The 1153433-nt window shown below is 37.9% G+C and overlaps 4 protein-coding genes across 4 annotated transcripts; 2 read left to right on the top strand and 2 right to left on the bottom strand.

Moving 5' to 3' along the window:
* Positions 1-495094: 495094 nt before the first annotated feature.
* Positions 495095-529049, bottom strand: ANKS6 (ankyrin repeat and sterile alpha motif domain containing 6). Its single transcript, XM_031052976.2, has 17 exons — positions 528666-529049; positions 525078-525577; positions 520846-520890; positions 517506-517710; positions 515388-515494; positions 513703-513851; positions 510797-511007; positions 510141-510190; positions 508982-509185; positions 506966-507131; positions 506145-506314; positions 502559-502745; positions 501649-501765; positions 500192-500259; positions 498820-498936; positions 497805-497901; positions 495095-495839 (listed from the first exon to the last, which is right to left on the bottom strand). The coding sequence occupies exons 1-17, from the start codon at positions 529016-529018 to the stop codon at positions 495790-495792; spliced, it is 2796 nt and encodes a 931-aa protein (XP_030908836.1). The 5' UTR covers positions 529019-529049; the 3' UTR covers positions 495095-495789.
* Positions 529050-538296: 9247 nt separating this feature from the next.
* Positions 538297-588319, top strand: GALNT12 (polypeptide N-acetylgalactosaminyltransferase 12). Its single transcript, XM_034068812.1, has 10 exons — positions 538297-538773; positions 553351-553520; positions 554229-554418; positions 557594-557779; positions 559921-560038; positions 566561-566737; positions 569331-569462; positions 576291-576404; positions 584327-584482; positions 586763-588319. The coding sequence occupies exons 1-10, from the start codon at positions 538397-538399 to the stop codon at positions 586898-586900; spliced, it is 1758 nt and encodes a 585-aa protein (XP_033924703.1). The 5' UTR covers positions 538297-538396; the 3' UTR covers positions 586901-588319.
* An 8607-nt stretch (positions 588320-596926) lies between these two features.
* GABBR2 (gamma-aminobutyric acid type B receptor subunit 2) lies at positions 596927-1043848 on the top strand. The gene is made up of 19 exons (XM_034064922.1): positions 596927-597241; positions 692389-692526; positions 772537-772707; positions 805665-805766; positions 811869-811934; positions 819825-820016; positions 821130-821366; positions 857436-857496; positions 889355-889435; positions 891773-891923; positions 892386-892518; positions 903074-903181; positions 917044-917166; positions 1009936-1010046; positions 1021356-1021580; positions 1025500-1025682; positions 1027874-1028003; positions 1037071-1037188; positions 1043683-1043848. The coding sequence occupies exons 1-19, from the start codon at positions 596927-596929 to the stop codon at positions 1043846-1043848; spliced, it is 2811 nt and encodes a 936-aa protein (XP_033920813.1).
* A 35167-nt stretch (positions 1043849-1079015) lies between these two features.
* ELP2 (elongator acetyltransferase complex subunit 2) lies at positions 1079016-1119279 on the bottom strand. Its single transcript, XM_005153413.4, has 22 exons — positions 1119129-1119279; positions 1118958-1119036; positions 1117346-1117431; positions 1116193-1116343; positions 1114862-1114939; positions 1111795-1111859; positions 1103780-1103846; positions 1102725-1102859; positions 1101684-1101779; positions 1099782-1099882; positions 1097739-1097870; positions 1097091-1097240; positions 1093709-1093897; positions 1091789-1091858; positions 1089750-1089845; positions 1089565-1089622; positions 1085557-1085629; positions 1084936-1085122; positions 1083247-1083368; positions 1082637-1082779; positions 1082037-1082150; positions 1079016-1081062 (listed from the first exon to the last, which is right to left on the bottom strand). Exons 1-22 carry the CDS (start codon positions 1119258-1119260, stop codon positions 1080906-1080908), a joined length of 2481 nt encoding a protein of 826 aa, XP_005153470.2. The 5' UTR covers positions 1119261-1119279; the 3' UTR covers positions 1079016-1080905.
* Between the last annotated feature and the right edge of the window lie 34154 nt (positions 1119280-1153433).

The following is a 1153433-nucleotide window of genomic DNA, read 5'->3' as shown; positions in this document are numbered from 1 at the left end:
GGAAGAGTATCACAGCATATAAATGAATATACTACTCATCTCAATTTAAAAACTGTGAATAAAATTCAGGAAGAGTATCATATTCAAAAGAACCGGAAATGTTCATACAGCATAAGTTTCAAAATAACACTACAGAACAAAAGCAGCATCCACAGTATAATGAGATGAATTAGAATATTACAACAGAAGCAAATAGGAATAGTATACAATGCACAGTGACTGAAAAGTATTAAATAGAAGGTGAGGCTTTTGGGTGAAATACTTCTTGAAAAAAGGAGTTCACCGTCTTTTATTTCCAAAATTACCCTTTTCTATTCCCCTAAAGACTGGTGCATATTCAAAAGCAACTCCAATTACAACAGTGGAATTTTTGAGGTTTGGTGTTTTGAATATCTTGCAATTTGAATGCATCATCTTTCTTAGCACTACTGTTCAAAGTGAAGAGTAAGACCTGTACTGCCTTGTGCAGCCTTGATTTGGCATTTTCACTTTTTATTGCTTACAGGAAAGATTGGCTTGATCAGCCTCTTCTCTGTGACAGCTATTATCAGCTAAAATAATTTTCTTTCTTTGCTGCATCTCCTCTTTTGCAGCAGCAGAAGCTAGGAGCTAAACCATAGGAGAGAGGAGACCTTAACACAATGCTGGAAAACTGACAAGAAACCAATTTTCCCCTAATTGTAGGGGTCTAAACAGCTAAAATATCAGATACAGCTGTGAATAGGAGAAAGAGTAACAACTTTTTTCATTAACACCATGGAGAAACTTTCCATTAGCCAGTTTTGAGGCCTTTAGGGTGATTTCTAGAGGTCTCTGGAAACAGGAAGCTTTTTGGACATTTGTTTTTTTAATCTCTGTAAAAGATCACAGATGAGGGGAGAGCCACATAAAGAATCTCAAGCCTCATTCTTGACTAAAACTCTTCACATCTCTGATGCACTACTAACAGATTTATTCCCACTTCCATCCTTACAGATTCACTATATTCACTGACAACTCTACAACAAAATGCACCTGTTTCATCAAGGGACTTAAACATAATGTTCTCTTTAAAACACTCTCATCAGGTTTGTGACATCACTTCTGAATACAGGATCTCAACTGTTGTGCTACTTTAATGGATAAGAACTCTATATTATGCTGTTCCTCTTTTTCGTACAGTAGCTGCTTCTTAAACAGCAGATTTACTATACAGTAACACTGTTTTTTAAAACTCTTATTAATGTGGGCCCTGGCTCTGTTCTTGAGTCTCATTTTGACAGGTATCTGCACTTTGTGTATCTCCTATTATTTAAATGCCATATTGTCACCTCCTCAGAAGATGTCTTTTGCGTTGTTTGTTTCAAATTTAAGATGGTTCTAAATTATGTCACAATTTATATTTTTATGTCTTTATGTTGTTTAAATCTTAAAAATGACCCAATGGAATGAGAGGAAAGATATAAATAAATTGTTACTAATATTACCATGGCAGCAATTGTGTTTGTTACTTCAGTACTTAGAATGCAAAGAGAAAACATAATCACCAATAACCTCTTATATTTGTTGCACTTATGCAAAAAGTTTCTGTGTTTCAACAAAATTCTCAATATGAAAAAAAATATGCTAAAGGTAAGACTTGAGGCTTAAATCAGTTTAAAGCACAAATGTGCTTTTATCATAAAAGGAGAGGGGGAAAAAGCCCTTGAATTATTTTCCTTTTTCTTGCTCCATATCTCAAGCCATTACTGCCAACCCATCAAATGAAAACTGCATCATCTAGAAGCTAAAATTGCGAACACTACAAGTCATGTTGCAGTTGACATGAAAACAACCACTGCTGGCATATCTTGTATTTTTACAGCTGACTATTCTCTCCCTGACATTTTTAGTAAAGTTGAGCAATATCCAGATTCCAGCCTTGATACCAGTCGGCACAGCAACATTCATCTTAAGTTGACATCTGTTGAGAATTTTTCAATAACTTAATGGTTATAAAGCATGTGAGGAGGGGGATAATAGAGGGATTATGACATAAAAATGCTAAAGCCCTTGTGGGGGAACTGCTGCACATAAAGTTTTGATTTGGTAATTCAAACTAATGCAGTTTGTAGTCCTCTAGAGAGAGGGCAATAATGGTGCACAATATGCTCTTAAACACTGATGCATAACACATTGTGCTAGAGCCAAAAGGCACTGTACAATATCATTATGGTGCAGAGAGAAGTAACAACTTTGGGAGTTGCTTTCACAGTGATCTGAATGCACAGGTAACAAACAATGCTATTTTCCTTTCTATGCTCCTTAGTATGTATCCTAGGAAATCATGGCAATTATTGTTAATATGTTAAAATGATAAAGCTAAGAGTACAAGGATCAGTGTCATGCAGTACGTATAGGCTTTTTCCTTTTTTTTCCAGAAGATGGTTTGAGTGAGATTAAAATTTAGGTTTGTTTGTCTTTGAGATATAGTGCAATGGGTAATGTAAGGATTCACACAAAGCTAGAAAACACAGACAAAATTAAAGATCTCTCTACTTGTAATGGACCAAATTTACTACTACTAATATTTTATTAAGGATAAAAACCATGCAAACAAAAATTATTAAAATGGAATAGAGAATTATTGTATAATTTATAAAAATATTGTACAATGTATAAAAGTAAAAGATACACATTTTTTATCCTTCTGCCTTATTTATTATTGTTGCAAATTCATTTATTTAGTTTACATTTAATGTGCTGTTGGATGCAACGTGAAACATAGCATTTAAATGAGAACATAATTTTTTTATTACTTCCCTAAGACTTTTGGCAGTGTGACTTTAAGGTGACAAAACTAATCTGTTTGAATGATAAATTGTCTGTACTAGGACAAAGCAAAATAAATAAATAAAAACACTGTACTGACTGATTTTTTTCAGAACATGCATGCATAGATGTGTTTTCAGTTTATAAGGATGCTGTCAAGTTTGGATGGCTCCATCATTCTCTTGCTGTAAATATGGTGATACCTATTTAGATTTTCTAATCTGAGTCAAAAGCTTAAGAAAAAGGTTTTGTCATTTAAAATTCTTTTTCTTCTGAGAAATCCTTTAAGCTAAAGAAGAACTTTTGTGACTTTACATAAATGGTGATTCATCTCATCTCTGTTTTGTCACATGAAAATAATTTTTCTAGTACAAACTGGCCTATTTGTCTCACCATACTTAATGTAACCAACATATGTAAAAATGACAAACAATTGCACCCCAATTTGTTGCTTCTCCAATTAGGTTGGATTAATCAGCCTCTCAGAGACCTGTCTCCCTTGACTATCTCTGAAGAAGTAACCCAGAGAAATAACTAATTCTGACTGACAAACTTGGGTGGAAATTCTGTCTTAATGACCCAGTAAGGAAGCTGTGGAAAAAAAAATGAAGAAAGAGATTCACAGTCCTACATGCAGGTGTCTAGTGTCATTTTAGACAGTAAGGGTGAATTTTTTGGCTTTTTCCTGCTGGTCCAGACAGCTGTGGCTTTCCAGTAAGTCCTAGGTCATAGCTGCCACCCATACGCTGATGTACCAGGAAACCGAGGATGTGTAAAATTATATTCTGCTACTCCCTCTTTAACTCATTACAGGTCTGTGGGTCTTCTGCAGCAAAAGGAACATCAGTTTGATCTCAGCAAGAGATGAGGCTCTGAGGCCCTACCTAATTTTGACTGTAATGTCTAGTACTTCAGCTTTAGAGAGAAGCCAGTGGGTGTGCTTCAGGTGAAGCCCTGCACTTCACTGTGGTTTTTCAGATCTCTGCTGCACTAGAAACAGTTCCTGCTTCAGAATGTTCCTGAGCCACACAAGTTATGTAAAAGTATATAATGACACATTGTGCTCAAGCTACTCTTGCTTTGTATCAAGAGAAAGATTTGCAAAGGGACTCAGATCTTCTCAGAGAGAGTTATTTCATAGAATCATAGGATCAAATAATAGTTATGGTTGGAAAGTACCTTAAGATCATCAAATTCCAACACTCCCTGCCATGGGCAGGGACACCTCACACTAAACCATATCACCCAAGGCTCTGTCCAACCTGGCCTTCAGCACTGCCAGGGACAGAGCATTCACAACTTCCCTGGGCAACCCATCCCAGTACCTCACCACCCTAACCGTAAAGAACTTCTTCCTTATATCCAATCTAAACTTCCCCTGTTTAAGTTTTAAACCATTACCCCTTGTTCTATCACTACAGTCCCTAACAAAGAGTCCATCTCCAGCATCCTTATAGGCCCGCTTCAGATACTGGAAGGATGCTATGAGGTCTCCACACAGCTGCAGCTTTCTCAGCCTGTCTTCATATGGGAGGTGCTCCAGTCCCCTGATCATTCTCATGGCCTCCTCTAGACTTGTTCCAACAGCTCCATGTCCTTCTTATGTTGAGGGCACCAGAACTGCACACAATACTCAAATGAGGTCTCATTAGAGCAGAGTAGAGGGGCAGGATTACCTCCATTGACCTGCTGGTCATGCCTCTTTTGATGCAGCCCAGAATACAGTTGGCTTTCTGGGCTGCGAGCACACACTGCTGGCTCATGTTAATTTTCTCATTGACCAACACCCCCAAGTCCTTCTCTGCAGGGCTGCTCTGAATCTTGTCTCTGCCCAGCCTGTAGCTGTGCCTGGGATTGGTCGAACCCAGGTGTAGGACCTTGCACTTGTCATGGTTAAACTTCATGAGGTTGGTATCAGACCACCTCACAAGTGTGTCAAGGTCCCTCTGGATGGCATTCCTTCCCTCCAGCGTATCAACCAAACCACACAGCTTGGTGTCATCAGCAAACTTGCTGAGGGCGCACTCAATACCATTGTACATGTCATTGATAAAGATGTTGAACAAGACTGACCCCAACACTGATCCTTGAGGGACACCACTTGTTACTGGTCTCCAGCCAGACACTGAACCGTTGACCACAACTCTTTGAGTGTGACCATCCAGCCAGTTCTTTATCCACCGAGTGGTCCACCTATCAAATTGATGTCTCTCCAATTTAGAGACAAGGATGTCATGTGGGACAGTGTTGAACGCTTTGCACAAGTCCAGGTAGATGACGTCAACTGCTCCACCCTGTCCATCACTTTTGTAGCCCCATCATAGAAGGCCACCAAATTGGTCAGGGAGGATTTCCCCCTAGTGAAGCCATGCTGGCTGTCACCAAGCACCTTGTTGTTTTTGCTTTCTAAGAGAATCTGCTCCAAGGTTTTGCCAGGCACAGATGTGAGACTGATTGGTCTTTAATCACCCGGGTCATCCATTTTCCCCTTCTTGAAAATGGGGGTTATGTTTCCTTTTTTCCAGTCATCAGAAACTTAATCTGACTGCTGCGATTTTTCAAATGATGACCAGTGGCTTTGCAACTTCATTTGCCAGCTCCTTCAGGACCTGCGGATGGATTTCATCAGGTCCCATGGACTTGTGTACGTTCAGGTTCTTAAGATGGTCTCGAACCAGATCCTCTCTTACAGTGGGCCTAGGGTCTTTGTTCTCACAGTCCCTGAATCTGACGTCCAAGACCTGGGAGGTGTGGTCAGAGCCTTTGCCAGTGAAGATCAAGGCAAAGAAGTCATTAAGGACCTCAGCCTTCTCCAAATCCAGGGTAACCAGTTCTCCTGACAGCTTTCAGAGAGGGCCCACTTTGTCACTAGTGTGTCTTTTATTTGCAGTGTAACTATAGAATACCTTCCTGTTGTCTTTGACATCCCTAGCCAAGTTTAATTCTAACTGGGCCTCAGTTTTCTTAACCTGGTCCCTAACTTTCTGGACAACATCCCTGTATTCTTCCCAGGCTGCCTGTCCTTGCTTCTGCCTTTTATAAGCCTCTTTTTTCCCTTTAAGTTTCCTCAGCAGCTCCTTATCCATTCAAGGAGGTCTCCTGGCCCTCCTGCTACACTTCCTTCTAGGCAGGATGCAACACTCCTGAGCTTGCAGTAGGTGATCCTTGAATATCAACCCACAGTCTGGGGTGCCCTTCCCTCTAGGTTAAGCAGGTTCCTGAAGAGCCCAAAGTCTGCTCTCTCGAAGTCCAGGGCAGTGAGCTTTTTGCAAACTCTTCTCACTGTCCTGAGGATCTTGAACTTGATCGCCTCATGATTGCCGCAACCAAGGCTGCCCTGGAGCATCACATTTCCAACGAGCCCTTCCCTGTTGGTGAGCACGAGGTCAAGCAGAGCACCTCCCCTTGTCAGCTCCTCTATTACTTGCAGAAGGAAGTTGTCTTCTGCACAATCAAGGAACCTCCTGGATTGCTTGTGCCTGGCTGTACCGTCCCTCCAACAGGTATCAGGGTGGTTGAAGTCCCCCATGAGGACAAGGGCCTGCGAGCATGAGGCTGTTCCTACTGTCTATAGAGCGCTTCATCCACAGAGTCCTCTTGATCAGGCAGTATGTAGCAGATTTCCACAGTAATGTCTCTCATCGCTGTTCTCACTTTAAACCCAACCCACAAACTCTCTCTTTACTGATTACTTGAATTTATGTGTCATGTGATCAAACTTAATTTAAATTAATGTCTTTTTGGTATCCCAGAGCCTACAACAGCCAGTTTCTTCTCTAGTCATTTGGCTGCACTGACATTTTTTTCTTACAAACCTCTGGTTTGTAAACACTAACAAGATTTTAGGCTTCTTTACTTTCCAGCTCCTCCCATCTTTTCCAGTAGGATTCTGATCCAAAGTTTTGTTAAGCAAATGGGAGATTTTACGTTTAAAAACAAAGGTCTTAAATCAAGCTGTTTGAGGGGAATTTTATTTTTAGCTGAAGTGTTTGTAAGTTTAATCATGCATCCAGGAAGAAGAAGATAGCAGACAGTACATCCTCAGAAATGAAGGCATTGCTTATTAGGATATAACCCAACCATACAGCAAATAGGACTCTCAAAATCAGTGTTCCAGAGCACCTGCGTGATGCAAATTGGAGCTGATTTAGGGTACATTCAGTTTGGGTTCAAATATGGTGGTTTCAAATTATGCTACTTAGCTTCTTCCTGGAGCGCTCTATGTTGGCTCAGGTACTTCCCATGTGCTCTGTGACTGGGTGCTTACTTCTCATCTAGAACAGCACAGTACTGGCACATTTGTCTGCTGAAGCAAAGATCTTTGTGATTGTGAAGCTATGATGTTAGAGACATTTCTCACAAGCACTGTCCCCCCTTTGTCTTCTTGAAACACCTGGAAAAGTGTCATAATATAGCATGTTGCAGACCTGGGAATGGTGGAAAATATTTCCTTGCCTGTGCCTGGTCTGCAAAAGTATTCATCCCTGTTGCTCTTGCTCACGAGGACAGAATGCTAGGCAAGGATGGCTACTCTTTTCCTCTAGGACATAGCCCATTTACAGTATGCATGCAAACCAGGTGGTGGCATTGGGAAAGTGTACATGCTGACCTCAGTCAGCAAAATAAATAATTTAGTCCAGGAAGAATAGCTTCCTTCTTGTCCATTTTTACCAGGTTGCAATTTCTTGAACATCTATCTGATGCAATGTATGAGATACATATTATCTTTGAAAATAAAATGTTGTGATACAAATTCTATATTTTATGAGACATCTATCAATTAAAAGACTCAAAAGTCTGCTTAAAATATAATGGAGGAAATTACATGGGATATATGCAGATCTCTTTATGCTTTCTTTAAATATAGTATCATAATCCTTAGAATGAGAATCTGCAGCATTGTTCCATTGCCAAAGTGATGTCTACAAATGAGGGCTCAGGGAATTGCTGCAGGCTTTCTGATGAGCTGAGCCAACAAACCACTGCGGACACAAGCCTGAGTTTTTGAATGAAGAAAGAAGAGAATTTAAACATGCAAAGATATTTGTCTCTTCCCTTTCAGATTCCCATCAAACAGCTCTTCCTTTCCTTTACTGGCAATGATTTGAAATAAAATGCAAAACTTAAAAATACTTGCATGATCTAAGTCTTGTCTATCTTTTCCAGCTAGATAATTTGTCCTGCTAAAAGATGCTACTGTTCTTTACAGATGTCACTGATTAGTTAATTAATATAATAACTTGAAAATACAATATTTTAACCATCTTCTAAACACTTCTAAAATACTTAAATACCATTTTGCAGACAAATTAGTTGTGAAACTATCAGTGCAACTTTCAGTTAAAATTTTGTGCAAATAAATATATTCTATATGTTATTCTTTTCAAAGGATGTTTGATCTAATGGCTTCTAAAGACAGAATCTTGTTTGATTTCCTTGTTGTCTAATACCTAAAAGAACAGTCTGAAAAAGACGAAAGATATATTAGTTTGCTTAGCTATGTGGCATTAGAAGGCTCAGGATTTTGTAAATTATAGAACAAGATTCAGTTTAAAGGACAAAATCTTTTCTTTTTTTTTTTCTATTCCACCAATTGCCTCAATTCTTGAAAATATTAAGTGGCCTTAAAGTGACAAGGAGTTTTAAGAATTTTAAATTAATGTTAAATATTTTAAGTCTTTTTTATAGAAAGAAAAAAAAAGAATAAATTTAGTAGATTCACATATTCCAAACCCAGCTATTTAATGATTTTTATAATAGATCTTATATATATTAGTGGTATATGATGACATGAATTACAGCTTTACACAGGAAGCCAACAAAGAAAGAAAAATAGGACTGCCTTTTGCCCTAGACTCCTTGTGTCTGTGCGTGGCCACCTCATGTTGGGATTTGAAGTATGTGACTCTGTAATACTTTGCACCTTTTGCACCCCTTATCTTTCTTGGTGGATTTGGGTAGTATATACTTAGATGTTTGGATATCAGTGCAGAGGAGAAAACTTTCCTGAATAGATGTCTATAAATGTTTGTATACATAAAGACATGGTATCTACAGCTTTTTTGGGAAATAATTATTAAATGTTAAGGCCCACCAGCCAGAAATAGCTAGAGAAATTTCAAGGTCACGGCTACTGAAATAACTTCTTGTGCACTCTAAAAAGTATTCAGTCACTTCTGGAAGAATAAGAGGTAAAACATTTACTGTAGTTTTGCATCACTTTCATGGTGTTTTTTGAAATGAAGTTCTACTTATGCTCTGGACTCCTTCCAGTCAATCAGAATGCAGAATTCCTTTTCTGCAATGTTTATTTTATTCTACAAGAAAGCCATATTCCCTGAGAAATCATCTGTTACCAGCAGCTGTGCTTTGCTAGTCCACTGTCTGAGGTGAATCTAAGATCAGTTATGGTTTGAACATAATCATGAAGCATACAAATAACTGCTTTTAAAGGCAGTATTCTTGCTGTAGTTTATATCCAAGAGTTTATAATAGAGGTGGTATATTAAGAAAAGTTTGTAGTTAAGACTCTGCAATGGAAAATGTCCCCCCAAGTCAGAAGGCAGGACTCACTGTATCAAGTTTATAATTAAGCAATAATCCCAAGAAACGCAGTCATTACCAGCATTTAATGACTACTTTGTTGGTTAACAGCTCAACGTGAAGTTGAGGATTGTTAACACTCTATCAAACTTCTTGTTAAGCGTGCTAAGTTTTTATTTAAATACACTTGGATCGCAGCTGGAAAGCTGTGGGGGGAATGGGGTGTTCCCAAGTGGCTAATGACCAATTTTTTTCCATCACTCACAACACAGGGCACATTCCTTTATGTTTATATAATAGCTGTTAACTACAGATGGCTGGTGCCACCAGATTTTGGTACTTTGTGTGACCTCGACCTTAGTCATCTACTGTGTCTGTATTGATACTGCTGATATCCGCTTGTGTTGAGCCTTTGTAGAATAACAGAAGTTCATCTTAGAGCCTTTTGGAGAATACAGCCAAGAAGACATAATTGCCACAGAAATCAACTGTAATACAAATAGTATAAGTACCTTTCCAAAAGCTACGACAGCCTCAGCTGAAGTTAAAATGAGCAGCAGTGTACACCACTTCTGAATATCAAGGAAATATTATGCAACTCCCTTGAACTGTATGGATCAAGCAGCAGTGTGCTACCTGAAAAGTTTCACCTAATCTCCCATTTGCAGTAAGTACAATTTTAGTCAGAATCAGATTTATTTTGATGGGCCAGAAAGAAAAGTACCTTGTTGGGTGGGATGATTAGAAATTAATCTTACAATGTCTATTGAGGTAATTCAGCCTAGGAACATTGGCTGAAAAACAAAGTAATGCTTCTGAATTAACTTCATTGTTTCTTCTGAACTGCCTGTGCAAAGCAGCCATTTTCCTTTGTTTCATGCAGTAGTGGAGGTGCTGCTACATTTACAGTTTACAATGATTTCCTGAACAGGTAACAGCTGAAGACGCCTTAAATTAGTGGCATGGGTCAGACTTGATGAAAATCAACAGGGAGAGGGAAAGAGGGTAACAGAAGTGATGTCATGCATGGATTTGTTGACTTTGTTGAAATACCCACAACAGTCGTGGAGTCAGACAAATTCCAACTAATCAACCCTATAACTTACTATCAAAAAGGACCTATTTCTTTGTCACGTCTGTCAGGGTAATCCGGAATTCATTATCATATTAATGTCCTGACTGGGCTCCTCTGGACCTCTGAGTTTTGTTTGTTGAAGAGCTTCCTGGGGCGTTTGGAGAAACAAAGCTCGCTCTCTGGAACATGAGGCATTCAGAGCAGTGTACAGATGGGCCCAGACTCTTTGTTCCTCTCTGCCTGGGAGGCTGTTATGGGAAGCAGCCAACCTGCAGTCTGTCACAGTGAACATTGTCAAGTCATTGTGTACTTTTAATTGTTACTGTGTACATGGAATCCGAAAGGTCGCTCTGGATATATAGTACAAGTGCACAGAGCCCTTTGCCAGACCAAACAGCTGTCCTGTGGTGTTCCCATATTCAGCTCCAGTCACCTTTCCCTCATTGAAGGATCCTTCTGACAGAGCAATTAAAACATACGATTTATTTACTAAACAGTCAATAAGGAAATCTTAGAAGTGCACTCTTTCACCACTTCACTGTTTCCCATGTGGCTGTCTTAACAGGTCCTTTTATATTTAAGCAATTATTTCTGCCCCAATGATATTACAGACCCAGCAAGATTAATTAAAGAGCCGACAGCAAAGGACAATAACAACCTCAAAATACAATCAAAGAGGTCAAACTGTATACCAAATTCTGCTCTTAGACATTCCTAGATAAAATAAAACTCCCTAAGTCTGGCTGGCCTGCAAGACATGAACTACATTCTTTTCTTTCTTTATTAGAGATATGTAACTATTTCTTTAGAAAACTTTGTGAAGTTTCTCATTTTTACCTGCAGTATAAAAGTCAGTCTTAAAGGAAAACTTAATTGTATATTGTGTGAATAATCCTTGGCTGTAGAAGAACCACTCACCAGGGAGTCCGCAAGCCATATTCAGTCTAGATATGTTAATATTTGTTTCCCCATCATGCACCTCAGCTTTTGTTTAGAAAAATATAAATGCTTGTTAACCACAGCTGAGCACTAATAAAATGGTATTTCTAAATCTTTGCTAAGTAAATGTAGGTAGCAATATTGTTATGTTAGCAAACTCCATAATTAATAAATACTTTAAAATTATTATGTTTAAGGCACAAATGAAAAGAGCTTTCAAGTTCCTGCTCACTCTGCGTATCACAAATGTGTAAAATATGAAGAAGCCATATAAAATGCATTATAAAAAATATGGTCATTCTCATGATGTTGTGCTGTATTAAAACTTGATAATGAATAATTTTAATGTTGCTATATGTAAAAAGTAATAAATATGCATATAAATTCATATTTATACATGTTTGTATTTGTATATTTCAAGCCCTTAAAACCAGAGTTTGACATTAAAAAAATCAGAGATAACATTCACAGGTAAATGTTAATCCAGCTTCTAAAGTATTATATAGAGAGCTCTTCATGATTAACAGCACTACACATAATTCTGAGGGCCTTGTACTGCTGAAAATGTACATCTAGTTGTATACTGAACCAGGTATTCTTTAATTTGGTATTAATTGACAGCTCTTTCTTTTCCTGTTATTTTTTTCTGCTGGTTTTCCCTGTTCCTTATCCTTATCCTTTTCCTTTTCCCTGTTCCTTATTCTTACCTTTACCTTGTCGTTTGGTTTTGGGATTTTTTTTTTTACCTTGAGTATAGAACACCAGAAAATCTTGTTTAGTGTTGCAACACTGTATGATAATGAAAATAACCTTCAGAATTTTCCAACAGCCATTTCAGAAGCCCGTTTATGACAATGAGATATATTTTTATGATATTCTTGTTTTTGTTATTACTATTATTGTTATTCTCCACTGGTTCTAATGATCCTGGTTATAGAATTGAAAACAGTGAGACTTATATAATTAAATTTGTGAAATTTATTATGATGAAGGCCTTTCCAGCTAACATTATTACATCGATTCAGCTAACTGCATTTCTCAGCCACTCTGTTTACACAAATAATTATATATATTTATTTAAGTATTAATAACTTCTAATCTTCACTCATCTCCTTGTACATATTAAATGAAGATCACTAGCATCAGCTTTCAAATGCCTTTAATTTCCCTGAAAAAGTGTGAAAACTCTTGCTTTCCTGATTTAGGATTTAAACCAATAGGTCCATGACTCAGATCACTGTAGGTAACTTACTAGTATCACAGAGAAAGAATGAAAAACCTTACAGAATAGCTGCTTCAACAATAATGTCCCAGACTGGGACTTAGACCTTAGTTTATACAGCCATTCTTACTCCAGTTGCTGAAAAATCTCTGAATAAAGAAAAAGTATTGTATTCCTGATACTGGCTTTGTGTCTGAGTACTCCAAAGAAATCTTTAGGTTAACTTAAATAAAGTTATGGTGAGTTTTTGTTTAGAAGTTCTCAGTGTGGATCAAGAAAATTCTGCAGTCACAGAAGTCCACAAGGCAAAGCAGGCCAAAGCACAACCCTGTGTAATGGCTAAAGAGTGTATTTTAGTGATGCATTTGTACTCAAAACACTTTTTACAGGCTTTCACCTGGGACTAAGTGCTACTTAGCAACAACTAAAACATTGGTGTATTATCAGCATTATTCTCAGACTGAAACAGCACCATGCCAGCTACTGGGAATTAAAATAACTGCTGCAGCTGAAACCAGGACAGAGATGTTTGGCCAAGAACAATTACACACATTACTAGAAACAATCCCATGTCATGGCTTGTTTTATTTCACCTTTACCTTCCCCTGGAAAACTCTGTAAGGTGAAAACTTACAGTGAACAAGCCTATGCTGAAGCTGATGAACCTTAGGGCTCAGTTCACAGGACACGATACTCAGTGGAAATAGGACATTTTGCTTCCTTGAGGTTCCTAATAGGCCTAAACTATTTTTGTCAATTTTTGGAATGTATATTGTGTCAGTCTCGAACCATTCCAAATCACCCATTTTTTTTTTGAGGGAGGCTTGATAAAAACCAATAATGTACAATTGTGTTTATAATATCTAATATTATATCCAATACAATAACCTGTTTATATCTTACCGTAGCCTTAAATCCACATTGAGACTGCTCTGCTGTTGACAGCTTATAACTATGTTCTTCTTCAGCATTTTTTTATGAGTGGCTTTTTTTTTTTTAAATAACTGTAAGTATGATGAACACTATAAAACAGCTACTGGAGGTCAGCAGTGATACTGCTGATTTGCTGTATTGCTTCAGGGGAGAGTGTAGGTACAGAGGAAGGATCCTGGGGTGCACTTCTGACCATGGGCTGCCTCTGCATCCCCCACTCCTCTGCCAGCCCCTGTCATGCTCTGGTGCTCACCTGGTCCTCCACTGAGCCAGTCTGTGGGGCAGACAGGATGCAAAAAATCCCAGGAGGAACAGTTTTCTGTCAGTTTACTGCACTGAGCCATCCTTCTAGGGAGTCAGAGAAGCACCACTGCCAAAGCAAAAGAAGAGACAGGTACACATATGCAGGGCCAGGAGGAAAGGCAGGGAAGATCACTCTGTCTGGTGGCAGTTAGCTGTCAGATCAGATTAGCTGTATCATAGGACAGTGTGTTATGGCACACCTCCAACATAAACTCAAGGCCACAGCACTTGAATGGGATGAGGAAGCTTATTTGTATGCTCCTGTATTAGGGATGTGATTCCACTGTGCAGTGGATTAGAGAACTGATCTATGTAGAAAACCAACACAAAGCAAGTGAATACAAAATGTACAAAAAGGGTGGGTATTTTGAAGACCTTGTTTTTTTGATCAGTTTTGAACCTCTACCTACAGTACTGGCAAGCTGCAGGGGAAGGTAGGGATAGGAATGAATTCAACCAGTGCTGCCACCCCCGCTCCATTACTGTAAAACTAAAGTTCAGGTCTGTCTGCTCTTCTAACCAAATAACATGGGTTGAGTGATCAGGAATGTCAGTCATGCAACTGTGGGTATATTTCTGTGGCGATTATTACAGATAGAAATAATTCACTAAGATTATACTATAATTGAAAAACAATTAATGAAATGAGCTGAATTTCTGAAAATGAAAAACCTTTTAATAATTATTTCAGTTGAGAGCATGTTATTTGTATGAACACTGATGGACACTGACTGAATTTTCTTAATTCACTAAGTGATAAGTCACCTACATGGATATACTGTAACTCAGTAGCATAGACACCATTCTATAAAGTGTATTAATTTATATAATGTGAAAGTCAGTATTATGAGCTAACTAGTCACGCATGACATTTTAAAATATCATCCAAAATAGTACCATTTAAAAGTCTGTATAAGGTTGTTTGGTTTTTTTTTCTTTCTTATTCTCATTCCAATTTTAATAAGATCCCAAATAAGTCTGAAATCAACTATTTCCCAAGTGCATGCGAAGGTCATAAACATTGCATTTGTGTAAAAACTGGAAGAAATATATCTAAAAATATACAAGCAATCAACAGAGAATATGTTGGAATATATTTGTAATGCTGATGCACAAATGGAGTAACAAAGAATTTAATATCACCTTTGCTCTAGTGATGTGGGCTTTGAAACATAAGAAACCCCCACCAGCAAATAGCTCTTCCCCAAATATTTCACATCAGCTTGGACCAATGGCTAAAGTTCTGAAGTTAGTATTTCTTAAGCATGCAAAATATATGGCTATTTTTTCCCCTCTTCATACTTAATCGTTCCTCTTTGCAAGAGCACCCAGCCTGTCACAGTACTATCACGTCAGTTCCACTGTTTTTCTCTCCTATATGACAAATCTTCTATATCACCAATCTTCCTTTTCCCTTGTTCATTCTCCCCATTCTTCCTCCTTTATAGAAATAAAAATCAAAACTGGTCATCTCTTTTTTCAGCTTTCCACCTTGCTCCCTACAGAAAGAGCTAGACATCCTTCCATAATGACGTTCTTCATACAGCAAGGCCAGAGAGGGTCAGTGGTGCTCCTGCCCATAGCCAGGAGACGAAAGACAGCCACAAAAGGGATGAACAAAAACTTCCAGCATTCTAAGAAATATTTCACTTTTTAAATAATTCCCGTGCAGACACTGAGGAGAGATGGGAGATTCCCAATTCATTAACAGCACAAAAAACAGCTCTGAAACTATGTTCCTGATTTTTCCTAACCTTTTCATTAAATTAGCCTTTTGGATTTTTGTTTTATGAGTTTGAATATAGTTTATTAAAACTTAGGAGGGGTGTTTACATAGTCAGCATGCAGCTATTTTTTTTTTCTAGACAGGGTTTTACATCCACAGTGGTAAAATAATAATATAAATACGCATACACATTTTCAGTTACAATTTAATATAGACTTAATAATCAATGCATAAAAGTTAAGGTATAGAAATAGATTAGTCAAATGTTAATTTTTTAAGAAGCCTGTTATGAACAAGTGTGAAAGACTCTGATATTCAAACCTGTTTGTGTTGAATATCATTTAATCATATTACTTTACAAACATTTCTTACTAGGTTGGCAGAGCTAAAAGGTATCATTGTGACCCCTTTCCAGAAGACATTCTAAGCTATTGTATAATATAAAATATTGTACTATCCTGAACATATGAATAAATAAAAGAGAATTGTTATGCTGGTCACAATGCTAATGCATAATAGTCCCCACTTTTCAATTTACTGATTATTACTTTTCCAATTTATCTAATCTTTAAAATCAAAGCTGAATTCTGTGCTGAGCATCCACCCTCTCATATTTTATTTAACTTCACCCTTGTTTCTGCTTTGTGTCCGCCAGCTACTGCAGTTTCATTTCACTCCAATCCATTTGCTGCCTCAAAAAAAAAAAAAAAAAAGGGAAGAAAAAAGTAGGTAGATATAAAGACAGAGAGAGAAAGAGAGGGAGAAAGAGAAAAAGAGAGAGGAAACTTGCAGTGGACAAAATATATCATTTAAAAATTAGGGTAAAAATAGTCTTTCATGTGCAGTGCCTGTCCCTGAGCTAGATTAGCATTGCTGTGAGCAAGTTGCACTAGTCAGTTCATTGCCTGAGGAAAGTTTGCAGGCAAAATTCATCTGCACAGCTAGCACACTTGAAAGACTGAGGCACAGGGCTGTGTTCATGGCCTGGCAACAGCAAAACACCTGCTTGAAGCTGAGACAGAATAGCAAGCTGGATGGAGTTCAAAAGAATGGAATGATAATCACACCCTGATTAACAAAAAAGTGAATTACTGTAGTCCTTTGTCAATAGCTGGCCTATTTGCATACTATCTTGCAATGCCCAACAGGTTAGAACTTTTTAGTTACACATGGTCAAACATTAAAAAATGGAAGGAAAAAGCTTTATGCCTGTGTAACTCGGACACATTGCATGCATATTGTGTGTGTTACAACTTCTTAATGCTAGCTAGTCTGATGCTGGCAAGTGCAGGGAAAACTCCACCCACTGTCTTTCCTCTTACTCCCCTTCCCCAGCCTTGCCAAAATATACTAGGGAAACAACAAACACACACTATAACTTTATTTGGCACAAGTGTTTTAAACGTATTTGACAACAAACAACTGTATATTAAACCAATTTGTTTCAGCAGATGAAAGTGAGTAATTTTAGATTCAGTCCATTAGAGCCGCTCTTGGCTATGTGAGCTTTTTGAGGTTTATCAGCAAAAAAACCCTGTAATAATCTACAATGCCAGAACATAAAACATGGAATGTACTACCTTAATTTCATACTGGATGCCTTTTGTTTCATAATTGAGTTTTCTGTGCATACTCTGGGTTATATTTTTGATTAGTTTCAAAACTGAATGTTGTCATGATAAAATGAGCACTTCTGTATTCATATCTTTGCATTGCTAATAAGATAGTCAGAAATAGCAAAGTGGAAATAGAAAACATAATAAAGCTAAATTAATAGTGGCGTTTGTTGTTTTCCTTTATATTTTAAATGTAATATTACTCCATAGGTTTTCATTTTAAACGAATCTTCTTTTGCGATAGTATAAGCAAAGTCCAGGCTGGACTATGCCTTCCATTTATTCACAGAACAGGCAAACCACAGATTAGCGGTGGCGTACACCACACCTCTATTCTCCCTGGTAACATCCCTTCTTTGCAGGAAAGAGTATGACAGGAAGTGACCTCATTGAATCATTTCACTACCATCGTTGAGATCAAATATGTCATTGAAAATATGTCACTTGTCTAGCTTGTTCTTAAAAATGTTCATAGCTGAAAATTATATCCACAGAATATAGTTTCATAAAACCCACCTACATCTCCATTATTCCAGCTTTAATGTAAGTATGCTTTCATTTTTGCCTATTACTTCTTATGTTCCTCAATTTGGACAAGGAAAAGAGATTATTCTATTTCTTGCTGCAGTAACCTTCTAGTTATTAGAAGATAAATGATTTGCCTTCACTTTCTTCTGCAGCCTGATGAAGACTAGTAGCTTCAATCTTGTCCTGTGAATAATGCTTTTTAAACCTCTAAATTCCATGTTTTTCTCCTGTATACGATCTCCAATTGATCCTTTGAAGGCTTAGAACTAAAAAAGCAGAAGGATAACTTCAGCATCTTATGGGTTATCCTCCTATTACCTTTTTTCATCTATCAATGATATAGCATTGCAATTCTGATCATAGACCAATATTTGTCTTGCTATCCACTGTGACACAAAATTTCTTTCAACAAAATTTTTATTCGACCAATTTTCTCCCCCTATAGGTTTTACTGTGGGTAACTACCTCCTTGTTGTATAAATATGAATCTATTTTTTTTTTGCAGAGAGCTTTTCTAGTGTTTCAAGACAATTTTATAATTGTCTTCCTGTTCTCTGAAGCTTTTGTGTTTGTTTCCCACTTACTTAATAAGCATTCTATCATCTATGTGACAAAATGTAATCTTGAAGAAGACAACAACAGATGATCTATTTGATTTTATCACTGAATCATAAGCTTTATACCCTTTTTTTTTTACTGACATTGTAACTTCTTTTTCTAAAATGTATCTTTCTAACTGGCTCAGGAACATGCCATACAGACGACATTAAAAGATTTCAAATGTAAAACATATATCTACTGCTTCTGCTTTGTCCACAGGGCTTATTACTCTATAATAGAAGGAAATTCTTTGCTGTTGACAAATCCCTGCTGGCTGTTACTCAGTTTTCTGTTACCTTCCATGTTACAAATATTTTGTTGGATCATTTGGTTCAGTAGTTTTCTGAGTGCTGTAATTAAACTGGTTGATCTATAATTTTCTTGTTCCTCCTTTTAGAATGCCTATCTCATTTTAGAGATGGGCAGTCCATCTGCACTGTTCCAGGCTTCAGTACCTCTCCCATCATTTATGTTTTCAGACATCACTGATAACTCTCCTATTGCTATAGTTGGACCTTACAGTAGTTAAGGATGAGGTACATGGCCCATGTGTCCCAAAGTATCTGATTTCCACACGTATTCTCTATTCCTGTCCTAAATTACTGTGCTTCATTAGTTGCCAGTCTCTCTTTTTGGTTTATTTTTTAACGGAGGCTAAAGCAACTAAGGTTTATACATCATATATGCAGTCTTCCTTCTTGGTCAACAGACATTTTAAGTGATCTTGCTATTATTATTTGTGTACATATGCAACTGCCATAATTTTAAATGCAACTTACTATTTTTTGTCACACTTTATGTTTTGAATTTTACATACTTGATTTACCTTTCGTATGCACGCTTAGTAAACTGAAATTTGCATTTTCTGAATACTGCCTTACTATCTTTGAGGTCAATAAAATATTAATAATTTAGTCAGCTTAATCTCTTCATCACATGTCTATTTTTTTCTTTGCAATTGGATAGTTTGTGCCATTAGTATTACTAAAAAAATAAAAAGGTCTTCTTAAATGCTTTTTTTCCCTAATATTTGTTTCCCTATGAGAAATTCCCTAAACACACTCTCTGAATTTGCAGAAGCCTGACTTCTTGAAATCCACTTTTTCTTATTATGCTGTTTTCAATTATACTGTCTTTCTTCCACCCTACACTTCCTTTTTCCTTAGGATCATGACTGTATTCATTTTGTAGACACTTCAGCCCAAGTTGCCTTCCATATGCCTATTTTTAGTCCTCTCCTTAAACTAGTTAGAATCATGTCTGAAATCTCCATTTGTTTTCTTCAAAATACCAAAATTTGACATAAGAATATAAAAAGCTTCATGAACATGCATCAAGAACTGGTTTGGCAATCTGTGTTATGATCCCCAAACAGCTCATACTCATGCATTCTCCCTGCATACAACAAATGTTAATCTACTCCATAGCTTCAACACTATAACAAACTCAATCTTCCCTTGCAGTGTGGTGATTCTGGTAAGTTCAGAGGGAAGGATGTTTTAGTGCTAAGGATGGGGAGAAAGCTGATCCAAGTTATTTTTCACATTTTGGTGAGTACTATAATAATCATCATGCTATCAGATCAGTGGTCAGTCTCTAAAAAACCTGATGGTGTAATACCCAGCAGTGCAACTCCTATACTCTTTATGGTTTTAGCTTAAGATGCATATTTTCATCTTTAGATGTGTAATTCTTTATTGAGGCATGACCTTTCCCTACTCATGTGCTTGTCTAGAACTTTATTAACCTTTGAATGTAGTAATGGATCACATTTTTTATTCTGGAAGTTTTCCTAGGAGATAGGCTTGCTTTCTGTTCACCTGCAGTGTTGGGACATGCCCATTTGATAAAGAATCCATCACTTTGTTCTTTCAGTCCAGAGAAACGTCCATCAGATTAATTTGAAAGCAGACAGTGAGAAAATAAAGTCTGATGAAAAAGCCTGTTTTTGTGATGTTGACTAAAGATCAGATATATTAGAGAGTATATGTATCCAGCAGAGCAGTATTCCACCACTATTCTTTCAAAAAGAATAAGGTATTCAGGTGTAACTTGAAAGCAGCTAAAGTGTCTAAATACCTTTAAAAGTCTTGCCTCATCTAGAGTTGGATCATATCTTTTTTATTAACCTCTGTCCTACCAATCTAGTTATGATCTCTTAGGAACCACTCTGTAATTTCCAATGAATTAGCTGTAGTCCATCTTGGTGCTAGAATAAAAAAATCAAGATCTATAATGCATCACTTTTCAGTGTACCTAACTTTCAGTTTTACTGCTAAGACTATAATCTTTTTCATCTGCAGTAGTTAAAAATAAAAATAACGCAACCAAATAACTTTTAAAAGCTTTATATGAAATTTGAAAGATAAAAAGTCCAATTACTCTGATTAATGGAAGGAAACACTTGTCTATATTTTTCCAAATGTCCAAATTATTCTCATTTTTTCCAGCCTTACCCATACTTTTATTAGAGGTTAATAACTTGTTGTTACAAGGAAGATAGAAATCCATTCTTTTTCTTTCTTTTTGATAATACTTTTTTGATGATTAAAAACTTTCAGATGATACAGAACAATCTCATCAGAAAATAGCTCAGGCTAGAACCTTTTTTTTAGATACTGTTCTACAGTATCAACTTCAGACCTTAACCAAAGCTTCTGAGCAACATCTTAAAGAGCAAATGTTTCCTGAGGGCATGGGCAAGTGAATATAGCACAGGGAGAAGGAAGCAAAGATGAATGTCACACTTGCATGACTAGCTGAATACAGAGATTACTCAGGTTTCATAATTTGGGGACATTTGGTTGTTAAGGAAATCTTGTGAGGAAGAGATATCAATAAAGTGTTAGTGTCTCCTTTCCCATAGCCATTCTTGTTATGTGACACTGACATTATTTAATGTAATTTTATGTATTTAATACCATTTTATGTATTTAATGCCATTACATTTAGTATGATTATTACAGTATTTAATAGTGGATATTACAAGAATAAAGATGTATCTACACATCCGTGTTGCTTCAGTGACAGAGTGATCACAAGAAAGGGTGGTTGGAAACATCTATTAGATATGCCAGTATTGTTCTACTGATTGAAAAGAACTTAGCATATGAGGTCATTTAAAAATTAATGGTGTTGCACTGTGACATAGGATTTCCAGGCAGAGTACATATCCTTACCAGATATATCTGTTCCACATTACATCAGCTCTCAAACATGCAGCAAACACATCAGATTTCCAGCTGCTGTCTTCATATTGACATTCTGGATTGGGTTTATAAAAGAAAATGTAATTATATTTCACATTTTAAGACAAATACATAAAAAAGTAGTTAAAACAAGAAGGAGGAAAAAGTGATATAGCATTCACACTTTTGCAGGTTTTGTGTAGCTCCTCCTAATTCTTGACCTTCATAATTTCATTTTTAGGAACTGAAGCGCCAACTATCATCATCTGTTAGCACTTTTACCACAAGTTCTCTACAAGTCTTTAAACAAAATTAAGCAAAATGGGCTTTGAGAGTAAGACATGGCTTTCATGCCTGTTCCTGATGAGCTAAGATATTTCTCCTCTCTGAGAAATTCAGATTAATAATACTACATTTTTTGACCTTATTTCAGTTTGTGGACCAACTGACTTAGTGGCAGTCAACTGTATCTAAAATCGGTTACATCTACCAGTCACAACTCTTTTTATGAAGCGCAATACTGAAACATCTGCACGGAAAAGTACACCTCAGGTGAAGAGGAGCTCCTCTTTCTTCAGGAACTCTGTCAGGAACTAAACCACTGCTACAGCAGCACATCCCTGTTCTCCAAATGCTATGTTCTTTTATAACTACAGATAGCCCTAGAAAACAATGACAGCAGAAAATTCTGGAATAAACATGGCTACCATGAAACTACTAAGTGATAGTACTGTTAGTGTTAAACAGGCAATATTACTGAATATCTCAAGACCTTGAGAAAAACAAGATACCTGTATACACTCTAATATATTCAGTCTCAAATAGTCAGCTGACAGAATTGTTTCCAGTTTGCTTTCCTGGCCTGATTTTTCTTTTCAGTAAATATCAAAGACTCAAGTGTTCATGTGAGATGGCTTGCTTTGCAACATCTATTATTGGATTTTACTTGGAGCAGTATTTATTCAAATGGGTTGAAATTATCCTAATGGATGTGACCTCTATTACTGGCATTATCAGATTCCCATGTCTGCTATTTTTCCATCACTTCAAGCAAGTTATCCTTGTTTCTGCTGCCTGAAAAAGGTTTTGATTTACAGCCAGGCAGGTTTTTGCAAACATGATGGGTTTGCAGTACAATATCTGGATAATGTCATTTTCTATTAAATAGCTTGTCTGAGAGATTGGTGGAATGATTTGAATAGGGCACTCTGAAGATGAAGCTTTCAACTGGTCAACTTTGCTTAGTTTAATCAGTCTGTCAAAACATCTCAGTTTCCCATATGTAGATGTTTGGGTCATACAGCACATTACTTTGTGCTTGCTAATTTATAGCTGTTGCTGATCATTCCAGATTTCACCTGCACACTGAAGTTTAACTTCTGCATATTAAGTATTTTGTCTTGGGGAGAGAACGATAATCTAACCATGAAAACACAGACATTCAAGGCATTGGCCATGGATATTATTCAGACTGCACAACAGATATGATAATTCCTGTGCTTGAGTTGTAACTACTATTAGACTCTTTTAGACATCCTAATCCTCGAGATCTTCCTTTATTTTCTATAAATTGATGAACCAGTCCCTCATGTAAAAATCTGCAGTATGAAGGGGATAACTCTTCTGAAGACCTTGATTTATCCCAAGTCTGTAGATGCATGTGCACTGCCTTGTAGTCCTGCTGAAGCTCAAGATAATTTCATACAATCCAGAGTGAGTTTTGTCCATGCTATTGAAAAGCGAGTCCCAATTTCTGCCAGGGTCCTTGCCCAAAGACCCAGATGCAGGGGCATGTGAGAGTAGCAGAATAACAATTAAATAGGGTTTCAACAGAGTCTGTGCTGGGAATGCAAATTCTGACTGGGAAATTAAATTCTACTTTCTTCTGCACCAGGCCAGAGACTGCAGCACAAACCTCCTGCTCTAACACCAACTTTTCCACCATGTTGACTGTATGTCTTACATGGAAACTTTGGATTATTGTAGCCATAAACACAGAGCCTGAATTTCCTTGTCATTATGTGGACACCTACCACATCTAAGTCCAGTCTGAGAACTCATATATTTAATGTCCCAGCTGTGCTTATTTCAAAGTCGTGCAAAAATGCTCTTACACATTTTTTTAGAATAAGACCAGAGGAGAATAAATTAATAACTTCACTTACAAGTGACCCATATTTCTATACCATTACCATATACAATATCTGAGAAATTATCTTCTTCTTCCTCAACAGGTAATCAGTGTAACTAGGATTCAAATATGTATGTCAGACTCCCATCAGTTCATTAGCTTCAAATAAATGTATTTTGTTATCTTAGAGTTTATAAAAGGCTCAGAATTACAATTGCAGCATCTATGAAGATGCAGAGAGGTTTTTTAAAGTTCCCTATAGCAGTTTACATATTGATACAATACAAATGCATGTTAAATCAGTAGTATGCCTAAGCTCGAGTGTGGAAGCGAATTCAGTTCCATATCAATCCATTCATCGTCTTCCTGAGTCCAAAAACTTATCTTTTTTCCCTCCTGCACCTGTTTGTCTAGTTAAATACAATCCTACCCAGATTTCTGTCATTCAGAAAGGTATCTGGAAAATCAAGTGTGAGTTTTGAGGAAATCTAGTTGTTCATCAAAGATGGAAGTTGGGATTTTCTAGCCTGTTACAGAATTTTTTGATTAATTTCTCTATTAGAATTATAAGCAAGGCATTTCCAGCTACTTTAGAGGTTCTACCGTAATCTTTTCATATTACCCCTTTTAAAGAGAGAGTTATGCCTATAATAGAGAAATACATAACAAATTTATGTATTCAGTGTAAATTGCTGTGTGAGAATCATTCACTTGAATGAAGAAAATACACTCATTTTCTTTATTCGGTTATATTCAGACTAAATTTACATTGTGAATTTTCATCCCTCCATGCCATGACTGAATTTTGACCTTTTCATGTGAAAACATCTCAGGAGTCTAAGTAACAATAGGAATTTCCTGTCATCACATAGCAATAAAGTACAAATAGTGCCAGTGCTGTGGAAATTTCTTCTTCCTTAACATGATCATATTTACATGAGTGTAAGAGTCCAAAATCTGTCACTACACCTCTTTGCTAACTTTTTAGCTATGTCTTGACACCTGAGCCATGAATAAACTGTTTGAACTAATCAATTATCAAAAACCACTCTTTCTTTTTACAGACATAGTACATGGGAGCTATGCAAATAGTTTCTCAGTTCTAGGAAACCATGCAAAGTGATCTCACTCTTGACATTTGTTATTCTGGACATGCAAAAGCTCTTAAGTTAACAACCAAAATGAATCAAAGTAAGATGATTTCACTGGCCAACACATGTAATGTTTCATAAAGAAGCTAATTGTTTTTCATTCTAATTTCTGTAGAAGAAAATGGGCTTAAAAATACAGGCAGTAGCAGCAGATGACCATAAAAAGAGAGTCAAGTGAAAAGGAATATTTTTTCCTTCAGATCAGTTCTAATAGCCCATCCACACAATAAACAAGAAAAGCTGTATGAAGCAAAGGAAACATTCCTGTCAGGAAAACTAGTGCTTTCACACAATTTCTTTTCAGTTAGACCTGCAGTAGCAGGGATTTTATGTTAATTTGTATCCCAGTTAATATTCAGACAGTTGCAAAGATGCCACTTGACCACTGGTATATACCTTTCACTTAAAAAGAAAGCATTCAAAAGGAAAAATAAATTAGTTACTATTTTCCCTAAAGGAAAAAATTAAACAACAACAAAATTAGAAGTAAACAAATCTGGTTCTTCTGGGATTGATTTCTTTTCACCCTTCCCAAATGCTACCTAGCTATTTTATTTTCAGTTTTATTTTATTTGACTTTAGGAAACACTAAACTATCTAGGAAGAAAACCTTTTAAAAGAGTTATTTATACTCAAACTTCAGAGGATAAAGACAATGGAAAGTGTAAAAATCAACTTAAATATCTTCAGAAATAATTTAACTCTCATGTCACTGTTGACTGACAGCTCTAATAAATTCCTACATTTTAAGCAGACTTACATTTCACATGCATTTGCTCTCCACTACTGAGCAGAGTGGAACATCTATTGTCAAATGCATAAAATAACATTAGAAATGCAAACTTAATGTAGCCAATGGTAATGTGTTATTTAAAACTTATGAGCCTGAATAAGGGCTTATTTTCTCCAAATTGAAATTTATAGTTTCATTTTAAAGTGCTAACTTGAATATTGATGGGCTTTAGGCATGCTGTTATAAAATGGGAATGAAAAACAAAGCAAGTAACTATGAGGCATAAAGCTGCTATTATGGTAATATATGGAAACTTATATAAAAAGTGGATCCTAGTTACCTGTTCTAATAGCAAAAAACATACAGTAAAATTTGTGCCACCAGTATAGGGAAGTCATACTTTCCTGCAATATATGTCAAATCATTATATATTCTAGGTTTAAAATCACAGTCTTTAAACATTGATGGCTGGAGAGTAATTTTGAAAATACAATTGCACCAGAAAGCAGGTAATATTTTCATCTCTCTTTCCTATTGAAGATTTTTTTATATTTTTTCTCCAGTTCCATTCTGATCAGTGAAAATAAAGAACCAAGACAATGTTTCTCAGTTCCTTTCTGGCACCAGATTTTTTTGACACTGGATTATTATACCATACATGGCTATAGAAAAGTTAATTAAATTTATATTAAATACAACTCTTCAATTTCATAATAAATAATACCTCTTTACCATGTCTTGATTTTACAGATAGTCTAAACCACTGAAATTTGTTTCCATTTCATCTATTCAGACATACTTTTGAGGCATACATAGGTACTTCAGAAATGATGCATTATATAGCTCAGGGCATACAAGCATATTGAGTTGAAATCCTATAGTACATGTCATCTCTAGATGCAAATGTTTTGCAAAGTAGTAAATAGCTTATAAAATTCTTCTGATGGAAACATTTATGTCAAATAATCATGTGATTTTGACAGAAATTCTTGCAATCCTTAGATTAAGAAAACTATGCTTAGGAGTTACCTAAATTTTCTAAAAACCACAGATTTTGGTCAGTTGCTGAATTGAATAGAATTCAGTATCCCAGAGAGAATGCAAGCAACTCAGTCATGCAGGTGTTAAGACAATAGAACACCAGTTGCCATATATTTCCTTAGAACACAGCATGCATTCAAGGCCTTTTTCTGGTTTATGGTAAGATTCTTCAAAATGTGAACACACTCAAATTTGTCTTGTAACTGGTCACATTTATTCCATCTTGTGATAGCCTGAATTACGTCTTATCATTAAGCTATTTCTGTAGGAAGTGATTCTCAAATTATTTTAAAAAAGGTGATTTACTAAAGGGCAATCTTATATAACAACTTTATGTTTGTGAAAATGCAGAAAATGCTTAGCTTATAAATATTTCGTTTACTAACTAGCCACCTGTCAAATCTATTCCTCTTCAAAATATGCATTTCCCCCTAGTGATCACTCTGAAGAAGAGGAGAATGGAGGCATAAGTATACTCCAAGTAAAGACATCATGTTCAGGAGGGCAGTCATGAGTGGCGATATTTTGTTTGTGTCTTAGACCTGTGGTAATATTTGCAGACGACATCCAGTCTCCTATCATGATTTTTCAGTGTTGCCAGCTTAATTGAGCACGTTACAATAAACTATCAGACAGCAACTAAGGTATGTTACTGTATTAATTTCTTGGCCTCCAAATCAATTAATAAGATTCCTATCTGGCATTTTATAGAAACACAATTTTTCATGTATTTCCTTTTTCTTCAAATCAAGGTATTTCTATTATCTTATTATAGCTTGCACAAAGTCAGGAGCTAGATGGTAAACCACAAATGCCTATCTTCTCAGCTATCAAAACTTTACATTTTTTATAAATTTTAGAAAAGAAAGAATCATAGAATCATAGAATTTTGGATTGTAAGGGACCTTAAATACCATGTTCCAAAAACCTGCCATGGGCAGGCACACCTTCCACTACACAATGTTGCTTGAAGCTCCATCCAACCTTGCCTTAAACACTTCCAGAGATGGGGCAGATGCAACTTATCTGGGCAACCTATTGCATTATTTCACCACCCTCACTGTAAAAAAATTCTTCCTTATATCAAATCTAAAGGTACCTCCTTTCAGCTTAAAACTAATCCCACTTGTCCTGTCACTACCTGCCTTTATAAAAAGGTTCTCTCCAGACTTTAGGGACCTTTTAGGTACTGGAAGGCTGCTCTAAGATCTCCCATTAGCCTTTTCTTCTCCAGGCTGAACCATGCTGTCTCATACTGTCTTTATATGATGGGTGCCTCAGCCCTCTGATCATCATCATGGCCCCCTCTGTACTCACGCAAGCAGGTCCATGTGCCTCTTATGTTGCGGCCACCAGAGATAAACACATGACTCCAGATGGGGTCTCATGAGGGGGAGAGGGGGACAACATCTCCTTTGACCTGCTGGTTATCCTTTTGATGCAGCCCAGGATATGGTTGGCTTTCTGGGTTGCAAGAGCACGCTGCTGGTTCATGTTAAGTTTCTCATAAACCAATATCCCCAGATCCTTCAATCCAGTCTCTGCCCAGCCTCTATATGTACTTGGGATTACACTGACCCAGGTGTAGGACTTTGCACTTTGTTTTGTTGAACATCATGAATTTGGCACTGGCCCACCTCACAAGTGTGTCAAGATCCCTCTGGATGGCATACCTTCCCTCCAACATACCAACCAAGTCACACAGCTTGGTGTCATCAGCAAATTTGCTGAGAGCATGCTCAATCCCACTGTCCATGTCACCAACAAAGATGTTGAAGAATAGTGGTCCCTAACACTGACCCCTGGGGAACACCATTTGTTATTGTTTTCCAACTGGACATGGTGACCACAACTCTTTGCATGAGGCCATCCAGCCAATCCCTCATCCACTGAGTGGTCCGTCTATCAAAATTAAGTCTCTCCAGTTTAGAGACAAGGATGTCATGCAGGACAGTGTCAAATACTTTGCATAAGTGCAGGTAGACGATGTAAGCTGCTTTACCCCGTCCATCAGTACCACAGCACCATCACAGAAGACCGCCAAATTGATCAAGTATGATTTGGCTTTTGTGAAGCCATGTTGGCTGTTATCAATCATGCCCTTATTGTCCCTGTGCCTTAGCACAGTTTCCAAGAGAATCCGCTCCATGATTTTGCCAGGCACCAAGATGAGACTGACTGGCTTGCTTTTCCTGGGTCTTCGTTGTTTCCATTTTTAAAATGTGGGTTATGTTTCCCCTTTTCCAGTCAGCAGGAACTTCACCCAAACTGCTACAACTTCTCACAGTGGTTTGGTTAGTATTGATCTGACTGATGCTGCTTGGGAAAACTTTGTCACTCAGGCTGTATCTGGTATTACCCAGTAGAGAAGATTTCTCTAGAGTTTATATTCAGATGACAGGTTGTCCTGGGTTCAGCAGTAGCAGTCATTTTTTCTCCTTGGTAGCTGGTGCAGTGCTGTGTTTTGACTTTCGGGCTGGGAACTTTGCTGATAGTACGTATGTTTTGAGTTACTGCTCAAATGTTTGGTTTGTTCAAGGACTTTCTGAGCCTCATGCTCTGCCAGGAAGAAGAGATAGGATACCTGACCCAGGCTAGCCAAAGAGGTATTCCATACCATAGCACATCATGCCCAGGATGTATCCGAGAGTTACCCGGAAGGGCTGGGGGACTCTGGGGGTTGGAGCTTGGTCGAGCAGATTGGTGTGGATTATGGGTTAGCGGCTGGTGAGATGTTGTATCCTCTTCACTTGTTTGCTTTGTCATTATTACTATTATTAGTGGTGGCAGTAGTGATTTGTGTTATACCTTAGTTATTAAACTGTTCTTATTTCAACCCATGAGGGCTACATTCTTTGGATTCTCCTTCCTAACTCTCTGGGAGTTGGGGGAGCTAGGGGGGGAGTGAGTGAACGAGGTGTGCGGATTGGGATTAAACCACGACACAGGTGTAACATTTCTGTTTCTCTCTACCTTTTCTAAATTATTATCTTTTATTAATAATGTATGGGCGCTGTCAGAAACTCTGAACTTTTTCAGTGATCTATAAAAGCACAGGGAAATGTCTGCTATCACCTTGGTTTGGTCTCTGCTTGTGTCAAAAAACAGAATTCAGTCTTGTGTCAAAGCCAATAATTCTTCCATTTTTGATACAGAACATCACTTGCATTAGCAGTAAGCAAAAAGTCTGAATCTTAGATCTTGAAGAGCATAGCTCACTTCTACTGGAATATATAAGAAAGATTTGGTTTAATACTTATAGATGCTATAAATAAGAACAGGTTCTAAGTGGGATTACAAATCTCACCGAAGTTTGTTGAATTTCCAATTTCTAATTCTACTTCATTTATGATCAAAAAGAAAATATGCTTGATAAAGTAGTATGAAAATATGTTCTTTAAATAGCTAAAATGTATGCGATGCATACTTCATAACAATGAATTTTGAAAAAAATATTGGCTTGTTTTAAGACAATGGAAAACAAGCTAAGGTAAATACTTTATAATTGTGATTTGTAAAGAAGGGTTCTTTTGTGACCTACTGAAATATTTATAGTGGACAGAGAAAAGAAGCAGTCACAACTGCAAATTCTTGCAGCTGGGGACATCTCTGTCACTGTAAGCTTCACTGAGACAGCTCTGCCCTAATTTCATCTGACTTTGAATATGTGCAAATCACAAGGAAATGTGAACTGACTACAGGCTGAAAAAATCAGCAAAGACAGAAAATCATTTTAGATCGGAGAATATCAATATTTTACTTAGTCTCCAGAAATTTATAACCCTGGTTTCAAGAAATTTATACAATTTCCAAAACCAGTGATAAATACAGAAAAATCTGTGTAGAATTTAAGCATTCTGTTTGTTCATGTTGATTCATGTGATCTGAAAGAAAATTGCATAAATTTACTATGGATGGAGAATATATAGCTTTATTATGAGTTGTTATAAAAAATGTCTAAAAGCATTTATACTATGCACTGCTTTCTATCTGCTGTATACTAATATTTTCTGGAATCAAACTCGGAATTCATTAACATTGACATGACTGTGACCTTGAATTCGATGATCAATGTCATATTATTAAAGTCCTTCCTGATACCCAGAAGCAAAAGGGTATGCTTTGTTCCATCCTCAATCATCTTGTGAAATCCCATGGTGATGGCTCAAAAGTTTAGGATCTTTTTATGTTTCTTTTCGTTTTAAAGGAAACAGGAAGTAGCCTACAACCTTGACCTTTTACAGGCTGAGTTCCAATTTGATTAGCTCAAGGCCAAATAAGGCCTCTTCATATCAAAGTACTTTCTGGATATACTGTTCTGTAATTTTTACTGGACTAGTGGAACACAAAATATCAAAAGCAAACAAACAAAAATATCAGTTATCATTTATCTTAATGAGATAAACTAACTCAGGGAGTGCTTATCCTTTGGGCTGGATCATTTTGATTGTGCATGTCAGCAACAGCTGAGATGGCAGGGGTAAATACAGGAAAATATGTAGAAGAAATGCCAAAAGGTTTTAATGAAATTAAAATGTCTAAAGCATACTTAAGACAATCAGCTTCAATATAGAAGTTCAAAATGCAGAAGAACATGCTTGATGGTGTTTTTCTGTTGCGTTGTAGTGGGGTTTTCCCTTTTTTCTAAGGATAATTGCATACCTACTTAGCAAAAAATACTATTGTTTGTCATCCCTGCACACGTATCATGCTGAATCTCATACAAAATATCATAAATTAATATTTTGCCATCAGTCTTAGCCATCTGTAAGGTTTTGATTATTTTTATGGAAGAGGTTGCATTGTTTTCTCTCTCAACTTACTTTTCCAAGGGGATTTTTATTCTGCTGTAATATTTAATCTTTTCAATATTCTCTGTTAAAAGCCCAAATAAATCCAGCTGTGCTTGTCAAGGGGTAAGTGAGCACTAAGGCAATGTTATGTATGCCTCTGTATTACCTTTGTTCTGTGTCTCAGCAAATATCTCTGTAAAAGAATACACAGAAATTCTGCTTAAAGAAAGTATTAGCTGTCTCCAGAAAACACTGTTGGATTTCTTTAACTGTATGCAGTTAACTGTACCCAAAACTTTGATAAGTCAAAATAAATGGTTTCCAGTCAAATTTCCAAGAGATAGTACTACGTAAGTCTTCCAGTTAGAAAGAAAATTATTGCACACAGACGCCATCATAAATAGGATCAAATACTGTAAATCATATTTGGAATACTTTAATTAAATTGTAAAGAAAAAATGTTGGTAGGAATTACTGATGATAATATGTCTGTCAATGTTCCCCTCTTCATTGTGATTACATATATTCAAATATGAAGTATTAACACAATACTTACATTGCCATATTTTAAGTACATTACACTTAAGCACATTCTTTGCTCTTGTCCGAGAGCTGAAGTCCCAGTCTCTGTGTATGGTAGATCACTATTGCTCTAGTAGTTGAGTTAAAATCCCCTCTGACAAACTCAAAAATCTCTCATCAAATTCCAGGCCCCCAGTTTCCACTGCTATCAGAGCTCTCAAGTTTGCCCTGCTGGCCTTCTTTTGCAGGCAAAAGGCAAACATAACCTGCATAATATAGTATGTAAGTAATGGAAGTCTGGCGCTCCATCAGGCACCTCTTTTCTGTTCTGAATGGAGCCATGGAGAAGTCTACAGATCTGCCTTTTGCTGCTATAATTAAAAACTTTCGTCTTTGCTCAGAGATTGGTGGTGACTAGGCATGTCCTGTCAGATGGCTCATGCACTATGAAATCTTATACAGTCTCAGAAGCAGCTACTGAGTCAGTCCAGTAACTGTCATATAGCTATTTCTGTAGCTGCCTGAGTCCTCCTAGGAAAGCAGAGCAGAACAGCACTGCACACCACATGTGTTCAGAAACACAGAACATTCCAGCTGAATGCCGTGTCTCTGTCCATTGCTTCATACACTCCCTTTCTTTGGATTCAGGCATATGGCTTGCATTTCCATTCAGTACCTTTCCTTGTAATAATGCTGTAAACCAAATAACAATGCCAGTGACGGGGATTCCTTTTGAAATGCAAAAAGCAATCTTTAAATGACAGTTTAAGCCAATTTTAAAACTCTCTCACTTCTTGTTTTTAATGCAAACAAAAACCAGAACAGATTATTTCCAAACTATTTTATTACTCCTATGAAAGTGGACAATCCAGTTTTCACCCTCACCCAGTTTTTTCGGTTGTTCGTTTTTCAAGGATGACCCTTCTTTATGGGGATAAGAGTCACAAATGGTGTAAAGAGACTTGGTGCTGGAATATTAGCTAACACAAGCATAGTTACTGGCTCAGTGACAGCACTATGAACCTACTTGATATCCAGAAGCAAGAAGTAGCACAAATAATATATTCATCACAAATATTGCCATGTGTAGAACAAAGGAAAGGCTACCTAATCTCTGATTTACCTCAGCAGTAACTATATTTTTCCCAAATCAATGCTCCCTGTGGCATCTTCTCTGTATTCCATGTTGATTTGTTCAGCTTGCACTGATTCAATTTCCTAATAATGATGCAATAGTGGATGAGTGTTTTTGATAACTTGCTTGAGAGTTATCTTGGCAGTGCTGGTTAGAAGTATAACAACCTTCTGAGCTGCACAACTTCTGAGTTCTGTACAACAAGATTTAGGACGATGATTGTGATGGTGACTATTTCTCAGCTAATCTTTTAAAGCTTTCTCTGAAAAAAAAAAAATTAAAAAATCAAAATAAATAAATAAGTGAATAGCAGGAGGGAGGTGGAAAAAATAACAGCAATGTTCAGGCCTGTAATCACAGCAGTGGCTGGCCCTGTCCGTGTCTAATGTAAGGGTTATGGAATATCATAATCCCTTCTCTGAGCTCCTTTACAGCAGCAATGATGACTAAATTTCTTGTGTCTTATCACACTGTCACAGACTGGAACTAGGAGAAGGAACTCTGAAGAAAACACAGCATGAAAACTAGAGAGCAGATGATCAGATTAGCTGCTATTGGATTTGTTAGCGGGGCCACAATCTGACTGAAACAGGCTCGATTCCGAGGCCCACGGAGATTTAAACCATCAGCCCCCCCGTCCCTTATCCCTATCACACCATTATTTACTTTTTTTAATATATATCCCCCTTCTCCACATAACACACATCCTTTTACCCATTTTAAGTCATCTTCCAAAAGGATGAGGTTAAGAGTTAACACTTCACAGGTTCTAGTGGTATCAGATGAGTTGATGGATTTTGAGTAAGAGGATCCATCAAAAATACCACATAAAAAAATCCCCAAATAAGACTGAAAAGAAGCATTCCTTCACTGTTTAGTGAGATTTTCTCAATTTTACAAGGTTTCTGCAATGGCACTTTACAGTGATCTGTTATAATGTGTCCACTTGTGCTGCCTACATGATCCTTAATGTAGATCTCATACCACCCACAGTTGTACAGCGGGATGAACACAGTGAGTGTTGACCAGTCATGATGGGTTAGATTCAGTCCTAGTGATAGTGGGTACAAATCCCACACATTAAGTAAAAATATAGTCTGATGATATGTGCCAGTAATAAAAAGCAAACTGAATGTTATACTGTTTAAAATAACAGTTCTTATGTTCATGATGTGTTGTAAACATAGCACACATTCAACTTCTGATATCAAATCAATTTGCAAAAGAAACCAACTAGAATAGTAGGGTGTATCCATTATAACATAGCAAATATGAAAATGAAGAGTTTAAGGAAATCTGCTAGAGGGTGTACTTTCATAAGACATACAAAAACTTGTACAAAAAAGCTCAGGTGTACAGTGAAAAGTTTTGTGAACAGCAACAGAAGCGGAGTACTGAAGTCTTGAATTTTGCAAAGAGATATTCATAATGAACACCTGCCTAAGTGTTTGCACAGTTGGAGTTTTAGTTTTCAGTTTAAAATGCAAAGCATGTTTCTATTCTTACTATTGCCAAATACAATATTTTCTAAATAAAACATCACAAGGAAACAAAACATACTGAAGTCCAGCTCTGTAACTATCTGTCTGATGAAATGCTGCATTCACTACAATGGTAGTTAAATACATAGAAGAACTGCAGGGACAGGATAATATTATATTTGAGTGATAACTCCACTGTGTTTTAAGTTAAGACTATTTGAGCACCTATAACTCTGAAACCTGTATTTCACTCTCCTTTGAAAATCAGTGTGCTTCCTCAGTAGAATTTGTGTTTCTAATTTAAGGTTATTTTGGTGAGGGTTCTCAAGTTAAAATGATTCTATAAACTTCACAAGATATTAATTTATATAAATATGGATTTATTGAGAAGGCATTTAAGAGCTTTGTTCTTTGCAGCTATGACAGAAATAAATCATTCTTTTGCTTCCTGTCTTCTACCAAATATTTTTTCACACCTAACAGTCAAAATACTGAGGAACTTTATCTGCGTAACCTGAAGCTTAGGTCACTCTTACTATCTGCATCTATCCACTCAAATCTGTTTATTAATTCATTTAAGGTGATGCATTTTTCCCCCTTATTCGAGAGGATATCTTGATGTGCTGAGAAGACCTCACCTAAAGTCATTGTCTTGGCCATGATCCATCCTTGTGAATCCAGCCAATGCTTCTAGATGCTGCAGTCCCACTAACCATTATTTATACAATAACAAGTAGGATAAAAACATTTTTAGATACCATAATGGTGAATATCTTAGCTGAAGTTCTCTGGAGTAGATAAGTGATATTCTGCAAAACCACTTCACACTCACTGTTTTGCATTTTCATGACAGCTGATATCAGTTTTTGTTAACATAAACTGTTTTGAGGTTTTATTTGAGACTGAGTAATATTCATGTGACAGCTGGATGGTTTGAGGGGATGGTTAGATTTAATCAGTCAGAAACATTGTTGAACAGGATATACTCACCATATTTACCAAAATAAAGTTTTTGGTTGGTTGGGGCTTTTTTCCCCAGGCCTCTGTCTTACTCTGGTATATTCTTTATACAAGTAATAGTGTCAGCAAAGGATCTGAAGAAGTTGTTTTTTAAATTTAGATCTCTTCGAAAACTCTCATGTAATCCTTGCAGAAGCCAACCTTATTCTAGATACAAATTACATTTGCGAAAATGTTTTTACAGTCCATTTAAAAATGAAGCAGTGCATCACAACAATGTCCTCCATAGTCCAAAGACCCACATTTATATGTTGATAAGTCTGAATAAAAAACTTTCTGAGAGCAATAGTAAATCCCATATCTAGAAATTTCCAAATCTTGCCACATGTCATCATGTTTTAAAGCCTTATCTTGCCCACAGAGCTCACTGAAATTTATTATTAAAAAGCCTAGTTCTCATACATGAAAAAAACCTCACACAGTTAAGCACAACTCTTGTCTTTTGGGATTCATTTTTCCCAAGAAAGTTGGGGAAAGTTGTTCGCCATTTCCTCAGTCTGATTGAAAAAACCAAGGAACTGAGGGCTTGGATTTTAGCAAAAGTAATCAGATATTTGGAGAATGGCAAAGAAGAAATATTTTTCATCCTTTCTTTTTAAGTTATGAATTTAAAAATTCTAGGATACTTAAGGCTTAATTCCATAATGAAAGCAAAATTTGATCAAGAGTTGTATTGTTTATGTTTGCCTGCAATTATGTAAGGAACAGTTGCTTCATTTCTGCAACTTTCTTTCTAGTAATATGATGAATGTAATAAAGAATACATGACTGCCCAAAATGACACATGAAATATAAAGAGGAGACCTTTGAAATCTGAGGGTGTAGGGGCATCACAGCAGAGCCTAATAGCTCTAAATACCTCATATTCCCATATTTTAATTTGGAAGACCTTAAAAAATCCATAACTACTTGCACAGAGGAGATAGTAATAAACTTTAAAATACTGCCTTTGCAATTAGCCTACACATCTCCTTTAGGCAGGATTAGATAAATTCAAGCGTAACAAGAAACTTTGACCTTAGTATCTGTCACCCTAACCAAAACATATGCAAAACAATGAAATGCATGCACAAGATAATGCTTATTCTAATATGGAAGAGTAAAGCATATCTGCTTTATATGGAGCTGTCTTTAATCAAGAGTAAATTTGTTTGTCATGAAAAATAAATAGATGAAACCATGTTTAGCTTTATCCAATTGTTTATCCAAACTGCTGAAGTTTAATATTTTCACAGCATATGTACTTCGGAAAACAATATAAATGAAATATATATTAAAAAATTAGTCACATATCATCTTTTAAAAGCAGTCATAGGAAATTTTCACAGATATCTTTATCTAAAACTAACATATTGAAATGAAGCCACACAAATATATAGAAAGAATTCTGTAACTTAAAATTAATTTTTCCAAGAGTGAACAGTAATATTATTCTATCATGATTATCTTCCCTCTTATTAGGGAGCAGGCTGGTATTAGTTATACATCATAGAGCTATTGGGACTTGTAGGACTAACTTCCACATCTGAAAAATAAGAATACCTTGACAACAGAGCTATTGAATCAACCTCTCAAAAGTTCACTTTATCTTGAATAAATAAATGTTTGATTACTTATAGAGAGTGGAAATTAAATTATTTATAGAAATAATTTCTCTAACAATAGAAGTGAGAAATAGCTCAATGTCTTTTGGTGTAATGGAATAGCTGTGGTGACTGGAGAAGACATTACTTGCAGCATATTACAGTCACAGTCAGTAGGCTACTTTCACACTAGACTTCTTGGACCTTTCTGATTACAGTACTTCTTTGGCCAGGTTTCAGCTGTTCCCTCTTTCTCAGGATGGGAACATATAATTATTCCATTTCTAGGCTGTGCCCTGGATGACAGACCAGATAGATCTGTCATAGCTTACCTCAGGAGGTGATTTCATGGAATTAACATCAGTGAGCAGATGACTTTGGAACACTGTAGTTTTATTAGGTGAGGAGAAAAACTTTTTAGAGGAAACCAGTGCTTAAACAATGGATGAAATAGTATTCCTTTTTAGCTCATGCCATAATACTTTGTAACCTGGCCACATGCCAGCAGCTGGTAATGTGCTTTCAAATGCCTTCTCCTCAGCACAATCTTTCTCAGAAGCACTTTTCAACTGATCAGACTCCTTTAGTCTCTAGGAATTCACCTTTGATAAGGTAAAGCTTCTAGGCACCTACAGATGGTATAAAAGAAGCTCTATCTAGTAAACTGTCCCACTGCCTTTTAAATATACTATAATTCTTTAAGGATCCATCACACCTTTTTAGTTTTTACTTCTGATAGATATTTTTAGTATAAAGAAACCTTTTAGCCAGCAGAAAGATAACTTTACAGTAGCACCCCCTCCCTCCTTCCCCCCCCCCCCCCCCCCCCCCCCCCCACCCTTCAGTTTGTAACTGTACAAAGTCATAACAAGAGACTGGGCATAGAATGAAAGCAAAGGTGCATGTAGCCCACTAACCTGTCCCTGACGACAGCAATAAGTAGTTTGCTAGTGAGGAGCCTGAAAATAAAGTAAGTGTTTGAAGATACATGGACAAGTAGTCTCCTAGCCTTCAAAAGCTTGCATTTCGGTTTCCTCAACCAGGTGCAGTGTTCATGTATTTTCTAATCCTCAAAGGATTTATCTTTTTCCAGTGGCCCCTTGCATTCCACAAAATTTTTAGGACCCACAACATCTGAGTCATTCTCAGAGAGCATTAGCTTTAAACTTCTGTAGACATGTATATTGAACCTAGTAATTTAAATTCTCTTTGCAATTTATAAAGAACAACTGTAAAGAACTGACTTAAAGGAAGTCTAGACAACTCAGAGACAAGGTCTATGCTGTGAACATCTAAGTGACTTAAGATGAATGCCAACCTTTCTGGCAGTTACAGTTCTGAACAGTTCTTACAGTGTCAGATACAGCAAAATTAATCAATCTTCACAACTGCTCCCAGTTCCCAATAAAATACCAACTAGAAAACCCTTCTAGACTTCTAGAAAAGTCAATATGGAATTTCAAAGAGAATTGTATCATTATACATTTCCTTGATTCAAAACCATAAAAGCCCCTTCTCTATGAAATTATTGTCACCACACTAAAAAGATGGTATCAATGTTCACAGAATAAAATCTTTGCCTTACAAGAAAACCCCAGCTGAATGATAACAATATAAGCCCCAATGTTCAGTAATTTCTCATGCTTTTACTTCCTTATATAAAAACAACAGGTTTTGAACTACAATCCAAATGATCACAACAGTACAATAGTTAATATCAGCTGCACAACAGGAGCTCTAATAGCTAGGTTTGGCTAGGTTTACAAAACCAGTATAGGGTTGATAACATTGCCTGGGACATCCACAAGTTTGTTTTTATAATTGTATCTCTGATAAGAATAAGAAAAAAAAAAAGTTTCTTCTGTAATATTTATCTATCTTAAAGTGTCTAACTTTCAAATTCAGTGCCTGTCAACCAATAGGAAATCCATTCTTCACTCCAGCAGTAAAGATAAAGTTTGCTAATATTACAGATTAGTTCTACTTTTTCAATTACTGGACAAAGATAACCAGATTCAGCAGTGTCTGAAAAGGAAGTCAGTTTGAAGTCAGTTTCTAAGTGGTGATCAAAGTTTATTTTTTCCAAGTTTTCATTTATAACTCAAGCTGAGCAGGAAAATTTTACTTAAATATCTTTTACTGGAAAATACTTAAACAAATAGAACATCGCAGTACTATTGTCCTAGCTTCTTTGAAATATTTCCTCTGCTTACTGAGAGTACGCAGTATCCCAGTTATTATTACTGGGTCTGTGGGGGTACCACAAGCCTTGAATGCCCCTGCCCTACATAAGCAGCAACTAGACAAAGAGATGCCAATAGAAACTTTATAAATGGTAGCCATTGCAGTGAAGTCTCAGTTTTTCCCTGGAATCTCATCATACCTCTTTTTGAATGAGGTATTCCCAATTAAGAAAACTTTTTCTCTCATTTTTCTCATACAAATTTGTTTCTATGAAAGCTTTAACAAATAGGAACATGCGAAGTACAATTAAGCAAGAAACCCCACAGACTTCTCTTCCTAGGGCATTCTTAATGCCCATCAGGATTAGTACATTTCTGTCTGAGAGGACTATCTTGCACAGCCTGCAGATCAGGCTACCTTGTAAACAGCATAAAATTTCCCTGTATGCCTCAAACACTACAATCAAACAAATAGCGAACACTTTATCCATTGTCTTAAAGGATTATTAGTCTCGGGTTTGTTTTTTTTCTTACTATATTTGTAAGCCTCTGAGTAAGCAGTTTCTCATATTTTCTCCTTTTAGGATGAACTTTGTAGCAGAACGTAAGGTCTTGTCTCTATGCAGTTCAAACTCCAAATTAACTAAATGGATTAGAAAGCAGCCTAATGAAAACAGTGATCCATACTCACTCTTACTTCAGATTGGAGAAGAGAATCCACCAATTAGCTAAATTAATTTTGAAGGGTTCTCTGCCAGGATTTCACCCATTCTGAAAAACAACCTTGAAAATCTGAATTGGCATTATTTGATCAAACCTTAAATTGCTTGCACACTAAAATAATGGGCAAATGCTGTGCTCATTGAAATCTAAAGTAAATCCACCAAACTTCACCTGAAAACTCTGGTAATGGCATCTCCATTCCTCAATTCACATACCCTCGAATTTACTTTAAAGATATAACTCAGGTAGGAGAAATGACTGAGTAGGTCAGATTTAGATCTTATCAAAACCAAGCTATTTAGCTCCTGATCATTTTAACCACCACATTCATCTGATTTTCTTATCCCACAATCCCAAGTTAGTATTCACTTATTCTGGGAGACAAACTATCAAAGAAAACAACAAGCAAACAGTTCTCCTACTGATAAAGTCTGAACCTAAATCCGATTTTTGTGCAATTTGCTGTACAGTGGATGTGTTGCATCTCTGTTGCTTATTTATTACTGAGTACTATTCTTGAGGCATATTCTTCTAAAAGCAAAGGAAGTTGCAAGCTTTTTCCTGTTACAGTGAGGTGCACCATAAATTCTGCCTTTTTGCCCCACACAAGGTAAACCAGGCAAACCAGGCAAACCAGGCACTGTGGATTTCATGGGCCACTCATGCTTTTGAAACTGAACTTTAGCTGTGCTCTCATCCATTCTTCTATTAGGGGGGCAAGAAGCAGCCAGCTGATGACTCTTATGTGCTCTGTGGCTTCTCCAACTCACTTATCATTGCACTACTTGCTATCTTGCAGCCATGAAAGTGCAGTTTTTAGCAACAGGATTAGAAGCACAGTGAGAGGCTTCTGTCTTCCGATCCCCCAGGAAGCTGCACAAGGCACAATCTACACAACTTCCAGCTACCTTATAAACTGTAGGCCTTTTAGGTTCAGACACTGAAAACTGGCTTTGCTGCTTCTGGACAGAGACAGTTGTAGATACTGATCTATCATGGCCAAGGTAGGGATCTCCAGGTAAATAGATACTTTAAAGGAAAATCAGAGTTATGAGAAATATAGGGCGTATTTTCCCACATTTTACTCATATAGCTACATGAATTTTAATATGATTAGACATGGTTTCTGTGGAAGCTCTCAAGAGGGGGAATATTATTTATGAAAACCTTATCCTGTACAAATGCAGGTTGTCTTATTCAAAGCCACACAGGGTCAGTTTTAGCTAACATGCAATTCCCTGCAATTCTAGCAAGACATCAAGAAGTCCATGTGAGTTAGAGAAGAACGTTAGAAATACATAATCTCACTGAATAAAACTTCATCTGTGGATTTTGCAGATTCACCCTTTCATGAATTCATAACCACTTCAAATGTGTGCAACATCTGCTACTTGACTATCCAAAGAGATAGAGATGACATAGTTTGATTTTCGTTCTGCCCAGCTCAGGTTTCCTCTGCAAACATAAAATTTGACACTCTGGCATCCATATGAAATTCTTTATCTATGAACGTACTGACCAGTAAACTTGTTTGCTACAGTATTTATGACAAACTAACATAAAAGGACCATGCAAAGAGAAGAAATATGCAGAATTACAATGAAATGCTTGTGGAGCTTTCCTTTTTCAACTTTTACCTAGCCTTAACCTCACCCTGCGTTGGTCATAATATTTTTTACCAACTATTTGATTAAATGAGTCATCAGTTACTCTTCATTAATAGCTAAATAAATCTCACATTTCAGCTCAAATTCTGTCATTTAGTTCCTGATTATTAGCCATTAACATATGGAGATTGCACATGCCATATACCTGATGGCTATAATATTTTTTGCATGTTGTCTTTAGACAAGTTAGTTTTTAAGCAACGTTTTAAAAGATATTAAATACTCTCCCTTTTATGGCAGGTTTTCAAAGTTCTGAGATAGCAAATGATTATTTTTGGAGTTGTTTCTCTCTTTTTCTTGCCCAAAAAAGCCTCTGTGTACTGTTAAAACAGTTCCAAGGCTGAGTGAGGTCCAGTTTTCCTGTTAGCTGCCAAGATGATGTCTGTAGTACACCAGCGTCATGAACTGAGAGAGATACCCTCTGTCAGCAAAAACTACCATCTCAGCATAAGCAAAGTGATCAATAAGTTAATGGCATGAATCAATGAGAAAGATTTGGAAGAGATCTTAATTAAAGAAACAACTGCTGATACAAATTATGTTTCCGATGTATTGATGTAACAGAGGGCATGAGGTTGAACGGAGATGAGTGCTGATCAATGCCTTTAACATTTGCATCCCTTTTCATCAGAAGCGAGCTCTCTTCATCTATACATATAGAGGCATGCACACATACAGACACAAATCACTACCACCAGCACCTCAGAAGGGCTTTGGTTTCTTCGTCTTTATTGATTCCTATAGCACTCCTCTGGAGGCTATTATGGTCACCTCACTTTACAAGGTGAATTGAAGGTCTGCACAGACAAGATGATGCTCATTCCTCTAGACCTTCCTGCATACTATCTCAGTACCTTAAATCAGTATGAAGAGCTTTGCCTCACTATAAACATTGTAACCAGATGTTGTAAAGTACAGATATAATAAAGAAGTGTAAGAGTACTTTGGCAACTTACAGTTGCACAAAAAAATGAGGACAATATTCCATAACAAAAAGGACAAGCATATGTCTTTGTGTTTGCATGTGTGTATGTGTGTATTCAAGAGAGATACAAACAGACAGACAGAGGGAGAGAGAAATAGAAAAAGAGCATTCTACAGTGGCTGAACAGCACAAACATCTAAAGTCAATAGCTGGTTTCCCCAAGTGATTCAATATGAGACAGTGTTTAAAGAGACATCAATCTGTGATGTCAGCAATGCTCAGCATACAGCTAATGGAGCTTCAAAAGATCAATATTCAAACCTTCCTTCTTTTCATCCTGGAAACTCACATCCCTGTGACATCTTCTGCTGGATGCAAAGTACATTTTATTTTAACTATTTTTATCACTGCTAGTCCCATTTTTGTTAGATCAGATGTTGGTGTGTTTGTTTTGTCTTTTGTTGCTGTTTTGTTCTGTTTTGTTGTTGGTTTGGTTTTTTTTTTAATTTTGGAGAGGAGGAAGCTTTATTCCCAAGGATGCAAAAAAGTAATTTAAACTTTAGCTCAGCTGGTAGCCATGTAATCCATCTTATTTTCCTGTCAGGTTTTATAATGAAGTCAAAAGCAATCCTAAACTGGTGACATAATAATCTAATGCTGTGTGGTAATGATTATGTTGGATCCAAAAATACCTTTTTACTGCATATGAAGAAATATAACAATTTAAATTATCATCATTATAGTGGTAACCCAGAACAACACTAATAAAAATATCTGAAAGGAGGAGAAATAACTACATTTTTAGCTACTTAAATCATAACCAAAACTCAGTGAAAAGACTGAAAATGTGAAAAGACTGAAAAGTATTTTCCAATAAAATACAAATTTCCTGTTGTGGAATTGCAGTGTGTTTTAGTTTAGTTGCTTTGAAGAGGCCATAGGAAAAACAAGAGAATCTAAAAGATTTAAGTCATTAGCAATATTAATTTCAGCACTGGTCTAAAATAATGACCTATGTAGAGCTAAACTGTAGCATACATCACATTTGTTAGAGAATGGTTCTAATGACACAGTGCAGTATATGTAAACTCACTGGATGTATAGTAAAATGATTTAAATATTAAGTGAGCCCATGCTTCCAAATGCTAGTTCAAAGACTGGTAGAATTGTAACCCCACTCTAATCAGGCTTTTCCATTTCCTTCTCCCACAAGAAATAAAAGAAAAACAAAACCAAGTCAAATTAAGTTGTTAAATGGTTTAAGGATTTGATATCTTTTGCTGTTAATTTAAAGGGCTGAGCTGCAGCTCATTTCTTTTCATCTTTATAGCAAAGCACAGGGTGACCCCAAGGGTCACTGAGGATTATCTGTGTCTTTCTATTCCATCTTAAATTATTAGTTTACACTGCAAATGAGAAACTGATGTCAGAAATATGCCAAACATTATTTATAAATATAGAAGAAGCCATGGTGAAGTCTGATAGGTCTGTGGCTTAACATGTAAAAGTCTCAACAGCAATTAGTAATTTAGATACCTCAACTGTAAGGTGGAAACTGTCATTTGAAGAGCAGAAAATATTTTGTTAGTATATAGATAACTTACTGGAAATACAATTCTGAAATGTCAAACACTAAGTATGAAATGTATCTGTGAACCTATAATAGTAATAAAATAAAATTATCAGAGCAATGTGTTGTGGTAAAAAGAAGTACTGAAGTCAGTACTACTCTTACTTGACTCGAATTTACTTAATGTTTTTCCACTTACTTTCTTTGACCTTAAAATACTGGGTTTTGGCAGCTTTTATAATTGAGGGTTTTAACTGTGCCGAAGTATTGTAAATGGTGTATACAAGAAGATGTGAACTTTCTCCCCTAGTGAAAAGCCATACAAGTCATATGGGAACTTTCAGCTAATTAGCATTCAGGTAAAATACCAAATGATACAACATAGCATCTCTATGTTATCACAGGAGAAGGGAAACTATCCATTACCCTCATTATTGGAAGAACAGCCCCAGAATAGCCAAGGTAGAATTTAACATTCAAAATACTTTAAGAAGAAATTAATGATTAACAAAGTGAGAGGGTAAAATAGTTAACAAGCAATGGTATTTGGGGAGAAGAAATTGCTCTGGAATAACAATATCCACTGTGCCTCTAACAGTGTTATTTAAAAGCTAATGCCTTGGTATGAGAGGCTTCATGTGAAAGATATGCATTCAATCTTTTTATGTTTATCACAAGTTACTGGAAAGATGTGATTGATAAATATGTTGTGTTTATGTGATATTGCCTTATACAATATTACACCAATAAATCAGAAAGCACAAAAGTCACACATTTGAATAAAGATGCTGCTTTTGTAGCATGTCTTTCTTTTTAACCTAGTCTGTAATGAAGTTAGAAGTTAATGAAGTGCTATGACATGTAGAGGACGCATGCACACACTCACATAGGGGCTGATCACTAAAGGAAATGCAGCAAGTGAGAGATGTCATATACCCTGTTTTTACTATGCAAAGAAACATGATCTGGCTGTTACCACCAGAAAATAAAAAAAAAAAACAACAAAAAACCCCACAACACCAACACTTAGAAGCATCATTTATATATGGCTCAATGTCCAGATGGAGACCAGTAATGAGGGGTGTCTCTCAGGGGTTGGTGCTAGGATTGCTCTTGTTCAACATCTTTGTTGGTGACATGGACAGTGGGATTGAGTACTCCCTCAGCAAGTTTGCCAATGACACCAAGCTGTGTGGTTCAATTGATACGCTGGAGGGAAAGGATGCCATTCAGAGGGACCTTGACACGCTTGTGAGGTGGGCTGATGCCAACCTTGCGAAGTTTAACCATGACAAGTGCAAGGTCCTACACCTGGGTGGGAGCAATCCGAGGCACAGCTACAGGTTGGACAGAGAAAAGATTCAGAGCAGCCCTCAGGAGAAGGACTTGGGGATGTTGGTCGATAAAAATCTGAGCATGAGCCAGCAGTGTGCACTTGCAGCCCAGAAAACCAACTGTATCCTGGGCTGCATCAAAAGGAGCATGACCAGCAGGTCAAAGGAGGTGATCCTGCTCTTCTACTCTGCTCTCATGAGACCTCACTTGGAGTATTGTGTACAGATCTGGTGTCCTCAACATGAAAAGGATATGGAACTGTTGGAACAAGTCCAGAGGAGGGCCACGAGGATGATCAGGGGACTGGAGCACCTCCCGTATGAAGACAGGCTGAGAAAGATGGGGCTGTTCAGCCTGGAGAAGGCTGTGTGGAGACCTCATTCCAGTATCTGAAGGGGGCCTATAGGGATGCTGGTGAGGGACTATTCATTAGGGACTGTAATGCTAGGACAAGGGGTAACAGATTAAAACTTAAACAGGGGAAGTTTAGGTTGGATATAAGGAAGAAATTCTTTACTGTGAGGGTGGTGAGGTACTGAAATGGGTTGCCCAGGGAAGTTATGAATCCTCCACCTCTGGTGGTGTTCAAGACCAGGTTGGATGAAGCTTTGGGTGACATGGTTTAGTGTGAGGTGTCCCTGCCTATGGCAGGGGGGTTGGAACTAGATGATCTTAAGGTCTTTTCCAACCCTAACTATTCTATGATTCTACGATTCTATATACATGTATAAAAAAAAGCCAAATAACATAACTCCGGCCAATGGAGTGACCAAGTCATTCATTCAAATTTAATTCCATTGTGTTTCTCTCATAATCTTAACTTTTTACTTAGATCAATCTGCACATGAAGAGAATAACAGGTGCCTCTAGTATAATTGTTTAGGACCTTTGAAGAAATAATGGTTATGTTTTGAATACCATCTTGTACAGCATGTAGTGTATCATGTGCAAAGAAATATTGTCCAAGTTTGTAGATATGTAAATTTATGCCACTTTTTGTTTGTCCTAATGATTCATTGTCTCCCATTTCTCATCTCAATATGTTATCTCTATATCTCTGTATTGTAAACCACATAAAATAAGATGTTTTAGGTTCAGAATAAGCTCCAGGGGTGGGAGTGAGCTATTGGGAATAGGGACAGAGAGTGGCAGGACTTTTTCGTTCAGTTATGCTGTCAAAGGCAATGGCTGATGACATTACTTCAGCTTAAGCATTTCTCAGTGCTTAACTGCACATTCGTCTCTCCAACAGGGTCACGGTGGTTCTTGGCCTGTTAATATAATATTATAAAACCTAATTGCCCATTTTAGTTGACAATATTACTAAAGAGAAGTCAAGTTATAAGGCATTGAAGTATATATAAATATATTAAAAAAAAGTTTAGTTTAGTTTTGTTTTTGCAATGAAAAGATTAGGGAATAGGTGGAGCGAAAAAAATTACAAGTGTATTTGAAATTAAAAGATTCTGTGAAATCCACTAGTACTTCTCAAGGTAATTTCATCTGAGGAGTATGACAAGAAGTAAAAATGAACTCTATTTAAGTCCTAAGATTTTAGCCTGAGATACTGCAGACTTAATTGGCAGAAAAGAAAAATGGGGATGGGCAGAAGGAGGCAGTGGGTCATTGGTAGCTACTGACCCTCAATCTGCTTCATGGGTATGTCAGCATATATCTCTTCCTAAAGGTCTAAATGTGTGTATTAAACCCAAAGGTTATGTATCCTGTGCAATGGATAACGTAATTAAACTGTTCAACCTGCAGTCTACAGCTAGACAAAACTTCATTTTAGTGACAGTGAAGTTTTCTAAATCCTGATCACATATTCAGAAACTTGGACAGTTTTACTCAGTTTGTATGTTATACCCAGGATAACTGTTCAGAGGAAAGCAAAATTAAGCCTAAAACAACAGCAACAATACCAACAGATCAAAAAAAAAAAAAAAAAAAGAAAAAGCTGCTGGAAACCAGTAGTGCTTAGTTTAAATATCACCCTGGGCAACACTTAAGATTAAACGTACCTTTATTACACACCCAAATATCTCCCAGTCTTACTTTTCAATTTCCACACATATTCAAATTTTGCCATAGTTTCTCCTTGAGCTAACATTCACAGAACACAAACTTGGCCCAGTGTAAGATGAAATCCCATTTATTTCATTTGCAGCTACACAAGACGAGCATTTATAAATGATGCTTTCAAGATGTTGGGATAAGATAGAGGGGATTTTTTTTGCCTGATGTAATCATAACAGTAAACATGAAAAGAAAAGAGCAAGTGCCTAGATACAGGGAAACAGAAAACTCAGTTTCTGCTGTTTATGTCTAAACTAAGATTCAGCCTTCACTCACAGAGCTGAAGTAGCGAAGGCCCTTCCCTATCCCTCATGACTTAAGTGAGCTCATGCAGAGCAGATATTAGCAATAGATAGGACCATATTTGTAACAACAAAGTAAAACAATGACAGCTACCAGTTGCACAATATAATATATTGTTGCAAAAATTGTCATTCTGCAAGAGAAGCTGAGGAGCACTCCCAGAGCAGGTTCTTTTTCAGGTAACATCTTATTACCTGTTACTTGCATTGGCTTCTGCACCATGTTTCTTTATACTCTTTGAGTCACCCTAGTAATGAGATGGCCATTTACCCTGGCAAACTGCACTAGAAGTCCATCAAAGCATTGATGGATTCACTGAGACTAAGTTAGAGACTTGATGTTTTGAAAGGACTTCGCTTTGTAGCTCTAATGCATGCTGCTAAGTTTCCGGAGCTCAGACTTCTTTGCAAAGCAGAGTATAAATCTTTCCCACAGCCAAAGAAAGAGCTATTTGAAGAGCTAGTGCAATAACCAAGTGTTGTTCGTTTGGATGGTCTCCTACCCAAAGTAACCCCAACAGGATTGAAGGAGTGATTGTTAGTTAAAGAATATGCTCTTGATATAAACATGAGCTTCCTTGCCACTCAAGATGTGTAATAAGAACTTCTAGATTATATGTCTCCAAGTAGATGGTAGCACAAAAAACCTGCTATGACAGAAAGTAGATTACATCCATCTTTTCAGGATATAAAATGCCTAGAATTGAAGCAGTTTCCTTAAGATCACATGGTTTTGAAATTGATCATATTTGAATTTGATCTTAACTATCATAGAAAGGAAAATTATGAGGGGTCTTATGCTAGGCTAGTATAACTATATTTGCTGGAGATACTTGGCTTCTTGCCTCATGTATTATGCCCCTCAGAGTACCATAAAGCACCTATGCCACCTTTGTGTGTCTCAGGCTTTCTTAAATGGCAGTAATATTTCTGGAAAAACATTCTAAAAGCCTCATTGAATTCAACATTAAATTGCTACTTTTCCTCTCTACTAAGGTTTTAAGTAAAATATAATTATTTAAAATTAAAAAAACATAGGATGACATTTTTAAATGATCATGCACCATCTAATTTATCTAATGGACTTTTGAAATATTTTAATGAGTTTCACTATTGGAATCTATCCTAGATCTGCAACTATTCACTCCAGTTTATAAACCAGTTAGCTGCCCATTTATTATGTAGCATAGCTCCTTGGAGAAAGACTGAAAATAGCAAGTTTGAAACCATGTATCATGACTTCTCAACAGATGGAAAGATATCAATTTCCCTTTTAAATGTATGTCTATGCATTGCACAGAAAAGAGATATAGTTCATGCCTACATTCACTTTCTCTGTACATAACATATAGTCCTCATAAAGTTTCTGAACTTATTTAAAATGTTTAAAAGCTTTTTGTGTGTGAATCAAGATGTGAACTCTTTCTATTGATGAATGCAGTAAGTTCAGATTGGCTACCACTGTACTATTAAATTAGGCAAAGTACAGGCTCTAATGCTCCCTAGATTGGTTTGCCTGGGTTGAACTTGCATCCTTTCCAGACAGCACTTGAGAGAAGTGAATAATTCAGAAAACATTACCAAGAGACAGTATTGATGATACTATATTGCTTTAAGAGATGACGAGATTTCAGCTGTGTGGACACGTGCTGTGCCACATGCCCTCAGGGATCAGAGCAGACACCCAATCACTTTACTTACAAGCATGGACACAGCCCTTTGGGACAGTGCTAAGTATAGAAATTAAAACAAATTATCATCCACTTCTAAGATGGCTAGTCTGACTCCTTTTCCTTTGGTTTGCTGCAAGAGGCTGTTCCAGAATTCATTTGCTGCAAGTGAGAAAGTGACTGTTAAAGATGCTGCTTAGTAGAAGTCAGCAAGTAGGCTTTATGTGCTTACCAGTTTGTTTCTGTGATAGCCACTCTGTAAATTATGTCTGTTCTTGTCTAGCACAGACTAAGTAAAAGGCCAATTAGTTTTTTTGGTTTTTTTTTTTTTTTCATTTGAGAGATGGGCTCTTTTTAAGGTCTTGCTGTACTTGTCAAAGGATGCCCTGTTTTTATTTCGGGCATGCTCCAGAAAATGATCCATGTAACACAATTCTATTTGTCAATAAAACATAGAACATAAATATGTATGTGGCTATTGCTTGTTTAATTAAGTGCTGAGGATACTGCATCATTTTTCTATTGGAACTGTGAACTAAGGCTACAATCTAGTCAATTAAGTGCTCTAATAGAGTAGCAACAACAGATTTAAAGACAACTTATCCCTAGATACACCCAAAAAGAAGGCATAGAGGACAGTAATAGAGCAATGCTTATACTAGAGCAGTAGGTATTTTATTTTAAATTTCAAATTGCAAAAGTTACAAACGAATAATTTTTTTTCCCTGAACCCATTTAAATATTTTGAATATCTTAAACATAAGTGTGCATTTCTGTAATTAACTATATGTAAGTATATATATTGTTTTCAGACAACACAAAGAATTTTAGAGGTTTCCATGTCATATCACCTTAATGGAAGCTTACATGTCTTCTGTAACTCACAACTTTGGAACATGTCATTAATGACCTATTCACAGAAATTATTTGCATGTATAAATTAAAAAAAAACAAACCTGAAATATCTTTAAAAATATCTCAAAGTCATTGGCTTTTGTTAGGTTTTTGAATTATACAAAATAAGACACTTTTAAGGAAAGAATAAGTAGTCAGCTACAAATAGCTTATCAGCATATCAACCTAGCAGGGCATACAAAATTTAGCTCTCACTTAAACTGTTCAAGCTACAAAGCTTTCTGAGTGTCTCTAATGTGACAAAGGTGCATAAAAGGATTTTAACCAACTGTGCTTCAAATAATTCTCAAGGAGAATGCCGTACTCTGATTCAGAGACTATAATAAGCATTTAACTCAGACAGATGTGAATTCCTCCCTCACGTTCACCAGAGAATAACATGGATAAAGGTCTAGGCATGCAGCAGGTATGTCTGGAGATTGGTAAAATAACTTTAGACCCCTGTTGCTTCTCACTTCTCAGTTCACACTGATTAATTTTTACAGTATAAAGAAAAAAACCCATGACATGGAATACTATTTTACAGAATAAATATATTGTTCAAATTAGAAGAATTGTTCTTAAGCAAGTTATATATTCAGCCATTACAATGTCTTAAATATTTTCTTTTATAAATTAGCATCTTTGGTGGCTGATTTAATTGGTAACATTATGGGAGCACTTTGTAGGAAAAAGTTCATTAAACATCATGCATTAAAAATGTTATGATTCTTAAAGAGTAGGGCACAAATATTCTCCTTCCCTTACCTCTGTGTAGAAACTCATCCATAATGATGATCTGAATGACTAAACAAAGCATATTCAAGGAATAAGGACTCTGAAATATTATTCTCTATTAAAGCAGGATCATACCATGACTTTCCATACAATATTACTTTTTCAGAGAGATATATTACTTATTAGAGAAAAAAAATTACAAGGTAGTCTGTATTTTATCTTTTTGGCATTTAAAGTGTGTCCAGTTATTAGGAAAAAGCTCAGTTGGTTTTATGATTTATCAGCCTTAGTGTTCCAGTCACTTGCCTATAAGACAATGGCATGACTTCAAATTTGCACAAGCTGTCTATATATTATGCTGCTGTGAATAGATTTGTATTTTAGGAAAGGATATACTCCTAGTCTTATTTGCAACAAAGACAAAGCTGATTTTGATTTCTATTAAATAGAAATTTGGATCAATGGCTAAGATCTTCAAAAGGATAAAACTGAATTTAACTCCTAAAACCCAATATTCAGTCATATAAACAAATAGCCTGATTTTCAGAACTACTGAGTACCCAAGAACTGTTGTTGAGTTAAATGCATTGGGAACTCAATATTTATTAAAAAAGATGTAATTTATTTGTATATCTAATTATAGACGATAAGAATCTAAATTTAGGCTCCTATTTTTAAAATTCTTGGCTTATATGTTATGGAAATGTTCATAGAATCATAGAATAGTTAGGATTGGAAAGGACCTCAAGATCATCTAGTTCCAATCCCCCTGCCATGGGCAGGGACACCCCACACTAAACCATATCTATTTACAGAACAGCTCAGGAGGTGAGATACTACTATACTGAGCATATCCTATATTCCAGTTCTAGTTGCCTGCACTAATTTTTTCAATAGTGAATACATGTATATGTGCCTGGCTTTAATACAAGCTATTAAAATAATAATGCTGTAATAAATTAGTAAAAATTATGGTGCTTTTCCATATAAAACAAAATATTTCAATACTATTCTTCCAAACATACCAGTTTTTATCTCTACATGTGTTCTCCTCTAGTATTCTTTTAAGTGTATATCCTTGCTCACAGATTATTTACACATATACTCTTATTATAACAGAGATTTCAATATTATAATAATGAAACCTATAAATGCATACACACATGTAGACATTTTAAGGGAAAATGTAAATTGTGAGTAAATAATATTATATTCTGTAAAATGTACTAATTCCTGTCTTTCAGATGGAAAATTTGAAGGAATCAAGCAGGAATAAATTGGTATAAAAGTATAAACCAGAAATTACTTGCTTAGAAAAAATTAAACACTGGAAGTATGAGGTATCGTAGTCATAGTGTGTGGGTGTTTGGGCATAATATAGGAATATACAATTTCACATATATCCTGGGTTCAGCTGCAACAGTTACAAATGGATATGTCCCAGTTGTTGTCCTGTTTCTTAAACCTTTACCTCCTAGTGAGACAATTTAGAAGCCAAACTTCCATGTAGTTATAAATTCAACAATCTTTAAATATGAAAAAGAGATTGGGGCAAGAATAAGCATCTTGTACTAAAAGATTATGAAGAGATCACACATGTTTGTGCCCGTGTTACACTTTAAAACAATCTCTATTATGGGAAATGAAAGATTTGCTGAACCTGATGTTCCAGAATCTGTGGTAACACAGGCTGATGGTACAGGGAGGTGGCTAATTTCCACATGGTTTTAATATGGTAGTCATGGGGTAATGATTGGATTTGGTGATCTCAAAGATCCTTTCCAATCTAGTTGATTCTGATTCTACGATTCAATGATACTTGAAGAGAAAAAGACCTGATTGTGCAGAACTGAGGAATGATTAGGTAAAAATCAGTGCATTAGTTTTGTACATTATTGTTCCTAATATTTCATATTTGACTGATAATATCAGCATTCTTACTGACAACTTCTTATTCTGAGACAGAATTTGCGTGTGTGGTAAATTGGCTGTGTATTAAGAAAGCACTGAATATTTGCATCAAATATGCATTTGTAAATGGAGAATGTGTACATATGATAACAGAACATTCAGGAGAAGAATGTGAATACTCTGAGAATCATAGAATAGTTAAGGTTGGAAAGGACCTTAAGATCATCAAGTTCCCACACCTGAACACCTCACACTAAACCATGTCACCCAAGGCTCTGTCCAACCTGGCCTTGAACACCACCAGAGGTGGAGCATTCACAACTTCACTGGGGAACCCATTCCAGTACCTCACCAGCCTCACAGTAAAGAACTTCTTCCTTATATCCAACCTAACTTCTGTTTAAGTTTTAACCCGTTACCCCTTGTCCTATCACTACATTCCCTAATGAAGAGTCCCTCTCCAGCATCCTTATAACCCCCCTTCAGATACTGGAAGGCTGCTATGAGGTCTCCACGCAGCCTTCTCTTCTCCAGGCTGAACAGCCCCAACTTTCTCAGCCTGTCTTCATATGGGAGGTGCTCCTTCTCGTGTTGAGAAATGTTTCATACTTTAAGTCTCCATATCCTAAATTCTAGTCTAAATGTTGAATTTAAGTGGTGACATTTTAAGTATATTTGTTCTCAGAGTCATGTGGTCACTTTGAAATTCTCTTACAACACAAGGATAGCTGAAGTTGTTTTTCATCAAAAGTATTTTAAATCAGCTTTTTAACATAGAAGTGATATTTGCTGATTGTTCCTAACACTTGAAGTATAAATGTTCAAAATATAGACCAATACTATCAGAAACGCTTGGGTCAGAGAGTACTTTTTGATCAAAAAGTAAAATGTCTGTAGAAAAATTTACAAGTCTTTGGTTAAAAAAGAAACAAATTATTTGGAGTTGGATTTTTTCCCCCAGTTCATCATAAATAAATTATTTGGTTTCAATTGCTGAAAACTGGGTTTCAGTCTTGAGGGCTGACCAAACACTGGACTGATGAGTGACTGCTGAGACTGTGGAGTTTCCACCCACAGAGCAGAGAATTCAACTGGATGCAGGCCTGAGCCTCCTGATCTATGCTGGCCCTTACACAACCTCCAGAGGTCCTTTGCAACCTAAATTATTCTGTGATTCTGTAACTACTTTTTCTTCAATAGCAAAATTTAAATCTCAATTAATTATAATTTGCAAAATTTATGTCTTTTCTGAATATGCTGTAGATTATGGATCCAGCTATTTCTATGATGCTTTTGCTCTCTGCAAACAGAGAGGAAATAACATCCCTGGTAATGCTTTGAAGATTTTTTGTCTTATTAAAAGAAACTGCTTTACAGAAGTCTCTGGACAAGCTTCTCTGAGGAGAGCAGAGACTGAATGAACAGCCTAAAGCAGCAATCAGCTGAATCAACAACCTAATGGCAGCAATCAGTTCCCACAAGGGCATTTCTTCTGCAGCACAAAGGACACATAGATATGTAAAGATAGTGAAAAAGAGGACTCAGCATTTCACATGGGCTCCTGATTAATACTTTCAGTGAAATATGCCATATGATAATGGTTTACACTCAAACAATATCTTTAAAATGCATAAACTGATAGGAATAATTTGTATTCTTGTTCTTCCATATTTTTAACATCCCTGAGACAAGATAACCAGAACACCATCTGATCCAGGAAGCTGGAAGGGTTGTTGCTCAAATACCGTGCCATGTTGAGGACTCCAACACACCAGTTCACTACCACAGCTGTCAGCTGTATGTCACCTGGCCTTTCAGAGCTCTGTCTGTATTCTTAGACCATGACAAATGCAAGATATAACAAATTCATATAGTTTTCTGTTACTGATATTTTAGCTAATAGGTTTTATCTCATATTTGCACAGGCTGAGTGGGTATGATGACAATTACTGTGGTCACAGTTGATATATATCAATTTATTAAACTTGTGAATATAGCTGAATTCTTAGGGCAGAGGACAACCAATCACTCTAGGGCTCAAGTGGGAGCCAGCCATAACCTTTGGTTCAGTGTCTTGTAAAAATCATTTTGCTCCTGCTTTAACTCTGTATCTGGAAACTGTGGACAGTATGATACCTTTTTTTTCTCTGTCATTGGCTAAAACCAACAGAAGGTACATTCCTTCATTTTTTTCAAACTATCTGGAAGTAGGATATGGCTATAACTGCAGTTTTATAATTTGAGTAGAGTAGTATGTTCTGTTCAGGCTTTAAGGAGTGTGTTTTAGCCACTTTCATGTGTTTCTCTCTACGCAGTACACGCTTCCATCCTGGTGGAATTTCCATACATTCATATTTGAAAATAAAAATTAAATGGAATCTTTGCTAATACTAGAGAAGCATTTTCACATGTAGTCCAACTCACTGAATTACTTTTCAGTCAATGAGTAAGTAAATCACCAGATATATCACTAGGTTACTAGATATTGATTTGCTTGCTACCTTAACTCATAGTAAATGAAGGCTGGCCTTGAGCTGGAGATCAGGAACTATTTTTTGCTGTACTTCTTGAGAGTCATGATCCATTCTTTGGCCTGCAAAATATAGCTCTAAAATAGCCATGTACATAGTAAATAAATATAAAATAAGTAAATACATAAATGTAACGGAAGCATATGAAAGGAAACATTAAGGTAAATCAAATTTTTAACCCTGTAAGTGATAGTGGATTCTATTTTCCATATGACCAGTATTACAGTTTTTGCTGATGGAAAATTCCCATAAATGTTAGATCAAGCCTTACAATGACACCATATTCAAAGTACTTAATTTGAGAGTCCTCTGGAGTCCCAGTTCAGAGGTGACCCCTGCCATTTCAAAGGATAATGCTACAGGGACATCAATAGAGAATCCATCCTCAGCAACATACATTCTACTAGTATGTGCTCAATATGTAGCTGTAGCCTACAGAATTTTAAAATAAAACAAAACCATGCATTGCACTTCTAGAAATAGAAAGTTATTCATGGGATTTTCCCTCTATTTTTTCTCATCCTTAGACACTGTTGTCTGAGAAACATACACTGTTCTTTTCAGCTGCATAACTGTCCTGCTGGCGATTAATTACTTAGATACTTCTGAATAAATAGGATGTAAAAGAAATACCTAACAAAAGCCTAATGCATCTCCAATGATGGAACCCCATGCTATGCCTGAGATGAATATCCTTTTTAATTTTTTTTTGAAAGACAAGCAGATTATTCAAAATTATGGCAATCAGATACTGGCACAGGAGAAAAATAGGGATATGCTGAACAGAAACCACTTAAATGCTGCAAGTCTCGATAATATAATATTTCCACAACTGTTTCTGTTTAAAACTAATAAAAATAAACATAAAACATTCCCTTCTCCTCCTATCAAATTCATTACTTTGAGCGACAAAATGACAAAATGATTAGCTGTTAATAAGGCCCTGGTTTAAAAGATTGACTGACATTGCATTACTCATTTAATTTCCGCTTCTCCTAGGTTTGGTTTTTTTTCTTCCTGCAAGCACAGAGGGAATTAATATTATCACATCAAAGGCCTCCCTTTAAATGGGGAAGAAAAATCATTTAAAAGGACAGAAGCTGTGATTATTCAAACTAGGTTATTTGCACCTTGTATATATAACGATATCATGGTACAACTTCATTTTGTTCAAATTGCTGTCAGTCACTAATAGAAGAAATTTGCTACCTTTTTATCAGCACTATTGTGTTCAGTCAGATTTGTGGGTGTGGGACGGGGGGTTCAGGGTGGGCATTAAACATGAAATCTGATAAGAAGGATATGAGGAATGGGGAGTAAGGGAGGCAGAGAGCGAAAGGAGACTGATTGTGAATCAAACATTCACAATGCGAATGCACACACCTCTCTCGTGGGCTTTTTTTCCCCTCTCTGTGCCTGTTGTTTTTATTTAAAGACACAGATACAGCCACACACTAAAGTGCAAGCTTGACTCTGTGGAATACGAGATTTAGCAATATGACTCTGTGGTCTGGTATTTTATTTTCTTTCACTTTGATTCCTGACAGACAAATTATTCTAGGGATGATTTAACACCTAAAGATGTATGTCATATTCCATAAAATAGTTGTATCGGTGGGAAAAATTATGAGTGGCACAACCCTTGGCCTAGCAACAGCCAATGATCTATCAGCATTTAAGCCTTGGCAGATTGAATTATTCCCCTCTCTAACTGTAACTGTGTTAGGGCTTGCATGACAAACAGTCCACTTGTCAGATATTCATCCTTCCTCTTAAAAAAAAAAAAGAAGGGGGGGGGAGGGAAGCAAAAAAAAAAAAAAGGGGGGGGGGGAAGGAAGAAAAAAAAAAAGGGGGGGGGAGGGAAGCAAAAAAAAAAGATTGACCAGGAGGAGGAGGGGGAATATAAGTGGTAAAAGACCAACCACAGCATGAAATATGAAACATAAATCACTGGGGTCAGGGAGAGCAGGGGAACTTGGTTACTAAGGCTCCAGATGGATTAAATAATGCAGATCCTGAGGGAGGGTGGGAAGGCAAGCGCTAAAATAATAACAGAACAGAATGCTCCTATGTTGAAAGGTTTGAAGACAAGCCTTGTTAATTCAGAAAACAGCAGAGTTAAATTAGCCCAGGTCCCTGTGAAAAGTAGTGTTACATATTGTGCAGGAGAGATAAATTTTCACTCACTCTCTCCAATAAACTGGCCACTGACAGGTGACTGCTGTGAGTAGTTCATTAAAATGTCCAATTCATGGGAGACTTTCAAAATTTATAATGTTTCCTATAGACAACAGGGTCAAGTTCAATGAGAAAGGAAGAGAGCAAAGTAACTAAAGGAATTATTCACTAATTATCTTTTAAGCACATTTGCATTTTTTTCTTTTCAACAAGTATTAACTTACTTTAAAAGCCTTGAGGTTTACAGCTTTAAATCAGTTTAGCACACATTCCTGTTTTCTCTGTCCTCTGGATGGAAGACTTTTGAACATGTAAGACCATGTTCTATAGCCCTTAGAGTAAATTATTTTAAAAGATATAGGATCAGACCTTTAGCAGGGAATATAACAGAAACAGAAATTTTAATTAGGTTTCACTCACCTACAAGCCAAGAATATACACTGCAGTTCAGTAATTACAAGTGGGGTGGATAGTACTGCATATTATTAAAGCTATTGTACATCTGTGACAAGACCTTATTGCATGTAAGTAACTTTATAGTGTTATCTGAAACGAAATATATTTTCCTGATGGAATACATGAAGTTGAATTCTTTTGCAATATTTTAACCATAATAGTAGAATCATAGAATGGTTAGTGTTGGAAAGGACCTTAAGATCATCTAGTTGCAACCGCCCTGCCATTGGCAGGGACATCTGCACTAAAACATGTCATTCTGGAAGTATTCTAAAATTTGAAGAATTACTTGCTTAGTCCAGGCTAAGATGTCTTTTATATGGGAAAAAGTATCTTCTACAGGATTTGAAGGAAGGACTGTAACAATGGCAGGAAAATAGTGCGTGCTGTTTGTTTCCTTTTGAAAATCTTTCCAAATTTATCTTTATTCTGGCAAAAAAAACCCCACACTTCCTCATACTGAAACTGAGCATGCTCACCCCTGCTGATGGATAAGTAGGACTTTTCCTGAAATTGTAGCTTTAGGCTACTGCAGACTGTCAGGTTTGCCATGTCTCATCATGCCTTTGCCACCTGAAAAGCCTTCTAGCATAGAGTTCAGTCTCACGTAGGTGACAATTATTACTGTTGCCACTTTCTCCATTAGCTCAACCTTGAGTCCTAAGAAGAACTGGAAAGCTATCTATGGAATGTTATGAATTCTCACTATAACAGGGATATACTTTTGGACACTTCTGACTATGTATAACTAGTATAAAATTATCTAGCAACCTGACTGTATTCTGAATGAGAGATAGTAGTTCTTGTCAGAACACAAGGACTGACAAGCCGGGATTGAGGAATGAGAGAATGGATTGGTTCAAGTGGGTGGAAGTGTCCTTTTTTTGCCAAAAGAACAGGAAAATGTGATGAATTGAAAATTATTAGGAATGAGACAGAAGAATGAGTCAAAGGAAGTTTGGAGAAAGATCCCAAAAGAAAACTGGAAGTTTTGGAAAGGCAAAGAAAAATGTGGCTAGGCCTTTATAAAGGCTAAACTTAGCTAAGGACAATGAGGTTAAATGGGAATTGCTGCCAGCATCAAGGAAAGATTTCCAGGAATTTCCAGGGAAAGGTGAGCTACATGAACCGTCGTGTTGTTTTCCAAACATAACCTAAGGTTTGTTAATTAATATAATACCATGTTCAGAAATTTACCTTAGGAATACCAAAGGATCTTTCTTTTATTGTAGAAGTTGGAAGATGTCTAATGAAAGTGAAGGAAGGAAAGTGAAGAGAAGGAAGAAACGGAATAATCTCATTGTTGGGACAATGCGAGAAAACCAGAGTGGATTACAACTTGCAGATTGAGGCAGCTAAATTTAGGTGTCTACCTGTGAATTAGGTGCTGCAGCTCCCCTTGTACTCAGGTAATTATAATATACTCAATACAGTTAATGAGGACTGAAGGGTTACTCAGTTGAGCATCACCTTCAGGATGAGCTGATTAAGACTTCATTCACTCACAGACTGATACTGTCAGGATTCAAAACCTAGCTTCAGAGACTGTTTGTGACTATGCTGTAGAGTTCCTTTATGTTCCTAGGCAAGAAAGTTTGAAATTTGAGAGATCATTATTTGTGAAATAACCCTAAGGGGTCCTTCTTTGGATTAGCACTATAGGTAGGCTATGAAGTATGTTCATCACTGCATCTTCAGAAGGGCCTTGAATAAGTATGTCCTGGAGACTACACATTTACTGGTGAGGGAAAAACAGTACAGAGAATAGTTGTTTGTAGGAAAATATCCATTTTATGAGGCAAAGATCTGTAGAGAAGAAAATATATTCTCTTCATATTATTAACAACTTTTTAGTAATATATACACTGGCAGAGTAAATTAAGGTTGCATGAGCAATTTTAATTCTGGGGGTTTCTAATTTTTGAATGCTTGACTTTGCAACCTTAATAACTTCTTTTAATATATTTTTATGTGCAATTATATAAAGTGCAGAGCCTTTTGATTTATTGCAAATGAATATTCTTTGTCTGCTGGAGTCATGTACATCATTAGTTCAAGTGGAAGAGCAGCATTTAGATTATATGTGTTTAGAGTGTCATGTTATGGCTTTCTAAGGCATATCTGACTATGTTAGAAAACCCATGAAAAGACGGGGTAAGAAGAAAAAGATGAATGTGATTTAATCAGCTAGCTTTTTGGATATATTTGTAAATTTCTTCATAACTATTCAGAACATTGTTTTTAGAAATGAATTACCATAAAAAGACCTTTAAATGTTATTATATTAAAACAGTAAACGTATTTCAAACCAGTTTCTGCAGAGTTTTTATTCTTTTAAGGTTTGCCCAATATAATGTTCAAACAGTTACCTAAATCATATGAATAGTCTCATTAGCTTCAAATGAAACTGTGTTAAAATTATCATTACTGCTTTAGTGGAACAAGACCTTTTGATAATTGTTTAAAAATAACATTTATGAGATAAATCCCTGTATGCAATGTCCCAGATCTTTTCATATGTAGATTCCTGCATTCCCAGACAGCAAGAAAAGAAATAAAATTTTAAAACTCATGTCCTTTCATTTACTAAATGTTACTGAAATGTTAATTACTCCACTTGGGCATGGTTTTGTTCTTTGTGATAGTTGTATCATGCTATGCTCACTATGCTTTACAGTATCCATTCTTACAGAAGGTAAGTTGGCTTCAGAAAGTGCTCAATCATGACACTACTTCTCAGTGGCATGTCCTACCTTTGGCTTATCAGTAGGATTTCTGTGCTCTCAGAGGCAGAGCCTCAAGAAAGGGAATATGACCCCAGACAGTGTCATTACATTTTCTGTGTCTCCCAAATGAAGCTAGGACTAATGAATACCATCCCCATCACAAACACTGTTCTACTCCACTGTTTGTAGTTCTAGGATTTATGATCTAAAAGCCAGCCTTTTTCATAGCTAATGAAAATAATTCCATCAAACAAGGGGGCAGATGAATGACACAGGTTAATTTTTATGCATCCTCCATAGTTAACTTCACTTTATCAAGACTACTTTGTATGAATATAACAAGGAAGGATTTTACCTGGAAAACTATGACAGTTACCCAGATGTACAAAAATAAACCCCAGCGTTTTCAGAACTGAATTTTACATCATTTTAGAACTCAATTTTATTGCAACATTTGATGGGTTTCATTCCAAACAGAACAAAATATTGGCATTTTCAAGTTTTTTACAAAATAAAAATTATCTCCAAAGTGTAGTTCAAAACACTGAACTATCTTCTTTGATAAAGTTTTCTGCTTCATGTGAATATATATACTAAATATATGTACAAAGTATATAGATAAATATCAGTACATACATATTTATAATATTAAAATGAAGGCAATAATCTGTGTTTCAGAGAAACAGAGCAAAAAAGTTTAAAAATGTGCTAATTTTATCTCATTTAATAGTAAGGGACAAAAAAATAATGATTTTTTTCCATATTCTGTTTCAAGTTAAAAGTTTCAAAATTGACATATTTACACCAAATATTTCAGTTTTATAAATCTACATCTTTCAGTCAAAAACTAACAATATGCTGACTCTAGTAATTATTTCCTTACCCTAAAGGAGACAATAACTTTTTTCATGTTCATGTGGTCTTCACAGATTCTGTAGCCTTTTTAAAAAGAGAGAAACTGGAATTGACTGGGAAAGCAAGTAGAATGTGAGAAGCACTTCCAGGGAAATCAAGAGATTGCCTGCCAATGTCATGCTTTCTCAGGTGAGCAACAGCTTTCACAATTCTTCATCCAAAATGCAGAAATAGATGCTAAAGCCCATTACTGATCATGCTTTAGTTGTTATCTACAGAAAGAAAGGAATGAATTACTCCTGCCTTTTTATTTTGTTGCATTATCAGTGATACATGAATAATTGGTATGGATCAAAAAATACCTTCTGATAAATTAAGATTATTTTGATTTTTTTACACCTATCTCAGCATGGTGTGTTTTTTATAGTTTCTTTGGTGCCAAGCATTCTTACAAATACTCAGCAAGCATTCTTACGAATACTCAGACATGAATACATAAATATTTACTTTTGATTGAATGCCATTCACTTTTTAACATGTCAATTTTAAGACCAACTTATTTTTTTTAAATAAGTAAACAAAACTCTTCAGGTTCATATATAAATTTCTTGTGTACTTCTGGAAACAGTTCTATCTGTAGGGTAAGTAAAAAGAACTTCTGACAGTACAAAAGTAGCCAAAATGAGAAGGAGACTCCAGCAAATATTATGGTGTTAACATCACTAGAATGATACCTTTCAATTATGTTATTCTCTGTTAAGTCTAATTATAATACAAGCAATAAAAAACTCTTGAGATTTTTGTTTTGTTGTTGTAACAATATCTGCAAGAGGAAGTATCAAAATGGTAACAGAAAACAGACAAAAAAAAATTACTATCACTTGTTCATGATTTTGAGTGATGTCATTTTGATCACTTCATGAATCAAGGAAGAAAACCACAAAGAATCATACTCTAACACTTCTTTAGATCGTACAATTCGAGTGTTATTATTCATATAATCTCTTCTGAAATCACACAGAAAAGCTCTGAGCATCTTTGAGACTCACCTAACAGGTGGTTTCCTTCTAAATTTTTCCCATCCAGCAGCAGCTTGGACAGCTGTGAAACTTTTCAGTGTTGCAAGCAATAAAGTTTCACAGGAAAAGGCCATAGCTAATGTCAAATAAAATAGTCTTGTATGTTCAGAGATAAAGATCTGGGGACTACTTGGTGCTTCTCTTAGAAGAGTTGCTTTTGGCATTCCTTGAATGAGCAGTGTCCCACTTCTCACCTGCCTCCTGATTCTACTCCCTGTAGTTTCTACGTTGGCTCAGTTACAGCTAGATAGAATGAGAACAGTTTTTGTTTTTCAGGCTCTCTTCTTCTTCTTAAAGATCTGTCTGATGATAGTATGTTTAGTAACAAAAGTAGAAGGGAGGTGAGAGATCAGTCTTAACCAGCCTTATATGCCACAGGCTGCTTTTTCTTAAAGAAAACTGTGTTTTATTGGGTGTTTCCGGATTTATCCCAAAAGGAAAATACAGTTTCTGGAATCTCTTCCATTCCTAAATGCATTGCACAAACAATTTTTTTTAGTGATGCAAAGATTGTGAAAAGTCTCTTACAGCTTCTCTAATCCAGTTATTTAGTGTGTTTCACAGCAAGAGCTCATATCCTATCACATCTTTTGAAGTCTATAACTTACTCATAAAGCATAGTCCATTTTAGAAGAATGCAATTGAGTTGGATGGTCCTAGCTATTAGTGGAAGAGTAGCACTCTGCCAAAATCAAAATTCTCTTGGCATGATTTCTATACAATTAACATAAATTTCTATCAATACTTGTTTGTTTGAGCTTTATTGAGTAATAACAGATTGCTGCATTTTATGTCTGCCTTGGAAGTACTCTAAACAGAAATCTGCTGGAGCACAATCTGTAACTTTGGACTAGATGTTCAAATCATGCATTTAGAAAAGAAAGATTACTATTTAGATAAGGTTACGCACACTTAAATATATGAAGGAAATTTTTATCTCAGGCATGTTCTTTTCACAGATAATTTCACAATCTCATTTTTTTTAAAATACATAACACAAAACATAAGTTCCTCAACAAAGACCATATACATAAGAAAATTAAATTGCAGATCACCTTTTTGTGATTTCATCTCTTTAATCTCTTTGTTTTAAATAACTGAAACCAGCAGTTTTTCTAGCCTATGAAACCAACAGATACCTGGGTAACGTATGCCTTTTTTTTCTGTCAAAAATGCATTTATGTATTGAAAATAAGTAATGGGTATTTTTATGAAAAAAAGATAATTAGTAAAACGAATAACATTTGTATAAAAATGGTGTTTAGCTTGGTAATGCACCTCAGTCAACTCCACAATAACTTTCACCCAACATTATAAAACCAATTATGTTCAATACTGATAAATATGTTTCTTTGTAAAGCTACAGCTGAAATAATGTTTCAGAGCTGTACCTGGCAAAACAATAATAAATACATTTTGATAAAATTTCAATTCTGTTTTGGTGGGATTTATTTCTAAAATGGTGTTATGCTTTTTATAAAAAAAATTAAATGTGCTCTGTCAGCACCTTCATCTGAACAGCAGTTTGAAGGGTGTTTGAAGTACCTCTGCTGTGACTGAAATGATATGTAGTAGGACCTTGTTTGCCAGAGTACATGTTTGTCAACATTGATATATCAAAGAGGTCAGGTCATTAGTGCTTCAGTATAAAATGAGCAAGACAGGGTCAAATAGAAGCCCTGAGCCTCATACCAAGATCAGGTAAGAAAAAGTTGGGGCTGTTCAGCCTGGAGACAAGAAGGCTGTTTGGAGACCTCATAGCAGCTTTCTAGTATCTGAAGGGGGCCTACAAGGATGCTGGAGAGGGACTCTTTGTTAGGGACTGTAGTGATAGGACAAGGGGTAATGGGTTAAAACTTAAACAGGGGAGGTTTGGATTGGATATAAGGAAGAAGTTCTTTACTGTTAGGGTGGTGAGGCACTGGAATGGGTTGCCTAAAGAAGCTGTGAATGCTCCGTCCCTGGCAGTGCTCAAGACCAGGTTGGACAGAGCCTTGGGTAGCATAGTTTAGTTGGGGGCAGGGGGGTTGGAACTAGATGATCTTAAGTTTATTTCCAACCCTAGCTATTCTGATTCTATGATTCTAAATGTGAAATGCATTTGAAAGGAGCCAGCTATCTTTCTCTCTTCATTGAATAGAGGTGTATGTTGTTGACCTAAATGGTCTTTTTCTAGATAAAGAAAAGGTAACTCTCAGCAGTATTAAGCCAGGAAAACATTAGGAGCAGAAACAGAACATTTTAAAGTTTGAAAATCCTCTTCGGGTTTTAAAACTTCATAAAAGGATGTTGAAGTGGAGTAAGGTTAGAAGGAACAGGTGTGGAAGCCAAAATCACACTTCCTTCTGGCACAACATATTCCTATTCTGGATAACGCTTCCAAACACACCCATCATCAAGTCTAGATGTACCCATCCTTTGCTCAGCAAGTAGCAATGCTGATTTTCTTTGCTTCTCTGTCTTTATATGTCTTTTCAAAAACCTGACCTCATTTTAGGCTGCTATTAAACACACCATTCCAAGATGGTGCCTTTGATCAGTTATCATCTGCTTTTACAGATGGAAGCAATGTGATTTGCCCAAGGCTTCAGAGCAAATCAGAAGCAGAGTCAGAACCAAAATCTGGATCTAGATTTAAAATAGATCTGTTACCAGTAGACCAACCGAGCAAAAGACTTTGCATATTTATGCCAATTCAGCTAAATACCGCAAACAGTATTTGATTTTCCAGCCTGAGAAATGTAATTACAACAATATGTTATTGATTTGCATGGTGCATTCTGATGTTGATACTAAACACTTTACTGGAGAACGGATAATAATATGACTGGGTAGATGGACAGCTGCCATAAACCAAAAGGATGTGATGACATTTCTGCAAGGAAAATGTCCCTGTGGATCAGAGTTGATGTTCAGCAATTTAAGCAGAAAGTCAGATGTTAGGACACTGAACTCAAAAGCCCCCACCTAGTACACTGTCACTCTGCCATCTGTCAGAGTGAGCTGGGCTGACACCAAAACAAAGCAAACATTTACAGCTAATCTCTACTGAAGGTTTTAAAAATTATTCCAAGCGGTTATTTAGCTACAATCCAAAGAGAGAGCTTCACTACCACTAAATTAAGACACATTTTCTACAGTGAGATAAAATGTTTTTATTTGGCTCAGCTGAAAAAGGAGTCCTCAGAGCACTATTATCTATGCTGGTTTTCTCAGTGAAAAACAAAACGAATGAAAGCCAGTGAAAGAATTTCTTTTCAAAACAGGCATGTATATGTGCTAAGGGCTGACACACTTTCATCACCGTTAAGAGAGCTGTCCTTAGATCAACATTGCTTAGTCAGGAAAAGAAATATCTGACAATGCATGGCACGCATCTGTTCATATATAGTGCCCCTTAGCAGAAAGTTGACAAGGTCTGCCCAGGAGTTTTACAATCTTGTGCTTACCACTCCCACCCTTTCCCCCCCCTTCTCTCTCTACAGAAGGAACATTCATTCTGTTTTGAGATATAAAATTATGATCTTGGGGTTTGGTTTTGTTTTTTTCTTTCTTCCCCCTAGGTTTTTCTCTTAAGGTCAACATTGCTTCAGAGTCCACATATCACTTCTAATCCAGTTGTTTACAGTATTCATTATATCACTTCCTAGCACAAAAAAATATCACCTTCCTTGACTCTATCTGTGAGTCCTACTGCTCATCATGAAGAAATTCAGAGCTGTTGAATGATGATAGGTTAGAGTGAATAAAAAAGTGCCTGCAACAACAACAAAATAATAAAAAAGGGGAAAAAAAGAAGTGGAGAAGAAGGTTTCTGAAGAATGTGGGAAAGATAAATAGGACTGATACTTTGTTTCATTGTCAGTAGCACTCTGGGGTTATTTGAAGCACTTATTTATGCACTGTAAGCAGAACAATACTGTAGAAGAAATGATTAAATACCAGCTCTCCGAGCAATAGACATCTCATTGTGGCAGGCCTAGACTCACCACTGGGTGGTTTTGATAAAGGCAATATGAGTTGATAACTGATACAGTTTGCCAGGGAGTCATCTGGGGATGCTGACAGCTACTATGCTTTAATAAAATCATTAGAATGTAAATGTTTTTATTGCAAAATAAAGAGCCTCCAGCAAAGTTGACACTATCGCTGCTCCCTCCACTGAATGAAAGCACCGATTAGCATTCAAATGATATAATGATAGTCTGGTTATCTTTATTAAAATTTTTCAAATCGAGTCTTCATTTTGCATGATTGAGTTTTAAACAAATGCAATATTCAGTAGGCTGGTGAGCCAGTCTGAACACTCTTGAAATAATTAAAGTGTGCCTTTTATTTTTTTAAACATGTGTTTCATAAGCAATGAATTGGATTTGCTATTTTAATATGACAATATCTAGTTAGCTTTGCATAAAATAAGGATGTTATAGCATAATTATTGAAAGGGTACAACTTTTAAACATATGTTTCATAAAGCTGAATTCAATTTTCTGAAATGCGACAATGCCAGTCAGCTACTGAAATAATATCAAAGGATGACTTGATTGTTTAGGTTAATTTCATGTATAATCTTTACTTATCATAATTGATGCTAAATTGGATGCTTTGTGGTATTTATTTTCAAAGGAAACACAGAATCATTTCCCATAGTGTTCATCAATTTGGGGTTCAGGTTTTTTAGCTGCAAGAAAATTAAGTGGATTCTAAGCAAATAGCTCAGGCAATGAATTTCTGTAACATATGATTTAACATAAACTAGCAGCAGTTTTAAACTATCCAAGAAGAGCCTGAGGAAAACTATATAATAACTGGTCTAAGTTCGTTAGATTGTACTGTACATAGGCTCAGTCAATCATTAATAAATATTTAGAAATCCAGTAGGACCTGATCTTTTCAATACTTCTTTCAGTCTTGTCAATTCAGGCTAACCTTTCTTCTGGATTAACCAACCCTATAAAACATACTGTACTATACATACCAATAAACACACAGTATTGTAAGCAAGTACGTGTTGGCTGGTTCTTGGTTATAAAGAATCAAAAGAATCAATGATGACATAAATGTTCCTTAAAAAATGTGTTCCTGAAATAGCTGTAGTATTGATTCCAGACTGAGACAGCTTCAGAGCTGAATTGAAAAAAATCTGAATATGCTTGTATCCATTGTCTGAGGGAGAAATAGATAGTGAAGGTGCATTCTTAGTTCTTAACTAGCCTTTTATTACAATGACTTTCTGATGATGCTCTGGACATTTTAGAAGATTCTAATGAATCAGACATTTCACTACTCATATTTCACTGAAGAAGTGCTAGGGAGTATCATCAAAAGGAAGAATATAAACACCCCTGTCATGGTTTGAGCATGTTTTGAGGGTGTTTTTGTTCAAGGTTTTTTCCAGCCAGGTGGAGGAGGGGAGTCTGGGAGGAAGGAGAGACAGGACACCTGGCCCAGGCTAGGCAATGAGGTATTCCATACCATAGCACGTGATGCCCAGGATGCATACTGGGAAAGAGAAGGCTGGAGGGGTGGAGCTCTAGAGGAAAATGGAGGAGGGAGCACGCGGTGCTCGGCCAGGCAGGGTGGAGTGAGTTATGGGTCGGTGGCTGGTGGGGTGTTGTATTCTTTTCACTTGCTGTTTGCTGTATCATTATTATTTGTAGTAGTAAATGGCAGTAGGGGTTTTGTGTTATGCCTTAGCAATTAAACCGTTCTTATCTCAATCCGTGGGGGCTACATTCTTTGGATTCTCCTTCCTAACTCTCCGGGAGTTGGGGGACTTGGTTTTAAACCCACGACAACCCCTCTACTAGCAAAGCTAATATGAGAAAATAGGAATTTAAAGAAATATCTAAAGAAAAGCTCTTGTGCATTAGGAAGTACAGGCACACAAAGCTTCATTTTTGAATTACCGGAAAAAGACAGCAAATAATTGAGACATGTTCTGGGGGTTTTGCTGATATATGAGTACGTCAGTGAGAAAGACACTTGACTGCAAAACTACAATTTGACATGTATGTCAATGTGGTCTCCTCTGACTAAATGGGACCAGAACATGTTTAGCAGTAGAATCTAGGAGAAGACTAGCTAGAGTTGTAGCACCTGCTGTTGGGAAAAACACATCCCTCTTTCTACTTGAAAGTTGTGGTTAGCATCTAAAGTCCATAGGAAAGAGCTCAGGCATTCCTTCCCTTGTGCATTAGATTTCAGAACCTTCTGTAGAGCAGCCTGCATCATTCTAAGAGATGATGTAGTGCATTGTGCCTGGGGATTAATCCTTCCTAGAGGGAGAGAACACTTCTCATGCCTATCATCAGTAGATCCAGTCTAGTCCAAATGAAGAATATCACAATGTTATTTGGAACTAAGCTTGTAGGTATTTAGAGTATTACAAGATTATCAAGGTGAAAGAAAATCTTTCCAGTCTACAGAAACCTATGTCCCCAGTTATTTAATGGCAACTTGTAAAAGTGACAGCAAGACAACACTGTTGTTTATAAATCTTCTTGTGGAGCAACATATTTTATCCATGCAATCACATATATTGGCATTAGACATAAAAAATCTTTTCTTTTTTTGATTTTTTTTTCTAGAATAAAGCAGCTTTCTTTCATGCAGAAATTTTCTCTGCATAGAGAAATACAAGTGCAAACTTGATTTTTATACAAATTGCTTCTGTGACACAGGAATTGTACCAAAACCCTAATTTGGTTGTAATGTGGAGTTTTGTGAAAGAGAGCTAATCAGTGTGTCTGGTTATTCTCACAGTAGGAACAGTGGAAAAAGAAAAAAAAAGGGGAAAAAAAGAAAAGAAAAAAAAAAGCCATCCTGCCCAGGTATTATATTATTGATTCAGTAAGGAAATGTGCTGAGCAAGTGGCCCTGAGTGGAACTGAAAGAAACCCTTGGGACCATTTATGAGATAGAATTTGAGCTCAGTTAAAGAGCTGTAGCCCATGCTGTTCTTCTTATTGGCAGGGAAGGAGTTTGCTCTTTTAGTAAAATCAACAGAGTTAACACCTGCTTTAGAGATTTAGGAAAGAATACAACCAATATGTACTCGAGAGACAGACAGAGACAAATGAAAGAAATGAAAAGCAGAAGTCTTGACTTGGATTTGGGTTGACAAAGGCCTGTATCAGGTAGAAAATTATAGAATATTTAAGAACACCTCTGTACTCTCACAGCATCATCATACTCAGCTCCGGAATAGTTATTTTTTTATCTTTGCTTTCACAAAGGGAGAAAAAATATGCAAAAAAACGACTCCTCTCCCTCTCATCATGCAAGTTGTACATGTGTGCCCATTCTCCATGTTGTGTACATATAATGGTAAAGTGACAGAAAAAAAAAAAAGAAAAAATGGGGAACAAAAATGAATATATCAGTAGAAAGCTACCTGAGTAAGAAAGTCTTCAGGAACTGTGACTTCGAGGAGGTCAGGAGGCATGCTTGTTTATGTCTTGCTTGTGGGCACTGCACTTTTAAGTGGATACCAGGGAACATTTAGAGTGTGCTTATTTGGTTTCAAAGATAAAGTGACAGAAAAATTGCGTCTTTTTGATAGTAGATGTTTTGAAGCTGATAAAAATTTGACACAAGAAAAAAGAGAGAGCAAAAAAAGAATAAAAAGAAAAGGCAGAGACAAAGAAAACTCAGAAGTAAGAAGAGGAAGATCTAGGGTAAGATTACTGTATAGTGTGAAAAAATAATATTAATTGTGAGAAGAATATAAAAGTATGGGGAAATGGTAGGGCAGATAATAGAAGAAAATTAAGGCTAGGAGCATTAGAAAGGGGTCAGTTCACTGCTACTTTTCATAGTATTATCTATTCACTGCAACAGAACTTGCATCCTGATTTTCCAAGTCTTTTTTAATAGACGGCATCAACCTCATGGAAGGCAAGACAGGGGCTGTGTATGTTTTTCAAATGCTAACACATGCTGGACAAAGTTCAACAGCTGCTTTCACAAGTGCATGTTGAAAATGTGACTGAACTGCTGGCATAGTGATTCAAGTGTCTTGAAAACAACTGCAGTATAGTTTTAACTGCCATCTTCTGCCTCCTCCTCAGATTCTTTCTTCTGGCTCACAGAAGGTTGTCAGACACACAAAATTCTCTGGACTTTAACTAACAGAATAGAATATCTAATATAAATTACCTTTGACTGCTGAAAGACTTTATTTACAGCTGCTCAGAGCTGCATCTGGAGAGTTTAGGTAGAGGCTACAACTGCCAGATGGTGGCCAGACTTACCCAATTAGTAATCCCTCTCATCCTGTGCCTGGGTTTGCAGTGTTACTCCTCACATCACGGTTGCTTGACTTGAGCCAGTACCTCTATGGTCTAAAATAGTAAATGCTAAAATAGTAGCGATGCTGTCAGGTGAGCCAACACAGAACTCTGTAAGCTTGGCTCAGTAGGAAGATGCTACGTTTTTTTCTGGCTGCTGATATTAATGATGTAGCTCTTGATCAGTTCAACTTGTAGACAGTTAAGGCCTAATTCTGGACTGCTTTTCAAGGCAGTGGTATGTTTAAAAAGTAATGAAGGCTGGCCAGAATGGACTGAAAAGTGGAGGCAAAGCATGGAGAATGGGGGAAAAAAGGTTATCTTTCTCAAGTATATATTTATATTTCAAAAAAAGCCAAACCAACAGTGAAATTCATGACATCATGAAATTAAAGAATATCTCTGAATCATATCAAGTGATTAGAAAATTATCATTTATTCTAGTAGCTGTGCTAAAGCTCATCATCTAGGCTGATCTGTGCTTAGAATATAACTTGTAGCTGAGTAAACATATAACAACCATAGGCTTCTCCCATGCACAGTTTAGGAGAGACAGAGATATACAATACAGCACAGATCCTTATGGAACTCCAGGAAAGCATTCCCTGTCCCACATGAGTAAAGGACTGGTCTCATGCAAAAACTCTAGCTAAAAGAGTGACATTATTCTGGTTATGCTTCTCCAGGTGATTAGGAAGGCATGCTCTTGCATTACAGCATGAAGGTGGAAAGAGGCTGATGTTTGCATTCTGTTAGAGAGAGTTTCTCTCAACCATTCTGACCTGCCCTTGGTACAGAGCAGGGACTGCAGAAATGTTGGCTTTAAGCCATTTCACTATAGGGTCTCTGAGGCCACCTGAGGATCACTAAAGCCTTGTTTGCATCGTGATGCCAACTTGTCTCAGGTGGAGAGGATAGGGAAAAGGAAAGCAAAAAGGAAAGGGTGGAGGAAACAAAAAAGGGAAGGGAAAGGGAAAGAGAAAAGGAAAAGGAAAGGGAAAAGAAGGGCTTTTTTTGGTGTATACTTTTTTAGTATATATATGAATATATATATTTATTAATCTATATTTATTAATGTATATTAATGAAATGGGAAAAGGCAAAGTGCAGAGCTTTAGTACAAGTACTACAGATCTCATGAGGGATACCCAGCATGCTGTAGAAGTCAGGTTTCCTGCTGTTTTGTTTTGCAAGAGTAATTAAAAATGACTATTGATGAGGATTGAAGATATCTGGTTTCTTCTGAAAAGCCTGCCACATACCAGCCTGTTATTATGCTTACATGAAAACCATATTCCTTCATCCACACCACCTTTATGGCTGCTTTGATTACAGTTTTATGGACACAAGGCTCATAACTTTGCTTTGACCCTGAGAGGCAAATAAATGCAAAATAAATCAATATGAAATTCAAAGCATGCCAGCAAGTTCCATCACACCAATTTGGAAAGCTCACCAACTTTCAGCAGGTGTAATTTATCAGTACACAATTGTACAGGTTCTATTATAAACTTATGACTACTTACAATGTTAGATTTAATTTCTGATACTTTTGTATGAAAACTATTTTAAGGATTTAATGAGGGAATTCAAATGGGTCAGCCACAGGAACAATTCAGACACAGCGGAAAAGGTAAATGAGTGCCTCATTCACTCCCTAGTTTTATTCAGTTTCCAGATGCTTTCCGTCCTTTTCCTGGGGATTGGATATTGCCACCCTCATTTCTTCTGTTCTTCTCTTAACTATCATTTGTAGGATATAGATGTATTATTTTCCTTCCTTTGTGTGTAGAACCACTTTAGTAGCAGTTATTGCTTTTTAAGATAACTTATATTTTCAAAATTGTGACTCAGACAAATTTAGAACTGGAGGTGTCAATTCAGAAAACAAACACCTTTAAAATTTGATCTGGGTATGATTCAAATAAAAAAAAAAATTGGGGAGGTTTAGAAACTACTTCTGAGCCAATGTTTTAACTTCTGTAATAAATTTGGCTATAACATAATATTAAATTAATAATAATTAATAAAAATAACATATTTGCTAAAAGTAAACATAGTTATTCATTGACATCATATTATTAATATATAAACCAAGAAGGTTATACCCAGGGAAGAGGTGGGAATCAGATGTACTTCTGAGGTTTAACGCTTCTGCTTTTGTTCTAAGTGTAGCTTTTTCCTGTAGCCCAAAGTTGCTGTTCATGATAATATCTTGGTCTGTGTGTTTTGTCACTTGCACAAATTGTTCTCTGCCTCTCATTTCTCCTTGCTCCCCATTCCCTGGCCTGGGTGTAAGGGAATTACAACTTATTCCTATGCCCTGCAATCTGAGATTTAAGTATTATGGATAGTGACATAAAAGAGGTTCTCACTCTTTTATTACTCCCAGCTTAAGACCTCAATCTCTATCCCTTAGATAGCTGATTATCCAGATCCTCTGACTCTTTAATAATCCCTTCTCCTTCATTTGAGACTGCTCATGAAGTAAAACAGGATTTTCCTTAAGTGAGGTTGAATTATCTAGCTTTCTCAAATCATCAATGTATATTTAGCAAGACACTGGGTTGGTGAATACATGGTTGTGATAACCTGTGCTAAGGATTCTGAATCTAGAGGTTTATTTGTCCCATTTGAATTCTAAATAAAAGATTTTTTTTTCTTTTTTTTTTTTTTATATAATGAGACTTTTGAGGCTACTTCTATATGGCCCTAAAAAGATATGAGAAAAATTAGCAAGGAACTTATTCTGAGTAATAGATCAAGAATGGGATTTGTTCTTCATGAGGGAAAGAAATAACTCAGGAAATTGATCAATGCCTCCAGAGTCATATTCTGAATTTCTCTTCTTTCATCTTTACACATGGAAATAACAGGACCTATTTGTTTCAGCTGGAGTTTTATAGGTATGTTTTACAGCACTGAGTTATCTGTCTCCTTGTTTGTAAGGAGGTAGATAATTCCCTATCTGAAAGTGTTTGTATTTTTACGATCAGCTTTTTTTGGGAAACATCAGAAGTGACCACAATCTCAAAACACAAGGAAGAACATAAATTGGTAGAAAAACACAGCATAATAGACCATCTCATATTGTGCTCAAGGGGACTCCAGGGACCAGCCAATCCATACAAGAAGAATAGTGTGAGCTAGATGGGACCCAGTATGATTAATCACCGGAGCAATGCAGATTTAGCGCATTAGGTGAAAAGATAAATGTGTAAAACGCTGTGTCAGAACCCATGGAGTGGCCCACACGGTAATTCAGGGTCAGTAATTGAACTTCACTCTAATTATCCTGGGGAGATAATATTAACTTATAGTTGAGTGTGAAAGAGAGAGTCCATAATTCATCACTCGATGGGGCTGCTCATTGCATTGTGTTATTGAAATATGATGGCTCCATTTTTATCCTGTCATAATGACAACTGATGTGCTTATTTTCTTTCTCTGTGCCTCCAGGGGATGATGAAATAGTAAGCAAACATTCTTTCTGGTGAAAGAGCAGCACTTTATCACACTGGCTTCAGCTCTAAAAAAGCATTCGCAATCTCAGAATCAATTTCTAGAACCAAGGCTGGGCATTTCCCCTTGCATTTTGGTTGTAGATTGCTAGCCTAAATAATAGCCACTGCTTTTGCTCTTTATAAGACGCAACTTTCCCTTCAATTTCATTTTTTTTCAGTTTCTTAATTTTTCTGAGATGTTTTCTTTCCATTTCTAATTTTCTGGGATAAAAACTTCCAGATGGAGTTAATCGTAGTGGAGAGGTCACTGCACAGCAGCTATGAGTTCCAAAAACTAGAACATGTCTGTCATTGTTAAAACACAGCCACACAGCTCGTTCACTCACTCCCCCCTTCCTTCTCCAACTCCCAGGGACTTGGGGAGGAGAATCAAAAGAATGTAGCTCCCATGGGTTGAGATAAGAACAATTTAATAACTAAGGTATAACACAAATCACTATTGCTACTACCAATAATAATAATAATAATAATAATAATAATAATAATAAAGGAAATAACAACGGAAGAGAATATGACACCTCACCACCTGCCGACTGATAACTCACCCCATCCAACCCGACCGAGCACTGACCGATACCTCCTCCAACACCCCAGAGCCTAGCCCTTCTTGGTAACTCCCAGTTACATCCTGGGCATGATGTGCTGTGGTATGGAATACCTCTTTGGCTAGTTTGGGTCAGGTGTCCTGTCTCTGCTTCCTCCTGACTTCCCTCCTCCCTGGCAGAGCATGAGGCTCACAAAGTCCTTGGCCAGACCAAACATCTGAGCAGTAACTAAAAGCATTGGTGCTATCAGCACCGTTCCCAGGCCAAAAGCCAAAAACACAGCACTGCACCAGCTACCAAGAAGGAGAAAAAAATGACTGCTACTGCTGAACTCAGGACAGTGTCCATTCTCAATTTCACACATATATAGCTTTCATTCAGTTCCTTTAAAAGGTATCATAGCATCATAGAATCATAGAATAGTTAGGATTGGAAAGGACCTCAAGATCATCTAGTTCCAAACCCCCTGCCATGGGCAGGGACTCCTCACACTAAACCATATCACTCAAGGCTTCATCCAACCTGGTCTTGAACACTGCCAGGGATGGAGCATTCACTACCTCCCTGGGCAACCCATTTCAGTACCTCACCACCCTCACAGTAAAGAATTTCTTTCTTATATCCAGTCTAAACCCCTGCTGTTTAAGTTTTGACCCGTTACCCCTTGTCCTGTCACTACAGTCCCTAATGAAGAGTCCCTCCCCAGCATCCCTGTAGGCCCCCTTCAGATACTGGAAAGCTGCTATGAGGTCTCCACGCAGCCTTCTCTTCTCCAGGCTGAACAGCCCCAGCTTTCTTGGCCTGTCTTCATATGGGAGGTGCTCCAGTCCCCTGATCATCCTCATGGCCCTCCTCTGGACTTGTTCTAACAGTTCCATGTCCTTTTTATGTTGAGGACACCAGAACTGCACACAGTACTCCAAGTGAGGTCTCATGAGAGCAGAGTAGAGGAGCAGGATCACCTCCTTCGACCTGCAGGTCACGCTCCTTTTGATGCAGCCCAGAATACGGTTGGCTTTCTGGGCTGTAAGCACACACTCTCGCTGGCTCATGTTCATTTTCTCATCAGTCAACACCCCAAGTCCTTCTCCGCAGGACTACCATGAATTTCCTTTTTGCCCAACCTGTAGCTGTGCCTGGGATTGGTCGAACCCAAGTGTAGGACCTTGCACTTGTCATGGTTAAACTTCATAAGGTTGGCATCAGCCCACCTCACAAGTGTGTCAAGGTCCCTCTGAATGGCATTCCTTCCCTCCAGCATATCAACAGAACCACACAGCTTGGTGTCATCAGCAAACTTGCTGAGGGCGCACTCAATCCCACTGTCCATGTCAATGACAAAGATGTTGAACAGGACCGGTCCCAGCACTGATCCCTGAGGGACACCACTCATTACTGGTCTCCAGCCGGACATTGAACCGTTGACCACAACTCTTTGAGTGTGGTCAGCCAGCCAGTTCTTTGTCCACTGAGTGGTCCACCTATCAAATTGATGTCTCTCCAATTTAGAGACAAGGATGTCATGTGGGACAGTGTCGAACACTTTGCACAATCCGGGTAGATGACGTCAACTGCTCTACCCTTGTCCATCAGTTCCGCAGCCCCATCACAGGAGGCCACCAAATTGGTCAGGCAGGATATCCCCTTAGTGAAGCCATGCTGGCTGTCACCAAGCACCTTGTTGTTTTTCATGTGCCTTAGCATGGCTTCCAGGAGAATCTGCTCCAAGATTTTGCCAGGCACAGAGGTAATTTTAAATAATTGCCTCCTATTAATAGTCAGCAGCAACAAAGGGCCTTCTGTAAATCTCAAACCTTGTCCCAAACCAGATCCTCTCCTACAGTGGGCCTAAGGTCTTCTTTCTCAAAGCCCCTGCGTCTGCCTTCCAAGACTCGGGTGATGTGGTCTGAGCCTTTGCCAGTGAAGACTGAGGCAAAGCAGTCATTAAGAACCTCAGTCTTTTCCAAATCCAGGGTATCCAGTTCTCCCGAAAGCTTCCAGAGAGGGCTCACGTTGTCCCTAGACTGTGTTTTATTCACAATGTACCAATAGAATCCCTTCCTGTTATCTTTAACATCCCTAGCCAAGTTTAATTCTAACTGGGCCTTAGCTTTCCTAACCTGGTCCCTAGCTTCCTGGACAACATCCCTATATTCTTCTCAGGCTGCCTGTCCTTGCTTCCACCTTTTATAAGCCTGTTTTTAACCCTCTAAGTTTTCTCAGCAGCTCCTTATCCATTCATGGAGGTCTCCTGGCCCTCCTGCTGCACTTTCTTCTAGCTGGGATGTAACGTTCATGAGCTTGTAGCAGGTGATCCTTCAATACCAGCCAACAGTCTTGGCCCCCCCTGCCCTCCAGGGCTATATCCCATGGAACCTTACTAATCAGGTTCCTGAAGAGCCCAAAGTCTGTTCTCTTGAAGTCCAGGGCAGTGAGCTTGCTGCATGCTCTTCTCACTGTCTGAGGATCTCGAATTCAACCAGCTCATGATCACTGCAACCAAGGCTGCCCTGGAGTGTCACATTTCCAAGGAGCCCTTCCCTGTTGGTGAGCATGAGGTCAAGCACAGCACCTCTCCTTGTCGGCTCCTCTATTACTTGCAGAAGGAAGTTGTCTTCCACGCAATCGAGGAACCTCCTGGATTGCTTGTGCCGGGCTGTACCGTCCCTCCAACAGACATCAGAGTGGTTGAAGTGCTCCATGAGGACAAGGGTGTATCAACTGAACCACACAGATTGGTGTCATCGGCAAACTTGCTGAGGGCACACTCAATTCCATTGTCCATGTCAGCGACAAAGATATTAAACAAGATCGGTCCCAACACTGATCCCTGAGGGACACCACTCGTTACTGGTCTCCAGCCGGACATTGAACCATTGACCACAACTCTTTGAGTGTGACCATCCAGCCAGTTCTTTATCCACCGAGTGGTCCTCCTATCAAATTGATGACACTCCAATTTAGAGACAAGGATGTCCTGTGGGAGAGTGTCAAACGCTTTGCACAAGTCCAGATAGATGACGTCAGCTGCTCTACCCCTGCCCATCACTTCTGTAGCCCTGTCATAGAAGGCCACTAAATTGGTCAGGCAGGATTTTCCCCTAGTAAGGCCATGCTGGCTGTCACCAAGCACCTTGTTGTTTTTCATGTGCTCTAGCATGCCTTCCAGGAGAATCTGCTCCAAGATTTTGCCAGGCACAGAGGTGAGACTGACTGGTCTGTAATATCAATGTTTTCATTATTGACAATTTTTAAATCAGTCCCTGTTTGAGTTTGACTATATTCAGTATTTTAAAGTTTTTCAAATTATGTCTGTCTGGAACTTCCTAATCAGGATTTATGTCATGGAGGATTTCAGCTGCAAATTTACTTCAGTGGTGTAGAGCATATTACAAAATGAATCATTGGATATTTCTTTCATATCAATATATGGCTTCTTCTGTCGTGTTTGAGCACAAATGTCAATAGCACTCCACAAGAACCAAATCTGTATTATACTGTTGACTACACATTTATGCATGATTACATTAGGTTCTGACTTCACATTCTGGTAAGAGATAAGGAAGGTATAGGCTGGACTGGACAAAGATCAAGAAAATATCTAGGTACTTTAATAAAAGTGCAGGAACAAATTAAAAGGAGGTGAAATTATAGAAAGGAAAATTCTTGTTACTAAATACAGAATGACAAGTGCTGTGAACTTTGCTCAGGTTGACTATATTTCACTGATGATGTTGACAAGAGGTCGTATTTTTAGATTATGGACTTATGTCATACTTTCACTACTGTAATGTCATTTGTAATTGATAAATGGGAGATGCTTGATGTAAACAAGTTTCACACGAAATTCATAAGACAAATTGGAGTTTAATACGTAGATAACATAGATGTAGAAACATTAGTAAATTTTAATGAAACTTTTTTCTTTTTTCTTTTCTTTTTCTTGCCTCCCAGTGAAATAATCTATGTCTTTGGTTCACACTACAGTGGTGAAGATTACTATTTTTTCCTGAAAAATTTTTGTTGGCCTTTTATACTCCCCATCTAAGGTTATGAAGCTCTTCATACTGCTTGCATTGGCAGAAGTTACAAAGCTAAGAAAAAAAATATTAAAAATTCTCTAACAACAATGCTCTGACTTAACATTTCTGGACAGGCAAGACAAGTATGAGGAAGGACAACTTGACCAGCTAGTTGCTGCTCACTATCATAATAACAAAAAGGAGAAAACTGATTTTCCTTTTGTTCCATGCATCTGACCCCTGAAAAGACTGCACTGTACAAAAGTAACTTGAAATGTATGCTGGTAGAAATAAAGCTGGCAGTGTTGGGAGACAGTCAACTATGAGGTAAAAGGTAGATAGAAAGTGGAGAAACACAACTGAATAATATGAGACTTCAGAAAAGCATTAACTTTACTGGAAGATTAAGAGGTGAAAGCAAGAAAGGGTAATGTATCTATGCAGTGTCAGCTGTATTCACATTAATAAATCAAACTGGATATGGGCTTGAGCATTATCTTGACGTAGTCAAAGTATTTGATTCTCAGTATGTTTCTTACTATGGTTTTGACACAGGTCAGGTAACTTTGTCTCAGAAAATTCCCAAGCACCACCCCAGGATGATCCAGGGTCTGTAATGCCCCCACAGCCAGCGTGGACAGCTCAATTTTCAGGGTAGCAGAGTGGGGCCAAGGCAATAAGGGACTTCAGCCTCCTTCAGCTGCAGAGAATCTCTGAGTGCTTTTTGCTACTTTGGAGTACAATCTTTAACAAAAGTTAGGAGAAAATGAGTAAAAGGCCTTAAATAATCAAAATTCTGTCATTTGTCATTTCCACTCCAAATGCCTTAGTAGCACCAAGTTCAAATGTGTAAAGTGGAGAACAAGAAACAGGATGAAGTTTAACTCAGGCTTTTTGAAGTTTAACTCAGGCTTTTTGTGGCTGTGGATGGATAAATAGTTCTGGAGATCAGAGTTTGGGATTCATTCCAGTCATTTGGTTTTAGTCTCACTATGGCAAAATGACAACAGGGAATTTTCTATGCAATTTTTGCTAACCAACTGAAATTTAACAAGCAAAATCAACAGCAGTTTCCACTTCAGAACTTACAAAAGGATGTTAAGATGGATAACTTTATGAAGGAGGTTTTTTTTATGCCAGGTGTTACTTTATTTCATATGCAACCCTTTTATTTCTGGTATTGTATTGCCTTACACTAATTGTCACCTGTTCTTTAGTTTATTGCCTTACTCAGGCCCTGAGCAGCTATTCCTTTAAAGATGCCTTTCAATACAAACACTGATTTCTTGATCATCAAATCAATAGTACACAAAAAAAATAGAAAGTACAGTCACTGTGAAACAAAAGAAGATAGAACTTGCCCATACTTATCAAAATACTAGTGCTGTGTCCTAGTGGTGAGAAACATAACTGTTACAGTAAAGGTGAAGATTTAGAAAGTGACTTTTCAAAATTTAATGCACCATGTGGACTCTGATTGCACTTAAGATTTGCTATGCATAAAAACAGAAGAGAGTCATGAAGGGAATTATTTTCTCTAGATCAGATTTTATTCTTGAATGCACATATTTTTCTTGTAATATTAAAAAATAAATATACTTGACTATCCAAATGTGAATTTTAGCACTTTTGCTGTATTTATTACAGATGTTTTTAAACCGAAAAGTGTCTTATACCTAAAATTTGCCTTTTTAATTTCTCATATGCTTTAATATAAAATTATTTGGAAAAAAAAAACCTTTCTGACACTGCTTTCTGATATGTAATATTTTATAATTGACATAGAATTCTGTATTTTATGGCTGTGCAAAATTTAAACCTGTGCAGTAAGGATGTAAAAAGCTACCAGTATATGTAAAAGAACATCTTAGTTTCTGTAACTACGATGGACTATATGATTTTAGATAAGATGCTTTAAAGAAAAACACTGAAAGCAAATTTCCTTAAAGCTTCCCTAAGGATTCATATTAACTTCATATCCGGATATAATGGAACATTTCTGAAGCATGAAATAATTGCATGTAGCTTTATGTCAAATAAAAATGGTTAGAGTATAGAGATAATTAAACCACTCATCTGTACCAGTGGCTATGTTCATCAACTTAGGTTCCTGCTGTCTTTTAGAATAAGTGGGCTTCTGTGTGTGTCATCCATCTCTGGTATTTCAGAAGTCCTACAGCCAACATTAAAAACTGAAAATAAAAGGTACAGCAGTATTTTCCACCCATCTTACAACATAATCTCTTTTATCTTTTTTTAAAAATGGCTACATTTACATTAACTGACTCTTGCATATGAGTCATAATGTCAAGAAATCCATTTGTTATTTACTAAAACTTATTGTAATGTCAAAGCTTGATTTATGGACAAGTCTGTTGTCACCTTGACGCCTGAACCCTTTAATTTACCACAAGAGTTCCAAAACAGGTTGTGATATTTACATTAGGTCAGAATAATAATGTCACTAGGATCACGGTCCCTGACAGTAACCTATTTGTCTCATTTAAATAAAGAACACCATTGGTGAAAATTGCATACTGAAACTGTAATACACAAAGGGCAGTAGAATATGACCGTACAGGATATAAAGAACCAATATTGTCACAAAACATGACCTACTTGCTCCAATTTTCTAGCTGTTTTTTTTTTTTATATTCTTTTCAAAACAACCTCCAGCATAAGAGAATGTATCATAAAACATGAGAATACTTATCATATTTATGAGAAATAAAAATATTTTTGTACCAATTTTGCATAAAGAAAATACTACTGAGTATGAGGGTATATATGGTGCTGCTTTTCTCATGACATGATAAATGCTGTCACAAATACCTCCATGATATACTTTTCAGATACATCAGAAACAATCTATAATAGTTTTCTCCTTGGTGTCTAAAAAAGTCTTTTCAACTCCTTAAGAAGAACTTCCCAAACTACTTCAGGTATTAACATACAAGATATTGCAGATCACTGTGAAATTTAAAAGTGAATAAGTATAACCAGACACCCCTGAGTACAAATGAAGGACTGGAAGACAGTATCACCATGTCAAAACTCATTTTAGACAAAAGACACCTACCTGTTCAATGTCCAATTCATTATATTCAGCAGCTCAACCTAGAAACCTATTTTGCATCCAGAATGAATGAGAAGGGATGGGCAATTAAGACTGAAGCTCCTAATGTTGCATGTTCTAATGTAGTCAGAAAGTAAAGCCAGCTAGTAAGAAATATTTTCACAGCTTGTCTTTTACCTGACACATTCAGCCTAAGATCACCCAGTGGTTCCTCCATTAAATGTTGTAGAACACCTCTGAAAAACCTGTGATACAGTGTTATACATGCACACAGTGCTGCATGACCCATAACACTTGTGGTGTGACCTTTCTATGCACTGCCAACTCTCCAGTTCCCCCACAGCATACTGTGTGTGTCTCGAACCTTATGATGCCACATAACAAGGTGATCTGGAAACAATGATGAAAGGAATGCTGTACACTGCCCAGAGCTAGGCAATTACACATGGTCCTGAGCTGTATGCCTCTAGAAACTGGAATTTACAGCTCAAAGCCTCTGCTTGACATAGGATCTAAATTTTTCCCTGAGTGCAAATAATTGTATCTGTATTTTCTGACTGAATATAGATGGATGAGCAAATGGTGATAGTTTGAGAGGGCTCAAACTCCCACTCTCAGAACAGATTGTTTTAACCTATCAATTATGATTAAGGAGTGAAATCTTCCAAAACAGAACTGGGGTAAAGAGTTTCCTTTCAGAAGCAGTAAAAATTACCAAATACTCTAAACATCTTATTTAAGTTGGTCACAATGCATCAGAAACACAGCAAACATGATACCAGAAATAATATGCCAGATTCTGTTTTTATAGGAAGCATTACAATATTTTCCAGTAAAATACTTAAATTGATGAAAAGCAAGCACAGTAGCTAAACCATAATTTCTGGAGGCATCTAGTCTTCTGAAAATTAATGCAATCCTCCAATATTGCAGTAAAATTACAGTTCTTATTACAGATAGGACCTGGTAAGACATCTACTCTTCCATTCAGCATTTGTATTGTATCGGTAATCTGTAAAATGGGTAATCTGAGAGTTTTGACAGAAGTTTATACTACCGTGTCAAATATGACATAAGGTAAGAAACCTGACATCAACCTCAAAGTAACAGGCTTTTCTGAAGATTTTTTCCATAGATGTCTTTCAAAGCAAAAAAGGACCTCCCTAATCCATACACCTGCATAAAGCAAATCACACATTTGCTATCTTGACATCAGGTCTTAGCCCATTCCTACCTCTTTCTGATAGAATTTTCACTCTAGAGATTGAAAGATACATTTTTGACAAATGCGCTTTTCTCAAAATACTTTGTTTAATTAATGCTTTTTTGAGTTAATACATGATAGTGGGATGTTTTTTGTCTTCCAGAGCTTTCTGATGATAGAGAAGGAAGAAGAAAAATCTAAGCCAAGGAATACTGTTGGGTTTGTTCCTAAGAGCATTGTTTAATCACAGTTGTGTCTTAGGAAGGAATGTGATTGCTGCAGTGTGGAAAAAGCTTAAATTTCGAAGCCTCAGACAGAGCTATGAAATAGAAGTCTGTGCATGGAGAGTTCCAAGATTAAGCAATTATGAAGAGGTATGTGGTTCATGGGAGATCTTGCATCCACCTTACATCTTGTAAGGTGTGCCATCTTGTAGCTCAAGATGGCACACATATGACATGCTAATTCTCATTTTTCTTGCTTTCTTTCTGAATAAAAAGGTAATATTCACAACATTTATTAAAATAGTGGGTGTTTCAAACCTGCATTTCATTTATAACCAGTTGTAAGCAGGTTCCTTTAGATAATAGTAATTACTTCAGAAATCAATGGCAAAAGCTCAGAGCTATTATTATCTTGACAGCATATTGCAAGATTAGTGGAACAATTTAACTATATTTATAACTACCTCATGCTGGCATTTGATTCCCATTTGTCCTTAAAATGAAAACAAAGAAAAGTATTCGCACAATCACTCTATTTCTGTCTCTCAAGCACAGATCATTCTATCAATTACACTATTATTTTCTTCAAAGTAATGAAAAAGTTCCTGTTAATGAAATTCAAAAGTTCAAATGGATTTAGGTAAATGGCATGAAAAAACTATGTGAAAAAATTTGTGATTCAGTTAACACCATACTTACAAAAAAGCACATAGGAATTAAATACATATACCTATGTCTTAATCCACTTTTAATGGCTAAATTCTTAACAATAAGATACCTCATTTTGGGTGGAATTACACATTTATTCAGGATAATTAATTTTAGTTATGGATCTGATTAGAAATGTAGAGAGACAAACATTGACAGCGGTCCGAATCATTTTATGTGATTTTCCATTATTAATGCAAATCTTCAGCTGTACAAGGAGCAAAATAATTGTGGAATTCTCTTTGAGTTAGAGAAGCTCGATGAAGAGTCCTTGAAGGGACTTCAGGAAGTTATCCTATCCATTCACCTTGTCAAAGACAGGTTTAGCTACACCTATATCATTCCTAAGAAATATTTGTCAAACTTGTTAATAAAATTTCTTTTACTGATGGATTTTCCAGAGGGGCCCTCTCTCTGCAGACGCTTCACTGCCATTGTCACAGAGAGTTTTTCTTATTCCTGGATCTTCTTGCTCAGTCTTTCCATACTAGCCATGTTGCACAACGTTAACAGGTTTTTGCAACAGCTTTTTGAAAATTTGAAGACTGCTTTCAGACCACCCCTTCAATATTCTCTACTTTATAACTCTCTGCAGTTTTCCTTTTTCAGATCTCTGATTAGTCCTGTCAATCTCCTTTAGACTCCCTCCAACTTACCCACAATTTTTTGAAAGTGAGATGGTTAAAATGGAAACTACTCAGGATGAGGCCTTGCTATTAGCAAGTACACCAGCAGGATTCTGTCAATTCTTTGGCCAGCTGCATTCCTATTAATGCATCTCATAAGGGCTTTTTTTTTTTTACCAGTATAATATCAGTGATTCAGTTCCAGCATGTGATCACTAGAATACATAATTTTTTTTTTCTGTAAGATGTATGCCATATCAACATACTAGAATAATTGTGCTTCATCTTAAAGCACAGTTCCTTTGCTGCATTCTATGGCTCCAAGAACTTTTCTTGATCAAGAGTATTTTGAATTCTAAATCTGTTCTTCAAAATACTTCATCCCACCAGCTGGTATTAGCTGTAAGTATAGTTAAGTATATCATCTTCCACCATCAGGGTCATTAATAAAAATATTGGACTGCACAGAATTCAGAACATATACCTGCAGAACTTTTCTTGAGACAAAGAAACACAGAACCTCTCTGAGTACATTTCCCAACTGATTTGCACCTACACTGTAGTATTCATTAAGTCTCATTTTCCTGATTTAGGTTAAGGGTATGTCTCAAAATACAGTGGGAAAATCCTCAGAAAGGTCAAAACCCACATTAAATTTCTGACCTGCAAGTCCGTACTCTTCTTTAAATATATATATATATATATATATATATATATATATATATATATAGTGTTGGAGTGCTTTCTTCTTTACAAGTATGTGTTAGCTTCTGTTTATTTCCTCACTCTTTCAGGTGATTACAGATGGTTTGGTTATTACAGTGTTTTTTTTTTTTTTGTCACGAGAATTGATGTGCATAACTTATGTGTACCTCCTGTTCAATCTTAAAAAAAAAAAAAGCCACTCTTCATTTTCCTGTCTCAAAAAAATATCTGCTTAGTGTTTTCATTTAAAGATTACACAAATCAGTTAAAAATGTCTCTCTTATCCAAGCATTCTCATTTATCCTTCCTTTGTTCTGGATTGACAACTTTTTTTTTTTTTTTACAATAAATTTGTTAACAGCAAATGGTGGCTTTTTATTTTTACTTCTTATGAAGATCCGTAAGCCATTACAATATTTGGTCTTCTAAGCATCATTTGTCAATACCTTTCATTTCCATGAAAAAGATAAACAATGATATTCTTAGTTCCCATTTTATCATACATATATTTTTCCCTCATCATCAATACCATTCCTTGTAAGTTGCACCTCATTTTGTGTCTCAACATTTGAGATTTTGATCCTGTTTGTTTGCTCTGTGCTTTTAAACTTATTTTTGGTAAACTAACTTAGTTTTTGCTTCCTGTGCACTTTCTCAATACATCTGAGATCAATGAAAAACTCACAATTTAGAGAAGTTTCCATTTCTCTTTCTTTCCTTTGGTTAGTTTGTGTTTGTGCTCATAAGAAAAAGCCAGCTATACATTGTATCTTCTTTTTTTCACACTCACCTCCAATAGTTGGAAGCCCTCTGAGTATATATGTCCTCCTGATGGCCTGATTTTTTTAGTTTTTCTTTAATTTCTTTTTTTTTTATATCATTTTTCTTCTTTCCCTTATCAGGTCTTGAATAGTGATGGTTTACGATTATCACATTAAGATGGCTTTTCACCTTTTCATTCTTATCCAGTGTCTCCATGTTGGCTGGAATCAGTTCTGAACTGCTATGTCATTTCCCAAAAACTCTTATTACTTTTGAAAACAAATTGTCTGTTCTGAATGGTTTTGTCATCTTCACAGAAAGCCTTATCTACTGGAACTTCTTTACTTTTTGGACTGTTGTAGATCCTAATCAGATAGCTTCATTGTTTTCTTCCCTGTGCATCTCTACTCAGAGGTTTTCAGCAAACTTTCTTCCTTTTATTTTCTGTCTTACCCAGCACACCCATTCTTGATCTTCAAAGCAGTACTCCTTCTTTTCATTACCTGCCTTTCTTGCACAAGCTATTCCTCTTTTATATTAACATTTCAGTCATAGGAATTATCTTACCATGTCATTGTTGTATCAATTAAGTCATAAACTTGACCATCAAGTAAGAATCTCAGCCCTTCTTTCCTTCCCATACATCTTGCACTAATATACCTATAGCAGGATGTTTTGCAGACTGACATACTACTTCCGATGTTTTTATATTATCAAAATAAGAAGAGTCCAGTTTTCTTTCCCTAGTTATAAGGTTTTGTCCACATTACGGTTCCTTATTGCCACCTGTCTACTGGCATTTTTCAAATACCCTCTACCTTCCTAATCCTTATTTAAAAATCATTTCATTACATGGTTTCAAAGATAGGTTTGGAAGACAACAGGGTTTTATGCAAAAACAGATAATATTTGCCAAATGATCCATTATTCCCAAGATTATGAGATTATGAATTTGTTTTAGCTTTGGTTTTGTGGTTTCATTTTGTGTGTGTGTGTTTTGTTTTGTTTGAGTTTTTTTGTGGTTTTGTTGTTTAAAAAAATGGGGGGTGGGGGGAAATTATATTTATTAGGCTCTGAAGTGAATACTCCCAAAGGTCTCTCATCTAGCGTTGTACAGTTCCTAGAAAGAAATTCTACATTTTTTTAAAGTATTCAACACTTCAATTTCATAATGTCCTGTGTTCAGCTGTAACAGTTATTCTTCCTAGTAGGTGGTGTCGTGCAGTGCTGTGTTTCAGCTTTAGTCTGAAAACAATGCTGATAGCACACTAATGTTTTAGTTGTTGCTCAGTAGTGCTTACTCTGATCAAGGACTTTCCATTCTCTCACGATCTGTGAGTGCATAGGGGCACAGGAAGCCGGGAGGAAGCAGAGACAGGACACTTGACTGAAACCAGCCAAAGAGGTATTCCATACCACAGCACATCATGCCCAGTATATAAACCATGGGCGGTTACGTGGAAGGCCCAGATCACTGCTCGGGTCGGGCTGGGTATCAGTCAGCAGGTAGTGAGCAATTTTATTGTGCGTCTTTTGTGTTTGTGGGGTGTTTTTCCTTTCCCCTTTTAATTTTATATTCTCTTCCCTTGTTATTTCCCTTATCTTTAGTAGTACTAGTAGTAGTTTGATATTATATCATAGTTATTATATATATATAACATTTTTATATATATTTTACTGATATTATATTTATATAATTTATAAATGATCCTTCCTGCTGAAGGATCATTTTTTTTGGTAATTGCTGAGGTGAGTAACTTGAGAGAGGATGCCTTTAACACCTGAGCAGGGGGAAGCTCAGCATCCAGGAGCTTCAACTGGGAGCAGCAAGAGCCACTGAAGGAGTCTCAAGCTCTCGACAGGACTTGCCCAAGAGCTGGCAGCTCAGCTGAGAGCAGCTAACTCGCAGGGAGCGGAGCCAGGAGGAGCAGCACCAGTCCTGACTGGTTACAAACCTGCCCCAGGGAATGTCGGCAATCAGGAGCACAGGTGATGGTGAGTACTTGCCTTTTGACCAGGGCCCGGTCTGGGACCTCTGGTCTGGCTGTTGCCAGTGTAGGCACCCAGACAGAGGTGATGAGAGGGGAGGCTGCAGTGCAGAGCTCGGCGTGTAGAGGGTGCCTGCCCTGGGTTTGTGAGGTGAGGGTGCACAGTGGGCAAACCCTATCGAGGACTTGAGGCTCCCTCGGTGGCTGTTGCACTCTGTGTTGAGGCTCCTGGATGCTGAGATTCCCCCTGCTCAGGTTTTGAAGGCATCCTCTCTAGCTACTCACCTCAGCAAGTGACCAAATGATAATGACAGATCGGACCAGAGTGTATCTAATCATATCTGTGATAAGCATTCATTGTTTTTGATTAATAGTCACTCATCACAGTGTTTATTTATTTGCTCTCAGAGTTGTTGCACTTGGTCTCACAGTTTCATTACACCACACTTTACTTGCAACCAGTCTTTGTAGTTTTAGTATTTATAAGCTTCTGGGCCTGGGCTATGGTTCTCATTTTATTGTACTTTAGGGTGATACAATGCAATCATTCATCTGGTATTTGTCCTCAGCATTTCCATCACGTCTATACTTTGGGAGCCATGTAATGGGAATTATTAATAATTAAATCTATTTTTTCCCCCTTAGAGGGCTGAGTTATGGAATAGGCATTCTCCCACAGCTTCTGCTCCCCCACCAGGCTATTTACAATGGCATCTGAGATTTTTAAGGATTTTTAATATCTTTTGAATTCCCTTGAAACCAGCCTGCTCCTGTTGCTAGGAACCACCATTTTGTCAAATATGATTCAGGTCTTGTTTAAGGTTAAACAACTATCTCAGAATACCACCAAGACATCTTCTCTGATGCTGGACAGCCATGAGTGGCAGGGTGTGTGGAATTGTATGGGCAAGCTCCTTGACCACTTGGCCCCTTTAGTGCTTTGGAACTTCATCCCCAAACAAGTGCAAAATCCAGAAAAACTAGTAAAACATTTAGAAAAGACATGCTGTCATCCTGGCAGTACTGGAAAGGTACAAATAACCACAATGTGATGGGGCTTGGCCTATGCCTACAGACCCCTGCTCAACACTATCCAGTGTTTCCCCCTCAAGGGGAAAAGAATGTCTCTGGATCTAATGGCAAAGCAACAGATACCGTGGCTATTCCATCCCAGAGTGGCTGGACTTTCTCTCTGTAATTACTCCTCTCTCCTTGTTTTTTAATTACTGAGTTAGAGTCTCTTTTGACACCTAACTCTCCACAAGGTACTTCAGCATTATAATAATAAAAAAAACCCCACAACTGTGTCAAAGTAAGGAATTTCTCCTTTCAAAGCTATATAGAGAAACCAAGTTCTCAGTGACACAGCTGCATGTGCATATTTAAGATAATTCTTATGGATATGCTATGCCAATTAGATTTGAGCTATTATACATTCTTTAAATTATTTCTCAAATGCATGTTTTTGTGCCCATAGACATATACATTGAGATAGGCTGTTATACATTTGTGCTATAAATTAATATTTCAACTAACAAGTGCTTTCAAAACTGTTTTCATTGCTGTTCTTTTGATACATTTCCTTTACACAATCATATGAAGAGAAAAGTATTAATTATTTTACAAAATAAATAATCACTTACTTGTAAAAATATCTATCTACTGTACTAACTTGCTATTTATCGAAAATAAATATTATCTTCAACTGCGTATCACAGCTATCTAAAAAGACTGCGAAAGATGTTTTTAAAGGTAAAGTGGATCACCTGGTTTATATTTTCAACAAACACCTGTTTCCAGAGATAAAATTAAAACAGCTTTCTAATCAGAAGTCTTTGCAGAGATCAACAAGGATGATATACGCCTTATAAGGGCACTAGGCATGTGATCATCACTAAACTAAAATGATGGAAGAGCACAACACAGAGCAAACAGCAATGTGTAACTTTACAGCACCTAGTTCAGTTTTGTTTATTTTCTTTGCCTTTGAGTCCAATGAAAGTACTTCTTCTATTTTTTTGTGTTTAAGATCTTAGAGAACCAAATTAAACTTATGCAAGGCTATCATAAACATTAATGATGAAATATGCTGAAGCTACAATATGCTGAATGTTTCATAGGGCTTATAAAATTAGTGACCTTTTTGGTAAAGTTAGTGACACACACAGTTCAAAAGCCAAACTTCTTCAGGAAAACCAGAAGTGACATGACAAAGGGCTGTCATAATGTGCAAGATACCGTCTTTTATTGTATTTGATGTTTGTTTAGACATATTTGACGTGTCTGTTTTCACATCTCTTCACCTTTAGTAGCAGTTGTGCTCTGATGAGACATAACACGTTCAATTTACAGTCTTTTTTATTCTTCTTCTCACAAAAATGAAAAAAAAATCTGACAATATAAAAGTGGCCCTCCCATCCATTTGAACTGAGCCCAAGTTTCACAGTTTGGATGGAAACTTCTGACAAATTAATTAATGCTAAAGTAAACAGTTATAAAGAATGTCTGTCTGCAATATGAATGCTCTGGATTGAGGCTTTTATTTACTTTACACTTGTATCTACTTAACCTTCTTTAACCTACTCATCTATCAAGAAACTATACAGCTATGCATAGTGGCTAGGCTTTCATCTAATAGACATTTTGAAGCTCAGGAAAAACTAAATTCATGTAACATGCATTATGTCCTCATAAAGTTTATAACTCAATGAGTAATGGCACAGCTTTAACTAATGAACTAATGTAAGAATTGATTGTAACTTAGGAGAGTTAGTACTTAAGTGAAATATCTGCTCACTCTGTCAGAACTTGCCTACTTGAACCAATTCAATCTTTCTGTACACATCCTTGAAAATTTGTGTGTATAAAGAGATTAAAAAGAACTTTCCAGTGTTTCTTTCCATGCAGGAGAAAAAGGCAATAGTAAAGGGAAGAGTTTAACAAAATTCAGTAAAGTCTTGGCTATTTTCCTCTAAGCTGTATGATGTTAGAAAGTTTTGGTTGGCTGATTGGTTGGTGTGAGAGACTGCCCGCTAAGGATTAAACACTGTCAAAATGCAAAATAAAGCCAGTTTACTTCATTTTGCATGGAGCTTTTAAAGCTGTGGTCTAGGGAATGTGTTTTATTAGCTTATAACCACCTGTCACTTCAAACTATATAGACCATTTGCTAGAGAGAGCAATTAAACCAAAAATTCTCAGAGGATCATTTTAAGAAACTAATAATAGACAATAAGGGAAAGGAAGTTGATATAGACAAATATTATTTATATCACAAATCAAAACCACCTTATTCTTAACACTGAAATTCTCTCAGATTTTACAGTTGTGATTGGATGCATATATTATTTTGATTCTGAAATTATTTTACTCAGTACATGTATTCATGTATAGACATGCTTTTGTGACTTGAAAGAAAGTGGTTATATATTTGCAGTTGTTTTTCTTTCCCATTTCTGTTGCCCTTTCACTTTGAAACAAGACAGGTCAAAGAGGAAAGTGATGAATAATTTAAAACGCTGAAATCAGAAGACAGAGAAAAGCTCAGACTGTTCCAGATATTAGCTGTTTCCTCTCATTCAAGAATTTACAATTCTTTTTTCCCTGGATAAAGACAGGAGTTTATATCTCTTCCCACTCTTGGACAACATTTATGGAAGTGTGACTTGATAAAAAAAAATACTGTGAAGATGTTTATGCTGCTGTTTTCCTATCAAGTTTAACAAAGATGAAGAACTTTTTATATTAATAGTATGGTGACATTTTCCCTATTTAACACAGTTGGTTTATGTGGTTTGTTGTTTTGAGTTTAAAATAATTTTAACCTTATATGATTTTGTTAGTGTGTTTGCAGGTATGCTTAGGTTTTACAGCAAAGCAACCAGAAATGGTTTTACATTTTGTACATTTAAGACACAACCTTAATTATTTTATTTAAGTGGAAGAATTTATTGCAGTGTTTGTTGAATAGAAATATGAAAAGAACTGAATCAGTTATCTGTAAAACAGTCTTCACGCCATAATGAATATGCACTTTTAAGCTAATCACTTAATGTTCTCTTGATGTTTAGTTCCTTATGTTTATAAAGATGAAGCAGACTTCATGTTACACTTAAATGTTCTCCTACTAAACAGATCAAGAGTCAGATTTGGTTTGTTCTCTCCAACTGTTAAAATGCCTAATGAAACCACCTTCTAACACATTTCATTATTTTCAAACTACATCATTTCAATTAATACTTTATTTCAGTGAAGATGGCAGTGATACAACATGCCATAGTTTAAATAAATTTCTTCGCTTATTTAGGATTTCCAACCTAGCCTTAGCTTTTAGGCATACATGTGCCACTTATAAACAGAGGCAGAGCCACTCAGTGAATATCAATTGATTTTACAGTTGGATTTCCTTTTTCCTATCAGTAAGTTTAGTCCTTCAGGCATGACAAGTCACATCAAGGAGTTTTGTGTAGTGTTTAAGCTCCTTAGGTCATTTAAATGTTCTTTATATTGCATCATCTTTTGACATGCACTTAGGGATAGTTCCTTTCCATTGTATTCCTCTATTAAAGTCAATATGCTTCACATTCAGCTTCTCCCTTACTGTTGATAGAGGGATACTGTACTGCATATTTGGTAGAGGCCTAACAGCATTCTTTGCCTCATTAAAAGCCAGTAAGACAATGTGTTCCAGAAAAGCAGACATCCCAGGCTGAAAGTTTCATAAGCAACCATCTAAGAACTTGAGGATGAGGCAAAATGAGCAGAGGTGAGAAATTGTTACATAGCAGGATACAGCACAAAGGCTGAAAGTAAACATCACAGAAATTGCAATTAAAAATAAAAATTAAAACGTTACACTATCCATGATTCTACCCTAAAGGGAAAAATCAATTTTGTTCACTGTGCTTCCATAGGTAGGAAATTTAGAGAAGGGGTGTAACAAGAAAAACTGCAAAACTATCATTTATATGTTTTCATCTTCCTCCAAAATAGCATGTATATGTTTGGCAACCTGTAGCACCCCCCCAAAGAAAAATACAGAAAAAGAGTAACTATAAAAGATCACAAGTAACTTGAGGTAATGTTAGTAATGTTTATCATTGTATTAGGTTTGTAACTTATTACTGTTCAAGCACTGTATTGTTGTAACTAAACAGGTGCTATAATCCATGTTAAATCATTTGATATTAGACACCCATTAATCTAGATAATAATAATAATGCAAATAAAATGTTCAGGGTTCAACAACAATAGACTTCTGTTTCTGACAGAATAAGAAAATAAGATACTAGATTTAAAACTTCCAGTAGTGCCATGTTCCCTTCAAGGCAGAAGATAAATTAGAAAAATAAATGATGTCAAGTGCATGACATTTTTATACATTTGTAATTTTAAAAGGCATCTTAGAGAGTCAAGTGGACAGAAGAATGGTAAGGTTTACAAAGCTACACAATAATTGCAGTTGATAGCAGTATCCTACTTATCCTAATTTGGTTGCACACCGATGGTATGCAACAGCATGAAAAATATAGGCAAGCACAATACAGTATATATATATATATATATATATATATATATATATATCTCGTCAGCATATTTAAGCTCTGGGAACAAGATGATTCAAAAAACATGAGACTGAGCAATGGCCAATACAATGGCAGCAGTATTTTAGGACATTCAGTATGGAAAAGCAACATAATCTTTGTGAATTTCTTGGCAATGTAACTTTATTTTCAATAATTTCTATGTTGCAATTAAACTATGTGCATAGTAATGTAGCCAGTTACATCTGACAGTAAAAGCAGAAATTAATTTCTTTAGGTTCTAACTGATCTATATATAGGACACCTTCAGAAATGTTGCAAATAGCATTTTTGTGATTTTTTTTGCAAATAAAATTTTCTAATCTGAGTGCTGCTATAGCACATTCCTTGATTTGTCCCTGTAACTGCAGAGACAAAAAAAATTGCTATAGTTTTGTGACTAGTAGGTTTATTTCATAATCATTAGCTCCTTAGAATGCACAAATGTAAGCAGATGTGTGTGTCTCTATGCATATGTACATATATATATGTATGTGTGTGACTATAACTGCAAAGGAGAAAACCTTTTTGTAATATAGTAGGTTTTCTTAATTATGACTTGGAACAGAAAGGAAGGCATATGCTAGGATTTTTGAAATGTTCTGAATTAATCTGGAAGTCAAACTCTTAGCAGTACCCCAGTCCTAACCACTGTATGATTTATGATTCTGTCTGTGTACAGGAAACCCTGTTTCACACTGTAAAATAAAATAAAAAAAAAAATACAACTGCTAGATCTGATCAGCTCTGCCATATTTTCCAAAAGCCCATGAACCAGAACAGTGGGTTAAAAGGAAGTTGACCTGACATATCCAGGTAGACTGATCAACTGAGTTGAAAACATTTCATCTTGCAGCTGATGCTAGGTGAAGCATATATGACAAATTGTAATGGCTGCAGGGTAATGGATCACCTGTAAGGGCTCAGCATTCACTCACTAACTTGCTTGTGCTCTCTCTCCTGCTTTCTCCCATACACAGCAAGTAACTTTCCCTTCATGAGACTTAGAGCTGCAGGGGAAAATCATGACTTTGGCAGGTCATTCAGCACTCCCCACAAAGCAAGTGTGCTATGTCTTTACATGTATGCCTTTACAGTAAAACAAGCTGTGCACTCAGAGTCTCAGTGGGTCTCCCACAGATTCTCACCTTGGGACAATGAATGGCTGGCTGGCACTGCTGACCATGCCTCTAAAGAAAACAGTAGATGCAGAACCATTTCTGTATACCACCATCAGCTTTCACCAGTAATCATTGAAGATGCAGCATTCTCTAGAGATAAGGAAGTCCTAATGAAAACTATGTATTCCTAAAATACTGGATTATATGATTAGTCTGCGCTACCAGAGCTTTACTCATTTGAGGTTCCAGCTTAAGTCTGAGCAGTTTACACACTTTAGCATATAAACAGATAAGCCAGACAGCAACGTAAAGAACACACTCTTGCTTCTGGCTCACTGTCTCTCAGACTGTCTGCCCCGCAACATACCTTCCACTGGGTGCAAGCCGTTGAGTCTTCCAGAAGAATACATGACATGAGGCACCAGACATGGAAAAGAAGAAAATCATATGCCTGCAACTCAGAAATAGCAGCTAGGGTTTGCTTAGAGCCCCCCTGAACTCTCTGTCGTACCTGCTCTAAGTTTAGTGCTATCCTCCATCTCCTACTATACCCAAGAACATAACTTCAGTGCTGCAGTTTGCTGCATTTCCCTATAACAGAAATTACAGGGTTTCTGCACGCAGACTTTTACATAATGCTCTTCTCTGTGGTGTGTAAGGTATTGATATTCCTGTCAGACAATATACAGGATCTGAGAACAGAAAGGGAGAAGGCAACGGTAGGCTTGTGATACTCTGTAGAACTACACTTCAGGAAGACTGGCAACACAGCTTCATTTTAAGATAAGAAAGCTATTGCTGTGAGAAACAGTACAAGGATGCTTTAATCAATTTCTATGTCAAATTATTATTACTTAGTGGAAACACAAGGTTGTACCTGAAATATTTTGTTAAAATACTTACATGTTTTCTCTGCATACAGAATTTCTGAGATCTGTCCTTGGTGTTTCCTTCTTACTCCGTCTTGTTTATATCCTTTCCATCTTGTTCTAATTTAGTTTTCTTTTTCTCAAGTTGTCTTTCCATCATTTTTCACTGAATCAGTTTCTCCTTCCTATTAACTGATCAATAATATTTTTTTATAGTGATGAAAGGCAATGCAATTTTTATTTTAAATTCCAGTTTGCTATGTGATATTGTGGTGGGTTGACTTTGGCTGGCTGCCATGAAGCAGCTTTCTCAATCCCCCTCCTCAGCAGGACAGGAAGAGAAAATATAATGAAAACCTCATGCACTGAGATGAGGACAGGGGGATCACACACCAATTAACATCACAGGTAAAACAAATTCAACTTGGGAAAGAATAATTACACTTATTGACAATTACTAACAGAGTAAGGTGGTGAGAAATAAGGACAAAACTTCACTCCTAGCTCATCTTCCTCCCCTGATCTTTGCCCCAAGCGGTGCAGAGTGGATGCAGAATGAGGGTTAAGGTCAGTTCATAACACTTCGTCTCTATTGCTCCTTCCTCCTCATGCTGTTTCCCTGCTCTAACATTGGGTTTCTCCCACTGGATACAGTCCTTCACAGTCTTCCCCAACTAATTTCTTCCCATGGGCTTCTGTTCCTCCAGAACTGCTCCAGTGTGGGTCCTTTCCATGAGGTATAGCCCCTCAGGCACAGACTTCTGTGTGGGCACATCTCCATGGGCTACTGATCCTGCCAGGACCCTGCCCCTGTGTAGGCCCTCCACAGGATGCACTGTTCTTCAGTGTTTATTGACCTGCTCTGGTGTGGGGTCCTGCTGTGTTGATAACTTCTCTGGTATGGTCCTTTCCATAGATGACAAGATGATGACCTGCTTTACCATAGTCTTCTCTGAGGCTTGCAGGGGAAACTGCTCTGACGCTTGGAGCTCCTCCTCCTCCTCCTTTACTGACCTTGCTGTCTGCAGACCTCTTCCTCTCATATTTTTCTCATTTGCCTCTCTCACATTTTTTACCCTTTCTTAAATATGTAATCACAGAGGGGCCACCATGCTTGCTAATTGGTTTAGATTTGGCCAGCCATGGGTCCATCTTTGAGCTGGGTGGAACAGACTCCATCTGACATGGGGGCAGCTCCTGGTGTCTTCACACTGAAGCCACCCTTGCGGTCCTGCAGCTACCAATATCTTGCCATGGAAACCTAATATAGGTATGTATGGCATACAGTTTTTTTAAGGCTGTGACACAGCAGTAATTAACAAGGAAGCCTGTTCGCCTTGTCTTGGCCACTGAACTACAGGTGAGAGGCAACCTGGGGATGGAGAGAATAAGGAAAAGAGAAAGTGACAATAAGAAAACACAGCTGGGAGCTTTTTCTGGAGTACAAGGTGAATAGAGCATGCAGTGAAGGGAGACAGAAACAGAGAGCAGTGAGACTTAAGTAGCTCAATATGAACTGGGAGATCTAATCAGTGCAAGAAAACTGTTGTACAGAGAACCACCAGAACAAAGCATGGTTCATAGGAGGCACTGGTAAGAATCCACGATTAGCACCTAATTTGTGCAAGCCTGAACAATGTTGAGACCTGTTGGCATTTTAGACAAGATTGGAGAGGGGAACCTGACCTGTAAGGCTACAGTAGAAAGAGAGCAGCATCATTCAAAACTTTATCTGATATTAGTCAAGAGTACTGAATGGTTTGGTTTTAGAGTTACCCAATTCTATGTAATATTATTGTACCCTAATGAACTTAGTTTTAGATATTATGGGTCTTTGGTGCTTTTAGTTCACTCACCTCTAGGAAAGTTGTGGGTTCCATTAGGAAGATTGAGGTAGACTAAGGTCACAGAATCCCATGCTGCAATGCTGCAAAAATATTCATTTTATATCAGATTGCTTATTAACAAATCTCTTAGGATGTGTTTTACAGCAGAATGAAAATAGATTCCTTAAACTCAGAAACACGAGAGCAGCCTGTAAACTGAGTTTCCCAACTTTCTATTGCCAAACTACAAGAAATCCCAGGCCAAATGATCACTCAGCTTTAGTAGCTGAAGTGGTTGACTATATAGTATACTGTAAGTGTTGCCAGGGGATTTTAGACATTACTTTATTGAAAGGAACATTACAGATGATGTAATGATAAAACTCAACGTTGTGGTTTAACCTCAGCTGGTAACTAAGTGCCATACAGCCTCCTTCTCACTTCTTCCCTTTCCCAGTGCGATGGGGATGAGAACTGGAAAAAAGTAAAACCCACAGGTTGAGATAAGGACAGCTTAATAACTAAAATAAAGTAAAACGTAATAAAATTGCAATAACAATAATAATAATAATAGGGAAAAGAGAGAGGAATAAGTGATGCACAATACAGAGCGAGCTGGAAGCCACTGTGCAGCAGAAAAACTGTAACATATTTGCCAGCACAGAAACTTCATGGGATGACACACAACTGGAGTGCTGCAATGGATGGCTATAAACTCTTCAGAAGGGACAGGCAAGGAAGAGCAGGTGCCCTGCATGTTAGGGAGTGTTTTGAGGCCAGCAAGGAAGATATCATGGTGAGAGTCTGTTATAGACTGCCCAGCACAGATGCAAAGGCAGATAAAATATTCTATCAGTATGTTGGAGAAGTCTCACAATCTCTAATCCTTTTTCTCATGGGAGACTTCAATTTACCAGAGAGATATCTGTTGGAAATACAGTACAGCAGAGAGGAAACAGCCCACTATATCAACTTCCTGACGCAGCTGGTGAACGAGCCAACTAGGGAAGGCATCCCACTGGACTTGTTGTTTGTGAACAGAGAAGGACTTGTGGGTGATGTGATGGTTGGAGGCCATCTTGGGCACAGTAATCACAAAATGATTGAGTTCTTGATTCTTTTAGGGGCATCAGCAGAACTGCCTCCTTGGACTGGTTGACAGTGCCTTGAGTGGCAGTCCTGAAGGGCAAAGGAGTCCAGGAAGGCTGGACATTCATCAAGAAGGAAGTTTCAAAGGTGCAGGAACAAGCTGTCTTCCTGTGTGAAAGAAGAGACTGTAGTGAAGAAGACTTACCTGTCTAAACAGAGAGTTTTGACTGGAATTCAATAGAAAAAGGTGAGTTTATGAACTCTGGAAGAAGAGGCAGGTCACTTAGAAGCACTACAAGAGTGTTGTAAGGTTAGCGGGGAGAAAATTCTAAGGGTGAAAGTCCAGCTAGAACTTAATCTGGCAATTGCCATAAAAGACAATAAATAATGTTTTTGTAAATACGTTAGCTACAAAGGGAAGACTAAGGAGAATCTTCAGCTTCATTGGATGTGGAGGAAAACTTATTGGTTAAATATAGCACTTGTTTATTTCAATGAAATAGCAAAAGATATTGAACATGACAACTCACAGGAATTTTCCTCTTTTACAATAGCACAGGTAGTAGGTTTTCCTGTACAGAAGAGTTCATCTCAAGACACAGAAAGGTGTGACAAAATTTTGTTAGGAAGACATGCAATGAAATGAAACATTTCCTTCTTGTCTTCACTAAGAAGACATTTATGCTGGCATTTGCAACAGAAATGCGACGATGTCAATGTCAACCACATTAGAAAGCAAAGTAGTAGTTATTTTTCTGGAACTGACAGTCATTTTTGGGACTATTGGCAACTAGAACTGCTAAGAGTTAGTCACATTGGTAACATAAGAAGAAAGATTAAAAATATCCATAAGTAGAAAATAGGCAGATGAGCTGAAAGACCTCAGAGCCTAAACTTTTTCACATCAAGGCATCAGTAAAAATTTCTTTGTCTTTAACAGTAGCCAAGTCAGGCTTACATTTTTACATCTACTGGCCAATCAAAGGACTTGTTAATCCATTAGAGTGATAAAGAAGTGGCAAAAGTACTAATTTCTCATTGAAGTACTACTGGCAAGAAGTTTCAAGGACCAGAGGTGAAAGGAACAGTCTTTATTGAAAAAATAATCCCAGTTGACTGGAGCCTTTCTTAACTGCATTTTTCAAGAAAATAATTTAGAGACAGTCTAAAAAGAAAATTTGCTTTATTACACATAATTCCCAGAATGAAAAAATGAAACAGGAACAAGAAATATGCAGGTAAATTGTAGTGGGTATGGTGAAAGCAGGAGCAGTCAGCACACTTCTATCAGAGGGTTATTTCAAATCAGGATTAACACTCCACATATCACAGTCACAACACATGCACATGACATTTAATATATGCTGTTGGCAGCTAGATAACCTTACAAGTGGTGGTTGAAGAGCCCATCTATGTTTAGGCTTTCCCTCATAGTATGCATTTAAGTTGAGATTCCCTCAATATGTTGTTACTCACACTGTTACTTGTTTCTGAGAGAAAAACTAGATAGCCAATGTTTCATAACAGGACTACTCTGTCAGAGGCACCTGATATACTTTTATTCTGCCCCCCCAAAATGAAAACTAAAAATCAACAATATCTTCAGCACCAGTAGTCAGGTGATTCAATAATCCCAAAGTCCACTTAAACATGTGTTCCTCATTAATGGAATAAATCTGTGGAGACCTATAAAAATGGTGTTGAAGACCTAGTTCTTCTCACATACCCAACACATGCTTCCTGTACAAAGGTCAGGTGGCTAAGCATGTATATTCCTGTTTGTGCCTCAGCATTTTCTGTGGTACTTATGCTAGAAAATGGCATCTCATTTATGTTATTTCCTTCTTAAGCATAGGAAAAGCATTGTCTGTAGCAGCTTTACAGTCTAGTCACTGATTGCTAGTGCCTAGTAATCTATTTCTGTCCTTCTTTGGGCAAAAGTACAGAGATTGCTAAGTATAGAGTATTAACACAAGAGCAGAGAGGAAACAAATAGCAAGTTATAAACAATAGCCCAGAGGGAAATATGAGCAAAAAATGTTGGACATTCTTGAAAGTTTTCCAGAAACATGGTGCAAGTTATATATTGTATGTTTTTTTTTTTTTAATTCTGTTATAATTGCAGTCACCTTTCTTATTTCCTGCACACTTAAATTTTATAAGGTGGATTATTTCTATTTCAGTCTGCTCTTGGTTTTTAAATGTATAGCATTTTCAGGTCTGCAGAGCAGGCATTTGAAGTATGGGAAGATTCATTGTTTTCTGTATATGTTAGAAATATCCACATACAGTGGCAATCTTAGGATTACTAAAGTTAGTTGAAATTTCATTTTCTTTTCGATGACAGCAACACCCATTCTTGTGTATAACATTAAAAATAAAGCGACAAATTAAGACACTTCAAGGTTATTGGGCCATTCAGTAGCATATAGGGAGGTGCAATGAATTCTTTTTATGCCTTCTGCATAGACATGCACTCCAGAGTCATTAACAATGTGAGTGATAGGCTGAAGCTTGCCACAGTCACTGTGCAGCCAGCATCTTCATTTACAAAAAGAATTTGCCTCTGATGAGTTATTTCAGAGTGGTTGAGTGCATCTGGTTGTAAACTGAGTACATTTTAATTAATGCTTCTACATGATAGCAAGCAAATCTCAAAAGATATGAGTCAGAGATACAATTTGAATAGGTGTCTGATTTCTGATAGTGTTGAAATAATCAATGTGCAAAATATCTGTAGAAGCAAAAGGAAGTTACAAGGAACAACAAGGAAGTTACATCCTTGACCTTCATTTAAATAGCTGAATGTGGTATGCCCAGTGTAAGCATCACTGTCTGGGTTACCAGCTGGCATAAATCAAAGTGACTCCATTGATTTAAAAGCTGATACATCTGTTTACATTATCTGGCAGCCTCATTGACATAATCCAAAATCATAGAATAAGTAAATCTGACAGAAAATGTAGTATCAGAAATCAGAGGCTTATCATGATGCTAAGGTCCCCTTAAAATCAGTGGCCAAATTCTTGTTGAAATTAGTAAGTATAGGCTTTCAAACTCAATCTTTAATTGAATCACTATCATGAGAACTGCCCAGGCCAAACTTGCAGACTCTTTCTATAGCATTATAATTTAGACTTTTGAGTATATCATTAGACCTCCTTACACAGAGACACACATGAAAGTTTCAGATGCCCAAATAAAGGTGTGCTGAGGAGTTTTCCCACTTTTTTCTTGAAAGAAAAAAAAGCCTGGGAAAAAAAAGTGTCTTTATTTTGCTATCAAAGCAAAAGTCAGCATTTTCTCCTCTTCTTTTTTTCCTGTTGTCCTCTGTAAGCCTGGTTTTAGCCTGATTTTGCTGATGAGCCTAATCTTCCCACAAGTTGCTTTTCTTGTTATTTCTTTCAGTCTGAATCAGAGTGATTTAGATTCATGCTAAAATAAGCTTGAAATGTTCCCTATATCCAAACAAAACTAAGCACACTAAAACCTCAATTTAAAAAAAAAATAATTAATTAATTAATCCAGTATGAACTGGATTCATATTCATTTGTCAGAAGCTGATTCCCCATTAAGTAAGGCTGAAGCATCATGAAATGTCTCTGAAATTTTGAAAAATTGGCATTGCACCATTTCAAAACTGAAGTCTGTTCTAAAACTCAGTGGAACTAATGCAACTCTTAAAAATTTGAATTCATCAGTCCCAAAGACTTGCATAAAGGCACTTGTGTCAGCCTAGTGTAAAATCACCATGAGTGAGATGTATCTATTAAGTTTAGACAGCTACTGCATAGAGTTTCGCAGCTCAGCTACTTATCTAGGCTCTCTTTGTAGGCAGTAGGGAGGCACTTTAATTCCATGACTCATTTGGCTTATTTTAGATACCTGCTATAGGAGACGAACTGTGCCCTAAAAGCCTTTCTTTATGGCCATCCATGTAAATAGGTAAAATACAGATGCATGCTCAGTAGGTATCTAAATCTTAGCAGATGAGAATCACATCTGAGTATAAATTAGGTTGTGATTTTCTGTCACTATTATTTTGAGCTGTGCTTTACAGTATTTATTGCAGACATTCATTTCTAGGTAATGGTTAGTTTGAATGAGATTAACACAATTTGGATATATGAGTCCATGTCAATATATCCAATGTTATCTCAAGCTAGACTATTTATCTGTACCTAAGTAGTTCAGAGAACAGAAAAATGCATGTATGTAAATGCAGCTGGATAAAAGATGCTGTTTTCTTTGCTTTCTGAGATGCTTATTTAAATTGAACTTTCTCCTTTACATTTATATATAAAATACTTGTATAAGCATTTTGTGTTAGTGTCTACATAATTGTGACTGACAATCACCTTAAAACATACTACAGGAAATGAACAGAACTGCAAACTATTTTAGAACAATTACTAAATTATACTTTGGCCTTATATCTTACCCCTGCAAAATGAAATAGGTAAGCCCATCTGTAACACGCAGCCAACTGAAAAAAAAATAATTGTGTGTAACTTTTGTTGTCCTCTCTTTTCTGTGATTCACATCACAAAACAGCTGCTAGTAGGCTTCTGAATGAAAAAGAAATCTTCAAAGTTATTCCTACAACTTTTAACCATTAATATAAAGACAATAAAAGTAATTCATAACCTGAAAGTGCTGTGCTTTATCTTAGCAGCTCAATTAAGACTATATCAGATCAGCTACTTGTCTACTACTTTACTCAGGTTTATGATCATCTAAGTGGTCAGATCTTGATCAAACAGTGGCGATATTTAAAGGATTTAAAGGTAAAAATAAAACAGTCCTTTTTTTTTTTTCCATTGTGTATCACAGCTTTTGTTATCTGATTCAAATACCATTTGGAAAACTTTCATTTATTGCTGAAAAGCTCATAATTGAAATCAAGAAAGAAAGAACTCAGTCAATTGTCAGCATGAATATGAAATTGAGAAGGCAACACTGGGACACTAGATTCACTGTGACCATGGATAATTATAAAAAAGACAGATGAAAATATTAACTTATATTCCTCTGAAGAGGTAGTTTTCTGTTTTTTAGGCTAAATCTTACTTTTGTATTTAAAATCAGATGACATATTCTTTGTCTAATTCTACATCATGTGATCAGGCTTATATTTTTATGTTGGAGAATAGAGAAAGAATTAATCTTGAGAATTTATACATGAGCAAATAATAAATATATCTGGATGACTTTACCTGCCTGATTCCAGAAAGATATGTATACAATACTCTGCTATTCACACTAGAAGAAAAGGCAAGAAACATTCTCTTTGTAAATGTTATACTGAGAAGGTAGAGTTAGTTTTAATTTTGAATGACAAGTTATGTTGTTTAATTCAAAACCTTTCCAAAAGAGAACATACAAGACAATTTATTATTCATCCTTCACTTTCTGTTCTTCATTATATATATGTGCTACAGGGATTTTATGTTATTGTTTGTCCTAAAAAGATGAGAAATATAAATGTACTTTCAGGGAAAAATGAATCTCTAGTAAAGCAATGCTATTAATTTGCTTATGGTGGCTTATATTTCTAAAGTTACTCATTCTATAACTGTAGAACCTTCTATTTTATTACACTGGAATGTTTAGAATATTTTGCACAGAATTTATGAAAGTATACCTTGAAAATCATGTTTCAACAAGCTACTGGAAGAGGAAAAATGGTTTTCCTCTTGTATTCTGTAGTTTTGTTTTTTTTTTAACGTTCAATGTTTGTGCAGCTCCTAGCACAATATAGTGAAATGTCCTTAAAAATGCAGTCCTGATGTAGGACTAGTGCCCTAAGATTCTTCAACAATACAACGAATATAAACAAATATGTCATTGACTCCTCCTTTGGTAGAGAGAAAATGATTTTTACTTTTCAGAGAAGTATTAAATCTTGCTACATACCAGTAAAAGAAAAAGAAGACTCTCATTCTCCGCATTGTTTTGTTCCCTCAGAATATCTGTGTCTCAGGTATCAAAACTTGTCATGCACATAAGATCAGAGCAAGGGCTTGCACAGGGTAAATTCTACTTTTTTTTTTTTTTTATTTAAAGCCATCTAGAGGTAATTCTAATTATAGCATTTTGTACTGGAAATGACAATTTTACTACAATTCCCAGAGTTCTTCAGGGGCTGAAAGGTGTCTGTTTGTCCAAAAAGCAGATGTTACATTTTTATAGATAAATACTAAGGCCACTGTTTTTACATAAAAACATTTGTGCCATATGTCATACTCTATTTGACAGATTTGGAAAGAAAAGCAAAATATTATGAATACACAAAACAAAATAAAAGAATACAGAGCATAAACGAAAAAGTTCCTTATTCCACCTGAATCAGAAATTAGTACAGAAAAAAGTGACTGTTATAAATAAGTCAATTTTAATTCATCACTCTTTAGTTATACGGGCAGTCTGAAAAAGTAAATTAGCATTTGAACCATTTTTGCATCAATAAGGTAATAGAAAATGTAGTTCTGAAACAGAGTACATTTTTGTGTGCCTGATTTTATTTTTGTTAGGCAAACATTTGAATATTCATTTTAATATATGTGCAGTCTATGTGGCTGCATATCTTTGATAAATGACTTTTTCATTTCCTATGCAAGTTTTTATGTTTTAATTACATTATTATTAGATCAAAATTTAGGAGGGACAATGAAGCTCAGTTCTGTAGGATAACATTTTTTCTACTAATAGCGGCTGAAAATTCAAGCAAAAAAATTTAGTCTACGAAAGGCAGAAATGTGAATCTCCAAAGAAAGAATTTTTTTTCCATTAAAGTCTACTCATTAATAAAATGGAGGCTTGAACAAGGAATTCTAATTACTGTTATTACTTCTCATACTTCCTTTTTGTCAAGAATTGATGATATATTCTTTACTGAGGAAATTTGTCAGTGCTAAACAAAAAATTCTTAATAATTTTTTAAACTACTCACATATTAATTTCAATTGATTTTATTACTTTAAACAGCAGATAAATGAGATCAGTATAGCTTTCCTTTTTTGACTTTTTACCAAATCAAATGCTTGTATCTGAAGCCAAAGTGAACTTGTAACCCTAACTGGATTTTTTTTTTTTATTTGTTTCATTCATTTTATCCTATATGAGTAGATGTGGCAGCACCTTGTATGAATGATTTACTCTTCCTATTCTGACAGTTCCCATAACTACTAGAACACATTAAAGATTTACTGGGAGTCAATGACATGACCAACAGACCATTTTAAAAATATATCTGGAAGTTCAATAAGAAAGACGTCTATGGGTAATCAAAAATGGTGGACCAAGTACTTAGCAGTGATGCATAGTATGACAAAAGCATGACTTACTTTCCTGGAAAAGTTTTACCATGGAGCAAATTTTCCTTAAAAAAGACTCACCCGAGTGCCAAACAGATCTTCAGTCTGGAATCCACATCCCCTTTCTGTAACATATCAAATAAAATTCAGCTCCACAGAGTTATAATTTAATGATCCAATTAATTATGTTACTAAGCTGGCAAGACAAAAATGGAAATAAAAAAAGGATTTAGCACATTCAAGGTTTGTATGCCACATTGAATTTCAAGACTCACCAGATTATTGTAGTACCAATTGGTCTAGTTATAAGGTTATTGATACTCTGAAAGTTTATTTTATAGACAATTTATGTGTAATTTCAACTTTTAAAATAAGCCGTATTTTATTCATATTGTAGGGTTGGTCATCTTTGAGTTCCCATGCACTCTGATTTAAGCTTTCCATATAATTGTTGCATGCTTATACTAGCTATATCAGAATTCCATTTTATACAAATTCTGTTTAAACTATTCTATGTCTTTGCCCATTGTATTTAAAAGTCTGCATAGACATAAGAAAATCTCCTTGCATTATCATACAACAAGGCAAATGTATTTGTTAAAGAAGTCTTTCTTCAGCAGGTCTTGTTCACTGTTTTCTTTTGACTAAACAGAGTAATAGTAACAAAAAAAATCTTTTGTCTTAAAAAAATCTCAATAGCTAAAATTTTGATTTAATGAAAAAAATGCTGAAGGAATGATACAGAAATTGAGATCACAAACACATCCACTACTAGAATTCATTCCAGTTAGGGGAGGTTTGGGTTGATATTAGGAAAATTTCTTCACCAAAAGGATTATCAAGCACTGGAACAAGATGCCTAGGGAAGTGGTTGAGTCACCTATTTAAAAGACATGTAGATGTGTCACTTACATACCACATGGTTGAGTGGTGGACTTGGCACTCCTGGGGTAATGGTTGGACTTGATGAACTTAAAGGTCTTTTCCAACATAAATGATTCTATGATTCTATGATTCATCACAGTACATCTTGAATAGAGGCATGTACTTCTGTAATGATATAACTCGCATGCCCAATGTCAGGATGGCTTTGGATGCAATATAAAATGGCTTATGCTATGAAGTTGCTTGTGCTACACAGGAAGAGCAGTGTAATAGTGATTGATGATTGACCTTCCATACTGGACTGCTTTATATGTTTATGACATAAGACTTTTGAAGGCCAGTGTTTCATTGCTGAAATCCTGGCCTTTCAAAGGTCTCATGGGGAAGCAGGGGAGCTTTACTGTGCCTTTACCAATAAGGTATATCCAACATTCTGCAGCAACAAAGACATTTACACAGTATTAATGCACACAACATAAAATCACAATATACAATCAGTATTTAACCACATGCTTTATTACTTAGCTTCTACTTTACTTTAGTGTTTAATCAGTCACACAGACTTTAACCTATCAAGATATAGTCCTGGTTCTGGTTGCAATGCAATGATTTCAGAGAGCATAGTGACGAAATCTGCCCACAGCTTCCCTTTCTTTTTCCCTTTTCTTGTCCTTCTTTCTTATTCCTTTAGAATGTTAATGTGATAATTATACCAGCACCATTTCCTAATCAGTAAAGAGTATCCTGAGACAGAGCTGCAGAGTTTGTCTGGTCTAAACAGTTTGCATAGCCTGAACTCCACAGTCACACTGGGACTTTGCAGTGTTGGGTTTGTTGGTTTATTTTGGCTCTGAATAGATCATCACTGAATTCTGCCTTCTTATATTTTACAGTGGTAGGTTTCTGAATAGGACTCACTGTGACCCTGCTGGAATTTTATATCCTTGCAGTCAAAGAAAAACCTCTAGCTTAAATAGGTGAGCTGTGACTGGTAGAGGCATGCAGATAGACTTTTAGATCCCTCAGGTCCTACAAATAGGAGCTTTTTTTAATCCTCTTTCCTGAATAAAAGACCATGTCATGCTGCCTGTTTTGTTTCAGGAATAGATGGGACACTCTGGCCCTTCTGTATGAATGGGGAATATGAGAAGAGGAAAAAGTGGCTGGATTAGATCTGGGCTGAATAAATGTTGTTCTTTCCTCACCTGCTCTGCACAAGTCTTCACCTCACTGAAGCATTTTTATTAAATTTTAATCAAAAGCACAGAAAAGATTGTTGATTGTAGAAATGCCCAACCCTACTCTAAACCTCATTGCGAGTTCAATTTATAGATATTAACAGTGCCACACTGACATTGAGTTTAATGTTGTTTTATAGCCTAGGTGTCCTACAAATTGTCACAGAATCCAAAAGGATCAAAAAATTCTGTGGCTACACAAGAGTGACAAAGCAAAGAGCCTAATCCTTCATGAGATGCTAAAGATTAACTTTTTTTCAGGTTCCCTATGTATTTGTTCTTCTTGATGCCAGTCTTCTGTGAGACCACGATTTGTTTATGGTAGAAAGGGGAAACTTGTGTTGAGACCCCAGTTTAAGAGTTTGTCAAGTATGTATTTTAGGGAGTGTAAGCTTGCAAATCATCCATGAGATCTTTGATCACAAATAGATGGCCTGCCTCCTTTTAGGAAGTCACACACCATCAAAGAGATCCTTTATTTAGAGATGCAAATGCTGCTGTCAAACCCACAAAATACATACAAATGACAATTTTTTACAGACCTGCACTGTACTTCAAAAGAGTGCTTTTTATTTTAAAGGTCATGACCATTTTGGTATCAGATACTGTGAGCAGAAGGTTCAGCAATCTTTTCTTCTTCTGACTGAAACATCGTATGAATATGTGTATTAAAGCAAAGCTGAATCTCTCAGAATAAGGAAATGAATTTTTTAACAGATGTTAAAAGGCTAATAAGTTCACAGCTCTTAGCACCCATTCAGGATACCAGATTTTTGTACTACAATAAAATTTTACCAGATTTTTGGAAGTATGTGATCTCTTGAATAGAAAAATCATAAGAAACCTGGATCAGATGTCTATTATTTGAAAAACTTTACAGTCCACTAAAGAGTGCTTTTGGCAGGGAAGTAGGAAATGAGTTGGAAAGCATTAATAAACTTTCAGGATACTTGAAAACACCAGCTTATGGTACTTGATCTTTAAGTGAACTCTAGATTACATCCAATTTTTTTTTTAAACCGTAAGTAGTGCTTAGAAAGAAAGATAGTTTGTCTAAGTAAAAAAACAGAAGGCAGGGAAAGAAAGTTTAGTTTGACAAAAGCGAGAAAATACAGAAAAAGAAGTTCTTGGATATTAATATTTTTTGGCATTATGTTTGAATAATAATCTGTGTTCCACAAAAAAAAAAAACAAAACCAAAAAAACCCAACCGAAAAACACCACAAAAAACCCAAACAAAAAAAAAAACAACACAAAAACCCAAACCCCACAAAATTTCACTAAGATTCTATTTGAATTTCACTTACATGTTGCTGAATTTCATTTTATAAAGAATTTCTAACAAAATGCCGTTAGTCTGGCACACCAGCACAGAAGAGGTACGTCAACTAGCTGATAACAAGAAAAGAAGGGTACATAAACTTTGGGGATCACAGAATTGATTCCAGAATGCCAGTTTGCTCCACTGGCTTGACAGCACTGATTTGTTCAGGTATTAAGCCGGATCTACTTTTCTCCTCCTTAAAAATATTCAGTGGTTCAAATTCAGTACAAGGTTATGTAGAGACTAGAAACCCTGATGAAAATACTAGTCTCTGAAAAACATTGTTTCTAAAAAAGGTAGCAATCTTTGGAGATTAGCCAGAGCCTTTTAAAAACTGGGCATTTACAGAGTTCTTGCTTCTTTTTGAAAAAGGCCTGAAAGCTGGTTTTATACATTTTTTTAAAGGACCCAAACAAACTCCCAAATGCCTCTCCCCTTTTGTTTGACATAAACTTGTCAAGACTCTACTGATCTTGCTAAAAGCTTTTTCTGAGGATTGGAAAGCATGTTTTATGTGAACTCATGCACCTTAATTGAAAGGTGTCTAAGAGTGTAGTGAAGCCTTAATAATGCCGCATTTTATCCAGAATGTTAATTAGGTGTTGTGCTAGATGGATATTAACAAGAAATAAAAGAAAACAGTTTTAAAGAGTACATCTATAAGTCCCTTGCCTTTCAACTTTCCTTCCTGTGATCTTTTTATCAGTTCTTCAGTCACATTAGAATTTTATAAGATTGAGAGACTTATGTTCATCATTAAAAACAAAACAAAAAAATTTCCTTGAAAACACTCCTTCTGGCTATGTATATCAATAATAAACAAGAATGAGATCAGGGCAGAAGCTTTCATTCCTTTTCCTAAGTCTTCATAGCATAATGCAAATAGGACCATTCTCTCTGACTGTATCAGAGCAGTAACCAAAGCAGATTTGTAGATAAACTCTGTGCCATTAAAGTACTTAAGTATAAATCTTTAAAGGGCTAAAATAAACCACTTTCATGTGTATGCTGACAAAATAGATATCAACCCGCCTAGAAAATTAGATGCATATGACCTGCACAGAGTAGAATTTGCTTTAGGTGAACTCAGAAACATTTCTAAAGGATTTTTCAGAAAATACTGTGCTAGAGCAACTGTGTTTTAAATAACATGGGAATCCATTCTGCTACAAGGAATCATATGCTGAACTAGTGATTTGCAATATTTGCAACATTATAAGAGAAAGAAAAGCTGAAAGACAAAAAGTAAAAGACATTAGAGACGAAGAAAAATTAAGAGATAGAGGTGACCACCAGTCAGTGACCACCTACAGTCTATCACCTCTTGCTGTGAGACTAAGGGGAGTCAGAGCAAACACTGAACGTTTTCTTCTACTATTTTTCAAATTCATCCTAATAAGAAGCTTACAGTCACTAGGGAGCTATTTTGGTTAGCATGTTTCTTGTAAATTGCAAGTTATTTACTAAGGCTTTGAAATTTTGATTTTAAGCTAATATAGGGTAAAGAGGTAGAGTTTTACCCCAAACCCAAGATTGTTAAAACATCATATATCTGAAAAACAACTGTGGAGTGAGGAACATGCAGTTTTGTGTTTGTCCTCTGTGATTATTTATAATGTTATGGCAAACCACTATCACAAATTCTCAAGAGCGAGCAGTGGTTTGGGGTTATAAACCTAATCATGACCACTTTATTTTTGCCATAACAGGGCCCTGCATGTTTAGTACCACTGAAGTCAATGGAGGAGCAGACTCTCAATGGACAAACTGACAATGACACATTTAATTAGATAAAATGGTTCAAAAATCTTTAGGACAACAGGCAGGCAGACAAACATTACAGAGGGAGAGAATGACTGATTTGAGAGTCACTGTTACTGGAAAAAAAATACCAGTGAAAAAAAAATACCAGTGGTTTATTTTGGATAACACTTATACCTAACATTTCTGCTTGCTGTGTTAATAACGTTAACGTATTATTTTCTGTGCCATTTTGTGAAAATCTGATTTTCCAAGGCCATGCATTCCTTAGGCATCACTTATCAGAAGGCCAAAAAGGTAGCAATTTTTTAAAAAAGCCTCAGTTTTTTTTCAGAATGATAACTGAGCTCAGAGGTGACCCTTATACACAATTGCAGTTATTCAGGTCTAAAAAGCCAGCAAATTCACATGTAACTGTATCTTCCAGCTTCAACAGTAGGGCAGACTGTCAGCTCCCTCATCTGTCAGCACTTGTTCAGGCTAGTAAATGAAGACTGGCGCATACTAGCAATATCTATTTGCTACAGGATATGCACTCAATAAAGTCACGAAAAGGAGTTTCAAGCAAGGGCCAAAGCCAATCAGTCATTTTCTCCTGTCAGTGATAAGGAAAGCAAGATAAAAGAGAGAGGTGCTTGTCCCAAAGGTGGTATCAGTAGCAAACTGTCACCAAATAAAAATAGTTAAAGTTCTAATGACTGTACTAATTCAATACAAATAAGCCAGGTTCTAGTTAGCTTAGCATTTTTTCTTGCTAGGCCTCTGCCAGGAAAAACAGATGTCTTACTGTTTAGAGGACAAATTATGTGCAACTTGCTTTGGGTGAAAAAGGAAATGCCCAAACAGTAGGAAACTCAGAGATATTTTATATCTTTGGAGCTGGAGTCCTTGAAAAGCATGCCGCATCTCATTAAATTAGCAGAAATCTCCCTGCCTTTATTTCTCTGTGTTATGGAAGACTCAGTCACAGTCCTCTCCATTCTCAGTGTATATTTTATTTTTTACCGGTTTACCTTGAGGCAGTAGAGAGGTGTGCCATCACCCAGGGAGACTAGAGGAAGATGGCAAAGCACAACGAGTGGAATGTAGAAGAGCTCTACTCAGTACACATTCTTCTCCACTGGTGAAACTGGCTGCTTATTGAAAGCATGTCTTTCTGTTGCCCAGCCCCATAAGTTGAATCCATCCATAGAGAATTAAAAAGAAGCAGTAAAAACCTATTACTCTGACCTGATATAATTTTGTAACAGACTTTTTGGATACAAAAAGACCACAGAAGGTCCAAGACAGTGGAAAATGAGGTTTAAAGTCTTCAAATCAGGAGTAGATTTGTAGGGAATGACTGACTAAGGCTCTGCTGATGCTGTTCCCTCTGACATGTATGATTCTAATCCCGTTATGTGCTGTTCATCTCTTCATATCTAAACTGAAGCTGTATCTGCCTCTATTAATCGACTGTGCTTTTCCAATACCATATAGAATCACAAAAACATAGAATAGTTTGGGTTGGAAGGGACCTTCAAAGGTCATACAATGGTTGATTCAACTTAACCAGATATGGCAAAAGGAAGGATGCAATGACAGTTTCTGCCAAGCCTTTACACATATAGTGTTATGTTGTAATGCTTTAGAAACATTTTATTTACATAAAATATAATAAGGAGTCTATTGATCCAATGAGGTCTAATTATATATTTGCAGTCTATATACTAAATCAACCCACACTGTGGTGATGTAGTTCTTTTCAGAATAGTCCACTGTGATGTCACATGGAAGATGCCAAAAAAACTATGCGTGAGCTAAAAAAGTAATGAAAAAGCATGGAACCAGATTAATGCAGCCCGCTGCCCATGTTAGTATATGTTGCATCTCTCTTGGACAAGTCATCAAGGAACAGCACTGTGATACTGTGACTCAGCTTCTCTTCCCACAGACTTATCATCAGAAGATTAAAAATAAAAGTTTGTCATTCTATATAAAAATATCCATAATTTTTTTAAAGCGCAGAAAATATATCACCCCAATATTGAAACAATTTTAAATAATTGAGTATTCCCCTCATCTAGTTCCAGAATAATTATAGTTTTCTATGAAAATTTTAAATTAGAAATCAGTGTATTTTCATATTAAAGTGTCTATCATAAAGGTGTTCTCTACATTGGCAATCTGTATCTGGAAACATGATTTGTTAAAATATACATGGAGGAAGGGTTCTGTAACTGACATTAAAAGATGAAAGACTCTTTCTATACATTCAAACTCCACTTCTCCTAACACGTTTTCCTACACTGTCTTTGGAACATTAAAAAAAAAAAAAAAAGCAAAAGCAAAAATATTCAAGTGATGCTTTTGGTAGTGGGTACTTTATTGAAGTTCCATTCCTCTTTCATTTTTTTCCCTGTCAGCTTCTTGCACTGATGTCAGTAATTTACCTTAGATTTGACTTGCTTCTCACCTCACCTTTCTGAACCCTTACACAAAAGATGTTCAGAAAGAAAATGTGGAATAGTGATTTCATTCAACCTAAATGTTTGATTTCCACAGTTCCTTTGGATTCAGCTTCCAAAACTTCCACTCTTTAGACACCTCAGAGAAAGGATGCTTTTACTTCACAGCCTGCTGCCACTGCCATCCTGAATACAGATGCTTCCTGTTGTGTTTTTGCTTTCAACCTAGAGGACTCAGGTGGCTCATAAACTACAGGCCTTTTTGTCTCCCCCAGGCTTTTTGTTCGTAAGCAGCTCTGTGGTTGACTTGTTGCCCTGATTTGAGATGCTGGACATCTGAGTGTGGTAAGTAGCCCTGAAGAGGGGATGAAGGTTACTGTATAACTGTATTTCTCTAAACGTAGGTCCCCTGGTGACAGAAATAAACACCCTCATGAGCATGATATGACACAGGCATTATGCCTCCACACTTTTTTGCGGTATCACTCTTCTTAGCAAGATATATCTGGGGAACTCCAGAGGATCTACATCAGAAAACAAGACCTGAGGCAGAGTTTTAAGGACCTTTTTCCTATCACTTTCTGTCCTGGTTTAAGCTAAACCACCCAGGCTACACTTAAAAATACAGCACTGCACCAGCTACTAAGAACGAGAGAAATGACTGCTACAGCTGAACCCAGGACATTTTCTTTCTGTCAAACAAAAAGAAGCTGATGGACAGCCATCACACTGTCAAACCACCAGATGTCTTCAAGATCTGCACTGCTTTTTTCATGAAAGATAAAAGCATCCTTTCAAGGTGGTAAATTCTTCCAAGTGCTAGAGGTTTACCAATCACTTCACGGAGGAGACAATTCCCCTTTTAGGGGTTTGTGAGCAAGTGAAATGAAAGGCCAGACGTTGTGATCAATTAGTCTTATCATTTGCATAGTACAGCCAGACAGCCACCTTTAATGTATGTTTTAAAACCTTTAAAAAAAACATCCTCTTGAATCTACTGCAAAACTGATAAGCTACTGCAGTGGTAACAGTTTCTACCTAATTTCAAGTCTGATTCTTTCTTGTTTTACTGCTAAGAAATAGATCATATTCTTTTTGCACTGGAATGAAGATCAGTCTACTATTGTGTTTTCACATATCATGTGGACTCATCCACATGAGCAGAGCAGTCCATAAACGGCTGGAATCTTACAGGAGGAAGACTATTTTCCAGTCTTTCAGTTATTTTCATGGCATGACTCAACACCCTCTGAAAGCTTTCCAGTTTATGAATGTCCTTCTTCTCTTGTGGATGCAAGCAGTAGGTGTAGGTTTGCAGTAGTCAAACTACAAAAATTAAATACTGAGGTAAACTCGCGTGCATACAATTATTTCAAATTTGCTGTTTAAACATCAAAGAATTGCAAAGGGTTATGGTCAAGTTACCAGCAAACCAGAGTACTTTGCCTAAGTAGGCTATCCTCTTCATTAGTATCAAACCCTCCGTTTCTGTATTTGCAGTCAATACCAGTCATAATACTTTCTTTTCTATGTACTTAATGTAACTCCTAAATAAGGCAGGACGAGCACTAATGTCAGTAGTACTCCTCCAAAGATGCACAGCTAGTGATGAGGGCTGTCCAACAGTTTCTTAATGAAAATGCCCTGCATTGCCTAATGAGTGCAAAGACCGCATACACATAATATAGATTGTATTATATTTACCAATTAAGAAACAAACAAACTACTACCAAGGTGTTATAAACAGCTTTGAAAAAAAGGCAGTGTGTTCCTGAAAGCAAATCATACAGAGAGGAGAATCCATCAAACCCAGTAACAATAGCAAACTGGTTTATGTGTTGAATGGCACTGTTAATGGTTCTTAAAATGTTCTTGACAAATACATATTTAGAGATGTACTGGAGGCTGTGAAAAACAGGGTAGGATATTAAGAGAATATGTACCTCCTACAGTGGGGCCAAAATCATGAAAACTGTTCTGTCACCTGCGAACCAACCAAAGATAGCTCATGTACCTTCACTTATCCATGTCAGGATCAGCACTCAGTATGATGATTTTTGCAAATGAAGTTCATAAAATTCTAAGGGGGGGGGGGGGGGAAACCTAATTTTATTAATGTATTTGTGCACTTTTTTTTCTAATTAATTTTCTACTAATAAAGTTGATCTAATTAATATTCATTGCTCTCATTTATTTCTTTCTTTTCATAGCTTTTTCATTGTTTGGGGAGTTGACAGTTTTCGTAAGTGCTTTCCCTCATCCTCTAAGCTAGTTTCCTGTTTGCTTTGAGGTTTGACTAGGTTAAATTTTTGCCAGTATCATTGTAGACATCTAGTTTCAAATTATGAAATAGTTTGCAAAAATAATTTAGATTTTTCCAATTGAGTTCTTTCTCCCAGCTGATTTGTCTCATAATTATTTTCAGCTTTGTTGAACTGACCCTCTTAAGTACCAAACGTATATCTCATTGTCGTCTTTAATTCTGTTTGCATACAGTAATGAAATCAAGTTGTAGTCGCTTACACCTAAGAAACCACTATTTTTTAGTTCTGTGGTCAGGTCCTCTTTGTCTGTCAAAATGAGGTATAAGGCAGAATTCCTCTGTGTAGGATGAAACACTCTCTAAGTTAAGCAGCTGTCATCTATAATTTTTAGAAATCCCTAGGACATTTCAGTACTAGCAGTCTGTAAAACCCCAGCATATGTCAGGTAGATTGAACTCCTCCCCACCCCCCTTCCCGTTCCCTGATAAAACAGTTTTTCTTCCTACGCTTTATAGATAGGTGCTTGAGTGCAAACTGTAGCATGGAGGAGAAAAATTGTAAGAGGAAAAGAAGAAAGTAGATCGGTGGATTCATTATCCAGATAATAACTGAACCAGAAAAGGTGATGCTAGAGATGATCTGGTCCTTGATTATTTGCCTTGGTAGCCATCTTCCTTCATTTCCTGCTGAGCATCCATGGAAGCAGAGCATGTCTGTTTCAACAGGTGCAACACACAACTATTTCTTTGCCTCCCAGAAGTGGAAGGAACAACAGTGTACCAACACAGAAGCTATTCCAAACCATCAAAACATCTGTCTGTAAAAAGCATATAAATAATGCATTTGTTCTGAATGTGTGTGGTAGTTTATTATATTGTCACATTGATTCATGCTTCAAAATTTTATGCCTTACAACATTATTACTTAAATTAGAGCTTCCCAACAGTGGGAAGAACTTCCCAAACATCAGTGAGGAGAAGATTGTGTTCAATTGACTTTTGGAAACTTGGGGCTGAGACATCATTCCAGACTTGTCCTTTTTTATTCACAACAGCCTTCAACTTCACTCTTTGTTGTCTGTATTGTTGCTTTTGCCTTTGTCTCTGATATCATTCTACATTAAAAACTGGATTTCTGAGTATACTAAAAAATTAGAATTCTGAGGGTTTTGGTGGGGTTTTTTTTGTTAGTTTGTTTGTTTGTTTTTCACATGGCTAAAGAATTCTAAAAATAAAATAGGAAAGAATAGCACAAAATAAAGACAATAAACTTTTTAAATATCAAGGAATATAAATTCTCTGGGCCTGAACAACTGCTTCTGTGGCTATTTAAAGATGTATAGATGAAGCAATAGTCATCACACCACACTAATGAGATCCTGAAAATTTTTGAAGGATTAAAGTGATGAAGTATTGAAAGACTGAAAAACTGAATATAATAGCATTGAATAAATACATAAAGAAAATTAAGCATCCATAAGTTCTTAAATTCCATTAACAGAAATAGGATTCATAGGATATTGCCATCTTGAAGCACCTAAGGAATCAGATAACGTGGAACAGTCAGGAGTAAATTCAATCAAGCCAACTTAATGTCTTTCTGCAAAAACAGAACAGACCTCTCAGTCAGTAAAGACAAAGGGCATCTCATATTTGGGCTTCAATGAGGTTCTTACAATGCGTTTCATGTTGTACTCATAAATGTCCTTCAAAATGTAGTAACAGTATAGCTTCAGACTAACTAGAATAAGTAGGTTGATACCTGCAAAAGCCAGGTCATCTCTGTTATCAATAGTTCACTACCAAAGAAAATGGCAGTAGACCTATACAGTGGGCTATCCTGTGCCTACCAATACTGAATTCTTTCTCTAGCAATGCTGATGATGGAATAGACATCATCTTCTGATAATTACAAATTCAGTGGAGCTAGGAGTATGTTGGACAAAAAAACTTCATAAGTACATAAGAAAAGCACATATATAAATAAGAACAAAGCTGTATACAACAGAAAACAAAACCCAACAACTGATGGAACATATGATATGGAACACATCTGCATTGCACACAATACCTGAAACAGTCTTTCCTGACCTTTGCTTGTTGCTTTATTGTGATTTAATCTCATGCCATGACACTGACCTGTGTAGGGAGGTAACAAGAAATTTGCGTCTTCCTATTTTCCTCTAATTTTTTCTCCTTCGACTTGTGCCATCGGGACCCATTTTGGTGATTTAAATTAAGCTCTAGAAGCAGGAGTGATTGTGAACACAATTCTGTGTCCTTTCCACAAAAATAAAATAAAAAATACAGTCACAAATACATTGGTCACATTGGTCACGTTTGCACAAGAAGTTTCACTTTGAAGTTAGCTGTTTCCTTTTAAACGTTTGATGAGTGTTGCTGCAAGATGATGACAATTTGGAGGCACATACTAAATATACCAAATATATATTATGAGAGTAACATAGCTGTAGATAGTTTATCAAACCCATTAATTAAAAGTAGAAACAGAAATTTGGGATAGGATCTTTTCTAATATGAAAGTAATCATTTGGGATTTATAAATGAATTGTAAAAGTAAAATGAAGAAAAGGATAGCTGTATTTGATAAATTAAACAGTTCTACAATAATATCTACATAATTTTTAAAATATCAAGAAACCTGTGCCCTGTTGACATATTCCAAGAAAAAACAATATTAATTTCCCTTTCTTTTTATTAAATTTTACTTCTTGAACTATGTACACATATCATTTTTCTGTTTATCAAAGGTCATATGAAATTGTGTATGAAACTAAATGTATTGTACTGGCTTTAAATTTGCAATTAAAATGGTATGTTTAAATTGAAAAGTAATATCTGAAGCATAAGATTAAATAGAGAAATGATAAACAGGAGAAAACTTGCTAAGCAAATTATTAAATTAGTATCAAATTGTACATTCCTTGACTATTGCAAAGCACTGTAAGTAAAGTAATTGGTAAGGGTTGAATAAGTCCTCCCTTATGTATATCAATTTGGCATTTAAGGAGGGAAATTTCTTAGAAATGAGAAAAAATATCCAAAGAAAACAGAAGTTTGCATAATCTTTTCTTCCAGTGAATCTGTGAAAAGATATTTAAATAAGTAATAAAAAATAATAAATGTATATTACTACAGTATTACCATTTCATCATTGTGTAGAAAAGGCCATTAAAGTACTGTGAAAATATAGTTTAGAATAGAAAATATCCTCTAAGACTTCAATTGCAAATGGATTACACTGGTAGCTCTTTCTGGGTCTTGAGACAAAATGTACACAAGATGCTTACCATTATGTATCCGAAAGATACATCCTGACCTCTAAGTCCTTTTTTGGGGGAACCCCATGACAACTCTGACAGCACACGTGCATTCCATTCAGTTGCAGGAAGTCTCACTAGGAAGGTTTATTGGAAGCAGACTTGACTACAAATACAACAAATAATGCCACCATTCAATATTTTGATTTCAACTGATCCAAAACACTTAAGCATCTCCTACTCTTGGTGGTATTTGGAGCAATATGCATTTCTGAGGAAGAAATGATGTAAAAACTTGCAAAGAAAGCTGTTACCATACTGATATCATCAGTCTCTCATAGTGGTACTTCATGACAATTTTATTCCATACCTGCAGTACCCTAACCTCTGCGTCATAACTGTCTTTTAGTAAATTTACTATTCAAATGGAAAAAATAATTTTTGTGCTATGACTGACAATGAAATTACTGTGGAAAAAAAAAAAGAGCTGTGTCATACTTGTTCTACTACCACTGGTTCCCACAAATCCCTCAGATTTCAATGTTACCAATTTGTTTCTTCTGTAAACTGTGAGAGATCAGTATAATAGCAGCGTGCTTTTTCTAGAGAACTCTTTCAAGACCTTTTCAGACTGTCATCTTTTCTTACACCTTTCCCTTGCATGTTCAATTCCAAATTTTTTTCTTGACCTTTTGGCCTGCAGCTTCTTGCCACAAACTTTGCAGAGAAAACCTAGCGCCCTGTCTCCCATTAACCATAGACATGATGTAATCCTGACTACATTACTTCACTATTTTTTCTTCTGTATATGCATGTATATACATATTCTGCTTAACTAGTCATCTGGGGAAGGATGTGAGATCATTCTGTAAGATTGGACCATAATGGAACTTAAGGGTCATTTTTATAAGCTAATGAGCGGCTGCAGTTAACTCCATATGAGGAACCAGTCCCCAGACATTTGTCTGAATTTCAGATCTTTGAGGTACAGTTTTAAATATCTATGCATATACATATTTATAATATTTAAAAGGATAAAATAACAAAATAAAATGAAAGCTAAGATGGCACAAAAGAACTTGGTGATTGCAGGCACTTCTGGGCTTCTGAACACATCCATCAAGCCCATGGGAGCTACAAATCTGCAACGGTCAAAATATTTTGATATTATTAACACAGCCATTTATTAAAGAAACTAGTCTTGGCTGTTACAAAATCAAGCCACAGGGTCAAAGTTTCAGAAGTTTTTTTTTTTGTTTGTGGATTTAAAAAGAAATTCCAAAGCTTTATATGACATTAATTTTAATGTTCCAAACAGGTGATAAGCCATAGTAGCAACCTACTTAGCCAGTTTTTATAGCCAAGGTATTTATTGCACTCCTGTTACACATTTGCAGTACATGAGGAAGGCAATCAGTTTCATTTTTTTTTCTCAAGTGGTAGAAAGGAAGACTGGGAATCACAGAATCATAGAATCGTAAAACACTTCCAGGGATGGGGCATCCACAACTTCTCTGGGCAACCCAGTCCAGTGCCTCACCACCCTCACAGTAAAGAATTTTTTTCATTATTCTAAATCTGCCTCTTCTAGTTTAAAGCAATTAACCCTTGTCCTATCCCTACATGCCCTTGTGAAAAGTCCCTCTCCAGATTCCTTGCAGGATCTCTTTAAGGACTGGAAGGCTGGTCTAAGATCTCCCCTGAGCCTTCTCTTTTCCAGGTTGAAAAACCCCAACTCTCTCAACCTGTCTTCACAGGAGAGGTGCTCCAGCCCTCCAATCATCTTTGTGGCACTGCTCTGGACTCAATCCAAAAGGTTCACCTCCTTCTTATGTTGGGGGCCCCAGAGCTGAACACAGTACTCCAAGTGGGGTCTCACAAGAACAAAGCAGAGGGGAAGAATCACATCCCTTGACCTACTGGTCACACTCCTTTTCATGCAGCCCAGGATACGGTTGGCTTTCTGTGCTGCAAGCGCACACTGCTGGGTTTTCTTGAGTTTGTCATTGACCAACACCCCAAGTCCTTCTCCTCATGGCTGCTCTCAATCCAGCCTCTGCCCACTCTCTATTTGTGCTCAGGTTGCCTGAACCAGGTGTAGGACCTTGAGCTTGGCCTTGTTGAACTTCATGAGGTTGGTACGGTCCCACATCTCAAGTGTGTCAAGGTCCGTCTGGATAGCAACCCTTCTCTACAGAATGTCAACCACACCACACACCTTGGTGTTATCAACAAGCTTGTTGAGGGTGCACTCAATCCCACTGTCCATATCACTGACAAAGATGTTGAACAGCACTGGTCTCAACACTGACCCTCGAAGGACACCACTTGTTACCTGTCTCTAGTTGGACATTGTGCTGTTGACCACAACTCTGCACGTGCCCATCCAGCCAATTCTTTATCCATTGGGTGGTCCATCCATCAAATTTATGCCTCTCCAATTCAGAGACAAGGATTTAATGCTTTGCACAAGTCCCATCACTTTTCCCTTATCTACCAATGACACAGTGCTGTCATAGCAAGCCACCTGACATGTCTGGCACGATTTACCCAGCTATGCCAGTTGTCACCAATCACCTCATTATTTAACATGTGCCTTAGAATTGTTTCCAGGAGGATGTCCTCCATGATCTTGCTTGGCACTGAGGTGAGACTGACCAGGCTGTAGCTCCTTGGGTTTTCTCTTTTTCTCTTTTTCAATATAGGGCTTAGGTTTTCCATTTTCCAGTTTATCAGACTGCCACAACTCAAATGTGGTGGATAATGGCTTAGCAACTTCATCCGCTACTTCTCTTATGGCCCTCTACTCTGCCTTGGTGAGGCTGCATCTGAAATATTACATCCAGTTCTGGGCCCCTCAGTTCAAGAAGGACAGGGAATTGCTTGAAAGAGTCCAACGCAGAGCCACAAAGACGATTAAGGGAGTGGAACACCTCCCTTATGAGGAGAGGCTGAGGGAGCTGGGTCTCTTTAGCTTGGAGAAGAGGAGACTGAGGGGTGACCTCATAAATGTTTACAAATATGTAAAGGGTGGGTGTCAGGATGATGGAGCTAGGGGTTTTTTTCAGTGATATCCAGTGATAAGACAAGGGGAAATGGGTGTAAACTGGAACATAGGAGGTTCCATGTGAACATCAGGAAGAACTTCTTTACTGTGAGAGTGACAGAGCACTGGAATAGGTTGCCCAGGGGGGTTGTGGAGTCTCCTACATTGGAGATATTCAAGACCCACCTGGACAAGTTCCTGTGTGATGTACTCTAGGTTATCCTGCTCTTGCAGGGGGGTTGGACTAGATGATCTTTCGAGGTCCCTTCCAACCCTTGGGATTCTGCAATATTGTGATTCTGTGACCTGCAGACGGATCCCATCAGGTCCCATGGACTTATGCACCTTCAGGTTCCTTAGATGGTCTTGAACCTGATCTTATCCTAGAGTGGCTAGTTGTTCATTCTGTCAGTGCCTGCCTTTGCCTTAGGTAATTTGGATGGTGTGGCTGGACCACGTACTGGTAAAGACCAAGGCAAAAAAGTCACTGAGCCCCTGGCCTTCTCAATGTTCTTGCTAACCTGATGTCCCATTTCTTTCCATAGAGGGCCATCACGCAATACATTAGTATGGCCCTTCTCTGCTTCTAATCCCAGTGAAGCACATGCTGACAGCATTCATTTGTATAAGCAGTTCAGACCTTTATCTGGAACATGTTGCCCAGGGGGGTTGTGGAGTCTCCTACATCAGAGATATTCAAGGCCCGCCTGGACAAGTCCCTGTGTGATGTACTCTATATTACCCTGCTCTTGCGGGGGGGTTGGACTAGATGATCTTTCGAGGTCCCTTCCAACCCTTGTGATTCTGTAATTCTGTGTAATGCCTGAACAATTAATATTGTAAGAATCCAACTGCTGTGCATATGGTACAGTGCATAGATATTTATTGGTTGACAAGACGTTGATGTTGCAACTCTGCATTTAGTCAATACACAGATAACAATAGTATAATTTCATTATATACATACACAAATTTTTGGGGGGTTGTGTATCCAGTTGGATTTTTCTTAGTGATAGAAATACAGTAGTTCCATTTTCATTCTTCAGTATCAGCTTTGCAGTTCTGGGGTCTATCAGGAAAACAATGTTCCCTTCAGAAAACTGAAGCCTTTCTGACATTTGTAGTGGAGCTGTGAGATGCTTTAAATAAGAAGCCCCAATAAGCTTACTATAAAACAATTTTATCTCAAAAATTATTTATGAGAAAATGAAATTATTTTTAACCTCTACACATCTCATATATCTATATATTACAACTGTTGTTGAATTTTCCAGTTGTTGCTGGTGAAAATCTCTGCTGTTTTGTATGGAATTCACTATTTTTCCAAGCCTTCATATTAACTGTAAACTGAATAGGAAGTTCTAGGAGCCCTCATTCTTTTATCTAAATTTCCTCACATAAATATTTTCCTTATAATAATTCTCAAGAATGTCTAAGTGAGGATATTACATTTTACAAAAGCTATTTAAACATGAGCCTAGGCAGAAATGATACACTTTATTCAAGCAAATTAAAAGAATAAAACAAAACTTTGCAAGCAGTCTTAATTTCACTGCCCTTTTAAGTAGGAATCTCAGGAGTAAACAAGTTATTTCAGTAGAGCTGGCCTAAATTGAAAAGTCTCCATATGCTAATTTTAGAGGTGCTCAAAGTAACCAGACATAATTTCAACAAGTCTATCATTAGCTCTGTTTTGTTTCTTTTGGTTTCAACTGCCACTATTAATTTCTCAGCCTGTCAACTTATATATAAAATAAGTTTTGTCATAAGAAAATATATTTTCACCCTCCTTTTTCTCCACATATAGGGGGTTGTGGCTGTGAGGAGTTTTTGTTCTGTTTTGTGTTTTTTTAAGTTTTCAGAATTCTATTCTAGTATTCATTCAAAGAAATGGAAGCTTCTCTTCTGGAAACACATGACAGTTACACAGTCAAAGCCTATTATTTTTAGTATAAACACCTTGGTTCTATGCTTCTTAATCAACAGTTTTTGAAAAGAAAATAAATGTTTAACAGAGAAATTTATATAGCAATCCTGTCTCTATGTCCTTTCTAATAAGAGTGACATAAACCTTTTATACGTTTTTCAGATCCATTCCACTTTCTCTTACCCCCTCAGCTTTTCCTCGTTTGTACATATTCTTCACATACATATAGACATATGTATAATTTGTATATATACGTAATTCTTTATTATTTTTAACTTGCATTCTTCATATTATGTTCTCTCAGTTTTAATTATAATTTGTTAGCATATTGAATAGACAACGTTCAGCATTACTCTTCAGAGTCCTGATGGAGATAAAAAAGTTGTGCAAAAAAACCACTCAAAATGCCAGGAAATAACACATCTCTGGAAGCTTGCATAGAACAGACTGTGTTTTGAGAGCACAATTAAGCATTACTAAGCACAATGAAGGATTACTAAGCAGATATTTTGCTGCTGCTTTTCTGAGCTTTTGAGATTCCTGCATTATTTCATTAGATTATCTGTGAAGACATTGCTTTGCTGTACTTTTTTCCTGTTTAATCATCTACAGACCACTTATCAACAGAAAAAAAGAGCTATAAGGAAAGTTAAGAATTTCAGAAACCACAGTAATACCAAATTACAAGATAAGATTGTTAAATGTGTTCACCTGTTGTCTGAAAAACTATACTTATTCAATAGAAAAAAAAAATATTATCCAAATAAATTTGTTTACAAAAATAAATAATCAACATAGCACATTAATTTTACAACCTCTTCCATTTGTATCATCAATATATGAACTGATTGTTAAAATTCTTAATGATAGCTGTGTTCACTAAAGGATAAGGAAGCACTTCTTAATAACAAAAGTAAATCCATGTATGTATTTTAACATATGTGAATGTAACACAAAATGTTTTTTAAGCAACTACAATTGTATCAAATAAAACTTTATAAACAAGAGGTGATATAAATTGTATAATATTTAAACTCTTGAAAAAAAGGGATTTGAAAGACAGTTAAACAATGAATTCATCAAATTAAATAATTCCATCTTTAAAGTGTGTCAATTATTGACCTCAAAGTCTTCACATCATCTTAATATAGTTCATTTCTATACAATAATCTTAAGGAAAAAATAGTCAAATTAAATCAATAAATTCTTTGTCTTTAACTAAAATATGGAATCAATGTTTAGCTCTCATAATACATTTAAAATTGTATTTGATATTTTTTTTTCTTAATTGAGGATTTCTTTGGCTCCTAGAAAGGCAAGGGATTAAAATTTGGTTGATCCCACGTGTGTTATTTGCAAGGCTTAAACCAATACATAAAATCTTTAAATTTTTTTGTAGATAGCTTGACCTTCACTATATTGATTTCTATCATAATGTAAGATTTTTAAAGTATGACCTTTTCTTATTCAAAGATAGAAATATTTTTAAAACTGTCAGTTTTAGACATTGCAAAATAACATTAGGCATTGCAAAATAAGGTGCTCATCATTGCATAAACATGGTACTGCAGAAGTGTATGAGGATAATGATAACAACTTAATGTTATGTAGAGCTGTGGAATGTGGAAGAAACATACATTTCTCATTGTTAGCTCCTGAAATATGGGTGTCCTGGGTTCAGCAGTAGCGGTCATTTTTCTCCTTCTTAGTAGCTGGTGTAGTGCTGTTTTTTTGACTTTCAGCCTGGGAACAGTGCTGATAACACTGATGGTTTTAGCTGCTGCTTAGCAATGTTTAGTCTGACCAAGGACTTTCTTAGTCTCATGTTCTGCCAGGGAGGAGGGGAACTGGGGAGGAAGCAGAGACAAGACAACTGACCCAAACTAGCCAAAGAGGTATTCCATACCACAGTACATTGTGCCCAGGATGCAAACTGGGGGCAGTTACCTGGAAGGGCTAGATCAATGCTCGAGCTGGTTGTCGTTCGGCAGGTGGTAAGCGGTTGTATTCTCTTCCCTTGTTATTTCCTTTATCATTATTATTATTGGTGGTAGCAGTAGTGACTTGTGTTATACCTTAGTTACTGGACTGTTCTTATCTCAACCAGTGGGAGTTACATTCTTTCTATTCCCCTCCCCTTCCCTCTGAGAGTGGGGGGAGGAAGGGGGGGGAGGGGGAGTGAGTGAGCTGCGTGGCTGACTGAGTTTAAACCACAACAACGGGAATAGTATAGCTGCATACAAGCTGGCATAATGATTTTCTAGCTTGTGTCCTGTAGAAGGAAGTATACTTTACAAGGTTTGAGAAAATGGTTAGAGCTATTTTTGAATGCTGCTTGATGATCTCATCAAAGTGCAAATCTGTTCCTTTTAAAATCTGCATTTTCTTGGAGTTTCCTGACTACCTCCCAGTATTTCTGTGAGTTCACAAACAATACAGGCAGTCATGAATTAGCTTATTTTTCTTCCATGAGGATTCCAAGTGATTGAAATATTACATATGAAGATTCACTTGCAGAACTTAACCCTAGAGCTTCCAAATACCCAGGTGCCTTCTCACATAGATATTACCTGCACTTCATGGTCTCTACTTGTAGGTAGGTTTTTTAAAATTCAGAATAATAATGTAATCTTAGTAACTGTAATTCCCAAGGTATCTGTGGACTAGAACTTAAGGCTCAATGCTTAACTTACTAAAAGAAACTACTTTTCATGAGACTTTCTCAAAGGCTGTGCTGTGTAGTCCTCCCATCATGGAAGGTCTCAACTTTGTGAGAAATTAGAAAAAATAGTTGACAACAGACCATTTCTTCCATAGCAAGAGTTTTGTGTAATAGGAGGGTGAAATAGAATGCCTTTGTTTTAATGGCTGGAAGCAGCTTCAGCTCCTACAAGAGAAAAAAACAAATATTTACCTTTATATTTGTGATTAACAACTAGACCCTTCTCACTTTTCCTCCTTTTTCTCCTGTTAAGAACATGTGAACACGGGGGATCTAAAAGTTCATCTCAAAGATGTGGGTACGACTGTTCTAAAACACAAGGTTCTTCCTACAGTTCTTTCTGCTTGTGATTGAATGGGCCAAGAAATAGTGTGAAGTAATCTTGGAATAGCAAAGTGATTAAGCATAACTGCATCTATCATTACAATGGAGGGAAGCGTATATATATATGTGTATGAAAAAGGTTGAGAAACACAGGTGAAACTGTCAAGGCGTGAATGTGTGCACGAATGCTAAAGAATGTGTGCACTGTGTATTTGTTTTCTGAAGCTTTGCAACACTGTCGATTACCTTTTAATCAAAAGACTGTTACACTTGGGGTTAAGGAAGCTAATACTCAGACTAGCTGTTAGGAAGTCCATATTTCATGGCTTTAGTATTGCACACTGTCTTTTCAAATGATTGTTAAAATTATGATTGTGTTTAAGTATGTGATCTCTAGAGAAAACAAAGGACCATGAAATAAAGCTTACACAAACAACCTCAATGTTTACCCAGACACTTTGAATATTCAGATTTGGGCCCATAGCCTTTGATTTCCCTCTCAGATAAATGCTTCCAAGATGGTGTGAGACAGAAACTTCACCCAAGACCAGAAGCCAAATAGCCTAACATCCATTTGCAGTAGTTGAAGTGGGCAATATTCACCCTGAAGAAGAATGTCTTGAACAGTGAGAGGGTATGTATGTGTCTGAGTAGAGAGAGCACAGGGGATCAAAAAGAAACAATGTTTCTTCCACATGAAAAAATAATAAAGGTTTAAAACTCTGAGGTTCAGTCTGACAAAATACTAAAGGATCAGTTTGACCAAAAAGGAGAGGCAGTAGTCCAAACTACTCCAAAAGGGAGTACATCAAAGTGGCAGTAGCAAGGGACAAACTATCACGAGTATGAAGAATGTATCTTTCAAAAAATGATCAATTGGTTGGGCCATATAGAGCATTTCTTAACTACTTTGGTCTTTAAGAACAGACAAAAATGACATGCAGTTTGTAATTCTGATTGTAGTCGCTAAGGAACTGCTTAGTAACCTTGAGGACTGAAGGGCCAGTTTTCTTTCTCTTTTCTGTAAGGAACACCTTGAAAAGGTTTCTTTGGACACCACCTGGTCTTATATATGATACAAACTTGAGAAGAGGAACAAAACAATACACACGAAAGAGTAACAGAGCTGAAGTAAGAAAACAAAAATTACATGGGAGGATAACTTGAAGAACAGGATTTTTGATGACACATCTTTAAGAGTCATAATGGTAACAGTGGGAATCAAAGTCCATGCTGTCAACACCAAATCACATACTTCAAAACTCCAGCTCCAAAATTATCAGCACTGGGCAAGACTAAGAGGTATTAAACAGCATGAGAATCCAACCTGTCTGTCAACACCAAATCACATACTTCAAAACTCCAGCTCCAAAATTATCAGCACTGGGCAAGACTAAGAGGTATTAAACAGCATGAGAATCCAACCTGTACTGAACCTGTACGGGGCAGCAAGTTGCAGGAAGTGCATTTGGTAAAGGAATCGGTCTATCTATATACACATGGCTGGAAGGCAAAATAGAGTTTATCTATTTCTGTAAACATTTAATTCAACAAAGAGATGGGTTAGTTTATGATTTACAGAATCTTCTCACCACTCATGCATTACTCTAGCCAGTTTGTATTAAAACCCAGTTTCCACAAAACAGAACTTTGCCTACATTTTGAAAGTCAAAACATTTAATTCTGAAGACTGGAATAATTTGATTTGTAGTGACAAAGATTTTATGTCATTTTAGATTTATAAGTGAAACCAGCTGAATTAAATAAAATAAATTTGCAAGTGGAGAAACTCAAAGTAATTACTTCAGTCCAGCTCAGCATGGCCACAGTAGTTCTTCTGTGTGTTGAGTCCTATCAGATCCATGGGGATGGACACCTGTGCAAAGATCTTTCAAAGTCAAAGGATCTTTGGAGTCCATCCAAGCTGATTTCTGGCCTAAAAGCCAACACTTGCACATACCAAAAATGAGCTTAAAGTGAGAAAATATATCCCCATGTGTCTTAAAAAAAAAAGAAAGATATTTACATTAGGAAACTGTTCGCAATGGCAGATGTGTTCAAATCAGGAGCAGATAGATAACTAGCATTTACAAATATCAATAAATTATGGAAGAGGCAAAGAATTTTTTTGACAACTCAAGGCATTCAAGCTCTAGCTGGCTATAAATTAGAGAAAACTAGTTATGATCAATATGATTTCTTTAAGAAGTTTCAAATGTCAGTTTGACAGTCTGTTTACCAAAAAAAGGGATTGATTACCACTGTCCCAGAAATAACTTATATTATGCTTTTTTTGTTTTTTTGCTATTACAGTATTGCTTATATTTAATACATTGAAAATTAGGCTTTGTTTAGATATTTAAAGGACAAATCACATGTTACGGTTCAGCTGTTATCAAACATTTGGCAAATGGTATGTGGTATATACAAATCCATTTTACTAATTTCAGGCAACTCTTAACCTCTCTGAAAAATATATGCCCTATGCTGAAAAAACACAAAATTTGGCAAATCAAGTTTCTAAAGCATATTAAGTTACATCAGTTGGAAACATCAAAAACAGATTTTAAAAGACATGCTGAAAAAATACTAATGTAAAGATTTGAGTCTTGTAGGTCTAGACCCATTAAATGTCAAAATATTAACTGTCTCTTATTTTCAGAACACAGAAATGTATATTTTTCATGTCACATATGCCAGAGGTGAAAAGCAATTCAATTCCAAGCTGGCATGATATTAAAAAGAACTGCTGCAGAAATTTCAGGAACAACAAACCCACTTCAGGCCTAAGGGAAAGCCTGCAGAGATGTGTCCTTACTAAAACTTAAAAAGAGAGGCTTTGAACTACAACTTGGAAAACAAATATGGACATTTTTTGTGAGCTCAGAAAAAAAGGAAAGAAAGAGAATAGATTATTCCAAAACGGAAATAAGGTCCTGGCACCTCAGCAATAAAATCTCATAGGACCAAATATGTTTAGTCTCTTCCCTTCATGTTTAGCTTCAGTTTTGCCTAAGAAAATGTTATCCTTTTGGATCAATAAATCTTGGTAATGGACTCTGCAGAAGTCAATTTCCACTTTATTCTATACAGTAGGGAGCACAGTATGAGAGACTCAAAGGTTTATAAAGAATATTGTGGGGTTGTGAAGAACCGCAGGTTAAGTGCAGATCTCGCTTTTTGAAACTTCAAAAGGCAGTGAAAGAAGAATGAGGGAGAATGAAGGCCAAAAGGAGATGCTAATCAAAATGAGTATTTAGGGTCTTCCTTCTTAAACTGAAGGTCAAAAAAGCATAACAGTGGTTCATTAGGAAAAAAACCTCAAAGTGGGTTTAAAGCTATAATCTGTTTTTTTTTCTTTAGTTACCAAGAGCAACAACCAACCATGTAATGACTTACCAACATGAAATAAAATCTTCAGAATCTGACTTCAACTTAAATGGCACATGCCTACCTCCTCTGGTTTATCGGGGGTATCTATGAAAATGAGCAGCCTTACTAACATCAGCAGGAAAATCCACAACATTGCCAGTAGAACTGCAGTTTTTAAAATACAGTTTAAAACCAACTTTTGCATACAACCAACAGCACAACACTAGCTGGGTGATATGAGTTCTGACATATAAATCAAACTCTAATATTATCCAACTTATCCTATATGATGTTTTCATGAGAGGTGGAACATGACACCACAGAACCACAGGGAAGTGTAGTCTTGTATCCCCCTCCATATGAGGACAACGGTCTTGTTGACAGAGAATTAACTGAAAGTAAAATGCTTTGTGGTTAAGCTTGGATGAGCAACCATCCATACAACTTTATTGCAGCCTGCCTGACACAATTCTGGCACAGCTGCAAGTCTGTGCAAATGGCATACTCTCAGACACATCTGGAACATACTTCTGGGGTAGACCAGGGAAAGTAAAGTTAATAGTATATACAAGAAAAGAATGTAGCCATGTAAAGGGACAGTGTGTCACCCACAATGGATCAGAGGAAAGGCACTGTACATTTTATTTGCAAGTATAGGTGAGCTGTATGGCCAAAGGAAAGCATCAGGAAGCATCATGTGAGGAAAGCATCAGACGGGTTAGTCAGAGTAGGAGACTGCAGCCTTCAAACTGCAGAGTATTGTATGTACTCTGAAGGAGACCACCTCTCTCCAGAAGACCACACAGCGTACCTTCCTAAAATTGGCATGCTGTGTGTCTGAAGGTGGTTTTGCAGAGGTTTACTAAAAAGGCAGGAAAGCAGAACTACACATCTGAAGACAGAGGATTAGGTTTATAGCTGCACTGTTTCAGATTAAAGCTAAACTAAATAATGCTAGATAGAGAAATGCTACCTGAGCTCATCTGAATGTTAGCTCCTGATAACTAACCAAGTCTGAGTGTTAGTGAGGAGTAGTTTCTGTTGGCTATAATTTCCCACAAGGAGCAAAAGAGCTTCTGTAAGGACTGTGTAATGATCTGCACAGACTACTGGGCTCCTGTGTCTCCCTGCTCCCAGTGGTACCCCATATGAACCAACTCAGAGCTATTAATGCAGACAGCCTGAGTTGTAGAAGGCCAAATAGGAATGGACAGGAAGATTTTGTTGGTTTCCCAGATAGTACCTGCTCTTGACTGTCCTGATATGCTGAAGAGAAATCATCAACTTATTTCATTAAACATCCTCTAAGACTTTAGGATTCAGTGTGCAAGTCTCATTCATGTGAACAGTTGCGCACACGAATAGTCCTGTTAAATTACCAGTGAGTATGTTCACATCTGCACAAGTTTTATTCATATTAGCAGTCTCTTTTAAGCTATATTTGCATAGATTATTATGAAGAATGTCTTTGAAGTTCCCCACAGGGAATACTTGCACTTTCATTTCTGGTTTGCAGACACAAAAATGGGAGTGAAAGAACCAGTTTCCTGTGGAAGAAATTATCTTACTTTTTTTTTTATCTAAGAACACTTGTTTTATTACATCTTACTAATCCTAAATGCTTATTGCCAAGAAAAAATATTTAATTGGCATCAGAATGTATCACTGTAATAATATACGATATGTATTGCCATAAAGGCATCATGTACCGTTATTCCACAGAGCTGTTAACAAGGCTTCCTGATGGTTCTCCAGAATAGTTTTGTGGACCATGCATTAAGCAAGCAAATTTTTTTAGCAAAAACTCCAAACATCCTGAGAGGCTATCCAAGGCAGAAGATAGCAAAGAACTTGGAAAAGAGATGGAAAAAAAAAGACTAAAAAAAAAAATATCACTGGCAAATTCCATCAATCATTTTACTAGTCTTCCTAATTCATAGAGTGCTTGTGATAGGATCATGTAAAAAAATATTAGCTAGAAATTGGAGAGGAGAAGGTATTTTAAAAAAAACTAGGATTGTTCAACAAATTTTATTGAAAAAACAAAAATTTTTTCATCTTTATTTACTGGAAGCTTGTAAGGCTGATAATACCTTTCAGAAAGTTATAGTCATTTTGAAATAGACAAAAAAATAAATAAAGTCCAGTATGTAGTATGAATTAAACTATTGTTTATTTAAAATGTTGTTATAATAACAGTTTTAACCACTCATGAGAGAAAACAACTTGTTTAACATTGAACAGTGATGCAAGATAGGATACAAGTTAAAACACCGTTTCAGAAATATGGTCTTACATGCCACTATTATAGAAAGGAGACAAAGCCTGAGAAAGAATTCAATATAGAAGGCCAAGGAAAAGAATAAAGAAAACAGAAGCTCTAGAAAGCAATAAAGAAGTAGTTGAGAGATTTAGACTATAAATGATGAAAACATGAATTAATCTTGCATTAGCTTACACATTTAGAAAACTGATGATTTCCCAAAGATATACATCATGTATGCCCACTTTTATATTCACAATTGGAAGTGGGACTGCATGTCAATCTAACTGATATTGTTACAAAAGGAATGTGTACATTTGTAATTTTTTTTAGAACTGTACATGTAGATTTCCATACTACGGTATAGAAGGCAGTCCCTTTATTAAAAACCTTGCAAGCTATATAAAGACAGATGAAGAAGGATAAAACATACGCAGCAGGATGATCAATATGATGATGACTCATGTCAGCTAGCTAGCATATTTCTGGTGGAAGGAAGAGGTATAATGAAAAGGGAACTAGTTAGATGGAACAGATTTAGACAGACTGAAAAAGTGAGAAAGCTAAAGAGGAAGATAAGAAAGTAAGAAAATTCTCCGACACTGAGTCCAAATAAGGGAGCAGGCAAACAGACAAACAGAGCAAGAGAAGTTCTAGTCCAAATTGTGCTACACTTTCCAAGTACTTTGGAAATCGATAAAACTCTTACAGTTTCTGGGTGGCTTTTCCCTTTTTTTTTCCCTTCCTCAGATATTAAGGATTGGGAAAGATATGTCATATGGATCCAATCACTTCCAGTAATGATATCTTTCCTGTGCAGTGTAACACAGGAGAAAGCATAAGAAACAAGCTTCAGCTGGTCCTATTTTATCCTTCTCTGTGTTCAGTGCTATACATAGAATTTTTAGGCATTTTCACAATCTATACAGAAGCAAGGACTTCTGGTTTTATCTTTTATAGATATATCTTTTATAGAACTGTTTCTAGGAGGAATGAAGGAATGACTGTGTGGCTCCCCAGCACAAGATCAAAACCTCATAAAGGGCATTCTCATTAGGAAAATACCTTGTAATGGGGAAAGAATTGAGTCAGGGTAAGGAGAAGTACATTTCTGGCTTACTTTTGGCTACTTAACATCCCAAAGAGTAAGCAGGAGTATGTTTCACCTGTAAAGAACTAAAGCAAATTACACTCCCCACTCTACCTAAGGGGTTCCCCAAAGGAGGCACCGTATTCAGTTTCAGTTCCTTCAGTGGAGCAACACAGGACACCATTTGCCTTCTCTCTTGTGAGGCTGGTCACCAGTTTCATTTATATTTTTCAGTTCTGCTGTATTGTTTCATTACATGAACTGTCTAACCTCATCTGGGCCCCATCCTGATTCTGTACTACAAAAGAACAGTAAAAAATGAATAAATTGTTCTGTAAACTGTATTTCTAAAGAGCCTCTGAATTGTACTGAACTCAGAGTTATTTTAACGATGCAGTACTTTATCTACCCTTTTCACTCACTTCCACTTTTCTAGTGAATGAGAGAAGTAGTAGTTTTATTTGACTTTAAAAAGCACTCAGTTTCTAGAAGGTCAAAACAACAGAAACACAGTCTGCAAAGTAATGTAAATTATACAATGTGTTCCAAAAACTATCTACTGCTCACTCTTGTACTTCCAGAAATACCACAGAAGCTGAACTGTCCCATTTCCCCACAGTTTTAATTCATTAATCATACCATTTTCCTTCAACTTTGAAAATTACCTTATTTCCTTTCCTACTTCTGTTATGATGTCATACCATGAATGAGCTATGACAGAACATCAAAGAAATGAGCAGATCACCTAATTCTGTGATCTTGACAGCTGTGCAAAGAATGTTTTCAAGAATCCTGTTTCTGTTTGATATGCCATAGGGATTCTCCGATATTTTGTAAGTGCTTTTATTTTGATTTTGAGATTTCTGCTCAGTGGCAATAAATCTGTCCCAAAACAACCAACAATATAGTTGTTTTTTTTTCCATTTTATGCATATTTAAATGAAAATGTTTCATCTGGATGGTTTTGTATTCACTTTGCAGAGTTTTAGTTTGTTGTTTTGGGGTTTTTTTTGCCCTTTTTTTGTTGTTGGTTTGGGGATTTTTTTTGTTTTTTGGGTTTTTTTTGTTGTTATTTGTTTTGTTGGGGGGAGGTGTATTTAATTATTTAATTATTTTCTCTGAAGATGTACGGTCAGAGGAAAATGAGGCATATAACTTAAATCTTTTGACAGTGTTTGTGCAAAGCAACTGGTTTTCTTTTGTTGGCTTATTTGAACACTGTCAGCCACATTGAATATCACATGCTCATTCCTCCTTGCTCTAGCTTGGCAAACCATGCTCTGCTTCAAGCAGAATAGTAATATTGAAGAGCCCTATATTTAGTCTTTTTGCAATATGGTATATCAGCAGGTGTAGTTCCATCACTCAGCTGAAGCTCTGCCATTCACTTGGTTGACATTAGCTGGAGAATCCCTTTTCTTGAGAGGTGTAGAATCTGAAAATGAGTCTTTAGATATGACCCTGATGTCATAAGACTTCTTTGAGGAAAAATTATGAGGTTAACCACTGGTTAACCATAAAACATGGACTGAAAAACTTACTGATTTTAGAGGTGACACAGAAATATTCTGCAAGGTTTGAGCGCATGCTTCGTAATTTCCAAAGGGTTTCAACAAACCATATTGTATTTCAAGTCTCAGCTTACTTAAAAAAATATAAGGTCATACTCATATTTTCTTTCTTTTTTTGGAAGAAAATATTCCACTTTCAGAAGCAAGATTTGGAACACCTACTCCCCCAGGAAAAGTTATGTTTAGGAAATTATGATTTTACCTTGTTTGACAGTCCATTGATGATTGCCAGCACCTGCATAAAAGCTGGACAATATGCTTATCTGCTCAACTTGATGAAACCAAATCAATAGACAATCCAAATTTAGGTGCCTTATGTAGTAGTATCCTGCTACCCACACATGGCTCCCCATTCTGACTGATGCTTTGGGAATGTGTGCAGGCAAGCTCACAGGTCGATGCTGAAAGGTATGACCCTGCTGGCCCTATCCTTTGAAACATGCCAGAAGCCTGTGTATGAATAGCGCTCTTTTCCTCACTTCACAAATTTCAGCAGTTTAACAAGTCCCTGAAGTGTGGCAGAATGCAAAGCCTCAGCCAAAGCATCACAACAAGAAGCTGGAAGCCCTCTGGAGATCTGTAGTCCGCCAGTGCCTCCACTCTGCTGATCATGTCTAAGTTGCACGGAATGAAGGTCAAACTTTCAATTAATGCCTATTCCACCATAGCAAATTGCCTTTTTTTTTCTTCTAATTGATATAATATAGGAGATTTTTTTATTATTAATAGTTTAAAGATTCCATCTTTATTCCCTTATCCAACGGCCTGCTCTAAAGTATTAGTGGAGAATGCTAATAAGACTACTTTTGCATGGGAGAGCCTGGTGTAAGAAACAGTACCTATAATAAGGTTCAGCACGAGGCATAGGTAATCCCTAGGTACTTTGTGATATTTGCTTTGACTTCTGGTCCTTTGCAAAAGAGGCAAAACATGCTTGAACCTGATAAATGTCCTGTAAGAGAACCACTAAGTCTGTTGGCCAGAGAACAAAATTACTTCCAAAGGGATATGTTGCTTTAAGAAGGAATATTTTCCATATCCAGCTTATTTCTACTAGCAAGCTAGAGGAAGAGAAAAGAAAGGTCAGAGCTAGATGACTTTTCAAGCTTCTTCTATTTACTCTAATGCTGTATGATAAATTTTTATAAAGAACAGAATCTTCCCAGTAATTATCCTACTAACTATCAGCAGGTTTGGAAGGGTTTAGTTAAAACACTGCTACCTTTATGCTTAAAAAGCATTTCAATAGACTTTATAAGTTTTTGAAAATGTCTTTTTTTCATTATAAGCTGTCCTGGAGAAAATCTATATTTTCATTTATAGTTTGGTAACACCTAAAATATTGGGATTCTGAACCTGCTCTCTACAGTTAAATTATTGCTACGAACAGCACTGCAGCTAATACAGCATGTCTTATGATTGAATTCTTTAAGGCTCAGACCAATATTGGCAGGAGATGCCTTTAATAAAGACAGTAGGCAATGTTTTTCCACTTCTATTTGTCAAACAAAAGGGATTTTCTCATCAGAACAAACTTCACATAGCATCCAAACTCTTGCAATGTGCTGATCGTGTGAAAGAAAAAAGAATGGCCAACAACTTGAAAATTCTTGGCACTGCTCCATGAGATATTTTTATTCTCCAGCCTTTCCTGTTTGACTTCAAATACCCTGTAGTTTGTGGATATTAAAATTTGACGTTCCTGGAGAATAAATACTGATACATCTAATACTGCATAGTTTTCTTCTTTCCTTTTTTTTCTTTTTCATGACAAGCCTAAGAAGCAAGCCTTGCCCACAAACACAAACAATTTCTTTGTTTTGTTCATATCTTTACTGATATGGTTGGTCTTCAATTTCCTAATTATTCAGATTTCCATTTAGAAAGCTACTGGCTGCATCCTTCACATGTAAAGGACCTCCCCACTGTTTGCAGAAGCTTAAGTTTGATGTGTGAAGATGGAAGTAGTGAGCATCAGTAAGACTGATACAGTACAACAGAAACATCTCACATAGCATGTGAAGAGGATCCTGAAAGGATGAAAACCTAGAGATGTCAAATGAAAGACTTGACAAGCATCTTTAGGTTTTCCATAGCTGAGCTATTTCAACTATTTAACATTCAAAATTTAGAGTGGGGAAACATTTAGATTTTTGAAGTACATGAATGCCATAACACAATGGTTGATGAGACAGCATATTCGCAAAGAATATAGGACTAAACTTATGTACCTTAGAAACGAGATGTCTAATGTTCAGTAGAATGCCAGTCTTTGCACCCCTAGGTTAAACCAGTATATTTTACTAGTTTCATGAGTTAAATCAGTAACAATATATACCATGAATTATTTTAACTAATGAATGTGTGTCTGTAGGAAAAGGGTAAAAAAAGGGGAAGAAGTGTTTGAAAAATGACAAAAGACGCATCTTTCATATCTTGGTGTTATGACTTGAAGCCTTAAATCATTGTGGTAAATGAAATGACAGTCCTTGTCCTATCCTGGTGAAAGTGGCTGACAGAAGGACTTCATCACACACACACATCACACACACACTTACATAAATAGGCAGAGAAGACTTGCACTAATCTTTCTTGTTATCGCCAGCACTGAAAACTCTACTCTTCCTTTTATTCTCTTTGATATATACTGCAAGCAGCTCTGAGCTTTTCTCATTAACCTCTCTTTTCTATACTTATCAGCATCTTTTCCACATTGTTGGGGCCATTTTCCAAACAATTGTTTGAGGGGAGGGGAAAAGCCAAAGCAATAATGGGCTCGGGGTCACAACTGAAACTGCTCCGTATAATAAGCAAACCTGAAACAGTAAACTAAGAAAGAGAGAGGGAAGGAGAAGGAGAGAAAAGAAAATGCTGACTTGGGTCAAAGGTCAGCTCTCTGATCTCATTGTCAGCGCCTCTGCCTTTTGCGTTATGGAATTTGTCTTTCATTACCCTGTCTGCCTCTCCTGTCAATACACCCTGAAAAGGCTCCTCAATAGGAAATTGTAAAGTTCTGGTTGAGGTAACAGGGGGAACTGCCCGCTGAAGCTGGCTTGTGACTCACCACTGTTTCCTGGGCCTCCAGTCTGGTGCCAATATTTCCTCAGCATCACCCAATAGAGCAACAGTGACTGCAAGGATAGGGGTTTACATAGCCCCCCTGGCAAAACAACACAGGCAGGGCATCCCTGCTGCTATAACTTTAATATCTGAGTCCCTCAGGTACTACAAAGGTAAATAACATGGGAACACTTGTTAATAAATAAGAATATTAAAAAAAATCATTTGTTTTGTGAAGAGAAAGAACATAATGCTCCTCTGAACCAGGGATGGGGTAAAATTAATGCTCTGCATTAACAGGACCTTTATGCATCACATGCCATGAAGTTATGCAATACTGGTTTATTTCCTCTAACTTCCTTCCATTAACTGACTGCAGATTTCCATCATAGTTAAGAGAGTTATAATCACCCTGACGTTTGTACTATATCAATCTATATTGAAGGTCTTTCAATAGAGTAGTCAATTATCATTAGAGTTGCTGAATGTACCAATGGGGCTTTTTATTGGATACAAATGCATGAAAGTTTCCAGTGTTCAAACCAAAATATTTGGCTATTAATACCCTGTTTGAAATGTCAGACTTTCTTTTGTTTACAGTTTATCCTTCAATTTTATCAATACCGTATTTAAATAATTATTATTTTTTTAATTAAGTCTTTTCTTCCAAACTTGTATAATCTACTCAAATTTGCAATGCAAAACCTAAAGTGATATGACTGGCAAACTTATAATATCCTTCAGTGGAAACATTCTCTTGAAATAAGGATCACATATCTACTTTTTTGTTTCTGATGTTCTGGCAAACTGTAATTAAAGCTATCCCTCCCTCCCAAAAAAGTATTCAGAGATAATTTTTAGACAACAGCGAATTTCAAGATTTCAGTGTGCTTGTGGGCAGATAGAGATCTCTGAAATCAAACTTCAATATTTGCACAAAGAAGGAAGGAAGGCAGGCACAAAGAAGGAAAGAAGGCAGGCAGGTAGGCAGGCAAGAAGGCAAGAAAGAAGTCAGGCAAGAAGGAAGGAAGGAAGGAGGAGGAGGGAGGGATGGAGGGATGGAGGGAGAGAGAGAAGAAGGAAGGAAGGAAGGAAGGAAGGAAGGAAGGAAGGAAGGAAGGAAGGAAGGAAGGAAGGAAGGAAGGAAGGAAGGAAGGAAGGAAGGAAGGAAGGAAGGAAGGAAGGAAGGAAGGAAGGAAGGAAAGAAGGAAGGAAAGAAGGAAGGAAAAGACAGCATCACTTAAGAGTGATAGTAGAGTAAGGAAATAATTTATTCTTACTGACCACCTTAAGAATATGACATGATGCCAATTTACTAGCTTTTGAAACAAAGGCAAGAAGACAAAAGATATTCTGGTGCTCAAACATGTGAAATTGGTGTGAGTTATGCTGCCTATTGAAGCTTACAGAATAAACAGAGACACTTCATCAATCTCAGGTCTACGGGTAAATCAAATTAGTCTCATTCTTGGAATTACTTCAGTTAGTGTGTTGTTGAATTACCCTAAAACCTATTGTGAAGGATTTGACCTTGGCTAGATGCCAGGTGCCCACCAAAGCCACTCTGTCACTTATCTCCTCAGCTGGACAGGGGAGAGAAAATATAACTGTCCTACGTTTACAGTCAGGTGTATTTGTCAAAATTCAGTATCTGAGGAGGCTTCTATAATAAATCCCCTCAGGGACACTGCTCTAGAACAAACGCCACTGAGTTTATAAGTTCATTTGGAGAAAAAGTAAAAGGTACAATGGACAGACAAGTGTTCCCCCTTCCCTGTCCAAAGGAAAAAAAGATTATCTGTTACGAAGTAGTACCAAACTGATACAAAGGTGAGCTCTGAATGCAGAGTTGGCTTTTTCTGTTCCTGTGATTGTCTTAAATGGTTGTATTGGTCCCAAAGGTAGTATTGTACCTTAGAAAAAGCACTTGAGCCACTTATTTGTATCTTCATAGAATCATAGAATAGTTAGGATTGGAAAGGACCTCAAGGTCATCTAGTTCCAACCCCCCTGCAAAAAAAAAGCCTAACTCAAAAGTCTAACTGTGTCTTTTAGTACACAAAAGTGATTTTCACCCACAGCAATCCCACTAGCCAATTTACCAACAGATGTAGTTTTACAGGGAGATCTATTAAATGAATTTGTCCTTCGTTAAGAGACACTATATTATAAAGTTTCCCTCAGTAGCTTTCCAAAGCACACTTGCTCCCAATTTGGTTGAAATCCAGTCTTTGCTATAAAGTGCAAAATAGTTGGCTGCTAACTAAAATATATATAGCAAGCAAGAAACACTTTTTAATTAATATAAAAGAAGTAGTTGTATTATTAACAGTGGTACTGGGAAAAAGTCAGTTTTATTTTTCCTCCTAAATTACTATTATATGTCTCCCACTGCTGGCATTTTCTTTGAAATAATCAACTTTTTTCCAAAAGGTAATGGATACTTTTACCTTCCATACTTTCCCTTTATGAGCATTTATAAGCCTCACTGCACATACTTTATCCAACAGGTAAGGTTCTACCTTATAAAAAAACAATTTAGCTTTATAGATTTGGCAGTACTGAGCACTTGGTTAAATGAAGGCTGCCTCATTTAAGAAATGGCATATCTGAAAGAGCCTGTTATCAAAGTTTTAAGTCAGTGTAAAAGCGTGATCCAGTACACTACTTTGAGACGGCTGGAAACTATTGCTTCTGGCATAATCTCACATTGGTGGGTGTCTGAAAATATATGAGTATATGCTTCAATTTAGCTGGAGAAAAGTTGGTATATATCTTCAGGATTTCTTTTTTTGTTTGAAGCTGTGTTCTTTTGTATAGGAAAACATTTTTTTCACAAACTTAGGACATTATTTGCTCAAGTTTTTAAGGTACGTTGCTTTCCAAAATAAGGGACTTGAAAAGATGAATTTGTAGAACAAGACTGAATCATAATGAAACTTTACCATGTTAAATGCAACATTTTCCGTATTCCAATTTTTAGAAATTTAAAATTCAGTCATCCCAAAATTGTTTTCATTTGGAAGAAAAACAAGTCAGAAATTGCAGAAAGTAGTAATTAGATATTAGGTTTTATAATGCTAATGGGATTAACATTTTAAAGTAACCCCAGGTTATTTTATATTATTTTTAATTTGGCATAAAATAAAATATGCAAACGGTAGGGCATTTGGGGGTCACTTTTTCAGTTATGCCTATGGTCATTTTTTATTAGAACATTAACTGATTTGCTTTGAAAGATAATCTGTTAAACAGAGTAATACTTTTGCACAATTTTCACTTTAAAATAAGACTCCTCTATTTTCATCCAGCACACAGTAGTTTGAGGCATCTTGTAAAATTCCTTTTTTTTTTTTCTCACAGAGGTTATTTTAAAATTAATATAATTTTTTTGGTTAGATTGTTTTTTGGTTTTTGTGGGTTTTTTTTCCTCCCCAGAATTATGAGCTGGTTTCGTAGTGTGTTTGTTTGAGCTGTAACTTCTTGGTCTCAGTGATAATTTAACTTGAAAAGGAACAGATCTTAGTCTTCAAGGTAACAATGTCTCCCTACTTTTGAAATGTTCCCCAAGATACCCAAATACTTTTCAGCTTACTTGTCCTGGTGATCCTTTGTCAGTAACAGAATTGGGGAAGTTTCTTACAACTCTCTATTATTGTATTTTGTAAACAATTTATCTACCATTTCTTTAAAGCTGTTGTCACCCATAATCCTCTCTTGTCTATCGTTGACAGAGTGACCTTCATACTCACTGGCTCATCAATCATACAATGAACTTTTCACTTTACACCATCCTCATCTCTTCCTAGGAAGAAAAACCTTTTCCACATCCCAGTTTGCCATTCACTCAAGATTCTGTACTTGTGCAAATTTGTATCATCTGAAATGAAAAAGGAGGAAGTGGAAAAAGACCAGTAGTCCAGCACCTTTGAAAGTTAGTACAGATGGTTACCTTTAAAGGACATTTATCATGCTCATTTGCAGTGCTTCAGCTGATAAGCCGCCCCCATTTCTTCTCCCATTTGACAGAAGCAGTCTAGTGAATCAGTAACAGTGAGAAACTAATTGCCATTTAAGAAAAGGACATGCCCTATATTGCAGGATGCTCTGTGCATTTGCCTCACATGCCTAAATGTAAGCATCCCAATGACAAGAGTTTGCTTTTAATTTCATTAAAAACAAAACTCATTAATTGATCCATATGAAACAATGCAGATAGATAAAACTATACTTTTTATTTTTTGTAATTGGCAAAGTTTATTTTCAAAATCGCTACACAAAACGTTACTAAGTATTAACCCTTTTCACATATTTAGGTACAAGGTCTTGTGTAATATGGCCATAGAATGTTTTTGGGTCCTCCAGAGAACAGGATAAAACATTCAATTTTGGTGCACTTCTACTTGTACATAATTCTTATTTTTTCTCTGCTTTTATTGATATGACACTTTAATAAAATCTAATCTCAGATTTTTAAAATAACCTCTCCAACTCTATATATGGATATAGAATCAGCACCATTTTGAGAGTATCAGTGACTATGTGGTGCCCCTTGAAAAAAAACCTTAAGAAATGTTTATTCTTAAATTGGCACAATGACATATAACAGGAAGTGAGTTATTGGATCCCTGTGATTTGTTATTGTTTTCCCATTAAGAGGTTTTTTATTTTATTTTTCCAAAGATTTTCAGAGAATGTTTAAAATAATATAAGCTTATTCATTCTTTAAAATTATATATGTGAGAATAAATCATGGAAAGACCTCAAATTTAGAAAAGGGGAAGAGAAATATTGAGCTGTATTTAACTAAAGTAAGATATACAGCAAGCAGTATGGCTGATCTAGAAAACTAAGGATTGGCAGTGGTCATTGACAGATAATGAATGTAAGTAGACTTTGCTATGTTTAAACTTTTGTTTAATTTGCTTCATGAAGATGGAGATGGACTCCAAATATTTTCTATTCGTTTTCTTTACCACAACTATATGCCAGCAAGTTTGCAATAAAAGTCCTATTTATGAAAAACTACAAAATAACTACTTACTAAGAATTTATCTTCTTCTATAAAAAAAACCCAAAAAAACCAAAAAACCCAAACCACAAAACAAACCAAAACCAAAAAACAACCAAGCCTACAACAAAGCAAAACAAACACTAAAGCCAAAACCAAACCAACAAAGTCTTTTGACTAAAATCCATGACTGGAAATCTAACCAGGCTATAAGTGCCCTGTAAATATCTCTTTTTGTTTGTTTGTTTGTTTGTTTGTTTTTTCTTCTTCATTGCAATTGAAAGAGTCTTTCTACTTTGCAATCTAGAATTTTGTTTTGCTAACCCCAGAATCATGGACTCGAACTTTTTCTCAGAGATGACATAGCTCAAAAATACAGTCCAATGAAACCTGAGGAATTTGCACAAGAGAAAGTGCACAGGAGAAAGAATGCAAAAAACCTTTAGTTGCCCAGGTTTGTTAAGACCTTACACTGAATCACAAGTTTTTTCTCTATCTTTGCCTCATAGCTGTTCATCTATGAAACTTCCAAACTTTTATTTTTCAGATGCATAAATTTCATTACCAGAAAGATTTTTGTTTCAAAATCTGTGCATTTTAGTTGTGTCTAGGTAAGGGAAAAACATAAGGAAGTAAAACACTTTTAATGTAAAATCTAGGCAGCAAGAATAGTTCTACTAAAAAAAAAAAAAGTTTAAATTGAAATTGAGTGCTCATGTTTGTCTGAGGCTAATTTTTTATTTTTTTTAATGAAACTCATTTTGTTCATCTTTGGTTTGCTGTATAAGGACTTCTTCATATGATTTTTTGATACATGCTTGGGGAGACTCCTCTTTCTTCCTTTTACAGGTAAATTATATAGCTAGTTTTGCTACAAATTCATAGTAAACACTGGAAGAGTTTTGCAGAGTGACCTCCATTAGGTTAAGGAGAATTACTTGATGTAAACACCTAAAAACTGCAAATGCTTTTGAAACACCTCTTTAGATAGCAGTTTTCCAGAGTTAGCTTCCAGTTCAGTGAGATGAAGCCTTTGATGTCCACAGAACACAAGTACTTCTTAGTTACAGTAGACTCCAGTGCAGAAGATATTCCTCAGTTTTAGTCATTAGGAAAACAAACTGTTGTCAGAGTGGGCATGATCTATCTGGCATCAAGCAACTAAGAGAAGGTACACAATACCTGTAAGGAAAAATTGACTTATCGTTTCTCTTCACGATGACAACCACTTGTACTTGATTAAATGTTCACTTGCCAAACTTTTGGAACCCTCCATGGCCAGCTCAGAGATTCAGTACACACAAGAAATCAATTTGTACCTCATCAATGTAGCTGTGAGGTTAATGGTTAGGATTTCCTAAAGACAAAATATCTTGCATAATGTCAACAAAATGACCAGCTACTAAGAAACTTAGCTTAACTGTTTAAATTAATCTTTTAATAAGTAATATATGTAACAAAAAACTTAATTGTTGGATTTCAATTCACTTACACAACATGCACACAGGGTGAATAACAGGCAAAATTAAAATACTCCAGCATCTCTAAAGGGAATGACTACAACAGGAGACCAGCTTTAAGCATAAAGTAAAACGTTCTGCAAGCAGAAAACATGCTATCAAACAGGTTGAGTTAATGCTGGTTTTGCTGGTTTTCTGCCTTGTCTCTCAATCTGAAGCCAGCTGAGCAGTAGCTTTCTAGTGGGAAAAAACAGGAGGTCAGGCGGAATGACCTCCCTATTTTGTCTCCCAGTGGTCTGCCTCCCATTTACTACACCTTTTGGCACCCTTAAGTAGATATCTCTGTAAGTGTTCAGTCAGTAAAACAAACTGAAATGCAGGCAAAAGAAAGGGGGATGAGGAAAGTATACATTGTAGGGCTCAGAATGAGCATACGGCATGCACAACCCATAAATGCTGTATCTTACTTCTTCAGCCACAGATTGAAACCAGTTATTATTTCGCATATTCAAAAAATACTAATTTACAGTTTACTACTAAACTAGTAGAATTTTCAAACTGTGTCACTGAGTGTTGTTCAGGAGAAATAGGCCATATTCTAAAATAAACACCAAAATTACATCTCACAGATTCTATTCAGTTTTGCTAATTCATCAGTATTCTTTTGGAAATTATTAAAATTAACTTGACTAATGAACAAAGAGTGGAAATGTTGGTGTGTACTGTACTCAATGAATCCATGCAATGCACATACGAGAGATCAATTCATCGAGTAGTTGTGGTGTGACGTATGTGAGATGTGATAACGGGATCTATGGCTTGGAGAATATTATTTCAAGACTGTTGTGGAAAATTTCCAGATGTTCTGCAAAACTTTTAAGAACGTTTTTCAATTTGCAAATTACACATTTCCTATCTTTTGCCATTATCCATTAATTAACTAGTTTAAATATTATGCTATGAAAAGAAATTATTAAATAAATATTAGATGCAATCCACACACTTTAAATAATCAGGAACATAGATTTCAACATAATTTGCTGGTTGGTTCTACCTGTTTTCACCTGCAACCTTAAAAAATAAAACTGAAAGATGGAGTAAGGCTTTAGGACTGCAATCATTAATTGGTAGAGCACTTTTCAAAAAGCTGAATTTAAAAGAGTCAAATAGAACTATGAGCCATACTCAGCATAAAAAAAAGCTGGTGTTTTTTCAGTTTTTCAGAATTCTTACTAATTTCTTCTCTGATTATCACAGTGTTAAAGCTGATCTAAAGTTCTTGTGTTAATCACTTCATTTCAACATCCATAAAAATGGGAAGTTTTAAGTACACAAAATTTTTCATGGAAGAATAAGCATTTTAGGAGGATCAAATGCATATACCTGTTATTGGTTACATATCTTTCAATTTTAATTAATTTGAAGAAATTCCTTTTTCAGAAACTGAAAAATGAAATTGTCTTTCATTATCATTTTCTGAATCTCACTGTGCAGCTCCCCACCCTGCATATTTTTACACAACTTCCCAAATAGAAAAACTAATTTTTTCCATAAATCCATTAATGAAATACAAATACCCCTATTCAGAAAAAAAAGTTTCTTAGTAAGCAAATTATTAAGCTATTGTTTATATCAGTGATATGTGTTACTTTTTATTGCTGCACATACCTCCTGTTTTGCAAAAGTCAAACTAATTATTAGTACTGGGTTGAAGAAATAAATAGGAAAGTATTAATAAATCAATTTTTGCCAGTATGGTGAGAAAATCTGAATGAAATGCAAGGGTATCTGGCTTTAAATGTGCTAAAGCAAAAGAATTCAGAAAAAGTCAACCATATCAATGATATATTTAAAGAAGTCACTAATTCACATCTCAGAGTTCTGCTAAAACATGTGTTAGCACATGGCACTTGCATGTACTGGGAGAAGGCAAGGCATATTGTAGACCTGAAGACTCCATTTCCTTTGAAATAAAATCTCTGGATAACAATAAATGGGACAAAAAATCCTGGCTGGATCTGACAAAATGAATTTTGTTTCTTTTTTTTTTTTTAGAAGCATGCTTCTTGGCCACAGCCAAGCGTTTCTGCAGTGCACATGTATTCATAATGGTTTTAATGGGAGAATTCATGAGGTTCATGTGTGGTTAACCTGGATGTTCCAAGACAATCTTTTTTAGGGAAAATTGTCCCATGAAACCAAGCAGCTGCATCAATGTATTGCTGCTCACCTGCAAAGCCCTTCAAAAACGGCAAGGTAGTTAGCTCAGAATCAACACTATGATGATACAGCATCCAAAGTGAGATTATTCAGGGTCCAATGTACAGGCAAAAGTAATGTAGGACAGCTCCTCAATATGCAAACAGTCCTCTAGAAGCAAAGGTAGCCCATTCTCATGGCTGGGCAGCCTGACAGCAGTGTATCTATACTTACCAAAAGATTCTTCTTAGATATATCTTTTCTGAACAAAGGCAGAAAAATTGAGGAATCAGCCTCTGCATCCCTAAAAACCGTGCCTGAGATTCTGATATTCTAGAGCACACTATTGAAAATATGATGACAGGTTATATAGTCTAGAAGCTGCAAATAAAACCAGACCCAAAGTACTTAAAATAATTTTTCATTAGGAGCTATCTTCTATTTTTGCTGTATTACAAATGTGGATTTATGTTTTGTTCACTTTTTAAACTTTTGATGATGATGTGATCATAAAAATCTTAATTTGCTTTGTCCACACTTGACAAATGACATTTCTTTCATATTTTAGAAAATTCTGTGGCACATTTTAAAATGTGCTCCATTTTTTTTTTATGAGTAATTATTTTAAGATCAGCTTGCATAAAGGAGATGCTAGTAACATATTTTTCTCTTCAGTGGTTAACACATTTCTTAAACTGGCCTCCTGAACTGGAACTGGGCATTTTATCTTCAAAATGTCCCATTAATTCCTATTAAGGAGCTACTAGTAAAGAAAATTGCATGTTAACTTTTATCAATCTGCATGAATAAATGTTAACCATTCTTAGTTAAAAGCTCTCCTTTTAGCTCCACTCAAGTGAAAACACCTAAAGCAGTGCACACGTTGGCAAATCATTCAGAAGATTAATGCACTTAGGCCTGTACAAAGAGTCCGAGATGTGTATTAGCATTATAGATTTTAATTTGAAATGATGTCAGTCTTTTCTCGGCTGCATTGTAGTGCAAGGGCTGCCATCTGCTTATAATAATGAATCTGACAATCCACGTAAATGTGATTTGCTGCTCCTTTTGCCAACATAATGGCCTGGATATTGATCCTAATGGCAGAGCAGTTGCTGCCATTTCATTCAATAGAAGAGGATAGACAGGGTGGGAGAGTAAAATTTCCAGGACTTCTGCTGGAATGACAGCTACAAACACAGCTGTGATGTTTTCACTACGAGAGGGGACATGGACATTCCTCATTCACAGTTTTTTCTTGAAATGAACCATAGAACTCATGGCTCAAAATCTGACACAAAGTAAAAGTGACTATCTGTAAGGAAAAGGAGCTCACATCAAGAAAGAGATAAAGTAAAAATCTTGTCTCCCATGAACTGTTAATTTTGCTCCTGTTGATGACAATCAAGATGATAATCGAGGGTTAGGGAAAGTGCTGTTATAGTCTCTACATTATATGGCACGTTTGGAGCCTTGCAGTGACTTTTTCGTGTGATGTTAGAAGAAATGAGATGTCTGAGGTGCAGCATTTTGTATCTCTGTCTAATTTCACCACAAGCTCTTATACCCTTGGAGAATGGTGTTTGCTGGTAAGAGCAAAGTGTCATTCAGAAGTCACAGATCTCAGAGGAAAACACCTCTCCAGCTAACAGTAAATGCAGGGATTTTGTACCTGCTGTTTTTATCACCACAGTGCAGAACTGCTGGTTTCCCTCAGGATGGCTTTCCTCCAGGAAATGGAGCCTGGTGTCCCAGGAAGTGCTCAGACTTGGAGCTGTCAAGAAGAAAGGAGAGGGGCGTTTTCCCTAATCTACAATAATTATTATGTCTAAGTTGATTCTAGCTGCACTGTTAATGTGATTTGTGTGGGGCTCAATAGTATTTCAGTATCTTTATAGGAGGGTGCACAGCTGTTTCCATGACAGCCCAAAGAGACAGGGATGGAAAATGCCATTTGAGATAGCTCAGAAGCATCTGATTGGTACAAGACATGAAGTCAGCAGCTTTAAGAAGTAAACTTCTGAAACACAGACTGATTTTTTTTACAAAGTGGACTTCACAAGTATTGGCATGTTAATTATTAATAGATTTTAACCAAAGTAGTTAAAAGATTAAGATTCCAATAATTTTTCCTCAACCAGTTCTCAGACCAGGCAGTATGATCTCAGTGACTGAAATACTAATCTCCATGGCTAGCTGAAGTGGTTGCTCACACCTACACTCAAATTTTACAGCATACCAAAGAGTGATATATGAAGCAGCTTATATATAATCCTTTCCATAACTGTTCCTTTACTTCAAACAGCTTTAACTACAGATTTTTCAGCTTTCATTTCTAACCCTGTAGACTGTTACATTTATAAATGGAACAGACACTGTTCATTTCAAGATATCCCCAACAATCCATCATTTTCATGTTGTTTGATCTCCTAGGAGTAGAATTTTGAAAAAGTGTTCTCAAAGTGTAAAACCACCTGCAAGTAAGAGCTGCAGTGTGCATGTAAAATTTCTGTATTATTCTATTAACAGTAACCACACAGCCTCTTGATTTAATATAGTACATCCTTGAATTCTCTGCCTTACTTGAAGGAATAGGTGTTTATTTCCCACACAGCAGTGCAGCAGTGCACAGCAGCCCAGTAAGAGTCAGAGAACTTACACAAAAAAGGGAGGGTATGAAAGAAATAGAATAAAAGAAAAAAAAAAGAATAAGCACAAAACTCATTATCCTACCTTTTATATAATGATTTGCGATAATGAAAAACACCAGTTAATACTTGGTTGACACTCAGAAAAAAGCACCTGTTCTGAGGCAAGTAGGTGAACAGAATTTGGCATAACAATAGAAAGACATTATTCTCAGATACATATATAAAACTGAGGTGACTTAATACTAATGTCATAGCCTCGTGTGACTGGCACAGGACATCTCAAACTGAAACACATCTCAAAATGGGGAAGAAAATTGTTCTCTCATCTTTTTTCCTACTATTCCCCTTCAGTGTTTCTGCTCAGGTGACAACAGACAAGCATCTCTAAAATAGAACCTTAGGTCTGACAGCCAGTCCCCTCACAGAGACAATCTTCATTTTTCTACACTGAAGACCTACTTTCCCATAGGTGTTCAGCAGGGGTCAGTTCTTAGAGCTACACTCCCACTAATTTTCTTTTTCTTAGAGGAAATGTTAAGGTAAAATTAAAAAAAAAATAGAATTAAAAAAACACGTTCAAACTAATATTACTCCAGAATTTCCCTGTGTGGAAATTGTTAGGTTAAACTTGTGATCAGAGTAGATGCCTTTAGAGGATGTGGATTGGATCTGAGTGCCTTCTACTTCTCTGGTTAGTAACTGCTAGCCATATTTCACTACAGCTTAAGTTACTATCAGCTATTCAGTACAGCTATCCAGATGCATAGCATCTATTTTGATTCAGCCTTCTAAATTCTCTTGTCATAGGAATAAGAGCAACCATTTTGGTTAGGTACAAACCAGTAGGAAGAAAACTTGTGTTCCAGTCACAGTTTATGAGGCTGTACATGTGTAAGCTGCAGTATCTCATGACTAGCTTGTCTGTATCCCAGTAAAACCACTTTAGTTGGCACACTTTCTGGGAAAAAGGAAGAACGTTAAAACTGAAATAAATATCTTTAAATCTGATGATATATAATTTCTTTCTGATTATAACTGTAATGTTTGCAGATGCAAATGCATGTATATAAATAAAGAATTACTCAGTATATGTAGCCTACCCCCATAGCAGATATTCATTTATAGCTTGGGTGTATGCCTCAAACTAGATAATCAGGAAAGAGCACTGTGAAATTTCTTTGCATGGTGACAAATATGCAATACTTCTTCACATATTGCAAGTCTTCATTTCAGTCCAAAAGGAAATGTTAGGGAAAGAATGAATGTTCAACTAGGGTTGGAACAAGTATATTTGTGCAAATACGACAAGTACAAGTGATGTGCGACACTTAATAGGAAGGTATCCTACTAAATCTCTCACAGATGGCAAGTGAATGTAGATCTAGAACAGCACATGGGCCATACTGAGACAATATCCATAAGCATCCACATTTCTCAAACTGTTTTGGGCAGCATCAGCATCATGTCCTTTTAATTATTTTTTTTTTCTGAAAAGTGGAAAAACACCAAGAGACCTAGAATACTGTTTTCCAAGTTAAAACAGAAACACGTATTTTCTACCTTTTGTGGAGCAGGAGGGGGTCTGGACCTGTGTCAGCTCTGAGCTCTGCCAGCAGTCCCCTCAGGGGCCATGACTGAATAGACTTCATTTGTCTGACAAGAAAGGACTTTGTGTTGGAGAGACCTTTCAAGGCTTCTGTCCAGGAGATTCATGGAAAAAAAAAAAATAGATTTTTTTTTCAACTGTGATTGGCATTCTTTTGTGGTACATCAGTAAATATGTGGTATATGATTATACCTCCAGAGCATCTCATCCAAACCTTGCTTCTCCTCTTCAATTAAACAATACCTCCTTTTTAGTAATCACAGTTAAAAACACTGAGTTGCAAGAGCCCATTTTTGAGTTTGCAAGTAGAAGCAGCCAAGAAAGTCTTTGTGCATGGAAAAGAAAAAGAAAATGTTTGCAGTGTTTCTTAATCAGCAGAAAGAGAGCAGCTGTCAGCCTGTTGGAATTTAGAATTTAGATGAGCTGTGAGGCCACACTTCTGTTACCCCGCATTGGGTTTGGAAACAAAGAACAACCTGTGTTTGGTTGCTCTCATCTTGTAAGTACAACTACTGCATAGGTAATTAACAGTCCATGATAAGGGCTTCATTTTGCATATCTTAATTTCTACTGTCTCTTCCACAATGTAAGTCTTCTTCTCACTTGCAGTTAAAACAAAGGCTATGCAAAGGAGAGAAAACCTGAACTTTTTCTGATGTTAAGCTGAAGTGAGGTAAATTTGCTTCTTCAGTTCATTTCCTAGACAACACACCATGGTATAGAATATTTCAAATGTATTTTTCATTTTATCCTTGAAAGAGGAAGAACACTGCTTCCCTTCCTCTCTAAAAAGTTTAGAGATTAACTTTCCTTGCTCAGTACATGATAACTAATAGCAGTATTTTTAAGACATCCTTCAAAACCAAGAGGTCTTGGAATGTATTGGTGCTATATAGTGAGACCAATATTATTAATTTCATGCTATATATAAGTTCTATTGTACTGACTATAAACTGATGCATAGAGATTCATCTCCACAGCGGTATGAGGCTTGTTTTGCTTTCTTCTCTCCATTCTATCTACAGCCAAGTCCAGGCACAGAATACATTCAGCACCATTGCCTGCAGGCCCTGCAGTGAATACTGATCTTTATGAGTGGCAAAAAAACAGAGGAGAAAAACTTTTACCCTCCTCCCTAGCTTGGGTCAAGACAACCTGATCCTCTATGACTTCAGCCCATTAATTCATTCTGTGGACCATGGGTTTTTGAGATCTTGTGAAGCGCAAGGTTGCATCAGAAAGGACATATTAAGGTAACAAGGTCCATAAGATAAAATAAAAAAAATCATAAAACTTGAGTTGTTCTTTATTCCTGATTGATTTTTTTTCCCCTGTGTGATTTTGGGAAATGCGAAAGAACCCAAATCTTACAACCATCTTACAATCTTGTAAAGTGCTTCTTAACCCCTAGTAAGTAGACTTTGTTTATGCATTTTCACATAAAAATGCTTAGAAAAAGGAAAAATTCCTGGTGAGTCTGCTAACCAAAGTTTCCCAGTTGTGTCTTTGTTTTATTTCAAATTTAGTTTTTTGCAGTCCTTTTCTGCTTAACTGTCAAGTGAAAGATAAGGCTGTCATACTTCCTGAATAACAAAAAAAAATTTTTCCTACAGTAAAGTGTACTGGCTCTGTGCCATTGTTAAAATTAAATTTGTCCAATACCAGTTAGCTGCAGCAAACATTTTTATGGCAATATTTGGTAAAAAGAAGAGAGCTGTCTTGGCTTTTTTTCTGTTGCTCCATTTCTCTGAAACAATGTCTAAAACTGACATTGACTATTCAGTGTAGAAGATAAGCTGTCAAGTAAAGCAAGACAAATGTGATGTCCTGACTGATTATTTCCTTAGATACTAAATCAATGAGCTTATTATCACGCAATTACATTACTAATGTAAACAGATGCTATGTGTAGACAACTGGTTAACAATAAGGTAGGCAGTGTAGTATTATTTCCTTTTACACAAGAAATTATTTGGAGCATACTATATTACAAATAACATTTGGTCTTCAGTTCATATGTATCAATTAAGAGAATATACGCTGTACTACATGAGTTTACATGTAGGAGAGATGTACTGTAAAGGAGTAGTGATTTTTCACGTAATTAAAGCTGAACTTCTGTGATCTTTATTGTGACCAGCATTAATGTTCTTATCTATATCAATCTGTAATAAAATTCAGGTATTCTTAAGTAAAAAATCAACACTACAGTTCTGCCCACAAATTAACTCTGCCAATTTAGTCTCAACACAACTTGTTCAGTAGTTTATAATGAAATCAAACAAAAAAAAGCAATATCCTGTACAATGGCTAAAATTATTTTCACATAGTTCAACTTGAACATCGAGTCTATTCTTTCATTTCATAAATTTATCTCTAAATTTCTAAATCTTTCTCAGTTCTTGTTATTGCATATGTGCTTTGGAAAAATCTGGTATGCATAAAATAAATCATTATAAATATAGCAGCATTTATAGTGCTATGTCTTTTTAGTAGAAAGTGGTTTCTTTACATAAAACAGTTCAATCAGCTCTTAAGCTTCCCGAATACAGCTGTGTGTTTAGGATATGTGTACTATTAAGCTGAAAAAAAGTGATTGGGAATCAGACTAAATTGATATGTAAGTTCCCTAAGAAAGGGCCATTAGCCAGTATTTGACCTAATGGCAGGATACTTCTAAACTATAGTATGTTCTTTTAATTTGAAGCCTAGCAAGTATTAATGATGAAGATGTGGAACTAGTCTAGATATAACAGAGATCACGTCAGAAAGCAATTTGTCAGAAAATACTGTTTCATCAAGTCAAAACTTTTCATGGGAATGCTGATATCTTCACAGAGCCCTCACCACAAAGCATTTTGGCTCTACTGAATGCAGACAGTGAGAAACTTCAGAAATATTTTGTTTCCCCAAATTGGATTAAAAACAAATGGCAGATAGAAAATTCCTGCAATTTCTCTTTTCAACACTGTTATTGAATATATGACAATGAAAAAAGAAGTCGTATTTCTCCCTACTCTCCTATAGAAAGGATTTATATGGAAAGGTTCCTGCTTATAATCATCTTAAATTTAAAAAAAAAATCCACTTATTTTCTAAGGCATTTTCAAAGCAGCAAGATCTTTTCTGAGACATTTAGGAAGGCTCTTTAGGAAAATTGCACTAGTTTGTATGGTCTCCGTGTTCTATAAAAAACTAAGTACTAATTGAAAAGAATCAAAAAGGAAACATTTCCCCAAAGGTCTAGGTTAAGTAAACTATGAGCTTGAACAGCAAAGAATGAGCCAAAAGCTCCTGGTCCCAGGTTTAGCCACAGGACATTTTTCCCGGTGCACATTGCAACAGTTTATTTTCATGAGATCTTATGATGTTCTAACAAGTTTGGAAGTAAAACACTTAAGATATTTGCATTCTACAAATCCATTATATATATGCACATGTGTAGGAACGACTTCAGTGTGCATTTGCTGGTCTGGCACCTGATTCTGTACCACTGGAAAGGAGTACTGTCACTACTGTATCACTGAAAACAGCGGGGGCAAGTTTAACCTCTTAGCAACAAGATTAACCTCTTAGGAACAATACACTCAAAAACCTTTTCACAGACAGCATATGATTTTTAGTCTTGTCACCAAACTGCCAAAATACATTTTCCCTGGAAAACGTCAAAACCATTTTTCCTTTGTGGAGGCTGAGTTCCATGACAGATATCAGTCCTAGCTATTTATAGCCAAATGTATATTTTGTGCTAGGTATATCATCTGGCATTTTTCATTAAAAAAATATAAAAAAGAAATAGTTAAAATAAAAAAAAAATCTCTCTGTAAACAAAATTATATAGACATCAAGTGGAAAATGTTGATGTGTGAAAGAAAGGAAGTGTAAATTGCAGTCTTATTATGGAATATCTGATGCAAGTAGCCTTAAATTGACAAGTAAGGAAAGTGACAAATGTACTTATTTTTAGTTGCTAAAAAAAACGCAACACCTTGGTACACCTTTGAAAACATCAGAGAAGTCTCAGGTAAAAGACTATTCAAAAGTTACTCAAAGAGCACTCGCAATTACAGAAGAAATAATTTGCAGAAGTTCAGAAGTTATGAAGACTTCTCTATGCAATAAAGAAATCTTTTACAATATAATTTGCATTTATTACATGTGGCAGATACATTGCAGTTATATCTACTTTAATATCTGTTAGCTTTAGTACACAGAATTCGTCTCTGTCTTGAGAGAATTTCTCTCCCTCCCTCCTGCAAAATTTAATTCTGTCTCTTTTGAAATAGTAGAACAAAACAGCTCCTTTTTAAAGATAATTCTTGATGAAAAATAATACATCCTTGTTTAAAACCACAAACGAGGCACATCATTAGTTATGGCTTCTGTTCTTTGTGAGTGAAGATGTCACTGGCTCTTCATATACTGGTTTCTTCTGCTGGGATGCACTGCTGATCCAAATCACATATAAAGATGAGAGAGCCTTCAGTTCCTCAGCTTATTAAAAAAAATAATGATAAATTTGACTCAGATTACTATGGAAATGTTTTTGTAATATTTAGCTGCCACTTTGTTTTAAAATTAAGTGTAATTTGAAGAGAAAATTGGGGGAGGGGTTACGTCAAACTCATGCTTTCTCTTTTCTGGCATTTTTGAAGTCTTGACAAAACGTTCTGGAGATGAGTCTTTCATTTCAGCTAAATAACCATTGCTTTCAAGAAGAAATGGTTATAATCACTGGTAGTTATTGTTACAGTTTTCTTCATGCATAGTTCAGGGACTATTAATTTCTGGTATTATTATATGGGATACTATATGCTGTAGGTTCATAATTTTTATGTTATATACAGGAGCGATAAATTATTCCATAAGAACAAGCTGAGACCAAAGAGTTTTGCCATATTCTACTACATGTGGAACCCCTTTTGCTGTATTTTCTCAATATGTATTAATTTTACTGATTATATACAGTGACCTCTTTATAGTAAAAATATTAAAACAACAAAAAACCCCAATTATTTAAAAAAATCTATCAGTTTTACACTTCTCAAGATAATATATCACATTTTACAGACACAGCTGACTGATATTTTTAAAGAAATTGCAGTATTTATTTATTGCTTCTACCAATATAAATAAGATAAAAGTTTTTAGTTTTGTGGTTTTAATTTCTTTTAAAATCATGTATTATTACTTTGGATGTAATAAATCAAATGGTTTGCTATCTCATCCGCTATCCAAGCGGTTCTATTTATCGGTGATGAATGAGGCCCCAAATTGCCTACTGTGTGCTCTATTCATGCACACTGGAATGCTTGTTTTAGCTACACTTATTGTGAGACTAAAAAAAAGACAGCAAAGCTGCAGGTGTGGGAAAATTAAGAAGCTTTGCCAAGGAAGGTCAAAACCTTGGAAATGCTGAACAGCTCTAAAACACTCTTGGAGATTGACTTAAGGTGTGAGACATCTGCCTTTCATTTTCTTACTGTATCTTAACTCACAATTGTGATCCAAAAAACTAGAGGTCTTTTTAAAGTTGGGTCATATACTGAAGAACAAAAGGAAATCTTAAAGTTGGCTCAGCCAACAATGAAAAGCACATAGAAAGGGGATATTCTTTCCTTTCTCTCCTTTTATTGTACATATGCTACTCAACAATGTGTTTATAAAATTAAGTAGAAGTCCATTTCCTCATGGCTGGTTTTCTACTTAGTTCTTTCACACCCTTCCAAAGGCTTTTAGCTCATCACTGTTCGTGCCAGTGTAGCCTCGATGTATCACTGAACGCTCTTTGTGCTCAGAGATGACACACTAGGTCCTATAAATGACAGAGCTGAGCACTGTTTAAATCACATTTGTTTAAGTATGCACAATAGCAGACAAATGGCAGAGAAGCTGATTTTGAAGCATAGCGTCCAGAGAACTAAAATATGTCTCACTTCGCCCTGAAGATAAATTCCATTTAAACTTTTTAAAAGCACAGTGTTTAGAAAATAATACTGATTAAATAATATTCTTCCTTTATTTTTCTGTGGTCAGCAAAAATGGGCTTCTCCTTTACGGTCACAGTCCGGAAAAACAGCAGTTGTTCCCATCAATACCTATATAGGAAGAGAAAAAAAGTAGTGTGCTGCCTTTTTTTTTTTTTTCCTAAGATGTATTCTTACAGTTGTTGGAAAAGACAGGTATTCAGAGGAAATGTACTAACATGAGTTTTAGAAGCAGACTGCAGGAGTCTGTTTTTAAAATGCTGGGACCCAAAAGGTCTTATCTTATAAGACCCAAAAGGTCTTACTTTAACAAAAAGAAATTATGGCTTATCAGCTCTGAAAACTCGTCTACTAATAAATTCTTAATTCACATTCTAAAAACTAGAGCCTATCTGTCACCAGTCTTTTTCTTTCCACTGTTACTTGTCCCTTTAGAATCTTAAGCAACTAGATTAAAAGTTGCATTTGATTTAAGGTAGAATTTCTACACATTATTCCTCTCACTCCAGAGTCTTTTGGATATGGAAATGACCCATGCACCTTTGTATAGTGTATGACTATAAAGAGAACAAAAAAATGGTAGGAACAGCTTGAAGCACTTGAAAGGAAAAATATATAAATCTAACCCTGAAACAATAATTTTAAAGAAAACTCATTAAAAACACTTAGAAGTTTAGAATAACAATGGCAGTAATGAAGCACAGAGGAACTAAAATCAGGTCATAGTAGGTCAAAGTTTGGGATTAATTATAGTTTATCACTCTCAGATTTTTCAGATTATCCTCCATTTTTTTATTATTTTCTCATGGAGCTCACCATCCCAGTCACTCTTCCAGTACAATATGCATATGCATTTGTTATAAGCTTAATTAACACTAAATTCTTTTCCAGCATTCAGCAGTCCAATATTTTCGGACAAAACCTACAGGAAAAAAATATTTAAGAAAAAAGATTCTCATTTCATTTAGGTGGCATTTGTATTTCTAAAATTTCAAAATGCTTTAGTGCTGCAGAAACTACATTTGCTGATCCATACATAACACAAATCAGTTTTCACATCATATATATATAGTCACAAAAAGTAATTAAAATAGCACATATCATGTTTAGCAAAATACAGAACGGAAGTCCGAAATCCCTGAGCTTTATCTGTCACTGCAGCTCTTTTACATTTGAACATCTCTCCCAGTGTTGTTGACAACTTCAGGAGAAATTTGACTCTTATGCCTGCCCTCCACTTTTGCTCCAGCAAATGACAAACATAGACAAATGAGGAGTAGGTGCTCATGGAGCCAGACTCACAAACATTGAAAGCCCCTTATAAAGACAGTCATGATACAGTATTTCCTACTGCATTTCAGAATCCAGGTAATACATGTTAAGTTCTAGCTCAGGGAAAAGTGTTGCCTGACTTTCAAAGTCCTATTTTTGATTTGTCCAAGCCCAGACTACCAGCAAGTCTTCTGTGCACTTCCTATAGCAAGAAAAAGGTTGCTCACAGTTAACCTACTGACCCCCTGATGGCAATTGGTCCTAAGGGCAGGGCTGATGGCATAGAATGTTTTACCAGGTTGAGCAGTGTTATGATCCTTGCTTTATACAACTTGCTTTGAGTCACTGGTTTGCCAAGGCAAAATAAATCTTGTAACTATCTAAGTTTCTTAAAAAACATAGGTCTGGCTTTCTGCTGATAAGGTATTTTTGATGTCTGCTTTGTAAATGAAACATTGAATCAGAAGCAGCCAAAATTCTTATATTTTTTATGTTATTGAAAAAGTAACTCCACTATGTAACATGTAATAGTTAAATTTAACCATACACAGATGGAGCTGCTACTTAAGGAGAAGAATTCATTCCAGATAGTCATTATGCTAGATCTTTGAAGGCTGTGGAGGAAATGAGCATAGAGCTTCTAATAAAGTGTTTACAGGCCAATTATAAATTCTGTGCATTTCTGGAATTGCAAGACTGGCTACTATACTAAGACATTCACAACAGTATTATGTGTACATAAAAACATGAAATTGCAGCTTTCACCATGGTTTTGTACATTAGTATTTTATATTTAGCATGGTAAAGTTGTACATGAAAAGACATATTCTGCTGTATTTACCGGGAAGGAATAGTTTTGCCATTCAGGGATGCATTATTTATTTATTGATCGGGAGAAGAGATACCTGAAACTGTGACTTTCTCAAATTATCCATCATTGCTACCACTGAGTGGGCACCAGACAAATGATACTGACCTGTCTGAAATCATCACATAGGGTAACTTACTGATAATTCTAAGAGATCTGTGGAAATGATCTTAAATTAACATCTTTGCTCAACACCCAGAGCACTCTGCAGAAAATTAGCTGAAACCAGAAGCAGTGTGTGCCAGTCGCAATGTCATATGCATTTTGCACACTCATTTCTGTCCCAGATTGCTGAAACACAAAATATTAAGGGCAACAAAAAAATCATTACCAAAACAATTTTGGATTTCCATAGCCTTTTCTCCAGTCAGAACCAGTGAACCTCTGCACAAGTAATGGCAGCAACAGTAATCAGCCTTGCCTACAATACCAATGAATTTGATTAACAGTTTGAGATAAGCTTAATTTCAATCATATTCACACTGTTTCACACTTTTTATGAAGGTGATGGAACAAAAGGTCCTAACCTGAAACACAGTTTTTGCCACTTTGCCACCCTGGCAAAGAAACTTGTTCTGTGTTAATTAATCTTGTATCTAGAGCCAGAAGGAACAAAGGGATATGCGTTCTTTTTTTTTCCACATTATATTCTTCATGTGTACTTTAACAAGACACAATGAATCACACATTTCTATTGCTAAAAAATACACAAGGATGGAGCCACGCGATTTATAACATTCGAAACCCCATAAACAACACGTAAGTATTAAACAATTTCCTTGGCCTTAATACCCCTTATTGCCTTGATTCTTTCTCCTCTATTTTTTAAAGCCAAAATCAAAATGTTTTGTTGTGTTGCTCTTATTTTCATTGTAATTTAATTTCAAGCTGATTTTGAAAGCTGTTTTAAAGTTCTAACTTTAGTGAAAAAGCAGCTACTGCACAATAAAATCCTTGGGAGGGAATGTGATTTATGCAGATGAGTTTGTTAACAAAATTTACACATAAATGAGAACACTTTTTTCCATTCCGGTTGCTATTACAAAGAAACACTGGGAAGTAAATTATCTGTAGAAGAGTACAAGATAAAAAATGTATTAAAAGCTGTAAGAACGAAATTGAAATGTCAAACATAGTTACTTGTAAAAAACAGGTGATAGGATCCTCGTAAGTTCCTATTAAAAAGAGTAATCAAAGTGAACTAAAATGACTTTAGTTCTCTCACCAAACTTGTGGCTTAAACTCTCCTCAGGTTTATTGCCTGCTTGCAGAATTTCATTCTCTTCTAGGCAGCACAGGCTTTCTGAAAGTTAAGGGTATATATGATGACCTTTTATTACCCATATACATAACATTTGAATTCTGCTACAGGTTTTTGCAAAACACAGATAAATGCTTCTCAGCACAAAGATTTTATGCATGTCATAACCATGGTAGCCTGTAGCTTGTGGGAGAGGGAGACGTGGTGCAAATATGTTTTTAAAGGCTGAGAAGCTAAAAATGGGAGACAAGATTTCTGTGACCAAGGTTACTCCTGGCTGTGGGACACTTTTTCCTCAGGATGACCCCCTCCCACACCCCCAGCCCATTTCCAACCCCCAGTCCCACCGCCCCTTGTCTCCTTCTGGTGGGCAGTGACGCCTCCTGCCCAAGACCTGCGGCCCCAGGACAATGGGGCCAGGAGCGTAAAGCATAGCGCTGTGACCAAAGCCTCCTCACCAGCAGGTCTTTTCAAGCCAATTGGAAGTAGGGCCACTTGAGCTGGACATGGCTGGCTTGTCAGTTCCTGACAACAAACTGTGTTTGGTACGCGGTGCATTCATAGGCAGTGTCATGCTTTTGTCCACAGACGTGCCGTCTTTCCCCAGGTCGGCTTCTGGCTTTTACGGCTGGGCAACTGTGTTGGGAAATCCACCCAAGCAGAAAGGGCCCCCCTGGTTGGTGATTTCTCACATTTAATTACTTGATTTTCCTTTCCTGCAGTCAGGAAGAAAATGGAATTACATCACGCGCCATGTAGCCTTGGATAAGGACTGATTGTTTCTAATAGAGCTGCTGGCGACAAGCACAATACATGCGCTCCTTGTTTCACATCGGATATTAGATCCTCCAAACAAGTCTGAATGCTCCTGCTTGGAGGATCCTCAATAGGGAACAAAGGGGACCAGGCTTCTCCTGTGTCACCCCATGAAAAGGAAATCTTCATTTAGGTGCACTTCATTCCGTTTGATTCTTTCCAACCATCTTCTAAGACTCGGCAAATGGTTCTGAGCGTACCAGTTTACAACATGGAATTTGTGAGTTGTTATTTTAATCTGTCCATCAATAACTAGTTAAGTGCATACCTCTACCACTTCACTTATCTGCAGACATGCAGACTGCAAATTTACAGTCACTAAAAAGTATGTGATGGGCCTGAGATACTTGGCTTTGGGACTCTAAAGTAGTGAAAGTATATTAAATTAGGTATGTTTCCCACAGGGAGACAGATTATGTTATGGATCTTGTGCAGATGCTCCAGTACTGCTAATATTAAAAAAAAAAAAACAAACAACCAACCAACCAAACAAAACCCACAGAAAAATTGCCATATTTGTGCAAACCTGTGATGCCTCACTTAGTACAGAGTCTCTAATGGCAGTGGATGAAGGATGGCCAGGGAGAAATAGAGAAATATCATGGGTACATAGAGAAATACCTGTCCAGAATACAGCATACATGTTAAAAAAAACCCGTAGTAGTACTTCCCTAGAATACCTTCCCCACTTGCAGTGATTCATGGCTTAATGACTTTGTAAGCCAAAGGACTTATTAGCCTAGCACGGACTTCTCTCCTACCAATCTTGGCAATGCTGGCAAGCGTAGTCCTTATTGCCCCAAACATCTGAAAATGCTTTGACCACACTCCTCACAGTCTCAGGGAACATGTGCACCTGAGGATCACCCGGATTCACATTTCTTCACAGCACATGTTCACTTATCACTGTCAAAATTCAAGCTCAGTAGTCAACGTCTGTGCTTCCATACAGGTCCTTAAGGTCTGAGACGAGTTTGTTTCTTCCAGACGCTAAAGACTGAATACATAGTATTGAAACAAGGTTTTCTTCTGCAATCGGTTTTAAACCATTCCACCTATGGGAAAAAATGTAGGCAAAACCTATTTCTGTTAACTGCTAGAGCAGAAGGACACTATTTTGTGTACCCATGTTGAAACACTCCTCCTCTTTTCCTATCAATATCATTCTCTGGGTGTGAATTGCATGAGGTGAAAGTTGTTATTTCATATTATATGTGAACAGGAGATCACAGGGTCACCCTGTGACAGTGAGGATAGTGAGAAGAGTGTGTGGCAAGCTCACTGCCCGGGACTGCAAGAGAGAAGACTTTGGCCTCTTCAGGAACCTGCTTAGTAAGGTTCCATGGGATATAGCCCTAGAGGGCAGGGGGGGGCAGGATTGTTGGTTGATATTCAAGGATCACCTGCTGCAAGCTCAGGAGTGTTGCATCCCAACTAGAAGGAAGTGCAGCAGGAGGGCCAGGAGACCTCCTTGGATGTATAAGGAGCTGCTGAGGAAACTTAAAGGGAAAAAAGAGGCTTATAAAAGGTGGAAGCAAGGACAGGCAGCCTGGGATGAATACAGGTATGGTGTCCAGGCAGCTACGGACCAGGTTAAGAAAGCTAAAGCCCAGTTAGAATTAAAATTGGCTAGAGATGCTAAAGATAACAGGAAGGGATTCTACAGGTACGTAGCAAATAAAAGACAGACTAGGGACAATGTGGTACCTCTTCGAAAGCTATTGGGAGAACTGACTACCCTGGATTTGGAGAAGGCTGAGGTTCTTAATGACTTCTTTGCCTCGGTCTTCACTGGCAAAGGCTCTGACCAGACCACCAAGTCTTGGAAGCAGACACAGGGACTGTGAAAATCTAGACCTTGGGCCCACTGTAGGAAAGGATCTAGTTTGAGACCATCTTAAGAAGCTGAAGGTACACAAGTCCATGGGCCCTGATGAAATCCACCAGCAGGTCCTGAAGAAGGTGGCGAATGAAGTTGCAAAGCCACTGGTCACCATATTTGAAAAATCATGGCAGTCAGGTGAAGTTCCCGACGACTGGAAAAAGGGAAATATAATCCCCATTTTCAAGAAGGGGAAAATGGATGACCCGGGGAATTACAGACCACTCAGTCTCACCTCTGTGCCTGGCAAAATCTTGGAGCAGATTCTCCTGGAAGGCATGTTAAGGCACATGAAAAACAACAAGGTGCTTGGTGACAGCCAGCATGGCTTCACTAGGGAGAAATCCTGCTTGACCAATTTGATGGCCTCCTATGATGAGGCTAAGGAACTGATGGACAGGGATATAGCAGCTGATGTCATCTACATGGTCTTGAGCAAAGCGTTCAACACTGTCCCGCATGACATCCTTGTCTCTAAATTGAAGAGGCATCAGTCTGATAGATGGACCACTTGGTGGATAAAGAAATGGCTGGATGGCTGCATGCAAAGAGTTGTTGTCAATGGCTCAATGTCTGGCTGGAGATCAGTAACGAGTGGTGTCCCTCAGGGATCGGTGTTGGGATCATTCTTGTTCAACATCTTTGTTGGTGACATGGACAATGGGATTGAGTGTGCCCTCAGCAAGTTTGCCGATGACACCAAGTTGTGTGGTTCTGTTGATACGCTGGAGGGAAGGAATGCCATCCAGAGGGACCTTGACACACTTGTGAGGTGGGCTGATGCCAACCTCATGCAATTTAACCATGCCAGGTGCAAGGTCCTACACCTGGGTGGGAGCAATCCCAGGCACAGCTACAGGTGGGCAAAAAGAAAATTCATGGTAGTCCTGCGGAGAAGGACTTGGGGGTGTTGACTGATGAGAAACTTAACATGAGACAGCAGTGTGCACTCACAGCCCACAAAGCCAACTATATCCTGGGCTGCATCAAAAGGAGCATGGCCAGTAAGTCAAGGGAGGTGATCCTGCCCCTCTACTCTACACTCATGAGACCTCACTTGGAGTATTGTGTGCAGTTCTGGTGTCCTCAACATAGAAAGGACATGGAACTGTTAGAACAAGTCCAGAGGAGGGCCATGAGGATGATCAGGGGACTGGAGCACCTTCCATATGAAGACAGGCCAAGAAAGCTGGGGCTGTTCAGCCTGGAGAAGAGAAGGCTGCATGGAGACCTCATAGCAGCATTCCAGTATCTGAAGGGGCCTACAGGGATGCTGGAGAGGGAGTCTTCGTTAGGGACTGTAGAGACAGGACAAGGGATAAAGAGCTAAAACTTAAACAGAGGAAGCAAAAAGTTCTTTACTGGGACCGTGGTGAGGTACTGGAATGGGTTGCCCAGGGAAGTTATGAATGCTCTATCCCTGGCAGTGTTCAAGGCCAGGTTGGACAGAGCCTTGGCTGGCATGGTTTAGTGTGAGGTGTCCCTGCTGATGGCAGGGGGTTGGAACTAGATGATCTTAAGGTCCTTTCCAACCCTAACTATTCTATGATTCTATGATTCTATATCATTACTATCCAAAAGTTGTACTAAAGAATCTAGTGTTGAAACTGTCACATACCTGACAGCATCATCTGAACCTCAGGAATATAAAAATAGTTGGCTTTACATGTGAAATTTTTCCACTATGAACGTCAACACCCTGAATCATTTTCTCTGCCCCCATTTTGCCCCCCATTTTTGCAGTAATGCCAAAACAGCATCAAAGAACACAACGTTTTCCTGGCATTTACTGTAAAGGTGATATTGATATGTTTGACACTGGGCTTATCTTATAATGAAGCCCACACATCCCAAACTAACAAAGGTAGCATCCAGTCCATGCTTGAGCTAGATAGAAACCCAAGCTACGTTTCCTGGCCACTTGCTTAAGACAACACTGCTTTCCCATGAACATGGAATAAAACTGTATTATGGTGCAGTATTCACATGTAAGGAAGATTTGTTAATTACCCTTTTTAGCACACAGTGAAATGTGTGAACTCAACGTAAATGGAGACTTAAGGCCACTTTGACATGTATCAAGTGGTGCATTGAAAAGGCAACTTGGAAATTGAAGGATTGTTTTAAGTGGTTTAAACCTGTCTGCTAAGCCAACTTTGTTGCTAAAAAGCTGCAGAGATTTAAAATAAAAGTAACACATTCTTAGCCTATTTGCATTTCCTATTCAAAGAGGTTGTTCATCTTTAATCTTAACTCTCTATCTCCAGAATCTTGAATGGGGGAAAAGGACAGAGACTATACCAGAATCCTTCGCTCTATCAACAGATACATGGGAATTAGAAAATAACCCTCTGCTCATTTGCCAATAGCCTTTGCAAGTCACCTAATTAGATGATTAAGTCATTAAAGGGATATGCACATCTGAAAAGCCTCTAGTCAGCCTCTGAAATCAGAGGAGATAAAGACAAGACTCATTTCTCTTTTCTCTTATACTGAAAAGGTAATTAATCCATTTAACTCTGCCTAGCAGTGCTTTTCTGTAGTAAAAAGGAGAGGCTGAAGCAGGATAGCTTTTCAGAAACACTCTTTGAAACACTGGAATGACAAATGCCTCTTTCTTTTGCATGCCACATGAAGAGGTTAGGCTTAGCCCCCAGTAGTCAAAATTATTTAGACAAGAGATCAGCAGCAGTGTGTGTAATGCTGACTTTGGTATTTGGGATGTTACTGCCTGCTAATTTGACTTTTTTGTAGCTCAGTACAAAGTCTATCTCCAGAGCAGCATCTAAGGCTGGTAAATAAAATTCTGGAGAGAAAATTATTTAGCAAATTTCACTCCCTCCTATACAGGCTTCACAGAATTAGTCCTGAGTACATGTAACCTGCAGGGTAGGGGATGACTTCCAAACAATAGCAACAATGTGATGTGATTTCCAGGCATCTAATGTGAAACTAGAAATAGCATGTTGGAAATGCCTTATCAAAGAAAGCTACGTGTTTCAAGCTGCCAACTACAATGTGGATAAATCAGTGCTCCCATGGCCAGAATTGGTAAAATCTTCCCTGTGTAAGGCTTGAGGTTTAATTTCTATTAATACATTTTTACATTTACAATATCAAAACCCCACATCTATAAGAAATGAAGTCAAAATGGCACTGCTAAGTTAGCAACAAGAAACAGAGCTCAAACCCCCTTAATCTATGATGCTGTTGTTAGGGTCTTATCAGGTCAGAGAGCACAGCCCGTGTTGGAATAGTTCAGACCTTGTCACTTCAATCATGAGGGGATCTGAACACAGGTGACAGTGGACAGAGATTTTATGCTTTTTACAATTCACTTCTCTAGAATTAGTGAATGAGGGAAAGAGAAAGAGAGAAAGAAAAAAGAGCTTAAAACAAGACACTTTTCCTCTCTACTTAGTGCAGTATTCTAGATTTTTTCCTGGGTCCGGTTACAGAAACCCCAGCAACACTATACAGCAAAAGGAGATGTCAAACATGGAAAGTGTATTATTATAACTAACTGCCATTATCATTCTAAAATCTGACACCTGTATGTCAAAACAATTTCTGGTTTAAGCCACATTTGGAATAAAATCTTATATTCTCACACAGTTTTGTACTTATAGAGCTGTAAATTAAATTAGAACATTGCATGATTTCCACAATATTTTTTGCAACAGTTCAGCATTGATCTATTCTCTGTTATTATTTGTAACCCCGGAAGTGATTCAGTACTGTATCAGGCACAAGAAAAGTAAGAGAAATTATTTTGAAAGGTTTAGTACACATTTTAGAGTATATTTTAGTGGTACATTTTGATTGAAACTTTCAGTGATGTGTAACAGAGACTGAAAGACAGACAACACTTTCCAGCTTTTGTGACCAGATTAGAGGGATATACCTGCATATATGCATACTTCTTTGGAAGTGAGGGTGCAAAAAATGGATCAAAACCTTCATGAAATACTACAGATCCTTAAAAATCCATGAATTGTCAAAAAAGTCCAAATATTTCATTTAACAGTCAATTGGCACCTTGATATCAAATAGATATACTGCCAGGATGTGTTCCTTTAGGCAAAATGATTATCAGTCATCCTTAGTTGACAGCAATTTAATAATACCAACATGAATTATTAATTTCTAACAATACTACAAATACACTGAAAATTTCTTGTCAACCCTTGCCTAGGAGGCAATAAATGAAATTTCCCCCAGATAAACTGAAATACAGCTCTTAAGCCATTATTTTTCTCTGAAAAATGGGAATGGCCGAAACATCACAATCTTAGCAAATGCTTTTTTTTATTATTTATTCTTCAATAGTTTGTGCTCACTTAGATCCTTATGGTAATTTTGTTTTTTTTCCTTGTTTTTATTGTCTCTATATTTGGTATGCACAAAACAAACTACCTACTTCTCACTTCTTATGATTAGACAACAGTTTTTCTGTCCCACACTAATTAATGGGACTCACTGTATTTTAAATTCATTTTAATTTCAAACATAAAAAGAGGAATTGCTCAAATGGCAATGAAGTATGTGTACTGAGCATGTCCTGGCCTAATACTTTTTGCAAGAAAGGAAAGCAAAGATGAAAAACCTAAGGCTACAAACTCAGCCTTCAGCAACAACAACAAAAAAATCTTACCAGTGTCTTGCTTGAGTGGCCCTTAAAAATTTGTGAATAAACATTTTTTGCTCTTATCACAATTTGCATTACATACTTTTGACTGAAGGCAATAACAATACATTTCAAAGGACATCTAGATTGTAACCTCTCAGTGGTTGAAATCCTTCAAGTGTAACTTGCAAATGTAACTAGTACCATACTGTAAGGCAAACTATCTCAAGCTATTAGTTGAAGTGAAGATATTTGGTCTCTTGTAGTGGTTAGCATTCTGTCTGTACTGAAGGATTATTTTTGTCAGGATACCATAGTGTATTTATTTATTCTAACCTACTGCTGAAACATCCTGAGTTGCAAACACTTCATTAAATAGTATTAGGTGCTTTCCATGAAGTAAATTAGTCATTAATGGCTAAACAAACTGTAAAAATATGTAACAGAATAAAACAAAGTAATGTAATGCAAACACAGAGAGGTTGTAACAACAGTTGTTGTAAAACAGTTACAAAAAAAAAGACATGATACACTGTCACCAATTAACAAGTAGGAATTGGGTCAAGATTAGAAAACCAAGATGACCAGCAGGACAGAATTCTGGATGGCAGCTAATTCACCAGTGAGGACTTAACTAACCAGTGAGGAAGTAACAGGACCAGTGACAAAGTAATTAACATATCTGTCTAAAAGAGACTTTTAAAATTTTAGGGCTCAGGTAAAACTTACTATAAAACAGTGCATGTATACATTCAGTGTAAGGAATAGGCATTACACATTTAGCATTTAAAATCTTTGTCGTTATAAATTCCCTTCTTCCTTTTACATCTTAGGTCAGTCTACTGTTTCCAAAACCTTATTAAAACAATAGAAAGTTTCTATTTCCCTGGTTTGGTGCACTTATTATTTTATTATTATTATTATTATTAATTATTATTATTATTTTATTTGTTGTTTTGTTTGTTTTCTGGTTATGGTTTGTTGGGGTTTTTTTTGGGGGGGGTGTGTTGGTGGATTTGGTTTTTTTGGTTGGTTGGTTGGTTTCTGTTTGTTTGCCAGCTGCTTCATTCACACCTCCTATCCATTAATGAGGGCTCCCCCCCATACACGAATTCTCCTAATGCAGTTGGGTAGAGAAAAGACTATATGAATAAGCTGAAATATTAATTTTTCAGTCAGTCTTATGTTAGGTCTTTAATGTTTGTTGTCAAGAGTTTTTTTGCCAGTGCAAAAATATCAAAATTCTGTCAGAACTGTAATCTTCCTGGCTGCCATAGGTCATGGGAGCAAGTATGATGCAAGTAAGCTTTCAGTATCACAGTTAGAGCTAAACAGCAAAGCTTAACAGCACTTTCCAATGCAAAAATTTTTTACTGCATTTTGTTCCCACATGACCTTTACCAGACTCAATACTAGACAAGCTCCAGGTCATGCTGTGCAGAAGCTTAAGATGTTAGTACCCCACCAGTCCGTTCTTCCCCAGCATGGAAGTCAGCAAAAGGGCAAAGCTGACTGAGTAAGAAGTGTGGCTGCTTAGCATCAACCCATCACTACTGGCGATGTTAGCTCTGAGATTTCTTGCAGATGCAGCTGAGGTGCAGACACATGTTCCTGCTTTGTAGAAGAAGCAGTAACCTCCCAGTTAGAGAAGTCAGCTAAGGACTCAAAACTGCTGCCTATAAATTCATTGTGGATCTTCTTTCAATGCCATAATAGAAATCCTCAAGTTAAAAAAATGGTCTTGCAACGAAATTTTCAGACTTACTGCACAGAGTCCTGCTAAAAGCGTATCCATTGACTTTCAGTATTATTGAAGTTAGTTGGATGATTCTCACAAAAGGTCGAATGCAGAAATGTGACACTTGCTAAGATTTATTTTTAGGTATTTATGCACTATGAAACAGTTACCAATACCTGCTTGCCAAGACATCACTTTGGTCTTTGGATTGCACATGATATAATAGCGACAATGAATGGAAAAATATGGGTTGTTTCTATCCCAGGATTTATCCCTGCTCAATTCAACCTTGTTTTGCTCTTCAGACAAAGTGATAACGTGATGAGAAATGACCAGAGCTTTTTGGAGCTCAGTAATGCCATCTCAAACAATCCTCTATCAGACCTTGCCATGCCCCCTCTCCTGTATTCTCTCCTGAATTCAGCAGGAGGTTTCGAATGTGACAACTGATCTACTAGACTTCCTACTGAACAAGCCAGAGCTTTATATTGGATAAGCCACTTTAAAGGTAGCTGTGAGGAGCCTGCCAGCCATGAGCTGCATGCAGATGAAAGTGAATAATGCAACATGCAGCATGCAGCAATATTCTGCCAGTACTGATTCCATTTACACAACAAATACTTATCATGTGCACATAGACGGCAACCGAATCAATTATTATCTTTCAAGAATGATAAAAACAAAGACCTACGTTTTCAAAGCAAATGTCACCAAAACATCTAAAAAAGACAAAAGCCAGATAAAAATGTGAATAGAAAGGACCTCTTGATTACTCTTCTCACTGTAAATTGCATGGTGAGGGCTTTTTCCTCCTGTTTGAAGGGTCACAATAAAATGTCTGAAGTAAAAACCATGTTTAAGTTTTCATTTTGAAAGGATCTACTGTTGGTAAGAAAAGAGATGGTAATATTTTAACACATAAGGATCAAACTAGCAGTGCCACTCAATATCAGAAAATAAAATACATTTGAAGCATGCTATTTTCAAACTTTCTTAACGTAAGAATAATGAGCTTTCTAGTGAAGCTAAGGAAAATAAATAGTAATAAAAACACAGAAATGTCAAATGACTCCTTCCTGATGGAGGAAAAAAAATGCACCAGCCTACATTTAATGTTCTTCCCTTGTTTATGAAAGACAAGTTCCTTCAACATATAATGGCAGCACAGCTTCTACCTCTTAAATACATTTGATAATTGAGACACAGTATACACACGCAAAATATGTGTTTAAGCTATACTTTTGGGGAAAGATAGGAGATACAGAATGTACAACCAAACATTTACAACCTGCCAAATTAAAATAGTGAGATACACATTGAGTCTCACAATCTTTTAATTATGTAGTATATTAAGTAATGCTGCAAACTGCTTATACTGAAGAAAAAAACCAAAACCTATGTTTTATCTTCAAGCTTCTATTCTCACTTACTTGCATATATTAAAACAAGCAAGCAGACATACATGACAAAACTCAACTAAATAATTAACTCAGTTCACAGCTTCTACTCATTTCCTGCACCTAAAGCAGTTTCTTCAGCAGTCAATAGCACCCCCTTTCGCGTGTAGGTTGAATTAAGAAGGTGCACCTTCAAGGAGAACCAAGACCACATCCAGGTTAATGGTTATTTGAAGGTCTTGTGCCCCACAGTGGTCATGTCCATCTTAGACCAAAACTTTGTCTTAACTTTCAGGAAAATTTATTGTAGTCCTATTTAAATACTGTTAGTTTCTAATTTTATTCAGCGTGGAACTGAAGTATTGAAGTTGACGTTTGACTGTACTATTTAGAGGCTGTCAAACAACCTTTCTTCAATTCAAATCTAAATAAAAGACACCAAAAACATAAGTAGTGTTTAGCTATTATCATAATCATTAGCATTAATTCTATTAATAAGAGATGGGAAGTATGAATGTCCTTTTCACAGTTTAAGACAAAGCTTAACAAAGACAATTTTTAACTTAGTTATTGATTAAATATTGCATTGCTGTGAGAAAAAAAACAGAAGTCAGACAAGTCTGAACTCTTTTCCACTGAACACCAGTTCCTTTTACAAAGACAATTTCAAGATGTCCAGATATGTCAAGAAAATCATACTGCAAATTTAAATAGGTTTTTTTCTCTGTTTCAGTGAGATTTCTGGAGTCCATCAGGCAGGTTATGGCTGTGAATCACAGTCTTACAACACAAAAAAATAAAAAGTGAGTCACAAAGAAGACTTGAGCAGACATGCATGTTGAAAAATCTTTCATTATGCCATTTTCCTCTGATCTTTGTTACATTTGCTTACACCGTAACAGAAGTTACAAATATGCTAATTAACACGAATTCATGATGGAGGAAGTGGAAGGAGATGAGTGGATTTAGCTGTTGCTGTTCACAACTGCAAAGAACAGCAGTCTTTCCTCCCTATTCAGTGCCTTTCTGGAATGGAAAAAAATTGTCTCTAATTTTCCATTTACCTTCAGTAGTAGATTAGAAAGTATTCCCAAGTGGAACTGTAAAGCTTTGACTGCACTCCTTAAAAAAGCTAAGATTTTGGGGCTTTTTTCAAAAGTTTTTTCAAGGTTATAGTACAAAGGATTGACTGTCACATTCTACTACGTGCCTAAGCTGAGGTATATAAAGATTGTGTAGCTTGAATTAGCAAATTTTAAAACAATGATGACCATGAGTTCCTAAATGAATCAAATGCTCAGCTTCATGACATTATTTTGTATGCTAAAGCTTGCTAGCACTGCCAAAGGCTGCTTCTTTTCTCAAAGGCATCCCACACTCCCTTTCCAGCAGAAAATTATAAGATTTACTTGCACATAAAGAAGGGTCACTGTGCAATTTCCTTTTACTATAATTTGAAATCCTGCAAATATAATTTCTCATCATACTCTAGGGAACATAACAGTTGTGGCAAAGTCCAAAGAAAAGGTAGAGGTGAAAAAAAAAAGGCCAGGAAAAACCCAACCCCCCAAAAAAAACAAACAAAACCAAACCAAACCACCACACTAATTTCTGCAAAGTGATTTTCTGTGTTTTCTCCTAAAAGAGCAGTAACTATTACCAGGCCAGTTTGAGATATTTGGGTTTCAGTGAAAGAAACAAAGTCAGGCAAATAAATATGCTGAGAGTATTTTGGGTCAGAATGGTTATTTGACATTCTTTGCAAACCCACACATTTAATTTTGGAATCATACCTCCTCCACATTAAATTCTCTTTGCTTGTCTGCTGAAGCATAAGAATTACATAGTTACTCCAGAGCTTATGACTATGCATAGAATTTAGTAGTACCAATTCATAAGAAGCTTTAGCTTACATTCACAAACTTACAAGGAAGCCTGTTATCTATTTTTGAACGTCTGTTCTGAAAGATTTAAATATTATGTTTCCACAACACTTTGCAAACAACCAGAAGTTATTAATTCTAAATGATTTGCAAATAATTATTCAACAGCTAGCTAGTTATCCTAGAATAGGATGCTGTAACTCACTATTTTTAGTGAGTATATGATCTCATTGACTACAATAATCAGAACTCTCCTACGCAAGAGGGTTATGCTGATTTGGTTATCAATCAGAAACAGTTTTTAGCAGGTCAAAACTTGAGAGTGTTTGAGTTGCAGTTCTGTTTCTGGAAAAATTATCATGCATTTTTCCCCACAGTACCCTAAATACAAAAGAGAAAATTGTGATATACGTCCAATCAGTGGGGAGTGTGGGGTCTGTGGTATTCCCTCTGTCCTGGTCTCTTGAGCAGTTAAAGTAGGAACACAATGCAGCTCCATTCCTACCTATGTGTGGGTTTCCTGCTAAAAGAATCAGAACAACCAAGAAGATTGCTGAATGTTTAGGTCTCAATCCAACAAACTGCACCATGAAACTAAAACTGCAAGCATGTCACAAAACAGATCTCTCTGAGATTATCATCATGAGTACCAGGTGAGCACATGATCAGATTGCTCACTTTAGGATCCTCTGAATCCATGCCTATTTTATACACATTCCTAAGATGGTAATGGTGTTGGTTATATGTATTTTTTTGCTTTGTAATGGTGCTGGAGGCATGCACAATAATTACATTGTCGGTTACATCTGCTGAAAGTGCCTTATAATAGCAGATGAATTAGACTTCTGGAAGGTAGGCTACAAAATAATCTTGCCTGTGCATTTGTGAGGCATTTCAGGCAGCGCAGGTTTTTATGCAGTTTCTTTGCGTCATCTTACAGACAGTGTACAAGAAAAATGGCTAGATTTCTAACTATTCCATCCAGAACTATTATTTGGAGGAAGACTGAATTGCTAATAATACATATTAGCTTTATTTATCCTTTAATTCTCGCTTTCTCTAACTCTTAGGACTTGGAGGTGTTGGTCGATGAGAAACTTAACATGAGACAGCAGTGTGCACTCACAGCCCACAAAGCCAACCGTATCCTGGGCTGCATCAAGAGGAGCATGACCAGAAGGTCAAGGGAGGTGATCCTGCCCCTCTACTCTGCTCTCATGAGACCTCACTTGGAGTATTGTGTGCAGTTCTGGTGTCCTCAACATAAAAAGGACATGGAACTGTTAGAACAAGTCCAGAGGAGGGCCACGAGGATGATCAGGGGACTGGAACACCTCCCATATGAAGACAGGCTGAGAAAGTTGGGGCTGTTCAGCCTGGAGAAGAGAAGGCTGCGTGGAGACCTCATAGCAGCCTTCCAGTATCTGAAGGGGGCTTACAAGGATGCTGGGGAAGGACTCTTCATTAGGGACTGTAGTGATAGGACAAGGGGTAACTTAAACAGGGGAAGTTTAGATTGGATTCAAGGAAGACATTCTTTACTGTGCAGGTGGTGAGACTGGAATGGGTTGCCCAAGGAAGTTGTGAAGGCTCCACCTCTGGCAGTGTTCAAGGCTGGGTTGGACAGAGCCTTGGCTGGCATGGTTTAGTGTGAGGTGTCTCTGCCCATGGCAGGGGGGTTGGAACTAGATGATCTTAAGGTCCTTTCCAGCCCTAACTATTTTATGATTCTATGATTCTTATAATATTTGTGGCATCTCCTGTGAGGAATACTAGCTAAGATTACCTCAGGTTTCTCCTTGCTCCATAGTTTGTATAGCAGTTTGAGCAATTTTGTGGACCTTTAAGTCTTGTTTACAATATTTAATCTCTCAAATAGAACTCAAAACTTTGCAGAAACATGCTTCAGAGCTGCACCTTAGGAGAACATAATACTACCATAAGCTTATATGTGAGAACTGAGTGTGAAGCCAATAATGACAAAGAGCTTCACAGTAATATGATGACAACATTTTTCTTGATGCAAGCACATATAACCCCTGGATCCTAGAATTATGTTCCATTTCCATTACTCCTGCTTTACATCTTTGTATGGGACAGTTAGTCAATGGTCTGTAAACCATTAAAATGAGGGATAGTCAAACATTCAGGAAATTGATGACATCCCATAGTTACACAGTGAAGACGACTGATCTTTCTGCAGAGTTTCATGAGTTCCCAAGTCCTTCTGGACATAATTCGGACTTTTTCATTGGTGTATATAGGTTAATAAAATTTTAAACTTGTTCTTCCTTTCTGCACTCTTTCTTGTTTCAGATGAATGTGGGGCAGGAGGAGCATTGCCTACAATAGTGAAGATTAATTTCACCCCCCTCTCCACCTCCATCAGTATCCTCTGCTTTGTTCTGTTTCTTTGCTCCAAATTCCTAAGATTCTGTGTGCATTTTTTGGCTGTGGCTGAACTCTGAACTGATCTTTTTGCAGAAAATATTTTTTCCTGTTGTGTTTCAGGGTGCTCAAGCCTGTTTCACCCTGCCAACAAGTGCATCATATGGAGCGCTGCAAAACAGGATAGCGGGAAAGGGCAATACATACCTCAGGTTGGGCAGCTGTTTCATCTCCATGAAGATGAATAAGAATCAGTGTTTCAAAAACCTTCCCTAAAGGGAGAAAGCCTGCTTTTGTTCTCCTGGCTATAGGGAAGAAAACAGTGCTGGTGTACAAGTCATACTGTCACTTGGAGGCCATTCTTCCCTCAAAAGACTCCCTCTGCAACAGGATGTTTCTGACCATGCGCAAAATCTCTCCTCATGCACTCCAGTGAAACTGTGGATCCACTCCACTGTTTACTTGTAGGACGTGGTGCTAGGTGGCACAGTCAGTCTTAGAAAAGCAGGATAAAAAACTGAGAGCTTCCTTTTCATATCTCCTTCCTTTGCAATATGTTTCCTTTAGCAGCAGGCAGAGTACAGAAGGATAGCAGATCAGATACAAGAGCCAGGTGATCCTGTGGCTGATGAGGGGTTTACGTTGTCATTGCAGGCACCAGTGAGTGACTGAATGCCTGGCATTTCAGAAAGAAACCTGACTCTTATTTTCTTTCCTTGCATTTGAAGGAACTTCACTGTATTTGACAGGTCTTAAAACTGTGTGTATCTGCTGCCATGTAAGAAGCTTGCCTCTAATTTAGATAGATACAGTAGATAAATATTGCCTCAGTAGGGTTTACTAAAAGTCTTTCTTAAATCAACAGCTATGCAGTGTAGTTAGAACTATATGCATGCAGAGCAATTTTAGGTTTTTTGACATCTTCACAAAGCCGGTGGTGGGTACCCATTTTCAGGCTCTGAGAATGATTACATGATATCTTGGCAGGCCAAGATGACAGTATGCAGCTGGTAAGCTGTTTCTAGCTGTCATAATAGGTAGTGTTTGAAAAGGAAAAAACAAAGGCTTGCTTTAATGAGGCCTACAGCAGCAGCAAACTGAAGTTATAAACACATTTGCTGCTATTTTGAAATTTTCAGTGAACTTTCTTCTTACTTTACATTCCTTTTTTAAACACATTTTGCTGTCTGCCTTTATAACTTCAGCCACTGCTGTGTGCCGTCTTGTGTAAAACTCGCAGGGAGAGATTTAAGGGTTATTTTTTGTTTGTTTGTTTTTGGGGTGTTCTTTTTTATCTGTATCCCGTGTCTCCTTTGAAAATTTCCTTGAAGAAAGTAACTGTTTCCTCTAAATACAGCCATTTGGTTGAGTGTAAAAGTGTTAATTGAGGCATTTATTTACTCTGTCGAATTAAATTCCACAGTGATTCTACACAGGGCTTCAGCAAATCCAGTATTTTTTCTTCTGAAAGACTATGCAGGTGGCGTCAGTACTAGATATTCTGTTTACAAATCATTAATGAAGTGATTGTGGCTTTTTTCATTTGCTCACACTTTTGAACTGCTCAGAGCGACACATTCCTAAATAGGGAACACAAGAGTAGAGAGAAGCACACAATAGCCTTATTATGGGGGCCACACAAACAGTGGTAGTTCTGAGGGTTTATATTAACCCAATCAATTAAAGATGTACGGAAAGAGTTCAGCTAGTAGGGGACTGGGAAAAAACGGTACAGAGCAATGAGTTGCTAGGCATGCTAATCTGGACTCTGAAATTTTCGCTTAGTGCTATATCTGAGCTTTCTTCCTGCACAATAAAAGGTCCCTTTCAAAGCTGAGAGTCCTTAGCAGTGCAACCATTCGAAGTCACTGCATTCTCTGAATGAAATAAATGCCTTGCTTTAATTTCTATAAGGCTTGTGTAAATTTCCTTCAGTACTAAACCATTAGAATTCTGAAGGAAAAATGCATATATTAGGCTATACTGTATCCCTATTGTGCACTAAACATCAACTCATGCTACTGATATGGAGTTTAAAAGCTTAAATAAAGTGTGGAGCTCCTGCTGGGCAAACAAGCTGAACTGGCCCAATGAAGTAACCTTTTTGTTAAGAATTCTCATTTGAATAAACAGCATGGTAGAACTGCTGAATGCAGATGGCTTAAGTGTTCGGGTTCTTCTGGAAGAAAAAGTAAGTCTTAGTAGTTTTACTCTTTCATGAACTAAATCATATTTTCAGAAGGACGGGTTCCCCAAGTTCTCACAGATTGTAAGGTAGAAATGAAAAGAGTTAGTACATAACTGGCTCATTTTGAAGGCTGAATCAAAGCAAAACAAATATACAGATTTTATTCTGTAATTCTCCTGTTTTACGCATACACACACACATGCATACAGAAAGGCATGACTCTCAAAGCTATGTAAGGTCTCCAACAAGTAAAGGAAAGCTCTGTGCTTAGGTTGTGGATCATTTTTGTGTTCTGCCCTCATCTGTGATAATATCACAATCCCATTAAGATCTCTGAAAGACAGCACAGCATATAGTCTGCCTTAGAATAGATACTTTGCTTCAACTTTTATTGTACTCCTTATCATTTGCTAGGTAGATATTTTCCCTCCTGTCAGCAGAATACTGTTCCTGTTTGTCTCCTTCATCTCTGAAAGTGAGCAGGTGGTGGGAAACTCTACTGATCATGCAAAGACTTCATAGTGCCATCTCAGATGGACTATAACAACTGAGAGATGGACACATTAATTTGAGATACCATTTAAAACGATGCTATTGTGCAAATAAAATTGAGAGTTGACTGTGCTCAGCTGTCCAACAGATACCCCATTCTCTATATCCTTTGTAGGAGGTGAATAAGCTATTAATTGCTGTGTGAAACATCAGCCAGCTAGTTCTATACAGGCTTTTTACCTCTATACGGTAAGAAAGAACTACATTGGTTTTAATTGTTACTGTTGGATAGCTCTTTCTTGATGAGATATTTTTGTCATATGAGATAATCTGAGCAGAAGCCTGAGCAAGAAAGATATAGGGATGATTCTTCAGCTCCACAAAGTGATTAATGGACATATATGAAAGACCGGGGAAAGGGGAAAACCTGTCTTTTAAAGGGTCTGCTGAATGCAGACAATGTCATTTGCTGAAGTAAAAAAAAAAAAAGAAAAGAAAAAGCAAACAAACAAACAAAAAACAACCACAAAAAAACCCAACCGAAACAACTGAGGGGAATTTTCAAAAATTGTGGAGAAGAAAGAAAAAAATTGTCAAAGGTCAACCAGGTAATATGATTGCATTTATATAGGAAAGACTTTCTAATAGTCAACATCTGTAAAACCAGACGCCTGTATGCTGAGAAAGGAGAATGGGTACTGTGCACCAAAACTCTTAAGACAGAACTCTAGCTGTTTTGCTGCTGTTTGGTCCCATAAAATTGAGGTAAATTCCTACCTTGTTGTAAATAGTTCTAATCTTTGTTATTTTTCTTCTGACCTCATAACACTTTAAAGACTTCTGTAGGTTTATGTATTTGAGCTATACATGAATTATTTTTCTTTCACTTTTCTACAGAATAAAAAATACATAAGCACTAACTGCAGCTGTTGGACTGCAGATAGAGAGAGGAAGAAGTGGAGTTAGGTCCTTAGCCATGTGGAATAGTCTGTAAGCAAGGAAATACCTCTGAGGCCAGAAGAAAAACTTCCAATGAAAAATCTATCTTGATTTTTCTCATGAGAGTGTCTGTTTTCCTTCTCCCTTTTTATTTTTCTTCTTTTTTTTTTTTAATGCTGAATTCTTGGTGGCATTTTTCTCTTGTAGACCACTGTTGAATGCTGCTGCACTCAGACTAGAACAATGAATTCCTAACAGTCACCATTACAAGTGTATTTTCTAACAAGAGCAAGAAATATCATGATATAAATATCCACATACTATTTTCTTAAGAAAAAAAATATTAATTTCTATTGTAAATTTGGAAGAATAAATGCATTCAATATGCAATTTTGTTGGACCTCATAATACTTCTACTTATAAATAAGAAACCTAACAGGTTATTTATGGAGATTTATTTGTATTGAGAAGATGCTAATGTACCTTGTTAAGTAACTTGTCTCAAGTTACTAGTGTGAAAATCATCCAAAAACTACAAAACCTGAGTTAAAAAAAAGAAAGTGGGCTGAATAATTTAATCTAGTAAGATAGATAGCATTAGTTAGAATTCTTCTGCAACATGTCTAAGTGGAAATATGATAATTATCACAGAACTGTACAGTTCAAATAAATACAAATTTACCATCATCAAGCAGGAAAGTAGCTATTCAAGAAATTTAAACTGCATTCCTGCAAGCCAGTTACAGTGCTTTGAAAGAAAATTATATATGCATCGAGTATTTGAAAAAGTGAGTTTCAGGAAAAAAAAATCTTGGATTTATCTTTTAGTTTTCCCTTTGTAATCTCAGGGTTACAGTTTCATAATTTCTTAGTATTATTCTTCTAATGAGAAAAATGAAAAAATAAGCCCCCAAAATTAATGGTCCAAACACTTTGCTAAACTAAGAAATACTTCAAGTTCTGAGTGTGTCATATGTGGTACTTTAAACCCTATAACAGTCACAGCTGTTCTAATTTACACGTAAATTTACCCTCTGTTTTAGTTGTTTTGAACAAACACCAAACTCGGACTTGGAGAAACCTTATAGTAATCATAGAATCATAGACTACTAGAATACTAGGTTGGAAGGGACTTTAAGGATCCTCTGGTCTAAACTCTCTTGGCAAAAGCACAATCTAGACAAGAAGTCTCAGCACCCTCTCCAGCCGAATCTTAAAAGTATACAACACTGGGGAAAACACTATTTCCCTGTGGAGATTATTCTGGTGGGTGATTGTTCTCATTGTGAAAAATTTTCCTCTTTTGTCCAATCAGAATTTCCCTAGGAGTAACTTTTACAATTACCATTCATCTTTTCTATATGATTCCTTGTAAAAAGAGGGTTTCCATCTTCTTTGTAGCCACCACGGTGATAGGGTCTCCCCTATGCCTTCTTTTCTCAGGGCGGAGCAAATACAGTTTTCTCAGCCTTTCATCATAGACCAGGCTTCCCAGGCCTTTGATCATCTTTGCGACTAATCTCTGGACCGTCTGCAGCCTGTCCTCATCTTTTTTGTGTAGTAGAACCCAAGTCTTGCCTCATTTAAAGATTTCTAATGAGCCCTTGCTAGGACCTTGCCAGAAGGTCCTATACAACACTTCCCAGAGCTTTAAAATGCCAGACATCTCCTTTTGTGTGAAAATTATAGTTCTGATGCCATCTTTTCCCTTATATACCTTTTTCCTACTCTTCTTCCTGACTTCTGTTTGTTTCCTTCTGCTCTCTAAGTATACCTCTCTCTCGTGATGACCAAAAGGACAGTGCAGTAAGTGGTCTGGCCATGTAAACATAGAAGGAGGCTTTCAGATGTCAGTGTCTCAAAGAATGAGATATAAAATGCCACTCATAAAACAAAGATTTCCCATACTGATATACAAAGCCAGAGAACTGTGTGACAGCAGGACTCAGGCGGGGCAAGTATTTTCTTCTCTTTTGTAAGAATTATTCACCATTTCTTGCATGTATCTAAGGGAATATAAATTTTTCTTGATGTGTATAATTCTGTAATTCTAACAATTTAATAACACCTCACATGTCTAATTCTTTCCCTGATGTTTTACTCCCTCAAGCATGGCTGCTACCCCTTTCCATCAAGCTCTTCACTGATAAATAATGCTAGAACATTTGATCTAACAGAAACTATACACAAAGGAAAATAAGTTTCAACAAATCCTTCAATGATAATAAATGTATAGCCCTTATAAAAGTGAACTGTATTAATGTGCTATAGAACTTGGGAAAAGACAAGTATTATTAAAGTGTTATTATTGGAGAGAAAGGAAAAATATTTAATATTCAATATATTAACATGCAGAAAACACAAAACTTTCTAAAAATGCTGTATCAGTTATTAATGACTACCTATCAAAACATTCTGCAGTAAAGGTTCACTTACAGACTTCCATGCCAGCATAACCTGGAATAAATCTTGGAAAGTGACGTCAAAATAAAAGCAATCTGAAAAATGGCCAGGACTGTTATGAGCAGGGTCAGATATCAAAGCAAAAAAATAAAATGCTTCACAAATCTGGCACTTTTGCAACTACATCTACAAGAATATCTTCACAAAAACCTGCCACTTTCTTTCAATCCAGGAAGCATTTAACATGTCTTCATTACCATGAAGACATTTTGTGGTATGATTGAGATGTAGCAAGGGCCTACTACAAATCTTCAAACTAACCAAAACTTGGGTCAACTACAAATTGAAACTCTAACATGTTCTTGAGACTGTGGACAATCTGGGGAGATCTACATAATAAAGAAAGAGGATATCCTGTCACCTGTGAATGAAACGAAACACCTCCTTAAGTAATGAGTACTCTACCAGCAGAGTAACAGAGAATTTGTTGACAAATTAAAGGCAGTTTGGAGATAAGCATTAAAATGTGTGGAGATGAAAACTTCTGCCTAATAAAAGCTTTTGTATTACAGAAATTCAGGTCAAAAATATTAAGTAAAAACTTTGTTTGGATTTCAGATTGAAAAATAAATATTCAAATAACCAATTTACTGAAAAATAATTATTTTTAGTTCTATTGAAATAATTATTAAAATGTGTTGCAGCACAAAAGTGTGGACTTTTTTCGAGAGAAATTCCAGTGCCTTGGAAACTTCAAAAGTAACTTTTCTTTCTCTGGTTTCATGATGTAAGGCAGGAGGCTCACCGAAATTCCCCTCAGGAGGAAGAGACAAAAAAAATCCAAACAGGAATGAAGAAGTTCACTAGTGTGATAATGACATGGGAAATGACAGCTTATCTTAACACACGACTTTTTCTTGAATCCTAGCCAAAGTTTGCAATAATGAAATTATATCAAAGGACTCTAAGGGAGGATTAAACCAATAAATTAGATAAATGACATTGAGCAAATCCTAAATTTATTTTAATAAGGAACTTTTCTATTCTAAGTCATTCTATTTTGTGTTTGTGAAGAACAGGAAATTGAAGACATAGTTGGAATTATTCATCCAACAAGAAAACAGAAAAAGAGACACTCAGTTGGATGAGAAACAGTTCATTGACTATTAAAACATAAGCCAGTGCTGCAACTAACCTGACAGAAGCCCCATTACTTGACATATGTGCAGCCTAGTTTCATCAAGATCTCAGACCTGAGAAGCAATGCTATCAGATGTAACTTTCTGCCACAGGGATATACCTTTGAAAGTTACTTCATAAATTTGGCCTTGAAACTTCTCAGCCAAAAAATGAGGTGTCCTTTAATATGTAACTTACTCTGGGTGACATGTGTTGCCTGGTATGAAATTAGGAGTTTGCGTTCCACCATCTCTTTTCCATTTCTGATAACTCTATCACATGTTACCAAGCATCCCATAACTGTGTTTCTAACAAAGATTACACTGATATTTCTGTCCAGCTATATGTCCTGCAGGGCTGTTCTGCGGTCTTCCGATCAGTAAAAATGTAATAACATTTTCACATAGTCAATATTTAATTCTGTAAATGCAACTGGTAGTTGTAATCTAGGTTATTAACCATACAGTGATTTATGAGGGAGGGCAGACAGTGGAGGGGTACAGAGCATTAGGAAGGTCCTCTGGTGACAATAAAAAAGTTATAAATTTCATAGCTCTGCCTGAGAAATGTATTTATATCCTATATTAAGAATAGCTTTTTATAAATTTTAATGATCCATGTTATTAATGGTGCTGTCATCATTACTGCCTGTGCAAGACTGCAGTCTTTTTTCTCCTCATACTTTTCCATCAGCTGAAGGCCTTATACTTTCTAAAAACCTCTTATTAGCAGTTTGCCAAAAAATCTGTAAGACTTATAAGCCTATCTTTGTTTCACTGGACTGCAAAGACTGCAAGGAATATTTTGCATAAAGTTTTATGACCAAGCAAAAGGTTGGGCTAATTGGACAGAAAACAATTGCTTCTCTATCAAGTTTACAAAGCCAAAGTCAATACATAGGAGTAAAAGTAGCACCATATCAAAAAGAGGAATTTATATATGAAAATTGTTCTTAAATAGTGTAGTATACACTGTTGGGTAACTAGAAGATAGACAGCTATATAACAGAGATCTGATAGAAATATGTATGGTACCATGGACTCCATGTACAGTGAAAGAGACAGCAGTAGTGTTTACAAAAAAAACAGTTTTACTTGTTTTACGTTGTTTTAGAATGGTCTGTCACACTTGGACAAGTTTGTCCAGGGAACGTAGTCTATGACACTATCTGATACTTGAACAACTTTCTCATTTATCTGATCTTCAAGCAAGCATACTAGAAATACAAAAAGAAGTTTGGGAATGGATCACAAGACAAAAGGAAAACAGCAGAATCAGAGCACCACTTCAACTCTGAGGACTTCTCATTAGTCACCTCTAAAATCAGAATCAGACTCCTATAGCAGCTACCTGCAATACCTCTCTCAGGGATGGAGACAGGTTTTCTAAGACTGTCAGAAGTCAGACAGTACCCACCATCCCTCCCACTGTAGGAAGCCAACAGACTGAAAATGGTACACAAATATCTGGTCTATGAAAAACAAAGGAAGGGATGCGGTTCTGGCAGATGCTTTCAGTAGGGAAGAAACACAGCCAAATACAACTGTGTATGTAGTTCCTCTGACTTATAAGCTTAGGTATTTTTAATCATAAAATCATAAATATAAACCAGAGCTTTATGGGCTGTTGGGCACTTTGATGCTTCAGTGATAGCAGCTGTACAGTTCAGGTAGGCATATTAAAGAAGATATGTGAGTTGGAGCAAGGACCTGGAGTATCATATGCTGTGGTATATGCCTGCTGTTTAGTTTTGAAATGCTCACCAAAAAAGGAGCAGTGAACACTACCATTGCAATCTCCAGGCAAACCTAAGTACCTGCTATATTCTATTTAACATCAATTATGAGTTCTTCAAGCATGAAAACAAGTCTGCAACACTAAGCCACTATTTTCCACAGTTATACTTCTTCAAAAAAGAGCTTATTTATAATTTTTCTCTCCTTTATTTTGATAACAATTCTGTTTCAAGTTGATACAGTGAAAGTTATTTTTTTTCCTTGTCTTTCAGCTGCTTATTTCTGGGATAAAAAACATGAATATTGCTAGTTAGTAAAGCCAACATTTCACTGCAAATACCACATTTCATATTTCCAGCTCAGCTTGAACTGTTTTCTCATCTCAGTACCTATGAGTTATATCTTAAATACTATTATTTTCCTATTGTAGTTCTGTCTCACATTGGCTTCAAGTGTTAGATGCTCAGCGTAATTTGAGTTAAGCCCTGAGCAGAAAATGTTAGTGCCAATGAATTTAAAATCAGAGCATGAGTAATGAGTAAGCCACTAGACAAAGTGATTTCAATGAAGACAGAAAAGAAACTTTAAAGACCACAATGGTCTTTAAGGACCGCAATGGTCTTTAAAGCATCACTTGACTGATCTAAATGCAAAAAAAAAATCCATTATCCAGAATCCCAAAAGGGTATTAGAGGCGTACTCCAAATTCACTTTCATAAGAGAGGAATTTCCATGCCATTCCTAATATGAGAAATAAAAGATACTCTCTAGTGCTAAAAGAAAATTCAGTTTTACTGCACCCTAGTTCTCTTCCTTACTTAAGCAAACTCTGCTAACTATATCATAATATATTCCTGTAAATTCATAAGGAAATTACTTGAAGTACAAATGTATTTTCTTTTGCTAGGAACCCCTTTTAATGAAGTCAGCTCGTAAGCCAAAAGTACAAAAGTGCAATTTATTTTTAAAATAGACTTTCTAGGATTCTTTTTTTTTTTGGACAAATAGGACCTGCACAATGCTTAATACATATAAGTGCTTATGTCAATTTCTGATGATTGTTTGCAGTAATGTAATAGGGATGTTGAATACTATTTTGGGGAGACTAAATAACATTATATTTAATGACTACACTGTCAACGCAGGATGACTCAGCTCATAGTATCTGTCTCAGCAAGATCAAGTAGGAAAAAGACAATGAATTACTAAGGAGCAAGTCTGTTGGAATACTTTACTAACTTAAATCTTTTACAAAAAAGTTTGACTAAAATTCCAGTAGGAAATTCACTGGTTCTTAAGCAAAGTTAACAGAATATGGCGTCTGGCTTAGAAAAAAAACCCTATTTTGTTCTTCATGATAAGTCACTTTCAGAACATAACACTACAGTGTAAGAATGCTAAATAGTGCTTTTCTGATTCATGAATGAAAAAAGCTTTTATTCAAGGTGATTACAGAGTACTCTATTGATTTAAGTAGTGGGAATTTACCCTAACTTTCCCTTAAATAACTACAAAACAGGAGGTTTTCCATCCAGCTAACAGCATGATCTCAAAATGTAAATGTACAGTTCCAGGACATCTGTACTTACTTATAGAGGCTACTATCTTATTTTATGAAGTAGGCAGGCAAAAGAACCAACATCACAGATGAAAAGGTCATGTGCTACTGTCACTTATTCCCAAGTCAGATAAAGCAAAGCAAGGCAGGAGCAATGATTCAGCAAAAGAAAGAATGCATTTTGGTGTGAACAGTTTGTTCTACCTCAGTTTTGCATTTTAGCTAACTTATAAAAGAAAATGGGATACTGATTGATACATATTTGGAAGCTGAGGGGGGAAAAAGCAAAGAGAAAAGCCTTTCTCAGTTGTAACATCATAGGAAGATATTCTAGAAAGAAAGCATCAAACTGTGAAAAGAATTAAATGTCAGGGAACCTCATTGTAATTCTAGAAGCCCCCTTTGAAAGCTTCCACTAGCGTTTTTTATAAATAAGCCTAGACATACTCGCTATCTCAAGGAAAGTTCGGAAGCGTCCTATTCAGCAAAGAGAAAAGGCACAAAATGTGACCAGCAAAATCTGGCTTGCTTACTGGGAAGCTGCTGAAAGCATCACGGAGGCTCGAGTCCATTAAAGAAGGAGTTTTCTGGGGAACAGGTGAATCTCTGGTACTCAAAGCCATAGCCTTCTTTACAGACAGGCCTTTCTCAAAAAGCACAGGTGTCAGAGGAGGTTGGTGATCCCCTTTTTTGAAAAGCAACTTGGTTGCAACAGTAGATCCTAAACATGCTGGTCTGCTGTAAACTACATTTCTTGGCGATTATTGCATCCCTTACCAAACCTGACTTTCAAACACTTCTACAGCTCTGATGCAGAGCCAGACTATTGCCTTGTAGTTGGCTAGCAACTGAGGGACCACATCTAGAAGGGCCTCTGGCAGAAGACCCACCCAGGCTATAAAAGACTTCCACTTCATAAGAGAACTGAAATCTGCACCTTCCCTCTTGCTGGACATTATTATAACTGCCAGGTTAAACATACAGTTTTCCTGGACAGGGATGCTCTGTGGTACATCTCACATTGATGCCCCTTTTTCCAAAGAACGTAAGATTTTCTGTCACTTCTACTGATTCCTCAAGACTGCTATTTACTTATTTACTTAGTTTTGACATCTACTAACAGAGTCTGAAACAATGAGGAATATTACTTTCTTTTGTCTACCCTTGCAGAGGAACGCTGCCTAAGCAGCTGTCTTAAGGGGGGGTTACAGCAAAAGGATTCAAATAGGACTTTCAGACTCTCACTGAAATTTTGACAGCTCTTAACCTTGCAGCCTTCCATGTCCTTATCTGTCCTGCTCTCCTGTATCTTTCAAGCTCACTTCTTTTCCATCTCCTTTTCTTTCTTTTTCTTCTTTTATTCCTCCATTTCCCTATACACTGCAGCTATCCTAATAGAAATGGAAACAAGGCTGTTCAAATGTGTCAAATGGCTCGTCTGCTGTGGTTTTCAGTATGATTTTCATCCATTTTATCTGCTTTGTCTTTCCAGACAGCAACCTTTTCCTGCAAGGAATGTCTATATTTGTTAAGAAAGCAGTTACACTATTTTGGATAATGCCATAACCTAAACCATTATCATCATCTTTCTGAAAGAATTTTACATATATATATATATATATATATATATATGTGAGTGCGTGTGTGTATATATATATACACACGTGCATGCATATATTTTTCAAGCTCCAAAGGCCCTCCCTTTATTTAGGAGAATGAAAATCTGGGATGACTTCCAGAAATTGCACAAGAAATTGATGAAGAATGCTATATCTCACATTGGCAAGTGAAAAAGGACAGCCACAAATCCTCATCCTCCCATTAGAATGGTGGAGTTGTTTCAAGACAAAGAAAGAACAACCGGACTGAACTACCTTATACATGCTGAGGGCTGGAGTGAATGAGTACTTTTTAGTGTTAATGTAATGGTTTGGAGTTTTTGTTTTCTTTTAAATAAGTAACTGGGGAAAAAAAAAAATGAAAATGACAAATATGAGAAAGAACCGACTGTATTAGTGAAGGAAGAAAGGCCTGGAAAATAAGAAGGCAGACTAACCCCAGAAACCTTGTGGTGGTCCAGAAGTACCCAGTAGAATCTGTGACGAATCTCACTTTGACTTTGGTGGAACACTCGTAATATTCCAAGCAACAAGAAATGGAAAAGATTGTAAATCAGTCAGTGGTCAAGCAAACACATCAGCTGTGGGCTCCATCTACAATCATCTATTTTTTTTCTCTTCACTTCTTGCTGAAATCCATTTAAGTCTCAATTTTGCAAATACATGTTTAACACCATGCAACTACTGAGATCCACTGGACTCTATAAAAATACTATATTTACAGATAAACTGAACTACTCAAAAGCAAGATCGGGACTTGCAGCTGTAACCTCCTTGAAGCAGAAATCATAAATAACAACCCAGCCCTTGAAAATCTGTATTGACTCAAAGAGCAGGACTAGGATAACTCCTTGAAATTTCAGTCCTACCATTTGTAAATCCTACTTCATCCTAAAATGCATTAAATAAAAAAAATAAGACTGATAAAAAATGGCTTTTGTAGGGTATTAGCATCTCTTCTCTAATACCACTGTGCCCAGCTTTCAAGTGCATTTCAGACTTGCTGAGAACTTATCTACTGCTTCCACTTTCTGGTCATATGACATGTGACAGCTCTCTTCCTGTCCAAGCAGTAGAGTTTGGAGGTAGAACAATCACTGCAGCAGTGTGATAGACAAACCTCCATTCTACAGTCACAGACCCAGAAAAATAAGAAAGTAATAGAGCTAACTGACTAGTGTCGTTTAATTCATCTCCAGTGTTCTGCCAGTATCAACAAGCTGCTGTATAGATCTGTGTAGCAATCAATCAACACATTGGCAGTCCTGCAGTTTACCATCCAATTGAAAATGATATAGTGAAAGGTGTCCCTGGAATTCCTGAGTTTAAATTTAACAGGAAAATAAAAATTGAGCCATTTAAAGGCAAAATTTCTGCTGAATTTGAGTTTCTCAGATGAAATTTACAGATGAGAACTATAGGGAATGTTATTTTGTTATATTTTAATATTTTTATTCCACTCTTTAAATTATTATTATTATTTTACTCATAGAATTTAGAGATTTATGATATATTTTATTGTGTGCTATATTATATTAAAAAAAATTAAGCCAGTCAATATATAAATCCCACACACTCAAATCAAGTCAGACACTGAGGATACACCTGATTTCCACGCTGAATTATCAACTTCTTCATGTCTTTTTCTAATGAAGAGGCCTCATTTTTTACTTATTTCAAGTAAGAATTAACACTTAGCTCTGTTATAATCATAAAACAAGAACATTTAATCTTTACGTAATCTGAATGTTCCAGGAAACATAACAGATGTGCAAAAACAGATCTAAAAAATTAAGTTTTTTTGTCTTAATTATTTTTTCTTCTTTGTGATATAATGTCCTATAATTGAAAAAGACATATCCTGACTTCTTAAAGTCTAATGAATATTTTTTATTATTGTTAGTATTATTACTCATGCAACCTGAAGCCTCCTAGAATATGCTTGTTCTTTGGAAGTTTCAGAAAGAAAAGAACAGTAGCTTGATTTTGCAAATCTGTGTACCATGCTAGTAAGGCAGGATCACTCCATAGTTCATACCACAGTTCTGCAACCCTAATCATCCAAAGTGAGGAAGCCATATTGCTGCAAGGTAATAGTGCCTACCTGCTTCTCAGCTGACATGCATTCAGACCTTGCTATGTTTCAAGCCATGGACAATGAGTCAGAAAACACTGAGATAAGAAATATTTCTAAACTACAAGCAATTAGTTTAGACCCAAACTTGCTCTGATCTTAAAGAAACTTTGCAGCAAATAAATGTGGAGCCTTGATTCAGTTCCCACAGCAGGGTAAGCTAAATTTCTCATGACAGGGGATTTATGAGTGAAATCACGTATAAAGTGAAAAACAGTCAGTGAAGCAGTCTCTAAAAATAAAAGTTTGAGAAATTTTTGGGAATGGGCTCAGAAGAGATTTTTTTTGCTAACCCGAATATATCAGAAGAATAAACATATACACAAACTGTTACAACATTGATTAAAACTTGATCTCTTTAGAGTTTATAGCAGAGCATGGAATTTGGTAAGACAGGTTTACCTTCTGCTTTTCCCAGAAATGTTCACCCAAACATGATCTCTGGAAAATTCAGTTTCTGTAGATGTAAAATCTCATGCCCTCAGCAGCCTGTCTCCTCTGAGTATCCTACTTCTCACAACTTTTACAATGGAAGGAGCCTGGACACATTTAGTGCTTACAGAGCAATTATCCCATTTCATTTCAGACTGTGGGAGCAGAGATTAGGATGTATGCCTATCTATCTGGAAAAAGTGAAAAAGGGAGTATCAGAAGCCTGGAATGTGAACAGGGCATAAGAACAGGGCAAAGCATTGACTTGAGATTCTTGGCCCAGAGTTTCTTCACTGGGCAAGAGCTCAAGCCTCAGAACAAGGTGTAAGCTAGTATTTGTTAGTAGCCAGTGCCAAATAAAACTGGTTTCTGAAAGGTACCACTCTTTGCTTTTACCTTTTTGTGGCCATTGTTGTTGAAAACTGTCCTTTTTAGGCCTCATTTGTGGGAACCATCCCTAGTTATATAATTCGTATTTACTACAAAATGAGTCAAACATGGATATGTGACTTTCATCCATATAATTTAGCTTTTTAGTATTTTCATATCTCAGAGGCAGGTCTACAGTCCCTGCAATGCAGCAGAGCAGTTTTTCAATTCTACCCGTGAGTTGCATTAACTTGTATAGACACCCTCTTTGCATAAAGAGCAGAACTATGGAGCTCTGCCATACAAAGAGACTCTGAACTGATCTTGAAGGCAGAATTCTTTTTTTTTAGCTTGGCACTCACTTTTTCATGCAATGGGACTTCTCCTGTAGAGTAGCAACTCCTATTGCCATGGGAACATAACAGCTTTAGAAAACCTTGTGCTGGATCAACTACAACAGGGAAGCTACTGAGTGCAAAAGCAGCTCCACTTCAGAGTAGGAAAATCTGAATAAAATGTAGCTGTGATTTTTTTTTTCCTTTGTGCCAGCTCTTTTAGGCTTTGCTTTTTTTCTGCAACTATTCTATTGCAGCAGTTGCAGAGGTTACTGAATGACAACTAGAGTGTGATTAGCAGGACACCCCATTATAAGCAGCAGAAGCAGAGCCCCTGGGTGACTATCTGAATGCTTTATATCCAGAAAATGAATGAGGTACTTTTTATTATTATTATTTGCACCTATAATAAAACTAAGTATTAAAAACATTACAAGATCAAATCTACATAACGGGTTCTGCCTAGTAATCAAGAGATAATTAGAATACTCTATATACTTGTGAGAACATGCTGCCTTGATAAGTATAGTATCTGCTCTCTGATATTGATAATATAAAGAAACAAATATGCTTGGAAATCACTGCCTTCCATGTGCTCTGTAAGTGTGCATGACACTAAGAAAATAATTCAACAGATCTCTGGCATTGCAAGTGTAATTATTCTGTCTTTTCAGTATGATAGCTATGATGTACTTCATCAAAGTATACGAGTAAACAAAGAAGTTCTTACAATATTGTTGGTAAGCTATATGTCAGAAATTATTGATCAGAAACATTGGAATGATAAAGAAAGTCAGAAAATGATGTCATTTTGAAGGCATGTTTAAGCTTTGTAAACATTTCTGAAATGTTAGTGCTTGATTCTGATACTAATACCACATTCTTACTCCTATGTGAAGTTTCAGGCAATTTTCGTTAGAATTTAATAAAAGAATATAAAACTTGTTGTAGTAGGCCAGACCAGAGACACAAATCATATCTGGTGTCTCATGTGAACAAGAAACGGGTGCCTAAGCACAACAGAATAGTGACCACACAGTAGTACTTCCCACAACACCATTCCAGCTTTGAACAGTTTGCAACATGAGCCTTATAAGCCAGAGATATCATCCTTGTACTTAACAAATTTCTTCATTTTCATTCTCTTTTTCACTCTTTTCTTTCATTCACTCAGCTGTTCACTTTTTGAATTTTTGTAGTTATTTTAGCACTAATAGTATCCTCAGGTTGAAATTCCTCAGACTAGACATATGTTGTGACTATATTATGGACATTTGCACTATTTGTTTTGAGGAGGTTCTAGGCCATTTTATGCTGATAGTCCCTAGATCCAAACTAAATTAGCTCTCTGACCAGTTTCAAACCTCTCTTACTTTCTAAAAAAAATCTCAGATGAAAAATGCAAATATCGTCAAAAGATCTCTGAAATAATCTTAATAATGGCAATAATGTTAATGTAAGACAAAATAGGAAGATTTATTCTTTGGTCAGCAATTGGTTAATAACATATTTTGTACTGCATGAGCAGAACTTCTGAATGGCTTATTGTATTGTAAACATTCAAAAACATTTCCAAAACAATATCACCACAACTCATAGGGCAGAGTACACAACTGTGTTCAGGCTCATTCATTGCTCAAGAACCAGAGACGAATGCACTATGGATATGACTGTATTTTTCTTGGTCCTAGAATAATTATTATAGCTGATAATAACTCTTCATTATAATTGCACCTAAGTAATTATAGAGGTCACAGACACATTGAGCAAGGCACTGTATGAAAGCAGAAAAGCTGTCCGTGTTTTAAACAGCTTACAATTAAATTAAACAAGATATATAAAAATGACAGGAAGGAATAAAATTCATAAACTGAACAGCATGATCACAACAAATGTCAACCCATGACTGCTTTTCTTGGGGGAATGGGAGGCTATTAAGCATAGGCATGGCATATGGAATGAAAAGAAAAATGGAAACAGCAGAAAAGGTAGGACCAGTAGTGACTGGATGAAACTAAGGTGAAGGACATAATATAGTCAGAAATATATGCAACAAGGGGCAGGGACACCCAGCTGAGAACTGTAACATGTTTGCCATGGCTATGTCTACACACATGCATTAAAACTGCCCACTGTGAAAATGTCTAAAGATTAATTACTCCCACATCATGGCCTGTTTGGCATGGCCAGCCTGGCACAGCCACACTGACATACACTCAAAGGCTCCTTGTGCTACACTGTATATGAAAATTGATCATTCCTTCTAACAGAAACAGAAAGGAAAGGAAAATATGAGTAAGGAAGTGGGATCCATGGGTAGCATGCATTCCTACCATGCTTCCATATCTTTAATTCACAGAAACATAGAATTGTAGAATACCAGATTGGAAGAGACCTTAAGGATCATCTAGTCCAAACTTTCTATTTAAAGCATGACCTAGACTGGATGTCCCAGCACCGACTTTCATATTCATCTCCTTTCTCAAAGGAGTAAACAAAGGGGCAAAGAGTGTCAGAGAAAAGAGGCTGGAGTAAGTGCTTTGTGAGTATCTTTAGTTATGTCCATGCAAGGTCAGAAAGGTACTAATCAACCTGAGACAGTTTCAATAATGCTACCTTGCTAAGACTGTCCTTGAGAAAGTTATCAAAAAAGGCCCAGCTGGCCCCATCTCCAGCATGCAGTGATGTTTATGGCATAGATAAGAGACATTTTTAGTGTGAGACAAGTGCCAAATTTGCTTCTGCATCTTGGCCAGATTCCTGGAAGAAAATTTCTCAGACCAAACTTCTGACCTTGAGAAGCCAAGCCTATAACAAAAGCACCATCTTGAACCTAATCCTTGCAAGGCTGTGAGCTTTGCAATGTCTGAGAAACATGCAGGCTTCACACTGCAGGATTTTTAATCTTGTTTATTGCAAGGACATTCATGGAACCTAAAAAAACCTACTGTTGTTCAGTTTTTTCTGGTTTGAGATTGTTCTTAGACAGACTGGCTGCTCAGATACACACTTAGTCAGGCCAGCATCTATTGATAATGAGGCAGGAGATTTTTATATCTAAGCAGGCACCTGAAAACACCCTGTAGGGTAGCTGGCAGCAAGTGTGATAAGTACAGGTAAGCATACACCAGAAATGCAGACTGGGCCCCAAACAACTGAACATTATCTACCTTCATAGACTTAGCAAATTTTGACTCCTTATTAGTGGCAATATTAGGATCATATTGGAGTGTTGGAGCAGGAACTTCAGGGGTGCTACACTTTGGATACAAAATGCAATGAGCTTAGGCTGAGAGGAGGCAGACTGTGTTGTAGGACTGTTCCTCCCAGCAGCTTTTCACTACTCATGATGTGTGGCTGCAGTCCACTTCTGCTTCAAACAGGTGCATACATCTTTCCAGGAAAGTCTGGGACCTCTCTGTGGTACATCTACTTTGCTGAAGATGAAGTCACTGAGTGATGTCCAAAAAGGCACAGATTCTCTTCTGGATCTGGAGGAGTGCTATAAAAAAATATAAAACCAGAAGAAACTAATTTATCAATTTCTAAGTCTCTCAGGAGGCCTCATCTTCAGAGTGGGTAATAAAGGACTCAGAACTGTTCTGATCATATATTACATTGGACTTTCTCAAGCTGTACATCCTGGGGCAGGAGCATTCAACGAGAAACATCTCATGGTGTATGGAGAGGTGGTTCACCAACTACTGCCTTTGCTTGATAACTGCTACAGCGGATTTAAAGAAGATGAGAAATAATGGGATGTTTGTCTTAGTGTAAGAAAGAACTGTGAAAGAAACCCCTGAAAATGCTACAGAGAAGTCTATAAGACTAATGCTTGAATAACTAAAGTGCACTACAAAAATGCCTAAGAATATTTGCAGAAAAAAGATTTTCAAAATGTAATACCTTTAAATGGTTTATTTCATTACAGTAATGTCAAGGAGTCTCTCATAGATCTTGATTACCATACAGTCAAGTCTTAAGAAAACTAAAAATATAGATTATACTACAATGTAGATATTATTCTCTTTATTTATTTTTTTAACTTGATTTGTAAATCAAACCACAACATTTTTGGCTGTCTTTTTGCCCCATTAAATAAATAAACAATACCTGTTCTTTTCTCCAGACAAAAAACATTGGTTTAAATTGTAAAAATTTCTTTTGCTCAATAATAGATAAAGATTGAAATTACATTATTTTGTCATATCCCTTTATAGATTATAAATGGCATACCAGTAGCAACAACAATGATAATATCACTGTCTTCAGATGTCTTTTTTGTGTTTTAAAAAATTATTAATTTTTTTCAGTCAAGATGAGGAATATGGGTTTTTTGGGGTTTGGATATTTTTTTGTTTGTTTGTTTTGTTTTTTTCTATGAGATGTTTTGTGACTTTAGCATTACATATTCAACAAATATTGTTTTTGTGAAAACTGTAATTCTTGGCATATTTTCTTCAGTTATATCAACCATAAACACATATTATGTGATGTTCATTTGTAAATATGGGTAATAAAATATCTGTACTGCAATACCTCTTTGTGTGCAGGGTATTCATGCTATTTCTTCCACTGGAGTTTGCCCATTACTCATGGTGACAGCTGATACTTTTTTCAGTGACATGAGATATACAGTTGTTAAAAAACTTGTTATAGATCTTAATATTGTCTTTTATGATATGTGCAAAATAGAGAGAACCTTCTTGAAAAAACTAATATGACAATTATTGATACCAATAGTAGATACTTGCTCTCTCACAACAAGTGGAGACCACTTTGAAAGGCGCTAAGGTGTTAAACGCAAAAAAAAAACAGACTTTTTTAAATGCATAATGCAGTGGACTCAAAAAATTCTTATTATAAAATCTCAAAATCATTTAAGTGACACTAGGTATCTTAAAGGGTGTGTAGAAGTGAAAGTTCTATTCTAAACAGGAAATATGCATACAGAAGTGAAATAATTATCTCCCATAATTAAAATATGCTATGTCTTAGAAAAAAGTAAGTGCAATGAAAGTATGAGCTGAAATCTGTAGAAAGGTGTGAGGCTGTAAACTGTGGTCTGGTAAGGACATGCCATCCTTGTGGAACAGGAGTGAAAACCCTATCTGAAAACAGATAAAATTCAGATCTCCCCAACTAGACAGCAGGAAAAAACCCATAAAGGATAAATTCTCACACTAACCCAGTTTAGATTTCATTTTCACAGGATCCTCCATATCAAATGTATTATATAATAGTGTTACAAGAAAAAGAATGATAAAACATTTGGAGGGAACAACCTCCTCCAGGGACCTGAGGTGGACAAAAACAAGAAAAGTTTATGAAAAAAAAACTCAATGAGTTTAAAAGAGCAAAAGTAAACTGCCAAAGGAAGCCTTAGGTCAAACTGTGAAAATACCTTGGCTTCTGTATGAGAAAGGGAGAAAGCAAAACGAAAGTAACCTCTTTTCTATCTCAGTCAAGCTCTCATCACAGACTTACTTGGCCACTCCACAAAGAATTCAGCCTTCCCAGGTTCCTTCTGTGCTAATGTGACTATTCATTTTGAGTCAGAATCAATTTCCTTGGACACTCATCATTAGACTAGAATTTAACAACTCTTCAACTTGTATTTTCTTTATTTGTTATATATATATGTACACCTATATATATGTGTGTTGTTCTATGGGGACTATTAGGGATATATAGTACCAGTTTATTTTGTACTTTGTGTCTTCAGAAGTGTCACCAGGAAGCTTAACCTGTTGGACCGAAGACTATTTTAATGCATCATGACCAAAGGAGAGAAAGGGACATTGATGTACTCTAGGTCTCCCTGCTCTTGCAGGGGTGTTGGACTAGATGATCTTTCGAGGTCCCTTCCAACCCTTGGGATTCTGTGATTCTATAAAGGAGCCAAGAACTAGACAATATGCAGAAGACCTCAGAAATAATGTGAATGTGAACTTTAGTCAGTTATGTAATCACTATCAATTTACTTCAGCTACGACAATAAAGAGTTATTTGCTCTTTATGGATATCACTTTTTTTTTTACAAGAGGGTCAGGAGAGACACATATTGCCTGTATGTAAAATATATGCTACTAAAGTTGCTAAAACTTTTGTCCTTGAACATATATGCCATGCCTGCTTACTTTAATGAAAGGCATGTGCCATATTCCAGTGATCAATCTTGGTGTTTGCAGAGAACTCCAGCTAGGAAACCACATGCTTATCTCATAGATATGCTGCAGTTCTTCTTTCGGAGATGTCGACACCAGCAGACCATATACACTCTTTCCATTTTGTTTATTTTAGCAGCATAACTGGTCTATGAAACTCTTGAAGAAGACCTCTTAATTCTTTCCAGCCTCATCTCCTGTATAAAACTCTCATAGGACCAACTCTTATGCCAAAACATCTGTGACTATCCTGTCATCTTTTTTTCTTTCAGGATGATACACAGTCTTACATCTCTAGGGAAAAATTCAGATGCACCATGTTCCTCAAACATGAAAAAAACAGGGAGAAGAATCAAATGCAAAGCTTATGAAAGTATCTGATTTTTTCTCTGGATTAATCTTGGGGGTTTTGTGAAGATTTTCCACTACCCTCACCTATTTATTTTGCCATGAAAATCCTGACTGCATTAATCTCCCTTATTTTATATTGGCTTAAGCCACACACACACACAAAAAAATTCTTTGGTTTTATCTAATTCCATGGTCCATCAAGTTACTATATTAATTTGCCATTGGACACAGAATATGAAGTCATGTGAGAAGGGACTCGAGAGTAGGTACAAGCAATTCATTTTTGAAGGAGAAAGGTTTAATTCCCTGGTGATGGTATAGCAGGTATTTTGCAAGTGGAGGTATACTGTCACTTAAATCCTCAAATACTTTTGTCTATTGTCTTCCAAAGTAGAACATGCATTAGCCCATATTAATTCAACCTCGCTGTGACCCACAGTGACATATCACTGTCCTTAATCTTTATAAATGGCTTTTGCACTCTGTACCATCAAAAACTTTCTTTTTGCTGATCAATACAAAGTGTATTTGAAAAGAGCATTATCTGCCTTTGAAAAGGCCTTCTGGACAATCAATGGTCTTCAGAAGCAGATGCTGATCAAGCAAGCATAGGCAACATTGTAGAAAGGTAGTAAATATTGATCTCAATTCAGAAAAGGAAATTGCCTTATAGTTGCAACGTCTGACTTCATTTAGCTTATAAATTTACTAAGTGTCTGATTGGCTGATCTGGTAAACACTATGGTGCATCATCACTGATTAGTGAGCTTGTACAAATAACATGCTTTAAAAGTTTTATCTGGTCACAGTATGAGATTAGTTTTAAGCTAGAGTAAAACAAACTTGGAAAAAGTTGATTTCTGTTGGAAAAAAAAAAGGACAAGTAATACCCATCTATGCTTCTCCACATGATTTCACAGTGGATTGAAGCAAGCAAAAGCTCTGTCACTAGAATGTTTTATGAATCTGTACTCGTTAATTGAAAAGAATAATATCCAAAATGATCTGTTTAATCTTTTTTTCCATAGCAGGTAATTTTGTCAACTCAGTTGGTTTGACAAAGTTACAGGCTCAATTAATTGCTTTGTTTCCCAGGATTTCATCGGTAAAACCTAGCATTTCTGATAGCAGAAACAGTGTGATAGCCTGATATCCAGCCAGTACAAATCCACTAGTGCAGAGAAGTAAAGATGCAAAAAAACCTCACCAGGTGATCTGAACTTCCAAGTAATGCATTACAATAAAACTTGAATTATTCTAGATTTATGATGTTGTTTATGACAGAAATCTTGTTTAGTACTTCCAAATCGTGAGAGTCACATAATTAGCTGTCAGAAAACTGCACTGATTGTCATCCTATAAAAGATATTTTAGCTTACAGCATCATATAAATCACAGAAGGTGTATGGTCATATCCCATGTCACTGAAGTCAATAAGACTTAATTGATATTTGGCAGCCTGTCTGATCATTCTTTCAGATTATTCTAAGAAAGGTTGTTCCTCATAAAGGCAGGGTAAAATTACAATAATTTCAGGTCAAAGATTAAGAATTACACTGTTAGAAGCACCACAGATACGTGATCAGCCCTCCTCACTTGTCCAGTCATTCTGCTCCATCTGGAATAAGAACTAATCACGAAATCTCAGCAGTCACAGGACGGACCACTTATCCTTGAGCCAGCCACAACGCTAGGCAATAATTAGTAAGTAAGACAATACCATGACACCATAAGCATTTTGTGCCAAAGAGCTATTCTTCATCATGCCTCCTTGCTGGAAGAATGGGATTGAACTGATGGAGTCTATGAACAACACAGATACACTTACACAGAAATTTACTCGGCAGAGTAGGGATGCAAAAGGTGATGGCCATTCCTCTAGCAAAGACTGAAGCTAGAGGAATTCACTGGCCTTCAGCTCTCTGCTAATCATCTTTATCAAAAAAGCTGAAACAGACTTTTCACAGAATATGTGACTCCTATTTAACAGGCAAAGTTATTTTGAAATGCAAAGACTAGATTGTGATAAAATAATTTACTATTTTTCTTACTCTTTAACAGATTTACAAAGATTAGCTTCTAAACAACTGCAAAAGACCTTTATTTGGACTCCCAAACAAAGATATATCTCACTACATGGATAAAGCTAACCTTAAGATTTTAAATTTCTTTTAGAACATGATAAAAGTTTTAAATAAAATCCATTACACAAAGAATGACTTTGACTCCAGTATTTAGGCCCATGTGAGCTGAAAAACAGTATTAATAAAAAAATAAAAAGGAAAATGCATACCCTTCTAACCAGCTTCTGAAACAACTTAGACACAAATTTTGTAGACTGAGGTTCTAATTTTGCACACAGAAATACAGTAATTAGGCACGAAACTGCTCATGTACCATAAAGTTCTTACAATGTGGCACTTAGTCTATATCAGGAGGTAAACCAGGGAGCTGTTGAGTGGTTTTACAGCCAGTATATACTTTGGAGTGTGGGAAGAGTGGCTTGGGCTGTCCAGATCATATCTGAACAATGGATCTGAAATAGGGTTGTTTCTAGAATGTATGTGGAAAATAAAATATGATGGTACAATATTTTTTATTGTCAATTTGTGGGCAGCTAAGCAGAGAGCTTGGTTTGGGTTGACAAGCCATATGTGATAAATGGTGCATAGTTTTGTAGGACTGTATTTTCTCAGCAAGAGGTGAAGGCTTTATCTTATTTTGGAAATCGAGTGGAATGATTTTGTTTTTGCAGAATGGTGGTCTGATGCCAAGGACTATGGGAAGAGTTTGTGAAACTTCACATACACATTGCCACCATCATAATGCCAAACACTTTCTAGAACTATTAGCATTATTTTTCAGTAATACTCAGAACTGCCATTGGAATGGAAACCACACTGCAGTCTACATTTTTTCCTGTACTGAGCAATCACATAATGAAATTGGGTTCTCTACCTAGAGGGAAAGGCGATTGTTGTACCTTTGCTGCTGACTCAATATATTAAAAATATATTGCAGAGAAAGGTCCATATAACTGCATTTGCCAACTACACGCTAACATACATGGCTTAATTTATGTCTCCTTTGGCGCTGGTACTCATGACTTACACAATACATGCGAAGGAGGTGCATCAGAGGGCTCTTAAACTATTTTAGAATACTAATCAGTCCCTACACACTACAGCTTTTATGCTGTTTACAGTAGGGTACAAAGGCAGAAACAAGCTGCAAGTGCAAACCCCAGCCAAGGCAGCAGCCCTTAGTCCCATTCTGTTAAAGGCACCCAGCAAATGCAATTCTAAGGGAATTATGTGCTTGCTAATCATCAACTATATGAATATATAAAAGCGTAAAATAATAGCTGTTAATCAAAATTGAATAATTCCTATTGCACATCAACTATCGCTTCTCCCTAAGAGACCCCATCTTTCTAACTAAGCAGTACTGCTGAGTAAGCACTTTGTAACCTCTGCATGTTCAGAAAGACTTTCACTATGCAGGTCAAAGAGCATCTCTGTCACATCCCAGGCCCCGTCTGTGCTGGCATGGAGGCACAAGGCCAGGGCAGTAACTCCTCAGTCCTCTGAAACTGAAAATAACAAGTAACAGGGCACTGTTAATAAAAAAAACTGAGAGGAAGACTGCCTCAAATCTATATATTGGGGTGGTGTTTATATGATCAGTTGGCAACATAATCCATATAATAAGTAGCACGATAGCAAATTAAAAACTACCATAAAAAATAATTACAAAGAAATGTCATTTTTGTTTTATGCAATGGTTTATGCCTATTTTAAGGAAAACACCATGTCTGAAAGCTCCTAATTAAGAGTTTGATTTCTTTGGCTCTGGACAAAGTAAAAAGTGAAGTTCATCACAGTAACTTTTTTGCTTTAAACTGAGCAATGAGAGCTTGATCCCTGACATAAGCAACAAAATCCTCTAGGCTTTTGCAGCCTGGTGGAAACAACCAAATCTGCATTCAACTTGTTTTTCACATTTCCATCACTGTGCAGAATGAAGCCTTGCAGAGCCCAAGGGACATGTGTTTTGCTGCCATTCTGCAGCGCTTGTAGCATTTTAACTTCAAGCCTCTGGGAAAAAGCCACATACCTATTACTATGGCTTTGGAGTTTAAATTGTTAGTTGATGTGTCCTGTTTATCAAATCCAAAAAGCAGTTTCTGCCTGAAAAAAAAATAAACTTGGCCCTGCAAGCAGAGAGGGGTTTGGTTAGTTGTTTGTTTTTTTAAATAAAAACCTGAAGAAGTGTCAGTCACAAGTAAGTAATCAAGTATTTGTCCCTCTTGTCTGCCTCTGAGTTATTTTACACTTAAATTGACTCATTGCTGACACTGTAAGTTTTGCAAGGTACAGTGCTAACCTATCTGACCTTATGTGTGATATATGCTTATGAGTGTAAAAAGGAGACAGGCTGACCCATTCTTCATTCAGTGGGGTTTTTGTTTGCTTGTTTGGTCAGTATAAAAAAAACCCACAACAAAACCAACAAAAACTCAATCACAGAACCCCCTTCCACACTCTCATATAAATCTCATTATAGATAATCAAACAGCAGCAGTGTTTTGCAAGCACTAAGTCATTCACCTTCCTCTACAGCTGTTAACAAGGAAATATGTATAATACATTATGTATATATAATGTTATATATAAAAATATATTTCATTTGATATCTTTTTGCAGACAAGTACATCTCTGTAGATTAGGACAGGTGTGATGTTGATTTTCACTAATATACATAACCTGCCATCCATTTATTGCATATGACGCAAAAGAAATAGTACCTGAATTACAGTGCAAAGACAGTCAATATTACTTTTTAAATCTAAGGAAAGGCCTTCATAATGGAAAGGATCAACATTTTTTCATTTTGTGCAAAACACCTCTTCTTAAAAAGAAGCCCATTGTTATGAATGAGTTTATGTTGGCCAGCTAGATATTCAGGGAACAAATGTTTCCTTGTGAGCATGAGATAACTTGCAACTTTTATTATGGCAGTTCAAATAATGGGAAGTAAAATTGTTGCAATAAACTCAAAATCTTGATGAGCAAGTCTGTTACGCAATATGTATTCCCCTCGCTGTTCCTTCACTGGTGCCAAAAGCATGTCACTCAGGTAATTTGTTTTAGACTCTTAACAAGACTTAGAAGCAATTATTATGAAACACTGACACAACATATCTCACCACCAATTGAAGCCTGACAGCTTGTGAGAAAAGTCTCATGTTTATGTCATTGGAGAGGTGATCCTTGTATGACCTTCTTTTTCACTGCTGTAAATGATAAACTAGTGTTCTCCAGTGGTAGTTCACTATAGCTGAAGGCCCAAATGTACTGTAGTCGTAAAGGAAATTTTCAGCTGGTTCTCTGAATCAAATAGAGCTGGAAACTCCTTTGGTTCCTTTGACTGATCTAGTTTAGGCTTTATGATATGCTGTAACTGGGTAGGGAGCTAAAAGCTATAAAGATATCCACACTGCATTTCGTAAAGAACTGTAGAACAAACAGAGATATATGTGCAGAGCTAATGCACATATACTTTCTGATTGAAAACAGTTTCACATTTGCTTTTCTAAGCAAACTGAAATAACTTGCACATGAGAGGAGACAAATACCATGTTAATATATATTGGAATATATTTATTGCTTCAGAGTATGGCTTGGAGGGATAATTATTGCTTTACAATCATCCCAACACCTGAAAACACCTGAATAAACTACTCTTAATTCACATTTCAGAGACAAGTGGAAGATAATGTGGTAAGCAGACTACATACACATGCTGCAAGAGTTCCTCAAAACCTGCATGAATTGTTCAGAACTGCCACGGAGCAGTGGATAACAAACAATCTTCAGGCAGTGAGTTTAAAGCTCTCTGCAGTTGGTTTAAAGCTCTCTGCACCAGATGAGAACTGTACTTTCTTTGTTTTTCAGGTAGCTTTCTTGCTGAAGGTTATTTCCTAAAAAAAAAAACCCAAAACCAAAACCAAACAAACCAAAAGAAACCACTAAAAACCAAGCTACCAAACCCACAAATCGGCTCCCCCCAAACAACTACCTGACCCACAAACTTTCTGACAGTTTTGTTTATCTGCGTGCTCATATCTCAGTGTCTTGATAAAGATGAAAGCCATACAGAAGCTGAGTTCCTTCCCTGGTGTGCAGCTTGGCTCTGTATTATACATCATGCTGCACCCAATGTGAGTCTCTTGAGAAATTTTCTTCTACCTGCTATTAAGTCACACGTTGGCCAAACTACAAGTCTTCCTAGAAGAATGCTTTACCTGAAACATTTGATCTCTTGGTATCTTAAGCACATGTGAGTAGTACACTTTATTTTTTAATTCTTCTAAAAAGAGTAAGACTTGCTACACGTTTGCTCTAGGTTACAAAGTGTCTTGCAGGACTTCAAATTAGAATATCTTTTTTTTCATTTGTGTATTTTGGTAATTCATTTGCATTCCTTCCATGATAGTAAAAAACCTCTAGCCTAAAAAAAATATTCTGCTTCAATTAGTGGATTGAGCAGTTGATAATTTATGATGGGCATTATTTCATTGGTACTTTCACAAGCATATCAATCTCACCAACATTCAGCAGTTTTAATAATGGATTCTAATTTAAAAAAAAAAGAAAAGGAATCTTTGCTTACATCCAGATTTTTCTCCATATTACTCCAAGAAGAACATAGTAGGAACTTCTAACTTCCTTTCTACTTCCAGAAAGGAGCAAAAGTGCAGTCATCAGTAAGAGCAGATGACATGTTGCTGAACTTCAGATGCTCTAAGCAGTGCTTCAGTCTCTCATACTTGCATACGCTTGTAGCAAACAATACCAAATTACATTTAACCTTTACTGCAATAGGAAAACAAAATATGACCAGGGCCAGTTGACACCAGGATACAATTTATAACATGATAAAATGCTTTTTAACATAATGTTTAAACACTATTTATTTTTCCTCTTGTCTTGGATTGTAGATTAGAAGATAGTATTGCCATCTACAGAAAAAACAGCTGTAGGACCTTTCAGAAGTACTATAAAAGCATAAATAAATACTAATAATGACTGGTCATACTTTTGCCCTAGATTTCTGCTGCAGCTAGTTGCAGGAGGTAGAACCTTAACCTGGACATGCATCATCAAAAGAGATGACACTAATTTATAAAAGTTGCAGCTAGTAAATAAATGTAAGAATCCTATGATTACATTGCATTGACCAAGTTTCACAACATCCTCAAAATGTGCTTAACGTAAGATTGCAGCTCAGCTGAGAGGCAACCTAACCATTATATCACTCTCAGGTCTTTCTCTGCCACACCTGTGAGGAGCCTGAAAGGCAGTACAGTCAGCTGCAGCCTGGATTCTAGGAGGTGGCATGGAGTGGATAAGTGAATGACTTCATACATGTTCCAGAAATGCATCTTCTGATCCTGCCTTAACACCTGGACATTCAGTCAGGCAGCTGGCTTTAAATCAAATTGCAGTTCTATAGTGCTCACCTCTTGGAATAATATGGTTATAGTATGCTTAATGCAACCATTCTTGTTCATCCTGGAAAACTAAGCATGCATGATATATGATATACACATCCTACATGCCCGACACCAGTCTCACTAGACTTTGGGCCATCTGCTAACCAAAGACTCTTTTTATTTATGTTCATATGTATGCAAAGCCCCACTATTGTATCAGAGAAGAATGGATAAAAGCAAGAACAAACTCACCTTGTGTGAAGGTTATCTAATAAACTGGGAAGTAATGCTGTGTGCCTGTTGCATCAGGAATTTTCTGAGACAGAGTTGAATATACATGTTTGACAGAACAGCAAATTGGTGCAAAATAGTATACAGTAATTTTCACACAAATAGAAGTCATGGCACTTTACTGACAGCCTGGCACAATTCAGTGGCCTGCTGGAAAAATAAAACCAGTGTCAGGAATCTGAATAAAGGGTCCTGCAATTATTTTAGACATTTGAGACATTAGTGCAATTTGACCACTGAATTCCTTGAGTATATAGCCTTCTGCTAACTTGGGGTCTTGGCTCTTGTTTTACTGTAGTTTATAGTTTATATAGTTTACAGTTTATATAGTTTATAGTAAATCTCAAAGATCTTTAACAGAGGTCCTTATTTAGTCTTTGTAAAAAGGTGTGAAGCTTCAAACATAGCTGTTGGGATGTCCCAAAAAGTAATGTAATACAGATCCATAACTCTGTTACTAAATATGACTGAACATGTTTCTTCTGGTGCAATTAAAATGCAACACACCAGTAGCTAAGAAGTTAAAGCTCCTCAAGTTTACAGAGGCGATATCCCTCTATATTACTGCTTATACTCCCATGATGAAACCTTGATCGGTGCCCTTCCATATGTATGCTTCTCCCCCTCCTTCCCCCAGTTATAATTTATCTTTATTTTATTTATTGCCATTGAAACAGACTGGGTATCTTGAGGATATGAGGTGTTTAATGCCTTGCTCATTACTGCAGAACAAATGCAGGTTTGTGTGAACCACTGTCACTAACAGAAATGAGGATGCTCTCAGTTGTTGCAATTACTCAACAAGTGTTGCTCTTCCCTAACAAACCTATGAAGTGCTCATAGTGGAGAACCAGGCAGCCCTCCCATGAAATGGGGAGTCTGACATGGATTTTGGTGACATTTATCCAGTTGATTTAGACAGGCTGGCATGTACTCATTCAAGACCCTTGTCAAAATACCCACACATGGCATAACTTGTCACACTTATCAGTATTCTTATCCCAGTGAATGCAGAGTCCAAGTGTTTTGGTGGTAGTTGGTCGTAGTGTTTTGTTTTTTTTTTAACACACACACACACACACACGAGAAAAGAAACAACACCCCCTCCAAAAGAAAAAAATAAAAATAATTAAAAAATTTAAAAAACCCACCCCACCCCCCAAAAAAAACCCCAAACAAACAAACAAAAAAAACCAACAAACAAAAACAGAAAACAAACCAACCCCCAAAACCCTTCCTTCTGGCTCCAAAGGTTTCTTTCCAGAGAGGGGGGCTACAGGGATGCTGGTGAGGGACTCTTCATTAGGGACTGTAGTGACAGGACAAGGAGTAATGGGTTAAAATTTAAACAGGGGGGAAGTTTAGTTTGCATATAAGGAAGAAATTCTTTACTGTTAGGGTGGTGAGGTTGCCCAGGGAAGTTGTGAATGCTCCATCCCTGGTGGTGTTCAAGGTTGGACAGAGCCTTGGGTGACATGGTTTGGTGTGAGGTGTCCCTGCCCATGGCAGGCAAGTTGGAACTAGATGACCTTAAGGTCCTTTCCAATACTAACTATTCTATGATTCTACAATTCTATGATACATCTTAGCCATGTTGCCCTCCAAACAGACAAAGACAGTATCTTGGTGTTCCAGGGCCATTAGCAGTCACATCTTTTATCATTAATTGAACTTTAAAATATTTAGGTTTCTGTGCCATTTGCAATTGCCTCCTTGATCTTACATATGTACTTCTTCACATCTGAAAAACTGTGTCAGACTACCACATCTGAAAACTAGAGTTCTATTTTCTTTCCCTCTAAGGATGCAAGTCGTAACTGTAGACTTTCAACCTTGAGGTTAGACCAAGAGTTGTATTCTTCTTGTGCTTCTAAACCAGGTGCTGGACACAGCAGAACTTCTGACATTTAGGAGTTAATATAGCTTGTGTGTGTATGTGTGTGTGCATGCACTAATTATGGATCACAGCATGCACTAGGATGCTAAGGAAGTTCAAAGAGAATATTAGATCCCTGACTCTAGCAGATGCACAGCTCTGGGGTATAAGAAAAAAATGTGTGAGCAAATCACACAAGCTTCCTGAGCAGCTAGAAACAAACCTGGAACCCTGCAGGCTATTGTTGGATTTGTAAAATTGACAAAAGCCTCTGCAACTTGTAATTTAGTCTTGGCTTTCCCTACTATTAAGATTGTTGTTTCAGTTTACTAAGCTCATGAAAATGTGAGTAGAATGTGAGGACTGTCTGCCAACATTTAGGCTGTAAAATATTAACCTGTTGACAACTTGCAATAAAATGGATTAATTTTTAGAGAGCATAATAGTTCTATCATCTTTACTTAAGCATTATACACTGTTCTAACTAAAGTGCCTTGAAACTGCTCTTTCAGTTCTGTGTATCTAAATTCAGTTTATACAATATTTAGAATACATTTAACATTTAGCATACACAAACCTTGTTGTTTGAAGACAGCCAAATCAGGCCATAGAGCTGGTGGCTCTGATGTTGCCTTACAGCTGTTTGGGCAGAGCAGGGCATGATAATTAAGGTTAGAAATACATACTAAATACATCTTTCATTCCTCTAATACAAACCATAGATTTTAAGTCCAAAAGCAGTTATTTTGCTGTACCCTCCAGTTCATCTTAAAAGAACTTCACACAGTCAGTAACAGGGCTGAGAGCTTCATTCCTCAGTTACAGTGGCATGGAGCTCAATTGTAGGGCATCCACTACTAGCAACAAGCCTTCCTTTCATCTTTTTTTCACCATATGCAACATAATACCTTGGAGTAACATATCTTCCAGAATAACATCCAGTCCTGAGTTGAAGACACCATCAGAAGGAAAGGCCATCACTTTATCCCAGTAATCTGTTTCAAGGGTTTCTCAGACCTACTGTAAAATCGTGCACTTGATTTCTCAGATGACTTTGCCTTGCCTCAGCCTCCAGCCTTTGGTTCTAATTATGCCTCTCTCCATGAGATTAAAGAGCCTTTAGTATCCTGCAGTATCTCTCCTGACAATACTTTTACAGTGAGATCAAATCACCTCTGACATTCTTAATACAATAAGTAGAATAATCTTTACGTTTCTTGCAGTCAAATGTCTCCTCCTCAGCTTCAGCTGCTCTGGGTCCTCTTTCCAATTTTGAGCATACTTTAAAATGTGGATATTAAAATTGAGTGTGTGGATATACCTACATATATGTTCACTACTTCTTTGTTATCATAGGAGCATATTTTCTTCTTTTGCTTCAACTTTGCGTTCAAACACTGTCATGGTCAGTTGCTTCTCAGGATGCAGCTCTCCTTAATGTAGTTATACACATTGCTCCTTGACAAGTAATTCTGTAGGTGTGTCCCTCCCCATGAATGCATCTTTTTCACTACTGCATCAACACATGACTACCTATCCCCAGCACTGTTCATCTGTTAATCCCCCAAGACTTTTCCAGCCACAGTTCTGTATCTGGTTCAGATCAAAGTCTTGAATATTACTAGATCTGAAATCTTTTCTAGATACAGTCTCCCACTGACATTTTTGGCATTCTAAAATCTGTGTAAGCTATGTAACTTATAACACAAGTCAGGGGGGTGTGCTACCAAAACATGACATGTCCATATAGTACAGTGCAGCACCAAGCAGAAACCTGGTTATTGTAGATGCCCTGTTTTGGGTCCTGGTCATCCTTACCTCTATTGCACAACATGTACAATACTAAATAACACACACATGCTCTTAGTTTGCCCATGTAACACTTCATTGATGTTACCTTTCAAGTGGGTGTTGCTGGCTATTATTGCAGAATCACAGAACCATTAAGACTGGAAAGGACCTCAAAAACATCTAGTTCAACCCCACTGCGCACAGCAGGGTCATCTATAACAGGTCACTCAGGATACTGACCAGCTGCATTTTTTAATATATCCAAAGATGGAGACTCCAGGGATTCTCTGGACAACGTGTTCCAGGGAAAATTACAACATTTTTTTTTCCTTATGCTTAAGTAGAATTTCCTGTGGTTTAGTTTGTGCCTATTGCCTCAGCTTTTTAGTGAAAACCACTGAGAAGAGTCTGCCTCAGTATTCTTTACTTGCTACTACACTGGTAAGATTTGCTTCTGAGCCTTCCCTTCCCTAGCTTAAGTGATTGCCACTCTCTCAGCCTCTCACACGTCAGAGGCTACAATCCTTTCAGCATCTTTGTAGCCCTTCAGTTGTCTTGCTTCTGCATGTCCAAGTCTCTCATGCACTGGGCATCCCAGGCCCAAATATACCACTCCAGATATGTTCTAAGCACTGCTGAGGAGAAGAATCACCAGCCTTGACCTGCTGGCAAAGCTCTCACTAACACAGCATGGATGCTGCTGGATCACATTCCACCTTGTGTCCACCAGGAGCCCTGAGGCCTTTTCTGCAAAGCTGAAGAAGTCATTCCTAGCCTATTTGGGTGAGTGCGGGCTTCTTCCTCCCCAGGGAGAAGCCTTGGCACTTCCCTTTTTTCCACCTCTGGAGATTCCTGTTGGTCCACTTCAACAACCTCTTAATATCCCATTTAATGGCAGCATAGGCATCGGGTGTTATCAGCCACTCCTCACCTGCAGACCTACTGAGGGTACACTCTGTCCCATCACCCTTGTCATGAATGCAGATGTTAAACAGAATTGGATTACAGATCTAGTGACGAGACTTCAGCAGGGCTTCATGCCCTTGACCCCAACCCTTCAAGTGCAATAGTTCAGACTCTTTTCTATCCACCTCACTGTCTTTTCACTTGTGATTCGTCAGTTTGTCAATGAGGAAGCTACAGCTGACAGCATTGAAGATAATAGCCACTGCTGTCTGCTCAACTACCAAGTCAGTCATCTAACCATAGACTATTGGACTTGTCAAGCATGATATGCCCTTCCTGAAACTATCCTGAATACTCCCAATCACCTCTTCTATTTCATATGCTCAGAAATATTTTCCAGAATTATTCCTGCATCATGTTGAACATAATCAATAAGGCTGGCTGGTATAGTTCTCTGGATCCTCTTTCTTGTCATTCTTGAAGATAGGGACAGCATTTGCTTTCTTCCAGCTGTCAGGAAACTCCCTGATCACTATGACCTTCCAAAGACAAAAGTGGCCTCATGATGACATCAGACAGCTCTCAGCATTTGTGGGTACCTCCTATTAGGTCCCATAGACTTGTTTATGTCCAGTTTATTCAGTGTACCCTAAGCTGATCCTCCACCAAGGGTAAGGTTTTCTTTCTTTCTCAAGACTTTGCCCAATGATTCAGGACCTGGGATTCCTGAAGAAGAATTTTACCAGTAAAGGAGGCAAAAAAGACACTGGGTATCTGAGTCTTCTCTATGTCCTTTATTACAAAGATCACTGGAAGCTGCAGTATTCAACCATCACAAAAGGTAGAAGTTGCTGTCACCTTTTCCTCCTTGATTCACCAACCAACCAAATATGAGGCTTGACTTCAGACTGTAAAGCAGACTGCCCAACATTCTAGAAATTATGGCATGCTAAAGAAAATAATAATTTAAAATGCTAAGTATTAATTCTGCTGATAGTCTGGAATGTTGTTAAAATGTAAAGAAAATGAAAATGGGGAATAAAAGAAGAAAAGAAGAATGAATTACAGTATTTGGGATGCAGTGTTCTGCATTAGAAATCACCACAAAGCTGGGAGGTGATCAGAGGGGGAGCAGTAGGTTATGTGAACATAAACATTTTTAAAATTAAATGTATAATGTAAAGATAAAACATGGGATTGTACTCCTTGTTTTGAACTATTATTAACAGAAGCAGAGCCTCACAAGGAAACATGATGCATTTGAGTCTCAGTTACTTTTCAGTAACCTACACTCAAACTGCTGAAATCATGACAGGAATGTCAGAATATCATCATCATATTGATCAGCCAGTTGGTAGAGAGTTTTGTCCCCAGCCAAGAGCAGCAGTGGGCATTTGACAGAATTAAGAGAGAAGTGCTTGAAAAGCTGGACACTTTCTAGCATGACTAGACAAATCTTCCATGAATGCATTCACTCTTTTTTGAATTCTCTGGTTGGAGAATTCGTAACATCCTTTTTGGTGTTACTGATAACTTTTTCAGGTGCCCTGCAAACCTTGTACTGAAATATTGAAGTCTCTTCCTAATCAGCCTTCTCCAAATTACTCACAATTTCATCAATACCTGCTGTATTTCCTTTTAGACACCTCTTTTTGGAGTTGAAGGGAATACTGTGTTTACTCACACAAGTTACTCCATTCATCTAACCATCCCTGATCCCCTGATCCCCTTCTGTGCCACACCAAAAATATGGCAAGGAGACATGCATGGACAACTTGCACGTCCTGGTTTGTATTATGTAATCTAAGCAGAATGAAATAAAACATCATGTTTTTAGCAGGGTTCAGGTGTATTCCACTTTTTCAATTTTGCTTTCTGTCTTTTTGTCCTTATTTATTGATTTTGTAAATAAATGAGTTCATTTGACTGTATTCCCCAATATCCTGGCATGTGCACACAGTTGCTGGGAGAAAGGCATAATTTTCTAAGTCCACCTGAAAGTGTAGCGTCTGGCTCTAATTCACTATTCTCCAAAGAAGGCCATGGGGAGGATTACATTTCTTTCTTCCCTATTCCCTCTTTCCTAGCTAATGTCTGCTGCTGTCACACACTGCTGATAGCAGCAGAGCGAGATGGGTAAGCCAGATCAAAGAGAAATGTCAGCTCCAATTTTTGTCCATAGCATTGTAAAGTAACAGGGAGTTAAACAGAGTCATGCCATTTTTCAACATTTACATTTCATAGCTGGTACTTCTTGCCATACATCTTACATTAAACAGCTTCATAATAAGTAGAAACCAAATTCCTTACCCTCCATAGCCTCATTGAGTTCAAAAAGGAGGTAGCACAAGGCTGAATTTGGCTCTGTGCTTCAGAGCTGACATCCTGGTGAAGCAGCCTGCAGCAGCAGCAACACATATAGGGAAAATTTCCTTTCCACTGTGGATTGCTATTGCAATTCTTGACTCAGCCTTTGTGCAGACTTACTCTGGAAACCAAATGGGAATTTATTGTACAGAACAAATGTAGAATATGCAGCAGGGCTTTTCAGGTTAGATAACTGAATATAATCAGAGAAGGGAGTTTTGCCTTTCCTACAGCCAAATCTGCATTCAGAGATGGAAAGTCTGTCCTAGTTGCAAAATACTGTTAAATGCAGAATCCATCACCATAGCATTAAAAATCTTACTTGATATTCACACAGTGATTAACTTCAAAAGGAACAGTAAAGGAAAATGAAAACAACCTCAGCACCTACAGTATTTAATGGCAGTGGTACTCCACCTATGGAATTCATTCTTCAGAGGCCTGTATAGAGCTTTTATCATGGGTCTGAGTGAGAAATCGCATGACATGCTGGCTCAGTTCTGTTTCTTTTCAGCTATTCTGCAAACTTGTTGGATGATATCTTTCACCATTTCCTTCCATTTACGTATGTAAAGTTTCTTTTTTCCTTCTTGTAAAAACATACAATCTACTCAATCAATTACTTTGCCCTAAGACACAAATTGCAGAGTGCCTTTGGATTTCCTTATCTGTTTTTGATGAATGAAATCATTCATAATTTTTAATAAAATTGTCACACAGATTTTTGTGATTTTTGACTCGTGTGCCTCTTTATGATTTTAAATGTCTCTTCGGTTGTTAAAGGCCGAGTGCCATTGCTCTAAGGGGCATATGTTGATTTCGGTGCACAAAGAGTTATGCACGTCAATGTTTAATCAAGATGAAAAGTCCTCCTAATGCTTTCTGCTCACAAGCTCAATGCATACCAAAATAAACTTAGAATAAAGACTGCAAGTTTCAAAAAAATCTATTTTGATATGTTTCCATCTAGCAAATTATTAACTTCATCATTCATTCAAATAATTTTATTCTCTGAAACCAATGTCATTGTTAACATGAGTAGTTCCTAGAGAAAAGCCTGTATAGCCTTGTTGGAAAATAGTTTTATTGTAAGAGGCAACTGCTTTTACTAAATAAGATTAGAATGTATTTTATGGCAGCTTCTGAGGAAAAATTACAAATGAAATTATGCACATGGGAAACAATTCTGACTTCCAGGAAAAAATAATAACAACAGATTAAATTCTGGGATGTAATAAAAAACATGCATCTGAAAGTAGCATTTCTCCCATGCAAAATCTATAAGGAAACAGAATCTTGATGAAACAGAAACTATAGCTGCATATTCTAATGCAGAACATCCCATATAACCACCATAGGTACCATGCACACGTAAACCCCTTAATTTCTACTGTAGCAGTCCTGTTGATTTAAACAAACAGACCTGAGAACTTCATTCTTTTCTTCATGTTTTGCCTTATGCTCATGTGTATAAATGGATCCAATTTCTTATTTACCTAGGAATAGAAAATATTTTCTGTAATAGGTTAATAACCAAGAGGAAAAGAAAAACCGAACAAAACCAAAACAAAAATAAAAACAAAACAAAAAAACATTTGAAATTTCAGTGATGTTGCTTAGTTTTGTATATCCAAAGAAATGGAGTGTATAGTGATATTTTTTCTTCTTATTTTACCAATTTGATATCTATTCTTTATACAAATGACCATAGAACACATTTTAAATTTGCTTTCTAGTGTACAGTTATGCCAGATAAATATGCATGGGGTCTTTTGCAAGCATTTGTATGAAGAGAACACAGGAAGTTTCTGAAAAAGAAAAATAAGAGAAAAATTGTGTTGAAATACAAGAGGGAATTTATTTGGCCTATTCACCTAGGTTTTGGTCAGATCAGTCTTGTGCAATTCACTTTTCAGTGGGAAAAATAACAGGAAAATTGAAGCAAAAGTTTCTTGGAGTTCTTATAATGCCTTATAATGTTACAGTATGATCCCCCTTGTTTTGATAGCAAAAACTGTTTTATTTTTTGGAATTAATTTTTCAACAGGAACCTTGGGAAAACTGAAAGCACTACAGATTTGAAAAGATGACTCCATGTTGTCTGCCTACAGAACACTGATTTCTGGCAGGTTTTCTGAATTTGTAATTTTGTTCTGGAATACAGTTACTAATAACAGTGAGGAGAAATTAACTGTTGTTTTTTGGGTTTTTTTTTTCTACCCAGGTAGACTGGATTGATAAACATTGAGAAATTCACCTGCTTCAGAGAAGAAATGACACTTTATAACACAGCAAGTATTAAAGTTAGCACAGCGCAAACAATCTTTTTTAGACTGAAAATATTTAAGAAAATTTCTGTCATATTCCCTCATAAAAGCACCCATTGTATTAAATATGTTTAATTGATGAAGTCTTCCTTATATCATGTTTCTTAACATTCTGTCTAAATATATAATATCATAACATCAAATACAAGTATTGAATTCATTTTCTCCCCTGATGCTTTTGCAGTTCTGTGAGAACAAAATGATTTTTTCAAGTGCTTCACACAGCTTCCGTTGGCTTTAGTTCCCTCTAAACACTGCCAACTCAGGCTGCACAGATTTGGATCCTTCCTTTAGTACCTGTTATTTTCAGGCTTAACCCTAATTTCAGTGTTACAAAACTGGAGCTATAAATAATCAGTTCATACTTTAACTGCAGATGAGCTCTGTTAATCCTTTGAGAGCCACATCTTTACATGCCTGAACATTTCTTCAATTCTTTATTTCCTGTTGTCAAGCTGTGATACCCAACACACAAAACATGCATGCAAGAACAAGAAATAAATACCAGGTTGCTAAAACTCGCCCCCTCTCTCTGGTGGGAAACGCATGTGTCTCGACTGGATGTACATGTGTTTTTCCATGTGAGACTCCTGTCTCCAACAACAAACAATGCACGTTTCTCACTGCCATTGAACTGACTAATCCAGGCGGTATAGAAGAGGACTTATATATCACAAAACAATGAGGCTAATTTGGGTTACAATCACTGAAGCAGGACAGTCTTTTAAGTGGCATATGGAAACACTGAGTTCAAAAGTGAAATGTACTATAAAAATAAGTGAATAGTAATGATAAGACACACACACACACACGGGGGGGGGGGGGGGGGTGGAGCGGTGGAAGGGAAAATACTTAAAATAAAAAAGACAAGGCACAACATTCCCCAGATATGAGAAAATACTAGCTGGAATTATAATTACAAAGAAAATCCTCATCAACAGTACTTTCTTATTCTATTCCCCCTCCTCCCCTTCTTTTCCCGTATGGCTAACACACTGCATTTGTCCCTTAATTACATTTTCTTGAGGAAGAAACTAGTTTGGCACTCCTGTCGAGGGCAGATACCCCTTTCCTGCAGTCCACTGAAGCAACATATGGCACGCCATGCTTTTGTAGAGAGACGGGACTCATAGAAGCAATACAGGCGTGCTCCCTGTTCTGAGATCTTACTTCCAGCTTCGGGTTTATGACTGCAGCCCACGCTGTCACAACCCATGTTGATCCCATCCCCTCTTACTGGTCCGGTTTCGGGCAGCCGCTGGGCTCCACCGCGGCCATACGGGCCTGCTCCACGTCGGGTCAGGCCGGCGGAGGCAGGCGGCCCTGCGAACTTCAGTGGAGCTCTTGCACCCCCTACAGCCCGACTGCCCGCAGTTCACTGGGAAGGGGCCGCCGGGACTTGGGGGGAGCATCCCAACAGCAATGCAAAGAGGGGAAAAGAGTCGATAGAGGAGTATTCTTGACGAAGAAGAGAACAGGGAGGAAAACTCTTGCCGGCTTCCTCACCGGTCACGGAGTCCTGTCCTGGGCGGCCTTTGCCCGGCGGCAGAGTGGCTTACAGCTAGCCGTGTCCTGACAGGAACAGGGCAAAAGATAGGAGGTCGTGGGTTAATTAAAATACTTGTGGCCCAACACAGGGCCTGTGTGGAATAAAAGCACAGGTTGGCAGAGACCTGGTCTTTAAATAGGCATCTTAGCTCAGCAATGGTCACACAAAAGACAAGAGAGGATGGTAAAAGGAAATCCTCTCTTCCCAGTAGATCTACAGTGAAGGTGGGGGGTATGAGAGTGTGCTCTCCACAGATACCACACATTTGCAAACAAATTGTCTCAAGCTAAACTTTCTGTAACCTGACAGTCCATGAGGGATCCCATACTTACACACAGATTATTCCACCACTCACCTCCACTACGCAGCACAGAGGTTTGTAAATGAGCACTGATGCTAGCTATGGAGCAGGACAGACCCACCAGTTTTAATTCCAGTTCAGTATGCTCTTTCCAGGCACGCTAAAGCCATTACAGCTATTTAAAAACTGGTTTAGAAGCATTTTGTATTCTCAGTTGCACCACATAAATCGCATTTAACTCAATTAGCTGCAGTCAAGTTACTAGAGACTGACATGGATTAAATGAGAGAGTATTGTACAGAGTTAACATTAAAGCAAAGGAGGTGAAGGAAAGTTGAAGAAGGCCTCCAAATAGAAAGTTCAGTGTGAAGGGCAGCTGTAATTTTTTATGCAACTCAGATTACAGGTGTTTAGCATCATCTTCCTGTTTGCTCTGGCCACATCCCACCCCTTACCTGAACAGAAAAGCTCATTATATGTATAGCCACTTATATATGGGGATATAATTCAGACCAGATTCCTAATTTTATAGAGCCAAATAACAAAAATAGCATCTCTTTTGCAAGCTCAGAACAAATCTTTACTCCTGTCTTCTCAAATCCATGAGTTTCTTATCTGTCTAGAAGAAGTTTTACAGAACACAAAAGGAAAGAGAGAAGTTGTCTCCCTTGTACTTGTCTCCTGCAGTTGAGTAGCTTTTTGCTTCACAATGATGTAGGGAGACTGAGAACCGCTAGAACACATCTTCTAGTGAGACGACTGTAGGTAAGATCCACCGCACTCCCAAAACAGTGTTTGAGCACTGCTGACCAATACAAACCAGTGAGCAGAAACAGTCAATATACTCCATCTCCCACTTACAGTCACAAAGACTGGACTTTACCTGACAATAGAAGGATTTTTTTTTTCTGCAGCTAAATGCCTCTATATACTGGAGCTTTAGTTACAACAATAAACACCATCAATATTCTCATTCAAAAAAAATCCAGGGATGAGACCATTACCATCTGTTATCCTTGGCTTACTGGTCCACAAAAATGTATGAAGGATTCCCTCCCTCAAGCAGGCCTCCTCAAGATAACATTTCTTAATTAACACCTTAATTAGCACTGAGAGGGTATGGCCTGTAGTTTATTGGATCTATTTAGCTCTCCAAGCAGTTGCATTGCTTTTAATAAATAGTAATGTTTCTCAGAAAGCAGAAACAACAATCCTGTTCTTGAATATACTGTAATGTGTTTAATTGTTTATCTCCCTGTCCATCAAGTGAATCCTATATAAAGGCTACCTACTATATACCTGGGCTTTTTCTCTTCTGTGAATACTTGGAGTTTTGTTTTCATAGAATCATAGAATAGTTAGGGTTGGAAAGGACCTTAAGATCATCTAGTTCCAACCCCCTGCCATGGCAGGGACACCTCACACTAAACCATATCACCCAAGGCTTCATCCAGCCTGGCCTTGAACACTGCCAGGGATGTAGCAATCACAGCCTCCCTGGGCTGCCTCACCACCCTCACAGTAAAGAATTTCTTCCTTATATCCAATCTAAACCTCTGCTGTTTAAGTTTCAACCCGTTACCCCTTGTCTATGACTGACAAAGGGAAATTAATCTTAACAGTGAAGGCTTAGAAAAATAAAAAGACTTGCCTCAGTTTCACTTCCTACCGAAAGGTTATAGGGACTTAGGTAATGTTCGTGCAGTGATAGGGTCTTTCATTCCCAGGTGAAGACAAGCTCTCTTCAGTAACCTAATTAAAAAAAAAATCGGTGAACTGGCATGTAAATTAGTAGTGCAGTACTTCTGGTTACCTTCAAATTAAATGGAAGACATGGCAATAGTGTTTTGCTGTTGCCTATATGAGCAAGTTTGTAGTAGAAGTTGCGTTGACCACCAGGGAGCTGCTATTCTCAGTGTCTTCTGCTTTACCTTAACAAAAGCAGGATGTGCCTCCTTACTGCTACCTTTGACAGCCTATGCTAGTTCTTAAATTACAAGTGAATAGGATGCTGTTGGCAGAGTGGCCATTTTCAGTAGAACAAATTACAGCATAAGTCTGAAACATAGCCCTTCTGAAATCAACCAGTTTCAATGGGAACAGAACTGAACTGTATTCCTGCTGATAATTCAGTGTAATGACAGTCCCTAATTTTCCCAACCACTACAGCAGTAAGCATGTGCCCTGGTAATTGTCTATTTTTGCAGCCAAAAATTCCCACAAAGTCAGCACAAGATGTGGATATACAGTATGTAAGAGAATAGGAGAGGAACATGAGAATTGCTGAGAACTATAAGGAGCTAAAAATACTAAATGAATCTAAAAAATGCTCAACATACTATGCTGTCCTTTTCTGTGACTTTTCCAAAGTGGATAGTAGCTCACTGGTGATAAAGTCTGACAGGCATTAAAATCTGTCCAGTCATTTATGAAAAAAGTTTAATTTATATTTTTATATGTACTTCAGTCCCATTCTTCTTTCGCTTTGGCTTACGTGACTTGCGTTCAGTTAGCAACTGTCCTTACCAAATCAGGGTAAATGACAGAAACCAGGTAACGATTTATAAGGTTGGGTTACTAATCCCATAGGAGTCTTACTTCAGCTGCCGTGCTGAGAAATTGCCTCTCAATAGACCCACATCAGAAATACTGAAAATGTGACAGAAAACACCAAGTAAGAGGGCAGAAAAGAACATTTGAAAGGAACATGTACTGCTAGGATTTCTGGAACTTTAATAGCTTTCCACCTCAATTTTGGCCATCGTGAACTCAAGCTAAGAGAAAAAAATATATCTTTTTAATGAGTTTTACAACATACAAGTTGCTTTATAACATATTACATAATGATGTAAGTGCCATAAAGAAGGTTGTGTGCTGCTCTGTAAAATGTATTAGATCATCAATATTTCTGGTCTCGTACTGAGGAATTAGAAATAATGATGAAGATTAGGGTTACAAGAATTAAAAAAATCCTTTGAATTGAACCATTCAGCCATCCCCAGGGAAATACTAAGGAATTTGTAGGCTGAGAAAATAGGTAAGTTTATAGGTTCTCCTAAGGTGAAAGAAGTCATGTTAACATCATAAGTTTTATACAAACTTTCCATATGCTGTAGTACCCTCTCTGCTTACCCCCAGCTTGCTTTCTCTCACACCCTTATTGTGCAGCCCAGTTGGAAACAGATTTATTAAAAATGATCCATCAACCTCTACACAGAAGGCAGTCAAACATCTTTCAGTAGCATGATTCAAAACAGGGATATCCATTTAATCCTCCTGCAAATGACAGGCCAAGAGAGTTTGCATCAATAAGCACAGAAGCGAAGGAGGTTTTCAGAACAGCAGTCCTTTCACTTAATACCATGTTTCCCCAGCATCTCCCACAGTCTGTCCCACAGATCACTTCTGCAGATGTTTTGTATTCTGGGAGAAGAATGCAGACACCTTCATACTCCTTGCTTCCAAAATTTTTGGTTTGATCTGGTTTAGTTTTAACTTGTACAACCATGTACTTTCAATTTTTTTTTTCAATCAACCTGTAAGACTGCTAAGAACATCAGGCAATCATCAAGATAGAAAAGAATCTTTACTGAATGGGTCTAGGAAGGAGTCTTGTGTAGGTTTTTCATCTGATTGGAGGAGTTAAGCTCTTAGCTCCTTCTGAAAGGCCAATTTGGCAACAAATGCAGCTTCAAATCTGGTACTGAGCAAGCTGAATCATGCTGGTTGTCAATGAGACATAGATTTCTATGTTATTTTTTAATGAGACTTGGGTTTTAATGATATTTGTGGAAAAATAAGACAGTAATTCTAAACTTATTGAAAGTGAAAAAAGGGATGAATTTGCTTTCTAAATGTAATGATTTCCATTATACAAAGCTCAACATCTACTAACCACCAATTACCACTGTGGGTGTACAAAAGAAATGCTGTCTGTATGGTCCAAGGTCAGGAACCATTGCAAAGCTGTATTAGAAACTATGGTTACTTTTATTGTTAGACAGCAGTCTCTACCACAAAGATACATTTTCATTATAATAATGAACAGCAGTTTGTGAAAGTATATGAGGGAAGATACAGCCTGATGAAACTATGTTTCAGTCTCCATTGTTTTAATTTAAAATATCTGTAATTTGCAAATTCCTTTTGTTTAAAGTGAGAAAGTAAATCAACATAAAATTTTTGACTTGCTGATTCATATGGAAACTTGGGAAAAGACGTCTAAAGCTGTCAGTGTCTATCAATGGACAAGTAACTTAATCAGGCCTGCAAAGTTTTCCTGTTTTGATAAGGGGCAAAAGTGTCTTTTTGACATATTTGAAGCACTTTATGTTGTGAGTCTCTATTTTTTTGATGAAAGATGTGAAGAAACTGCAGTAAGTAGAAAGGTCTGACTGATGCTGCAGAAGTCTAGGCATCTAAAATCATCAAGTTAAAGAAGACCTAAGAGGTATAGAGAAGAAATAAACATTAAGTTAGGAATCAGAGAAATAAATCTCTTTGCTTTCAGCAGGGAGTGCAGTCTCCAGGCTGGTATTAAGCTCAGGAGATAAGGCCGCTGTGGATATATTCCTCATGCATAAAAATTAAAGGAACTAAGAGAGTATTGAAATGGCTCTTTAATGTCTACTGTGAATATATACTTTGCACCTGGCCTCACAAATTTTCTTTCCATAAGTATTTTGCCGAAGTTAAATGGAGTATAACAGCTACATACCATACAAGCTTTAACTGTCTCATTTGGTAAGAATAAAAAATTATATAATTTACAGTTTATTAGAAGAGTAAAAATCAACTGGTTCATTACTTACCTTGAGTGACTATCCAAACAGGAGCTGTTCCATACCTGTCTTGCTGTTCCTCAAGTCCAAACAATGTAAAAATATGAATAGGTTCTTAGATTTGAAGGATGCTGACATTCCTAAACTTGATGTTAACTAAACTTGTAAACTAAACTTAATGCTGACTTCATTAACATTATCTTAGAATCATAGAATCATAGATTAATAGAATAGTTAGGGTTGGAAAGGACCTTAAGATCATCTAGTTCCAAAACCCTGCCATGGGCAGGGACACCTCACACTAAACCGTATCACCCAAGGCTCTTTAACACCACCAGAGATGGAGCCTTCACAACTTCCCTGGGCAACCCATTCCAGTGCCTCACCACCCTCACAGTAAAGAACTTCTTCCTTATATCCAATCTAAACTTCCCCTGTTTAAGTTTCAACCCATTACCCCTTGTCCTATCACTACAGTCCCTAATGAATAGTCCCTCCCCAGCATCCCTGTAGGCCCCCTTCAGATACTGGAAGGCTGCTATGAGGTCTCCACACAGCCTTCTCTTCTCCAGGCTGAACAGCCCCAACTTTCTCAGCCTGTCATCATATGAGAGGTGCTCCAGTCCCCTGATCATCCTCATGTGCCTCCTCTGGACTTGTTCCAACAGTTCCATGTCTTTTTAATGCTGAGGACACCAGAACTGCACACAATAGTCCAAGTGAGGTCTCACGAGAGCAGAGTAGAAGAGCAGGATCACATCCTTAAACGTGCTGGTCATACTCCTTTTGATGCAGCCCAGGATGTGGTTAGCTTTCTGGGCTGCAAACATGCACTGCTGTCTCATATTCATTTTCTCATCACTCAATACCCCCAAGTTCTTCTCCACAGGGCTGCTCTGAATCCCTGCTCTTCTCTGCATCTTAGATGTGTTCATTTTGTTTTCTAATGAAAATAAAACTTAAGATACTCTAGCAGCAGTATTTTGTCTTGCCAACAAGCAAGTGATAAGCAATGTAGGTCAAGAGCAATGCATTATTAAAGTTGGTTGACATGTCATTTCTCACCTCACAGTTGTAACCACTTTTATATGTACTCTCAAACACTAAAATCCCAAAGGTACTTATTGATGGTGTGGTGTTTACCATAAAGCTACACTGAAACTTTGTCAAATCACGCGATAGATTAAGTTTGTGAGTGAGCTGGGAAGTCCTGAGAGCTTATCCATAAAATAATATTAAAACAGTTCTGAGTCTTGCCTCTAATTTTTCAGTGAGATTTGAAAATGCCTCATTGTCTTCAGATATCTCAGGATTTATTTTCTTATATACTCTACTGACTGTTCACTACTAGGAAGAGATTCTTTAGGGTGAACCTAATTGTTTCCTTATTGCTCCACCTGCTGTCCTGGCTGGACATGTGTAGGAGCTTCAGACACCTGCAGTACACCTAGATACCTTCTTGTGAATTTTCCTTCCTACACTTAAGAATCTTAACCCAAATCCAAGTCTCACTAGAGGAACCCCAGAGTAAACTCAGCATTTCTAAAGTTGTACACTCATCTTCTCAATATTAAAATGACATAAATGCCTTTGAGAACCCAGTCTGACAAGTTATATTCATATAATTCAGACACAATTCATGGAATGGTCCTCATAAGGGATTCTTTCCTTAAAAGATTGCGTCATGCATGGGAAATGTTGCAAAAAAGGAGATTGATTCTGTCTTGGGAGAGACAGGAGATTAAAAGTGACTGAGATTAGCAGTGAATCCTGCAAGTCAAATGGTCACTGTTCTAGACAAGACACCTCCCAGTTTGCCAAACCCTAATGGTACCAAAGCATGTGCTGAAATGGGAGAACATTTTTGTCAGAGAATATAAACTGTACCAAAAGAGAAAGGAAATGTAAAGCAGAAAATTCTGACAACAGATTTCCAGTAATAGCTTTAATAGCTAATCAATTGAGTAGTGCATAAAACAGGTTTTGTTTGTTAAAAAATTGCTTCACTGTCTGTGACAAGATATCGTGCTGCAGAGTTTGGATGGTTTCCATCCCAGTAGAAGGAAGACCAATGTGCTTGGAGACAGGCTGGCTAGACTAGTAAGGAGGGTATCCAAAATGCAATATATGTACTTGATGCTTTTAAAGGACCATTTCACAAAACTGAAAATAATTACAGGACACATCAGTCCAGAGGAAAAAGTCAAAGAGAAAACCATAAATGGCAGTTTGGAACTGTTTAAGAATGTTTTACTATATGTCCGAAAAGCCACAATTCTATATCTGACAGAAAAGGCTATGTGGAATTAAAAAAATAGCCTGGTTTAGTAAGGAAGGGAAGGCAGCTATAAAAAAGGAATAAAAAAACAATATAGAAACAAGATGAAAATAAATGGAGGAGAAGTAGAGAGCAATGAATGCAAAGTAGGAATTGTGCAAAACTGAGAGAGAAGCAAAGAATAAAAAAAAAAAAACACCAAAAAATCAGTGACCAAAAGAGCTAAGGACATGATAGCAATGCTTGTCTGAAAGTAGCTTAGGAATGAAGGGAATCTTAGAAAAGGAACAGAGCTGTTATCAGATTGTAATGGGAGGTATGTAAATATTAATACAGCAATGCTCTGTATTGTGAGGAGAAACAGGATGAGGTATTAATCATCTCATGATCACAATCATGACGCATTTTCTGTCCCTACAGTAATTCAAGGGAATACTAAAATGCCTCTAAAGTAGGGCATTTTAAGATCAGTAGTATTAAATAATTTGCGTCCAATAATTTGAAAGCATTAATTTTCTGTGTTATTATTTTTGGGTTTTAGTAATTCTTAAAATATTGAGATTTTCCTGCAGGCTAGAAGAAAGCCAGTGAGATACTGATATTTAAAAAGGGAAAATGGGATGATGTCAGGAGCTGTGGGCCTGCTGTCATGATAATAACACTGGGAAAAGTTGATGGGGTGACTGATAGGATACTTGATGTATAAAGAATCAAAAGAGAGAGTAAAAAATCCTACTCTCAGTCAATATGGTTGTACCAGAAATAGATCTTATCAAGCTAACTTATTTTTAATAAGATTAAAAATTTGGTTGCTAAAGATAATCAAGTTGATATAGAGTACTGAGATTTCAGTGACACATTCCACTTATTACCACACAACACTTTGATTGAGAAATGAGAGTGATACAAAATCAAAATGTAATATATTAAATGGATTAAAAATTGTCTAACCAGTAAGTCTCAAAAAGTACTTCTAGGAGAAATTATCATCAAATGCCCATGCTTCTAAATAGAGTTTGAAAAAAATAGTTTTACACTTTGTTCTCTTTACATTTTTATCAGTGATCGAGAAGACAACTTTAAATAGTAACTGATGAAGTTCACAGATGGCACAAAAGCATAGTAAATAAGACAAGTCACTGCTGCAGAACTATCTGGACTGCTTGGCAATATAGGGTCATTTATACGTAGCCATTTGTAAAATCCTACACGTACTCACAAAGAGTGAAGGACATGTTTGTGGGCTGGGGAACTGTCCTGTATAAAGTAGTGATGATGAAAAGGGTTCCTGGGGTGAAGGCAAGGTCAATGGAAGATAATCGGCTGAACAAGAGTTCTTAGAAAGATGCTGTACCAAGATGAATAGAAATTTGATAACAGAGTATTCTGATCTACCAGACAAAATTTTGGTTGCTGACTTGCTTTTTGTTTTGTTAGAATTTCTTTTTCCTCCAAAATGAGAAGAGCCAAATAGGGGTGATTCAGGGGCAGCTTATGATGCATGAAAGACCATACAGAATAATTTCACTCCATTAGTATTATTTCTGAATTTTACATGAGCTTGGCTAATGCCTTCATTCCCACTTTTGGCAATGTTGAGTCTACTATCATTCAAGTCTAATTTATCTATATGAGAAGGATTTTGTTCTTGTCAGGTAACTGCAATTAATGCAGCTCTGACTAGCCACCGTGGTTAATCACAAATACTGTATTTTCAAACCTAGGTCAGGATTTGAAGTGGTGTCACTAGTGCTACAGGTGGCATTGTTCTAGCAATTCTTTGCACTGTAAATTGAAAATAAATACAGAAGTTCATAAAAAACGTCATGGTCTCTGGGTTTTTTTCCATTTTAAAAGCTTAGCACTAGGACTGGGGGTCTTGGTTGGCTTCTTCTGTCTGTTTCCTGCATTCAAGTCTGTCCTCAAGTACCTGAAATATGTGTAGGTCTTAATCACAAACCTCACTGCTATTTGTTTAAAGTACTTTACTTAGCTCGCAGTTGATAGGTCTGTGCTCTTTGACAGCAGGAGATAACTCACTATCTTCCCCTCCAACCAGGAAATCATGGAGAACTTTGCCTGTGAGTCTTCTCAGAAATGGCAATAGCTTTCCTCTCTCTTTTCAAGAGTAACTCAGTACCTCCTCCTCCTCCTTAGTTCCTGGGAAACACAGTACCAGTCCTATGTAAAAGACAGCAGCTGAAACTCTTTTAGCAGGGCTTCATCTAAAAATGAGAATCAAGATCCAAATTAAGGTTTTCAAATAAGGAATAAAGTTTTAATCAGCCACAGGTACTTTAAGTGTTATTAAAAATCACGACCTTTTTCCCTTATTAAAAACAAGAAACTGAAAGCATTTCAAAGTCATATTTAAGCCTCCTGCTGTACTGAAATATGGTGGGAGTTTATTATGTTACTTGGCTGTGTGTTAAGGGACATTACTGACGTTCTCCATAGTGCATAAAACTGAGGAAACAACTAAAAAATGTTTTGGTTACCTCTCAGACTTGCAAAAAGAAGATATTAAAAGTAACCAATTTAAAAAGAAAAAAAGTATTTTCTTATTAGAAACAAAATTAAAGTTGTATTCAATCTGCTATTTCAGCCTGCTATCTCAATATAGGGTGAGTGAAAATTATTTATATTTCTGATCTCTGGAATCAATTTAAATAAAAGAAAAATGTGGAAGAAAAGAGAAACAATCCTGAAATGCCAGTTAGTAATCAGATGTGATGTAAACATCAAACAAGATTCTCAGGGTATAACCATACCATGCCTTTCTGTAATACAAATGAAAAGTAATCCACAATTATGGGCTCTAATTGTTTAATGAAATGTTTATTTGTATTTCTAACTCTCTGGGTGAAATTCAATCCCCTAGCTCACATGAAGCCAGAGTAATTTGGGAGCTATGCAATGGCTGTATAAAGGGACTGGTGAGGTGAAATTCATCCTTCCCAGTCTGAGACTCATGGCTACTCTGCACCGCTCCAGCTCCTTAGCCAGCTGCTCTCATCTGTGTCTTTGTAATGCTTGGTTGGGAATGGCAGTTGCAATCTCTCCCTGCAGTTTATAGAGCCTTGGAGCTGGTTTTGGTGTTCTGTGACTGCAGTTTATAACTTTTCTTGTCCTTCCTTGACTGAATATCTATCCAGAGAAAAAGGTGCTCCATACTTCACAAGAGAGTTAAAAAACAGTGAAAAAGGACATTTTTCTGATTCCATCACAGTAGATGACACTGGTGTGGTAATGGCTTGGAACATCCCTGATTTCCAGATGTCAGACATAAGAGCAGAAATGCTTAACTTTCACTCAGAAGTGAAAAGAGACAAGAGACATCAAAACAGAAAGCCACGGTGATATTTTTAATGTTAATTTCTTCTCTCTATCCATGAAAGACACATTCTTTATTTTAGCATATATAAGTCAGGTTTTATTTTTAAGTAAATATTTGTGAGACCGGAAAAAGTGTTAACAAATCTATATGAGCCTTCGTTTTTTGTGTTCATCTGTGTGCATTACAATTGCCAAAGTAAAGAAGAGCTGGGGAGATGGACTGAATGATGAAGCTGACAATTTCCCTTCACACTCTCTTGCAAGAGGAGACTTGAATGGAAATTACACCCTTTTACAAGTAAAGTTTTGCTCCATTTTTCTAAAAAATGTGAAGGAGTCAATATTTTGGAAGCTTTAGTGAAAGTACTAGCCTAAGTCAATCATGTTTTATCAAGTCCACAAATTATAGGTCATTATTTTTAACTTGCAAAAGTGAGGGTTCCAGGCCACATACTATTCTCAGAGTCACTGAGCATTTCCTCTTTGACTTCAAAAACCCCATACAACAGCATATGAACAATACTATAGGACTGAACTTTATCTTGTTTCCAACCCATGGAAGAGTTCTAAATACATGCTATCAATGCTCTTGCAAATCTCTGACAATCATCTTTACATCTATATTCTGCAACAAATAAAACACTTTTATCAGCCCATCAGAAGAAATCATTCAATTAGACCATTCCTTTTAAAGGAGACTTAAATTTAAAGCTCTTAACATGGATTCACAAATCTTCAAAAAAGCCTTCTTTCTCTATCAGGAAGAGTGAAAGGAAAAAAGAGTGACAGTACCTTGAATGAAGACTTTGAGCAGGTCCTTCTTACGGAAAGTTGTTTTTTACTGAAAGCCTTGGTGAGTGTCTAATTACTTCCTTTAAAGCCACTTTGAATTGAACCATAAGATTCCAATGTGTATTGAATTTAAATTCTACTTATGGGCTCTGCTTCCTTTGATTCTGCATTTCTAGTGAGGGGAGCTCCTTACATCACATTAATCTTAATATATGGAAGGGCTTCTGTGTTTGCATCTGCAGTGCACTAAGTTGTCCCTGAAGATAAAAAAAAATCCCCCTTGGAAGAAAAATCTCATTCTAAACGAAGATTTAAATTGAAATTATTGGAGAAGTTAAGAGGAAAAGATATGCCCAGTAAAATTAGAACAAGCATTTAAATGGAAGAGGGTATCTTTAATTATTTTCTTCCTTGGCATAGCAGCAAATCCCATGATATGATAACTAAGGATACTTTGGGGGGTTAAGAGCCCAACAGCAGAAAAGCTAATGGGATTTTTTTTTTAGACAGAGGTTAAAGTGATGGTACTGTAAGTAGGCTGTCAAACTATCTCTGCTCACCATCTGCTACATATTAATTTACAATAGAGAGATAGGTGAAGTGGATGTTACTCTTCAGGAGCTATATAAATGTATAACTTTCTCAATTAGTATTCACTTCAAATGAAGAATAAAATCCCATGAATCTCAGAGCACAAGCCAGGAAGTATTATGTTTAAATGGTAATAGTGTATCTATAACATGCAGCTAGATCTACAGTGTATTGCCAAGAAGAGAGTCCAAAAGGCTAGCCTAATCGCTTTACTGTTAACCTCCTGAGATGTCTTTGTTTTGGATAGGTATGCAAAATGGAATAGAATAGATGTGTGTTTCCAAAAGGTGCCTTTCTGCTTTCTTTCTGGTTTTGTGTTATTTATTTTTCTTTCCTAGTGGAAACATTGCACCGTTGGTTTGTGGGAAACTATATTTTCTTTAAAGGCATTAATTCCCAGTTTCACCAAAATCAGATCAAGAAAAGGAAACAACTACTTAAGAAAAACAATCTCTACTTTCTCTCATTCCTGTGTGAATCATATACTAGCTGAAGAAAAATAGAGGAAAACCCTTAAATTTTGTGTGTAGGGAGCCAGCAGCTACTTGTAAAAGTGGGAGCAAAATTGTCTTTCTGTCTATAATAGAAACATGGAGCCCTACCCCATCTCTTGGATACATGTGAGACTCACTATTTCCCTGCCTCTTTGAATGAGACTGAAAACCCTTCTTTTTAAATGTTAATACAAGCACACTGAGTGTGGAAATGTGGGCTATGTATGGTTTATAATTCTGTTGGAGATAACTGTTAAAAAGTGGTGAAGTTCTTCATTGACTGTATTACGATATAAAAAATGTCCCCTTTTAAATTCACGGATATTTTCCCTTGTCTCCTCAGTATTTACTGTAGCATGAAGTATTGGTTAATTATTAGGAATGCTTTAGTGAAAATGCTAATTAGATTTAGGCTAATCATAGCAGACCTGGCCTTGGTTTAGGTAGAAAAATATCTAAAATCTGAAAGAACACTTTATACAAAGTTAGAAGCACATCTATTTTCCTCTTGCATTCATTGCCCAGAGAATAGCCCAGAATTCACTGCCCAGAATTTATTGCCAGATAACATGGCATCTCCTGCCATACCAGTCTTTTTCATCCCACAAACAGAAGTTTCAGGAGAACTCCTCCTCTTCTGTTGAAGGAAAAATACTAAATTCAGGGACAAGTAGAGCTGTGCTCCAGCTTTCATGGTATCTCCTGTGTAAAACCAAGGTGGTAACAGCATGTGAGAAGCAGAAGGAGCAGGACACAGCTGTGGCACTGTCTCAAGCGGAAGCATGGGGATACAGCTCTTCTGCAGACAGTAGCTGTAATGGTGCGGTCCACCTCAGAGGCAGATTTCTTTATAACACACAGCCATCTCCTGCTAAACGTCCAGAGCAAAGGTGGTATGCTCAGACATAATTTAAAGGACTGTGACATGAAGAAAGGGTTATGATGTTTAACTTATAGGCCATCCAAATGTTATAGGCCCAAGAAAGTTCCTATTAGCAATAATTCAAGTCCATCGAGGAGATTTGACATTCAAAACTGATGAGCACTAATCCCTCGAGCCTGCTCCGACCCAGCCATGCTCAGGCCACTTGGTAACCTGAGTGACCCAGGAGTCAAACCATGATAACCCTCTTCAATTTGAAGAGCTGCTTCTCCCCATCTGTCTGAGTTCTGACTCTGCACAATAAATTTCCCAAAGAACATAAAGAGCCATCTAGTGTATATCAAATCAATATCATTGTGGCTTGCAGCAATATCTGAGGCTACAGTTCACAAAATAAACTAGGCCAGGGGCTGGATTTCTGCCCTTGGCAATCAATCAGACTCACTGGGTCATAGATTTTAGTGTAAATTAACACAGCAGAAACAATCATGCTCCCCAGATGATGATATAATACAGTATTTGCTTTTCTTTTTCCCCCCATTTCATTGCTCATGCTCGGCGGCTAAGCTGTACTGAACAAGAATAATAAAAAGCAGTGATTAGAAAGGTGGTGGTAATCATAAAGCAGAACATTAATATTCTCCTGACAAATGTATATAAAATGCACATAAAATATATACACAATATTAAAGGGAAAAAGGAGAGTGGAAATAGCATTGAGTCACTGATGTTTCAAATACATTATTTTTGCTTAAAAATTTTAGAAGTGATCTCGTAAATCATTGAAAGTGGTTATCATTTTATTTTATTATGGATTTTAAATCCAAAAATGCTAAATGCTTTGTTATTGTCATTGTATACTACTTCCCATACACGGTATGGAGCACACTGACAACTCCTTTCTTCACTTGCAATCTGGGCTTTCCCAGCATTTACCTGAGCATTGCCAACACTTTTCCCCAGAGGAGTTCGATTTTTTTTTGTCTGTAGTATGTCATTGTTATAGGAGAAGAAGCACCTAGTATTTCATGACACCCACCTTTACGCAAATCTCATCTTTTGAAATTTTCCCAGAATGTGCCACATATGAAAGCCTTGCAGGAATTACTATAATCTCTAATTATTCAATTGATGTAAGATAGTGCATTATATTTTCTGTCAGAACTTCAGGAAGAAATGTCAATATTTTCAGCATTAGCAGGACATTTTTTGAATTATAAACACCTATCTTGTAATGTTTTATCTCATACATCTTCTCAAAATATTTTACAGAAAGGAAATGCAGTGCACATAAAGGAGAATAAGTAGGGTTCTTTAATTTTTGCAAAACCAGCTGGATGTTTGGTTAATGCCACAGAAATTTCTGGTAAGCAATCATTTTATTCTTTAAGTATTCAAACCTTTACATTACTGTTCTGATAATGTAACTCTAGTCAGAATGTATTTATTTGTAAAATGTTTAATTAGATTATACAAACAATGTTTAGTTTAGATATAATAAAATACTAATCTGTGTACAAAAGCGACATGGTATGGATTAGAACTGTGTGAGAATAATAACTACCATGCAGGAGTAGTTTCTGTTGAATAGTCAGAATAATAAGATTTATCAAATAACAGTTATAAGCAGGAATTCATTTCTTAGATTAAATTTATCCACTATTTTCTGCCAGGGGCATAAAGAAACAGAAGCTTCAAAGGTAGCTCTCTTCTGAGATGATTAAAGGCAAACTATACCTCCTTTAGTGACAAATCTACTCTTCTGTTCTCTGACTAAGGAAAGGAGCTGGATTAAGAGGCTGCAGAAAGGGAGCATCCCCTGTGTGCTCTGGTGTGTCCAACTTAGGAAAGCTCCTAAATAGTTGCTATAAAGCAAACACACGATGTAGAATTGAGGCATCTGCCACCACAACAGTGTGACAGATATTCCTTTTCCTGTGCAGTGGGGATTTCAGCTGGACTAGCAAAATATAGTCATTGCAAAGCTGCACAGTATCCCTCCATGATAACTGTGAAGGAACCCCCTGTCTCACTGACTTGTTTCTCATTTTGTTCAGTGGGTACTTCTTATGACTGAAGACTTGTCCCTGGAGAGAATAAAATTTCTGACAAAGAATAAATGAAATTTACAGTATTAGTAACAAGCAACTGAACAGTTTATGTAAGGTAAAACAACCTCCTCCTCTTCCCAAAAACATTCAAAAGCAAAAAAACCCAAAAAACCTGGCCTAGAGGTTGAAGGAATAATTTCATTTCTTCATGATAATTCACCCATTTTACAAGTTACACCCAAGTTACAAACTCTTGCAAATTATTATTTTGGTTTTTAAATTTAGACTCTCAGAACAATTCTGGTTTTGTACCACTACCAGCTGGTGTGTTCTGACAACCCATTTTAGGGCAAGATTACCTAGCTATAGCAACCACCTTCTGTGTTCACAGTAATTCTATGTTTAAAGTAGTTAAAAATATTTTCTTTTAATGTCCAAAATGTAGCAATTAACTCTGTTGGTGCTACATAGAAGTTACTATTACATATAAACCTCTGCTTTTTACCTCTTTTATAAAAAAATAGGTACTTATATGTAAAGAAATTTAGCTGAATAGATTCATAGGGCTCTACCCCCTATCTCAGAAGGAGGAACATAGAAAATATCTCAGCAAGTTTTATTTGACCCTTCATGAATCTATATTATGATACAGACCTTAATTATGTAGTGGCAGGCTATTTTTTCATCAGACTGCATCATTTGGAGCACAGTCTGGATGCACACAGGAGCAGAATTAAGATCTCACAGGGTACCATAAATCTCACCTCACCCAACTTGCTCTTTCTGGAGTTTGCCCCCTAAGCATCATTTCCCTGATCTATTTTTCATACACTTGACAATAATAATTTTCTTGCCTCCATATCTTTTCTGAACTTTGCTAACAAAAACCAGGTCTTCATTTAATGATGTCTACATGAAAGAGTTTTGCATAGGGATTACTATCATTACCTAAATAGGAAGCAAATGCTATCTGTCAATATGCTGTGCTGTGCGACACAGTAGGCTGTATGAGAAGTCAGCATTACATCATTTGTGGACTTTCCAGCCTTGTAATGTCCTTTCAGTGAACCTGAACTGAGTGTTGAGCTTATAACAAAAACTGAAACCCAGGGAGTTACTTGTGGTTTAGGATTTTTGCACAGCTTCAATATACACATACTGGGAGTCATTGCAATAGGCCAGAGATGTGTTTCAGCCACTTGTGAGGTAGTAATGTTAATAACTAAAAAATTTGCTTCCTAACATAAAAATTCTTCATCCCTCCATTTTAGAATTTGGTGGGTTGCGGTATTTTTGATTTGGTTTTTTTTTGGGGGGGGGTGTTTGTGTTTTATTGTTTGCGTTTCTTGAGGTTCTTTTGGGGGGGAGATTTTTTGTGTGTGGGTGTTTTTCTGTTTGGTTTTTTTTTCATTGTTTTGTAGTTGTTTTGTTGTGTTTTTTAAATGAACACAGTACACTTGTGTCAGCCATCTGTAATACTTTTTTTCCAGTTCTTCAGTTTTAGAAAGCAAGCATGTATTACTATGGCTGTAATTATATATACTATGCTATAAACAAATGAATATATGATTCGCTGTGTGTATGTCTGTGTAACTGTATATGAAAATAATTAAATATTCACTGGGCTAGAAGAAAGATGGGAAAATGACAAACAAATCTTACAGTCCAATGGTTAGAGTACTCCCCTGGGATGTGGGAGATTCCAGTCACAGTCCCTGCTGAGATGAATGTTAATTACATACTGGAAGTAGAGCACATCCAGCGGGAGAGATTAAGATCATTTACTAGCCCATGGATTAAGTCACCTTTGTGGGAGATTTGCATTCAGAAACAATTGTGGTTTGATCCTAATTCACTCAAAAGGTGAGTGCTCCTAGGTAGTAAACAGCTCATCACCGTTGTGTGAGGAACTCTACTCCTGGCCCCTGGGTAAGTTTTGACATTGCAAGTGAGATGGGCAGAAGTGCACCTTGCTTTCTAAGCTTGTGAGTTCTTGAGCGTGAGACTAGCACTACAGCTCAGCTCTCTCAAAAGTGACAGCCCTTTCTATGAAATCCTGGGGTCTTGGGAGTTTCTCTAGTAAAAACAGGCATGTTGTAAATGCAGATACCTCCAGCATTATGAAAGGTGGTGGTGGGATATCATGGAGGAAGGAAGACAGGAAAATGGGAATCTGAATATTTTGTTTGAGGCTCCTAAAGAAGTAGATAATTTTTCTGTATTCCCCCATGAATTTATGGCAACATAGTGGTATGCTATTTTTTAATTTAATTTCCAGTGTACACTTCTGCCCCTGACTTCTACATTTTCCTTGCCACACTCCATTGTCTGACCTTGGAAGTTAATTGCTTTAAGGGACATTTTCATGGGACTCGCTTTGAGATAACGCTGCCTCAAAAATTGTCTTGGTATAAGGCTATTATTAGGTTTTAGTAGGCCCAAAAGCCATTGACTTTCCTTAGACTGGGAAAGTCAAATGTCCATTGTGAGGGGTCCCAACATCATGAGTCAAATGGCAAGCTGGGGGAAAGAATGTGCCAGGAACCCATTATTCTTTCTCCCACCGAGATGAACAGCTGCTGCCATGTGTCAGTGTCCTTTCTTTTTACAGTCAAGTCAGAAAACCTTCTTCTAAACTACTTTTACACTTTGTGCTCCATGAGCAACTGTTGAGATCTCCCTTCAGGCCCTTCCTACCTGACTGTCAAATACAGCTGTACAGAAGCTACATATAATGAAACAACTTGATATATCTTCAAAAACATAAACTACATTCATCTTTTTTCTCAGATTTGGCATGCAAAGGTAAACTTCATAAAAACAGACTGAAAAGCTGAATGAGAAACACAGTGTAAGTCCTTATATTTCTACCAAAATGCCCAGATATCTCTCTTCTGTGGATTTATTTTATATTCACTTTAGCATTTAAAAATTCAACCGATGAATGGAAAATAATTTATCCAAATTATATCTTTTGTTTCCTTCTAATGAGGAAAAATGCTTCTTAAATTACAAGAGAAAACAGTTTCCAGACTCGCTAAAGCCAGGTAGATCTTTAAATCTTGAGAGAAAACAAGATTTTATCAGATTTTAATCCTATTTTCCAAAATATAGTCGTATTCAGGTAACTCAGATAATCCTTAGGAGGAAAACTAAGTGCTATGTTTCACTCAAGAGTCAAACTTCCAATAAACCATCTGGGACTAAGGCAGAGAAAGCGGTGACAAACTGAGTTAATCTGGTGGTTGATCCCCTTGTTAACTTGTCAAATGTCACTGAAATTTAACTGGTATTTTTTTCTATGCATGCCATTTTTGTTTGGTGGCTGTAAGGGTTATTAGCATGGGTTGTTTCCTTCATGTTACTGCTTTTCATAAACTTACCTAGCAGAAATGGTGCCAAGGAAAAAAAGAAAAAAAAAGTTTAAAGTTTTAAAGTAATAAAATGATGCAGCATTAAAATGGCAACAATCCTGCCATCACAAAATTGGCTGGTGGAAAACTAGATTAGTTGGTTACAAGCTGTATGTAAAATATAAAGCAATAAAGAGAAAGGCATATTTGCCCATTGTTTTACTGAATAACATAATAAACATAAACAACAATAAGTAAAATTTTGGAAAGTAATGCTCTGCTTGTTTTTCTAAGTAACATTAAAAAGCAGCTTGACTTAAATGGTATACCATGAGAAAATAATTTCTAATTATTTTAAGTAATATTTAGATCAATTCATAGTAATCTTATTATCTTTCATGTTTATGTCAGTATTAGATTACTTTCATGTTTGGTTAAGCTCTTTTGCTTTTTAGAATGTCAGTTTCAAAGGCAAATTGAGCATAGTTAAAATAATCAATGTCCTTTGTGGTTTCAGCATATGCAAATAACAACAACAGTTGAAAGAAATCTAGTCCTTTCTTATACAAACAATTAAGCTTTTACTGAAGAAAACCAGAATTATCTAGCTAATTATATCATTCATTATTACTACCTGCATATACTCAGTAACTTACAGGCTATTAAAGAAAACTATAGTGAAAGAGATACACTATGAGAAAGAGAAAGCAGCTGGGCAGGCTTAATCCCTGTACAGTGTTGCTCAAAAGATGTACTTTCTTTGCTTGTGTGAATTGCTCGGAGTAAACAGCAGTCTGGTTCTGAAATGACTGGATTTCACCAGTGTGAAGGATCTGCATTCACTTTCTTCCTCTGCTACAGACTTTCTGTATGACCTTCGTCTGATTATTTCATTGTTTCTCAGCTGTGGCCTGGAGCTAAACAGAGCTGAGGTTCTTCTTTCTTCCTCTCCTTTGCCTACAGCTAGACTGTAAGAAACTTGTAGCAAGGGTTATATCTGCGATTTGCAATGTGCTGGTGTAGCACATAGCCTGGTAGGGTGCCTGTCTTGGCTGCAGCCACACTTCCAGCTTGTACGGTGAGTAATGATACTAATCCAACAGGCCGTCTGTACATGAAAGTACTCATTAGCTTCACTAAGATTTCCACCGGAGCCAGTGGTGAAGTGCTGACAATTTCTCAGCATGGGTCACCTTCCAAAATGTTTAATGGGAGTGAAAAATACCTGGACTAATTGCTAGTGTCTTATTCTTTGTTGTTTTCTCTTCACTTTCTCCTCTTGTGCTTTGTGCCTGACTGTCATGAAAAGAAAATGAACATTTTGATAGGACTTGAGAGGCTCCATTGCAACAAAAGAAGCAATGGGTGTAAAAGGGTGGCAACACTAAACAGGGAGCTCTCTGATCCCAGTTTTTTCACTGTTCAAAGTGGAGAGAGGTGACCCAGGTAGCTGTGGCTCCTGCTGATTTATCTATCTAGGATTTTTACTAGCAGAAGAAACCAAAGCATGGCAGGAGAGGAATTAAAGGTATGTCCAAGGCACAACTGAGCTTTTCCCAGATCCAGGAATATGAAAACATTATTGAGACTTGTCTATTTTTTTTAAAAGTCAGCCTAGAGGTTTTTGCTGCTTTTCTGTCTCAAATGTAAGCAATGTATGTCCATTGCAAGATGGCATATTGTCATAATATCGCATCAATATGCACAGGAAGCATCCATGAGATAACACTGATATTAACTGATCTACTTGATTTTAAAATTATTTTGTTGATTGTTTTTATTTTGCAGGAAGAAGACACGTCATGTGACTTTCTCCAAACCTGTAGAAGATTGTGTTTTCCTTTCTTAATAACCATCTTTTTTTTTTAAGCTGCCTTCAAGTTTCAGCTGCCTTTGCTTAAATCAGTCAGCAGGCATAGAGCCTTCTTCGCAAGATCCACAGATGAGAATTTCTAAAGTTGGAGATTCCTGTTCCTATTACTGGAATACAAACATACTGTTGGTACATGGGAAATTTTATTGGTTGTGTTCAGTGGTAATACTGGTGTAGTATTGTGTTAGCAGACTAATGCATTTTTATTTTAACTAGTTTCTCTCTTGAAGTTTTAAATTCCGGGCAGTAGCTCAGACCTCCAGACTGTTTGGTAGCTGAAGGTAAACACAAGGAGAATATTTGTCTCAGTATGTTTCACACAAGAACTTTTGGGTTTGTATCCCATTTGCAGGATTTTGAGAAGGCCTGCTGTAAATAGATTTATAAAGTTCAATATTTTCAAAAGTGAACTACCTGTTGAAAACTGCTGATATAAATAGGAATCATTTAACAGACCTTTAGAGTCTTCTGTTTCTGATTATTTCTCTGCTCAATGGGACTTATGATTCTTTAGCTCCAAATTGACCAGGTGAGTGTGACACTTCCTATAGTCACTGTGTAAGAATAGTAAAAAAGCTTCACTTCCTTTTAAAAAAGAATGCTCATGTGTGCTAGAAAAATGTTTGGTAAATGTAGCACTGTTTGGCCAAATGTTCAGGTTTGTATCAAAAATCACTTTCTTTAGATATTCATGTGTATTCAGATCTAAGATTCAGGTTGCACACCACTGAAAGAAAAGAGGGAGATTCCTACATTTGTGAAACATCCCCCCTCCTTCTGAGAAAGGCTGTGCAACAGCAGTGCAAATACTAGAATCAGACTATTCCAGCTGAAGCTCCAGAAGGATTTCCTTCTCACAAAATGGGAAATGAGTGAATCTGTTCCCTTAAATTTACATCCTCTTCAATATCCCTGTGAGTTTGCAGGAGCAATGGCCATGGGACTTCAGATTCACAGGCCTACAAAAATTCTCTGTGATGGATAGCAGAGGGATAAAGAGTTCCAAAGGAAAACATGCTGACCTAGGCAGGTATCAAAACAAACAAACAAAAAAATGAAATGTTCATTTCAAATTTTATATTCCTGGAATCAGACATTTTTCCTGAGAGCCTCATCTGACAAAAAAAAGAAAAAAAAATAATTCTACATGTTGAAACTATTTTTTATTATTTAGAACTTTTTTAAACTGCATTTCTGAATGCTTGCATTTGGCAATGAGGCAAGACAAAGAATTCTATAAAAGGCTGTTTGAAAAACATAAGAATAAGCAGCTAATTAATGACTAACATATAATTTAATAATGTCTTAATTTCAGACAAAACAAATTCTTATATAATAGAAGAATAAGGGAACACTTAATTTCTTTGAAACACAAATTTTACAAAAGTGCAAGAAAACGATTTACCACTTTTAAAATTAACTTGTGGAATTCACACTTGCAGTACATTTTGTCCTAAATGCTGTATTTATGCATAAAATTATGTGTAAAATTATCAACAGCCATAAAATCATATTTTTAAGAATAGCCTTTTGGTTTGCACTAACTAATGTAGAACTAAATGTATCAATCATACTTATATTTAGGAAATAAAATGTCCCACTAATCTCAGAAAACTTGACTTACTCTATTGTGATAGAATTTGGAAATTAAGCATTTATCCCCAGATAGCTTCAAGTGCCCAGCTGTGTTAGTTAAAAAAAAACAGACCCAAAACCAACCAACCAAAGCCAAAACAAAACCAAACCCAAAAAAGACGAACTGTGTTTCAGATCATAGCATGTGTTGACTTGCACTGTGAAGGTGATTATTCCTGTCCACCGCAGTGGGTCTAAGTTGCTAGGTTGGCTTGACCAGACAACCATTTGAGATCCCTTCTAACCTCACTTACAATATAAATTATTCTATCTACCTTAGTCATCTTAACTAAGCACCCAAAGATTTCGTCCACATTTATGGTTTAGTTCAGCTCCTGAAATTTATCTTCCAATTTTCTTGCATTCTTGTGTTTTAATTCACACTGGGAGCGATGAGCTGGATGAAACAAAATTGGAAAACACACCCTGGGAGTTCACTTATAGAGTTGCAACAGGGCATTCAGTTCATAGGACTGCACCAGAGCTAGTCCAAATTAAAACATACTGGAAATATGTACAGTGAGGATGTTGATCAACAGCTGCTGTGCTCTGCAGATTCCCTCCTATTGGTCTATGTTACTCGTTAAAGTGGACACAGCTAGGGCTGGCAGTAATGATTCCAAGTCTCCAGGCTTAGTTTATGAAAGAATCCACAAAATAAAGATCAAATATTGTTACTGTGTCATCTGAAAGTAAAGTGGATTTACTTCATTAAGGTTTTAGAAAACTTTCCTGTCTTTGCACACAGAACAGTGTGCAAGCACCAAAACACCCAGTCATTTAACAGAGTTCATACAGGACCACAGAAATAATTTTAAACAATTTTACTATAGACTTGTACACTTTTCAAAAGATTGATTTTTCTTTTTTTTAGTTCTTTTGGAAATGTTACATAGCCTCTGTATAGCTATGCATAAATAGTATAAGTATCAAGTATAAATTTTTTTAACCTTCTAAAACAGACGTTATTTATGCTTACCACAGCTGCAATTATTGTGAAAAGAAAGATCAAATATTGACAGCATTTTAAATAAAAATGCCTCATATCACCAGTAAGACTAATTGCTATTTTTGATGAATCACCTATTTTTAAAATGGGTTACTACACAGAAACAGATTACTAGAAATCATACATAATGCTAGTAAATATTTGAGATCACATGCACTCAAATTTCATCTGAAAAAGTCCATGCTTAGTGTTGCTTTTCAAAAAGAAGCAGTAGGGCTGAACATCTTGCTGTTTCACTTCTAAAGTTACTGGACCATGTCACAGTAAGACCAATCAATATTGGTTAATAGGCCAGATCTGTGTTATTAGTATTCTTTACAACCTTGACATACTTCATTTTATGTACAGATTGCCTATGAAAACTTGGGCTTATATCTTGTCTAGACAATGCCTTACATGGCCATTCAAATTAATAATGTGCCAGAATTATCCTATGCTTAATGCATCTGTGCTCTGTATTGACTCTGAAAATTAAATTTACTTCATGGTGCCTATTGACAGCTGGGTCTCAAGCATATTTAATGGATTTGAATGGAGTTTGGGGTATAGCTTATGCCTCCAAGCAAAATGTTAATAGCTAATAATTTTCATTAAAAGTGAGAGTGTTTATCTATAAACATTAATGTTTCTCACTATATCAAGTCAGCATAAATAGAAGTTTAAGATCACCTTTTAATTCATTCAAAGTACCCAGAAGGAATCAAGAAAAAAGAAAAATAACCTGTTTGCTGTCTTTAAATGCAATTTGTTGACTTATTAACAGTGTATTTGCAAATATGCGGTAAGGAAATCCTATTCGAGTTGAGAGAAATAGCTTTAGTTCCAAGAAGGCAGAGACAATACCTCAAGTTGCATATGAACATAATGAAAAACCTCATACATAATATATTTATTGACAGCCCTGGAAATTGAACCTCTTTATTTATTGACAGCCCATATACAGCATAGGCAGTGCAAGTTTCCTTCACTGCTGAGCCACCATGCTTTTTACCTGGACAGAAAAAAAACACTTTTCCTAAAGGAAATAGAATTTATTCACCAGATCCAGTTGTTTTTTGGATTATCTATGAAATGTCCAAAAAGGATGCAAGTCAGTACCAGTTTTTATGTCACTTTTCTGTTCTGAAATGCATTCTCAAGAGACAACTGAGAAACAAATTTTATTAGCTGCTAATGTGAGAGTGACTTCTGACACTAAATCTACTGGTAGACAGTTACCCATCTATTTACTGGGAAAGCTAAAAGCCTCTTAGGTAAATAACCAAAAAACTTCCTTTATTATATTATAGTAACCATCACGTAAGCAGGTAGAAATGGCATTTTTTTACCCCTCCCTTCCATCATGAGAATTTCCTGCCACATTTTCATGGTAAAGTTACAATGCAAATGACAGTGTTTGCTTGAGAAAGTTAGAAAATAGAAATGCAGGTCAGTAGTATGCTTTACCCAAGACTTTTTCTGAAATTTAGAAAACAGGCCACTTAGGAAGGACTGCACTGGGCTTTAGCAGAAATCAAAGCAGGCCTGAAATTCATATGCAAGTGCCACATGCTCTAGCAAGTCCGTTAACAGGTACACTGGTAATTTACCTCACATGCAGCAAAATTTTCTATTTAGGACCTTCCAAAGTGTGTTGTGGGCAGTACAAACCACTAAAAAAAAAAATCTTTTTTTGCTTGTTTCCTCTCTTTTTGCGATAGACTCTAACATTCTATTTAAAAGTCTGTGGTAAGATCAAGAAGAAGAAAGTGTACATATTATAGAGGTCACATTTACTCAGATATATAACAGAGAAATGTTATATGCATACGTAGGGATATACATGCACAAACATATATGATAATACAAAATCCAGAGAAACAGAGAAATGAATTACAAATAGAAAACAAATATGACACATGGCTCAGGTTCCTAGGAACTGTCAGAAACAGCTGCAGTCTCTGACTCACATCACAGGCAGCGATGATTTTAAAAAAAAAATAAAAAGAGTAGTAGTTTGATGTGATAGAATGTTTAAAAGATTAATCAAAAGTTGCAGAATATAATGTATATAAAGATTAAGGATGGGCAGTGACATACAAGCCAACATGCTGCTGTACTGCAATTAAAAAGGAAGCAAGAAAGCATGACTTTCCCAGCTGGCACATCCTCCGTAGGAGGGAAACACTGTGTGATATGGTCTCAGATGAGACATGTGCTGTGAAGCAAATATACAAAGGTTTCAAAGATAACCTTAATGTTCACATTTTCCTCTTCTGAGTGATTCACCTTACAGTTCAAGCATCTTAGGGATTAATAATATCTTTAATTGGAAATTATTTTTTAAGATTAATTCCTAGAAGATTCTTTCTCTTGGATTTTCCAGTGAATTCACTCCTGATGAAAAGTTTTCCTCTTTACAGAAGAAAATTACATTTTATACCATGAATCTTTCATATTTGAGAGATCTGACTGAATTTAAGAGCTTTTTAAGTCAGAATCCCATGTCTGCAGCCCCACTTTCTGATGACACAAGCTGACTACAATTGTCTTTCCTCTACAGCATTCTTTTTTTGTGCAAGAAACTGCAAGAATAGTGTACTTTTTCTCTGACAACAGTGGTTGGATATGTCTTTTATCCTCTCTGACTTATTTTGATTGCCGGTAGTCCTGCTACTCATTGTACCTTTCCAACAATTCGCACAGACCCTAGCTTTATGCAGAAGCCCAAAGGACACAATCCCTTACCTCTTTTGTACTGAGAAGCATGATTCGTAACCTGAAATGTATGGTTTTTCTTAATTTAAACATATCAAGAAACTATTGCAGTTGATCTTACTGGAAAAGGAGTGACTTTTAACCCACAAAGACAGACGTGAATGACTTTCAATACTGAAGGGAAACACTGGTTCAACAATATATATTTTGATGAAATGTTGATATTAGTAATGGTGCATCTTGATGTCAAAATTTTCTTTGCTTGTGACTCTAAGCAAACAACAGAACAACGATTGTTTTGGTAACACTATCACAACTGTCCAGATTGCTCAGTAACGGTTTTTCATTCTTAAGATGAAACCCAGGAAACTCAGTTAGTCTTCACAAACACAAAGGAAAGCCACCATTTTTCTTTTCCTTTTTATGCACTTACCTTTAGAAACTTAGTAAACCTTTCAAAATTGTCTCCCTTAAATTCTTGCCAGTGCTAATGATGGATGACATGCATCATATGAAAATGAAAATGTGTCCCAAAAATGTACTTTAATGGCAGATTTACCCCCTGCAAATGTCAGCAGGTTTTTACCTCATATCTCTTTCTTTTCCTTCTCTCTCCTTTTTTTTTTTCATGGGGGAAAAAAGTGCTTTGTATTCTTTTGGGGCTTACCTTGTGATGGAGTGATAAAGTAGGACTAGATTCTATAGATTCCACACATTTTAAAATACTCATGGATGTAAGCTGGGTTTCTAAATTTTATACACAATAGGCACATTGTGCCACTGACTTGAAATTTCCAAGGCACGTATACTTTTAAAGTAGAGACAAATAAGGCATTCCTTTTATGCTATTTTTCTCTTCCATAGTTACAGAAAACAATAGCTACGAACTTTTAATTAATTTCTGTAATACAGGTCCTGATAACATCCAGTCATAGGCCATTTTTAATTTTGAAATAAAAGAAACTAAATAAAATGGTTTCCTAATAGCTATAATAGATTCCAGTTTGCTAGAATACATAATCTAATAAACTAAAGCACTGAAAATTCTACTAATTGTGAGCAGTTTTTAATTCTCACTATCTACTCCCAGCACAGCAGCTTCCTGTGCAAACAGGATCCCCACCATGTAGAAGGTGAAAGAACTGGTGCAGCCTATGTAGCATAAGACAGATCAAAGATAATGCATCTTTGCCTCCTCTTTGGATGCTTCAATCACTTCTTTTTAATATTAGATTCTCACTACACAGCTCCATTTTCTATTTGAATCTTGCCTTTAAAATACAAGCCAGTCACTAAACTGTGAAAAAATAGTAAATACTTAAACTATTTTCATATTTGATATGGGACATATTTCAATACTTTGGGTTGGACCTCAAAGGTCAGCTGGTGCTGTATGTAGCAGTACTCCTGAAAAACAGTGACTACAATATGTGTTGGTAACTTGGATTTTCTAATGAAGTGTGCTTTTATATCCCTTAAATCCTCCTAAAAATTAAGTATATTGTTTATAATTTTACCTGCATTACTTCCAATCTCCAGATGGATTTTATTTGCATAAGAGTTCCCAAGAGGGCTTTGCTATAAAGAAGCCTTGCTGAACAAATTACAGAACTAATCATTTCTTTAAACACACATTTGCAAATAAAATAAAAGATCTATACAATACATCAGATGTGAAGGGTTAGTCACTATGCACAATAGCAAAATAATTTAATTTTAAATAAATTACTTTGCCTTAATTAATTAGGAAGTGAACTGAGCCTCAATTCCTGACATAGTTCAGGGAGAATACTCATGCTTATGCCAAAAGGCAGACTGTAGAAGAATGTGAGGCTGCAAACCATTTTCCCTTCACTAACTAGGGTGAACCTAAAGTTTCTGCAAGCTGGGGAAGCTCTTAGAGTCAGCTCTCAAGGCTGCTTTGTATCACTACATGACAGGAAAGAGGCTACGAAGACTACAGAATTCACACATGTTCTTGATTTGAACTTTAAGTATGGTTCCCCATCAGGAAAGAGAGCCTTCAAAAGTAGCAAGGTAGCAAAATCAACAGGATTAAATCCCTAACATCTAGAGTGAAGTTCAGCAACACATTTGAGATCAGGCTGTTTTTCCCCCAAATATCTGTAGGAGCCAGAGCAAGTACCAGACTTAAACTCTAATGTTTAAATTGTTACATATAGAAACAAAAGAACTGACAAAAATACCCATGAGGTGTCTATCTTGATTTTTTTTCACCCTGAAACTTTTCTGGGAATCATTATCATGACTGTCATTTGCAACTACACAGTCCTGTAAACAGGTTCACATGTCATTGGAGATACCTCTAGGGACTTCCAGCAAATGCTATAAACTCTTCGAGAGGCAGAATTACTTATGTGCATAGTTATCTGAGGGACAGATAATTATCTAATAGTTTCTTTTAAGTCTGAAGTTTTAAAGCATTAATTTAAAATAGTAACAATGTATCCCTTTTAGTGGAATACGACTGCAATTGGCCTAATATGTGTTTTTTATCTTTTATCTCCTGAGGCCTGAAGGAGGGAGGGAGGAGAGGGCACAAAAACAGTAAACCAATGACTGCTCTTATCTTTGACATGCTGTGAATAGACAGGATATTAGACTAATACCCACAAAATCACAGATAAATGATTATCTTGTCTTGATTACTACTGCCCTTTAACAGGCTTCTCTTTTTAGCCAAAGACATTAGTTCTAATTTATTTGACACAAATTTCAAGGCCTTCTGCCAAGAGAAGAGCAAAGCTTCATGAAAATGTTCTTAGCATAAATTTGGGGCATCACTTGTAAAATGAGTCGATAAAAAGAAAGAAAGGTCTTTCTGCTGAAACCAGAGGATCTCCCAACTTAAAGCAGTTCTGGTTTCTATATTTTATCATGTACTTATAATAAAGACTTAATTCACCTTTGATGTGAACTTCCTAGCAAAAGCTGAGGCTTAGAGGCTGTCTATATTATAAGCGCTTAATCATAAAGTACAGGAGAGCACACTTCATGCCTTCATATGATTTATTTCCTTACAGAATAACCTTTAGGAACAAGAAGCCATTTTTTTTTCTGTTGTGTTTCAGTGCTAATTAATTTTCAAGAAGAGTCAACATTTTATTTCAGCTGCCAGGGAAATTATTTGTCTTATTGTAGGGAAATGCATCACTATATTATGAACCTCACTTGCTATTGGCGATGTCCCTAACAGCCCAGGATTCGGGTGAATAATTTCAGCATTACTTGTTTGTTATGTGTATTTTTAAAAGCATTTTTTTCTTAACTTTTTAGATCAATTTCTGCTGAGTGATGTATGCTGACACTTTCACAGTTGCAGGGGCTTAACTTGGAGCAGTTAATATGGCTTGAGTTTTGTTTAGTTTCACCTTTTTGGTACTTCTGATGTCAAGTACATACAGAAACAAATGCATTAAAAAATATATTCTGCTGTTCTTATTACCAAGTGTCCCTTGGTGAGGAGGAAAGTGCATGCAGGAAGATTCTCCAATCCAGCAGTGGATTTGCAGTTACTTTTTTTATCTTTGTTTTGGCTGGTTTCTGGGTTTTGTCATTTCTAAGCAGCTTTGTGTGTAATGAGGCTACTGTTCAATAACAGGAAGCCACATTTTCTCTCCTTCTGCTGTAGCTTGTTTATGTAGCCATACCTGTAGTGCTTCTCATGCTTAACCCACAGTAAATTTCATCTTAGAATTATGAAATAATTTGTGCTGGGAGAGACCTCAGCTAGTTCAGCCTCCTAAATAAGTAGGGCTAACTTCAAGGTTAGATCATGTTAATCAGGATCTTGCCCAGAAGAATAGTGTGGGGCATCCCTGCCCATGGCAATGGGGTTGGAACTAGATGATGTTAAGGTCCTTTCCAACCCTAACCATTCTACGAGTCTATGATTCTATAATTTAACCATCTTCAGTCTCTGTTTTTAGAAAAACAAAAGTGCTAATTCTTCCAAAGACACAGTTTAAAGAAACACAGACTACTTCAAGTCAACTAATTCCTTACAGTATGACTTCTACTTACATACGGTTCTGAATAGGACCAAATCAATATTGACAAACACTTTAATGAATATTATTCAAGTATTTCACAAATACTTGTAATTTACTCAGGGTATAAAAGGAAAGGAGTGAACATTACCAGTTAAATAAGAAGTTTTGAATCTACTGCTTTTCAGTTTTTTAAGCCTTCATTCAGAAGAAGCACTCATCAAAGCAGTCTTTTCTCCAGATATGATAAAATATATTTCTACTCTAGCCTCGATTTTGAAAAGGTTCAGATGTCTGATTAAATTCAGGGATTAGGAATAGTTCCACTGGAATAATCCAGCTGCTAAAAATCCCTATGAAATTAAGTGAAGGAAATAGTTTTGAAGCCCTTAAATATAATTTCTACTTTTATTCATGGAAGATAAGATTTATTTTATTAGGAAATAACAAGAAAGTAGACAGAAATATTAATTCTTATTTTCTAAATTGTGTGCAATTTTTGTTGCATAAATTATGATATTTTCATCAGGATTCTGATACAAAGACTGAAGTTAGATGTCCATAAACTTGGTACTGGTTTTGCATGGACCCAAATCTTAATGTACTCATCCATTGAAATTTCCATTTACCCAACTGGAAGCTCTTTGTACTTAGGGAGTAAAAACTAACTGAAGAGTCATTTTCAGAAAAAAAAAAAAAACCCTGTTTAATATTTAACTCAAGTATTTATGAGTAAGAAAGGCAATTTACTACAAATGCTAATGATAATATTAACATTGAGACTTGTCATATTAACGATGATTTTGCAAAGACAATTGTTTAACAACCTTGTGCAATAGAAACAGGGTTTAGAATAATATTACTTATTTGGATTAAATACCACATAAGTGAAATTTGCCTGAAGTAAAATTACTCTGAATAGAAAATAGAAGCTGAACTGATTGACTTTAATAAATCTAACGGTTGAACAATCAAACCTTAACTGAAGAATATAGAGGAAACATTCATCCGGTTCTTTGTTAAAGATTCTTTTTAGAAATTTGCCGGAGTAGTCATAATAAGAGGTGTAATTAAGCAATCAGACTTTTCAAAGATACATCTGCAATAACTGCCAACAACGAAATGTCTTATTGTGGATTATACTCCATGTAATTTAAGAAAAACAACTGTAATTGTAAGTAAAGCTTATGGCATCATACCTCATGTTTACACAGGTGTGATGTTTTATCAAACTGAAAGATTTCTTTAACCCAAGAACTGTATAAAAATACCTTACAGCATTCCCAGAAGTAGTTGGATGGCTAACAAACAAGTGTATTCACCTGTTCAGAAACACCTCTGTGTGCTCAGTGTGTGATGTCTGCACTCCATCACTTAAAGTGCTTTGAGCATGGAGGTAAAGTCAAGCCTCTTTGGACTCTTCTGGCCTGTTCAGTTTTGTATTACTAAATGGCAAATCTGCTGCCATTGGGTCCCACATGCATGCATTGCTCATACAGCCAACTGTGGGAGCAGCCAGCATACATTGTCTACATTTGTGTCAGAGTTTCTGGACATGGGGAAGTGTTTCTGTTGAAGGAGTTGATGCTGATCACACACAGGGACCCAGCTAGCAGTTGGGAAAAGCAGCAGCAGCAGGCACTGGCATCACCTGATACACTGAGGGGCTGCCACCAATATCCATTATATGGGAACTGCCGGGCTGGACCAGGCAGAAGAAAATAGCTGCAGTTCAGGAAGTTCACATATAGCTCTCCTCTGTGCTTATCAGTGTGTGTTAGAACAGTTAAGAAGCTGTTTTAGGATGAAGAGTGCTTGGTCTATATGGGTGATATGGTTTAGTGTGAGGTGTCCCTGCCCATGGCAGGGGGGTTGGAACTAGATGATCTTGAGGTCCTTTCCAATCCTAACTATTCTATGATTCTATGGTTGCCATGCAACCATTCAATTGCATCTCATTTCCCACCAGCAGAGAAAGCAGTTAGTCCATGGTATTCTCTCCTTCCACACTTCACTTTGCTGATTTTCAATGCACCTGATATAAAGATACCTGATTAGCATCTTTTCAACTTGCCTATAATTGTGTATACCACCTTCTCTCGGTTTCTCATCACAGAAATTCCCTGGACAGCAACAACTTTGGTAGGAAAGCATTTGTATATATTTTGTTGCCTCTGGGCCATTCTATAGAATGGTTTTGAGCTTCCATTCTCATCTACAGTAGAAGAGCCTGGAGACATAAAAGGACATCTAGAAATATGATCTTTACCTGTATATGTTAGCAGCCAGGGAGCAGAGACTTATGCTTTTGGAATCGATATGAAAGAGATTCACTGGCAAATGCTGAAGCAACACAGCTTGTTTTTTAGTCTATTGACACACCAATCTTTTTGAAGGTAAAGCACAGTAATAGCGGTAATTACAGTAACTGTTCTTGCATTGGGAATAATTTTAATTTCTGCAGGGCCCTGGCCTTGAGATTGCTGGCAATCAGTCAACTATCCCATAAAGGTAAAATAAGATATCATAAGATATGACATGCTCCTCTTCTTGTTTCCAGAATTAAAATGTGGAGCTCAAACTTGAAAGATTTACAGAAAAAAACCCCCACAAACAAACAAAAAACAAGCACACCCCCCTCCCCCCAAATAAGTTAAGCACTGACATTATACATTCCTGACTTCCAGTGATTAAAAGGTTGGCCATACCTGCTCTATGATCTTAAATCCAAATGTGTAAACCCATGAGGTAAAAATGATTTTTCTGTTAACTTTACGTGCAAATTTTAGGCCAGAATTAACAGCTAATGGTACTTTAGCTTTCTACTTTAGCTTTTTTCCAGTCTGAAGTTCTTTTAATCCATCTTTAAAAGTGCGAGGTTGTTTGTTTTCTGTAAATTTCATGTCTCAAATATGATTTTATCATTAGACAAAGATTTAGCAAGGTAAATAGCTCCTATGTACTAACACACACAGACACACAGAGATGTAACCATTAGCTGTCTGTCACTTTATTACCTTTTTGCTCTTTGACCACCACTACACCCATCTTAGATTAATTCTGAGAAGAGGTGATAGTATAATAGGAAGCAATGACACATCTGTTAGCAACAGGGCTGTGTATATAAGGGACTCCTTTTGGTTTTGGTGCTGCAGAACTGAATTGTCAGGGAAAATTGTGAAGGACCTACTATTTAGCACTTTTCATTTTAAATTTTTCTCTATTAATATTTTATCTGGAAGCCCAAATTACAGATTAAGAACCAAATGATCTACAAACATAAAACAAAGCTATTTTTGCCACAAAAAATGTATGAGTCAAATTTAGGCACATTTCCCTTGCCAATGCTGAACTGACAGCTAAAACCTCAGTATTAAAGATCAGTGTATTTTGATCTTCCAGAATCATCTTTGTGAACAGCATATAGTAAATGGTTAAAACTGACCAAATTAAAATGAGATTAAATGCATGATATTGCATCCCTTTTAATATGCTGATTTTTGACTCGTACCAATTTGGACAATTAAATCTGATAATAATCTCTCAGCCACTCCTGAAAACTCCAGGAGGCTGTTGTCATAGATGATATGAATCTATGATGTTGAAAGGGTGGCATCAACTCTTAGCATTAGAGAGAGACAAGAAAGGGATCTAAGATTTCATTAGTTCAGCCTGTGTTTTTCCATGTTCTCAATGTAGCTAAAATGAATTCAAGGAAACTTAGTGGGGCCCTGAATCTAACTTACAGTCTGTATTCCTAAACTTGGAAAGTCTCTCTCTTGGTGGGAAAAGGAGGTGAGAAACTGGAAACTACCTACAAAAATGTTAATAAAATTGTGGAAAGAAATAATTTGTTGTGCATATGTTGTTGTATGTTCTTTTAAAATATTTTAATAACAACTAATTGGCCAGTTAAATTAATATGGGTATACAGAGCCAAAAAATTCCAGGCATGTTAAAATAAGTGGTTTAACTACATCATGCTGAAAGAAAGAACAACTTGCTGCACACCACCAACTATGCAAATGCCAACAGTAACAGAGAGTGTGCATAAATGGAACATGAATAAAGGATCATAACCAGTAATTTAAAAATATGTATAGTCTACAGTGTTCTGTTTCAAGAGTAGGTTAATTGAATGTCAAATGTTAGTTTAAAGGGGGAAAAATGATAGATTAAGATTCACAAATCCTGAAGATAAGTGGGTTAAGGAATACTGGAGTAACTGCAAAATAAATTTGACCCAAGAGCATACAAATAATCATAAGCTCCTTTATCTTCTGGACCTTTGGGTTTAGTGCTTTATTTTTTATTTTAGTGTTTGAAAAAATAGATTTTAAAGATTTACATACTTGCCACAGAAGAATATCTTAAACATGTCTGGATAAAATTATGACTTAGAGGAATTCAGCCATGATAGGCCTTGTATTGAAAAACCTGCCATAACAAATTTTAATTCATAATTGTTATTGAATAGCAAAGACAGATTTAATTATCTCCATTATTGACCTGTTCTAAGCAAGTACTTTATATTATAAATCCGCACATTATTGCCAAAGAGCAGGTTGTATGCATAAATTCTTTGCCTTTTTTCTCAGCAGGTTCTTTATGCCACAGGAAAACTTCTAAAGGAATAAAATATATCCAGCTTCCTCCAGCTCACCTAGCTATAATACAGACACAGATTTGTCAGTGTTACAGGCCCACAACAAAATAAAGTTGCTATTTGGAGGTTCACAAGAGTTAAATAAGTAAAAAACTGAAATACTGTGCAAACCCGATAAAAAATTCAGTGGTGGAAAAGTGGTTTTGATTGGCTGTGGCACTGGACATCAGTTAAACAGAAATCCTTCAGCAGCTCTGCCATTCAAACCCATCTGTTCCACAGTCATCTGAAAGAGTGATGACACTGTGTGAAAACAGGTAAAATGTGGGATTCTTTTTCTTTGATGGAGAAAAGAAAAGGGGGATATAATAGCAACGATGACCTTGGTACAGGACATTTCCCAGGGAATTGATGACCGCCGTGGACCATCAACTCTCCCAACTAGTCATTAATCCCCAGGAAATGCCCTGTGTCTGCCTTGTTATTGCTTAATTCAATTATTTGTGGTTGTGGCATATATTCTGTGAATATTTTATTGCTCAATCTGCTCTCTGTCTTACCTCTGTTCCTCTTAAAGTCCATTTCACTGGTGCAGACTGGCTCAGCTCAAGAGCACCTCACATTTACCAGAACAGACTACAGTTAACACATTTCTGTGTCCCTGCTGTTTCATTAAGATATGATAGCTAGAATGGAGTAATAAAAAGTGTACTTTTCTATCTATCTTAAGAATTTCATAAATTGTAATTATCAAACAATGTAAGTGGAATCAGGTTTTACTGGGCATATGCATGCATATATACAAGCACCATAACAAAAACAATTGATCCTGCTACTTGAAATGTCATCATTATGCTGAGAGATTTTTAGGTATGCCAGAATGGTAGGATGCTACAATAAAGGTAAGAAATAGGATGGTGTGATTACTTTTTGGTAGTTGATTTTTTCTTCTGCCTTGTATCACTTTTGTTCTTATTTCTTGTTCTGAGGACACAGCATGACAAGTGTTTCAGCATCAGCTTTGTTGTTTTTCCCTCAATACTGCAACTTGATGTTTATTCCTCCCCTTATTTCTGAGAGTGGGACTGTTCTGTGGGGAAGTAGAACTATGAGACAACTGGATTTAAAAAACCTACAGATAAAACAAGGCTGGTGTTAACCCCTGCAATCCATTTCACCAAACAGCCACAGAAATGGTTGTATCAGCACAACGGAGAGACTTGTCTGGAGCCAGGAAGACTGAGGACGGCTTATCCAGCCTTCTATGGAAGGAAACACTCCTCTAATTGCAGTTTGAGAATTGTATTCTCATGTATATGAAAGGCCTTCACAGCACTTTGCTGTTCAAAGAGCCATTAAACAAGTCTAAATATAATCTATGTTTATGTTACTACTAATGTGGAAGAAAGAGGACATTTCTGAAGCAGTTGAAAAATGTAGGTATACAAGTGGAAATTCCTAGACAACATCTGATTATTCAATCACAACATATGCAAGGAGGTCCATGGGATCAGATGGGATGTAAGCAAGAGAAGTCCACCAGTGTCATTGTAAGAACACTGTACTATCTTTTAAAGCTCATGGCAATTGAGTAAAGTTAATAAGACCTGGACTAAAGTTAATAGGCACTGGAAGAAAATTGACATGAACCCCGTGACATCTGACAAGAGTGAATGCAAACCCTTGCATGTGGTACAGAGTAGCTGCCCACACGGATACAGGCTGAGGACCAACTCCCCGTCCAACAGCTCTGCAGAAAAGAATCTACAGGTCATGGTGGACAGCAAGCTGAACATGAGTCAGCAGTGCAGCAGCAAGGAAGAAGCAATCCTGGGCTGTATTGCCAAAATTGCAGCCAGCAAACCTAGTGAGTTTATCCCTCCCCACTATTTGGAGACTGCATCTGGCATGCTTTGTCCAGTGGTCTTCTCAATATGAGAAAAATAATTACTTATTTGAGCCAGTTTAGTGGAGATCCAAAACTGATTTAGAGCTGAAGCATGTATGAGGAGAGCCTGAGAGAAGTGAGTTTATTCAGGCTGGAGAAAAGAAAACTTCCGGGAGACCCTATTGCAGTTCGCAACTGCATTGATCAAAGTATGCCAATAAAAGAACCAGAAGTTTCTCAGATGTGCACCATGACAGTCCAGAGCCACAGATACATGCTAAAAAATTCTGATTAGATATACAGAAAATTATTTTATTGAGTATATTGTCAAATACTGGAGAATTCTGCCCAGAGAGGTTGTGGAGTCTCCATGCTTGTAGGTGTTGGAAGACTCGACAGGATAAGACCCTGAGCAACCTTTATCAATTACACCTGCTCTGAGCAAGAGGCTGGACTTTGACTTCAAGTGGTTCCTCTTAAATCATTCTATGAGTCTATGATTCTAAAGCCATACTTGAAATAACATGAGAAAAACATTTCAAGTACAGGTACCTAAATAGCATATCTAACATCACTGGGGCTAATTTGTTTCTTTCGCTTTGTTCACTAAAAGGCCATCACCAGGGAGAAAATCTTGAATCATTACCTTTCCTTCAATTTCTGCGTTATCAACAGTTAAAAGCTCATGTTAACAGACATTAATAGCTTAAAGACAGCTACTCTTGTACAGCTAGTAATTAAAAATCCTGTCTGTAGTGGATTGGCATGTTGCTGTGCCACATACTGTAAGATGGAAAAAGTAGTGATGTTTTGTATTTGCATCTGTGGTATATTATTAGCCTTCAGAATCATAAGATTCAAAACAAGATTTTTTGGCAATGTGACAATTTGGCAATTGTTTTTGCTTTCTTCCTGATAGCATTGTCACACACAAGAGAACACAGGAGCTATTTGCTAGGAAGTAAGATTTGCATCAAAACTGAATAGTATTAGGACACCTAATTTCCTTGTGATCTTTTGAAATAGTGTCTAGACAACATTTTTCTATATTCCATTGTTTTCTTGCTACAGGCAACCCAAGTGATGGTCTCTCGCCCTCCTATGCAACCTTTTATGTTCAAAGGAGCTACGGATCTAGCTGCAAGTCCCATGAGAAATTCTGTAAACCCTATGCAGATTTACAAAATATATCTTTCTCATAACTTGAGGAGTAATAGCTCCAAGGATGATTGTCTAGCCCATTCCATTTAATGCAGCTAGACAGACAGCCACTGCAGAGGTGTGTGACTGAGCTCATTCACAAAAAATCTCAGTTCTGCCCATTGAATGTTTATAATCTCCATTCTGTTAATTTCATTTTGGTTTTTTGTGAATGTCATTAAAGAGGCCATGAATCTGAAGTATAGGATTGGAACTCAGAAGATTTATACCCTGGTCCCACTCTGTAACTGATTTGTGTGCGACTTCTTGCAACTCGGTTTCATTACTCGGTTCCCTAAGTTGACAAAACAGGGAAAGAAAGCATCTCCCATCCACTTTTAAGCCATACATGTGCTACTGGTGATTTTTTTTCCAGTTTTTTAAATGTTTTTATTATTTATGAACAACAAGCAGGAAGGATGCACATGCGAAGATGCTATTGTCAGAGCCAGTTTGTGACTTTGTTTCTTAAAGTGTTCAAAAATAAACATAAACTGCATGTGAAAGTTGAAGTTTTAGACACAGACACACACGACTGACTATACACACACAAACAAAATAGGTCCTAAATTCTTAAATGCTGCACTCCTTTGATAGTATAACCATAGTTAATGTTGTGTCAGGGTTTCCACTATAAACCCTCTATTTTACAACTAGGCAATAAAATTTTACCCCAGGCATGAAGTACCAGGTTTCAGCACAGCAGCTGACATTTTTATATATACACATTTTCACACACATAAAAAAAAAATCAGTTTTGCTACTTTCATACATGCAGGTATAACTAATATAAAAAAGTTTAAGATACTTTTTACTTGAACGTATATAATACAGATACAGATACATGCACATATACACATATATACATGTATAAATTCAAACAGCTTCTACTTATTACTGAAATGGTACTGGAGAAAAATAATACAGACTTTTCAATGAGAACACACACGTTCATTACTTATACCTAAAGAAATAATTGTATATGACCAGATATTTGATTGAAAGTTACTTTGTTCAAGGAAATACAAGCCCTCCCACATGGCTTTACCTCCCACGCCACCAGCAGTCCCCTCACCCCCGACATGATACACTTCATTAAACACAGAAGTGCTTTGTTACATTAGGAGGTTTAAAAGAAGTGGAAAGGTAGGCTCCTTGCACTTCCTATGAGAAATGAACATCGACTTCCTCAGAAGAAAATGTAAATGGATTTGCTTAATTGGACTTGGGGCACTGGAGCAATTAATAATAGATTGTGTCATAGTAAGGGCTTTGTTTATATTTAAAGCAATAAATTACAAGTATTAAGTTTATATTTATTCCAAGTTAAACTCATTTGTAATTGACATGTTACTTAGCCCAAGGCTTTTAAGATCTTTTAGTATAATTAAATTAATAGAGAGTTATAGATCACTGTATGATAAACAAACAGCATGGACTTTAATATGACAGATATACAGAGAACAGGCCATGTAAGTAGATCATTATTATTGGTTTTACCTTCAGCAAAAAACTGACTGAAATAGCAGCAAAAGATTCAGTGCAAACAGTGTTAAGTGCAAGGATGGTTTGTAATAAATTCTCTTTTCCTTCCCTAACTTGATGGTAAAAAAAGTATTTACCAATGTGAAGGAATATTAGCCAGTAAAATAAGCTTTTCAATCCCACGACTCCATCATCATATCGTTTCTTCCACTCTTACACCGAATACTTTGGATTATGCTTTCAAAGAGGTTACACTATGCAAGGAGGCACTAAAGCTTTAGATACTTGATTTCTAAGGGATCCTTCTAGTCTTCTGGCCCTCCACACGATAAGGTTAAGTATACCATTTCTAACAGACCCTTGTTGAAACAGTCAATAAAGTCTCTAATAGCTGTTATAGAGACCAGTGACGAAGATCCAACACGTGCCTTGGTAGCTTATTTCAAAAACTATTAATCCTGGGTTTTGATATCTGACCAAAAATACTTGGTAAATAGAGCCTATTTCTTCCTGTTTGCTGTGTCCGTGTCTCTTCCAGCAGCCTTTTAAGGCCAATATGAGTCAAACACTCTCCCTGTTCTTCTTTTCTGTGGCATAAAGAGAACATTAAGGCAGATTGCTCAGCCTGTCTGCCACAGGAGCTGCTTTTCTCATCTCTGATGGTTCTCTTTTCTCTCCTGCAGAGTCTCCCACACCTCTGCTGAAATGTTTCATGCACTGCTCCTGAACAATTACAAATGCTGAGCAGAGCAGAAAGATATACTGTATGTTTATTCACTCTGCTCCTTTTAATCTTCCCAGGGTAGCGCTTATCTTTTTCTCAACAGCCTGACATTATTGACTTTTGTTCCACTTGTGATCTACTAATATCTTTAAATCCTTGTCTACTGGCCTGTTGCTCAGCCAGTTTTTCTAGATCCCGATTTTGTGTGGCTGATTGGGCCTGTCTGTCTGCGCTGTTTTACTTGTGCCTCTTGAAGTGCATTTTGGTTTTCTTCAGACCATGCTTTCAATCTGTCAGGATCCTTTTGAACTGCATCCATCAGTATAATGCAGTGCCTTCCATCTCAGCGCCACCTACAGATTCAATTACCACTCCCTTCTCATATTCAGGTCATTAATGAAAACACGAATAGTGCCAGATCCCTGACAGACATATGCAGAATCAGACTCAGTGCTTCCTTTCATTTTAGGAGAAGCACATTAATGAACACTGCCTGTCAATGATTTTCTGATTGGGTTTACACTATCCTAAAGTACACTTAGTAAAGCAGAGTTTCAGTGTTAGACTTTTTTCCTCTATGAGAATATGATGAGAAACAGTAGCAGAGTCAATATTTACTAAGTCTAGAGTCAAGATATGTATGAAATTTTCTTCTTCTCCTCTATTCACAATGCATCTTTGGCACAAGTTAAAATTACATGGGTTTGACATGATTTGTACTTGTGACCCATGTTGCCTAGTATTCATCTTGCTACTTTTTGCAGCTAAATAGTTTCATTACTTACTTCAGTGTTGTGGGTTTTTTTAAAGCTGAACAGTCCACAACTCTCTGGGTTTCCCCCCCCCCCCCCCCCCGTTTTTACAGATATGTACTATATCTCTTCTTTTTCCTGTTTTTTGTGACACATCTGCCCTTGTAAGTTCTCAAAAAGTAAATGTAACAACTCCAAAAACGGTGAATTCTTTAAATATCTTGGGATGAGCCATTTCAGGATCAATATATTTTAAAACAGTGGTATCTACTGACCAATTCCTTCTGTGTTCTTTGGCCTTCTGGGTTAGTCAAATGATTCTTTTCAGTCCCTTAGTTGACCTTTTTCCCCTCTGCTACCATGGCCATACCAGTATTCTCTCAAATTCCCTCTCAAACCCATTAGAAGACCAGAAACTAATGGTCTTTTAAACCTTTCTGATCTAAGTGGAGCTTATGCTGACAGTTTATAATGTTAGAATAGTTCTGTTCATTTGGGAGGCTTTATCTTTGAAATTATTTGTCACCATTTTCTGCAGATCAAATGAAGACAAAGGAATAATTTACCAACTTATTAAGTCAGTATTTGCATTAAATATTTCCTCTACTCCATGGTAAAGCAAAGAATTCACAAATTTTCCTAATGATGTCTTCCTTCCCAAGAGTTAAAAATTTATGCTTTTTTCTATTCTTCTCTTTTTATTCTTCTCTTCTCTGATACTTGCTGTCCCAAGGAATGATACTTCAAGGTACAGAAAATTACCTTTCTGTGTTGTTGCTCTTTCCTATCAGCTAATTGATTCCAAATAATACAAATCATATAATATTACTTTTTTCAACAGCATCATTAGTCTGGATCTGTGCACTGTGGCTTTTATGGGTTTGGTTTTTGTTGTTTTGGGTTTTTTTATTGAATAGGTAGCTAATGATACATTTGTACTCGTACAAATCTTTTGTGTGGTCTTCTCTGATCATTACTTTTAACTCATACTGAAGTTTCATCAGTATTTTGTATTATATATGTATGTATATAACTTTATATATTATATTATATCATATAATATAGTATTGTACCATATGGTATCTTATATTAATCTGCAACTTAAAATGTTATTCCTGTTTGATATAGAACTAGACATTATGGTACCTTACTGATTTTTGTCACTGACTAGGGTAGATTAAGGTCTTCCATTCTCAAATGTTATAGAACTATGAGTTTGAAATTTTATGTATTAGAAAGCTAAACTTTCATTTGAGGATGTTTGATCAAGAACTTATAGCAAAAGGCTGTGAATATGGAGTCTACTTTAAATACAAAATTACTTTTTATTCAAACTTCTTTGGGTGGAGAGAAAAAAAGGTGGAATATCAGAGTGGCACTTAATTTGCTGTGAGAAGATGCTAAGTAAACAGGTAAAATCCCTAAGCTCCCTACCAATAGAAATTAATTGAAATTATTTCTTTTTTGACAAGTGTAATTGTAATCATAAAATTCTCCTATGAGATTAACAGTACTGAAACTGGATGTGTGGCTGTTCATTTTCTTCAGTTATGAAGCTTTACTACTTTTACTACTAAAAATAATTCTTGGAAGTAAAGAGAGTTATCCTGGTAGATTTATCAGCTCTCCAGTCATCATGTTGAACATACATGTGCACTTTCCCTTTTCTTATGCATGGTAGCTTTCCTGCACATGAGGGTCTCTAAATATTACCAGCCCAGAGAATAAGCATTCCCTTCTGGGATATACTTACAACATTCCAGAATAGATTGTTGTCACATGAAATAATTTCATATAATGGAATTCACAATGAAATTACAGATGAAATTAATTACTTCATGTGTGCCATAGACACAATGTAAACTAAATAACTTCTGAATCAAAAGAAAACTAGCTTTTTAAAAGAGAAAATCCAATAATGCCAAGTTGCCCTGTTATGAGCTCAGAAGCAAAGAATGGTTTTTCCCTTGCTCAGTCCCAAAGTGTTTTAATTGCTTTACCTGCCATGCTTAAGTCACTTATGCTACTGAAAAATACTCCAGGCAATATTTTGCTTTCAGATCAAAAGAGTTGATAACTGATATGAACATCAGCATAGAGTTTTCATTCACATCATCACCTCTTTAAAAGACAACTATTACTGCAAGTACTAATTCCCTAGTATTTCATTTTCCAGTCATAAGTACTGTACATTAGTTTTTTGGCTAGCTAACCATTCCCATCTCTTTGAGGCAGCTAAATCGTTAGCTTCAACTAAGCTAATGCCTGTATCTTTCACTGATACAGGCTTAAAAGCAACCTGTGCCTAATTTGGTACCTAAATAGGCGTTTAGTGTTTAATTTTGGTCTCTCAAAATTGCAAAATCATTACTGTCTGAAAATTGTAATCTAAATGACTTTGAAAACTCATCTTGTGATAACTGTTATGTTTTGGGCTTACTAGAATCAGGCTAGGAAGGAAAAACATACTGTCTCAGATATTGCTATAAGTACTGATCTGTCTTGGTTCTCTAATTGTGGCTGGTAACTATGTGTAAAACAGTGTCATAACTGAAACCAGTTTCTGGGGAAAATCCTGATCTTTTGAAAAGTAATGAGACTTTTGCCCTTTTTATTTATTGTGGATAACAGCAGTTCATTCTGCCTCTCTAAAATGCAGATATTGGGCATTTTCTTCAAAGTGATGGCCAAGAACACACACTGTGTCTTCACCCTCATGATGATCTTGTGTAAAACCAGGTTCTGACATCACCTGTTAACATGCAAAACACAGACTAAATTTATCAAAATATCCTTAGCAGCATCAGGAATGTCTTCTCTTCACCATTTTTTACTCACTGAGAAATGACAGATCATTTGCTTTAGGAACCTGCTACTGAAAGAGCTGATCATCATCCTCAGTCAGATTGATTCTCACTAAAATATCCATAAAATATTGATACAAGCAGATATGGGGGAAAAGTTTTGGGTGCCATGTTATATATCACTGTGTCTAAACAAAAAGATTTGCATTTATGGAATAATCTCATTTAAAACATAAGGTTACAGCAGACCACAAAAGTCAAGTAATAAGGTCTCATTCTTACACTGAACTTGCTGTATGCAATTTTCAATTAATATTTTCTCACTAATGTTTTTAATGATAATATATTTTTAAAGGCAAGCAGAGAACAAACAAGATGGTTTTTCAGAGTTGCCGGTAGGCTTCTGACTCCATCTTGCAGTAATTTAGTTTTCTAAATAATTCCAACTGATGTACTCTTTGGAGCAAATCCCCACAGAGAACAATAGGCTTGATTGTTTTGTTGACTACAATTGTTTTATGTGTGGGTTGTTTCTCAGCCTCCATGTTGAGAAGGAAAAGGAGTGGTTCAGAGAAGCCCCTCTAATGAATGGGTAACAGATGACTGTAAAACACAGGTATTAGACCTTTTCAGCATGGAGCTTTAGTGTTAAAAAAGAGACAGAAGAAAACTGTGAAGACATCCTAAAACCTTGATGAATCCATTGTCTCAAAGTAAGTGATTTGTGGCCAGCCTCCGTATGGATTTTAACATTTTTGGAAATGTGGTTGATTTTACAATGCACAAATAACTATACAATCTAGTATCACATGTACTTTGACATTTTACAGAAGATACATCTGGCTATGGGATTTATCTATAGCACAGAATCTCAGGATAGACAATGATGCAACATTTGCAGGTATCTAACCACCATTCCAAGCAGTGAAAATTGCTTGATAAAACAATTGAAAAAAAATAAAAGAAAAATTAAAGAAGAAAACATTGTGGTAAAAGAGTTGCTTTAAATACATTCACTCCATTCACAGATGTGCTCAACTTGCCCCTTTTGCTTGATTTTCATTCAGCATCTCCTGGCTGCTGTAATAATTCCTCACATGCTAAAGTATTAATGAAACCCATGGAGTTCATCATGATCATAAAAGAGTTAATCTACAGCTCTAAGAAATAAGGTATCTTCTCTACCTAAGTGTTCCCCACGAAGTGACTTCTTAGTCACTGCTACTGGTTGACAATTTTTGTAGAAATGGAATTACGCAGCAAAACATCTCTGCAATTCTACCTGTATTTTGGTACTTTATTCACAACTTAACTAGTTTCTACTGGGAAATCTTGTTTCCTTTGCAAGTAACTATATTTTATTCTGCCGGAGTCAAAGGAAAATCTTAAAGTATGTGGGATATTTGTCCCATTCTGTGCCAGGGAGTGGAGGCAAGCTAACAGCTAGAAGATCCACACAGCACATTATGCTTTACCTGCCTTTTAGACCTTGAAAACCTCATGAGACCAGCAATCCCTAAAAATCCCATATCTTATTAGCACACCTGTATGTGCAAAATTATTTATTTTCTTTTTATGCATTAATTTCAGGCAATATTGAAATGAAGTGTCACTTGAAAAATCAAGGTAATTTATTTTGTAAATATTGAAACAAAATCTGGGGCTTTACATTCTTTTCTTTCCTCTAAAGCTGCAATTTTCATCAAATAAACAATTAGTCCAAAGAAGCTTTCCTCAGTATCTAACATCTAACATCTGTGTCAGTCACAGAAAACCCCCTTACAGTTCTTTGCATGGAAGCAAGCATACCCTATCCCCTTCCTAGCTTCAGTGATTAATGAAGTAACTAAAACATTCAAACATCTTGAGGAATTTGGACACCTAATCTCCAGTTATTTTAAGTCAACTGATATGTCCACAAGGGAGCTTTCAGTTCCCTACATGGCCATAACTTACACATGATCCTTTCCATGTTTTTCTTGATTTCTTTACCCTGTGAAAACAGAAAGACTAATACCTGTAGAAAACAGCAGGATTTATAGGGCACTGTTTGAAAGGCAGCAGCAACACTACAAGTGTTTATTTTCTGCTTTTCTCTGTTATTGGCTAATAATTGATCACTGGCAGCTTCTGTCCCAGTCTCTATTCTCGTGCCTGCTATTCTCCTGTCCAGCTCCCAGGACTCTGAAGTGCACTATAAACCATCTGCAGATGGGCTTTACTGTTCGTCTAAAGAAGTACCCTAATTTTCTTTACTGCAGATCACAGAGTCATTTATTTTTACAGCTCTAGGCTCTGGTTTTGACCTTCTGTATTCTTTTGCTGTTCCCTGCACTTCAGCAGTGACTTATGCACCTGGACTCAGTGTTAAGTTTGCCATTCTCTCTAGTGGACCTGTTTCTTCCATTCCAGGACTGTACCACTGACCAGCTCCACCGATTAGAAGCCCACAAGGAGTCATGACTTCAGTAACACAGGCAGATCTTCACTGTTGCATTTTTGAAGTCTGTGTATAAAAAATACACAGATGCATCTGTTCACCTGTGTTGATGAATAGTTTGCCGTGTGACCAAGTAACACTGAGTGTTGTGTATACCACTTTGCCTTCATGGCATATAAGACCTTAAAAATCGACATTGTTCATCCTGCACTTGAGTGGCAGTTGAATAGTATTTAATACTAGGACAGTAACCAATGTTAAAATTTTAATTTCAAAGCAAATTAAAATGAGCATCATAGCTCCTATTGGATGTCAATGTGTTATTATTTCGCCGGGAATATAGAGGTTCGAAATTTCCAGAATAAGTTTGGCTTGAGCAGTATCAAGCCAAATAATGCGATAGAAAATTCACACTTGGCTGTGCATAGCTGTATTTTCTCTACTTCATTTGCAGTCATTCTCTTCACTAGGTACCAATTAAAAGTACAATGCCCATGCAACCATGGGTTAATCCACACCTGCAGTTTGGGGAACAAAGCAGCACAAGGGGTGATTCTGCCGGTCTCTGATTGGCAGGAGGACACAACAGTTGCCTCTTATTTCATCCACTGTTCAGCCACCCACTACAGGGGTAAGGCATTTGGACCCCTGTCTGTCTGTTGCTCCTTCTGAATTGCCATATGTATTTAGATATATAGATAACATCCTAATTTTGGGCTTCCTTCCTTTTTCTTCCACTTTCCCTTTCCTTCTTTTCCCTTATATCTTACATCTCCACACAGCCAGAGTCTTGCCTTACATGAATGTTGCATCATTACCTCAAAATTATTTCCCTTTGGAATTATTATACTGTTAATTATTACATCCTGTAATTGACAATAAAATAATTCTCTAACTCCTGAATCTTTAAACAAAAGGGATATCAGTGCTCTATGGAGAAGGGCTGTTGAAAGCAGAAATTGAAGCTTCCCTTCCTAAATCTTAATTACAAACTATATTTGTACAACAAAGAATAAGATTTCAGCAGTCTTCTATTTGTTCAGAATCACTTTATACAGGTTTTCACAGCAAATTAATTTGTATTACACAGGAGGATTTTGCTACAGTTGTGACTAGACTAATGTCATTTTAGATAATCTTCATAATGTCTAAAATTTTCAATTCTTCCTGAACAACAGAAGCAGCAGGAAAAAAGAGAAAATTCTCTCCCCTGTGGCTTATAGAGTTATTTGCACTGGTCATATTAAGCATTGCAAATAATTAATTTAGTGAAATTAGCCCTTTCTGTTTAAGAGATCAGAAAACAAACCCGTCATGTCTATGGCCACTCTCTCAGAAGGGAAGAACAGAGTAACAAAGTGCAAAGAAAGGTAAAAATGAAAACCGTACCATTTGGCAAAGCATTTGACAAAGAATATATGGTTAAACAGATGTTGCAGTTTGGATCAGTTATATATCAAGTAGTTCACAGAGTGAGCATTTGCACTAAGAACTCATTTAATGGCTTAAGTCACACATTCTGTTCACTAAGCAGATAACACAACCTTTACCAATTATTTCCACTTTCAGCTGAATTAAACACATGGTGCAAAAGGAACTTTACCAACATTTTAAGACCACTAAGTTATATTGCAACTGGGTTCTGTAGGAATGTTTCAGCTGGTTTATATTTTATTAGTTGCAGATATCTAATTGGAGGACCTATCAATTTCATGGTCTATCCAGCTTCCAGCATAAGGTTGGATTAGCATCCTCCTAAGGTTCCTTCCAACCTCAATTATTCTATGATAATTATATATCCTATGGTAATAATATGACCCTGTAACAGAATACTATTCTACAATAGTTACTGTAGAATATACTAATATATTATGCATAAAGATCAATGTATAAAAGTTACTATCCTATATTCATGTTTTTCTGACTGTTCACAGATTCTGCAGCATCAATGCATAGCTAAGAAAAAGAAGTTTATAATCAGCTAATTTATTCGCTTGTACAAGTATCCTTTTCCATAGTGATAATTTGTTAGAGGCCTCAACAAAGTTTAGAAATTATGAATGATATAATTCCTGTAGCTTTTAAAATTAATCTCTGGTAATTGGTTGAGGATTTATATAGTTTGTTAAGACATCAAGATCTTTAGAGACTGGAAATAACCTTCTGCACCCAAACACTGCAGTATCATTTATTTTTAAACACGTATAATTGAGGTCCTCATGAGGAGAGCTCTGCCTACTGGGAACTTTTCAGTCCCTCTGCAATTGTTGGCTAAACAAGACATTCACAGAAAATTAAGCCTCACCCATCAAGCCTTTTTTAGAAATTGGTTCACCATTAGCCATTGGCCTGTCATGCCTATCTATTACTGATTATTTATTTTAAGCAATTTTTGTCTTTGAGAGGGGTCACTGATGCTGTAATTTTAGTCATAGAGTTCTGAAGTACTGTGCTTCTTTTCTAGCCAACAAGCTAGCTTTTATTATTTTTTCTTTCTTTCCAATCTAAAAAAGCTATTAATCCTTTCCTTTTCTCTTCTGGCCCATCTCTTCTGTGGTAGCAGCAGCAACGGGGTGAAGTTAGAAGAATTTAGCTAACAAAGTTCTACAAGTTTATGGTGTTAATAACAGGAAACCACTGCACTAATCTGCAGATTGCCTGCTTTCACATACTGGGCTATTCATGAATTCATGCTGCTGTTTTCCTGCATTTCAGAACTTCCATTGTTTTATATGGGAGCTTGGAGGCCGGTTTAATTAAAGTGACCTGAATAGAAGTACAGTATGCCAGATGTACATTATAAATATAGAGCAGGTTATGTAATGGTAAACCATCAGGAAATATATGGGAATAGTTTGTGATAACTCATTGTTAACTAAATATAAATCCTAATTTATTTCACTATTTTAAACTTACTACGTTTTTGGTTGGGTTTTTTGTTGGTTTTTTTTTACTAACACAAATGTACTTTCTTTGTATTTTTAGTTTTTCCTTTTTTTATTACAGCTTTCCCATAGCGAAGGTCTGCTTCAAATTAGTTCATTCTGGTGAGCAGGTACTATTCAGTGTGAAAAAAAGAGTGTAGCATTTGGGGTAGATCCACAGTGGGCTAAGACAGCTCATTCCAGGAGCTACTGTAGCTGCTTCTGCCCATAACAGAGGCATCCTGAAGCCGTGATTCAGCTGCCATCTTACTGGCATAAACACAGAAAACATTTAATTTCAAAATTAAGTTCCCACGGTTGTAAAAAAATATAAGCTACAAAATAGCTACTTTTTATCATGTATTAGCCCATGATTCACCAGGTAAGCCTCTCCTAATTTACTTATTTGGCCTGATCAATAAAGCATTTGCAGCATCATCTTGACAGAAAAGGCAAGAATAGGAAACATCTCACTCTTACCTCTTTTTATCCTATCATTTCTTTGCTGGACCACCCTAAACACAGCACTTCAGTTCCCTTTTCACATCTTTTTACTGAAACTCATTGAAACAGGGTGTTTGGAAACTCCAGGTGACTACATTCAGAGGAGGACTGCCTCTTCATTTTAAAGGCAAAAAGCAACTAGTGCAACTCTGGTTCAGGACATATAGCAGTGAGTTCACTGGTTTAAAGGCAGAGTGAAATAAATGTTCTTCAACTACCTATATTGATTGATTGATAGATTGATGGCTTGGCTTCATGAATGAAGATTTGGGAAGGGCTTTAACCACGCTTACTACAAGCATGATGACCAAGGGCATGTGGGATATGCAAATCTGGTTGGAAAAAGAAGGGTGCTTAGGTGATCAGGAAGTAATCTCAAGCTACCTATGCGCTGGTCCGCCTGCTTGCAAGGTTGGATCTGCAGCTTCCCATGCACCTTGTCACCTACCGATTCGACCCTCACCCGTCCATACTGACAACTGAGAGCAAGCCCTTTCAGCCTGCGCAGGGGATGTTTTTAGATGAGTGCAGCATGCACAGAACTGGCCTGACCCTTTACACCTGAGGTTTAACTGCCAGGCCTAGCGAGCTAGGACGGTGACAGCAAAGTCCATGGTTCATAGGTTTGGTTAGTGTCCTTCTCTTAGATGGAAGACCATACAAGGCTGGACAAGCTCCATCAGCCCAGGTTTGAAGATAGGAGTTTTCCTTTCCTATGAAGAAGGCCTGTCTTCACTAACGAAGATTTGGGAAGGACTTTAGCCCACACATTCTGAACAAGACTGTAATTTCCTGGGTCAATCTCTAGCAACCGATGACACAACAGCACAACATCAAGCATCTAGGCATGATTCTGACTTAGATGTGTTCAGTCATAAGCCCGCAGATGGTAGCCTCACACCAGTGGCTCCTCGGCCAAGTGCACACACCAGGGGTCTGAACCTGCAGTTCCTGTCATACTGAGCAGGATTACTGTTGCAACAACACATCATTAGTAGGGTAAAACTAACCTGTCTCACGACTGTCAAATCCCAGCTCACATTCCCTATTAGAGGGTGGACAATACAACACTTGGTGAATTATGCTTCACAATGATAAGAAAAGCTGACTACCTATATACCACCACATAAACAGAACACAGCCCAGGGAGTCAGTTGCCACTTAAGTCATAGGCACAGGTACATGTTTCACATGTGGTTTGCTTTTTTCTTTGGAAGCTCATGAGCAACTCATGTAATAGTCCACCATTCTCAGATTTTAGACTATGCTAATTCCTGAATTATGATACTTTTTGCATTTCCTTTTAGACTATTTGTTCCACTTGACTAACAAAGAGTTTTTAAATGTTGAAATAACTTTTTTATAAGACACATTTCATATCAGAATTAAAATATTTTGACAAGAAACAGATTAATTCTGTGCTTTTCTTGCCTTTTGCCTAATTAACAGTTTCGCCTGGTAGACAATTTCAAAACTGGCTGAGCAGGAGGTGTACAGCAGACAAATCCCACTGTTTGCTAATTAATTTCTCTCTTCTTCAGATCACTAATGGAAAAATCAATGGTCATCTAGCACATGTGTTCTTTATAACCTGACAGTGTTTTATCATAATTTGTTAAATTTGCTAAAATGAAGGATTACCCAAACAATATTTGCAAAGAGGTAAGGTATCAGGAGGTCATTACAAACAGAATAGTAAATAACATTATAAGTATCTCTCTAAGTGTGGAATTTTCTTTCTGAAGAATCTACACCACAAGTACACAACCTAGACTCCTTCAGAAAACTCCCTAATTTTAACCTGCCTTTCAAGGAGTATTTGCATCAGATAGAACATCTGACTAGCCTGGGACAGTGGAAATAAGACACAACTCCTCTAGCTTCATCACCTCAATTTATCTTATAATCTCACTTGTTGTAGGGGGTGAAGCTGGAATAAACAGGAATTGTAAATTAACCTGTCATGTCTGAATTGTCTCTGCAAATCCACAACAGGACTGGATGTGAATCAAAATGTGAGCCAATGGGTATGTTTGGACAGTGATTTTCAAGTTTCAGATGTCTGTCTACATAATGACCCGCACATCTGGTACTGCCTGAAGCAAGAGATTTTGGTGAATGATTATAAATAATTTTTGTGTCTTTAGAAAAACAGCCAGGGCTTCTGAAATTAGGCATAAAATTTTGCATCTATTTATGTATGATCTTCTAATACTATACATATTCAAATTCCTTAGAAACTTTAAAGTATTTTTATATCCTTTTTCTGTTCTCCTGCTCTCCACATCATTTCACTTGTAAAGAAAAGACTATCCCCATCCCATTGATCTATTATGACATCTACAATGTGAGTTATGTTAAAGACTTCTATGAGGCCTTGCTGTTCTTTTTAATTCCTCACAAGCACTCAGCAAAAAGGAGCAAATGATGAATTTGGTATTCACAAAACTGAAAATGTGCTGTTATGGGTAAACACGGTTTCAGTTGTTACTCCAGACAGCTGGAAGGTGGGTTGGAACAGCTCTACCACCAGCTAATGCAGCCAAATTCTAAGGGTCTTGACAAGTAGGAAATGATGGTCCAGCCAGTCAGAGTGCAGGCTATTTCAGCACATTTGTTCTGTAGCCAGAAGCCTCAGCCCATGCTGATATGAACCCCTCCGCACTTATCTGTATCTGTCTTTCCCAGCTGGATCTTTCTTGGAAAATCTGCAGGTGACACCACCTGCTTCCCACACTCATGATTTGATTTGGATAACTTGAAAGGGGTTAAGTACAGCCACCTCCAGAAGCTGTAGGGATGTGCGTATTTCAGTGACCAGGCTTGCAGTGATTCCAGAACTTTTGGGAATCCATTGATGCATGGAAACACTTTGGCAGTTCCATGGTTTACCCTTGCTTGCTCTTCTTGTAGCTTTTTGTGCATGGCACTCAGTGCATATGCAGGAGGTTGCAGAGTAGGAGCCTGATCATGTTTATAACACAGGAAAAGAACATCACTTTTTGGCCATATATTTGCTATTATTTTTAATATGACATTCATGTGTAGTAAAGTTGAAAACAAATCAGACTATCACTGTTCTGTGCAACAGGACACATGGGTAGTTCTCAGTATGTGGCTTTTAGGTGCTTTATGGACCTGCAGCTGCCCAGGCAGTTTGTGAAAGTAGCAACCGACTCATGCCTGCCAGACTCATTCAAATCTTGGCTTCAATATTCTGTTATTGCAGATTAATCTCTGTTTTTCTTCTAGCTGGCTAGAAAGAAGAGGAAAATAAAGAGCAATATTTGGAAACTGGGGGTCACCTTCTAGGTCCTGGAAGTAACACGCAAGAGTGCTGTGGTCATGCATCACCATGCAAGTTTCTTGTGCTGAAAAAACAGAATAAAGGAAGCTACTTCCACAATGATTTTTTTTTTATCTAAATAGGAACTGTATTAAGCCCTCTTTCTGCAAACAGCAAGAGAAAACAGTCCCAGGGCTGCGGAAAATGCATGGTAAGAACTAGAACCCATGCTAAGTCACTAGAGATGGTGGATGTCCTTACTCTAACACCCATGTGCTCTGTTTTAGAGGACAGATGTGAATCTCCAACCTGGGTGAGTGTTGTAGGCAGTATTCTCTGCCTCAGTGCCACTCCGCCATGTTATATCAGTGTTTCAACACTCACTGTGTCCAGGAAGAAAGTTGTTGACTCAACAACCTTGTCAACTGGGTCACTCAGCTGCAATGAGACTTTGACACTGAACCCTTGCTTTCCAGATTCTCGCTGGAGCAGTTCCTGCAGAAGACCCCAAATCTTGGCTATGGTATGCAGCTGCTGATGCATAGTCAAGTCTTCACTCATATAATCCCAGCCTACCCATGGTTCATGGGACTGCTCTGGTATTTATGTACAGTTAACTTAGTGAATGAAAAAGCAAAATACATAGCCCAAAGCATTATGTTTCTAGTACTATTAGAGTACTATTGATAGACAAGAGGAAATGTTCTCAAGTTTTAACAGGGGAGGTTTAGATTGGGTATTAGGAAAAAAATTCTTCACCAAAAGGGTTTTCAAGCACTGGAAGAGAGCTGCCCCAGGAAGTGGTGGAGTCACCATCCCTGGAGGTATTTAAAAGGCGCATTGATGCGGCTCTTAGAGTCAAAGCTTAGTAAAGGACTTGGCAGTGCTAGGTTCATGGTTGGACTTGATGATGTTAAGAATCTTTTCCAACCTGTATGATTTTATGATTCTATTTTGTATTTACAGAGCTTGGTTTTCAAAATACCACAAGGTTTTTTACACACAGCACTGTTATTAACTGGAGCATATAATGAAGGGAAGGAAGTGATTGTACCCCCAGAACCATTCACTGTATCAAGATAGACTTATGTCCCTCCTACAGCCCAAATATACATTCCTCACAGAGGGAGGGCAGCCTATGAGAGGTACCTTGAGGGGATGATTAGTGTTAAGTGTATATAGCTAACATACACATGCTTTGGGTTCCTAAGAAAACTCAGTAAGATCATAGTCTTATCACACATGTCATCATTTGAAACTGACAGGCACACCACTCCTCTTATAATTAGAAGCTTTGAATGTTAATTTCCCAAATTCCCACATCATCTGGAGGATGAAATTTAATCTCCACATATGTCACAGTGGACTAAGCCAGGGATTTGATATGTTAGGAGAATCCTGGACTTTGTGTATTTTTAGGTGGAAGGAAATGGCAACATTTCAGTGTAACACTGTACTGTGTTTGCCCCTCAGGGGAGGGTTTATATACAGAGTGTTTCAGTAGCATAGGGTCATTTTTGAAACTGACAGGGCATTGCTTTCTTTAAGGTCACAGCATCTAGCAAAACCCCATAGATAGGAGCAAATCACCCTCTAACACTCAAGAACAAAAGATCGCTAAAACAAGTCAAGTAAATGGTGGCTGGCGGATGCTGAAAAACAATGAGCTAGTGGGATATCAAACTGGGTAAAAACCTATTGACTGAGAAACTATAAGACTTCTAGTTGTCTGCATGAGGCTGAGGACTGCAGATTTAAGTAGAAGCAACAATGAGGGAATGACTGAAAATGATGATATTTTTGGGGTCCAGAATAGGAAACTAAAGTCACATTAAAAAGACAAAACTCCTAAAAAACTTGAGTTCTTATTAACAACTTTTAACAATCTCTAATATGGTGAGTATATATATATATATATTTTATCAGTTAAAAAAAAAAAAAAGAAAGAGAAGCAATTTTCAGGAACTTTCCAAGGGAAAGCTAATATGGGTATTTAACCTGCGCCTTGTCAACTCTCCCTAAAGAAATTATCTTTCTTCTGTGAGGACTGAGCACTCAGAAATGGTAAATGACCATGTTATCTTTTTCCACAGTACCATATGTGAAATAGCTACATTTTTGCCCATGATTAATGAGATAAGTTCAAATAAAGGTTATGTGTTTAGCTAAACCTCAGCAGCAGAGTTATGAGACACACATTTAATATTTTTTTCATCAGAAGCTACATGCTGTTCTAATTTGCTGATTACCAAATTATGTCATCTAGCTAAAGAGGTTTTTTTGTTGATATTCAGGACTACAGACATGTCTTATTTAAACAGCAAGATAAAGAGGAACTATTAATATGAAGGGAAAAAAATATCTAAATTACAAAATATGGTTATCAGGAATTGCCAATAAATCCCTCTATTACATGAATAAATATGATCTGAGACTACTCATATCATTCTTACATGCAGGACCACAGTTAAATTAATAAATCTCCTACCGGTATAGATTTACTTCATAAACAGGCAGTAGGCTAGAGAGGTTATACAATCTTCACCTTTTTGCTTTACTTGGGAGAAAAGTGCATGGGAAGAAATTGTTTTTACTTTTTCTTCTCATTTACTCTCCTTTTCTGTTCTCTCTCACACCAATAGATAAAACCCACTCCAATTTTTTGAAAGGCTTGTCAACTCATGTCACTTGTTTGGACATCTTGCTACCAGCTGTAGAATGGATTCAATTAAAATGTGAGGGAAGTGATAAAACTTTCCCTATAGAGACTGGAGTGCAGCACAAAGGAATCAACTGACGGGCTTATGATAATAATTTTGGCTTATGCCTGCACTGCAGTCTGCAAGGCTCTGCAGAGCTACTAGAACAAGATTTATATGAAGCTATTGAGCCATGGCAGTTCTAAGTGTGGTAACAGGAGCAAGGTGATTGCAGTTCTCCCCACTGGGTCCTTTCTGACTCCCCAGATTGTCTCTAACTACAGGGATATTTCTGGAAGGACTTCAGTAGGGTTTTCAAGGATTGTCGTTGTGCCTGAACACATGAAATTTGTGGTGCAGATTGTCCCATGAGCTTGGAAACGGGGAGGAATGGTCACTGAAGAGCATTCTGGTGCCACTCTGGCAAAACGTAATGAGAGCTGAACTGACTAGGGAGAACAGAGAAATTTAAAGCTAATACAAAATTTTCAATCATGAGCCCTTTGGTTTTAATCAAAGGATACTTCCTCTTTCAGGAGTGTTAAAAGGATCTGTAAGAGTACAAACACAACAATGACAGATTAATTTATTTACATTTTAGAAAATCTTTGAATTTCTTTTGTGCCCATGAAAATATTTGTGGTAAGGCCACAATTTCTTTCCTCTAACTCGAAGGGAAGAAAGCAATCATGTGTGTCCAGAGGAGGGCCACAGAAATAGCCAGAAGAGTACCTCTCCTATACTGAGTGAGTTGGGCTTGTTTAGCTGGAAGAGAAGACTGTGGGAAGACTTTATTGTGACCTTACAATGTTTAAAGGGGGCTTATAAGAAAGACAGAGGGAGAGGACTATATTGATAGGCCAGTTTGGATGGGTCTTTGAGCAAACTGGTCTAGGGGAAGGTGTCCCTTCTGATGGCAGGAGGGCTGGAACTACATGATCTTTAAGGTCCCTTCTAATCAAACCATCCTATGATTTTATAAGATAAAGGGCAGCAGTTTTCAACTGAAAGAGGATCAATTTAGATTAGGTATTAGGAAGTAATTACTGTGAAGGTAGTGAGACCCTGGAACAGGTTGCCCAGAGAATTTTTGGATGCCTCGTCCTTGGAAGTATTAAAAGTCAGGTTGGACAGGGCTTTGAGCACCCCCACCTAGTGAACGATCTCCCTGCCCATGAATGAGGGAAGTGCATTCGGCACTTAAAAATTCTAGCTATTCAAGCCCTAACCATAAAGATCAAAAAATCATAAAGATAAGAACTTTGAAATACTGTGTTATGCACTCACCTATAACTTGCGTGTGGTGTTATAAGAAAGCCAACTGTCACTTTATTTTCAAATTACTGCCTTTCCTAGGTGTGAAGTTCAGTTGCATTGCAAACAATTTTTTATTTGCAGGTCAATGCATCTAAACCCAAATCTCAGCTGGAATTGGGAAATGAAACTCTCTCATATTATAGCAGAAACTTCATGGAATAACAACCTGAAAGCAAAATGCAGTAGAATTTAAAGGGATGTCATCCAAGTAGCTTGTGATTCTACATCATATTTTCAAAAAGGCATACTTACTACTATAATTTCTATAAAATATTAAAATTATTACACAAACACTGGATTAACTCAGGGCATATGTGAAAATAATAGTGCAGTGATCTGTAATTTTCAAAATAAGAGAAAGCTAAATTAGATTTTTTTTACTTACATAAACCCCCTTGCACATTAGAAAAAAAAAAAGCAAGACTTGAAAGATGACGTATTATCTGATAGAGTAGTGAAATTCATTAAGTTTCAAACAGCTTCCCCATAAATTTAAATAATCATCATTCATACTATCCATTTCAAGTATTTACACAGGAAGCATGATAAAGAACTAACATTGTGTGATTGCTGCAATAAGCATGGCTGAAGCTCACTATGGGTGCAGATTTTTAATTTTATACAATAAAATGTTGAAATATTAAGTTTTTCATGTGATAAATGAAAGAAGAAAACAAAAAGGAGTCCAAGATTAATTTTACTTTGCCAACTAATTTTAACATAAACAAAAATACAAGTGTTGCTAAAAGTTTTTATCCTTGGCATTGCAGAGCAGAAAGAACTTGCTATGACCCATACATTCATTTACTCTTAAACATCTCTATATTTTCAATAAAGATTTACAGATTTCTCTCGTTATTCACGGGCACATGTTAAGATACAGATGTTCAAGCAATTTCACTTGAAACTTGATTGAGATATTTTAAAGGAAAGGAGGGAGTTTTAAACTAGGTTGGATTAATGTAAATTGATTTGTCCAAGGTTATTTGTTTAGATAATAGATGTAATAGAAGGAAGGCTCTGGGTCTCACAGAAGTGATGCTCAGAGATGTCCCATCCTGTCATCATGCCCAAAGCAGGTTTACAACAGGGCATATTCCATTTAGGCAAGGAAAATTCAATTAGGACCATTCTGTGGACTCAAGGATCCCAGTGGAGATCAGTATAGGCAATATTCAGATTTCATTGTTTCACAACAATATATGCCAGTGAAAGACATTTTTTCCCCTGCCTTGTACTCCCCCTTGTGTTTTCTCAAAGTCTATTAATAGGGTTTTCATATCAGAAAAAAAAAGAGATTTAATTGCTTAAGATATATTTTATTAATTATACTTAAAATAATAAAAACCAGCAATAACAAAATACTATCAACATTGAAAAAAAAAAAAAGGTGTCAAACCTATTCAAAATTATGATTTTGGCACCGCATAATTCCTAGAAAAACTTCTAGCATATACAGAAATGCAAAATAATTAAGGAAGAAACATTAAAAAAAAATCAACAAACCAATTAAATAGTCTCTGGGATCAGATGTCATTTTTTCTCCACTGTACTGTCAACTGGCAAATGACAGCACAGGTCTCAAATTCATAGCAAAAACTGGGAAACGTTTTAAGAAAACTTCATCATTTTAAGGATGCAAATATGTGAGTCACCAACCCTTAAATTTCACAATGATGAGCAAGATAAATAAAGTCATAAGTTTAATTAAAGCAGTGCTTAAATAAGAGACTGCGTTTAATCTGTCCTTTTGATTTTTAATGTCTTCTTACCCTCAATGCTAGGATGTGTCACAGTTACAGAGATGATAAATCTTCAAAACATAGAACTACAGACTCACAGAATAGTTAGGGTTGGAAAGGACTTTAAGATCAAGTTCCAACCCCCCTGCATGGGCAGAGACACATCACACCAAACCATGTCACCCAAGGCCCTAAATAAACTTGTTCTGGTCCACACAGCAGTAGTTGTTATAGCTTTATGATCAACTTCATCCAACTTTTCCCTGATACAAGAATGCTGACTAATGAGTCATTGATCATAATTGTATGAAATACTTTAATTTTGGTACTCAGTACACATTTAACTGCAGATCTTTTTTTTCCTTTGAAATATGTTTTATTTCAACCTCAGGTCAGTCATGCTATCAGAGCTGGAAGCAAATATTATAAAATCCTAGGTCTGCCCTTTATACCTTGAAGACACGCAAAAATATAAAGAGAAATGCAACTGCTGCCAACAGCTTGCAAGGAAAATTGTATGTATATTTAAATGCATATATGTGTGTGCATTTAAATGTCATATATTTAAATGTCATATATGTATTTGACATGTATCAATAGTATCTTGTGCATAATAACAATTCCGTGTCCTGTATAGGCATTTGGAATGGGCTTTTACTTTTTCCAGCAAAAAAAAATGGTGGCTTTAAGAGTTCTCTAGATGTGAATTTTGCGTGCATAGCAGTGCAACATCCTGACTGCATGTGCAAATGTTTGCATCTGCTGAAAGAGGAAAAACTTGCATGACAGACAGAAGACTATGGAGCTCCAAGAGGGTGGATCACTGAAAAAAAACACAGAGAATCAATGTGAATCATTAGAAATATGTTCATTTCAGTAGGAAGTCAGTAGAAAGAGTGGCTGAAGCTATTTAAATCACATAGAAAATTAATAAAATGGGACAAAATAATGAATAGTTTAAAAGACACATACAAGGCACATCCATACAGCCTTTTTCACAAAACAGCAACAAGGAGTTATTAAATTATCAGCTGAAGATAATTTTAAGTATGACAAATTTGAAGACAAGAAAAGGTATTATATTTCTTTGCAACTTCATTAACTGATGAAATGCACCCATTCTTCACAGGATACAAAAAAAAATTATATGAATAAGAGAATAATAAAATGAGATAAAACTCTGTTATCACACACAAAATAAATCCCAGCCGAGAAATTATTTTGCTTAGGGTTGGTATTTCTCTTTTGAACATTCTCAATTGTTCATACATTGATAAACCAACCCTGTGTTTTTTCATTTTATTCTAAGAAAATTCTGGAGCGTAGCAAGCTAGATGGCATAACAAATTAAGTAGGTATACTTGGTTTTGGATTACTTGTGGTAATTCCTGTGTTGCATTGCTTTAGAACTCAGGAAGATGGTCTACTCAGGAAGATGGTCTTGAGAGCTGCCTACAGCATTTTCAGTTTGCCCCATGACGTCTAGAAGAGACAGTACTTGCTCCTCCACCTTTGCCCTAAGAGCACCGTTATGTTATTGAACCTCTAAATGCTTTGTTCACACACATTTATGGTTAAAGACTTCCACTTGTTAAACTCATAAGACTAGCTTCCAACCTATCCCTGTCAGAGATGTAGGAGATAAAAGTACCAAAGGAAAGAATGAGAACAACATATATAATCATAAAATCATAGAATAGTTTGGTTTGGAAGATGTGACACTATTGTCAACTAGTAAAGTAAGGAAACACTGCCTATTCCATCTGCAGGATCCCATTGCTGAACAAGTACAACATAAGTTGGGGATATATTTATTGGTTCACCTTGCTGTAGGAGCCACTGATGTTTTTTTCCCCTTCCCCATTAAGGGTTTTGGTAAAGGACAAGGAAAAGCAAGTGTGGTGTTCACCTATTTGTGAAGAATTAAAAATTAATCAGGGCTGAGGATAAAGTAAAGCAGAGCACACAACTCTACTTATACGTGTCTTGTATATAAAGGACAATTTCTAGAAACTGCTCAGGAACAAATGCTTAAATTGACTTAATGATGTTTAAAATGACTGCTTTTACTGTAACAGACAAATCTGGTGACCCAAGTAAGTTTGCTGTCCTAAGTGGTTGCTCCCAAGCCTATGGAACTTGAACCCATGGGTTTCTAAACATGTTTGGTCCAAATTCAATGGCCATTTCAAATATAACTCTATTTCTTATATTTCATATTTCAGATTAAATGTAAGAAACTCCTTGGTTCACTGAAGGAAGCTTTGTTTGACAAGACTGCTACAATAGTATTATTACTGGTGTGGCCTATCTAAGACATGACTGAATAAAAGTAATCAGCCCAATGGTGTGTTGTCCTGAGCATTTAATTTATATAATTTGACTTTGGCACTAAATACCAGAAATATAATAATAGTGAAATTTCTGGTATATAACTTAACTTTGGCACTAAAAAGAGTTAAAAAATTTACCTAATTTTTTCATTCTCACTTTATTCCTACCTCAGTCTGCAGCAAATAAATGGAGCTCAGATAAGGCTGAATACATGAATCCTATGAAACTAAGAATTAACACAGTAAGAAAAATGTAGCATTTTACCCATACAGTAACACTGACCTTAAATAGCTCTGATAATTTTCAATGGTTATAGCTTATTTTTGCTTAAATTTGTTTGTAGCACATTTTAAACAGCAACACTGGGAGGATGTAAATGCAGAATAATGTACCAGGACTCAAATTTGCATGGTCAAATGTCAAAAAAAAATGACAATTCAGAAATATACCAAAAATTTCACTATGGAATTAAACATGTTGAAGACAACTTATATAGTACAAGCAACCTACATTTTTATTTAAATTTACTGCTAAAATTAACAACAAAAAAAGCAGCATTAGAGAAAGAAAAATAATAAAGTCTTGTAAAACTATTATTGTATTTCTAATATTCTACATGCACTTCAAGATGCAATAATACCTGGACTAATTTTAAGCAAACTATTTCAACTACTATCTGAAATCAGCCTCACTGCAATGTCATGGACTTTCTTGAAGGTTAATTTACTATGTTTTACTTTTAAGTATGTATAGTGTAGGCATACTTTTATTTTTCTGAAGTTTGGGGTAGGTACAAAATTTTAAAGAACACTGTATGCATATATATTTATATATGCTACTATGTACAAATGTCAGAAAATGTGCATAGAATTAAAATTTTGCATGAGAAAGTTTGCATCAGAAGTGTGTTTCCATAATGGGAAATGTTTTATTGTAGGATTTTTTTGTTTTATGGAGAGGTTTTACAAGCTGCAACAATGAAAGCTCAGTGTATGAGGAAATGCAAGAAAACTACTAAATCACAGATGTGTTTTTGTAGGGAATATTGTTGCTGCTGCTATTACATTCTGTCCAATTAAAAGGTCACTCTTTAAAGAGTAAATAAATTTTCCAAGGGTATGTCATAACTTGATGCATTTAGGGATATTTGAATGTTGGATTGTTTGCATAGCACACTTTAAACCTGAATTTTAGAATCACTAAGGGCAATAGGTAGCTGGGAGCTATGTTACTTTGCATATAATTCTCAGAAAAAAACTGATGAATTAGGTCATTAATTGAACTAAGAAAAACTGCTGCCTTGTTGTTTTTTTTTTTTGGCTGAAGCCTTGGGTGATATGGTTTAGTGTGAGGTGTCCCTGCCCATGGCAGGGGGGTTGGAACTAGATGATCTTCAGGTCCTTTCCAATCCTAACTATTCTATGATTCTATGAATATTTTCATAACATTTATTCCAAAAGTGCTACCTGTATAGGGCTCAATGGAAATATTAATTGATTTCTTGCTACTAAAGAATTTAATTAATATTACAGAGGAGCTCTACATAGTAACTGTAGAGGAGGTTTTGCTAGTCTTTTTTTAAGAAGATGACTTATGCACAACAAGATCTGTGCTGCAAGTAGGCCAAAATTGAAAGGGTTAAAGAGGCAGGAGGAAAACATTTGTGTACCGTGCTGCTGTTTAGTTTTAATATTTTGCCAATCAAAACAAAAAAGGGGGGAAACACTTCATCATTCCCAATGGTATCAACTATTTACTGAGAGGACTTAAGTATAATGCATTTGAGAAAACTTGTGAGGGACTGGGAAAAACTGGACCTACCAAAATCAAGAGACAGCTGACCAGAAAACATGGTTTGCTGAAACAAATAAAATGATGTTATTATGATGGAAACCTATATGTTTTCCATTTCTAGCAGTTAATGACATTTTATAATACCAATGAAACAGAATAAATAATTTTTTAGAACTGCTCAAGGTGCTGATGCAGAAAAAGCCCACCAGCAGTGGGAGCATTCTTCCTCCTCTTCAGTCTCTTTCTTTTGCTTTCAGATTTTCCTAACAAGATTTTAAAGAGCTGAGACACTTGCCAGGCGTGTTTGTAGGAGCCAGAGACCACAGCATGGAGCTGAGACATTATCAGGTAAAAATAGGAAAAGAAATCATTATCATATGATTATAGAGCAAAAGTTCACATTACTGCCAGACAAATTATGCCTGTGTATTTGTCCTTCTGCTTTCCTCCTGAGTTCATCAGAGCAGTCATAATACAAGGAAAAAGCAAATCTAATTAATATAAGCAGTCCTTGCTCCTGATACTTTGTTTATCCTCCCATCTTTCATCCCTATTGCGTGCTGTATCATTTTTCTATTTAGATTAAACACTCTGACAGAAATTTAGATTTGCAGAATGTCTAGTAAAGTTTGGGGTAAAGGAGAGGTAAATTTTGGTGGGATTCCTTAAAACAAAATGTTAACAAAGTTGATATCTCTGCTCATAAGTGGAGAGATCTTCCAAATGAATGGTCTCATTCTTCCATCTATATTGCTAACCACAGTTTCCAGATACAAAATGAAGACCATTTATTTTTTTCTGTTAACTCTACTTACTACTGCTTGAATTAATAGGGATACAGTACTATCATTTTAGTTCCTCTTCAGCTGGGATATTGAAAATGGAGCCTGAAGAAAAGGTGTGTATGTTGCAAAAAAACCCCAGGATTGGATTGCTTTGGGTTTCTCTCCCTACAGCTAACCAGGGGAATGCTGGCTCCAAATTTTAGTCTCTGAGTCAACCAGAGTATCTTCTCAGACTATGAAAAATTGTCTTTGGAACACTTCAGTAATGTCCTTTTCTGGGGTCTCTTAAAAATTCATAATTTCCCTAAGTCATTGATATCGTCCTTCATTTCCCCTGGCTCTGAAGAGAACACCTTTCCTTTTAGATTAATAATCTTCTGTTTTGCTGGAGTAAATGTCTTCCTTTAAAACTTGGGATACAGGATGGAGCCATACAAACTTCAGCTCAAAACAGTGCTTTGTATCACAGCACAGGCACAGGAAGGTGTATGATAGCTTAGAACCTCTCAAGATCATATATGGTCAGAGGTTTTATTATGTAATTATGACACCTTTAAATCTGTTCTTAGCAGTTATCAACTATAGCAGAAGAAATGCTCACTATTTTATATTCAGGCATAGCCTATCCATTCTTTCTTGCTTATTTCTTTCTATTTATCAGCTAGTATTTAGAAAAGATCATTTAAGTTGTGGTGTTCTACTGAAGAATTTGATAAGTCAGAAGGGGCACAGCTCAAAGCTACTTTTGCATGTTTGCTTCGACTTGTAAACCTTCCAGTTTGAAACACTCTCGTTTCCATCCTGGCAGACGAACTTGATATGACATTTACTGTAACATGATTAACTCTGGTGCCATATTCACAAAGTTGCTTTTAAAGTATATCTGTACTTTAAAAAAAAAGAAAAAAAAAAGAACTGCAAGCCGGAAGATGAATATCATATGGTATCTTGAACAAATTAAAAGCACAGAAAGCATAATTAGAAATATTCTGGGAAAAATTCCACAACCAAGAGAGAAACCTTGTATTAGATGTTCTGAGCTATGTCTGTGTGTAAAGACAGAAGTTATGGAGGTGAAAAAAATGTTACACTTTCTGCAGGCTTGATTTTTTACAGTTTTGAGTTCTCTAGTTAATAAAATTGGATTTTCTTTCTCCCTTCTCCCTCCTTGCACTCCCTCCTCCCTTTCATCCCCTTCAACTGTATTCAGGCTGCCTGATCAAAACAAATTACAGGACAGCCTTATAAATTAGTTACAGTAGACTAATGTCTAATGGTGACATGTCTGTTTTGCCATGGTGATGCTCATCCTCCAGAGGTAATGTCACCTAGGTTGTCAGACAAGCAACAGCATTTTCATAAATAATCCATGTGATGCTAATACAGGATGATTTGTGATGCCTTATAAAAAGTTTGTTGGGTTTGATTGAGTTTCCCTCAAGATACTGTATAGTTAACACTATGGCCTGATCTGACTTGGCTGACACTGATTCCTGAAAAGGCTACTCTAAAACACTGGTGTGCAACAAGAAAGCACTATGTATGTTACTCAGACAGAACTACACTGGTAAAACACAGAAGACTGTAATATTTTATATGTGCCTCCAGTTAGATCAAAAATTAACAAATGCAGTAAAATATCTCTAAAGCTAAAATATCTGTCACACAGTTTTCAACCACGGATTTATTGTGTGAGGAGAGAAAACAAAGGGAGTTGCATCTCTGCCCTGATTACCATGGCCTAATACAATTTGCATGCTTCAGTTCACATGACACCGACCTGTCATTCAGCTGCACAGCCCTCTATCACCCCTCCTGCTCAACCTGATCATGGCCACTCTGGACAAAATTTTACCTTTTTAAAATGCAAACATCCATACTGCTACTAAACAGCAGCTAAAAATACAGAGGAAAAAAGCTTTGTGATTAATCTAATGAGGTTATATCCCTTATCTGTAGAATATCACCTCCTTTTCAACTCATAAGGGCAAAAGTGCAAACACACAGTTGTAATATAAATGAGTCCCTAACTATGGTTAACAAATATGATCTGGATGTTCATTATAATGCTTGAAAATTCTCAGGATGTTCCCATAACAGAAATGTTGGGCTGGAGACCAACAGCCCATACATATTTCTGTGCAACTGATTTTAGTTCTACTGGCTGATTGGCTACTTCTGGCAAAGGACATCTCTGTCTTTCTATATGTGCTGCATTTACTTCTCCCCTTTGTTTAATGGAACGTATTTTGCCAATGTCTTGACATGCATCTCAGGAACTTATGCTGGCTTCACTGCTGCCAGTCCTATGAAAATAGCCACCATCTGCCAACCAATACCCAGCCTGACCCAAGCAGCAATTGGTTCCTTCTGGGTGACTCCCCCCACTTTATATACTGGTCATGACATGCTGTAGTATGGAATACCCCTTTAGCTAGTTCGGCTCAGGTGTCCTGGCTCTGCTTCCTCACAGCTTCTTGTGCCCCTCCTCACTGGCAGAGCATGAGAGACTGAAAAGTCCTTGATCAGGGTAAGAGCTGCAGAACAACAACTAAAACATTGGTGTGTTATCAGCATTGTTCGCAGACTAAAGCCAAAACACAGCACTGCAGCAGCTACTAGGAAGAAAATTAACTCTATCCCAGCTGAAACCAGGAAAACTTGTAAGAGCTCCAGCAAATATGGATCACACTCTGATCAAAGGCAACAATATAATGCCAGAATAAGACAAGAATTCAATACTGAGATCAAGTTATAGAATAACATCCAAGGAGGTGAGAATTAGCACAAGCTGATCTATTTCATAAGACAAAAAGGGAGTTTTAATATTTGATTCAGTTTGATCTCTTGGACATGCAGTTTCTGAGTTTGTGGCATACCCAAGTCCCAGTGTTTCAGTCATGCATTTGCAATTGTTCCTCTTAAACCCATATGCTGTGCAGTAAGCTTTCAGTTGTAGCATCTGACAGCATTCCTGGAGAAATGTAGGCTCTCTTTGGTAAAATGTGGGTGAAATTTATTCTCTGCAAAGTCAACTTTTTTCAGAGTTCACAATTTTTCTCCCAAATGTTGCCCTTCAAAACTTTGTGGAAACAAATGAAACTGTCTTGGTAAATAAAGAGGACTCCAATTTTTAAAATCTAGTCTCTATTATGCCTCCCTTCTAGCATTATTAAGGTGCTCCAAGGTCACTTAGACCTCATAAAAGCACAGGTGAAAACAAAACAGTTCTTTCTTGAACTTGAAGTGTCACTTCAGTTAGACAATATCCACCTTGAAGTTGACTGCTAGACTACTTTATTTCCTATGAGTTACCCCAAAGGATGAATGTAGCTCAGTTAAGCAGTCTGTGTCTCCAGTCATCAGGCCGTATCTTCAAATTCCAATTAGGACTTCTGCTTACAGCTATGGTGAGAAAGGTCCAAGATAGATACATAAGTTCCTCAAGCCAGTTTTCCACATGACAATCAGCTTCTCTTTCACAGCAGTGCAGGACTACAGAGGGATTTCTCTAAAGCAGCTCTTCTTGGCTTAAGCAGCTGCCCATGCTTATTCCCCTAAAGCCGTTTCCTCTTCTCAGAGGGCACACTGGCACATCAAAAGAAAAGGTACTGAAGATTTTTTTTGCCCTCTGTGGACAGCCAGTCGTGCAGGCTCTAAGTTGTTTATTTATTGGGCTGGTTTACAGCTGTAAATCCCTTCTCCAAGAGTTTTGAGAGACAAACTAGAAGGGACTGTTCAATCTTTCATTAACTGAGCATTCACAATAATTACTCCTGTCTTGAACTCACAATTCGGTACAGTCTGTAACAGCTTTTCCAAACATCATTGCCAGCTGGATATTTGTGGTTTAAGATATTTCAACAAGCACACTGCCATAGTCAGTTATTCATAAGAGTTTTATTAATATAAAGACCTTGTGAAACCAAAATTCTTATTCTAATTGCTTGAAGAGAAACTTTATGGAGTAATAAATGTCATCTTTAAGCCATATGTGCCTTCTCTGTTCCAGTTCAGGTATCTAACTATTATAAAGGAAAGCCGTAGTCCCATAAATGTCCCATCCTATGGTGTTTATAGATGATGTTGATCTTTAGGACAACTGTAAAAATAGTGAGCACTTTGGAAAGATCTCAGTTCCAACATACAGTGTAAGTGCTCTGAGGCACTTCCAGCCCTAACTGTCCCTGCCACCCTTCCCAGAACTTTTCTCCACCTTCTCATGGCCCAGAAACCCATTTTAGATCCTCCCCTCCTCCCTGCAGGTGTCAGTCCCTGCCTGAGCTGTGCTGTAGGTCTGTAGGTCTCCTAAAATCAGAACATCCATTAATTTCAAGAGAACTGGACCCCTAGTTAGAAAGGATTTTGGTGATGATGGTTGAAATCTCTCAGAGTAGGCTTATGCTCAGGGTTTTCCTGGCAGTTGTATAACACTTAGAACAAAAGACTGGAAGATGAAACCAAGCAATCACTGTTTCTAAGCAGGAAAAAATTGTATTCTTACATCTGTAACTGAGTAACATAGGAAACAGAGCATCATACAGCAGCCATTAAGCTAAGGGGCAACATAAGCTGTTTTTTCCTAGTCAGTGTTCATTGGCAATGGATCTTCTCCCTTCTAAGAAAGTGTTCTACTGCCCCTCATTAGCACCTGCTAATGAGGTTTAAATTCCCAGTATGATACTAGGATACTGGGATACATGTACAACCCAACAACATGTACTGTACATGTACAGTATCCAGTACTGGGGTACATGTCTCAGTATTAGCTTTACCCTGTCAATTGTATAAGGGCTCTGTTCTTCCCTGACATAACTGGAAAACATACTAGATGGATACTAAAAAACTACTAATGTCTTTTAAAATTGCCTTTAAAAAGGTCTTTTGTGTCAATTAATAAAGTACACTAAAAACAATCAAAATGGTATTTTTCTACATGGCACTTGAATGGCATATTCGCGGACTGTCATAGATCTCTTTTCCATACTTGGATATACTTTGGATGGGATACTGCTTTCCAGGAGCTAATTTTTTTCAGGCATTCACAGACTGAATTGAATACAAAAGCCCAACACACAGAAATTATCCAAGCAGTTCATGTCTTTGGAGGAAACACAGAACACAATTAAGGAATAGTTTACTCAGGAAGAGAATACTGGCCATGTTTCACAAGAAATTCTGCTTCAACAAAATTTGTTTCAGTTGCCGAGTTTCATTCTGCATAAAAAAGGGCAGCTGGTCTGCAGCAAGAAATGGAAAGTGGAGATGATCCAAAACAGAGAACTCTTAATTACAAAAGTGCTTGCTTTTAGGAGGGACACAAAGAACATCAAATCAGCTCTTTAGCAGAGCAGTGCTTGAGGAAACACTGCATCTAACATTTCTAAATATTCCCATTCAAATTCTGTGATTAGAGACATCCATTCCTAAATTTTATTGATATCTTAGGTATGAAGATGATGACTGTGGGTCTTTCTGCTCTAGAAGTGCAACCCTGTTTACCAGAAACTTAGATTTTCATTACACTTTTCTAAGTGGTTCTAAGAATTGTGACATTATTTTCTTAAATTCTTCTCCCTCTTTCAATCTTTTCCTACATTTCTGTTTGGAAATCTTCAAGATTATTTCAGTGAAACAATTTCAGTAATCAAACACTTCTCAGTATGAGTGTGGAATTGCCAGTGTGAAGCTGAGGCAGATCCCATATTGTACTATAAAATATCTCTAGTCTTTTGACTATAAAATAATAATGATCTTTACAGTGATTGTTGCAATAAAAACTAACATAAAAAAGGTCTTATTTTCTAAAACAAGGTATTTTCCCAAATATATATTTTTTTACTTTAATAGCCAGCAACACCATTTTTATAATTTTTTTTAACTATCAAGCTATACTTCATCTTTTTGTAAGAAATCAAAACTGAAGATCCATACTATATTTATTATTTATTTCCTGAGGGGGATAAAGCTCATGCAGATTTGAAAAGAGTTTGATAAACATAAGGAAAATAAATACTAGTTTTTCTTAAATGACTTTTAAACCAATCAGAATGCATCTCCTGAGTATGGGATATGACTGGATAAAATTGCTCCAGGCTTCAGTATTATTGTCATTTGAGAAAGCAAACAATAGAAACCTCTTTTCAGTCAGCTGTGAGCTAGCAGTTGTTTCAACGATGTAACCATACCTTCTATATTCATGAGTAGAAATAACTACAGAACACTCCTAATCCTTCAGTGAAAAACACAATATTGAACTCTCCCTCCTTTTTTTTGTTCATCCCTGCACAAACACAGACAGCTACCCCTCAACTGAAAAAAGTACAGTCAATTGTCTTGTTATGTTCCTTTTGCATTACAGATGCATTAGAGTTCTGCTTAGGTTTCATAATTGAGTTATAGCAGTCATCCACATATTAGATTCTAGGCTGAGCTCTGGCAAGACTAAATAATAGATTGAAAAATACAATTATTGCTTACCTACAGAATTCCTTTGCTTGGGAGGTAAAGCATATCTATCAGAAAAGTTGTGGGTTTTTTTCCTCAGGCCTATTCAATAAATAAACGTTACACCAGGATTCTTACACAGAGTATCTTTGAAATGGGTTTTGTATTGATTTTTGTAACTACCCTGTTAGATGACGTTATCCCTTAGTGTGTCATGTTTAGATGGGTCCGCCCGGAGCAGGTCACTGAGGTGATAACTGTCATTTGGAGGGACAGAAAAGCAATCATAGCTTTTTCATTACTTACTGTTTTCCCCCTGCAAGTGTGGGATCATTTGACGTATTATGGCTTCTGTGATTTAAGCTGCATTCTGAAATTAAGTGCTAGAATATCAAGCTGTGGGTTTAGAAAAATAAACTTCATGTCAAAGGAACCACATGCCCTGTAGGTCATAACTAAGACCCAGAAGACGTAACAGTCTTCAACACTTAAAAACCAAAACAAAACCGAAACACACACCCCCAAAAAGAAATCTGCCAGAAAAATAAATATGTCTTTATAAAAGGTAAAAGGATCCAAAAATGTTAAAGTAATTGCAGTGTGCACTTCCTATGTAAATAAAAAATTGAAAAGCAGTTTACCTCAATCTCTTAATTTCCCATGTTAAAACAAAAACATTGTGAAAGCATCACCAATTTGTTCAAACATTCAGTAAGCCAATAACAGCTGAATATTAAGGTACAAAAAAAAGACAGAAAGCGCTTTTTACAAGCCTTCAGAAAAATTGCCTCACTCCCCTGCAAAGCTTTCGTGAGTGTGACCAAGTTTCTAGGAAAACCTAGGGCGAGTTTTAAATCAACCCAAACTCATTCTTAAACAAATCTGTATTAATGCACAGTTGCCTCAAGAAATTACAGTATATGGTAGTTATTAAATTGTTTTGATATAGAACAAGGAAAATGGTATACTTAAGCTGAGCTCTTGCAATTTTAAAAAAAATTATTGAACACCAGGTTAAAAAACAGCTTAGTTAGTTAATAAACCAGTCTCCTGCTCCAGATACACTTTATATGCAAACTTTTTTGGGATGTATTTTTAAAAACAAGGCACAAAGTCAAAAAGTGTCCCTTCGCCAATTAATCTTGAGTACTTACAATGTAAAAACTGTTGATATGGCGAAGGGTTGAGCCCTTCAAATTGTCAGGGTTTAGGTTTGGGTTTGGGTTGTTTTGTTTTTTTTTTTCGTTTATTCGAAATCTTAATTTCTGATCAAAGTCATGTCATTCACAAGTCAGATCATATGTCCCTTACATGTTACCTTTACAATTCTCAGTCTATATTTCTCTGAAAACTCCTAGTACTAGAACATTTCATTATTTCAATAGTCATTGGATAGAATGCACAAACAACCCTTGAAGCAAGGGCTGGCATGCAGCATTTCAAAATATCCTACATAAATGCCAAGTTGAAGAACTTACTCTTTCTTGTCTTCTTTCTTACTCTTCAAGCCCTGGGAATGTTGAAAGTTTTGCCACATAGAGGAATGTTTTCAGCACAAGGCAATGGTCATAGTCTGATATCTTGGTCTGAACAGCTTGAGGCTGAGGAATACCAGGTCACTCTTATGCCATGCAAAGGTTTTAAAAGTAAGGTTATGTCCCTCTGCTATCTTTTCAAGAATCAAGACTAATCTATTTCTCCAGAATAAAGCTTAAAATTCTCTTTTGTGATTCCAGAGTAGACAAGGATCCCAGACTCTGCAAAGAGACAGTCATATGCATACGCTCCAGCATATCTGTCTGATCTAGTCTTCAGCAGCTCCCTCTTTAGCAATCAATTTGCATTTCATGCTGAAAAGCTTAAGTTGCTATACCATCTACAGGGACCACAAATCACTAACTAAAATATTAAATACTACTAGACAGGGATAAAATTTTCAACAGATTAATAACAAAATTAGTAAAACAAAGTACCCCTCTTTTACCCTTCCATTTTCCCTGAAGTAAGTTTAGTAACTAACAAAATATTTTCTTTGTCTGGGAGACAATAGTAGAAAATTGCTGCATTAATCTGTTTTGTAGTGGTTGTGGACATTTTCTTCCCAAACTCCTAAACACCCAAATTGATGAAAATTGTGAAGTATTGTTAATCTCCATTTACTTTAAAACATCCTGCAATAGATTTGCAGTTTCACAACTAAAATTAAAGCCTTTAATAAGTATAATTTTACATTTTACATATAGTTCTTGTAAGTAATGCTTCTTTCAGGTTGCTGTCTATCTCACATACTTAACAGAAAACTGACCATTAATAAAATCAATTATTTTTAGAATATGCTCAGAAGTAGACTACTTGCTGATTAAACATAATTGGAAAGTTGGAAATGACCTTAAAATATAAGGTGATCGAGTTACATACTTCTCTTTTTGTTGGATATTTGAACTATTGTTGGATATTAGCACTACTTAAATAACTACAGTATAAAAAATATCAAAATAATTGATGTTACCTGAATTGAAAAGCAACCATTTGGCAGATCTCTTAAGCAAACGCATTGACAAAGTAATTGGTGGGTTACTTCTAGTGAATAATACTGGTCAGTGTATTCAGTAATTCCATCATTCATATGAAATAATTGATCAAGTTTATTGATGACACAGAGTTTAGGTGACTAAAAATAATTATGAGAATCGGTTGCTTATTCAGAGATATCCAGATCACATGGCACTATGGGTGTATTCAAGCAACATGCATTTTAATATACATTTAATACATTCAGTATTCTGCCAGAGGCATGTTTTGAGAAAGCTCAAAACCAGGTTTCTGATGGAATGCTAATCACAATCTTATTAATTATGAAATCTTGTTGTTTTTTGTTTTATTGAGGACAGCTTCAAATTTAAAGATTTTAAGATTTAAAAGAACTTTTGCATTTTTCTTTTTAATATCTGCAGGAAAATATATCACTTGAAAATATTCAAAATCAGTTGTTTTCATTTAGTATTTTTTTCATTGGTTTTCATATGTAAAGTCTTCTGGTTTCTGAATGTCATAAAATTCAAATTGCAGGCTCACATTTTCCCTTGGAAACAAATTAAATCATCTGAACATTGATTACTGCAGCCATTCTCTGAGATTCTGGAGGAGTTCCTAGAATCTAAGCTTTCTCAAATTAGTCTAATAATTCTCACCAGAAATATCCACTGTTAATTATAAGGAATTAATAAAAGATGTATGCTAGCATTTTCAAGTATTAATATGCTTCCTCGATAGGAAACCTAAGAAAGTATTGTGAAGGAAACTTTATTGTCCCTACAGAAAGCTATAACTGTGGGTTAACTGTCAAGGAAGTGTGATAATACTATCTTTTTTTCACTGACATTATATTTTGAAAGCACAGAATATTAAATCAGGATACTAGCAGTTATTCTTCCTTACTTAAATTCAAGCTACAAAAGGTAGTGAAAATTGAGTGAAATTGACATTTTTTTTAACTTCTCAAATCTCTTTCATAATAAAAAATTAGTTGGCTTTTTCTTTTATTTTTTATTTAGCTTACTTTCTTTTCTGCCTTATTGGGTCATAGACTTGCCAAATGACTTTACATTGTATCATCTTGAATATGCATTATTGCCTATCATGTCAACTTTCAGAGATATAATGCCAGAAATGGGTGTTTAAAATCCATGCTTATAATTCTGACAGAAAAACACTATAAGAATCTACTGAGAAAAAAAAAAAAAAGCAACATTCAACCACAGTGTATTTATAACTTGTCACAGGCTGTTAATATGCATCATTCCAACAAAGACTCTCTTTGTTCCAAACCGAAAGTGAAGAACTGAGTGAAACTGGGAGGATTCTTGATCCACAGGCTTCTGTTGTTCATTCTTAAGCCAGCATGGCTTCTTTTTCATGGATATACTTATTTGCTTTGTCTTCTTTCAGGAATGTAAAAGGAGTTTAAAGTAGCTTTAGCTGGGCTGCAAGATTTGGTTAATAAGATTATAACAAATCTTTTCAATTCTTCAGTCATCTTGCCTTGGGTTTGTCTATGTAGTCTGAAGAAGCCTTTGAGCTTCAGCTGAAACAACTTTCACATTTCTCAAGATGCAAACTTCTTTATTGACTCCAAGCTTCATTAATAGAAGCCATTATATACTCACCATGACATTATTGCAGTTACTGTATCTTTATGGTATAACTGACAAAATGACCTATCTAACCAGGTTTGAGAAAGAGGCTAGATAGATAGGAAGCATCAGCACAGTGTACTCAACAGATATCTGGATGTTCCACACGCTGGCACTACATTTCTCTGAGTCTTGGCTAAAAGTTAAGCCTTGCATCTCTTCTTCCTCACATCCACACAGTCTGCCTTACTACCTCATTTAACCTAGTGTCAACCATGTCTCATTCTTTTTCCATTCCCTGTAGTAAAAGTCTCTGATTTTTTGTAAAGCATGTACCTTTTTTCAATATAAATAGACCATTTTGAAGAAATAGCAAATATTCCAAGGAAATTAAGTAGCTTTACATCACATTCAGTAGATAATTCCCAGGAGACAAACCTACCATAAAATGTGAAAAAAAAATAATGCTATAGTGTCCTCTTTATTTCTGTAGGTCTCTATGATACGGTAACACACCATTTCTGTAAGATCATCTATTAAAACAGTATTTCTTTTACTCTTTCTCTAATCTTTTATAAACAAGACTTTCCACAGAGAAATTTAGTTGAATGAATGATTTTTCTAATTAAGATTTTACATTTTAGGAAAAGAAAAAGAAAAAAATCTGTAAATAAATGGGATTCAATGTACTTAATGGAAAGGGAAGGAATTAAACTGCTGGGAAGTCAGTGCCAGGCATTCCAAATATTGATTTACACATCTGTTCTTAGCTTATGTTAGTTTTGTCAATAGTTGTGATCCATAATACCAATTTACACAGGATACCAAATTTTTTAAATGGCTCCAGTGGAAAGAAGTATCTGGGGAGCTTCAGATCATTAAGTGTGTCACCAAACCTGAGTAAACCTATAGAAACTATCAATAAAGTATAGAAACAACAGCTTCAAAGACATGTGATCCAGTAGGGAAGAAATAACTAGTATTCATAGAGAATCACCATGTTTACTGTTTATTGATTATCTCTGTAGGACTTAAAGCGAGGGTGATCTAATTGGCATACTGTATTTGAATTATCTGCCATATCTCATAGTAGGCTTTAAAAGAGATTAAAATTCCAAAGGCTGACACAATATTAATTTCTATATTATGGAACAAAAAGTAAGATAAATGGTGATTCTGTACAGGTAGGTCAACAATGGAGTCTGATTAAGAGCCTGCACAGTGTTCAAAATAAGCTGATGTTACTAAGTTATCCAAGGTTCTCAAGTTAGACTAGATAAGTAGAAATGCCTAGCACAAACTTTAACCATTATTAAGGGGAAAATAGAAAATCAAATAAAAATCAAATCAGGTGCTATTCTGATCCCCAAAAGAGTGAAATAGCATTGGAAAAAGAGAGTGGAAGAGTGGAGAGAACTCTGTGACACAGTTTCCATACAAAGAATAATTAGAGATGATAACTCTACTGCCTGGAAGAAAGACGGTAGGTCTGTCCATATATCTCATATGTCTTTGTATCTCTGTCTCATAAATCTATTTATGGATTTATATCTATATGTATCTATATATATATTTTATATCACTGTCTCATAAATCTGCAAATTGATTTATGAGACAGTGATATAAAATTAAGAGTGGGATTGGTGAACCAAAATAATGAAATAGCATGTTTAAAAATGTGATACCATATCACATAATGAACACAAAAAGCAAAACCAAAAAAGCCTAGATATGTTCATGGAAGAAAAAATCATGGAAGAAAAAATCAGAAAGATACTCCCTCTGACTCGCTGCGTCCACATATTACTGGCAGCTAGGAGGGTACACAGAGGGAATTATCACTGTATGCTTCCCTAGGCATCTGCTGCTAGTCATCAGTGAAGAAAGGAAACCAGGATAAGATGGACTCTTTCATCTGATCCAGCATGGCAGCACTAATGTTTTTATTCAGGAGCCCCTGGCATTACAGAGGCAAAACAATGTCAATTGGCTGATTAGCAGTATCTTGCAACAGGGAAAAGCAGATGCTCTTAAACTAAATTGCTTTATTTGGAATGCATACAGGACTGCAGCAGAAGTTCCCACAGAGATCCTGCACACTGGCCAAATGCAGTCCTTCTCACCATAGGCCTATGTCCATCTCAGAGAGGGAGGGAGGGAGGGTTATCACATATCTTTTTGATATACCTATCCAAGCTCGCTGTAGGAGCACCTATTTTAGAAACAAACCAACCATAGAATCCTGGTATTACTTGCTTTTTCTTCTAAATTACTGACACCAAAACCACAAGCTTTTAGAGATAAAGGCTGTCTAAAACACGTAAAATAGATGAATGTCAGTGTCCATCTCTATTATTTTACTGGGTTTAGTTATATCCTTCCTTTATGGTTCTTGCAATTGTAAAAATACTTTGACCTGACAAAAATAGCCTCTCTTAGAGTTGATACAGATCTCCCGTTAATTACAAAAAAGAGATTATCAATCAGGAGGAACTAAAAGGAGACAGAAGGAATCTAACAACCTTAAAAAACTTTTTAATGTAATTTGGATCTCCAGAGCTAGTACTCTGTAATCATAAGGTTTTGGCCATTGCAAGGCATCATCAGAGATCAAAAGTGAAGTCTTTAGGGTGGTTTGTACTCTAATACTTTTGGATTTCTCCCAATTAGCTCTGAATTTCATTGATTTAAGGGTAGCTACATTATCACTATAATGTTTTATTAGCATTAAATGGTATGTTCATTTTCAGCTGTAACTGAAGTATTTCTTGTGGTTATAGAACATTAGCTAAGAGCCATAGTTTGTAATTCATAGAGTGCTGAGATTTGCAACAAGAGTCTCAAATCAGTTTAGAGAATAACAATCAAGGCAATGGAATCGAATCATTAACATTTCATACACACTCAATTCCAACTTACTTTTCATCATGATGACTTTTTCTTGACATACAAATATGAAGCTCTACAACAGAAGGAGGTCTTTTGTTTTGTGAGAGTAAAGGAAAATTAGTCACTTATGTGATAAAACTTCAGCAAGTAACCAAGTAGTACTACAGGCAAAAGCTGATATTCCCCATGAGGACTGTGCAAAACAGTGTATTCTAATAATCTGCCTTCTTTGTTGCATTTAGATGCAATCAACCACAAAGTGAAGTCAGGCATGTTCCATGGGGGTTATACAAACCACACTCTGTTGTGAAGATTACCTCTTAGAGATGAACAAAATGGCTGCTGGAGCTCATCATTGTTACGCATGCATCTTGTTGTGTATGCCCACTTTTGCAACAGTTTCCATAAGCCCACATCACAAACCAGGAATCACAAAATTAACACACTGTAAAATATCTGTGTCCCAGGGACATTACCGTCTGATGGCCAGATTCAAAGAGAGCTAAAGTTGAAGCACTGGAATATAGGTGGATTTAACAGCCTATTTCCAAAATTGCAATTCTGAAACACTGTTTTTAACTGCAACTGAATATTGGCATGCCAGTTTTGGATACCATCTTAGCACTAGCAAGGCGAAATGAAAAGAGCTATTTCTGGGCATCAGAAATGCTATCACATTTATGTAAACGTAATAGTGTAAAATATCAGCTAGTTCAGTGAAACACTCTGTTTACAAAATTTTGTTTCTTTTGTGGGAGATATTTATAGACAGAAGTCTAGAAACAAGATAGAGACAAGCAGGGTGGTAGTGATGCAATGGCTGCCCTGCAGAAATTAAATTTTGGAACTTTTTAACAGCAATTAAGAGAGTTAAAAAAAGAGTCACAAATTCACAGAGCTACCTTCACCTTATCAGGGAGGGTCAAGCATTTCTTTGTCATATCTAATCTAAATCAAACCTCTTTCACTTTAAAGCCATTGCAGCTTGTCCTATCACTGTAGCTCTTGTAAACAGTCCTGTTGGCTTTCTGTGCTGCAAGCAGGCACTGCTGGCTCATGTTTATTTTCTCACTGACCAACACCCTAGAATCCTTCTCCTCAGGGCTGCTCTCAATCCATTCTTATCCAAGCCTGTGTTTGTGCTTGGGACTGCCCTGACCCAGGTGCTGGACCTTGCACTTGGCTTTCTTGAAATTCATAAGGTTCATGCTGGCCCACTTCTCAAGTGTGTCAAGGTCCCTCTGGATGACATCTCTTCCCTCCAGTGTGTCAACTGCACTACACAGCTTGGTGTTGTCAGCAAACTTGCTGAGGGTGCACTCAATCCCATTGTCCATGTCACCAAGATGTTAAACAGCACTGTCTCAATGCTAGGCCCTGAGGGACATTCCTCATCACTGGTCTCTACTTGGACATCAAGCCAACTGCAATTCTTTGAGTGCAATTCTTTGAGTGCTACTATCCAGCCAGTTTCATATCCACTGAGTGATCCATATGTCAAATCAGTGTCTCCATGTCTTCATGCCTCTGTATCTCCATGTCTCCAATTTAGAGACAAGAATGTCACGTGGGATAGTGTCACATGCTTTGCACAAGTCCATGTAGATGATATCAATTGCTCTTCCCTTATCCACAAATACTGTAACCCTGTCATCAAAGGACAATAAATATTTCAGGCACGATTTCCGCTTAGTGAAGCCATGCTGACGGTCACCAATATCCTCCTTATTTTCCATGTCCCTTAGCATAGTTTCCAGGCAGATCTGCTCCATAATTTTGTCAGATACAAAGGTGACTGGCCTGTAGTTCCCCATGTCTTCCTTTTTTTCCCTTTTAAAAATGTGGGTTATGTTTCACCTTTTCCAGTCTGTGGGAACTTCGCTGGACTGCCACAACTTCTCAAATATGACAGATAGTGACTTAGCCACTTCACCCAGCAGTTCCTTTAGGACATATGGATGCTTATGCAACTTCAGGTGCCTTAGATGATCTTGAACCTGATCTTCTCCTACAGCAGACAGTTCTTCACTCTCTTGGACCCTTCCTTTAGTTTCTACAATTTGGGCAGTGTGACCGGAGCACTTACTGGTGAAGACTGAGTCAAAAAAGTTGATTGCCTCACCTTTCTTCATGTCCTGGGAGAAGATCCACATTTTGGAAGCAATGCTTATAATATAGCATTAACAGAAATAGGAAACTATAATAATGAACCAGTAGTATACAATGAACAGACTAAAGACTTAAGTGAACAGATTAAAGACTTTAGGACCGGAAGAATTTTGCAAATTATATAGTAGCCCAGATTCCTAAATAACCCACTTATTTCTGTTATAATCTGTATAGTTTTCATTTTTCACTTGTGCTGAGGTGTTTATGTAGTGAAAATAGCTGTTTTTCAAAACCAATGTACCTGCTTCATAATACAGCAACGGCATGACGCATTTTTTCAGCAGTTTTAACCTAATTATTTGTTTATCCATATTACTTTGTAGTCACTTTAAAACATTGTTATCTTTCTACCATATTCCCTTTGTTATTTCACTAGTGAAGTTTGTATGTACAAAGCAAGTACACACATGGTAGTGCAGGATTAACATTTACAGTGGATTTCATTTTACTTGATTAAAAAAATTGATCTATAGCATATATTTCTTAAAAGCACAGAAACACTTTTACTTTTTATAGTTCACTTAAAAAAAATCAAAACAAAAAAAAAAAAACCAAACCCAAACAAACAAACAAACAAAAAAAAAACAAAAATACAAAACAACCTTTAAATTATTTTGTATAAAATCTTAGCATAAAATTACAATATACTGGCTCACTATTTACATTTAGAGTGGAGCTTGCAGGGACTCCTGCAAGGGAAACCACAGTGACCCTAACATGAGACTGACACACTTGTCTGCCTGCCCCTAACCTCTGCACCTGTACTGAAAAACAGCTGTACTTGGGCATCTGTAATATAGAGCTGGCTTTGCTTTCAGTTACTTCAGGATACATTTATTGGAAAGACCTAAGCCTGTATTTCCAAATTAAGTTGTATCAATCATCTGTATTTGTTCATTAGTATATAGTAATTCAATATATAATATTATTAATATTAGAATACATAAGTATTCTTTTACTTAGCTGCAGCCTTCATCTCTTACTTCCACTGAATTCAATATAAAATCACCTTTGGCAGCCGTGGGACCTGACAGATTAATAAATTCATTCAATTCCTTCAGAAATAGGAACTGTTGCTTATTATAATTAGCAGATATCTGTTACAAACAGTATATAATTTCTGCAACCTTCATCTCTAAAAGCAGTCCCATTAATTGTAATAAAATATTGAACAAAAAACAGAACAAATGCATATTTTAATCTATAGGAATATACTGATGACTCATCCATATGCCGTAAACAGTTTATGCAAATTGATTTGTGTTAGGAGTGACAAAGAACCATGTTTTGACTTTCCTATGTAACATTGATCCTACATGATAATACTTCACCTTCAGAACTGGATCCTAAAAATGTATAGGCAGTAATTAATATAGCCACAACAGCAATAATACATTCATCTATGCAAAGAACAATTATTTTCTAAACACCAATATGAACTAAATCTGAGTTGCAGTAATGTCAGCATGATCTGACCCCTTCACTGTCATTTGAAAACACAGCTGGAAGTGAGTGGTAGAGTATGCAGTACTCAACCATTTCCTGGGAGCTGTGACTTTTTCATTCACCTGTGAGAAGTTGTGAACTCCAGTAAAGAAAAGCCACAAGTATACATTACTTTACATACATATAAAAAATAATTAAAATATTGTTTTGAGCAGACACTGGAAAAGCACAACTTTTTATTTTCTGAGACCTACTTTAACAAGATGTGTTACATGATGGACCATGTGGAATTGACCAAAAATCTTCCACCTCAAATCCTGTGCAGCTCAGCAAACTGGCTAAATGCCTGCCTCTAGGCAAACACTTCTGCTATACCCTGAGTTACTCTCCCATGATCTGCTTTGAAAAGAAACCCAGGGATGTGAATGAGAAGAAAGCCACTGCAGTAATTTCTTCAACCACAACAGTCCAAAGGCCACAGGTGTCCCATTCATGGAGGAGTTATCAGCCTCACAGTATCAACAGAGGTACAGAGACACAACTCTCACAAGTAACATTGATGCCCAAATGGAAAAAAGGGAAAATTTACCTACAAAAGCAGTCACCATCTTGCCCTGAACACATTACAAGTTGCTTAGACATAAACTGAAACCCTAATGATGAATTCAACTTGATGAATTCAAATAGCTGTGCCCAAATGTGTGCTTTCAGCAAGCTGTCTTTTGTTAAATATTTTTTTTATACGCATTTATTTCATTTTTATGCCTTCCATCAACATCTATCTCAAGATGACTTGCAAAACATTCCTTTCTTCAAAAAGAAGTTTCATATATGAGCAAGGAAGATGATACGAGATGTAAAGCTTTAAACCAGCAGAGAATCTGTCTCAGAAAGTGTCCAAAGCTAAAAGTGCATCTTCTGATGCATCATTTTTCATAGCTGTCCATAATACTTTATTTTCTACACTGTTATGTGTAGACACAGTTGCAGAAGCCCACACACACAGACAACTGTGTGGGTAAATTTCTAATGTAATATCACCCATCTTTCCTTTTGGTCCTGAGCGCTGACAGACACAGCTGATTTTGAGATATGTGCTTTCAGGAAGTGTATTGAAATAACTTGAAGAATATTTTTATGTTTCTACTAATAAAGGAAAAGATTCAAGCCACATCTGTAATGCTGTATTTCTGAACAAGGTGTGCTTGTTCTACCAAGGATATGCCAATAATTCAAGGTAATCAGCAGAGTACATTACAGAGGAAACTCTGAACCAACATGCTGTACAAACAAAATAGCAATCAGAAGATTTAATGCATTTCTGATGTACATTTAAGGCATTGACACTGGGCCACAGATGTACATGTGTTGTGTTTTATCTTGTTGAGATATGGCCTGTGAGAACCTATTACAGCACATCATCACCCACAGCCAGTGTGCCCAGAGAAGGAAAAATTCCATCACACATTACTCCTGCAGATATATTAGAGAAACAAATTGTACTTGGAATTGAAAAGTCACAGGCTTATTCTGTCTTAATAAATTCCTGCCAAAAGGCTAAGTGCAATACTAGAAATACTTCCCAAATGTGTTACTGTATTATCATCTCTGACATCTCAAGGGCTGCTCAGGAGATCATCTAGATATCATTTCAGAGTTCTCACTATAAATCTGCTTTTTTTTTAACTTGTGCTTGGTCTTATGTAGCCGTTTTGAGTTTGCTGTACTCGAAATTTAACATTTACCAAAAGGCAAAAGCTGTTTTAGAACAAGAGCTCTGACACTTCAGTGATCTGATAATACTATACGCTTTTCAAAATCATAGATACACCTTCCACTGTTACTTTAACTTTCCCAAAGACATAGTCTGAAATCCTGTGGTGCATCTGAAGCATCTTAACATACCTGATTCTGTCCTTGCACTGCTATTTTACCATTCTAGATTAAGCATTATATTTTGATTATTTTTTATTGTTATCAATACTTGCAAACACTTTTGAGTGCTTTCACACACACCTTGTAACTCTTCCATATATCATTGTAGTATATAGCAATATTGTGAAGTTCCCAAGTACAACTATTTTTTCTATTATCTTCTCTTACATTTTTTAACTCTCTACCTCTCAATAAATACATGAGGGGTGTATAATATACTAGTACGAGGATGATAACATGCTTAAAAAGATATGCTAGGAAAGAGCACTTTTTTGAAGATTTTTCCAGGAAAAGCAGTCTTTCATATCAACCAGCAAAACTATTTTGTCCCATTTTCTTTCTGATTCAGCCAAAAAAAAAGAGAAATGCAGAGGGTGTGCCTATGGAATTGGCTTAATTACTGTTTCACTCTGAGCTTCTGCTTTTTTGACAGGCCACACTTCAGAACTGCCAGATATTTCTTGGAATGGAACAATCAGGTCCTTACCCAGGCAGAGCCCAAGCCTGGCTGAAAACTGGTAGGCAGGTACAGCAGTGAGACAGCTTGCTCCATTGCCCATCCCAGTCTGCCAGCACGTTACATTCAAAACTACATTCACTGTACTTTACTCTCAGCCTCATGCTATTAAAAGAGATATATGCAGTGATAGAAAACAGCCCTGTAACTTTGTTCCAATGTAAAGTTATACTAATTCTGGAAGAAACTTCGTAGTGTCTCAGACTCAATAATTAAAAAGCAGTCTAGATTAAGGGTGGAAACCAGCCTTGAAAAGGGCTTCTAGCTAATTCTAGATGCAGGGCACTGGGTGGTGTAGTGAGAAGACTAGGACATGCTCGTCACGCTTGTCTAGAGGAACCCATCAGGATGTTCCATGCTGAGGGTTCTGAACAGTGTGATCCCAAACTCCATTAAGGTGGGAGTTGGTAAGATCGTGTAGCAAAACAGGTATGTGTTGTAAGTTGCATGAGAGTCCTACAGGTGTACATGCCAAGGGCTATGAAACAGATACCAAATGAGATCACTGAGAAGATGTGCCATGCAGATCAGTCAAAACACTGCTGGAGGAGCTGGCCCTGAGCCAGTCACCTACCCACACTCAACACACCAGCATAATGTAATGATACTCTGGAGCAAACAGAGGTAAAGTGAGGGTAGGCAAACAGCAGAAGTCACATCTCAGATGCCTATGTTAAATCTGATAAGGATCATGAAGCAAAAGCTGCAGCTGATGATCTGAGGTTATAAATTAAATAGATGTGGATTTGCCTTGGTATAAGAGTTTCTAAACTGTGCCAGCTCATAAGTGAACACTGTCTAGCCACTCCATGGGAATCAACCCACGTAGTTTCAGGGGAAGAGGACAGTAAGCTAAAGGTGGCAACTCCTGTTTTTGTTTCAGCAAGAAAAGAGTTGACTTTTTCTGTCAGAGCCTTCCATCCCTTTGGGTGACATCTAGGAAGCAGTGTTGAGAGCAGTATTGGGTATCTGTACAGATAAATAGGCACATGAATACTTTTAAGGATGTGGGCCTTGATGTCTCCCATCTATAAACATAAGCAAAGGCATTCCAGATCACTTCAGTGTCACACTAAGTTACGTATCCCAGCAGTCATCAGTATGGTATAATGGAATGTCAACTGGCCTAGTAAGGAAAAAGCACTAGCTAAATTTAATCTTTAATGCTCAAATATGAAACAGGAGATGATACATCCCTTGTAAAGTTTTGCCTCATGAAATGTAGTTATGGACTCTAATTATCTATGAATGTGCTTACTTTTTTATGCTTAATATTTCTCCCTCAAATAATTCTGGGTTCTTGGTGGGATCTTAAAATAATTAATCATTTGTGGCATAAAAAAATCTGTTGCCTTTTGGTCCAAGAAGCAGTACCATGTTGTTCTTATATTAGGAAAAAAGGCAAATAGCAATTTTCACCTTACTTTTTCTCAGCCATGTCCCTGTTATGATTCTTCTTCTGTGCTTGATTCCCAGCACATTCTTTTTAATATGAAAATGTGGACAGCTCCAGAATTTACACAGTGTCATTCCTTCACAAATGATGTTATATGACTTTTTCACCAGTCATTCATCTTCATCCTTGCTCATGTCCTCGTGTGTTCTTTTGGAGGTGAGGAACTAGTAGGCTAGTGCGAGTACTCTGGGTAACCAGGGTGCCTTATCTTGCCTACCTGGGAGGTGTTTTTCTTCCTTTTCTTTCCCATAAGTGTCATTTTTCAAACAGTTAAAGTCAATAGAGCTACTGCTGAGCTTTATATGAATTCACACACACTTCAAGAGAGCTTCAAACCTCCTCCAGTATGTGTGCTTAACATGTCAGTATGCAGTGATCAAAAAATGGCTGTCTTTGTTTCAATGTTTTGCAAAATCAGAACCACAGATTGCTGTTGGCTGTCTACAGGCTCTTCCACACAATGCTTTTACATCAGCAATCAACAGGTAGGGTAGCCAACCACAGGCACTGAAATAATCAAGTAGCAACTTGTCATTTCAGCTGTGATGAAAGTCAACAACTGTGGTGTGAGATATGAAAGTGTGCTGAAAAGACGGATGATCTTGTTTTCCTGGCATCCAAGGAAGACAAAGAAGACAACTGAGTTTCACAGTTGTGCATCAGTGCCTCATAGTTTAAAACTTGTTAATGTTACCGGGATCTGGTAAATGAATGAAGAGAAAATTGATCATTAAATGGCATGATAAAATGTATGAACAAGACATCCAGATACCTGGAGCCTTCTGCATACTGGATGTAGCAACCTTATAAGCAACAAGCTTACAATGTACACCTGCAGACCCCACTAAATTGTTTTGATTGCACACTTTACTGTAGGTCAGGGCTGTTAATCACCAGAACGCCCTAGGGCAGCCACATACAGCCTTATTTATGGGCAAATCAAGAAACTGAAATACTGAACCGTGCCTGATTAGCTGCACTAATATGCTACTTGTGGCTAATTTCTGAGCTGCTTAATTCGCAGGTGTTTGCCCCAGCCAATAAATCATGCTTTCTACCTCCTCTTTGCACTCATGACCTGCCATGCATATGTGAAGCCTGTTTAAGTGACAAGCAGGAAATAATTGATGGTGCATTAAATCACTCTAGTGCTTAGTGAACTGGCTCCCATTCGAAACAAGCCTTGCTACGTTCCCACTCCCAGGCTCATTTCAGATGTTATTGTAACCCAAGTCTTCTGCGCCACTGCTTGCAACCTTTCAAAGGTACAATGTGTACATTTCCTCCTTTTTATTTGTTTTACTTGTAGAGCACACTATTCACATAAGACATCGCTATTAATTTTTTCACAACAGCTAGTCAGCAATGCGATGAAACAGAATAAAATTTGTCTTAACAGGGAATTTGGAAGGGAATATATCAGCCCTGAAGCTTCCCTTTCTTAAATGAAGCTGTCCGTAAACAGGGGTTCTCAGTCATGTATTGTACTGATCACTACTGATTTGCTCCGTCTGATTTTTTTCCATCAGATGAAAGAAAGGGATCTGAAAGTTGAACTCCTAACTCTGAGTCAAAACCAGGCAGATCCACGTTCTTTCCTGCACCTTGCCACATTAGCACAAAGAAACTAGACAGATTCCAAACTGTAACTGAAAATTCTGTTGAGGGTATACTGGGTGGCCTGAAACTAGGAAGACACAAATTTTTTCACCTGTCTTTTGGTTCATCCCATATTCACATGTGGTTACCTAAGAAATTCGCTAAAGGTGAATCTCTGGTCTTCAACCTGCCCTGCAGCTGAGATAGTTCCTCAGGGAATTCTGGATGAGTCTCATAAATCTTTTTTATAAGCTTATGGAGAATACCCTTTGGAGCAAAGGATAAGAGGCAAGACCTAACAGCTTCTTCCTACTTTAAGGAGTCTATTACTATTGTACACAATAAAATTCCTTGGCTGTTATTCTGGTTAAGTGAACTAACCTCAAAGTAAAGGACTTCAGCAAATAAATAAAGATTCTGGGGTTTGAACACTTTTACTGGCCACTTAGGCCTTATGCTCAGAAATCTAAACTAATGGGTAATAAGGCAGTCTTCTTATTAGAGTATCACACAACAAGCTTATTGGTGTCCTGCAAACCACAACGTTACCAACAGCTTTGTGGTGATAGCAAAAAGTGGGGAAACGGGGTATTTTTTCCAGGAGTTCTTAAAGGTGATGATATTCACTTAACAGAGACAAATTACAAATAAAATCACAATAAAACACATAAAAAAATTTTAGAAATAATTCCTAAAAGCATATAAAAAAGGTAATAAAAATGAATAACAAAACAAGAAAATGTTGTGTTTTTTTCCAAGCTTGATATGTAATCTATGAAGTGAAAGGAGGGTCAAAGTTTACACAGAGAACTTAAATGCCCTGTAGTAGGCACTGGTGAAGATGCAATACTGAGTTAGATGGACATTTAGCCTAACCTAATATGGTAATTTTATGTTCTTCTGAGGTTATAAAATGAAAGTTCTGGTGTCAGGGTGTTCTCTCTTGCTCTTACCTACTTTCCTTGAATACCAAGAGAAGATTTGTTAGCTTCTGGGGAAGCTGTAAAGTCATGTTTTGCCACAGACTTACAAAAGGGTTATGATCTGGGTTATGAGACATTTTTAATACATTTGTAAATTTTAAAGTCAGAAAGCGCTATTATGTTTTCCCAAAGTAATTTCTCTTGCTATCCAGTTACATTTTTTCCTGAGTAGTTTCTGAATTAGAAGGAATTATTCTTTTGCATTAAAAAGGAGTTTGTTTAGATTTAAAAACTAGTAACTTAACCTGGAATATATTTTCATAATTTGGCATACTCTTTCAATTTTTTAGTGGCAATTCAGTTACAAAAGTAAGATATATGTTTGAGATAGAGTGTTTATCTCAAACATCTGGATTTAAAGGAGGTTATTAACACAAATATCTAATGAAAAAAAGTAAGCCATAGTGTCTGACCTTAAAGTTTTAGTATGAGATTTTTGAAGGTCTTCTACATTAAATTATTATAAAGCATCTAGCTGACCCCAGTATAAAGAAATTAAATTTCAGTATAAGGTCATGATATTTTTTTCTATTTATTATCTAAATATTTTTGGTTTTGATGTGTAGTTGGCTAAGGTGCCTGCTAGAGAAAAATACAATACATGCATGTCAATTAATATAATTTCAGTATAACAAAATACAGTACTTTGACTCAGAAGGTTTTTTTTTTTTTTTCCCTTCAATGGCTTGTCTTGGAAGTGAATGTTTGGCATCTTTTTTAATATATAATTAAAATAGACTGTTCCTTTTCTTTCTGCATTACCTAAAAATTTTACAACCTTCTTATTAAATATTTTTAATGTATTTTCTTGAGGATTATAAAATAGTTATTGAAACTAATCATTTATTCACTACCAAGGTTTTATTAAAAAAAGAAAAAGGAACTTTTCAGGTAAATAACACTGTTGAATTGGATTACATTATTTGAATAAACAAGAGCAATAAATTTAAGCTTGATGATACATCACAAATAATAATATGACCGCTGTGAAGAGGTAAGAAGTGAACAAATTTGTACAGAGCTTCAGTTCTTCATTTATAACCTCTTGGAGGAGTGTGCAGAAATTAATTGCTTTTTGGTCAGCTGACATCCATGAAAAACTCCAGCAGAATTAAATGGGAACAGGGGAAAAAATATACATGGATATTGTTGATAATTCTTATCTGATTTGCTATGTTGAATATTTTAGGATTTTTTTGTGTCAATCTAGGCAAATCATCAGGAACCTTAATGTTCATTGGCTCAGCTCTATGTCTTTTATAGAGTCCAGGACCTTGTAAATATGATAAATTGAACAAGAAAAGTGTTTTCTGAAAACGAATCTGTATTTTGTTGTATGTTATTGTAATTTTTATTATATTTCAAAGAAAATTACTGAAATGTTCATGAGGATTTTCACACAAAGTTCAGATCAGGATAATGAAATAATTTCCATTATTGTTTGTTTGCATTTTTCTTTCCCCACTCATTTTGTTTAATAAAATATATAAACCTATGTGTCACTCATGTGAACTTCATGCTTAGCATACACACAGGGAATTCTGTTGTAAGGATCATCACTGGGTATTTTCAGACCAGTTTGTCACACCTCTATAATAGACTGGATAATCTAATCTGAAGTTTCTGCTCTTCCAGAAAAAAAAAGAAATAAAAAAAATCATAAACTGAAATGTATTTTTGCAATTTCTTTAGACTGTCTTGATTTTTATGCTCATCTTCTTTTTACCAACATATTTTTCCTAATCCATACTTTAGTGAATTTGGTAAAAAGATGACTCTGAGAAACAGTCCAGGCTGTTACATAAAATCTTACAAGTATAATCTGAAACTACAACAAGTCCTTAATTTATGCAGTCTTGGAGAGGTTTATTAAGATAAGGAGTAACATTGGCTTGTGATTAATATTGGGGTGTACATTATTAGCATTCTCATAAGAGTTCTCTGAAGTTTCACTGCTTTTCTCAAAGTGATAATGTATGAAGAGAGTTAAGGTTGTTTCAGTTACCTTAATTGCTCTTCTCCATATTCATGGTGCTCTGAGTGGTCTACAAGGTGAAACTATCCCATGTAGTTTTTGTGCTTTAAATTATTTCTGGTTTTTGAAAGTAACTCTTAGAGTACACTCAGAGATTTGTGCTAAAATAAACAAACATATCAAAAACTTAGATATTTTCAGTTTAATCCCATATTAACAAAGACTCCTATTATTGTTATTGAATTTGGTTTTTGCTTGCTTCTCTGGCCATGAATTATTTTCTCAGTTTAAAATCCACCCTGTAATTCATCACATTCTGGATCAACACCAAAGGAATAATGTATGACAATTCCAAAAAATGAAAAAGGAAATGTATAATGCAACTTAGTAACACTATGTAATTGTCATATTGCTGAAATGTGAGCATTGTGGAGGGATAAGAAATGTGGTTTCTGTATTTAAGAATTAAAGGTGTGTCAGCCTTTACTGTCAGAATACATTTTTAGGAGGCAACAATGAAAGTTTATATTACAAAGGTCACTCAGAGAAGAAAAATGTCATAAAGTTAAGTACAGCCAAGGAAGATCAGATAATAGGAAATATCTTTTTCAAAGCTGAAACGATAGATTGCAAGAATAGTAAAATAGAGCACATGGCACATAGAAAGGGAAATCAAGACAAGAAAAAAAATGAAATAGAGGGATAATACAATATAAGTGAAGCTGTAGGAATCATAAAAGAAATGCTTGGAAACAAGACTGAAACTTATTGAATAAAATAAAATTTATTCAGAGCATTCAGATGGCAAGATTCAGAAAAATAACCAGGAGAGAGCATTTTAGCTGATTGCAAGATGCTTGACGAATATATTTTAAAAAATTGTCATGTGTTTTCATATAACACCATATGAATAATTTAACAGCAATGCCAAGATTTATGAAAAGAGTATTATCAGTGAAATGTTAATGTCTAAGACAAGAAATTATGGGGGTTTAGGGTGACTGTACAGTTCTGATTTATAAAAACTTATAGCACTTAACATGGACTTACAAAGCTGGGACAAGATCTTTCCGGATTTCTACAGTATTAACAAAGATGAAAGCTTGATGATATTTAGGAATTCTATGCTAGTTATCATCTAATACATTCTTTGGCAAACAGAATATGTATAATACTGTCAAAGCAATATTTATACAGAAGAGTAAGCCTAATCATTTTTCATTTAATATTTTTCATCCTTTGATAAGCTCATTGTAAAGTGATCCTTTGTATTGAACAAGAAATTTTATGATGTCATTAAAATGTGAAAGACACAATCATTATGTAATGTTAGTCATTTTGCCCTTGGAAAGAATGTAAGGAAAAGCATGTGATGGCAAATTGATTAGATTGCTTGTATGCCTGACTACAATGTGAGACAGACACAGCGTTTCAGTTTCCTGTGGACAGCATCTGTTGCACCTTGACAAAGAAACCCATCTGTGTTCACCATCTTAGGTCTTCCTATGACTCATCAAATGTTGATGGACAAGCATAAAATCAAGAGGATTCCATCACTTCTCTTGCATAGCCCTCATCTGCTGGATTAATTACTACAGTTCCTTGCAGTAATGTGGAAATCTCCTGAGAGGACACAAGTGAGTGGGGAACAAAGATATGGTCAGTGTCTGTTTTAAATTTATGATACCATAACCACTTTCCAACTTTATCTGCCACAATATCTCCTAAAGGGAAAAGATACTAAACTGAATTTCTGTGTTTGCAATACGTGTACAACCAAGACAATCCAGTCCCTGGGAGCTAACCCAGTGATGTTGTAATCAGGAATGGTGAGCGTAATCATTATCGAAAGAACATATTCATATGGAGCAGCATAATTTTAAATAAAATTATTTAGACAATGCAAGTGTAAACTGTGATGAGAAGAGCATAGATTCTGGCATCAAGCCTTTAGAGCTGATGAGGTGAAAGGCAACCTTTCTGCTAACCGACATGTTCAGCTGTCTGCTCTTTGCAAATATACCAGAAGACAGATAGTATAATAACTACTCTGATAATGCAGTGTTTTCCACTTCTTCTCTACAAATATTAAAAGTGTGCTTAAACTTAAAATCCTGCTAAAGTGCAATAAGGTCTGGGTCAACAATTGTTAGTAAAAATACCCATTACCTCTTCCTCCATTGGTGAGCTAAAGGAATATTGTAAATTCATTTTCAAACTACACAACACAATGTGCCTCAGAGAGTCACTCAGAGGGCATACTTCCTTTCCTACAGGTCACATGATGTGCTATCCACAATAATTTCCAAATCTTCCAGTACTGTATTTCAATTAAACACTACAATATCTTTTACCTTGGCTTATGGTCAGTTCATAGCTATAGAAAGCACATACCTGATGTGTACGGCCTTCTCTCAGAAAATATTCTAATCACCAAATTTGTGTCGGCAAAATAAAACTCACATATACACTAAGACTGATCATAAAGTCTGAGCATGGTCTGGTCCATGGGATACCTCCAGTTATGGAAATACAAGCCTTGTACCACCTAGAAAAATATATCTTGCTGTGGACATGCTGACTCTCAAATATATGAAGATGCTTGGATCAATCTATTACCCCTTAGAACTATAACAATTGACAAAAAAAAACCCACCGTCTGGGAACCAGATTTTCAGTTGGACCTCTCTGGAGATCAGACTGCCAGGAAAGCAAGAAAAAGCAAAGAGAGAAAAAACAGCCATGAATACATTGTATGGCCTCCAGGAATCTTCAGCTAGAAGCAGCAGTATTTAAAATTCTGTTCTTTCTAGATTGGAACCCAAACTATTCTATGGACTCTGCAAAAGCAACTGTGTAGCAGCAGGGATTGGACATGAATAGGACTGTAAGAGAGAATTTCATGGAGGTCTGTCTGATGAAATCTCAGGCTGTCAATCTTGCTCATCCACCTAAGACTTTTACGGGATCAAGTTTTACCTGAAGATGTGTCTTAAGCAAGTTCACTTAACCAAGAAGAATTGAGTCATAATGCTGAAACTTTAACTTTTGCAATGTATTTTTGCAATGCATTTTTAATAAATCTTTGCATTTACATGCAGATTATTACACAGGCACATTATGGGTATAAAACAAAACAATCAGATTCCTTAATTGGTTTAATCTCTACAATAAGGAGCATAAGAATGTTCATGCTTCTATGTTTTTAAGACTATGTATCAGGCATGACTACCAATAACAGCTGTGGCTATTTTTCTCTTTCTTCTCATTCTTTTCCAGTGTATTGTGGCTGATTTCGAAAAATAGTTCCTACTTTGAAACTGCAAACAGTTGAAAACTGAATAAAACATTAGACTTACATATTACAGTGCAGTGCCATACGATGAGAAGTGTGGGTCTCAGTCTGATTATATAGCTTCTTTGCATTTCTATGATTTCTCTCAACCAGTGTGGTATAAAAGGTCTCACAAAAGCTATAATTAGGCCTCAGGGCTTTTCTCCTCTCTGTCTATGAGGAGGTCTCTTATATCAGCAACCATGATTTATTGTCATGATAAAATCTACTGATTCATGAGCCACCAATTTACTTGGTCATCTGTTCCTACACAAGGTACAGGAAACAGGAAAGGTGGAAGTTACATGGTCACCTCATCCTTCCACCTGCCCACGATCACCTCTACTTTAATCATTTATGACAAACAATTGTTCCAACTCTTTCTGGAAACACCAGTAATGGGGGTCTCACAACTTCCTTGCAGAACTGTGTACTTGTTATTTTCAGCGGATTTTTTCATTTGTTTGAACACAGAGCACATAACTCTTTCACTGAAAAGGAAAAATGTTTATTCCCATCATATAAAAAACCTGTAGTTATGTCTCTCTCTAAGCTAAATAATATCATTTCAACCCACCTTTCCTCATAGGTTGTATTTTCTATGTTTCTGATCTTATTTCTCCACTAATTTGATCTTCTTCATTCTAAAAGCATGGTATTAACTGAATGTAATATGTCAGCTGGTATCACTGCAGCGCTGAACATGGTTGAAGCATTAGGTCACATGTTTTTCAGGGTATACTCCTGACATCCCAAGCCGGTGGTTGCATTTTGCAAAACCATTGGGGGGGGTCCATTACAACCCCCTAGGGCCTTCTTCAGTTCTCTTACTTAGTCAGCTTGTATTTTTTTCTTGCAACTATATTCTTATCTAAGCACAGTGCTCTGATGATTAAATATCTATCTTCAATTTGTCAAGAACTGGTTTTTAATTCTAATAGTGTCCACCAATGCACTTCATGGCTGAGCCTATCTACAGATTCTTTAAGAATCCTCTCAAGTCCTTTGCCAAATTCTTTAGTGACAAACTCAAACCAAGGCAGATCTCTGTTAAGTCTCATCCAGTACAGTCTTCTGTTTTGAAAATATGTTACTAGTAGCTATAAACTGGGTATGGCTTCCAATCAGTTTCTGTGATAGCAGCAATTTAACCTCAAGCACATTTGCTAAGCTTTCTTGCAATACCACAGTGCAAAATGTTTTACAAAAACACATATACTGTTAATCTCTTCTTTCACCACTGTTTTGATATTATTTGCCCCTCAGAAATCCCCACTGGATGTTTCTTCCTCTCTGTTACCACTCAGGTGTTTGCAAATTCTTTCACTGTGCACCATTTTCTCTAGGAATGGAAGTTTCTGTAACTATCTTATATTTTCTACTTCATCCTCCTTTTCTTGTTTGTATTTATAGATCTGCTTTGCTATTTACCTGTTCAGGAAACTTCCACAGGGTCTCAGAGAAAAATGGCTTCGAGTCTGCAACTGCTTCAGCTGGATCTGTGGGTATCACCTGGTTCACATCATTTACAGACCCTACAAAAGAGCTATTTAACATGCTCTTCCCCTACTGTAGACTCATTATTTGTTTTTTTTTTCACCCTGACACTGGGTCGTGATAACTGTGTGATTATAGTCAATCCTTTTAGTAAAGCTTGCAGCATACTGCCCTGTGGAATGCTGCTATACTTTACAGTGGCCTTTGTGTTACAACACATTTGTAAATCATAGAATCGTAGAATAGTTTGTGTTGGAAAGGACCTTAAGATCATCAAGTTCCAACCTGCCTGCCACAGGCAGGGATACTCCACACTAAACCATATCACCCAAGGCTTTGTCCAACCCCGCCTTGAACACCACCAGGGATGCAACATTCACAACTTCCCTGGGCAACCTATTCCAGTGGTTCCTATTCCTCACCACCCTCACAGCTAAGTATTTCTTCCTTATATCCAATCTCAACTTCCCCTGTTTAAGTTTGAACCTGTTACCCCTTGTCGTGTTACTACAGTCCCTAATGAAGAGTCCCTCCACAGCAAGTAGTGAAAACATGGAAGAACAGCAGAGTAAGGTGTTACCAAACTAATAGAATATGTTCAACTTTTCTAATTGACAAGCACATTGTTTTGCTTTTTTTTTTTCTCCTAGCTTTGGCCTGATATGTTTCTTACAGAAAAAGGAAAGCTCTCTTCTTCTCTGTCTCTTTACATATGTCTGTCTTCCTTTTCTTCGTTTGTTTGGGAGTTACAGATCTTGCGTGATCTAATGAGATGAATGTTACAAAGTGAGAATGGGAAGCTCTGTGCTTTCACTGAACTAATCTCAACCATAGTCTAAGGGGCTTATTTGCAGCTGAAAGTCCTGGCAGTCTAGAAATAAATGCCTCATAAAGAATTACTTAATTTAGTTAATAATGTTTGAATCAAGTCATTCTTCATTTTCCATAAAACTAGAATAGGCTAGAAGTAATTCAATTATTTTTTACAAGTACTAATGAATAAAGTAAATGTGTAATTTCCAATAAATTACATAGTTACTTGTGGTGTGAAAAATTGTGCACTCAAAACAAGTAAAAAATGTGTCACTTTTATTTTTATAGTATGTCCTTTAGAAGACATATTAAAGCACTGTTTACTTTATCCCATGGTACTCTATAGAAAACTGTAGATTAATTTTCCCTCAGAGAAGCCGTATAGTATTTCAACCCTGAAAGAAAAAAAATGCCTTAGAGAGAATCATTCAGGTACCTTGTATAAATTCTTCAGTAATAAGAAATAGGCATTTATGCACTTCACACATAGCCTGTATCTGCTGAGGAAACATATTCTTGCCCTGTTAAAGGAAAGATTTGGGATTTTTTCTGTCTGAATCTTTTTACCCCTCTTTTAATTAAAATGCAAACAAGCACAATCCTGCCCTCTCAAACAGTGTTTTTCTGTTCTGAAGCATGTGTTTAGACTTTCTTTTTTCTGAGGAATGGGTAGACCAGAAGAGTCATGAATGGAAACTGGGATTAAATGCCCTTGTGCGATGCATTTACTTTCCCTCCTATTTTCCTTCCAAAGCTCAAGAAAATTTCTGTATGTTCATGGAAATGACAAATGAATTTGTTTCATACTTTCAAATATAAAAAGAACCAACTAAGAAGAGTACAGTATTTATCAAAATGTACTTACTACAAGCTGGGATCCCTCTTGGCATAACATGCAAGCACCTTCTTCTACAAGGAATGCATCCAGTGATTGTGCTAGTGCACTGGGGCAGAAGGAGAAAATACAGAGATTCACAAAATGCGTATCTCAGTAACCATAAATGAAGCAAATCCACTTTAGCTTTGCTGTGACCTCCAGGAAACAGAGCATGAACTGCTTTGATTTATCACAAAATTGGAGCTTGCATCTAGAAATGTAAGTGTGGGATCATTTACTTAAAAGCTGTAGTCATCACCATAATCTTTAAGGAGCCAGATCCTGAGGCAAATTGCTGATGTGCTGATGTGCTAAGGCCTAGAAAGCAAGTCAGACTTCCAGGATACTCTACAAATATGGCAATATTGACAGGCTATAAATTGGTTTCTTTGTGCATGCTGCCTAGCCAAATAACCCTTAAAGAGAGCGTGATAATAGCATGTCACCAAATACATTTCACCAGTTCTCTGTGCCAATGTAACTCTTCAGAATAAAATAAAGCAGCTATGCTAGTTTTGAAGACAAGGTAGTCTTACTCGGTTGTGAAATAAACCAATGCCTGGCACAATACAATCTCCTCCTCTGCAGTTGGCTTTGTCTACAAGACGTGAAAACAGTACCTTCACAGATCACACTGGCTCTAGAGCAGGAGTGGGGCAGACACGGTTTTAGAGAAGAAAAGTACTGGCACTAAACCGAAACTAAGACAAATCCAAGTAAAGCAGTAGCATGCATTCATATATGCAGCAAGGAATAATGATGTGTGATACCTCCAAGCTCTATGTGTTTCTGGGCTGTGGAGGTGAACACAACCTTTGCCAGAATTTCTTTAGATGTGATGTCCTTTCGGTCAGAGCATTTTCACTTCTGGTAGACAGAAGTTAGATAGTGACCCTTGTTTCAGCTCTGCTGACCAATGACCCATCATCTTTTTCTAAGTATGCTTCATTGTTGCATTTTGTGCTTTATAGCAAAAATTACCCAAATAAATAGAAAACTGTTAGTAAAGCATTAAATAAATATTGAATGTACTGACTTCTTACAATGACATTCTAGTATCATCCTTTCAGTAATCTAACAACCAACAAACACAAAACATGCAGTAAACCAGTACTTACAACAGAAGTGGGAAAAAGAATGGCAAAAGCAATTATCCAAAAAAGTTTAGGTAAGCTCATTCAGAATAGAATCTTAAAAATTAAATGACATATGATCGTTATGTGCACAGTTATGTATTAAGAGTCCATATAGAAAGTTTTTATTGTTGCAAATGCCTTATCTTCTGTAATATGCTAATGACACATGCTGATTTTCAAAACAGTATCCAGTGTAGGCTAACTACTGGCAGATATAAAAAATGTTTACATCGATGAACAAAACTGTGTGTGGTAATATACTTGCAAATTTATCTTACAGTTGTCATTTCCAGATGTGAAGACATAATAATAATTTTCTAGCTAGCTCTAATTAATTAGTACCTTAAAAAGCTATAACAAGTTACCATCAACATGTTTGAAAACATTTCAGAAGGATATTTTTGAGGTTTTAAGTCAATGTATAAATGTGGGGATAATCCTACTATTCATACTCCTAAGATGTGTTTCCTGAGCACACACTATGCCTAAAATTAAGTGAGAAATTATTTATTTTTTTAAACATATCAATGCTGTCCAAGTTTGCAGTACATATTTTCTTTTAAATTTATTTTCCTACAGGGAAAGAAATGGAGCTTCACAACAATTTCAGATTTATTTTTGCAAAAGTATACAGCAGAGTAAATACAAATTGAACTACCACACTCCCTAAAATTAAGAATGTCTTATGTACCCTGTGTGTATGGCAAAATATCATAACAAACACTTACAGATTAACTCAGTCCTGGGCAGGAGGCAACTGAGCCCTGGGAATTTACCATGAGGATCCCAGCTGTTCCCCTCTGCCAATACAGCTCTCTGGCCCCATGCTACCAACTCTTCACTTCCTCTGTTCACTTCCTCTGAAGCCAAAGATCTTGCATTGATGACTGCTCTGCTGCCCAGCTTCAACAAGAAAATTGAGAATCAGTCCTTCCCAGCCAGCCTCCTGCAGTCTGGTGATTATAATACATCTCAGTGTGACATGAAAACTGAGAGCTTGAGCCCATTCAGGTTGAACCACTTTTTGGTCCATCTCAGTCACTTTCTGTTAAAGCTCAGTCTAAACAATTAAAACAGACGTGGTCAATGTGGAAGAAACTTAGATACCTAAGCCAGCACACTGAATACTATTCCTGAAAGGTGTTACTTAATTTCTAAGTGTTGTAGTGTTAAGTAATCTTTCTGTTACGTTTTTTTCCTCATTACTTTATCCTTCCAAAACATGCACTTCCCAATGACTATATTTTCAGAAGATATTCTGTAAATGTTTTTTCAGTTCCTCACATTATGTTCATAGAGCATAATATCTTTAGTATATGATTATGTTTGTTGACTTAAAGTTACAAACACATAAGTAACACTTGTATTAAGTGTTGTGCAGATACGAGTCTTGGTAGGAAAAAGCATGACAAGTATCAGTGGAACAGGTTTTAAGCATTAGTCTCACTTCTTAACACACAGTTAAGCTTAACTTATGAGGGTTTATGAAATCTGACAGGTCTGAACTGGGAAAATTTCTTTTAGAATAAGGCCATTTTCCTGTAGGAATTGGCTTTTTATATTCCTGAGTTGTTCCTTTTTAACTTAGATTTTATTTTTTATTATGTGAAAACTTTTGGTAAAAAGTCTTTTTGGTTTTTTTTTTCTTTTTCTTTATTATGGGGTTGAAAGACTTTGTGAACATTCCATTTTTAAAAAGTGCAATGAATACTGCCAGGAAAAATTACATAACCACAATTTCAGCACACTTCTTTTACCAAAACAAACGCATACGACTTTGGCCACTCTGTTTGGGAACACAGGTTGGGGATATTTTGTCTTATGCAGTGGTACCATACTTTCTCAAAATATTTAGAAGAAAAGCATTAGGTAAAATGTCAGAAAACTATGATGTTCTATTAGACACTAAATCAAGACTTGAGCCCATACATGTGCTGTAGGGAAACTGTGTGCGGAAGATTTCATACTGAAACCATCTGTCTAGGATTCACCCTCCTGCCATATGTGCGGGCTCTGAGGACCTCTGAATATAGAAAGTTACATTTTTGGCCCTTGTCCTGCTCAGGACCATTAGGTGCACAAAAGCAGGAGGAAAAAAAGCCTTCTAATGCTTCACCTGAAGCAGGAACAGCAGCTCACTTACACTGCTCAGTGCCCACCTCTGTCAATATTGTGATGTAGTTTTCCTGGTGATGATGATCAAGGAATGATAGCAGCAGGCTGAGGGAGGTGATCCTTCTGGGGAAGCCACATCTGGAGTAGTGTGTCCAGGTCTGTCCCAAGTACAATAGAGATGCAAGCTACTGTAAGGGCCACGAAGATGGTGGGAGGACTAAAATGGCTCTCCTATGAGGAGAGGTTGAAAGAACTGACACTGTTCAGCTTGGAGACTAGAAGCTCATGGGGGAACTCAGCAGTGTATATAAATTCCTGAGAAAGGAAGGTGCAAAGAGGATAGAACCAGGCTTTTTTCATCGGTGCCCAGTGAGAAGACAGGAAACAACATTTGGAAACTGAAACACAGTTCTGCCTCTGAGGGTGACTAAGCATTGTCACAGGTTGCCGTTCTTGAGTGTATTCAAAAGCTGTCTGGACATGATCTAGATGGCCCTGCTTGATCTGAGAGGTTGGACTGGATGACCATCAGAGATCCTATCTAACTTCAACTACTCTGAGATGTTGTGAAATATGTTCCAGAAGTATGGATGTGTAATAAAAGCCAAACATCGTATATACCTCTCCTGGACTCACCCAGGAGACCATCAGGTTATAACATGGGAGGCAGATGCAGCATGCCCTTGCTTCCCCCTGCAGTGAAGATTTTTCCTCACAAGGTTATACATGCACTCAGCATTCCATGGAGTTCATATTTTTTACGCCCTTAACAAATCTGAAGATTTCCCTCCATTTCGGAAGTATCTCCCTTCCGAGTTCTCCGTCTCATGAATGTCCCCCATGAATAATATCTCTTCCTGAACTCAGCATTCCCCCTGAAGGCTGATTCATGGTGAGAGAGTCTTCCTCAAGTTCTGTTCTTCAGTGATTGAGGTCCCATGTTTATGGAAAGAAAAAAAATCTTTTGAGAGTCTCAGGGCATTGATATCTTGCATCTCAGCAAATTGCCATGGGGTAGAGCATTCTGGTGTTATCTGTTAATACCAGAAGGTGCAGTCTTATAGATTTTTATGTTGAGATGCAAAACAGAGGCACCTGGTGACTCCAGCTCCTTGAGGAGAAACAGTATTTTTGTATTGAGTCTGTTCCATTCCTGTATTCATCAAGTCACTTTGCTGAGGAAGAAGAGATCAGTTAATTTTTTGGCCCAGCTTGCTGCATAGCCATATTAATTGGAATTTTCCATGAAGGATTTATAGGGCACAGTTAAAATGAAATATACTTGCTAACACCTCTGCAGAGGAGTTTATATTAGAAAATAGATGAGGGCTAACTGGGTTCCCTTTAGAAAACAAATGTACAGGTATACACTGCACATTGCAAACCAGATAGCATACATTGTTCAGGGTATAAATTAGACACAGAGAAAAAAAATAAGGAGAAGACAAGATCAAGAACTTAAATCTGAAAAGCTTCCAGTTGTCTTTTCCAGAAAGATAATAATGCAAAATATATTTTGACTTGTTTTTTTCCCCCCACAAATCAGCTACATCTCAGCCACCGGCTGGTAAAGTTTCACTCCAAATAAAGCATTGATGGCACGAGAAAACAGCTGCAAAAAAACAGCTCCAAAAAAAAAAAACCACAAATGACAGTCAGTTCTGAGTGTCAATCTACACATTTAATGAGAAACTCTGCCTGATTTAATGAATCCTGGTGCTTCAGTCTACCATCACTTTAAGTAGAACCTGCATACACAATGATGTAGTGTCAATTTGGGGTGTACATTATGGCAGTAACAATACACCTCTGAAGGGAGAACTTCATTTTCTGAACTATTAACCATATAAGCAACTGTTACTAATTTACTGTGAGAAAGGTGTGTGTAAATGTATGTGCACATAATTGGCTTAGTGAGACGGCTTGAAAATGTTTAATCAAGATTGAATAATTCTGTGTCTACAGTAGTGGTTAGATTTAAAGCAATCAAAAGCAAAAATAATACTACCACTTCACCAGTGTGTCAGGGTGAAAGTCTAATTGGTTTGTAGTTGAAGATAAACCAACTTCATTGTGAACTGAATAGTTGAAACTGGAGGGGATTCGTTATCTTGGGCTTGACTTTTGATTCCTGAGTCTGATAAAACCTGAAAAGAAGTACCCTTCTTCAGAAAGTGTATTTCATAAATAGGGGGGAATGGGGGAGGGGACACAGAAAAAAGGAAAATCTCCTTGAATGCTGCTATTTGACGTCAGAACTAGGAGGCTGATTGCAATGCCTAGGTCAGGACCATTCCCTCATTTTAAGTGTACAGTTATAACATTACCTCTAACAAACACTTACATTTATGTGCATGTGTTTATCAGCCAGAAGTGCTAGCACAGACAAAACACTCAAGATTATTTTAGAAATCCCTCTAAAAGACTGCCCTTGAAATTCTGCACGGTTACTGATTTTAACAACAGTACTTGAATAATGGATCTGAACATCAAACTCAGGCTCATAACAGCCAGGAATGAGCTTGAATCTCTTCACCTCCACCCCATACTCCCTTGCATAAACCCATCCTCACACAGCTACAGTGGACTGTAGCCTGGTTCCTCCCTGTGTGAGGCTGAGAACGGGCTCATGTAAATACAAGCTGGAGAATTTAGGTTGTGTCACGTAACAAAAACAACGAGTGGAACAAATTAGCAGAGCAGCTCGGAGAGTTGGAAATCTCTAATTACCAGACCCAGTCACAGGCAAACACTGAAGGAGGGGCGGACTGTTTGCACCCAGTGCCACTCAACTCGGGTGACAATAAATGTATGAAAGGTCAAAGAACTTTCCATATGCAAAACTTGTGGTGGGAAAACTTGCCATGCTGGGACGATGCTGCCACCTGCCGATGTCTCGCAGTCCTCTGAGACTCCTTTCCAGGCTCTGCTCAGCTCTTCCAGCCTCGCTGATTCTGCACGTAACTTACACTGGTTTTCTTCTCGGCACCCGACGGATTTTCCAGTTACTGAAATTATAGCACTTACTTAGGACCTGCTTGGGTCAGTTTGTCATATTCGCTGCTGAGAACTCACTATCCTTGCTGGAAAGGCAAACATATGTTGGACACCCAGCACTTGTCTTTTAAAAATATAACCTCGTTTTCTAAACAGAGCTTCCACTCCTAGCATTTGTGTTACTGAGGATGACAGTACACTCATGCTGACATGCCTCTCATTGCTTAGTTATCAGACTGTGGAGAATTCTTTTCTTATAAAACTGACTTTTCCTTAAATATACACAAACTTCTACATCAAGCTGTCTTAATGAAAATCCTTGTAATGCCAGTAAGTCTTATTTATAAAATTTACATAAAGACATGTATAAAAGCATACAAATGCACACACAAATCTGCATACAGAGGCAAATATGAGTAATAAAGGGATTTTTTTTTAAAAAAAAATCCTTTTAATAAAAGTCCTTTTATAGGATTTTTAAAAATCCTTTTAATAATCCTTTTATATAACCTAACTGTATTCAAGAAATATTCTCTCTGTGAAATCCTCCTGCTACATTTTTTGGACAATTCATGTAGCTCAAGCTAAAAAAGTGGAGGGAAAACACTGTGACAGCATTCTCATTGCAAGCAATGGATTGTTCTGCATGTTTGGGTATCAGGCACCAATCAAGCATCAGGGAGAAAACAGCTGAATTATAGGATGAGCATTTTGGCCACTATTTCTGCTGCCCAGCAGTACAGCAGTGCAAAAGCATCCTTGTGCCTGCTACAGCATCATCTGCCTCTCAGATTCGTTCAAGGGCCCTGCCTGGATAGCAAGAGGGGCTGCAAGAGCCTCTCCATTAGCAAGAAGCAGTAGTACACCGCAAGGACAGTCCTTAGCGACACCTATTCAAAGGGACACTTCCCTTAAAGAGACACTGTCTGAAGCTTTTGGGATGGCATTTTGATCAGCTGTGTCCTCACAAGCTCCCCTCCCCAGGGACAGCTTTGCAGAGGATTCTGCAATGCATTGCTTACACTGTTTCCACGCTTGTACAGTCCTATTGCATGGGTATGTCCATATCACATGGGGGGTCTCTTTGTGAAGAAGAATGTGAAGCAAAGCTCCCTCCAAAGAATTATCTCAATCTCCAGTGCAACTCTCAAAATTAACTCACCAGCTAAGTGTGTCCTGTGTGTACTGCCCCTCTCCAGCACATGCAAACACACACAGGCACACACGTGTGTTTTCAAGTAGCTATTGAAAAATGTCATAAGATGTTTTGGAAGGGCTGCCTTGACTCTTATCCCTCAAAATGTTGATTTTGTGTAATTATGTGTGCAAGACTGTTTCGGACAATGGCATCCCAAGTTTTCATCTGGCTCTGTTCTCTGCACTTTTCTGCAAATATATCTGAACTTTCATGTTCAGATGTGTACATACCAGCATGTCTGCTTCTGCTGCAGTTACAACTAGGCCAGGACTAAGCTTACTTTCAGCTTGCAGCAACTGCAGACCTCAACCCATATTCCGACAACCGAGTGAAGAAAAGGCTCCTTCCAGCACTACAAATGCTTGCATTGACCTACTGTAACCACGGTTGTCTAAACCCAAGAGGAATCATGTGGTAGCAGAAACAGTACCTGTCTTCAGAGCAAACCACCAACTCTCCCACGCAGTCAACCCAGCACAAGCATAATTCTTGTTTCTCTGTGCCTGATTAAGAACTCTGCACCTGAATTTTAATCATGAGAAAATCGTGTCTAACAGAGCAAGAGACAGAGAAAGAGTGCCCTTGGAAGACCTTCTGTAGCAATTATTTGGCCTAAACCCTTGAATTTCTTACATTATGTTTAATCATTATCAGACAGAGTAGGGGTAACAATTCCAGCAGTGGACAAGCCCCGATGGTTAGCTAAGGTACCTAAGGTTGTTCATTTTAGAAAACATTTGCATAATGATGTGGCTGTTTAAAAATTACATAACAGTACAATTAAAATGCCACAGAATAGCATAGCTGAGCTGCTGCTTAGGTTAGCTGATGTGATCCTGAATGTCTCTGCCAGCTGCTTTTTTTTCTGAAACTGCCTGCCCACTTGAAATGTAAAGACACGCTTTTCCAGTGGCTCTCACAGTTTTCACTCACATATAAATTCTCTGGTGGGCTGCATGGTACTTTCTTAAGGAAATAGTTCGTACCTATAACATATAATAACATCTAAAGATTTGCCACCAAAAAAAATACCAGCATTTAAAGGTCACCTTTATCTGCTTTACAAAGTTGTGGACTAAATATTGTTTACAAATGTATATGATAACAATAAATGTATGCACAGAGCAGGTTTTAGTTTTTTGTTTCTGTCTTTCTTTCTTAAAATAAAAAAAAAAAAAAGAAAAAAAGAAAGATACCAATGCTAATACTTCCAACTCCCTAAGCTTCCAATATAGCCTAATAGTGTAATTGAACTATGGGTCTATAAAAAATCTGTTAACACTAATGGAGGTTTCTGCACTTCAGCTTCAGCACCACTATATATGATTCTAAATCTGTATTTGAATACCACTCAACTTTGACATCAACAAGTGTCAAAGAGGGTGTTCATATTTTTTTCTTGCTGAGAAAACTATATTTTGTCAAATGTAATTGAGCCACTGACAGCTGGCACAAGTCTTATCTGCTTTGGCAATTGTGATACCAAATGGAAAAGCATGACTTTCCTTGCCTCTGATTCTCAAGATTACAAAGGACTCAGTCCAGAAGTCCAGAACTGAACATTCCCTTGTTCAGATAAGACTGATTTGCAAGATCAATTCTAACTTTAAATTTTTTTCTGGGCCTCATCCCAGTCCTTCTCCTTAGGGCTGCTCTCAATACATTCTCTGCTTGGGAATGCTCTGACCCACATGCAGGACCTTTGCTCCATGGCCTGGGCTACATCAAAAGAAGCATAACCAGCAGGTTGAAGGCAGTGATTCTCCCCCTTTACTCTGCTCTCGTGAGACCCCACCTGCAGTACTGCATTCAGCTCTGCAACAGAAGACCAACAACATTTTTACATTTCATATAGCATTTTGTATTTTAATGGGCTGGGAGCCATGAGAATAGTCTCTTTTTCTTGAAAATAAAAAATCAATAGTCTGTTAATTTTATCCCAAACATTAATACTTGAGACTGAAAGCCAAAGTAGCAGGACAGTACAGGGAACAGCAGAATGGTATTGTGACATAGTTCTAATGAGTATAAAGAGAATAAGAAAACTGTTTTGGTTTCTGGAAAGTAGTCTTAAATAGAGAATGAACAAGATACAGCCCTCTAACACACACATGTAGTACACACACACAGGAAAATGTTTGCATGCACTTTTGTCACTTTGAACAAGCAGAAACTTTTTATGAAAGGTGTTCGAATGCTACTTATTCAAACTGAACCATAGTATTAATACTGAGTAGACAGATTGGAGATATGTTTATTAAAAAAGTCATTTAAGCCAGTTGAAAGTGCAGCACTTTATTGCTCATCTCCAATATATGTAAGATAATACATTATCGGTGATCCGTGTACTGATCAAAATGGGTTTAGTATATTTATTACTGGAAAACAGATATAAATAAGTCAAGAAACTGGATTAATTATTTTGTTTTTTTTTTTCAGGAACAGAATGAGAAGAGAATCAGCTCTGATCAAAAATGTTCTTGTTCTGCAAAATACGCTATGATTCAATGCAATGTTTTAAAGTTTGTTCAATACTATGTAATGTAATGAAATTTTATGTAGCAACACAGATCTTGCTTCTACTTGAGGTATTGTAAATAACTATTGATTTCAGGGAAGGCAGGATCTGGTGCTCAGTTAGAAATGATAACAAGCCAATTCTGAATTCTCTTACACTTACCAAAGATAGTCATCATCTTTGACAGAGATGCAGAAATAGCAAGAAAATCTATTCATGTGCTTTAGACACTGGCTTTTAGCAGCAGAAAAAAAAAATATCAAAGAGCACAGCTTTACAAGCATATGCAAGAGCAGCATTATAGATGACTTTCCGAACAAAGGCTTGCATGATCAGGCCAAGTTGCTTGTGAGGCTTTCACCAAGCTTTCAAACTGTACAGAAACAAGGGGAAACTGTTACAAAAAGAAAAAGTATTTTTAAACCTGTTGCAGTATATTGAATGGGTTTGAATTAAATTGCAGATATTCAATGTCCCTGAATTAGTACTTTTATGAACAGACAAAGAGCACTCCATTAAACTTCTGTTTCAAATCACTCTACTTGTCATTAAACAATCAGAGCGTGTTTTCTCTTTCTTTTGACCTTGGCAATTAACATATAAACTTTCAACGCACTACACTCAGACCTGAGAAAAGAAATATGATACAGAACACAATTAGTGACATAAAGATGAAGGAGACAAATAAAGGGTATCTAAATATAAAGAAATTTCCTAAAAACTCTTCCTGAAAATGAGACAGTGTTATTAGAGATTAGACAGTTTAAAGTGAAAAGACATCTGACATTTGCATTGATGCTGTAGTAGTGTAGCTCTGACTTACAGTAGGTGTAATTAGAGCATTCACCCTATGGAAGAAGAAAGACCTGTCAGTCTGCAGCAAGCCCCAAGCAAGGCAGGATAGCTAACAATGTCTTATCCTTAAATTACTCTTCTGAATTGAAAAAATATTTAAAAAAACAAGGTTTGAGGTGGATTGTGTAGTGTTAGTAACTGGACCTTTCCCCACATCTCTGTTAATATTATTACAGCAAGTTATTACATATTTTTTGAAGCCCAGAGGACAGCTCAAGATTCATCTGCTTGAGTAAATGCACTGATAGGATTATTTTGGAAAAGCATGATGTAAGCAGGCTCTTTCTAATAGAATGAAGCCCCTCAAGATACTCATAATTAAATTGATTAACTTGGCTTGTGAAGGTGCACTGTGTCATCTGATTTTGGAAATAGACAAATATTCGAAAGATAGAATATCAGTGTCTTCTTATATCTTCTTTGTTTAGGGTTAATGCACTACTAGCTAACATGGGGAACATCTCAGACAAAAGCTCCTTTTCTGCCAAGCTGATCGAATGGAAATGGAAATTTCAATTTTCTCCAGTCCTGGACAAGAAAGAATTTGCATCCATTGGAAATAGCTTTGAATGTTCTGAAATACATGAAATGCAAAAAAATTCAATCCCTGTTCAACCTTGAAAACATTCCCTGCAAAACCCACCGTTCTTAAAAAATATCCTCTTCTACTGACCAGAGTTTAGAGAACACAGATGAGACAAAACACCCCTACATGACCAGGAACGAGTGAATGTTATCTGCAATGATGCCTTCCTCTTTTCTTGCAACACTATGGATCTTTTTGTCACCTGCCCCCAGAGATCTACTGGCACTATTTTGTCATCATAGTGCTTGCCGTGAGACACAGAAGGGACAACTTAATGCTGCTTTCTGAAATACTAGTCATTTTACAGACTTCGAAATGGAGATTGAGACCAAATGCCAGACAGTTTGTGAAGGGTGGCTGACTTCCAGCTAATGGCCTCACGCCTGCTCCTAAAGAAGCCATGAAGGTTTTGCCTTTTACGGTTCCCTAAATCTCCTCTGTTTAGAAGGAGCAATAGCTTTTCAGGGAAATGGAAAACAATACTAAAAATTATTGACAGTTTCAATTTATAAGGGTCCCCTTGGCTACAGCCACGATGGAAGAGAATTATTTGGACTTCCCTTGCCAAATTCGTTAAAATCTATAACTGAAATCCATGCCAGCAAATGAAATATAAGTTACATAAGCAAAGCCCATGAAATATAATAGAAAATCAGAACAATATGGCTAGTAATCAATTTAGGATTACCATGAAACAAAGCAAACTGTTTCTTCAAAGAAGGCTTTCTCAATAGCTCTCCTACTTCTGTTGAGTAGACAGTGCATTAAACTTGATCATAATTTGAACTACTTATGAATAATTGATTTAGGAATAATTTCACTCAGAAAAATCTCAAAGTTCAATTTGTTACAGTTTGTGGAACATATTTATATCCATTTATAACAATGCTAATTGACAGCAATCTGGACTTTGGAACCCTTAAAAAAATTAACTGAACATTACAAACTCAAATACTGTCGATCAACATAATTTAATAGAGTGTCTTCCATAGATTACCTAACAAAGATCAATCATAATCACAGGACTCTCAACTATTTCTATTCTCCTGTGGTTATTAAAATAGATGGGATTTTCCAGTATGTCTAGAAGATTAATGAATCAGATTTCTGGTAGATCAGAGTAGGATACTAAATAGGAAACAAGTAGTTCTCCAGAAGAACCCTCACTGGTAACCTGTACCCACATGCAGTTTTTGTCAGTGGATTCCATTTGGAATATCTTTGTTGATCACAATAACAGATGTAATCCCCAGGCTGCAGAGTATTTAGTGATTCCAAGTTTTTAGAGGAAAACTGGACCTATTGGTGCATTGTGAGATGAAAAAAAAAAGCTAGTGGCAAACCTGAGATGCAATATGTGTTTTTAATGACTAATAATAATAGTTATTATTATGACATTGTTGCTGTTGTTGGAATTGATGACTGGATGTAATGTAGTTAGACTTTTAATGTGGGATCACTTACAGACATGCAGATAGCTGAACAGAGAATGCATCTGTCCTGTAGTCCTAGAAAGTGTTTACTTATGCACACCAGAAGAGATGGTGTAGAAGACCTCTGGTACTGAACATAAATTTTGGCTACCAAAAAATTACTCTTTTCAAAATTTCTTCACAGTCAAAGAAGTAAAGGTCCCAAAGGGACCCTAATAGAAAAATCTATGTTGTTGTCACTTCTTTAGTTCTATCCAGTTTGCTTTTCTAGCCAGTTTTTCAGGTTTCCTACATGCAGTTGTAAAGCATCAGAGAAACTGAAGTGTGTACAAAACAGCTGGGCTTCTTACACACATTTATTCAGAAATAGGCCATACACTGCAACATTGCCAAATATTTGGAAAATTATGATGGTCCTGTAGCCCTTTTGCTTTTGTAGAGCAAAAAAAAAAAAAATGAAATCCCTCCTGGAACATTCATAGAATCATAGAATGGTTTGGGTTGGAAAGGACCCTAAAATCATCTAGTTCCAACCCCATTGCCATGGGCAGGGAAATCTTCCACCAGACCAGGTTTCTCAAAGCACTGTCCAATCTGGTACCTGGTGGCTCATCCTGGAAGCAGATTTTCCTGTTCAGTAGATGATTAACAAAAAAGAAACAAATCCCAAGTGAGTTACATGGTGAGAATGTAATCAGATTTTCTGGCTTTACTGCCATTTAAAATGATCTGAAGAAAGGTGTCCTGTTATTTAAGGAAATAAAAGCAAGTATTTAAAGATTATGTAGAATACATAATCACCAGAAGATTGAACCACCTGAACAAAGATCCATAACTCTTTGCCGTCAGTGCAAGGAGAGGACTCTAATGTGACTCAGGCCAGTGTGCTTCACAACAGAATTATAATGATCATAGTGAACTAGCCATTCTGCACCCAAGTGGTGAAGAAAGTTACGTGCTGCTGTGATAGAAGCTGCTTCTCTGCAATGCCAAGTGCAGCTGAGAAGTATTCTGCTTCCTGATTCCTTGTGTGAGCATGCATCAGCTGTCACCAACCAGCAGAAGACAAGTCACCAGTCACACACTCCAAGGACTGCCAAGGTTAGACCAGTGTCAGAGCATGGTGAGAATTAATTTGTGATATGAAAACACCAAGGCAAAACTGGAAATTTGTTCTTCAGGCCCTTTTAAGATATTGCAAATCTTCTCGAGTTGTGACAATTAATGTCATTTTTTCCTAATACTGAAGCAGACTGTAGACCAAGCAGAGGGAAGGACAAGCTCAGTGCAGGCAACCACCTCCTAAAGCAGGCCTGCAGTTACCACACAGTGGACACAAGTTCAAATTTTGCAGCCCTTCTCAACAAGCCCATTCTCTACATATGAGACTGAAGCAGCAAACCAGAGTTGATACACACTGTGGATGACAAGGAAGTAAGTGTTCTTCATCCATTTGCAGCTGTTCTTCAAAATACATGTACATGTATTTTGTTCCATGGTCGCTTGGAGTTTCAACGCTATGACATGATATGCAAACTGGTAGGATATTCGTATTCTCTTTCGAGAAGAGGGAAAAAGTAGAAGTGAACAAGGAGTTATAAGACTTTTATTCAGGGAGCAATATGCACTAGCATGGGACACCAGGAGAAGACTTGGATTATAGGTTTATCTGTCCCTTTTTATGAGTGACCTTGAAAAAGCTTTGAGAAAGCTGGAGAGAAAAGCAATTGCATATTTGAAATTACACACCACTGTTCTCATTCATCTTGATAAGCACTTTTAAGGAACCCAAAAAAGGCTAGAATATTGCTTTTATAAGTTATAGAGACCTTGGTTCTGCAGTGTCAGTTTTAAAATAAATTTAGATGTACAAAGATGAATTTTTATTTCCTTTGTGTTGCTAAATTGGTTACTTTTTTAAAAACTGCAGTTCTATACTGAGGCGTTTGGGGAAAAAAAAAAGTGTACAGGATTTTTTTCCTTGTTCTGAAAAGATATACAGCAGCTCAGCTTATGTTGTGCAGTCATCCCTACTGTGTCACAAGCATCTGCATTCATCCTTTTCTGTGTGTCTGTAAGTGTGATTGAAGTGTTGATAGGAAGCTGCATTTATAAAAGCAGAATGTTATGCAAACAATAAGCACAAGATCTTAGTTATTCTTATTCCTGCTGGTTAAGCTCCCCTGTGTTCATTTAAGCATGATCTGTCTTCGTGTCTCTTTTACTCTCATTATTATCTTGCCTTAACAATTAGGTAAGGCACTGAATGGCCTGTTATTCCAGCCTGGGAGGGCTGGGGGTCAGGAGGAGTCATGCTTAATGTTAAGTAGCTGTGAAACGCTAAAGGCTGTAAATTCATCAGGACAGCTGGCCAAGCCCACTGCAGGGCAAGGGGTGTAAGTACTTTTCTGCTTGAATTACACATGGAGCAGCACTGGCTTTGAACCGCCGGGATCCACGCTGAGCCCAGTGAACGCTCCCCAAGTGAGTAGCTCCAGCCTCAGCTCTAATAGCAGGAGCAATAGGGGTTATTTTTGGAAGCTCTTGGCAGTCAGATAGGAAAAGAAACTTCAAAAATCATTCTGCCTCTTTACTGAGGACCCCCTTAGGAGTACTACTGGGAAGAAGTCTGTCGACCTGCCACAGCTAATAGTCACTCAGCAGTCCAGTGTAACCACAGCTCCAGAATCAATGCGCTGCAGCTATTCAGTAGTACCACATCTGATGCTTGAAAGGATGGAAAATACGATATGTGACAGCTGCTTATGAGTGATAGTGATAGTGAACAAAAAGCCTAATGGGTACTGGAATCTCCCTGCCCTGCCTACAAAAAAGCTGAGGAAGGGAATGATGACTTTTCCTAGCATGGCTGCACTCTTCAGCAGGCACCTTCCTGTGTGCCAGATTGGCATCTCCAACAGCTCAACAGCAATTATTCACATGCCACCTCTGAAGCTGTGGTTTGCTACTTACATAATCTCTGCAAGAGAATAAGAGACCAATAGACAAAAAAAAAAAACAAACATAAAAAAGGGTCAAATCTGTTAACCTACATGTAGTACAAGGAAAGCAAGAGCTTTTGTGACCAACAGGCACAAGAAAGAAATCTAAGCAAAGCTAGTTTAGCTTTGGAAAGCATTTTCTGATGCACCAGAAAAAAACGGTGGTATGATGTTTTACCACTGCCTTCGTTTGAAGCTCTGTTGTATAGCCTCTTGGCTTTCTTGAAACTTAGAACCCAGCAATATTTAAATAATCTCTGGAATTGTGGATTATTTCCTGAAATATTTCCAGAGCCTCCCATTTGGATGTACAATAAGACATTTCTTTGGCAAAGGCACCTTTGCTTCTATCTGCTATATGGCTTAGATCTCAAACTTTTGACTTCAAGTCTGAATACATACTTATACCTCACCTCCATGAACTTCACTCTTCATTGTGTGAGCATAACTTTGTTATGTAGAGAAGAATATTGACCTCTTCTGAAAGGAAAGCACGTTTATTAACACAGCTGAGGTTTTTTAAAATGTGTCTCAAAACAAATGTCATAAGCTATTCATTGTGACAAGCTTCTGTAGAAAAAGTCCTCAGCATGAAGCAATAATGCATTTCTAGCATGACAGAAAGACAGAAAATCCCCCCAAAGGGTAAAAAAGAAGACAAAAAGAAATTTCATCAGGAGAAAACATAATTATTAAAGGCATTGTAAAAGCAGAGGTGACTGAATTTTGGGGGTAGAAAGATTAATTTGATCAAAGGACGAGTTCAATCATTTGTCTATACAATAAAGTGCTACCCTGAGTTGTCAGTAGCTCTTCTTGACCTATTAAAAGTCCTAAATCGGTATTATTTTTTAGCTCTCGATTAGAAATGCTCCATTAATACTCCCATGTATTATAATAATTAATTAATATATATTTTTCACTCAAATGTTTTTTGCCATTATGTTCAAATTTTTATACTATAAAATCTTTTTTTCAGATCTTGGTTTAAATTAAATAAACATCCTTTCAAATGTTTAAATACCACAAAGAAATAGTTTCAAGGCTACCTCTGTGATTTTATCTTCATGCTAAAGAACTCAAAAGTTAAGACTTTAATCCACTGCAAGAGATTTGCTGAATAAATAACTTGTTTGCAAGAGTTGGATTAAGACAACACACTAAACCTACTCCATTTAACTACAACACAGTGAATCTGGTCAAGAAAATAAACACTTCTTTTTATCCTTACTTATGCAGAGATCTATGAATAACTCTTATAACCAGCTAGTGATCCTGCCTGCATTATCTTGTCTGTAAACATGCTCTGCATGCTGAAACAGCTGAAAGGAACACACAGGATTAGGAAAAATCACAGAAGCTGAAAACATGTTTTAACACAACTGTGGGAGAAAAAAATCCTCTCCTCCAGGTGGAAAGCTTTATAGTCTCTCTCATCTCCCCTTATCCTCTCACATTGCCCAGAATTGCCCTACTTTGTCAGAAAGAAGCTATGATGAAAAGCTCCTTAGAATGACCCAACTTGAAGTAATACCTCCCACTTTAATTTCCCTAAGAACAGATAAAACACTCTACAGTCATCTACTTTTAAATTAATGTTTCTCAAAAGGTACACTAGCACTGGTTAGAAAACAGTGATGTATCTGAGTAAAAAAGGCACAGATCCCAAATGGTTTGTGACTTTGTAAACCACTGCTTAAATTCTGAGTTTCAACATTTGCCTTTTAACCCAGGAGGTCACAAGCACATTACAAACTTTATCAGCTATCCTGCTCGTGTTAATGCTACCAGAATACTGGTTGGCAGGATCAGTTGCAGTAGTGGGCTGCTTGTTTAAGAACAGCATCTAGCACTAGCCTGCTATTTAGCAGGAACAGCTATTTAACAATATAAAGGTACATTACACAGCAATTTAGGGCAACAAACACATGGCCATATTATACTGCCTTCCTGACATACTGTCCCAATGACCCAGAATAGACTTAAGCCAGAACACTAACTTTCCTAAAACTTTCAACATCTCAAGACTGCAGTTCTCAAAAAGACTGTACTGGAATTCGGAGAGATCCTATGTCACAGGACAAGCAACTTCAATCCAACTTCTCAGGCCCTACAGGCTTCTCTCTTTATCAGCCTTTGATATTTTCTACAACAATAATTAACTTCTTTCACATTATGAACATTAGTAACACCTCTGGTTTTGTAACTGAGCTAGAAGACTAGACCTGTGACACAAAACACCTACTTAATACCATTATTTAAATCTGGGTTTGTTACTGAATCTGACAGAAGAAGGTAAATTCATTTTACTGAATATTCAGTGAAGTCTGCAGCACCTCAGCCTCACATAAAGAGTGAGAGAAGAGGTTTAGCATAGTCATCTTAGCCCACCTCAGTGACATGTTTTGCTCATGTGCCATATATGGAGGCTGCAGGACCTTGAAATATCTCATAAGAAAAGTAAATAATAGTGTAAAGATTCACTTATCCTTCTTTGTGAATGACTATGTCAGAAACAATTCTTGTTTCTTGACCCTTACCCTTCTGCAGGCTACCTTCCACCACTTCAGAGCCCATAGTGACTCAGTAAGGAACACAAAGGAGATTCTGACCTTCTTTTAGTATTCTAATGGTGTGACAGCAGCTAGAAAATTACATTTCTGGGTGTTGCTACCTGCCCTCTTTGAGCAAAGAAGTCTAATAACCCATGCTGATGTTACAGATGTACAGCAGGCTCCAGAGGAGCCTATCCCTCAGCACTGGAAATCTGCAGCCCTACATTTCATGTGAGAATACTGCTGCACAGAAAGAAAGAAGTGCATCGTCTAAGGCTTAGGCTCAGCAAAACCTCATCAAAGCTGGAGTGATGTTGTGCTTTGCTGTCTTGAGTCTGTGCTTTTGTCCCACTCAATATCTGCTGACAGGAGGGATTGTAAGGTGATGCCCTACCTCCTCAAGGGTGACACCCAAAATTGCCTGATTTGTTTGTCATTTGATGGGGGAGGAGGGTAGTGCCAAAAAGGAAAAATTTGCTCCATAGCAGACATATTCAGGAGGTATATGTCAGTTTCAATAAACCTTATCATCCATACAGAGAGGTCTCTGATCTTCTACCTGCTGGTTTCCAGGCTTCAAGCTCTTAGATCCAAGATTTTTAATTTTTCTTGGAAAAATAACATTTTGTTATTTTGTTTGTCCCACCATGATATTACGTGACATTACCCTGGGAACAAATCAATAAATCCTAACTCACCAAAAGAAGTTGAGGTATTACCTTCATAGAAACAAGATTCATACTGCAACTCACAGGCAAGAGTGTCTATTCTCTTAGGTACATTTATGTTTCTCTGAACAAAGTCTTTTGTTCTGGAGTACTCTACATGTAAGGACTCAGAAAACCAGACACATCCAGCCTGATGTGGTTGCATGTAGTTAGGGTTTAATATGAGAAACCTAGGCCAATATCCTGCACCCCCATTTTGAATGCTGCTACTGGCATGTTTGATGAAAACAGTCAGCTGTATGTCAAGGCTGTACCACAGGGAAGAAAGTCTGCCATAGTCTATCCTTAAAATCCAGTGTTACTATTTCCACTTGTATTGGTGTTGCTGTACCACCAAGTCTTCCAAAATTCTATATTTATCAGAAAGGAATACAGTGATGAAATACATCAGATTAAAAATCAGTATCTGAAACCTACACCTGACTTCATGGAATGAACAGTGCAAAGAAATTTAATAACATCAGTATGTAAAATGAATATCTGAACAACACTGTTAAATTGCAAGATTTAAAATCCTGTCTTTTTTTTTGCTTAACTACTTACTGTAGAAAAAATGGCAATGGGGCAAAAAATGTCCTGGCTTTGAATTTCTGTGTGCTGAGAAAATAATTCCTCTTTCCACCTTTCTTAGAGAAACCTGTGCATTCATACATACAACCTCAGAATCAGATGCACATTCAGTGTCTGTTTACAGCAGATATTGTTAAAGCATTTACAAATAGTTAAATGCTTTTCCAATTAGAATATTTCCCATTTAACTTCTTTAGATTAGATTATTTCCCAGGAAACTATCTCAGCAAAGCTGTTGTCCTAATATTTCCTTCCCCAGTCTTCTGCTATACATCCTTACATGCTGTGTGCATATATACATATACACGTACACACACATATGCTTTATTTCAACAGTGTTTCTTCTCCAGTACTTGGCAGACTGTGGCCTAACTCCCCTCTTGTTATTTAGTTTAATAGTGGAGTAGTTTGACTGAAAAGAAGTTGTATTTTTATGCAAAAAACAGTGAGATAAGATCATGATTTAGCAGCAGCTGAATGACTAATACCTCTAATTCCAGAAGTGGGCATGAGAAAGAAAATTTATTCCATACCCAAGGTGTGTGAAATACTAAATCTAAACTGAAATTTAACCACAGAATTTAGGCAGCAGTACTAGTCTGGGCAAGGGGAGTATGAGCCCTCCTGGGATTGCCCACTAATTTTGACCAGCAGAGCAAGTTTTAGGAAAGGATAACTTATTATGCACACTCACTCAGCCTTTAGTCTCTTTCCCTGAATCTCTGAAATTTCATAGTAACACATAAATGCTCCTTTATTTTATGTGTCTCTTTTCCCTAAGAGGTGAACTCAGAACATCTGATTAACAGAAGTGCTAAATCTCATCTTTCCCTTAGAGTTCATTTTCTGACACATACAAGATTAAATGTTTACATTCCTAAATACAACTTTCATAGTGCATGGGAATGTTTTCCTGCTGCAAATTGAACATTAATGAGACCCAGCAGAACGTTTGTATGTAGAATGATTAAAAACACAAGGGCAGAAAGGCAAAGATCAATCATATGATCTTCAAAACCAGATGGAAGATGGGAGGAGAGCGGGAATTTAAACCTGCTAGTACTCTTTGAAAATTTGGCCACTTTTTATTCATACAGAAAGAAATATTAGAGGTCCATGAAAGTCACCTGGAAATACCATATATGTAATTGACCACACTTCTTTTGACACAAAAACTCAGGCCATAACTGAAGCTTGAACTGACACAAGTTTGGCTCTAATGAAAAAGAAAGGTTTGGAAACAGATAAATGACTGTTACTGCACGTAAACACTGCACAATGCTAATGCACATGGTATATTGTTTGTTTCCAACAGCCCACTGCATTTTACATATTGACAAATTTCACATATTTAATCACAAAATAACTATGAAACAAAACCCACAGATGTTAATTTTTTTCCTCCATTCAATGTCCAGTAACAATTCCCGTGAATATAACTGTGCAAATTTAAGCTAAACTTCTAGTTTAAACTTCATGGTTAAACCACAACAACTTCCTATATTAGGTGCTGATTTGGAAAAGAGATCAGATATGGAAGAAATTCTTCTTGCAGTAGAAAAGCATGCAAGTTGCTGCCTGTAAAGCATGAACTTTGAAAGCTGAGTGGAGTTTTCTTCATGTTTTCTCTTCAAATTCAAAAGAATCTAACTAAGGAGTCCATGGAAAGCTGGGATTAAACCAATGACCTCCAGGACATCTTTACAATTTTTTGTCAGGATTTTTCATTGTTTGATCAGAAACATCGTCCACTTCTCTAATTATTTAGAGAAGCAAAGATGCAAAAAAGTGAACACCACTTATTATTCATTGATGCTTCTATAAGCAAAATTATAGCATATATTTATTCATAAAATAAAGAACACATCCACTCAGGATATGTGTTCATTTTATTCCCTCAATAGTTTCACAGCGTCAAGTGTCTTTTCTCATAAAAACCCTACCACTCTTCATAAAATAGGAAAAAATATATACTGGTGATGAAACACACACAGAGTTCATAAAGATGAATCACTACATATGCTGGTTAATAATGTCTCAGTTTAAAGCAATAGAGTTCCTGAAAGCTGTGCATCATAAATTGATTCATTTGAACAGTATATATATATGGATTTGTTGGTATGGACAGAAGAAAACGAAAACATTTTAATACATGTTCCTAAAATATATATGCATGCATGCATGCACGATCCAAAAACTAGAATCATAGGTAACAGCGATATAAATCCTGTAGAGGGCTATTTTCTCTAATAGTTATGGAAATGGAAATAAAGTGATGTCTAAAATGAACATAGTATATTTTTCTTTTTCAGAGACCAAGAATTTCAACTGAATAGTCTTGGATAAGTTGTCTGACATATTTTGGGCAATACATATTTGAGTCATCAAAAAACCCATCCAAAACAGAATACAGTAATATGTTGGAGAAAGCCTTATAAATCAGAGTATTGGAGACTTTTTGAGAACTGCAGTAGTAGGATTCATTCCCTTGGACCATAGATTCTGGAATACACCTGTTCTGAACTTTCATATGCGTATACACATGTATTAAACTTATTCTCCAGTATTCACCATGTCTGCATTGGCAATCCATTCAGCATTGACAGAAGAGCTATGGAGAAGTCTCTTAGAATGATATTCTGCAATCTCTGGCTTCAGGAAAGATAGGGTTTCCCTCATCTTCCCCATTATGAAAGTTTTATGTTTCTCTAGAGAGATGCTATAAATGCAACTTAATCTATTTCACATGTTAATATTTATCTGCATATGCAAATACCTTAAATGTGGGGAGTCCTGTTATCTGAACAGGGCTGCATTTTAACCTAGCAAAACTGAGTGCTCTCTGAAGGCGATGACTTGAGAGGGCGTCTTGCTCTGAACTTTAAAACATACCACATTGCTGTTGTTTCTGGCAATCTGAAATGCGCCTCTCTCCTGATCTCTTAGGCTCCCTATTTGCTCCATTGTGTTGGAAAGTTGGAGGGGAGAGACACAATCAAATATCAGGCAAGAGTGGTTTTTTAAATGTTGTCTGTTCCCTACATATTCCTATGCCTGTTTCAGATTTTGAAGACATAATGTGCTACAATAATCTTGCCTGTCTCAAGCCCATCTAGTTGCTTCAAAATGTGAAAACCATTTTTTGAATTTCCCCCCAAATTTCACCCTTGCCTAAAACCATTCTGTAACCTTCAAAAACCTTCTGGTTTCTTTGTCAGGACAGCCACTCCTGAAAGAGATCTGAACCACCTTAACCAGAGGATGGAGATGTATTTGAACTTCCAGACCAATACAATCCATTAATTGCTAATAACTACTAGAATTGACCATCTTTGCCTATCTGGCTTCATTACTCAGAAACAAAGAATCGACATCTCTTTCCTGCTGTCACTTCTGCTCATTTTTCATATATATTTTGCTTAATCTTAGCATTACATCTGAACTTATTTAAAAGTCAGGTCTCATATTACTTTTCAATATCTGTGCTTTGCCTTCTATGAGCACAGCATAAGCAAATAAGATGCTCTGCTTACTGGGTTGCATTTTTGTGAGTAGAGAGTGTTTATTTGGAACCATGCAAAATTGGGCAGATTCAGTGACTTTATGGCTTCTACCTTTGCATCTGCCAGTACAGTGGAAGTATGACCATGGAATCCAACAGGTATTTGAAATCGGATTGAAATAAGATAGCAAAAGTCACCATTCCTTGTTAGCCATGCCGTACCACCTCCAAGTGCAAAGACATTTTTGCATAGGTTGTCAGCAGCCACACTCATAGGCTTGGTAATATTAATATAAAAGCTGACGTGAAACCTGTGAGGATCAAGGCAAAAATAGGATATCTCAGCCCCAAGAACAGAAACATCTGACAGACAGTTGGAGGAGATACTAACCCTGTATAATTTCAACTTTCCTGTTATTTACTTCTGTTTATTTATCCAGTTTCTATGCTACAAGTTTTCTTTAAAATGGAAATGCAAACACACTCTACCCAATAAAGTGGACCAGCTGGTGCCATTTCACAAATATTCTCATCTAAAAGGTTTCTCTTATATGGTGAAGCTCTAGGCATCTATGTTGAACAGAAACCTAGTATGATCAAACTCAGCCTTCCAGTCCTGACCTTCTTCATAAGTTTTAGTTAGTCTTCAAGATATTAGTATTTAAAGCCTTTCTATGATTTATAACATGTTACGCCACACTTTCTTCAGTTTCCAAAGCCAGGTCCTAAATAAAGACCAAAAAACACTTCAAACAACTTAATCCTTCCTAGAAAAGTCTGTTAGCATTCAAAGATGACATTACATCAAAAGCAAAGGTTAAACTCCAGAATGCATTCTTTGAATGAAGTAACAAAAGCTCTATTATATCCTTTGATCACTTGAGCTCACCTGTAGGAAATGTTACACCTTTTTATTAAACTGTTGAATTGTCTTTGCTGTACAAGATGGAGACATTCTTGACAGGCTTAAAGTCGTTAACACCTCTGAGGAATGCTCAGCAGAGCCTATAATATCCTCTCATGTCTATGCATGTTAGTACAGCAGCTCTATAGTTTCCTAACAACCTGGACTCTCTTTCCTCTTGATATTTGTGCAAGAAATTTCTTGAAATGAGTGAAATAATAACATAGTAGCAAAACTCTCCGTGACAGAGATGTGCACAGTAAAATATTTGATAGTTAGAAATAAACTCTCCTAGCACTAAATTAGCAATTTTATTGAATTACTATCACATATTTGTAAAATAACTCATGAGCTAATTAGTATTAAAAAAAAAAAAACAAAAACAAAGAAACAAACACCAACTTTGCACTTTTATTAGTGTCTGGCCAATACATTTACCACTATCCATTACCATCTACTGTATACACAGTCTATCTTCAATTCGCATAACATAGACTCATATTCTCACACAAATAGACACACACATAAAAACAAAGATCAACACTGTATCTTTGTTTTCTTTTAAATTCTTTTATACATTTATTTTATTTTAGAAATGTAGCCAACTATAACCATACCTTTACTTATAAATAAATAAATGTTTATAAGGATTTTTTGGCAATCCAGACTATTTACTTCTATTTTCAGCAATGAACAGCTGAAAGGTATTTTCTCTCAGCCTTTGTGGATCCTTTTTTTCCCTTTTATACCTTCAGTTCTTATGCAAAGCTCATCATGCTTTAACAAAATTTTTATAAAAAATAGCATTCCAACAGGTATGCACTCTCTCAGAGACACAGAGAACTGGGGTTTGATTCTCCTTTTCTTCTCAAGTTGTGTTCTATGTACAATATTCCTTACATGTCACAAAGCTTTTGAATATTTCTAATTCATTTTACACTCAGGTTCTGAGACATCTGCTGAATAAGCACTCGCATACATGAAAGCTTACTGCTAGACCATTGCTACATACACATACAAAAAGAATTCTTACATAGCAGTGAATGCTATAAGGAAGCTAAGAAACAGCACAAACAACTACTAAATATAAATGATAGATAGCAAATTTTAAAAAGAACATGTACCCTTTAAAAAAGGAAGTGTATGTGCTCTCTGCATTGTAGCTGAAGCCCCACATGCAAGCTAATGAAGTCACCAAAAACTAAGTTTACATCCTTTCATACTTGACCTATGATTTTCTCAGGGAACTTTTGACTTACTCATGCTTGTATTCTTGGCCTATTTAGAGATAACTATTCAGTGGAGGCTTATAGTGAGATTCTGGATCTTAATCCTGTTGTCTTGATTATTCTCTCTAATGATTACACAGTTTGATTGCCTCAGAGGGAGGTGGAGAAGAATGGGGTAGAGGGAAGGGAGCACTTTGTATAGTCCCCATTAGCTTCTGATTACAGGAAAAACAAGATAGTGTCATGTTGTTTGAGTTCAGTGGGGAGGAAGGCAACGTGCCTTAGAATAATTCTGTACAATCAAGAGATTAGAAGGATTAAATGTAACCAAACCCTTCCTAAAACAGAAGGATGAGCAATATGTTTTAAAATGGTAAACACTGGCTAATTTGCTGACTCATTTGTGAGATAGTCTATTGACATAGAGAGAACACTAGCAAGAATAAAGCAGCTGCCTATACCTGTTTCCCTGCTGAATCACATGGAAGTGATTTAAGATTGCTGTATCTATCTGACTGTAATCGAAGATTTATCTGTCTCCCACCCCTGACTCACTTGGGTAATAAAAGCTCAGTATTTACTAAGAACTGAATTTTTCTGTACCTGTGGGTAACCAGAATAAATGAGTAAAAGCTGTCTCACTTGAAGAATTTTTCATTGACAGTTTCTTCATAGGTTTGAGTGATTTAGAATTGGTATTTTTCATAAAATTTGAAAGTGGCTTTCATAACAATTCAGCCAGAAAAAAAAATAACAAAACAAACCATACGTAAATTTATTTGCTAATTTCCTTTGAAAAAAACCTACAATGCAAAAGCAAGCCTAATAGACTTTCTTAAGTTAACAATTTTTTTTATTATTTCATTTTATGAAAATAGCTCATTATTTGCAGTGTCATATGTAATTCTTCCACTCCAAATGTTTTCAGTTTCTGGATAATAATTTCATCTTTCAGATGCAGAAGCAAGCTTCATTCTGCTCAGAGTAACGCAAGCTTCATTCTGCTCAGAGTAACGCAAGCTTCATTCTGCTCAGAGTAACCCTTTTCAGTTCCCACAAGAACTATGTTACTGGAAATAACATTCACACCAGTGAAAAAACAAGAAACATCCCCAGTATTATTGTCCTAAAAGCTTTTAGCAGGTGATGGCTTCAACTAAGAACAGCAGCTCTGCCAGCTGGAAAACGTCCCTTCTTTATCAAGCACTTTAGTCTGTGCTGCTTACTCACTTTTAAAAGTCATTTATCTCCACCAATGTCAGCCTGCTCTTCTCTTCCACATACAGCATTCAGCAGAGAGGGATAACTGCAGTGGGATGTGCAGGCTACATTATCCAAAAGGATATGGAAAGCAGTACCGATTATGGTGTTTGCATTAACACCAGAGGAGTGAAGGAGCCGAGGTCCGTCAGTTGCTATTCTCACAACATTATAATAAAGATGTTAAATGAGACTTCATAAGGAGTTTCAGACTACCTGTGATGTCAACAGATATCTGTAAAATAATCTGTAAGAGGAAAGAGTATCTTTTATGAGGTCAACCAGAATAGATAGAAAATAGAAACAAATTTCTGAAGCCCTTCATCAGGAGGAAATACAGGAGCCCTCCGTTTCCAGACACGTTTTAGCCATTGTAACTGAAATTTCCAACCAACTCAATTTTCCAAAGATGAAGGTAACAGCATACAAAAACTGAAAGTTTCCAGCTCACACAGAGACAAGGGCTGGAGCTTGCAACAAACTCAGACACAGCCTGGAGCAACAAATTTTTGAATCGCTCGTCATCAGGATGAGTCTCAGTTTAGCATTCCCAGATTAGTTTACTTCATAAGCACTGTTCTTAACACAGAATCATAGGATAGTCTGGGTTAGAAGGGGTCTTTAAAGGTCATCTATTCCAACCCCCCTGCAATAAACAGGAACATCTTCCACTAGACCAGGTTGCTCAAAGCCTCATCCAACCTGATCTTGAACACTCCCAGAGATGGGGCATCCACAGCTTCTTTGTGCAACCTATGCCAGTGCCTCTCCACACTCACAGTGAAGAACTTCCTTATGTGCAATCTAAATCTATACTTTTTCAGTTCAAAACCATTACCCCTTGTCCTATCACAACAGGCCCTACTAGAAGGTCTCCCATGTCTAAGACTCCTTTAAGTACTGAAAGGCCCAATAAAGTCTCCCTGGAGCTTTCTCCAGGCTAAAGAACCCCAACTCTCTCAGCATTTCCTCACGGAATAAAAACAGTTCCCTAAATGGACTTTCACCAATGTCTAAATAGGAGAGTATTCAGCATCACTCTTTTCCCATTAGGAGACAGAATCTGAGGTTTACACGATTTGTGACAGAGCATAGAACAAGTAGGAGAAAAAAAGTTTTTTTTCACATTCTCAGGACTAAGGTTTCCACATACATGCACTCTTCTTGTTGGGAGCTCAGGTTCATTCAGAAAAGTAAATATATAGGCAGTAGATGAAGAAGGATCTGAAAGATCAAGTTAACATGAATTTTTAACAAAACAAAAATGGTTATTTTCAAATAGTCATCCTAGAGCTGTCCTGTTTTCCAGATCATTTGTTCAGCAACTCTAGTAATCAGTAAAGGAGTTTAGGGATTCTTTTGACACATTATTCATCACAAGCAGAAACTAGAAAGTCATAACACTAAAAAAAAGTTTGTTGCCCTAGGCATGTTTTAGCTTACTGTCAGCTCAGTCTGTTTTAGTGTTTCACTTGTAATAGCTCCCTTGTTGTACTTATGACTAATAACAATAAAATATTAACAAAATAGTTTTGCTTGGTGACAACTCTAGGGGCTAGAATGAAAGCTGTTGTGTTCTTTGTTTTGTTTCAAGTCTGACAACTACTTTTTCTTCCATTACCACCGTAGCATTTTGGTGCCAAAAGGATCAGTGACAGCAGTAGCGCCCTATTCTTCACACATGTAAGAATAAATGGGTCACTGTGCTCTCCTCAACTTAGAGGGAATTTGTTTTCTTGTAATTTCTCTTTCTCCTCAACTTGAGCTCCTCAACAGCCTCCAGCTTTCTCCAGCTTTTCCAGCCTCCTCCGTGTTGCTGTTAAAATTGATACTTTTCCTCTTTTTGAGCTTCCTCACTGCCTGTGTTGATCTCTTTCATCTCTTCCATCTCCTTCCTCACTCATTCTTCCTACAGCCACAGCCCTTATAGCTGCTATGATCCACAGAGCCCCCAGAGTAATGCTTTCTTCAAAAGCCAACCCTCTCTCCGTCTGTACTACAGAAACAAAGGTGAAAGATTTGCCACATCTCAGAAAGCACTGCCATAAAACCAGCCCAACATATCTGTCACATTACATTTGAAAAAGTTAAAAATAAATATTTATTTGGTGTAATACTGATTGCTTACAGTCACGACTACAGGTCCCAGGTGAGATTGGGCATCATCTCTACCCATAGTAATAAACAGCCCTCAATGCTTAGTTTGCAATATAAGCTTAATCAGACCACAGAGGAGGGAAACAGATACTCTTATTATCTCATTTCACTAAGAGGTACAGATGAGTTTGTTAGAAATCTTTTGGCAACTGCAGCAAAAGTGTTCATGGCAGTACAAGGAGCTTGATGCTGTGCATACTGAAATGAGTTTGTATCATTCTCAGGGTTTGGGATTTTTCTTTTCAAAAGCCTCATGTGGTTCTAGTACTTACAGAATTATAGTGTATTTGTTTCAACACTTGTGCCTCATGAAGTAACAAGTGATCTATTAAGAGGTTTCTCAAACATTTAATTATGAAATTCTAAATTCTCCAGTAAAGTTTCATTTTTTTAAGTAAAGTCTATGTTTTTAATCCCTTGGGTGATGTCATGTGAATGAACAATTTTATGGCAAGCTAAGATGAATACTTAGAATTACAACAGATAGAATTAAAAAGAGAAAATAAAATAAAGCTTAAAAAATCAGTCCCTAACCACTGGCTAATACTGAGGTTCACTTTTACATTTTCTGTGAAAACAGTAGCCTGTTATTCAAACCAACTGATGCCTTTAAAATCTGTGATGCAAGCAATGTGACAAGATTAGACAAGATTTGTGATCATGCAGAGGTCCCTGTTTTTGCTAATGCTGTGGTACTTACCTCTGGAAAGTATTTCAGTTTCCAAAGTTTGTCCTCTCAGACTTCTGTATTCTGATGCTTTTTTAATGCTAACACCAGCTGACTCCAGATTGCATTATCCCTTGGCATTATAGTGGTGCTATGATTCATATTACCACTGGCAGGTATCTCCTGATAATTGTATAATTAACTTACTATGTAATTACTATTGTTTCCAGCAACTTGTTAAATGATTCCTACCTTGTTACCACAAAGTAGCACATGTTGGCTTTGACACTGCCAAAACGTGGTGTTTGAAGACTTGTGAACTTTATGATATCTGGAGGGCTTGCAAGGTAATTTGACATAACTGGGAGACTGAAATGGGAGCTGAGTCAGCTTGAAGTTGACCATCATACTTAAATGGACAATAGCAATCTCTAAAACCTCCAAACCCAAGTGTTTCTGTGAATAAAATATACATTCTCAAATTATTTTGTTTATAGACAAAATAGAATTTGTCTATAATAATAGAATTATATATCATCTATATTACATTCTATAATCTGAATAAATAGATAGAATTTGCTTATACAAATTCTAGATATGTAGGTTCTTCTATGAGGAAAATTTCAACATATCTCCATACACCAAGCACTGCATATGTGACAATATGCTGGGTTTTAAATTTTTCTAGGTGTCTGGTTTTTCATACTACAAGCTCCATACTTTTCCATATTGTCTGTTCTTCACTCCAGTTTTCAACCCACTTACTTTTTTCTTAAGATGCCCACTCCATTTCTCTAGGCATTTTGTTTCATTCACTTATTGAGAAGAATTTTCAAACACAGGATTTTCGGGGTCTTCCCATTCTACACTCTTCTACAGAAACCAGGAGGAAAAAAAAAATGTCCCTAGTGCTTCACAGCACCTTTTAAACATTAGTTTTTATTAGTGAAATCAGTGTTTTCATTTTTCTTACACACTTGAGTCTATTGCTCAATTTTGTTCGAGCTCTGTTCAGTTTTGCTAAATGCTGCTAGGAAATAGGAATTTCACTTCAAACTGACAAATTCTGCCAACATCCTTGGATTGTACAAGCACTTAATTGCCTATAACCAGACCAAACATTAGTGTAAATGCAGATTATATCTGCAGATCAGTAGCAGAAGCAGAGGTAGTACAGATGCATTGGCAATCTGGGAGTCAAACTTTGTGTTTGATTCAGGCATATGACAGGTTCTCTGCTTCAACTTTTTAGGCTGCAGACCAGGGATATCAGTTCTAAACCATCTTTTCAAACTTCCTTGAGAATGCCTAACAAACTACACTGGATATGGCCATATTACTGCTATATATAAATAGTTAAAATTGAGTTTGGATTCAGATGAGACCAAAAATTCTGTTTCTACAGAAGACTTCTCCAGCTAGACAGGCCAGAAGGGTGATGTTCACTATTGCTTAAATATCTGCCAAACTGAAGCTTCAATATTAATGGTTTATGCAGGTCATACCACTTCTTCATGTTTTTTTTTTTATCATCCTCTATGATATTTATGCTAATGGCCACATGCTTTCAGTGAACCTAATTTCCAGCTTCAGTGAAATAACATCTACACATCTAATTTAAAAAGTAGAACACTTAATTTAAACAGAATATACATAAAAGGTTTTTTTTTTCTCTTTTGCCTTATACTGCTATTGTTAAGCCTGAATCAGATATGAAATCTAAGCTTGTTACTGGAAAAAAAAATCCATTCGAATTCAAAGTTTAATGTTACTCAGCTTTCCATACAATCACTGCAATAACACTTTATCTGCCTATTATGAGTGTCCTTGACAAAATGTTCGCAGAACTAATCATTTACCAAAAAAAGTTAGGAATGAGGGGTAAGAGGATATGTATATATTCTTATACATATATATACACACACACGTGCCTGAGTGTGTGTACGTATAAGCATATATACACCTAGAGTTGATTTTTTTTCTGCGCTGGACATTTGCAGCTTCTCACTGAAGCTGTAAGGACTTAGTATAACCTAAGCAGGGAAACCTGGGCTTCTGGATTCAGTTCTAAAATTCTTACAGTTACATAAATTATTTTGAAATTCTTAAAATAACAACCATTCTTGCATACTGATTAAAGTATTAAAGAAAATATTGCTGTCAAATGTAATCCTACTCAGCGTTTATGGTGAAATCATATACCCAAGTGACAAAAACTTTCAGAAAGTTTTGATTCCATTCAACTATTTACAGCTGCTGGCCTAATATACTTTCTGGTACAACTTTTTTTTTAACCTCTTAATGAAACCTAATACTGCAGATCAGAGTCTAGTTCCTTAAAACTGCAGCTTACAGGATACCTTTGTGGTGCATTAATCTTTTAACCCCTTGAGGCATACTGAACATCAATTACACAGCGCTGTTGCCCAGAGGTAAGATATGTGAGCTGGAGCTGAAGACAGACGACAGTAGCGGCATCTCACACACAGATCAGGAACAATCCATCTTCTTCAGGGTGTGGGGGCAGAACAGCTTCAGAAAGCCATCAGTGCGTAATGCGGTATTTGAGTGCATTTGCGGCTGAAACTAACTTGTCGCACAAGGAAGAGGTCGCAAATCATCCTGACCTTCCTGACCCCACACAATCTGCTGCTGAGGCACACAGGCTATTAAAGAGCCTCAAAAGGTACACACAAAAAGAGAAATGAGGACACTTACAACTGCTCTGTATTTCTCAGAGCTTTCAGCTTAGCAGGAGGAGGGAAGGTAAAAAACCACCACCAAAACTGAGTTACCATTGGTATTGCTTAAAGACAAGACTGGTTCATTCTCAGAAAGATAAAAAAAGGAAAATCAGCTCAAAAACTATAATATGAACTCCCTGTTACTGAGATTTCCTAGAAGCTGCAAATATTAAAAAGTGATTTTTCCTACATAATAAGACTACCCGTGGAAAGTACAATATACATATGCCACCTCTATATGTTCTGCCAGAATTTTGTTCCTAAGATGTTTCTCAGATTAAGATAATAAGAAACTTATGGTTTAAGGAAGTAGACATCTAAAACATGCAGAGTGTTTCTTCAGAATTTAAGCATGTTTAAGGATAGATATAACTGGCATCATCATCTTTAAGGTCATCCAGTACTTCCTGTTATAGAACTAACTGCTTCTGCTACTAATGTATGTACACCTTTCACAAGCAACTACATAACATTTCATCAAGGCTTGCCTTGGTGCTATGGCATGCCAACTCTTTTGAAACTCACCAAAGTAGCCAGTTTAAGAAACCTCTAAAACACTGAATAAAGAATGCATTGGTTTAATAAGGATAACAATGAATAAGATAAAAAAAATACTGAATAAGGGATGTGTAAAAAGTATGATAATTGCATTACCCAAAGATTTTCACTGAGGCTGCAGAAAAAGAATGCATAAACAGGAACCAATACTGGTGTCAGGCTCCAGAAGAGTTAATTACCTGTTTTTTATTGCTCCTTTTTTAATAATGGACAGAGTAGCACAGAAGTAAAGGAAGTCTGTGCCCATCTGTGCTCAATACTATGCATACCTTTATACATATTGCACAGCTAATGAACTATAAAAATCAGTACACATTACTGGATTATTTCTTTCTTCAGAAAATACTGGGTACACCTCTTATTGTTGCAATTTTTGTTGAGGTTGGTGTTGGTTACTCAGTTCCTTCTGTGAACAGGCTTACTCTAAACTCCCTAGGCATCCTTGTTTCATTTGGCATTGCTATCTCCTGTGTTTCAAGAACATTTCTCATTTTAGAGATATCCTTTGATATAAGTAATGCTCTATGCTGTCTGAATGTGTAAAGGCATAAATATTTCTCTAATAATCAGATAGAAAAGTCACTAATGTAAAAGTCCATTATCACTTTCTGTTTACTTGCCACAAGTCTGACTGTTTTCTGTGACAGCCTTAAGTCCGTCAAGGTGTCTCCCATTTACAGTCATCAACATTTTTTAAAGGATGAAGAAGTTAGAAAACAAAACAGAGCCCATTTGTGGGTCTACCCAAAGCTTCTTAGTAGCATAAGCAAAATTGAATTTGTCATATTTAAGATAAGGCAGGAATAACTTATTTTGGTTTCATGCATAGGGTGGCAAAATTATTTTTTTTATTGCAGCAAAACTGGTACCATCTTCTACTCATGCTTAGTCTTCACTTAAAGCTAGCTGCAGTTATCCCTAATTGCCTTCATTTACAGAGTAGCAGTATTTTAAGTACCTGAACAAAGGCATGAAATATTTAGGCATTTGCTTGAACTGTATAACTAAAGAATTAAATGCAGTAAATAAACACTCACTTTAGTAAAGCAGAAACATTTCATAGATTATAGTTCTTCCTGGATTCCATATTTTGCAGCTGCAGAAGCCTTCTGTGATTGTAAAATAAGTTTACACAATCATACCTATTATTCGAGGAGGAGAAAGACTAGATTGAAGTTAGATACTTTGCACACAGTTTATGGAGTCACTGATTTTAGTAGGGCCAAAGTCTCATTCCCTCTTTTTTGGAAAATAATTGGCAGCATCTTTCACTAATGGAGCAGCAAGGGAAAGAGTTGGCTCCATTAGATCTTCAACTTGTAGATAGATAAAGCTAATCTAAAATAGTCTCCCTCTATAGTTAATGGATGCAGATAGACATCTCCAAAGGGTGTTTCATCACACCCAGTTTTAATGTATACCAAGGAAGAACTGCCCTCAGGAGATGCATGCTTTTCTGTGCTGATTATAGAGAGAATACAAATGACTTGTGCGCTTAGATGTCTGGCTTTCTGATAGCTAACTTAACTTTAAACAAACACCATTATAAATAAATATTTAGAGGTAGATATTTTATGAAGTCCTGTGATCTCACTTCCAAATAGAAAATAAAAATGCAGAATAAACACGTTATGTATTAAAACTGATGTATAGATGCATTCAAAGAAGGTAATGCATCTCTCGCAACACCATTAATTTTTCTGTAACGTGTTAGACAGCCCTTATTTTTCTGGTCAGTCTGAGTAAAGCACTTCTATGTTATAGTACCTTTAAAGCCACACAGCTAGAGTAATATTCATTGCCTTCATACATAGGCACTTATTTAATACCTCCTGTGTGTGGCTCACAAGATGTCTTGCAATCATTAATGAATTTAACTTCCCTTTGAGCACAATAGTATTACTGTATTACCTATATAGCTGTTGAAATTACAACAGTGCATATGGAATTCTTTCTAGTGCTTGAGAACTACAAAGTTTCATTTAATGTTCACCTTATGAATGTATATATGAAAACCAGGCTTTTGAAAGCTGCTTTTTGGGAGAAATATTTTAGGCAGCAGTGCCAAAATTACAATCGTCTCTCTTTTTTGTGCAACCTGTGATTGACAGCTGTCATATAAAGAGATTAAAATCAGACATGCTGAGATACTTTAAAATCTTGTCAAATGCAGAAATATATTTCTGAGGCAGTTTGAAGGAAAGGTAGCAACTTACTAAAATGTTGTCTTTTGCATCGTAGTATATTATGCACAGTATAGTGGGTGTATATCATAAGACTAGTTGTGAATATAGTATCACCACTGTTTTTAAAATGTTCATTTTTTGAACAGTTTTTATTCCGAATTAGAAAAACAACGTCAAAATTATTCCTGAAATAGTTTTAATACATTTTACCTGTACTCATAAAAAAATAATTTATCTTCAAGTGTCAAAAACTCCTTATGGTTGTATACCAGTAGATAAGCATGTATTCTATACATTTTACAATGTGCTTGCCTACAAATATATACATATATCCAGACAGATGCAGAGAAAAAGGACAGTAACATTGGAGACAGTGTTAAAATTTTCAGGAGAATGTGTTTTATTATTTGATCTTTGAGGAATGTTCCTAATAACTTTCTACATGCATTTATCTCACTGCAGAAGAACATTCCAAAGACTATTTCATAAATATGTGTCTTGAACTATCACAAGTGCTTTGTATTTTGAAAAAGAAATTAATTCACAAAAATATTGACTAACCTGGAATGCTTTATTTATTGCATGAAAGTGTAAGATCATTCAGTCACTTGCTTGTTCAATCCTTTAATGTTTTTAGTCATTAAAAAGATTATTCTCTTCTGAAAGCAGACTACCAGACTTTTGTCATGTGTATTCTTTAACATATATGCACATCTCTATGTATATATATGCATATCCACAAACACAGAAATTACAACATCTCTGCAGTATCTTTTATTCTTCTTACACTGGTAAAGAGTAGACAATATTTCCATCATTTCCTACTCCAACTATGAGGATGTTACCATTTTTAAGAACAAATTTACTGTCCTCTCTCCATACAAAATCATTACGGGATCTTCTTCTAAGGGTCCAGAGAGAAATCGAGGAGCCTCCAGAGATCACTGATAACTGTCTGGAGCCATCAATCTCAGTAGTAAAATCCCTGGTAGGCCAGCTTCTACTAAAATAATACTGTTGAGTATGTTAGTACCGTAATATATCCTGTCCCCATTTCCAACAAGAAAAAAAGAGCTATAAGTTATTTCTGGATAATTTTGTTCAGTATGTCTGCTACCTCACCTTACTCTGGCCCAAGTACCTTTCTCAAGGTGGGGTTTCTCCCCTGCAAGAAACAAATAGTTCACAGGAGGCTGCTCTTTCTCTGAATGTGACATTTCTTGCCTTCCAGCTTATGGGAGAAGAATAGATAACACTGACTGAAGACTCAAGACAAAGAACACTGAATGTCTGAAGAATGCAAGGAGTTACAATATAGGGCATTTCTCCCCCTCAAGTTAGCAGTCTGTTGCAGCCACAGGGCTTTTCTCATCAGATGAGCTTACCTGCCTTAGCACTGCTTTTGGATCTCAGTGCCAGAAATACCTAGAGAAGTATCTACTAATTATCTGATAAATGTGTTTGTTCATGTCTGAAGTGCGGCTTATCTAATTGCCGGTGCCCTTCCTATTTTTCTCTAAGGGGTGGGTTTAGCTGATAATTCTTCCAAAGAGCTTGCTTTTCATGTAAGTAATTATGTGCTGTGCTTGCTTGGAAGGGATATTAACTCATCTGCCAATTGCAGCAAACAAAAAAATATATTCTCAAGGGGGTTCAGATCTAAAATAAAACAGAAGCAAAGAATTTTGGATTTGTGGCTTTAGACTTTATTAAAATTAACATAAAGGTAACAGTGAGGCTTGCTAGAAAGTACTAGTAGATCCATGTAACTGGAAATGCTGTCTTAAGGGCATAAACTTGTAAGGCCAAGTCACTAATCAGCTTTGTACTTGAGAGGCAGGAGATTGAAAAGTTAATAAAAACAATTAAACAAACAAGAAAAAATTAGGTATTATTAAGAAGGTAAACTCTTGCAAACTATTGCAAACTTTGCAAATCCTTTGGCAACCACTCTTAAAGCTAAAATTCCACTACTTGCTAGGTCTTACCAACCCAATATCAAGGCCCAGATGTCCCTTTATTCCTGTTTTGCAAATCATCAGGACCTATTATGAACCTGCAGAAGGCAGAATATGTCTCAGGTTTATTGAATAAAGCTAAAAAATATGTGATCGATTGTAACAAATAAATATTGCATACAAAATAAAATAATGTTTACATTTATCATTAGAACAAACAAGTGGGTAAAGGATAGTGTTAACACAAGTGGTTATATAGGTTCATTTGATGATGTCCTTCATTAAAGGCTTTTAAAGAGGCTAAAATTCAGTGGGACTATATGTATCTGAACCAAGATGCACAGAATACCACAGAACCAAGAAACGAATTAAAAGGCAGGAAACAATGGGCAATTTTTGCTGTCTCAACTGGCTGTAACTGAAGTCTGACAAAGACCTATGCCATGTAATGGCATATGTTATGCAATGTAAACATTCTTGAAAGGGGATGAGCTGATAAACTTTATTGTTCATCTGGACTGACTGTGAAGAACTACAGACCAACCTTGTTATAAATAGTGATAGAATAACAGATGAACTTCAAGACAGATTAACGTTAAAAAAGGGGGAAATAACTTTCCTTATTCACAGCTGGGAAGGGGGGCTCTCTTGTTTTACTGTTACCTCAATGTAAAAAAGTCTTGATAATATACTGGGAACTTTACAAAAACGTCAATCCAGTGGTAAAAAACAGTTTGTGAACAAGAAAAAAAAAGATACACAAACTAGGACTCTTCAGCTTGAAAAAGGGATTACTGGCAGGGATATAACAGGTCTATAAAATCAAAAGTGGCAGAAAACAATGAATTGGGAACAGTTGTTCATCTATTTCATCAGTACAGGAGCTAGGGGCAAGAACTAAGATTTGTAGATTGAATATTCAATTGGCAACAACAACAACAAAAAAGATTTCTTTATACAACCCATCTAAGTTGTGCGCCAGAAGCTATTGTTGCTGGTCTTCCTATGCTGTTCTTTATGCTCTATCTGTTGTGAATTTACATTCTCGAGATAGAACAAAACTATAAAAGCCATAGAGCTAAAGCAAAATACGGGACTTGAAGGAACCAGCCTGGCTATCAAGCTTATCAAATCTACTTAAATTACTTCATGCAGTTTCATGCAATGCTGAACAGCTTCAACTTTGACATGTGCCCAAAGATTAAAAACATGATTTTCAATCTTGAGTTATTTCAAGTAAGTTTATTTATAAATTATTATTTCTAGATTATAATTCATACTTTACTTATTATTATTTTATCATTATAAGCACTGTTTTTTTAACTACCACTGTATCCTAAAACCACTTTATCACCTCAGTGTCAACTGTTGCTCTTGGCTTCCCTTCATCCCTAATGAGCAACAGAGGCAGATCAATTATACCTCCTTCCAGACTTCATTTTGCTGGTTTAAAACAAATTGAGGCGTTTATGAAATTAAATCTTTGGACTTGATGAAACTGCTAATATTTGATGACAGTACCTTTTATAGAAAAGAGGTGCTTCAGCCTTTAATGAACAGTGTAGTATGCAAATATGCAGTCTGGATGAACAAGAAGAGAAAACAGTTATTTGTTTGTTTTTCTTGGAAGTTAATTTCTGGCACCCTAAATTGAAAGAAAAAAGAATTCAAAAGAAAATGGAAATATCACAATGAGAGAAAATAATTTAAAGATTATCACAAAAGCGTTCCCTGCAGGAAAAATGGATTAGCATCTAGTTAGATAACATGGTGACGAAAAGAAGTTATAAAGATCTGTATAAAATGTACAACTGATGTGAGAGGGCTGTTGAAGACTAACCTGTTCCTGGAGACTGAAGATCATAATGGGGCATATGCATAATACAAGAGATATAAAATATGTTTCTGCATGCAATAGTGGAGCTTTTCATTTCCTTTTTTCAGTGTCTTTTTGTCCTGTACAGCATGTGTGCAAGAACTTTTTCAATACATTCAAAAATATTTAGCTATTAGTAAGTACCAGTGCTAGGTTTAATAATCTGCATGTATCTATATGCTTATGGCTTAATATTATTTGGCAATTATAGTTTTCCATCTTGAATATCTTTCTGATCCAGCTAGATACTACCCTTTCTGTCAGTACATATGGTACAGCCTGATCTCAGCAAAACACATTATATATAATTCAGTACCATCTCACTGAATTAAAAACAGCAAGATTGGTAAAATTCACAGAAGAAAAGCAATGGTAAGAGATCAATGTTCCCTTTTTTTTTTTTCTTTTTAATCATCTTGCCATGAGTATTCTCACACATTCAGAAAGAAAAATGGATGAAAAAATAGAAGTGAAACAAAAGTATAGCAGTGTCTTACACATCTTTATAACAGAGAAGTAAATCTTTGTTTCTCAGTGGACTAGACCTGTGCAAACTCTCAAATACCCTAATCTTACTATAAATTTATCCTTCCTACACCTTATCACTCGCTATATTTTTTTTTCTCTCTGAATAGACTGCTACTGTCATTTTTGGCTGCAAACCCCACCGAGGTATGAAATTCAATTAAATAAATGTCTGTCGCTAAAAGTATTGCAAAGAGCTGCTATTCCTATAGGAATATATTTTAAGCAAGATAGTGCAATTTGATGTGGCTGTCTTATTTAGAGGATGTGCAATTTAACCATGGAAGTATTCCTGGCTGACTGGAAATATCTACATCTATGTTATTTCGATACGTTATCTGTATCACAGCAGATGTCTCACTGCAGCTTTCCATGCAAGCACTGTGCTGTGGGAGGGAAGGCCAATACTGAAACACAGAGAGGTGCCAGCTCACAAGGGTACAGACCTTCAGTGACAGACCTCCACACTATAGGAGTCCAGTCATTGCAGAAACTCTTAAAGGTCTTTAAGTGTTTGAAAAAACGGGGAGCAAAAGACACCCTAAGCATAACTGACTGCTGTACTGTTACCACTAATAACCTCTGCTCTAATCACACACTTCTTTCCAAAATGAGACATGCAGAATGCCAGATGACTTCTGTCTGAAGCACTGTGAAGAAAAACATAAGCAATACTACAACCATTTCTCTGATGCTCATGCAAACAACTACATGGAAGTATGAGGTGCCAATGACAAGCTGAGGGAGAGAGAGATGTTCAAAGTTCCCTGATACTGCTATGAAACAAGCACACTCCTCCAAAGTGCTTTTTGCTTCAGTGTCAAATCTGCAAAGAAACCAAGATTGCCAAGTAGCATGAAGGGAACTGTGATGAAACCTCCCTCCCCTCTTCTAATTTACTCTTCTCCCTGCCTCCTTTCTCACTCTACTGCTTTCCTTGCAGTTAATCAGGATGTCACATGATATTAAATTATTACATGGTATGAAATATTCAATTATAACAGGATCTGAAGTAATTCTTATAGCAACTCTGTGCAGGCAAAAAAAGGATAAAAAGTTTTCTTGCTGCTTTCTGAGAAGCTGGAACATAAATTGGTCCATGCATTGAGATCGGTGTTCAGTCACTTCTCATGAGGCTTACCTGATGCCCTAGTTGTGGGTATTTAAAAAACATAATAATTTTAAAAGCTCTGTGTAGATAAACATCCTAATTCTATTGACATCTAAGAACATGTGAGTGTTTAAATTCCTTAAGCTACTTTATAATAATCCATGTATGAGAACGTATCTCCCCTGCAGTTACACTGACTACTGAAGAGACATGTAAGTAAACATTGCACTAGCTAGCACCAACACCAGAAGCAGTCTAAACACAGCATCCTGATGTTGTTTGCAACTGATTACTGGAGTTTCTCAGGCAGGTTTTGAGCCTGCAATGCTCAAGGCAGCTGAAGACATGTTACCTAGACTAATTTACTGAGTTGATGGCACAGTTAGTATAGGGCACTCTTAAATTCCAGTAACAAGTTTCAGCTCATAAACTTTAATATTTGTAAATCAGTAAGTATCAAGAATTGCAAGTACAGAGTCGATTTAATTTTTTCACTATAGCAATACAAAAAAAAGATAAGTTAGAGTATCCATGCTTGAAAGTAGTTTGAAGCCAGAGGCTTTTCCCATGGTGGTAATTTATCATGTTACACGAATATGTAAACTTCTCTAAACTTAAGTTTACATTTGAGTTTAATTAAGAATTCACTGATTTAACATACAGTTTAGTCCAAACAACACCTAGCACACTTTACATATATCCTTAAAAATGTGGACTACTATTTTTGTGCTGATTTTAGGCTTCTCAAAGTTACAAACTGCTTTGAACATTAAAGGCACATGAATGTCTTATTACTGAATTCAGTACAAACCTTATTATCAACATAAAGGAAACCAGAATCATATTATCAATTAATATTATTTAGTGGATGGTACTAAAATGGTTAGCTGTGAACTAACACCACCTGGGAAAACAGTTTTCAGCTAAATTGAGTTAGTTTCATGTAAATGAGTATTCAGTTAAATCACAGTTTCCAACTTCTGAATTACTTTAATTCAGACAGTAGTAGATATAGTTTCTATTAGACCTTCCAGTTTGAGTGGCAAACTAATAAAGAGCTCAATAAAGCAGCCATGGATCATTTTGGTATAGGATTCAAATATGCTTGCCTTTTTAAAATAATTTTGACTCTATTACTTTTATTTATTATTTCCTGCTACTTCCTGTCCTGAAATAATTCATTCAGCCATTGTAAGTATGAATATATAACCACTTTATTATAATTTCTGTTCTGATTAATAATCATCAAGCCCATATATCATTGCAAACAATCAGCATTAGCGAGAAACGTGCTAAAGGACAAACAACCCTCAACTCCAGTTAGTTTGCTAGAACATGTCTTACCATAATTACTTTGTTGTTTTCAATGCAAGGAAGAAATTTAGGTTACCACTTCATAATTATCATGCCTATTTTCAGACCAGAACTGAAGTCTGTTTCCAATGTACTGTACAAAATATGCAGTGATTTTCAAACATTTTGATAAACTTCACAAGTATACTTTTGTTTTGAAATACAAGTTCAGCTCCTTCAAAAGGATGTAGCTAAAGGCTTGATGCTATACAGTATTTCTGTGACCTTTTTATTTACTGCCTTCAAGTAGCTCTTCCCTACCACTGCCAAATACGCTTCCATATTCACATACACAAACACGCACACACTTCTCTTTCTTCTGTACTTTCTTTTTCCTCAAACCGCTCTATGTACACCCCCTCCCCTCCCTTTAACTTTCTTCTGGTGCTTCCTTCCAAGAAAAAGTTCAAAGACTGAGAGGTTTAGCACTATTTGGATAAGCATGAAATTCCAGTTGCTTATCCCAATTACACAAAACCTCTAAGTCTTTTGAACTTTTCCTTAGAAGGGGCACGCAAAATTTTATGCCTATACAGGACACCTGGATTTTCAAACCTGAGCTGGAATTTTATGAGAACAGTCTCTGCCTCATAGGGTAGTACATTTACTGGGGTGAATGCAGAAATAAGAGGAAAAAAACACTGATTTATAACCTTGGACTTACTACTGGTTTGTGAAAACTTTGTTGACCATCTTTCTGTCTCATTTTCATGAAACAAATGAAATTATCTACCCATACAAGAAAGTTGTTGAGGTTTTTAATTCATAAGCTATTGCATATGCATTACTTTACAGACTGAATATGATAATGCTGTTACAGCTTAATGCATTTCAGTGTCAGAAGTTCCAGACTGGTCAGTGCAGGGAAAAAAAAAACAACGTAAGGAGCCAATTTTTTTTTCATATGATAACAGTAGTAAAACATGTATTTAAGTCTGTCAGTATTTAGGTTTGTACATACTTCAGATATCCCATTCAGCTCATGATTTAAGTTCTGGCATCAGAAAATTACATTCAAATTTCCCTTTATGACATTGTAGGTTGAACAAAATCCCTGAGATTATGGTTTTGCCATTTAGTCTTGAAGCTGTTCTCCTGTGCCTCAGCAATAACATCTCTAGAGTGGCTGAGCACCTCACTTTAAGCTTTCTTTTCTGTGGGTATCACTGTTGGCAAAAGTATGATTCAGAGAGTGGCATTATAGAATATTATTGCAGTGCAAGAACAAATGGCCTGAGTATTGCCCCATAAGAGTGGAGTGATAGAGGTAGCAAGGCCTCTGCCTTTCCAGCAGTACCCGTAGCAGGCATCTTTGCTGCATTTCTTTCAGTGTCCCTAGTTATGACAGTACCATCAGAAACATTTATGTTTCATACCTGTGGTTGTTACAAGAGTGCAGCAGACACACAGAAAAATAATGAAAGTGGCATTATTAGCATTAAATGTCATAACACTTGACAGCTTCATGTAAATGAGGACCTTAGTAGGCAAAAAAAGAAGAGAATGCTTCCTTTTCTTTAAAGCGAATTCAGGACTAAAATAACAACTGATCCAGGCTGGAATTCAGGAATGCAGTGCCTGTGACACACAGAGGCACAAATTAGCTTCTCTTACTCTCTGCTTTTTCAGTCAGGAATGGATAATTTGCCTATTTCAATTGAGTTGCATAATTCTGCTATTTTACCCTTTCTTCAGATGTTAAGAGGAAGTGGGAAGAGAGGGAGACAGTGAGGAAGGGAGAGATGGAGAGCAGGTGAGCAATGCGGTCTTGACTGAGTGGCAGCATGGAACAGGACCAGCAGTTTAGGTCCTCACCCTCTCTCCCTCTCTGTCAGAAACACAACACAGGGCTTTTACTCCTAAATGGAGCAAGTCAGAGCATTCCTCTCTATGTCACAACAGATATAGCAGGTCCTCCTGACATGGCTTCCAGCTTTCTCATCTTCTTGCCTTGTCAGAAGGTTCCATCATTTAGAAAGGTGCACAGTATTTTGAAAGGATTAGGGCATAAAACACATCTCAATCTTTTACAAAAGAGAGACAGAGAGAGACAGAGAATGGAAGGGGAAAAGCAAAGTGTCAGATGTTACAGAGTGACTGGACAAGAACAACAAGCACAAAAATAAAAGCAAATTGATTGAACTTCTGTTCCTGTGAAGCAGGGGCAGGAAAAAATGATACATGACAAACATTTAAGGCCAGAGCAAACCAGTAGGGGCAAAATGTAAATTATGACAATGTATGAAGGCAGAGGATTATGTGACACCAGCAAGGGAGAGGTAACCACCTTAAAAAAAAAACACTAGTTCTACAACTATTGAATACTGACATGGGAAGATTCTGCTTTACTATTAACTAAAGAAATGTAGAGTAGCTGCAAAAAATGCTGTTTATTATTGTACTGACAAAGCCTGACAAGTCTCTTCTCCCATTATTATGCTTTTCTTTTAAACTGCAAGTCAGGAAATCCTCTTAAATGTTCAGGTTGTCCACATCTCTTTCCCATCCAAAAAATGTGCATATGTGCAGGGTTCACGTATTCTATTCTGTTCTATTCTCTTCTGTTCTATTCTATTCTGTGCTGTTCTCTTTATTTTTGTTTAGTCACCTCATTTACAACACAAGAAAAAGCAATTTTTCTTAGCACTTTCTAATTTTTAATCCTCTACCTATAGCAGATAAAACCCTTCTGACAGCAAACACCATTGTAATTCCTAAAACATGGGACTGCAAAGCCAGGGGTGGGCTCTACTGAAACCAGTCCATTTGTTAATTGATGAGAGGAACTTGACTTAATGTGACAATGGCTGCCCTCAATCAAGTTTCAAAAGATTTTGTGTTACTAAATAGCTGTTTTGGAAAGGATATTACCTGACTCATAAATTACAACAGGATGCTGGCAAGCTTGAAGTTCTCTGGGCAAGACTTCAGCAGTCCAGCTAGAGCCTTTTTTACACACTCAGCATCTACTTGGCACAATACAATCCCATTTCTCCTGGAACATCAGAACCAGCTTAAACTAGCACCAGTCCTGACAAAAGAGAAGAAAATGGTGAGCTAACTACCTTATGTGCATGTAGCTTCTTAAATTGCTGTACTCTATCCTGAACATGATTTGAATCAAATCTGTGAAGCAATGTAGACAGAAAGTTCACAATAATTTGGAACTGTACAACATAGCATATATCTGAACATTAGAGGGGAAAATCCTAATATATGCATTCAAAATGTATTAATGGCTATTTAACTGTCTATTTTCAGCCTACTTAAAGCTGAAATAACTAGTACATTGAAGAGATGCTACCAGATCACTGTATCAATTAAGAAAAAGATTACAGTTATCATATCAATGGACTTTCAAAAGGGAAGTTTTAATAGCAAAGAAAAATCAATTTATAACAATTGTGCATAATCAGCATTAGTAATTTTGTTATTTAGGTGAAGTATGACCCAAATTTTGTTTTGGCAGTTTTGGAATAAGAGATTTACACACCAACTGAATTGGAGACTGGTTGCTTTAACTTTTTGGCAACTTTTCCTTCTCAACCTGTGATGAAAAGGCCAATATTATGCAAAAAGGCAACATATGATGTTCATCTTTTACTGTTCTGTAGCGGCAGAAATTTTTAGAAGTAACTTTTGGCATAAACTACTTACATAGAACCTGTGAGCCATTGGAAAAATTAACCCTTTCACTTCAGATCATTTTATATCACATTTTTCATCATTACGGCTGTGCCATCTGTTACCACTCCCCACCAAAACTATTATGGTGTGTTTTAAACAAACTCGGCTCCTTCAAGCTGAGAATGACAGGCAGTCAGTGCATGGTACATTTCATGATAAGACAAGAAAACTTGGTCAAAGACAGCCAGATTCTACTTTTCACAAAATGAGGTTTATAATGAGGTTGAAATCTTCAAGCAGAGCTGTGCAGGATCTCAGTTATGAGGCTTTATCCTAAAATTCGTACTGAGAATTTCAAAACAAATTTGAAAAGTCTGCAGAATTAAAGGTCTATAAACTGACACACAATGGATAGTGCTTAGCACACATCAAATGTATGTCAGCAATAAGCATTGCCACTCAAGAAAGAAATTTTGCTGGACTTTGCAGGTTGTCATCTTTAAAGCTGCAGTTCTGATGCAGACAGCTCATCTATTATGCCCCACAAGTCTTCAGTTTGGGGATATCTTAGTACAGAACTATCCAATTAATTGCTTAAAGCTGTAGTAATGTTATGCATGACAAGCAGGAAAATTGCTCTGATTAGGCAAAAGCGCAGAGTCAGACCTCAGAACAATGCAGTTATATTTCCTTGTGAATACACAGGACAGCAAAACCAAGACAGCTCTTCTCTTTGAGTGGATGTGAAATATGCACTTGATGCTTTCATTAAAAATCAAGTAAATGGTATTTTTATATCATCACTGTCACAGAGGGCCACCAGACCCCTTTTACTGAAAAAGAAACATCTGTCTTTGAATGGCATGCTTGGGAAAAGCATATCTTACTCTTTCCATTGGAATATGAACAAAAGTTCTTTCTACTAGAAATATATAAACAGAAGCAAGCTTACTTCTGCTAGGATATCTTCAAATGTATTGCCATTTCTTTCTTTCCTACCACTGAGAATGCTTTCCCTTTTCCTAGGAATCCCTCAGAATATGTTGGCAGTGGTGACACAGCACTGGGTACTTGGATCACCTCAGGAGAGCACAAATTTCCGTCCAGCTTCAGAAAGGGCATTAAAACTGAAACAAGCGAATAATTAAATATGATAGAGAAATATGAAATTAAATCAGCAAAGTGGCTTAGATGAAGACAAAAACTAGAGGCAGATTGGACATTTTTCTATAAACCAAAAATAACAGACACAAATAAGACGGCTCATGCTCTAGTTCCACTAGTGATGGGTATATGCTCAAGTGGCAAGGCAGAGGTAAACCTGGAACTCAAAGAAAAGTTAAAATAAGAAATTAATAACAGCATATAAGAGAAGTGTCTTTAATAACTGATGAACTTTAAAAAGCATTGGGAAAAAAAAAAACAACATGCAAGAAATGAAATGCAGATCTGCATTTTGGAAATTCTTTCTGGTGAAGTTCATTGACCTCAGCCATCCAGGACATGAAATTCGAAAGGAATTTACTTAAATAAGTTGAAAAATCCTAGGTAAAGCAAAAATATCCAGGCTTGTGGTAATTATTTTTCACAGCCTTAGTAAACCAATAATTTATTTGTTATATTTTATAATTTTGTAGGGATACACCATAGTTTGAAAGTTGTGTCAATACATCCATGCACATTAAAAATGTCCAGTGATATTCTTACATTCTTCTGGACCAAGGTCCTATGTAATAAACATTGTATATATGAGATACTACACACATAAACCGTATATAAACAAGAAATATGAAGAGCAAGAGAAAGTGACATGACCTAACTTTGAAGTTAGATGTGTTCAGAACAGGAGTCTAGACCAGACAATTTCAAAAGTAACCTCCCAACCTCAACTATTCTCTAATTCTACAGTGGTTTTTTTTTTTCCTGTAAACTACAAGCAAACAACTCACCTTGTGAAGATCCTTGCGGTTCACCACTGGAGAGCACCTTTGAGAACCAATATCTGTGAGAAGGTGTCAGAGTACCACATAAGTAGCAGGGTCCCACATGATTTTATAGTGTGGGGCTGATGGCAGTAATGTATTCCCAACACCCATCAGCTAAAGCTTGGACACATATTGCCTTCTGCCCTACCGGAGATTTCTCTGATATAATGTTTTGCATAAGTGTTGGTTCTTGCAACCAAAACAATCAGAAATGACAAAAAAATGTGGAACTATAATTTACAAACATGATATTAAGCTCTTGAGAAATATAATACAAATGAGACAGATAGATACATAAAGATTTTTACATTCAGTATTGAGATTACAAAACAGTTTGCAGACACTCTGAAGCAAGTCTTTCTGAAGAAAATTTTTTTCTGGCAAGTGTTGAAAAAAGCAAGAGAAATCAGAGTACAAACAATAATGGGCATAGCGCTTGGATGGAGTTACAACAATTAAGGATGATAAGCGGAACAAACTGAAAACAGATCTCAAAAAAAAATGCCCTTCAGTGTATTTATGTTTGGTTTTCAAATCATATTTTGTCAGTTACTGGTTTATTACGAAGTGCTCAAAATTATGGAGACTTTACACCAGGGTTTTCAAAGAAGGTAAAGAAAGTTTAATAGCATGTTGATTCTTGTCTCTGCCATAGACAGAGCCACACAACTCTGTTCATCCTAAGAGATACTCCAAGTGAAGTGTTAGGGTTACATTTTATATTTAGCACATAACTATATCTGAACCCTGTATTGATCACTTTCCTCTTTCCCTGTGCTAAGGAGCCATTCACACTCCAGGTGGACACAGAAGAGCTGTTAGAAACAGCATGTAGAGATTAGCAGAAATTAGGTGCATCTCTTGCTGGAGCCCTGTGTTAGAAGTAAAAGCAGCTCAGAAACTCAGAAGAGAGTTGACAGTTGACCCAGAATAATTCTGACCTTCTGCTGAAGTCATTTTAACTACCTTTGGGTTTACAAGACAGAGGATGAGATAGCACCAAGACAGCTAGCCTGGGGACAGGCTTCAGGTTATTAAGACAGCTACGGGGTTAGCCAGGAGGGATAATACAAACTTCGGTGAATTTTCCTGAGGGGAAGGGGGAAAATGGGAGTTGAGACCAACCAAGTAGCCTGCCTGGTAGCAACAGTTATACAAGGGCAGCCTTCAGCTAGCCAGAGGCGTCCATGAAAACTGCACAGAATCAGTTCTGAAATCCAGCTGTAATGTCCATTTGTTGTAGAAATTAATTCCCTGAAGAAGAGAGCAAAGGAAAAAAATCAAACATAGCATATTTTTCTGACATTACAAAATGAAGTGCAAGTCTTATACCCTTCTCAATATACTATCTTTGTTAAAATAAGTCCTTCATTTATGATGACAGCCAAATCCCCAAATATTAGTACTATGAAGCGTTATTAGATATTGAACCACTGAAGAAATACAGTAGCAGAATATACAGTGATGCTGTTTGATTTATTTGAACTAGATTTTTGAAACAGTGTGACTCTTTCTTCTAGCTATACAGGTGTGACAGAGAAGCAGCATGACTGAATAATGAAATAAAATATTTCTCTATTAAATACATTAAACCACTTAATGCAGATTAATAGGTACTGCTCACTTGCTTTCCAGTAGCATTGGATTGCAAATCATTTGCAAGAGGATGCGCCATTCTCTCTTTGGTATGGATCCAGCAAAACTACTGCCAGATCACACCTCCTGGGAAATGTGGCACTTGGCATGGGATTTGGCACAAGGCTTTACAAATGTCAGCTTTTCTGTAAAAACATCAAGTCTGTTGTCTTGAAAACATCAGTTATGAGTAATTTCTTTTCTTAATATTACTAGCCAATACAAATAGAGAGGGGATGAGATGTCAGTCATGTGCAGCCATGCATTCAGGACTGGATTTTGGTAACAGAATTGCCCAGACTAGAAATAAAAAATATTATAAAAATATTATAATAGAAAAGTTTGGATTTTGATCCACACTTTGGATCAATACACGTTGTATTTAAAGGTATATTCACCCAACACTTGAGAATACCCGTCATTACAAAATAACTGACAATTAGAAAGAAAACAGCAAACAGTATGAGCTAGGTACTCATGTTCAGTCCAGAGTTATCGAGTTTACCTCTTTAATTTTCTTAATAGATACTTGATTCTGGCGTATGGAATTTTAATGTATTTTTTAAAAACTAATATTCCCTAGGAATATAGAGCACTAGGGAAAAGTTAGGATTTGAACAAGATAGATAGTCATGCAATAAACTCAACAGTCTGTGATATTATTTTTACGAGTCTGGCAAGCAATGCACGAATGCTTTACTGAATCAGTACACATAAACTAAGCTCCTGGCAGGCCCAAGCCTTTAAGTGGTTAATTAGTACCTCACTTCTAATATATTCCTAATGTGTGGGAAAGCAGAGAACACCTGCTTCAAGCAAGTGCAAGTAAGTAATCTTTTGGAAAATGGCTATTAAGTCTGAGAAGACAGAAAATTTTTTTGTCTAAATGGACATCTTTCTCCATGCACACATTCTTAGTCACTTCTGCATGTATCAACCTGCCAACACATAAACAGTCAGACCTTTGAGTCATGCATTCTATTTGCAGTGGCATGTCCCCAAAAATCTCACACTAAGAGCAACACAGTTACATCTGAACCTTAAGAAAAAAAACACTGCTGAAGATCCTAAAATTAAACTTTGCCCAAAACACCACTTTTTTTAAAAAATTCCCCTTTTAATACAAAATTAATATGAATGTATATTTTTCTGTCTAGCCCTTGTGTAAAACAGGTATCCAGGAAGAAGTACACAGAACAAATCTCAGAGGTAACAGCTTCTGTATGGGACCAGTGTCAAAGTAGGTCAATTTTTAGGACTAACAGCCTTGACAGTGTCCCTTTAATATGTTGATCTGTTTCTGTAAAGCACATTAAGAAAAGTTTAGCGTGAAAGAGGCTACAAATGTGTTTGATATGATATAGCAATAAGTGTACATTTTGAGCATACTAAAGCTGCCAAAGTACATTTTAAACTGCTTTTCTTTACTAGCAAAGGGCCCAATTCAATGAAAAAACATCCAGACTTCTGTATACTAGAAGCTGCAGAAAACCTGGTTTTCTGTGACATCTGTAACCCATGGTATAGATTTCAAGGTGGAATCTACCTCTTTCTTTCAGGGATAATGAATATTATTTGTCTATTTGGACCCTTCAAGTTGAGATCAGGGCTGGATGTTGTTTATGTAGAGCTGGGGAAAATCATTTGCCCTGAAGATTTAAAAGTCCTGAGTACTTTTTTTACAAGACCAGTACTGAATCACCTTGTGTGCTGCATTTTATTACTAGTGATTTGTTTCTGAGGTCCATTATGAACATGTGATTACATCTATTTCATTAAATTTTAATGCTGCAAGAGGTAAACATTCTGCATCATATTTACAGATATTGCTGAGGAAAGTACCCTTAGCAAAGAAAGTTTTTTCAGTGACAACTTAAATACGAATATATCTTACTAGTTTTTCTTGTTTTCTGCATTGATTAGAAGAGATGTTAAATCAATGGTTAATTAGTACAGAAAGTATCTAAACAGTACACATAGTTCAGGATATGTTTCTCTGTGAAAAGGGTAAAGTTTAAAAGGCAGTCTCAAATTTTACAAAGAACCCCTCCTAATTAAACTTCGGTAAGGGAATTCCAAGCTGCCTTTATTTTAGTGATGTCTTGAACAATCTCTTTCTAAAGTACTATTATCAATTACTGATACTTTATGACTACATCATTCTGAGCTCTTCATTGTTTCCACAGTTGCACACCACTGAAATAAGCTGGAAGTACATTTGGTAGTTTTGTTTCATTGCTTTTCTTTCAAACAAGTCAACCTGTAGTTTTGACCACTTTTGTATCATCTGCAGTAAAGTATAGAGTAATCATCGTCTGTGCTCTAATCTCTTTTATCTCACTAACTGATGCAACTGAAAAAGCAGATAGGTTTTCAAGCACACAATCCCTTCTTCAGGTCTGAAATGGAAACAGCCAAACTTTAAGCATGTGAGTTATACTCACATACAAGCCTGTTAAGCTAACAAAGTGAAATAAATTTATTTAGATAGCACTATATTCAAATCATTTCCTAGGAACATTTCTGAAGTTGCTTACAAAATATTTTTAGAAGTATAAATATTTAAGGAAAAAAATTCTATAATACAGCAAAGTAATTGCTACTAGGAGATGTTCTAAAAACAAAAATCCCATCACAAAGAAATTACTATGGCTTAACATGAAGACTGACACTCTACAAAATATCAAAGAATTAAAAGACATAGAATATATATTAACAAAAAAATACCTTTCAAAGCATATATGCACAACTGCTAATTAATGGCAAATGAGGATCAAATTATTTTCTTGTGCAGAGCCACAACTAATGAAGTGTAAAACAGGACTCATCGTTCAATATAAGAATAATCATGTTTACAATAGGCACTTGATATCTCCAAGCAAACAACTCCCAAGACCCTCATCTTCAACCAAAATATACTTATTACAAATTTTATTTATGCCAATGTAGTGTTTCCTTTGAAATGGGGGGGGGGGGGGAGAAGTTTCAGTTTCAGTTTTACAGTAAGGCTTCGTCTCGTCATGTCCTTTCTCAGCACAAGTTGATAGAAAGCAGACAACAATATTTTAGCTGTCAACACTTAGTGTTTAAATTATTTTTTCTCCTAAAATTATATTGATTAGAAATGCATCCCTCCACTGTTTCTTTATTCTCCCCAGAAACACGTTTCCTGCATTTGACACAACTTTTACATTGCTGCCAAAATGGAATTTGAAAAAATCATTTTTAGCAAGAAAAAAATAGAAAAGGGGAGATTTACATACTAGCTTCCAAATCTAACTACACACTGAGCAATCTACACATTCCCATGAAATTCTTGTTATCTGCAGTAACTATTATGGGAGGGCTAGGTGTCACAAATTGACATTTTACAATGCCTCTCTTTCTTCTTTTTAGGATTCTATTCTATTCTCCTGGAATATCTGGTTGTTGTTTTTTTTTTCTTTACATACTTTTCTACTTTTTTTCCACATTAATTTGTTTTAGCTGGCACTCCCTCTATTCCATTGCTCCTGTTTGTGGATACAACGCATATAAGGAAACTTTTGGTTTAGAATTATCAGATTAGAAATATAATTTATTACAAAGAATTATTTCTCTAGAGCTTCTTCAGCAGCATCTCAATTAGCAAAACTGGTACAGCAAGATTCATGTGCTGAAGGTCATCTCAAACCAGCTGCCCGATTGCCTGATATTTCTTTCATATCAGACCCCAGTACATAAAAACATTATCAGAACAGAACTCTGCACTACTCTGATTTAACGCAGGGTAGCAGAAAAATGGGTGCCTCATCCTTGCAACAAAAATCCTTTCGCAATAAACATCTCTGATAAGAAACATTCATAAGCAACAAGTCTTAAGATATGGGGGGGTTTAAGTCTTGCTTGGATGCATCTCATCTCATCAGCATTTCTACAGAAAAATAAACCCTCTGAATCATAGGTAAAAATCCATTGTTGGTGTCTAAGAGTCAGCCCTGAAGCTGAGCATGCACTGAAAGAAACTACAAGGCTACAGCAGCAGTCTGCTGCATATACCTCTTCCCTACAGCTTTATTAATCTGCAACCAAGACAAAACCATAAATGTGCCCTATCAGAGAGCCTAGCTCTGCACATGGCTGTGTCCAAGGACTGGCAAGTTCGATTATAACAGACTCGGAGGAGTGGGAGAAACAATCTGAATAGACACTAAATCCCAGCCACGCTGGCAGTCTCCTAGGACAGAGCAGGGAAGAGGAAGCTGTAGCCAGGTGTCATTTAATTAATAATGGCAATGAGGTATCTGAAGCATTTCTATATTTCTTTGCTAGCAGTCACATACTGGCAGGGCTTTTGTTTTGTTCAGGCATTAATAAACAAGAGGCTAACTGCCGAGGAACTAATGAAGGCACTCAGTTTGCACCAGGACAGCCTTGCTCTATGAACTACATGCCTTGTTCTCTTTCACAGGAAATTCTGCATTCAAAGTTTGAAGATAGGAAAGTCAGTTTTAGAGTAAGACTTGAATGCAAAAACCTTCTGTACTCAAATCAGGTGAGTTGGTGTAAAACTTTCTTTGCATATTTGTCACCCAGGAGCCATAGGTGACAATCACTAAGTGTATCTAACTAAATATATACATTAAATCACCAGAACTTTAAAGGTACTTTTTTTCTGTTTCTAGGATTCATCTTTTTAAGTGTTGCATTAACTTCACCATTCATTTAGTACAAATATAACCCTTTCCTATAATTTACATTAAACAGGGAATAAGTTTCTGATAAAGCAGATTGTAGACACTGTACACATTTGCTACCTGCTACCCCAATTCCATACAAGATGTGAGAAATAAATGTGTTTATTATATAATATTACACCTTCTCAGCAAAAAGCATATCACTGAGCCTGGGCAGAGAAGAACACAATCCCTCCTTCAGGGCATCGCATTGCAGAGTTTCAAGTACAGAAGAAATAGAAGAAATACAGAAGAAACAGCATAAAGTGAAAAGCAAGTTCCTAAGAGGTAACGCTACCTCAGAACCCAATGCTGAATATTTGTGCACACCAAAGAACAAATATTAAAAAAGGAAGAACAGGGTGGTCATGAAATAGCCTTCAATGAAATAAAAAACAACATCACTGAATGACAGCAGCAGCAAAGGAGTGGGATATCAAGACTAAGGCACTGAAAGAAATCCTTCCCATTTAAAGCCAAATTTATATGAAGAAAAAGTATGTAGGATTAGAGGAGATAAGAGATCAAAAGGCTGAAATTATGTTTGTTTAACTGAGTTCATGAAAAGGTATATTAAGGTGTGAGCTGCGCAAACAAATTAAGTTTATGTAGTTTTGACATATCCAACAAAGGGTAATGAAAACCACAGCTACCACTGGGAAACAACAGTGGGTAACCAGCTCCTGCAAGAGAGAGGCTCAGGAGATGAGAAAATGATAAAGATCACTTGATAAAGAGATACTGGGAAAAGCAAAACCCTAATGTGTTATATCTTCTCATACTTCAGATTTCAGCTTTGTCATGGATAACTACTATCAAAATGCAGGTAACAACATGACACAGAAATGAAAAGCAAGCCTGAGGTTATTTTCATTTGAGACACAGGAGCTGCCACATAAATTGCTGAGAACTATTTGGCCTCCAGAACATATCTGTCCTCTTTTCACTCCAGGAGCTAACAAGATGAGTATAATAACCCGGGCTCCCTTCAGATGACTGGAAGCACTTGCTGGGGTCAAGGTTTCAAATACTTGATAACTTCTTGTTTGCACCTGGCTATAACTACTTGAACTCCTCTCCCACCCTATCCTGGTGTTCCCTACACAGACACACACACTCTCCAGTTGATACTTCATTTGTCTGAAAAAAATAAAAGTGTTCTATAAGATAAAACCTCTTCAGTCCATCTCCCCAGTTACTGATTAAGAGTATTGCTGAAGAGATCCCAGTGCATGCTAAATTCTACACTTAATCCCACCATTTCTTATGCTATAAGTTTAAGACCACCACTACATTGCCCAGTAATAGTACAAAACATTATTGATAAAAGTTCACATGCCTTTCAAACTGAAATTTGATTCAGTTGTGTTGGTAATTCCTAGCATTTTTAATGACCTCAGACTAGATCAGTCTACCTGTTAAGTGATCTTTTGGCATGGCTTTACAACAAACTTTTGCAATTTATTGTTATTCAGGCTCACATATTTACATGTTCATTTAGCTGCTCTGAGATCTAAAATGCTAATTTTGAGTTTTATTCTTTAATTCTGACATTTCTAAACTTATAACTGCTTAGCTTTCAGATGAAACCACATTCAAAATCATTTGTAGTGTGTATAATATAGATACCACTCAATTCAAATGATAACATTTCATAACCAGGAGGACTAAATTTATTACAAAATATTTAACAAATAATGCTGCCACTTACACAGCTGATTTGTAAAAACCATTTTAAAATAATTTCATGTCTGTATATGCATGCATTTCAATTTTCTTCTATTTTGAATATTCTGTAGCTACAGTCAAGGCTTAACAAAGTTAACACTGAACAAAAAATTATGTCTTTCCTTATGACATTTTTATAGACTGACAGAAATTTATGGACTTGTAATTAGCTAGGTTTATGGTATTGCTTTAATTGATGTTTTTTTAACGTGATCAGTACAATCTCAGCCTGAGGTATGAGACCTAAACTAAGGCTAAGCTGAAGATGGTAAGTAAGGAAAAGGAAACTAATAAACCAGTTTTTCCTTCTTCTTTTCACCAAATCTAATTTTGGAAATCATTTGGCATGCTACCAGGTCCATATCTGTTCTCCAGACATGAATTCCCCTATTTCAATGGACACTTTTCCAATATGTGTTGTAACAAAACCAAAACAGCTGTTTTTTTTCCTTTCAGGTATTTTGGCATTTTAACTTCAAAGAAATACAAGTGATCTCACATGGTATTTTTGCCTAAATCAAGATTTCCATCCTAAAAATCCCTATATACTCTTGTGTGAATTTTGTTAATAGGGAGCACAAAAGGTCCAGCTTGGTCTGATAAAAATTAGAAGCGCAAAGCACAAATGAATACTAAGAAAAAAAGCATGGCTACAAAGCTATCATGCAATATATATGAGGGATAGCACTTGAAACCTACTAATGTTTAAGATATTTTAAGTAGTTTAACAGCGTACCACTTCTTTTTCTGCTGTTGAATACAATGACATATAAACGGCAGGAATTATGACTAGATCATGTTTATGCCACTTTTATATTTTTCATTCATCTTTCTATTTCTACATTTGATATATAATACAAATTTCTACAATCATTACAGGAGTTCAACGTAACAATGCTTCAGCATTGCTATAGAAAGCACTTCTATAAACAGAGATGTGGAGATGACTGCAACACCACAGTCTGTGTTATCACACAGCCATTAATTATTACAAATGACCTGAATACTGTAGCCCTACTTAGAATTTCTGGATATTTCATTAGTATTTTCAGTGGGAATAAGAGCAATTATCTTTATTACTTTAATAACAGCATTACCAACTGATATTTTCTAATAAAAAATGCACCCTTTAGGCTTGCAGAAAAGAGGATAAAGACAGTGGGGAGAAACGGAGATACAATGATATAAATTTACTGCATTCAGTCCATAAGTCAAGGTGTCAAATTTCTGATAGGAAAAGCAGCACTTGATGTGAAAATAAAGGAGAAACAAAAAAGTAAACCTGAGAGGCAAGAAAAGTGTTTCTTTCTGATTCAAACATGATATAAGAGTTAGCTGCCAGCAGTATGAAATATTTCATGTTTTAAGATCTCTGTTTCATATTTATATTGCACAGTATTATAAGATTTTAACATTCCCCTTGGAAATTACTTACAATTTGAAAAATTAAGTACAACTTAAAACAATTTTTTATCACAATAGCTTCTGAGGGTTAAAATTAACCCTGGAATTACATTATAAAATGGAAACAGTCATGGAATAATTATTAATTGTTGGCAGGGAAGTTGGAACTACATGATCTTAAGGTCCTTTCCAACTTTAACTATTCTACGATTCTATAATGCAGTTTTACTCCTTGTGAGAACTGCAATAAATCACAGTAGAATTTCCAGAAAAGATTTGCAGGATTTTTTTTTCTCTGGTTTTGTGTTGACTCTTAAACATTTAGTTGATTTTTTTTTTCCATTATCAGCTTTCGTATGATTAAGAGCCATGTAAGGAAGATCATTAAATAGTAAATGATTTTTCATCAGCCATATGGTCACCTCGGAGATTTAGGAATCTAGTTTAGGCCCCATCTGTGCCAGTAGGTATTTACTGGCAACATCAAGAAGTCCATGCTGTACACAAGTGGACAAGTAGCAGTGGAAACCTAAATCTGAGGTGACATGGTGCCACAGACAGTTTGTGTATAGATCCGATCTCAAATGCTCAAATTCTGGCCTGGGTCATACACATAAATTCTGACATATTATGAAAAAAAGGAAATTCATAACTGCCTGATATAAGGTAAGGAAGGAACTTCTAATTCATGTTAAAAATTCTACCAATGTGAAATGGTCAGCAGAACAAAAATACCTTTTTATAGCTATGGTTCCATGTCTTGGTATAAGGAATCCAATTATATATCAGTATCTGCTGAAAAGGAGAATTGACTCTGTAATAGAGGTAGCAATGTTGAAATCAGAACTCCACAATTTGCAACATCTTGAGACTCTAATCACAAAAACTCTCTTCTAAAATCAGGGCCCAGATACAAGAAACTGTGCTGCAGATAAGTCCTTAAACGAAGTCAGAAAGTTGGATGATTACCTGAAATCACTAAACTAGAAATTAACTCTGAAAAGTTGGGTTTCCATCTGAACCTGGCATTGTCAGAAGTGGAAATAAAGTTCATCAGCACTTTGGGTCTACCTGATCAGGTTTGAAGGTAAGGATATAGATTTATATAAACCTCTTCCTTTGGAAAATTCTTCATGTGTTCATGCTTTTCATTACCAGCTAGAAGATAAACAGTTTTTATGCTGCTAGTGATTGCTCTCACTGATTCTGGGCAAGGCTGAAAATTAGAAGTAAAACATGAGAAGTAAGGTTTTCTTTACAGGGGTCAACAGGAAAACAGGCTTTTGCTTATTCAAAGTTGTTCGTAAATGTGCAAAAACACCTCTCCCTCACACACAAAGGAAATACTTGAAGTGTCTCGGTTTCTCCTTTTTTCTTTTCCCCACTGAAAAAAATTGTTTGTTTTTCAAAATTTCAGAAATCCTGGAAAGAACTGTTCAAATTGCAAGTAAAGAATTTTATATAAAAAAAAACCAGAATCTCTTTTTGAGATAGCTTTCTGAAATTTAAATGAAAACCCCATTACAGTCATTGAGTAATATTCCATAATGAAATGTGTCAGGCAGGGTAGTTAGGGCAAGATTTGCTTAAAAAGTGGCTGTGTTCCCAAATGTACATTTTTGGGGCTGAATATAAGAAACAGACCTTTGTAATTTGTGTTTGCTTGTTGAGGTTTTTTGTTTTTTTTTAACAAAGTACATGGTTTTAATTTCAATATAAAGTTCATCAAATAGGTGACCAAATTTAGGGAGTAGAGTCACTATATTTATGGCACTTGTATAGTCACTAATAGTATAGCAATAGAAATGCTATAACATAATCATCACTAGTAGTACAAAGTTACTAACAGTTACTAATAAATTAATACAAAACTTAGCAATATCATAGTATAGATTTAGTGAGAATTAGCTGTTTACAGAGTCAGATGAGTGAGTTTTTTTGTCTCCCTTATAAAAAGTTTTAATAGGGCAAAGGAAATATAAAGTGCCATGCTGTCTTTCCAGCCATAATGGCTTGGTTACAACCTATGGTCTCAGCTGGAGCAAAGAGGGCAGTGGTCTAGCAAACCCCCGTTCTCTAATTCACTTTTAAGACCTCATACAGCAATGGAGCACAAACAGACTCACTGCTGTCCCTAAAGAGCAAGGGCTGTATGTACAAAAGAATTAAGAGTGGGTAGCCCCAGTGCATACACGGAATATGCATTTAAAGGTTACTTCAGGAGTATTATCATGGTCTCTTGAAACATGAAGCCGTAAGGTTCTGAGTTTTAGATGTGGCTGACCGCAGATTGACTTGTACATGATCTACTTGTCATCACATATCACACTTAAGAAAAAAAAAAAAAGCTTCTATCTCCTTTTCAAATTTTTTAAACCAAAAATATATTCATTCTATGTGCATGCTGACAACTGAAACACCAACAGTCAAGAAAGAGTAAACAGAAAAAGCAGAACATCTGCAAATAAATTTAGAGCAGTTCTAGGGCTGCCACAATTTAAATGTACTGTCAAAATGGGGAGGGGAGCCCTGCTTCAGAAAGCAAACAGACAAATAGAACTACAAAAATTAAAAAAAAAAAGAAAAAAAAGAAAATCCAAATTAACACGGCCGTTAGTGAAACTCATGGTATTTTTAAGGTAAAGGTTCAGAAATGAGCTGGTCTAATCTGAGAGCTGACTTTATTGCTCATGTATGTGACCCATTGCCCTGGTGAAAGGCATTGTTAAGTCAGCCAGACGAAGTGCTTCCCGATAAACAGTGATAAAGCTACACCTCAAGTTGGGAAGTGCAACCTGCAAAAAATGCATCCTTTCCATTCATGAAAGGACCATACACAAAGAGGGAGAAGTCTTTTGTCTCCATCCCCTTTGAAAATTGAGATAGGACATTATCAGACTTTCTGATATAACAACCCTAGAAAGTGTTTTAACAATGCAACTTATGACACAAGTCTGCCACTTGCCCTTTCCCAGCCACTTTGTGATTGCATCTCTTATGCCCCTCACATATGTCTCTAACCTAAGACACAGGAGCCTAAAAAGTTATTGTGATCTCATGAACACAAGCTATCTATCTCATATACTCTATTCAGGATTTTCTTGTTAGAGAGTAGTACAAATTGTTTATGCTGAAAAGTATGTGCAAGTGTATGAGCTAACAGCTATCTGAAAGTTTTGCATCTAGTATGAGACAGCGTTCTACACATCTTTACTAGGCAATGGTAGATTTATCTCCAGTATCTTTGTCCCTATCCTGAAACAAATAACACTCTACCTCTTGATTACAGAGGGAACTAAATGAACTTACTTAAATTTGATGCAGGACTTTAAAATGTGTTAGGTAAGTCCCACCCATGCACATTACAGTTTTCTTACTCAAGTTCTGGATCTTGTTTAGGCTCCCAAAATTGTTACACAGTAACTTTGATATCTGGAGCATGAGGCTCCAGGGCTTCTATGCCAAACACTTGGAGAAGAAAGGAACAGAAGTACTTCCTTCATTCACACTGTATATACAAATAAAGACAATTGAAGATGATCTTATCATTTTAACAAGTGAAAACAAACCTCAACTATGCTAGAGCAACTAAAAAACCCGATCTTTCCTTTTGATACAGCAATATGCTTTAGGCCAGTTTTAAGGACAAGTTAAAACCTTTGAGAATGGTCTCACTGATGAAAAGATTTTCAATACCTTGGGCTCACTGAGGTAGGTGCTGGACAGCTGCTGCCTACTCCAGGTCTCAGAAAAGAGAATATAGAATCTAACCTGAAACGTGGCACAGTTGTGTTAAAATTGTGTTTTGCCAGCTTTCACCAAGAGGAATAAAACAAAAAAATATAATTTTACATAATTTTTAGATATTATAGTTTTTACCTCTCTTGTTTTAGTCTTCTTTCATGTTGAAGAGTATGTGCACTGTACATTTATTAAATACAATGTAAAGTACAATGTACTTTATAAGTAGAATGCAAATATATTGTTTACTAATTTAAATTTAGTACATTTAATTTAGTAAATTCTTTTTAATTACAATTAAAAAGAAATCAAAAAGAAAGATGTCCAACTTAAGGCAAAATATATTTCAGTGAGCGTTAATGTCAATTAATGTCAATTAATCACGAATCAGCATTCATCCTTGAATTGAAAGGAGGAAGACTGTTAGATGGACCTATGTCACCCATAGATTCAACAGCAGTTCTTACACTGTTTTCCTTTCCTCTTTATTTACCTTGAAAAGTTACACTAGAAAGAGAAAAAATAATAACATTTGTAGTAAGTAGATCATAAAATTTACCCTCTTCTACCAAGCATCAAAACTGCACAATGAAAAGCAATCACATACAAATATATCCAGGAGCAACGCAATGCTACTAAATGCTGTATTTTAGTGCATTAAGTGGTAACAAATGCTACATCTTAATAAGGGTGTGTTTTTTGTAATAGAAAGATTACCAGCAACTTTTAAACCTATGTCCACGGTCCTGAGACCTGAGGAGAAAATAAAATAGACTAATCTTTATTCCTATTATTTTACCTATCCCTTTCTACTAATTGAATTAGCAACAGTAAATTTATCTTCTCAGCTGTTTCCATTTAAAGTGATAAGGCTTACGTGCCCCATAATTTTGAATAATTCTTTACCTTACAGCCTCAGACATTGAAGTCTTGCACAACTCACCAGGCCTCCAACACTAAAAAGCTTTAGAAACCTGGGCCCTCACAAATCATATATTCCCAAGCAAGGCTGAGAAATTACAAGCCTGGAAATTATATGTAAAGGCAGATCTTCAAGCAATCTTTACCCAAGATCTTCACCCAAGTAAGGGTTGGATAGCTGGATGTTGGGCCTGCATCCCTCTTTATTCATAAAAATAAAATTTCATAAACAAAGAAACTGATCATTATACTGTTTTGGAAAGGATTTCTGGAAAAGTAATTTCCCTTTTCTGTGAGACTTCACTCAGGCTTTGACATTTTGTATTGAATTCTTACTGAATACAGGTCTGAATTTCTACTGGGAAAGCAGAGTACCCATCCAGAGCACCTCAGGATGCATGCCAAAGCAAACACACAAAAACACAACTGATGGAGCACAGTGTCTTTGAACATCACTGTAGGTCTTATTCCATCATTGACGCTCCACCTCATTCACCTTTGGCTGGGTTACTACGGGGTAGAGCAGGAGGGGGGATTGAAATAAGCTAGCCGTCATGATTACAGGGCTAGCTGCATCCATCTCCCCTTCCTCATTTCTCTGAATATGCCTTGTCCTCTCCAAGGATATAATTCTCTAATCTGACCACTTTGGATGCAGCACTGCACAGCATGTGCCTGCCTCCTGCCTCTGCCTATGCTGTGAGCTGGCTGGACACAAACAAGTCAGATCCAGAAGCTGTATAGCCATTAGCAGAGCACGGAGCCTCAGTTCGTAAGCCCCACTGAGAGACTAACTGCTGCTGGCTCATGTCCACGCACGCAGATACTTCAGCTCTGCCTCAGTCTACACTATCCTATGTGTCAGCTGCTCTTGTACAGCCTGTTAAGCTGATATTGGCACCTATGAAATTTCTATTCAGACATCCATGATCAGGAGGAAATACATCAGATAAACCACCTTATTATTTAACAATGCCTTGACATATGAAGAATAAAATTTATATAAAAGTTTCGGAAGTGAGAGCTTTCATTCAACTCTTCTGTAATGCAAGCCTTTCTATTCTTACAGTAACCAATACAGCAAGCTAGTCATTGCATGTTGGACTTGGTTTCTCTACAAAACTTGCCCCATCCTGAATTACTCCATCTGATCTCATAGCCCAAGATCTACCTTCAGAAATAAGTCTCTGCCTGGACTACAGCAGAGCTAGCAGCTCAGTCAGTTCTTTAGTGTTGAAGGGTAGCCCAGCTTGAACAACTGTTTCCCTCAAAGCAAAACAGTTGTTTGCTTAGCCGGTGTCTTTGCTAATGCCCATGAACAGAGGCAAAGTAAACATTAAAGTGCCTTCCTGAGCTTTCAGTGGACAATCTGACTGACAGCAGATACAGCCATTCTACCTTCCCTTTCATTTTGCTCTTTCTAACAAACTTTCACACTGAAAGGAAACCAGTGTTTGTACACACTGACTGAACCATACAGAGCAGCCATTCTGTTGCAACTTTGTCATCACACCACTTGTACCTAAAAGCTAGGACTGCCTTATTACTCAGCAGCACTTACTTCCTTCCCCGTTCCTTATACAACTGGGCAAGCTGATACCTAAAACATGACTCTGAGAGTCCACCGGTCAGTAGCATGATTGTCACTAGCAGTAGGAATGGATTTTGCTAGTAGTCCTGCTGTATATTAAAACTAACTTCAACTGTAAATTTCATTTGTGAGTACGAGCCATTAACTAATCAGTTAGCTCGAATATTTCAGTGCTCCTGAGGAGCCAGATCTGGTCCACTGGCTTCAGCCACTGTTCAAATTGACAGAGAGGTGTTGTAGAACGACAAGAAAGCCAGAACAAGCTCATTGAGGTAATGCTGTAAGCACTTCAGCTAAACGTCAAAGAGACAATCTCGTATCTTCAATTAACACTGGAGTTCCATATCCATCAAATTTCACCAGGTGCTGCTTCATGAAGGAGATTTCACATCTTGGGGGAGGGAGGGAATGCCTACAACTTGCCAAGTTTCCTAATGGTCTGAAATGCCTATGGAAAAAGGTGAGATGTGCTAAAAAAACCAACAACCCAACAACAAAAGATATGCTAGTGCATAATCATTTATGATCAGCCCACTGTGCATTGCTGATCCAGCTCAACGTTCGAAGCCAACTGTGATGTGCTTTGCCCATTACTGAGGCCCTGGACAGGACGACTCAGTAGGGTTGGGGTTATCACAGAATAATCACACCCTTGGGTATTGGGTACACAACCACATCTCAAATCTTGTAACACCCCAGAGGTGTGATTATCTGCTGTCGTGCTCTAATTCTTAATTAAAACAAGAGCTGCAGCTCAGATAAGATCTGTGAGAGGATTATGGTCATTCTTGGTTAGACAAGGGGGAACGTGTATCTTTGGCATTAAAATTCAGGTGCTTGGGGGAACTCTGCAATGCTGAACTGTGCTTGAATCCAGATTGTCTTAGTTTTCCCTTTGATATGATTTAACCAGGAGGCAGCATACACAAAAAAGCTGAAATCTCCTGGAACCAAACACTGAATAACCCAATAAACTGCACAGAGCTGCCATCATTCAAACATTTTTGCACCTTAATCACTTCTCAGCATTTTGACTTATATAAAACTGAAAACTTTAGGTGTGCTTCTAATGATGCTGAAAGGCTGATTCTTGTAACTAGGCATTAGTACAAGTCACAGCAGCCATAAAAACACTGGAGGAATGTCTTGATGAAATGTGTACTAAACTACTCAGCTTGCACGTATAGAGATGGATATATGGCCTGAGGAAATATGAACATAAAGCACTTTCAAGATATATTTTTATTTAAACTTTATTTTATTTTTAACAAATATTAACCCAACTTAAGGTCTCTTTTAAAGGTTACATTTGCATTTACAAAGAACTTTCAAGCAATTTAACTACAATGAATTTTAACAAGGCTGCTTCCTGTCCTCACTGCTTATGTATTTTTAAATTTTATGAGACTCTTCTGGCAGAGTTTTGTAGCTGTTCAGATGAAAGCCTGGGTGCATGCATACTTTAAAAGTGGGCAAGGAGGAAAGAGAAGAATAAAAAGAAGAAAGGAAAATAATCAATTTGGTATCAAATTTATTCCAAAGCCTAAAAGTGCATTTTTTTCTGATTGTGAAAGAAGACATGCAGGGAGGTCAAAGGTCAAGCAAAGAGGAGACAGTATTGTGTAGGAACTGTCACGCATCACCACCTATTTTGACATGCACAGGGCCGTTTGTTGTCTGTCGAACATGCAAATTAAGTGCCTGCTGTCATAGCTAGCCGATATCTGAAAGTGGAAAATGAGACCACCTGTAACCAGTGAATGGAGTGATGGACAAGCATTCAGAGCTCGTCATTTCCAACGCCATTCACACCACCTCCGAATTGCATATGACATGTAAAAATCTTTTCTTAATATTCACAACCGGGAAGTTTGGGGAATTATGGAGGCTTCAACTGCTGCATCTAATGGGTTCTCCAAGCAGACAGCTGTGACTGTGAGCTGGCTTGATAATTAGGTGTCCAGGAAGATTTTATGCTATGAATCAGTTAAAAGGGAGAAAAGAAAAAGAAAATAATGGCAAGCAAAACTCGCTGGAATGGAAATTATATTAACCCTTGCATGTCTTCCTCGGCATTTGGCTCTTCCAAGTCCTGTGAAGCAAGATTTGCAGAAATCAGACACGTAATAATTTGTCTTCTGTCTCTGAGCAGCACTGTCTTCCTACTCAGAAAATTGCACTCCAACCCTGTATGATATTTTGTTTTCCTGAAAAGAACATAAAAGCATCAAATCTAAATATGCCAATCCCTCTTCTGTTTGAAAGCAAAGGCAAGGCTTTATTTTAATTTCTAGTTAGTATGGTGCATAGGATTTTAGAGAACATTCATTGTACTAAAGTCGTGTCCTGTCATGTGCCTGAACATATGAAAATCAAACAGTTTAGCCAGCTCTCCTGTAATCCTTTGCACATTATCCATACTTTTGTATGCATATCTGTCTTTGTGCATGGGATGCCATAAATACTGCAGGCAGTATAATGCCAAGGAAAAAATGTGATCTTCCTGATTTTTGCATTTGCTTGATAAATAAAGCTGCTTTAAACCACTTAGGATAGCTGAGTTTAGATGTGCCCAGCTGCACAACAAGCTCATAAAATCTGTTATCTAATTCAGGGCCTAACTAATTAATGGAAGTGTTCATTCCTAAATAAAAAATTAAGCTCTCCAGTTTGCAACTTCTGTGATGTGTTCTGGCTGGGTTTCCTTTCAAACATAAAGACAACATACATATGTACAGCAGACAGTCAGCATTCAGGAAGGGTATTCAACCAACTGAGGATGAATCAGAATTCGGCTGTGGAATATTGTCCACCAGTGCCTCCAAGCACAACTAGGGAGTTTGGGGAGCCCTGCTACACAAAGATTGCAGCCCTGCTCCCAAGGAGAGAAGCCAGGCACACAGAACTAGAAGCAGGTTAGCTACTAGTACAATAAACAAGCTTCTCTGAGTCACAACATAGAAAACCCGTATTTAAATTGGCTTTATTTAAAAAAAAAAATAAATAAAAAAAAAACTTTTTTATTTACATTGTGCCAAGCTGTAAAACGTGGCAGCTGTTCCACTGCTGTTCACAACCTTCATTCACTGCTGCTCTAATTTAGGTTTCTAGTGATTCTCTCTTCCCTCCTGTGTCAGGCAGAGTTTAGAGAAGCTGAAACAGGACTTGCTGACCTCTCTGACCGGGGCTAGGGGAGGAAATCAGAAAAGGAAGGAATGAAAGGAACTAGTGACTAGATACCCAAGAGAAAAGGAGCAGAAGAGTCACTGGAGAAAGAGCAATCATACCTGCACATGTGGCAAAGCAAGCCCTACCCCATCTTCTCTTGAGTAACAATTCCTCTGTGTTCTTGTCCCACTTATTTTAGACCTGCAGGTTTTCTTAGAAGCACTACTTAAGTTTCCATATGCTCTATGGAAGAAAAAATAAAGAAGCATCTCAACGATGTCACAAGCTAGAAAAACACATTTGATAGTTTACATCTCTGCAATTGCTAGGAAGAAAAGCAGGACAGCCTTAATCATATACCACTCAGCCAGTACTACACTGCAAGACACAGCTGAGAAGGGTGCAAATGCATAGCTAAACACAACCCTGAAATATTATCACTCTGTTTCCTTGTTTCTCCCACATGTTAGCTTGCTGCTGGCCAGACAGAAATGGAAAAGGCAAATAATCCCTAGCAGGGTCTCTGTTTCATCCCTTTACACCCACTTGAGAGAATAAAGTTGTTTCTCTGTGCCTGAAATCAAGATCCACACAGGACTTGAAGACAGGCAGCACAAGGGTGGTGTCTCACTAATCATATACTAATCTACCTCACAATAGAATATCTAAAACACCAACAGTTAAACCCATCCACTGTGTGAATTTCCACAGAACAAAGTGTTTGGCAACAAAGTCAGATTAAAGATTTCTTCTTCAAAACACCTTCCAATTACTATCCACATGCAACATACATGCCCCAGCAGTTCCTTTTCAACTGTGAGACTGTCAGTGTGACCAGGGTTGAAAATATCCCTCTTCTTTGAGCATATTCCAGCCTTTTATCTTTTTTAAATCCCTATAAAAAGGGAGAAGAATAAGAATAAGCCTCACTGACTAGCTTCTGGTATGTCTCTGAGCCAGCTCACTGCCTGCAACATCTGTGCTGGCGCAAGCACGAAGGCAGCACACTGCCATGCAAAACCAAAAACCTGCAGCTTCAAGTAGGACTTAAACTTGCACTGTTTCTGAAGGACTCTCTAGCATGGATCTACAACCAGGGTCACACTTTTCATCTGCCTATTAGGAAGTTGGTGGGAGTCCAAGAAGTTGGGGTTCATTTCTCAGTTCACCCCCAACAGCAGAGCTACAACAGGGCACTGATACCCTGACTGTTCTTAAGGGATACCATAGATAGCCGTTCATAACAATTATCTTAATTTTTACTTTGTTGCTATTATGCAAATTAAAACTAGCTTTGTTTTCTACATATGAAATATTAAAATATTACTCTACAACCTTCAACATATGGTAATGTCTTCTCAATATGGCTTGCTCCAAACTTTGAATAAGAGCTAAACATTTTCAGAAGTCAAAAATAGGCCATCAAATTGTTGATAACAACAACGTTGTTACAGAATCATAGAATCATAGACTAGTTAGGGTTGGATCATCTAGTTCCAACCCCCCTGCCATGGGCAGGGACACTTCACACTAAACCATGCCATCCGAGGCTTCGTCCAACCTGGCCTTGAGCACTGCCAGGGATGGAGCATTCTCAACCTCCCTGGACAACCCATTCCAGTGCCTCACCACCCTCACAGTAAAGAACTCCTTCTTTGTGTTTAACCTGAATTTCTCTGTGTAAGTTTTAACCCATTACCCCTTGTCCTGTCACTACAGTCCCTAATGAATAGTGTGTCACAAAATAAGTTAGAGAGAGATCAAAGTCTGCCAGAAAGTTCTTATAGGGTGAGAGAGGAGGATCATAGAATACCAAGTTGGAAGGAAACTCAAGGACCATCTGGTCCAATGTTTCTAAGCAAATCACGACCGAGACTTGCTGAAGTAGGCATCATGTGTCTTCAAGTTAAACCAAGAATGGACTTGCAGATCATAGTTGAGCAACATCATTGTGAGACTACCAGGTTTCATTCAGGCTATGAGAACTGGTAGTTTTAGCCAACCAACCCATTTCTTAAATTTTAATGCCACTGGAAATGTTTCAAACAGGTCACAAGCTGGTGCCAAATGCTTTCCTACCACAGGTCTGAATAGCAAGGACAGGAGGGAGTTTTTTAGAAGAGAGCTCCATTTGCTGCCATATTGCAATACCAGGAACACAGAACAACCATATTTTAAATGTCTGCCTGCAGTACTTCAGGCCATATGTTACCACTCTTCTTGCAGTAAGCAACATGCCAAGCGGAACACCTAATTTGCCTGTTAACACAGGTAACAGTGGAAGAGTATTTGTGGAAGAAAGATCTCATGAACCTAGTCATTTAAGTCTCCTACTCACTGCAGCAAGTCACACTCCTTGGAGCAGATCCACTTGGAGAAAAATATTCCATGGGGTAAAGTGTTATATGGCCAGCCTTGTCTGACTTAGACATGCCCAGGTCAATATAAGTCGCCAAATACCACTTCTGAACATTCATCTGCTATTTGCATTTCCTTCAGTAAGTATATTCCCACCTGATCTGAGACCTGTGTTTCTTCAGATACTTCTTGAAGAGATTTTATTTGATTTTCTTAATTTATTCCATATGCCTAACTTAAACACTTATCCTGTTGGCAGGAACACAATCCAAGGACCCAGAAGTTCTTTTTATTCTGGAAAGACTTACAATATAGATTGGGCACACAGATAAGGCCCTTCACTTTTGTATGATGCTTTTATAGGAATTAGCTTATTTTGTCAAAAGAATCTGTCACCAAGAATCAGCGTGACTTAAAATGTAGACTGAATTTTCCCTCTTCGAAAGGCAAATTTTCACCCTAATTAAGCAAATAAAAAAGTAAAAATTCTCAGGAGCTTTCTAGTAAAATTTCCAGGTTACATTACCTGTTTATTATATTAACATTAGTATGTATTTAACCAATACCTCTCATATGAAAAATTACTTGTACAAGAAAATACTTCGCTTGCTTTGGTGCACACGCTAAAGAAATTATTCAATTAGGCTTAACATTTAAAAGCTGCACCAGAAAATTTTATCCCCGTATTAACATGCACAAGGTACTTGTTTTTCTCATTATATTCTTCAGTTTCCAAATTAATATATTGAAGGTTTCCACCAAAAGATTTTCCAACAATAGATTGTGCCAGTAATAAGGAAGAAGAAAAGTACACACATATTTTTCCACTCACTTTCTAGATAAGATTAATTTCCCATATAATTTTCTTTTTTATTTGACAGTTTTGTATTTTTCCATGTGACTTTTATCTAGCTACTTCAGAAATACTGTCTCTGCAGACTTCTGAAATATATACAAAAACAAGTGAGAAGAAAACATAAGGTGACTATAAAACATGCTATCAGAGGAAGTAAACAGCAACAAACTGTACATCATACAGCAACAGAAGTGAGCACTGCACATTGTGATGAAGTCCTCAAACTGGAGTTTTATGATGGCAGCTTAAAGTTTCTTACATGCCCTTGTGTTGCCATGCTGAATGAGACAGGGACAGCTGCACCAATTCTACACAATTAGTCAAGGTCAGACAGTGGAAAGGGAGGACACTCACTATTTGTCAAGAGAACAATGGCAGGAGGCTCAGCCTTTCTCTGCCAGGAATGACTGTTCGCTACATGCATTCAATCAGCGGTGAAATTATGCCTGGCCCTTTTTTTGTGTAAGTAGAGAGGGGCAACCTTTCCAGACAATCGAAGTGTAAGAACTAACAAGGCAGAGCAGCAGCACAAAAACAAGCTTGTTTTAAGTACTGAAAGCATATGTTCTTGACACAAATTTATGTTTCAACACTTGCAGAGATGAAGGTAATAATTTCTACAGGTTTCAAGGAAAAACATTAACTACACTTAAAACTCTTCCCTCATAACTGACTATTGGATTGAAGGTTAAAAAATATATCCTGACAAGTTATTGGCAACTATTCTGCTTACTCTGAGAGGTTTTGGTCTTTTGTGGGGGGTGTCTTTCTAAACAATTATTTTTCATAAACCTAGAAATACTGTCAGAAAGAAAAAAGTTAAATTTTGGGCAAAGACATTTCTCTCAACATAGGTAGGCAACCAGAGCTGAAAAACAAGAAAAACAATCCAGGGCATCTGTCACTAGCAGAAGAAAAACAGAGAAGCAAAACATTCTTAACAATGAGATTTTATTTCAGTGTTTAATTATGTGTACTTGGAGAGGCACTTTGAATTTCTTTATGACACAGCACAAATACAGAAAAGGCAAAAAAGTAGTTATAAATAATGGATATGAAGTAGTTGTTTTGATACAGTATTCTCACGGTACTGCACTGGAATAAATGGATTTAATTGTGCAAATTCTGTCACTTGTATGAACAAGTGTGGGGATGCAGAATATGGTTAAACTATTATGTGGAGACTATACTGAGACTGCCTTTTTAAAAGTGCATTATAGATTTACATATATTAAAAATTATTCATATTCACTGCAAACAGTATTTAAGCAAGTTTATGGCAGTTCTGGATGCTAACATACATGTTTTATCATATTTGCATTCATCAAAGGCAAACAATTTTTAGATACTTAAGCAGGAATTCTTACAGTTAAGGAGTTTGAAAGCATTACTTTAACTACGTGTAATTAAAAACATCAAAGGGAAAATATTCTTTATCTGGACACCACCTGAAAACTAGATCGCATTAGCTTTAGAAGAAAAGAATTTCTCCTTCAGGTAGTTTTTGCGGCTACTAAGGCTGCACAAGCCACACCTGCAGTTGCACGGTACCGTAAAGGAGGGAAGGATGGCAATTCATGAACCATTGTACCAACACCTTCCTCCCCACTAGGAGGAGTAAAGCCATCCCCAACTGTATGTACCTTTCTTTGTTGATGTCCCGCAGACATATCAGGATGTTTGAAAACATTTTTTAGTTTAAATGCTCCCCATCTGTTTGGAGGTTTTTCCTTCAAAAATCTTTCCCCCTGTGGTCTGGAGCTGCATCAGCCCTGCAGTTAAGGAGCCATCTGCCCTAGCAAAAAAAACCTGATTCTGAAAAGATTCAATAAGGGGAGGAAATGGGAGAGATTTTACCTTGATTTAACTTCACACACCTGATACCCTATATTTATGACAAACCTCAACTGAGTTATATCTGAAAATCAGGGTTTTACTATATTAACTTTAGAACACACCTTTTCACCTGGAGCAATTTAGAGAAATCCTTTAAACTACCACAAATTCAGTTCTTCATATAACTAATAAAGACTGAAATCTGTTTTTTTGAACTGCACCTGTTAATTGAGACACAAAACCAGTGCACTAGCTTCTAATTCTAAATCTTTAACTTTGTTATTGCACTGTTTACAAAGCAAGATATCCTTGACTGGTTTCTTTATTATATTTCCAATGTCAACCGAATAAATTAGTACAGGAAAACGTCAGAGCACAATGTACTTTTTCAAGCTATTTGGCTTAGTGAAGCAGGATGGATTCAGGCAAAATTACTTCTTTTCCAGTCTGGTGGCTTTGTAGGAAGTTAGTGCCTTTTTCGTCATGGTTAGCAGTCCCTTCCCATCCTTTCTTTTCACTAGAAAGAAAACTTGTGAGGTAAATGAAATTTGCAAATGGAAGTAACCACTGAGGTCACTTTCAAGCTGCTTGCTGTACACCTTGTTACAGGTGCAGTTACTGCTTCCTATAATGAGCATTTAAACTTCAGTTTTATTCAGTCTAATCTTCCTCTCTCCGAACCCAAAGAAGCAGCTTTGCACCATCCTCCCTTCATAGCTGTTATCTATTTGCCAGAAGGTGAAGACAAGTCCCCTGTTTGAAAACAGAGCTGATCAACAGAAAATAGTCAATCTTGTCTAACACTGAAGAAGGAAATTTATTAGAAAAAGGAAGACAATTTCTTAAGCTATTCCCATCTTTTCACTGAATCTATCATAAATCAAACACAGCAAAAACCCCACTTGGGAATTACTGGATCTGAGAAAGAACTTATTCAAATGAATTCATCTAGCTAAAGGCAACTGTTATTTAACTGTATATTTTGAATTTTTCAGTATGAAAACCTAGATATTTCTATTCCATACTGACTTTTAACATATTTGGAAGGCTGAATTTCAAAACCTCAGAACATATAAGGAAATAATATTTTGTGGCATTATTCACAGGGCTTTTTCCCAAATGAGTCTACTGCCATCAGTACCTGACCGGTTTACAAATTTTTGCACAAAGCCCAAAAATGGAGAAATATTGCTTAAAACTTTTATCAAGTATAAACTATGCAAGTGACAGTGTTTTACATAAAAGTTCTACCTGCAGGGAAATAAAAAAAAATACCAAAACCTAATAAAAATCTATATTAATGTGAAATATGTAGTAACTTACAGGCTATTTTTGCAGCATTCATTTAAAGTCACTATGTCACCTTTTCACCAAACACCATTAAAATACAACTAGAAATATTTAAATTAGAGCAAAATCTTTTAATATTACTCTTTCTGAACAATGTGGACTGTCGAATGTTCCAATTATATCTATTCAAATACATATACTCGTCATAGATGTTTTTGCATGATTGCAAAACATGTTTAAAATGCTTTAATTCATTAGCAATAGTTTTATAATAGCATGTATTCTATTTAAAACTAGGTCTAAGTTAAGTTTGATGGATGCATAATTTACTTATCTAGTAAATAAGAATATTCAGTAACTTCAGGCAGGTTATAAACCAGAAGTTACTGATAGTGAATACAATGCTATAAACAACATTCAGAACAGCATCCAACCTGTCATTTTGATAGTACATTTATGCGTTTCTTAAGGAAGTTAATAGAGTCACAACTTATGCATCACCAAAGCTGATCTGATCTATATAGACTGTCGAGAGAAGGGCAGATGGATAGGTAAATTAGAAAATACTGAAATAACTTTCTCACTGCTCTGACAAGGAGGGAAAAGAGGAAGAACTAGGACTCTGAAATCATTAATTCCTTTCTGATATCACTCACAGTGTACTAACTTAGGTCCCTAACAACCCTGAGAATCTGAAACACGGGAAAGTCAACTATAAAGGCCTGGGTATATGGCAAATTATAAAACTATACAAAGTTATAATCCAAACACACTGTTAACTCTTCATGCACATGTCTATGAACAACAGGTATTACTGACTGCTGAATTCATTTATTCGTTAGGGACTGTAATGATAGGACAAGGGGTAATGGGTTCAAACTTAGAGAAGTTCAGGTTAGATACAAGGAAGGAGTTCTTTACTGTGAGGGTGGTGAGGCACTGGAATGGGTTGCCCAAGGAAGCTGCGAAGGCTACATCCCTGGAGGTGTTCAAGGCCAGGTTGGACAGAGCCTTTGGTAACATAGTTTAGTGTGAGGTGTCCCTGCCCATGGCAGGGGGTTTGAGCTAAATGATCTTAAGGTCCTTTCCAACCATAACTAGTCTATGATTCTATGATTCTAAATGTTATGCTGTGTTGAAAACCTCTGAAATAAAGTTGTTTGAAAGAGCAAATTGATTCAATAACAAGGTTTTATGGACAGATCAAAAAAACCACCTTAATTTAAACCTAATAAATATATTTCTAGTTTAACAGTATCCATTACTAAGAGAAAGCACTTGTGCAGGCAAAATGCAGGTCACATAAAATTTGCATCATAAAACAAACTGTCATTCAAAGAATTAGAGTTATTTAAAGAGGAAAACTACAGATGAACTAGAATTAAAAAAAAAACCTTTTATATGTCTTCCTAATGTTAAAGATATCATGACAAGTGTGTGCCTGTAGAATCCAGAAATCAAAATCTGCATATTCTCTGAAATTTAATATGAATCAAGATCAGAAATCCTACTGTCAGCCACTCCAAATATAGACAGAATAATACTGTAAAGCTCAAAATAATTTTTTACATAATAAAATTTATAAACATGTATTACTGGACTTTAGCAAGAATTTCTCTTCCTATAAATCCTGTGTTTCGCAGAAACATGCTGAATAATTTCATTCTTATCAGTTAGTTGCCTGGAATACTTGTAGGAAAAGAAGAACAGAAAAGTAAGAGCATCTAAGTACCTAATTAAAAAAATCAGTAGTTAAAAAAATAATTTTGAACCTGCATTTACTAGTTATTACCTCCAATACCTGCTAAAACCAATGACTAAGGCCTCAAGTTCTGGATATTTGATAAAGGGCCTTGACTTTCAGAGGACAAGTGCTCGCCACTTTCTGAATCATTAAGTAGAAAATTAAGGGCTGTGTTCCTTCATCTTGGCAGAAGCATACCATATGATTTAGGTGATGAGTCACTGAGCTGGAATTTTGATGATCAAATATTCACAATGAGATCCTTGAGAATGAGCTACAGACCAAGACCAAGAATTATTCACAAAAGTTATCAGGTGAATAGTTTTGAATAATGAGCACATATGAGAGTCTTTGCTTATACAGTCTGTGAAGAAAAAAAATATCAGCTGTAGAATACGTTACTGATTTTAAATTACGTATCTGGCTCCAAAACATATTTGCTATATTATAGTGGACTGTAAGCATGAATGTAAACTGATTGCTCTTTTTATTTTCTATGTGCAAAGTTTTCACAGTAGCCATGCACTGCAAGAATAAATGTTTGAATTGAAGTGATGGTGCAGGTTCATTGTGAAACACAAAATATATTGCTTCTTTGATCAAAGGTCAAACCTAGAATAGTAATGTAAACACACACCAGCTGGGCATAGGTGAGAAGTCTTTCATAAATCTAGCAGAAGTGAAAGCTGTCACTAGTTTCTTTTTATGAGCTTGTTTGATGACAGTGGCCTGAGGTACCAATTAAAGGGAGTTACTTTATGACATTATTAGTGCAAAGTGTGTTCAAAGGTGAGCCTATTTGTCATGCCTGATTAGCAGCAAGTATGGGAAAAAAATTAAAAAGGTAACAAACCAAGCAAAATCTGCTGTTAAAAAGATACAGTCAAATTGATTTGACTTTCACTTGCTCAACTACAAATTGTAGCTCCTGCCATCTTTGTTTTGCTTTTGTGGGTTTGTTCGGGTTTTTTTAATTTAATGATTCAGAACAGGATTTCTTACCATCTCAGTGGCACCATGAGTACTATTAATATTATAATGCAGATAATTTTACTGAGCATTTGGGTGGGAAGTTTTGATTTACTGGAATTTATAATCATGCTGTTGTTTTACCCTTTGCTCTTCTCATTCTAAGTCATTTGAATTATCCTGCTATCAGCTTGTGATTGAAAAAAAAGAACATGTTAAAATCTTTAGCCATTATACTAGGTGACATCTAGACTTGCTAAGCGTGTTTTAAACAAAATCTCAAAATCTCCTAGAAAAACTGCAAGACTCTTGGAAACTCTTCTGGAAAGTCTATAAAAATATCTTATATCTCAAAGTCAGGAAACTGGATGAAAATTTGACACTAGATGTCCTGTAAGTGTAAACTTTTCCCAGAGTGCAATAGTCAGTGGGGCTTTCTCATTTTCCCAGTTCCTTAGCTAGGTAAGTTTTGTTAACAACTCCCCAAATTTCCTGATTTAAAAATATGAGATTGATCACAAGTCAGAAATTTCAATAGTCTTCTATCTTATTAACAATCTATAAAGCTTTTTTTCTCATCCTAGTGTGGAAAGAAAGAAAAAGTTACAACCAAATTCATTAATATTTAAGAAAGCTCAAAGGGACAGGATTTTTTTGTTGATCTAAACTAATCCTTGATTTTATTATTTTTCAAGGCAACCTAAAAATCTTGTGTAAAACCCCTACTATTTACCTAAAAGATCTTCTAGAACGATATCTAGAAATTGAATTATGAAATTAACTCATCTTGCCTTCTGTCCTAAATAGGACTCAACAAAGCCAAAAAAAACCCCAGCCTTAAACCTGTATATCTCCCTCCCTCTGTAAAATAAAAAGCCAGGTTTCCATTTCGTTATCCTAAATACGAGTCTACATTACAGATTCACTGAGGTGAATGTCATTTCTTCAACAGCAACATTTTACTGAAAAATCTAACAATTTACCTGAGAAACTACTTGTACCTAGTCCAACTTTAAAACAACGGTTGCATCTAAATGTAAGTAATCAGGAGGATATAGATACAGTACTTGAATATCATATACTGAGAATCTAATCTCAATTGGTATGCCATATATAGCCACCCACAGATGTGCAGACCAAGCATACAATGCATGTGCTGTGTCCTCATTTCACTGGTTGAGACCCTTTTCACAAAGGTAGCTCAATACACTGAGATATGCTTCGATATGATTATGCAGATACCTGTTGCATAGTGGTGAAAAGTTTATTTACAATTTTTGCACCCTTCTAAAAATGCAAAAGATGTCACTGCTTTTATTAAAACTGCTACAAAACCAGATTTCTGCTACTGAACTGCATGTGCTGCTCATGTCTTTCCATAGATATTATGGGAAAAAGTTATGACATGATCCAAATCAGATTCTTAGCCTAGGGTTTGGGTTGGGTTTTTGGTTTTTTATTTAAAACTTTCTGGAAGATGAATGTACCTATAAATATGCATTCAGTTTGCCTGCCCGAAATTCCAAGAGTGTTAATAAATTGGGATTCAAATGTAGGACAAGAGAATTTCTTTCAAATCCATTTAAATAAAATAAATAAATCAGAAGCTAAATAAACAAAAACCCAGTCCTCAAAAAGGAATGCTTCTCTGGCAGAGAAACAATAAGTAATATTTATTTTAGATTTAAGAGTCAAACCACATTTCCTAACTGTATACCTATGCATCTTTATGTGAACTTTTCATAGGTTTCTAATGGTCATTAATTTGGTGAAGCTGCAACAATTTCTTTCTCTCATTCCTTACCCTGTCCTTGTCATGAACATACGTTAAAAAGTAGCCTCACTTAAGCTCAATCCCTAATTTCTGATCTGTCACTTGTTTATGTCTCCTCATTACCTTGTTTATGATTTGTTCAGTACTATTCACATGTCTTCCAAGTTTCTAATACAGAAATTAACAACAATCTCCCTTTATATTAAAAACATGTGAATCAAAATTGTTGAGAAAAAAACAGTTTTCAGCTTCACCACATTAACTACAAATTACTTTTGGCTGCAGTGTGGGTGTGAGTCTTGGAGCACCTACTGAACTGAGAAAATGAAATACTGAGAAAAATTTTGAAGCCAGGCAGAAACAACGTACATACAAGAAAAAAATCAGTAAGGAATTCTGGGAGGCCTATGAAATACTAAGCAAGTGTTACGGAACTTCATCACTTAATTAGGCCAGGCCATGAATGAAAGATCATGCAAAACAGATAATTAAAGCATCTTGTAGGAATCTATCCCTTCTAATAGAAAGGCCAGCCAAAAAGGCAATAAAGTAGGAGCAGGGAATCACACCTAAGCGCTGTTATTAAGAATTAACACGAATGATAAAATATTCATTTTTCCTAAAAGGATTAGGTCAAATTGAGCTACAACAGCCACATCAATTGCAGACCCAGAGAAGAACAGCAACAGCAGGAAAGTAATTTCCCATTTCCCTTCTTCTTAGCATTTATAGGAGATTGACTATTGACCAGATACTTCAGAGAAAAGTAATGAATTTTGCATTCTGGCCTGAAATAGTGTAGTCTGTTGCGATTCTTGCAGGAAGAAGCCAAGCTAAGATCTGCTTCTGGTTTTCACCAGCTTTGTGCTTAATGCTTTGTACTTCTGCTCTCCCATTACAGCACTTTATCCCAGCACCAACTTAACAGTACTCTGACATTGGCATTTTTCTCCACTGACTTGAAAATAGTCATTTTGGTGACTCTTCAGAAATCTTGGTTTACATTTGTATGGTAAAAATATTCTCTATTGGAAAAGTTTATTAAAATATACAATAAGATCCAAAGACTGAAAAGCAGCTTGAGGCTGCAGTTCTCATAGAAATGCTCAAATAACTCATTCAAAAAAAAATAATTCTTCAGAGTTTCAAGAGGATCAATGACATTCAAAGAGGTTGGGTCATATTAAGAGTTCAAATAATGTTAGAAAGAGTTTAGTCTGTTAGGGACCGGGCAGTAGTTGGACCTTTCTGCCTACCCTAAGCATGTTCTCTTTATTATTTCTCTGTCCAGAAGATGATCTGCCTACCCTAAGCATGTCCTCTTTATTATTTCTCTGTCCAGAAGATGATCTGAACATTTGTTGTTCTGTGCTACATTAAAGCATGAAAACAAATCTTCTGTTTGAAGGTCAAATGCCTTTAGAGTTGGAAATTATTTTTCTCCTTCTTCATTGTGTTAAGGACAGGGAAGGTTATAAGCATCAGAGACTACCTACTGACCAAGGCAGAGTATTGAACAGCACCAAAAAGCAGGAGCTGCAATGAATGCTGAGCATTCACCACATCAGTGTGATATTCCTCGATTAAAAAGCAAACTTGACACCAAGCAGTAAAGGTGTGCTGAGAAGGAATTATCACTGTTATCTTCTCACTTACAGGACTATCCAATGCCAGCTAATACTGGGGCAATTTGGAGGTATCTTGCCTTATCACTTCCCTATTATTGCTGAGACATTTGGAACTGATGATGTCCCAGTCACCCTGTTACTTGTTTAACATGTGCAGGAAGGCACCAGAGAAATCGCTCTTAGTTATGTTCCCACTGTGTTGTGAACTACATACCCAGGGAAAGATGATTGCAGAATGTTGCATGCATCGCTTGCACATTTCCCAGGGCACAAATAAACTTGTTTTCATGCTCAGTAATGTTTCCTACAGTCTCAAGACCTATGCACATTGCCACCCACATAGAGCAAAGGCTAATGCAGACTGCATACTTTTAAAAAATAATGTTCTGCTGAAGTGTTATGCACAAGATATACCAAAGCAATAAGAATTTCCATTCTTCTTCTCACATACTCTTTTTAAACACATAAATATAATAACGTTACTTAACTAAATAACATTTCACTGCCCTAGGAATTCCATCTACTCAAAAGCAATTCCCAGACAGCTAGCTCTCCATCCATTTACCTTCATTTGTGTTTCAGCACTTCAAAAAGCCAAAACTTCTCTGATGATTTATCTTAACATGTTAAATTCAGGTAGCTGGGAAATAGCCTAAGATAAAACTTCATGCTCCTATCTTGAAGAAAAAACATGTTACCACCTAAAACTTACCCCAGCAATGCCTGCTGGCACTACAACACAGAAAAGAACGGACAGTTAATTCTGGGATTTCTCCTGTCGTACTCATTTCTTTTGGGTGTTTGCAGTTCTATGAGACCTACCTCTTTTTTATCAGTTGAAAAAATATCCCAAAATTCTGTGTCTTAATGCCTGTTAACATCCACTTTGAAATATTATAGCTTTTTTTTTTCACCAGACTGTCTGCTTTCCAAGTTTAGAGTTACCAGTCTCAAAGACATCTTTGTGAAGAAATCAAGAGATATAAAACATAAAGGATGATAAAATATTCAGTACTAGATTCACTAGTTTGTTTTGCTGGGTTTTGATTAGTTTGGGGTTTTTGTTTTAATCTAGTAGTAAGGCTTCAGTATCTATTCTAATCTTACAGGATTATCCAACACATATTAGTTTGAACACGAAGCCCTTAATGTCCTCTCTATAATGTTAACACTCAAGGTGACAAAAATCTTGCTTACTGTATTGTGCAGCAGTTGACACTTATCACTATATTTATCACTTATGCTGAACTGTAACTATATATATTATATGGCAAACTCTGCTTGTTATACTTAATGGTACAGGACTATAACTCTCAAGTAAAGTGATCTATTTAGAAAAAAGGGCAGTCTTATTTCTAAGAGTGTGTGAAATGCTCTTAAACCTGGTTAAATAAGCTGGAAACCATTCTGAAATCATGAAAAACCTCACATAGTAAGGTGAAAGCTCAAAATCATTAGAAGGATGAAAGAACCATTTTACAATAAAACATTAGATTGCTTTCTGTCCTTTACAGAACAAGTTTCCAGAGGAAAACATAAGTATCCTAACTTTCCATTGCTGTATATACCACTTTGCTGACTAAAGCTGGAATATTGAGTAATACTTTAACAAGCAAAATACTTAAGTGTTTTCAAATATATTAAGAAAATAACTCAATGTTTGATCAACGACATTTTTTACACTGCCACAAAATGAAAGTTATCTGTATGTATGTAAATAAAAACAATAGTGAATGCAGCACAATGGAACAGCCATTTAACCTGTGAATTGCAAGGTTATTTTTGTAGCTGTGCCCTGTCGAACCAGTGCAGCAAATGATTTATGGTCTCCAGCAGAGCTTCATCATCATTGTTCTCACCTTTATTTCAATCATAGTTAATTAAAGGGAAGGTCATTGTCACCTTATGTTTTAAACCTTCTTAACATAATATATCACCCTGGGTATGTTTTAATAAGGGGACCTGTGAAGGAATGCTGTTATAGGAAAAAAAACTTTACAGCATAATCCATCCTGTTAACAATTACACCTTAGATTTACACATAATGAAAGTTAATAAGCAGACAGAATGAAGGCTACATCTTGATACTCATTCAAATCTTGATTAATTGGCTGTGTGATCTAATGGAATAAACAGTAGTATGCTTTTCTTGACTTCAGGCGTATGTATGAAGAGTGAGTTTCTAAAGGGAAGATCTCTTGAAATAATTTTAGCATTCAAAACACTGCACCAGTGGGAAAGAAAAAAAAATTTAAAAAGCACATATTTTAAATATTACCAAAGAAACCTCTTTTGATGTTAGATGTACAAAATAAACCACCTTTAAGTTGAAGATTGGCTCAGACAGATTACAAAATATTCAGACAATGAAGACAATGGTTCTTAATGCAATTTCGGTAGGTGTTAGCATGTTTAAACCCCTTGAGGGTAAAATTCAAACTGCCTTGTGATTATCTACTAAAGAGAAGCAACTCTATAAACCACACAGAGATGTAGGGAAAAATCATTTAAATATATATTTAAATATTTACTCAAGAAGATCTCCAAAAATCTTCTATGCTTAATTTATATTAAACATCTTCTTAAACTCGCATGCTGTTTATACAGGCAGCCAAAATGTGAGCTAAGCATACATGGAAAATGAATTTCCTCAATACTTCTATATTCGTTAGCCACAAAGTATTATAGAAAATCTGAATCCCGAGCATTTCAAGGCTTCTCAAGCTTATCTCCATGATAGAAGACAAAGCTGGTTTTTTATTATGGTATTAGTGGACTGTCGTATAAGACCTAGAAGTGGCAATGTACAAACATCTAGTCCTTGTCATTTGCATGTCTAGTACCTCCAGTCCTCATGTTGAAAATACAGCAGTCTTCAACTTGCTTATAGGAAGACAACTTGCCTACCTGGAGGCAAGTTTTTACCGCAGCCAACTGGCCTGTGCAAGTAAGTCATGGAACACAGAACCAATCTGTCTACTGAGTGCTAAAAAATGGGACCTGGAGATAAAAGCCCTGACCATTATCTTAACTGGAATCACTAATTTTGTCCTCCTTGCTATACACACCAGAACTCCTCTATCAGTGGAGAAAACAACTGGTCTATATGGGACCAAAAAACATACTAATTCAGGGCCTTCTCGTCCTGGTTGCAAAGTTCCCAGGGCTGTTTCCAGTGCTGTATCTCTGATACATTAGAACATTTTTATATGGTGTTTCTAAGATTCACTTCAGCAGTTTGCAGAGTCAGCAAGAAATTTAATGGTTGCCCTGAAAAGGGAAATTTTTATCAGCCCCTTCCTATGACTTAGCTGGAGACACTGGGAAAAGAATGGCTAAAAACTGCCACTTAGGAAACTTGCTTGTAGCACCAGCTGATCTTCTGAAAGCATACCTCTCCAGACCACAGAAATATGATATCAGTACTCCTTGAAGACATACAAATATATTATCTCCTTATTTGTCTTGACCTGCCTCCTGGCATCATTAAAGTCCTGAGATGCAGACCTCTGAGAATTGCCATGGAAAAGTCACAGATCAGGCAAAGACAGCATGAAAAAAGGCTGCCATGCACTCAGCAACATGCTGAAAAAAATTGTGGCACCTCAAAGACAAACATATTAACATACTCATGCAACAACAAAACTCATTCATGCACATGTAATATAATTGCATACTGTATTCAGTCACCACAGAAGTAGCCTTTGTTCTTAATACACTGAAGTAAAACTTTTCTTAAACACCAGCAAATAGTTTTGGTTAATAGCATAAAGAATACACTGCAACAATGCTGATCTTTTCAACGCGTCCTGTGCTTATATCTAGCAAAGTCAGGAACTCCAGACTTTGTATTCTGCCAAAAAGCAGAGCAGCAAAGAGCTGGGCATGGGTGAATTCAAGTCTACTGGTTCCTAATAAGAGTCTAGCTGTTTGTCTTACTCTGCTGTGGAGTTCTCAGTCATATTCATTAGAGCAATTCATTTTGCTTCAGGACAGAAGCATTACACAGAGCAAAGCCTAAAACCAGTGTTGCTACTTTAAATATCCAACTACAGAAATCTCTCTTCATACACATTCATAAGAGGAAGAACCATGGCCACAAAGCATAATCTACACCAGTTTGAACAGTTAGAAACCTGAAAGAACCACCAGATGTTTTAGTTCATGTCCAAGACCTTCCAACTGTATTCAGGTCTCCTGTGATATTGTACAAAATGAGATGTTCAGCTAAAGAATATCCTTTGCAAGACTGCTGTATCGTTTTAGCTCTCCTGAGATGTGAGGAGAGCTCTTAAATTTTGAGGCCTTAGCATTTCCCACTTGATACTGTTATTGCTAGTTTCAAACATTCACATATCATGAGTCAAACAAAAGAAAAATATCATTATCTCAATGCTAAAATCCCCCTGAAAGAAAAAAAGAATGTATTTTTATTTCATATTTGCAGATCTTCTGACCTCCTATTAATGAAGGCATATACATGTAATTGTGTCAACTCTACTGACATACAAAGATAAACCTGTCCCCTGTTTTAGAAGCTCCTGCTGATTAACAGGTAGCATAAAACTTAAAACTTCTTATCAAAACTCAGCTACTAATTAACTAATTACTGACTGCATGAAGCTTCTCTGCTCTTCATATGCCCATCAAAGATTCATAATTAATAGAACCTCCAGAGTTCCTACATGGCTTTCCACCACTCCCTGTGGACAATTGTACTCATTCCTCCTGCATTTTCAAGGGGTCTCCATTATACTCTTCTTGTCAGGCTTGGCTTGGCTTGCCACTAATGTGGAAGAGAGAAAGGATGACCTATACAGTAACACCTGCAGCCTATCTTCATGACAACTGTTGTGTGGTTTCTTGACATGAGATTGTGAAAATGAGAGAGACATCTGAAAAGAGAGACTTTGGGATCCTTCTCATACAGCAAGTATCCTCTATGCAGGTGAGTAATCCCCTTTCTCTTGTCACCTAGCAATAAGCCCATCTGCATTAGGAGGCTCTTCTTAGAAAGGAACAAGCAATCCAGAGTACAGCAATACAGTGACCTGGGCCTTCAGAAGCAGCGGTGGGACAGTCAACAGAAGGATTTCTTAGGCCCTCTTCCAAATACCAGAGTGTCATTCAAGACTCCTTTTTCTCTTCCACCAATTAGACACAGCTAAATATTAGGTACCTCAAGGAAGAACTTCTGTTCAGATGGTCATTGTCAGCAAGAATGGGATAAAATACAAACTGTAAGAGGAAGTAAGTCCTAATGTGCCCCAATTTATAGAAGAGGAAAGAATGAGCTTTTTGGCCTGAGGGACTTGGAGTCTTTACTTGACACTGGTATTTAAAGTGACAGATGATTACCCAGAGATGGAAATAATGTGACATTAAAATATTCCCCAAGACATACAGCATTTGATAACCTAGCTCAAGAAACCTACTCCAAAATAATAATAATAATAAAATAATAATTATAATAGTAATTTACACTGTCTTGGAAAGCAGTAAAGGCAGCCTGGTTTAAAAAAAAAGTGATAAAAAAAAAACACATGGGCAAAAAAATAGTGAAATTACTCGATGTCTAAGACCAAGATCTGGTCCTAATGCCAGGCAAAGACATATAAAGGTTAGGTAGAAATCAACAATGAGTCTGGGTAACCATAGTCAATCAATTTTTCTTACTGACATGCCTACCTATTCCTGATATGAAAGATCCCATGATCCATACCATATCAGTTGCTGTATATCAGCCTGAAGAGACACAATCTATTATATATACCAGTACATTCTCAATTAATATCAAAAGAGCACATTCATAACTCACTGAGGACATTCATAAGTTGCAAACAAATTTTTGCACCCCTAAAAGTCATGGCAGTTTCCTACCCCTTTCCCCCCAGAACACACCTTATTCTATTTCCTCCCTAGACTTCAGAAATTCATGCTGTTCCAATATACAGCCAGAGAGTTCCTCAGCACAGACAAAATATCACCTGCCAGAAAGCACCTACATTTTCTACATTCTTGTGGTTTAAAATATGACAACAATGCCACCTACTAATAGTCTGAGGATGTATTTACATGACTCTTTTCCCTGATTGCTGGGTTTCAGAAATCTATCTGGTCTTGCATTTGCTTGCCAGTTCAGCATGTCCCACTCCAATGTAAATGATTTGCTAGAGACAAAAAGTTAAAAATTGTGAAACAAGTTCAATTTTCAGCATTACACAATGGGGTTAGAGAATAGCTAGCAATAATATATATATATGTATTTCAAGCACTGTTTACTATTTATATCTTTATAAATCATGTATAGCATCCGGCTGTATTCATATTTTTACAGCATAAATTACGTAGGTGACAAGTTTTGACAGTCATACAAAATCTGATTTTATGACATTTTTCCACTTGCTGCCTTTGGTATTAAAAAAAATCAGGTTAATGTCATTCTGCTTCATATTTATAGTCCTATAAAATGACATGGAGAAATTTCAGAGCAGGTTAGTCACATTGATATGCATTTATTTTTTCTACATAAGTGAGAATGCTTATATATAAAATCAGTAAATTTACTGTAATCCACATCTCAGCAAGCCAGACTGTTTATACTAATTCATATAAGAATCCTGTACACTAAGAGATGGCTATAAATATTCTCTTTGAGATTTCTAAATTCACCTGCCTCTTTCAAAACTATTTGCTTTTCTCCAGTGACTCTGAAGAGAAAAACACCGAAAATATAATGGACTATTTCTACACCTCTAAAAGCAAACAGAATTATGACTTACTTGAGTGCAAGCAAGACTATGTAAAACCTTTCTTACTGCATGTAATTTACAAATCAAGAGTAATCACCTAACACTTTCCTCTGGCTTCCCCTACAAAATATTAAAAAATAAAATATGCCTGGATGTCAGGACTCCAAACACAAATCAGATTTTCCTTTTTCTTAAATCAGGGAAACAAAAAAAACACCATACAGTTGTCTCATATACTAGCAAACATATAATATTGCTTATGCTGCCAATACCTCTTGTAAAACATGTAATAGCAAATGCAGACACACACAAAAGAAACCACTGGGGTTTATTACTTACATTATGGCAAGCAACACACCCTGTAGACTTCTTCAAATTATGGCAGGAAGTTATAGAGAAAGTGATGACATAGTTGACTGGCAAACCTGAACAGCTTTCTTGTTCTCAGCACAAAACTGGGAAGAAAACTATTTCAGGGTTTATCAGAGTGAGCAAAACAAAAGACAGAACTCAAAACCAAAACAAAACAAATCAAAAAAAGAAAGCATTAGATTTGGTTTTCCCACTACACTTATTTAGCATACATGTTGATAGATCAGAATTTCACACAGAAATGACACAACCTCGCTTGGGACACCCCAAAAAGGAAACATGACAGCACTTTTTGTTTTGATTTGGTCTTGGTTTTTGTTTTTTGTTTTACCTTGGTGTTTTGGTTTTGGGTTTTGATCTGTTTTGTTGTATTTTGCATTTTTTTTTGCTATCTTTAGGCTTGTTTTAGTCTGCCTGAGCTTCAGGAAAATTTATTAATATTGTAGAGGATTGTTTGTTTGCTTTTTCAGTTTTTAATATTACCCTTTCATAATGCATTTAGAATCATAGAATCATAGAATAGTTAAGGTTGGAAAGGACCTTAAGATCCTCTAGTTCCAACCCCCTGCCATGGGCAGGGGGGCCTCACACTAAAGCATGTTATGCAAGGTTTTGTCCAACCTGGCACTGAACACTGCCAGGGATGGAGCATTCACAACCTCCCTGGGCAACCCATTCCAGTGCCTCACCACCCTTACAGTAAAGAACTCCTTCCTTGTATCTAACCTCCCCTGTTTAAGTTTTAACCTGTTACCCCTTGTCCTGTCACTACAGTCCCTAATGAATAGTCCCTCACCAGCATCCCTATAGATCCCCTTCAGATACTGGAAGGCTGCTATGAGGTCTCTACACAGCCTTCTCTTCTCCAGGCTGAACAGCCCCAACTTTTTCAGCCTGTCTTCATACGGGAGGTGCTCCAGTCCTCTGATCATCCTCGTGGCCCTCCTCTGGACTTCTTCCAACAGTTCCATGTCCTTTTTATGTTGAGTTCTGCATAATGCATGATAATCACTGTCTGCAATGCAATTCTTGCTCTTTTTGCCTTATGATAAGAAATAAGTGTTCAGGATTCTGTGCCAACAGGGTTTTTAGGACTGATTATAGGGTAGGAGAGAGGAGCCCATGACATAGACCTGCAAAGGATCTGTAGCATGAGGCAAAAAAGAAACAAATAAACCCTCACACTAGCAGGAGTTTATAGAATCATTTACTCTGTTTCAGTCAAATGAGGGTTTCAGATTTAAAATATGTGTCACATTTCCTGTTAACATGAACAGCCAGCTCACCAAATATAGTGCACCTTTTTTTTACATATATTTTTGAGGCTCTTTCACAATTTATTCTTTTTTTTAAGCTTAAGTAGTTCCTATAAGTTAGTATTTTAATATCCATGGAATCCTATCCAGCATGTCAGTAGTGTTTTTATCTTTATAGCAGTACATTGTTTAAACTCATTCATTAATGAATCTTTTCCATTTCTATTTTGTCATAAAGCCGTCAGGATGTTTTTCAGGCCAGTGCAATATTTCTTAAATACCTGTATGAACAGTAAGGTTCCAACATGAAGCAGAGCTACTAAATCTTGCTGAAGTTTAAATTATGAGTAACCTGTGTTTTGCAAGTTAGACAAATTGTCAGATGTTGTTCTAGATTCCAGAAGGCAAAAACTCATTGCTGAACAAACAATACCAACCTTTTGCTAAACAAAACATTTATTTTGTTGTAAAATCTGTGATGAGGTTTTTGCTTCTGTTATTGTCTTCTGCCAAAGACCACTTCAACAGTGTGCTCAAACAAAGCTTGCAAAGGCACAGGCAAACACGTAAAATCTGCTCAAATGATGGGAGGCCAAAACATAAAAATTCTTATGAATCCCACTGTTCTGCTTCACTGTAGGTTTTTCAATATACCTTTGCAAAGAATTCTACAGACTGTTAAATCTTTCAACAGGTTGTTTCTGCACTTTGATAACAAGCAACGGTATTTCAGCCCTTCTGGCATGTTTTTCAGAGAATATGCTGGAACACATCTTACATCACACATCACTCGGCCACAGTGTTTATTAGAAGACAATCCCTATTGAGAAAGTTAAGTACCTTAGAAGAAATGCATTAAGTAAATGCAAATGAAACTAGTGACTGTGCAACATGTTAATCTGAAAGCACTACTATCAATATCTCATGTTAATTCTATCTCAAAGAAGCACCTTCTTGTATGACTACCATATGCTTTCATCCTTTAAAATTGTCAACTCTCTCTAGTGCCTATTAGAAAGATTTCTCCCAGGCGTTGTGATCATGTTTCAAGCCACTTATATTCTTGGACAGCCAAGGGACTGCATTTGCTCTATCAGAAACCTAATGCTGAATACTCAATACTTCAATGTGTCAAATTTATGTACTAGCATGAATTAAAAAGCACCAGGCAGTGAACTAGCAAAACTTCAAGGAAAACATGCAGTGCTATTCTGATATAATAATACTTGCATCTTTGTCAAGTTGCCATCTTTCATTGGTTCAATGGAACATTATATGTCACAAGATCCAAAGCATACTAGGTTGTCTTTATAGTTATTTTTAACATCATGATGCTTAAATAAGACTTAGGTAAAAATTAAAAATTAATATTTCAATAGTTTCAGCTCAGAAAACAGAGTTTGACCTTTTTTTAACTCAAATTTTGTTAGAAATTTATTTTCTAATTCCTGGAGGAATATAAAACAAAAATAAAACCCCCCAAACCAAACAAAAAAACCCAAACAAAACCAAACCAAACAAAAAACCCAATATAACCTCCACAATTGTAACTATTATTGATTCTTTGAGAAACACCTAGCCTAAGTATTGCGTAAGCATGTAGATACCAGTTACTCCCCCCAAATTCTTTCTGTTTTATACACATCTCATGAGTACAAGTTACATTTCTCATGCACAGTGTTTCCTATAGTTTTCCTTTCTTTTCCGTTGAGCACTGCACAGTTGCCCAGCCCAGTCCCAGTTCAAGCACAAAAGGTTCTAGGAAGTGTTCTCATCTTTCCTGTTCAACTGCTAACTCGTGTCGCCATGCACCTTGGTCAGAGAATCCAAACTTTCAGGACAAGATGCAATTTCAGGAATACTCACAGAAGAAATAACCTCTCCCCCCATTCCACATGGAGGGCATGAAATCTGGGTAGTCAGCAAGAGTTTTGTCTGCAAGGAGAGGAATTCACACAGCGTGTCAATAGCTGAATGACAGACACAAAAGAACTTGAAAAGTGCTACGCTCTTAAGATAGATGTCACGGCTGACAGTTATGGTATGGAGCTGTCAGCTGGGAGCAACAATACATTCACTGCCTAAATATTCTCTCTGTCCACCCTAGGGCTGGTACCGCCCAGTTTTAGAATAACTGCAGGCCAAGATTTGGTGCTTAATGAACAATTCATGAAAACCCATACCTTCAGATAATTCATTCCTCTCCATAGATCACCTCTTCAAGTTTTGTGAGCTGTAGGCTAAAATTACAAGTTCGGAGCACGCTTTGTCAAGCTCGTGCTGATCAAGGGAACTGACAACATAATTGCTTTATCAAGATGAGTATCTTTTTGATGTTCTTTTAAGATTCTGCCCAGCTGGACTGCTACACAGAAATTTATGAGGTTTTAAAACAGATGTAACCAGGTTAGAGCGATGGGGATCCTTTTCTTCCTCCAGATGTATGTGTACTCATGTACACCTCCCATACTTAGTTTCAGCTCTCTCCCTCTTTTGACTCCTTTCCCCACCCTATACACTTCTTGAGTTGATAATGCCACAAACACTTTAGCTAATCAAAAATGCCTAAAATAATATGCAGTGCTTGCAGGAGTGGGGGTGTTAAAAAATTAATAGTACTTTAGAATACTTTCAGCCCTACTATATACTGTTTCAGACCATAGTTATCCCCTAAAGGTGCTAGCAAGTTGCCTAATCTTTATATCAGTCAGTGTGCAGAATGCATGAGAAGGAGCAATATATGCTCCTAAGAACGGACTATTTAAATGAGTATCAGGTAATCTGTTGATTTGAAATGTAAAGTATATTCTGCTGTATGGCAATTTTATGAAGTTTAGAAGAGCAATTTATTAAGCAAAAAAAGTGTGTATCTCAAGACTGTACTTTTAATAAAGATATTAAAATAACTTTCTCTATGTAATTACTGCAGTCAGCCCAGATTCAGAGGACGTTAAACTGACATTATCATTAAAGTTTTATACATGAATTTAAAATACTTTACCAAGAGAATCCCTGGGAGGAACATTTAAAATAATTGCATGCTTACATTAGTTAGTAGCAATTCAGAATGATCATTCCCTAGTACAGGCTCTAAAAGAACTTTATGAAGTTAGGATGAAAGCTTAAAACCCATCACATGCACAACATCCACTAAAGTTTAATGTGATTAAAGGAAATTATTTAAAGTTATATAAATAATCCAGTATTATATGTATTTATCTTCTGTAAGATTCTCTTGTGGAGAAACAGAAAAAAGATGATAGCGGTTGGAAAATCAGTACAAGGATGGGTTTGATGACTGAGCTTTGATTATGTCTTGTGTTTGAGATATAAAGGATTTGTTCTTTACTAATTAGTTTACCATCCAGCAATCAAGGGGTGATAACTACATAAAGAACTCAGTGTAATATTCAGAGAGACTCTACCTTATCAAGGTAGACTTCCAGTTAACAAAATACAAATATATTATGTGATAATACTAAATGCTAAAAATACTTATAATATTTAATGTTAAAAATAATTATCTAAAATAATTATTTCCTCATTTAAAATAATGCCCCTAAAATATTTTCATTCAAATATTGACACTTTAATTCTTCAAATTCTTACATTCCTTCTCCATGGTTTTTCCCAAAAATAAGAGGTAGCTCTGTACACTGAAAGGGATTTTGGGGAGTATTTTATATCTGGTGGAATAAATTTTAGGCTACTTAGGCCTAGAGTTCTTTATAAAGCTTTTGACATTAGAAATGTATCAGTGAGTTCAAATGCTACTATGTTCTCAGCAGCAGCAAGCTGGGGAAGAGACGTTTAGAAGAAAAGTAGGATTATTCTAGGCCTGAGGCCAAAACCTGACTAGAGTTTTAATTCTGATTTAACAGTACTCAACATCTTGAAAGCTATTCTCAAGAGGTTTTGGTGGCATCCAAACTGAAACCAGGAAAGGAGCGCTTCCAATTTAGGAGGCAAGCAAAAGTAAGCAAAGAAGCAATGATTAAGATGAAGCAATTAAAATCACAGAGTAATAACCAAGCTTAGTCTTCACATGAGTCAAAAGAGATTTCTTGTTTTATCTGATTTTTGGTTGTTAATTTAGTTTTTCTTTCTTTTCTCTTTTTTTTTGTTTCCTTTTTAAAGAGCAATACCAACCAGTTTACCCTGTGAGCTCTTTCTTTTCTCTGCTTCAGTTTTGGGTTGTTTTTTTCACATCAAATAAACTCACCCTTCCCTTCTGCCTTACACTTTTCTCACTCAAGATTCTGCCACTGCAGGTGCCTCAATCTTCCAAAAACACACCTTCTCATTACCTACAAATATTTTTAGGCGACAAAAGAGGATTTTACAGCTCCTCAAACCCCTCACAGGACAGAATTTTATATTCCCTGAACTCCCATGAATAAAAGAAGTAGATATTTATCCATGTGCTGAAGGTCAAAGACAACTGTAACATGAAAATTTACAGTGTGTATACTTACTCTTCTATCTTTTACCAAGAAAAGATTTTGCTCTGATTCTGACAAGAAAACAAATAGACAGTAAAATAAAAGATAATTCAATACAATCCTGGATTTATATGTTGAGGTTTCCCACTCAAACTTTAGAAACATTCTATAAAATGAATTATAATATCTGAAATAAAAACCACTAGTTCAACTCTGCCTAATTTTGAAAAGACTATTTCAATTCATTTAGTTGAAGTGCAGGATGCTTAATCCTGGGCATAATACGGTCCACTTTAAATGTCTCCTGTTCTACGACAGTAGTTTATTTCCAGCAATATACAAAACTGTTGTATGCATTTATATTCAAACACAAGGTAAAATGCCTATTTGGGTATTCAGTTTTGTTCTTTGAATGCTTTGACATGCTCTTATTTATTTTAGGTGCATAAACCTTTATGGGTATAAGGAATATACTGATTAATTTGTCTGACAGTTTAACTCTGATTTCTGAACTAGCTCGAACCAATATTCTCATTTGACATATTATTTAAATTTCCATCCATATACATTTTAGAGAAAAAAACAAAGTATAGAGATCTTGCTCATACATATTATTGTTACTCAAACACTCTCCTGTACCAGTGTAAATCAAAACAAAAAAAAGATTAGATGGCAATACAAAATAAGGTATTATTTTTACTAGACCCCCATCTTGCAGCTATAAATGGAAAAACATATGAATGCATTCAATGGAGCTGAAGTTTAATATTACTATCCAAATTCCATTTTATCCCACTGTCACTGCCACCAAAGAAGGGTTTTTATGCTAGAGATAATATGATACCACAGTATAAGCCCTCCTCAGATTTCAAACAGGTCAACTTGTCAAAGCTTTTTAAGGGAGCCAATTACATTAATTTTCCACAGCAGAGAAATACATATTTCATTTCCATCTCCCACTAGAGATGGGGCCCAGGGATTCTGTTTCGAAAGGCTCTTATCACTAAGTAACATTCGTACCCCCAAAGGAACCTTTGGCAGTCACTGGTCCATTGATATAATTGAGCAAGGTATGAGCTGTCTGACACTGCCATGGCATTGCTCAATAGCGCTGTGCACTAAGCACTCGGAACAATGAAGCTTCAGCAGACGGCCGCATTGTCAATAAATTTCAATTACACTAATTGCCAAGAGTTCAATGAGTGCACTTTCAAAGGGGAGGGGGAAGGACGGATGGAAGATTAAAAAAAGCTATGCCTACTAGGGCTAAAGAATAGGATGCAATAAATAAACTGCAGCTTCTAATGGGGGCATTAATGTATTTTTTTTAACATGGCTTAACAAGATTTTACAAGCTGTACCAGTTTCAGGGATCCTGTTTTACATTTCTTTGTTACTGTCTCCAAACAGCCTATACAGAGACTCAATTATGTGGCATTATCTTTCAGGGAAGAATCATTTTCTTAGGTTTTTATGTTGTTCATGTTCTGTTCAGGATGGATAATGCATTTGAAAGCAGAATGCTGTAATGTCAATTCCATGAGCAAATGAGGCTGCTCACTGAACAGGCATATTGTGACCAAATGCATCACCTTACTAGAGTGACACAGTCACGTACTCCAAATTAATTAGAGCTAGGCAGGAAACTTACATATGCACACATATTCACTCCAATCACTATTAATATTAGGCACAGAGTAATGTGTACAGTATATATATAAGTGATTGATATCCTGACCTCTTACCCACCGATTATTTATTGCAAAGTCTGAACTTGCATTAAAATATTGTTGACTATTCTGAGCTAAATTTGGGTACACTCAGTTTGCTTTATATCAGACAAGACCCCAAACAAAGTATTTCACATTATGTTTATTTCTGTTGGGTTTTTTTAATATAGTTTTCTGTGTGACACGGGGCTCAGAGGAAAAAGCACTTTGCTTATTATATTTTCAAAACTTTATAGAAATTTTAGATGAGTAACTAAATGTTTAAATTAATAACTATATGATGAAACAGTATGAGAAATTACAGGACTGTTAACAGTTCCCACTAGTGTAGGAACTGTATGTATTAATGATAATCGTTTATGTCAGAAGGGACCTAAGGTGGTGTCTAGCTCAACCTCCTGCTCAAAGCAGGGTCACCTCTGAGATCAAAAGAGGTTACTCAGGATGTTATGGGCTTGGGTTTTGAAAATGCCAAGGACAGTTTACCCAGCCTCTCTAACCAACTTGTTCCAATGCTTGACTGAAAAAGATGATGAAAAAGATTTTCCTTATGTCTGCTCAGACTTTCTCATGTTTCAACTTAGGCTTATTGCCTCTTGTCCTCCCAGGATACCACTAATTCATCTTCTAATTAAAGTCCTTGTTCTAAACACTGTTTAATTGCATAGGCAGAGTGCACCAGTTCTAACAAACATACAACCCAAAGAGGTACACGTGGATGTATGGCAGTATAAAGAAAAGCGTTTGAAATTGGGTCTCCCTCAGTCCAGTCTACTGGCTATTCCCGTATTAAAAAATAAAAATCTCTGAGCTTTAAAAAGCCATACATAAAACTTCAGAAGGTTTTTGTGCAACCCAAAATAGAAATCCCAAAGAACTCTGCAGAACAGAATGACAGATTCAAAATCAGTCCAGAAAACACAACACACTTCTCGTTTAATATTTTTCAAGATTTGTTTCTTTAATAAGAAACTAGAGAACATCATAAAGCCACGTCAGCTTGATAAATTGGATCTTCAGCATCTCAGTGCACCACTGAGAATGGTGACAATAATGACTTAAAGCTGTAATGGGCTCTAAGACACCAGAAGAATTTACAGTACACTAACTCAAGGTACAAAAAAGTTAGAAACAGTCACTTATCTACATAGGAGATTTTTAACAATTTAGTTGTGAAACTTGAGCACATGACCTCAGTCTTTTGGGTGAAGAGAACATACACTTTCTAGGAAACGAGAGGAGGAAATGATGGAACAATTTCCTGCTCTGCTTGATTATGAGTTGATAGACATCTGAAGTTTCAGCACTTTTTTACACCTCAGACAGACCGGACCAAGATTTGCCTGTGTCATACAGGAAAACTAAGGAAGTAAGGAAGGGCTGAAAACAGGACTTAAACCTCCTGGAGACAATATTATCCAATCACAGTATGCAGAGATTTCTGCAGCTGGCATGCTAAGTAGCACAAGATCGAGAAATGCCATAGCATCACAGCATAGGAATGAGGCTCATCACTAACACCACAGATAATAACACTGCATATGCAGAGTAGAGGTGAATGAGGCATAGCTAAGGAGGTGATGTACTTCTTAGAAAGCGTGAGTTTGTGGAGAATCTCCTGGAAAACTGTAATGGAAGAAATGATCAGTATTTCCACCCTGAAGGACAAAACAAGCCTTACCCAGCAGAAGTAATAAACAGCATTTAAGAGCTATTTCTGGAAATTTGTGAAGATTCAGAAACACCCAAAGAATTACCCCAGATTTCACAGTATGTCTAATGAAAGGCTATGCTCTTTTGGGGGTTTGGACATTTTGTTGTTGGATTGCAAATAATTACTACAAAAATAAATGCACATTTTGATGCATCAAGTTTTCACTCACCCTAAGAAACTAAATTTATTAGTACTTACTATCACATTCTTTTTTCCTACACATCTTCCCTCGTTAAATTTCCAGTAGACAACCTGGAAGTGGAATTCAATGTGAAAAATGCAAAAATTCTAAAAAGCCTTCCTAAAAATTAGTGATGGTAAAGAGGAATAAAGATCAAGTGGTTTTGCACCCAGCAAAGGTAAGTCGCGCTGTGTGCTAGCCACCCGGCACAGCTGTAGATCATTCTCATTGCAGTTTGCATTGCTGCTTATTTAAGACAGAGTGCTGTAGCCAAAAGATGCAAAGGTTTTTTTCTCATACAGCTCACAAAACGGCTTGTTCAGGGTAAGAATTCTCTGCCAGGCATTTTTGTAAACACCAGTATTTTCTTACAGATTTCAAAACTCAGAAGTCTCAAGAATTCTGAAGTGAAATACAACAGACTGCTTAATTTCAGCTACATTAGGTGTTCTTATCACAGATTATTTTTGTGTACTGATGACACAATATTAATTTTAACAAAACAAAACCAAACCCAAACAATTTTAGGCTTTTAAAAAATTACTGGCATGTGATAAACACATTTTATGATTTATTTTTTTTATACTAAAATTTTACATGAGACCCATGAGATTTCATGAGATTGTCAAATAACTCCTGATGTCTGAGAATAATGTTTTTTTTCCTTCCTTCCATCAAGTTGCATATGCATTTCTCTTTTTCCATAAAATATTTTGTTCGTGCACTACAGGAAGCTAATGGAACACTCTATAAAAATTGCTAAATTACACATTAATTAGATTAACACATATATAACATGTATATCCATCCACTGGAAAGTTTTTTTTGAAGATCAGATTTTGTGTACGGTGTGAGGAATCATAGAATCATAGAATAGTTAGGGTTGGAAAGGACTTTAATTTTCATTTCCATTGGTAAAACGAATTTTCACTGTTCAATACCACATTTATGAAGGAGACCTGTGAGACATAAGAGGTCAGGAAAAATCTTTTCATTTCACTTCAAAAATGAAGATATCCCGTAGAGTAAAAGAAGAAACCAAAAAATTTGCTTGTGAAGTATAACAAATATTTTTTATGCCATTTTTATCATTTTAGAATATGCTTTCAAATGTGTCAAAAACTAAGTAATGGTTAATGATATTCAAGCTATTATTCAAGATATTTATTCAAGAAAAAGAAAATTATTCTCTTTTTTATTTCTCTATTCTCATGCAGCAAGGCATGTTTGATGCTATTTCATCAAAGTATATAGTGTGGTTTATATCAGAAAATTGTGGTTGTGTGCTTTCTGAGCTCATGGGTCATGGAGTAAACTCATTGAAACAAAATAATTTTAAGCCTAAATCATTATAAGTTTGGAATATTAAATTTCTAATTTAAATGTGTTTATTAATATCAGCTTTAATATCAGGTTTTGAAACCACTCTGCTGTATTCTTCAAATTACAGAAAAAGAAGAACAAGTTTTCTGGTTTAATCCTGCTTTTGTAAGAGACCCATGAGATTTCATGAGGTTGTCAAATAACTCCTGATGTCTGAGAATAATGTTTTTTTCCTTCCTTCTACTTACACAAGAGTAGTATTTCCAGGATAACAGGACACAGATGTATGAAACTTTCTGCATGTTTCTGCAGCATTTTAATATGCTTTTGTTTTCTAGAGATAAAAATTAATTTTATTCTGTTTAGTGTGTATCCAGATTGGAATGGAAGCTCTCTTTTAAACTCCTAAATATTTAGTTCCTCTCAGAACTTATGTCTAAAAAAAATCTCATAAGCTTTGTTGAAAACTCTGGGAATCTATGGGAACGGCATCTTGTCCAAGTGTACTACAGATGTATGATATATTAAACCTGACAGGATGATGTTCATTAATCTTTGAAATGTAGTCGGGACACTGGTAATTCCAAGAGGCATTACATTAAAATGAAAAGCCCCCTTATGGCAAATGAAGGTGGTTTTTTGTTTCCTGTCATCATCCATTTGTAACTGCCAATAGCCGCTAGTTAAATCAATGCACCTGATAAATACTGCTTGACTGAGGAAATATACAGAATCATCATTTCTTAGCACTGGGTATTTATCTTGCTTTCTTATTACATTTATTTTTCAGCAGCAGTTCTGTATTCTCAAAACCTACTCATACCATTTGGCTTTTCAGCAATTAACATTGGCCTAAGGGCTAATTGAGAGATAGAGGGTTTCAGATCAAAACATATAATACAGCTTTTGCTTTACCACTCTTCCTTGTAGAGGAGGAGGTTTGTGGAAAGAATTTTGTGATTCCTGGTGATTTTATTCAACATCTACCTCTCTCAGCTGTATGGTAACATTTGGTAGACTTCAAAACAGAAAAGCTCTATATTCCATTCAGCTGAGAAGAACCAATATTAAATATTGTAACTACAACATGGATCTAGAAATAGACCCAGAGTCAGGTGAAGACTAGATCTAGTCAATGATTTACCCTCCCCTCATTTTTAAACCATTACAAAATTCAAGAGAAAAAAAAAAGAAAATGTTTGACTGTCTATGGCTTAACCTTTTAGCTTCAAATCATGTAGTTATAATTTCTAAAGGAAATGCAGAAAGGTGAGCTGGATGAAAGATGTGTATACTTGATAGAGTCTTTTAAAATCTCATTTGTTGATTTTGTTTATGCTATGCAAAATATGAAATACAAGTTTAAGACTTATCCCTATTTCTTTACACAAAATATCTCTATCTCTTGCTTGTAAAAAGGCAGTATTTTTCAGAAATGTCTTTGTACTTTGATTGTTTCATTACTTTACATGTCTAGCCTGGGATCCATACATCTGGGTGATCCAAGGTTACTGATTAATAGATTTTAAAAGTACTGACACATATTTGTTAATTTTTCTTTAGTGGTAAGATTCCAAAACTCTTCAAATGATACCTTCAGTGACATGGAAAATCTTAAAAGATATTTAATTTTCATCAGGGCCAGTGTAAAGCTATTTAGCTTAACAACAAAGAGAGGCTCTTCATAGTGATTTACTGATGACATTTATTTGCCAGATAGGCAAAGAAGCACAGAAGGCAGTACTTTGAATGTACTTCTGAAGCATAGAATCAGTGGTCTACTCTACCAGAAATTTCCTATTTGATCTTGACAAAGCTGATCTGAACACCAGCTCACTGTTTTAAAATGGGCCAACTCCACCCTACAATGCAGTAGCAACTTGTAGATACAGCTATTATAGAACATGAGGCACACATGTAACAGCTTTGAGAGCTGGGAGGATACCAACAATATAACACCTAAACCAGATAATATCTCAAGGGGAAGTTATTTCACACGTATGGTATTTGCCAAATGAAGAAGTAAAATACATTTGACAAATTTGCTAGCAGTTTTCATCTATTGTTGGTTATATTTACTGCCGAATCAGTGCTCTCTCCAAAGGCAGAGAATTAATTACAAATTAATTGTGCCTCATTGTCACAAGTACATTTTGGTTGATGACCTTCACACAGCTCAGCTGGACATGCCTTTATTTTGAGCTATACTTCTTACCTGAGGTTTTACTGGCAGATTTCACTCAGAATTTGTACATACACCCATAATAAAAGCTTGATCCAGTAACCACTTCAGTGCATAAATTGAAGCATGAAAATAATATCACTGATCTCAATCCAGTTGGCTATATATTTGAAGTTACACCTATGTATATGCCCTTTAACCAAATCCACAGTATATGTCCTGTGCTTTAATCCAGTTACACACCACTTTGAAGAAGGCTACTGTTTTGACTGAAGAACCATGGAGACTATAGTGCTGCCTGGCACCACACAAGTATGAATAGAAAAGCTGCCAGAGGACTGTTCATGCTCCATGTCACACCCTGCATGTCATAAACATAACATTAATGCTGACAGCATCGCACACAATGGCCACAAAAAAAAGCTTTTGAAAAAGAATCCTAACACGCTTAGAAAAAGAAAATGGAAGAACTGATGTACTTTGTCAGAAACAACCAATATCAGTAACACGTGTATAATTGTTCCTATTCCATTTCTGCATCATCTTTTAATATACTTTGGTGAAGTCTTACACTTCTGTCATCACTGCCATTCATTGGGCTTTATCATAACAATGGTCATCATCAGAAATGCTATCATTAAGTCTGCCATAAATATAAATTTATAATCTCTGCACGAAGCTTTAAGATCTGGCTTCAGTACAAACAATACAAGCTTACTCAACTACACTTATCTGTCTTCACCTGTGAAAAACTGAGGGCTCATTCAATGCCTCTGCACTCAGTTTTAGTGAAGGTGCCTTTAGAATCCTACCACTGTCTGACTGGCATTCACCCTTTCTCACATCCTCACTTTCAGTAAGGAATAGCTTGCTCTTATGTTTGACAATACATTTTTCACATTTGGTAATTATTCTTCATCACATTATCATAATGTGCCATGTCCTAAGGGCAACAACCCTTTGTGACTCACTTCTCTTGGCCTCCCCCATTAATACAGGCCTACTGGCTGTTTTACATGATTGAGGTTTGACTCACAGAAATACAAATAACATAAATTTAGGCCACTGCCTTTTTAATCTCCCTTTGACTTCTCAGCAAGGCAGATTAAAATATTCTAATCTGTTTTCCATTATAAATAAGGCTCTCATTTAGTTTATGGTTTTATAATTGAAGCACCACACCTCAAGAAAAATCACAGGCAATTCAGGGAAACACATAACAGAAGAGGCCATAGGCAGTAATAGAAAATATATTTATACGGAAGGAGAAGACATGTGGTTGAGAAGGTTCACATTTCCAAGGTTATGAAAACCATGTCCACACAGCTGGGCACATGATTTGATCCTTTCCAATCCTAACTGTTCTATGATTCTATAGAAAGCAATGAACTCCAATTTTTTTTATATCTATCTGATGTTATAAAAGAAAGCACTACCCCATAAGCATAGCAGAAGAATTAGTATGCCTCACTAGGCAAGCTGGCTAGTCCTACTGACTGGTCTGTAGTCAACTCATTTGATGCCAGCAATGCATAACTAATGTAATTCCCCATGACATGATCTAGACGTGTTTATGACAGTAAAAATAGCTCGGGATTTACAACAGACTTTCCCTTTGACTGTTTTTTTTTTTTTTCCAAGAAGTCTCCATGTTGATTTTGGAGAGCCTTCTAATTTGTTTGTTTTCACTGGGGGGATGAAGTCAGCTAGAAAGATGGTTACACCTCCTTACAGCAAGGAATGATGAACAATGGCTCCCAGGTGAGAAAGATAGGAAGCAGAGATAGGACAAAGGTTAGACTACTCGTCCCATACACAACTTTGGGTTTGTTCGGAACAAGGTATTTTAGTTGTTAACAACACTAAGAGCCTGAAGCACGTGTTTTTCTTTCTGCTTTGAATCATTAATGTTATTCCAAACCAGGAAAACTTCAGTTAGTTTTGTTACTATTATCAACCTAAACACATGGTGTTGATTAAAAAGAACACACATAGAAAATATTTTACTTTCAATCAGTCACAGACAGGACAAATGAGTGTGCCAAGGAAGAAGAAAATGATAATACAGGAACTTTATTTATTTATTTATCTATCTATTTATTTATTTATTTATAACTTGCAAAGTCAAGCAGAATCATGGGAGAGAAACTTAGGAAAGAAACAGCAAAGTGACCTGGGTAATCTGGCACTTACTTCAGGAGCAGCGAGGACAAGACAGAACTGTACAACACTAGTTAGGATTACTACATGTGCCAAAAGTCATCATCCATCAGCATGGGAAAACCAGCATGACAGCAGTGTGTACAATGAAGTCAGGTTACAGGACTTCCAGTTCTTTCAGTATGCCCAGAGCTCCTGGACTCCTCAAGGGCCAGGATCACAGAACTGTTGGAAGGTTATATTTGAAACAAGTGTCTGCCACAGAAGTACTATTGTATTGGCATCTCTGGGGGCATTTCTGACCTGCATTTTCTCATAGTTGTGATTTTTCCAAGCAACTATATACTCAAAGCTGGTGTTTAGTGAAGCAGATGCTTTTGTAACTGACAGCTGAGCTGGCCTCTCTGAGGGAACAGAGAAAGGCACATCTTTGTTGAAATAAACCAGCCTTTCTCATCACAAGGTGGCACCATGAATAAGAATAGGGTCCCAACAAGGATAATCACGACACGGTTTGTGCTGTAGGCTTCTTCAAACTCTAACTTTATAAACCAGGATATGTGCTGTATGAAATAGTAGCTAATTCCTGTTTCCTGTCAGACACATATTTTAACGTGAGATCCACACGCCGTATGTCACTTTCTACATCCCTATCTTCCCACACATTTTAAGCTTAAAAGAGCTGTCATTCCTTACCTGACCTTTGGTTTTAGGGAAGTGGTTCGATATTATTTTCCTTTTGACGCTCAATTATATCAATGTAGGTATTACTTACATGATCTATAAATATATATAAGAAAAGCTGTTGCAAGAAAGTTATTTAAATTTTCTTCCAGAGAAGGGGTTTAACTACAATGAGGTCAACTAGCAGTCGAAGGACTACACTACGAGATGATTATGACTTCACTGCTAGGGCAGCCTATTTTTACAAGAATTACGTGGGAAATAGACTATCTTTCACACAGATGACGCAAGAGAGACTGTGCATAGCACTGAGAATGTTCAAGGGGAATATGGGATACCAGTACCTACTGCTCAATACCTGTCCTTCAAAGAAGCCCATTGTTGATGGGCTTTGCAACAGAAATGGTCTTCAAAGTTTTTTTTTCTTGTATTACTAGTGCAATATTGTCAGATTTTCAAATGGTAAATTAAACTAGCTACTAACAAAGATTCAAACTGAAATTATGTCATAGGCAGAAGAAAAAATATGAAGTTTGGCATTCTACTCCTCCTTCTTTTTTGCCTATTCAAAATAAACTAAAAAATGAGAAATAGCTATTTTTACACATTATTGTCATTGTTATTCTGCAGGTTCCTAAACCAGCAAAAGGTTCTGAAATTGCAGACCGGTAAAAAGGAAAATAAAAGAAGAGATTAAATCACAGATGTTATTGATTTCATTGCAAGAAGAAAGATAAGGATGAGAAAAGAACATACTAGGCCTGCATAATTTTGATGTTGCCATTTCATCAGTCTACAGTGTTTTCCACAAATGGGAAAAAAAAATCAGATAAAAGTTGCTCTATTTTATATCATGCTAAAGGTAAAAATTCTGAAGTTATTTCTATTTTGGTGAAATTGTTCTGTCATTATTCAACACAATCTACTGACATATTATCTGGCTTCATCGAAAACATGAAAGACCTAGGAAGAGATGAGAAGTCTGAACAAGTTTTCTCAAAAGCAGTCAAGTATTTCCAAAGACTATTTTTATCAATAAATAATACTTGCTGCTTAAGCTATAGCAGAAGTGGCAGCAAATAAGTCTGCATAACCCTAAAATCTTGCCACCAACTACTGACTGAGTTCAACCCAATTTTGATAAAGATTAGAGGTCATATACCCCAGTGAAATGGTTCATAGACCATAATATAAAAATTTTAAGGAAATCGCCAGGCAGACTACAATACCTGAATTTACCACCAAGCCAAAATGAATTTAAGAGTTAAATTAATTCTGATTTTACTATTTTTACCATTGTAAAACAGTTTCATAGAAGCTGAACTTCCTTAATTCTTCGTAGAAGCTCTGCAAAATGATTTGCCAAACTTTACTACTGCTTCCCAGCCAAGGCAGTTGAATTACTAATCAACTCACAAAAAGGATCTGCAAACATGCTCACACAAATTGATAAAAATTAATGTTTGATCTAAACAAAAAGAAGGCAGCAGATTTATGTTCAAACTAGAAAACTTTGTGGTTCTTGGAAGAAGAAAATTAAAAATGAAATCTGACAAAGTTAAGTGGTTAATACTGAGCATCTGAACCATGAAATCTCAAAGAGGATAGGACACAAAAGCACACTGAAAACCCAGGAAGTTTAGATGCATTCACAGAATGCTACAATATCTGTAGATCTTATGTCATAGGGATGAAATATTATCTGTCCTTCAGGAAAAGCTTAATTAGCTCAATTAACTTGTGCATTAGGTGTGACGCCTTCACAATTAATTTGTACCACACAGTAGCTGTAAACACTACAAAGCCTCACGAAATCCGGGAAGTGGAAAACTTACCTGATCAGTACTAACTTACTTTGTTGTATGGTTGCATAAAGATGTGATGCAACAAATGGTTGCACCATTGTTTAGCTCTTACATGGAATTTCAAATATTTCTTACAATTTTGCAGCCAAAATCATGCTCAGGTCTTACTGACACATGGGCCAAATGAAGCCCTTGAAATACAGAAGTCTTAATATTTAAGTCAAAGATATGAAAGTTCAATGAAAAATAATCAGGAACTATGGCAAAATACTCTTAAAAAATGAATATACAAAAGAAAAGCACCACTGACAAAAGAAGTAACAATAAAATTGAACTATATTTTATGATAAAAACATGGGCACAGCCACAGAATTCTCACAGCTATATTTTGCAGTCAGAAAAACCCAATTAATCTAATATAAAGATAGATCTTTTTTTTATTTTGGTGAACATGCTTTAGATACCGGCTTTTGCGGTTGCACTTCTTTTCCTTTAAGATTCTGAAAAGAAATTGTGGAACTGGAAGCTACCCAAAGCTGAACTGTTCTAAAGTGTATGGGGTGGACACAGCCACCATGTGTATAACTAGAAATATTTGCCCTACAATTTGTACTCCTATATAGAAAGAAGCAGCTCACACTTCCTTCCCCTTTCTTAAAAGGGTTTTGCTCAGTACATCTGACAAATTAATACAGTCAAAACACAGTCCTAGGAAAGAAGGCAGGACATAACGGTCAGGACATACTGGTACTTCATGATATATGCCACATAAATACAGATTCATGATACCTTTCAAAGAGTAATAGTCAGTTAGTGCCCCTTGATAATTCCCCTTGAGAAATAAATGTTACTGTTTTCCATTTTACAGATGGAGAATTAGGGAAAGACTGAGGAGCTTCCCTCTGGCTGGATATCATGTCAGTTGTTTCTCAGAATGTGTAGTACCCACTAAATCGCACAACTTCTTCATTGCAATGATGCCAAACTTACATTATATCATCAGAAACATGAGCCTGAGCTAGGACAATACGATGATGCAACTAAACAGAAGGTAAAGCCCGCTGTAAGTGGGCACAAACACAAGTGATGCACACTAAGTGTTTTTCAGATATGTGCACAGGATTTTCTCTTCTGGCTCAAACTTGTCACCGGCTAGGCCTAATACAGGCTCCAGCAGTAACCAGCACCAGATGCTTTGGTGAAAGGTACAAGAAACCCCCACAGATGCAGGATAATCTGTCTCCCTTGAAGGTCTCATCCTAATCCTTTTAGTTATAGATTCCCTTAAATCCTGATGCATGGGGATTTTTATCCCTTCAAATACTCTTTTTTAGCATTACTATCATAACTCTGGATATTCTTGTTATCCATATAAATGCCCCTTCCTTCTTTGAAGCTTGCAAAATTCTTGATTTCACCTTCATCCAGATTCAATGAGTTCCACAGTTTATATAGCCACCTTTTGGTTAAATGCTTCTTTCTTCTTAAGAAGGGAAAACCAGTCTCCTGGTCTTTGGTCTCTGCTGCATTAATTTTTTCTTCCTTGTTGTGTTTTTTTTTAACACTTTATCACTTCACTCTCAGATACTTTTATGTCACTACCCTTTCTCTCCGCTTTCATCTGGGTCTGTCCAATTCTACAGTATTTTCTTTCCAGGATGGACTTTCCATTAATGCCCAGTAAATCTGATGTAACACCCTACTGCTGGCTGATACAATGACTGCATATGCAATTACTTTTAATTTTTTCTATATGTCTTCAAAAAGTATGTAGCTTACAATCACCTCATCTGACTGAGTCCATGTGAAATTCCTTAAGGCTTCTCTGGACTTGATTAACAAGTAACCTACAAAGAGGTTATCTACCAAAAACATGGTGTTGCTGCTTGATTTCTCCTTCCTGTTTCCAGATACCTAATAAATACATTACACAACAACAGACCTCGTACAGAAACCTGTGGCTATTAACCTTTTGCCATGATGAAAATGGACCATTTGTTCCTGCTTTGTCTCCTGCCTCTCAGCTACTTTTTGATCCATGATATTACATTGCCTCACGGCTACTTGATTTCTTTTAGGAGACATATTATCAATCCACAGCCTTCAAAACACCACGCATGGGTAGCCACAGAATCATCCAATAGTTTACAAATCATGACATATTAAGACATAATAACAATTCTGTTTCTCCTGAGGTCCATTTCTGAGCTAGACTGATGCATGACCATGAGCTTTAATTCGTGAACTTCTAGATTGGCAGTGGTTTAGAATTTTTTTTCTGTTTTGCAAACTCTTCTCATACTGAAGAATTGAGAAGAAACAAAATTAGGTAATATACGGGTTAAGAGAAAACCCTGGGAGTAGTGCTGATTAGTCTCTCACCTATGACCCTGTCTGAAGCCTTTTGAAAGACACACCTAGTATCCCCTCTGCTTATTTACTGACGCATTCAAAGAATTTTATATTAGCAAGCCAAAGTTTGCTTTGCAGAACTATATAATTAGCTATAGATTATTATCATCCAACTCCTTTTTCTACTTCATTGTTATTTTAGCTAAGTACCCAGTGAGGTTTATCAACAAGGAGTCCCACAGAACTCCTCTAAAACCTTTTTAAAAGATATGGTAAGCAGTTCTTCCCTCTCATCATCTGGCCAGTTAGCCCATTTTTAAGCAAGCTGCTGGTTTTGTTAGATATTCAGCAGTCATACTTAAAACTCCTCCAGACACTTGGATATAGAAAATTTTGGCATCATGACTTACTTCATTTGAAATTATGACTGTTTAATTACAAATGTTCAAAGTATAAGTTGAAAAAACAGCCTGCACTTTAATAGATCAGTGAACCTTGGAGAGAATGTGAGTGTAAATAATCAAATATTCTATGATAAAAGATACATGAATTTTACAGAAAACTTTTTTGAATGAGTTCAACAACGGGAAGAACAGAAGCAGGGAAAAAAGACAGATATTCAGGGCAAATATCATACAAAGTATTACCTTAGTAACTGCACATACTTTTGGCTGCTTATTTTTTAAGTGGTTCACACATTTCATTTCATTTCTTCTAGCTATTATATCTAGCCTTCTGGAGAAAAAGCGAGGCTTCATACTGGGATAATATCTTGCTATCAGACCTAGATAAAACACATAATTTTACAACAAAGCTTACAAAGAGTATGCACTCTTTGGAAAGACCCATGTGCATTTACATTTTCAAATGTAATGTGAGGGCTTCACTTCTGTTCAGTTGCCATTGTCCTACTCTGAGTCCTGTGCAGTTGTGGATCTGTAAGAGAAGCTTGGAAAACATGCAAGACCCTCTGAGAAACTGTAATCTTAAGGTCTGAGATTTTTTCAGGATCAGAGGGTACACAGGCTATAACTTCAGAGGGTCTGCATAATTCTGTTATCTGCAGTATCTAAAAGCAGACCAGTAAAAAAGCTCTGCACAAACTGTTGCTAGTCGCTAGCAACCAGGAAGACAAACAGATGAAGACAGAAGGTCAGGATTTAAAGGGGGGGGCTTTTAAAGGAGGGAATAAATAAACAAACTCTTTCAGAAACAGTATATGATGTGGGTAAGGAAACACAGCTAGAAGCTGGGAAACATATCTTCCTTGTTTCACTTGACAGATAAAAGCCTTTTGTGTGACTAAGTACAAAGTTTACTTATACTTGTGTTTCTGTACCTGTTCCACTGCATGTTTTACATGTGGCTTCCAGAAACTTCAAGTTGCACAGTATTTGAAAAGTGAGATTTTAAAACCAAGAAAAGCAATTCTATTCTCTTGTGAACTTTGACATGGCAGACTGTGTAAATTGTACTTACCAAGGCTCACAAATCAGAAACAAATTCTGCTGCTTCCAACTTCCATGCTGACCAAGAACTTCCTCTGAATGGGTGATTCCAAATGCAAAAACTGAGAAGCATAAGAGAGGACACAGGCCAAGTCCAGCCATCATTGCAAAACTCTTGAATTTGTACTGTACGTTTTTATATTGTTATTATAGTCTGGCAAGGTCAACATACAATGCCATACATGATGCTGCTGCATCATTTTGGGAATCACAGAATCAGCTAGGTTGGAAAAGAACTTTAAGATCATCAAGTGCAACCCTTACTCCATCACTGCCAAGACCACCACTAAACAACATCACTAAAGGCCTCATCTACATAGGTTTTGAACACTTCCAGGATGGTGACTCCACCGCTTCCCTGGGCAGCCTGTTCCAATGCCTGAGCACCCTCTCTGTGAAGGATTTTTTCCTAATATCCAATCTAAACTTCCCCTGGCACAGTTTGAGGCTGTTACTTCTTGTCCCATCACTTGTTACTTGGGAGAAGAGACTGACCCCCCACCTCACTACAACCTCCTTTCAGATAAGGAGCCTCCTGAGCCTTTTCTCCAGACTAAATAACCCCAGTCAGTGAGTGGCCTAGAACTGAACACAGTATTCGAGACGCGGCCTCACCAGTGCCCAGTACAAGAAGATGATCACTGCCCTGGCTCTGCTGGCTGCGCTGTTTCTGATGCAGGCTAGTGAATTGCTTAGTTCTCCTTTATCTGGAAAACACACCACATGGGAAATATTGGTTTACATATAATTTTAAAGCAAAAGCTGATTTCCAATAAAGCCTGTAATTGCAAGAAGATATGAATTTACTCACAAATACCAGACAGCACAATTTTTTGCAAGATATTTTTTGGCACAATAGTTATATTACAGTGCCATCCACTGACTGTCTCCTGTAAGTGCGTGCGCTGACACAGCTGCTGTTTTACATTGAGTTGGCTCAATTCCCACTGAAGGGCCAACCATCCCCAGACAGATATATTCCCAATTCATTTCCTCCTGCAATGATAACTGTGAAATTTACCCACCTCACAAAGGAAGAGAAATAATTTCTCTAATAGCCTTAATGGGTTTTTAGAGACCTTGGCTCACAGCCAAGAGAGACTTAGACATGGCTTTGCAGGCAGAATGAATACAGGGCTTACTTTCATATGTGTGTGTGTGCACGTGCGTTGTGTGCGTGGTTTTATTGTGAGATACATTTCAGGGGAAAAAAACAAAATTAATTGAACCCCTCAGCACTGATGCGCCCACCAATAGTTCTCCCTCACTGACATCAAGGGATATGAATGGAAACTAATTGTGCTTCAAAGAAAAGGCAAATCACAAGTCTGTTGTAGGATTAGGTTTTTCTTTAATTAAGATTGTTGAAATAAACAGCAAGAGAGCTGTTATGGACTTTTTCATGTATACTTTAGTTCCAGTTTCTCTATTGAAACGTGAGTCTATCATGTTATTACAAAAGAAGATCAAAGAAAAGAATACACTAGAAAAGCCTGAAAAGCATTCAGAAAAGAAAAAAAAAGAGCCAAAACATCGATCTTTTCTTAAGTAAAATTCCCTGAAATAGCCCACCAAAGAAATGTTTTTAATATTTCAGTTACAAATAATAAATTCTTACAATTAGAATCTCATAGATGTGCCTCATTCATACTCTCCTTCAAACAGAAGTAGAGCATGTAGAAATAGATTTTAGAAGAAATAACTTTGGCAACTGAGGACCTGCTATAATTACCACATTAAAATACATTTGCTCACTTTTTGTTATAACACACTTTCATTGACTAGCACATAACACGCCAGCATGGGAGGATGCGTCCACACACCAGCATACACACACTGCAGAGTCTCTGCAGAGCTTTACAAATCCCACAGAGGAGGAGATGTTCTTTTGACAACTCCCATACTTAGAAAAGGTTGACTGAGCCATGAAGAGCTTTAAATTAAGAGCAGGTTAGGAAGAAAGGAGCCCGAGGAGTACAAGGGCAGTCCAGCTGGTTCGACTATTCAATGGCTGTTCTGCACCACACATGCATGCATGTCCTTATGGTACTTATGGGGAGAAAGGGGGTCAGAAAGCACTATGTTATGTATTCTACCATGCTTGTGATGCATACAGGGTGAACAGAGCTTTAAAAATCCTCCTCTGTGGCAAGCTGTCATTGCATGGAGATGGATTTAAAAAAACAGGGTTTTTAGAAGTTGATGTCCACACGACAGGCAAAAGAAACAAGCCAAACAATGCATTTCCTCAAATCATCTGCCATAAATACCTGACCTGGCCATAGAGAGGTCAGGGAGGAAATTGTGATGCAGAGCACTTCAGCAAGTACACGTCCTGCATGACTTGACAGTCTCTCAGTCCCCTTCATCTCTTAATCTTTAGCCCCTTTCACATTCTGCTGGTGACAATCACCCACTACATGCACTCTCATGTATCCTTTCCCTAGCTACACTTGGCAAACAGTTGTGCTGCCTCCCTACCACGAGCTGGCTGCCTTCGCACATGTGAACTTTTAGCAACCAGGTACACAGTGAGCAGGAAACCATCAATCAAACAAGAGCTGTAGAGCTTCACAAGCACCAACCACTACAGTGCAACTATTGCTGTTCAGTAATTACCAGTTTCTTCGATATATGACAATATCTGCTACTGCTTATCACAGCTAGCAGTTAAAGAATATAACCAAGTAGCTCATCAGCCACAAAGTACTACAGATTTCCACAGACTGTGATCTTTGTCTTTGGGTACAGCTGGGGAAATCTATATATCTATTACCATTATATCAGAGGGTTTCAGCACATTGCTACTGATGCATGTATGTTGTCATAGTGCTTACATGGAGGAGTTTTAATAAAACTGTACTTGGTTACTTTATGAGAGTTGGAAAAAAAAATCTCAAAACCAAAAAAGTTTGCAACTGAGAAGCTCTCTGTAGGAAGTTGGGTTCTGATTAATGTAACAGTAAAAATCCAGCTCCTTGGGTTTCAAGTTAGTTCAATGACGCCTGACTGCAGGGTACAACCTGACAACGAATCACCTACACAGACACAAGGAAGTGTTAAGACAGAAAGCTACAATATTTGGAAGGTGAAGGGAAAAAGAAACCATTTTTAATCAACACAAGGGTTATGAAGACTACATTTGTGCTCCTGAATCCTGAGACACTGCCTTTTAAACTACTCCTTTCATCATTACTATATTAGACCAGTTTTATTTCAACTAGACTTTGCAGCTATCTTGATTTTTTTTTTGGTCTCAAAATGTGTGAGTTATTTTTCACAACAGCATTTTGTCCTCACAGAAAAGGAACAAAAGTCCAAATTCACCAATTTTGCTTTAAACGAAAATTCTTTCTCATTAATTTAGTCTCACCAGAGCAGAGATTAAATGATAGTTTAATCTCCATTATCTTGAGACAGGTACTTAAAGGTGTTTGAACATTTCTGTTTTATCCCTTTGCTAAGAGCTGCAGATCTATAAAGAATTCTCTTCCTCAAAGACCATTGAGGTTTGACAGGGATAATATCAAGAATTTGATAGATTTTGGCACTCATGAAAACTGGGGGCTGGTCATATGCCCTAGAAGCACACCATATCTCCAGAGGCAAAACTGCCATATGTCCAAAGTAGTAATATTTTGTATTTAATATTGTTTCCAGCACCTGGAATCCCATCTTCCATTTTCCCCGTTTTTTTCCAATATCCATTAATGTCTTTTTCTACAGGTTCTGCAACACATGTATCAACTGGGCAGCATACTACTGTCATATTTTAGGGGCCCCAAAACTCAAAATAAATTTAGAATAGGCACTAAGTGTAGTAGATGTCTTACAGTGACTAACCTGACAAAACTGAATGGTTGTGAGTGGAACATAATGCACTGTATAGGTCCATAACCTTTAGTATCACATACTTAATACTGCTTACTGTTCAGAGGTACTACAGATTTCACAGGTCCAGCCCTGACAGATGAAAGTCTGGTGTCCACAAGTATATCCAGATTGTTATTTGAAAGGACCTCTCCCTTCAGTTCCGGATTCACCATCTATCTAGGTAGCAACCCCAGACATGAAGCCCTAGGCAAAGCAGAAGGCCATCCTCTAAAACACACAGAAACCTAGTTCCCTAAGGACTCTGGAAAGCTTTGTATGGTTAATATGCTGCCAGGCATGCACAGACAAGGTTTTCCTCAGCTGCTTGCAATGCCCAGGAGGTGGACAGACAGCAGAACACATCATGTCACAAAAGCTGTTGCGGTCATTTAGAGTTAATGAACAAAAACCTTAACCTTAACTTTAACCAACAAAATCCCACTTGAACTTCTCTTGAATGTTTGGTGTTTTGTTGTCTTGTTGTGGGTTTGTATTTTTCTGTTGTAGTTGACTGTTTGCAAGATCACTAATCTACCAATTACACTGTGTTCTCATTAGGCTTTCTTTTCTGATTCGCCCATGTTGGATTGCTCTTTTGGTTCTACCAGTATAAAACATAGTAGAAACATGGATTAATACCTGTTCCAAAGCAATAGTGGAAAAACAAAAGCCACACATGTACATGGGTTCAAATTTATGTGATTTTCTCCTCATCATACAGGCAGGACCATTTCTCATTTGTCATTTCAATTTCTCAATTAAATTCTTCTGTCTTGTTTACAGACTGTAGTTATACTACCTACATGGAAATAAACACATGCTGACCTGCAATATCACTTTCTCCAGCCACTCTTGCTATAGTCACAGCAATGTTTTTCCTGGCATTGTCTTACAGGAAAGCTTTAGACTTTCCCTGTTTGGGCCAGTTTCAGAATTACCAATTCTATTAGTATCTCTGCCTAAATTACTTCTCCTTGAACCTAAAATTTCAATATAATTTTTTATCCTGTTTAATTAAGTGATATATATATGTGTCTCAAGTTTAGAGGAAATCTGACCAAACTAACTATTCTATGCACATTGTTTTTGCAGCAAAGATTACAGTTTAAAAGTATACCCTAGGTTAATGTCGCATACTCAGACTTTCATGGCTATGTGTCAATGCTTGGCTCAACTGTGAGAAACAGCCAAATACCCACTCAGCTGCTCACTCACACCCCCTCCTCAACAGGGCCAGGAAAGAAAACAGGATGAGAAATCTCCCTGTTGGGATAAAGACAGAGAGATTGCTTACCAGCTACTGTTGTGGGCAAAACAGACTTGACTTGGGGAAAATTCATTTACTTCATGGTTAATTAAACAGATTCAGGTAGTGAGAAACCATTCTCCCACTCCCTTTCCCATGTGCAGCATGAAGTCCTTCACTCCAGATTCATCTACACCCCTCCATCCCCAGAGCAGTGCAGGAGCAGTGAGGCTGAATGGGCAGTACACAGTAGCTCCTCTCTGCCACTCCTCCCTTCTTTCCCACTGCTCCACCATGGGCTTTCCACACAGGCTGCAGACCTTCAGGAACCTGCCTGTGTGGTGTTTTCCACCCTTTCTACCCAATCTTTGGTCTCAGAGCCACCACCACCTTGACTGCGGGGCTCAGCTCTGCCCTGCAGCACATCCACTGGAGGCAGCTGTACCCAGGTGGAACCATTTGTGTTTGACATGGGGCAGCCCCAGCCTCTCCTTGCAGAGGCCCCTGCAACACTGCAGGGCCAGCACCAGGGCACCCACACGGATACAGTCAAAAAGGTGAGAATTTACACACATTAAGGTCAGAAGAAACCATCAGAAAGCGCAGTCTAACAAGAAGTATTACATTTCACTCAGATATGTCCCACTCTGGCTAGAAGCTTACATTCATTTACAGGATGTCTTCCTCCAGAAGGTGGTCAGACTTGAAGACTGAGACTGCATCACTCATCAGCTTACTTCATTTCACCAGTTATGATGTGTGCCTTATTCTTCAGCTGAACTTTACTGGTTTCAGTTGAGTTACTCATTGTGATTAGCAAGAAAACAGCATGTCAGCAATCCTGGTGCTCCAGTCTCGCCAGCACTACATATACACTGCTTTGGGCATCCTGAAGGTCTTACAACATTCACTCCCAAATTTTTCAGTATTACTTATACTTTAGCAAATCTCTGACAGCAAAACATTGGTCACTATTTTCTCAGCTGTCACCAATTTTACTGTTTTTTCACAAGGCTTGAAATAGCTGAAATAAAGACTCCTAGGTGAAGGGCTGTCACCTTCGTGTTTCCAATCTCTCACTCTCCAGGCAGTGTTTGACTCAGTTCAGCAGCCACCTCCTCCTGAGTTTCCTGCTGCTGAAGCCCGTTCTTTTTTAGGAAGAATCATTTTCTGTATAATCATTTGTTCAGTTTTTAATTCTTTACCAATGACTTCTCTATGGGCACTAAGATGTAGAAAATCAAAAGAAATATCAAAATCTCTCTATAATATTTCCACATACAGGGCTGGGGAGAAGTAAACCATCAGAGCGTTTATACAATAACATCCACTCACTATTTTGTGTCTTTCAGCAAATGTAAAATAAGCAGAAATAGATACAGTAAAAGAACTGATAACAGCTTTACTCAAGAGAAACAAATAGAACACCTAAAAATTTAACCGGCATTAAAATACAGAAGTTGTTCCCTACTAAACAAAGTCCCACAAGGTCACATAATCTGGCCCCAAAGCATCCCAAGGACTGCATGCAAAATTAGACCGACCTGCAACAGTACCCAATACAGCACTCAGAAAAGAAACCTCCTTTCCACAGCAAAGATGCCAGGAAGGTCTCATACACTAAAGGTAGGCTTAATATAGCACAAGCTCTAAGGTAAAACTCAGGACTACTGAATAAAACAGCTTGAAACTAGAGGTTTGGAAACATTCGCCTACTTTTCCTTGCAGGGATGCCTTTCCCTTTTGTCCTGATGTTCAAGCTAATAACAAACTCCTAACATATACAAACCTTACAGTACCCTCTGAAGCTCTACAGCAGCATCTTATCATCTCCATCACCTCAAGGTCTGCATGCATGTCTACCTGCCTTTCATCCAAAGCCCACATTACAAAAATCCAGCTCACCTCCAGCCATCCTCAGCTGTACCACCCCTCAGCCCAGATACCTCTCAGCTGCACAACAAGATTATTCTCAAGGAAAGGCACAATCCCCCCTTCATCTATACAGCTTTCATGATCCTGAGCACAATGTGCTCTGCCTAGCTACAGGCTTGTTAACAAAGCAGAGAACACAGTATGTCTCCAGCAAGCAAAATAAAGTGTTCGACCATGCATCACACTGTTCTTCACAGAATTTTAAAATAATAGTGAGCAAGTGTGATGCCAGTCTAAGATGCATGTAAAAGTGGACAAGCTATACAGGCTGAACATTAAGAAACCGTATGTTTTACTTTAGACACCATGAGGTCATCACGGCAGGCAAGGCAGACAATACTGAATACAAAGTGCATTTGAATAAGTTTTACACAGGTTTTTTGGAACTATCTGCTGATGGAATAGCACCAGTCCAATATTCAGTGCTTTAGAAATTACACTTCCTGGGTTTTATTTCTGTGTCATCACATCTGCTTTTCTTTCTCTTTTAAGCGTGATTGCCCTTGTTCACTTCTTAATTTGTGCTTGTTGTTGCTTTCCTTCTCTTTTTTTGTTTTTTTTTTCAGTACTGTCACTAAAGATTTTTCTGATTCCCAGGTCTTATACACTCCAGCACAGAAGTCGTATGACCCACTCCTGGTGAGCAGCATTGTGTATGCCCTCTTGAACCCATTCCACCTTCAGAGGAAAGGAAACAGCTTCATGTTAGAAGGCAATGCACTGATAAGGATCCCTATTTTGTAATACAGAGGGGACTAACCAGGATGATTTACTGGTAAATTTTAGTTTCTCTGTGTTGGTAGTCCACAGTGGAATGTCAAAGCATTGTAAGATCAGAACTGAATGTTGACACCTGGAAACAGAGGCACAGAAGGTTTAAATGCTTCAAAGTTACACAGCAGAATAATCACAAAACCAGTTAAATAATGGTTTTCTAGGACATTTAGATCAGATTGAGTCCTGAAGTACATGTTCACACATTGCAGGATAGCCATTATGTCACACAGACCACAGACAAAATGGAGACAAGTAGATCGGAAATGAAGAGGATTGGCTTTTAGTGTTCTTCACCCCAAATTCTGTCTAAAATGTTAGGCACACAGCTGTACGTTTCTGGTGTAGTTCATATAGTAGTTAGCTGTGATGTTGGGCTCTATTATATTACTAAATCACAATGTCTCAATTGTGTTCTGTTATTATACTGAAATAGTATATTATTATTAAGTCCCAAGTGACTATAAGAGACACAAAAATATGCTTCACTGTACATAGCATGAAAATTAATTGGCCTCCAGATATAGAACTGTATCTGGAGAAGAGTGGAAATGTACTGTAGATAATTAGGTCAGACTTGAGGGCCTCCTAAGCCTGCTTTTGACCCATAATATTTCTCACTCATGGATGCAATTACAGTAAAACTGTTATACTCCAGAGGGAGTGCAGATTTAAAGGTCTTTGCTCATCATACCATTGGGGTTTTTCTCATAGATAGTGAAAAATATATATATATATATACTTGCAGAAATGAGGATTTAAATTATATATTTATTTTGGTATTGTAAGTAAGCCTAATAACGCTATTTTGCAGCTCAGAAGAATGCTAATTTTAACACAGTGGTTAACAATATATGCGATGCTGTGAGACTTTGACAAACACTAATAAACATCTGTAATTTTAGATTTAATTTGTGGAATAAATATATTTCTCAAATCCTAAGCACCTCACTTCACTCTGCTCAACCCACTCACCAGTGAAAGCTCATTCAAAGAAATCTGAAGGGTAGAATTCAGTAAAGTGTAGCTGCTTTTCTCTCTGCTTTTTTAATAAGAAAGTATAATAAAAATCTAATTTGGTTCCATGATTATCTAAAATCCAGCACACAGCAAGCCTATTTCCTTGAGTGTGTCTCTTAGCATTTTATTCAACTGAAGCAAATCTCTCAATCCATCCAAGTAACAGTGTTTTCATTTGCATTGTGTAGCAATCTCAGAGCATCTATTTGGATGAAATTAAAGTTGGAAGATACTCCTCTGCAACACACCTAATGCACGTCAGATGAAATCAGGCATTCAGACCATGGGAGCAAATTAGAGCTAGCAAAAAGTAAATTCCACTGAAATGTGTATAGAAGGGATTTTGGATCTTTTACACCTGGAAGGCTGTTCCTATTATGCTGGACTAATTTAATGGTTAAGATTGACATAGCCTGTGAAGGTTTGTCTATAGGCCCAACTTCTGAGGACAGTTCCTCTTGACATGCTTAAGGTTTAATGACATAGATCCATAAAGCTACAGCTATAAAACACTTCATGAAACAACAGGACAGCTCGGGGAGTTAGAGTCCAGCAAGGTGTAGATCCATGTTTAAGTACCATGCTTTCCAGCTGGGTTTTATTATATCTATTTTATATTGTATTTTAAATCCAGTTTCCTCAGTTATATCCACAAGCTCTGACCATAGTTAAATGGACTGTGCTGTATCACTCAAATCAGTCCCTCTCTAAAGACTGGGCAAGGACAAATGTTCATCTCAGAGTAGGAAGTGCAACATGAGGAGTCCTCGCCTTCTGAATTAAACAAAAGCACAGAGCTGAATAGCCAGGCAATCACAATCTGAACTGGCTTGGATTAATTAACCTTGCTGCTGCTCTGAATGCAGCAGCTTACCTGATGTCCACAAGTAGTGTAGTGAATGACGTTCAAAGCTTTGCGCTCTGGGGCTAAATCATGTAAATCCTATTTTGGAGGGACTGCCTCTCCTTGTTGCCTGCTCCTGACTGTTTGTGAATTTAGCAGGCCAGTGCAGCTTGTCCCAACTCTTCCACATCTGTAACACTTCTTTTTGAGACCCTGAAGTCAGTCCCATGAGGATTCTGAATCAAAACAACTAGAGATGCCCTTGCTTTTCAACAGTCATGAAGAATTCAATAGCTTCCACTGCTTTCTTGGAGCTGCTGGATGGATGGCAGAAGTCCTGAATCTCTTGGAGGGTGTAGCCAGGTTACAAAGAAAAAGAAAGACCAAAGAACAAATCATCTATTAAGTATTACACTAAATAGGCAAAACAAGCAGATGATTTATCTCTGCAGTCAGCAGACCTGCAAGCTTAATTTTCAGAAGCTACTAACAGAATGTGAACTACTGCAAAACATTCACCATTCCCTAGTTCACTGTAGTAGCTACTCAAATAACTGAGTTTCCCATGGGTCTTGTGTACCTGGAGTTTCTGTGGCTGCTGTATTGTAACACTTCAAAATCCCTAACCTGATAAAAATAGAACTGGTCAGGTAGTTTTTGTCAAATGTGTTACTCAGAGAGTAGTGCTGTTATTCATCAAAAACATTCCTCAGCAAATGGCTTTTAGCAGCATTTGACCAATTCTGTAGCTGACCGAATATTATTCCCTGAATAAATTAATTAATGTATAATGGCAATATCCTTTGAATAATTTATTTGAAGAATATCTTTTCAAGTATTTGACAAGCTCCATTAAGTTCCAATAAAATCTAAGACATCTCCTAATTAAAAATAATTAAAAAAAGTTTACAAAAATTGGCCTTATTATTTGATAAGTTGTACATGCTTTATGGCATTTGGCTAACTCTCCATTTCCCATATACTTTGGATAACTCGAACAAGAAACCAGATTCAGACTGCTCAGAGCTTTAAACTCCTATTTTCACACACCAAGACACATAAAACATTTGTTGAAGGAATGCTCTGCACATAGTTATATCTCTGTATCTTGCAGACCACAGTTAGGATTTATATCCAGCTGTGTGGTTTACATTTCAAGCCATTATTCTGTGCTTTCCACAGATTTTTTTTTCTTTTCTTAACTGTGTTATCCCAGAGGCACTACTATCATCTCTGAAGGGCTTTGCCTTGGCCAGTGGTGAGTCCCTCTTGGAACTGGCTGTCATTGGCTCTATCTGACATGGGAGAATCTTCTACAGATTCTCTCAGAAGCCACTCTGGTAGCCCACCCACTGTCAAAATCTTGCCACACATGTCAGACACATCCTATCCCTTCCTATACGTGGCATACAGAATAGCTAAGGACATTTCAGCAGAGGAGCACACCACAAACTGCAGCTGTGTGTAGACGCATTTTACTAGAGTGAGTAATAGATAATGGAGACAGGGCAGCGTAAGGACTCCAGGCCAGACCTGGATTCCAATCCAGTTTTTCTGTTTCTGCCTTAAACAGAAGTCCCATATCTTGCAACTTGTGGAACTGTGCACCATAGAATCATAGAATAGTTACGGTTGGAAAGAATCGTAAGATCATCTAGTTCCAACCCCCTGCCATGGGCAGGGACACCTCACACTAATTCATATCACCCAAGGCTTCATCCAATCTGGCCTTGAACACTGCCAGGGATGGAGCATTCACTACCTCCCTGGGCAACCCATTCCAGTACCTCACCACCCTAACAGTGAAGAATTTCTTCCTTAGATCCAATCTAAACCTCTGCTGTTTAAGTTTCAACCTGTTGCCCCGTGTCCTATCACTACAGTCCCAAATGAATAGTCCCTCCCCAGCATCCCTGTAGGCCTCCTTCAAATATGTCTGTGCACACGATATTGTTTTGTATAGACAGATTGTTCTGTCTTCCATGGTTTGTTTAAAAATAGCCTTCAACGCTCTCTATAAGATATGTCAAAGTCACTGCAGAGCAAGCGTGTCACACAGAAGTTACTGCCTCAAGAGCAGGAAAAGGTATGCAGAATGACCAAGGTTTGAGCAGCAAAGCTACAGTTGCACTTCTGGAATATGTACATGTACAATCTCTGGAATGTGGAAATGTACAATCTCTACCTCTGCTTTGGGTTATGCCTCAAAAGTATAAACTTACCCACTGGTAGCATCTGTTGATAATTAGAAGTGCCAAAATACTGAGTTGGAGTGAAACTTCTGGAAAATTTAGATACTGATTTTTACCTAAGTTTAGATGTAGTGACAATTCCTTTCCCTGTGTTTTTTCAATATACCAATAGCTCCATCCCCCAAAACCACTTTCTGTTTTGTTTAAATATTGCACCAGTGAAAAGATGTTCAGATATTTGTTTAATGACTAGTTTTTAGAAGCACTAATATTTTGCCACATACCTGTCTCTGAAACCTTCTGGGTGATTTTAAGAATAAGTATTGCCCATTCTTTGTAGAATGCCTTGCAGCTTTGTCCTCCATTCTGCGTTCCTGTCTAAGCTGATCTCTGTAATCATAGACAAAATGTCAAAAATATTGTGATTGTTTGCAGCATCATTTTGCTGCTCACATGAGAATTCTCAGCCACCCATTGATGCAGAAGAACCTGTGGCCAGCTTTTATCTCGTTTCCATATTGCTCCATTCAATAGAAACATTTTTCCTAACATTGGTCTCGTGAGTGTTTGCCAACCATTCTTCTATTGTTGCCTGAAGAACTGGACTTTCAGGACCAGGTTTTATCTTAAATTCTGTAGCTTTTACCTCCCACTTCTCTTTTGTTTTAGTGGGCATTTTTTTTCCCTGAAGTATTTATTCAGAATTTGATCTCCCAGTGGTTAATCTCATTACAGATAATCCCATGTACTGAAATCTTTTCCAACAGGATAATCTTGTGAGGAGCTTCCTTCTGCTGCCTTTTCACTATTCTTCCAGAGGTGAATCATTCTGATCTATTAAATAAATGGATCTTACCTATATATATGTAATTTTCCTCTAAGACTAATCATTTGGTCCTGAACTACTAAGCTCATGCTTAGACTAATTTCATTATTACGCAATAGAAAAACCAGGCTGAAGTTTTGGTCACCATTGACATATATGAAAGAATTGCAACATGGAAAACTAGATTCATTCTCAAAGACTGGAAACAGAAGGAGGCACAGGCTTTTGAACAGTATTATTACTCAGTTTACTAATACCTATCAGTTGTGAAATATGGAACAACAATTATTACTGTAATTTCACTGGAAATTAACTACATTGAAATCTAAATGTCAGCGCTGCACAACAAACAAACAGCAGCTGGAGAGAGGAGTGAGAGTATGTGAAAGGTGGGCATCCCGCACCCAGTCGGGGTCAATCCACTACACAGGACAACACTGACTACCTGAGGAAGCCCCAGACTTGCAGGTATGACACCTACAACCGGTTAAAACAAGTTAAAACACCTGCTACCCATGCCCCCCCAAAAGTGTCTGACCAAGAAAATCCAAAGAAGAAAACTACTTTTCTTGAAAAGTTTCTTTCAATTAATATTTTTGGGAACACCGTTTAGTTTATCATGTTTTTCAAGTAGATGTGTGTGTGCATGCATAAGCACTTATTTATTGTCTTTTAGTTCAGACATACAAGTAAGTATTATAAGTTTAAATACCTGCTTAATACAGTTCCGTGAAAACAGGTGCTGTAAATCAATTCGTAAAACTTTAATCATGTATAAGTCAAACAAAATTTAAATTTAAACAGTCTCTATAGTATCCATGTTTATCAGATTTCTGCAAACCTGCTTACTCGAGGAAATATTATTCTTACTGTTGTATTAGAGTGAACATAAATTCCACGGGTTTTAAGTGATTAAGATACTCAAGATTTGAAGACTGAAATGTTGTTTCCTACCACAACATTTCTGAAGCTGTATGCATGCTCTACTAAGCATCTCACTACAGTATTCCTGACAACACTCTATAACCTGTCTTTTTCATTACTGAGCCTTCAAGAATGCTTGATGGGTTTGGTTTGTTTTTTTTCCGAAGCTGACTGGATCAGGTAAGGCTACTTTTGTTTGACAAATCAAAAAGCGAAGTCACATGTTTGATAGCAATTGTATATAATTAAATTGAGAGACTATATTTTTTCTGTCTTATGTTTTAGCATACTCTTGAAAAATAAATAATTAGTATTCAGGCACCAGATGTGAATCCATCATTTCCATTTCTTCAATCAGAGAACTGAAAAACCTCAGTCTCATCTAACATTTGATATTGAACTTTTAACAGCTAGAAAATAATCAAAAATCTGTCAAGATCATAAAGATAACACTTCCATATACTTAAGGTTAGGAAATTTAAGTTTGTTTCCAGCAACTATAAAACACATTGCAATACAATGTAACTGAAAACTTCTACTGCATTCTACATGATCAAATGATGACTAATTTAATCATATATATTGTTGCATTACACAGCATATGAGCTGAGAAATTAGCTAGAAGCAAATCTTTTCCATTATTTATCACAAACTGATTTCCTCCCAAGTTAACAGTAGCGTGGTATGCACTAAATAATGAAAAACTGCCAAAAACTGTTTAAATTCACTTAAACTTATCACTTTAGCAAATATTTCCAGTACAATCTGATTGCTGGCTAAAAAAAAAGGTGGATTATTCTTATATATAGTTGGAAACACTGCATATTGCAGTTGTTCCGAAGTATTAGCAGCAACAGAGAAACACATTCCAATCAAGGTAATTCTGATTTCCTCATCTAAACAAGGAACTGCATTTTGTTGACAATACACAGATTTTTATCTTTCTTAAACATTGCTTTATAGCACTCACTAAACTGCCCTTACACATAGGTCCTCTGTGAGAGTGACTGGTAGCATACATCTTAGGATTTTTTTAGTAGCAACACTGTTTTAATTATTGTGTTCTTAACCATGTGAGAATTACGTTTATGATTCATATTTGTATTTTTTTTGCACCTGAAAGTCTTTTGTGAGGAATTACACAACTATTTCTCAATCATTGTAAACTTGGTCACGAAAAATACCTTGTTCATCTTTCTGGAAAATCCAACATTTCTCCTCAAAAATAACTAAGCAAAAAGTAGTTTACACTTTCTGACCATCTCATGCAGAAAAAGTATCAGGAACGTTTGATTTTTCTGTATTTCAAAGTATCTGTTACCCTAAAATTTTCTGTTTTCAAATAAGTCTTCTTTTGCTTTTGAAGACTGATGCATTACTTTTATATTTACCATCAAAATTATGATATATTCACATCCTATTCACCAATCAAAACACCTAAACAATAATTAGGCTTAGCTTCATATCATTATCACACAGTGTGTGGAGCCCTGAACTAACCATTCAAAGTATTGTGCCCCATAAAACCAATATGACAATCGTAAATAAAATAGCCATGTTAAATCAATATAGTACAATTATCTTTATATAGTCAGCACGTTGAGTATGCAACAATTGCTCGACAAATACATTTCAAAAGTATCTTTCTGAATGTCAATTGTAGTAGTAATCATAGCTTCACAGGTTATTTCAAGTTAAGATCCTTTTTTTTAAAGAAGTCTGTGCAAGAATAAAGTATGTTAAGCCTATTGGTATAAAACATTCCTATTTGGGAAACCTTAATCTTAGACCAGGTGGGTTGAGAATATAAAGCAGCCTTCAGAGCAGCAGCTCAGTTTGAGCCATTTTGATATCCCTCTGATGCAGTGAATACTAATATTACTTCTCCCTGTTTGTTGTGCTGAGACTTTTCCCCCTCACTCAGACAAGTGAGGAAAATCCTTCTGCTTCCCTCCTCATATTGCTTCAATAAATGAATCTGTATTCAGCTTGAAGGAAGTTTTCCACCACAGTTCTCTGAAAAGTTCACCTGGGCCTTACTGTAAGCTCAGAAAAAGACAACCTTTTTTTCCAGTTCCACATCACAGCTCAGAAACTTCTCTCTAAAGTCCCCTCAGTAGTAGTAAAGTAAAGTGAAGCTTCACAAAGGCTGGAGATTCCTTCCAATACACAGGCTGGCAAACTCACATGATTATTCAGAAAACTCAGTTAAGACCCTTGACCTTTAAAGTTGCAGTCAGAGAAGCTGGCTTTTCCCCTACTCGTAGTATTCCCCCAATCTTTGCAGTAAAATACAAAGAGTAAACGTTCACATTTCACATGGCCCTTAGTCACAAAGCCTTCTTCCTTTGCACAGCTCTACTGTGGTGAGTGAGGGAAAAAGATCTACCAACTGCTATCTCATGGATCAGCTCCATGATCTGTATTTCAGGTAGTTCAGTGTGCTGCTAGATCAGTACAAAGAAGCTTTCCTTCTTCTTTTTTTTTCTTTTTTTGGTTAGCATAGGATCCTGTGCTCTGCTAAAGATCTCTTTACACTTACAGTTGAAAACATTCTTAATCAAATCCTACATTGTTCTGCAAAGGTTTGATTTTTTCAACCTTCCTCTTATTCACATAATTGACAAAATAGAAGGAAAACCTTAAATAAAAGTAAGGCACTGCTTGCTTGAAATTATGAAGCAAGAAATTAAAGAAATAAGGGGCAGAAAGTAACTGTATGCACTTTCTACTTTTCTTATTGAAGCTGTGCCATTGCACAGGTAGGACCAGTGATTCACGCACCTAGTTCATGCCAAACCCTGTGAGTGTGTATAAGCGACTTCATAACATGCCTATTATTAAAGATCGAACAGGGGTTTTAAGTGCTGTTCATGGAGTTACTGTTTCCTGCCCTATCAGAGGATGATATTTACCTGTGCAGGTGGGAGCAAGTACAAAAGGGAAAGGACAAAAGGACAAAAGCAGGAACATGAGGAACTTTAAGGTGAAACTGGAAAGAATTTCCAGCACTGGTTAGCTGCTGAGAGGAAAGTATTTTTCAGACAGTTTTGCACCAAGATTTCCAAGATATATATACACATATATATGTAATATATATATTTGCCTCAGTACAGGAATTTCAGCTGCTTCAGGGAAGCTGTTTTGCAAAACTAGACCTAGCTTCTGCAGCCCTGCTACTACACCTTAATGGAGAAGAGTTGCATCTTTGTAGATAATGGATCAGCGTCTGAATAAATAGCCACTAACAACGATTTATTTTTATCACTAACTAATATTATTAATTCTCTATCCTTCCCAAAAGGCAATGTTATCCTACTGCCATTCCTCACTGAGAAGTCATTCACAGCTAAGCTCCTGGTGATTCTGTGCACCATAGAATCATAGAATAGTTAGGTTGGAAAGGACCTTAAGATCATCTAGTTCCAACCCCCTGCCATGGGCAGGGACACCTCACACTAAACCATCTCACCCAAGGCTTTATCCAACCTGGCCTTGAGCACTGTCAGGGATGGAGCATTCACAACCTCCCTGGGTAACCCATTCCAGTGCCTCACCACCCTCACAGTAAAGAATTTCTTCCTTATATCCAATTTAAACTTCTCCTATTTAAGTTTTAACCCGTTACCCCTTGTCCTGTCACTACAGTCCTATGAATAGTCCCTCCCCAGCATCCCTATAGCCCTCCTTCAGATACTGGAAGGCTGCTATGAGGTCTCCACGCAGCCTTCTCTTCTCCAGGCTGAACAGCCCCAACTGTCTCAGCCTATCTTCATGTGAGCTTTTCAAAGCAGTCTAAGGAAGATAGGTTGAATAACTAACTGAAAAGCTACCTGACTCTCACATGTCATAGCATTGTTCACTTAGTACTAATAAACATCTGCAACTTACTTCATAATTTCCTTTTTAAAAGGATGTGACTAGAACCATCTCTAATTCAAAATGAATATAACGTTGCTTGTAGCACCAAGATGCTAGGTTGTCTGAATTTTGTTTGATTCCTACTTAAGAAAATATGCACTATCATGGCATTTGACAAAAAGGAAAGATATATTTGCAGGGCTATATAATTAGTTAATAACTAATTGCCACCACAAAGAATCATATTGCCAAATTACATTATATATTGTCTCATAAAAATAGTTTTGATGAACAGAAAATGAATTACAATGAAAGATTGAGCAGAAGTAAAAATAGCTATACATCTTCTATTATTTGTGCGTTTTTAAAATATCTATTTTTCATTTTGGAGTTTCTCATTCCCTTAGGTACAGCATGAACTTAAAAGCAACCTAGATTCTTCACAGGATTTTTAGAGCATATGATGGATCAATAATTTGTTGGTTTGTTTATGAAATATGCCAACTTACTGGGACAGAGTCATTTTTAAGAGGAAGGAAAGATCAATAGATATGTGCATAGATTTATGGGTGTTTTTGTTGCAATCAAAATAAGTCTTTCTGTTTAAGGAACTCTAAAAGGCAAGCTTGGGTTTTCTTTTTCATTGATACACTGGCTTGAGTAAGCCACTTATATTCTGAATACTAAGAATTGCTACTTGTGAACCTTTTATTCTGTTAAAATCCTTTTGGAGTTTAATTTGAGTAAGTTTTCTAAAATCACAAGCAGCAAGCTTACTAAGACTCTTAAAACATTATGATGACTACAGTTTATCCACTTTAAATATGTGAAATGTTTGCCTATAACAATGAACCTTAGCCACTGTCACACTTTTGCTTCCATCAGTTTATATGGATAGAAGGTTCTCAGAAGAAAAAACAGCACTAGATGGGAGGCACTGAGGACTTAGACCACCCTCCCTACTCCCACCCCCCCCAACTGCTAGTTGCATCCCTCACACAGGGCTACCATTTTTCCCTGGTGTTTGCAGCAGCAGTGTATGTGTGACAAGGAGTAAGATTGAGCCTGATGAGGAGATTAAAGCCTCTGACCCTGTGGCTATAGGATACCTTACACAGTGCGTACAGTACTGTCTGTGTGGAAGTAGGGAACTTCTTCATCCACATGAGCCTTATGTTAGCTTTCAATACTCTCAGTCATGGAACACTCTAAAATTTAAACATTAAATTTACCTGTCCCCTTCCCTTTTGGTGCCACATCAAAAGACACAGAAGTCTAGCAGGGTTTCAGTGATGCTAATACTGTTTTCTAATTTTTTGTTTCCAACCACGAACTAACCATCTCCTGGTGGCACACAGCAGTCTTGCAGCCATTCTTCACATATCATCCAGAACTTCAAACTAGGGGCATCTCTACATATCTCACCCCTAGGGTTCACTCTGATTATTTTCCTATTCTCACACTCCATAGGAACTGCAATGGTTCAAGAGTGATAGTGCTGTGTATACAGTACTTAAATTTTACCTAGCAGATACAGATATTTGCTTGGCATAGAGGTAACAATAGTCAGTGTTTCCTTTTCCTGGGCATGCCAGATCACAGGACAATTCTGTAAAATAAACCTAGGAAGAGGGATAACATCTCCTTAAAAATGCTGAGCAAACCTTTTATATGCAGCCTAAGGACTAGAAACTCTGTCATCTCCTACGTAGTCTACTGTAAGGTGATCCAGTAAGTGATGTGAGTTTTGACATCTGTCTTCCATGAACAAATATCCAGAATCCATCAAACCCACAAGAGTCACTTAGTAGCTGTTATCTCACATTCACAAACAGGTGTGACACATACCTAAACTGAGTGGGGTGTCTTTAACCTTCCTGTATGTTGTTTCTAGAGGATGTATAATGTGAAAGATAATGATGCAAATCTCATTGTAGTTCACTGAATCCTGGCCACTGGATAGTCTCTTACTGAACACAACAGGTTTGAGATCCAGACTCTTTTTGTGACCATGCATTCTCTTTTGTCACTTGTGGTACAGATGCATTCTCAATTTGCTGGAGAAAAAATCAGAACAAACTGGCTGCTGCCCTCTTTAGCTTATCTGTTCCACTCATGACAGGAAAGGTCTGTGCTTCAAATCAGAGACATAAAGGATGAAGATGAATACTATATACATAATACATATTATATAATAATAGAAAGAAAATGTACATAGGAAGAAAAATAACTGTTTATTGGGTAGATAACTGTACTAAGTCATAACCTTTGAAAATTTCATTAAAGAATGGAATTTAGTACTGATTGTTAAAGGAAAGATATACAACTGCCTATTTGTTGTCCTTCATGGCAGTTAATTTTTTGCATACTTTGTCCATAATTACAGTGTAAGTCCACAAAACGCACTTAGAAAACAAGACGCCACAGAATTGATTTTTACTGCTTGAGCAACAAAGCTCGTTTATTGATCTTTCAATTCTTTGTGTGATTTCAGATATTTTCCTTAAAATACACTAGAACTGTACAGGGTTGTGTCTGGGAAGAGGATAATGTGATGCAAGCCACCTACTAAGCACAGTTAATTCAACTGCTTGCTGAATTCTGTTTTCTTGCTTAGTGAACATATTCACTTCCATATTTTCTCTCTTACTTTCCCTCTCCCTACAACAGCATCCAGAGATATTAAAGACATCTTTAAAGAAACAAAAAGGGAAAATCAAGAAAAAAAAGCTAGATCAGCTTGTTAAATACAAATGAGCTACCAAACCAAGAAGAAATAGCAAATAGTATAATTTATTTTAAAAGATGCTATTATTAATATCTTGATTGTGATGTGAATCAGGGTTGAGAAAAGAAACTGCCTCTCCACTAATATGCTAAAGGGTTTCCAAACTTAGCCATTCAAACAAGGTAATTTATTAGCTTCAGTACCTCATTCTCAGAATTAAAACAGATGTGTAAATTACTAAGAATTTTATTTTTAATTATTCTAATCTACAATTTTATTTCTTTATCCACAAATGAAGATAAATAAAGTTTTCAAATAAAGACTTGTAGAGTTGTCTCTAAGTTTATAAAAGTAACCAGAGGAAATTTATCTTTCTTGTCTGGTTCTGACTCTTTGGCTGTCATGGGTAAAATTCTTAGTTGCTGTCCTACTGATTAAAAAAAAGGACATCAAACCACAACATTCAGTTCTGTCAGGGCTGTCAAAAAGGTGGAGAAAATTACCCAAGAGTTCTCTCTGTTCTCTGAATAAAATGTAGAAAAAAAGAACACATTTATTTCCTTCACTTATATTTTTATTTCTTTCGATGTACTTGTCCAAATCCAAACATAATTCCTTCTTGGGCTTTTTCTACCACTATTGATTTTATTGCTTAATTTTTAAATTAATTCAGTGCAATTTAAGGAGATTACTTGTCACAGATAAATACTCTGAATGTGAGTGACTACACAAATGGTGACCAGCTTTCATTTACCTATATTTATCGTGGTCTACAAAAACATACCACACTAAGTGCTAAATATTAGTAATTACTATTTCTATTGGGAATTATGTCTCTGTTAACTGTAATAACTCTAGTGAGCTAAGCAAAGTGTGAAAATGTATAATAGACTTTTTATACAGGATCTGAAATAATATTCTGTTAATATGTAATAATTAATATTCCTCTTTTGTCCTTTACAGTTTAATTCACAAACTCAGAGTAAATAAAAAAAGTCTATATCAACCCAGAAATATACCCAAGATGCTGTGCTAAATTTTGTATTTATTTATGCCATAAGTCTTTGGATTAATCCTGTTTGTTGAATTTGAGCTGCTTAAGAAGATACAAAGTCAAAGATAAATATGGTAGATCTCAACAATATCCAGTTAATTGATGAGTCTACTTAAAATTATTATACTGTTTACATTAGCCTGTATCGGAGATATTATTTTCACGTTTATTTTATGCATGACTGCCCAATAATTAAATGCATCTATTCAATCAGTCATTGAGCTATTCATCTTTTCTCTCAATCCTTTCCATTTATAGGCAAAAACAGCTATTTTGAGAAGCTTATGCCTTCTTTATTATAGCAGTATTCTGCTTTTTCAAGTTTGTACAATGTAAAAAATAATAATTCCTAGTAATAACAACATGAAAAATCTAATCTAAAGTCACAATGCAGGTGGTGTTTTAAGAATTTTGCTATCATATAAAATGCCAAAGTAATGATGAGGTATTAACTGCTTTTTGAACTTTCAGTATGAAAACTAGAAACTATTTCTTGAAGGTGCTCATTTACAGATTTCATTAGGTTTTGTTTAACTGAGAAGGAAACTCTTGGTTTTATTATTTTCCAATTTGCTGGAAAAGATGTTCTATGACTGAGTAGTTGTTGACTGTGCTTAATGTTCAAATTCATGAAACAATGACTATTTTGTTAAAACCCTTGGAAATCAGATTACACCTCACCTTCAAGTCCCAAAGGAGTGAAATTCATTACAATTGTGATCCCATTCTTTGTGCATGTTGACAATGTCTTAAGAAAAAAAACCACAGTGATTGAAAAGACCACACAAAACAATTTCAAAATGCTTTAGGCACAAACTACATGAGTGACAACTACAAATTTAAGTGCTGTAATTCTTTGATTAATATAAAGCAAGTGATTTAGATTATTTTGATAACAGCCTTTAGGAAAAAAATGACACTTAAAGAATATAAAACTTTGAGGTCTGAATTACTCGCTTAAGATGTGGTTTTATAAATAACCTGTCACATATATTTTTGGAGGGAGAAGAAAAAAGCTGTTATTGGCTTTTTCCAAAGTAAACTACCTACTGTATACCCCAGAAGTGACAATTACATTTTTTCTTACCATATCCAAAACCTCAAGAACTTGAAACATATAATAACCTATTACAGAGCCAGAGTATGGACATGATAAGAAAACAAATTCAGAATTTGCTTCTAGTTCACTAAAAAGTCCAGAACTATGCTCTCTTCAAAAAAATGGTTCAATGTGAAGATTTTGCTTTATTAATAGCAATCTTGAAGGCTGGATATACAGATCAATAATGTATAATCATTTAGTGCCTAGTACACTAAGATGAAATGAAACTACCTGTTTTAAGAAGTGTAGTTGAAGCCCAATTCTGCTCAAAGTTTCTATTTGTCATTAAGAAAAACAACTTCACTCACTTTGGTAGTCAAATACAAAATTAGACACCTAACTTTGAAACTTCTTGGTACTTATCAATGCTTCTAAAAACACCTTTTGCATGACTCAGTATTTCCTCAGTAAGGAGAAGCCCATGATCTCTGTAGATCTACAAAAAAAAAACCAAAAAACAAACCAGCATGGCATTCCCATCTATTCAGAAGCCTCTGAACAAACTTGTAACTCACTTGCTGCTCTCCTTCATTGAGGCTTGGCTCCTAGAATTATTCTGCCACTCACTACTATAACTATGGCATGATTTTGTGTGAACAGCTAAAAGGAAATGATCCAGATCCTGAAAAAGAGCACATTCCTCCTGTATTCCTTCCCTCTCTGATAATCCAAAAGATCCTGCTGACTAAGCTTCAGCTATTAGGCCAATCAGTGCTGACATCAGGTAATGTACATCTTAACAGGAAGTGAGAGACAGCATTTGCTGAAGTTGTCATTCTCTCATTTTTGTAGCTGCTTTTCCACCACTTTGACCCTTCAGCTCATTATTCAAGAAAATAATTTGATCATACCAAAACTAGGCATTTTTTTAGTGCATCTTCAGAATGCATTTTAATGAGAACTGTCACATACTTGTATATTACATGATTTTTAAAGAAACACAAAATTTAAACTTGCCTTTTCAGCTTTCTCAGTGCAAATAAGTTCCAATAAATTAGGGAATTTGCAGAAAGACCTAACAATGAGTTCAGTAAAAATCCTTTTTTTGTATCTCATAATTATTTTGCTTATAGAAACTGCTAAGTAAGTTAAAAATTTAAAGTATCACTCATTGCTGAGTGGCCTAAGAATCAAAACTAACCTGGGCAAATGAAACTGCAGATGTCACAGGCCCATTTGAATGTGAAAAGTGATTGAGTCAAACAGGAAGTGGAGGAAAAGTAATTTACCTTTGTCAAGGCCTTAATGTGTTTTAGTCTCTTCATCCTCCTTAGAAGAAAAGATACACATAGCAAAAACATTCACATGGAGCACATATAAAAAACACAAGATAGAACTTTAGTCAAGTTCCTACTGAAGGAATCAAGCTTTTGGTAAACTCAGATCACCATTAATATTCCTGATGAAATTTTAGGTGAATCCTAAATCCTTATTTAGATGGACATTGCATATTTGGGATTGTCCACTGTGGAAGGCATTCTTTGGATAGGAGAATAGATTCTTTGGACAACTCAGGTTAGAAGGGACTTCAAGAAGTCTGATGTCCAGCCTTCTGCACCCACTGTTGAACTTCAGAATGGAACAGAATGTAATAGAATAGAGCAAAACAGAACAAACCTCCTGTATTTCTATTTATGCCCATTGCCTCTGGCCCTGCCACTGGGCACCACCAAAAGGTGCCTGTGTCTGATCTACATTTCCTTAGTAAGACTGAAAAAAACCCAACCAACCATCCAACATCTTGCATGCATAAAATATATTCTCATGTATTTTATAATTACAGAAAAAAAAGCCAGGTTTGAAAGGCATAAACAGGTTAATACGGAGAAGAGCTTTGATTAAATTATCAGATTTTGCTGTGTTGTGAATGGACCTGAAGCTATATCAGTTAAAACCACAAATGTTGTTCTGGTTTATTTCAGGGGAGGAAAGAATTAACTTACAAATACATATCCATTTCCAGGTGATATTCTGGTTTTGTGCCAAGAGCACTACTTATTGGTAGCTAGAAATGTAGAATTCTAAAAATCAAAAACATTTTTCCTGAAACTCTGAAAAAGGTATATGGAAGTGGCTAGTAAAGGTCCCATGAAATAGATTGTATAAATTAAGGTCTGTTAAGAACTCCTTTAACCCACCTAAGTCCTTAAATAAAACATCATTTGTAATGAAGAATTGTGCACCAGCTGTTTTAGACTCCATGGACAAGAAAAACTAAATCCATAAAACTTCATCAAAAAAACCTCTAACATTAGTGACTAGCTTTCTGGAGCAGTCACAGTTGATCCAAATCCAGTTTTGGAAGATCTGTGGTATAATTTGGAGGCAATTCAGTCCCCACCTTTTCCACTCCTTCTTTAGTACTTAAAAGATTATCAAATTAAAACTTTTGCCTAGAGAATTTACTGATGTACTGACAGAATAATTTGTGTTGTCACAGAGTAATTTAGGTATGAAACGACCATGGGAGGCCATCCAGTTGAACATATGGCTCAAGACATGCTTAACATCAAAGCTAGATCAGATTGCCTAGGGCCTTGTCCAATCACATTTTGAAGCACTCTGAGGATGGGTATTTCACAACCTGTCCAGCCAGACTGTTCCTGCCCATTAATGCAGTAACAGTACTGGAAAAACACTGAAAGCCATGGGAGGTGTCTAACAGCAACTGGGACATTGTGGATTTCCTCTCCAGTAGTGGTGATGCAGGTCTCTGTCATGCAGAACTGCTTAGACAGAGGGTTCTGAAGAAGTGGCCTACGTACAGGAGCAGTAGCACTTTCACAATGACTAAAGAGTACAAGGCCCTGCAACCATATCCAGTTCCTGGCCACACCAGAACCTGAGAAGACTTTGTAGAGGTGGTCTAGCATGCCTGAGTCTGAAGGGGTAGAAAGTCTCGGTGATACAAACCAACTGATCTGGAAAATTAGAAACTGGCTCATGCTGTTATTGCAGGAAATAAGCACATGTTGGAGAATAACTGAAAAGGTTATAACTGAAAAGCCCCAGGTTCACTTCAACTTTTCTGGGTGTTACCATGCAATATCACAAAAAATGGTGAAATTAAGTTGCTTGCAATCTGGAAAGTCAAAAAAGTATGTTGCTTTCAACAAATGTACATTTGAATTAGGCTCTGAACACATTTAATGTCAATCAGGAGACAATGACTTTCTGTTTTGGAGGAGAGAGGGGACTCTGCAGTAGCTGAATGTCTCTTAATAATAATGCAGTTCTTACTTTGTAAGCAGCTCTATGACTCCAACACATACTTAGCTTTTTCCACATTCTTCCAATTACTACCCTTCAATCACTCCTAACCAACTTCCTTTTGCTTCTCTTTTCAAATGATTCATCTCTTACTAAAATTAATTGTAGAATTGACAAGATGAGTCCTGCTATGACCACATTACTCCACCTCTGCTCTACATTATTTGCAACTTGTCTAGTTAGATTGCCAGCTCTGCGTTTGTACAGTGCTTAACAAAATGGGGATCAATATTTGACCATCACAATAATAGTTATGATTAATAACAATGTCAGGATTTTTTTTCCCTCCAAGAACACTAATAGGAACAAATTAATTGAGAAAAGATGAAAACCACAGTGGTTCCCACTGCTCCATTCTTTCCATTCCACCTGCTGCTTAAATCGAGATTTACTAAGCCAAATAAACAGTCATTCTGCCTCCAATGTTGCTCATTTTTTTTCACTGTCTATAGGATAAGCCACTGCTACTATACAGAGAGCAATAGTTCATTCAGCCTCCAATATCTGATATCCTTTATTTCCCAAAGTTACCTTTAGATCATTAAAGAATTTTATCAGCTAGACCTTTTGCACTCTGATACCCATCAAGAGGAAAAGAGAGCCTCCAGTGTCTGCTCACTGATAAGAAATTCCTACTCAGGAAAAATAAATTACCATCTTCTGTCTTATTTAACACTTATACTGTTTTTGGAACTATAGTCTGTCTCAGAGTGTGACTAACTAATAATATTGCTTTTCATACAAAACAAGATCATTGTGCTGTCCTACCACCTTCCCATCCTGTATTTAGCTGATTTTAATCTATTGTGCTTGCCATAAAATTACCTTACAAGCACTTGTGAACAAGAGTATTTATATTCCTGTTATACAGAGCCTCGCACCTTTTAATCAGGGCACTTTTATTACAAGTACTACCGATAATTCAAAAGTGGGGAAAACAAAATTAATGTTTATATTTAAACAACTATATTTTTTTTCTATTTGAAAGGGTGCAAAGTGATCAGGGACTGATAAAGGTTCCTTTGAGGTAAAAAGAAGACAAAATCTGATAATCCACTCCACTTCTATTAGTGGAAGGGATCCAGTCGAGCAGCTTTTAACTGTGGATGGACCTATGGATACCTCCTGTTTGCAATTAGGCACAATCACTGCCACAGCAGGCAGTTACTATCACCAGACACTGTTTCTTGTATAAATGTTCATATTAAAATCTGAAGTGTAAGCAATAACCACTCTGTCCAAGACTGAACACATGTGGTAAGAGCAGTTACTTAAGAATAACCATGTTAGCACCTTTTAATAATTTTGCTAGAAAGGTTTCTGCATAGGGAAGGGAAAAAAGTATCACTGATATCTGCTTTTTGCCCTCCATAGCTAAATGCATTTTCACCTCTCTCCTCTATACCCTGATATGCTTATGATGTATTCCTAAAAAGTCCAACAGCTCACAAATTGATGGATAGCAAATTTTCCCATGAAAATTACTGTGACAGAGAAGTGATGCAGGCAGGGACTTAAGAAATACATACATTCTGAATACACAGGAAGAGTGTGCATAGGGTGGGGGATGGAAAGGCAAGAGTCAGATCATCCTTATCATCAACTGGAGGAGATGCTGGGGTTTTCAGTAGCTGGTTTCACAGCAGCTGAGATATTCTGAAATCATCCTTCACCAATCAATTCATACTGAGCTCTGCTAACTCTTGTCATTATGCTGGTTTTCTGCCCTTCCCTCTGGACGGTCTTGCTGACCTTGAAGAAGATGAAAACATAGCCATTCAGACAGAGCAAAAGCACTCACACTAAAAGATACTGGATACACTGGATATTCAGGCCCACAGATGAGGTGGCTGAGTCTGACAGATAATGCGTCACATTCAAAAAGGTCTCAGGCACTGAAAAGCCAGCACCTTGTTCAGCAGGGAAATAGGGCCTAAGCTTCATGGTGGCTGGGAGAACTAACAGTTACAATGTTAATGCTAAGGAATCAGGTTGAGTGTCTAAGAAAAGAAAAATCTTTTAGGCAAACTCTTTAAATTCCGATTTTCTTTCTGCAAGAATTATTGCCGGTAGCAATAATCAACTCAACAAAGACAAACTTCCAATTGTCACACAATTTAGTACAAGAATACTTACACTAAACAAGGATAATATTTCCTATTTTTGATCATTCTTTAAATACAATAACCTTTCAGAATTTATATGACAATAAGAAACAGAATGAGAAAATTAGTTAATTTTTCAGTTATTATCACATGAAGTATTCTGAATTAAATGAACTATACTTACAAAGAGCTACCACAATGCTGCTGTGACCATGGGAAGCAGCAAGACCTGCTCCAGATGTTCTGACCAGGACTGGTAGTGTGCTTGCTGAAGGATATATCATACAGTTTTGCTCAGTTAATAATTTTTACTGATACCCATAAGGAAAGGGATGCAGAATCTTCACCTTGCCTCCGTATGGTTTTCTCCACTTTACAAGAAAACTGACTAATACAGGGGTAGAGACAGAAATACAGCCATATTGCAGCCATATTGCCTTTACAATTGTGGCTTAGTGGCAGATACTCACCTTAGCCTCCAACCACACCTTTCTTAAGAGTCTGGAAATACTTTGGTCCCTAGAAAATTTGCGAACTAGAAAGCAGGACCCAAGTCTGATGCACAGAGCAATCAATGCCTTATGCTGCCAATATTAATTTTTTAAGCATAAAGTAGAACTTTCCTCACAACACAGTTCCAGTAGAGTCAGTCAATCCAGAGACAGAAAAAGATGATAACTGTATCCGTAACATGAATTCCCCAGATACCCACAGGACTGTGTATCAAACTATGCTGCATTTAGTAAGGGCCAACTCTGCCCAGCTCTGCCAAGCACAAAAGGCAATGTGTAAAATGAGACTGGCTAGACAGAGCAGGTATTGCCTGTGAGGTCTTCTCTTTCTCGTGTTGTCAATACAAGCTCTAAACTCAGTGACAAATAAAGTGTGAAAGAGAGAGCTGGATATCAAGGCTGAGGAAAGGCAAGTTATAATGATTCCATATTAGCTGCTAAAAAAACTTATTCAAAACACAAGATCCAGGATTTTGCAGCAGTGTGGAGTGTTTTAGGCTTCATAAAGACATCTATTCAAGGTTTTAATTAGCACTGTGACAGTTTCGAAATTGCTGTCAATCAATCTTTGGGAAAAAAAAAATAAAAAAAAAAAAAAGGAAACACTCGCATGCCCAGGCAGAGTTAAATTAAAATTAAAGTGAATTTTAAAAAATGGGAATTAATCAGGCACCAGAAAAAAAAGAATCCAGAGAAAAAGAAAGCTGTGAAAGGAAATGGATGTTCCTAATTATGCCTTTTACTTTTTCTAATTACTCCTCATTCCAGTCCCAGCCCACATTTAATAAAAGTAATGCATGATTATACAGGGAGTTTTATACTGTTCAGTATATGGTTATGCAGATTTGCCATATCATGGGCACACAAAAAAGCATGCCCAAATGACCAAGAATGTGCCCATCAGAAATGCAGCAGAAAAGTCTACACTATATGAATGGGATTCCCAAACTCATATGTTTATTAGCATATTCACGCAGCCCAGTTTCAAGTGCAAAAGCAAAGTTGTGTATTCTCTATAACCTACTTGAGAAGATTACAGAGGGTGTTTACATAGAACAAAAGGATATCAGAATTAAACACTTCCATTCTTCTTTTAGTGCAGCTCTGTGCAAAAGCTGAAATCTAGGAGGATTGCAAACATTAGCTTGTGAAAGCAAGCTGTGGGAAAGACATAAAACTACCCAAAACAGTAAGTTAACAGAGGCTGCATAAAGCAAAAACAAGGGAGTGAAAAATGGAAGAAACCCTGACATTTTGTTCTGAGCAGACAAAATGGACGAAGGGAGTACACCAGAAACCCTCACTGGAGAAGACAAGCAAGACTGCATTTCACTAAATGAGGAATTCTAATCACTGCCACAGTTCCTGAAGCTTCCAAATTCCTGTAAACACATATAGAGGAGTGAGAGGATGTGCACACAGGTGATTTATAGCTATACAAAACATAGCATTTCCTATATAAACACATACAAAAAAAAACCAACCAAATATCTTCATCAAAGGTCAGTAAAGAAATGCAGTGTCATTTTTGCTTTTTTAAGCAACCGGTTTTTCATGTTGCATACCTGAAATGTCTGTATTGCTGTAAAGCAAAAGATCCTGATGTTATTGTCTTTGCAGGAAATAGAATGAAATTACGTACCCAGTGAATAGGAATGATATCTATAACTGCTGTGGCTGTCCTGAAACATGGTTAATACCCTATGACTGACTGAGCAAAAGTGGCATCCTTCTGTGAGGCTTTCTGAACCTGACAATTAAAAGGCAAGTAAGACAGGAGAACGAAAACTCAGCTCCTAGCTAGCATAAGGGTACTGTTCCCACCCACTGTGATACTTCTGAAGCCCTAGCTTTATCATTAAAGGAATATGCAAGGTTGCTCCAAAGTGATAGTTCATAATCCTAATGTTAAAATTAAACAGTTTTGGTAAGGTCAAGCTTTAGCTTATGAGATTTTATACCACAGACTCAAAAGGAACTGCACTTGCATAGCTACTCCATGCATCTGCGGGGTTCCACTTTCAGGAAAACAAGGGATGTACAGTATTCTGGAGAAGTCTATGTGCAATCTGTTCTTTCATGGTCAAGCCCTCCCCTGGAGAGGTAACATACTTCCCAGATTTTTCCCTTTTTTTTCCAAGAGAGTGATCAGAGTGCAGGCTTGCTTAAATGTGAACCTAAATGCTGAATGATGTTGATACAAATATGTCGGAAACACAGTCTTTTTCACTTCCTTTATATTTAAAATCTTACTGAGAACACAAAACTAAATGTAGAACCACTCCATAGCTCTCTAATGCCTCCTAAGAATCCTGAACCTTACCCATAAAATGAACATATTCACTCTTTTTTCCAAGCTAGTTTTCTTGTCCTTACTTTTTTATTTCCCACGGTAGGGATGCTGCACCTTCAAACAAGAGACACAAGCATTTTCCTGCAATGTTTCCACTGAAACAGTAACTATACAGTAAAATACTTTATCTCACCTTTTGAACAAGGTTATTGTTGCTTTTAACAGACATCTTAAGATATAAACAGCCGATATCTGCACTATCTTTTTCTTGAGGGCCACATTGAAACAAGGTAACCACACTAAAATTGTAGCTTACAACAAAGCTGGCTTATTTATAAAAAAGGCAAATATTGTTGGAACATTTCTCGGCAGAGAAGTTTCACCTGCTTCAGATGACTGCCGTTCAACATTTCTGCAGGAATATGGTTAGATGCATTAAACTGACTATCAGTTTCCCAAACTGCTAATACTTTAAATTGCCAACATAAACAGCTTTCCATGAATCCTACCTGCCTTTGTGCATTTACAGTTATTCTGCTGGCAAATATATAGTATCTAAACATGTATTGCAAGCTGAAATTATATCAACTGCTTAACTTAGCCCTGTGGATTAAGGCTACATTTGCCGCTACTTCTAGTACATGCCCTGCGAGAAGTATGTTTTTAAAATATATCCTTTAGTGTCTACAGTTTTAACAGACATGTCACTGCAAACAAGTGCAGACAAATATTGTGACATATGAGTTCTTCATTAGAACAAATACAGTTTTTCTTTTGTGTATAGAGAGTAAAGCATTAGATAGCTTCAGAAAGTCAATTAAAAAGAGAGATGGTGCATCTTAATCATGGGGCTTTTCCTATCTATTTTTTCCAGTAGTTACTTAAAACCACTAACTTGAAATCAGTCACACGCTGTCTTCAGAAGTTCACTCAATCAAAGGGCCAAGCTCTGAGTAATCAAAGATCTTAAATCACTGGAGCTCCCAACATCAGCCACAGGAGGATTAAAAATCCAGTAGCCAGAACTCAATTCTTCGATCTAGCGAGCACCAGCGCATTATGAGAAGTCCCTAAAGCCCTAGATCACAGCCCAGCCTTTGCCTACTGTGGAGCTAAGTGGAAACCGTCTTTAATTCCTTAGGAGATCCTATCTTGCCAGATGAAAATAGATATTGACCTCTGTGTGTAGGATGATTAGAAGAATGGAAGAGGATTAAACAAGATGCAAGGGGAAAGGCTCAGAGTGGCTCATTTACATGGTATTACCGCTGACAGATAGGTGTTAACAGAACAGAGCAACCTAAAGGCAAAACTGTATCTGAATTAAAGCTGTATTTATTTACTCAAGTTATAAAGGGATTAAGTCCTGTTTATTTTACCACATCCAGCACTGTTTTATCTATTAAGCACTTTGATGCTTACTCAATTGTTCCGTGTCATGCATTGCACAGCTGTTTGGGGATGTGTTTATCTTTATTTAAAACAGAAGCTTTTAAATGTTTCAAACATAAAATATAGATGCTAATGGCAAGTTGAACATTCACGGCTGTCTTCTTGTCTCCCAAAATGGAGACATTTTTAAAACAGACAATGGGAAAAGTAAAAAGCACATTTACAAGTACTTTTTAGATTGCTGACAGGAAGAACTATGTAGAGGAGAGTACATGTCACACATACACATGGGAACACAAAAGCAGTGTCACTGACACAGAATCATTGTATTTCTATTAATTTCTAACTATTCAAAAAAATTTAATTAGGCAGGAAAATGATTTAACAAAAATTCCATACAACTCAAAACCATCAGTCTTTCTGGGAATCTGAGTTTTCTCAAAAGCCAGTTTAACATCAAAGTAGCTACCATCCTACTTGGAGGGGAGCCTTGTAAGATCGGCTCCCAGGTGACCCAGTTCTCAGGGAACTACAGAACATTTCCCTGCTCTGCCAGAAACATAGGAAAATTAGTTATTTGTGAGACCCAGTCTCAGTGCCGATTGCCTGCTCTTATACCCTTAACTGTCTCATATACCATCCCAAGTTTGCACATGGTCATTATCTTCCAGGAACAGAAACTCTAACTGTACCACTTAGCTCACCCTTCCCTGCTTGTGCTCCAGCAGACCTACTTCCCTTCTCATCTTCTTTTCCTGTTCATTGCAATAATGCTACATTTTCATGTTCCAGATGGGACAGAACTGACATACTAAGAGGCTGTGGGAATGGGCTTCTGTATGCTTCTTTGCAGCAGAGAAATAAAAGAACAGGTAAAAGACAATAGAAAATGTTGTCCCAAATTGTACAAGAAACAGTACTATGTTTCTACAATCTGAGCACTCAGCTCCCTGCAAAGCCACAGTTAATAAGACTTGCTATTGTACCCTAGATCCAGTGTAAGAGGTCTGTTCCAGATGAAACAGAGACAAAGCTTGGTAGGGAAAACACCTATGCAGTGCTGGGAAAGGCTGTGCTTCTTATTAAGGCATCTCACTTTTTTTGTGGAGGGCTTATTATTTGTACAAAGCTATCTGTGCCATGATGGCCAGAAAGATCTGTGCAAACACTTACAAAGTCAAGACCCATTCCCTAGAGAGGTTATCATCAAATGGGCAAGAAAAACAAACAAGCAAGCAACTTGCCTTAAAAAAAACCAACCCAAAACCAAAACAAACCAACCAAAAATCTTCAATCAGAAAACTGGGTTGAAAACATAAGTGACAGATTCAGTCCTGCCATGAGAAAGCACCCAGGACCCTTCATGTCATGTAGGGCAAGTAACCCCCTGTAGGTGTAAGGGTCTAGCAGTATGTCTGCAGCTGGATTCATATCTCCATGTTCATCACAATTAGGTCCTCCTTTCACTCACCTGAGCTGTCCCTGGCTCTCAACGTGCTCCTCAACCATCTCAAGCACTTTTTGCAGCAATGTTCTTGACCCTGCCTGCAGTGGAAGCATGACCTACTTACAGTTGATTTTGAAAGATAGTGTGACCCTGACATTGTTGAAGATTTTTTTTTCTTGGTAGTGCAGTTCCTTGTATTCTCCTGCAAGATCAGACTCTGTCATTAATACTTTAGATGCGAACACTGGCCCCGTTACATCAGGTACACTATTATGCACAAAGGAAACAAGACTGAAGTAAACAAGATTTCCAAGCATTAAATAATAATAAAAGAACCCAGAGACTTTAACTACCCTTTTTATAGAGCTCCAATGCCTCTTAAAATAAATAGGTCAGTGTTGATAGAAAGGCTGGTCTCCAATTTTATCCTTCTATATTTTCAGAGTGCTTTCCAGCATCCAAGCACAATATAAAGGAAAACCGCAGGCCTATCTGTTCGTGCTTCTCTAGCCTCAGTATTGATATTAATGCCAACAAAATTAGTAATTTGACAATTAGTTTTCCACTTACCTGAAAAGACATGAAAGGCAGAAAGAAAGTAGTTTAACTAGATTATAATGTGGCTGTGACAAGTCAGGTTCCTGTCATGTTATAGCCTTCCAACTTTAACATTTTCATGTCTGCTTGGCAGGTTATTAAAATAAATGAGGGTGTGTTGGACTGCTGTTGCACTTTTCTCTAATGGGAGTTCAGGAATTTGCAAGCCGCTACCGTAAATTGACCGATCGTGAAGTCTGAAAGAAGTTGGCTAAAGTGGACAATTAGGAGCATTGCTCCACAGCTGAGTGAAATATTCCTTGTTATTTTAATAATTCAGGCACAGGCTAATTTTCGGAGCCTGAGTTTGTCAAGATAATGTGCCTTGTGCTTGTCTGCTTGTCATTTTTAACTCAATCCCACATGTTACAGGTGCAGTCTAGCTTACAAAACAGGCAAATCACTCACAGTGGAATTTGCATATGGAATATAGATATATTGTACTAAGGAAAAAGAGTCCAAGAATTCAACAGATAGCTGTGATAGGAATGCACATGATGGTAAAAACTTTTGATGTTTGGTAGCTGTTGTAGCCCTCTTTATGCTGATATAATAAAGGTGTTATTTGGCACTATGCATACACGACTATGTATAATGTAAAGCATCATGTAGATTTTTCATAAAGAGAGATGGTAAGGCCATAGGAATCCCATGTGCCATACCAATGTTCTGGGTAGACTTATTTACCGTTTTCAATTTAAAAAAACATCTCAATGTAAGAAAATGTGGAATGCACAGGGAATAATTACTTCGCTCAACTTGAGGAGCGAAGCCTCCTTTATAAAAGATGAAACAGCTTTCATAGACATTATTGTACCTGACTTCTGAAGGCAAAGGCTACACTACAGAGCCAGAATTTTGAAACCTCTGATATTCTTTACCACACAGTTTTCTCTCATTTTCTTGAGCTGGATTTCTGGCCTAACCTGAACATGTACAGAAGCATTTGTTCAGGTCCAGACTAGCTGAGAAATTCTTTAACTTGCTATAAGCTTCCTCTGCAGATTTAAGATTTAGTGATGAGCTAGGAGAATTCATTCCAAGACAAAATAATTGCAAACTTGCAGCTAATTAAGCATTTTTAGGACAAGTTCTTGAAGGTCAGCTCAAACCTCAAAAATACCCGCTTATAATGAAAACATCAGGAAATATATCATCTTGAGGAATATCTTCACACTGCAGAAACCTTGGGGAAGGCACTGTGTACCTTCCTTGACATGCCTTGCAACCATTATAACCCCAGAAGCCCATCAATGACCATCAGGGATGGATGGACACCTAGGGAAGAAACACTGTACCCATGAGAGTGCACTTAGATATTTACCTGGAGGGTAAAGAATTTCTTATTGCTTCTGAAGGCTGAGCCATAGCTGCCTCTTAGTCTTCTCCACCATGAGAGATATAAAAACACACATATGTGTATGTGCATATGTATTTTTTATACATGTATGTGTATATATATGAATATGTATTTGCATATATGCATTTATCTATTTCAAGGTGTAGGAAAATTCAATCCATTCCTGCTGTTTTATCAACCAGATTTCTCCCTTGAGGTTATACAAAAGAGCTGTTTTTCTAGAAGACAAAATAACATAGCATACCACTTTGAGCTCGCTAGTCAAGAGTCATGGTGCCACCTGATCTCTGGTGCTGCCATTACCCCTGTATATTCAAGTAGCAGCACAGCAATTCTACCATCTCCTACGACGAAACAAAACTGAAGGCAATTTTATTAACTGGGTTGAGCAATGGAGGATATGGATCTCCAATGGCAGCAAAGAAGAGCCCATTAAAACAGGCAGGACCACCAAAGGTCTGGTGCATAGATAGTGCACTTACACTTAACAGTGATGTGATATGAATGCTTAAAATGAATGTCCCTGTTCTCAGGCCACTCCTAGGGATATTTTAAAACACTGATAACAATCTGAATTCCAATATTTGCATGCAAACCAGCCTAGCCATGTGTGAACATGAGCATTTATCATATATTATTCATGTCTCATTGCATTTTGAAAGTTTCAGTCATTCAGTCAGGGAACAAACCCAGTTCTAGGCAGCTGAGGTGGTCACTCACTCAGCATGAGGAATGAATAGCACAGAGTGAAACAGATGAAGCAAGTACTTTAACATTTCATATAAAATTTTATATTCATATAAAATTGTCCATGTAACAAAGCATATCCAAAACCAAGAAACTTGCACTCAGCAATTTGCAAACAGAATTCATGGAATTAATTACATGTTAGAAATTAGTCTGAACAGCTCTGACCTTTGCACATGAGGGGCAAAATTATTTATGTCGGAACTAAGATATTGCTAAATAATGAAATTGTGAAGGTGAGGATTTGAAGCCTATGCACCCTACCATTTTGAAGAATTTAACTTCAAAAGCTTCAGAAAGGAGACTTTGACCCCTGCTTGGACATGGGGGAGGAAAAAGTCAATGTATGGGTCTAAGACCATTCTCAAGGAATTTCCTATGTTTACAAGAAAACAGTGAGCAGCAAGGGTAACCCCCAAAACTTATCTCTAGTCAAGTACAGCATGAAGCACACAAAGATCAACACAAGATTCTGTGGATCAGAGTTAACACAAATGTCAGACCTCCAGCTCAAGAGATGCCTTTAGCAGGGAATGAACCAAAGCTAACAAATCGTAATATTATTGAGACTGCAAAAGAAATGTCTACTGTCTCATCCCTGCAACTATCATCCTGTGGTACCCCAAGTTATAAAATTAAAATCTTCCCCAGGAAAGGCAACAAAATTAGCAGAAGAAATATGCAAGATGGTGATTTCACTCCTCCTGAAAAAGTACAATGTGTCAATATATTACTCATGCCTATTTGTTCATTTATTCATTTATTCCCCTTCTCCCCACCAGATTTTAGCAGAAAGTTTTTTTCCATAGTTTTCCCTGATAATCTCAGGGGAGAAAGGGAAAGAAGATCTTCTTTATGTATCAAGCTTATACTGATGTAAATATTATAAAGCTGTGTTGCTTTATATTAGGTTGCATGATCAAGAGGCATGACATCAATTCTGGTAGTATAGATTCCATGTCTTTTCAGGACTAGACAACATACAGATAATTACCTTTGAAAATGGCTGGAGGATCTGGAAGCTATTTTTGTTAAAGACAGGCACTTGAATCCAATATGTGTCAACAGCATAAATTAAGTACACTGAATATGGAACTTAAAATGTCATGAACATTACACCTGGCATTTTAAAGCTGTAACAAGAGAAAATACGGTGTATATTTGGCCATCAGAATACATTTTAGTAGCCAAGGGGAAGAAGGCAATTGCCTTTACCAGCAAGAACTGAACCAAAAAATAACCATAAACAATTCTGCAATATTTAGAGGTTAAGGAAAATATTCACAAATGCTAATGTTTGCCTGATTGTTTATGTGTCTACCACTGAGCAAATTTGAGTTCACACACACACTGCCTCTTTAAAACTAGGGGGAATATCTTGGCACTTATTGATCTGCAGCCTTTACTTTACAGAACGAGAGTGCACTTGTGTGTATGAATGCAGATATTCCCCATACATACATGCAGTTAAAAAATTTTAATGCAGATGCAGTGAAGCCCCTTTTATAAACTTAACTTACAATAAACTTAATCTTAGAAATACTTACACTGGATCATTTTTGCAAATTCATATGATATTTAATAAAAAGAGACTGAAACTGATTGATGCTCTCTCCTAAATAAAAGAAGATGTGGCACCTCTTTTTAACAGGAAAACTGTAGTTTCTTCAAGGATTAATTTCTGAGTATACATAGAGACAAACATAAGTCTAAGCCAATTTCATTCTGCATAGTTACACTATTAACACATTAAAGTTATAAAGCCTGAAATATTTCAGAAATAATATTTGACATTTATAGACATATTTTATAGACATATTTTAATATAAACCACATACTATGACTTACCTTGCATATTTGTAACAGAAGTGTTAAGGGTAATTATCAGTCAGGTTAAAGAAGCCTTGGTTTTTCTAAATCTCCTGTAGAACTCCATCCTGTCAAGATAGAAATGTGGACAAAAAGCACAACAAAAGCTTAATGACTTTTGTAAGACATTATTTATTATTAAAAATAATAATATCTTCCATTATCAGTGTATGTTCATCCAATATATGTGACACTTGAAGCAACTTTGTGATAAAAAGTTACATTCCTCAATGTTGGAGACTTTATTTACATTGGACTATTGTAAAAATTATTGTCTATAGCACCTAATAAATGAGCCGGTGGAGAATCTAGAAATATTCTGAAGTATATTTTCATGCATTTCCCCCAAAACTTCAAGGTGGTTGCAATTTGGTTTGGAATTGTCAATTCGCTGTTTGAACATAGGAAATAAAACTGGTTATATCATGGAATACTATATTGCTCAGAACTTAGGAGAACAAAAACACCTATCTTCAAACCTGGGCTGATGGAGCTTGTTCAGCCTTGTATGGTCTTCCATCTAAGAGAAGGACACTCTTACAAAACCTATGACCCACGGACTTTGCTGTCACCGTCCTAGCTCACTAGGCCTGGGAGTAAAACCTCAGGTGTAAAGGGTGGTGCCAGTTCTGCGCACACTGTGTCTCACCTAAAAACTCCCCTGCGCAGGCTGGAAGGGCTTGGCTCTCACTTGTTGGTATGGACAGGTGAAGGTCAAATTGGTAGGTGACAAGGTGCATGGGAAGCTGCAGATCCAACCTTGCATGTGGGTGGATCAGAGCAGGGGTAGCTCGAGATTACTCAGGAGATGACAGTCCTGGTCGGACACTCCCTGATTGCCTAAGCACCCTTTTCAAACCAGATTTGCATATCACACTCGCCCTTGGTCATAGTGCTTGTAGTAAGTGTGGTTAGAGCCCTTCCCAAAATCTTCGCTCAAGAAGCCAAGCCATCAATACCATGATATATGTGGGTAATAGTATGCAATCTTCTTATTATACATTTCTGTAGTTGTAGAAAATATTAATAATATTGCATGTTAACATTAAAAAGACTCTTTTCCCAAATAACTCTTCCCTTATTGTCTTTTCCCCTTGAGGAAGCTTGTAGAGTGAAATCTGCCCTTTACAGAAAAATTATAGAGATTTGTTCCAATACCTTGGACAGCTAAATAAATATTTACAGTATCAGAACATACAGTAAAACTCATTTGCATGGACCTAGGTGACCTCATATGGATTATCAATTTTTGCAATTAGCGTGTAAATAAACAAACAGGATTAAAAAAAGTCAAGGATACTGCATCACAGAGTGCACTTTGTTCATTAATATTGACAAGTACAGTTTTGTTTTAATTGTGAATAATGATGGTACCAATCATTTTATAGCTAAAGTATTATGGGGTGTTTGATGAAAAGAACATACTTTTAAAATATACCTGCAAGGATGAAACAGAGAGATAAATTCAAAAGCAAATTTGATCTAACAATATCTATCTTTTCCAGGGAGTTTTAACTTTTTTTTTTCCTTTCGTTTCATCACAAAATTTCATTGTATGTTTTAGTTTCAATAAACCACAAAATGCTTTTCCAGTTATCAGTTGCTGTGGCAATTTTTTATCTTTTTTTAATCTCATCCTTCCACATAATTTTTCCTTACTTCACTCTTTTTCTGGTGTTTTCAAGGGTATCAACTTAGTTGTGTAATGCTGGGCAAAGCAGATTCTCCATGCTTTGGCTTACCCACCTACAAAAACTGTGTAACATGCTGATTGTGCAGAATTAGTATGATGTTTAATCAATCTTCACAGAGCACTCAGCTTCAGAATCCTAGTAGCATGTATGTAGGAAGTACCAGCACATTTTATTTGCTGTGATGGCAGCATCGACACAGTGGTAAAAATGGAGCATATTTCCATGTTTTAAATGTTAAAATCATTAATGAGTCATGCTTTTCACATTTTAGAGACAGAATATGCTAGTATTTCTCCAAGTCAGAGCTGCCATTTTGCTAATGCAGCCCTGAATATACTAGAAGTGGATTAGGGTATACATACAGCTCTGTAGTAGTGCTCCTGAGACAGAAAGACTGTCAGCATGTTCCATTTTATTTTTCTCCAGTGTGTAAAAATGTTAATGCTTAAGAACAGGACTTGCTATATGTCATCAAACTGTCTTTTTAATGTCTCCCTGTTCTGAGGTATGTTCCCTATGACCAATTTTGTTATCAGATTGCTAACACAGCAGCTGCTTAAATAACTGTTAAAGATTAATTATTATCATTATTTCACAAGAGTTCCCAGAACATATCAAATGCTAGATAAACTTTATAGCAAGACAGGGAATGTCCCTATCCTCAACTCCCCACTCCTACCCCCATCCATGTGATGTGAAAAAGTGTTAATGTTCCTTATTCGTTGCTGTGAAAGTCAATGGGTAATCGATGAGGCTATACACTTGAAAACAGAGGTCACGATTAGAAAGTCTGTAACACTGTACTGCTTCACAGATACGATAGCAATTGTGGTACAGATGTTTAGTAAGTAAAACAACATGTTTTCTTACCGTTAATAATGCTTTTACCTGCTAAAAATATCTCTTCAAATAGATTTTTTGGTTAATAATATTTTAAACTAATGTGTTGATCATTAAAGAACAGATTGGAAACTGAAGAAGCCGTGCCTAATTGAGTAACTATTACTACCCCAGTAACGGGACATGTGAAGCATTTTATCTGCTTTCTTTGCAGATTGTTAATTTAAATGGATGGCACAGTGATAAACCAGTTAGAGTTAATCAGCTGAACAAAACTGTAGAAAGACAATGTAAGGATCATTTTAATGCTAACTTGGAAAACTACAGCTGTTGTGAAATAGAATAATTAATTATTAATGGAGTTGATGAGAAACTAATTTCTGAAAAACTGGAGATCATTCTAAAGCTACTCATGGGTAAAAATCCCTCATTTTCTTCAGCATAACAGCCTGAAAAGGTCTCATGTTCTAATGAGAAAGACTGAACTGTATGTAGCAGGAAGCTGGTATTTCTAAGCCTCCATATCTGCAGTGAAAGCAACCACAAGAGCCACAGACAAGGCAGCACCCCCAAAGGACTATCCTTTGAATCATAAAAACACAGAAATGTGCTTTATGTAATTCAAAACTAATTAAAAAATCTCATTACCACCTACCTAAGGTTTCATGTGCTAATGGACCCTTAACAAAAAATTGTGCTTTCAGATTATCAGTGATAAATAGTTGGGGTTTTTTTACACATTTTCTCAAACATTAACACAAATTTGGAGGGCTGAGGGATTTGAAACTCTTTATTTATTTTTTTTTTTGTTCTGAAGCAATATGAACTGAATATTTTGCAGTTTAAGGGACTGAAAGCCTGGCCCTACTGCAGTTATTTATATGAACGTATCTGTAGCGTGGTACCAGTTCTATCAAGGTTTAAAAAACTCTGGATGTCCTAATTCTGTTTGGAACCAGAAGGGCAGTGGAAAGAAGACCCTCTTGTACCAATATTAATGTCTGATTTTGTGCACTCAGAAGATATTACTAAACATTCAGGGTGTTTGACGCTCACTGCAATCCATTCTTTGGGAATCTTTACCTGTGTGCCTGTCACAAGCCATAACTCAAAGGACCCTACAACTATTAGAGATGCCCACAAACAGCACTTCTACATCAGAACGTATGGGAAACAAATGGAAATAATATATATTTTTAACAGAAAATATTTTCAGGCTGCACAATTCTTGAGGTGTATTCCTTCTGTGACTACCATAACAATATCTTGTCTACAACTCTTTAACAAGTCAATGGAAAAATATCAACAAGAAATTTGGTGCCAAAGTCTGGTCTCAAATTTGTTCAGCTTTAAACAGCAAGTCTCTTTAAAGCTGGCGTACTGTAATCTGATTACTCAGGCCTGTACAGTACAAAGGATTACAATCTGTAAACATGGATTCTAGGTTAACCTATGGGGATCTCAAAAGGGACAAATCATTACACAAATACTCTGAAATCAGTCGGACTCAACAGCAGGAATGGTCTGCTGACTCTTAATCAAGTTTAATAATGGTTTGGACTTTAGGCTAAATAAAATCAGTATGTCTGAAGAGCTTTTACCTGAACCCCATGTCCAAGTGTTGGAGTTCCTACTTCAAATCATTAACCAACCTGGAACTGATAGTTAACACTGCCATAGAATAAAATTTCTAATGCCAGAGATAATATATACAGAACAGACCATGACTCACATATCAGCAGCTTTGATGTTCTATAAAACTACACCAGAGAAGAGGATGAAAACATATTTAATGAAATTTTTAATGAAATTATTAACATGAAAAATATTGCATCTCTTTAGCATCTACAGGTAGCAACTTAATAGCAGGGGTTTTAGTACTGTATGTTTTATAAAACTCTTCTGTTTACAGGAATCGAGAAAGGAAGAAAGCTGGCTTATGTTTTTGCATAAAATTGTGAAGTGGAGAAAGCAGCACCTATGTTAAGGTATAGACATGAAAAATATTTATAGACAGGTTTTTAAATGATGACATATCAAAGACATTTGCAAGAATACATACTAGTTTACTCAACCTGATAGGATGAGGACTGCAGCATTTAAAACCCCTTCTCCTGAGTCTTCCCAAGGTCAGAAAAATGTTAAAAATAAACTACAAGTTGAGGAAAAATAGAAGAGCAGGTAAGCCAAATATTGTACTTATCTGCCTTGTCAGCCTCTTTTGAACCAGCAGGAAGAACAGCCCTAAACCAGCACACCTCAGAATGCCACAGAGATGCAGATGTCTTTGAAATATCTTCTTCTTAAACATCTGTCTGGCAAATTCATCAACAGGGTTTCTCATCTCACCAGCCCTTTGCCAGTCTGACACTGATATAAAAAAATTGCCATTTCAATGAAAATTCCAGCTCTTACTTAGAAACATATCCTCAGTCTCTATGAGCACAAAGAGCTCCATATTCATTATATGTATATTGTTTCTATTACAAAATTGGTTTTGGGGGGTTTTAAGTTGATACACTTTGCTGGCATACTATAAACATATAAATGTGTTATTCCTCTTTCCCAGCTGGAAATTATTTTTTATTTTGAGTATTTTTATTATTTCAACAAGACAGACAAATATCGGGTGAAACATTATTAAGCATAGTAGATGTGACTTTTCCCATGAGTCCTATAGCAGCTCTGTTTTCATCCAGGGATCACCCAATTCTCTTAATTTAAGATTCCTTGTCCTCAACCTCTTTTTCCTTTTATTCTTCTAATCCTCATAATTTCGTAGCAAAATTGATCCATAAAACTCCTTCCTGCAGGGGCAGCCAGCTGCCACAGCATTCTTAATGCCAGGCAGAGTTCAATGAATGATGGCACACTCCCCCGACCTCCATCTTACTGCCTGGGGATACAGACAGGCAGAATCACTCTGCAAGTCTCCACTGTAATGATACATCCCAAGGTTACAAGGGGAACTGTGTCTGTGGTCACATCCTCAGTCCCCCACTGTGTTGGTGGACAGGGCTAGCTGATGAGCAACCAACTAGAATCTGAGACTACCTGGGGAGTTATAAAGAAATGGTGGTTTTACACGCAGCCTGGAAATAGAAAGAAAAGATGCTACTGTCACTTCCTTCCATGACAAAGAGAACTTAAGAAAACTTGGCTTTTCCACCTGTAACAGCACTCTAAGATGAAGTATCTTTAATTTAAAATGTTGACATTCTTGGAGAAAACTCCACAACTGCATGTGATGGATGTGGCATGGCATGTGATGAGTCAAGCTACTTCTTTTCATGAGGGTACAGAAACCTTTGCAGTAAAGAAAAGCTGTAGAACAAAAGCTTCTTCTCTTTAAGAAGTCATCTATCATAATCAACAGCTGAATAGCTAGAGAAGATTCATAATGAATCATGCATAACACTAGATTGTACAGGTCACTCCCAATAAAAAGAAAGTTTAATTTATAAATTTAAAACTCCTCTGGTCCTGTGTTGATGTCCACTATTCCACAAGTTGCAGTGAAAACAAGAATCTGATGTTTTGACCCCCTGGATCCTATTCAAGCCTGTACAGAAATGTAGCTATTCTTGATATTGAAATATTTTCTGGCATCAGTGCCTTCCCACAGCTAAGCACCAAATGTTGCCATAATACCTCCCTCTCTCCCCCATGCAGTATCTGACAGCACAAAATGCTGCTCATCCAGACATGAAAACCATATATGGATGCAGCCTTCAGACAAGTGCTGAGCTCTCCAAATCTTCTTTCAGATCCAGCTGCTATACACATCTGTCTGTAAGCATCAAGCTAAAGCTTATTTATGCTTTGTCAGCAAGCAGACTTTCTGTTCCAGGCTTCTTCAATACCCATATTATTAGTCCACTGAATGCCAAATTACCAGAGGATAAGCAGGAAGCAAAGCTGCTCTGGTTGCTTACTGCAGGGGAGAGGTGGAGAAATAGCAGGAAATCAGAACATTGAACAACTACACAAGTAGGTGGCTTCTCCTCTGAAAAACATCAAAACAAAAGGAGGGAGGAAAGATTAATTCCCTCTCCAGGAATCTTCAGTTCCCCTAAAGGGAGTAGGGTCTACCTCTTCATAGTAACATCAGTCATTCGCAAAACTATACAATTAATGCTCATCAAAGACAGAATACTAGACCCGCAAAAAAACCCAACCAACCAAACAAACAAAACCCAACAATAACAAAGTGAGAAGCTGTATTTGAGGAATTTAGCACCATTTCTGACATCTGCAGGGTGGATTCCTCGCCTCTCCTTCCTTGCTGTCTCAGTCTCAGCATGGCTGCTGTGCTTCATTTACCACAAAAATGCATCTGGCAATGATTTCTTAGATCAGAATTGGTACCTTATTCCTGACACCTCAGCATATTCCTGCCGTCTTACCTCTCACTGCCTGGTGAAAAACTAGCTTCCCTGATGAGGAATCAGTCCCCTGCAACATTTAGAGCCAGTGTGATCTCTAAACTGCTCATTTTTGAGAACTTTGAGAGACTGGTAAAGCAGCAAAAAAAATAGAGTACCTATAAGGAAGCAAAAGGAAGATGAAGGGAATTGCAGAACAGCCCAATTTCAAGACCATAGAACTATGTATTTAGCAGTCAGCATTTAAGCACACAGAAGCCAGAGACTTTGAAAACACATCAAGAACCTGCAGCACCAACTCAAGCTACTTACCCTCTGATAGCATAACTGGCATAATGGAAAGAGAGAAACAGCAGCTGTGACAAACCCATTTTTTTAAAAACTTGCTATTTCTCTTATGATAGTCTTGTAAATGAATAAACAAAATTAGTGAGATTAAGTTACAAAAGTGTGACCACTCGGTCAAAAATGTGCACATTAGGGAATACAAGGGTCAGATTTGGAATACTATTCAATTGGAGTAGAACATGATTTAGCCATCGACCAAACGCTATTCAACACATTAACTTAAAACTTGAATGGCAGAATAAAAAAAATAAATTACTAGTTTGCAGATGACACTGACCTGGAAGGCCTCTCACCAGAGATTGAAGTGGTATCAAAATTAATCTAATAAGTCAGGAAGACATTCAATAGTCAAATGCAAAGAAGATTCTGCAGCTTGAAGAAGCAGAGTGCATAATATGATATAAAGAATAACAGCATAGCTAGAGCACACAGGTCCATAAATTGACAGACTCAGCATTGTGATGTTGCAGCTGTGAAAGAAAAATCTTTAGCATATAATGGTAGGACTGTCATATACATGACCAAAGTGATAAAGGTCTTTCTACTCTGTGTTCAGTCAGCCTGGGAACACAGGGTCCAGTTCCCAGCATCATACTTCAAGAAAGTAGAGAACTGAGAGAAGTGCTCAGAAGAATGGTGACAGGTTTAGACAACATGGCCTGTGAAGATGACTGGAAGGAATTATGTTTGTCCAGCCTTGAGGAGAAACTCTAAAAGCATAAGATTTGTAGTAAAACATAAAATTAGAAATACTGTTTTGTATTCAGCAGGAGGGAAACAAAAAGCTATCAGCTTCAATGATAGAAGAAGACACCCGGGTTAGCTCTCAGGTGAGATTTTAAGAACTGAGATACTACAGTCCCAGTCATTAAAGCTTTTATTAAAAAAAAACAAAAGTGATACTGTTATCTGTAAGGGATAGGATACATATGAATGAATGGAAAGGCACTAGCTGGCCTTTTTGAAGTAATTTTCAAACTTGCATTTCTGTCGAAATTTTCTGCTTTGTTAAGGATTTAAGAATGCTGTTAGAAACCTGAGTGCAAACTGCAGGGTGTGGGAAATGTTTTGTACCTGGTCCAATGGCCAGGCTGTACAGTGCTTGGCTCAGGACTCAAGGTCCAAAACAACCACCAGGGAGCAGCAAGGGCTGGCTGTTCCTAAGGAAAGAGGAACCAGGCAGGAAGAGGCAGAGGCTTCATCAGTAAAGGCACAGACTCACAGTACCTGAAAAAGAAGAGCAAAACAGGTCTGGTGGCAGCAAATGGAAGCAGAAGTCCAGGTGACTGGACAAATCTGTAAGGCAGAAGCAGTTCCACAGCCAAACCAGGCAGTTAAGTCCATAAGTCAGTATCTGCCTGAGGGCGTATGTGGCCAAGCGCAGGCATAGGTGCAATAAACATCAGGGAGTAACAATGAGCAAGGGTCTAAGCTTAAATAGAGCACTCAAGCAAATCAGGAAAAAACCCCAGTAAAACTTCTCGCAGCTCTTTTTCACACAGACAGCTTTTCACAGCAGTTGGATCCAAGGCCCTGCAGCTGGACCAAATCAGCACTCACCTGGAGCCCAGGCTGCCAAAACCCACTGTGGGGAGCGAGGACACTCAGAAACCCAACAAATACTTAGCAAGTGACATGGAAAACAGTCATTTACATTCATTTACCCTTTTTCAGTAGATACTTCCTAATATTTTTTTGGGGGGTTATAAATATTATCTGCAAATTCCTACTCTGGCAAAAGTTAACACTTTCATTTGCCCCTTCAGGGGTGCTAGTACAGTTCCAAGGTGAAATAACTGAACCAGCGTAAGAATATAAAATCCTGGCACAAACATGGGTAATACTAATGTACTAGAAATGTTGCCTTCTTGAAAATAAATACACATATGAGCAGGTAGAGAATTATAGCAAGTTAATATAAATGTTCAGATTGCCTATAGTAATTGCAATGTTTTTAAGTGTTAAGATTGTTTTAGTAAGCTAAATTTTGTTAAATAATTAAATTGTGAATACATTCTGTAACTGCAGTATCATTATTAAAATCAAGAGACATGAGGTCTCTTAATTGCTAGAATTCTTAATGCTAGAATAAATGGAAGTACTTGAGAGTATGCCATCTGTTGAGTAGGAATAATAGCGTAAATGTGATTAAAAATGTGTTATTAATTAGTAGCAATGCACCAAATATTTTGTTTTAAAAAAAACTTCATATATTTCAAACCTACCCCATTGCTAGAATGGCATACCTGGATTCCATTCAGGGATCAACTGCATCCCTTTCTAGTAGGTATTTCACCTGACCTTCTAATCTAAAGCTTGCGCTTGCTACTTTACAGCCAGCTTTTCTTCCAGCCAACTTGTCAAACACATGGGTCACGTTTTCCAAATGCCAGAGATAATCTGAAGTACGATCACCCAGAGTGCTTTATCTTCCGGAAAGCAAGAGGTGGGGTCATTCTATTCTGTTAAGAAAACAGAAATAGGTGTTCAACATGACAAGTCTCAGATCTCTGAGACTCAGCTATCCATGCAAAGCTTCACCTATCAGAACCCACAGTTCTCTGTCAGCTTGGATTCCTCTCTCCTTTCAAAGAAAAATCCCTTCCTGACAGCTTGAACTACTGCATAGGGCCTGGGCTTCCCCACAAGCTCCCTCTAGAAAAAGAAGCTATTTCCCAGGCCTCCCATGCTCCCACAGCAAAGTCTTTTGCTCAGTTCTCAATAGGAAGGGTCAGCAATGCCCTGATGGTAGGCTGGTGAAAAAAAAAAAGCAGCTGCAGAGCCAATTATTGTTTTAACTATAAGAAAGCTCCAACATTGCTGAAATCAGTGGCCAAAGATCCACAACAGGAATTAAGTTTTAAGATGGCCTGATCTTTTTATCTTTATAATAAATGTGAGAAGTTCTCCACTTTGCTTAGTTCAAGTGTTGCAAATCTAATGTATTATCTGTTGGATAAGACTGTGATTTTCAGAGGTAGGCTAGGTAGGTGATGGAGACGATGCTGCTTCTGCATTTACATTCTATCTGTTCAACATTAGTCTTTACCTATATTGACACATACTTCAGGAATTGTGCTGCCTGTGGTAACTGCTATCAAATCATTTGGAGTATACAATATACGCAACTGAATCCTTTTAATATTCTGCCATGGAGCGTATAATTTGATGCACTGAGTCAGTTTAGTTGATGCTTAAAATGATGGAACTTGCCAAATTATACTGACTTGGGATATTGTAGGAATGTGGCAAAAATCAAACCTAGAATTTGGTGATAAATCAGACAGATTATGAGGTATTGTGTTAATCAATCACTTTAAGACCCCTCTGCCTCCTTGTTTTGGATACTTTGGCAAATTTATGTGTATAGGCCTTTGCATTATTAACCACATCTTAGAATCAGAATCAACTAGATTGGAAAAGACCTTTAAGATCATCCCAAGAACAATAAGTGACTGAAAAAACCACTAAGAGATATGAAACACATGTTGTGGGGCAACAATATCTGCAGAAAAAAACAGTGGCCTGATCAAAGGTACTGAATTAAAAAGAACAAATGAAGACTTTTCTCTTTGGATATGAAATACGATGGCATTTCCTATACTAAATCATTCTCATCCTTCTCACAATCAAAAGTCTAAAAAAAAATAAAAATTACCCCCAAAAAAGTCTTGTAGTTTTTTTCATGTTGAAGTTGAGTCTTATGAAGAACAGCTGAGTGGACTGGAGTTGCTTAGTCTGGAGAAGGCTCAAGGGGGACCTTATTGCTCTCTACAGCTACCTGAAAGGAGATTGTAGTGAGGTTGGGGTTGGTCTCTTCTCCCAAGTAACAGGCAATAAGACAAGAGGTAACAGCCTCAAGCTGGGGAGGTTTAGACTGGCTATTAGAAAAAAATTCTTCATTGAGAGGGTGCTCAGGCATTGGATCAGGCTGTCCAGGCAGTGGTGGAGTCACCATCCCTGGAATTGTTCACAAACCGTGTAGATGAGGCCCTTGGTGGCATGGTCTAGTGATGGTCTTGGAAGTCCTGGGGTAGATTGGACTTGATGATCTTGGAGGTCTTTTCCAACCTAGTTGATTCTATATTTCTAGATCGTGAACTACAGCTCTTCCCCTCTGCTTTGCTAGCAATTCTTATTTTCTTAAAAACTTACTGAAATGTTTCCTCTGGTTATTTTTGTTTAAAAGGACATGCAAGATACTTTTACTTCATGAAAGTTGCAAGCAGGTAAGAATTTAACAATTAATAGTATGTTTTTCATACTAGTACTGCCAATTATATGCTGTTTAAGCTTATCATCTAATTGCATGCTAGTGCTGGCTTCAGAGATGGCATGACATTAAGACAGACTTGTGCTGCATTCCCCAGCAGTGGAATATTCAATTATTTGTTCTGACTCATGTAATTCCCTGTATTCCAAGCTTGTTAATGTCATTACAGGGCTGAAATAAAGTGATTACTCTAAATGAGTATTTATCCGATAGGCAATGCAATTCCTGCCTCCTCCAGGTGACAACAGATGATTGCAAGTGTTCTTCTCTGCTCCCTCACCTGCACCTCCCCCCTTCCCCTGTCAAGGAGGAAACCATAACATTGTGGTGCTCTGTGAAATACTGTCAGATGAAGTAAAATATATATAATAAAATAAAAAGAAGCGCAACCTTCCCCGGCAGAGTTAAACCTAATGACCACTGCTTCCACTCCCAGTCAGTGATGACAGGTTGAACTAACTGATAATGGCATGCCTGCTGTTGAGCTGGCCACTTATGTTATTTCTCTTGACATGGTTCTGGAGAAGGCCTAATTTTTTTGACATTTGACCATGCAAATTTGAGTCCTGATACATTATTCTGCATTTACATCCTCCCAGTGTTGCTGTTTAAAATGTGCTACAAGCTCCTTGAGCTCAGCTAATAAAGGCCACAGAATGAAAGAAAGTTAAATATGAATGTAAGAGGAGACCTAAATGAAGGGCTAGCTTGTACATCTCAGAGATGACCTTCTGGAAATGAGCAAGTGGAAAATCCTTTTTAAAGCAAATGGTAAGAAGTGTAACACTGATTTCTTTTTTTCTTCAAAAATTTTTTTAAAGATTCTAAAATATTCACAAAAAGGAAAACATTAAGTATTACATAGACATTTCTTCAGTCAGCAATTCAGCTGAGTGTATTTTAAGCTTAGGTTCCATTAATGACTCTTAGTAATACACCTTTCCCTAAGAGCCAGAAATTCATAGTGCTTCATTAAATATAAGGAAAAAAATACAGCTTGCTCTCTCTCTCTCTCTCTTTTTCTTTTCATTTGCTCTTAAATTTTTCACATTGTTGAAGTCCAAATGTATTACCTGTGAGGAAACTCAACTTCTTCCATCTCTTAAAATTAATTTGTATAAATTTACTGCTTATGAACAGCAATAGCTTTGACAGCTCTGAGAAAAACACGTCTCTTTTTAGCTACACAGTGGGGGCAGGCTGGACCTGCAGCTCCTCAGCTAAGCCTTTTACCTCAAACCTTAATGGATCATGTGCAGGGAGAGGTCAGCACTGCATGGGCCTTTCATATGTCTGGAGTAGGGAAGTTGTGGTAAAACTCTCATTCTCAGTTTTTCTGTTATCTTCTCTCTATTGACTCTGTTTTTTACAGCAAACTTCTCTGTGCATAAGCCAATATTCACTAAAGTCAATAGAATTTTTTCTGGCTTACATGCTCTGCTACACTCTCATATAAAAACTCTAGTAATGAGATGGCTGCAAAAGGTTTATGCTGAATCCAGCCTCCAGTGCAGTTAGCACTTGGAATGTATCAGACTTCCCTCAGTCAACCACCGTGAAAAATAATACATTTTATAAAAAGCATAAATCAGCGCCTCTAAACACAAATAAGACAGCAATAGTTAGGCATCCCTGCCCATGGCAGGAGGGTTGGAACTAGATGATCTTAAGGTCCTTTCCAACCCTAACTGTTCTATGATTCTATCTGATCTATGATTCTATCTATGATTCTAGAAACAAGAAAACTTTAACTACTGTGCCACCTGGACCTCCACGTAAGCCATCTACTCTAAAGCTACTGTAGCTTGTTTTTTAACAATACTACTTTATACTTTTCTTACTTTCCTCACAAGTTCCTCTGATTTCAATGTGTTTGCCTACAACAAAACAATCTGCAACACAAAATAAAATACACAGTCTGTGTAATATTAGTATGTTTTAACTAGAAATTTTGAAGATGTTAATGTTGCACTGCATCTTATTGCAATTGCATTATAATGTATCATATCATGACCAGCTTAGGATATTATGTTATAAACAAAGTACAGTAACACCAAACCACAGATTCTATTTTTACTTCTAATATCCACTGGTATCAAGACACAGTTTTCAAATTCCTTTGTGATGCTTACATTAAATGTGTAACTTAAATCTAGCTCAGACTGACCAACACTAGGAAAAAACATCAACAGTCTTAAAACTAGTTGCTAGCCATGTAGATATGAAGGTGATTCCTTCAGTTTTCAAGTGTTTCTTTTGCAAGACCAACACCAGTGACAACTTGATTGGTCATCTTGTAGTGACACTGAGGTCAAGGAATATAAATGATTTCTAAATGGATGGTCCCTCCAGAAGACTCAGTCAATTTGCAGACATATCTGATTGTTAATCCTTAGTATCTCTCTTCTCCTTGCCTGATAAACAAGGAATAGCTCCATGAGAAAAAAGCCATTTGCTCTATCTATTAACCAAGGCTAAGGCATTCTCTTCTGCCTCTGTGGCTTACATGGGCAACAGAAAAATGCTCTCCCTTGCCTTGTGGAGAAGTAGGTGACCAGTAGGCAAGTACCCAAACCCACATTAAGAAAAAAAGGGTGAATAGAGCAGTCCAAGTAACTGTCTACATATGGTCATTTTTACCACAGTATCCTTGCTTTTCCTGCGATATCTGCTGGTTTTAAAATGCTTCTTCAAGCAACCTGGAATAACCTAGTTTCTCCTTTCCTCCATTTTTAAAGAACCTTAATTCAAAATCAGTGGTAGATTCATAGCGCTGAGCAGAATTTTCGTATTATTTAATTGAAACAAAACCAAAACAGAAACAAACTGGAGTATGCATTCACTGTGCTAGATGGCATTGTGAGTGAAAATCAAGTGCAGATGCTAACGAACAGCCAAGAAATTAACTCAGAAAACAATTAGATTACTTCAGAAAGGTGAAGCATAAGCAAATATTAGTATCTCTAGCTGGTTAGAAAGTGGCAGTAACAGCACCAACACCTCAAAAAACCCTCTACATTTTTCTTTTAGTACAGCTATCTGAAAAATGTTCTTATCCTGCTAAAGCATGAATCACCTTGAAAATCTCCCCACCTCAAGTGTTGCTTCATCTCACCACAGCTGAGGCTGCAGGGGAAGTCATGTGTAAATAGTTGGCTATGCGATAACCTTTCACCAGTTACTTCACTTAAACTGTAGAGGATACAATCTAAGGCACATGCTCCAAATCAAATAACATTTCCCTATGCAATTCTTTAATTCCATGAGGATTGATATCTGAGATAAAATTCGAACATCCCTGCTGGATACCCATGCTACAGTTTTTAAAATGACAGTGTAGGCATGAAAAGTCCCAAATTTGCTCTGTAATTTCCCTTTGAAAACTTTGTAATTTCCCTTTGAAAACTCAACAGAGGCGTGCAACATTTGCTTCACTAAAAGGAAATCATATTTCAGCACCATATTTCCCTGGAGGGAAAAGTCATGAACACCCTGGTATTCATCACCGGCCTGTTTTTGTAATCCAGTAACACAATAACCATGAACCCAGTAATACAGAAAATAAAAGATCTGAAGCAAACAGCCACTGGTATTTCAGAGAACGATGGTGCAGACAGTTTTTAAACACTGCAGAGTGTGTTTGTCTGGGGGGAAAGAAAAAAGCAAAGGCACAGTGGCATGAGTGGAAACTGTAAAACTGAAAAAGGATGCTGGCCAAAGCTATAAACACTTTGAAGATCATGATTCCTCCCCTTTTAGTATTGGAAAATATTCCACTGAGTGCAAACACTGCTCAGTAGTTATTTAGTTAGAAAGGTTGATGTCCAGTAATGTGAGCTCAAGGGTTTCTAGACCTACCCGAGCTGTCTCCATTTCACTACCAACATTTCTCACCTAAGCACTTCCCAGGGAAATAAAGAACTAAAACAAATGCCAAGAGATGACAACAAAATGGCATCCTATTAACCCTTTAGTAGAGTGTAAAAACATGAGAGTTGCTATTCTGTTTCAAATATACAAGGCCCCTTCTCAAGGTCAGGTTATTGCACCTCTCCTATACCAGCAAAAGAAACATTAAAGCTTGCTAATTTAATCTAAGTTTTGTAACAGATGACAGCACTACATCAATCGCACAGGCTGATTGGCTTCTCACAGATTCAATTTAGCCTATTGTATAGCAAATTATTTCAAATATTAGCATTTTCCTGTTTACACCTCAGTAAAAAAAAATTTTGTAGCCATATGGAATAACAGCTTAGTATACAATTTATCACCTTTTTTTTAATAAAAGTGACTTCATAGTGAGCAATACTAATTTTGTTCATATTTATGCATTAGACACATATATAGACTAGTCCCCTCTGCAGAATGGAATTACACCACCTGCAATGCTCTCTTTCAAGCCAGGATCTGTTTATAAAATATATAAACTAAATTTGGAAGCATTCAACTGCTGTCTATGTACTCAGGTATCTCATAGGATACATTTCATCCTCTCCTGAGTTAGGACTGTTTTCTGAAATCACATTATATCCATGCAGATTTTCACATTGCCATTGAAAAGTATTTAGCCAGCAGCTGCATCTTTAAAAACATATCCTGAATCACTGACCAGGTATTAAAACATCAGTAAAACTCTCAAACTGGGACCTCTAATGGTCAGTAAAATTTAAGGGCTGCTATGAGGATTTCAAATAAACTCATAAAACTCACAGATAAGTGAGCAGTAAAGCTTAGCTCTCTACTTAGGCAGGTTATCAATAACAAAATCAGAATAACAAGTTCAGTTAATGCCTAAAAAGAGAAAACTGCTCTATGCAGAGGAAGCAGGTAGATCCCTTCCAAGGACCTCTATTTCTCAAAATCCCATCTCTTTACAAGATTAATGCAGGATTAATATCAGTGCAGATGTATTTTTGTCACTTTAGCTAACCACAAATATTCTGCTTCTACATGACATTACCTTAATGCCAGCTAAGTATAACTCGCCACGCTCTGGGGTTATTTGCTGTTGCAATTTTAGCTTGCGTTCATACTTTGTCCCAAGCAATAAATTAAAAAAAAACCTCACTTGACTAAAATAACTTTTGCCAGAGAAATTTTGATCTTGCCTGTCCCTACTTGCAATTTCTGCTACCTTTGCAGTTTCTGTTATTAATATATATAACCTTGATTAAGTAATAGAGTTAGGCCACAGGCTTTCTGCTCTATTAGGCCTTGTGCTCTGTCAGACTACAGTCTTTACACTCAGCTACAGAAGTGACGTGGGTTTTCCATTTTTCAGAGAATCTATAAAGTAACAGTTAGTTAATTTGGAGAGAAGAAGGAACAGCAACATAAAATACTCAGCTTCTAACTGGAAGGCATAAAAAAATGTTTAGAGCTCAGCCTACCAACAGAGAACAAATGAACAATGGGAAACAGGGCAGCAAAGTCCAGACATATGACCTGAAAGAGCCAGGATGTATTCCCAACAAGGAGGCTACAGTGATATGAACTGGAAAAGATGTGGCAATATGGAAACATTAATAAACTCTCCAACATTCCTGTTCAAAATATACTCACTGGATGTTGCCTGTAAAAAGAAAAGTATGAGAAAGCCCATGGGCTGCGAGTGCCCTGGAACACCAGTTGGCACTGTGGAGGGAAATACCTTCCTTGGCTCCCCACTAAAAATTCTGTCCAGTTCTCCCTGCCATTGTCCTGGGAAGCCTGGGAAATGTCAGCCCCGGCAAGTCCTACACTGCTTGCTACTTGAATCAGTACTTAAATGCTGTTCATTTAGTCCCATTACCAGCAGTAAAAAGAGGGAGGAAGCAGTATGTATCGAAGGAAATATGAAAGATGAAGGGAAGGTAGAATTGAGTGGGAAGTGGGAAGGAGAAATATGTTGAGGAGAAGGTTAAATAGTGAAGCAAGTGCTCCAAATAACCTCAGGCAACTCAACAGTACCTGCAATAAAGCATCACCAACATTTCAGACAATCCTGAAGTAGCTCTGCTTTAGAGTGACATCCTGATACAGAAGCCATGACTAACTCTTAGCAAACATAAAAAGCTAACGATGCCATTTCTGTGTAGGACTTCAACCACTGAACCCCCTAGTACATGAAGCTTGGGAGCCAGCAATGTAATGCAGAATGTGACACAGCCAGAGAATATTTCAGTGTTGTCAAGAAGCAATTGGATCAAACATGATCTGATCTCAGTACAAAGTGTTATCAACAGCTATGTCTAATTTTGCCAAGGATATAAAGTCTACAGAAATGTTATGTCACTTGCAGTTATAAATTACAAAGTACCAAGCACAATGTAGCATAGTTTAGTCATGAATAAGCTGGTCCAAATGAGTTGGTCTATTTACACAAACCAGTGGTATACAGTGTCCTGAAAAAAAAGTGTGCTTTCACTACTCCAGCACAGGCCTTTGCCTAGGCCAATTGCCTCTTTACAGAGCAAATTGCAGCAGGCCATATTAATCCAGATACTCATCTTACCAGCTGCTCCACTGAGGTGCAGAACGCAATTGTGTACTCTTAGCCAGTCACAAGATGAACACATGAATGTCTGCTGTGGAAAATTCATTAATACCCATTCCGTAGCTGGCAAGCTCTCACTTGTTACCAGTCTCATGGAAGGACTTCAAAAGTTGATGAAAAGATCCTTGCAAAACTAAGAATCTGGCTTCACTCTTAAGTATGACAAACACAAAGATGGATGCATTAAGAAGACCTTTTTATGGAAAAAACGGAGCAAGCATCAGAGATACGAAGCTGGTGTCCAGATCTACTCAGCTGATAGCAGTGGTGCTAGCTGAGTGAGTTCAGATACTCTACCAGGGCATTCACATAAACCAAGAAAACAAATGTTAGTAAACACAAAGTTCTCACTTATGAGTCACAGCCTCCACCAGTGCTTCTGGAGTGTGAAAGTTCACTGTCCTGTTGGGGTAAAATAATGAAATCTGTTTTCCTAAAATAGCTGAAAGAATTTGCTCAGAACTGGTTCTGGTATTTGGTTACACTTTTGAAAAATTATTATATTTTATATATTGGAAAAGTTATGAACTCGCTTTGGTTTCCATTTAACTCCCAACTTCAATTTGAAAGTTGTCCTTCTGTTATCAGTATTGTCTTGTATTACTTCAGAAGTCAGACTATGACCATTTCATGATTTTGCTAGAGTGGTCATACTTTAAAAATTCTACTTCAGAATTAGAATTTGAAGTGGGAAGAACTGGTTATTCTAGGTAATAAAACTGTACACCACAGCAGCATTTTAAGATACTGAATCCTACACTTACATTTGCTTTTGTACTTCTTAGTCTTTGAATGGCATATAAAATTTAAAATAATCTTTTTTTTTTATTTGTTTTTTCTCTCCTTGCAGTGCTAGTTTTCTGAAAGTTTTGTGAGGATTAGGCTGCATCAAACTTAAAACTTTTGGCTTTGGTTTGGTTTTGTTTGCTTTTTTTTTTGTTTCCAAAAGAGCTGGAATCTGGTCTGTAGCCTTACTTTCAGTAATCTGGAGCTGCTATCAGGCCTTTGATCATATGAAGTCTTACAGATGGAAAAGTTTACTTTAAAATTCTCCACGTGTTTCGAGATGTCAATAAAGTTCTTTTAAAGTGTCAGAAGCGATTGCTGTGTTTGTAGTTTTTCTAATACAAATTATAGTGGTATTGTCTGCAGTCAGAAGAGGATAGAAATAAGTAACTAAATGAACCCTTCTTACTCTCCTACCCACTGCAGACAGTAAACTACACACAAGCACCTAGGCACATAAACGGATGCACACATGCACATGCACGCCACCCTGCTTCTTTGGAAGGAAAACATGAAAATATTTGCACTTTGGGATAATGAAGGAAACATGTAAATACAGCACTCTATTCTTTCAAGAAAGCTTTCAAAATGCACATACTCCAACCCCCTTAAATTATGGTAGAAGATGGGTTATAATAGCTGATGTAATAGGCAAGAAGGGAGAATGAGCACAATTCCCTAAACTCGATAAAATAAGCAATTACTCTTGTTATCTGAATGGCTCTGTCAGTGGAGGAGTTGTCTGTGTCATAACAGAATCTAACAAAGCCTGTTGCCTTTAAGCATCAAAGGCTTTGGCCTTATTATCTTTCTAAGATGTGCATGTATAATAAGTTTTCCCAACAAATGGTGAGGAAGCATCTCTGGCAAAATATAAAACGGTGATAAACTATGTCCAAATGATTAATTCACAGAAATTCTGCATCACACTGCAGCTACATGTGCCCGTCTCTTCTGTTATGCCCTTGGAGATTTTCATACTAAACGTATGTGCATATTTTTCATGGCCACTGATATTTGAATTGCAGCCTGCTCCCATGCAGAACATAAAACACTTCAAACTGTATAATGCTGACTAAATTATAAGTTCTCCAGTGGCCTGAGGTAGCAAGGGCCATAATAATGAGTGTGCTTAAGTGGTTTGTGTAGATTTTTTCCCCTTTAATTTTAATGCCCTGACTTGCTGCTGCCTTTTCTAAAGCTAGGAATTGTCTCATACAATCATAACAACGGGGAAACAGAAACTGCATTATGCTTTGAAAAAATGGAGGATGCAAAGCAGAAGCTTCAGTCATCAAGCACAATGATAGCCAATACAGAAAATGCTCTGGTGACTTTGTGTTTGTAATCATATTTGAGCTGCTTTGTATATGAAGACAATTCAGACCACATTTACTGGATACACCAAAAAGCTGCAAACCTTCCAGTCACATTCATATATATATATATTAAAAAAAGGAATAAAATAAAAGAATAATAAAATCAGGTTTAGAAATACACAGCTGAAATCTCATTTGATTGAAAATATAATGGAACCAGGTTAATGAAGCCTGCCAAAATACTGAGATCTTTACTCAAGGCATTACAGTAGGTCAAAGTGGACATCTGTATGGTCTGTAATGAACGCTTACTGGTTTTGCAACGTTTTCTATGTTCTGATATTGGTTATTTTTCTTGGTTTTGCTCAAAAGACAAATGGATGAAAATGCTTTATACTGCAGCAATGCTCACTTCCATGGTAATTGGAAAAATATACACAAACTGTGCTAATATCCACGGATGTTTATAGTCAGGCAGATAAAAAGAGCCTGAGCACATGTTAACTGTTTCCATCAACTTCCCCTACCTCTGAATAGAGACCATTTTTGGCCAGCACATTGAGGAGCAAGGAGCTATCAACTTCACAAATCAGTGCAAAGGAAGACAGTCTCCTTGCAAGATCCTTTTCATGTGCCCCTGTTTTGTCCCACAGCATTTTGGGAAGCTAATTTCTACATTCCCTGCTCTACAGAACTGAGACAGATGTTTAAACTCACTTCTCACAGGATTCAGACTGACCCCCATCTGCACCTAACCACTTCATCTGGCCTACAGTCTGAGGCCCTCTTTGCAGATGATTGCAAAATGATGTAGCTCAACTACTACATCAGCTAACTGTGCTAATCGTGTAGCCATATGTCTACACAAGTCTTCCTGTGGCACCATTTTTCAGACCTCTTCTTCGTTGTGAAAACACACAATTACTCAGTAAACAGTATCAAGACTTCAATGGAGGGAGTGAATGCACAAACTTCTGCCCTACCACCGCATTGGTTCAGAATCCTGGTGTGGAGCATCCTGGGTCAGTAGGCAATAAGGGCATCCCTGTTGGCACAGCAGGAAAAGATCTGCAGTGGCTCTGCTGACTGCCTACAACAGGTAAAAACTCTGGACACAACCCAAACAGCTTCAAGGAAGTATTGTCTCTTCCCTCTGTCTTCTTACACATCTTGCTTATTCTCCTTCCATAACTAATGGTAATGAATAAATCTCTCTTTTTGGTGCTTAATTCCCCATTGTTTTGGGGAATTGTTTACACATTTTACTTACTCAAAAGAAATCCAAATTGAGATAATAAAACTACTGGTTATTTTTAGAGAGTAGAACCCAACTTGTTGCAGTGTCATGACCCTCTGCAGCTCTTTTCCTCACTTTAGTTTTACACTTTGTGATTCAGATGTTGGGTTGTAAATACAGACTAGAATTATTTATTTAATCTGTCTTCATACCTGAAATAAAAGTATGGCAAAATGCACATATTAAAGCATGGCAGAGGTTGGAAGGCACCTCCAGAGGTCATCATGTCCAGCTCCCCATCACTCAAGCAGGGCCACCCTGGCTGACTGCCCACAACCATGTTAAGATGACTCCTGAAAAACTACAGGGATGGAGACTCCAGAACCACCTGGCTCCATCTTATTTGTACCCCCTTTCAGGAATTTGTACATGCTTATAGTCCCTAGCTTATAGTCCCTTCATACTACTTCACTGGATACTGCAGTTTTCAGTACACCTCACTTCCTGGTCAGCCAACCTAAACTTCATCAGCTTCTCCATGAGAATCTTACAGGAGACAGTGTTGAAAGCCTTACAGAAGATGAGGCGGACAGTATCCACTGCTCTCCCCTCATCTACTAAGCCATTCACTTCACTGTAGAAGGTTATCAAGGTGGTCAAGAATGAATTCCCCTGGGTGAATCCATGCTGATTACTCCTGATGACATTCTTGTCCTTCATATGCCTGGAAATTATTTTCAGGATTAGCTGCTCCATCACCTTCCCAGGGATTGAGGTGAGACTGACTAACCTATAGTTCCCTGGTGTCCTGGGTTCAGCAGTAGCAGTCATTTTTCTCCTTCTTAGTAGCTGGTGCGGTGCTGTGGTTTTGACTTTCAACCTGGGAACAGAACTGATAACACCAATGTTTTTAGTTGTTGCTCAGTAATGTTTACTCTGACCAAGGACTTTCTGAGTCTTGTGCTCTGACAGGGAGGAAGCAGAGACAGGGCAGCTGACCCAAACTAGCCAAAGAAGTATTCCATATCACAGCACGTTATGTTCAGTATATAAACTGGGGGGAGTTACCCGGAAGGGCTAGATCACTGCTCGGGTTGGGCTGGGTATCGGTCGGTTGGTAGTGAGCTGTTGTATTCTCTTCCCTTGTTGTTTCCCTTATCATTATTATTATTATTGGTAGTAGCAGTGGTTTGTGTTATACCTTAGTTACTGGACTGCTCTTATCTCAGCCCGTGGGAGTTACATTCTTTCGATTCTCTTCCCCATCCCTCTGGGAATGGGGGAAGGAAGTGGGGGAGGAGTGAGTGAATGGCTGTGTGGTTCTGGGTTGCTGGCTGGGCTTAAACCACAATACCTGTGTCTTCCTTCTTGCCCTTCTCAGAAACAGGAGTGACATTTTTTTTCCTCCAGTCCTCAGACACTTCTCCTGGTAACCATGATCATTCAAAAATTATCTAAAGTACAATGACATCTGTCAGCTCCCTCAGCACTCATGGGTACACCTCATCAGGGCCCATGGATTTATGCATGTGCAGTTTGATTAACCACTTTCTAACTTGATCCTCTTCTAGCAAGGAAGTCCTCCTTGCTCAGACTTGTCCCTTGGCCTCTGGGGTGTATCTTACTAACAAAGACTAAGGTGAAGATGGCATTCAGTACCTCAGTGTCTTCTATGCATAAGCCCTGTTTTGCTGACTTTTTTTACTATCATTCTTACCACTGTTAATCCTAAAGAGGCTCCTGAAAGCCCAGTAAATGGGAATGTGTTTGGTATATGAGCAATTACTTTGGCCATGAGTATACATGGCTATCCATAAGTAATGTGTATACATGTATACAGTATATATGTATGAATATATATCTATACCCCATACAAATGGGTATATATAAATAAAGTATAAATGTATGAGTATACATGGCTACCCATAAGTAATGACATACATTCAAGATTGCTGTTCAGGAAATACCACCAAAACCAGACGGGACTGACTTGACATATGGGATTTGATTTCAAGGAGCCTTAAACTGCCTGAATGACTGAATTTCTAATTTTTGCAGGCACAGATAGATCATCTGTTTGATTTGGGCAACTTTTTCATTGTATAATCTGCGCAATACATTGCCTTTACTGGCAAAATTAAGTTGGGCATGTATTTGTGTTGGTGCATTGATTCATAAACCTGAACACATGAGACAGATTCTTAAAATGCTAAAACCCTAAAATTATTATATTCAGATATGTGAAAACCCTCCTTTGCCAAAAAAAAACCCAAACAACAAACCAAATGGGAGGTCATGTGGCTTCAGTCTGTTTCTTTGTCTCTTTTTCTAGCATAACTTGTCCCATATTTACAGAGTTGAAAAAGCTACTGTTTGGTACATTGGAAGTCTCCTGCTATGAAGTGCTTGACAGCACTCCAGGCCTGGGAGCTCCTGCAGCACAGCAGTGTTCCTGAAGTCAAAGGGGCTTCACTCAGACCAAGTGGACAGCTAACCTTCAAAATGGCTTTCTGAGGGAAGTGTCAATTTTGATTTGTATTCTTACTCAGAGAGCAGTAAGCTAAGAACTTATGTGTGGCTTCAGGCAGATTTTAATGTAAAACTAAAAATACTACTACTACTACTACTGAAAGAGAATAGTCAGCTCCACTGATGGTGTGACATGTAGCCATCCTACATAACACTCTTCAGAGGCAGGCATTCCAGCTCTTAGAGCTGAATAAAATGTTTTTTTTATCACACTGAACTTTGCTTATCCCCAGAGGCCTTGCAGAGAAGGTCTGAAAATAAAGGTGTGTTTCAGGAAATCTCACATACAAAGCAGTATGTAAAATAGTCGAGTTTCATTAAGTTTTCAAGAACAGGTACGCTTTGTTTAGACCTAGCTTCAGAAGTGGAATATTTGTAACACTTTTCACGGTGAAACAATGCATCGCTTATCTCTTGGGCATTCACGGTGAATCTTGTCAAGATCTACTGCAGAGTTTTCAAGTGTCATTTTTAGGATGAAAGATTCTTAGAGAAGTATCTCACAAACAAACTTTCAAGAGCCAATTGATGTTTGAGGCATTCTTCTGTAAGACTCTATAGTTTGTTCAAATTAGTTTACAAGATTTCTCATTTCAGCTCATTAAAAGCACAAATGCTGGATGCAAACAACTTATGGAACGAAGGTGATTTTTATGTATCCCTTTGGAACACACCCTGTGTTCCCTAGCCCTCTTAGGATTTAATATGTGATGAAAGGTTCAATTTAGAAACGAAAAGGCTAAATTAACAATAAAAAGGAATTCTACATAGTACTTCAAAAGGACATTTATGACATGACTCTAAAGTTCTACCTACACTTTATGTTTTAATTAATTCTGAGTGAAATACATGCCCGTTTTTCAGTGCCACTGAACTACACAAGTTTTGAGTGCCTGTCTTCACCAGGCCCTCTGGCAAACTAGATTTACACTTTTCTAATTCCAAACCTAGTGCTCATAATTATGCTTCAGATAAACAGTCATAAAAAACCAGACATATTTTGCAAGCAAAATGCTGCATAAAATGGTCACTCAAAGTGAATAGCTTATCTAACAAGGCTCTATGCAGCTCAGCCCACTTCTTAAAAGATTTTCTTTCCCCAGAAGAAACAAATTCAGCTTTCCTACCAAAACCAGCTCTAATGAAACACTTATCAAGAGCAGCAAATGAGCTGATAACTTGGTAATGTGGCCACCTGTCAGTTAGGCACTGTTCCAATGTTACTGACTGATTTCATAGGGGCTGCAGAAAAAGCATTAGTTTGTAGTAACTTTCAGGTGTAACTGACATGGAATTAATAGATCCAATGTACCAGAGGGAGAAGGCTGGTTATGATGCAAAATATTAGTATCCCCATCTTGGAACATCATCTCTTTGCAAGCTGAAATAAACTGCAGACACACTTTCCCTTACTTAAATTACTCCAGCTCTGATGTAATTCATGGCATGATTTTAAGATGTGCATAAACAAAATACATGCCTGTATGTTAACCAAGCACCTGGCAAAAATGTGAGTGCAAACTGGCTCCACTCATGACTCTAAGTAAATATAAGCATCATAACACTTACATTCGAGCTTCTGTGTACCACCCAGTAAAACCCTTGGCCTGGGTCTGTGAGGAATTATCCACAGCCAAAAGGAAGACACAAAAGCTGGGTACTTAAGTTAAACTCTTCACCCATGCCCAAGTAGTTAGGCACCTCATTCTGCTTGGATTTACAGTAATACCTCACATTTACAGTAACACATTACAGTTACCTCAAAGCCCTCCAAGTCTTATCTAAAATCCAGTCAGACCATTTCTCTACCCCACATCTTGCTACCAGCTGAACAAATGTACTAGCTCCAGTTCTTGTGGTTCAAGAGATACCACTGTCACTATCAAATTTTCCTATTAGCATAATGGAACACTTTCCAGAGCAGTTGGCCCACCCTAAGGAGACATTGCTGAAAGACATAAAAAGGAATAATTGCTGATTACACAAATATTCCATTGTCAGGATTACATACAGCATTTGCACTTTATGTTGTTTAATTCAGTCTGGAGACTGCATCTTTTTAATGATGAAGACAGGTCATAGAGTTTTAGTGATGAAAATGAGCTCCTTCAACCCCCTTAATTTATAAAGTATTTAAATTTTTGTTCTTCTGCAAGGGCTGTCACTTGCATTATTTGTCCTTCTCTTTTTAATGGATAGTTGTAGTTCCCCTACGCTGATCTGAAATCTGACACATTCTTTTCTAATTAAGGACATCTAATGGGAAAGTTACACTTTCCCATGATGCCTGCTACAATAAATCCTTCTAATTATTAATGTATCCGGGCAAGTGACATCTCATTATTTTTGGTGACTTCACAAAACCACTTGGCAGGAAATAATGATGACTCAACGCTGAACCTAAATTCGGAAGAATTTAAGCAGATCAGAGATTTTTCACTACTGTAAATTTTTTTGATTCATATAGCTTAAACTAACAGATACTCAAGCTGGAGGGTTCAGATGGGTTAAACTGCTTCCCACTCCAACAGGGATGCTGACTGCCATGGAGAACAACCCTGGCGTGATTTGGGGCCTACATGATAACATGCTGTTCCTCTCATGTTTCACTTCCTTGTGCTTTCTGTACTCTATTTCTACAGTAAACACTCATCGTAGAGAATGCACATGGGCAATTTGAGACAGCGCTCAAAATCTGGCTTGTCATTCACCAGTATTACTCTGTGGGTTCTCCTTTCCTGTATGTAACAGAGGGAAGCTTAGATCTCCTCATCTGTTTCAGGTGGTGTTCAGCGATTTCACCCAGCTCCCCGTACAGCTGCCAGCACATCAGTTCTCGTGCAGCAACTGCATTAAATGGGAGAGCAGCAGCCAGAAACGTTCAGGTGGTGGCATGGGCATGGAACAGGTTGCCCAGAGAAGCTGTGGCTGCCCCATCCCTGGCCATGTTCAAGGCCAGGTTGGACAGGGGTTAAAGCAACCTGGTCTTGTAGAACCAGCAGGGGTGGAACAAGATGATCTTTAAGGTTCCTTCCAACCCAAACCGGTCTGTGGTTCTGTGATCTATGATTAATCTGAAACCAGGACAATGCCACTGCATTGCTGCTCCTCAGCCACCCTCTCCCAGGAACCAGATGATATTTTAAGGTCCTTTGCAAGTATGGCTCTGTGTCTATATTCAGGGTACAACAAGACGGACGTTGCAAATGTTTTATGAGGCTCTCTCACCACCTGAAGCCGCCAGGGCGACCGCGGGACCCACAACCCAGTAGACACTTCCCCGGCCTCCTTCCCGACGCTCGGGGCAGGGCAGACGTTCACATCAGCTTCCCCCACTGTATATGGCAGACCCAGTGTGCTTAAACCTCTCCATCCCCGCCGGCAAACGCGGGGTCTCCGTGCGGGACACGGCGCAGCGGACGGTCCAGGTCAGTCCCAGGCGGGGGATCTCGTCCGCTGCCTCCCCTCCGCCTCTGCTCGTTCCTGCTGGCGAGCGCCGCGGCTCCAAAGCCGCGACGGCAGCGCCCCCTGGTGGGCATATGCTGTCATTGCGGTCCTCCCATCCGGAGCCGAGGCCGCTCCTGGGGCTGGGGTCGGGCCTGAAAGGTGGGTATCGCTGCGAGGGGCGGCGAGGGCTCCTCCGGCCGTAATCGAGTATAATCCTTGGTCATTATTATCAGGGTGCTGCAGTGCTCTTTCTTGAGGCTTTTGCGAGGGAGAGTTTATTTCTGTGACTGTCAATAGCAGCGAGTAATTGCAGCCATTGTCGCTGAGGGGCACTGGTAAGGGTGCGTACGGAGAGATGACCAGAGGACACTCAAGGTTTTCAAAAGTCGTCGTGGTTTAAGCCCAGCTGGTAAATCAGAACCACGCGTCTCAGCCTGTGGCTATTACAGCCTAGGATGTCACTGCTCACTGCCAGGTAAAACATGATTTGTTAAATACTGACATCTGAGCTTGGTCTTCCACATTTTACCTATTTATCCACTCATCCAAAATGTGGTATCTCACCTTGGATATAATAATATTGTGAGACAATGCTAAAAGCCTCTCTAAATTCAAGGTTCTGCCCTTGCATCCACAAACCAAGTCATTTTGTCATAGAAGGAAGTCAGGTTGGTCAGGCAGTCAGTAAACTCATGCTAAACCTTTCCACTTTCTTCTCCCAGGTTTCATTCCAAATCTTGGAAAGGAGTATGATCCAAAGCCAGGGGCAATGGTGGTGTTTCTGTCTGGGCATCAACACACTTGCAAATGTTTTTATAGTGGTTTTACTTTCTCATTTCAACACACAGAAAATACTGACAGCTAGGTCAAAGAGCAGTTTACCACTAATGCCAATGTTAATTCTTCCTGGAGCTTTCTGTCATCAGTGCTGGTTATTGAATAACCAGCTGAGGATGAAATATTAATAGCTGACTGTTGCTGAAGGGAAAATCGCGCAGCAAGTTGATTTACTCAACACCACACAGCATGTCTGTTTTCAAGGCAGAAGCAGAACTCAGGATGTGCTCCCCCTGGTCACATACTCATCTCCAAATCCATCACATGACAACTATCGCCAAGAACACACACTTCCATTCAAACCCATGAGACAAATAAATGCTTCTTCCATCCACTGACCTCAGCCTGGGGTTTCATTGCATTAGAATATACATGTCTAATTTACAAACAGAAAAAGCAACGCAATGGTGAAGTGAATTACCTGCATTGTAACATGCACTTGGCTCTGATAATAAGCACTTACAGGGAACATGAGCTCATTGGGGAATGTTAAAAAACCTAGGATGACAGGCTGAAAAATATCAGGTACATGAACTAAAAAAAGCAAAGCTGGCAAAAACTTGTGTTGGAAATGGAAAGCAAAATATTTGTATTTGAAGGCTTTATGGGAAATTTCTAAATGTGGATGGGTTTTGTTTTATTAAAAAAACACTACTTTTCAATAGAAATGTAGTTACATAGCTGTCAGTCATATTTTAAAACTTTTTATGCAATTTTTAATTTGAAAATGCAAAAAAGCACAGTAGAATATCTTCTTTCTCCCTTCCTGAATCATCCTTGCTCCATCTAAGAAACCACCAGTGTGTCTTGGTGAGAAGTCCTCTTAAAGACATGAAAAGGAGAGTCTACTTTTTATTGCTTCTGTGTGGAAGTACACCAGAAGGAACACAGCATAACTCAAGGAACCATCCATAGAAGGTGGAAACAGCATAACATGGATTTCTATCTGTCGTGGTTTAAGCCCAGCTGGCAACCCAGAACCACGCAGCTGCTCATTCACTCCCTCCCCCCCCCCTTCTCCCCCTGCTCCTAGAGGGATGGGAAAGAGAATCAAAAGAATGTAACTCCCACGGGCTGAGATAAGAACAGTCCAGTAACTAAGGTATAACACAAATCACTACCGCTACCACTAATAAAAATGATAAGGGAAATAACAAGGAAGAGAATACAACAGCTTACCACCCACTGACTGATACCCAGACTGACCTGAGCAGTGATCTAGCCCTGCCAGGTAGCTGCCCCCAATTTATATACTGGCTATGGCATGCTATGATATGGAATACTTCTTCGGCTAGTTTGGGTCAGGTGTCCTGTCTCTGTTTCCTCCCAGCTTCCCCTCCTCCCTGGCAGAGCATGAGACTCAGAAAGTCCTTGGTCAGAGTAAACGTTACTGAGCAACAACTAAAAATATTGGTGTTATCAGTGCTGTTTCCAGGTTGAAAGTCAAAACCCCAGCACTGCACCAACTACTAAGAAGGAGAAAAATGACTGCTACTGCTGAACCTAAGACACCAACCTATCATCAGCTCTGGCTGCTGTATTTGCTTTTTCTTTGGCTTCTCCTGCCTTTGAGGAAGCAGCAAGTTGCAGCAGAAAGCCAAGAATGCTTTTGTGAAACAGCTGTGTGACCCTTGTATATTGTGCTTTGTCTCCAGGAGAGAAAGGTGTTAGTCACGCTGTGCTTATGCACAGTTCTCCCAAGTTAATTTAAAATACACATATGTACATAATGGCTAACACATGACAATGCTATTGCTAATTTCCACATAATGAACAGGCTAAATCAGTTTCTCAGTTTTGTTGCTACATCCAGCTAAGTCAGGCTTTTCCAGTGGGGTTTCTTCTTCAGTTTTCTTTTGTCCTTTTTGCTCACCCATCTCTATGTACAAATTGCTCTTTGCTTTGCTTTGATCCAACAGAAAAGAATGGCAACATAAAGCAAGTCTATTATTAACATTTGTAATATTTGTTTTATCAAATTACTACTTATCAGATTAGAGACTGGAAGGGCTTACCAAGGTGTTAAACAACAGCACAGTGAATGCCAATTCGCAGGGAGATAAGTGAGCTCCAGCAAATTAAACCAGTATCTAAAACATGAGAGACGCATTCTGCAGCTACTTGTCCAAAAAGAAACCTAAGAACACAAGTCTCCCTGTTACACACCATGCTTGCACAGAAATGATGCAATCAAACATTGTGGGTGGGATTTTCCAGTTCTAGATTACCTCAGCTCAGATTCTGTCAATTTCCTGCACTTAAATCCACAGTGGATTTGGTGAAGTTACACCACCACAAATCAGGACAGCATGTGGCTCTTTAGTTCATTATTTATTTACTGGAAGTGATAAGGGTACATTTCTTTTTTGTTAGAACTTCTCAGCAAGCATATTTGCCCCAAGTAGAAAACCATTATTATGTTTAAGCAGTGCTATCACAAGCCCCAGTACATTTAGGAGCTGTCAAGGGACACTGCCTAATCCAAAAACATCATTGTTCTCTAAACTGAGCAACAAATTCACAATATTGTGAGCATCTTTGATTATCAAGGCTAGTATTTTGGTATACTTCATCTCTCCTCAGGTGGAGGAAATAAGGATAAGCTGCAAATAATTATTGATGAATGGAAAACAGCACCTGGAGCAATTGGCTTCCCTGAGAGTTGGACCCAAGTCTGCTGGCTGGCTAGTAGTCAGCATGACTTCACTGTCTGTTATCTGGATAAAACACAGGAAAACACCTGTGGCTACACTAATAAGACATATCATATTATTACAGGATTTGCTAGGGACAATGTAGGCCCCCTCCGGAAGCTTTTGGGAGAGCTGGCTACACAGGATTTGGAGAAGGCTGAGGTTCTGAATGACTTCTTTGCCTCAGTCTTCACTGGCAAAGTCTCTGACCGCAGCCCCCAAGTCTTGGAAGGCAGAAGCAGGGACTGTGAAAATCTAGACCTTGGGCCCACTGTACGAGAGGATCTGGTTCGAGACCATCCTAAGGAGCTGAACGTACAGAAGTCTATGGGCCCTGATGAAATCTATCCGTGGGTCCTGAAGGAGCTGGCGAATGAAGTTGCAAAGCCACTGGCCATCATATTTGAAAAATCATGGCAGTCAGGTGAAGTTCCCGATGACTGGAAAAAGGGAAACGTAACCTCCATTTTCAAGAAGGGGAAAATGGATGACCCGGGGAATTACAGACCAGTCAGTCTCACCTCTGTGCCTGGCCAAATCTGGGAGCAGATTATCCTGGAAGGCATGCTAGGGCACAAGAAAAACAACAAGGTGCTTGGTGACAGTCAGCATGGCTTCATTAAGGGGAAATCCTGCCTGACCAATTCAGTGGCCTCCTATGATGGGGCTACAAAAGTGATGGACAAGGGTAGAGCAGTTGATGTCATCTACCTGGACTTGTGCAAAGCATTCGACACTGTCCCACACGACATCCTTGTCTCTAAATTGGAGAGACATCAATTTGATAGGTGGACGACTCGGTGGATAAAGAACTGGCTGGATGGCCACACGCAAAGAGTTGTGGTCAAGGGCTCAGTGTCCGGCTGGAGACCAGTAACGAGTGGTGTCCCCCAGGGATAGGTGTTGGGACCAGTCTTGTTCAAAATCTTTGTCAGTGACATGAACAGTGGGATTGAGTGTGCCCTCAGCAAGTTTGCTGATGACACCAAGCTGTGTGGTTCGGTTGATACACTAGAGGGAAGGAATGCCATCCAGAGGGACCTTGACAGGCTTGTGAGGTGGGTTGATCTCAACCTCATGAAGTTTAACCATGACAAGTGCAAGGTCCTACACCTGGGTCGGAGCAATCCCAGGCACAGCTACAGGTTGGGCAAAAAGGAAATTCAGAGCAGCCCTGCAGAGAAGGACTTAGGGATGTTGGTCAATGAGAAAAAGAACATGAGCTGGCTTCAGTGTGCGCTTAAAGCCCAGAAAACCAAGTGTATCCTGGGCTGCATCAGAAGGAGCATGACCAGCAGGTCAAAGGAGGTGATCCTGCCCCTCTACTCTGCTCTCATGAGACCTCACTTGGACTATTGTATTCAATTCTGGTGCCCTCAACATAAAAAAGACATGGAACTGTTAGAACAAGTCCAGAGGAGGGCCACGAGGATGATCAGGGGACGGGAGCACCTCCCATATGAAGACAGGCTGAGAAAGTTGGGGCTGTTCAGCCTGGAGAAGAGAAGGCTGTGTGGAGACCTCATAGCAGCCTTCCAGTATCTGAAGGGGGCCTATAGGGATGCTGGGGATGGATTCTTCATTAGGAACTGTAGTGACAGGACAAGGGGTAATGGGTTAAAACTTAAACAGGGGAAGCTTAGATTGGATATAAGGAAGAAGTTCTTTATTGTTAGGGTGGTGAGGCACTGGAATGGGTTGCCCAGGGAGGTTGTGAATGCTCCATCCCTGGCAGCGTTGGCTGGTTGGGTGAATGAAGCCTTGGGTGATATGGTTTAGTGTGAGGTGTCTCTGCCCATGGCAGGGGGTTGGAACTAGATGATCTTAAGGTCCTTTCCAACCCTAACTATTCTATGATTCTATGATCTAATAGCTTACATCCTAATTCTGTATTTATTCTGTATTCATTTTTTTGTACTTGTCAATGTTGTGAGTGCCAGGAATGGTATTAGGATGGTGTAGGAAATAAAGGGTATTACAGTCTTCATTATGTACTAGTTTGTTGTGGTTTTGTTGTTTGTTTTTTTTTTTCCCTTAATTTATTCAGAGCCCACAGAAGTTTCAGCATTTTGAAACAGACCCTCACCTACATCATTATGATGCTGAATTTGCTGGAATGCTGGTAACACAAAAAAAGAGTTGGGAAATTTCACTCACTTTCTCCGAGAAAGATGACCCCAAAGCCAATGGGTCACTGTGTAGGCTAAAAACAAACACAGCATATCCAAAGAATGGGAACCATAACTACTATCGCTGTGCAACTGAGCTGATGTGATGCTTGTAATATAGTGGACAAACATATGAAGTAAGAAGATATCTGTAAAACAGAAAAGGACTAGCAGAGGTGTGTACAGAACACCTGTGGTATCGTCTGAGGGGGACATGCAGGTGATAGAATATCCTTACTTGGCATTCCAAGAGATGTTGTGTGATATATACACAAGCCCATGGGATGTGATGGAATGCACCCACAAGTACTCAGGGAACTGTCTGGAGCCATTGCAAGGCCACTCTCGAATACTTCTGAAGCACTGCAATAACTGGGCAACATTCCTGAGGGCTGAAAGAAAGCCTATGACATCTCTGGTTTTAGGAAGGGCAAGAAAGAGGATGCAGGGAACTAGAGCCAATCAGCTTTGCCTTGACTGTGGCATGCTTTGGAGTCCTGAGGTACAGAAGGAATTGAATCCAAGGGCATTCAATATTAATTCTAACTATTCAAGAAACAGCCTAAAGGAGAGGCAGATCCTGGAAAGAAAACCAGTAATCCCAGTCTAGTAAAAATACTATCTGTGCTTCTATCCTGAACTTTATATTATTTTCTTTTTATTCCACCATCCCCTTCTTAGGACAGCAGAGAGTGACTTGGAAAAACAATATATGAACAAATCTGTGGAGAACAGCAGAAATCAGACCCACAGTATCAAATCCATCTCACTCTACTGGCTTCTCTCAGTGCAGAGATTTTGTTCCACAACTCAGCAAGACATAAATCTCTGCTCCCGCTAATTGCAGGCCACTGATTCTGTGGTGTAACACATCACTCAGGCTTACTCAAAACAAGAACTCAGAGATGCATATCAAGTATACATGTGAACACAGAGTATTCTTAGACCATTTATAAGTAGGTGTCTTGAACGGGCCTGTTTTTCTGCATTCACATTTACCCATTTATCCCCATCAAGCACCCTGCTCCAGTACAGTACTAGCCACTCTACTAACAGCCATGTTATGGCACTCCTCTTAAAAGCAGACAAACCTGTGTTGAGTGTTGAGAAGAATAAGAAGCCAATTAGAATGCAATAAAATGCAAAGTTGAGGTTATGGCAATCATACTTCAAAATCTATTTGCTTTTTATGACTTATATGGTTTTATGACTGCATGTTGCACGCTAGAATGCTGTGAGTGACGTGACAAAAACTGCTTTGAAACAGTTCTTTGCCCTAGACTTGAAGGAGGACATTGCATTAACAGTTTCTTTCAGTAATACAAACTTCTGAGAGACTGAAAATTAAATATTCCAAATGAGCTTTAAAAATAGCATATGAAGATTTGGGTTTAATGGACAAAGCCTGTTCCCACTAAATGTACCCTTGTACTGCCAAGAGGGCTTTGAAATAAAATGAAAATCTTGAAGTGGCAAGTTTGAGGCTATTAGTGTCAGAGTCAGACCAGCCTAGCAATTCTGAACTAAGACAATCTCAGTATTAAGGAACTCTGTTGTCATGTGTTCCCCTTCAGTCTGGAAACAAAACTTGTTCCCTTGAGAAGCTACCTGGCTTCTGAAACATTTGCTGAAGCACAAGAACTACTGAAGTATCTTCATATAAAATATGATCTTGATTAATGCCCAAAGTGCAGAAAAAGGGAAATTAAATTCAAAGAACCTTATAGAAGCTTTTTGTAAAATAACTACCCCTCAGCAAAGTAAGACATCTTAGGTTTGACAACTACAGATGAGTCAAGCCCCATAATTCTAAACTGAGTCAGAATAAGAACTGTTTCTTGTAGTGTTTACTTCTTTGGCAAAAACCAGAAGGTATTACTTTTCATTATGAGGTAAAAAAAACTTTGCTAACAAAGATTTTTATTTAAACTAAAAGGATGTAGAATCATAAATCATAGAATAGTTAGGGTTGGAAAGGACCTTAAGATCATCTAGTTCCAACCCCCCTGCCATGGGCAGGGACACCTCACACTAAACCCAAGGCTTCATCCAACCTGGCCTTGAACACTGCCAGGGATGGAGCATTCACAACTTCCCTGGGCAACCCATTCCAGTGCCTCACCACCCTCACAGTAAAGAATTTCTTCCTTATATCCAGTCTAAACCCCTGCTGTTTAAGTTTCAATCCGTTACCCCTTGTCCTATCTCTACAGTCCCTAATGAATAGTCCCTCCCCAGCATCCCTACAGACCCCCTTCAGATACTGGAAGGCTGCTATGAGGTCTCCACGCAGCCTTCTCTTCTCCAGGCTGAACAGCCACAACTTTCTCAGCCTGTCTTCATATGGGAGGTGCTCCAGTACCTTGATCATCCTCGTGGCCCTCCTCTGGACTTGTTCCAACAGTTCCATGTCCTTCTTATATTGAGGACACCAGAACTGCACACAATACTCCAGGTGAGGTCTCACAAGAGCAGAGTAGAGGGGCAGGATCACCTCCTTCGACCTGCTGGTCACGCTCCTTTTGATGCAGCCCAGGATACGGTTGGCTTTCTGGGCTGTAAGCACACACTGAAGCTGGATCATGTTCATTTTCTCATTGACCAACATCCCCAAGTCCTCCGCAGGCCTGCTCTGAATCTCTTCTCTGCCCAACCTGTAGCTGTGCCTGGGATTGCTCCGACCCAGGTGTAGGACCCTGCACTTTGCATGGTTAAACTTCATGCGGTTGGCATCAGCCCACCTTACAAGTATGTCAAGGTCCCTCTGGATGGCATTCCTTCCCTCCAGCGTATCAACAGAACCACACAGCTTGGTGTCATCGGCAAACTTGCTGAGGGCACACTCAATCCCATTGTCCATGCCACTGACAAAGATATTAAACAAGACTGGTCCCAGCACTGATCCCTAAGGGACACCACTCGTTACTGGTCTCCAGCCGGACGTTGAACCGTTGACCACAACTCTTTGCATGCGGCCATCCAGCCAGTTCTTTATTCACCGAGTCGTCCACCTATCAAATTGATGTCTCTCCAATTTAGAGACAAGGATGTCGTGTGGGACAGTGTTGAACGCTTTGCACAAGTCCAGGTAGATGACATCAACTGCTCTACCCTTGTCCATCAGTTCTGTAGCCCCATCATAGGAGGTCACCGAATTGGTCAGGCAGGGTTTCCCCTTAATGAAGCCATGCTGGCTGTCACCAAGCACCTTGTTGTTTTTCATGTACCCTAGCATGCCTTGCAGGAGAATCTGGATTTTGCCAGGCACAGAGGTGAGACTCACTGGCTTGCATTTCCCCAGGTCATCCATTTTGCCCTTCTTGAAAATGGGGGTTATAGTTCCCTTTTTCCAGTCGTCAGGAACTTTTTTGTACAAAATTTAACAGTAAACAGCTTTTCATCCCTGCACGTCTCAGGAAAGGCCACTGAAATGATGGTCTCTGCCTCTGAATGGTCTCTTTGTTGAAGTGACTGTAACAAACTGCTCATAACTTCCACATGGTGTCATGCCTGGCATCCCTTATGGGTGCTTTGGATGCCCTAAGGCATGCAAATGCCAGTAGATACCTGGATGACTGAATCAAGCTTGTGGTCTCGGCTGGTCAGACTCTGGCTTTTGGTGCCCCAGTGATGGTATTGATGGTATTGACTTGACCTCCACTGCCTACAGCAGAGTCTATACAGATGCTCATGACAGCCCTTACACAGAGACACATAGTTGTCAGTCTCAAACTTACCCCCTCTTAGAGGCATAAAAAGTAGCCACAGTAAGCAACCTGTTTTAATGGGATAGCAGCTAAATCAGGCAGAAGAAATAGACCACATTTAAGAAATAAATGCAGCAGAAAACATGAAAGAATGCTGATGGTGTGACAGTGCAAGGAATCCCTTCTGCCTGTTGTGTAAATGCTAAGAGCCTGCCTTTGTGCACTGCACGGTCTCCTCTGACACTGTTGTGTTCTGTTTAAATCTCTTTGCTGCTCATGCTTTGATGCACTTTGGCTAATGTTTCCAAATTTATAGCACTATTTATCCTCAGTCACTATATAGCTTAGGAATTTGTAAATAGCAAGTAGAGAAACTACAGCCTTCAGTTAGGCCATCCTAGACCAATGTCTGCCATATGGGATCACAGTCTGTGAATCTTGAATTATTTTCTGCACAGTAAGACAAGATTTAGCCAGAGGAATGAAGCATGCTGCTACCTTGCCTTACGGCATTAAAGTTCCTACAATCTTCTGGGCAGTGGTATGTATGAATTTGAACCCTCTCAGACTGTAGAAAGAATGCATCTTGCAACCTTGCAAAGTGTTTCTCATACCGAACTGTTCCATGGCTTATTGAAAAGGATCCCAAAAAAACCCCACCTACCCCCTCAATTCAGGTGAGTACTTCTTCCAAAGAGTAAGGCCCACAAGCTCTGAAAGGGAATAGCAGAACCCATCTCACCTTGAGGTTTTCCTATCAGGAAGCTTCAGGTGACTCTGCAGTGTAACTGGATGTCTGGATTGCCACCTGTTACATTAAAAGCACAAAAACTGTACAGTAGAATTGTGCTTCCTTCTGGCCCACAGGTACTAGGTAGTGGACAAGAAGTTTCCGCCGATTCCAGATTACTTATTCCTGGTTACACTGACAGCAGCTCCAAGGTTTCTGGCTCAGAAGCAATCGCCTCCTAGTCTTAATCAGAAGCCACAATTAAGTCTCTGCTGGATTTTGAAGTGTATTAACCAAAACTATCCACATGTTTCTTCAGGAAGGGGCAGGGCCATTAGCTTAACACCTGAAATGTTAACAGCATGAACTCCATAGATCTCAGGGCACTAACGGCATCTGACTGACTCATCAGTTCACAGACATCTCTATTTTATGGATCTGATAGTGTCACTGTTCAAAAAACCCAGCCAATACCAGTTAGATGTTTTTATTCTCAAAAAAAAAAAAAAACAACAAACAAAAACCCAATCAGCAATATAAAATACTTTAACACTATTTCTGTTTAAATATTGGTGACAGATTATGCATTTCATTAAATAAGGTGCTATTTTTACAAACAGGTATTTTATATTTACTTTTACTGCTCTTCTAACCTCTTAATATAGAATAGATAAAAGTGTATTTTGGTTAATGAAGAATGCAGCATTACTTTTCCTTCATATTCCTTCTCATGAAACCATTACATTTTCAATTTGAACTCCTTTATCTGTATCCAGTCAATAGGGGTGCGATCAGTTTACATATTTTTCCATGTCTCATAATTTGTGATGGTTTTCATGCCTTCTTCCAAGCTTTTTTTTTTCTTGACTGTGCCCAGGTCGGCCTCCTATGGGGTTTTTCATCTATGGTCAAGAGTAGAATGAAAACAGCAATCTTTTTTTACATAATCATTCATTATTCCTGCTCTTCTGACTTCGTTCTTCTCAAGTTCAGACCACTGAAGCCTTGAACCATTCAACACTTAGGCTGAACTATTAAAAGCATCTCTGGTATTTTCTTTTATTCTTTGTGGGATTTGAATTTTAAGCACATTACTGCAGAAAGTCCTATGCAGGTGTAGTTAGGGCTACCTTTTCAAATTTCCATCTGTACACTTGGACTTACTCAGGCAGATGCCAAACTTCATCACAAGAAAAAACTATTTTTTTTTTCCAGTAGCTACCTTTTAGGAGAAACAGCTTCTTGGGGTTTTATAGAGCAGCCAGGTGCTGTAAAAGAAGAGAAAATAAATCTGTAAAACAGCGACAAGAAGGACAAGACTTTAAAGAGACAACACAACTAAACAGGACCACATTTCACAGTATCACTATTAGACCAGACTCAATCATTTGACTCTGTAATTCACTTTACTCACCTTAAGGCCTTTCCTGTACAGAGGAGGTATGAAAAGTCAAAGTCACATATGAAAAGTTCATCTACTGCCACAAACTTTTCCAGAATCATTCCTTTCTCAATGTGTACCTTTCCAGCAAGTGAGTACCTGAATCCTGTACAATATTTATCTGCACGTCTATATTGATTTTGCTCCTATTTTTACTTCTCACTCTACAATCTCTTTAATTCCCTCTTCTGGATAATTAATTTCCATTTTTGATATTTTTGATTTTGAATCCAAAAGTGGAATCCACTTTATTCTGTCACATCATTTAAAATACTTATATCTGCAAATACATATGTGTAATTATGTATCAATATGCAAAATACTCTTCACTTTTATATATGTAAAAATAAACCAGAAGACCAGAATTTTTGCACTGAATTATAGATTGAATGGCATCATATTCTTTTTTCATTATAGGCATAGTTACTTTTCATTTAACTTGTATCTGGAGAACACTTAGTTTATTGATATCTAAAAGCCATTGTTCACTGTCCCTGCTAGATGTTGGTGTTGTTCTCTTCCCACCTGTTAAAAGAGAAATGCTGTGTTTAGGTGGGGAGGCAGCTGGATGTCTATACCACGTGATGAGGCTCATCTTGCTCTTTCAAGTGTTTCAATGAACTTTATATTAGAAAGTAAACTAAGCTAAATGGCAGTTAGCTTTACCTCCAAATCTGCTGATTTTTTTTTTTTTCATAATGAGGTTAAGAAATGCCCTAGGAGAAAACTCAGCAAGCTGCTTGAAGACATTACATCTGTATGTCTCTTCAGTTCTTAAGTAATTCTAGTTCACTGCACTGTGTTAGCAAATCCCAAATAGCAGCTTCTGCTCACCTAGTAGTACCTACTGAAACAGCTCTTCAAGTCTGGGATGTTACTGAGAGACATCCAGAAGTTCCTACACATGCTGACTACTCTGAGAATGGGAAGTAAGCTGCACAATGCACACAGTGACACCTGACAGTGGCTTTCAGCCAAGCAGACTATAGAAAATAGCCCACACTGACTAGCTACCCCAGCATGCTGTTTTCCTCAAGACACAGTTAGTGCCCGCTTTCACATACCTAGTGATATTCAGCTGACTGAAAATGAACAACTGGGACTTGGTCATTATTAAGGCCTCCTAAAGCACACAATACCTGAAATACTATTTAATATAACCATTAAAGAACTTAATGATTTTTTGAGTGGAGGCAAACTGCAAAGTAAGCAACTGAAGGAGCTTAAAAGGCACTTTAACACTTATGTATTCCAAAGATGTATTCCAAAGAAACCGACTATAGACAATCACAGTAAAATATTACCCATACAAAATAACTAAATGCAAACATACATAAATACATAATTAACATAGCTAGGTAAGCCAGCAAATTGTAAACCTTGAATGTATTTAATCTACTTGATCACACTAAATAAAATTGTCTCCTATAGAGTATGCAAAAGTAAATTATGAATCATATAGAAACGTACCTCCCACTGCTTACATATACACGTATATACAATTTACAGTATATTGTACACTACAGTTTGCAATACTTACATCCATTTTCTGTGTTTATTAGCACATAACAAAAATCTGCTTATTTCAAATAGTACTGAAGTGCGTATAAAAATCTTACAGATCTGTCTTTTTACCTTGAAATCTTGTGTACAGTCTCAGCAAAAGACACAGGCATGCACCAATCATTAACCCTGAAAGCAGTTAACCAGATTGTTTGCCACATCCTATCTTCTAGACAGTATTAATTAAAAGTATCCATACATTTTTCAATTCATTTCAGGTGCTACTTACACTGGGAATGACCTGGAGGTCGTGTGTTACTAACACTACTCTCAAAGGAAGAGTGGAAGTTGTGTATAGTTTCTTGTAGGATCTGTCTCTCTCGTCCCTGTAAAAGCACAATAGATTAGAATAAGGTATTATTAAATTTCTGGTTTAAAAAAATTTATTAAGAGTTCACACACAAAAAAAAAGTATCAAGAGTCTATACCCAGACAGTCACAGTGTATTACCAGGAATAATATCAAATCCTTACCTTGCAGTAATCTTTTCCTGAAACTATCAGACAGTAATGCAAGGATTTTCATTATTTTCTTCATCTCTTTATAGAATAGCACATCAAACGCATCATCCACCTTCCCTAATTTTTAGCCTCATCACTTGCTGCTATTGATCTTAACTTTTGGGAAATTATGTTTTGTTTACCTGAGCTTCCAGTATCAGAGAATGGAGCTCAAAACTGAAAAAGCAGCTGAGAAGTGTCAGCAGGCCTAACTTTAGTTAGGTGCTCCAGTCCATAATCCCTCTGACAAGAACATTTCTCACTTTATGCCATGCTTAGCAAATCTGTTTATGTCAATATAAAATTGAAAAGCAATAAAAGTGTAAGGAATGACAGAAGTGTTATTTACCTAGTTACAGAGAAATCAAGAACTGCGAGGCAAAACAAAGGATACCTTTCTTTTTACATTATATTTTTGAGCTGGACCACAGTGGCCAGCTGATTCTTTTTAGCATCAAAAAACTGAAAAATCAATATTCAGTAACTGTAGTGTTTCCAATGTTTGTGTTACTAGTTGCTTTTGGTACAAATTCCAGTAACTAGAAAGACTTGATAAAAGAGAGTACAGGGAGTACTACAAAGGAAGGTATTTTTCACTAATCAAATACACTGAATATTTTGTTTGGAAAATATTAAATTGTATTTTCTAACTAACATCAGAAACCGAATCTTTAAATGTGTATCGAATTAACAACATAACCAAGCCTTGAATTAAGTTACTAAGTTCACTACTTGAAAATCTACCTTTCCTGCATTCAGTTCAGAAATAGCTGCCAAAATTTGCTGCCTTGATCCGTCGGTTTTAATACCCAGCTCTTTCAGATCACCGTCAGTAAGTGTAAGAAAGGCTTCCATATCCACCTGCATGGAAAAAAGAGAAAAAAAAAGACACAGCAAAGTTACCTAGGCAAAGATTAACTATTACAGGTTAAGTGTTTGGTTCTTTTTCTATTGCATAGACTTACTCTAAATATTGTGCACACCACAATTTTTACTGAATTACCAACACCAAATGGTACCTACTTTACCATTCACTGTCAGCTTTTGAACTGGCTGTTAATAATTCAATTACTTATGACAGTATATTTAAAATATTATTTTCCATTTCTTTTCAGATAACCTCTATCAATAAAAAATACACACTCTCCACAAGAATTCCTCTGCTTAAGGCAGCACCTAGTTGAACAATCCTAAGTTTTCTCTCATTTATTTTCTTCCCTCTCCCCTCCACCAAGTATTTTTTGAATTTCAGAATATTGTATGCACTATTTCAGTGTTTCCTAAGGAAAACCTAGAGTTTGTTCATCTATCAGGTTTTATTGTATCAACGCATCCATGAGGCTGTAGTAAGAATAAACATCCAAAACTTTTTGTATTGATATAAACTTCACATACAGAGCATATTAATTTCTACAAAATGCTCCCTCCCTTCCCTATTATGCAGGGGAACAACAATAAACTTGGTGTATTGTGATGCAGCTCAATAATCTGTGTTCATGGCGCTGAATCCTGAACTCTGAAGCAATGACAATTTATTGTATGTCCATTCACTACTCTCTTCCTTTGGCCATACAATTATTGCTCACAACTGATACCGTCTTAAACATTGTAATTAATTAATTTTACTTATTTTTAGCCATATTTCCTTTCATGGCATCCTTCAGGCAAATCACTGCTGCATGCCTCATCTACAATGATGTTTAGGTCCCCCAGTTCTCCTGTTGCTTATTCATAGCAGACACAAAAGGAAAAGAAGCCATTTCAGTGACTCACAGCCTGCTGCTCTCCATCTACAAATGATGTTTCAGTTGTGATTCTAAGGATGATAAACTGTATCCTATAACTGTTTCACCATATACAGAAACAGAAGAGTGTAAAAACAGAGGTGGGGGGGAAGTATCAGGCAATATAGTCTATCTATATCAAAACTGTAGGTTGCTATTTGAAGTATCCTGGAGAATGCCACAAATACTTGTTCCATGTTTTGAGGCCCATTCTGAACCAGAAATGGCTGCAAAACCTTAAATTTGAAATCTGGATCACAGTTCTGATGTAATGTGTGTTACACACTAGTTTTTCTAAAACTAAAAAATAAATCTTTCAAAAAAAGACATACCTCTTGTTCCTCAAAAATAGGCTGATATTTCTCAAGTGACAATTTTTTAAGGATTCCAGTCAGCTCATCTATAATAACAGAAAATAAAACAAAACCCCCTCCATGAATCAGGAAACATTTTAGTGATCTCTGCATACACAGTAACAAAAAACCCAATCACATTTAGTCTGCAACAGAAATTAAAATACTGGTTTAAGGTGTTCTTACCTACTTTCACATAAGTCTTAACTTGCTAGGATAAAACATTTATGTTGTATTGGCCTTTCTTCCTCATTAGAAGTATCTTAAAAAAACCAAACCACTAAGAACAACTCAGACCATGCAGGTTAGACAGCAAAACTCCTCAAGCAGGCCATGAACCGAATGGCACGTTTCCATGTTATGATCCAGGAAGCACAGTGTAGAGCAAGCAACTACTCAGCTGCTCATTCAAACCACTAAAATAACAAGGGTATATCTGACCCTCTTCTCTTTAAGTGCCTGACATTCAGGCATCTTGAACACATATAGCTGAAATCCAGCTAAGATGAAACCTGGACACAATTTAAGTTTCACTTATTTCACTTCTCTGTCTTTTGACTTTATCTTTTCTTTCATCATCAGCAGAAATTTGAAGAGAATCTCACTCTTTAAGCTTGTCAAAAGACACTCAGTATCTTAAGATGGACACACTCTTCTATGCAACACTCTGGAAGTCCCCTTCTCTACATAGAAGGTTCCACAGAAAACTGAAGTGCAAAATTCTAGGCAAGTCTAATTTTCTGCCAGGGTTTTGATTTTTTTACCTCAAGGCCAACTAATCTGACATGCTTAACACAATTTGTAAACACTGACATAGTTTCAAGCTAAAAGTCTAGGTACCCTAACTGAGGTTAATCTAATGGGAAAAGGTAACCAGCTTTAAAAACAGCATGAGAACTTCTCCAGGCAGTTTGATGAAAAATATCATCTTACAGAAAGAAAGTAAAAACTTCATTAGAAGACCTCAGATATATTATTAATTTTTTTTTTCTTTTAGGTTGTTTGTTAGACTTCTTTCATCACACTAGTGTGCTTCAATTACAGGTTGTGATATGGGAAGAAAAATTCAGGGTCTGAGCCCAGAGTCTTGCTGTCATGAACAACTATAATATTTACCACTTCACACAGAGAGACAATGTGTTCAGCTGTCAGCATTCCGTGTTTAAGTCTCTCCGTCTTCCAGTGTTTGTATGACACAGTAAGTTTGAACAAAACCAGAAACCTCTCCATTTTACAACTTTTGCATAGCGTATTGTTTCTCCTTGGCTTTTTCACCATTTCTTTCACCATGTCTTTCTTTTGCACTACTCATACCTTGCATTCCTACCCACATCCCTGGAAAAAGCAAAGGTTCTCAGAGCTCTTACTTCTTCTTCCGTATTACTCCTATTTAGCACCTCCTTTTGTACTACTCCATAGAAGTAGGGTAAGATTACCTTTCTCCAAGCTTTCAGAGCCTCCTTTTATTCTCACATGGTTTCGTCGGTCATGATTCTCTACATCACTGGTTCTCAGAAGAGGGACAAGCTGTTGATGATCCACCAAGTGGTTGCCTAAAAAGAAATCATGCACACCTCTGAACCCAGCTGCCCACTGTTCCTTCACAGTAATACTCAATGCAATTTTCTAATTTATTTGAAGGAAAAGGAAAAATAATTGATATTCTGTTTCCAATACAGTAATAAGAAATTTTAAAATAAAATGTTTTTACTTTAGACCTGAAAGTTTGACTTAAATGACAGTAATTTTATTGGAAAAGTAATGACATCATTACCCTTTATTATGACCTGAAGTTAAAAGTAAGGTCAAAATAAGGCTATCTTTTGGAATTAAAAAAAAAATACATGCAATACAGCTCTTAAAAAGAATTTGCATGTAGCTAAGACATGCTACGAATTAAAATTTTATGTCTGTAGTGATGTGCTTCACCACATATATTAAAAAAAACAAAGCAACAACAAAAAAAAACAACCCAAAAAGACCCTCACACCAAACAAAAAACACAGAAATATTTTGAATATGGATAAAGTGCATTTTCTACCCTCAGCAAAGGGTGTAAAACAGGATTTAATCCAGGAAGGAGGGGAGACTGGAGGCCACATAAGAGTGGCCTACCTACATGCTCTATGCTAGCTTTAGAGTGGCAACAGTCTTCATCTAAATGGGGCAAAACAGCCAGTTACTGCAGGAATGCCAATCCTGCAGTAAGAAACACCAAGTATTTTTTTCTGGAAAGAAAAAAGTTCTCATTCACATGTAGATACACACTAACCCAGTACAGTTACAGCTTTAAATGCTTTGTGATCTTGATGAATAAATCTCCTATCATTCCAGTGACTGACTCACCATCATCTGTAATAGTACCACTGCTGGAACCATTGCTCTTGGCCTGCCTGTGAGAAGAGAGAGAGGACTCTGCGTTGTGAACCTTAGGAGATGGAGAGGGTGACGGGGAAGGTGTGAGAGTTGGTGATGTGCTTTTAGACGTAGATGAAGTCCCAGATGGAGGTCTTTTGTTCATTTCCAGTTTTTGCTGTAGTTAATGATACATTCATTTCAATTAAAAAAATAGATTAAATTATATGTTATATATGATGCTTCAATATTACTTAAATTTTCTATAATATCTACAGAGCATGTAGTTACAATCAGAAGCTTCTGTTTGATATATACTGAAATAATTTGAGCAATACTGATTTATCCCAGGTGAGTCTGTCCCTTTAAATTCATCAAGAAAAGTACGTTTATTAAGGCTGTAATTCTGGAATGAGAAAATGATTTCTTATAAAGCAATACTATATACAAGCACAATTACTCTTTTTATAAAAGCTGAAATTACTTTAACTCTGAAAACAGGTCTTTTTCATTCAGAGATTTAATTAAATAAATAAAGTCTCAATTAAGGCTTTTCAGTGTACATAAGATGCTCATTTAAAGTAGTACTTCATGCTGGATTAACCAGCAATATGTAGCAAGCATAAACTACTCTATGCATTTAAATCCCTTGCTGCACTGGAATGATGCAGTCAAACCTTAAACTTGACATGAGTCAAATGATTCAAGTTTATTAAATATTCTGCAAACATTTAATATATTTGGAGACACAGAAAATACACTAATTAAAGTGAGGAAAAAGAATATATATGTATGTGTGTATATTGTATATGTGTATATATATGTATGTTTCTATATCAGTCTTTTCCAAAACAAGTTAATGTCCCGCATCTTCTAAATTCCTCAATCTATGTATCACTTCATAAATTTCAATGTTGGCATTATGTGATCTAAAAAGAAGTCTTAGGTGATTTTCTCCTCAATTGCTAAGAGTTTAACTTAACACACCTTCGGTCAGTCAGGCTGCTACAAGGAAAACATTGACAAAGTTGAGCTGGGTAACAAGATAAGAAGGGAAAAAAAGGGAAAATACCTCTATACAATTTTGCTTCTGTGCGACAGCATAAAAGGGACTTTTCTACATAAGAGATGCATATTAGATTATAAAACTTATTTGAGTAGTAACATGTTTCTATTACTCTATCCTATGCCAGAATGTACTACCTCCTTAGCCCTTCATTATATCGACTAAAAGCAATGTAGCATGATACAAATTTGAGAAGTCTCTGAAGAGCAGTGTGAACTCATTTCAATTTTTTTTGCCCTAAATATCCCTGTATTCTCTTATTAAACATTCGTGATTCAGAATGGTCTTCCCTCTCAAATGCACTGTCTGCACTTATTTAAACTACATCACCCTGTGAACTGTTACACAGTTTTCCTTTAAGGCTTGTACAATCCCACCCCTCACAGGTAACTTCTACAAAATTGATCAGTATAAATATTGACACATTTTTAGATCAGCTATTTCCAAGTTCAGTTGCATGATCCTAGTGGGAGGGCACAAGCACTTCTACAATGGATATTAAATTTTCAGCATTTATAATGTTGATTACAAAGTAGTCTATTTAAGCTTTTGCAACTAGAGTAGATCCACGCACAATTCTGTACTCCCAACAGTCACTGAATCCCAAATATCACCTCAGATGTGATACACTGATTACATGTTTTATTATTATTGGATAAACAGAAATTACCTAGGTATCTAAGCAAAGAACACTGAAAGAGCTGTTGCTTTTCCAACATACTGGCATAATTTTTATTCAACAATCTTTTCAGAAGTACGATGAACCCCCTTCCTAGAAGATGATCTGCAGGGCACTGCATCTCATTATTATTCTTTATCCCCTAATGTCTTCCACTGTGGGAATAACAGTGAAACTTCCTAGTGGTGGTAACAGGCCCCAAGAGCTGCACAGGTATTATCTCTTAATATGCTAGCTGATGTAACTGGAGAAAAATAAGATTTGGGGAGGCACACAAGCAGCTCTTCTGAAATTATTTCCAAGATAAAAATAAGCTGAGAGTAACTGCTGAGAACTTAATTAGAAATACATTGGTCAGACCACCTCTGAAAAAAAAAAAACCCAAAAAAACCCCATTTTGTAACTGTTCAGTAGAGGAGACTTTAATGAGGGAAAAGTGGTTTTGTCTACATTTAAGAAAGAGACATATCATTTATAGCCCCAGGAGCAGCTATGTGGTATAGAAAGGGAGGAAAGATGATCATGTGCCAAAGCATCAGTATGAGTCCATAGCTTTTGGGCAGAGTAATAAATTTTAGCTCCCAATCTCACCTTTGAAAAGCAACCATTAGTCCCTTCAGAATCAGGACTGATAGATTAGAGACAAAATGACTACTCATGGAAACTGATTTGGCATTGGTAATTGCTCACTTTTTCTGATTTTTGTCCTCCAGAAATTTCCATTAGATCACTGAACAACTTCATAACTTAATTTATCATTGATATTTACTGATTAAATACACATACTGCTTACTGGTGTCATTATAAGACATCACAGAAAGAGACAGCGAATGTAATAATTTTATACTTTGGCCATTTTTTATTTCTTTGGGCAAAACTTCAAGAAGAATCTCATTAAAGGATGCCAAGAAAACAAAACAAAGCAAAACAAGCTGTTTGGAGATTACACAATCAAAAAGCTCAGAAATTTTGCTCTTGGTCATGTATTTTAACACTGTCAGAATACCAGACATTTGAAGTAAACCCATAAATTATGTTCCTTCTTTCTCTTGATCTCTGAAATGCAATGCTTCCCTGGATGAATAAACCCATACATTTCACAATAGTGTATCACATCTTCCCTGATGATGTTGCTTTCTAACTTGTGTCTCTGCAGATTTTAAAGATTTAAAATCTTAATCTTTAAAAAGTTTTGTACAAAACAGTTGTTAACTTCAAAGAACATGCACTAAAATGGGGAGGTCATGAGGGCAATGCTATCCCAGGAAATTCATAGGCAAGTTAGCACAGATAATACAGTTTGTACTCAGAAGCAAAACCTGACTGTGATGACAACCTAATGTCCATGCTGTTTAAAAATAACACATTCTGGAGCAGACTTGATACACACATACTGTTGTGGCTGACAGATTCTGGTACAAACTGAGTGTTGAGCACTCAGGTTGTGCCTTTGAAGGGAAACTGTCTATACCACTTCGAAGTAAAGCCCAGGAATCACAAATATAAAACACAGGACTCAGTCAGGATCATAACAGGAAATCAAAATAACAGCGAGGATCTATCTACCCAAAGTATTACGTTTGCTGTTTCGCTTTTTTTTTAACAGAGTGAAAAAAATAATGTATCAAAAGCATGTTTTATTATTAGATCTGATCTTTTGTAGACTTGCAGTTAAAAGGAAGGTTTGTGGAGCTGAAAAGTTGTGTAATAGGTGTTCATTCATTTTAGGCTGTGTGAGGTCTTCCAGTTACATTTATCAACCATCTGTGACTGAGACTTGACCTATTAAAATTAGCCAATTTGGAAGCACAAAAATTTATATTTTTCTATACCTTTACAACATGTCCATTGCCAACAACTTGAGCACACGGCAAATCGGGCAGAGTGGATGAAGGAGTTGTCTGGACTGGACTATTCTGCTGGTTGGGTTTCTGTTCAGGTAAGCCTGCTGCTTTTCTTCTTTGAGCTGCAATCTGAGACAAAACATTATCTGCACTGCCACCTAAATAATAAAAAAAAAAAATCAAATAAAAACAGAGTCAAGGAAACCACCATTTTGAAGTGTTTGTGAATTCTCAAGTCACTTCACTACTTACTTCCTTTTAAAAACTGATTGGATATAGTAAGAGAGAGAGAATTGTAAGGTTTAGACCTGTTCAGCAGCTTTCAGGAAAGAACAAAAAACAAGCAGGAGAAGAAAGAAGCCAGGTTTGTCTATGTACACAAAAAAAAGCTGACTTTCATACTCTTGGATACATATTTCATGAGCTGCTTCACCATATTGTCTTTAGAGCTGCCAGATACAATGCTTGCAGGCTTTATTTTAATTAAAAACCGATTTTTCTTTTAAACAAAAAGCAAGCAAGATGGGTTAAGACAGCTCTACAAAATGTATGTTGCAATGATCCATCATTCACCTCATCCATCCTGGGTGGACTCAATAACATCAAAATACTTTTTCTGAGACAGGGGCTAACCTACAAGACTTTTGCAAGGGATGTAAGGCTTTTCTTCCCTTAGGTAGGTGTACAAAGTCCAATACAACAAAAATTTACAGCAGTTTTGTTTACGTGGCAGTAGGAGCCCTCATCATCACAAACAGTATTTTTTTAGCTGAACCAGATACAAATGACTTTCTTATTAAAATAGGTACCTGATCTGTTATGCAGTTCTCCTCCATGCCTGTTAATTCCTGCAATGTTGTTGGATCCACCAGAAGAATGGGGAGAATGGTTGAAGTTGTTGGAATTTGAAGGAGATGCAGGTCTTCTTGCAAATGTTGGTAATTTGACTGGTCTAGTACCTTTGCTAACAGATGTCTGGAAAGCATAAAGAAAAATAGTTTTCATTTTTCTTAATTGAGCAAAATAAAGATCAACTGCTATTTTATTTATTGTAAGTTCTGAAACTTCCAGTGAAGAACAGAAATTATCAGAAGTAGTCTTATTTTACATATAAAAATATACTGAATATGCAGTTATAAAAATCAGAGAATCATAGAATGGTTTAGGTTCGAAGGGATCCTAAAGATCATTGTGTCCCAACCCTCCCATCCAACGTGGCCTTCAACACTTCACGAAAGGGGCAGCCACAGCTCATCTGGGCGACCTGTAGCCAGTGTCTCATTGCCCTCTCAGTAAAGATTTTTTTCCTAATATCTAATCTAAATATACCCTCTGAATATGTATATTCAACAACAGAAATGACATCATAGTAAAGGCATTCATTCTCCTTAACCTTTGGTCAATATAAAATGACTATAAATGAGAGAGACATCTGAGAGATACAATGTACACAATACTGAAGGGAGTGGGGGGAATAGTCATATGTGAAACTTCTTTCCTGCAGAATCCTGGTTTTGACTCTCCCATCTTACAAAACGGCTACCACCGACTTATAATCCATACCCTTGTTTCTTACTATGCTGCAACAAGCAACATGAACTTTCCTCGAGTTGCATTTTAATATCCCTGCACCATTTTATTGATTATTGTTAACTGAAGCACTAATGATCTACCTATAAACTAGCCAAATCCTCTGCCAAATCCACATTTTCCAATTCTTTTGATTTTAGACCACTGCCAACCATCTGACCTATGGTTCCTGCAACTCAGCTTTTTTGTGTTTCTTACCCTGTTGCTCAAATTACTTCTAACTCTGATTTACCAAGTTTCTCTCCTTCCCTCACTTTATAAATGGGTGCCAAGTATCCACATAAGTTATTATAATTCCCTTTTTTAGGATGATGAACACTTATCTTCCTGTGATCTAATACTTCCCCTTAGTCCACACCTAAATTACCTCAACTGGTATTTAGCTAATTTTCACTCAAAGAGGGAAGACAGAAAAAATCCTCCTAAAATGTTTTTATTGTCCCATTTTCTAGAACTGACACAAAATACAGTTCTGGACTAATAAAATAAACTTTTCTCTACACTTGACTATCAGGGTCTAAATTCAGGGGAGCAAGCACTTCTCCTTTTCCTCCCAGTAATCACGAAAGTAAATGTGGTCGAGTTTCTTTTGATTCCTGTCTCAAACAAGCCATTTTCTTTTGTGTTTTGTTTTGCATTTTCACTAGAAACACTGAAGAATCAGACAAGTCCCTTCTATAAAAAAATAGGGTTTATTCAAACTTGTTTCTTTTTACAGTACTTAAGTTTCATGGCAGTATGCCTTCAAGCCCACTTGATTACTAATTGCTACAAATTTATCTGTTACTAAGCTTTCAGAATGTTGTGTCTGTATATTTATGCCTCACTGATATTTCTTTTCTTCTGCCCAATGACTAAAAAAATTAGAAATTTTATTTTCTTCTGTCCCTAGTCTTCTCCCAAATAAGAGCAGTTTCCACCATACTCCAATGACTGTACCTACTTTGGCAATTAAAATATACAGGTGGAACCAGTTGCTACATTAAGAGTTTGTGTTAAGCCTTGACTTTATTCTAGTTAACAGCAAACAAGTCATTTCATACAACACTTTTGCTCACTTATTTTCCTTCCATAGAGATGTGTATTCTTCCTACACAGCAAAACTTAAAAGGACAACCTATTACTGAGACAGTAGGTTTAAAGTAATTTCTAATCAGAAACACAGTGTGGCTTACCACCATGTCAGCATGGCCTGGACATAACACAGTATTTTTGCACGTATTTTGTTTGCTTACTATGTCAGAGTTCCCACTGCTGTTAAAATCATGCTTGATCGCTCTCTGTGGCCAGGCAGTTCTCATCTGTTCAGCTTTGCCATCTTTGCCAAGTCGTGTTCGATCAGAATTCCAAAGCTCAAAACTCGAGGGTGGTAAGAAAGGTGGTATCACTGCTTTCAGTTTATCGCTGGGCAGCCTGGTAAAAGGAGCACTACTTCTCAACTGAGTGAGGGACACAAAGAAAGGAAAAACAAAAAGAGCCTCCTCTTAAGAAAGATTACTGTGAGCTTATGATATAGCTTCAAAACTGTAGGCATTTTTAAATAAAATAAAATGTAAACAAGACACAAAAGTAGTATTTGTGAAGATTAACAACACATAACCAATTCCAGTGGACATTCTAGCACCCGTCAGTATGCTCATTAAGTGGCAGAAACTGTCTCTTCCTTCATTGGGCTAAATCTTGGTTCAAATTGATTTTAACAGGAATGCTAAAAATTTATTTCCAAAGAAATAACAAGGTGGTCCTCTCTATTTCCAGACAGGACACCTGGAAAGAGTGAATAGCTGCCTGTTCCTGCTGCATGCATTCTCCAGAAAGAGAAATAAACAATACAACTGATTTGGCTCCCTGGAGTTCTGTCAGTCACATCAAAAGTTGCTCAATCTTCTTAAAAAAAGAACATAAAGGATAAACAGCCAAATTTAATGACATCTCCAGGGACTAAGCCATGGGGGAATTTAAAGCTACAGCATAACAAAGGAAGAAACAGAATAATACAAATAAACATCCCTAACTAAATATTTCATGGTTGCCTCTACTAATGATTTCTCACTTTTACACTGGTACCATGTTCCTCACAACATACTGCATGTCAGCAACTAATCAACTGTTCTACCTATTTTATTAATTCATTGCTACCATACAGAGGTATAGTTTAACTTTTTTTAAAAGTCAGTTTTTGTGAACAGCTTCTATACCATACTTCTTGTAGTACTTCCTAGTCTATGAACTACTGATGTATCACAGCCTGTCAGCTCCTGTCTAGTGACTATAAACAAATGATAGTTCTCTTTCTAATGGTGACTTGAATATGAGATGAAAAACAAAAAATTCAAATCATGGGAACTTCATGACCTGAATTGAGCTGAACACCCCAGGAACACTGTGACATACCATCGTTGTCAATAATTCATCATCCTTTTCTCCTTTTGCAGTGTTTACACCTGAAAAATACATAAATGATGTTTTACTGTTTATATGCTCTTGCTTTTGTTTTCAAGGATAACTTACTGTTTTCAAATGTTCAACAGCTTTCCCCTCAGGAAGCACACAGAAAAAAGATTTCCAGTGACAGTGTCATGTACCTAAATTACAGTTAAGCCTATAGTCTCATTTCCCATCACAATCTGGGAGGGGGGTTTGCATGGAGACCTCTACAATTTCCATAGATGCGCTTTACAATTTTGGCTTTTCCAATCTTTCTTTCTTCTGAGAATTATTTATTTAAATAAATTGGTTTTCAATACATAACTTAGTTTATCAAAGATACTAGCAGATTTTGAACAACATGTCTCTACTGTCCAATCTAATAGTACTTGCTACAGAACAGAGCCATGGTTATGTTAGCATCTACCTGCTTAAATGATGCTCAGCGTTTAGCACGATCAACAATAAAGAGTACAAACATCTTTCTTTCTATATATTACAGATATATTACATGCCTTTTCAGTTATATTAAGCTAAATAAAAACAAAAACAGTAGATTAGAAATAGTATAATCTTAGCTAGCCCATGACAGCTTGCTTCCCACAAGACAATTCTGGCTTTACCACTAGCTTTGTTATTTGTGATCCGAGCTGCAGCAGCATCAAGGTTTCCAGAGGTATCTGTGTCACTCTGCGAAACTGCTTTTATGGTGGAATTTAATGGGGGTTCAGGCTCATCAGGAAAAGGTGCAAACTGATTGGAAGGAAATCCATGGCGCAATGTCTGAGTCAACTTCAGCTTGCGGAATCGATTGGACATCCTGCTCCACCAGGACTAGATTGATAAGAAGACACAACAATTTAGTTCCAACTAAAAGAAAAAAAAGAGGAAAACAAATGCACAATTAAGTAATCCTTACAGCAGTGATAAATCTATCAAGACAGTTTTATTATCAACTACAAAAGCAATGTTAAAGTGGTTTGCAATTACCAAAAGAATCCTTCACCATACTTTCTAAGCGCAATATAATTTTTCCCCTTAATTTTTTATCTGGTAAATGCCTTACAGTGTTTTCCCACACTACCTAAGGTAAATAAAAATTTTAGGAGAATTTGAACAGGAAGTCTTTACAGCTACATAGCAAATATTTACTCCTCCCATTATCTTCCAGTTTCACCATATATTCTTACACACTCTCTGGCATCAAGGAACTGGCATGTGTATTTTCTGCTTTTCAGAGGTGTGCATAGAAGCTTATTTGATCTGCAAGAAGCTTCTCCTTAAGATTTTCAAAATCAGTGGCAAAATGAAAGAGTTCTGATAAATTACAGATCCACAGTCCATACAGTGCTGCTATACAGACAACTTAAACTCTGCCAGACTGGAAAGGCTGTAAATTGAAAAGGAGCAAGGCAAGTAAGTATCAGCTGTGATGGGCACTACTGCACTTACAACCTGCAAACATACAAGTATCACATACATGAAAGCTGTTACACAAAAGGGTCATCTTCGCTCAAAAGAAAATTTATCAAAGTATTCACAAAGTTATGCATTTTTATAATCAGATAGCGCAAGATGCTTAGCATGACATTTCTCCAGAATATATGAGATCTATAGGCTATAGTAAGAAGACCTATGCAATCTGCATTAGAGTATGCATTTTGTAAATCAATCAGATTATAAATATCTTCTTTATGAAGCTGCTTCTTCCCTTTACAGAACACTGTAAAAAAATAACGACATTATGTAAAAGTGCTGATACTTCATTGAGGCAGCTTTTTTTTATATCCCATCCAGATAATACACACTTCTTTGTTCTTGGCCATTCCTTCTCAACATACATATTCCCCTTTCTCCTGGGCATTTAACATTTTTCAATTGCTTTCTGATATGTCTTCCGGACTATCATACAGCAGATATAGTATAAACTGTAAACTTATTCCCTGTAAATCAATCCTTCCAGCAGATGATCATTGAAAAGATTTAACTCTCCACAGAGCATTAATAATGGACAGACTTCTCAAACTTTTGTACCTCTTTGGAGCCATAACTAAAATATTTACATTACTTTCAACAACAAACAACTGATGGAAAAAGGTAAAAGAGACAAATAGTTCCAAGAAAGCAAGAAACCCCACACCATTCAGCATTTATTCACCTTCCAAAAGGAACTGAAAGGGGAAAAAAAATCCATCTAGTTTTAATACAGAGTGCAATGACCTTACAAAAGAGACACCTTGCAAAACATGGATTTTGTTCCCTGAAGTTAGCTTGCTTCTGTAACAAAGATCACTTATAAGTTCCTGTCGTCTTTGCTACTCTTCTTCACAGTGCTTCTGCTTCATTAACATACACTCACACCACAGACTAACCCAAAATGGAGTAAGCACAGGAGACAAATTAACAAGAATTTGATCTCAAACTGGGAGGACGGACTTTGTGGAAAACATCTATCTGGACAGTTTTGTAAGCAACTTAGATACTCTAATTTTAAGCACTAACAAAATGGCATCATTCACTCCGGGGGTCAAGCTGACATATAAGAAGAAGAAATCAAGTGTACAAATACAGAAAAAGAAATAAGCAGCAAAGAACCTGTACTGAAGAGAAAAAGAGCTGTAACATACCACAAGCTAAATACAGCATCTCACTGCTACAAAAAAGGTAAATTTTATGGAAAACAAAATTCACAACTATGCAAGTTGTTTATGTACACTACTATGTTATACTGAGATCCTAGTTGGAAGCCCATGACCCATTTTGGCTCCCTCACCTTGATAGATAAGACAAATTAGAAATAGTAGAAAAGTTAGGGAAAATAATTCGCAAATAAAGAAATTCGAATTATTTTTGTTTAGTCTGGAAAAAAAAGGAAAAAAAGAGCTATTGAAGAGACTATGATAATTCTCTAAGTATGCAGTTCTTACAAAATTGAGGTGGCCACTGAGAAAGAATCAATCAGCTTAATATGCAGCAAGAGTCATACAGATTAGATCAGGTGAAAAAAAAAAAACCTGACCACAGGAAACAACAAGCAGTGGAACTGGGTGCTGACGGAGATCATGACACCAAGGGATCTTCTTCACCACAGATAAGGAAGAGAGAACAAACTTCCCTCAAGGATATTCTTAGCATGTTGATTCTGTTCCCCCGTGTAAAAGCAGGTGAGTCTCCCAAGTTCCCTTTCATTTTTACATTTCCACAATCCTGCAGACCACATATTCCATCATTTGTACTGATACAGACACAAAATTTATGTACTGGCTGAGTCACCCTAACCATCTCTGGGCAGGGACACCTTGCCCTAGATGACATCCCCCAAGACTGTCCAATCTGGCCTTGAACACTGCCAGGGATGGAGCATCTACCACTTCTTTGGGCAACCTGTCCCCAGGAAATTCAGAACACACACACGCATACACACAAAAGTTACATATTAGATTCAAAGTACTTCTTTGAAATTACTTTCTCTGCTTCATACATGACAGGAAACAATGCATTGGTTATTTATTAAGAGTGAATATATTACCTTTAGACCTCCTTTGTCATCTGGCAATATTGGAACATTTAAGGACTGCCTACTTCTGGAACAAGGCAAAGATGATCTGTTGTTCAATTTATTCCTGTCTTTGTCTGCTTGCATGCATGCTGATGCCAGTAACCGTACAAGCTCTGTGTCTAAAAGAAAACAAATTAAAATAACATTCAGTCTGGTTTGCTTTCCCAAATTATAACTGACACACTGACACTTCTCTTATAAATCCCCATATAATTTGCAATTGATCTATCTCTCAAATACAAAGCAGCTGAATCCCCAAAGCCTTCTTTCTCAAGCTACATTTCCCATACCTTCTCCCCACACAGTGGGCTGCAGTCTTAACATCACCTCTGTAAAGGTATTTATAAATATAAATTAGCATGCTATTCAGTTAGAATCAGTCATGTGTAACCAAGCGAACTGCCTCCTGTCACACTTCACAGAAGTTAAGAATGATATTGTGATGCTCCCTTTTCTCACCTGACATAGAAGAGAGTAGAGAAAAACAAATATTCTTTCTTCAAGTGTAGGTTGCAGAAAAGAAGCTTGAAATTAAATCCCAAAGAGAAAGGAGATGTTCAGCCTGGACAATGAAGGGACTGAAAAAGACATGGTAACAAAAAAGGAGGACAAAAAAGAACACAAGAAATGAAGAGAAAGAAAAAAGAATGAGCATGATATGAGGACAGGAAAGCAAAAAACATTCTGTAAATCTGTATTTTATACAGAATCATAGAATAGCTAGGGTTGGAAAGGACCTTAGTATCATGTAGTTTCAACTCCCCTGCCATGGGCAGGGACACCTCACCCTAGACCATGTAAGTCAGGCAGTACTTTCAGAAGGGCAGACAGAACTGACTTACAGATATATACCGACAGGTAAAAAGACAAACTACTCTGTCCCACAAGAAATTATAAAATAATCCACTGTATTTATTTTCTAAAATTTCATACTATTAATGATTTACTTTGACAAAGAAAAGGTACCTGCTAGTAACCAAAACCACCATAATGAGTAAATACAGAGGAAACAAACATTAATTCCATAGACAGCAGTGGGTTTTGGCTTCAGATAAAGCAATTCAGGTGCCATGCAAGGTTAACAATAACAAATTACATAGGCTAAACAAATTATTTAGGCTAAAGAAACTACAACAAAAAGTAAATTAGTTTCATTGAAGTTTCCCCAAGACATGCTGCCTTTTTCCAAAGCACTACCATAAAAAAAGCCTGAACCGTGAAGTGTAATTTATTCTCAGCCTTTACAGAGCTAGTGGGAGGTTCAGCCAGGAGTTCACTGGTTTTGTTCGGATTGCACTCTCTTTGTTCTGTCCCTTTACTGCTGTTTACCCAGTTGAAATTTCTAGCTCCAATTCATAGCTCTGTGCTAATGACACTACAGAATACCCAGGACACTACAAGTCAAATGCCACTAAATTGGCCCTGGTGACACAGACATCACATTTTGGAGCATCTTCAAAAGCAAAGGCAAGAGGAATGCGTGTACACTCATCTAACCCACTAACTCAAACCCACCATTTTCAGGCAGTATCTTTTCTTGGTCCAGTCCAGTCCTCAGAGGATACTCCTAACAACTTTAACACATATGCTAGATCGGAAAGGATGTTTATCTGTTTATGTTGTATGTTTTCTCAGTGCTCCTTGAAATAACATACCTGGATCATTAAGGAGCATTATAAGGTCAAATGCTGTGTATCCATTTTTGGCACGAAGATTGACATCAGCTCCTTGATTTAACAAATACTTGACAACATTTTTGTTTCTTTAAGGGAAGAAAAAAAAAGGCATTGGTAGTATTAAAAACAGAACAAAATAAAACACTAATACTCCATTTTAATCTTTTTATATCATTACTCCTCAATTAGAAATCAGTTCTACCTTTCCTATAGCTAACCAAGTCTAAAATTTGTTCACAAGCTCTTCAAAAGCTCCCATGATTCCTTTATTAATCACTGTTTACTCACTCCGAATTATACTAATCAACATGCAGAAAGTCAGTCCAAAAACCCTAATCTGAATAGTCAGTTTCTTAAACTGACCTTTCAGAACTGACTCTGGAATTTGTTGCCAAACACCTTTCAGGGAAAGGCCATTAATGCCTAGGGCAAAAAAGGAGATGAAAAGACAAAGTTCAGTCCAGCAGTCATCATACACCATCACTGATACTTCAACACAACTTCATATTCAGAACAGATGAGAAATTGCATATAGAAAAGCCAAACTGACTGAAGATAATTTACAAACTCCAAACACTTAATGAGTACTTTAGTTCTTTGAGGCGTTTAAAATGCAAAACCAATCAGCATTAAATGATAACCAACACAAATACCTTCCTACAAAGGCTCATAAAAACTAGTTGCATGAACTCACCATCCTGTTCTCATTAGACTCTCTCCCTTCTCAAACAGCTGAATAAATAAGCAGGACTTGCCTTGTGAATTAAAAACAATACTGTAATTCTCTTGAGCAGAGACTGACCTTGTATAAAAACAAACTCTGACATGAATAAGCAACACAGAGCAAAAAATGTTCTTAAGTAGCAACAGGTGACTGCAAATTCTAATACTAAAGCTGACAGATCTCAACTTGTCTACTTCATTTCACACTATAAAGACTGACTGATATAATAGGGAAGGGTATTTTTATAACACAGCCCTCCAGGAAACTGAAAGGGCAGTATATGAACCCACACAGTACTCAGCTGCACTTTGTTCTTCCACAGACAAGAGGAGTGCCTGAGTACCAGGAAGGGGACATGACAGCATGAAGTGCCTGCTCCTACTCTAGCTGTGTGCTGGGGTAGCTGCTGATGAGCAAAATGGCTACACCAGAAAAACTAATTTTCAGGCACTTCCCATTAAATGCCTATCGCTACTACAAGTACTGCATTAGAGAGGAAGCAGAGAATCTCATCTTACGTAGGTCCCATGAACTACATCAGAAAATTTTCACAAAGCAGGGACAACTTGACCTCCTATTTTCCCCTCTGTTGCACTTTCATAGTCAAATAAGATCTGATGTCTAAACATAAATGCTGGACCAGAATATCTGCATTTGTACAATTAATGCGAGCGTTAACCAGCAATGAAGTGAATCTTCACCTTGCTGAGGGCCTTGTCTACAGCAATGGAGAAAAGTTCCTAGACTGAATATCCTGTATTTAGACAGTGTCAAGTATATGACAGAGACCACATCTGAAGAACCACGCCAATTTCCGGGGTCTGACTTTTAAGTGCCTACCTGCATGTATAACATAGCTTTAGAGAAGTTGGCAATCAGTTGTTCAGTGGGTGCAATTCTGAAAACTTCTTGAAAACTAAAGACTGAATAGGGGAACATATGAATGGTTTTAAGACTGGAAAATATGGCATATTGCTTTGGTCATTGCTTTAAAGTTTCACAACTTGATGTAGGCCTATAAACCTGGCAGGGGGTGATACTATCTTACAAAAGACTAAAAAACATCAAAGGATGGAAACTGAAATCTGCACTAAAGCTCCTAGTGCCTGCCTGGAGCACTATGTTCCCAGCACTTACTGACCAAGCTTCAAGTTCCCAGATGTGCCACTCATTCCAAAATCCAAATGGCATTGAAGTCTGCTCTGAAAAGCAGAGGGCAGTGCAAGAGTCATGGAAAACTGAGGTCATAAGCCTCTCAAAGTCTTTTAAAACCTCTCTGCTTCCAGAGTCAGTATAAAAAACATTTTATTCTTCCTACATCCCGATAGAAGAAACTTTTTTACTGCTAGACCCAAAGAAAGCATGTCTCTTACCCGTGGTATGTGGCCTGCATAAGTGCTGTCCAACCATGAATATTATCCTGTTTGTCAATATCAGCATTTTTCTCAACAAGGAGCTGAACCAGAGGCAGCTGTCCAGTTACAGCTGCAATCATCAATGGAGATGCACCATCAACATTAGTAATATTGACCTGACTTGAATCTTCATCAACAATCTCTTTAACCAGCTGAAAGTTCCCTGCAAGACAGCGATAAAACAATCTACATGAGCAACAGAGTTTAATTCAGCTTAGCCACCAAATTAAAATGCATTTTGACTTGCCAACACTGGTCTACATTTAATGGAATGAAAACAGAAAAAAATAAAGTACTAGAGCAATTGCAACACTAAAGCTAAATATTTGTATTGATCTTTGGTCTCAGCTATTCAGTCCATCTTCCCTACATAAAACAGTGGCATAAGCATGAGGCATTGTTTTCTCTCATTGTTTTCTCTAGTGATTTTATAAAAAGAATCATTTTCTGAAATTAACAACTCAGGCTGTAAAAACTGAAGGGTACCTCACATGTGAAGCCACAAGCAGGGAATAGTTCTGTAAAATTGTTGTAAGACAGTGCTGTGCAAAGGCAACTGATGATGCTGAGACACCATGATTTGTCCTTCAGCAGGACAAAGATCCCTGCTCCATTTCCAATACAAAATATGATACTGAACATACTTTAACCAGGTTTTTTTTCCAAACTTAATAAAAGTAGGAACATGCACTTTTAAAAAGTTTAAGAGATAGTCAGAGTTAAGTTAAGCAGAGAGCTTAAGCTCACGCACCTCCCCTACTTTTTTCATGACATATGGCAGGCAAAATCAGGGAAGAAGTTAAGAGTTAAAAAAGATCTCTGTGACTGAATATCTACCATGCTAGGAACAGAGGCAAGAAGCAGCAAACTATCAACTGCCATGCAAACAGAAAAATTCTCACCTTTTAAAAAACTTTCAAATGGTAAATGGCTTCATGACATAGGCTGCCTTCAACTCAATCACAGGCATGAACATTTGTCTTGGAAAGCCAGCCAAAACCCCAAACTGCAGGTTACTTGCATGCATTCACTAAAAACTAACACCCACCTGCACCACCCAGCTAATTTCTTGGAACAGGAAAGACAGAAAAGCACAAAACTTCTTTTTTCATGTTCCAGTTTAGCAAAAGACAGCAGGTGGCTTTCTTAACAGACCTGCATCACAGACTTTGTTAAACAGAAACCCCAGAACCTACACAGACTCCAGAATTGACTTTGAACTTTGGCACGGACACTTCTTGACCTAGCACATTGGGCGTTTTAACACTGCTGCCAACAATAGCCAAGTATTTCAGAAAAAAAACCCAAACCCTAAAGGAGTATGCTGACCTGGGGTGCTGATATGGCACACCTCCGAGACTCCTGACCCAGTATCAACATTTATAAAACTCAAACTAGAAGTCACAGGGGTAGAAAAAGAGCAGCTGAAGTAGAAAATCTGACACACCTGAGATTTTTTGGTAGCTTATATATGAAGAGACAACATTTAAGAGAAAGCTTCCACTACTGCTACCTATCACCTCTTTCTTCTCCAATATTATGTCTGCCCATTCCCATTCTGGTAGCCTGAAAAGCTGTGAAGTTCCTCAGGTGACTTATGATGGTTAATCAAAAACCAACTGTTACCAACTGTACTAAACCTAGGATGAGATCTGAACACTGAGGCCAGGCTTGACCATTTAGAACACACTTATAACTTCTAAAAGGAACACAGCAACAATAAAACCTGGAAAATAATCGTTGATTTAACGATGCAACACTGAAATCCATTTGGACAGATGTTCAGGAAAAAAACGGCATTTTCCTTCACAAAAGCAAAACAAAACAAAGTCACCCACCCCCCCAATAAAAAAAAATACAAAAACCAACCACTCATTTACAAACAGTAATACAAAAAGGCCTAAAAATCCATCAGAAACTGCGAATGCTGCTAACTCAGAACTCTTCAGGCTGCAGTTCCCAGTTGAAAGCAAGAAGGTGAAGCATACCAAAGGCTTCAGGATTATGTTACAGTCAGGAGTGGAGTGGGTACATGGACAAAAAAATTGAATGCAAGGTAGTTGTGCTCAACTCTACTTACTCCATATGCACATACCACAGTCAGGAGAGGCAGAGCCAGCTTTCAATGTGCTATGATCAGACTTTCTATGCCACAGACATAGAAAGCACCATACCAGTAAGGATTATGAGGTCCATTGCATGTGCAAGGCTATATTATCTATGTTTCCTCATTGCCTGGGTATCCTTAAGTCCCAACAAAGTGCAGGCTGACTGGAGAAGAGAGCCCTGCTTAGGTCTCATGGGACCTCACTGGATATGAAATTTCATCTAACACTGGAATAACATCTTCCAATATTATTAAAAAAAAAAAAGCTCCATCAGAAATTTTATTACTATTCCTTTCTAACTACCTATATTGCTAGGACTGCCAGCAGCAGGCAAAATGTTCTACCATAGAATCATAGTTAGTGTTGGAAAGGACCTTAATATCATCCAGTTCCAAACCTGCTGAAAACTTTCAAATGGCAAAATACCAACAGTAGGAGCAGGAAGAGGTTCAAATATTGAATCTCTCTAACCTGCCAAAGAGATTGCAAAGAGTTTTCTGACCTGTGACATTATAAGGAACCTCAGCAGAAAATGTATAGTTTTGTTTCCCATGCTAAAGCCATCACACAGCAAGCCTCAGGCTGAATGCTTCATTTCAGCACCTTTTCCTATGCTGGAAGATCCAGGAAAATAGGTAACCACAAAGCAGCTTGCCATCCACTAGGGGTACATCCATCAGAGCCTGCATCAAATTTAAATCAACAGGATGGCACTGGCTCTGTCTGCTGCAGAGCAGTTTTACCAGTTGTGTGCTCAGGAAAGTCATTCTTACTCATAAGAGAACAGGCAAGATCCAAGACACTTATTCTTTTCTTGAAGCAACTTTAAAGAGCAATTACAATGCTCATACAGAGTAGATGCCAGCATATATTTTGCATTAGTTAGCACTTTTCCGTTTATACTTCAGGTTTATGAGGAGGAAAAAGAAAAATCATATTAAAGGTAGCATGGTCTTCGAATAACTAGAACTACCATATCACACCATTTTGGTATGAAGGGCACATAAAGATTTTCTCATATTGGAACGTGAAGAAAAATAAATTACAGAAACAAATGTATTTTTAAAATTAAAAACAAAACAAGGGAAAAACCAAAGTCACATGTGAAAACAGAGCATGTTTTGGTTTCCCATGTTAACAAACATGCTCTGAAGAACCAGACATGATAGAAGAATCCTGTCAGCACTTACCCAATTTCAAAGCATGAAAGACATCAGGTTGCCTCTTTTCAGTATCTGGAATAAACAGAAGTATATCTATTAGCAATCATTTTAAAAGGAAAAAAAAATCTATTAAAGTTTTGACAGCAAAACCTGTTTAAAAAAAAAACATAAAGGTACTATAAAACATAAGTTTAGACACGCATTTAATAAGAACAAAGAAAGCACTGATAACCTTTTTATTCTTTGGGGAATAATGAGTCACCTCTATGGTTTTCTGTGCAAAGCTAAAGCTACAAACTACCATAAAGCGTCAGTATAGGATTTTTCCTTACAACCTCCATTCTCCATCAGGAAACTGTATTTGAAAACTTTGGTGTTTCCTGCCTGGAAGACTGAAATATCAATTAAAAACACACAGTATGGTTCTGTGGTCTGGTGTACTCCTCTGTACAACAGCAAACATTCAGTTCAGGATTATTTTGAAAGGTGACTCAAAAGGAGTTTTACAAGCAGTCTTTTTATTTCCTCTTGAGGACTGCCAGGTTAATTTATGAAGGTCACAAAAATAATACTGATGATTTAACTACACAGCTTGCTATTAGTCCATTAATAGGTATCTTTCAGCTCCCAGATCACCATCCCCATAAGAAGAACACCAATTATTACAAATTTTAGTATTTTGAGTGAAGGACCATTCCTTTGATATGCCTCCAAAGGGCATTGAAACTGCTGACACTAAAGTAAGTTAAAAACAGTGACATATTTTGCACCTTCCACTTCTCCACAAGCCAGAAAAATATATCCTCCTCCATCTTCCAAAGCATTACTGACACTACAGAACCATTGGGGTAAAAAAGACTTAAAGGGAAACAAGATGTTGGAGAGATTTCCCTAGCCAAACTCTGCTATTATTATGGTAATACAAGCAAAGGCTAATTTTCATAGCTTGACTTTGAAGGAAGTAATCTGAAAATGTTGAACAAATGTAACTGCTGGAAAGCCCCTCAAAAAACATGCAAACCTCTTATTTTAAGATGGAGAAAGAGAACACTGGGTCCTACATTTTCTTCCGTTTCAGAAACTGCGCTCATTTGAGCTCAGAAGGAGCTTCTTACGAATTCACCATTGGAAAGCAGATTTCAAAAGACTAGTTTAGCAAAGGACCAGACTCCATACTTCACATGTGAAAAACCTAGAAGAGAGGCAGCTTCAGGGAGCAGGAGACCATGAAGACATGCCAGAAGGAAGAACTGCCATTCAGGTAAACCAAAGCAAGGACAGGAGCAGAACACAGTCAACACCCACACTATTTCTGGTCATTCTTAATTTGCTACTGAAAACAGCCCTGATAAATGAGTTGCTTTCTTTTGGGAGGCAATTCATGTTATTTACAGCAATGGATCAGAAGACAAGTTCCTTATTTGCTGCCTTCCATATGAGAGAAACAATCTTTTTTATTTCCCGGGATATAGAAGACTTCAGTGCTAGAAGACTGAAGCTGTGGTCAAAAACCAACACAGAAATTTGTGTGGAACCTTAATGTCTTTACTTCCAACTCTGCCCCAATTACCTACTACCCTTCTGCTGATAGAAACTCACCCTTGGCAAAGGTGACAGGAACACTCACTCATCTGCTTTAAAGCAAGCTCATTCTCCTAGCTTAAACAAACATCTCCAACATTTGAAGTCTTCTGACTACAGAAGACTTTCCAGATTCATCAGGCCAACTTTACATACTTACAGATTCTGTACATCCAAATGCACGAGTAAGGCATAAAGCACTGCATTAGTGAATCCCAGAGATGTCTGATTCCCTGTGTACTGCAACCAACTGATGTCTATTCCCCAGAGAGTGGTCATGAGCAAACGTCTACAGTCAGCCAGCTCTGGCTGGTAGCACAGCTATGAAAGCCCTAGCTCCAACTTAACCTATGAGTCAACATCTGACTAAGTTAACACCTTCTCTAAAGCAGAAACAAATGTCAGGTTTTTTCCTTTCTTCTTAAAAGAGAAGCTTGGCCTGCAGGAATGACAGCAAATGTAAAAATGTCCACATAGCAGTGTAATATTGACATAATTATGCAAGATTTAAATAAGCCTATCTTTCATAAGTGGCAGAGAGCTTAGAGGGAACTATCCCACTCTACAGGCTTTCTGCCACCATGGCTAGATGGGTGCTAGCACCTGGAAAAGGTTCTTTCTAGGCCTACCCACATCCTTAGATTTTATAGCAATGACTCCATAGCTGAAAAATCCAGATGCTACTCTTCAAAACCTTCTTGTTAAGCACCTCCCAACACTGGTCTGCATCATAAAGCATAAATACCTTGAAAAGTGTACCCAACAGCCACGTACAGAAAAAGGTCTCAATCTCTGAAATCACTTATTGACACTCAGATGTCCAACACAATGTCCAAACTAAACTATCTGCTTTCAGAAACAGATTTAATGCATTTCTGTTAACATAAACTCCTGGAGAAAGAAAGAAGCAAATCCACAATACTTTAACACTAACATAAGGCATTCATAACATTGTGTTATTGAACCAGCTAGAAAAAAAGCTAATTTGGAAAGATAGCTGGTACAGATAGCTGCAACAAGTAAAAAATGTCTAAAAACTAAATTCATTAACATTTTAGACAGATGACAGCAAGTAGGTAAAGCCTACTACTAAGCAAAAATCCTAGAATTTAAATACAAAAAAGTCTGTTAACTGAGTACAAGGGTTTTTTTTTAGTAATTGGAAATAATTGGTAAAGACACACAATATACTATTCTGTCCTTCTGGTTGACTGTATGATAATAGATATACCACTTAAGATGGAATGGAAAATATTGTAGCCTTAGGTTTGCTCATACCTTCCTTAGCCTTCACATCCCCTAGTATAAGGTAATTACAAAACCCTGGATTTCTTACACCCTTCCATGCTCATGGCTAAAGCTACATGAACACTGCATATTCTTTAATCACATTGTGACAAAAATGTTTCTTTAGCAGTTCTCATCTCATTCAGTGCACATAACAAATGCATTACAGGGCAAAACTAAAAACCATAAAAGCAGCATTTCTTAACTTCATTTTAACTGAGATTTGCATTGAAATAATGTTATTTTAAAACTAGTTTTGTACATACATGAGCAGTGTGCATGCCTACCTCTGTGTGTGTGCACACATATCCAAGCTGGACAGAGACTTGGGTGACATGGTCTAGTGTAAGTTGTCCCTGCCCGTACCGTAGCAGGGAGGTTGGAGCTACATGATCTTAAGGTCCTTTCCAACCCTAACTCTTTAATGAATCTATGATTCTAAGTTTGAAGGGAGAAGGTTGCTTATAAATTTTATGAAGCCTTGAAGTTAACTAAGTATTACCTTCTCCTGCAAGGAACAGAAAATAAGGGACATGTCAACTCACTATTCATCAACATTAATACTTTGTTTTCTTAGAACACACAATCCAATATCAAAGCACTTTGGAGAGGTTTCATAGAGAGTGGTATTAAAAAAAAACATTAGGTTAATCTCATCTGGTTTTCTGAATGTCACAAGTCTTGTATGCGACACCCAGTGAAGACAATTTAAAGATTAATTTGACCAAGGCATTTAACCTTGATTGAGACTGTCAGAGACTGCACACTAAGTCACTAAGATTCACCACAAAATGTAGTGTCTTATTTCCCATTCAAATTCTTCTAACTTTAAATTTACAGTTCTGGAGTTTTTTTTGGCTGCCATAAGGGCCCTCCAGTATTGGACTCCCTGTTCTTAATGTGAAGACTTTAATAATCACTCCTCTTAACCACTTCCTCATGAAACTAGACAGATTGAACTTTCTAAGTCTCTCCTCACAAGGCAGGTTTTCTAGATTGAGATCTTCTAGGTTGTCTTTAATTCAGCAATACCCTTTATTTGACATTCTGGTTTTTATGCCCATTCTTTAGTGCCACTTTAAGCAGGTCTTTGTAATCTTCTTCCTCAATGAGCACCTGGATCATGTGTTTTAGAAGAAAAAAAAAAGCATTTAAAATATCTTAACAGTTTAAAATGTTTCATGTGATTTTTATTGCAGGACAGGAATTTGCCATGCAAAGGTAATCTGCTGAAGTTGGGCATTTCTGCCTCACCCAACAAAGGTGTACCTACTCCAACACTTTCAAAAGAGTCTAATCACAAGAAAACATACACACAAAATAACCTCTTTAATTTCTAAATGTGCAACCAAAACTTCAAGAAAGTGAAATAAAAAACTAACATTCCATACCTGCCTGGGGTCTGATCGTTGTGAGAGACTCCAGGTAGTCCTTCATGTCTTTGTGTTTTAAGCCAACAGAGATTTCAAAAGGTGTTTTATGTAGCACATTCAGGTGATCAGGATTGGCACCCTTCTCCATGAGCTGCTGTGCCAAGCTCACCTTTCCACTAACAGCTGCCAGCATTAGAGGACTCCAGCCCATAGTCTTCACAGTGTAATTACAATCAGCTCCCCAGTCTAGTAACATATGTACCACTGCCTCATGTCCATGCTGAGCAGCTGCCATCAGTGGAGTGATGTCAGGAAAGTCTTCTCTGTTGCTGTTAAGTGCATTTGTGCTAAAATGATCGTAATTGTCTACATAAGCTCCAGATTCCAGCAGCAATTTCACCATGCTGACGTGGCCACCTCTGGAAGCCATTGTAAGGACACTGGCTCCTAACTTATTCTGTGCATTGAGATCAGCACCATTCTCCAGCAAGATGTGAGCAACGCTTAGGTGTCCAAACCTTGAGAGAAAGAGACAACGGGAAGAATTAACACCTTAGATGGCAGAGGCTTCTCAAAGAAAACTGACATACTCTGAACACAGAAACTGTTACCAAATTGGCCTGTTGACTAATAGGCTATGTGGGATCATACACACATCACTGACTGTGATAATGGCCACCTTACTGGAGGGGACCAATCAATAGCTCAGGACTTGTAAACTAAACCATTTCACATGAACCAGTGACCATGCTCATAAACCAGGCACCTATTTAAAAGAATGTTCTGTTCAAAGCAGCAACATGCTAGCCTGATTTTCGACTGCACGACATTAACATGTGACCTCCATAAACTACAGTCACTTTAATCCTTATTTCCAGCATCACATTCAAGAATCAAAGCCAGTTTGTTTGCAGAGATCTTAACTGACTACAGTGACTACTACTGAATGAGTTAAAGCTTCAGAGTCAATGCCAAATAAAAAAAAAAAAATGTTTTATAAACTGGATACCCTATCTTTTGTGCTTGCATCATTCCTTGCTTTCTAGTTGTGAATCCCCAGAATGGAAGAAGGTACAGAGAAGACTGGCATGTGCCCATGACACTTAGAGAACACAGGCAGCGGCCACAGCTGTTGTAGTGAGCTGAACTTCTCAACACAAAAGGGTACCAGAGGGTGGCTTTTGATCTAGAGAAACTGCTCAATCAGCAGAGTGGGACAAGTGGCTGCATGAATGGCATTCCCCAAAATGATCAATAGAAAGTATTATCCCCCTGAGTCAGCCAGACCAAGCCAGCATGGGGGAAGCGCCTACAGAGCTCAGCCCAACACAACAAATGGGGTTTTAAAGAGAGGAAGGCTTAAGCTGGCTTCCAGTCACATATTCCTCTCTCATAAATGGGGACACCCAGCACCATGATGCTGGTGACCACACAGGGACTGGTAATGGACATGCCATTTGTCCTGCAGTTCGAATGTGTGTTGCAGTTGCTACGTTAGGCTTGTGTTATAATTTCAGGAGATTGGTGTTATCAGTAGGCTGAATTAAAATCCTGGGTAATATCAAGTATCATCCAATAAGGAAACTTGGTATTAAAGCATTAAACCGTCTTTATGTGGAATATTTAACAGTACTTGGTCAGAGTACTGAACTCTGACACTGGTTTCCCTGGTAATGCAGCTTTGATAACATTTGATTGTCAGAGGTGCTGGTAGTTTTGTCAGTAAGCAAACGCAATCATGCAAGCCATAACCAACCGGCTAGCTAACTGTGAGAAAATGGAAACCCCTAACTATCCTCAGCCGAGAAATTTCACACGTTAACAAACACAATACATTCACAAAACACATACTTCATGCTCTTGCTGCAAATATCAGGCATTACTATATGCTTGTGTAGTGCGCAACACAATCAAACTCTGATCCTCAAAGCGGCCTATGTACACTGCAGTAAAGCAAATGTTAGTTGAGGAAACCCCAAAGAATGCTACTAACCATTAACAGTAGACATGAGACCAGAATTCCCTGGTTTCCTTTCAGAAAGTATACAGTTGCAGAAGGAAGCCTCCAGGGCCTGTCCCTAGGTCTATCCTGGTAGGCTTCACTGCGTCATCTCAGTAGAGCCTGCAACCCCTGTACACACAACTAATTTTACATATATATGCTAACTCCTGTCCAATTTCAATAGGACTAGCCTCAGCTAGAAAATTAAATGTGTGCATGAAACCCACCTTTGTACAAACACTATGTCTGCTTTCTGGTTATCCATTAAAAAGAAAAAAGGAGCATGCTCTTTCACTTCATGCTTTCTCCACAGATTTCAGCAATATCTACACTACTTTTCAAATGTCAGCAAGTCAATTCTTAGTAACAGTGAGAGAATTATAGTTATTTGAGCTTGTTTTTAGAGAAGAAGCGTACGGTTTTCATTAAGGAAAAAAATAAATCTAAGAATGTTACTGCAATTTCAACCCCCCCCCTTTTTTTTTAACCTTCATAAAATAACAAAATTGTTGAACCTTGTCTCGTTCTTACTGGGAAACCAGCTATGTGACTCATTCTTTGGGAACTTTCTGTGGGCTTTAATTGAAAAGAGAAATGTTGACTTTGAAACAGACTCCTTTCTTCCAAGTATTTATGAATAAAAAAACCCCAAATCCAACAAAACCCCAAAAATATTTCTCAACTATTACAGGCAAACATTGCCCTCCAACTTCCGTAAACACATCCTGTAAACCCAAGGGGTGCTTTTATATGTAAAGATAAACACAAACACCAGCATTAGCAGTACGGGTGTTGCAATACGGGTCTCCCACAACCCAGCAGCGGGTTACATAAAGCATGGCATCACTGATGCAGAAAACCCAGTTTCACCATTAAAACCCTCAGCAGCGATTTTCCTCATCATCCAGGAAACCACTTAGAAAACACGGAAAAGCACAGTGCAACGAATTTGCTTCAGTATAGTTTATGTCAAAAGAGACTTCTCAACACATAGGTAAGATGCACACAAAAATTTAAAGATAAAAAAAAGACAAAGAATGAAGTAAGGGTGTGCATGTATCTTACTTCCACATAACAGAGGAGTAGTGTTTTCATGCTCAGGTTGCCACCGACTGTGATTCTATACTTGTTTCACCCAAGAAATAGCACACACAGCTCCAATAACCACAACCATAGTACAGAAAAAGAAAACCTAACACGGCAGCATAAAGGTTATCCAGATTTAAACTCAACACCCCCTCACCCCACCCCAGATAAGGTAACAGGTGACCACTCCGATACCCCTAACAACCAACCACAGCTATACCGGCAGAGACCAGCCGCGGCCTACAACATGGCGCCTCCCTGCCCGCTCCCACACATCCCTGAAGCTTCCCCTGCGCTCCCGGGCGCCCTCCCCCGGCCTGGGGAGCGGGATTCTGAGGGCGAAGGAACCGGGCGCTGCCGGCAGCCCCGGGGCGGGGAAAGGAGGGCCGCGCCTTGGGAGCACTCCCCCGCCCGGGGCAGCCGCCCTGCCGCTGACTAGGCCGGTGCCCCATGGAGAAGCAGGATGGCGACCAGAGTCCCCCTCCCCTGCATCTGTCTCTCCCTGATTTCTGCCCTACCTGGCTGCCTGCATGAGTGGGCTCCATCCGTAGTGGTTCGTGCTCTGTACCGAGGCCCCCTTCCGCAGCAGGAACCGCACCAGCTGCTCGTGGCCCCCAGCCGCAGCGAACTGCAGACCCGTGTTGCCGGCCTCGTCGGTGCAGTCCACGGGCACGGCGGGGGCCGGCGGGGAGGACACTTCGCCGCGGGGCTCCGCCACCGCTGCCTCCTCGGTGCCGCAGGAGGAGGGGGCCGCCGGGTCTGCAGTGCCGGGGCCGGACAGCCCAAGGAGCCGCCGGGTGGTCTCGCAGTCGCCCTGCTCGCAGGCGCGGAGAAAGAGCTGGACCTGAGCGGGCACCCCGCACTCCCCCATGGGCAGCGCCGGCGGGCCCCGAGCAGCTCGGCCGCCCGCCACCGCCCCGCCGCCGGCGAAGGCAGCGGGGAGGAGGGGACTCCGCCGCCGGGAGGAGGCCGGCCGAAGGCGGCTACAGCGCCCCGGCCGCTCTCGCAGGGCGGGGAGGGGAAGCAGCGCTGAGCCACGCTCTTCGGAGCCGGTGAGGGTCAGCTCCGCCCGACCGCCCTTCACTGCCCCCGCTTGCAGTCCCGGCGGTGTCACCTCTTCCCGCCCCAGCGCCAGGGTCACTGCGGTTCCTGCTCCCTTCCTCAGGTGTTTTATGTCATTCACTCCACTGGCTGCACCCGTTTTCCACACCGTATTCATGCTATCATTACCGACCCCCCGCTTACAGGGTCATGGCAGCAAGTCTTCGTTTATTCGGCTTTGTCCCAAGAACAGCCCCTTTTGCTTGCCTCACAATATGATTTGTGCCACCTGGTGCAGTCTCTGTCAGCCCCACTCCGCTTACATGATACTTCATCCTTTACTTTTGCCTTCCTACGTTGGCTTTCAGCTCCAAACTGGTCTCTTCCTTCACTGAGATAGTTACCTCAGTAAGGTGAATAATTCCCTAACAAACATGTATTTCCCATGCTCCAATGGCACTGATCAGTTAGTTTTTCAGTTTTAAGAGCTTGAGAGTAAACTTTAGATTTTATCTTATCTATAGCTTCAGTGTCCCAGGCAACCTGAAATCTATTTCAAGGTATACTGACAACAGGTAAGGTGAGGGGAGAAAATAAAGCACTGATGGAATAACTCTCGAACTGCAGTTGACCAGTCACTTAAGAATGTGTTATGTCCCTGTAAGTTATCTATTAAAACAACTTCTTTCTCCAAATGACAGAGGAGCCAATGAGGAGAAGTGCTGTGCTGGTCCTTGTTCTCACCAGTAAGGGACTGGTGGGGAATGGAAGCTCAATGGCAGCCTTGGCTGCAATGACTATGACGTGGTGGAGTTTGAGGAAGTTCAGCAAGCTCACAGCATTAGCGGAGGGTGCACAGCGAACTTACTACCCTGAACTTCAGGAGAGCAGACTTTGGCCATTACAGGGATCTGCTTGGTAGAGTTCCACGGGCTAAAGCCCTGTACAGAAGAGGGGCCCATGAAAGCTCGTTAATAGTCAAGGATCACCTTCCCCAAAGCTAAAGAGCAATGCATCCCGACAAAGAGATCAGACAAGAACGCCAGAAGGCCAATGTGGATGGACAAGGAGCTCCTGGACAAACTCCATCAGAAAAAGGAAACCAACAGAGGGTGGAAGCAAAAACCTCCCAGGTGGCAGCCTGGGAGGAATACAGAGAAATTGTGTGAGCAGCCAAGAATCAGGCTAGGAAAGCTAAAGTCCTGATAGAACTAAATCTGGCCAGGGACATAAAGAGCAACAAGAAAAATTTCTATAGATACATCAGTGATAAAAGGAAGAAAGAGGGAAAATGCAGGCCCTCTCTGGAAGGAAATGGGAGACCTGGTTACCTGGGACATGGAAAAGGCTGAGGTACTCCATGATTTTTTTGCCTCAGTCTTCACTGGCAAGAGCTCCAGCCACATGAGCCAAGTTGCAGAAGTCAAAGGCAGGGACTGGAAGAATGAAGAACCACCTACTGTAGAAGATCAGGTTTGAGATCATCTAAGTAACTTGAAGCTGCATAGGTCCATGGGACCCTGTGAGATGCATCTGCAGGTTGTGAATGAACTGGTAGATGAAGTGGCTAAGCCATTATCCATCATATTTGAGAAATCATAGCAGTCCAATGAAGTTCCTGTTAAGAGGAAAAGGGGAAACATAACACCCATTTTTACAAAGGGAATAAAGGAAAATGCAGGGAAATGAAGGCCAGTCAGTCTCCCTTGGTGCCTGGCAAGATCAGGGAGTAGAGCCTCCTGGAAACTATGCTAAGGCACATGGAAAATAAGGATGCGATTGGTGACAGCCAACATGGCTTCACTAAGGAGAAATCATGCCTGAAAAAATTGGTGACCTTCTACAATGGGGTTACAGTGTTGGTGGATAAGGGAGGAGCAACTGACATCTACCTGGACTTGTGCAAAGCATTTGACACTGTTCCACCAATCTTGTCTCTAAACTGAAGAGGCTTGGATTTGACAGATGGAGTACTTGGTGAAAAAGGAATTGGCTGGATGGCCACGCTCAAAGAGTTACAGTCAATGGCTCGATGTCCAAGTGGAGACGAATGACAAGTAGTGTCCCTCAGGGATCAGTGTTGGGACCGGTTCTTGTTCATGACTTGGACAGTGGGATTGAGTGCATCCTCAGCAAGTTTGCTGATGACACCAAGCTGTGTGGTGTGGTCAGCATGCTGGAGGGAAGGGCTGCCATCTAGAGGGAAGTTGACAGGGCTGGAGAGGTGGGCCAGTGCCAACCTCATTAAGTTCAACAAGACCAAGTGCAAGGTCCTGCACCTGTGTCAGGGCAGTCCCAAACACAAATACAGGCTGAGTGGGGAATGGATTTAGAGCAGCCCTGTGGAGAAGGACTTGGGGGTGTTGATTGTGGAGAAGCTCAACAAGGCCCAACAACGTGCACTTACAGCCCAGAAAGCCAACTGTATGCTGGTCTGCATCAGAAGAAGGGCCAGCAGGCTGAGGGAGGTGATCCTTTCCCTCTACTCTGCTCTCTTGAGATCCCACCTGGAGTACTGCATTCAGCTCTACGACATGGACCTGTTGGAGCGAGTCCAGAGCAGAGGTCACAAAGATGATTGGAGGGCTGAAGCACCTCTCCTATGAACACAGGCTGAGAAAGTTGGGCTTGCTCAGCCTGGAGAAGGCTCTGGGGAGAGCATAGAGCAGCCTTCCAGTACCTAAAGGGGGCCTATAAGAAATCTGGAGAGAGACGTTTTACAAGGGCAGGTAGTGACAGGACAAGGCAGAATGGCTTTAAACTGAAAGAGGGTAGATTTACGTTAGCTGTGAGGAAGAAAGTCTTTACTGTGAGGGTGATGAGGCACTGGCACAGGTTGCCTAGAGAAGCTGTGACTGCCCCATGCCTGGCAGTGTTCAAGGCCAGGTTGGACGGGTCTTGGAGTAGCCTGGTCTGTTGGAAGGTGTCCCTGCCCATGGCAGTGGGGTTGGAAATAGATGGTCTTAAGGTCCTTTCCAGTCCAAACCATTCTGTGATTCTATGATTCTATATCCTTACATTATGACACATGAGCAAATTTTTACCCCATATATAATTCAGGATCTTGTAATATGAAAGAGTATAAAATTACCATTATAATCAAAAGCATTTCAGAAAGGGGAAAATGCAAGTAGTCAAGCTATCTGTTCCAAAGAAATCCAGAAAAATAGAGATAGCTGACTGTCATAATCTTCACTATGAAGATCTGGGGATAATGGTATCTCTAATCCCCGAACATGACAGCATTATTTTCATGCAATTGTAGGAGGAAAAGGCTTATTTTCTACTGTAAAACCTTACTGCTGTGAATCACAAGGAAGTCATTCTTCTGAGAAAAAGAAAACTTAAAAGTTTAACATGTGTTTTGTGTGAAGACTATTATCTCTGCCTTTATAAAAAGACAGGCACATATATTAGAAATAGTATCATAGAAAAGCAGATGCTTCTCCAGTATCCTAAGACTCATGTATGTTAACTTTGGTCCTTTCTGGCATAGAAACAGAAATAACCTTGAATAAATTACTAAAAAAATAAAAATGGTGGTAAGTGCCTACAATATAGGATTATTAAGATTAATTCCACAATGTAATATCCCCTTGAGTTCTTGGTTCAGAATTTTAGTCATGGTGTATATAGCAGGTCTCCACTTTGTCTACTATAACCATCTGCTATAACTTTGTGAGGAATTCACTTCATTTATATGTCTCAGAATATGCCATAATTTTGAATAAGCTTTCAAAAGTTATTTGCAACTCAGTATTTTAATTCACTGTGTCCACAAAAGAATGTATGAAAAATCAGTGAGGTTTCCAATGTAACAGTAACGGGTCACGTCATACCATATTCTGTACATAAAACTGCAGTTTTAGTTCCAATAGTTTTGACAGCTAAGATTGCTACTCATGGCTTCCTTTATGTACAACACGTCTTCTACTGCCCGTCGTTCATGCTTGCTATTTAGCTGAAGAGAACATCTGTAGCAAGCAAATATACCAACTGAATGCATCTTCTTCCTACCTTTAAGCTACCTGGGCTTGCATATGACCTCTCAAACAAGGTATTTTTTATGTGTGCATGTATATATATGTAGACATACATGTGTACATGTACTACAGGGATCTGCAAACTGGTACAGGTTAGGTCTTGCCCAAGTAATCCACTGAATGACGCCCGTTTTTATTGGCGTCAACGTATGAAAATTACAGAGCATTCATCAATCTGGTAAAAGATCCCTGAAATAGCTGACAGTTTCTATCTCACTCATCAAGTCTGTGTTTTCAATTTATTTTATTTTAAGGTTTCTGCACCCACTGTCTTCCTCTCATCTAAGTTCCTGATATATTCTACCTCTGCACTAAGCACCCAACTTCCCTCTTGTCCCAAAGCCTATCCTGTAAAACAAGGTCCCCACTGAAGCACCAAATAGCTCAACACCCACCCTTTGGGACAGACCTGCAGCTGGGAAAGCAGATGCAGCCCATTTCACCTTTTGCTTGAGCTACACAGATGTCTTAAATACAAACACTTTCAACACAGACACATTAATAAAAAAATCCTTGGCACTGGGAGGACAATGGGATGAATAATAATATTTTAAAAATACAGATACACCTGTGCTGACATAGGAGAGGAAGAGCAGCCGAGGTAGGAGTAAGGGGGGGGATGTTTCTTTGTAGGGCAATGTTATTTTATGGCCAGTTAAGGTGGTGGTGAACAATCACCCATAGGTCCAAAGCTATCTCCAGTGGATATATTATATAACTTGTCTGAACCTTCTTCTCCTTGAACAAATGTCCTACACTGTATTTGTACATCATGTTCCTCTGATAATCTTTTTTTTTTTTTTAGAATATGTGTTGGCTGTAACTACCTAGTTACTAAAACTAGGAAAATTATTCTGGAACACATTGTTTGGTACTTTCTTTTCATCTGCATTAAAAATGTAGTCTCTATCAGGTGATACTTCTCTACATCTCATTTTCATTTTACAGTTTTGACTGAAAATACAGACTGAACAAAATAAAGCCTAAAAGAAAACATTGGATATTTTATTTTTTAAAAGCTTTTGCAAATTTAATACTTTTGGGTTTTTTTCCTGTAATGTGTATGCCATCACTACCAAATAAGAATAAATAATAATAGATATGTAAAATAATTCATCTTAACTTACCTCTTTAAGTTTTTCTTGTCTGTAGACCAGTTCCTTCAGTAATGGGTATTTCAGTGAGCAACGGATACACTCTTCTTCAGCTATTGCATTTGCTATAATGTAAGTCCTTATGGACAATTACATATTGTTGTGTTTAGTCTTCTTAGCTCTTTTTGAAAGGCTCAGTTAAGATTTTTACTTTATTTGGGGGGAAGTAAGATTTAGCTTTTTAAAAATAAACTTTAGAAATTTATTAATTTACTGATCTTCTGGTTTAATTTTGAGAACTGAGGGCACAATTGATCTTTCTAGATAAGTAATTACAGGTTTTATATGACTTGTCTGGTTACTCTAATTATTTCTGACTGAAACTCCTGAAGCAACTCAATTTGCAGCTCAATAAGTCTTCTACTAATATTAAAAAAAAATCTAAATCCCAGTTGTTTTAACTTCCATTGTTATTAAACCTTTAAAAAACCCCAAAACCCAAACCAGGATTTCTTAAATGGAACTTTTCTATGAAAACGCTGCTACAAGCTTTATGATTAGCAGGAAATTCATTTATGTTATTAGGTGCAGATTTTTCTTTTCTGGAGCCTAATTCTACATTAAGAGCAGAAGTCTTTATACTTTTAAGTATTTCAGCTCAGAAATTTCAGTCTTCCCATCCTAATTAAACACCACAAACTTTTAAAAAGATTTAAGAAGTGTCTGACTTCACATTCTTTACATCTTGTCCAAACTTATTTGTCAGTGCAACTGATCTATTCTTATTAATGTTTGCATTAACACCTTTATTGTACTTTCCCTTGCTGAATTTCCTCAGATTTATGTGCTTGGACATCATCCCTGGGGAGCTCCCATTCACTGATATTATTCACTTCATTATCATTGCTAAGCGCCACCTCCAGTGCTTTCCCACCAGCCATAACCTTCTTTCTTCTGTGGAAGCAAACCGATGCATTCCAACCTTTTCTTCAAGCCCTTCTTCCTTTTCAAAATCTGACTGCTATGGTTATCTTCTTTAGCAGTCTGGTCTGATCTTACTCTGCCACTGATTCCTGCATGCCTCCTGCTGTCCTGTCTCAATCTGTTCTCAAATTCCCATATTTTTTATCTCAAAACTTGTTTTAGTCACGTGATCATATTCTCATGCTTCACCCATATTGCTCTAATACTTGAAATATTTAAACAAAATACTTTTCCTTCTAACACTTAAGAACCCCTGCAGCAGAACTCTCCTGTTTTCTTTCTCACTGTTCTTAGTTAACATTCAATCCTACATTTTGCTCTTTACATCTTCCCAATCCACCCCCTCCCCCCCCCCCCCCCCCCCCCCCAGTAATTTATTTAGAGAGCCTGGAAAGATCTTCTCCTTCATTCCAGGAAGTCCTTACTGGGCTCCTCATGCTTAATGCAGTTACCCTATTCTAAGTAATTTGCAACATTACACAAAGGAAAAAAAAAAAAAAAAAGAATATTTGTTCCAGACAACCAAATCTAACCCAGCAGCATGTTCCAGAAATGTTGGCTGTATCTTCAGGGTTTACCCCTACACCAGCCAGAAAATAGCGGGCTCCTGCTATAAACTCAATGCTAACAACACCAGTTGGGCTTCCTTTATGCAGGAAGGATGATAAGCAAGGAAAGAGTGAAGTCACTGGGCTTACAACTACTAGTATCGCCCAACTTTTCAGTCCCCAACCTTCCTAGGCATGGCTTCCTTTCTATACAGTGCATATTGTCGTGTCCAGAATATTGGTATTTTGTAGTTGTCTACAGTGCATATTCACACACACATACTTCACTACTATTATGCTTAAGTTATTCCAGCCAGTATGTATGCTTTGAATCTAGATGTTATGCATATATAATCATCTGTGATAGCTGAATAAGAAATAATGAAATTATATATCTACGCACACACTCATCTGCAAATCCACCTAAACTGCTTGACTGACTAGGTTGCCAGTGTCAGGATCACTCATTATTATTCAGCACCCTTCTGTCCAGTGCAAGGCCTCCACTGTAGTTGCCATCTTCTATGTTGTTACATACCATATTTATTATCATGTAAATCTAGAAACAGCTCATAGCTGTATGCTGTGACCCTGTCTGGCAGTGATGAGATTTTTCCCCTTCCTTGGTGTCAGACATGTTTTCATCCATTCCTCAGCAATGCTGGTGAGCGCTGGCCCAATACCGCTTGCAGCCCCTCTCTAGGGAGTCTGCTGGGCGGATCTTGACAGACCTCCAACATTACAGCACAGAGCAGTAAACAGCCTTTGTTAAATGGATAGGGCAAGTGACACTTAAAAACAATTTCAGCTCCTTGCTGCAAGTGAGAGAGAAACTGTATTGGTTATGTTACATTTATGCTAAGGTTTTTCAGATGTAAAATTACAAATTTGCATGTAATCTCATGGCCTCAAGATCACAAGCTTAGTCAGATAAGGCTGCATCCTATTAAGGGGCTGACTAAAGAAGAGGTATGGATGTGCTCTTGAGTATGAAGCAAATTAGAAAGTTTTGATTAAATGCCACAGTTGCTTTTTCCCAGTAATTTTGTCAAGCCACAAAATGGACTGCCCATTATATGGGTAATAAATTTGGGATTTTCACTTGTCTTCTGGATTTCTCTCTGAGGCCACATTGGTTGATTTTTATTTTTTCCACCAAGAACATTGCTTTCTTCAGTGACAGAATTTGTCAGTAACTCCCATGGCCTCCTGGCCCCTTGCAAATAACCTCCCTTGCTGTCCTCCTGTAGCCCTCGCTACCTCTGTCAGCAGATGGCAAGCCTTGGGGGCATCCCTGTGATCTCCAATAGCCAAAGCAGCTTGCTGTGGCTATGCCAGCCCACTGCCAGCCAACCTTTCACATTTTTGGGGGTACCCCTGTATATCTGTCATACAGCTACCAGTGTTCATGAAAGTCCCTCAGTCTTTAAGGTGACCAGTTCACCTGTTCCTTCACAGGTGACAGCAAGCACACGAAGTGGACATGCCTTCCTCCCTCCTCCCCACATCCTGGATGTGCATGACCCAGCAGCACCAGGCTGGCCCTGCCTTGCTCTGGAAGCTGTGGGGGAAATGCCCGAGGCTGGGTCAAGGTCATGACTGGCTCCACCATTTGTTTTCCCAACAGGAGCCTGAGTTGAGCAGGAGCTGGGTGTCTTCCGGGCTTGCTGCAACCCTTGGGGCCAAGCAGCTCACTAACCACCATGAATCAGCACTGATGCGGCTGCACCTCAAGTACTGCATTCAGTTCTGGGGCCCTTACTATGAGAGAGGTTGAGTTGCTGGAGCAGGTCCAGAGAAGGACAACATAGCTGGCGAATGGCCTGAAGCTAAGTTTGATGAGGAACAGCTGAGGGAACTAGGGTTGTTTATTCTGGAGAAGGGAGGACCTTATTACTTCCTACAATTACCTGAAAGGAGGATGGAGAGAGGAGGTGGCTGCTCTCTTCTCCCAAGTAACAAGTGATAGGACAAGTGGTAACAGCCTCAAGCTGTGCTGGGAAGTTTAGACCTGATATTGGAAAAAATTTCTCCACCGAAAGAGTGCTTAGGCATTGGAGCAGGCTGCCCAGGACAGTGGTGGAATCACCATCCCAGGAAGTGTTCACAAACCGTGTAGATAAGGCCCTTAGTGACATGGTTTAGCAGTGACCTTGGCAGTCCTGGGGTAAAGGTTGGACTTAATGATCTTAAAGGTCTTTTCCAACCTACTTGAGTCCACGATTCTATGAAACTGAGGGACACCTCTCCCGAGGATCCTGCTGGGGCGGGTGCACCGCAGATCCCCCGCTGTTTCCCCGCTCGGGACTGCCCGTCCCGCAGTAGCGCCCCGTGCGCGGCTCTTCCGCGCCGCACCCCTTGGGGCTGTCCGGCTGCGGGGCGGGGAGGAGGGAGGAGCCACCGGCGGAGGAGCCGGGCGGGTTTCCTGGCGGGGCCAGCGTTGGCGCGGTGTGGGCAGCCCCGTGAGAACTTCGCTGAGTCCGCCCGGGGCGGAGACGCGTCCGCCTCCGTGTCCGGGAGAGGCCACCAGCTGCTCGGCATGGCCAGCCGCCTCGGGCGCGGGGTGTGCTGGGGCAAACGGGGCCGGGGCTGCCGTGGTGGGAGCACGCTGCTCGCCCTGGGGGTGCTGGCCGCTGTCGGCTTCCTCGCCTGGCGGCACGGCCCGCAGCCTCGCCATGCCGTCCGCCGCGCCCCGCCGCAGCCACCGCTTGCCGCCGAGCTGCTGGGGAAGCCGGTGTACACGAAGCCGGCCCTGGACCCGGGGGCACTGGGCGAGCTGGGCCGGGCGGTGCGGCTGGAGTTGAGCCCGGCTGAGAAGCGCCTCCAGGAGGAGAGCATCCGCCGGCACCAGATCAACATCTACCTGAGCGACCGCATCTCCCTGCACCGCCGGCTGCCCGAGCGCTGGCACCCGCTGTGAGTACCTGCTGCCCCGCTGCTGAGCGGTCCCGCGAGTACCCGAGCCGGGGGCCGTGCCTGCTCCTAGAGTGGGTCTCCGAGCGGAGGAGCATTCGGTGACTGTGGTCAGCGGGGGATAACCGCGTCCCAGCTGCGGCTCTTTCGGAAACACTCTTTTTGGAGACTTTTAAAACCTTTTCCCCAAAAAAGCTTTCAGATCACGGCGTTTGCTCACAGAGTTAAAACCCTCCATGGGTTTGCCTGGCTCCCGCTATTCCAGAGGGCAGGAAAAGTAGCGTGTTTGGTGGTGCGTGTGCGAGCCGGGAGAGGCGGTTTTCATCTGGAAGCCAGAGCGGTGGTTCAGCCGCTTAGTGCCTTGTTTCTCCTCTTGCTGCTCCCAGGGTAAGTCCCAATGGGCAGCAGCATACTTTTTTAGTCACTGCCTGCTGCCAAGGTGTTGTGAAGTCTCTCTGGTTGAAGACATTCAGGACTCACCTGGACACGTTCCTGTGCAAGGTGCTCTAGGTGGCCCTGCATTGGCAGGGGGGTTGTACCAGATGATCGCCAGAGGTCTCTTCCAGTTCAAGCTGTTCTATGATTCTGTGGTGATTCCAGATTTTGGCTTTGCATTGTATTCAAATGTCTTATGCCACACAGAATAGAGCAGGTTATCATCAGATTTACAAGGAGCATGATGCTCCCAGAGATGCATAACTTTCTTCTAAACTAGCACTTTGCGTCTTCCTCTGTCTTAGTTGCTGGGACAGTTTACATTTACAAATTACATTTACAGTTATGACAATAAATGCTAGATGATGGCATAAGCAATTTGAATCTAAGGATTAGGTGTTGCTTGGTAAGATGATTCTAGTTTACAGGCAGCGGTTCAGTGCAGTTATGAAGTCAGTGCTGCAGAGCAAGTCTGACTGGGCCTAACGCAAATTGTTGGTTTAGCTGAGTGGTTCATCTCAGTGTGGGCCGTCCTGTGAGCAAGCAGCCAGCTGCTGAGAGAAATGGGCTGGTTACACGTATGTGCCTTCAGCCAAAGGGGAAGTGTTCAAGGCTAGGTTGGATGGGGCTTTGAGCACTCTGGTGTAGTGGGAGGTGCCCTTTGCTGTGGCAGAGGGGTGGAATTACATTGATCTTTAACGTCCCTTCCAACCCAAATCATTCTATGACAGGACAGAGCTGGGGTTGCTACTGATCCTCAGTGCCTGCTCCTCGGTTTCACCTGAGCTTGGCTTCAGCCGGTTTATTTCATTGGAATGGGCTCATATGGTATAGTTGCAGAGAGCTGTGGAAAAAGCAGGGCTCTGTCTCTGCTGTGTGTTAACTTGATGTCTGTGTGTCCTGTCTGGTTGCTCACCCAAATGTAGTTATAAATGCCGAATCTAGAACATGAATCCAATGATAACACTGAAAAAATTGCAGTGAAAATGCAAGGCCTTTTTATTGTAAGTTTAAGCCTGACAGAAGGCTTGTTTTTCTTAGTCATCTTTTATTCTCCACTTACAAGCAGTCCATAGACCATAGGCTGAAAAGGTCTGTTTTAGTTGCTTTTCTGTGGGAAGAATTTAAATCGTTTCAATGCATTATTTTGGATTCCTGCCATTGCTCTATGACAGGATGTTAGAGGAAATGGGAGATCATAGTTGTTGAGCAGGGGACATAATTCTTGAAATAAAAATAAATGGGCAGATGGGTTTTGATACAGTGACATACCCTTTTTGATTTGCATATTTGGATGTTGAAATGACAAAATGTATCCAAACCAAAAGGATTTCAAAGCATCAGTGACACAATCTCAGAGACAATTGCCTTCTGAGGTTGGGCTGTATTGTAATGTTGTAGTATCTGCTAGCAGGTGCTTCATGCCTTTTCACACAAAAAATCTAAATTATGGCAGCAACATCACTGAACATCTATCCAACTCACACAGCAGATATAAAAAATAACTTCCACAAAGGCAGTTTTGCAAGTTGGTTCATTACCTGTTTTAAGAAGGAAGACCATGTAAGAGATGGAAGGAAAAAAAAAAGTATTGAAAGAAGTATCACCAAGCCCATAGGGATAGAAAATTCACTGCATTTAGAGGCTATGCAGGTTGAAATGTCACCTCTAAGGAAAATATGATTAAAGTTTTTTTTTTTTTTATTTTGAGATTGGTAAATCTGGACCATTTGTGATCTTTAATTTGGTGATGGGTGAGGCTGCAATGGTAGGAAATAAGTAGTAATGGTAGACTTCAGCTAGGCTTCAACTGCCCACAAAAATGATGCAAAGGCAGTAAGTTTTGAGATGTGATCAATGAAGCAGTTTTGGTACCTGAAGGCCAGAAGGTGACAGATACACCATTATTTTTTTTTAGTGCAGTCCTGGAGGGGAACCAGGGAACTATGTGCTGCCAAACCTTGGATTTCTTCCAGGCATGTTATTTACAAGTGGTGGTAAGAGAAGAATTAACAGCACATAGGTAGGTTTGATATGTTACGAGTCAGCCTGGCTTTTATCAAGGATGACATGTCTCTCACACCTGTTTGAGTTCTTCAAAGGTTGTAATTTTAGGGATAAGGAAGTGTGGTGTTATTTCCAGAGGTTTTTGGTGAGTTCCTTAAAGGGCTGTAAAATAAAGTGAAAATTTCCCACATTTATAATAACTGGATAAAAGCTGGGAAGCGCTTGTTTGGGTTTTTTGTTTGTTTTTTTTGTTATTTTCTACTTAGCGGAGGGCCCTTGGTAGAGCCCCACAGAAATCTGTGTTGAACCCAATGACATTCAGCTTAGGCCTGGCTTCCATAAAGAAGTGACTGATCTGCAGTGCTTCAGCCTGAAAGACAGGCTACTGAGAGGGTGCCTTTTTGCCGAGCTGCTGCGATACTAGGTGAATGCATGAACCAAATTTTGCAGCTTCCTTGTTCTTAAAATCTGTTTACTGTAAAGCATGAGGAAGCCTATTGACTAGAAAATTTAAATTAAGTATTCATGAGCTATTGGCAGATACTATAGTTGGAGACTTTATTCTGGGCTACAGGGTTTTGTCTGTTTCAGCATATTCTTATGTGTGTGGAAGTGAGTCTGGAAATTTTAGATACCAGGAAAATGGGAGGATGAAAGAAAGGGAAGTGAAGAGAGGCAGTGTCCCCACCACCTGGATGCCCTATTGCTCTTTTTAACCTTAGTGTCCTCCCACAGTCGTCAGTGAACTTGCTGTCTGGATGTGAATTTGAGAAAAGCACAAATATTTCAATCTAGAGGAAGCTAGAATTTTGCTGATAAGGTTGAGAGTATCTGAACCAGTAAGCCTTTAAATGGGTTCTATGACACTGTGTTACAGGGTGTTGCTATATCAGAAACAGATGACAGAAGACTTTTTCCCTTGCTACAGTTACATCCTGGACCTGCTGTCAGACCAGAAATGTGGCAGTAGTTGTTTGCTAACGCTGTTATTTGCTGATGCTGTTGGTAGTTATTTGCTAATACTCTGTCTGCTAATACTGTGCAGGAAGAAAAGAAGAATAGTTTGACTGAGATTACTTCCCCAAATAATGTATTGTTTGATGATATTTGACTATGAAACCTATACAAATGTCACTTTATTATAAAGTTTCAGCTTCAGATGTTTCTCCTACTAATATATTTTTTGCCAGTGTAAATATTTGAAGGCCTTTATTTCTTCTTGTTCTCAGACTGCTGTAATGTTGTTTGGCTTTTTTTCTGAGAACTAATCCTGTTTCTATTGAAACACAGATATGGTGAACTCGACAACTTCTATTGTTTCCTTTAGACAGTTCCTGCTTCCTTTAACTGTCTGCACTCAAGGTCAGCAACTGATAATGCTGTGTTTCATCACACAGGAACTCATTAATTTTATTGCTGTCTAGAATTATGTATGTGTATATATGCATATATGTCCTTACATGTATACATAAATATACACATTTAAGCATATAACCAAATTAAATATATACATAAACTATAAAAAATGGTCTTTTGGTAAAATCTTATGCGTAGGAATGTAAGGAAATTACTAAATAGTGATGCATTTTGTACAGTGCTGGAAATGAAATATGCCACAGGATCAGATAATGAAGGAGGTTGAAAGGAACTTCTGCAGTGTCTACTTCAGCCTCTTCAGCAGGGCAACTTCAGTGGTAGAGCATGTTGCTAAAGGCCATCCTTGTCATGTCAAATTTGAGCAGTTTCCAAGGATGGAGATTCAGCAGCCTGTCTAGGCATCTCTTGCAAGACTACATCACTGCCATACTGAATTTCACTTCCTGATTGTATTGTTGTCTAGATGGCCCCGGTTGTTTTCCCAGTGTCTATCCTTCATTTCTTGAATTTATGCCATATGGGAAGCAGCAGTTAATAGCAGGTTTAAACCAAGCAATCATCCCCCATCAGACATTGACTTACTGAGGGTCCTGCTGGGACTCATGCCCTCTAAGTGCACCGAGATGAGCTCTGAGCTGTGCATTTTGGCCACTGCTGCTCTGCTTGCCCCATGCAACATCCTAACTGCATCCTGTCCTGTGCGGCTTCTTGTTGCATGCTTATTTTACAGGACTGCAAGATTAGGCAGAAAACTGATAAGGTTTTTTAGATAGCCTTTTATGGTTTATTGCAATGTGTAAGAAATAATTTTCTTGGTTTTCTGGTTGGGTTCTTTTAGACAAAGGACCATTTTCAAGCATTGTTCCTGATTTTAGACATTCTGCCTTCTCTTTTTTTTTTTTTTTTTTAAATATGTTTCTCACAGTAGGGTTCCATTGCAAATCTGTTTCAGGAATGGTTTCTGTAAAATCACACCAGCCTTCTTTTGGCTGACTCTTGTTACAATAGGAACAAGGCAGGGATAGGCACTTTTCTGCCGACTCAGCATTTTGTGCTGTGTAATGGTAGAAGCCTGAATCAGCCCTTTGGCATCATTTCACTTGTACTCACAAGCAGATGGATTTGTATGTCTTTTCTGTCTTTCCTTACCTGGCAAATGATTTTGAATAGCCACAGAGGCCCCCAAAATATTGAATGTGGTCTGTGTAATAATTAACAGTTATTAAGAAAAGCTTTAGAGATCTGTTCTTTAGATGATTTTGTATGTCTTGGAGAGAGAGTTTGTTTTTATATATATATTTTATATGTGTATGTTTTTATATATACCTAAGTATTTGTATAATTAAAGTGTCTGTATATCAATAGATATACACAAATGCTTAAATTTCTTTGTCACCGTGGTTTATGTTTATATTATGATTTAGGTTTGGGGATATTTTGAGTTTAGTGTAACAATCTTGTGCTAAGAGTTGTCTGACTTTCAAAACTGCTTTTCCTATCTGTTCCCAGATTTGAGTGTCATTTTCTCACAGTCTTGCTACCATGGTTTGTTTTGTTTACTGGGTTGTAAATACCCAATAATACACCTACTCATCTGATTTATCTCGCTAGCCAATTCCTAGAATAATCCTCAAGACTAGCTTTTGGTCCCTCTTCTACTCCAAAAATCACAGCATCTGAATTTGATGGGCATGCTGCTCCTGCCAGGAGTTTAACCTGACCTGTTCCAAGAATTGGCGCAGCAGCCGGGTGTTTCCTCCTCAGCCCACCCTGACTGCCTGACTTCACTCAGGAGCTTCTCTTTCATCTGTTATTTAGAGGTGAAATAACTGCAGAGCTTTATATATATATATACATATATATATTTATTTATTTTTTTTAATGATGCATGTAGGAAAAAGTGAGCTCTTTGGAGAACTTATCTGCAGCAGCTCAAGCTTGCCAGCTCATCCCTTCCCTCCAAAACACAAAGCACAATGATATTTAGGTTATTTTACTATTTTTTGTTTCCTGTCTTCTATAAAATTATGTCAGTTTGCTTTGTCATTGTGCTTTCATTTAATAGTCACCTGCAGACATTTTCCACAAGAGCTCAAATGGTTATTCTTTTGGACTGTTTTTACACTTTCCGGTAGATTGTTAGTTTCCTCTGATGTCTGGATTGGTTTCATTTTTAACCTGACAAAGTTCCTGGATCAGTGATAGTAACCACAAGTTAAGATTTTTTTTTCTTTGTTCAAACAGTGCCTTTGCCATGTGCAATTTCCTGTCAGGATCAGGTGCATTCACACCCTACTGTTAGTGGCAGGTACAGTAACTTGTTTCAGTTACTATATTACTTTGCAAAATATTTTTCTTGCCCTGAATCAAATTGCATGAAAGTACGTTTCTGAATGTAGGTGTAGGAAATTGTAAGGTTCTGTGCAAATGTATCTCACTACCTGGGAAGAAAATTGCAAACCAATTTGACCATTTGAGCAAAATGAAACCACTGTTTTAAACCAGCAACAGAAAAAAAACCCCACAAAAATGGACCCATGCAGAAATTCCTTCTTATCTGTACATCTGCTAGGGAATTCCACTGCCTTTTCCTAACAATTTCAAGTTAGGAGGAACTGTGTTTTTCTTGAATTTGTGAGTTTTAGGATATAGACTTAGTCCACCCTCCTAAGTGAGCTTTCTAGACAAGTTTTTCTTAATGCATTTTTAAGCTCTCTTAAACAATAATTAAAAAAAAAAATCTTATTTGCAAATATTTTCTTCTCTTTCAGGCTTCCCAACTTTCTTCCTTGCTTCTCATAATGCTGTTGGTTTTTGGCTTTTTTCTTATTAGCCAGTGCAGCCCTTTATTGTCTGAAATCTTAAAATGATGTTTGTCAGTTTATCTTGTCAAGATCTTACTGTCACTGGGAGATTTGTTCTTTAAAACATCAAATAATCTGGAAAACCATTTCACAGTTGGTCTAGCCTCTCTTTTCAGAGACTTGATTGTGTCATGGTGTCATAGACTCTACTGGGGGGCTCTTTCCTAATGTGATTTGTTTCAGCAGACACAATTTGGGGAGCATTTGCCCAGGCTGGGACTGAGTTGCGGGGAAGAGTGGGCCAGCACTGCTGTAGTTGGCACTGCTTACGTCTTCCAGCCTTCCCCTAGCAATTCGACCATTGTGTCAGTTATTAGCACCTTGCTGCTATCTCCTTTGCCAGTTGGACCAAGACACACCTTCTGTCAGTGTCATTAGTTTTTTCTGTGATACCTGAACACGCTTGAGGTAAGCAGGTGTGTAAAACCAGCAGCAGCCTTTCCATGCTCAGTTAAGACATTTTTTGGGTTTGGTATACCCCCCTCCCAAACCCCAGGACTGACAGTCGGCTCAAGGTAGTTTTTATGTGAAAAATAAATGAGGATGAAAAGTTGAGTAGTGTTTGGAGGAGATAAGAATAATCTGCTTTATCATAACCTCCAGTTTCACTGGAAACACCACATTTCTATATCTCGGGTATTGATGTACTAGGGCTGTGTTGCTTTTGGCTCATGAGCTAGATTTTACCCATAGGTTGCCTTCCCCCAGGGAGGGGTGAGGAGTGGCTGTTCAAACACATGGTCAGGCTGGAGCAGATAACATGGCTTTGGTAACTCTGCACGGTGGCTCAGAAACCAGCTCTGTGACCTGTGTTGTGCTGGTGAGCTGAGGATGCTCGTGGGTAGACCTGCTGAACCCTAAGCAGCTGCTGGGAGCAGGCAGGAAGGGAGAAGTAGAGAAAGGGGGAGAAGAGGACCCCAGCACAGCTGTTTCCTTTGCTGTGGCTTTGTGAGGGTGGGAGAAGAGGTGTTTTCTCTTGGGTGAAGATACCTGGCAGACCCCTGGGTCCTCATTGCTGGCTCTGCAGTTTACGGGATGGGAGTGGAGAAGGTGCATATCCCTGAGGGTATTTAAAAGGCTTGTAGATGTGGTTAGGGACATGGTTTTGCAGTGGACTTGGCAGTTCTGTGTTAGCAGTTGGACACAATGATCTTGAAGTTCTTTTCCAACTTAAATGATTCTGTGATAAGGTAAAACTAGATTGAGATGCCCATGGCTGCTGCCATTATTCTAGATAAGTCATATTAATTTTTAGCCTACAAAATGCCATGTTTAAGCATGCTTCTTACTAAAAGGGCATCTGCTGTTTATTTAAATGCCTTAACTGTGTTCAAAGGAAAAGGAGGTTTTGTTGTGAGTCAGCATATCCACAGCCCACCATAACAAACCCAGCAAGCCTATTTCCTAGCCCACCATGTGAAATCCAGCCTGAAGTAGGACCCTAGCAGTGTTTGCTACATGACACTGTGATGGTGCACATATGGCAATGTCACATACCCTAGTCACTTAAATCACATTAAATCAGATACAGCAGTGACACGATCTGTTTTGATCTTTTTGAGAGAAGCTATGCAGTCTTGAACTCGCCTGTATTCTCTGGCATTTGCATTGAAACTTTTACAGCACATCTTTAGAAAACATTAAATAATTTATGAACAGATACTCACAAAAATTTTAATATTTTTTTCTTAAAATATGAGGAACTTTGCATATAGAGCATCAAATCTGGAGATTAAAAATGTTTTTTCTCTTGCTGTATTGTTGCACTTGTGGTGAAAGTCTTACATAAAAGTATGTCAGCAACCACTCCTAATTAACTCATGGCAGCATGCCCAGTGTGCACGCATTCATACTCTCTCTCCCTGTGTATAGATAGATACACATCTCTAAGAGAAACAGCTCCTTACAATGAAATAAATTGAGTGATTACATTAATTGACGCAAATGTACTTCAAAATAGCCCATTTAATTTTGTTTAGGCATTTCCTGATGATGTCTCCTCAGTTTCTAATAAATAACCTATTTTAAAACTTGCTAACGGAAGACTTTGTAGTGTAGTAGATTCCAAGGTTAAATTATTAAACTTGTCAGTCTTACAGTCTTAGTTAGACCATGATTTGCAAATGCAGTGTAAAAAGATAAAACAACCCACAGGAATGTGGATGTATGATGATACTTCTTTACATGCTTTGCTTCAGTTTGTATTTTATTGAGTTAGATGTTTGAGTAGATGCTATAGTGAAGGATCCAGGAAAGATGGCATGTAGTAAACGTGGTTTTAAGTTTGTGTTCGGGTGTGAACCTGGGTTATTCTCTTTCCTTTCACCATCTAGAGTTTTAAAGATTTGTGGATGATTACAGTTAGAATTTAAAAATGTAGATGTGTTTGGTTTAGTATACATTGATAAACAAAAGCTGTGTCTTTTTGGCATCTCTTGTTTGATACCCATCTTTTAAGCCGCAGTGATCAAGCAGGAGGATACCTGGAACATCCACCCAGTGTGTCAGAGAGTGCCGGAGGGAAACGGAGGAAGATTCAGAAGCAGGCTGGTGCTGGAGCAGGGCAGTGTCCCAGCCCATTCCCTGGGAAGTGGTTAAGGCCATCCTGGCTGTGTTTTTTCTGGTGCAACTCTGCTGTGCACAAGGACTCTGTTTGTGGGGCAGCAGAGAACAGGAGCTGTTGGAGGGCAGAGGCTGAGCAGGTGTCACTCCTTTGCGTCACATTTTCTGTTATTGTTGTTATCTGTTCTGTATCAGTGACATCCCAGTCCTGTTTAAAACTATGCCTTTCTTTTGCTTGCTTCAAAAAAGGTTGCTCGTGTGTGATAACATTAAGATCTTCCTAAGTGACTGATTCTGTTACCTAGTAACTTTCCAAAATCAGCTTAACTAGAGATATACGTACTTCTCTGAAGAAAATTAACTCACTCATCATGCACACATTTTTTCACTTGGGTGTTTGTTTCGTGGGTTATAAGGTGGTTTCCTGTCATTTAACTTTAGCTGTAGGAAAGTTAAGTTTATCTGTTCTATAGACAAGGGGGAGAAGGGAATCCACAAAGGTGTGTTTGTCTGTGCCGATGGCTTAAAGAGAGTGAGGTGAATTGCCTTCTGGATCTGTCATTAAGGACATGCAGAGTCCAGATGATTAGATCAAAGTTGGCACCTAGCTTTTAGATGCCTAATGTGAGATGCAATTAATCCTGTCTTAACGTGATTCCCTGTATTGGGAAAGGACAGCGTTACACATCTAAGGGTGGCACTGAAGAGTGCCTTAATCAGAAACCAGAAGCAGCTTGCAATACAGGCAGTTTAAATACACATTCCCGGTATCTGCAAAAGCATACTTTGTGAGTGCTGTTACTAGTTTGGATCCTCCCTGTCATTTTAATGACATACTGTAACTCCTAATGTGTTTGTTTTCCTAAATAACCTGAAGTAGGAGTGAAAAGATTCACTTGGAAAGTAGGAGCTTGGATACAAACAGAAAATAAAAATACATCCTGAAGTTTGCTAGGGTGGATACAGATTTGCTAAAGTAGTTCTGTTGTAAATAGGACTTGGGAAATGGGAAAGATGAGTTATGACTACTGAGCTTTAAGTCAGGTTTTGTACTTGTGTTTTTTTTGAAGCTTGTGTATCTTGTGAAGTGGTAACGTGTAGTGTCCGTGTGCATGCCGCTTAATTTTTATTCAACAACATTTCTAAGTATTTCCATTTCAGGGATTCCTTAGGGGTTTTTAGATTTTTCTTACACTAGTATTTTTCCAGGGTTTAAATGCTTTTGGTTTGTGATCTCCCCAGTGGGATTAGTTTTTAAGATTTAGCAAAAGTCTTTGAAATTTCTTTCAGTAGAGAAAGATGAAGAAAAGTGTGCTTCATTTCAGCAACAACATTTGAAAAATGACAAAAATGTTATCTGTTAAATGACAAAAACTCTCAGCAAACTACTGCGAACTTGTATCAATCTAGGAAGGAATATATGCCTTGGAAATTAATTATGAGATAAACATGAAAATATACATAGGAGTTGAGTAACTGTATTTTTTGGGTTTTGGTTTTTTTTCTTGTTTAAGTAAAAGTTTTGCAGTTTTAGTTTCAGTATGTGATGATTAGTTTTCATAGAATGGTTTGGGTTGGAAGAGACCTTAAAGATCATCTAGTGTGAACCCCCTTGCCATGGGCAGGGGCATGGTCCAGTAGACCAGGTTGCTCCAAGCCCCATTCAACCTGACCTTGAACACTGCCAGGGATGGGGCAGCCACATCTTTTTTGGGCAACCTGTTCTGGTGCCTTGCCACTCTCACAGTAAAGTTTTTTTTTCCTCGTAGCTAATGTAATTCTACCCTCTTTCAGCTTAAAGCCCTTGTCCTGTCACTACCTGCCCTTATAAAAAGTCCCTCTCCAGATTTCTTACAGGCCCCCTTTGGAAGGCTCCTCTAGGGTCTCCCCAGAGTCTTCTCCAGTCTGAACAACCCCAGCTCTCTCAGCCTGTGCTCACAGGGGAGGTGCACCAGCCCTATAATCACTTCATGGCCCTCCTCTAGACTTGCTCCAGCAAGTCCATGTCCTCCTTATGTTGGGAACTGAATGCAGTATTTCCCCAGAATAGAGTTAAATATACTAAAGAGCTATGCTTTCAGTTGTGCTATCTGCATTTCAATTAGCAAGGTGAGAGATGGTTTCTTTCTTCAGCCTGTTGTCAGCCTTGTCCCACCAGCCTGTTGGGGTAAGTAGGCAGCACCTCCATGCAGAGTTGCTGTGTCAGCCAGCAGCCCGCCCTGCTGCCCTGGAGAGATGCTTCTCTGTACTTGTGTGCTGCCTTCCACCAGGGAGCTATTGAACAGTACTCTTTCTTGGCTTCAGAAACCTAAGAAACGTGTACTCTGGTATGTCCCCCAGGAGGCTGACCTTTTCCCACAGTGTGGTGTATACACAGTGAAGGAGGCAGCTATGCACAGTGAATCACAAACAGTTTGGGGATTGCTTTATTCTGTGCCAAATTATGTTTCCCATCTCCAGCATATAATTTTCAGGCAAATCCATTGAATTCTTTAGTCTATAATTAGGCTTATCAACTTCTTTAGAACTTCTGGATTTCCTTTTTTAAATAATGGAATACAACCTTATTATTCCATGAATCTTTCTGATGTATTTGCCAGAGAAAGCTTTCCTGGAGTTTTTTGATTTATTTCAGGTAAAGATTATCCCATTTTCATCAAGAAATTAACTGAAATTACCGGGTATAAGTGACTGTGACATACAAGAAGAATTTTTTCCTGGCAGAACAGAATATAAATGTTTTTCAGTAGGCTAAAGTAAACATGCATTTCTAAAACTGTACTTGTACAGTAGGTTTTTCTGTGTTAAAAAAAAAGTTAATTAAAATGTCACTCCTTTTTCATGTATTCATACAGGAACATTTGGCAAAATAAGTCACTTCTGTCACCAGGCATTGGTGTGAAGCAGTTCTCTGTGTGAATGTCCCTATTTGCCTCAGGACAGGTTACAGCTTGGAGGGATGGGAATTCTGTACTCCATTGTATCAATGTGTATGTGTGTTTTTACCTGTGTCTGTATATCTGTATGGTGTATGCATGCATACACATCATATACAATGAGTGTTGTTGCACAGCATTCCTTTTGTGTTTGAGAAGCAGCCTTCTGTGTGCCTCCTCTGCCCAAGTGTCTTTTCTTCTTATTACTTCTTCACTTTATAGAATCACAGAATGGTTTGGGTTGGAAAGGACCTTAAAGATCATCCAGTTCCAACCCCCTGCCATGGGCAGGGACACCTCCCAGTAAACCATATTACCCAGGGCTTTGTCCAACGTGGATTGAACACTGCCAGGGATGGAGCTTTCACAACTTCCTTGGGCAGCCTGTTCCAGTGCCTCACCACCCCTACAGTAACAAGCTTCCTCATATTTAAGCTGAACTTCCCCTGTTTAAGTTTTGACCCATAACCCCTTGTTCCATCACTGCAGTCCCTAATGAAGAGTCCCTCCCCCCCCTTATAAGCCCCCTTCAGATACTGGAAGGCTGCTATGAGGTCTCGATGTAGCCTTCTTTTCTCCAGGCTGAACAGCCCCAACTTTCTCAGCCTGTCTTCATATGGGAGGTGCTCCAGTCCCCTGATCATCCTCATGGCCCTCCTCTGGACTTGTTCCAACAGTTTCATGTCCTTTTTATGTTGAGGACACCAGAACTGCACACAGTACTCCAAGTGAGGTCTCATGAGAGCAGAGTAGAGGAGCAGGATCACCTCCTTCGACCTGCTGGTCACGTTCCTTGTGATGCAGCCCAGAATATGGTTGGCTTTCTGTGCTGTGAGTGCACACTGAAGCTGGCTCATGTTCATTTTCTCATCGACCAACATCCCCAAGTCCTTCTCCTCAGGGCTGCTCTGAATTCCTTCTCTGCCCAACCTGTAGCTGTACATGGGATTGCTCTGACCCAGGTGTAGGACCTTGCACTTGGCTTGGTTGAACTTCATGAGGTTAGCATCAGCCCACCTCACAAGCATGTCAAGGTCCCTCTGGATGGCATTTTAGGTATATATTACTAAAGTACTCAATAGGTATTTTCCTCATAAGAATTTTAATTTTAGGAATATTCAGACTTTATTTCTCCACCACAAATGTTAATAGGTATTGCTTAATCTTTACAGACACTTGTAGGTCATTATCGCAAACACAGCAGCATTAAATAGCTAGCAAATATATTCTCAACATACTGTTAGTAAGCAGTTTTCTTTTAATGTAATTTTCTGAGTGTTTTGGGGAATTTTTGATTTTGATTCCCCTAAATCAACCTAAGGGGTCTTAACTGTCACATTTTCTACTGATCAGCTCTGGTTTCTGTCTTTGTTCTTTTGGAGGACTTGCTGCTGTTCTGGTTTGGTAGGAGGGATGTCCTACCTGCTTCAGTACCTATTGTGATCTAGCAGTCGCAAGAAGCTGATGTCCTTCTGCCCCTTACAATCCCCACTGAGTCCAGGCAGAAAGCTTCAGGTATAAGAAAAATCAAACACCTCTAAACCATTTCTCTTGGCGTTAAAGAAAGGTGCTCATACAGAATGCTTCAAGAAAAAGGAAGAAATGGTAATAAATACTGTAATTATTTTAAAATTCTTTCAGACAAGGATAATCTTTATCAATTTACACATTTGTTGCAGCTGTAAGTTTCTTGGCATCCTTATGTTCATTTAGGGAAATTCATATATATGTATGTATTTATAGGAAATACATTCTGGAGCTTAATCCAAAGGTTTGCAAACTTCCTGGCTCTCCGCAGAGCCAAAACATACATTTTTATGTCTGTGTGATTTTTGCTGACTTCACTATTATATCTTGGCAGTTCTGTGGTATTCCAAAATTCTGCTTCAGTGTACATACATCTCAGTTCTGTTGCTAGATTTCTATGTTGTTATTCTTTCTCAATTTATATTTTTACCATCTAGCACTTGTTTTATTTTCGAAAACACAAATTATCCGTAATTAATGCTACTGTTTTTACTGCACCTTGGTTTTAGTTTTCTTTCTGTAATTTGAGGCATGTTTTGGCCATTGCTTGTTCTTCTACTTGAGGTAATATTGTGCAAAGACAGCTACTGCACATACACCAGCCCAGAATATCTCCTTCTATTTTTCTTTTTATACATCGGGAGGATTGCAGAATTTTAGTCATAAAGGTGCTGCAGAATTGGGACTTCTGGAAAACCAGCTTCCTGAAGGTGTTAGCATGATTTCTCCGTGTACATGCAGTTCTTTTAATAATCTTTATATGTTCTTGCTTACAGTTAATAAGTAGCATACAAAATCTGCATTTGACAATAGTTCTCTGAAGATTATCAAATGCTTTTGCACTGTACTAAATGTAATCCCCTCCCTTACAGATGCAGAGAGAAAAAGTATGATTATTATAGCCTGCCGAAGACTTCTGTTGTGATAGCTTTCTATAATGAGGCTTGGTCAACACTTCTGCGAACTGTTCATAGTGTTCTTGAGACTTCTCCAGATATACTTTTGGAAGAAATTATCCTTGTAGATGATTACAGTGACAAAGGTAGGAAGAATAATCCTAAATAATGTTGATTGTTGGTGGGTTTTTTTTTTAGTCAGCCAGTCCATGGGAGAAAAAGATAGGTAGTTTGAGTAATGTGCCATAAAATGGTACAAAATGGGCATCTCACTGGAAAAATAGTTTTTCTTGTAGTATGTTGGTGAAATATTTCACTTCTGGACCAAGTTTAGAATAGAGAAGCACATTTTCTGTGTTGTAACATGACTGCTTGCATATATAGATAACCTACAGGCTAGTCATAGCATTTCAGGTTTCCTAATTCAGGCAAGTTTCAATTGCTCTAAGGTTGCCCTGGTGTCTAGTATAGTGAGAGCTACCTGGTTTTCTTTTCAATTGTGGGACATAAGACGATGGTGGCATTTTCTGCCACACATGAATTGTGTTAAGAATAGAACTTAAATGTGGAAAGTTTCACATAATGTTTGACAAGCATTTAACAATTTGAAGACTAATCACAGAGGAGAATATGGAGCACTCAGTTTCTTAAAAGTAACAGTGATCTGCATCCATCCAAGTTCTGTACTTTTTCCTTGTCCCTTCCTAACACGGACAGTGTAGCAGAATCAGAGTTTTAAGATGCACTGTGTAAGTAATATACTACTGAAAAAAAGAGCTTTCTGTGGCATGACCTAAACCAATCGTTCCAGAACTAATTTTTTTGTCTTTTTTTGTTGTTGCTGCTTTTTCCAGAACATTTAAAGGAGACTTTGGAAAACTATGTGGCTGGCTTGCGCAAGGTGCGTCTTATCCGTGCAAACAAGCGAGAAGGGCTGGTTCGAGCCCGGCTGCTGGGTGCGTCTGTGGCAAAAGGAGACATACTGACATTCCTGGACTGCCACTGTGAGTGCCACGAGGGCTGGCTGGAGCCGCTGCTGGCAAGGTGAGGTGATGCTCTGGGAGAAGAGACAGTTTGGCATGCTTCTGAGGTGGAAAAAATGACTCTGTGCAGACATTTACTGAAGGTTACCACAGTCTGGTCCCTGAGGCACCGTGAGTGTTTGTCTCCTGGAGGTCGGGTAGCAAATGGAAGTGTGGAAGATCAGGAAGTGGATTTTTGTTTGCTCCAGCCTCTTCTTTTTCTTCAGAAAAGTTTTATTTTGAGGCTGAGGAATGCTCCCCCAGCTTTGAAAATATCTCGGGAGGTGTAGTTTCTTCTCTCAGGCTGGATGGTGGGTAAGAAGGTCTGGAAAGATCCATCCCATATTGCAGTGCAACATGCACATAAGCAGATTGGAATAGAAGTCGGTAAACTTCATCTTCCAAGTCCTGAGCAAATCCTTCTTTCCAAACCAGTTCTGATATGAAGCATCAGAACTGATAGGACAGGGAGGAGTTAATATTATGTCAATACTGATTTCTGCTTGGACACCATCTGTCCTGAGACACTGTACAGTTTTTTGTCTCTACTGCAGATATGTTGGACAGTTCAGACAATTTCCATTAGTAAAAAAAGAAAAAGCAAACCCCCCAAAACCCCCCAAACCAAAACACAAAGAGCTCTTTCAAGCCCAGCAAAACCCCCTAAAAAACAGAATATTGTCTCTCTATTACAACTCAGAATAATTCCTATATTCTTAACGCCTTGCTCGTGTGTAATCAGGAGCTGTACACTTCTTGCAGTCAGCCACTCCTACACCTCACCACAGCACCCTGCTGCACCTACATCACATGCACAAGGCTGTGTTGCTTTTGCCCTGTGTGCTGAAAGCATAAAGCTTGTGTCTTCACCCCTTTAATGCTATCAGTAGATACTGATAGGTACAGTACAATCCTTTCCTCAAGGTCAGAGGTTCGATTTGCATCATATAATGTTTCCCACCAGGTTCTGTAAGCTTCAGAGAAGGACTGTTAAAAACAGCCCTGTGCAAACTGGAGAGAGATCTTCAAAAGAAGAGACTGTCTTGAGGCATGCAAGTCTTTTTGATTCCTAGCGGAACTTGTGTTCTCAAACTCTCCGTGCCCATTTGAAATTGTATCTGGAATAATTTATAAATTGTCATATTTAATTTGTTTCTGAATTTCACACCGAGTGTATTCCAGATTACTTTGGGTTAGCTATGAATAATTTAGATATTGTGAACAAAGGAAAAGGGGTAAAAAGCAAAGAATAAGCATAGTTTTAAAGGCTGTCTTCTGAAAAAAAAATACCAGTACCTAACTGTGGGGTTGGTTCTGTAATTTATTCACTTCTTTAGCAAACCACTAGATGGCAATCTTGAGGAAGGATTGGGATAATTTTAGGTGCAATAATTCACCTGCTGTAAAAAGTTAGCATAGGATGTGTCTTGGAATTTTTGCCCTTCTAGCTGCAGATGCAGACATACATCTCTAAGGGGATGTTTGCATGGTGTATCTGACTCAAATGTGTGGGAGCAGTACAGCAGTGTTAGCATTTGGCAGTGCAAACATAGTTGTATTTGTAAGCTGCCTATGCATTGTATCATCTAGTTAATTCTTAACTTACAGAAAAGGTGATGCCTTTTCACTTATCTATTTCCATTCATAACTGAAATAATGTGCCAGCTACTGATCTTTAGTCCTTTTCATTTACAGGAGCAACAAAGCATTTTTACATTTTATTGGGATTTTTTTTTCCTCTGTGTATGTATCATTCTCATTGCTTTGTACATAAGTTGTATGCAAGTGAGACAAGGGATAGCAATGTTTGTGTAAGCCCTTTTGTGTGCTCTACCTAACAAGATTTCAATGGGAGTTTCTAAAGAAGAAAACAGCTGTGTTGCATCTTCCCTCCGGCAACAAGAGACCATTTCATACTTAAGGCATTCTGTCTCAGCTCAGACAATACTTCTCTGGAGCCACTGCCTTTCTCTGATGCATTTAACCATCACAAGCTGCTCTAATTTCACAGTTGGAGCCCTTTGGTCAGCCTGCGGGTTTTAAGCTTAATAATCTCATGAGAAACTAGCTCTTTTTGAATGACAGATACCTGGCATCTCTTCCTTGTTTGGCAATATAATGCATTTAGTTTTTCTTCTTCCCTGGAATATGCATATCAGAAAATGAGGGCTAAAATAAGTACAAGAATCTTAAAATCAAATAAGTAATTTTGTTTCATTGAACTAACGAGAGATGTCTGAGACTAATGTAGAGAAGGTTGCTAAAGAGTGATTTAAGAGAACTTAGTTTGAGCTTGCATACTCAAAGTTTCTCTCTCCTAGTATTAGGAGGGGCCTTTCCAGAGGTTGAGGTGAAAGCAAAGAATCCCACTGCCTTTTGTAAGGGAAATGCTTTTGGAAAGGGATCCAGAAAGCCCTACATGGTAATGAGAAATGGGAGGAAGGGGTTTATGTCCTTGCAGAAGTAGACCTGCAGGAAATGTTGTCAGCTCTGATGTATTTGTAGTATGATAAAGATCTTAACTATCTTTAGATCAGCCTTGCTGATAGGTATGTTATTCTGCAGCACTACCTTGTTTCTCCTTTTTATCACCTGTGTTGCCAGGGTTTCTGGAGGCCTCCTTTGTGTATGTTTCACTGTTGGAGATCTAATTCCCATGTTGTATGGCTTTTTGTTTGAGCTCATGGCTTCTTTTTAAGTTACTGTTGGTAGTGTTCAGTATAACTTTTTGCAGATGATCACAGCTACAAGAACAACTGTGACTTTAAGGGCCAAGAGGCTAGCTAACTATTCAACTTTGCAGGACTATATAATCATGCTGCTCTCTTAATATCTTAAACACAGCTGCCTGTACAAAACAAAATAGACATTTTTGTTGAGAATGTGATGCTGGCAATGGCAGCCAAGCCAGATGCTGAATGTGTTAAGTCATCTGGCATACCTTACCTCCACTGTCCAGGAAGAATGATGCTTGCCAGGTGCCTACAGTTGAGTTCATCCTGATGTATCTTCCTGATGCATCCTCAGCAAGAAGTTGGTAGTTATTCTGGTAGCTGTTATTTCCTTGTATTGCAGCATGAATTGTAAAGGAGTTAAAACTTTCTCTTTGGTGTTCAGGCATTCTCTGTTCTTGACAGTTACAGTTTTTGGGATAAGTTTCTAATGGAAGTCACCCTTTTCTTTTAAAATCGTACTAGGATTGCAGAAGAAGAATCGGCTGTCGTCTGCCCTGTTATTGATGTTATTGACTGGAATACATTTGAGTACTTGGGAAATGCTGGTGAGCCACAGATTGGTGGATTTGACTGGAGACTGGTCTTCACTTGGCATAGTACACCTGAAAGAGAACAGAAGAGGCGGAAGTCCAAGACCGATGTGATAAGGTTACATTTTCTGCATTTTCTGAAACTGTGAATGTTGCAAGTGTTCTTGATTTCACTTGGAAATGCCAGGTGCTGAAAAATGTTTGAGAAATGAACATATTACTAAAAATTACATATTTTTAGTTCTCCTCCCCCCACTTTTTTTTTTTAATAACTCCAGCATACCATACTCCTGGAAAAATATTTCTCTTAAAGCTGAAATTCCTCTGTAATCTTCCATATAGAATCTTTATTGCACAAGTGACCTCTTGGCTCCTGCAGGCAAACTCAAACATGCAAAGGTTGTAACAGATTAACCCATGTTGTAGAAAATGTATCATGGTCAATGATGAAAAGGGACAAAAATCATCAACTAGTAAGGAGGCAGAAGTAGTTCAAAGACTTTAGCTAAGCTGTAGTAATAGTGGTGGTTTCTTGAGCTCTTTTCAAAGGTGAACTAGCTTGCCAGTTCTTTATTGAGATAAAATGGTACAGCTCTACCCACCATTTTTTCTATAGGGGCTCAGGAGCTCACACGGATGTCGGTCTTGGGGGTTTTAGTTTTGTGTTAAGACAAGTTATAGTCAGTCAATATTATGTCAATCCATGCTGTATTTTTAGGAGAGGTAAGAGTAGAAGCAGTGCATCTGGAAAATGGGCACTATAGACAAAAGCCTGATAGCTGAGGGTTCCTGTATTCAGCAGTGTATTGTAAGAAATTAAGCATGTGGTTGGCATTTTTAACATCATGATTTTGTTAGCCTTTGCTTTTATTTATAATATCTTGTGGACTACAACAAATACAGAATGATTATTTTTTCTCAGTCTTTTCCGGGTTACTTATGATGATAATAACACCCAGTATTTCACAAATATTAATGAACTTATCCTCAACTGAGGGGGCTTTTTCAGTTGAAAAAGTGAGGCAGTAATTTAATCCTTCTCAACATATATTAGTGTACATGTTCCTTAAAAAATGTTTCAAAATAGAGTAAATGTTTTTAAAGCCTTTGATATAAATATGATGCTTTTATTCTCCATGACAAGAAGAACTATCTTTGGCATGCCAAGGGGAAAATGATGAGGGATAAATCTTCATGGTTAGCCCAAGGACTGTGAGCTCAGCAAGTGTTTGGAGAAATCAGCAGTGCTGAGAGTGGTGTCACTGACAGCTATGTTTGGAAAGATGAAATCTGGAGTGAGACAGAAGAGCTTGACTGGTTATGGAGTTTGGGTTTTTTCCTTCTGTCTCACCTCATCTCGTTCCATTCTTTGAAACGACATATGACAGTGTAAGACAGTGTTGCTTCAAAAAGATGGCTGGTAAAATTAGTTTTGACAGATTAAGAGTGTAACTGATCACTGCACATAGAATTTGTTAGTGTTTACCTCTACAGCAGTTCAGTAAAATACATGAAGTGTCAGATGAATTTAGTTCCAACCAGCATTATATACTTGACATGTTAAAGAGGGTAATTTTTTTAAGACTGCAAACAATTAGGGACAATACTGAACAAATACAAATTTATGTATATATATGCACACAGTAGCCTACTCAAAGCACATCCGTTAAGTGTGCTGTAGCTCTGGGCCTTATGATGACTGATGAGGATCTGGTCTTGACCCCTGATTTTCCCCCACAAAAAATACAGATGGGCAGATCTTTTTAGAAAGAAAAGTCTCTTTAGGGTTATATTTACTTAATCCTGCTTAATTGATGTCTGAGAGATTTTCCACTTGATATGGGATCAGTAAAGTTGTTATTAATTACTAAAGCACAAATATTTACTTAAGTAAAATAATAAAGATATTGCACTTAAAATGTCGGAGCTGACTCATAATTCTCACACAGAAAAAGTTTGTTTTGCTAGGTGAAGGTGAGAAACTAGTCAATTACTGTCACTCGCAAAGACACTGTGATTGCAAAAATTTACATTAACACAATGTTTATCTTCTCTGATTTCATTGTTTCAGATACAGTTTTTTTTAACTACAAAATTAAACTTAAATGGCCTGATGATGACCAGTCGATAGCTGTTATTTTGTGTCCAGCAAAGACAGAAAATGGGAAATAAAAATATACTGTATTTTTTATCTGTTGCATTGGTTTGTTAATTGTTTTGCTTTTTTATTCAGTTCAGAGTTACTGTTCTATTTTGTAGGTCTCCAACCATGGCAGGTGGATTATTTTCTGTGAGCAAGAAATACTTTGATTACCTTGGTTCATATGACACAGGAATGGAAGTCTGGGGAGGAGAAAACCTTGAATTCTCATTCAGGGTAAGTGGCTCAATTGAAAGGGTTTTTTTCCTTGAGAATAAAAACAAGCTTCCTGTGTCTTTCTTCACGCTCTTTTACGCTATAATGTAAGCAAGTGTTAAGAGAGTATTTTGGGAGATATTTATATGAATTTTTTCCTTGTTCCCACACTTTGTTGTAGCTGTTTTTCCTTCCCAATAGCCATTTAAAAACAATCTTTAAAAACATGTCTTTGTTTTGAACACCAGTGTAAAATCTGAGTAGTGGTGTGATGTTAAGTAGATGAAGCTTTTATTCTGCAGCTTGAAGAGAATCATTGGAAAGAAATGTGTATAATTTTCTAATGTGACTCATGGCTCTCACCGTGATTGATGGGAGTTAGCAGGAGGCAGCAGGTGGCAGTTACCAGTGGGGCAGGATGTGCCAATCCCTGCACTTCTGTAAGACTTTTTTCTGTTTCACTTCAGGAAAAGTTTGTATAAAGGCTATAAAAGATGGTGGGGGAAATCTCCAGGAACTGTACCCCACTGGGGACCAGTGCTCAGGTGTAAGGCAGATTCATGTCTTTGTGTTGATTTTTTTACCAGCTGACACCAGATTTCAGGGCTAAGTAGTACTGTAATGTTACAAAACCACTTCCTTGAGAAAGCAGGCATCAGCAGGCTGTCTCACTTGATGTCTGCTTGTTAACCAGAAATGCATGGAGTCTTCCTGGTTGCTGTTCCTGTCTCTTGCTGCCTGTAGTGCAGAAATCCTAGCAAAGAGGACACAAGAATAAGGAAAGAAAAGGATAAGGATAAGGGAGGATAATAAGTACAGACCTGGAGTTGACATGGCTTCTGTCTGGAGGGGGATTTCTGAGCTGGAATTGCTGTTTGATCTGAATTTATGACCACCTACTTACTCACATAGGGAAATGTTTCTGGCCTTTAAGTCCAAATGCACAGCCTATCCAGTTCCATTAGCTCTGTGACCTCCTGAAGCAAGAGTCTCCCAGCTGTCTCCAGTTCTGGTGCAGCCCACGTTGATTGTTGCAGTGGGTCCCCTCTTTCCACTGGAAGGGATTTCCTTTCTATGGGATATTTGCTCAGTTGCAGGGTCAGGATCTGTGAAATATCTCTTGATGAAGTTACTGTTATACCTCCTTTTGAGAGGCTGCTCGGGGAGCCAGAGTAGCAATAGATTGGTCTTATACTTGGGAGCCCAAAGAAGCTGTGCTGATCATCAGTTGCAACCCAAGGTAGGTTAAATCTGGAAAGCAGCGTGATGGTGCATGCCATCCCTGTTTTTCTTGCTTACTGAAGGATGGGGAGGGGTGATGACAATGAGAGAGTTGCACATTTTGGGTATAGATGCTTACCAACCTGGTGCTTTCTGTGTTTCTCCGGTTTCTCAGCTATGACACCGTGCAGCAAATAACTAAGCAGAGACAGGAAACTGCCAGTTTAGCAGCAACCTACATCGGAAAGCATGATGTTATCACCCACAAATACAGTATAACAGTAGCAAGCATGTTGGGTATGTGCATCTCCTGAGCAAGATTGGCTCTTGCAGGCTCTTGTTTGTGTCTGCTGTTGCACATGCAAGCAGACCAAGCACCCATGAAGTGGAGAGGATGCTGCTTTTGAAAGTGGTACTGCATAGAATCATAGAATCATGCTCTGCCTCAGCAGAAATTTGCACCAATGCATAAGTTACTCTCAAAGCAGCAAGCTTGGAAACAACAACAGCCACAGGTGACAACTCATCACAAAATCTACTTAACATTTCTGAAATGCCTGCAGTCTTCTGTGACCCTGGCTGTCACAGTTTTGGTGGCACCAATACAGTTGCCCCGTAACTAGGAGTGGTTAGGAGTAGCACTGCCCTAGATGGCAGTAGTTCTCCTCTGAAATGGATTGTAGGAGCTTCATACAGCTCCCTGTGGAAAGCCTTGAAGGTGGCCCTCTCTGCATCCAGTTCTTGGCATTCTGCTTTTAGGGAGACCAAGGCTTGCAGACAGGACAGGTCTTACCCTGCCCTGCATGACATGGAGTGCCCCTGCACTGGCTGCTGCTTTAGACCCTAAGTACCATCATCCATTGACTTCTACCAGGCTCAGACAGCAAGTCTCAGTTTTGATGTCATGAGTTCCTGTGAACCAGGTGTTAGACCCCAAGGGGTGAGCAACATGTCTGAGCAGTGCCTTTACTCCTTCAGCATAGAGAAGCACAAAAAGAGCAACAGCAGAATATCCAGGAGCCAGTGAACTGTGGGGTTTGCACGAGCACACTGCCATGCCCCGCAGAGGCAGACCACATGGCACATGGGTGCTAAAGCCTGGGGTCTCAGGACAGTCCTCCAGTCTCCACAGGCATGCAGTGCACCAGGCTGAGAGTGGGAAAATGGCTCACAAAGGCTAAGAGAAGTGCTCAAACAAGGAAGCAGAGAGACTGGTGTGGATGCCTGTGAGCTGCAGGTGAACTGAGCTGCTCTTCTGGGAGGCCAGGAGTTCTGCAGGACAGGCTGTGCGATGGCCAGTGAATGTGCCTGGGTGTGTTAATTTTACTAGTGCAGATTGCCAGTAGAATGTGGGCATTGTACACACCATGCTTTCTTCTGTTTGATATAGAGCCCCTGTACTTGTGCTTCCTGCAGTGAGGATTACAGTGGAGGAGAGCAGTGGTATTGCTTAATTGTGTTCTTCTGACTGCTCACAGTGCTCAAGAGGGTCAAGAGGGATAAATCAGTGTTAATTCTATTGTTCCTACACCTACCAGAACTGAAAATTAGGAGCAGGTGTACTAAAACCATGGTAAATTATTGTTCTTTGTGTCTCTGAAAACACCACCCTCTCCTGATGATATGAAAGGACTTTTCCTCAAGCCTCTCCTCATACTTCAGTTATTCTAAACTGAAGAAATTATCTGTGGTTTTGAGAGGTGCAACAAGGACACAGCTTCAGCTAAAAGCATGATGACTAAGAGAGATGGAATCCGCGTGCTGAATGCAGGATCGAGTCAATGTGCCTTGATTTTGGATTGCTTAATGCTATTAGGGTAGATAAAATTTCACTTCATGAGCATAATGGGCATTGAAATGTCTCCTTTTGAGGGATGCAAAACATGCCCTTTCATCTTCTCCTTCCTGTACATGGAGCAAGGGGGGGAGAAGCTGCAAACAGGTTTCCCCCCCACTCTCGTTCCTGCTAGCAGCACTGCAGTGTGAGTTTGTTTCTGGGGACCAGCGCTTGATACCCTTGTGGTCTGTCTGTCAACCCATCATCACAGCATGAGAGAAAACCAGGCATGTACAGAAAGGGAAAGTTATTTACTGATAAGTGAATTTCATAGCCCATGAGCCTGGATCATATGCTTCCAATCACTTCAGGTTGTCTTTTTTCTGGTATTTAATATTGCTTCCTTTTGCGTGGATCTGGAAATTTGTCTTGTGACAGGAGCAGCCAGGATGGGTTTGAGTGGCTGGGGAGGAGGCCCTTCTGCTCACCCAGCTCCCAGCAGATCAGGGGTGAGCACCATGGCCACCAGCCAGCCAGCAATATTGCAGCAGAGAGGGGGAATGGAACTGAGTGCTTCCCAGTTTGTTCAGGAGTCGGCATCCATTTTTTGTTTCTTAATTCTTCCAGAGTCCTAAAACATTAGAATGGAGATGGTAGAGCTTACAGATCTGCTCTAATTTGGAGTTCATTGACCCAGCATTAGGTCAGCTGTCCAGAGACCCTGGCAGAGATGGGGATCCAAGGCAAGACCTGAGCATTTACTGTAGCTTTTCATAATGCCACCTTCTGTCTCTGAAAAGGAAAGAAGAAAATATCGATAGTCTGCATGCGTCCAGATGAAAGTGAAAGTAAAAAGGAATGTCACCTTCATTTCGTTGTACAGTGAAGGAAAAAGTACGCTTTTATAATGAGAGCTGCAAGGTAGCCAGACCTAGTAAAGAAACACATTTGCATGCACATGAGCATGGAAGTATACATTAAATCTAATGTATTTATTTGTTACAGAAGATTGAAATTGTTTTAGGGGAAAATCTTCAGAATCACTTACTTAGCATTTAGTGATCAACTTTAGTTTCTCTGTTGAATTCCTTGCTTTATTTTAAGGCTGTTAATTCGTACCTGATCTTAGAGAGAGGCCAAAATGTTTTCTATTAAAGTAAAAATAAACCTTTATGGGGATTGTTTAGCTGAAATATATGTAATTTGGGTGTTTTCGGTAATAGGAAGATGAGTGGTTTTGAACTGTTTTCATGAAAGAAGCAGAATTAAATAAGCATTGCTTAGCAACCTATGGTTATTTTGTAGAGAAATTTAGAATTTTAGTTAATGAAAATTCAGCTGTTGTGAAATTCTCTTCGTGCCAGCAATTTAACAGAGGTATGGTCAGCCTATATTACTCCATTTAAATCAGACTTTATCACAGGAGAGTAGAATAATGTGCTTTCCTCTTAACTTCAGTACAATTTTACTACAGTAGTCTTCATGATCTGTCTGTTCCTCATATCCATGCGTGATAAATTTCAGCGTCAAAAAAAGTAACATTGGATACAGAAATAACGTAAGAAAGTTACTGTTTTGAAATGAATCTCAAAAAGGGTGATCTTAAAGTGAAAGCAGGTAGCTGGTTTCATACCAGCTTTCAAAATGGTAGTAGTGTAACTTATATGTGCAAATGCGCAGATTGTTCAAAAGATCAATACAGAAATCTGTATTTCTTGTATAATTCCTTTAATTATCTTCCAGTTCAAATGACAAATATACTGCTTACCTAAAAAGCAACAAAAATAAAAAAAAACCAAAGATGAGAGAAACCTCACATGACAAGCAAGAAATTAAAGTTTTAAATCAAGGAAGTAAAGATTATCCAGTGCTTCCTAGAGTTGAATAATGAATTTCCTATACCTTTAAGGAAGTGGTTTGTTTTAAAAGTAAATAGATGTATTAGAGCACTTACAGTTTTGTTAAGCACAGTATTGTGCCATACACGAAGGTCCGATGTCATTAGCCAAAACCAAATCAATGGAGATGTTAATTGATTTCTAAATTAAGAAATAGAAATCATGAGTAACTTAAGAAGTACCTTCAACTGCAGTGGCTTTCTAGGCCCCTGAAAGTCCCAGGGACAGAGGTGAGAAGAGTCCCATCACTGAACTTTTGTCATTGTTAGGTAGAGAAGTTTTATTTGCTTCCTCATAGCTTTCACTCCTGCTGTGTTTATTTGAATAGCATGTAATTAGAAATGTATGCATTATACAAGATTGTTGTCAGACCTCTACCCTTTAAGCATTTTCCAGCTAATTTCCTGTGTCCTCCAGTTACAAAGGAAAGCTGAGGTGCCACCTGTGCATGGTTGAATATACTAGGAGAATTAGCTTGCTGGAGTGCTAGTTCTCAAAAAATCTTCTGTGGAACGTTTGTTGGAGCTGTTGGTGATAGTTTGTTCAGGAGTATGGCATGTTCTGCCTTTCCTTCCATATGACTAAGTTTCAGAAACTGTGTTTTGGGCACCCTTCAGAAACAAAACTGTGATCGCAGACAGTGTTACATAGGAAATACCTAGCTGTGCTTTCCTTTCGTTACATCAAACTTGAGAACAGAATGGCTGATGGGAGAGTATAGGTGTATAGATGGACTGCCAAAAATCTCTTTTTGAAAAGAGACAATTACAAAAATTTGTAGAGTGCTGAGGCTAACGTATTCACTCAGTGGTCATTTATGGGCTTTATCTCAAGGGGTGTACAATTTCCTTGACCTGGGGAGCTAGAGGCATGAGTATGAGCACAAGGACAGAGTGAGTTCTGCCAATGCCACATTCAGGTTCAAGTATCTTCCTTGACAGCAAGTAGGAATATTGCTTTAAATAGGGGAGGTTATTTCACTCTTGCTGGTTTAACCACCATGAATTAGTTACAGAATTTGTCTTTTTCTTTTCATGTGTTGGGTCTTCTGTTCCTTTCCTAGCTTTCCAGTGAAAAAAAGTTAGTTTTATTTTATGACCAGGTACTTATGCCTCTCTTCTGAAGAGTGCATATAGAAACGGGAACACAACATTCTCCAATGCTATGACAACCTTACCCTATTCTTCCAGTAGAATATGAGCAAAGATTTCTGTTAAGAAATCAGTTACTGATCATCAGTTTCTTTCTAAGGTTGCTATTTGCATGGTTAATTTGGACAAGAATCATGCCTCTCATATTTTTCCTGTTCTTTCTTTCTTTGCTTGTTTGCTTAAATAAGGCCTGTATAACTTGAATTGTAGACCAGAGACCTGCGGAAATATTGTGGACCATTTCTTATCATGCCTTCAGAGAAATAAAGCTAAGGAGGCAAAATTGCACACCATATAAAACCAGAGATGGATTTATCTCCTTGTTACTCCCAGCGATTTGCTCTGAGTTCACAAGGGTTATTCATCAAATGAGACACAAAATTATTGTCAATGTTGCTTATAGTGTGCTGTGATATTCTTGGGGTGTTACTGTTACTGTATCCTTCTGCTTGCAAAGATTCAAAGTAACAACTCACAATGTCAATTCTTTGTTCAGATATGGCAGTGTGGAGGGAGTCTTGAGATCCACCCTTGCTCTCATGTAGGTCACGTTTTCCCCAAGCAAGCTCCCTACTCACGGTCCAAAGCTCTGGCAAACAGTGTGCGTGCAGCTGAAGTGTGGATGGATGAATATAAAGAACTTTATTACCATCGGAACCCACACGCTCGCCTGGTGAGTTCAAGTCCCTTATTCTTAGAATTTCAGTAGAATTTATTTTCAGTGAAATAAGTATTAATTAAGCTAATATTTAACATAAAGTGCTTGTTATGTTTGCTTCCTATTTCTTCTGAAACTTTTTCCAAGCATAGAGTCAGTGTATGTATAATAATATAGAAAAAAGGTCAGAAACTCTGTAAGACTAGAAGGCAGCTAAATCTCTGTCAATATTAAATGAATGAATGAATAAGTGAAGGAATAAAGTTAAGCAAGGTGACTCAGGTGAGGTGGAGGGTGGAGCTGTTTAGCCTAAAATGTGCACTTGTGTGAAACACCTCATACAGGATTCTATCAATAAAGAATTACAGAAGAGACACACACTTAACGAATGCTAATCATCAAGTTTCAATGAGCAGTAGCTCTCTAAGTGAACAGCATGGTAATAATCTTTAGCAATATTACTTGTGATAATTGAAAAGCTTTGGACTGATGTAAGACAAAATGGATTTTCCTGTTTGATTTATTGCTGCATGACGTTTGATTAAAAACAAATCCCAATAAAATCAATATTGCAAAGATTAAAGTAATCAAAGTCAGTCCTGGGACCTCAGATGAGCATGTCCCTAATAAAATGTCTGAAGTATCAGTTCTAATGGGTTTAAAAAAAAACCCAAGTAGTTAATATCATTATTGTCTGTGAGGAAGAAAATACAAGATCATTTGTATTTTTGAGGAGATAAATACTATCAAAACTGAGTAGATCAAAACAGTAAATGAGTGTGCAAATTCATAGCTTGGATATGCTTATCATGAAAGGCCCGTAGGCTGGGAGACTAACACTGAAATATCCACATAGTGCCTTAAATGAACCTCTGGCACAGATTTCAAAATTCAGGCCTAAAAGAAATAATTCTTTGCTGTTTCTTATTTCTGGAGGTGCTTAATCTCCCCAGGCACTTCTCTCTGCACAGCAAGTTTTCTAAGTGCTGGCTTTCTGGTTTTGTGCATGTGATGGGTGGGCTGCTGGGCACCCGCCTCTGGCTGTGCTGGAGCAGAGCTTAGGGACCAGGCAGGGAGCCAGGGAGCCCCCCACATGTTTGGGTGGTCTACCCCAATAGATGTGTTGGGGGGAAAAGTGCTCTTGAAACCATTAGGCTTTAAAACAATGTGCTGGAGGACACTGGGGAAGCTGAATTTGGTTAGCTTCCATCTTGTGTTCCTTTGGATTAAATTGGATAATTAGGTTATTATAGTTCATGCATTTGTAATAATTGTTTAACATCATAAAAGCCATTTAGGTTTTATTATTAGTGTCTGACTTTATGAGAAATATGGGGTTTGTATATCTGAAGACAGGAGCTCACAGGCAGTGCCAGCCTGATTCTGCTTATCATATGCAATGAGAAAACAACAATAAATGCTTACAGTTTTTCTTGTAAAGTTCTGGGCAACTTATGTCTGTGATGACAGAATTTTAAAGGATATTTGTGTGTTAGTATTGGGAATTATGCATATTGGCTTATTGTAACAGTGTGGATGTGAGCTGAGACTTGTGTGGGATTTTTGCATGTATCATAGCTACCGCTGATGTGCTCTGGTTTCTATAGTACTTACTCTCTGCACCAGTTGTTGCAGTGGTTGAGTTCAGACCCTTTTACTTCTTCTAATCCAAATATTCAGTTCCATGGCATAATGAAAAAATGATTGATGCTATGGCTGCAGACTTTGGTTCCATAAAGTTTCGCTTCAAGATTAATGTTCAGACCTTGGAGCTAATATGTCATGCTCTTTGTTTATTCAAGCACGCATCTTTGCCTCTGTTCCATATCAGCTTTGTGTTTCCACTGATATTTCCACATCTTTGAGAAATGCAAATATATATGTGGTTTGATGAAAGAGTATGTCGAATGACCTATAAAAATCTGGGGGCTGCAAACGCTATCTCATGCTTGACTGTTTGAAGTCCTTAGTCAATATAAAGACAGATTTTTGAAGACAGACATGAAAAGATGTGAACTCTGCTCCATCTATAGACAGGGAAACTTCTGCCATGAAAGCTTTTCTCTGAAGTTGTAAGACTTCAAACTCCCCACCCACCAAAACTGTGAAGTTCTAAGGAAAGAGTAGCAGATTTTATAAATTTCACCAGTTAATTGTAAAACTGATGGTACAGGTAATTTGCAAATGCATGGTGTAATAGTTTAAAATTCTCAAGATTCATTCACTGCTTTTGAGATTTTCAATTATCCATCTAAAGGAAGTTTTATTTTCCAATACGTCATCTCAGTTCCCAGAAATCTGTATTCAAGGACTTCCTTACTTGCAGATTTGAGGAGTTTTCTCAGACAAACTGTCCTTTAGAATATTTTAAAGCTTTACGTACACTGTTCCAATTCTTTTTCTGTCAACATTTAACAAATGTAAGGATAATGAAATGAAATCAAATCCAGCACCCAAACATGAGGATTTTTCCTGGCTAAAAGTCCTACTCATCACTTTAACATACGGTTCCTAATAATGTATAAAGATAATTTAAAAGAGAGCATCTGTTCTTGTTGAGGTTATTTTTAATCATTTCCTCCTTCTTTTTCTTTTTTTCTTCTTTCAGGAGCCATATGGAGATGTGACAGAAAGGAGACTCCTTCGAGAGAAGCTGAAATGTAAGGACTTCAAATGGTTCTTGGAGAATGTGTACCCAGAGCTTCATGTACCTGAGGACAGACCAGGCTTCTTTGGAATGGTATGTGACTGCTGAGAAGGGGCCTCCTTGCAGTTCTCTGAGCTCTCCTACTAACTCAGTATCAAGGTATTTTTAAGCTAAAATCAGTTTGGGATTTTGGTCAAATTCAGTTAAAATTAGTAGGCTTTAACATGTAGTTTCTATCAAAATTTTATTCTAGGGTTGCTGTTCATGAAGGAGTTCTGTGAGAAGGGAGAAGAACAGGCAATGTGGCCATGAATTACACCTTCCAATTGACACTTCGGGAGTGTTAAAGGCAACAAAAAATGACTCTTAATTCATTGAAACACCGAAGTGTTTAATTTTTTAGTTGTTGACTTGAAAATAGAATCAGAATCAACTGGGTTGGAAAAGACCTTTAAGATCATTAAGTCCAGCCTTTACCTCAGGACTGCCAGGGGCCACTGAGGGCCTCATCTACAGTTTTTGAACACTTCCAGGGGCAGTGATTCCACCACTTCGAATAGAAAGTGCTTTGAAACATGTATTTGAACATTTTATCTGATGAAAATTATGATGGGAGAGGGAGCTGGTGCTGTGAGCTCACAGATCATACAGGATTCTACATGTCAAAACCAATGTGTTAATTTTTAATGTGGAGGTCACTTCAGACCAGCACAGGTTCACACATAGTTTTCCTTTGTTCAATATCAGAATCCCCTTCTCCTTTTTTTAAGAGTTGACAACATTCTATGCTATTTGCAACTTACAAATAAATACAAACTAGCTCCTTGTATATCACATTTCTGTAATCTCATTCGAAAGGGATGAAGGCAGAGATGATGCAGCAAATACCCGCTTGTCTAAAAAATGAGTAGATATCTGCTGCGTGTCTTATTAGCAAGACAAGACTGCACCTTTCTGCCAGGCAAAGCTGTATAAACTGCCTTCCTGATTACCAGTGCCACATTGATTTAGAAGTACTTCTGCTAGTAACTCGATCACTCTGCATATCTAGCTAAGCTGCATTCCCACACTGCTGCATCACATCCAGCCTGTGTCACAACAGTCTTGTCTTGCTGCCATCTGCATTTCAATTACTCATTCTCTGCTGGATCTCCTTCAGTGGAGGAAAAAAAACTGATCATTGTGGGTGTACAAAACACACAAGAACCAAATCTCTCCTCAGTCTTCCCTAATAGCTTTTTTACTTGTTGAACAGAAAAGATCCTGATGTGGAAATGCTGCAGTTTTCCATAGAGAACGGTTTTTCCCTTGGGGAGCTGTGGGAGCTCCCCTGGGGAGTGCATCAGCTGCCAGCAAAGCCCTTGGGAGCCTCCAAGAGAGTAGCCACCCTCCTCCATTTGTCTTGGAGCTTGCACTTGAGTTGGTATTTCTGTGTAGTCACTGACACCAAAGGTAATATCCACCATTACTCAAGTACTTTGAATGGTCCCAAGTACAACACTAGTTTGTTTTCAGTTGTTTTGTGCTGGATCGCTAACTGACAAGGTCAATGACAGCTGAAGCAACAACATGTTGAGACTTACCTTCCACAAGCATTTCAGTAACCGTATCCTCCCCTCCACTTCCATCCTTTGCCCTCTCAAGCAAAGCTGAGACTGGTGGCAGTGACAGTGCTTCAACCCCCTCAGACGGAAAGGGATTTGTGCCGTTTCTTTTACGATTTAACTGCATGTGTCATCCTCAGCAAAGGTGTTTGTAATACCTAGAAACAATTCTTGTTCAGTGCTTCTTGAGGTATCCATGGTGTAATTTAGGTGTGCTCTATCAGTCCTTAATGCTGTCATCTAGTTGTGAGCAGAATAAGAATGTCCTTTTTTTTTTTTTCTCAGGAAGAGTTTAAAATGCAATTAAAAGTACAGTTCTACTCTAAGAAAGTGACAGTGCAAAAATGACACCTAGTGATTCAACTGTTTTGTGGATATTGAGTCCCATCTGCTAACTTCAGTGAATCATTGATCATGTTCTTTACTCTTGTTTTAGCTGTGTAGTGTTTTTCTGGTTCACAAAAATACTGTGTTTCAAAGTGTTGGCTTTGCTAACAGCACAGCTTAGTGTGAGGTTATTCGGTTGTTCAAAGAGACTGAAAAGGAATATGGGGATTTCTCCTTCCCTTAAAGATCTTTACACTGAAGTTGAAAAGCTTTCTAAGGTTACCCATAGGTCAGCCGTATGTTACTGAAATAAATGCAAGAATTATTGAGTAGCATTCAGTGCCATGCACTGACAAATAGATACTGGTGTTAATTTTATTTAAACATACCAAATTTTTAATATTTGTGCCCAAACTATGTTTGCATTCTTATAAACTGTCTGAGGCCTAGAAATGAGGCAAACACTTTTAACTTGTCCTTGGGCTCCATGCAGCTTTGGAACTTTGTGTGGGACATGATCTAAACCTTTTAAGTTGAATTTATTTGGGGGGGAGGAGGGAGTGAAGCTGGTAGACAGTGGGTTAAAATATTAAGATGTTGGCATTTCTGGAAAGGCTGAAAATCCTTTTCAGGTTCTTGCGCAGAGCACTGATGTCTCTTTCTTGCTGGTGTAGCACCTGATTTGGCTATCCTTGAGCATGTACTTACCAGTGAAGTGTATACTGTACTTATGCTGCAGCTGGTGTGAAGTCTTAAAAAGACCCCAGGCCTCTGCAGTTTGCCCACCCTCACAGCCCAGACTAGGTCTGCTTAAAAATCTTAGCTGCTATGGGATGGGATGGGATGGTGGGACACCTCTAGGAAGAAGGTTGAGCCATTTTATGTCTCTAATATTAGTACTGTGACATTGCTGCATCGTGCGGGTAGGTGAAAATGGAGGAACCGGACAGCTTTGTGATCTTTTCATGTTGTTGATGAATGTGAAAATGCATGGCTGCAAATCAAGGGTTCAATAGCCAGGGTTCTTCTCCCCTCATACTAGGTATTGCTGGCATACCTGAGATTGAAGATTATGGTTAGCCAGTGAATTTGGTTTTGAACTTGACGTCCAGATTGTTTTAAAAACATAACATTGACATAAAAATTGGGATTTTACATCTCATTTTCTGTAAGTTTTATTACTTGACAGTGAGACCACATTATGTTCAAATATGAGAAGTTTTCCTGTGTTCTTCTCAAACGGTTTCTGTCTGGTCTTTATTCCAGCTGATGTGAAGCAACTAAGCTGATAGATACTTGTGGCTCTCTAGCTGATGGCTCTTTCATCATCTGTCCTTAAAGGCATCTGAGACTGACTGAATCAGTTGGGAGATCAAAAACTTTAAGTTTCCTGCTGGCTGTTTCCTTCCACATTTTCCCTCAAGACAGTCTAATCTTCAGTGAATTTCCAAATGCTTAGTCATAATTTTCTTTTAATTTAGGTCAGAAATAACCTTAAAAAATCAGGAAGAAGGATTTTAAGCCTTTAAAACTATAAAGAATTTTGTTTTGCTGTGACATAAAGGAGAGAATTTTGTAAATTATCTAAATAACACATGATATATATGGACAAGCTTACAGAAGAGATCTTCGCTATGTGACTTAAGTTATATAATCAAGAAGACTATTGCATGTCTGGTGTTACAAGTCCTCAGAGGCATCAGGCTCCTAAACAGCCTCCTCTATGGCATACCTCTAAAACTGCATTATAATACAATTTCAATTGTACCACTTGAGATTGAATTGGTACCCAGTGTTACGGCTCACTAGACCTGGAGATCTAATGGCCATCATAGCAAAATATGCACCACTCCATTGGCTGTGCAGCCTCTGAAAGCTTGAGACAGACCTTTTTAAAGGAACTGGGAGAAGCTCAAGTGTTTGATACTAATCTCAAGTGAATACAGCATTACTTGTGCCATGTGCTCGTATGTTCTTGAGTTTTCCAGGGAGATCTGGATTTGCTGTAGTGAGCAACTGGATTCCACTAACAGTGTCTTGTCATTTTGATTCCTTCAAAGGGTCTTAGTCATCAGCATTGTATACCCGTTTCAGTATTGCATTTAAGAAGTTAACAGAAATCTGAAGATATTCACTATTTTTAATTCAAAAAAGCATGATATGAAAATATCATATGCTCAGAAAAATCATCCCCTCTGACTGCTCAGGTTACCTCTGAGGTAAAAGCTTATGACTGGTCAGTACCATGAAGCTGTTTGCTTGCTACAAATTTGTATCTTACTGTGTCCCACAGTATCATCTGCCCATTCCATTAATGCATCAGCAGCAATGCCACTGTGGTGGAATAAAGAGGATTCTGATCTATTTTGTGGATGAGAAGTTGGCTGTGCTCCACTGACTGTACTTACCAACTAATGTAATGAAGTTTTAATGTCAAAGATCTGTTGTTGATGTGCTGCTTACAGTTACATGGAACAGATTTTATCTTCAAAATAACCCCAAAACAGGATTGATACTTGTATTCTCTCAATATATGCAAGTGTGCAGATGTTAGGAAAAAACAGATTTGAATTTCTCCAAGCAGTACAGGCTAAAGGTCTGAGGTGAATATCTCAGTAGCTGCTGTTTATTACGTGTCCCAGACTGCAAATGAGTGGTAACTTGGTGGTAGAGTACACCTGCAATGTTTTAACAGGAGACAAACACTGTAGAAAGAAGTAGCCAGTAATCCTGCATGGGTAGAACATTTTAAATCTATGTGTTCTAATGGCAAGGTGATCAACATTTTTTCTTGCTTCTGTTTCTCTAATGCAGCATTCTGCAAAAGATTTAAGGTAAGTCACAGAGAAAATTTTGTTCTTATTGCATGATGTGTTTATGGTGGATATGGGAATAAAGATAGCTTCAGAAATGAATGGATGATTACTGTTTTGATAGAGCTGTTGCACATAAGGGGAACTTAAACTGTGTTCTCATATAACAAGAGAAAAACACTGCTTTCACAAATTCTCTCATACTTTTTTTTTCTGCCTAGGAACAGAGGGTGGATTTTAGTTTTTTGCCTAAATGGTGCAGCGGTCACATTTTCAAATGTTTATCATTTCAGATCAGGTCATCTGACAGCTTAGTATGTATGGACTATTCTCACAAATTATGTCTTGAATATCTATTAGGCTTCCTGATGAAGTGTGAGTATAGAAGAACATCTACTGATGTCTGATAAAAAGAAAAACTAAAAGAAATAGGTTGAGATATGGGCCATGTATGTTTAGGAATATGTCTGCATGTTCTTGATGTAGAATGTAGAAAGATGAGAAACTTTTTGTTTGGTTTATGTAGTTACACAGTAGTGTTAAAGATCATCTGTAAAAGAAACTTTCCTCTTTTTGGAGGTGTGGTGCTTGCCTCGTGTTATGAAAGTAAATGAAATGTCTTCTAACAGCTCAAGGGAGGGGTGCAGCAGCCTAGTGGGTTCCCAACAAGCCAAGCAGTGTTTTCTGTAGAAAGGGTGCCCAGGGAGGTTTTCTTTTGCTTCTGGTAAAGTAAGGATGAATTTTATCAAACACCAAATTCACATGTTGGTTTATATGTACTGAAAAATTCTGCTGAAGGCTAGTGGAAGCATGTTCAGAGAGAAATTAAGAGGCAAAGCCTGTAAGGGAAGGGCTTCACTCCTACATTTATACATTTGGCTCTGACAGGAGAGCCTCACAGCCCCAGCAGGCATGCAAGGGGCCCCAAGCCCTTGGTGGTCCTCCCGAGCCCCTATGTATTACTGTTGCCTTAGGCCAGCAGCCCAGGCATGCAGGGTACCGAGAGCTTGGCTGTCATTCAGCAGGAATAGGCACAAAGCACTGGAAAGAGGATGTTGGGTAGCAATAAAAACAGACGTTAGGAAAGCAAAATGTATGTAGAACACAAATATTTAATTTTTCAACTTGTGTGGTTAGCTCTGTGGTGGGTTTGGGTCCTGCAGGGTTTGTCTTGTTTGTTTGGTTTTAGCCTTCTGCAGTCCCTTCATGTCTATCCATTCTCCCCATTGAGAACTGAGGATGCAATTATCATGACTAGTTAAGAGCAGTGAAATTACACCTTACTGAGCTAACTCTTCTGAGATTTACTATGCTTATTCTTTTTGTCTGTGATATAATTACATTCAGTAATGGGGGCATTCAGCTTGAACCTATGCTTACAGAACCTCTTTTGCCTTGTGTAATTTTAAATTCGGTTAAGTGGCTAATACTAGGAGTCAGTAATTGTTATGACATTGTATAACTTATTTTCAGTCACTTTTGCCTCTTGAATACTTAAATGCAAGTCCTTGTTAATTAGCCTGATGTTTTTAAAATTAGGTGACTTAATACTTTAAAATTTAATCTAAAAGCTGTGCACCTCGTGTGTCAGAGATCAGCCACACTGCTAAAGAATGTTTAATGTCACACCTAGTGTCTGTCTCCAAAGATGTATGTTACCCACTTTGAGGTGTAAGATACTGTTCTTAAAATCTGTCTTAGAATCTGTCTGCTTGTTCAACCCCAAGAGGGTACTGGAATAATTTTGAGAACAAATCCCTGTAATATCTCCCATTTGACAAACCCAGAAAAGTATGTAGTCTTCATAAGAAAAATTGAACAAGTACATTCTGGGTGGGGGAAGACATGGCTGACTCTTCTGTTCCATGCGAGTTGCTGGCTTGCTGGGTTTCAACACAGCTTTTCATAGTTCCTATCTACTTCATTTGCAAATACACAGGAATACGGTGTCATTCCTAGGGGAAGCCTGGCTGCTTCAATGCCCAAAGTCAAGATGGTCCCAACAGTTTTATTTCACATTAGTCAGAGAGATGTTGCCATTGGATCCATTTGATCTAGTCAAGTTAATTTGCTCTAGCTCTAGGATATAAACCTCACAGCCCAGCAGGATGGGTGTAAAGTGACTACGGCATATTTTCCTTAGTTTAATACTTCAAAATATTCTTGTTTTTTATTAGCTGAAGAATAGAGGAATGGCAAACTTCTGTTTTGATTATAACCCTACAAATGAACACCAGGTAACTGGACACAGGATCATACTGTACCCATGTCATGGCATGGGACAAAATCAGGTAAGATTTGGTTTACTTTAATTCTGACTAACACAGTTGTAATGTAAAAAAGTATGGTAAAGGCATTGCAGTAGGGCTGAGAGAATATGTTGCCACAATGAGATAATCTTAGGTCTGATTTTGATTCTTGCACTGAATACTTGTAATTTTGATATATCTCCAGGTCAGATTTTCTTCATTCTGAAGATGTGTCTACCCAGATGAGGGAACTCGTGCATACCTTAAGTATGCCTTTCCACAGAGCTCGTTAGCAGGAGTTAATAGCACAGCAGTGCAGCTGTAGTGTTTATTATGCCAGTGTTTGTTCACCTCCGGCTGGTCTTGGGCAGACCAGCACATATCTGAACTTTTGTCTGTCCATGTCTGCAAAGCCCTTAATAATATTGCAAACCTCACCTAGTTCTGCCTGTGTCTGTCATCATGTCTTTTCCTCTTCGTGCTTGTCTTAACTATGCGAGTGTTTTTGGATGGCATCTTCTCCTGAACTCCATAGTAGAGAAATGGCATCTTGGGCTTGTGCTTCAGAATCCTGGGGAGCAGGGATCCCTCTAACACTTTTATTATTTCTTTCCTGGTTTTAACTTCTGAAGCTGAAAATGCTTGCTGGTGTCTTTCTCCCTGCTGATTGAAAGTGCGTGCATTCGTGGTTAGTTACTATACCCATAAAGCTGTCTGCATAATGCCATGTTAAAAGTGTTTATGGGCACCATGTGCCAATTTCTAATGGTTGTTTTGCATGGCTTTGAGTAGCCACCTTTTAGAATTAAGGTTTGGTGTTTCTGTGGCATATAACATGTACTTCCCTATCTAGCTTGATTTTTGGCTTCTAACCCCAATTAGACTATATAGCATGCTTCTAGTGGAGAGGGGTAGAAAAATAACCAAGGTCTTTGTTGAGAGTAAGTACCTAAAATTGACAGCTTGGGTGACTTTACTCTTTGGGATTTTTTTTTTCTTCAGGTAATTAACCCAAACATCCAGTTAGGAAAGGAAAAACAAGTTTGGGAAAGAACCAGTGATGGCAGATAAGCAGTGTATTTGTTATCTCTCTGAACTTTGCATTATAAATATATACAAACTTGAGAAGTGAAAAGCAAGTCTGTATTAAGAAAGAAGCTTCTAATATGAATTGAATTTTAAGTAAGAAAATGAAAACAATAGTCTTAGCACTGTGCTTTGGATCTTAGAAGAAAGTAGATTTGGTTTTGGTAGCAAGTTTGTTGCCTTAAGTATTAGCAACAAACTTTGCTGGTTTTTAGTATTATTTATCAGTTTATGTCTCAACTTTCCTAATGTTTTTATCCTGGAGACCAGGATGCAAGGTAGGGCAGGCAGAGAATCTTGCATCATAAAAGCCAAAGGATCTCCGTACTGACAGATGTATGTCAAGCGCACTAAGTCACACCACCCCACCCCATTTTACCCCTCCAGTTCAGCTCCATGCACAGGTTAGTACACTTGTATACACCTATATAGAAGATAAGTTGATAATCAAACAACAGAGTTAAACCACTTCCTTATGAAGAAGAGATGATTGCTATTGTAGATTAATAAGTATTTCAAGTGTAGGATTGCATACTCGGATACAAAAGGTATTTATAGATTTTTTTTTTTTTTAGATTACAAGAGTAGAGGGGTTGAATCTTTTTGTATTTTTCTGAGGAAAAAAAAAAAAGTATGTTTGAATTTTCTCTTCCACCAAGAAAAAATAATGATATAGGACAAAAGGTGAAAGGAAAAATCCAACTGGGAGATAAGTTGTCATGAGAGGACACTTTTACAGTTATCCTTTGCTTACCTAGTACTAAAAGATTAACTGAATTTGCTACAAAGACCACGTTGCTGGATAGTAAGGCTCTAACATCTCTGCTGATGGTGCGACACACCTGCAATAGCAGCACCGGGCTGAGAGCACCGATGCTTTGGGAGCGGTGCAATTAGCGCTCCCTCTGCTGGCATCCAGGCAGCAGGAGAAATGGAGAAACTGCCGGACTGCAATATAAACCCATGAAAGAAAATAGGAGGTGACACGGGGAATTGCAGAGCCTGAGGAGGGAATGCAAACACAGGAAATGGGCAAAAGGCATGGAACCAGGGAAAGGGGGCCAAGGTGACAGGGGGCAGAAGAAGCTTGTGACAGAGGTAGGGCAACAGGCAAGGAGCCTCATGTGTGATGGAGGAAGACAATGAAGGAGCATGAAACAAGCAGAATCACTGTAGAGCCCTTTAGTGGAGATACTGATTTGCAAATGGGGGCATGATAGTAGCTGCAGGAGTAGAAGTGAACAGCAGGAAAAACTGCAGGTGCAGGAATAGAGGGAGGCTAAAATAAGACAAGACATAGAAGCACAAGTGAGACGGGAAATGGAAGTCAGGGTTGCTGAACTTGCACCTTCTTTTTCTGGCTCACAAATAGCTGTGAAACCTACCAGCAGGATATTTCTATTTCCTTCCTGTCCCCCACCTTTTGACAGTCGTTCTTCAAAGGTAGCAGGCTGTTCCTGGTGGTGTGAATTCCTTAGCTCAGTTGGCAGGTGACAGTGGCAGGATTGAAACAGTCAAATCTCCCACATGTACATCCATCACTGTCAGCTGATGGAACTGATGGTGACCAGGTTTGTCATCTAGTTGTGTTAAGGTGAGCAGGGCATTTCAGAGTTTCACAGATGTTTGCTAACAGCAGGTAGCCCTTAATTTCTGATTGTCCATGGAAGGGAATCTGGCATCCTAATACAGAGCTCTTCTGCCTGTACTTCTCCAATCTATTCTCATCACTCATTACCTATATACAGCGTTAGCAGCAAACCCTTGTTACAAACCTTCCATGCTGGACAGTCCCCTGTCCAGCACCTTATATCATTAACAGTTGCAGTTTCTTCACTCCATGCTACTTAACACTTTCTTTCCCATGCTGGCTGTCTCACAGCCTTTTGCTAACACCCTTGTTGTGTCTCTCCTCTCACTTATTCTTCCCCAGTTACTACCCAGACTAGGTCATGTTTTGCTCCTTTCCACATGCCTTTCTTCTTTCTTGGCTAGCTCCCATTTTGAATCCTTTAGGTTTTTTCTCATCTCTTCTTCTAGTTGCAATGTTTGTTCCATGATTCCTCACTTTGTTCCTCATATAGTATTCCCTGCTGCCCGTTCACTGTTTCATGGTATAAAGGAATGAAGTTTATTCTCCAGAGTACAGCTCAGTAAAGTTATTATCCAAAACCATCTTGATAGGATTTAACATTAATGAAGGATAACTTGGGAAGACATCTGTGTCTTACACTCCAGTACACCCATCCTCTGGCATGATATGCTACCGGCAGGTGGCTGTTTTTGTAGGGGACAACTGCAGAAGCTTTTTTCACTGGAAGCAATTCTCCACTTAAAGTGACCTCTGAATATCTGTGTGCACTGTGCCGAGAGGAGAGAGCTCTGTGTTCTTGATTATTTATGAAGTCCAGCACCTGCTCCCATATTATGTCTCACTAACTACTCTGAGAAAACTAAGGTCCCTGGTAGTTTGTTGCTATTTTTCCTTGAATCCATGGCCTAAGTGAGGCTGTTCTTTCTAGTCCTTTTGAGTTGCTTTTGTGTAGGGAGTTGTTGTGTAAGTAGGTTGTTTAAAATTAGTGAATTTGTTGTAGCAAGAAGATGAGGATACAACTGCAAGGGTAGGACCTGTGTGTATGTGGAAGAGAGACAGAAAATACACAAAATCTTGGCCACTTGGTGCTTGCAACTCAGGCTGCTGGAGTTTTATGGGATTGTCTATCCCCAGTAAATGAGAATGAAGGTTTCGAAATTCAACACTGATAAAGTCCACTGCCCTTCCTGGCATGGCTGGGAAGCAGTATGGAGAGCACCCACAATATGATGGCAGGAAGCTGATCTGATGTGGTAGGAGGATGGGAAACCACTGAAAAGCCTGCTTTGTCTGGCAGTACCTCCTCCAATATTCCCATTTTCAGCTGATAGATTTGAGGCAAATAGGAAGAGGCAAACAAATAGCTTAGTAAAGTCCTTGGGTTTTCTGTGAAAGGGGTATCAGACCTGGTATCCTCTCTAGTGGTTTTACCCATCAAGTGCAAACTTCTTCATATGTGCAGAAGAGCAGTATCCAGGCACAGGGAGGGATGAGAGTAGGTTACAGGGTGTGGTGAGGTAGCTAACAGGTGCCTCCATTGCTTTTTCTGCAGAGCACTGATGCAGCTCGGCATATCCCATAGATCACCCAGAAGTGCTAGGCACTGGGTAAAAGACCTCATCAAGCTTCCCAGTAGCACTTAAAGGAGTCTGATGGTTCTCTGAAGCAAAGAATTGCTGCATAGCTACTAGTTGCTGAGCTATGGATCAGTTTGAAAATGCTTCCCTTCTGTCCACAGAACCAGCTGAGCGAGGAAAGGGCACTAAAGAACACTACCTTTTGAGGACAAAGAGATTTATCACATGTTTTACTGGAGCTTGAAAAAGCCTGAAGTACTTACTTCACTTGAAGGAGTATAGGTTAAAGAACTGTATAATATTCATTAGACAAGGAGGCAGGATGTAATTCTACAACCCCAGTCTCTAGTGTTACCCAGAAATAACATTCTTATTATTGTTATTATAACATTAATGTTATTCAGAAATAACCATTTTACTTGCTCTTCTATTTCAAAATCTGGTACAAGTCCTTGAGAAGTCATTCAAGGAAGATGTCAATAGTAAGGAGCACTCTGTCCTACTAGCTGTTCCATCTACTCTTGATGCATCTAGTACAATTGGCAGTTTGCAGGCTTTCACTGATACTGAATGCAAATTGCTAAAAGGAGTTATTATATCTAATAAATATACTAACGAGCAAGGCTCTACATGTGGCCCTGTAAAAGTGGCAGCTGTAAAATGTCCACCCAGACACAAATGAGGGGGATTGAAGCTTTTCTTTCATTATTCACAAGTCATAGGCTTAAAATGATTGAGTGCCCTTTTTAGCTCATTGTGGTGCCTCAAGTAGAAGCCTTTCCATGTGCCAATCAGATACTGAACATGGGAACAAAAGCCTGAAGGCCAGGGAATAGACCCTGCCTATTAGGGTAAATAGAATCACAGAATCATAGAATAGTTAAGGCTGGGAGCGACCTTAAGATCATCAAGTTCCAACCATCCTGCCATGGGCAGGGACACCTCACACTAAACCATGTCACCCAAGGCTCTCTCCAACCTGGCCTTGAACACTGCCAGGGATGGAGCATTCACAACTTCCCTGGGCAACCCATTCCAGTGCCTCATCACCCTTGCAGTAGAGAGCTTCCTCCTTATATCCAATTTAAACTTCCCCTGTTTAAGTTTTAACCCATTACCCCTTGTCCCATCACTGCAGTCCCTAATGAAGAGTCCCTCTCCAGCATCGCTGTAGCCCGCCTTCAGATACTGGAAGGCTGCTATGAGGTCTCCATACAGCCTTCTCTTCTCCAGGCTGAACAGCCCCAACTTTCTCAGCCCATCTTCATATGGGAGGTGCTTCAGTCCCCTGATCATCCTTGTGGCCCTCCTCTGGACTTGTTCCAACAGTACCATGTCCTTTTTATGTTGAGGGCACCAGAATTGCCCACAGTACTCCAAGTGAGGTCTCACAAGAGCAGAGTAGAGGGGCAGGATCACCTCCTTTGACCTGCTGGTCACGCTCCTCTTGATGCAGCCCAGAATACGATTGGCTTTCTGGGCTGCGAGCACATACTGAAGCCAGCTCATGTTCATTTTCTCATTGACCAACATCCCCAAGTCCTCCGCAGGCCTGCTCTGAATCTCTTCTTTGCCCAACCTGTGGCTGTGCCTGGTATTGCTCCAACCCAGGTGTAGGACCTTGCACTTGTCATGGTTAAACTTCATGAGGTTGACATCAGCCCACCTCACAAGTGTGTCAAGGTCCCTCTGGATGGCATTCCTTTCCTCCAGCGTATCAACCGAACCACACAGCTTGGTGTCATTGGCAAACTTGCTGAGGGTGCACTCAATCCCACTGTTCATGTCACTAACAAAGGTGTTGAACAAGACTGGTCCCAACACCGATCCCTGAGGGACACCACTCGTTACTGGTCTCCAACTGGATATTGAGCCATTGACCACAACTCTTTGCATGCAGCCATCCAGCCAGTTCTTTATCCACCGAGTGGTTCACCTATCAAATTGATGTCTCTCCAATTTGGAGACAAGGATGTCATGCGGGACAGTATCGAACGCTTTGCACAAGTCCAGGTCGATGACATCAACTGCTCCATCCCTGTCCATCATTTACATAGCCCCATCATAGAAGGCCACCAAATTGGTCAGGCAAGATTTCCCCTTAGTGAAGCCATGCTGGCTGTCACCAAGCACCTTGTTGGTTTTCATAATAATAGTAATAATAATAGGCCAGTGTTCTCACAGTTGACTTCTGTTGATGAGGTGACATTTTTGGCATAAAGCAAATGTAAAGGCAGTTCAGCCTACATCTTAGGAACAGGTCCTAGCAATAGATTTCAAGGTGAAATCAGTCTCCTGGGTGAAGCTGCTTTCTCAAAACACTCACTTCCCTTTGTGGCATAGCACAAATGAATGGTGGCAAACAGGTTAATTATAGGCATCAGTCATTTGCACCACTGCCAAAAAAAAAACCCAAGGCCCTGATGAAATGGGCCAGCATTGGTCTCAGTATGGCTGTGACAGCCACCTCAGCAGAGAAATACCTGATAGTGTTAAAAGGAGGGGCAGATTTTGTGAAACAACTACCACTAGCATAGTCTAAATCAGAGCTCTTACACCTGGAAATGGATGACTTCAGACTTTGTAATCACACAGTTCTGTTTACATTAAAACTCCATTTCCCGATTCTCTTTCAAGGTTAATTAGCCTCGGTGGTTGCTAAGGATGGCTTTGCACTAAGTTCAAGTACACGCAATACTTCTGAATTGGCATAACCCCTTTCACAAAGCCTTACAGTCTCTTTCTCCAGGGGTGAAACAAAACAGAAGAGGATTCCTTCTGTCCCTCAATCCTTTTATCGATTTCCACTAATGCACCTATACTATTGGTAAAAAGCAATTTTCTGATGTGTATAAAACTCTCCTCTACTGAGTATAATCTAAATTGGATCTAAACACACATCCGTGCACTATAGCCATCTAAATTATTTACAAGCATGCTAAATACAAACAACTCTCAAGCTCTGCCACTCTTTAATGAAGTACAAAATTTGGCATATGTCCACAATAAATATAAAAATTTCAAGGAAGTCTTCAACCATGATTTTTTTGCTGCAGAAGCCAAAATGTTTTAGAGCATGTTCAGAGCACCTCTGTAGAATATTGTGCAGCAAGCAAAGCCAGTAAATTTCTTTAATAAAGTTTGTGTTTAAAAGCAACTGTAGCTGATTTGCTTCAAATAATATCTAAAAATGTTATACAATAAAATGCTTATCACTCTGCCTCTGGAGCACTTTCTAATTGGAAATGAACCTTGACCAAACTGCTTTGAACTATTCAGTGAGCAACTCCTTAATTAAAAGTAGCATTGTTTTGCGACAACTGAATTAACAAGGCAAAATGCCAGACTATAAAATGTTTTCCATCCTATTTTTAAGCATTATCTAGAATGTGAAAGTAGAATATTACAATCGAATTTTGTAAGTTCTTTAATGCTGGAAAGTCTGTTTTCCAGGGCATTTTTTCAGCAATTCATACATTTTAAGTGCTACCAGAGTAAAGCAGTGCTGTACTAAGATAGATTTTCTGTAAAATAGTTAGCAAATGGCAGAAGTTGAGGCTCCTTGACTATTTTTGGCAGAATTTCTCTTCACAGTGGCAAGTTTAATATGTGAACTTAATTACAGTATCTTAATATAGCCTCCTTATAAATGCTTTCATGTGTACATATGAAATGACTGTTGTCTTTTGCTTCTTTTGGGTTTGTAGTTTTTCGAGTACACATCCCATAATGAAATACGTTACAATACCCGACAGCCAGAAGTCTGTGCAGCAGTTGATTCAGGGACCGACTACTTGACAATGTACTTGTGTCATGACAATGTCCACAATATTCCTGAAAACCAGAAGTTTGTTTTCAGAGAGGTAAGTGTGTCTGCTTGGGTTTGGGGTTTCTGGAAGTAGCTGGAAGGAGAATTGTTGAGGTTCTTTTTCTCTTACTGCCTACACATCATGCAGGCCACAACCTCAGTAGAGATCTCTGAGATTTGCTGTCTTATAATATGTAAACACAGAAGCAGGGTAGCAGCAGTTGTGCAGGTGAAGACTATGCCAACATAAAGAATAGCAAGATGAGAGAAAGGAAAATGCCCTTCTTCACCCGAGAGGAGTTGGGAATGTTGAAAGAGGTCTCTCTTTGCCTCGTCCATATCTAGTATTTTCTGGGCTGCTTAGCTCTCTTGCATCTCACAGCTACTGCCTTTTCCTGAGAGCTGAGGAGAAATTTCCCAACCAATCTTGTGGCTGGTCTATGCTCTTTTTTTGTTGACTTCATTTATTTCCCATATATCTATGACACTTCACATACCACTATTACTTCACACTCTTCCCTGCTTTTGAGAGCTGCTGCTTCTGCTGCTTCTCCTCTTCAAACCATCTTTTGTGACCCTCCCTATGAGCACCAGAAGTGCTCCCTGAGCTCTTCTGCAGTGTTATATGTCATTGGTACTGTGCTGCACCATCAAAAAACTACCTTCTGCCATACTCCTGCCCCTACACAGGAAAAATCTTCCTGGCTGTGGGCACTCAGCAAATCTATACTTCTCTTCTTCAGCCTTAATGCCTACTCCCAAAGGGGAGAAATACTAAGAAGTATGGGAGTATATTTAATAAACATATCATGTGACCTTAGAAAACCTTATGTTTAGTTTTTAATCTCTGAAGGAGTTCCTGGATGCCCAAGAGAAAATAAATTGGATGAAAAATGATGGCCTTGGTCAGGTTCTGGAGTGATATTATTTAGGTAAGGGAAAAGGTCACATAATATATGAAAATGGTGTGTTTACATAATGTATCTGCATAATATATCTAAACTCTTACAGGCAGACAAATTTCATGCTTGGATACTACCACCAGTGATAGGTGGCAGGGTGCATTAAAAAGAAAAATATGAAAACTGTTGTCCATTCACTGAATCTAGTCCAGTCTGAAGCTCATAGTGGGATTAGTAAAACAGAATATCTGAAAGGCTGACTTTATAAATAAATGACATTTCATTTTCAATGCTGATTTCTAACAGCATTTTTCAAGGTAATGTCTGTAAATCCCAAAGATTACATGTATTGAAAGACCTTCAGTCACTTCAGGAACTACTTGAGAAAACACAGTTTTGGAATACATCTGTTTCCACTGCATTCCTAACCATTAGCTGTTAGCATATGAAACTTCAGGAATTACTTCAAATCTTCTTTGTTTCTCATATGAAACTTCAGGAATTACTTCAAATCTTCTTTGTTTCTCGTGACCATTTTTTGCCTGTGTGCGATTTGAGCACTTTGTTCTTTTCCAATTCCTCTCATCTATTGCAATAAATCAAAATGACTGGTCCCTACTTTTCAAGGTAAGTGATGGGTGAGGTGTCAATACCACGTTTCTTTTGCTTTGTGCAGAGAAATTTCAGACACTGGAAAAGCTGTCGTTATGGATGTAGCATAATCAAAGATTTGAGCAGCCTTCCCAGCAGCCTGGCAAGAATTAAGTTCTTACGGGCACAGAGTCAAAAATGAGTGAGGAAGATATTGATTAGTCCACTCAAAAATCTGAATTATCACAATGGAAACAGAAAAGTCATTCAGCAGCTAAGCCTGTCAGCAAGCCATGAACAAGCACAGGGTGCTGGGCATCAGGGGCTGCAGCTTGAGGTGTGATTAACTCCATACATATCTGCAGGCAAGGGGCAAGCTTAGATATTTTTGCCTTTTCCACTAAAAATATACTCTGTGAAGAAACAGGAATTTTCTTTGCTAAAAATATAAACAGCATCTACACTTAACTAACAACACATTTTACTTGCAAGATGTGCAGTAAGTTGGTGAATTTGGGTAATGCCTATACTTTACTTTGGTTTTATCTGCCCATATTCAAGCACAGTAACAAAAGACAATGAAAGTGAATGAAGTTAGTACATCCTTTATGGGCTTAGATGTCAAGACACGAATCACTCTGAAGCAATGGTAATATAAGTTTAAAAGCAGGGTCTTTTGATAACGTTTCAGAGATCTTCTACTTACACTTCTTGGCTTCGCTGAATGGCCCCATGAGGATATGTGTGACATTTATTTGTAGCGAATGTCTTCTGTTACTTTGAAGACACAGTGATATGCCATTTAAGACCTGAAAAGCAAAACCTATTCTTGTCTTTTGTAGGATGGTACCTTGTTTCATCTTCAAACCCAGAAGTGCGTACAAGCAGAATCAAATGCTTACAATGGTAACCCAGCACCATTGTTACGACCATGTACAGACTCGGACTACCAAAAATGGTTCTTCAAAGAAAGAAGTTGATCCAGATGTGGTCTAGGCTATAGCTGAATATGAAAATGTGCTCTTTTTATTCAGCAGTTAGTCAGCCTTTTGGAAATCACATAAATGATGCATTTTTGTACAGAAAGAACTGTAATTAGTTTACAAGCCTTGGATATCGTTTTCTGGAGCATTAAAAGGCAGTGAGAGATTGTGGTTATGCCACAGAATCATTCCTCTTCTTTACTCTTTATTTGGCAGCTACATAACTGCTTCTGAAGTGTCTTAGGTTCTTTTCACAAGTGACAATATATTTTTTTAATCTACTGTGTGAAAGTAAGGCAGTCAAAATAATTGCACTAATGTTATCTGCCAATAACTTAAAATGTTTATTTTTCTACTAAAGCATTCTGCAGTTGGGCCTTTTAGAAGATAGTAGTTAATCATTCTTCTTGTCTTTTAAATTCCAAGAAGGTAAATGTAAGCCAGATTCTTCCCTAAGTGACTACCACAAAACTGTCACTGGAGACTGTGGATTTGCACATGAAGGCAGAGTAGGTCTGCATGTATTTGCACAAATAACAATCTAGATGCTTACAGATTGCACATTCTTGACAATACTGTACATCAAATGTTGCAGAAATTTCATATTCTAATGGCACTTGACAAATTTCTAAACATGCTTAAGTCCGGTTTTGCAGTAAAATGGTGATTTTTCTCATCTTAAAGAAATATAGCAACAATATTTAAAGGTGATGCTCTAGGGAAAGCTATTTACATTCACATGCATCTAGTTATGTGGCTGTGTCCCAGACTGCACAACTTAATTCAACATTAAGTGGATTTCCAACATGTGTAAAACTTGCAAGATCAGACCTAGCTATAATTCTTCTGTCAACTTTCAAAACTGCAGTTCGAGAAAATGAATCTAAGAAATTGTATTTTTAATTAAATTATAAATGTTTAAGTAGTTAGTATAAAAAATTATTAGATAAAAATTGATTTGCAATTAATTGATATGATAAAGAGCTGATATTACTACAAAAAGAATTGTCTTTAGGATTTAACTTGCATTTTGTCTGGGAAGTCCTTTTCTGGTGAGCTGGCTGTGTCAACACATACAGTTTATTGAAAACATGAGGTTCGATCTGCACCAGTACAACATGTGTTCATCCGTGCTATGTGGGATCCGCTTTACTCGAACAAACAAGTAGCATGTTTAGCAACATACTTGGTCATTGACCATCATCAGACATTATAATGTTGATTAAAAGGGTTTCAGCTCATAAGGAAAGTTTCTTTCCGGTCAGCTGACAGTATGTTTATGTGTAGAAACATGAAAATGTCAGCCTTTTTTCCCTCAGAAGTCTTGCCATCTGTTCCAACTAGTCTTGTATGTATTTTGTTACCTGCCTTTGTTCATGTTTTTTATAAAAAATGTATAGCTTTTCCTTTGAAACCTTACAAGCTTGTGCCATTTTGGCATACCTATTTATATGATTAGGGTGGGGGGGGGGGGAGGGTTTCTGCCTGTAGGATATGCCTATGTAGGTTCTTCCAAGGTCTATCTAAACAAATGTAGATAGAATGATTTTGTGAGCACCTTTAAAGTTTTGTCTCTGTGGGCTGGACTGATGAAATTGATGTTAGAATTAATAAAATATTTTGTGATTCAGTAGAGCGAGAACTGTCTTTACAACTGTTTTTTATTATTTACCTTTATATATATTATATCTGTTTATTTTTACAAATACATTTTTTCTTATGGTCAGTGGTTTTCTTTTAATCATTTATTTCTCTGATACTTATGTTCTGATCCCTTCAGCAATTGAAAGGAGACAGCTTTATTTTATGGTCTCTCAAGTTCCCTTTGCTGAACTTAGTAATGCTTCTGTTCACCTGCTAGCAGCAGTGCTGTGCACTTTGTGGAGCCACAGATCAAAACTGGTGGGCTGCATGAGAGAACCATGAGAGCTCCAGCAACACAGCAAGGATTCTTTGTTCATTTCTGCTTTGCTTTCCTTACTGTTGATTGAATTACGTTAGTAAGTTAATGAGAGCCCAGCTACTGCAACTGGAAGCAAAACTCTCACTGACCTCCATGATCAATGAGGTTTTCTTAGTTTTGAGACTTATGGATTTTTCATCATCAGGCAGTGGTATGCAAGTGAACCTTGGTAATTAGAAATTATTTTCCATATGTCTTCCCACTATGTGCTTGTTTAGAGGGAAGTACTAATGTTTTGGGCTTCTAGTTACATGCAGCTGAGCTGTTTTCTCATATACCAGCAAACCTTCTAAGAGCCTGAGTTACACATTCGCTAGGCAAGCAAACATACATTGATTTTTAAAAGCAGATACTAAATCTACCAACATCACCTGCTTTCTTCCCTTATGTTGGCCTTTTAGTCAACCTACATAGCATTTTTTCTCCTTGATAGCCTTTTCTTCTTCTTAGTTCACTGGAATTGTATTAATGTCTGGCTTTAGGTTTGAAGGGTGAAGGACTCTGTTGCAATGCACATCTTCAAACTTCCTTTTGTGGGAGGTCAGGGCTGATGCCTGATGAGGTAGTCTGTGGACTTTGGGCTTCTCCTAGGCAGAGAAGGGGCTGGATGCCTCACAGAAATCGAAAAAACTGGAGGACTTCAGTCACAAATCAGAACTTCATCTGGTTCTGGTTTCCTAGAGCTCTCTTTGAAAAAGAGAAGGGAGAAACACTTTCCACATAGTACAAATTGAAAACCAGTAGGTGCCCCCTTTCTTAGTATTGGAGCCACATGTTTCTTTTCCCTTTTGTCTTTAACTGTGTGAAGCACTCAAACCCAAAACTTCTCACTCAAGCCTAGTAATAATCTTAGATTAAAACAGTGGGACAGTGGCAGGGCAAACTGGGAAATTTCAAGGGTCCTTCTTCCATTTTGTACCATCACTGTTCAAAACAAAAAAGGATGTTCTTTAGCTATGAAGAGATTAACCGAACAACTTGTCCTAAGAAGATATCATGCCAGCACAAAGTACACCAAATAAAACTCTAGGATAAAGATGAAGAAATTTGTCCTCCAAACAGGTATTAGCCCTTCCTCATTGTGAAGCTGCAAATACAATATCCCTATTTTTAGGCATTATACTGGGTCAGTGTGATTCTGTATTTTCCCAGGTTCCTTCCCCTCCTTTTGTCTGAAGTTCCTTGGGTATGGGCCATTTGTCATGGTTGAGGCACAAAACATTAAGCTAGGAGAAATATTTCACAAAACTGTGAAAAATGATTTCCCAGTTTTCAATATCCTATGCTGAATACACCCTATTGGGGGAATAGTAATATGTAAGGAATATTTAACTTTTAATAAACTACCTGATGCTGTTATCCCCAAAATTGAGAATTTGGGGTTGTAAGTAATAATGGAACTTGCTGATTTTTTTTTTTGTTGAATAGCAATAATTTAGAAAAGGTACTAAAAAAATCCTTTTTCTTAGGCTTTGTATTCTTTTATTAAAAAATATAAATGCAACCCAGATTGCAGTCCGGTGCCTAATGCTTTATCATATTTCTTTGAATTCATCAGGCAACTATTTTGCTTTTTTTGTTTTTCTTTTATTCTTCCGCTGCTGTCTTTTCATTTAAACATTGTGCTTCTTCAACATGGGCTAGAACTTACTGGATTTTCCCATCAACATAAGACAGTATATGAACCTTCCTTCTAAGAAATAAACCACTGAAACCTCTTTATGTGCAATTTTGACCAAGCCATTATAATGGAGGATTGTTAGAGCTTTCACAAACACCCAGGAACAGTAGTCATCATTGTGTATGCATCAGTCAACATGAATTAGAAGCAGTGTTTCTTGCTAGCTCTGCTGAAACAAAGGCTGAAAACTGTGTTCAATTTTTGTTGTAGGAAGTAGTAAGATTTACTGGAAGGTAAGATGCATGTTGGTCAGTAACACTGGGACTAATGGAATTGTGCTCCTATTCCCTGTGTATGACAACACGGGCAGTTACCCAGTGATACTGCTAGGTTGATAATTCAGAATCTGATGTTTTAATTACACTGGCTCTCTTAAGGCCTTCATATCAGGGAATTAATTTGATTTTGAGCTTTGTTTTGACACTGATGTAAAGATGGATATCCAGAGAGAGGACTGTAGGGTTAGGATCATGCAGTTGTGTACATGTGGTGGTCTTGGCAGTCCTGGGGAAATGGTTGGACTTGAGAATCTTAAAGATCTTTTCCAACCTAGTTGATTCTATGAGTCTATGATTCTACATGCTTGCAGCTACTGGTGGAGAATGCTGTGCAGGCTTGTCACAAACAAAATAATGGCTATGCTAGCAAGTTAGCTGAAATAAGTGGAAAAGTTCTTGGGAAGGAGAGAAGAGAGAGGTAGCAGAGCTCCCTGCCTTCTGTTGGGGTGCAACAGCGGTAGCTTGATTTGAACTAAAGCATTGCATTGTTCTTCAGTTTCCCATTTTCAGAGAAAAAAAAAAACAACTATGTATGTATATGCAGTACTAAAATTACTTTGCCTGTATGTTCTCAATCTTTCAGTCCATTTCTCACTGACATTTATACAAATAGGCAAAGCCTGTTTAGACCAGCCCTAGTCAGCACTGTCAGGAATGGCGTAGGTATAGGTGACATACATTTAGAGGCTTCCAGGAATTCCAAAAGCAGTTGGAGACAAAAACAGGTCAGGACCTTCTGAGAGACTTTTTCTAACTCCAAAAGCATTAAGAAGGAGGATGGAAGATGCAGGAAGTGAGTCACTGGCCTGATGGGGAGTGTGACCTGTTTCCTGTAGCATCAGACCCTCTCTCAGAGTGGGAGAGGACTGCAGAAAATACATTTTCTTTCTTGATGGTGAGGGGGAAAATCAGCTTATGGGTTTCTTGGACTTACCTATGCTCTGAAGATACTTGCAGCTGAAGAAAAGGCGGTCAAGGAACTCATACTAATACATGTACTTAGACCTGAAATTCATGAATTAGGTACTCTGTGATGAGCAAATATAAAGAATATAGAAATCCCAAAAATTTAGCTGTGTGTACACTGTGAGAAGACTTACTAATAGAGAAATGAGACATGATCGTTAGCAGGAAGATGTTTGACATAACTGTTTTTACTGAACTGCAGTTGAAGGAATCATGATTGAAATGCTGAAGTGACTGGGTGACATGCCAGGAAGAAAATGACATTGAGTTTTGAGCAAAGAGAATAGGGTTTGCAATCCTTGTGAACTGATACTTCAGCCAACAAGGAGTAAACAGATATAGAGGGTGTCTGGTGTAGGCCACCAAATAAGAATATAAAGCTTTTTTCTGTAGCAGGTAAAGGATGTATGCTACTTGAAAGGATTTCATCCTATGGGATGCACTTTACCAATTTCATGGTAGCGAAATATTCTTTGGATTTCTAGGGAAAAAAAAGAAAAAAAGGCATCTGGGCAGGCAGCTGTGTCTGACACAATCTTTAATAAGCAGTTTAGTGGAGTTCTCCTTTAGGCTTTGTATTTAAAATGAACTATTCCCTGGGCATCTGTTATGCATAAACAAGGGACAGTACCTATGAAAGAAGAAATTTCACAGTGCTGAGAATTCAAAAGAAGCACGGTTTACAAAATACATGTTTACATCACGTTGGAAACTTAATGTGTGTGACATAAAAGTTGTTATAGGATTGCAAATGAATATCTGAAAGTGTCACAAATAAAGTTACTTGTTGAATCTGAATTTACCCTCAGTGCATTTATTATACTGTTGTCTTGAACTACATGATTTTCTTGCAGCATGTTCCCTGTTACTGTTTTTACAAAAGATGGGGAGACTGTCTTTTTCATGCCTCACTGAGTATACAGGAACGATTTTGAAAGGCTTATTTTGCCTAATCTTCATTGTTCAATATACAGCCTTATTTACTTCCCCATAGTAAATCCCTAGCCTGAAAAATAAAGGTTATTTTCTTAGCATGTTTTTCTAATGGAACTTGAATATTACACTGTCTTAGCCCTTCCCAAATATTATTCCAAATATTATAATTTTCCCAAATTATAATATTCCCAAATATTATTCCATCTTCACAGCAAGACCGTGAAAGAAAAGCACCCCTAGTTTACTGACAGGGAATGCAATGACAAAAAGAGTAAGGTCAGAAGTACCACATTACTCACTAAATACTGCAATTTGAAGTGTGGCTTTGCTGGGTTTAATGACATCCAGCAATACTCTAGACTTCTGCAGGTCAGCCACAGGAGCTGGAACTTTGTCCAAAGGTGGATCTGCACACACAGATGAAGTGCCACTGTAGGGTTCCCATTCTGCACAGAATGATGTATAGAAAGGATTACTATGAGGGTGGTAATGGCACTGGCATAGGTTGCCCAGAGAAGCTGTGAATGAATCTTCAGCAGTGTTCAAGGCTAAGTTGGATGGGGTTTTGAGCAACCTGGTCTAGTGGGAGGTGTCCCTGCCTATGGCAGCGGGGTTGGAACTAGATGATCTTTAAGGTCCCTTCCAACCCAAACCTTTCTGTGATTCTACGATTATGACTCTGTGATCTGCCCAGTTAATCCAAAATGAGGAAGGTATCATCAGAGACTACCTCTGAAAAGTCCACCTTAACTTTCTGGGCAAGCAAGGTAAATCTTGGTCTCCTGGGCCTGATTTTGGAACTGATTTTGTAATCCATGGTAAGCGCTAGCTCTGTGACATGGCACTTCCTAAGTGTATTCCTCCCCAGGTTCTCCTTTCCTGGCAGCTGGGCTCTGCCTCCCACATGAGGGCAAGCCTCAACCTGTACACTGAATGGTACTATGAAATACCTTATGTTTGGAAAGAAGTGAGGAGATGCGTTTGATTCTTAAAGTAACAAAGGGACATTTGCTGCTGCTGCATCAGTAACAAAGAAGGATGTCAAGCAGTTGCTAATATTGAAGGTATTAATTCTGTTGTGCCCCAGAACTTCCTTTCAGAAAGACTGAGTGCTGGGAAATGGCTTTTAAAAAATACAAAAAAGCTCTGGAAGCTGATGACATTCCAGACACGGTGTATGTGTGTTAATATGCTGCCAGTATTGTAAAATGATAACCATAGTGATCCAAGTAGCTGTGGTCCTGGTAGCCAAGTGCTGGAGAAGATCACAGAATGGTACAGAATACAAGCGGTGAAGAACAATTTTCTGTGAAACAGATTTTGACAAATAAACTTCGTATCTATTCCAAAGAAAGCTGAGAATGGTGAAACATCATTTAGCATATGAAGTTCTGATTAAAAATAACATTATACAGATTCTGTGTGGCACCTATTCCTGTTGGCATCCTAGGAAGATCTGTTCTTGGTGTCATGATAGATTTCTGGGGGAAAATAAGATACTGGTAAGTTTTCAGGTGACAAACTGCTGGACGGGTCATCTGTGCAGATAAAGCAAGATTGTGTGCACAGGAAGGAAAAAGTAGATCATGCTTTTAGGCAGTGCAGGTTAAAAACATGGTGTAGATTATTTATAGAATTATATAATGGTTTGGGTTAAAAGGAACATTACAGATCATCTTGTTCCAACCCCCTGCCATGGGCAGGGACACCTTCCACTAGACCAGGTTGCTCTAAGCCCCATCCAACCTCACCTTGAGCACTGCCAGGGACAGCCACAGCTTCTTTGGGCAACCTGTGACAGTGCTTCACCATTTATAGTGAAGAACTTCTTCCTTATATCTAATCTAAATCTATTCTCTGACAGCTTAAAGCCATTTCCCCTTGCTTTATCCCTACCTGCCCTTGTAAATAGTCCCTCTCTAGATTTCCTGTCAACCCCCTGTAGGTACTAAATGTCTTCCATTAAGAGGTAGCCACATAAGGCCTGCCAGCTGGCTGGTTTGCCTGCAGGGTGAGCTCTGCCAACCTGCTGGCCCTTAGGGGTGGATGGCTGGTGCTGAGGGAGGTGCTGCAGGTGTGCCAGTGCCCAGTGCTCACAGGTTGCTGTGTCTCACAGACCAGTTCACACATAAATCTGGAAAAGAAGAGGTGCCTTGGGAATGCCCCCAGGAATGACTTCTGAGGCAAGGGAAGGTTGGTCTCATTATTTCACGGAAGCAAAATGCCATGGTTAATCTTAGCCCCCGTACACAGAAGAGGATCATGGATGCTCTGTCCCCTTAAGCTGATAGAGATGTGACGAGAATCTGTGATTAGATACTGGAGTAAGCCAAATTGTTACTGAATAGAGGAAGCACCTCTTAGCAAACTGATGACTGAAAGGATTTATCAAGAGATGTGGTGGACTCTTCATCACTGATGTCTTGAAGTCAACACTGCTGGATGCCATTCTGAGGGAAAGGCTGCAAAGCAGCGAGTGCTACAAGGCCTTTTACCTTCAAGTCAGATCACAATGATCTTAGAATTATTTAATCCATATTCCTTCCAATTAACTTCACAGCTGCCACATATGTGATACTAGATGGATTAGGCTGATCTTCAAAGGTTTGTTGCGAGTGACTTCAGGAAAAATTAGGAACATGTATAAAAAGCGAGGTGCCTAAGGCAGGGTTAGGGAAAGTTTCCCTGTTTGCCTCCTGCCTCGGGACAAATGAGCACACCGCGCCGTTCCTAGGGGACTTTGCGTACCATGATGCAGGGTGGCCAACGTGAACGTGTTCCTGGGGGGCGGCGGGAGGCCACGCCAGAGCGGGGCAGAGAGCCCCGGGCAGTGTGTGGGGCACGACCCGCATCCGCTGAGACACGCAAGTGACCCGCTGGGGAGGGGGGCAGCCCGCGGGGGACCCCCGAGTCCTACTACGGCCTCCGATCACGGTAACGGGGCTCGGCGGGCAAGTGATAGCGGCAGAAGCGGGCACACACACGCATCCCCCCGCCCGCCGCGCCTCGCGTGTGCGTGTGTGTGCGGAAACGGCGCGGAGGAGCCAAGGCACGCGTGGGAGGCTGCTCGCGTACCGCGTGTGCGCGGGGAAGAGGAGGGGGGGGGGGTGCACCGGGCAGCGGGGGGGGCCGGGGGGGGGGAGCCGGTCCCTTGAGCCCGCCGGTGGGTGAGCGCGGGGCTGCGCGCGCGCGAGTGGCGGGTCGCGCGTGGGGCGGCCGCGCCTCCGCGCGGGGAACGCGCGGTCCGGTGCGCGCGGCACCCGCGGCCCGGAGGAAGGAAGGAAGGAGGGAGGGAGGGAGCTGCTCTCCCCCAACCCCCCCCGCGCCGAGAGCCCCACCTGGAGCCGGTGCCTTGCGGGAACGCGGGCCCGGCCCCGCTACCGCCGCCGCACACTTGGCTCTGCCCTCATTCCCGGGCTGCGCTCATCAGCCCGGCGGCTCTGCCCGACCCCGACCCGAAGGAAGGACGGGCGCAGGCGGCACCTCCCGCCGGCGGCAGGGTCTGCCCGGCCAGCGGGACGCCCGCTGCGCTGCCCCAGCTCCCCGGGAATGCGGCACTAGCACCCCCGCCCAGGCTCCTCGGCACCGCTCCCGTCCTCTCCTCCGCCGCTCGGGGAGAGGGGGGAGGCTTCTTCTGCGTTTGCTGTGCCGGAGCATCCTTCCCCCCCCCCCCCCCCTTTTTTTTTTTCCCCTTTTGGAGGAGGAGGAGGAGGGGGGAGGGAGGGAGGTGTTCAATGAGGGCTGCTCGGGCCCCCCCTCCGCGCCTGAGAGGTGCTGTCCCTCCCTGAGCGGAGAGGGGGGAGAGCAGCCGGGGAGGCAGAGGCAGGTCCCGCTCCCTTGCTCTGCCGCCTAGGAGCGAGGAGGAGGAGGAGGAGGAGGGTGGTGGGGAGCGTGCCTGTGTGTGCGTGGTGGTGGGGGTTATTTATTTATTTATTGCTCCTGGTGGCTGCAGCTGGCAGACCTGAGAAAGAGTAGGCGCCATTGCCAGAAGGATTATTGCCAGGGGAGGGGAGAGGGGAGAAGAGAGAGGAGACCCCGAGGCTCCAGGGGAAGAGGAGACAGGCTGCTCTCTTCCTCCCGCCTTGGCTTCTGCAGCCGAGGGATGCGCCCGGACTAAGAGGGGCTCGGCTCCCTTCCGCCGCTCTGCCCGTCCCCCCTTCCCTCAGTCCTCCTCCTCCTCCTCCCCCCCATCCAGCAGCATGCATCCCTCTCCGCGGAGACCGGCCGCTGCCACCTCCAGCCCTGCCATGCTGCTGCTTCTCCTGTGCCTGGGCTGGGCGCCGCCGGGCTGGGGCTGGCCGCGGGGCAGCTCCCGGGGGGCGGCCGGGCTGCCCCCCAACGCCACCACGCCGATCTCCATCATGGGCTTGATGCCGCTCAGCCAGTCCGAGGAGGACCAGAAGAGCAAGATCGGCCGGGGGGTGCTGCCCGCCGTGCAGCTTGCCATGGATCAGATCCGCAACGAATCCCTGCTCAACCCCTATTTCCTGGACCTGCGGCTCTACGACACGGAGGTAGGGACCGCCGCGGGCGCCGCGCCGCCGGGCGCAGGGGGAGGTGCCGCCGCCCGGTCCCGGGGCGCTGCGGGTGCCGGGGCGCAAGGGCAGCGCGGACGCCCGGGCCGGGGCTGCGGCTGCCGGCGGGGCCGTGTACGGCGGCTCCGAGCCCGCCCTGCCCGCCGGGCCCCGCAGATGTGGAGGGACCGGCGGTGGAGGGAGAGGAAGTGGAGCTGTCCGGCCGTGTCCTCCTCTCCCCCCACATCCCGCGCCGGTTCCCAGCAGCCGGGGCTCGCCCCGCCGCCCCGGGGGCGCCCCTGCCCGGCCGCTGGCAGCGCGCCGCTGGGCCCGGAGGGACGGCTGGCGGAGACCGGGATCCGCTGCCCTTGGCACACACATACAACAGCGGGAGGAAGGCGATCCCTTGCCCAGTAAAGCTGCGGCCGCATCCCATCCCTCTCTCCGCAGCTGCCCGTTCAGCAACAGATGTATGCCGGCCGCTTGACTCCCCCTCCCCGCCAACGGGCATTCTGATTTATCCCATGAAGCGCCGGGACGCAAAGGGCACCGGCAGCAGCCGTGTTTGAGAAGGAGGAGGGGAGGGTCTTGCAGGTTCCCCAGGGTCTCCTTCCCTCTCTCCCCGTCTGTCCTCTGGCACGGCGGGGGGCAGAGGTGCCCCTCGGAAAGAGTTAAATTTGCAGTTCCCGTCCCCGAGAAGAGCCCGGCGGGGTGCCCCGCTCCGGAGCGCTGCCCGGAGCGGGCAGGATGAGCTGGGCGAGGAGCCCTGCGCGGTGCGGTGCGGTGAGAGGAAGCATCTCTGCTTTACCTGGGGGCGAGAAAGAGGCAGGGAGAGAGGCGAGGAGTTGGTTCCCACCACCAACCACTCACATCTGCGTTTGGTTTTGGTCACAACTTCGGTAACCGTGTGCTTGCGAAGGGTACGTGGTGATTCAATATCGAGGCGTTCCTGAAGATGGCAGTCGTTCCCCGTATAATACTGACGGCGGGTGCTCATTTCCAAGACAATCCGCTGTAAAACCAATGACTACTGAAAATCTTCCTGGTTGTCATTTAAGGAAGCCCCTGTCATCTGCCCTTCGGTTCTCAGGATCTGAAGGGAGTAAAGCCGAGAGCTGCAGTGACAGGTTGTACTGCTCCGTGTGACAGTCTCTCCATCCCAAAAAATTCTGCAGAAGCCTCTCCATCTAAGGTGGTTTTTTATTGACATAAATCCATCACAGTAATTTTTCAGGTACCTCTGAGCATAAATGAATGGAGGGCAATATTGTTGAAGATGTCATTTAGGAGAGAGCGTGCTGCAGTCATGTTGCGTTGTGGGAACAAGACTGAGTACTGAAAGGGAATACGGGCAAGAACAGCTTAGAGTAACCGCTTGTTTCCTTAAAAAGAGTGAATCTCAGGGAACTCTGCAATCGTAATGAAAAGAATTATGGGGGATTTTCTGAATGGCATTACCAGTTTCATAAAGTGAGGTACATGTTAGACAAAAATCTCAGTTCTCCTAAGTCTGTTTTCATTACATTATTCTGTTTAAACCCTTCACTTGGGTGGAATTGTTACAAAAATAACAGTCATAGAAAGTAGAGAAGCTTAGACAGGATCTTCCTTCTTTATACAGTAACATCATGATCAATAAGGTGCTGCATTTTATTGCAGTCAAAATATTTTGAAGTTCTTAATACAGATTTTAGGTTCTGAACTAGGTAGTTACTGTTAAAATATTCAGTGGAAAAAATGCACTTTTTGTTCTAGAATGAGTATCAGTTTCATAAAAATTGCATTTTGACTGTTTTGTACTCTAGGGACATAAAGAATCAGGGTCATGTTGCCAGCTTGCTCTGTAGCTTTGAATGCTTTTAAGCAATTAATAAATGGATGGTTATGGAATGCTAAGTCAGGCGAATGTATATATTTGGAGTATGGCTGGCTCATGATTGCATGCTTAGTAGTGACAAGTAAATAACTTGGCATTCATGAAGAGTGCTAGATTGACTGCACCAAAGCAGAACAGACTAATGGCTGGATTAGCCATTAAATACATAATGGCAGCATAAACTTTTTCACTGGGTTCAGACATTACCTTATTCCTTCACTGCATTTACAGTAAGCAGAAGGGTAGAGGGCTTATCATGCCCACTTAGGTCCTGAGCCTATTCTCCGAGGTCACCAATAAACAGATATGCCTGAAGGGTCTGGATCTTTATCATTGCATAATCACAGACTAGGGAGTAGTTCTTCCACTCTGGGCTTCACAGGTGGTGCTTGTGACATTGCTGGCTCTTGAAAAAAGAGAACGTGGAGACTTGAACACATGGGATCTTTTAATAGCTTAAGAAATAATTGTAGTATATTTTTATAGGAAATGCATGGCAGTGATTCAGAAACTCTTATATTCTCCCTCATATCTTTCCAAAATCTCCCACTGATATTTGTATTGCAAATAATAATTAAAATAACCATTGGATTTCTTGGGTTTGTTTTGGTTTCTTTTTTTTTTATTATTATGCATTCAGGTAGTTTTCTGTCAGCATTGAATTGAATGTTTTCATTTGTTTGGTACTTCTGGTTTGTATAATGAAGCTTTATAAGGCCTTTACTTGCTGACCAACCATGTGAAAAATTGCAGACCTTCTAAGTTTGAGTGATATTTGTCAGCTCTTGAGCACACTAATCTTTGAGTACATGAACATCCCAAGTGTTTTTCAAAGCATTTGAACTAAATTAAACACTTAAGTACAATCCTTAATCTATGTCTCAACCAGTTGTGATTGTGTGAATTACGTCTTTGTTACAAAATATGGCCACTGGTAATAAAAATGCAGTCTTCTATCTTGAGTATTTTTGGTGATTAAATGTATTTGGAGTGTGATCCTGATCCAGTTCAGTGAACTGTGCTTTGCTGCCCCATGAGCATATCTTTATCTATTTGGACATTTCTATGTAGGTTCAGTCAATAAGAACAAAAGCTCAGGTGCCGGCATTTGCAAAACTCTGGTCTGAGTTAGTGGCTTTAATGTATGCCATTAATTTCAATGAGAGCAGGAGCAAACTCTAGATGAGACTCTTAGGCAAAATTTCATAATAGCATTATTTTAGAAACTAGAGCATTTATAAAGTGATCATCTGTGAAGAGTCTCATCCAAAACCCATTGAAATTAATGGCAGTAATGCACTGATTACAACTGCCCTTGGACCAGGTCCTAGAAGTTAAGGGTGCTTGATAGTTTATGGCTTTTGATCAATAACCATGGTATTATATTTCTTCCTTTTCCTGTCCCTGTGATTGTACCTTTAATTGGTCAAAAATGCAAATAAGTGTTTTGAAAAATAATGAAATAAAGGGCTTTATATAAACTAGATGCAGTTGGTAACTTCATGTAAATCAGGAAAGATGATTTCTGCTTGAGAACCTGACACACATCTGTTACAGCAAAAAAAGCAGAATAACCCTAAAATAAAGGAATTAAACATCCTAGTAGACAAATAATCAATTTCAACAGTATTTCATTTGCATCAGGCAAAAACTGACTATGCAGAAACTAGAGGAAGAGGCATAGTGGAAGACAAGGGCTTTAATGGAAGTTGGATGTCTGCCTTTCAACAGCTGGACATCTTCCCTCAAATATGAAATGTATTTTCTGATCTCTTGTAGGAGCAATGCTGCAAGCAGTGCACAGAGAGGCTGAATTTGTTTTGAATCTAGACACGTATAGCCAAGAAAGCTTTGTATGCAAGTTAGAATTCCTTCACTTGTTTCTGAAGACCAAAGTGAGCCTTGACAAGCTGAAAAAAATACCTTCCAGAAGTAAGTGGGTACAATATCACAAAGAGGGAAGAATATTCATGCTATGGGGATGAGATTATGTAATTTTCTCTAACTACTACAAACAATAATCTGTAATCCTGATATAATCTCATCTTTGTGTAATAATACACTCTAATACCTTTAAATAGCAGGTTGGCATAGAAAGGTGAGCTCTGGAAAATGCATGGGACTCCAGATAATCTGAAGGAAAATGTGATCTTACTGACATTTAATACATATTTGCCTTCCCTTCTGTAATGAAGTAGAAAGTGCCTTGCCTAATTTATCTGACAAGAAGTTACAGGCTAAGTATGAATAGACCTTCTCTTTACTTTCTTCTTTTACTAAAAAGTTAACTGTATTTTCAGTCAAACCCTCTTCCCTCAAAGTTTAAGAAAGTTTTGCAGGCCGTGCACCAGTCTGGGTCATTCCTAGATCTATTCTATGTTAGAAAACACCCTCAGCATCCAAATAAAGATGCCTCTTCCAGAAAGTCCTGTCATGAATGGTGTTGACAAAGTTGACTCATATCTTCCACCTGCAAGTGGAAGTAAGAATCATATTTACTTTCACTAAGGATGGGGAACATATTCTGGAAACAGGAGAGTGGGTTTGTTGTCAGCGGTGCAAAATAAGGTGTCTGTCCATGAACATGAATCACAGCATTCAATCATAGCTGGTGGTCCTCAGAGAGGGACAAACAGCTACCAGTTACCCAACTCTGCCCTAATAGAAGTGAGTAAGGGCACACTCTTAGAAAGAAGCACACATGATGTATTAGTTAGGCCCTTTGTCTTAGGAGGCATAGGTTCAAGTCACTCTGACAGCAGCTGGCTTTGTGTGGTGAAGCAAAGTGTACCAAAGCCAAGTTGGGATGTTGGGAGTGATCCCTGACATGCTTGTGAGTGCTCTGAGTACTAAGTTGTCTGGAGCTTTATTCTCATTTTTAAGATAGTGCTCAAACTGGGACAGGTAAGGTGGTGCTGGGTCATCTAAGAGTAACAGCTGAATATAAAGGAGATATTAGGGTATGAAAGAGGGTCCAGTTTACAGCAGACTGATCAGGCTGATACTTGTTATTGTCATGTTAGATGACCTTGTGTGTTGCATATGTTGAAGTAGTTGGGTAATTTGTTACCTTTAAATATTACCAAGTACTTGCACTGTCTGATATATGCAGAGTGTAGCATTAAAATGCAGTATGCTGTGTGTATGGATGACGATCACTGTCTACTCTGCTGGCAATGTTCTGCTTGGAAGGGACATATTGCTTTAAATAGTCAGTGTCCCCTTTGACTTTCGCATAATACGGCTCCATTTGTGACATAACCTCTTTTTGCTCTAGAGTTTTATAAACTTGAAGGGAATAATCTGAAAGTTAAGTGTTTATGTTAATTTTATGCTGGCTTCTCTGCTGATGCTAAGATGTGGGTGGGGAGAGGAGAGAAATCATGTATTCACTGCACCCACTCCTCTGTGTGCAGATCCCAGACCTGCAGAATGTATAGCCTCTAAATATCTCAGCAAAGAGATTAAACCCACTGTATCATTTTCTGGCATATGTCTTGCAATTTCATGTATAACTTATCCTATGCATACTGCAAAACACACTGTTATGGAATCTTTTGATTCAAATGCTAAACATGCTCTGTCAGCAGGGAAAAAATATTTTTTGAATAAATCCAGGAAGGAGTTTCCGTTTATGTTTGGAGGAAGAGTGAGGAGGCCCTATCCTCTGATATGGTTATCAACCAGACTGAATTACTCAAGTATGTGGATAAGATGGGGTGTAATATCCTTGTGATAACTGTGAAGGAAATATTTGCGATAGAAAAAGGGAGAGGAGGGGCTAGAAGAGAGATTTAATGACAGTATTCCCACGAAAAGTTGCCAATGTAATATTTATACTGTTTTAACTAAATACACTTAACTATTTGGGATGACAACATAAATAGCATCACATGTCAAGGCAACAAAGCGCCACCTCACATTAATGATCTATGCATGATGGTGCATGTGTGTCTTGAGCTCTGTTCTCTGCTTTCAGTTTCATTGCCTTATGGACATTTTCATGGTGTATGATAGAAGAACAATGCATTTGAGCAAACTGCAGAAGCTGGGAGCCAATCAGCTCTTTCATGAAACTCAAGTGGAGGTCATCGCTGTCACAGGAAAGGAAATACTTCTCCTTAGGAAGGGTTGAACCACTGCATATGGCAGTCTGGCTCAGGGAATTGGGTGTTAGAAGTTAGCAGAGCAAAACCTTCCATGATCCTTTTTGGCTCAAATAATTTTTGGAGCTGCTGAGGCGCTACAGAGAAGTACACGGAGGCCAGTCAGTGCAGTTGTGACCGTGGAGATGCATGTTGGTATGCGGCAGCCCCATTTATCCAAAGAAAGAACTCTATTTCAGACTGTGGGATTCCAAACTGAGAGGGTACACTGCACATACATCATAGTTTTTAAAAACTTATTTTTGTACTAGGAATCCTGGAACTAAACCAGTGACAGAAGCCTTTCAGGAGCCAGATGCACTGTTCTTTGATTCGTGGGTCTAGCTGAGCTAGAAATGAGATCTGCAGTACTTTTGAGGTCCCCTGCCTCCAGCATTAATGTACCAGGACTGACTCCTGCCTGAAGCAAAGTAGTTCAGTCACAGCATTGCTCCAACTTAAAGAAGGTAGTGCCTCTAAGAATAGCTGGGATATATTTTCAGTCATGCTGTGTTTCCCCTTGCTATAACACTGACGCTTGTGGGATGTCTTCCTTGGAGAGGTTTTGTTTCTGAGTGAGATCTGTTGGATTTGGGGGTTACTTCATACTGCCTGCTGAGTGGAAACAGGACATACTGACCAGCCAACACTTGTTTCTTTTCCCTTGTGATAAAATAACCACGTACTTTCATTGCCAAGCCAGTGATTGATGTCCAATTCCTGTGCCATTAGCTTTTCATTATCAGTGGCCTTTAGTTCTGACAATTTTGTGCATAGTATTTTCCAAATAAGCATTCTCAAAGCAAAAATGAAAGCTAACAAATTAAAGGCAAATATCCACCTTCTCTCTGAAAATAATAGTCAAAAAGAACTAAGAACATAAGGGCTAATTCAGCAGAGCTGTCCAAATTGTTGTTATTGAGGCTCCTGAGACATGAAGGCCCAGATAATGGACTAATTGCTTTAAAGGGAACATCACGAGTTTGAGGGATAGGATTAGAAAACTTAGGTTTCCTGCTATGGCTATAGTATTTCTTTCAAGAAATTAATGAGTTCTAAGATCAGAGGACCGTTAGGATTATTCAGATCTTAAAATATAGGCCATATATTTCACTTGAGGATTTCTGCCTGCTCCACTGTGAATTAGAATACATACCTTAGAAAACCCTCTGCTCTTGTCTTCAGGATCCCCCAAAATCCTCCTCCCTGAAAACTTTTCTCTGTGATTTGCTTGAAATCCCTTTAAAAGTCCATTCCTATGTGCAGCTTAAACTGCTGCCCCTGTAACCGTTGTGAGAGCAGCAGCTCCCAGCATTTGCACAGCTGCTCTCCCTGCAATTCCTTCCTGGCTACAGAGGTCGGAAATCACTGCAAGGTAGGCTGTGCAGGGTGACCAAGGCTTTCCTGCTTTTTTATGGCTATCCAAGTGATCCAGCCTTGTATGAAGAGTTCTGGTAGATTAGATGCTGCTGGAGTCAGGAGTCTTCTGCCCTTCCTCAGATTGTCATAGACCATATGTGAAGACCTTGTTGGCTTGTTTCATGACAAGCTGGGTCTGATGGGTTCACGTGCTCCTTGACAGCAGTCCCCATTAGAGGAACTCATCCTGTATGCCTGATTATTTCCAGAACCTTGTTTTTTTTTCGGGGATTAAAGAATCATGACCATATACATTTAAAATAAAGTATTTGTTCAATCTTTTGTTTCCTTAAAGTAGCTATGTATTTTAATTTACTGTTTGCCTACACTAGGCCTCAGCTTCTGCTGAAGCTTCAGTGAACTACAGAATTATGTGAAGAATCATATACACAATAGCTGTCTTAAGTAACCATTGTACATACAAAACCTCCGGGAGAAGTAGTAAGAGTCCCCTTTTGGAATGCTAATTAACTTCCTTTCCACTGTTTACTGCTCCTGCCTTCACAGTGAATCTAATGTGGGGTTTTTGTAGCAGAGAAGGCATACCTTACTTTACAATTTTTACTCTATGTAAGGCGACAGGTTTTGTCAGATTAACACTTGGTGTGCTACAAATTATAGCTCGTAACATTTTTCAAGTGGTGTGATTAGCAGATGTGCACTCTTGTGTATCTTAACAGCATCATATACAGATGTTTAGAATACACATGTAGTATAAAAATATTAAGTTCTGCACTTCTGTGGGGTCTTTGATAGAACGTTAAAGTTCTGTAAAAGCACTGTGGGTTTTGCTTTCCCCTCTTCCCTGTGAATTCGGAGAGCCCTAAGTATTAATAATTTATACGAGGTTCACTGAAATAAAGTAAACTTTCTCTTTTTTTTTATCCCTTCCACTTTCTCCCTTTATAAAAATTGTAAGCAGGACCAAATTCCATGTTGGTGGTGAGAATCTAACCTGAAGGAACGTGCTAGTGGAAGGAAGACTTTGTGTAATGTAGTAAAAGAAATTAAAGGGCAATAGCAACCACTATGTAGAGAAAGTGATCCAAAAAGTTTTGCATTCTAGGTCTTTAAACCTAGACAATCTCCCCTCTGCTCCTCATTTCTGTTTCTTTCTGTGAACAATGCTAATGGTATCAGTTTCAGATCACTTCTTGAAACCAAGAAGGTTTTCAAGTTAGGTTCCTCAGCTGCAGCAAAAGCACCGAGTGATTTGCATTTTCTGTCGACATCAGTGGGAATTGCTGAATACTCAGCACTTTAGAAAGCCAGCCCACCTATGAAAATGCAACGTGCTTCCATGAGGAGGAGACCTAGAATTGCCACTTCTAATTAAGAACAAAGGTATTCATAGTTACATGCTTTAAGTAAGTAATGTAAGTTTCAAATTGCCTCACGGAATAAAATGCTGATTTTGTTCAGCCTTTGGGATACAGATATTTTCAGGGTCTGTGTCAGTATTATCAAAATTAAATGTCCTTTAGAATTAGATAATTGCATCTCAAAGACCTTGAAGTTGAGTAATATGCAAGGTTTGGGTATTTTTAAAAACCTGTCATTTAATAAATAGTCATTTTTGTAATTAACACATATCTGAAAACCTTATGTTTGACCTTGGCAAAAATAACAGCTTCTTAATGTAAACAAAAGGAGTGATGTGGGAGTACTGAGTCCCCAGGGCCTTATTACTCAAGGCAGGCCTATACCACTGGCACAATCATGTCACACAGGAGGTGTTATCTCAGTATCAGCAGCAGTGCTTAGTTAACTTATCTAATAGAAGTTATTTCTTTTGAAAAGAGTAGTTTACTGAAGGGTAGGAAGTGTCTTTTCCTTGGCCAATGAGTTCAAATGTTTGGTATTATTAGAAATTACTTTTTCGTCCATTATAGAGCAAGGTTCAGATCAAGCCACCTCTGAACATTAAACTAGATAGACTAAACTGCTGCTCCTTTTTTTGATTTGTTTTGTTTTTTGTTCTCCCCAGCTTTTTATGCATTTCTGTGGCTTTCTTCTGAATCTTTTACAGTTTGTAATCTTCATTCTCAAAGTGCTGCCACTAGAATTTGATCTATTACTTCAGGAATAATCTCACTGATGCTGTATATACTAGCAATTTTATCTCTTTTCTTCAAGCCTTCTGTTCAGAATGAAGGAAATGAATTTGATCTTTGTGCTGCAATGCTGGGGAAGAGGGTGAGGAAGCAGAGATGAAATTTTCAGGCTACATATGAGGAGTGACACATTAGGATTTGCAGCAAAAATAAGTTTTCATTTACCTTCTTCAGATGACTGTCGCTAGCTACAAGCAAATCTGGTCAGTCTGGCAGTTTGAAGAAGATAGTCTGGTCATTTGGGTGATGCTGTAGGAGGTACATAATTTTAGTTGAACAGCTGGCTTCTTAAAAAGCTGGGACACGTCAGAGGAGATAAATAGTGTCTCAGTATTGAGGCTGCTCTTGGCGTAGGTAGAGGCATGGTCTTGATGTAACTACAGGAGTTGCTGTCCAAAATAAATCACAATGGTTTCCAGTGCATTACCGAGGTTTCTTAGGATGTGTGAGTGCTCTATATTCTAATTACACTGAGCAATTAGGCAGCAAGAACAGAGACACATGGGACAAGAAGGGTGAATGATAACCTACTTTGAAAAAAATAACATTTGAGGCTGGGATTAGAACATCCTATAAATGTTAATGGGTGTTACTCAAGGGGGAGGAAGTTTTGTGTGGGAGGTAGGAGGTGACATACAGCTTAAATATATAGCCAGTCTTTAACACAGTTAATACAGTCTATAGTCAACCTTTTGCATGAACTAATAACTCTTTGAGTGATTTATAGTTCAGAAATACTGATCAGGGGATTGAGAACTCAATTTAAAATGCTATAAAGGCAGAGGAGAATGTGGTAAGGAGGACAAAACAGAAATGATTTCTCCTTTTGCCTTTGGAAAGTGTTGGTTATAGGTAGTACATTTATGCCAGGTGTTTGGGTATTTTCCTTTTTAAGCTCTCAGGGACTGTGCTCCTACAGGGGAGCACAATTTCCTCCTACAGGTTTCCTCTCTGAAAATTACTCTGTGCAGATCTCACAGAGGAGATGCCAACAGTGAGTCATCTGGTCACCAGCTCTGTCCTGAGGTTTTTCAGCTAGCTCTTGCAGACAGCAGCTACAGTGATCCTTACCATGCTGAAGAACAGTTACTTACCTCCCAAGCCTCTCAAAATCGAGGGGAAGGCAGGGTTTAAAACGAAGTGACCTTCATTGTCTGACCCTGAATCCAAGTCTCAAAATTAATACTATTTCAAATAATCATAGAAATTCAGCTTCACATTTGAGAAATGCATATAAGATGCAGAGAGCTGATTTATCAGATTAAGATTTCACAATTGTTATGTTTGGTAGTAAATTCTTAGGGTGTCGATTAAACTCAGTTGAAAGACTCCATCTTTGAATGTGTGATGGGGCGTAACAACGTGCTTTTGTAGGTATTAAGGTATTAATTTGTAGGTATTGTAGGTATTAAGCCTCAGGAGATATTATTCTAAACCTGCAAATTGTACCTGTATGATCAGTCACATGTATGGAAACATGACTGTCTTTTTCATCAGAGTGAAAATTTATGGGCATGTTTTGACACAAGTACTACAGAATTAATTAGCAATAAAAGTACTACTAAGAAACAACTGTCTGGTTGGATAGTTAAATGTTTCTGTTAGGAAGCAAATTTTAAGGAAGCAAGTAACAAAGGCTGCACTAATACATGATCTTATTTGGTCCTTTTTTAGGCATGGTTTAAATGCAGCAATGCTAAGGAGACCCAGAAGTAGCACAAGGAGGAGAAAACACTGGTCTAAGTTCAATCCAGTCACGTATATATAGAATGGGGTGATGATCCCTAAAAATGTATGTCCTCAGAAGGGATGCCCACCCAAATGGTGCTGAAAATTATTTCATAGCCTCTGATGACAATTCTCTTATGAATTTAAAGCCACTGGTTGGGCAGTGGGTGTTGAATGAGGTGTGGTGACAGATTTGTCTTTAGATATAGAAGAGGATATTAGATATTCAAACCATATATTTTTTTGTTACCTAGACATGAGCCAAAGCTATGACTAACGGAGCCCTATGTTCCCACTTAGTGTAAAGATTTAGGGACAGGAAGAAGAGCAGTTCAGACCACCTTAGCTACTGAGGTTTGGCAGCATGAATGCTTCCTGCTTTCCTCCCCTCCTCTCCCCTAGTGTAGTCAATGCTGAAATAAGGCTGGTCCAAGGACTCGTCACCAACAAAATCCTATTTAAGCCTCTAAGAAAGGTATTAAATGGGATTTAAGCAACATCTTGGTGTACGCTGGCCCTCTGCTCACAGAAGAATTTCAGCTAAGTTTAGAAAACATTTAAAAAACATGTTTTCAGTAATCACATTATAGAATCATAAGACTAAGAAACAAAAAATACCTGTCAAGTCATTGTGTTAAATTACTGCTATGTTGGATTGTGCTACCAGAGTGTGCTTCCTACTTAGTGTTGTGCCCACCTAATGTGCTAGATTTCTTAGTCTAGAGAATTCCCACAATAAATACTGACCCTGCTGTATAGTCTTGTACAGGAAAAAAACCAGTATCTCCTTCCCCACATGAAGGGCGCTGTACAGCCCTGCTGCTTTCTGACTGTAGGCTTTCTGACTGTAGGCAATAGTGACAAATAAAAGCAAGGGTATGCATCAGGTATTTCTGTTTCATCTCATGCTTGTGTCCAAGAATGCACAGAGAGGAATAATAATTGATTGGGCTCTTTTCCTTGCCCACCCAGTTGCACAAGTCACTGCACAGGAAAGTCACTGTGGGCAGTTAGTAGTAAATTGAGCATATCTCCTGCTCAGGGCTATTTGTTGCACCCAAGGCAGGCATTTATCACTTCTTTCTTTAATATTATTTTGCTCTTTTTACTTTATCTATTTACTTCCATGACTCGTGTCATGCAATATATAGATTGTAATTATCAACTAGAATGTTAATAATTAGATTTATTTGGAGATTTTCTGTAGAAGCTTTTTAGTAGCACATCAGTTTCAGAATAATTTGTTAACCTGAAACTCTGTGTTCTGAAAATTAAAAAATCACCCTTACTTTCTGCAGCAAGATAATACTTTGTTTTGAAGTGTCAACTATTCACAAAATAAATTGCCAAGCTCTGAACAAATAATTTAAAATTTGATTCATACCAAATTAAACTTCTTCTTTTGAGCCCTTCCATTTGTTTTCCTTTGAGATTATTAAGTTATGAAAACCTTTGAGTTTTTGGGTTTCCATTCCAGATTGGCACAGGGCATTCTTTTGAAATCTTGAATTTCCACAAGATGGAAAAACAATTTGCTATTCAGCTGCATGTATGACAACACTGTGCTGAAAATCTCAGCTTTTTTCTCCCTGGACAAACAAGCATCTCCCAGGCCAGATGTTCTTTCGTTTCCCTGGGCTTGGCTCTTTCATTTCCATCCCCTGCCTATGGCAGCATCCCAGTGGGTGTGAAGGGCTCTCTGGGCATGGGGAGAGCTGGCTGCTTGAAACCCTGGGGAAAGGATCATTCAGGTGCCTGTTTACAGGAGAGAAGAGTAGCTTTGCTGCAGTGAAAGAGGCAGGGAGGATGTGGCTTTCCTGAGGGATGAGGTAGGCTGAGAATGCTGGAGAACAGAGGTGCAGGTTCTTTTCTGATGTGGTGATGCTTATATTCCCTTCTCACCCTGCTGAGTTTTGTTTATCCTTTAGCAAAGAAGATTTTCTCCAGCATTACTATTTTCTCTGCATTTAGGCATGCACAGCATCTGTTCCATTCCATAGCCTGGCATATTACTTGGAAAACTGCAAATAGTGTGATGACATTACTTAGCTAGCCATGACAATATGTGAAATGCCTGTCAAAAACTGTGCGACTGTACATAGCAGGAACAGGCCTGAATTCTGTATGTGCTCACAGCTGGCATTGATTTTAAGGGAAGCATGGGGTTTCTAGGAAAAGCAGAATCAGGGAGAGGATATACAACCTTCAGATAATGCAGCTCTTGCACTAGAAGTATATAAAGTGTTATCAGTACTCAAGACTATATTCTTTGTTTGGCCTATATGAAGCCAATTTAATATGTGTTCTGTGCAAGGTAAAACAAACTGAAGCAATCTTCTGACCCAGAGGCATACAGATTGCTGCCAATGAGAGAGTTCAGTGTGCAAGCATTTCGATCAGCCCCTAGAACATCTATTTTCAAAGGAATCATACTAGTTTGTTTATTGATTTGTGACCTATGGATGAATATTTCTGCTATAGAAATGTTTAAAATGACACATGTTTAAAATTAGACTTGGCAGAGCAATTTGCTTAGAGATTATTCTTGTGAAGTATTGATTCACAGCACTGCTGTGAGCTGGATTACAATCCAAATTGGAAAAGCCAGCCGTAGAGAGGTCTTTATCCTTTAATAGCAATTAGCTCCTTTCTTAGAGGGACACAGCTGACTGAAGCAAAGAAAAGCTGCAAAATGTCGGGCAACCAGAGAATCTGAGGCCTGCTCCTCAGGGATGTGGGCTGCAGGGGAAGGGAAGGAAGAAGGAGAAAAGCACTAGGAAAGATGGAGTTCTGGAACTGGAAACTAAACACACTGATGCTGTTTGTGTTACTAATAGTCAGGCGCTCTGAGGAACTGGATCGCACCCGCCTCTCTCTTCTTGGGCTTTCACCCACCAGCTGCCTGATTGATCGGAGAAACCTAACAGCGGGTGTGTTGCCCGCTGTCCATTTAGCCTTGAAACATTTATACAAGCATTCGTGGATGTTGAGGAACTATGAACTCCAGGTGTCCTTCCATGACACACAGGTAAATGGGCGTAGGTGTAGAGTTGTGTAATGTTTGAGCCTCCTCTGTGAGCTTGCTTTTGAAAGCTTGCAGCTGACTCCTTTCCTGGTGAAACCCATTCAGCTGAAATACAGCAAATGTGGCTGTCTGGAAAAGTTTGCGCTCTTAGGTGGCTGCCTGTCTGTGACAGGGATCTTGCAGTGCAATTGTGCCCTGCTGGCCGTAAAAGCAGAAATAAAGAGTGTGTGAATCAGGAGGGATAGCAAACACCTGCTGCTCTTCAGGTGTTTCTGAACAAAGAAAGCATTCCTGAAGTCGATGGCTTGCTGAGTTGCTCTGTTCTTTGCACTGTTGTGTCTTACTCTTCCTGCTTTCCCGGGTAACAGCTCCGTAAATCGTTGCCCTTGGTTTCTGCTTCTGCATAAGCACAGGAGCGGTCTGGGCTCAGCCATCAGGGCAAGGTGCCTGTGTAAAACCTTGCTTTCTGTGTTGGGGAAAAATTAAGAGCCAAGAGGTGAGGTTTCTGAGATATCTCTCAATAAAGAGTGTTGAGATGATATCTGTCATCATAATGCTCTTAAATTTGAGAAAAGCTGTGGCTTTTACCTTTCCTTCTAGGACTGAGATATCTCTATCTTCTGTGCGGAAATTAAGACGATTACTTTCTAAGGCTTGTCTTTCAGCCTGGCCAAAAAAAGAGGACGGACTCATATAACAGGGTGATCTAAGGCTGCAAACCTGTCCTTTAGGAGGTTTTCATTAATTTGAACTTCTGTCTCCTTCATTGGAGGTGTGTAGTGAGGAGAGGCTGACCTCAGGCTCATGCACACTTACATGCATATGTGTGTACAGGCTCCATATGTAGTAGAAAACCACTTCATATTTGGAAGTTGCAAAGTAGTGCCTTGAAAAATATTTGCTTATCTGTAAACCATTAAACATGGATTATACCGTTATGATTAAGTTATTAAATTTTGACATTATTACCCCAATAACACTTGTACTATAATGAGACAGAAGTATTATATATCTTCTTTTGAAGCTCTAAAAATTATCCAAGGGAGAAATTCGAATGTAATTTTAATTGTGCATTTGGTTCATAAACACTTATGTGTAATTTTTGAAGTGTTTAACATATAACAAACATGATCCCATATGCTATAAAGTTACTTGAGGATAGCTTCCATGGTTAATAATGTAACACAAATGTATCAACTGCACATACTCATTAAGAAAATGTCTGTCTTGTAAATTACTTTTAATACAATTCACTGGTTTATTTATTAATTTGTAAGTTCCTACTGTAAATGTAATTATAGATATGCAGTCCTGAAAAATGCATACATCTTACTTAGCTCCTCATGTGAAAAGATGAAGATTCAAATTAAATAACTGGGAAGTGTAGATGTGAGTTTAAGTGGGCAGCATTTAAAATCTTCTGGTATTTGCTCATACTCAGTGCTTTTAATCCAGTTTCATTTGGTCTGGGGGGTGTAAATGGATGTTTATTTTTTAATTGTCTTTGCATAGTTCCCGGTTCTAGGAGCAGCTCCAAAATATTTTTCCTGCATAAATGTTCAACAGGCTTGAACTGCAGAACTTCAGCTCTGTTGCACTGACCTCTATGATTTGAATTGAAATACTGAAGTAATCTATAATTATCTTTTTGAATCAGCCCCTGGAAAAAGACATGTCTTGATGACTTGTAAGAGATTACTAAAATGTAGGGCATTGAGTTTTCTGGTTTTACTTCATGGTTCTGAGGATAGAGCGCACAGTCTCGAGTTTTAAATACTGATTACAGACAAGCTACTGAGGGTGCTGGATTTAATAGTTTCTCAGGGACGGTGTGGATACAAGAGAGACGATTCGGTTTATTAATGTTGTGAGCCCAGATCTGCCATATGTGACCTTATGCAACCTTTCAGTTCACTTTCTTTAAAGTAGAAAATACAGATGTTTGGCTGTTTGGGTGTGAGAACTTTCAGGAGTGGGACAGATAACTGGCTTTTTGGCATAGTTAACTAGGAACAGAGAGAAGTTACAGCCAAAAATATTAGTGTGTTGATTTTGCCAAAAAAAAAAAGAAATGGAAAACAATCGGATCACTCAATACATGATGTTGCAGAGGGCTTGAACAGCATTGTAGCTTCAGTTATAAGCACAGGGGAGTAGGTCTGCACTCTGTCCTGTGCCCCTGGGGTTTTGAATCCATGCCCTCTGCCTCCCATGAGAGAGCATTGCCCTACTGCGCAGTAGGGTGCTCTGGGGAGGGTTCTCAGCCTTTTGCTTTGCTACTGTTTTATTTCAACTAATTAAGCCTTCACTATTCTGGAATATGAATGGTAACTATGAGGCAAAGGGAGTACTTTTGCAAGAACTGTTTGAGTTCTTTTGTACTAAATGAAGCTGTTTCAGCAGGAGCCTTTGGGAAAACTTTCTCAAGCAGAGTAGTTTATAACCTGGTGGCTTCGGAGCTGAGCTGAGAACTGAATACTTTTTGTGACTGATTTCTTTCAGGTCTCCCATGTTTGACTGTGTGTTTCCTAATTACTGTGTTGCCATTTCCTTGCAAGAGGGAATCCCTTGAACACTCATGATGTAGCACTTCCACATTAAAAAAAAAACAAAATACAAAGCTTAAATATTCACTGAGAATAGAGAGCAAGCAAGTGAAAATGATCTTCTAGTTTGGTAGATTGCTGCTTATCCCTGAAATGTTACATCTATGCCTGCAAGGTTTATTTATTTATGCCAGAATGACAGTGCTAACAGGGCTGATCGTCCCTATTTTCCAGCCATCTTAAGCAAGGGCATCTTGAAGAGGGGTGTGATGTGTTTCCCCCCTCTAACTGAAGCAGGGCTGAATTGGTTGTGTGGAGAGCCCTGCTCTGTGAAGTGTTGGTCAGAGTGTGTGGGAAGGCAGAAAAAATACTTCTGCAGACTTGTGAATTCAACCATGGAGCAGCTTTTTAGTGTAATAAGGGAAATTGTGCCCTTGAGATTTTTACCTGTGGGGGAGGGCAGCCAGGTATAATTGAGCTGTCTGCATATTGCTTTATTTCTGTCTTTCACCGTATGGCTGACATCTGGAGGCTCTCCTTCTATGCCTTCCTCAGGGTGACCAGGCTGGTGGATTCTTTCAGGCTTAGGTGAATCTAAAAATAGTTTTACTGGTGAATAAATAACAACATTTTAGCCCTTCAGAGTTATTTTTCTGTTCTTACCTAGGGGTTTTGTGAGCTAGTAGCCAGTACAAGAACTGTGTAGTCAGTGCTATGGTTAGTGATGATGTTAACAGGAAACTCATGTGCTGTAACTAGGACATGGCTTGAGCATACAAATAGACTTAACTCTACCACTGTGATTTTCTGAGTAGCGCTGATTTGTACTCATATTGCTTATTGACACTTGGCTGAGTCTATCCTAATGTGTATCATCTCTGACAGAGATGATACAACATGTTCTGGTTTGACTTAAAGGCTGGTTGTCTTTTCTTTGGTAGTAAACTGGTTCCTTGGTAATGGAATGACACAATAACACAATAGCTGTGTGTCAGCTTACTTAAGGCATATCTTTTATGTGCTTATTCAAAAAAAAACCCCACAAACAGCAATGGAACAGTCACTGAACATGACATTGCTAAGCAAATTATTTCTACAGGGAAAATCTCAAGGCGTGCTTGTTTTCTCATCCTACCTAAACAAGAACAATATTTTGCTGCAGACTTGGGCTGCAGTAAAATGAAACATTGCACTGTTTTCTGGATTGATGTGTACAGGAGTTTCTGCTTAAAAGAAAGGGGGAAAAAAAGACATTTTGTGATGGTGTTGGCATACAACTTCACTTATTAATTTGAGTATTATTTCATAAAAAAGAAAAAACCAGCTACTGATTTTCATGTGTGCAACACTGCGTGTGATCTGTAAGTCCATCTTGTACATTCATGCTTTCTGAGATGCTCTATGAAACCATCAGGATAGGCACAGAAAACAAAAGCATCATGTCATTCATGTCTGGTAAAGACATGACATTTTGGAAACTTTAGATTGGTGCCCTAGGAAGTTACTAGAAGACTATGTGTTTGGTAAGTCAGTTCTTGATATCTAACATTCACGAGAGCAGGGTATTGTATTTTGCCTCTTAGAGAATACAGTTTCTCAATACAGTATTGTAGGTATTAAAATGGGGAACCATAAAATACTTGTTAAATGCTAATTTTAGCTTTCCTAAACTACCATTATTACTATCCCTATTATTAGACCTGTCTAACTGAAAACAAGAAAAAAGGGTGTTCTATTATCTATGATTTTTTTTTTTCCCCACAAAAAAGTCTTTATTATGATTCTTGGCAAGAGCTCTTTGTTTTCTAAATCATGTATTTAAGAAAAAAGAGTAAGTAGATGATCCTGGCTAAATTCCTTATAAGCTATTCTTGTGAACTGCCACAAAAAGGTATCCAGTTTCAGTTTTATTCTGATGTTTCACTTTTCAGTGCAGCAAAGGTTTAGAGATATACAAAGAGAACACAACAGTTACCTCACGTTAACCATTTCTGTGTATTATTTGAGCTAATTTTCATATAGCAAAAAGAAATGCACTCTTTCCTACTTTTTGCCCCTAAAGCTCTCAGTCTTTATTGATTGATGTAATTCTGTATTTTTATTCTGTTTTCTTAGTGTTACCCTGAAGTTGGTTGGTGTAATGCACCTTATACATATGGATGGTATATATGCAGACATCTGATATGAGAAAAATGATTTGGGCTTGGCCAAATCATTTTTTGCATACCTATAACTGCTTCTGAGCCATAAGGAATTTTAACAGAGGAGTTGGTTGGTGGACACAGTGAGGGCTGACAACCTAGGTACGGAGTTTGGTGCTGTGAAACGAGGGTGTGTTTGCAGGGTAGAAGGGCTCAGCTAGGACTGTGCTTTATCTGACCTGGGATTGGAGGTCTAGGCTGGGGATATCTCTTTTCGCTAGTGTGGCAGGGTTTCCTTTTCTCTCCAGAAGTAGGCACTTCTGTGTGGAAAAATTCATGTGGCCTGTTTTAGGAAACTATTTTAAAACAAAAAGAATTGTATCCTAGAGAAAGCTTATTTCTCACTGTGAAGTATAAAGGGAGCCTCAAATGGCTAGTATAGATGTACATGTCTCCTATGTGGAAATCTGTGTTCCATCAGCTAGAGCTTACCCTAGTTTTCTGTGGGAATCTTCATGTAAAACAGTGTAGTAACAGTGCATTTCCGTCACCTCTGGCTTTCGGTGGGATTTCAGCAGGCTTTCCAGAGAACTCACTTCCCACCACCCCCATTTCATCTTCATCGGTTTCCAAAAATCCCTCTCTGGTCTCTCACATCTAGCCAGAAAACCTGAAAACCAGGTCAGCAGAACTGTGTCATGTGCTAGGAACTGTGGTGGAGGCAGCACTGATGACAGGAGTGAAGACCGAGAAGCTCCTCTGAGCCACTCCTGTAGGCACGCCTCACCTGAACTGATGAAGGGCTTGCTGCTGCCATGTAGCTCATGGCTGTTGTATGGGTATATCTCCCCATTTATAGATGAAATTTGGTGATGTTGCCCTCTGGACTTGCCTTTAACTCTTGAATAAGGAGAAAATAATGAGGAGAACTATTCATGCAGAGCACAATTTCTTTCAAAATCACAAGGACTGTGAAATCACATTACTATCGCCAAGCTTTAATTTCAAAAGCCAAAGGAAGGATAGTTTAGATAGGCTAAATCACATGCACTTGTATTTTCCTCTCAAAATTAATTTAAATTGGGAGAGTTCTGAATTATATTACACATTCAAATTAAAAAAAGTCAAAGTTTAAATTACTGTTTTTATGAAAATTGAACATTTCAGTCAACACAAAATGGATTCTTTTCAGAATTCGCTTGCATGGATAAGTTCAACGTTCGGAATTTTATGTTCCCACTAACGTGAAAACCCCTTGCAAAATTCTTCACAGAATCACTTTCTTTTGTTCTCCACCTGCCTGCTCATCTCTGCTCATGGATGTTTTGCCCTTATGAAATTCTACACAGACATATATAATGGAATCTTTATGGTGAAAGTTTCATAACATCCCTCTTTTTGGATTCTAAAATGAAAATGGAAAGCTCTCAAAATAACAAGGTTCTGGGAAAATTAGTGCATTTAAGTACACTTTGTTTACTGCAACTTTAGTGCAAGTTTTTGTGCTGGTGTGTAGTGTTTGAATGAATCAAGTCTCTGGTGAATACTATTGCTCTTGGGGCAATTTACATGATTTTGATTTGTGACTTGTGCAGTCTGTCTCTAAAGAAATACCACCAGTGATGTCTTTATTCTGCTGTTATTCTCAGACACATCTTGATTTCACTGTAGAGCAGTGATAAAATAATGCAGGGATCTGATTTGCTTCTGAAGGCAAGGGATTAAAAAATAATAATTGTGAAGTTCTGGATCATCTGTAGCAAGGCTAAAGTATGGCAGGCTCTGAGAATGGTGAACTGCTGGGCAACTAATACAGCATTAGGAGAAGTAAATCAGGGTTTCTTTCAAAGTAAGCAAGAAATGGTCAAGGTACTTAGCAGATTTGAGTAGTTCCACTGAAAAGTAAACATTTTGGTTTTGCATTACCTTTATTCATTTTGGATAGGCAAACTTTTAAAATAAAAGTATCTTTCACTTTCACGAACCATCCATCCATGACAGATATCAACTGATACCACACCATTAGAAGCATTTTCTTATTTGACACAAAGACACAGTAGACATTTTAAAAATACAGAATGAATCTTGAATTTAAAAAAGAAATGAAGCACTGTTCTTTGAGGCTATTTGTATACTATTTTCCTGATTATTCTCCAAATCTTCTAGGTCCATCATAGTCAAAGTACTGAGTCCTGCTGTCCATTTCCTCCATCTGTGTCTCTTATCCTTGTTTCCTGCTGCAGGAGTCTTCTTGCTCACAGTTAGCATACACATTGCCTGGGCTCACATCACTACTGCTCCAGAGCTCCTTTCTCCCTCTTATGACCACTGACTCTGTGTGCTCTGTGATTTCTCATCTGCCCACAGTAAGCGGGAGAGGCAGGGATCCAAGAGAAGAGGAGTCATCACCAGGAGGCTGATGAAATATTGTGAAGAGGAAGTAGGCATTTCACAGGGTTTTAAAAAGAGAAGGAACAGGAAGAAGTGCCTCTCCAATATCTTATGAACAATTTTCAAGCATAGGAGTTGTTTAGGAGTGCATGGCTTGGGACCATGTAAAACCGCAAGAAACGCAAAGACCCAAATGTTGTGAACAGGGTGCTGTATATGAAGAGGTGGGGTTTGAAGATGTAGTGAGGCATGTTAAATCCAGAGGTATTTAGCAGCAGGAATAAGAGAGAAACACATTTCATTCACATTTTGTCTGGAATAGGCTTCTCTTTGCTGAGTGGATCCAAAATTGCCACAGCATTTTACCAAATATATTTCATAGGCTGCAGGCTGAATGGAAAATTTTCTGGAAAAGATGTTAAAGAAAATAATTTTTTTTGGTGTTTTTTTCTCAGTTTTGTGATTAGATGATGTTCAGTTAAATATTTGTTTATTTTTAACTATGAAAGCAGGGATATTGAATTCACTATTTTGTTCCAGTGATGTTCCAATTCTGAACCAACGCTAATAGAAATAACAATTCCTCAAGAAAACCTGCATGAAGATCTTACAGGTAACTGGGATTGGTTTATCATATTTATGCAAAAGCAATTGAATTATTAAAACCTTACTGATACATGCAATCATGTAGATACTTGTTACAATGGGAAAAATACTCTTGATCCAATTCTCATTTACATAAGGGATTGTTTTACTGAATCCTGACAAGGGAAAAGTGCCTTAAAAAGGTCTAATCTTTAAGTCTACATAGAACAGAAACCACAGCCACAACCAGCAGAATAAACTTCAGTGTAATCTCTCCACAAAACTTGAGAAACAGTAAGACCTTTAACCTGTGGGGTGGGTAGAAATGCAATGATAAGATGTAACAGTTAGAGGGTCACTTGTCTTAAGTTTGGTGTGCTGGTAGCTGCAGATAAAATGGTACTAAAATACAGGCATTTAAGCCAAATGAAGTGCCAAGCCTCCATCCTTTGGACTAAGATCTATTTATTAAAAGATCATAAGAACTTTCTACATGGGAAAACATGGGAGGAACTGGCAGGAATATGGGAAAGTGTCTCCTTTGTAGCACAACCTACAAACCAAACAGCAGAGAAAACTGGATGATAGAAAAGCAAAATAAAACATATAGGTGACAAAAGGGATATTTGCAGGTAGATATTAATGTATCAGTAACAGTGTTAATATAGTAATCTTGGCAATGATAGGCATGGTGTTAAGAGGTGTCAGCAGGCTGAGTATGGTATGTTTATAACAAGAACTGCTAGTTCTTCATTTCTAATATTTGTTGTTACTGCTGCCTGTCCTAACTTGGACAAAACCTACTAGTAGATTAATTTGCAAAATATGGCAAACTTCATTAGCCCAAAGTTCCATGGACCACTTGTTCTATCCATCAAGTAATTCCTATGTCAGGTTTACCAGTCTCCTTCAGAACTGTAATTTATCTTTTAGACAGATGGGCAATATTTGTTCAGTCTTCCAAGGGTGAAGAATTTACTGCATTTTTGCAAAGTTTGCAGCAGTAGGCCATTTCACATGTTATTTCTGCTTAAACACTGCTGATTTCATATATCAGTTGTAATATATAATGCTCTCTGTGTTAGGTTTAAGATTATACTGTCATCTCTGTCATCCATGAATTGTGGATCATGTTCATTTCACCACTTCCTATCTGCTGTGATAAACCGGCAAAGTGCTTTTATTTCCATCCTGCAAGGCAGTATTTCCAGGAATTGCATCATTAATTGAATTAGCTTTCTGAAGAGAGAACAGAAGAGTATCACCATTCTCCATCTCCCCTACTTGACTCCCACTTCACCCTCATGTATTACAAGCGTGGGTCCCACACCCATTGGCTCTACTTTTCCTACTGATGTGCTGAGGTCCAAAGAACAGGAGGGATGCAAATATGATACAGGAAAAGAGCCTAATTTATTTTTAAATTGCGTATGAATTGCATATGAAAGTATCTGTAGCAATTCTGACGTTCTTCAGTTGTTTTTCATAGAAATGTGCTGACAATTCCCTTCTTGGAATAATGCTGTGATACAGGCTGTTTTCATGAAGTATAAGGAGTTTAAACTGTAATTGTTTCAGTCTGAATTTTCTTGATAGACAATTGCAGTATGACCTTTTCTGCTTGAGAGAAATTTGAAACCCTCTCCCTGATGACAAAAAACTCATTAGCATGAGAAACCGAGGGTATTTTAAGATTTTACAGTTTCAGATATCTATGAAAGATAGTTAATCTTTATTTACAGAACACTGCGTATATAAATATGCAGTTCTCTCAACAGACATGATATGACAGACATATTGCATACTTTAAGCTTAGCTAAAAAGCCTGAATGCGTAAATCTGTGCACCTATCGAGTACCACAGGAAAAGATGTGGGATTGTTTCTAGTCCTGAATACAAAATCCAAATGACTGTTTTCTTTCTTTAGTTTCACCTCTTCTGTATAAGAGCTCTTGCGCTTTATAGACATTTCTTTAAATCTCTGGAAAAGAGCTACTCTTATCTAATTTGAAACGATGACATTTCAAAAGCTTCTATTGCTTTTTACTTAAGCAATTGCTTTCTAATACACTTAGCTTGTACGGATTTCTGCATTGGTGGCTATGGAGAATATATTTTTTTTTATCTAACTACTTCTAATTTAGCCTTATAAAGTTCCTAAATACTTCCTCTCCCTTTTTAAGACCTGATCCGTAATCTGGATCCATATTATGGATAGGATCCATCAAAGATGAGCTGAACTGACAGGTGATGATGTACATAAAGATGATGTCTGATTCATCATACCTACTTTTAGATATATGTGTCTGAGATGGTCAACCTTCATAGTCAAGACATTTAGATGTCTGCTTTAGGATGAGATGAATCCTGTCTTAGAAAAGTCTGTTTCTCTCCTCTGTCTATAGAACTAACCAAGAATATCTAGCAACTGTCTAAGGTCAAATGAATCACACTGTGTATATGGATATATAGGTAGAGACTTCTTGTTTGTACTGTTCAGATACTGTCAACTGTACTGTTGACCAGCTGCTTTGCAAGTTGTGCATTTATAGTTTTTTTACCTTATTCTATTCATGAACGAATCTCTTAATGTGGGAAATACCGTCAAGTCTGTGTGTGGTAATGGAGTGCCTGGATACCATGTAGGCTTTTACTTGAGGGACCATCCATTTAGTGTGTGAGAATTAAACCCACTAATGGTAATCTATCTTTGCACATGAGGGACTGCTACCTTCCAGAATCTGCCTGTGCTACCTAATACATGTTTTCTTTACCTCCATTGTGGATTTCATGTTTGTCTAATTTTCTGCTTCCAGTGCTGTTTCTAGCACTGTGTTCAGACTGGGTTTTTTAATTGAGTATCTTCATTTTGCAGGATGCTTTTGCTAATTAATAATATTACAGCTTTGAAAATTTAATCTCATTATTTTCTCAACATGTTTCTGAACCAAGTTCCTTGCTATTATTTTTTTGTCTTCATTAGTATTCTCAGGAGCATCCAGTTTAATAGCATCAGCAAATTTCCAGCAAACTAACCAGTTGTTTATCCCTTCCATATAAAAATTAAAATGTTAAATGGGACTGTTCTGACACTGAACCTTTGACAGTCTAATCATAATCAGCTTTCGCAAACTTAGCATCACTGTGGTACTTCTGCCACAGTTCAGACTATCCTGTCACACATATGTAATCGTATGTAATTAATTTGGTGAGATAATATAAAATGATATGCTAGATTTCAACTATTGTGAGTTCAAGTTTAGTTTTCAATTAAAATTCCCACTTAGTGGGCAGATGCATCGGGAAAACAAGTACAGTAAAATCAAAATGCAATGCATAACAAATGAAAAGGAAATTAGTGGATACAATATTATAAACAGACATTAGATAAATCAGTGACACATCTACATATGAGCTGTACTCCATGCTGCCTGATTCGAAAGAGGAGGTCAATCCAAGTACCACATTCCAGGAGATTAACTCTATTGACTTCCCTTTAAAAGAAACCCACAAAGCTTTCTTTTTCTTTTTTTTTATTTTCATTTTTTTTACTGTTGCATTTTGCTTGGGTTAATTAAATATTAATTCACCCAGATATCACAAGTAAAACACAATGACTGTGGTTTCTGCTTTCACTGGAGTATCCACATAAATTCTTAGTATTTCTGGTCATATTTTTGTGTTTGACAATTATTTGTATCACCCAACGCATAATGCACATGGGAGTCACACCACCCAGACAGGTCTGTCCTGCAGCAGTTCCTCTGATTTGCTTGAACTGATATATAAAATTGTTGCTCCTATTACTATTACATGTAAAGGCTAGCCCAGCTCATCCTTTCCTTCTTTTGACACAGGATTGCCCAAACAGATCTATTTTAGAGCATAAGGAAATGTGGGAAAACTCTGGGACCTTGAAATGAAGCTGATGTCTTGGACACTTTCCACAGCATACTAGAAAAAAACCAAATAGGAGAGAGCTCTGAAGTGAGTGCTGGAAGCAGTGAGGAAGGTGGTGTGATGAATGGTCAGGAAGCTACTCTAATGCTTTAATTTAAAAATAGACTTGCAGCCTCTTGTGTGGTTGCAGAATAAAACTTGAAAAGGCAAAAGACATGCATTCAGAAATCAAAAGACAACCAAGCAATAAAAATCCGTTATGATTAGGTTCAGTTTCATGGTATCTTGGAGCCTGACTTATGGCTTTTGAATATCTGTAATGGATGATACTAGAAAAATATGAAAGAGATTCATAATGTGTAGCATTCAAGTAAGGAGCATAGTACCTGTCAGCCCTTTTGCAGTGGAACCTAAATTCCTGCTCTTCTGTGTGGAGTAGATGTTTCCTTTCTGTTGTTCCCCTTGACTTTGAAGAAATCTACCTTGTTAACAACTTCAAACTCATCTTGATGAATGTAGTTATCTATCTGAAACTCTATTTTGTGTTTCTTCTTTGTAATAGTAAGAGATTGAGCATGTATTTCTTAAGAAGCTTTTAAATTTACCTCTGGTAACTGCAATTTGTGTAGGTCTGATAGTGCTAAAGCACAAATATGCGTTGAAATTTTGTGTATGACAGAACCAGTAGTTTATAAACAAACTTCACAGAAGTTGGTCAGATAAAAGTCCTCAAAATTTCTGAAAACAGAAATGTAGTGTAGTAATGTTTCATAAACTTTGCTATAGTGAATGTATTTTATGGGTCAGTAAAAGTACAGACAGATCCCTAAATTGAAAACTTATGAATTCTCCTTTTCAATTCTAAACCATGGCACCTAGGACTTTTTCCTCTAACTATGTTCCCCTATAGACTGAGAAGACTGGGCAGTTAGCAGTGGTGTCCTTCTGAGGCTGAGAAACACTGGAGCTGATTTTGTGTAATGCGTATATTATTGCCCTGGAAGATGGGATTGAGTGCACCCTTAGCAAGTTTGTCAGTTATACCAGATTAGAGGAATGGTTTATGATTGGAGACAGAGCTCTATACAGAGGGAGCTCAACAAGATCAAGTTGAAAGCAACCAACCTGGAACTCTTGCGTATAAGACATGGACATAATGACATGAGTCCAGCAGAGGGTTACCAAGTGGGTTGGAGCACTTGATGTACAAACTTTAGGTTAAAATTTCATTTCATAACTGTATGTAAGGGAAGGCAAAACAGATTATATTTGGTGAGTCACTGGTATGAAGGTAAAGTGCAACTATTGTATTGAGCTATCATCTCTTCATCTTGTGTGTGATTTATACCACTCTCACGTCTGCTGAAGAGACAACACAGAAGGGCATGAGCAGCTTGGGAAGTTTCTGGACAGCGTAGGTGATAACATCCTAACAACAAGAAGCAGCTCACAGGTTGATGAAGCATGGGCTGGTGAAGTGGACAGTGAGGTGAATTGAAAGCTGTTTGAATTGGCAGGCTCAAAATGTAGAGATCAGCTGCACAAAGCCTAGCTGAAGATCAGTCACTACTGGTGTACCCCAGGCATCAGTACTGGATCCAGTATTGCTTACCCTCTCAATTAATGATAAGGATGATGGGGTAGACTGTACCCTCTTGTTTGTGGATATGGATACAAAACTGGGATGATACAAAACTTTGTGGATGGTACAAAACTGGGAGAAATGGCTGATATACCAGGTGGGTGTGCTAGAGGGATCTTGACAGGGTATTAAAATGGACAGACAGGAACCTCATGAAGTTTAGCAAAGAGAAGTGCAAAGTCCTACCCCCAGAGAGCAAAAACACCATGACCATGCTTTGATCATGGGGGTTGGACTAGGTGATCCCCATATGTCCCTTTCAACCTCATCCATTTTGTGATTGTCTAGCAAGATGAGGTAGGTTGAGCCTGAGTAGGAAACACTGAAGAAATTTCAGGAATATCTGGGTGTATGAAGCATTGGCAGACTGATAATTTCCTGTTTTGTCCGTGGTGAAAACTGCTGTATAAGAGGTTCTTATGAGGGTACCTGAATTTGCTGTTTAATAGGAAACCCGAAAGATAATTTAAATTGCTAAGGATTGAATATTTCACTTAACCATGTTAAAGAGTCAAAGTTATGCATGTTACCCCATTCCCTTCCCATCTTCAAATTAGAAAAGTCTCATTAATGTGAAATAGTGATACTTTAAAAAAACTGAACACCTAACCAAATGGCAAGATCAGGGAGAAAAGTGCATAAGAAAGTGAACACAAGGAGGTACATTGCATTCTTTTAATCCATATGTAACTTGAATTCCGTAAGAATGGTAGAAATGAAAATGGATTGATGTTAATCAGTTAATGAGCAAACCTGCATTTTGCCAATATTAAAATCTGCATTTTGCCATAAATAGTTTGCAAAAGCACAGTGAGATAAATGAGTTAATTGTTCACTACTCCTGCACTCAGTGTTGCAATATTCATCTGTCAGATAAACAAGTTCTCTTAATAACAGGTGGATGAAAAGCTCTCTCCAACAAAGCAAATAACCTGAAAAGAGTTCTATCTTTCAGTGTGCCATTAATTCCTCAGCCTACCAGAGAATTAGAGTATTTTTTCCAACTTTTAAAAGTCACTGAACACCTTAACATAACTGGAATTGGTCAGCAGTTGTGTTCATCTATTGTATTAAACCTGACTCAAATGTCTATATGTAAGCTTAACAGTGGTATCATCACAGTTACTCATCATGAGGCTCTAAATGTTTTTAGGGTAGGAATTTTGAGATACATCAAGGAAAAAAATACAAAAACCAAAACTGTGGAAAAATCTTTATTATTTAAAACTAAGATATAAGAAATACAAAACAAAACAAAACTCTTCTGATTATTATGGAAGAGTCTCTAGTCTGGCAGTCAGGGTTCTTCAGATCTGAAGGAATGGCATTCAGTGTAAAGGGAGATCATTATTACATATTTATTGTTTCGGGCAGTAATGGCATTAGTACGAGTGGGAGTACTGGTAGTACTGTAGCAGCAGCAGCAGTATATTCTTACACAGCATGCAGCTGTGGGGAGAAGCAGTTGTCCAATTCCCCATCATCTTGAACCATCAGACAAGTACTGTTCAGTTTCTCTGTACAGCGGAGCCCAAAATACAGGGCATGTGTTGGCTGGCAAGCAGGCGCTCGGGTGAATACTTTCATAGGCTTTCTCATAGACCACAGAAGTCTACAGTTATACAGTGCTCTGCATATGGCAATGATGGTGCCATCATCTGGTATAATTAGAGGTGAGATCTGATACTCTCATGTGGGGCATTGGAGAATGAGAACCTAAACAGCGGGTTTACACAAGTCTGGTAAGAGCTTGCATAGGCAGTGTTTGGAAAGTGAAACAGGTGCATCAATGAGACACTAAACAAATACGAAATTGTGTGAAGGAAATCAAACTGGTGTGACCAGAGCCTGAAAGTCCATAGAGGTATCCAGTCTGGAGAATGCCTGGTCCAAAACAGAGTCTGTGGGAACAGTGGCTGCTTTGCTTGCTTATCGAAGACTCCATAGATAACAGGTCTGGTAACTGACTTTTGTTGGAATCCTGTAGCTTCAAGTTGCTTTTGCAGTAGGACTTCCATAGTTATTGAAGTGACTTGAGTAGTTTAGAGATTTTAAATCTTTCCTACATTTTAAATCTTTCTGAAAGTCGGAAACAGGCAAACTTGGGGCTGTAATCTATGGACATTTCTGCAGGAATCTAAAATAAAAATGCAACATACTTTTCCTATTTGACATCTGCACAGAAGTTCAGGACATGATCTGTAATTTGTATTGATGTCTTTTCCTTGGTTTTAGCTGAGGGATGGAATTAAAATTTAATATGATCTTGATGAATTGGAGAAACAGTCTGGAAAATATAGGTACAATTCCACACAGATAAGCGCAGATTTCCAGCTTTAGCAATAGCCCAAGTCTGTAGGTCTTTGATGTGTGTAACTTAATTTGTCAGTTTTCCTCAGTTTTGGATAGGGTATTAAATATATCTTTGTTCATTACTGACAAGGAGATAAATATTCTAACAAAAAGATATTTAGAGAGGGTTTGGGACCATCAGTTCTTTCTACACCAATTTTCTCATATTTACATTTGCTATAACACATTCCTAAATCTTAATTCATATATTTTTTAATTTCTTTTTTGTATATATGGTCAAGATGTCTTACTTTAAATGCACCTAAGTCTTATGACAAGTTGTCATCTGGTAAGAACAAAGACATATAATGACATCCACTTAAATCAAAAATATGCTTGAGAAATGATCATATGAAGGTCCTACTGTTTTTTTTTAATTTTCTCTATGCTTCTCTACTTTATGGCTCATTTCTGCTGCTTTTTCTCAGTTCTTCAATGTTGTACACCCCATTCACTGAAGATCTGCATTTCTTCTTGTCTTACCATGCATGAATTCATGTATAAACATCTGGCAAATTCTGCCAGATGTCACTGAAATAGTTTCTTAGCTTCAGTGCTGGAGATACTATATTAGCTTCAGATATACAGATTGTTGTGAAGTTATGTCCTGCTGCTTCTATATTCTTCATGCGCAGGGTGCTCTGTAGAGGAGCTGCCAAAGGAAGGGAAATGCCAGGGGTACAAATGTACTTGCTGCATCACACAGAACAAACAAACCCATGTTCCCTCTCCTTTTTGTCTTGTGAAACAGCTAGGACAAAGATCAAAAATTGTGGAACAGACCTCTCAACATGTGGAACTTAAAGTATTAAATAGAATGGGGTTTTATTGTGATAAGAGTAGTGAAACAGGGAAACCTCTTGAATCAGTTAATTTCTAAATCGTTACAAAAAATCCACAGTAGGAGACTATGCTTCTACCTGTTCAGAGAGAGGTCATCATTGCTGCACCTCCTCCTGTTCCTTTCACCTGTGACAGCAGCACCCCATGTTCTAACTCTGCTCATAACTTGACATCCTTACTTTTCACTGTATCTGTTCTCTAGTTCTTTCTTTCCTTCTCAACACCTTTTCTTTCACACACAGTGCCATTTCACCTTGCCCTTGTTATTAGACAGATGGTTATCTATGACGCTTTATATTCTGTATATAAAATTAATATCAGGAAATTAGCTTGCTGCTTACACCGCCCCACTGCCCTGCAACAGCCTGCTGAATTAGTCACTTGGAATATTACCGGAAACATTGATTGCTGCGCTATTCCTAAATGAAATACAAATTTATGTACTTTATCTTCTCATGACAATAGTAGTCTTAAATTATGCTTTTGAGCATAATTTATTTTATCGTAGTTTATTTTGGGTAAATGGCTTTCTCATATAAATAACATCATTGTTCCTCCAGCCAGCCTGGCTGTGTGGTAAGACTTGTAAATATTAGAAGATATGGCATCACTGAAATCAGAGGTTTTGCTGCAGTAGTGATCAGGTAGTGATGTCCCAGTTGCGGATATTCTGACAATACATTCTTATGCTTTCCACTCAGGAATATGGTTATTCAGTTCATTAATCATTTGATAAAAATTACATGCAACGTGCAGAGGTAGCCTATTCCATGCAAAATGTTACCTCTTTGCTGCTGACAGAGGATCCAGGTTAACATTTGGCATGAAAATGCCAAAGGAAGTGGATGATCTTTAAATCAAAGGACACAGAAAATTTTTGGCAACAGAAGGCTGCTTTTGGATGATCATGTATTAGAGTTAAAACAGGGACTTACTTAAAAATTCACAGTCAGCCAAATAAACAAATAAATATGACAGATGTTATGTTGAAATCAACTTCAGGCACTTGTCTTAGATTTTACAAAATATGAGGTGGAGGGAAAAAAGCAAAGTCATTGTGAAAGTCTTTCACGTGTCTTAGTGAAGAGAGGAAAATCGAGAGCAAGCATCATACCAACAGAAAGTAGAGTTAACATAGAGGGTTAACCCTAGGAGCTGCTGCACATTTTACACATCAGCAGTTCTGCAGGAATTAAAGCAAACAAAAGTGACATTACTGCTTTTGTGGTAAGTTTTCACATCCTGCAGATTTTTCTTAAGAAATTGAAATAGCATCACTGCTGTTTAAAAAGCTGTGTGATCTTTGTTACAGTGCAGTATAATAAAACATGTAGTCTAGTTTCTCTATAAATCTGATAAGAAAGAAAAACGCTAACAACAATGGATACTTTGATGTATGCAGCATAGTGTCAGAAATGATATAAAATATATACAACCTTAGACTTGGCAACCTCTATTTCAGTATTCTTGGCAAATATGGAAGACAATATGCTCCCTGCTTATATTTTTTCAGGCTCCTTGATTTGTGTATATTTAATCGCACGCTATCAGAAGGTTATCAAACCTAATGTTGTACTTATTTTTCTCTTGCCTTTGGAGTGATGAATTGGGGATGGAGGAATGGGAAAGCAAATTCATTGGTCCTTCTGCAACCTGAAAGAATGTTGTCTACTATCCATTTGTACCCTGTGCAGAGAAAACATTCCCTCACCATACAGAATCTGATCTCCAAGGTCTATTGAGCAGATGGATCCATCAAACAGTTTTTCTTTATTTATTGGGAAAGACGCTAAATATTTCTGATTTAAGTCTGTACTCTAAATCTATATGCTGATTCTGATATGCCTAGAATAGGTGTTGTCCATGCAATACATTAGCTCAAAGCAGACAACATAGCTTGTCAATCACACTGATATGCATGTTAATCACTACTTTCCTAGATTCCTTGTCATCCACAAGAAATGCCTTGATGGCATTGGAACCAGCGGCATCAACACCAGTACAACATCCAACTCAACATGCTGTCAAAAACCCTTCTCATCTTCCTGCAGCTCTTGCTCCAAACACTCCTTCCCCTTCCCCCCACACAACAAGATCCTGATGTGAGATCACAGGACAAGACCAGGCATCTACGCATCAGGTCAAGAGGAGATGTAGGAGAGGCATCAGGTATGAACAACCCTCCTGCGATAAACCCCCTTTTTATAACTGACATTTTTGTGTGCCACATTCATCACAGATGGATTAGCTGCCATGACCAAGCAGACTCAAAGTCTACCCGAACTGTGCCTGTGAGCTGCTTGGCTCCACATGGAAAGCGACTCCAGGCTACAGATCTTGCACTTCATTTCTCCAAGTGGAAGCCAAATGCAGCAGTTAATGTGATGGTACTGAGGGGATGTCCCTGTCCCACTGGTATGGAGATGAATGGAGACTGTATTGCTACTAGAGACTGATGTGTCACAGTGGGGCACAAGGCTCAGTTGCCTTCTGCTCTACCTCATGCTTGCTTTAAATGCCCTCATAATCGTCTGCTCAGCAGGACTCTCTCACTTCTATTGACTGCTACATTTCCTCACCTTCTTTCTTTCTCCAAAATAAGCCTTCAAGTCCATCTGTAGGCTGGCTGAAAGAGCATCAGTTCCATCCTCTGGAAAAAAGAAATCCAGGAGGTGCCAGTTGAATATGTTTCCGTATTTAATCAGATACAGTAATGCAACAGCATTAACTCCGTGGAGCATAATTTAATAATAACTTACATTCTGTAGTGGGTTTGATCCAGCTGTCTGAAAACACTTTAAAGTATTAATACATTAAATTTAACACTGTCCCTCTTGTGAAGTAGGTAGGTATTATGGCCTTAATTTTACAGATGAGAAAACATGGGTGCAAAGAATTTAAATGCCTTGCTCAAGGTCAAATGAGAGATTCCTGCTAGAACTAAGAAAATGGGAAGAGGAAGGAACAATGTGCTTCTATTAGCACTGCAGCAATCTATCCTGCTGCTAGCTTTTAATGGAACAAAATGTGTGCATCATTGAAATCTACGTACATTAACAATTTATTTATCTTCATAGGTGTAACAAGACAATAGTGTAAATTACTTCATAATCAACAACATACTTATAAATTGATAGAGTGCATCAGAGGAATAGACCAAAATTGACATTTTGACCGGCAAATTTATTTTTGTTTTTTTTTAAGTTTTGCACCCTAATCATCTATAGAATTACTATTTTTTTCTTTCATAAAATTGTTGGTTTTGAGAAATAGAGGCACTAAATAAGTAAATGTGCAACCATTGCAGTGGCTGACACAAATTAATAAGAGTCTGGACTGCTGTTTCTGAAGATGAACACAAACCCCATTCCTTGGAATTCCTGCAGTGGTGTTAAAAGAAAAACCATAGGAAGGTAGGAAGTTGAGATTAAAACGTGATTATGAAAGGCTGTCCTGACTTCAGGGGTTTGCCCTAAGAAAGAAGAAGGTCTGGGGCGCCATTAGGGGCTGCTTTGCAAGAACAGGGACCTCTGAGACCTGCCTGGGTAGGGCTGGAAGTGTTAGCCAGAATAGAAGATGCACAAATCAATTTTTAGTTTAGAACTTTCCAGGGTAAGTTTCTGATAAAGCATACCAATCAAGGAAGAGCCATGCCACAGGTCTTACAATTTGAAAGAGCCTAAAGAAGGGTTTCATCATGGTATCCAGAGGTAGTGCTGATGGGTGTGTGTAGAGATCTTACTTGTAGGTTGCAGAAGAAGGCTGATAACAACAGCATCAGAGGAAGTGGGCTGAGAAGTGACCTGCCAAAGTACCCAAGTCACAGCAGAGGCAGGTTGTCGTACAGCAGGAAGGCAGTACATGGATAAAAAACTTATGCCAGTTTCAGGATAATAGGTAATAAAAGATCCTTGTTTCTCTGTTGTTTATTTCTTATCTTACAGTATCCCTTAGCTCTGCCTCTTTCAGTGCATTGGGACGGTACCTTTCTGACTGTAGCCACTCGTGACGACTGTGGCAGATACAAGGATGGCTTTCTGGCCACTTTACTCTGTAAGCCTAAGCACTTTTCTTCAGAAGAGCAGGTCAAGTCTTCATGCAAAGCAGGTCTTAAATAAAGTTTATTTAAAAGTAATTAGGACTGAAAAGAAAAACCAAAATATTTTAGTGAGTTTTAGCTTTATGTGTGAGAAAGTCATGGTAAAAAAAATGGCTTATACAATCCACAGAGCTGAAGTCAATCTTCGATTTCTTTAGTGCTATATTCTCCCCAATGCATACGATAGAGTGTGCATGTGTATTCTAACTTCTGTTCTCCCTAGAGCCAAACAAGTGAAATTCTCCTGAAGAGATTTTCTTGGTGGCCCTGGAAAATCACTTTCTTCTCTTCAGCTGTTCCATCTCATTACATGGATACATATATCCTAGAAGCACTCAGAAATTTCTGATTTTCCTCCCTCCTTTTCCTGTAATCAGTTGCTGCCAGCCACTTCCATAAGAGCATATTGGCTTGTTGTCAATTTGCCCAGCTTAATCTATGTAAATACATAGATATGCTTTTAACTCTACTCTCTTTCCTTTCCACTTAGTTTCTTCTGAGAGTCTCTGCATCTATTCTGATTTGTGTTGCATGCAGCTCTGTTCCCAAATTTTGAATAGATATGAAGGCTTATCCTGTACATCTCTGCTGCTACCTGATACTTGCAAATTCTGTATGTCTTTGAAGCAGTGACTCTTACATTCATTTGTCCCTGTAGAGAGGTTTCAGATCTCTTTAGGAAACATGAGCAAAACCCTTTGTCAAACAAAAGTCCTGCTAGGTTGATTTTCCCTTGTTCTCTGTGGAGGAGAGGACCATAACAACATAATACTCCAATAGAAGATACAGTCTGACTGCATACACAACAATCACAGCAATCACAGTTCTTACTTCCCAGCTGGGAGCAGTGAACTCCCAGCTCCTCAAGGCAAAAGGCAAAGGCTGTGTTTCTGTCCAGAAAAGTCCAAGCAGTGGGCTAGTAGAGGTGGAGGAGCTGCAGAGGAGTAATGAGCCCGTTAGGACCTCAGTTAAGTTTCTAGTTATTGTTCACTCTTTTTTCTGTGTATTTTTTTCATACCTATTCCCATTTGTTAGTCTATCATACAGTGCTTCACCAATGTAATTTGTCCACAGTCACGTGGACATCTCACTGTTCCTAGTCATGTAAAAACACCTCAGGCTAGGTCCAGCTTCCCTAAGTCTTCCTTCCTTCTCAGCCCCAAAGCCCTGATAGAGCAAGAGAAATGATAGGCCTTCCTTCTCTCTTCACATAGCTAATGAATACTCTGTCCCAAACTAACCTTATTCCAGGAGTTGCTTTGTATTGCTGCTCCTGAACAGTACTTCACAGTGTCTTGGACTTAGGTTAGCATGTGTACTTGTGGTACTATTGATGAATGGATAGTGAGAAACTCTAGTTAAAATGAAGCAAAACAAAAAACCTCCTCAAACCAGCAAGAACAAAGAAGTCACCTGTGCCTTGCCTCTTGCCTCATTGAAAGAGGCAACTGTTTGCTTCCTGCTGGAGGTTTATGTTTAATGTAGACAGATGTGCCACTGATTTGTATGCTGTAATAGTTGATGATGGAGGAGCTGAAGCCCCAAGCTCAAGGTAGTATTTTTGTGCGTGTGAAACAGCAATTTTTTGTTTGTGTGAGAGGTTTTTATAATCTGATCTGCATAGATTGTCCTAATTTGTATTGATTTTTATAAAAAGGTTTATTCAACAAATTCAACTAGCATTAAGTCCTACATCTGCATAGAAATGGCTTTTATCTTGGAAAGTTACAAAAAATACTATCTGAATGAAAATTCAGAGGGTTGCCAGAGAGCTGCTTAAAAGTTCCATGTGTTTCTTTACCATTACGACTAAAGAAATGGGCATAGACTAGATACGGCAGCCAGAGATTTATACAGAGGCATTTGCTACTTTGCCTTCATGAACTTTTTTTGTCATTTATAATGCACTTAATGGTGTGTTATCTTCAATACATTGATCTGTCAGAAGATAATAGTATGGAATGTACACCATATATAGTGTACTATATTGTAGCATTTATTATAAAATTAAGTTATAGTAATATAAAATAATAGTGTCAGATATGACTTCAGACCTTCAAGCACCTTTAAGGAAGTAGTTTAGTGTATTTCTTTCTTTCTGGATGTACATATGAGCTAATACAGAAAGGTAGCTCAAAGGTGGCTGTTGTTCTGTTTTTGATCAGAACTAGGTTTCCTTTTTTATGCAGTTAGAATCCTGTATTTTGAAGAATGTATGGTCTATAAAATGTTGTAATTTTAAAGTCAGGTATTACAGAGGCAAAATAGAAATTTATTTAGGAGGTGGGGGAACTTCTAATTTCTCAGTCACTCAGAGGTCAGCTCATGATGGAAGGACAAGGGAAGAACATGAGTAATCCATTGGTTATCCGAAAGGATGTATTGTCCAGACCAAAACCTCAGGAAAATGGAAGGCAAGCCTGAGTACCAGAAGCCTCCAAAAGAATCTGCATCATTGTGCCTTCTTACAAGTGAAAATCTTTCCAGGAACACTTTGTTCTGTGGGACAGAACCCTTGGGGACAGCAGGGTTCTTGTTTGCAGTTTCCTTTGTGCAGCTTTCTCCAGGTCTCTTTTGTAGGCTAAACCTGGATCATCTGGCATCAGAGGTATAACCTCTCTGTGTTTCTAGAAGATCAATTACATCAGCAAGTCACAATGGTAGACTCTTGCATTAGTTCAGCTGCCAGCAACAGAAAACTTGTCCTTTATCTTTCTATTTTAGGAAAGTCCAGGATGTCTTTTTAGAGAATGCATGTTTTGATCTTGATCTGTGAATATTTACTGAGCATTTCAGTGTGATTCTAAAACTGAAGTCTTTTTAGTCAAGCTCTTTGCCAAAGGGAAACCTTTTCCCCAGTTGCTCTCTCCTCTCTTGGGAGCAATTTCAGTGGAAACAAGGTATACCTTGGGCAGAATTTGTCCTTTCCACAGGCTTCTGTTCAGTCGTTGTTTGCTGGCTGCTGGCTGGATTGCAGAGATCTAAGTCCAGACACGCAGATGATGTGGACATAGAGCTGGTTTTCAACATTTTTCTCATCCTGCTATTCTGGTGTAATGCAACTCTAATTTCAGCAAATGTATAAGAAAGATAAGTTCTTTTATAATGTGAAAATTATAATAAAACTTAGATCAAAGGTTTTGGCAGAAGATGGAAGAGTGGTTTTGGCAGACACTGTAGCATAATGAGACCTCACAGATTCATTGTCCTATGCTCTGTTCTCAAGGAACATGTTATTTATCAACAATAACGTTTTTTTGTGGTCTTTTTTTTAATTGACCAATTAATAACAATTTCATTGTATGTTACCAGATCCTGGTATAATTTTGTATTTGCACAGGCTTAACAATCCATGTATGCTTTTGTTTTCAAGATGGATGATTTAAAATACCAAGTTTAGTGGTTTTGCTCAGGCAATAAGAAATGCAAAATGACATGTAATGTTTGACAATTAAGGGAACACTGTCACAAAATTAAACAGCAATAATTTCAAATGCAATAGGAAACGTGATCCAAAATATTCTCCTCTTCTCATAGAAAGACTGATGATCCTGGGTAGGAAACCATGTAAAAAGTATTTTTGCATGACAGAATTTGTTCCACATAACAATATTTTAGTTTTCCCCTGACAAGTTCTTTGAAGATGCCTATTTTAATGACTGTTGAAAATCTATTGAAGATCTGGAAGATAATCAGCATTAACAAACTTGCCTCCTCTGTACTTTTGTAGGATTGTCAAATACAATCTTAATTTGCCACAGGCATTGTATGTTTATTAGAAGTGACATTTTCCCATTTTCCTCCAAGCAGATGGCTCATATGTGCAGAGAAAACTAAGTGAGAGAACAAAGACTGTCTGTGATGCCTTCACACTCCTCAGTACCAATATTTCTGACTTTTTTTCAAGTGAAGACCTGAAACGAAGGCTTCCTATTCGACCTGTGTGGCAAAAGTTAAAGCAACATGAACTGCCTGCATAATTTTTGGTAGCTAATTTTCAGATTGAGCACTTCATCTGTGTGTGTATGTGTAAGCATATACATATATGTACATATACATTCTTACTCTCACATGCTTGACAGTAATTTTTTCCCCAAACCCCACGTTTGCTAACCAGAGAATGCGTTAAATCTCTGTTATAGCCTGTTTCTGTCTTTTATTATTAAGATCAGATGTTATGTGTATATGAAGCTTGACCATTTTATCCTGGACATTTGCTTTGCAAATTTAATTTAACACAGATAGGCTTTTTTGAGCTACACTACGTAAAGTCTTATGAACGCACAAGAGGAATTAGTGAGATTAATGTCTGTGAGCACTCTGCAGGGGATGCAACACACAATAATAATTTGGGTCAAAATGCCTTATAAAGTCAATGGTAGTAAGAATTTTTAACATAAATTTAAGGTGCCGCATCCTTCCAAAAATCTTTGCTTTTTGGACCTTAGACCCAGTAAGTATCACCAGCAGATCATAAAAGTTTAGTTCACACCTCCTTCTGGAAAATCCATTCATCTGTCTGGGAAGAGTTTGCCAAAAGTGCGTATAGCCAGATTAGTCTCTTACATGGATAGCTAAGTGTAAACAAGGGACTTAATACTAACCTGTAGGTCATACAGCAGAGCTAAGAAGTTCAAATACAAGACCTTAATTTCTTTGCCTGTTTCATAACTAATCTAATGTACATGTGCCAGATGTGTGTGTCTAAGGAATATTAGGAGTATTGAACGTTAGTTTTTTCTTTGGATATCTTCAAACAAATAACAGCAAAATTGATCAGAAATATTAATTTCTGGTAAAAACATGACTAGAGCATACGCTCTTTGCAGAATCAAGAACTCACTCGTTTAGTTTGCATACATTCATTTGAAATGCTTTATTTGCTTCAAAAGGATTAATCTTAATAGCTTTAAAAATGAAAGTCTAAAACTAGCAGGAATTGTTGGCTTAGGACCTACAACAGGGAATTAGTGGCTTCCCACTCACCACTAATGAGTGGATTTTTTTTAAGCTCTGTTTATTTATAAGCACTGCTGAATACAAATTCTTTTTAAAGGAGTTATTTTAGGGAACCTGCTCTGCTTGAATTAAAAAAAATATTCAACAGCTATATTAACAAAATGCTTCTTGCCCAAATGGCAGTATAACTTCATCTCACATTAAAAAATGCAGCATGCTTAAAGAAAAATGTCTAGATTTTTAGTAACTTCTGAATAGTTATCTCCAAAATGAATCTTTTCTTATCTTCAGGTACTTTTTGGGCAGCCTAAGGTACAAGTGCATACTATCATGCACTGTCATTCTGTGTTCAATATAACATTCCAGAAAGTTAATATTTAAGGTGATCAGTAAAGGTATTTGCTGAGATTGAAGACTGCATGCCTTAAGAATATTAGGGAGAAAAAAATATTCAGGTTTTGGGATAGCGTAAGTGTTCCCTGTAAAAGCTTACTTTAATACACCAGTGTTATTCCTTTTACATGCTGTCAAAAAGACATCTGAACAGAATAAAACCAGACTAATAGTGGGGTGTATTTCAACATGCGAGAACAGAAGTAAATGTTTTGATTGTTTCTTGGCCTTTGGGAACTGACCACTAATGCTCTTGCTGTAGGTTTCTCTTGCAGATTTCCTACTTTGAATCCACAATGTGGAAGAAACAGCTAGTTAGGCAGACTTAAGACTTTTTCTTTTTTTGTTCTTCCTCAACCTCAGGTTTTATTTTAAAATTTTATTTTTCATCGTGATGAAATTTTCTTTTTCCTATAATGTTTCAATCTTCTTGACTTCATGCTTCATGTTTTTTCCATCTTCAATTTCTGCTTTTTTAATTTTCAGTCATGATGTTCTTTTCCACTGTTCATGGATACTCCAAGTGCCTGTGTGAGTTGCAAGTGAACTCGGTTATGCTGATCAACCCCCAAAGAGGTTGCCCCTTTTGCAGACATGCTTTTTTGTTAGGCTGGGATTCTTAAATAAGGGCTTCCCTGAATCTTTCTTTACATACCTAACAGTCCTAAAAAACAAATTACATTTCACCAGGAAGCAGAACTACACAGCTCTGGCCATCTGCTGCTGCTTAGCAGGGGAGCGGTTCTGGTCCTGGAACAGCGTACCAGAAAGGTCAACTAGCTTCAGTTACTCAGATTACTCCATTGACAGGTTGACCTGTAACTGTCATTTTCCTCTGTAACATATTAAAAGTCAGTTACAGTGGGTAATGATTTGCTCCATTATCTGTAAGATGGCCCATCAGATTAATTTGGGGAGAAAAATTACACTGTGATAAAATGTAGCATTAAGTGGATACAGGTACTCCAGTTCCTGCATCATGTAAGTGGATATTGCATTCTGTGTTTCTGAAGAGATGAACACTATAAAAATGTTTTCCCATTGGTGTTTTTGCTAAAATACATATACATCTTCTGCACACACAGAGGAGATGATCATTGTTTGTCACTGGCAAAGCTCTATCTTGAGGAGATAAGGCTCCAGATCATTATGGAAGATATATAGCATAATTCCATATATAAACCATGTTAGTTATGTATTATATATTTACTATATGAACATTTAAAAAAATAGTGCATACTACCAGAAAGTATTGAAAGGTGTTGCTGCCTGACTGGAAGACAATGTCGAGCATGTCATTGAAATAGTTTTGGTTAAAATTGCAGTATTTGAAAAATAAATATATAGAAATGTATGGAAAAGGAACCGCTTATACGCAACATGCAATTGTGTGAATATCTGCAAATGTAGCACTAATTTTTTTCCTTGTTTGTCCCTTGGCAGTTTCCAGCTGAACAGCTATGCATCAAACTCCATCATTATGTCTGGCAGCTGCAGTGCAACATGGTTTTAGAACTCTCTGTGATTTCAGCAGTGAAGCACAGCAAGCACTTTACTAGCCAAATAAAAGTAAAAAAGCCCCCAAACTTGAATTATTTTCTGTATCTATGGTAATGGTGTGCAATAAGGCAGGAAGCCTTCATTTATGTTGCTGTTACTGACAGCTTGCAACAACTTACCCAGTTCTGAGTTGCCTAATTCATACAGGATCAGCTCCCTCTTGTAGCACCACTTTTTCCTCAGCTCTACCCATGCTTCTCATACAACAGCCAGCTCCCTCCAGATTTCTTTTCTGAATCTCAAATGCCAAGGTGCTAAAGGAAAAACATAGTACAAAAGTTATAAAAAATTGTCCATCTTTTAGACATGGTTTCTTTCAAATTCCTTTAAATGGTGACCTTGCTGGATGCCCCAAGATGAACAGATTCTTTCCTTCTCCCTCTCAAAAGCGTATTTTCATGTCTATTAATAACATTTCTTTCATGTACTATGTACTATGTACATGTACTTTCATGTACTATGACATGAAAGCTGGATAGCCTGGACACTCAGGTAATTCATAGAGAGGGTAAGTGATTTGGAAAAGCAGCAACAAGTTCAGGAGGAGTGGAGCAGATGACAGATGCTAGCCAGAGAGGGTTCTGAAATATGCTTTCTTCAATCTTTAGTACTGCTGGTATGAAGGTTTTTGTTGTGTACTTGAAATCTGTTTTGTTTCAGGGGTAGCATGTGGGAAATATATGAGAAAATGATAGACCAATTTCTTGCTTCTCCAGAGACAGTGCATATGCTGCTTATTTTTCTAGCCTTTTTTATCAATAGCAAATGTATACTGTTTGGATTTATGCTAGTGGGTTATTCCATTGTTTTGTTTTAGCTTAAGATCTGAATAGCATATAGCTGGCAAAGTCATGATGGAACTGGAGTGAAATATAATTCATGTCTCCATTCTAAAGGAAGAATGAAAATTAAAGCAGTTGTGGGTAGAAAACAGAAAGGATAACTGGCTTTAAGTGTGTGAGTAGACCTGCTTATGCAAATCTCTAAATCAGTCTTCAGAGAAAGTACTACTATTGAAAGGTATAAATACATTTTAATTCTTTCTGAGTGAACATCAATGTGAGGAGGTGTGTAACTTCAGTTTCAGTTCAGAACAATTTGATTCCATTTTAATTTTAAACAGAGTTATTAAAGTTAAATAGCACATTTTCAAGTACCTCTTTAGGGTTGGTCAAAGGTAAGGTACATTTCTATTTCATTTGTAACTAGTCAGGCTTCCTAGCACCTGTTATGGATTTAAATATTCTCTTGGGTCCCTTCCTACTGAGTGCCATTAGATAAAAGATTCAAACAAAAGCTGAATTGACTTCAGCAAAACAGTTAAACTGGCAGATGTGTACAGAAAATACTAAAAGATCTTTAAAGCAAAAGTACTTCAGTAGATATTTTCACCAGCTTTCTTAATGTACTTGCAAATAGGTATTTGTAGCATACGTAACTTTAAGGTAGAATTCTGGTTTAAAATCTGATAGTATTGGCTCTGCCCAGTTTTGGTATATACTTCATTAGAATCAATAGACATGGTTTGAAGGAACCTCAGAAGGTCACATACTCTAACTTCCCTCTCCAACTAGCTCTCTTGCCTGCACTCCAGTGGGTCATCACAGCTCAGTTTGCCAAACTTCAACAGCCTCCAGGGTATGGATTCCAAATCCTTGCTAGATCACCTGCCCTGACACTGCTCCAGTGAAAATGTTATTCCTGATGTCCAACTAAATCTCCCATGCTGCACTTTGTAGCTATTGCCCACAGTTATAACATCTGCCAGGACCGTCACCTTCGTAGCTCCTTTTCAAGTACCTTTATGTTGCCACACAGCCTGCTCTCCAGCAAACTAAGCGAGTCCAGCTCCCTCAGCCTCTCCACATGCTGGACTGTGTGCTCCAGGCTCCTGACCAGCCTGGTAAACTGGGCTTTTGATTGAGACCCAAATCTTGATAGAGTATTCTGTATAGAGTGCCCGATAGAAGAAAGTATCTTTCCTCATTTAGTCTAATTACATATAAATACATTACAGGCTAATCGCATCATGTCATAGTGAGAAATATCGTAAGATATTTTCTAAAATAATGCTGTTCTTAGAAGTTCCACAAAAAAATGGGATGCACTTTTAAGAAGTCTTGCCAGCATAAACAGCACTATGCAGTCTGAGATACATGAGTCTTCTTTATCATAATATTAAAAAATTACTTTAAAATGCAAGGCCTATTTTCCTAAAGCTTAAGTTGAAATTGCACTTAATTAGGCTGGAGAAGGAAGGCAATATGGAAGGTGATTGCAGGCTAGTTTTATCTTTGCTTTCTGGCTGTGGACTCACAAGGTACACATCTCTTGCAGTGCTCTTTGCAGGGAGGACTGCACAGGGGAGATCTGTGAGCTCTCTGTGAGTGCAGAATGCCTTGTATCATTTCCAAAAGACATGTTGCTAAGTCTCCATAAAGGTACTGAAGGTGATATGAGGGATTTGCTTTACTGATACTTTTGACATGCATTTTGGGTTGTCTAATTAAATAGTAATATTATTAAAAATTGTAATTTTAAAGCAGAGATGATTAATTGCTCAAAAATAGTAACTGCAGAAACCCATTTTAATTCCATAGAGTACACATTAAAATTTTTAAGGATATTAAGAAAGCAGTAGATGCATCCTATCACAAACTTTGTAAATCATGTGTAAGCTTCTATGTATAAATTGTATTTGAGCAGATTCTCTTCTGTGCTTCTGATTTCTTGATTTTCTTTGTAGTCCTTTGTTCAGTTTGACATTTACCACAGCTCTCATTCTAATAAAAAAGTGGAAACATATTTCCTGTTTTGCTTCCTTTTTCTTGCCAATTTAACTTCGAAAGATATTGGTTTTCTTTAGAAATGTATTGTGAACAACCAGATCATAACTGGGTTTTAAATGAAACACGACTTGGCATAAAGAGGCAGTGTCAAATCTGTAATTACACAACAGGTTAGGAATTGGTATCCAAAATGCTTAATCTTTCAATCTTATGATAACAAGCAGTGTCCTAAAAAGAGAACTTTTCATATGATGCAACTTTAGTAATCAAAAAAGTGTTCCTATCCCAGAGATCTCATTCTCTTGGTACAAGATGTATGATAACAGCTAAAAAAATACTCATGCTCTTTGTAAACTGTTGCTGGAAAGCATTCTAATGGAAGCATCTAACACTGAGTCTCTTGCCTGTGTGACTGCAAGCTTTTTAACAATTTGCAGTTAGGAATAATTTACTGTGAAGTAAAATATCAGTGAGTCAGTAGCTATGAATTTACCTGTGTTCCTGTAAAAGTTATTACACTGTTGATTCCGTCTGAAGATCGTATGATCTTATTTTAAAGCTTCTGCTTCCCCCAGGCTATCAGTTTGGTTTGATTTCTTCTTCCCAAGACATTCAGTATCTTGTATTAACACTTCCAATGCTAGTTACAAAAATAAAATAATTTAAACATGTAGTCAGAAAATTGGGTCTACCATCTCTTTCTCTGCTGGAATAAATAACATCAGAGATTGTACCTGGGATGTAGCAGTCCCTGTAGCTTTCAGGCTAATCTTCCCCTTCCCATGCTCCATAAGTCATTGCAGCCCAGTTAGATGAATTTGAATACACCAGGCAAGCAATTAATATAGAAAAAAAAATCTTCAGATTTAAAGTATTGATGCTTCTGATGCAATAGCAACTACTGGTATTTTAAAGTGTTTTCTTTGTCTGTTTTGGTTTTTGGTTGTTTTGTGCTTTATTTTCTTTTTTTTTTTTTAAAGGCTTTCTCATTTTACTCCTTGAAACCTCCATTTGACAAAAAGCCTTCAGTTTTTTGATTGACTGTTTTCAATGCCCACTGAAAGTGCTGGTCTCTAACCCTAGTTGCTGGTGAAGACAAGTGACTGAAAAAAGGATGATTGAAAACAGTCTTCAGATAATTTTTCCAGATATAGTTGGAAGAAACAAAATCTTTACAGGAAGCTCTAGATGGGAAGTTTTTTTGAAATAATGGTCACAGGACCAGTTTCATGGCTCTTTTTGAGATAAGGCACAATACCAATGCTTTCTCCACCTCCTTAAACATCCCAGTAGAGTTTGTAATGCTGTAAGCAAGGGTGAAAAAGCTTTCTGATTTAAGAGGCTACTCACATCTTTTAGAGAAGACCCTTGTTATAGTAATTGACTCACTGGCTCTGCATTAGCTGACAAGGAGGTTTGCTTCACTCTCTGCAGCACCAGCACTGCAACTGTGCAGATGGGCTAGAGCGGGAAGGTACGTGGAGCCCTTTGCTCAGCTCTCCTTCCACCAGAAACTGAAGCACAAGAGGACTGAGGTGATAGTGCATCCTGGGCCCCATCCCACCCTAAAGCAACATAGGTTGGATGGTGATGGGTACATCTTACTAAATCTTTTACTGCTCTTTCAGTGTTTCTTCATAGAAAAATGTTTTAATACAACCTAACTTCGGCCATCTAAAATTTTTTTGTTAATGCCATTGAAAGAGGGAAGGAGGAAAGATTATGCCTAAAAAATAATTAATTGCAGTCTAATAAGATTTCACTGGATTTTGGAACTCTTTGAAAGTTCTTTTGGAAAGCTCTTTTGGAAGCTCTTTTGGAAACTTTGGAAAGGTACCAAAGCTAATCTTCAAGCTACATTTGCCTTGCAAAGTATCCTGACCACTGCTTAATAAAAGTTATTGGCCTGAGCAGGTCTTTGGGCTCATCCGATGGCTCAGTTCTTATCAAGCTGCTGGTGTGAGGGATGGCTGAACCTAGTTTACCAAGGCAGACATGATTTGGTTTTTGTTGTTGTTTTGGTTTGGGGTTTTTTTGTGTTGTGCTTGTCCTTCTCCTTACCCACCCCCACCCCCCCCCCAACCCAAATCAAAACAAGTGTTTATTTGTACATGTTTATCTTCTAGGATAATGTGATGTTTACCTTCTAGAAGAGCTAAACACTAGTACACTGCCTGTTGTTTTCCTCCTTATCATTTCAGCATCTTTTTGAAAGTATATGAATATACATGACATGCAAATTAGGGTTTATAAATAAATAAATAGAAGTACTTGCATTAAAGCAGATGCGAATGTTGAGGTGAAGTTGCAATCATTCAAAATAGTTTTAGAATCATCTCTCTTTACCTTGACGAAAATAACTAATTTCTGGAAGCAGAGACTGTCATGCAAGCTACTCAAGTATTTTGGATAACTGGTTTTTACTTTGCCATGGTTATTCTATTTGCTATATACAAGGTGGCTAATGCAACAGGGAAACAATTTTCTTGCTGGTAATCCTGTTGCTCAGAAGGTCAGCCCTTGTATGACATCTTCGTAACTCTGTACAGTGTCTGGATTAAACAGTGATTCCCTTAGCAGCAGCAGCAGACATAAGGGGTATGTTACATGGGAGATGAATTTAACTCACAAGAGCTTTTTACTCCTTGAGGTGGAGCTGTGAAACAAAGAAGAAAAAGTAATTGTACAAATAAAACTCTGGATATCAGTTTCAGAGTTAAGAAATTAAGTACTACCAATATGTGTGAAGGAAGAAGAACGAGTGGGGTAATAATACTCTGATATCAGTACTAGAGACATATCCAGGTCTATGTCTTTAATAATAATGAATGTCTGCTGTACAGAAAAACATTCATGACCTCCTGCTGTAATGTAGGTTGTCCTTTACAAAAAAACTGGATACAATAGGCAAAGGCTTGAAATGATCTGCTTGAAAATGTCATTTGAAGATCACCCCTGCAGAAATAATACAACAGCAGTGTCTTTGGAAGAAGATATCAAACCAAACTGATAGCCTGGGGGAAGCAGAAGCTTTAAAATAAGATCATACGATCTTCAGACGGAATCAACAGTGTAATAACTTTTACAGAAAGATGGGTAATTCATAGCTACTGACTCACTAATATTTTACTTCACAGTAAATTATTCCTAACCGAAAATTGTTAAAAAGCTCGCAGTCACGCAGGCAAGAGACTCAGTGTTAGATGCTTCCATTAGAATGCTTTCCAGCAACAGTTTACAAAGAGCATGAGTATTTTTTTTACCTTCTGGATGCCTTTTGGCAGATACACCTAGCTTTGAAGGACATTTCAAGTTTTTCCCCGGTGCCATAGTGGTGGCAATGACATTAGTTCAGTTGTACAAGACCTCAGGGGGGTAGATACAAACACAGATGACACTAACTTTTGGCTAGGGAAGTTCCTGTAACCTGACAGCATAATGAACAACAGGTGTCAGGTCTTATTGCAGTTAATGGGCCTCAAGTTTTCCTGTCACAAGCTTGAACATAAATAATGCTCTTTGCAGCACAGCTTCCACCATGACAAGGCAGAAAAACCTTTCAGGACTGCCAAAAATCTGGGCTTTGGATTTGGGTTTTTTTTTGTCGTTCCCACCTGCCCCAGTGGAGACAGATAGGTAAGTGGGAGCATATCAGAATAACAAAGCATGCAGAGAAAATTAGTAGGCTGAAGAAAAACACCAACAGAAGGCAAAGGCAGCCTTCCAGTACAGCTCATGTCACACTGTATATAGACTGTCTTGTTTATAGCAAATGAAGCTTTGAAGACAAGGAGCAGCTGAAAATGTGATTATAAGCATCAAGCCAGTGGTAGCAAATCAAGTATTACTATGCAGAGATACGCAGGTGTCTGGGTCTTCCACTATTCTAGCCAACCAAGAATGCAACTAGCATCTGAAAACAGAGGTAAGGGGTGAAGGGCACAATATGACACACATGCAAGAGTGGTTTCTAGCAACAAATAAGCCACAGAGTCAAATGTACAGGTGAACAGCTTGTCAGTGACCTAGCAAAATGGGTTGAGACAAAGTGACAATGATAAGGCAATAAAATCATTACAGACAATGTACCAAGAGACGTGCAGCCTGCAAACTATTTAAAAAGTAACAAAATCCTATAAAGAGTTGAATCTAGCAACTGTAAAACTTGTATTTATGACTGAAAAAAGTGACATTGTATCCCAATGTGAGAAAAAATGAATATGTCCTTTATGAAAATGGTTAATGTAAAAGAGAGAAGCCTACTGACATAAAACTGCTGTTCTTCAGTCTGAATTTTATTCAACTGGCATGTATATTTATGGCATTATATTTAACTATGAATAAAAGGACAATTAATAAAGAGATTGGAAATAGAAGGGGCAAAGTAACACAACTTCCTGTACTTTTTAAAGCTTCAAACAACTACTTGAACCATAAAGAACTACTCTGAAAATTTTATTTTCAGTACATTGCCAGAAGTAAGTTTAATTTTACTACTGTATTCCTTGTGTGTGGCCAGAGGTGTTGGCTAGCACTTAATGACAGAGACAAGAGATTTAAAGCTGAGAAATAAATACAGTGAGTAGCAGTGACGTTATATATAATGGAAGTGCAAGTCATGTTCCTCTATAACCAACATTCTGAAAGAATAAACACTAAACTGTCGTCCGTAGGGGCCGATTTGAATTATTCCTATGGCCTGGTTACGAGGAGAGTTTACTTACTAAAACACTTGAGCTTTGGCAAAAATGATGCAAGAAAAACAAAAATCAAAGCATGAAAGTATCTTGAAAGCAATCTTGAAATGAAGAACATCACCTGGAATAAAATCATGAGTGAATTGTAAAATGGTCTAAAAGCCTCTGCTGACTTTATATGCAACTAATATAATTTTTTTTGTTTTCTGTTGTAGAGAGAGAATGAACACAACTGAGATAGACTAGCTTGTCATTGCCATATCTTGAACAGAAACTTTTGTTGCTCTTGAATTCCTGATGCTCACAACTTTTAGGTGGCTCAAGTGCAATTTTTGTGTTGAAGTAAAGCCATACACCTGCAAGATGGCACAGATCCTGCTGGATCCTAGATGCTGCTGGCGAGTGTCCCACAGGGCTATCCAAGCTCCTTCCCCATGGCTGACCCCAGTCCAGACCACTGTCACTTTTGCAGAGTCTTAGAATGGTTTGGAAGACTTTAAGATCATCTAGTTCCAACCTCCCTGCCAAGGGCAGGGACAAGAAACAGGAAGTTGTCCAAAGGTAGGAAACAAGAACTGCTTCCAAGAGCTTGCATTAACTCTTTGCAACCTGGTTCCTCATTGAAAGGAAGGTCAGATGGCAGGTGACTGCCCTGCCAACATCTCTGCAATGCTAATGCCTATGCAGCAGTAAGGCCGGCTGCTCCAAGTACTTCTCCACCCCACAGCCAGGGCTGCTTTTGTGGGAAGACACCAGGAGAACTTTCCCACTTGTCAAGCTCTGTATTAACTGAATACAACCTGAATTTGTAAATAGTTTACTATTTATTAAAAATAAAATAAATAAAAACCAGCCCTCCACAAAGCAAACAGTTCTCTTGCCTATCCTCAGTCACAGCTGAGCGGCTGTGAGGAAGCATTTCTGCTAATGCAGTACCAGTCACAGCAGAGGAACACAGCTTTTCACAGGTGGCTCTCATTTTCTGGGTTGCTGACTTGCGACCTCAGTGTTTGATTTGCAGAAGCACTGAGTACTTGCAGCTGCAGCTGAAGTTAATAGTAGCTTGGCTTTGAACATGGAAGAGCACTGTGAAGCAAGTCTTCTGAAAAAGCAGTTTTCAGCACTTTCAGGCTGAGCACCCAAAATTAGTAGTAAGTGTGGAGTGGTTTTTTGTTTTTTTTATCCTTTCTTTCTGGGCCTTAGTTTTATGTTAAAGATGATACAATTCTCGCTACAGGTGTATTGTGGAAACAAATCTATTGATGTATGTAAAGTATGTACATGTAATAATAAACTTATAAAGAACCATAGAAGATATTGTCTTCAGTGTGAGCTTACATTGAGCTCACTAAAAGAATTCATGGAAGTAGAATACACTAGAGCTGTGTGCTGAATTAAGTAGGACAGGATAAAATGTATCGCTTTCCCTTCCTCTGTCTTTTTCTCAGAATCACATGAAATGGTTTAAATTTATACTAGGAACTGTAAGGTCAGATACAGTCTCTCCATGTTGTATTAACTCACTTGACTTGAATTACTGCTACCTTATTGTGGTGTAAATGAGAAGTAAAAGATCCTGAAGCAATGAAGTCCTTCAGCCCAGTGCAAAGAGAGGGTATATAATGTCATGAGCCATAATGCGGTTTGTGAGTGCACACAGCACATTATGAGCAATTAGTTCTCATGCAAGGGGCCTGCAGTAGTGCTAGGTGAGCACCACAGTCAAAGTCTTAGCTTCAGAAATTATGGGTAGCTTATAAATACCAGTACTGTAAATATGTAAAGCATGGCATAGTGGTTATCCTTAACTTCTGTGGTTACTGATAGTTTTGCTTTACTATCAGGACAGTGTAAGGGCAGAGATGCATCAAAGAATTGTTGATGTGGCAGTCTCATAATAAGGTCACCTCCTGCGATAGGAGGATAAAACAACTGTGTGCCTGAACTGCTGGGTTTCTTTCATTTGTGAAAATGTTAGAGGGGAAAGAGCGACCTGGCAAAGGATAAGGAATCCTTGAAGTTTTGCACTCTTTCTTTTGCGTAGCAGTGGTTGATGTAAGAAATGCTGTAGCTGATTCTGATTAGTATCCATGCACCTAATTGCAGTCAGTCTGTTTATGACTGTTTATGCTTAGTATTTTATGGCAATTTTGCATTGCAATTAGCCTAAAAGTTGGAAGGTGAGTTTTGATGAATCTGCTTGTATTGATTTTAAGATTTCCTCTGGCTGTTGAAAATTACAGTCTTCATTATAGTGAGAAGAATGAGGCAAGTGTCTGTGGTTCAGCCTCTCTGTTTCTTAACCTGAATTAGACTGAAGTGCTGATGAGAGTATGTTTCTGGCAAGAAGTCAGACTGTAAACAGGAAGAGCTGAATTGAAAGCTTACATCTTGCTCCCTCAGGTCTTCGCTAAGGGTCAGCTAGGGGCAGAGCAACCATGCTTGGTGCTCATACTAGTATCCAAGTGTCAGACTCCAGTGCTAACTTTTACAGGTTTTTGCCCAGTCTCCCTCTTCTGCTACCAAAGTTTTATTACTGCTGTGATACCAGCCTGCAGATTGATGCAGTGACTTTTTATCTCCATACGCTATTAATACAAAAGTCATTGTGGGTTTAATGCTCCTGCTGAGTGCCGATAAAATATGATGTCTAGAGAATACTTTGTAAAGCTGAACATTTTTTCATGCTACCCACTAAACGATTCAAATATTGAATATCAGCAGGATTTTGCAGTCTGAGGAGTCAAACTCAATATTATCTAGTACATAACAGCTAAAATGAAAAGGTCTGAAAGCATACACAGATGCAGTTGAGCCAGTGAGCGAAACTATTTCTGACACTGGCAGTATGTCCCTGAAAAGATAATCAGCTCTTTTAATTAGCAGTAAACTGAGTATACTTTAGCAGTTTTCTGCAGAGACCTCTGTAAACACTGGATAACGGCTCTGAGTCTTCCTACCACCCAGTGTTTCAAGAAAAGGGTTTTGTTTCCCTGGATTTCAGCTTTGAAACGATTCCAAGTGTCACCCCATGCAGCCGGACAACAATACCTGAAAACTGGGACAGCAGTCACAAGAATGATTGCATGCTTTCAGTAAAGTGCAAGTGAAGGAGACTGCTTCAGATGGGAGAATAAATTCTGCCAGCTTTTCTTACTACTTTGCTAAGGTACATTCTCTGAAATGAGTCACCATCAGTTCATCTGGTTTGACCCAATTCAAATTAGGGGTTCATTTGCCTTGATTGTATCAGAAGCTACACATCCTTGGTAGCTATAATGGCTGTGGAAAGGAAAGTACATACAGTTATTAAGAAAAATATTGTGTTATGCCTACTTCCTTGCTCAGAAATGTATATAATGTTACATCAGATTATGGCTTTTTTACATGTTGGCTTTTTTAAATATAAAGTATCTTTGTTGCACCTTTTCTTGTAAAATTTCTTTGAATCCTGGCTGCCCTCACTGCTGTTTGTTCTACTTTTTGTTGATGTTTGTCACTGAGAGACTTTCATACTGGCCAAATCTGTCAAGGTTTGAAGGTCAGTCTCTGGTAAACTGAGCTTTGCAGTTCTCACTGGTTTCTAGTCTTGGCCTGTGCCCAAACCACTTATTGGGGTCCTGTAGCATTGCATCAGTGTTTCCCTGCATCTGCCTGTAGTGCTGTTGGCTGGCAGCTGGGATTCAGTGAAGAAGGGAGCTTTTGAATACCCTGTCACATCTTTGTGGATCTGAAATGTTTTCCTTCACCTTTTTGTTACTGCTGGATTCATAAGCTAATTTGCTCTGGGCTAGAAACTGTAGATGGTGAAACAAGGTGCGGTACCACACTGCTGTCTTCTTCTTTGGCTGGTGGACCTTAGTTCTGCTATTTATCGTCTCCTAATCCAGTTTGCCTTGAAAGCTGCATGGAACTTGGTTGTGGAGTGGGCAAAAATGTGAAGTGTTCTGGTTATGCTGGAGATGTAAACGCTGCAAATCCTTGTCAGCCACATTGGAGGGAAGAGAGCTGGAAGGGCCTTTGAGAGGCCATGTTTTCCATATATCCATCCAAATATAAATGGATCTCCTGTAACTGTCACTTCTCATAAGTGTTTGTCTAACCTATTCTTAAAACCCTTCTATGAGAGAGATTCATGTTCTCTTCTAGTCATATATTCTGGCTTTCAGTATTGGGCACAGGAAACATTCTACCTTAAATTTTTGATGCAAGTGCATACTTTACTGCCAACAGACAGGGAGGAGAAAATGATACCCAAGCTCCTTTAATTTATCACTTACTTGAAGACTCTGGAAGATTACTAATTTTCACTTTCTGGGAAAACTGTTACTACTCCTTTAACCCTTCCTTGCAAGCTATGCCTCTTAGTCTGCTACTTAGTCCCATTGTTGCCAGAGCTGGCTATCAGCAAGGAAAGTCTGGGTATTGCTTCAGATTTAGCAGCTACAACTAGACATGCTGGTGAAGGCGTTGCTAGTACTACCCAGAGCAAAAGGACTGCTCCAGTTGTCTTATGGACAATAGTCTTCCTTGTATATGCTTGCATGTGTGTCAGGATGGTATTTACTTTTTTATTAAGTATACAATGCATCATCAGCCGAAAAGAGATCAGCACCTGCACCTTTTATTTTCCTAGCATAGTAATTTATCCTACATCCATAGATTTGAAAACGTAACATTTGCATTCCTTCTTACTGAATTGAAATAGAGGCCCGTGTTTGAATGGGAACCCCTAGAAGGTTTGCCGATGTAAGCTGTTCAGTGAGGAGGACTACTTTTTTATTTTTTCTTATTTTTCCTGCATAAAGCAAAAGTGCTAATTTTCAGTCATTTGGATGTGGGTTGTATTAGGCTTATATTTCCTTTCTAACCTATTAAAAATGAAGTGTCAAAAGATGAACTCAAAATACATTTGACTGAAGTCTACAATTCAGATGAGGACTTAGGAAGGCTTTGCTGTCAGACGGTATCACAGGGAAACAAATGGCATTCATAGACCAATAGCTGTAGAAGTGCACATGGAATTTTTTTAATGTATTTATGGTAATAAGGCAGGGAATAGACTACTCAGTGCTTCCTGAAGCCCAGTCATGTCTTTCATAGTGAAAAGACAGCTGTTCATGTGCTGTTTAACATAGTGTATGTGTGTTTGCTGTATTACTTCAGACCAGAAGTTATCTTTGCTTTACACTTGCAAACTAAATCTGTGAATTTATTTTATTTTTTTTTTTTTAATTTTGGAACTTGCTAATAAATCTCTGAGTCCATGCATACTCAGCTGGAAAACTGGCAGTGGAATTTGGGATATGATACTCATGAAACTGTCTGCAGGTTCTGACTTTAGGCTGTCAGCACTGAGATCTTAGCAAGAAGCATCTTTAGTTCAGACGAAGATCAGCTATTTGTTGCTGACTTACTGAGTGGCATCTTTAATCTCATCAAGCTGCTACATAAGCAAATAAAGACAGAAAATGCAAAAGACCTTGAAGTTTTTTGTGTCTGTGACCTTCTTTAGTGATTTTGCTGGTGATGATTCTGATGTGCTACATGAGGTTCTTGGATCACTTGCAGTGAACATGCAAAAACCCCTAGTATTCCCAATAAATTCATTGCTAATTATGCAGACAAACAACTATTCTCTACATTTGTGTTTGCCTTTGCACTAAGTTTTTATTAGCATCTTATAAAGCACTTTATTAGCTACTTCTGTGAAGGTCTCTGCAATATCTTCCTCCCTCCCTCCCTCCAGATTTCCACACTTCCTAGAAAATATTTCCTACATTTAATTGCTTGTGTTGAAACAATGAAACAGACTTTTCCTTATCACCTGTGTCCTTGATACAGTTATCACATATGAGATTATCTGAACTCCCCAAGCCAGGACAGAGGAGTCTAAGCTAAAATATACAAAACACTAAACTGAGAATAGGGGGATATTTCTCACATAATCTGCCTTACTAAGCTGTAGTTTAAAAATTCTAAGTAGAAAAATACATATGGATCTGCAAAGGTTTTAAGAAGACTCATGATTATCAGCTATGAATCTCATAGCTTTAAGGCGAGAGTCCAACCTTGCTGATAACAGGATTTAAGGTGAAGAAATAGAAGCTCTGGCAATTAAGCAACTTGTGTAAAATAATCCAGTAACTTGGAAGCAGAGCTAGGATTTAAAATGTTGGACTTGTGTGACAATTTAGCTCTTAAATTGTGCTGTGGTGCAATGATATACTTGGAAAACAAACTAACACTGATTCTGAAACAATACTAGCTAATAAATGTGATGGAAAAATGTTTGCATAGCTACCCAGCATATTGCCCAGAATGAACTATATGTGGAAAGCTACAAAGACAAAAAAAAATTAAAATGTTTAGGGGCATCTTGCAGATGGTAATTTATGTAAAGCTAAATTAAGTCTATGCATTCTATGAGTAGAATGGAGCTGTATACTTCTCCAAAAGATCCGTAAGAATACGTGATTTATTTCCAGTGATGATTTTCCATTTTCAGAGACAATTCACTACCCTTCCAGCCCTCCAGTCTGGGCATGACTTGTTGCATGATGCATTAGTGAGCAGGAGCAGTGCTCTCTCCTGCTGTTGAGGGATACCTCCCTCACTCTGTTCCTTTGTTCAAGCTGAGATCTAGGATGTGGGTGAAGTCTTGCTCCTTGGTTGAGTGCCTTCAGGACAGGCGTGATCTAGTGAGAAGACTTCAGTGTCACTGCAGAAAGTCAAGCAGCTGACTTGGTACCCTACAAACATAGGAAGCATGTTTGCCTCTTGAGAAAGTGGAGTAACTTTTTTAATGAAATAGGGAAATGGGGAATAATGCTTACTTTTTTTGTTCTAAAAGGCAGAAGTCTTACCTTAGGTAAACCTAACTTGACATTCAGTCAATGGTATTTATAGATAGAAACGTGATACAAATGGAAATTTAGACAGGAAACATTAAGTGCTGAACAGTCTTCTTTTTTTTTTTTTTTTTTTCTTCCATCCTAATCCCCTGATGAACCTTTTAATTTAACACTTGTTTAATAATTGGATTAAGCAGAGTAAAGAAAACTTTTCCTTAATGGAAATAAGTGGAAGCAATGAAGTGAAACATTTAAAAATAGCACAGACAAAAAGCTTTAAATTACATTCTAGAGAACAGTGGAAAAAAGACAAATCAAACTAACGTAGACTTGTCTTATGCTTGTTCATATATATGTATATATATATGAGAAATAGGGCTCCCTTTATTCTTCTGCAAGATCTCTATTTGTGCAAAGCTGTGAATATGCACTGACTGAGGATCAAGGATGTAATCTCATGAGGTCTTTTAGCCCTGCATTTCTTAACTAAGTTAGATATGTTCCAGAGTATTATTTTTCAGAGTTAAAGTTTTAAATGCATGTATTAAAAAAATTCTATTGATTATAAAGTCAACTGAATATAAAACTTATTAAAACTCAGTATTCTATCATAAACTAGAATTTCAGAATTATGGGAATTAGAAGAGATTGGTGAGGTTTATTTTGTTTTCAATTTGTTTAAATAGCAATGGTGGTTACATAATTATCTTTGATTTCTTGTGAGAGGTAAAAAGCAAATGTCTTTTCAGCACGCGTGGCTTTTACATAGCGTGAAGATGTGACTTCCTTCTAGTAGCTGGTCTGTAGATCTAGCTAGTGAGTGAATTTTTGTTTGATCTGATTAAGATAAGTTGCAAAAGTGAATAGACATAAGCTTTAAGGCATTTTAGAGCTGTACCATGGATGCCAGCTTGATAAGATCTAACCAGATTCTTAGACTACTTGGAAATGTCTGAGAGAAAAAAAAAACAGTATATATATTTTTTTTCTTTTTACTTTTGCCTGTGAAAGAACAGCTTTTCCTTGAGACACAGAGGGAAAAATGCAATATTAGGGCAACTGATAAATAACTACTTTCTTCTCAGCCTTGTTTTTATGTGGATTGTAGTCAGGTAGTTAGACTAAGGAGGTTCCTGTCCTCTGAAGAATGTCTACAATTGTCTCAATGCTGCTGACATGCAAGAGTTTCTGGTCATCATCACATCTGGCCTCAGTCAAGAGCCAGTGATAAACTACTTACAATTAGCCTACTAAAATGTTTTTATTGCATGTAATTTTTATTCACAGTGATATAAACTGCAAGGTTCAATGCAATATCATTCCTGGCTGCTGCATAAAGCCAAATAGCCACCAAAATGGAAAGCAAGTATTTGACTTTTTACTGCAGCAAGAAGTTGCTTAGTAACTGGTCCACACAGGGGATAATATTTAGTGTTAGTAAAGAAATACTTGCATGCATGTTGGAAGGGAAGACCAGCCAGATTGTCTCCCATGTCAGGCAGGAATAAGAGTGTTGAAGTGAAGGACCAGTCTCCTGTGTCATGGTTCAAAGGAGAGTAGATCGTAGGAGCTTTCAGATGGCATGAGAAAAGGCTGAATGCCTTGCAATCTGAAATTCTGATTCCTGCTCCAGGAGATGAGTAAATCAACAGACAGAAGTTTATTTATTTGTTTGATTTTTTCTTTGTTTTAAGTGCTTTTGTCTAGTTGTTTTTTGGTTTTTTTTTTTTTGTTTAATTCTCCAGACCTTTTTATCTCCTTTGTTATTTCGTATTCAGCAGTGAGCTGACTGGGTTTCAACTGTAGCTTTATAATTTCTCCAAATATATAGGGAAAGTTTATATTGCTTATATAAAAAGCAAAAAAAACCCCCAAACCTTTTTCTTCTAAGCAATCTACATTTCTATCAGGTGTGTGAGATGCAATTATTGAAATGTAATACATGCTGCTCAACATTGAGACTTCGGAAAAATTTGACCACTACTGTTGCTTTATCTTCTGATTTCTTTATTCAAAGTGTTTTTAAGAAAAATCAGTTCTGAGCATGCCCTTAGTTAATATTTACATAATTGGAGCATTCTTATCATTATTTAGGGATTTGGGTCCTTTAAAATAAGTTGTTAAGCAACTTTAAAGCCTGCATTCTCAAAATCTCAGGAAAGAACTAGACATGTGAATCACTTTGACATTTTTAAAAATATTGCTGCAATCCTCTCTTTCATCTTGTAATTTTAAAGGATTAAAGGCTTGACTGTCCTTTTAAGTCACAAGGCTGTGTTATCACTGAAAGTAATGGCACTATATTTTAAGGTGTATAGAGCTATCTATCCTTAGAAGACTTCAGAAAGCATGCTTGTCAACCAGATAGATGTAAAGATCATCCTGAGAACTGGGATGTCTGGGGAGACATGGGCAGCTCCAAGAGTGCTGGTTTGGGGAGTTATGCTGTAATTAAAGCACTGTTTTTATTTTATTTTAATTTTTTTTCAGCCAACTGTTGAGAATGTTTCAGGTCCTGCTCTTGGGTGGAGTAGCAGGTAAACAGAGAAAATCCAATTGTTTGGGAAGAGTAGAAGGAAGGAGACAGGGTTGAGGCTTGCTTGGTCTGAGGTACCACAATAAATGCTCTCTGATAAAAGGTAACAGAAGAAGATGTAGGTTGGCTGAAAGTACTCTATTTTGCTATCAGAAAAAAGTGACAATAAACATATGTATATCTTGAGTGAAAAATAACATTCAAATATAATTTGACTTTTTTTTCTTGCCCAGGGGTGATTAGCATGTGTACTTAAGTGCCAAAGTACTATCAATGTTTATGTATCTCTCACTAGTTCCTGACATTGTATGTGATAGCACCTAAACATTCTTTCGCATCCTCGTCCTTTGCTTTCCCAGAATTAGCTGTGGTGTTGATGTGTATGTGATAGCACCTAAACATTCTTTCTCATCCTCCCCCTTTGCTTTCCCAGAATTAGTTGTGTTGTTGATGGATGTCTTTTGTATCCAAAAACATCTGTAGTTACTAAATGAGGAGGAGGTCTGTTAAAATGAAGCGTTCATCTATCTGTTTCATTGGTAAGAGCTCTTCTCAAGCACCCTGCTGCAAGGCCCTCCAGTGCTGTGTATCTCGAGTTCTGTAAACATGGTGTTTCTTGGACTTGCTTGTTTAGTGTTCTTGACTTCCAGACTTGGCTGGTTTACCATTACTTTCTTAATGATAGTTCTTCAGATAGTCCTTCCTTCAACTGGTCTGTTGTCACCTCCTTTCCTTGACCTCTGTGCTTGTCCTATCCTGCTCTACACCTTACCATGCTTCCAAAACGTAGCGTCAGTGTTCCCCAACACCATTCATTTCTCCACAGCCAGCCTTCCAGAGAAAGTTTTAACTTACAGTAAGGAACTTGGAGACAAGATATTTAGCAGCCTTGATTTAGCCTGTATAACAGAGAATATTTGTAAAACAACTCATTACTCCTCTCTACAGTGATAAAGAAGATTTATCAAAGGGTGATAAATTATTATACTTCAAATGGCAGGTAGAATTTCAAATCATAAACTAAATCTCATAATAAATGCTTTGATTTTAAATCTTCATATCACTTCTGCTCCATTGAGGAAGTCTTAATACAGGTAATTGTATTTTTGCTTTGTGTCCAATATCAGTGGGTTATTGGGTATGATGGCAATGGATGTAGCAACTTGAAGAAGGATTTGGGGGTCAGTTGGTAGCTGAACAAAAATAAAAATATCAGGTGGTGACAGAGACATTTTATAGCCATTTTTAGTGTCCTCTGCTCCAAGAGTATACCTGGTTCTGGTCTATCCATTCAGCAAAGAAGCTGTGGCATTTGGAAAAATAACCTCAATGTGAGAGGAAAAAGAAAGTATTTCTCTTACTAAAGGGTTGCTTAAGAAGTGACCTGATCACAGCCTGGGGCAGAACTGTGTTGGAGGCTGTTCAGGGTAGAATTGGCTGTAAACAAGCAGGGAAGAAACTCCTGCTGTCCAAAACACCAGCTGCCTTCTTGGTGACTGTCCTTAAATTACAGGCAGGTCTTGGTTTTGTAGGAAACTCCCAAATTTAATGAAATCCAATGAGAAAATTACTCATACTTTTTTGATAGGACACGAGAGGATTTATAGGCTACAGGCAGTGTAAACAGGTAACAGGCACGTAATATTAAACAGTATGTTTCTAGCCACTGAAAGATAAAAACAGAATTACAAGTGATTATTGAAATTTAGAAGCATCCTCTGCGTTGTCTGTCTTCTTAATGGAAGTGCTGTTTGTGAAGAAATTGTTTTTTTGCAATAATGTAATTTTTTTTTAATAAAAGGAAAGGTTATGCTCATGCAACAACACCACAAATTTGGTTTAATAATTAGGAAAACAGAAACTTCCTAAAATTCTGGTAAGGTTACTTTTTAAGTAACCCAGACCCATAGTTAAAGAATCAAAATACGAGTTGGAATATATTCTGTATGAACCTGCACAAACACTCTCCAACCTCTTTTTGTGTGTTTAGGCAAATTATGTATGTTTCCCTATTAGAACAAGGTCAGAACTTCCAGGTAGACTTTTACGAGGTGGGAGAGGAAGAAGGGCGCAGTTCGTTGTTAATGGTAGGTGATTTGCTCTGTTCCCCACCAGCTGGTGAAGGGGTGCAGTGTGGGGCATGCTTTGGGAGCGGTGCAGGCTTCCTGGCTGCTGTGCAGCACCACAGCTGCTATGGTTTGGCTTGGGAGTCTGCGCTGGTGGTGTGAGAAACGAATGAGAAAATGATGCAGATGGCTTTTATCTACAGCAATGAAAACATCTTAAGTTTGTCCACTGTTTCCATGGTGACCATGCCATCATATAGTCTCCCTGAGTAACAGGCAGGACGAGAACGCTCAGTCTTGAAATGTATAAACCAGCATATTCTTACGAGGAATTGTTTTGTTCAAAAAGCAAATACATGTGGGTATTTTTTTTTTTGGGAGAACTGCATCTGTGCTTGCCTTTGTATAATCTCACAATGACAGGGGCTCTATTGATGGGACTGTCAGCTATTCAGAAAGCCATGTATAAGAAATAAGCCCCTATTGATCAGGTGGAATTATTGAGAGGTTTGTGACACCTGGATAAAAAGGTTAATCTGCACATTATATCCTTTCTGGTTTTGGGTGTAATCCATGCATATTCTGGAACTCGGTGTCTATGAACCAGCTTCACTGGAGGCTTTGCTGCACTTTTTGTTGTCAGTGAATATTAAATACCTACATATTTTCATGCTGATAAATTATTCTGTAATATTGCTTGGTTTCAGCTTTGTGTTTTAAAGAAAAGAAGGAAAAATAAAAAGTGGTCCCTTAGTGACAGGGTTTAGTGGTGGACTTGGTAGTTTTGTGGTAATGGTTGGACTTAATGATCTTAAAGGTCTTTTCCAACCTATTTGATTCTATGAGTCTATTTTCTGCCAACACGAGTGGATCTGAGTGGCAGGGGAGGGTTGCCTGGGTGCTGGCTGCTATAGTCTGAACTGGGTGAAGTTGCTTCTGCTGGAAGGGCAGGCTGCACATTTCATTGCCCTCAGGGAAAGGATGCAAATGGGGAAACTCCAGGAATGCCTGGTAGGGGACAACTGGGAAGCAGTCATGCATGATGAGCAAAGAGCTTTGCTCACAGGGGCAGACCAGCACAGGCCAGAATTGGAGGTTTCCACCTTAGGACCCCAGATTGGTTTCAGTCATATCACTACAAGCTTCTGTTGCCTCAGTTTCTTCCTTGTCAGTCCTATGTCTTTACTCCTTTCTCCTTGCAGTTGGGGATGGAAGGGGTGGGGGTTATGCCCAGAACTTATTTAGACAGATTTTCCATCTGTTATTTTTCTTTTTGACTTCAGCTACCCTCTGCCCTGGATTGCCCTTGCAGGTGGCAGCTCAGGTGGCCCAGTTTCTGGGCTCAAGGCATTCCTATTCAGCTGGGAGCCCAGGAGGACACTCCATGAATATGCAGAAGGCTGGTTTTCATTTACATGAAATTGTTATACATACATAAATATGCAGTGCATATTTATCATCTGCATCTGCAAGACACATCTACTGTATCTAATAGATCCTGTACAGAAGTGTTAAATTTTTGCCTTTAGATGGCAAACTCTCAGGAAATGTTCCACTTGTGCTTTCTACAAAGCTAAGACACACAAAGGTGTATGTGGGAATCCACAACTCCAGTAACTTAAATGGGTAGTATGGACCTATTGGCCAGTGTTGACTAAGGCTGAAACAATGTGAGCTTCTGTTATGCTGAAAATCTTGTTTATGAGCAGAGGATGCATATAAGTAGATAAACATATACTTCATGTAAGTCAAGACAAGCATTTATTCTTAATATAATTGAATTATTATGAGTCTAATTATCAATTGTAGAAAAAACAAGAGTAATAACGCCATCTGTTAAAAATTTTATGCTCAAACCTCTCTGGTTTTGGCTCATTCCTGGTGTTATGCTCACCCATCCACTCTTCCTCTGGGTTCTGAGTCTGGCCAATCAGGTTGGTCCAGCAGGACCTACTCCTGTTAAGTTTGTGCTGAGTTTTCCCAGTAACCTGCTCCTCTGTGCACTCAGAAGTGTGTTCCAAGAGAACTTACCCCATTATTTTCCCATGTCTGGGGTCTTTTTCACTCTCTTCAGGATCTTTAACCCTATTTCAGGGTCATGACAGCCAATGCTACCACTGATTATCACATGCCTTCCCAGTTGTTCCCTTGTTACTGAACAGCAGATGCAGCTGTGCATCATAACTGGTTTGCCCATCCTGTACCTGTATCAACGAGTTATCTCTAACATTCCCCAAAAATCTTTTCAGCTATTTGTGTCTTGCCATGTTGCCCTTCCAGCATATATTAAGGCATTTACAGTACCCCATGAGAATGAGACATTGATGGGACATTGGCTTTGTAGGTTCTTATCTTGGGCTGATTCATAGCAAGGAAACTTCTCAGAAAGCTTCATGGAAACAGTTCGGTCTTGCGCCATGATTGTTGCCTTCCCTATATTTCTGTTTTGAGATTCCACTGAATCAGTTAAGAGAAAAATTGATCTCACTTTCCACCCTGGTGGGTGCATAAAGCTATGATTTTACTATTTCCTTGTATTATTATGCCAGTTAGTAGAGTCAGGGTTTTTATGCTAGTAAACTCATTATAGCACAAATAACGGGGAAAGCTCAGGAAGTACTCAAAGGTATCTTAAATTTTACTGGGGATGTTATGTCGTTGTTGTCATCCTCTGAAAGAAAGACCTTGGTCTTCAGTAACTAGTGATATAATTGTGGAGAAAGGAGTAGCCATACTGTACTTCTCATAGAATGTGTAGAATCCAATTAGAAATAAGTTATGTGTGGAAAAAAAAGAAATAAATTGAGAAAGCCTGGTTCTTGGAGATTTAATTCCTTTGTCCCTCTGCCTGATATCTGCATCTATTGTGATAAGTGTAATTTCAAGGTTTTTTTGTGTCCACAGTGATTTTGTTCCTGCTTAGCCTTTATAGCACTGCCAGCTACCTCATCTTCCCTAATACCTTGGGAAGAGGCGGCTGTGGCTAATGGGTTGTTTGTGTGTGGTCAGACAGTACCTGTGTGCTGACTGCTTGGCGGATGACTGAGCTTGTGGTACTGTCTCACCTGACAAGTTAGAGTGCTCTAGTTTACATCTTGCTGTTACTTGGTCATTAGTTTTCATCCAACTTTAAAATAATCCTTCATGACTTCACAAAGGTGAAGGGATATGAAGGGAGAATGATGGATGAGAGGGTGAATTCCTGGAGGTGTGGGCTAAAACCAGGCTGAAAACAACTGGTACGTTTAGGAATTCACTCAAGAAATGGAAAAGCATAGACCAAAAAGTCATGTTTCTTACAGCTTTAGGATTTAGTGTCCGGGGATTCAAAAGCAGCTTTTCCTCACTGTGATTGTTTGCTATTGGTAAGACAGCCCTCCCCACATGTAATGCATTCAGCCTAGGGAAGACTGTGCTAACACCTCTGTTAAGGATTGATGGATTGATTCTTAAGGCAGGATTCAGACCTTGCCATTTTGGGAAACAGGATGATCTTTTCTGGATATCAGTCAGCACAGAACTGGAATTGCAAACAATAATATAAGCAATGAACAGTATGGAGGAGGGAAAAAATACCACTGAAAGAAAAATCTGTCACATTGAAATAGTGGTAAATTTTAAATTCATCTTAAAGTAAACAGAAGAGTCACAGCAACAGCTCAGGGTAATTCTTGAAAATAATTTAGGAAAAAAATGAATATGGAAATGTGTATTTGTACTGGACAGATCCCAAAGTGTTGCCAGAACTGGTATAAATGTGTTTCTAAAAATACACATTTATTAAGAATGTCAGTGGAGCTGCATGAGTTTTCACCAGGGCTGACTTCCTTCATATTTATAAATCTTGCCTGCTTTCATGGTCTCTAATGCAATTTGCAATTCCTTATTTGCATATTTATTTCTTAACCTTAACGTAGCTATAAAATGTATAACCATCTCCATTTTATTATGTATCTCATGCTTGATTTTAAATAAGAAAAAGAACCAATTCATTAAACTGTAAACTATGGTAACTGCAGAGATTCTTTAAATGAATTTTCTACTGAGTGGAATTATTTCTGTGATTTTAACTGCAGCTATATTTTTATATTATCATGAAACATTTTAAGTTTGGGTGGTTTTGCTGTTGTTGTACATGCAAAGAACCAATAGCAGGTATGTACCAGGTACTTCTGCATTTAAAATGAAATGTGGATTTCCTTCTGCAAGAATTGCCATGTCAATACTCCCATGAAGTTGCTTTGTGATAGGGAACTCGTGTATATCCTTTTAAAAATCCTTCTGAAATAATTCATAAGTATTAGCTCACTGCAGGAGGAATGTGCTATATAATGACAGCATGTCTAGTCAGCCAGCCAGTACTGTGATTATAACTGATATTGTAAATGAGATTTTTCTAGAAGTAAGATTATTACAAGGAAAGAGAATAAGAGAAATATCTCCTCCTTCAGTGAGATTTCGCTGCCCAGAAGAGCACATCTCATGAAAACATTTCTGTGAAAACTACAGCATTTATTTAATTTACACTTACTAGTATTGTAACTATGTAATTCATCTATTAGATTTCTATATGGAAAACATCCACTAAAAATTCTCAATTAATATTACTGGAATTTTGTACAGAAAGGAAGGCTGAGCAATTTGGGTGGTTTTCTTGTTTGCAGTATATTGTACTCCTTTTGGGGAAGAAACAGAATTGTACTTCAAATCACTTGAGTATACAAATTGCTATTCCAGATAATATGTTCTAGTAAGTGGTGCTTTAAGATTAAATGAGTCAGTTTCAGTTTAAAACTTAGCATTTATATAGTATTTTACTGCTGTGAAAAAAAGAATTACAAGCCAGTGTTGTCTTCTTGGTCTCAAATTCTTCCCATTTCATGCCGTCTTCTTGTATCAGGCATATGAGTCTCCTTGAATGTCTTTGACTTGCACTTCCAGCTTGGTGTTTTTCAGAGTTAGTACTGCTACCGTATATGAAAGTGTGACACTCTTCACATATTGGGCCAGGTCTGATTTGCTTGGGGTATCTGTATGTTCTGAAACATAGGTCATTCCAAAATATATTTTGGAGTATATATTCTGAAATGCATACTACAAAAGCTATTTCAGAATGCTTATTTAAAAAGGAATTTCGCACCTTCAGGAGAAAACAAAACCCCAACCCACCTTCACACTCCCTTGTCTTCCTTCATGCTTGGGGAAGCCCTAAGCTGAGGAATGTGTCTGAATATGTGCTGATGAAGGCAAAAAAAATGTGATTACTGACAAAATCTAGTATTTCCTTCAGCAAAGTGGACCTGTTAACAATATTGTTACTCAATGAACAAGTATAACTGATATATAAAGCTGCTACATCCATAACAGAGGAAAAAGAAAACTAGAACAAGAAGCAGATGCAGACAGAAAGGGCAAGCGATACTGGGTGTGTTATGTGTGGGATCAGACTTGCTGATTTGAAATGCTGAGCGTAGGATCTGGGAAAGGTGTGTGACTTAGACATGCAAGCCTTACTTTTCTAAAAATCATTTTATTGTTATAGTTTCTGACATTTTAGACATTTTTAGGGATTGTGAGGCATTTTTCTCATGACATATAGCATCCTAGTCTATTAATCAGGGTCCTCATATATCAGTTTGGATGTTCAGAGGTAACAAAGACTGTAATACTTCTGAAGTTTTGGATATAAAACTTTAAAAATATTGAGCTGCTAATTTCTCATTTTCACTACATGGAAGCCCTTAGTTTCATTTCTCATTTCCGCAATTTTTATGATTACAACAGCTTCTTCTGTGTTACGAATGTGTAGTCTCGTATTAACTGGCAGTGAGTGACCTGGGTGTTTTTTATGTCTACAGTGTTTCCAGTTGTTATAATAAATGATGGTAGTTGGGAGTGCTGCATCAGATCTCTAACTTACTACTTCCAGCAAGAACAAAATGACTCTTAATAGTGTGCCAGCGGGAGGAAGAAGGTTGTAATTTAGAGACCAAAAAGAGAACTAAGAGGTGTTAATTATCTCATCCCTTTGTACATTTGTCATTTTTTAAGTGGCCACTATAGTTTTACATACAAAAGAACTCTCTCCATTTTCCATTTTGCTACCTAATGTCAATTAGTTGGCGTGGCTGTGGTCTTTTGTTGCAGTATAACCTCAGAACTGCTTTCTGCGAGCAAATTGAAGACTTTTTTTTTCCCCCCAGTTTTGTAAATCAAGATATTTTAATCCAAATGAATAATGAGATGAGTTTAATCTATTGAGAAGGTGGGGGAAAAAAATTGCAACCTCAACTACAATAAATCTGTTTAATTGTGTTAACTTGTATAGTAACACAGTACAAGGTGAAAATAAAAGATGACAATTAAATGAATTTTTTCCTTAAAAAAAATCTGATCATTACTATTTTAAATGAAAAACATTCTTTTTTTGTGATAACAATGGGAGACAACCCTCCTTGTAAAGCAATCCTGTGGGATCCACCTTCAGATGTAGCCCTCAATCTGTTGTTTCAGTACCTAGGTCTCTGGCTATTCTCACTTTTCATTGGAGGAATGTTAGTCTAGAGTTATGGGACAGATTTATGCTGTAGTGTCAGAAGTGCATAGAGTGTAAAAATCGTGTAAAAACCATAAGTGCGTTCCTGCCCCAACACTTTCAAAACAAACCTGAAACATTCTGTAGTCTATACATAAAAGACAGTTGATACTCTTGTGAGGGGAATGAAGAAAGGATTTGGGGGGCTTTTAAGTGAAATAACTTTTTGGTATGCATTACCAAATAAGCTCATATTCACTTCTGTTGGGGGAATGACAACAGGCATGAAGGTGGAAGAGTGAGAACTGGGGATTGCAGTAGGGCAGTAAACACAAGTCAGAAGTAGCAGAGATAAACATGTTTTTCAGCTAAACGGTGCTGTGTTTAACTGTAGATCAAGGGCACAAGTAGTGGTTTTATTCTGTCTCATGAACGGTTGATACCCAGTATCCTTGTCACCTTGCCTGACCTCTCGATGGTAGTACTAGATCTATGCCAACTTCCACCTTATAGTTCAGTGTTATGTAAATTATTTATTATGAACTTGTATATCCCAGTATAATTTGGACTTACACCAATAAGTTGTAACAGTAAAAAATGGTTTGTGTTAGAACAGGCTTATGAGGGTGTGAAAGCTGAAGTGTGGCAAAACTCATTCACCTTCTGTTCTTTGTTAGTTACTGTCCTGCACTGGGATGTGGGTGGATATAAGCATTACTATACATTTAAGGAGATGAGACACCATTACATAATCTTCTCAACAGAGCATGGCAAACAAAAGAGATTTGTTGTTTGTTTTCTACCCCATTTTCCTAACCTTTGCAGTGGCCTACCTCCACCTGTCTTGGGGCAGCTGAGTTTCAGGTTGCTATTTATAAATAGAACTTGCTTGAGTAAATGGAAATACTGGCAGTGTAGTTCAGATTCTCACAAAGGCATCAATTTCAGCAACAAAGTGTCTCTTCCTTTTATTAGAAAAGGGGTTTTTACTTGTATGCTACAAAACTAGAGATTCATTCAGGGATATGAATGTGGTTACCTTCAGGTCAACACATAGAGGTCAGTGTATCTCTTCAGTACTTAAACAAGATCAGAGCTATTCTGTTAAGAGAAAGAACAGAGTTCATCAGTTCTGCTCTCTTAAATCTATTTGATATTATAATTTGACTTCAGCAGTCTCTTAGCATTAACCTACTTAGCTTTGTTATGTGTGCCTGGCAGCTCCAGAGACAGGTGCCTGAGCTTTATGTTTGAAAGCCATGTAGCAATGCTGAGGCATCACCCGTCTGGGACAGGGGCTGGTTGGGTAGGGGTGCCAACCCAGCCTTAGGGGAAGGGGCAAGGAGGCAAGGAAACATAATCTTAATCTCTGTTTTACTTAGTAGATCAAAAGTACAACTGCAGCAAATGTGTTTGAGACAACAACCCTTACAATAGATAATTGTGTGACTGAGAGTTTTCCAGGGAAAAATGTTCTGAATTTCTCAACTCGGAAACTACTCTGGGAAGGACTTTATTGTGGGACACACACAGTCTTAAACACTGTGTTATTTCTGTCCTTAATTTTAAGGATTTAGGGGTAGATGTCTAAGCCTGCTCAAAAGATTAATGTAGCATTAATATATGACATGTATAACATTAATCAGTACAACTCTAGGTTTAATTTCATAAAATACCGACCGCCGACTTTAGCATGCTGTAATACTGCATCCTCATTTTCTACAGCATTCATCATAAGCTTAATGCATTAAATTTATAAGATTAAATAAGAAACAGTGTGAGCTTTTCTCTAGATAGGTTTATAGGTTTGTTTTGGATTTTTTTTTTGTAATTTGTTTGGTTTTGTTTTTTAATGGCAGTAAAGGACCAAATATTCTTTGAAGAAACTTCTCCCAAGGGCACAGTGCAAATAGCCGTGCTGGTAACTTACCACACAAATATGGCTAAAAAGACAAATTCATTGTGGAAGTTTTGGGAGGGATAGTTCTTTGCTGACTTATTTTATTAGTAACAGCTAGCATGGTATGCAGTCCTGTGCCATGAGGCAGTTATATTTCTGCCATTGCACAATTCTATTGCTTTCTGGAGAGACAGAAATCTCTCTCTACTGCAGTAGCGATTTGTGTACAATACTGCCATGGAAGCAATTGGTTGTGTTTTTTAAACGTTTTTAATGGGTACCACTCTGTCTTCTATACTGCAGTTTTAATGTAAAGTATCACATTATTTTAATGTAAAGTCTCATTATTTTTAATCTGAAGTTATAATTGTAATTGGGGAGGAGAGGAGGTTTAAATAATAAATTCTAAAGCTGAGTTAACAGTCAAGAAAAACATATGTATCTCCTGAGCTACTCAAGAAGTAGAGAATTTTCTAACTAAATCAGAAGTAAATGATACCTTTTTTTAATACCAGGCTATGTTTAAGATGTATTTAATGAGCAGTTGTGATCAAACTGCAAAATAGGCTGAGAAATACTGACTTCAAGGAATATGGCAGGGAGAAAGCTATTAGTGCCAGCTACGAAGCATGATTTTTTCACTGAATAATTAAAGGTGTTTAAGATGACTAAAGGGTAGACTAAACTATTGAAGTGAGCTTCCTTCATTGGCACATAAAAGAATTGATAGTGGTTTAAGATTGGCCCCTACAGGCCTAATTTCAGTGAATTCCTTTTATACTGATACTTTGCTTATGTACTTTGAGCAGCAGCACCTGTGTTTTGGAACATATGCTGCCCATGAGTTTTGTATGGCACAATGCTGTGATTTTGATTTGCAGCTTTTCTCTGGTGGAAGGAAACTGAGTGGTAAGGAAAGATGTTAAAAAAAAAACAAAAACAAAGAAAAACCCCACCCCAGTTGAAACACCTGACCAAAACACAGGTGAAATAATCCAATATTCTGCTGCTGTATAAATAAGCTTTTTATGTGATTGCCCCATGGGTGCCGTGCAGCAGCACAAGGGAAACCAAGTGAGTATAGTTGACTTGCATAATGGTGGGACTAAGACAGTGCTCTTGAAGAAATCATACATTCAAGATGTCATCCCTGTTTAGTATTAGGCAAAGGAGTGTAAAAATGGCTTGTTGTTGGGGAAGAGTCAGGAGGCATAGTTTTGCTACACTTTAAGTCTGAAATTGAGAATTTGGAGCTAATTCCAGCGATGGTGATATTTTTTCTGTTACTGAGATTTGTTAAATGTGATCTGATGTGCATGGAAATCATCATAGTGAGTTATCTGGAGGTGTTTAAATGTTTTACGGAGGGTATAGTAGTTAGAATGTGTAAGAATTTCTAAACATCAAGATATGTGAGGAAATGTAATCTCATTTGTAGAATTTGCAGTTATCTGTGTGTATTTATATAACCATAACATATTCTATATGGTAGCCATTGAAACTATGTAACTGCTAGGAAATAAAACAAGTTCAAATGTGGCCAATTTATACTTTACAGAGGAAGAGTTCTACTTACCACTAAAAATTAACATTCCTAGGATACAATGTTGGAATAAGCAGAAAGGAATAGGTCAAATGCATGCAATATTATATACATTTTATTATGAAAGCTTTAATTTCCAATTTAGAGGAATTTCTCCCAAAATAAAGCATGTTCTCAGGCAATAGAAACACTTAAGGGGGAAAAAGTGACACAACCTCTGTGAAGTGTTGTCTTTTCCCTCTTTCAAATAAGTTAGCCTTTAAAATATAAACCAAGTGTAGGCAATTAATTTCTCAGTAAATACTCAGGTACACCTTACAATTTTGAACTTTGGTCTGATTTATTTCTGTGTCATTCAGATGGCAGTGTTCCTAAACACCCTTTAAATGTTCCTATTGCTTAATGAGTGTATAAGTTTTCCAGATACTCCAGCTGCTAGTGCAGCTAAGGCTTGTGAACACGACTGAATTAGGATGTTTGGGTTTATACAGAGCTGACTTTCTGGCCTATGCTACAAGCTGACCCTGGAAAGGACTATTACTCTAGAGATTAAATTGTTTGTATTTTACAAACACACCGTCTAAATAATTGCAGTTATTACAAAGGATGTTAAAGCCATGAGGTTGTTTATTTTCATTTTTTAGCACTGCAGTTTCTAGTTTAGCTTCATACATGTGCATCAAAGTGAAAATCCTACTGGCTGTTCTAACTAGATTATCCTGCTTGCAGGATGTTTTGCACCTCTTTTTACTATGGCTTCTTGGTGCTAGCAAAAAGCTGTAGGTCTGTCTAGGTTTCAGACCATGTAGCAGTTTCTCAAAGTGATGACTGTTTCTTTGTTTGGTGGTTGTCTTCCCCCTTCCCCTTTGTGTCACAGCACCATGACCTCTTTTCTCAGGTAAAAAACTGTATGAGTGTCTAGTGGCTGCACTTTGAGTTTGAGGATACAGATTTTTTTCCCCCTATATAATTTCCTACTTCTTATTTAGGGGTACCAAGTGTTCCTAGTGACACTGCCAGGTTCTTGACATGATTAAAATAGCTCACCTGTAAACCATAGCATCAAGGTATCAGGCTTTTTAAGTACCAATTTCTTGGTCCTCTAATTGTATATGTAGTGAACCTGACACTTTTCAGGATTTCAGTGCTGTGCAGTGAGTGCTCAGCTTTGCACAGATTTTGGAGATAAATCCTTGATTCAAGGAGAAGAGTTAATGGTAGATTGACTTAATTGCTTTTTTGTGACAGATGTGTGGTTTAGAATAGAAACTGGACTGTTAGCCTAAGTAGTATGAAGGTGTGTTTGTGGATTGAGTGCAAGAGAAGTGGTCAGCGAGCCTTTTTAGATGCTTTTATCCTACGGCATACTGAACATTTTCATAGGTATTGCTATTGAATATTTTGAAATCCATTTATTTCTATTTTCTATCTCTGCTCTTGGGAGGTGACACAGTAACACACTACTTAGCCTGGATCAATAATCTGTAAGCATAACATACGAAAATAATATTTTAATAAGGCCAGGGATTAGGGGTTTGTGTGGCATTTTTATAATTGCAACACTGGTCTAATAATGTCAAACTTCTTTCTAGGACTGGCTTAGTTTTCTTTAGCTTATAACTTATTTTCATTGCTGGCTGAAGAAAGCAAATATAATAAACTGCGTAAAGAGATTTCGATGGTTCCTGATGCACTCCAGCAGAACAATTTTCATCAGAACAACAACAAAAAAGAGTGTCCTGGTGTCTAAGGGCTGCTCCTTTGCCAAATGAAAACATCAATTTATAGAAAATTGAGCTATTTGGGCTCTTTCCAAATTGAAAAATACAACAAGGCGGGGGGGGGGGGGGGAGAAGATGTATTATCAGGAAGCTTGGGGCACTGTTGTTTTTTTCCAGTGATAAGCAGGCAAAAACATTTTAAAAATGAAATATTATAGCAGGGCACAGTCATTCATGGGAGCCTGGTGTAAGTGAATGAAGGTTTGTGTGTCCTCAAGCCCTTTTAGAAATGTTCAGAATACTGTGGGTGCCAGGATCTAGTGCCTACTACTGGACTTAATTATTCTGCCTGATTTTATGATGAAGTGATGTTAACATTATCTCTCAGGCACAGAGATACTTCTTAGCTGTACCAGCAGCGCTTAAAACCTTTGCTTGCTTGAAAGATTCTATCAGCTTTGTATGACATATGTATAATTTCCAGGGAAAGCAATGATTTTATTGACATAAAAATCATAGCTATTGTGAGCTAATTTTCACTCTGGCACATGGAGGTGCAGTGGCTAGTGAGCAGAGTGGTTTTGCATCTGCTTTTTTTCAGGCATGAAGTTATCACATTACCGTTGCTCCCCACAACATTCACTTTGTTTCATTTCTTATGTGTTGTGATGAAACAGACTGCTTTCCCCACATCATTAATTCAGGATGGAACTTCATCTGAACTCAAAAGTCTTGGGAAATTCAGGCAGATGAATAAATGTATGAAAGCTTCAAAGACAGAATTGCTTGTCTGTCAAGTCACTTCCTTGTGATTAAAAGATGCTGTCATTTAATTGAAATAAATTATTGCTTTAAAATCACCAACTAAAGACTCAATATAATGACTTCTAGGATTAGCAATCTTTTGAAGGTGACAATACATCTCTGAATAAAATCCATATTTATTTTAAATGTCAAATTAAGACCATTGAAGAGTTTTTGTGCTTTGCCTATACTTCATTTTGTTTCCATGACCTACTTTTAAACTTACTTAAATTAATGTAGCTAGAACTATGTCCTCTGAAGATAGTGAAATTACTGTAGAAAATAACCACTGTAAGGAAGAGATGCATCAGGCAGTGAGGGTAATATCAAAATAATTGTTCATAAAACTGCTTTTAAAAGGAACTGTTGAAAGCTGCAACTTAAAAAATAGGCCACAAGACACACATTTCAGAAATGCTGCTAGAAACAGTAATCCCTCTTATTGTTGGTAGTGCTAATCATTGTCACCCACTTCCCATTTGAGGTGTGCACAACCATGGGTCTGGTTAAAGTTATGGGTTTGATCATAGTTTAGTCAAGCTAAATGTAAGTGGAATTAAATGTCCTTCTTCAGTGATACCTAGATATGGTAGGAAGTCAGCTAACTGCCTAGTAAAGCTGCATTATTTATTTTCATTATTATTATTATCATTATTATTATTATTACAGTTGTAAGCTGAAGACAGATGTTGAAAGGCTATGCATGTGTGTGAGCATTTAAATAAAAAAAACAAGAGCAGGAAGAACAGAAATCAGCAAATGAACAAGAGAAGAGGAATATGGCCATAGCAGATGCAAAGTTGTGCCCTTTGTTATAAAACACACAGCAGAGGCAGCTTTGCAGTTATCCTCAAGAGTATAGTCAGTGTAGCCAGCTCAACTATGGGCTTGTTTCTGCAGAAGGTGAATATTCTTGTGCCTTCCCTGCTTGAACCTCCCTCCCATCTGCTTGCCCCTAGTTTCAGGATAAGGTGATTTAACTAGCTGATCGGGGGGGGGGGGCTGGGGGAATAAATAATCTGTGTACTCTTCTGCTTTTTCATAGTTTCAGTTTACCACTGCCAGATCATATGACTGTCAAAACCAGATGTACTGAGAGGGTGGCAGGAGCAGAAGGTCAGGGCATCTTGTCAGCAGCAAGATCTTAGTTCAGTTTCAGTCACCAGGATAAGCTGTACCCTTGGCTGAGTTAAGGGCATAGGTGGGATAAGTGCACATGGATTGTTATGACAATTTAACTTTTAGGCTTTTTCTGCTTGCATATAAGTATATAATAATATATACTATATATAATATACAAGTATACAGTAACTTTGTATTTTTTGGTGTCAACACTTCTAAATAAGGACTCAAAAAACCAACAAAGTCTCTACCTTCATATATGATAACTTTCACCCTAAAAGTGTTTCTCCCCACAGGTGAATATGGACATTTAGACTGTCCTCAGAGGAGATCTTAGTGACCTGAAAAACTCCCTGTAGTTTGCCCTTTTGAGGACAGGCTCACAGTGGTTTTATTGAAGGTCTTGTGCTTGTGAGGAGAATATTGCTGGACATATGAGACTCTTAAGTAGCAGAAGGTAACAGACTTGTGAGAGCAGGAACATACATGCTGCTTCCCAGGCATTTGTGATCTAAGGAAAGGCAGAGAAGATGGCAGTGTGTTGTGTTTCCCATGGAGGTGCTATCTGGTTCTTTTCCAGCCTGGTCAGACTGCCCAAGCTCCAGCTCATTCCTTCTGCACCTCCATTGTGTGCAGCGGTGGCAGGTGGCAGCTTTGACAGTGAGATTCAGTCTTTTGAGTCTGCTGGGTTTCTTGGGCCACACAGTATGTCCTCACAGCATCTTTCTTAAAGACAGCTAAATGGAGAGATCACCCTTCTAGTTCTGTTCATTTTTAGATGTCAAGCATCAGGTTTTGTTTAATTTCCCTTTGCATTCCCCCTTTTGTTATACCAGAAAAGAATTTTTCATGGGTTTTGAATAGTAGCAGTAGATTTATTGGTCTGGATTCATCTAATGTTCCCAGTGTTTGTTGACTGTTCATGAACAATGTTGAGCAATAGGTTGAAATGGATTTTTTGGTACCTGAATAATTCAGAGTGCCAGGCTCCTGATGAGACAGCATGATATTTAGAAAGGAGAAGCTTAAAGCACAGTACAAATCTTTACCTCCTGAACAAAGAACAGCTGGTAGCAGAAGTAAACTCTTTTCTTGTGTATGTAAACAGGAATTAACTTCTCCAGTGATTAATCACTACCACTACCTAAAAATGTTAAGAATTGTAGAAATTCATCTGCTACTCCAGGCCCAGAAGAATGTTCCAGACTGTGCTGATAACAATACTGGGTCTAGCAATGAATGAGGATCCTATACATAACTTTGTGGAACTTAAATCCACCATATTAACAACCAAGGGCTGAATTTTAGCAAATTCAGTGTCTATATAGAAATAAAATGCATGGCCTAATGACAATTACAGATCAATATTACAATCAGAAATACAACAGTAGCCATCCTCTGTTGCAGAGAACAATCCAGGCAAAAGAACATGTACACTGCAGTTTAGCAGGTTCAGCTTTAGTGCTAGGCTTACTGCACTCTTCTGCTCATTTGCTGACTGCCTGTACTTCTTACTTTTCCTTTAACTACATTAACCTCCTTTTATTTAATTTTTAAAGATCTGAAGTTGTTTAACTTGTACTACCTGCACAAGGTAGGCGATAGGAAGCTGGTTATTCCTGACATACAAGAAAGTGCTAGTTCTTCGTTCTCTGGTCTTACAGTGTTTGCTGAGCGCTATGGGAGGTGGGGAAGAATTGCACAGAAGCTATTACAGCTGGTGCATGCTGCTGTATTCTGCTGAGGTAATTGTCTGGTGACAGTCCTAAAGGTCCTTGTATTACAGTGGCTTTGTACAAATTTGCTGATGCAATGGCTTGTATCTCCCTCTCTTTGTGGTCAGTGGGCTAGGACAAAATGACGAGGAAGCAAGAGGAGGCCTCTAGTGTGAGATACTTTTTCTTGAAGCTCTGTAATTGTCTTGTATGGATAACATACATGCCTGTGTTGATTTCAGCAATATATTAATGTCATGAATATTTGGTACTGACTTGATGTTCACTGGAAAAGAAGGAAAAGGTCATGGTGATAGCACTATATAATGCACAGGAATAGCATGTCCCATTTTTCATCTCCTTGTACTTAAATAATTTCAAATATAAATTTCTGTAAAAATACATTTTCCATACTGATACTGCAGTATGTTGGACCGCTTCCTTTCTATTTTAATGCCAACATTTGAGAATGCTAGATCTGGAAAAGCTTTGTATAAACTACACTGAATAACAGAGTATATAATAATAACGAGGCAACATACATGATGTTCTCCCAAGTGAAAATGATAATGAATGCTCAGTAAAGAAATTTTGGCTGTCTGTTAGAAATCCAAATTACCAGTGGGCAAGGCTACCTTTATAATGTGGTTTCACTGGTTCCTGAAAGTCCATCACAGAAGTGGTTTCTCAGAAGGTGTCTGCTGCAGTAGCATGCCCAGCTTCTTCTACTTAGAGGCCCTTTGAAGAGGGATGCAGTAGTCATTGGAAATGCAGGACGGAAGTATTGAAAAAGTACCGAAAGTGCTGGGTTAGACACAGGCCTAAGCTTAGGGTCAAGTATTCGTGAAGCTGGGATACTCAGGAGACTTTAGGATATATAGGGAAGCATACAGAAGCTATATAGGCAGATGCTTCTTTCAGTTGCTATTCAGGAGAAAACATTATGATGCTTATTTTCAATGGGACTCTGTAAGTAAGCCTAGCCCTGAGGTAAGAGTATATAGAATGCATGAATGGGGAATGATATTCAGCTGAGCATAAAGGATTGGAGTGAAAATAGCTGGGATGTCTCAGGGCAGAAGTGGTGTTAGGGTTATGCAGCATTCAGAAGGGAAAGGAATTTGACATGATAGTATTTTCTTGCACACAAACCTGCTGTTTTCCTTCCTATTTTAATCAAATTGAAGGGAATCAAAAGAAGTTTTTTATTTGATTACTGAAATGAAGTAATTCAAATGAGATCTGTCTTCAAAAGGACAAGGGCTCACAATCACAATATACATGAAGAGTACTTTAGCTTGGATTTACTCAGTAAATTTTTGTCTGCCCAGGATAGTTTCAGCTCCCCTTACATTTTTTAATTTTACCATCTCTTTTCCTACCCATTTCACTATCCCAAACTATATATTCCCAATACTGTTTTTCCACCTTCTAGATCTATAGAGTGTAGTATTTTGAAAGAGAAGATTATGATGCTGAAGCACAATAATTATATGCAAGTAGTCTTGTAGCTGCAGGCTTCTGTGTGTCTCCTGACTAGCAGTAACTCCATTGTGAAATACTGTGCACCACAGAGCTAGGGAGTGAAGTGATGGAGAGCAAGAGTTTGATTCCAATGGTGTAGTGTATGTTGGCAACTTCTGGGGCTGATCCCCCAGCAAGGAATAGTCCTGTGAAAAGCACTGGATGGATTTTAAGAATGTTTATTCTAAGTCAGATGTCACTTTTCCACTCTGTTTACCAAGATTAGCAGATGCTTTCTTTCCAGGAATATAGCCTAGACAATCTGGTGTTTTCTAGGGGAAGTTGTAATTACATTAAGTTTTATAAATACCTTAAATGATTATAGTATTTTAATATTTCATTTCAGTGATTACAAGGAAAATTACTATCATTGCTTTCAGCGAGCTTTTACAAACTGACTTGCAAGCAATTATTCTGGACCTTAGCAAAAGGTGACACATCCCATGTTTGTGGACTAAATATTGTCTCATTGTATTTTTCCTCACTTGATTTTGAAGTTGTTGGGGGAATATAAGAAGTGTGTAAAAAATGAAAGAACATAGATACCACTTGTCTAAATGATGTTTTAAAAAATGTTTTTAACTAGACAAATTGAAATTCATCTAGTTAGAAAAATTGCAGCAAAACAGTTTGATGTTAGTACAAAGAGAATAGCAGATGATACCAATTGTCCAACTATCCATAGCAATTTGTAAATAATTCTCTTTATGCTAGCAGAGAACAAATCATGATGGAAATGTAATTTAAAAAAGCAAAACAAGAAACAAGATTTCAAATAAAATCTTATATGAAAGCCAGAGATCATGCTGCTTTTCTGTGAAAATTAGCAATGCCATTCTTTCTTATGCCATTTGTTATGAATGTATTCTTATTGCTGTCTTAAGTAAATGCTAGCCAAAGTAGACTTCAACTTTCCCAATGAAAAGTGATTCTTGTTAGTGATGAAACAGTGTGATACAAACCTTAGCCAAGAAACCTTGCAGTCTTTAACCACATGGCTTCATCCCAAAGATAGGATGAAGACCCTGCATTGTCCATCACTCCCCCATCTCATGGGTGCTGCTGTAACTGGACATGGTGTTGTGAGTCTGATTTTTGCTTTTCTTGCTCTGCTTCAGCTCTTTTGGCTGCTTGCTATTGAAATATCACATGTTAGTTTTGATTCAAAAGGACTTCTGGGGCACATCTGGTCCAAAATCCTACTCAAAGTAGGTGCAATTGCTCAGGACCTTGTCCTGCTCAGTGTCAGAAACTTCCAAGGATGGAGATTTCCCACACTGCAATTTAGCCAGTTCCAGTGCTTGATCACTCAGTTTGCCTTTTTCCCCTCTTAAGTCTAATCAGAATTTCTCTTGCTATAACGTGAGACTGTGACATCTTGTTCTTCCATTGCACATCTGTGAGAAATGTCTGGCTCCATCTGTATTCCCCCTTTTAAGGATCAGAAGACTGCAATTAGATACCCTGGTAGTCTTTTTTTTTCCTGAGGCTGGAGAATCCCAGCTTTCTCATCTGTTCCTCATGTGCTCCATCACCATTTTGATGTCCTTCTTTGGATTCTCTTCTGTTTATCAGTATTTCTTTTGTATTTGAAGGCTTAAATATGAGTACACAACTTGAAATGCAGTTTTAACAATGACAACTGATGGGAGTGACTATTACCTTCTAAAGCACTGGCTATGCTTTTGCTAATGCATAAAAAATGCATTAGCAGTTAGCACTCAGTACTGCATAGGCACACTGCTGATTCACATTAAATTAGTTGTTCACCAGACTTCCACTTTCCTTTCTTAAAGAGTGCTACATGGCCTATCAGTCCCATTTGGAATTATTTTTTCCTACATACAAGACTTTGGATTTGCCTTGACATTCACGAGGGTGCTGTCAACCCGTAGCTTTGGCTTGTCAAGGTTCCACTGAAGGGTGGCCCAGCCCACCAGTGTATAAACTAACAATTTGACTTGACTGAGCTTAGGTAAATGAGATATACACGGAGGACTTCAATTTGCTGTTCCAAGAGCTTCCTTGAAGGACAAAGCTGTGTCTTTCAGAGATCTGGTGTGATGAAATTTTGGCCTCTGCCCTTTTCCACCGGCTCTGCACTTTGTGGGGTTTCCTTGATGTTCCCTTTAGCTCATTCAGCCTTTGCCTTTTTGTACTTTCTGGGGAGTTTTTGAATCATTACTATAACTTAATGATCTTCAAGCTAATATTCCCTACTTTGCTAGCTTCTTACAGATTTAATCAATGACATCAAAAGGGGGTTTCGTGTTTGTACATCACTGAACTCTTTCTTCAGGGATCAATGGCATTAAGAAGTTACTGCATTTAGGTTTGAGTCCAAAAAGGATCAGTTTGGCAAGCGCTTGCTGGCAGGGGTTGGACTCAGCATAAAAGGAGGGTTATCTGACTCTGACCTTTGTGTTTAAAGCATTAGCTGATATTTAGAGCCTCATGTGTCTTTTCTCAGCTTGAGGTAGTTCAGTCCTGCCACTCAAGATTCAATATATTTATTTATTTAACTCCCAGGCCCAAGCTGATCTGGACAAAGTATGCTTTTGCTTTTCTGCTAAAGGTGTCCTGAAATTATTTGGGTTATGTTAGAGCATTACTCTGTCCAGAAGTTCAGGTGGAAAAAAAGGTATTTTCCACTCAGGTCCTTGATGGCTTTTTTTGTGGCTTATATTAAAAGGTAACAAAATCTTACAACACAGAATATACATTTTTCATGAACAGCAAGAATTTTGAAGACATTAAGTCATAATTATTTTCTTAAAGTTTGAAGTCCCAGAGTGAGTAATATCGATAGGAGTGCTTACGGAAACTCTGCAAGATTTAAAATGGACTTTATTTGCAAATGGCAGGCAATTATTTATTACAGATTAAAGCTATACCAATATCACTTCTGGTTTGTTATTTCTGAACAAAAAGTAGTGCTTTTTGCATGCTTTTGCACAATCTGCGTGTCCCTTTTGATGTATATGTTTTATAAAAATGTATTTTCTTGGAAAAAAGGGTTGTGTCTATGCTGAATCAGTACTCCATACTGGATTAATTTAGACAGGCCTTTTAAAAGAAGTCACATTGTTTTACATGTTTTTGATTAAATGGTCTGTAGAATCATAACATCCCATTTGCTGGACCCTAAAAATTTGTAATTAAGACCTTAACCAATATTTACTGGAGGTGACAAAGTTCAGGAATTAATGCTGGTGAATTTTTTCTTGAAAAGTCTAAACTAGACTGTTAATTGACATTTCAAGATGTGTGTGCAAATTCACTGAAAACAAATATCACATCAAAAGGCACTTTATGTCTACTCAGTGAGAAATATGAGGGTGACTAGTGTAAGTTGCTCATAATAGGTGGTGAGGTACTGGAATGGGTTGCCCAGGGAGGTTGTGAATGCTCCATCCCTGGCAGTGTTCAAGGCCAGGTTGGATGAAGCCTTGGGTGATATGGTTTAGTGTGAGGTGTCCCTGCCCATGGCAGGGGGGTTGGAACTGGATGATCTTAAGGTCCTTTCCAACCCTAACTATTCTGTGATTCTATAATACATCTGATAGAGTTAATGCACAAACAAGTTGAAAAACCATCAATACAAGACTCAAAAGAGTATTTTTTAAATTGTCAAAAGAAGAGTTAATACTTTGTTAGCTATGAGCGTAAATACAGAACATGAAGAAGCTGATTATCAGTAGTTTATGTACAAGGTCTTAAGTACTGAAAAAACACTTGTGTGTTGATCTGAATGTTAAAATACTAACTTGAGAAATAATTCATGAGTAACACTGCAAATAACTCTTATAGTCTGATTTTTCTAAATTTGTTTTCTGTTGTGATCTCAATTAATTATGTTCTTATTTGTTTCTGATGTGAACACACCATTCATAGTTTATTAACAAATCAAATTCACACAAGTAATTACTACACAATGAAGAAAGCAGTTGGCTTCGCTCAGTAGAGTTTTGTTATCATAGTGAATTTAAAGCATGAGGAGTTCTGAAATCTGGAGGTGTAGTTGTTTTGTCATATCTGCTTCTAAGTGATATCTGTTGAAAAATTCTGGTAAGCAGAGCTGAAAGAAGTGATTAAGCTTTTGCGGTTAGGGGAGACATGCGACAGTTTTTCCCCCAACTCAGGCACGTATCTGTACGCTAACATGCCATATGCCACCCAAATCCATGTTAATATTGTGCATTTTATGATTAATACATATCTTTTCTTGTCTTTCTTCTTCTGTGGTGTGGGTGTGAGTCTCCTATCTTCCAACTTGTATGGTAGCTTAAACTACATTTTGAGCACACTCGAAGCTGGCGCTCACTCACTCTCCCATCACTTGGCACCTAGCAGTGTAAGTAAGAGGCAGTGGGAGAATCTATCATTGCTTGTTCCACTGGTTTTACTGTTGCTAAGGAATACAGTCTCTGCCGCGCTTGAGGAATGGGCTGTTCCATGGTTTCATGAACTGGCACCTGAGATGTTATTCATCACCATGTGTTTCTTATCTCAACAAGTTCATTTGTGCTTCCAGCTCCATTTCCTGGAGAGATTGGTGGGTTTTTTTTGTAGAGTGTTTGCTGTTTTTATTTTGATGTGGCGGTTGTAATTTTTTCTCTTTGTGGTGTTTTTTTGTTTGTTTGTTTGCTTTTGTTTGTTTTGATTTTCTGTTTGCTTGTGGTTTTCTTTTTTACAATTAATATGTAGAAGACTACTGGTAAACTGTCATTCTTGAAGCTGACATGCATGGTGCTTGAAAAGAGCATCTGCTTTGGATTGCTGTATTGTCATTTACCCTCAAAGCAGAGCAGTCAAATGCTGCAGGAAGATCCATGGTAACCAGCAGTGCTTTTGTCCTTCTCCTTCTTCTGTTCCTGCCCCTGCGTGCACACACTAGCACACATACACATCCTGATTTGGCAAAGTGGAAAATATGGTGTGAAGTCTTTACATCCACTATAGGGTGAGGTCAGCAGATTTACATTTGAAGAACTGTAAATAATAGCTGTAAGTTGTCAGCTTGCTTTACCTGAAGTGGGAGCCACTCACATAAAGTCTTCTCACTGGCTTGTGGAAGAGTAGCAGCCAGATCATGATTTTTAACCACAGCCTAAGTAGAAGATGTTTTTCTTGGTTCTACTGGTCTACAGCACTGGACTGCATCTGCTCTCATATTTTCTCAAAGGCTTGAAATCCTAATACAGACTTGCTAGTATGCATTCTCACTACTGGTTTTGAAATAAATGTTATGCCTCCCTCCCGCACCAACACTTTCTACAGCTCTCAATTTTGTGCAGTTTTAGGTAACCAACAGAAAACCTATTTAGTTCTCTCATGCTGCATGACAAGTTCGTACCTAAAGATATAACAACAGTAATCTGTTGTCTCCCTTTGAGGCACTCTGAGTGTTGTACTTAAGAAAGACATTTGAAATCTACCAAGGTATTCAGACCACTGGCTAATTTTGAGAATGGTTTCCTTGGGCAGGGTCTCTGTCAATTTAATATTTCACCTGGTCAGCACATGCATATTTTTCCTTCCATTTGTTGCCTAAGAGATGCAAGAAAATTTTCTCTCATTCACACAATTTTTTATGATGACATAGTAAGAAATAAAATTGATGCAGAGCTGTAAAAATTACTTTTTTTTTTTTCACTTGACAATGTAGTGAAAGCCATGCTTGATGAAATGATTAAAATCATCCTGTTGGCATTTTACACCATTTCAACCTATTAGGATTGTGGGTGACAATCAGTACTTACTTAGCAAAGGGATGTCAAAAATCTGCTTAGTTCCCTGTGCAATGTTAAAGCAATTTAGTTCTGTTGGAATACATAGTGTAACAGAAAGGAGGCTGTCTCAAAGAGCTTGATATTTGCACAATTCTCTTGAGTGAGTGTAGGAAAAATCATGAAGATTTCTAAGGCAGGGAGGTGAAAAAACATTCTGTTAGTCTATCCAGCTACTAAAGTAATCTGGGAATTTTCTGCTATGATAATTCAGTAGACTTCATTTTAAGCCGCTTTTAGTAGGGTTTAGATAAGTCAAAAAAGTCAATTTACACTTGCACATATGTGCTTTGCGTGCAGGGTAGCAGTGCCTAGCAGAGGATTAGGTGCCAAACTAATAGCAACAATTGGAGAGATGCCAGATATAACCACAGTGTAAAGGTATCTGGACAAACGGCAGAGGGTTTGGTGGTCTGGAACTTCTTCATGGTGCATCAGTGAGGTTTCTGTAGAGTTTGGTAATACACAACCATTGGGAATTACTAGTTCAGTGAGACATGTCTGTAGGAGTTCATGTTGGGATTTCATTATGAAGGAGAATAGCATGCACAGAGACAAAAAAAAAAAAATCTGTTTTTTATGACCTTGGGTGGCAAGCAGGCAAGGAATTGAAGAACAAATGGGTTTGTTGTGTGTTACAAGCATATACATTTAGCAAACTAAAATAAGGTAACTAAGGAAGACACTTGGGGTGACTTAATCAGGCTGAGATGGACAAGCTAGCAGGTCTTAGCTTCTAGTATGGATTGTTTGCAGTTTCCAGACTTGCTTTTAAACCTCTGGGAGGTTAATCAGGGGCTGACTTCAGGTTTGATCTATGCACTCTGTGGGCATTTCGCCTGCTTACAGCACAGCTCTATTTCACTTTTGTTACACATGTCCTATTTTTTCTGAAGCATAAGGAGGGGAACCCCCAAGGATTGATACATCAAGGTGAGTAATACCCTGCTCTTGGCAACCTTAATTAAGATTCTCTGTAGGTGCTCCAAAGGGAAAGAGTATTGGTCATTCTGCTTGCAGAAATCCCATACTATGCTGTTGAATGTAAGTGTGGAGGATTTATTTGTCAGTCTGCTAGCCTGTCTTGGTGTTGCAAAAGAACAGCTCTTTGCTAACTGGGTTGTAATTTGCAGCATGAAGGCAATATTTTTCTTGCATATCTTTAAAGCCAGAAAAATTTAGTGTCCACATGTGAATGTGACAGGACCACTAGTCAGACAGATCTACCATTCTGTGCTTCTGAAGTGATTCCTAATCTCTACTAATTAGTTTCCTGGAATATAAAAACCAACTAGCTAAAAGTAAGCCTTTAAATAAGGAAAACTTAAGTTGGACAAGTTACCAAAGAAAAAGCTTGAAGAAATACCTGCAAAAACCCTGCCTGCAGGGTTCATGAAGTTTGAATCTTTTAAAATATATCTCCATTCCAAAATCTCCCTGTATATCCAGGGCTGATCCTTTTTCTTTCCTTTGCCTCTGAGGCTTATGAGTTTGCTACTTGTTGCAGACTCAGGTCTGTGTTAGTCTGCTGGTTCCTTTTTGGAGTCTCTCTACCACTGTCTGCTTTCCTGCCCTGTTTTGCACACATGAAGTGCTGTGTGTGTGGCAAATGGGTGGTACACCATTTTTGCACAGTGCTGTCATTCACAGCGGCACAATTTGTCATGGTGAGTTTGAACCAGGAGTACATTCAGCATCTCAAATTTTTACTGTTCAAAAAAGTTCCTCTTTTCTAAGGTGTTTACAGAAGTGGGAAGTTCTTTGGATCCTGTAGTTCTCCTGTGAATAATGGAGTTTATTGTGACAATATTCAGTGCATGAAATAGGGTGGCCAATGGGGTCAGGAGAAAGTTTGAGTGCTGTAGGCACTACATGCACATTCCACCTACTGCAGAAATCCAGTGTCAGGCATAACTAAGGCAAGGCAGAGATACTTGGATGTTGAGGGTTTTCGGTACCTCCTGACTGCGAAGAACTGTAACTACTCACACCCTGAATGTCATGCCACCTGGGCAGTGGTTAAACTGAAACTGTGTTCTCTCCATACTGTTGCATTATTGGGTATAAAGGGGGGGAAGGAAATATGATGTTTACCTGTGCTGTTATTCACTCTTACCTGTTTCCAGCCTGAGACTTCTATAAAATGGTTATATGTTACCTTAAGCCAAATTAAAATATACCATGAATTCATTTGGCTTTTGTGGGCTAACTTAAATTGTAGCTTACTCAAATGATCACATGTTATTCCTCCTTAGGTAAATAAGCTTAGCAGAGTTTTATTCAATATAGACGAAGTTCAGCTTCACAATAAGAATTTAATTAAAAATCATAGACATGACGAAGACCTTTGGGTCAAGAAATTTCTCTTTACTATTATTAATTCATTAAGCTCCTTTTAATCTCTTAATTTATCAGAACCCTAATGTTCTTCTGATCTGTGTCTGTACTTCCAAATTTTTTGCTGGGGAATTAAAATTTAAAAAGATTTATAAACAATATGGCTTCAGAAAAGCCATGGTGGGTGCACCTTATACTTGACCCTCTTCACTAAGAGGAGTTTCCTCTCAAGAGTTTTTAATCTGTTTTTCAAAAAATACCACATGTTTTCTGGTGTTTTATTAAAATCCAGATAGATTCTCAAGACAGCTACAAACATCCTATGATAGCTTAAGAGCTGTTCACTCACCACCCCTCCCTTTCCACCCTTCTCCAGGCAGGATGGGGAAGAGATTTGAAAGAATATAAAACCCACAGGTTAAGATAAGAACAGTTTAATAGCTGAAGTACAATATAATACTGATGCTGATACTACTACTAAAGGGAATAACAAAGAGAGACAGAAACTGAAGGCAGAAAAGGAGAAAAAAACCCAATAAACACAAGTGATGTACAAAACAATTTCTCACCATCAGCTGACTGATGCCCAGCCTGACCTGAGCAGTGACTGGGCCTTCCAGGTAACTCCCCCCAGTTTATATACTGGGCATGATATGCTGAGTTACGGAAAATACCCTTTTGGCTAGTTTGGGTCAGGTGTCCTGTCTCTGCTTCCTCCTGGCTTCTTGTGCCCCTCCTCAGTTGCAGAGCATGAGACTGAAAAGTCCTTGATCAGGGTAAGTGCTACTTGACACAGTGATGATTCAGTTGTTGTCAGCATTATTCTCAGGCTAAAGCCAAAACACAACGCTGCATAGAATCATAGAATAGTTAGGGTTGGAAAGGAACTTAAGATCATCTAGTTCCAACCCCCCTGCCATGGGCAGGGACACCTCACACTAAACCATATCACCCAAGGCTTCATCATCAACTACTAGGAAGAAAAATAACTATCCCAGTCAAAACCAGGGCAATATCTACCCCTTATTCCACATCATTCACATCCTGCCAGGTCCTACACTTCCCACCGTCACCTTTCCTGTCTTTTATCATGGAAGATTCCTTTTTCTTTTCTTTAAACCTTTATAAAACTAGAGTCTTTTTCAGGAGTAAGCAGGTAATAGGAAAGAAAGAATTCATACACCAGACTTCCCTGACAACTGATGCTTGCTGATTGCTGAGGGCCAAGCAATTTTTCAAAATATCATTGCACTCCTATCTTGGTTTCAATTGCAGCTTATTACTGGAGAGTGGGATGCCAGGTATACTCTGATGTATATTGCTGTTACTTCAAATGTTTCACACTGCTACACTTCCATTTTCTTCCATCTACAAAAGCTTCCTGATTTGTGTTTATAGATTTTGATTCTCTCCCTCTATAGTCTCTTATTTTAGTCCCAATTTCTGTTTGCTGCAAAGAGCACAGCTGCTGTTAAAAGTAGTTTCACATTTTCAGTATGCAACTATTTTCAGTGTGCTGCTAAGAAGCAAGCCAACAGTTCAGAGATGTTGACCCTTCCCTGCAGGAAGTGACATTTCCTTCTCCAAAAATGACCTGGGTAAAGCCCCAGTCCTCCTAGTAAGTACATAGCCAATACCAGGCATGAGAAAAAGAGCACACTGGAAAAATATCAACTTCTTAAAGATAGTTTCAGAAAATCTATTTTACTAAACATAGAATGACGTTCTTCTGTATTAAGTTTTGATTTATTATTTTTGATTGTTCATGCTGAAAGTCATATCTTTTGCAGTGTTCATACGCCAGATCTGGAAAAACCAGATACCATGTTTAAATGATGCATCTTTCCGCTTTTGTGACATCTTCCCTATATTCTAAAAAGTGCAGGGAATAGAATGAGAGTGAATTTAATGGAAACAGTCCAACAGAGTGTGATTATGAAAACATAGGCTATTTATGGTAGTGTAAGAATAAATGGTAATGAATGAAGAGAAGAAAAGAAGAGGGAAGTACAAAATCGAACTGATATTAGTGACTGTGTTGAGCCTGCCAAAATTATCTTCCTTAGAGCTTCATTTTGTACTTGAGTTGCAACTGGCAAATGTCTTGTAAAACCACTACAGCACAGGTCTTTAACTATGAGATGCAACAAAATAGTAAGTAGTTCTCAACAAGAAATTTAAGTGATAATGATCTTGGGACTCCAGTGCCTGAAACAATTAGCAACTTTGGGGTTGCCTAAATGCAAGCCCACAACTGATTTCCTTGGGGAATTTTAAAAAGCCTTTTGATGGAAATAAAGAACAGAGATATTTTCCTCATGTGTTGCGTAATTAAAACTAATTTTTTGTTTTGTTAGAAATCATTGTAAAGTTGAAATTCTTTGGCAGAAAAATTGGAAAACCTGGAGAAACCTGAGCCAGCTTATATTATCAATAGCAGGACATGTTATCTATTTTCTAAGCATCTTTGAATATATTTCCCTACACTGTACCTCTGGACTTTTATGTTTTCCCAGAATTCCATTTATTTCCATGAAAGGTGTTAACCATGGAGCAGTATAGATTATGTAGGGAGGAAGAAGCAGAAGTAAGCAAGGCATTGGTCTCCCTGTTAATGCTCAATCTACTAAAATATTTGATAAGTGCTTTTTCCTTATTTATGGCATAAAACTGAATGTCCACATACAGCTTTAAGGCTACTATGAAAACTGCTATTTCAGGATGACATTGTATGTGTGAACATTCATTCATTTTAACCAATGCTGTTGACTGGAAAACATCTATAAAACTGTCTTGTGTAGTAGTACTGGATTGTTGCAGAACTGAACGAGTTAAATAAAATTATCTGTATGTTGTGGGTGAGGAAATAATTGTGTGGATGTTACAAAATGTCCTCTGGCCCAGGAATATTTCAGTCAACACTGATTAGATTCTGGTTAATGATGGGTCCAGCTGCAGAATAATCCAGCAGAACTCAGTAACTTATGCTGTGGGATCTGACTAATTGCTTATATTGCACAATAGGATCTCTCTGAGGCTCAAATGTTAGTTTTCCATTAGCAATTCAGAATGAGATGTTAATGTTTTGAGTTCATGTTCACCTTCCTAAAGACATCCTAGCTAGTGTTACCTGAAATACAAATTTCATTGCTGTGCAGCCCTGGAGCAACTCCTGCATCTGATCAGTGGTACAGCCAGAAAAAAACGTGTAGTACACCCTACCTAAAATTACTCAGGTGTGGGGTCCTGTCTGGGCTGCAGGTGAACATCTGCTCCACTGTGGTCCTCCATGAGCTTCAGGAGCACAGCCTACCTCACTATGGCCTGCAGGGGAGTCTCTGCTCTGGCACCAAGAGCACCTCATCCTATTTCAATGTCCTTAGTGTCCACAGGGCTGTTCCTCTTTATGGTAAGACACCAACTTCCAAACTGAATACAAGTTTACTGTGAAAAGAGGAAGTCAAATTGATCTTTGCTTTTACTGCATATTTATTCCTGGTGGAAACTTAGGCAGAGTCAGTTTTGATTACACAGGATTTATCCATTTGCTACACTCCAATTCCATTTCATATTGGAGTTCTTAAATTAGAATTGTCTAGTGTAAATGTTATATATACTCGAAGAAATAGTAACAAGACAGAAATATAAGTCATATAAATCGAAAAAGAATAAATGGGGGAAAAATGTAGAAAGTATATATACTCCTGTTATAAGCAGAGTCTGGAAACAAGCTGAGACTTCATGAGGTGTTTAGACAGTCTGTGAGGAAGTGAGGTGACAGGAGAGTGAGTAGTCACCCCTGCTGTGGAGTCAGTGACTTAAGAAGTAAGTGACACCTGAGGCAGAATACAGGCTGTTAAATGGGATGCCAAGCACAAGTGCCTTAGTGGTAGCACTCTGTCAACTATTCCCTGTACAGCAGGCAGGATCAGATAAACAGGTTGCTAGGTAAAGTCTCCAAGCATGTCAAGCGTTGTCGAGGTGAGAGGTTTAATTTACTGGGAAATATTTCACTGAATTAAGTCCTCCTCTGTAGTGTCCAATCCTTCTAAACCAAAATGAAATCTCATTGCTAGTGGTTAAAATTCAAGGATGATAGAGAAATGTATACAGAAGAGCCCATAGTTAGGAATAAGTTAACTTTAGTTTAAAGGTATGGAAGTTTGGTGTAGCATTTGGAGGGAGTCATATTTGTTAGTGTTTTTCAAATGCATAACACAGGAATTCCTACACTGTTTCAGACCAGACTTAGGGCAAATAGTCAGTGTTATCCTGGAACAGTAGACTGTTGGGACAGGGCAAGTTTTTAATCCACCTTCCCCAGAACACTGTCTGAGCCACCATTAATCTTGGATTCAGGGGTATCCTGAGTTTTGACTTGGTTTTGATCTATGAACTAGTCCAATTTCTTTTCATACATTTGTGAACTTTTTAACATTCGTAACATCCCCTAGTAAGATGTTTCACACCTACTTTTTGTAGTGTAAAGAAATTTAGAACAAATCAAAGGAAGTGTTTTGTCTTTCAGTGGATAACTGATACCACAAATGTTGTGGTTGTCAAAATGGTGGTTCCAACAGCAGCTGTACAAGCTCATGAAAAGAAAATCTAGTTACAACAATAAAAAACAAACAAACAAAAGTAAAAATTGATGGCTTTGAAAGTACCTACGCTGCAGGTACTTGGAAACAGAGAGGATACCTGAGGGGAAGCATGCCTTGCCTGTAAAACCAGGTAGAGGATGTTAACCTGATTGACTATTATTGTAGCTTAGAGCAATTGTCCGTATGTTCTTCACCAAATTGTCTGAATTGCTTGATGACTTTAAAGAAGTGAATGAAAATAAACAATAATAATTAAAAAAAATTGATGTTCTTTTGTCTCCTTTCAAGCTGATAATCCAATGTAGAGTTAGTCCTAAAGCAAGATTTTGCAGAGGATAGGAATAAGGCTTTGTGCTTATGTTCTCCCTGCTCAAGTAAGTCTCATCAATACATTTATGAGCACTTGCTTCTCTTTCTGATGATATTCAGTGCAGAGTGATGCTGAAAGCTTGAAGTTTGAGATTTCATTATGCAGATGACAGGTGTTGGTGATTCCCTGTCATTATAAATGTTCTCTGACTTCAGTAGTCAGTAGCTCAATAGATAGCAAAATTGTTCCTTAGGTTTACATTTACTCAGATAAGTTGTGCCCGGATATAGCTAACTGAGAAACAGCTGAGCATAGCTTTCCAACAGCTGGATATCTTACTATAATCATGCACCTTACCAGTGCATCCGTTCCCAATAGTTCTCATTGCTATGTGAATCTAACAAGATCAGTTAAGTTACAAGTATCTGCTCTTCTGCTAGTCCTGTAATTACTCAAATGTGTCAGTGTTATAGGAATCAGCAAAGCTTTATCTATGAGACCCATAGGAATTTCCATTCTGTGCACTAGGGATGTGCACTGTTATGGCCATGAGGGGATTGAGTACACATCCTGGTATCTCTGCCACAGTAAGCCAGAAAGCCTTTCTGGCAGACAGAAGCCCTCATGAGTCAGTTCTGCTGCTTTTTCTGACTTCAGTGATATGTGTCCTTCACATGGGACATCCTTTCCAATGCAGAGGGCCTTTAGATACAGTGGAGAAGGTCTCACTTATGTATTCAGCTGATGCACTGCTCTCTGCAGAAAGGTCTCTTGTCCTTGTGCACCCCTTATGATTCAGGCAGTACTTCCTCCCTGTGTATCCACATCCTTGGTATAGGATAATAGGTTTTTTATTTGTCCTTCTGAAGAGGATTCAGGGGTGTTAGGAGTTCAGTCCCCAAGCTCATTAGGTTCCTCTCCTATGTAGCAGCTCATTTGGCTATATTTTTTAGTTAAAATAAGTGGTTCAGTTTCCTTGGAAATGAAAGGTATGCTTTCATCAGGTGCCACCTGTGATATTAATGTCTGTCATGGTGAGAGCTAGGACCTTTCACAGACCTTTGCTTGGTCATTTGCTGATATTTCTCCTTGTGAACTGTTCATACAATCTGTATCAAGTCAGTGTGTGAAGCAATGCATTTAATGTAATTATTTCTTTAATATGTATGTTTGCTACTTATATGTGGCATATTACCAGCTTTTGGCTGAGACTAAGCACAACAATTAGTATGTTTGGGGTGAGTAGTTTTAAGCCCCTTCCTCTTAAGAAAATTATAGCATGTACCAAATCACATGTATCTGAAATTCCAGTTATGCTAAAACTAAATTTCTCCAGTGAAAGGTATTGAAGCCATTCTCAGCATTGCAATGTGCAGTCAAGATCAGCAGCACAGCATGGCTGTCTGTGTTTATTATATGAGTTGAAAGTGAGCTGGCTGCAGTTCAGCTCAGTAAAATAGAGATGTTGACGACAATTAGGTGAGAGAAAAACTAGCTAACAAAAGCAGTGTTGGCTCCTTCCGGTGATATTGTTTGAGTTTGCCTTTTTATGATGGATTCTTTCTCCTTCATTGCCCTTAATTGTGCTCCAGTTAATAAGCCAGTCAGCTTCTTGTCATCCACATGTGGCCAGGACTTTCTACTTTCTAATCTGTGCTTTTTAATGTGGATTTTTGTTCTTATGCAGTCTTTTGTTGCACTGTAATTAGACTGCTGCATAGCATTGTTTGTGGACCTAGTTGTAGTCACTTCTTGACAGTTCGGGAATTAATTTGGTGGGAATTTCAGTGGTGTGTGCTTGTTGCCTTTCATCAATTTTGCCTTCTTTTAAGATTAAATATGTAGCATTTAGCAGTAGATCATGAGCAGCAATGGTGGCCTTCTGGGATCTCTGAAAAAGTAAAGTTGGTAAAAGGGCTTCTTAAAAGCTCACTAAGGATATGTTTCTCAGACTACAGGCAGGAAGAAACCTTTGCTAACTGCTTGTCTGTCTGGCTTGTTATGGTTATTATTTCTATCTGAATGTTTATTTTTTAATGCTTGTGACAAACTGTTCTGTTGCTTGCAGGGAAGAATGTTATAAGCACTGCATGTTGTGAAAGGTGATGTTAAACAAATGTGAAAGTCTGCTTTCTCCCATCTTTCTCATTTTTGCTTTTGTTTCTGTGCCATTGTGACTAGCCACAGTATTGAGTTCTCTTTCTTTTGTCTCTGACATATTTTTGACCACTTTAGGAGTTCTGCTCAAGGAGCAGATTGAGTCCTATAATTATTTGTGGTGGTCTAAAAGGGAGAGAGCTGAGCATAGTCAGGAAGAAAGTACAAACATGAACACATGGTAGGCTTTTAACTGAATTCCACTGAAGAGAAGCCCATGTGTTATTCTGTGTTCTTTAGATTGATCAGTGATGTATCTCAGTGGTGTGAATCTATCACTTTAGGAGAGATATATAAAGCTTTCAGCACACCTTCCCAAGAGACTCGCTGTGTGATTGAGGATTGTTGCTATGCAAGTGTCTTCATAAGTATAAATAAATACATAGGAAAGATAAAACTTATCATAATAGCAGTTCTGGACCTCCCAGTGAATTGACTTACTGGGATCTGTAACTGCATAAGTTTGCTACAGCAAGAAACAATCTGTAGGCAGATAGTAGTTAAAAATGCATCAGTCTTTTGTGATGTAATGGTGAATTTTAGTATGAATTTTTACTTCTGATAATAGACCATATGTCTTTATTGTTTATTGTAGAACACACAATTTTATTTCTCCATCAGTTTTATGTATGTAGCTCTTCAGGGGTTCAAGCTTCCGGCTTTTATTTTGCGATCAGCATCTCCCTTATTTCATGTATGATTTGCATTCTTAAACTGTTAGTGATGTATTTAAAATACATGGCATAAAATTGGCTAATTGTCAGTTAAGTTCAGATACTTAAAGCTCTTTTGTCCTTAGCTGCTTATAAAAGTAAAGAAGTATTTGAGTATTCTAGTGGCTCTTGAACAAACTGCTCTTTAGCTAGGGGGTGAAGAAGTAAGAATAGAGGTGGTGCTTATTGCAATAATCACAATCTTAATTCTTTCATAATGTGAGTTTGCCACCAGTCTGTCAAATTGACAAGGGACCCTCCGCCATACCAAATGTTTTGAGGGGTTTTAATTAATTAATTTATTAATTTAACCTATAATAAAAAGGAAAATGTGCTATATTATGCAATTTAAAAAAGTCTATGTAGTAAGAATCCATACCGTTTGAGTATGTGGGAGTAACAATTCTATTCTTGCAGATAGAATGCAAATCGAATAATTTTTCTTTTAGCATATTAATTCAGTAAGGAGATTAATATAAGCATGCAAACTTCTTAGTAAAAGTCTTTATTCTCTCCACAGAATGCTATACAATCACTACTTTGATGCCAATAGTAAATGAACTGTTTTATTGAATTATCATAATGAAATATTGTAGCCCGATGTGTGATCCTTCTTATAAAGGCAGTACACGAGGAAGACTCTGTAGGGAAGGTAAAATTTTGTTTCAAAAAGAGAGCTAGAGAAGTGGCTTCTAGTGGAGCAGTGGCAGCTACCATGATAGCCTCTTGGCAATTCTAGCTTCCAGTATGGTTTGGAATCAGATTCTTAACTTCAAGTACATAATTCATGAATGCTCTTCTGCAAGCTCAGGAGTTAAGTCGTGACTACATAAGTTGTTATGAATGATTGATACTACTTTAATCAAGGATTGATAAATCTTTTGCAATGTTGATTGGCATCACCCTTTGCATCTTAGTTTTCAGTTCTGATCTCAATTTGTGGCAAAATTCTTTACATCTGAAATAATGATCTAACTAATTACCAGAGAAACCCAGAACACATCTGGTTAGAAGAGACCTCGGGTTATTTGATATCTCTTCTGCTCAGAGAAGTGCAAGCTATGACAACATAACAATTAGCTTTAACACTTTAAAAGAATATTTTCTTGATGCTTCTTGAAGACTTTGTGTTGTCCTTCTAAATGGGAGGCTCTCTACTATATAACATTGCACAGAATACTGAGGTTAGACCTTTAGGGTAGGTTACTTAGGAGTCTTCATTAGAGACTGAACTTTACAGAGACCATCGGTATTGCCAAACTTTCCTCCAACTGTGTATGTCCTGCTGACATCTGGTGTTAGATTCCAAATTTTGCTTTGGGAAATTTTAACTATGAATGTAAAAAAGGGTTTCAGTCAACAGTTTTTTGTTGTGGGTTTGGTTTTTTTTTTTGTGTGTGCATGGGGTTTTTTTGGTTTGTTTTGTTTTGGAGGGTAGGAGACTTATTTTTGTCAAATGGTGGAATTCAAATTCAGATGTTGGAACTTTGCCTTGGAAGGAAAACATAAGGGGTTTTCAATGAATAAGGAGGGATTTTTCCTGTTCTTTTATTACAACACATGAAAGGTCCAATTTTTCATGTTTGGATCTTAGATGTTGCACACTGTACAAATTTTACATCAGTGTAACCCCATGATGTTTTTGCCCTGCCCAATAGCAGTTAAGTATATTATCTGTAGTGTTGAATATTGTCTTTTTATTTTCTTTTCCAGTGTGACAATGCAAAAGGACTCAAAGCCTTCTATGATGCAATAAAATATGGACCTAATCATCTGATGGTTTTTGGTGGTGTATGTGCAACAGTTACATCTATCATTGCTGAGTCTCTAAAGGGATGGAATTTGGTTCAGGTAAGGAATAGAATTTATTCAAATGCTGACTATCTTGTATCTCTGTATCTCTTTTTAAAATTTAGAAACTTAGTATTTGATGCTTTTCAAGGCTAACTTTTTGTGTAATTAGCATATCAGTTTTGAAGGTCAATGATGTGTAAAGAACAGTTACTTCTACATAGAACTAGGTTTTAAGGCCTGATATTAGGCTCCAAATGTTTGAGAGTATGCAGCAGCCATCATGTCTCAATAGATTAATTAAATACAATTAATTTAATGTATCTCAAAAAGCAACCTAAATGAAATGAAGTTCAGTCATGGTAGGTGAGCAAAGCTAGGACTTAACCAAAGTTAGTGGAAACAACTCATCAAGTCTTAAATTACAATACACTAGGGTCTTTACTTGGTCCCTTCTCAGTCATAATGCGGTAATTCCTATTGACTTTGAAAGTGTTGGAAGTGAATAAATTCTAAGTAGCAACTGGGTATGTATCTCAGTACTTGACTCACAAAACACATTTATTCCCAGCTGTTCTTTTTGACTTTCTCAAAGGTCAAGTTTGTGGAAAAGTTCCCTCTAGTGAGGAATCAGAATTTATTAATACTAATCTATAAAATGCAGATTATAATGGTATGATTTACTTCATTTCTTCCATCATCTAGCTGCTGATGATCTTTGGATTGATGGCTGTTCATGCAAGGTAGCCAGACAGTTTTGTTTTTCAGGTGTGGTAATGCCCTGATATTCTCCTCAATATTAAAATGTCCAAAGAAAAATTTGTATCATTTTTATTGAAATAAACATTCTGTAGCAAAATAGTGTAACAATTACCTGAGGTTTCAGTTACAAGCAGGATTCTCTTTTCCACCTGGAATACTCTCTGAGATCAGTGCAGAATGAACAAATGAGGCATAATTAAGTTTGTGAAGAAGATGATGAACAGAGTACAAATGGGAAAATCTTGGGAGGATAATTAAAATAGCTTGTTAACTGTATTTGCAGTGCTTGTCAGATCAGACTTTTTTTTTTTCTCCTTATGCGTCAGAATTTTTTCTGATGTGAAAAACATCAGTTCTACTACGGAAATATAATAATAGTTTTTCTCTAGGGAGAATGGAGAAAGCAACCGAAAACTTGAAACTGTCATTTAACACTCTCTTAAAAATGGCCTAGTCCATGGCCTATAATGAAATATGTAGCTGGAGATGTGTTTTTTTGGAATTTGTCACATGGAACTTCCAGATGATGTAGAATGTTTTAAGGAGTTGGATTTCATTGTGCTAAATCTTTTTCATTTACTGTCAAGTTCTGCCTGCTAAGGTCTGAAAATCAATTTGTTAATGAAGTTGCTGAGTCAATAGGAAGGGCGATTAGAAAGCTTCTATTTGCTTTTAAATGCCTGAATTTGTCAATATGTGTGTTAACTTAAGTAATGATATGAAGCTTTGCTACAAGGCAGTATCTGTTTCTTTGTATTTAAACACTAGAGCTGTGACTAAGCCTTGAACATTATTAATGATATCAGTATATCAAGGGATCCTTTGCTGGTTGGGCTTAGTATACTGCAGGCACTAGATAAATCCTCACATGGCATAATTTCATGTCTTGTCAGGTTTTTATATATTGATTGATTGAATTATGAGAGAACATAAATGACAGTGTGGCTGGGAAGTAGTGTGAGGCTTAGTGGATGGTTTAGGAGCAATGGAAACAATCTAAGTACACTTTGTGAAAATATTATGTCATGCAGCGACAGCAGTGTGTATCTGCAAATCAGCAGATATAGCATGTACAAGATGGAGAGATGGAGTATAAATCCTCCTCAGGATCCAGTGTCGTAAACCTCTCTGACTAAAAGTATAACTTCAGTGGAAGGAATAGTTCAAAATCTATAGTTCTTGGAAGTGGAGCAACAATAAAACACAAGACTTTCCTCCCTCTAAACTGAGAGTTCATCTCAAGGATTCACAGCAAACTCACATAAAGCGATACATGAGTTTGTGATTAGGATGAATTCATCTTACCTTGCAGTCAAGAAGAGAGAAAAAAACATACAGACACAACCTAACCTGGCTTTGGAGTTTTGAATAGAGGATATGCATTTGAATGCTTGACTCAATCCCTTTGTCCCTGTGCAGGCAGTTAGAAAAGAGAACTCTTGACCCTAGTAGGAACATTTGATTTGATTTATTCACTTGTCATGTGGTGGAGCAAATTGACAACTGTCTTCTATGCTGGAGAAATGCAGGATGATACTGATAGTACTGGTACTAGGGATAGGGTAGAAAAGAATAACAGAAATATTACAACTGGAAAATTGCTTTTCTTGGCAAATACAGTGTGAGGCTGAGTGGCTGAAGAACTTCTGAAAGCCTTTTTTAGCTTTGAATTCCAAGTTTCTGCGTGGCTGTTTGAGGAAATTTTTCTTTTCTGCCTCTTTCCCATTCTCTGCAATAAGAAGTCTCAAAAACCAAACAATGAAATAAAAGGCAAAGAGTAAATGTGCTGGAAATTACCATGTGGCATTTGCTACTCAGGCAATATTCTATAGTACTGATGGGGGGGGTGAAGGGGGGAGAAGAGAACATTTTCGTAAGACCCCTTCAGTCTCAGTCAATTTACTGTATGTTGCTGATAGTGATACTGCCTTTTTGACTTAACTAATTCAGGTCACTGATGGCCTGCAACATGTGAAATAAGGTTGAAAAGATTTTTAGTCAAAGGTGACTTGCTGTATTTCTGTACCACATCTAAACAGAGTACCTGTCCTCCCCCATCTTGATGAATTCTGACTTACTTGATTTACTATGGAGGGAGACAGACCTTTCAGTTCTGCAAATCCTCCCTTTGTAGAAAGGGAGATTCTGTTCTCAATTGGCTGCTTTCAATTTCTGTCTAATTCTCTCTTACTGTAACAAAATTTATGATTTTTTTATTATTTTTTTTTTAAATGGAGAATTTTCTGTCCATGGAAAGAGCAAGTTGGTTTAGTCTGCAAACACTTCTGTCATCCTTAAGGGGTATCACTGAGGTATGATACGTGATACAACCTGCAAACTGTTTTCTGAACACACATTATTAGTAGGACAGATGCAGACACCCATTCCTTAGCTTCTCAAATGAAAGCTTCCCTGTGAGTAATCTTTGTGTGCCAGATGTTCTTACTTTGTTGAGTGACAGTCTAAGCATGGGCTGAAATCTGCATGTGTGGCTTTGATCTCCAGTCTGTAGTGTGAAATCCATTTGAACCTTTGGTATTTTGGCTAAAAAGTGACAATAATATTCTATGTATCTGGCAGAAGGTCATAAAGACATGAAGGTATAATACTCAGAGGTTGCTGTGCTGTAGGGAAATGTTTCAATGTCAGATTCTTCTGGATTCATCTTCTTCATCATTCCATTTCAGTGTGTGTTCAAGACAATTCAGTACAGTGATGAAGAATCATTAATAGTATCTACAATACTATTAATGATAGCATAAAAACCAGTCATATATCTTTATTTCATATACTGAAGCATTCCTGCTAGTATCCAGGTAGGGCAAAACAGTAGAGACTGTTTGCAATTCAGTTTTTCTCTTGTATTTGAGGATATCCATCAACTGCTTACCTTATCGCGTTAATTTATTACAGTGGCAAAATCATCTAATTTGTATTGATTATTGTTTTTCCTGCTTTTCATTGTGATGCCTCACTTTTCCTGATTGACATATTAACATAAGCATTTAACCAGGCTGAGGATTTTGTTATCTGTCTTAATTTGCAGAACTCTTCCTCCATTTTGGAGATTTGATTTTTTCTTTTGTTGGTGCTGTCTCCTATAACCTGCTTCGTTTACAGTTTCCTTTAATTCTGGAAAATAAGCCTCTGCCAGAAATGAAGTATAGAAGTAGTGATTCCTTGGAATATCTTCAATTTCTATATATTTAATGTAATGTAGTCATAACTGCTGGCTTCTAGGTAAATAACTGCTACTGGTGATCCAGTGCTTAGGTAGTAATGACATTCAAAACAGAGAAACCTGGTTTTGGATTCAGCATCTTGTGTTGTGAAGTTTTCTAAGAAAATTATAGGCACCCCAACCATGATACATTATTTGCTTCGTAGGCATATTAATATAGGACAAGTTCATGTGCTAGAAAGGAAAAACTGCTTTAGTCCTCTGGCTTGTTGTATAGCTGAGTATTAAAGAGCTTACCCCGAGGTTTGTTTTATTAGCCCAGAGATACACAGGTGTTCAAGATCACAAGTCTGAATTACCAGAAAGACTGCTGGTGTTTGAGAAAATCAGTGATGTTTCTATCGTTTGTTCCTTTTTGAAACAAAGCAGATGTTATCGCTTTGTCAGTCCCTCCTAATAACTTCTGACCACTGGCCAATTTCAACCAAATTTTAACAGTGGATTTCCCAAAGATTATTAGCTGCTGTACATTCCCATGAAAATGAGCCGCTGAGAGAGGGATCCAGTGCACAGGAGGCTCGCAGCATGAGCAGAGAGAACTTCAAGCCAACCATGACATGTGATGCTCCTTTCCCAGCTTCTGTTTACGGGAAGGGGACTGCATTGAAAACACTTAAAAAAAAACCCATCAGAAAGTTAGTTAGGAAAACACAGAGGAGAGGTGCAACCCAGAAGGATACGAAGTATGAGCTGTGATGTTTGTTTGTTTGTGTAGAAACGTAGGACACGTGTATCTGCAGGAAGCCAGGGTTTATTAGCTGGCCCTGTTACTCCTCAAAATTCTTGTTAATACAGAATTTCACAACTATATGCAGGTTACAGCTGGTGTTTTTTAACACTTTAACACATAAGTAATGCAAGTAATCACATACATGTTTATACTCGTCACTGAATGAATCTTCTTGTTAAAATCTGAATTTTCTAAATCCTCATGCTTGCAACCTGGAGATCTGGCATGGGCACCTTAACATTTGATAAAAAATATAGGGGTTTTGAGTGTTGTGTTTTTGTTTTTTTTTCTTTTTTCTTTTTCCAATTCCTTGTTACATTTGTTCCAGTACAGTGAGCTTGTGCTACTTTTGCCTTCACTGCACAATTTCCATGTATTATTAGTTCAAGCAATGAAAAGGGCATTTAAACTAGTCTTTGGCTAAGAAGATTAGCTACTTCTATCTATGAGATGCAGGCAGTTCCACTTAAGCAGACCTTTCTCCCACTGGAATATGACCCAATACACCATAAAACTACTGGCTTCTTGGCCCACAGTTATTTATTTTTTCCGCCTTTGATTTCCTATTTTATCTCCTGGGACTGGAGGGATTTTATAGACTTTCTGTACTTGTGTTGTACTTTTAATAGGCAAAGCGAGTGAGGGGAAACACTTCGATGACATTCTGGTCCTGCTTTTGGAAGTTAGCTGAGCACATAAGGAAGTGTTTCTCACTTCACCATAGGAATGCCTGAGAGCTTCTGAACAGGAAGATAGCATAGTAGGACTGACCTTCAGGCAGATTGGATGTGAATTATCCCCTCATTTGAGAGAAGCTCTGGTGAATTTGGAGGGAGACAGACCTTTCTGTTCTGCAAATCCTCCCCTTGATACAAACTGCCAGCAGCAGATCTGCTTTTTTTGATGTGGCCCCCCGAAGTTCTGTGGTTGCTGCTGGGGAAGAAAATGCATGGGGAGTTAAAGCATATCAGCAGTACCAGATCTCCTAATTAGACCATGTCTCTCTGTTGATGGATGTAAACATGCACAAGCTAGAGCAGACTTAGAGAGTAATCGTATATTCACCCTCAAACTTAAAGAAACATATGTTTCAATGCATCAGAGGAGAGTAGGGCACAATTTAGTGACAAAGATTCTTTCATGGTGATAAAAAACACTGACCCTCATTCCCGGTGTGTAATTTCAGTTGTATTGCAGGGGAGATATTAGCATTACATAGCTGTTAAGAGCAGAAATTCGGTCCACAAAGTTTAAATTGGAAATTTCAGAAGATTTTCAGGCTGAGGTATGGTAAGAAATGCACATCCTATATTCCAAATGCACTGCAAGATTTAGTAGGACCTTCCTTTCCCTTCTTTCCATCTTCTGCCTGAATACATGAAATTGATTTATATGGCTTAACCTGGCTTTCCATCAGCTCGAATTTGGCTTCTGTCCAGTATTCACTTTATTTAAATACGATTAGCTGTTCTTTTTCATCTTGTTTGTCTTGTGTTTCTACTGTTGGAGAAAACAGCAAGATGATAGTATACAGTGTAATTTTCCTTTGATCTGAAGTCAGCAAGTTCAGTTCATTACATGAAGTGTGACTAAAGGCATTTCAATATGGTTCTGGAGTTAGGTCAAAGCTGCTGAAGGCTGAACCTGTATATTTATTCTAACAACAATCTGTGTGTTCTGACAGAAAAAATATCCTTTGTTATTTACTGTTTTTTTGTTGTTTTTCTTAGCAGTTTTTCCATAATCATTCATTCACTTCTGTTTTAGTGTTGAATCAATAATACGGAATGAATGAGTGATGGCTTAGGGAGCAGACCGAGACTAAAGAGGGCAAGGGTGTCACTTTGTGTGCAGTATACTTTGGGTTTGGAAGATCACATTTAATACTGAACCACTCATGTATTCCCTCTCCTCCATGTACTCCTCCCTTGAATCAGAAAGATTTTACTTTTTTTTTCTTTTTTTCCCTCAAAGAAAAGTAAAATACATTAAAAAAAAAAACAACAAACCCATAGTGTAACAAACTTTACTATGTTTTTGTGAACACAAAGCCTTGTGTTTTAATGCTAGCTCAATTTATTGGTAAGGTGTTTAAAATATCCAGTCTAATTTATTATCAGAATAAAGAATGGCTCGGGCTTTTCTGGGACCTTTATTTTTTTTATTTTTCCTGTGTAACTTTTATCAAAGTATTCTGTCTCACTGCTTGTATCACCTTTGGTAATTTCCGTAAAAGGGTATTGAAGTCTTCATCTTCTGTGGCTTTTGCAGCCCCTCAGCTAGGACAGAGCTGCCAGGTAGACTCTTATTCAGTTACAAAAATGTTTCAGTATCACACCCTACAGCTATTGCTGCAGCTTCCTTCACTGCTACAAACAGTGTTCCTTCATGCCACCTCAAGCTGTTTTGTTACTACTTGCTGCTGCTTTTTCTGGAGGTGTTTTTGAGAGGTGGATGAGCACCTGTCCTGGGTTCAGCAGTAGCAGTTATTTTTTTTAGTTGTTGCTCAGTAATGTTTACTCTGACCAAGGACTTTGTGAGTCTCATGCTCTGCCAGGGAGGAGGGGAGGCTGGGAGGAAGCAGAGACAGGACACCTGACCCAAACTAGCCAAAGGGGTATTCCATACCACAGGACATCATGCCCAGTGTATAAACTGGCGGCAGTTACCCAGAAGGGCTAGACCACTGCTTGGTCAGGCTGGGTATCAGTTGGCGGGTGGTGAGCGGTTGTATTCTCTTCCCTTGTTATTGCCCTTATCATTATTATTATTATTGGTGGTAGCAGTGGTTTGTGTTATACCTTAGTTACTGGACTGTTCTCACCTCAACCTGTGGGAGTTACATTCTTTCAAATCTCCTCCCCATCCCTCTGAGAGTGTGGGGAGGAAGGTGAAGAAGTGAGTGAGTGGCTGCGTGGTTCTGCGTTGCTGGATGGTATTAAACCACAGCAGTACCTCTGGTTGCCATCTCTGCCTTCTCTTCCCTGTCTTGATATGATAGACTTAAGATTTGCTTCTCTGGGAAATCTTATGTAGTTTGGCATCTTTGCTATGCTGAGTGAAGAGGACTGTGATATGCACTGATTTCTTTTTTAGATTTGAGATTATTATTTTAATTGTTTTATGTCACACTTTCTAGTACTTTGTCTGATGTCTTTTTTTTTTCCCGCTCTGTGTGTGTGTGTATGTTTTCAACCCACTGGACAGCAGTGCTGCTAAATTTCCTTCTATCCCATAGCTGGTCAGCACATCTCCTCTTGACTGCCTCTGGGAAATGTTATGTGATTTGTGGGGATATACCTGTGTAACACCAACATCCCATTAAAGATAGTCTTGAGTCTATTCACAGCTCTACCAGGCCAAAGAACCAGCTTTAGATCTGTTAATCCCATGATCTTCATTACTCTGTGACCCACAAACTTCGCTTGAAGTCTCCTACTGTTAAATGGGAGCATTACTACAATTTCTTGGCAATTGAAGCACTGAATTTTGAGCTCCCCTTTGCATTCTTCCCCCTGCCTGACATTACACAAATCTTGTTTTTATGTTTCTTATTTGAAAGCTAAGCTCAGGGAAATCAGATGCTAATTGGTTGCCCATCTGTATATGATTTTTCTGCTTTAAAGGTTATATTGATTTATAACTATCTTATTTCACCAAAAATAATGACTTTGTCACTTTCTGGTTGGTTCTTGGCAATCATTATTAATGTTCAGATTACAGTATTGTATTTTCTGACTATTGTGTAACTTCAAATATTCTAGAATGTAGGTTTCAAACTTCTTTTGCCACCATTTCCCCAGGTGTGGTTCTTCTGATTATTTTCACCATTCTTATACTTTCTATAAAGCTGGAGTTGGTTATTTTGGTATGCTATTTGCAAAGTGATTGCTTTAATTTGTTTCTGAAAGGTAGCATAGAGTGTGTTCTACAAGACCAGTTTGCTGGCCTGTTTCTCAACATCTACCTTGGAAAGCTCTGCTACTGCTTTCTCTGCAGTCCCTTTGACCAGTCTGTCCTGAGTGGCCCTCTGTAAAGTGACACCCTCTCCTATAGCTGCTGCTGTCCTTGCAACATACAATCCTGACCACATTAAGAAGGTCAATACAAATAAGTCAAGGCAAAACTGGTGTAATAAAATTTATTATTTCATACCATTGCTCCCACAGTCTTTAATCCACTTCTTCATTTCATTCCCTCTTACTTCAATGTTTTCCTTCATATTAATGTCTTATTATAGAACAAGGAAAGCTTTCTCATGTGGTAAATTAACCTGCTCTTCCCTGTATGCTGTTTTGGTGGCAGTTACTTGATTACTCATTTTGAGGGATAGTATAATTGATACAAATTCAGCAACAGCAGCTTCCTGGCATAGACTGAAGAACAAACTTGTAAACCAAGAACTTGCAGAAAAAACCATACCTCTTCATAATTTCAAAACTGAAATAATTATTGGCCTTTAAAACTGGAAAAAAAGCATAATTATTGAAGAAGTAACATATCGCTGATATAGGAAATTAAGCACTAAAATACAAATTCTCATGTAATAGAAGCTGTTATAAGGACTTGTCTTCTCAAGTGCATGGCAGTGTTCTTGGAATATGATTTATCTAGTATTACAACCACTACAGCATTTGTCTCTTGGTAGTTCCAGTCTTTCAGAAGTGTAGCTGGAAATCCAGATTTACTTTGATATCTCATCTTGCTTTGGTTTATTTAATTTTTAGGAGATGAGTAGCTTAAAATTTCCAAACTCTATGTAAAGCTATGACACATTCTGCTCCTCATTCTCAGAGTAAAGGAAAATGTTTCCCCAGTGTAGTTGCTTGTTTTGCAGAAGTCTATTAGACTTTGTTATCCAATAGACAGCCTGCCACAAGCTGATGAATAAACTACAGAAGGATTGACATTATTACCACTACAAGCTTTGTTTGTATTCTGCTACAACACTAAGCTAAGAAACTTCAATAGATATAATTAAGCTACTGTGGGGGCACAATATGTATTGAGATGTGGATTCATTATGTTGATTTGCTTCCTGAAAGTAAAAAGATTAGTGGCACAGCTTCTGAAGGGCTTGTTCAAGTCGCTCAATATTCAGATGAGGGAACGAGAATATATGGGGTTAGGGAGTGAAAGATCTCCAGTTCAGCAGTCTAAAGTATTGCACGAAGTACTTGGGAGCTACAACTTTATATTCATTACTAAATAATACCATCTTGACATAAGGAAAGATTTAATTTACTCTATAAAACAGAGCAAGAAAGTTCTTCATCATAACCCTTTTGAAAAAAAAAACCTTGTAGAAGATTAATGACAGTCTCAATCTGAATTTGATTTCAATACAATTACAAATCAAAGGATGAATGCTGGGTTTTGCATTTGTAAACAAATTTCCAAGGTGGATCCTCTGTTCTCTTTAAGATCAACTGTAGCTGCAAGGAAAAGATCAATTCTGGGAAAGTGGGGTAGGCTTGCATCATTGATAATAATGGGGCATTTCACTATTAAGACATATTAATACTAAAGAGATAATTTTCCTAATGTGTCTTTTTTAATTTAAACAATCAAACCAAAGACTTGTTTAGGTAAGCAGATTTTTATTGATTTTCTTTTGAAGGCTACTGAGAAAAGCAGAGTGACTGAGCAAGCAATAGAGAAGATCAGTATTATGTCTAGCTCTTAACAAAATTAATCAAATAATAAAGGTATCAAACAATCAAATACAATTCAAATAATAGGGAAAACAAAGGTGCTGATTCTCTGTGGTGCATACCTATCTATATATTTATGTGCACACATATGTATATTTAGAATGATCTAAAATTATCTTCAGTCCTTTTTATAGCTGTATGTTCCTGACAAGTACTGTTACATTTCAGATAAATGTAGTTGCATTCTCTTACCTCACATCAGGATTAATTATCATTCAGAAATGTGGCTGACAATATAGTTGTACGTAAGCAGCATGCTTTGAAGTTGTTTTCCTGTAACTTTTTGGTTGCTAGTTGTTTTTGCCCTTCACCCACTTCACATTTTTCTGCTTACTTATAAAGAGTTAAAAAATACGCCAAATTTGTAAATCTGAAAGAGAAGAAAGGTTCAGAACCACTGTTACATAAAGATCCTCCATATTATTTGCTGATATTGATAAAGGAGGTCAGAATTACAGATTGTAGAAATACAGACTGTAATCAGGCCAGCCTGGGAAAATTTGACTGTAGAAACATTTCTTTCCTAGTAAATTTTAGTCAATCTTTTCAAAGCCTTGTGTCTTACCTATTAGGATTCAGTAATGATACAGTTGCCAGATTTGATAATGCTTTGTGATGTTAAAATTAATGTTGTTGAGTTCTTTGAATTGTCAGTGTAAAAACTCTTGTGATCAATCTGATTTTTGTCCTTGTTTTTACAATTCTTTCTGACAGTGTGATAAATATCCTTATGTTGGTTTTAGCTTGAGAAGACGGAAAATGCCGAAAATTTTTTCTTTTTGCTTTTTTTTAGAGCAAAGGATAGAAAGGCACAACTTCGAGGCCCTTATTTTCCCTGCCTTACCTATCCATTTTTGTTGATCAAGAACTTGAGCTACTGTTTTTGCAACCATAATTATCATAATCACATTCTACATAGACTGTACTCGAGGCTGCAAGAAGTCTGTCCTCCATTATAACCCAAATCTTCCCTCATAACAAATGTGCTTGCATTGGCTTGATTTGTCTGATATTTACTGTCTAATGGCTAGACCACAGCAAGAGGTTTATGATTTTTGCTACTTGTGTTGCCTTAAAAGAAAGTGAGTTGTTTTTGGGGTTGTTTTTGTTTGGTTGTTTTTTTGTTGTTGTTTTTTTTTTTAAATTGTATCTTTAAAACAGAATACAACAAAACACAGTAATAATCTTTGTGCAAATAGTTCTGTGGTTTGCTCTTTCTGTTAGCCTCATTCTTAGCTTTTCAATTTCCTATTGCCACAAGCAATGCTAGGAGGACTTAAAGGCAACATGCCGCCAATTAGTCATGGCTTGTGGACTGCTCATTTGAATAGTAGGCATTTATTTTTATGTCCAGACATCCACATTTATTACTACAGATGAACCAACAGAGTGTGATTTCATAGTTAGTTCAATGGTTTAACTGGTTATGTGAATCAGGAAAATGAAACTTTAAGTGTTGTTGCCCAATATTCTATTGTTTTACAGGCAGATTATTATAGTATTATAATCGCTTTAGAATGATGGTTTATGTCTCCAGTCACAAATGAATTCACACAGAATATGACATTGTTAGAATAGTGGTAAAGGGGAGAGGGCACTGTGCAGTAAATTTAATGATTCGTGTTTACTGAAAGTAAGTAGATTGAGAGTGCTACTTTGGAAGTCTCAGCTGCCTGCTCAAGGACTTTATAAACCCTAACTGGATGTGTTCCCCAAAAGCTGAATTTATAAGATGAGGGTGAGGTTTGCTTTCTGGGACCATACAAGTGTAACATTATTGCTTTAGCTCCCTAGTTGAATAATGAAATGTAGATCATGTGAATGCTACAGAGCCTCAGGCTTGTCCATGTATGAAATGAGTTTTGGTAACCCCTTTATATGAGAACACCTTGAGGTGCAGTCCCGACATTCATCTCATAAACTTGTCATCAGAATTGGCACCTGATCCTGTACCACCCCAGAGCATAAATGTGTCTTAATCTGCATGTCTTCTTGGTAGTCAGTCACAGGGACCTCCATGGCATGCTTGGACGGGTCCAGTCCCAGGTGATACTGCTTGTGAGTTTGCCAGTATTTTAGACTTCAGTTTCTTCTTCTGTTATTTAAAAAAATCAGAATAGAGATCAAAACAAATGTCACTTTTCTGAATTGTCATCAAGATTATTGCGGCCAATGTCAAGATTTCTGGTTTTGTGTATCCCTTTTTTTGGCCTTTGAGGAAGGCAATTCTGTCTTGCCACAGAACATCAAAGGTGCAGTGAATTGTCTCAAGTGGTCCTAGCTCTGTGCTTACCCTGGTGAAATTAATGTGCAGGATTATGAAGTGGTGCTGTCTTGGCTTCTTGTTTGGTGATTACTGATATAGCTAAGCTTTGTGTGAGTACCTGCACCACTGAAGAGATCAGTTTCCACACGCCTTTGGGTTCTCTAACTAATATTTGTGTGAAATGATAAGCATTCTCACCTTTCAGGTTCAGCTGAAAACAGAAAAGAGTGAAGTGTACGTGTTTTCAGAGTGCAGTTTGGTCCCCAAGAGCATAAAGTTATGAAGTCTGCTGCCTAAGCCCTGCAGAGGGTGGAATTTCAGATGCACTCCTCTGCTTGGAATGGCTCATTGCTCTAGCTCTAACCACCTCCATGCCCAGCATTCCTGATACGCTTGAGTCCCATCTGAGGCACTTAACTCTCCCTGTGTGATGTACAATAAGCTTAAGAGCCCAACTTTGTATTCCATTACTCTGAAAAGGCATTGATGTTCTCAGAGTATGTGTATTTGGCAGGCATTTCTGAAACCATATCTGTCTTATCATACTGCAACTGTTCACTATGTCTAATCACCATATATAAAATTGCAGTTCTAATTTTAACATCACAGTTGGCTGCTGTGGAAGTGGCTGTATTGAACAAAATGAAAAGTTATTAGCCAAACTCTTTTTCCTGCTCTGCAATCTAATAGTCATCTGGAGAAATCTCTTCAAAGTTGTTATAACTTTATGGGCTCAATACAGAGGAAGTTCTATGCCTCTACTGAGGTTTGAAGCCAGTATTATACATTGAAGACCAACACACTGAAAAAATCCCCTTCAGGGAGATTCTGCATGATTTTAGGAATGCCTAAATATGCAAGGCAGCTTCCTTTTTATCTCGGATGGCTCCAGGTGCTGGATGTGTGTGAATGTGGTTTTGTACATTTCATCTAGACCTGCTGTAGTTGATACAGGCTGCTGTCACTTAGCATCAGAAATAGGTGTTAACAAAATACACTGTTTTTCTTTAAAGTTGCTTCCAGCAGATAAATTAAAGGAGATGATGATGCTTATGACTGTTAAAATAATACAGTTGGAATGTTTTCCCTGAAATTTTTAAAGGTTTACAGTTCTCCCCTAGACAGTAAAATCACATCTGAGTGTCCTAACCAGGTCCCTCACCTGGTCTGGTTTTCTGACCACATGGACCTTTTAAATACTTTGCTGTGCAGTGGGGCATTATTGACATGAGGAAGGAGGAAGCTACACAGGGTAGTTGGCACCCTGAGTTTAGGGTGATGGTAAAGACAGCCTCAGTGCCTCAAGCTTAGGGTGGCACCCCATCTACTCTTGCTTTCTCCTGGACAAGAATTTCACTGTTGTGTTGCCTCTAAAATATGTCTGTGCCTTCAGTCTGGCAGTCAGCATGTCTAGATAAAAATAATGAAACAGCAGCTATGGCAGAGCAGGTATCAGTGCTCTCTTTCAGCCTGTGATCTGCATGGATGGATGTAGGGATGTGCTACTTTGACTGATGTGCCTAGTCTCTGCAAAGAGAGGGATTTGGCACTCACCATTACCTTCAGCATTGCCATCAGTTAAGAGCACCCTGTTTAGTATAGGGCTGTTTTCAGCTCTGTTTTTGCACAGCTATAGTTTCCAGTTCATATTATAAAGCAGATAAATGTGTGCAGAATCCGGGGTCCACTTCTGGGACCCAGCTCCTACAAGTTGTGTTTTACAGTATTTGACTTGTAAGTACTGGGATACTTCATCTATAACTGAGTATGTATTCACTGTGCTATCTGAAGTTTTCTTGTACAATATAAACAAATGGCAATGATAGAACCAGAAAATACCTGGTTTACTGATTATAGCTTAGAGCTCATTTTCAAAGACTGTGTAGTTAGGAATAGAAGAGCAATCCCTTTCTCATTCTCCCAAAGATAGAATTTACAGGTTATATGACTGATCTTGTCAGCTTTGGTTTTTATTAAACGTAGGATGTGACATTTATATGTCTAAGCTCACATGCATATAGTATATTGCTAATTCTTTGGAGTCAGTTGAGGATAGGGCACTCAAGTTATCTGCCATATAAGACCAAGTGGCTATAATTTTTTTTTTAAAGTAAGGGAAACCTTCAGTTTATCTATAATCTAGTGGATAATTAAAGTAATCAAAGTGAAAGAATATTATATGTTTTAATTACACTCAATATTTGGAACTTTAAAGCCCATGTTTTCCAAAATCACTCGAGTGATTCTTCACCACCTTAACACAAATCACACTGTGACCTATTTTACTGAAAGTTGCAGCTGAGTGAATACATAACATCATACATTGAAGTACTCTACACAGAATCATAGATTATTTTGAGTTGGAAGAGACCTTAAAGGTCATCTAGTTCTGGCCACCCTGCCATGGGTAAGTGTACCAAAAATTGTAATCTATTAGCTCCTTTTGTTCTGTACACAATCCAGAAATATAGACTGCAAAATTTCAAAACTTCTTTTTTTTTTAAATAATTGTAATTTTTTAGTTTTCTTCAAGCAAATTCAGAGACTAGGTATCTGCGCATTTTGAAAATACGTATCTTTGTGTGCTGATTCCAAGATCATTTGTGCCATTTTATAGAATCATAGAACAGTTAGGGTTGGAAAGGACCTTAAGATCATCAAGTTCCAACCCCCCTGTCATGGGCAGGGACATCTCACACTAAACCATGTCACCCAAGGCTCTGTCCAGCCCAGCCTTGAACACTGCCAGGGATGGAGCATTCACAGCTTCCCTGGGCAACTCATTCCAGTACCTCACCGTCCTCACAGTAACAAATTTCTTCCTTATATCCAGTCTAAACCTCTGCTGTTTAAGTTTTAATCCGTTACCCCTTGTCCTATCACTACAGTCCCTAATGAATAGTCCCTCACCAGCATCCCTGTAGGCCCCCTTCAGATACTGGAAGGCTGCTATGAGGTCTCCACGCAGCCTTCTCTTCTCCAGGCTGAACAGCCCCAGCTTTCTCAGCCTGTCTTCATATGGGAGGTGCTCCAGTCCCCTGATCATCCTCGTGGTCCTCCTCTGGACTTGTTCCAACAGTTCCATGTCCTTTTTATATTGAGGACACCAGAACTGCACGCAATATTCCAAGTGAGGTCTCAAATGCATAATATATAAATAAATATTTATGAACCTCCAGATTTTTTTTCCATGGCAGTATCCCTGTTATTGTTTTTATCATAAAAAGTATAAAATTCTGCACTGTAAAAGTGTATTACAGTATTTAGATCAGTGCTAAAAATATTGATTTTTTGCTTGTTTTGGTTTGGTTTTGGTTTTTTGTTTGTTTTTTTTTTTTTGTAAATAGGTATAATTTGATGAAATGGAGCAAAATTAAAAATACATCTGGCAATACTTCCAATTCTTTGTTTTTATTAATCTAGGTAGCTTTGTCTTGGATAAAGATGTAAATTTTTAGTAATCTTCTGCATAGAACAGTTTTGAAAAGTGGTTCTTTCAGGGAGAAATACCTTAGTATTGTGGTTGGAGTTTCCAAACATGAAACTCTGATGTCTTATGCAGGTTTAGGCTGGTGATCCTTCTTCTCAGGCCTGGTCAGAGCACATCTGGAGTGGTGTGTTGGTGTGTCCAGATCTGAGCTCCATCCAATGGAGGCCTACAAAAATGATGAATGAATTGGGGCACCTGCCATGAAGAGAAGCTGAGAGAAACAGGAATATTTAGCCTGAAGAAGAGAAAGCTTGAGGGGATCATGTCAGTGGGTATGCATACTTGATGGGGCAAAGGAACGCAGAGTCTCTCTGCCTTCTTATTCTTAGTGGTGCTCAGTAAAAGGACAGGAGGAAATAGGCACAAGCTGAAGTGCAGGGAATTCTATGTCATTGTGGGGGTGACAAGACATAGAGAAATTATGGAAAGTCTACCCCTAGGGATATTTACAAACCTGACTGGTCAGGGCCTTGAGCAACTTCCTCAAGGTAACCTTGCTTTAAGCAGAAAAAATGGACTAGACAATATGCAGAAGTGCCACCCTACCTCAGCTTTTCTGTGATTCTGTGAATGCAGCCCCTAGTCTTAATCTCGACTTTCACACTGTAGACTAAAGAAAAGTAAGGAACAGCAATGAAATTACACTGTTAGGCTGAAGTCACTACAGATTCCCTTATCAGCTAAAGACGATAAGAGTTTTTGCTTTAATCCTGCTTAATTCAGTATGCATTTATTGTTACTGTGTTTTTTCCAAATCCTCCTTCAGGCTTTAAAAGCAGTAACAATGAAACAGAGAGCTATAATCTCTGGGCTGATTTGAATATGGTTCCATACACAAATAAGTAATTCTGAAAAACAAAGATCTTAACACAAATAGCATTGGTTTGACCCTCCCTTGAGCAGGAAGATGGACGATTTCATTTCCTGAGCTCCCTGTTGTCCTGTTATCCTGTGATAGTGAAATTGCTGAGCCATGGCTATTCCTAACTAAGATGGTTTATCTTTCACATATTATAATTTTGCAAATTTTGCATTTTTGGCAGTTGCCAGAGCATTGAAGCTTCTAATAATGGGTTCATGTATTTCTAGATCATAGCAAAGTCTTTGCAAGGTGATCTGTTTCCCCCCTTTTTTTTTTAATCCCCACATACAATTAACTGATCAGTTTTATCATAGTGCTAAGATTTTATTTGTTTTTCTGTAGAGGGGGTAAAGATTTTTGTAGTGATTGTATTGGAGAGAGGGGAATGATATCTAAACTAGGGATAATGTCAGTCCTTATACTGAGCTTTTCTGCATTAATGAGTTTTATTTCCTGTAATAGATATGTACGTGTCGCCTTGAGCTGCCAATAGATCCATGAAACCTTTAATCTAGTGCCGTTTTCTAGATAACTCCTGTAGCAGTTCCAGCAGAGAACTCCTGCAAAAGCAATGAGTTTCAAGAAAGCAAAGCATCTGTTATGAAGTCTCCTCTAATACTTCTCTTGAAGTGCTTTACCATCAGTTAAGTTCAACTCCTGTCAAATATCCAAACTGGTTTACTCTACAAAGAAATGTGAAATTAAAATAAGCTTTTAGAATTATTTCACAATCTGCTTCTGGGGCATATGGAAAGTATTTGCTTACCTCAGTTGTGTATGATAATTTCTGGCCACAAATGTGGCCTTCTGTGGCTAGATATAGAATCATAGAATAGTTAGGGTTGGAAAGGACCTTAAGATCATCTAGTTCCAACCCCCCTGCCATGGGCAGGGACACCTCACACTAAACCATACCACCCAAGGCTTCATCCAACCTGGCCTTGAAGGGTATAACTTCTTCCTGAGCATACTGGCAAGATGATTGAGAAGCTGTCAAGTAAATGGATTTCAGAAAACTCCCTGTTGCAGGTGGATATTAATATTAACAGGTGTGCATGGGATGTTGACTTATGTAGGCTTAAAATTATTCTCCGACAAGGAAAAATTGCTCTTTAGAAACTGCACAGTACTGAAAACATACTGCTTCCCAGTTGATAATAAGCCCTTTTCCAAAAACTGCAATAATAGTGGTTGCGTGCAGATGAACAGAACTTACATCCTGTCTTGTCATAATGATATTTGGTGATTATTAAAGTGTTAAAGCTGTTGTTGTACAAGAAAAGGTCTTGGACCTCTTTGTTAGCTACCAAATGACCCTAACAATAAAAAATGACAGGCAGTAACACTTAAAAATAATATTTCAAACCAGTCTTGTCAATCCCAAAAGCCAAAGAGACCAGGTGGAAATGTGCAGAAATGTACAGAAACAGTGGCAGCTTTCTATCCTGAGCAGACAATGAATAAATTGTGTGGCTTCCTCTTCATTAAAGCAAGGATAGAAACTCCAGGGGAGATAGGTTGACCAAGATGGTCAGAAGATCACTGCATTGAAAGTAAAAAAGAATGTAGAGAAGAGAGAAGGTGCTCAAAATGATGATATTTTGTAGTTAGTCAAAATATCAATGGTCAAGATATTCTTCACTTGGTTGTACTTGAGTTTCAAATGAGAAGAAATATAATTGCTCATCTATAAACAAATTCAACCTTATATATCACTGAATCCTGCTGGAAAGATTGATGTGACTGGAGTGTTAAATTCAGCAGTCACAGACTCCTTGAAAAAGATCAAGTTGGCAAAAGTCAAGAGGGAGCACTCTGAAGTAGCATTTCTCATTGCTGTCAGTGACCTCCTGGGGGGAGAAGGAGGGGGGGGAAAAGAGTTTTTAAGATATTACTGTCAGGTTAGAGAAATATGAAGCAAATAATCGGTATAAAGTTATTTCCTGATATTTGCAGAAGACCATCAGATCCCACTAGAAAACAAGATGATAAGCTTGCGATGTAGTTATGATATATACAGGGGAAAATAAGATGTATGATATGGGACTTCAGTCTGGGTGAAATACAGTAGAAATGCCAACTTCGTGAACAACAGCAAGAAGACTATGGAACATGTTTATGTTTAAATTAACACCATTTATAGCTGTGAATTTTTAAATAATATTTCTCCATATCCACAGGCTACCCTGATTATAAAAACCAAACAAACAAAAATGTAACTGGCTTACTGTCTGACATTTAATGAAAACAAAAGTAAAAAGGAGAAAATTATACCAATTGATGAAAATCGGTAGGTTTTGGGGGAACAGATGACAAAACAAATGCTGTAAGCTTTTTTTGCAGTAACCTGTGAGGATGATGGTTAAGTTGTTCTAAATAATTTTGCATTTATTTTTTTCCTTAAAAATGGTCAAAGTACCTGGTGACTCTTTCTCATGTATCTTAATATCTTGGTCCATTGAATAACTTCAGAGGAACTGGAAGGAAGCTAACACTGCACTAATAAGTTAAAAAACTTGAGTCTTTTAACTCAGAATCACAGAATCCCAAGGGTTGGAAGGGACCTCAAAAGATCATCTAGTCCAACCCCCCTGCAAGAGCAGGGTAACCTAGAGTACATCACACAGGAACTTGTCCAGGCGGGCCTTGAATATCTCCAACGTAGGAGACTCCACAACCCCCCTGGGCAACCTGTTCCAGAGCTCTGTCACTCTTACAGTAAAGAAGTTCTTCCTGATGTTAACGTGGAACCTCCTATGCTCCAGTTTACACCCATTGCCCCTTGTCCTATCACTGGATATCACTGAAAAAAGCCTAGCTCCATCATCCTGACACCCACCCTTTACATATTTGTAAACACTGATGAGGTCACCCCTCAGTCTCCTCTTCTCCAAGCTAAAGAGACCCATCTCCCTCAGCCTCTCCTCGTAAGGGAGGTGTTCCACTCCTTTAATCATCTTTGTGGCTCTAACTCTTTAAGTTATAAACGAGTTTGAGTTGATATAGGCTGAAGTGAGTCTTACAAAATGGAACACATAATAGAGGTTTTGACTAATAACAAGCAGACAGAGGGAAGAGAAAGGTGACCCATAGGGATTATAAAAAATTAGCTGCTGCCAAACTTGTCTGATTTTAAAGCTGCAATTTCTGTTAAGAAAAAACAAAGCAAAAACCCCAAAAAAATGTTTCTAACTTGAGTTTAGTTTCTAAGTTATCAGTCATAAGGCATTTTCCTTGCAAGTAATGAAAACAAGTCACTAGCACAGAGTGATCCTGATTAGTGAGGGAACAGAATGTCTTAATACATTTCATACTTCCTTCTTCTGGATCATACTCATCTCTTCTGGAAAGCAGTTTTCATGAGAAGGATTATAATCATGTTAAATAATTAGCCCGTCATTACAGTGTGGTGCTGCTCTCAACAAAACAGGATTCTTAGATGAATAAGCAGATAAATAGGGGAATTCTTAGAAGAAATTCTGTGTCCAGTTCTGGTGCTCATATCAGAAGATATTCATAAAATCCAAAATTTTCAGAAAACAGCTAAGCAAATCTATAAATTCAGTAAAAAGGGGAGATTCCAAGGATTCCAACGATTCTATTCATTCCCCCCAGACATGATGATGGTGAAATTTTGTCACCTGAACTACATAGAAACTTTTTATAACTACCTCACACTACAAAGAAATATATCAAAGATAATTCAAAGTGGAAGCTAGACAAAATAAGGTTAGAAATAAGGTATACATTTTTAACAACAGAGACATTTCACAGAATGATTTACCGAATCTTTCATTCAATTCTATCTTACTAGCAAGTTAAGAGCAAATACGTTTCTAATGCCATGCTGTAGGTTAAAGAAAATCAGAGCAGACCTTTGGTGTGTCGTACATATAAGGTCAACTTAGATCCTCAAAATTTTTTGGTCCAGGCTTATCTACAAGTCAGCTGAACACAGATGTTTTTAAAAGAAAATTGAAGTATTACCATTTATAGTGTGAAAGCATGGAAGATGAACTTAAAAAAAAATCAGAAAAGATTCCTTCAATAATGGAGAAAGCTACTTATTCTCTTAAATTGATGCAAAAATATTAAAAGGTAATTATTCATCTGGAAATTGCATGAAGCAAAATTGTAGTTCATTGTACACAAGATAAAGTAACTGGATTAAAAAAAAAGTAGGCATGACTAAGTTCTTTGCTCAGCTCAGATCTTTAAATAATTCAGCAGATTTTTTTTCCTTTTTTTTTTTTTGTCAGAAATCCACAACGAAAAATTTCAATGAGTCTGTCCTTTCTGCAGAAAGGGAAAATTTTCAGCCTTTTCAGGGAACACAGTATTTATAACTTTCAACTGGAAAATATGTTCACTGTGGATCTCTATTCTGGGGGAAGATAGAAAGGAAATAGTGTTCCAAATCACATTAGCTTCCACAGAAAAGAAGGAATTATAGAAGTTTATTTTTTACTTTGTTCTTAAACTAAAACAAATAATCTTATTAAATGTTTGAACACAAGTTCCTTAAATCACACACAAAAAAAGACAGACTTCATTTTCATAATTAGTAATTTTATAGTTTTTCTATTGTGAAGAAAAGCTTGTCTCTGTGCCCAAAGACTTCAGAGCTGTAACAGATTCTTTTGCAGCTATGAAGATATGGAAGTACCCTCTCAGGAAAATTGTCCTTGTTTTGTTTTTTTTTTTAAGTGCATCTAGGCCCAGTTCGCTAGGACTCTAAGGCAATACCTACATTAGCATTGCTGTTCAGATCTGGAATGTAGTTTTAAAATAAGTCCTATTGGTGTCCACACTTACCATGCTTTGGTTCTTGTCAAGGGGACATGTTGGGATGTATGGCTAGGTTCCACAAGGAAGAACCAAGAGCCATGTGTTCTTCAGAAACATAACTCTTTCTTTTTTCTCTAGTAATTTGTCCTCACCTGCAGGACCAGTTTAGAGCTAATTTATGTGATGTGGTGGACCCTGGGTACTCAACACCGTTTGCTTATGTTCACATGAACTAACAGAACGGCAAGTATGCAGCAGATAGCTTGCTCCCTTTCTGTGGCAGAGGGGCATAAACTACTAAGGAGAATAGGATGGTGCTTTCTGCTATCATCTGTGTCTGGTAGATATTGCTCCTGAGCAGCTATTGTGCTTCTCTTCTTTTTTTTTTTCTTTCTTTTTTTTTTTTTTTTATCTCCTAAATCTTTAGAAGCCTGAATCTTGCAGCTATAGTCCTGAATATTCACAGGTATGGAACATGAGACCATAGTTGTGGAATTATCGCACAGAGCTTATCCCACTGTGTAACTGAGGGCTTCCATGCCCTTATTCTGGGCCTTACAAACCTTTGTTGAAACTGCTGGGTTTTAAAGTTGAAAATAATTAATTTGCACAGTCCAAAATCTTCAGGTCAGAAGAAGTAACTATGACATTTACTTTGACATCCAATTAAAACTCAGTCCAATTTTTTGTCATTTAATGTACATCTTTGTGCAGTCCAGTAATTTATTGCTAAGCTAGACCATATCTTTATAAAATATATCATTTTTTTGATTTAAAATGCTCTACAGAGAATCTGGCATACCCTAAGTGAGGTGTTCTATTGATTAATTGCACTTGCTCTTAAAATATTTCCAGTCAGACTTTGCTTAGCTTCAGTCTCCAGTCATTCATCTTTCTGCCTTTGTCTGTCAAGGAGCTGCTTGCCACTGAAAAATCTTTTAATACATAGGTACTTACAGACTGAGACTTTGCTGCCCTTGGGGAAATAGTTCAGTAAAAGCAACATGCGTTTTCAAAATTCTTTTAAAGAAATCAGAATTTAAAACACTATTTTAAATTCTTTCCAATTTCAGAGGAATAACGAGGAAAAGAGAGGCATCTCTCTCTGTCCTTTTACTATAGTATAGATTGCAAGATATTGAGCTTTTTTACCAAACTGTAGTGATGAGCTGAAATAAAGGCTGGCATAGCATTCTGTTTTCAGAGAGATAAACATGATTATTTTAAATCAGTTATGTCTCAAAGTTTTCCTGTTACAGCTGCTACTAACCAAACCTCTTTTTATCCCAAATGATAAAACTGGAAAAACCTAATGGGAAATGTAGAGAAGGTGGAGCCAGGCTCTCCAGCCCGAAGTTTACAGTGGTAGGACAAGTTGCAACATGGTTAGATATAAAGAGAATTATTTTATTTTTTATCATGAGGATGATCACGGACTGAATAGGTTCTCAAAGGAGGGGGGATGTGAATCTCTGTTTGTGTGATGCTCAGAATTTGACTGTACACAGCCATGAGCTACTTCATCTAGAAGACACTGCTTAAAGCAGGAAGTTGACCTGTGTGATCTGCAGGCACCCCTTATACCTGAATTCTTCATTAATTCTGTGAAATAACACTGTAAGTGGGTTACATGAGTGTTTCATCCTTTCTCTCATTGACAGAAGTTAGTAAGGGCTCCTTTCTTTACCTGGTTGAGAATTTGAGTGAAGTTTATTGAAAATTGAGGTGTCTTTGAGGTTTGGTGAACAACCCCACAAATCAATGGCTGGCCAGCTAAGTTTCACTTCCTTATGCAGGAATGCCCAAAACAGACAGCAGGTCCCCATTTATCCATATCACCTAAGCACATCCTGCACGTGAAACAGTGTTTTATTGAATGAGTAATATAAGTTGGCAGCTTTGTTGACATACAACAATAAAGTGCCCATGTTCTGTATTGCTGATTACTGAATCTCCATTTCACAACTTGATCTTTTGACAGTCAGTCGCATTTGCATAGATGGTGATGCCTAAAATTAATTCCACTTTTTTTTTCTAATGAGTAAATTGAGGCATGGTATTTGCATTTATTGAAAATTACACAGAAAGACACTAACAACCAGGAAATAGAACTCATTTTTATTCACTTACAGTTTGTCTCCCAGTTCTCTAGCCATTAGAAAAAATATTGCCTCTATCAGACAAGCCAATATACAAGCAATGCAAAATAATAGCTAAGAGAAAAATGAATCTCTCATTCTAGCACAATGTATTATGTCACAAAATTTAAACAAGTATTATTCTATTACTCAATTCATTCCTTTTAACCAAACAAAGGATACAGCTGTCTCCGTAATTTTTCTATAAATAAAGCATGAATTCTAGAAGTTTTTAAGTCAAAAGCCAGGTTGTCAGCATTCAAAATTGTCTCTAAGGTCATACACTCAAGTATGCATCTGATAAAAATAAATTTGTTACATAAGGTCCTGATTCAGCAATTATTAAATATATATGCATAACTTTAGGCATAAAAGTGAACCTAGCTGTAGTCTTTAAATACACACGTCTTAATTCCAACTTCTTAAATGTCACTGTCATTATTAGGAATGTAACTGGTGGATTGATTGGTTGGTTGGAATGTTTGTTTTAGCAAGGTCAAATATTTCAGTAGTTACGGTTCTATAGTAAACTTATTTTCAACAAAATTTTCAACTCCTTAGATAACAGCAAAGGTCATCTAATCAAGGCATTTAATCAAATATAGCTATTAGAAAACCCAATATCATTCAACTTTTAATTCTGAGGCCTCTTTTCCTTTGTGCTCTCTGTCCATGTGCAATTATAAATCATATTTCAGTTAATTATTGCTAAACTCTTTTTCCTCTCTTTTTCCCATAATCTTCTCAAGATCTCTGGGACTAAAGCTAAGCAATTATTTTCATCTAACTTCCCATTTTTTTACTTTTACATTATTATTACCATTATTATCATCCTTCTTGTACACAGTATTTCCTTATTTGTATGTGGGAACAAAGTAGTAGTGTTTTTTTTCCTGAAAGAGATATTTCTGTTTTCTTTTAGTAGCCCCGATTGAAAAAATCTCAAAAAAATCACAATGCTTATCAGTTTCTAATGTGTTTCTCTATGACAGGGGAGTGTAATTTGTTCTTCTATTTATGTGTTTTGATTTTGTCTGAATTTGCTTGGAGCATCATAAGAGAAGCTGAAGACTGTGTGTGCTGGTTATATGCAGTTCTGTGTGCTGGTGTGTGGGTAGCTTTGTTTTGGTTTTGCATAGAATGATCTTCTAGGATTTTGACTAGGAAATATTTTGATTTGAATGATGATGTCTTTTCATAAATAACTGGTCCGAGTATGGTAATGCACATGTGTGGTTTGAAGGTCTTGCAGGCAATTTATAAATTTGAAGGTTTTAATACAGATAGTTTGAAATGTAACTGAAGTCATTTGTATTCTGCTGCACAATGGCATCAAATTCTCTTGTAGCAGCTTCTGTGTTTTGCAGTAGCAGCTGTTAAATTGCATGGCGATATCAATTTCTTTTATTGCTAAGTAATACACTACTTTTTTTCATTTCTACTCCTTGTAAAGAAAAAATATGACTCTTACCTGAAAATAATCAACAAATTTTATGTTGGATTAATATTTTTAATAATTACTTTCATGCTTAAACCACAACACATGTGCTTTCCAAGTAGTATGGCCATGTCTTAGGCTTTGATCACTGAGATCACACACAATCACTGTCTGAATCTGCTTTTTCCCATGTGCAAGAGAAGGGACTAAGCTTGAAGCCTATTAGAGCAGCTTTTCTTCATTTCCACAAATCTGTACTACTTTCTTCATTAGGTTGTTTCAAGTCTGTGGTGCCATGTGCAATGTAAGAATCTCTGTGGAATAGATAGCTTGTGTGGCTGAAGCTATTGGCAAATCTTTCCAGAATGAGGAAGAAGAGAAAAGGCACCATTCAGAGCTGTCATTTTGGCAAATATATGCAGGGCACACATTCCAATTTGTGCTAAAAATTTAGTCTCTTCACTGTTATTTAGTTTCCTTGTTGCCTCTTGATTTTAGTGTGTGATTACAAGAAGGAGAGGAATTGGGTACCTGCTGAGCGATAGACCCAAGTTATGAGACTTCATTTTTGATGAAAGAAGAGATTCTGGTGCATTGGTCTTTGACAGAAGATGATTCATGAGAGGAAGTGCTTCTGATCTTTAAAACAGATACATTCCTTTTTCATACTGAAGTCTGAAAGTATATTCTTGGACATTTTCTGCTTTTGGTCTTCCTCATAACATTAATTTTCTTTTTTTTTTGTTCTCTCAAATATTTTCAAGCCTTTCTATAGCTCTTGATATCACTGCCTTTTACATTATGGTAGGTTTTCCAAGTCTGATTTCTCTTGAACTTAGATATATGGAGTCTAGAATTATAGGGTCTAGAATTTCTTCTTTTAATGTAAAAGAAAGGGAGTTTTACTGACATGTAATACCACGGTGGAGAAAGCTTACTTCTTTAGAATTGACATGATGAAATAGATACTAATTTTATATACACTTCACATATTAAGTGTAGAGACTTGTAAAGACTCAAAATTGGCGAATTTGAGGTAATTTGATTAGTCTTGCTAGATGAACAGAACATATAGGTCAATAGGTTTAATAAAGCAAATGCAAGAAAATAGAAAAAGAAGATGATGTGTTTGCTTCTGCCTACAGCACGGGTGGAACTACTGGGTTATCTGTTGTATGTATGTCTCAGAAACTGTAGAAAGAACAGATTGAAGACTTTGATATGACATGCACTAGAACACCTTAAAAATAAAATTTATGAAAATGGTGCTGTAACTATTTGGGATATGTTCTAGCAATTATTTTATGTTCTTTTCTCAATCTAGTTTCTCTGAGATCAAATAGAGATTTAGAGAACCTGACTTGTATTCACTTTTAAGTGCTTCTTAGTATGTTGTCTTATGATGTATACCTTTACTGCAAAAGTAATGTTAGATTCCTCCTGACTGTTTAGGTACCCCAGCTCTTTTGTTGATACACATATTTTTTTACCTTTTATTTGTTTTAGTGGTAATATATATAGGATAAGCAGGAAAACAGTTTTAAGGCTGATAGAAAAACTACTGAAAGTGATATAATTTCTTTCTACTAAGTTGCTAACTAAATTTTACTTAATTAGGTGGAATTAGAAGACATCTTTTCTCTAGTGAAAACTATACTGCACTTGTACATTCTTAAAAACATGGATTTTTTTTACAAATTTCTTTTGGCACTGTACATCTATTTTATAGAATGAACTTCAGATAAACAAGCACTGTCAGATTCTCACTTAAAGCAAGTGACTTTATCCTTTTTGCATCAGTTTCGTTTTTTCATGTTGGTTTCAATTGCTTAGGTTTTTATCTTTCTTGAGAATAAGGCAGCACGTGTTTAAAAATTATATTTTGAGTTTTTGCTCTTTTCACTGTTTTGCAGAGCCGACTAAAGAATGCATGTGCACTATTAATATGTTTGTCTGCCTGTTGTGAAATTTGGATCTCCTCTGAGAAAGTGACTGAAAAGACTACATATGAATTTCCCCCCCCTTCCTGTTTTCAGTATTAAGTCTATAAGAATCTAATTCAATTTCAGTTATTTTTACCAGAAAGATTGTCACTGTTTATAACCAGGGATTTAACTGGGATGATGTGAAATTAATATTTGCAGTGGAAGGTTTCCATTTTTGATATCAAAGATACCAAAAGATATCCCCTTGAACAATAAACATTTTCTTTTTTTACAAACAGTATGAGCCCTGCTTTTGCTGTCATCTCTTTTAATAATTGGCAAAACTTTGAAGTAAAAGATATCTGTAACAATGTCAAGTGAGAAATGTTTAATTTTTTTCTGAAATGTTTGGTTAAGGTTTCCTTGCTGTCATGCCTTTAATTTCACAATTGTAAAAAAGTTTCTTTTTATGTGTCTATCTTTCAATATCTCGGTATATTAGAACTGAGATGTGCCTGCAACTCCACAGCTTTCCTCATGATAATTTGCTTGCTACTCATTTATGTTAAAACATTTAGCTGTTTCTTCCTATTGCTTAATGAACAGTTGCCTGTGTTATTAGGCAATGTTGATTATTCTGACTGATGCTGTCAGCAGTGTCAAAAATGATTTTACCAGTGAATATTATAAAATCCTCTTATTGTTGTTCCAGTAACTTAGCCCAGCATGCAGAATTTTGCACAGGGTGCTGCTAGCCCATGCCTCCCCTTTTTTATTTTTCATTGTAAATAATAAAGTTTTCGACTTTTTTCTGCATGCCATCTCATCATGGGTAACTGAGTATTCTTTATTATGAAGTTATCTTAACTTGCCCCTAAAAGCCAAGAGCTTATTAGGCCTTCCTTCTCTGCTCTTGCGCATTCCAGACAAGAAGGTGATTTTGTTCAGAAAAAGCACATTTTTCTTGACTTGATGCCCAGAGCACTGTAAAAGTTTGAAATGATCACATCCTCATCGAAGACCACCTTCTGTCTTTGTACACAGCCTGTGAACCCTCTACATGGAACATATTTCCCTGTAAAGAGAGTAAAAAGTTCTTAAGAAAATAAAATAAATAGTATCTAGATGTACTGCTGGTATACAGAATAAATGTGAGACAGAATGTCACAAGGAGCTGGAAAGCCAGTTTTAAAGCCTCTACTTATTGTCTTTCTCTTTCTTTCCTGGAATCCTTAGCATTTTCTTTCCAATTCATCCTCTGTTTCTCATTTACTTTTTCCTTCTGTTTTTTATTGCTTTTGAGAACTCCCAGCTGATCCTCCTGTGTTTCAGTTCCACTTCCTCTCACAACTGCTTTCCAAAACAGGATCATTGAACAGTTAATGCTGGCACTTGAAATGAGTGAACAACCCAATTAGATTAACCAAGGCTAGGGAAACTCATGTCTCAGACTTTTATTTTCTGCCAACTCAGTAAGACAAAAGAACATCAAACAGCTCCCAAGTTATGCCAGGAATAGCTGTGCAACGTATAATTGGGACCATAATGTCCGTAATGGTGATGATGCTGCTGTTTTTTGTCTTTAGAAGATAAGGCCAATTTCTGTTTGCTGTGTAGAACTGAAGAAATGAGAGAATTTCACAGGTTTGACCTTTTAGATTTTTTGGCTGTGAACAAATAAGGATAACTATTTAAGCCTTCTTGGAAGTAAAAGATAGTAACCAGCCCTTCTGATCTGCTTCGCGAATGTTCATGAATTCATCCATACCTATGGCTAACTTCCTGTGGATCAAAATTTTGCGGTTTTGCTCCCAAGTAACACAGGGTATTGGAGAAAGAGCAGAGTCGTGGTGCTTGATCTAAGGAGATAATAAAACATTACTAAAATGACTTTCATATATAAAAATCTATATGTATACACATACTGTCAGGACCAGGATTTTAAAAGTATGTATTCCAGAGATGAGTCCCACAGCCACAGAACAGAGATCAGCATCATTACCTTTACTGGCTGGCATGTTGATAACCTGGTTTCAGTTCTCCTCTTTCCCCTGCCAAGTGACTCTTGCCAGTCTTTCCACACATCAGTTTAACGTGCAGTGAGGCTATTAACAAAGGGATGCTGCTAATTTCTAATCCTTCCAATTTCTTTCTGTAGTCAGTGCAGGATGGAGCAGGAGACTGCCCTCTAGAGAACAGCTCCCGAGTTAGGCATTGCCTTCAAGAAGAGATGTAGGGGAAGGCTAGAGAAAATAAATAGCTTGTGTGACTAGCCTGGGTTTCAAACTCATTAGGAAGCCTTAATTATATCAACATGCTGGAGATTTCTCTGTGATATAAATTCACCTTCCATCTGCACAACCTTTTCATCCTTATTTTTTTTTAGCTTTTTAGCTTCTAGTCATACTATCTTCTCCATGAGTGTCTCAATTAATACAGGGATGTCACTGAAAACTGCTTCCGAATTTGTTTTTGAGAAAAATGTAGAGATCATTTGCATGGGAGGCAGCAAAACACTACATAGCCTCTCAGTGCCTTTTGTTCATTTTAAAAGGAATTTGCAGGGAGCTTGGCAGTCTTTCTGACTTGCACACACAGTTAATACCATTTAGTTTAAAACAGACCCTGAAAGTATCACTTAAAATGAAAGCTGTTTAACACACATGCGGAACACCTATTTTGTAGACTCATGCTCAGTATTATTTGATAAAGATCAGCCATCACTTGCACATAAACCATGAATTTTCTGCCATGAGCAAAGTATAATGTATTATTAATACAACTAAATAGATTTTACATGCTTGTTTTCACTTGTTCTGTAAAAATATACATCTGTGTAGTTGTTCACATTACAACATCTAGCTTTCAATCATGTAATTTTTTGTTGTCCTGATTGACTTAAAATGCCACATCTTTTAAATACAAATTACGGAATTTTATTTTTGTTCCATGAAGTTTTGTTTAAAGTTTTGCCTTCCTGAAATGAGAATGCTACTACATATATTTTGAATTGCTGTCATGTTTCTTTACTATATCAGAACTTTGTCTTGAAAACCTTATTAAAAAGAAAAAAATAAATTTCTTTTATTGAAGAACCAATGGAAATATATCTCTACTTTCATCATAATATTTGTTTCAAATTTGTATTTGATAAAGACTGGAATTTCTGGTTGAAAGTCTGATATCAAAGAGCTGCCATTTGTTTTGTTTATCTGCAATTGGTATTTTTTGATTGTAGATTTTTCTTATTATTCTCTGGCATGTTGCAGTTTTACCTATGGATATTTCCGTTCTTCTCCTACATTTTCAAGTACATTTTAAGCCCACACTTTTCCTGTCAAGTTAAGTTTATTTCTACAAGTAACCTCACTATATTGAGCTTCAGTTTTGTCAGAAATAAATTTAATTTCCAGTTAATCCACAGATGTGATTTAGCTGCATTACTTTGTTGCTTACCATAACTCAGGGGCCTTATGGTGCAACTGATTTCACATAAATAAAAGTGGGTTGTTTCCTGACTATGAACTTCCAAATATCATTGAGTGAGTCACTCAGAAATTTTAAACATGCCATCAGTTTTTGGAGAGCCGACCGGAGAAACTTACATTGTTGGAACAAGCAGTTTTGCTGAAGCTAAATAGTTTATGAAAGTGTGGAACTTTACAGGAGTTTTTGTGAGAGTTTTTATCTAATATGGTGTATATTTTTTTTTTAAAAGCAGTATAATTTCAGGGAGATTAAAATGGGCGAACTACAGTTAGTAATTTAAACATTTTATAAATGAGAAAGGCCACTGTAATTTCAGAACTATTTTTGTTTTCATACTTTTGTTTATAGCAATGAAATATAAAAAGTGGTATTGAAAATAAGAATTTTCAGCTAGCCCAAAATACGATTTTTGTCCATAATGACAGATTTTGTCAAATTGCAGTTATCTAGGATGGGTTCATCCTTTATAATTCGTTCTCCAAATTCAGTTGGTCCATATAGCTGTTTTCAGTCAATTTACTGTTGCCACTGGTACTAAATATGAGACCTGCCACATTTCTTGAGAGTGGGAAAGAAGATGTCACCTCAGCTATCCTGGAAAAGAACTTGAAGTAGGAAAATAGTGCCTTTTGGGTTGAATGTGCAAATGGAATTATTCTATTTTGAAGTACTCTATTTCTGTCACCATGTAATTAGCACACAACACAAACAAATATGGACTCTGTCCTAGTGTAGTCAGACTGACAAGTAACATCATTTTAGTCACCTACTGGGCAGTTACTCACTGACCTCCATGGCTGCAATGAGCAAAACCAATTCTATTTTAAAACCTAGATTGTAGCTTATGAAAGTGAAATAATTTCATCTTCAATCTGTTAGTTCAGTAAAGCATGTACTTTGTGAATCTAGAGAAAAGTCTTGTTAGAGTCAAGTAATTCATACACCTCACTGAATCTGACGCTTGTTGTCCTGTGCTGTGTTGCAGAGGTTGAGACAAGATTTGGTGTTTCGTTTAGATGTACCCAAAAGTGATTTCACGTTTCTCCAGTTTACTGTTACTTAAATTTCTAGAGAATGCTGTGCTGCATGTTTTCAGCTACTTATGTGCATTTCTTTGCAAACTTTCCTCAGGTCTTTTCTATTTTAACCTCTGGAGTCCTGATGTTGATCATAGGAAAATCGAGTTCCATTCCTGAGATTCATAGTGGTGGTATAATGGAAACTTTTTCTCTGCTTTTAACTTATCCCTAAAGAAAATTGAGAGATGCTTCGGTGGTTTTTATTATCCATTTTTAGGATTTAGTTTATTATGAATTAATGGCTCCAGTTCCTCAGGTTACCCATTGTACACATTCTTTTCTTAGGAATTTGTTGAAATTCCTCTTGCTCCCTCTGTGTCATGCATGCTGCTTGCATCAGAAGTTTCATTTTGATATTTTACAGCTGCTGAGTAATTAATTTTACAATATCTTTTAAAATGTAAGATGTAATTCTAATTTCCATTTTCAAATGAAAGGCAAACAAAATAAAAATCCACCAAAAAAACTCCCAACAAACCCTAAGAGAACTACTTTGGGTTACTTAGGCAGGGTTAGCGAATTTCAAATCAAGACTTCTAGAAATACATTGTTAAAATGATAAAGTTATGAAAGTGATACTAAATTGTAAGCTGTATGGTCCAGGCAACTCTGTTGAAGTACATAGTGGGGAGACATGGTCAGGCTTTTACAAAAGAGGAGTCTAATACATTGTGGGTTTTCTTGTGCTTATTTTTCTCAGTGATTTAATTCTATAGTGCATGGGGGTGGTGAGGTGTAGAAGGTGTTTCAACTATATGTTTGATCAGACAAAGATTATTCCTTTTGTGTTAGAGATATCCTTTTATGTCTCATGAGACAAGATACAGCAAATGGCAGAAAATATCTTGAGATACAAGAAAAACATACCCAATATTTGCGTTATCTATATATAATGAATAAAAAATGTTGGCAGCATTTCCATTTTCTATTTCAGCAGTTTTTAAGAGCTCATTTATAAGGAGCCTTCTGTCCTGTTTGGCTGACAAATACTGACGTCTGAATCTTTATGCAATCGGCATCTTCTCTTACTAAATCATTCATGAATGTTGCACTACTTTTAGTCTCTTTGTTCTGTCAATGACTTTGTGGTAAAAATAGAAATAGAGCTTTTTGATTTCAGTGATTTGATGCATTCGTAGTTGATGCAGATCATTAGCCTTTTTAAAGCATGCATAAGTCATGGACCCTAATTTTACAGTCTTCAGGGCTTTAATCTTTTGTCAGTGTTCATGTTTTATTTTAAATATCTGAAATACTTTTTTTGTACTGAATGAAATCAATATTTCTACAGTAGTGGATACTTACCTACAAAACAGTGGTAGTTAAATTGGAGAGGATCTCCAAGAAGAGAGAGGAAAATTACTAGCCAAAACTTAAACAATTAAAAGAATTAGTGTTATTCAATTTATAGGGGAACAAACAAACAAACAAAAAAGATAATGTTAAACACTATAGGGAATTAGGAAAAACAGGAACTGTCTCTCAAATCCATATGTGGCCTGTAATTGAAAGAAAATTAATTTGTCTTTATAACTAGCAGTAAGAACTTAATGCTTCAAGATGTGTGCTGTGTAGGAGCTATGGATCTAAAAGTTGGAGAAAATGTCAACTAGAAGAAAATTAATTTCGCCAAGTAAGCCTTGTTGCAGTGCGTGAATGTTTCTGCAGAATTAGTGGAGGCAGAAAAAAAAGACGGGAATATGGTAGTGCATGCATCTTTATTTAAAAAGAAAAAAAATGTGGTTAAAAAGAAAGGAGTTTGTAGTAGGAATAGTGAAACTCTGATCTTTCATAATTTCTATCAAACTAAGCAGTTGAATTAAAAAATATCTCATTGAGATCTAACATTTCTTATATTCAAGGAATCCTTTTGGGCCCTGAAAAGCTCCATGAGAAATATGACACGTCTTCTGCCGTGGTTCTTTAGAGAGGTTTGCACTTTTTTGCCTTACAGGAGCTCTAGAAATAAAGCAAGCTGCATTACTGGGGCTTCATAGTGAATCTACACTACATGTAGAAAATTTGCTTTATAATCTGTTAAAGGAGGTTGCCTTAAACTTACTTGATAAAACTAAGTAGGTAAATACAGCAAAAGACAGATATCTACCAAATCACATCAGAGTGTGATGCTACGTAAAGTGTAATTTGAGGTCAGTTAGCTTTAAATATCAATTATTTTGTCCATTTCTGTTGTTAAACCACTTGCTGTGATTGTATGGAAAATTAAACTTTAGGTTTTTTTTAAATGTATGTTTAGTGTTAAATGAGTTTAAAATGTGAGTGGAGAAATAAAAATGCTTACATAGCAAGAAAAACAGATTTTAGATTGGGTTGCAGGTTTTTGCTCTTGAAGAACAGGCAGCTGCTCCTCAGTGATTTTTTCTTTTTATAGAATTGAAAGAGAAGAAATGAGCAAACTCCAATGGAAAAACCTTAATTTGAATGGTATGAGTGTCTTTCACAGCAGAGGAAGCGAACTGTTATGTGAACTGTTTATTTTACTCAACATTCTTTTGATGAGAACTTGCCCTTCATTTGGAGTTCTGTAAAACATTAATGCAACAGCATTATCTCCTACAAGAAAAGGCTGTAATAAGTTATGGTAGTAATTTATTTCTGGGTTCAAAGAATTTGATCTACTTAGGGCAGCAAAATGCTCCACTTGGCTCTGGATTAGGCCTTCGCACAGGAACTGGGGGTGGAAGGTCTGTGTTATAAAGTGCACCTGGAACGAACTTGGATAACCACAAGGATGTGGCTGAAAGATAAGAGCAGTGGAATGCCACAACATCTGCCAAGATTTTGTTTCAACTGGTTTTTTTTTGTTTGTTTGTTTGTTTTCCTGGAGAACTGTAGTCCTCACTTTACCTGTTTCACTTTTTTTTCCCCCCACTTTCTTTCTCATCATCTTCTCTGTTATCATTTATGTTTTCATGACCCCTTTGTAAACTCATTTGTGTGTATCTGTTTGGTTTTTTTTTTTAGTGTCACACTGGGGGAATCACTCCATCATTTTGATAATTTTTGACGCACCTTTGCTATACCTACTTTGTTTCTAAGAGTCTCATTTTTGGAAATGGAATATGCAAAAGGGAACTGGAAGCAGTTAGTATTCTAGATAAGGTGACATGGATGTAAATATGCTGTCATAAGGATGTTTTTTGACTATGATTTTTTTTCTAGAGAATCTTATTATTCTGTTGAAATATTGGCTACTTTTGAATGTTAACATGATGTCTGCAGAGTCCTGCCTGTTGTAACCATATGATGATTAATGTTTTAGAGTGCAACTTTGTATACAGCTAATTAGAGCTGCAGTTTTGTTTGGCTTTACTACATGGATACGGCTTCCCATGTACAAATACTGTAGATGTATACATATACTGCACTTAATGTGTCTACATTAAGCTTTCTTATCTGGCTGCAGAACATAAAAATATTTATGGCACAATTCTCTGTTTTATGTGGACAGAGAAATCTGTAGGGGTTATTAATCATTTTCAGAAATCCTTGAGAGACCTGAAAACACTAATATGAAAGCACTTTCAATGTAGCTTATGATGTTGCATTGAATGTTGCATTTTTAATTTGATAGCAAATAAGGTAGCAAAAACCCCACACCTGATACAGAAATCTCTGCAGCTAAAAGGCAGTTATCTGTGAGGATGTTCTCACCTGTTGCTTCTCTCACCTGACTCTGAAGTTGACAGCTGAAAACTATGTGTAACTTTGAATACAGGTGTTAATAACAGCTGAGACAGTAAAATGTAATTATTGCATGTTATTATACTATCACCTGTGCAGCTGCAAGGTGTAGACTGAATATTTTGCCACATTCAATTAGAAGATAAAAGTAGTGCTGCAGAACAAAATCTGTTAAATGAGAACTTAAATCAGTGTGACAGAAGTAGCAATTGTAGTCATCCCACATCTACATGTGGGATGAAACACGTTTCAAAACTAGTAAAGCATGATTTTTCTGCACTTGGGTCACCAAAGCTGATAGCTTGGATGGTATCTTAAGAGAGTGTTTGGCCTGTGAGTCATGTGTATGATTCCTTAAGGCACCATAAGAAGTGATAGTCAGAGGAAATGTATTGTCCTGGCAAAAGGAGCAGAAGAAAACAATCTTCCCACCATGTTACCAACACTGGCCCTTTGCCACCTTGGTGTTTGCCATACTCTTCAGTTTCTTATCCGGTATTTAACCAGTACTCCAACAACTCAGGAAAGTGAATCTGCCTACTCGGTTTAATATATTTTTCACTGCAAATAGTTCCTGCAGGGCTGCAGCACCTTCTGTTTTAAGACACAAGCCATAAAGCAATGGTGTTGTCAGCTGACTTCTGTTCTAGAAAAGAAATCGTTTAGACAGATGGTTGATGTCTCTTTTTTGGTGAGAATTTTATACCGATGTTAAGACTTTGACTTTTAGCTTGTAAAGATATCCCAAGCAACCACTGAAGTTACAGGAGATTATGAGGTTTAAAAGTTCAGAAGTGAGAATTTGAAAGTTGCTTAGAACTACAAAATTTTAGCATGGGTCTGATGACATTTTCTGTATTACCTTTGACTAAATTGGCTTCTAATAAAATAAAGGTTTAGTTGGAGTAAAATAACTAAAAACACCTCCTAGAAGGTCTTTATGAGCAAAGAAATTCATGTTATCACTTAGCCATGCTTCCTGTGTAGCAGAAACTATTTAATGCAGTAATCCTCCAAATACATCTATAGCATTCTAAGAATGCACATACTTCCCACCTACTGATTGTAAATTGAGATAACTTATTAGCCTTCTTCTTGGTATGAGATGGTAAGTTTCCGATAGTTTGTTGTAGAGTTAGCATCTGACAGCTGCAGCCACTTTTGTGGGATTCACAGACTAGTTGAGGCTGGAAGGCACCTCTGTAAATTGTGGACTCTAACCCATGTGCTCAAGCAGGGCTATATAGACCTCGTTGCCCAAGACTGTTTTCAGATGGCTTTTAAATATATCCAAGTGTGGAGACTCTACCACCTCTCTGAGTAACCTGTGCTTGTGCTTGGTTATCCTCATAGTTAAAATGAAAAAAGGTTTTCCTGATGTTCAGATGGCACTTCCCTGTGCTTCCATTTGTGTGGATTGTCACTTGTCCTGTCATTGGACACCACTGAGAAAAGTCTGTCTCCATCTTCTTTGTTCCATTCCATCATGTATTTGTGCACATTGATAAATTTTCTCCTAACCCTTCTCTTCTCCATGTTGAACGATTACAGAGTTCTTGGCCTCTCTTCACAGGAGAAATGCTTCAGTCTCCTAATTGTCTTTATTGCCCTTTGGACTCATTCCCCAAAGTCCATATTTATCTTGCAGCCCAGTTTGTTCAGGAATGTTAATTCATTTTCCCTCTCTTATTTGGCATTTATGTAGCATATTCAAATGACTCCTCTTTCAGATTGCTATTTCCTTATTGTAAACACAGTTCTAGGATCTGTACTGGTTTTAGTTTGATACTGACTGATGCATAAAATTGCAGTCTCCTTTCTGCAATTCTGCAGATGCATATTAACTAACATAGAAAAGTACTGGTCTTAAAACAGGATCTTTGCTTCAACCAAGTTACAGCAATCCAGACTTGAAACTCAGTATCTTTTATTTTCTGTAAACAAAGAAATTGGACAAATCAACTCAATCAATGTCAACAGAAAGAAACCAGCACTCTCCTATATAATACTAGGCACCAGTGCTTTACCTTATCAGAGAATACCTCTTCATTTCTGAATCCCTCCTGCTCTTTAAACGTGACCTAGAAAACAATACCCATACCTCCCACCTACAATCCCCCCTGCTTCTGATTCCTACCATTAGTGCATATTTTTATGATGTAGCTGGGTATTGCTGCTGGGTCCAATGCACCTTCCTTCAGCTTTAGGTTTTTCTTTTGTGTTTAAAAACCAATCAAATATATTGATCCAAAATACAAATAAAACCAATCGCTTAATAGAATTTTTCCCTTTTTAAAATTACTCAATTACCCATATACTGTTCTAGTTGATTAATATAAAGTGAATGCTGAAAGGAAAATCATATTTAGGAAATGTATGTCTTGTTATCATATAGAATATTGAATAAAATCTAACACATTAAATATAGAAATGTTAACTGGGGGATAGTTTTTCAACACAGAGTAGTGATAGATACTTAAAATACATCAACATTTTTATGCATATCCTCACTTTAGAAATTAAATGAAATCTTAATTTTGATGTTCAGGACAGAATACTCCAGGGATAGCAGAAGGAACTTTGCAGTACAATGTGCTGTGAAATTCTTATCAGTGTGGAAAAATCTGAAAGATGTTCTCTTTATATTATAGTTTGCTGTTGTCAATTTCTGAAACTTCATTTCCTTTTAGTTAATAGAGTTAGGCTGTCACATTTATTAATATGTCTAGTGTTTGTGCTTTATTTACAACCTTGGTGACAGTGTCCTAGAGAGTGATTTATTCTGATCAGCTGTCAAGAGGTTGATACTGTAAGCAGTGATGTAAAATAAAATGGAAACAGGTTTCAGAGACTATTGGCTCAAGAAGTAGATGCACAATACTCTCTCCTGTTTCTACAAAGTAATGACTGGTAACTTTTGCAAGTGTTGCAGTCATACAAGCCTAATCTATTCAGTCTGGTTCTTCCAGAGCAAGAGAAACCACTCAGAGGTTTTAAACACAGAAATCTACCTGAGTAGAAAGTGAATCTGTAACAAAATTATATTCCCAAGACATGCAATAACTTTTGCTGAGCATCCCTGCAACCTATATGATATATCTGGAATAGCTGTTTGGTGGAAAGGTCTTAAAGTACTTGAGGTTTCATATTTCAAAATGTCTGTGTCTGTGGATCTGTAACCCATTAGTGAAAGCAGAAGGACTAGAAATGTTGTAATACTGATAATAGGTGCTGAATTGTTTAAAAGTCTCCTTAATAACTAAGCAGCTTCACTATACATCAATAACCAGTTTTGATGACTCTGCATTTTACAAAAATGTTTTAACTGAGAGAAAGACAAAGTTACTTGTAGCATGACAATCAGATTGCTACAGCTAGACAGAGAGATCAGAGGAGAGCTTTCAACACTGATTACCCTTAAACAGATACAGCTAAATAAAAAAAAATCTAGATTTACCTAAATGAAGTATTAAATATGGAAGTAAAATCAATGACTAAAACAATGGGGTGTTACTAAGTTCACCAGTAGAGTATTTTCTGACCCCTGGTTTTGGCCCCTAAGACATGAGAGAGAATCCATCTGGAAGACTTTATCTCCATCATGTTGCTGAGGTTCCCTGCAGACATTCATCTGGAGACCTGCCTGCCACTTTTACTTCCAGTGCCACCCTTACCACACCAGCGTCCTGCCAGTGCCCTGGCAGCTCATCTTTCTTGTCAGCAAGATTTCCAATTTACGGATTCCAATAAGCCACAGCCTCTGTTCTTTTTCTGTTTTGGTTTGGGGTTAATGCCTTCTAAGCTTGGTTATCCTTCTGTTCCTCCTTCTGCTGCAGGACAAAGAACGGCTACAAAACTTAGTGACTTTCCTCTGCACCTTTCTTAATTCGTTAACATTTTTGAAGACACATTTTCATCATCACCTTGGAGGTCCATCTACATGAAGGTAGCAAATAATATGACTAAGCTAGTTCTGAGGCAGGGCATGGAAGAGGTATTCAGGGTCTGTAAGTCTCAGCATGCAGCTTTCCCCACAGATTATTTCCTATTGAGAGGAAGGCTAACTTAGCTCAATGTCATACCAGGATGGTTTCAGTGTGCTGGGGACCAGAGCTAGAACTGCTGCCTGGCACTGTACTTTGCCTCTTCAAAGTGAGTTCACAGTTCTGTTATGTGCTCTTGTGCATATTGGCCCCGCTTAGGGTAATGAGGGGCATCAATAACGTTTAACTCATGGTTTTGTGCATCCAAGAGTGGCTGTTTTCCACACAAACATGCACATGAATCAGATTTAGATCTGTGCTAACAACAGTTTTGTGGCATGCAGTATAAATTCAAGTCCTTTCTCAGGTCTTTTTTTTTTTTTCTTTTTAATTCAGTTGTGCTATATTCCATTACTGCTTCTCACAGTTGATGTTTCTTATATCATCACAACAATTCCGTACTGGTGTCTGTCTTCAAAATGAAATATACACATATCAAACTCAGGAAAAAAATGCTACAGTGAAAAAAATTATAGTAAAGCTTTTATATATATTTTTTACAGCCTATGTCTTAGTGTTTCTTAATTGCTCTAACAGCAAGGAAAGAATTTCCAGGAAACTAGATTTTTCAATATAAGCTTAAAAATAGTCTGTTTAGACAGAAAAGAGTTTTGTCAACTTCTGCAATATATCAGTTTTGGGTGACTTGAGTATCTGCAATGCAACATGGAATAAAACACTGTGTCATTTATTAACATTTTTATCTTTGATAATCCTACCATACTATACATATATGTGTGTGTCCACTGTGCAGGCTGAAAGGGCTTACTCTCACTTGTCGGTATGGATGGGTGAGGGTCGAATCGGTAGGTGACAAGGTGCATGGGAAGCTGCAGATCCAACCTTGCATGTGGGCGGACCAGTGCATGGATAGCTTGAAATTACTCAGGAGATGACAGTCCTGGTCGAACACTCCCTGATTGCCTAAAGCACCCTTTTCCACTTGCCCTTGGTCATTGTTCTTGAAGTAAGCGTGGTTAAAGCCCTTCCCAAAATCTTCATTCATGAAGCCAAACCATCAATCAATGTATATAACTGTAGAAGAGGTGTTCAGCAAATATGAGTCTTTTCAGCTTCATGAAGGTAGCTAGTGCAATACTTTGCTTTTCCTCTTATTTTGGTAGAAAACATCTACATAGGCTGGAAGAATATAATTGCTCCCCTCCCTCACCTTATGTCCCAGATTCTTCCTAAAAGGGATCTGTCTAGCTTCTTGCAGTAGCTGTTTTATATAAATAATATTTTTGTTGCAGTGAAGGAAAAGGAAGTAGCAGTTTTCTTTTGTCAAGTCTTGCCTTGAAACTCAGACTCTCTCCCTGTATCACATGCCTTTATCTTTATAATTTATCACTTGTATGTATTACATACAAATATAAGGCCTGTATTAGGGAAAGGATGTTCTTCGAAGTTCACAGAAGTAGTCAGATATTTCTGAGTCCTTGTGACTCAAAATCACTGACTTTCATCATATTCTAGAGAATCTCTGGAGCTCACCAGAACTGTTCTCTTTGCAGCACTTGCACAATATTTTTTCCACCAAAAAAAAGCCAAGACACAAAAAAATATAAAAAAAGCAACAAAATCCCCTTAGAATCAGGCAGATATCTTTTAGGTGTCTGTTCCCAGTATACTTGAGTAAATTTATTAGCTGAGTTTATTCTTGAGAGTACATGCCTTACAAGGGTGTACAGTTCTTCAGAAAAAGAGAAGGTGAAGTAAGACATTTCCCTTGGTGCTGAATGAACTATTTCCAAGAATTGTAATTCTTTTCTGAACCAGCTAAAACAATTCAACTGAAACTGAAAATTATTTGTTTTCTGAAGCCAAAGAATTCGCCTGGCCTCTACTGTGTCATTATGACCAGAAATGTCATGTCTTCTCTAAATCAGTTTAAAAATCCTCTGTGTTTTTCCTGTGATCTTAGATATGAGTCCAGTAATATAAAGTACAATATAATATTTTTTTAATCAGTGTGCCTATTAAGAGATGACTCATCTTTGGCCTTGTATGTGCATATGAAGACAGGCTTTAAGTAAGGCCTTTTAAACTGTCATGGAAAATATAACTACCCAGTGTCTAGGAAGTAAAATTAGCAAATTAAGAATTAGATATAAATGCTGAAAAGAAAACACAATTAGGCACTGGGGCAGAGTGATATTTTAAACTCAACATCACATGCATTATTTAATCAAGATTCTGCAGTTACACTAAAAATTGGGTGAAATCTGATGTCATAGAGATGTTGTGACAAATTAATATTATATTTTATTTTAAAATTCCAGTAGTCAGCCAGATTAAAATGTGATACACGTTGCCCTATGTTAGAAAAAAGTGTAGTCATACAACTATGAAGAAACAGATACAATCATCTCCATGGCCCTCTTTTGCCCTCAGCTTTTATTTTGCTTGGAAAGCTTGGTAACACTGAAAAAATCACAAATCCATTAGGAGGTGGAGAAAAGTTGTTTAAAAATCTGAAAGTAAACAAGGTATAAATCAGTAAAATTATAACAGATTGTTCAAATGTTAATATGAATTAGCTATGCTTATTTTTGACACAGTAAAGCACAAAGTAAACGCACAGTTTAAGATAATTAACAAAAATGTTCTTGGAAGTGTGAGAGTCCTAAATGAAAATTGTGTGAAAATTGTCCAAATTTCTTAAAGTAGATCTCATGAAATTATGTATTTCAACATTATTAAAATATTTAAACTGATAGGAAACATATGTAAGCTCAGAGTCACAGAATGGTTGAAGTTGGAAGGGACCTCTGAAGGTCATCTGGTCTAAACTCCTCTGGCCCTAAACTGGGCCATCTAGAGCCAGTGGCCCAGGACCATGTCCAGATGGCTTTTGAGTATCTTCAAGAATGGAGACTCCAAAACCTCTTTGGGTACCAGGAGTCAGTGCTCCGCCACCCTCAAAGTAGAAAGTGTTTCCTGATGTTCAGACAAGAGTTACCTTATTTCAATTTGTACCCTTTGCCTCTTGTTCTGTGGGTAGGCTCTGTCCTCTTTGCCTCCTCCTTTCAGCTATTTATATGTATTTATGACATTCCCCTTGAGGCTTCTCTTTTCCAGGCCAGACAGCTCTCTCAGCTTTTCCTCACATGTGAGATGCTCCAGGCCCTTAATCATCATCACCACCCTTTGTTCAACTGTCTCTCCTGTGTTCCTGTCTGCCTTGTACTGGGGAGCCCAGAACTGGACGCAGCAATCCAGGTGTGACCTCACTAGTGCTAAGCAGAGGAGAAGGATCACCTTCCTTCACCTGCTTGCAACACTCCTCATGCACCTCAGGATACCATCAGCCTTCTTTGCCACCAGGGCACGTTGCTGACTCATGTTGTTTGTCTTCAATAAACGGGGAACTACTGCATAGAGGACTTGAAGTCTTTAGTTGTTTATTCCTAAAAATCTAGATACTCTCTGCTGTGACTGAAGTTTAGATACCACCAAGATGGAAAGGGCACCAGCTGCACTATGAGTAATTAAGTTTGTAGGAAATATTTGTGATAATAGTAAAATATGGTTTGGGCATCTAACCATTTGACAGCACCTGATGAAATACAGTATCTGCATAGAGGGAAATGCAGAGAAGTGAGTATGTTTAATCTTTATTTCCTTTTCTAGCTATGCAGTTTCAGTTGTATTGAAATAAAGATACTGAATTAAGCCATAACATCAGCTTGGGAATAGTTGTTTTTAAAGTCCTTATGGTAGATAAGTTTTGGCATTTCAAAAATAACACATGTATAGCAACAGTGCACAGCAATGCCCTCATTGTTTTTTTGTTGACATATCAAAATCGGTTGCAGTGAGCAAAACCTGATCATGGATAGCCTTGGAAAACAAGGAAAGGGGGCATTGTGAGCAAACAGTTTGGGTGGCGGAAGGAAAAAAAGGAAAATAAACTTTTTCAAACTAGGTCTTTACAAGTGCCAAAGAGGTTGTCATTAAATTACAAGCATAAGGAACTCTTTCAACTTCTATTTATTAGCTTCCAGACATTTTTCAACCTATAAGCTACTGCTACAAATTAAAGGCATAATTAACTCTACTGCTCAGCTAAAACCTTGTGCCCTTAAAACCTTAAGGTTAAAACCTTGAAGTTTCATGAATTGTTTTTTTGTGATTACAAAACACCATTCTTGTGAGGCAGGCTGCAAAAGTGGGCTTGGAGTTAAAGCTAAGCTATAAGAGAGAGAACCTTTGTCAAGTTTATGGCTAAAAAGGGGTTAAAAATCATTGTTGCATAATTAACCAGTATTCAAAAGTCTTCTAGAAAGAAGAAAATGTACATAGTGAAGTAGGGTGATTCTAGAAAAAAGAATATTCAATAAAGGAATGCATAAATCCCCAAAAGTTTTTGTTGTTTTGTTTTTTTTTTTTTGTTTCAGCAAGTCTAGATTTTCTCCTAATGACATTTTAAAGTATAGTTTGAATTTACTGCACTATAGGTGACTAGCAATTGGTTTTGCCATAATGCACATTAAGAAGGATAAGGTATCTACCAAAAGCCTGCCTAATGCAACTCCTAATGCAGCTCCTTAATTTCCACGTAGCCTGGACACCCAAAACTGCTTAGCATGTCTGCTTCTCTCTTCTGCATAAAAAATGAATTGCAGTTTTGCTTTATCAGCCTTTAACAATACAGGTGGCATCCACATGAGTATATCATTTCACATGTACAATTGAACATAATCTGGCTGGTTCTGTATATTAATAAACCCCAGTGCAGCCCTGTGCATTAACATTTTAGGGACATGTAAATCCTACAAAAAACAATCAACTGAACAAAAATAAAATCCTAACAAAACCACAGAACTTTTAATGTGGCACTTCATTAAACACTAAAAGATGTTTTAATATTAAATGGTAGATAAAATCACGATATTTTTAAAAGGTTAACTAGCAGGCATTCTTTTAGAAAAGGCAGAAAAAAAAAAAAAAAGTAGCCACAACCATAGTTTTGGTAAGTAAAGATTTTGTTTGAAATGCTGTTTGAAATATTAGTTGAAGCTTAAATTCAGATGCACCTGGGTCAGGGCAATCCCAAGCCTAAATACAGGCTAAGTAGGAAATTAATTGAGAGCAGCTCTGAGAAGGACTTGGGGGTGTTGGTCGATGAGAATCTCAACATGAGCTGGCAGTGTGCCCTCACAACCTGGAAAGCCAACTGTATCCTGGGCTGCATCAAAAGGAACATGGCCAGCAGGTCGAGGGATGTGATTCTTCTCTATTTTGTTCTCTTGAGACTCCACTTGGTGTACTGTGTTCAGCTCTGGGGCCCCCAGCAGAAACGGGATGTGGACCTGCTTAAACGAGTTAAGAGGAGGCTGTGAAGATGATCAGAGGGCTGGAGCACCTGTGGTATGAAATCTGAGAGTTTGGCTTATTCAGCCTGGAGAAAGCTCTCTGGGTAGATATTACAGCAGCCTTCCAGTGCCTAAAGGGGGCCTACAAGACACTCGGAGAGGGACTTTTTACAAAGGCAGGTAGTGATAGGACTAGGGGAATGGTTTTATAACAGAAAATGGGTAGATTTGGATTATATATAAGAAAGAAATTCTTTACTGTGAGGGTCCTGAGGTGCTGGCACAGGTTCCCTAGAAAAGCTGTGAATGCCCCATCCCAGGTTGGATGGAGCTTTGAGCAACCTGCTCTAGTGGAAAGTATCCTTGCCCATGGAAGGGGGGTTGGAATTACATGATCTTTACGGTCCCTTCCAACCCAAACCATTCTATGATTCTGTGCCTCTAAAATTGCTGCTCTATACACAGTAAATAAGATAATAATTAAACATTAAATAGATTACAGGAGGGCTTGAAGTGTTAAAGTAACAACTCACTTTCTTCTTGCACCTTCCCAGCCTCTGAGGATGATCGCATTTAGGTTTTGCTGCTGCTACTTTCAAGTTCTTCTTAAAAGCATTTACTCTAAAGGAGACAATACAGATATGTCCAACTGTGTGTTAGAGGTAGCACTCTGCACCCTATGCCCCTAACACTATGGGCAGCGGTCTACCTTCTGCTTATGCTACCTGGAGGGTTAGTTGTTTTTCAGATACTAGCAGCTCCTTGCTTGGATGGGGAGGAGGAAGAATGATCTGAGTGGCTCTTATGAGTTGTTTCTTTTTTCTCTATCAATGTATACAGGTACAGGGGTGCATTTCTCAGGGAAATCGTATCTTAATGGTTTTATAATCTGTTTTGTTCTCACCATGGAAGCAGAAGGCAACAGCAGAATCTGCTCTGTTAGTTGCAATTTATCATTAATCTTCAGTCAAGGTCTTTCAGTCTCTCTGAAATTGTCTTGAAATCCACTGCAGCGAAAAGACAAGACTCCTGAAGACAGATATTCTGCCTAAGTCTATACATTACGTGTTCAAATTTTGCAGTCTTGTGTGAAGTTACTTACCTGTCATGATTGATTGTTTGTAAATGTAATTTCCATAAAAATCCATTAGTACTTTAATCCTGTAGACATAAGTGAATATTTCATTATCTTAATATGAAATCAAATTTACAAGATCCCATTTTGTCCACTTTTTCTTGAGGTCATCAGTAATGCCCTTGCTTACTTCATGAAGGATGCACAGTATGACTAGATATTTGCAGCGAAAGAAGTACATGCTCATTTTTTTCTGCAGTCTTTTCAGGGGTAGGTGTCACAGGCAATAATATAGATAGCACACTGAGTGTTAAGTCATGAGGTAGCACAATGTGCATATATATGATGACCTTCAGTGCTTAGCATTATTGTACTTTAATCATCAGGGCTTGGTGTTTATAAAGTGTTGGCAAAGTTGGACTCTCTGTGTGTAATGTGTTTATATCTATACATAATGTCTGCAGACATTTATTTTGCTTCACTGGTAGCTAATGACAACACACAGAAGGATATGTCTTTGAAAAATATCAAAAGCAATATGTGCCCCATATGCATCAAACTTGCAGGCTAAAGCAAAGCCTTTAGCATGACTTTGGCAGTCATTTTTGGCAGAAAAATTTCCCAAACCATAAGATGCCTGATAGTTAAATATACCGATCCCTTTAGAGAGTTTTATGCCAATGAATATGAGGTCATATGTGACATATTTTGAAGTAGCATAGATTTTGTCTGTTACTTGTTGAAAGTATCAAGTACCTTGCAGGCATTAAGGAAATAAAGTCACAGGAGGTTTCCTCCTAAAGTGGCTAAATGGAGCTTGGGGTTTATGGACAGTGTACTTCCTCAGCCTTAATTGACAGATAGTATTACTTTTGTCCATTAGTTGTAGTGAGGATTTATTTAAAAAGCAAACATGAAAAAAAAAGTGGATAGGAAAATGAAAAGACCTGTGCTACCCCTTGCAGAAACACCAAAAAAGACCTGACTGTACTTGAATGAGTTATTTTTTTATATGTGTGTTTATTCATTTTGTATGCATTCATACAAGTATCATCTTTGGGTTTGCTATTTTTAATTAAAAATCTGGTTGCATTTACTATTGGTCTGACATGATATAACATCCTATGCAGTCCTGATGGCAACTCGGTAGGCTACCACAGGCACTGCGGTAGAGCAAATGCCAACTCATGCCTGCAGGCAGATGGGAAAGTAAAACATGGGTGTTGTTTCCAAACCACTCAAAAAAATAACTTCTCTTACACCATCAGATAAAAACATATTAAAGAAAATCTGTCTTTTTACACGTTGAAATAAATATGTTCTGTCAGACCAATTACACTGGGTAATGTATTTGAACAAATATGCAGCAATTAGGATATTTTGTTGAGTGTATCTGCTGTGACTACCAATTGTATGAAAACTGTCTTTGCAGCACTCTTTACTCCTTTTCTTGCTTAAAAAGAAACTCAGATTTTAAAAAGCTAGAAGCTGAAGGATATATCTGACACGGTATTTCTTTTTTTTAGTCTGTTATATACATATTCAGTTAAAGAGTAACCAATTGCTAGGTACTTTAAAACTGATGGCTGTCTGCGTGCAAGTTAAATAACAAGGAAAATTGCAAAAGTGTAGGTTAAACAATATATGAGAGTGGAAAAGTAGGAGACTGAGAGGGTTTTTTTTTGGTACTCTTTCTACATTACATCACATGTGGAGTGAAATCTGTGGAAATGGTTTCTTATTCAACTTTCTATTCGTACTTAGTGGGTTTGTTTCTATTCATTCATTTCTCATTTTAATTTGTTTTATTGCTTCTCAGCTCAAAGAATGAGCTTATGGTAGAATCATAGAATAACTAGTATGTATTAATCAGGGCTTAAGGATAAAACAAAGTTTTCGGACTGGGTTAGTGATCTTCATAAGTCCATCAGGCCAAGCACAGGCCTGAAAGAGCTGATCGCAGGATTAAATTGATCATAAAAACACAAGATTTTTCTGGTGTTTGGCCAATTCAGATTCCACTTCATTTTGCCAGCCTGTGGGGCTACATGTACAGTGGAATATTTGATTTTTAATAAAATATTATTTCATTTCTATATTTAAACCAATAATAGAGGGAAAAAAAATCAGAAATCATCTTGTCACCGAGGCAATCCTAGTTGAAAAGGACTTTTAAATAATACCTGCATCATTACTGGAGAAGCTACTTTTCTAATCAGGTTTTAAAGCTTTTCAAATGGTGATTGTGCAATCTGCCTTCTCCAGTGCTTGGCTAGCAGAATTTTTGTTCATCAGATCTAACCAGAATCTTTCTTGCTGACCTCTGATCATTCCTCATGCTCATCTCCCGGCACTCTCTCTTCAGTCCACAGCCTACTTGAAGCTTTATTCCCTAAACTGGATCAACAATTGTTGCAGAAAAACACTAATTTCACATTTTATATTTGTGCAAGTGGTTGTTTCTCTCTGTAAATGTATAGCTTTCCTGATTTATTTTCAAGCTATTTCATCAATTTGTTGAGATATTGTTTATTAGTTTTAATTTTGACCTTTAATTTCATCACAGCACATCTTTATCTACTGCCATGTGATGATATAATAGGTATGCTCTGTGTTCAAAAGCTATTGAATAGTTAATGCAATAGTCCCATACTCAAAATCCCATACTTGCTGTGCCTGTGAGTTAGCTTTGCTTACTGATGAGCTGCCACTGGGAAGTTTTCTCTCATCTAACAATTTCTCTGTCAGGAAAGGCAATTCTGGAATTTGAAGGATTTAAAATGGGAGCAAAAATGTCAATAAACAGCAAGAAACATACTGGCTTTTGAAGAAACATGGAAGCATGTTGTTAAAGAGTCCAGAAACTAACAAGTTTATGAGATTTTTCAGTTTTGTTGTTCTGTGTTCAGCTAATTAGCACAGTTTGAACTACCACGTGATGTCTGAATTTTGACCCTGTCATTGCCTTCCTAAAGGAAAGAGCATAATAAAGCCCAAAGAATTAGCTCAGCTCTCTGACCAGCAGAAGTGCAAGCAGAAATGTGATAATGGGATAAGCACTCAAGGCCAGTAAAGCCTGTGTTCACTTCTGAGCATGACTGTTGAAGATTATGTGCTCATATGTGAGCAATGGGAATTATTAGGCCAGAAAACTAGACCTGTACTAAAGCTGTGAAAGGAGGGGTGGGAAGGAAGAATGGAGACAAGCTTGAGGCATGAAGGAGGTGACCATCAGGCGGAAGGAGCAGAGGCATGATCTTTCCTCCTCTGCGGTGCAAAAGATTCAGCTCAAAATCCAGGAGCAACTTTCCAACTTTATTGTTTGTCAGACTATATAAGGAAATGGAGAGCATTCTGTCTGCAAGCCTGTCTGCTGTATGACTCTTTGTCTTAGCTCCTGCTGCATTATCCCCCTGTACTTGAATTCAATCCCTGTCTTATTCTTGCTTTCGTATGTTTAAAGCCTCTTCCTCAGCTTCTTTTTCTTCTGTAGATCCATATGCATAATGTTTTTATCTTTTTTTCTTTCATCACAGGAAAATACTTCTTAAACCTCTAGCCTCACTTAATAAGAAGTCTGCAGTCACTAATATTCTTCAGAGATTACTTTTTCTGATTTTTCTTCCAGGTAATTTTGTTTTGTGTGCTGTACCAAGTTCCCATTCACAGCAAAGAAATACAAACAAATATCTCTTGGCAAAACAACAGGTTCTTTTTTCCATCTTTACCCTTCTACAGCATTTATAAAACCAACTAGCACTCTCTTTATATTACCCTAGTTCTTGGGTTCTCATTTAATTTCTTTCTCCATTGTCTCATTTAGTCCATGTCCTACAATAGGTAGAATTTTACTGCTTCATCCTAGACATGCTTTTCATTTGATGCTATCTGTAGCTTTTATACTGGCAGTCAGAATGCATTCATTTCTGTATGGATCTGTATCAAGTCAAAATCTCAGTGGGTCTTTCTAATAACACCTGATACATAAAATGGACAAAAATAAGCTTAAACTTAATTGTAGTGATGTTAGAAATGTCAACTAACTTATGTTTTGTTTTGTTTTTTTTTTTAAGCAAGTGTTGTATTTTGTGCTCTTCCCAAACCTCTCTAAGGTACAAAAGAACACTGCAGTGGCAAACGCTGAAATCCTCCATTGGAAGTTGTATTAGTGTACATCCTTCAGAGTATTTATAAAGTTAGCATTTTTCTCAGTCTGCTTAATCACCACATAACTTCATGGTTCTAGTTTTAAGATCACAACCAGCTGTTGTGGAAATGTCTGTCACAACCAGATGGAGGGTTAATGGCCAAACTTCTTTCTCTGCCCTTGACATGACTAGTTAATTGTTAAACTCTACTAAGGCAAGAGAAATACACTTATGAAACAACTTGTTCCAACAATTTTATGGGATAATTCAAATATAGGATAGTGTGCACACCTAATGTTTGATGTAGGCAAGCTTTTGGTGCCTAAAGCAAAAGCCGTAGAAGCTTTTGTAGAAGAATTTTCATATGTTCTGTATGTATGGTTGATTGGTATGTCTATTTAACTTAAAGTTCTGCCAGCATGGATACCTCTGCTTGTACCTAAACCTGAACTGCAGTAATCTGAGGGGTGTTCCACCTGGGTCCTGCTTAAGCCTCATCTGACAGCAGTGACTTGAAGTCATGCTGTGAAAGTGCTTGTGCCACATCAATGTGGTCAGGCCTATTAGGAAATGCAGTGGTTACCACAATTTCTTCCGTGATGTAACAAGAAGAGGAGATTGGGCCAAGAAAGTGAAGTAAGAACACCTTCTTGCATGGCTTGTGATGACCTTTTGCTGTGACTGTGAGATGCAAGTACTGTGCCCTTCCTTGGTGTAGATGTGGTCTTGTGGTTACAGTGATATTCTGGAAGGTGGAAGAGAAGGATTTGAACACTTGGAATTAAAGAGAGGCAAACATCCTGGAAATCCTAACTGCTACGCTTTTACATGGAGAATAGACATAATCTTGAGAGAAAGGCAGAGTTTCATACCTGCTTTCCTGTATGCCATTTCCTTCTGGCTACAGACAGCTACACAAAAACTCTTGAGGTGTCCGACTATTCTCATGTGCTGCCTGTTGGAAGCCAAATGCACATATGTGTTCTGCTCCATATATCTGTAGAGCAGGATTAGGAATTGCTACTTGGATGGCATCAGTGTTTGTTATTCCTAGGTCTCCTGACTCATGGTAACACTTCTGAGCACACTACAAAGGAGGAGAAGTGGTGAATGGTTCTTGATCGAGGGCTGTCCACTTCCACTCTGCTGTGAATTCCAGCTACCCCAAGCAGAGGCTTGAGGATTGTTAGAGTTACTTTAAAACAACAGTAATTTGTGGTTGCATTTGAAAGAGCCACTGATGGACGCAGGGTCTGGGGGAGGTGTGAATAAAGCAGACACTTTCATCTGTCAGCCCTGGAGAACTCAACCTGCTGGTTTGGTGATGTCACAGATAGGATACATGCAGGGATGTTCTTTCAATTTAATTAAGACACCTCTCTGAAATCTGCATAAGAGTTTTAGGAAGATAAGGGTTTACTTGCAATGGAATTTCACTATTTAGCCAAGGGGGGGGTGGGGTGGGGAGAGGGAAAGGATGGTTTTTGAAAGATAGTATTTTTATTCAAACATAGACATTAGGTTTGTGATTTGGTGACTGCTGGAAAGCCGTAAATCCACATTCACACTGCTTGTTGATTAGGGCCTTATTCTTAGTAAGCAGTTAGCAAACTTAGTTGAGTCATCCCCCACAAGCTAGTCAGTGGGTACATGTCATCAGATCCTCACTTGTACACAAACTCCATCATTTTCAGCCCCAGCTTGTCAGCTACCACTGGCCCTGAAGGCATGGACTGATGTCAGGCCCCAGGATTCAGTTGCAGCACTTGTGGTGTTTTACTCAACACCTCAGCTCCTGCATTGCTGTTGTTACGCAAGTACCTCCATCCTCCCTGTAAAAATAAATTCTTGTTTCCTGGTTCTCCCTCCCTCCCAGCCCCCCAAAAGGGTAGGTCAGTCTTGAACTATGAACCTTATAGAACAGAAGAGAAAAAACAGAATGCCACTGTAATTTCTTTTTAAACTTATTTTAATTGAGCAAAGGAACAAGTGAGTTTTTTTGATGCTTGATGTTGGTAGTGTTGTAAAGATTACTGGGAGTTTTTTCTTGATCTGTTTATCTCCATCAACAGTGGTAGGCAAATTTTTAATAGGTTAACTGCTAAAATGACTTTAGATAATACTTCTGTTAATTATAACTACTTGGGTTTGTTTGAGTTCTTTTTTCTAATGCCAGTTAAGATTCATCCCAGGTAAACCACTCGGAAGAAGCTTTTTTGCTATACTCATGGAAAGATTGCAATCTGTCTTCAGCAGAAAGTTTCTCTTTGTTGAAAAGCCTTTCTGAATTGTAGTTGGAAACACTTCAGTGACATTACACTGCACCACTGCCATACCCTGTCCATCCATTGGGGGTGTGTCTGGGAAATTAGCTCTATGATAAAGTTCATCAGTCACTTCTGCCATTATAGCTTGGTGTTTCAGGACTACTCACAGGCAAGTGGTTTGTCAGATCCTGGTGTACCTTACAGCAGTTTTTCTCCTGTTGTAAGCAATGAAAGGAGCTATGTTTTCTTTTCTGAGGCTACCTGGCTCTGAAGGAATACTTTTGTAAAATTTCTGTCACTCTAATAGGACATAAAATAAGTCACAATGCACATTTTTTGTTTAGAAGGGCCACTTCATTTGTTCCTCTGACTAATGGGATCTCAGGAAAGTATTGACAGCTTTTAAGTTACATGAAATCACAGGACAGTGGTCCTGTGGTTCTTAAACTGTGATGTAACAAAATTCTCAAAAACATATTTTAGACAGGAAATATTATCTGTAGGACACTTCTACTTACCTATAAAACTTATAAGCTATTCAGCCATTAGGTTTTTATAATATGTAGGTCTAGGGTGGCTGTCATTAACCTGAAATGTAACACAAGCCGGTTCTTTCACTGTACTATTCATATTTCCATTCTAGTGTGTCTGTCTGCATCATTGTACTACATGAGTGCATTTTTCAAACTTAAAAATAGACTCAATAACCATCTTCCTTCTCTGCCTTTCATTTTACAACTGCAGTAGCAGCTACATTTCCTGTCTCAATAGCACTTATGAAGCAATTAGGCAAATTTGGGACAGATCTTGCCACTGAATGCTAGACAAATTTCTCTTTATCCTAGCTACAACTTGTGCGTGTGAAAGCTAACAGATTATACCCTAATGGCCTGGTTCTTTTTCTCCTCTGCAAGAAACATTCTTTGCATATTACACAGGGGCCATTTGATTTGGTACCACAAAATGAAATTAATGGATCCTCTAATTGGTCATTTGTAATTAATTAGTATCAAAAATGATGCATCTTTTTCTCTGTTGTACCTTCTGTTGTCTTCAATGACTACTGGTCATGATTATAGTGCTGAAGGAAATTAATTGCTTGCAAATTAAAAAGACTTATAAGAAGTATCATTAAACGATATTTTTTTAAAAACCAAAATACATCCAACAGTAAAAAAGTGCAGTATTTCTGTAAAATCTCTGGGAGTGGGGGGGAGGAAGGGGAGGGGGCAGTGAGCAAGTAGCTGTGTAGTTCTGGGTTGCCAGCTGGGCTTAAACCATGACACTGTTTCAACTTAAATTGAGGGAGAAAAAACCCATTTCTTTAATCATGTAAAATCAATGAATCTTACCTAACAACATGATTAAATGCATAATAACAAAGTTAAATATTCTGTAAACTTCTTTATAAAGGATAATATAAGATAAAATGGCACAATCACACCAAACCATTGCTGTATTTATGCCCTGTAGTAAATACAAAGAAGTATAAATCAGAATATCCCCCAAACTGGAATATTGCTTTGAACAGCCCAATAAATTACACTTCCTCCACAATAGCAATGAATATCAATACATTTGTCCAACATACCTCAACATTTCCTGTTATTCCTTCTTCCCTCTGCTCACGCACAGACATGCATCTCCTTTAAAACTGTTGGGACTCATAAGCATGTTATATGCAGGTTTACTTCCCTCTTTCCTAAGGATTTCAAACCCTTATCTACCACCATCTCACAAAGACCCCTTAACCAATCAGTGTATTGGCTGTTCAACAATTTAGGGGAAGTTGCATATCCTCTTGTCAAAGCTCTCACATTTTGTATTACTGAAGAAATGTTCTTGCTGAATTCCAGAGGAAAGACATGCACTTTTGAAAGACGCAATAGAAATTGTAAGGAAAGGTTCATTTTCCAAAATCATGTATTTCAAAAGTAATAGCAAATTTTTCTGCTACAAACATGGGGCTTGAGCCTCCTGTTGGTATAAACCACCACTGTGATGTGTATGCAAAAGGTAATTCAGTTTTGTCATCGTAAGGGATTCTTAATAGGAACAGAAAACAATTAACACCATAACACAAACCATTGGTAATACCTCAATCATTAGAATATTCTGCAAAAATTTGGCCAAAATGTCCACAGTCCATGTTGTGTGTGCATGTGTATATACATATTCCACTAAAGCACTTTCATCCTGACCAGCCAGAAAGGGAAACAGGATGAGGCCATTGGTGCTGTCTGTGGTTTTGAGTGCTGTGGTTTTGACCTATGATCATCTGTGTGTCTGGCCATATGTATATGTGCATGTGTGCATATGTATACGTGTACGTGTGTATTCTCTGTATACCTGCTCAGCCTTGCTGCTGGCTAGACTTGGGACACAGAGCTATGGCAGTCTAATCTCTGTTGGGCCACCAGATTCAACAACTCTAGAAAAGGTCATTAGGAGTTTCACGGAATAAACTTCCTATTTCTATGTAGGTCAAGAGCATTGAGTTTCGAGAGCATCGGGTTTCAAGAGCATCAAGAGTTTCTATGTAGGTCAAGAGAGTGTTTCTCATGTTTCTATGCTCTTATTTGGTGGCACATCATTGCTGTCTCGATGGGGGTTTTATGACAAATTTTCAGTTTAATTAAGCGTGTAGGGAATATTCTGTGGGTTTGGGTTATTGGAGCACATGTTCTCTAGATTCTTCTTACTATGTGGCATCCTGCAACTGCTGAAATGGGATTTAATGGTCAAGGTCTGGTTTTATATTGCACTAGGCAGATTATATAGACTGTATGACACTAACTGAAATGGTTGCTTTTTGAAGTAGTTGTATCACCTGGATACAAGATCTTGGTTGATTTTGTGTATAACCTCTGGAAAGAAGCACAAAGGAAATGGTTGACCTCTCCTTTTGGTACTTGGAACAACAATATGTTCTTAGACTTAGCTACTATATTGACATATATCAGCAGTAGATGACAAGCTCCACTCCCACTGGAGTACAAATAACACACCTCTTCATACAAAGCAACATGCCCTTTTTCCTGCAGAATGTCATTGTCCATTCACATTCAGCCTTGTAAACTTTTATACACTCAGATGTTTTTTCCCCTGTGCAAGACTAACAAGTTGGGGTTTAGCCATTTTTTTCCTTTTTTATAGAATCTGGAGGGGTTCATTGTTTCTAAATGTGTAAAGGTCTTTAACTTCTTCTTACTGAATTTTGTCTTTTTTTTTTCCAGAATTCTCTCTCATTTACTATTGTTTTCAATTCTAAACTGCATTTCTGTACCTTGGATCCCCTCTTAGCTGTCATTTGCAACTGTAATAGCTTACATGTTATTTCACCATTTAGTCCTGTAAGATATCAGAGCTGGAACAGACTGTATGAAATTGGAGTAAAGCATATTATATACTATGAAATTTTCTTAACTAGTTTTCTTTTGTAGTTTTCTATCTAGTTATATACCAATTGAATAGTAGCCTTCTTAGAAAATATCATATGGTAGTGTCAAAAGCCTTGTTAAAAACAAGATATGTGGCTTCCCTTATTTCTCCTTCAGGTACAAAGTCTGTTCTCTATCAAAAAAGATGATCTGACTGCTTTAGTGTTATTTGCCCTTTATGTCAGCTGTGAAGAAGAAAGAAACATGAAAACAGAGTCAGTTATGCAGTAGAATTGTGTACTTCAACTTTTGTCCACAATTTAAAAAAAATCCAAATTATCTTTAGACATATAAGATACCTTAATGCATCTCAAAGCATTTATGTTATTATTGCGTAATTAAATGTATAGTGTATAAATGCAAACCAAGTAGAGTAAACATTTGCAACAGGAAAAGAAGAAATTGAAGGCAATACACTTTTAAGAAAAGTTGAAACAAAGAATTTCACAAGTATTCTTTAACTTTGAGAGAAGTTTGTCTTCTGCCAATAATAAAACTAAAAAACTTCAAAAACTGTCCTGCAAAACTTGTACGTATGGTGAAACTTGTAGTTAAGAAAAGATTTGGCAGGCTTTTTTCTGTTCTGTAGTACAATAGTGTTGAAATGCCCTTCTGTACTACAAGATTCAGGGTTTGAATTACAATAAGGCTTTCGCACAGGTTGCTCAAGGGGGTTGTGGAGTCTCCTACATTGGAGATATTCAAGGCCCGCCTGGACAAGTTCCTGTGTGATGTACTCTAGGTTACCCTGCTCTTGCAGGGGGGTTGGACTAGATGATCTTTTGAGGTCCCTTCCAACCCTTGGGATTCTGTGATTATTTCACCCTAATACTTCTTTGAGCCTCTCCTTATTAAGACATGATGGAGCAAACCCACAACAAGGTATCAAGCATCTTCCTTTTATTTTTAATTCAGGTTTTTTAAAAAATAAATCAATATACATCTTTATGAATAATGACAGTGATGTCTGAATTAAAGTTTTCTATCCAGATTCTTGGCTGTGTTAAACACCTTTTAAAATATTCAGAAGCAGAGCGTCTTTCTGTGTTCTCAGCATCCTGTGTTCTCGGCGGTGTAGCTTTCAATATTTTCACATTGCTCAAAATCTCTGTGACTTTATTCACACAGTGCTGAGCCTGAGCTAATATATCCTGCTGGGGGACTTTGCTGCAGCACAGAGCTTTGGCAGAATATCTCCTGATATTGTAAGAACTGCTTGTTAAACTCTATACATGTTGTTGACATAGTACCAGCAATTTGAAGCACTGACTAATGCTTCCACAGATGTAGGTAGTATCAGGCACTTGTTTATTATTAGGAAAGTTGCCAACATATTAGCAATGCTTGTGTGCACAGTTACTATAGCCAAAGGTACTCTTTGTTGTTAGGCACCGCTGTTAGAAACGTTCTTAAAATGTCTTAAATCTCCCATTACCATAGCACCAGCTGACTGTGGTAGCTAATAGCTTTGGCAAAAAGCTCCTCAGAAATTATAAGCAACACCCATATGCCAGCATTTGTTGCTAAGTGAAATGAATTATTGCTAGCACTGCCAAGTTGCTGGAACTGCTTGTGATAACTATGAACCCCAAAGCTGGTGACTAATGTCAGCTCGAAGCATCGCAGGCTGCCTGATGGAGCTTGTAGCACCCAGGAATACTGAACTGCAGGACTCCTGACGGCTGCAAGCATTGCTGCCTTCCCAGCAATGTATGTTACAGCTGTAACCCTGAAATACAGGGTTCGTGTCATCATCTCTTTTGTCTGTCTTTGCTTGGCTCTGGTGAAACCCAATTACTAAGATAAAACCTGAGGAATTTTAGAATGCCCATGTAGTTATTTTTGCTGATAAATCAGCTGATAAGTTTTATTACATTAAAATATTAAAATTGGTTTGTTTTAGTTGTTAGGTTGTTGGGTTTTCGTTGTTGTTTTTCTTGATTTTGTTTGGTTGGTTTTGGCTTTGGGGATTTTTTATAATTTCTTTTTTTTTAATATTTTTTTTTATTTACATCTGTCCTTGCATTTTCAAGAAAGAATGGGGTTGGATTGTCAGTGAGGCTGCACTCTCTATTTATTGTTGGAGGGGTGGGGATGGGCTTTTAGAGAACCACTTTTACAGTTCTTAGCCTGGGAGCAGTTCCATGCTGTTTCCTATCTTGGTATAATTGAAAGAATTCTGAGGATTAGAGGTTTATCTTCCAGCTAAGAACTGACAGAGTTGCAACACTGTGCCAGCAGCTTCCACCCTCTGCTTGTTTTCTGTGTGGGAAGCTGCAGTGAGTATAGGAAAACTCAGTAATAAAACAAGCCTTTAAAGATACCAGTTTGTATGCATATACAAGGTCAGTGCATAGGCCAGTTGTCCTACAGTATTTAAGATGTCCTGTTGGTATATAAAAGTTCCAAGGCATGTAAATAATGATATCTCTAAACATTCCAATGGGATATACAAAATTATTGCTTAATCTAGGATTGTAACAGGTCAAAACATCTTTTTTTTTTTTGTTAGTAGAAAGAATATCTTCACTGTCTCTGCCAAAATTGTGTTTACTGATTCTTGGACCACTAAGCAGCTGTACTCAGATCTTGAAATTCCAACTTTCTTATTACAATACAAATATTGTTTATTATGATAATAAACACACTGTATTGCTCATGTAGTTAAAATGGTGTTGGTCATAAGATCTTGTGAATTTTTACTAAGCCAGTATTTTATTCACTCTCTTTTCTAAGCAAGAACTATGGGGTTTAAAATGAAATGTGAAAGAAACAGGTTAAAAGCAAAGTAAAGATGGTTCTTCAAGTAAAGTATGGTTAAGCTGTGCACCTCTTTGTTGTGGATTATTATGCAAAATAAGTTTTCTTTTTTGTTGCCAAAGTTGCAACAAAAAGTAGATGAACTAGAGAAAGTTATGGAAGGAGAAAAAAAATACAGGCATGAAGCATATTAAACACAAAGACATCAGAAAGATCCAAAGAAATCTGTGAGCCACAAATTTCTGGAGGTTGAGAGTTTCCTTTGGGATTGTCTCTAACAGTAAGTGAGAGCAGATAACTAGAAAGAGCAGGTGCAGAGGTGAAGGAAATAACAGTGTACATCTTTGTTCTGACTTTGTATGGCCATTACCCTGATCTGTTCTTAAGCTTTTTTTGAATCAGAGCATGTAGTTCAGGTGCAATGGACCCTAGCATAGGTGTTTGCCTTCCTTTATGAACAACTTGGTCGAACAAATCTGAATGAATACATTTAAGCATTGTGTGGATTTTTCCCATTCATGTCCTTAGTCTGGCAGCTCTCAAGCTTCGTGAAGAGGAGTGAAAGGATAACAAATTTATGGCTGATTATCTTAGGTGAAATCTAAAGCTGCTCTGTTATCTGCAGTTCTTAGATGGATGGCAGTTTCTGAGTGCAGAAGCAATGAGTAACTGCATTTGTGGGATTGGTAAATTTGCATTTGTGAAATCATGTATTGGAATTAAGTGACTCAAATAACACTGGTTTTTAAATCTAAATAATGAGACAGTGAGCTGACTACCTGAACCTGAAATACTTCACAGTGACTGCATATACAGAAGCAATACAAAGGATTGAGGTTGAACTTTGTTAGTTCAGATTCAGTGAAGATATTTTCTCTATAACCGTGTATGAATAATAGGGCTAAGGGGCATCATCCATTCAGAATAATGTGTTTGCTCTATTAAATTTGTTGACAAAGAGGAAAAAAATGGGATACACTATATGTATTATTCTGCTTTAGAGCTTTAGTTTGCAACTGCACCTTAGTGGTTTTTAGAAGTCACCTTTATGGCTGCTTATTTTCCCTGGTTTTATTTTTCTGTTTTAATTTATTTTTATCAAGAGTATTTTGAGAAGACGAAAGATTAGAATCCAAGTATGCATGTAGGCATTTCAAAATATATTATTTAGTATTTAGACTACAAGGACTACTGATGCTGGGGCCAATACTGCTTAACATCTTCAGTAACAACTTTTAGTGTGAGGTTTCCCTGCCCATGGCAGGGGGGTTGGAACTAGATGATCTCAAGGTCCTTTCCAACCCTAACTATTCTGTAATTCTATGATTCTATGACTTGAATGATGGGGCAGGGCACACCCTCAGAGGTTTTGCAGTATAACATAAACAGGAGGATGGGTTGGTACATCAGTTGGTTGTGCACCCTGTGGCCTGTCAAGAGACTGGAGATCTTGGTCACCAAGTATTTTCTGAAGTAGAACAAAAGGAAATGCCAAGTCCTGTCCTTGGGAAGGAAGAAACCCCAGGTACTCACCTGTACAGGCTGGGTGCTGTTTGGCTGGAGAGCAGCTTTAAAGAAAAGGTCCCAGGGCATCTGATGGACAGCAACATGAGCCAGCAAAGTGTTCTTGTGGCAGAGGTGGCCAGCAGCACCTGGGTGGCACAAAGGAGAGCATTACCAGTAGGTCCACGGAAGTGTGTGAGTCTTCTCTGCTCAGCCTTGACTAGAGCACATCTGGAGTAGTGGTGTGTCCAGGTTTAGGCTTTCCATAACAAGAGAGATATGGGCATATCGGAGCAAGGATATCAAAGGGCCACTGAAAGGATGGAGGCATTTGGGCATCTATCATATAAGGAGAGCCTAAGAGAGTTGGGGTTGTTTAGCTCAGAGAAGAGAAGGCTCAGGGGAGACCTTATATGATTGAGGTATATATATATATATATGTATTTGTATATTACACTGCATAAAATCCTTAGGATTTTTTTAATAGTTTAATTTTATAAGAATGAAGGCAACATTTGACACTATGAACAACTACATTGTTTCCAGGAATCAATAACAGGCATAGTTCACATCTCACAATAGGCTGCAGTTATGAATCCCAGTGGTGCTCAACAGCAGCACTTTGCATATGCTACTAGTGCTAGGTTTGGATGAAAGCTGCAAGGAGCAGCGGTGCTGTGGGGGGCTGCCTGCCTTATCTCTGTGCTATGACACAGGGGCTGACTGCCCTATGGTGTCTGCTCCTTCACTGACCAGTGGTGGTTGGCAGCTGTGGGTAAGGAGCTTAAGAGAGGGATCACTGTGGAAGGAAGTGAAGGTCAGATCAGCCAGGGTAGGCACCATTTTCTCCAGTGCTTTCAGTTGTTAGGCTGTTTGATCTGCTTTCACTTTTCTACAGCACCTTCTTCATGAACAGCTTCTGACACTTTCCTCTTCAATGCAGCTCAAGAGGAGGCAAGTTGAGGTTATGCCATGGATAAAAGGATGTCTGTTTTCTGCCTTTGTATTGCGGGTCTCAAGAAAAAGGCAAATGTGTATTGCAGGAGAGAGGGAAGAGGTAAGAAGGCATCTGATGGAGTGGACGCGTGTGTCTATTCCAAAACTTACCCCCTCAAAATTGGAGTGGCCTCTCACCCTTTGAAAGCTGTTGTGAAGCAGTGCTGTACCTTCCCAAAGAAAGCACCAAGAAATACCCTGAACGTATAGTATTCTTTCTGGAGTCGTCCCCCTCTGCTGTCACCTCCTGACCAGCTCCCTTCCAGACTGAATTGAGTCCTGCAGGCTCAGAACTTGAAAACGTGGGTTTACTGGCAGTGAGTAATAGAAGCTGTCAACATAGGAAAATTATATGCATTGATCTTTATGTGTAGCTGATGAGTTCTCAATAACATCAATAAGTAATAGCATCAAAATTTCTGAATTAATATGTACTCTTTGTGAATACAGAAAAAAATACTTTCCATCAGCAGTGAGGCCGTTCCATTTTCATTTGATTAATAACTTGAAAGTAGACATCACTTTAACACAAAAGGACTTGAAGCAACTACAATTTGAATGACATCCTGAAACCAACAACAAATTTTATAATCCACATAGAGGAGAGTATAATACTTACATATACTTTTCTTTTTTTCTGGATCCACTAATTCAAAACACTTCCACACCATATGTTTTGAGGCTTTACTCTGCTTTGTTTTTTGGTTGTGGCTCCTGCTGTCTCCAGGGAAACTTCATCTCTATGGTGCACAATTTTGTGCAAAAAACAGTGAGAAAGCCTTCGACCCATCTGCCTCTCTTCCATATTTAGCTGGCTGTCATAGGGGGATAATTATGCCTGACTCCCCAGCTGAAAATGGTCGCAGTTGCAGTATCTACACTGCTCTGGTGAGACCCCACCTGGAGTACTGTGTCCAGCTCTTGAGTCCTCAGTACAGGAAAGACATGGACCTGTTGGAGAGGGGCCAGAGGAGGGCCACAGAAATGATCAGAGGGATGCAGCACTTCTCCTATGAGGAAAGGCCAAGACAGTTGAAGCTGTTCAGCCCAGAGGAAAGAAGGCTCCAGGGAGACCTTATTGAGGCCCTTCAGTTCTTAAAAAGGGCCTAAAAGAAAAATGGGGAGAGACTTTTTAGCAGGGCTTGTGATAGGATGAGGGGTAATGGGTTTAAAATAAAAGAGGGCACATTCAGGCTGGATGTGAAGAAAAAAGTGTTAACAATGAGCATGGTAAAACACTGGCACAGGTTGCCCAGAGAGATTGTGGATGCACCATCCCTGGAGACATCCAAGGCCAGGCTGGATAGGGTCCTGGGCAATCCAATCTAGCTGAAGATTAGGGACTGTAGTGATAGGACAAGGGGTAATGGGTTGAAACTTAAACAGCAGAGGTTTAGACTGGATATAAGGAAGAAATTCTTTACTCTGAGGTTGGTGAGGTACTGGAATGGGTTGCCCAGGGAGGTTGTGAATGCTCCATCCCTGGCAGTGTTCAAGGCCAGGTTGGATGAAGCCTTGGGTGATATGGTTTAGTGTGAAGTGTCCCTGCCCATGGCAGGGGGGTTGGAACTAGATGATCTTGAGGTCCTTTCCAATCCTAACTATTCTATGACTCTATGTTCTTGCTCATTGCAAGGGGGTTGGACTAGGTGGCCTTTGAAGGTCCCTACCAACCCAAATTATTCTATTATTCTATTATTTGTCCAGTAATCTGTTTTTTAGTATGATTTTTGAAGAATTAAGGCACCATCAGCTTTATTAACTGTTTAGTTTAAACTTTTAAAGAGATCAAATACCTAAAAATCCTCAGAGGTTAAGAGGCTGAAGTGTCAAAGAATTGTACAATGGTTAGGGTTAAGATCATCTTCTTCCGTGCACCTGCAAACACAACTCCCATAAACCAGGTTGTTGTAGGCCCTGTTCAGCATGACCTTGAACATTGCCAGGGATGGAGCATTTACAGCTTCTTTGGACTGCCTGTTCTAGTGCCTAACCACCCTCACAGTAAAGAATTTCTTCCTTACATCCGTATAGATGCTATGAGGTCCCCATGCAGCCTTCTCTTCTCCAGGCTGAACAGTCTCAATTTTCTCAGCCTTTCTTCACAGGGGAGGTGCTCCAGTCCCCTGATCATCATCATGGCCCTTCTCTGGGCTTGTTCCAACAGTTCCATGTCCTTTTTATGTTGAGGACACCAGAACTGCACACAATACTCCAAGTCAAGTCTCACGAGAGCAGAACAGAGGGGCAGGATCACCTCCTTTGACCTGCTGGTCACGCTCCTTTTGATGAAGCCCAGGGTATGCTTGGCTTTCTGGGTTGAGAGTGCACACTGAAGCCAATTCAAGTTCATTTTCTCATCAACCAACGCCGCCAAGTCCTTCTCCTCAGGGCTGCTCTGAATCTCTTCTCTGCACAACCTGTAGTTGTGCCTGGGATTGCTCCGACCCAGGTCTAGGTGTTTTCTAGGTCTCTCAGTATTTCACACATTTTAATATCTACACACATCTGATGATTTTTCTGGAGTTTGTTCAGCCAAGTGTGGTGTAGGTGGCTGCATCTGATACTCTCACTATAGTCTCCCATTAGTGCCTACAGTAGTGTGAAGCAGATGCTTCTAGGGAGTGATTCATTTCACCTTAAGGTTTATTCCAGGCAAGTCAATACAAGTTATGATGTACCGATATAAACCACGTCAAACTTGAATCTTTATGCTGCTGTTAATATACTGGGAGGTAAAATTCATCATGTAGACTTAATAAAATCTTGTCTTAAAAAACATTTCCTATCCTTAGTTTACTGTTCTCTGAGGTCCAAGTGAACAGGGCTTTTCAGCAGCTGTAGACATCTGAAATTCCTTCATTGCCCATGTGGACGTGTAATCATGCAGCTGGTTAGATACCTGTGTTTGCGTATATCAGCCCAAGTACTCACAAAGCCAGGCTTTGAAGAGACTATAAATAAATTTTAATATATTTATATTTTAATAAAATAAATAAATTTTCTGACCACACCACCCAAGTCTTGGAAGGCAGACACAGGGACTGTGAGAATGAAGACTTTAAGCCCACTGTAGCAGAGGATCTGGTTTGAGACCATCTTAAGAACCTAAACGTTCACAAGTCCATGGGACCTGATGAAATCCATCCAAGGGTCCTGAAGGAGCTGGCAAATGAAGTTGCGAAGCAACTGCCCATTATATTTGAAAAATCATGGTAGTCAGGTGAAGTTCCTCACGACTGGAAAAAGGGAAATATAGCCTCCATTTTCAAGAAGGGGAAAATGGATGACCCAGGGAAATGCAGGCAAGTCAATTTCACCTCTGTGCATAGCAAAATCTTGGAGCAGATTCTCCTGCAAGCCATGCTAAGGCACATGAAAAACAATGGGGTGCTTGGTGACAGCCAGCATGGCCTCACTAGGGGGAAATCCTGCCTGACCAATTTGGTGGCCTTCTGTGATGGGGCTACAGAACTGATGGACGGGGTGGAGCAGTTGACGTCATCTACCTGGACTTGTGCAAAGTGTTTGACACTGTCCCACGACATCTTTGTCTCTAAATTGGAGAGACATCAATTTTATAGGTGGTCCACTCAGTGGATAAAGAACTGGCTGGATGGTGGCACTCAAAGAGTTGTGTTCAACGGCTCAATGTCCAGATGGAGACCAGTAATGAGTGGTGTCCCTCAGGGTTTGGTGTTGGGAGTGGTCTTGTTCAACATCTTTGTCGGTGACGTGGACAGTGGGATTGAGTGCGCCCTCAGCAAGTTTGCTGATGACACCAAGCTGTGTGGTTCTGTTGATAGGCTGGAGGGAAGGAATGCCATCCAGAGGGACCTTGACATGCTTGTGAGGTGAGCTGATGCCAACCTTATGAAGTTTAACCATGCCAAGTGCAAGGTCCTACACCTGGGTGGGAGCAATCCCAGGCACAGCTACAGTTGGGAGAGAAGAGATTCAGAGCAGCCCTAAGGATAATGACTTGGGGTTGTTGGTTGATGAGAAATGGAACTGTTGGAACAAGTCCAGAGGAGGGCCACGAGGATGATCAGGGGACTGGAGCACCTCCCATATGAAGACAGGCTGAGAAAGTTGGGGCTATTCAGCCTGGAGAAGAGAAGGCTGCATGGAGACCTCATAGCAGCCTTCCAGTATCTGAAGGGGGCCTAAAGGAATGCTGGAGATGGACTCTTCATTAGGGACTGTAGTGATAGGACAAGGGGTAATGGGTTAAGACTTAAACAGGGGAAGTTTGGATTGGATATAAGGAAGAAATTCTTTACTGTGAGGGTGGTGAGGTACTGGAATGGGTTGCCCAGGGAGGTAGTAAATGCTCCATCCCTGGCAGTGTTGAAGGCCAGGCTGGACAGAGCCTTGGGTGTCATGTTTTAGTGTGGGCTGTCCCTGCCCATGGCAGGGGGGTTAAGAACTTGATTATCATAAGGTTCTTTCCAACCCTAACTATTCTATTATTCTATGATTCTATAAATAAGGCCAGGATTCCTTGTGTTCACTGCATCCATGCACAGTATCTGTGTTTCTTTTTGGTCTATTCATCTCTTTTTTTCCTACAGTGTGTCTTCATTTTTTGGTGTACTGAACAGCACCTCTTTTGTTCTCTCATGCTGTTTTTCCATCTATCTCACAGTCTCTTATCCAGTTCTTGCAGTGTTGCTTATTTCCTGCCAGGATTTCCTCCCTGCTTTTTATCTTCAGAGCCTTGTTTTGGCATGGGTCAAGAGGCTGAACTGAAGCTGGCCACCTTCTGATCACTCCTTATCTGTACTCTGGGAGGTACTTTTCTGCTCAGAGTAATCTGAATCTCTGTACAAGTTGAAAATCAGGAATCCAGGTAGCTGGGGTATAAAAAAACTATTGCTATGGTAGACACAAAAGCTGGAAATTCCAGTAACTTATCGATAGTAAACTGGATGAATCTGATAACCATATTAAGAAAAAAAAAAGTATGTTTAATAATTTCTAGGACTTTGTGAACTTGTTGCAAAGATATCATGCACATAGTAGGAAAAATAGCTTTTTTTTTCTACTGCTCAGTCAGAGAGACGGTTTCTTACTTGTAGTTTACCAAAGAAGAACCCAACAAAACACAAAATAAAACCAAAATGAAAAAAAAGTACAAGTGTGACAATGATTTGGTCAGAAATGTATAAAAATAAATGGCAATTCAGAAACCACTGGATTGCATATGAGAGTATTGAGGAAAGGCAAGTGACTTTAAAAATTACAGCTTAATCACTGTACATGAGAAGTGAGTAATGAATAATGAATTGCATGAGATTGAATTAGGAAAGATGATATTTAAAATAGCCTTCCAAAACTAATAAGCATTACCAAACTCTAATGCATGTACGAAGTTTTCACATATGAGTTCCTTCTCTCAAATCAATATAACTCTTGAAATATTAAAAATGAAAGTATATTCTTAAGCACTTTCCTGGCTTCATTACAAAGATCAAGCACAAAGATGTTCTTTGTACGTGGAAAATTAAGGCTACATTGGCTTTATTACTATATATGTATGTGGAGTAATTTAATTCTGTTTTTATTTCACCTAGATTGGTGTAACTTATGGAAAATATTAGAAAAAAAAATAGATCGATAAGGACTTTTTCAGGAATAGATGGGATTATAATGAACAGTTTTATGGAGCAAGTGACAAAAAAGATAACAAGGTCTAGAGGATACATTCAGCTTCCAGCCTGTAGGAACTAGGACGATGGCAGCAACTAAGGAGAAATGGTTGAGAGATCTAATTGAAGTGTGTGTAATCTTAAATGATGTAGATAATTTTAATGCTTTCTACCCAGCATGCATTCTAAGACCAGGGGCAAGTTCTGTACTTAAAATCAAATGCAGACATAAAGAAACGCTTATTAAATTAATAGTAACTGCTGAAGTGACCTGCAAGGCATAGGTATTGACAAAAACACATTGAGGGTTATTCAGGCAACAACTAGCTGATGTCCTGGAGGCACTGGCACTGGAAGGAAACACTCACACTTTCTTCTACTTCCTCAGTGACATTCAGGAGGGGATTTTGCTTTGTAACTGTACTCAGACCGAGACTGTTTGCCATTTTTTGTTTTATAAAAGTAGATTAAACACCTCATAAGACTTTTTTATAACCACTTATAGATTGGAAACCACAGAATACAGTTCTAAGTTGACAAATACTTTTGTGACTTAGGTTGTCTGAATATTGTTGGAACTAGATGATCTTAAGGTCCTTTCCAACCCTAACTATTCTATGATTTTATATATCTGCATGAACATTTTGAGTTGCATACATTACTGAAAAGCTTTGTACACATATTTTTCTATCTAAAGCATCTTGTTAAAATCTGTATGATTGCAGATTAAGAAAACCATAAAGTATATGTGGTCTTGTTTTTTCCTTAGAGGAGGATCAACAACACATTTGACATTTTAATGTCAAATATATTATAGTCATAATTATGATTGGCATTTTTGCTGAAGGCTGTAGCGTGGCAATGTAACTCAAGCTGTCCTTGCTGCTGGGCAAGCCGTATTTATTTTGCTGGCAACGTCTGTCGGCAAAGAAAGTTACATGATTTTTTTTTTGTTTCGTTATCAACCCTTCAGCAAGCCCTTGATTTCTGTAGCATAACCCCTCTTTATCCATTATTAGAGAAGGTACAGTTCCAGGTGACTGATATCGGACTACTCTAAACACTTCTGATGGAGCGTGACTGCAGCATGTGGTGCTGAGATATCACAAAAGTTATACAGCTGAAAGAAAAAGCAAATTAGACCAGGCAGAGTGCAGAATTAATGCTGGAGTATTTTTCTCAGGACCTGATAAGGCATGTCTCTGCTGTGCTGCCCCATGTATACAGCTTCTTTATGTATCACTACATTGTGTAGTGACAATGTAATCTGTTTCGGTTTGGAAAATCCAGAATTTCTTGCTTAGATTTGAAGCCAGAGAATGAAGAAATAAACCATAATTCATGACTTAGGACTGTACAAATGTATTTCTCGAAGGATTTCAGTAAACCGCAAGTGAGCATGGTGTCCTTTATTTCTTTAGATGTTATATTTCCAATAAAAGAAATGAAAGATGGGACGGAATTTGGACTATTGGGAATGTACACTATTAGGGTCTACACTCTACACAAGAACTGGGGAATTCTCATCTTAAATCTCACCAATGGTCATTCTCCCCATTTCCAGTAGAGTATAGAGTTCATTTGCTCACAAGAGCAAGACACCCCCATATTACACAATTAAGGTATCTTTGCATTGGGGAAGTTTTACCCTTTTCGTCATTTAAAGGGGAAGAAAATAGTAAAATAGATATTTGAAATCCAAATGTAGACAGAACAGCTGTAGTTTTAGCATGTGTTAGCTGGATGAAGTCTGACAAACAAACAATACTTATAGAATGATAATAGTTTTGGGCAGCCAGCCAGGAACACTCTGTTGTGAATAGGTCTGAAAGATTTTTTTTTTTTAATTTTTTTTTAATGGATAATGGCAATATAGCCTCTCTTATAAAAAATGAAATGTTTTAGAAATTTGTAACTTTTCACTAAATTTTGAGGATGATGTTATAGGCAAGAGACAAGGAGGCTAGGTAGGAAGAGGTTAGGAGTATAGGAGACTCTGCTTGATTTAGAATGAACAACAGTGCCGTGACTGAAGCAGAGCTGGGTTTTGAAGCTGAATTCTGGTCTAATCCAGGCCAGTAGCCAAATGCTAAGCAACTGAGTGTGACAGACAATGATATACAGCCCTCTTTTGCAGTGCAGTTCTATTTATGAAAAATGCTCAAAAGATTTTGTCTATTATTCAGTTTGGAAATGAAAACAATTTTTTCAGCAACTTCTGTAGATCTGCCATTTAATTTCAATGTTCTGGTCAACCTCTGGCAGTAAGCAGGACATGTATGTTAGATGTAAATGATTTATGCTCAACATGGATCTGAAAATATTTTCTGGAGAGTGAAAAAACAATTAACAAATGCCACAGTTATTCCCTAAGTACAGGTTTTTGGTCTTTTTGGAGGTCTGCTTCAGACTGTGATAGACCTTTTCTAAATGTGTGGTCAGAAGAAAGAAAGCAATGAAAAGGGGATAGCAGTTGTTTATTTTCCATTAATACCAAAAGAATCAAGTTAAGCTCAGTGCTGAACTTTTACTTTCAGATGGGATAATCTGTATAAGATCATTCTACCTCCTGTTCAGCTGGCTACCTACAGAAACAATAAATTGTAGTCTCTATCAGCCACTGGTTGCGCTGAATTGAAGGACACCCTCCATAACTTCATGATATACTTCCTTGGCACATCTCAGGAGCACGTTGAATGCATTAAGTTTGTTAGGCAGCATTTATTAGAACTTACAGTGAATCCCATGACGTGGATTTGATCTATAAGTTTGTTCTTCTCTCAACACTAATAACTGTTCTATTTTCTGTTCACCGGCAATGTTGTTCTAGGAATTAATTTAACTTTTCTTTATTTTTTCCTAAGAAGTTCTTAAATGTAGGCACTGGCTGGTATGAACAGATGGGTGGATGTTTTAATCTTTCAGCCCGAGAGGCAGGTGAAACAGTAATAGTAATGTCTAGGTAATTTTCTTCATACTTTTTTTTCCAGCACATCTGCTACAATTTTTAGCGTGTATGTATCCTCTCCATTGCTTGAAGACAATAAAAAGCCCTCAACTGATGAACAATTCAATCATTACTCTTCAACATTGCCCACAGACTTTATTGGAGTAGAGCATTTTAACACCAAAAGACTAAACTCTCGCTTGGTTTTTACTTCTTGCATTCAGACAACTGTAGTTCCTACTGAGTCATGTTGGGATTAGGTCAGGCTACTCAAGCAGGAAGAAAACAGGGCTGGATGCTTCTTTCCTATAGGCACACATTTTTTAGCTGAAGTACTTATCATATGGATTTTATTTTATCTAAGCCATTTTCCATTCCCAAAAATATTGATTCATTCAGTAGCCAGAATTGCTTCCTGAAATGTCTCTAGAGGAGCATGCAGCTGAATATCAGTCTTATTGTGATTGGATTAATTCACTGGAATGCCATCAGTGTGGAGGCGGGTGCCTTCCAACCTTGAGACCAGCTGGAAGTGCTTTTTCTGGAAACAGCCAGGTGCCAAAAGGCAGTCAGTGGAAGCGATTTCAGACACAGAATTAATGAAGGTAACAGCAGATGATATTGGGCAGGAGTATTTGGCAAAACATCTGATTTTTAAAAGGAACAGCAGCTCTAATCAGATGGGTAATGTGTTATGGATGATGAAAGGGATGTTCTTTCACAAGATCCATTCTTGTCCAGTGTACTTAATACAATGTGCATTTTTATGGTTCCCATTTGGTTGAGGCATATTCTGGCCATTTGCCAGCTAGTAAGCTATCATAGGTATTCTCCCAGACTTCCGTTTTGCTCTTGCAAGTGTCATAATGAAAGCCCATACAGAGTTAACAGAACATTTTTTCAGTGATCGTTAGTTGTATTTGTTATAGCACTGAAGTTTGTCCAATCCCACAAAATCTTCTGAATGTGTATGGTGGTTTCATAGAGCTTTCATTCAAGTAAATATTTAAGAGTGTTTATGACAGCTTAAAATGTACCTGATTACCACTTCTGGAAAAGTACGATTTCTTGTTACTGTTTTCTTCTTTAGTCCTTCTTTTTTTTTGTTCAATTCACAGAATCACAGAATCCCAGAATCCCAAGGATTGGAAGGGACCTCAAAAGACCATCTAGTCCAATCCCCCCGCAAGAGCAGGGTAACCTAGAGTACATAACACAGGAACTTGTCCAGGCGGGCCTTGAATATCTCCAACGTAGGAGACTCCACAACCCCCCTGGGCAACCTGTCCCAGTGCTCTGTCACTCTTACAGTAAAGAAGTTCTTCCTGATGTTAACGTGGAACCTCCTATGCTCCAGTTTACACCCACTGGCCTTTGTCCTACCACTGGATATCACTGAAAAAAAACCTAGCTCCATCATCCTGACACCCACCCTTTACATATTTGTAAACACTGATGAGGTCACCCCTCAGTCTCCTCCAAGCTAAAGAGACCCAGCTCCCTCAGCCTCTCCTCATAAGGGAGGTGTTCTACTCCCTTAATCATCTTTGTGGCTCTGCGCTGGACTCTTTCAAGCAATTCCCTGTCCTTCTTGAGCTGAGGGCTCCAGAACTGGACGCAATATTCCAGATGCGGCCTCACGGAGGCAGAGTAGAGAGGGAGGAGAACCTCTCTTGACCTACTAACCACACCCTTTCTAATGTACCCTAGGATGCCATTTGCCTTCTTGGCCACAAGGGCACATTGCTGGCTCATGGTCATCCTCCTATCCACCAGGACCCCCAGGTCCCTTTCCCCTTCACTCCTTTCCAGCAGGTCAACCCCCAACCTGTACTGGTACATGGGGTTGTTCTTCCCCAGATGCAAGACTCTACACTTGCCCTTGTTGAATTTCATCAAGTTTCTCCCTGCCCAACTCTCCAGCCTGTCCAGGTCTCGCTGAATGGCAACACAGCCTTCTGGTGTGTCAGCCACTCCTCCCAGTTTAGTGTCATCAGCGAACTTGCTGAGGGTACACTCAGTTCCCTCATCCAGGTCGTTGATGAAAAATATTAAACAGCACTGGTCACAGCATCAACCCCTGAGGAACTCCACTAGTCACAGACCTCTAGCTAGATTCTCCCCTATTGACCACAACTCTCTGCCTTCTTCCTTTCAACCAGTTCTTGATCCACCTCACTACCTGATCATCAAGCCCACACTTCCTTAGCTTATCTATGAGAATGCTGTGGGAGACTGTATCAAATGCCTTACTGAAATCAAGAAAAAACACATCTACCTCTCTACCATCATCCCTCCACCTAGTTACTTCCTCATAGAAGGCTATAAGGTTGGTCAAACATGACTTCCCCTTCATAAAACCATGTTGGCTGTTCTTAATGACCCCCTCATCCTTGATATGTCTAGAGATGGAGTCAAGAATAAGTTGTTCCATCACCTTTCCAGGGACGGAGGTAAGGCTGACCGGTCTATAATTACCTGGGTCCTCCTTCTTGCCCTTCTTATAGCCTGGTGTGACATTTGCCATCCTCCAATCCTCAGGCACCTCTCCCGTTTCCCACCACCTACCAAAGATGATGGCGAGTGGCCTAGCAATGACCTCCGCCAGCTCCCTCAACACCTGTGGGTGCATTCCATCTGGATTCATCGATTTATAGATGTCCAGGTTGCATAGCTGATCCCTAACCCAGTCCTCATCTACCAAAGCAAACTCCTCCTTTGTCCTGACTCCTTCTGGGGCTATAGGAATCTGGGGGCCCTGGGGAGAGTCTGCAGGAGTAAAGACAGAGGCAAAGAAAGCATTCAGCACTTCTGCCTTCTTTATATCTTCTGTCTCCAGGGCACCCACCTTGTTCAGCAGTTGGCCTATATTGCCTCTCATGTTAGTTTTATTTGCTATGTATTTGAAGAAGCCCTTTCTATTGTCCTTAACCCGACTAGCAAGATTAATTTCCAAGGAGGCCTTAGCTGTCCTAATTACCTCCCTACATCCTCTAACAACTGTTCTATATTCCTCCTAAGTTGCCAGCCCCTCTTCCATAATCCATAGATTCTCCTTTTCCACTTGAGTTTGCCCAGCAGCTCCTCGTTTAACCACACTGGTCTCCTAGATCCCTTACTTGATTCATGTTAGTGTGTTACTTGTTCTATTTAGGGGTTGGGATCAGAGTACAGCTCTCCACTCAATTCATAGGTCTGGTTCAAAACCAGCTAATTTACTGTCTATATAGATACTCTTAACACCAGCAGCTGTGCATGCAGATTCTTAAGAAACATATCTTATTTTCTTGATCTTTATTATTGTGTTGCTTTCAACCTCTTTGAAGATCTATTCAGAACTTCTGTCAATGAAATTGTTGCATTTAGCTTCTTGTATTGAAATATTTTCCAAAAACATAAGTGTTTTTGACCATCTTTGCAATGTTATTTCCACATATCTTTTCTCTAAATCATCCATCAAATGTAGATGATACCTTTTGTGCATTGGGATGGGAAGGAGCAGTGTAATATATCACTTTCATACTTCACATGCTATCATGTATTTTTTAAGGTTCTCTTTAATATTCTTCTCTATTATATGTTGCTATTTTCTTATTCCAAGTACTGTTGTTTTATTAAAATTTATTCATAACTTGACTAGTAAGATCAAGGTCAGTGGTAGTTCTGCACATCTGAGCAAATTGGCTTCTATACTAAGGTTACTGTTAATTTTTAAGTAGAGAATTAACAATTAACTTAGATTTTTATATTTTGTGTCTTTTAATATTTATCATAAAACATCAATTACTATTCAATTAAAAATACAATTTAATTGTTACGCTATGATCTTTGTCTCTGAGTTAAGAGTATATTGTTTAACTCGTATGCAACATCATCTAATGCTGTCTCAACAGCTGCAGCAGGCAAATCTTTTTAAGTCTTCATTATTCATTAGTTTCCATTCTGGTCCCTGTAGCTTCTGGGACCATCAAGTCATCACATGCTCACTCTCGAGTATTATTATTGTTGGCACAGGCTTGTGAAAGCACTAGAGCTCCTGGCAAGGCACACAAAGGAATGGTGTATGGTGTCACAAGTACACATTGCTGCAAATTATCATCTTCCTAAGTTTCGTCCTTGTTTTCCTATGATAAGTTTCTATGGGTGCAATCCTATGCCATTGTAAGAGTATTTTCTGTGGATCTTTATGACATTCTGCCTTCATTTTGGAATTAATTATTTACATTTTCCTTTTTCACAGAAAAGCATTGCTTCGTACCTAAACATACATGCCATGAAATCTTAGTTACAACGATAATATTTCATATCGCCAATTGATTGAACCAGGAGTGTATATCCTGTTTAGCAACGCTGATTTATCAGCAAAATCTAGCTTTCTAGAAAAGCTACAGGAAATACAGGTGATATCTGCCATATATAAGAAGTTCTCCATCAAGACTCAAGGCTAGTTTTGCAGCAGCTAGGGGCTGGTTTGAATTTCTAGGGATCATTATTAAAATGCTTGTACAAGCCACAGTGCAGAAGCCTAGGAAAATTAAGCTGATCTCTCTGGTGCTCAGTAATATAATTTTCTCTATCTGCAAACATGAAACAGTTGTCACAGCAGATGACATTTTATTGAGATTACCCTGTTACCTAAGGTGCTTCTCCCCACGCACAACAACCCCCCCACCCACAAACAACAACCCCCCACCCACACACCCACTCCTCTGATGCATAGCACTCCACAAGCAGAGAGCGTATCGTTTTTATCCACAGCCTTCTCCTTTGGACAGAAAGGCAAGTGGGGAGAGTGACACCTCATTCTCAGTTTGGGATTGACAAATCCAGATGCTATGGCACCTTCTGCAAGATGTCAGGGGCCTCCTTTGGGCTGCTGGGGAATTTGCTGTGAGAGGGATATGCTTCTGATCCTCTAGCCTCCTCCAAGAGCTACTTTGCTTTATGAGGGGAATGCTAAACTGGTTTTATGGACCTATGGGTTTGCTAAGGGTTTCCTATTGTTTTACTTTAGCTAATACAGTCCTCTTAAATAAATGTGGCTCTTGAGGAGACCTGTTGCCTTAGATGAGAGTGATTGTTTACCCCAGGGATAGTGCTGCTTTCTTATTTTTCCAGTCTTCTGTACATCGTCACAGTGTGAAAACTTAAACATAAATGCTTCCTAGAGATAATAAAACAACCTAAAACTAAAAGACTGTCTGCCATTTCTGGTGGATTCCCTTCCATCTGCAGCTCTTGGGACAGCAGAATGCCTCCAGCCCTCCAGCTTTCAAATACTTGGACAACTTCTACAGGGCATAGATACACTGTATACACTGTATATGGTGTTGCTTCCTTTTCAAATTTTGTTTCAGCTTTCTGAATACCCATCCTCTCTTCCAGAACTCCTCGTCTTTCTCATTGGTTTTATTAGTGTTGCATCCCATTTTCTTATCACCTAACCCTTCCTGCTTCTATAATGTCTTTCTTTCACTGTTACTTCCTCAAATGGGGAGCATTCTTGCTTTAACTTGAAAGCACTTTAGATTGATGTTCTTGGTTTAATCTACCACACCTCATTTCAGCTTAATACAGGGCTATAGAGCTAACTTTTACTCCCTTTCTGAAGAATTGTACCTTTTGACACTTTAATATACTTACATTTTCTCCATCTCACTTTATCTACTGTCCCTTCCATGAAACCATGGATTTACAACAAAATTAATGTTTTCCTTCTTCAAAAGGTCTCATCTTTCTGGAGAAAATTTGTTTGATCCAAGCATGCACATGGCAAAAAAAACCTTATGAATAAAATCCTTTTGTATATTTTTCAGCTTTTCAGCAAAGTCCACCAGTTCAAATTCCTTAGCTTGGCCATCTGTCATATTAGGCTGAAACATTTCTTATATTAGTTTTATCAGGCTGTCTCCCTCCTGTCCTCTCTGTTATCAAATTCTACTTTCACTCTCAGCGTGAAGCTAAAGAAATTTCCTTGACTTCTGTGGAATATGTTTGGTTGGTTGGTTGCATTTGGTGGTTTTGTTGTTTGGGTTTTTTTCTAAAGCAAAATCTATCTTGTCTTTTTCAATTTTGGATAATTTCACTTTTTTTAGTACAAAAAATATCCTACATTTTATGATTTCATAATTCTTTACCATAAGGCACTCTTCTACAAGCACAACGCTATTGAGTCCTTTCCACATCACTTTTAATTTTTTGTTGTTTTCTAAGTCACACCATTTCCTGAATTATTTTGCTTTGGACCCATTCCAGAACTGTTATTAATTGCTTCCCTTCTATTCACAGGGTAGGATAAAGCCATTATGTGTGTTTCTGATCTGCTTCTCCATTTCTAGAAATGAAGCACAACTGCTCAGCTCACTCTTGAGCCAGCCATCTATTTATCTTTCAAGCAGAAGAATCTACAAGACTACAGATCTGAGTCTAGATATACTGCAAAATATCACAATTACTTACAGAGTTAAAATTATACGAGTGTAGTTAGATCTCATTAACTAGATCTGATTTCCAGGTACTCAGATAACAGGCTTGAAATCTAGATTCTAAGTTAATGGAAGTTCCGGCACTGATTTCAGTGGGCTTTATGGACCTCTCTAGTTAGCTGTGATTTTGCTCCTGCGTGATCTGTGTAGTATATTACAGGCGAATATCACAGTAAGCTAAACATTGTATAAGTAAATTAACTTCAGGTGAAGTACTTGAAAGTCTTTTGCACGGATTCCTTTTATGTTGACTGTATGCATTAGCATTCTTGTTTTTCTTTAACATGTGCAGACAAAATGCATTCTGGTGAAATTCTGCTAACTGTAATCCACTTATATAATGATCACACAAGCAATAGGAATAATTTAAAAAGTCATAAACAGTGCATTTTTGCTGTTAAAATATTTCGTATTTAATTTCAGAATTTGAACAGACTTAATAGCAATATTAAGGCAACAGAACTTTCACTAAATTATGCATTTTATGAAGAAATAAACATCTATTTTTCAATAAAAAAGTCTATTTGGTTCTCATTTTGTACTATAGTTAATATACTTGCTTGAAAAGGTAAAACTTATTTTCCATGTAAAAGTTTTAACCTGTTTAATCTCCAAAATCTCCATGTGAGTCATAGCGTATACAAATTGTATCCAGCTATAAGCTAATGTTCTAAAGAGAGATATCTCAGGGGTAACCTGAGAAGAAAACTCAGTTTTTCTGACAGTATTCAAACTGATAGATATCTATAATATGTATGTTATAGATTTTTTTTTTCTCTAGATCTGTGTACACACATGCAGGGAGACAGTTTGCTTATGCATATGGATATACAGAAACAGCACACAAACAATTATGCTATATTACCTGGTGTATCTCCACTGTGTCCTCCATTTTCTGTCAATTTGAAAAAAAAAAACAACCAACTTTTTTTTGGTTTTTCATTACCATTTTAAAAAATATGAGTTTTTTCTTTTCCCTCTTCTTCTCAAAGCAGAATACTGAGTGCTGATGATTTTTTTGCTGAAGTTCATTGCATGTCTCCAAACTTTCATAAGGACGATTTTGTGAAAAGTTCAATATCTTCAATGACCTAACTTCTGTGAGGAAGAAGGAGAAAAAAAAAACCAAAAATAAACAAAAAAAAACCCCAAGAACTGACATAGCTATTTTAGGTTATCTGTCTATCTCTCATGAGTTTCTTATTAATATGACAAAGTGATGCAGAATGAGATCAACCATGGTATATGTGATACTTGAAAGAAAGGCCTCTGAACATAACCGACATTCCAAGAATTGCTTGAGGATGAAATTTTCTCATTTTATATTTTAATAAAACCTTCCTTGAAAAAGAAAATAAAGAATGTTCTTTTGTAATTCAGGTGTCATTAGTATTACTCATAAATCTGGTTTCATCTCATCTCATTTCACTTTACATGGCTCAGAAATCTAAGTTATGAGTCTTCTTCATCTTACTTTAATCAATGAGAAGAGGTAAGGTTTTGCTTCACTGTTTCCCAAGGAAATTTGGGCAATTAGAATACTAATTTAGGTACTTTAAACCACTAAAATGTCAAAGGATGGTTCTGAATTGCCTTGCTTATATCACAGATCTTCATCCTAAAGCCAGCTCACAGATATAGAGATGCTCCTCATTACTAAGGCTTTTTGACTTCTGATAAGAAAAAATTACTGTTCAGTCTGTAAACCTGAGTTAGGTGAACCTTGATGATGTTGCTTGTCGCTACTGGTATTTCACCATTGCTCCTTACTTCTTTTTCTTAAGAATCAATCAAATTACATTTGATCCAAAACCATAATAACTTGAAAAGCTAGTCCTTTGCAGTCACCAGGTTGCTGAGGGACGTTCCTCTTCATGGTAGGTTTCTAAAGTCTTCTTTGTTAGTCAGAGATAGAGGTCCTTATGTCCTCTTTCATTGTGCAGTGGGTACATGGAGTTCAGCATCACAAGGCTAGACAGAAAAGCTGGCTAGGTCTACCTGGCAGACCTTCATTCTTTTTCTCTTGAAATCGGCTCTTTGCAAACTCATTGCTGAATACTTGATGTTATAAAGCTCTAAGTGAGCCATCCAATATGGTTTTGGAAAATCAAGATGACAGTATTACAGTACCTCATATTACACTTTTCTTTCCATAAAATCTAATGAAAGAGCAGTTGTTGTACTGAAAGGGCTTTATCTTGGAATTACATAGCAGTAGAATGTCTTAAAAATATTCTCTAGCTGTTAATTGGTGAACAGAAAGAATCTCTTTTTCAATAGTATAGTATAAACTGTTCTGTTATGCACACTTTAAGTTGTTTGGTTATCAGGGTTTTTAATTAGGAAAACAAATCTTATTCAGGTGGTTATAACAATGCAATCTGTTCTTTGCGAGTCTAAAATCATAAAATCATAGAATGGTTTGGGTTCAAAGGTACCTTAAAGATCAGCTAGTTCCAACCCCCTGCCAAGGCAGAAAGACTTTCCACTAGACTGGATTGCTCAAAATCCCATCAAACTGCCCTTGAGCACTTCAGGGATGGGGCAGCCACAACTTCTCTGAGCAAACTGCCAAGCAGAGAATGAGTGCTGTCTCTGCCGGGCTAAATCTATACTTTATAACATGAAGAAAAGGTTAGAACTGTTATTTTGGGTTAAACTTGTCTATTTGGAATTTAAAAAAAGGGTATCTGTCCCAAATATACTGAATGGTTGATTGAAGAAAATGTGTATAGTGTATATGTTAATACTGTGGTTGTATGTACTTATATAGTCTTGAATTTGCCTGCATTTCTGACTCTCTGTTGAGTTGGACAAACTTAATATAACTGTATTACGGATATTATTTGTGGTCAGTTACACAAATTTGCATTAAATCAGTACTTAAAAAACCCCATCAACTGCTATCCAGAACTGAAAAAATCCCACTTGAGAAACACATTCCTAGTAACCTAAAAATACTGGATGGAACAACCATAAGTGTCTGGAATGGGAGTATTTTCAAAATGTAAATATGCAGTCATTCTCTTCCTGACACTGCCTGAAAAACATTGACAAAGCTATACTGCCTTTGACTTGGGCAGAAGAATTCAGTGAAGTTTTCAGTTTGGTTTTGTGCTTGTATGTGTGTGTTGAGAGATTAATCTTTTCTTTCATTATAAGCATTCTCAAACCATGTACAAATTCTGGTGTTTTCAGATATGTAAAATTAGCCATTGAGTCCCCTTTGATGGCACAGATCACAGGGGCCTGTTTCAGTGGAGGAAACGGGGAGCCAGATAAACTTCTCAGCTGCAGCCTTGGCTGCCATAATTATTTTCCCTTTTCTGCTACCTGGAGCCATTTTATTACCCAAAGATAGGAAAAAGTGCTACTAGAGGTTCGTCCTCTAATTTAAAGATAGATATGTAAGAGTTTGAGAATATCCTCTTAGAGCTATTCTGAACTTTAATGAAGAGACCGTAGAAGGAAGCTGATAAGGTCATCATAGATTTTTTCCCCTTAGAGCTTCTTATTTTGTGCTCTAAGATGCATGATCTCAAACAGAGGATTTTGCACCCTTGACTTTGAAGATCCCCTAGGTTAATTTTGTAGCAGGTGTTTTATAGGGCTAAGATATTTCAAAAATCCCTTTAAAAGTAAATGAGTAAATGGTGCTGGTAACAATCCCAAACTGTATGATACTGAAAATTCTCTCCATGACCCTAATGTGTGGATTGAGTCTTGTTGCACTGAGAAGAGCAAAGTTTTTCTTCTGGCTGCTGGATGACTTATGGTGACTTTCATTTTTTGTTGTTTAATTTTTTTCAGCTCTCATTTGCAGCAACAACCCCGGAGTTGGCTGATAAGAAAAAATATCCTTATTTCTTCCGGACAGTGCCATCTGATAATGCAGTGAATCCAGCAATTTTGAAGTTACTCAAATATTATCAGTGGAAGAGAGTAGGAACTTTAACTCAGGATGTACAAAGGTTCTCTGAGGTAAGATTTGCATAATTTGCACTTTACAAAGAGAGCTACTAATATCAGACTTTCAAGGAGTTAGTTTCTTTGTTGATGGCAATTAAGTAAAAAGAAACAGACACACTGTTTCAGTGGTGTTTGGCTTTGTCTTACTCGGTCACATTCACTGTACTGAATACACTTAATTCCCTTCTGGGGAATATTTGACTGTCTATAATAAAAATTACCCATGATTTTCCAACACCCAAGATCATTGCACTCAAGTGCAAAATAATCATGGGTTTTTTTTGGTAGCAAAGTTTTTTTCGTGCTCTGTGACTTGCCAAAGTGTATGATTTTGAAGGAGTCTTGTATCCTGACATTGGTTCACTTAAAACAGAGAATGAGTCTACTTTCATCGTGTTCCTTTTGCACTCTGATATATTATAAGCATCAGTCTGAACACTGAGGAGCAAAATCTGGTAAGTCTATGGCTAAAAATATTGGAATAGTTTACTGAGAGAGAAACGACCAAAGCCCCCAGAATTGATAAGACCAAATACTACACACCCTCCAAATATTCTGAGTTTGACCCTGAGCAACATTTTGATTGTAGAAATGACAAGTGGGCCAAGTGCTTTAAACATGTTTTAAACAATGGAGTAGTTAAAAGATCCTAGAAGTAATTAAACGGAGCAAGACCAGGGAAAGAGTTTTGCTTCTCTGTCAATTAATGGGCTAACTAACAGAAGCATACCACTTTCTTGATTGCATGTTTTGGTTTGTTTTTTTTTTTTTGTTGCTGGGTTTTGTTTTGTTTTTCTTATAATTCGTTAAAAAAGAAGTCTGTGTTCTGAAGACTGGCATAATTAAACTAGTGAAGAGGGGTAAGAACAGGTTGCCAATTGCTTAGATGAGCAAGATATTTTCAAATCATCTGGCATAATTAGTTTGTTATAACGTACTTAAGAAATCTTGGAGTCTTCCCTTATGAGCTTAGAGAAAGGACAAAAAGAAGGTGAATTGCAGGGGGGAGGAAGAAAGCTTTGTGTCTGTCTTTCCAAAAAACACATAAAGACCAAGGGAGTTATAGACCAGTCAAGCTAAATTTATTTTGTGGAAAGACATTTGGGCAGATAATCTATTTGGAATCACCCAGAAGACAAAAAGATGCCAAACAGTGGCCAAAACTGATTTGTTAAGAATAAATCATGTATAGCAATCTGATTTCCTTCTATGACAAGATAACAGGTTTCAAAGAGATGGCATAGGTGATAAGTGTGATGTTTTATGACTTATAAAAATGTTAAAGATATTCCTTAAGAAAAGTAAAGAAACCTAATCTTGAAGAAGATTCTATAAGAACAGTTTCTAACCAGTCTTTCAGCCACCAAGGTTAACTGACATGAGATATGTTGAATATTAGTTTTTAAAACAAATGCTGAAGGAAAAAGTCACCCAAAACTATGATATGTTTTATCTTTCTTTGGCTTGGAATTATAATTTCAAAGAATAGTTATCAGTGGTTTGCTGTCGAACAAGAAGGATGAGATTCTGTCAAATGGTTTTCTCTAGAAAGATGAGGTTTTCTTAAGATACTGGCATAGAGAAAATGTTTATTAAATCTGCAGTTGATACCTAGTAGGGAAAAGCATCAAGCACTTTGCACAGGACAGGATTAGGTTTGAGGATAATCTTGAAAAGTAGAGGCAAGTTTTAATACAAATAATATGCTAAGTGAAAAAGTGCAACATGGCAATCTAGGCAGCACATTTCCAGAGAAACACATGGGAAGCAATACAATGAATCACAAACTGTGTAAGGGTCAAGAAGTTCAAACTGCTTGACCTACTGTAGAAAGTAGAAAGGAAGTGGGTCTCATTTCACCACCCCGATGTAATGCAATATTGACACTTAATATACCCAAAGTAAAAGTTAACAATAATTAATACTCATTAGATGTACTTTGGAACATCAGGTCTAGTATCATAGAATCATAGAACAGTTAGGGTTGGAAAGGACCTTTAGATCATCTAGTTCCAACCCCCCTGCCATGGGCAGGGACACTTCACACTAAACCATATCACCCAAAGCTTCATCCAACCTGTTCTTGAGCACTGCCAGGGATGGAGCATTCACAACCTCCCTGGGCAACCCATTCCAGTGCCTCACCACCCTAACAGTAAAGAATTTCTTCCTTATATCCAATCTAAACCTCTGCTGTTTAAGTTTTAACCCGTTATCCCTTGTCCTATCACTTACAGTCCCTAATGAATAGTCCCTCACCAGCACCCCTGTAGCCCCCCTCCAGATACTGGAAGGCTGCTATGAGGTCTCCACGCAGCCTTCTCTTCTCCAGGCTGAACAGCCCCAGCTTTCTCAGCCTGTCTTCATATGGGAGGTGCTCCAGTCCCCTGATCATCCTCGTGGCCCTCCTCTGGACTTGTTCCAACAGTTCCATGTCCTTTTTACATTTGAGAAGGAATTAGATGAGAGATATCTATAAAAAAGTTCAATAATCTACAAACATGTTTATGCAAAAGATTAAATGTGGGAAACAGTGGAATAGACTGGATAGTTTGTTGAACATCATGTAGGGCTTGCTAAGGTAAGGCTAAATGAACGCAACATAGGAATTTGTGGTTTTCCTCTGGGACAGGATGGACTTCATGTCTGTCAGAGTCACTTAAGAAATGTTAAAACTGCAGCTTTCGAGGATTTGCTAGAGTAATACACTTGAGTTCAAAGTCTTTCAATTTCTCTTGAAACGTAAGCAACCTTCTGTGTCAGACTGCAAACTCAATTTAGTGTGATTCATTAAAGCTTTCAGGTAATGAAAGTTCTAGTTAAAAATTCCTTGAAATCAGGTGATTTTTATAGAGCATTTTGAATCCTGAGCTTTTGAAATTATTACAGCTCCATCCTTCCTTTTTCACCTCCATGCAGAGTTTACCCATTCCATGTGAAAGCACAGGAAAAACTGGAGGAAATAATTATTTGCCTCTCCAGGAGCAGTGAGGGATGGGAGCCACCATCAGTGGAGGGGTACATGTGATGGCTGGGCAGATGTCCCAGCTTCACTGCAAGGGGGAAAGGCAGGCCCAGAATTTGAGGCCAGGCATAGACAAGGGTGCAGACTATCAGGCAAGTAAGTACACGACAATGAGGCAGGTCCAAGGCCAAGCCAGGAAATCAATTCGCAGGTCTAGTGATAGCTGGGCAAGTCCATGGCAGAGGCTGAAGATACAGGACTAAAGGCATGAGTGGAAGTCCCATATAGAAAGACTGTGTCACTTTGACAGATCTCTGTCTTAATTTCCTCCAGATGTCCTTCCACCTAAATACATGTGGGCATAAATATTGCCTTCTTCATGCTATATAGAGAAGACTTCATGTCCATAGAGTTTAGTCAACAGAAACTCCAATTGCATCCTTCAGCTGCCATCTAACTTCTGTTGTTTTGGGGGTTGATCACTTTTTTTCTTTAGCTGGATCATTGTATCCTGTCTCTCTGCATTTTTTACTAGGATCTTATATGCTGATACTTAAAGCTCACCTAACTTGTCTGCAAGGTATCTACCTCTGAAAGTCATAGAGCTGTTTCTTTGGTTTACCCCGCTTTGTAATGTGATGGTTGCCTCAATTGCTTAGTTTATCATTCTTACTCCAATTTATCTCTGGAGCCAAAATATCAAAAGATTTCTCGCTTCTATTTTAGCCATTTCCCTTGGGAACCCTTCCTGCAGAGACTTTGTGTTATCACAATCACACATTTCCTTTTACTTGGTGGAAAAACCTCTTTCTTATGAAAAAAAAAAATATATCTTCCTTATTCTCCAGGTAACTGAGAGAGAGAAAATGTGTGTAGAGAGAATGGAGAAATTTATGTCAGAATGCTTTCAGTTCTTAAAGCACAGAGCCAGTATATATACATATATGATACTGATACCTATGTATCTCTATCTGATATATTGAAGGTTCCTTTCTTGGGAGAATCCCAAGGATTATGACTTTTCAAGTGACCTGAAATCTATGGTCTCTTCTATTGTATTATTTTTTAAATTGTAGAAGTCATCCTGGTATAAGGATAATATACATCCTGTTACTTAACTAGGACAAATTAATGCCTATTGTGCTCCTGTGTCCTATATTCTGTGACTTGCTGTGCCCTGTTCTCATCGTCTGGGAGAAGGTTCTGTTTCAAAAGTTAATTCTGTGGCAAAGATTTGTTAATGAGGTTACAAAATATTTTCATGATTTTCAGCTTTAAGTGTTTGCTGTGGTTTATAATCATAGTATAATTTAGTTCAGAAAAGACACCAGGAGGTTGCCTGGTCCAACCTGCTGCTCAAAGCAAGGCTAGCTTTAATATTTGTCACCCCTGAAGAATTATAGCTGTTGCATACAGTTCTTGGAAAAGTCCTGACCATGTCCTGTTTCCAGTTCCCTGGTGAACTTTCAGCTGGTTAGAAATTATGCAGCAACCAGTATGTCCAGTTTTGTTCCTGTCTATCAGTATCTGTTTGGGATTGTATTTTGACTTGGGCAAAACAAGCAATACTCCTGTTGTGTTTGATGTTTCAGTGGGAAGAGTAATGAAAACAAAGTCATACTTAAGTGTCAATAACTCAAAACTGTTGGGAGTCACCAGTACTGTAGAGGATGTGAAGGCTTCAAAATATGATTGTAAAAGAGAAACTTGCATAATTATTTACTGTTTTTCAGATAATGCTGTGTTTACTAATTAGTAATTCTAGTTTGCCTTACCTCAGTATTTTACTGTTCTTTTCTACACATTGCATATTTGTTCATGTGCATTTTTTTTGTTCATGGTATGCTTCAAACTGAAGGTTGGTTCTTGATTTCACTGGTACAGCAAGAGGGATTCTGGCTTCCTTGTTTTGATAGGACACTTCTAGGCTGAGTTCAGTTTCTTTTTGCTCCCCTGTCGTATTAACATTCAGTGAAACTGCATTTTACCTCATATTTGGTGTCATATTCATGCTATTTCTAGATTTTTAAAAATATGTATTTCCCTCCCACTGAGTATCTTGTCTGGGATTGTTTTTAAAACAAGTTAAATTCTGATCGTCTCAAGTGACTCTTTGTTTTTCTCTGCTTCTTAATAGTCATCTCTTTATGTGATTTCTCTGCTTCTTCCTGGAAATATTGAGAACTCCTAATGCAATTTTATCAGTGTAGGTGGCATTTCAAAAAGACAGAAGAAATGAGAAGTGTGCAGTAAGCTAATGAAATAGATTAACAATATGAAAAAGATAAAATTTTCTCTCTTGTGACTCTCTGAAGATCTTTATTGAGTTTAATAACCTAAAAATACCTTGGTAACAAAAACTAAGAGGAAAAAACCCTTGTAAGTGGACAAAATAGCGCTTTTTCTGGCTGACATGATTAACACTCTGAGGATTTCTTAAGGTTGTGCACCAACATCTACATCAAAATCAGCAGGTCCTCAGGGTCCTTCTACCCATGTTAAAAGCATTTAGCACCTATAAATTCCAATTCTCATCCCAGAAAATGTAATACTGGAAAAAATAAAATTGTTCAAAAGAAAAGCAGCTAGTAAACAAGCTTTCTCAGCATAGTATATGTCTATACCTGTATAGAAAGCAGAGTAGAAATCTTATTAATCTAGAATCATAGAATTGTTTGGCTTGGAAAGGACCTTAAGATTATTGAGTTCCAGCCCCCCTGCCATGGGCAGGGATGCCTCACACTAGAGCATGTCACCCAAAGCTCTGTCCAACCTGGCCTTGAACACTGCCAGGGATGGAGTATCCACAGCATCCTTGGGCAACCCATTCCAGTGCCTCACCACTCACACAGTAAGTAATTTCTTCCTTATATCTAGCCTAAACTTCCTCTGTTTAAGTTTGAACCTGTTACCTCTTCTCCTATTACTACAGTCCCTGTTGAAGTTTGCTTATTGTATCTTTATTTTCTCTCTGGAGTCTGTGAACTAGATCTGAGTTAGCAGTCACTTAATTCATTGGATAAGCAGATGCAGTGAGAGATTTACTGAGGGTTTGGGAGAGATTAGGCAGGGAAAAGAAATGCAATGCCCTGTGACTTTTCAAATTTCAGCCAGAAAACAACTAGTGCTTGATGGCTGTAGGTATACATTATAGAATTGTAGAATCATCTAGGTTGGAACAGACCTATAAGATCATCAAATCCAACCATTACCTCAGGAGTGCCTCACCACTGCTAAATCATGTCACTAAGGGCCTCATCTACACGGTTTTTGAATGCTTCCGAGGCGGTGACTCCACCACTGCCCTGGGCAGACTTCCAAGGTGTGATTACACTGACTCCTCAGGCTTGGCTTCTGAGAAAAGACAGAAGAACAGATATTTGCACTGTCCGTTGCAGTTGCCAACAGGTATTAAGGCAGCAAGAAAGAGGGTACTTTTTCTTCAAGAATGAGCTTGGAAGGATCAACTTTACCAGATAACAGCAATATCTAAGCTGGAAGCCTTGCATAGTGCCCAGTGATTTAATACTAGAAGAAGCCCTGCACCTTCGTTTCTGAGAGCAGAGAAGTAGAAAAGAGAGGCAGAAAATAGCACATATGAGAGACAGGAGGTAGTAAAAGAAAAAATATGGGAAAATACATGGAGATAAAAGAATGAGAGCAGGAAAACTTGAGACATTACAAAGGTAATTGTTTAACTGTAGAACTTTCTCAAACTATCCTTACTTACCGTCTCATACTTTTTCAACATGTTGTGTCTTCCTCCTGTACTCTACCTGTCTTTTTGCTTTTTTTCTGTGCCATTTCATTCCTTCCACAACACCTTTCAGATTCCTTTTACTGGTTCATATTTTTGTCTCTAAAGGAGATGAAAATTTCTGCCAGATCTTTCCTTTCCTGGTCCCACCAAGGAATTTCTCCCATCTTCTTGCACTCATCTGCTTTTGGAGCACTCTTTTCCTAACATAGATCGCTATAGTTAGGGCAAAATAAACAGGCAACTTCTGCCCAGTTTGCAAGGCAAAAGTTGTCAATTTTGTCATCATTACTGGATAGTCATTGACATAGTCTATTCTCATGTATGTAGGATGCTTGTGATGCCTTGATATGACCTGAAATACCCTTTAAGCATTTGTTGAAATATATACTGTATATATGTACACAGAGGTTTCTTATTCTTCTTTCACTGGTTAAAAAAAAAAAAACAAAAGCAAATTTTCAGCAAGCTTGGACCCATACTTCAAAGCTGTGAACTACTGATGTAAAAAGTGAAATCTCTGCAGGGCTGGAAATATCTTTTCCCTAAGAAAAGGGGTTTAAGAAAAGACATCACAGTCAACCTTCCTGGACTTCAAATCTAGAAATGTAGGAGAATATATGATGCAGTGATGAGGATTAACACTACTCTTCTAAGGAATTTTCGCATATTCCCAGTCATCTTCTGAACCATTGTGTCATTAATGCAATGCCATTTGTCCTCTGATTATCTGTGCTACAGTGTTGTACTGGGGATCTTTAGTGAAGCAGTGGTGTGAATCACTCTGTAGCATATGTCTCAGGCAGACAGCCTCCCAGGGAAGTAAGAATTTAAGCTGTTAACATCTGGCCACTCTTTTGTTCATTTGTGTGGAGCAGGCAGATTGATCTACATACAGTTAGGATTCCAGTGCAGTTTCATGTTTTATTTACTCCACTTTTACTGCAGACTGCTGATGAAAAGGGCAGTCCTCCCCCTGCAACTGCCCGCCCAAGTTTTTGCCTTCTCTGTTGCACATGATCTTAGCAATCATTCCACTGTGTCATGAATCAGCTCATCTGTCCAAAACTAATCTTCCATTTGAAGGGTGACTCGGGCTCTGTGGTTATAGTATTCCTTGCAGTTCTCATCCTTTGGAAAAGAAGGAACTTAACTTTCTTGGAGACTTATTGGATATCTCTCAAAGTGCAAAGTGCAGATTTCGCATTGTGAGAGTGTGAAAGACATTATAAAACCAGGATTTTTTTATTTGGTTTTGAGATGCTTGTTCACCTCCAAGAGGGAGTGGGGCATGTAGTGGATCTTGGCATTTCTGCTTGCCAGGAAACAGTGTTTATATGGTGAATTCTCTTTCTATTTTGTAAAAATTGTGACAATGCCATGGAAATTAAATAGGGAGAAGTTGTCAAAGTTACAGTGTGACTTCTAGAGGTTTTGAACACTACTGTGTTCACTACTGGTTTAACATGGTTCTTCTGAGTTCTGATAAATATTTAGAGGCCATGAGATTATGGGAAAGTCATAGGATTACAATACAGGAAATGGGGAGAAAGCAGAGAGATAGAACTTTAGGTTTGTCCATCTATATAAGAAATGGTGTGTGCACATTCAGCTACAGAGTAGGGGTTCATTTGTAGGTGAGAAGTTACCTAAGCCATTGAAGAGAATGTCTTTTCCCTGAGTGAGAAAATTTCTTTGAGAGATGTGATCTGGTAAATTTAATGACTTTTCTTATTGCTACCCCTTTATTTAAGAATTTTTGTTTGCCATTAACATATTCTGAGCTTGTTTGATGCCAGTGACTAGCACAAGAGTAATGGAGTACATGAAAATTACTTTCTAAACACTTTAATAGTTTGGAAAATGGCTCCAAGTTGTGGTGAACAAAATCAACCTTGTTGCAGATCAGCAGAATTTGAGATACTAACCTGTATCAAAACTTTTAGAAATACAGGACACATCAACTAGGTATTTCCCTTTTCTAAATTTTGTGGCTTAGATCTTCACCAAAAAAGTCCCTCAGAATTCACAGCACAATTCTAATTCCAAGACCCAGAAAAACATTATTTTCCGAGGCAGTTTAGACATACCTATGGATTTTATATCAGCATTCTGAAATCTCAACTATTACACTGAAGCACACTTTTAGGAGTTCAGATAATTCCAGAAATGGAATTCCAGGTTGGAAGTGACCTCTGGGAGGTCCCAGGAGTTCCCTGATGATCCTGGACCTTGTCTTCAGAGCATCCCAAAGCAAAGCCCATGACTGCTGCACAAACTGCTTTGTCTGTATGGGGTGCAGGAATAGCAAAGTCTAGAAGGAAAGACCAATTGTTTTCAGTGTATTAATTCATTACTTTTAGGAGAACAATGTACAAACTTGTAGATGACAAAGGGAATAAAGGAATACCCATAACAAGAAGAAGCAGATCATCATAAAGGTAGTTGGTATAATTTTGTTAGTATAAATCAGAAAATGAGCTGTAGAGCTTCACACATGGTAGGTCTTTACATGTGGTACGCTTCCTAGAATTTCGAGGATCTTAATTTAGCAGATCTCAGCTGCTGCAGGATCTTAAGATGTTGTTGGTGCTTTCAGATTCTCTCATTTTTAAACGTTTCTTTTGGAACATTATAGCTGTAGCCTTTAATATTTTATTACAGATTTAAGTTTTGGTTCTGGAAAGTGTTTTAGAGCCTACGGCGTATGAAGAGACTTCCCTTGTGAGATATTCTTAATCTATGTATCAACTGTTTGGTTGTCTGAGGCAGTCCCTTTCAGTGATAAATTCTTGCATATTTGAGATACACCCCTTTCTTTATAAGAATCTCCTTTCCTTTCCGCCCCCCAGATCTAATAGAACAGAATTGCAACTATGGACTCCTTCTACAAGTGAATGTATTTGATTTGCTAATTCAGTGTTCCATCACTTTGAGAACGACTGACATATTTAATAAAAATATATTTATTTCTTTTTTGTTAGAAAAATGCAGAATTAATCAAACTGATGATTCTTGCAAATGTTAAGATAATAATCATAATTATGATATTGAGATACCTTTGAAGATGTTTTGAATTCATTATGAACAATTTTTTGCTAAATGCCTCTTTTTTAAATCCAAATAAGACAAACTACTTAGACATTGTATTAGTATTTCATGGCTGAATGAATGCATGGTTCTTCCAGCACACCCATTTCTACACTGGCTGAAATCGACACAGCTAAAGAGAACTTGAGACAACCCTTTCTGTAAATGTCAAAAGCTAAATTGCATACATGTTAAATAGGAGATAAATTCACTAAAAACGTTGCAGTGGCTGTTTTAACTTCATCTCCAGAGGTCTTTGCTGTTGCTGTGACACTAGAGGAAGCCTTAAGGAGACTCATAAAGCTAGGTCTGTAAAAGTGTTTAGACTCCTTATCCCTAGCTTCAAGACCTGTGGAGTTTAGTGGTTCCTCCTTATGCAATTGCTGGAGTACTTTCTGGATACATTCCCAAAATCAGTCAGAGATGACAGCACACAGACCAAGGAGCTAGTAAAGGTAGCAAAGACTCAGCACCAAGATTTCCATGTATTATAAATCCTGCCACTTTCCAGGAAGCTAAAGCCTTCCTATGGGCCTACAGAGATGTGGCTCTGTACATGCAGCATTTGCATCCCTGATTAATTTCCTGGACCCCAAAGTGCTACTGTCTGTACTTCAAAGGCTTAGTGGAGGTCAGTCCTGACTCTCAGAGACCTACTTCAGTGATGATGGTATTTTTTCTTTACCGTCTCTTTCAAGAACACACCAAGGAAGTGAAAATTTTCTTTCTGTTCCCTTCTCTTTGGATCTTCTAAACGGGTCAAACTCACATCAGCCCATGACCAGGATGGAACCCTAATCAGTAGAGTGTCAGATACCTGCATCCTTTCCTAGCAGTAACTCCAACTATTTGAACTACTGCAATAAATGGACTGCAGCTCGTTCCAGAAGGGTACAGAGTAGGTGGAAAAAAGGAATGGGTCCAGATACCCTTAAACTGATGCATAACAAGAAATGCTTATATTTTCGCTGCACTGCTTTGAGGGAGGAAGGTGGGTGGTGAATTCCTGTACTTCATTCTGCAAATTACACATGTACTGAAGGGAGGAGGATAACAGAACAGAATTAGACAGTGTTGTAGAGATTGTTTCACTTACAAAACTTTTTTTTTAAGGTTCAGCCTGTATATAGACATTGAGCTGGCAGTTGTTTGGATGATGAGAATTGAGCAGATGTTGGTCTTTCTTCTGTAGACACTGCTCTAGTCATACCTTAGATACAGAGTAATGTGGCATAAGCAGGAGTGTCTTTACTTTCTTTGTCTGCAGTTTAGAGACATAGTGAAGATTTGTTCTGACACATTTTGCCTCACTGATCTAAATAAGGGTTGCTAAGAGAAAGAAAAACTGCACCATGAGAGACAAGACAATATATAGCATTATATAGGAGATGCTAACAAGCATGCCAAAGCTTCCTTAATAATAATCTGTGATCAAGTGAAACTTGCCAAAGACAACAGTTATCAAGGACCCAGGGAAGCTGTCAAGCCAGCTCATGCCATAGGATACAATTGCCTTTTCTAACAAGTAAACAAACAAAAGTATTTAGGAATATGCACTACTCCAAGTACATGTATGGGAAAAGAGCAGGCTGTGTTTTTGCAGTTCTGAGGAGTGGTGCTTGTGTGCTGATCACTGAAGCCACAGCTTCCTACAGAAGCAAGAATCTGTCCATAAAAAATCCCTCCTATTCAGTATAGAACCATACTCCCTACAGTTCCTCTTGTCTTCAAGCAAAGGATATGACTATCTGCTCACTTACAGTCACTAAGAAGCATCAGGTATATTTTCCCAGACCTTACTTAGCTCCCTTTCCTCCCCTGCTTTATGCTGAACTCTGAAACTTGTTATGCCTCCAGCTTGGAAACTTTTCTGAGATCCGTCTGCCTTTTGAGCTTGTATATAGTAGAGGTATGATCTACCCTATGCTTCATTTATCTGAAGTGATTTTGTGTGTGAGATGCTAATTTTAAACAGAATGGGACTTCAGGATCCAGCTGCAGTAACTTTATCAATAAAAAGTGTATCCTTTCATTTTCTCCAAGTCATTTTTATCATTACTTAGCTTCATCAAGATGTCCACATGTCATTTCAAGATGTCTTTTCTCTCTAAGGCTATAAACCAGCAATTTATATCAGTATTAAAATCACTAGTTGGAAGGAAAAGGGAGGAAAGCCTGTTTCAAAATGCTTAGAACAAATCACATAAATCTTCTTTTTGTTTTTTTTTTTTTACTGTAGGGTTTTGTATCCAGTCCTGACAATCACAGTAAGAATTCAGAAGAGTTCAGAGACCTCTAGTCTAGTACAGATCCAAATTGCCATGCTAATGCAGTGTGTTGCTTGTGGAGTTCAGAGCTTTGATATATTTCTTTGGCTATACTGAAAAATTATACTCCTTGCAGTATGAGAGATTGTAGCTCTGCCTGCATCACATTGAAATGTTATGCCCTGGAGAAGTACAGTAAGGGAATATATGAATTACCTTTTGATTAGGATGTGCTGCAGTGTAGCCTTCAGCTCTTATTTTGCTTTCCAGTCATTTTCCTCACTTTAGCTTTACTTGTTTAATTTCAGCCTATATGATATTCTGATGTACTAGCACACTAATTTGCCTACAGCCTAGTAAAAATCTCATTTTGCTTCATCTGTCGGGTCGAATGATTGCAATTGTTTGCTCTTGCGCTGGTGGAACAGACAAGTGCTCTGTGTTACCCTTGTCAGCCTTCTGCAGTCAGTCCTGAGGTCTGCCCTCAGACCAGTTTCACTTTGCTTGTCCAGCTTGCTGAAATGAAAAAACATGGTATTTACAAGGAAGTTTTCTGTGACGGATTTCATCATCCATAGTTTCATGGATGCTTTTGTTTATATGAATATTAGACACCTCAGGAAAAATGCTTGTCAAAGGAAAGAAAAAAAACTTATGAACAACCTTTTGCCTCAAAGCTAGTGTTTTCTAGCTTTTCTCTTCTCCTGGAATTGCTTTTCCTTTGTGCAATTCTATTAGACAAAACTAAAGAAATCCCATCACCTTGACTGCCTTGTTTAACTTGAACATTGTGTCCTTAAAATACTCTGCATAACCTGTTTGTTTAGTTTTTCCATATAAAATACTTGTCATCAATTTCTTAATTTTACCTTTGATTGAGCCTTTATTTCTCAGACAAGATTCCTGTATATTTTTATCAATACCCTTAGGCAGATAAAGTTACCCTCACAGCCCGTGGGCACCTCTCACCCCAAGTTGAGGTGTCTCAGGGGAAAAAAATAGATGAAACTGTCCAGATTCATACTGCTTTCCATTGGCTAACTAAAACTACAAACCTACTAACTGCATGGGAGGGAGATAACCCACAGTTCAATGAGATAACAACAGGCAGGGCTCAAAAGCACACTGTGCAAGGTGATGGGAACAAGCAAGAATTCAGAAACGATAAAGCAGGGTGAAGGGGCACCTGACTCAAAGATACACAAATGCATGCAGCGTGGAAAACAAGCAGGAAGGACTTGAGCTGCACATGCAGTTATCAAGCTTCATCAGTGGAATACCTGAGAGATTTTACACAGCTGGTTTGCTGTGTTGGATGGATTCAGGTAAGCTCAACAGGAAACACAAGCAAAGAATGAGAAGGACTGGGCTACCCTCTTTTGTGCTGCAGTAGCTTGGACAAAAAGATCTCAGGAGAAATTGCAGCCTGGCTTTTGGCAGAATCCAAGGAGAGGCCTGTAGGGATGATGCTGTGGTGCAAGTTAAACAAGGCTTGCAGATCCTTTGATGCTATAGTAGAAATTCTGTGTCAATTTAAAACAAAACTGTGGACTAGTACTGAACTCACATTCATTTCCTATTATCAGTATGAAAGACCTTTTTCCTGTAAAATTTTGTGTAAGAATGAAAGACAAACAAGGGAAACCAATGCAAGTATTTGCAAATGTACACAGTATGGATGTTTGCATTTCAATGCAAGGAAGGAAAAGATTCTCAGCTGTAGTTAGGCCTATTTGCAAGCTTTTATCTAAGAAAAAAGAAAGCTAAATATGATTACTTGATAAGCAAATGCTAAACTCTATGGAACCTGGGATTTTAAGCTTGGTCCTAAGAATATGTCTGCAGCAAAAAGTAAAAGTTCTCAACTGTCTCCAAGACAGAAAGGACTTTCAAAAAGGATATTTATTGAGGGTGAGATTCTGTCAACCTCTGTCCCATAGTTTTGGTGCAGTACTTTCTGACTAAAGCATTATGCCCTGTATTTCGCAGGAGTTCAGATTGACTGATACATTTCTTTTAGGTGCTAAATCTTTGTGTTTTTTTTCTTTAAAAATACTGTTTATATACCAGTAGATCTTAATACAGTGTTGTATAATATAATGTAAAAATCCTTCCCTGAGCTTTTATTGCTATGATGCCATACAGTATGGAATATCCCTTCCATCATTTTGGGTCAGCTGTTCTCACTGTGTCCCCTTACCAACGTCTTACCTACTCCTAGGCTACTGACTTTTCTGGGCAAACGGCAGAAGGAAATCCTTGACACAGTGCAAGCACTGTTGAAAATTAGCTAAACACTAGTGGGTTATGACTGCTGTTTTATCCACAAATGCAAAGCACAGCACTACACAGGTTGCTCTAAAGGAACTTGACTTCATAACTTCATTCCAACTGGACTTGCTGTATCATATTACTGCTTGGTGCTCAGGTTGCTGCCACTGAAATGAAAGTCATAGAATCATAGAATCATAGAATAGTTAGGATTGGAAAGGACCTCAAGATCATCTAGTTCCAACCCCCCTGCCATGAGCAGGGACACCTCACACTAAACCATATCACCCAAGGCTTCATCTAACCTGGCCTTGAACACTGCCAGGGATGGAGCATTCACTACCTCCCTGGGCAACCCATTCCAGTACCAAAGTCATTGGTGGTTTTCCATGAGTAGATTTTAAATAGTTGAAAAGAACTTGATATTTTTATTATTGTCCTGGGTTCAGCTGTAGCTATTATCTATGGGTATTTATTTTCATTTTGTCAATACAGACACAAAGGTGTAAATAAACGAAGGGTACCTTTCTGAAGTGCGGATTAGAGAAGATGCCAGTAAGAAGTTCAAAATAAGAAAGCTTGGTTATATCTGTAGCATGAAATTGTTGTTTCATAGTGAAACGCTAGGTATTTTCTTGCTTTGCTAAAAAAAAAAATGCTACAGAATCTAATTTATATATGTGTAATACTGTTGTTTCTCGGGTATTCATGTTCAAGAAAACCAGAAGGCTGGGAAATTTACTATACTCTTTGTCATTGTCCTAAGGAATAGTGATACACATTAAAAAATGTGTCTTGTTTAATCTTTAACTTCCAGTCACTATATTTTATGTATTTTTGCCTGCTAGATTAAAGAGATTGGAGTTAGAAAATCTCCTTAAGTAGACAATTTATCATGTACAGACTATATCATCATGATTTGGTTCTGTCTTAATCCATCTTAGAGCTCATTTGGCCTCTTACTGTACAGTCTATTTCCAAATTGCAAAATGATCTTATGGTTTTCTTCTCAATTTTGAGGTTTTTGTTCTTGGCATTGCTTCCCATTCCAGTGGGAAAACTGGATAAAATTGCTATGTTCAGTCATGGGAGAGGAAGTGTATAGGGACTCTAGGTACTTTAAGCATATGTCTTTTTTTTTATAGACATATGCCTTGAAGTGTATGTCTTTTTGCAGGTGGGCACAGATTGCCTTCAATGCATGCTGTCATCCAGATAGATTCTGGCAAACTGATCTTTGCACAGCTAAAGAGTGAGTAGGACTAAGGATCCCACAGAGTGCTGGTCTCCAAACAGGGGTGTGTGCACCCTAGTGGGCGCGCAAGACGATTCGTTGGGGTACAGGGAGAAAATAGTTGAATTTCTATTTATATTAATTTTTATCTAAAAAATTAAGAAAGTAATTAAGCTTTACTAATATTTAATGTACAGATTGACACTGTTGCATTTAGTCCATATTTCACATGGTTATGTAGGGTTTATGGGCTGCCTTGAAGAAAGTGTCGGTCCTTCGCAATGTGGAGGGGTTGACAGTAGCATCCTCACTCACATGTGCTCAATTAAGTAGATTTATGGATCATATTATCTAGTTTTTACTAAGCTACAAAATGGACAAGTGGCTTAACAAGATTCCTGCAAAGAAACTACAGATTGAAGATAGTACTGATAATGCCAGTACAAGCAAACAAGAAAATGGCAGAGCTGGCACTTCTCCTACTGCTAGTACAAGCTCTTCATCAGCCAAACAATGACAAGCTAACTAGAACTGACAAGAATTTGCTTCCCTCCACCTCCCAAAGGCAAACTTATCAAGAAAACTGTTTGAAATATGGATTTATAGCTGCTGTTGGTAATAATGAAGTGCATATTGTGCCTTAAGACATTAGCTATTGATAATAAATGAACCCATTACTATTAGAAAGACATTTGAAAGTTAAGCATCCAGAACATGAAGACAAACGTCTGCAGTTTTTTCCGTGAAGTTTAAAGTCATGAGATACTCAATCTGCTTAATAGAAAAGGAAAAAAAAAAACAACCAACAACCATACTATTGGGGCAAGATATATTCTTCCTACACTGGTAAAAATGGCTGAAATAATAAATGGAGAACAACACTGCAACAAACCTAAGTCCATTCTTTTGTCAGTATATACCATTGGAAGATGCACAGAAGAGTTACAGGGTTGAAGAAACAGATATTAGAACAAGTTGTACAGTGGAGAAGATTTGAGGCAGCTAGGTGAAAGTACAGATGTTTCCATATCTTTCAGCTTACAGCATTTGCTGAATTCTGCTTCAATAATGAATCAGGTAAAAAAGTACTTCTTTTCTGTGAGCCACTGAAGGAAAAATGTACTGCAGAAGATACATTCTTCACAAAAATGACTTCTTTAATAAGAGTAATGTTTTATGCGAAAACTGTGTAAGTGTAAAAACTGATGGAGCCTCTGGAGTAAAAAATGTATTCCAGGGTAAGGCTACAGAGCTAGCATCACATGTGAAATTATTTTACTCTGTCACTCATAAGCAAGCTCTTGCAGCAAAGAAGCTGGAGCCAAAAGTGCATGAAGTGCTACAGGGTGCTAATGATGTAACTATTTTTTATTTTTATATATATATATATATATAAAACAATCCAAAAACCTTTAAATAGCAGAATACTTCTAATGTTCTGTAATGAGATGGGTGGTGACTATTGACAGGCATTTGTACCCCACATAGGTTCACTGGTTTTCTTATGGTGAAGTCCTAAAATAGTTTTTGAACTGGAAGATGTTATGCATTTTGGTTTTACAAAAAGAGAAGTGTTCCAAACTTGCTGACCTTATCTGCAATGAACAGAAGCTGTCCTTAGGAGATATTTAAGAAAAACCCCAAACCCCACGTTATGTGTCCCTTCGGCATGAAAGTGATGTTTTAACAATGAGTGAGAAAGTCACTGCTTTTCAGAAGAAGTTTGTGCTATGGAGAGAACACTTTGGAAATGTGTTGATCATTATGTAATTTCATTTTCACAAACTATGTAAGTCAGTCACCTAATAGAAACTCTTATATCCGTACACTAAAATACATGGAAACTGTATTTTCTAGCCTGTTTAAAAAGCTTCCCAACAGGAGTTTCAGTGGGGTTTGAACCCAATTGTTAAGTATATAAAAATATAACACCTTCTGATTAGCTTGCAAGAACAAATGATTAACATCAAGGAAGATGGAAATTTACTAGACTTTGCATCATTGGTGTACGAGACTGTCCTGGGTTCAGCAGTAGCAGTCATTTTTTCTCCTTCTTAGTAGCTGTGGGTACCAAGAAGAACTGTCGAGGTTTAAACTCTGCCAGTCATGCAGTCTCGTTCTCTCACTCCCCCCCTTCTTCCCTCCCCCTCGATCCTGAAGGGATGGGGACGAGAATCGAAAGAATGTAACTCCCACAGGTTGAGATAAGAACAGTCCAGTAACTAAGGTATAACACAAACCACTGCTGCTGCCACCAATAATAATAATGATAAGGGAAATAATAGGGGGAGAGAATACAATACCACCCGTTGACCAAGCCCAACTGAGCAGTGAGTGCCATTCCAGGTAACTCCCAGTTACACCCCTGGCATGACGTGCTGTGGTATGGAATACCTCTGGCACTTGGGTCAAGTGTCCTATTTCTGCTTCCTCCCAGCTTCCCTTCCTCCCTGGCAGAGCATGAGACTCAGGAAGTCCTTGGTTAGTCTAAACATTTGTGCAGCAACTAAAAACATTGGTGTTATTAGTGCTGTTCCCAGGCTGAAAGTCAAAAACACAGCACTGTACCAGCTACTAAGGAGAAAAATGACTGCTATTGCTGAACCCAGGACAGACTTAAAAATTAACATTATGGTTTAGTAAGTGTAGCCAGAGATGTATGTCCTCCATTTGCATCTACATATCTTTGTGAAGTACTGCTTTCAGCTGGCAGCCATTAAAACTGAGTATTGAGATAAACTGGACTTAGAACCGGACCTTCAAATTACTGTTAAACCAAGAGTTTAAAAAATAATGAAGGCTATTCAATTATATTGCTCTAGTGAGACCAAACAGGGGGGAGGTTATGCCTCTAATAACATATATTTTAAAATATTATTTTATTGATTTCATCCTTTTTAATTTTTTTTTGTTTGATTTATAATAAGCATAATATATTACTACAGTATCAAGAACATGTCTATAATGTAAAAAAAATAAATATACATACATACATTTGGGATGCATGCTCAACAGTTTTTTACTGAGAGGGGTGCATGATCAAAAAAGTTTGGAGACTACTGCCATAGAGGTAGAGCATGTTAGCTTACTTCCCTGCTGCATCTCATTGTAAATATAGAGGTTGAAGGTTTTGCTGGTTGTCTAAAAGAATGATCAGAGCACAATCATACCTTTCTGAAAAATACCTTGGGAATGCCCGTGGCAGACCAGAAACTCCAGCACTATACTTTGTCTTATATAATGAGGCTGTTGACACCTCTTTACACTGTTAATAAATCCAAAAAAATGCATTAACCTTTTTTGTCAGAATCCTCACATGAGAAACTATGTTTATGCATCGTGAATTTTACAGAGGTTTACAGGAAGGGCTCCACCTTTTACGTGATCCAAGTGCCGCCTGAATCCAGCATATGTGAGGATGTTGCTCTGCCCCTGGATGTCATTTTCACTAGGATAAATAGCCTTAATAAAAAGCCCCGTTCAGTTCCTGCAGCTTCTGTTCACACCTAGGCACTGTATGAAGACACTTGCATGTCACTTGCCTGAAAATTAATCTATTAAGCTCTGAGCAATAAAATTATAAATATGAATATGAAAATTATAAATATGAAGCTTTAAAGAATTATCCAGATTTCAGGATCAGCAATTCTAAATTTTAAAATGCCTGTGTAGAGCTTTCATAGAAATGCTCTGTAAATAAAAATACATCATAAAAAAAAAATAATGCCTTACTACAAAGACCCAGTCCAGTACAGCTGCTTCTTGCCTGAACAGAGTCTGCTTGTATGGGCTACAGGGATCATTCACAGTGGTTCTAGGTCTCTTTTTTAAAGGAGGGAGATTAATGCTACAGAGTATTAATGTTAGGTTAAAAAAAAGGAAAAAAGATAAATAGGTATTATCCTTCAGACCAGTTGAAAGTAGGTAATAAATGGCAATGAATTTATTTAAAACTGAAGTAGATAGAAGTTATTTTGAAGGAGATTGTTCAATTTGGTGAAGTCAAATATAGCCTTTAATGGCACTAAGTGTATTCTCTCCTCCCTAAGGCAGCTAAAATAAAACGTATGCTTATGAAGGTACAGAACATTTTTTCATGCCAGATTGTTGTTAGATCTTGTGGGCATACAGAAGGGTAAAGTCTGATTCCAGGTGTTCTGTGAATTCCAGGCACAATCTGTAATGTTAAAATGAAAAGGGCAGTGACAGTAAAAAGTATTAGCACACATGGAGATGGTTGTCAGTTTGTTCTTAAGAAACAGTCATAACTATCACCATGTCAAGTAGCCAACAATTTGCCCAAAGACAAGAATGAAACTGCTTGCTTAATTTGTAGCATAAAATATTTCAAGTAATTCTTAGGTAACCTAGAAGATTTCGTCGTCTGGTTTCCACACTGCATTAAGAACTTCATTTCAGACAGTAATGATAAACTGCTTCTATTTTTTTATCATTTTTCAGTCATGGATAAAATTTGCTTTACTTTCTTAAACCAAATAGCTTGTATTAATAAGACCCTGGAGGATTCATCTGCAGGAAAAGAGAATATGAATCCAGGGAAATCAAAAAAATGCCACCATGGTATTTTTAACTATGCTGTTGTAAGAACAAATGCAAACCACAGTAAGGCCACTTAAGACAAGATGCCAAGAACCAGCATAATGCCTATTCAGAATCCCATTTAGAATAACATAATGTGCAAAATTCATTTATCAGGGACTTGATATGAGATATACCAAGAACTGCTGTGATTTAAGAAGCTTCAGGAAAAGATATTAGACACAGAAGTCTACCAAAGGAGAAAAGAGCAAGAGCAATTAACAAAGGTATTAAAGGGTTCAAAAAGATACGTGCAAGAGCCGGGGGTAAATTCCTTTTCTAGAAGGACCTTTCACAGGTAACTGGAGTACTGCTTCAGCTGACAATTGAAATCTCGGTGGAGGAAGTATGTGAATCAAACTGAGACGCTCAAGTACAGTAAATTATCACCACCATATGGCATCCTTCTGAGGATTCTGAAGTAAATAAAGTGTGAAATAACAGTCATACGCCATTGCAGGAAATGCTGCTGCAAGGTTTTCTTCAATATTCAAAGAAAAATATAGTTTCTGTATTTTCCTTAAACTTGGAGGACTAAAGGATAATCCCCAAACTCTGAAAGAATGTTTAACAATCTAGGAGTCTTAGCAAATAGGATGAAAATGCTCTGGTAGAGCCACTATATTCTCTTGCTTTACCTTATTTTTACTTAGATTAAAAAGTGAATGTAATTTAAAGTTACAATATCATATATTAATTGGATCAATTAACTAGCATGGGTTAACTGAGCTATTAAGTAGCTCGCTTGTCTAAATTCCTGCTTTCCAAAAAGAATGTGATTATAGCTTCTACACATCTTTTAGTTGCTTGGTTTTTTTTCAACAGAAGTGGTTACTCTCCAAAGCCTTCAGCAGAGAACAGTCGTGTCTCTCATGATGATTTTGTGAGAATCAGCAATGTGATAGATGACAGTGCCATTATGAGTTCCTAGGGGGAAGAAGGGGAAAAAGAAGGAAAGATTAGAAGCAAAACCAATAATTCGTAACTTGCTTCTCCCCAGGTGACAGCAACCACTGTATCTCACCTTTTGCCAGAGAGTGCTATTTAAACATAAACTATTTTTTCTGTTGCAGGCTTTCAGCAACTTTCGCTCCTTTAAGCAGCCTTGGACTTCAATTTGCTACTACATATAAGGGAACAACTTTGTGTGCTTTCCAGAAAAGAACAACTTGGTTTTGTGTGAAGTGCATGGCACCTTTTCAAAATACTTTTAAGTAGATGAAGTCATATGCCTGGAAGTTCACTAGTAGTCTTGAGTTTGCCAGCTTTATTTTTCTTTTTATCATTTTTCCTGAGCAGTGTGTGGCATTATCATGCTTAGCTAAATGTTAGATATTATTAATTTTGCACATGATCCACTTCATATGTCTTTCTAACATTTTCTAGGATTGCTTGCCCTCTTTTTGGTTTGGAAGCATAATAGTAAAATCAAAATATTTTTTCAGGAAGTAGTCACTCAAGTGAGGTTTCCTGCAATGATTAATAGTTGGTGGATTAATAGTAGGGCAGATTTAGGTCACTGCTGTCCTTATCTGGCAGCAGAAGTAGACAAAGATGGGGGCATCACCATCATACAGCTCCTACATAGCTGCTACTTCTTTTGGCAGGGATAGCTTCCACAGAAATCAGTGATTCAATGTTCTTGAGGTTAATGGCTCTTCCTCAAAGAGGTGTTTAACAACTCTTTATTGAACATTTCAACAAAGTCTTGATTTTAATTTGCTTGTAAGATAGAGGAAAAATACTGTTTAAGGTATACAAGGAAGTTATTTAGAAGTATTTATTTACAATCTTTATTTAAAATCTCAGTTGGTACTGTTGTGAGCACTTATGGCTCCAAAAAGAAAAATGAAGGACATGGGTCATACTGGTTACTTTTCCTTTAGCCAGATCATAATGGTATCTGGATCTTCAGCTCTTGCTTAGGGCAAATATTCTGTTGCAGTATGCTTTAAGCATATATGAAGAGCATAGATCCTAATACTTTTGTTCTTTTGTTTTCTGGACTCACCCCACCCCCACCCCTACCCCCTACCCCCCCAGCCTGCTTGCTCTGGCATAGAACATCTTACATACAAATATACCTTATTAAAAATAATTGTTGTTTGTGTATTATTTTCCTGCACATTCTTGTGCTGTCTTAAACAGGAGATTCATCTTTAGCCAGTAGAATCTGTTTGGTAACTATTGGAATACTAAGGGTGTATTAGTATATGTGTAAGCAGCTCCATTTTCTTAAGAAGTCCGTGTTTTTATCTAAGACCCATCTTCAAAGAAGTATAGTAGTTTCAAGTGGGACAGCATACTCATGTGTATGACTGTTTGGTAGAGTCAAGTCATCAAGGACTCATTCTTAAAACAGTATTCCATCTCAAAATTTTCTGTTTGCAACTGATGAAAATACCTCTTAGTGGATTTATTTTTCATGCAGGTAAAGGTTGGACCAGCTGCATATTACAAAAGTTTTAACTGTAGTATTAAGTTCTTAAACATGATGTCTTCAAAAAACACAGTGAACAGTTTTACCTGAATAAACATCATAGGAGGTTCTGTGAATATTCACAGTAGTAACTTCACTGAAGTAACTCTGTCAGAGGTTACTGCACTGAATAATAATTCTCCAAACAAAACAAGTATTAGTTATGTTTGGTCATTTGAACCTTCTTTCAGCATCATAATGGCAATAAAATTGAATTTATTAAGTATTATCAGAAATTTTACAGATCATTGTAGAAAGTAATGTAAAATGTATAGGTCAGAATGTAGTAATACATAAGTTAACAGACTTGAGCACCATTTGGGATTTACAGATTTTTTTTTTGTAGATAAAACTTGGTTGGGCACCTATAGAAGATCTTTTTTCCCTCTATATCCCAGGTTATATAGCCTTTCAGCTAGCCTGTAAGATGGTATGTATATTATCTGAAATATGGAGTAGTGTGAGGAGATCCAAAGGGAAGGGTGTGGTTCCCTTTGTGAAGGCTGACACTTCTAAAACTGAATTTCAGTTTTATGGATATGTAGGCTTGAAAGTGAGAAGGAAAGTGATTTTTCTGTAACATTGACAGTATCCCAGTTCTTTATGGTTTCATAACTCCTCAGTTCCTCCAGTACAGATAAGTGAGTGCAAACTCTTGGTGCCAGTAATTCTAGGAAGTTTTACACCACTGCTTTGGAAGATACTGATTTGCTGGTCCTAGAAACAGAAAGGCTGCAAAAGAAACAGGAACATTTGTGAAATTATTTACTTTTTCTGAATTATAAAGATTAATAAAGGAAAGAAGGTGTCTGTCACAGAGAGCAGATGCTGAAGCATTTGACCAGAATGATCAGCAGTGCTTGCATGTGCAGAACGGGGCCATCAGGTTTGTAAATCAGTTGTTTCCTCAGATAATAATCCCAGTGATCATAGGAATGGTATTCGTGAGCACTGAAGTGTATAAACAGAGGAAAGTTAATCAGTATGTTATGCTTCCTACTTTAAAAACTCCAAAAAGTTTTTCAATTCTTACTAAAAATTAAACATTAGTATATTTCAATATATAACACTGTAAGAAATGCATTACTACTTCATTATCGTGTACCTTCAATTTAACTTTAGTTTCCAAATGGATTTAAGTTACATTCAGTGCAATACACTCTAAAATTCCAGCCGTAAAAAAAACAGAAAATGATGGCACAATTTAAAAGAACCAGTGCAAGTGAAATAAGTTCTTTGAATGCAAATGATAGACAATGGAGAAAAAGAGGAAAAAATATATATTTTTTAAATCTCCTGATTACATGCCTCTGCTCAGTAGTATCACTCCAATTAGTATCTAATTTAGTTCTCTAATATAGCAGAACCTATTTGGGTCAGAAGCCATAGAACATAATTTCTGTATTTTTCCAGAAGGAAGGAACATGGGGCTGAAGCATGTTTCATGTGGTAAAATTGTCAAGTCTCTTATTAGCATTATCATTAGGTGCAATAATATCATGTGGTGATATTATATCCCTGAAGTGGTGTCTGTTTTCCCTTTTCCACCTGAAATATAAAAAAACCCCACGACATTTACGAAGTTTAAACCACAGGGATTTTTTTTACAAGTTGATCTAAACAAAACTGTTTGGAGCAGTGCATTGGCAAGTCGAAAGTAAGTAAATAAAATGATTTATGAAACTGTTCTCAACTTTTAAGCAAACCTGTCTCTCTGCTCCTAAGTGGCCTAAAGCCCGAATACCCCAGTGTATTACAATAAGGATAACTATGGATAACTATTCCCATAGTTCAAGCATAGAACAGAATTAAATTTTAGCTTGATATTGCTGACCTTTGTGCACTTAGGAAGCCTGGGGAATGCAGATTGATATTTTGGAGGGTTATCGAAATAGTAATAATTTCTTTTTGTCTGTATTCTCACAGGTATGTTTTCTATAATCTTCCCTTCATCAAAATGTCATCTGATTTTCATATTAGGTAAATGTTTCTTTCTGTTTAGCTTCCCACTCAGACTTGTATTCATAGTTTTCAATTAATAACAACACTTACTCCTGGATACAGAGGTGTTTTTATAAGTGTTGTCATAATCCCCTGAATCTGATGCAATTAAACCATTAGTAAATAACTATAGCTTCAGTACAGCAACTTGAGTGCATGGTAAAACTTCAGACTTGGCCCAGAAAAAATCCCATATAGATAAAGACTTCCACACATTCAACAAAACTTTCTCTACCAGCTAAGAAGTGGAAGAACCTCTTTCTTCTCTCTTAGGGTTTAGGTGGTCAGATTGAGAAAGAATGCAAGGAAGTAGGCCCACTTCTCTAAACTTTTCCTGAGAAAATTTTATGAAGGTAAGGGATCTTTGGGGTTTCCAGGTTTCAATGGATGCTACCAGTACTGGAATACCATATTGAGACAGGGTTAGATTTTGAGACCTGGGATTCAGCTACCGTTCAACTGTCTGTTAGTATCTGAGAGATATCTAAGCTCCATTTATAGTTAATAGAGAAAAGAGAGAGAGACACTTTCAGGGTGCAATTCATCTCACCTGTTTTAGACATCTATTTATGGATGAGATGACTCATTCCTTAGAAATTCTCATGTATCTTAACTTTGGCAATATCAGTGTAACACCTTTCCGAGTTAGTGTTGGAATAAAAAGTATTTCATACATCATGGATGGAGAAACTGTAAATGTGTAAATGTTATTGTTGCTTTCATTCTGCTTAATCAAGAAGGATTTGCTATGCTATGCTATGATTTTGCGTAACAACATTTCCTTTTTTAATCATAGCTCTTTTGACACTGGTAATATTTTCTAAATAAGATTTAATTATTGTTCATGTTGCTTTGCTTGAATTATCCCTCTCAATGAATTCTGCTCAGAAATGTTTTAGCATATGGACTATTTCTGAGTATTAAATATGTTTTAAGCTTTTGCATATTTAAGAAATACAAGTACTACACAGTTTTTAGATTTTTTATTTCTCTAAGTATTTTTTTTCTAAATACATGCTCTAAACCTTGTAAAATTGCATTTATAAGAAGATCCAGATACATTCTATATTTTGCATACTATTTTATATTTATACACCATACATAATAAGGAGTGCCTTCACCTGTCTGCCTCTACATTCCCTCCAAGATAAAGATGTTCAGTATTTCAACATTCCTAGTTACTTGAACACTTGCACCAACTTTCAGCAGTCCTATTACATTCACTTGATTTAATAAACAAGTATTTTGAATTCTTGCTTAATTACTTTTACTTCTGGCATTGGTTTACAGATTTCTAAATAATATATACTTGGTATGTCCCCCATTCACTTCCACAATACCTGGCATGAAAATTACTGTAGTATACAACCTCCTGACCCTCTGCCCTGTCTCTAAGATAGCAGATATCTCTAAGTCTGAAGATCCAGTCTTACTGAAGAAAGTTTTTACCTTCAAACTAGTCAAAGTCCTGATGAGCTTGTTGTGCAGGTCCTTAATGTGCTTGTAGATTAAGTGGAACTTAATCTGTTCATACATTGTCATAGCACAGATCTCCCTGTTTCTTTTTCTAGCTAAATTTTTTACTCACTGTAATATGCTGGCATCTTGGAATACCTGATAGCAAGTGATCCACCTCTTGGTAAAATGGATTGTTTTTCTCTTTTTGTTGCACAGAAATCAGCTTCTAACTCAAACAGTCTGTAAGTCACCTGAACAACCTGTAATAAACATTTGCTGTACCAAACATACCCTAAATTCCTATTAACTCTGCTTACCTACAACTATAGTTAACATCAGAGTTCATGATTACGTTTAATTTCTGAGACAAAAAAAAAAACAACAGAAGGAAATTTTTCTACTGTAGAGAATTTGGGGAAAAATTAGAGCATTTCGTATATAACTTGCAAAGGTTTGTGTTTAAATGGGTATGATCTGTGTGGAAGTCAGGGATATGTAAGTTTTATGTGAAATCATATTTACCACATTGACATTCCAGGCAGAAATGAGGAAAATTAGTATTTCTTAACTGGAAGATGTAATTACATAAAAAGAAATGAAATACCCTATTTTTGTTTGACTATTGTTAGTAGTAGTAATATCACTCTGGGCAAAAATAGTCTGAATCATTCAGACACTTTTTGCAGGCAAGAGTTACACTGTTATTTAGAATCATAAAATCATAGAATAGTCAGGGTTGGAAAGGTTCTTAAGATCATCTAGTTCCAACTCCCCTGCCATGGGCAGGGACACCTCACACTAAAGCATATCACCCAAGGCTTTATCCAACATGGCCTTGAACACCGCCAGGGATGGAGCATTCACAACCTCCCTGGGTAACCCATTCCAGTATCTCACAACCCTCACAGTAAAGAATTTCTTCCTTATATCCAGTCTAAACCTCTGCTGTTTGAGTTTCAACCCGTTACCCCTTGTCCTATCACTAAAGTCCCTAATGAAGAGTCCCTCCCCAGCATCCCTGTAGGCCCCCTTCAGATACTGGAAGGCTGCTATGAAGTCTCCATGCAGCCTTATCTTCTCCAGGCTGAACAGACCCAACTTTCTCAGCCTGTCTTCATATGGGAGGTGCTCCAGTCCCCTGATCATCCTCGTGGCCCTCCTCTGGACTTGTTCCAACAGTTCCATGTCCTTTTTATGTTGAGGACACCAGAACTGCACACAATACTCCAAGTGAGGTCTCACAAGAGCAGAGTAGAGGGGCAGGATCACCTCCTTCGACCTGCTGGTCGCACTCCTTTTGATGCAGCCCAGAATACACTTGGCTTTCTGGGGTGTGAGCGCACACTGAAGCCAGCTCATGTTCATTTTCTCATCGACCAGCACCCCCAAGTCATTATCCTCAGGGCTGCTCTGAATCTCTTCTCTGCCCAACCTGTAGCTGTGCCTGGGATTGCTCTGACCCAGGTGTAGGACCTTGCACTTGGCATGGTTAAACTTCATGTGGTTGGCATCATTGTTTCCTTGTTAGATCCATTTGCTGGATTTCTACTTCAATGAAGAAAAAGTCATATTTTTCTTGAAAGCCGGTACTGACTGTTTTCCCCAGTAAAAGTCCCAATATCCTAGGGTTCCTTCTTTCCTTCCTCTCACCTTGAAAACTGCAGACAGTATGTCATTTTTAAAAAATATCTGATTTCTTTTGAACAAAAAAAAGAAATCCATTTCATCTCTGATTTTATTTCTCCTTTATGCAATAAAGTTTATTTAGATTTTTAGCTTTTCTGTAAAAGGAACTCTTTCCTAATACCTAAAATAATATCTCACTGTTTTCTTTTGGTTTATCTACAATTTATCTTTTGTGTTGTTTCTCTCCTTAATATCAGTTTTGTGTTCCTCTTTCATTCTTGTAATCCAAAATGATGGATATATCAAGGAAAATATACCTCAATTTTCTTCTATATCTAAAGGCAATGACAAACATCAGTGTGCTGCAGTATTACACAATTTCTCTTCTCCAGATATTTCTTGAAAATAAGTTTCACACAGTGTTTCTAAGCCTCTAAATGTAGTGTGTTTGTTTCATTGGAATGAAAATAAGGATAGTTATGTATGCTTGTAATGCATTGTAATGGTGAGATCTCTGTATTTTTACTAATCACAGAAATTATAATCTGCCCTTTGCAATTACTCACAATTTACATTTTGTCTATGAAATGAGGAAATATTTTTTCTAATACTTAACACATTTATTTTGTACTCATATTATTTTATATCTCTGTACTGAAACTCCTACAGAGCAGCATTTTAAAGTACACAGTATAAATCTCACTAGCAGGAAATCTTAGTAAAATACCTGACTGTAAAATCCATCTGGTCTCAACAGTTCTCATTCATTAGGAGTCTCTTATAATCAACATCTGGTAGGATCAGACTGCCCTGAACAACAAGGATTTAGCTTGCAGTATTTACATGCAGCTTTAGTGAACCAAAAGGTCATCAGAAATATCTGTTAAAAGCAAAGTAGTATGATTAATCTGGAAGTTATTACATTTATTTTGAAACTGGCAGAGTTAGGATTAAATGAATGAACTGTGCCTTTAAATTTATAAACTGAAACCTTGTTTGAACCACTGATTGGTGGAACCCCCTGAATCCACTATCATCATTAGATTATCAACTCACCAGGAATATCACCTTTCTTTACTATATTCCTGGGAAAAAAGAATAAAACGGGCTTGATGAAAAGAAGATATTGTGGTCAAATAGATGCTAGATATTTGCTACTGTTGAGCTGGTGCTTTCACTAATAATCCCACTAAAGTGAATGGTATGTGTTAATCTAAACCAAAATCATTACGTGTGCAGCTTTTGTATCCTTGTAAGGTAGGGCATCATATATATATTGTATGCAGAGAATCATCATACAGACATCATATAGGAAGTAAAAAACATGCCAACAACAAAATTCAGTGTCAGAGCTCTCCTCTTTCTGCCACTTACCAGCCCCCTGAGGCTTCCCCTTCCTAGATGCAGGACCCTGTTTCAGCTCAGCCTGGTGCCATCAGTCCCTGTCATAGTGATGCTGCAGTACTCCTGGTCTCTCTCTCTCCATCACAGCTGTTCCTGGCACAGACTGTGTTGGTTTGGACTCATTTCCTGGCTTGTTCTCAGGCCTTTCTGGTTGGTACAGACATGCCCAGCAATCATAGGACTCTGTCTGACCCCGTATATTCTCACCAGACAAAATCCTGTCCCAGACTCATGGATGGACTTCCCAGCTTTACCCTGCACCTGCCTTATTGCTGTAAACTTACCTGGAGGTGGCTGAAACTGTTTTCTCTAAGCCTGTCCTGCTCACCTCTCTGGGATGCTGGCTGATGAGGTCCCTAGTCCAGGGGTTGTGTTATTGCACTTGCGTCCCTCTTACTTGGGGATCAGCCAGCCTGTGCCACTCCCCAACATTTTTTAGAACTGGAGGTGAGGCTTTTCAAATTCTGACATTGGACCCAAAATCAGAAAATTCTGTAGTTAAATTTATTTGAAAGAAGTGAAGAACTTCTGTAGGAAGAAAAACACAAGTTTAAATTCTGGGAGATATTTAGATTATTTAGAAAGAAAGTAAAGAACCTGAGAATGGTGAAACAAAGTATGGAAATAAGAAAAAAAGACTGGAATACCCCCAGTGAAAATACCCCACCAACAGGCTCAAGATGAGATATGTCAGACTAGTGGTCATAGAATTGGAAGGGAAAAGAAAACATTGTTATCTGGAAAAACAATACAAACCTTGTAAATTCTTATAAATCTTCTAATATCTTCTTGTGATAATGGGAAAGAAACACCTTTCTTTTGGCAAAATCTCCACAACAGATGCAATCTGGAAAGCATTCAGGATCTGATTGTGGCAGTGGAGGAAAAGGTTTGCCAAACTCTCTGGCACTAAATCTAACAAGATGTGTCCTTTGGGAGTTTAATCAGTAGTCCAATGAAAATAAGAGCTCTGAAAGCTACTAAGTATTTGGCTTCTAGCAGATGGGTCAGGGAGGTGTCAAAGAAATGTTTCAGTAGTTTTTCAGTATTTAAATAAGTGTTTCTTAGAGAAAAAAAATCATATAATTTCTCAGAAAAAAAGAAATCATTGCAACTGAATACCTCAGTTGCAGTTTGTGAAGTTCTACAAGGAAGGAATCACAGCAAGACAGTAGACAGTCTGAAGTATAATTTTTATAATCAAGAGTCAGCTTTGTACCATCCACTGAAGCCTATCTCTGTCAGTCTATTTTAATAATACTTAATGTATATTTTTATAATTTTTCTCATGTTAATAGTCTAATTTGGCTAAATAGCACTGGTGAATCAGCTGTTTTCTACTCAGATCAACTGAGTAATGTTAATCTAGTCTCTCTGAGATTAAAATAAGGACTGGAAATGTCTCCAGAAAAAGAAAATCAAGAAAATATCAGAAAAGCAAACATGCAACTAAAAGATTTCTTGTTTTACAGAAGAAAGTAGGGCAGCATAGGTTAGAAGCATATGGTAACTTGTAGGCCTTTGGAAAGTATGGTTCAATTAGCTAAGGAAAATTTACTTTTTCCAGTTGAATTTCATATTAGATGGAAGGATTTTGGACATTAGCTAAACTATGATCAAGAGAGGTCTTTTTTATTTTATTATCACTGATGATTTTGTCTTTTTTTTCTTTCAGAAAAGCAATTTTTCTTTGTATCAAGACCTGTATCATAAGGAGAAGTTAGTGGCATTGTTGGAGCTAAAATATCAATCATTCTTTTTCCTAGTATACTGATAAAAAAAAGAAGTCACTACTGATAATTTTTTTTGTCAGTGACTATATTTTTACAAAATGAACTTAAAAGCTGATTATAACATCACAAAAGTTATAGATGTAACTAAAATCTTGATGAACATTGACTGTTTCTTCTTTAAAATAAAATATTTTTAATTTCAAAAATAGCTATATATCCAGTTGTTTTAACCATTGTAAAAGGTTATCACGTAAAAATATGTATTAGTAGTTTTAAAGCATGCCTCAAAGAGGCCATGAAAGAAGTAATTAGGGCAACCAGTGTAATGGTCTGCAGGACAGTCAATTGGTCAACCCAGAACCTTGGCAGGAACAACTTAAAGGAAGCAGCAAAAGGGTGGAATGCTATTTGAGAATCAAGTAGTGAAATTACTGTATTCCAGGAACCAGATTATCATTCTCTGTCTTGAAGAAATTTGCAAAAGCACAAAGATAGTTTTAATGTTCCTCTTTTTTACAAAAAGCTCTGTTGATATCTAAAATATCAAGCAGCATACCAAAAAGAAAAAAAAAGTTAGTTGCATGAAATCACCCAACAGAACCACTGACACGCATAGATTAGGAGGATGCTCACAAGCATACATTAACGAAAGACTGAACGATTAGTGAAGAGAGGAGTTTGTCTTGAAAGTAAAGCTGCCAACAGAACATAGTAGTCTTACCTGTGACCTTTCATATCTCATTTACTGTATCCTTAGGCATGAGTGTGATAGACTTTAAGCAGAAGAAATATCACAACAGCTGGACCTTACTTTTGCATGGATAAAATGTCTTCTCATTATATAAACTTTATGGTTATTTCAAATCAAATTAAGAAGTTCCTGCCTCTGAAAGACAGACCACTTCCTCTTCTTTACTTTGCCACATCACTGCATATCAAATATTTTTAAATTGGTTTGAATGGGCTGTGTTTCTCTCTCAAAGGACACCAAGGAAAAGGAGAGTAGGGACATTTAAAATATGTAATTCCAGCAGTCCATGCAGATGGTTATTGGAAAGTATCTGCATAGGATTTATAGACTTCTAAATTTTCCTGTTTAGTATCACATATCTTTCTCTTTCCAGTATTGTGTTTTCCGTGTTTGCATTTCAGGATACCTGTTTTATGCTATGATTTGCTTCTCCTACTTCTGTTATAACACATAAAAAACACAATCAGTGCAATGAATGTGATCATGATTCTATTAAAATAAATTTGGAGTGCCACTCTATTCAGTCTGTAACCATGTTATATACAGTTAAAATTATTTTTACTCATCTATTAGGAACAGTGATGTGAAACTCTGTTTTTGCAGTCATGTGACTGGAGGAAAGCCAGCAATGTGTAAGGCAGAAAACCTTAGAGTAGCTATGGAAAAAAAACCCTGAATCTTTAAAACAGATTGGTTTGCATGTTATCTAGTTTCTTTGTGCTATTAGGCAGCTCAAAGAGGACATAATCTTGCTACTAAGAAAAAAACCAAAAAACAGAGAAAATCTGCTGGTATGTGGTTGCATATGTCACCTTTAAGCAAACCATACCATTCGCTACCCTGTGATAAGACGCATGCTGTAAGAAAGGCTGAGAATACAGAAATGCTCATTAAGCTTTAGTAATCCCTAACAGACGTAAGACAAATTCTGCTGATTCATGCTAGGACCAGCTGATAGTGTTTTCAAATCAGAATTCAGCACTAAGAATATGCAAGAGCTTCCTTGATGAGTCTTTTTCCCTTTATAGTCTGAAACATTGCTTTGGCTACAAGAAAGCTATTGCTCTTAACAGCACTGGAAAGACACAAGAATTGTCCATCCCAGTGATACAAAGAGGGACTTTGCTGTGAAGTTTTCATCACAAAAAGCAAAGTACACCCATTGACAGCTGATTACGGTTATAGAAGAATAGTGCCTTAATCAGATTTTAGATGAAATGGAAAAAAGGATGTGTATGCTTATACCACTGTTGAGGTCATTTCTTGTTCATTAAAGTGCTTGCTCCTCATTGAGTCTCAGTTCATTAGTATGCCTTTTTCTCAACTTCTGACAGGTGAGGAATGATCTGACTGGTGTCCTGTACGGTGAAGACATTGAGATTTCGGATACAGAGAGTTTCTCCAACGATCCTTGCACAAGTGTAAAGAAGCTTAAGGTATGTGTTGCTGTTTGACAAATATAGAGGAAGTGATGATCATATCAATGCATTTGATTTTTTTCTTGTTTTTTTTTCTATGAAGAATGATAATAAAATAAAATTTAAGAATTATATACTGCTACATTCCATTGCATAATAAGGTCAACAAATGGCCTTTTGAGAGCCTAGTCCTGTTTAAATCAACTAATGTCTATGCATATAGCAAATATTTTTATAGTGCCTGGTAGGGACACTAAGTAGAGAAAGTTGTTGCTGGCTTAATGATTGTACCTATTGCATCAGTCTTAGTGATATACATGTAAAAGCTCTTGAGGCTTGGAACCAGAACCCTTTTAAGGTAAACTATCACATAGCAAAAGCATTGAGCATCTTTCCATTGCCTTCATTACACATTTTAGATTGAATTCCTTGCTTATATCATCTGCATTATTTCATATGAATCATAACAGAAAAAAAAAAAAGAATAAATTTGACAGCAGAATAATCTACCTTTGTTTTCTTATTATAATGATTTATTAGGTTCCTGGCATCTCATAAAATTAAAACTATATTTTAGCATTACCAAGCAGTGCAAGCAACAATAAACTAAACATAGGAGATATGAATCTTAAACTACTTATTAACATGAAACAATGAAGAAGCACTTTGATTCTAGCCTTCCTGTATGTCAGCAACACACTGTTTTATAGGGAAGATGAGAAGACGAACAAATAATGTATTAAAGTTATCTCTATTTCTTCAAAACAAATTACTACAACAATAAATAAGCAAGTATCAAAACAACAGTTTATTCTTGATACGAATATAAGGTTGCTAATCCTTAGGTACACATCAGGCACAACCTAGCTATCCAATTCTAAAAATGTTTGTTCCTTTTTTAAAGATGTGAACCTAATATAGTAAACTGGTATCTGCTTACTGTACTTGTGATTCATATGGACATAAAATATCTTTTATTTTTGTAACACACTTTGATGAAATTAATGGTTATGCATTGCAAAATAGGAATAACTGGTATGATTTGCCAGAAATACACGTTTTATATTTTTTCGCAGCAACATCTTACTTTTTTCTACATCGACTTCAGCCTCTTTGAGTCACAGTTGGAAAGAACATTTAGGCTTAAGGATGTCTTTAAAACTCATTTTTGTGTTCAGAGAAAATGATGTTGGAGGATATGTATTTGTATATCAAGTTAAATGTCTAAAAAATTCTAAGCATGCACAGGCAACTTCTATGAGCAGTAACACTTCTGTTTCCAATTTTCTTATATCTTGCCCATAGGACAAAAAAACCCCAAACAACAATATCTGAATTCCAATTCAATGAAACAGTTTCCATGTGATTTCCCCAATACAATAGGTGTTTTGGATACTGATCAAACTTGATCTCTCATTCTAACAGTCAAGTTAATTAAATTTTAAACGTTTGAGCCATGAACAGGTTTGGATGTGGACTCAGCCTAAGTGGGTGGCATGCACACTAACAGACATCAGCAAGTTTTGCCAGCATGTTAGAATAGGGGAGCTGATATCCTCTAGCTCACCTTCACCGTCAGTGGTTCCATAGCTGACGTCAGAGGCTCATCTGTAGTTCTTCAGATGGACATCCAGGCATTCACAAGGCAGAATATGTGGGTATCTCTATTGACAAAGTTACCCAGCGTTAAGTAGATTTATTGATAACATCTTGGCTGTCAGATATATGGTAGAGAATAAGACAGAGCATCCGAGCTGTTCAATTTAGATATTTCATAAAGAGCCTGCCAAGACATTGACTTTTCTTGGCAGATGAGATATTGTAGCAATCCTTCTCTGGAAAGCTGTGTAGTACAACATTGTGGTGTTATTCATTAGAAATGAGACAGATTAAAATCCAATCACAGAAGGGAAGCTCTGCAGGCCAGGAAAAAAAAAATAAAATAAATAGCTGCCTATTCCTGCATAATGTGCATCACTCACAAACTCTGAAAAGGCTAAAGAATGCCTCATATCTGAGGCTGTTGGAAATGACAGTGGAGGAGACAAGTTGTTCTTCATCCCTCAGTAGAACATCTTAGATATCTTGATCCTCACTGTCTTTGGGATTTATACTACTCAGCTGTCAGTAATACCAAAGGCACTTGGTGGGTGAATAATATCATCACCTACATGAAAGAAAGAAGGAAACAGAGATTCATTCACTTTTGAGATTCTGCTATATATAAAATATGTTTTTATGGAGAGTCTGCCACAACTGTGGGTAAATGAAATGTAACTGTTCTTCATTTTCTTGTTTGAACTTTAGTCCATGTGGGAACATATGTATTGCTTACAGAGGGGCAAAGCTTAAATGCTGATATTGTTACTCTGATCTCTGAGAAGAGTAAATATGACAGCTCACCATCTGGCTAATGGTCTAAACATTGGTCTTTTTATATAAGTGTGGTCTTGGGAGTTGCATTCCCCCTAGAATGTTTTTAATCATCTCATAGATCACCTGCCTAGTTTCAGATGTCTCCTGTCAAATATGCTTTAGCTTCATGCAAGCAGTTTTCAACTCTGTGAGAAACAAAGAGTACTTGACGCTTGCTGGAGTCCAGTGGGTGGCTTCTTTGATCCTTACAAGAGAGTTACACTGTGTTAACTTGCATCAGCCCTGCGAAGGCTGATGTAAATAGCCTTGCAAGGAAATCATAGTGATTGATAGTTAACAGTGTGACTGAAGGGGGCAAAAATCATGCTTCAGTAAATGTCTGATGTATCTCTTTGCATGAGACTATAAACTGGACATATTATCCTGTTCTGCAAGTGCTGACATATACCCAGCTCTGGTACCCAGCTTCAGTACAGATTTCTTTATCCATCTAGATAAAATCTCTTTTAGAGATTTAAGCTATGTCCAGTTGTCTGAATTTGGATCTTCAGTGTCTCTTATGCAGGATGGAGCCAGCAGACCCAAGCCTGGCGTCAAATGAATCTACGCTTATATACCATTTCATATACATTTCTTCAGGAATAAATCTGGAAAAATGTGGAAGGGCATGCAAAAAAGAGGTGTCATTGCTGAGGAGTGTGTCATTGCACAGAGGAAGAACATGTATTTTGATCTTGTTCAGTCAGTTTGTGGTGGAATATCCAAAACTTTTCGTGAACACAGACATCTTAATGTCCTCAATATACTGAGTACTTCAAAACCATCAATTTATCTATTAACATGGAAACTCACTAAGTTTAGGCAAAAAAAAAACACAAACATTTGGATATTACATTTTGGCTTGATCATACATCCCAAAGATGACACAATATAATGGATCATCAAGTTCTAGAGCCATAGCTGATCTTTGCATTTGGATTGTAAAACTTTCCAGTTGAGCATCAGGGCTTCTTGAGAACTTGTTTCAGAACTGGTTCACACACTTTGCATATTTTCTGCTCTTCAGCCCACACTGAAAGTGGAGATTCCTGCCTGACAGAAAATCCGTCTTCCCTGAAATCCTTGTTCGGATATTGTGATGGTCAGTTATTCAGAACTGTGATTTTCTGACAAGTGGACAAATCAGCAAATATACCCATTTGCTTGGGTGCCTGAATAAGAGCAGAGTATGTTAGAAAATAGGATTGACTGCCAGTATTAAAACGGGTGGTCTGTTATGCCTTGTTTGAAAAACATTTTCAAGAAGTTTGTTGTGTGTCTGTTTGCTTGCATGAATGCAGTGAATTCTAGCTTGAATTCTAAAGGAATTTAGAGCCACATACTTATGTGGCTGAACATGCAAAATTTGGGTCTGAGTGCTGTTGCCAAACTAATTGCACAATGACATTGCTATAAAACGATCTTTGCAGACAGTAAGGCTGTTGAAATGCCACAGGATATTTCTGAGAAAAAAAAAAGCATGAGCTATAAAGTTCTTGTAGAGCTTTACAGTAACAGAACAGTCACTATGGGAATTGTACTGTGATTTATGTGATAATCAGGTGGAAACAATGTCTTAAGGCATGGAACCACACACCACAGGCATTGTGATTTCAGTATGGAGGTAGCTGAGCAGCCAGTGGGCAATGTTGCTGAACATGTACTATCGAGTTGTTCACTAACACCCTGCCTACAGTCTCCAGCACTCGTAATCTATGAGGCTACACATCTTCTGTTTTTCTAAAATTGGTCCTCATCATGTTATAAAATTAAAAGTAATTTATTCAATTTTAATAATTAGGTGCTGTGTCTTTCACTTTTTAACCAAACTTTCCTACTTTTTTTCAAATATCAAATCTGCATTTTTATGTTCAGAGAGATCAAAAGATTCAGAGTTGGAGTTCCAAAAGTGACCAAAATTAACTTTTAAATGTGAAAAATAGAAATAATTGATGAGGTATTTCTCACTAAATAATTCATAAATATTTTCAGCATTCTTACAAAAACTGTAATACTATTTCTGCAGTTTCATAGAATCAGACTGGTTTGGGTTGGAAGAGACTTTAAAGACCATTCACATCCAACCCTCCTGCCACAGACAGGGACAACTTCCACTAGACCAGGTTGCTCCAAGCCCCATCCAGCCTGGCCTTGAACACCGCCAGGGATGGGGCAGTCACAGCTTCTTTGGGCAACCTGCGCCAGTGCCTACCACCTTCACAGTGAAGAACTTCTTCCTCATACCTCATCTAAATCTACCCTCTTTGAACTTAAAGCCATTCTCCCTTTTCCTATCGCTACCTGCCCTTGTGAAAAGTCCTTCTCCAGCTTTCTTATAATCCTCCTTTAGGTATGGGAAGGCTGCTCTAAGTTCTCCCTGGAACCTTCTTCAGGCTGCACAACCTCAACTCTCTCAGCCTGTCTTCATAGGAGAGGAGCTCATGGCCTCCTCTAGAGGGACAAATCTGTGTATTTTGTTTAGTTTTGTGTGACCTTGTTCAATTTGTTAAAATGAATCTAAGCAGTTTATGTAAGATTTACATTACTCTATAAATCTGTGGCTAAATATAAATATAAAGAAAAGGAAGCAAAGCATATTATGTTCTTTTCAACTTTAACCATTCTAAAGATGTTACTAATATTGTGCATTTAATTGCAGAACAATTCTAGTATCTTTTTGCAATGTCCATCATACTATTTTCTGCTGAACAGGAGAAAAAAACCCCAAAACATTGAAATTATCTAAACATAAAATATTTGATAAATTGATTTAATTAAAAGTGAAATGTTTTTCAACATCAAAATTCACACTGAATCATATGTTTCCCTTTTCCTTGGAGAGGGAAAGAGCTATTAGTAATTCTAACCAAGTGTTTTATTAAATAAATGAAAACTTAGAGTTGCTCAACCTTTATTTGAGAGCTTGGATTTTGTGTGAAATAAGGGGTAATATTAAGTCATAAAATGCTATCTGTTCTGTGTTTTATAGATGTTAGCAGCAATTTTTCGCATGAGAAAAAGGCTAGCCCAGCTCCTGAAGTAATATTTTTCTGTATATGTTCCTGAATTTAGGAATATTTTCTAAATATGTTTCTCAGTCTGAAAGTAAAATGATCTCTTTTGACTTCAGTCATAGACTCTTAAAGTGTGATAATTTTTTTTAATGTGTGGAGGTGGGAGGGAGGAGGAGAGGAGGGATTGACAATGTGTTATAGTGACTGTAGAGAAGATGTGGTATGATTAAAACCTTTAAAATTGCTAAATCAGGCATAATACCGAGGCATTTTATCTCAAATCTCGCGTCTCACAACTTTACATCAACTATTTCATGTAAGCAATGAAAAGTGTATATTTTCAGATGGTTTTAATATGCAAAGTTTTAAAAGGAATCAGAGAAATTTTAAAAGTGATAATATAAATATTTGGTACTTTAGTGTTATTGAATAGCAATATTTGACAAGTTAAACATAGGAGTTTTATTCTCATTAGTGCTATTGCTTAATCCTTTTCTTCAAACACCTCAGTTTCTCTCTTGAAGCATTTTAGGTTCTTGAACTTGTAGAAAATGGAATAGTTCTGAAATAATTTTACTGCCTGCAGCTGTATTTTGTGCAAATTCTCTGCACAATTTGAATGGCCAGCTGAAGTGGTTTCTAGAAAGTCTGCAACTGTATTTAACTACTACGTATTTTATTCAATCTGCAGGGTAATGATGTTCGAATAATCCTTGGCCAGTTTGATGAGGAAATGGCTGTGAAAGTTTTCTGCTGTGTAAGTAAATATATTTCATTTCATATCAGAATAAAGAATATGTTACATTTGAATAAAAAAGAATATTTTGAGCATAAAAATATCTTCATGTAATTCAGCTCAGTCAAGGTTTATGTACTAAAGAGAGGTTACATATGCTTAGCTCCATTTCTCTTTCAATAAAATACTTTGTACTTGATTTCAGCTTAATTTAGGTGTTGACTGTATGGTTAGCAGCTTCTTACTTTTTCCTGTAGTGGAATTAAATGCCAAATAAATCTTGAGCATTTATCAGATCCAGGGAAACACTTGTATAGTAGCAAGAGATACAGGCAACTGCAAGATTTGAATCCTGTCCAAGAGTTGTGTTCTGGTGGTGATGTCTGCATGTGTGTGATTTTTGCATGTTTTGCTTTGAGAGAATAAGAAATTCAAGCAGTTCCTATACATGCTAACTAAGCAACCCTAACAATTTCTTCTACTCAAAATATTGCTAATTGTACAGTTGTCGTTCACTTCTGACTGCTGTATGTTTTACATGAAAGTGAATATTAGTTTGTAAAAAATAAAGTGTTTTGAATTAAAATAAATATAGTAGGACCAGCGTACATAATTCTCTCCATTTGTTTATGTCTGTGAATATGGTGCAAAAAACACAATGTGATTCCCATTGAAAGAATCAAGTCTAAAATATGGATCTTTATTTGTACCTGCTAAAAAACAAAACAAAACAGAAAAGCAAAAACAGGAGGCAGATTTTAGTGGCCTATTTTTTTTTATTGGTATTGAATTCTTAGTCTAAAGAACCTTATTAATCCTGTATGAGCAGAACACAATATAATGGAAAAGCAATATTGATTTCAGGGGGTGTTTTGTAATGTTCACTTAGACAATTGCATGTCCAAGCAAAGAAAGGAAAGACAAACGTTCAAAATCTGAGTGCTACATGTGTATCAGACACATGTTGGCTCATACTCAGCAGCTGTCCCAGTTGCTGGCAAAATTTGGAAAGGAGGTTGTAGAGTATATTTGGAAGGAACAAAATTCATTTGCATCCAAAAGGAAATGGACAGTATTATTTTCTTTTTCATTCTTCTCATCTCTGATAGGTCTTTGTATATAGGTTTTTCTGTTCTGGCATTTGAACTGGATTGACAGAGATAATTTTCCATTTTCCATTCCTGGAAGAAAGAATAGTCCTTCCTCAGCCCAACTCTTCCTCAGATCTCTTGTGGTGAGGCTGTATTTCCCCAGTTGAGTGGTCTTAGTCAGATCCAGTGTTAGAAAACAAATTGGCTTCATTTATGTCACTGCCCTTAGTATCTAGTTGCCTTCCTCTACAAGTCTTTTCCAAGCCCCTGTGCATGTGAGGCTACTGAAGAAATCTTAGAATTCCTTTGAAGAGTGTTCTTTTCCCTGCACCTCCTTAAGCTGGGGGTGTCTCTTTCATACAAATACGTGCTGCATCTTTTTGTGGCAACACTTTGGTAGTAGCATGGGAAGTGTGTGTAACTCAGAACAGTTTAAAGAATGATGGCTGCTCCTAAAATACATTAGTGTCAAAAATAATAAGGCATATTTTTCTGGAATCTGGAGAAATTTGAGAGATCACTTATTTCAGTTTGTATTAATGTATTTATATGAGAGTTTCAGCAGAAGATTGCAGGAGAGGGCAGTTCAAAGTAGGTCATTTATATATTAATGCCCTGCAATATGTCAGTAAGCTTGTTATTAGTCATAAAATGTATTGTTGGCTCATACATTTCTACAGCTATATGCCCCAAAGAGCAGAATAACTTAGATATGTTAAGTTTTTTAACCCCCTTCCCCAGGTGTGTCTTTAAAGAGGTTGCACTTTTGGGTCCCTGTTATATTTTGGAGGGTGGCTGATGTCAGCCAGAGAAAAACCTGGAGTTTGTTAAAGGAAGGTGCTATTGTACTAGTGTGAGAATTCTTTTTGCTGTGTTGTTTGTTTTGGGGTTTTTTTTTCTGATTGTGGTTATAACTGGAATAGTATTTGCTAATGGTCTGTGTAGATAGGAAAATCTTTAAAGTCTTCCTAAGTTTTCTGTCTGGATTCAACAGTCATATGCTGTGAGTTTTCCTCAGGAAATACATTTGGGTTCATATAAAATCATAAAATCATTTAAGTTGGAAAAATCCTGTAAGATCATTGAGGCCAAACATTAACATAGCACTGCCAATTCCACCATGTCCCAAAGTGCCACATCTACATACCTTTTAAATACCTCTAGGGATGGTGACTCAACTGCTTCCCTGAGCAGCTATAATGCTTGACTACCCTTTCAATGGAAAGTTTTTTCCTAATATCCAACCAAAACCTCCCCTGGCACAACTTGAGGCCATTTCTTCTTGTCCTATCACTTGTTACATGGAAGAAGAGAACAGCCCCCACTTCACTACAACCTTCTTTCAGCTACCTTTAGAGAGTGATAAGGTCTCCACTGAGTCTCCAGGCTAAACAATCCCAGTTCCCTCAGCTGCTCCTCTTAACAGTTGTACTCTAGATCCTTCATAAGTTTCATTGCTCTTCTTTGCACACAATATGCTCATTCTCATTTTCCCTGGCCATTCCCTTCCCCACACCTCTGTATACACACACATACAAACGATGCAGAGCACATAACTCAAAGAAAAATGGACTAAAAGATAGTCTAATTCAGTGGCAAAATTTAAAAACATGACAGGACTAATTGAAGGAGAAGTTAATATTTGCAGGTGTTTCTTATGATGATTTACCCTGGATTTGGAGAAGGCTGAGGTTCTGAATGACTTCTTTGCCTCAGTTTTCACTGACAAAGGCTCTGACCACACCACCCAGGTCTTGGAGGGCAGATGCAGGGACTGTGAGAATGAAGACCTTAGGCCCACTGTAGGAGAGGATCTGATTCGAGACCATCTTAAGAACCTGAACATACACAAGTCCATGGGACCTGATGAAATCCATCCAAGGGTCCTGAAGGAGCTGGCAAATGAAGTTGCTAAGCCACTGGCCATCATATTTGAAAAATCATGGCAGTCAGGTGAAGTTCCCGATGACTGGAAAAAGGGAAATATAACCCCCATTTTCAAGAAGGGGAAAATGGATGAGCCAGGGAATTACAGACCAGTCAGTCTCACCTCTGCGCCTATCAAAATCTTGGAGCAGATTCTCCTGGAAGGCATGCTAAGGCACATGGAAACAGCAAGGTACTTGGTGATAGCCAGCATGGCTTCACTAAGGGGAAATCCTGCCTGACCAATTTGGTGGCCTTCTATGACAGGGCTACAGAACTGATGGACAGGGGTGGAGCAGTTGATGTCTTCTACCTGGACTCGTGCAAAGCGTTCGACACTGTTCCACACGACATCCTTGTCTCTAAATTGGAGAGACATCAATTTGATAGGTGGACCATTCGGTGTATAAAGAACTGGCTAGATGGGGACATGTAAAGAGTTGTGGTCAAGGGCTCAGTGTCCAGTTGGAGACCAGTAACGAGTGGTGTCCCTCAGGGATCGGTGTTGGGAGTGGTAATGTTCAACATCTTTGTCACTGACATGTACAATGGTATTGAGTGTGCCCTCAGCAAGTTTCTGATGATGCCAAGCTGTGTGGTTCTGTTGATACGTTGGAGGGAAGGAATGTCATCCAGAGGGACCTTGACACACTTGTGAGGTGGGCTGATGCCAACCTCATGAAGTTTAACCGTGCCAAGTGCAAGGTCCTACACCTGGGTCAGAGCAATCCCAGGCACAGCTACAGGTTGGGCAAAGAAGACATTCAGAGCAGCCCTGAGGATAATGACTTGGGGGTGTTGGTCGGTGGGAAAATGAACATGAGCTGGCTTCAGTGTGTACACTCACACCCCAGAAAGCCAACTGTATCCTGGGCTGCATCAAAAGGAGTGTGACCAGCAGGTCGAAGGAGGTGATCCTGCCCCTCTACTCTGCTCTTGTGAGACCTCACTTGGAGTATTGTCCGCAGTTCTGGTATCCTCAACATAAAAAGGACATGGAACTGTTGGAACAAGTCCAGAGGAGGGCCACGAGGATGATCAGGGGACTGGAGCACCTCCCATATGAAGACAGGCTGATAAAGTTGGGGCTGTTCAGTCTGGAGAAGAGAAGGCTGCATGGAGACCTCATAGCAGCCTTCCAGTATCTGAAGGGGATCTATAAGGATGCTGGGGAGGGACCCTTCATTAGCGACTGTAGTGATAGGACAAGGGGTAAAGGGTTAAAACTTAAATAGGGGAGGTTTAGATTGGGTATTAGGAAGAAATTCTTTACTGTGAGGTTGGTGAGGCAGTGGAATGGGTTGCCCAGGGAGGTTGTGAATGCTCCATCCCTGGCAGTGTTCAAGGCCAGGTTGGATAAAGCCTTGGGTGAGATGCTTCAATGTGAGGCCCCCCTGCCCATGATAGGGGAGTTGGAACTAGATGATCTTAAGGTCCTTTCCAACCCTAACTGTTCTATGGTTCTATAATTTAAATAAGCTTAGTTATTCATTTACCATTAGTGTCAAAAATAGTTAGCAATTTTATTTCTATGGTAAATCTTGGCTTCCTAAATTTTTTTTCACCTCAGTGGTATGTATGTGATGTTTTTAATGGAATTGAAATTAAGGTATTTTGCTCAAAACTTAATACTTCAACAATCAAAATGGTCAACTGTGTTGGATATACTTTTTTTGGTTGCTTTTTTTTTAATTGGATTAGCGTGATTTTGTATCTTCCCAATGAAATCTTCAGTTCTGCAGAAAATTTATTTTTAAAAAATTGTTAGCAGGAATTTTTCCAGCATCTGATTTTCAAGCCATAGAAATATTGCAGTACAGCCATGCACACATCAAGACTGATGCCTGCCTGGTACAATTATCTGTCTGAAGACAGTTAAAGAAGATTACTATTATCCATAGGTCACTGCATGAGCTTCAGGTGGTTCTTTTAGTAAACATTTAGGAATAAATAAGCCAGACTTAATCAGCATTGTTGATACAACAGGGCTGGTCTCTGCTCAACTTGATCTGGTAGAGTTTTTTTTTCTGAGTTTGGGATTTGAAGGCAGTATTGATTTTTAATGAGAAACAGATGGACATTCATTGCAATTTAGAGCTCTATAGGCTTTCTCTAAAGGGTGGCATATAGAATATGTCCATGCTGACATGATGGAAACTCAGTAAGAGTAAAATTCTGCAGGCCCATTTACACAAACTCCAGTAATTTTTTACTACACACAGAAAGATCTCTCACAGAAATTTCTTTGTTGTAAATATGCATCTTTTTATGGACTCAAACAAGAACAAAACCTTAACCAAACCAAAAACTTCAGTCTCACAAGGGAAAAGAATGTCCAGGACAATTTCCTGGCTGCTTGGTAGCAACTCAGTGTTTTTGCAGCCTAGATGGGGCACGTGGGAAAGATTAGGGAAGATACGCGATTACTTTATGCTGTTCTAATGGTATACAGCACTTGTAAATCTTCTTTGCCCTGCTCTTGTGTGCCAACAAATCTTCCCCTTAGAAAGTGAAACCTGTAAGAAGTGGTCTGTGCGCATTCAAATATTTTGTGAAAGATCTGCATATTTCAAGGAAACATATCTTTAAAGCATCAAAATCATCTCTGTTTAGCAGAATTGACAGGAAGGAAATAGTGGCAAAAAAACATTGTTTTGAAATAAATCTTCTGGGACCCAGACACTGAAATGCCTGAACACTAGCAACTGTCCCTACAAAAATGAGTGCATGATCATGGTGCTCAGCTTTGGAGGAGCTAGTTTTGGTCCCTTTGTCTTTCCCAGACCACCCTTCAAGCCCATCATTTCGGCAGATGAAGAGCTGCTACCTCTTAAAACATTTGTTGTTGGCTTTTGTCTGCTTGTTTTGGGTTTATTTTTTGTTTCTTTGGTTTTTGTTTTTGACTACATTCTTGCAGGAAGGTGAAAGCTTGGGTGCAGCTTTCTTGGGAGTGATCCCTTGTTTCCAGGGTGGAATTTCCAGCTAGTTGGAAACTTTCAGTTTATATCCTGTATCCCAGGTCATTTGCAGGTTATGCAGGAAACAGGCTTAAGTGCTTATGCAAACAGAAAAATCTAACAGCTGTTTCAGGATAGTTCACAGCCAATATTTTCTTGCGACACATGATTTGATACTTTTGTCTGTATAGAGCAAAGGAAGTGACAGAAGATTGTCCTTCTCTGTAAGCACTTTTCTGTGTCAGTTTGTGTCCTCAGTGATTTTAACACTGTCAAATAAAAGTCACCATATTACTGAAAGCTCTTGATTGACCTAATTGTGTAACGGAAACACTTTTAGAATCGGGAAGTATTACAGGATGCGATTGCAGTTTTCCTCACAGCTGGACCTGGGAGGCAGTGTCACCATAGCTGTAGCAGAAGTGGAGATGGGCAGGAGGGCAAAAGCAGAGGTGATTCTGGAAGGGTAGAATTAACGAGCTAGATAAAGACAAACAATTTATGTGGAATATGGAATCAGTAAGATGTGAGATGCAAGACACTTGGTTTCAGACAGAAGCACTTTCAAGTGACATCGCATGAAAATGCATTAAATTCAATTTTAACTGAACAAAAGCTCCTGCAACCAGGAGCCGAACAAAGCTGCTTTATGTTTATGAACTGAGTTGGCACCATTATAATAGCCTTCACAGATTTAAATGATAATTTTAATTTTAATCTTAACATATTTAGGAGGCGGTCTTTTTTGTATTTTTTACTATTCATCTTTATGTATCTGATAGGCATTTGCTGTGATCTTTGGGATACTTTTCAAAACGATTATGTTCTGAATGACTAATATGTCCTGTTTGCATTCTCATCATTTCCTCCTTCTGTAACATTTTCTGTGAAGATGTAGCAGTTTTCCAGCTAAGAGCTCTAAGGTTGCACCATGTATTTCTAAAAATTGAAATTTTTATTGTATGTCTTGTATCTCCAGTATTGCTTCTATTAGGAGCCAAAGAAGCATGAAGCCTGCTGTTTTGAAATGGAGTCTGACTGAAATGTCAAAAGAGAAATATCTAGTTAAAAGACAGTGAGAGAAACATCTGAGAGAAAATTTGCTAATTTTATTCTAGAACACTCTTCACAATGGAATAGAATATCTACTGTGAATATATAAGCTTTTAGGCACAGCAACATGCATGCCTGAGTAATCAAGTATTTGTTATGTTTTTATATGTACCTGCTATGCATTGAAAGGAGATAACCATCATCTCAGTATCTTGGAGTACAGTGGGCTGTATTCAGCATCCAAACAATATAGAATTTCACCTGAAGAAATTTCTTGCTGAAAAGAAATTGGTGATTTGCTTGCTGTATCAATTTACTACTGATTCATGCTCCCCAGGAGAAACTGCTTACTTAGCATCCTTGTGGTCTCTGTTTTAATACAGTCACATAATTCATATTTGCAACATTATAATTTGGTGGCGCCTATTATCCAAATTTACTTGTTTTTGTGTGGTCTTCAGTATGATATTAGGATGATAATAACTTAAATATGGCAGCATGGTGGTCCTACCAGTCACATAATAGTTCTTATAGAGAATTTTATAAGCAAATATTATGCTTTCTGCTAATGTTCTTCTTTATCTCCCCCAGTTTTAAAATCCAGAATTTTATTTTTCTATTTTTGAATAAATGGTCTATTGAAAGCAAAACAGGTTTTAGTAAATTCTCTTCTCATAACCTGAATTTTAAAGAAAGGGATCTTCAACAAAGGAGTCTTCATTATTAGCAAGTAATTATCCTAAACTGTTCAAAATGTTTTTGTAACCTTTAATTATATCATAATTTCATTAATAATGGAAAAAAATGAACAGCAAACAGTCACTTTTATGTTCACTATATCTATTGCAATGTCTATTAGCTTTTCTATTTTGCTTTCTTTGTAGGCTTATGAAGAAGAAATGTATGGCAGCAAATATCAGTGGATTATTCCAGGGTGGTATGAAAACCTTTGGTGGGAATCCTGGATTAATTCCTCACAGTGTCTCACCAAAAATCTTCTTGCAGCCATGGAAGGTTATATTGGAGTGGACTTTGAGCCTCTCAGCTCAAAAATGCTGAAGACCATATCAGGAAGGGTTTGTATTTTTCCATCATCTATTTTATTATAACCATTAGTTGTCTCACCGCTGTCTTGACACAGCAAAGCACTGAGGAAGGAGGTGAAGCTAAAGGATTCTTCTACAAATAGAGCTGGCCGTCATCATGGTCAGTCTTATCTTTCCACTGTTTTTCAAATTTTAAATATTTAGAAGTCAATTTGAATTCTCTATAGGATAAGGAAGCAGTAAAGTCCCTTGCCTCATGCCTGTCCTCTTCCCCCTGTATGAACATTTCAGTTAAATGTACAGTAAAGCTTGAATTATTGTCTGCAGTAGTATGCACTGTGTCATATCAGGTTCAATAACTGAACACAGAAACAAGAAACTTTCGTATTTAAACCTAATCCAGTAAGCAGCTAATTTCAGTGGTGATTTGTGCCTCTCAGAACTAGGGGGTGGGGGCACTTGTTTTAAGTATGTAAATATGCGGTATTTCCATGAAGAACATTACATTTTGTCACAGAACAAATTAATGCAAACTCTGGCCAATGAATAAACATGCCTGATTTTGCTGGTTTTGTCTTTTTTTCATCTATCTTTCCTGCCTTGCTGAGTGAGCATGAAAGGCAACTTTATAAAAAGGCAACTCATCATAAGATAGAACACCATAAAAAGCACAGTAAACTTGTAAAACATAAACAAATTGCTACTCACATAATTTCATATTAGTCAAATAGTTGCTCAAATAAAGTTTATTTGATTTCCTATAAAGTATAATCAGATCCTTAATTTGCAAGGATATGGACTAATTCCGTTCTAGTATTATGGCTCTCCAGTGTTTTGGTAGCTTGGTTGAACTGAAGCCTTTTGTTCAAAAGGAAAGCAAGCTGCCCTTCATAAAAAGAAGCACAACAATTGCATTTCAGTCTATCTCCTAGACCTTTCTCCCAGTCTTACCATCAGTCTTGTGAGTTAGGCAGCACATGGGTTTGGAATTTTAGTTTCTTTCTTAATTTTTGGTTTGGTGGCCATTCCTGTCTTAGTCATGAATGTCTCTGAATTGGAGGGTGTAGTTTGAGGTGTATGTTTGGATGCAACTCTGTAGAATGTTAAATATTGAAGTAAAACTGAAGTTTTTCTCCTCTGCAGACTCCACAGCAATATGAAAAGGAATACAATGCTAAGCGTGGTGATGGTCAATCCAGCAAATTCCATGGTTATGCCTATGATGGAATATGGGTGATTGCCAAGACCCTACAGCGGGCAATGAAGTATCTGAATAGTACCAATAAACATCAAAAAATTGAAGATTTTAACTACACAAATCACAAACTTGGAAAAATTTTTCTAGATGCTATGAATGAAACCAACTTCTTCGGGGTAACGGTGAGTCCTGAACAGATACCTGTGGGGTGGAGGAGGCTTGTGAATTTATATTTGCATCTGAAACAAGTATTAAATTTTAAATGCTTTTTTTTAGAAAACAGAAACACTGTTGTGTGTTTCTTATATCTTCAGAGCTTCCATAGTTCTACTTTATCTTGGGAATTAATGTTAGTACCTTGAGGCTTTTGCTCATTGCCTGTCTTCTGATGCCAGTTATCAGATTTTTAAGCATGAATGTCATCTGAATTAACAACTTAGAGTGGTCTCAAGGGAACCTCAGATACTGCAAGTGGCAGTGACCTTTTAAGTGGTAATTTTTTTATAGTAGTTGAGGAGTAGATAGGATGTGACCTGAAAATCACAGTTAGAAAATCTCCTATCAGTTACCCTCAAAACAGATGTTGAAGTAGCAGAACTAAGGTTGTCATACATATCACAAACTAGTTCAAGGAGGAAATGCCTGTGTATAGACATCAATGAGTGCAGGCTCAACTTTTTGATATCTTTCTTAATTGTGGAAGAAGTCTATGTTTTGTTTCACAATGCAATTGAAACTAATTTAGGATTTGCAAGTAAAAAGAAAGACATGGAAAGACAGTACTAGAATCTAGTTACCTGTAGAGTATGCATTTTGCTTCCTTCTTACACTGAATTTGACTGAAGATTCCAGTAGAGGAATCTGGTATCCCACTATTTCCATAGCAGGACTGATAAAATGATAGGAGCTATGAGGTTGAAATTGTATATTGCTATGTAGTTCCAGGTTTTTTTTCTTTCCCCATCTTAGCCTTTTTGCCTGATGTTTAGTCTTCACAGCCACTTAGACTAAAAATTATAGGTTTCATTTGCACTGTTTAATTGCCCTTCACTGCTTCCCCCCCCCCCCAAAAAAAAAAAAAAAAGCTAAAACCTAAGATGAAGAAGGTTCCTATATATTAGTTTCAGAGACCAACCAAAACCTCATATATCAACTGTATCCCTTTAGGGAGGGAATGAATCAATGATTCATTAACTATACTCATCCATGTTTATTTACTTCATTCTCTCAGTTATACTGTTTTAAAAAGAAATTACTGCACAATTATTCACTGCATTTAGTGTTTATCCAAGGCATTTTGTGAAATGCTTCTCTTTAACGTTGTGACCAATTGTCGTGACAATGCACAGCCCATATCTGGTATTTCCAAGGATCTTGCTTCTTGTTCCTATAATACATTCACAAAATGCACTTTAAGCAGAAAGATATGAAAAGAAAAATATCTGTAGCACCTATATTTTCTTAGGATATAATTAGAACAAACAATACCCAAAGTTCCAGATAGTGTGAAGAAGAGTTCTTAACAGAGAGATACTAAATATTTGTATTGAAGTATTCAGAACATTGAAGGAACAGATTGTTTCTTACCAGAAATATTTTTAAACCTTTTATTCTTCAGTCTAATAGATTGGTGTCATATGTGACCTAATTTAAAACTTCCACTGGAATATAAGTTTTAGGTCTTGGAGTACCAAATTTCTTTTTCTTTTTTTTTTTCCCCAGGAAAAGTAATTTAGTGCAAAATTTCTTTTTTAAAAAATATTCTTATCAGGAAAAGGGTTTTCCTTTATTCTAGGGTATCTATGGCTAAGATAAAAAGAGTTTCTGGAAAAAAAGAAGAAATAAAAGGAAGGACTAAATCTTAGCAATAGTCAAAAACTCATCTAATGATCATAAAATCATAGAATAGTTAGGATTGGAAAGGACCTCAAGATCATCTAGTTCCAACCCCCCTGCTATGGGCAGGGACATATCACACTAAAGCATGTCTCCAAAGGCTTTATCCAACATGGCCTTGAACACCGCCAGGGATGGAGCATTCACAACCTCCCTGGGTAACCCATTCCAGTACCTCACAACCCTCACAGTAAAGAATTTCTTTCTTATATCCAATCTAAACCTCTGCTGTTTAAGTTTTAATCCATTACCCCTTATCCCATCACTACAGTCCCTAATGAATAGTCCCTCCCCAGCATCCCTGTAGGCCCCCTTCAGATACTGGAAAGCTGCTATGAAGTCTCCATGCAGCCTTCTCTGCTCCAGGCTGAACAGCCCCAACTTTCTCAGCCTGTCTTCATATGGGAGGTGCTCCAGTCCCCTGATCATCCTCGTGGCCCTCCTCTGGACTTGTTCCAACAGTTCCATGCCCTTTTTATGTTGAGGACACCAGAACTGCACACAGTACTCCAAGTGAGGTCTCACGAGACCAGAGTAGAGGGGCAGGATCACCTCCTTCGACCTGCTGGTCACACTCCTTTTGATGCAGCCCAGAATACAGTTGGCTTTCTGGGGTGTGAGCGCACACTGAAGCCAGCTCATGTTCATTTTCTCATCGACCAGCACCCCCAAGTCATTATCCTCAGGGCTGCTCTGAATCTCTTCTCTGCCCAACCTGTAGCTGTGCCTGGGATTGCTCCCACCCAGGTGTAGGACCTTGCACTTGGCACGGTTAAACTTCATGAGGCTGGCATCAGCCCACCTCAAAAGTTTGTCAAGGTCCCTCTGGATGGCATTCCTTCCCTCCAGCGTATCAACCGAACCACACAGCTTGGTGTCATCGGCAAACTTGCTGAGGGTGCACTCAATCCCACTGTCCATATCAGCGACAAAGATGTTGAACAAGACCACTCCCAACACCAATCCCTGAGGAACACCACTCATTACTGGTCTCCAGCTGGACACTGAGCCCTTGATCACAACTCTTTACATGTGCCCATCCAGCCAGTTCTTTATCCACCAAGTGGTCCACCTATCAAATTGTTTTCTCTCCAATTTAGAGACAAAGATGTCATGTGGGACAGTGTCGAACGCTTTGCACAAGTCCAGGTAGATGACATCAACTGCTCTACCCCTGTCCATCAGTTCTGTAACCCCATCGTAGAAGGCCGCCAAATTGGTCAGGCAGGATTTCCCCTTAGTGAAGCCATGCTGGCTATCACCAAGCACCTTGTTGTTTTTCATGTGCCTTATATATGATATATAATAAACTATGTTGTTAATTATTAGGCAAGAGGAGAAGGTAGACAAGAGTCCATAGGCTAGAATCTAAATATTTAAAATTTGTTAAGAGGAATCTTTCATTATGCTTTCTGTGAATATGATATCAGAAACAAAGTCATGTGGTAAATAATAAATCCCTTTACTCAATTTTTGTTTTCTTTGCAGTTATTTATAGCAAGCCACCAAAAAAATATAATTACTATTGAGTAATGGATTTTGTGGAATTTTTAAAACAATTTTGAGAAGACTTGTTGGGAGTGAAGTGTGCCAGTTCCTGATTACATAAAATGTCATTCTTCCCTTTTTCTATTCTTTATTCTGATTTATTTTTTTTCCCCTAGGACACAACATTTAGAAAACAGTTTAGGTTATTAAAAAAAAGACTTGAAAGGACTAATCCATTTTGTACATCAGAAACTCAGTACATAGGTGTTATTTATTCTAATGCTACTGTGAGAAATCTACTGGAAAGAAAATTACAGCTATTCCTTAAACATTCCTGAAAGTTCTACTGATTTCCTAGATATTTTTTTCTCTTAGCAAAATGGTTTCCTCTGTTATTTTTCCTTCATGCTTATCTGATTTACAGTCATACTGATTATCATATAATTTTCTCATATATTTTGAATATAGAGCAAGGAAACATATAATTGTTGTTTTATCAGAAAACAGTAACATAGTTATCTGCTACACTTATTGAAAGGTAAAATGGATACTGTTTTAATAAAAGACTTTGAGATCAAAAATTCAGTGTGAAGTAATAAAAGACCTGCAGAGATATTCCTAGAGTTTTATTAATCACTGTCCTCATTTTGCAGTCCGATTCCAGCATATTGACTGTTTCCAAATTGTTTAAGGTGTTGTATTATTAGAAAGTTTCATCTGCAATGACCAGTTTTCAGGACAGGAGCTCTTTTGATTTGGCTTTCATGGTTTTAATTTTTCTAATTCCTTGCTTATAAGAGTACTTACTATTTAATGGGAAAGTTATTGAAACAAACAAAAAAAAAACTCTTCAAGGATTCTGAACAATTTTTTTCTACTTCTCTTAATCCAGATACAGCCAGTTTTGTAAACTGAATGCAGTCCTGCCACTCTAGTGGTTTATAAACTGCCAGATTCCTATTTCCTTGCTAAATATTTCCCTCTTTTCAAGTAGTACACATTCTTTCTGATAAACTGTGTCAGAAAATGAAAGATAAGGAGTGCTCACATAATTTATTTTGACAGTCTAGGTGTCTAAGGAGTCCCCTTATGTAGCTGGTAGAGCCACTGGAGATAATTTAGAGCTGGAGAATCTACTAAGTTCTCTGTTGGAGTGTTACTACTTTGAATCAGTAGAGAGTGATAAAGTGATTGGAAAAATATATCTGAGATGTCTATATATCTTCATTTAAATTTTACAGCAGTTTGTAACATGCTACCTGTAGCATGTCCATCATATATGTGAAAAAAAAATTGTAATAAAACAAAAAGTTTATTTTGTGTACTACTATCATAGAACAACCTTGTAGACTTTATAATTAGTGAAGAATTAATGCTGTGTTCTCAGGATACTGAGTCATACTAGCACATACTGAATCAAAACACATCTAGAGAACAGAGATTTTGGTTCAGCATTTTTTTTCTATTTTTTCACTCTTTGTAAAGACTATAGATGGTTACATAGCACCTTCCAACTACAACAATATTTATATTTCTTAGCAAAAAATATTGGTTACAATTGGAAAGATATTAAATACTGAATTTGTTCGCATATGGTAAAAGTTTGTATTGTTTCCATGGGGTAGCCAAGTGGTAGGAAAAATATGAGTGTTGGACATAATTTTCAATTTATTTTTTTATGCAGAGCATGAAGTGATTTTTAAAAAAGTTTTCCTCTAATTTTCTAATCACTTCACCTTTGTCACTAATGAAATGTCATGAATGTGACCATTCTCCCTGATTTATGCCTGAAGTCTTGTAGCGGTTGCAGTAGGGTATTCTGCTTGAGTATATTGCCTTTATCTGTGATTATAAATCAGGCTTTAGAATTGTTAATTTATTTTTCATTCTTATAGCCTTCTATTATTTGTGTGCTTTGGAAAAAAAAAAAAGAAAAAATACAGTGGAGGAAAAAGAAGATTAAACTGTGTTATCTTTCCTTTTATGTCAGCCAGAGACTCAAGCACTGTAGGATAAAATTTCATCGCAGTACCTGTTGCACATATGAAACCACAGCCATAAAATAGCTTTCAAGTGTGTCCCTGGCATCCTGCATTTGAGTGGATCCAGTCATATTTCATAACTGGAAAAAAGTTTATTGATATAAAGTTGATTTCATATTTTGATGCTGATTATTTCTAAATATTGATTTTAGTGGCTTTCATCTGCTTTCCAGGCTTCAGTAGCCACTGTGCTGTACAGGAATCTCAGAATATAGGATGATTTATCATCAGAATAGGAACAAGGAGAAAATATTTATTTAATGTCATCCATCCTGGAAAAACAACAAACCCTAAAACTGTTAAATTCAGGAATACATCTGGTTTTGGCAGAGAATCAGGTGAAATTGACTGGTACTTTAGCAGAGTGAATATATCATTAGTATGGCGGTCTAGCAAACATTTCTGTAGTGGCATTGATCAGTGTAGTTAATTTTCAATTTACAGTTCTAAATTAACTCTCAAGAGCTAGGTATATCTGGAGTCAAATTTTCTTATTTTTAATTTCTGATTGACAGTAAGAGTATTGGGGGGAGGGCAGAAATTTTAAATCAAGTATCTTCTTGTTAATATAGATTAGTGCTTTAAAATTACTTTGCATACTTTAAAAGTACGTAAAGGGGAAGACGTGCAGGTTTAGTGTGCAGTGAAATACCTAATACTGTAGAGATACCTTTTCTTGAGAAATACTTTTAAATGTTCCATCAAATTCAACTTGGCCTTAATTTTAAACATGTGAGCATTAGCCATAATTAGGTGACATGAGGAAGTTCAGTTATCAGAAAAATCCATAGCCAGGAAACGATATGTATGTATGTATGCAGACACATGCATGTGCTTACAATCCCGTGTGCCTGTTGGCAGATCTCTTTTTCCATACCTGACCCCATGGGTTATGAATGTGAACTACTCTGAACTCAATGCCTTGTGTTTCTTTTAATTTTTTAGAACTTTCTTCCCTTTACAGGGTTTCTTATTTACCACAAGAAAGAAAAATACTTTGGGTCTAGCTGTGTCCAAGACCTCCTGCATCTCTTTTTGTTTTTCCTGAACCTTGAATCTCAGCTTCTGTCACTGGAGATAAATGTGATGGATCTCCCACTTCCTTACTCACTCCTGATTTCCAGTGCATTATCCACTCAGATCAGCAACTGAGAGCTTTAGAGAGGGTTGGTGAAATAATTTGCTCTCTATATGGCCAGTTCATTTAGGAGACTCCTCAACATAGAGAGCTGTTGAAGTAAGCCATCAGCAAGTTTGCACAGGGTCATAAGCAGTGTTTGCTCATTAGGAAAATTCAGCGCAAATGTTTTCATCTGCCAACAATGTAAAACTGCATGCAGAGGGAAATCCTAACTTTTTAAAGTGAGAACTGAGATTAACTGTGACATTTCAAGATTAGCCCTCCAGCTAATCAGCAGTTGATGATTTAATAGATATAGTAGGTGGCAAATAAGAAAGGATTTAGTCTGAAGTTGTTGAACACTTATTACTGCATCTGTCATTCTAATAAGTCAATATTTGATAAAAATATATGAACAACACAGATTTGCAGAAAAGCTAGTGAAACGTTTCCCACATCTTAGCTTTGTCTGCCCTGTATTTAATTTTGTCTGTACTAGAGAGTGTATAACATACTACATAATGCACCCTAGAAGCTGCTTTGTTGATATCCCTACAAATAATAAAGAAATAAAGCTGTAGTGAAGGTGATTGCATTGCCTAAGCGGTGGCGCAGGTTTCTGCTTCACAGTGTAGTTCTTCAAGGTTCTGAAGAAACAAAGCACATTTCAGTAGTTCCACCACCCTTGTTGTTTCTGAAGTGTGATTAGTTTTGTAGCTGTCTGTTTCTACTGTGCCTTTGGTTTATTTTGTTTGTTGAGCTGTGCACTTGTTTAGGTTTTGTTTTGGTTTGTTTGTTGTTTGGTTGGGTTTTTTTTGGGGGGTGGGAGTGTTGGTTTTTGCGTTTGGCATTGATTCTCATTCTGTTTTACTTTTTTGTTTTCTTTAAATTTGAGTGATGAAAGACTAAAGAAAAAACATGCATGGAATTTGGAAGTTCTGTCCTGTTCTAGACCAGCAGATAAACTGGAAGAGAATATCAGTGGTTTTAATGAGAGTATTCAAGACAGTTTCTTCCTGTGCCAGCTGTTTTTGTCTGAGGCTGGTATAGAGGGTCATTTGACAAAAAATACTGGATGAGGGAACAGCCTATGCATGCTGGACTAAGAACATAGGAACTAAGGCTCCTAGTATCTCTTGCATAAGAAAGAGACATTTCTCCTGATGGTTAGATGGCCTTTGTGTTCTATTTAGACAGAAGTACTAGGCGGGTAAGATGTCCTTTGTCACTCCTCCAGCATGTAGCTGAAAAAGCAGGAAAAATGTTATGTACCCTATTTCATTGTAGTAAACCCATGTGCTTCACTTCAGCAAGTACTTTTTGACATAATGTTGTCGTGTGCCTACTGAAAAAAGGTGATAGGACAAAATCTAAAAGACACTTATGCAGAAGTGACCCTCTTGCAATAAGTGTTCCAATGAAATGTCATCTCTGAAAAACCGTAGAAATCCTGGAGTATCACCATCCACTTATATTGTGGCTTCAAACCATGTCAAGTGCCTTACCATCAAAGGCAGATGGCGCATCAGTGTGGATCTCTGATGACGATCCCATATCAGCAAGAGATTATGCACAGTATGTCTCTCCTCTCTATATACAAGCCTGTGGAAAAGTGTTCAGGATTTTCAGGATATGCTACAAGAACAGTTTTGACAACATCTCTCCTGCAAGTATAATCAAAAATTGAAAATTTGTTGCAAGTCCTGTGGTGTTGACAACATTGTAAATTCCTAATTTCTTGTTTATGAATTTTTTCCATTTCTGTCACTGAAACTGCAGCTGTAACCTCCCAAGGAAGGACTAGAACATTGCTGTTAAGGGCAGTGCAGAAGGAAAATGAAGCGTGATGGAGAACAGAGCCTTAGGTGCTTTAATTGCTCTAGGACCTGATGCAGTTCTTAATCTCTATAGTATGTCAATTAATACAGTAGACTAGCAAACAACTGTCTGGAGAGCTATGATTATATAGTGCAAGTTAAAATTATTCCAAGCTGCTTTCAAGTATTTCTGCCTGTAGGGGAAGACTGCTGCTTCCACAGGAGAGAAAAGCCTTGAGTGCAGACGGGGCAGATGAAGGATCTGCAGGTTCTGGGTTCTGAATGGGCATGCCATTTGTGAGGAATTAAATCTGTAGCTACATCTCTACACCTCACACACCTGGTTTTTAAAAGTGATGTGTCTGGAAAGGAATACTGCAGGGAAATGTGCATTTAGAAGAATATAATGGGAAAGGAAAAGACTTCCTGAAAGGCTTTCATATAATCTGCATCACTGAGCGGTTCTGAACTTCCAGTCTCCAGTGCCTCTGTTCTTATAATTTGTTTAATAGCATGTAGAGTTTAATGACATCTCCACCTGTCTGTGCTTTTCTTGAAACAGATTTTATTATCCTTGTTGAAAAGCAGATCACTAACAGATAATATTCATTCCATAGAAATGTGTCCAGATACAGATATATATGTGCAGGTCGTGTTTTTACCAGGCCATGGGCCCAGATGGCCATGTAAGTATTTACTAGATGGAGCGTGATGGTCCTGAAGAGGCTCTTTTATTGTTACCTGGCAGATGGTGTGTGAGTCAAACAAGTACACTCTCATACAGGCACAGCTTCCAGGTGAGTGCAGATGCAATGACATATAGGCAAAAATCTATGAATTATGGACATTCCAAAGTAACAGTATTTTTCAGTGGTATAGTTATTCCTGCATCTAATGTCACTAAGAGAAGATAAAAATCCACAGCAAATTCACAGATGCTACTGCTGCTGTCTGCTACACCTCCATTTGAAACAGCAAGCAGACTCCTTCCATGGATACTTCCAAGGCCTCAGCTGCCCAGTGGCTTGAGGATGAAGTTCACCATAGTACAGCCTTCAGCTGCAGCATATTCTCTCAATATGCACAGTGGTCAGAGCAGCTTCAGTGTACAGACTTTCTGAGACCTGACTGATTTATCTCCCTTCCTAGAAGATGGCACTGCAGAAGTACCTGAGTTAGATTAGAGAAGTGAATATCTTTCAGTCGTGACTCTAGAGTTAAAAACCACTATGATTTTAGAGATGGCATATTTTAGAAATGGTATAAAACAGAATTTCTGAGTGCTAGAGGGTATTACAGTTCTTGTTTTATTTTCCAAGGGAACAGATGTTATCCCTGCTGCCTTGGGGTCTTTCCAGCTCTGGTAATTCCGTTCTGTGTACCTAAAACTCTCACTGAGATTTCAGATGGATAAGGAAGTTATTATTTACTAGGTTTATACCAAGACTCTGCTGGGACAATAAATGCCATAAAGATGCAAAATTTTAGCATTATTGTTCTGCCTTCCTTTAGTAGGCATCGTATTTTATTATCATTTCACTATACAGGCAAAGTATAGTAAAATTTAACTGATTTGATCCTGTTCCTGTTTCAGTCAGTGGCAAATCTCTTTTCATCATGAGCAGCAGGAGGTCTTTACCTAGCAAAGTGCTTTAATAAATGATTTGTGAATATAACTCAAAATGTCATTCTAAAATCCTTTTTGCTCACAGAAAATTTAGAAGCAACTTCTGAAATGCTTTCTAGAATTAATGAGTATATTTTAAGAATGCTGATCAGTTGTAGTGCTTTAAGTTAGTAATGAATGATTAGACACAAGAACTTGCTCAAACACATTTGGAGAATGCCTTTAGATAGTGTACTATGTGGAATTACATGACTCAGATGTCAAATAACTGTGAGCAATTAAAATAATGTGGTGGATTATAGCAATTTTAAAAGTAACATATAGTGATGCTTATAAAAGACTGAAACTTCTAATGCAGATCATGTAAATCAAAGAAATGCAGAATATTTTAGTGATCAGTTATGCTCATTATATATATTATGGTACAAAAAATTCTTAACTGGATATCAGATATTTGGGAATATAAAAAAGGAGAAATCTCAGAGAGCTTACGAACTATATTATGAAAAGTGCAGCAATAGGAAGACTATTAATAAACAAGTCTGAGAAAACCTTAAGAATATCTTTTTTACTGTTGTTTAAAGTGCTGTTATCATACAGCTCCAAAATCTTCTAAACATCTGTTTTGCTTTATGTTAAGTATTGGGAGTTTAGAGAGTGATTAAAGCATATAAATGATAAATACATTTCTCAATATGCCAAAATCCTAAACCAGGTTAATTTAGGAAATTATAAATAAATTATGAAATATAAAATCAGTTATGCTTATTTTTATCCTTTGCATCACTGATTTGGAACTTTACAAATAGAAAAAAAGAAATGCATTTTTATGATAATTTTGGTACCACGCGTACAAAGATATGTTGATTTAGGTTATTTGGACTATTTCTCTTCATTGCTGAATAGTTGCATGATAGCTAGGTTACCCCATCAGTGGGCAATTTTAAGAAGCTTTTAGAAAGAGTCTTTTTTTTTTTGGTCTTCAGTGAAAGTGACCCACATTGATGATACAAGAATTAGAGTTTAGCCTCATGGGAATTTTTGTGTGCACCTAGGAGCAAAATTTTCCCTTAGAGAATATTTTGCACTATGACATTTTTGCTTTCTGGCCAGCAAAATAATTAAACTTTTAAAATGATTTTAATTCTCTGCTCACATTGCAGTACTTCTGAGATTTGGGCTTCACCAATTAACATACTGTCCACCGGTGTTAATCTTTATGACAGCTCAAGGCAAAAATATTCCTTAACTTGAATATAGCATTTTGCTGATTATGAATCCACCTGTAATGTTAAAAATGGTGTTATTAGCTGACTTAGCCTGGAAATGCTCTGAGGTTGTCAGGTCTGATTTTCAGTGGATTATATTTTCATACATCACTGCTCCTCTTTTCTGGCTGTCATGATTTCTATGATGAACTAGTTTTCTTCCTTGGAGAGGTGTTCCAGTTGCAAATAGGGCTCTTGGAGCCTGCAAGCATTTTAGCAAAACATGGGGAAAATTAAAGTATTATAATGGCATTTATAGTAGACAGATGCAAAGTACATTTTCAAATGCTTTTCTATTATTTTGGAATCAGCTTTTAGTACTTCTGTATTTGTTACTTTCTGCTCTTCTCTGCATTATTTTCTCATAGCAGGTTACCTCAATTATTGCTGGTGTTGAGGATGGTTTTTGAATTATTTATACTCTACTAGAGCAACGTTAAGATCGTATTCTCTTTCTAAGGTTTCATAACACAGCAGAGATCTTGCACTTCAGTAGAGTATATGGACGTTCCTCTTGGGGTTCTTCCCATGGACAAACAATGGAAGATAAGGATGTAGAAGGTGCAGTGAGATCCTTGACAGAGCCCCTTCAGTCTAGCAAAACATGCTCTACTTGTGCTGAGTCCCAGCTTCAGAGCTGCCGTGGACATAGTGTGGTTTTCCATCTATGATGCATTGACATATGTTTTTTTTTGCCAAATCTGTTATCAGTAGGCATAAAATAGCTATATAGAAGCCAACTGTTTAGTTAGAAAACTTTGAAAAATATAGTTATGGATTATATCTTGTAAATTCCCAATATTTTCAGCCTTGAGAAAAGAAAGCTCAGGGTAGACCTTATTACTATGTTCCAGTACTTGACGTGTGGCTACAAAGAAGATGGAGAGTCCTGTTTTAAAAGGAATCACATGGGAAAGACAGAGTAACGGGCACAAGGTACTCCTGGGGAGATTCTGACTGAGCACAAGAGGAAAATATTTCATAGTGGGATGAGCCATCCGTTGCAATAATCTCCCCAGGGAAGTGGTGGACTCCCCAGTGTTGAACACTTTTAAGATTTATCTGGACAGTGTGCTGGGCTGTCTAGTCTAAGTCATGCTTTCCAAGAAAGGTTGGACCAGATGACCCTTGAGGTCCCTTCCTCAAGGATCATCTGGTTCTCGTATTCTGTGGTTCTACCTTGTAAACTGTGCCCCAAAAACTTCTGATGAAATTCTTCTGCAGTGCAATTTCAGTTCTGCTTCATTCATTCTAGCTGCTGAGTTAGACAGTGGTTCCATTGTGTCTGATTATGTAATTAGAATGATAGTGTCTAAGTAGTCATCATTATAAGTGTGCTGCAAAATATACAGAGCTAAAAAACACAGTTAGAGGCTGTAAAGAATATTGCCTCAGAAGTGAGAGACAGCAGCAGAGGCTGACAATTCTCCTTCCCTCCTTCCCTCAGCCACCCTCAGAGAAGGACAGGTTCCTGCTTCACCCAGTGGAAGGAATAAATAGCTTGTTGAATCATTTGTGGAGTCTCATGGACTGAAGGTCATGCTTCACCTGGCTTTCTAGTCGTGCATGCCACCCCTTGCTTTCTAATGCACTGTGGTGGGGCTGCTGCATCTGCCTGCTGACTGCAGGACTGCAGTCTCAGCATGTTCAGTTGAATGACTTTGGTTAAAGTATTCTTCTGGAGTTACAAAGGGGAGAAGAAGTTGCAGTGATCAGAAATGCATGTCTCAGCCGAATGTGAATTCTGTGAGACAGGTAAATTTCTGTATCCTGGAGGCTCTTGCCTTGCAGAACTGATTCCCATGTTTGTACATACCAGAGAAGAATGTGAGCATCTCCAAAGAAACCTGCAATGATATTTTCCAATTAGAAGTGTTTGACTTTCTTAACACTGAGTTTCCTACGATCACAGTCACAACTCAGAAATTTTGTTATTGGTGCTTTTGTTATGAATGACTCTGAAGACATTTGAGACCCAAAATGGTTTAGTTTTGTGGTTTTTTGTCCTAAGTGGAGGAAACCTTTCCTGGCTACACAGTTTCTTCTCCATTGTGTCAATTTCATTGATATAGAAGCAAGGTAAACATTTTTAAAAGGCAAATATGACACTAAAAAAATCTATAGGGGATTAAACACATAATTTGCCTCAGGTAACAACAAATAGATCAGTTAAATTGCATCTAGAAATTAATCAGTCCAGCTACATGTACAGCTGAGGAATAATTGTTTGCTCATCCCTTTGGATGAGTGCAAAATGAATAAACACAGCATTAAATACTGGGTAACGTAACAATCATTGTGAGCCGTATGCAGACCTCAGCGGTGTCACAAAGCCATTGTAAGGACCTTTCCATTGTAACTCTAAAGTTGTTTATCGATTTGTGAATTTCTGTGTGATTTTAGAACTACTGATTTTAATGGGACTTATGCTTTAGCCTTTTTTTTTGAATGCAAGGACTATGGCTCTGTGGAAATTTGGATCTCTTTGTATCTAGGCAATATTTTCTGCTTGTTTCCATGTTGAAGTTGCAGTTTATTTTATAGAGGTCAAAGGGCTACAGTTAGTATTGTAGGAAAGATCCAGTGCTTAGTTTTCAGCCTAATGTTTCAGACCTAATGTATGTGTTAGTATCCAGTTTTACGTCTTGCAGAAAGTAAGGCGAAATTTTATTGGAAGAAAGACATCCTTTGGTGGGTATTTCCTAACAGTGCAGTAGAGCAAATTAAGCTTTTTCTTTATGTCTATTTTCTATAACACAACCATGAAGCCTCAAGGGCCACAGCAGGGGCTATTTTTCTTATTAGAGGTAACCCCTAATGTGGGAGGGAAGGGAAGAAACATGGTCCAAAGTAGTTCTATCCTGCATCCCTTGCTCCTGGGCAATAGGTAAAGCTGTGGCAGGGAGAGCAGAAAACCCTGCAGATGTGGTTTAGAAAACGTTTGGATAAGTGTTATGGGTCATGAATATTAAGCATGCTCTCCTTTAAAACCTAAGTTGTGGCATCTGAGTCACTGGGCTCATAAATTTCTGTAGCTGTTACTGCAAATAGCATATGGAAGAAAGGAAAGAAAATGTTTAACTACTTCACCAATTATTTCTTTTCAGATCTAGTTTTTATATTTGGGCATTTGGGGTTTTTAAGATCTGGGCATTTTAGCTTTCCTTTATTTGTACGGTGCATCAGTGAGTAAATGTCAGCTGTTAAAAATGTTCAAGCAAGTAAATATGCAGCTAAGCACCTAGAATATTGATTTTCTTGTGCAACTTATTATATAGAATGTATTTAAACATAAGTATACAGTGTTGTGTTTCTGATTGAAATAAATCTGTAGGGTATTTCCACTGGAAACTGAATGATGCACCTTACATATATCCTGATAATCATATTATCTGCCTTATACATTTGGGGACTTTTTGATAAGCATTTTGAATAATTGGTAAATTAATCAAAGGCTCACCAATGATGAGTGATAAAAAAGAGTAGTATTAGAAAGAACTCCATGAAAAATAAGAAATAAACATGGAAGATCCTAACTATTGTCTGTGTGAATGTCAGACTATGTATTTTTTTCCACTGTAAACTGAGGGAACTTGTAATGAGTAACCAAATGTTTAAAGACTGTGGAATATTCATTCTCTGTTTCTTAATACAGATAATTAAAAATATTGGGGACAAAATAACTGAATTTCATATTTTATTTCTCAAAAATATTTTCCCTGAGGCCTTTAAACTGTTTATACTGGCCTTTCTCTTAGGCTCTGATTAAGTAAAGTGCTTAAGAGCATGCTAAATGTTAAGCATGTGTGTTCCAAATGGTGAAGGGCTGTGTTGAATCAAGTCTTAAAAAAGACTTGTTTTGCAGGGTAGGTTCTAGCCAAGTAAAGGAAACATTTGCCATATAGAGTTAACGTTCAGTATCCTCTTTGTGGAACTGTTTTACAATATCCCAAATGCTATCAGCAAGAGAGAATAAACTCGTTATACAAAATGTGAGCATTATACAATTTTTAATGTGCATCTCAGTGAAATTAAAGGCATGTCAGACTTAGGTTATTCAATAAAGGCATGTCATAGCCTGAGGGCTTGTCATGCCTGAAAATCTAGTTTGTGACATGCTTTTCACTTCTCTGAGCGACATGGTAAGCAGTGCTGCAACCCAAACTACAGTGCTAGAAGAGATATAATGTGTTAGGCTTTTGCAGACTGCATGTATTTTATGATCTTAAGTTATAAATAGGAATTTCAAATGGAGATAAAATTACAATAATAACTTCAGTGTTAGGTTCACTTTATACATTGAGGTCCACAAATGCTTTATAAAATACACAAACCATTGACTCATCTCAGAAAAAACCACAGCTGTATATGATGCAATCCCAGTATAACGCATCAACCTCATTTTCTCTAGTGTCCTCCATAGCAGCTACATCTTAGGCTGCTCTCCACAATACTCAGTAGTGCCTGGCAATATATAGGAAAGGGTAGCCAGGAAAGAACCTGTTCTAAATGCCCTGTGAGTCACCTAGTATCATCTCATTCAGCAGTAGATGGGAGAACAAGTAAAAAATTCTGAAACATAGCAATTCCCTTATGCTTTAATGAAATTTTAGGAAGGGAAAATAGGAATGCCTGCCTTACTCTGCCAGAGTAAAAATTATTTTCTCCACTTTTGTAAAATTGATTAACTCATTGCAAAATATTTAAGCTCTGTTATAGTCACAATATTGTGTTATTTTTGTTTCAATTGTCTTTTGGTTATAGCACTGAGAAAAGTTACTTGTAATAACCACAGTCTTTTAGGTAAATGCAAGTTCATGTCACTTTAACCTTTGTTAATTAGCAGCCAAAATGAGACACAGTGTATATTCGTGAATCGGACTGTTTGTCTTAAACACTGATTTTAATTAATCAAATGTGCACAGTTTGCTTTGCAGAGTGACAATGCAGATGCCGCACCGCTCAGCATTGAAGCCTTGCACTCAGAATTTGCCCTTTGCCACCATCTCTCTCCCACTCCAAGATGGCACTGTCTATTGGTTTTATTTCTAAACCTGTAATAGAATGGTCATGACCAAAGCTTGAAGTCTTTATTAAAAACATATTTCTCTTTCCTAGCTTTCTTTGTGCTGTAGGTCTAATCTATTTCTCCTGCATTAGTTCTTTATTTACCTTTGCAGTGCCTAAATAAAAAAGGTGGGTTTTTTTGCTGATTGCCTTTTTCAGATATTTGTGGCAATATCTCTTTTCACTTGTTTTTCAACCATTCTGTATAGATGGGAAGATCCTAATCCTCCCCAGGAAATTAATCCCTATGTACTTAATTTGATTTTAATTCCTCTACAAATGCATATGTTAAGAAGTCATGTGGCAGTGAACAGGCCATCGATTTAAATGGTGTGATCTGAGAGGGGAAATAATATTTGACATGCATGACGTTGGCAAAAGCTGCTTTTGCTTTGTGGCTTTTCCCTTCATTAATTCACATCTTTCTGTAGTGGAAGTGTTTGTAAGTGGTACGACTCTTCTCAATATGCGTTATTCCAAAGCTTACTCCACAGACACACACATTCTTCTACTCATCATTTTTCCTCATTGTCTCTAGATTGCACATTAGTTTGCTTAGGTCTACTGTATCTTATTGTGAACACTGAATGTTTTTCTGTTTGGTTTCTTGAAGCCTGCATATTTTGTTAACTTAATCTTGTAATTAAGGGTAGTGCTGATATAAGTGGGAATAGATGGCATCCCGCCTGGCCTTCCTCTGTGCAGTTTCTTTGCAGACAGGATAACAAGGATACCTTTACTGACAGTATGTTCAGTTTATCTCTCCCTAAGGTTAATAAAGGCCATGCAAGGCCTGTGAGTGATTCTTATATTTGTTATATAGTACTTCACAAGTGCAGAGTAATTAGCATGAATTTGTACTCACTAATTGCAGACATTTAACACCAAAAATGCTAAACATCTCTTCCAAACTTGGATGTGTCAAAATTTTCCCCCAAAATCTGACAATGCTATTGTTGACATTTCTACTTGTGTCAGCAAAAAGAAATTGTAAGGTATTTTTATTTGAAGTATTATTGAAGTGGAAACCACTTTTAAAACTCTCCAAACTCCAAAATAGGTTATCAAGACTTATCATAAAGTTAGAGGAGCAACATGGAAGCTTTTTCCTACAAGATAAGTAGGAATGCTGCTTTTTGAAAGTTGTTGATGGATTTTGTTTTTACAAACTATCTGAAAAACAAAACCTGACCTGACTTGATTTCACTCTAGAGCAAAGGTTAAGTATAAGTTTAAAGATGATGTAACTGGCAAACCATCATTTTTTCAGGGGCCATATGTCCCCATGCTGCTAAAAAAGCTGAAAACAAGAAAAAAAACCTGTTCTAGAAACAGATGGTACTGTTTGCTTCAGCAGGAGGGGTCATAATCCTCTTCAGATTAGCCATCCAGTATATGAAAGAAGGGAAGATGATTCATCTTAAACAACAGTGTCTCGTGTTCTTGATTTAGGCATGTTCTTCAACTCTCCTTCCATTTTGTCTTACTGTTTCCTTTTCACTTTTGTGATATCATCAAACCTACTATGATGGACAGTAAAATGAGAACGGGAAATCTGAATATAACTGCTTTCTTGTCACTCACAAGGTTGTTTCTCTGTGTAGAAGTATAGTAACCCAGCAGCAGTAGTCTTGGGCTTTGAATCATGCACCTGCAGAGGCAGCACGCGAGTCAAGCCTGCTGTGGATTAGGCACCGTTTTCAACTTTGCCTGAAGAGATATTCTCTGATTGCCTCTGACAATTTACTCATTGCATGGTGGGATTGTTTTTTTGAAAGTCAGACACAAGAATCAGATCTAAGAGTTTTGGAGTGCGTTACATGTGTAGCCAGCAGCCAGTTTGAACCCATTATCTTATATCTGCAGGATCTTTCTTTTTAATGCATGGTGTTTTGTGCAGTGTGTCTGCATGAAAACTTCTTGCATTTGTTGTCACTGAAATTAACAGCCAGATTTAACAAAACTTGAAAGTTTTTGCTGGATCTCATGCTTGTTGAAGTTCTGCAGTAGTTGTGGATGAAGTGGGAAAAGGAGGAAAAGGGTAACTAACCAAAGACTTTAGCTCTCCTTAACATACCTTGTTTTCAGGAAATCTGCAGTTGATTTCAAATGTTGAACTACAGTATTTTTGCTCATGTTTTTGTTTCTCCGTTTAGGTAAAAGAGATAAGTAATGGGAAAGAAACAAAATGACTAAAGAGTCATGAAAAGCGTACTATGACAGTACTCTAAATTCATTGCAGAGAGGGCTAAAGCTGTGGAAAGATAATGTGTCCCCGATTGGCACCATTCTGCAACACCAATTTGATTGACTGCATGCAGTGACCGAACAGTCTTGACTTGAATTCATACACATAGAAACAAAAAGTAAAATTTCATTATAACTAATATCTGTTACAGAGAAGAGAATTAGGAGAAAGAAGTTTCTAGTATTTGATGTACAGAAAAATTTAAAATAAGACTCCAGTAGGAGGTTCTGCATTTGGAGCATACTTGCTTTTCCTACCATAGATTCCTTAGACAAATTTGGAACTAAAGATGTTTCATCTCAAGCCGTGCATGCAGATATTCTTTTAGGAAACTGCTGCTGATAAAAAAAAAATAGAGGAAAACTTTGCAGTCCTAAAATAACATAGTAGTTGTTAGATCATATTTATTGTATGATAGGGTTGTGCTGGGTTACTACACTATCAAAATATGGAATTTACAATTATTTCATTACCTATAAACATAACTTTCTCTGCCTTTTCCTTATTCCTCACCTATACATAATATTCAGTATAGCTGTGATGTGTGACTTTCTGATTTTTATATACAGTCCAATAAAATAAAAAGTCTTATCTTTCTCACTGAGAACAGTTAATAAGAAAGTTTCATTTGTTTAGATGTGATCTAGAATATTTAGTTCATTATGTTCCATGGGAATACTTCCATGAATAAAATCTTGATAGATTGAGTAGTGGCTTGACTGCCAGGAATAAATTAGGTTCAGAGGCTCAGAAAACCTCCAAATTATGGTCTTTATTTATAAGTAGTGCATGTTCTAGGTAAAAATATTTATCATTTCAACACATTTTGACAAAAAAGAAAAGATATATGCTGTCTTTAGACAGAAATTTGTATTTAATTGGCTTTACAGGACTTCCTATGTTTTCTATGATACTATTGATCAAATAAAGATTGGAATTACTAGAGACATTAATATTCTCCCCAGACATCACCTTTAAATAAGATAGTGATGGTCTTTTTTTGGGTTAGATATGAAAAGGTTTGCAACTAGGAGCAACTTTATCACTGCATCCACTACTCCCTGTGTGCACACCACTGCATAAGGAGCAAAATAAAATGTATTTTTAATGTAAGTCTTCAAACTTTTTAAAAATGTATTAATATGAGTGCTGTATCTCTCTTCATGAGTATGAACATACCCTGTAAAGAGTATGAACATTGTGTCTTCATCTGTAGGACAAACTGTCTACCCTGGCAGATAAATTAACACTGGAAATTGTTCCTGGCTTCAAGCCACAGAAATTGTTGTCAGGGTTTAGTAAGTAAAGATCCTTCTGCTGAATACATTGAGTCAAAAAAAGTCACATCCTCATCAGCAAATATCTCGCCTCTTGCATTCCTATGTAGTCCCCCTGCCACATTGCAGAGGAAAGGTTTCTCATGAGAAAAAAAGGAAGAGCCTGATAGATGAAGCTCACTGTCTCCAGGGGTTACCAGTGCATGTTATCTGATGGCTAGTAATAAAGAAAAATGGGACTGAAAAACAGAGTTGCATAAATTTGTTCATCTAACTTGCGCAGTAATATAGCCCAACAATACCACCTGGTACACATATCTGCACTGAAACTTCCTAATAATTTCCTACAGGTTCCTGTCCAGAGGATAAGGTTTTTTTCAGTTACCATAAGCCACAGCAATATGGCCCTTCCAGGGAGATTGTCTTGGTTTAATGGCTTCAGAATAACAGCTTAATATAAGCAGTGTCTTCCTTGTGTGGGTATTCCAAGCTTTTGAAAACAAGATAATTTATATGCTAATAAGATTTCCATTATTGCAATGATTGCTTTCTTGTTCATTAATTACGTACACTTTGATTGGTCAGCATTAGTACTGTGCATAAAATAGCTTTACAAATATTAAATAAATGGGTTCGTGTTATTAATATTTTTAAAGATTGTTGTTGCTACAAATTAAGAGATTCCTTTTCCATCATAGAATATGAAGATAAAATAAGATCTAATTTGAGAAGCAATTGTTTGTGTTAGCTGTTTTGCAATTATTAATTTCTTTTATGAGTGATAGAAAGAGAGTAGAATCTCTTTTTAAGTGCTGTATCCTCATTCTAGCTGGAATTCAGCATTGTCATATCACTGCAAATAGTGCAAAACATCATAAATATTCATTGAATGCAAGTGGCTGAGAAGGAAATACTTTCTTCTTTTAATATCACTTGCATCTGAGTCAGATGAAATAAAAGACTTGTCATTAGTTATTTTGGGACATTCAGTACACTATAGGAATACCATATAGTTGGAAAATTAGCATAGATGATTGATAACAAGTATTTAAAAAAAAACAGAATTAAGGGATTTTTAAGGACAGGTATTAATACAAGGTTTGTTTCTATTGTACAGAGCAGTGCAGTTTGTCAAAATATTAAAAAGAAATTCAAGTCAGTGTGAGTGTGTTGACCAAGATAAGGAAAAGGGTACAACACTGGGAATAGCCAGAGAAAATAATGGAATCTGTCATTTGTCTTCCTTCAGGCTGTATAGATATTATTGCTGTCTTTCTTCATGTACTCCTCTCCCAGAATCCAAGTGCCTGATGCTGGAATGCTTTTATTATGGAGGTGTCAGTGTGAGTTTCAACTTGTAGCCTTGCATCTTTTGAAGGAAAATGAATGCATCTTTAAACAATGGCTTCTTTGTTTTCCAGTGAGGTGTTTTCAACTATAATGCTTCCTAGACCTAGAGAGACGTATCTCTCAAACAGGGCTGAAGAAAGCAGCTAATCTGATGAAATGGTAGTTTCTACACTGACACTGACCCAAGAGGCTTCTGAGTACGAAGCAACCTGCTCTTTCTCTGTGAACAGAAAAATGGGCAAAGTAAGGGCTGGACTGCAGGGCTGGACTTCGAAGATCTTACCTTAAAATCAGTTCAGCACCTTCCACAGAACAGAGTTTCAGGACCTACTTCAGCACGAGCTGAGGTGCCACCAGAAGTGGTCCCAGTGAGTTTGCACTGGTATTGGCTTGCTTGGTTGCTCGAGCAGCACTGCTGGGGCTCTAATAGCAATTCAGCTTGGCTCAGCATGATTCAGGGGTGTGGGGCTGGAGCACTGCTGTTGAGACAGTAATTTGTGGAAAGTCAACCTTATTTTGTATTCAAATGAGTGCAGCCCTTTTTGAATATGTTAGGGAAATTGATATACATTTGTGTATATTATTCTCTAAAGAGTGCAGTTATGAGTCAATCAAATATTATCTGCTCTTTAGAGTGATATTCTGCCACCGTCAGCCTTCTGGTACACACAGAGTTGGCTTTTTTGTTCTTTTTTTTTATTTAAATATCTGAATATTTCAATATTGCAAAAATGTAGAAAATTGGTTTTACATTTTCAGAAGAAAATATTAAACATTTTATTTTCAGATAAATTATTTTTGAAGCCTGAAAATTGATCTTAAGTCCTTTTTGCATGTGAGAAAATTCTGTGGGTTTTTTCCTGTTTTCCAGCATTTTTTGTACTTAGTATCATAGAATAGTTAGGGTTGGAAAGGACCTCAAGATCATCTAGTTCCAACCCCCCTGCCATGGGCAGAGACACCTCACACTAAACCATATCACCCAAGGCTTCATCCAACCTGGCCTTGAACACCGCCAGGGATGGAGCATTTACAACCTCCCTGGGCAACCCATTCCAGTGCCTCACCAACCTCATAGTAAAGAACTTCTTCCTTATATCCAATCTAAACCTCTGCTGTTTAAGTTTCAACCCGTTAGCCCGTGTCTTGTAACTACAGTCCCTAATGAAGAGTCCCTCTCCAGCATCCCTGTAGGCCATACTGGAAGGCTGCTATGAGGTCTCCCAATATCCTCTCTTCTCCAGGTTGAACAGCCCCATCTTTCTCAGCCTATATTCATGTGTGAGGTGCTCTTTTGAAATGTATTTTTTCCCTTGTATTGCAACTAGGTAACAGTAAGAAATATACAAATTTCAAAGTCTTTTAAGAATTAAATAACTGAATTGTGTTATTCTGACAGATTATCAGAGCACAGGCTTAGTCGCTGAATGAGCAAGTGATTTTACCAAAACAACTGAATTAGTAATGCCAGAATACCATAATTTGAACTACGTGTTATTAAGACGTACTAAAGCAGGCTCAAGTCTGGAAGTTCGGGGCCTTTGTTCTTTGGACTATACCCAATACATAGCCAGCTCTACCTCATGGCAAGCCTGAGTGCATGGGAAATGTAGTAGAATATGTCTGTCTGTGTTTCACATAGTCATTTGAGGCAGGGTCAAGAGAAAAATTAGTTAAAAAGACAGCTAGAATATAGCTGTGGAAGAGGTAACCCCAGGGTGGGCTGCAAGGGCTAGGAGGTGGGGCTCTTCCAGCAGCTTCTCCAGGACACCAATATCAGCTCTTAAACTTACACTAATGAATATGTTCATTTATGCCTCACACTATAAATAGAATAGAATTAGAATTAGGCTACACTAGACTAGAAGTATTATTCATGAAACTTGTTGATAACATAAATTTGAAAGGTGCTCTTAAATTAGGGGCACAATTAAGATACTGTGTAGGAAGAGCTGAAGGATCTTGAGGGCTCCAGTAAGATACACTGGAGGAAATAAAAGTAAAAATGCAAGTGTTTGAACTGAGGCAGTTGTCTGCTTTAGACATACCAGAGCCATTTGAAGAGAATGTAGACATCCAAAGTTCAGGCAGCAGCAGCCCAGGATAGTTCCTCTCCATTCTCACCTTCAGGACCCCGGAGTTCAATCCCTACCTCCATTCTGGAACATGAAGTTCCCTATACACTTTGTGCACAAGAAGCACTTCAGACTGGGCAGGTAACAATCTACTTCTTATATAATACCAATATTTGTGGCTTCCTGTGGCAGCTTGGAGAAAACCTAGTACACTGAGAGGAGAACTGCTTGTTCTCTGCATAAATATTAACCAAAAAATATAAGGGGAAAGCTGTTTTGTCCAAATTGTACTGTAAGCCTAACAGTATGTGCCTGAAAATAAGAGGAACCTGAAAGCTATAGGAAAACTTAAAATGATCAGAAGACTCAGGTTCAGAAGCAGTCTTCTTATCAGAAAGATGGAAGTGAAAAAAATCCCTGTGCTGAGTTTTATAACTTCAGGAAAGGGCTTTGATATGATTACAGACTCTTGCAAATTCATTCATACATAGTAATTCCCTTCCTGTTCCAAATCTACTGACTCTGATTCTGCCTGTGTTCCTCTTGAAGTTAGACTTGAGAGCAGTACCTTAAAGGTACATGGACTTTTTTGTGTGTGTTTTGGGTTTTTTTTAGATTTTGATTCAGGAGCAGTTTAATCATGTCTGAGCTAAGAAAGGGAATTCAATAGACCAAGCTTGATGGCCTGTGAATCTGATTGTACTTGCAGACTCAAACTGATTATGCTTTCCTATATAAATTTACCAGTTCACTTGCCAGGGTGCATCTGAATTAGTCTGCATGACATGGGGTAGATACAATTTGAGTATGAAAAGGACCAGGGGGGAGGGTAAAGTTAGAAACTTCTAGTCTTTAGCTATTTCATTTCATTAATTGGACTTTTCACACTGCCTAAAATTAGAAGAAAAGCAAGAAGACTCACTTTACTAATAACTTTCTTTTCTTCTTATTTCTGCAAATTAGCTACTGTGACTTCAGGGGTGACAATGTTTTTATGTCCATCATCATGTCTGTAGCAAAGCTGGAAAAGTTTACAAATAGTATCTTTTTCTATTATGCAAGCGTGCATTCTAGGTATGTCTCAATTTTTTTCAGTATATTAGTTTTAAATTAATATCAGGGAACAAATGTATTTAAAACAACAAAATATTTCACAAGTGTTTTTGAAAGCATCCGTCACAGTGGGAAGATGTTTAAATATCAGTAAGCCTTAACTTCAGTGTTCTGAAAATGTAGGAAAACTGATCCCAAAGTAACACCATTACTCTTAAGCATTGCTTTATAGCGAATGAAGACAGCTGTACCTTTGAGAGCTCTGATATATGCCAGATGGAAAGCTGTTATGCTGTGTAGGGTCTAATGGTATATGATGCTGATCACTCACAACTCAAAAAGCAAAAAGAGCCTTTTCCAACATCTTTGGATCTGTCTGTTTTCTGAAGATCATGGAGAGACTGCTGTCTTTCCTCAGTAAAACTGCTACAAGGATATAAATAGAGAATCTTTAAAGTGTCAAAACTCTGCCAGTCTTATCTCACTTATTCTCTGCAGGCTGTTGGCACGGGTTAGAACAGCCTGAGGGATTAAAATGGACAATGAAAAGGGTTGAATTTGATTTTATGAAGAGTATGTTGCGTAGGCCTCCTTCCTGCCACTACCAAGCCTGTTCAAACCCCATGCCCAGCAATGTTAATGCTCTTCTCTGCAGCTTTTGGTCAGAATTTGATGCTGATGAAAGCATCACCTGGAGGCATGCAGCACTAAAGAAGTGGATGAGGATGAAACATCTACTTCATTATCATCAAACATAGCTGTCTTCAAGAGTGCTTTGTGATGGAAAGCTATACAGACAAAACCTGAAATTTAAAAAAAAAGTAATTCTAAGAGTCCTAGGATGAGAAATATTTTAGCCTAGGCTTTTTAGCATTACAGAAATAACCATATGAAATGTCATAGTAATTCTAACAGTTCTTAAGTAAAGCTAAAACTACAACTGGGCTAAAATAAAGGGGTGTTAGGAGCTGTAAATTTAGACGAATTAAGATTATTGTTGTTCCATTATGAAATGAAAAACTAGCCCATTTCAGTGACTCTTGCTGGGAATATATATTAGAAAGTTTTGGCCCTGGACAGTTCCTGTGTACCTTGAACTGCCTTAATTAATTTGCCAAAGGGTTTAAAATCCTCTAATCACTAGAAACATTTCATGAATTTTGAATAAGAGTTTGAGTGTAAGATCTTCTATTGAATAAAGAAGAAAAATCAAGGTTTGTGTTCTAGGCATAGAGAGCTGTTCACTAAAAAACCCAGCCTTTTATAGCTGATTCCAAATACTCTTTTCTGATCCACGTCAGCTCACACTTCTGCCTGCAGGGGAATTTTCAGATGTGGAGCAGCCATATAACATGTGGAATGAGTCTCCTGTGATAGCCTTTTCTCTAGCTAGTAGCAAGAATCCTCCAAGGCTGACAGGTATTTGTACTCTTAAGAGAGATTTGTAAAGCTCTTTGGCATTTTTTTTTAATTATTGCTATTTTTTCTCCCATTAAGGCAGTTTTGAATTAAAGTTGCTCACTTAGAAAAATAAACCTGAAGATACTGTGCTCAGCACTTGCATGTAAACAATGCCAATATGCTGTACTTCGGGTGCAAAGACCTTACTAATAACATAGGCTATCTGCTCATTAGAAAGAACATAGTAAACAAAGTAATCTTCTGCAAACAGCCAGTGTGAGATAGCCTGGGCAGGATGAAGTGTGTGGATAGGAGGTAGTGGCTCCTGCAGCAAGTCTTTCAGGTCATCATCAGAACAAATGAAATACAGCCTGTGCGGTTGAGCTCTCTGCTGGGATTAATGTAGTTTACAGAAAATGGAAGAAATTACTTCAGAACATATCTGAAATTGCACTGTTGAAAAGATAGCACTGCTGCTTAATGTGGTGTCCTTAAAAGTCTTTATGTCATCACTTCTGATTCATTCTTACAAAAGCAGCAAAAAAAAAACCTCTTGATGGTAAACTATAACATTCTGTTATGCCGTTTCTATAAACACACAGAGCTAGAAACTGAAATCATCAGGGATTCAACCTCAAAAGAACAATTCTGAACATCACCTTAGCAGTTGGTATTTACTTTTAAATAGATATTGAAAAGGGCTTGAATTCCTAGTCCCATTGCCTCAGACTATTTCCTCTTGCCACCGTGAAAGACAGGTTGTTTACATCATTTTTACACACATCTGAAAGAGATTGAGGTAAGAGTAAAGGAATTATTTTGCTCATGCTTCAGAGGCCAAACATAGATCAGGAAAACAGCTATTTATTAGTAGTCATGACTTGGTCACCTTCAACATGGGACTTGCAAGTCTTGCAAACAATTCCAGTGCCTGATGTTTTGTTTCCAAAGTATTAAAGAAGTCAAGTATATATGTTTCATTTTAATTTCTTTCCTTTCATGCTTTTAAACCTAAACCATTAATGATGACCATATTTTAGGCAGCCAAAACAGAGCTTACATGGATATTGGAAGACATGGCTCACATAGCAGAAAAATTCTGTCACTGTTTTAAAATGATACAGCAAGAAAGAATTGAACTGCTTTACCCTGAGCTAACCATAAGCTGAATGTGTAAAAGTACAATAATGAGTGGCAAAGCATCTTTCTTCACCTGCAATGGCCAGAAAGTGCAATACTGTTTGATTCATGATTTCCTTTTTTCTCCACCTTCACCTGTTTATACATTTCTGGTACCTTGTTAGGAACATTAATCCATTGGACTTGTTTCTGCTTGTAAAACAGAGTGCTCAGATGTTGATAAATCATACTTTTGCTTACTGTGCTGAAAAAAATGCTATCATTGTGCTGTCTCATTTTAGCATGGCTGTGTAAAATTGTGTACATGCATCTAAATGCTAATTTAATGGAACAGCTGAGTCTGGGCTTATGTCATTGTGCTGGCAACAGCACGCTTTCATGCAAAGACAACTGATGACAGAGGACACTGCTGAGATGAAGTGAAGAAATTTCATCCAAAGAAATTCTGTCAATCCCCCATCTGATTCCAGCACTTCCCTGAAAAATGAAAAAAAAAAAAAAGTGATGAAGTTCTGTCAAAACTATGGCAAAGCTCAGATAGCAAAAATATTAGTTAGAAATAGAAGCACCGTTCTATACCATAAGAGCATCTGTGTTTCAGTTACAGGTAGCCTTCCTCAGGAAACAAGTAAGAAAATTAAAAAAGGGACTTAGAGAGTGTAGATAATGGAAAAAATATATTCCTTCTTCTTATGAGGAAGAGACTGAATGGACTGGAGCTCTTTACTTAGGAGAGAGTTAAGTGGCAACATAATGAAATCATGGTGGTAATTCTCACCACAGTACTTCATATTTTCACGTAACTCTAGATTCAGGATGTGTGTGAATGTTAGGCAGATAAAGATGTTGTTATACTTGATCATTTTTTCCCAGAATCTGAAACTTAAGGTGCTAGTCTTCAGTTGCCTTTTCTTCCAGCCCAGCTGTGGAATGCAAGTCTGTCACTCGTATCACAATATTAGGAGATGCATGGTGCAGTTATTTTTTTGAAGAATCTTGGTTTGGGGAATGTTTGTAATCCAAGATGGTTCATAGAAATGGAGTCAGGGAAATATTTCTTTTTTTTTTTCTTTATTTCTAGAAACTGTATTACTTGTTCTGTAGGCCTTTAGGGAGAAGTGTGTTAAAAAGCACAACTGGCCAATACCACAGACTACTTGTATCAGCTATTATTAACAGAGATCTTCTCTTGGCAGATATGAGGGACCATCTTTTGTATTAAAATTTGTGGATATTTTTCCCATCACTTTTGTATGTATCTCTTGTTTTTTATTTCCAAATGGTCTCTGATGTGAACCTGTACTCTGCTTATCCTGTATTTCGCTCATGTTGACGCAGTTTCTGTAATCTATTTAAAAAACCATGAATGTTTCCTGAACTCTGAGAAAAGCTGATTTTTCACTTACTTTTCTGTCTACCAGGAGTTCACAGAAGCTACATGAGAATAGATGAATATATGTCCTATGTGTTCAGTAGACCAGCTTACCTCCCAGATTTTTCTTTCTAAAAAAACCAACTAAGTAATCCCCACTCAATGGAAATGTCAGAAGTTCACTGCCTACTGTGCAAAGCAACTACCAGAAAAAATCACTGATTCTTCTGGTTTAGACCGGTGTCCTAATAGTTTTGATGAATCCCTCCTAGTTCTAGTGTTATGGGATTTGATGAACGCCACTTCTTCATTCATCTTTTCCATCACTCTCATTATGACCAGATTTTTTTAGTTTTTTCCTGGGCACTTACGTTCCATCAATTTATCTTCCTTCCTTCCAACTTTCTTGTTCAAAACCCATGTTTTCCTTAGAATCATAGAATCATAGAATAGTTAGGGTTGGAAAGGACCTTAAGATCATCTAGTTCCAACTCCCCTATCATGGGCAGGGGGGCCTCACACTAAACCACATCACCCAAGGCTTCATCCAACCTGGCCTTGAACACCGCCAGGGATGAAGCATTTACAACCTCCCTGGGCAACCCATTCCAGTACCTCACCACCCTAACAGTAAAGAACTTCTTCCTTATATCCAGTCTAAACCTCGCATGTTTAAGTTTTAACCCATTACCCCTTGTCCTATCATACAGTCCCTAATGAATAGTCCCTCTCCAGCATTTCTGTAGGCCCCCTTCAGATACTGGAAGGCTGCTATGAGGTCTCCACGAAGCCTTCTCTTCTCCAGGCTGAACAGCCCCAACTTTCTCAGCCTGTCTTCATAGGGGAGGTGCTCCAGTCCCCTGAAATAAGCATGTTCATTTTTTCGTGCAATTTTTTGCTTACTTTGTCATAGCTGGTACCTTTTTAGATGGGAATGGTCGTATTGCTTCATTTGGATAATGTTAGCAAACACCAGATTTTTAGGTGTTCTTCACACCTGATCTTCAAGTTGCTCTAATGCTGCTGCTTTCCACACACCAGTGTTCAGTTACCTAAATCTTTTAGATAATGTAGTAAGAGAGAAAACAGACAGTGAGAAGAAATCTTTTTGAATCATATTTCAAATTTATATCTTTGACATTGAAAATTTGGACAGAAAAACCTTTTCTGAAAATAATCTCAAAGCTTGAAAAGCAGCAGTTACTGGCTCTGCTTAGATCAAATGTTCTAGAAACATTTTACCTGCAGCGTTCTAAGGATATAAAATCATGGATTCAGGAGCATTCTTGTTTTTATGTGGCATTTTAATTCCCCTCACCCTCTACCTTCTGCTCTTCTCCCACTGTTCCAAAGGTGACAATTACCTCTTTATCCCACAGGGGGTGACAACTTTTTTGCTGTCACCCTAGCATCTTCTCTTTCACTGTGCTTATATCTCCTGTGCTTAGTTCTTTGTCTCTGGGTAACTGAGTGATGTAACTAGGTTGAAACCACATGAGTTGTGCACAAGCTGCCCTCAGCTGGGAGTTTAGAAGTTTTAAAAGAAGCTGTTTTTTGTTTTAGAAGAGAGGTTAGACTTACAGAGCTAAAAGCTTGTTGCTTTACTCTCAGCTATATAATTTGATAGACTAAGCAAAATTCCTTTTCTCTATAACCACTGCTTAGACCTGATGTTTGAAGGGTGGAAGAGGTTATGGATTACAATGTGTATCTCTTCACCACCTATAAACTACAGAGACAAGACCCACAGGATGCCAGCTTGCTGTTTTGTGCCTGTCAGGAAATGCATGTCTGTAGCTAAGTCCTGTGTGAGTCAATTCAGGTGTAACACAAGTAGCAGGCTGTGTGGATTGCACGATAGCACAGAAAAGCTTCTGAAAGGAGCTGGGAGTAACAGAGGATATCTCACTCCCTCCCTCCTAGCTTTTTGCTAGCACCTGCATCCTTCTAGGGCTTCTTTGTGCTGGCTCTCATTCTGGCACTGGAAAGCAATTCAGAAACATCTCTTCTACTTGCCTAAAACAATGCAAAATAAAACATGAATACATTTTGCTGGTTTAATAGGCCACTACAACTCACATGGGAGCCTCATGAATGCTGAGCTACCATCACTCAGTGTAGGACTGTACAGTTAGGAGCAACGTGAGAGGGCAATACCTGCTCTTTGAGTATTAGCAAGCTCTTCGTTTTGCTGCCCTGTGATGTGTCAGCCTCCTTGACTCCTACTTTTGTTGAACTTAGTCCAATAAGGACACTACAGGATCACAAGTCATTTCAGCAGATGTCACAGAACTTAAAGGGACATTTCTCATTGTATTCTCATTATTCTTTGAAAACAATGCATTGTATTTTAAATTAAAAATACAGATTCAGTTGCCTTAGTTATCCCACTGCTTTTCAGGCATTTCTGCATGCATTTTTTTAAACGGTTTCCTTATATTAAATATCTAACTCAAGAACCCCCAAAGTGACCAACTTAATTTATGTTGGAAAAAATACAGTCACTTTTGGAACTAGTTTGACTATGTAGGCTCAGGCATTTCAGAGAAAGCCACTGGGAGAAAACACTATTATATGGAAAGATGGGTTATCCATAGGGCAAACTAGCCCAGATTCCTGGACGGTGACGTGGAATTGAGACAGAATCCCTGAAAATGTCCAGTGGCATGTAACTGTTTTGCATCCAGCTGTGTCAATATATCTATGATCTCCTCTCTGATGAAGGGGTATTTGTGTTCTTAATCCAGTTTGAATATATAATATGACATTTGAAATCGCTAATAATATACCAAGTGTAAACTGAGTATATAATATAAATCTGAATTAATAAAAAAATGTTTGGTGCCATGTGGGTAAAGATTGCTGGAGAACGAAGTCAGCATGGTCTAAAGCTGACCTTTGTCCTAGATACAGTACTGAATATCACAGAAATAAATGTTATTTATTTATGTATTTATTTACTGTATTTGAGACACTTTGCAGAAGAAAATACAGAATAAGAGAAATGATGGTGAAAGGTTAGACCTGGCCCTGACTGAGAGAGCAGTTAAGAATCTTCTCAACTCTGGTTGTATTGACTGATTAAGAAAGCTGATAACATGAATGAAAAATCTGTCGGCTGTGGATTTTAGTGGATGAAGAATGAAAGAATTCTAAATTTGGCATGAGCCTGTGTCCAGAGCTGAATAACAATACTGTCAGTGATAATGCAAAAAAATAATTCTAATAAATGCTAGTGCTTCATAGCTTAAAAAGAGCTTAATGACATATTCGTAATATAGCAAAGGTAAATGCTTTTATCCACCAGGAAAAAATAAAATGTGATCTTCTTCCAAGTGTACAAAAATGACTAGCCGCTATAAAGACAGGGAAAGACCCATGTGTCTAAAATAAATGTAAAGTTGGCTAATAGTTTGTTAGTGCAAATGGGCGATTGTTGTGAACTTCTTATTCTGACCACAGATAAAGGACTGGTGACTTAAAGAGCATCATCTCAAGGAAAAAGGTGAAAATTGTGCATCCAGAGAAGTTAGAGACTCTCTTTTTAGTAATAAAATGAAATGCAGTTATGCTGTACACCAAGGTACATATGAGTAGGATAGAAATCAACGTTAGGCTTGTAAAACAGAGTACCTAGAAGAAGATGGTATGCATAAGAAATAGGAGAATAATTCCTTGCATGTGACGGTTGTGAGACCAACACCGTTGAAATGTTTATTCAAGTTCTGGTTTTCATCGTTTGTAAAGGACATTAAAACACTGCAGCTTTTAAGGGAAAAGAAGAAGAAAAAAAAAGGACAATTACAGGAAAAGCAGGTGGATTCAGAGATGTATCTGAAAAAAAACAAACCCCAAAACAAACCCAAACAGAAACCTAGGAATCCACAACATAAACTTCTGTACTTCTATTGGCTAAGCCAACTAAGTTGGATAAGGCTGCGTTATGACTCATGCAGGTGCAGTGGATTCCAAATATAGGTTATTGGGATGCTCTGTGCAGCAGTCACCATACAAAACATCAGGATCATCCGTGGGTACCACACTGTGCCAGATTGAGCTCATTTCCCCTTTCCCTGCTCTGTTCACATTGTTGTCTATTGTACTCCAAACTATATGGATTTCCTTTCCATCAACTTTTCAAGGGTAATTGCTGGTGTGAAATTGCTTGTCCACAACACAAAACTGGGCAGATCAGTTATAGAATTGGTATTTACTCTAGCATCACTTTTGCAACTGGTGAAGAAAGAAAAAAAACAACCCCAAAACCCTGCATGTGGTAGATTGTAGAAAATAGACACTAGGGTACCAGTGTGGTTTCTATTGATATCCATTGGGATGTAATGTGTGTAATGAAGAGGAAAGCTTTGTTGATTTTAATGTATAGTAAAATATGTGGTTTTATCAAGTGCAAGTAATTCACTTGTGTAGTTGATTTAAATGCTTGTTAAGGACAGAGATTATATTTTACATCTGTTGAAGTAAAATAATTACTTGACTAGGAAATATTGTTTGAATCTGACAAGTTCTGAAGAAGTTAGTATCTACATTTCTTCTATTATATTTTCTTTAAAAATTTACTTATCCATACAATCACTGATCCTTTTGCTAGTAAGTATCTAGATAAGCCTATGCAATGCCACCAAAACACGGTGGAAGGTAAAAGAGGATTTCTTTCTGTTATATTCATGTGGATTTCATAAGATCTAGATTTTATGGTCGGTCACACCATAAGCTGCAGCCTGTACCAGCACATGTGCTAGAATATGTGATGAGGTAAAAATAAAGGATGCAATAGCACTAAGATTGGCTTTTGTAACCTCAGAGCTTAATGTGTGTATTAGTAATATCTATTATTCAGACATCTGCTACTTTAAATAAAGAAAAAACACTCTTAGTAATTTATGAATCTAAAGACTAGAAGATATCTCTCTAGCTAAATCTCATAGTATATTACCTCAGTGGCAAAGAAATGACTTGGTGTGACCCATAGAACATCATCAGATTATAACTCGCTGCTCATGCCATAAATCAGCACATGATTTCTAGAAACAAGTTTCTGAAACACTAGTTGGCTTATTTCTTACTATCATTGCTGTAAGTTTATTTTCTTAAATATTTAGAACACTTTTTCCTCCAAATGCAGTTGTCTTATTTTTCATAAAATAACGGTGAAAGCATAGAACATGAGTGACTATCATTAATTTGCTTCCTATTCCGCTTTTAAGAAATGCAGGTATCGCTGTTTGTACAATTTCTCAGTATTTATGAAGAGTGCTCCATTCTGCCACATTGGCAGACCCAAATACTACAGCAGCGACACTATGTCCATGGCTTCCTAAAGCCTCTCTAAAAATCTAGGGATATTTCCTCACCCAGCACACAGGAATTTTAGACTCATGAGAGGTTTAAGGTGCTTGAGATGCTGAAGGTACTTGTCATGTGTTATTATAAATCACCATACTTCTGAAGAGCAAAGAGCTAAATGGTAACTGCAGCTGCAGCTGCATTTTGATGCCTAAATAATAAATACATACTGTCACCATCATGGATTGCACTAGAGATTCCTGCTCTGAGGCTCCTTGCTGACACATTTTTTTGTTCATTTTACTTTTGAAAACCACCAAAAATGTACTTTTATCCATTGAATAGAATATGGAATAAATAGCCAATTTCAATTTCAAAATTGTATTTTGTTTCCTGTTAGTATCTGCACATGTATCATACAGACTGTAGTTTGTGAACAATACCCAGAACAATGTCAGACCTCATAAAATAGTATTTAGAAATTGTTATGTCTGTAACCCATTTGGCTTTTTAACATTTTCTGGTAATCTTTAATGAAAGCATAACACTGTGACTGAATAATTTCCAGATAGCAAGGAAATTTTCATGTTAGTTTTTCCATAGCTCTTTCATCACCATCATCATTTATTTACTGCTTAGATCAGTATAAGCTACAAATCTTAGAGCAAAGAGAAGTTGATAAAAACAAATATTTGTAAATCTAGACTCTCTTTGTTTATATTTTTTAATTCAAATTTTTACATTTATTTAAAGCATTTGGACCTGACTTATGTTTTCATTGTAGTTTCAGAACATGTCAGTAAGGTTGTATGCATTTCTCTCTAGTCAGTGGGCTATGCATATGGCATACATCTGTACTACTGAATGATGAAAATGTGAGTGGTTTTGCAAGAAACAATAGTAATACTCCAGACCAGTTGCACTTGGATCTAGAAAGTTTTGTGGGCTGGTATATTATACTACCAGTAACAGGTGCCAGTTATAGATGACTGTTATCATAGATTATAGCAGTGTTGTTTGCTGTACATTTATCTAAGAATAGCACTCTAATAGACTACAACTTACAGTCCTATTAACTTCTAATAAAAAATTAAGAAGAGGCAGAACTAAATTAAAAGGCAGTAAATTCAAAATCAAATGAAAATATGATTTTTCCACAAAATGAATAATTTAGCTACAGAATTCTCCAACACAGGTCACAGAACCAAGAATTTAACAAGGTTGACTGGATTTGCCATAGGTATATATCTGCAATGACACTTGCATAGCATCTTTACTAGTCTTAATATTTCCTACTATTCCATTTTTTATTTAAACCAAGTAGCCAAATACATTATAATTATGTTGAAACAAATTAAAGGATATTAAAATCTACTTCTCCAAGATAAAGGAGATCTGGATGAAGGCTGTTAAGGTGCACACATAAAACTTCCTGCTAAGGTTTTACTTTTTCTCCTGGAATTTTGTTATCAGCCACTAAATGAGATTTAGTTCAACTGGATTTCAGTAGGAGAAGCTCCTGTGTCCTTCTGCAGTTATGGCCAGAATTACTAGTGTTCATTTCTCTTGCTCTCTTTTTCTCACAGCTTTTGACTTTCAAGGCTTAGCACAAGGTTGTTTAAACTTTTTGAAGGGTGTCTTCTATTTATCAGAAGGAAATGGTGGTTTGTGCCTCGCAGGAAATGTGGGCTGAGTGTGTTGTACTACACATATATTGTAGGGTTCCTTCAGAAAGCTGACTTCAGTAATGGTCATTTTCAGTATATCTTCTTCGTGACCAGAAGCGGCTGTCCAAAAAGGTGCTGGCTTGCACAAAGAAATGTATTGTAGCATTACATGCTTATTGTTTCTTTTCTCTTACCCTTATGTATGCTAAAACAAAGATTAATGACATGATAATAAACATGTAACAGTAACAGTAACACAGCAATCTATATCAACAGCACTCAACACTCCACTACAGATTCAAAATATTAAATACCATTCTTAGCATAAATGAATAAAAACTTTTTATTTCATACTCGATTATGAAATAACTGAAGTAAGGAAGAAATTTAGCAAGACCTTTTCTTAATTTAAATCAAAAGGAGGGGATGGAAGATGGGAGTAATGTACTAAGGATATGTGAAGAGGTTTCAGCACTATATGACCTTTATTTTGAGGAGTGACAATTTATAGTTTACGTTTAAAAAGTCATTGCATGTAAAAAGAATAGTAGGTCATGTGTGTTGGTGTAGTACCAAACCAAGCTACAGGAGCTACTGGTATCCATAATCAAGTAGGGTAAATATATGAGAACAACAAAAGTAGGCTATAGAACCATTTGATAAAAAACATGATGAATGAAATGGAGAATGGTTTTCTTGTGTGGTCTTTGATAACTTTTACATATCCTTGATAAAAATTGTCACAGAGTGAAAATCAACTGTTTGTATACCTCTCGTCATCTGAGATTCAGTAAGTTTCTGGCTTTATAGTACCTACATTTCCATCCATTAAAAGAGAGTGATAACACTGGTCAGCTTTCTAAAGCCATTTGAAGTCTGTAGAAGAAAGCTTTAAGGAGGAGTTATTGAGTCTGCTATCTTCGAACTTTAAACCTTGCTTGGAAAATTTTAATAGCAAATGGAAAATAATTACAGTACTAATTAAATTATATTATGAGAGATTTATAAAACTTTAAAGTTATTTGTTTATTTTATTTAGGGTCAAGTTGTTTTCAGAAATGGAGAGAGGATGGGAACCATCAAATTTACGCAATTCCAAGGTAGGTTGCAAACAATTTAACTTTCATTATTATGACATCTTATGTATTATGTGTGCAGTTTCAAGCTTGTATGTCAGTTGCATTTGTTTCAAGGTGTTTCGAATATGTACAATTGTTTTGAAAAGGAACTTCTTGGAAGATGCAGCAAGGTACCTAGATATATTTGTTACCTGTTTCAAATACTGTGTTTTGAACCTTGAGTGCCCTGAGGTATACCCAGATACTTCCAAGAATTTTTCCAGAAGAAAATCTATACATTTATAGGAACTACTGAACTATATAAAAACCTGTACATTTATAGGACCTACTGATCTATATCAGCCAACAGCTGTTGCAAAAACTCTATTGGTCAGCTAAGAACCCACTTCTTAATACTGTTGTTTTGGAAAACTGAATCTGAAGAGGAATTTAGAGAGGATTTTTGCTGTTAAGGTCTTTTGAGTTAGTGTTTCTGCTCTCTGAAGACTTGCTCTTGACATTCTACAACTGCTTGCTAAAAAACTGCTTCAGGAGTCAGTCCCTCAGTGTGCAGAGGACACAAGCTACTGACCCCATCTCTTGGAGGCAACACACTCCACAGTGTGAACTGCCAAGCCTGCTTCACTATCTCAGCCCAAGCTGCTCCTGCGGGAATGGTCTCAGCAGCAGAGACCACAAATGAAGCTGTAGGGATTTGTCAAGGGTTGCTTGCAGCTGGGATGAGGTCCTTCCTTGGGAGAATTTTCTGTAAAAATAGTGATTCAGGGAAAACATGTTATAGTTTTGTCTACAATCCATAGAATGCAATTCATGTTTTTGTTCTTAAGCTGAGGCTGAGATAAAACTGCAGATAATTGCATTTGGATGGTCTCGTGAGAGTAGTAGTGTGAGAAAGGCAACGGACCTTTTCAGACAATGCATGAGAAAGAAGCTCACGCTCCCTTTGTCTTCAGATCACTTTAAACATAATCCTGCTGACCAAAGGCTCATCCTTCAAACAGAAATTGTCTACTGTATGTGCATTGTTATTAATGAACAGCAATGCACTTAAGGGGATCTGTTACTCATTCTAAATTACTGAAGCCATCTTCAGGATTGCTCTTGTCTTCACAACTATAACTGATGCTATTAACTCATGTTCCGTGAAGCATTTCTACCCACTAAAACTTTGCAGACATCATCTCATGATTATATAGTTTAGAAATTCTTGCTCAACATTAATGATAAATATCAATTGCTTCCTCTTCTTCCTCGCACTCTCCCCTTCCCCCCTTTTTTACATAGTAGCAGTGTTTACAGATACATGAAAGGATAATGAGAAAATATTGTCAGGGGATTTTACAAGAGGTGTTTTTCCCTCAGAAGTCTGAAGGAGCCATTGTGCATTATGCCTAAGGCAGCTGTATGTACCCTTCTAGAGGACCTGAATGAGGAGAAAGTTTGGCACCTTACCTCTGTTCATTAAGGAGGTGATGTGGGGAGGTGCAACCTGTGTTTTCTGAACTAATCTACAGGATAGATGATTTTGTATAGATTTTTATTTCCAACCATTCAGATTGAGTTTCTTTATACACTTTCAGTTTCACATCAGTTGTTATTTAACACCAATGTTTTACCATCATTTAAAGTACTGTTTGGTCAATAAGAACATATGAGAAAGCTGCCCATTTTTTAATTCCTTGTAATTACAAAATTTCAGAACTGATTTCGGCACATTCACAAGAATTTGATCATCAATCAAAGGTTGCCAATTAACATATGGGAAAAAATAGCCCAGGCATCCTATGGAGACATGCAGGAGAAGGGCTAGATTGTCTCTCATACAAGCAATAGTCTAACACATCTGAAGCCTGATCTTAAGTTTTGTTTGGTTTCTTACTAATTTTGGAAATTTTAAAAAAATGTACAAAAATGTATGAGAACCTGAAATAAGGAACAATATAACAACATAGGTAAAAGTAATCACCTTTTCTCTAACTGCAAATTATATTCTAAACATTAGCAACTTTTTTCTCTGTTCTTTCATTAATATATTTTTTTATACAGGGCTTTTATATACAATACTTGTGGTATAATTGTAGAAATTATTAATTTGTTCAAAAGAGTTCTTTATTGGTTAGGAAGCTTTCTGAAACATTCTCATTAACTTTTAATAAATTTTGGACTACTGGGAATGTTCCTTATAATGGAAAGAAGTTAATTAAGTCCAGTACTTAAAATGGTAAATGGGCTCTTGTTTTGAAGTTAGAATTGCGAGGTGCTGTCAAGCTTGAGACAGAAATACACCTCACTCTTTACACTTTTTTTAGAATACAATACCAATCGTGTTGATTTTGATGTATAAAAGACCATACCAAATGGTCTTTTTACATTACAAGATGTCTTGTAAATGCTTTTATGATATTAATTGTAATTGAGTACAGCATATATTCAAAGAAGCTTATTATCCCAATGTAATAGTTAGGAATCATCAGTTTTAGTGTTCTATACCTTGAGGGTCATTTCTTCATCTACAGTGCTTTATTGTTTTGTTAACAAATTGGATGAAAATGCAGAGTTACCACAAATAACTCCATGCAGATAAATAAATCAGGTAAATATATCAGAAGTAGGATTTCTTGGCTGAAACCACCCTTCCTCATTTGCCTGAGTAGAACACCATCAGAATAGACTCAGGAGCTTCATTTTCCATTCTTTGCTGGAAACTTTTGTGTTAACGAGACTATCTGCAAACATTTTAGCTATGGAAAAAGCATCCAGCCATGTCTGCCAGCAGGAAGGGGAGACCAGCCTGTGAGGGTTCAGAGGGTAACCGCAGTATGCCTAACACACTGTGATGAAATTTTTAATAGCTGGTTTAGTTTTGAATCTAGATGTCGTTTTCCTCAGACTCATGCCAGTCATGTCTCTTTTCCAGCTTCTGTGCAGCTTGTTAGTTTTGCAAGTGGTCAAACAGATGGTGCCAGAGATAGCTGTGGCCGAAGTACTTACTGCTTTATGGATCATGAATACCACCCAGGAATGATTTAGTATGCAGCAGAGGATACAAAACACATGTAATAACATTTTCTTCACCTACCTTACTGGCAAATAAAAATTAGTCTGTCAGTCTAGCTCAAATATCCAGGTGCTGTTTGAAGCTGGCATCCTTCCAAATGAATGGCAGTTTTTCCATGGATGCAATTAAAGGACTATTGTCACTGTCAAACATGTGGTTGGAGTAGATGGCCAAAATCTTTTGCTTGTGAGAGCTGAAAGATGGTCCTGGCAACTGTTGTGTGTATATCATAGAGCAGGAAGGGCAGGAATAATACTGAGATTGGATGCTGCTGTGGTACAGGAGGCTGCAAGAACATATCTGTCCTTCAGAGTATTTCTCTTTGTCAGACCTTTTCTGATGAATCTGACAGGAGCTTTAAAGGAACCTTGCTTTCAGTCATATTCTTATTTCTGTCAGGCATTAGAGAAAACCTAAGAGACTTCTGTGGGGGAACAAGTTAAAAAGGTAAAAATAAAGCTGAATTGTAAACAAATACCTTTGAAATGTGCATAAATCGTACTTCTTGTAGACAGGAACAAATGTCTGTAGTACTGCATACTGAGAAAAGCTGAAGACAGTGGGTGGTTGTCTGCTGTGTCTTTCTGGGAATAATTTAATAGTTTCAACTCATTTAGCCAGGTAACATGATACGACTTTTGTTAGTGTTGAAAGTGTATCTAGGTGCCAAGCAAGAGTGAGAGGGTGGATTGTCAAGTGTAACACCATAGATCTTCTTAGAAAAGGCCTTACTGAATTTCTGCAGTAAACCCAGTGATTATTCTTCTCTGAGTTTAATTTGCAGAAATAGATAAATAAGTACTGTACAGTCAAGAGCAATGTACATAAGAATCCAGCATTACTTTCCTGGAGCCTCAGTTCATCTGTTTAGTTCTGACTTGTCTGCTGTACACAACTGCTTCAATGAAGGAGACATTAGCAATTCTGCAGAATCACCTACCTATACAATAGCTTGTTCTCCAGGGACATCAGTCCAATATTGGGAAAGCATCATTCTACTATTCTAAATACTATCCAGCAGACTCTTAACTACTGAAGGTTCTTGTTTCCATAAGCATTCATATAAATAACGGGACTAATTGCCTTTCAGTTTTGTTTTGGTTGTTTTTTTTTTTTAAATTTTGTTGTCTGTCCAGTATATGCCTCACAAAATCAGTTTATGGATTTTTAGTCTGTGATAATGTTGAAGGAATATAATCCAATAAAGAGAAAATATTTAGTGATAACTCTGAAAACTCAGATTTGAAATATCTCATGTCAGATACCTGGAATCTGTGGTACCAAATATTCAGAATCAGTGGATTCAGATTTCTCTGCTTCTGCAGCATAATTACAAAGTCAGAATAAAATCTGCTTATAAATATTATTTTTTTTCAGAGATTAAGATGTACCTTTGAATATCCACATATGAATTTAGGGGGAAAGTAAATAAAGTAGTACAGAATTCTGTTGGGTGAGCAGAATTTGAATAGTGAACAGTAAATGATCTCTAATGTTATGTGATGAACAATGAAGATGTAGAACAAACTGCATGCTGTTTATCCTGAGCAGCTGGATTCTTCTGGATAAGTTCATTTCATCACTAAGGGCTATCATCTTGCACACAAAAAAGGGAACTAATTAAGGAGTCAGAAAGCTTACTTCTGGTACATGCTAACTGGAGTGCTTGGCTGCAATCACAAAAATGTGTGTTGGGTAGACTTCTTAGTGTACCATATCCATACAATTTTATCTGCATGAGTCATGTACTTAGGTTGTAGCCCTTCATATCTTAATGACCTTTTTTTTTTTAACTTCGTGATCAATTCATTGTTGACTTAAGTCTGGTAAACAGTACCCACAGTGTTTTTAAGCAATTTTTCAGCACACCACACATGTGAACACCCCTGTCTGTACCTCCCCAAAACTGCTTTTTCAGTTCCAGGGAGGTTACTGGTGACTATGTAGGAACTCCAATAAGTCCCTCCAAATTGAAGTTCCTCTAAATTATAGTTTTCTACATGCTACCAAATGTTTCAGTACAGTTCATCATTATAGACGGAACTGTGGTATGACAAAACCCACTGGTGCTATCTTGTCTTATAACTTGTCATGTAGAACAAGCTGATTCAACAAGTATTGTAGGCATTGCATTTCAGTAACACTACCTCTGCAGATTACCACTTCCCCTTTCAGTTGGCAAAGAGATTTTCTTGAGCAATTTGTGATAGCATAGTCTATATGAAACTATAAGGTGTCCATAAAACTGATCTAAAAAAGAAAAAAAAGTAGGAAAACAAAAAAGAATAGCCTCTCAATATGGAGAGTTATATCAAGTAGAGTCCTGAAAGGGTGTGCCTTAAATCTGGAGTCATTGAATGTTATCATTCCTGATTAAGACACTGAAATAGAATGTGTGATTATCAAATATACAAGGGTCTCTGAGGGAGCCAGCAAACACAAGGATGACAAGGATTCAAAAAGATATTAACAAACTGGAGAAGTAATCAGGGGAAAAAAAAGAATGTTGTTTATTTAGGTGAAATGTCTGGTGCTACGCTGGGAGTAAACTGCTGTACAAAGAGAGGAGCAATTCACCAGACCACATTTATGCATGAGGTTACAGTGGGTCATGAGCTGAACATGAATAAGCATAAACAAAAATAGGTAAAAAAAAATTCTGTACTGGGATGTATAAATAATAATATCTTTTTTAACTACCCAGTGCCAAAATGCCATAGGTAACTACTGTGTCCAATGCTGTTATAAGGAAAATGTGTAAAGATTAAAAACATACCTCATTACGAAAAGCAGATGATCTAGGCTACTTCAAAAAGAGATGGTTGAAATACATGAGATTTGCAGCTAAAGCATTTGCATAATATTAAGAAATATATCAAAAAACACTATTTACCTTCTGACAACCCCAAATAGATAAGTGAAACCTATCCCTTGTCTGTACCAAGCTGTGGTATTTGTAGTGCTGAGATTTTGGTGCTTTGTTGCCTAATGATGCAACACCTGATAACCTGTTTGAATCTGACCATAATTATTTGTACATCTAGTGTATAAAGAATTGCAGTACTGGGTCAGCTAACAAGCTCTGTCCAGCTCAATATCTGCTAGGCAGTGGATACTGAGGGAAGTAATGGGTATCTGTATCAAAACAGGCAAGTATATAATTGTTTTTTCTCTATTTTACATTCTGAGTTCCCAAAGTGAGTGTTTTCATGACTTTCTGAGCTGGAGGTTGTCTTTGGACCATCAGATCTAACAGTTACATATGTATTTATCCTCTGTCAATTTGACATATCTTTTATGAATTTATACTTTTGGCCTTCAACACATCCAGTGACAATAAGTTTCACAAAATAATTATGCATGTAATGATTAAAACCCTCCCATCTGTTTCTTTTAAACTAGCTATTTCACAATTTCATTGGGCATACGCTATTCTTGTAATGTGAGAAGCAATGAATAATTGTGTCTTAGTCACTTTCTTCATATCATTCGCAATTTACAGATCTCTCTTTCAATGACTTTCTTTTAGAGATATGAGTCCTTGTCATCCTTTTAGTTTCTTCATCATGTACAAGCTGCTTTTTAATTCTAACAATCCCCTACCTCTCCTGATAGTCATATTCCCTTTTTGCAAGACCTAAATGAGAGACACACATAGCTTTGAAATATCCACTTCTATACCTCACACTGCTGAGTGACATTTCTGTGTTATTTTAACTGCTTTCTGAATATTCTGTTCTACCACATTCACCCTCTCTTCACTTCTTTGGCGACCAGTGAGCACAGTACTGATGTTTTCAAAGAAAAAGCCCTGATAAGCCCATGGTCTCATTCTGGATGCTACTAATTAATTAGGACCAACCACTATATATGTGTACTTGATATTCTTTTTTCTCTTTTATGTTGCTCTGTACCTTACTAGCACTAAAGTCACCTGACATTTTATTATCAGTATCTCAGGTACCTTTATAACAGTCCTCTATCAAATGTAAACATAAAGGAGATTGTATTTTTATGAACTTTTATAGCTGTTTTCCCTCTTCATTGTCAGATTGTTTTAGACACATTTCCTGTTCAATTTCTTTTTTTTTTTGTTCTATATGTACTAGCAGCAGTGTTTTCCCCTGAGCCAGTTATTGCTTTTGTAATCTATTCTACTAGTATTGTTTACTAATAATTGGGGTTTGTTTGTTTGGTTTGTTTTATAAATAAGCACGGAATGATATATTGAGATTCAGGTACCCAAGATGTTCATGTGTACTGTCAGCTGGAGAAAAGAGAGAAACTGTTTGCACTCTTAGGATAGTGCTTTATAAAGGAAGATTAACAGGATTGTATGCGGAATTGATAGAGTTGCCTCATTTGGAACAAGCCATATTATGTGGATATAAACTGCAAGGCCAAGGAGGACATACTAAAGGGTACACTGATACTGCAGCTGCTGGCTCTCACAGCAGCTTATTTTGGTTTACCTGAGCTGTCTTTAAACAGGCCAACTGGGGTGCTGCTAGCAACTACACAAATCTTTACATGCTGACATGCTGTACTACTAAACAGTATTCAAGTTTTGCAATTGCTGTAATGTCAAGTAATAAATCAGTGTCTTTGTAGTGACCTAGATAAACTTAATTCTATTTTTTTCAATTCGTTAGGAATTAAAGTTGTTCTATTTCATGGGTTTGTATCTCTTGGGGTTAGGGACAATGTTATTGCAATAGACTACCTTTTCTATCAGCAGTCTATCTGTCTGTTGTCTCTAATAGCAGCATGGCAACAATAACATGGAGCACACTGTAAGCTGGAAATCTGGCCGGGACCAAAGTAAGCATTTTGGTAGGTAGCCTTTCCCTTGCGAGCACAGCTGTGGGAAACCACAACTTTGCAGATGCTGGCGTTCAAGCCAGCTGTATAAGGCTAGCTGGGTACAAAATTGCAGTAAATGTGACAGAGTCATTGGGAAGAGCTGGATTCATTATTCGCCTCCAGGCACGAGAGGAAGGCACATGTGAGGAGCAGGGGAGACCTATTTATTGTGCGTCTGTGCTTGTGTTTTATAGAGCAGTTCATCCACTGAGAAGTGGTTTGGACTGTGCAAACAATTATTACTGGGACAAGTGCACACATTATAGAAATAGCTGTAGTTTTCATAGGATTACACTTCAGTTTATCTGGCATGCTCTGAGGCATAGTGTTTCACACGAACTGATAAAGGTCTCTCTATTTTGCACAAAAATGTCCTACGAGTTGCCTTAAATACCAAGGAAAAGGACTGTTTCAAAAGTAACATCAGAGAAAAAGGCTGAAAATCAACAGAAAATAAATTTGCAATAATTAGCCTATACACAGTTTGAAGTATCCAGCTCCAGAAATTTAACAGAAATCACTAAAAGAATGGTGTCAAAAAAGGGCCAGAAAGAACTGACAGCTGTCTCCTTCAGAGCTCGTCTACTTTTACTGCAATTTAAAAAACACCTAACTTTTTGCAGTCAGTATTCAGAATCCTACCTCTACTAGAGTTAACTAGTTCAGGTGATTCATTTCAGGTGATGTACAGTGCTGTGCAGTGCCTTTTTAGCACCCAGTCCTCCTCACCTTTTGAAGAGGGGCAGAGTATCTCTTGAGGGCTGTGGAGCTGCCCCAACCTGCTGCTCTCTACAGAGCTGTGTTCTGGTGAGTCTCTATTCTCAGTATCTCAGAAAGATGCACTTTTTTATGGAAGGAGTTGTAATTCAGCTACGGGGGGATTAAAGGAGCCATAAGAATTACGAGAAACTCATCAGATTCTGGTATCTATGATGGGAAAATATTTCGTTTAAGGTAATTGATAGAGAGAGCAGTCTATTGCAGTGACATTGTCCTTAACCTGTAGTTTAAATATTTCCCCAAGAGATACAAACCCATGAAACAGAACAATTTTAATTCTTAATGAGTGGAAAAGAAGAAAATTAAGTTTATCTGGGTCACTAAGAAGGCAGATTTATTACTTGACATTACAGCATTTGAAAAAATGGAATATCATTTATTAGAACAGCCTGCCAGCATGTAAAGATTTGTGTAGTTGTAGGATGAAGGTACTGAGATAAGGTTATAACACCTGACATATCTCCAAGTCAATGGAATTTTATAACAGAGTATTTGACAAAAAAATCCTTTTAGATAACTACTTCTGGGATGGTAATCAATATTACCACAATATTATGAGAAAACAGAGGTGACAGGCAGAACTGTCATAGATAAGGGAGATAAAGAAGCAGCACTTTAAAAAACAGTGAAGATTGGTTTTTTCACTGTATAGGTGACCAAAGAGCTGTGGATCATATGCTGCAGAAATCATACAGTCATTGTCACTAAACCTTTGAGAGCACAGGGACAGGATTAATCCAGATATTCGATCCTTATTAAATGTACAAAAAGGCTAACTTGCTTTTCAAATTTCCTAGTCCCACTTTTTGCATCCTAATCATAGTTTCTTTTTGTTCTGTCATTACAACTGCTAATTTAATTTCAAATCATACCTGATAAGGCAGTCATTGTATTGGCATCTTGTTCTCCAAGCTGACATTTTAGTTTCTGTAAAAACAGTCTGTTTCAGTACATGATCACTGGAGTTGAGTTCAGAAATAAATGAATTCTGATTATACAAACGTGGTAATAAAAAATGAACACATGTAATTAATTTGTTTCTATATGTCTGACCTTAAGGAATGCTCTGTACCAGCACAGGTGTCATTTTCTGTCTCGAAACATGTTATTTGAAGTAACTATATTAAATTCCTTATACTTCTGTGATAAACATTTCTCTGTTTGTTTTCAATGAATCTTGCTGACTTACTGACAAACATTCAAAAGAAATGAAGTGCGGAAATAGTTCAGGAAATAGTAGCTTTGCATTTCTGCATTCCTGGTGGCAGTATACACAAAGTGGTTAATCCCATAAGCTGACTGACAGCAAACTCATTTTTCAAAGTTCCCTATTGCAGACACCGGGAGTCAAAAAAAAGGCCAGATGTTTAGAACTTTGGCAAAACATCTCTAAAAAGATCCTAATTTCCCCTTGCCTCTGGAACAAAAGGACTGAGTCATACTGTCCTTACTCTTAAGTCATTGGTTCAAAAATTGAAATCAAAGAGAAAACATGAATGTGGACTGTTGAGAAAAATGTCTGCTTACAATTCCATTCATCTTGGGTTTTGTTATCTTCAACTGGAGTGCATGTAGAATTATTTTCTTAAATGATTATGGAGCATAAGGGATGGATGAATTTTTTATAAGTAAATTATTTCATTAGATTGATCTCGCACATCTACCTGTAAAGAATTGATTTCACCACAGATGATTTAGCAGTAATTTGGCTTAAGCTACTGCCAGAATGAAAAATGCATTGAATTAATACTGTATGTGTAAGAAACAGGGTCAGCCAGAGGAATAGGAAACTTTCATTTGTTCATAAAACTGTTATTTTATGTGATTCCTAACTAATGACACAAAGCTTTTTGATACCTTACTGTGTTCTCACAATCATCCTCCCTCCTTTTTTTTTAACCTCTGTGCCACGGGCACGTTATTCCTTCTTGAGTTGCTTTCTGCATATCCAATTCAGGCCTTGCCTGACTTTGACAGACTCTGTACAGTCTTTGCTGATCAATCCCTTGTGTAGGAGCATATATGTATAATAATCAATTTCCTTTACTTTTTCCAGATTTGGGACTTGCTTGGTCTCACTAGGTGGGCTCAGAAGCCCCACTTGACATGGAAAGCTCTGGCACAGGCTACCTATTGGTGTCTGGGCCACTGCAAATCGTCTTGGGCTACCAAGAAGGGCCAGTTTGAAGGAGGAGGAAAAGAGAGATACCTCACTGAAAGGGTATCTGCTAAAGTCCTCCTGCATAGCTGCACACCAGATTTTGAACTGATCAACCTGGGTAGCATTTCCCTGGGAAACATATTCTCATCTGTAATTAAGCCATGGTGAGTCCTTGCAAAAAGTATGCTATAGGTCCTAAATTAGTACTGCAGATTCCCTGTTATACAATAGAATCATAGAATCATAGAATATTTAGGGTTGGAAAGGACCTTAAGATTATCTAGTTCCAACCCCTCCACCATGAGCAGGGACAACTCACACTAAACCATGTCGCCCAAGTTTCTGTCCAACCTGGCCTTGAACACCGCCAGGGATGGAGCATTCACAACCTCCCTGGGCAACCCATTCCAGTACCTCACCACCCTAACAGTAAAGAACTTCTTCCTTATATCCAGTCTAAACCTCTGCTGTTTAAGTTTCAACCTGTTACCCCTTGTCCTGTCACTACAGTTCCTAATGAAGAGTCCCTCCCTAGCATCCTTATAGACCCCCTTTAGATACTGGAAGGCTGTTATAAGGTCTCCATGCAGCCTTCTTTTCTCCAGGCTGAACAGCCCCAACTTTCCCAGCCTGCCTTCATACAGGAGGTGCTCCAGTCCCCTGATCATCCTCGTGGCCCTCCTCTGGACTTGTTCCAACAATTCTATGCCCTTCTTATGTTGAGGACACCAGAACTGCACACAATACTCCAAGTGAGGTCTCATAAGAGTAGAGTAGAGGGGCAGGATCACCTCCTTTGACCTGCTGGTCATGCTCCTTTTAATGCAGACCAGGATACATCTGGCTTTCTGGGCTGTGATTGCACACTGCAGCCTGCTCATGTTCATTTTCTCATAATAAATAATCTAATAGTTTGGGTTGGAAAGGACCTTCAAAGGTCTTCTAGTCCCTTATGAACAGGGACATCTTTAACTAGATCAGGTTGCCCAGAATCACATCCAGCCTGGCTTTGAATGTCTTTCCTTGTCTTTCTTATAGGTCCCTTTTAAGAACTGAAAAGCCTCAATAAGGTCTCCTGGAGCCTTCTCTTCTCCAGGTTGAGCAACCACAGCTCTCTCAGGTGCTGATCCCTCTGACCATTTTTGTTGCCTTCTTCTGGACCCCCTCCAACAGGTCCATATCTTTACTGTACTATACTTCTGAGCTGGATGTAGCTCCCTGTTCTGCCCATTTTAAAAAGTCAGGTTACTTTTAAGCCTGGTGAGTCAAATAGCTTCCAGTTCTGCCCTAAACAGTGTTAAAAGCTCAGTACATCAGGGGAAACAAATTCCTGTATTCCTCAATCTGCATAATGTAAAGAATGAGGTGCCTAACATATACAGAGACCCAAATCCTTGTGCAATCAATTTTACTCTTTTACAAGACTGCTTGTGCCACATAGGTTATAGGATGGAGCCACAGAAACTTCGGTGGGATGTTACATATTCATAGAAGCTGGCAACGTCAGCAGAGGCTTGTGTACTAAGCATTTAGGACAGAAAATAAGGAAAGGTTCCCTGTGCAGAGAAAGAGGAACTAAGCCTTCCTCTCATTCTCCCCCTTGAAAGGTCAGTGCGGAAACTGTTATAACACAAAGTGATTTTAACCTGACTTTGCTAATGTGACATTTGGAGCATGGCTGTGGCAGTCTGATGTGACAGCAGGAGAAAGCTGTATTGTGTTAGTAAATGGCAGAGGGCCTCATAAAAAGGAGGAAGCTATTCACATATATTTAGTCTGTGCTTCACCCCTCAAAAAGGAAAGACTATTGAAAAGCCCCCAAAGTGTGAATCACAAGGGTCAGTAAATCCATGAAGAACTTGTTGAATTCAGAGAAGAGAACAAAATTTTCGAGAAATCAGTCATGAATTTTCACACCCAGGAAATGCTAAGTTGGATTTAAGGTTGCAGTTGTACATGGAAGCTATAGATCATCTAAAGCTTTTTAACTGCTCATATCCAGGTTTGATGAATTCATCTGACAATCTAAGTGATAACCTGCAGCCAAATGCTACTAGGTTATTGCCTGTGCATTGCAGGTTCATTTGTCAGCACTGTAGGTCTATTTTAATCACTGAAAACCTCCCAAGACTCAGACAGCTTTAGGCCAGCTTATGATGTACTGATAACTAAAATGGGTGGTGCACATAACTCTGACTGTGGGCTGGCTCTGGAATTAGTGGTGTTTACAGAAGCATGAGTTCTAGGAAGGACTCTTGGCTCACAAGTCATAAACATGTGCCTATGGGATATAGAGTGCGTTACTGATGCCATGGACCAGTGGAATATTACATCCCTACTCTTGGCTTGGACTTGTGCTTCTGTTTCTCTTATTGATTACTACTTCAATATTTACTTATTTTTTTTAACCATAGTTCCATTTTTAGCCCTCCATGATCTATCTATATGTATGGAAGAAGCTGACTAAATCTAAGAAATATAAAAAATAAGATGCTAGGGGGAAAGACAACTGAGTCATAAGACTTATATTTCTGAATCACCCAGTTATTTTGAAAATGCTACGCAAACTGGATTCTCCCCAACTAGAACAAGTCTGAAACATAACTGTTTTGTAAGGTGAAATAGATAAATGTGTCTCCCTCGTTATCATAATTGAAGACTGGAGTGCGTAAGCAGTTTTCCAGACTTTTCTCCCCTTAGACATTTGTTGTGATAATGAAGGAGATCTTGCCACAATATTGATAGTTTTCTTGGTATTTACTGATTTAAGGAAGAAAAACAGTCTATGTAGGAGCATTGCAAAGTTCCTAGCTCTGCCTTGTGGAACTTTATGTTGAGACTTTCTTAGCATGAGATCCTAAAAGGGATAAAAGTTTGTCATAAATGATCCATCACTTTCAATTTATTTGCAGTAATTGGCCTGAGGCTCTGCCACTTGCAAAACCTTGGCTGCTCTTGCATGGGCAGAGAAGTTGGTAGAAAAAGCTCTTTTTGCTGCCTACAGATGCACCTATGCAAAGCAATTCAGCTAGCACCCCTGGCAGGACTTTGTATGCTATAGGGCCATAGACAGATATCTGTGGAAGAATAACTGAGCCTTCACAATCTGTGTATGTACTTCCATGTGCAGGGCAGCAGATACTAGCGGAAATGCACACTACCCCTTTCATGACAGATCTGAGGAACTATGTACAGCCTCTTTCCCTCAAACAGCTCTGTTATAGCCAAGCATGGGCTTTGGAAAGGTGCACTTACCCCAAGGGCTTCTGCCAGTGATGGACTCTTGGCATGCAATAAAATGATGCTTGTTTGAAGCCCAGAATTCACAGTGCTTTTCCTGAACTTCAGATAACTACAAGCAGTGGGTGCAAAGGATGGTGAGAGAAGATTTCTAGCCCAATTAGTACCTGCTACTTTGGGCTTTCACCAGCTCAGTAAAAGAGCTGGTATAAAAGTGGCTCATCAGTATCCTTCATTATAATATTATTGATTTCATGGCTGCCTTTAATTTACATTCATTCAGGTAATATTAATTTCAAGTGGCATTTGTATTCTCAACATTTTGGAATTTAGGGTGAAATACAAAATACTTTATTTAAGACTAGATATATTCCATTTTCTTGCTTTCCTTTCATCTTCTTGGCTTTGCAACTATTATTAAAAACAAGCAAAAAAGGGGGAGTCTGGAGTAAGGGAGCAAGATGTGACATTTGCGTGACATAAACCAAGCACTCAAAAGTCAGCAATTACAGGATCAAACATAAAAGCTCACAAGTATTTTTTTCCCCTTCTCTTCCTAAGTATAAAGAAGACTAATGCTGATGATCTCTAGCAATTCAAAAGTTACAAGCAGCTGAGGTAAGCTCGTTCAAGGTCCAGTTAACGAAACTGCAATGCTCTATGCTGACAGACCCCATTTTAACTAGGTGAAAGACTAGGTCATAGAGTGGCTTTTAGTCACTTTGTATTAACAAAGTGAAATTCTGTCCATGTTTTACATTGCTAAGGATAGAGATGGAAACACAGAGTTGAAGTGTTTCATAATGTTCATCTAATTCATTCAAACAGTTTGCCACTTAGCATTTACAGTTTCTTGACTAATATAGAAACAGGAAGGCTGCACAAGATGGGCAGAAAGGAAATGCAAATTACAGGGTTCTCTGAATTTCCCCTATGTCAATCCTTTTTTATTCCTCCTTGTTGATACCCTCCCAGAGCAGAGGACTGCTAGAAAATTAGACCTTGAAAACTAGGTTCAGTTCTTCCTTTGGCAAAAGTGCTGAGAAATTCACAACTGGTTAAATTTTGTATTAAATATAGTGATTTGCATATACTGTTATTTCAATTATTATAATTACATATTTCATTACTATTTTATTATCATATTTATTTTTATATATTTAATTATATACATTAGATAGGTAAATACATTATATATTAGATATACTATATATATTTATTACTATTTTATTATTATTATTACATATTTTATTACTATTATTATTACATATACTGTTGTTTCAGATTCAACATAAACTATATACAGTATTCCCTCTGTCACCATCATGTGTGTATTTTCTGGTCTTTGTAGAGGACCAGTAAGATTCAGTCACTGAAATATTGGCAAACTCCTTTGTGCTTTCACTAGAATATTCTCCTGTGTATCCCTTTTTCTCATATGATAAGGTTTGCTGGCAGTTTTCCTCATCTAAGATTTGTGAATTGCTGGTCACAAAATTGCCACTGGTTACCTAAACAAAAAGATGTGGGTGCCTCATAAAAGTCTAAAACAGAAGGAAAGCTTCCAGGCTTATACACCTGGTAGGTTTCCCTTCCTATACTACAGTTTAGGTGCCATTCTTAGGGATATGATTTTTGCCTCAAGTCCACAATTATGAGACTAGATGAAGATGTGAGGGAATATTTAGATTGTGTTGTGGTTTAACCTCAGCAGGCAACTAAGTGTCATATAGTGACTCCCTTACTCCTCCTGTAGTGAGATGGGGAGGGGAATCAGAAAGAAGGTAAAACTTTTAGTTTAAGATAAGAATAGTTTATTAATTGAAATAAATAAAATAAAATAATAATTATAATGTTAGAATTGCAATGAAAAGGAAGATAACAGAGACAAATAACAAAAAACAACCAAACAAACCCACAACAAAAACCAAGTGGTTTACAATAACTTTCTCATCACCCACTTAACAATACCCAGCCCATACCTGAGAAGCTATTAGCCCTTCATAGCTTTCTCCCTCTCAGTTTATATACTGGGCATGACGTGCTGTGGTATGGAATATCCCTTTGGCTAGTTTGGGTCAGATGTCCTGTCCTTGCTTCCTTCTGGCTTCTTGTTCCCCTCCTCCCTGGCAGAGCATGAGAGACTGAGAAGTCCTTGATCAGGGTAAGTGCTATTGAGCAACAACTAAAACACTGGTGTGTTACTAGCATTATTCCCAGACAAAAGCTGAAACACAGCACTGTACCAGCTACTAGGAAGAAAAATAACTCTACCCCAGCCAAAATTAGGAAAAAATTTTAGCCAAATCATTGTGTAACTCTATGTAACAGTCAAACAGTAGAACAAGCTGCCAGGAAGTTTATCCCATCTATGTTTCTATTTTCAGAACAGGCGAGCCTCCCTTTTGTTCTACAAAACATGATGTTAGATAATTAATCCTTATGGAGTGGCCAAGGACAAACAAAACCAAGCAATAGGTGTTTCTCCTTTTTGTCTCAGACAATTCTATAAATTATGTTGTTCTGTGGAAATCAATAGCTGATCTGTTGGATAAGACTCAATCAACAGATAAAATATAAATGGAGCTGCATCACACTGAATTGGGTCAAATTGTATTGGAAGTGGGTCAAGCCTTTAGGAGTCCTTCTGTACTGTTGAATGTAATGAGTGTGCAAGGTTTTAAAACCAGCTTACTGATTTTAATCAGCAATAGCTTGTGGTATGATGAATTACTGCTGTGTATATAAATACGTTAATTAAGCAGTGCGTTAGGAAGACACTGTAGTTGTACCATTGTAAACTCTGAGCCAGCAAAGTTCTGAGTAGATCCTGAAATGCTGAATTGATTAGACATTCAGAACTTGCAGCTTCTCATTCAGTCAAACCTGTAATCTAACCGACAGTGTAAGAGACCTCATTTTGCACATGGCTTAAATATTCATCTGGAGCTATAGCTAATTTTAATTTTTGGGGAATTGTTCCACAGCCTACTTTTATATCATTGTACATATTAAAAAAGCGAACCAATAAGTATTCAATTATAGAAATTATGTTATTGAGGCATATGAAATCCAAATCCTTATTTCCTTGAAATGCAGTTATACCAGGCATGTGAAAGTCTATTGCGATGCCTTCTCAGAGGAGAACAAATGCAAAAGGTGTGCTTAGAATTCAGTTTTTGCAGAAGTGCCTGTGATCACATGTCATTTTGAATGTGTTTTTGGATGAGTTTAGTTTTGACACATGCACAAATTGACTGTGCTTGCCAGGTGATAATGACCTTCTAAATTCAGATGATAAATTTGTTTTATTCAGTAACGGAGCGGTACTGAAAGAGACTTTGATTTTCAATGAACTGGAGTTCACTGAAAGAGTGACTTTAATTGTTTTACCCTGCTACATGGGATTAAGAATGTAGATCCTCAGAGCAGCTCCTCAGACATTTGCCTGGTCTTTAATTCCCTGCATGTCCATATTTACACAAACATCTATCTGCTCTGGACTCACACTAATATATAGCACATTTAAGCCCTAGCACCTCAGGACAAACTAGGTGTTCTCGTACATTTCTCGGTGGTCTTGTTGGCTGACGTGTCCCCTTGTGATACTTGCTGTTCGGTGCGGTAAGCCAGTTCGGTATCTAGTGGCCTGAATAGACTCCTGTGTCTCACCACTTTTATCAAATTTGTTATCAACACAGAATACTTTGACTATCACATCTCTGCAGGAAAAAGAAAAAAACAAGCAGCAAACCAAGCAAAACCCAAAACCAACAAGCAAGCAACCCACTATGTTTGGCTATAAGTATGCAATTTTAAATCTTTCTTTTCTGAAACTTTTTTTTATATTTGTTAAAGTTTACTAAATTTTGCTAAATTTAGTAATCCTTTTTAGTATCTGGGAAAGAGATCTGAATATTTTAAGTTATATTTTGCACTTTTTGGTTTGGCTCAAAAAGGTTGCAAGATTAATTTATTTTTTGAAGAAAAGTAGAAGAAAACTATTTTTAGAAAAGTATTTTTAGTAAGAAAAGAAAAAATTCATTTATACAGTAATGAGAACTATAAATTGATTTTGTTAATTCATGAGATATTTCCACTGAAATACTAAGAAAATCTGTAACTCAATTTGAATAGTTCTGTTCAAATTGGCTTTAAAACTTATTTGTGATTGCTATAAAAGCTATAGTAATATAATTTTAAAAAATATCATCTGAGCTGGCATACTGTTAGCAAAAATTACTTGTGATAATTCTGTACAACTTTATCTACAAAAGGCTTGTTTTCTTTCCAATATAGAACTAAATTAGTCATACACAGATACCTCTATGAAAATGTTTCATCCAAGAAGCAGAGAGATTAAACCTTCTTCAAATGGATTTTTCACCATTTCAAATTATGTGTATAGTGCTCTCTTGATTATTAAATTACACTTTGTGCTAGGTCAAGGTATAGAATATATGATTATCATTTGTTTTAAGTGAATAGGAATTAGATCATTAAGAAGTGTATTATTGGGTTTCACATAGCAAGTAATTTTGTGTTTAAGCTTAGTGAAAGGTTTGGATGAGGTGTAAAGAAGGAGGCTTTTATTAAGAAAATAGGAGCAGGAAGTTCGACAGTTTTAAACCAGACCTACTAAAATAAGTGGGCAGGTTTCATAAAAACATTATTGTTGAAGGTAACAGATACCGTGCCAGCTAGATCATAACATGGATTTAGTGTTTGCTTTCAGCTGTATGCACTTACCTTTCGGGTTATACAGCATTTCCTGTAGAAACCTTCTAAGGCATGGAAAGTCCCACTGAAGGAAATAGAAACAGTACACATGCGAACATCACCTCCTGACTTAAAAAAAAAACACACTGATTTTATGCATTATCAAAAATGCAATATCAGTTTATTATGTTTGTTCATTACTTCATTTTTATAAGCAAAATCAGGAACTCAATAGGACAGATGTAAAAGAAAAATCATAAGCAGAGTAGGTGCAGTGTTTTTGTTGGTGAACTGCTTGTTTTGACCCAAACTTGTTTGAACAAGACCTGTAACTCTTTGGAACTTTTCTGGAAAACTTAAAAATGATAATCATATGACCAAACCAGTTGATTAGTTTTGAGGAACTTAGACTCTGTACATGTGAGAAGGACTTAATGATAGTTGTACAATGATTATGGATCTACATGGCCAGGACCATGGACCTCCATGGATCTCAGGGCTTGTCTTTCCAAGATTAGCCACTATAACTTTTGCTAATGAAGCATGGCAAGGCAGTGTCCTTGTCCTCACACTATTTCTCTGCACCTCCCACCACCTGTGCCTTCTGGTCACTGGGACCAGTGCGGTTGCCCTACATGACCAGTGAGCTGTGCATGTTATGCAGCTGTACATGTGTTAGCTGCTCTCTGGTCTCTTTATGGTCTCTGTTCTCTGGCAGTCCTCCTGGTCCTTTAAAATGTTTTTCAGCCCTATAACCCTGCTGGAATTTAAAAACAGACCAGGAAAAACAATGAAATTTTGGCACAGGTAAAGGCTTTTGTTGGTCTTGTTAAAGACAGTTGAGGTATATTGCTCTATAAACATGATATTTTTCATGTATTTGGAGGGGAGAGGTGTGAAAGTTGTGAAGGGATTCAATATTTTGAGGTTAGGAGCATGAACTGGAAAGAACTGTGTTAATATCTAGTCCAGAAGAGTCCATAAAGTCTTAATACTGGCTGCAGAAATGGGAATCACTTTGACCCTGGTTGCATGAATTGCAACACTGTTATCCTATGAAGCTGAGGTATGAAAAACATCTGCAGAAACAGTCTATCTGATGGAATAGGCTGTGGAAGTTATAGAATATTTTCCATTTAAGTGAGAAACTTCCATTTCTAGGTGTATATCCAGTGCCATGTTCCGGAAATTATTCAGCAGAGCAAGGCAAAGCAAGCTACAGTTTAGTGTTGATGTTGTACATGGGAAACAGGGGCACTGCCAAGCAGCAGTGTCCTCCTCTGAATGGTGTAATTGAAAAGTGGCCAGCAATTCCTCTTGCAGCAAGGCCAGAGCAGAGGAGGATGCCACATGAGCACTGTTCTGTTTAGCAGCTGTGTTTTTCCCCCATGTTTACACATGCTACTGATGAAATGAGGAATAGCATGGTCTAGCTGAGTGAAAAAGTGATTCAAGCAGCATGGGCTTTTGGCACTGGGAAACCCTGTCTTAGCACGTGTTGTGGCATGTAAAAGGGACCATAAATCTGGGTCTTTTTGTTGTCCTTTCTCTCTCCTTGTCCTGGTTCCAACAGGATGTAGAGTAGGGCATCTCCATTCCTCTGAGAAAGTCAGAATGTGCTAGATGGACTGTTGAGATGAGGAAGGCATTAAAAATAAGAAAACAACTGTAGCTGGAATTTGGAGAGCCCAGTTTTCTAAATTTGCAAGTGGCTTAAACCATGACACAAGTTAATGTAGAAACTAAAATCATGCTATCAATTTTCTGGACAGAATAGTTTCTTTCAGACTACGAATGTTTTGTCAGACTGTTTTCTCTTGGTACCTGATGTGTCTGTTTTGATTCTGGAAACTCTTAGATGAGTGTATTTAATGTTATGCACAGAAACAATACTATGCTTATGTATAAATGTTTGTGTGCTCGAGCTGTGCTTTGCCAGGCAACTTTATTCTAGAGCTGACTGTCAGGTTTATTATATAGCAGCCCAATATTAATTATTAAATCTTTTATCATTTAGAATAATTATAGTTTGACTGTAGTTTTCCATGGAAGGATTTTTTCCTTTAATGCAGGCCTGTTTTTTGTAAATATTCAAACTCTGATGAAGAAATAGAAGAATTTAAAATTAATCACCACAGCAATGAAGCATACCATATTTTTGGAAAAATTTGAAGATATCAGTAAAGATAAGATCAGGGACTATCACTTCAAAACTCTTCTTTATATCTTAATCAGTCTTCTGCATCACTTGCTTTGCTTTTAGTAAAATACATGTTGTTCCTAATTAGTACTAAGAAGAGATTACTGTTGGCTTTTATCTCCTTTCTGGTTTTTTTTCTAGGGGTTTAGTAGTGCAGACAGATTACTCAAAACAGCTTAAAGCAGGTGGAGGTTTGCTGAAACAGCAGGAAAATGGAGTATTTCTCTGGAACATTTAACAAGTTCAGTTTGTGGTGTGTTTCTTTCCTCTTCAATACAAGATTAGCTTACAGGCTAAAAAAAATCTAACCAAACCAAATTAGGTTCCTGAGTGAGCTTTATTTTGCAAATATTATTGGGTTTTTTTCCTGTGATTTTTAACACCATTAGAATTTTAAAGGAAAAATAAAGAAATAGTGGTGGTGATAAATTTTGAAGTTCAAGATAAGAATGCATCCTAGTAAAATGTACTGATATTAACTGAAGGAAGCCAAACCACTCTACCAACTTGAGAAATGTGTATCAGGGTGGGTTAAATTCTGATTTGCCTGTTAGTATCCTCTTATGTTCCAAAACAGTTTTGGCCTCCTCATCCTGACATAAACACCTAAACAAAATGGGTGTCAAATTGAAAATCATAAAATGAGAAATATTGTAGGGGTCTATTGGGGTAGACAGAAAATTTCAAGCACTGGTTTTCAATAACCCAACACTTCTGTTGTAGGTCAGCAGTCTCCTGTGAGTAGATTCATCTCCTGGATCAGTCTCTTAAAGCCTTTGACAACTGAGCAGGCCACAGTCACTTTTTTTACCTGCCAATATTTCACACAGAGATTTCATATCAGGCTGCACAGATTCATCACCTGCACCCTTCAGCCAGTGCCCCAAGTGTTTGGTTCCTCACATATGTGCCTACATTCTCACAAGCACCCCTCCTTGTGGGTACCCCAAACTTTGCAAACTCCTCAGGTAGCCTCTTGGGGGTCAAAAAGACAGGCAAGAAATGCAGACTTCAAAATGGAATTTCCCAGCAGCCACTTGTACTTGTAAAAACACTCAAGGTATCACTCCGGATCACACTTTTCTCACCCTATGAATCATGCGACTCTTCGGTTAAATGGGCATCCTGGGGTTGTATAACATTTCTTGTTTTCTCCCTGGTGTGCTGTCACTAAATGTAGCAGTGACCTCGACAGGGAGCCAACCTCCCTGAGGACAGGGAAATACAATCTGTGATCCCATGCGGCTCTAACCCCCAAGCCAGGCTTCTGCGTGGGGAGCTGATAGTCAGGGGATGGTTAGAGCTTGAAAGGTTCAATGTCTGTGGCTTTGAGTGTCTCTTTGAGTGACAGCTCTCTTGTTCATCTCAGCAGCCGGAGCTGGAAGAGTGATCTAGGTGAGTATCACTACTTGAGTGCCTTTATAGTCTCTCCTATATTTCTGCAAAGGGTGGCTTGCAGATGCAGGTTGTTACACAAGTGGGATTTTTGTTGCTCAAAATTTTTTTTCTGTGAACCTTCCACTATTCTTCCTGAGCAAAGTATCTGGAATAAACCAGCCCTGGTGAATCAAACATGCCTTTTTTGGTCAGGAAAAAGCCCTGGCAGTCACCGTATAAATGCCAAGACAGAAAAGAGTATGGAGTTTGTAGCTTTGTATAAATGTGTTTAACACTGCCTCAGCTACCTTATTTTGTGTCTCGGGGTGAGGGCAGTGAGAATTGTGCCTTTGGGTATGACCCTGAATCGTGAAGAAGATATTCAAAGCTCTTTACATGCTACAGTGTTTTCACAGGCCACCTGGCGTTATGGCAAGAGTAGATATTCAAGGACATAGTGAGTAGCTCAGATCCAACACTCGTAATATGCACAACAGCTGCTGCTTTCCTCCCATTTCAGGCATGGTAACTGTGAAACTCCAGCTTCTAAGTAATGCACTCTTAACTCTGGAAAAGTTTAAGGATGCAGAACATAAGGAAGAAGCCAGAGCATGTTGTTTTCTGACCTTTCAGCTGGAGCAGGCCAGGCACAGGCTGCTGCAAAGCTGCTCAGCATGTGCTGAGCTCTCACTTCCCAGGGGAGGAGAAGCACAACCCTGACAGATGGCAAGGGAAGGCCCTAATCATATAATCGTAGGTATGCATCCAAATGTGCTATAATAGAGCCTTTGTTTTGTCTCTGCGTTGTGTGAGATTACCAGAAAGAAGGCATGCCTCGCTAAGCAGAGGGAAAACAGCCTTGTTATGAGCCGCTCAGTCACTTTGTCATGTCTGTGCAATAGCTGGCATGCTGCTCCGCTCCTGTTCTCTGGCCAAGCACGCCTCTTCTGTGGCAGTGAACATTTTTATCCCTGTCACTTTATGCATTTAAGTCTGGTTATAAAATTAATCAGGAAGGGCCACCCAAGCCTCAAAAGGAAGACTGCATCATGCAGCTTGATCTGTATGTCTGAGCAGCCACCAAAATCCCAGCAGCAGAGACTTGGTGGCACTGTTCAGGTCAGCTGGAGCTGTCCACAGACTGGGACTGCTGTCAGTGGTTGTGTTGTGCATCACCACACTGACAAGAAAAGCCTCTCTAGGGAAAGAGGTTTTCTAAGTTACTGATTTGGGGTTTTTTTTATTTGTCCTCTCAAGTGCAAAAAACTGAGCAATACTCCACATTGAATTGAATTGAACATTTCAGTTAGGTAAGCAATGGGTTGAGGGAAATGCCGTGAAACATTTCTTTTGGGCATGTGTGAGAAAAAAATAAAATTAAATAGAATATTAAATATACTGGAGGAGGAAAAGATCACCCCGATCTTCCGTTTGATTCAAACATATGCAGCCAGGCTGAAGTCAGGGTTATCCAGGTTTCCTGGACTGTCTTTCCTGTCAAGACGTCCCCTGGCTGTGGCCAGTCACAAATTCTGTCAGTTTTGTGTGGAAAGCTTAAATGCTGAGCCAGCAGATGGAAGCTGAGATTAGGCTGCTGGCTTGGTGTTTTGCATTTTTCAGCTACTGACAGACTTTAACCTGGTGAGTCAGAAGAGACTGACAGCAGTCCTATTCCCAGCGTTTCTTCCCTAAATAACAGTGCTTGGTGAATTTGACTTTAGTTCATGAGTAGCTCTTGGGTTAACTAAAAAAAAAAAAAACAACAAAAAACCATCATTTTCTGGCCATTTGATAATGATTCAGATCTTTCCTTTGCCAGACTCTCCTGACAGCGCGCACTGTGCCTAATCAGACTCGGCACCGAAGAGATAGTAATTGCATTTTTTCTCTTTGGATAAGAGGTCTGGAAACACTAATGCTCTGTCATCTTGGGTTTCTTTGGAAGTCTCATAGATTGTCAAAATATATATGTTGCCATCCTATGGTTTACTGTCCCTTGTGTTTGAGTTAGTGCAGTATCATGGTATATCTTGAACTGTGCCTCTCAGTCTGACATTTCAGCACTATGAAATCAAGCTCAAGAGGCAAAAAAACATGGCCACAGCCTCTCTCACTGGCACCCTCACCTCCTGTGCAGTCCTGGCTTCATTTGCTCCTTTCCTGGAGAGACTCTGACAGATGGGGCTGCTGCTGGGCCCTGGGCTGCTGCCAGGGGGGACTTCTTCACACATCAGTGACACCCCTATCCAAACCTGTCACTGTTGGGATGCTCCTTCAAACCTGGGAAGCTCCTGGGCAGTCTCCCAGGAAGCTAGCTCAAGACTCTGTGTTTGCACAGGTTGATTTCCTGCTGCATCCACTGTAAAAAACAGATGAGTGTATGAGAACAAAGGTACTTAAACACACACAATTAATAAAGTTATTATATTATTTAATAATTGAGAAAATTGCTTCTCGTGGTGGCTGCCTATGGTTTTACGTAGGCACTATTTCCCACTTGTAAATTCTGAGTTAAGAAAAGCACACTGGTTTTGGACTCTGCTAGGAAGAGGTGATTCCAAGTGATAAGTGAAATAAATACCAGTTTTTGTTTGTAGGCCATGTTACATTTAGACATGTATTAATATTAAACACCATATGTAGACTTACACTCTGAGACACCAATGACTTCAGTGAGTAATTTATGGAAAATAAATTCAGAATGAGGAGGATTTTAATTCTCTGAAAAGTTAATTACTCATAAAAAAGGACAAACAATACCATCAGAAAACCCTTAGCTGGATTGAGATGTTGCAGATATTGCACATGCATGTAGCCTAAAATATAATCATATCCTACCTATCTGATTTATTTGGGTTTTTTGCATCTATTAACTTACTTAGGGGATTTAAAGATAATTCATGTTACTAACATATGTTTCAGTGGTTATACAGTTTGATTATGATTCTTGGTTAAGATTTCATGCTAGCAGTATTAAACCCCCCAAAAGTGTGATCTTATATACAACTTCATTTCAAACTATCAAGGAATATATTAAGCATCTTAAAAACCAAGAACTTCTTTTTAGAAAAATTAATATAAGCTGTTTACACTTGCTTCATCACACCAGTCATTATACTTCATGGATAATCTGCCTTCATTACTTTATATTTGTTTATACCTTTCTCAGTTTCCTGAATGAAAGGTATAATGATGGTGTTAACGATTCAGGTTTTAAGAAGTTGTTGTTTTAAACTCAAAGTCGTCATTTTTATTTCATTTTATAGCTCTTTGATGCATAATATATAAATAACCAAGATATTTAGGTATTAATTCGCGTGAACTATATTAATAAATTTCTGTGCAGAGCTAGAAACCTGTCTGACAAATAAAATAAGAGACAAATGTAAAATCAGGGAGGTAAAAACAAAGGTTAGAAAGAATCAGTAAAATAAACTTTATAAGCTTTTAAGAATGCAGATGCTTGAACTTTTTACGGAAAAATCTTGGGCTATAAAACAACTAGATTTTTTATGAATTCAGGATACTTAATGACATTTTATGTGCTACTTGCTTGCTATGTCTTGTTGGCTAAATACCATTACTAGCATAGTGAAATAAGCCCAGGGTTAAGACTTCTTAGTTTTTATCCTGACTCTAAGGTTGGCATACACTATTTGGCCTTTGGCTGGTTTTACCTCTCTGTCTGTTTTGATTTATGGATGAATGAAAGATAGGACTTGAGAGCTGGCTATGAAGAGTCATTATTGCTTGCTATACATACTGCTTTCATAAATCAGGATTCTCTATATATCGTGTGCCCTGGAATTCTGGATGTCAGAAATAAAACATCAGATCTTCAAATGAAGGAAGTAGTTATGCAGGAGTTGAAGGTAATATTTCTTTGGGCAAAACAGATTTTTATCTCTAATTACAAGGGTAAAAAAACTCAGGTAATTCAAATCCTTGCAAAGGTAACATATTTTTCTTCTTTGATTCTTTCTTTTCTGGCAGCTTCTGCTGAGGAATAATCTTCTATCTGACCTGATATTTTCTTCCTTATTAGAACTGCTATTCTTAATCTCAGCATTTCTGTCTTTAAACAAAGAAATTGTTGCCTACAAGTAGATAGAAATTCATGAAAAAGGCTTTGATCATTAATTATTTATAAGCTTCCCTTGTGATTTGTTTTTGTTTGTTTTTTTTTTTAATTGGAAACTTTCAACTTGTTTTGGTTATTGCTGACATGTGATAAGGAAAGCTGAAAAGCTTCCCATCCTGTTTGACAAGGATATATTATGAAATTTAAGAGTACATTATTTTGCTAAGAGTTTCTACAGGACTCACAGGGACCTGGGGGTCCTGGTGGATAGGGGGATGACCATGAGCCAGTAATGTGCCCTTGTGGCCAAGAAGGCAAATGGCATCCTAGGGTACATTAGAAAGGGTGTGGTTAGTAGGTCAAGAGAGGTTCTCCTCCCTCTCTACTCTGCCTTGGTGAGGCCGCATCTGGAACATTGCATCCAGTTCTGGAGCCCTCAGCTCAATAAGGAGAGGGAATTGCTTGAAAGAGTCCAGCGCAGAGCCACAGAGATGATTAAGGGAGTGGAACACCTCCCTTATGAGGAGAGGCTGAGGGAGCTGGGTCTCTTTAGCTTGGAGGAAACTGAGGGGTGACCTCATCAGTGTTTACAAATATGTAAAGGGTGGGTGTCAGGATGATGGAGCTAGGCTTTTTTCAATGATATCCAGTGGTAGGACAAGGGGCAGTGGGTGTAAACTGGAGCATAGGAGGTTCCACGTTAACAGCAGGAAGAACTTCTTTACTGTAAGAGTAACAGAGCACTGGAACAGGTTGCCCAGGGAGGTTGTGGAGTCTCCTGCGTTGGAGATATTCAAGGCCTGCCTGGACAAGTTCCTGTGTGATGTACTCTAGGTTACCCTGCTCTTGCAGGGGGGTTGGACTAGATGATCTTTCAAGGTCCCTTCCAACCCTTGGGATTCTGTGATTCTGTGATTAGCTCTTCAGGCCCTTTCACAGTAGGTTATAGAGGGAAGGAGAATGAAGAGCCAAGACCTCTCAGTGACATTTGATTGGTAGCTGACTGATAAAGTGCTGAAGAAAACATTCACTCTTTAAAGAGAATGTGACCAGAAAGCAAACTGGAGAAAAGCAAGCCTCAGGACACCATAATCATAGAATCATAGAATAGTTAGGATTGGAAAGGACCTTAAGATCAACTACTTCTGTGTGTGCACCCTTCACTCTGTCTCTGGACTGAACCTCTCTATGAGTTGCCAACAGCTTCTGAATGCTAACCTGTCAAATAGGATATATGTGTCTTTGAACATGCGAGTACTTGTGCAGTGATTATATTGGTGTAAGCGTTTCTATGTTGGCTCAACTGTATCACTGCTAGGGTTATTTGTACAATTTCCATCAGAAGCTTTATATATATACAAAAACTTAGTGTCATTAGGAGCTGGCCAGTATTGTCTAAACAGAGGGAAATGAGGGAAATCCATCTGTCCCATCTTGTACACATTACAAGTGTTTTCTCTCTTCCTTAAACATCTTTTAGTAGAAAATATCTTCCTGAGGTGTGAATAAGCACACTTATAAAAATGTAGTGGAAATAGAAATTATGATATGTAGTGAACAGAACTAAAATTAAGCATAGACTCATATGGAAATCAGTGTGAGTATGTAACAGTAATACTGGCAATCATAATATTGATGTGCTTTTTGGTAAGTTCCATTTACTCAGCTGATGTCGGTTGCAGGATTACTTTTGCCTTTATTCAACAAGAACATGTTGATACGTGTTTAAGCATCTGTTGAATTAACTTTGTGAAATGTGAACCAATTAATGAAATGGTAGTGTGTCGTCATGTTTTTGTCAATTCTGTAATAAGACATGAAGAAGGAAGCATTTTAATTCATGTTTAAGAGTAGTTTAGTTTTTAGTTGGCAGAAGACTTTAATCTTGGCCATGTAAGTAATCTATTCTGTGACAATCAATTAACAACAAGGATTAGTTGTTTATAATTCTTTTAAGCATAAAATTGAGTCATATTGTTCTGGACCAATTTTCTCTGGGTTGGCTATTTTTCATACTTTTCTGTTCCTGTGTAAAAGAACAGCTGCAGATTGAAGTTTTAAAATCCCAACACCCCTTTCATGGTATTCACAAACATTATCTCACAAAACATATATATTTTCCCTCATATTCTTTTTTTTCCACATTTTAACCTGAGCAGGCAGCTTTCAATACAGTCTGTTGATCATGAGCATTGAAATATAAGTTAAAAATAATGAAAGCTCTACAGAAAGAAGGAACATTATATTCTGAATATTGTACAAGGCATTTTATTGGTGTGTTTATTTGAAGGAGTTCCACTCCTGTCCTTCTGTTATTGAACACAGAAAGATTTTGACAGATATGAGCTACATTATACAAAGAGTATACTGACTTGAATAATTCAGATTTTCCAAAGGGAATGGCATATAGAAAAGAAGAGCCTGCTATCCCATCTTTAGCTGTGTTAGCTTGTGCAAGAGAGCACAGTGCTGCCTCCTTGCTTCCTTCAGTTAATATCTGGAGCTGGCTGTCACTGCTCAGCACTTGTACTTGGAGAAGTGAAAAACCAATAGCTGTATTTGTACTCATAGCTGGGGGTACAAAATAGCACAAAGACTATTTGTGTCTCCCTCTTAACACCCCTGTATGGCTAATATATGCTTCTGCTGTATAAAAATATGATTTCTTTCCCTCATTGACTATCTTCTACCATTGTAACTACTTTAACATATCAAATATCTTTATTGCTTTTCTTGCATTGGTATGTGCTCTATGAACTGTCCTTTCCCTTTTATAAGGGATGAGACATTGATCATGTGGTTCCTAGGTACTAAATGCTTTTTTTCCCACACTCTTAAGTTTCAAAGTTCATATAACTCTTGCTCTTAAGTTCAGTCTGTCATGAAAGTTTGTTTCTCCAAGTAGCTCTACAAAGCTCCATTCCTAGCTGTAGGTTACCTTGTCTATATTGCACTACAATGCAGTTACCATAGAATCATAGAATGGTTTGGGTTGGAAAGGACCTTAAGATCACCTAGTTCCAATCCCCCTGCTATGGGCAGGGACACCTCACACTAAACCATATCACCCAAGGCTCTGTCCAGCCCAGCCTTGAACACTGCCAGGCATGGAGCGTTCACCACCTCCCTGGGCAACCCATTCCAGTACCTCACTGCCCTCACAGTAAAGAACTTCTTCCTTATATCCAGTCTAATCCTCTGCTGTTTAAGTTTGAACCCGTTACCCTTTGTCCTATCACTACAGTCCCTAATGAAGAGTCCCTCACCAGCATCCCTATAGGCCCCCTTCATATACTGGAAGGCTGCTATGAGGTCTCCACGCAGCCTTCTCTTCTCCAGGCTGCACAGCCCCAACTTTCTCAGCCTGTCTTCATATGGGAGGTGCTCCAGTCCCCTGATCATCATAGGCACATTCTCAATGTTACTTCAGCTGTAATGGAAGCCATGTAAGAATTTATAAATTTTGTAAAGGAATTATGTTGTACGTCGCATGAAGCAATCACAGGAAAAGTTTCTCAATTGCAGGACTTTGAACCTACCACAGATTCTCTTTGCGTATGCTTCCTCACATGTTATATGTTTCTAGTCCCGGTAAGTATTTCATACAGAAATTTTTTTGGAGCAATTGCCCTTTTCTCTTCTTTGTCCGTCAGAGCTACCAGGTTTTGGCCTGTTGCTGTAAAACTGTGGCTAGATTGATACCAAGGTGCATGTCCTCCCAGTTTGGTTATAAGTAGATGCTGTGGACAATCTGGCATCTAATTTGCAAAGTGTATTTTGGTATACATTCAGGTGTTTGTCTCACTTTTCTCTAGGCTGTGATGTTTTAGAACTACAGGTAAAAGCCATCATGCTACAAATACAGATGGAAGTTAATTGGTCCAGTTTTTATCAGTAATGATTTTAGCTTTTAGATGACTTCTGGGAAGATTTTATTGTTTAGGACTGTGAAGCATTTATGCCTTTAATTATTTCACAGACAAATGCCTGTGACATTTGCTTCTAAGAGTATGTATGTGAACACGCTTTGTGAAACTTCCTACAGACCAGGGGATGGCAATTTTATTCCAAACTAGTTTTAGGGCCCCACAAATGGATGATGCTCATGTGAAAGACAAATCAGGTTTTAGAACCTCAAACTCCATCTTTTCACAGAGGTACAGCAAATGCCTAGCTATCTCTGCCCCCTCTGCAATTCTACATAAACAATTTTAACAATAAGATGTGCAGTTTATGTAAGGAAAAGTTTTGTCTCCTGTGAGTTCTCAGATTAATATTAATCATCCCATAGATTTTACTAAAATGGAGGTAGCTTCTCCATTCAGCAGAGCTGAATGAGCACAATTACTTTGAACAGGAAAGGAGAAAAGGTTAAGAAGGAGTTGTTGGGTGAAATACAATTTTTTCAAATTTGCCATCTAGTTCAAGATCATCAGCTACCAAAATCAGTGTCACAAATAGGGTCATGAGCTCAAAATTTAAGTCTAAATTTGGTTGTGAATGCCCGGACACAGAGGCCTGAACAGTTTTTTTTTGCTCTCCTGAGCAGCTTATCAAACAAAAGTTTAGCTGATATGCCTGTGATTTATAAATCTCTGATCAAAATGCAAAACTTTTAGTGTAGAAGTGATACTTTAGTAACTTCTTGCACTTCTAAGCCACACCAAAACCCCAACAGAAATAGCAGAAATTAATTGATGCCAGATGTTTTCAGAGGGTGGGATAAAGTGTGCTGGAGTTTCAGCTATAGTGGCAAAGGCAGCAGCCAAACCAAATAAGTTCCTACATCTGCATTACTCTACTCCATTAGGTACAGGAAGGCCACCTATGTGACAATAGTCCTAAAATAGCAGATGAGAGTAACAGTAAGATTTTAGCTCAAGCGCACACTGGTTTTAATTATATAACATAGTATGTTTTGCAGTCAGGGTAGTAATGAGTTGCTAATTCCCAATCAGCATAAAAGATTAGGTTCCCAGCATACGTATTAGCGAGCCTGTCTACTCTGTACTGGCTGGAGCCTTCCACTATAACTCCCCTGGGAAATACTTCATTAAGAAAGATGTCCCAATGGTTTAAATGAGAGCAGAATGTCTGATTTGCCTATGTCTTCTCCCAGCAAAATGTCATGGTGTGAGCCAATAAGTAGGTATGTTATCTTTAAGCTGGAGATGTCTGTGCCCAATAACACAATTCCCTGAGTATGTAAATGAGTTCTCAAAAATACTTTGCATTTCTTCAAAGAAAATATTTCTTTTAATGATATCAGCTGTTTGGCATTCTGCTTTAATAACTCATGCAATTTTCTTCACGTACTGTCAAAAAAGAAGGCAAAATCAGTTAAATAATTGAGGATATGTGAACTGCCATAAACAATTGCTCTTGTTTGCTTCTCTGCAGAAAGAAAGGAAGTGAAAGTGGGAGAGTACAATGCTGTGGCTGACACACTGGAAATAATCAACAACAGCATCAGGTTCCAAGGTAGGAGAGAAAACTGGAAAGAGGTACAGGATTGACATGGGTAGCTGTATGTAGTTTATAAGACTGTGTGCTGTGTAAATAATTGATTTAGGATTTTTCATATCAAAAAGGTATGACACTGTATAAAGAGAAAGGGAACTGAGCTGTGCTTTAAAAATAAAAAATAGGATAATTCTGAACAGAAAATCACAGCATTTTGATATTCTATACTTGGGTTTCATTCCAATGACTAAGACAAATTCAAATTTATATGTGTATATAAATGTTTTTCTTCATCTACACCAATGAATAATTTCTGATTTCATCCCCATTTCCCAGTCCCCCAGTTCATCACACCTGAGGGTTGTTCTTGTGTGTTGTGTTTGCACAAACAAGAAGAAGGTGGCTGTTTTTCTCTGGGAAGTGTTTGTTAAGCAGTTAGAAAATAGTTCTCCAAATACCAAAGACAGCTTTAAGATGGCCTGTGTGAAACAGGACCAGAGGGTGTTGAGCCCAGAAGCACTCTCAAGGTCCCTGGCAGACACACGGGCTGTTCTCTTTTACCTTCTTGCCATTTTTTATCCCATACTTCTCCAAAATTAACATGAGGACTTACTCTGCCCTCATAGCAGTTGAAGTGCTGGCATAACCACAACTTTCTAAGACTATGAACATCTATGATGATATGTCTATGATCTGACATCAGCCAGATGTCAGCTGAAATTATTTTTAAGGATCTTTCCTGTTGAATATAGATATACACATTATTTTTAAAGCTAATAATTAAGATTTAATCTGAAGTTCTGCTATGGTGCAATTTAGTAACAAAAAGAAAAGTCAGCTTTGTGAGATCTGTGTGGTTATCTCTGGGAGCGACATATGAATATCAAGCTTCTATGCCCTGTGCTCTGCTACATTTACTTCCAGTTTCCCAACACCCAGGGTCCACATGAACATGACTGGAGTTTCACTAAAGTGGTCTTATGTGTCACTGCTTGTCCATCTGCCCTGTAAATGCATGCTTCGTGGTGGGAAAGGGAAAAGGGGGAAATCACAGGTACTTTTCTCTAATATCAAATCAGCAAATGGTCCCTTGACTGCCACTCCATTGTGATCACCTAAAAGGAATTTTTTTGCGGAAAACGTTGGGTATAAAGACCAAAGGATAACAAGTTTCCATTACCTGAATTGTTTCAGCTTAACTTATATGGATAAACCTGTTTTATTGTGCAAAGCTTTGAATGCTCTTCTAGGTGAAAAACAGAAGAGTAGATGTAAAATTTAGTGCTGGCAGGTGTTAACAGTCAGTTAAGTACAACTCTGTGATCAGTTGGTCAGCAGAGCTCTTTCTGCCTGTGGACCCATTTTGTGATAAGAAGCTTCTTGGCCCTGGGTGGTCATTTTTGCAGCCCCATGGAAGCCTGATGTGAAAGAATAGGCTTATGAGTTGTAGGGCACACAAATTCCTTTCCGAAGGAAGACAGTGGTGCAAAAGGCCTTTTGCCATTCCCCTGTACCAGGGAACAAATTAGTAAGCAGATAAAATGGAGTGTGAGAACGGGAATGCAGAGCTTTATTGCAATCATCAGAAAGTAATTCTCATTAAACTGAGAAGCCTTTAATTAGTGGGGCCAGACTGTCAATCAAGAACATGGCTTTAAACATAGCTTCTAACTTGAGACATCCAAGTCCCCATCTACAGGGATTTGCAAAGTGGGTCTGTCCCTGTAAAACCTTTGCTATCCATTTTTCTATATCATTTTACTCTGTAAAGTCCTAAGGGCACCAACAGCCCTGCCTCCCCCTGTCCTGGGCCTTTCCCTACTCTGGCCACAGCTCAGGACCCTATTTCAGCCCCACAGGTCTGCCAGTCCCTGTCCCAGTGATGCCACCATAGGGCTTGCCTACAGCTGTGGTAGGTATCTAGACAGGCTGTTTGGATTTGCCTTTGTAATATTGGCACTATGCAGAGAAACAATGCTCTCTGTTTTCTACTCAATGCTTTGCCACTTGTTTCAGGAAAGCATAACCTCCTGGTAAACTTTAAAGTCATAGTATGAATTTTAGTTCTTACTTACACTTTAAAATGGGGATGGTTAGAATATTTTTATGGGGCTCTGCATCAAGGTATTGCTTTTTTCTTCCAAAGAAGTTGTTCACCTGCTCCAGAACCACAAACCTTCTTGTCAATCTATGTGACTAACACATGTCTGTCAAAGTCAATGATTTAGTCAGCTCCTGATATGACTCACAGTTGCCAAATCTAGCAGATAGCAGTATTGTACTTGAGAGGCAAATTTTCTTAGAGAAATTCTACATCTGGCTGAGCTTTAGCCTTTTTTCTTACTGTAATTCTAGGACTTGAGCCTCCAAAGGACAAAACAATTATACAGGAGGAGCTACGCAAGATCTCCCTGCCTCTCTACAGCATCCTCTCTGCCCTCACCATCCTAGGAATGATAATGGCCAGTGCTTTCTTGTTCTTTAACATCAAAAACAGAAATCAGAAGTAAGACACTCATGTTACTTGTATCACTAATTCTTTTGCATTTAAATGCCATGTATATAAGGAAAGATGTGGAAAGATGGTATTTTAGAACTGTTTAATTGAAATCACTGTGTAATATACTAACATTGAAACCAATTGCCTATGTGTTAAGACAAGTTCTTTTGTACTACCCAGAAAGTGGATTGATTTTAATTTATATTTGACTGTCTGCTAGTCACATTAACCATAACTAATTAATACATCAGTAAAATAGGAGGTCTTTTTACAAAATATTCAAAAACCTGAAGCCGTGCTAGACTTTCTAAAACTGCAAATAGTTTTATAGTGCATGCCTATAGATTTCATAGCGTTCTACAGGAAAGGTTATCTGTTTGTCTGGTTACAAAAAATCTCTTCTTTATTGTTTTAATAGCCTAGTAGTAATCTTTTCCTCTTTAATGCACTATCGCCTTTTGTCCATAGACTAATAAAGATGTCCAGTCCCTACATGAACAACCTTATTATCCTTGGAGGGATGCTTTCTTATGCATCTATTTTTCTTTTTGGTCTTGATGGATCCTTTGTCTCCGAAAAGACGTTTGAGACACTTTGCACAGTAAGTAATTCCGTATATTCTAGTTGAAGATAGTCTTGCTGAAGCTCTGCAAGAAATGCAAATAGAAACGTTTATTAGGTGGACATCTCATTCCGTTTAATCCCTGATTCTCTTAGCTCTTCCTTGAGATATTTTTGGGTCCAAATTCTGAAACATGCACAAAGCTGTACTAGTAATATTACTATTATTATTATTGAAAACTTCAAATGCATTGGGATTTGGCCTCAGACTAAAAGAGTAGATGTAGTTTCTTGGTTTGAAATTGTACATATGAAGATGATTTGTTAAAGGTTGTGTTTGTATCATGACAACTAGTGATTATCTGTGAAGCCTTTACTTTTTCTTTATGGACTCCATATTACTTCAGACTTTGTGACAGCTGCTTGTCTGGGTCTTTTTCGCTGGATCTCCAAAGTTGTCTACCATTTCTAGGCTACACTATATACTCACACAAGCATAGATGCATGTAAAATTCTAGTTAAATCCAAACAAGCTATTCTGAAACCAAATTAAACATGTCCACCTAGAAGCTTATCTTAGTAGCTTGCTGTAATAAGTAGCTTGGCTTACAGAGGCTATTGCAAAGGAAAAAGAACTTCACTGCAAAGATATTCCTTCCAAATCCAATAATTTGAATGTATCAAATATTTTCTCCTCAAAAAATTCTAAGACTATGCTTGGCCCATTGCCTCAGACGTACCTTGAGTAACAAGGACCAAATCCAAGTCTCCGGAAAGTTGCACTTCACAGCACCTTTTTTTAGGAGTCTGAGTTTCTGATGGTGGCACTGGAGAAAGAGAAACTTTACTTCCAGAGAATAATTCAAAGCATGAGGGTTTGATACCTAAACCTAGGTGGTGCAGACACATCCCAATATTGCAAGTGAAATTCTTCATACTGACTAGAACCAATATAGAAGTGAAGTACCAGTTGACTTGTTCAGTTATACTATTCCAAAACACTGGAGAACACTAGTGTATGCTAATATGCACTAGAAGATAGTACAGGTGAACTTATAGGATTTTCTGTGCAAAGTCTTAGCTTCATTATTTAGGCCTGGACACAGCTGTATTTTAGACACCTGAATGTTAGCAGCAAAAGAAAAAAGGAGAAAATACCTAGTCCTCCTACAGCTAGAGCACAAATTCTCTGTAGAAATAGAAGAAAGAGGTGCCTCAAAGACTTCAAAAGGGTGATCCTGTTCACCTCTCCCAAACTAGTATATATCTGCCTGAATACATAGGGAACAATAGGAAGTGGAAGATGCCAGCATCTATTTTTTACCCACCAATTATGGCCTTTTTTGTGAAACAGTTTCTAATGGAGCAGAAGTGTCATAAGCAAACCAGTTCTTGGCATCGATCTCCATTCTTTTCTGGCTTTTCATTGTAGAAGAATATAGTGGCAGGAGGTACAAATTTTAGCTCCAGGTGTCTACTCAGCCTTGAGGGTCTTGTATACAGAGCTCCTGACTTCACTGCCGGGATGTAGGCCATTGTATGACTACTGTACAACCCTCCTCTTGAAGCAGGCAAGCACTGTGGAACAGAAGGAAAGAAAGCGGGAACCAGAGGTACCTATCATGGAGCTGTTCTAGGGAGCAGGTTTCCATCCAGATTTAGCTATATAAAACTAAATTTACGTCATCCTTTAAATGTGAAATAGCTCAGAATTTACTCTGAAGAATGAACCATCATCCAAAATCCTGTGCCTCTGAGCTAGAACATTTCTGCTATCTGATTTTTCCCTGATATGCTTCTCAAAATGTAACCACTACTCTCATATTCTAAATACATCAAAATTTAAGTGAGGTCTGTCTGATCTTACATATCTCTTCCTTTTTTTTTTACTTTTCTTCAATTCAGATCTGTCACATTATGTGAAGTCTGTTTTTCTGTCTGCCAGAGAGGTAAATATCTGAACAGGCGCTTGAGTAAGCTAAGTACTTAACTGACCAATAAAAGACAGGAGTAGGGCAGAATACTGTGTTCTTAATGCCAAACTTTGATTAAGAAGTATTGTCATATGTCTTAAAGAAGATTTTTTTTTTTTATTCTAACATAGTGAAATGTTATATTTCCAAATGTATATGTTGCACCCAGCACATAGTGGATGTTTTGGGGAAAAAGGAGGAGAGACTGAAGAGTTACTAAACAAAAAAGTGGGTTTGTCTCCCATATTTACAAATGTTATATTTTTGTTCTAGGATTATGGATTTAGATACTGTGATATATATATAGATTTAGAGAACTGTGATATAGATCACAGTTCTGACAGTGATTAGTGTTACAAATGCAAGAAACCCTTCAGAATCAACCTACCAAGGAATTCTGTTTTAACTTCCTGCTTATTGAAACAATTCTTGTAAAATTTCTTCCTCCAATTATAATTTTTTCAATGGGGTAGCTTATGCTTCTCTTAGAAATCATTTATATGGCCACGGTTGACTGTGTATCTAGAAAACTCTGAAGTATTGCTGGAGAATTCGTAAATATGGGAGACAAACCCACTTTTTTGTTTAGTAACTCTTCAGTTTCTCCTCCTTTCTCCCCAAAACATCCACTATGTGCTGGGTGCAACATATACATTTGGCTTCATATCATGAACATTTGTGTTTCCATATGGGCAACATACTTAGTGGTTTCATAAGGACTACTTACAGACACCAGTTCTTATAGGATGAGGGTGGTACAAATCTGTCTTGATCATCCATTTCCCTGAAAATGCATTATTTTGATTGCCCATTCTACCCATATTAGAGATTAGTTTAAAATTCCCTTTTTATGCAACACTGGCTTAGTTTTTAAAAGAACCAGCTACAATGGAGAGTGATCATAAAAAGCAACTGAGCCAAAAACATATAACAACTACATCTCAGGCACAGAGAAGAGTCATGAAAATGAAGGGAGACATTTTTTTTAAATAAAAATTTTGATTCAGCTTTTGAAAGCAGAATCAAAACTAAAGAGCTGTCATCAGTGTTATCCCCTCTCTAAGCCAAATAATCACCCTTCTTGTCTTCTGTATTTCAAAAGCTGTTAGATCTCACAAGTTGCAGTGCAAACACAATAGCAAGCTTATTAATTAGATATATTATATATGGTCTCTGTTTAATTTTTTGATAATTTTTTTACAACACTTATAGAAGGTCCTTAAATACTCCTGAGTCAACCCACAAAACTGTGGAAAAATGGTTTCCAGATTGTAGCTATTGCATCCTAAACCTATTGTCTGTGCTTCACCTATAGCACAGTGTTTGTAACATTTTTTGGAGGCTGAAATGCTTTGCAATATCTAGTCTTTTTGAATTTCCTACACCTGCATCTACATATGGCATATGTTATACACTGTGTCTTGTAGCAATATGAAAGGCAGATTTTATCTTTCTTTACTGATTTTTCATAGTCTTGTTTCTGCCCCACTGAGAGGGCTAGGCAAGGTGGAACTCCATGGTCCACATTGCACCTTGTCTTGTGAAACCCTGAACCTGTGCAAGATGAAGGGTAGTGTAAGAGTGGAGAGACATCCTGAAAACAACATCAAATAAGGACTGAGAGACTGCAGTGAGGAGCAGGAAAGAAAAGCCATGTGTGAGAGGTTATGGAACAGGTTCCTAGTGATGGGGACAGGCTGCAGGGTGAGTGGGATGCTGGGCAATTTGAGCATCGTGGCTGAAAGTAGCTCTGGAAGAAAGGACTTGCTTTTAATGGTAGAGGAGGCAGAGGGAGAAGATGTATGATCCTTCTATATATTTATTTATGCCTTGTCTTCCCTTGTCATTTTGAGTTTTCTCTTTAAGACCATTCTTGTGGGGACTGACTAAAAGGAAATTGGGCAGTGTCACCTCAAAGTTGGTGCTGTCTTTGTGTACTCTGGGTAAGAACCACTTAGAATAGACCCTGTGTGACCAAATGCCATCTAACCTTTTAGCAGTTGATGATGCGTTCCTTATTCATACCCCTTATGATCTTCAGGCATTGACATTGTTTTTGGAGGGTTTTTTCCCTCTTTAGACTTTATGTTTACCTAATTATTTTCCTGAAATGGTTTAATTTTGGCCAGGAATTAAAAAAGCAGCTGATAAGAGACTTAGCTCCTACTGAACTGAAAAAGGATTTGGACCTCTAATCCGTTTCTTTGTCTCTCTAAACCATAGACTTTTTTTTGTGGTTTTAGTCTGGACTTTTTAATTTTGTGTGTATTCTTTAGTTTGTTTCCTTCTTGATTGTTTAGTTGTTAATTTTAATCTCCCTTTTCTGTATAATCACTTCCATAATTGTCCTCGCTGTCATTCAGTCTGAGACTGATCTCACTCCTATTTAATTCAAAGGCAATTCTGTTACTGAGTTTAACATGAGCCTGATCAGCTTCTATTTTAGTAAATGACATTTTTCTTGGGGGGAATAAAGAAAAAAAGTAGAGACAAAAGTTACAACATTGAATGCATCCTTGAAATAAAATGAATTCATATGCTGAGGCAAATGCACCACAACCTTGCCAGAGATTTATTTAGTAAGATAATATTTTTAGAAGATTTTGCCTCTCCTTCAGGAGGACAACAGACAGATTTTATAGAATCAGGAGCAATTGCAATATCTTTTACACTACCCATGGATTAATTCTGAAAAATGATCTGAAATATATTAAGAAATCACTACAGGAGATCTCACAGCATGAGAAGCGCCGCTGTACTTAATTTATGTGAAAACAGCAGGATTCAATTCTCTAATGTTATTGCCACTTACGTTTTGCAGGAACTGTGCCAGTGCCACACAAATTCAGAAGAATGAGTTAAAAGTCATAAACACATGTCAAAAACTGTTTGATATAAATGAGAAAAGTATAATTCAAATGGATGAACTCATTCTTTGGTGCCTGCCTGTGCTCACACTGGGGATTTTGCCATGGTTAGTAGAAGCAGGATCAAACCCCGGTGAAAACTTGTTGAGATGACACGTTTTTGTTCATCATAATTACCCTTTATGTTCCCAGTTTGCCAAGAAAAATATAAGGCACTTAATTTTCAGCTCATGAGTAGTCCACAGAAATCAACAGAATTGCCTAGTTAAAGATAATTGTGGTCTCAGGGGTAAACGCACAGCACGGTTTATTCTTGTGTTTGTCACTTTTAAGCACCTAAGTCTAGGACTAAGACGCCACCAAGCCACTCAACACTTATGTTCAGCTGCAGCCTAACCCTGTCAGCACTGCAGCTTCAAACCCAGTGCTTGTGCAAAACTAGCTAATTATTCATATTCTCCAAAGGATTCAGTCTAAGTCTCATAAACTGAGCTGGAGAGTGGAATGTCAAGTCCTATGAAAGACTGATTTGGTAGTTTTTATTTAAAAGAAACCATAAAAATTAAGATCTTGAGAAGGTCAAAGTAATGCTTGTATGAATCTTTAATTTGGGTGATTTGTTTGCAGAAACATAATCTAAATGTTTTGCTAACTGGAGTGGTGTTAAGAAGTTTTTAGCTTTTTATACAAGTTTTTATGGAAGTTCTTTGTGCTGACATTTGTTTTTCTTTATTCTTCATTCCAATTTCTTTTTTTTTTTTGCAATTTTAAAATTGTAAGAACAACAAAGAAAGGACTCTGTACCGTACTCAGTTCAGAAGGCTAGCTTTGGGGCTTTTTCTTGCAGTTTAACACAGGAATAAGATACATCACTTTCTTAATCTACTGCATTTGAAAATGTTATTATTGCTTTCATGAGCATGGTACCCTCCCAGGCATATCTTGTGAGCTCACACTGGGCTTCTGAAGGCGTATGCAGTGGTGGTCAAACTTGGGAAATAAATGAAGCTTCTCTAAAAGTGAAGCTTTTTAGCTTTCATCATTTCAGTCTGTTTTTTGAGATAACCTTATTTTATAATTTAATATAGAGTTTAAATTGTATTTAAATATTTTTAAAATAAATATTATTGTTGATTGTCTTACAGTTAACAGTATCTAAAATAGTGGATTTGTTTGTAAGCTTCATTCTTAAGAGTATATAAATAAAGACAGACTTTTACTTTTTTGTTCAGGATGTTCCTGACGCTTTCACCACTTTCTATTTTTCCCTGAAAAACTCATTGCTCACAGTTAGATGGCTTCTTTTATTAATAATGAGTTGCCATATCAAATAACTTTATAGGTCTGTTACACAAATATATAAATAGTAACTACTTCACCATTCACATAACAGGATGATGGGAAAGGTGCAGATAGCTCTGTGTGAAGTTATCAACTAGCAGCATTCAAAACATAGGTTAACCAGCTAAAGCTCAAGGTTGAGAGGAAATATGATTCCAAGGGAAGTAACTTTATAGACAACTGTTAAGCTATAAGTGCTTATTATATGATGGAAGAATAGTCTTACTATGGACAGATTTAAAACAGGCATTTTGTTGCAAAAGGAAGTTGAAAAGAAAGGCTCCGACAGGACATAAGGACATAAGGAGTATCTTGTCCATAAATGCAGTGACTCTAACTGAAAATTGCAACATTTTTTTAAACACCCTACAACTTTTGTTTAAACATTAACGTTTAAAAAAGGCAAATTTTGTTTGTTTAAAATAAACATAACTGTTCCAAGTCTGGAAATAACCCAGGATGTTCTGTTTCTCTGTGGAGACACTTTCAGTGTTTGGTGGTTTTCAACTGTGTTGTCCACTAATAAAGAAAAATATATTTCTAGATTTTTAGTTATCACAAGTAATGCACCTTGAAGAGCTCAATCAAGTAATTTATTTCAAGCACAAATTCCAGTCATGGGTGCATACACAGTATTTTCATAAATAGGCCCCAAACCAATATAGTGTAAGAAGTATAAGAAAAAAAACAGGAAAATCCATTTTAGCATCTGCATAGACATACTTGGTTGTTTTATATCAAACAGTATCTCCTCTGACACCTGTGAGAGCAGATGCTCTATTAGTCAAGACATCTTATTAAAACAAAATAATAGTAACCAAGAAATATAAGCAGATAATAGAAGGCATACCCTAAAATTCTGTGCAGGCATCAGAAATTTTGTCATGACCAAACCTATTTTTACAAATTATCCTTCTATAGGAACACAGGAATATTTTCAGGTTTTTGCTTCTAGTTTGGAGTAGGGATTTGAATGCAAGTTTCCCATCTCCTAAGGAGATGTCTTTCCTGTTCATTTGGTAAGTGCTAGGGGGAGAGTGATCTTCCTCAGCTTCTTCTATTGAAATGCATCATTAAAAGCTTCCAACATGAGAGGATTCCTGATCTACTGTGTAACATCATGGTCATGCACTCCAATTATTAGTGTTATTCTTATCCTGATGTTTCAAATAAGTGGGATTTGTAGGTATAATAAATTTAACAATAGAAACAAGCAGATATATGAATTTCAGAGGCTTTTGTTTCATTTTTCATTTTGCTACTCGCATTAATGAATTATAGCAAACAAATTCAAGGTTATTTTCTTCAAAATGAATTTTTTTTTTCATCTGAAACTTATTGTCTCATTCTTAACAGCAGTGATATAATTTTTACAAAATCTCCTGGTATGTTTAAAATGTAATGTTTCCAATATAGCCAATAGTTATCTTATTCTAATTGACACAATCCAGATCAGGAATACATAACACTTTTTCAACCAAAAATTGTAGAAATAACATTTTTCTGAATATTGGGTTAGAAACATATTATGACCATAATTGATTTTATTACTATTCCCAAGAGGCAATTACTGTTTCAGTGAGAACAAAACAGTGTCTTATTAGAGACATGAAAATACCATGTATCTGTTTGCCAAATACATCACTAAACTGTACACAAAAGAGCTGAATACTTATTAATAGCGACAAAGACACTGAATGCTAAGTACGGTTATCAGTGCTCAATTGATGTGAAGTAAAAAAGATGTAACTGGCTAATATGAACATGTTGATATGAAAGATATTTTTTTCAATCACTCAGAGCAGATCTAACTTTGGTTTTACTGAATTTATTAGTATAATGTGTGATAATGGATAACAAGCAACACTTGAAAAAAATATTTAACATATTAACATGAACATAATATGAAAAATTATACAAAATAATACTTTGCTGACCTATCTATTCCCATAGATAGTTTTTTTTTCTAATACCATGTTCAGAAATGTTACAAAAAGTGGAAACACTCACGTGGTTTGAATCTAATCACAATTGGTTTACTGGTTTTATTAACAAGATTAACCAGCAGTCAGTAAATGATATGTTCAGGATCAGTACTGGCAATGTAACAGATAAACCACACCATCAGATGCTAAAAAAACATTAATGCATGCATACAAATATCTAAACAGTCTTCTGCACGCAATCCCAACATTTTATAATAAATGCACAGGCTGAGTTACAAGCAGGAACCTCCTGCTTACAGGATGCATGTGCTACCAGCACACCCTTTCTTCTTGGTTTGAAGATTCCCCCTGACACACATTCTGTGAGACATGAGGGCTCTGTGCTCTGGTATGTATCTCTGAAAACTGATAATGCCCACACGGGTGATTCAGCACACCTGAGTTCACACTTGACACTTGAGATGTGTGTCCCTGCGTGGTGCACAGTGTTACCAGATTCGGGCATATTTCCTTGCAGACAGTTTTTGGTTGGCTGTGTCTATTTCTATCTCACTGATTCACCATTTTTGACCATACATACTTATTTTAAGGAACAGCAGTCATTTTATGTTTCTTATTGCTTTATCAATATTTTTTGAGTGAGTCACATAACTTCTTTTTCCACCTCTATACCCAGTCACTAATAATTACTAAAAATCAGAATTTCTATTCCATAGAAAATTTTTTGGGGAAAAAAAAAATCACATTTTGAATTTAAATAATTGAAATTCTGAAGATGTGTGGAAAGGCAAAAACTAAATAACATGTATTTAGAAGTGAAACATTGAGATTCTCTTAATGTTTATAATAGATCCCAAATTTTGTATCCTACTACAACACTTAGTTTCTCATCAATATGCATGTCCTAAAGTTACAAATTCAAAATCCCAAACACTGCAGAAGTCAGATGTGAAACTAGGCTGGTTTCCATTGAAAAACATTGCCTCTAGGTCATCCAAGAATTATTTTTTTTTTAAATCCTATTTCAGAATGTCCTGGTTTTCATAAATCAGATCTTTTATATCAAAATTTATCTCTAGCGGCCAAAGGTGCATGGTCAACATGGCTAAAAGAAGGCTGGCTTGCCTTTTTTCTAGCTTTGCCTTCACTGTCTTTAGCCATTGTTTTTCCCCTTGTTTTTTCGATCTGCAGTATATAGTGCATTTTATTTTTACTTCTTTGTTCCCTTTTGTGCAGTCTCCCTTTCTGACAGCCAGCCCATGTGGAGTCTCTAGAGGGAGAGGAAATTGTTCATCCTCATTGTGATTTCTCAAGCTCTCAGATTCAGCTGCAGGCTTCCAGCTCCCTGGCTATGCCTCTCACGGTCTTCCACTTGCAACATTGCTACACTCTGTAGTCTCTAGTCCCTCTTTGGAGAAGGAAATAGTCTGTTCAGGGCAGAAAAGATTTCAAACAGCCAAACCTCCAGGGAAATGAAAAGAGAAACTTCCATGGAATTAGAAGGGGCTGTGCAGGCAGAGCTTACTATAACTCTCAAAGTCACTGGTTTAGCTAAAACCAAGTGTGAAAGTGAGGGCTACCTACAAGTGTGCTATGGGCAGGTAGGAAATTCCACAGATATCTTTTATGGCTTGTATTCTGTCCTTCTGGGGAAATTTCAGGGGTTTTGATTAAAATAAAAAAATAAAAAAAAAACTAATTCTAGTTTTTACTCTAAAGAAATCAAGTCATTTTTAGTTTAAGAATCTGGTTTTCTCTTGGAAGCTCTCTATGAGGAAGACATCTACATAGGTCTATGTCAAAGCTGTGGCCAGCTCAAGATCCCATTATTCCATCATTCTCTGTAAGCTCACCATCTGCTTTTTCTTAGGCCCATATTGCAGGTACTATCTTTGATTCAGGTCTTGTTGCTGAGGCCCGCTCACCAAGGCTATGCTCCTGTCTTGCCATTTTTCCTTATATAAAAGTTTAAGTCTGTTTTTCCTTTCAGAATGCTCAGGGTCTGCATTAAGTGATACATACCTCACATAGTATAATTTCTTCTTATATAGTCTGAATAACATCTCTACTTCTCTGTTCATTTCTGTTCAAAATGTTAATATTGGCTCCCTGGGTACTTTTTATAGTCTCAGTCTTTTGGTTTCCTCCACTAGTTCTTTTCCTGTCTCCACAGAACACAATGAAGCTGAAAAAATAAAAGGTAGAATATTGTAAGAGTTGTAATTTTATATAAGGGATTGTTAATTCAGCATCCAGATTTGTTATACTTGGAAAGAGGATGGACGGAGGAGGAAAACAGCAAGAAAGAGACAATTCTGAAATGACAGCATGTTTTGAAGTTCTTTGAATATTTTTTCCCAAGGACTTGAGGAAAACTTTGGCTGAAATGATGATATCCATATTATCTACTGAAAATTAAGTAGCTTTGTCTATATATAAATATATAAATATATTTATTTTTTGTTTAGGTCAGAACATGGATTCTTACAGTGGGATACACAACTGCGTTTGGAGCAATGTTTGCAAAAACGTGGAGAGTTCATGCAATTTTCAAAAATGTAAAAATGAAGAAGAAGGTGAGGGGAAGTAAACTCTTATTGCCCTGTTAATATAATTTTCTGGTTTGCTACCTTTCCTGGATGGCCATACCTGTGCTGACTCTGTTCATGTGTCACATTCAAAGATCCTGAACGGTTTGATATGGGGGCTTTCTTGGTCTCCTTTTTAGCCTCTGAGAGGTGTTGATCATCAGCCTTCAGTCTTTATAATGAGAGGTGGACATTGAAGATGGCTGTTAGCTGTCAAAGTGAATTTGGATCCTCACTCTTATTTATTATGTTGTTTCAGCATCCAGAGGTCTCTCCTGGTAGATTCACAGATGTTATGAAGGGTTTTCTGTGTATGTCTGTTTGTGATACAGGTATTACACACACATTCCTCATGGATTGTTTGGAGGAGACAAGAAAAAGTGTGGTTTATACAGCTTACTTTCTAATTTGGATTGAAATAACATAAACTTACCCTAAGACTGGTAGGAACTGAGTCACCAGCATTTTTGGTACAGCACATTTTCTGTAAAATGTTAGTGTCAGTTTAGGAGTAGTACACTTCATGTATGTACTATTCTTTTGCTATCTTTCCCATGGAGCTTCATTTCACACATGAAGTGGTTTTAATCTTATGGCTTTATTTAAAAATGGGAAAACTGGTAAGTGGAAATCATTTTGATGGAAAAAGCATTAAGAGAAATCTGCATGAAACACAGAAATTAAATTATCATTAGAGAGAAAAGTAGTGCCAAATGCATTTCCTATACACAGCTGCATAGATTTATTCTAATAAGTGTTAAAAAAGTAATTTACATTCAAAATAAATACAACAATATTCCAAAACCTCTTCAGATTCCTGATAGTTTCTCTCAGTGTGTGGTCACGGAAAAGCTGTATTACTATTTTTCTGGTTGTACTATGTCATTTGTTTCACAGTTGCAACATGTAGGGAGTTGCTGTCACAAGATACACCTTTCCCTGAAAAGGTTTGGACTTCAGATAGACAGAGAGTTAATTCAGTTTCTAAGAGGATTTATGTCTTACATAATTAAGGAAATATGTGCTGTGGCTGGAACTGGATGTACCACTCTAGCACCTTAACAACACAAACACCTAGCATTTACCTCTACTCATGTCAGGTTTGCTTAAATTTTTGCTAATTAAATCCGAAACATCTTTCAGTAGAAAAAATAATGAAGAGTAAATAACAAATATCTTAAAAGTAACTAAGATTATAAGAAGTTTCTGCACTAGAAACAGGATACTCTGGATAGAGGGAAGTGGAGATGACCCTTTCTGCACCTGTGCAAAGAACCCACCGTAAAACAGTTTATGCTACTATAGTCCAGTGTACATTTTTCAAGGATCTTACACTTCCTATGTTAAAGATTTTTAACCAAAGTTAAGTCGGTATTTTACCTTCTTGAAAACTAAATTTTATATTGCAAATGTTTTCAGATATATTGGTACAAATCTTTGTAAATTAGTGAAGCTATAGAAGATACTGCCAGTGTAACACATAAAAGCTTTTACTTTATAACCTTTATTATCCTGAGAATTTTATCATTTCTACAATACAGACTATTCCAAATTAGAATGAACATGTACTTCAGTGGACTGTCACTAAGTATGTTCTTTAATGTTTTTTAGAAAACATTTCATTTTACAGCTTCAAGTTGCTACTCAATAAATTTCACTGTCTGTAAATTAAACACAATTCTCAAATTCTACATAGTGTCTATTCTTCAACAAACCCATCAACAACTGCAAGTTTCAATTCTTCATTCACAGCTGGATTTTAAAGATTATTTCAGATCAGTTAAAAAGACACTGACTGGCATAAGGAAGATAAATTTTCAGACATCTGGCTGCTGACCAATGAAATGCTTTACTCTGAGTTATACAGGAAATGTCAAGTGTATTAGGACACCTTATTCAACATTCCATGATTAAGTAAATAACACATCTTTGTTCTGTAAACTTTAAAGAATGGCTTTTCCACAGATTTCTCTTATTAGCTCTATTTGGATATCCCACTCCAGAACATGACCATGAATCATAAAAGACAAGAATTTTCTTAACGCAAAACAAATTAGCTATCCATAATAAATGTTTACTAGTCACACATTTCCTGTCTTTGATTTGCCAGGACAGATAAAACTGGTTTTAAGTTGATTGAAAACTATGGCGTTCTTTACGTACATCTTACAAGAAGGACATTTCATTTTCAGCAGATATAGTTTACAGACAAAGTATTTTGTACCTATGGAAGTTAATAGATATTTTCAGAAACAATATCTAAACTGATAAATAAGCAAAGTTAGTGCTGCATGAAAAGCGCATTAATGTTTTTTGAACTAGTTATGCTTTGACAGAACAGATTGACATTTCAATATGAGAGTACAAAGTTCCAAAATTAACTAAGTACTGTGGATCCTATTCATCATATTTATCACTTCAGTTTCCACCTGTATGCATCAGTAAAATCTCACCTTTATATACACCACTTTTGCTTGCTATCCTGAGTATTTTCATCAGGAAAAATTTCCAAAGATTGCAATTTCTTCACAGTGAGAAAGTCTGTCTGTACAGCTTTTGAAAATGTTGGTTCATTCATTTCATGGAAGTGGATATTAGGAGTGAATCTGTTTATCTTCATCAGATAGTGCAAGCTTGCTTCCAAACTTTTATTGGGCACTTATCTTAAGTGTACAACATGGGTTTGTGAAGAGACGAGTGGATTTCTCTCTCATTGTGAGAAAATGTATAGAATTCTAAATAATAATACACTATATTTTAGTGCAGTGGAAAGTGGAACTAAATGATTTAGAGGGTCTTAAATTAGTTGAAAATTTTTATTAACTTCTATTTATAAAGCTGTCAAAAAATGTCTTTCGTTTTCACCCTTTAACACATCCACTCCTTTGTTATTGGAAAAAAAAAAACAAATCCACAATAAAATTCAGAATACACTCCTTCTGTTATCAGGCTAATAACAGACAAATTTTACAAAATTCCCAGAGCTCTGTTACCATTTTTGATCCTGCTAGGGCTCAAAGGAAGCAAATTAAAATGTATTAATTCTAGCTGAATCTGAGACAGAGGGGTGCAAGGGAATCAATTTTTGTCAAATGAAAATGACAAAATCAGTAGGGGAAATAAATTATTTTTTAGTTTTAGAAAGGCTAATAGAGATAATGGAAAGTAGAATAGAATTAGTATTAAAAATAACTGTAACACTTATAATTGAGGTGCAATTCTGGTTTTGATACATCTCCTTTTTACTGGTTTTGAGAGGATGGAGACTCTTATCAATGAGAGATGGGGAGTGCTTCTATGCTCCCCTCGCCAGCAGAAGGACTGGCTGTGGGTAAGGAGAGAAACTGGAGAATACCAGTGGCAAGAGAGTATGTGGTGTCCTGTGAAAGCCTTGTCTAACATAAGTTTAGAAGGCTGTGAAGCTTCTTTTTTGATGGGAACTGCAGTATCTTAGGTTTTAGGGAGCATTAAAACAGCCCTGCATAGTGACTGCTCTGGCCCAACTGTAGTATGTCAAATAAAGATTGTTCACTTTCAATAAATAACCAGAATAGTAAGAAATTCAAAGCAGTGGTATTTAAAACCTCCATAAAGATTATATATTCTGTTCAGAGACATGTATTTGAACATTTGGAAGTGAATACAATAATGCATGATGATCTGGTTCACGATGTTGCTTGTTGCACTTTGTATTTCAAAGTTCAATACTTAGTTGATGTTGTTAGGAGTTCATCTACCTTTAACATAGCTCATTCAAGCTCTGTCTACTTGTACTTAGTTCCTTAACTATGACCTCAGGACACTGATGATTTATGTTTAATTTTCACTGAAAATATTGTCAGTCTAATCAGTTACTTCTACTACTGTAGACTTTTGATGGCATATGTCTTTATGTTGACAGCTGTTGCAAGGTAAATAGAAAATATAATTGAACAAGGGATATTTCATAGCATCCTTTTTTAAGATTGATGGAGTTTTGCCAACATTATTCTACACATTGATGATATTTTGTAAGCTTTTCTCTGTTCATAAATTTACTATGTGACTGTAGATTTCTCACAGATGAGAAGGAGTTAAAGAGCTTAAACAAATATTGAGATATTGCTACTATCACAGACTTAGAAAGCAACACAGAAAAATGACTTATCAGTCCAGCCTGACTTAGCTATGCCTGTCAGGCTGAAGTCTGGCAAACTTATTTTCTTACATTCAGCCTACTAAGTCCTTAAAAGACTTCTGAAGGGAAGTCTTCTGAAGGGAGCTGTGGTCTTCAGGCACTGCAGAGACAGATAGGAGATTGTACAGCCTACTTTGTTGACACTAGAAGGGTGAAGGGAGTCTGGCACTGAAAAGGAACCACAGGGCCAAGAGGTCAGGAGCAGAGGAGAGACTGAGAATGAGAAATCGGATTAGCTGCTAAAGGCTTTGGAGGGAACGGGAGCCTGTCCAGATAAAAAGAATGGGGAAAAGCTTGGGATTATAGACAGGGAGGAAGTGTTGTAAGGGGAACTGAATTTGGAATTCCCAGAGAGTTAAAGGAAAACTGAGAGCCAGCAAAGAGTTGAATGGGGCAGGGAGGTTTGTAAGAAGTCCTCAAAAAGCTGTGTATGGTGGGATGTAGGGCCTGAGTTTGGGATTCAAGTGGCAAACTCTCGTTAAGGGACTAGGTCTGATTTAAAATTAGATTAAGATTTTAATGTTGAGGCAGAATGGTAGATCTGAAAAGTAGGGACATAGACTGGGAAAGTAACATAGGAATGAGAAAGGAATAACAGGCAGGAAAAAGCTGAAGTTGGAACTGGCCAGAATGGTTGCACAGAAGTCTGGGCAAAGCACAGAAACTGAACACAGGATTTTAGAGTTTCGCTGTTCTTTTTTCTATTACTATGTATCTGTAAAACCTAGAGGCAAAATATGTGCCTTGTTGTCCCATTATGCTGTCGAACAGCTCGTGATAGCTGCTAGTTACTCTTTTAGTTCCAGCTGATGAGGTGTGCAAAGATCTAAAGGTTTCTTTTGCTGATGAGTGCAGCTCTCTATAGTTGAATTCTTTCTTTTCATTTTCTTTAAAAAGAATAGGTTAATGAAAATGCTAAAAGGCTTATGTTGTTGATAAGAAGTTAATAATTGAAAACCTACAGCTTGCTAGGATCTCTGGAAGTGTATGTTTGTTGCCCCGTGTGCATTATTAAGACACTAGTGCAGCCTCAGTTTCCTGCAGGATGCCAGTGTCATGAACTAGGCACAGTCAGCCTAATCTGGGCATGCAATAGAAAAGGGTAATAAAAGAGGCAGTTTTCTGTTGCAGTAGTTTTCACTTAAACCAGAAAAAATACATAATGAAGAAGGCAGTAGGAATTTTGAGAAAGTGGTCTCTTATATAAGACAGTTAAGTGCCAACATGAAGAAAAATAATTAATTGCTGTAATTGTTTGTTATGCTTATAAGTCTCTATGAGTACGGTTTTCAGAAAAGGATAGCACTTGTTTGAGAAGCTGATTTATTCCCTGAGTGAAGCACTGCAGGAATTCTCAAACTTTTAACCTTGTTGCCTTCCCACTTCATTTTTTTAACACAAATTTGGCCACCCCACTTCCCTAATCCATATACTTTATGGTGCATAAACTGAGGCACATGGAAGACTGGGAAGGATAAGAGATCGCACATGCTCTTTCTGGAGTATGGGGCATGTGGGTTGCTCTGAGCAGCATCTGGTCCTGACCCTTCCGTTCGGGATAGGAAGCAGCTGGCTGTGTGCTGTCACCCTGCAGAACCAGTTGCAGGGAAGCTGTCAGTAGCTGCAATGGCAGAGCGTCCCCAGGGGATGAAGAAGCTTTGAAAAGAAAACAGCTGGAGGCCACATGATTACAAGGTTATGTGCAGCAGCCTTCTCCTCACAACTTGGCTCTGTTTATTGCTATCCCCATCCCTCATTTGTAAATCTCCGCAACTAAGTTTAAGATGAGTTTAATCTCTAGTTGTAGATTTTTCTATAGGCTTTTCAAGCCATCTATGGAATTTAGAATTTATTGCTATTTATAATCTTTTTCACAGAAGTCCTAAAGAGGTCTTTAAAAAGTTACTTACTATCTTAATAGCCAAAAATAGATGAAGGAAAGTTTTTCAGATTATATTATTTAAGGTTTAAGTCAGAACCTCACAGGCCACATCTTATTTACTCACTTAAATACCTTTGTAGGTGTAATTCTGTATTAGCATAAATGTAGTTCATATTACCTCATTAGCTCTTTCTGTAATTACTGCTATAAAATACTTTTCCAGGTCAGTTTTCAGACTGTAAATATTTATACTCCTCCCGGACATTTTTTTCAATCCAGCTTGAAGTTTTTGTGTGTACAACAAAAAGCTATATGCTGGATTTCCCCTAGGATACACATGTCTTTCACTAAGTATGTATGAGAGATCATAAGTCTACAAAGGAGATGTGTCAGGATCCAAAAATGTGCTTTGGGTAACCATATCAACAGTGCAACAATCTATTAGGGACCATCTGCTGAAAATGAACCAGCATATGGATACCTAAACAAATGTTCAGCATTATTGTTCAGTCTTTGAGCATAAGAAAGACAACAGAGATTTGAAATTTGCTTATGTTTGGAAGCCTTTTTTTTCATTATGAACATTTACCACTCAACCAAGTAATCCATAATACTTACACTGAAGTGTAAATTATTCAGGTAAACCTTCATGTGTTATTAATATATATGTATAGTACTTACCAAAGTGATATAAGTGTAAATCTGATTATTTAATAATTTTTTCCCCGAAATAGTTCTAACTATATATTTTGAGTCCAAAAGTTCAAAAATAGCCAGTGTCATCCTAGAATCCATATTTAGATGTAAATTAAGCATCCTGATTTTCATAAGAGCTAATCAGCCAAAATGTTAGGCAGGGAACAATAGGAATCACATTTTTAAAATTTACATTTATATAAATCTCAAACTCATGCCACAGAAAGAAGTTGAGCTAATAAACTGTACACCTAGGAGAAAAATATGCTTTTGAAGTGATTTATGTATGTAAATTTCTGCATGGAACAGTTTGATAAGGCAAAACCTCAGTAGCAATGGAAACAATGAAAACTGTGCAAAATATAACTGCTCATAAATGGTTCTACAACCATAATTTCTGTGTATTATGAGACTAATGGATGACAGAGAAATAAAGAACATGTCTCTCTACAGTATGAGGCAATTTATTCCTGAATAGCTTGAAATTGGATTGTAAATGTAATCAAGTGCATTGATGTCCCCAGCTATTTGGTAACGATTCAGTATGCTTTCCCACAGAATTGTTCATTAAAGAAAATATTAAAGTCTAGGTATTTTAATGTTATCTCAAACAAAATCAGAATATTTCTTCCACACCATTCAAATCCTTTGTGCATTCTTTTCCTGAAGATGGGACCCCTTTTAGCACTAAAGATGAGAATTCACGTCCCTGGTAGAAATTCCTCCACACATATGGCTCATGGAATCTTGGTCTCAGCAGATATATTTCTCTCAAACGTGAATTTGACCTGCTGTGCTGATGGGATGTGCAGTTCTCTCGAGGCAGCATATCTTGCTTTACTTATGGTAGTGAGCAGAAGTTAACACGGTGTTGAGGTTTTGTTTCTAAGACTCCAAAACCTTGTACAGCAGGAATGATGGGTTCCAACGGTGTCAAGTTGTATCTCTTTAGTGCCATTTTGATTTTTAAGACTACATGGGTTTTCATTTTTCTTCTTTCAAGAGTTTTGTGAAACTAGCCATGTTTTATAACTCTGTGTGCTCCTTATGGTTGAATTAGCAATATCAGTAAAACAATCATCTCTCCAACTCTCTAATGCATTGTAGCAAGAATGGAGGCTCAGGCTTTCAAATATGAAGATTTTTATCATTTTTTAAGCTGCCACTGAATCCATATCATTCTCTAACCTCTGTAAATTTTCTGTCTTCTGCTCCCCCTAGGGAACATACCCCTAGGATATTCCTCCTTTCTTTTATATGAATTGGAAATGTCTTTTAATTGGGTAGCTTCTCCAGGCAGCAAGGCATAGACTCAGCACGTCCGCATTTGCAATGTCGTAACTGAGACGGTGAATCTGCCCAAAAATGCCTTGCAATTATCCTGAGAATGAGTCAGAAAAGACACATTCTAGAAATATGTGCTTTAACAGGCTAGTGACTGTACCTATTTAATTATCAAAACCACCTTTTTGATCATATCTAATTGTCCATTATTAGTAGTATACCTTGCACTCCACTATCCTGGACAGCAGTAACAATCATCAAGTTCTCAGACTGCAGGGGTCACCATAGATCCTCACAGAAAACAAATTTATTTTTTAATTTGTAAGTAGATATACAAATCAATTTACATTAATCCAAATTAATTAAAATGATTAATCAAAATTTATTAAAATACCTCTAAAAGAGTAAAATGTCTTAAGCTTACCTTTTTATTACCAGCAACTTGCTGGTCAATAATGCTAGCAACTACAAAATATGCTTTTTAAAATGTTAGCATTCAGTCATTAAAAGTAATGTAATTGTAGTGTGAAAAGTGTTCCCAATACTTATCATAGAACCTATAATAAGACATACTCGTAATAGCTGTTGAAAAAAAATTGTAGTGTTATTAGGAACAATGCATAATGTGTTTTCAATAGTCCTTTTTCCTCATTCCATTGCACAATAGAAATTAAGAATGTATTACAGAATAGTTCTCTAAAATATTAATGGCTTTAATAACTCAAAGATAGATATTTCTCTAGGCCCACATATGGCAAAGTTCACAAATCTACCGCTGATTCTGTACCATCAGCCTCATGGCACCATCCTACTTGTGCTGACCCACTAAATGTAGGAGAGCAACCCTGAGATGCTACTAATCATACTGAGAGAAATGAAAGGGTGGTTTATGCAACGGTGAGAATATCCTGAGCTGAAGAGTGGTTGTATGGCACCTTTTTCCAGCCTTGCAGACTTCGTAATTTTTAACCTGAAACTCTGAGGGCTTCAATAATTGCTGTCAGTGCTATTCATTTAATGGAATAAGGTCTAGGAAGCTTCACAGAGAGATCCTTTAAAGAGGGTTTCTCTCTAGAGATTCCATCTGAGGAAGCTGGGAAAAAAATAAACTGCTGAATAACATTAAATACTTATCCAGATAGAGGCAAAAAGCCAAGGGCCTGATCTGTCAACGAGACTAGAAATGGTTGATCTACATAAGAGAAACCAGAATTCCTTTCCTAAACAGAAAAAAATACCCCAAAATTTTCAAGTAAAAAAAAACAACAACAACAACAAAAAATCTCAAAACCTATAAATAGATGCAAAAATACTCCTGGCCTTGCTATGCTATGATTTCAATTAAACAAAGAAGCAAGCATATACAGCACCAAGATTTAGCTAATAGGTCTTCCTTAAAATTTATTTTATTCTGAAAAGAGCGGTGAAGTTCTTGTCAACAAAGACTAACTCTAAAAAGAAGGTAGGAGGAAATGAACTATTCAGTCCATGCTGGAGAGCTATTTATACTCAGAGAGCAATGTGGAATCCTGGAGAAGAGGGTAAGTTTTCATATGAAAGGTTTAGAATGAATTTCAGCTTTAAGGCCCTGGTCATGCACATTTACAGTGCTGGTTTCTAATAATGTAAGAGATAACAAAACGTTTTCCTCAGCTGAACTACAAAAAACAAGCCTGAAGTTTAATTATTGTTTTATCCTCATCTCGTTGAGGATAGGATACTGCAGGGCACAATGAATGTGCTTTAGAAAGCAATTTAAAAAAAGCCCCACTAAAGGTCTGTGAAATTACAACCAAATGGACAGTTGATGTTGCCGTGGCAGGTAGTACAGCCTGTGATAGTTCTAGAAAATGCTCAAGAGTTTCATGAGCAGGAATTTCATCCCAGAGCTTTAGGCAGATGTTATATCTCTTGTGATCAAATTGCAAGGTCCATGTTTCTTTGCTCATACAGTGATTTTGCTGAGAAGAAAATGGCCTACCAATTTCTCTTCTGAGTGAATTTGTTTTGAGGACAGATAGCTTCATATCCAGATATATAGTCCAGACTTATAACAGTGGCATTTATAACAGTGGGCAGATCTGCCAGGATGAGACAGATTCACCTGTCCAATCACAGATGGTAGAAAATATTACTCACAAGCTGCTGTAAGAGAGCTTGGCTTCAGCAAGGAGTCAGGAGCACTCACAAAAATGGATTTTATTAGCTACCATGCATTTTTCCCAAGGCTGATTTACTCTACACTAGAAGGAAGATGAAAAGGGAGAAATAAGAATCTTCTTCTGAAAGAAGAATATTTGATTGTAAGGAGCCTCAGTTACTCATAGTTTTTTTCTGTCAGACAGAAATTGTTGAATTCACAAGAACTGAGTCAAGACTCCTTCAGTGCATCTGGTGTTTCCCAAGGAATGAATGTACTGATCTTAAGGAGTGCCTGTGGGTGGGAGTGATGGCCAGGGAGAGGGAAAGCTGGGCTTCCTCCGGGTAGAGGGGGGAGATCATCAAGGCTTTAGAAATGCTGCTACTGATACCCCAATAGCATTTGTCAGAGCAAATTTATGTTAGCAAAAACTGCTAATCACTAGCAGAAGTGAAAAAAATATTGAATTCCAATGTCTCATTCTGAAAAGCTAACATTTATGGGAAGAGTTCTGCTTCAGAGATTCATTACTGCAATGGTTTTGCCAGAGACCGACCAGCTTTGGGAGCTCTTCTTTCAGCCCAATCACCTTGCATGCAGCCATGGTAGCGTTGGCTTTTGCAGAGCTCATTACAGCAGTACAGATCACTTCCTCAGGTTATCTTATGGCCTTTCTTTTGCTTGCCTTCTTCCTGGCTGGCTGTCAGAAGTAAAGGATAAATAATACCTGCTGCTAGTGACAGCTGCTGTTATGCATCTCTCCCCTTCTGTCCCTAAAAGGGCCATTCACAATGTAATGCAGTAAAAAATGTTCAAAGAGGTATTCAAGGAAGAACTCCATTGTTTGCTGTCTTTCAGCTTTCATTCATTCCAATAATTGTCTGCCCCCCCAAGAGGTTGCCATACTTACATGTGAACTAAACCATGAATATCGACCTGCGGTATTGGAAGGTCAGGTGCAACTAAAAGATGCACAAAAGCAATGAATGGTGAATAGGCATGAGATATTTTATAGTGACTGGGGTGTCATTAATACTGTTTTTAATAGGATCCTTTCACTCTTGCTTCTGGCATTACTGTACAAGTTTGATAAATATTTCTAGGTGTTGGTAAATCTGCATCAAATGTAACCCTACTTTCACTATCAGTGTAGTCCATATAAATTTGGAATACAGTGGGCTAGCTGCCAAATGTTTTACCTGTGCTAGATAAAATGTTCACTGTTTTTATTAGAAAGAAAAAGTAAGGCATCATTACTGATATTTCAGAGTTTTTACAAGGAAATTTCATGGTTCAGTAGAGCAGAGGGAAACATTTCTGTTTCTGAAGCTATTTCTTCACATAGCTCTAAGTTTCTCAAATGCATGTTTTTAGAAGTTAATTGTCTTCACAACCTCTCAGAGGGGGTGAGGGAGAAGAGCAAGATGTTTCAGAACAGTAATTTCTCCGATCCTAAATTGTACCCAAGATAGATATGACGAATTGTCCTTTAAAGGCTTATGCATCTGCCCACTGGATGTTGAAAGAGGCTAGATACACAATGGTTAAACAGCCCACTTCAGTAAAATGAACTCTATCAGTTAAAAAGAAAGACTAAGAATATGCCAATAAAATAAATTACCTGTCCATTTAAGAGGGAGAAAAAGAAATTTGAGTTGAGGTGTCTACGTTTCACCTAAATCCAGATTCTCTTTGAACTTGTTTTGTCATGATTTTCTCTCCTATCTCCACTCATATTAGGAGCAGCACTAAGTATATCTCACCCAAGTCCTGTTTAAAGGCACTAGAAAAGAGATACAAAAATTGATGGGCTTCTTCTACAGAGAAGAACCTGAGTGAGTCCCTTTTCAGTTTTGCTTGCGGATTGGTAAAAGAATGAAAGGTTAGGCATAGTTAATATTTCCTCCAAGAAGTCAAGGGACCACACTATGTCTGAGAATGTTAGTGTAATATCCACTTTCCTTTTAGCTTAATGAAGAAACACATTGGAACAGCCTTCCTTCCCTTGCATGTCCCACTAAGACACCTCTTCCTTGTGAAGTTCTCCTTGCCAAACCAACCGTCAGTGAGACAGATCAGGAAAACTGCACTTTCCCCCTCCACCTGCCCTCTCCAGGCATGCCTGTACTATCTCTAATGAAATGGATGTACTGCTTTATTACTGCTGCAAACATGTGGAAAGCATGATTTACTGGTTCTTTATAGTGATGGTAGCTACATGTATTTAAATAACTGGTCTCAGGAAATGAAAATAATGCATCAAGTCCTTTAAGTCATTCTGATTGCAAGCCTTTGCTTTACACTTAGTTTACTCCAAAAGATTTATAAAAGAAACTAGCAGATTAACAAAAAGCAGTGCACAGTACTGCAGAAGCATCTTTCAAAATAAAAAACAAAATATATCTCAGTGAGCAATATGAAAAACAAATTTTCTAAAGCTCCTTTTACATTATTTCAAATTGTATTAGCTTTTATCAATTTCTTAAGCTTGATAGGAACTTGATGCAAATATAATTTATCCTAGGCAGGAATACCAGCCTCTCCTGTATTAAGATTAGCTGACACTTCTGGGTTTGTAATGCTTTTTCAAAATTCTAACAAGTTTATCAAATTGAATTGAAATAATCACAATTTCATTAAGCTGCTCAGCTTAATATTTTTTAATACTTTGTTTGGATTAAACCAGCTGTACTGAGAACCAAAACTAGGGAAAATATGTGGGTTTGTCCATTTTAAAACAATTTGGCAATATTTTTTTAATATTAGATTAGTGTTAATTAACAATAAAAGTACATATTAATTTAAAAAACATGAATAGTAGGCACAAGAGGACTGACAAAGGTAATTTAAGCCTGACATTTGAACATGCTTACAACTTTGCAACTGAAATACTGTACTTGCAGTGTACTTTTTCTGTGTTGCTATGTGTATAACCATAGCAATAATTTGGGATTGCATGCAGCTATGCAAGCCTGTAATACATGGTTTGGCTTGTTATTTTTGTTAGCAACTCTTATTTTCTTCTTTGAACCTAAAATCCATGCAAAATTAAAAACATTTTAAATTGCATGTGCATAGGAGTGTCTAACCTTTGTAAAATAGAAAAAATACATCATCCCTTTCTGCTCCCTGGGTAACAGAGGCAAATGTTAAATATACACACACAAAACCTCAAAACTTAACTTATCTTTTAATACCTTGCAAGTGTGTTTTCTATATCCAAGAAAGTTATGAAGAAATGAACACTATAAATCTTAATGAAAACTGTCTCAGCTGCTACTACTACTCTGAGAAATGTACTGAACACATTTCCACATTTGCATACATAATGACAGTAGTGACTCTAGAATCGGGGTTTTTTTACTTTCCAGGATTTAATATTAAACTTGGACCTCAATAATAATATTTAAGAGTCCTCCCAAATTCTTTTAGAAATCAGAATGCACTTCAGATACTTCTAATAACCATGAAACAAACAGAAATAATTTGTGCCCTCTTGCTTTCATCTTTTGATAGTTCTGAACCTTTTCTTTGTTCATTGTTAAAAACCTTTTTGTTGGCAACCTGTGTTTCTCTCCCTATATAGGAATAAAGCCGTACAGGGATCTGTCTGTGGCTCATGGGAATCTCCCCCCTTTTGTTTTTTCTTTTTTTTTTTTTTGTCTCTCCAGATCATTAAAGACCAGAAGCTACTGGTGATAGTTGGAGGGATGTTACTGATTGATCTTTGCATCCTGATTTGCTGGCAGGTTGTGGATCCTTTGAGAAGGACAGTGGAAAAGTATAACATGGAGGTATGTCCTCAAGCCCAACTAATACTTATGGTTGCATATTAGTACCTACAGCTTTCTATAAGACCAATATAAAGATGCACTAGGTTATATGAAAGCAGGTCAAGCTGTGTATTTGGGGGTGTAAGAATGGTTCTGGCTTTTAAAAGCAAGTAGAAATGAAATAACTGCAAACAAAGGAAGATGTACCTGCAGTTAAAGGTGCCACAATTCTGTCACTTGTGAGGGATTTTAGATGAAAGTGTAGTAAACACAGGAGACTCCTCTGCTAAGACTCTCTATTAGAGTCTGCTGCAATAAATAATAGATTATCAGAACCCATTAGCAGATTTCAGTAAGAGCTCATTCAAGATAAGTGCAGAAGAGGTCTCTGCTTAGACTGCATTCTTTGTGGAGATGTTCTGGAATTACATTGCCTACTGCTATATTTATTTTCAGTAATAGCATGTGCATACACACATGCTGATTGTTCCTATTTTAATGTCATTCCGTCATTCCCAGAAAGGTCATGCTAGAGATTTTGATAGGGAAAAGTTAATGGCTTAATGCCACTTGTACAAGTTTTCCAGCATTCTGGTAGGTTGCTAGAAGTAGAGCTTTATAGACAAACTGACAGAAAGAAACATGGAAGAAACAATGCAGAACTACGGCAAAAGATCTATTTGTATGCAGATCAGCAGTCTTTGAAAGTTTATTAACTCCAGCATGGAAACTGGTGATGTCTAAAAACTAGATTATATGAGGACAATCTAGAAGTGTTATTCTATTCACCAGTAGTTGGCAATCAGAAGTAAAAGAATGGTAGTTTTCTCTTCTGATGTTATTGTCTGAAATAACAGGTATGCTATTTTATTCCATTATTTTTACTTTGTCCTTATTTTGCAGTGTACCTCTGGAATTTTATTAGGATAAATAAAATTATTTTAATATTTTAATTATATTAAGAGAAATAAATTATTTTAATATAATTTGTAGAAGATATAATGATGCCTTCCAAACCACAAGGGATGCCTCTGAAGAAATCATTTTAGGGTCTGAAAAGATACTTCTCAGTCATTCCCTAGAGTTTAAACTTTACTTTGGAGAGACTCTCCAGTTACCACAGTTGTCAATAAAAAATGGAAAATGTAACTGAAATTTGCCATGTGAGATGCTTCTGCTCTATATTTGCAGAGCTTGAAACAGCAGCTTATCAATAGCCTTGTTTACTTAACTTTACTCCAGCTCTACTGGAACTGATATTTCAATTGTTAGTGGTGGTAGCAATTTCACTGCTTCTGTAAAACCAAACATATTATGACGAGTAGTCATAAAATCCAATTGAAATAATGCTCATTTTAATACTGTGGGTGAATGAGTTAAAAGGACGTTTACATTTTCTTCCCTGAGCAGAGGGAAACCATATCTAAAGATCCTGATATTTGGTCTTGTCAGAATCACTTGAGTGAAATTTCTGTTGACAGTAATAGTAACTGTGATTTTAGCAAACCATAAATAACATATATTTGAAAAACAATGTTTATTGTAGTTCTTAATGACTGCAGTTTCCATCTGAACTTACCAGTGCATGTTCTTTGGTTGTGTGACGTATACAACTGAAAACACAGCATGTTTGTTCCACACTTGGTGCCACCTAGACTACAGGGCTTCACACCAGTTGCCTGAACTTTGATTCAGAACTGAAATTCTCTATGATCACTGACTGCACACACAAGAATGCGTAATGATTTGAACACTCAGCATAGAACTGACTTAAACTTGCTGTTTCAGCTCTTAGCCGTAAGTTGTGCAAGGTGGTTTTTTTAAGCTAATGGATTTTAAGAGGTAAGGTAATAAAAGTATTACACAAGAAAATTTGGTCATTAAAATACTGTAAATATGTTTTTGTCATATAAGTAGTGAGGTGAAGTGCAGTTTGCTTTCCTGAAGTATGCCTCCTCACATCTCAGAAACCCCTTAGCAAAAGCAAATGACAATTTTATTTGCTTTTTTTATTATCGTTGTTATTTTAGTTTGCTTTTTTGAGTTTTAGTGTTTTTTGAGTGCATTCTGCAATGATGGTTTCTTTAATTGAGGTTGCCAGAGCAGGTATTATTTTTTGTGTGTTTGAAAAGTGCTTACCACATAGTAAACAATACTGGAGGCAAGTTTCTGTTTTATTTCAGGAACAATGTGTCACATATATTCCATGTTCCAGTTGCTTCTATGAAGTAATTTTAAAGGCGTATGTCCTCTCTTTTAAAGTTGATCTAAGTGATAGAGACTAAACTAAATGTAGGCTCCAAAGTTATGAATGCTTTTAGCCATTCTAGCTAATGAACTATGAGAGTGCTATTTTAACTATTAATGCTCATCAGCTTCCTATGTGACAGTTCTGCATTTGGCTACTATTGGGTGGCATTCCGCTGTGTCTTCATAAACATGTCAATCAAAGTAACCAAGACAAAGAGGCTAAAAACTGACAGTGTCCTTAGTTTTTTGGCATTATTCACGAAAATAGTTAATTTGCATATAAACTCCAGCAAATTATCAAGCACTTTTTAAAAATCCAGACTCCTTTTCCAGAGCTGTCTGTGAAGTCAACCTACCCAGGAGTTAAAATGAGGATGGACAGTCTACATCTAAAAGTACAAAAGGAAGTGACGGCACTTGTGGTGACTCTTTGCCCCTGACAGAAGGAAGAAATCAGATGGGATGTTGAGTATGTAAATTTACAGTGTGGTTTCTGGCATCCTTACCCTAAATGTCAAGTATCCTTATGAAAAGTATATCTGTGGCTGCCATAAGAGACCATGTTAAAAGTTTTAATAACTGAGCCATAAAGCATTCAGATTCTCCAAACATAAGTACGCCAGTTTTATGGTATATGATCTATAGTCAACCAAATCATTGGACAAAAGCAAACAGATTACACATAAAGGCAGGAAATACTCTAAAACTTCTGTACCTGTATGCTAATCACCTGCAGAAGAACTGTAAGGTCCCCCCTATATACACTTCATAAAGCGTACTATAGGTTTGATTCTCACGTAGCACAGAAGTATATTCTAACACAAAATGCATCTAAACTTCAAACAGCAGTGTAAAAAATGGGAATTAATCCAAAAAAAGCTACCACTGTTCACTTGGTTTACTTCCTGCACCAACTGCAACTGTTTTTCTTTTCTGTAATATTTCAGTCCAGTGATGAGGCCAATCACTTCCTTCTTCCTATGCTGAACTTTAAATTTTCTTTTTCATCTTAATTCACCATTTTTGTCATAATCAGGATGTTCTACAGATATGACCATATCTTGACAAGGTTCCTGCCAGACTGTGTCTCCCAGTCATGTGAACTGGAGTGCATCTTCTCCCACCATCCTGCCAACCAGGTTTTTGGCTTGACAGGCTATGCGGAATTCTGATGCTTCTGTGTATGTGGTTGTGGAAGAACTTTGCCCTGGTGGCAAGGATTTATCATCTTTTCTCCAACAGTCTAGATTTTGTCCTAGTTTCTTAAGACAGCAATGTTTATGTGCAAGGGTGCTCTGTGTGGTTTTTTTCTGCTGCCTGACAAGTGTTGTTTGCCAGTTTCAATTAAACCTGACAGATCAGATACAGCTCTTAAGTACCTAGCACAGCTACAGATTTGATGGAAACAGCCAGCTTTGTGGAGGAGAGGTTCCGGTAATATGTTCCATAAGAAAGGGTCACAGACTGAGCTTATCCCTCTATCTAAAGACAAACTTTATAAGTTACTTGCTATGGGAGTCTTCACACTTAATTAGACACAGAGGATCCAGCCTCAAGACAAAAAAATACATAGGAAACCAATTTGCTCTAATTTCAGTTGCTGACTGATACACCTGTGTTGGAATGAAACCGCAGTCTGAAACAGCAAAATACTTTGCAAGTGGAATCTGTTTCTCCCTGTGAAATAGCTATATCACAATTCAATCAGGTATTTACTACAGTTCAGTAAGTCTGTGTTTAGACATACAGACATAAATAGTCACACTCATGTCTTCCTCATAATACAATGGTGTAGTAATTCTTTAACATGAAAGCCTATGACTGGCTTGTCTTCTTCCAAAACAAATATCTATGACACAGATTGAATCACTGTGGCCTTGGAAGTAACCACTGATAAAGTTTAATAAATAGGAACTTGTATACTAGGAGTAATAGACTGTATTTTTTAATTCTCAAGGGAAAAAAAGATCTTGCATTAGTGTTACACTCAATAAAACTAGTACTTTGTAAACTGGATCCCAATATTTATTGCTAAATTTTAAAACCTGTTTATCGAGGGCAGCAACCTTGTGTTCCTTGATGTTGTAGTACCAGTTTCTTAGTTATCTCTGTAGTGTGCCTTCTTATGCAATCCTATGATAACATTACCAATATTTAAAAATAAACATTGTTCTGGTATCTGGAATACCGGTATTCAAGGTTTCACACTGAATTTTCCTGGGGTGGTGAGAAACATGGAATGGAGAAAAAAAAAAACAGAAGAGAGAGTGCCATTGTAGAAGATGAAAAAGGGAAAAGTGGATCAATGAGACATCCTACTTGGGCTTCTAGCATCGATAAAGAAATAAAATGTGGAAACTAAGAATGCCCAACTTTATATGAGGACATTGCTATAACAAAAAAATCAATATGAAGGAAAGATTGAGTAGGCCATGCTAGTGGCATTTTAAGTGCATTCTGTTAAAGAAACTTAGGAGTCGATTCAGATTAACAAATAATTCAATTAAGTGAGTTAAAGCAAAATTCCCATGTATTCCAAAGATATGACTGCTGTCGGACACATATTACTAACCAACAAGTCAGAATGTCAGCTTTGACTGATATGCTGAGGGAGTCATAGACATTTCAAACACAAAAAATGGCTATATAAACTAGAAAAAATTGCTGCTCAGACTTAACTCATTTAGGAGCCACAACCGCTTTGTAATTCAATGTGTCAGAGAACCCACAAAGAGAGAATTAACCCTTGACTTCATTCTGAATAGCATACAGAATCTGTGCCAAAGTGTTGGTTTCTGAAGGACTTTTCTGTAGCTGCAAATACATCATTCTTAGCTTTGAAAAAGCAACAACCAAAAAAGATCAGTAGAGTGCTACTCAACTTCAAAAAGGGGAACAACATAAAACTGAGGAAGCCTCTTAAATAGATGCTAAAGAGGACACTGTAGAGAGTTAAATCTTTGCAGGTGGCCTAGAGAGTAGTAAGAATATCAAATTGGAGACACAGAGTAAATGCATGCCACACATCAAGTAAGTCTTGAAAAAGAAGAGGCTCAGCATGAAGAAACAGCAGGAAGACATCGTTCAAAAAAACGAAGTTGTATCCAAATGGGGAAAATAGGAAGGATCTTAAATTCTAGTAAGTTAAATGTAGAACACAATAAAGCAGTCTAAAAAAAAAATCTTGCAAAAGGAAAAAAAATAAAAGAATAAAGAATAATAAATCCTTTTCTAAATATTGGTAGCAGGAGGTTTGCCAGGGAATCACTGGGGACAATATTTGATCAGAATAGAAGAGCATTACTTGCAGAAAACAATCGTAGAATGATTAAATGATTGCTTTGCTGCATTTTTCAGCACAATTCTTTGTGGAAGAGCTTGTGGAGATTGCTATGCTAGAAGCCTTCTGATGAACTCACTGAGGAGTAACTGGAGTTGTTGGTAGGAACAGAGAAACTGATCAGAAATAAATCACTGGAAACAGATTATATTATCCCAGGCTTTCTAAAGCAATTCAGAGGAGTAATAGTCAAACTACTGAGAGCAGTATGTAATCATTAGCTCAGAACTGCTTTGATATCTGAGTGAAAAGTTGCAAATGTCTTGCCATGTTTTTAAGACAGAGTGGAAGCCTCAGACTTGTAAGTTAATGCCTGTAGCAGGGCAACTTATAAAAATTAAAATCAGGAGAGGAATTAAAAATTGAAATGCTACGCTGGGGAAGGGTTGACATGGCACTTGTGAGGGAACAAATTATACAGAAACTCAGTGAAGTCCTTTGAAGAAGCCAGCAGGCATGAGGCTGAGAGGGCCTGCAAGGCCTCCAAAAAGGACTCAGCAATTTCTTTCATCAAAGGCTCTCATGGAAATTAATAGCCATGGAGAAAGAGTGAAGCCCTCAAATGGATATAAAATTCTTTAGAACGAGGAGACAGATTAAAGAATAAATAAATATTAATTTTCCAAGAAGGAGGGATGTAGCCTGTAGAGTCCTTCAGGACAAGTCCCTCTGCTGAGGTTTGTGCTGTTCAGTGGAAGAGGAAATGAATCATGAGGTGACAATATTTTAGTAGTTATAGTAAGTTGTTACAAAAAATAAAAATGAGGGTTGAGTGTGAAGAATTCTGGAGGGACACTGTGAAACTCAACATAAAGTTAAATGGTCTTTCCTGACTGCGGCTGCAGCAGCAAGCCTAAAGATTATTATCTCATGTGCTATGCGAAGTCTATTGATATAGAGGAAGATGGGATTTTACGTTTTGATTTTAAATTCGGCTGGAGGAAACCCATAAATAATACTAGGTAAATTTAGTATGTCTTGTATCTCATTGCATAAAACAGAATAAGCTTGGCTTAAAACAATTACAGCTGCCTAAGATTTTTATTCAAATAACTAATGCAGAAAAATAATCACAGTGTGAGCTGACTTGACACAACTCTATGAGCACCCTGAGGTATTTGAGCTTATTCACAATAGATGGATGCAAGTTCAACAAGTCTGTGGGAATAAATGTTGTTCCTGGGTATCTGAGTGTCTTTCTATGAGACTTCTCCTAGTGTAGTACCTGAAGAAATGGACATTCCAGAGATATTATTTGGACTATATGTGAATTCATCTAAATCAGCAGTTACAGAAGTTGCTTACTGTAGTAATGCCAGTCCACTGATGATAAGTGAGAGTTGTGTGAATGTGACTGAGATGTGATGTAATGAAAACTCAGGAAGGAATTCATATCTTAGGTGTGAAAGAAAAGGAAGGGCAAAAGCATGTCTAAGATGAGCATGGTGCAGTACCCTAATAGTCTAATTAACTAAGATCAGAGGCCACCCAACATAAATCTTTTCTTTAGGACAGCTTTTTGTCCTGTGAAATTGATTTGTCTCTACATTTTTAAACAAGAAAATATGTGAAATTTTGGATTCAACTGCACAGATGTAGATCAAGTGTCATTTTCATAGAAAACATTACTTAAATCATAGATTACTTGCCCCCTTGCTTTTCCAGTCTTCTTTCATGATCTTTAATATTGTTTTAGATTTTTCTGTATTTTTTCTTTAATATTCATCTTCAATCATATTGCTGCTGTAAGAACTGAAAATACTCTGGCCCAAAATGACATACAGAGGAGAAGGGATGGTTGTGTTTGTATACACATGGTAAATATATAGGAGTAACATAGGTTTGGAATTAGTAAAGATGTCTGGTTCATATTCATGTACTTAAGTAGAATTATGCAGATTCTTTGCCATTTTCAAACAATCAAATCATATTTTTCTGCATATGTTTATATGCATAAACAGATGTGTTTAGGGGGTGTTTACATTGTACTGTTGGGCTATTCAGTCAGCTAACAGCTGGATTAAAGAGAACTTTGTCAGACATACATTATGAAATGAAGAATATAATTGGCTGAAGTAGTTTCTGGGGGTGTTCAGCCTAATGCAGGTCAGAGCTTGTTAGTCAATTTGTTCTCTAAATATCATTACGCCCATCTGTTTCCCCTACTATTTTTTAAATAAATTTAATTTCTTTCCTTCCAATTTGAAATATTACAGACTGTGGGAGCCAAATGTCTCCTGAAATCTGTAGCCTGCTTTCAAACCCTGCCATTGTAGCTCTAGCTCACAGCAGGCAGCCACCAGCAGTAGCTGAAACTGAGAACTCTTACTTGCATCTGCTAGGCCACCAGTGGCTGGCAGCCTTTCCAGAGAAGAGTAAAATGAATGGCCATTAGAGTCAGCTGTAAACCTTCCCCCAGCCCAGAGGATCTAGAGCAGGTCCAAAGAAAGAGTAAATATTAAAGAGCAAAAGCTGGTTTACTTCTCTTTCTTGTTTGACATCAGTTTCCAAGGAAACTGAACAAAACGTGAGAACAGGGAGCCAGCAGCTGAGATTGACTCAGCTGGTGGCTAGTCCTGCTTCTGTTTCTATGGAAACACGTATCAAATTGGCAAAAATAAAGAAGTACGGCAGGGTCAGTTCCAAAATGACAGGATGAATGGCTGCTGCTTCAGCTACTTAATAAGATGAGGCTTGCTGGTATTTGTCCCTCTTCAGTAAGCAACTGGAATTTTAGTTCTGCCTCCGTTATTCACTTCCCAATAGACACTATTTTCCAACCTCAGAAACATAGGAAACACTATTGGTGACAAGAGTTGTAATTTGTCTTGCTCAGTGTCTTTGTTATAACAATGACTGGCACAAATACTTTCAGAGGTGGATGCTAGAAATGTGCAGTGCACATCTGAGAGTTCATCTGTCATGCTTAAATTTTCAGCCATGGTTCACAATGAGCAGTGACTTCAAATGTATGGTTGTGCATACCTCATAACTGGTTTATACATTCAGTATTTGAATACTTTTGTTATTCCCATAGATGTCAGTTGTTTCTGATTCTCGCTAACTTTTCACAGTTCAGTGTAGTTGCTAATTAGGCACTGTGTGAAGAACTTCCTTTTTCAGATTTGGAAATGTTGCTTTACAGTCCCACTGAACATACGTTATTTTTCTTTTAGGGAAAGGAAGAACCAAGTTTCCTACATCTAGTTTTACAGTACCATTCATTACTATATATCCGTGTGTTTACTATTGAATCTTATTTTCCTCTTCTGTCTTTTATAGACAGATCTTATTAAGCATTTTTTCCTATGGCATAGAAGCTTTAAAGTATCGTTTTTAGTTAGGATGGCTAATATTGCATAATGGTTTTATCTGTTATTCATCGTGTTCCTTATATTTAGTATATTCCTTTTCACTTTTATACACCGTTAAATGAATTGTTGGACTTTAGTGTCAAAGTGATTCCAGTTTGACACTTCTGTGCACTAATCAAGACCCCAAGAAAACGTGGAAGTAGTTCCGATGTTTTTAGGTGAAAATGGCTTTACCATTACTAAAATCGAATTCCGTTTGTCATTATATAGCCTACTCATCTTAGTTACTCTCCTCACAAATGTTCAGACTCAAATAACCTCAACATTTTTGCCTGCATATTTTCATGCTTGTGCTGTGGAACAACATGGATTTTAGTGTGGAATTATGGTCCTTAAAGGTGAAGTGTTACTCTGAAATATGAAACCATGATACTGCTCTTTTAAATGCGTAATTATTGTTACTTGTGCTGCTGTTATGTAGTCACACTTCTGGCATGTTGCTGATGCTCTGAGAACATTTTGCTGTAGCAACTCGCTGTTCAGAGGACTCAGCTACCAGAAGTACCCAATAGGACCCATACTTTCTGCCGCATTTGGCAACACAGACTATTGTTCTCCCTTTGGGATTTCAAGGTATAATCTCCAGTCTTAAGAGAAATAGACTACTGGAGGAAAGGTAATCAGATGGTAGTTATCCACCACCAGTGAAGTCATTACACATATGGATTAAAAGCAGCCATATACCACTTTTGGTAACAACACTGCTGAGTTTGCTGTGTGTAGTGTGACACTACTAGTAAATAATTCACAACCTAATCATCATTAAAAGCAACAGACATATCATCTATCATTGTGTTACCTGGCTGTTTCAAACAGAAGACACTGTGACAGTTTTGTTCATTAACTGAGGGAGCTCAGTATATGATAGACCCCATGGCACTTCTTGACTTTAAACTTCAAATACATAGGATGCATTCATTCAGTTTTATTGCTCTGAAGCTGAAGCCAAAGTTAACATTAATTTTATACTCCTTTATAAGACTGTAAACAGCTACAGAGGTAGTGTAGGACAACAGTGATGCTTTTTGGCAGTCAGAAACTGGCTAACAAATAGCAATGTACTTGGCTTTAGGATATTCCAACATTTGTTCAGCTGCCACACTTGGAAATGCATAGAAGCTCATCTTCTCACTTGCTTTTCCTTGTTCTTTCAGAAGTAAATCTCTGAGGGATCTCTGGACACATTTTTACTTGAACTACATATTAAGTGTCAAGATTCAGACACAAAAAAGATTTAGGCACTATAAACCAGACAGAAACATTTTTGCTTTTTTTTTTTTTTTTTGTCACTGAATTGAGTTGCTCTTAATATCAGAAGTAAGAAAAGCAAGAAAACTCCCTCCATCAAATACCAAAGCCTGATAAAAAAATTCCAGAAAACAGACTCCAGGAACTAATTAATCTTCCTTGTTTCATTCTGGCCTGGGCATTCAGTGTTCACTGCTTTCTCGCCCTGTAACATCTCTCTGTTGTTTTGTGGAACAAAACACCATTGTATAGAGAAAGACATTAATGCTTATGTCAGGAAACAGATGGAAATGTGCAGATGAAATGAAGTATAATGAATTAGTTGAAGAATATGCTGAGGCTGCAATAGAGACCAATAAAATCTTCTATCAGACTTCTCTGAAGGTAGCAAATTCTGCTCTAAAATAGCTATTAAGGATAACAAATTGTTTAATGTAACTAATGTTTCTTTGGGAAAGGGTATTCCCTTGTTCCTTGAAATGTTTAATAGGCCGATACTGAAAAGACATACCCTGGGTATCCTGGTACTCCTTCAAAACTATGCCTTTAGTCATGAGCAATCTTACGGAGACATCAAACCCCAGCTTATATTATAAGTTATTGTAGTCAGTACCATCTATCTGGAACATCCTGAGTTGTGGCCAAGACACTGTACTGAAATGCGTTAATGGCAGTGACGGATTAGTCCTGTGGTCATGGGGAGAAGCAAGCCATCTACTCACCTGCTGCAAGATCTTTATGCCATGCTTGACCATGAAGTAATGCTCCCTCAGTCTAAAAGACACACTTTGGCTTAGCACTGAAATCTCCTCAGTGCTGCTCAAGCTTAATAGGTACTGATGTACTTTTACTTAGAGGCGAAGTGCCATGCAGAGCACTTCTGTTCTAGCATACACAGGGAGACACTCAATGAACTAGTTAGACAGCATGGGCACACACACAGAGGCAATAAGCAGATGGCAGAATGCTGGAAACTGAACCCATGTAAAACAGATTTCATGCTGGTGGAGAGAGGGCCTGAGGAAGAATTTGCATGCACAAAGCCATCCTCTTTATGTCTATGCACTACAGGTCATTCCACTTCCGTATCTGGTTCTAGATTTCTCATTGTTGCTAAGCAATCTTAGAGAGCAGCATCCATAAGTAATACTATACCATATTGGTACCTAAACCTGGGAGACTGTCCAACAGTGGCAAAGCAATGCATTCTTAGTTGTTTATATCTTATAATCTGCAAAGCACCCATACAATATATTTGGACAGGAAAATACAGACATTTAGGGAACTATTTTAAAAACCTGCAAGTACCAGCACAGCATATTTACTGCAAGTGGCTTAGGCCACCCTTTACTTGGGTTTCCCATACAGTAGAAAATCAAGACCTTTGGATATCCATATTTTATGTATGTAAAGATTGCTTTGCCTTAGAGGGTAAAATTGTTTCTTCTCTGGTAAACATACTCTAAAAATTCAAATGTATATGTCATATGTAAGTGAGAAAAAGCTTTTTTGGTACCTGCCAAACACTAGAATGAACTTTTCTACAAAAAATGCAGATTGTCACAAATCTCCTGATACTCCTACAAGAGCAAGGACTGTTTCTGAATTAGTTCTTTCTAGCATCAGTATTCAGCAGAATGTGTTTATGCATATGTATTTTTATTTTAAAACATCTCAATGCATATCCTCCTTTCCCTGGAGGAAAGAGAAGAAACACATAATAGCTGTTAACCACATTGTTAATGGGGCCAATATGCATTAGCAATGCTTCAGTGATACATGTATTCTTACCAGCTAAAAGACAGGAGGCTTTTTTTTGTTTGCTTTGTAATGACTTGAATCACCCTAAAGTCTACTTTCCAGGCTTTGTTCCTGTACCTTCAGCAGCTGCACCTGTACTCTGGAAAGTGCATGCCTGCCTTCCATGTGTCTCTACCCTCTTGAAATGCTTTTCCCTGGCCATATCCATGAACTCTCATGCTTAGCAAATCTTCCCTCGTGCTCACTTTCACTGCCACGTAATCTGCTGGTCATTGTTAAAACTGACTGTGTGACAGGACTGCAAACCTGTGGCTTCTGTCAGCAGTTTTAGATCAGTACCTACACATGAGAAGCTATTTGAGACTGGCAATTTCCTGACTGCAGGTAGCCATATTTTAGGTACTACTTGGCTGGTGTTGACATGCTTGTGGACAGTCAATTCAAGGCTTCCCTATAATGCCTGATTTAATCTTTGTAGTAAGAACAGAATATTGTTTATTAACTTAATTATGTGGAAGTGGTGGAACTAATTCCTAGTGGATGAAGTTGGGATGAAGCCTGAGATGAAGGTCTTGAAGAATTTGGGAAGATGATAATGGCCAAAGGTAATGCTGAGACTTCATTCTTTTGTCATTTTTTACTTCTCACCTTAACTCCAGCAATGTCATGGATCCATTTTTTTTTTTTAATTTTCACATATATTTAAAGAAATTCCATGTTGTCTTTTAGCTACTTGCTCTTGAAAACCTGTATTAGCCATCCTAATTTTGCTCATATATTTTCTACTGCAATGCATGACCTTTTTTGTATCAACCTATTATATTATAAGGGACTTCTGGCTATCTCAAATAACATTTTGGATTTAAATGCCTTAATTTCTTAAGTGCCTACTAATTTCTTTAGTATTGTCATTTTATTCAACAGTTTCTATTCATTTTGAGATATTTTTATTGCTTTCTCATGCAGCATCTGTGAGCCAAGTAAGAATTTTAAAGATCAGAGAAACTTTCTCAGCAGTTAATAGTTCCTTTATTACTCTTACTATATCATGTTAGGGTTTACAAGGCTAGAAGACTCATTTTATGGAAATACCCTGCTTACATTTTAAAATCATTATGCTTGTTTTTTTCAGTATCGAATAAAATATTGTGCAGTTCTTTCCAGTGTGGAAGAATCTCTTCTGATATGTGCTACTGAATTAGATACTCCAAAAGGCACATGTTTGTGGAGGAGGGAAAAAGAAAAATCTTCTCTGAATATTTAATTTCAGTATGTTGCATATAGATGTACTATTTATGTGTGGTACATATATACATACATGCTTAATATCTTCACTGTAGATGTTTCAGTTGTGTTATCTGGTCAGGGATAACTCAGATGGCCATGTGTCCAATTAAAAAATTTCTTTTTTAGTTAGTTTCTACTTTTTCTAAAACTTGATGTACATGTATTTTTCCAAGAGGCACAGGGGAGAGAGTTTCTCTTGCTTTCTGGCAGTCTTGAATGTGTATGCTCATAGCTCATGTGAATCTAAGGAATCTGTTTTGGAAAGGTATAGAACTTAACCATAATGGAAACAACACATGGTTCTGATTGTGTAGGCAAAAAGCTGGATATCCCATGAGTTACGTATTTCTGTGTGCTGGTTATTTTTCTGTAGAAAAGGAATTGTGATCTAACAGCATTGATTAATCCTCTTATTTTGTGGGACTTTTTTGCAACAAAAAGTGAAACTGAACACCTACATCATAAATTTATAGAGCTAATTGACAGGAAGTAATTTACTATGAATTTTTCTGTTTGCAGTAATACCATTGAGCTAGCAAGCAACGTTGTGCAGCACACAAAAGCAAAATGAAATTTTTTTGCTGCCAACATGAAGGTGTTCTTCAGCTTTGTTATATAGCTTGAAGACATATATCCTTAATGTTTTCATTGGAGTCTAATTTCCAGTAATGCTGTGAGCAAAGTTTTAAAGCAAGTTTTTTTTCATATTCTTCATTTACATATACTAATATAGAAGAAAGCACTGTGGAGACACATTCAATATGGAAATGTACGTGTGATGCCAGATCATCAAAAACATAAGAAATGGTATTACAAAGGAAATAGGCTGGAGCAAAGTGGAAAAGATCACTGCAGGAGTAGGAGTGTGATAATTTGGATATTTTTCCTATTTTACTAGTATTTTGGTTTTGGATTTTCTTTAATAAATTCATAAGATTTAAATTAATCTGAAATGAGAGTCATATCAGAAATTATCAAGGTAATTATTTAAACTGTTAGAATGATGAACTTTAACAGGCCATTTTCACAAATCACTATGACACTGATTTCTTAAATTGAAATCCCAAGCAAGATTTATCTTTTCAATAAAAAATAAATGATAGGTGGGACTGGATATAAATAAATGCTAGGTGATGGGAAAAAATCTCGATACAGTAGTACATAGTTGTAAGACAATGTCGTTATGATGCTCAGTGGCAGAGAGGTTGAAACAGAATGATCTTAAAGCCCTTTCCAACCCTAATCATTCTGTGATCCTATGATTTTGTGACTGGTGTACAGGCAATTCAAAGAGATGCTCCATCATGCTGACTTCCCAGAAAAAGTGTGAATGCTTCCCCCACTGTTCTCTTCACCCCTGTCATCCTGGCATTTGCATGCACACGCTTCACGTGGGCTTCCTTCCATCCTGTTTTGTTGCTTTAAAGATCTTTCTTGTCTATCTCATTCTGTCTGGTCTTCTGCTGTTGAAGAGATCAGTGAGTTATTGCATGAAACTGGTGAAACTGTGAGATACTCATATTTCTGAAAACTGCTTAGTGCTTCACTGACTTAGAGAAACAGAAGTGTTGCTTTCAGGGTTCAGTATAAATATGTACAATTATTAGACATAAAATCTAATTTCCACTAACTTTGTTAAAAAATTCTTAGTAGTGGTATTTTGTTTAAATCTGTGATCAAAAATGAACTCACAAAGGAACAGGTACATACAAGAAAAGTTGGGTCAATAAAAAACAAATTGAAAACTTCTGTTATTAAAGAAGTCTGCAAAAGTACAGCTTGCCTAATTTTGCAGAATTGATGCCATTTTTAATTTAAATTTAACGGAAAATTTAAAGAACAAGAGGAGAGATGAGCCATTCAAATTGTATGCCAGTGCTGACACATGAGAAAAATAGTTAAAAACTGGTCATGCGTAAAGAGGAGCTGGAAGTGAGATGTTTTTGAGGCACTAGGTTAGTTTAAAGTCTCAATTGGTCTTATTTTAGGGGTCTAATGATTTAACATTTGAAATTCAGAGTTTAATAAATATATGAAGGGGATTATATGATGTGGAGACCGGACCCATCTTTCTCTTTATGAACTGGGCCCCAGATTTTTGCAATGACCTTGGGAAAACTGCATGGATTCCTGTTATTTTCCAGTTAAAGGCCGGCTGGCTCCATTTGGATTTTGTAATATTTTTTCACCCATAAGTGGCTAACACAAGAGAGAGAATACCACAGCTATCACTGCATCTCCTTTAAAATGGTTCATTTGCCTCAGGCTTTAGGATTTAGCTGTAATGAAGATGAAAGATTGATGGCTGACTGCTGACCTACTTTGAGGAAATGAAAGAGCAGGTGGCATGCTGCTGACTAGGAAAGTAAAAGGCTGTACTAAATGCAGAGAAATAAAAGCATGGCTGAATAAAGTCTCTTTTAGATCACAGCTATTTTTCAGTAGGCCAACACAGAATAATACACATCTGGGAACCTCAAAACCTCTTTTATATATATGTGCACTTGTAAATATATTTAACCTATTTGAAATAGTTATCTTCATCTTATGTAAGAGGGCTTTTTGAGATACTGTTAGGGCTTTGAATCTATCAAACCATCAGAGCATATTGTAGAAAGTAATAGGAGAAGCTAAACAATGACTAAACAACGGCTTACAATGTGACAGGCTTGTGTCAATGCTTGCACTAAATTGTTCTCCAAGTTTTGTTAAATCTTTGGTGAAAGAGTGGCATATTCACCCAAAGTCAGAATTAAAGTGCTTCCAACTGCATGACAGAAGTGTTTAAAAGCAGGATACATCCAGTCCTTCCTCAAAGAGCTGACATGTTTTAACTATGAGCAGTACGCTAATTTGTGTCAGGGATTTCACACGAGTCATGAGAAGGGGCTAAAGTAAAAACATCTTCAGTTTCTTGTTACCAGTCTTGTATCTGAAACAAACTAGTAACTACATTGGTGAATGAGCCTAATGTTGACCAGCAAATATGGCTGCAACTTCTCACGACTATTAAGTTTATGGAAAATGGCATGAGTTTTAAACTAATTGGTTTCATTACAAAGCAATTATCTTCCATGTTTTGGAGCAGGTAGGGAAGAAAAGAGCCATATTGCCTACCTTGAGATCTAATGGGAAATGGACTAAAGAAAGCCAAGAGGCTGAGTTGTAAGTCAGCATCCTCCTCTTACATTTCTGCACTTCCAACACCCCTCATTGTTATCAAGAGTGTCATGCTGACATCCTGAAGTGAAAGGGAATTTTACAATTTAATTAGGACCCTCTATATTCAGCTTATATAGAAATGGGACCCTAGTAAGTAATTTAAGGCATCCAATTCTCATTCATTTGAAGAAGAGTTGAAAGCATGTGCCATTTTTAAATCAAGTCTGGCTTTGACTTTCCCTTTAGTAAGTTGCTATAAAGGTTCAAGAATGTGATAAAAGGCAACTTTGTAGATCTTCAGACTCTTGCTCTTTTACATGAAGGGCTTTTAGTTTAGTCTTTGGGTCCAATACAGACATGGGAAATACCAAGCTGTTAGGCTGTCCAGTCTGCGACTATTACCAAGACCTTTCCTTTTTTAAGTCTGGGAATAAAATCTGATTTCGGCATCTGACATTCAGCCCGTATTCAAAAATAGCTTTATCATTTTTGTACTATCTTCCTTTATATTCCAGTTTTGAAAGGAGAGACAGCTAGAGGAAGTTGCCACTTATTATTTTGGTGTTATTCAAAGCCTGACAGTGATATAGAGGGATAAATAGGAAAACCATGCATGTGTGTATCAGGGAAAGTGGCAAGTGTAGGTGCTGAGCTTTTTTTTTTCATTCTGTAATACATTCTAGTTACAAGAAAATTTACTTTTCTTTTATATATATATAACTGTGGTGAATGTGAGAGAGTTGTAGGAAATCTTGCCTTTGTACTCAAATAGTGGAAGGCATAAAGGACAAAAATATATTTCATTATCTTTTTCCTCAAAAGAAGTTTGTTTTCCAGGTTTCTGTATTAATACTTACTGGTTTAGTTGCCTTAGGGTACATGAATTGTGCTATCTGCACTTCCTTTTCTCTGGTTTCAATGTATCTTACCAAGTATTTGGTAGGTGTTCATGCAAAGCAAACTTGTTTAGTTGCAATACTACATTCCATGTCATGGACTCTCCAGCATACATTTGCACCATATTCAGTTCACTGAGAATACAGCCTCATTATGAAGCTCTGCATAGAAGCTCTAGAAAGGACAAAAAATTATCTTTATAAAAGGTTACTTTTATGATGGTAGAGTTAACCCATGAAGCAGATTAAAAACTACATCTCTTTTAAAAAATAATTTAATATTAGAATGATTCAGAATATTTTAAACTTTTCTGAATGATAAGGCTGCCTATATTCAGTGATGTAAAAACAAGAAGTTCTTTTCTATAGTTTTTACTTGATCGAATCCAAGAGCAACAGGAGTGAAGGTCAGGGTGGTCTAATGAAAAAAGGTAAGTATTTTTGTGGATCAGAGTCCCAGTATCCAGGAAAGATAAGGCAAAAATATGTGGCTATCAGTGAAAATAACTGTGCCTGGACATATATAAGACACACCTGTAAAAAAATACCAAGATAATTCTTTTATTGTCTCAGACACAGACTACAAAGTAGTTATTGAATAGATTCTTTTAAAAAGCCATTAAAACTGAAGGGTTTGGAGTGTGTTTTGGAGTTAGGACTATTTTAGTGCAGTTAGTAAATATTAATCAAAAAGAAGACTTTTGCCTTAACAGTTCTGTTCAGAAAATTGCATGGCTTGGGATGTCATTATTCTTCTGTGTTAGGAAAACCCTGCACCTATGTAAATTAGTACTATTTTCCTGTTATTATTAGAATCCATGAAAATTTGCTTCCATTGGTACTGAAAGATTTAAGATGTCTCAGAATCCCTTGACATGATTTACATATGAAGTTAAGAGAGTTTACGTAAAGGTGTATTCTGAAGTGAATATATTTTGTGACATCCCTAAATTGATTTTGACCTAGGTTATAACCATTTGATTCATACCAGAACTCTTGCTGGTGTGCAGTTATTAATGTAAAACCTTTTACTAATTCTGCAATTCTTTTCACCAGTGTAACCAAAATACTTTTTACTTATTTAAATTTAATCGGTGATGGCAGGGGGATTGGAACTGGATGATCTTGGGGTCCTTTCCAGCCTTAACTATTCTATGATTCTATGACTCTATGTTTATTATATATGGAAGCCATGAATTTTTAAGCTAGAAGGTCACCTGGCACAGATAAATTCACTCTAGGTGGAATAAGTTAAAGGATTGGAATCCTGTCTATTAGACATTTGAATACTTAGATTAGGTTTGTCACTTATTATTGGTTTGTGTACAAAGGGATAAAAAGTTTGACCTATGGAAATCAAGTAAAACTTTTGTTTGCTTTGGGATTTGGTGTTTTCTTGATATTTTCAACTGAATTATTCATCATAAATGATTTGTGGGATTTATGATAGGAGTGGTCTGAAAAAAAGAACATTCAATAATAATTTAATTCTTTTTTTCCCACATTTTTGGTCACTACCCTCCTTTTCATTTTTTTCCATGTTTGCCAAGTCTTTCAATGAACAGAACTGTAGCTTTTTCTCTTTGATGTACGTCCCTTTTGATTAGGATATCATCAATTATTTAGATTGTTCCAAACCTTTAAGCCTAATACTTTGAACATAAGACTGTAAGTAGAGCATTTTGAAGATCAGTGTTTAAAAATAGGTCATGTTTTTCAAGAGACCAGCCAATTCAGTGCTTGAGAATCTGGAAAATCTCCTGATTAACATTCAGTATTTGTTAACCTAATATGGACTTGTTTCTGAAACATTAGCCATATTACTTTCCCTGTTTAGAAAAGTCACCCAGTTTATGCATAAGATTTAATGCTAGTTGTATTATTAACAGAATCTATTTAAAAAAAAAAACACACAATTATATATAAGTGGTTTTGCTGAAAGAAAAGAAGGTATTTTCCTAAATTCCTTTAACATTCATTTCAGATAGCTTGGGAACCTTATAAAATCATTGGTGTTGTTTTGCTGTGATAATTAGTTTGTGCATGTTCTTCCTTATTATTAATAATAGTAATAATAATATTTTGCATTTCTGAAGCACTTTTCATCTACCAGCCTCAGTTCTTTTTGCAAACAGCTAATTAGACTTCAAAACACAGTAAGTGGTGTTATACCCACTTTTCCGCAGGGCAGTACTGAAGGGCAAACCATGCTGCCTCTCAGTAGGCAGTCCAGGATGCTTGAGAGGTTGACTAGGAACCCCCATGAATATGCATTGCGAATTAATATGCCATGAGGGAAGTTTCTTACTTACCCCAACTAATTAGCTCATGGCCCGATAAATGAAAAGGACAGAAATTTCAAACTGTTCCCTGGAACTCCATGCTTAAGTTTTCATGTTATCTTGTCATATGGCGGTGCAGTCCTGGCAACAGCAAAGCTTTTTACAGTGGCTTCATATGCCAGAGAGAAGTTCAGACAAAACTAACTACTTACAGATATTTTTTGATTAAATGGTATTTTCCATCCTCATCTGCTTAAATGGTAACAATTCAATTTCATCCAGCTTTGTTTCTTTAATTTTTTGGTTTTCAAACAAATGCGCTTCCAGCAATGTAGATTCTGACACCTGGGTAGTTTCAGTGGCTCTCTAAGTACACTGATGCTTTAAAGACTGGCTTTTGCATACAGGTATACTAGCAATTTTCACTCCTCAGAAATCCTGATATAAAACTAGTCATCTCATCAAACCACACATTCAGTCTAATGTCATCCTTTTTAAATAAGGAGGATAAACTTCTATGATGAAATCACTGCCCTAGTAAATGAGGGGAGCAGTAGATACGGTTTACCTTGACTTGAATAAGGCTTTTGACACTATCTGCCATAAGGGCCTCATAGAGAAGCTGTTGATGTAGGGGCTGGATGAACAGATAGTGAGGTGAATTGAAAACTGTATGGTTGGGCTCAGATGATCTTGATCATTGGCACGAAGTCCATCTGGAGGCTGGTAACTAGTGGTGTACCCCATGGGTAAATATTAGGTCCAGTCCTGTTCAATATGCTCATTAATGATCTGGATGATAGTGCACAGTGTACCCTTATCAAGGTTGCTGATGATGCAAAACTGAGAGGAATGGCCAGCACACAAGAGGGAATTCCACAGGCTGGAAAAATGGGCTGATAGGAACCTCATGCAATTTAACAAGGGAATTGCAAAGTCCTGTACCTGAGGAGGAACGAGACCAGGTACCAGTATATACTGGAGGCTGACCAGCTGGAAAGCAGCTTGGATGAAAAGAACTTGAGGTCCTGATGGACACCAAGAATGTGAGCCAGCAACATGCCCTTGCAGAAAAGGCAGCCATCTGGCTAATAGTATCCTGGGCCGCATTAGGCAAACATTGCCAGCAGGTGATTCTTCCCCTCTGCTCAACCCTGGTGAGGCCACACCTGGAGTTCTGTGTCCGGTTCTGGGCTCCCCAGTACAAGAAAGACATGGACATACTGGAGAGAGTTCAATGAAGAGCCGCAAAGACAAAGGAACTGGAGCATCTCTCCTATGAGGAAAGGCTGAGAGAGCTGGGGCTGAGGGGGAGCTTATCTATGTATATAAATACCTGAAGTGAGCAGGCAAAGAGGATGGAACCAGGCACTTTTCAGTGGGGCCCAGTGACAGGGCAAGACGAAATGGCTACAACCTGAAACACAGAGGTTCCCTCTGAACATCAGGAAACACTTTTTCAGTGTAAGGGTGACTGAGCACTGGCACAGATTGCCAGGGAGGTGGAGGAGTCTGCATCCTTGAAGATACCCAAAAGCCATCTGTACATGGTCCAAAACCTGCTCTAGGCGGCCTTGCTGACCAGAGTACCTCCAGAGATCCCTTCCAATCCCAGCCATTCTGTGATTCTTTGGTTCTTTGAAATGAAAAGGTGAATTTCCTAAGATTATAGCTCAGGGCTGCTTGGGATTTCCTCTCTGCTACTAATTTTACCTTGGTTGCCATGGAACCAAAGGCAGAGAAGCAGAAGAAATCAAGTAATGTAGCCTACAAGTAGTTTCTCAAGGGAATGAGGAACTAAATAAGGTAAATTGATAATAAATAAAACAAAAACTATTGCTCACTTCACTGAATGCTTGAGAAAGTAACAAAGTATGCCTGAATGCAAAACTGTATGGGTTGGTATTTTACATCTTCTTTTAATATCTGTAATTTCTCCCTGTTATCTTAGGTTTATTGCTAGTATCATCTTTATAAAATAACACAGTTCAATGTTTTCTGAAATATGGTGTGTGCACAGAGGATATTAATAAGACCAGTAGAACTATCCATCATTTAGGTTTTGTTTTAAGAGCAAATTGATGCTTCGAAGGCTGGACTACACACAGGTGAATTTCAATGTAAATTTTGCTTAAGTTTTAAAAAGAAAGTATTGACTCTTCACAAATATTTCTTCTGGAGATCGGGTAGAAGACCATTGTGAAATGAAGTACATCATCCACGTGGGTGGTGCGAACTGTAGAGTTTGATATACCTAATGGTTAGTACTTGAAAAAGAAAATAGTAGGGTAAAACTACTGGTAGAAATTTCTGTCCTTAACACCCAGAGTACACATGCACTATTCCTTTTATCACCAGATTCTGAGTTAAGATTATTCTATTTGATAAATTTCGCTTTTCCTTTTCCTTTCATACTTTTCCTTTTTTCTTTTTTTTTTCTTTTAGAATCATAGAACAGTTAAGGTTGGAAAGGACCTTAAGATCATCTAGTTCCAACCATCCTGCCATAGGCAGGGACACCTCACACTAAATCATATCACCCAAGGCTTCATCCATCCTGGCCTTGAACACTACCAGGGATGGACCATTCACAACCTCCCTGGGCAACCCATTCCAGTGCCTCACCACCCTTACAGTAAAGAATTTCTTCCTTATATCCAGTCTAAACCTCTGCTGTTTGAGTTTCAACCCGTTACCCCTTGTCCTATCACTACAGTCCCTAATGAAGAGTCCCTCCCCAGCATCCCTGTAGGCCTCCTTCAGATACTGGAAGGCTGCTATGAGGTCTCCACGCAGCCTTCTCTTCTCCAGGCTGAACAGCCCCAGCTTTCTCAGCCTGTCTTCATACGGGAGGTGCTCCAGTCCCCTGATCATCCTTGTGGCCCTCCTCTGGACTTGTTCCAACAGTTCCATGTCCTTTTTATGTTGAGGACACCAGAACTGCACACAATACTCCAAGTGAGGTCTCACAAGAGCAGAGTAGAGGGGCAGAATCACCTCCTTCGATCTGCTGGTCACGCTCCTTTTGATGCAGCCCAGAATAAGGTTGGCTTTCTGGGCTGCGAGCACACACTGAAGCTGGCTCATGTTCATTTTCTCATTGACCAGCACCCCCAACTCCTTCTCCGCAGAGCTGCACTGAATTTTCTTTTTGCTCAACCTGTAGCTGTGCCTGGGATTGCTCTGACCCATGTGTAGGACCTTTTCTTCTTCTCCTCCTCCCTTTTGATTTTTTTCTTTTTTTCTATTTGTATCGCTTCTATTTGAATAAAATAAATACTCACTGTTGCTAGAAGTTAAATCTGCTCCTGAGTTAAGTTCTCTGCAGTTGTGGACTTTGGTGAGCCAATGTAACAAGTCTCCTTTAAACTTCTCAGAATCTGGCCCTTTGGGTTATTTATTTGATTTGACCTTGAAGGAAGTGCCTGAGGTTAGGGGTTCTGCATTTTGTTTGCTTCTTTGAGCAGAAAAAAACATAAAAACATATGTCACTAAACTGGAGGAACTATGGATTTCCTGTACCTAAGCCCTGAAGAGGAGTTAGTTTCCAAGCTTTTTCTTCACTTCATAACACAGTACACATTTCCATCTCAAGATGCATCTGCTCCCTTTATGTTGCAAATATCTGACAAAATTGTACCAGAATTCTCTGCTGTTTCTTCGTCCCTCCAATAATCAATTTGTCCTGAATGGATTTTTATCTCAAAAAACCACAACCACTAAAGGAGCAATGAGGTGTGCATTCACATCTGCACAGTCTTTCCAACTGAACCCATCTGAAACACACATAAACCTAGAATATGCTCTAAGCCATTTTATTGCTTATTTGGGCAGAATAATTTTTCCCCTGGCTTGTCACCCCAGCATTCCTGTTTATCTTGAAACAACCAGATCCTGCAAATTCTCTTCCTTTTGTTGTGTACAGTTGCATGTCTAATAGAAATATAAACTCAAGTTATAACCCTGAGTCAATTCCTATTGAAAGTGATGAAAAAGTATTACAGAAATTAGTGGCTTTCTACTGATCCAGATAAGGATTTAACTGTTCTTCTTCCCTCCCCTCATTCCTTGGTTTCCTCCCTTTCTTGCTCTGTATATTTTGCATTTTCTCTTTTCATTCTTTCAGACGCCTCCTTTTCAGATTACTTCTTTCCTCTTTATTCATACATTTTAACATATTACATGTCTTATCTCAGCTTTTGCCATTGAAATCTTGCATTTACATCTCCTTCAAAAAAAGATCCTTGTTTTTCTCTGCTGGGGACACACCTGTCTTTGGTTAAATCGAGTACTTCTTTTTTCTGCTACTTTACCTCTGTATCTAGTGAGGCATGCACTGATTTTACCCAGCTGAATGTTCCATAATGTGGTTCAACAGCAGAAACATTAGGTTCATTACTACTGGCTTTTTTTACTGCTGCAGTTTTGAAGTTGGCCATATTGCTGCAAAACAAGCTGTAAAACACCCCCTCTATTTTCTTCCTGAAATATATATATCCAAGACAGGTCAGATCTTTATCAACCTCTGAAACTATCTTTTTTTTTTCTTTGTTTTTTTTTCCCTCAGGAGCCTGCTTTTCATTTATATGTAGATACAGGTAACAGTGAGGCATACAGATGTGCAACTACGGCTGGGAAGACACTGTCCCAGTAGAATTCCAGAATCTTAATAACAAAATAGGAAAAAAAAATCATCTTCTGGTATTAACAATACACATTCTTAGCAGAACTCCATCGTAAATGTTCATGCATGCAAACAATGCTTGTTTGGAGAAAATTATGAAAGGGCGCTCTTGCTGTAATTGCAGTGTCAAAAGAGTACCAATTGGTGTTGGAGCAATATGCTTGGTTTTCCAGACTGCTATGCTCAGCACCCTGGCACTTTGTGATTTGACCATGAGTATTACCCTCCTCTAAGGCATTTTTCTTGAAAGCTTTTCCAGCCATTGACAGTTATCTGACCCACTCTTCACTTCCACTTAAAATCTTATACAAACTTAACGCCTTCCCTGGCCCTTTGATTCATATGTCAGCCTTCAAATACATCTTCTTGTGCTGAAAAATATATAAAATACTTGAACTCCTTCAAATTGAGAACCCCAAAATAAAAAGCAGAAACGTTTCATATGACAGCCTGTCTCCTACAGAAAACAGAGCTATGAAGTGCATAGACAGATGGCTGCTGCAGGCAAAGCATATTATCAATGTGCAATAAATCAGATTTTTTTCATAAATATTCTTATATTTAAAAAAATTGTTGTTATATAAAGATAATTATTAACACTGAATAATGGGCTATAGATTTCCTCCTCATTGATGAATGGGAGAACATCCTAATTCCCTGGAGACTCCTCACTGGGAAGGCTCTCCTGAGATGCAGGCAGCACTGGTTTGTGCTCCAAGAAATATTGTAGTTTTGGAGGGGACACCCAGATTATAAATTGTAGAGCAAATTGACCTTAACACCTTTGACATTTTAGCTGGGTTCTTTTAATTAACCTATACATGCTTATCATTAGAGTCCAAATATCTGTCACTTAGGGAAGGATGTACAGGCTTTTCCTTGAAATATAGAATTTCTGCTGCTTGCTGTTACCAGCTTATCCCAACAGTAGTGAGATTTGGTAACCAATGATATTTTAATATATTATATTTTATGGTGCTTTTTTTTCCCCCTTTACTCAAGTCTTGTCTCTCACTGCTGCATATTTCCCATCCACCAAACTGCCACCAACAGTATCAAATTAGCACATACACTCTCTTTAGTGTGAAACCTTGCACACATGCATCTAATAATTTAATACTTGAGTTAGGGTAACATAGAAAAATTCCTTAAATAAAATGTATATTGTGAAAAGCTGAACTACCTGGATAACTATGCTCTGTACGTATGAATGCGAGAAACCCATCATTGTTATTTTCCTGTAGGGAGCTCACTTTTCTGTTTGGCCTCCAAAACTTAGGACATGAAGTGTTTTATTTCACACTGCATTCTCAGAAAGTAGGACCCAGTGGACTGTTTTTGATTCTCCTTTCTGTTTTTAATAGTCCCCTTGGCACTCTAATACATTTTGAAAGAGCCACGTCTGCTTCTCTAGCCTGTGGGAGCTGTCAAACCTGACAGACTGCTGAGCTTCTTCCCTTTAGCTATCCAGGCCAGGTCATAGATTAGGGGAAAAAAAAAAAAATCAAACAGAAAACATTTGGGAAAACTTGACACTGAGGCTTCATCCTGGCAAAGAAGAGTTCTGAGCCAAGTCTGAGGTGCCAGTAAGAAAAGAGTCAGAGAAAGCAGTGTAAAACAGAAGTGCTGTCAAATTCGTGGTTGTGAACATAGTTAATGACCATGGTTAAGCAAGGTCAGTGTTTGTCAGCACTGTTCAGTAGTCTGAGATGACAAGCCTCTCACCAAAGACAGTAGCAGTTGTTGACCTAGAAGTGTAACTTGCAAGCAAAAGGACCTGTCACCTACCACTGTAAATGTAATTGGATTTGTTAATAGTTCTCTCTCTTCTATTCTTCTGTGGTATTCATTTTGTGTCTTCTGCGTTCGTGGTATTGTTGCATGAATTAATCAATCATCAAGCATCCACCTGATTTCAGGAGTGGGTTTCTAAGCAGTGCTTAGATTGAGGTTTTAAGTATGACTTTTCAACTCAGAACAAGCTGTACCAGGAAAGTTTGCTACAATATTCAAGCTGTTGTAGGAATCCAAATAACACCCACAGAGATAAAGTCTTATCCTTAAATACTATGTTACAACTTTATTGATCTTTTATAATGCAGGGAGGTTTTGTACATAAGGAGTGTGTAGCATTATATGCATGCACTTAAATCTACCTTTGCCATTCTGCCATCAAGATGAATTCATTTCCTTAGATTTTTATTTCTCTTTTGTTGTTAAGATTCTGGAATATTACAAGAAGGAGAGTGTCTTCCCAGTTGTTGGTGCACATCTGTATACCTCATTGCACAAGGAGAAAAGCAGTCAGGAGTACTCAAGTGAGAACTAAATACAGATGAAGAGCAGCAGTAGAGTTGGTTAGATACTGTAACAGGCAAAGGTGAATGAATGAGATCTAAAACTCACAAATTCTTCCATTTCTTACAACACATATGAATTAGTGTATGATTTAGGTTGTTTGATGGGCTTAACTCTTCAAAAGCAAGCGTAATATTCTGCCCATGTGTTCAGTACTCTTCACAGTATCAGTTTCTGAAGTACTCTCATAACGCAAATAGTGGTGATTTTTGCCATTTTTTTTGTTTTATAGTTTTGCATTCACTTTTTTGTGTCATATCTTACTCTGTTTATTTTGTTTGCTTTTCAGCCCTTAAGGCAGGCTGTGGTGGCCTGTATGTACTCAGCACAGCTGTTATATTCACATACACATATAAGTACACTAATTCACACTTCACATGTAAGTCACACTATAGTTACACCTCTGCTGCTTACAAACAATCAGAATTACTTTTCATTATTTATTTGGTATTTCCTTCAGTTCTGTCCTCTCCTGTTTCTCAGTTTCTCTTATCACCATGGTCCAGTATTATAACCATGTTCCAGTAAAGGGTGGCTCCAAAGTACATGGAGACTCTCTCTTTACAAGGAGTCATATGGAATGGAGTAATGGGCACAAGTTAGTCCTGGGGAGATTCCAGTTGACCACAGAGGGAAATTTTTCACAATTAAAATAATCATCCATTGGAATAATCTCTCCAAGGAAGTGGTGGATTCCCCAGTATCTTTTAGGATTCAGCTGAACAGGGTGGGTTCTGGGACATCTTGTCTAGACTGTGCTTTTGCCAAGAAAGGTTGGATCAGATGATCCTCAAGGCTCCTTCCAACCTGGTATTCTAGGATTCTATATCAAACCATGATTTGATTTCATCTTCTGAGAAGACAAAAGGATGTGGACTCTTTCTGGGGATCTTTGCAGTATTCATACTTTTCTTAGGAAACCCTGCCCCTAGTCTGCAGGCACTTCAGTTACACTAGTTAGTTCCTTGGTGCCTAGAATTCTGCATCTGCGTGTACCCCATGTAAGTGGAAGTTCATGTTGTACCTCAGGCCTTTTCCTACGCATATCTCTTTAGGCATTTATACTAGTGTATGTTGTCAGAGCAAGTCTAATATATGCAAGTAGAATGAGGTCCACTGAAAACACAAAAGTGTCAGATGCTTTCGTTAAAAAAAAGCACAGGAACTGTTCTTGGTTCAACCACGCTAACTGGGGTGTTCCCCATCAGCCTACCTTTTGTACTGTGCTACCTTTTTCTTTCTCTTTTTAGCCCATCATATCCAGGATGGCTTCTGTTAGGACCAACAGCAGTTTCTGCAGGTGGGACTGCAAGTGTGATGGTGATTGAGCTTCTCAACATCTACAGTCCCGTGTCCTCAGTAAGACTTGTATTACACAATTGGGGATGACTGCAGCTGTGCTGTCTGGATGTCCCAGCCCAAAAAGTTTGGAATAGACTCTCCGCAGATTTTGTCTTAAGTTAGGAAGATGTCTTACTGGAGAGACTCCATTGTGTGACTCCCCAGAACAGACAATCTTCTGGGACTCCAAGGCTGAAGGAGCGTGGGGTTTTAAACATACCTCTCTCCTTAGCTTCTTCCTTGGAGTAGTGTTTGTGGCTCACTTCTCAGTGTGCTGCTGCTTTGAACCTTATTCAGAAGAGCACCATAGAGACATCTAATGCAGAACTGTGGATTGCACTTCAGAAGCAGATGCCAGCAACTTCAAAGTCAGGCACCACAATGCTGGGTCTCACACTGTGCCTGTGTCCTATTGCATGACACACCTTTACATTTTTAATCTAAGACACACAGAAACTAAATGCTGAAAGATGGCACTTGAGTCATCTCTTTCATCTGTTGTGCATTGCAGGAATGTGTTTCACACTAAATGCCTTAGCTCTATTTCAGTGTGTAGCAGATTAAGGCAGCCCTGTCCAGTCATGGGTTTGGTAAGTAGGCAAACTGACAGGAGGCAGGGCAGGCTTCCTTCAGATGAGGGATTTGGGCAAGCTGATGGTCTCCAGGCATGCCAAATTCCCAAACTGGACTGTTGAGCTTCTCTAGTTGAGTCACAGAGGCACAACCTGTTAATCATCACTTTCCACCACAGCTCCCTCTCTATGCTAGGTCTTTCCTTTCATGCCAGTACTCGGAAATTTCGCTAATGATGTCAAAGGGACCTTTTTTCTCATCTGACTTATAAATCAGAGACTTATAAATAAAGACAGAGATTGCCTGTCCTATTAATATCAAATTTACTCTTGAAAATTCAGCAACGAATTTTTTTAAATGGAATGACAAGTATGTATTTTACTAAGAAAAGATCTGTCAGTTTTAGTATCAAGAAGATTGCCTTAGACTGTTTTGAATATCAACTCTTACCCATCAAAATAAAATGCAGGGGTTTTTTAATACTTTGAACTGTATTGTTTTTCAAAGACTAACGCTTTAGTTTTAGACAGAAAATTCTCTTCAAAACAGTAAAAAGTGGGAGACAGATTTTAGCTGTGAACCTACCTCAGACCCTGAAATACAATGCTAGAAAATATATGTGTTATTCAATTTAACAGCTAAAGATGTTTCCTTGCCAGAGACAGATCTAATAAGACCTTAAAGGATGTGAGGCTAAATTCAGGTAATGTTTATGTACTGAGAGCAAGATGTCTTTGTGAGTAACCATCTCTAGCAATAACATCAATTTCTTTGGATGGAAAATGGCAAGACAGAGATCGCCTCACGGTTCACTGAAGGGAAGGTGCTTCAGTGCAGGCACTGCTAGGCTCACCCCTTGCCACACATCTGATCTGCTGACTTCTGTATGGATCGCATCCTTTCTCACCAGCTAGAAATGCTGTTGTTTTAGGCAGGCTTACACAGGTGCAATTCAGTACACACATAAGCAACAGTGACCTATAACCAGCCACCCTGAGCTACATGATCAGAATCTTTTAGCAAGATAGTAGTACACAAAATGAGTTTGATATACAATTAATTAGATCCTTTCACTTAATAAACCCAGATTTCTGTTCATTTCATGTAGATTGTGGTAAAGATGGCTGAATATTTTTTTCTCAAAAATAAAAAAAGAAAAGAAACACTAAAAGATCTACATTTTGGACTTACTAACAAAGTTACTGGCAACCATCACTGCAACACATTGCTAGCAACCTAGCCCACATGTTTTCTAATTTTCTCACCAATTGAAACTTATTGATTCAGTAACTCTTCTTAAATAATGAAAGGTTAATTAACACCCAGTGATCTTCACAGAGGCATTTTATGAACGTTATTGAGTGATTTCTGGTAAAACCAATAAAGGATAATAATTTATTATTTCCATAATGGTGTATTTACAGACAGAGAAGTTTAGTGATTTGTCTCAGACCTTAAAAATTGATCTCCAACACCCTAGCTGCATAGCACAAGATTGGTTATTTTGCTTCAGAGTTCAGCTGCCTATTAGTTACACACTGCAACTTTACTATTGTTGTGTCTAAATTGGTTTTAGGATCCTGATTGCTGTCCACCTGAAAATGTCACTAACTGGCAAAGGAGAGCATGACTTCAGTGTTTACCTGATATGCTATCTACCCAGAATTGTATGTATACAGCACTTTTGCCCTGGGTTATCAACCTCTGAAAATTAAGGTTTAAAATAAAACTGATGACGTAGCCTTAGCTACAGAAGAACTCAAATAATTTCTATTACAGCATAAAGTGGAAGCTTTTTTTTATTTTCCTGTGCAACATTGTGGCATGCTTGGACTGAGTAATTTCTTTGATGTGCAAATGCACCTTAAGAAGGACATTAAATATTTCAAATAATTGGTATGAACATGAAATCTCTCATTAGTGTCTGCTAGACAGCTGCAAAGTGCAGATAAGAAAATGCATGTGCTAGGACAAGGAAATATTCCAAAATTCTTGAGGGAAGCATTCTGTCTAGAAACGCCCCTCTTCTTTTTCCCCTTCCAGAGTATGTCTATGCAGCCTGTGTATACTGCAGAAATTCTGGTTAAGTAGAAAAATAAAGCACTGTGTATATTAATCTCCTTGCCACAGAAGCTTTTCCTTACAGTGACATGACATCCAGGATCTAGGCTGCAGACCAAAATTATTTTTCCCACCTACTTGTAGAACAGAGTTTGAATGGTGCTTATTTAAAATACTTTAATTTGTCACATGTTTGATTTTGAAATGTGTTTTCAATAACTTCCACTGAAGTCCATTCTGAAATTGATCTGACTGTCTAAAATGAAATGACAACAGTAATTAACATTCCACTTCATGGCTAATTAAAATAATTATAAGATTATATACTAACAAAACACAGACTTCATATCATAGAACTAGTTAATTAGCCTTCACAAAACTGCTTTTATGAGGTCTGTTGCTTTCACAAGTTTAAAATCTGTCTGTTAGATTAATATGGATATGAAGAAATCATCCGGTCTGTTTCTAGGAAAGGAGAAAGTTTACTTCCCCACACATACTCCTGGCAGTTTCTGAGAAAGTCTGGATATATATGTTCACCCATCCTAAGACTGAGCAAATTGTCATTTGGAATTAAGGAAGAATCTTGAAAAGGAAAGGAATTTTCTAACAGGCAGGTTTCCTACATTCATTGTGGTTGTTTATTGCACTGAGAAGGTCAGTCAAGTGTATACTCCCAGTATAACCATACTGAATAACATTTTTAGTGGAGAGACCAGAGGTGAAAGCTGGAAACAGAACTTGAGTCCTTTAGAGATCTGGGTGTTTTGCAGATACATGACAGGGCAGATTTGCTTTAGTGGTGCTCTAAAAACAGGGTAGCATGATGTCCTTTCTAGTGCACAATCCCAAGGTAATGAGAGCAGCTTTCTCTATTACCTACAGTTGTGACCTGCATTGTGCATTAACCATTAATTCTTTCGTGGCTTTTTTAAAAGCTAAAAATTTGCAGATTTCTCTGCTGTAGAGGTAGAAGACTACGATACAGAGTTATTACTGATGAAAGAGTCACAGCTGGTAGTTTTGGTGAATGAAGCTCTATGTCCACAGTCCCACAGTGGCCTGTAAGCAACCTAAAACCAGGAGGGAGAAGGAACTTCTGTAAGTAATAAGTATTTCAATCACAATGATTTGTGCAACTCTGAATTTCCAGTGAGCATACAGAACATGCTGATAGACAGGGAGGTTGAATCCAGCAGCCAACAAGGTCAGATGATTATTTTAGGCAAGAATGGCTCTAGCATCCTACTGAACTGGGCTTCAGGACATTAGATATTATACAGAAGAGATGTTCTGTTGCCAGTGAGGCTAAAAGAGAAAAATGCTAGTTTAGTATTACTTATAAATACTTATAAATAAAGTAAATTTTAAAAGACCCCAATAGATATAATCAGATATACAAAATCTATAGCAGTGCTTAAGATAAGGTACTTTAGGTCAGTCTTGTCATTTATATGTCTAATACCCCAACTGTGAATAGTTTTTCCACTTTTGGATCTCTCTGATTTTCAGAACAAATATTTTCTTTAGTGCTATAAGAACCATAACACAGTGCTTAGTTAAGAACTACAATCATAAATAATATTGAAATTGTAAATTGGATATTTGATGCCTAGCTTGTCTCCCTCAGTCCAGGAAGTGATAAAAATACCTGTTTTAGCCATTAGTGGTAACTGTATTTGCCTCACGTTATCCTAAGGACATAACAAAATTAAGTTTAACTGGAAACGTTTTTTCTCTTCTTGCATTAGGTCAAAATTCTTGCTTCCTTTTCAGACCTGATAACAAGGTCATAAATCCATAAATTTATTTGATTTTTTTCCAGTCAATCTAGCAAAGTATATTGCCTCCTCCTACAAAACCTGCTATTCTCAATGTCATTAAAACACCAGAGTTGGAACAACACTAATATTGCATATCTTTTAGGAAATTTGTTCTATGATACAGTTTAGCAAGGAAAAATATTTGTAGCCGTTTCATTAAAAACCTGGGGTATATGCTCAGCTCTGCCTAAAATATCCTTAGGTAACCTTATGAATAAAATGCATAATACATATTTACTCCTGAATAACAGCACTAAGAGGTTTTAACTAATGCTAAAGAATTTGAATGCTCAGAAATATTACCATACATAAGTGGGAGAGTGCACAGCTCAGTGAATATTCTTCTGAGCTGTAAATAGCTGTTGGAAAAGGTATCAAGTGCAATTTTAGAATGCCTAAATACACACAATTCATAACCGTGTTGTCTTGCATTGATGATTATTTTTGAACTCTTTAGAGCCTCATCTAATATTTCTGCCAGTTGCTGCCACCTGGGCTTCTTATTTTCAAATATAATATTAAGGTAAATTCAGAAATGCCTACACACAGGTAAAAGATACAAGTTAGCTATCCTTTCGATCTGGCAAAAAAGATGAGTGTGATTTACTGAATGACAATAAAATTATTAGCTTCTACATTTAGAAGCAAGGCAGAACATTTTAAATGCACCATTAAACCATCCTGATGGTATAGTAAATTCCTCTCTCTTTGCAACCCTCATTTCAGCAGTGCTCTGTAGCATTCAAACCTCAAAAAACATAATGATTTGATTTTGTATTACCATAAATTTATCTCCTTCTAGTCATCCCAGAATATAGAAGTTTCCTTGTCCTTTTGTAATCCCCTTCTTTCTCATCTTCCCAATTACACTGATAATTATTTTCTATTTTTCATTATCCTGATACAATCTGTAAATCTTTCACATTGTGAACTTCACACAGTTTCAGATCTCTAGAAGAAGAATGTATCTTGTTTCTAAGTTTGGTTCCTAACCAAGTATTTCAATATGTTGTACACCTTCAGCATATGGGTAGTCCCACTGAAGTCAACAGGTGACTCATACTTTAAGAGAAGCATATGGTTAAGTAGTGGAGTTTTTTCCCAGCTTTGGATCTAAAATCATGCTGGAAAAGCTTGAATATATCAAAACTGCTGTTATTGTACTGTGTGGAAGAGCAGGACACCTGACATATTTCCATATTTTCTGTACGTGTGCCATGAAGCTATTTTTTGAGGGATTCCTTTCTATATATGTGTGTGAGATTAGAGGAAAAGCTGATGTAGCAACCACATGCAAATGATGAAACTGGAAGGCCAGATTAACAGTTTACTAATGCTTTGCAGAGATAATCTGTTCAAGTTCTGTGAAGACTGGCAGAGTAATACTAGGTTTTGGTGCAGTAACCAAGGTTTTGTTACATAGATACTAAGCAAAATTGTGTCCTATGATGTATTCATGTTTCTTTGTGCAGCTCTACAAAAACTTTCTATTCAGGTCACAAAATAGCACTAGGTTTTCAATGTTCATTCCACTCATTAACTTTGAAGGGGATAAATTAAAATCTGTTGTTGTTTGCTGCTTCTCTTTACTATGCATTCCTTATATGTAATTGTAGCAGATGAATGAGATTGTGTTAGGGTAATCTATTTAGCATAATCCATTAATTAAATCAGATTTTTTGGTATTTTATATCGCCCATTTTTTGTGATGGAAAGAAGAGAGACTTCTGGAAGCATGATCAAAATCCAGCTGTGCTCTCTCCACAGCCTCTCTTAGACTTTAGCTAACCACTGCATTTTAACTCTTTTTGGCATTTGTGTGGAGACAGGTCTATGTAAACAAGAAGAATACTAGGCATTCCTCTTTTTTCTTGAGTTTCCTGTTATTCAGTGCTGTTGCTTACTGTACATGCAGCCTTTCTCCTGTTTGAAAGGAGAGGCAGGTAACTAGAGGAGGATTCTCAGTTCTGGATCTGAGCAGACCAAAGTGTCCAGCATGTGAACAAGCTGGAGCATCTGGGAGGGGTTGGTGGTGAGGCACAGCTTAGCATGCCTCTAGGAGTTTCAACTATAGAACATTGAAATGCCTGTTAGAAGCACCTCAGTTGTCATCAGCTGTGCTCTAGCTGATGGTCTCTGGCCAATTTACTGCCACCAAACATCCAAGCCTGATACCTACTGGGGCTCTCCAGATGTCTAACAGAAGAGACAGAATGACATTTTAGCTGCCACAGTGTTCCACCTAAGTTATTAACCTAGAAGAAAGTCAGCAGTGATTTTAAGTTAAGGTGTGATCATTGAATTGCAGTAAGTATATCATTCATTCTACCATGTCTGCTATAGTGCCAATAACCTCTGTCACAGGTAAACAGCTCAGATTGGTAGCCTTTTGGATCTTCATGAATTCCCAGAGACTGTGGAGAGATTCTAAAGCTGTTACTGACTGCACTGGGAATTTAAATGTCTAACTCAAATACTTTGATACCTAGGTATTTTGAATTATTCTGTCTTTGAAATAACAACAACAAAAAAAACTCTCACAAACACCCTTCCCAGAGGGTTTCTAAAGCAGGTGTCTGGAATCAAGTCCCTTGTGTCATGTGCATATTGGTACTATCTTTTTGCAGTTCATTGATTTTGCATGTGTTTTGCCCTTTACCTCACAGTTTTGCAGTAACCCCTTCTGTAGAAACTTAAATGGAATATATTAACTTTTTCTCTCATAGCCACTATTTTATTTACAAAGAACAGTAAGAGATAATTCCTTTGCAAAATCCATGCCAACTAGATCATGTCAGCAAGCCTGGTCTCTCAGGTCTCTTTTCATTCTGCTTAATTTATCATTTCAACCCATTTGCCAGATTTAGATGTGAGGTTTATTGGCCTAGAATTGCCAAGATCAAGCCCTGGAGTTTTTAAAAAAACAAGCATAACTGTGGTTATGCTTAAATAGGATTCCATTTTTTTAACTACTTTTTAAGTATATCTGTTTCCAAAACAGATTCTTCTCTCCCCAGACTACAATATTTAAAGGATGAGGAGAAAATACATATGAAGTCCCTGTTGTTAGTTAAGGGAATCAGGCACTTAAATCTCTCAGATTCTTTTGCAATCTTGCCTATACAGTGAAATTCCATCAGGACAAAGGCTTCATATTAAGGTACAAATTATCGTACTGAGGGTAAGTAGAAATTGTACTGACAGTGATTATAACATGAGTGAAAACTGTGATCTGCCCTTTTAGAAGGTGTTTGCTGAAAAATGATTGACTGTGGAGGATGAATGCTGAGCAGAGCTCCCAGGGTCCTTGCAGGAATATGCTGGTTTCATCTCTGTACTCTTCAGCCTGCCACATCCTGCCATTAGGATTTCATGGGTCCCAAAATCATTGCCATATCTGAGAGTTCAGCTCAGCAGGGATGTGTCACTGTCACTGGTTCATGCGTAGATCTTAGTTGCTGCATAGAGCGTTTTCTTTGTTCTCATGTTCTGCTGAACACAACAGAAGCAGTACATACACTTCCAAGTCCAACAGATGTTTTATCACATATGAAAAATTTACTGTTAGAAATTAGTGTAAATCATATCATTTCAGTTGCCAAAGTATCACATCAAAATAGAAATTGTACTATCTCAACTGTAGCATAAGGGATCCATGGGTGGCTCTCTAAATGCTGTCAGTGTCATAAAGTGAATGTGGAAATTATTTAATGTACATTGACTGATCAAATCAAATGATCCCAGAACTTTTACTGAAGACTCAGCCTATCCAAGTTCATACAACAGAAGTTCAGAGGCTCCTTACTTTTCATCATTAAGAACTCTTATCACAGATACAAACAAGTTTAAAACAAATGAATGATGAAGCGTTGCAATTCAAACAGTTGAAGTTGTTTCATCTTTACATCAGCTGCTTAGTGGATATTCAAACAGCTGACCTAAAATACACTGTTTAACCTCAGGCAGTGTGTAAGGGAGTTAGTTGGTGGGCTTCTATGGGAAGGCTTTGATGGGCATGCATAAACCTGTACAATATAATATTTGAAATAATTAAACCTAGCAGATTAAAGAAAGGACTAAGGAAACCACAGCACTCACTTGCATCTGTTGTTTCTGGTGTAGTCTTGTAGACGTACCTGATAATTTAGCCAGAACTGGTAGATTACTTTTGTAAATTTTGAGCCTCATCTCTAATGTCAGCTCCATAATATTTTAGCTTTTCTCATTCTGGGATGCCTTAGCCATTCCCATTATTAATATGGTTTACTGGTAGTGTTTCATTATTAAATCATTGAGATGATAGTTAAACGACTTTAGCACAAAATAATAAAAGGGAATATTTTGCTATGGCTACTAAATATGTGCCAACCGTGAATGCTGCAAATTACTGTCTATAACGTTTCTACATATAATACACTCAAAATGCATGAAAATATTTTCTTTATATCCCTTAAATGTGTAATAAAAACTTGACCTCTATAACTGTTAGCAATAAGGCAGAATAGCAGTGAATGTTAGGACTATTTATCTCAATCTATTCTGATTAAAGAATATGAAAGAAATAAATTATGGAGGAATATCTTTTACTAGCCAATTCAGTGCTCATCCCTCTGTACAAGATTGCTTGTGGACCAATATACCTAGTAATGTAATTGCTATTTCCTTCAATAAATATCAGTCATATATTTCTCTTGACCTTTTAGTCTATTTAAAGCAAAAAGGAAATAGGTATTTATTGTTTGACAGCCCTTTTTTTCTGTCTCATTTCACTGCATATGGTCTAGAATCCAGTTTTCTAGGCAAGTTGACTGCATTCATTCCCTTCACCATTCTGCCATCTGTGAAGTAATTAACTCTTGACTTATGGAAAAAAAAATCAAGAAGAATTACAATCATTTTATTTGTTTCCCACTGCTCCTGAAAGACAACAGTAATGTTGTTTCAGGGGCATGCATGAACATCCAAAATCTGGAAATTACTCACAGATTCCTTTACAGTAGCCATTTTAATTTTACTGTAGCTAAAATTCTACTCTGATTACTATGAAGACTGATACAGTAAGCTGTATTTCTGTGTCTGGGTTGAGTGTGGCCCTGAAACTTAATATGAGGACTGGATTAAATGGTTTGATACAGACTGACATCCTCCTTTGCCAAGCCACAACAACCCTAGAACCAAGATTTTCAAGACTGTGTAGAAATTGGCAAAGTTTTATGTGTTTTGGGATAGGAGAGAAAGATATTATCATTTTTGTTTGTAATTTACAAGCAGATTTATATTATTATATATATCCACAGAGAATGCTGCTGTCCATTCTCACTGTAACATGTTGCCCAAAGAAGAAGCAAATGTTCCATCTCTGGCAGTGTTCAAGGCCAGGTTGGACAGTCTTGGGAGGTATGGTCTACTGTGAGTTTCCCCTGCCCATAGCAGAGGGGTTGGAACTAGATCCTTTCCAACCCCAACTATTCTATGATTCTGTGATTCTATGACTCCATGTTAGTTTTCCGTTAAAAACACCTCACAGACCTCTTACAGTGCTGATCACATTAGATGATCACAAGCTATCTTCTGCTGTGCAAAAGAGTGGAGGACTGGCAAAATATGTATGTGCTTTGCCTGTACCAATTCACAGTTTGATGAACTAGCCTGAAGCACTCAAGTTCATGCTATAGAGAAACCATGTGTAGCTACTCATCCAGGTTGATGAGCTGATTACCTTTCTTCCCTGCTGTTTTAATCCAGTTGAGTTGATGAAGGGTAAATTAAGATACGGCAGAAGTGCATGTTGCTTTTACCAGTTTTCACACCTCTGGCCCCAGGTGTTGCCCCTTCCAAAGCAAGGACCATACATGAAGTTTGCAATCCAGAAAATGGAAAAAAATATAGTCACAGTCAGGCTATTTTCTGCAGCAGTTTAGGGATGTTTCCAGTGTGGTTCAACCATCCTTTGGCAAAGGTATACAACAGCTTCAGGCATCCTACTGCAATCCTCACTGTGAGTCAGCAGTATCAGTATTAGTCTTTCCTTTAGAGCTGCTAATGTTGCAGAAAACATTTCCTGGGATGGTAATTTCATGGTCTTTTCCATGCAGTACTTTCTGTGGAAAATTCTCGTCTTTCAAATGACTCTGTCTCATCTGATTGCCAGTGGTATTTCACCTAATTGTTGACGGAGCTGAACACTGTAAAGATGACAACTGAGGAAACATGGTTTCAGACCAGGGGTGACAGCAGTTTTACCCAAAATAGGGTACAATTATCCATAAGCCCACTCCCCTGCAGAACTGAAGGCCATCCTACCAAGCAAAAAAATTGAAAGAGCTAATCAAAGATAGGGAAGGACTAAGTCAGGGAACAGATGCAATACCATGCTCAGGCTCCATCAAAAGGGATTTGAAGCTGCCTGTCGCAGGGCTGCAAAAAGTGGCAAAACTCATCTCTGCCTTTCCACATATTGAGGAAAGGATTTATCCTAATTAACCATCAAAGCAGAGAAGCATTCTGGCTGCTCACCTCTGCGGCTCTTGCAAAACATGTAGGTAAACATAGGTAAATTGTTAAACAAAACAGGTTACATATAGTTATTTCCTAACAGGTACTCCATCCCAGATGCTCTGAAAATTGTCCAGTTATATTCAGCATTTTTTTATGAGGGGATAAGATGGATTTTAATAGAATATAAACAGTACACAATTTTTAGTTTGCCTTCAGAGTTTACATGGCTACTGAACTCTGTATTACCCACTCCAAAGTTTTATTTCCCTTCCAGCAGGCTACAGACTTGGGTCTTGTTGATAAAATTTAAAAATGCAGACTTGTTTATGTGCATTATCTTACAGCTCCATCTTGTAGTTTCAACTATGAATTCAAAATTATAAATATATGGGCATGAATATGGATAGCATTCTTGAAAAGTATGGATGAGTGCCCTGGAACTGCTGGAATCAAAAATCTGGCATACTATTACAGGCATAATCTTTTGTCTCTGTTTTCCCACCTGTGTTGTAAAAGTTGTTTATTCATACTCCTGCACAGCCCAAACCAAAGTAAGTTTTTCCAGGGATTAGTTAATGTTGGCATAATGCTTTGAGAAGGCAAAGAGCTCATTTCTGCAACATCTGTTGTAAGACAGCTCAACCCCCCCATGGGTTGTGCAAATTCTTCTGTAGTTTAAGTCCCTTGTAGTATTTTTATGCCTGAAACCAATTTAGTACAATCAGCAGCCTTCAGTAATGCACAGCCCAGTTCTCTCTTTCTACAAATACGTATAATAAGTATGGCTTACATTATCTCTGAAGGATATAACCTTTTAATCTTTAACCTTGCTGAATAACGTGAAAGTGGCATTTTCCTGCTATTGTGTGCTCTAACTCAGTATACAGCTGCACACTTTGTCACCCTGTTGATTTATCAGCTACACCTTGGGCATTCAAGAATGGGATTGCTTTTCTGAGCAGAGACTATTGGGGTATTGCTGCAGAGATGCTTCACGCAAGAGAAGTGCCCTAGGTGCAGTCACACTTGAGGGAGGACAAAATGTGCCAGAGGTCATGCTACTTGTTTGTGTGTGTTTGTTTGTTTGTTTTACCTGATAGACCAAATGTTAAACTTAATTATCTCAAATTGTATCTATCAGTGTCTTACTAACTTCTCAACTAGATTCTTAGACAGTTTCCCTGGCTCTGATTTAAGTTGCTTCTATCTACAGCTTATAAAATTGTCTTTTTAGGAGCAGCTTTGCTATCTTTAGAAACAGTTGCTGTTTTTAAGAATAACTTGCGTAAACAGTGAGTTTAATTGCACTGGATTATGCACAGTGTTTTCCAGATATATGGTAGAGCTAGCTCAATATGCAGAAGTACATAGAAAAAGAAAGGAAACGTTTTCTAGCTATTCAATTTAATCATCAGTATTTAATCAGTTCTTACTGGACAGCATAGCACACTTGAAATATATGCACATACAGTGTAAAATCCTATGTATGCTGCCTATTGAAATAGTCGCTACTGGTCTTGAAGGTCTGAATTCCAGATATTAACACCACTTGCATCTATTCTACCTTTTACCCATTAAACCTTTTTGAGTCTTTAGTACTGAATACCATAATATTGTGTCATGTGTAGTTATCTGTACAGACTTGGGTCCACTTCATTATTGCCATTGTAGGCCAAGGCTATTTAGTTCTTAACCATTGGTACTATGGCAAGTAAAATATCATGCCTTCCAAATGTCCCTCTCAGATCATTGTGACAGATAAGGTATATTAGATATACTGATACTGCTATAAATTAAAAATATTATGTCTTTATTCATTTATGTGTTTATTTTTATTTCCTTTATGTTCAGCTAAAGTTTTCTGCTTTACCATTGCAGACAAGAGGCTTATGCTAAATTTTGGGCAGCCAGAAAAGCAGATGCACAAAACCCAGCCCAAACTTCTAGACCATATGAGACAAAGCTCTTCACAGTCAACAGCCACAAGAAAAATCGCACTTAACAGAATCAAGAAGAGTTTTAGGGACAATTTGACTGATTGATGAGGGAAAGGCTGTGGACATTGTCTATTTGTTCTTAAGTAAAGCATTGACACTCTCTCCCACAGTGTTCTGGAGAAACTGGATGCTCATGGCCTGAATAGGTGTATTCTTCACTTGGTTGGAAACTGGCTGGATGGCTAAGCCTAAAGAGTGGTTGTAAATGACATCACATCTAGTTGGTGACCAGTCATTACTGGTGTCCCCCAGGGCTTGGTACATGGCCAGTGTTGTTCAATATCTTGATTGATGATCTGGATGAGGGGATTGAGGGCACCCTCGGTAAATTTGCAGACAACAACAAATTGGCTGGGAACATTGCTCTGCTTAAGGGTAGGAACGATATGCTGAGGAAGCTAAGCAGGATAGGTTGACAGGCTGTAGGCAGGTGTATGAGGTTCAACAAGGCAAAGAGCTGTGTCTTGCATTTGGGCCACAACAACCCCATGCAATGCTACAGGCTTGGGGAAGAGTGTCTGGAAAGCTGCTCAACAGAAAACGATCTATGTGTGATGACTGATAGTCACTGAACATGAGCCAGCTTGTGCCCAGTCAGCCAAGAAATCCAACAGCATCCTGGCCTCTAGCAGGAATAGTATGGCAGCCAGGTCAGTGATCATCCTCCTGTACTTTGCACTGGTGAGGCTGCACCTCAAATACTGTGTTCAGTTCACTACAAGAAAGACACTGAGGTGCTAGAGCGGGTCCAGAGAAGAGAAACAAAGCTGGTGAAGGGTCTGGTGCACAAGTCTTATGAGGAACAGCTGAAAGAACTGGGGTTGTTTAGTCTGGAGAAGGTTCAGGGGGGACCTTATTGCTCCCTATAACTGACTAAAAGAAAATTGTAGTGAGGTGGGTGTTGGTCTCTTCTCCCAAGTAACAACAGATGGGACAAGAGGTAACAGATTCAAGCTGCATCAGGGGAGGTTTAGATTGGATATTAGGAAAAATTTATTTACTGTGAAGGTGTTCAAGCATTGGAATGTTGTTCAGGCTGCCCAGGGCAGTGGTGGGTTCACCATCTGGAAGTGTTAAAAAAACATGCAAATAAAGCCCTTTGTGACATGGTTTAGTGGTGGACTTGGCAGTCCTGGGGTAAGGGTTGGACTTGATGATCTTAAAAGTCTTTTCCAAACTAGTTGTTTCTAGAAATCTATTATTCTAATTCACAGGGAAGAAATGGTTTTAATTAGAAGAATCTTATGGCTTGCTCTGGGGTGGGCAATATTCTTTTGGGTAATCCTGTAAACCTCTAGCATATTCTTTCCATGAGAGTTGGATTGCAGCAGTTTGCACATCACACAGCCAGTTTGTCTCTTTGCACTGGTGTTCTAGCCAGAGTTTTGCTTTTACTTCGTAGATACAGCTAATCCATCTTGAACCACACAGCTTACCTATTTCAGGAAGGAATATATGCAATACTTCTGCATTTCTACTAATTTTGCTATCTGAGGTTGTGATGAAGTTAGTGAGTTTCATCTTGACGTCGTGAAACCCATTTTCTCATCAAAAATCACTCCATATGAAGTCAAATTTCCTTCATTCCAATTGTGTTGATTTTCAGAGGTACAGGGTAAGACTCATTCCTTTACTCAGGGAGCATCAAGGACCCAGAGACCAGAGCTCATTCTTTTGTTATCAGTGTCCCTTTGGACAACTGTCAGTGACTATTCAGTGCACTCTTCATTCTGCTGAGAGAGTGAAGCCTGCCTCCTTGGAAGCTGAAGAATAAATATCCTCTTCAGTACATATTTTCACATTATTCCTTTCAATCCTTGAATGAAATACCATCTGGTCCTGATGACTTACTGTAATTGCATCCCTAATTGCTCTGTAACTTCCTCCTTAGAGAGTTCAATCTCGGTGAAAGACATATTCTGATATACCACTAAAATTGCCTTCAGTATAGTGATTCAGTTATCAGGACTCTCCTCTTTCTACATGTCACTGTATCCAAGCCATATAGAATAGTGGGATTTTTCTGGCCTACAGAAATCCTGCTTTGGTTAAATAGATTTTTTTTCTTGGAAAATACAGATCAGACAAGTAAAGAAAGGAGGTGGATTGTGAACTGCTTAGCACTGAAGAATCTGATACGTATTATCAGTTCTGTTGCTTACATCTTTCTAGGCTCAGGATTGACATTAAAATTTTCAATCATATTGACATTATACCTTTACTGTGGAATGTTTTCCTACATTTAATGTCTCTGTCTTTGTTTCTTAATGCTTTATTCTGAAATTGCTCAAAGTCACACTGACTTCTCCTGTAGTTATGGTGTAATTCATCACGGCTCATAGATGCTTCAACATGTTGAAAACAGTGAGGCAACAACACATCTTCTAAGAAAAAGCAGCATGTTTAGCCCTACCTCTTGCTTCCCACATTTTGCAGTTGCCATTTCTTCTTCTCCCATGTCTGAAATAATTTACAAATAAGTTTTTAAAACAATGCCTCTTAAAGAAATCCCATCTCTTACTTCTATCTCAGAGCTACAGAAGAACTTGTTGATAGCTGTAACACTTCCTACTGCATATGCAAGAGAAAATGGGAGGATATAACCAACAGAACTCAACCAGTTTACCCATATGTATATCTTCAGCTTAGGATGGTGACATCAACCTTGCTCACAGTCATTAGGATCTCAGGATTTTTTTGCAGCTCCTGAGTTCAGCTCTGTTCTCAGTGCCATAAGAACAGCCCTGGGATCCTGAGCATTTTCAGCAAGATTCCAGGTCAATATTTGCAGTATGGTCAGCATAAATCTTTGCATCACAATGTGATTATACTTATTATCTCACATGGCTTCATGTGCAAGATTTCACATAATGCTACTTCAAACCTAGCTGTCAGTCCGAAGCAGTAATTATAATATCACTTCTCCAGCACTGTCTTCACACAGGGGTGTGAACATATACAGTCTCAGTGTTGTATTTCCCTTCCTTCAAATATATGGTCTTAATATATGCCTCAACACATGCAAACAGAAGACATGTGGGCCCTCATCGTTCACTCTTCCTGAAAATGAATTGAAACTCAGACAATCCCTTTCACCTGCAAAGATTTAATTCCTCTAGAAAAGAAGTCACACTTTGCATCCTGACAGACTGCACGGTGTATGTTACACTGGCTGTATTCACTCTGTAAGGGAGCAGTTTTCAACCTTATACATTCAGAGTGAAATAACTTCTACAGCACAGCAGTCACCAGGTGTAAACAACCACCCACCAGACTATTTTAAACAGTCAACAACCCTCAGTCTGCCAGGTAATGTGAAAGACCAGTGCAGCCAGTACAAGAAGGAGAATGAGTAATAAGTTGAAAACATACTATTTCGTGCCATAAGAGACTGCACTCCAGGCCTTCTCTGAGAAGCCCTTTGGCATCCTATAAAAAACCATGCACTATCAGAGTCCACACCTATTTGCTTTTAAGAAATGAAAGTCATTTGGAATGTTTTGTCCATGTGGACCCTATTATCTGTTTTTCTTTCTCTCTACACCATCACATCTCTGTGCTTCTAGGATGATTTCATAGTGTTGTATGGAAAGATGTAATACAAGTTTCTAATGTCTCTGAGATGAGACATTTGAAGTCCTTACACACCAGCCAGAAGTATGAGAGATAGGAAAGTATCCCTATGTACAAGGGATACCTAGAGATAAATATTCCAGAGAACTGTGGTTATAGTAAATTCAGTGACTATATGGACGTCAGCTGCTTTTGTTGGGAGGAAGCATTATAAAGAAATAACCTCAATTATTTCACTTCTTTTTGAAGTCCTCTTCCTCTTCTGAAGCCTGTCTGTGTGCAAATCTGAATGTTATCTCTGTGATTGTTGGTGTCTCACCTGTTAAGTTATACAACTGCTATAAAGACATTTATACTGTTGACATTTTTATAAGGAATATAATGGGTTAGCCGTTGTTAGTAAATTGTTGTGAGGCCCTTATTTATTCTGGATTGAAGTTTAAGATACTTAACAAAATTCTTTTCAAATCTAAAAACATCCTAAATTTTATAGCAAATTAATATGTATTAATAGAGCAAATTTGTTTTTTCAGCACAGTTATTGTCCACTATTCATTCTCCTTTTTGTAAAATATGAATCATCCATGCAGGAAATTCAAACAGCACTCATAAGATATAAATTAGAACACACAATTTCTTTGTTGTTTTGGTAAGTGGCTAGTTATTTGTTTTCAGGTTATTTTTGGTGTGAGAGAAGGTGCTAGCATTTATCTGGATTTGTTCAGCAAATGTTGGAATGGAATATTTTACATTAAACTGCTCAACACTATGACAGTTTATAACCTATGAAATTTATAAATAATTCATCTATAATAAAGAGAAGAATACATGCTGGCAAAAAAATTAGAGTTATGGACTCTTTCTTTTAAGATACAGACAAAACACATGATCTGTCTTCAAGCAAGAATAATTGAAATGTCATCCTAGGTTCATGCACCTTGACCTCTTCTCTGAGTAACATACCACTTGCATGACAGGTGCACTTGAAATACTAAATTTTGGTAGAACAGGGAAGCACAACTGCAGCTAGATATGTATGTCAGCAGAAATGAGACATATGGGCTAATCTACTAGGAACAAAAAACTATTCTACCTACTTCAGACAGAGCACTCGATCAGACACTGTATCACTGAAATAGTGATAGAGTTCCAGTTTCTCTGATAAGATGATGAATTCTGTCAGATTTTTACAAGCAAATAGCATGGACTCACAAGAATGGCATTTGAGGAGAAAAGTGGATTTAATCCAGAAGGAACTGACAGAAAGAGAGATTGAAAGGGTCAAAGGGGGGAAAGCAAAAAGTGTTTTCTTAGAAGAGTAATCTTTTATTCGGTATAACTAAACTAATCTATATGAGCCTTCCAGAGAGTCAGACTACATAAAATATTCAGACAGGCTATTTTAATCTGGTCTCTGTCTATCCTGTATAAATCTGTTTTTAATCTGTGTTCCCTTACCCAATATAAATAATATAAGACTGTATATCTGAGATGAAAATACAAGGCCATAATAATTCCTTAATGGTCTCAAATCCAGCCTAAAAATTGAATTCCCAAATTCTGAGGCTACTTTCTAAAACTATTGCATGTCTGCCATCCCAGTGTTAGCTCCTGTGGGGAAATGGAGGGGAAGTATTCCCTACTGTGCAGAGAAAAGCATTTTCTTTACTTTTGAGGCAAAAAGGGATTTTCCCAGAAACCTCACAATAACACATTCTGATACTGGCATTGCATTGCTAGAGACATGTCTTTAACCACACTGTTACTAACAGGAACATTATGGACCACAATATGCAGTCAATTAGCCAGAGCAGCTCTACAGAAGTGAATATCATGGGAATTCTGAACTGAGAAGTACATTACCAGCTGACATGATGATATTTTATTGCACACTAGCAGGACTGGCCTCTTCCGCATCACCTGAAGTCAGTCATCATAGCAAGTCAGACTAAAAAAGGTGGTTTATTTCTGAGAGATGACTCCCTTTCAACCAAAAAGGCACATCACTGCTCCAGCAGTATATATCTCCAGAAGCTTATTGCTGTAGACATATCCGGAGATCCTTTCAGGCATTACTTAGTTGTATGTTTAAAAAAAGCCAGCAGCAGCAATGGCATCTCCATGCTGTAGAGAGATAAAGTAGCAGGAAACCAGAGTTGAGGCTCTGTCCCTCCATGTCAGCAATCTCTGGGTCCAGCAAGATCAGTTTCTCTCTTTTTCTGATATCTACACTAGCCAGTTCTGAAGTAGCTCTGTTTTATGCTTTCTTAAGTCCAAGGATCTTGGATTCTTGTGTACAGACATCAGCCCAACCAACTTCACAGACTGACCTATATTAGTGTTGAGTAAATTTTAAGACTTGTGGCTTTTTGAAGAGAAGTTTAGACCTACAGAATAAAAATTACCTATTGCTTTATTTTATTCTTAGTTTTCCAATGATGAACAGATATGCACTATGAATTAAAAAACCTAGAAAGTCAACAGACAAATTGACAACTGAAATTGAAGGACATTAATTGGATATTGAGCAGAATTATTGGAATTGCACCCAAAACTGTTGAAGACTACTGTGCAGCTGTCACCTAAACCAGAAACTCTCCCATTTATTGTAAAATCCTCCAGAATGATAACGCACACAGTGTACACCTCAGGCAGAATGGAGGCACTCTTACATTGTTTTCCTCCCATACTTTAAAGGGAAGCATCACTTCCCTTATTAAGCTTGAGCAGCTTAATCCAAACATCATTAGGTTTAACTCACTCTGACAAACCTAGATGTCAAAAAAATCCCACCTCTGTTGTAGTTCTTTTCCTTATGAAACATAACCATTTATATAGCACAAGATGATAGTAAGCTTGTTTGCCAAGAACTGGGACACCAGATTCAATTCCCTCCACAGTATTTAAGCTCACAGTTCATCAATCAATGCCCTAATCACCAAGCATTGACTCTCCTTGTAGGAACATTTCTCTGTCTCCTAGAAAATTATGTCACTTTGCATTACTGGATTTGAGACACAAACTGCCTTTGTAGATGATTGATCCCTAATCTCAAGGTTACTTTTTTTGCATTTTATTCAATGATCCAGGAAGTGGTTTCCCTCTCCATAATCAGTGCTCTAAGATATCATTTTTTATGGGGAAATGGAAGACCATTTCTTGTGTAACTTTGTTTTTAAAGAAAAGCTCAGAGGTATGTTTGATGAGTGGATTTTGTGATGAATTAAAAAAAAAAAGAAAGAAAAGGAAAAGAATCTGGGTGATATGCCTAAAAGGCAAGATTTAATGATCCAGCTATGCTATTCCCTAACTCTAGGCAGCTTTCCACTCAATACACTAATTGTTCTGGTTCCCATTTGAGGATATCTATCTATGTCCACATATCTAATCTAGCCACCAAACCTGTGAAGGCAGATGCCTGAAAGATAGCCATCCCTGTCCTTACTTTTGGGATCATAATTTATTGGATCCAGCCTTGAGAGCACATTGCTGTGGGGCAACAGCAAATTAACTTTATGAAATGCGGGTTTTTAAATTCTTTCTTATCTATCTAATAAATTGCAACCTTAAAAAAGAGAAAGAGTCTGGCCTAGAGAGTTAAATTTATCATGACATTAATCTAACTATGTTTTTACTCTGCTTAAAGTTTAATTTGATTCTTTCTCTCTAATAAATCTCATTTTAATTAAGACAGCACAAAATGAATTATAGGGACTGTTACTGGATACTCATTGTTGAATACTTCAGAGATAAATGAAGCTGACTTCTGCCCTCAAGTGAAGCACAAACAGCATGAGGGCATAAACACTGATGGGCACACTGATGGGCATGAGGTGGCAAATTCTAACATGAATTAGAACTGTGAGGTTTCTACCAGTAGACCATGTGAGGGCAGTGAAAAAGCTTGTCATTTTATAGGGAGTACATAAAAACTGCTGTTAGTCCTTGTCAGTTATATGGGGGATTTTCTCATGACCATGATAAATGTATATAGCATAACTGGACTAATGTATAAATTCATGTACAGATTCAACATTATTGCATTACAGCTGAGCCAGTGAATTTCAACATTTATTTTTAACAATCTGGTCATCCCAGTCAAGCACTCTTCTCCTTAGAAGATGACTATCAGTGATGCCAAACTATAAAAACAGCACTCAGTTTTTCTTTCTAATTTGCATTGGCTTGAAATGGAGTTGTTCAGCTATACTTGAAGACAGAATTGAGTCCATAAAGACCCCATTCCTGTAAAGTGTGACGTGCATGCAAATAACTCATCATACAAAGATTCCCATTGACAACATTAACTTTATGGCCAGATGTACGGTTTTGTGAAATCAATACCTTTGACAAGAGGGAAATTTTTTGAACATGAGACATATGGCTTTTCACAGCCATTACAAAGGAGTGTTCTGTAAAAAATTGCCATATTTGAATTTCAGAATTCCTTCTTCATAGAATATAACTAGATATATAGTTCTGGTTTACCATCAGATATTGCCAGATATAAAACAAGACGTTCCTTTGACACTGCATGCTTTCATAATCTAAAACTCCTTTTTTTATTTAAAAGTCTGTTGAGCATAAAGGGGATCATGAGTCTTCAACAAGTCTATTAGATTCTATGAACTGTATAAATGAGAACAAAAGATTTCTATTCCAGTATTGTGCAGCTGATGCTGTATGTTGTGTCAGAATTAAAATTAGTTACTGCAATAGTGATAAGGTCACAGTTAGTATCACTCTTCGGATAATAAACTCTAATAACTTTTTTCCCAAAGGAATGGACTTACAGGACTGGGGTATTAGATGAAGAATACACAGATTATATAAAGGAGTTGCAAATGGTAGAAAAATCAGTAGAACTGTAAAAATATAAAAGCAACAGCAACTGATTATGTTATAGGTTGATGCCATCCAGTGGTTCAGTAGAGCACTGAGGGTCAGGTTTTGAGTAGTACAATGGTACAAGATACCGTTTCCAGATCCAGCTACAGAATTCCTCCTCATTCATATAATCATTCTAATTAAACTTGATTGTGTTTAGTGATTATCAGTTTACTTATGTTTTAAACTACAGTTATGTAACACACTTCATATATGCTTTGGGCTATATGCATATACTCAGGCATAGATTGTCCTGCCTGTGCTGTGTGTCTGTGCACACATACAGGCAACAATAAGGTTATATAGTACAGTTTCCACATGAAAGGGCATGTCTCAGAAGAGCATGGTTATTACAAGGAAAAGCAGCAGATTTTTGCTGAGGTAAGTCAGGTTAAAAATACGTGCTCCAAAAATGGAGCAATTATTTTATTTTAGAGCTCTACACAACAATAAAATTTCTATTTTATTAAATGCCTGCTCAGAGAGACATACTAAAGGAGCTTCATGCAATTCTTCATGCTGTTAGAAGTAACCTACCCGCACCATCATAATACTTCACAATGCTTCAATTTGTTTATGTGGTCTCTATCAAGAAAATAAGGAAATGTCAAAGAACTTGATGTAACATAGGGTTCAGATGGATGCATTGCATTGCCAAGCTGCAGAAAAATTGCCTGTAGATGTTAACTTCATAGTGTTCAGTAAGCAGAACTGATATTCTGATCAGTTTCAAACTAGAAAAGCAGTGCAAATTAAAAAAAAAAATATATATATATATATAATAACCCAAGCCCTAACAAGAAATCTGCTTGCTAGGTTAATAGAATCATACAATAGTTAGGGTTGGAAAGAACCTTGAGATCATCTGGTTCCAACCCCCCTACTACGGAGCACACTACAAGTTCATGTTCATTTTCTCATCAGCCAGCACCCCCAAGTCCTTCTCTGCAGGCTTGCTCTGAATCTCTTCTCTGTCCAACCTGTAGCTGTGCCTGGGATTGCTCCCACTCAGGTGTAGGACCTTGCACTTGGCATGGTTAAACTTCATAAGGTTTGCATCAGCCCACCTCACAAGCGTGTCAAGGTCCCTCTGGATGGCATTCCTTCCCTCCAGCGTATCAACCGAACCACACAGCTTGGTGTCATTGGCAAACTTGCTGAGGGCACACTCAATCCCACTGTCCATGTCAGCGACAAAGATGTTGAACAAGACCACTCCCAACACCGATCCCTGAGGAACACCACTCGTTACTGGTCTCCAGCTGGACATTGAGCCGTTGACCACAACTCTTTGCGTGTGGCCATCCAGCCAGTTCTTTATCCACCGAGTGGTCCATCTATCAAACTGATGTCTCTCCAATTTAGAGACAAGGATGTCATGTGGGACAGTGTTGAACGCTTTGCACAAGTCCAGGTAGATGACATCAACTGCTCTACTCCTGTCCATCAGTTCTGTAGCCCCATCATAGAAGGCCACCAAATTGGTCAGGCAGGATTTCCCCTCAGTGAAGCCATGCTGGCTGTCACCAAGCACCTTGCTGTTTTCATGTGCCTTAGCATGCCTTCCAGAAGAATCTGCTCCAAGACCCTGCCCTGCACAGCGGTGAGACTGGTCTGTGGCTCCCTGACTGCCACACATTGTCTCCGCTCACCCCGCTCTCCACTCCCTGCTCACCGCACTCCCTGGGCCTTGTTTTCCCCTCTCAGGGCAGTGCCGTCCCTCCTGACACTGCCCCTGTGAGTCTCTGCTTACCTCAGCGTTGCTGCCGGCTCCTGGGCAAGGGCCGTCAAGGGCTCGAGGGTCTCACTGCTCAGAAGTGAGGCTCCTGGACATGGTGTTTCCCCTTGCTCCAGGGTTGAAGGCCCTTCTCTGGAGACACTCACCTTGGCAGATGACCAATGTTAATGTACAGTGTACAGTGTACAATATTAATAGCCATCCTCCAAAATATTACTCCCTTTTAACAACTTGTGTTCTTTAGTTTTATGCTAACAGGATTTAAAAAAGAATAAAATTTTCATCATAACAAAATACTCCTCAAGAAAAGTACTGGTTGCATGAAATTCCACTGTTCATCATCAGATGAGTAAAGAACTGTGGCACATATAGCATAGTATTAATGTCAAAGTCAGATGACTGGATTATGCCCTGAATTTGTGTTGGCTCACAGTGAAGCAAGGGTGAAAGAAGAATACAAGCCCTAATCTGAATATCCATATTTGAGGAGTTCTTATGAGGCAGGAGCTTTTAGGGGACATTTGTGCTATCTCAGATACTCTGTAAAGTGCCCATTGACAGTACCTGAATCCTATGCTCGTAATTCAGGCATCTCAGTTGCCTTAATTAAGTGGAAATTCTTTGTGACTGTGGTGGAGACTGAAGAGCCACACTGTAATCCTGGGGAGATCAGAGGCTGCTCCCCCTTCATTCAGAAACATAGGCATTACTGTCCACCTTCTGTGCCACATACTTGTCTTCATATGGAAGGAGTAGAAAAGCAGAACCTGTCCAGGGTCAGTAGAGAAACGTGGTAATGTTTTCTTCTACAAACATTCAAAGAATATTTTCCAGCTCTCTCTTTCACCATTTTTACTGCCCAGGCCTTCTACCCTTCTCCAACACCCTCCAGCCCCCATCTTCCTCCTTGCCACAGGACATTCAAAGTATCTTCCTAAAAGAGTACTCAACAACATCTTTTAAAAGCATGGAGCGAAGTGGCAAAGGCATGTAGTATCTGACAGCACTGCAGGGAACTGTATTCCAAGAAGAACAGGACCCTTGTTGCTGTCAAAGTTAGCATATCAGGTAGAAACATTAAAAAATAAAATCAATAACAAAAATACGTGGTGTAAAGGTCAGAACAAAGTTAAGAAGTATCAGTTCTAGTTATCTCAAAAGGCAACATGTTCATTTTAAGCTTCTCTAATTCCATCTGTCTGCATTGTTAGCGTTCTCTCCTTGGCATCTTAGAGACAGGAAAAGGGTGAGGAGAGGAGAGCATTTCTTCTGAGTGTGAATTTTTTCCAAGGTGGTCTGTGCATGATAACATGGTCTGTAAAACACAGTATAGTTGTTCTAGACTACATGGCATGCAAAGACACGTTAATTTGACAAACCTGACTCTTTGAAGACTTTTGCCTTAAAATAAGCATGAAGAAAATGCATGTCTTCCATTCGTAAATATATTCATATGATATAATAGTTCATTCAGGGGATTGAAAGAAGTATTGGGACTTGTTTCTTCTTTTGAGAATGGAGGCCAGTGCTAAACAGCAGAGGGATCAGAAACATCTCAGGCCACTTTTCCATGCAAAAAAAAACAACTTCAGGAGTGCTCCGTATTGTAATAGCCTCAATTCCCTGTGGAGTGACAAGTGATAGTATCAGCACAGGGTAAACATACTTTGAAGTATGTTAGAGGAATTACTAGATTCGATTGTCCTCTATGGAAAGTGCATGGATTTCAAAATTGCAGATTTTGGTGGGAGTGTGCAGTTATTAAGGAAAAAAATAAATAAAAATCTATGTGCGCTTTTTTTTTCTTTTGTAAATAGCAACAGCAGAAAGAGAAAGGGCTCAGAAAAGTGTAAAATAACTGACAAATGAAGTTATCCCATTTCAATTTTAGTAGGAATGTGAAGGGTGTTGAAAACAAGCCAGTTTCCTGGCACTCTGTTTCATAGGAATTCCTGTCTTCTCACAATAATGATTTAAACAGCAATTGCAAGTTCCAGTTACTAAAAAAGCCTTTTGAATACTTAATGGTTGAAGCTTTTCTGTCCTCTTGAGTGCGAAGCACTGCTCAGTTAATGTCATGCGAGCCTTCCCCCAACTTGCGAAGTCCACAGTGTTTCAAATACAGACCTAAGGTTTTTGTGTGCCTGTTAACAGGGAAGTGCTTTCTCTCATTTAGTAATTATTACTTTTTTTCTCTAATCTCTGCCACAGGCAGTTAAATTTTACTTTGATCAGCTGTCTTGTCTTTACATCACTTGTCTGAGATCTGAAGAGAGAGAGATGCATGACTAAGGAAATGTTTGTGAACTGGCATTAATGTCATTTTAGTTGTTTGAATAAGTTTTGGATTAAATTTGGCACTCCTTCATATGTAGGTTTGAATAGATAGTTTTTATAGATGTTGGTATGGGAAAGTATGAACACATGGATTTGCTGCAATAGTTACAGGTGCCCACATATGGCTGTGTTCTGACTGTAACTCTGTGCTCCATTGTATACTTACCTCAATTATTCACCACCTTCTCTAACTTTGATCTTGCCTTTTCCTCTGAAATACAGAAGAATTGTATTAGTTGTTAGAGCATGATGAAGTTTGACAAGTGGCATCAGTGAGGAGAGTAAAACTGAAGATCTCTCAGGGCAAAATTCTAGTTACCTGTCACATCTTCTGCAGAGATTTTGCTTCTCTGTTATGCTCAGATGCTGCAGTACAGAATAATGATTTTGGTAGTAGACTTTGTTGCTACTATTTAGATCCTTGTCAGACTATTTAGGGCTTTATAGGCTTAAATTGTCCCTTTCACTTCCGCCCAGGAGCTCCCTGGAGGCTACTACAGTGGTGCTGAAGGTAGTAGTGTAATGGGCTTAACTCCTACTCATCCTTCCATGTAACAAGGTTCCAGTATCTCAGGTATCACAGGCAAGCTGTTTCTCAAAAGTGCATTAGAGTGACCTTATTTTGGTAAATCTTGCAGTGGAGAAGAAGCAGCATGGGGAAGTGGACTGATCTCTGCATTAGAGTGCAGGAGCAGCCTGGCCAGCTGAAAGCAAGCCCTGTGTTATGGATTTTCTTCTGTTTAAAACAAGTTCTAATATAAATTGTGATGATGTTATCTCTGACTTGGTGAATTGTATAACACCTGAGTGCTAAATTCATCCAAGTATTGGATAATATGCTCCACTAGTCCAGCAGCTTCAAACAAGATAAGGCTGTGGGACTGTGTACCACAGAAAATTCCTTACCTTCCCAACACTATCCAGAGCAGTCCTGGGAGTCACACAGCAAGACTACACCGTTCTGAAGAATGGTTAAAAACAGAGACAACATAATGGTCTCACCTGCCATTCAGAGCACCCAGATTTTTTACATCAACCTTAAAATGTTTTATTTACTGAAGGTTTTTGCAAGACTAACACTTGTAGGCAATACTGTCTCATGGCTGAAGCACTACCTAGTTTATTATTTCTCACAGTCCTTTGCTGCACTGCATTGTACTGTGAGCTAATTAAAATTGTTGTCCCTCAGAAGTGACAGATTCCCCGCTCAGTGTTTATTTAGTCAGGCCGAACATGAAGAAAAAGCTTGGAAGTAAAAGCAGATCTATAATTGAGATTGCTGTAAATAGATCTCACTGGATTTCTATTTTAGTTCAGTCAGGCTTCACTGTCCAAGCAGTGAGATGGTTTGAATTCCTGAACTCTTTTGATGTTTAAAGACAGTTGGCAAAGGAAGGACAAATCATGTCATCAGTGGTTTTGTTTGCTAATCGTTGTGAGGGGTTTGCAGACAAGCTTATAGCAAACTACTTTTGGTTTGTTAATGCTGCATAAGGATCATGAAGGAGGATCTTCCTGAGGAGGACTTTGAAAGAGAGTAAGAAAAGGGATTTGTGGCCTAATTCAGGGAAGGAGTTCAGAAATGTACCTGTAGAGTCCTCATTACTTTTTCTCACAAAGAGACACGCTTGCAATAGTAGAAGAAATAAAAGGCAAAACCAAAATACAAAAGCCAGGACAGAGATACGCAAGTTCTTGTTAGACTTTGTAATTTAAACAAGGTATAATATTTAGGTACATTATAAATTGCTGACTTTGAACTTGGGCATTCAAGAATACGTTGACTGCAATAGAAATTATGATTATGTTATAAAATACTGCCAATGACAAAATATAAATTGTAGAACAGTCACCCTGCTTTCAGTAGCCAAAAAGTTACTGAAACAAATTATTAAATAGTCAGTTTATGGGCACAGAGATAATAAAATAACACAGCTATATGAAACAGCCGTCAATTCATCAAGAACATATCAAGTCAGATCAATTTGTTTTCCTTTTTGACAGTATAACTGACCTAGTGGATTTAAATGAAGCAATGGATGTTCTATATTTGGACTTTAATAAGGCTTTTGACACACTACCAGTTACATTGTCGTACACAATTTAGGGAATTGTTCTGAATGAAATTGCCATCTGGTGGGTGCAACCACTTGTTGCAGAAACATAGCAAGAAATAGTAATGACAGTTCACTTTCAAATTGGGAAGATCTTCTATATAATATGCTTTACAGACTTTTCCTTTGTTTTGTTCCAGTTTTGTTAATGAGCAGAAAATGCTCATCAAAAAGTTCTGGGTATTTAGTTGGGCTTTTTGGGTGGGTTTTTGGTTTTTTTTTTTTTTTTTCTAATTATAAGAAGGGAATATTTTGGAGGACAGAATTAAGATATAAAAGTCATGGAAGTTTAAAAGAGTTATCTGAAATCAGTTAAACTACATTGAATAAACATGCAAGAAGTGCTACAGTTACTAAGGAAGAATGAAATGTCCAGACAGAAAATTTTTGGCAAGTGTAATAATAGCATACAAAGGGGCAGGGGTGGATCACAATCCAGATATGAAATGAGAGTTTAATACTGCTGCTACAAAAATAAGGAGCAGATGAATAGCAATGTTTGTATGTAAAGTGTGGCAGATGGGGAGTATTTTGTTTTACACATCATTTTAAATACAGCATTATGATTTCAGGAAAAGATAAACAAGTTGCTAAGAGTCCAGAAGAAAGTCCGAAGTATGAGAGGTTTAGAAAATGGCTTGTGAGGGGGATTTGAGAATTTGCTGATTTGTTGTGCCTTCTTAGTTCTAAACTAAACAAATATGAGAAAGCTTGTCATAAAAAGAAGGGAAAAATATTAAAATTATTATAGTGAGAAGAAATTAGAATTTCCTTGGAGGATAGGAAAAAGTTATTTAGCTCAATTTACCCAAGAGAGAGTTAAGTTAGATGCTAAGAAAAAGTAAGTGTAGGGACAGATTGTACTGGAACATGCTAACTATGCAGTCTCCTTCACTGGAGGTTTCTGAGGACACGTTGGATGAATGTGTAATCAAGAGTGAGCTGGGTACACTTCATCCTGTCTCAGAGGTTTCTTTCAGCCTAGCTTTGTGTGATTTCTACTTAGTAATGCAAATGTCTGAAATTAGTACTTAGGTGGATTCTAGAAAACAGCTCTTAGGTGGATTCAGGAGAAAATACGTCTGCCAACAGACTGGCAGCAAAGCCTGCAGAGGAGACCTTGACACTAGGAATGAGGGGGTGAAGGGAGATTATGACCCACAGTCCATTGAGAAAATGGTGGGCTATGTTGGCAGGAAAGCACAAACGGTATGGTAGACAAGAGAGAGCATCAGAATGACAAAGCCAGGGTGAAGGAGGCCCACTTCAAGCAAATGCATACAAAGAAGGAAGTGTGAAGATGATAGCATTATGGGGGAAGCTCTCATACTTTCTGAGAAATCATCAGCCTAGAACACCTCTCTGAAATACCTTTACACTAAAGCATGCATGTAGCATGGGACAAAACCAGGAGGAATGAAAAGCATGTATGCAGTTGCAGGACTATGACCACTCATAGATATGGTGGGAAGACGCCCACAACCACTGTACTGCAGTGGATGGACATGTGCTCTTTTGCAAGGACAGGTGAGGAAAGTTGTGGGGCATTTAGTTTTTTGTAAGAGACTAGCAGGAACTCATGAAACCTTGCCCTGGGACAGACAATGAGCCAGTCAGTGGTTCATGGATAAGGATTAGAGGGCAGATCATGTTGTGGCAGATATCTGCTACAGACTGCCTAATCAGGAAGAAGACATTGCTGTTTTCAGACAGGGGAAGAAGCCTTATGTTCAAAAGCCCTGTTTCTCGTGGGGGAACTAATATGTGCTGGATAGCAACTCAGCATTAAAGAAGAAATCCTGGGGATACATGGAATGCACTGATGAGAACTTCCTAGCAGTGGTCTAAACAGTGGCTGATAGCCCATTTGAATGGATGCTCACAAACAAGGAAAGGCTGAGGATATAAAAGGTGGAATATAAAAGCTGCAGGAAATCTTGGCTGCAGTGATCATGAGGTGGTAGAGATCCCAAACCAGAGAGAAGAAAAAGCAGCAAATAGGAGTAGTACAGCTCTGAATTACAGGAGAGCACACTTTGGCTACCTGGAAGGGTCCCACAGGAGATGGTCATGGAGAAAAGAGCAGGCCAGGAGAGCTGCTTTTCAGGGGTCGCCTTCTCCAGGCATAGCAGAGAGCCATGCCATTGTAGAAGGAATCAAGCCATAGTGGTAGGAGGCCTGCACAGATAAGTAAGAAGGAGCTCCTGACTCGACTAAGACCTAAAAAGAACTTGTACAAGAGGTGAAAGCTGGAACAACTTTCTGAGTATGCAGGGATGGTGTTATGGAGGCTAAAGCTCATGAGAGAGACAGAATGAGAAACATGAGGGGCTTTTTTTCATATAGTTTCATCAACAGAACAGCAGAGATTTGGGAAAATGAGGGCCTTAAACTGAATGAGGCAGGGAAGTTGGTGACCAAGGACATGGAGAAGAGGATGAGGTATCCAATACCTTCTTCACCTCAGTCTTTACTGATAAAATTTGCCCTGAGGAACTGCAGGCTGCTAAGACTAGTAGGAAAGTCTGAAGCAATAAAGTTTTATGCTCAGGAAAATCACATTAGGGAACATTAAGCCAAGTAGACATACACAAATCTGTGGGACCTGACTGAATGTGCCCATGAAGACTAATGGAGCTGCCAGATGTCTTTGCAAGACCACTTCTGATTATCCTTGGAAGGTTGTGGTGACTGGGGGAAGTTCCAGGGGACTGGAAAAGCCAAAGATCATGGCTATCTTCAGTAAGGGCAAGCAGAAGGATCCAGGGAAATACAGACCGGTCAACATCACTTTAATGCCTGTGGAGGTAATAGAGCAAGCTCCCCTGGCAATCCCAGCATTATTGTGCTCTGGGAATTTTCCAATCCTTTGTAGAAAAACTGAAAACATTTGTTTTATTTTTAGTATCATACATAGAGATTGCATGTCCACAACATTGAGGGTCTACTTTGTTCAGTAACCTTGCTGTTCAAATGTCACTTACCCTTTTCTGTCTCAACAAAAAGTAAACTATAACCTTTAGCATCTCACAAACTCTTGTGAAGTTCCACATAGCCAAAAAGTATCTTTCAAACAGCACAGTCCAACTTTGTAGGTAGGGATAAGATTACAAAAAAATATATACCTGTTTATTCTAAATTCACCCATTTCTAAATGACCATTGTAATGCCATAGCTGGGCATAATAAAGTGCAGCCATCTGGGACTAGTGGATATTCGTGAGAGAGAATGAAGATGAGATTATCTGAGTGCAGACTGATTCCAGTTGCAAAAGTAATAAATTCATTTATAAGTGAACAATTTTCAGGAAGTTTTATTTGCAGAGTGAGAAATTAATTGAAGGCATGGGTAATTTTTATCTTTTCAAGCAGCAAAGAGAGCAAAATAAAGGGAAACAGTGAATATAATCAGAATGACACCAAAAAGAAGCAGTCTCTTATAATTGTTCCTGGTGACAGCATAATTTTTTCAAGAGTATGATCAGAGGCGTCTGAAAATGACTTTCAATAGCACTGAAAATGTGAATTGTACCCAGTCAACTACTTATTATGACCAAGACAGTTACACAATAAGTCAGACACTTGGAGGGGATAAATCCATAGTTACACCTTTAAATTATTTTAAAAATCAATTATTAAGATATAGATGACACACGCACACAAATTCTCTGTCTATGGATAACCTGTATGTTATATTCTCGATGCAAAATAAAAAAAAAAAAAAAGAATCACCTTTGTAATTCAAGGGGAAGAATTATACAGCTTTATTAAGCAAGGCCCTGCTCTGGATCTCTTGAGGCAGTGGGGGAAAAAATGTCTCAAAAAAAATAGTTATTTTAACATTTGCGTTTATTCTGAGCTAGCAAAAACTAAAATATCTAATATTTTTCATAGAACAAAATGGCTTATTGTGATAAGCTTTTTTTCACATTCTTGAATATCATGGTTGAGACTTCCTGGTTCCTGACTCTGGGGATGGTTCTGCATGGGTTATGGCATTTGCAGAATTTAATGTTGTTCTGATCATTGCTGATTAACAATTGGCTTGAAGGAGTTTGCCAAAATAAGCAGAGTCCAAGAAAACTACAGCCATTCCAATACAGTTTCCTTTGCTAGGAGTGGTGGATACAACTGTATTTGTGATGATAATGAGCTGTCTTGTACCAAAAGAATCTCAAACTGACAAAATGTGTCTCTAATCCTTGCTACTGGTTGAATTGTGAAAGTAAGTGAAGCAGATCTGATAATCTGGCCCACATGACTGCTTTCCAAAGTAAGCATTATCAATGAACACTTGATTTCCTGTATCCTCAAGGAAAATTGCTTTGGAAGAAAAGACTTCTCAGGAGTGGCTTTTGATAGCCTCTTTTCAAATGCTTATCTTCCTGGATTAGCAGGCAAGTCTTGTCTGTTAGGAGGGCTCCACTCTGTCTCCTTGTTTGGGATACCAAGGGTAATTCAGCTGCATCTGTATCTCAGTTTTTATCATGTTTGGTTCTGCTGTAAATACCAGTTTTATTGACAGATATCAGCCTCTCTGATATTCCTCTGTTGGCTGGAGATGTGAAATTCTCCAGCTCCATATTTTAGAAGTACATCTCCCAGAGATATCATGAATGGCAGCAGGAATTGGAAAAAGCACTTGATAAGTGCTCAAAAGCCAGCTTTGTTCATTATTTGTGGTAATTTGCTCTAACATTTGCTGCCTTAATAGGGCTTATGCTGCAAAACAGTGCTTCCTACATGATCGGTCTTTCCCACTATTAGAATAGTGCATTCTTTGTGTTTGACCTGATTGTAAGAACTTCTACATCACACTTCTGCTGGAACTGTTTTACATGAAAAAAACTAGGACTGTGTTTTAGGCACTCCAGAATCTCTAAACATCAAACTAAACCAAAAAAAACCCAACAAGTGTCACTATCAAGGACAGAGGCCAAGTGCAGATGCCATTTCTGCACACTTGGGATATCTGTATAATGTTTGCTGTATAGAGCAATTACTCTGCAAATTGTACTGCTCTCATTGTTGAAAAAAAAAAGTCTTTAACCACTAAAAATAGCTGTCTTAGTAAAATGTGCTTCTGGCCTATAGAATTAGCCTTGCAGAAAAATGCCTCAAGGCAAAAAGAGGCAAGTTTGAACTTGACCCACATCCAGAGATTTTTGTGAACATAAACCCCATGGGTTGTTGAGTTGGTAATGATTAGAATTGCAGAATGATTTTTCTTATATTTTTCCTCATGACAATGCAAAGCAGTGAGAAGAATGAGTGCTAAAACTATGTTAGTACATCTGTATCACAAATCTAAAAGCACTGGTAAAGCAGAAAGTCAAGAAGTAATATTCTAGCTTCAGAAATATTACCAGGTAATACTAAAGATGCTTAGGTATGTATCTATAAGTCTAGCTGGATTTAGTCATAGAAAAATCAGCTTATTGCCTTGAAGTTTTGATGATGTTATCATGAGCTTCATGCTTTTGAGGGTTTTCTCAGCTTTCTTATCTCCTCTCCTGAAAAATTTTGCCTTTATTTGAAATGGTTTCTTTGTTGCATTAATTTTAGCAGGATACTTCTCATTATTAAAATGTCTGTCATGGCCATACTTCTTCAAAATTAGAAATGAACTCATTCCTGACATTACATAGTCTGCTCTTTATTGCACATTCTAAAAAATATGGGACTGCTGCTTTTCTCACTGTCCCCTTAATTATCCTTAGGATATATGTAGCCTTGTCATTAAAAGAATAAATATATTTAAACATTTGTTTAAGTGCCTATGAAGTCAATATCATATACATTTTACAAACGCATAAACTAAGATTAGAGAAGAGATAAACTAGGGACATAAATGAAGTTTTTAAGTTCTACATTTTTCTTTGGCCCTTGCACCTTAATGTAGAACAGAGTATTGGGAGGCAATTCTTGTATTTCTTTAAAATCCTGTCAACTGTAATTCCATAGAGTGGGCTCGGGTGTATGTGTGGAAACACACTTGCTGCTGGCAGAAAGCATCCCTGGGTTGCCCATGCTACCACCATCTGTGACATATGTGCTATCTGGCAGAGGGATTTTTCTGCATTTCCCAGGAGGCAGGCCCCATCCATCCCTTTGCTGTTGCCATGGCCACATTCTCTCTCAGCATCCTTGAGTGGAGAAGAGTGTGATCATGTTGCTTCCCCAGGAGATTGCCTGTGTACTTTCCACTTCCTTGTGTGCAACATCAGCATGCCAGAATGATGATTCTTGGTGATGCACCCAGTAAAATATAGCAGGTTTATGAGACTTTAACCACAGAAAAGGACAAACCAGAACCTTGTCTTCAGCTGCAGGCAGTCTGTGCTCCTCATTTTAGCACTGAATTTAGGAGTCTTATTACTTTAAAAACAAAAACAAAACAACAAAACAAACAGAAAAAAGGTATTTGTAAATATATATTCTCTCTAAATACATAGTTATTATATGATACATTATGCCTAGAGGATAGATCCAACCCATGAAATGTGGAGTTGAATTTTGAGAAAATTAAAAGTGCACCTGCGACCTGGTTCACAGATTATCTCCTCATATACTCACTTTAGCTTATTTCACAGCAATCCCATTAATTTCAGTAAGTATGCCTGGTTTTATAAGAATAGCCTTGGTTTCTCGGTAAATTAATCTCTTTCTGTTAGCTTGCTTTGGTGATAACATTGTGCATTAAAAGCAGCTGCTCTGTAAAGATTGAAATGAGGACTATGCAATAACCAGGCTGTGAAGTGCTCTTTTTTCGTCCAGATGACAGCATTATGAAGAATCAATACAAAAAGAAGAATTAGGATGAGAAAGAAAACAAACATAGTTATGTCTCCACTGTTGTTGCTCTGGGACAAAGCTTATTTCTCGGTGTTAAAAACCTGTTAAATGGGCAGAGTGGAAAAGATAGCTTCATGCAGGGAGGTATGAAAAAATGAAGCTCTCAGACTTTAGAACTCTGTCTTCCTTTAAAATAGTGAAGACCAAGGTCATTTGAAGTTAGTGAGACAAGAGGCATTCTGCTGTGCCCTTCAATTAAAGCAGGATTTGGGCCCACATAAGAATGATGTTGTCTGCTGCACTCTTTTCAGACTCTAACCAAGTGACAACACCTCAGTTTAGTGTGATGACTTTGACAATCATTGTTACCTCAGGTAAGCAGGGATGGGGAACAAAACAACACCTTATAAATGCCTGTCACCATAATAGATTGACAGTATAGTTCATGACTAAGGAATGGGAGCTTTATCTCAGAGAAATCATAGGAACAGTTTAAACAGTCATAGGTAAAGATAGGAAAGATTTCAAGTGAAATACAAGTTTCAGACAGCAAACAGAAACAGAATTTAAAGGTCAGGTGGTATGATCCTTCAACTGGGATGTTAGCAGTGCGTAAGACTTTAGCTTTATTAATTTTTTACTGTAGACAGGCGCTCACCAAACTCCAACATACATTGTGTTTCCATATACAGTGGGATATGGAGTTGAGTAAGCAGGGAGTTACAGTCCTCCACATCCAGAACAATAACTCAAAAATAACAGCCTAAAAATAAACAGAAGAATTGAGTGTGAGGCTTTCACACTGTCTCCCAGCCTGAGCATCTGGTCAACAGATGAGGTAGATATGTAAATGCAAAAAGCAAACCTCAGTAATTTGGGGTATGGCACAAGCCTCTTTCTCCTATGAAAAGCGTTTTTTACAACCTGCTAAGCTCCAGAGTGTAGAGCCACCTTGTGGGTATTAGCAGTGATGCTTTGCTATTTTCACGCGCAGAACCCAAAATACTCTATTTGCAATGTTCCTTTGGTAATTATTCTTAGGATTTCTATTTACAAAAATCTGCGTGGCCTTCTAAATTTTTGTGCTGTTTTTCTTTGTGCTATTTTTGTGTTTAGTTTTTTAGGAGTGTGATTGTCGTTATTTTTCACCAAACTATTTATTAATGAGGCTTATTGTTATGACAGAGCTGGACAAACTATTTTAGCCATAAAAAGTGGAATGACTCCGAAGTGCAAATTCACTTGCTCTGAAATATCTTACAGATGTAAACTCAATTCACAAATAATTTCATGTGAAAAAAAAAGCCCACTTCAGCCAGACAAGGGAGCTTGAGGTGCACAAGTGGAATTAGTATCTGCCTGCTGGCTCAGGCATCACATCAGTGTTACAGACTGGAAGGGACTCGATTCATCAGTGTTAAAATCCACCCTCTGCGAGACTGAAGGCTGAGAAGGTGGTACCGATAATCAAATTATACGACATTCTGAATAGCAGCTTCCTCACTCTTCCCCCTTGAGGTTGTTTTATTACTTACTAAATACTGACATAATTACACAAAAATGAGAGCAGCCTGTGACTGATTCTCCAGTCACATAGCTGGGACATTTGCTGGGTAGGCAGTATATGCATCAGTGTTCACATGAATTAGTATCTACTAATACACTTAACATCTATTAAGACAGTGCAAGAACATCAACAGGTAAAATGCAAAGCATGCTGCCCATTACAGCAGCAGGGTAAGGCACTTTCTAGGGAGGTAGGAATTAGGAATTCAGATATCCTCAAGCAAAGACTTTCCTTAGCTGCAAATCCCTGAATGATTGAAGGAACCCACCCTTTCTTCCTGGTTTGGTGAGTCCAGGCTTTCTTCAGCATTGTTCCTTTAGCAGGTTTCTAGAACAGTGTTTTCTCTAAGGGCAAATGAAATGTTGTTACATTTTTTTACAGAAAATTACTCTTTTTTAGGCACAGTAGGACAAAAAAGATGTGATCCATGTCAAATGTGGATGTTTAAGTCAAACCTTGTTTGATTCAGCTAAGTCTAAAAATAATCTCACAGCCTTAATTCCCAGTGAGGGATATTTCATTAAGTACTCATATTCCTAGTGACGTTTCAAAAAAGGAATTCACAAAGTACTCCACCTATATTTTGCAGCAGAGTTTAAAGAGAGTGCTGGAAATTCAGGCACTGAATTTCAGAACTCACTGAAATCCTTCACTTACAGTGAAATCCATAATTACAATCTATAATAGTACATATTATAGTCCATAATAATCCCTCCTTATGGTGAAAACCATAATTCACATTAAATGGAGGTCATGAAAGTAACATTCTTTAGTGAGCTAGGTCACGTGATCTTCAGTCTGATGAAGCAGGAAACTAGGATAGAGGTTTTATCCTTCTTTCAGAATTCTGACGCATCCTTTTGCCTGAGAAATCTCTAGGAAGTTATCTCTTTGCAGGAATCAATGGTATGCATAGTTATTCTATTTTCTGTTGTTCTAAATTGTCACCTCTATGTAATTAAATAAATAAGTGATGCAGAATGGTAATGAGAGGGTTGAGTGTGCAAGATAGTGTGGCTTATTTCTTGGAAGAGAGACTGGAATACCTCTGATTTATATCCTTTTGTAGGGCAATCCACTTTTCTCACAGCGCTATTTACCCATGATCTCACAGCATCCCCTTCTTTACAGCATGGTTATATTAAACCCATTTTGGGCCTGCATAACACACTCCTTGCTTTCCTGAAGGGTCAGGTGAGCTGCGTATCTTCAGATCAATCACATTTTGCATGTCCGGCTGCTCTGACATTGCTGTTCATTCACCATAAAGGTCTAACACACATTTTCTGCCTGTGGTACATTGTTGGTCTCAGGAACATGTAGGGCCACTCTGGGCTGAAGCAGCATCCTGGCAGGGTGCGCACAGCTTCAGGAGCAAAGGTTAAGCACCTGACTCATAGAACAATCAGTCCAATATTAGCACCCATACTTTTCATATTTCTCTGGTTTTAAAATATTTCTCCTTCAACATATTTCTTTTTCTTTTCTTTTTTTTCATATTTTTAGTCCTGGTTTTCTTTCCTTATTTTTTCAAAATTCATTCTTCGATCAATATAATTTATGTCAGAGGCATTTCTAATCTGAATGCTAGAGTAACAGTGACTGTAATTTCTCTGCTTAGGTGCTGTTTTGTCTAGAAGGTCTTTTCAACAAGACATTCATCATTTTGGGAAAAAAAAATTGTGGAGAATTCACAACACCCTTTCATCATGCTTCAGATTTTTATATAACTTTGACGCTAACTATCGTCATGGTAAAGATAATAAAAAAAACTGTGTTTTTCCAGCATAAAATAGGTAATTTCTCATGTTGGACTTCATTTCAGATAAAGTATAAACCATAGCAGATGCTTCAGAATAAACCTTAACTGCTTTATACTTTTCACCTGGTTTGTGCATGTGAAAGCCTTTTATCGCAGTTCTATCCTACAGAATCAGCTACTCACTGTCAGCATTCAAGTAGAGTTGCTGATTTTACAAACATACATATCCACCTGTCAACCATAATTCACATTAAAGGGAGGATGTAAAATTAACATTCTTTTGTGAGCTAGGTTACATGTGACCTTAAGTCTGATGAAGCAAGAAACTAGAACAGGACCAGTTTGTGGTCCTAAAATTCCTGCTGTTAATGTCTAAAATACTTGTAATTAGAATTTCAATCAGCATACCTCCTATATAACTGGTGATATCAAAAACTGCAATTTCATTTGGAATACTGTTTCTTTGACTTGTAGAGTTACAGGAATTGAAGTAAAGCACTATCACATTCTGAACATCTGTGAGCTTTTTACTGAAGCAAGTTCAGCAGAGAGCCACTAACATGGCAGTGTCCAAACCACTTGACCTGAGAGAAGAGGTGGAAGGAATTGGTCTTGTTCAGCCTTCAGAAGAGAAAGCTACAGGGTGGGTTAACATCAGCTTTCCAATCCTACAAGGATGTTAATGAGAAGACAGGGTGAACTTTTTCTCAGAAGTGGATAGTGGAGGATGAGAAACAACAGGCACAAATTGAAATGAGAGGCTTGGCCCAGATACAAAGAGAATCTCTTTCACAGTGAGCACAATCATGCATTAAAATAGGTTGCCCAGAAATGTTTTGCAGGATCTGTCCATTTGAAGATTGGACTAGATGAGTAACTGGGTCTGATTTCATAGCTGACCCTGCTTTGAGCAGTGGGTTAAACTAGAGATAGGTCCCTGAAGTCCCTTTCAAATAGAATTTTCCCGTGAACCTACAATACATTGTTTTAAAGGAAAGCTGTCTATCAGTATGTCAGAAACATACTTAGAGCAATATCGACACAGTAAGAGTTACATGAGCAAACCTCAAAGGTTTAGCCATCCCAAGGGACCTCCAACAATGTCATGCTAAACTGGATTTTGTACTGATAAAGGAGCTTTGCTGTGATTATACGTAATGATCCCAAAAGCAACAGGAGAATATTATTTCCTTTCCTTGTCACAGGCATGGAAATGTCTACAGCAAGGCTGACATTGGAAGGAAGAATTACAGTCATAAGGAGTTCTGACAGGAGGAACTTATAAAGTGTCTTCTTGTTGTGTAATGCTGGCGATGCACGAGAACAGGTTGCTTCTGCTTCTCTCATTCTTTTTAAAGAATTTAGCTTAAAGAATCTAAATCTTTGAAGCTCTGCAGCCTTTTATATTATTTGCATTTTATTTAGATGTAAGATTCACCGTAAGTGGAGTTGTTTCTGCTTAGTCTGAAAGGGCTCCTCAAGATAATTTGCTGTGGCTGTCAGTTTTCTCTTTCCCAGCCAGCAGGGTAAAATCCTACATAAGATGTGCTAACAAATTTCACATACTGTTGAGTTGCCTATTTAAAATACAGGTTATTTGTGGCGACCACAAAAGAAGCTCTAAACATAACTTCTCTTTTCTCTATGCTTTAACTACACAGTATAAGGAAGTTCATTTCAATAAAGTGCTTCCTGAAGGTTTCTTCTTGGTTTTGATGTTGGTTTTGTTAACAGAGACTTTTTTTAGTAAATCTATGCTTCTATCAGGGATTAATTTGGTCCTGGATTTGTCATGTCATTAATTTAGCACCTACGAACAAAAATTATTGAAATCCAAATTGAAATATTCAATAAAATATAACGCTAGCACAGACTCTAGCAAATTGTCAAATGATGGGTTTCTGAAAAGATGCCTGTTCTTTTCAGGCATGTAAGAAATATCTAGCTGACAACCTCAGTATATGAGCTCTTTCAGGAATAATTGCTTTGAAAATGAAAAGAACAGCTACAAAGTGTTAGTCACTACATCCAGTTGTAAAAAAAAAAAAAAGCCTAAATATATCCTGCATGCTCTAATAGTCATATATGAAGAAGGCAGAAACTTTCAAACACTTTTGTAGGACAAACCTCCCACTTTCAAGTATGAAGCCCAGAAAGAAATGTGATTCTAATAAATAAAACGTGTAGTAGTCAAAGAGGATACCTTTGGAGTTTTGCTTTTCAAGTACAGCAGAAGGTGAAATAGCCTGCCTTCAAACACCGTTTGGGTGTTCTGAAAGAATATGAGATTACCATTCCTTTCAGACATCACAAAAACAGCAAAGCATTCCAATCCTTTATATTTTCTTTAAAGTACTTTGTGCATAGATATGTTATACTGAAACATTCCCTTCTCAAGAATGCATGAGAAAAAGTATGAAGAACAACAGAATTTGAATGTATACAGACTTGAGTAATTTCATACAGTTTCAAAAGGCTCTTTTGCAGTGTCTATCTCTCTTATCACAAGACACCAAGTTGTAAGTATATCAAAAGAAAAGAACTTCTATGTATTATATAAACTGCTGATGCAAGTAATTATTACTCTAATACAAAAAATAGATTATGTTATTATTACCTTACATTTTAATAGTGAAAGTCAGATGGTGATGCTTTTGGTTTGCTACTTCAGCTGGAAAAGCAGTTAACTGTTCATCAAAAGCTGGCTTCATACATTTATTGGTTAGAAATAAACAGAAAAATGTGTAGATTTAACCTAACAATGACATGCCTCAAAATCGCTGTGGAGATCACAGTAACTTTGGAAGTATTAATGTTGTTGTGAATATTAGGTAGTAAAATTTACAACTGACCATGAGTTCATCAGTCCAGTTAAATTTAAATAGTTGTGAGAAATTTAAGAGGATTAAGGAAGGGCAGCAAAGAGAAACATAATGTTAGAGTTTCCATTCTGAAGAGCTATTTTATAGCTGATGACAATGGTGGATGTGAATCGTACACAGTGATGAAAGTAGAAAATACAGGAAGACAAGAAAACAAAGACGAAAAAGAAATTTCAAATAACAGAAGGGCAACAAAAACTGTGAAGAGTTGAGTTCAGATGCTTTCTAGAACTCAGAAAATACATAGGAACTAATACAATAGCAGTATATAAAATAATTGATGGTGAAAAAGGCCAAACAGTGTATTTACTTTCTAATGTGACATAAGCAAACTGCCTAAATAAGCCTAAATTTTACCAACACATTTTTAAAAGATGAAACAGTGTACTTTGTAGACTACGCGTAATTAACCTAATGAACTCACTTGTATAAGAAATACAGAAGAAAAAGGTGAAATAGAAAAAAAAAGAAGAGCTTTAACTTTATACAAGTAATAAAGATTTTACTGCTCCTTCACAGAAAAAAACAGCTCCACCACCTTGAGAGAAGTGTTGGGTTTTTTTGCCTGGAAATATGGTTAGCTGGCAAGTTTTCTGCATTTTCGCAACACCTCCTGAAGCAAGGAGCCAGCTAACTGGGCTATTGGTCATTATCTATAGTGGCAGTTTCTATGTTTTTTGCTGTGCTGCAGAAGATATATTAATAAACTGAAAAACTGCAAAAACACTGAGTCTTTAAGCACAAATTTGAAGAAAAGTAGGTTCAAGGGGGACCTTGTCACTCTTTACATCTCCCTGAAAGGAGGATGGAGGAAGGAAGTGATGATCTCCCAAGTAATGTCCTCATGCTGCCTCCTCATAAACAAGGGGAGATTTAAACTGGATATTAGGAAAAATTTCTTCACCAAAAGGGTGATCAAGCATTGGATTAGGCTGCCCAGGGCAGTGGTGGAATCACCAAACCTGAGTGTTCAAAAACTGTGTAGATGAGGCCCTTAGTGACATGCCTTAGTGGTGGATTTGGCAGTCCTGGAGTAATGGTTGGACTTGATTTTAAAGTTCTCTTCCAACCTGGTTGATTCTGTGGTTCTACATTCACACCTGTCTTTCTTCGTGAAAGATGAGCACTACTATATAGCAATGAGAATAAAAAAGACCCAACTTTTTTCTGTACTGTTCTATTTGAAGTCTACTTAAATGAAATTAAATGTTCTTTACTAGCAGGTATATGTTAATTCTTTATATAAATTAAGCAAATCTGCTACCACTGTAGAAGTTTGTGCTGCTTATATGCTGTCATGAAAATTCTGGTTTCATGACAGCATATAAACTGTCATTCAGTTCGTTCAGTTCTCAGAAGCACTTTAGATTTCAAAGTGTAAGGTTGAAGCTTCATTTCCTACCACATGTGTCCTTTATGTTAATTCAGTAGTTGCCATACATACTATTTTACAGCAAGGTACAGGTAAGATCTGATGATGCTCAGTACAAAACTCAATCATAGCAATTGATAACCAGGGTAGTAGATTGGCATAATGGTCTGACAACTACCACAGAATTCTAATTATGTCTGGAGTGCAGTTACTGTGGTTATGATATATATAGCAGCCTTCCAGTATCTGAAGTGGGCTTATAAGGATGCCGGGGAGGGATACTTCATTAGGGGCTGTAGTGATAGGACAAGGGGTAACAGGTTAAAACTTAAACAGGGGAAGTTTAGACTGGATATAAGAAGGAAGTTCTTTACTGTGAGGGTGGTGAGGCACTGGAATGGGTTGCCCAGGGAAGTTGTGAATGCTCCATCCCTGGCAGTGTTTGAGGGCAGGTTGGACAAAGCCTTGGGTGACCTGGTTTAGTGTGAGGTGTGCCTGCCCATGGCAGGGGGGTTGGAACTAGATGATCTTAATGTCTTTTCCAACCCTAACTATTCTATGATTCTATGATTCTGTGACTTTGGACAATCTATTTAAATCTTTCACTTTCACAGTTCCTTACCACTAAAATCAGACAATCATTATTTTCTTCAAAATTTTGAAGAATTTTTTTTAGGAATATTTTATATTCTTCAAAATATTGAAGGTACTCTGCTGTCACGATTGGGATTGGGAAAATTTCAATAAAAGATACCCTTATTTTTTAAAACCATCTCTTTCAGGGAATCATTGCTTTGTTCTGTGAGGGGTGAGGTAAAATGCTTTATTTTTTGTTACTTTATAACATGAATTGCAAAATGTTTTTGAGATAATTGTCATTCTTACAGTATTCCTATGAAAAATACATCACTTTCCTTCTCTTTTTTGCCAGCAAACTGAATGATGACACAGATAATTGAGCAGTTTCATATTCTACCAAATGCAGCTTACCTCTAATCAAGTGTTGTCCATGTATGAGAAGGATTAAAATATTAAGGACTTAAAGTCAGGATTAGCCGTAGAAGCTGTCTTCATCCTCAGGAAACAAATTAAAGACACTGACTGTTGATTGAACAGATGATTTCAAATAGTCAGTGTAGATGGTGCATATGTATTTTCTTGTTAAGATCTTTTCAAAAAGTGACTTGTATCCGAATGTATAACAGCATTACTCCCATTTAGAAATTTTATGTTTACTGTGCACAAGCAGGCACTGGACATGATTTTACTTAAAAATATGAAGAGGTCTGTTGATGGTAGTTCATAGTGCTGATAGCCATGCTGCCTCTTTCTTTTATTGCCTTTTTAGTTATTCGAGTCATACAGCGGTATGTCAAGAAATGTTTCATTTACCTCAACTTCTACCACATTTTGAATTTGTTTTTCTCTTTCTTAAAACCAGCAAAACAGCTGTCAGGATGGATTTCTGTGCCATATGTAATTAAATGTTAGACCAAAAGTAGAAGAGGATTAGAGACACTTAATGGCCAGTGATTTCCGTATTCCAGTACACCATCTCAAAATTTCTCAACCTCCTCCCTAATCAGCATACCCTGCCATTAGCCACCTTCCTTCCTCTCCTTGCTCAGCCATGCAGAGAACTGGGTCCATTTTCAGGTACCTGCAACAGTTAATAGAACTTCTGAACCCAAACTGGGGGCTTGGAGTGCCTCATTTCTGCATGTCCTGTCACCCAGAGGACAGCTATACATCATGGTGTAGGATACATGAGAAGGTGGCAGCTACTCTCATGCTCTCTCTTCCCAATTTCAGTGCAAGGTTTCAAACACTACCATACTCAATTAGATTAGAGTACTCAAATAAAAGATCCTGATTCAATTTTGATGAGGTAGAAGAAAGTTTTGAGGCATTCTCTCTTTTGTCCTGATAGATGAGAGCTAGGATGGGAGAATGGAACAGGAAAAGGATGCCTCCCTTTCTTTCCCACAAGCTGCATTATACACAAGGGTAGGAACCACCTAGGCAGCTTCACTAAATCTAACCCCACAAGTCAGCCAGTTGGGAAACTGTTGTGGTAAGGCTCATCATATGACAAGCTACCGGTGAAAGGATATCCTCAGGTACCATACATAAACCTAGCTGCAGAAACAGAGATACTTCCTAGAAATATTTTTCAAGGAAACTGGTGTGGTGCAGGGATCAGGTGCCTGCAGAGCTGACTGGCTATAGATACTAGTGAAATCAAAATGACAGACATGCATCCTTGTTGAAACACAGCACTCATGTTCCCTTTGTAAGTACAGCCTTGAGCATCTTTGTGACAGTTCTCTCCACCTTAATTGCTTTGTTGTCTTTAGCCTTGATGAGAATGGTCTCGTAAACTGTCCTCCATCCACATTAAAAAGAATTGCCTGCTATGTATTCCTACTCATTTGCTTTTCAGTTCTAATGGCTGTGTTTGAGATGCGTTTGAATTTTCATGATAGATATAAATAGGATTTGCATTGTATCATTATCTATTCTCCTCCAAGGAAATTGCTTTTAATTATTATTTAAGGTTCAACTCTAGCTACTGTTAAAATGAACTTCTGCTTCTAGCTTTAGGACTGAGAACTGAGTGGCAAATAAATACGAACTGAAATAATTAAATCAATTACTACCTTTGGTTCTTTTGCTGTTAATCTGTGTAGCCTTTATGATTTTAGAATAATAAAGTCCAAATTCATTCTAGCTGAAGTAATTTTTTCTTTTGTTGCTGAGATTCATGCCTTCCTCTCGGTACTTAGAACTAGGTCTTGCTTTAGGCACTCTTCTAATTTGTAAAGAAATTTCTTCTCTAAACTTTGTCCCAGCGTGGTTTTTGACCAGTCTATATGTGGATAGCTGAAATAATACATTACAGGCAGTTTATTAGCTTCAGCTGCCATTTGTCTCCTTTCGTATTATATGTTCAGTACTTTCTATGATTTAGAGACCATCATTATAACCTGCCACGTTTGTGTTTCAGATGGGCTGAACACACATTTAGTTTTGAAGTTGAACATAATATATTCTGTTTGGCTTGAGGAGCTCTGGAAGCAGTAGGAAATTATTACCAGGTTTCTGTAGTCTTACTGTTACAACCTTCTCTCAGACATCTATTTCCCTTTCCCACATGCTGCGAATAAAAGACTGCTTGTCTGCTTATGGAGGCTTCCCATGGGTTGACCCACCCCAGACATCACAGGCAATGTGGCTTCCCAGGTTTTCTCAGCCTCGGAGAAACCTGTTTTTTTTGTTCTTGCCTCCACCACTACAAAATGAGGAAATAGCAAATAGAGAAGGTCCCACAAATGCCAAGAATGCAAGGATTTAAATCAATTAGGTACATAGAAAATGTTCAGAGCTAACAAGGGGATCTCCTTTGGACAGGAACAGGTAGACAGTAGTAAGGGAAGCAGAGTAAAAAGGGCTGGTGGCAGCACACACATTGGTTATGCTTTGGCATTACTTGTTGCATGGTGGTGCATTGTTCTTGGAAAGCCAGCAATAGGGAAATCACTGCAGGAGGTATGTGTGAATAGAGGGTAAGGATCCCAAATTAATCCAAATTATTAATTGCCTAGATGCTTCATAGCCACCTAAGTGAAAATCAACTTTCTCACAACCTTAGTATATAGTTTCCACTTCTCCTTTCAGGCTTCTGAAATTCTAGCTTTTACACTTTCCGGATGCCCAAGTGCCATTTTTAAGGGAGAACTGTCTATGCGTTGGTTGCTGTTGAGTAGCCAGGCTTCTCCGTGCCTCTGCTCACAGTCTGAGCACTCCTCCATCTGATCTTCTGTTTGCAGTCTTGGACACACTGTCTGCATCAAAGGACTGAAAACAGATATCACAGCAGCAGTAGTCTCTTTAATAACCTATGGGAATATAGGATGAACATATATCAGTTTTTCTCCTTGCTTTTATTACATTTCTTGGAAAAGTACCTTGGCCTTTCTTTTACATGATCAGGAGCTGAGAATGCCACATTCCTGTAATGAAGTGATCAGTTTTTATGAATAACTGTCTGTCACTGTTCCTCCTTTTTACCCTGTTTTTCCAAAAGGAAACCCCAAGGCAGCAGATCTTTGAGTTGTAACATTTAATATCCTAGGTTCTTGCTGTGATCTTTAACCAATAGTCCCACCTCCCAGGGACATTGCAACTTACAATAGCAACGGATTGGGCGTGAAAAACAGAGGAAACAGTTTGGATTTTGAATCTGTTATCGAAATGTCTATCCATAAATTGAATATCATTTCAATGTTACAGTTGCAACCTCACTGTAGATCCAATAAAAGTTTAATTGTAATGGTAGGCTTTATATCTGAAGACTTATTTTTTAATTAGAAATAAAATCCTTGCTGCCTGACTGAAAGCTGCTTTCATTTATGTAAGTGTATAGCAGCTCCGCTCAAGCCACTGGAGCTGTACCAGGACCACTGAGAATACTATCGTCTTTGGAACAGTATAAACTTATTAGGATAACTGTTTGATCTTATAAGTGAATTCAGCAAGCCGAAATCACCCTTCATCTAAAGCAGATAATTACATTAGGGATAAATTAATTTATTTATTTGATGGTTATATCCTGGAGCCTGCCAGGATCCTGAGAGTACTGAGAATCTCTTTACTGCCTCGCTTGCTTCCTAGAATGCAAGTAAGGGGACTGGAAGAAACGTGCAAGTGGCAAATGCAAATGTGCCACCACCCACTTCTCTGTTATTTATTGCTGTTTACATAGCAGCTCAGGTTTGTGTAACATTTCAGGCACATAAAGCATCAGGTTGCTGCCTAACAGGATAGGAAGCCTGCTTGTTCACCATTTGGCTTGGGCATTACTGCTTTCACAAAATAAAGGTGATGTGTGTGTAACCTGACGTCAAACTTAAATTCTTCATTCACCTCCATTAGATTTCTGCTTTATGCTGGCTGTTCATGGAGGTATAACAGTATAAAAGATGCATGCTGACCAGCTGTGGCTGTAGAACAGGAATCAGATGGGAAGAAAGTTTGCTATTGTGACAGTAAAGGAGCAGGAAGAATAGCTTGCAATTATGGAATCTTTTTCAGAAGTGACATTTAGAAAGGCAAAATGCAGATGAGAAGCAAGTGAATATTTCAAAGGAAGATGTTCTTTCCCACACCTCCCCTGTTTTCTTTTATTTGTATATGTATTTTATCTTTTTACCTGTATTGTATTTTTTTATTCCTACTTGAATCTGATGTTTTTTAAAGTGGTTTAAGGTCACCTATATGAAAGTATGTGTCAATACATTACTGCTAGGTGCACCATACATCACTTCAAGTCCCTTTAATTTTGTTCCAGACTTTGGCATACAGACAATCATACGTTTGTTTTACCTGTCTTCATGTCATTATGAATATCAGGACTTTGGTAACTACGTTCATCCTTCAGACTCTCCTGACAGTAGACGATCTGTGTAAAAGACAGAGGGAAAGGGAAAGAGAGAGACAGGGAGACACATCTTTGAGGTATTCCAGGAGTGAAGAACATGTCAGCTGGGAGTTAGACCTTATTAAATCCTGTATCTATCAGTCAAAAACATTGATTCCGAACAACCAGTCTTCATTAGCTACATTTGATGCAGAACTACTTGTTTAAACACAGAGTGAGATGGAAGAGGTCATAAAACAGTCTGATTATTAAAAGTCTTGCTTCTGGTAAGTGATACAGTAATTTTCATTGAAAACTGAATTGTAGAAAGTCATATGAATGTGGCTAAACACAACCTTGGAAACTGTTCTGAGAAGGATATACTCTGGCTCTTGGAAGAAAAGTAAAACACCCTGAAACCTAGCAGTTGCTATGGGAATGCTTAAATTAAATGTAAAGCATGCATAAATTTTCAGTATACCCAGCACTTCGGGAATCAGGGACATATGCTGGAGGAAAAGCCGTATACATGAACACAGAGCAGAAGATAAGGCATGGGATTTTTTTTCCTCAGATCTGTGAATGGAATATTCCACAGGCATATCTACATTTTGAGTGAGACCAAAGCCCACACTTGAATAACTGAAGTCTTTCTATGCAAACTTCTGGACAAGACAGGAACTTGGGCCTGAGATAATTGTACCACCAGCTATCCTGTCTTCACTCACAGCACTACAGTTTTGCCATCTATGGGCAAACAAGCTGAATATGGAGTCCTTTCTAGAAAGGACATGCATACCACCACAAAAGATCACAATATGTGGCCAGCCCTAACTGACCTCATCATTCCCTGAAATTGGAATATGTGAATAGCCTGATATTATGTTACCCTTCCAACAGTCTGTCCACTGAGCTACAGATGTTCTTCAGAAGATGTAAATACAAAGTGAAAAAAGGAAGCACACTGTGCTAAATTCCACTCCCTTATCCCCATTGTCCATGCACTGTGGATTTAACATAGGCTAAGGATTTGAAAGTATGCATTATACTCCAAAACTTGCCAGTTGCTCCACAAGACACTCTTTCGGTTGTAAGAAAGAATCCTTGGGGCCTTGCTTTTTACTAGGTGCTCCACGTGTTGACTGTGTAAGCTGTATACACTAAGGAAAAGAAAGCATATTAGCTTCTCTCTTGATCATCTTCAGCAAGTCCTGGAGTTCTTGCAAGTGCATGTGTGTACCTGTGCATACTACATATCATGAGTGATTGGCTGGATGCAGCACCTCTAAGGAGCTACCAAGAATTGCTAATGTTCTTTATTGTGGTACATAGCAGCTACACTTACAAATCAGGTTTACCATACAAAATACAGTGCTATCACTATTTGGCATACACTAAAAAACACAGATCTAGAGTGAGGATATAGCTAAAATAACCCTCCAGGTTTCTGTCTGTGGTCATGTTGTCATGGCAAATGTCTAATCAGCCTGAAGACTGCAATTTACAGAACCATTCTGAATCTCTACATGCTTGAAAGAGCTTTTGTAAGGTGATTGGATTTTCTGTTTTCTGTTTTGATCTTCTTGTTAAATTATAGTTTAGCATTCTAATGCAAATTGAAAAAGAAACTGAATCTTTAACTTGCAGCCTCTTAAATGTCAATTTAATCTTTAAATAAAAAAGTCAGAGAAATGTCATATGAAACTGCAGACACATCCACACATGTACATTTGGTAATGCAAGCTATGCAGCTCAATCTATGTCTTAACTTTTTCATGGTATGAAGTGGCTTCCCTCCCCAAGGAACTTTGTGCCTGCCTCCATCAAAGTTTTGATTTGGGAATGCACTTCTGGAATAATTCTCAGAGATGAAGACAAGAACTGATGTCCTTTCCAGTGAAACTAAATCGTGTGTTCTCCAAAAGCCTGCTTAATGTGCTCTAGCCACTCATGGGTATTCAGACCACATGACTTTATTTGAATAGGCATGCTTAGCACAGAAAGTGATACAGATGTTGACTGAAAGTAGCTGCAGCTGTAGGAACCCCACTAAGCTGGAAAAACACAAAAGACCACACGCATAATCCTGACTACACTAAAGCAAAAAATAAGATTCCTGTTCAGTTTAGGGAAGGTGTATCATACCTAGAGTAGGCACTCCCCTGTCCTGGCAGCTGGGTGACAAGAACGAACAACTACAACAATCTATTTTTTAGACATGACCACTGGATCCAAAATCATAATATATTCTGAATTACACTCTATCTGCAGAGCTAAAAAAATGCACCCGTTTTCACCTTTTAGTATTAACCCTGATGAGCAGTCACTTTAATGGATAGCTTTAATAACATCATAGCTTATTTGCCACAGCCTGCACCTGCTAACATAGCCATTTTAAACACAATTTTGTACAGGTGTGAGTGCTCATCATTTCTTAATTAGTGGCATGATAATGGTAAAAGAAAGGATATTCAGTCATGTCCTTCATCTGTGCTTTTATTATTTCTATTTTTATTGTTAGATAATGCTGGAATGTTAAAGGTTGAAGATAGCCAGTGACATGTGCAGATAATCCCACATCCTGGTCTGCGCAATGCCAGTAAAGATACTGTTATGTCCATATAGGCAGATGTTTAATTGGGAAATTTCAGATAGAAATTTATATTAAGTCCCCATCAAGTAAAAAATTCTGGCAAAAAAACCTCCAAAAGCAACAAATGGCACCTGGTGGATTTTATTTCAGTCTGTAGACTACGTGCTGTGTCTTTGTAACCCGTGGCATAGGCAAATGGTTTTAATCATGGAGTGAAATGGCACTGGACTCTTTCAAGACTATTTTGGCAGACATAAAAGCTATTAAAGAGAGAATCAGGAGTCATATTCATGAAAATATGTTGGGAATAGAAACTAAACTATAACATCTGCATCATGAGAATATACTTTTCAATTAAAAAGAAAATTTTTACACAGTTAGTACAGATCAGAGTGTGTTTGAGGAAGCTATTATTGCATGTCAGAAAGCACTGGTCCTTGGGTTTCGCTTGATTCACATGTGAACAATGCATATTTCAATGTTTAGATTTGTGGTTGCTTGATTCAATTCAAATTGCATATTGTGACTCCTATATTTGGTACGGTATTTGAATGCAGTGTATTTAAATATGCTACACTGAAAATTAAAACCTTTTATTTAGTCATATATAGCAGATATAGCAATAGAGATACCACACAATTCATTTATTTGGGTGAAAAAAAAATATTTAAAGAAGAATTAGAGGTTAAGATGTCTCCATAAAAATTTCAGCTCACAGAGCCAGGTTGTGACAGTTTGCTCATACAGCACTAAAGTACTATTTAACATGCAAATTGGGTAATGTGGACTATCTGCTTTTTAAGCACTAGGTTTAGATATCCTTATTAATTTTTACTTACACTTTATTCCGCACATTGCCCAAATTACTACAGTGAGAATTATTTGTAGAATATCATACTATTCAACTGAGAAAAGCTATCTTAAAATGTCTGTAAGAAAATGATTAATATAACTTCTAACTCTGGTAAAAAGACCAGTTAAAAACATGAAAACTTATTCTGAAATGAGGTTTGGGTTATTTTTGTTGGTCTCCCTTTCCTCCCCAAAAATAAATTAAAAACAAGAATCAAAAATATGAGTACTTTGAAACATTTCTTTGGTGCTGCTAGTAAAATATTTCATGAACAATAGATATTCTAATCCCTATCCTGTATACAAACAAACCATGCTACTTATTCACTCTGCGTAACATGTAAATCTTGGAGTTTTAACAGGTTATCTAAATCATGGTCCACTCAAATTTTTCCATTTGTTCATCCCACTGATGATATCCCAGCACTGCTCAATGGTGGATATACTTGTTTATTCATAAAGAAGTGTACAAATAGCTGTCATATGTCTTTCGTTGTCCGTTCTTTCCTGGGTGGGAACATTGGATGGGTTTTTTTCAAGCTAATAGAGACAGTTTTTGTTAAGTCAAGGTTAAAACAGTGCACTTGTATTTTGCCTTGATAGGAGTTCCTATTTCTAAAATAATAATATAGTTTCTGATTCATATAAAGGTGAGTTTCACAGCTTGAAACCACCTTCCAAGAAAGTGGTTTTCCATTTCTGATAGTCGCTATTGTTTAATTTGTCGTATTGAATGTCTGATGCATTCATAAAATAATGTCAAGGTGACTGTGGGAACATCAGGCCTTGTTGCCATGGAAATACATGTTTACTTACACAAACACATTTTAGAAAGAAAAGTAACTTTTATGAAGTTCATTAAAAGATAAAATCCATTTTTAGATATTGATCAAGTTATGGAAAGGTTTATTTTCTATATTTTGCTTATATTTGTTAACTGGGGGACTGTGTATAGTATTGATGCTGAGTCAGATCATGCTCCACTATCTGTTGCAGACAGTGGCAGAAGGAGATGCTCTTGAAGGAGGAGAATGTGAACCTGGCCTCTTTCTGGTTTAGCCCCTTCCTCTATTTCTTAGTCTGTCAGGCAAAAGGGAACATTCTCACCACCGTTTCATTTCTTCCCCACTGTCTTCTTAAAACAAAATGCTCTGATATTTCAATCTTCTGAAGTTTTCTATGTTTCGTTTGTTCCATCAGATCTCATAATTTCTCCCAATGTTTCAATCCTTGATGTATTTGTGACACTCTTATTTCATCTTCTGATTAATTTACCAAAAGTCTGCTCTGCTGTATGGATAATCAAATGACAAAGAATTGTCACCACTGACAATTTTTCAAGCTTCAGATGAGTTGTGAACACAGGCTCAAGCTTCAGTTTCTCATTGGTAAGGAAAGCTTCTTCCAGCAGAGAAGCTAAGCGTCTACCTTGCCAAGCTGGATCCTTTGGCTCTTGCCATAGCTGCTCTAAAGTGTGGGTTTCTTTTGGATAAGATCAACTAAGAGCTCTGTGGCAGAACATTCTGCGTTTTCCTTAGCTTCTTAAAGCACATTGGCAAAGCTGAAATTTCCTGGGGTCACACTGCTGCCACTCAGTCTTACGCAGCTACTTAGGCTGGCCCTGCTCCAAGGAAGTCCTCTAGCACTACAGCACATATTCCAGTGTAAGTGCCAGAAGGCTGCAACTTCTGCCTCTCCTAAAGTCTTGTCTATTGCTGTGGTAGCTCAAACAGAAGCTTGTCCTGGAATGTGTGACAGGTTACTGGCTGTCAGTGGGTACCACAAAGGAGGTGAATACCAGGACAGACAAACTTAGCTGACATCAACCATCACCATTCAGAAATAGGCTGCCTTTCCTGACCTCATGCTGATATTGCCTGTCAGCCTGTGCTTATCTTTCCTCTGGCTGTCTTTCAGTGAGCAGTGAAAATGGTATCAAGAACAAAGGCACAAATCCACTTACTGTTTCTTTTCAGTGCCTTGATCTCAGAAATGAAAACTTGGGTGTAAATGTAAGCTGCTGGGGGCTGTGCTGAGAAAGAGTTCTTGAGGGCTTTCATGTCAACTTTAGAAGTGGCCCAGAAGAATTACACATGCTCACCTGCTAAAATAAAATTATGTAATAGGCATTCCTAAAACAAAAATTGAAAAAAACTGATGGATATAGGTTCAGAGGATGGCGTAAACACTTTACTTCAGAAATAACCACCTCAATAAACCATCAAGGCCAGTAAAGGTTACAAATTTTGCTACCAGTACTGGATCCTGAAACAATCCTGTTTCCTGAAACAATCCTTTTTCCTGAAACATACTGATGCCTGGCACATCTGTACCGGAAAGATGTTTGTAGGTAGGATCATCTGCATGTACCAAGACAACTTAAAGTTCGTGTGATAAAAGTGTATACCTTATTATATACATTGTATATTTAGTTATAGAAAAAAATGCAAAAATGCATCAGATAATGGTTGCAGGTCAATGGTTCCTGTAAATATTTGGTTTGAAAGTAAGCAATTTATTTCTTCCAGATTCTTTAGTATAAGAATTCACTGAAGCATAATCTTATAAATAAGCAAATGTACTACTTTTGTCAAGAAGATGTAGGAATTGCAAGGTAGATAAGTTCAAAGTTATTTGCTTGTACTAGATATATATCAAGCATATGCTACAAAAGCCAAGAAAATCAACTATATGATATGGAGCTTACAATGTAAAAACCAATTCTATGGAAATATAAAATTGATTTGATGGTTGCTAGGTTTTGCTTCATATTGGCTTGCCTTCTTGAAAATTCTTCTGTTGTATACCACAGCAAAGGACCTGAAACATTTAAAGTGTGTGGTAAGCTTGTGTTAAATGAAATCTGGCCTGACAGATGCTGAAAGAAGATAAATTATTTAAGAAAAATGTTGCATGAAAGTTTTACTGAGCTGAGAGCAAGAATAAATTCCCCTGACTACCTGCTTTGCACTGAATAACGTCAATAGAAGTGGCAACACAGAAATAGCTATTTTGTAGAAGAAAGACATAATGGAAAAATCAAAAATTTCTGTAACTGCTATTTTTTTGTGTGTTTTGGGGGCATATAACTTTCAAGGTAGCTTAGTGCAACTATTATTGGTTGTTAGTCATGTCAACTATTCCTACAAAATCAGGAGAAATAGCTGGTGAATAAGATTTCAAAATTATATATTTTTTTATATAGGTTTTAGAGAAAAGAGAAATTGAGAAATTTTCTGGCATTTCAGGTTTCATGCATACACTTTGATCTAACTTAACCTTGGTTGTTACAGTGCTATTAATCCTGGGTATGGCTCCAGGGCAACCGTGACCAGCACAGTGTGCTCTGTTCCACTCTAGAATTCAGGAAACATGCTGGTCCAAAAGCCCAGTGAAGAGAAGTAAGATTTTTTTAAAGAAATATAAAACATGTGAAGACTAAAATAATGGTTGGATATCAATATTTAGCTTATCAAGGACTACAGTAAGAGTTTATTGGGCCAAAATCTGTACATACAAACAAAATTTTGTTACGTCACCTTTCAATTCATTAGACAAAACATAGTAGGAACTAAAGGAAACTGACAGTAAAATCACTTTAGAAATAAGGAGCAAAATGAGGGCCAATTTTTTTGTAGTCATCAGAATTGACTCAGTGAGAGTTGTATATGTTCATCAACACTAAAAGTTTTTTTCTGAAAGTGCTGTTACATTTCAAACTGGAGTTAATGCAGGAGAAATTTACATCCTGTGTTTTGCTCAGGATGAGACAATTATCAAAACAGTCTCATTCAACTGTAATGCCAATATAACTATGGAATCTTAAGCCTCATTTCATATTCCTATGGCAGGAAAGTAATCCATTTAAGATTCCAAGAGTAATTTAGTTTGTTGAGTGCTACATCTTTGACAGCTGAAGCAGGACTCCACCAAAGATGAAGGCATGCTTTGTGTACCTTTAGTCACCTATACTCACCCCCAGACTGTAGGCTTTGCTGGCAAAATTAAGCCAGTAAAAGTTGTAAAGGTGTGTGGCTCCTTCATTGGTGTCACTCTGCTCTAGTATAGAATCAGTTATACTTTCAAGTGTGAATCTTCAGAAGAAATTTGTCAAGACCTTCAATTTACAATCTCACTGCTGATAATATTCCTTAATTTAGGTATTGAGATAATTTTCTTAGAAAACTTTGAGTAGTCTTAAGATTTATTTACTTGTAAGAAAAACACAGTCTCTGTGAGCTTCCTCATGCAGAATTGTTGTGGTAGAAAAGTGCAAAAATGTTCTTGTTGACCTTTGTTAACTAAAGAACATCTCTTCATTCAAAATGACCTTTCTTTTCAAAATGAAGTTATACCAAATAAGGCTAAGAGTTTTAAAAGTTCAAAACCAAATTAAATCTGTTGAAGTAATCAGAATATTTCTGTTGACCTGACCTTTATTGATTTATTCATCCATTCATTTTTTGGGTGATGGCATATAAAAATGCTTATATCTAAGACATTGCTACTGTTGCAGGGTGGGAAAAACAATGTTCAGAATTCTTATGAGACAAATCTTTTCATGTACTTTCATCTACTAAGATGCACCTTACATTTGCCTGTCAACAAGAAATTGGGAGCTGATTTTTAGACAGAGCAATTATTGTGATGGGGAAGTTGAATCACCTAATTCTAGAAGACTTTGGAGATGTGGGTGCTTCTGCTACAACTATTGTGATGTAATTATGAGAATGTGCTTAAGCTGTCTTAGCATTTATGAATTAAAGATTTGCTCAAAATTTTTGAAAACACAGGAAAAGCTTGCACTTAATACAACAATTTCTGAATTATGTCTTAGTTCATTCATAAAAATATCAGCAAAATCATCCACAAGTGGGATGATGGACTGTCATATAACCAGTTTGGGGAGTATAAAAGAATAGGTGAAGAAATTAAAATCTTGTTCATGTTGAGAAGTAATTCTTTTTATTTGCCACAGCCAGGAATATATTAATTCGTCAGTGCCTGCATAGGGGAACAGTGGTCCCAACTGATGTTTGCCTCTGAAAATGTCATAACAACCCTATTTTGTGTTTCATTATTGTCCTGCACCTCGAATGTGTGTTTTTTAATCCTCTTAAGGAATGGATTTTTCACTTTCGGCAAGAACAGTGTCTGTTTCTTTTTGTTGTCACTGCAATGCAAATAGGCATAGTAATAAATATTGTCAGAATCCATAAATCAAAGGAATTACAGCACTAAACACAAACATAAGAGGTGAGATTGCTTCCCTTCTTGCCCCAGATAGCTGGGCTTAACTGGGGACCTGAGAGACTTTTCTTATTGGGAGGAGCAATGGATGATAGATTCTGTTAGCTGCTGCGTGCAAACCTGACTTATTTACAGGGAAAGTGCTAAATCCTGTTTCTCTAAATGTCAGAGAAGCGCTAAGTCACATCCTTGCTTACAAGTCAAAGCCTACTCAGTGACAGATTAGCTGCAAAAAGAGCCTCTGCCTTCATTCGTGTTGGGGCAACCCTTGCAGTTTGTCTTTGGCTGCCTGCTGCATTTTTGCTCTAATGCTCTCCTTTACACACTTGCTCTACTTCCACATTAATGCTGTTTCCATTACTGTAAGCAAGGAGGTATTGAATTGCTCCAGCCACCAACAAGAGTGGCTGGCATGGTCTCCAGTGTAGCAGGCAATATTGTAAGGAAAAAAACAAATGAAAGAAGCTGCAAGTCCTGCTTGTCAGCCACAATTCTGGGCACCTTCACAGGAAAGGAGAGGAAAATAATCTTCCTCAGTTTGTGAAGCTGATACTAGGAAGTGCACATTTATGGAAGACTGTGCAGTGCAGGAGGGTCTGGGTGGTAACAAAGGTCTTCATTCCTCTATCCTGCTTTTCTCATGTATCTTGGCCTTTTGCCTTCCCTTCCAAGAAAACACATGTTTTACTGTCAAGCATGATTTATTAAGCCTGCCTCCATGGAGAACACAGAAACATTTCATTAGCCAGTCCCTATACAAGTAATTGGGGCAACATTCTCTGAGGAAATAACACAATGTAAAATTTCTGCTGGAGAGACTGCTGGGTGCAGAGTGGGAAGACATAGTCACAGTTATTTGAACCACTCCATGATGCAAGAGAATTTTGCCTTTTCCTTTTCTTTGCTTGTCTGTATTTGTTTACAGAGATCACAGGGGTTTCTTTACTCAGTCTAATCCATTATTTTGCATTTTCCATTAATGCCAAAAAATGAAACTGCTTGGACTAGGGTATGATATTAATAAAAATATCAATAAATCTCTGGGAACATTTTGGGTCTCAATTTAAACAAAAATGAAGCACCACAACAGTAAAATAAAAATCATTAAGTTAAGTGATGCTATAAATAATGCTGCTGAGAGATTTTCTTTATGAGTAAGTGTATGGACATAATCAAAATACAAAGACTTATAAATAGCTCTTCTGCCATTTTATCATCTTTAAATCACACTAACTTACAGTGTTTATATTTCCTGCTTTATGGAATTAGTTGTACAAGAGACAGATGGAGATATAGAAAGTAGGTTTGTTTTAAAGATATTACAGTGTGACTATCACTGTGATTGTATTACCAGGAATTACAGTGATTACCTCTAACATGTTTTCTTTTTTTTTCTGTCTTTCCTAACTCTTATCCACTTGCAAAGTTAGGCTTGGATTCTGTATTTGCAGCAACTGAGTGATATTAGCAACAGTTAATGTTCTTGAAACCCCAAAATGTGTTAGTACTTTTTCCTTGGCTTCTGTGGCACATCTTTTCCGTGTATTAGAAAACCAGATTGAAAAAGAGTGATCAGATAAAAAATAGGGATATACAGGTTGGTATTCAATCAAATGTTATTTCATTGTGCAATGATTTCTAGTTAGGCAACCATTACAGAATTACTGTCCCATAAGTGTGCTATGCTACAATACCACTTGGAATGAAGATTCTTTAAGAGTTATACTGTAAAGAGGATTTTTTTCTGCGCTGCTGGAAGAGATAATTTTTTGAAGTGTCCATTGACTGAGGTGGAGAGGGAGCTGAATTTCAGTCCAACAAGAAAACAACTGAATCAGAAAATAACCTAAAATCACCCTGGGTAACTTCAAAGTATCCTTTACTTCACATCACAGGGGTGGGGGGGTGTATAGAGTTCTATGTGAGAAACTTTGCATTCTGAACCACTTTATACTGTAACTGTGCAAATCCTCCTCTGGAGGACTCCACCGAGCCACTCCTTCTGAGTGCATACTCTTTGCTGAACTGCACAGTCCTGTTCAGGGCATGCTGTTCCCAAGGCTGGTGGCTGTCCCATCTACTTCTCACCTGAGCATAAGCAGTGGGCCTATAGTTTAAAATAATACTGCTGTACTGCATTGCTGCAGTAATTGTCACCACCGTGGAACCACTGGAAACGTAAATGGCAATCATTCATTAACATTTGAAGTGGACGGAATCTGCTTTAAGATAAAATTAAGGTTTCTAAAACTATGACAAAACATAGCAACTTTTGGGGGTTTTTTTCATCAATTTGAAATGTCAGTGATTTATCTTTAGTCTCTATAATTAATATGAACAAATACAGTTTTAAAAGGTCATTTTAGGTTTTTTAAACCAAAAAATTACAGATTTTCATCTTAAATAACTTTGCAAGGCGATATAAGAATTACAAACCTGATTTTAAATATGATTTCAAGCTATTAAATTTATTGAAATAGATCCTTTTCCAAAAAAAAAAAAAGCTTGAAATAATGTTTCCTTTAACATATTTTCTAGTAAATTTCAATTTTAAATTATAACTAGAATTCCAGTTTAAGAAATTCCTAATTCTAATTAGACATTTACTGTAAAAGCACTGAATCTAGCTCTGGAGCAATAAAAACTGGAGTGAGAATTTTTAGTGATCATAGTTATTGGAAAGAAAGATGTTTTTTTCTAACTAACTCAAAGAAGTAAGGCACAATAAGCTGAATACCTCTCAGACTTTCTAGGCAATGAAATGAGAAATGAGACAACAGCTCCCCTTCTGATAGTGCCATGAGCATTCATCCATTGCTCTGGTACAAATCCACAGATTTTGGGCTGAAGCAGCTGTAACTATTTCATGAAATAAAATTTTATCTTCTACCTCAGATTATGGGGGAAAAAAAAAAAAGTAACATTCCTAAACTTTTGATCCTTATGAGAAGTTTTCTGTTCAGGTGGAAACTGACACAGCATGCTATCTTGTTGCAGTTATGTATTGATAGTTGTCCCGGGTTCAGCAGTAGCAGTCATTTTTCTCAGTCTTAGTAGCTGGTGCATTGCTGTGTTTTTGACTTTCAGCCTGGGAACAATACTGATAACACTGATGTTTTTAGACAATAGTCATCAACTGTAAATGTTTTTACAAATGTAAATAACATTATTTAACCAATTTGCAAAAAATGTATCTAAATTCAAGTTTAACATAATTTTCTTCTTGGGACCTGCATGAGAGAGCATCAGGCATGCATACCGGATGCACTGCACATTGTGATTGCTTAGGACCTCATCTTTACCTTCTCATGAGGTCACAATTCTTATGTTTCTTATGCAGGAGTCCTGGAGTGGCTGGGTGTAAGGATAGTCATTGAAGGCTGCATTTTTATTAACAGAATCCTGCATTTCTATACTGGAAAACAGCCCTTTTTATATGAAATAGTACTGTGCTATTAAAAGCTGATTTTCTGTTCCATGATCATATTGTCCCATGACTTTGAATCAAAGAAAAATATATAAAGAAAAATTCTTTAAATCAATCACTGTCCTGAATCATTAATTACAGAAGTGATCAAACTTCTCAATTAACCTTGAAGAGAAATTGAATTGATCACTGGACTGCAAGAATCCAGGAACAATTTTGTACTTGGCTGAGCTACTATATAGCATACAATTGATTCATAATGTATCTGAACCCAATCTCAGTGCTGATCAAAGACAAACAATGCTTTATTCTACATTGTCTAGCAAATTTTTAATTGGAAGACATCCCAAGTGATCTGCTCCAGCATAGCACTGCATTTGCTATTTTGCATTCATGGCAGGTATGAATACACAAAGTAAAAAAATAAAAGGATCTATTTCCTGGCAAATCTCTTTTCCATATTACAGTTGTTTTCCTCTAGAAATACGTTCAAATTATTAAGTAATTGAAAAGTAGATGGCCTCTGATCTTTCTCTTTCTCTTTTCATCAGTAACAGAGCCCAGCTACAACAACATGCATGTGAAAATTGTTTCAATCCTTTTGTGGAACACCTTTTCAGAATTTATAGTATAAACTAACTATATTTATGCTGGGGAGGGGGGGTGAATTTATAAAGAAGTAAGGATGATCTTCTAGTTTAGCAAAGTCTGGGTTTTCAGATAAGAAATCACATTGGAGCTCCATTTGACTGTTAAATGTGCCGAATTGAAAATGCCAGAGATGTCTAATTCATGCTGAAGACTAGCAATAATATACAGTCATTATGCCAGTTAGATGGAAGCCATTTAAAAAGAAAATAAAACAGAGAGTGGGATGGCATACGAAGGCCATTTTAACAGTGTGACTGAAGATCCTGTATTTTCTGTACTATGGGAACCGTACAGTTTATTTTAAACCTAGTAAACAGAAGCTGCAGCTATTTATCTTATGTTTCGTATCCATCTTTGGAAAAGGCTGAGCCCTAATGTTCTGATTTTCTCACTTATGAAACTGCAGCTGCAGAAATGACAAAATGTCATACTGGAAATCTGCTGCGATGTTTCTCAGAAAGCTTGCTGAGATTTCCCACCTGTGAGCTATGTTACACAGCAGCACCACAACTCCATGAGTAAGGATCACCTGCTGTAGCAACAATGGGACCTGAAGAGGTGACCATGTAGAAGAAGTAGCTTAGAAAGGTCAAGGTCTTCTGGATACTGTGTGGTGCCCCACTCTGTTCTTCACAGACAGTATTTTTGGAGGTTGGACTAAATGATCTCCAGAGGTCCCTTCCAACCCTAATGATTCTGTGATTTGCTGGATGAAATGCCTCATGATGTTTCCTCCTTTTAAGACCTATGTGGAGCTATAAAGAAGGAATAGCAATAAAGACACAAAATAAGTCAGTGACAAATTAATCCTCATATAAATATCTCCCCACTGCATGGGGTCTTTTCCAGAGGGATTTTGGCTAGTATAATAGCCACTAAGAAACTGTAGATGAAAAAATTGAGACAGGAGCTGGCATATATGGATCAAGTAACATCATGCCTAGAAGGCACAGGTGCCTCAGGGTGGTTTGCTCTATCTTCTCACACCTTAGCCTGAGACAAGGAAAGCTGTCCATTACACTGCATACATTTGTTTCCTCAAGCAAAACGAGATCCTTAAAGGAATTGGAGATAATTGTTCAGTGAAAACTACACTTGTACTTGAAGCGCTGGCTTTCTGCTTTCCTCACATAGGCCACTCTCAAAAAGCAGCTTAAACCAGCCTGTAGTTCTGTACTGCAATTCACAGATATGTGAAGAAAACAAGAGGCTCATTGCTGCCTAGTTATTTTGAGGACGTGTAGGAAGGCAGGAGGCACTTGGCAGTCTCTGCCATTGCCCCTGCCAGGGTCCCTCCTGCAAATTTCCCTGATGGTTCCAGGTGGTTTTAAACTTCAGTCCTCCCTCTGGAGTACCCACCTAAATCATCACTCACCTATTACGATGAGTTTCTGCCAGCCCACAAGCAGACTAAAGAGCAAAGAAAATGAAAAAGCAACAAAAATACAGAATTGACTAATAAGGATATGAACATGCACAGAGAACAGATATAAACATTCTGTAGGCAGTCTGTTTACTGGTTTGGGTTGCTTTCTAGACCTAGCAGATCTAATGTAAAACAAGCATTTTACAGGGGATGATACACAGCTCTTTTATGAAGTGAACAGATTAAACTGTTTATGTTCAACTGCTGAAAATACTCCGGAAATTTATGTCAATGTCAGAAACCCTATTAGGTTTCAGAAGAGGTAGGAAAGCTTTAGCCTAATCACAAGATAGGAGGTCTTCAGGCTTTTAGGAATAACATCTGAAGGGCATTTAGATTGTTTTCTATAAAAGGAAAGGGCAAATTTCCAGTACATATATAATCACTGGTAGCATTTATGTTGTCATCCTCTCTAAAGCAATAACAAAGTGCACAAATGGTGGATGATTAGAGAGGTCAGTGAAGTGCTCCATTCAGCTGTAATTGTAGAGTTTTTAAAAATTCTTTTGACATCAGAAAATATCGTATTTTTTTTAACCCAGCTTTTGCTGTGATTAGTTAATTCATGCAAAATCAGTGAAGAAACAGAATGGCAAATTAAAAGCAGTAAAGCAGGAATGTCATTTTCTAGTAGCGATAAGTAATCAGCAAAATAAGTTCACTGTAAAATTACTGCTACCTGCCAAAGCTTAACTCCACACGCATCAGACCTCAGCAACTTTTTGTTTCAAATACTACCACCTTGCAGACCTGGAAAGCACACTGGAAGAAGTGCTACCCCATATACGCTTCTGCCAATGCCTCAATCAGCATTCTCTCTTTTCTTACTCCCTCTAGGAACTTCACAGGACAGGAAATCTGAATGCACTATTTTAATTAACATAATCTAAAAAATATCATTGCCTAATAAAATCTGGCAACCTTCCTACTATAGGGTATGCTCCAATTTCTTTCTATCTAACAATATTTGAAAACAAGTTATGTTTTCCGTTTCATTATTTTTCTGACTGGGTCTTTCAGTTTTGAGTAATAAATGGATATATACTTTCCAGTTTTGAAGCAAATTTGCGATAAAGAATAACTGCTTACTGAAAATTAAAATAAAAATATTATCTGCCACTGACCAAGTAGGAGCTCTCATTTCAGTAATGTTTTTCAAAATAAGTAATAATTCCAGTTGCTTACAGGTGGTTAGAAGTAGTGATGTGTGAGTGGAGGTTTCTATGCAGGGACAAGGGGAACAAGCCACATTACGCTGTCCATCGTACCAGGTGGAAGTCAGCATTATTTATATATTTTCTTGTTTTACAAAAGCATAAAACTGAAATTTTTGTGTAGTTTGGAATCTCAGAAGAATTTCTCTGTAGTACAGTCCTACTGATGCATCAGTTACACATTCAAAGCTATATTTGAATGATTTGTCATGTGAACTTTACCTCATACTAACCAAAAATTATGTTCAACTTAACAGGCTGTATGTGACTTTAACATGAAAGGGTACTTTCCCTTCAGTGCACCTAGATTTTAGCAGCAGGCTTTTGTCATTGATGAAGGAAAATGAGGTAATTCAACTGATCCCCAGACAAACATTCATAGCATTTTAAATGTTGTGATGACACTTAATCTTTGCAGTCATTTCAATGCTAATGGGTGGTTGCTTGCCATCAGCAACCATTATGGTGGAGTCATAAGCTCTCTGGGAGAGTTAATATCTTCTACTTGGTTTTTATCTTATTTTGATTTAGGACACCTTTTATCAGAGATCTTTATTCTCCTGTCCAGGGTTTCTACAGAAGTCCAGGATCGGAAAAGGTTTTAAATGTTAATGTCCTGCCTACTGCAGGGTTTTCAAAGAAAATTGTGAATCCTTTGACTGTGCAGTGTACAGCACAGGGTTGTTTGTGTTTTCCTACCCTCCTTACTTGTTACATTATTTTTTTACACTGTATGAAGTCAGGAGCAATACCTCACATACAAAAAGACTGATAAAAGAAACTTGAGTTAGAGACTACTGCTGTAATCACTGAAATCCATAGCAAAATTCATAGCAGCATCAGAGGCAGCAAGAAGCTTTAGGAAATTATTCAGATCCCTCTGAAGTCCTTCTACATACAATTCTACATTTCAGTTAGTGAAAATATGACTTTTCCTTATCTCATATAATAATCATTATACTTCTGTATGAGACATTTTGCTGATGTTATTCATCAAAAAGGGAAATTTGCAAAGCCCACTGTACAGAGTGGGATACAGAAAGTTAGGTTTGGGTTGATCTTAGCTGAGCTGAATTTCAGTGTTTCAAAGCAGAAAGAAAATACAGCTTTCAGTATTTCAGTGTTTTCTGTAATGTAAAATAGACTGTAGGTACACACATAGCCAACCGGAATATTCTGTGGAATCTGTTAGTATGTCATATGAAAAGCACCTTGTGTTCTTATGCAATGTACACCATTAAAAAGCAGTTTGAGGAGGGTGGTTCTTACAGGTTTCTCTGAATCTTTGTTATAACTTCTGTCTCACACAAACCGTCCTCATAAGCTGCAAGTCATCTTGATTCTGCACTTCTACACAATATCCTTTTCAAAATAAATGGAAACCTGCAAAGCTTCCAGCAATATTAAATTCTTCACTGATGTTCACTGACTCTAAAGGACATGTTTTCCCCAGATTTTTGATGATTTGTACTCTATTCAGAGCTGTTGCTGTGGATTCTATAGTAAATGGTCTTTGCTTTAGCTCATGGTTATCAGTGAAAAAACACCTGAAACACTGCAGTGTTTCATACATTGTTTATCAGCTATTTGCCAGTGACATAAGAACCTCAGGTGAAAGGACAGATGACTTTAAGTGCATTTATTCTCATGCCTGTGCATTCAAGCTGTTTGCCTTGTAGAAAAATTAGGTGTCCTAAAGTTGATAAATGTGACTGACATTGTTAAAGACAGAGTGACAGAGTGACTTCAGATATTTTGTTTCTGATTTGCAGTAATGGTGACCTCAGCTGGGGATAGCTACCACACAGTTGTATCTTCAGATCTTTGCTATTGACTGTATTCATTTGCAGGTTCATGTTTCCCCAGTCATCACTAGTTTAAAGCTGTCCATTCTGTATTCTACCCATCCTCAATCTACTGACAATAAATTTAAGTACCTCTGAGGTGTGGATATAAATGAAATCTGAATCTAAATATTTTACCTTTTCTTCTTCCAGCCGGACCCTGCGGGCAGAGATATCTCCATCCGACCAATCTTGGAGCACTGCGAAAACACCCACATGACAATATGGCTTGGGATAGTCTATGCTTATAAAGGGCTGCTGATGGTAAGCACAGCTTGTTTTGCACAGCACTGGCTTCAAGCTGCTATTTACTGATAGGCATGAACTGAATTATATTTGTTTTTCTGATGGCTGGGAGTGATTTAAAACTTCCTTGAATACATCTTTTATATTTGGACCAGTTCTAAAGTTCACTCGATAGTAATGTATGGATATATGCATATGCAAAATAAGTAAGACATTAACAGCACTTAAAGATAATACTATAGATATATGGCAAACCAAGAAATTCAATAGTAAAAAGATGGATCCATGAATGAGTCAACTTTGTAAGTAAAGAATCCCAATCATGTGAATTCTGTTAGGTTTTCCAGAAGGATGGGACTAGGTTATTCCAGACACTTGCCTCTGAGTTTCAAATGTCCTTCAGGAACAACCGCGGGAGACACAATATTAATTTGGAGCTCAAATCAAAATAATCCTTTTGTCACCAAAGCCCATCTCCACAAAGAGATTACTAAAACCTTGGGAGCCAGGAATCCTGAACCTTGATTAAAACACTGTAATGGTGACTATTAGTGATTAAAAGCTCCTTAGCCTGAAGGTTTTAAAAACATCTGAATTTGACAGCACTGACCAGCTGAACACCTATCTTGAGTTGAGTCCCATCTGGATGCTAAATCTAGATAAACATTTGTTTACACTACCCGAAGGGTTCAATCTGTTCTGTGTGTTTGCAGCATGCCTGTTCCTTAGGACACCCGTGAAAGACTGGGTCAGCTGCTTCCTCTCAGAGTGGTTGGAGCTGCTGCCCTAGGGGGAGCTGGGGAGAGGGAGCTGCTGGTGAATGAAGTACTTGTTTTCCCTCTTCACACTGAATGACTGCTGGTCTGCAAAGTCATGCTGCTTTTTTTTCAGGCTGAAAGATCTTCAAATGTGAAATATGAAGCTCAACAGGAAGAGATTAGGGCTATTTTTATTTTTTGAATTCTAAATAATCAGTAGGCTTGTGGTCAGAATGGGCTCTTGGGGAATGCCTTCAGGGAGAGAAGGCACCAACACCAAGTGTCTGCAGTTCCCAGGTGAGAGCTCTGATTTTGGAGTGACCAGCCAAAAGGAAGCCTGCCCACCTTCCCATTTAAAAAAAAACAACAAAAAATAAAGAAGACATTTTAGGTGTAGATGCCTATTTTTCAGAGAATGCCCAAGCAGGCTGTGAAATCAAGAGCTAGTACATATTTGATCCTCCCAAAGGGATCAGGAATTGCGAGAGTTTTCACATCTCAACATGTCTTACCACACAGCTCTGAGGCGCTCTGGATTCACAGTAATCTCAACATGTAGCACAGCATCAAGGGATTTCTGTTTGAAAAATAAACAAGTAAATATGTTTGTTTCACTTAGGTACAAAGAGCATTCCTTTAAAAATATTGAAGAATTCAAGCAGTGGGGATTTTTTGTAAAAATAACTTCAATAATGTTTTCAATTAAAAATTAAAGAGGGAAAATAACATTATATATATTTTTAAAATCATTCTCAGGTAATTTTCTTGTAAGTTTCTTTCAAGTTTGAGTTGTGCTGTATAGTAATCAAGGTGCATTGGCACTCACTAGTCCTTTGCCCAAAATTGGTTAGTTGTCGTATATGTTGAACTGTTTTCTACAAGATATGTGACTCAGTTTGTTCAAGTTTGCAAATGCCATTTGGCATTACTCACTACACTTATTTCAGGCACACAGGGTTTCATAACCACTGGTGAAATATACACTTTTTATTACTCCAGTGCCCTTTTGTCACAGAAATTGATACATGTTAAAAAGGAAGATACTCTCCTGAATCACTTAAATAATTGCTGCAGTGAATTATGTAAGGACAACAGGATTGATGCTTTTTATCTCATCGCCAATGGTGTTTCTGTACATCACACAAACTTTACCTTCAGAACAAAACCAGAAACTCTCATGTTATTGTATCATTTTATAAGGGCTTAGCTAATACAAAATTCTGCTGTTTGTAATAATAAAATACCTCTAACTTAACTTTATAATTACTTTATAATAAATAATTTTTAATTACAGTACAATGAAATAGTTGAGGTGAAATGGCTTAATGATTTACTCAGCCCAAAATTATTTATAGCAACCTCTCATCTGTAAATGAAAATAAGAAGATCAGATTAATCTAAAAAAGATCTTTTCTTTTTTGGCTTGAAGATATAAAGCAATACTGTCCATTCTGATGACTTAAAACTGATGCAGAGAATAAGTCATTCAACATAGAGCAGAGCACAGAAGGACAGAAAAGGGCACTGAAGGCAAGACAAGGCAATATAAGAGCAGGCATTACTCTCCAGGATGCACCTGTACCTTCTATATTAAAGTAAGCAAACACTGAAAATCAGATTCATGATTCTTCAATTGTCTTTGAAGGGATGTAAGGAAATGCTTAGTAAATGCAAGAAGGCTTCTCAATTATTGGATTCAGATTCCTCAAGACCAGAGACCAGAGAATAATAGGAAGACAGCCATTCTAAATGTTGCCTTTGTTATTATATTAGTCTTAGTGACCCTGGCCAAGTCCCACCATACATATGGGTCTCAGATTTTTTCCTATCTCAGGTTCAGCTCCTAAAAGGCTACCTACAAGTTCAAGGTCTGTCTGCTTGTACATGGTTACCATCAGCTGCAGTACGTTTAGCTTTGATTTCTGATGATGTAGACATGGTTGAAAATGACAGTTATTTCATATATTCCAAAGGATGATAGAAATCACACCATCTTAAGGTTGCCAGTGGTGCATTATTAGTGAGTGCACTAAAATCTTTCTGAGGGTGTGAATTATTTTTATGATTTCAACCAGAACAATACGAGATTAAGGATGGATTGAACTCCATGAGAGTTCTTTGCTTATTAACCACACACACTAGACTTGTCTACAGTTTGATTTTCCTCTTCCTAATATGTGTTTATTTAACATTAGACTCAAGGTGCCCATATGCTCAAAGTTTCGTTGTGTTGCTGATTATATATAAGAAAGAAATTGTTTACTGTGAGGGTGGTGAGGCACTGGCACAGGTTGTCCAAAGAAGCTGTGGCTGCCCCATTCCTAGCAGTGCTCAAGGCCAGGCTGGATGGGGCTTTGAGCAATCTGATCTAGTGGGAGGTGTCCTTGCCCATGGCAGGGGGTTAGAACTGGATAATCTCTTTTGTCAATAGCTTCTAATTAATTCTAATTAATTGCAAGTTGACATCTATCACATAGATTTCAATCAGTTTAAATTTGGTTTATCAATTTTGTGACATACTATTTTTAAATAACAATACTGAACAGTATTAAGACAAACATTACTGAGAAATCCAAATAGGCTGCATAAATGTGATTATTCAGTCTTGCAATCTCATTGAAAAAAAAATAATAGCATGTTGAATTATATATATTTTTTTTGTCATTTGTTGCTTCAGTTCATGTACCAGCCATTTCATTAATTTACTTAGAATAGAAATTACTGTAATAGCTCCGTAATCGCTGAAGATGTTCTACTTTCTCTTTTCCCATATGGCCTCTTTATATCTTCAGTGGATCTTTGCCAGAATTCCAATAAATGCCAACGAATAAGTCCATAAGTCCAGACAACTTCTAAATCAATCCCTAGAAATTCTGCATGCAAGTTACTGGATCTCTCTGTTTGCAACAGCTTGTCTTGACAGGGTCTTCTTGCTGAAATAAACTGCATTTTGCTGCTTTGGCAAGGCAAGACATGAATGGATTGTTCCACCTCTATATAAATATAAAACAAAAATACTCATTAAACATATCTTACCATGCATCATTACTATTGAATTTGTCATCATCCAAGGAATGAATCATTATTAGAATTCCTTTTTTCACATATGCTTTTAGAAATCCATATGAATTCTGTTAATATTGCTAGCCATTCATTTTCTATTATATGTTTAACTTCCCTTTCCACCACCTGTATTTTAGAACTTTAATTCATAATCATTATTATGAATTTCTGCTGTTTAACTTTTGTTACATTCTGCCTAGTCTTTGGCCAATTTTATTGCTTGTTTGTTTTAAATTGCATAACAGAAACAACTTTTGAATAAGTAAATTTTCTTTACACTTACAAACTTTAGTGCAGATCGTTTACAGTATGTACCCAGACACCTTTCAGTTGCTGTTTAATTTCTTTATCTAATCAATACATTCTATATGTAGAAAAATTTAATAGTCTCCAGATTATGTTAAAATTCCTCATTACTTTCTGAAAATAGCTTTGATTTTTAACACATTTACTTGCATTTTTTCCTAATTCTCTTCATAAAAACACAGAATCCCAGTTTGGAAGTCAGGGACCTCAAGGTTCATCTGATCCAACCTTTCTTGGCAAAGCATGACCCAGTACCTTGTCCAGCTAAATCCTGAACGTATCCAACCCTGGGGAATCCACCACTTCCCTGGGGAACTCCAATGGCTGATATTTCTCATTGTGAAAAATTTTTCTGTGTCCAACTGGGACATCCCCAGGAGTAACTTGTACCCATTATATCTCATCGTTTCCATGTGACTCCTTGTAAAAAGGCAGACTCCATCTTCTCTGTAGCCACCCTTTAAATACTGGCACATGTTGTTGAGCCTTTTTTTCTCAAGGCTAAACATACCCAGTTCTCTCAGCCTTACCTCACATGGCAGTTTCCCAGTCTTTTGATCGTCTCTGTGGCCCTTATCTGGACCCTCTCCAGTCTGTCCACATCTTTTTTATATAGCAGAGACCAAAACAGAAAAATGTTCCAGGAGAGGCTTTCATGACTGAAAAGAGTACTCAGAAGACGGGACTGTCTCCTTCTCAATTGATCTTCACTATTCCAACTCACGTTTTTGGTGCATTTAGCACCACCCCATCTGTCCCATCTTACAGTCATTAGAGAGGAAGAGAGTTAAGCTTGGGGTGGGGGAGACATGATAGAGGGGGTAGTTTATAGTGGCACCAGATATAAATTTAATAAATCATTGACAGTGTTTTATCATCCAAAACATAAGTTACCATATGTTTTGTAGGATAATTTTTTTTCCCTACTATGACCATAAGGAAACCTTAAATATATTCTTGAAATATTGCAGATACTGCAGTAATTCCTTACATGTCTCTTGGCATCAATTTTTACATAACAAAAATAGATTTAAATTATAGCACACTCTTATTTTTATCAGAGATGATCTATCAATTTATGGTGTTGTGATTGTGTGTGGTAATCTTATGCAAGAATAAAGGTATTCCAAAAGGATATTTTCTAACAACCAATTGCATACATGTTTCAACTTAGTTACTAAGATGTGCTTTGTGACTAAGAAGGATTTTCATGGATAAAAGTCAAATGCAGTCTGAATAGAAAGAAGGGAAAATATTTTATTAACCTGTTGATTTGGGAGTCTGAGGTATAATGTGGAAAAATTTGTCTGGGTGCATGTTAACATGTATGGCTTTGTGCAGCTGTGTTTCCACCTTGCCCTGGCCAGGACTATGCTAAGTGCCCTGCAGCGTAAAGGACTTTGCCAAGACCTTTGCGAAGAAAGCCCGCCACTCAATAGCTGAATATCGTATCTTGCAATTCAAAAATATTTAGCTATTATCCTAATGCTCAATGGAAATATTAAGCTTCCCTTTAGTACTGTCTATCCAGAACAGTTCTGTGAACATGAACTAAATACATAGCTGACTCATACCAGATCAGAGAGAAAGTGATGATGACTTAACACAAGATTGTACTGACTGTGAAGATAGAAGACCTACAAGGGTATAGTTGTCTTTCAGTTTGCTAACCTTAGTTGGTGTGCTGGCAATTAAAAAACAAATCACTGCATCTTCCTGAAAACTGCTCAGTATTTTTACTGCCCAATTCTCCAGTGAGCACCTGAAAATGTTTTGAAAATTCTCATTGAAAAAAATCTGCAGCTATTTCACTGAAATAAAAATATGCCTGTGATGGTCTGGATTTAATGAATGAACATGAGTAGGGAAACTGATAAGTCCAGCTTCACAGTTACTTCAGTCTGAGAGGTCTTTACAGGCCAGAGTCCAGAACTGCCTTTGTTTTAAGGGGTGGCAAGATAGGCAGTGTCCCAGTGATCTAGCTAGAAAAAAATAACAAAACCAAGAAACAAAACCAAACAAACAAAAAAAACCCAACCCAAAATAACAACAACAAACAAAATCCGAAGATATAATATTGCAAAGTAAAGGCTTGCTTTTGTTCTTTCACACAGAACAACAAGGCTATGATCCACAGGTCAACACAGTAAGTGCTATTACAGTACAGTAATTAGTTGCAAAAGCTGCAACCTGATCCAATATGTAATCCTTCCAAAACCATATGCTCTAGATATTGGCAAGCAAGACTTCTGACAAGATTGGAGACTTCTCCTCTGGTATTTTTCTGCTCATGTCTGATATCCTCAGTATAATTTTCTTTCTTTTTCTTTCTTTCCTAATACTGCTCGCAACCAATGTTCAAAGCATAAGGAGACAAGACACTGAAAAGAAACATATAGATGAAATGGTTTAAAGGCAGTACAGGGCAAGAGGAAATATAGGAAGATAAATAATTTCCTGCCTGTCATCTCACAGTCTATGCAGCCCACTAGCAAATTAGACAATTGATTGTATCAATGTATGTTGTGGATCAGTAAGCAATCGTTACTGTGTTTAGCAGTAATTCTGGTGAACAAGACTTAAAATTAACTAGCCAGTAGAGTTTTGAAAAATAGTGTTAAATGCATTCCAGTACTTCATCTACAAACACTCCTATTCCCAGCTATCACGGTTTAGTCAGTACAAGGTTTAAAAAAAATAAAGTTTGCCTGTTAAACTCTGCTAATTTATATATTGTATTCTCCATAGTCTTCTTATCCCTCTAAGACTTTAATACAGATTCTTCTTAGTAACTAGATTTCTGTCTTTAGTCACAGTGGTACAATCCTGTTGTCTTCAGATACTGTTTTCCCCAAATTCATACAATGGTTGTGTCACAACCTATTTAGGTTCCTTGACAACACAGCCTAAACCCACCATATTGACTGCTACAAAGACAATATTCTAAATCAGTGTAGTGTCAAATGGAAGCTGCCTACTTTCAAAGATGAAGCAAACCAATCTTGCCTGTACAGCTCACCCCTTCAGAGAAAATATAAACGGACTTTTTACGATGCTTTCTACATCAACAAGATGTGTATTTAGTAGACCAAAATGGGAAAAGGTTTGAAGTTAATGACTAACAATGTAGGAAGCCTTCCTAGTTTCATTCTTTATGTGTTCCAAAAGGGACAATCTCTACTCTGGTGCTAGGAACTAAATCTCAGGCAAAATTTGGAATTGCACCATGTGATCAAAGCATGACACTGTGCAATGGTCATCACCAGCATCACTGTCTTGAATGAAGATGTCTGCTACTGTATTTTGGGGGTGGGGGGAAGGCTAAACTGGTAGGCATACTCAGAGAAGCCTTTACCAGTTTGAACACTCCAGGAACAATAGGAAGAGAGACAGCTGCATTGCAAATCCCAGGAGGCAGCCTTAAATATCAAATGGTCCTTAAATTGCACAGTAATCTCAAGACATAGGTGCCCGTAAGCATAATGAGGAGCATGATTTACATATCTGGGGAAGATTAATGTTTAAAGTTTAAGTACCAGGAGTAAAGAGCAGCTGAACTTGGGTACTAAATGTCCATGGTTTGAATTGGAGTTCATGAGTTTCATATTCAAAACTTGTCAAGGAATCGTGGAAATCTGGACCTTTCACAACAATGTCTGCATCTTATTCCTTAATTAAGCCATTTTACATATTTTCAGGATTTTTGCTGTCATAAAAGCAAATCTTTTATTTGTGCAGATTGGCTGAGCCTCAGGAAAGGGGAAAATAAGAAGGGCATATGGAGGGAAAGAGAGGTGTCATATTCCCTTAGGAAAGCTCTTTCTCAAAGGAGAAATCTTACCAACCCCATGGAGCCCTGAAGGCATTTGTAGCAGGCAAAAAAGGAGCACCTCTGCAATCACCAATATCCTGGCAGGAGGCTGCAGAAAAATCAGCTTTTATCCATGTTTGAGTCTCAAAGATGAGCTGTGACTTTTAGAAAAGGAGAGCTCTCTTCCTGAGGCAAGCATTTTGACCAAATGCTAATAAAAATTAAAAACAATGCTCTCAGATTTATAGTGCATCATTCTGAGGAAACCCACTTGCTGCAAAAGCTTCTCCCATTCTTTAGTTATCTTGTAAATAAATATCTTCCTTTCATGTGGAAGATACTTAACCATTTTCCATGCTGTTCTTAATTATAAATGAGAATGGGCCAAACTATAACCTCCACAACACAGTTCAAATGATCTTTTTTCCATTATAATTGATATTTTAGATCACTTTATAACTGCCTCAGCAATAAATTCATGCCCATTATTTGTAATAAATGCTGGCCTCATTCAAGTATGTTGGCTGTATTCCCAGAATAATGCTTTTGGAAGGAAATCTGTTCATACTGGGAGAAGTGGGGGAGAGTGCTGAATGACCTGCAACCCTAAAAATCTCATTAATAATTAACTGCAGCAAGAGAAGATCGAAATCTTGCCATAGTTAATCAAGGTCTCAACCTTTTAAAAACATGATTTAGACACACACAGAAGCATTCCTCTTACCCCTCAAAACAGCTCAGCCCAGACCAGCCTGTTTGTCAGTTCAGGTACTGGCAAAGTTGAAGTTTGCAGCACAGCTAAATAGTGAGGGACCAAGAGTGCAGCGAGTGCACAACAGGCAACTGCCAAGTCTGGGAGGAATACATTTTCCTGAATGTATCCTGAAGAAAGGTGTCACTGGTGCAGTCAGGTCAATAGAGTGGACAATTCGCTTCTGCAGAGCTTGTAATGGAGTCTGTACATTCCCTGCTCCATCTGTGCACAGTGCCAGACCCAACAGCAGAGTGCCCCCTGAAACCCATTCTTATTGGAAGTATCATCTTGGTTATGTGAGAGCTCTCAAAATGTATTAGGGCATGACTTGTTCTCTGGCACAAAGCTACCTATCTTGATAAACACCTTACCCACCCCAACTGCCTTACTTGAATGGCTCTAAGACCCCTCTCCACTCCAACTATATGTCTACGTGTACCTTGGCCTCTCAAGAGCAGCTCCCTCCCATGCTCCACCTGCAATATCCACTACTTTCCCTCCTGCAATTCTTAGGCTACTGGGAAGGGCAGGGGAAGAAGCATGGGACTGGGGTGAGGTGTGACTTCTAGTCCTACTAGAGGAGACAGGTAAAGCAGAAGAGATGGTCCTGCAAGAAGGAGGCATGGGAGTGCCCTGGGTAGGAAGGGGACAGGCTGGGAATGGTGCTGAGGAAGACTTGGGTAAGGACTGCAAGGACAGCTGCTGCTGTTGTTCTGGAAAAGGCCACCCCTGCCTATGTATCATGATAAGGATTGTGGCAGTGATGGCAGAATTGTCAAGTGGGTGATCAAAAGACTTGCCTAGACTAGGCAGCATCTCCAGCCTGCCACCCTTCATGGGCTTCCATGCCAACTCCACTCATGAGCATGTGGCAGGGTAACATATGTGGTGTAGGCAAGAGAATGGAATAAGCTTGCAGACAAACTCAGCAATGGGAGGGCAGGGCTGGCAGTTCAGCAGTAAGTCCTGGATTGAAGTGCCTGGGTGAGTAGGTAGGTGGCTGCAGCCTGCTAGTTTCTGTGGGAGTGCAAAGCAGCTGAATCACAAATGGTTGGGTTTGTTGCCATTGTCAGCTGTGGTAAAAACTAAGCAAATAATCAAGGAAATTTGCAGTTATTAATGTCCATTTATTACTAAACTTGAAAGCACATAAGGGCAAAACTGAGCTAGCACAGGAAACATGTCAGTTCCCTACCCTCTTGCACTTGACATAGCAACCAGTGTTCTAGTCTGGGTTATTTGCCTTTGACATTTTTTGTATTTTTTCCCAAAGGAGAAAAAAAGAGAAGGTAAATCTTAGGCAACTGCAACTAATTCCCAAATGGCATCATCATAAACCTCTAATTTCCTGCATTACAACAGAGGTTGCAGGTGTAGAAAAGAGATTTGCCCACATGGCAGTGGGCAAATGTGATAGTCTGGGAGGAAGGGTACCAAGGCAAATAGGAGTGCACCTTTTTTCTTTCATCCTCTTGTCTGTCATCATAGAATCATAGAATAGTTAGGACTGGAAATGACTTTAAAATAATCTTGTTCCAATCACCCTCTGCCATGGGCAGGGTCACCACACACTGAACCATGTCACCCAACACTCCTTCCAACCTGGCCTTGAACACTGCCAGGGTCCCTACAGTGTAATCAGAAAAAGCTAGCAAACACAGAAACCATATCTTTAATCTTGGTGATGGTCTTTCTCTCTGCCCTTCCCTTCTTTCCAACACCATCTGCTGTCTGCCATTCTACCCAGGGCACCATATATTTTTATCATGCTTGCCTAGACTGTAAGCTGGGTTACCTATTTACAATGTCTTGAGTTCATTTTGGTTCTACTGCATTGCCAGAATTTCTCTGAGGAATCCAAGAGAAAGAAAATAATTGTTTCCAGCAGTTCATGATGTAGAAAAATCTAATTAAATTTCAAGGGATGCAGACAGCTTCCTTGCACTAAAGACTTTCCCCTGCTGAATCGCAAAAAGCATATTGCAAATAACAAAGGATCTAAAACTTAAAAGTACACCAAATAAAAAAGCAAACAAAAAATTGCCACAAGGATGTTTTATGCCAGAAATCATTAGACAACTGCAATTGAAAGGCCATTACCAACTCACACTATAATAAAAGACATTATAATTTCACTCTGAACAACTAGGGTGACACTTTCTACACTGTATATTTGTCTCCCATGGGACACATCTTGACACTGCTGTTTATTAATGTAGGTGATAACCATAAAATGAATGACTGGATTGATAAGAGTATATTGAGAACAGCTGCTAAAAATAGCTAAAAGAACAATGCACATTGTATCTTTACTGGAATCCTTGAAAACAGACAGGAAAGACTGTCTGTAAAAATTACTGAAAGTGTGATATAATGAAGGCCATAGTATTCAGAGGAATCTGAATCACATTCCCATCACAACTAATTCCGAGTTTCACTTTCTTCTTACGAGAGCAGGAATCAAATTACAGAGGTTATTAGATACTGGGTAAAAGGTAGGTGTTTATCTCTGTATTGTAATATCATCTATATTTGTCAAGTCAGAAAACATACCAGTTTTAAACTAATGCTGTTTCTGGATGCCAGCCAATTCTTCTGATAATTATCATCTTTTTTACTTCTTTTACCATTTCAGTTATTTGGGTGCTTCCTAGCCTGGGAGACACGAAATGTCAGCATTCCTGCTTTGAATGACAGCAAGTACATCGGAATGAGCGTATACAACGTGGGAATAATGTGCATTATTGGTGCTGCTGTTTCATTCCTTACACGGGACCAACCCAATGTGCAGTTCTGCATTGTTGCTTTAGTCATAATATTCTGCAGCACCATTACTCTCTGCCTTGTGTTTGTACCTAAGGTAAGTGAATTTGTTTAGCATGGGTCTGGATTTTTTTCCTTCTGGTTTGTAATTGCGATTTAATATGTAAAAGTTCATTCCCTTATCAAGTATAGAGCATGTGTGTGAATTCTAAACCAAGCCCATCTATAATCACTTGTCTATGGATCCTGAGAAGAAGAATAAAGTTTCATGAGGTTTTGAAGAAAGTGGAATATGCAAAGTGACAGGAATGTGAATACATGTGTTTCTAATGCCTGTCACTTTACCAAATGTATGACTGGGAAACAAGTATTGTTTTATGTAATTTCAGTAGCATCCATTTTGAATTTTTGGGAACTTTTTGGAAAGGTTGATAAGTGGTGATTCAGGAGGGATAGGTCCAGTTGTCTGCCATGTTTCTTACATACCTTAAACAAGATAATCAAGATCTCTGCTTCTATACCTAGAAAATATTATGAGGTTTTTAGTTCACTGGCATGCTGTAAGGCCAACTATGTCAAAAGCTCTAAGGTATCCAAGTACGTTTTTCCTTCAGAGGAAAACTGTATGTATGCTACAAATGTTGACACTGACAATATGTTTATTAATACGGAAATGAATGGAAATGAATGGACTAAGTGAGGCAAAAACTGTGAGGCATAAACTTTCATTTCTTTTTGCTCTTTTGAGTTCTGAAGATGTGTTTGTTGTGCATTGTTTAAAGAACTGAGCAGATACAGACAGAAGGATGGATCATTTCACTTTTGATCATTTCACTTTAGACGTGCAGATGACACATCTTGTGTGAAGAAAAACTGGTTTCTACATAAGCTTACTTTAATAATGTCTCAAGTTCTGGAGAATGTATTTTGCTATTTTTAAGTAAAATGTGTAATTGTATTAATTTTAAGTGACTTCCATAAACCTGTCTTATTACCCCAGATTAGATGTGTATACAATTGGGTATAGGAAATATTTGCAAGGCAAGAGTCAAGAGGCAGATCCTCGCACCTCTGGAATCTGGTAATAGGTTTTCAAAAGAACAGTGATAAAAATGTTGTGACTCTTTACTGGTCCATGTTCAATCATAAATTGTGCAAATTATAGCAAATAAATCTGGTGCTAAATGACATGCCTTGGTGATGGTTCTAACAGGAGGACCAGGAACTATATGTGCAAAAGGAACAAGTTAATAAATATATCTCAAAGTTTTCCCTCTGAAAGAAATTAGAGGTACAAACTAGCAACAGGATCTAACTTCTGATCTACAAAATAGCAAAACAATTCATTCTCGAGGACAGACTAGCCAGGATGTTTCTACAGGTTCTGCAATTCACTTCTCAAATATTAAAAAGCTGTGCAGACATGCATAGTCATATTTTTATTCTGCATTTTAGGGAAGAATCACAACTTCTTTCTAAATTAAGAGTACATGCACAAACATGGCAATGAAGAGTATTTCAAACTATTGCAAGATTTAAGTGTGTAAGCTGCATGAGAATGAGTACTAAAACTCTGATGTCAGAAAATACCTCCACAGAATGTCAGAACTCTCTTCAAAGAGAATATATTATTAATGTTGTGACATGCTCTTCTGCCCCTTTGCTTTCATGCTCCTTTGCCCATCCTTCTTTTCTCTGCCACAGGCTCTGAAATGACTTTTCTGTTTCCTTTTTTAACCCCTTCATCTGTTCCTCTTTTAAACACATTACCCTGCCCTTATTTTTACTCTCAGTTCTTTCTCTCTAAAATACAAGCATGAACCATAGCACTCTAGTGTGAAGTACTTCATCTCATTCTGTGTATTGTCAGGTTTCCAAATGATCAGCTATTTTGCATTAAAAATGGTCATTGTATAAGCGACAAAAAAAAAAAAAAAAAAAGAGTTTGGAGCAGGAGCTGGGATGCAGCACTTCCAATGCTCATGTGAGTGCTTTCACAGCTGGAGAGTTCTTCTTACACTTGTATATTTTGCCCCACATTTCTTCTCGCCATGCTGTGACACAGTTACAGCAGGATGGCTGGCAAGCACTCTCTCCTTCAACCTGCTCCAGCACAGGTTTCACAATAGCCTGCCTGGACCCTGCAGAAAATTACACCTGACACCACCCAAATTGTACATCTAGGTAAGATGTCAAAGTGACACAGGCACAAAATCTCTCCCCTTAAGAAGTATGTAGTCAATTATTATGATTTTGGAGACAGGGAGTTTGCTGGTGCAGTACTGAAGTCTGTGGCTCATCAAGTGTGGGAGATGATAATGAATCTAGAAAGACTGCACTTTTAATTTGTTAAACTGTGGCCAGAGAGATGCAACCAGTAATGTTGCTTCGGGGCAGGTGAGTTACTTCTCTGCTCTACAGAGTAAAATGCATTCCTTTTAACTTTTCTTCAGCTGTCTCCTAGGTCAGCAGTGCTGGAATTTAATTTTGTCCCACAGCCCTTTTACGAATCTGACTAGGCAACTATTCAATAATGTAAGCAAACTAAGGAACAAAACATGGCATTTTCCCTTCTTCTTGTCAGCTCTACTAATCTTATTTACTTTTAACATGGCAGTTACTATACTTCTCCAGTTAAACATTCACCTCACTCACTGATGTTTTGTTCAGCACCAAATTCCTCAGAGAAATGTGAGGAAAATCCTATAGTAGTAAAATAGATCAGAGGAAACATGTTCATTGCTTTTTCCATTTAAGGTATCCTCAAATACAAATGATAGCCATTATACTGAGTCTTGCTTACAGTAACTGAGAAACTGTAGATATTCTTATTGTCTGATCAAAAAAATGTCCAAATATTTTTTTAACCTATTACAGATTTCTGGGTTCAAGGATATCTTGCAGAAGTCATCTACAGAATTCAAACATACGTTATATATATTTTTCAGGTTAGAATTTAATTAGGTCTAATTACCTTTTTAAGGGCCAACATGCCTATAGTATTTTTCAGGAGAATCATTATTTCACCACTTGATCAAAAGTTAGGTCCTTATTTCATGCCACTGCAGATGCAGAACAGTTTCATGCTCTGAGGAACAAGAGGAACCGATCCCAGAATGGGGCTATACCACAAAATCTGTCTGTGATTACAGAAAGATTGTCCCATCTTTCTTTCCAGAAAACTCCACACCTTTGAATTTATGATGCCATGCCTATGCTCTCAAGGAGGGGAGCTCCTGCAGCTTTGCATGTGTGTAAATATATATGTACACTGGTTGACAAGTAATGGTAATTCTGTGTTCTTTAGAGTAATCTGAGAAGCTCTCTCCCCCTTGCCAAACAGCTAGTAGCTTTTTTGCCTCATGTAGTGGTAATATTTTCACATTGTCACTGAGTGTTAAATCTTACTTATATTAAGTGTGTTTAAGGTTAACTTTAGGTGACTCGTTTAATTTATATCAACAGATTTGGTTTATTTTGGGTCAGTAAAACCTAATTAAGTTTCTGTTATCTCCAGAGTGCAATCTCCTGTAAGTTCTTTTGGTTAATACTCTTGCTTCCTGCCTTTCTCTGCTTGAGTGTTACTTGTAACAGTAGGAAAGGAGAAATTTCAGATGAAACTGCTTGGGAAGAGATGGTATTGGTGGGGGATTTTTCTTCTTAAAGAAGGAATACATCCTTTGAGTGTATAAAGATATCAAAGAAGGTGAAAAAAATGTTTGATAAAATATTAAAATATATTTTAAATGCAATTAAAATAATTCAAATATAGTTAAAATTATTTTTTCTATTTTTTAACACTTCCCTTTGCAAAATTATTTTGGTTCAATCTATTCTGTAAAGTTATTCAGAAATTGTCTGAAGTACTGCACATGGCAATCAGAGCTCACTGTCCAGAATTTTGTACTTGAAAGTCAGAAGGGAACTCTTTGCCTTTCAATAATTTGAGCTACAAAAGAAATAGCTGCAAAAACAAAACTGTGGATACGATTTCTTAAGGCTTTTAAACCTTTCAGCTCATTACACTGAGGACAAATCCAGATGCAGCCACACAGAACAGACGATTTCAGTTCACTCAAAATCAAAAGAAAGAAGATTCAAAAACATCAACATCAGTCACCAGCGTCAACCAGGCCAGCACATCTCGACTAGAAGGATTGCAGTCAGAGAACCATCGCTTGAGAATGAAAATTACAGAGGTATTGTTCAGTGTATATATTGCCTGGGCTTTTTTTTTAATTATTGTTTTTCATTACAATTCTATAACCTGCTTAAAGGTTGACTACTATTTAGAGGAACAAAATTGTTTCTCAACAGAAAGCTACTGAAATAGTAATAAGCGGATGATTTATAGGAATACAGCAGATACTTGGCAGGTATGATAAAATGAAAATGCACCTTGGCAAATTAAAATGAAACTTTCCCTATTTAGTTGTAACAGGCAAATTACCCTGAGGTTCCACGTGGATGTGCTGAGCACCATAGAGCAATAGCTCTAGAAGTATAACCTTTACATGCAAGTGTAAACTTAAGAGCTATCTTTGTTCCTGTTTATGGGTGAGCTCAGAAATTGCTGTTGCTGTTACTTGTCAACCTCTCTGAGAGTTCACTCAATAACTTGCTAGACAGATTTTTACATCTACCACGAAACAGAATTGTATATTTTCTTAAGGTGGAAAAAAACTTTATGGTCATGTAAACTGATCCTTTTGGCACAAAAGCTGTGAAGTTTCTTCAGTCTCTACTGAGAGAAAGGCTAAGTACATGGGGTGCATGGATTCCACTGGTGCTACAACATGTATATTTTTAATTATATACATCCTTGCTCAGGACCTCAAATGATGATAATACACCTTGAAGACTGCCCATTTTGTGAGACAAGATAGAAAACCATAACTGACCTATATCTTATCTTGCCTAGTTTGTGAATTATTCTTATACATTGAAGAAAATGTATTTTATTGCAACCATTACTTCTTTATCTGGATCTTAACTAACAATTGCCTAGGTAACCAAAAGGTGTTTACTCAGACTAATAAGACCCCAAAACCAAAAGTTCTCTCTGCCTTGTTAAAGAAATTTTGTTCAGCTTTGCCAGTCCCCTTTCATGTTAGAGCCTTGCAGTTTTTAATGAAGGCTCAGCTGGATACTGGCTATTTCACTTTCTTTACCCTACTGTATTTTTTTTGCTACTAAGTCTCCTTAACTCACAAGATCTCAGCCTGTGCCTTGCAAGGCTCACACGTAAGTCTGGTCAGGTCAACTGAACCATATTAGTGCACTACTGATCTATTTAGACTTTGCTTAAATAGATTAAATACCCAGTACCAGTAGGTCCAAATAAGTGTTTGTCAAGGGGATTTGGAGCAATCCTTACTGTGGGTTGGCAGCTACATCTCTGGCTTATCTACCTTGAGTTGCTATGTCCCAGTTCCATAAGGAATCAGTGTAAATTTAAATTCAGCACTTTTAAAAGATAAGCCAGTAGTGAGTGAGATATATACTCTGAACACCACATCCTGTACAACCGTTCACGGAAAGCATCCCAAAACACCATTATGATGCTTGTATCTGGTTATTTTCTACTAGAGCTGTAGCCAACTGAATACAGTTAGCCTTTTTTGTTTCTTCCTCCATGCCTTATTTCCATCTTTTTTTAACTCTTTGAAAATTACGCTTACAGCAGCAGTTTAGTGCTAGCCATCAGATAACACAGTTTAAGACACAAGATATAAAACATGTGGTAGTTTTCAAATCAAAAACTAAAAACTGTGGTCTGGATTTTCTTCAAAATTTCACACACACAGAGGCACAAGCAAAAGAAATCTAATAGGACTCTGTCCTTCTAAGGTAAAAGGAGTAAAAATAAATCTTTAGGAAAACAAAATATCCCCATAGATTTGTCTGCAGTCACTCACATGGCTGGTCATGCCCCTGATGCTGTAGTTCACTCACATGGCTGGTCATGCCCCTGATGCTGTAGTTCACTTATATTTTCCTGTATGATCAATAATTTGACTCAACAAAATGGTTATATCTATGCATGCCACATTTGTATGCATTAATAATAGATAGTTGAAAGGTTTTCAGTCTGGGCTTTCTAATGCCTATTTCTTTTTCATTCTTCAGAACATCTGAATTGCTTAAACTTTCAACTACTGAAGCTTATTCTTCTCATGTTCTGTGTGCGATATCACAGCTGAATTCGTTAGTCGGAATATGATTTATAGAAGTAGTGTTTTAGTGCTATAAGAAAGGTGTATTTGGCACAGTGTGGAAATTGCATTGCCACCTGCCTTCTAGTCTAATTACAGAAAGCCATGATATCATTGCAGATATCTGAAGTGTACACTTGAATTTTTAGGGATTCATATTCTTTCTCTTTTGCAGCTGGACAAAGACTTGGAAGAGGTCACAATGCAACTCCAGGACACTCCTGAGAAAACAACGTACATTAAGCAGAACCACTATCAAGATCTTAATGACATTCTTAGTATACGGAACTTTACAGACAGTAAAGGTGAGAGTTAGTAAAATCCATTAGTAGCTTTACCCACCCAGATTTTGAATAGCAGTTTCATTGGATTGGTTCCTGAGCACTCAGACCTTGGTAAGCCAGAGCTTTAAATATTTTGGTTGTGTTGCAGAAAGCATGCAGATTCACATAATAAGCTATATGGTACCCACTGAGCAGTTATTTCTCTGTATGTTTTTTTCTATTGTATGTCCTGTGTATGTAAAATACATGGTAAAGTGGAAAACTTAAGAAGGTGTACTTGTGTTCAGAAGTCAAGTTTTCTTTGCTTCTTGGAGGGAGGAAAGTCACAGATTGTTTCAGATCTTGTGAGAGTTAATCAAGCCAGCCTTCAGCAGTAGGAAGCCCAGTTCAATATGTGCTTGTCTGAGTAGGGTGCTCAAATCCTGCTTTTGGACACTACTAACAAGCACATGGAAGAGAAGCATGTAAATATTTCAGTGATGATTTGGACTCTAAATGTAGAATTGAAGGCACTCATGTATGAAAATTCTTCCCTAGGAACTGATAAAAAGGATTTCATGATGACTGTAATATTCCTAAGTTGTTTCTACTGTTTTTCTTGCATTGCTCCCTAAAGAAATACATGTGAAAAAATTGCTTCCATTAAGGCTATTTTGCTTTTGGGAAGCAATAAGATCTGGTGCAGAGTGCAATAAAGTGAAAGCCAGGACACCCAGCTTCCATTTCTGACTCTAGAATGTATTCTACTTTGTGACTTTTGGCAAATGACTTTGTACAGGTGAATATTACTATAGTGTGTGAAAAACCAGTTGCCCTGTGTTGGGAAGTCGTAGACTTGCATGTCTGTTGCAATGAGAGGCTCAGGCTTCCTGTTGATGTGGCAGCATAAGCTTGGTTAAGTGGAACACAAGTTCCTCCTGTAAATATAGTTGTTGAAGAATAATTTTAGAACAACAGTAATGGTTCACATATGCTTTTGAAGCTTATTGAAGTTTTGGTTGGATAAGGTTGCTTTTTCTTGCGCCTTTTGTTTTAGCCTGGGTATACAATTGGTTGTGTAACTTGTGAGGAAAAAAAAAAAGAAAAAGGAAGAGCTCCATAGAGTTCCCAGTGTCCTTTTTAAAATTAAAAAACAGAAGGGGGGAAAGGAGGAAAAGGAAAACGTAAATAGCTGCTGGAGGCGTGTGATTACTGGGCTGAGATCAGCAGCAAGAACTAACATCAGTGAGTGGGATGAGGCAGTTTTACCAAGTGTTTGAAAGGAACACATAGAATGTTCCACTCATGTCAGATGCTCCAGGAAAAATGATAAATCATGAATAATGTTTCAAGCAGAAAAGATACAGTACATTGTGCCAAATGCCCATCTGAGTTTGGGTTGGAGAAACAAAAATGATTCTCAAGAGATACAACGGGTATAAATTTAGGATGGGTTGCTTCTCACAGCAGGTTGCACTCCATTAGCAGTAGGATGCTGGCAAGGAAATCAAGGAGAAAATATAACCTTTCTGCACTCACTTGTGGCTATATCTACAAAAGACACTGCCTAACTTCTACCCTAAGCAGCAGAATCCAAGGTTGTCCATGTTCCTAATTTCCCCCAGTACAGTTCCCCAATTCTATATTTCTGCTGCGAGGTATATGTTTAAAATCATCTGTAAGTACTAAGCTCTAATGTACAGAGTAGCTTGCAACTATGTATTATCTGCACTCTGAAGTCACCGGGCACAGTTTTCTGAATGGACCTGCTACATAAAGCTCCACACAAAAGAGGGAGGTCTTTTCCTTGGCCCTCTTTATACTGGACAGGTTCGAGCATCTATTCATCTTTCAATGAAGAGAACCTGGATCCCAATTTGCAGCAGGTAGTTGAATCTTGGTCCCACACTGGGTGGTGAATGCCCCAAGCATGAGTATTATGAAGTATCCTGATCCTGACTCAAGTGACACCAAATATTCATACTTCCAGGCTCTGAGCCACCATGTCCACAACCCTTGATAGCCTTTTTCTGTCCCTCCATTTCCATTTCTTCTGCCTCATGTTCTCTCTCTTTCCTTATTTCCCCGTCCCTTAGCTACATGTCTGAATCTGCTTTTTCTCTCACTGCATCCATTCCCAATAGTCAACCTCTGTGCTTAATTTAAATTTGCCATTCCAATCAAAATAACAAGGCTTTGGAGAATTCATGCTGCTGACTCACTGCTGCTTCTGTGCAGATGCAAACAGACATCACATAAATGGTACTTAAAAAAATTCTGGCCCTTACGGCTATAGGAAAGCTAACTCTGACTGACATAACTATGCTTTCTGTAGCTATGTATTTCATGTAACTTTCTGTAAATGAAAGTACAGAACCCTGAAATTATGCATTCTTGATGGTACTTGGGCAAAGCTTTAGAACTGTGAATAATTAGCATGACCTCTGGAAGTGACCATGTCTCTCACCTCCACCATCCAGCTGAGGAAGCCAGTTCAGTGTATTTAAGGTGATGACAAGGTTTGTGCCTACCTTGCCATAAAAAACGTGAGCTGAGAGAGTGGGAGTAGGATAGAGAAGAGAGATGCTAAAAATAGCAGCTGACTTGGAGCTAAAAATCATAGCAGATCATTTGCCACATTTGTATTGTGGACATGGCTGAATCCTGTCAGTATCCTTTATAAAACATCCTGCTGTTCTTAAGGAGTGTAGTGTATTCCATTGTTATTGCTTACACAAATTCACTGCACTTCAGAGAACTGATAATAACACGGGACTTATGCAATGCATCTCAAACAAGTCCTAATAAAACTTTAATGTCATAGTACACTTCAGTGGGTTTCTCATCTGTAAAAGTTGTCCAGAGTTAAAATTACTAACTTCTATAGCCAAGTGCCAAAAGAAGTTATTTGAATTTTCCCCTTCCTTCCCCACTACCCTTATTTGCATCAAATATGGATTTAGGATATAAAATTTAAATTACTCTAACAAAAATAGGCAGACACAGCTGTTTACTCCTATAACTGCCTGACCTCAGGCAAGGTTTCCTGACTTTGGGATTCCTGGTTGTTTATTAACAGCAACAGCTCCTGGTGTAGCCCAGGAGGCCTTTGCCAACACAGGGACTTCTTTATGGCTCATTCCAGTAGATCTCATTTAAAGACAGATATTATCAGAATCACTCATCTCTTGTTCACAAACCTCTAATGTCCCTGAGACATCTATAGCAATTGGCTCTGTAAGAAAAGCAATTAGGAAAATGTGGCTTGTAGTTTATGGTTTGATTGCTTACATTTTAATGCAGGCTTTTTGTCTGCACTGCTAGATAGCTTTGTGTGGTCAAGCAGTTCCCAATGAGCTCCATGGACTGCATCTCTGGGACCTCAATCAAGTGGCTTCCTCAGCTGAATTTAAAAGAGCAACCCTCTAACTTCTAATATATTCCTCAGATGATGTTAAGTCACTGTGTCTGCTAGTGACCTCAGCTCTGTGCGCAATGCAACATGAACTTCTCCCCTGGCATCTGTGGGATCTGGTTGCCCTGCTGGAGCATCAGGGCTGCATTACAGCCTGGGTTTGAGGCAGGGATGGGCTGTGGGTGAGACCAACACTTGATTTGGGCAGTTCTGTTACTGGCAGTGCTGTGCAACAAAAAGAGCTAAGCTTGGAGACACGGCTGAGTTTTCCAGGCTGACGTTTGGAAAAAGGAGGACAAATGCTTGTAACTGTGATGCTGTGTAAAGAGGAAGGTTGTGCTGCACAGCTCCAGGGAAGAAATGCCCTGGCACGGGCACAAACCAGAGCTTCCCAAAAAGGCTCCCTGCACTCATGTAGCTGGTGTGCCAGAAGCAGGAGGGACTTTGTGAAGGTAGAAGTTATCTCTACTGTGCAAGTCCTTGCAGAAATAAAGGTTGAAAAAATACAGAGAGAATTTCTTATGTAGCTGGGGGGCAGGGAGGGAGAGAGAAGTTGGATAATTTTGCTATGCTTGGAACCATACAATCTTACTCCATTTGACTTCTATTTGACATTTGATTATATGAAATTATTTCTACATGAATGATTCATAGATTGCAAGGGGTTCATATAAAGCCAAGCTCAGAAGAAATCCTGCAGAAGAATCTCCATTTATTCTACCTTTGACAGTACATTTCAGAGTAGCACATGAGGGAAATTAATGAATGACAACCATCCTATGGAAAGTACATAAGAAACAAGAGGCAGCCTTGCAATAGTCCCCACTTATGGACAAACCCTTTTCTCAGGTTCTCTCTCTGCAGGCACCCTTGCTTGTTCAGAAAGCTTTTTCTGTTCTGAGCCTGAAAACAGCCTTTACTCATTGCTGTAAATGGACTGGGAGCATTCATTTACATGTCAGATATGCCTACATACTGTCAGTTGTCACCCCTCTCCAATGTTTTCTACTGTTAGTTTTTCCCCATGGAAAAGCAGCTCTAAGGAAAACAGATTTCAAAGGCATGTTGCTCATAAACGTCAAGCAAAACAGGGTTCATCTGTGACAGAGGGAAGAAATATTGCTTCTATGAAGTTAGTGTAATTCAAGCATTAAACCTGAGATTGAAACCACAGATTCAAAGGAAAGGCATTCAGAAATAACTCCTTTAAAGGAACACTGTTTTAAGGAAAGGATATAGTTCATTATATGCCTTGTATATAGAAACATATAGAGATATGTACACTAGCTTCTATGAAGCCTAGCAAACGGATTCCAAACCTGAAATTGGAGCTTGTTTCTATTTCAACAGGGAAACCAAACTGCCAGAGGTTCAGTGCCTGCCCTTCCTTGCACAGAATAAATCTGCAGTAAAGGGAGTTCCTTCTGATTTAAAGTAGTATAATCCAGAGGAGAATCTTGCTGCCTTTTCTTTTAAAAACTCTTCTTTTCAAAACATAGCAATCAGATGTCACGATTTAGACTGCCCGGTGCTGTGAGCTTAGTTCAGGAGACTTTCTCTGATATACCCAGCAGACAACGTGATCATTTCAGTCTTTCATTTTAATTTTGCCTGGCTAGTCATGTTTCCCAGTCCAAACAGAACTGTGAAAAATTACAGCAGATTTTAACAATCTGCCTCTAGCTTTAAAGTTTCCAGAGTTCTTGAGTAAATCAGCAAGGTTATCTCTGGCACTTCTTATAAGCCATTATTAAACCACATTTGCTTCTTTGTGGAGCATAAAATATGCTTTCTAGCAGAGAGAAAACAACCGTGGAACTGCAGGATGCAGAGCAAGAAGGAGTTGTGCTATCCAGTTGTAAGCCATGGGAGGAATACTGCCACTAAAGTGTAATGATGAAGATGTTTAATAAAGCTGGAGTGTACAAACAGCAACAAAACACACTTCTAGTTAAAGAAATAGAGTTTCTAGAATCATAGAATCATAGAATAGTTAGGGTTGGAAAGGACCTTAAGGTCATTTAGTTCCAACCCCCCTGCCATGGGCAGGGACACCTCACACTAAACCATATCACCCAAGGCTTCATCCAGCCTGGCCTTGAACACTGCCAGGGATGGAGCACTTACTACTTCCCTGGGCAGCCCATTCCAGTACCTCACCACCCTAACAGTAAAGAATTTCTTCCTTATATCCAGTCTAAGCCTCTGCTGTTTAAGTTTCAAATCTAGGAAGAAATAGCAGCAGTGGTAGTCACCTCGTGTTTTCTGCCTGCAGCTGAAGAGGTGTTAAAATGCACAGTGCATTTAAGCCAGCCCAGGTAATTTTGACAGCACCAGGTTACAGGGTGATTATACATATGGCAGGTCTGAAACAAGCATCACCCCTGGCAGAGGGAGAGGCAAGCATCTGGGAACAGTGACCTCCTCACTGAGCCTCCACACAGCAAGCATCAGATGTGCTCTTTCAGCTCAGAGCTTTGTAATTGGAAACTGTTTCTCGGCTGCAGGTAGGCAAAGGTCCTGAGCCAAAGCCTTCTGGCTCTCACTGACAATTGGGCAGCAAGTTTTGTTTTCTAATGAACCCATCAGTGAGTGTCATGCAAGGCCCTTGAGATGCATTTGCCTTTTTTTTCCCAACAGTTTTCCAAATAGAAAGTGTTCAGGCATCACTTATCTAGACTTCTGTGCTTCAGACTGAGGTCTACGAAGGTGAAAATTACTTAGAAAGTGCTTCTGGCTAATGTAAATTCAATTTTGAAGGGAGCTAGAATATCCCAGTGCAACTTGTTCAGTCGCATCTGTAGTGGCAGACACTAGCCTAAGAACGAAGGGCATTTTTCAAGTGGCATACTTAATGGACAGAGGAAGAAAAGATGTGGAAGTACCAAAAGCAGTGCTACATTTTCCAGGGAAGTTGGGAACTCAAATGTTTACCATTACCCTTAATTTATTTTCTTTCAGTTGTTCATGTATATAAAGTCAGGTTCCTGAAGTTTGTGAAGCGAATATGGTAATAGTGGGTTTTCTTTAAGCTCTGGCTCCTGAAAGCATATGACTAAGTGAGAATTTTGTTCTTCATTATTTAAATTAAAGGTAAATGAAAAACAACAAAAAAAAGAAAAAAAGAAAGATATTCTTGTTTCCATAGCTGCAGAATAAAAATCTAACAACTCCTCTCCCAAAAAGCTTAACAAATAAGAATTGCCCAGATTTTTTTGTATTTTGAAAGAAGCAAAGGGAAAAGGAAAAAAAAATCTCAAAATTGTGGCAGGTTTTATGTGGATTTTGTCTGTATTTTATACATATCCATTAAAACTTGTATATAGTAAATTTACATACAGAAATTTATGCAGTCTATTAAGGGAGAGTCATCTGCAAGAGTGGTAGGAAAGGGTCTATTAAGAATAACACACAGTGATATACGGGCAGTTGGTGTTGAGGGGTGAGTAGGCAGAGAATATATGATTACTTCTCTACTTTAAACTAAATCCCCCACCTTTTTGACAGGGACCACCTCCTTCTCTCTCTCACACAGCATAAAGAAACCCCTTTAGGGGCGTACAATACAGATATGAAATAACATACTCCCAAAGCCCAGCAGTTTCATATTCCAGTCACTGGATGAAGATTTGTATCCTCGGTGGCTTTGTAAAAGATTAAATTGCCTATCTTGGCCAAAGGAGTTGGAACCCTAAAATAGTTAAATAATATACATTTCCATCCCTAATTACAAGGATTACTCAAATTTTAACTTTAGTTTGTATCATAAAGTCAGCATTTTTCATTGTCAGCTTAGTTCAGCTCAGGACTGAATGTTGTTTTTAATCATGGAAGTAAAAAGTGTTCTTTTCTATGTGTCTGTTTATAGACATCACAAGGCTTTTATGCAAATGTCAAGCTTAATATACATAGAAATGTGATATATGGAAAATAAAAACTGAAATCTTGTGACAGCAAATGCCACACCAGCAAACTTCAGGCTGCCCTGAGATGATAGACTTGGTTATGTTAGCCACTGCCAGGTTTGACACTTTGCTGTCCTCCCTTCACATCTAAACCATCACTGAATCCTGTCATATCATCTTTTTAAGCACTCTTCATGCTACAGCTGAATTACTTGGCTCTCTTTTACTGACATTCTCTTGCCCCAACAGAAGAAGCTTCATGTGTTTTGGATGCCTCCTTTCTCAGATCCTTCACTTCCATGCAATACAAGTGAAAAATAATCCCTCCTGCTCTTATGAGCTATAGGCATCCCCATGCCTGCACATTTTTGCATCCTCACCTGTTTATTTATTTATTTCTAGGCTGCTTGTTAGATTTTTCACAGCAGAAAGTGAATGCTACAAAATAATGCCAGGGATGGCCATGCTGGGAGGGCAATTATACGTATTGGAGTTTGCCCTCAAAACATTTCTGTTGCTGCTTCCAGCTTCTTTCCTCATTCTTTGTTTCTACTGCTTGTTTTGTCCCACCAGTGCTTGTTGATAACGTATATATTCCTAGCATGCTGGGACCTAAACATTATTTGAGGCTTCTGAGCATTAGTAGAACAGAAAATCAGCTTAAGCCTTCAATGCACACTGGGGTTTTTTGTGCTATTTTCATTTTCTTTGTGCTATTTTCTGTCTTTTCCTCCTTATACCCATTTTTTGTATTCAAATCCTCCAGTGTCCTTTTCAGGAATTTACCTTCAAGTCCTCATCCACACTGCCTTAGTGCCTGCAGCAATCACTGTTTCTTTGTGTGTGTGGCAAACAACTGCCTGTGATGGATTTGGAGCTGCTCTGTAATTATTTATGAAAACTGTGCACTGTCCTCATTACTCAGATGTTTTCCATGTGACTTTATTTGGCTTAACATAGGAGGAGACTTCAGAAAAGCAGGCAGGAACAGAAGGGTTCCCTGGTGAAGGCAGACTTCTTAAAATGGCTGTGTTCGTCCACGTTTCCCAGGGGGACCGATGCCACTGCCTTCAGCACAGCTAGCCCAGGACTCCCGAGACACCCAAGGGAAACAAGTGAAGCTACCTACAGGGAAAATAATTATCTTCTGTATTATCACTATGCAGAAATGAGAGCATCAGGAGAAAGCTTAATGAAATCACTAGCTGTCCTTCCTGCAGGCAGCCTATGGACAAATGTGACTGATATGAATCATATTTCCATGCTAAATGATAACAGATAGTTAAATGACAGCACTTAAATGCTTATGAGATTGCAAGAGTAACAAGGTTTTATACATCAATGAGATTGTAGTTTTTCTAGGAAAACACTAAAGAGGTTTTCTTCATGAGAAATGTAACAGTGTTTGAGTACAATTTAATATGGTGCTGCAGTTACATTAATTTTTCACACAACCTCAAATGGGTGAGAAAGCATGATAGAACTACACAGAGATGAGCAACAAGGTTTGGTTTGTGTTTGGTTTTTTTGAAGTGGGATGGGAGAGAGCAAATGAAGGGCAAAAGAGGTTTTGTCCCTCTTCTGTTTCCCCATGGTAGTTCCTATGGAGGAGAACATCAAGAATGTAAGAGTACCAAAGACTCACAGGGAAACCTGACTGTATTAGAATATAGGCATAAAGAGTTTATTTCACGGCATTATTGTCATCTGGGAAATTCTAAGATGAAGCAATTTAAAAATGGTGTCACTCAGTCACAGTAAGGTAAAATTGAATGTGTTGTCCATCCAGATGGTGAGAAAGCCATTTTGAAAAATCATCTCGATCAAAATCCACCAGCACAATGGGGCTCATCAGACCCTTCCAGAACAAGCAAAGATCCTATAGAAGACATCAACTCTCCAGAACAGTAAGTATACACCATTACATACTGGTACAGAAAGAGGCATTCCTTTCTCAGAAAGAAATGTCATCATACATGTGCTTGGACGTGTGCACTTCCTGCTGTTTTAGCCATAAATTGCATCCTGGACACCATTTGTCTTGCTGATAAGATGTTAATTTAAATTATAACATTTCATCAAACCCCATATTAGTCTTTCATTAATTTTTATGGGAAGACCTTCACTGTAAACCTTTTCAGTCAGCACCAGCTGAGAAAGCCTGGACCATCAGCAACAGATGTGAATGGCAACTTCTGAGACACCAATGTTGTACTGTGATGTCTCCATGCCACCAGCTTACCATCCACACCAAATGTAAAAGACATCAAGGGTACTAGATCCTAACATGCCCCAAAGGCGGACTAGCATAATTCTTTTCTCTTTAGAAACATCCATAACACGATGTATAAAGATACGTGCACACACGTGCCATGGCTTTTATCAAAATTTCAAGTTCTTTCACACACCAGCTAGAGGAGTTCATGTTGTACATAGCCATTTTGTTCTCTTTCAGTCTTAAACTAGCTGAGAAATTAAAACAGTCTGAGGGCTTTTCAATGTTGCCATAGCAGCTGGTCCTGAGTTTTGGCACAGGAAAGCCTGCACCAAGTAGTTTCCCTTAGAAACAATGCTGCGGCTACGAGGAGAGGATGGCACAAAGCACTTACTAGTTTCATAAGGGGAAAAGAGTCTTACGGTATCAGCTTTTCTCTCCAGGAACCTATACAATAAAATCACATACTACCCTCCTCCAGCTCAACAGGACCTTCTGTGGGCCAGAGCTCAGGGAAGCACTATGCTCATTTGCCCTTGGATCAGTCATTTCCCCATGGCAGCCTAGTTACACAGGCACTACTTCATCAGATTCTGGGCTAACAGCTGTCAGACTCCTGTTTTGTACACAGGCAACTTAAAAGCTAATTTAAGAACACAATAAATTAAACAAATGACTAGGCTGAGTCACATGTTACATCAGTGACAGCAAACCTGATTGCAGATAGCAGTTACAGCCTTGTACTACCTGGTGCAGAAAAACACATGGATTTCTCACTTTGTCCTTGCACTCAAAATTATCCCTAATCCAAACATGCATGAGATCTAATACACACACAAGTGCACACGTACGCACCAAAAAAAAAAAGCCCCCACGAGCCAAGATAACTGGTTATTTCACAGAACCAGGGCTCTCACTGAGAAAGCTCTCATGACTTTATGGGGTCAGCAGAGTGCTTTAATGCATGGCTATTAGAGGTCTGTCTTTTTGCAGCACCATTTGTCAGAAATAATGTAGTGTGAATGCAGCCTCATCTGCACATGGCCCTCTTACATCAAGAGAGATGCTAAGAAAAACACAGACACTTAGATAGCTCAGTTGTCCCAATACAGATTTAACACAGGAAAAAAACACCAAACAAACCAACATTTACCAATGACAGAATTTCCTCTAGGCTAGTGGTAACTGATGAGAAAACTGAGTTTTCCTAAAGGTCTTAAAGAACAAGTCAGTACAAATCTGAACGGTCACTGACATTTGTGGAAAGCAGTTAATAAAGTCCTGTAAATCAAAGCTGTGTCATTCAGCACCTGCACAGCTGTGACTGTGCCAGGTCCAAGGGTCAGTGTCTCCCCTGAGGATGAGCTGGTAGCTTGGATACCACAGCTACACACCATGCAGGCACAGTGGAACTGCTAAAGGGGAGAATTGGAGCCATCTTCAAGACTAGGGTTTTGTGATTCCCTCTCTTTGACAAGAGGTTGCCTCTTTCCAAACTTCATGATCTTTAGGAATATCATCCTGCTCACGTGGGCATATTTTCAACTTGTCTGGCAGCACTTCTGTCCTTCCATGGCTATTAAATATAACATTTTTGTCAAGAAACAAACAAACACAAAAAAGAAGTTAAAGACAAGCTGTAGTTTGTGCTTTCTCTCTCATTTCCTTGCATGCATAGGGAATGCACATGGGAATACATGATGCTATATCAGGGGCAGAGGTATTTGAAAAACATTTATTTTCTGCTTCAAAAAAACACTGATGAAACCCATTGGCATGTGGGGGGGACGACTTAAACAACTTACCTAATAACTTACCTAACTCTATCCTCTTTCAGTTTAAAGTCATTCCCCCTTGTCCTACCACTACATGCCCTTGTAGTCATCTCAGTCAGAATGTGAAAAACATTTGGTTTGTGCTTGGCTCAGATTTAGAACCCTGACCTAAGAAATATGCAGTCTGTATGATGGTAAGACAGCCTTAGAGCATGACTATAGATAATTCGCTATTCCCTTTGCCTCTCGCTCCCTTTCCTGCTGGGCAGGACCCAGTAGGTTATCCATGTGCTGTCTAAAATATGCTGTACCCAAGTCAGACCATCAGATATGAGGAGCGAAAAGTTGGGGCTGGCTGTTTTCTCTCCTGTTCACACCAACTACACAGTGTAAATTAACACTTCCTCTGGTAGGCAAAGCAGTGTTGGTGCACAGGCTCGAGCCCTGCACTTTGATTTTCCATGGTGCTTGTTAGCATACTGCCTAGCACAGTTGTATCAACTTGGACTCTCCTGGGTAATGCTTAGGCCCAATCTGGTATTCAGAAACCCTGTCTGGGGGAGCTTAGCTGCATGGACTGAAGCACCACCATGCCAGTTCATCTCAAGTTTAGAGAGCAGCTTGAACCAGTTTAGAATACATATAATCATTCATTTCCCAGTAGGCTGGGGTGTCTCTTACACAAAGTCAACTCTTTTTTGCTGGCAGTCCTGCTTACTTATCTAAAGATCACATCTTAGATCACAAACAGCTTATCTGTAAGATGGCCACATGAATACATTCAATGGGATAACTTCCGTGACTTTAAAGACTTTCTTCTATGCATCTTCATTCCTGCATGTTACCACATCAGTGACCTAACTGGTGAATTAGGTTTTGGCACCATGAAAATTTATACTGTTCTCTTTTTAAAAGCAACAATGCTTAAGAGATTTGCAGATTTCTGAGTAAAGGTGATGACAGATTTCTGCAGGACCCCACTAAAACCTGCCATTTTGATAGACTATTTCCTTTATGTGGTCATTTTTGTAACCTTCAAAGCAGCTTATCACTTTGTAACCATTATAATAGAAACCGACCTGATTTTTATTTTTCTGAGTTAAAGCTCTGCTTTTAGCAGCATTTAAAAAGACAGTAAAATACCCTGCTGGAGCCAGTTATGTCAATTACAGTAACCAAAAATTCTCACCAAAAGAAGTTAGTTATGACTGGATTCTTGCATGACAGTCATATGGCTCAGCATGAACATGCTTCTGTTATTCAGTTTCCTCCCTGACAGTGGTTCATGTTAGTCTATCCTACTCAATATGTCATTAAAATAAAGTGGATGTAGAATTATTAGTTTACTTGCTAGTGCATCTTGCTTTGTTGCAGTCTTTTAGAACTTCTGCATTAAAGGGCTGAAGAATCAACTGAAATGTTCCCTGAATATTTAGACGCAGTTTACACACTCCTGCACATCTTGAGATGTTTGGCTGTAATGCAGCTGTTTCAGTCTCCATCACTTACCAATGGATCTCATCAGTGATTTTCTGTAACAGAACTAAAACGTTTTTCAAATACCTCTACCTGTGATGTATAATCATGTTTTCCCATGTGCATTGCATTGTATTCTTATGAGCACTGACACTGAAAGTCAAACTTTGACTTGATTTTATTTATCCCTAAATAAATGGCATTTTGTACAGACTTGAGGATATATGCCCTATTCTAACACAATGTGCTGATGAGTGGCTGCTCTGTGTGTGGCACCACCTTTCCTTTCCATCTTTGTCATCAGTTGTCTTTTATCCTCTCATACTAAAACCAGTAATACTAACCATTCCTTCCCTAACATACTTGACCATATATACGCTTTGATACATCTATATTGTATGGACTTGAAACAAATTCATAGAGTCATGGAGTCATATGAGTTGGAAGGGACCAATCATTCCAAACTCCCTACAGTGAGCAGGGACATCTTCAGACAGATCAGGTTTTACTCATGGCCCCATCTAACCTGGCTTTAAACACATCCAGGGATGGAGCATATGCTGCCTCTGTGAGCAACATTTTCCAGTGTTTCACAACCGTCATTGTAAAAGATTTCTTCCTTATATCTAGTCTAAACCTACCCACTTTTAGTTTGAAACCATTACCCTTTGTCTATTGCAACAGACTCTGCTGAAAAGTCCCTCCCCATCTATCTTATAAGCCCCCCACCAGGTACTGCAAGGCTGCTCTATGCTCTCCCCAGAGCCTTCTCCAGGCTGAACAAGCCCAACTTTCTCAGCCTGTGTTCATAGGAGAGGTGCTCCAGCCCTCTGACCAACTTTGAGGCCCTCTTCTGGACTCTCTTCAACAAGTCCTTTCTATGTTGAGGACTCCAGAGCTGCAAACAGTACTCCAGGTGGGGTCTTGCCAGAGCAGAATAGAGGGGCAGAATCACCTCTATTCACCTGATAGACACACTTCTTTGGATGTAGCCCGAGATACAACTGGCCTTCTGGGATGCAAGTGCACACTGCCAGCTCATGTCAAATCTTTCATCCACCAGTACCCCCAGTCCTTCTCCTCAGGGGAAATCTAAATCCCTTCATCCCCTGGCCAGTAGCTGATAACAGGAGTTGCCTCAAATGCACTAACAAAAGGTGGCAGGGGTGGGTGAAGAGAAAATCCACAGATATTGAATAAAAAAAACCCTACAGAGTGAGGCAAGGTACAAGATTTACCTTTGCTTAAGGAGAAAATAGCAGGTTTGCTTGGATTTTGTTACTTTTCTTTTTTGTTTTGTGCTCCCTCCTAAGAGTTTTGCCTAAATTCTTAATTGTGTGCAAGTCTCCAGCCTACACTCCTCAGCTTCAATTTCCAGGAACAAAGTTTTCGAGTGACAATAAACTTTAAGTACAGTTAAAGCAAAATTTGCTACCCACTGCAGCCACCATCAACACAGCCAAATAAACATGCTTTGTCTATGGTATGGCTAATACTTAAATGAGTGAAAAAAATCCCATTCACTTGATTATGCAACTGGATTCTCTTGGAATAGCTTCAAAAAGCTCTTTAATGAGAAGTCTGTAACAGTTGAACAAAGTAAGCATTTCCACTGGTGGGAAAATAAGCACGGGCAATTCTGCATTTGACCCTGCAACAAGAGACAGAATGACAATCTTCATTGTCAGGCTCATAAGGATGCAGCACATGGAAGCAGCTAACCCTACCACTTCTGCACTCCTTGGGAACGAGGCATGATTTCATTGATAGTACCAGGAAGAGTCAGGAACAGTAGCAAAACAACAGTGAACAGATTTTTTTTTAGTCCCAGGAATGCATTGCCAGCACTACAATGATCAACACTCTGGATTAATATTTCATCAGACTTTTAAAGGGGATTTTTGAGGGATAAGGAAATCAGAGAGAATTTCCCAGCTAGGCAGATTACAACTACTTCCACTGCTTTAGTTTGTAGTGAAGAAAGTAAGACGTAACATCCCATTTCTTTCTGTGTGAATTTGAAAGCTATACTGCTTGGTCCCCAGGTAGTGCAATAGATGCCTTAGTAGCTGTCTCCACTTCCTAACAAAGCAAAAAAAAGAATTTAAACATCATTTGAATCAGGAAGGCTGTCCAAAGGCAACCTTTCAAACATACACTTTTCATAAAAGTCTGTCTATACACAATCATTGCATTAGATAACAGGAAAATGTAAATGTAAAACTATTGTACTGATACAATGCTTTGAACTGGCATATTTCTTCTGGAATCAAAAAGCCAGTCAGGTTAGACTCCTTTTAGAGTGCCAGCTCCTCCGTCCCATGACACTGACTGCAGGAACCCAAGAGCATCCAGCACCTCAAAAGCACAGACCCAAACTGTGAAGAGCAACCACTTGAAAAAAGCTGTCAGTCCAAATTCCCTCCATCCATATGCCTATGTTTGCCTTAGCTGGACTTGCAAAAATGCCATCCTTCATTCTAATGTCCTCATGCTAAGTGATGCATGGCTTAAAACTCAGCCATGACCTCATGCGTGTCTACACAGTTAGCTGGGGCTTCGCATTGCAAGAGATCACTTTGCCATGGGGGCTGCTAAGTCAAATGCCCTCATTGCAAACTTAAGGTTTTCCCTTTTTTCGGGTATTAGCAGTCAAACAATTATCCTGAGAGTGCCTGGGAATTTCACAAGGTTGTGGGATTCTGAGAACTTAGATTCCTTTGTCATGTCTAGCCTGTCAGAAAAAAATCCCCAAGGGGAAATAACAGGGTGGCACAGCTCAACAGCAGTGAGAGTAATTCTCTTGGCATTAACCCTTTCCACCACAGCAGCAGGCACAGAAAATACCCTTACAGAAACCGGCAAACATATCAAGCACGTAACGTATAACATTTTCCTCTTGGCTAACACTCGTCTCCCTGTATCTCTCCCACAGCATACAACGTCGGCTGTCTTTGCAGCTGCCCATTCTTCATCATGCCTACTTGCCATCCATAGGAGGAGTTGATGCTAGTTGTGCCAGTCCCTGCGTAAGCCCCAGTGCCAGCCCTCGGCACAGACACGTGCCACCCTCCTTCCGAGTAATGGTTTCGGGGCTGTAGGAAAGGGAGATTAGTGCTTCCTGAACTGCTTTTAAGTACTCAATGACTGAACTAAACATCTGACCTAGAACTCTGCTACAAACATGCAACATTGGCTCTTACTGCAGAGGAACTACCGCTGAGGCCGTCATCACAGGAGTGCCCTTGTAACTCGTGTGGGAAGGCAAAGGAGATGGACACAAGGATTTTGATCTGTAGCCTTATTCATGGAGTTTTTATTTCTTCACATAGAAGTCACTGAAAAACATTTCTTCCCAAATTTCTACTAGCAACAAGGAGGATGGGAAATATGGATTTTGCAAATAAGACACTGAGAAAAACAAACAAACAATCAAATGTCACTGAGCTTTATGTGGCTCCTGAGAACATGCAATTCTATACTGTATCCATGTAAGGAAAATACAATGGTTGAGTTATACCATATTTATTGAAATAGATCCACTCATTTTTACAAGAGTTGTGTTAAATCGCTGGAAGCATTCTGCACTGGTTAGTCTTGCTTGTTTTCATTTCAGGGACGATGTTCGATAGGAAAGGGTTGTGAGAAATGGTTCCTCGGGTGTCATTGAGACTCTGCAGTGCTGTGAGCAGGGTCACTGTTAACCTGCAGCTGTAGGTGAAACCCAAGCAGAGGCTGAAGCTCCAGCTCCAAGCTGTCTGAGCTGGAGGGCTGCTGGCTGGGAGCAGAGCACTTCACCCTTGTTCAGGGATGATGGTAGTGACTGCTGACCATCTGCAGCTTTATTTATAGTGAAGTTTCTGCACCTATTTCAGAATAAACACCACCAACAGTACTGTACTAAACTGTCAGCGAAAGTCCTAGCGATGGTAATTCAAGAAGCTGAGGACAGATGGGTAGTAAAGTCTTAATGTCACAGGATGGATTGTTTTTCATAGTTTGTTTGAATTATGTTACACATTACAATAAAATTAATTTAGTGGACTTGGGGGGAGGGCTTAGGGCACAGCACTTTGCTGCTGCAGGCAAGGCCTGCAGAGTACATAGATGTGAATATACACTATGTTTGCTTTGTACCTGCGTGTGACAGTTGTAGCGGATAATGGAGAGGACAAATCAAATTTACCAATATAATATTTTATCTAAATCCTAAAAGGACTGTAAAAAAGCAATGGGTTTTAATACATTAGCTCCATCCCCTGAACAAAATTAATTCGGATGAACGATAGTGGCATACTGTCTGGACCAGCTCTGGGGTCAAACCCTCAGGCACAGGTGAGACAGACATTCAGCTTCTGTTTCCAACGGGCTGGAAACATGGCATCCCGCTGCCATGGCTGTTTGCTAAGAGTAGGTGGGGGAAAAAAAACACACGAAGCACCCACAGGGCTCTCAGTTTTCTCTGACCAATGCCTGTGCACCTCAGACCAAACCTTTGGAATGACATTCCTATAAAGGATTACAAATCAGCAATGACTGAAGCACAGCTGTAGAGGTTCATTAGCTGAGGGACTTAACCACAGCTTAGAAAAGCTAGCATAAATCTCCATTAAAAATAAAATACACCTCATAGTGGCCAAAACCAACATGAATATGTATCTAAATCTTACAATCAGGAGCATCACAAAATATTTCACTTGGCACATACAGTAAGAGAGGTTATGGAAATACCTGTAGCTTTTAGAACAAAAACATGTAAGTATAAACACAGATAAAATAGAATTCATTACTCTGTTTAAGCACTAAACACTGACGTTGTCACTCAATGTGTGTTGACAGTATTCTCTTGCTTTATTACTATCATCAGGGCCTGGTTTATTTTAAAAGGAATGTTACTTTTTAAAAAGAGAAAATTACAATATTGTATATAACGTGTACACAAAGATCTCTGTAGAAATATTATTCCAACTTAGCAGGAAAAAAACAAACCAGAAGTATCGGACCATTGGAGGTGAGTGTGTGTGTGTGTGTCTGTAACTTCGTGAATACTGACTGTGCGACGTTTATTAGGTTTTAAACCATGCAGTACATTCTTTGTCTCAATGATACTGTAGTTTCTCCCATAACATTTTTTTTACTTTACTGCAGATAACAAGACCAACCAAGTGAATATAGCTATTTAATGTTTCTGTTCTTTTATACTGCAGCAAAAATGTACTGTAAATTTATGAAGAGGCTGTGCCCCAATGGCATTTTCCAATGATGTTAGTGCACAAATGCTTTAAACTAGACTGGAACTGCCAGAATAAAATGTAAATGAAGAATTTCTTGTATAACCTTATACTGCATGAGATCAATTTTTAATAAATTGTTGCAAATCTGTTTTTATGAATAAAATATATAAAACCTAGCTTTTTGGACTTGGTGCCATCTTTAATGTGCGTGTAGATCTATAAACATATGCACATATAAAAGCCCCTCTGGAAAATGAAAAATCCTATTACACCACCACATTGTAACAAGAAGTCAAAATACACATTCTAGAAGCTGAAGGGCTCGCATCTAGAGAAAGCAGATAGATGAGCTTCTGCTCTCAAATACAATTTCTGCTGTACTCATGAGTGAAGTCTAAGCCCTTTATCAAATGGGAAAATAATCAAACATATGCTGAACATTTACATCCAAACCTCACTTAATACATGCACTACTCTCTCTTGCACCACAGCGAGTATGAATTCAGGAGAAAACCAAAGATTTTACTCTTTCACATAAATTACTGATCATGCCAATATTTAGCTCTACAGTAAAATTGACACTTCAGCAAATGAGAAGTTTCTGAGCATTGTTTCATGAAGGCAAACACTAAACCTCTCAACCCATGTGATGGGTTTTATATCCTAAACCAGGTTCTTTCGCATGGCATAACAGGAGGAGGGTAGGAATGTGTGCAATGAGCCAGCTAGAGGAAAGAGCATTTTTAGTTTGCTTCTCAACAGGAACATTCTCAAGCCAGCAAAAAGTGACATAAAGTCCAAGATGAGGGAGTTCAGAGTCTCCACAAATGTGTTTTCTGCAGAATTCTAATGCAGCTTATGAGTCCCATCAAACACAAGCGAAAGAGAAAATACCAATGAGGAGTTAACAGCATGGATTGTGGCTCTCAATGCACGGTACCAGATGGCAGGAGAAACTCAGATACATCAGATCTCATTCAATAAAGGGAAAAAAAATCTAGACGTTATTGTGAAACCTATGAAACCTATATTCAACTAGAAACTGTAGGAGGATGTGAACAACTTAGAGCTGCTCAAGAATAATAGGAGACCAGAACAAAGCAAGACATTGCTTGAAGAGGTCTTAGGAATAAAAATAAGAAGGAGATGTCAGAGGAGCAGATTTATTTGAACTATTGAGATTCCAAAGTCACAGAAAATACATTGCCTTCAAAGTCATAAAACTGTTATTGAATTAATGGAAGATTACTAATGTTGCAGCTCTCCTTTCAAATAATTAATTAAGTCAAGGATGGTGAGGGAAGACCAAAAATGCACTTTTTCAGTTTTATCTTTCTTCTAAAAGATATAACAGCTTTTCTTAAATGTTTATCAAATCTTTTCTGGTCTTTTCAGAGCCTGTTCATTACAAATCCCAGTATGGTGTTCTTGTTCTCCACAAGACTGGATTAGTGTTTCTGTTCCTTTCTGCTCAGGCTTGCTTAGCTACTGGAAGCCAGCCCAGCAAGACCTGTCTCAGCACTTCCACAGCACCCTCTGGATATCAGCAGGGCTTTACTGTGCACTCACCACAGCCCAAAGATGGGCCAGTCTGCCCATTCAGTGTACTGACTCTCCCTGTCACCTATTCTTTTAATGGGGATTTTCTTCTCTATGCCTGAGAAGACTGACAGGTTTGTTACAGTGGATTAAACATTATGATTTTTATCCGAGTTTGGTCCTCAGTTACTGACTGCCTTTTCCATCTCTTGAGATGTGAATAGTACTTATGGTCATTACTTTAATATGCATGAATATTATTCACAAGTGCACTTTCAAGAGCCCACTGCCTCTTGAGCCGACTGGGATTCTGCCAGTTTACTGTGCTTCTCGCTACTCATCAAATGACTGGGGCTGCACCGGGAGAGGAGGGGAAGAGATGGACAGAGCCCATGCTGGGTTTTTCAGTGGGGCAACCATGGGTGGCAGTACCATCACACTGGTGTAGTCTCAGAGGTCTCTTATCTGCAGATATTTTGAGCCACTAGTTTTGCAGACTACACCTGGGTTAAACACACACACACACACACACCAGTGATGGGGTGCTGAATTGGGCCAAACGAAGGAAAAGAGTGAAGGGCAGGTAGGAGGAAAAAGAAGCATCTCCTATCACTGTGTCCTTCACCACTCCCAGGAAAGCAGCTGCTACTAACACCATCAAAGCCAAACATCACAAAAGCATTTAAACAACCTACTGAACTTTAAAGGCTAATTTCAGTAGAGGTCAAACAGATCTGAGGACAGGAGCAGGAGGTGGGAGTGCCAGCTTTAGGTACAAGCAGCAAGCAGCCTCTGAGCTGGCTCCCTAGCAGAAGCATAGCAGGAAGGAGCTCAGATGACCTTGAGCTTCAGGAGAAACACCAGACATCTTCATGACTTTGCAAAGACAGGCTGTGGCTGGAACTGAGGATGTTTATCTTCTGGCAAGAGGTTATGCAGCAAGAACCCTGTACCCACATTTACTGAGTGCAATTTAAACTGAGGAAAGTATCACCTACATTTACAACCTACAGCTGTAACCATTTCAGAGACTAGAACACCCTCCTACCTGCTACTGCAATTAGCAGTGTGTGATGCCTGCTTGAGCAGAGGAGCTGCCACTGTTAGCAAACCACCTCACAGACGTGAAGTCATCCATTATGCCAAGTTTGACTGGAAAACAGTGTGTGTGTGTTGAAGAGAGCACTGACAGGACACTGAGCAAGTGCAAGCAGCCCAACATTAATGGCCTGTAAAACACCAGAAGGGCTAAGGCAGAGACATCCATGCTACCTCCTGCTTTGGCAGTCTGTCAACCATCTAAAAGCAAAACCCACTCTAAGCACGTACATCACAAAGGCATCCCCAGCTGAGAATCAACGTTCCTTGGTCCTGGCCCACTCTGCCACACAATGCAAACCCCTTAGCCTCTGCAGCTGCACATCCTCTGTTTGTCCAAGCCTAAGGAAAAATAAGCATAAAGCAGAAAGGAAAAGCTGGAAAAGAGCAGGTAGGAAATACATGCATGGCTTTGTACTCCGAAAGTGCTCTGCTACACTGTTACCCAAGTGATTCCTACTCTGCCCTAGCTAAGGGTACTGGAGTATTTCCAAACAGCAGGTACCCCTCACAGCAGACAGAGGAAGGGAGACATCTTTTCTACAGGATGGAGAAACCTCACATCCTCACCAAATAAGCTACCTGACATAATGATTAGTCCACATTATTAAGTAGGCTATCAATTGGATACAGAAACAAGTGAAAGGCTTGTAAGAAGAAAGCATTCCTCCCCAGCATATGAACATTCCTTTTTGAGAAACCTTCTTATTACTTTGGACACCACATCTTATTACATCTGTACAGCACAGCACCAGCACAGCTCTTGTTGTTCCTCCAGCATGAGAAGTTAATCACTTTATCCCCTACGAGAGCTGTGTCTGAAGCAGACAGACACAGACAAAACAGCAGAGGTGGAAGTCATCTCTTGAGCAGTTCAGGAGACAAAGCCAATGGAGCAGCAGTGCTAGGACCATTCACCCAAGAGTGCTCTGAGAGGCACATGCAGATGGAGGTACCACCACAGGACCTGCTGAGAAAAGCAAATTTCTGTGAATAGATCAATTTCTCCTCAAGAAAGATAAAAGGAAGCAAAGTCTTAGTTGCTCATCTTAAAGGTGGTTACATTTCCAAAGACTTTCACTCTCCCCCTGATAAGAGGAGTAGAGGGACACTGACAATAACAGGGAGGACAATACCTTCACAGTAGGGATGCAGAGGGTGAGTGATGACATTGAGGTTAAAGGCTTTAAGTTAACAATTTCGTAAGCTTCACAACTTATCCTAACTCTCAACACTGTAAAGAAATCCTCTTCAGTTTGCCTTGCCTCATACTTAGGTCACTGGAAGACACTATTTGAGCAAAGTAACAGAGCTAATGGGAGAAAAGGGGAAAAATATCAAAACAACCAACATACACGTACAAGATGATGGATTTGGAGTCATAAAGATGCAAATGAACAAGGGATTCAGCTGCAATCACTTCTGAGGAAGACACATCAATGTCAGCATCAGACATAAGCACCCCCAGGAAAAGATAGTCACTGTCATCCCACAAAGTTAGCTGTACAAATGAAGCTGTTAAAATTGTCAGAACTGAAGCCAAAACCATCACTAATTACCTCAGTATTGCTAGTCACTAAAACGGGAGCAACTTACCCCAAATTTTTACCTTAACTTCTAGTAGACTTGAAGTTCGAAATTCAGTTCAATACTTCAGTAGTCCATCTCTTTCCAGGCTTTCCCTATTAGTGGAGGGCTGCAGAAGCATGACGTTAATACATTGTCAATCCTTATGAAAATCTTAGAGAAACTGATTCTCACACACAGAAGAAATGTGGGTTTTAACTGGTCTCTCAGTCACGGTGTGGGAAGAGAGCATATTTCACTGTTCTCCCTACATTTACACATTTTACTGTTTTCAGAGGCCTGCACAGAACTTCCCTTTGTGATAACAGACTCACCAACTAAAAGTACAGCTGAATATCTGTCATAGTGCTGTTATAATAAGGAATACTTCTCTAACAAATGTCCTCATTCTTTGAGGACTTTTCAGTCTTTTCCCTCCTCCTCTACCCACTTAATATTCCATTTTATCTTTTTGCTTTGTTTTCGTTTTAAAACCCAAGAATTTATTTACTGAGGAATTAAATGACACTTGAACGTAAATAAGCAATTTATGACGAGAGTGAAGCTCAGCAAAGTGGAAAAAATGCATGAGTTGTTCCAGCATAATCCATGTAAACAAATAAGAACAGCACTTGCTACATTTCAAGACTTTCAGAGGTATTTCACTGCGTCAAATGATAAAATTTCCAAGCACAATCACGTAAATACAACCCAGGTTTAATTGACCATTGAGTTAAAGGACAAAGTCAGCTCTCGGTTACCCTTCAGCATCTGATTCAGGTTACCACAAGTCAAGAACAAACCCAACTGCTCAACCCTCTGGGGCCTGTTTGCTCACTGCTAATTAAAGCTGCCCTCACCTCCACAAAAACTGGCTTGTGAGGTTTGAAGATGAATGAACTGTGAAATTCAGACTAGCACATCTGAATTCTCCATAGACCTTTTCTTGCTTTGTGTTAGACTGCCACTCCTCCCATCCCATTATGCTCTTTATGATACTGCCATTTGATATAAAAGTTCTCCTATTAACGACAAGTAAAACTGTAATGAGGGTGGAAAGGCATATGAAGACATTCATTTAATTGGTCTGTAGCAAAGCAATTCAGTATTAGGAGTGTCAAACTGATTAATCCAGAGGCATCTCCCCCCACTGAACGCTAGGTTATTTGTTTTGTCACAGGATGGGAGCAGTCACATCAGATGTCCATCTATCCCTCTCAAAAGAAGTTTTCTTTGCATTTTATTCTAACCTGATCTCAGGGCAGCAAGAGTCACTATTCCTCTCTGCTTCCAGACGTTAATAAACACTCCTGAGTCTTTTTAAATACACCAAGAAGGTCAAACCTCTCCTTCATCCTCAAGTGCCTGCTTGACTCTGCTACTGTACCCTGCGTGCTCACAGGCAGGCAGAGTGGCTGGGACATTAGGCAGCCAGCCCAACCCCCTGCAAACAACATTTCTCTGCAATGCAACACCTCTACTTTTATTTTCCTCTTTTTATTTTATCTTTTCAATTTCTTTACCATCTTGACTCCACATGCAACTTCCATTATTCTTTGTGTAGTTGTTACTGGGTGCTGGAATACCTGATATGTTCAAATCCTTCTGAAAAGGCTGTCAGTCCTTACCTGAGAAATCATTAGGAGCAAACACTCACTTCAGGAGTCCCAAATGTGACAAAAATCATTTCAAGAATCAAAAAGTGCCTATTTTAATACAGCCTCCTTTTAAATAAACTCTATTTTTTCCCCAGTGTACGTCAGCAATCATCAACCACTCATTGTCTTCTACAAAAAAAAAGAGGGCACCCGGCCCTGGTTCAGACCTCACAGGCATACTTGCATTATTTTTTCATATCCCTTATTTTCTCTTTCTTTGGTCATTTGGTTGTTGTTGTTGTTTTGTTTTCTTTTCTTTTCTTTTCTTTTATGGCCACATTTCTGATTTATTGTTTGTTTGTTTTCAAGTAAGACAGAAACAAAATGAACTTTCCCATATGGAGAACACCAACCACAGAGCAGTTGTGTCTGTGCAGTGCAAATGCTCGAGTATAAACTGCTTCTCCTCATCCAGCATGCAGAGTGCGTATCTCAGGCTGTGTGGATAGAAGCTTAGAGCTTCAGTCAGATAAAAGATAATAAAATGAGCTTGGGCCTCATTAACTTACCCTGTTGATGTGAATATTAACATAGATTAAAATCCAAGCTCCAAAAAGAAAACACAGTCCCAGCCCTCATCACAGGCAAACTGCAAGCAATAATAAATTCCTTGAATTAATTCAGTTCATCATAGTCTAAAGCTACAGTAAGGCACTCTGTATAAAGGCCTTCTCCACATGGCTTTGAAAGTTTTGTAGTCAAATGCAATTTCAAGAATTAAATCTCTGGTTATGCACTTTGCTTATGGCTTTGATGAATACCCTGCTGCTCTGGCTGTGTGTACAGAAAGAGTCTAGGAAGGCACTTTTCTTTCTTTGAGAAACTAGTTCAGCTTGGTATGCGTGAACATATCAGAATTTAGACAACCTTGCTCCAATTAATTTAACGGGGTGTATTCAAAATGATGAAAAGATGTTTCTCACTAATTTCTCTCTCATTCAGAATATTTCTTTCCTTTTACTGATATTCCATTCCTTTACTCTGTTCTAAATAGATGTTATATTACCCTCATAATGATTACACTAGTAGCACTACACTAGTCACGCAAATGAGGACTCTTCATCTTATTTTTGCCCTTTTCTATCCCTATAGGGGAACAGTGTTTACAGTATAATGTTTGTACTTAGAAAGACCAAGGAGGAGTAAGGAAATGAGTCTCTTTTTTTACTTACACTACAAACTTCATGTTTATCACAGAAGTCCAGAAACATATTTCACACCATAACAAAGGGAAAGAGATTTATGGAGATCATTAGCTCCTCCAAAAGTCCATTCCAATCTTGAACCGGCCTTTTGGAAAGCATCTTCCTCCCCCTGATGTAGGAACTTCATTACATGAATCAGGCATGAGTGATCCTCATCCCAAAGCTTTAGGCTTTTAGCTTTGTTAATACCAGTCACCAGCTTAAAAAGTACTTTTAATTTAAAAAGTACTTATCTCAGACTCCAATGACTCATTTGACTCCTATCATGAGATTCCTCTGCTACAATGCATGAGACTGCTCTTGTCTTTCCTGACATAGCTGGTATGCTGAGATGTTGGTTTTACCCTCAGACTCCATGCTGAATGGGCAGACAACCTTGGCCAGGGGGACTTTATTCATTATGGAACTTCTCAAACTCTTCAGAATACATCTGCATATGTCTCCACTTACATGCGATGTTGTAAGCTGCACCGTGTAAACTGTAGTGGTCTGAGATAGGTGTCCATTCCTGCATCTGTGACAGAGAAATCTGTTATCTGTAACTTGTACATCCCAGTAAGATAGCATTAGCCCATAAGAAGGATAGATTATGATGCTTCTCAGGGATGTATTCATTTAATGGGCAAAGATTTGTTTGGATGTTTGTGGTACATCAAGCAACACCCTGCACTGCAGTTTTCTTTAATAAACAGATCCCTGGCTTAGCATACAGTGGAAGCCTCTTTGCTGATCACAGTCCTCTGTCGTGTACCTTCTTTCTGGCACTGTTCCCAATGCAATAGCTGTGGGCAGAGCTGCACTTCCCCAAAGACAGACATTTCTGCATCAAAACATCCCACAATCTGCTAACTATCTTTTGCACCTATCAGGCAGTCATTTGGCTACCTATAAATTACATTAGCCCTTCTTGCCCTACCTAGCATCCTCCTTGGTTTTCTTCAATCCTGTTCACCTCTCTGGGCTTGTTTGGTGGCCAAAACTGCTCCTCACAATTGGAGTATCTGACCACCTAACAGTTTGCTAGACTACTGCCTGAACCCTTCTTTTGCAGGTGAAATGGCATGAATTCAAAGAGTAAAACCTCTGTCAAAGATGTAAGCCAGTAGACCAGTGTTGTTATGGCTAGTAGTGGGGTACACTATCTACATTTACTAATGACTCTGCTATCAGGATTTACTGGATTGTGTTTTTGGCAGCTCTGATCTCGGTTTGGCTATGGTCGCAGAATCACTATAGAGCTGGTAATAACTGATTAACTTGTTCTGTTCTTTAGCCTGAAGCTGACTGCAGTGATAAGGTTTAACTCTATACAGTAAAGGTCCAAGAAAACTAGCTAGCATGTCAACAAGAAAGAGTAGCTAAACAGACAGGAAGACAAAAAGATAACCCCCATAAACCAACCCAGGACTGGAGGAAGGGAGCCCACTCCCACAACTGAACTCCTCCTGGTGAAGAATTCAGGTGACCAACAGCTCACTGTAAACCCTTTCTTCTAAAGGAAATCTAGCACTGTTGACCTTTAGGGCCCAGAAAGGCACAGAAAAGGTGTGCATAAAAGCCCACAGAAATTTCATGTAGTCTAAAGCAACAGATAAAAAGTGAAACTTCTTTTATCTCAGGTGGTTCAATCACCTGAAATAAAGCATGTGTCTGCCGCTCTTTTCCTTTAGTACATTAGCACCAGAGAGAGAGAGAGTGTGGACTTCACTAGCTCTGTGAGATACAAGGTGCCTTCTGTACAAATAAGTCTGTACCCTCAGAGTTACATAAAGTGAATGATTCAATGCTCCCTGAAATCGCCATAAAAAGGCTGACAACAACAACAAGTACTTTCCTGCTTCTCCCTCAGCACTCACAATTATTTCTAGTGTTTATGCCACTGTAAATTCATCTTAGGTTTACTCTACTGAAACAACTTCATCTCATCTATGAGGAGAACAGACTGTTGCCCTGTTATAAACATTTTTTAATCAATACTCAAAACACAGGCAAGTATCCAGAAACCAAAATGAAAACAAAAACAAGGGAGAAGGATGCTTTCCCCCTTCCTTCTCCTTGAGAAATAACAATTTTATACTCAGGTTTTAGATCAACCTGAACAACACCTCAAAAATGGTAAAAACAAACAAGGAAAAAAACTACATATAAAAGAATGTGAGAAAGACTTGACTTTTCCACCATTTGCTTGCCCCTCCTCCACCAGTTGCTATGCTGGTCAAACAAGTCACCAGGCAGAAAACATTACTTGCAGAAGACGATTCAATATAGAACCATGGTTATTTCATATGGTTTCCCAGATGGAAAACCATAAAGGAGGGTGAGGGTTTACTGCAAAACAAAACAGAGTCTGGAGAAGGGGGAAAACATATGTAATGATGCATATATTAAAAGCAGTTTTAGAAAAACAGTTAGTCTTCCAGAAAAATGATAAAGAAATACAGAATAAGTGTCCACATTTTTTCTAACCTAAGTTTTATATCACAAACTGCTGTCTGGATGTATTGACAAGTTGGATTCATACAAGGACACTGAATTAAACCTGCCAAATTTGGAAAACTGAAGTCCTATGTGCAGAATTAATATAACCCATATATGTCTGATAACAAATATTACAGAAATATTACTATGATTTATCATGTAAGGAAATTTTGACAGGATGTTCTGTGCTCATACATTTTTTATAAATGTTACTATTTTAGTAAAGCAGAAATGTGGGGTGAACAACACCAGCAAGTAGTTACGATTTCCTGTATTGTTACTACACAGCATGCCAAGATTATAGCTAACTTTGTCAACAGCTTTCATTGTCCTGCCTTTATACATTTTCCTTACTTTGTTGTTGTTGGTTTTTTTAATCATTAACTTCAAATTGACATCCTTGGGCCAATTCATTTTTAATTTAGGAGTGTGAAACAAAAATAGCTTCATGAGTCAAGAATTAAACGAATGAGAAATGAGCATATGGCAAAATCCAAGCCCTTTTAGCTGCTCTTTGAATGTACTGTGATTTATAGTGGTGAGGTTATGTGGTAGCGTTTAGGGTACAAAGCTTACTAAATAATGAATACCATGCTTCCATGTAATTTTGCTGGCAATAACCCCCGAGCAATTTTAATTAGCTTCACCTCCCGTTAACTGCAAGGACAGCTGTGGATGTGCAGACTTCCTGCAAAAGGAGAGTTCTGCAAGTTCTCCTCACATAGATTTAATTTCTTCACTATAAAACCTCAGCTTTGCAACTGATTTACCAGAACTGAGCTTGGTTTTGTATCATTTCTAGTAGGTTATGCAATTAAAGATTCATCCCCACAATGAATGCCAGTGAAGGAAACAGAGTGCCCTGACATTGCTAATAACAGGAACCACTGGAGAGCAGTCAGACCCACAAAGATTCCATGTCCACCAACACAAAGGTTTGCAGAGGAGTGATGACAGGCAGCCAAACCCCAATATCCTAATGAGAAAGAGAGGAATACCCTGACCTTGCTACTCCCAGACCCATCACGGGAGGATGCTCAGACCAAAAAATGAATAGGGTTGGGATTTTTGTTATTTTTTAATAAAATCTAATGTGATGTCTGCATTATTACCAAAGTCTCATGTTATAAGGAACATAACTCTGACCTCATAGTTCTCATTATCTTCTATTGTCTATTAGCAATTTTTGTTCTGTTTTGTTTGTTTTTTCCCAGTCACTAATGGAATGAGAAAGTTGGACCTATTCTGGTTCAGTATACCAATTTGCTACAATAAGTTGGTGTTCTTAGACAGCACGTGCTTGGAGTCCTGCCAAATGGGAGAAGAAAACTGACACAGGTTTTCTGATGTTATTACAAGAGTACTCTGTATTTATAGGTCTATAACTTATCCTCACCTCTGTAACAGCCTGTCAGACAGCTGGAAGGTTTCTAAATTACATGAAAATACCAGTTTTAGGTTCTGTCACTACAGATACTTAGAGCGGCCAAATTCAGAGAAGAGAGCAGAAGTGTACACCAAAAGGATGAGCCAGATGGGAGGGTTCTACACGATGGCAGGCCCTACCAGACAGTCTGACTGCACAGTGAAAGCTGAATGAACTACTGAAGCAGTTTTTCCTCAGACATCCATTCATGTTTGCTGTCGTATATGTGAGCCCAGATGTTTTCTTCTGTTGTATTTTAAACACTTTTTATCATAATGGATATTAAAGTGTATAGGTTTAATTCTTTCAACAGCTACTGAAGAGTGCAATGGTTCCAGTTACTTTGCTGGGGATGAGAAACAGCCAATTAAACTAATGAAAGAGAAACACCAAGTGGGAGAAGGACTTAGAGGTCAATTAGTGCCTTGTACCCTTAGCTTTCTGAAACAGTCCTCCCAACCTCCACAGCCTAAACCACCTTCACATCAAGAAGTGTTAACTAGCAGGAGATGCTCAGGTGATGTCTTCATAGCAGGCGTTTTCTTTGCCTAAGTACAATATGTGTGCAGGAAGCTGCTTGGGCAGCAGTAGGCACCCTCAAAACAAGAGGCTGCATTAGCAGGAGGACTGGCTACAGCAACAAGGGGAACAGCTTCAAGCTAACAGAGAGGAGATTTAGATTAGATCTTAGGAAAAGATTCTTCACTGTGAGGGTGGTGAGGTCCTGGCACAGGTTGCCCAGAGAAGCTGTGGCTGCCCCATCCCTGGCAGTGTTCAAGGCCAGGTTGGACGGGGCTTGGAGCAAGCTGGCATAGTGGGAGGTGTCCCTGCCTATGTCAGGGAGTTGGAACTGGGTGTTATCTAAGATCCGTTCCAACACAAACCATTCTGTGATTCTGTGACAGGCAGCCAGGCCTTAGAGTTGCTGACACTGTTTTGTCTGATTGTGTCTCTGCTGTTACCTCACTGGTGATGGCACAGCAGGTTGTCTGAGCCTTTAGAAAGAGATCTTTCTGGAGGCAGCAGGCTAGCTTTTGCAAACCTAAAGGAGCTTTCTTCATTTTGGGTAATTTCAAAACCTGTGGTAAGTGAACAATTCCCCAGTAAACCAAAGCCAGAATCAACAAAAAGAACAGAGCACATACCTAGAAAAAGTGACTTACTCAGTACAAGAACAGCTATGAGAAAACCAGCTGAAGAAGCTGACTGCTCAAAATATATTTTGAGGGATTTCAGTTTTCAAAGCCTCTTGACCCCTAGTCTGTAATCAGACATGCAGAACTGAGGCATCTAAAAACTATCAACCATGTCTGAAAACTTAAGGCAGGAGGTCTCACTCTCAAGAAAGGGAGGATGCACTGTCTCTAGATAGCTTTTTAATTTAGGAAAATAAGTTATCTGTACAAAGATGTTGGCAGTCTTACCTAGCTCTTATAAACTCTCTTTAGGCTTTCTAACAAGATGCCACATGGTGTCTTTAACTATGGAGTTAAAGAGTTTCTAGCTAAATGGCTTACTGACAAAGTCGTCTGCTTTTAAACTACACATAAAATAAGTAATTTATGTCATCCAAAGCTCTGGGCTCAAAAGTAAAATATATTAAAAGAAGAAAATATTAATAATTATGCTGACATCAACCATCATCAACCATTCATGAACCAACTAAGTCCCAACCATCAGCCTCTTCTCATCTATGCCATTCTTCTCACCAGGAAATTTTGCAGCAAAACTCTTCAGACAGACCAGTACAGTCCCTGAAGGACAAGCAGAAAAGCTATTTCCAAGGCTACGGTCTCCTCTGTCGCAAATACCTGTGTCTCAACTTCCATCAGCTACACTGTGAGATGCCAGCTTTAATGCTTCAGGCAATTCTAGTTGTCACCACATGACTCAAGAGAAAGTTGGGCTTTAAGATATTTGAGAACTTTACCTGTTTTCTGGAGTACTTCCATTTGCACCATGAAGTTAACTCAAGGTCTATATATAATGCAGAATATGGGGATAACCACAATTTAACTTATAGGCTCATTCCTATAAGAATAGCAGATTTGGGAAAAAAATGTAATCAGTGACTTTCAGAAAGACCAAAACTCTTGTACTGGTTGCTGATTGGCAAAAATAGGGCTGGTTCAATTCTCAGAGGTCTTAACTAAAAGCTTACACCTAGAAATGTGGAAGTTAAATTGTACAGAGAAAAAGCATGGTCTTGCTCTCACCACTGCTATTCTCTTCCCATTGCTCTTCCACAGGCCAACAAGAGGCTTATCCTCCTCTTCACAGAAAACTGAGGTTGGAAGAGACCTCTGGAGGTCATCCAGTCCAGCCCACCCCTCAAGCAGGGCCATCTAAAGCTAGTTGCCCAGGGCCACATACAAGTGGCTTTTGAATTTCTCCAAGGAGGGAAATTCCACAACCTCCTTGGTCCTCCTGTGCCTATGTTTAACGACCCCCACCATAAATTAGATCCTTCTGATGTATAAATAGAATTTCCCACATTTCTGTTTCTGCCCATTGCCTCTTATCCTTTCACTGGGAACCAGCATCCTCCCTTTGGAGATGACATGGAGTCAAGGTCTCTGCCGTGCCAAGGCTACTTGCTGGAATTGTTGCAGGGAACCACGTCCTGCCGAGTGACACCTGCACATGGCCACCAGCAGACTGTTGGGTGCCTCTGTCAGCACTGCTCCTGCTGCCCCCCTGCATTTTCAGCTTCTCAGAATTAGAAGTTACACAGACAGTACACAGCTGCTTCCCACGTGTTTTTTTCCCTTCCCTGCTCTCCTTCCTTCTCTTATTTCCTGGATAATTCCCACCCAGTGCCTGTCCCCGTTTTGCTATGCCTTTCTCCCTGAACTCTACCACTCTTACCACTACACAGTCTCCTTTACTAGCTGCACCCTCACATCAGCCTCACTGCCTCTTACCAGAGATTAAGTTATCCTTACAGTCTGGCAACCCAGTTCCTAACAAGTCTCTAGGAATTCCAAGAGGATGATACAGATCAGCCCAGCCTTACCCACCCTCATGGAACTCTGATGTATTTATGAGACAGGACTTGGGCACAAAGTCACACTAACATTTCTGTTTGTCATTTTTATTGTCTGTTCACTAATTCTCTTACTTTTATAGGTCCTATTAGTTTTCCCAGCATAAGTGTCAAATTTACCACCTAACAGTTTGCCTTCACTCGCCTGGAAACCTTTTTAAAGAACTGGAATCATGCTTGTAACAGGCTTATGACAGCAAACTGGTTGTACGCAAGAGGTTGCAGTCTGCTGCATGCAGATCAGCTATTGCATCGTCACAGTCTGCTTCAGGAGACCTGGATTAATATCTTCCACTCCTGGCGATCTGGTAATGCTCATTTTGTCTATTCCTTCCATAATCTCTTCAGCAGTCATGTAAGACCGGGCAACTCAATGTGTGAGTTCTCTATGATGCACTAATCAAAGATGAATTCTGCTGTCAGGATCCTTTCCCCTGAAACGTCCACCCTTTCCCAGATGGTGGGAATGGGGTGCAAACACTCTGCTCTCTCACACACCCACTGCCTGCCTACTGAAGATGTATTTTTTATGCCCACACTCCGAAGGAAGAAATAGAAGCGCTGCAATTTCAGTATACCCATTTTGTTGTGAATTTACACAGCCTGCTGCCTTTCTGCTTCCCCTACCATGAAGGCTCCAAGAGCCCAGTGAGATGCTTTTGGATGCTGGCTGCTGGCAGCTGACCCCAGCCACTGAGCTGGTCAGTGTTGGGTGCTGCATTTCCCCAGTGCCAGCAGCCCAGACTGACCGGGCAGCAGGCTATTGGAACAGTGCAGTCCAGTCCTCTGCACCAAGAACAAAACGTAGCTGTTACGTAAATAGTGGTGATTTCCTCTGTCGTGCACAAGATGTCTTTGTTTAGCCCCAGAGGACTGCACAAATGAGATGTAAATTCGTTCTTGCTCCACCAGCAAAAGAGGCGGACCCTCCCTGCTCTCTGTTTCAGAGGACTGGCTCTCACATGCCTTTACACAGTTACATTTCAGGGTGTGGGGTTTTTTCCTGCCTCCCTCACGTCACTGTATCTTACATCTCTTTCTTCCCTTTGAGGGCTGTTACAGTTTTCAAAAGGCCTAGCTCCACTCTGCTGCCTTTGACAAGAGAAAAAGCCTCCCTTCCCAAGCCTCACTCACGCTTACAGGAAAGCCCATGCAGAGGTTTTAAATATGTATCATCAGGCTTCCTTTCATTGAGGAGAGCCGCTGCGGATTTCCATTGCTTCGTTATGCAAAAAACATATAATCAAATATTCTGCCAACCAAACTGGCTGCGATAATGAAATGTTACAAGTGACCCAAATAAAATTTAACCGCTATGTGTCTCCCTCACTTGTAGCAAAAGCACAGCCATCACCAGCTCTGATCCCTGACTGCAGATGACAGAAGCAAGATTCTCAGTGTACCTCACCTGTTCGTATAAGGAAAAACAAAACAATTGGGTGTAGAGGGGTTCAGATACAGGATTCTAACCCACATTTCTGCAGTCTTCCAGGAAAACACTGGTTTCTGCCTAAATGGACATCGGTCACCACCTGGATGATTGTACTGATGCGATTTCACACCAAATATCAAGGACTTTTACTGTGGCACAGCTGGTCGAAGGGGGGAGTGGGCTTGCGGGTGATTCTGTAGCTGTATAGGTGATCTCTAAAAGCATCATCCTTACTTTTTTAATACTAAGCAGAATTGTTCTATATAATGCAGCAAAACAGAAGAAAGAAGTCAGAATATTAAAAATTGGTTTATGTAATGTAAGCAGCAAGGTGATGATGAGACCCCAGAGGAGCCTGCTGATTGATTTTGTTGCTGAAGAGCAAGACAATTTCATTGCCAAGAAAGACTGCTGAGGAGGGGGGAATTGCTAACAGCACAGCAGCTCCACATAACATCCATACTTCTGCTTCACCGTGTGCTGGGCAACAGTATGGGCAGCAAAGCATAGAGATACTACCGGTGGTCAGCTGCGTGGGGTGATACTACCCCAAGATCAGCTGATGGTTCAACTCAGGGCATCCACAATAACCGATCATTCACCACACTCAGGTAAATGATTTAAATTACATAGAACAACATTTAATCAGGAAAGCCTTGTTTTGAAAAGTAAGGGCTGCTGTTACCAGTCCCAGTGCTGATCCCTCACCACATTGCTTCTGTTCTTACCTGGACTGGGAGGAGAAACTGTCCTGGATCCCAGTGTGGGAAGAAAGGGCAGGAAAGGGAAAGAAACCTGCCTCTTGCTGGGACAGCTGGTGACAAGACACCAGGTACACTACATTGGTTTTCAAATTATTTGGTAGTGTACTCCCCTGCCGATTCCTGTTACCTTTGCTCTCTGTCCCCCTATATTAGGAAGGGACTTAAAACAACTATACTAACTCCAGAACAAATAAGATAGCAGTGCCAAGATACAGTCCTTCTGTGCATTCCTGCCATTCTCAAAATCACTAGATTGTTCATATACCTTACTGCAGTTCTTTTCAAAATCCCATTTCAGTTTCCACTGGGTTTCTCAGGTGAACAAGTGGCTTTCCAGACGATGCCTGGGCACAGAAAAGAATTCATCAAGAACACCCTATACATTCTGTGCTCCTAATGAACACACATCTTTCTTCATGCCCTGTGGTAGCTTTATCCAGCAGATAAACAATACTTTTTCTCTTTCAAATCCTGCAGCAGCCTCCAGAGCCTCCCCAGGAAAGCAACACCTCCGCAGCCACCCTGCAGCCAGGTAACCCAGCTCTGTGTAGAAATGCAGGATAATTACAGCTTCATTTCAGTAGCAGGTGCAACTCTCATTAACCCACAGACGCTTGCCATCTCCTGGGCAGCACAGGCAACTCGCTTTCAGAGAGATACCCTGTGGGGAAAGCACTGTGAAAAGCTGAGCCTGGGGAAGATGTTTAAGCCACGCGTTAGGTTTTGTTGCAGCTACATCTGTTCTCTTTCCCCTGTGGTCTGTCTCTCCCCACAGCCAGGGTTCCTCAGACCTGCTGAATTTCAGCTTGGTACCCAATTCATCCTCAGTTTTTATTCCCCTAGGTAGGTGGCAGGGGTGCAGGCATATTGCTGGCCAAACACAGACAAGTGGTGGCTGGCATCATGGCAGCCGGACTTCTGAGCACAAAGCCACAGCTTCCTTTATGTACATTTTGCATTGCAGCTTTATCCTTTTCCTGATCACCCTGATGCTGCATTTAAATGTCTGATGCACCCCAGGAACCACTCATCCATTGGGCACATACACCTGGCCCTTTCAGGAGTTATCCCACATGTCAAGGACCCTTTTCAGCAAATTGAGGTGTGTATGTAGCAAGCTGTGCTGCCAGCCTGGGCCAGGTCCCTTTGTTTTCATTCATCTGCTGCCATTAGCATTATTCTGCCCATGACAGGAACATGGCATTGTCACCTATGTTTTTGTGATCAGGCTTAGATTTTAATTGCTAATAGAACCAACCAGGGCTGAAAAATACACTTTATCACATGGCTGGCAGTTGAATGGAGACCAGCTGTTCAACCAGCAAGAAAGCAATTTTATTCTTTCAGGTACTTTTTCCTTGGCCTATTTGCTAAGGTTTCTTTTCTTTTAATTGATGTTACTTGGTTTGCTCAGGCAGGTTTAACTTGCTTGTTCATCCTTCTGCAGGTAGGAGGTGTCCTTTGGGAATACAATCAAATCTGTGTGTATGACCAACAGTAAGGAAGTCAGTACTCTTTAAATAAAGCATCATGTAATCACTTAGAAATACATATATGGAATGTTTTGAAACTGCAACCAGGCAGTCCCTCTGCTGGAGCAGAAATGGGACAGGGACATTCTCTGAAGGAAACTGAGGAACGAGTTTTGTGACACACTGAAAATTTCTGGCAAATATAACAAAGTTGTGATCTGTATTCAATTCAGCTTACTGGAGGTCTGCATGCATTATCCTCCACATCTCCTTCCCTCCTTAATTATCTCACCAGCTTCAGTGGCTCTTAATCCCAGGGTCACCAAACCCACTTGCTAGTAACCTGATTGCCAACTACAACAAAAGACTCAGAATTGCCTATTTTGATTGTTTCATTTTCATTCAATTCACAGCCAGTCCATAGTGAGAAGGGCTTCTTAATGTCTGTCTGATGATCTACAAATTCACAGCAGTCAGTAACAATAGCTTCCCCTCAGAAGGAAGTACAAATCCAGAGCTAGTAATCACTTGAGGGCCCCCAAACACCAGCAGGAGCTATTTCCTTCTAAATGCCTGTCCCAGATGTGCACTTGTTCCCCCTTCTCCATCACCCTTAAGTGATACTTCAGCTTCCTCTGGTGACAGTGTCTGAAAAATATTTGCTATGCAAAGATGAAAGAGAAGCAACAATTAAAACAGGGTGAGGGCATTGCTGAAGTTTAAAGGAGAAATGCTGAGAGACATTCAGAAGGAGAAATGTGGAGGTGATGGACATGTAGTTTTGCAACAGCAGAGCTCTTTCTGATGTGTGATTTCACATGGCTGTAACTGGTGGAGAATTTTCAGAAGACCTTTTCAAAACAAAGTATATTTCAGAAATGCCCCAAACTTCCTTAGATATGGCTCAATCAGCCTTGAGTGCGGGGTGGGAAGGGGAAGATCTAAAAGCATAATGGAACACAGGCTACTACCCATCTCTTTGCTTTCTAGCTTTTCACTACCTGCTTGTCAGGTAATATCAACACTGATACTGCTGCTATTGCAAACAGTTAGTTTTCTCTGGGCCCTTCAGATCTGGTTGTGATGACAACCTTATGCAACGGAGCTGCAGGAGCCTGTGAAGAAAGCAGTCAGTGCTGGACTGGCAGCTCAGTGCAGGAGGCAGAGCTGGCAGTGACTGTCTTCCTCACACAGGTGCTCCCTCACTGCAGCCACCACTGAGGTCCCTGGAAGAAGGGCTGTGAGGGAGAAGAGCATGTGAGAAAGAGCAAGAGGTTGCAAGCTGGCCAGTACCCAATGCTCCTGAAGGATTATTCAGAGAAAGAAAAAGGTATATTCCTTCAACCACCTCTTTTGCTTCCTGAAACTTGATCTCAGTGGTTGTCAGGTGTGAGAACCACTAGATGCCTACTAATGCCTTTGAGATATTTAAGGTCTCATCCTTATGACATATATACACATGAAGGACATTGACAGTTTCAGTGCATTGGGGTGAATGAAGTGGTGGGATTGCTGCATAGAAATACTAACGATCTCATTCACAGGAAGTGGTGAGGGGCAGAGTTCAAAAGTCTGGTATGTCTTTTAATGACAAAATATAATACCAACAAATATCTATAACACAACTCCAGAGGATCTCAGAGTGGCTTTTAAATAATTGAAGAGGGAGTGTAGATGCTGCTGAATGGTGATGCTCTGGCTTTCAGGCTAAGTGTTCCAAAGTTTACTACAAACTCCAAAGATGGAGTGCATTCTAGCTTGAAAACAGAGCTGAGCGAGCACTCAGCAGCACTGGGATCAAAGTTTGTTAATATTTTAATGTTTCTAACATGATGCGGAGTGCATGAAAAGTCTAAGCCATGGGGACCATCCTGGTTAATTTATGCAGTGAGTCACTACCAAAAAACAAGGCTCTAGTTCTGCCTTCCTGATGGCAGATTAATTTCTGGCTATTCTCAATAGTCCAATATTGATCACTAAAATAACCTCTTCTTCCCCTTCTACATTTTTAACAAGGAAAATAGAAAATTACTGTGGTTCAGAACAATAACAGGCAACTGGAAAAGCTGTTGGGGCTCACTGTCATCAGCTGCACTGCTTTTCAAGCTAGTATACAGATAGATCAGCATTTGACAAACAAAACAGTCATACTGGCACTGGAAAAATCACGCGCATTGTCAGAAATGCAAGGAAAGGCCCTTCAAACATTCTGCCTACTTAAAGTCAACTGTATTCTATTTAAAATAGACATTTACAGAGGAAACATGATCTACTGAAAAGCAGCACTGTGAGGTGCGTATGGGTAACAATAAGCGTGAAAATGCCGGTATTACCAGTGTGCTTGGGAAGGACTCGATTGTTGGACAAGCAGTAGCAGGCTGCCTGCCCAACAGCAGGACATCCAGGTGGATTAGGTAGAAAAGAGACCACTCAGGGCTCTTCTTTGTCCCTAGCAATCCTACATGAAAACAGGCAAAGCACTGATTCTCCAGCTCCATGGACAGAGATGTTTGGACAGGGATCTTCTCAGCAAGAGGGTGATGTAACATGGTTCTGTTCTTTATGGAGGAAAAAAATTTGTCACCCTTAGCTTGAAAGTGTTAGCTCTGTGGTGAGAATGAAGAAGAGCCCAAAGCTCCGGATAGCTTTGAATACTGAAAACCACTGTGCCATCCACAACACATTTTGGCTCCCCTGCTGTCCCTGCTGCCTCTTGTAATTCCACTTTGCAATGAGCACAAGGGCAAGGTGAAACTCAGGACAACTCATCTGTGGCCACTCAAATAGCAAAACAGCTGATGAGAAGAGCTGTACCTGTCCTCCCAACAACAAACTTGCTGAAAGCTAGAGATGTCTTGGGAGGTGTCCCTAATCCAAGGAAGTCCATATGGACCACACTGCATTACAATTGCTACTGCTTTTCCCCTCCCAGTGCACAATACTGGGCATTAGGGGAAGATCTGTGCAGTGGGCATTTGGATTCAGTTCCAGTTTCTGGTCTCCCAGAGCAATGAGCTATCTTGTCCTGCCACAGTTGCTGCCCTGAAGCACTGATAATGGATGGGATGGAAGTGGAAGTGCCAGGTTTCCATGGTTAAGGTGGGACCTTGTCCCTTTCTGAAGTAACTTGAATGCAAGCAAAGACTATGAGTTTGGCTTGGTCACCAGCCCCAAAACTATCTCATTGGTACAGCTGCTGCTGCCCAAGCTATAGACTGATTTCAGCTATTTTAGGTGAGCTTTAAGCCCCAAAGAAGAAAAAGGGAAAGCAGACTGATGTTTTCCCATGTGTGATAAGGCAACATACCTTAATATATTGGCAGACTTTTAACCTGACAAATAAAGAAGAAAAATTGCACAGTTCCATGTATACCAATATGACTGGCTCTTACCTCATTACAAAAGATGATATACACCAGTACAAATTTTTACCCTACTTTGAAAAGACAAAAGAATCTGATGATTTTGTTGCAGCTTTGCTCATCCCATCCCAGCATGATTCCCCAGAAGGTTTCACTGAGAATGATGCATTATTCTGTTTGTGTCATGAAAGACTATCACATTTCAGAGATATTGCAACATGACATTGGTTCAGTGTTTGTAAAAGACTTCATAGCAGCTAGACAAGCCAAGGGCTTTTGGAGACAGAATGACAGTGTAGGGGCCAGTTAATCCTGTGGCAACCTGGAGAGCACTGTTGCCTGAAGATTTTAAAGAAGCACCAATCATTGATCTGGGCCCACAGTGGCTCTCCCAAAATAGCCTGGTACTGACTATCCTACTGGAAAAGAGAATAGCACAGCCAAAACCCTGCAAGCATCTGGCACCAACATGCCTCCACATGTCGCGAATGCCTGCTAGCAAAGCTTCATATGGCCATTATCCTATGAAAGGCTCATTTGCATATCTGTGCCACTTGGGAAGTGAATATTGTTTACATTAGCCAGCAGCTGATGGCAAAAAACAGAATGTCTGCCCGGGACATGGTGTGCTTTCTGAAGCAGAGGTGAATTGGTCGTCTGCAGACACACTGCCATGAGACATGTCAAACTGCTTTGAGATTTGAACATGAGCACAGCATCACAGTCATAACTCGGGCCAGTTTCAATACTACCCTGTTGACAAGATGCTGCACATGCCTAAAAAAAGAGTTTCCACCAGGCTGCAATACAAGGTGGAAGATAGCTATAAGAAAAATATCCAGAGAAGAATTACTCTAAGCCCCTACAGCCCAGGTGTAGGAAGGCCAGGCTACTCAGCAACGCTAGTGAGGGGATGGTGCAGAGTATGAATCTCATATCCAAAAGCGCATCAGCCTCCATACTGACCTCTGAGCCTGCTACACCAGCAGTGCTGTCAAGACATACTTCTATCACAGGATAAACTGTCCCAGTGACTCACAGAACGCATATGGCACCTTTAGGAGAAAACACGGATACCGCAGCTTCTTCAAAAGCATATGCTCACCTTTCTCCCACACCTACACAGAAGCACAAGGCACAGAACAGGCACCCCACACACACCATCGTCATCACCACAGCAGAGTACAGTCTGCTCCCAGGTGCAGCAGAGGGTTTGAAACTACTGAGCACTCAGGCAAATCTCAGAACTCTGTGAGGTCTTCATCTGTTGTTCTGCCACACCAAAGCTGTGCTGGGGCTGAAGTCAGGCATTTTTGCCTGGTTTGGGATGGCTCTTTGCCTGTGTCTGGGATGCCCATTCTCAATCTAACAGTCATCAGGGGGAGAAAGGGACAAGAACAACTCTGAGCAATGTATTTATAACATTTGTTTCATCTTAGAGGGATAGCAAAACCAAACCTTCATTTGCTTCTTCAATACACATGGAGACAAGAAGGTACTACCTTTTTACATGACTTAATGGTCACTAGACAGCTTTTTGATGTCTTATAGATGACCAGTTAACCCCAGCACCACTGTAACAGAGTAAGTCTCTAAGACCAACCGCACAATATTTCAAGCCTTTCTTTGCTTTTGGAGAACTTCTTTTAGCCACATTATAGCGAGTGAGTTGTGAAGGAGCAAGGAGATGTTTCAAACTTGATCTGCTTTTAGAAAGATCTTCCTGGGTAACAAAGTGCTGCCATGGAAAAAACCTACAAGTCGCTGCATTGCAGCATGGCAGAGTACAACAATTCCCTCCTATGTTATGCAAAAGGACAAGCTGAACAGCTAGAGCTCTTTCCTCTGGACTTAAAAAATCAATGATTTGTTTGTTTTTAAATCTGTAAAATCTTATGGAGACTATTTCCTCTCTGCTGACTTTGTTGGCAAGGTCAACTGGAAAAGGTTTCCAGCATCTGCCACATCTGTTGGGAGGCCTTCCACACAGTGTGAAAACTCTCTCCTGATGTGGCTGGAAAGGCTCTCACTGAATCACAGAAGTTACTCACCAGTCTCCTCTATTTTTACTGAGTCGATAAAGGAGACTCTCACCACCATGACTGATTCTTTGATGGAGTTGCAAGGAAGCAGGAGACATAGTATCAGCTGCAGCTCAGACATCCCAAACAGAGGCTGCCAGTAGCTTCAGTCTTGGGTTGCAGCTACCCTGTTATTTTAGTATGAGGTTTATCTTTTAACAGCAAGTTTGTTGAGAAACTGAACATGAGCTGGCTTCAGTGTGCACTCACACCCCAGAAAGCCAACTGTATTCTGGGCTGCATCAAAAGGAGCGTGACCAGCAGGTTGAAGGAGGTGATCCTGGCCTCTACTTTGCTCTTGTGAGACCTCACTTAGAGTATTGTGTGCAGTTCTGGTGTCCTTGGCATAAGAAGGACATGGAACTGTTAGAACAAGTCCAGAGGGCCACGAGGATGATCAGGGGACTGGAGCACCTCCCGTATGAAGACAGGCTGAGAAAGTTGGGGCTGTTCAGCCTGGAGAAGAGAAGGCTGTGTGGAGACCTCATAGCAGCCTTCCAGTATCTGAAGGGGGCCTACAGGGATGCTGGTGAGGGACTATTCATTAGGGACTGTAAGTGATAGGACAAGGGGTAATAGGTTATGTGTTTTAACATAAACGGGGAGTTCAAGTTAGATATAAGGAATAAGTTCTTTACTGTAAGGGTGGTGAGGCACTGGAATGGGTTGCCCAGGGAGGTTGTGAATGTTCCATCCCTGGCAGCATTCAAAGCCAGGCTGGACAGAGCCTTGGGTGATATGGTTTAGTGTGAGGTGTCCCTGCCCATGGTGGGAGGGTTGGAACTTGATGATCTTAAGGTCCTTTCCTACCCTAACTATTCTATGATTCCAAGTGCTAATTGTTCCCCACTGTGTGGTGATTCTGAGGTGTCTGCAACTTGCCACTGCAGAATGACGTTAGAAAAAATCAATTTATGGCTTAAATGAGGAAAGAACAAAATAGTCCAAAGACAAGAAGCTACAGTCTGTCACACCCAAAGACAGCATCACAAGCCTTACATGCCTCAAGTTTTGACTTGTTTCAAAACCAAAATTATTTGCTAATACTATAAATGAACAGTTCAGTTGACTGGACATTCCTGGGAAAACATCAGTAAATAAAAAGGTGCAAAAAAGAGTAATAAATACTTCTTTATTCAAATAATGTAGAATATTTAGTAGAAATATGGTAGTAGTGAGGAAAAGGCAGTAAGTTTGACAAAAGGAAGAGTACAGCTGCCATAAAAGGGACACTTAATTACACCAGACTCTTCAGACTGGAGGAGAAATCCATGCGTGGGGAATATGTTAAAGGTCTATAAAATCAGGAATGACAAGGAGACAGTGAAAAACAGCTAATCCTTTTCTACTACTACAACAAGGAGTCATTAAATGTTCAAAACAAACAAGAGACCGAATCTGGGGAATTCTTTCTCACTAATCACTGTGGGAATTACAGGCTTGCATGGATTCAAAAAGCAATTGGACAAACCTATGGAAGGAAAAGGAAGCAAAGGCTTCCTCTGGTTTAAGATGTTCCTGAAACATAAGTCAGTGGAGTCTGGGAGAGTTTCACCATATGATCCAATATAGTCGCTCTTCACATACAAATCACAGCTGCCTGCAGGAGGTGCATGGGACTTCATGAGCATAAACCCTTCCTGGGCATCCACATGGTTATGCAACCCTTCAGAACACAGAAAGGGAAACAGATGCAGCAAAATAAGTCCCATTTTACATTTCATCAAGGTAAAGTAAGAAAACTACAGTTTTGTATATACTCTTCAGACTGAGATGTTGTGGAGAAGGAGAATGTGCACAACAAACAATAAGGCCCTGTGTGATTAGGAGATTTTCATAATTTTCTGAATCTGTACAGTTTTCCTAACTCCAGGACCAAATGAGAAGAAAGAATGTTTTCAAAGTCAGCATTTCAGGATGAGAAATGCTTATCACTGAAACACTGCATTTAAACAACTCGGAGGAAACCAAATACCTGTCTTTCAATATATTTGTAATTTATTTTGATTTTTCGGGTAGACATGGCAAGTGCTGGAGACAGGGACTTATCCTTTTTCTTATATTGCCACCTGGTGGTCCTAGGCATATAGAAACAATAAACTCCAAGGGTTTTTTTTCAGTTAAATGACCACAGTTTAGGCATTTTAAGTAGCATTCATTACTTTTCCTCTGAGATGGAAGATAAGTACTTTAATACAGAATTTGTAGTGATTAGGGGGTGTTTGGATTTACCACCAATGTTACAGCTCATGTGTAGTGTAGTCAGCTCTTGATTATCTAAATAATGGCTGCAAAGGGCCACTCCAGGTCACAGGGAAATGGTTAATATGGACTGCAGCTCTGCTGTATGCTCTGGCCATCCACTTGAGCTGGCAACCCAAGCTCAGATGGAGGCAGGAGATGAGCAGAGCTTCCAGCCAGAGAGAAACCATCATCTCCTCCTTCTGCTCTTGCCACCCCTCTAGTGGTGGAAACACGGTGTAAGGACACTTCACTTGCATGAAGAGGGCTCTTCTGTCCCCAGAAGCAATGCTGCTACATGACTGGAGCTATGTCTGCGTTCACATCTCAGAGTTGTCAGCATACATTGCACACTGGATGCAAGAAGGACTCAGCTCTCCAGAAACACGTTAAAATCTCAGTCTCAGAATTACATTGCCACCAGTGAAAGAAGTTATACAATAGACTTTAAACTGGTCTACTGTAATGAGACCAGAAGTACTGGTCCAGTTCTGGGTACCCCAATACAGGAAAGATGTTAAGTTGGACCAGGTGCCTCAGAGTGCCACCAACGTGGTGAGGGAGCTGGAGCAGCTGCCCTGTAAGTGGAGGCAGAGGGACAGGGCAAGTTCAGCCTGGGAAAAAAGAGAGGGCTTTGGGAGTACCTGGCAGCAGCCTTCTGATACCTAAGGAAGAGGATGGAGCCCAGCCCTTCACAGTGGTGAGCTGCAGGAAGGAAAGGAATAAGGTGAAACAAGAGAGGTTCAGAGGTGATATAAGAAGAAACTTTTTCACCATGAAGACAGTCAGCAGTGAAACAGGTTGATCAAAGAGGCTCTGCAGTTTCCATCCTTTGAGATTTTCAGGATCAAACTGGATGAAGCCCTGAGTAGCCTGGTCTGCTCTCACAGCTGACCCTGCCTGGAGGAGAAGCTTGGACTACAGGCTTCATGAGCTCCTTTACAGTTTTAATAATCCTGTGACCCTACTGCTCTATCAACCACAATGTATTTTTATTTCAGTTAGCAAAACCATGCTGACAATTTTCAGTACTACTCTCCTACTGAAATGCACTCCTGAGCAATTGATGGGAACTGCAGAATTTCACATTCCAGACACGACTCCTGCTTTGAGCTGTAATACTACTTCTTACATAAAACATACCCAAGTTCTTTTTTAAAAAGTAGAAGCTGCCCTTTGCCTAGTAGCAGCTAAACAAAACGAGCACTTATGCCTTTTCACTGGCTTTACCAGGCTATGCTTCACATAGCTATGACTGTAGGAGTTATGCTCACCAGCTGTAGAGGGGCTCCCACCTCAACTAATCCTAATGAGCTTAGTGAACTGGAACTGTTACTGAAGGCACATCAACACTTGTGATGCAGAGAGACTGTATGCACACGCCAAAAAAGACATATGACTGAAGTACCTGCAACTGCTGCCTACACTACACTTTTAGTGCCTGTGTGGGTCAGACAGACCCACCCTGAAGACTTACACAAAGCAGCATAGAGGCATCTTAGGCGCATCCTGCACTGCAGCTTTTTCAACCTCCCTGGCTGAACCTCTCCTGCAGGGAAAGCAAAACATGTGGTGCAGCCCTGTTCTCTCTGCAGACAGTGGTGAAGACTTCCAGCAACCAGAGAATCAATAGGTGACTGCCCCATATAGGATGCCTGCCATGTCAGAGCAAAGATCTTACACAGCAGAAAGCTCCTACACTCTAAAAAGTCTATCTGTGGAGTACAGATGTTCTCAACAACAGATATTCTTTGAAAGACACATCTTTATATGAAAACACCTAGGATGGAGACACTCCAAGATTATGAAATGGAAAGACAAGCATAACGATTGCTTTATCTTGAAAAGTACGAGAAGAGTTTCCTTTGGGGAGACTGCGGTCAATTAATTTTTGTAGAGGAGAAAAATTCCTCCCAGTGGCAGGTAGACAACTTATGCTTCAGCAAGAGAGGGAGGGTATGCTGCTCGCACATACGCCAGTGATTTGCTGACAGGGAAAAAAGGAGATAATGAGACTGGACAGCCTACGTAAATACCAAAAGCCCAAACTCAGCAGAGGAAGAACAAGACACAGAGAGATAGAATGCAGAAGAGAAAATACCAAGAGAATGTTATACTCAATACATATAACTCTCTTAGGATTGTCTATGAAAAAGTGTAGGATTATCTTACAAGAACAATAGGAAGAGGTAAGAGGATGTTGAGGAAATAAGGATTGATTATATGAGGATTTAGGAGCCGGCAAGAATGGAGAAGGGCTCAGAAGGCAAACCACTGTCTTAGAGGAAGAGTGCGTAAGTAAAGAGAGAAAAGGCTTAGAAAATAATCAGATCAGGCATCCTTGTTTGCACAAGCCCTTGATTCAAGGGGAAATAGCTCCTCTGCAGTAAAAATCTGTTTGCTGCATCCCTCGTTATTTCAGTTGGGATCAGCTGGCATCTATATAAGGGAGACACTTCCGCAACATGGCAATTACCTCGGGCATAACACCTCCTCTCCTCTGTGCAGCGGTAATGTAGGCTGAGTCACACAAACACAAATTACATGGAGCTGCTTTTTGGAGGACTTCAAGTCCAGGGCATTCCCGGTTGGTACAGCTACCCCGAGGTACTGGAGCTAGGCCCACTATTATGGTACAGCATCAGGCTTTGTCCTATGATCTATCCTAAATTCCTTCCAGAAAGAGCAAGAGGTCATTTTTAGTTTTACTGCTGCATTACAGTGTGGATGAGTTACTGCAGAAAACAACAATGATGGCAGCAAAGTTTGAAAAGGCCATTGAATACAAACTACTTGAATACAGTCACCAGAGCTGGACACACAAGCCAAGTGCAGAAACTGTGCTCAGGTGTGAGCACCAGGGACTGGCAAAGGGAGCCCATAGCCTTCCAGGCTTTCTATCAGAGAAGGCAGAAGCAGCGTAAGTGGAGTCTGCACAAAGGCTAGGGAAGAGGAGGGTCTGAAGGAAGGTCCCACAACTGTACAAGGATGTACAGGGCACAAGCGGGAATGGTCAGGCTAGGAAATTCATGGGGTTAACATGCTGCTCTTCCACCTCAAAACTACTGCTGCAGGTTCTGATAACATACTCTGAGTAAATTAGCAGTAGTAGAGCATTGCTAAGCGGTACTCAACACTCCCACCTCTAACAGCTTCCTAATGCACTAAAGGCAAATTCTGATATTTGTACTGTTAGAAATTTTGCCTCATCCTTTCCACAGCTCCAGATGCTCTTTAAAACAGAGCAAGCAATATTTTTGCTGCCCATTTCAGTTATTTTCAAGTTTCCTTATTTGCAACAGCCACTTCTTTAAAGTGAGATTTGAGTCTAAATGAGGACGCAGATGTTTCCTCCTCATCTCCGCAATAGCTGCAATCGGCAGTGAGCCTTAGAGCATTCTCATTTCTTCCCATTAAATATTTGGGAAAACAGAGATTACTCAGAGTTGCCAAAGTGATGTTTTCAATAGCTGAGAGCTCAATAATTGGCTTCCTTGAGATTTTCACTAGCTTCTAGTGACTTCTGAAGTCCCAGCTCACAAGACAGATGACAGCAGACTGCACTTTATTCTTTCTAAGTCTTAGCTTGATATGTAACCTCTTCCTTCTTTCCCATTTCCTAACTGAAGAAATAGGCACAATCAATTAGCTCACTGCTGGCAGCAGTGCTCAGAGAGCCTGCCACAGGGAGACCAGGCAGGTGTTCCTAAGGCTGAATGTCAGCTTCTCTCATCTTCCCAGTTTACATAAGCAGCTCATTTTGTCCTCAAGATCCCACTGGACTCCACAGCATCCTCGCCATTAAAGTCAGTGGTAAGCATGCCTTTTCAGTCCAACACAGACCTGAGGATGCCAACATTCTGGACTTAAGAGATTTAAGATGGCTCTGGATAATCTCAATAACCATTTGATTTTGGTTATAGATTTCAGATTACAATCAACAACACCCACACCATTTCTTGCTGCTTTTTCACAAATGCCTCTAGTGTAAGTCAAGACAAACCTCCTCCTTTAAATCTGTTTGTTCATATTCTTGGCCATGAAGTCTCCTCAGAACAAACACAGGCCAGTAAAATACTTCTGACAGTGTGCATCCAAAGTATTGATGGAATGGCTTTACCTCAGATATATCAACAGGTATTAGAGTATTCTTTGCAGAACTTCAGTTTATTCCATCAGTTTTTTCAATCCCATTCTCAGTGGTGCTGAACACTAAGCAGCGAATTTCAGAGCACCATGTACACGGTCAACAGCTCACTTCTTAAAGCATTATTTCAGTCTAGCTCAAAAGACTACAGGTTATTACACCTTCTTTTGGTGCATGATATTTTCCAATTTTTCTTTTTTAAATTATTTGACCAGTGTCAAGTCTCAAGTTTTGATCTTTAAATGATCTGGAGCTTTACTTTCAGTAGTAGAAAGGGCTCTTACATGTTCACTAAAACAAAGGAAAAAGGTTCAAAATGTTTTCTTCTTTTGTCTTTCCTGTGTATTAGCCCTTTAATCTGTAATCTTAAAGAAGTCTTTAAATATCTTTACTCTGATATAAGTCTAAAGATGATAGAATTGAGATTTCCCACTGCAGAACATGATACTCTCCTTCCTAATGGCGCATTTTCCAGGTGGTCTTTAATGGGACACCTTGCAGGGCCTAATGGCATCAGCTTATTCGCAACACCTTTGAATCAGGTAAGGGGATGTAAAGCGGCAATGTAACTTTACAATGAAACTCTGAGCGGAAATAAACACCATGGTGTGTAGTATCTGAAAGCAGATGCCACTGAGATTCAGACTGGGATGATTACAGGCTCTTGAAATATATTTATGGCTTCATAGAGTTGATGCAGAAAGATGTAACAGCTCATATTTTAAAATTTAGATATAAAAAAAGAATAAAAAAATTGGAAACTTATCCACCAGCTGCAGTGTAGGAAGCAATTTGCTTCCTGGAATTGAGATTGAGAATAAGCCCCAATACCACTATTATACTTTCCAATAGCAACTATAACGACAAAACAATAAACTGGTTTTAAAGACGAGTGTTCTGTGTTGTTTTTACTTTGGTATCATGAAAGCTTTACACCTATTGGTAAAAAGCATCATTAAAAGAAACCAGTTAAAGCATTAACTGCATAAACACAAAATATGAAGTGTGTGTTGGTATTTTGTCAGAGCTTTAGTTACATATTTGTAAATTGGGGTTTTTACCCTGATCTTAAAGAGTACATCAAACCTGTCTCTCAGATTACACACAAGGGCATGCACCCTTATGCCTTATTTTAATCAACTGGATCATTTCCACCCAGGTCTGTCTGTAAGGCAGAGTGTTCAAAGGAAAAAAATCCACAGATTTTACAGACTTGAAAAAGAACAAAAAAAAAATATCCACCACTGTCTAGACAAGAAGCTGCACCTGGAGCTCACATGCTGGGGATGAAAATCTACACATAAAAGCTGTGAAAAGTAACTAATCACAGGAAAAATAATGAAAACTCACAATCTGCAAAGGACCCAAGTGGGAAACAAGACCTCAGCTTGCAAAAGTGCTTACGGCAACATCTAATTAAATCTACACTAGTATTTAGCAGTAAGGTACAAGAGACATATGTCCATCAGCCCATGGTGCTTCAGAAAGTAGCACTTGAGGGCTGCAGAGGCACTAAGCAGCTTATCTCTCTAAACCTGCAGAGACCCAGTTCTATGCATTTCAGTGCAAAAGTTAGTTAAAAAGGCCTGAAGAGTAGTGTGAATAGCACTATGGAGAGCCCCAGTTTACAGGGGATGCTGCATCATCTTTGTGTCCTGCTAGGTCACAAGGGGTTAAAATAAACACACTGCTCTTGTTCAAAGAGGTAACAGGAATGCAGACAGAAACTCAGAAATATGTAATGTGCTACTGGCTAGAAAATTCATCCACAAGATGAGGCTGCTATAGATGGGTGCATTTTGATGTGTACCATTTGCCTCTGGGCTTTCATCCCTTGAATACCACCCTTACACCTCACCTTAGGACTAGCAGGAAAGACTAGTAGCAAGACTGGAACCATCATTATTCCAGACAGCAAAGTTTCACCCCGGGCCTATCGGACATCATTTTGCATCACATTGCTAAGCGAAAACAAATGCAACATCAGAGGCTGCACTGTGAAAAGTTGGAGATCCCCAAAATTGGAGTTGGCAGGGCTTAACTGATAGACTTGAAGAGAAATGGAAATAAGCAAACAAGACTACATTTACCTCGACTTTGTATGCATTGTGACAACGCTGAACCACCTGTTATAAAAAAGGTGATATAAGCAACTTGCAAAGTATAGAGGCTAACTCCATCTTCCAAAACACACCTGAGTGAAATCAGAATATTCATTTAAGGGAGGCTACAAAAACACAGAAACTGTAGAAATAAAAATGGATGCATTCTAAGATGTCTAACTGCTTTATGTAAGTGGTATACTGTCAGTCAGCTAGTATTTTTGTTTAAGGTACAAACTAGTACATGAATGTACACACTACTTTTAATGAATTAAATACAGTTTCTCTGAGTAAGTATATACAAAACACATGGAAGAAAATAAAAGCAACAGCCTCTTTCTGTGGACAAAACCAACAACAGATTCTTCAGATAAAAACCTAATTAAGACATTTTTTGGGGAAAAAACCCCAAACAAATCTGGCAATAAAGCATGTGATTCCAGCAGCTTTTACCAAACCAATAAAACAAGAACAATGAAGTAGAATGAATACAGTAAGTATAGTAAATGCCTGGCAAATGCTAGATTTTCTCTATGTTTTCAAATAAAGAAACCAAACAAACGAGAAAACAAATTTTCTCAGGACTCTATTTTGCTGTTTAAAGAGTTCTGTTTTTCATAAGGCAGACAATGCTGCTCCTAAAGGATCACTATGATAACACTGAGTTTTCCTTGGTGTCACATTTACATTGATCCAAATAATCTGATACTAGTTGAGATAATGAAGTCACTTACCTGACTTGTTATCCTGATGCTGATTGACATGATAGTTTGAAAAGACTTTAGTGGATTTACCGAGAAGATAAAGGCATATGTAAAGGTCATGACCACTAAATGCCAGCAAAGTGATAACCCTGTACATAAAAAAATATTGTGTGTCAAAGTGTCTCTTGACAACCTCTAGCTTGACTGAAAATAAAAAAGGGTCTATCAAAAACATTTAGACTTGGGATATCAACAGACTAATCTGATGTATTTAAAGCTGGAACAATGAGGTATATACTCTTCAATGTGACTGAGTCACAAAAGTCCCCGGGGTAATGGAATGGATTACCAAATCATATAAAAGCTGATGCTTGTTTAATAACAGCATTTCACAAAATAAGTAAAAGGGACAGCTAATATGACATTTCACTTCTGCCTATACATACATGTGGCCACATGGCAAGATGTACCAATACTGGAAAGTATTATCCAGTACTATCATCGAATTGTAGGTAAGATACCAAATTACAATTGTGATATAGAATAAAAGTTCCACTTTTGGCAGCTTTCTGAAACCTCATGAGAGATAGGCAATGTTTTTCTTTTGCCAAAACACAATCTATGGTTGCTTAGGAACTTCTGGACAAGTAAAATACACTACTCAAATGCTTAAAGCACTCACGTAAGGAAACCACCAGGTACCACACGTAAAATGTACCAAAGCATCTTTATTAAGAAGTTTTATTTCCCCAAATAATTTTGAACCTTTATTTTTTAGTGCTGAAAAACAGAATTGAAAATAAAAAGCTAAAATATAAAAACTTTTACAACATGAACTATGTAATTACTCTGAAAAGAGTTTGGACCACTCTGAAATAACTGTAGTCTTTATCTAAAGATGCAAAACAGTAAAGAGTTAAACACAATTCAAATTACTTCTGCATGACTGTCCTGGTTTTGACTGGGATAATTTTCTTCCTAGTAGCTGTTACAGTGCTATGTTGTGGATTTAGTCTGAAAATAATGTTGATTACAAACCTATGTTTTCAGTTGTTGCTAAGTAGTGGTTACACTGATCAAGGGCATTTCAGTTTCCCATGCTCTGCCACTCAGGAGGGGCACAAGAAGCTGGAAGGAGCACAAGTAGGGCAGGTGACCTGAACTAGCCAAAGGGATATTCATACCATAGATTGTCGTGATCGGTATGTAAAGTGGAATCAGGTTGGCTGGGAGCCACTGATAACCACTATGGGCTGGGCATCGGTCAGTGGGTGGTGAGCAATTGTTTTGTGCACCATTTCTACGTCTTAGGTTTTATTTCTCTCCTTTTTCCTTCTGTTGTCTCCTTTTTGATCACAATTATTACTACTATTATTTTATTATTATTTTATGTCAATTATTAAACTGTTATCTCAACCTACAGGTTTTACCTTGTTTTCTGATTCTCCTCCTCATCCCACCATAGATGGAGGGTAAGCGAGTGGCTGCATGTTGCAGGCTGGGATTAAATCATGACAGCTACCAGTTTGGGCAGCAAGTGGTTCTGCAACAAAAATTATTTAATTCACAAAGTTTAACTGATTTCTAAATTAGACTTTGATACCAGGTACAGACCTGCTGAGGTAAAGGCTTAGTTCTGAAGCACCCACCATCTACTACTATTCTATTTACATCCTAACACTATTGGACAACTAAGTTAACCTGTCTTCATCAGAATAGTAAGACCTCAGAATAGATAAGGCACTCAAAAGTCAATTAGAGTCCAAAGGCAGCGTAAGGAATGGCTGCCACCTTTTAGCCCCTTCCTAGTGGTATTTGTAAGCTGTTCCAGCCCAAACCATAGAGGACAGCCTTCAAGCAGAGTAAGAGGTGGCTCTTCTATAGCACTGTGCTGAGAGGGGGCTCACAGGTACACAAGGGAAACATCAGAGATCTAAGTGGTCTGTGCAGTTAGCTTTAATATGACCATATGACCAAGAAGCATGAGCCCAGCACTCTGCATAGCAGAAGAAAGGAATAAAAATAAACAAGCAGGCCTGTCCAGGCATGCAAACACAAACTACTCCTTTGAAAATAAGGAGCTGTAAGACTTGGACCAGGGCTGTAATATACATTCAGAAGGCAATCAGAGAAACCTGTATATTAACTCTGATCTCTGCACATGCTTAAACACACAGTGTCAGCCCTGGCAGGCTGACTGACAGGTACGTTTAACAGGAATGAAGAGTTCCAAAAAAATTCAGTGTTCCACTTGCAACCCCAAGCACAGAACTACACAAGTACCGGCAGCTTCCCACCTACCCTTGGAGTCACAGTGAACAAAGCTGTCTCATTATCTTTCTCCCACACCCTACCCCACCTCCCATCCCTCAGTTCCAGGATATCCACCAACCAAAACATATAAAATACTTCATATTTCTGGAACTGCAGAATTAAAAAAAAATATTTGACATTTCAAACTACCATGAAAGTTGCTTTAATAAGTTACATGTCAGATGCTTCACTTTCCACAGCAGAAAGCAGAAAATTCAACAACCAAAATGGCTAAAAGCTGAAATAAAATGTTGTGAATCCATTCTGCAAAGACAGGCCAGCTGCCTTTGCTAAACAGCAAATCTGTTGACATTGAATATCTTAACACAGTGATCAGCTCCACAACTTGCAAGCTGCAACCACTCACTGCTGTTCTGATCATTATGTCCAGCTCTGCCTGCATGATGTCTCCAACATAAACGTTTCACAGCAAGAGCATGACTTTGACTGCAACAAAAAGAAATCCATAGGTAGCTACAAAATGTCACACACAGTTGGGCATGTGAGTCTAAACATCAACATTTATATAATTAGTACTTATCTATTAACACTACCAACTGAGGAAAAACTGACTTGTGACAACCAGCAGGTATTAAGTTCTGAAAATAAGTAGGACCATTAACACTAATGCCATTTTATTCTCTCACTTATCAATAATTCAAACAGCTATTGATTTCAAGTTTTATCACATTAAGCTGCAGGTCTAACATTTCAATTACTGAGATATGACAGATTTCTGGCTTTTAGCCTATGAATTTCCTGTTATCTGGTGTCTTTTTCCAACACACTTCAAGCACATGCACGCTAAAGTCACCATCAACTTTCATTTCTGGTACTACCAATGTCAGTATGTGGAACAAAAATCTAGGAGAGTGCTTCAAGTGAAACATCAAGGTCCTTCTACAGAGAGTTTCTCTAACTGTCAGAACTGCAGCACCAGATATAGCTTGTCATTCCTTTGGTTTCTGCTAGAAGTTGCTCTTGAAAGCTTGCTCTCATCCACTTCAAAATGTTCTGCTGATGTACATAGACACTTCAGTATTTTCTATCGTCTTATTTTATGGCTAAAGATAATAAAGTTCTTTCTGTGGGGCAAACAAAGGGTAAGACTTCTCAAAGTATTTGCACAGATTGAAATATTTTGTGGCTTAAGCTGCCCCCTTGGTTTTCACTGGTGTTTGTTGGGGTTTTCTGTTTTGTTTTGGTCTTTTAATAAATCTGAATAACCAGTATTTTTATTTCCAGGTTTTGACTTGAAGACATCTTTAGACTTTCAGGGATCAACCTTTTCCTAAAAGGATAATGATTTTTTATATAAAAATAGACCAGTTTCATATCATTTTATACTATAAGAATAGAACTCCAGCACTACTAGTCTCAAGAGTAATACTTCTTTGCTCCTAACCTACTTTAAGACATACCTGTTATCCATCTCAACACACGTGGTCCAGTCAGCTACTGCTGGTTCTTGCCCACTCTGCTTCCATGTGTACAATGTAATCTTCCCATTCTCTAAGCCTACTGCAACAATATATCTATCAAGAGAATAACTGCATTAGTTCTGAAAGAGATTACAGTAGGCAGCTCAGTGAAGCTGGCTCTAAAGCAAGCTAGAAAGAACTAATACTCAAAACTCTGTTCCACCTTGCCCTTCAAATCAATATTTACTTTTCACAATTTGTATCATAGCTTCTTCACTAAAAAATGTGCAAAGCAGAAACATACAAAATATTTGGTTAGGAAAAAGGAGGTTATTAAAACATCAGATCAGCCAGCACTGTTGGAAGAATAAATATGTTTCAGGTGTGTTCACGACTTTTTTTTTCTTGTTACACTGTTTGGAGAAGCCACCATACACCTGAAAAGACAGCTGTGAAATCCAAAAAGTAGAGGTCATTCAGTTAAAGAACGATCAAAATATTTTTACCAGTAGATTTTAAGGCCTCTTTAGCCACAGAAAAATGACTAAAGCAGAAAAAATCCTAATAACACAAAACAGCGTTACAGAAAAAAAACAATACCTTCCATCAGGAGTAAGCACATGGCTGATACTAACAGCAGTAACAGAATCTCCAGCATCCAGTACTGCTGAACAAGGCTTGATTGAATTCAACATATTCCCTTCAGTATTCACAGATAAATCACAATTGCCCCATATAATGACCTGTAAGAAAGAGAATCATCTAAGAATTTTCACTTCAGTATTTTTGTAAATGCATTTTAGAAAAGAATAAGAAATAACTTAGTTAAAATAGTGGGTAACCCCCAAACCAATAAAAATGTCTATTTACACAGATTCGACTTTTGAGACAGTCTGATTTTATGAAAGATACTGACAACGAAAACAGATTCTGTTATGAAAGTTGAAGAACAGTTGAGAGACCCATGAGTTATGTGACATATGCTTGTCTTACTGCATGACAAAAGAAGGGAGAAGGTCCAACTGGCAGACCACAGTCTTGTACAAGTACTTTATTTAGCATACGAAAGTCTCACTGATTTCTATGTAATACACACACAAAGATTTTTCTGTATTTACAGAACACGGGCTCATTAGAACACAGCATCTGCTAATCTAAAAGTACCTCTAAAATAAATCTGTGGTTTTAAAATTTCTTTTGTATTAATTACCTTTTTGTCCCGACTGCCAGTAATAAAATACTTGCTATCTGGTGTCCAGTCACAAGACCAAATGATTCGACTGTGAACAGCTGTATTTTTGTCTGTGTATGCACAGCAACTGAAGAATGGTCCTGGAGTAAAACAGACAAAAACCCTTGCATGTTAAAAGTAATTGTTACTTCTCTTAACTCTCAGTAAGAACTACAGGAATACTCAGTCATTATTCCACTCATCTTTAAAGCAATTGTGAATACTCATCACCATATCAATCTTTTTTTCCAACACATATCACAATGATAATTAGCACCAGTTCAACACGGTATCAGTCAGCCCTTATAACACTGAAACAGTAACAGTTTGATCTTTCACACGCGGACCTCTTTCAGAAGAATGTAAGCCCAAGCATAAGATTTTCATGTTCTTTCTATATAAGTTTTTCCTAACAACACTGACTTCAAAAATTTTCTGTACATGTATCCCAAATTACAAAATAGTACTTATTTGCGAAGTAAAGCCCCAAGAACTTAAATCATAATAATGTAATTGTAAAGATTAATCTGTTCTCAAAGAGACAGGCTGCCATTTCAATATGCATACAAGCAGGTAATAAAGCTGATCAGTAAATGGGAATACTTTTCCTAAGCAGAAAATATTTGGAACATAAATTTTGCATAACCACTTCTCAGGATGCCAATACCAGCAGTTTCACTTTATACTGATAACACTGTTCTTTGTAGACAGAAAAGTTATTGATGAACAGATGAAAACTGGATTTCCTCTACTTACGGTAACAATTTATACTCCTTATCCTGAAACATTGTGTAACTATGGTGGGCAATACACCAGGCTTTAGAACTGAAGTCTGAAAAGTACAGAAATCTCAAGCTAGGATACAACCAGACACTGTATGAACAGACCAAAACTCACTGCCAAGTCTCTAGGAAAACTACAGACCCCAATAGTGTTTATGTGCTATTAAGCCAACAGTGCAAGATAATCGCCTTCAGCACAAGCATCTGTTCTAGGAATCCATTTAAGCATTCAACAGCAATCTCCTCATGATTTTGCAAGGCTCAAAGTCTTTATAAGAAAGTCAACTGAATCTTTATTATCAGCATTTATTCCAGACAGAGACAGTCCTAGTCAAATTAATCAATTGTACAGGATTACCAGAAAGCCACACCAAAGATAGAGATTAATCCTGTCAAGAGTCTCAAAGTATCATGCCCTGCAAACAGAAACAAGGCAGCTCTATGCAGGACACGTGTACAGCAATGAACCTTCAAAGCCTTGCCTGCATAGAACACTGAGGTGAAGGTTTTCCTTCACAGAATACCAGTTTGAGGTTCCAGCATTACAGTCCAGCATGGATACTTGATTTGAGTAAATCTGAAACCTATATTCAAAAGTAGGAGGCAGGAGGACAAATAGCAGACTTCATTACATCCATCAACTAAACAGTACTTAAGGCCTGATTATATTCTTCTCCACACTTTAATTCCATTTGTAGCTTTCCTATATACCATTAACTGCACTTCTTAAAGCACTAGGAGTCTGTAATACTATTAACTCTCAAAAGTTGTACAGAAAATGTCCATTAAAATATTTTTACCAATTCTCTTTCAAGTATTTTGAAGACAAAAGTATTGAACAAACCATGAAGTCTTCAAATGTGTATATCCACTTCACATATCTTACCTGACTCTGATGAGTCTTGTTTCCTCCACAGTGACCAATTCCTGTCTCTAGAAACCGCTAACAAAAATTTCTCATTAGGAGAAAATGCCAGCTGGGTAACAGTCAGATTGTGAAATGACAAACTCTGCAGTTTCTTCCAAGAAGCAGTGCTCCACAGAATAATTGCTGCATGTTCTTTTTTGGAAGCCTGTATTGATGGGAAAAAAATATGAGTGAGAATTATCAAAAGCAAATATAAAAGGCACACATTTCAAAAGACAAAGATGTCAGGGTGCTTCTTTTAAGGTTTGCAATTAAGTTAGAGCCAGCTTTCCCCTGAAAAGTTTGAAGTTTTTTTTGCTACTTTCTACTAATGCTGATTTTACAGGAAGTAAATGTTTTATACCTGTATTTGTTAGAATTTATCTTACTAATATCTTCAAATGAATCATGCATAGTTCATGAATAATAATTTATCTGCATTCACTCTCACCTTTGCAAAACAACTGTCATCTATACAAAATCTTTTCACATTTAAGTGAAAGAACAGAACTCAGCCCAAACTGAATTCTGATTCCTGCTCTGTCAGCCCTGGAAGTGTGGTGGCATTTTTCACTAGATGGTGCTAGAATCTTTTCTTACCTTACATGCTGAGGCAATTAGAGTGTTTGAACTATTGCAAGCAACACAAAAAATTTCATATCCATGTCCGTACCTGAAAAAAATGTGAAAAGATATTTAACACATCACAGTCATTTTTGCAGTATGCATCAAGGTTCTTATGTTAATTTAAATCCCTCTGCAAACATGAAAGCCCCTTCCAAGAACTTATTGCCAGTGTTTCAGTACTTTGTCCCAAGTAATTCCTAATCATGGTCAGCATTAAATTTAAACATCCACATAAACTCTTTCACATTTAGGAACTGACTACAGAAAAAAATTGCCCAGCCCATTCCCTAGCCCTAAAGCATCAGCACTGCAGAAGCTATATGAAGGATTAACAAAGCAGACTAGAAGAGCATGAAATGTATTCTTATTTTCTTCTAAAGCAGTTTTAACAGTACCAGTAAAAAAAAAATCAGAAGCCATACATTTGAAGATCACCAAAGAAATCCACTACAAACACCCAGCCAAAGGATGCCTGTTCTGCTGTTCTGTGAAATAGTGAAAGATCTCTGAACCAGAGGAGAAAAATCATGTTGCAGAAGGAATACAACACTGTAAAAAACCCAAACCTTGTAGCTCTCTCCAGAAATACATTTTTGATCAGTCTTTGCACGAGTTGTGCTGGGACTGAAGCTCGTATTTCTGGACTGGGATTTAGTGAATAAGCAGAAAGGTCACACAGATTAACACAAATTAAAAACAGAAAACAGAATGGAAGTAAAGAAAAATTGGAGATGAAACCTATAAATAGTGGATAAATATCATCTAAATACCAGTTGGGTGGGGGAGGAGGGGGAGGTGTTACTCCTTTGATTCCTACCTCTGAAGAGATGGGCAGTTCTCTTAATAAACTCCTTTGGTCAGGAGTGTTGCAAAGTTCTTATAAGGGATTGATATTCATTGGATTTCACTTGCAGCCAAAACAGCCATCTGTTTCAATGACAAATTACTGTCTCTATTTGTTGAACAGAATCCAGAAGAGTCGCTGCTGGGCATATCCCACAGACAGACTCCCACATTCATGTCTGAAGACTGGGAATGCACTGGTTTTTCATGAAGGGTAACTGTGCCTGAGGAGAGGTACTGGTGGCTGTTAATTGGAACATTAATTTGCAAATCTGATTGCATCTTATAATGATTAAGGTACTACTGCAAGTCTTCCTCTTAATCTGCCACCAGCAGGAGTTTTATCATAATGCTTACTTTTAAAGCCCATTCCTGGGGACTATTCTGCAGCAAAAACCATTGGAAGTCAATTGTCTAAATCTGAAAAGTATTTATTCCATTAAAAGTATAAATTTCCTTGAATTCAAAGAAAAAATGACCTGTGGAACACATTGTGAAACAAGTCCTCAATTACTTTGGCATTATCTCCTAAATGTAATATTGAAGAGCACATTGACAGAAACATTTTGAGCTCCTGCATGCAACTTTACTCTTGCTAAACAGAAGCACTAAAATGTAATATTTAAATAAAAACAAAACCTAAAATACTGTCTTCTGCAAAGTCACATGAGCAGGACTACCACAGGTTGGACTGACAGCCTATACAGGTCAGTGCTGTCTCCAGTAAAGAGAATAAAGTTAGTGGCAGTAGGAGATGCTTGTATGAACAACTATCAGCCTTTCAAGTACAGAAGCTCCAGTACAAGCCCCTCTCATGCCCCCATACATGCAATCTGATCCCTTCATTATGTCATATAATACCAAAAAAAGTGTTCACAATTGAGAGAATGAATCAATAATGAAATTACACTTTCAAACACAAGAGATTCTGCCTTAACAATGTGCAATTCATAGCATACAATTCATGCACTGGTAAACTGGACTTTCAAGGTGTCCAGACAAATGACTACAGTAGTTTTCTAAGGTCAAAAGGGATTCCTCAAGACTTCCAAGTGCATTACATGAAATGTACATACATATAAACGTATATTTATGACAACACTTTAACCTCAGCCTGCTGCACATATACTCTCTATGGTAATTTTCCGAGAGGATAAAGGCTAGCACACTCTTACAGGATTTATCATATTTTTATTTTAAAGTTATTATATAAAAAATTCAGCAAGTTCTTCATACTAAAACCTACTTAAGCAAAAGCCTTGCAAAACCCAACATAAATCCTTCAAAATTTGGTATCAAGTTAGAGCTGGGAATGCACAAATGTCAATGACAAACAAGCTATTTTTAGCAAGCCAGTTCTTCACACTGTTTTTCTGCTGCTATGGCAACTTGAAATCTACATTATGCGATTTCACGTTATTTCTTTCAAGATTATCCTGAGGAAAAAAAACTGAAAGTCTATGAATGCTTCACATCTTGTTGCCCTTGCATAAAAGAATCCCTATCACTAGCAGTGTCTCTAAAAACAGAAAAAATTGCTCAGGTAAGTCACTTAAGATCATCATAAAATGCAGTTATTTTAATGAATGCAGGATATAAAAGCAGATATGCAGTACTCCTGTTAGCAGAATATTAAAGATTCATGGCTCACTAGACTTTGAGAAATGTCAAAATTAAATGAAGAAAAATTTTGGCCTTGGCTTCTTTTCACTACTTAAGTAGTTTGATAAGGTACCTTTATGGCAGTGGATACATTAGCAGCCATAGCACACACAGGAGAAGCAGTTAACGTAATGGTTGGAAAATACAAAACGCATAGATATGGTCCAATATCCAGCATCTTCCCTTCTATAAGCACTTTTGAGTACAAACAAAGTAACAGAGCTTAGAAGCACTCAAAGAAAATTAAGTGCCGACTGAAGGCAAAGATGAGCTCCCACAAAACCTCCTACTCTGTCAAATTAAAACCACCTGCAAACTGTTTTCACAAAGCTTTTTATTTCCTGCCCCCCAAGTGAAGTCACAAAACTTGTAATGTAGAGAGGCAATTGCAAGCATCAGCAAAGGCTCAACATTATTCTTGTTCCTGCCTGAGACCACTCTTTCAGGAGATTAAGATAAATAAACCATAAGATCTTGAGATGATTCATTTCTTTTGAAGACTGATACTAAAGCTTTGAAGACTGTCAGAGCATAGCATAGTGTTAACATGATCCTTACAGAACAAATAAGGTGACAATCTTCAATTGCAAATTGTTGTGAATCTCAGGAAAGAAGGAACAAAACATAGCTGAAGAACCATTCAACCTCAAAGCAATTACTGTCATGACTATGTAACTATTATCTTCGCAATCCACAACCTGCTCTGTCAGCATTCAATACCCAAACTGGATCTGTAACCACCTCACTCAACATTCATCACTTTGCTCTATCACTAGACACATCTGATATTGACTGCTGCCTCCATCTGTTGCACCTTACAGCTCTGTTAGGCTGTAGGGGGAAGCCCCTGCATTGATGCCTCAGCCTTTACCTCTGTACCAGAAAGACTTGATCTGCAAGTGCCACAAAGTGGAAAGAGACAAAAAACTCCCTATGCCAAGAGACATGCAGTATAGGCAAGGTTTTAAGCAGATGTGCAGAGCAGAAAGATAGAAATAAAGGCTGCAGCATGGAAAGAGACGCCCATCACATTCCTGAATACAGATAAGACCATGAGAACATGTTGCAGCTCCTTGTAGCAAACCAGGAACCTTACTATTCTCTTGGAACGGATGAAAATATTAAGGATCAGTTCCCTAAACAGACCTCCAAAAGACAAAACTTCTAAAGGAGCAATTAAAGTCTGCTCATTACAAATTCAAAAGCTTAGCTTTGTGCTAAAAAATATGCATATTTCACTGTTTCACTAGAAACAACTAGTGAAATAAAACTTCACAACACATCAGTTTTAACTGCCATTTCTGGCATTGTTTCCTCATTTTTCTATACATATAAATTATTTTATAAGCAATACATGGCACACAAAGTCAATCAGGTAGTAAAACAGGAAGAGTTACAAGACCAGACTACATGACTATGTTGCAATAGCTTTCTGGAAATTTCATAAATTAAATAAAAAAGGAAAATAAAACTTACAACTTCTGAATTTCAGGCCACAAGGTATTCTGCAGCAAGTGATCCTCTGGAGGAGGCTCTAAAAGACATTTGTACAACATAATCAAATTTGGTACTAACTAATCTAAAAAAATCAGCCAAATGCTTCAAGGTTATACCCAATGAACCTCATTCTCTATTTTCTACAACAGAAATTAATATCATACCTGTAAGGATCAAGGGTTGAAAATAAATCTCAGGATACTGATTCGAAATGGTATTAAATGTTTCTTCATCCTCAGCTGGTTGAACAGCCATATCTCCTGTTCAAAGTAAGGACTTCATTAGCTCAAGAGAACATACTTGATATAAGGGAAAAAACTTATTAGACAAGTGAAAAACAAATCTATTGGTTTTACAGTATAAGCAATGGACATCAGGTTCCTTTGTTTCTAGAGTTACAATTATATGAATATTAGAATCTAGTTATTCTAAAGTACAAGAGAATGAGGAGGAGAATAAAAATACAAAAAAATAAAATCTAACTTCTGGATTAATTTCATTCCAACACTGACGTGTCTCCATCTGCACAAGTCTCTTTCAGAGATTTTAAAATAGACTTTGATTTACCAGGAAGTAGTCACCAGGAGTTGAACCTATGCTTCCCCAACATTAGACCTCTCCTTCTGTATCTGAAAATGCCTAAGGCAAAAAATCTCAAATACAAGTCGTGAATTCCTAAATTTACTGTAGATAGCTAAATGAAAAGCCATACTTGCAGAAACTTATCTACAATCAGCAAACTTCAGCAGAAGTGCCAAGGGCTCAGTCCTTAGCTTTAGGCAAAAGTACCAGAAGTAACTGACACTACTCCAGTTAATTTTAATTTAAAATTCAACTCTGTCCTTCATTTTGAAGGTATTATTTAAGAAAAAGATACAGAGTTGGGTAACAGCTGCTCTCAGACAATCTAACTTTTTGCCAAATGCACATTTCAAATACAGCACTGGTTTAAAAAAGGAAGTACAGAAAAAGCAGAACAGAAAACCTATTCTTCTCATTCATCCTGTCTTCCCTTCCCTTGAAAATGAAATTAACAATATTTATCTAATTGAAGACTGCTATCTGGTGATCACTCATGAGGAAGATTCCTCTGCAGAGTAAGCAAGAAGAAAGGTCTATGGGGCTTTAACACAAGCCATCAGTGCCTGACAGCATTGAGTGGGCAATGGCGGACAATGCAGGAAAATTTGACAGCTCTTCTACTAATAATGCTGCTTCTGGGTGTACCCAGAAATCAATGGAAATTAATTATTCTCTGTGTGACAATACTCTAGGAAAAAGAAGTACTGTTCCCTCTCAGCAGAGCTCATGAAAAAGCAGTAGAAAAGCAAAATTCATCTGGCACCTCACAAGCCTTTCACCAACAGAACATTAGCTACTGTTGGCCAATTAATTCTTCCTTCCCAAATACTTTCACAAGGCAACACATTCCTAGAAAAAAAACTCCCACATTTATGGCTATTTTCACTGGAACAGAAAACATGCCACTGATCCTCCTCAAAGCAGCATTAAGCTTCTACAAGGGGGCTAACATTTGAGGAAAGTATGAAAATGACTCCAGAATGTAGCGTTACTTTTACAAAGCAACCACAAGTAGCAACAGCTAGTCCTGCTTTAACAACTCTGAACCTAGTTTTTACAGTATGCTGCTATTCAATACTAATTCTTTTGGCTAAAAGTCACCAGTCTTCTTAGGGGGTTAGAGGGGTAGGTAGTGGGCATGGAGAAAACAGAGCAACAATAGCAAGTGGGGAAATTCTAATAATACCCTGCTGTGGTTATTACTCCCATAACCATCACATGAGAGCAATGTGCCTCAGCATTCATGTGAAACTCATCAAGATCAGTCAACAGCAGAGGCTCTCAAGAGCACTGTGCAGACTGAGTGGGGCTCCTTCGAAAGAGAGGTGCAGCACACAATATGGAAACCAGGAAAGGAAGGTTTGCAAGAGATACTAGGGAATGGTTAGAGGAGAAATCAGACAAAGGGAGGAAAGATCCTCACTTGTGCTTTTTTATTTTTAAGCATCGTATTTAGGTGCTACTAGAGAAATAAACACTTTGCACAATTTTATTTCTAAGATTCTAAACTTGCAGTCAAGCTTACAATGACAAACCTAACGAAAATATGTACACTAAAACAATCATTTAAATCAAAGTTTCCACACGAAACACTACCACCATTATTTTTCATTAGCCATACCTTCAAAAACAGCTTTATTGGATAATCCCAAAGCAGGCACAGTTGCACCTTCTGGAAGATCAGATGGTTGCTGAATGTAATAAATAAATAAATACATAAAGCTTACATATGGATTGTCATGTAGGTTCAGATTTCAAAGTCCACAATTCAAGAAACCCCTGAGAGTGACTTTTCTAGAGAAGTGAAGGGGGGCACTTTGAAAAACTCCCAACTCATCCAGAATCTGTTAATCAATCAATTAACTGAGAACACTGCAGTTTAACACCATAGGACTGGGAAATGGTCTGTTTTGAGGTGAAATAATAAAGCAGCAATTTGGAAAACAGGACAGAGGGTGTGCCCACAGCTTCACACACAACTTGGTACATAGCACAGACCAGAGTACATGCCTGTTCAAGACAGCACAGAGGAAAGATAAATCATCACAGCAAATACTTCCATAAAGGTATGGGGATAAAAGAAAAAATTCAGAAAGGGTAAGTGAACTTGGGGCCTTTGTGCAGAGATGGAAAAAGATCAGATTTAATAACTGTAAAACCCCTTTCTTACAGTGTCTGAAAAGTCTGAAGAAAGATTGCTTTCCAGATTTGGACTAATAATTTAGGTGACAACTCATAATACTATATTATTTATTTAAATGTTCATAATTTGATGAGAAAATGTGGGAGACACACACACAAGTCTAACGCCTCTAAACCAAAAATGGTTCTTCATTACAAACCAGGGTGTAACACAATCCCATGGATTTGAACTAAATATAATCCTATTCAACCCTTTTTGAATATTAAGATGGCCTTTTTTTTTATTACTTTTGTGTTTGAGCTATACAGTTTTTTAAGAGCAGCTGTATATTAGAGTCAATAAAATCTGCCTCTTTAAACTAACCCCATATGAAACATTGTGATATCATGAATCAAAAAGTAGTACACAGAGGAAGACCTGATAAGGAAAGTCTGCATGAAAAAAGATTAATGACCTCTGCCAGCATTATGAAAGCACAGTATCATTAACATACACGCTCACAAAGTTTTATGGAATTAACACACTAAACAGCTATTTATGCAACTTCTTGCTATCAAAAATTAATAGATTTCTTTCCCAGGTATCTCAATTGTTAAATTAAATGGAAAGCCTAATCCATGTCTGAGAAGCTGCACAGAAAACACCACTTGCTTTTGAACCAGAAATGCAAAAAGCATGCAAGGCACCTACAGAGGCAGCTACCTTGAATGAGGTCTGCTCTACAAAATGCAAAGAAAAACAGAACTAGATCTTAAAGCAAATGAGGAGGAAAGTACAGTAACTCAGCAGTCTTATCTTTCCACAGAGCAGGAGACTACACTTATTGACAACTAAGAACTGGAATGTAAAGGCCTCAAGAAGATTTCCCATGCCAAGAGGAAATAAGGCATGAGCAAATATATATTTATAAATATTTATATGTAACAACTAACAGCATAAAGCTTTTTCAGCACTGTTATTTCCAAGCATACAATTAAAAAAGCCCCAAAACAAAAAACACATAACCACACAACTGTAATTACATCTAGACAAGACTACTACACCCTTAAATTAAGAAGCACATTCCCAGTCCTTACTGCTTGCTTTCAACCCACAAAGTGTGTGCAGTAGTCTACTTGGTGTGACAACTTTAAAATTTACTCATGCTCTTTTCAATCTTCAGACACTAGGTCTTGGTAAGTTCCAAATGCAATCTGTTTTATGAGATGTCACCAAAAAATACATATAAAACAACACACACTGAAACCAATAGAAGGAAAAGGAAAAACCAGGTTAAGGTTTCAGAGCTATTAATGTAATTTTTATGCAGTTCAGTGAAATTTTACATTTTCTAAAGCATTAATTTTATTTACATGAAAGAGGACTGTTTTCATTTTAGCACTGCTTTAGCACACTTACGTGGGAGCACAGCTTCTCCACTGGAATACCAGTGATGTTACTGAAATTGTCTATAAAATTCTTGGGAGCACGAAAAACTCTAAGCACTTTTTCATCTGCTCCTGATACAAACTGAAACCGGCCGATCATTGCCAGACAACGCATGTCGTATCCGTGTACTTGAGGCCTTGCAATTTCATGCCAGGTTACCTAGATGAACAGATAGTCGGTTAAAACACAACTCTTAACTAGAGATTCTGAGTTCAAAAAAAGTACTAGCACTTGTTGACTTTATTAACATAAAGTTAACAGCAACTTCTACAGACATGATTCATAAAACTGATGTATGCATGATTCATAAAACTGATATATGCTCACATACACCAGTTAAAACTTATTTTTCCACCAAACAATTCCTGTAACTAGTAAACTGTGACCCTGCACAAATATGTTTAAGGCATTTGCTGCGCCCTTTGTTACTAAGGGCACTCTGACTGCCTTTTACTGTGACTTCTTTATGCTAGATAATCACGAATAGGACATAATTTGCTTAAGCAAAAGGAGGATTGTATGCCACTTACTGTCATTTGCTTCCTTTACCTGTCTCTCACAAAGCACAGCAGCACTGCTGTCAGCAGACTACAGGTTCCTACTTCCTGTCTTTAAATACTTGATTTTAGTGAGACCATTAAATAGAAGCTTTGCAAAGCACTGACAAAACCAAAATAGCTTCTTATAGAAAAAACATCTGGTAAATCCTGATGATTTTAGAAGTGTTTTCATTTTAATTATTAATTTTTTTCCTAGTTTCCCAAAATAATCATACCCATGCTTCAAGTATTAATCCAAGAAACCAGAATTGACAGCTAACCAAAAATTAGACAAACTAGTTTTACAGTCACACTAAGCAAAGAATATTAGCAAAAAATATACTGAATTATTTAGCTTGGTTTTCTAAAAATCTTATTTATTCCACACATGAAAAAATATTATTCTAAACCAAAAATCCCCACAGATCTATTTTCAAGCAAATGCATTTTCATGAAAAGTTTTTTAGTGTCATTTTCTACTATTCCTACATGACTCTTCATTTGGAAAAATACAGTGTGTACTTTTGAGTTGACAACTAGCAGAATTAGATCAGTATTATAATGCCTGGAAAATTGCAGCCAAGACAGAATTTACATTGCACTGGATATACAAACATAAAGAAAGGCTTCAACATTGCCTGTGAACTGCATAAATCACACTAAAAATTCAACTAAGTTTCAAATGGGGAAACCTGAATGGGATCCTACAAAATCTCATGTTTTCACAAGAGCTTGATTATTCCAGTGAGAAAAAGGTGTTATTTTTTTACCAGAAAAACAAACAAAAACAAGAACCCCCCCCCAAAAAAAAAAACCAAACAAACCAAACCAAAAAATCTACATGAGAACAGCGCTATAAACTCTTCTTACCCTTTACTAGGTCTTTACTAGGTACATGTTTGCATACTTTGGAACTACACACAAAACAGAAATGAAAAAGAAAAACAAAACCAAACCCCAAAACAAGGAGAGGGCTGCATAAGTCATGCAGTAAGCTTCTTCCAGAAAAACCAAGGTGCAAATTGGCATAACAAATCGAAGCCGATTGTTTTCACTCATTTCTGATACTGGAACCCAGTAGGATATCAGAATTGAGGTTTCAAGCCAGGATAGTTATTTGCATTTAACATAGAGTTCTCTTTTTACAGAGTAAAACATGAACATTGATCTGCAGTACTTTTCATAGCTATTTGAACAATCCATTGTGTCCTGTAAACATCAGATGTCACCTGTTACAATTTTTCAGATGCTAAACCCAGCATGGTAAAGAAAGTAGGTAATTTGAAAAGCCTGATACCTAAGTTCATGAGCAGCAGAACTAACCTGGCTTTCAGAGTTCAGAAGTCCTGAATACACCTCTTCAAATTATCTATTTCTACCTTAACCTTCCACCTCAACCCACCAACAGGATACTATAGCTTTCTCCCACACCCTGTGCAGCAACAAGTGTTGATGCTACTTGGATTTACACCTGGTTGGAATATCCACATGATATTGTGTCAGAACAGGTAGGGGAAGTAAAATAGTTCAGTTCACACCAAACTTCGATATGAAGACTGCAATCACTATGCTAAATCAATTAATTCAAAAGTTTCAGGGACAGAAGGAACAGCTGTACAGGTAAGTCATAGAAGACTGAGGTCTTTCAGAAAATAGGATTAAATGTTAGCAAGCAGTATACGTAATAAAGAGTAGGACTTGAGTATGTCACAGAATGTGGTACTGACAACTATTTTGAATGCTGCCAACTTACATCATGTGCTAGCCCTGGACTTTGCAATCATACATCAAATTCAACATACTATCATTTCCACAGAGCTGTTGTACCCTCCAGATCGGAGACTGGGGGAAAAGACTGAGAAGGAAACTGGAGATGCCCTTCCTACCACACAAGGCAAAGCTTAGCATCTGAGCTGGGTTCACCACCACTTCTGTGTGGCCTGAAAAAAGGAAATCGAGACATTGATGCCAAATTCACTTTCTGAAAAACATCAGACATCCTGTGCTGATCACACTACATATGCATTGATGAGACAATTGTGAGATCCACCCGTTGCCTCCCCCAACTAATAGCACAGCTTGCACAGGGCCTCACGTGATTTCAAGCTAGTTTTTGACAGTTTCCTGAATGGAACATTCATACTGCTCTGAAAGAAAAAGATGTATTTGTAGATGAGGAAAATGTGTGAGCAACTAGGAACAGGAATATTTACATTCTTAGGGTTTCTCCTACCACAGTTTAGACTTATTTTGGAATATATGAAGTTAGTAAGGAATAATTCTTCCTGAAAAGTTGCTTGCACAGGTACCAACTGCACTCAGGAAGTTCAGATAATCATTCTGGTACAACAGTCAGAGTCATAACCTAAATACAGTAAAAATTACAGTGAGAATTTTGCTTAGATTAAGTTTGTGTAATAAAACACAACCAAAGTTGAGTTACTTTATGATTACCTGCAGCAGTCCTTAGCCAAGTGTTAAATAAGGACAGTAGATGGTTATTAGAATCAGCCACATATACCTCCTCCTGAATTACTGCAGACCCTGAGAGAACACTAACTGAAGGTAATCTGGAAGCAAGCTCAGGATTAAACAGCAGTCATGCTATGTCAATTGCTAAAATTCTGCCAGTAGCATTTTTAAAGTGAAACCAGCACATACTCAATGACTAATCCAAGCATTTACATAAGCAATTTTGAACAGATCATAGCTTGGGGACAATTCAAGGTTTGAGTTATGTTCAGGTGACCTGCTCCAAACTTGGGACAGATAAGCACTCTTTACCAAGCTCACAAAATCTTTGAAGATCATACCTCTGTCTCTTGTTTTCTTCTCCATGGAGCAAAGAGTCTAGTAGTTTGATCAGAACCAACACTGATGATAAACTCTCCTTCTGGGTCCCACTGTACATCCTCTACACTGTTAAAATGTCCTGAAATCACCACTTCTGGAGTCCATTCTTTCTATTACAAAAGTCAGAAAGCAGCAAGGGTTTTTCAATTGACTGACTGACATATTCTAACCAAAATAAAAGTATTACTGCCCTTAAAAGAAACAAAAAACAACAAATGCCAAAAAAAACAAAAGACATTGAAACCAGCAAATTATTAGAACTCAAAGTGGTGACAGAGACACAAATATTGATTTACTGCTCCAATCTGAAAGAAACTTGTGTTATTGTTTTAGCAACCACTTCTGAAAAAAGCAAAACCCCTAAGGAGTCTGGTGCATTCCACTGACTTTATGGCTCCACAGGGAAGCAACTAGTTTTAGAGCCTGGGAGACTGCAACCCCCCTTCTGCACAGGCGCAAGACTCACACAGAATATTATATTCAAAGAAGAACTATTTCCATCATTAATTTTAGCTTGTACTGTTAAATTTTTCTATTAAGAACAGAGCTTACTTCAAGTGACATTTAAGTGTAAGTCTTTTAAGTACTAATAAAAAAAAACAACATACCTTATCACCTGTAGCCTGTTTCCAAAGATGTAATGCTCCATGAAAAGCATGAGCAACTATCATTGAACCATCTGGACTAAACTGGCAGTCAAAAAATCCAAGGGTATTGCCACCCACTTCACCTACACGCACCTAAATTAATAATCAGAAGTTAAATATCCATGAAAACTGTCTCCCATTCATACAAACACATCCTAACCTCATGAGATGAAAATTTAGCTGTAGGCAAGAATTTGCATTACACACAAAAATACATTTAAAGAGTATTTTAATTGCAAAATTAAGAACTAAAATATCATGGGAATTCAAGCTGCATGCCACCTTAATGGAGCCTCCCTTCATAAAAGGACAGGATCTTGCTCAGTCCCTTAAGGGAAAGAAAACAATACACTATATGAAATGGGGAATGGAATCTTCCCATGGTTCACTCCATTCAGTTGGATGCAAGTTTCTTGTCATCTGTTGCACAAAACGGAAAAATGGTTCAAAGGAAAATAGTTCCCAATTATTTGCCCCTCCAAGCCTTAATTTCTGAAATTCACTACCATATTTCCACTTCCCTGATTCTCCATGAATCCCTAGAATTTGCTCTACATTCCTGCTGTGGCATATTCTGGCCTCTGGTTTGTGCTTCCCTTGTGTGTGTATACACACACAAATGCCTTATAGTTCCTATAGTGCTCTTCCAAGTTTTTAATTACATTAAAAGATTAAATTATCAAGTTTTATCCAAGAGATAAGACCACAATTCCCTTCGAGCTAAACTCTTAACAATTCCCCCATTATTATAGAGCTGCTTTTAAGATCACAATGAAATGAATCTGTATCTCATTCTAAATGGTGCTGTGGACTAATATGCCCATTTATAATTCAAAAAATACTTCTCTCATGGAAGTGATTTTGATATGCCATGGCAGAGGCAGAATTCTAGTCTCACCTCTGAGCATGGGAATGATTTTGTGAGGACTCCTTTTTTATCATGAGAAAGACAGAAAATGTGATGTTCCCCTTGTGCCTCTCTTCCCTGCAGCTTCCAGCTCAGGTTTCCCTCCCTCAATGCAAAAAGGATTGCTGCAGTTAAAATCTGAACTGTGTGCTGCACATTTGAGGTCTAACCAATGCTAACAGAATGGAAAAACAAAGAGTAACACCACGCAACAAGCTTTACTGCACAACCCCTTTTTAGAAGCTTGTAAATTTAGCCACAACTAAGCATTTCAACTAGGGACATGGTATCTCTATGTGATCATCCTATTATGAAGCAATTTCTACTTCAAGTAGAAAGGCATAAGAGCTTTTCAATGGAACAAAGGAAAAAGTAAACATGCTACTGTAATTCTTTTTCACCCAAGAAAGGATTAGAACTTTCTCTGTGACCGGAAAGATCATAAACAATGGTTGGCATAAGCCAACACAAACAATTTCAGCCAAACTGTTAAAATTTGGAAAAGCAGGTCAACTGAAAACAAAGACATCTGGCACAGGACTAGATAAATCTCGTTGTACTACTTGTTTATTTAGGATGATCCACATCGGAACAGCATTCAAAATACTACCGTGAAATGTGAAAAACCAGACCACATGGCAGAAAAACCTAGTGACGCAGCCCATGAACAAATTACTGTGAGTAAAACCAGGCTTGTGAATTGCATGTCAGCTGCTCTGTAGTAACTGCTTGGGTACACATTCCCATGAGGATTACTACAAATAATTCAGAAAGGTTTCTTCTTCTTGCCAGGAGTACACAACGTGTTACCATACAACACCTAGCCTGCTATACTATAAATGACAATTGAGCACAAATTCCCCTTAGAAACTCTTTAATATGGTAACAAGAAAGCAAGCAAATCATATTGCATCACATCCTTTTTGAAAAATACAGTTTTACTCACAACACAGCATCACAATGAGTACTTCTGTAAGAAAATGTTTCTACCTTTCGTCCTAGTATTTTGTAGAGTTTTTGTTCCCTACACTACACACACGATGCTGGAAATGCAACTTGAATACTGTACATTATTGTGAGAAAGACTTGACACTTGCCTGTTCTAGCCAGACGCCAGATTCCTTATCAGGTTCCCAGATGATCACAGTTTTGTCCATTGATGCAGACATTATCCGCATTGGTTGTTGCATGCTGCCATCTACAGTACAAGGAAAACAATTATACTACAACTACAAGAATACTATCTAAAGAGTATTTGATCATACTGAAAACCAAACATATTAAGAAAATTGTTCTGTATCAGACATGCAATGAAGTACTTAAGTGCCAAACTTAAGCTCTCGGTTCAGGTCAAACATTCATTAGAAGCTAATGTATTTTTCAGCCATAACGTCCCAAAGAAAATGTAAAACACATACATGAGAACAACCATATTCTGTTTATTCACTCAAAATTGATATTGAAACAAATGTAATGTGAAGAAAAAGAGAGCTTCATAGAGACACTGCATAGCAGTTCTCAGTTTTATTCCCCAAATAAATTTTTACTGAGAAATTACAGTTTAAAACAAAATAATCTCTATGCCAATATTCACCGGGGTTTTTTTCCAAATTAAGTGTTAGATACAATATAGACTTCAACAGACTGTAGCACTTTGCAATATATAGAATAGTAAGGACTACTCCCTAAAATGCACTGAAACATTCCAGACAACTGCTCAACACAGCCAGAATGGAGAGGATGGAGCTGGCTCATCACCCGACTGAGAAATCCATAGGAGAACCACTAGGGAACCTTTCTTGAGAATAGAGATATTGGTGGGCACTTTATGAGGTGGTATCTTATATCAGAACCAGATCTCCTGCCTTATGCACTGAGAGTATGTCTCTCAGGCCAACCTGCCTCTACTGAAGAGGGGAAGCTATTTCAGGGAACCCAAGATTGGGCAGGCCACAGAATGCAAACAGCTGCACGCATGCAGAGGCATGATGTAAGACACATGGAAAACTTCATGGCCTTAATAGAACAGTTTTTGAAGTTGTAGTGCAAGACCTATATGCCTATATTGTGCCTAAACCTTGCTTTGACAGGCAAAATCTTTTACTGCTCTCTACAAAAAAAAATAAAATATACATATATATAAAGAACAGGCAACTCAGCCAATATTTCTACAGCAAGTTCTGTGTCTTTCACCAAAGGTATTTTGACATTCTAATTGTACTCTACCATACAAGTGTTTTATATATGCTGACAAAGCTGTGTTTTGTACTGGTGATGTCATTTGCCATCAGCAACTCTAACACATCTCAGGAAATAAAAAAAGGCACCTTTGCCAGAACAAATACACAAGCACATTCTGAGTGTGCTCAAGAATCTCATTCTCTTACACATCAGGCAAACACACACCAGCAAATCAGTACTGCAAATAAGGTTGTCAGAATTTAAGGATTTAAAAAGAAAGATAAAGGCTAGGGCAAAATGCAAAATTAAACTGTGAACAACTTTTTTTTTCCAATGAGCATCTGCATTAATGCCTTAAAACTACATGTAAGAGAAAACTGATACTTAAGGAATCCCTAGCATGTTATATAATGCACAGAAGACTGAAGATTAATTTTCTGAATGTAGTTATTTGTTCCTTTCTACTCCAAGAAAAAGACAGGAGTGTTCTTGAGTTAATGCTTACCTCCTAAAGAACAAATATTTCAAACACATGTATTAAGGTAAACTATTAGAGCTATTAATTCATATTAATTAATCTGTACACCATAAATAACAGATCAGTTATAATAAAGCCAGTACAGCTGAGTTATTTCATTCATTAAAGAAAACACGAGTAAAAGGCAGCATCCATTTACTTATAAAGCATTATTTGCAGAATTTAAACATTTTCATACTCCATAGTGACAAGTGAACATACAAATGAAAAATAAAAGCATGTGATGTACACTATGTACACAACGCTTAATGTAACTGCTAAGTGCTTGGTATTATTTTACCTTTGAAAAATGAAGGTTGCCAGTGAACTGCATACACCCAGTTTTCATGACCAGCCAACACCGACTCCAAAGTAACTGCGTATGTTGTATCAGTATCTACCACAAATCAGAGAAAAGCATATTTCATTCTAAAAGCCAAGAAAGACCGAGTCATTTCTGGTATCTTCAGTGAAAAAAAAAATCATCTTTCACCACCTACCAATATCTCAATAGCCTATTGACATTGAAGAACTCCTTGAAAAGCTGCTTTTGCCATAAGCCTCAAGTACCAGATTGACACTAAGAGGTCACTCAGAGTGGTAGCACAGAATTCCTGGAGAACTCTCAAGCACTTTGAAATAAATGCTCTGACACTGGCTCTACCCCTACTCTAAATCATATTTACATCTTCAGATGACTGTAAATACAAGCATTAAGATACTTCAAATGACAAATCAGAATTTGCAGCAAGTAGCATTGAGCACTTTCTACACATAACACCATGCAAACTTCATTATATTACCTAAATTGCCTAATAATTTACCTCACAATATCAGCATTCCAAGCCTCTGATGTTACAGTGCTCAAACAGTATGTTAAATAACCATTAAGTAATCCTGTATATTCTTATCTGTTCTCTCCAGTAGTTTCCTAAGATTTAAGTAATTGTAGTAATTCTTAATGTACTGAATTTGAAAGAAAATTAAAAGGTATGCTATTAAACTAGAGGAGAACTGCAGTACAGCTTACCTCCCACAGACAAACATATCTCCTACGTACTGCATTTGGAATATGTGTAACAATGCATGTTGGTATTAAGCTCTCTCCCTGCTTTACCTTTTCTGTAAAACATAATTAACTTTACATAGTCATGGCTTTGAACCAATAACTCCACTTTTTCTAACAGTAGAATAAAAATAGCAGTCAAAATGCTCTCAGATTCTTTAAATACAAGAAACAACCCAAATTAGATTGTAACCACCACCTTGTTAGTTCCCCTGAAACAACAACCAGATACATGAATGAAAATCTGTACAAGAGAATTTTACAGCTGTTACCTACCTTTGACAGTAAAAACATTCTCTTTCAGTCTTATGGAATCATCTTCAGTTTCTGGAAGTTGCTTTGATTTCATACACACTTTCCAAATCCTGATCAAACAATCCTGAGAACAGCTCGCTAAGAAAAGGTCTGCACCTATTTGGTGAAAATAAATACATAAATAAATTAAAAAAAAATAAAATTAGAGCTATGTTTTCATTGTTTTTCCAACTAATGGGTAACCTATCATCCTTGCAAACATGCAAACAGTAGTATCCTAATTTCTTCCTATTGCACACAGCATTTTAAAATGCTGTCTTACTTCAACATCAACTGACTCTCCCATTTCAAACTCTGCCAGTTGATAACACACTGACTACGGACACTTCCCTACTTAAGAAGATACGGAAAACATGGCAAAAACTGTACATATTTTTCCCTACTACTTATGGCCTTTACTCTAAAAATTCTGACAGCTCCAATACTGTTCAAGAACTTCTTTTCCCCTTTTCTTTTTCAGGATTGTACCATCCTCTAATTCCTTCTATTTAATCTTCTGTCCCTGTAAGAACTGTTTAATTAGTGAACATCTGAATAGGTTCTCCCCTTAATTTCCTATTCCAAAAAACAGGGAGAAGAAAAGTACCATTTCCCTCTTTCAAAAAGCAGCCAACTCTTCCTCACTCAGGTACAGACATTTGCATATTAAAAAGGACAAGCTGCTATAAGGACAAGCTGCTATAAGTCCTAGTTGTTTGCACTGAGGTACCAGTCAGGTAAACACACTTGAAGAAAGCAAGACAAAATGAAGGATGCATGTATTCTGTAATACTACAGTAGCCATAATTCTGATAACCAAAATATAACTGCAGCGTTAAGTTCAACAATTTTTATGTTTTAACCTGACACAAACTTCTATCTTGATTTTTAGCATCTGTATCACCACCTCAGAAAAAAAAAATCCCACAAACACAAAAGCTTAGGTGTTACAGTGCATCAAAGCCATCTGTTGGAAGGGTAAAAGAGCAGTACTGTCATTAAACCAATACTCTACTTCACTCATCTTTCATACTGACCATAGGCTGCCCACTCAATGCCTCTTATCCAATCTTCATGGCCAGGCAGCATTAACGTTTTCTGAAACTGAATAAAAATTCCTGTTACATCACAGAAATACACTCAATTACAACACACGTATCAGCAATTAGCTTTGGATTTTCAAGTCTTTTACATTTACAGCTTCTATTATATGAAACTGGAAAAATAAGCTGCTACTAAGGACTGTAATTTGCTGTTAGATTCTAAACAGACCTTTTGGGGTCTGCCACCACCGGGTAAAGACCTAACACGTTATGGCACTTCCCCTACATATATTCAGGAAAGAATGAGAATATCAGATGCTTACTCTGAAGAGGCTATGGTTTCTCAAGGATACAGATGATGTGGGTTTTTTTAAATTTATCAAGCTTACAGTGGTACACACAGAAAAACATAATGCATCTACGACGCGGTAAATAATTTCTATTACATTGTGAAATGGATGCAACCACCAATAATGTGAGAATTTTATACAGTAATATCAAGTGTAAAAAGAAGAGTAGATGTTTTGAAAATATTTCAATAATTAACTTGTAATACAATACTACTAATAAGAATTACTTATGACGGTACAAATATTCTCTATGTTTCTGAAGATTACTGAATAAGTTTCTAAGGAAAGTATACATCAAGAACTGTATATGCTGGTGATAAACTGCATGAACACAGGCTCAAGAAAAGAGGAATGTAAACATAGCCTTAAGACTGAAATATATAGTAGTATATTTTCATTCATAACATGCAATATTACTATGCCATATTTTGATTCAGTTACACATGTTTACTGCTTACTTAGCACTCAGAATCATAGAATAGTTAAGGCTGGAAAGGACCTTAAGATCATCAAGCTCCAACAGTCCCACCACGGGCAGGGATATTTCACACTAAACCATATCACCCAAGGCTATGCCCAACCTGGCCTTGAACACTGCCAGGGATGGACCATTCACAACCACCCTGGGCAACCCATTCCAGTACCTCACCACCCTCACAGTAAAGAATTTCTTCCTTATATCTAATCTAAGCTTCCCTGTTAAAGTTTCAACCCATTCCCCCTTGTCCTATCACTACAGTCCCTAATGAAGAATCCCTCTCCAGCATCCTTATAAGTCCCCTTCAGATACTGGAAGGCTGCTATGAGGTCTACACGCAGCCTTCTCCAAGCTGAACAGCCCCAACTTTCTCAGCCTGTCTTCATATGGGAGGTGCTCCAGTCCCCTGATCATCCTCGTGGCCCTCCTCTGGACTTGTTCAATAGTTCCATGTCCTTCTTGTATTGAGGTCACCAGAACTGCACAAAATACTCCAAGTGAGGGCTTACAAGAGCAGAGTAGAGGGGCAGGATCACCTCCTTCGATCTGCTGGTCACACTCCTTTTGATGCAGCCCAGGATGCAGTTGGCTTTCTGGGCTGCAAGCGCACACTGAAGCCGGCTCATGTTCATTTTCTCATTGAGCAACACCCCCAAGTCCTTCTCCACAGGCCAGCTCTGAATCTCTTCTCTGCCCAACCTGTAGCTGTGCCTGGGATTGCTCTGACCCAGGTGTAGGACCTTGCACTTGGCATGGTTTTAAACTTCGTAAGGTTTTTCATCAGCCCACCTACCTCACAAGTGTGTCAAGGTCCCTCTGGATGGGACCACAAACGAACCATATGGCTTGGTGTCATCAGCAAACTTGTTGAGGGCACACTCAATCCCACTGTCCATGTCAGCAACAAATATGTTAAAAAAAAACAGTCCCAACACCGATCCCTGAGGGACACCACTCGTTACTGGTCTCCAGCTGGACACTGAAGCATTGACCACAACTCTTTGAGTGCGGCCATCCAGCCAGTTCTTTATCCACTGAGTGGTCCACCTATCAAACTGTCTCTCCAATTTAGAGACAAGGATGTTGTGTGGGACAGTGTCAAACGATCTGCACAAGTCCAGGTAGATGACATCAACTGCTCTACCCCTGTCCATCAGCTCCATAGCCTCATCATAGAAAGCCACCAAATTGGTCAGGCAGGATTTCCCCTTAGTGAAGCCATGCTGTCTGTCACCAAGCACCTTGCTGTTTTTCATGTGCCTTAGCATGGCTTCCAGAAGAATGAGATTGACTGGTCTGTAATTCCCTGGCTCACCAGTTTTCCCCTTCTTGAAAATGGGGGTTATATTTCCCTTTTTCCAGTCATTGGGAACTTCACCTGACTGCCATGATTTTTCAAATATGATGGCCAGTGGCTTAGCAACTTATTTGCCAGCTCCTTCAGGACCCTCAGATTGATTTCATCAGGTCCCATGGACTTGTATACATCAAGGTTTTTAAGATGGTCTCAAACCAGATCCTCTCCTACAGTGGGCCCAAGGTCTTCATTCTCACAGTTCCTGCGTCCACCTTCCAAGGTCTTGATGGTGTGGTCAGAGCCTTTGCCAGTGAAGGCTGAGGCAAGAAGTCATTAAGAACCTCAGCCTTCTCCAAATCCAGAGTAGCCAGCTCTCCTGATAGCTTCTGGAGAGGGCCCACAATGTCCCTAGTCTGTCTCTTGTTTGCAATGTACCTACAGAACCCCTTCCTGTTATCTTTCACATCCCTAGTTGAGTTTAATTCTAACTGGGCCTTAGCATTCCTAACCTGGTCCTTACCTTCCCGGACAACATCCCTGTATTCTTCCCAGATTGCCTGTCCTTGCTTCCATCTTTTATAAGCCTCTTTTTTCCTTTGAAGTTTCCTCAGCAGCTCCTTATCCATCCAAGGAGGTCTCCTGGCCCTCCTGCTGCACTTCCTTATAGTTGCAATGCAACACTTCTGAGCTTGTAGCAGGTGATCCTTGAATATTAACCAAGAGTCTTAGGCCCCCCTGCCCTCTAGAGCTATATCCCATGGAACCTTACTAAGCAGGTTCCTGAAGAGCCCAAAGTCTGCTCTCTTGAAGTCCAGGGCAGTGAGCTTGCTGCACTCTCTTCTCACTGTCCTGAGGATTTCGAATTCAACCAGCTCATGACCACTGCAACCAAGGCTGCCCTGGAGTGTCACATTTCCAACCAGCCCTTCCCTGTTGGTGAGCATGAGGTCAAGCACAGCACCTCTCCTTGTCGGCTCCTCTACTGCTTGCAGAAGGAAGTTGTCTTCCACACAATCGAGGAACCTCCTGGATTGCCTGTGCCGGGCTGTACCGCCCCTGCAACAGATATCAGGGTGGTTGAAGTGCTCCATGAGTACAAGGGCCTGCGAGTGTGAGGCTGTTCCTATCTGTCTATAGATCACTACATCCAGAGAGTCCTCTTGGTCAGGTGGTCTGTAACAGATCCCCACAATGTCTCCCATCGCTGTTCTCCCTTTAATCCTGACCCACAGACCAGACAGAGTTCCATACTCTCCAGCCTACCCTGACATAAATAGCAACTCCCCCTCCCCATCTGCCAGGCCTGTCTTTTCTAAAGATCCTGTAACCTTCCATTCCAACACTTCAGTCATAGGAGCCATCCCACCATGTTTCTGCGGTACACATACCATTTTTTTTCTGTCCTCAGAAAAAGCCCTATTCCCATTACATTTTTTGATCCTAAATTAACTTAAAATGTCTGAAATGACCACGACTGTTAAAACATTAGTTTAGTTTAGTATGAATAGCTATCATACTACTTCTAGCATTGTATTCTGCTAAAACCCTTACCTAGGCCTACCAAGGGTTAAGATTAAAGGGTAGGCTCTGCCATTGGCAAGCCTGCAACATGGAAAAAAAAAAAAAGAAAAAAAGCCCTCTCAAAATCTGTCTTTGCCTTTAGAGAAGAGCTGGTGAGCAACAGAGCAACACTGACTCACCCACTTTGTATGAGTATGAAAAATACGCACTTAGAAATTACTGCCTCTCTTTGGTCCAACATTCCTGCTGTTCTCTAAAACCAACTTCCTATCAAACAACAACATTTAGCTTCTCCTTGTTCTGCATTTCTAGTCTTAATGTTACAGCATGATCTGTGTATGAGACACATGACCAGAATAGCTTAACAGAAACTTACAAATCACACAGTAGTGGTCTTAAGAACATGGTCTCACAGCCACCTAGGCCTCATCTGGCTAGTCATTTCTGCACTCACTAGCACTTCTGGATGTGGCAATCCAGATAGATGTTTATGTTAAACATCCAACTAGTTATCTGTAAATAAAGGCAGAATCGACCCAGAAAAAGAGATCAACCAGCAACCTAAAGGTTTTTCTGAAGACTGTGTGTTTCTAGCAATACACTAAAAAAAACAAACACAAAAAAACACAAAAAAGAAACAAAACCCAAAAACTTTAACAATACATATTTCAGATAATAAATAAAACACTTATTTATTCACTCACTTGTACAATCTTTGATACAATGCTCTGTATTTTACATTGACCAATGTTAGGTGGTAAATTTAGTCCCAACTGAAGAATTGGTTCCAGCTGAACTGTTGCTAACATTCTTGTCTTTTATGATTACTTTTATGTTAAACAGTGTGCATATCTCCTGAAACTTGACTCTAATATTAATCTAAACATACATCTAATAATTTTTCTGTTTTCAAGGTGTTGAGGTTTTTTTACATTACCTTTATTGTCTCACATCAAACAGAACTATTAAGAAAAGCAGACATTTACTTTCTCTTTTTAAAGAGTAAAACTGCTTACTCTGGGGTTATTAATACCACCCCAGGTTTTTAAGTAATTTCCCAAACAGTTATTTAGGCACGACTTAATGTTAAGTCAAGCATGTGGTTCTTCTGTGCTACAGAACAAGCACTCACTCAAAATTTTCAATATCTTGTTTCCCATAAAAACTGTCCACTGAAACTGAGGCAAAAGTAATGCTGCTGTCAGGCCTTCTGCTTGGTTTTTTTTGTATTGTTTTTGGCATTTTCTTTGGAGTATGTGTCCCCTGGTATCACACATTGTTCAGGTGTATTCTGTTCTAAAACTGCATCAATTTAAAGCTTCTTGCAGGTGCACATGGTCATTATTTGTAAATTGTTCAGTCAAAGTTTTTATTATTGCCTCGGTTGTAAACACACATATTTTGATCTGTCATTCTTCTCAAAGACTTTTTCTAGTTTCATATTTCTCTTTCTCCATTTCAGTTTTCCCCTTGGTCCTCACTGGATACCTATGAAGTTACAGTACCAACAGTTCAATCTAACAAAAGCTCATGGTCTGACTCACCTACTTCACAGGTTTTCCCACGCCTCTTAATTAATTTCTGAGTATTCCAGTTCCTTCTGTTTTAAACAAAGAATAAAGCTTTTCTGTAGGTAGCAGAACTAAGGAAGCCAGACTGTCTGTGAACATGCCCAGCACAGTCTGCACAACTAATTCTGCCCACACTTTGGGTTCATGTCCTTCAGGATCAGGCTGGTTATTGCTTGGCAAATTTGGCAACACAGGTCTAAGACTTCTCATCTTTTCTTCATTGGACCCTATAAGTGATATCCCTCCTCTACCCAGCTGTTAATGCAATGGAATTAGAGAGAGCCTCAAATATCTTTGAGTCCCTTATTACACTTTTCAATTAGGCCTAATTATTTGGGGGAAACACAGTCAAACATGCACTGCAATATCTTCTCTCAGAAACTAAGCTCAACATAGAACTGTTTTGTCTTAAAGCTCTATTTTTGATTCTGTGGTTTACTTACCTCCTCTCCATAGACTTGTAATATCTCAAGCGGGAAAAGACATAATGGTTTCTGAAAGATTTTTCGCTAGGTATTTTTATAAATCAATACCTTCTTTCAAGAACTCGGAAAAGCAAAGAATTCATTTTCTCTCTACTGTTTAACACAGTAAGGGATCTACAGGCAGAAAGTCTTAAAGGATTTGAAGCCTGCCCACTCAATTTCAAAAACCAAGTAGTTTGAATATGAATATGAATAAATATATTTTAGCTGGAAAATTGTTGAGTTTCCCAAAAGGCAGCCTGAATCAGCTAACTGAAGATGCCTCATCCTCCCTTAGTGTAACCGTGCCCTCCAAACTTCTTTAGGATATCCCATTATTAACTTACATTCTGCCTTTGGGTTCATATAACCTTTTTTAGGATGTTAACTAAAAGATTTCCAAAAGTCACAACTAACACGACAGAGCTACAGGCCTTACCAGCAGAGAATGATGCAGAAGCTTAGACTCCATATGTTCTCTCACTCTTCTATGCTAAGTTCTAGTGAAAAATGGCAGGATTAAAGTAACCTCCTTCAAAAATATTTAAAAGTTCTACATAAGCCATTATAGAAAGGTGTCAGCAGATCTGAGAGAATTCAACTAAAGAGGAGAACCTCCCTCTAACAGCTAGGAAGGAATTTGTGTTAGAAGGCTTGCAAAGATGTTTTCTTTCTGTTAACAGCCGTAACGCACTACACAGGCACTTTTACTCCACATGGAATCAAATTTGGGCTCTTCTCTTTTAGATCTGTACAGTCTACTTGGTTAAAAGAGATGTTCTAGAAAGTTAAGACAGACACCAACCAGAAGTCCCACCTAATTTAAAAAAAAAAGAGATTCTGAATGCCAGCTCTGCCAAGACAGCTGGTGAAAATACTTCCTAAAACTGAAGGTGTGAAAAATAACACATGTAAAGTAAGAGAAAATTCCTCACCCCTTGTATAAACAAGGTCTCCTACCTCCAAAAACAGCACCATAAATTACTTATGAAACTTATGATGGAGCTTGTTTATTCCAGTTACTTTCCTTTATCCTCCACTGACTGTATTTAAGAACAGCTAAGAATGTTAGTATATTCAAAAGTCTGGTCAACAACTGGCAAAATAAGTTACATATAGCTAAACATTTTTGGCACTCAAACTACATATTATTTGTTTAATTTGAACCATACAAGAAAACAAGTTCCAGATCTTGAATGAGGAAAATCAACTGCACAGCCCTGAGATAAAAGTCTTCAGCATACTGAGAATCGTAAGTGGCATTCTGCCACCACTAATTCCCAGAGAATCTCATTAAACTGATATAATTCATAAGTTATATAGACAAAACAACAAAAAAAAGGAGCTAAGAAATCAACCCTTCTTTCTTTTAGTGGTCAAGAAATCACTGATCATAGCAGACAAAGGCTGAAGTATTTATTTAAACAACAACAACAAAATCTTGCTGTTGTATATGGAATTATGAACAGGAAAAATTACCTCTAAGGTAGCTTTTATCTCTCTCAAAAAGTGAAAGGGACTATTTATTCTTTAATCTCTATGGTCACTGTGATTTCTATATATGTAATTTTCAATAGGGGCTTCTGAATGGTAGGTTCATTAATGATTGAAGCCAGTGCTTGTGGCTTGAGCTTCAGTTGGGTTGTTTGGTTTTTTTGAGGGAGTGATAGAGAGAAAGAAGTGACACTGACTTCTGTTTTGGAAAACAGTCATTCAACATATGCTTTAGAGTCTAACAAATGCAAATGCAAGAGATGCAAGAGGACAGAATCTTCCTAGTGCTCCAAAGGAACATTTATCTGTATGAAAAACTTAAGATTGCCAGCTTCCAAATAATACATTAAAAATGTGCATCCTTTTAGAAGATCACATACCACTTCAAATACTTCCTTTGGCATTCAAAAGCATTCAGTACAAAGAGCATACTTAGCAACAAACATACAGTTCCACAAATAGAAATTGCAACAGTTTTCCCTTAAGAGTTTATAAAATGAAAGGAACATCATTTCCATATGAACCATTCAATGCATGGATATTGAATACAGAAGGACAGTCATAGCTATTTTATATTAGTGGGAACAGAAACACAGGGTATCTTCCTAGAGGGAAAAAAATAAGAGAAACGAACACTTACATGCACTGAATCCAACTTCAACATTCTGTACTTGAATTTCATAATTCCTAGGGAATGGAAGGATTACGTAGTTGCATATTATGGCTATCTAGAGATGCAGAAGCTAATGAAGAACCTCAAAAAAATCTGCAGCACAAATGAAATGAAGCAGAAAACATGAGCAATGTTCTGAGCAAGAGACAAAAACCAATTACCTGATCATTCTGCTGTATAAACAAACTTATTTTGCAGTCATCACCACCACAAGCCAGTATTGGTACTGGAAAGGAAAAAGAAGTCTTCCATTACACAAGTAACAAAACCCAACATTGTAGGATATACATAAATATGTAGACAATACAGTATCAATAAATATATTCATATAGACAGGCAAGCATAATATAATTTTTTTTTACGTTTTCTTAGAGACCAAACCCTATTTGAAATAAACTAGTATCTCAGTAACACAAAACTCTGAAGTTATTTTGGCATGCAAATAATTACAAATACTTAAGATGCTAAAGAGTATTTTCCTTCAAATTCACATATATGTGGGAAGTTCAAGTATTAGATTTTAGTTAATTATGTATATTTTATTGATCTCAGCAGCCAAGTTGGAAACTGTGGTCCAATTGCAATGGGGGACAGTGACTGGCAAAGCTCTTCAAATTCACTTGCTCCTTTTTTTATTTTCACCTGTTGTAATTCAGTTCTGAGGAAACAATTACTTGTCACAGCCCAAGCTATGGCAACACAATTATTCAGGTAGTAGGAAAAATCCTACAGTACATGACAAAACAGATGATCAAGATCAGTGAAACAGTAAATCCTATTCCCAGCATTTCAGCAGCAGAGTTTCTGCAGACATTGCTAGACAAAAAGCAACCAACCAAACAAAACAGGATTAAGCACCTCCTTGAGACTTAGAAAATAGCTGTAAAGAAACTCTTTAACTAAAAGGCTGTCGGTAAAGTGCTTAAGCTGTGACTCCAGCAGCAAATGATTTTTCAAGTTTTTATGAACAGTCTATTGGCTTTCCCATTTGACTTCTTCACAAAAATAACTCTTTTTTTTAGTATTTTCAAGGAGAATCAGTTAAAATACTAGGTATCTTGAACTTCAATGTCTTTTGGAAGTTAAAGCATCCATTACGTATGAATCAATTTTCAATGCAAGCTTTAAATTCCCTTGATTGGTAAGATCAGAGGTTACTGTAAATGCTTCTAGCTCAGGAGAGTAGTTTACAACTTTCAGAAAACCAATCTGTATTAATTTCCTGACTCAAGAACTGCAGATTGTTCTCAAGAGAAAAGCTGTTTTAAATCTTAATATAGCTACCAACATAGCCTTCATAAGGATTTCAGAGCAACTCCTGAAGTTATCATAGATCATTTTTCCCTGACACTCGTAAGAATTCCAAACTTGACATTAAAGTTTGACAAAATGATCAGTGAGAGATTTTTAATAATATATTTAAACTACTTTATTTAGATTTTAGAATTAACATCATACTCTGAATAAAAACAATTCAGTTGTATGGGCTACTATGTCAGGTTTAGAGAGAAAACACAGAACATGGCTCTGCTATATTTTAATACCGTTATAATTTGTTTATAGACCTTTATAGACCCTTTATAGATTTGTAAGGGGAAACATTTCTAATCATACCTTTATGGTTCAAAATCTGAACTGTTTCTTTACAACTTTAGCAGCAGAAATCATATTGGAACTGGCATTAAGAACATAAATGTATAGATCATTTTTAATTCCATATGAGACCTTCACAAATAATTTCTCATTTGAAAATAAATTCAGTTCTTCAGAAAAATAAAGTACTCTTTTTCAGGTTGAGCAATGTATTGTTTTGGATAACTAATTTCAATTGGGATGGGAACAGGCCATAATAAAGGACTGTCCTGCTCTGAATGCAACTTCAAGCAACACTGGGCTTTGGTGACCATCCCAGCAAAACAAAATGCTTGCTAAGACACCATTTAAAGCAGCTTCAAGCACTCCACACAAATTTGGTTGCAGAAGCATTTACTTTTAAGAATATGATAGTCTTCATTTAAGATGCTTCCAAAATTAATGTTCACTCCTTTTATGTACAACATGATTTCAATACTAAAAAGAAGCACTACCCCAAAGTGTTACAGTGAGAATCTCTTACCCATACAGTATCATAAATGAAGAAATAACCTATTGCTCTGCAATATGAATTTTATACTCATTAAACTGGCATAACAGACACTTCATTTTTAACAAAAGTTCACAATGGAGGTAATGATTTTTATTTATCCCCTAGCCTTTTTATTTCAGCTCAACAACTGCCTGTTAACATATTTACAGGAAAAAGAGGTTTGAAGTTCTTTAGCTATGCAGATGCTGCTTTTGGTATCAGACATTAGCATTTTCAGGTGGGACAACGCATCTTGATAGAGCTTTCATATCTCCCAGAATTATCACAAGCCAAAGAATAAAATAAGCTCCTGTATAACCACTCTGGAGGCATGCAGTCAAACACCACATCAGTGTGGAACACATGCAGCAAATAGTTGAAAACTCTAGATACAGTGAGAAATTCCAAAAGGCTCTAATGCTACTCAAACACAAACATAATTCAACACATATATCTGGCTTGATACATTTAGTTCTTTGAGTTTTTTTTTGTTTTGGGTTGTTTTTTTTTTAAATCTTCTACATACTTGCAACAGAAGAATGTGCCTGTGGCAGGCTACAAAATCTGAACATTTGTATCAATATAAAACTATACAAATCATACTGAACAGTCAGGTTACACTTGTCCAGCATTTCAAGTATTTCTTATTTAAGACTGAACAAGTGATAAATACTGCTCATTAATCTGCAATTTTTAATGCAGGCCTGTAGATTCTTTTTCTGGATCTTGTCCTTCAATCCAAACAAGAACATGTATAAGCAGCATCATCACAAGGAGTGGGTGAAACAAACAGCATCATCCCACTTACAGACCTGCTACCCCCTTTTTAAGCTCCCTGTCTCAAGAGTTCAAGTAAAGAACTCCACTTCAGTAGCATTTTGAAAACATTGTAATCAGACAATATTCTTCAAACTCCTAAGAAGAAAATACTTAGATACAAGATGCCAGTGAAAATCTTTAGATACAAGCTGCAGCTTAGGCTGATTCTGTAGAAAAAAAATACAGCACAAGGGTCTGAAGTCAGTCAAATTAAAATCTGTTGGGGGGATTTCTTAGATTTTACATATCCTGCATTGATATTCAAGACGTGCAGCTGTACTTACCATTGCTGCCAGGCAAGAAAGATAAGCAGACATCCATAACAAATCCATTTCCAAACTGCAGAATTTCAATGCATTTAGCTAGGAAACAAGAACAGACAGTGTTGACCTCATTCATTGTAATTATTACAGTTATACTCTCATTTCCTACTTCATTATATAGCTAAAATTTCTCAATTTTAAGGAGCTGAAAAACTTTCTCTTTTTTCAGAAGCCTCTTCTGTGGAGCCACAGAAATTCTCACAGTTAAATCTCTTTAAAAGTTACTAGTTTATAGTTAAAGCTATTCTCCCCTGAGTATTAAAGTTGTACAGCTTCACTGTGGTAACACATTAGAAGTGATAAATACTGCAAATAATATCCTGTGGCAACAGCATTCACTACACAGAAATCTAAAACTCATTCCATGAACTGAGCAGATAGAAGAGCAAAAACTTGCTAACACCCCTGAGATCCTACAATTGTCTCAATTGGTTGTACTTGATGATCTTAAAAGGTCTTTCCCAATCTAGTTGATTCTGTGATTCTACAAATGGTGACCCACCATCAGAGTAATCAACAGTATAGCAGAAAAAAACCTCTAACAACAGCAAGAAAAAAAGGATAGGACAGGACATCATGGTGTTCCTTGGGAGCAGGAGAAATGCCTTCCAGAACATGGGACTGAAGATCAGTAACTGCCACCTATTTCATTCATAAAGGCAGCACAATGCAAAATACTCAAGTACACCAGATAAAAGCAAGTAGCTTGAGAGTGCAGTCAGTACAACTCAACTTAAAGGCAACACTTTAAATCTAGATTATCCACCCTATTTATTTCTTACATATTTCAAAGAGCTGTTCTCCCATGTTTTCATGCAATGGCCTAGTTCACCAGGTCAATATCCTATTAGCCCAAGCTTCATTGGACTCAAGTCAATAGTAACAAAGAAGAGACCAGTTTAACCTCACTTTTTTAATGCCAGCATTAATTATTTTACTTCACACACGCATACATATAGATAAGTCTGCCCCCACATTACAGGTCAAAATGATGGTTTGGATTATCAGATTCTGAATATATATTAAAGAGAAATAAGTAAATTCAGCCAACACATCACTGATGAAAAACAAAGATAAATCATTTTGCAGAACAACACTGACCCAAAGCTGTTTAACTAGTATAACCCTTAGCTTTCAAAGAGCAATACAGTGGTTTGATGTACCAAAGCTGCAGGAGAAATCAATGTAGTTGCATTAAAAGATGTTAGTACTTAGCAGAGTACTTTAAGGGATAAGCATGCATCATTTTTATTAAGCCAGTTTGTTGTTTCTGAACTTTTTTAAATAGTTACCTTCTGAACCTTGCCGAGACCAGATTCTCACAGTAGAGTCAGAAGCTGCAGAAGCTATTAGCAGATTTAAATCAGGTTCATCTGACTGGTAGACAGCATCCACAGCACAAACAGCTTCAGCATGGCCTTTGAGAGGAACGCTTTTCACAAGCTGAACACATCAGAAAGCTTTAAATTCCAGTAACTTATCTGAGACAATTTTAAAAGACATTTTAAGAAATATTTTAACACTGAAAATAAACTGTATAGCTGCAAAGGCAGAGCACCTGCCAAGCTATGCTTAAGCTACAGCATACTCCACGAAAACACAAGAAGGGATACATAATAATGACTATTAACAAGATAAGCTTTTGTTCAAAGCTGAACAGAATTAAGCATTCCTGCATACACTAGATAAACCTCACCACTCCTTGAGGAAAGCTGGAAATAGAAGTGAGGAAGAGTAGTTTTCACTTCTTTTTCTTCTTCTCTTGCCCCTCACCCTAAGGAATATCTCATAGAAGTCTAGAGGTTATCAATAGTGAAGGACACAGAGCAGAGAACACAATGGAATAAGTAGCAGCTACAGCAGCTCTAGCAGTAATGTTTAGTGTGTTCTCACAAATCAAAACAGCCTTTTACTCCTTACAAATACTGACATAAAAAAACAAATTATATTTTTTTAAACACCTACCCCAACCTGGATATCATCCTGCTAAGGCCACCTATATACAAACACTACACTGTTGCACAGACTGACCCAAAATCACTAGAAATGGACATAAAAAAGACAGGACGAAGGGTACAGGAAACATCAACTCAAAATGAACCTCATGGCTGGCAGGTTTTAAGGCAGCTTAAAAGCAAGTGCTACATGAGATCAGAAAACTGAATAGACAGGGTCTTTTAGACATGCTAGATAATTCCACCTGACAACTGGTTAGCTACTTTCTTAATAAAGGCTGATTTGAAAAAGATAAATGACAGAAGAAGCAACATTTAAAGTAACACACTGCATGACAGAATATCAACAATCTGAAGCAGACACACAGGGGGGTCAAAAATCAAGGTAAAATGAAGAGGTATGAATTAGAAATACAGACAAAACGGGTATTTTGTGATACATGAGAAACTACAGCAGGGGGAGTTTTACAAAGAGGTTACTGCTGCTCACCTGATCATTCCATGCTCCTGTTCCATTCCATTCCCAAAGAATGAGCTGTTTATCAGATCCACCAGAAATTAACTCCGTTTCAGAAGCTGAAAAATATGTTTTGGCAAGTTTTGTAAACACATACTTTTTAACAGCAGTCAACAGCATAAGCAGTTACATCAGTTACTACTGACAAAAATATAATCTATCAACTGTAAGCATCGACCAAACTGTAAATTTCCACCAAAACAATGTATGGCTGAGTTGCACTATGCAGGACAGCTTAAGAGCAAAGGTATTTACTAAGACAACATAAAAGTCATTCTGTATAAATAGATACCTCTTTCCAAAAAAGGTTCTCAAATCCAACAGTGTAATATTTTCTTTCTTTTTGTTTGGTCTTTTTGCAGGTTAGGATATAAAGCAAGAGAAGTCTAACCAAAAACAATTTAAAGCTTCATGTAAAAATTCAACTCCTAAGTTCCCTGAAAGTAATTTATTTTACTAAACTTTAAGAAGAAAAACGTTTTAGTGCAACCAGCTGAAAGGATGGAAATCTATACCACTATTAAAAAAGGAATGTTTTCATTTAAGTACTCCTCTCCCCCCCAAAACAACAGGCATATTACATTAACAGTCTAATCAACAGCTCCACTTTTCTTTGTCACTGGGTTTCTATAAATGCCTAAGGGCAAGAATACATGCTTTTGAAAAGCCTGCACTAAGCAACTTTAAAACATGGAATTACTATAAAAGAAAAGCCTCATAAGGGTCTCAAACATTCTCAGCTTGAAAGAATGCACATAAATAGCTCAAAAGCAGATGCCAGGAGGATGGTGCCAGACTCTCTTCAGTGGTGCTCAGTGACAGGACAAGGAGCAATGACCATAAGCTAAAAAACAAGTTTCACCTTAACATGAGAGAGAACCTCTTTACACTTGAGGGTGGCAGAGCACCGAAACAGGTTGCCCAGGGAGGCTGTAGACTCTCCCTCTTCAAAACCCACCTGGACAGGATCCAGTATAACCTGTTCCAGATGGCCCTGCCTTGGCAAGGGCGTTAGGCTACATGATCTCCAGAGATCTCTTTCAACCCTGTGATTATTTTTTTATGGATAACGCCTATATGCAACTAAAAGCTTTACAATCAGAGATTCCTTAAAAATCACTGCAAATTACTTCACAAAGTCAAAACACGCAAAACTCCAGATCCTTTCTGAAGAGCCCGGCGACAGCAGAAGCCACCCACCTGTCAGAGCCGCCGCAGCCCCAGGCAAAACAGCCTCCAGAGGTGGCGACGGCTGCGGGGTCCAGCAAAGACACCCCGACCAAATCTCCGCTATTGCCGGGCAGCATACCTGAGTTTGGCGGGCAAGGCTCCTGCGGTGCCACCTATTAAATTCCCTACAGGGAAACTGGGCGAGAGGCTGCTGGCTAACGGATCGGCTATTTTCTTCAGCTTACACCTATTGCTGGACTCCCTACCTCTCCTCCTCAACGAAGCGCAGGGCAGCAGCGTCCGCACCACCGAGAACTGGCCCCCGCCACGACACACACACCGCCCCCTTCTCTCCGAAACCGGCGACCCCGACCGAAGGGGACAAAGAGGCGGGGTAAAAGGCAACGCTACTCACCGCCGTCCCGCCGACGGACCCAGCGCACGCAGTTCACCCTGCCGCCGTGCCCGCGGAGGGCGGCGGCCACCCGCCTCATCTGCGGGACAGACAGAAAGCACCAACATGAGGCCGCGCAGCCAGGCCCAGGCTCGAGCCCGGTCAGTCCCGCCCCAGGCCGCATCCCCTCACCGCCGGCTCGTAGAGGACAACATCGCGGCAGCTGCCGAAGGCGAGGAGCCCCCCTCGCCCCCAGGACACGACCCCGCCGCCCGACCGACTGGCGCAACACGCAACGTGACAGACTTCCACGGGCGCCGCCATCTTCCTCTCCGCCGCATGCGTGACTTCACGTAGCTGCCGTAGCAACGACCCCGGCACGACGGCCTCCAGGGAGGCGGTGGCTCAGGAGGCTGGGGCCTAGCCAGGAGCGGTGCGGCAGGGCTGCCACGGCTTCCTAGGCACGGGGTGAGGGAGAGTCGGTATGAGGAGCCCGGCGGTAGGCTTCCAGCGCTGGGAGTAGTGTGAGGGAGTCCCGCGTCGGCGCAGTACCCCTCCACCGGCGGAGGAGCTTAAAACGGGCATTAAAAACCAATAAAACCGCAATTAGTTTGTTGGGGGAGAGGAAGGGGTGTTGGATTTGGTTTGCTTCGTGTTATTTTATTTGTTTGTTTCGGGTGGGTTTTTCTTGTTTTTCTTTAGGGGGAGAGTTTTAATCTTCATTGCACTTTCTGTCAAAATACGCAAAGGTTTAAAAAGTTTAAAACTTTTATGTCAGATCTTTGGTTTAGGGTTGTTTTTTGTTGGGGGGATCTGGGTTGTTTTTTTTTTTTTGTGCACAGAAGTGGACCCTACACATGGTAGGAAAGAAGTGAACTGAATGTAGAATCATAGTATAGTTAGGGTTGGAAAGGACCTTAAGATCATCTAGTTCCAACCCCCCTGCCATGGACAGGGACACCTCACACTAAACCATGCCACCCAAGGCTTCATCCAACCTGGTCACAGATCATGCTGTTAACTGCCTACTGCTGACCTGTTTCCATCAGCTGTAAATGCCTCCCCCGATAATTGTTTTTAAGTCACTGAGCTCCGGGTGTATTTATATTACAGTGTATTATAATGTCTTACAATTACTGTCATACAAAGCATCAGAATTTGCAGCTGAGCAATGGCCAGGGCCCCAGTGGTGTGCTCTGAATATGTTTGAGTACTTCTGTTTTTCAAGAAAAAAGATAAGGTTATAGCAGATTAGAGAATTAAATCTGTTACTTCTCTAAATTATTATTGTTTCTTGATGTATTTATCGCCTTCCCTGCCCAAGAAATTAAACCTAAGAAAGAAAAATACTGCAGTAGTGTCCCAGTTTTTTACTTGTGTGGTCACCAGCCTAAAGAAATGGGATCATTAGAGGGTATTATGTGATCTGGACGTGCTGTGAATTGTTTTGGCTGTTTGGCTGCAGGCTCAAAGACTTCGCCAGTTCCCAGTGGCTACAACCTGTTATCCCACAGACTGTGTGAGAGTCTCAGTAGGACCTTCATGACATCCACTCCACCTCCAAACACTGCTCCCTACACATGCAGAAGGCCCTGGAGCTGAGGCTGAGCTGACATATAAACAGACTGCTCCTGCCTACAAATCACACCTGGGATATCCTGGAATAATCAAAGCTGAACTGAAAAGCTGGGATGCCTGGGGTGGAGGGAGAAGACTGTTCTTCGTGGCCGTGCAGAGAATGGGGACGGGTGGGGAGGAGCAGAAAGAGAAACAGCAGAAAGCAAGTGGTCATCCAGGCAAGCACTGTGCATAGCAGAGGTAACGCTTTGGACCCTAAATGCCTGGCCTTTATCCCACGGTGTGCCTGTATGCTCATGAATACTGGCTGTCGGTAACCTTGTAAGCTGACACAAAAATGTTGCAGCCGGGCACAGCTTTTTCCAGTGGGTACGAGAGGAAAGAAGCTGTGCCTGATCGCATACAAGGTACAGCCAGAAACGTTAGCTGCTAAGGGAACAAACGACTCCTTGCAAAAAAATGCAGGGGTCCAGTCATCAAAGCGTGCTTTAACTGAGGAGTGCTGTCCCGAGCTGCCGTGCATGGCTGCGCAGCAATCCCCTTCTCGGCATGCCCTGCATGGGCAGCAGCCGGGGCTCCGGCAGAAGGAGGTGGGGCATTACCAAAAAGCTGGAGCATGGTACAGGAGTTGTGTTTGTTGCTGTGGGAACGAAGCTGGCTCTGACTGTGATCGTGGGCAGAAGTCTAGGCTTTTCCAAGATGGATTTCGGGGGGGATTCCTCTGAAACATGAAAAGTTTATTTATCTGACAGACAACCTGCTGCTGCTGCTGGCCTGTAAACGGGATGGCCCTGGATAATGTTTGTGTTGGAGAGGTTTGGAGATGCACATCATGCCTGAGGGTTTGAGTGCACTGTGGCCCCATGTTGCAGGAGTAAAATAGTCATTTTGATGGTAAACTCATGTCTACAAGTCATGTTTTCCAGGCAGAGGTGGCTTAGTAATCTTCATGCGCTCTCTACCCAGCTCAGTTATGCCTTCAAGCTTTTAGAGACTGAGAAAATACAACACTAGTTAAAAAAATGGTATATAGTATTTAATATATTTCTCTAATTACATCTATACAATGACATGAAAATGTAATAATGTTTCAAATATGTTTTCATTCCCTACAAGTTTTGAAACTTACACAACATATTTAGCTTCATCTTCCTTTTCTTGCTTTATGAGTAAAATGCAGTGTTGGATATATATTGCATGTATTGTTAATTGAATGCATGTTGAGAATAAATCTGATCTTGGATAGATTAAATCAAAGTTTTTTAGCTTTCCTTTATTGTGTGGGGTCATGTTGGTGTAAAGGAGTATAGATTGATAGACATGAGTCATTCTGCGTGATACTATAAAAAGGTTTAAAGGTTTAAAGTTTAATTATATCCAATTTAATCTTCTAGAAGAATGTTTAAATGCTGTTAAACTACCAAAGCCAAGTACACAAAGCTTGGGGGCCTTGTTCTTGCAGGTTGTTGAACTTAGCCTAACTTTATCTATCTTCACTATGTACGTGCCTTATGAAGTAATCATTAGTGAAGCTACCTCATATTCAGGTTACTGACTGCTATTTTTACTGTATATTGCTTGCCTCCAGTAGCAACCTGGATGAACAGTGCCTGGTGTAGGAAGCAGCTATTCACTATTTCAATTTCTATGTATTAGTTATATTGTAGTCCTAGGCCTCATTTGCTGTGCAGTATTCTTAGCACAGAAATATACTTTTCCTAATAGCCTTCTTTTATTGTGCGTGTGACTTCTACTGCCACAGGGACTGAGTGTCTCATAATATCACTGTTAGGCAAAGGGCTGCTATTATATTCATTTTCTAGGTGACAGTTTCTTCCTGGACCAGAATTCATAACAAAAGCACCATAGTTCTTCTGTGATAAAGTGCCCAGTGTGGAAGATACATAGCATTCAAGAGAGGGTCTAACCACCCACAGCACCCACTGCCTCCAGCTGAGATTGCAAGTGTTCAAAACTTGGAAACTGGGTTCTAGTGCTGGAACACTTCAGGCTGTTTCTGCAGGGCCAGGGTTTCGTCTTGGGGATCAGAGCTGGAGTACTGTGAAAATAAGTAACAAACACTACTGACCAAAGCCATAAAGATGCGCTTATATTATTTTCCAGCTTCACAGGGATACCCCATACAACAGCTAGGAACCACTCCATTGTCTTTGACTTTCTCAAGTACAAATCCAGTCTCCTCCTTTTTGCCACCTGTGGGATCTGATTCAGAAGGTGTTTCTGTCTGCAAGGAATACTAACATGGCTTTGCTGGGATTTCCTTCCCTTGAGCCTGCACCTACAGGTTTCAGTGCCAGAAGGGACAACCAAGGACAAGTACCATTCCCAAAGTTACTGACTGGATCCATTAAAATTCAGAGCCAGGCTAGTTTTTAACTGTCACCAATTGGTTCTGGAATTGTGGGTTCTGTTTTCAATAGAAAATTTGCAGTGTATCTTGAGCATAACGTAAGCCTGAACCATCTTTTTCAAATACATTTCTTAAGATTAAAATGTAGATATTGCCACGTACATGGACTTAAAGTGTTTAGAACAAGTTTTTAAAGACAATTTCTCCTTTAATTCATCTTACTGAAGACTGAAAGTTAAATGATGTGGGTAAAAGTCATTGAATGGAACAAATCTTAACTATAGCTATTTCCATTTTTCTTGAAGGCTGTATTTTAAGCATTCTATGAATGGCTTACATTCCTACTGCCTAAATGGATTTCTGATTTTCCAAAGAAAAAATAAACTTAATTATTTAGGAATATCATCAAAATTAGCTCTCCAGACAATGGCTGTAATTGCTGGCTGAAAGACATTCCACAGAAAATGTCTCTGATTTTCTTCTCTTTTTTTCTGACTTTTTTCTTGTTTTAGAAAGAAGACCTAATGAAAGCATGACCTAGAAAATCGCTTGGGAGGAGGAAAAAAAAAAGAGAAAGGATGAAACAGCTTGTCACATAATCAAACTGATTATGCATTATGTTTTTGAAGCAGAAGCTCTAAAAGGAGACTTGATAATAGGCATGTGTTCCAGAGTGCGTGCGTACACGCACTCACAAAACAAAGAGTACATGGAAATGCCATCTGGAATAGTTAAAAAGCATGGTTTAACCACAGGCTTGAACCTGTCCTCCTGCAGTGGCCACAAAGTGCCCTGTACCATTCAAGTTGGCGTCGTAGGTGACTGGTATTATTTTACTCCTCTGAGACCCACAGCGGGACGCCACCTGGACACATGCCATGGGCAACAGAGGGGAAATAATTATGTTTTGAAGGATGGAAAAAGTGTGTCCTATTTAATGTGGCTCAGCTTAAATAGGCAGGTCAGAAGACAACTTCATACCCACTAGCATTAAGAAAACATTAACAGAAGAGGTGTTTCTTACAGAGATATAAGACTGAATGATAGTTGATGGGAAGGAAACTTAGAAGAGAAAAATATTGACTGAACATGCGGAAAAAAATCCCAATGGTAAATCAATCAAAGTATACCAGATACAGGAAACTGCAGTTTCTATATCTTTTTCCTTCTACATCACAAGTTCCTGTTCCTAACTGAACAGGAGCTTCTCATACATCTTCAGATTTAAAGCAGTGAATTCAGATTTAAAGTAGCTTTTTACCTAAAGCTGGAGTTCAGCTTCCTTTTTATGTATAATAATTCTAAAAACCCATGTTATTTGGGCATTGATTAAATATTTTGATACTTAAAATAACAAGACATCCATCTATAAATGCCATATCTAAGTTGCTCTTTTCATTTTGCAAAATTACTATATTTACGAGATGACACAGATACTTTTTACATATGAAAACATACAGCTAAAGCAGCCAAAAAAAACATCAAACAGCCACACAATAGACCCTAAATATCAGAAATCACCGTTAAAAAAAAAGACACAGATCATTATTTTACAGTTCTTATTTCCTCCCTCCCAAATTAAGCAAAAAAAAAAAACATATGAGATGAAACCTAACTGGTTTATCAAGTAACTGTTGAAGAGGTGAAGAGAAATGTTAAAACCAAGGTCCAAATCACCAGCATGACTTAGGAACCCAAGTTCTATGCAATTGCCTAAGTGCTCAGAAGATCCATGCCTACATAGTTTTAGCTTAATCTGTGCTGTAGTTAATTTGACTCCCTCAATTAAATAGAAAAAAAAATTAGTTTGCATTGGGAAAACACCATGAAATTGAGAAATTTTGAAAGAATGACTTATAGAAACAGTGAAAGCTGCATTAGTTTAATCATTTGGACATACAACATAACTCAAGTTGGCATTTCCAAGCATATGAATTTTAACTCCCACATGCTAATGATTTTCAAGGTAAGTTATTTTGTTTACTTTTTTTTTTACGTTTCCAGTCACAAATATAACCATTTAAAGAAGCAAAATGCTGAAGTGGGAGTGTCTAGAGAATGAGGGGAAAAGCAGTATCTGCACTAGTGAGACTTACAGGGCATTCTGCAAATAGCTTTGCGTGAAAGAGCTAAGCAAAAGGGGCATATACCAAAAGCCTGCAGAGCACACTGAAATTCACAAGAAGGAAACTTCTGCACAGTCAGTAGTAATACACAGTCAGTAGTAATACTAGTCAGAGAGTAGATGTCTATGCTTCATGCTGCATTCACTGTCAACAAAACTAAACTTACACAGGCTAGAGTGATTTTTTACCTTATTTTGAGTGCATTAAAAATTGCCATTTTACTAAGGAATACTAGCAAAGTAAATTCCAACAAAATTCCTCATGGTTCCTTCCCCGGTTCTCCCATTTATCCCATCCAAAATGTCCGTCATCTGTGTAATCAGCAACAGCAAAACTTTTCTTTTGCTTCAGACCATCCTACAAGTGAAGAAACCTGCATCCACCTGCTCCTTTCCAGTCTCTTGCTTTTGCGTTCTTGAGGGAACAAACCTGTCAGAGTTCAAGGAGTGTATAGATGATGCTCTTAGTCATATGCTGTAATTTTAGCTAGTCCTGTGAGGAACTGAGAGTTGGACTTGATGATCATGATGGGTCCCTTCCAACTTGAGCTATTCTGTGATCTTTTCCCTGATCTTACTCTGTCCTTACATCCTACTAACTTCTTTTTCCTTCTCATCTCCTTTTCCCTTCTCCTATTCACTTCCTTATTATCCTAACCTCTGCACTGGGCACCCTGTAGAAGACATTGTTTTAGGAAGCTAGTAACCCTGAATATGCCTGCTATACTGTGCCTTGTACATATGGCTTGAGCAGTCCATTTGTTAGTGTGAGCAGGTGCTGCATGGCAGCTTGCTGCCCCACACCACCCTGAGCTGGCGTATGCTAGGATGGAGATAACCTTCCAACCTGTTGGGGAAGCTGTCTGTTAGCTGGACAGTATACTCAGATAATACTCTCTCCATGGACAGGATCTGTGCTGCACAGCACCCCTTGGGAAAATCAGACTGGGCCTCATCCAATGCTGCATGAACATGGGGTGCCCAGCATCTGAAGGGCTGTAAGATATACTCACAATCTATATTCCTCTCCTTATCCTATCTTACAAAGCCTGCTATTTTATTAAGCTATTTGTTGTCTGGCCTTTCTTGTTAATATCCATAAGTAGCCTTGCTCCATGCCTCTCCCCCTTCACCTCAACCCCTTCCTTGGTGCAGAAAAACCTCTGCCTTTTCCGTACTCCAGATGCCAGCTGCTATAACCCTGTACCCTCAGCCTACCTCTCTTAACTCACTTTCTACCTCACAGCCCTGAGACACAGCCTGTATTAAGACTTTGATGCTAGTGAGGCACTACAGAGTCCAAGTACCAGAGACTGAAAGACTCTGTCACCCACCTCAGTACGTTTGCACTGCATTTACATTTCTCAAACTATAGCATTATTTAAAAAAACAAAAAACAAAAAAAAAAAAACAAAAAAACAAAAAACACAAAAAACCCCAAGGGTTCTGTAGAAGTTGAAAAATCTGCACTAAGAATTGCCTCAAACACAAACCAGCTATACTGAGACAGGCAGCTGTGTATCATTCCCAGACCATTCATCATACATTACATGTGCTTGGTAAATGCCACCAAGTCACCCAAAAACATATAGCAAGCAAGAAAGGAAAAGGGGAGCTGCTGAGATGACTTCTACCTGCCCACTTTTCTGCTTTGTGTTTAGCACTTTGTGAGAATGGCTTTAAATTATTCTGTTTTCAATGGCTTTCTGCCTATTTTTTTCCTGTCATTAGTCATTACCTGACTTGTACTGGAAGTGCTCAGGATCCAGGGAAGGCAAGGCATTTTGCTTCAGCTGTTTACATGAGGCTTGTGACAGATGGCAAAACTTTACCCTTAATGAGAAGTTTTTCCACCACAGGTCTCCTGCAAGAGAGTGCTTCCTAAGCCTGCAGCAAACCCAAGGTCACTGCAATAGGACAGCCTCAAATGGATATCAGGAAAAAGCATGAGCCCCGAGGTGGTCTGTAACAGTCTGCACACACCATGAGCTTAATAGATGGTGTTGTTACCCCTAGCACAGTTCTACCTTTTGAACACCGGGGTGTAATAATAAGGATGGCAAGAAAAGGATAAACCTTTAGCCTCGAGGAAAACTGAAAAGGAAGCTGGCACATTTATGTTGGAGCCAAAAAAGAAATTGTGTTATTTACTTGGACTTTATTACAGCCTGAGTCCAACTGCATCAAACATTAGTCATCTTTATACAGCTTTTAGTAGAAGGAATGACTAGCTTAATTATAATAAAAACAACATTCTTATTTTATTATACAGTACAAAAAGAACTGAAATATTAGCTGGAAAACTCTGAAACCAGAGAGCCAGCTTCTGGTCATATTGGAATGATATAATCTGCAATAATTTTGTCATGCTTAGCTGTATTTTTTCCAGGTGTACACCAATGGACTTGTTATCACAGCCTTTTCCAAATTCTCCTGATAAAAGGCATCAATGTGAATAAAAAACTGTGGCATGAGGTAGTGATTAGTTTTAGGATATATAAGAGTCATTATGATTTCTATCTTGTATGTTTGTCACTTTATGCATCAAAATTTGTATCTAAAAGATATTTTCTGATCCCCTTTCAAATATGTAACATCTGTTAGGAAGTAAAGACCGATATTCTTGTACTGTATGAAAGATGTTGATGTTCTAGAAAATGCTAAGAAAATGTTTTAAACACGATCTTTTTTCCAAATATATATTTAAAAAAACCCAAAAACACAATCCTGGGTTGTTTTTTTTTCCCTGAGATCTGTGAAGAGAACATGTTTTCCTTCTTGCTATTTCCATCACATACAGGAAAACTTTTTTTTCCTTTATTTAATTGAGTCATGATTCAAAGAATTCCTAAAATAAACCTAATGTCTCTCTAGACATGCAAAGCATTACAGGAGTTGTCAAGGGATGATATAAATTATTACACTGCTATTGAAGCAAACCTTTGATTGTTTGCATCTTCTGAGGGTTTGCCTCTGGACTGTGAGAAAGAAAATGGCATTTTTTTTCTTTGCTTTAGTAAGTGTTCAATATTCCTGGTAAACTCTGTCATAAATCAATTTTGCTATCTTCTATATATGCTATATATTACATTATAAAAATCCTCTTCTGAATGTTGGAAATCTTATCTGCCTTTTTCAGTTCTGCACTTTGGAAACAAATGGAATAAATTTTAGATGGGCACTTGTGAAATTGAAAAAAGAAAAAAAAAGGATCAGAGGTCTCTTGGGCAGAAGTTTTCCTTTCTGTTTTGTTTTTTTATTTTGCCTTTATAGCATGCAGTCAGGGTCTACCTTTTCTATGTTATCACAGATTATTTATCCAAGCCTTTCCAGACACTAAAATAGCTCACCTACATGTATCTTTCTAAAATTCCCCTTCTTCTTTTCTGTTTTCTGCACCACTGTTATTCCATGCACTGTTATTTCTGTTTGTCCAGAACGATTCATTTTTACAAAAGAGATCATTAGATGCAATTTGACAATATGTTCGAAGAAGCTGTACTAAATAAAGAACAGCTAATGAGGGTTTCACCATTATTTCACATTACTGTTCATTTCCAAGTGAAAACATCATCCTACATTTTAAAGGAAGTTACCTGCATGAAAAGCCTATTTTTTTTCAGACAGTGTAGGGTTATCAATTTTCTTTTTGTCCATATTTTCTCATGTAATAGTTCCCTTTCTTTCTTTTCTTTCCAGTGAATTTAAGTCCTACCTTGGTTCTTACAAGCAAATTATCATGTGAATATTTTACTTTTCAGTACATGTTCTTAGCTCATATTTTCTCCTTTCAAAACTTTAGGAATTGCTTTTGTGTCTAAAGATCTTAAATGTGCTAGCCATTGTTTTGCTAAGTGATCTACTTCATTCTGAGTATCATTGAATTCTCAGTAAGATCTAGTGGCAAACCAAATATACACAGCTACAAAATACATTAATCTACACTATTTAATAGTATGGCAATTGTTTAGCATTTATATCTATAATAGCCATAAAGGAGAATTATATTTTAACTCAAAAGTACTGTGGAACATTAGAGACTGCGATAATCTGTTACGAGACAACAGAAGTTTTTTTATGTCTGAGTAAATACTTGGTTAAACCTTCCCTGTATCATTGCACGACAATTGCTTCCCATCCTGTAAATCTGATGGAGTTTTGTCATTTCTCCCCTTCTGAAGTCAGTGGCAAGTTGGTCATCTACAGCTTTCCTAAATTAAACTAAATTTGTATTAACCAAGAGAAGAAACATTCACTGTAAAATATTTTTAAAGGAGAAATGCTCCATGAACTATCTGGGTTGCTCAACACTACATCCTTGTTCTGCAGTGTCTCCATTATTGGCCACCACTTGCCCTGTCCATCCCCATGTCCTTTCCGTAGAAAGAGGAGCACAGTGGAAGATAACGCACTTCCCCCACTTTTCCGCACTGCATCAGTCCTATCCTATTATGGACTCAGGGATACATGTACCAACCTACAAGACCAGAACAAGTCCAGAGCAGGGCCACGAGGATGATCAGGGGATTGGAGCACCTCCCATATGAAGACAGGCTGAGAAAGTTGGGGCTGTTCAGCCTGAAGAAGAGAAGGCTGCGTGGAGACCTCATAGCAGCCTTCCAGTATCTGAAGGGGGCCTACAGGAATGCTGGTGAGGGACTCTTCATTAGGGACTGTAGTGATAGGACAAGGGTAATGGGTTAAAACTTAAACAGCAGAAGTTTAGATTGGATATAAGGAAGAAATTCTTTACTGTAAGGGTGATGAGGCACTGGAATGGGTTGCCCAGGGAGTTTGTGAATGCTCCATCCCTGGCAGTGTTCAAGGGCAGGTTGGACAGAACCTTGTGTGGCATGCTTTAGTGTGAGGTGTCTCTGCCCATGGCTGGGGGGTTGGAACTAGATGATCTTAAGATTCTTTCCAACCCTAACTATTCTATGATTCTATGGCAGGCTTTGCACTTGATTTCTGATCTGTCCTGCCAGCTCTGCACTAGAGAACTGTTCCTGCTGTTCTGAGGTGCAGAGTGGGCTTGTGCATTTTGGTATTTCCTAAATTGCTGCAGTAAGTTTTGCCTGAGTTTTTTGATCAATCCCCTCAGCCCATGGAGCACATATAATAACCAGGCAAGACACAACATTCATAAATGAGGATGCTTCTTATCTGTCAGAAACATTATTATTTTCTGCACTGTGTTCTTTCTCAGCTGCCACATAATAAGGTACAGATTTTCAGAACTGGCATCTTTTATCTGAGATGTTGTGATATTCCTACCTTTAATAAGCAACAGAGTTCCTTCAAGGCAAGTACAGTTATGTTTTCAATTAAAGCACAATGTCATACTTTTGTTTCCATTCCCGTCTCATTGACAGACATTGGTGGTGAAGAATATATATTGTATTTTTATCTAGTTTGTATTCAATGTTAGCACAATATGAGTACCACTCTTAGGTTGGCAGGGCCACTGTCTCTCAGTGCATATATAGTTTCTCAAATACAACACAAATGTGCACAAGCACGTCCAGCTCTCAAAAGCATATCCATCTTTTCAATGTCATCTGCTTTCAAGTAGTCATTGATTTCAGTCATGAAGTCATTCTACATCATTTAGCAAATACCTATGACCCCAATCTTCTGCACTTCTGAGCACTGTGATGGGTTTGATCTGTTTGGGCAAGCGCCCTTCCACACAAAGGCAAGTTTTGGTTCCATTCCTGAGTCAAACAAGTACTTTTATATTTAATGATAGCATCTCTAGTAAAAAGCATTGCTCTTATACAAATAATCTTGGTGGGATTTAAGAAGTGCATATTTTGTAGATTTGGTCTGGCTTTTTTGAGTACAGTTTGGTTTAAAATAAACATGGTTTCTTTAAATGAGCATTATTTATAAAGGCCTGGAAGGAGGTAATGAAGATGTCTGAATGTGATGTGCTCTGAGCCCCACATCTGCTGATGTGGCCGCTGTATAAGCTGCACTATACATAGGGTGTATGGTGGAAGCTAGGTAGCCTTTAGCATGGCTCTTATCACAGTACACTGAGGTTGTAAGTTTGTTAATGACAAAAATCAATTTAATCTCCAAAGTAGAAGCTGAGCTCTTTTGCTTTGTTGAATGCAGGGCTGTCAGGAGCCCTGGGGGCAGTCCTGAGTTTTGTCAGCTCTATAAAAGCAGATCCCCAAGACTGTATGAGACATCCTAGAAATTTCTCCCACAGCTGCTTTTGTACCCTCTACACAGTCTGTCCTCGGTCTTCCACCGACAGGCTAGTCAAAGCCCTGCGTGGCTGGCTGTCTTAAAACTTGGCACATGGATCTCCTTTAGTCTTCCCCTTGATGAAAAGAGCTTCTGCCTCTAGGTTGCTTTTTGCTGTGCTAGGAAGGCACATAATCTCTGCTAAGGAAGTAGGATGGTAGCCTTGATGGTCTTTGCCCCACTCCTTGATTTTCTTCTTTGTTGTTCAGCTGAAGCTGATTTTCAGACCTATACATGAAATTTCAGTGAGAAGGAATTTTTGCATGGATCATCCTCCCTCCCACTCACAGTGATTGTTATGATTTTCTCCTGTTATTTGAGGCAGCAATATTTCTAAAGAGCCATTGCTTATCTGGAGAATTATTACTTGGAAAAGGTTTCTTCGCCCACTGCTATTTCACAGTTTATCAGGTAGGATCAAGCTAAAATGGCTAATCCTATATCCAGTTTGCAGGCTGTAAGCCAGATATAATAATCCTATTTTGAAGTCCAGCAGTAGACACAAGAGGGATTGGATGACTCAGAGGAATAAAAAAAGTGGTGTATGTGGAAAAACTTTCTTGGTAAGTCTGTAAAAGGTTAAATAGAGTTTTCCACAGGAGGAATTAAAAAAAATAAGTAAAAGGAATTTTCAGTAGCTTGAAACATTGAAAACACAATTGGCTGTGATAGATTATAGAGGAAAAATGTTGAACTAAAGCAGATAATGAGCAGAAGGGCTTGAGAGTCCTTTCTGATGTTTCATCTCTGTGGAAGGGTAATTAGGTATGTGCACAATTACAAAGCAAATAGCATGCATGATGATGTTTTCCTCAGTCAGATTTGTTTTTCTGTTCTTCTAATTTAGCTTTAATTAATACTAACACAAATAGATTTTTTTTTCTAATATAAGCACAGATATAGACTGCATTGAGATTTTAAATCATGCCTGTGATGATCTTAGGTAATATTTATTAGTACCAAGGAGAATACCATTTTTTCTTTATGTATGCAAGTGGAGCAAATGGTATCCAAGTATAACAAACAGATAGATAGTCATGCTTCATTGCATATGTGAAACTTAGCAAAGGGAATTAACAGCTGAACTGAGTGCTCCCATATGAAGGATAATATTAAACAAATCTAACTTTAAGTCCTGACCTTCCTACCCATAATTCCTGGTAGGAGGCTTTGAAGTCTGACACTAAAAAGCCTATGAAGCTTGGAAACTGAAAACAACATTTCACAGGTATTAGCATGATAATTAGGAGTCTGTTTTACACATCATTTTAATTTGAAAGTAAGTAATCAGAGTTTAGATGACACTTTGCTTAATTATATGGAGTGTTTGACATGAAAGTAAATTAATAACAAATTGATCTCCACCATCTGCCACTATTAACACTGGGAAAAACAGAACTTCAAGTGCCGTATCCTTATCCATTTTTAATATTATTATCTAAAATAGATGATGCATCTTTGTAGGAAACGGCACAATGCACTTGATGGAAGAATAAAGCAACCAAACCAGTTCTCTAGAGACACATGAGAAAACTTTAGGACTCTGGGAACAGAAGACAGTTTTAGTAGGCTGTGTGATTGCGACTGAGCCTGTAACACCACCACTGCCCACAACATGCAAGGCAAACAAGGTTTCCAAAGTGTTACATGTTCCAGACTGTTCTGGAGTATTTTGGCTGCAACTTATACAAGAAAGGGAGACTCCCACTACACTCAAGCCTCTTACAATAATGGAGAGAATTGGAAACTGAGAGTATACGTGTTCAGGTTTGTCATTATTCCTTTTTGTTAACCAAGGCTCTGTACATCCCAGCCTGAGATAATTGTCAAGTGCTAGCATCCCTCAGTCTTACAGGCACAGTATTTGAGTGCAGGCTCACCAGGGCTGAGTACAGGGAAACAGTCCCTTCCCTGGCCCTGCTGGCCACACTACAAACTCGGATACTACTGGCTGCCTTGGCTGCTGGCTCAAGTTCAGCTTCATTAGCTACCTGCCCCCAGGCAGCTTTCCAGCCACTCTTTCCCAAGCCTGTAGCATTCAGGACCCAGCACTTTGCCCTGTTGAACCTCATACTACTGGCTACAGCCAACTGATCCAGCCTGTCCAGATCCCTCTGCAGTGAAAGCATTTTTAAGTGGGAATGTTTACTTGCTTTCTCAATACAGTTTTAAAAAGATGGAAAAAGTCTGTAATATATCCAAGGCAAACAAAAATTCCCCAAATAAAACTGTTGTTATGGGTCCTCTCACACGGTGGGTACTCTTCATTGGAACCTAGGGCTATACTGTATCCAGCAAACACATGCTATTACTGTGATCACATAAAAACTGGGACAGGCTGTGCTCCTTCATTGAGGAACGGCAATTTTTAAATATTCCCATTACTACATCCATAATACAGAGCCCTGTGCTAAAGGTGGGTATAATGAGGTACTAGCTCACAGTAGCCTAGGGGTAAAATGGAAGTGCCATGATACAGCTTTGGAGATTTAAGGTACTTGGAGAACACTTGTTCAAATAATATGAGCATTTTAGCAACATAACTCTCTTCTCCCATTTTACTAAACACCATGCAGAACTATTATGCTTGTGCTGTCTTTACACTTCAGCCTTTGGCTAATGGTTTTCAGGCCATTTAAGAGAGAAGATTAGCTAAAAGAAATTATTGTAGAGAATCTGGAATAGAATCTATTAAATCTTTAAAAAGGCCAAATGAAAAAAGACCAACCCGGCAACTAAGCAGAAAACAGGCAGAAAACAGGCTGTAGCCAGCAGCGAGCAACAACCTTTACTGCTTTGCAGGATGCCTGCAGAACAGATTTTGACAATCACTCATTGCACTTTTTTGGTGCTGCCTGAGCCTTCTCTCCAAAATTCTCATCCTGGTCATAATGGTAAACAGTGTTAGCAATTAACAGAAATTTTAGATGTTAGGGGTTGTGATTCTTTGGGATCCCAAATAGATGTCTGTTCGAGAGCATAAGAGAAAAAAAGATACTTTTTGGTGAGCATTACCAGTGTCTGAAAGTGGAAGCGAGGCAATTTTCCCGAAAGCATCTGAGACTCCTGAAGCATTATAAAGACAACAGCTTTATGAAAGCATCAGTAATACTTGAGAACCTCCTTGCAAAGAGCATTCCTCAGCAACCAGCAAAATGCTGATTGTTTTCCTGTTTTTGTCACCAGCTGCCCTTGTGCTAATTTGTAATTGGAGTACTTGGGTCCCCGCCTCACATCAAGACTCAAGTATCCCTCTTCAGCGGCAGTTTTCCTGCCAGAAACACTTACCTGTGATCATCAGCCATCTCAGGCACATTCCGGAATATCTCGCTGTCCTGGCCATGCTGTGACCAAGCTGGTCCTTACAGGGCAGACTAGAGACCAGATTTCCTTTAAACTTGCATACCTGTGCTTTTTTTTTCCCTCACAGTGACAGACTTTATTCAAATGTATTAATAAGGAATATAATTTTTTAAAGCTTCTGAGCACTCTCATTAGCAAGTATATTTCTTAAAGCTTATTTCATCTTGCTAGTTATGAGATTTAACCTAGTGTATGAGTACAGACATTTAATATATACGCCATCCTCAGAAGGGTATACTAATGCCTTCGATTTATGTTTCAGTGACAATTTAAGCTACATAGATTGTAGGTTTATGTAGGTTTGGGAAGATAAAAGTATCAACATAACAAATGATTCTATGTTAGCAACACATTGCCAAAAAAATTAATTTAGGTCACGTAACTCCAGTGAAAAAAATCCAGGTGATCTCTTTAGAAGAAACATCCTTAACAACCTATTTCATTTTCAGGCAGTATTCAGATAGATCCTGAGAATGGCTGTGAAATTCAGACCAGTTTACCAATTACCGCTTTCACAATATAGTAGTTTTAAGCCCATTTTCCCTTGAAGATCTCTCAGATCATGTGAGAGAAAAGTTTGAATAGGGTAAATGGAAATAATATCGATCTCTGTCTTTCGGTTTCACACACACAAATGGACAGTGGTTGTGCTTAAATAGAAAAACTCAAATACTATTCATGAGCTAGGTTTCCCCCTCATGAACATCCCACATCTGATTTTACAGCAAGTCCCCCCAACCAGGCTTGTAGTTTGTGATGAATTTTTCTCTAAACCTTATCTAGTAGTCCCTCCCAGATTTCCTTCACTGACAGAACATTGTATTAGGTGACACACTGTTATAGTTTTCATGTACCCTTTCACATAGCATGACAGGAAGAAGGTCTAGGTCCAGAAGACTTGATCAAAACTTCAGACAAAAAGATCTTGCCTTCTGAAACAGCCCTCAGGTTTATGCTTGCCATCAAGCACTTGGAGAAGGAATCCAAAAGACAAACCAGGCAGGTTCCCATTGTTTTTCTTTTAAGAGTCTATGTGTAACCAAATTTAGACATTTTTTTATCAGCTCTTCAGCAGACCGTCCTGGGTTTCCCATCCTGATAATGACTTGCTTTGTAGTGCTTTAAAGCCAGAGAAACCATATGTGGCTTTGCAATAATTGCAATTTTAGCTGGACATGTATGTGAGAAAAAAAAGAATCATGTCATCACAGACAGAAAATAAAGGCAACCCCTGCTTTTAACAGAAGAGAGAGATTCACTGTGCTGGATATCCATGAGAAGGCAAAAATGTTTTTACCTCAGAGTGCAAAATGCTGCTGTGCTTATACATTACAAGTGCAGAATTGGTGTGATGTCCTTTGGTGGGCTATGGGCTTCTCCTCTGCCAGGCACATCCTATGTGATAAAAAATTAAGAGATGAAATTTAGAGGCTTAGTTTCTCACAAAACCTGTTTGGTGTGAAATTCTAGATGGATGGTATTTGCAAATGGTGTTAGAAGTGGTCAGAAATTATGAGCTGATCCTGCACATCTGCTTTGAGTCTTTGGCATTGAAAGAACTTAACTTTCTTACTTCATTAAATCAGTGGGGGAAACAAATATTCCCAGTGTTTCCAGCCTTTTAAAAGTGACTGTAACCCCAATAGCATCTGAAGTTTTATGACTGGCCACTGTGACCTCTGTAGTAAATGTAGAAACAGCCAAGGCAAAGGAATAGAGAAAAAGACCCTCTCCTGGGTCTGCCTGTACTGGAAATTTAGATTATTATTCGTAAGGGAGCACAAAGCAGACTTAACTTCTCTTTAACAAAAGAAATAAGGAAAAGATGCACCTGAATTTGGGGTAAGCCTGCAAAATGCTGTCAAGTCAGTGGTTATATTAAGAAGCACAGATTCATTTCCTTGGTCGCGATCCTATGAATAAAAGATTAGTCTGTTATACCTATATTATACCTTCATGTTTGCAAGGTTATGGGCCTCCACACTCAGGGTAGTCATCAAAGTCAAATTTGTCATTTTTACTTACCGACTCTCATGTCTAATTACAATGCTGTGCCATTCAATTGCAAATCCTCGAGGGACTACAGCTTCCCAAACACTAAATCTGTTGCTGAAGTGATTTATAATGCATAAGAACAATTCTAATGTTCCAGACTCCCAGAACAGATTTTCCTAGCAGTTATACTTGCACAAATCCCAAACTGGAAGCAGAGCTGATTCTATTAAACAGGTAGCCCTTTGAACACCAGACCTCAGGAGGCCTGTTTGCTCTTGGTGGGATCTCCCTGCTGAGGTGCAGTCAATGGAGACACATTCTGACAGAAGTCTAGGCTCCCCAGCACCTAATGAGTTATGAAATCCAGCCTGCCTGAAGCTGGGTCAGAGACAGCATCTAACGGACTGTTTGATTCAACCAGGATGAGGTGCCTTAGGTGAGGGCACTGATGGCTGTGGTTATATGAACATGAGCCAGCTGCAGTGTGCACTCGCGCCCAGAAAGCCAATCGTATCCTGGGCTGCATCAAAAGGAGCATGACCAGCAGGTCAAAGGAGGTGATCCTGTCCCTCTACTCGGCTCTCATCAGACCTGACTTGGAGTACTGTGTGCAGTTCTGGTGTCCTCCACATAAAAAGGACATGGAACTGTTAGAACAAGTCCAGAGGAGGGCCATGATGATGATCAGGGGACTGGAGCACCTCCCGTATGAAGACAGGCTGAGAAAGTTGGGGCTGTTCAGCCTGGAGAAGAGAAGGCTGCATGGAGACCTCATAGCAGCCTTCCAGTATCTGAAGGGGGCCTACAGGGATGCTGGGGAGGGACTGTTCATTAGGGATTGTAGTGACAGGACAAGGTGTTGAAACTTAAACAGAGGAAGTTTAGATTGGATCTAAGGAAGAAATTCTTTACTGTAAGGGTAGTGAGGTACTGGAGTGGGTTGCCCAGGGAAGTTGTGAATGCTCCATCTCTGGCAGTGTTCAAGGCCAGGTTGGATGAAGCTTTGGGTGAAATGGTTTAGTGTGAGGTGTCCCTGCCCATGGCAGGGGTGTTGGAACTAGATGATCTTAAGGACCTTTCCAACCCCAACTATTCTATGATTCTATTATTGTATATGAGCAAGCAAATGCAGACTAGTAGGAGCAGGTCTGCAGAGAGGAACAGGACTGCAGTCTCTGCTGTCTACATTTTGGGGATTTTTGAGCATCCCTTGCCTGGTCTTTTGGACTATATGCTCATATGTGACGGAAGTATATTAAAGACAATCCTGGAGAGCATCTCCCAGTGCAATTTCATCTGAAAGGAATCCCTTTTGTATACACTGAGACCACCTGAAGACATGAAAGTACACAGAGCAAGAGTGGGCATATGGGAAAATTGCCTCAAAATTAGTACGTAAAAAAAGTACTAGAGTACTACCCATACACATGGTCTCTCTCTTTTCCCATCTGATTTCTTTGAACATACAGGAAAATCACATCTTTGAAACATCTGTCTTTTTGTTTTCAAATCCAGTGGAAATGTACTGACAGATAGAGAGTCCTTGGCTGTGACTTGTGTTCAAAGGTTGTTACAGGGAAAGTGAAGCGCATACACAAAAAGCTATATCACATACTCTACATAAATTGATTGGGAGCACTATAGATTGACATGGGCTTTCCTAGTATGCACATGTGTGTAAAGGTTAACTTTTAAGCCCAGGGTGTCATGCCTACTCTGACTTCAGAGTAGATGTGGTGTTTTACCTAGGTCAGAGACTTGGGACCCTTGTGTTTACAAAGTGCAAACTCATTTAACTCAGCTGATGTGAGAAAGGCTCCTGATAAAAAGACGTTATTAGGGATAGCTGTTCATTATGCATACCCATAGCTTCCCAGAGAAACTCATTCTTGGCATCCTGCTGTGACAGAGATTAGGCATTATACAGTAAAGATGCACTGCTGGGACCACATTTGCATTATTAATTGACTTAGAGTATTACTTAAGAAAAAGCAGTCCTATAGCTGTGATCATCACCCCCAAACAGAGGCAAATGTGTTCAGAAAATGTTACAGAACACCCCTTTCTGTTTGGAAAGAGGACTGTGTCCTCAGTCATTGGTCACAGTAAATCAAACTGGCACTGGCATCTATAAAATACAATATAAGGGAGGCCCCATAGAAATTTTACATCAACAGACAAATACTTGTTATCAAAAGCAAAGCAAAAATAGATACTGCTTATAAAACATTATGATAGTGAGTTTTTAGGGTTTTTTCTTAACTACACGAAGCCTGCAGCACCACTGAAACATTTACATCCAAGCTTTGGCACGGACCCTTCTCCCAGTAAACTGACTGACCCACTGATGACCTGACCACGCCAACATACAGCCAGGAAAAGCTTTTAGGCAATCTTTACACAGCCAGCTCTTCTCTGGGAAGTTCCCTCTTCATCTTAGCACAAGCTTAAGTAGGTGTGTGGAAAGCATCTTTCCTAGTTTGAGCTAAAGAAAACTAGAAGGACTCACATGGTCAGCATTTGTTGGGAGACCACAAAGTGAGCTGAAGCATTTTACTTCCCTAAATGGCTGTATTGGCCATCCAGGGACACCTAAACTTTTCCAGTCCTTATCAAGGCAATTTAAAAAACAACTCTAGTAAGGTAATGTATTTGACTTTTTTTACCTTTGTGAATTTGGAGGCTTCCCATGTACAGTGCAGTTAAAACAATTTCTCTATTTCTACACAGCAACAGACTGCCACCTTTTAGCCTGTGTTTCTGCCTGACTTACTTCATTATTCAAGCCACAGTGTGCAGAATGTGGGTCGTGGTCACCTTTAGAAATGCTGGCTGCATCTCTTGCCTCTACTCTGAACCACATCCCCAGTGAGATTTCAAGAGCTAAGCTGAAGCACGCTATAGCCCAGGGCTGGTAGTATGACTGAATAGTAAATGGGGAAATATGCTTTTATTCCTGTAAAGGCTTAGCAGTTCAGACATCATGTGGTGCAATTCAGGCATCCTGGAAAGCCATGTGAGGAAAACCAGGAAGGAAAACTGAGCTGCAAGCATGTCCTGGCCATACAAAGGGATGAAAAATGGGTGGTGGCCCAAATTCAATAACATTTGGCCCAAATTGGCCCAAATTCAATAACATTTTAGAAAAAAAAGCCAAAAATCATGCGCTTTAGAAGCACACAGTCCCTGTCTGAAAGAAAGGTGGTTTTTTACCCCCTACAGTAGCTATTACTGCAAGCTGTGAGCAAACGGATGAGTTAAGCTCAGTTTGTATTTTCAAAGTTATCACCATAATCACAATTACACAGAGACAAACACAATAAGGTATAGATCCTAGCTGTTACTAAGCTCTTTGAAAAGCAAATCAAAAAGGAAGTTACAAGTCTGGCAAATAAAAAAAACCCAGAAGCCTAAACATTTTATGAAATCTGTGTCTAAATGCTTGAATTGTACGGACAGGACTTTGGACTCTTGCAAGTCTACTGTAGAACATCAAGGGTTCACTCAGAACAAACAGGCTGAAATGATCCAGCAGTTCAGGGCTGCTGAAAGGGGCAATCCTACTCCCTCTCCTCCTCCCTGTCCTTTTTATCACTGCTATTCTTCTTCTTCCTCTTACTCCAATTGTCCCCAGCTCTTCCCTGGGCTAACTTGGTACTATTGGACCTTTTAAGGAATCATAGAATCATAGAATAGTCAGGGTTGGAAAGGACCTTAAGATCATCTAGTTCCAACCCCCCTGCCATGGGCAGGGACACCTCACACTAAACCATTTCACCCAAAGCTTCATCCAACCTGGCCTTGAACACTGCCAGGGATGGAGCATTCACAACCTCCCTGGGCAACCCATTCCAGTGCCTCACCACCCTCACAGTAAAGAATTTCTTCCTTAGATCCAATCTAAACCTCCCCTGTTTAAGTTTCAACCCCTTGTCCTATCACTACAGTCCCTAATGAAGAGTCCCTCTCCAGCATCCCTGTAGGCCCTCTTCAGATACTAGAAGGCTGCTATGAGATCTCCACGCAGCCTTCTCTTCTCCAGGCTGAACAGCCCCAACTTTCTCAGCCTGTCTTCATACGGGAGGTGCTCCAGTCCCCTGATCATCATCATGGCCCTCCTCTGGACTTGTTCCAACAGTTCCATGTCCTTCTTGTATTGAGGACACCAGAACTGCACACAATACTCCAGGTGAGGTCTGATGAGAGCAGAGTAGAGGGACAGGATCATCTCCTTTGACCTGCTGGTCACGCTCCTTTTGATTCAGCCCAGGATACGGTTGGCTTTCTGGGCTGTGAGTGCACACTGAAGCTGGCTCTTGTTCTTTTTCTCATCCACCAACACCCCCAAGTCCTTCTCTGCAGGGCTGCTCTGAATTTCCTTTTTGTCTAACCTGTAGCTGTGCCTGGGATTGCTCTGACCCAGGTGTAGGACCTTGCACTTGGCATGGTTAAACTTCATGAGGTTGGCATCAGCCCACCTCACAAGTGTGTCAAGGTCCCTCTGGATGGCATTCCTTCCCCAGCGTATCAACAGAACCACACAGCTTGGCATCATCGGCAAACTTGCTGAGGGTGCACTCAATCCCACTGTCCATGCCACCGACAAAGATGTTGAACAAGACCAGTCCCAGCACTGATCCCTGAGGGACACCACTCGTTACTGTTTTCCAGCTCGACACTGAGCCATTGACCACAACTCTTTGTGTGCAGCCATACAGCCAGTTCTTTATCTACTGGGTGGTCCACCTATCAAACTGATATCTCTCCAATTTAGAGACAAGGATGTTATGCGGGTGGCCAAGCTCATGAAAGTGGCAGAAATTAAACCAGAAAGAGAACAATATTGTAGCAGTAACAAGCTGTGAAGTCAGCTCAACCATCTCATCTGATTGCATCTTCAGTCCTGCTGAACACAACACAAGAAAACACTGTTCTTGAAAAAATATGATGAGGTTTTCAAATAGCAATAGATGGCCTTTGTTACTCTTGCAAAGTTGTATGAAGGTGCAAGACAGTAGAGTCTGGCTCAAAATTTGTACAGTTCCCTTGTGCTAATTAACAGTGGTCTTTCATTGTACCAGTTCCAAGATTCTGCCTGAAATTTCAAGCGTATTTGAAGACTACTGCAATTTCTTACTTGAAATGAAGGGCCAACAGCTTAATATTTAACTTGTAGCTGTTGTCAGCTATTTAACCTTGTCCAGAAGTGAATGGGTAATTCCTCTTTGCCAATGAAAGTGTAAAAATATCTTAAAACGACCTTGTGCCAATTTTATGGTAAAAAGTCACACTCCAATAAAGCTACACAGCCAGTAACAGTGTTGACCTTTTGTTCTTACCCATCTGACCGAAACACAGTTATGCAACCTTAGATTCAAAGTGTAGTCGAGTGAACACATATGCTTAAATAAAATAAGGGGATAAACCAAGGGGCCATGGTAGTGAGGACCAGCCAGACAGAGGCAGAGTGAGCTGAGCCCTGCTTCTGGCAGCCCTGAAGAAGAGCAGTTCTAATTTTATTCAACTGTTTCTTGGCTGGTTGAACATTTTTGTTATCGGAATAGACTTCTTCATTTGGATGAAGAGTGACTAAGAAGGAGTGATTTATTCACATTAACAGACAGTCAGTACTAATGACTCATTAGAATATGATCAGAGAGGATTTGTAACCCTGAAGGCCCGTGAACAGGGCTGAGCAAATCAATAGAAGAAGAAAAAAGAGTTTGTGTTTGAAAATTTGTTTTAGAAATGTAAGCCAGATAAGAAGGTCATTAGCTGTCAGGAAACTAGACTGGCTAGTGGGCATTCCTATTCAAGGAATGAGCATATTAAGATTTGTCTTTGCAGTCATATAAAACCTGAGACTAAGCTGCAAACAAAGGGTAAAGGATGTTACACATGGCCCATGGAGCAGTCTTGGGCTCTTAATGGCTTGGAGGTGCCAGCTCAGTTACTCATGCATCAGAAAGAAACAATGGAGATTTTGTAAAATGCAGTTCATCAAGCTGTGTTCATGGATCTGAAGGCTGAAACATGCCCTTTAGTTTCATTCTGCCAGGGTAGAAGCTACCTGCTATAGTACTGTGAAAGCTTTCAGAAGTAATTTGGACTCTAGCCAACTCCTCTGCTACAGCCTCTTGTTAGATTTTTAAAACACAAGCAGGCTCATCTAGATAAGAAGTCCTGCTTCTGACGACTCTTGATCTAGCAGCTTTCCTGATTTCCACTCAATGCCAACTATGGAAGACCGTTCTTCTCTAAAGAAAAAGAGCTCTCTACAGAGAAAATTCCACTGCCTTCTGACTCAACCATCATAAAAAAAAAGGTTTGCTTTGATGTAAAATTGTTCCTGAATGCACATAAACAGGCAGGGTTTGGAATTTTGGTGCATAATTTGTCCTTTGGGCACAGTTTACTGTCTCAGGCAGTAATTGTGTTTTGAAACGCTTGATTTCGTTGTACTTCTTTCTGCCGCTGGACTGGATTAAGTCCAAGCGAGCTCTTATCCTCCTTTGTAACCAGGCTGGTCTCACACCCACTGTAACCGGAGTGGTGGCTCTGCATTTTAAAATAAGAGAAGCTACTTTTAATCTCCTAGCTCATAAATGATCATCGTCACAGTCTCTTCAAAAGCCTCCAACAGCCAGACGCAGGATCACACTGCAAGTTTAATCTTCTCCTTATCACTCATCCTGGGGAAGGATTGCTACAGGAAACAACATCCTGCTCAGCACCGTGGGCTGCAAATCCTGACTCTTGCCATGGGCAGTGATAGACCCAGTACTGTGTTCAGCATTGCCTTTGCAGACAGCCTGGCTGCCTCCCACTGCTGTGAGAGAGCGGTGGTGGGTCTGCCCACGCAGGCACAGTGGGACGGACTGGAAATCACCGGGAGACTGTCATGGTCCATTCCACAGGCATGGTACGTAAACAGAAGATAATAGCTGTGAGTTTCCATCTGCGCATGGGAGTTTCAGCATGGCCTGCTTGGGTTTCAGGGCGTCGGGAGAAATCTGCGTTTTGATTTGGCTGTTCAGACTTCAGAGCAGCTGCTGTGAACACGATGTGCCTGAATGTTTCTTCTGGGCAAATGCTGGCAAAAATACAACTCTCAAATCCTGCTAAAACAGATTGTCTTCCATCTTCCTGTTCACCCTTCTTAGGGCTAACTGACTAGTCATTAATCCTCAAAACGTGAGACAGCTATGGGTCTCTTTCATTTGCACCTAGCTTTCTCTAATCCAAAATGATTGTTCCAGAGCCAAAAATAGCTGCTACACACATCCAGCTGTCCTTTTATTTTACCAGGGATGATCTAAATTCCAGTGGGGTCAGCAATATGCTGAATGGTTTTCTGCTAAATATCTGTGTCCCACTGTATTTCTCTCCCCACTGATAAAATTTTCTCAGTGTCCATCACCGGCTTCAAAGCTCCTTGTGGCAGTGGATCAGAGAAGCCAAATCACAGCAAAAGGGAAAATCAACATTTAGAGGACGTGAGAGTGACACTGTCGTGGTTTAAACCAAGTTCGCACAGCTCGTTCACTCACTCCTCCCCCCTTCCTCCCCCAACTCCTGGAGAGTTAGGAAGGAGGATCCAAAGAATGTAGCCCCCACGGGTTGAGATAAGAACAGTTTAATAGCTAAGGTATAACATAAATCACTACTGCCATTACTACTACAAATAATAATGATAAAGCCAATAACAAGTGAAGAGAATACAACACCTCACCGGCCACCGACCCATAACTCACCCCACCCTGCCCGACCGAGCACTGACCGATACCTCCTCCATCCCCCCAGAGCTCCAGCCCTTCTGGGTCTCTCCCGGTTACATCCTGGGTATGATGTGCTATGGTATGGAATACCTCTTTGGCTAGCCTGGGTCAGGTGTCCTGTCTCTCCTTCCTCCCGGCCTCCCCTCCTTCCCTTGCAGAGCATGAGCTCAGAAAAGGCCTTGGACAAACCAAACATTTGAGCAGTAACTCAAAACATACTTGCTATCAGCAACCGTTCTCAGCCTGAAAGTCAAAACACAGCACTGCACCAGCTACCAAGAAGGAGAAAAAATGACTGCTACTGCTCAAACCAGGACAGACACCGAACTCGGCTACTTACTTAAAACTTTGCCAAGGAGGGAACAGTAAACATTGCAACCCAGAAGGCAGGATTTTATCCTGTTCCTGGAAGGTCAGCTATGCTCTAATTGCCACGTGAGGACAATGTTTCACAGCAAAGATGAGCAGGTGCAAATATACACCATTGGTGACCTCCCACTTCATCCAAGTTGTGGTTCTCAACCTCCAGTCTGAAAGCATGTGCCTGGAGACATCATGACTTAGACAAAGATTCATTACAGATAAAATCAAGCAGCTTGGCTATGGAACACCAGACTGTCCTCCATGTCCAAACCCCCCTTTTGATTTCAAAACCTATTGCACAACCACGGAAGCATGATAACTAGAACAATGTGCTCTTAAACATCAGACTCTGCCCCCCAGAAGACTTTTTTGTCTGTCCCCTAAAAAAAGAAAAGTCTCCCATCTCTCTCCTGCCAAGGCTATGTTTATGTTAGCTAGCTCTGTGATGCAGCTGGAGTGAATCCAACTTTGCAGATTCCAATCCAAGGTTGCGGTGATGACATTAGACATGTCTCAGCTTTTGTCTGACTGCACTGACTGCCTGGTAGTGGCTGGAGCACACTTAGTGCAGCACTGAAGCACACCGTTTGATGAAACCAAACCAAACATTTGGTTTGGTTTCATCCAAGAGGAAGTTTTTGCAGGGACCTTAAGAAGACCTCATCCACACATGTCAGGACCTCTCTGTGATGCGAACCAAAGTGCAGTAAGTGGGCACAATCAGGAGAAGCACTTCAGAAGCATAATTCTGACCTGAACTACATCATTAGCGTGACCAGCATGTCGAAGGAGGTGATCCTGCCCCTCTACTCTGCTCTTGCGAGACCTCACTTGGAATATTGTGTGCAGTTCTGGTGTCCTCCACATAAAAAGGACATGGAACTGCTGGAACAAGTCCAGAGGAGGGCCACGAGGATGATCCGGGGACTGGAGAACCTCCCGTATGAAGACAGGCTGAGAAAGTTGGGGCTGTTCAGCCTGGAGAAGAGAAGGCTGCGTGGAGACCTCATAGCAGCCTTCCAGTATCTGAAAGGGGCCTACAGGGATGCTGGGGAGGGACTCTTCATTAGGGACTGTAGTGATAGGACAAGGGGTAACGGGTTGAAACTTAAACAGGGGAAGTTTAGATTGGATATAAGAAAGAAATTCTTTGCTGTGAGGGTGGTGAGGTACTGGAATGGGTTGCCCAGGGAGGTTGTGAATGCTCCATCCCTGGCAGTGTTCAAGGCCAGGTTGGATGAGGCCTTGGGTGAAATGGTTTAGTGTGAGGTGTCCCTGCCCATGGCAGGGGTGTTGGAACTAGATGATCTTAAGGTCCTTTCCAACCCTGACTATTCTATGATTCTATGATTCTATGATTAATGACAACATAGTCTGAGTTAGCCAGCATCTGACAGAGCTTAGGTAACCAGAGGTAGGTTTTAAGGGCAATGTCAAGAAATGGGCAGCTTCTGTCTGTAAAGGCTGATGAGACACATGAGCGTCAGCACTCCCTGCTGGCAGAAGAACCTTTTTACCATGGGTGCATTACTTCCTTAAATGTAAAGGACATTTTTATTTCATTCATCGGAAGGATATGGAGAAGGCCGAACCATTCAGTCAAATGCTCCTGGAATGAATTTTGCCAGCCAACACCACCAGATCTATGTGCTGAGTAAACCCTGTTTCTGGCTGGAGTTCACCATGAGGAAATAAAATCCTTCAAATAAGTCTAAAGAAAAAGCATAGGAAAAAAATATAATTTTCTGTTATTCTGTGGCCATCCTGAATTACAGACTTGAAATACAAATTCATGGGTTTGGTGTTGCCTTTGAGCCGCTGACTGTTGAAGACTGGTGCTTCCCCACACTTCATTTATGCATTTGTAACCCAGTTAAGGAAATGGCACCCAAAGAAAAACATTCAAAGGTTTCACATAGAGCTATGAGAATAGACCACACTTAACGCTATTTGAAGTCCAATATGCTTTATTCCACAGTGAGTACTGTGGGAAGGGCAGAAACATGAAACCAGCCCTTCTGGTTTCTATTTTTTCTTACTTAAGTAGCAGCTTTACTAGAGCTTTATGGAAGTTTCATGACAGGCCTGGCAACCTATAAATGAGACCCTCAGCAACTGAGGATTTTACTGTGTCACTGATGTATTCTCCAGCACACACTATCAAATTGTACAAATAAGACTTGTGGCCTTTGGAGGGAAGTGGAAAGCAAGCTGGGACCCTTCTGAGCTTAAGAGAAAGACTTCATGGACACTCCAGAAGACCCTGATGTGGAAATTCCTTCTGGTTTCTGAAGACCAGGAACAACTTAAACAAGTGTGATGAGTGCTCGCTCCTACAGAGATTTATGAGTGATTGAATTAAATCCTGAACCCCAAATTTTGTATGTTTTATCATAAACTTCATATGGAAAGGATTTCAGCTGCTGCTGAAATGTAAGAAAGATGTTACATTAATTATCTTCCAGAAAAGCTCTACCTGACTTCCAAAGTCTTCAGCTAGATTGTGCTGCCTTACCTGGCTAAAATGTCATATACAGTCAAATATACCTGTCTATAGCCAGACACTAAAGAGGTAAGTGATCATGAGTTAGGGTTGGCTATGGCCCTCATGTATTTCTATTATATATATCTATATATATGGTGACCATAACTTTAAAAATGCCTGAAATATCTCATCTGCAAAACAAGAGATACCCCTTCACTGTAAAAGAATTCTGTGTAGATCAAAATATACAAAAGCTTTACAGTTTTTCATGCTGGGTTGTCAGAAATAGGATTGCATATTAAAAGAGAAAATCATAAAAATAAAGTCCAGCATTTCTGCTAAGTAACATCTTGTTTTATTGGTAATAAAAAAAGGCCAAGTGACTGCTACAGAAGCAATAAAAAGTGTGCAAAGCAAATAATGATTTTGACAGTAATTATTTAATATGAAATGAGTGACCATTTTTCCTATAATTTATAGAGGAAAAAAAGTTTTATATAATTAAAAAATTATAATAGATCCTTTAAAAGGAAAAAAAAATAAAGACTTTGATGAAACGGATGTACTTTTCTCAGTGGCCTCATACTTTTGATAATTGGAACTAAATGGTTATCATGGTCATGTTAATATAGGCTTACAAGGGGAATATTCTAGTAACTATGTTAATAAATACAGGAGTATTTTCTTTTATCTAACTGCTCAGATCATACACTGCATAAATCAATGACATACATAACTGATAACTTTTGATCTGAAAGTCACTCTCATATGGCTAAAAGTCTAAGAATTTCAGAGCATATTTCATTTTGTCAGCAGAATACAGAAATATTCTGAGGCTTATTCACCAAAAATCATTGTCTGCATGTAATGCCATTGAAAGGCACGTAAAAGCTTTTCCAGCTTCTCTAAGTTGCTTCTGTATGTTAGGTGAAGATTTATCAAATGCAATATTTAAATTGGTTAAAGATGATGAAGGTGTAGATGGTTACCAAGCCACTTTTTGTAATTGAATGCTACTTATTTTCTTCTACATTGTGTTAAAAGTCTTTTAATACTGTGATCTTACAGCAATTTCATTTTATATGCTGAGGGTTCTGAAATGATGCAGTCCCTGCAGAGAGTGTTATGACACAGAGCTGATGACAAATTCTTTTGTAACTTTTATCTAAGAAACACATTAAAACAAAGCACAAGGTGTGAGAAGTGATTAATTCAGTAGCATTTTTGCATCAGATTTTCAGCCACCTCCTGTAGAAAAAGTATCACTTTTCAGCATGTCATGAGTATGACTGGAAAGCTGAAATGTGACAAAAGGCTGGAATTGGATTGTTTTATAATAATGTGTATGAAGAACAGTAAGTGTTGAGAGACTCAGTAGAGAATTATCTAAGGGAGCTGTGAATGTACACCTAAAGCTTACAGAGCTCCTGCTTAAAACATTTTCTGATTACATTTTTTTTTGCATTGTTATCCTCTTTCCTTCTATATAAAGGTGATCACACCATTTCAGTGGCTCTTGCTAAGTCCAGAGTTTTTAAATCTTCTGAGAAGTTTTACCTACATCTTCAAACACCCATTGCAATGAGTTACTATTGCATTCCTGTGAAACCCATTACAGTTTTGGTACTTTGGACTTTGGGAAGAGGTGGCACACAGAAAGGACATATGGGCTCCATGAGTGCCTTCCTGCAAAACTTGGAGAGGTCTGTATAATTCTGTCATGGCATAGTGGCTACCTTAGTCAGGCATCACTTGGAAGGTAAGAATAAGAGCTACACAAGGGCACCTCAGGAGTTGGTAGCTTTGCGTTGAACATCTCATTGAATGATGTACATCTTCAGACACAGGACAAGGAGGTCTTGTCCACTTTGGAACAAGAGAACCAAGGGAACCTTCTTGTCACTATGGGGTGCTCACCCCTGACACAGAAATAGGGTTTGCTCTCAAACACCGCAAAATCAAAGGATGCGTGTCAAAGGAAAAGAGCATGAGACAGCTGTAAAAAAGAATTCTGCAGCTGTTGGTCTTGGTTCCCAGCTCTCTACCATTCCCCCTACTTCATGACAGCTGCTGCATAGACCTGTGGCAGATTTCCAGAATCTTCCCAGAAGCTGTTTTACCGTGTGAAAAAGATCGTATTTTCATTCCTATTTCCAATTTCATAAGAAAACAGCATGAGGTTCTGCAAAATTTAACTCATGGTATTCTAAACTCCGAGAAAGGTTTCCAAAAACCACCTGGAATTTGCCATGGAGGAGGATCTATGTGGAGTTCAGTGCAACTGCAGTGGTGTAACCCCAAGCAGCGAGGACACAAGGCAATAGTGCAGCTAAAACTGCTCAACTGTGACAGAAATGTTGCACTTTCTATGTTCTGATGGATGGCAGACCTTCAGACTACTGAAGTTGGAGGCAGAATCTGAATACAGGTCAGCAGCAACTAACACAGAGTGCAGGACCACTGAAATTCTCTTAGCTGAGCAATTCCTACAGCATCCTAGTTTCACATGTCTTGGGTGTATCGGTATGGGATGAGAGCAGTAGCTGCTTGTCTCATGGGTAATGAGTGATTTCACACTCATTATTCTCGGTGTATTGAATAGTTATGCTGCCCACTTAGCTAGCAGCAGTATCAGTCATTAGGGGAGGCAGCAATGACCAGTAGCAACGTTTTGACTTGGAGAGCCTTCTAAAACATTCTAAAACCCAAAATATACTTATCAGGGAAATTACCTGTATGCATAAATTAATGGGTGCTTCTCCTAAGCGTCCCCATGTCTTATCCCCAAAGAACCTACAGACCCATATTTGTGTCCTCTGTCTGTCTTAACAACACTGAATATTTCATCTGGGTAGTTTATTTACTCTTTAATCTCCCAGATATAAATAATTCAAGACACTTGTGTTTTCATGTAAATGAAACTAGGACTAGGTATTCAGCAAAATAAAACCTCTGGCCCACTGACATGAGCCTCAAGCCTCTGACCAGCCAGAGCTAACTTAAAAACCAGATGTGGACTCATTCACTGGGAATATGATGTATCTGGTGTCATCTTCAGCATCTTAGATGGTACTAAGAAGTTTGGTTTGTTTTTTTTTTTTTAATTAAGATAGTACCTGGATGCTTGCTGTAAGTCCTGGTTATTTTCTGTTCTGTCTCCCATGCTCTGTCACCCCTTGTTCTGAAGAAGTTATGTTCAAATCCACAAAACCATTTACATGGAGTGAATAAAGGGGAATGAGAGCATGGGGAGTGAGTTTAATATTTTCTATGGGCTTGAGGAGAACCATCTGCCAACAGCAAATTATGCTCAGATAAAACACCAGTAAATTTGAAGTAATGAAGTGACACAGTCCAGAATGCCTGCAAAAAAATATGCCATCGGACACTAGCAAACAGAAAAATGGAAAGAAGAGTTGGTGTAAAATTAAACCAGTCAACCAATAAACCCCCCCAAACATGTAACAAAAGCAACTTGTGTCTCATCTACACACTGTGCCAGTTCCTAATGTCATGGTTCATTTTGACCTCTCAAATTAACAGGACAACAAACCCTGTGAGTCAGACTTGAATTCATGAGCTCATTAGGTAAAAGTGAAAGACTCAATCTCCTTTTAACAGACTTGCTAAGTTTCTAGTTCATTACTTCATTAATTAACAAATTCCCTAACCCATAAACTCACTGACTCACATGTTCTCCAGTGCTTATGTACGAGACAGGTCCCCAGCCCAGGGAAAGAGTGCTTCTACTCCTTCCTACATCATGGTGTGGGCATCGCTGCTGTAACACTAGCGAGCATGAAACCCTGAGCAGCCCTGCTGCTCTTGGATCCACTCCAGAAGCTTTTTGGGCAAGCTGGCATACCTTCCAGCTTGGAAGCTAGGTCTGCATTGCCTCCATAAATCAATGGACTCAATAAAAATTGCCCACAGAGACTGTTTTAAAAATACAGGAGGTGATGGCTGCAGAAGATATCAGCTGCAGGTGATAATGGCCACAGGACAGCCCTTATCTCTTCCTGACCATTGTATCTGGCATACATGTTGTTCTCACTTTCTCCTGATGGCACTGCTCCCAAGCACACATCAGGCTTTACCATGAGCTCTGTATTAGGCAAAAAGAACTGAGCCAACTACATGCTTTGCATTCCCCAGCTTATTTTTTCCCCTTCCCTTCCCCAACCCTCCCCCTTCCCTTCCCATCCCTTCCTCTTCCCCTCAGTCTTTATCTTTCTCCTCTCTTGTTTCCTCTTCCCCAACATCTCACATTCCCAAAGCTAACATGTGCCTCCTACTCCAAGGCTTTAACACTTTTTCTCATTTTCTTGTCAAACAGTTTCTAACTCTTCTGCATCCATTCTCTCTCTCCTGACCTCAACCATCCTATGGACCTTCCTGCAACACAGGCCAGCCAGCCTCTCAGCTGGTCCATACTTAGTTGCCTCTCCATGCAACCTGGGAAGTGTCAATCTCTTCTCACTACCTCAATCCTACAAAGACGACAGATAATGTAAAAAGAAAGGAAGTCAGTGTCTCATGTCCGAGAAGAAGCCAATTTACAGCATCCTCTCTTAAACAGAAACAGAAACTGTTGGCTGTGGAAGAAAAAAATGCCAGTTAACATTAGGCAGGATCTTGTCTTTGTGGAGACTGTAAAAGCCAGCAATGGGAAGGTGGGGATTCTTAATAGTGGCTCTGATAATGTTTAAAAAGAGGAATCCAAATACATATGCTGTGTAGAAACGAGGAACATAAAATGTCATTCAGCAAGGGTTCAGCCAGTGGTGTTTAACAACAATGTCTCTGAATACAAATTTATATTGAAGTTTGCATTAGAAAGTAAAATACCCGTAAGTATCACACGGCTTAGAGGTAAATTCTTCAGCATAGGATTTTACCAATATCTGTGAAAGCTCTTCTTATTGCATATTGCAGGCTGTGCTCTGGTTCTGTGTTAACAGAAGGATGCACTATCTTCACATCAAAATGGAAACGCTTTGGAATAACACAGAGTCCTGATGATGCCAGCACTGGAAAATGTAGAAATTGGAAGTCCTTGGGAGAAAATGCAGAAAGCTGTTTAAGAAAACAAAACAACCAAACAACAAATACTCTGAACAGAAGAATTACTTCCATGGGATTCTTTTCCTTGTAGCAATGAGAGGATTTCTTTGCCAAGGCACTGATCCCAAATGCTCTGGGACCCTCTGGGAACTGCTGTGTATGGAATACTGCTAATTTGTTCCAATAGACAAAGCATGCTGGCTGTCACAGTCATGGACGTTAAATGCATCTTTCTACAAATGAAATACAGGTTTAGGAAGCCAGCAAGCAGCCAAGCTTAAGAAGACAAAGCTGTAAAGCACATCCCCATAATCTTAGTCCACAGCTTTGTACAGCAACCTGCCATTTTACCTCAGACTAGGTTTCTGATCCTCACAGCATTGGCATAGGACTCGCAGGACAACCCAGATGCTCAGGACCCAGAATAGTCACAAATCTGAAGTAAACCCTCTGAAACAGCACTAGCAATTGAGCAATTTGGAAAGCTATTGCCCTTGTGCCTCTGTGACCTGTAGAGCTGCCTTGGTTTGAAGCTAACTTGTCCCTTCTCCTTCCCATGGTACCCCAGATGCAACTTGGATTCCTTTCTTCTCAACAGTCTGGGCTTCCCAGACAGGTTGGTTTTGCTGCTGCCTGTGGCTCATCACAGATCACTGTACCATCTTAATGACAGGGGACACTGCCTGACTGAGAGTAATTCAAAATAAGATAGGAAGACCTTTCAAACCAAGCTGTCTCACTTCCAGGCAGCCATCCTCATAATCTCCTCATGAAACAAGTGTGAAATTTTTGGCCTAAATTATGAAAACAAATTGTGTACAATTTTTTACTATCCCGACTATATCGAGAACAAAATGCATCTCTATAAAGGTGTTTCATTATTGGAGTTTAACTGGAAAGTAAACTTGATATTTTCCTTTAATCTCTACTTTCTTTTCCAAAGGATATTCAAAGGAATGACAATTTATTCTAAAGTGGTGTAAATCCAATAATTTAAAAGTTATCTTTGGAGAATGAATCTTTTGTCAAACGTTAGTGATTCAGAGCAACTCTGACATAGCTCATGTTCATATCCACTCTCTATTAATTTTCTCTTTCTGTTTTTCTGTCATATATATTA

The sequence above is a fragment of the Melopsittacus undulatus genome, chromosome 1 (assembly GCF_012275295.1).
Source record: "Melopsittacus undulatus isolate bMelUnd1 chromosome 1, bMelUnd1.mat.Z, whole genome shotgun sequence".
NCBI lineage: Eukaryota > Metazoa > Chordata > Aves > Psittaciformes > Psittaculidae > Melopsittacus > Melopsittacus undulatus.
This window is presented reverse-complemented; position numbering and strand designations above follow the sequence as displayed.

What these genes read in the sequence shown, in the direction of transcription:
- ELP2 (XM_005153413.4), bottom strand. Translation starts at nt 1,119,260, where the DNA reads ATGGCGGCGCCCGTGGAAGTCTGTCACGTTGCGTGTTGCGCCAGTCGG. An exon ending in GGTCCGTCGGCGGGACGGCG is followed by an intron (nt 1,117,432 to 1,118,957) that starts GTGAGTAGCGTT and finishes CATATTTTTCAG; the next exon opens with CTTCTGAAACGGAGTTAATT. An exon ending in ACAAGACTCATCAGAGTCAG is followed by an intron (nt 1,083,369 to 1,084,935) that starts GTAAGATATGTG and finishes GTTTTACTCCAG; the next exon opens with GACCATTCTTCAGTTGCTGT.
- GABBR2 (XM_034064922.1), top strand. Translation starts at nt 596,927, where the DNA reads ATGCATCCCTCTCCGCGGAGACCGGCCGCTGCCACCTCCAGCCCTGCC. An exon ending in ATGTACAAAGGTTCTCTGAG is followed by an intron (nt 772,708 to 805,664) that starts GTAAGATTTGCA and finishes AACTTCTGACAG; the next exon opens with GTGAGGAATGATCTGACTGG. An exon ending in GAACTTTACAGACAGTAAAG is followed by an intron (nt 1,028,004 to 1,037,070) that starts GTGAGAGTTAGT and finishes TTGTCCATCCAG; the next exon opens with ATGGTGAGAAAGCCATTTTG.
- GALNT12 (XM_034068812.1), top strand. Translation starts at nt 538,397, where the DNA reads ATGGCCAGCCGCCTCGGGCGCGGGGTGTGCTGGGGCAAACGGGGCCGG. An exon ending in CCCGAGCGCTGGCACCCGCT is followed by an intron (nt 538,774 to 553,350) that starts GTGAGTACCTGC and finishes CCTCCCTTACAG; the next exon opens with ATGCAGAGAGAAAAAGTATG. An exon ending in CTGGAGCCGCTGCTGGCAAG is followed by an intron (nt 554,419 to 557,593) that starts GTGAGGTGATGC and finishes AAATCGTACTAG; the next exon opens with GATTGCAGAAGAAGAATCGG.
- ANKS6 (XM_031052976.2), bottom strand. Translation starts at nt 529,018, where the DNA reads ATGGGGGAGTGCGGGGTGCCCGCTCAGGTCCAGCTCTTTCTCCGCGCC. An exon ending in AATGCTCCTTAATGATCCAG is followed by an intron (nt 513,852 to 515,387) that starts GTATGTTATTTC and finishes GTTTTCTTTTAG; the next exon opens with ACACAGAGCTTGTACGGTTA. An exon ending in ATGAATTATTGACAACGATG is followed by an intron (nt 509,186 to 510,140) that starts GTATGTCACAGT and finishes TCCCTCACTCAG; the next exon opens with TTGAGAAGTAGTGCTCCTTT.